The 1,153,433-nt window shown below is 43.1% G+C and overlaps 1 protein-coding gene and 2 long non-coding RNA genes across 4 annotated transcripts; all 3 read right to left on the reverse strand.

Moving 5' to 3' along the window:
* Nucleotides 1–36,000: 36,000 nt before the first annotated feature.
* On the reverse strand, nucleotides 36,001–867,331 carry ADCY2 (adenylate cyclase 2). The gene is made up of 25 exons (XM_075826916.1): nucleotides 866,879–867,331; nucleotides 762,614–762,811; nucleotides 672,078–672,239; nucleotides 521,507–521,656; nucleotides 473,554–473,702; nucleotides 446,142–446,253; nucleotides 430,262–430,389; nucleotides 404,434–404,592; nucleotides 384,527–384,659; nucleotides 379,593–379,769; nucleotides 356,694–356,737; nucleotides 322,991–323,071; nucleotides 321,250–321,319; nucleotides 292,841–292,938; nucleotides 260,849–260,933; nucleotides 250,444–250,581; nucleotides 232,670–232,789; nucleotides 212,488–212,672; nucleotides 209,343–209,427; nucleotides 148,796–148,954; nucleotides 98,908–99,054; nucleotides 70,729–70,836; nucleotides 62,640–62,754; nucleotides 41,917–42,041; nucleotides 36,001–36,840 (listed from the first exon to the last, which is right to left on the reverse strand). The coding sequence occupies exons 1-25, from the start codon at nucleotides 867,086–867,088 to the stop codon at nucleotides 36,688–36,690; spliced, it is 3,291 nt and encodes a 1,096-aa protein (XP_075683031.1). The 5' UTR covers nucleotides 867,089–867,331; the 3' UTR covers nucleotides 36,001–36,687.
* A 102,111-nt stretch (nucleotides 867,332–969,442) lies between these two features.
* On the reverse strand, nucleotides 969,443–974,344 carry LOC142651807 (uncharacterized). Of its 2 annotated transcripts, XR_012847716.1 has the most exons (3): nucleotides 974,043–974,338; nucleotides 972,786–973,164; nucleotides 969,443–970,370 (listed from the first exon to the last, which is right to left on the reverse strand). It is a non-coding gene; the product is annotated as an uncharacterized LOC142651807 (long non-coding RNA). The 2 variants fall into 2 exon arrangements; XR_012847715.1 differs by lacking the exon at nucleotides 972,786–973,164 and having other exon boundaries at nucleotides 974,043–974,344.
* A 2-nt stretch (nucleotides 974,345–974,346) lies between these two features.
* LOC142651808 (uncharacterized) lies at nucleotides 974,347–978,955 on the reverse strand. The gene is made up of 3 exons (XR_012847717.1): nucleotides 978,333–978,955; nucleotides 977,076–977,454; nucleotides 974,347–974,675 (listed from the first exon to the last, which is right to left on the reverse strand). It is a non-coding gene; the product is annotated as an uncharacterized LOC142651808 (long non-coding RNA).
* Between the last annotated feature and the right edge of the window lie 174,478 nt (nucleotides 978,956–1,153,433).

Genomic DNA, 1,153,433 nt, shown 5'->3' on the forward strand with positions numbered 1-1,153,433 from the left:
GTATGTTTGCATGAATGTATATTTGCATGTATGTATGTATGTATGTATGTTGTCATGTATGTATGTTGTCATGTATGTATGTATATATGTGCATGTATGTTTGCATGTATGTTGGCATGTATGTATATATGTGCATGTTTGTATGTATATTTGCATGTATATATTTGCATGTATGTATGTATGTATGTTTGCATGTTTTTATTTTTGCATGTATGTTTGCATGTATGTTTATATATATATGTGCATGTATGTAATTATGTTTGCATGTATATTTGTGCATGCTTGTATATATGTATGTATGTATGTATGTATCTTTGCATGTTTGTATGTATGTATGTTTTCATGTGTGTGTGTATGCATGTATGTATGATAGTTTGCATGTATGTATGTATATATGTGTGTATGTTTGCATGTATGTTTGTTTGTATATATGTCTGTATGGCCATGTATGATACTGTTTGCTGGCGCCCTGTATCTAAGTCAACTTCGCGGCAGGCTTCTATACATGGTATAACAGTCAGTATCACACATTAAACTGAATCTAAGCCTACGACATGTTTTATTTCATTTTTTTTTTTTTTTACAGGTTTGGTGTTTGGACTACGTCGGTTTCGAGGACTACTTCGATGACGGTTTTTTTTTCTACAATAAAATGGTTAATGAGGGTTGTGTTGGGGGTGCTTTATTTCAATAAAATATTTTATCTTTGTCTTTTTCTTTTCAAATTTTATTACTACCACTTTAGTAATGGCCGCTGTCTGAGTGACAACATCCATTACTAAGGCGAGGCTTAGTGTTAGCCGGTGCAGAGGCTAACACTAACCACCATTATTACCCCGGTACCCACCACCACCAGGGGTGCCGGGAAGAGCCAGGTACGATCCAGTACCCGACCATCTGTTGTGATGGTCGGGCTCTGGGGTGGCCGCAGGCTGGTATTATGAGGCTGGGAAGGGCCAAAAACAGTGGACCTTCCCACCCTTGTAATGCTAGGCTGCTGCTGCTGTGTTGTATCTGGCTGGTTATAAAAGTGGGGGGGACCCCACGTCATTTTTTTAAATTATTTATTTATTTTTAAAAAAAAATTAAAAAGACATGGGGTTCCACCCAATTTATCATAACCAGCCACATACAACACAGTGTTATTAGCCTGGGAATGGACAAAACCAGTGGCCCTTCCCACCCATGTAATGCCAGACTGCTGCGGCCTTGTATATGGCTGGTTATTAAAAATGTTGGGGACCCAACGTCTATTGTTAAATTTGTTAAATTAAAAAAAAAAAACGACGTTGGGGTCCCCCCCATTTTTATAACCAGCCCGATACAACACAGCAGCAGCAGCAGCAGCCTAGCATTACAAGGGTGGGAAGGTCCACTGTTTTTGGCCCTTCCCAGCCTCATAATACCAGCCTACGGTCGCCCCAGTACCCGACCATCACAACAGATGGTCGGGTACTGGATCGTGCCAAGCTCTTCCTGGCGCCCCTGGTGGTGGTGGGTACCGGGGTAATAATGGGTGGTTAGTGCTAGCCTCTGCACCGGCTAACACTAAGTACCACCTTAATAATGGACGCTGTCAATCAGCCAACTGCCATTATCTAGGCACTAATAAAGTTTAAAAAAAAACACAAAGACAATTCTTTTTGATTGAAATAAGAAATCCCCAACAAAACCCTCGTTAACCATTTTATTAAAATTTGAAAAAACGTAGATCTACGCAGTAGTCCAACGAAGCGAAGATGTAGTCCAATCGGTACATCAAAATCTGCAACAACATAAAAAAACAGTTATCAATGTGAACAATAACAATACTTCTACTCACCTACACACATATATACACGCACACACACACACACAACCATACACAAACACACACATATACACAAACACACATATACACACATATAAACAAACACACCCATATATACACAAACACACACATAAACACACACACATATACAAAAACACACACACACAAACATCTACACACAAACATATACACAAATACTCCCATATATACACACCCATATACACAAACACATATACACAAACACACCCATATATACACAAACACACACCCATACACAAACACACACATATACAAAAACACACACACACAAACATCTACACACAAACATATACACATGCACCCATATATACACACACATATACACAAACATATACACAAACACATATACACAAACACACCCATATATACACAAACACACATAAACACACATATACACAAACACACATATAAAAACAAAAACAGACAAAGACACATACCCAAACACACACACTGTTTCTTTTAAATGCTGCTGGGGAACCCGCTCGATCCACTATATAAGGCTGCGCTATAGTGCAGCATTTAAAAGAAACAGGATCCTGACCTGTCCATAGAGTTTAAGGCAGCACAGAGTATTTCAGGAGATGAGCGTGCAGATTCAGTGCTGCTGTGAACTCTGCTCTTACCATTACGTAGCTCTCAGTCTGTTACCTCTCCTCCACTCCTGTCCTCAATAACACCTTCACATGATTGGCAAGTCACCACGTAATGGTAAGAGCAGAGTTCACAGCAGCACAGAGTATTTCAGGAGATGAGCGTGCGGATCTTGTGCGGGGTGGTGACTTGCCAATCTTGTGAAGGTGTTATTGAGGACAGGAGTGGAGGAGAGGTAACAGACTGAGCTACGTAATGGTAAGAGCAGAGTTCACAGCAGCACAGAGTATTTCAGGAGATGAGCGTGCGGATCTTGTGCGGGGTGGTGACTTGCCAATCTTGTGAAGGTGTTATTGAGGACAGGAGTGGAGGAGAGGTAACAGACTGAGCTACGTAATGGTAAGAGCAGAGTTCACAGCAGCACAGAATCTGCACGCTCCTCTCCTGAAATATTCTGTGCTGCTGTGAACTCTGCTCTTACCATTACGTAGCTCTCAGTCTGTTACCTCTCCTCCACTCCTGTCCTCAAGAACACCTTCACATGATTGGCAAGTCACCACCGCGCACAAGATCCGCACACTCATCTCCTGAAATACTCTGTGCTGCTGTGAACTCTGCTCTTACCGTTACGTGGTGACTTGCCAATCATGAAGGTGTTATTGAGGACAGTAGTGGAGGAGAGGTAACAGACTGAGAGCTACGTAATCGTAAGAGCAGAGTTCACAGCAGCACTGAATCTGCACGCTCATCTCCTGAAATACTCTGTGCTGCCTTAAACTCTGTGGACAGGTCAGGATCCTGTTTCTTTTAAATGCTGCACTGTAGCGCAGCCTTATATAGTGGATCGAGTGGGTTACCTAGCAGCATTTAAAAGAAACAGGATCCTGACCTGTCCACAGAGTTTAACCCGTTAGTGACCGGCCCATCGTGTTTCTACGTCGGTCACTAACGGGCCTTATTCCGATGCCATAGACTTTTTACGTCGCGGCATCGGAATAAGTTTACAGAGCAGGGAGATGTCAAATCTCCCTGCTCTCAGCTGCTAGAGGCAGCTGAGGGCTGGGGGCGTCCCTGCTCTGCCGTGTGAGATCGATATTAGTATCGATCTCACACGTTTAACCCCTCAGATGCGGTGCTCAATAGCGAGCACCGCATCTGAGTGGTTTTGGAGAGAGGGAGGGAGCTCCCTCTCTCTCCCACCGACACCCGGTGATACGATCGCCAAGTGTCTGTGTCTGTAATGGCAGCCGGGGGTCTAATAAAGGCCCCCAGGTCTGCCTGGAGTGAATGCCTGCTAGATCATGCCGCAGGCATGACCTAGCAGATGCCTGTCCGTGTTAAACGGACAGGCAGTAATACACTGCAATACAAAAGTATTGCAGTGTATTATAAATGCGATCGCAGAATCGCATATTATAGTCCCCTAATGGGACTAGTAAAAAAGTGAAAAAAAAGTTGAATAAAGTTAATTAAAAAAAAAATGTGAAAAAAAATGAAAACCCCAGCTTTTCCCCTTACAAACTGCTTTACTATTAAAAAAACAAAATAAAGATAAAAAGTTACACATATTTGGTATCGCCGCGTCCGTAACAACCCCGACTATAAATCTATTACATTATTTAACCCGCACGGTGAACGCCGTAAAAAAATTAATAAAAAACTATGGAAAAATTGCTGTTTTCTGTGAACACTGACTTTAAAAAAATGTAATAAAAAGTGATCAAAAAGTCGCATCTACTCCAAAATGGTACCAATAAAAACGACAAGTCGTCCCGCAAAAAAAAAGCCCTCATACGACCGCATCGCCGAAAAAATAAAAACATTACGGCTCTTCAAATATGGAGACACAAAAACAAATAATTTTGAAAAAAAAGTGTTTTTACTGTGTAAAAGTAGTAAAACATACAAAAACTATACAAATTTGGTATCGTTGCAATCGTAACAACCCGCTGAATAAAGTTATTGTGTTATTTATACCACACGGTAAACGGCGTAGATTTAGGACGCAAAAAAGAGTGGCGAAATTTCAGATTTTTTTCTATTCCCCCCCCAAAAAAAGTTAATTAAAAGTTAATCAATAAATAATATGTACCTAAAAATGGTGCTATTAAAAAGTGCAACTTGTCCCGCAAAAAACAAGACCTTATACAGCTATGTCGACGCAAAAATAAGAAGGTTATAGCTCTTGGAATGCGACGATTGAAAAACGTAAAAAATAGCTTGGTCATTAAGGTCCAAAATAGGCCGGTCATTAAGGGGTTAAGGCAGCACAGAGTATTTCAAGAGATGAGCACGGCCGGCCACAAGCAGCCGGTCGTTTTTCCAAGCCGTGCTCCCATTATGCACATGACCGTAAAAACACCCGTTATTGCGGGTCGTAATTACGACCCGCAATAACGGGCTCATAGACTTCTGTTACCCACGGGTACCTTCCCGTTTTCTCACGGGAAGGTGCCCGTGCCGTTAAAAAAATAGAACATGTTCTATTTTTCTATTTTACGGGCCGTGCTGCTATAATTAGGGTATGTTCAAACGACAGCGTCCGTAACGGCTGAAATTACGGGGATGTTTCCGCCTGAAAACATCCCCGTAATTTCAGCCGTAACGGCATGTGCAGGCGCTTGAACGCCGCGTCCATCACGGATGTAATTGCCGCTGCTATTCATTGGAGTCAATGAATAACGGCTCCAATTACGGCCAAAGAAGCGACCGGTCACTTCTTTGAAACTGGCGTCTATTTACGCGCCGTCATTTGACAGCGGCGCGTAAATATACGCCTCGTGTGAACAGACAAACGTCTGCCCATTGCTTTCAAAGGGCAGATGTTTATCAGCGCTATCGAGGCGCTATTTTCGGGCATAATTCGGGGCAAAAACGCCCGAATTACGTCCGTAATTAGTGCGTGTGAACACAGTGTATGTTCACACGCACTAATTACGGCCGTAATTCGGGCGTTTTTGCCCCGAATTACGTCCGAAAATAGCGCCTCGATAGCGCTGACAAACATCTGCCCATTGAAAGCAATGGGCAGACGTTTGTCTGTTCACACGAGGCGTATATTTACGCGCCGCTGTCAAATGACGGCGCGTAAATAGATGCCCGCGTCAAAGAAGTGACCTGTCACTTCTTTGGCCGTAATTGGAGCCGTTATTCATTGACTCCAATGAATAGCAGCGCGAATTACGTCTGTAATGGACGCGGCGTTCAAGCGCCTGCACATGCCGTAACGGCTGAAATTACGGGGATGTTTTCAGGCGGAAACATCCCCGTAATTTCAGCTGTAACGGACGCTGTCGTGTGAACATACCCTTATAATGACAGCACGGCTCGCAAAAGCGGCCGGCTGCCCGTGGCCGGCCGTGCTCGTAATTACATTAAAATAAAAAAATAGAACATGTTCTATCTTTTTAACGGCACAGGCACCTTCCCGTGAGAAAACGGGAAGGTACCCGTGGCTAACAGAAGTCTATGGGCCCGCTATTTCGGGTCGTAATTACGGGTGTTTTTACGGTCGTGTGCATGAGGCCCCGTAATGACGGGTGGCTACATGTGTGCACCCGTCATTACGGCAGCGTTTCTAGGCGACGTCAGTAAATAGTCACTCTCCAGGGTGTTGAAAGAGTTAACTGATCGGCAGTAACTGTTTTAGCACCCTGGACAGTGACTACCGATCACAATATAGAGTACCTGTAAAAAAAAAAAAGACGTTCATACTTACCGGGAACTCCCTGCTTCCTCCAGTCCGGTCTCCTGGCCGTTGCCTTGGTGACACGTCCCTCGCGACATCCGGCCCGACATTCCTTGATGACGATGCAGCCCATGTGAGCGCTGCAGCCAATCACGGGCTGCAGAGGCCTCTGCAGCCAATCACAGGGAGCAGAGGCCTCTGCAGCCAATCACAGGCTGCCGCGTCAGGAAAGAAGGTCGGACTGGAGGAAGAAGAGGGACTCGTCCGCAAGACAACGACCAGGTACGTATGAAATGCTTTTTATTTTATTTTTAATCAGCAGCCTCTTTTCTCTATCAGTGATTGATAGAGATAAGTGGCTGCCGATTTGTATAATATTTTTGACCGGGTTCGGTCAAAACGGGTTCGGCCGAACCCGGTGAAGTTCGGATTCGCTGCGAACCGAACTTTTCCGGAAGTTCGGACCGAAATTGGGTTCGGTTGTCCCGGTTCGCTCATCTCTAATCAAGGGCATAGTCAGGTGGTATAGTAATGGGGTAAAAAAATAATAAAATGATCCATAGATGTGTGTTACGCTGTGACAAAGTCCTTTCTGCACAGGCCAGTGTCGTACTGATAAATGGTGTCCTTTCTTATCCCCTTTTTGGTCCACACTCCGCACACCTTTGCAGGTTGGGGAATTTTGCTAGCAAAATGTTGTCCTGGTATAATACGGGCACCGTCGCTTCCAGCGGATATGTTTGGACCCTACCCTTCCTGGTTCCCTAATTTTAGGGCCTTGATAATTTGCCTCTTGAAACAGAAGAAATGTTCCCCTCGGACCTGCACAACTGCATATTTTTTATTTCCTGACTTATTGGAGCCTTAACTAATTTTATTTTTTCATAGACGCAGTGGTATGAGGGCTGTTTTTTTGCGGGACGAGCTGTAGTTATTATCAGTACCATTTTGGGGTACATGTGACTTTTTTATCACTTTTTATCTTATTTTTTGGGAGGCCAGGTAACCAAAATACCGCAATTCTGGCATAGTTTTTAAAAATTGTTTTATACAGCGTTCACCATGTGTTATAAATTACATGTCAACTTTATTCTGCGGGTCAGTCTGATTCCGGCGATACCTAATTTATAGCACTTTTTTATGTTTTACCACGTTTTGCACAATAAAATTACTTTTGTAAAATGGATGTATTTTTTCTGTCGCCAAGCTGTGAGAACCATAACTTTTTAACTTTATCGTTGACAGAGCTGTATAAGGGCTTGTTTTTTGCGAGACGAGCTATAGTTTTTATAGGTACCATTTTTGGATACGTGCAACTTTTTGATCACTTTTTATTCCTATATTTGTAGGGCAAAATGACCAAAAAACAGAAATTCTGGTATAGTTTCTTACTGTTTTTTTTTTACGCTGTTCGCCGCGTGCAATAAATAATATAATATATTTATAGCTCAGGCTGTTACGGTCGTGGCGATACCAAATACATATGGTTTATTATTATTTTTCAACAATAAAGGACTTGATTAATGAACAGGGCGATTGTGTTTTATTTTATTACTTGAAACTTTTATTATGTTTTCAAACTTTTATTTTTTTCACTTTTTTTTTTCACTTTTTTTTATACTTTTTATACACTTTCTTTCAAATCCCACTAGGGGAATTGAAGGTCCAACTGTCTGTTTTTTTTTTCTTAATACATTGCACTACCTACGTAGTGCAATGTATTAGATCTGACAGTTATTCACTGACAGATTTAGGCTTCGCCTCCCGGCGGGGCCTAATCGGCTTCCGTAATGGCAGAGCAAGAGACCATTGTGTCTCCTGTTGCCATAGCAGCAGTCGGCAGCCCTGATTGCATGTCAGGGCTGGCGATCTGCTAGCAACATCTAAGATGCAGCGATCGCTGCATCTAAGGGGTTAATGGCAGGGATGAGCTAGCTCCGGTTCCTGCCAATACAGGTGGATGTCAGCTGTAACATACAGCTGACATACACCGCTGATGACGCCGGCTCAGCTCCTGAGCCGACGCCATCTTGCCGGCGGCTACAGAAGTTGTTCAGGCTCCGCCGCAGGGCGGGTCCTGAACGGCTTCCATGCTAGGCAGACCGGGAGTCCAGTATTAGGCCTCCGGTTGCCATTGCAGCCACCGGAACCCCCGGCAATTTCATTGCTAGGGTTCCGATGACCTGCAAACACCTTAAATGCAGCGATCGCGTTTGAGTGCTGCATTTAAGGGGCTAATAGCATGGATCAAAGCTAATTTCGGTCCCCGCCATTACAGCCGAATGGCTCTGTGAATCATGTCCATAACTAGATTATTTCCAGATCTCCTCCCTGGTTATACCTGTTACAATCTATGCCCTTGTGTCCTAAACACAGTGCATATAATTATTTACTCCTCCCCTCAATACACGGTATTTGCTAATTATGATGTTGCATAAGGGAAGCACCTTTTACAAGACCTGCTTCCCCCAGGCACCCATTAGGCTCCACTCACACATTTGACAAAAATGTTTAAATTAATTTCTTGCTGATATCCACGTCAACTGCGATGACAATCCAAATTAACTTTTAATGGGTTAAATTAGAGAGATCCTGCTCAAAAGGGATCCCACTCATTGCAGTAACTCAGCCTTTGAGGCCGCTCTATACTCTCCCTCGACCTCCGCCGTATATATACGGCAGATGTCGGCAAGGGGTTAAGGTCCCGCCTAACATATAGACAGTATGTAACTCTATACCTATACCCTGGTGCTGTGAGTGGTATAAACTGATTTAATAGGCGTATGCGCCCATTATATTAGGTTTCTGCTTATGTTGGATTAACTGGTTTGCGTGTGCGCTGATAGATCAGTTTAGTGATTTCCATGGTGACGCATTTATTAGCGCTTAGCACAGAGATAATCCCTTCAATCAGCGATCGTTAGATCGCTTGCACGATATACTGCAATACTAATGTATTGCAGTATATCGTGATTCTTACAGGCTTCTATTAAGCCCTGCCGGAGGCGTTGCGGGGGGCGCAATGAGCTTTTAGAGGGGGTCACCCCCCTCTTTCTAACTATTTAAATGCTGCGGTCGCTATTGACCGCGGCATTTAACGAGTTAAACGAGCGGGTTTGCGCTCGAGCACGATGCCGCTCGTTACTCTGAAGTGTCGGCCGTAACATACAGCTGACACCGGCATCATCTTGAGCAGGTTCACTCCGTGAGCCCGTTCCATACTTCCCCCTACCTGACTTTGGCGTATGGATACGTCAAATGTCGGGAAGGGGTTAAACACATACTTTTCCTCGGTGTACACTAATAAGCTCCTAATACCAGATATCCAGGTTCCCCGCCCAATATTACCTGCTTAACCCAGGAGGAAATACAGCTGCATCTGAGCAAACTAAATATTGATAAAGCCCCTGGCCAAGGCGGCATTCATCCTTAGGTGTTAAGAGAATTGAGCTCAGTAATGGACAGTCCATTGTATCACATCTTCTTAGACTGTCTTGTAACAGGATCAGTGCCACAAAATTGGAGGATGAATGATATTGTACCAATATGTAAGAAAGGTAAGAAGGTGGAACCAAATAAATACTGTCTAGTTTGTTTGACTTCTGTGGTACGTAAAATATTTGAAGGTATTATAAGAGATAAACTGCAAAAGTATATAGCGGTGAATAATCTAATAACTGATAACCTCTATGAAGAGGTAAGTGCAAATGCATTTGATACTGTACCAGACAACAATCTTGTTCAGGAAGCTATATAGGCAAAGACTGGGAACATGTCGGCAAGTGGGTAGTGTGGCACTATCTACAAGGGGTTGTATGTGGCAATATCTACAAAAGGGGTGTGTGAGACTATCTACAGGGGGTGTGTAGCACTATATATGGAAGGAGTTTGTGGCACTATCTACAGGGGGAAGTGGCACTATCTACATGGGGATGTGTTGCACTATCTACAAGTGGGTGTGTGGTACCATCTGTAGCGTCCATGGCCGCGGACCGTTACTCACACCCCGACGGCCGCAGCCATGGGTCTGTGAGCGCTGGCTCGCATCTCCTTCCAAGGAGACGCCAGCGCTCACTTCTGCTCCGGTCCGCTTTGTCGCGCACATGTGGAAATCATCACCATCAACTGCCCATGATTTCCTGGACTATAACAAGAGCCCTGCCCTTCTGATCCTTGCTTTAGCGTTGTTAGTGTATCTCATGTCAGTTTTGCAAATGGTTCCTTAGTGTTTTCCCGGTCCTGTTTTTACCCGTGCCCTGCTACCTGTATCCTGTGCTGTATTCTTTTTTTTTTATCAAATCTGTTTTTATTGATTAATAACAGGTACAAGGTACAGCAACTCCAAAATACAAAAGTACACAAATAGATAGAAGCACATGTCATTTCCGTACTGCAGTACTAAGTAGGGTAGCCTTAAACATGAGTGCCATTTTTGCATTCAATGATTGTACTAAGTTGTAATACGATTTTACTGAATTTGAATAACTCTGCGGTCTCAGACATTTGGTTTGATAACATAATACCAATTCATTCTTGGTAAATATCTGTTACCCCAACTCTTACAGTTCACTATTCCGCCCTCTTTAATGAACAGTGCCCCTTTGGAGAACCTGTACCCACCAAAACAGGGTCAAACTGATAATAATACAAAAACTTGGCTCTAGGAGCCGGGTAAATCAAGAAACAGGGGATGGTAAGATGATAGAAGAGCAGGAAGAAAAGAAAGGAGTGAGGGGGGGGGGGGGAGGGGATACCTCTTAAGTTAAGTCAATGAATTGGCGTTAACAGCTCTGCATGATACTTCAAGTTACTGTGAAGCTCTAAGTAAGTCATCCCGGTGTTGTGTCCAGGGAGCCCATATCTTTATAAACGAGTCGTATGTGCCTTCACCTCTATTGGTCAATTCTTCTAACCGATAAATTTGATTCACCTTATCAATCCACTGGTTCATTGTGGGAGGTTCAATTTGCAGCCAGTGTAAAGGTATTAATGTTTTTGCCGCAGCCAGCAAGTGAGTGAATAAGTTTTTCTTAGATAGAACTATATCTGCTGAAGGGAGTGCCAGAACAATAAGCGCTACATTCAACTTAACCTGTGTGTTGCATACTGTGTTGGCAGCTACCTCAATTTGTTTCCAGAACTTTGTTATCAGTGAGCAATGCCACCAAATGTGCGAGTAAGATCCTTGCTGAGATTTGCATCTCCAACAGATATCCGAATCTGCCAAACCCATTTTATAGAGAGCTACTGGTGTTTTATACCATCTAGTAAGCAACTTATAATGATTTTCTTGTATTTTTACGCACCTTGAAAATCCATGAGAATGAGCTAGGATGAAACTTCTCTCCCGTTCTAACAGCTGCAGTCCAAGCTCCATCTCCCACGAAGAGACAAAGGATGGCAGATCCGCCACATCGGGTGTCAACAAATGGGCATAGATACTCGAAAGTTTATGTTTCTTCATCTTATGTGTAGCTAGGCATTTTTCAAACCAGGTAAGTTCTCTCTTTGCCTTGTGTGTTACTAAAAATTTTGAGCAAGTTACTTGTATATTATGCAGTTGGAGAAAGTTAAGCTTTCGGGCCGAGGACGACATCAGAGACTGGAGCTCCCCTGCCGTTGGAATCTGATTCTCCGGCATCAGCTCCGCAATCTGCACTCCGGAAAAGTGTGTCCATATATCTGACCTATAATGCACTGGGGTGGAAAGTAGTTTTGGCAATGCTACCGCTGGTGTCATAGGTGACGGTTGAGAGACCCCTTTATCCGTTAAACCATATCTAGCCCAGACTTCTAACGTCCCCTTTAATAAAGGGTTCGACAATGACCTAAGGTCTTGATGTGTGGGCACCCATAATGTGGAATGAAAACTCTCTATGGAGTATAAGGAAGATTGATCAGCTCCTCCTGGACCACCTATCGCTGAGGCCATATCCAGCCATCTCTGTAGATGAATAGCTTTATAATAAGTTTCTATGCTAGGGAGGCCAAGGCCTCCGTACCGCTTCCCCCTGGCTAGGAGTCTATATGAGATGCGTGGCCTTCTTTGTTTCCACAAAAATGTGGAAAAAAGGGACTGAACTTTCTGAAAGAACGTTTTCGGTAGGTGAATGGGTACCATAATCATAGTGTATAGGAGCACTGGAAGTATATATGTTTGAAGCAGATTTTTTCGTCCTATCCATGAGAGATATGGGATATCATAAGATACCAGCAGACCCTTAATTTTTTGTAGCAGAGGTATATAATTAAGAGCATACAAGGAGTCAAGATCTTTAGGAAGTCTAATCCCAAGATATTTTACCGAATGAGTGGGCCATGTAAAATCGGAGGTAGTTTCCAACCCTCTCGCCTGGGCCGATGTTAATGATATATTGAGGATTTCAGATTTAGTATAGTTTATTTTAAAATTTGAAATAAGGCCATATTTACTGAAAATTTGTAGGATAAATGGAAACGCCGACACTGGGTTCGTGATGGTTAGTAGCAAGTCATCTGCGAAGGCGTGCACCAGATGTTGTCGAGAGTCTACCTCTATACCCGCAATCCGCTCCTCCTGTCGCAGTGTCTGCAAAAGGGGTTCTAAAGTTAATATGAACAAAGTGGGTGACAGGGGACATCCCTGCCTAGTTCCATTACCAATAGAGACCCTGATCCTGGCTGAGGGTTTACTATACAACGTAAAAATTGCTTTTATGAGACCTTCTGGGAATTTAAACTTGGCCAGTGTAGCCGCCATGAAGTCCCATGCAACTCGGTCAAAAGCTTTTTCAGCATCTGTACTCATTAGGACCATAGGTATCTTAGAATCTCTAGCCTTTTGAATATAATTCATCAAGCGGATGGAATTCTGTCTCCCCTCTCTCCCCGGGACGAATCCCTGTTGGTCCGGGTTTACTAGGTTTGCTAGGTATTTATTAATTCGCGTCGAGAGTAATTTAGCCCAAATTTTTAAATCTAGGTTTAAAAGCGATATAGGTCTGTAGCTTGAACACAAGGTAGGGTCTTTACCCTCTTTAGGCAGTATGGTAATGTAAGCCTCTAGAGATTGTGCTGTGAAGTCCCTGCCCTGGAGTAATTCATTAAATGTGTAAACTAAGTGAGGTAACAGTATGTCTTTAAATTTCCTATAATATTTAATCGTTAGGCCGTCCGGGCCTGGGCTCTTCCCTGAAGGAAAGGATCTTAGAATGTTAACCACTTCGTCAAGTGTAATCTGTTTCATAAGATCCCCTGCTTCTTCATCTGAAAGTGACGGCAACATTAATGGGTCTAAAAAATCCTGTATTTGTTGCTGTCGGGAATCGTCTGCAATATTTGGAGGTGTTGAAATGTTGTACAATTCCGAATAATATGCACTAAACGCTTCTGCAATATCTGCGGTATTTTTGCACTTATTGCCCGCTGAGTTTTTAATTACTTTAATGAAAGATTTTTCCTTTTTCTTTTTGATAAGTGCCGACATAAGTTTTCCCCCTTTGTCGCCATGTGCGTAAAGCTTCTGACGATAATACATTAAGTTAGTCGCATCTTTCTTATTTAATAAATCTTTTAATTTAGTTCTAAGGATTGTTAACTCTGTTTGAGTGGCTTTAGTGGAAGAACATTTATGTACTTTTTCGGATGCTGCAATTTGCGAAAGCAAAGATCTGAGTTCCTGTTCTCTTTCTTTTTTCACTTTTGTGCCCAATGATATCAGCATACCCCTTATGTATGTTTTATGTGCTTCCCACACTATAGTAGCTGATACATCCTCTGTAACATTCGTTTCAAAATACTTCTGCAACGAATCAGTTAAATACTTAATGTGCTCCGGGTGGTCCAGAAGGGTCTCATTCAACCTCCATGTCCATTCTCTAGCGGGCAAAGCGGATATAACCAGTGTGGTGAACACTGGTGCATGGTCTGATACTGTCATCGGGCCAATACTAGCCGATTGCAGAGTCTGTACTAAGTGAGTATGTACAAGAAGGTAATCCAGTCTCTGATGCGATCCATGAGGGTGAGAATAAAATGTATAATCAGATATCTGGGGATGTAATAGTCTCCAGGTATCGATCAAGTTAAGTTCCTGTAACCTGTTCAAAAATTTTCTACGGCCTGCTTTTGGTAAAGAAGATTTATGTGTTGAGGAATCAATCTCTGGGTGAAGCGTGAGATTTAGGTCTCCTCCCAAAATTATGGGGCCTTCCGCAAAAGCTCGCAACTCCTCCATAATATGTAGGAGCCATGAGATCTGCGATTTGTTAGGTACATATAAATTCGCTAGTGTGCATGTCAATGACCCCAGTTTACCTTTTATGAATAGCGCTCTGCCATCCCTTGAATCATGACTAGCTGTTCCGATGAATGGTAAGTCCTTGTGGATTGCAATTGATACTCCTCGCGAAGCAGAGCTCGAGCTGCAGCTATGATACCAGGAGGAAAAGAAATTAGTGGGTAATTTTGGCACTCTATCTACTTTAAAATGAGTTTCCTGTAAAAAGGCTATAGACACTTGTTCCTTTTTTAACAATGCAAATACCTGGCTCCGCTTCTGAGGAGAACCTAAGCCATTAGCGTTATAAGTTACTATCTTCACAGTCGCCATTTTTTGTCAGTTTTCTGATAAAGACATAGGGGTAGGGATAAAGAAGAGGAACTAAAAGGAAAAAAAGGAAAAGGGGGGTGGGAAAGGGGGGACAGAAACATGTGGAATAAAGAATCAACATATAGCTGCAGCTAATCTGTGTTCCGGTTGGCATCCAGAAGTCTCTTAGACGAGATCTAAGGCCAACACACTGCTGCATTTGGGGGAGGGGAAATAACTTCCTGAGCCGAGGCCCAGCTCAGATCCTTCATGAGTTAAGGATAAACTTAAAAAATCAAGTAAATTAAAATTGTCTAACAGAGGCAAAATATATCCTAGAGTACACTTGGTTGCAAGATGTCCCGACACTTTTGGTCGAATATAGTACTCCAATCTGAGGATGAGAGTTAAGTCATATCAGTGAAAGCAAACTGCACCGCTCCCTGTTACCTCCACAGAAGAACGCGCAATATGGCTCCATCTCTATCCTCATGCATTGTCAACCACGTGACTCTACGTCATAGACCCGGATACTTCTCCTTGGTCTATTGCAATGCTAATAATAATATTAACCATGGTACATTTGGCGGCAAGCGGTTTGTGAAGTAAGAAACAAAAGGAATAAAATGAACAATATGAACAATCTCAATACCGCTAGTAAAATCACCAGTATTCATCTAGTAGCACAATATGGAGAAAATACATAATAAAGAAACACATAGCGTTATATATATATATAAGGGATTCAAGTGGTGGCATCTTCTGATGCTGTAGCACGCGATTTCTTCCCCTTCGAGGATCGTTGCTTGGAGTACACCGACCACGCTTCCATTCTTGGTAGTGCAGGTAGAGATATGTCCGTTTGGGCCGGCAGCCATGATGGCAATTGTAATGGCGGAATTCCCAGACGCTCCCATGCCTCCTCCAGGTCAGCAGGTGTATGGATCAAGATCCTCCTTCCATCCTTCAGTATGGCCAACCCAAAAGGAAATAGCCAAGTATAGGGTAGCTTGAGATCTCGCAATTTTGCAAGTAGTGGACGCATTATACGTCGTTTCGCTAACGTGGAAGCTGCGATATCCTGGTATAATTGTAAGGGCGCTTCTTCAAACACTAGATGTTGTTGCTCTCTGTTTGCAGCCAGAATAGCCGCCGTGTCCACAAAGCTTAAGAGGCCACATATGACATCTCTAGGCGGGTCAGCAGGTTTCGGTTTGGGACGTAGCGCTCTGTGGATACGTTCTATCACCACTCTACTGGCCCTGTCTTCTCCCAAGAGTGAGGTAAAAATTTGCTTCGCTACTGCAGGTAAGACTTCATTAGCGTAGGATTCTGGGAGCCCCTTCAGCCTAACATTCTTTCTACGGCTTCTATTCTCCATATCTTCCAACAGGGTAAAAGCTCTATTGAGCTGTGTTTCTTGCACTTGTAACTTATGCTCCACTGAGTCTGAGTGATTTACAACCTCCGACACCACATTCTCTAAATGCTCAAGTCTATTCCCTATGAGTTTGAAATCTGACCTGAAGTCGGTGAGTTCCTTCAGCACCGGCGTGATAGCCTGCTGCAGGTTTTTTTTGAAGAAAGCCTTCGTTATCACACCAGAGTCTGTTGCTGAGTTGTACGCCGTTGCTCCACACATGCTGTCTGCATCAGAGTCCTCTGAAGCAGGATACGGCGCCATCTTGGCTACTCCAGCTCCGGACGGCATGTCCTTCTTTTGAAGGAATTTTCACAGGTCTGCTTGATGCTTTTGCATTCCTGGAGTGCCTGAGGAGTCTCTTATCTTGTCCTTTCCAATCTTGACCATGGTTAAGCTGTTATGCCTCGATAATATGAAGGATCCAAGCTGGTTTGTGAGGAGCTCAAGTTTTATGCGTCCATCACGTTCAGCGGTCAGGCTCCGCCCCCCCTGTGCTGTATTCTTGTTCCTGAGCCTATTAGTTTTGGAGTCGTGTCCTACTGCACCTGCTGTCGTTTGCCACGTCCAGTGTCATCTGCTATGTCCAGTGTCATCTGCCACGACCAGTGTCCTCTGCCACGTCTAATCTTATCCGCCATGTCTGGTGCAACCTGCTACACCCACGTCCATCCATGTTGAAGCCTCGACCACTGTCTGGACTATCTCAGGTATCCTTGTGTTATGAACTGCTAGAGACTCTTGTATAGACTGTGACTAGGCCAGCTGCCTCTCCGCTATGATGAAGTGGCCTAGTGGGTCCACATACCCTGTGACCGTGACACTATCCACAAGCAGGGGGGGTTGCGGCACTCTCTACAAGGGGGTGTGTGGAACTATCTACATGTAGGAGTGTGGCACTATCTACAGGGGTGTGTATGGAACTATCTACAAGCGGTGGGGTGTGGCACTATCTACAGGGGGCTCTGTGTGTCACTATCTACAGGCGGTGTGGCACTATGTACAAGGGTGAGTGTGGCACTATTTACAAGGAGTTGTGTGGTACTATCTACAAGGCGGTATGTGTGCCACTATCTACAAGTGGGTGTGTGGCATTATCTACAAGGGTGTGTGTGTGGCACTATCTACAAGGGCAGTATGTAGCACTATTTACAAGAAAGGGTGTGTAATACTATCTAAAAGGGGGGTGTGGCACTATCTACAAGGAGGGTGTATGGCACTACTTTGTACAGGGAGGGTGTGTGGCACTATATACAATGGGGTGTTTGGGACTATACAGGGGGGTGTATGGCACTACCTACAGGGGGGAGTGTGGCGTTATCTATAAGGCGAGGTGTGTGGTCCTATTTACATGGAGGGTGTGGCCCTATCTACAGGGGTTGTTCGTGGCACTATCTACAAACGGGAATGTGGCACTATCTACAAGGGCTTATGTGGCACTATCTACAAGGGTGTGTGGCACTTTCTGCAAGAGTGTGTGGCACCATCTATAAGGGATGTTTGTGGCACTATCTACAAGTGGGGGTCTCACACTATCTACAAACGGGGGGGGGGGTGTGTGTGGCACTATTTACGGGTGAGTGGCGCTGTCTGTAAGGTGAAATGTGTGGCCCTATCTAAAAGGGGATGTGGCCCTATCTACAGGAGGTGTTTGTAGCAATATCTACAAGCAGGGAAGTGTGGCACTCTCTACAAGGGATTGTGTGGCACTATCTACAAGGGTGTGTGTTTGGCACTATCTGCAAGTGTGTGTCTGGCACAATCTACAAGGGGAATGAATGGCACAATCTACAAGGGGGTTGTGCTACTATTTGCAAGGGGAATGTGTGGCACTATCTACAGGGGTGGTGTGTGGAACTATCTACAAGTGGGGGTGGGTGAGGTACTATCTTCAGGGGGCTGTGTGTGTGGCACTATCTATAAGGGGGTGTGGTGGCACTATCTACAAGCGGGTGTGTGTAGCACTATCTACAAGTGGGGGTTTGTGGCACTATCTACAGGGGGTGTGTGGCACTATCTCTATCTACAAGGGTGGGTGTAGCACTATGTACGGGGGGTGGCACTATCTTAAAGGGGGTGTGGCACCATCTACAAGGGGGTTGAGACACTATCTACAAGCGGGGGAGTGTGACACTATCTACAAAGGGGTGTGGTGTGCCAGAAATGCCAAATTTGTCTCTGAGGGTAAGCCTATCATCTGTGATAATGTCTGCAGGGGCCATGTTTCTGGCCTATCATTTATGATACTGACAACTGGGGCCCTGTGTCTAAGACTATCATATGTGATACTGTCTGCTGAGCTGATGTATCTAATCCTATCATGTTTGATACCATCTACTGAGCCAACGTATCTAATCCTATCATGTCTAAAACTGTCTGCTGAGACAATGTATCCAATTCTATTCAGTGGTATCCCTATATGGGCCGTAGTCTTATAGATATGTTGTCTCATATAATATATACACAATAACGTGTTGGTAGGTTGTCCCAGGTATATGGAGCCATGCTGACTGCAGTGCATCCCACATTTGCTGGAGGGTGTGTGGGGGAGGATTTGTATACCAAACATCACGATCGAGGTAGTCCCACAGATGCTCAATTGGGTTCAAGTCTGGTGAATTAGGGGGCTAGGGAAGTACTTGGAAGTCTTGATCGTGCTCTTCCAACCACTGTCGGATATTTCTAGCCGTGTGACATGTTGCATTGTTTTGCTGGAAGAGTCCATCTGCCCCAGGGAAGACAAACAGCATGTATGGGTGGGCATGATCTGCAACGATGGATTTATACCCAAATCAGTTCAGAGTGCCTTCCATATGGATGAGTGGGCCCAGAGAGCGCCATGAAAAATCCCCCAGACCATAACGCTACCGCCACCAACTTGTGTTCTCCCAGCAATGGTTGCAGGGTGTTTGTTCTCTGATGTTTCTCGCCTGACATGCCAATGTCCATCCGCTCGATGAAGCAGAAAACGTTACTCATCGGAGAAGGCAACCCTTTGCCAATCATCGGTGGTCCAATTCCGATACTGCCATGCAAATTTAAGCCTTTTTTCCGATGCACCTTTGTTAGCATAGGAGCAGTGACCATCCGTCTTCTTCGGAGCCCTATATGCAGTAGGATTCGCTGAACTGTTGTTTTAGACACACGTCTGGTAACTCCCTGGTTGATTTTCATGGGGAGCTGCTCCACTGTAGCGTGTCATTCGGCCCTCGCGCACCTTTGTAGCTGCCATTCACCACTCGCATCAATGGCACGTGGTACTCCACAATTTACACATCGGTTAGTCCCAATGGTGCCATCTGTCCACTCACAGTACACTTTCACCACAGCAGCACGCAAACAGTTCACAATCCCTTTTTGTAACTGTGATAAATCTCCCCTTTTACCCATGGCAACGAATGATATGTGTTCAGCCTATCGCACACCTTATATACCCACCAAGTCAGTAAATGACACATCACTTCCTTCATGGGCTACGTACTGCCAACGTCCAAAGTAGGAGGTGGTCATAATAATGTGACTTGACTACATATATATATATATATATATATATATATACACACACACACACTACCGTTCACAAGTTTAGGGTCACTTAGAAATTTCCTTATTTTTGAAAGAAAAGCACAGTTTTTTTCAATGAAGATAACATTAAATTAATCAGAAATACACTCTATACATTGTTAATGTGCTAAATGACTATTCTAGCTGCAAAAGTCAGTTTTGTAATGCAATATCTACATAGGTGTATAGAGGCCCATTTCCAGCAACCATCACTCCAGTGTTCTAATAATACATTGTGTTTGCTAACTGTGTTAGAAGGCTAATGGATGATTAGAAAACACTTGAAAACCCTTGTGCAATTATGTTAGCACCGCTGTAAAGAGTTTTGCTGTTTAGAGGAGCTATAAAACTGACCTTCCTTTGAGCTAGTTGAGAATCTGGAGCATTACATTTGTGGGTTCGATGAAACTCTCAAAATGGCTAGAAAAAGAGAGCTATCATGTGAAACTCGACAGTCTATTCTTGTTCGTAGAAATGAAGGCTATTCCATGCGAGAAATTGCCAAGAAACTGAAGATTTCCTGCAACGGTGTGTACTACTCCCTTCAGAGGACAGCACACACAGGCTCTAACCAGAGTAGAAAGAGAAGTGGGAGGCCCCAACTGAGCAACAAGGCAAGTACATTAGAGTCTCTAGTTTGAGAAATAGACGCCTCACAGGTCCTCAACTGGCAGCTTCATTAAATATTACCCGCAAAACACCAGTGTCAACGTCTACAGTGAAGAGGCGACTCCGGGATGCTGGCCTTCAGGGCAGAGTGGCAAAGAAAAAGCCATATCTGAGACTGGCTAATAAAAGGAAAAGATTAATATGGGCAAAAGCACACAGACATTGAACAGAGGAAGATTGGAAAAAAGTGTTATGGACAGACGAATCGAAGTTTGAGGTGTTTGGATCACACAGAAGAACATTTGGGAGACGCAGAACAACTGAAAAGATGCTGGAAGAGTGCCTAACGCCATATGTCAAGCATGGTGGAGGTAATGTGATGGTCTGGGATTGCTTTGGTGCTGGTAAAGTGGGAGATTTGTACAAGGTAAAAGGGATTTTGAATAAGGAAGGCTATCACTCCATTTGGCAACGCCATGCCATACCCTGTGGACAGCGCTTGATTGGAGCCAATTTCATCCTACAACAGGACAATGACCCAAAGCACACCTCCAAATTATACAAGAACTATTTAGGGAAGAAGCAGGCAGCTGGTATTCTATCTGTAATGGAGTGGCCAGCGCAGGAGCAGTTTGACCGTATGGTACACAAGAAGTGCCCATCAAGCCAATCCAACTTGTGGCAGGAGCTTCTGGAACCATGGGGTGAAATTTCTCCCGATTACCTCAGCAAATTAATAGCTAGAATGGCAAAGGTCTGCAATGCTGTAATTGCTGCAAATGGAGCATTCTTTGACGAAAGCAAAGTTTGAAGGAGAAAATTATTATTTCAAATAAAAATCATTATTTCTAACCTTGTCAATGTCTTGACTATATTTTCTAGTCATTTTGCAACTCATTTGATAAATATAAGTGTGAGTTTTCAAGGAAAACAAAAAATTGTCTGGGTGACCCCAAACTTTTGAACGGTAGTATATATATATATATATATATATATATATACTACCGTTCAAAAGTTTGGGGTCACAGGCTCTGATCTCGTTGTTAGTGAAGTAAAGTAAGAGAGATCAGTATCTGTGCCATTTTGTGTAATGGCAGGAAGGAGGTGAAGGGAATAAGTGAGCCCTAATCTACCCACCGCCCTGTCCCTGCCTACTTGCAACGACCCGCCCTAGGCGACGGGGTACAACTTGGCGGCGGTCCCTACGCTGTCTAAGTGCAAGGGAGTACAAACAGGGAACACGCAAGGGAATACAGTAGCCTACGGAACGCCGCGAGGAAAAGGAGCGGTGAATGAGCCAGTCAGGATCAGGAAGTAGTGGAGTATACAAACGGGAGCACGGAGCAGAAGCAAGCCAGGGGCAGAGCAACGCAGGATAAACGGAACTGAAGCAAGGCAGAAGCACGGCAGAAGCAGGCTGGAGCAAGGCAGCAGTGGGGCCAGGAATCCAAGAAGAATAACAAGCAAGGAGGAAGAGAAAAAGGCAGGTATAAATGGACAGGGGGCGGAGCTAACTCTGACTGACCAGGCCGCGATAGGCTCTCCCACTCCTGAGCCTGCCACCCTGATTGGTGGGAGCAGGTGTCAGTCTCAGAGGTCTGGCCTCAGGTGTCGACTGATTAATCCTGGGAGTATACACAGACGTAGTGCCTGGCAGATCCTTTACATTTTGTCTGCCCGTTATAGTAAAAAAAACACCATTTAACCCCTCTACGCCTCTCATCACATCCTCTCTGTTCCCAGTATCTGACCCCACCACCTCCCAGTGTATAAGGGAGAATGTTTATGAAAAAAAATTCATCATAATTCACAAAAAAAATAAAATTTGATTTAGTCCTTAGGTAGTTTTCTAGCTCGTCTGCATCAATCGTCGCGTCATTTGTCTGTGTCAATCCATAACGTCAGTTGTCAGTGTCAATTCGACACTGTCAATTAGTCGCGTCAGTTGTTTTGTTTGTCAGTGTTTGCGTTAGTTAGCGTTATTAGTGTTTTATGTGAAAAAATTAAATAAATGTAAAAAACAAATAATATTTTTTTTGTTATACCACTGTTTGTTACAGTTCACAGAGCTACATGTTTATATACACTACAAATAGATATATATATACACACACACACACACACACACACACACACACACACACACACACACACACACACACACACACACCACACACACCACACATTATAGGAAATGGCAGCGATACTTTACACCGCCCAAGAGGCATGTGCCATGATCGCATCTGATACAGACACATCGAGAGATGAAGAACCAGAATTCATGCTCTCGTCCTCCTCCAGTGACAGTGAGGAACCTCCTCACAGTTGCAGGAGGGTTAGTGCCCATATTCTGCCAGACCCTGGAACTGCTAGCTCTGATTAATCACCCCCAACCATTTATACGCCCCAAATCCCAGAATGTACTGCTGTGGCAGGAATTCATGTGCATACGGAAGGACTGCCTGTAAGGAGGTTTTTTTTGAAAGGCTATGTAAACCTTTGAAGGGCACTTTTAAAAAAAATAAACAGGTCAGTGTGTTTGGTGAAACATTAGAATTCATTTATTAAAAATTTGTTTTAATTTTTGAAATACAGCTGCAGCTATACAGAGCAGCTGTATGTAGCGCCAGGGGTGTCACTAGCACCGGACCTACGGGGCCCAAGCCCTGGATCTTTGGCCCGGTACCCCGGATCCCCAGGCGACTTCCGCAACAGGGGCCGCAGCAGTCGCAATTGCAACCGGGTAGCGGTCGCGACTGCGACCGGGCCGCGGCCCCCGCACTGAGTCTATAGAAATTTACTATAGTAAATGGGGCCTATGTTATAAAATACACAGGCCCCTGTTACTATAGTAATAACATCATATTTACCCTCCTTCCCGAGTGCAACGGAACTCCTTACGTCTTCTTCATGTGGTAGGCTTAGATACAGGGTCCAACAGACAATATCGTACATGGTTGTGTATCTAAGCCTACCACATAGTAGGCTTAGATACAGGGCCCCAGCAGACAGTAATCTTATATAATATAAGATTACTGTCTGCTGGGGGGTCCTGTATCTAAGCCTGCCTTGTGGTAGGTTTCAATAAAATGTCTATGTCTTTGTAATGTTTTATAAACTTCATTACTACCGCCTTAGTAATGGCCTCTGGCTGATTGACAGCGTCCATTACGAAGGTGGGGCTTAGTGTTAGCCGGTGCAGAGGCTAACACTAACCCTCCATTATTAACCCGGTACCCACCGCCACCAGGGGTCCCGGGAAGATCTGGGTACGATCCAGTACCTGATCATCTGTAGTGTAATTTGGATACTGGGGCGGCCGCAGGCTGGCATTATTAGGCTGGGAAAGCCCAAAAACAGTGGCCCTTCCCACCCTGGTAATGCTAGCCTGCTGCTGCTATGTTGTATCTGGCTGGCTCTCAAAAATGGGGGGGGACACCACGTAATTTTTTTTTTAAAATGGAATAAACGTGCGGTCCCCCCTCCATTTTTCATAACCAGCCAGATACAACATAGTAGCACCAGGCTAGTATTATGTATTATGTTTTTAGCCTTTCCCAGCCTAATAATACCAGCCTGCGGCCGCCCCTGTACACGACCTGCACTACAGATGGTCGGGTACTGGATCGTACCCGGCTCTTCCCTGTTAGCCTTTTCACCGGCTAACATTAAGCCTCGCCTTAGTAATGGACATTGTCACTCAGTCAGCAGCTATTAATTAGGCAGTAGTAATAAAGTTTAAAAAAATACAAGGACATAGAAAAAATATTTTATTGAAATAAAAAACCCCCACACAACCCTCATTAACCATTTTATTGAGAATAAAAAAAGCCGTAATCGAAGTAGTCCTCGAATCTGATGTAGTCCAACAACCGAATCTGTAAAAACAACAAAATTCTACCAAAAAATTAGTAACACGTAAAAAAGCAAAACAATTATTAGACTTACCTTTTCTGTGTCCAGTGCTGGAGCCGCAATGTTAGCGAGCTGGGCCCTATATCTAATCCTATCATGTGTGATACTGTCCGCTGAGCCAATGTATCTAATCCTATCCATAGCTATAGGGTCGTAGTGCTATAGTTATGCTGTTTATATATATATATATATATATATATATATATATTGTGCGCTGGCGTCCCACTTGGACTGCTGTATTGGGCAGTCACGCACACGGAAACGGGGTAAACACAAACAGCAGGTACTTTTTATTTGCACCAAACAAACGATACTTTTTGTACAGAGCTTGCGTCCACTGGGTAAAGCAACAAACAAAACAATATAACTTGTTGAAAAACAATCTTTAAAGTTCTCACCCTGTAGCAGCCACCACCTGAGCGTGCAAGTGCCCTTTGTTAGGTGTTTCGTTCATAGCAGTCTCCCTGGAGGAACAACAATCTCCTTCCTCCTCACTCTCTCATCCTCTTCACACTGTCAGCTTCCCTTTTAATCAGGGCCAGCTGAGACTCAGAACCTCTAGAAACCAAAACCTGGAGTGGAGGTATGGGAATGGCCATCCCACCCAGAATCTCTACAGCCATTCCTAAATACCGGACCCTGAAATCCAGCCTAAAAACTCCTGCTCACCAACTAACCTTGCTGATCAACAAACTTCCCAGAGATTTACACCACTGAGATAAGAAATCTCAGTGGCACATACCTACCCTCTACCAGTCTTCCTACTGACTTTTTACGATATATAGATATATATATATACACACACACATTTTTTGGGGGGGTCGAACAGATGTTAGTACAAGGATACTTACTGCTGGGGCCCTGTATCTAAGTCTATCATGTGAGATACTGTCTGCTGGGCCATGTATCTAAGCCTATCATGTGTGATACCGTCTGCTGGGTCCACGTATCTAAGCCGATCATGTACGGATGTAGCCATCTCTAACTTGACTCTGATGACTTGCTGCACACAACAAAAGCCATTGAAAAGTCAATGGAAAAGTCAAGATAAGGGATCTAGCCACTGTTTATTTAATGCGTCAAAAGTCAAGATAGAGACGGCTACATCTGTATGATACTGTCTGCTGAGACAAGGAGGGTATTTGGGACTACCTACAGGGGACTGCATGGCAGTGTCTACAAGGGGGATGTATGGCAAGGGGACTGTGTGTGGAACCATACAGAGGGGTTGTGACAATATATAGGGGGCATTGTGTGGGGAACTCTCCACAGGTGTCTCTGATTAGAGTCCCGAGACATAACTTTGCTTGGGGCCCCAGAAATTCCAAATTTTCCTCTGAGAGTTAGTACAAGGATACTTACTGCTGGTGCCCTGTATCTAAGGCTCCATTCACAAGAGCGTGACAGATTTACGTGCGTAAAAAACGCACGTAAATCTGTCCGTTTGCGTTGCGTTTTGCATCGGTGTGCTTTGTGTGAGGCATGTGTATTTTACGCACTTGCAAGCACTTTTTTTTCAGTGCAATTGATGCGTGAAACACGGACAGCACACTGATGTCGTCGATATGCTGTCTGTGGTTTTCACTCACCTATTGACTTCAATGGGCGGTTAGGTGCGTGACATACACCAATATAGGACCTGCAGTGAGTTTCACGCAATGGACAATCGCTGTGTGAAAACTCATGCATGTTGTTTCAACGCACAGCACACGGATGAGAATTACGCTTGTCTGAGTGAGCCCTAAGTCTATCATGTGTGATACTATCGACTGGGGCCATGTATCTAACTCGATCATGTGTGATACTGTCTGCTGGGGCCCTGTATCTAAGCCTATCATGTGGGATACTGTCTATTGGGGCCCTGTATCTAAGCCTATCATGTATGATACTGTCTGCTGAGGCAATGCAGAACCTGCTGACACTGAACCTGTCAGGTCTGCGGGAATGAAGGATTCAAGTCATAGCAAAAGATACAGCTGCTCTGTATAGAGAATACAGAGCAGCTGTATCTCAAAAAGTTAAATAAACTTTTAATAAAAACTAATTATAAAGTTACATGAAACATACTGACTGACCTGAATTTATTTAGAAACAACCCAACTACTTTCATGCCCAGCCCAATAGGTCGCATTCCACTAATTGTGCCGAAATGCAAAAATATTGGGCGTTAGTCCTTAACATGCCTTTCACAAAAAAGTGAGATCCTACTGGTCCAAGGACATTTTATTCAGTGTCCTCTGTACCACAATACAATGACCAGACCCCGCTTTGAGGCCCATCATACACTACCGTTCAAAAGTTTGGGGTCACCCAGACAATTTTGTGTTTTCCATGAAAACTCACTTATAATTATCAAATGAGTTGCAAAACGTAGTTGCAAAAATATAGTCAAGACATTGACAAGGTTAGAAATAATGATTTTTATTTCAAATAATAATTTTCTCCTTCAAACTTTGCTTTCGTCAAAGAATGCTCCATTTGCAGCAATTACAGCATTGCAGACCTTTGGCATTCTAGCTGTTAATTTGCTGAGGTAATCGGGAGAAATTTCACCCCATGCTTCCAGAAGCCCCTCCCACAAGTTGGATTGGCTTGATGAGCACTTCTTGTGCACCATACGGTCAAGCTGCTCTCACAACAGTTCTATGGGGTTGAGATCTGGTGACTGCGCTGGCCACTCCATTACAGATAGAATACCAGCTGCCTGCTTCTTCCCTAAATAGTTCTTGCATAATTTGGAGGTGTGCTTTGGGTTATTGTTCTGTTGTAGGATGAAATTGGCTCCAATCAAGCGCTGTCCACAGGGTATGGCATGGCGTTGCAAAATGGAGTGATAGTCTTCCTTATTCAAAATCCCTTTTACCTTGTACAAATCTCCCACTTTACCAGCACCAAAGCAACCCCAGACCATCACATTACCTCCACCATGTTTGACAAATGGCGTCAGGCACTCTACCAGCATCTTTTCAGTTGTTCTGCGTCTCACAAATGTTCTTCTGTGTGATCCAAACACCTCAAACTTCGATTCGTCTATCCATAACACTTTTTTCCAATCTTCCTCTGTCCAATGTCTGTGTGCTTTTGCCCATATTAATCTTTTCCTTTTATTAGCCAGTCTTAGATATGGCTTTTTCTTTGCCACTCTGCCCTGAAGGCCAGCATCCCGGAGTCGCCTCTTCACTGTAGACGTTGCCACTGGCGTTTTGCGGGTACTATTTAATGAAGCTGCCAGTTGAGGACCTGTGAGGCGTCTATTTCTCAAACTAGAGACTCTAATGTACTTGTCTTGTTGCTCAGTTGTGCAGCGGGGCCTCCCACTTCTCTGTTCTACTCTGGTTAGAGCCTGTTTGTTCTGTCCTCTGAAGGGAGTAGTACACATCGTTGTAGGAAAACTTCAGTTTCTTGGCAATTTCTCGCATGGAATAGCCTTCATTAATAGACTGTCGAGTTTCACATGAAACCCACAAATGTAATGCTCCAGATTCTCAACTAGCTCAAAGGAAGGTCAGTTTTATAGCTCCTCTAAACAGCAAAACTGTTTACAGCAGTGCTAACATAATTGTACAAGGGTTTTCAGGTGTTTTCTAATTATCTATTATCTATTAGCCTTCTAACACAGTTAGCAAACACAATGTACCATTAGAACACTGGAGTGATGGTTGCTGGAAATGGGCCTCTATACACCTATGTAGATATTGCATTAAAAACCAGACGTTTGCAGCTGGAATAGTCATTTAGCACATTAACAATGTATAGAGTGTATTTCTGATTAATTTAATGTTATCTTCATTGAAAAAAACTGTGCTTTTCTTTAAAAAATAAGGAAATTTCTAAGTGATCCTAAACTTTTGAACGGTAGTGTAAATTTCTACATTTTAGTGATAACTCCCAGTACCCCCCAGGATGACCCCAATTTTGATAGACTTTTTAAAATTACGCCCCTCTTTTAACATTTTATCTAAAAAAAAATCATCAATCTACACCCCTCAAAAAGAAATTTCAATTGATGAATCCCTTGTGCACTTCAAGGGCACGCTGAAGTTTTGCCAATATTTGCCCAATAAGCGCGCCAGGTATGGAATCATGGTCTACAAGCTGTGTGAATCTGAGACCGGATACACACATGCTGATTTATGAGGTGAAAGACAGGACAATACAGCGCCCAGACTGTCCATCCTGCATAACAACCAGTGGGAGATAGTGTGGGATCTCCTGCACCCACTGTTTGATTTGGGGTATAACCTGTTCTTGGACAACTGGTACACAAGTGTACCCCTGTTCAAATGTCTAATAGACAAAAAAACTGTGGCTTGTGGGACGATCCGAAAAAAAACAGTGGCACTTTTCCAAGAACATCATCAGTCAAATCCTTGCAAATCGGCAAACGCAGGGCATTGCAGCAGGATGGGGTCCTGTGTCTTAAATTTAGAGACAAAAAAGATGTCTGTATGTTGACATCTATACATGATGCCAGCTGCACACCTGTCCCCACATGTGGCTTCACATCATCCACGATGAAGCCCCCTAAATTCATGGGGGGGTGGGGTTGATCTTAATGATCAGGCTTTAAAACCATATAGTGCCATGAGAAAAAGCATAATCTGGAACACGAGATTGGCAGTGTACCATTTCCAGATGGCACTATACAATTCATTTTTAGTATACAGGAAAACTGGCCACCCGGGTACATATTTGAAGTACCAAGAAAAAATTATTAAAATCCTTTTGCTTGGGGACTAGGTTGGGAAATTTCTGCTCCTCCAAGTAATGTTTCCCGAATTGTTCCTGGGCAGCACTTTCCTAGTGAAGTGCCTGCAACAGGACAAAAAATGGCAGGGCACAAAAAAGGTGCCGTGTCTGCACAAAAAAGGGTATCCAAAAGGATACCATATATAAGTACGACACTTGTCTGTCTAAACCAGGACTATGCATGAAAGACTGCTTCCGCATCTACCACACCTCCCTGGATTAAAAATGTGTTACTTCTAAATCCCCCACTCCCAGCCCCCTCCCTTTATCATTCTGGTCTTTTTCCAATTTTTAAAACTGGTCACTGAAAAGCACCCTATAACAAAAGGAAAAATTCTCATTATACCTCTAGATGAATACTTAATACTTTAACAAATGTGTATGATTTGCACAATTTTTTTTACAATTATGCTGGTGCCCAAAAATCATCCAGGTAAAAATAAGTCCTCAAAATTCTTGTGGTGCTCCTTCACTTACAGGCTATGTGTCCAGACAACATATTTAGACCACTTTAGTATTTCTGAAGTCTGATGAAATAGAACGATAAATGTTGAGATGCCTTCCTTCACTGACATGCTCTGTGTCTGAAAAATCTGTCCTATAAATGACGCATTTGTGAAAAATGTAACATTTACATTTTTCAAGCCAGAATTCCACTAAATTAAGCAAAACACTGTAGGGTCATAAAAGTGATCACACCCCTAGATAAATTCAGTTTCCAAAATAGGGTTACTTTTTGGGGGTTTCCACTTTACTGGTACCTCAGGGGCTCTGCAAACGCAACATAGCACCCGAACACCATTCCAGCAAAATCTGTGCTCCACAATTTATGGTGGTAGTATCTCCGATAACACAAGCTGGGCACAACATATTGGGCACTGAAATGCCATAATTCTGAAAAATGTGCAATTTTTCATGCTTTGCATCAAATTCTGGAAACCTTCTGTGGGGTCAGAATTCTCACTTCACCCCTAGATAAATGCCTTAAGGGGTGTCGTTTCCAAAATGGGGTCACTTCTTGGGGGTTTCCACTGTAATTTTACCTCAGGGGCTTTGCAAACACAACATGGCGCCCGAAAAATATTCCAGCAAAATCCTTGCTCAAAAGCCAAATAGCGCTCCTTCCATTTTGAGCCCTGCCGTGTGCCCAAACAGCAGTTTATGACCACATATGGGGTATTTACATACTCTGGAGAGTTGCTTTACAAAGGTTGGGGTGCTTTTTCTCCTTTATTTGTTGAAAAAATAAAAAATGTTAAGCTAACGCTACATCTTATTGGATAAAACTTAATTTTTCATTTTCACTGCCCAATAAAATAAAATCTATGAAACACCTGTGCAGTTAAAATGCTCGCTACAACTTTAGATGGTCCTTGAGGGTGTAGTTTCCAAAATGGGGTATTTTTTTGCACCACTAGACCTCTTCTAACCTGACATGGTGCCTAAAATATAATCTAATGAAAAGATGGCCCTAAAATCCCAGTAGGACACTAGGGCCACATATGGGATATTTATAAAAACTGCAGAATCTGGGCAATAAATATTGAGTTGTGTTTCTCTGGTAAAGCCTTCAGTGTTACAGAAAAAGATTAATTAAAATGGAATTTCTGCAAATAAAAAGAAATTTGTAAAATTCACCTCCACCTGCATTAATTCCTGTGAAACGCCTAAAGGGTTAAGAAACTTTCTAAAAGCTTTTTTTAATACATTCCGGGGTGAAGTTTTTAAAATGGGGTGATTAATGGGGGTTTATATTATGTGCACCTCTCAAAGCCACTTTAGAACTTAAATGGCCCTAAAAAAATAGGCTTTTGAAATTCTTGAAAATGTTAGATATTGCCTTGTAACTGTCACGGCGCGGGGTGTGGACCCATTGGGCCGTACTGCGTAACGGGATAGCAGCTGGCCAACTATTTACAAAACAATGTCTATAGTCCAGAACGAGTACCTGAGGCAATGTAGACAGTAGCGGTGACACAACTTGACTTTCACTGTAGACGGCACAGTAGCTGCAGCGGAATACATGACTTGACTTTTACTGTAGATGGCACAGTAGATGCAGTGGAAGACACAACTTCATTTTCACTGTAGATGGCACAGAGGCACGGTAGCACGGGATACAGGGTACAGGCAGCAGGAATGGGTAATGCTGGGAACTGGAAAACACTGGGAGACCATTTGCAAGACAAACTTTAGGTAGACAACAACTCTCAGTCAAGGATCATGTGGGCAGAGCCCTTTTTATAGTCCAGCAGCATTCTGGGCTAATTATTGACTAATGACAGCTGTACTCGTACTGGCCCTTTAAGAATGGATTTCGAAAAGTGTTTCAAAGTTATTACCACATAAAGTGACACGTCAGATTTGAAAAATGGGGCTCTATTAGGAAGTTCAAAAGTGGCTGCGGCGGGAAGAGGTTAAAGTAATTCTAAAACAGTTCTTTGTAAGGCCCTGTTCACATGACGAGTACGAGACACGCCAAAAAACGCATCAAAGATGCAAGTTTTAAGCTTCCCATTGACATTAATGGGAAAGCGCATTGTTAGTGCATAGGACACGTTTTTTTGCGCAAGCTTATTTAAAAAAACGCATTGCGTAAAAAAAAAAAGCAGCATCAGGGCAATTCATTGCTGCATAAAACGCACCTAATTCCCTAGTCAATGGGAGTCCTAATTACACTGCAAAAAAAGCACGCACAAACCGCATAAAAAAATACAATGAAAACGCATCAAAAACTCCTGTACTTTAAAAACCACTTTACAAAAACGCTAGCATTTTTGAGACGTTTACATGTCGTTTTTTTTTTTAGCACCGTGTGAACAAGGCCTAAGGAGACATCTTCAGGCTGGGTTCACACGACCTATTTTCAGACGTAAACGAGGCGTATTATGCCTCGTTTTACGTCTGAAAATAGGGCTACAAGACGTCGGCAAACATCTGCCCATTCATTTGAATGGGTTTGCCGACGTACTGTGCAGATGACCTGTCATTTACGCGTCGTCGTTTGACAGCTGTCAAACGACGACACGTAAAAATACAGCCTCGTCAAAAGAAGTGCAGGACACTTCTTTCAGACGTAATTTGAGCCGTTCTTCATTGAACTCAATGAAGCACAGCTCAAAATTTACGGCTGTCAGAGAAGCCTCGCAAAATGCGAGGAGGAGGAATTACGGCTGAAACGAGGCAGCTGTTTTCTCCTGAAAACAGTCTGTCATTTCAGCCGTAAAAGCCTCTCATCGTGTGCACATACCCTCAGATGAATAAACAAGGGCTTAACTAGAATTCATAGGGCCACATAGCGAAGTCCGGAATTGGCCTCCAACCTTTCAAACAGTAAACTTAACAGCAGCCTATTTTTTCTTGAACAGTAACCAAAGGATTGATAGTAGTATCATATAACAGACGTTATTTCAGGTTGTTTTTTTTGCCACATAGTATTACTGATAATATTGTTAATTGTAAAAAGAAGTTATGGGGTTATAATCTTATATACCTGGTTGTTTAGGATGGGGAAGGCATTAATGGTACTATCTGCAGTGGTCTAGGACTGTAAACAGCTAAAGTGTACATATAATGGCATTTTATTTCATCTAAAAAGGTCCAACATGTTTCACACTTATATTTTTTAATGGTTAGAACTATGTTTAAATATAGTGATAAAATTCTGTATACTTTTGTTGCTGTATAAATTTGTACGTAAGAAGTTCGCCCTAGTGGTGCTTCAGGCAGAGAGAATGTTATAATGTAACTCTATGGCTAACTGTCCTCAGATTTCCCTTATTTCATACACTGGCAGGAAGGTGAATTCAGGCTATGTTCACACAGCAGATTTTGCTTGGATGGTTCTGCCGCAAAATCCGCCGCAGAATAATTCCTGCCATCAGCACGTGGTGCTTTTCTGTTTTCATTCATACTTTTGACTGCTGTTGCGCGAATCACGCGCCTCCCACGGAAGTGCTTCCGTGTGGTGCGCATGATTTTCACGCACCCATTGACTTCAATGGGTGCGTGATGCGCGAGAAACGCAGAAATATAGGACCTGCCGTGAGTTTTACGCAGCGGACACCTGCTGTGTAAAAATTACGGACTGTCTGCATGGCCCCATAGACTAATATAGGTCCGTGCGAGGCGCGTGAAAATCCCGTGCGTTGCACGGACGTATATCACGTTCGTCTGAATAAGCCCTTAGGGTATGGACACACGGTGCGGTCACGGTGCATTTATGTTGCGTTTTTAAGCTGCAACAAGTCATTTTTCTATAGAAGTCAATGGTTACATTTTTGTTATGGACAGACTGCTGCTATTATATTACAATGTGTTTTTTGTGCAGTTAACCGCATCTTCATAATGTCCGACCACATGCAGTTAATGGCCGCGCTGCCAAAGTTGCTGCTGAACTTCTTGCGTTTTTGCTAACAGTTCTGCAATGTATTGTAATGAACTATATACAGGAACCACCTAACAAACTTCAACACGGGTGAAAACTATGTCCATCAATTATTTCCTTTAAAAACGCAGCGGAACTGCAGCATTACAGAGACAAAAGACGCATGCAGTTGACCGCATGCGGTTTTCAAATGCAACAAAACCCCGTCAACGACGCACCGTGTGTCCTTACCCTTACAATGTATTGTGCAAGCGATGTAATGATCGCAAGTTCAACTCCCTTAGGGGGACAAAAAAAAAAAAACACTTTAAAGATTTGTTACATTTCGGTTTTTGAATAATATTAAAAGCAAAAAAATAAAAAATATTCCCCTTTTTCCCCCTAAAATATTATAAACGATAAAAAAACATAAATCATATCGCTGTTTCCATAATGATCATGACAATTACAGTGTAAAAAAACGAAACAAAAAAAAAACACCAGAATTGCTCTTTTTTGGCTACCTTTCCTTTAAAAAAAATTATCATAAAAATATGATCATAAAAACATACGTACCCAAAAATGGTACCAATAAAAACTACAGCCCTACAAAAATCAGCCCTCACACAGGTTCATCTACGGAAAATTTAATGTTATCGGTTTCAGAATATAGTGACAGAAAACATTTTTTTTTTAAAACAAACAGTTTTTATTTTGTAACAGTAGTAAAACATAAAAAAAACAATAGAAATTTGGTGTTGCTGTAATCGTATTGACCTGCAGAATTAATTTAACATTTTCTTTTTATCGTATAGTGAGCATCGTATAAAACAAAACCCCAAAAAATGGAGGGATTGTTGGTTTTTCCATTCCTCCCCACAAAATAAAGTTTTTCAGTACATCATATGGTGTGTTAAATGGTGCTATTAAAAGCTACATTTCGTCCTGCAAAGAAAACAAAAAAGACCTCATACAACTATGAGACACAAAAAGAAAAAATGTTTGGCTCTTGGAATGGGGGAAGGAAAAATGAAAATGAAAAAAACTAAAAAATTTTATGACTAGAAGTGGTTAAAGGGTATGTATCACTAATATTTTTTTTTAAACTAATTAAACCCAGATAGTGAAATATATTCTTTTTTTTTCTTTATCTGATTTTACTTTTTGATCGTAGATTTTTTTAATTATATTTTCTCTACAGGATTATGGGGGAAGCCATCTTGCCTAACCTGGTTTTAACAGCATTTGAAGACATGCTTTACAGCACCCACATGGACCATAGGAGCCAATAGTCTGAATCTGACCCATTGACTTCTTTGTGAGAGTTTTCAAGGCATGCTCTGTGACCTGTGCAGAGGTCATTGTGCAGGAAGGGAGAGGAGGGGAACTTTGTCCATTACCTATTATCAATGGTCTATTTAGGTGTCAGCTTTCATTGTAATACTGCCTGTAATGATAATAAGATGACTGAGAAGTGATCTCTACAGAACAGGAAGTGTCAGTCTAGACGGATCAGTGGTCTGTGTGAGCACTGCAAGATTTTAGGATTATTTTTAATATTGATAATGACATAGAAAATAAAAAAACATGTATATATTTTTTTAATAATAAGTTATTTTCTGATTACACATTCCCTTTAAGAAAGGTGTAATCTTCTCACACAGGGATACCAGAGCGGGAGACAGCGATCCCAAGAGCTAATAAAGCTCAGAAGGAGTTAATCCTACCTGCTAGCATTCCTGTTTTTTGTAGGACTATAACACCAACGAACCTAAAATGGTTGGGGCTCATATCAATTTGCATAAAAATAGAGATCAAATTGTTCCAAGTTTTAGGATTCAAATATTAGGAGGTATTGGGTTTATGCCTGCTTCACTAATGGTCTAATGTAGTGGAGGGGTTAATGCCACCATACCTGGCGGCCTAGGGTAGTAGAGGGGCTAATTCTTGATTTCCCTGGATTCCTACTGTAATTGAAGCGTTAAAGGGATTTTCCCATGAGAGACATTTATGACATATCCATAGGATATGTCATAAATGTCAGATAGATGCGGGTCCCACCTCGGGCCTCCCTAAACCCTGTTCTGCCGCTCTGTGTTGCGACAGAAGTAGGTGAATTTCGACCATGAATAAGGAAACCGCGTAGCTCGCTGAGCTATGCTGTCTCCGTAAGTCCAATAGAACTGAATGGTAGTTTCACAAACGGCGTAGCTCGCATGCTACGCTGCTTCCGTAACTGCCATTCACTACTATGGAAGTTACGAAAACAGTGTAGCTCAGCGAGCTACACTGTTTTTGTAACTCCTGACCATACAGTCATGAAGTGGCCGAGGAGGCAGAGGGAGCAGAAAAAGTTAGAAAGGGGTTTAGGGGTCCCGTTCTATAGAAATGTGCGGGTCCCAGAGGTGGGACCCGCATCTGACATTTATGACATATCCTGTGGATATCAAGAGAAAAATAATTTTTGAAGCAGCACAAATCCCGAATCTGGTGCGGTGCACGCTGTCAGGCCAGGCAAACCCACTCCGGCATGATGTAAATTACAAAAGAAATAGTAGGACAACAGCACACGTCTCCAAATCTTCAAAGTGGTTTTTATTGTCAAGACAAGCCTGTCGATTGTGGATGTCTTGACAATAAAAACCACTTTGAAGATTTGGAGACGTGTGCTGTTGTCCTACTATTTCTTTTGGAATATCCTGTGGATATGTCATAAATGTCATAAATGTCCCTGATGGGAAAACCCCTTTAATGCCACCCTGGTGGTCTAGTGTAATTAGGGGTTAATTTCAGCATCTATAGTGGTCTAAGGTAGTGGAGGGGTATAAATACTTGTTGTCCTGTGGACCTGAATTTAATTTACTGAAAAATGGTAACAAAGTACCGTTAAAAAAAGATAAAGATGTCATTTAATTTAGGGTACCATAATTACATTGATTATAACTCAAAAATCTTGAGAGATGCCTTTTAAGTTCTTTGGTTATCACAACAAGTTTTATTGGACTGATATTAGACTTTTTACCCTGTTCGTTTTTAAAATTTCATATATAGATTAGAAAATATAATTGTAATGATTTATAAAAAAAAGAAGCACTGAAATATGGATATCCCCAATCAATTAAGTAAATAAATTTATAATTAAACAACATACATTGAACAGTCTACTAAATCCATTATTCTTACAAAAGACGAATGGCAAATAAACATTCAACACATTGGTACAAAAAGGGTCCTAAGGCAGTCTGTGCTGAAATGTACGGTGGGTGGTAGATACCAACATGAAATGCCGAAAGTGAAACAAATTCACATATTGCACAAGGTATGGCTACTATAAAAAAAAAGTGTTAGAATTCTAAAAAAACACACCTCAAAATGCTACATTTCCTTGTGATAAAGACCTTGTTATTTCTGTATGTACAAAATAAGTCTTCAGTTCTCCTTTCCCTTTAACATTAATTTTCCCTCGACATGTGCAAATGTATCCTAGTGTTACCAGGACATTGCTTGTTTCTTCTGTAACCTAAAAGAAGAAAACATTTAAAATTATTAATATTTTCAAATTTGGTAAATTTTTCTAAATCATATTATAGTAATCTAATTAATGCATTTATCATTTGCCTCAAATGTATAATTGCTTTACATCTGGACATATATTGGGCTCTGTTCACACTAGCATCATGGTTTCCATTTTTTAATGCCATGATTTATACGATGGCTTTGTTATGATAAACTTTGTAAAGGGTCCTATGCATCCTGATGATACTTAATGGGGTAGTTATGCCATTCTGTTCGTCAAAATACAACAGAAACTTAAAGAAAAACTAGAACTGTGAACAGAGCCTTAGAGGAGTTGTCCAAGATTAGAAAAATATGTCTGCTTTCTTTAACCCCTTAATGACCAGCCTATTTTAGACCTTAATGACCAAGCCATTTTTTAAGTTTTTCCATCGTCTCATTCAAAGAGCTATAGCCTTTTCATTTTTGCGTCGACATAGCTGTATAAGTTCTTGTTTTTTTGCGGGACAAGTTGTAATTTTTAATAGCACCATTTTGGGGTACATAGAATTTATTGATTAACTTTTATTAACTTTTTTTTGGGGGGAATAGAAAAAAAACAGCAATTTTGCCACACTTTTTTGCGTCCTAAATTTACGCCGTTTACCGTGTGGTATAAATAACACAATAACTTTATTCAGTGGGTTGTTGCGATTGCAACGATACCAAATTTGTATAGTTTTTGTATGTTTTACTACTTTTACACAGTGAAAATGCTTTTTTTCAAAATTATTTGTTTTTGTGTCTCCATATTTGAAGAGCCGTAACGTTTTAATTTTTTCGCCGATGCGGTTGTATGAGGGCTTTGTTTTTGCGGGATGACTTGTAGTTTTTATCGGTACCATTTTGGAGTAGATCACATTTTATCAAATTTTTTTTAAGGCTGGATTCAAAGAAAACAGCAATTTTTGCATGTTTTTTTATTTTTTACGACGTTCAGGTTAAATGATGTAATAAGTTTATAGTTGGGGTCGTTACGGACGCGGTGATACCAAATATGTGTAACTTTTTTACTTTATTTTGTTTGTTAATAATAAAGCAGTTTGTAAGGGGGAAAAGTGGGTTTTTCATTTTTTTTTTCACGACAGGCAGACCTGGGGGCCTTTATTAGGCCCCCGGATGCCATCGGAGACACAGACACTCGGCGATCTTATCGCCGGGTGTCGGTGGGATGAGAGGGAGCTCCCTCCCTCTCTGCAAAACCACTCAGATGCGGTGCACGCTATTCAGCACCGCATCTGAAGCGTTAAACGGGTGAGATCGATACTAATATCGATCTCACATGTTCGAGCAGGGACGCCCCCAGCCCTCAGCTACCTCTGGCAGCTGAGAGCAGGGCGGTTTGACAGCTCCCTGCTCTGTTTACTTATTCCGATGCAGCGACGTAAAAAGTGACCGACGTAGAAACACTATGGGCCGGTCACTAACGGGTTAAATAATAATGGCACACGTACCCAAAGATTGTGTGTGATATTGCAGACACAACCCATCGACAGGTGTGGTGCTGTTTTTGGAAGAAAGCAGTTTTGTTTTTATAATCCCAAACAACCCTTTAAACTTAATTATTAATACTGGATTATGACATGTAGATTCAGGTGATCAAGGCAGGCTACAGTAATAGTTGTGTTGTTGGTAGTGGTTTATGTGGTTTCCTTTTCATTTTATTATTTTTTAAGTTTAAAAAAAAATAAAAAATTATGTCCAGAGGTATTTTACCCTTGCCTTTGCTTAATTTTGGTTAAGGACTACAATTTATCATGAAATCAATTCAATAAAATATAGCAAAATGCTAGCAAAACGCTTGACAAGCTGCAATTCACATCAAAACAATTTGGTCTCCACACATAGACTTAATATACACATTTCGTAACATCTTGCATAATCATTTTTTTATCCCAAGATATGAGGATATAAGATGAAAGGTAAGGAAATTAAAGTAAATTAAGTGAAAATGGCGGCGATTTGTGATGCAAAGACAGATTTGATTTTCTGAATGTTTTAGAGGTCAAAATTTATTAAGAGGCATGTACCTTTATTAAATTGCGCATATCACTCCAACCTCCTACTCAATTTTGACTGACATATAAGGCCATGTTCAGACGTGACGGAATTTTTCCGCTGCAAATGTTGGTGCAGATTTGGAGCAATTACGAAACGAATCTGCAGCAACATTTGCATATTTGACAGGTAATTCAGACGTTGCAGATATCACAGCGGACTTGCCACAGATTTCAGTTTTTGCATTGCAAAGGCTGAAATCCGCAGTGAAATTCCTCTTCTTCTCCGTAATAGAATGAGCATGCTGCGGAGGGGAAATTCTGCACCGCAGCCTGATTTCCGCACAGTTATTTTCTGCAACGTCTGAACTAACTTTTCTAAAAATGTATAGAAAGAAATGAAAAAAAAAAAAATGGCTTCTGCAGAATTCCACTGCGGACTGTCCACAGCGGAATTCAACAGCAATTCAGCCACGTCTGAATGTGCCATTATACACCAGTTTTAGTAAATGTAGGCTGATGCTTCCAACAAGAGGTCAAAGACCACCAAACGTTTATATAATTTTTTATTTTTTTTTAATTCTCTTGTGCATTTCTGTCGCGTTTTTAAATTGCAGCAAGTCATTTTTCAATAGAAGTCAATGGTGACATTTGTGCTATGGACAGACTGCTGCTATTATATTACAATGTGTTTTTTGTGCAGTTAACTGCATCTTCATAATGTCCGACTGCGCTGCCAATGTTGTTGCTGAACTGCTTGCATTTTTGCTAACAGTTCTGCAATGCATTGTAATGAACTACTGTATATAAAGGAAGCACCTAACAAACTTCAACACGGGTGATAACTATGTCCATCAATTATTTCCTTTAAAAACGCAGCAGAACTGCAGCATTACAGAGACTAAAAACGCATGCAGTTGACCGCATGCGGTTTTCAAATGCAACAAAACCGCATCAAAACCGCGTCAACGACGCACCGTGTGGCCTTATCCTGACAGGGTTAACCATAGAATCCCCAGCTGCAGGGGAAAATAGTCCTTTATGGTGACATTAGTTTGTGTCTACCAAGATCCAGCAGCTGTTTTATGAAGAGTACACTAGCGGATAACTTGGTTGCCAGGTTTAATATTCTATACACACTGGGAGACTTGTATCAAAATTAGTGCAAAGAAATAAGGAGTAACTGCCCAATTAGAATCCACCTTTCATTTTTTAGAAGCATGCGTTTAAAGCCCTGTACCATGCACCATAATGATTGTAAAGTCTGATTTAACTTCCAAAATATTGCCCCTATGGCAAACTCAATGCATAATGCAAGGCGTTTCAAACTTCTCTCAGATGGGTATCAACCCATGTTAAGAAGGTTGTCACTAGAACATTAGGATACCACCAGAGGTGAGCCATTTAGATAGTAAATTACATAAGTGACAAATATATATATATTTTTTTATGTGAGGTTTTATAGCTGTTGCCTGATTTTCCCATTGTTATGTATTAGAACAATCAATATACATAGTCGAGTCACATTATTATGACCACCAGCTAAAATCCAGAGTAACCACCGTGTTAACAGCTAGACAGGGCTGGGAGTGACTCAATAAGGTGCTGGTAGGTTGTCTCAGGTATCTGGAGCCATTCTGACTGCAGTGCATGCCACATTTGCTGGAGGGTGTGTTGGGGAGGATCCATAACGCGAGCAAGATGATCAAGATAGTCCCACAGATGCTCAATTGGTTCAAGTTTGGCAAATTAGGGGGCCAGGGAAGCACTTGGAAGTCTTGGTCATGCTCTTCCAACCACTGTCGGATATTTCTAGCCATGTGACATGTTGCATTGTCTTGCTGGAAGATTCCATCTGCCCCAGGGAAGAGAAACAGCATGTATGGTGGATGTTATCTGCAACGATGGATTCATACACAAATCGGTTCAGAGTACCTTCCACATGGATGAGTGGGCCCAGAGAATGGCAAAATTCCCCAGACCATAACGCGGCTGCCAACAGCTTGTGTTCTTCCAGCCATGGTTGCAGGGTGCTTGTTCTTTGATGTTTCTCACCTAAAACGCCAACATCCATCCATTTGATGAAGCAGAAAACGTGACTCATTGGAAAAGGCAACCCTTTGCCAATCATCAGTGGTCCAATTCCGATACTGCCCTGCAAATTTAAGCCTTTTTTTCCTATGCAACTTTGTTAGCATAGGAGCAGTGACTATCCGTCTGCTTCAGAGCCCCATACGCAGTAGGGTTTGCTGGCTGAACTGTTTTAGACACACTTTTGGTAGCCCCCTGGTCGATTTTCACGGTGAGCTGCTTTACTGTAGCGTGTCTTTCAGCCCTCACGCACCTTTGTAGCCGATGTTCACCTCTCACATCAATGGCACGTGGTGCTCCGCAGTTTCCACATCGGTTATGCCCAATGGTGCCATTTGTTCACTCATGCTTTAGAAAGGGGGCAGACTCCCGAAACGTCGCACAGGTGCTGCCAGACGCTGATCCTCCACACGTGTTGTCTCTGCTATCGGTACCAATCTAATAGAAAAAGGAAGCTGCAAACCTAACCAGAATATTTCCAGGACTCTAGCCTTTGATGGGTAATACAAACTATTTATATTTGCCAATTTTTGCACATGTTTTGTCAATTTTTTTACATTGAAAACACAATACAATTTTATATGATTGAAACGATTGCATTGATCAGTGCTCCTTTACTCTATATGCCATTTGTCCACTCACAATATGCTTTCATCAAAGCAGCACGGGAACAGTTCACAAACTGCACTGTTTGGGAAATACTGCCACCCTTGGCCCGTAAGCCAATAATCATCCCTTTTTGCAACTGTGATAAATCGCCCCTTTTACCCATGGCAACAATGAGTGATATGTGTTCAGACAGCCTATCGCACACCTTATATACCCGCCAAGCCAGCACACGACACATCACTTCCTTCATGGGCTACGGGCTGTCGACGTCCAAAGTAGAAGGTGGTCATAATAAAGTGACTTGACTGTGTATATTCTGATATAAAATAATTGGAAACTATTACCTGTGTTTTCCCTAAAACTCCCGTACTCTCCATTCGACTGGCAACATTTACAGTATTACCCCAAATGTCATATTGTGGTTTTTGAGCTCCGATAACTCCTGCAATTACTGGTCCATGATTGATTCCTGTAAAACATATGATTTGTTTTTAATATCAGGGTTAAAAAAAAATATTATTTACACACAAATAAAGGAAAATATGAAACATTAGTATTTCCTCATGATGGAACAGTTTTGTTTCTGTTTTTTATTTTTTAAATGCATTGGAAAATAAATGGATTCCCACATGCAAAATTTTCCACCCAGATATTTTTTTCAAAAACTTATTTTGTTTTGTCTAAAGAGTTATTTCATTATTTCATTTGTTCTTGTATGTAAGGTCTTTTTTTTTTTCAAAATCTTTTTTTGTACTCACTTTTCTTTTAGTATCAAAATATAAATGTATAGTACGGTAGGTGGTTTAAGCACACTTGGGAACCAGACATGTAGTTTAAATGTTCTGTCTGTAAAATATTAGACTTGGTCATTTATGTATTGTGGAAAATGATCCAATATCACATATCTGTGAGTGGCAAAAGTTGCTTTCAGTATCTGGTGAGACCACATTGAGCAGCAAAAACTGCATCTAAACATTTCCGGTAATTGTTGATTAGTCCTGGACGTCGACTTGCAGGAATTTTAACCTATTCCTCTGTACAAAACAGCTTCAACTCTGTTATGTTGGTGGGTTTCCTCCCATGAACTGCACGCTTTAGGTCCTTCCACAACATTTCTGTTGGATTAAGTTCAGGACCTTGACTTGGCCATTCCAAAACGTTAACTTTATTCTTCTTTAACGATTCATTGGTAGAACGACTTGTGTGCTTAGGGTCGTTGTCTTGCTGCATGACCCATGTTCTCTTGAGATTCAGCTCACGGACAGATGTCCTGACATTTTTCTTTAGAATTTGCTAGTATAATTCAGAATACACAGTTCCATTAATGATGGCAAGCAGTCCCCGCCCAAATGCAGAAAAACAGGCCCAAACCATGAAATGACCACCACCGTGTTTCATAGATGGTATGAGGTTTTTATGCTGAAATGCAGTGTTTTCCTTTCTCCAAACATAACGCTTCTCATTTAAACCAAAAGGCTCTATTTTGGTTTTATCTGTTTTATCTGTTTTATCTGTTCATAAAACATTGTTCCAATGGTCTTCTGGCTTGTCAAGGTGATCTTTAGCAAACTGCAGACAGGCAGTAATGTTCATTTTGGAGAACAGCGGTGTCATGATCTGTAGGTATATGGACCCACTAGGCCGCACCGCCGTAGTAGCAGCTGGCCAAACAACAGTCTATAATGTCTATGCAAAGTCCTTAGTACAAGAGTACCTGTAAGAGTCCAGACAGTAGCAGAGGCTTTGGCACGGATTGAACTTGATGTGGCAGATGACGCCAGACGTGGTGGATGATACCAGACGTGGTATATACAGCAGGCGTGGCAGATAACAGCAGACGTGGTGTAAATACAGCAGGAGTGGCAGATGACACAACATGACTCCAACACTGTATAAGACACAGGAACAAACACAGCACGGGATACAGGAAGCAGGATACGGGAACACTGGGAACAGGATAACGCTAAGGAACCATTTGCTAAGACTAACATGGGAATACACAACAACGCTCAGACAAGGAGTGAAAGGGCAGAGCCCATTTTATAGTCCAGGGTGATCTGGGGATAATTGCTAATAGTTTGCATGTGCGGGTGCTGCCCTTTAAGGCCAGGAACGAGTGCACGCACCCTAGAGGATACTTCAGAGCAGAGCGGCCATGTGCTGGGAAGGAGATGCCAGCAAGAAGACAGAGGTCTGCAGTCGCAGCCATCAAGGGGTAAGTGAAGGCAGCGGTCCGCGACCATGGCGTTACAAGCAGTTTTCTCCGTGCAATCCTGCCATGCACACCATTGTTGTTCAGTGTCCTCCTGATGGTTGACTCGTGAATATTAACATTAGCTAATGTGAGAAAGGCCTTTAGTTGCTTAGAGGTTACCTTGGGTTCCTTTGTGACCTCGCGGACTATTATACGCCTCGTTCTTGGCGAGATCTTTGTTGGTCGACCACTCCTAGGGAGGCTTATAGTTATCTTGAATTTCCTCCATTTATACACTGTCTGACTGTGGATTGGAGGAGTCCAAACTTTTTAGAGATGGTTTTACAACCTTTTCCAGTCTGATGAGCATTAACAACTCTTCATCTGAAGTGTTCAGAAATCTCCTTTGTTCATGTCATGATACACACATGTGTTGTGAAGATCAGACTGAAGATCCCTGTTCTTTAAATAATGCAGGTCACCCACTCAAACCCATTTATCATCCTATTGATTGAAAACACCTGACTAATTTCACCTTCAAATAATCTGCTAATCCTAAAGTTTCACATACTTTTGCCACTCATGTGACATTGGATAATTTTCCTCAAATAAATGATCACGTCTAATATTTTTGACTCATTTATCTGATTTGGTTAGCTTTTTCTACTTTAAATTTAAATTTATGCAGAAATATAAAAAATTTGGAAGGGTTCACAAATTTTCAAGCACCACTGTATTTCTTACTTCAGAATTGGAGGAAGTGAGATGCACTGCTCATTGGAAGCACCACCTGCAGGGGTGGGATCCGGCTTCACCCAAACCGGTTGTTAAAATTACAGCCAGTTCGGAACAACGGGGTGTATCAGGAACCCGAAACTGGACCCCTGCACTCAATTGTAGCCCCGTCCTTAGGATTGATTTGTCTAGCGCTGCCTGGCGAGGTACAGGAGGCCTCACCATTCGATGCTTTAGCAAAGATGCAGTCGTTGCGATGATGTCATCGCGCCACTACGTCGTTCCGCCGGAGGCCTCGTGTCGCTGGAGGACGGCACATAAACGGGGACACGTGAGCATGTAATGTTTTATTTTTTATTTTTTCAGTGCACATTGTTGGGGGCCCAACCCTGACCATCTGTAACACCTAGTTACCTTACTAATTACACCTGAGAGCCTTGTATGTTCAGTCGTGTACCAGCAACCATTTTCCCCGCAGGCTGCAATTAGTTTTGGAATGAATCCTGTGCTGGTAATCACTCCTCATTGCAGCTCCCTACAAAAGGTGTGCTCCAGTTCCAGCAGGTTCTCCCTCAATTTATGTGCCAGCAATGTGTGGTGCCTGACTTAATATACCTCAACACCTGCCATTCTTAAAGGCATAATTTGACCTGATGCCAACATACATGATATGCCACCTTATAGACCTCCCTGACTTCTATGTTAACTGCCTCTACAATCTTTCCACTCTCCTTGGTCACAAGTCATAACCTTTTGCGACCCCAGATGTGTGTGGCATCATCTACAGAGGGCACTGTGACAGCATCTACAGAGGGCACTGTGGCAGCATCTACAGAGGGCACTGTGGCACCATCTACTGAGGGCACTGTGGCAGCATCTACAGAGGGCACTGTGGCAGCATCTACAGAGGGCACTGTGGCAGCATCTACAGAGGCCACGGTGGCATTATCTACAGAGGGAACAGTGGCATTATCTACAGAGGGCACTGTGGAATTATCTACAGAGGGCACTGTGACATTATCTACAGAGGGCACTGTGGCAGTATACAGAGGGCACTATAGGAAAGGAGTTCAGAGATATCAAATATTGAAAAAATAGAAAATCTTTATTAATGATCAAACATGAGAATCTAAAACAAGTCAATTACTGGATCAAAATGGATGTACACTTAGTGAAAATTATGTACAAACAGTATATGGCATGAGAAGTCACTTATTTATTATACCCCAAATCAGGGATATATCCATATATGCAGTGATAATAAAAAGGAAAAAGGGAATGGGAGGAAACCTCCAGCTCACCAGTCAAATGCTCCTGTGTTGGTATTCGCCCGGATCAACCGCGACGGCACACGGCAGACAAATGCAGAAAAAACGGAGAGGATCCAGCGAAGTGTGGTATGAATTGGAAAAACTCAATTTCCACTTTATTAGAAAACAAGCTGACAAAGCTTTGTACAAAACACCAGGAGGAAAACAAGGTGGTGATATGTGGCAATAAAATAGCCTACGCGTTTCAAGCACTAGCTGTGCTATTAGTCATGGCTAGGTCAAGTGAGCTTCTGCAAGCCAACAGAGTGAATATATACTACGAGAGTAGGAGGCTGTACCTGAGGCGTGACGACACTCTCAGGTGTAGTAATTACACATAAGGAAGTCAATCTTCCGTAACCGATAAGTTAAAAAGTATCTATATACTAGATGCATATTAAGACAATATAATCCTATATATAATGGAGAGAGAGCCCGGGAAAAACAGAAATCTAGCTGGAATAAATTGTGTGAGAACGTATTCTCACAATAGAAAAAACAAAATCGTTGGTCGGGGATCGCGTAACTGAGGCTTGCAGAGCGTCACCTGACAAATGTCAAAACATGGAAAAAAATGTGGAGGAAGGAAACCACGGAGAAAAAAGCATACATACTAAATGAGGAAAAACAAACAACTGAATGAAAACATATGTGAACACTTGGGAAAGAAACATACAAATGTGTAATGAAATTGCATCACTGGTGAGACTCATGAACAGCAGCTCCGGAAAATGCCTTATACTTAATATGACATATATATGATACATGTAATACATTATTAATATAGATGGTATATTAAAAGAGATGGAAAATAATAATGATAATGATGATAATGTGTGGCAAAAAATTCATAATGATACAGCCATACTAATGAAAAATAAAGCAGCCGGAGACGATCTTTTTGTAATACATGAAATAATGAAAAAATAATTTATGCATGATAAATAAAAAAATGAAAAAATATATGTGTGAGCTCAGATGATTTATATGAACGAATTTCATTTATAGTAAAAAAAGGGAACTAAATCTGGGAAATCTTACATATAAAAAGTGAAGGACATAAGAACGGGAAATCTTGGTGAAGAATCTTGGTGAAGAATTCCCCCTCCATTGCCAACTTGGTCATGGCATGGTGGGAGGAAACTATTCTCTTTTCTGCCTCCAACCCTTTTTTTCATTATATACACTGGTATGGCAGATATATAGATGACCTCCTGATTATTTGGGAGGGTTCTGTATCTGCCATACCCGAGTTTTTGGAATTCCTTAACTCTAATGCATTGAATTTGAAATTCACACATACTCATCATTCTACCACCATCCATTTTTTGGATTTGACACTCACAGGGTTTGCAGGCAAGAGCATACAAACGGAGATCTTTCATAAACCCATTTCAGGCAATACAATTCTCCATGCCACCAGCAGTCACCCTAGACACACTATCTCGTCAATACCTGTAGGAGAAATAACCAGGGCAAAAAGAAATTGCACTAACAAACAGGGTTTTTTAGTGGAACAACAAAAAATATGTAACAAATGAACTAATAGAGGTTACAAGAAATGGACATTAAACCGGGCTCAAGCAATAGTAAATCAGAAGGACAGACAGGATTTACTTTCTCTTGAAAGGGCAAAAACAAACAGAGATATATCTGCAACGAATAACATATTGAAACCAACACTTGTACTACAATACAGCAACCAGTTTTCCGAGATTCGTAACATGGTACACCGATATATCCCCATATTATTTGAAGATGCCAAACTTGAATCCATCTTAACAAATGGTTTCCGTGTAGTCTCCCGTCGGGCACCCACTTTGGGTAACATCCTTTCCCCCTCATGCCTACCATCAAACACGAAGCCCCCGACATGGTTGCACTACACAGGTTACTACAAATGTGGGTCTCACCCCTGCAAGGTCTGTACGGTCAGTAAAACCACCAAAACCTTTTCTGACTCTAATGATACTACTAATTTTCCAATCAAGACCCATATTAATTGCAATAGTGACCACGTGGTCTATATAGTGGAATGCTCACAGTGTAATTTAAAATATGTGGGGTGTACTACAAGGAAGTTAAAGGTCAGAATTCTAGAACATCTAAGCTATATTAGAAATCCGGCAATTGTCAACATCTCAAACGCCAGTAAACACTTCATCACTTGTCATAATAGAAATATCAACTCTCTTAAAATATATGGCATAGAAAAAATGATTAAAACCACCAGGGGGGGCGATCTTAAACATAGATTACTGACACGGGAAGCTTTTTGGATTTATCATCTTAATACCAGATTTCCACGTGGTCTCAACCTCCGTAAGGAACTAATGTTTCATTACTGACATCTTTATATTAGTTCCCTCTCTGTCAGATCAGTACCTTCTATTTATTCATCTTCTCCCCCCTGTTATATATGGTCTATATCACACAATGAATTCCAACATACATTAGTATTGTGGCTCTCTTCTCCTTGTAGGTTTGGTTCCTGTTCGATTTGCGGGTTCCCATCCAGGTATGCCCTTTTTGTACTTTACTTGGGGTCATCTATTATTTTGTTTCTAGTGATACACTGATTTAATAGTCAGTCCCTTTGACATTTATTTATAATATTCAAGTCCGACAGGCACCTTCAGCAGCAGCATGGGGTTTGCTTTACTATAGCACACTTCACTTACCAGTTTGCATTTACTAACGCGGCATGTTTTCGGCTATACTGGCTCAGTGTTCCGTTACACTGGGCCAGTACTGATATTCCAGGTTCTCTCCGAGATAGACTCCCTTATGTCAACACTAATGCTACACTTATACGACCTTTACACTCCCGCCTGTTCTTAAGGTATTGTTATACTCATGTCAGTTTTTGAGTATTATTTCATTATACTCCTTCTGGGTTTTATGCGACTGCTATACTTCTGTTAGCTTTCATGCATCTATTCATTATATAAGTGTTTTATCAAACACACTATTATATTCATTAATGGATATTTACATGTTTATTACAATTTACACCTATTTATATTTGGTTGACCCAAGCATAGGATTGTATGATACTAATTAATCTATTTGTCATTTATATTCTCAGTCCGTCAATTCTTCACCAAGATTTCCCGTTCTTATGTCCTTCACTTTTTATATGTAAGATTTCCCATATCGGGATTTAGTTCCCTTTTTTTACTATAAATGAAATTCGTTCATATAAATCATCTGAGCTCACACATATATTTTTTCATTTTTTTATTTATCATGCATAAATTATTTTTTAATTATTTAATGTATTACAAAAAGATCGTCTCCGGCTGCTTTATTTTTCATTAGTATGGCTGTATCATTATGAATTTTTTGCCACACATTATCATCATTATCATCATTATTTTCCATCTCTTTTAATATACCATCTATATTAATAATGTATTACATGTATCATATATATGTCATATTAAGTATAAGGCATTTTCCGGAGCTGCTGTTCATGAGTCTCACCAGTGATGCAATTTCATTACACATTTGTATGTTTCTTTCCCAAGTGTTCACATATGTTTTCATTCAGTTGTTTGTTTTTCCTCATTTAGTATGTATGCTTTTTTCTCCGTGGTTTCCTTCCTCCACATTTTTTTCCATGTTTTGACATTTGTCAGGTGACGCTCTGCAAGCCTCAGTTACGCGATCCCCGACCAACGATTTTGTTTTTTCTATTGTGAGAATACGTTCTCACACAATTTATTCCAGCTAGATTTCTGTTTTTCCCGGGCTCTCTCTCCATTATATATAGGATTATATTGTCTTAATATGCATCTAGTATATAGATACTTTTTAACTTATCGGTTACGGAAGATTGACTTCCTTATGTGTAATTACTACACCTGAGAGTGTCGTCACGCCTCAGGTACAGCCTCCTACTCTCGTAGTATATATTCACTCGGTTGGCTTGCAGAAGCTCACTTGACCTAGCCATGACTAAGAGCACAGCTAGTGCTTGAAACACGTAGGCTATTTTATTGCCACATATCACCACCTTGTTTTCCTCCTGGTGTTTTGTACAAAGCTTTGTCAGCTTGTTTTCTAATAAAGTGGAAATTGAGTTTTTCCAATTCATACCACACCGCTGGATCCTCTCCGTTTTTTCTGCATATATCCATATAGGTAGGTATATGTCAGGACAGAAGGAAGAAAAAGGAGATGTAGGAATCTAAAGGACATTCTCATTAAAAGTCACTACGTCCCAAAGCAAATATGTCCCTTTTCAACTAGAGGCCCCACTCAGGGTTGTTATCCCTGTGGTGACTGCGTGGCCTGCGCAAATATAGTCCGAATTAACAGGAGGTGAACGAACCTTCAAGTTCCTGGAATACATATCATGCAGCACTACGTTTGTGGTTTATTATGCCACCTGTAGCTGTTCCAAGATCTATGTGGGCCTAACAAGTAGACAATTAAGAATCCGAGTCCGGGAACACGTTAGGGACATAGTGGCTGCAAAAGGAATCGAGGATCTAACACTTTTAAAAACCATTCCTAAACATTTTAAATTATGTCACGGGGGAGATCCCAAAAGCTTTAAGGTTAGGGGAATTGATAGGGTGCATTGTGGCGTCAGAGGTGGAGATGCGAAGACATTGTTAGCCCAAAAAGAATGTAGATGGATCACGACTCTGGGCACCATGACCCCTCTGGGTCTAAACGAGTCTTTTGAGTCTTTATCTCTGATAGATGTAGTGGGTGGTCGAGACTTCTCTGTTCCCACCCTGATATTTATATGTCCTGTGAGACTCTTTGTCTAATTATACAGAGGGCACTGTGGCAGTATCTACAGAGGGCACTGTGTCATTATCTACAGAGGGCACTGTGTCATTATCTACAGAGGGCACTGTGGCAGTATCTACAGAGGGCACTGTGGCAGTATCTACAGAGGGCACTGTGGTAGTATCTACAGAGGGCACTGTGGCAGTATCTACAGAGGTCACTGTGGCAGTATCTACAGAGGGCACTGTGGCAGTATCTATAGAGGGCTCTGTGGCAGCATCTACAGAGGGCACTGTGGCAGCAGCTACAGAGGTAAACTATGGCATTATCTATAGAGGGCTCTGTGGCATGATCTAAAAAGGGGCTGCCTAATTTTGTCATTTGTTTGTCTGCCAAACGCTGCCAACTGAGCTGCCGGACTGAATTTAGCGACACTTAAACTGTAAAATTGGATTGTTGAAATAAGCATGTGGAGAAATCTCGCAAATTTCCAGTAAGTTTAAACCTAGCGCTATTATTATAGTAATGTAGTAATGTAGTATTGTTATAGTAGTTCTAATAACGAATTAATTAACAATAATTTAGTAATGTATCAAATTTGAAAGTAATGCGGCCTGTCAACTTCACATTTTTTCTATATGTGGCCCACTTCCCCAGCCGAGTTTGAGCCCCTGATATAAACTAACCAATGACAGCTTATAGCTGTCACTGCTTAGTTAACCGTCACGGAGGACATTGCAGCTCCAGCGCTGGACCCAGGAAAGCTAAGTGTAATAATTGTTTTGCTTTTTTATGTGTAACTAATGGGTCTTTTGTGTTTTTTTTTATACAGGTACGGTTGTTGGACTACTTCGGATTCGAGGACTACTTCAAATACAGCATTTGTTTTTTTACATTTTCAATAAAATGGTTAACGAGGGTTGTGTGAGATTTTTTAACTCAATAAAATATTTTTTTACTGTCTTAGCAACGGACGCTGTTGGATTGACAGCGTTCAATACTGAGACGGGGCTTAGTGTTAGCCGGTGAAAAGGCTAACACTAAGCCCCCTATTATTACCCCGGTACCCACCACCAACAGGGGTATTGGGATGAGTCGGGTACGATCCAGTATCCAACCATCTGAATCGATGGTAGGGTGCTGGTGCGGCCACAGTCTGGCATTATTAGGCTGGGAAAGCCCAAAAACCATGGCCTTTCCCACCCTGGTAATTCTAGCCTGGTGCTGCTATGTTGTATCTGGCTGGTAATGAAAAACGAGGGGGAACCCTCGTAGTCTTTTTTATCTTTATAAATAAACAATTAGAAAAAAATTATGTGGGGGTCTCCCCATTTTTCATAATTAGCCAGATACAACACAGCAGCAGCAGGCTAGCGTTACCAGGGTGGGAAGGGCCACGGGCTTTCCCAGCCTAAAAATACCCTGCTTTTCCTGCTACCCATGGTGGCGGTGGGTACCGGGGTAATAATGGGGGGGTTAGTGTTAGCCTTTTCACCGGCTAACACTAAGTCCCGCCTTAGTAATGGACGCTGTCAGACAGCGGCCCTTACTAAGGCAGTAGTAATGAAGTTAAAAAAATCCACAGACATAGCAAAAATATTTTATTGAAATAAAAAAACAACCCTTGTTAACCATTTTATTGAGAATAAATGATACGTCGTCATCAAAGTAGTCCTCGAATTTGAAGTAGTCCAGCAACCATACCAAAAAACCAAAACACAAAAAAAATATTTATTAACACATATAAAAATCAAATCCATTATTAAACGTACCTTTCCTGGGTCCAGCTCTGGAACCGTAATGTCCGTGAGCTACTCTGTTTTCGTAACTTCGAGAGTTATAGGGGCGCCAGCACTAAAATTGCCTAGGGCAGTATCAACTCTAAAGACTTCCCTGGTGGTTGTTGTTATTATTGTAGTAATTTAATTTAACATGGAGTGCTTCTTTAACCCCTTAACCCCTTTAGGACACAGCCTGTTTTGGCCTTCAGGACACAGCCTATTTTTTCAAATCTGACATGTGTCACTTTATGTGGTAATAACTCCGGAATGCTTTTACCTATCCAAGCGATTCTGAGATTGTTTTCTCGTGACATATTGTACTTTATGTTAGTGAAAAAATTTGGTCTATAAATTCAATATTTATTTGTGAAAAACTTCAAATTTTAGCAAAAATGTGCAAAAATTAGCATTTTTCTAAATTTAAATGTATTTGCTTGTGAAACACATAGTAATACCACACAAAATAGTTACTAGTTACCATTTCCTATATGTCTACTTTATGTTTGCATCATTTTTTTTCACGTACTTTTATTTTTCTAGGACGTTACGAGGCTTAGAAATTTAGCAGCAATTTCTCATATTTTCAATAAAATTTCAAAAGGCTATTTTTTCAGGGACCAGTTCAGTTCTGAAGTGGCTTTGAGGGCCTTATATATTAGAAAGTCCCCATAAATCACCCCATTTTGAAAACTGTACCCCTCAAGGTATTCAAAACCACATTCAGAAAATATTTTAACCCTTTAGGCGTTTCACAGGAATTAAGGCAAAGTAGAGGTGAAATTTGCAAATTTCATTTTTTTTGCCGAAATTCATTTGTAATAAAAAAAAATCTGTAACACAGAAGGTTTTACCAGGGAAACGCAACTCAATATTTATTGCCCAGATTCTGCAGATTTTAGAAATATCCAACATGTGGCCCTAGTGCGCTAATGGACTGAAACACAGGCCTCAGAAGCAAAGGAGCAGCTAGTGGATTTCGGGGCCTCCTTTTTTTAGGAATATATTTTAGGCACCATGTCAGGTTTGAGGAGGTCTTGTGGTACCTAAACAGCCGAAACCCCCCCCAAAGTGACCCCATTTTGGAAACTACACCCCTCAAGGCATTTTTCTAGGGGTATAGTTAGCATTTTGACCCCACAGTTTTTTTGCAGAATTTAGTGGAATTAGTCTGTGAAGATGAAAATCACCTATTTTCTGTGGAAACATAGAATTTTTTCATTTTTACAAGGAATAAAGGAGAAAAAGCCGCCCAACATTTGTAAAGCAATTTCTCCCGATTACGGCAATACCCCATATGTGGTCGTAAACTGATGTTTGGACCCACAGCAGGGCTCAGAAGGGAGGGAGCGCCTTTTGGATTTTGGAAGCAGATTTTGCTGGATTGGTTTTCAGTGCCATGTCGGGTTTGCAACGCCCCGGAGGGACCAAAACAGTGGAAACCCCCCAAAAGTCACCCTATTTTGGAATCTACACCCCTCAAGGAATTTTTCTAGGGGTATAGTGAGCATTTTGGCCCCTCAGGATGTTTTTTAGAGCTAGGGTGACCAAAAAACAGCGATTTTGGCGCTTTAAATTCTTTATTTATTACAGCGTTCACCGTGCTCAATAAATTACGTTTTAATTTATTCTGCCGGTCGGTACGATTACGCCGATACCATATGTGTATAGTTTTTTTTAAGTTTTGCAGCGTTTGCACAATAAAATGAAGTTTCTATAAAATAATTTATTTTCTGGGACACGCTATTCTGAGCCGTAACTTTTTTATTTTTTCGTCAAAAAAGCTGTGGGAGGTCTTGTTTTTTGCGGGACGGGTTGTAGTTTTTATTGGTACCATTTTGGGGTAAATGCAACTTTTTGATCACTTTTTATTCTATATCTTGGGAGGGGTGGTGACCAAAAAATAGCGATGCTGACAGTTTTCAGTTTATTTTGTTTGTGGCGTTCACCGTGCGGAAAAATTAACATTATAGTTTCATAGATTGGGTCGTTACGAACGCGGCGATACCAAATATGTGTACTTTTTTTTAACGTTTTCATTTTTTCCCTATAATAAATGACTTATTATAGGAAAACAAAACCTTTTATTTTTACACTTTTATAAAACATTTTTATTAACTTTTTTTTACTTTTTACACTTTATATTTTTGTTTATTAACTTTTTTTTTTACTTTTTACACTTTCTTTTTTTGACCTGCAGCTCTGATCGCTGCTAGAATACATTACACTACATAGGTAGTGTAATGTATTCCAACTGTCAGTGTGACGTCACAGTCACTTTGACAGTTGGTCTACGAGGATCAGCAGAGGCTGATCCTCATAGGCTGACATACATGGCAGACCTGGGGGCCGTTGTCTGGCCCCCAGGTGCCATCACAAGCATCAGAAGCCCCCACGATTGCATGGGGGCTGCTGATGCGCTACAAACCCGCTACATGCGGAGATTGCAATCGAGCCCCGCATGTAACGGGTTAATTGCCGAAATCAGCGGCGATGAGCCGCTGATCGGCAACACTGGAGAGTGTCCGCTGTCGGGGACAGCTGATCTCCAAGTTCCCGATGCACACTGTCGCCGACAGTGTGCATCGGGAACGACACAGTGACTTCCTGTCACTCTGACAGGAAGCCTATCAGGACCAGCCGAAGGTTGGTCCTGATGGGCTTCTGTCCATGGCAGACCCGGAAGCCATTGTTTGGCTTCCGTTTGCCATACTAACTATCGGCAGACCCCGCGATTTCGGACGGGGGTCTGCCGATATGTTAGAAACCCCTAAAATTCGGCGATTGCACCCGATCGCCGAATTTAAGGGGTTAATGCGCCGAAATCAGCGGCAAAGGACCGCTGGCCGGCAAGAGGGGAGTGTCAGCTGTCGGCGACAGCTGACCTCCTGGTTCCCGGTGCACACTGTCGCCGACAGTGTGCACCGGGATTAACTCAGTAACTGTACGTCCTCGTGCGGGAAGTAACTTCCCGCAACGACGTACAGTTACGTCCTGGTGCGGATAGGGGTTAATGACCAGGCCATTTTGCACGTTAATGACCAAGGATTATTTTTTGTTTTTTCACGGTTGCATTCCAAGAGTCGGAACTTTTTTTTAATTCCGTCGACATAGCCGTATAAGTGCTTGTTTTTTGCGGGACGAGTTGTATTTTGTAATTGTACCATTTTTAGATGCTTATAATATATTGATTAACTTTTATTAACTTTATTTTAGGAGAGAATTGAAAATAAGCAGCTATTCCAGCATAAATTTTCACGTTATAAATTTACGCCGTGTACTATGCAGCGTAAATAACATGTTCACTTTATTCTATGGGTCGGCACGATTACGGGGATACCAAATATGTAAAGGTTTTATGTTTTTCCTACGTTTGCACAATAAAAACCCTTTTAGAAAAAAATTACTTGTTTTTGCATCACCGCATTCCAAGAGCCGTCATTTTTTTATTTTTCCGTCGATGTGGCCGTATGTGGGCTTGATTTTTGCGGGCCAATGTGTAGTTTTCATTAGTACTATTTTGGAGTACATAGGACTTATAGATTAACTTTTATTTTATTTTTTATGGGGGGAATGGGAGAAAAGAGAGAATTTTGCCGTTGTTTTTTGCGGTTTTTTTGGACGCCGTTCATCCGGCGGTTTAATTAATGTGTTCATTTTATTGGTCAAGTTGTTACGATCGCGGGGATACCATATATGTGTATGTGTGATTTGTTTTGACACTTTTACTGAATAAAACCACTTTTTGGGCAAAAAAAGTAGTTTTATTTGATTTTGACTGTAATTATTATTTTTTTTTTTCTACAAACTTTATTTAACTGATTGACATTTTTTTTTTAAGTCCCACCAGGGGACTTCACTATGCGATGTGCCGATCGCATATATAATGCTTTGGTATACTTAGTATACCAAAGCATTATTGCCTGTCAGTGTAAAACTGACAGGCAACCTGTTAGGTCATGCCTCCGGCATCGCCTAACAGGCAGATGCTGAAGGCAGACCTGGGGGTCTTTGTTAGACCCCCGGCTGTCATGGAAACCCGACGGCGACCCGCGATTTGTTTGCGGGGGCGCCGATCGGGTGACAGAGGGAGCTCCCTCCCTCTGTCAAACACATTAGATGCCGCTGTCACTATTGACAGCGGCATTTAATGGGTTAAACTGCCGGAATCGAAGCGCGCTTCGATTCCGGCAGTTGCCGCAGGAGCCAGGCTGTGTAGAACAGCCGTGCTCCTGCCGCTGATCGCATGGGTACAGTGACAGTACCCGCGCCATCACAGGACGGATATATCCGTCCTCCTGCGCGAACTAGCAGCTGCTGAGGATGGATATATCCGTCCTTCAGCGTTAAGAAGTTAACCCCTTCTGGCTGCAGCCACTTTTGACCTTCCTGACAGAGCCTCATTTTTCAAATCTGATGTTTCACTTTATGTGGTAATAACTTTGGAATGCTTTTACTTATCTGAGCAATTCTCAGATTGTTTTCTTGTGACATATTGTACTTTATGTCAGAGGTAAAATTTGGTAGATACATTCAGTGTTTATTTGTGAAAAACACCAAAATTTTGAGAAAATTTGCAGAAAATATGCATTTTTCTAAATGTAAATGTATCTGCTAGTAAGACAGACAGTTATACCACACAAAATAGTTACTAATTAACATTTCCCATACTTCTACTATATGTTGGCATCGTTTTTGAACATCCTTCTATTTTTCTAAAACGTTACAAGGCTTATAATTTTAGCAGAAATGTCTCACGTTTTAAAGAAAATGTCAAAATCCTATTTTTTTTAGCTATGAGTTCGGTTCTAAAGTGGCTTTGAGGGGCCTATATATTAGAAACCCCCATAAATCACACCATTTTAAAAACTGCACTCATCAAAGTACTCAAAACAGCATTTAGAAAGTTGCTTAACCCTTTAGCTGTTTCACAGGAATTAAAGCAATGTGGAGGTGAAATTCTATTTTAATCCATTTTTTCTGTAACACAGAAGGTTTTACCAGAGAAAGAGAAGTCAATATTTATTGCCCAGATTCTTCAGTCTTTAGAAATATCCCTTATGTGCTAATGGACTGAAGCACAGGCCTCAGAAGCAAGGGAGCACCTAGTGGATTTTGGGGCCTTCTTTTTATTAGATTATATTTTAGGCACGATGTCCGCTTTGAAGAGGCCTTGTCAGTGGCGTAACTACCGCTGTAGCGGCTACTACGGGCCCGTGGCATGAAGGGGCCCATGCCTGGTGAAGTCATAACGGCTGCTACTGCGGTAGCGATGCCACTACGGGGCCCGCACCGCCAGGCGACATGGGCCCCTTCATGCCCAATGTCGTCGCTAACACTGGAGGGGGGCCTGGTTCTAGCAACAGCCACACTCTCTCTGAGGGGGCATCGGCACCACTGAAACCAGCCGCCGCCACCCCCTCTTGCACGAATTGTACCTGCGTCTATAGCATGCAGATACAATTACATGCATTAGCGCTGGATGGGCGGCCTTACAATGAAGCTGATTGGCAGGGCAATATGACTTGCCCCGCCAATCAGCGCCTTTTAACAATGCCGCTTCCGTTGTTGAAATGCGCTGATTGACGGGGCAAGTCATTCTGCCCTGCTAATCAGCGCCTTTCAACGACTCTAGCGGCGCGATGATGCCATCACGCCACTTGCGTCGTTCAGCCCCAGCAGACCTGCTCAGAAGAGAGCAGGTCTGCGTTGCCACCACACGGCGCGGGAACGGGATCATGTGAGTATGTAAAGTAGTTTTTTTCTAATAAAACTGTGAGTGGCATTATCTACAGAGGGGGCTCTATCTAAAGGGTGCTCTATCTAAAGGGGGGCTCTATCTAAAGGGGGTTTAGATTTGGAGCATTATATACAGAGGGATCTATATGTAGGGCACTATCTACAGGGGTGGGCTATATATGGGGCACTATCTACAGGGGCGCTATATGTGGGACACTATATACAGGGGTGGGCTATATGTGCATCACTATCTATAGGGGGAGCTATTTGTAGGGCACTATCTACAGGGGTGGGCTATATGTGCGACACTATGTACAGGGGTGGGTTACCTGTGGGGCACTGTCTATTGGGGTGGGCTATATGTGGGACACTACATACAAGGGGAGCTATTTGTGAGGCACTAGCTACAGAGGTGGGCTATATGCGGAGCACTACCTATAGGGGAGATATATGCTATATGCTTTCACTGTGCAGTAAAAACGATAACAGTGATACCAAATTTATATCTTTTTTATATTTTACTTCTTTTACAAAGTAAAAACAATGTTTAAAAAACTTGTTTTGTTTCACCACATTCTGAGAGCCATAACTTTTTTTTTTTGGGCAATTCAGCGGTGTGAGGGCTTATTTTTGGCGGGACAAGCTGTAGTTTTTATTGGTACCATTTTATGGTACATTCAAATTTTTGATCACTCACTTTTTATTAAATTTTTTTTGAGAACTAGGGTGACCAAAAGACAGAGATTTTGGCGTTTTAAAGTCTTTATTTTTTACGCCGTTCACCGTGCACTATAAATGGCATTTTACTTTATTCTGCGGGTCGATACAATTACGGCGATACCATATGTATGTATTTTTTTTATGTTTTGCAACGTTTGTACAATAAAATCACTTTTTTTTTTAATATATATATATTTTTTGTGTCACCATATTCTGAGAGGCATCATTTTTTTATATTTCAATAAAAAAAGCTGTGCAAGGGCTTGTATTTTGCAGGAGGGGTTGTAGTTTTTATTGGTACTATTTTGGGGTACATGCGATTATTTGATGACTCTTTATTGTATATTTTGGGAGAGCCGGTGACCAAAAAAATAGTGATTCTGGCATTGTTTTTTTTGCGGTTTTCAACCTACAGGAAAAATAACATTATAGTTTTATAGTTTGGGTCGTTACGAACATGATGATACCAAATATGTGTACTTTTTTAAAGTTTTAATTTATTTACTATAATAAGACCGCCATTTTTCCCATTGAAATCAATGGGCAGATGTTTGGAGGCGTTCAGCCGCCTTATTCTCAGCCATTTTTCGGATGTTTACGGCCCGAAAAATGGCCGAAAATAAGCTGTGTAAACGAACATACCCTGACAGTCACTATGATAGGAGTTCTGTACTCTAATAGTCTTCCGTGTATAGCAGACCCGGAGGCCATTGTCTGGCCTCCGGTTGCCATGCCAACCACCGAAACCCCCCGTGATCGCATCGTGGAGGGTGCCGATGTGGTACAAATCCACAAAGGTAATTGCAATCGATCGCCGCATTTAAGGGGTTAATTGCCAAAATCAGCGGATGATGGACCGCTGTCGGGAGACGGCAGTGTGCCCTGGGAATGACTCAGTAACTGTACGTCCTCGTGCAGGAAGTAACTTTCTGCGATGACGTACAGTTACTGAGTCATGTGGGTAGGGGGTTAAGGAGTGTAGTCAGCATTTTGACTTCACAGGTTTTTCCATAAATGATTGTGCTGCGGATAGTGCAAAGTAAAAATTTAAAATTTTCCCTAGATATGCAGTTTCAGTGGCAAACATGTTGTGTCCAGTTTGTGCCACGAGAGACACACACCCCAACATTTTTTAAAAGGGTTCTCCCAGTTATGGTGATGCCATATATGTGGAAGTAAACTGCTTTTTAGGCACACTGTAGGGCTCAGAAGAGAGGGAGTGCAATTTGGCTTTTGGAGTGCGGATTTTGCTTGGTAGTAGTTTTGTTTGAGTATTACTGGTATTTCAGTTTATAATGTGGGAGGAATCTCTGCGAACCCATCGCAAAAAACGCATCAACTAGTATTTGTTGCAGGTTTTAACTTCCATTGAATTCAATGGGAAAAACCTGCAACAAATTAGCAGCGTTTACGCAAATACAATTGACATGCTGTGGAATAAATCTCTGCACTGCAAGTCAATTTCTGAGCGTTTTTCTGCTCAGTATTTACGGAGCGTGTGGATGAGATTTTTTCTATCTCATCCACTCTGCTGCTACTGTCTTTGCTGCTGATTTTCCGCAACAAATTCAGTTGCGGAAAATCCGCAGTATTTACGCAACGTGTGAACTGACCCTAATACCTTTTTTTTTTTGGAACATTAAGCTTTGTTTAGCGTTTTTTTTTACTTTTTTTTTTTTTATTACTCCCCCTAGAGAACTTTTACTAGCGATCATTGGATCGCTTGCATGATATACTGAAATACTAATGTATTGAAGTATATCACTATACTGACCGTCTCATTTGAAGCCCAGAGGCAGGGCAAGTATGGAGCGAGCGCAGCCTGTGAATCCGCTTCATACATGTATGTGGCATGTCGTTAAGGGATTAATAGCGTCAGATTAAAATGCTGCTGCTATGTTTATGAGGCTAAGTTCATACTTGCATTGTATAATTCTATTCCAATTTTAGATCACAATAAGGATAAAAACGGATCAGTTAGAAATTTCCTTGAAATCAAAATAACGGATGCAAATATATTAGAATCCGTTTGTATCCGTTTTATATTGACACTAATGATAAAAATAACCCATCTTTAGACATCCGTATCTTTGTACTCTGCACGTTTATCTCCGTCATAAAAACGGATGACTAACATAATAGATGCAAACGGATGCTAACAGATAATATTAAAAATACTATTGATTTCAATGGGATTTTTAACTGATCCGCTTTTATCCTTATTCTGATCGAAAAACGGATCTCAGAAACAGATTATACAACGTAAGTGTGAATTTAGCCTCAGCAACCAGCAAAAAACAAACAGCTGTAAATGGAGAAGGAGTAGCTTAGTGAAAGGCTGAAAGCAGCAGAAAGCCATATTGCTGGGCTGACTGCTTCCTTAAAGAGGCTCTGTCACCAGATTCTCAAATCCCTATCTCCTATTGCATGTGATCGGCGCTGAAATGTAGATAACAGTAAAGTTTTTTTTAAAAAAAACTTTCATTTTTGGCCAAGTTATCAGCTATTTTATATATATGCAAATGAGCTTTGAAATGGACAACTGGGCGTGTTTTTTTTCGTATGTCCAACTGGGCGTGTATTGTGTTTTTAACTGGGCGTGTTTACTTGTTTTACTAACTGGGCGTTGTGAATAGAAGTGTATGATGCTGACCAATCAGTGACCAGTCAGCATCATGCACTCCTCTCCATTCATTTACACAGCAGCATCACGTTCTTACTAGAACGATGTGCAGCCACATACACAAGTGTCCTGATAATGAATACACATGACCTCCAGCCTGGACGTCATGTGTATTCAGAATCCTGACACGTCTGAATCTTTTCTGTGAGATTCCAGCAAGCCACGCGTAATGTCGCGAGATTACGAGGTAAACGAGATTTTGTTTCCCTTGCTGGAAATCTCACAGGATAGATTCAGAAGTGTCAGGATTCTGAATACACATGACGTCCAGGCTGGAGGTCATGTGTATTCATTATCAGGACACTTGTGTATGTGGCTGCACATCGTTCTAGTAAGAACGTGATGCTGCTGTATAAATGAATGGAGAGGAGTGCATGATGCTGACTGGTCACTGATTCGTCAGCATCATAAACTTCTATTTACAACGCCCAGTTAGTAAAACAAGTAAACACGCCCAGTTAAAAACACAATACACGCCCAGTTAAAAATACAATACACGCCCAGTTGTCCATTTCAAAGCTCATTTGCATATATATAAAATAGCTCATAACTTGGCCAAAAATGAAAGTTTTTAAAAAAAAAAAACACGTTACTGTTATCTGCATTGCAGCGCCGATCACACGCAATAGGGATTTGAGAATCTGGTGACAGAGCCTCTTTAAGCACGAATCAGGCTGATCATTCTACATTTTTATATTTATGTTTCACTAGTTTTGTCTTCAGGGAAAGCGGAGCACAGTGCCCCTTCGCTGTGATAGGATCCCTTCGGCTCTACTCGAGGAGCCAATCTTCAACTACCCGGACCCCACCGGTCAAATTTTTTTACATGTCACTATGACATGTCAAAAGTGTTATTAAACGGCAGCTACTCTTTAAGGCTATGGCGACACAAGTTGCCCGGCCACAGATCGCAGTATCGCCCTGCATGCATCGTAGTAATAAAAGTTAACGTGGCCGCGTTTGGAGTAGCTTAGTGAAGGCAGCAGAAAGCCATATTGCTGGGCGGACTGCTTCCGTTTGGATTTTTTGCGAACTGAAGATCCCAAAGAGCAACAACAACAGCAACAAAAAAAAAAAAAGAGAAAAAAATAACCATATGCATAGTTAAAGCTTTCATAGATTTTTTTTAAATAAAGCAAATAAAACATTGCATTTTACATACCTACTCGAAGCATAAAGTCATTGAATGAGTGCTTGTTAATTACATCAAGTTTTGCCACAAGTGCAAATGCAAACTCTACCATCGTTCCTATGTGCATGTACTGTCTGTCTGTTTCCTGTGACATAAAGAAAAATTGTGAAAATAAATATAGATTTAAAACAAATGCCATTTGCATTAAGGGGTTGAATGATACTACAAAAAGAGTCTGCAGAAATAGTGCCACTCTTGTCCGTGGGTTGTATCTGGTAACATAGCTTAGCCCCAGTCACTTGAATGAAGCTACAATACCGGGACAGGAGTGGCTGTTAGGCTTTATTCAGACGAACGGGAATTACGTCCGTGCAACGTGCGTGATTTTCACGCGCGTCGCACGGACCTATATTAGTCTATGGGGCTGTGCGGACATGTGCGTGATTTTTACTCAGCGTGAGTCCGCTGAAAAAAAGTCACGACATGTCCGTTCTTTCGGCGTTTTGCGCGAATCACGCACCCATTGAAGTCAATGGGTGCGTGAAAACCACGCATGCCGCACGGAAGCACTTCTGTGGGACGCACGTGATTCGCACAACAGCTGTCAAAAGGATGAATGTAAACAGAAAAGCACCACGTGCTTTTCTGTTTACAAACATCCAAATGGAGTGTCATAATGATTGCGGCTGCGCGAAAAGCACGCAGCCGCGCATCATATGCTACTGCCACATAGAGCTGGTAAGTGGTTTTTGCGCACGCAAAACCGCCACCGCTCGTGTGAATCCAGCCTAAGGCCTTATTCAGACGAACGGGAAATACGTCCGTGCAACGTGCGTGCAAATCACGCGCGTTGCACGGACCTATATTAGTCTATGGGGCCGTGCAGACATGTTCGTGATTTTTACTCAGCGTGAGTCCGCTGAAAAAAAGTCACGACATGTCCGTTCTTTGGGCGTTTCGCGTGAATCACGCACCCATTGAAGTCAATGAGTGCGTGAAAACCACGCATGCCACACGGAAGCACTTCCGTGGGACGCACGTGATTCGCACAACAGCTGTCAAAAGGATGAATGTTAACAGAAAAGCACCACGTGCTTTTCTGTTTACAAACATCCAAATGGAGTGTCATAATGATTGCGGCTGCGCGAAAAGCACACAGCCGCGCATCATATGCTGCTGCCACACGGAGCTGTTAAGTGCCCTTTGCGCAGGCAAAGTGCAGTGTTTTTTGCCTGCGCAAAAACGGCACGCTCGTGTGAATCCAGCCTTAGTGTTCTTAAAAGAGAAGGCAAGTGGTAATAAGCATTCTATCCTAATGCATTAGGTCCAGTTCACACCATTTATTTTTTTTTGCGCGGATTTTGACACGGAAACCGCGTCGGAATCAGTGGCAATAAAACGTTAGAAACCACCTCCCAATGATTTCAATGTTTGTTTTCCGTGGCAGTTTTTAGCTGCTTGTGGTAAATAAAAGCAGAATGCTCTTTCTTGCTGCGGTTCCGCCTCTGATGTCCCATTGAAATCAATGGGAGTCAGAGAAAGCGTTTTTCGCAGCATTTTTTGCCTGTGGTGTTCAATGACCGCGGGTGAAAAACGCTGTGAAAAACGGCACGAAAATTGCGGCAACAATTTGCAGCAGATCAAAATCTGCCTGAAAAAAAACTCTGTTTGAACTGGGCCTTAAAGTGCAGTTCAAATCTTATACTTTATTTTACAATCAAGTTGACTTGTGTGAATTACTGCTGTTATTACTGCGGTTATTGTCGCTGTTACACTGTTGTTACAAGTCAGGTTAAGCGATCCTTAGGGTATGTTCACACGAGGGCGTCCGTTACGGCTGAAATTACGGAGATGTTTCAGCCTGAAAACATCCCCGTAATTTCAGCCGTACCGGCATGTGCAGGCGCTTGAACGCCGCGTCCATTGCGGCCGTAATTGGCGCTGCTATTCATTGGAGTCAATGAATAACGGCTACAATTACGGCCAAAGAAGTGACAGGTCACTTCTTTGACGCGGGCGTCTATTTACGCGCCGTCATTTGACAGCGGCGCGTAACTATATGCCTCGTGTGAACAGACAAACGTCTGCCCATTGCTTTCAATGGGCAGATGTTTGTCAGCGCTATTGAGGCGCTATTTTCGGGCGTAATTCGGGGCAAAAACGCCCGATTTACGTCCGTAAATAGGCCGTGTGAACATACCCTTAAAGAGACGGTAAACCTTTCTAATAATGACTTGGTCGAGGACATAGTTGGCCACTTGCTGGCCTGGGACCATACTCCTGTTGCGCAGAGTATTGTGCAGCATCTGAACGTGCTCGAGCAATCCGTGAAAGGTAGTACCATAGTGGCTATGATCACCCTCAGAGGCACAGGGCAACACTTATACTAAGTGACTCAGGCAACCCTGCAAATGGCATCTAGGAGGGGCAAGTTGTGCTAGGGTGTAGGCTCTCAGAAACCTTTAGCTGCACTGTTAGACGGGCTAAAGCCTAAAGTCACTAAGGGCACAACCAGACTCTGGTGTATCTCATGGTTCTCAGCCCTGGTGTCAGGACCAGTCTGAGGAGAATACAATTAAGTGCCGACACAGTGTTGTAAAAGAATAAAATAAAAGTTATCTGTTCAACTGCAACTGAATCATCTGCGCACTTAAAGTGGAGCCCCCAGTACATATCTATTGGATAAGCATGTTCATCTCTGGCAGCCACTTATCCTTGTTCAGAAAATAATATGTACATTTCAATAAGACCAATGTGTATTTTAATTGAGGCGATCAGGTGTAAACAGCCAGCTGACTGTGGTCTAATAATTTAGTACCCTGGGAGCTTAAGTTCTATGCCATCTCATCTACAATAGTAGTATGTGTCATTCTTATTGACACTTCTTAAACTGAAAAGTGATTTTGTTTTTGCTAATCTGGGATGCCTGTAAAATACAATGATTGTTCCTATTTTCACAGTTTTTTTGTTTGCTGCGGATTCTTTCTATTGTTTACCATATTATTAGGTCTTTGAGCAGTTTGCTTGTCCTTTTTGATGAATTGTTTTACTTAATTTTTTTGCATGTGGGTGTAAGGCCTCATTTACACGAGCGTATTATACGCGCGTGCGACGCGCGTGCTTTTCACGCGTGTCGTACGCACCTATAATAGTCTATGGGGCTGTTTAGACGATGCGTGAATTTTGCGCTGCGTGAGTGCGTTGCGTAAAACTCACGACATGTTCTATATTCTTGCGTTTTTCACGCAACACGCACCCATTGACTTCAATGGGTGCGTGAAAACAACGCATGCCACACGGACGGTCCTGCGTTGCATGCGCGAAAATCACGCAAGAGCTGTCAAAAGGATGAATGTAAACAGAAAAGCACCACGTGCTTTTCTGGTTACAAACATCCAAACGGAGTGTCAAATTAGAGATGAGCGCACCGACCTTCACCGTGTTCGGCCGAACTCGTTTTGACCGAACCCGGCAAAAAATGTTCGGGTACGCGACGTCAGGAGACAGTCACTGCCCACGGTGCTGAAAGACTTAAACTGTTTCAGCACCATGGACAGTGACTTTCGATCACAATATACATATACGTGTTAAAAAAAACAGAAGTTCGGACTTACCGATAAGTCCCGGCTCCTTCCTCCAGTCCGACCTCCCGGGATGACAATTCAGGCCAAGTGACAGCTGCAGCCAATCACAGGCCAATCACAGGCTGCAGCGGTCTCATGGCCTGCCACGTCATCCTGGGAGGTGGGGCCGGATGACAAGAGAGGGACGCGTCACCAAGGTAACGGCCGGGAGACCGGACTGGAGGAAGCAGGCAGTTCATGGTAAGTTTGAACGTCTTTTTTTATTCACAGGTTGGTGTATATTGTGATCGGCATTCACTGTCGAGGGTGCTGAAAGAGTTACTGCCGATCAGTTAGCTCTTTCAGCACCTTGGACAGTGAGGGGCGTCGACTACCTCATCTCTATGATGGCGGCTGCGCGAAAATCACGCAGCCGCGCATCATACACGGATGACACACGGAGCTGTCAATTGCCTTTTGCGCACGCAAAACGCAGCGTTTTTTTGCGCGCGCAAAACGCACACGCTCGTGTAAATGAGGCCTAAATAAGATGTTTCCTTGATTTAGTGGTAAAAATGAATATGTACAAAAAACAACCTACAGTGTTTATTAAAAAAAAAATCTCAGTGTTTGTCACTTTGCAGGATTCTCTCTATGTTCCTGAAATTAACAGATTTGTAGAAATCCTACAGAGAACACAGGGGTTAATTTCCTGCAGATCTACTCCATTTCCAGAAGGTGAATGATTGAGGATTGGAGCTTAGTCAAATGGGCATGGCTCAGGGGCAGATATAGGGGGGATGGGAACAATCAGCCCCTAGACCACTGCACTGATTTTTCCAATAGATGATAGTTGATTCCAATTAAACTTACCTTTCTTGCTCCCCTTGAGCTCCTGGAGCTGTCGCTCTGGTTTCTGATGCCGTTCAGCATCACGAATGTAGTGCCAGACGGTGTACACAACTTCCTGACACTGGAAAACGTGGGCAGCTGAATGTCTGGTCTCCGGCGATTAGTGACTGCCGGAGACCCTGAGAAGAACATAGAAGCAGCTTCATTCTTCTCTGATCCCTTTTAGGCTGGGTTCACACGACCACATTAACGTCCGTAATGGACGGTCGTATTTCGGCCGGAAGTCCCGGACCGAACTCAGTGCAGGGAGCCGGGCTCCTAGCATCATAGTTATGTACGACGCTAGGAGTCCCTGCCTCGCCGTGGAACTACTGTCCCGTACTGAAAACATGATTACAGTACGGGACAGTTGTCCTGCAGAGAGGCAGGGACTCCTAGCATCGTACATAACTATGATGCTAGGAGCCCGGCTCCCTGCACTGAGACCGGTCCGGGACTTCCGGCCGAAATACGTCCGTCCATTACGGACGTTAATGTGGTCGTGTGAACCCAGCCTTACACTATATGAGCGCTGTGTACACAAATAAGGGCAGCGGCAGCGCCTGATAAAAAAAAAGAAACCTGCAAAAATCATGTCGCTAGCCCAAAAAATAAAAAAAGCGATAGCTGTTTAACTAACGTGTGCTAAAAATGGCTAAACGGTGCGGCTCAAAATAGCGCGGACGTGAACCGGTTAAACAAGATTGACATAGGCGCTGATATTTTTTTTTCAAGAAATATCTAAGCCTTTTTTAAACCAATCTACAGTTCCAGCTGTGACCAGTAAGGGTATGTTCACACGCAGTGTTTTCAGACGTAATACGGCCGTTTTACGGCTCGAATTACGCCTGAAAAAATGGCTCCATTACGCCCACAAACATCTGCCAATTGCTTTCAATGGGTTTTACGGTGTTCTGTTCCCACGAGGTGTTATTTTACGTGTCGCTGTCAAAATACGGCGCGTAAAAAGACGCCCGCGAAAAAGAAGTGCATGTTACTTCTTGGGACGTTTTTGGAGCCGTTTTTCATTGACTCCATTGAAAAACAGCTCCAATAACGGCCGTAAAATACGCCGCGAAAAACGCGAGTTTCTAAAAAACGTCTGAAATTCAGGAGCTGTTTTTGCCTGAAAACAGCTCCATATTTTCAGCCATATTTTGGTAAGCCGTGTGAACATACCCTTACTGAGGTAGGCTATTCCACAGATTCACAGTTCTTATAGTAAGGCGAAATTCACATGAACGTATGCATTTTGCGCGCGCAAAAAGTACAGTGTTTTTTGCGCGCTGCAGTTCCGTGTGTCATAAGTGTTTTGTGCGTGGCTGCGTGATTTTCGCGCATATGCCATCCTTATGACACGCGGTTTTGAGGTTTAGAAAAAGAAATGAAGGAGGTGGTTTTATTTTTCCCTTCATTTCTTGATCTACTGTTGCGCGAATCACGCGCAGCACACAGAAGTGCATCTGTGTGCTGCGCGTGATTTTCACGAACCCATTGACTTCAATGGGTGCGTGATGCGCAAAAAATGCTCAAGTATAGGACATGTCGTGAGTTTTACGCAGCGGACACACGCTGCGTGAAAAACACGCAATGTCTGAATGTCCCCATTGCCTTACATAGGTTCGTGCAACGCGCGTGATTTTCACGCGCATATCACGGATGTGAAACACGTTCGTGTAAATAAGGCCTAAGGATATGAACACACTGCTTATTTTCGGCCGTTTTTCATGCCGTAAACAGCCAAAAAATCGTAAGGAGACCGACTCCAAACATCTTCCCATTGATTTCAATTGGAAAAACGGCGTTCTGTTGTGACGCCGCATTTTTTTACGCGTCTGTTTTGAATAACGGCCGCGTAAAAAAACGCCCCCGAAAAAGAAGTGCAAGTCACTTCTTGAGCCGTTTATGGAGCCCTTTTTCATTGACTCTATAGAAAAACAGCTCCAAAAACAGCCGTAATACCGCCGCGAAAAACACGAGTTGATAAAAAAACATTTTAAAATCAGGAGCTGTTTTTCCTTGAAAACAGCTCCATATTTTCAGACGTTTTTTAGTAAGCGTGTGAACATACCCTACACTGCAGATATTCTGCAACAGATACATTGCAGAAAATTCGTAGCGTTTTGCAGAAGCAGCAGTGTGGGTGAGATTCCAACAAATCTCGTCCCAACACTGCGGAAAAATGCAGCCAAAAAAACGCAGATCAATTGACCTGCGGTGTGGTTTCTTCAACCGTAACATGTCAATTAATGCTGCGGAATCGCAGCTCTTCTGTTGCGGGTTTTCCTATTGAATTCAATGGGGTGCTTAAACCTGCAACAAAGGGGTTTGTTTTGTGGTGATTCCGCCTCCACAATCGCAAGTAAGAAAATAATAATAATAATAAAGTTATACTTACCCTGAGTTCCCTGCTTCTTCTCCAGTCCGCCCTGCAGCAGTCACATAGCCTGCAACTTCATCCAGGGAGGCCAGAGCGGATGTCAGGAGGAGGGAGGGGGTTAGTATGTGCGATAATTCACGCAGCGGAATTTACGTCCGAAAAAACACATCACAGCGTGGTGCAGGATTTCTGACGGCATTCCCAGCGATGTTCAAGACAGTTACGCTGCGCAGCTTGACGCAGTGTATCCGCCCTAGTCCAGGGTGCTCATGGGCTAATTAGCATTAAAGTTCGGTGCGTGAGTGGGACCTGGCGGAGGTGAGTGGAAGTGAGCGCTGGCATCTCCTGAGGAGGAGACTGGGGCCAACGCTCGCCGACCCATGGCTGCAGCCGTCAGGAGGTGAGTGAAACTGACGGCCCGCTGCCATGGACATGACAGTACATGAGAATAGCAACGTTTTATCACTATATAGATCACTAGTCAGACAGCACATTAAATATTATATACAGTTTTGGGGATCAGTGCCCAAGAAAGACATAGTAGAGATGAGTGGGTTCAAAGTGTAGCAGCTAAAGTAATAATATAACACCAAAATTGCCTCAATAGAATAATTTGGTCAAACACCAAAGTAATAGTTTAAGGACTTTTCCTTTTCCCCTGACTAAGCCTGGTGGAAAAACGCATTGGGTGTAAGTGGGCTCCTGGCACATCGCTACTCTTTACCCCACTGTATACCTGCATGGTCTGTCAAAACTTTTCTCTTATTAATTTTTTGGCCACCTTGCCATTTCTGTCTATCGATTCTGATAGTCTATTTTCACTGTTTTTTATTTTGTTATGTGACTTACCATAGTTTATTTAGAATGTACTCCTGAATGGTATAGATGTTATGGCCAGTAGCCCACTCAGTACTTTCTTGACTGTGAGGACTTATATTTTAAATGCATTTTTGATGCTATTAGCTGCATTTTGTACTTTTATCATGTTTCAATAAAAATTATCTTATTTTTAAAATGCCTGGGTCATTTAACACTGATCTTCCGCATATGTGTTTAAACGGAAGTGGTGGGCTGCAGTTCACAGAAAAATTATCAAAATTAGGATAATTTACAGTTTGGATCAACATTGCAGGAGAATAGGATGAACTGGGTGTACTTATGTGGGTTTTTTTTGCCTTACAAACTATGCTACTACTGTATGTAACTATGTAATTGTTAAATTCTTATTGATTATCATATTGGTGTTCAAACTTTTTTTTCTTTCTTAAAGAAATTTTTACATTACCTGGCTACATTCCAAACTTGGGGTAGAATTGAGTCCAGTTGCTGCCATATATGTACTTCCAATAGTTTTGATCTTTTCGACACCGCTGAACTTTGGTTTCGATAACAACTGTAAAAAAAATAAAACAATTTATGATTCTATGTACTGTCCAGCAAAACAATAGTGAAATCTAACCTATGCATCAGTCAAATGTTCAGTAAATGTGTGCAGTTAACTCTTAAAAATCCTTACATAATAGCTTACATAAACTAGACGGTCCTGCGTTTATTCTAGCTCGCCTCTACTTTTGGAAGATCCTCAACCTGCAACACCAGATGATTCATACCTTCTATAGCTTTCCAAGCTAAGTCAGCATAAACATCCCCAGGCAAAACCTGCAGCGTCTCCTTCACAGCCTGCAATACACTGGTGTAATTAAGCCCAACACAGATCAGACTCTCTTTAGTGTTGGGTGAGCACCTCGGTTGTAGTATCCGTGACTTAGACTGTCCATCCTCCTGCTCACTGTAGACCCCAATAAACGATTCAGGTGACCATATTACATCATAGGTTTCTCTGATGTTAGAGCAGAAATGTGGATATGATTGGCAGCCACACTCCTATTCCCGACCAAGTAGCAGTCTTATTTGCAAGGCTTCTAGCATTTTTATATACACAAAATATTTTTATTTTAAATCTATCTACTGTATATTACCTTTTGTAACCCATACCACAATTTTACCCTCAGTTTCCCCATAGCTTCAATATTGTATGGCATAAAAAAATTTCAGCGATTAAGTGTATTAATTGCCTCTTAGGGCCCTATTAAACGGGCTGATACTCTTTCAGGATCTAGCGACAAACGATGATTTAGCGAGTCGTTTGCATTCGAAAGATGGTCTATTACATGTGACAATAATTTCTAAAGATTTTCACTGTTCAGTCGTTACTGCAATCACCCATACAGCAATTACACACAAAGATTATTGAGCTTGTAGGTGAAGTGCAAAGGACTTATCCGCTAACAATTTGAAGATTTCTGATTAAATGAGGGGATGGGGCAGCGATAAAGAATAATCTTTCACCTAGGTAGATGTGGCTGATCCACAGAAACCCAATGATTTATCGTTCGTCTTTTGATCGTTGCACCTTATGACATGTGGCGATTTATCACTCACATTTGAATAATTATACGAAAATTTGTTTATCGCTCCATCTCATAGGGCCTAAAGGCTAGTCATGTCTTTTTTACACATCATGCTATTGCTTACATGTCATAAGGGTTTAAACAGGGCCGTAGCTAAAGGCTTATCGGCCCCGATGCAAAGGTTCTTCGTGGCCCCCCCTCAAACTTCTCATCGCCGAGGGCCCACCGCTTTCACCTGCATCGCTGGATATCCTAAGTGACCCAACGAAGCAGCACCAGCAGCCGAGGGCGTCACTAAGCTGCTGCTGTGTTGTATCTGGCTGGTTATAACAATTAGGGAATCCCACATCGTTCTCTCCAATTTTTTTATTTTTTTTAATGACGTGGGATCCCCCTTCATTTTTGGTAACCAGCCGGATACAACACCGCAGCAGCCTGGTATTACCAGGGTTTGGAAGGGCCACTGTGTTTGGCCTTTCCCAGCCTAATAATACCAGCCTGCAGCAGCCCCACTGCCCGACCATTACTACAGAGGGTCGGGTTCTGGATCTTACCTGGTCTTGACGGCACCCGCGGTGGGTACCGGGGTAATAATGGGGGTTAGTGTTCGCCTCTGCAGCGGCTAACACTAAGCCGCGCCTTAGTAATGGAAGCTGTCAATCAGTCAGCACCTATTAATAAGGCAGTAGTAATAAAGTTTAAAAAAAAAATACAAAGACATAGAAAAAACAGGTTTATTGAAATAAAAAAAAACCCACACAACCCTCATTAACCATTTTATTGATAATAAAAAAATCCGTCATTGAAGTAGTCCTCAAATCCAACGTAGTCCAACGACCAAACTTGTAAAAAACACAAACACAAAAAAAAACACATTAGTAAGGGCCTGTTCACATCACCGCTGCCCTTCCGTCAGAGGTTTCCGTCAGGTAACCTCTCAATGGAAAGGCAAACTGAAACCTCAGCTTCCGTTTCCCTCACCATTGATTGGTTCTGTTGTTTTGACGGAGTCAATATTGCAGTCGACTGCGCTATTGGTTGCATCAAGAGCAACGGAACCCTGTCACAACGGTGACAAACCGGAACCTTTAGCAACGTTTCATTTTGCCGTTCCGTTGAGGAGTTACCCCACGGAAACCTCCAACGGAACCCTTCAACAGAAGGGCAACACAGCCTAACACATATGGTAGGCTTAGATATAGAGCCCAAGTGCATGTGTGATACTGTGTGTTGGACCCTGTATCTAAGCCTAAGGTAGGCTTAGATACGGGGTCCAACAGACAGTAATCTTATACAGTATAAGATTACTGTCTGCTGGGGCCCTGTAACTAAGCCTGCCATACTGTATGTTTAAAAGGGGTTGTCTAGTCCCTAAACATTGATGGCCTATCCTCATGATAGGCCATAAATAGCTGATGGTTTGGGGTCCGACTCCCCGGACACCCGCCAATCCGCTGTTTTGAAGGGGGTGCAGTGCTCGTACGAGCGCTGCTTCCCCTTCATTTTCCTCACTTGCTCACACTGTGAATCGCTGACACGTCTGTGTCAGCGATTCAGTGTGAGAAAGTGACTGGAATAAAGGGGAAGTAGCGCTCGTATGAGCGGCTGCACCCCCTTCAAAACAGCTGATTTGGTGGGGGTCACAGGTGTAGGACCCCGACCCATCAGCTCCAGCAGAGTGGCATTGAACTTACCCTCCCCTTCGGCCGCAGCGGAGCTCCTGACTCCACCCAGGGTCGGGATGTTGTGCGCAGCGCATAGCGTTCTTACGTCATGCGTTGTGCACAGCGCTGTGACATCAGGACCTCCGCTGCGCTCCAGAACAAGGAAGGTGAGTGCTGTCCGTTACTATAGTAACGGGGGCCCATGTAGTTTATTACATAGGCCCCAGTTACTATAGTAACTTTTCTTTGATATTGTGTAGGGGGCCGTGGGCACCCCTGGCTTCGGGGCCCAGTCGCAATTGCGACCACTGCGACCCCTATAGTTACCCCACTGGGTTTAAATACTCCGTTGCCCCTGCTAGAATTCTCTCCTCCAGGACAGAAGACTTCCTTCCATTCTTGTGAAAATCTGCAGAATACAGTTTGTACCCCAATGAAAAGTCAGCCTAGTGCTCTAGGAACCCAAAGTCTTCTCTCCTACACCAAGACTTAAGCCATGCATTTAACTCCCTGAGCTCCCGATGTCTTTTCTGTGATGCACATGGCACAGGCAGTCTGACAATCTAATTTTAATTTGATCTTCACAGTAAGTGAAGGATTTGACACCTACAGTACTCTTCTCCTGTCTTCAGCAAAATATACATTTTGGTGAGTTGATTTATTGACCACTACTGAGAATATCTGTGTTGGAATAATATGGGGTTTTGTAAGATTGACGGCAATGAGAACGAATTAGACTGAAGTTTATATGGGAAATAGGTTGCCAGACAAGTAGGTAATGTAAGGTTAAAGGGGTATTGCCATCTTAAAAAAGGGATTGCATATCTATAGGATATGATAGTTTATGATCGTTCGGGGTCCTACCTCTGGTACCCCTATGAATCCTGAGAATGATTGGGCTGCAGCACTGATTTAGCACTGCGTCCACCTCTAAGTTCTCCCTGAACTGTAGTGGTCCTGGCTAGCCGGCTGTGCAGGAAACTGCAGACTGCCCAATTTAAAAATCAGGCTGTGCTACAGTTTCCTACATTGGTGGGGTACCGCTGTGAAGGGGAAACCAATAAATGGGTCACATCGGTAAATCCATTCTGCGGCCCCTTTATTCTCTGGTCGGTGTCCCATCCTAGCGATATGCCATCACTTATAATATTGGAATACCCCTTCAAAGTGTATGGGTGCAGTGGCGTGACTACCGCCGTAGCAGCCGTAGCGGATGCTACGGGGCCCGCGGCATGAGGGGGCCCGTGTCGCCCGCCTGTATTGGCCCCCATAATGGCCGGAGGCTCCGCTAGCTGTATGGCATTATGGCGTTACCTACAGGGGGGCTGTGTGGCGTTCTCTACAGGGGGGGCTGTATGGCGTTCTCTACAGGGGGGGCTGTATGGCGTTCTCTACAGGGGGGGCTGTATGGCGTTCTCTACAGTGGGGGCTGTATGGCGTTCTCTACAGTGGGGGCTGTATGGCGTTAGCGCCATACAGCCCCCTCTGTAGATAGCGCCATACAGCCCCCCCTGTAGATAGCGCCATACAGCCCCCACTGTAGATGGTGCCATACAGCCCCCTCTGTAGATAACGCCATACAGCCCCCTCTGTAGATAACGCCATACAGCCCCCTCTGTAGATAACTCCATACAGCCCCCTCTGTAGATAGCGCCATACAGCCCCCCTGCAGATAACGCCATACAGCCCCCCCTGTAGATAACTCCATACAGCCCCCTCTGTATGTAACTCCATACAGCCCCCTCTGTAGATAGCGCCATACAGCCCCCCTGTAGATAACGCCATACAGCCCCCTTTGTACAAAGGGGGCTGTATGGCGTTATCTACAGGGAGGGCTGTATGGCGTTATCCGCAGAGGGGGCTGTATGGCGTTATCTACAGGGGGGCTGTATGGCGTTATCTACAGGGGGGCTGTAAAAAAGGCGCTATCTACAAGGGGGGGTTGTGTGACACCCGGGGAGGGGGGACCCCCAGTCAAAAGTTTGCTAAGCAGCCGTGTTTGTTCTCCTGCTGCATCGATCTCTGTTAGCAGAGAGCAGCAGCATGTGGAAGGTTAATACATGGGGACAGGCCCTTCTGTTACTACTGCTAGGTGAGGGAAGGGGAAGCTAAAATTTTGAACAGTTTGAACAACGTCCCAGAGGTGTATACCTGGGCAGATGGCAAGGAGTAGGAAGTCATTATAGAGGATAGTATAAAATCATAGAATCCCCAGTGAATGTGGTCAAAACGTCTTCACTGCATCAATCGTAAGAAGTAAAGAAGGCGTTTCCTTGAGCACCCACCTATGAGATAATATTAGGAGAGGCGGATTTTCTTAACTGACCCAGTGAAATTGATTTAATGTGTTAATTTTTGGATGTATTGATCTCCGTTACTAACAGAGTGGATATACAAACATATCTCTTCCGGAAAAAAACAGCCATAAATTCGGTACTACATGTTAGGTCAGCACACCCCCAACACCTTACCCAAAACATTCCGGTGGGCCAGTACTTACGTGCCAGAAGAATCTGCTCACAGTATTTGTTTCATAAACTAGACACTATTACTCCTAATGGACTAAATGAAACAGCTTCTTCTTCCTGTGATACGAATGTTGCCTCCCACATCTTCTTTGCGCCTCCTATGCACAGTCAGGTGGATTTTTTTTATATTTTAATCTTTCCCTTTTTCCCCACACTAATCATAATTTTTTTCCCTGAATTCTTTTAGGCCTGAATTCCTACCTTGAGATACGATCATCTTGGCACGGCTCTCCTGATTAATGTTTTTATCCTGTACATTTTGTTCTGCTATGATACCATGGTTATTTTGTATGCTATGTACTAGCCTTCACTAGCTTTGCATCTGGTTTATTGCGCTTTCTCTGGCACTTTGGAACTTTTGGAATTCTCTCCCTTCCCCCCCCCCCCCGCAATGAATTATTGGTATTTTTACCTTTTCTATGTTTTTTTTTTTACATGCATTTTTCATGAGGCCATATTCATAGTATTGTAGTGATTACTAGGGTTATGCAGGGTTGTTTATACTATACTATACTATACTTCACGTGATTAATTTTTACATTAGTTGGTCACTTATCACCAGTGAATTCTCATCTTTTGCTTCACCAGCACTGGTTTTATTTTTCGCATCTACACATTTTGTGCTTTCCATTATAAAAAAAATCATATTTTCATACAGTTAATGTGTGTTGTCATCACTTTTTTGGTGTGCTATTTGTTATCTGCATATTAATTGATTTTATCTGTATTGGCACTTTATACTGTGTTTTTGCTTCTGTATATTAACTGCATTTACCTTTTGAACTTGCACTTTATATTGTGGATTGCTATTCCGTTTTGATTTTCACTACATTGATACTGATTTTCTCACTACTGCTATATTATGCCACTCTGTGTAGCGTCTCTGGTACCATGGGTCTCTCATCTAAACCCTCCTGACATGTCATTATGGCTCCTCTCTTCCCTCCCCCCATCCTTTTCCACCCTGGATGCTGCCTGTGATAACACACTCCCCATTCAGTGTGGCACCATCGCCCTTCACTGCCGCTCACTCGGATATGATGCGGCCAGCGGTGTGATGACGCACTCAATCAACGTCTCCAGGCCTCATATATATTATGGTATATGTGTATATATATATATATATATATATATATATATATACACACACACACATATCTCCCCATCCCTTTGAGCCACCATCTTCCTTATGCCGAAGCGCGTTGTGTGTGTGTGTGTGTGTGTGTGTGTGTAAGTTGGCTCCTGCCACATTTCTACTGATTACCCCATTGTACCTCTGCACTTGATTATTTATTCGTAGATTCCCCAGTTACAGCAATTTACCATTCACTACCTAAAATGCATAAAGAGCAATTTCCCCCCACCCCACGCCCCAAGGTAGCTGGTATTGGTTCACTGGGGGAGAAATTAGGAGCTTGGGTAGACCATCATCTGCAACCACTAGTGAAGGAATTACCCACTTACATTAGGGACACAAAGCACGTTATATCTTCACTCCAACAGACACAGTGGTCCTATAACTTTATCTGGCTCACATGTGTAGTCCAGCATCCCACACAGATTGGCTGTTGAATCTTTGATATACCACTTGCAGAAATACAGTGATTACTCAAGCGCCGTGTAATGACGGGGTAGGGAGACGGACAAGTGAGCCCTAATCTACCCGCAACCCAGTCCCTGCCTACTTGCACGGCCCGTCCTAGGCGATGGCGTACAACTGGGCGACGGTCCCTACACTCAATATGTGCACGACAGACAACACAAGACAGGGTACACAGAAGAGAGGGAAGTGGGCAGTTGCCCACGGCAACACCGTGAGCAACAGGAGTAGTGAACGAGCCGAGTCAAACCAGGAGAGTACGTGGTAACAAAAGCAGAGCAGGAGAATAGTAGTCAATCAAGCCAGGGTCAATATGGAGCAGGTCAAATGTAAGTAGCAGGAACAGCAGAGCCAGGAACCAGAAAGAATCACAGGCACAGGACAAGCAGCAAATGCAGGTATACATAGATCAAGGGCGGGAGCTAGAACCGTCTGGCCAGGCTGTGATAGGTTCTCCCACTCCTCAGCCTCCCAGCCTGAGTGGTAGCAGAACGAGTCACTCTAGCAGAGCTAGGCACAGATGCGGGCTGATTAACGACAGCGTCGACACAGAAGCTGTGTCAGGCAATTCGTTTACACGCCGTTAAAGAATTTATGGTCATGGCAGTGGAGTATTTACTGTGTCACAATTTCTTTACATTTGATGACATTTTTTTCTTGCAGAAGTGCGGCGCTTCAATGGGGGCCAAGTTCTCCCCTTCTCTTGCCAATCTGTACATGGCAAAATGGGAAGAACTGTTCTTATTTAACTCCCAATGTCCATTTTTCTCCCATGTCAAGTGGTATGGTCAGTATATAGACAACCTGCTCCTGATATGGGAGGGAACTCCGGATGACGTACATGAGTTCATAATATATATTGATTCTAATGATATGAACTTAAAATTTACCTCCACTCATGACATGCACCAGATACATTTTTTGTATGTCACCTTAACAAGGAGTGGAGACAAAATTGTAGTAAGTCCCTATAAAAAACCTACAGCGACCAATTCCATCCTACAGGCCACCTCCTGCGATTCACTGTCACGAAGGGTCTGTGGACCCACTGGGCCGTACCGCCTTCGCGGTAAGGCATCTGGCCAACAGGGCGCAGATAAATGTCTATAGTTCGTATAGGTACCTGTGGCAGCTCGGACAGCAGTAAGGCAGGCTCGACTGGGACTAGGCAGCAGGTAGACGTCAGGCGAGGTAAAGCAGGTCAGACGTGGGATACAGAACGACACGACTTTGGTACAGCACAGTGCTCGACCAGGATAGCATGGAATACAGGAACAGGAACACACTAGGAGGCCATCACATAGACAAACTTGGGAAACATCAACAAAGCTCAGGCATAGAAGCAGGGGGCTGGACCCCTCTTATAGTCCAGGGTACTCACGGGTTCAAAGTTCATCAAAATTCCGGTGCGCGCGCTGCGGGATCCGGCTGACGTCTCCTGAGGAGGAGGCTGGGGCCAGCCCTTGCCGACTCGTGGCTGCGGCTGTCAGGTGGGATTGGAGCTGACGGCCCGCGGCCACAAGACATTATAGTATCCCCCCTCTTACACCCCCTCTTCTTGGGACCAGAGCGAGAGTGAAACTACTTCAGAAGAGTAGAAGCATTGAGGTTCTCCTCTGGCTCCCAAGACCTCTCTTCGGGACCACACCCCCTCCAATCCACCAAATAAAAAGTCTTTCCTCTCACTTTTTGGTGTCCAAGATCTTCTTAACCTCAAAGGTGTCTGAAGGACCGCTGGAGGCAACCACAGGGCTAGGAGTTTTGGTATAGCGGTTCAGAACCACCGGCTTCAGTAGGGAGATGTGGAAGGAGTTGGGGATCTTGCAGGTAGGAGGCAGCCGAAGATTGTAGGCGACAGGGTTGATCTGCTGTAGGATTTCGAAGGGTCCGAGGAACCTGGGAGCAAATTTGCATGATTGCACCCTTAGTCGGATATTCCTGGAGGACAGCCAGACCCTCGTGCCAGGAAGAAACTGAGGAGGTTCTCTTCTCCTTGTGTCCGCCTTCCGTTTCATGCAGTCGACTGCCATTAGGATGGAGGATCGAGTCTGCTGCCAGATCTGCAGGAAGTCTCTAAAAGCGGAGTCAGCCGCTGGTACCACGGAAGTATCGGGCACCGGGAGAGGAATTCGTGGGTGCTGGCCGTATACAATGAAAACGGTGTATTCCTTGTGGACTCGCTGGTGTGATTATTGTAGGAAAATTCAGCCAATGGGAGCAACTGCACCCAGTCATCATACTGCTTGGAGATGAAGTGGCGTAGGTATTTCTCCAAGATCTGATTGGTCCTCTCGACCTGACCATTGGAATGAGGATGGTAGGCTGAGGAAAAGTCCAACTTCACAACGAGGAGTCTGCAGAGGGCTCTACATAACTTCGAGGTAAACTGAACCCCTCGATCAGACACAATATGCTGCGGCAAGCTGTGCAGGCGGAAGCTGTGTTGGATGAACAGCTTTGCCAGCTGAGGAGCAGATCCACCACCACCCAGACAGTACTGTATCCAGCGGAGAGAGGCAGGTCCGTAATAAAGTCCATAGCTATATGCTGCCAGGGAACATTGGGCACAAGCAATGGCTGAAGCAGACCAGCAGGTCTGGAGTGAGCGGCCTTGTTGGCTGCACATACAGAACAGGAAGAAACAAAGTCCATAATGTCCTTGGGCAGCGTGGGCCACCAGAAATGACGAGCAATCAGATCTCGGGTCTTACGGACCCCCGCGTGACATGCCAGTCTAGAGGAGTGTACCCAGCAGAGGATTCTTCCACGATCAGCCAGGCGCACAAAAGTTCTCACTGGAGGAATGTCTCTGGGATTGACAGAGACAATGCAAGACGGATCAATAATCTTCTGTGGAATCTCCATGGTGTCTTCTGTCTCGAAAGACCTGGACAAGGCATCGGCCCTCACATTCTTGTCAGCCGGGCGATAATGGAGCTCAAACTGGAACCCAGTGAAGAACAGTGACCACCTGGCCTGACGAGGGTTTAGCCGTTGGGCCGTCTGGAGGTAGGTCCGATTCTTGTGGTCTGTATAAATTAGGATCGGATGAGCTGCGCCCTCTAGTAGATGTCTCTACTCTTCCAGAGCCAATTTGATGGCCAGTAACTCCCAATCCCCAATCGAGTAGTTGCGTTCGGCGGAAGAGAAGAGCTTAGAGAAATATCCACATACCCTTGACTTGCCCTTGGGACCACTATGGAACAGGAGTGCACCAGCACCGACAGAGTGTGCGTACACCTCCAACAAGAACTGCAGAGAGACATCTGGATGATGGAGGATAGAGGCTGACGTGAAGGCACTCTTCAGGATATTGAATGCAGACTCTGCCTCGGGAGTCCACATCTTGGCGTTCATACCATTCTTAGTAAGGTTAGAGATGGGAGAACTCAGTGAGGAGAAGTTTGGAATAAACTGTCTGTAAAAATTGGTGAATCCCAAAAAGCGCTGTATGGACATCAAGACTTAAAGAGGCTCTGTCACCAGATTTTGCAACCCCTATCTGCTATTGCAGCAGATAGGCGCTGCAATGTAGATTACAGTAATGTTTTTATTTTTAAAAAACGAGCATTTTTGGCCAAGTTATGACCATTTTTGTAGTTATGCAAATGATACTTGCAAAAGTCCAAGTGGGTGTGTTTAAAAGTAAAAGTCCAAGTGGGCGTGTATTATGTGCGTACATCGGGGCGTTTTTAATACTTTTACTAGCTGGGCGTTCTGATGAGAAGTATCATCTACTTCTCTTCAGAACGCCCAGCTTCTGGCAGTGCAGATCTGTGACGTCACTCACAGGTCCTGCATCGTGTCGGACACATCGGCACCAGAGGCTACAGTTGATTCTGCAGCAGCATCAGCGTTTGCAGGTAAGTAGCTACATCGACTTACCTGCTAACGCTGATGCTGCTGCAGAATCATCTGTAGCCTCTGGTGCCGATGTGTCCTCGCTCGTCTGACACGATGCAGGACCTGTGAGTGACGTCACAGCGTGATCTGGCAGAAGCTGGGCGTTCTGAAGAGAAGTAGATGATACTTCTCGTCAGAGCGCCCAGCTAGTAAAAGTATTAAAAACGCCCCGATGTACGCACATAATACACGCCCACTTGGACTTTTACTTTTAAACACACCCACTTGGACTTTTGCAAGCCTCATTTGCATAACTACAAAAATGGTCATAACTTGGCCAAAAATGCTCGTTTTTTAAAAATAAAAACGTTACTGTAATCTTCATTGCAGCGCCTATCTGCTGCAATAGCAGATAGGGGTTGCAAAATCTGGTGACAGAGCCTCTTTAAGCCATGCATTTAACTCCCTGAGCACCCGATGTCTTTTCTGTGATGCACATGGCACAGGCAGTCTGACAATCTAATTTCAATTTGATCTTCACAGTAAGTGAAGGATTTGACACCTACAGTACTCTTCTCCTGTCTTCAGCAAAATATACATTTTGGTGAGTTGATTTATTGACCACTACTGAGAATGTCTGCGTTGGAATAATATGGGGTTTTGTAAGATTGACGGCAATGAGAACGAATAAGGGTATGTGCACACACACTAATTACGTCAGTAATTGACGGACGTATTTCGGCCGCAGGTACCGGACCGAACACACTGCAGGGAGCCGGGCTCCTAGCATCATACTTATGTACGATGCTAGGAGTCCCTGCCTCGCTGCAGGACAACTGTCACGTACTGTAATCATGTTTTCAGTACGGGACAGTTGTCCTGCAGCGAGGCAGGGACTCCTAGCATCGTACATAAGTATGATGCTAGGAGCCCGGCTCCCTGCACTGTGTTCGGTCCGGTACTTGCGGCCGAAATACGTCCGTGAATTACGGACGTAATTGGTGTGTGTGCACATACCCTTAGACTGAAGTTTATATGGGAAATAGATTGCCAGACAAGTAGGTAATGTAAGGTTAAAGGCTTATTGCCATCTTAAAAAAGGGATTGCATATCTATAGGATATGATAGTTTATGATCGTTCGGGGTCCTACCTCTGGTACCCCTATGAATCCTGAGAATGATTGGGCTGCTGCACTGATTTAGCACTGCGTTCACCTCTAAGTTCTCCCTGAACTGTAGTGGTCCTGGCTACCCGGCTGTGCAGGAAACTGCAGCCTGCCCAATTTAAAAATCAGGCTGTGCTACAGTTTCCTACATTGGTGGGGTACCGCTGTGAAGGGGAAACCAGTAAATGGGTCACATCGGTAAATCCATTCTGCGGCCCCTTTATTCTCTGGTCGGTGTCCCATCCTAGTGATATGCCATCACTTATAAGATTGGAATACCCCTTCAAAGTGTATGGGTGCAGTGGCGTGACTACCGCCGTAGCAGCCGTAGCGGATGCTACGGGGCCCGCGGCATGAGGGGGCCCGTGTCGCCCGCCTGCATGGGCCCCCATAATGGCCGGAGGCTCCGCTAGCTGTATGGCATTATGGCGTTACCTACAGGGGGGCTGTGTGGCGTTCTCTACAAGGGGGGCTGTATGGCGTTCTCTACAGGGGGGGCTGTATGGCGTTCTCTACAGTGGGGGCTGTATGGCGTTCTCTACAGCCCCCTCTGTATATAGCGCCATACAGCCCCCCCTGTAGATAGCGCCATACAGCCCCCACTGTAGATGGCGCCATACAGCCCCCTCTGTAGATAACGCCATACAGCCCCCTCTGTAGATAACGCCATACAGCCCTCTCTGTAGATAACGCCATACAGCCCCCTCTGTAGATAACTCCATACAGCCCCCTCTGTAGATAACTCCATACAGCCCCCTCTGTAGATAACTCCATACAGCCCCCTCTGTAGATAGCGCCATATAGCCCCCCTGTAGATAACGCCATACAGCCCCAACTGTAGATAACTCCATACAGCCCCCTCTGTAGATAGCGCCATACAGCCCCCCTGTAGATAACGCCATACAGCCCCCTTTGTAGATATCTACAAAGGGGGCTGCATGGCGTTATCTACAGGGGGGGCTGTATGGCGTTATCCGCAGAGGGGGCTGTATGGAGTTATCTACAGGGGGGCTGTATGGCGTTATCAACAGGGGGGCTGTAAAAAAGGCACTATCTACAATGGGGGGTTGTGTGACACCCGGGGGAGGGGGGACCCCCAGTCAAAAGTTTGCTAAGCAGCCGTGTTTGTTCTCCTGCTGCATCGATCTCTGTTAGCAGAGAGCAGCAGCATGTGGAAGGTTAGTACATGGGGACAGGCCCTTCTGTTACTACTGCTAGGTGAGGGAAGGGGAAGCTAAAATTTTGAACAGTTTGAACAACGTCCCAGAGGTGTATACCTGGGCAGATGGCAAGGAGTAGGAAGTCATTATAGAGGATAGTATAAAATCATAGAATCCCCAGTGAATGTGGTCAAAACATCTTCACTGCATCAATCGTAAGAAGTAAAGAAGGCGTTCCTTGAGCACCCACCTATGAGATAATATTGGGAGAGGCGGATTTTCTTAACTGACCCAGTGAAATTGATTTAACGTGTTAATTTTTGGATGTATTGATCTCCGTTACTAACAGAGTGGATATACAAACATATCTCTTCCGGAAAAAGACAGCCATAAATTCGGTACTACATGTTAGGTCAGCACACCCCCAACACCTTACCCAAAACATTCCGGTGGGCCAGTACTTACGTGCCAGAAGAATCTGCTCACAGTATTTGTTTCATAAACTAGACACTATTACTCCTAATGGACTAAATGAAACAGCTTCTTCTTCCTGTGATACGAATGTTGCCTCCCACATCTTCCTTGCGCCTCCTATGCACAGTCAGGTGGATTTTTTTTATATTTTAATCTTTCCCTTTTTCCCCACACTAATCATAATTTTTTTTCCTGAATTCTTTTAGGCCTGAATTCCTACCTTGAGATACGATCATCTTGGCACGGCTCTCCTGATTAATGTTTTTATCCTGTACATTTTGTTCTGCTATGATACCATGGTTATTTTGTATGCTATGTACTAGCCTTCACTAGCTTTGCATCTGGTTTATTGCGCTTTCTCTGGCACTTTGGAACTTTTGGAATTTTATGTACATAAATTCTCTCCTTTTCTCCCCCCCCCCCCGCAATGAATTATTGGTATTTTTACCTTTTGTATGTTTTTATTTTTACATGCATTTTTTATGAGGTCATATTCATAGTATTGTAGTGATTACTAGGGTTATGCAGGGTTGTTTATACTATACTATACTTCACGTGATTAATTTTTACATTAGTTGGTCACTTATCACCAGTGAATTCTCATCTTTTGCTTCACCAGCACTGGTTTTATTTTTCGAATCTACACATTTTGTGCTTTCCATAAAAAAAAAAATCATATTTTCATACAGTTAATGTGTGTTGTCATCACTTTTTTGGTGTGCTATTTGTTATCTGCATATTAATTGATTTTATCTGTATTGGCACTTTATACTGTGTTTTTGCTTCTGTATATTAACTGCATTTACCTTTTGAACTTGCACTTTATATTGTGGATTGCTATTCCGTTTTGATTTTCACTACACTGATACTGATTTTCTCACTACTGCTATATTATGCCACTCCGTGTAGCGTCTCTGATACCATAGGTCTCCCATCTAAACCCTCCTGACATGTCATTATGGCTCCTCTCTTCCCTCCCCCCATCCTTTTCCACACTGGATGCTGCCTGTGATAACACACTCCCCATTCAGTGTGGCACCATCGCCCTTCACTGCCGCTCACTCGGATATGATGCGGCCAGTGGTGTGATGACGCACTCAATCAACGTCTCCAGGCCTCATATATATTATGCTATACCTAAATGGAGGACACCAAACAGTTCCCTAGAAAGTTCATGGATGATGGCCCATCACAATGATGTGCGGACACTATCGGGAACCGAGCCTCAGGCCCAAAATAAGCATGGCGGTAACGGTGGACACGCTAAATATACAACAAAACCTATAACTAGGAGTCTGACACACGAAAAATGGGTTAAAAGATATGAAAGTTTATTGAATCAATTTAAATAAACGCATATGTAAAATTTATAGAGATGCAAACCACAAGAAAAAATGGACAACCAGAACACATGTCACACAGAACAGCACTGTGTGAACAGGCTGAATACACCTGTGTTAAGTAACAGTCATAATGGTGAGACAGAAGGTATATAGAAGAAATCCTCCAGCTCACCTGACACTTGCTGTATGTGTCGCGGTCATCGCACGGGCTCTCGTGTCGGCACACGATAGGTATAGACAGGCAGAGGCAAAGGGGCTGAGTCCAGCGCTGAAGAGGGTAAAAAGGAAACTAGTTCCAAGTTTACTAGGTATTCAATTAAAAAGGTCCAATAGGTTGGAGTCCTGGTGTGCAGACGGGAGTAAGTAACGATCCAGTCCTGGAGCCTACGCGTTTCAGACGTTAAGCACGTCCTTAACAGCCATGATTAAGGACGTGCTTAACGTCTGAAACGCGTAGGCTCCAGGACTGGATCGTTACTTACTCCCGTCTGCACACCAGGACTCCAACCTATTGGACCTTTTTAATTGAATACCTAGTAAACTTGGAACTAGTTTCCTTTTTACCCTCTTCAGCGCTGGACTCAGCCCCTTTGCCTCTGCCAGTCATAATGGTGTTTTAACAGCCAACCATGGGTCACTGAGAGGTACTGGGAGACAAATGCATCAAAAAGTGTATACACATTGGTAATTGGTCTATACAATATGTCTAAAACAGTAGTACATCACAGTTCCAGAGGGAACAAGTATATCAAGTAACAGGAAATAGAGATATATCCTAATGAGCTGTGCATGATATGCACATGTCTCTTACCCATGGCAGAGTGCAAGTGACTGGCGTCCACCCCGACGCGCGTTTCGGCCCGGAAGCCTTCGTCTGGGGGTCTTCGACGAAGGAGTCTGCAGAGGGCTCTACATAACTTCGAGGTAAACTGAACCCCTCGATCAGACACAATATGCTGCGGCAAGCTGTGCAGGCGGAAGGTGTGTTGGATGAACAGCTTGGCCAGCTGAGGAGCAGATCCACCACCACCCAGACAGTACTGTATCCAGCGGAGAGAGGCAGGTCCGTAATAAAGTCCATAGCTATATGCTGCCAGGGAACATTTTGCACAAGCAATGGCTGAAGCAGACCAGCAGGTCTGGAGTGAGCGGCCTTGTTGGCTGCACATACAGAACAGGAAGAAACAAAGTCCATAATGTCCTTGGGCAGCGTGGGCCACCAGAAATGACGAGCAATCAGATCTCGGGTCTTACGGACCCCCGCGTGACATGCCAGTCTAGAGGAGTGTACCCAGCAGAGGATTCTTCCACGATCAGCCAGGCGCACAAAAGTTCTCACTGGAGGAATGTCTCTGGGATTGACAGAGACAATGCAAGACGGATCAATAATCTTCTGTGGAATCTCCATGGTGTCTTCTGTCTCGAAAGACCTGGACAAGGCATCGGCCCTCACATTCTTGTCAGCCGGGCGATAATGGAGCTCAAACTGGAACCCGGTGAAGAACAGTGACCACCTGGCCTGACGAGGGTTTAGCCGTTGGGCCGTCTGGAGGTAGGTCCGATTCTTGTGGTCTGTATAAATTAGGATCGGATGAGCTGCGCCCTCTAGTAGATGTCTCTACTCTTCCAGAGCCAATTTGATGGCCAGTAACTCCCAATCCCCAATCGAGTAGTTGCGTTCGGCGGAAGAGAAGAGCTTAGAGAAATATCCACATACCCTTGACTTGCCCTTGGGACCACTATGGAACAGGAGTGCACCAGCACCGACAGAGTGTGCGTCCACCTCCAACAAGAACTGCAGAGAGACATCCGGATGATGGAGGATAGAGGCTGACGTGAAGGCACTCTTCAGGATATTGAATGCAGACTCTGCCTCGGGAGTCCACATCTTGGCGTTCATACCATTCTTAGTAAGGTTAAAGATGGGAGAACTCAGTGAGGAGAAGTTTGGAATAAACTGTCTGTAAAAATTGGCGAATCCCAAAAAGCGCTGTATGGACCTCAAGCCTTGAGGGCGTGGCCATTCCAGGACAGACTTTACCTTCTAAGGATTCATCTCAAGACCTCGATTCGAGACGATGTAGCCCAGGAAGGGTAGAGCCTCTTTTTCAAACACGCACTTCTCCAACTTGGCGTACAGACGATTCTCCCTTAACCATAGCAGAACTTGACGGACATGTCTCTGATGCGTCATAGGATCTGGAGAAAAAAATCAAGATGTCATCAAGGTAGACTATTACACAAACAGAGGAGGTCACGGAAAATGTCATTAACAAACTCCTGGAAGATTGCAGGAGCATTACACAGGCCGAAGGGCATTACTAGATACTCATAGTGTCCATCATGGGAGTTAAATGCAGTCTTCCATTCATCACCCTGGTGAATCCGGACTAGGTTGTAAGCTCCACGCAGGACCAGCTTAGAAAAAATGTTGGCACCACGTATACGATCAAACAGTTCAGAGATCAGTGGCAACGGATATTTATTCTTCACCGTGATCTGGTTGAGACCACTTTAGTCGATACAAGGATGAGGAAAGCCATTTTTCTTTTGACAAAGAAGAACCCGACTCCTGCCGGGGAGGAAGACTTTCGTATGAAGCCCCTCTCCAAGTTCCCTCTTGCTGAAGACGTTCGAAAATGCAGCATAATGACTCGGCAGTCCTGCCAATGACCAAGGCAGAGAAGGCTGAACCGAACGAATCTGCACCAGTCAACGGCTTTGACACTCAGGGCCCCACTGGAGTACCTCTCCAGAATTCCAGTCCAGGACTGGGGCATGCAGTTGGAGCCAAGGCAGGCCCAGCAAAATAGGGTTAAAAGCTTTGGATAGGACATAGAACGACAGAAGTTCTGAGTGAAGAGCTCCCACTTGGAGCCTCAGTGGCTTGGTCACAGCTACAACTGGGTCTGGCAGAGGCAGTCCATTTACGGAAGCAATTCTTAACAGGCTATCCAGAGGGGTGGTGGGTAATTGCAGAAGGTCCACCAAGTCTCTACGGATGAAATTAGCAGGATCCAGAGTCCAGATACACAGAGACCTGATGCGTTCTCTCACCAGACACTATGGTCACAGGTATGGACAATTTAGACGGAAGTCCATTCCTACCCAAGGTTGTCACTCCTAGCAACCCTAGGCTTTGGGATCTTTGAGGACACAGGTGCACAAGATGGCCACCGAGGCCGCAATAAAGACAGAGTCCAGAAGTACGTCTGCGTTATCTCTCCTAGGTGGATAACTTACACTGGTCCATTATGACAGACTCCTTAGGAGGATCGACATCTAAGGACAGCAGGGGTTGCTGCAAAGTAGGAGCCAGACTGGGAAGGGCTCCCTCCCGTCTAACCTCTTGGAGGCGTTTTCGGATCTGTATATCAATCCGAGCGGACAGAAGGATGAGGTCAATCAGGGTAGACGGCAAATCCCGAGCGGCAAGTTCGTCCTTCATTTTAGGAGCCAGTCCACGCCAGAATGCAGCCACCAGGCCTCATTGTTCCATAATAGCTCTCCCACCAGGGTGCGGAAGTGGATGGCGTACTCACTCAAGAAGGTGTCTCCTTGGCTAATCAAAGAAGCCGCTGCAGATGAGACCCGACCAGGCTGCTCAAACACCATACGAAAAGTCCGGAGGAAGGCTTGGAAGTCACGGGTCTCTGGTCCTTGTCTCTCCCAGATAGGGTTCGCCCATGCAAGAGCCTTGCCAGTCAGTAGACAGATGATGAAAGCTACCCTTGCACCATTAGACGAAAATGTCCTATTATACAGGCTGAAGTGGATCTGGCACTGATTCAGATATCCACAACAGGTACTTGTTTCTCCATCATAGCGATCTGGAAGTGGCAAAGAAACTTGCGGGTCAACACTGCCAAGAGGTGTAGTCTGAGGATTAACACTGCCAGGAGGTGTAGGAGGAGGAACGGCAGCTTGTGCCTCCTGCCGACGTGCAAGAATGTTCAACGCCTGGAGGAGTTGGTCCTGTCGAGACCGGATGTCTAGCATATCCGCCCGCATTTCTTGAGACGTCGTCATAGTCTTGAATTGACCAGCGGGGACCATGGCCTGAGCGTACTGTCACGAAGGGTCTGTGGACCCACTGGGCCGTACCGCCTTGGCGGTAAGGCAGCTGGCCAACAGGGCACAGGTAAATGTCTATAGTTCGTATAGGTACCTGTGGCAGCTCGGACAGCAGTAAGGCAGGCTCGACTGGGACTAGGCAGCAGGTAGACGTCAAGCGAGGTGCAGCAAGTCAACGTGGGATACAGCACGACACGACTTTGGCACAGCACAGTGCTCGACCAGGATAGTATGGAATACAGGAACCGCAGCCACGGACATTACATTCACCACATGTGATAAAAACACATTCTTGTGGGGAAACTCATCAGAATAAAAAGAAACTGCTCGGATGAGCATAGATACAGGTCAGAGCCTGACCATCTCTGCACCAGACTGAAAGAGAGACGCTATCCTACCTGGTCCCGTACCTAAACGACGGCGCACAACTTGGCGGTGTTCCCTATAATAGTACCAGTGAAACTGACAAATGGATAAGACAGAGACAGTATGAAATAACAAAGGGTCACCTGGGAAGTACACAGAGGGAGAGGCAGGGCAATTGCGCCACGGACAAGTCTGGGCGCAAAAGACAGAGTCAGGCAGGCAGGGTCAAGCCGGGAGAGTGCTGAAAAAACAAAAGTCAGAAGGCAAAGAAAAGTCAGGAGTCCAGCCGGGGTCAGGTCACAAAGAAGTCAAAATGCAAGTCGCTCAGGGGAGTCTGAAACAAGGGAAAGCATCAGACTAGGTAACTCTAATTACAAAGGCCTAGAACCCCAGGCTGAGCTAAATAAGGAGGGGACGGGAGCTCAGGAACATCAGCCAGGCTTTCATTGGCCTGACGCTCCTGAGCTCCTATAGGCTGCAGACTGCCTTAGTCTGCCAGGCCGGGCGACTCCCGAGCGAGTAACTCTTGACGTCCTGGAGACCGAGTGAGCAGCAGGAAGGGAGCATGTGACACATACACTGTGAGAATTGAGCAATTTGGCAGCCTTAATTAGAGCCTATACAGACATACATTGTATTTTTATCCATTCTATACACTTTAAACTCTCACTTTTTGCCGACCATGTTCTCCTCAAATTGATGAACCTACTGATTTCCCTCCTGAACCCGCACACTACTCTGACTTGCATAAAGTTAAAACCCTACAAAACTGTGGCATTTGTAAGGGGTAACTCACATGTCTCCTCCCCTTGCATAGAATTGTGTATGTATCTCTTTAATTGTGTGTATTAATTTAAATGTTCACATGTTGTTATATACTGTACTCTGCGCTATATGCAATCCCATATTTACTGTGCACCTTGTTGAATTAGGTTTTTGGAGAGCTGGCCGTTGCTGCAGAATGTGCCATATGTCAGTGTGTGGTCACACAGAGCCTGATGCAGACATAGTGGCAAGCGTTGTAGCATTCTGCTATGCGCCAGCATTCTAGTTAAGAGGGACCAGTGACATAGTAGATATAAGGGGAGAGTTTGGCACCATTTAGTGTGAGTGCAGCTTTACAGCGTAAGGTGCCATAGGAGCCTGTTTATGCTGAGTTTGCAGTGAGGCCCCTGAGTACAGCTACCTTGAGTCTGTCGGTGGACTGTTAAGTGTAATGATGGGAAGGCAGAGGGGAGAGGTGCAGAATGGTCCAGAGGAGACTTTTGGTGAGCCATAGGAGACCAGAAATACAAAGTTCCTTAGGGGTGCTGCACCTGGAAACTTGTGTTTGACGCTTGGAGAGAAGTGTCAGCAGGAAGTGCATGAGTCAGCTGTAATGACGGGGTAGGGAGACAGACAGGTGAGCCCTAATCTACCCGCCACTCAGTCCCTGCCTAATTGCACGACCCATCCTAGGCGACGGTGTACAACTGGGCGACGGTCCCTACGCTTAATACGTGCACGACAGACAAACAGACAAGGGTACACAGAAGCTAAGGGAAATGGGGCAGTTGCCCACGGCAACACCGTGAGCAACAAGAGTAGTGAACGAGGTACCAAACGCAGAGCAGGAGCGTAGTCAGTAAAGCCAGGTTCAAAATGAAGCAGAGGTCAATAGTATAGCTGGAGCAGCCGAGCCAGGAAACAAGATAGACTCACAGGCAAAGACAAGAAGCAAATGAAGGTATACATAGACCGAGGGCGGGAGCTAGAACCGTCTGGCCAGGCTGTGATAGGTTCTCCCACTCCTCAGCCTACCAGCCTGAGTGGTAGCAGATCGAGTCACTCTATCAGACCTAGGAGCAGATGCAGACTGATTAACCACGGGCGTCGACACAGAAGGGGATACTGGTTCCTTACAGTGACCTTATTCAAGTTTCGGTAATTGATGCACGGCCTAAGACCACCATCCTTCTTCCCTATGAAGAAGAATCCAGCACCTACCGGAGAAGTAGAGGGGCGAATGTAACCCTTGGCCAGGCTTTCCTGGATATATTCTCTCATGGCCTCACGTTCGGGACAAGAAAGATTAAATATCCTACCCTTAGGGAGCTTAGCTCCTTGTACAAAATCGATTGCGCAATCGTATTCTCTATGAGGAGGTAACACTTCGGAGGCCTTTTTAGAAAAAACATCAGCGAAGTCCTGAATAAACTCAGGTAGAATGTTCACCTCCTCAGGGAGAGAAATAAAATTAACAGAAAAACAGGATGTCATGCATTCATTACCCCATTTAATAAGATCCCCAGTACTCCAGTTAAACGTGGGATTATGCATCTGCAACCAAGGAAAGGCCTAAAACCAAATCGGACGATAATCCCTGCATCACCAGTACAGAACACTGCTCCAAATGAATAGAGCCAACAATAAGTTCAAAAACAGGGGTATGCTGTGTAAAATAACCATTAGCAAGTGGGGTGGAGTCGATACCCACTACAGGGACAGGTTTAGGCAAATCAATCAATGGCATAGCTAGAGACATAGCAAATTCCACAGACATAATATTAGCAGAAGACCCTGAATCTAAGAAGGCACTGACGGTGGCAGACCTACCCTCAAAAGAGACCTGAAAGGGAAGCAAGATCTTATTAGGTTTCATATTTACGGGAAATACCTGTGCGCCCAAGCGACCTCCCCGATGAGGTGCGGAAGCTTTCCGGCTGGAGTATTCTTACGCCTAGGACAGTCGTTCACTTGATGCTTGTCATCCCCACAGTAGAAGCAGAGACCATTCTTCCTGCGGAGCTCTCTACGTTGTTGGGGAGACACGGAGGCCCCGAGTTGCATTGGTTCATCCGAGTTTTCCGTGGAAGAACGAAGTAACGGAACCTCTGGAGCCATCATGGGGGAGCCAGAGGAGAAGGAAAAAAAACGTTCAAGTCGTTGTTCACTGAGACGTCGGTCGAGATGTACCGCTAAGGCCATAACCAGATCTAGAGTGTCAGAAGAGGGATAGCTAACTAACAGGTCTTTCAGGGCGTTCGACAGACCCAATCTAAACTGGCACCTCAAGGCAGGGTCATTCCAGCGAGAAGCTACACACCACTTCCTAAAGTCAGAACAGTACTCTTCAACGGGTCTCTTACCCTGACGTAAGGTCACCAGCTGACTCTCGGCAAAGGCAGTCTTGTCAGTCTCGTCATAGATGAGCCCGAGAGCGGAAAAAAAAGATCAACAGAGGAAAGTTCAGGGGTTTCAGGAGCAAAGGAGAAAGCCCATTCTTGGGGGGCCGTCCAGGAGCCTGGAGACAATAATACCCACTCGCTGGCTCTCAGAACCTGAGGAGTGGGGCCTTAGACGGAAATAGAGTCTACAATTCTCCCGAAAGGAGAAAAAAGTCTTCCGGTCCCCTGAGAACCGGTCAGGCAACTTGAGATGGGGTTCAAGAGGTGAGGTGGAGGGCACTAGCTGGTTAGCATCACGCTGGTCGCACCTCTGAGCCAGGGCTTGGACCTGTAGGGAGAGACCCTGCATTTGCTGAGCCAGGGTCTCAAGGGGGTCCATGGTAGTAGGAACCAGGGTAGAAAAGGTATAAGGCCTGTGATTATGTAATGACGGGGTAGGGAGACAGACAGGTGATCCCTAATCTACCCACCACTCAGTCCCTGCCTACTTGCACGAACCGTCCTAGGCGACGGCGTACAACTGGGCGACGGTCCCTATGCTTAATACGTGCACGACAGACAAACAGACAAGGGTACACAGAAGCTAAGGGAAATGGGGCAGTTGCCCACGGCAACACCGTGAGCAACAAGAGTAGTGAACGAGCCGAGTCAAACCAGGAGTGTACGAGGTACCAAACGCAGAGCAGGAACGTAGTCAGTAAAGCCAGGGTCAAAATGAAGCAGAGGTCAATAGTAATAGATGGAGCCGCAGAGCCAGGAAACAAGATAGAATCACAGGCAAAGACAAGAAGCAAATGAAGGTATACATAGACCGAGGGCGGGAGCTAGAACCGTCTGGCCAGGCTGTGATAGCTTTTCCCACTCCTCAGCCTACCAGCCTGAGTGGTAGCAGATCGAGTCACTCTATCAGACCTAGGAGCAGATGCAGACTGATTAACCATGGGCGTCGACACAGAAGCTGTGTCTGGCAGATCGTTTACATCAGCCCTGGGAGGACATGAGTAACTAGCACCTACTTAGAGCAATGGTTCTCAACCTGCGGCACACCTACCCAAGGGAGTTTGCGACCACAGCCTCTTAGGTATACCCAGACCAATGAAAAAAAAAAAATCTAAGATTCAATACTTTATTGCTGGTTGTGCACTGAGGTGTGAACCGGCGGTTTTACAGAGTAAGCACATCAGCTCTTAAAACCCTCCCAGCTTAGGAAGCCCATTCTCTTCTCTTGCTGTGCTTTTCCTGCCTCTTCTTTGAGTGTCCCACAGCTTATGGGTCTGATCTAGGGACTGTAATTTTAAGTGGGTCTGATGTGGGCTCTGATATGAATGAAGTCTGTCATTTTAGTACAATTACAAGATACCATAATATAATCATGTAAATCATGTGGATGCTATTTACAATCCAATGTAAATATAATGGTACAATACTAACATGCTCTGCAAAATGGAAGTCTAGAATTAACCCCTTCCTGCTGCAGCTAGTTTTGACCTTTCTGACAGAACCTCATTTTTCAAAACCTGATGTGTCACTTTATATGGCTATAACTTCGTAGTGCTTTTACTTATCCAAGTGATTCTCAGATTATTTTCTCATTACACATTATACTTTATGTTAGTGGTAACATTTGGTAGATATATTCAGCGTTTATTTGTGAAAAACACCAACATTTAGAGAAAATTTGGAAAAAAGATGTATTTTTGTAAATGTACCTGGTTGTAAGACCGATAGAAATACCACACAAAACAGTTACTAATTAACATTTCTTATATGTCTACTTTATGTTTGCATCATTTTTTGAACGTCCTTTTATTTTTCTAGGACGTTACAAGGCTTATAACTTTAGCAGCAATTTATTAAATTTTCAAGCAAATGTCCAAGACCAGTTCAATTCTTAGGTGACTTTAAGGGGTCTATATGTCAGAAACCCCTATAAATCAACACATTTTGAAAACTGCACCCCTCAAAGTATTCAAAACAGCATTTTTAAAGTTTCTTAACCCTTTAGGCGTTCTACAAGAATGAAAGCAATGTGAAGGTGAAATTTCAAAATTTCATTTATTTTGCAGATATTCAATTTCAATCCTTTTTTTCCTGTAATAAAGGAAGTGTTTACAGAGCAACGCAACTTAATATTTATTACCCCGATTCTAACGTTTTTAGAAATATACCATATGTGGCCCTAGTATGCTACTTGACTGCACACAGGCCTCAGAAGCTAAGGAGCACCTAGTGGATTTGGGGGCCTTCTTGTTATTAGAATAATTTTTAGGCACCATGTCAGGTTTGAAGAGGTCCTATGGTACCAAAACATAGGAAACACCCCAAAAATACACCAATTTGGAAACTACACCCTCAATGATTTAATCTAGGGGTGCAGTGAGTATTATAACCCTACAGCTTTTTTACAGATTTTATTAGAATTGGGCCATGAAAATGAAAAATATATTTTTTTCCAGTAAGATGTAGTTTAGCTTCAAATGTTTCATTTTCACAAGGAAAAAAGGAGAAAAAGCACATAGACATTTGTAAAGCAATGTCTCCTGAGTACCATAATCCCCCATATGTGGTTATAAACGGCTGTTTGGACATATGAGAGGGCTCAGAAGGGAAGGCGTTCCATTTGACTTTTGAAGTGTAGATTTTGCTGGAATGGTTTCGGACTCCTTGTCACATTTGCTAAACCCCTGATGTACCAAAACAAAAGTGACCCCATTTTAGAAACTACACCCCTTAAGGCATTTCTCAAGCGGTATAGTGAGCATATAGACCCCACAGGTGTTTTTCAGAAATTAATACGCAGCGGATGATGCAAAGTGAAAATTGATTTTTTTCCACTGATATGCCATTACAGTGCACATTATGTTGTGCCCAGTTTGTGTCACAGGAGAATCTTATTACATAAATTATTAAGCGGATTATCCCGGGTATGGCAATGCCATACATGTGGACATTAACTGCTGTTTCGGCACACTGTAGGGCTTATAAGGTAGGGAGCGCCATTTGGCTTTAGGAGCCCAGATTTTGTTTGGTAGTAGTTTTATTTGGAGTTTTACTGGTTTTTCATTTTAAGCTGTGCGGAGTACACCAGCGCATAATAAGGTGGTATATAATGGGGTAAATAATAGAACTATCCATAGATGTGTTGTACGCTGTGAAGCAATACTTTAAAAACAGGCCAGTGTCGCTTTGATAATTGTGTCCTTTCTTATCCCCCTTTTAAAACACAATCTGTACTTTTTGGGACTTTTCCTCCTTTGTAGTTTGCTGGGAAAGTGTTGTCCTGGTACAATATGGGTGCCCTCATTACCAGCAGATGTGCTATGGCCCTCCTTGGTTGCCAAATACTAGGGTCTTGGCGACCACCTCTTGAAACTGAAGGAATGTTGCTCTCTGGCCTGCACATCAGGAGGAATTTTTCATCCCCGCCTCACTAGAGCCATAACTTTTAATTATTTTTCCATCCATGGGGCTGTATAGGGGCTTTCCCTGGTACTATTTTTGGGGGAATTAAACTTTTTGATCACTTTTTATTTAAGTTTTTGGGAGGCAGGGTGACCAAAAAATAGCGATTCTGGCATCGTTTTATTTTATTTTTTGGGTGTTCACCATGCATTATCAATGACATATTAACTTTATTCAGCTGGTCAGTACGATTACAGTGATACCAAATTTATATAGCTTTTTTATGTTTTACTACAAGAAGGAGTGTTTCCCTCTGGCCTGCACATCATGATTTTTTTCCTTCACACCTTACTAAAGCCATAACTTTATTTTTCCGGTTGATGGAACTGTGGGAGGGTTTGTTTTTTTGGCACACATGCAACTTTATTACTTTATTTCATTTTCTGGAAGAGGAAATCACCAAGAAACAGCAATTCTGGAATTTATTTTTTTTGGGGTTTTTTCAGCATTCAAAGTGTGACATAAGTTACATGTTAACTTTATTCTGTGGGTCGATACGGTTATGGCGATACCAAATGTATATAGTTTTTTTTTTATGTGTTGCAGCTTTTGTACGTTTAAATCACTTTTTTTTTTTTCAATTATTTGTTTTCTGTGTCGCCCATAACAGTTTTATTTTTGCATCAACAAAAGCTGTTTTTTTCAAGATGAGTTGTAATTTTTTTTGGTACTGTTTTGGGGTACATGTGAATTTTTTATCACTTTTTAATCCATTTTTGGGAGGAGATAAGACCAAGCAATTGTGGCATGTGTTTTTTCATTTTTTTTCCTTACAGTGTCCACAATGTGGGATAAATTGTGTAGTTATATAGGTCGGGTCGTTGTGAACGCGGCTTTACCAATTATGTATAGTTGTTTTTTTTCCCAAGAATAAAAAAGACTTATTATGGGATCAAACACAATTTTTGTTTTTTCAACTTGAAACTCTATTTTTTTTATTCTTATTCAACATTTTCTAGACTTTTTTTTGAACATTTTTTTTTTTGTCCCATTAGGGAACTTGAAGGCCTACATCACTGATCGCTAAAATAATACATTGCTCTACCTACGTAGTGTAATGTATTAGTGCTGTCAGTTTGAAACTGTCAGCAAGCCTATTAGGAGCCGCTGGAGGTGGGTCCTAATAGGCTTCCATACTTGGCAGACTAGAAGGTTATTGTTAGGTAACTATCTACACCCCCGTGATCACGTTGCAGATGTACTAGTCAGCTACAAACCCCATAGATGCCGTGGTTGCTAGTGACCTAGCTCCGGTCATTACCATTACAGCAAGGTGTCAGCTGTATTATACAGCTGACACACGGCTGTGATGGCGCGGGCTCAACTTCTGAGCATCAATGCGACATAATGGTACTGCGTTTTGCGGGAACCACTTTCCAACTGCGCCTAATATATACGCCGCATGCCTTAATACTGATTGTACGCCATCCCAAAAAACGTCCTCAAGACAAGGTCTACAAACCCTGCCTTAGGGAACAAGCAGTGTCTTTTATAGCGTACAGCGCACTGTATTAAATTTGCAGCTTTCGGTTTTGAACCACATGTTGGTATAATAAAGGGAATGGTAACACCCAGTTATTCATCCTAGAAGTTTATGAATAAATTGATAACAAAAGAACACCACTATGGAATGTTCTAAGGCTCAGTTCACACGTGTGCTTGCCATGCTGTTGTTCTGCTATGTCAGAGGAGCAGAGCAAAGGAATAACCAGAAGTGCCGATTCCGTTGCATGCTGTCCTATTTTTTAGGTTGGATCTGTAATGGGGGACCCTAATGGAGTCTCCAACGCAGATGTGAATAGGGCCTAAGAAAAGATGCTCTAGAATTGTGTTACTATTGTAAATACAAGTGTTTACTAAAACAGACAATGTCAGGAGAGCTGTCAAGGAAAACAGCCACTACTCCATCTACCAGCAAAATAAGGTTCAGTGTTTTTTTTTAGTTATCATCTCCGGTACATGACAGACCATTATAATTTTCACATTTTACAAAAAAAAGTAACATCGATAACTGCACTGGAGGTGAACAAAGGATTTGAAATCTAGCAAACAAAACAACGTACTAGTGGAATAATGGAACACTAGTCATATGAAGCAGTCAAATGTGTGGTAATGAAAATGGAACTGTAAATCACAATAAATGTATCCTGCATCAAGCACATAAAAATTGCTTATATATTTCTAGATGTCTAAGAACAAAACTTACATCATCAAAATCGGCAATGATTTCATTTAGAAGTCTTAGACACTCCAGGCCTTCTTTATTTACATCTGATTCTGTATAAAATTCTTTAAAGTCCGGAATGGATGCAAACATGACACATACACAATCATATGACTGATGATATAAATCCTGAAAAAAAAAAATGACAAGTAAATAATTTAGATGTTTGAGAATGAATACAAAGATCTAGCACATGAGCAACTTATTCAGACATTATTCTTTACACACTGTGTGTCAGTATTATTAGGGCATTGCATAGCACTAATTTTTGTTGTATGTATATTCTATCCAGGGCCTTTCGAGTGACATTATAAGCTGTCCAATCATGTGTATCTCCTGCAATATAATGATGTATGTACTGAAACCCTTAAGGAATTAAAGACTTATGCCTCATGCACACGACCGGAGTGGTGTGCATGGCCGTGATTTTCGGCACGGACGGCCGCAGTGTGTCACCCGCGGGCCGCCCGCAAATTGCGGGCCGTGCACATGGCCGCGTGCATTCATTTCTATAAGCCTGGACTGTAATAAGACATGTCCTATCTTTTTGCAGTCCAGGCTCCTGGGCAATGCAGGGACTGTGGAAACCACGGGCGTGTGCATGGGCCCATAGAAATGAATGGGACCGCAATTCACCTGCAGATTTGGGGCCTAAGGACTGCTTAATTTTGAAATTGAGGGCCTGCACATTTATCAAGAATAATTTACATGTAGCCTCATCCTTAAGATATTAGCAACATTAAAATACACATTCACACTTTACTGTGGAGCAAAAAAATCCACCTCATTTTCACCCTGCCCAAACCTCCAGTCGATACCGGACGTTTAACCCCTTTAGATGCTACCATTGACAGCGACATTTAAGTTGGTTTAAAGAGGGAGGGGGCTCCCTCTGTACCCCATCTGCCCCCCCACGGTGGAGGCCTACCAATGGCCTTCTAGTTTGCTATGTACGGAAGCCTATTACGTCGGCTTAATAGACTGCCTGTCAGTGTAAAACTAACAGTTATATTACACTGCAATATATAAGTAGGGCAATGTGTTATACCTGCGATCAGAAGATTAGGCCTTCAAGTCCACTAGTGGGACTTAGACTGGGTTTACACCTGCACTTGCAATTCCGTTATTCTGCTCTGTCACAGGAGCAAAACAAGGGAATAACCGGAAGTGGCGATTATGTTGCACCACGCACACCCCCTGCGGTTGATGGAACCCATTGACTTTAATGGGCTCCGTCGGGCTACCATTGGGGCGTCTTCATATAGCTCAGTTAACGGAAAAATAAAAATTTGTAACTCTCGAAAAAGCTAGGCCCCACAAGAGGACCCCGTAGATGCAGCAGAGATAGCTCAAACATTTCTGCCCCAAAACGTCATCATTTCTGCTGGCAGCAAGGCCATCCGTATTGTACCAGGAGAATAGTTTCCTGGAGAAGTTCCCCAAACGGTAAACAAGGGAAGGACCCAAAAGGTGCAGAATATGTTCTAAAAGGGGATACCATTTTGTCAGCGCGTCACCAGCCCCGAAAAACTTGGTCTGTGCATAAAGGATTGCTCAAAAGAGTACCACACATCCATGGATTAATAATTTCATTATTTATCTTCCCCATTATTATATTATCTGATTATGCCCTGATGTATGCCAACACCAAACAAAACTACAACCAAGTAAAAATCTGCGCTCCAAAAGTCAAAAGGTGGTCTTTCCGAGCCTGGCATTGTGAACAAAAACCAGTCTATGACCACATATTGGGTATTACCTTACTTGGGAGAACACTCTTAACAATTCATGAGCCACAAGCTGGGCACAAAATATTTGTCACTAAAATGGCATATGTGTAAAATTTTCACTCTGCAGCATCAATTGAGCACTGATTTCTCAAACACCTATGGGGTCAAAATACACACTACATGACTAGATGAATGCCTTGGAGGGGTGTAGTTTTAAAATGGGGTCACTTCTTTGGGGTTACCTTTTATTATTTCACCTCAGAGGCTTTGCAATTGTGGGTAATGCTGTGTAAAGCATCAAATTAGGTCTCAAATGTGCATGGTGCATTTTCACTACTGTTTTTAAAATCAGAAAACAATGCATAATAATTAGAGAGCAGTCTTTTTATGGTGGCACAATATGTATTAGACACTGAATGGCATATATATATATGCAAAAACTCTGAGATTCAGGAGGAAAAGGTGAGACAGGCTATTTGGCCTCTAATGGGAAAACACTGGGTCCATATGGATTCTCAGCGGAATATTACAAAATGTTAGGTCCCCAAATTATACCACTTCTAACGAATCTATATAACGATGCCTTCATACATAATAAGCCCATTGACCGCTTCAGAGAATCTCGCACAGTGCTTATACCGAGGCCAGATAAAGCCCATCCTTACCCCAATCTAATCGCCCGATATCGCTACTAAATCAGGGTTCTAAACTTTTGGCTTGAATATTGGTGGACAGACTCCAATGTTTTCTCCCCACCTTCTTCTCTAAGGCCCAAACTGTGTTCACAAAGAGTAGGACCAGTATAAAAAAAATATTAGAACGGCAGTGGCTGCAACAGTTTTGGCACCGGATATGACACAACCGGTCACCATGCTCATGAGCTTTGATGAAGAGAAGGTTTTTGACAGAGTGGCGTGGCCTTTTTGGATGCGGTCCTTTAAAAATTGCAATTTGACCCGGTTTTCCCTCAATTTGTACAGCTTCTGCGTTTTGATGTGACGACGTGTGTTGGTCAATGGGCTAACTTCTCCCCTTATAGATATATTTAGAGGCACTAAACAGGGCTGCCTCCTTTCCCCTTTGCTTTTTCATCTCTCCATCGATCTCCTGTTAAGTCACCTGTTACAAACTCAGATTTTTAGATAAATCAAATCACATAATTTAGACTTGAAGGTAGCCGCATTCGCGGATGATATTCTTCTAGCAGTGTCAGATCCTAAACAGGTGTTGGCCCCACTCCTTTGAGACCTGGATAGGCTGGGGTGACTGTCCTGCTATGTGTTGAACATGGACAAGACGAAATCTCTATTACTAATGGGACCTTCAATACCCCTATGGTCCTCGGCTTTCCCGCTTCGGTGGAAATCTTCAGCACTAACATATTTGGGGGTATAAGTCTCCAAACACCCAGCTAAATTATATAGGCTTAACATGCAGGGGGGCACTCGTGCAGGGGGGCACGACGGCAGAAGTCATCGCTGTCTAAGTGTCATACTGTCAAAGTGTCCTGGCAGTTATACATGGCACAGATCTAACATCCATCTCTCTTCTCTTCATACAGGTATATAATCCATTTCACTCCTGCATGAACCTCATCCCTGCTGTAGCTGCATTTCAAAAAGCTGAAACTTTTATTTTATGGTATATAATCCATTTCACTCCTGCATGAACCTCATCCCTGCTGTAGCTGCATTTCAAAAAGCTGAAACTTTTATTTTATGGTATATAATCCATTTCATTCCTGCATGAACCTCATCCCTGCTGTAGCTGCATTTCAAAAAGCTGAAACTTTTATTTTATGGTATATAATCCATTTCATTCCTGCATGAACCTCATCCCTGCTGTAGCTGCATTTCAAAAAGCTGAAACTTTTATTTTATGGTATATAATCCATTTCATTCCTGCATGAACCTCATCCCTGCTGTAGCTGCATTTCAAAAAGCTGAAACTTTTATTTTATGGTATATAATCCATTTCATTCCTGCATGAACCTCATCCCTGCTGTAGCTGCATTTCAAAAAGCTGAAACTTTTATTTTATGGTACTGCTTTATGGTATGCTTTCCTGTCTTGCTATATAGTCTAATGTTATCTCAAAGTTTTGTCAAAGTGTTTGATCGTCGTTAAGTTTCATGATCATCCAGACCTGCTAGTTTGTTTGTTTATCTCTGCATAGCTTTTCACCTCATGTGTCTAGTTGATTTGATTAATAACTGAACGAGCTTAATTAGGCCTAGATCTGAGCATCTACTCCCCTATAAATTTAGATGTAGCATATGGGGAAGGCACTCGTGCAGGGGGGCACGACGGCAGAAGTCATCTCTGTCTAAGTGTCATACTGTCAAAGTGTCCTGGCAGTTATACATGGCAGTTGCACAGGGTCAGTGACAGGTAAGCTGCATTACCAAACCAGACAAACTAGCCCATGCACTCAATATTAGATTTCTAACTATCTGTAAACAAACATGTTTGCCACCGCTCTCATCATTATAGCTGCTCTTGGTTTGCAATCCTATCGCCGATTTAAGACTTGCCCAAAAACAGTCCGCATCAGTCCTTCTCTCCTGGCCTCACCCATGTACAGCTCCCATTCACTATTCACTTTCCTCAGTCAACTTAACCCATCTCATCCCACTGCCCAACATAAAAAACACTCTCATAAATCACAGAACCATCTGCTGTCTCTCTCCATTCTCCTGCTATTAGCTGCAGGGGACATCTCTCCCAACCCTGGGCCTCCCTTTTCTTCTGCCAAGCTCAACCACTTACCTGCCACACATAGAAACCCTGCAAATCTTCTTGCCATTCCTTGTATGTCTTCTCCTGTCTCTTTTAACTGTGCTCTCTGGAACTCTCGGTCCGTGTGCAACAAACTCACCTTTATTCATGACTTATTCCTTTCTAACTCTCTCAACCTTCTGGCTCTTACAGAAACATGGCTACACCTGTCTGACACTGCTTCCCCTGCTGCTCTATCTTATGGTGGTCTCCAGTTCTCTCATGCCCCCAGACCTGAGAACAGGCAGGGTGGAGGAGTAGGTATACTTCTTTCCCCACACTGCACTTTCGAGTAGGTATACTTCTTTCCCCACACTGCACTTTCCAGGTCATTCCCCCGGTCCCCTCACTCACATTTCCCTCTTTTGAAGTCCACACCCTCAGACTCTTTCACCCTTTTCCCCTCCGAGTGGCAGTTGTCTACCGCCCACCGGGCTCACCCCGCCAATTCCTGGACCATTTTTCTGCCTGGCTTCCACAATTTCTATCCTCTGAAACACCCACTCTCATCATGGGTGACTTCAACATCCCCATTGATAACCCAATCTCCTCATCTGCCTCCCAGTTTCTATCTTTAACCTCGTCCCTCGGTCTGTCACAACTTACTAACTCTCCTACACATGAAGACGGGCATTCACTTGACCTGGTCTTCTTCCGGCTGTGCTCAGTTTCTGACTTTATTAACTCTCCTCTCCCACTTTCTGACCACAATCTTCTCTGCTTTACTATCAAATATTCTCTGCCTCCTCAGGTCATCCCTACGTATCAGACATACAAAAATCTACATGCCATTAACACTGTGAAACTCATAGACAGTCTACAGTCCTCATTGTCCCCTATCTCTTCCCTCTCCTGTCCCAATCTGGCTGCCAAACTTTATAATAACACTCTCAAAAATGCATTGGATGAAGCAGCCCCCACTACACTCCGAACCACCCGACAAAGACGACGACAACCCTGGCACACGCCTCAATCCCGCTTTCTTCAGCGGTGCTTGAGATGTGCCGAACGACTGTAGAGAAAATCGCATTTGGATGCAGATTTCCTCCATTACAAATTTATGCTCAAAACTTACAACTCTGCCCTTCACCGCGCCAAACAAGTCTACTTCACTTCTCTCATCTCCACACTATCTAATAATCCAAAACGCCTCTTTGATACTTTGCACTCCCTCCTTAGTCCTAAAGTGCAGACACCAATCACAGATCTCAGTGCTGAAGACCTGGCCAATTATTTTAAAGTTAAAATGGACAACATCCGACATGATATTATCTCCCAGTCCCCTAGTAACATCGATCCCCTTCCCCCCCGCACTCCCTCTTCTTCACTCTCAGCATTTGACCCAATAACTGAAGAAGAAGTCTCGAGGCTCCTCTCTTCTTCTTGTCCTACTACCTGCCCTAGTGATCCTGTCCCCTCACACCTCCTCCAGTCCCTCTCCCCAGCTGTCACTAGTCACCTCACTAAAATATTTAACCTCTCTCTTTCCTCTGGTATCTTTCCCTCCGCTTTTAAACATGCCATTATAAACCCATTATTGAAAAAACCAACACTTGACCCATCCAGCGCTGCCAACTACCGACCAGTCTCTAATCTGCCCTTCATCTCCAAACTCCTGGAACGCTTGGTCTACTCTCGCCTTATCCGCTATCTCTCTGCTAACTCCATTCTTGACCCCTTACAATCTGGTTTCCGCACTCTACACTCCACAGAAACTGCCCTTACTAAAGTCTCAAATAATCTCTTGGTGGCTAAATCGGACGGTAAATCCTCTCTCCTGATTCTTTTGGATCTCTCTGCAGCCTTTGACACTGTAGACCACAAACTCCTACTTAACATGCTCCACTCTATTGGCCTCAAGGACGCGGCTCTCTCTTGGTTTTCCTCCTATCTCTCTGACCGCTCATTCAGTGTGTCATTTGCTGGTTCCACTTCTTCTTCTCTTCCCCTTGATATCGGTGTTCCTCAGGGATCAGTCCTAGGTCCACTCCTCTTTTCTCTCTACACAGCTCCTATTGGACAAACCATCAGCAGATTTGGCTTCCAGTACCATCTCTACGCTGATGACACCCAATTATATACCTCTTCCCGTGACATCACCCCTGCTCTAATACAGAACACCAGTGATTGTCTGTCCGCTGTCTCTAACATCATGTCCTCTCTCTATCTGAAACTGAATCTTTCTAAAACTGAGCTCCTTGTGTTCCAACCATCTACTAACCTCCCTAAACCTGATGTCTCCATCTCTGTGTGTGGCACTATCATAACTCCTAAGCAGCACGCCCGCTGTCTCGGGGTTATTTTTGACTCAGATCTTTCCTTTACTCCTCACATACAATCACTTTCACGCTCCTGTCATTTTCACCTAAAAAACATCTCCAGAATCCGCTCTTTTCTTACGGAGGAAACTGCCAAAACTCTCATTGTTGCTCTGATTCACTCTCGTCTTGACTACTGTAACTCATTACTAGTCGGTCTTCCCCTCACTAAACTCTCCCCTCTCCAATCTATCCTCAATGCAGCAGCCAGGCTCATCTTTATGACCAACCGCTACACCAACACCTCTAATCTGTGCCAGTCACTGCACTGGTTGCCCATCCCCTTCCGAATAAAATTCAAACTTATTACTCTCACCCACAAAGCTCTCCACAGTGCTGCACCTCCTTACATCTCCTCCCTCATCTCTGTCTACCACCCTACTCGGGCTCTACGTTCTGCCAACGGCCTTAGATTAAAATCCTCCATAATCCAAACCTCCCACTACCGTCTCCAGGATTTCTCTCGTGCTGCACCCGTCCTCTGGAATGTGCTACCCCAGACAATCAGATTAATTCCCAATATCCACAGTTTTAAACGTGCCCTGAAAACACATCTATTTAGACAGGCCTATAACATTCCCTAATCTGACTCCTTTTCATGGCCCTCCATTTAGATTAGTCATCAGAATAAGATTCCCTCACACTCCTTCTCTTCATGTCCGTCATACACGGATACTGGCTGGTGACCGGCTCATGCAGCTTTATGTTACCACCGCATGTGTATAAAAATGGCCGGACCATTGTACAGAACAAACACTATTACACTTTGTGTCTCCCTTATGTCCTCATAGATTGTAAGCTCTTGCGAGCAGGGTCCTCACTCCCCAGGTTTGAATTGTAAATGAACTTTGTCACTATGTAATGTCTGATATTGTTTTCATGTTCCCTCTAAATTGTAAAGTGCTGCGTAATATGTTGGCGCTATATAAATAAAGATTATTATTATTATTATTATTAACATGTCCCAATATATCTCACAATTAGAGAAAAGATTTGGGGAGGGCAAATCTAATTAAGATGACTGAGTTTCCTAAACTCCTCTATCTCCTACACACGCTTCCAATTTACCTTACACCAGTGGATGAAAAACAGATTAACTTTCTTTATAGGACTTCTATATGGGGGGGGGGGGGCACTTTTTAGCTTACCATATTCTGCAGCAACCAAGGGCTAATAAGGGGAGATTAATTTCCCCAAGATCAAACAATATAGTTTGCCGGCATTGCTTCGCTTTGTCTCCATGGTACTTCTTGTTAAATAGCTACTCCTCTTGACTCTAGTCTCTTCCCGGGTCGTGCACTTGTAGCTCTTCTACAACTTCCTATCACTGCCTATATGAACGATTAAAAATAGAATTTTATTATAGGAAAACCATACTAAAATAGGGCTAAATAGCCAAAATTACTAATAGAGGCGTAAGCACAGTTGACCAGCACAGAAGGGGGGGCAATTGAGGGTACTGAGTGAAGGTACCGCACACTGCTGAAGCGATATTCCCCTAACTGTGTTATGGAATAAACACCTGGTCAATCCGTGCCAATAAAACGTGTCCCTACGCGTTTCCGCACCGCTAGTGATCAGGGTGCTTCATCAGGGGTCACACTGATGTAAATTCAACACATCTATATTATGGCCGGAAGACACCTATTGCGTGTCTCATAATATTCACCCGGCTCGTGTACGACACTAGTCCTCGACCAGCTGACTAGTGTCGTACACGAGCCGAGTGAATGTTATGAGACACGCAATAGGTGTCTTCCGCCCATAATAGAAATGTGTTGAATTTACATCAGTGTGACCCCTGATGAAGCACCCTGATCACTAGCGGTGCGGAAACGGGTAGGGACACGTTTTATTGGCACGGATTGACCAAGTGTTTATTCCATAACACACTTAGGGGAATATCGCTTCAGCAGTGTGCGGTACCTTCACTAAGTACCCTCAATTGCCCCCCCTTCTGTGCTGGTCAACTGTGCTTACGCCTCTATTAGTAATTTTGGCTATTTAGCCCTATTTTAGTATGGTTTTCCTATAATAAAATTCTATTTTTATATGTTCATATAGGCAGTGATACAATTTAAATTAATCAAGTGAACGGATATCTCCTTATATATTGATGCAACAATTGTTGTGTAGTGTTAAAATTAATAATCTTCTACAACTTCCTTTTAATCATTTATCGATTGACACTAGAAACAACCCTTTACTTTTTAACACCTGGCGGACATGACAAAAAATCAGAACTGATTTTCAGCTCTACCCTTTGCTGTCTCTCCACCTGCCATTGATATGCAACCCTAATTTCCAGGCACAGCAACCCCCATGGCATCTTTCGTAGGTGGCATGCAATGGGTCTGACCTCAATAAAATACTTTGTTCATATGTTGGAGAAGAGGATGCTTACGCTGTCTGAGATAAGGTTGAAGTTCCCGAATGTGCCCATTAATCCTTTTTTTATTTACAGGCCAAAAGCTATACCACAATTTTCTTGAAACAATTGTCAGATCAGGAATGGAACCACTTTCTTTTCCAAAGTTTCTCTAGACAAAACATACCTGAAGGCCAAATAACAAGGAATTACCAGTTCTTACACCTGCCACGGGACTATGCCATAACTCAAACACCACTGATAAAATGGCAGATTGATGATCAATCGCTCACTACCAATATCATTTTGAAAGTTCTGGATCAAGCTCATAAATTTCTTCCCTCGGCTAGATTTTTTTTAAAATGAGACTCAAAATAGCGCACAGATCTTATCTAACTCCTCTTGTAGGCCACGGAACAGGTTTATATCCCACCTCTCAATGTTTTAAATGCCACACCATGGAGGCCAATCTCCATCATTGTCTCTGGGCCTGCCCTAACATTCAGAATTTTTGGTCCCATAGTCGTTCCTACACAACTCAAAACCTAACTAATTACACTCCTGAAACAACATTATAGGCAATTTTTGGTTACATAAACCCAGACACACTTAGATGCTCCCATGGGCGTATAAGCTGCTACATTATGTGGCAGCAGCGGGTGTGAAGGCCATTTTACAAACCTGGCTGCATGACCAGGCTCCACCCTTTAACCTCTTCGCGCTCAATGACGTACTCTTCCATCGTGCTAAGTGCATAGTTCGTTCTCAGCGCCGGAATAGTGCGTCACGGGAGTAACGGCCATTTCAGCCATCTTCCCGACACATACAGGAGCTGTGACAGCTGCTGCCTCATACAGCAGTTGCCGCAGCTCCTTCAGCGGGGACCAATCGCTGTGTCCCCGCTGATTAACCCCTTGGAAGCCGCGTTCAATAGCGATTGCGGCTTCTTAGGGGTTAAGCTACCATCGTCGGCCTGCTACACGATAGCAGCCGGCGATGGTGGCCATGGCAACAGGACGCCTAACAATGGCGTCCGGCTATACCAGCTATGGAAACCTAGTGAGTCCTGACTAAGTCAGGTCCCACTATGCTTGCTGTCAGTGAGTAGCTGACAGCTCTAATACACTGCACTACACATGTAGTGCAGTGTATTATAATAGTGATCATGGCCTCCTGCCATCAAGTACACTAGTGGGACAAAGTAATAAAGTTAAAACCAGTTAAAAACAAGTTGTTTAAAGATAAGAAAAAAAACTTTTAAAAGTAACAAAAGTAAAAATCCCCCTTTTTCCCTTATCAGTCCTTTATTATGAATAAAAATAAATAAATAAACAAATAAACTATACATAATTGGTATCACCGCGTCCGTAACGGCCTGAACTACAAAAGTATTTTGTTATTTATCCCGCAAGGTGAATGCCGTAAAAGAAAATAATAATAAACCATACCAGAATCACAATTTTTTGGTCACTTCACTTACCAAAAAATGGAATAAAAAGAGATCAAAAAGTTGCATGTACCTAAAAATGGTACTGATCGAAAATGCAGTTTGTTACGCAAAAAACAAGTCCTCACACGGCTTTCTTGATGGGGAAAAAAAACCCCATTATGGATCCTAGAATAAGGTAACACAAAAAGTAAATGATTTTTCATAAAAAGTATTTTATTGTGCAAACGCCATAAGACATAAAAAAAGTATAAACATATGGTATCACCGTAATCGTATCGCCACGCAGAATAGAGTGAATATGTCATTTATAGCGCACGGTGAACGCTGTAAAAAAGTAGAATAAAAAAACAATAGTAGAATTGCTGTTTTTTTAGTCACTCTTAAAAATAGAACAAAAATTTATCAAAAAGTCGCATGCACCCCATGAAAACTACAATGAATTCCTCAAGGGGTCTAGTTACCAGAATAGGGTCACTTCTGGGGGGTTTCTACTGATTTGGTACCACAAGACCTCTTCAAACCGGACAGGGTACCTAATAAAAAGGAGGCCTCATTATCCTTTAGGTGGTCCTTTGCTTCGGAGCCCGGTGCTTCAGTCCATTACCACACTAGGGCCACATGTGGGATATTTCTCAAAACTGGAGAATCTGGACAATAAGTATTGAGTTGCGTTTCTCAGGTAAAACCTTCCGTTTTTGTAAAGGATCTGCCAGGCACAGCTTCGGGGTTAACTCCCATAGGTAATCAGTCTACACCTGAATCTACGTCTCTGAGACTGACTCCTTCTTCCACCACTCAGGATGGCAGGCTTAGGAGTGGGAGAGCCCATCGCAGCCTGGCCAGACGGAGCTAGCTCCCGCCCTCTGTCTATTTATACCTGCCTTTCCTGTTCCTCCTTGCTTGTGATTCTTTCCGTGTGGTTTCCTGGCCCAGCTACAGCTCCTAACTATTTGATCCTGCTCCATACTGACCCTGGCTTACTGACTACTCTTCTGCTCTGCGTTTGGTACCTCGTGCTCTCCTGGTTTGACTTGGCTCGTTCACCACTCTGTTGCTCACGGTGTTGCCGTGGGCAACTGCCCCTTTCCCTTTGCTTTGTATGCCCTTGTATGTTTGTCTCGTGCACTTACTGAGCGTAGGGACCGCCGCCCAGTTGTACCCCGTCGCCGAGGGCGGGTCGTTGCAAGTAGGCAGGGACAGAGTGGCGGGTAGATTAGGGCTCACTTGTTCGTTTCCCTATCCCTGTCATTACATAATCACAAGCCCATATACCTAGTCTACCCTGGTTCTTGACACCACTATGGACCCCCTTGAGACCATGGCTCAGCAAATGCAGGGTCTCTCCCTACAGGTCCAGGCCCTGGCTCAGAGGGTCAACCAGCCTGATGCTACCTTGGTAGTTCCCCTCACCTCACCTCCTGAACCCCACCTCAAGTTGCCCGACCGGTTCTCAGGGGACCGGAGGGCTTTTCTCTCCTTTCGGGAGAGTTGTAGGCTTTACTTTTTCGCTTAAAGCCCCACTCCTCAGGTTCTGAGAGCCAGCGAGTGGGTATAATTATGTCCCGGCTCCAGGACGGGCCCCAAGAATGGGCCTTCTCCTTGGCTCCTGACGCCCCTGAACTTTCCTCCGTTGATCTTTTCTTTTCTGCTCTCGGACACATTTATGACGAGACTGACAAGACTGCCTTTGCCGAGAGTCAGCTGGTGACCTTACGTCAGGGTAAGAGACCTGTTGAGGAGTATTGTTCTGACTTTAGGAAGTGGTGCGTAGCTTCTAGGTTGGGTCTGTCGAATGCCCTGAAAGACCTGCTAGTTAGCTATCCCTCTTCTGACTCCCTAGACCAGGTTATGGCTTTAGCGGTACGACTTGACCGACGTCTCAGGGAACGACAACGCGAACATTTATGTGTTTTCTCCTCCGACTCCCCCATGATGCCTCCCGAGGTTCCGTTGCTTCGTTCTTCCCCGGAAGACTCAGAGGTACCTATGCAACTTGGAGCCTTCGTGTCCCCTCAACAACGTAGAGATTTCCGCAGGAAGAAAGGTCTCTGCTTCTACTGTGGGGATGACAAGCATCAAGTGAACAACTGTCCTAAGCGTAAGAATGCAGCCGGAGAACTTCCGCGCCTAAGTGATCATCGGGGAGGTCACTTGGGCGCACAGGTATTTCCCGTAAATATGAAACGTAATAAGATCTTGCTTCCCTTTCAGGTCTCTTTTGGTGGTAGGTCTGCTACCGGCAGTGTCTTCGTGGATTCAGGGTCCTCTGCTAATATCATGTCTGTGGAATTTGCTATGTCTCTTGCTATGCCTTTGATTGATTTGCCTAAACCTGTACCGGTAGTGGGTATCGACTCCACTCCTCTTGCTAATGGTTATTTTACACAGCATACCCCTGTTTTTGAACTCCTTGTTGGCTCCATGCATTTGGAGCAGTGCTCTGTACTGTTGATGCAGGGATTATCGTCCGAATTGGTTTTAGGCCTTCCCTGGTTGCAGTTGCATAATCCCACGTTTGACTGGAATACTGCGGAGCTTACCAAATGGGGTAATGAATGTTTGACGTCATGTTTTTCTTTTAATTCTATTTCTCCCCCTGAGGAGGTGAACACGCTACCTGAGTTTGTTCGGGACTTCGCTGATGTTTTCTCTAAGGAGGCCTCCGAAGTGTTACCTCCTCATAGAGAATACGATTGCGCTATCGAATTGGTACCAGGAGCTAAGCTTCCTAAGGGTAGGATATTTAATCTTTCTTGTCCCGAACGTGAAGCCATGACAGAGTATATCCAGGAATGCCTGGCCAAGGGTTACATTCGCCCCTCTACTTCTCCGGTAGGTGCTGGCTTCTTCTTCGTAGGGAAGAAGGATGGTGGTCTTAGGCCATGCATTGACTACCGTAACCTGAACAAGGTCACTGTAAGGAACCAGTAGCCCCTTCCTTTGATTCCTGATCTCTTTAATCAGGTTCAGGGGGCCCAATGGTTCTCTAATTTGATCTACGGGGGGCATATAACCTTATCCGCATCAAAGAGGGGGATGAGTGGAAGACTGCGTTTAACACGCCCGAAGGTCATTTCGAATACCTCGTCATGCCCTTTGGGTTGTGTAATGCGCCGGTAGTCTTCCAGAATTTCATAAATGAGATTTTGAGAGATTACCTGGGGATATTTCTTGTAGTGTACCTTGACGACATACTGGTGTTTTCCAAGGACTGGCCCTCCCACATTGAGCATGTCAGGAAGGTGCTCCAGGTCCTTCGGGAAAACAAACTGTTTGCAAAAACCGAAAAATGTGTGTTTGGGGTACAGGAGATACCATTTTTGGGTCAAATCCTCACTCCTCATGAATTCCGCATGGACCCCGCCAAGGTTCAGGCTGTGGCGGAATGGGTCCAACCTGCCTCCCTGAAGGCGTTACAGTGTTTTTTGGGGTTCGCTAATTATTACAGGAGATTTATTGCTAACTTCTTGGTCATCGCTAAGCCTCTTACGGACCTCACTCGCAAAGGTGCTGATCTCCTCCACTGGTCTCCTGAGGCTGTCCAGGCTTTTGAGGTCCTTAAGAAGTGCTTTATCTCGGCCCCGGTGCTGGTTCAGCCCAACCAAATGGAGCCATTTATCGTGGAAGTTGACGCATCCGAGGTGGGAGTGGGGGCTGTCTTGTCCCAGGGTACCAGGTCCCTCACCTATCTCCGCCCCTGTGCCTACTTCTCCAGGAAGTTTTCGCCCACTGAGAGTAACTATGATATTGGCAACCGCGAACTCTTAGCCATTAAATGGGCATTTGAAGAGTGGCGCCACTTCCTGGAGTGGGCTAGGCACCAGGTAACGGTCCTTACCGACCACAAGAATCTGGTTTTCCTAGAATCTGCCCGGAGGCTAAACCCGAGACAAGCTCGATGGGCGCTATTTTTTACCAGATTCAACTTTTTGGTTACCTATAGGGCTGGGTCTAAAAATATTAAGGCTGATGCACTGTCGCGTAGCTTCATGGCCAGCCTTCCTTCGGAGGAAGATCCTGCTTGTATTTTGCCTCCCGGTATAATAATTTCTTCTATTGATTCTGATTTAGTCTCTGAAATTGCGGCTGATCAAGGTTCAGCTCCCGGGAACCTTCCTGAGGACAAGCTGTTTGTTCCCCTGCAATACCGGCTAAGGGTACTTAGGGAAAATCATGACTCCGCACTATCTGGTCATCCAGGCATCCTGGGTACCAAACACCTCATTGCCAGAAACTATTGGTGGCCTGAGTTGCCTAAAGACGTTAAGGCCTACGTCGCCGCTTGTGAGGTTTGTGCTAGGTCCAAGACTCCCAGGTCCCGACCAGCGGGCTTACTACGTTCATTGCCAATTCCCCAGAGACCTTGGACACATATCTCCATGGATTTTATCACCGATTTGCCTCCATCCCAAGGCAAGTCGGTGGTGTGGGTGGTAGTAGACCGCTTCAGTAAGATGTGCCACTTTGTGCCCCTCAAGAAACTACCCAACACCAAGACGTTAGCTACCTTGTTTGTCAAACACATCCTGCGTCTCCATGGGGTCCCTGTCAATATTGTTTCGGACAGAGGGGTACAATTTGTTTCTTTGTTTTGGAGAGCCTTCTGTAAGAAGTTGGAGATTGATCTGTCCTTCTCCTCTGCCTTCCATCCTGAAACCAATGGCCAAACTGAAAGGACTAATCAATCTCTAGAACAATATTTAAGGTGTTTTATCTCTGACTGTCAATATGATTGGGTCTCATTCATTCCCCTCGCTGAATTTTCCCTTAATAACCGGGTCAGTAACTCGTCAGGGGTCTCCCCCTTTTTCTGTAATTTTGGGTTTAATCCACGGTTCTCCTCCGTTTCACCTGGTAGTTCCAACAATCCCGAGGTAGAGGTCGTTCATCGGGAACTGTGTACACTCTGGGCCCAGGTTCAGAAGAACCTAGAGGTGTCCCAGAGCTTACAAAAAACTCAGGCTGATAGAAAACGTTCTGCTAACCCCTTGTTTATGGTCGGGGATCTGGTGTGGTTATCGTCTAGGAACTTGCCTCTTAAGGTCCCGTCCAAGAAGTTTGCTCCCCGGTTTATTGGGCAGTATAAGGTCATTGAAGTCCTCAATCCTGTCTCCTTCCTGCTGGAGTTACCCCCATCTTTTCGTATACACGACGTGTTTCATGCCTCCCTCCTTAAACGCTGCTCCCCGTCCTTGGCTCCCTCGAGGAAACCTCCTGTTCCCGTTCTCACCCCTGAGGGGGTGGAATTCGAGGTGGCCAAGATTGTGGACAGCAAGATGGTCCAAGGCTCCCTCCAGTACCTGGTCCATTGGAGAGGATACGGGCCTGAGGAGAGGACTTGAGTACCCGCCCGGGATGTTCACGATGGGGTATTGGTCAGGAAGTTCCACCTTCGCTTCCCCAGTAAACCAGGTCCACTTAGAAAGGGTCCGGTGGCCCCTCATAAAAGGGGGGGTACTGTAAAGGATCTGCCAGGCACAGCTTCGGGGTTAACTCCCATAGGTATTCAGTCTACACCTGAATCTACGTCTCTGAGACTGACTCCTTCTTCCACCACTCAGGATGGCAGGCTTAGGAGTGGGAGAGCCTATCGCAGCCTGGCCAGACGGAGCTAGCTTCCGCCCTCTGTCTATTTATACCTGCTTTTCCTGTTCCTCCTTGCTTGTGATTCTTTCCGTGTGGTTTCCTGGCCCAGCTACAGCTCCTAACTATTTGATCCTGCTCCATACTGACCCTGGCTTACTGACTACTCTTCTGCTCTGCGTTTGGTACCTCGTGCTCTCCTGGTTTGACTTGGCTCGTTCACCACTCTGTTGCTCACGGTGTTGCCATGGGCAACTGCCCCTTTCCCTTTGCTTTGTATTCCCTTGTATGTTTGTCTCGTGCACTTACTGAGCGTAGGGACCGCCGCCCAGTTGTACCCCGTCGCCTAGGGCGGGTCGTTGCAAGTAGGCAGGGACAGAGTGGCGGGTAGATTAGGGCTCACTTGTTCGTTTCCCTATCCCTGTCATTACAGTTTTACAGAAAAAAATGGAATAAAAAGGATTTTCTGAAAAAAAAAATTAATATGTAAATTTCACCTCTACTTTGCTTTAAATTCCTATTTTTATTTTCTAAAATGGCGTGTTTGATAGGGGTTTCTAATATATAAGCCCCTCAAAGCCACTTCAGAACTGGAACCTAAAAAAAAAAAAAAGAGGCTTTTTCTTTTACCGCACCCCAATGTACCGCATGGCTTGTCCAGGATGCGTTATGAGGCAATACTTCGCTTCTTACATTATACTGATAATGAGCAGTGCCCACCCCAAGGTGACCCCAGTTTTGACCGTTTGTATAAACGGAGACCCCTTTTAGACCATTTCAGTGCCCGGTTTTCCAAAGCATACACCCCCGAGAATTGTACTTCTATTGATGAGTCCTTGGTACATTTTAAAGGGAGGTTTCAATTCCGCCAGTACCTGCCGAGTAAGTGGGCACGGTATGGCGTGAAGATGTATAAGCTGTGTGAGAGTGCATCAGGGTATACTTACAAGTTTAGGATATATGAAGGGAAGGACAGCAGTATTCAGCCCCCAGATTGCCCCCCCTCCATTACTGGTAGTTAATGCGAAAATTCTGTGGGATTTGGTGCACCCACTGCTGGACCAGGGTTACCACCTCTACCTGGAAAATGTTTATACCAGCGTCCTACTCTTCAATTGCCTCTGTAATGGCAGGAAGGGGGTGAAGGGAAAGTGAGCCCTAATCTACCCACCGCCCTGTCCCTGCCTACTTGCAACGACCCGCCCTAGGCGACGGGGTACAACTGGGCGGCGGTCCCTACGCTGTCTAAGTGCACGGGAGAACAAACAGGGAACACGCAAGGGAAGGGGCAGTAGCCCACGGAACGCCGAGGAAACGGAGCGGTGAATGAGTTGTCAGGACCAGGATGAAGTGGAGTATACCCAAGTGAGCACGGAGGAGGAAGCAAGCCGGAGGCAAAGCAAAGCGGGTTAAGCAGAACAGCAGCAAGGCAGAAGCACGGCAGGAGCAGGCTGGAGCAAGCAGCAGTGGGGCCAGGAATCCAAAAGAATTACAAGCACTGAGGAGAACACAGCAGGTAATAAAGGACAGGGGGCGGAGCTAACTCAGACTGACCAGGCCGCGATAGGCTCTCCCACTCCTGAGCCTGCCACCCTGGTTGGTGGGAGATGATGTCAGTCGAACAGGTCTGGCCTCAGGTGTGCATTGATTAATCCCAGGAGTATACCTAGACTTAGTACCTGGCAGATCCCTAACAGTACTCCCCCTTTTATGAGGGGCCACCGGACCCTTACTAAGAGGACCCGGTTTAGTAGGGAAGAGAACGTGGAACCTCCTGATCAATACCCCAGCGTGAACATCACGGGCAGGTACCCAAGTCCTCTCCTCCGGCCCGTACCCTCTCCAATGGACCAGGTACTGGAGGGAGCCCTGGACCATCCTACTGTCCATAATCTTGGCCACCTCGAATTCCACCCCCTCAGGGGTGAGAACGGGAACAGGAGGTTTCTTCGAGGGGGACCACGACGGGGAGCAGCGTTTAAGGAGGGAGGCATGGAAGACGTCATGTATGCGAAAGGATGGGGGCAGCTCCAGATGGAAGGATACAGGGTTGAGGACTTCAATGATCTTATAAGGCCCAATAAATCGGGGAGCAAACTTCCTGGACGGGACCTTAAGGCGCAAGTTCCTGGACGACAACCAGACCAAATCCCCGACGACAAACCGGGGGTTAGCAGAACGTCTACTATCCGCCTGAATCTTTTGTGCGCTCTGGGACGCCTCTAGGTTCTTCTGCACCTGGGCCCAGACAGTGCACAGTTCCCGATGAACATCCTCTACCTCAGGATTATTGGAACAACCAGGGGAAACGGAGGAGAACCTTGGGTTAAACCCGAAATTACAGAAAAACGGGGAGACCCCTGACGAGTTACTGACCCGGTTATTCAGGGAAAATTCAGCAAGGGGAAGGAATGAGACCCAATCGAATTGACAGTCAGAGATGAAACACCTTAAATATTGTTCCAGGGACTGGTTAGTCCTCTCCGTTTGGCCATTCGTTTCGGGATGGAAGGCGGAGGAGAAGGACAGATCAATCTCCAACTTTTTACAAAAGGCTCTCCAAAATAAGGAAACAAATTGTACCCCTCTGTCAGAAACGATATTGACTGGGGCCCCATGGAGACACAGGATGTGTTTCACAAACAAAGAAGCTAACGTCTTGGCGTTAGGTAGCTTCTTAAGGGGCACAAAGTGGCACATCTTGCTGAAGCGGTCTACTACCACCCACACCACCGACTTGCCCTGAGATGGAGGCAAATCGGTGATAAAATACATGGAGATATGGGTCCAAGGTCTCTGGGGAATGGGCAAGGAACGTAGTAGGCCCGCAGGTCGGGACCTAGGGGTTTTGGACCTAGCGCAAACCTCACAAGCGGCGACGTAAGCCCTAACGTCTTTAGGCAACCCAGGCCACCAATAGTTTCTGGTAATGAGGTGTTTGGTGCCCAAGATGCCAGGATGACCAGATAGAGCGGAGTCATGGTTTTCCCTGAGTACCCTTAGCCGGTATTGCAGGGGAACAAACAGTTTGTCCCCAGGGACGTTCCCGGGACCTGCACCCTGATCAGCCGCGATATCAGAAGCTAAATCAGAATCCGTGGCAGAAACGATTATACCAGGGGGTAAAATACAAGCAGGATCCTTCTCGGAAGGAGGATTGGCCATGAAACTACGTGACAGGGCATCAGCCTTAATATTCTTGGACCCAGCCCTATAGGTAACCAAGAAATTAAATCTGGTAAAGAATAGTGCCCACCGAGCTTGTCTAGGATTAAGCCTCCGGGCCGATTCTAGGAAAACCAGATTCTTGTGATCCGTAAGGACCGTTACCTGGTGTCTGGCCCTCTCCAGGAAGTGCCGCCACTCTTCAAAAGCCCATTTAATGGCTAGAAGTTCGCGGTTGCCAATATCATAGTTACTCTCCGTGGGCGAAAACTTCCTAGAGAAGTAAGCACAGGGGCGGAGATGGGTGAGGGAGCTGGTACCCTGGGACAAGACGGCCCCCACTCCCACCTCGGATGCGTCAACCTCCACAATAAATGGCTCCTCTTGGTTGGACTGAATCAGCACGGGGGCCGAGATAAAGCACTTCTTGAGGGTCTCAAAGGCCTGGACGGCCTGAGGGGGCCAATGGAGGACATCAGCACCCTTGCGAGTAAGGTCCGTAAGAGGCTTAGCGACGACCGAGAAGTTGGCAATAAATCTCCTGTAATATTTGGCGAACCCTAAAAAACACTCTAACGCCTTAAGGGAGGCAGGTTGGACCCATTCCGCCACAGCCTGAACCTTGGCAGGGTCCATGCGGAATTCATGAGGAGTGAGGATTTGCCCTAAAAATGGTATCTCCTGTACCCCAAAGACACATTTTTCAGTCTTAGCAAACAGATTATTCTCCCGAAGGACCTGGAGCACCTTCCTGACATGCTCCACGTGGGAGGACCAGTCCTTGGAAAACACGAGTATGTCATCAAGGTACACAACAAGAAAATTACCCAGGTAATCTCTCAGGATTTCATTAATAAAATTCTGGAAGACAGCAGGGGCATTACACAACCCAAAGGGCATGACCAGGTATTCGAAATTACCCTCGGGTGTGTTGAACGCAGTTTTCCACTCATCCCCCTCTTTGATGCGGATAAGGTTATATGCCCCCCGTAGATCGAACTTAGAAAACCATTGGGCTCCCTGAACCTGATTAAAAAGATCCGGAATCAAAGGAAGTGGGTACTGGTTCCTTACGGTGACCTTATTCAGGTTACGATAATCAATGCACGGCCTAAGACCACCATCCTTCTTCCCCACAAAGAAGAAGCCAGCACCTACAGGAGAAGTCGAGGGGCGAATGAAACCCTTGGCCAGGCATTCTTGGATATACACCCTCATAGCTTCACGTTCAGGACATGAAAGATTAAATATCCTACCCTTAGGAAGCTTGGCACCAGGCACCAAATCGATGGCGCAATCGTAATCTCTATGGGGGGGCAACACCTCGGAGGCCTCCTTAGAAAACACATCGGCGAAGTCCTGAACAAACTCAGGAAGCGTGTTTACCTCCTCCCGGGGAGAAATAGAGTTAACAGAAAGACATGACATAAGACATTCACTACCCCATTTGGTGAGATCCCCAGTATTCCAATCAAACGTGGGATTATGCAACTGCAACCAGGGAAGATCTAATACCAGATCAGACGATAATCCCTGCATCACCAGTACAGAGCACTGCTCCAAATGCATGGAGCCAACCAGGAGTTCAAAAACAGGAGTATGCTGAGTAAAATAACCATTAGCAAGGGGAGTTGAGTCGATACCTACTACAGGGATAGGATAAGGTAAATCAATAAAAGGCATTTTTAGAGATATAGCAAACTCCACAGACATGATATTAGCAGATGAGCCAGAATCCACGAAGGCACTGCCAGTGGCAGACCGGCCAGCAAACGAGACCTGAAAGGAAAGCAAAATTTTATTGCGTTTCACATTAACGGGAAATACCTGTGCGCCCAAGTGACCTCCCCGATGATTACTTAGGCGCGGAAGTTCTGGCTTTTTATTCTTGCGCCTGGGACAGGTGTTCAGAAGATGCTTGTCGTCCCCTCAGTAGAAGCAGAGACCATTCATTCTGCAAAACTCCCTACGTTGTCGAGGGGACATGGAGGCCCTGAGTTGCATAGGTACCTCCGAGTCCTCCGTGGAGGGGCGAGGAGACGGGACCTCGGGGGGGATCGCAGAAAAGTCAGAGGGGAGCACATTGAAGCGTTCAAGCTGACGTTCCCTGAGACGTCGGTCAAGTCGTACTGCTAGGGCCATAACCTGGTCAAGGGAGTCAGAAGAGGGGTAGCTAACCAGCAGATCCTTCAGGGCGTCAGATAATCCTAACCTAAACTGGCACCTTAGGGCCGGATCGTTCCACCGAGAAGCTACGCACCACTTTCTAAAATCAGAACAGTACTCCTCAACCGGTCTCCTACCCTGACGTAAGGTCACCAGCTGACTCTCGGCTAAAGCAGTCCTGTCAGTCTCGTCGTAAATGAGTCCGTAAAAAGCGATCAACAGAGGAAAGTTCAGGGGCGTCAGGAGCCAAGGAGAAGGCCCACTCTTGGGGCCCTTCCTGGAGTCGGGATATGATGATACCCACCCGCTGGTTCTCGGAACCTGAGGAGTGGGGTTTAAGGCGGAAATACAGTCTGCAACTCTCCCGGAAGGAGAGAAACGTCTTACGGTCCCCTGAGAACCGGTCAGGTAACTTGAGGTCGGGTTCTAGAGGTGAGGTGAGGGGAACTACTACGGCAGCATCACCCTGGTTGACCCTCTGGGCCAGGGCCTGGACCTGTAGGGAGAGGCCCTGCATCTGCTGGGTCAGGGTCTCAAGGGGGTCCATGATAGCGTCAGCGTAGGGGAAATGGTAGACTAGGTAAGGGGCTTGTAATTATGTAATGGCAGGAAAGGGGTGAAGGGAAAGTGAGCCCTAATCTACCCACCGCCCTGTCCCTGCCTACTTGCAACGACCCGCCCTAGGCGACGGGGTACAACTGGGCGGCGGTCCCTACGCTGTCTAAGTGCACGGGAGAACAAACAGGGAACACGCAAGGGAAGGGGCAGTAGCCCACGGAACGCCGAGGAAACAGAGCGGTGAATGAGTTGTCAGGACCAGGATGAAGTGGAGTATACCCAAGTGAGCACGGAGGAGGAAGCAAGCCGGAGGCAAAGCAAAGCGGGTTAAGCAGAACAGCAGCAAGGCAGAAGCACGGCAGGAGCAGGCTGGAGCAAGCAGCAGTGGGGCCAGGAATCCAAAAGAATTACAAGCACTGAGGAGTAGAACACAGCAGGTAATAAAGGACAGGGGGCGGAGCTAACTCAGACTGACCAGGCCGCGATAGGCTCTCCCACTCCTGAGCCTGCCACCCTGGTTGGTGGGAGATGGTGTCAGTCGAACAGGTCTGGCCTTAGGTGTGGATTGATTAATCCCAGGAGTATACTTAGACGTAGTACCTGGCAGATCCCTAACAGCCTCGCTTCCAGAAGTACTGCGGAATGCGGCACTGCTAGAAGAAATCTGAGAGGCGTCCCTAAGACCATGCTTGGGCAAACAAGAACGGGTGAGAGTAGGGCACATTCTAGCAGCAACATATTGTGTGTCAAGTACAAGGACAAGAGAGATGTCCTTGTATTGACAACAATGCATGACCACACCAGTACCCATGTACCTGTACGAGGTACCAGTACAGAGACCCCCAAACCAGAAAGCATCCTGAACTACAATAGGTACATGTGAGGGGTGGAGTTGCCAGATCAAGTCCTGAAGCCCTACAGCGCCATGAGGTGTGGTATAAGAAGCTGGCCGTGCACATCATACAGATGGCATTGTACAATGCGTACGTGCTACGTCGATGTACAGGCCAGAGTGGAAGTTTCCTGGAATTTCAAAGGTAGTTATCAAGAACCTAATCTTTAGGGACCAGGAAGGCGGGGCACCCAGTGGCATATATGTATAGAAAATTGCAAATCTCACTCTGCACCATCTGCTGCGCATTATCTTTTACACAATACCTGTGGGGTAAAAATGCTCACTACACCTCTAGATGAATGCCTTAAGGGTCACTTCTCGGGGGTTTCAACTGTACTGGTACCTCAGGGGCTTCCGCATACATGACTTAGCCCCAGAAAATCCCCAGTAGGCCAAATGATGTTCCTTTCTTTCTGAGCCCTCCCATGGGCCCAAACGTCAGTTTATCACCACAAATGGGGTAATGCCGCACTCAGGACGAATTGGGCAACAAAATAGGTTATTTTATTGCTTGTGAAAATAAGAAATTTTGAGCCAAAACTACATCTCATTGAAAAATTTTTCTTTTTTTTTAATTCACAGTCCAATTCAAATAAATTCTGTGAAAAAACTGTGGGGTATAAATGGTCACAACACCCATAAATGAATTCCTTGAGGGGTGTAGTTTCCAAAATGGGGTCACTTCTGGTGGGTTTCCATTGCTTTGATACCTCTGGGGCTCTGCAAATGCGACATGGCACCCGAAAACCAATCCAGCAAAATCTGGACTCCAAAGAGCACATAGCGCTCCTTTCATTCTGAGCCCTCCCATGGGCCCAAACGGCAGTTTATCTCCACAAATGGGGTATAATCAGGATAAATTGGGCAACAAAATTGGGCATTTTGTTCCCTGTGAAAAGAAGACATTTTGATCAAAAATGACATCTTATTGGAAAAAATTTCATTTTTTAAATTTCACATCCCCAATTCAAATACGCGCTGTGAAAAAACTGTGGAGTCAAAATGGTAACAACAACCATAAATGAATTCCTTGAGGAGTGCAGTTTCCAAAATGGTGTCACTTTTGGGGGATTCCTACTTTTTTGTCACCTCAACACCTCTTCAAACCTGGCATGCTGCATAAAATATATTCTAATAAAAAAAAAGAGGCCCCAAAATTCACTAGGTGCTTCTTTGCTTCTGGGGCTTGTGTTTTAGTCCACGAGCACACTAGAGCTACATGTCGGACATTTCTAAAAACTGCAGAATCTGGACTATACATATTTAGTAGTGTTTCTCTGGTAAAACCTTCTGTGTTACAGAAAAAAATAGAATAAATTTGACATTCAGCAAGAAAGATGAAATTTGCAAATTTCACCTCCACTTTGCTTTAATTCCTGTGAAATGCCTAAAGGGTTAAAAAAAACTTTCTAAATGCTGTTTTGAATACTTTTGAGAGGTCTAGTTTTTAAAATGGGGTGTTTTATGGGGATTTCTAATATATAGGCCCCTCAAAGACACTTCAGAACTGAACAGGTACCTTTAAAAAAAAGGATTTTGAATTATTTTTTTTTAAATATGAGAAATTGCTGTTTATGTTCTAAGCCTTGTGACGTCCAAGAAAAATAAAAGAATGTTCAAAAAATGATTCAAATCTAAAGTAGACATATGGGAAATGTGAACTAGTAACTATTTTTGGTGGTATAACCATCTGTTTTACAAGCAGATACATTCAAATTCAGAAAAATGCTATTTTTTATAAATTTTCTCTAAATTTTGAAATTTTTCACAAATAAACACTGAATATATCGACCAAATTTTGCCACTAATATAAAGCCCAATGTCTCATGAGAAAATAATCTCAGAATCGCTTGGATAGGTTTAAGCATTCCAACGTTATTACCACATAAAGGGAAATATGTCAGATTTGAAAAATGGGCTCTGAGCCTTAAGGCCCAAACTACGCTGGGTCCTTAAGGGGTTAAATTATTTCTTGACAAACTTTCCAAGTGGAGCAGTTTTTTGCTACATGGGAAACCTTCACTGTCCTACTTCCACAGAGAGTTAGAACAGATATTAGAAACGGCTTTCAACACACTATCTGGTTTCAGGAACAGACCCTTTAGGAAACACACCAGTGCGAAGGGTGTACAGGATTCCTGGAGTGATTGAGGTGTTAGTGGGAGTAGTTCACTCGGATGGCGTGTTCTGTTCTCAGACACCCCTACAGCTTTTACAGTGGCGTGGACAGAGCAGGGCGGTTGGCTGGTCCCTTTCTCACCTCTTTGTCGATGGTTGCATTAAGCTTTGATTAAGAGGAGAAGCATACTTTATACTTTTGCATATCGTTAATGAAGCAGGAGACTTCGTTCTGAAGACAGGCTAACTTTTTCAGGTTTGTTCCAACCCTTTCCTTCCCCTTCCCCCTTTTCCCCTGGCTAATAACGCAAGATATCTTGATTGATTGCTGTGTATTCCATAAAATCTGTAATCTCTGGTAACCATACTTTGCTTCTGGGGATTCCCACTCCCCTTTTTCATTTATTTTTACTTTTGTTTGTTTTTATTTTCCCCCTTTTTTTACTTCTGTATTCCATATTTGAAAAAGTTTAATAAACATAATTGGAAAAACAAAATTTCACTTCTAATTTTTTTTATTGAGAGAAAAATCGAGTATCACATACATTTGGCATATACATACTTATAACATGTCTTCCCCCACTGACATAAGTATAAAATGGACAATACACAGTATAAGTTCTGAACCTGAACAAAGGTCACAAAGCCTTAGATGGTTGACAAGTGTTAAAGGTAATGCAGCAACCACTGTCCTGGGGGTAAGAGAAATTTGAAACAGATGCTTGAACACATCTTAACACACAATTTTTTTGTGTTCAATGAGCACTTCTACCTACAGCTCCAGGGAACAGCCATGGGGGCAGCGTGTGCACCATCTTACGCTAACCTCTTCCTGGGGCTGTGGGAGAGGACCCTCTTCTCAGATGACCGTGAGGAATCAATGGCGCGGGTCCTTCTCTGGGCCCGCTACATTGATGACATTTTGGTCATCTGGAAGGGCACACATGCAGATCTCGACTCCTTCATGGTTAGGCTTAACATGAATGATGTAAACCTCAAATTCACCCATAAAGCACATTCCAGCTGTGTGGACTTTTTGGATGTCAAAATCTTTACTGATGAGAGGGGCTTTATACACAGCGATGTTTTCCGTAAGGAAACTTCTGTGAATGCACTGCTCCACTCGTCTTCGTCTCACCCCCCACAAACCATTTCAGCGGTCCCAATTGGACAATTTTTACGGATCAAGAGGATATGTTCCTCTGATTCGTTATTTGAGAAACAGGCAGCAGACTTGAAACATCGTTTCCTAGAGCGGGGATATAGTGCTAGATCAATTAAAAAAGCCTATCGAAGGGCAAAATGGACATCTAGGGATGATCTGCTATTCCCTAAAAAGAAGGCAGAGAAACAGAACCAGGTCAGATTTATTACAGGATACCATTCTCGATGGCCACAAATGAAGGAAATCCTTAAAAGATACTGGCCGATCCTCCTGACCGATCCCTCTTTACATAGATTCATCACAAAATATCCCTCCGTGACTGCTAGATGATCCAAAAATTTGAAAGATTATCTTGTAAGAAGTTTCTATGATCCCAAAAAAACGAAATATCCATTTGGGACCAAGGGTCCAAGATGGGGATGCAAGCCCTGCGGAAAATGTGTAGCATGTCCCAACATAGAAGATGTTACTACCTTCACTGATGCATCTGGTAGTAAAACCTTTAACATCACTCATTCCATCACATGCACTACCAAAGCCGTTGTATACTACGCTGTATGCCCGTGCCCAAAGATTTATATTGGTCTCACTTCTAGAGAGTTGAAGGTGCGGGTACGTGAACATATGGCTGATATAAAGCGAGCATCAGGGGCAGAAATTTTGGAGATGTTGAAACCTGTGGCCCGACATTTCAGAACACACCACTCATGCGATCCCTCTAAGCTGAAGGTGAGAGGGATTGATCATATTATATGTGGTACGAGAGGTGGGGCCATAAAACAAAAACTCGCACAATGTGAGTCTCGTTGGATCTGGACCCTTGGGACAATGTCTCCACATGGACTTAACGAATCCCTGAGCTATGTTTCGTTTCTGTAACCATTGACTCCTTGTGGGTCTTGGCTTTTATCTTTTCCTCATCCCTGTTGTCATTTTAAAAAAAAACTAACTACCATTTCCTGTTGTTTTTTCCATTTATTCATGTATACAGAACTATGATACTCTTCTACCGAGTCCATCTGAGGAGGTGTCTTGCGGTCCATCCCTCGCTTCTTTTAAGAAGAAACAAGATATACTACACTGTGTCCTATATACATTCTCTGCATCGACTATATATCTTATTTATTGTATTGTGTACTAGTTATTTACTATTTGTTCCTATTCATTTAAATACAGAGAACTAAAATTGATAACATATATTATTCGCCGCATGTATAGACATTTGTTTGTACTATACTCCTTTTTACTAATACATGTGGCTTCATCATAATGGTTATCTTAGATGCAGTACTTAGGTGCTATCCCGTACTGATATTCACAGAATTATTCTGTGTCCACTATTTCTGTATGTCCACACACATATCAATTTGTTGTATGATGTTTCACCATTATTTTCTTATCACTTTGTAGTATAACTTACCTGCGCATATTTCATATTCGTCACCCCACGCATATTTTCATTGGCATTTTTATATCCATCATCTCTCACATTTTTATTTATTTATTTTTTATTTTATTTTTTCTACCTTTAAGTTTTTACACCCATATTTCTTCATCACATTGTTCATCTTATCATTTTCACTATTGTCAGCGATGCATTTACCTATTCATTCACATCACCCCTTTCTCCTTAGCTTTTTATGTCACATATTACACAACTCACACCACAGGAAGACATGTAACGCTATTCGTTTATTTTCTATCATACACAACATCTTGCAAATCACTTGCATCTTTCTTTTCTTCTCTTGTTTCCTTCTGGCACATATCGATGATGGACTGCGCGCTGGTGTTCATGACATCCTGATCAGATGTTCGTGTTTATGGGGGGAGTGGCCCTGGCCTCTTCCGACCGCTGTCTCTACTCGGAGTGGGATGTGTGGGGGGCGTGGTTAGTCCGCGCCGCCCCACATCCTCTCTGATGACGCGGACCGGAAGTGGGGCAGCGCCATCTTGGTACCCCGCACCAGACGCCGACTTCTGTCATCTGATCTTGCCTCCTCCTCCCCTCATCTCTGTATACATTGCAAACACCTGAGCTATGCTCTATATATAGGTAGATATTAGCAGTTTGACCCTAACCCCGGACGAAGGCAGTTGCCGAAACGCGCGTCGGGTCCAGACATCCTCATCATGTCCACCGGTATGTTATACAGCTATTACTGACTTTCTTGCCTGGCATTGGCCTATTACCTTTCTATGCGTTTATGTACATTGCTGCACGTTATCTGTAGCACTGATCCTGCAATACACACCATGGCGTATATCAGTCTACCATACATATACAGACAATCATTGTATCCAGATATCTGCATATAACTATTGCCACACATATACTCTCATAGAGGCGACCCAGGCAGTACATACATGTATTTTATCCCTTGTTGACCTTTTCATTGCCATTACCCATTAGGCTTTATCAGCTACAGGTCCGCATAGGCACATATACTATTCTCTTTTGCTGTACTAACAAATAAACAAGCTTGCATAGATCTATGTCACATCTACATCCGGTGCATGATTGTTTTTGATGTCTTTTTATTGTGTGACTCATTCCCTGTTCCAGTTTTAACCTTGTCATTTTTTCATGTTAATAAAAATTTTGTATTTTTTCTATTAATTTGTTGTGCTCCAGTCGATCATTTCTTCTTTTGGGTTCATCAGTTTAGAATAAGGGCAAACAAAGGAAAACAGAAAAACAAAACAAAACTAAACAAAACAAAGCTCAGCTTGCAAGATCCTAGAAACTTCATCGTATAGAAGTTTAGGTATAGAGGGAGTCCACATAGTATCTGGAGGAAGTCCACTTGTCCCATTGAAGACATTGTGAAACATGGGATCTTTGCAAGAATATCGTTCTCTCCATAATGCACGTAAGATTAACATACTGAATTACCTCAGTTAACGTAGGAGTGGAGGTTTTCTTCCAATATTTGGCTAAAAGAATTCTTGCAGAGCATAGTACATGAAAAATAATTGACTTATCATGAGGATGGAAATCTATTAACTCTACATTAAGCAGAGCTAAAGCAGGAGTAGTAACTAGTGGATATTGTTGAACATTCGACAATAGTTTATCTATCTTATCCCAAAAAGACCGTATGACCGGACAATACCAGAAGATATGTTTAAGAGTTCCCACCTCAAATCCGCATCTCCAACAAAGATTGGAAGAAGTAGGATATATTAAAGAGAGGCGATGAGGCGTCAGGTACCATCTATACAACATATTTCTAGTAGCTTCCAAATGGTGAGTAGAGTTGGATAGTTGGGAGGCCAGCGAAAAGGTAGATTCCCAGTCTACACTATCCTGAGGCAAGGATAAATCTGATTCCCACCGCTTAACACACTGGAGAGTAGTCTGTTGTAAGACATCCAAAACAGCCAAATATGCCTTGGAGACTCCCTTCGCAGTATTGGAGTACTGAAAAAAATATAGTTCATAAAGTGATTTGGAAGAAGGGGGATCGCTACTTTTGTTCAGTAAGAAATGACGAACAAGAACATATTTATAAAAGTCAGTAGCCGGTAAGTTATATTTAGTAACAAGCTCTGCAAAAGTAGAAAGAACACCTCCACTCCAAACAGCCCCCACAGTATTCAACCCCTGGGTAACCCAAAAGGACAGATTCAAATTAGGGATTAACTGCGAAAGCTTCTGAATAGTCATGTCCGACAATCTCAGAGGAAAAAGAGCCTTCCTGACCACCATTAATTTCCACGAGCATAGAGCCGCCTTAATAGTTAACAGAGATGGGACAGGAATGGGCAGTTTAAGTGTTGCAGCCCATAGGTAGGTATCAAGAGACTCAAGTGCCCACAGCTACCTTCAATTAAAACCCAATGTTTTAAATGTGCTGGGTTCAGCCACTGCCGTAGTTGGTCTAAAATACAGGAGTGATAATATGCTGAAATATGGGGAAATCCCAACCCCCCTTTAGCGACAAGGAGATATAGAATTTGAATAACCACCCTTGCTTTTTGTTTCTTCCATGCATATTTGACTAAAAGCTGCTGCAATTTATTTAAATAAGAAACAGGAACCCATATAGGCAAATTACGAAATAAGTAAAGAATTTTTGGTAAAATTAACATTTTAAGAGCTGCAATGCGTCCTACCCACGAAATTTCAAACCGTAGGTGGTCATCAAGCTCCTTTCCTAGCTGAAGCAGTAAAGGAGGATAATTAAGCGCATATAATCGTGACGCAGGATAAGCCAACTGAATCCCTAAATAAGGAAGCCCTTGAGACGTCCACTCAAAGGTATACAAGTTTTGCAAAGTATGAACATAATCTGCCGATAACCCCATATTCATAATTTTAGATTTGCTTTCATTCAGTTTATAATAGGAAACCGCACTAAATGTTTTCAGAATGGACATAATATGAGGAAGAGAGACACAGGGGTTAGACAAAACCATAAGTACGTCATCTGCAAAGAGACCAATTTTGTGCTCAGTCCGGCCAATAGTAACCCCTTTAATCTCCGGGTTAGATCTAATCACCGCAGCCAAGGGCTCCATTACTAAGGTGAAAATTAGCGGGGAGAGTGGGCACCCTTGACGAGTGCCATTGGATATATGGAACGGAGTGGATTGGTATCCTGAAGCTAGTACAGTAGCAGAGGGGTGAGTGTACAGTGCCATTATGATATCCTGAGCTTTCCCCCTAATCCCAAATTTGGCAAGCACAGCATCCAAGTACCCCCAGTGCACACGGTCGAACGCCTTTTCTGCATACAAGCATAAAAGCAAAGAAGACGTCTGACTGCGCTCCACCCAGTCTATGAGATCTACAAATCTCCTAGTTCCATCTACTGAGGATCTCTGCTGAGTAAATCCCACCTGGTCCTGGTGAATCAAGTCAGGCAGCACTGAAGCCAATCGTACGGCCAGAATTTTGGAATATAGTTTTAAATCTGTATTAAGTAGACTAATGGGTCGAAAAATTTTTGGTCTATCTGCAGGCTTGCCCGGTTTTGGCAGTGTAATGATAGTTGCCTGAAGCATTTCGGGGGGTAGTTGCCCCGTGGAATGTACATGCAAAAATAGGTGGAGGAGTTGGGGAGCAAGAATATAGCACTATATTTTTTTAAATATTCATTGGTGAGACCATCCGGACCTGGCGATTTCTGCGGTTTTAAAGTAGCTATAGCATCCAAAATTTCTAATAATTGAAAGGGCTGGGACAGTGCGGTTAATTGGGAAGGCGTAATTTCTGGGAGAGAGATGGAAGTCAGAAATGCATTAATGCCCTCGGGAGTAGGTTGAGGGACAGCAGGATCCTGATTTAAATTATACAGAGAGGAGTAGTACTGTGCTATAGAATTTGTGATATCCTGAGGATTAAATATTATATCATTTTGTTGGTTGTGAAGAAAAGGAATTCTAGCCTTAAAGGCCTTGTGTTTTAATTATTGTGCTAACAAAGCACCTGCTCGATTACTCTGTCTATAGTATTTAACTTTTAACCTTCTCAAAGCCTTATCATATTTGTATAGATCAAGCTGATGTAGTTGTGCATGAAGGTGACTAATTAGCCGAGACCTGTTTGTACATGGTACGCCTTTATTTAACTGGGTAAGACGAAGAATTTCGTCCAATAGTCTCATACGCTTAGCTTCTCTAATTTTCTTATCCTTAGCCGCTAAGCTAATGAAGTGGCCCCTAATAAAGGCCTTATGGGTGCACCATACCGTTGTGGGAGACACATCCGGCGTCACATTCAATTTAAAGAACTCTTCCAAAGTGGAAATATGTGAGTCCTGATAATTGGGGGAATTTAGTATAAAATGGTTGATTCTCCAAGGGAATGAGGGGGGTCTATTAAAGTTTTCAGATACCACCATGGAAATGGGCGCGTGATCCGACCAAGTAATTAGCCCTATATGAGATGAGGAAATTCTGTCAAACAACATTTTATCCACAAAAAACATATCAATGCGCGAATAAGTGCCATGGGGATGTGAAAAGAACGTAAAATCTTTCTCATTTAAGTGTTGCAAACGCCAAACATCCATCAAACCTTCTCTAGCCATAACCTGAAATAAGTCCGAAGGAGAGTGCGTGGCCCCAGGAGCTGTAGAATCTAGTGATGGCCACATGACTTTGTTGTAATCTCCCACCATCACAAGATGCCCCTTTTGAAACTTGTGAATTTGTATAAGTAGTTTGTTAGTAAAACGAATCTGACGCGTGTTTGGCGCATAAATATTAACAATAGTATACTGCACATTATTCAGATTACATACAAGAATAACATATCGCCTCGCTACATCTATATGAATAAAATCTTGGACAAATGCAACTGAGTGATGTATTACTATAGAAACGCCCCTTTTCTTGGAGACAGCCGGAGCTGTGTAAATATGAGGAAAGTGTTTATGCTTAAGATGAACAATATCGAACTGATTCAAATGCGTCTCTTGGAGGCAAAGCACAGAAGCCTGCAATCTCTTGGCCTCGGCCCATAGCATTGACCGTTTAAATTGACTATTTAACCCCTTAGTGTTTAGGGAGGAAAATCTAAGCACCATTATATTTTCCTAAAAGGATATATCTCAAATGATCATTCCATGAACGTAATAATATACCAAAGACTCTTAAGGTACCCTGAGGACAAATTATGACATTTCTCGCGAGCTGAGCAAGCAACATAACCCAAACAAACAGATAACCAAAAAATGGAAACCAAACCAAATGGTACCATCTAGTCTGCACTCGACGATCCGACAGTGCAATCCTAGAAGGGAGGGAAATCTGTATTAACAAGGTACAGACATGACCCCACCCTAGGCCATATGAATGAGACAGCATAACCGATCTAAATAGGATGAGAAAACGACATACACAGGTACACCAGAAAAACACATCAATTATGTTTCACCAATTTACGTGAAAAATTACATGGCATCGTTAAGAAACAGAGGAACGACGATGACGATGAATTTCCTGCCATTCTTCCTTAGGTGGAGATATAGGTGAACCTTAGGTGGAGATATAGCACGAGACTGCGAGGAAGTACCCGATTTGGGGATAGCACCAGCGTCTAAGTTCCAACTTTTGACCAACGCAGCGGCTTTGACCGGAGAGTCCACCACATGCTTCGAATCCCTGTAGGAAATAATAAGCTTAACGGGGAAGCCCCATTTGTAAGGAATTTGGCAATCACGAAGAATCCGTGTAGTAGACACAAACTCTCTCCTGCGCAGTAAGGTGGCTGCAGACAAATCAGCGAATAATTGTATATCCCGGAAGCGGTCAGGGAGGGAAGTCGCAGATCGCGCTGCAAAGAGGAGTTTATCCTTAAAATGATAATAATGGAGACGAGCAATTACATCCCTCGGCGTCGATGTAGGCAGGGATCTTGGTTTAGGGATACGATGTGCCCTGTCGATCAGCAGATCCAATTGAGGCGTATCCGGCAAGAGAGCCACAAATAAATCAGCTAAGTACTCCATCAACTGGGAATTTGTGATATCTTCAGGAATCCCCCTAAAGCGAACGTTATTGCGGCGTGAACGGTCTTCCAGATCTGCAATCTTGTGGGACAATGCTTCCACCTCCTCTTCCAACCCCGTATTCGTATCCACCAGGGCATTATGCGCAGCAGAAAATTCAGCCATTCGATTTTCAATATGAGAGGTCCTGTCCCCCAGAGCATTAAAATCTTTCTGCAGGTCATGAAAAGCACTTTGAATGGATTGTTGAATAGAAGCATGAAGATCATGCAACAGATACTTAAGAGTAGCTTCAGTCACTGGTTTATCAGACCCAGCAGTTTGCATTAACACAGGTGCCATATTTAACACGTGCTCTGCAGGAGAGTTATGGTTACTCATAGAGGGAGAGGATGGAGGTCTGGAGGAGAACAACACAGCAGGTGACGAAGCAGGGTGTCTCATCAGGGTATCGGAGGGCAGAGGAAGATTAGGTGACGAGGCTGCGAGGACCGTACCTCTAGCAGCCCCTGCAGACCTCCGATCAGCAGCAGAGTCTCCCTGAGGTTCCAGTGCAGGCGAGTCGGCGCCATTTTGGAGTCTTGCCGCCGGAAAGAACTCCGTTAATTTAGCCGCCGCGGGTTTCTTCTTGATCCTGCCCATGACAGGTAAGTATATTAGTTGTCCGGTGAGCGAGTGTGTCACTTTGGGACACTTTTATGCTGTGCAAAGAGCCGATTTGAGCCGGTAACAGCCTAGGAGCAACGGAGCTGGAACTAACACGTCCTACTCCATGCACTCGCGGCCACGCCCCTTCTAATTTGTTTTTAATCCGGTGAAATATCTGAAGGCTTTAAAAAAAAACGTCCTAAATGCTGCTTTGAATACAAAAAGTGCAGTTTTTAAAATGGGGTGTTTTATGGGGGTTATTTATTGGGCTACATTCAAACTGTCAGTTTTTCATGGCCATTGTTACGTCTATGGCCGGGGGTCGTCGTTCTGACTTACCCCTTGACGATCCCGGCCATGGACGTCTCTCTTCTCGGCGTGCGCTCCCTCCAGGGAGACGCCGGCACTCTCTTCCGGGTCCTCGGACATTGTCCCTTAGGGTGCGCGCACACGCGCGTGCACAACCTTAAAGGGCCAGTACGCGTCCAGCTGCCCAATATCAATTATCAGCCCAAATGGCAACTGGACTATAATAAGGGGTCCTGCCCACTGGTTCCTTGCCTGAGCATTGTTGTATACCCTAGTTTGTCTTGCTAAAGGTCTCCCAGTGTTTTCCAGTTCCCAGTGTTACCCGTTCCTACTGCCTATACCCTGTATCCCGTGCTATCGTTACCTGCTGTGAAAGTCAAGTCGTGTCTTCCCGCTGCATCCGCGGCGTCACCTGCTTTTAAAGTCAAGTCATGTTCATCCATCCCAGCCTTCTTCGCCTCAGTCATTGACAGGGTTGCCTCCTTGTTACTTTCAGTTCGCTGATGTCTTCGACAAAAAGGAGGCAGAGATATTGCCCACAAAACGAGAATACGACTGTCCTATCGACTTGGTTCCTGATTCGTCCCCTCCTCGCGGTAGAGTATACCCTCTCTCCTTGCCAGAGACCCAGTCTATGTCGGCCTACATTAAGGAGAATCTGGAGAGCGGCTTCAAACGAAAGTCTTCATCCCCGGCCGGCGGCAGGTTTTTCTTTGTCAAAAAGAAGGATGGATCCCTTTGACCCTGCATTGACTACCGGGGTCTCAATCAGATCATGGTGAAGAACCGGTACCCCTTGCCGTTGATTTCTGAGCTCTTTGATCATATACGGGGAGCAAAATTTTTTTTCCAAGCTTGACCTACGGGGGGTTTACAATCTAATCCGGATCCATCAGGGAGACGAGTGGAGGACTGCATTTAACACACGTGATGGACACTACGAATATTTGGTCATGCCCTTCGGCCTGTATAACGCTCCCGCAGTATTTCAAGAATTTGTGAATGACATTTTTCGTGACCTCCTCTATGTCTGTGTTGTGGTGTATTTCGATGATATCTTGATTTTTTCCCCAGATCTTGTGACTCATCAGGGCCATGTCCGCCAGGTGTTGCTTAGATTAAGAGAGAATCATTTTTACGCCAATTTGGAGAAGTGCGTGTTCCAAGAGAAGTCTCTGCCCTTCCTGGGCTACATTATCTCTGATCAAGGTCTCAAGATGGACCCTGAGAAGGTAAAGGCTGTCCTGGAGTAGCCACGTCCCCAAGGCTTAAAGGAAGGGTGTCCCGAAAAAAAATAATTTTTATATCAATTTGCTTTTAGTGTTTTATTAAATTTGTTTTTATTTATTTGTGTGTTTGTGTTTTACTTTTTTTTATTTTTTAACTTTTTCTTGTCTATGGGGGCTGCTATTTTTTTTTTTCATCTCTGTATGTGTCGATTAACGACACATACAGACATGGAATACGGCACATACAGCCCCATAGTGAATGCGAACAGGACCCGTTCCATTCACTATGTTGTACGCCGTCTGTGTGGGAACGGCGCATGCGCCGCTCCAACTCAGTCCAAATGGAAGGTCTTCGGCCGAGCGACGTCCAGCGCCATTTTCTTGTGGACAGTAAGATTACTACTTCCGGTCGCGGCTTCCGGACATGTGTTCTAATGCAAGCACTAGGAGCGGAAGGAGCAGACGGAGCGGACGGACCGGAGGGAGCGGCGGCGGCAGGAGCAGGTAAGTTATTTCTGTGTATGTACGTGTTTTAGTGTGTGATTACTACTGTATATAAGCCTACTACACTGTGTGTTCGCTCAAAAAATGGCGACACACAGTGTAGGAGGTTTGAACGTTCAATCCCCTCCTTTCTCATGGCACTAGCCAGGATAAGGGAGGGGGGATTGTTTGAGGACGCTAGAGCGAGTGTGTCTTCTCAAATTTTGCAGCATAAAGCAATGTGGTTGCTTTACCACATGTCAATGCTGCAATTTGGGGAATTGCTCCATCTAGTGACCAGCACTGGGAAATGTTATAAATTAGAATCTAATTTATAATATTTCCTGACTCGTGAAAAAATTAAAAAAATTAGAACAATGTTTAATCATTTATACACTAACTGTTAAACTAAAAAAAAATTAAAACATTTTCTAGCGACACATTCCCTTTAAGGGCCATACAACGCTTCCTGGGAAATCGCCAACTTCTACAACCTGTTCATTCCCAACTTCTCTTCTCTGACAGCCCCCATCTCCAACCTCACTAAGAAGGGTATGAATGCCAATGTATGGACTCCAGAGGCGGAAATCGCATTTGAAACCTTAAAAAAGGCCTTCACGTCTGCCTCCATTCTCCACCATCCTGATGTATCCCTACAGTTTTCATTAGAGGTGGACACCTCCTCTGTTGGTGCCGGCGCACTATTGTTCCAGAGGGTTTCGAAAGGCAAGACTGTGGTATGTGGTTACTACTCCAAGCTGTTATCTTCTGCAGAGCGCAACTACTCGATTGGAGATCGAGAGTTACTGGCCATCAAGCTGGCTCTGCAGGAGTGGAGACACCTACTGAAGGGCGCAGCTCATCCTATCCTGGTCTTCACGGACCACAAGAACTTGACCTACCTACAGAGGGCTCAACGGCTGAACCCTCGTCAAGCCAGATGGTCATTGTTTTTTGCACGGTTCCGGTTCGAACTCCACTACCGACCTGCCGACAAGAATGTGAGGGCTGATGCCTTGTCTAGGTAATTTGAGACAGAGGACACTGGAGTCCCCACTGAATATTATCGATCCTTCCTGCATCTACTCTGTTAACCCTCTGCAGGTTAGAGACATTCCTCTAGGAAAAACTTTCGTAAGGCTGGCAGACAGAGGAAGAATCCTTCGCTGGGGTCACAGTTCCAAGCTGGCAGGACATGCGGGTGTCCGTAAGACCCGAGACCTAATTGCCCGTCAGTTCTGGTGGCCCACACTGCCCAAAGACGTCATGTACTTTGTCTCCTCCTGTACGGTGTGTGCAGCCAACAAAGTTGCTGACTCTAGACCAGCCGGTCTGCTCCAACCACTGCCTGTGCCCGATGCCCCCTGGCGGCATATTGCTATGGACTTCGTCACAGATCTGCCTCTCTCTGCAGGATGCAGTGTCATCTGGGTGGTGGTGGATCATTTTTCTAAAATGGCTCATTTTGTTCCCCTGACTGGCCTACCTTCTGCCGCTCGATTGGCTGATCTCTTCATGCAACACATCTTCCGTCTGCATGGATTACCTCTGCATAGTGTCTAGGATCGAGGGGTCCAGTTCACCTCTAAGTTCTGGAGAGCACTCTGCAGCCTACTCGATGTAAAGTTGGACTTTTCCTCAGCTTACCACCCTCAGTCCAATGGACAAGTTGAGAGGATTAACCAAATTAAGGAGAACTACCTGCGGCACTTTGTCTCCAGAAGACATGATGACTGGGTGCAGCTGCTCCCGTGGGCGGAGTTCTCTTATAATAACCATACCAGTGAGTCCACCACCTCCAGCCCGTTCTTCATAGTCTACGGCCAACATCCTCGAATACCCCTGCCCAGCTCTACTATATCTCAGGTGCCTGCAGCATACTCTACCTTCAGGAACTTTCTGCAGATATGGCAGCAGACACGATCTTCTATTCTGCTGGCGGTGGACCTCATGAAGAGAAAGGCAGACACTAGAAGACGAGAACCTCCCCAGTTTCTTCCAGGTACAAATGTCTGGCTGTCTTCCAGGAATATCCGGCTGAGGGTGCCATCTTGCAAATTTGCTCCCAGGTACCTTGGACTCTTCGAGATTTTACTACAGATCAATCCTGTGTCGTACAAGCTTCGACTGCCTCCTAACCTCAAGATCCCTAACTCCTTCCAAGTCTCCTTGCTAAAACCCGTGGTTCTGAACTGCTACTCCAGGACTCCTAGTTCCGCAGTGGCTCCTGGCGGTTCATCTGGAACTTTCGAAGTGAGGGAGATCCTGGCCACCAAGAAAGTGGGAGGCAGGACGTTTTACCTGGTGGATTGGAGGGGATTTGGTCCAGGGGAGAGGTCTTGGGAGCCAGAGGAGAAAATCGATGCCCCTGTCCTCGTGAAGAAGTTTCTTTCCCGCTCTGGTCCCAAGAAGAGGGGGCGTAAGAGAGGGGGATACTGTTACGTCTATGGCCGGGGGTCGTCATTCTGACTTACCCCTTGACGATCCCGGCCATGGACGCCTATCTTCTCGGCGTGCGCTCCCTCCAGGGAGACGCCGGCACTCTCTTCCGGGTCCTCGGACAGTGTCCCGCAGGGCGCGCGCGCCCGCGGCCTTAAAAGTCCAGTACGCGTCCAGCTGCCCAACATCAATTATCAGCCAAATGGCTGCTGGACTATAATAAGGGGTCCTGCCCACTGGTTCCTTGCCTGAACGTTGTTGTATACCCTAGTTTGTCTTGCTAAAGGTCTCCCAGTGTTTTCCAGTTCCCGGTGTTACCCGTTCCTGCTGCCTGTACCCTGTATCCCGTGCTATCGTTACCTGCTGTGAAAGTCAATTCGTGTCTTTCCGCTGCATCCGCAGCATCACCTGCTGTGAAAGTCAAGTCGTATCTTTCGGCTGCATCCGCGGCGTCACCTGCTGTGAAAGTCAAGTCGTGCTCCTGCCACTGTCTACATTGCCTCAGGTACCCGTTCAGAACTATAGACATTATTTTGTACCTTGTTGGCCAGCTGCTACCCCACTACGTGGTACGGCCCAGTGGGTCCACACCCCGCGCCGTGATAGCCATTTTGCATCAGTGCGTCTCCAAATTTTCATCCATTTCCAGTCCGTCTGTCCGTTTTTTAAAGGCTGTTTGATATCCGTTTTGCATCCGTTTTTCATGGCCGTTAAACAAATGGATGAATTTCATTTGTCAGGCTTTTTTTTTGTCAGAGTCCCCTGAAAACACCCAAAGGATGGTCACATAGACACTATTTTCTCTGGACCTATTTCTATTTCTACAGACCTCCTGTATATGATGCCACACAGACCCCCTGTATATGATGCCACACAGACCCCCTGTATATGCCACACAGCCTCCCTGTAGCTGATGCCACATAGACCCCCAGTATATGCCACCCAGCCCCGATATAGATGATGCCACACTGCCCCGATGAAGATGATGCCACACACCCTCCTTCCCCTCCCTGTAGGAATTTTCTGTAAATTCTGGACAGTCCCGGAAAATTCACTACAGTTGACCACTATGTACAATGCTCCCTGTACTAGCGCCACACTACACTTGTAGTGAGCGCAACAATACACTACATTTAACTTTTGGCTGCGCTACATACTCACTGATGCAGCGCCGTCTCTAGTCTTCTTCAGGTGTGATCTTTTGTCTGCACGGGATCTGAAAAGGCGGCACGATGACGAGAGATCACACCTGAAGAAGATGGTGCTGCATCGGTGAGTATGCCGCCGATAGTCAGCAAGGTAGCTAGTAGTTTCCTTGCCAATCCCCATGTCACAGATCTGTTTTTAACGGTTGTTACATACAGTGAAGGAATTAAGTATTTGATCCCTTGCTGATTTTGTACGTTTGCCCACTGTCAAAGTCATGAACAGTCTAGAATTTTTAGGCTAGGTTAATTTTACCAGTGAGAGATAGATTATATAAAAAAAAAAAAAGAAAATCACATAATCAAAATTATATATATTTATTTGCAGTGTGCACAGAGAAATAAGTATTTGATCCCCTACCAACCATTAAGAGTTCAGCCTCCTCCAGACCAGTTAAACGCTCCAAATCAACTTGGTGCCTGCATTAAAGACAGCTGTCTTAAATGGTCACCTGTATAAAAGACTCCTGTCCACAGACTCAATTAATCAGTCTGACTCTAATCTCTACAACATGGGCAAGACCAAAGAGCTTTCTAAGGATGTCAGGGACAAGATCATAGACCTGCACAAGGCTGGAATGGGCTACAAAACCATAAGTAAGACGCTGGGTGAGAAGGAGACAACTGTTGGTGCAATAGTAAGAAAATGGAAGACATACAAAATGACTGTCAATCGACATCGATCTGGGCCTCCATGCAAAATCTCACCTCATGGGGTATCCTTGATCCTGAGGAAGGTGAGAGCTCAGCCGAAAACTACACTAGGGGAACTTGTTAATGATCTCAAGGCAGCTGGGACCACAGTCACCAAGAAAACCATTGGTAACACATTACGCCGTAATGGATTAAAATCCTGCAGTGCCCGCAAGTTCCCCCTGCTCAAGAAGGCACATGTACAGGCCCGTCTGAAGTTTGCAAATGAACCTCTGGATGATTCTGAGAGTGATTGGGAGAAGGTGCTGTGGTCAGATGAGACTAAAATTGAGCTCTTTGGCATTAACTCAACTCGCCGTGTTTGGAGGAAGAGAAATTCTGCCTATGACCCAAAGAACACCGTCCCAACTGTCAAGCATGGAGGTGGAAACATTATGTTTTGGGGGTGTTTCTCTGCTAAGGGCACAGGACTACTTCACCGCATCAATGGGAGAATGGATGGAGCCATGTACCGTCAAATCCTGAGTGATAACCTCCTTCCCTCCACCAGGACATTAAAAATGGCTCGTGGCTGGGTCTTCCAGCATGACAATGACCCGAAACATACAGCCAAGGCAACAAAGGAGTGGCTCAAAAAGAAGCACATTAAGGTAATGGAGTGGCCTAGCCAGTCTCCAGACCTTAATCCCATCGAAAACTTATGGAGGGAGCTGAAGATCCAAGTTGCCAAGTGACAGCCTCGAAATCTTAATGATTTACAGATGATCTGCAAAGAGGAGTGGGCCAAAATTCCATCTATCATGTGTGTAAACCTCATCATCAACTAGAAAAAACGTCTGACTGCTGTGCTTGCCAACAAGGGTTTTGCCACCAAGTATTAAGTCTTGTTTGCCAAAGGGATCAAATACTTATTTCTCTGTGCACAATGCAAATAAATATGTATTATTTTGACAATGTGATTTTCTTTTTTTTTTAAAATATAATCTATCTCTCACTGGTAAAATTAACCTAGCCTAAAACTTCTAGACTGTTCATGTCTTTGACAGTGGGCAAACTTACAAAATCAGCAAGGGATCAAATACTTATTTCCTTCACTGTATATTGACAGCCGTTAAAAACTGATCTATTGACTTCTACGGGGGTTGGCTGGCCATGAAAACTGACAAAAATAGGACATGTCCTATTCATGGGCCGTTAAATAAACGGTCGTGTGAATACTCCCATAGAACATCATTGTTCTGAAAATGTAGTACATATATATATATACAGCCCCAGAACCAAGCTCATACATATATACTGTACCAGTACCAAGCACAGCACAAAAATACAGTATCAGAATCAAGCTCCGTACATAAATACAGCACCAGAACCAAACTCGGTACGTGTATATAGTACCAGAACAAATACAGCTCAGTACAGAGATCATTTGCAAATTCAGTTTAACACCTGCCATATAAGTTTGTATGGTGTAAAACTATGGCTCCCAGTATGGCCTGAAAAATGGTAAGGATGTGCTGGGTGTTGCTGTTTCACAAAGAAGAATGCTACTACCCATTATCTCGCTGCAGATCATACAGTAACTACAGTATTGATATAGACAAGAGAAAGAGGTGGAACTCCAAAAATGAATGATTTCAAAGAATCTGGTTTTATTCTCCCATATGTGCAGAAAAAAATGCAACATTTCACCAGCTCAATGCATCCTGTGCCAAGCAGCTTGACAAAGGCTGCATTGAGCAGCAGAAACATTGGCGGCACTCCAAAAATAAAATCATTCATTTTTGGAGTGCTGCCTCTTTCTCTTGTCTTTGCCTGTACCATGGGGATCTTCAAGTCGGATTCCTGGAGGCTGTCACCCACTTTGCCCTGGAGGTCTAGTTCTGCTGTGCTGGCCATATCCCTACCATTTTACAATACTGATATAACGCAGTCAGAGGTACAATAAACAGTTACGTTCAGTGACTTACAGGTGACGTCTTCTCAGAGTCTAGTCGTTCTTTTTCTCTTTTCTTCCCTATCCAGACCTCCATAATGACTTCCCGATCACGACCCATTTCTGCAGAGTTTGCCACTCAGATGTCCAACATTTCCGCAACTGTAAACTAAGACAAAATTCTCATGGTGCCACACACTACGCATCTGATTATAATAGCAACATAAACTGTGTCCCTGAATACAATTGTGTCAAACACTGTAAAATAAAGCACTAAACAATAACAGTAGATAGTGCCCCCTGTAGATCGTGCCCCACATACAGCCCCCTGTATATAGTGAACCTCACACTGCCACTGAAAAACAAATAAACTTTACATACTCACCTGCCCCTGTTCCTACTCGGTCCTCCAGCTATGCAAGCCTGCCTTGACGCAGGCGTTGTCATTGTGCCGCCAGCTTCACTGGTAAAGCGCCAAATGGTGGGGCAAGTTCTGCACAATTGTATCTGCGTCCTGATTCTATTAATTCTACTGATTTGATTAACTGCCTGCCTTCACTGCAGAAATCTAACCTGCTTCACATTCAAATATTCAGCTAAAAATTTATTTATCCCATTTGTTACCATCTTACTGAAAAACCAAAGGTCATGATTAATAAAGGAGATGGGGCAGCAATGGACTACATCAAAAAGGCCTTTATTAGGTTTAGTGGTCACTACCTGGAAGAGATAGCCCTTGCTTATACTATTAAAGAATAAAAAAAAGAAGACGGGAATGTATACCTGAAAATACGGTTTATAATAAACTACTAAAACCTCCTGTCCTGTCCTACAGTCACCATTAGGGTGCGCACACGAGCACATTCCAGGCCTTAAAGGGCCAGTGTTCACACATCTTAATAATTAACTAATTACTCCCAGATCACCCTGGACTATAAAAAGGGCCCTGTCCTTTCACTACTTGCCTGAGCATTGTTTATATTCCTCTGTTAGTCTTGCAAATGGTCCTTTGGTCGTATCCTGTTCCCAGTGTTCCCATGACCTGCTAGCTGTATCCTGTATCCCATGCTGTATTTGTTACTGTGCCATCTCTAGTGTTGGAGTAGTTTTGTGCCGTCTACTACGCCTGCTGAATTACACCACGTCTGGTGTCATCTGCCATGTTTTGCATCACCTGCCACCAAGGTCCCATCTGTACCTAGCTGTTGCTACTGTCTGGACTATTACAGGTACCCTTGTTCTCTGCCTTTATATTGAATTGGTACTCTGTTTGGCCAGCTGCTACCCCGCTATGGCCTAGTGGGTCCACATACCCACAGATCGTGACAGTATGCTCAGGCCATGGACTCCACTAGTCAAACCAAGACCATGACGACATCACAGGTCATGCAGGCAGATATGCTAGATCTCCGATCACCACAGGACTAACTCCTCCAGGCAGTGAACATAATTGCACATCGGCTGGATACGCAAGCTACAGCCATGGCACCTGCTCCTATTGCTCCTGCTGTTCCTCCTATTACACTTCCTGACAGCACCAATTCCTGATTCTCTCTGCCACAACCTCCTCGCTACCACAGAGACGAGAGAACCTGCAGGGGATTTCTGAACCAATGTCAGATCCACTTCAGTCTACATGCCAGAGCATTTCCTTCCGATGGCACAAGGATCACATTCATAGTCTCTCTTCTTACTGGCAAGGCCCTGGCATGGGCGAACCCCATCTGGGAACGTCAGGAACCAGAGATCCGTGACTTACTGTGTTTTCTACAGACTTTCCGCACTGTATTTGAGGAACGTGGACGAGTCTCTTCAGCAGCTGCATCCCTGCTGACCCTTCACCAAGGAGAAACCTCTGTGGGTGAGTACGCCATTCAATTCCGTACCCTGGTGGCAGAACTGACCTGGAACGACGAAGCCTTGGTGGCTACCATCTGGCAGGCTTTATCCTCCCATATCAAAGATGAGCTTGCCGCTCGAGATCTGCCTTCTACCATAGATTACCTCATTTTTCTAGCCATCCGGATTGACATGAGGATCCAGGAATGGTGTCAAGAGGATCACCGGGCCAGAAGACTTCCTAGGCTGGCTCCTAGAATCCAGAAACCCCGGCTGCTTTTATCAGTGCTTCCACTGGAGAAGCCTATACAAGTAGACCGTCTCAAGCTGTCTGTCCAAGAGAAACAACGCAGATGCACTTCGGGACTCTGTCTGTATTGCGGCCTTGGAGGCCATTTTGTGCGTTTGTGTCCCCAAAAGCCAAAAAGATTCCAGCGCCTAGGATTGGTTGGAGAGACAACTCTAGGTGGAAATGGACTAAATAATAAATTGTCCATTCCTGTGACCATAGCGTCCGGTAAGAAGACGCACCAGGTCTCTGCCTACCTGGACTCCGGGTCCGCGGCAAACTTCATCCAACAGGACCTAGTGGATCAGCTCCAGTTGCTGACTGTTCCCTTGGGGACACCACTGGCTGTTGCCTCGGTGGATGGACTTGCTCTGCCCGACCCCTCGTGTCTGAGACCAAGCCACTGAAGCTCCAAGTGGGAGCTCTTCATACCAAGCAGATTACTTTCCTCATCTTGCCCAAAGCATTCAATCCAGTGTTGCTGGGTCTGCCTTTGCTCCGGCTTCATGCCTTGGTTCTGGACTGGAATTCCAGAGAAGTTCTCCAATGGGGCTCCAAATGTCTCCACCGCTGCCGGTCATAGATTCAGCCTGTCCTGCCTCCTATATTTCAGTCGTTGACAGGATTACCCACTTTTGCACAGTTTGCGGACGTCTTTTGCACAGTTTGCGGACGTCTTTTGCAAGAAGGAGGCCGAGGTGCTTCCCCCACACCGGGTGTATGACTGCACGATTGAACTGGTTCCTAATGCTTCACTGCCCCATGGATGGGTATACCCCCTCTCCTTGCCAGAGACTCAGTACATGTCGGCCTATATCAAGGAGAATTTGGAGAGGGGTTTCATACGAAAATCCTCCTCTCCAGCCAGTGGCGGATTCTTCTTTGTAAAGAAAAAAGATGGATCACTTCGACCCTGCATTGACTACCGCGGTCTCAACCAGATCACGGTCAAAAACAAAATACCCTTTGCCACTGATCTTGGAACTATTTGATCGCATACGAGGAGCCAAGATCTTCTCTAAACTAGACTTGCGTGGGGCCTACAACTTAATCAATGATATCTTACAAGATCTCCTCTATGTCTGTGTTGCGGTCTATCTCGATGACATTTTGATTTTCTCTCCAGATCCAATAACACATCGGAGGCATGTCCGTCAAGTCCTGCTGCGATTAAGGGAGAATCGCCTGTATGCCAAGTTGGAGAAAAGAATTCTCTGCCCTTCCTCGGCTACATCATCTCGGATCAGGGTCTCAAGATGGATCCTGAGAAAGTAAAGTCTGTTCTGGAGTGGCCACGTCCTCAGGGCCTGCGGTCCATACAGCGTTTCCTTGGATTCACCAACTTCTACCTGGAATTTATCCCAAACTTCTCTTCACTGATGACACCCATCTCTACTCTTACCAAGAAAGGTATGAATGCCAAGGTGTGGACTCCAGAGGCAGAATCAGCATTCAATAGCCTCAAGAGTGCCTTCACTGCAGCCTCAATCCTCCATCATCCTGATGCCTCTCGACAGTTCTCGTTGGAGGTGGACGCTTTTTCTGTTGGTGCGGGTGCACTTCTGTTCCAGAGAAGCCTCAAAAAGAAAGGCAGTAGTATGTGGATATTACTCGAGACTTTTTTTTCCCTGCAGAGCGCAATTACTCTATTGGGGATTGGGAGTTGTTGGCCATCAAATTGGCTCTTGAGGAGCGGAGACATCTGCTAGAGGGCGCAGCTCATCCCCTCCAGATATACACCGACCACAAGAACCTCACCTATCTCCAGTTGGCTCAATGGCTAAGCCCCCGTCAAGCCAGGTGGTCGCGGTTCTTCACCAGTTTCCAATTTGTGCTCCACTACCGTCCCACTCACAAAAATGTGAGGGCTGATGCCCTGTCCAGGTCGTTTGAAACTGAGGACACTGTGGAGCCCCCTCAATATATCATAGACCCATCCTGCATTTTCACTGCCAGTCCTTTGCAAGTTAGAGACATCCCTCTGGGGAGGACTTTTGTTCGGTTGGCAGACAGCAGAAGAATTCTTCACTGGGGACACAGTGCTCCAAACTGGCTGGGCACGCTGGTATTCATAAGACTCGAGACCTGATAACTCATCATTTCTGGTGGCTTACACTGCCCAAAGATATTGTGAACTTTGTCTCTTCCTGCACTGTGTGTGCTTCTAACAAGGTTGCTCACTCCAAGCCTGTTCGTCTGCTCCAACCCCTGCCTGTGTCCAACACTCCCTGGCAGCACATTGCAATACACTTTGTCACTGATCTTCCTCTCTCAGCAGGATGCAACACTGTCTGGGTGGTGGTGGACCGGTTCTCGAAGATGGCAGATTTTATCCCTGACCGGCCTCCCTTCTGTTCCTTGACTGGCAAATCTCTTTATTCAGCACATCTTCCGCTTGCATGGCTTGCCCCTTCACATCGTGTCTGATCGGGAGGTTTAGTTCACCAAAAAATTCTGGAGAGCCCTCTGTAAACTCCTGGATGTGAAATTGGACTTTTCCTCAGCCTACCACCTCCAGTCCAGTGGTCAAGTTGAGAGGATTAACCAGATCATGGAGAATTACCTCCGCCACTTCATCTCCATGCAGCTTCTTCCATGGGCCGAGTTCTCTTATATTAACCACACAAGTGAGTCCACCACTTCCACAGCATTCTACATTGTGTACAGTCAGTATCCTAGAATCCCTCTTCCTGTGTCAGATACATCTCAGGTTCCCGCAACTGACTCTGCATTTGGGGGCTTTCTGCAAATTTGGCAACAGACCCGGTCCTCTATTCTGCTGGCAGTCAATCACATGAAGCGAAAGGCGGATATAAGAAGAGAGCCGTCTCAGTTTCTTCCGGGTACCAAAGTCTGGCTGTCCTCTAGGAATATCCGTCTGAAGGTGCCTTCATACAAATTTGCCCCAGGTTCCTCGGACCTTTTGAGATCCTGCAACAGATTAACCCTGTCTCCTATAAACTGCCTCCTACCCTCAAAATCCCCAACTCCTTTTATGTGTCCCTCCTGAAGCCTGTGGTCCTGAACTGCTACACTAAAACTCCTAGCCCTGCAGTTGCTCCCAGCGGTTCTTCCGATGTGTTCGAGGTAAAGGAGATCCTGGACATCAAGAGGTTAGGAGGAAGGACTTTTTATTTGGTGGATTGGAAGGGGTTTGGTCCAGAGGAGAGGTCCTGGGAGCCAGAGGAGAACCTCAATGCCCCTACCCTCATTAAGATATTACTCTCTCGCGCTGGACCCAAGAAGAGGGTGCATAAGAGGACCACTTTCATCCTGCCTACGTCTTCCTCCCTGAAGATGCCAGCACATGCGGCCGTCCTGTCCTGCAGTGACCACTAGGATGCACGCACGAGATCATTCCCGGCCTTAAAAGGCCAGCGTCCACACATGTTAAGAATTAACTAATTACTCCCAGATCACCCTGGACTATAAAAAGGGTCCTGCCCCTTCACTCCTTGCCTGAGTTTTGTTTGTATTCCTCTGTTAGTCTTGCAAATGGTCTCTCAGTTGTATCCTGTTCCCTATGTTCCCGTGCCCTGCTACTTGTATCCTGTACTTTATTTGTTCCTGTGCCATCTCTAGCATGGGAGTCGTCTTGTGCTGTCTACTATGCCTGCTGACTTACACCACATCTGGTGTCATCTGCCACATTTTGCATTACCTGCCTCCAAGGTCCCATCTGTGCCGTTGCTACTGTCTGGACTATTACAGGTACCCTTGTGCTCGTACTTTATATTGACTTGGTACTCTGTTTGGCCAGTGGTCCAGATACCCACAGATCGTGACAGAAACTTTTAGCTTTTGCCTCTTTTTTGCTTGCTATTTTAACCTTATTTACACGGTGACTTTACTACTCTATATTATTTAGAAGCAATGATTCAACTGTTTCCCAGCCAAGTTTAAAAGACTTGATCAACTGGCTGCTGCTATAAAAGTAGCCACAAGATAGAGTGCTAAAAAATCCACAGAAGGATTCAAGAGGAGGTTCAGGCACGTCTGATCACTAGCTTCAACTTTCCTTTCGTTGGTGCCCCACTGAATATATAGTTTTGTTGAATATTATTTTTCTAAAAAGGCTAAGGCTGGGATACATGCAGTGACATTTCGTATTTTATGGATCAAGAGAAACGAAAGCAAACTACGAAAAAAATCACTGACTCTGTATGTAAGCATCTGCAAGCAGTCACATGACTGCACTTCAGTTGGGCTTCCCTGGGCAAGTTTTAAAATAAGAGTACATTACAAAGTATCTTACATTGGTATTATAGCTCCATTAAGATATATTTTACATCTTGGATGTAACGAAGAGGGGTTTGGATTCCTTTATAATTTGCAGTACTTATACTTCAACATTTACCTCTGTGTTATAATTGTGAAGTTTCACAACATTACAATCCCAAATTAATGTGTGCGAACTATCAAATAGATATTTGCAAATGTGCTTTAAAAAAAAAAAAAAAGTGAATATGTTTTGCAATGCATCTAGATTCTGTCATTGTTGATATTTGCTTTGCCAAATTTTCCTTGGAAAGCAAGTACTATATGAACATTTTGTTTTTTATGCTGTTCTTTATCATAATTTATGGAACATGCTACACCAAAGTCTTCAACCAATGTATTTCCTATACTGGAGAAAGTAACTCCATAATATTATGTTACTTGCCACAGTGGCTGAGAGTATTCAGCAAGCTATTGTCATTTATAGCAGTCTATAGTCTGCAAATGGGATACAAAACAATAAACTTTCAAAAATCTATAAGCTGCTGATAAATCTTGACAACCCTCTGGGTACCATGCTTCATTTTAGGATTACTGCTACATTTACAAAAGAAATTCCTTTAAAAACTTCTTTAATAATACATAAATGCTTGATATAGTCTTCAAAATAATTTGTACAAATTTGGGGGTACCATTTAAATATTTTATCGTAAAATACTAAAATTTAGATAAGATGCAATGCAAAAGAGAATACATTGAATTTACTTAAAATTGTGAAATATTTAATGGTGTTTAAAATTTCCAATAAATTTAAAATACAGAACATTGCAGTAATTATAGCTGACAAACAAAACATTCTTTCTTAGCTAACCTCATTTTTCAGATTTCGTGCTAAGAAGTGTTCAGCGACATGACCAGGGAGCACATTTTCCAGAAGAACACGATTTAAATTTTCCATTGTCTCAATTTCTTCACGTTCTTTTTTAAACTTGTTCTTCCACAAGAAGTCTAACCTACAGTAATATTCATTCTGTTACAAGAGGACACAGAAATAAAGAAACAATAGGCATTTTGTCCTGCAACAATTCAAATAGTATAAAAGGATCCTTCTTAAAATACTAGTTATATCAACGAGGCATTACATTTTTACGCAGCCCATTTGTTTATTTATATAATAGGGAACTGTACAATTTTCTAATATATATTAATTTTAAATACTGTTGATTTCCCTTTCTTTTACCAGTGCAGTATAGTCACTACACAGTAGAATGGTATAGTCTATGGATTAGTCTTGTGTAATGCATCCATGAGCTAACTGAATAGGACTGACCATATTAACATTACTGAACTGTTTAGACAGTGACTAGACATTCCTTCCAGCCAGGACGGGATGTCTATTCACAATCCCGGCACTTCGTTAACGTTTGTTTGGTACTTACAGCAGAGCAAGCGTAATCTCGCGAGATCTTGCTGTAAATTACAGTTTACAGCGAGATTACACTTGCTCTAACAAAGTGCCGGGATTGTGAATAGACATCCTGTCCTGGCTGGAAGGAATGTCTAGTCACTGTCTAAACACTTCAGTAACGTTAATATGTCAGCATAAGACAGCACATAGCAAACAACGCAGTGTCACTATGCGCTTACTAAATGAATGGAGAGAAGTGCATGGCGCTGATTGGTCAGCATCATACACTCTCTGTACAATGCCCACTTGGTCTAAAGTAAAAACACGCCCACTTGGGCATTAAGAACCTAATTAGCATAAAGCTAAAATCACTCCTAACATGGTGAAAATAGATAGTTTTTCTAAATAAAAAGCTCTGCCGTCACCTACATTATAGCGCCCATCTCCTTATGTAGGAGATAGGGCACTTATAATGTGGTGACAGATCCTCTTTAAAGAGGCTCTGTCACCACATTATAAGTGGCCTATCTTGTACATGATGTGATCGGCGCTGTAATGTAGATTACAGCAGTGTTTTTTATTTAGAAAAACGATCAATTTTGACTGAGTTATGACCTATATTAGCTTTATGCTAATGAGTTTCTCAATGGACAACTGGGCATGTTTTACTATATGACCAAGTGGGTGTTGTACAGAGGAGTGTATGACGCTGACCAATCAGCGTCATACACTCCTCTCCATTCATTTACACTGCAGATAGCGATATAGCTATATCGCTATTTGCAGTCACATAAACACACTATAACGCTACTCATGTGTCATGACAATGAATATACATTACCTCCAGCCAGGACGTGATGTGTATTCATTCTCCTGACCACTTCTGTAGCGTCTCTTTGATTTACAGCACAGCAGGCGTAGTCTCACGAGATTACGCTGTAAACTGTCATTCACAGCGAGATCTCGCTGTGCTGTGCTGTAAATCACACAGACACTACAGAAGTGGTCAAGAGAATGAATACACGTCACGTCCTGGCTGGAGGTAATGTATATTCATTGTCATGACACATGAGTAGAGTTATAGTGTGTTTATGTGACTGCAAATAGCGATATAGCTATATCGCTATCTGCAGTGTAAATGAATGGAGAGAAGTGTATGACGTTGATAGGTCAGCGTCATACACTCCTCTGTACAACGCCCACTTGGTCATATAGTAAAACACGCCCAGTTGTTCATTGAGAAACTCATTAGCATAAAGCTAATATAGGTCATAATTCAGTCAAAAATGATCGTTTTTATAAATAAAAAACACTGCTGTAATCTACATTACAGTGCTGATCATATTATGTACAAGATAGGCTACTTATAATGTGGTGACAGAGCCTCTTTAACTTTACTAACAGCATGACATCACCTGAAGACATGCAGAAAATTTACACAAGTAAACACTCACAGTGAAGTTGTAGTGCAGTAACCACAATAATAAGCATTACTTCAACATTAGTTCTCAGCCCATAAATGTTAAGCAAGAAGTCATATAATGTGTGTGGGGCAAGTAACAAATGCCATGTTTAGTCCTACTCAATTATTCCATGGATGGATGTATTACACAGGACTGATCCATGGGCTATGCCATTCTACCGTGCAGAGCCATGGACATCTGCACTGGTATAAAGCTGGCCATACAAATTATAGAAAAGTTGTCCAAACCCATACGAATTCAGCGGGACAGTCCCAGATTCCAGGCGGTGTCCCGCTGTCCCGGGCAGCTGCTGTTATATCCCAGTGTCAACCGTATCTGCATCCTCAGGACGCAAATACAGTTGAATCCAATGCTGAAGCAAGGAACCATTCGCTCTCTGCTTCAGCATTCAAGTATGGAGCCCCGTGCCAGAGCAACGCAAGCTCTCTTGCTGGGGACTCCTGTGTTGGGAAAGCCCTTGATGTCACTGTCCATATATGGACAGTGACATCAGTGGCTCCTCCAAAAGTGGAATTCCCATACAGAACATTGTCAAGTTAAAGTTTGCCACTGTATTTAATGCATAAGGAGGCAAGATAACGATGGCTACATCCATTTGGATAATGACATCAGGAGCTCCCCCCCCCCCGGAGCAGAATCCCCAACCAGAGCAGTGCCATTGTTCTTTGGGATTTATTTTTTAGACATTCACCATGCAATATAAATAAAATGTTAACTTATTCTGCTCCTGGAGTAGCCCCTGATGTCACTATCCATATATGGACAGTGACATCAGGAGCTCCTCCTGGATCGGAATAACCAGCCAGAGCGTTGCCGATGCTCTGGCTGGGGATTCCGCTCCTAGATGGAGCTCCAATGGCGCTATCTACAGGGGGGTTGTGCTATCTTTAAGGGGGTGTGGCACTATCTGGGCACTGGAGCTCTGAATGTGAGCACTGGCACTTTAGATGTGGGCACTGTGGCACTATGTGGGCACTGTGGTAGTATGTGGGCACTGCCACTATCTACATGGGCACTATCTACAATGGGCACTCTGCCACTATCTACAGGAGCATTTCAGTACTGCGGGGCATTATACTGTATTGGGGCATCTGTGTGGGCTTTATGCTATATGGGGCAGCTATGGGGCATTATACTGTATGGGAGAATTTGTGTGGGCATTATACTATACAGGGGCATCTGTGTGGGCATTATACTGTACGGGGGCATCTGTGTGGGCATTATACCGTGTGGGAGGCACTATGGGTTATTATTCTGTGTGGGGGCAGCTATCGTGGTATTACACTGTGTGGGGTTCTATGGGGGCATTATACTGTGGGGAGGTGCCATCGGAGCATGATACTTTGTGGGCTGAATCGGGTGTGTACAAGCAGGGTTAGAAGCGTGGCTTAAAAGAAAAAAAATTGACATGCCGGGGAGGTTATGCCTCCTTGCGATACTTGAAAGTTGGGAGGTATGCCAAACCAAGTAATTTCAGTGGGATTGGCCAACAATGTAATGTGTATGGGAGCCTCCTGAATGTTCTCCAAATGCAAATGTCAGGAACATGAACAAATCTCATCCACATACTGCAGAACAAATCTGCTGAGAATACCAGCATAAATTGACCTGCGGTGCATATTTTCAATCCCCTTTCACTTTTTAAATAAACATGCACGCTCAGCCAAGCTGATCATGCATGTTTATCCCCTTAATGACCGCCGATACGCCTTTTTACGGCGGTCATTAGTGGGCTTTATTCTAGAGCGCCGCCAAACTACGTCGCTGCTGTAGAATAAAGTAAACAGAGCAGGGAGCCGTGAAATCTCCCTGCTCTCAGCTGCCAGAAGCAGCTGAGGGCTGGGGGCGTCCCTGCTCTGCCGGGTGAGATCGATATTAGTATCGATCTCACCTGTTTAACCCTTCAGATGCGGTGCACAATAGCGAGCACCGCATCTGAATGGTTTTGCAGAGAGGGAGGGAGCTCCCTCTCATCTCACTGACACCCGGCGATAAAATCGCCGAGTGTCTGTGTCTTCTATGGCAGCCGGGGGTCTAATAAAGACCCCCAGGTCTGCCTGCAGCGAATGCCTGCTAGATCATGCCGCAGGCATGACCTAGCAGATGCCTGTCCGTTTTAAACGGACAGGCAGTAATACACTGCAATACAAAAGTATTGCAGTGTATTATAATAGCGATCGGAGGATAGTGAAGTCCCCTAGTGGGACTAGTAAAAAAGTAAAAAAAGTTTAATAAAGTTAATAAAAAAAAAAAGTGAAAAAAAAAAAATGAAAAACCCAGCTTTTCCCCTTACAAAATGCTTTACTATTAAAAAAAACTACAATAAAGCAAAAAAGTTAAACATATTTGGTATCGCCGCGTCCGTAACGACCCCGACTATAAATCTATTACATTATTTAACCCGCACTGTGAACGCCGTAAAAAATAAAATAAAAAACAATGGAAAAATTGCTGTTTTCTGTTAATCCTGACTTTAAAAAAATGTGATAGAAAGTGATCAAAAAGTCGCATCTACTCTCAAATGGTACCAATAAAAACTGCAAGTCGTCCCGCAAAAAACAAGACCTTATACAGCTATGCCGACGCAAAAATAAAAAGTTACAGCTCTTCGAATGTGACAATGGAAAAATCTAAAAAATGGCTTGGACATAAGGGCCCAGAATGCCAGCAGGGGGAAGGGGTTATAGTGGAGTTGGGTGGAATAGATGCAAACAGCTGTTGCATGTGCATGTATATCTTAAGAAAAATTTGTGTGCAGTGTTTTAAATATTTCAAAGTTATTTGGTTTCTTATTATATACGGTATATAAATACATTTATTAATTAAAGTACAGATTACTCTTATAATATTATATATACAAAAGCTGCACACATTTTTTATCAACTATTATTTTTAGGGTTTTTTGTTGTTTAAGAAACAAGACAAAAGTAGGTAAGTACAAAAAATGTATATAGATCTGCCAACATGAGCATTAATCCAAAAGCTGAATGCAATAACGGGTACATTTAGTTAAAACGTGATACCACAGAATAACATTGTACTTTTGCATATTCAATTTGCACACATGCGTACGTAGTTTGGCTTTAATGATGGATCACACAACTTGCACTATAATGGTGTATACACACGGTGCGGTTTTGGCACATTTTTTTGCAGTGCGGCTGAAAACTGCACTGAAAAAATGCATTTGTTTTTACCGCATTTTCTCCGGTTCTGCAGTTAGCATGGAAACTGCAGCAAATCATAGTAAAAAAGCATGTGGTTTTGCAGTGAGGTTTTTGGCCGTGCGGCAAAACTGCACCATTTGAATATACTCTAAGGGAAGGATTTACTAACACAAAGTATACACCAATAAGTACTTCTTGTATTATTGATATTGTTCCATTACTTTACACCTTAGGTATCTTTCACACAGTACAGATTTGGTCAGCATTTTGCATCTGTATTTTTAAGCCAAAACCAGAACCTATACACTGTAAGGCCTGATTTACACGAGCGTGTGCGTTTTGCGCGCGCAAAAAATGCTGCATTTTACGTGCGTTTGTATTGCGTATGCACTGCGTATACGCAGCGTTGTTGCGTTTTAAATGCGCGCACGACTAGCGTTTGCATCGCGCGTAAAAAACGCAGAGGGGATTAGTGGGACGCCAGCCTACAAATAGGCCAGCTGGCCCAACCCCTGCTTGCTGGGAGAAGGCTGTTTAGAACCTTATTTCCGCCTCTCCAGAAACAACAGTGTGTGTTTCTCCCTTCACGTTGGAATCGGCTTGACACGCCACTATTATGCCTTCGCCATCGCTGGTGAGTGTGCTTCTTGTCTGGATGATCTCACGTCGGTTTGGCGAACGGCGACACATGCTGCAGCACCATACACCTGTAAGAAGTCGCATTTGGGTTCATCCACTTGTGGCCCAACGGACAATAAAAGGCCATTTCCATACCCTGTATGAGGACTTACGCCGGCATACAGACAAATTTCGAGCCTTCTGCCGCATGTCTGTGGCCACATTTGACCTACTGCTTGAGCAAACTCGCTCTGGTCTCACCTACCAGAATACCAACATGAGGCGCTGCATTTCGGCCGAGGAACGGCTGCTTGTGACCTTGAGGTATGTGTGCAGCTGCTCTAACTTAGTCCATGACGCTGTCTGCTTCACCAGCCCCCCCTAACATGTGTTCTGCCTTTCTTTATCTTTCTCGTTGTTTTATAGATTTCTGGCCACAGGCAATAGTTATCATTCGTTGCATTTCAAATTTCTTTTGGGAGTGACCACCATTTCATTCATTGTCACATCCACCTGTGTCGTGTTGTGGCAGAGGTTAAAGAGCACGGTAATGCCTCAGCCCACGACAGAACAGTGGCTAAGTATTTCAGAGGGATTTCTTAGAGCTACAGAATTTCCAAATTGCATTGGTGCCCTAGACGGCAAACAAATTCGTGTGAGAAAGCCCCCACACAGTGGCTCCCAATACTATAACTACAAGCAGTATTTTTCTATGGAATTGTTAGCCTTGGCGGACACGAATTATTGTTTCACTATTGTTGACATTGGCTCGTATGGAAGCTCGGCCGATGCACGCATATTCCGTTCATCAAGAATGGGGAAACGACTCGTGAATAGGCGACTGGCGGTGCCGGAACCTTCCATCCTCCCGGGGTCCAGCGGCCCCCCAATCCCGTATGTTATCGTGGCGGATGAGGGGTTTGCACTCACAAGGCAAGTCATGCGTCCCTTTGCAAGAAGGGGCTTGGATGACCGTCGGCGCATGTTCAATCTCCGCCTGGGCCGAGCTCGGCGATGTGTGGAATGTGCTTTTGGCATTATGTCAAACAGGTGGCGTGTCTTTCTGTCAACAATGCAATTGTCCATGCCGAATGTCACACGTTTTATACAAGCGGGTGTAGTTCTGCATAACTTCTGCCGCATTAATGATGCTAGCTTTGATGCAGAATATATCCTAACACATGCAGGCACCAGTGACAATGGCCCGGTGATTCGTCTCGGCCGATCTGTCTCTTCCGGTCTTCGAGTGCGGGATACTTTGGCGGCATATTTTGAGTGCCCATCTGGACCCGCACCGTGGGGGGTTGATGACCTTTGAAGGGGTGTCTGTTGTTTGCCGGCTTCACTCCACACGTCACATGTGACCTGTTATTTTGTGTTTTTTTGGGGTTGGTGGTGGGTTAGGGACTCGCAAAACATGAGGACCCTTGACGCGGGTTGCGAGCTTACATCTCTCGGGGTTTGAGCAGGACTTTAGACAGTTGGCGACGTACTTTCCAGAAATATCATGTTGTGCGGCCCAAAGTTGGGAAAGTCCAATAGCAAGTGTACTTAGTTTGCTTCGGGGCCCATGGCAGCACCTAAACGTTGCCACCATTTGCAATCCATGTCAAACCCCGAGAGATTAACTAAAACCTCATATCACGTGTGTATGCATTGGACCAAAAGGCCAGAAGTGTGTGAGAGTGTAGGCCAAGGAAATGTGTGCCAAACCTTGTGTTGTGTGGTATCAATGAATAACAACACGAAATCCAACCAGTAACCATGATTTTTTTTAATGCTGTGTTTGGCCACAACACAAACTATTTGCATCACAACATAAACACCAACATGGTGTATATTAATACACATCCAAGAAAAGAAAACTAAAGAAACTTTGGCAGGCCTGCACCACACACTACTGTGGCGTCCAAAACTATTGCCACCAACACACTCATAAGTGTTGGTATTGTTGGCCCGGGGAGGCATACGCCTGCATTTCAGCACCACTATGCTGGTCCTGGAGCTGGATATTTGGATTGTGGGGCGGTCTGGAGGCGTCGATCAATGTGACTATCGACGCCTGCAGACGGCCCATACGGTCCATGGGCACCAGTCGTAGGAGGGGAACGATGCTTCGTCCAAACGCATCATTCCCGTCCTCTTCACCGGCTCGCCTAAGATACTCGAGGACACGAGTATCTACCTGGGCAGATGTGGAGGGCTGTGGAGCACGGACACGGCGACTGCGGGCACGCACGGGGCGCTCCTCTGCTGGGGAGGCGACGGCCCCTGCTGACTGGCCAGGTGCGGGCTCCTGGGGTGTCGGCTCTGGGCTGGGCGGCAGGACATTGGGAGCAGGAGGTTCTTCCCGAGACTCGCCCACCTCAGTCTCCTCTGCGGTGTCCTCCAAATTGTCGGTGGTTCTACAAGGAGAAAAAAACGTAAGAATGGAATATTGAACAATGCCCACACCAACACGTTGGCAAACAGGGCATGTGCAAACACACATTAGACACATGCAAAGGCATAAACTCTTATGTGCGCATCTCCATGATGTCCTTCAAGAACATGAGCTGCTTAGTGTAGATATACGGGCGTTTGCGAGATGCACCATCTCCGCTGCGTCCCCTGTCGCCCATCTCTCGCCGAAATTGATCACGGCAGCTCCGCCACCGTGTCTTGATATCTTGGACTGTTGGATTTAACAAACACATAACACGCCATCAGAACTATCACCTCTAACTTCTAAATGAAGGGCCCTGCAGTGCCTATGACGTGGGACACGGTGATGCGCCTGCTCCACCAAAGTTCCTCGTGAGAATGCGACGGAAAACACATACAGGGCCCCAGGTCTTCTATAGGGATGACAGGCATTGACAGAAAATGTGTGGTACTCACCCAACCGAGTGCGGTCCCGGGTTCGGCCACTCTCCCACTCCTGCTCAAATAGATTCTGGGCGACCACCTCCCAGGCGTCCTCCTTCACCGTCCTATTGTGGTACTCCTCGGATCGCGTGTCCCAGATTGCTGGATGGTCCTGGACAAAGAGGATGAGGCGCTCGACGTCCATCCCGAGCGGCATGGCAGTAGATTCGTTGACACACAGCAAGCAACCTTGACAGAGTCTCCAGGCACTGAGTAGGCTTGCCCCCTCGCACTGGAAACGCAGGCACTTCCTGGTTTGCCTTTGCTTTGTCTAGCTTTATAGACTCTTTTGCATGGACATAACAGCTCTTGCGTGATTTTCGCGCATGCAACGCTGGAGCGTCCGTGTGGCATGCGTTGTTTTCACGCACCCATTGACTTCAATGGGTGCGTGATGCGCGAAAAACGCACGATTTTAGAACATGTCGTGAGTTTACGCAACGCACTCATGCTGCGCAAAATTAACGCATCGTCTAAACTGCCCCATAGAGTAATATAGGTGCGTACGACACGCGTGAAAAGCACGCGCGTCGCACGCGCGTATATTACGCTCGTGTAAATGAGGCCTAAAAGTATAATGCAAAACATCTATCGCGGCAAAGGGTACCCAGTTAACTATTCATAGAGACAAGTACTGTAGCTGTATTTTTTTTTTTTTACTGGCTAGCTGACATTATTGGCTATTCATCTCTTGTCTAATGCACTCTTGGTTTTGGCTAAAAAACATGGTTGCAAAATTTAGACCAAATCAATGTGTAAAGCGGGTTAAATTACCATACACTGGAGGCAGACTAAGAACCGATCAACTTCTTTATTAAAAGGAGTGTATACGTTTCAGCAAATCGGTCAATAACCAATGTTTCACGTGAGTTCCCATTGTGGCCGTTGGTGTCAAAGAAATCTGTGGACGCAGGGATAGTTTACCCATATTCCTTCCCTTTCTTCCATCAGTTGGTTGAAGTTAATGGACAGCTACTACGTATCCTGCATAAATAGAAGCTTTACCTTGCCATCAAAGCCGAATCCATCAGGTCAGCAGGACTGAAGGCTCGGCTGAGAGCAGGTCACGCAGGATACAGCTGTTATCGATCACATCTAATTCCATGAATTTATATGCGATCGCTATTAGCTGGAACCTGCAAGTCAAAGACACGCAGGACCCACTCTGTCGAGCCATCAGTCCTGCTGATCTGATGGATTCGGCTTTGATGGCAAGATACACCTTCTATGTATACAGGATACATAGAAGCTGTATCTCAAAACATAAAAACATTTATTAAAAAAAACTATTTAATGCTTGCTTAAAATCCCATAATATATTGTGTATACAGTGAAGGAAATAAGTATTTGATCCCTTGCTGATTTTGTATGTATGCCCACTGTCAAAGACATGAACAGTCTAGAATTTTTAGGCTAGATTAATTTTACCAGTGAGAGATAGATTATATAAAAAAAAAAAAAAATTTAAAATCACATAGTCAAAATTATATATATTTATTTGCATTTTGCACTGTGAAATAAGTATTTGATCCCCTACCAACCATTAAGAGTTCAGCCTCCTCCAGACCAGTTACACGCTCCAAATTAACTTGGTGCCTGCATTAAAGACAGCTGTCTTAAATGGTCACCTGTATAAAAGACTCCTGTCCACAGACTCAATTAATCAGTCTGACTCTAACCTCTACAACATGGGCAAGACCAAAGAGCTTTCTAAGGATGTCAGGGACAAGATCATAGACCTGCACAAGGCTGGAATGGGCTACAAAACCATAAGTAAGACGCTGGGTGAGAAGGAGACAACTGTTGGTGCAATAGTAAGAAAATGGAAGACATACAAAATGACTGTCAATCGACATCGATCTGGGGCTCCATGAAAAATCTCACCTCGTGGGGTATCCTTGATCCTGAGGAAGGTGAGAGCTCTGCCGAAAACTACACGGGGGGAACTTGTTAATGATCTCAAGGCAGCTGGGACCGCAGTCACCAAGAAAACCATTGGTAACACATTACGCCGTAATGGATTAAAATCCTGCAGTGCCCGCAAGGTCCCCCTGCTCAAGAAGAAACATGTACAGGCCCGTCTGAAGTTTGCAAATGAACATCTGGATGATTCTGAGTGATTGGGAGAAGGTGCTGTGGTTAGATGAGACTAAAATGGAGCTCTTTGGCATTAACTCAACTCGCCGTGTTTGGAGGAAGATACATGCTGCCTATGATCCAAAGAAAACCGTCCCCACTGTCAAGCATGGAGGTGGAAACATTATGTTTTGGGGGTGTTTCTCTGCTAAGGGCACAGGAATACTTCACCGCATAAATGGGAGAATGGATGGAGCCATGTACCGTCAAATCCTGAGTGACAACCTCCTTCCCTCCACCAGGACATTAAAAATGTCTCGTGGCTGGGTCTTCCAGCACGACAATGACCCGAAACATACAGCTAAGGCAACAAAGGAGTGGCTCAAAAAGAAGCACATTAAGGTCATGGAGTGGCCTAGCCAGTCTCCAGACCTTAATCCCATCGAAAACTTATGGAGGGAGCTGAAGATCTGAGTTGCCAAGCGACAGCCTCGAAATCGTAATGATTTACAGATGATCTGCAAAGAGGAGTGGGCCAAAATTCCATCTAACATGTGTGCAAACCTCATCATCAACAACAAAAAACGTCTGACTGCTGTGCTTACCAACAAGAGTTTTGCCACCAAGTATTAAGTCTTGTTTGCCAAAGGGATCAAATACTTATTTCTCTGTGAAAAATGCAAATAAATGTATATAATTTTGACAATGTGATTTTCTGTTTTTTTTTTATATAATCAATCGCTCACTGGTAAAATTAACCTAGCCTAAAAATTCTAGACTGTTCATGTCTTTGACAGTGGGCAAACTGACAAAATCAGTAAGGGATCAAATACTTATTTCCTTCACTGTATATATATATATATATATATATATATATTTCAAAAAGAAAAATCAAAAAAATATTTTCCAAAACATACCAGGCACTCTTTGGGATAAGAATAATTTTGTACAAATTTTTATTAAATTCCATATAAAAATATATTTTTTAAAGATTTTTCATGTATAAATATATCTCTTTCCTCTATTATCCATGATACAAAGAAAATTTATATAGGAAAAGGAAAGGGTTTGAACAAACACATTTGTTTCAAACTAGATGTACATAATTTAAAAATGTCTCCTGGCCAGGATACCAACACAGACTTTTATAACGTTACTTCCATTAATTTATCCCCCTCTAAGCATAATAACATATAATGATAAGATGTCTAAGTAGTATCAATTCTATGCACAAGCCATAATCAGACCCATATAGGAAATTAGCTATAAGAACCGGTTCTGAAGATTTTTTATTCAGACACCGTTGATCTCAGTTCACACTTGCGTTTTTTTCTTTTTCCTCCTTCTTTTAGAATTATGGTCCGAAACCAACAGGAACAGTTCCACTTATGTGGTAGCAATGCAGATATAAATAAAGAGTTGAATACTCATCTTTATGTTGATCTCGCAACTCAAGGTGGACTCGAAGTTCACTCTTTTCCACTGTGTTACTCTTCCTGGGCCAATTGTAGGTTTAAGGCAAATTTTAGAGATATATCAATCGGGTGTTTCACCCCTTAGATCTCTTCAATGGCAGACCACAGTTTCCACATCGGAAAATCTCCTTATATCCGCTACATCCACGGTCAGTGCTTATGTTAAATAGCTTGGATCTTCTTATACTCGGGGGCAGCCGAGATTTCACCCAAAGGTGAACAAATTTTAGCAATGGAGCACACTCCTACAATGAAGAGTCGGTATCGTGCTATGCCGGTATCAACGTTGGATTTTCTGTTCAGACACCAGGTAAGCAAATTTTAGCAATGGAACACACTCCTCATTGGAGAGTCGGTATCCTGTTATGCTGGTATCCACGTTGATTTTTTCTGGCAACTCTGGAGACTACAAGACGAGGCAAGGTTGACGTCATTACCTGCCAAGTGTAAACTAATTGATCAGCTGAAGCGTTTCATCCCGGACCGGGATTTCCTCAGAGCCATTTCATGAGTTCAGTAAAGTCTGGCACTTTTATAGTGCCGAATTTAAAGGGAACTGGACCCATATATAAAGATATCACATTAAGTACTCATAGAATCCAATGATTCAAGTCCAAAACATCATGTTATACACATGTTTTATCTATATCTATAGATTCCCCTCAGTATTTCATCAAACATATCTATCAGGAGACATACATATATAAAGTGCCAAAATACATACACACAGAATATTGCATATAAATTCCCATTTTGTTGAAATAAGAAATATTCATTTATCCCTAACAAACCTATTAGTGATCAGCAGTGTCTAAATGAAATAAAATAAAACAAAATAAAACATAATAAAAATTATAAGAAAATGTAAATAATAAATAAATTAAATAAAAATAAATAAATCAAAAATCCAAAATATTAAATAATTTCAAATTAATTATAAGAGATCCATGATGCATTTCAAATGGTATAATACTAGTCTAACGTCAATCCTATCTAAGGACTGTCCATAGGTCTTAAGGACATAACGCCCCTATTTTCGGAGGCGAATATTAAATCCTTGGATCCCTGAAGCGTCTTTGTCTGAACCTGGGGAAGCCCTTTGGATATCCTCTCATGTTTTGGTAGCGATTTTGTCTATTGGTCACTTCGGTGGGAGCTGCGTGGATTTTTAAGGGCCGGCTGTGAGACAGCGTCCCGTGAGTTTCCCACGCACCAACCGCCGAGCTGATTTTCCTTTATAAACACTTTTTCCCACGGGATAAATTGATAAAGCCTGATGGGTGCCCTCTGACCCTGGGTGATGGGGACTCGGTCCCTCCGGAAATGATTTTCGGGTTGGACCCCCTCCCTGTCGCCCAGGGACAGAGGATATTCTGCTTGACCTCTCGATAGATATATATAACAATTAAAAAATTAATATCTTTTTTGCTGGTTTACGTTATATTCCAGTAATAAACAGGGGCGTTATGTCCTTAAGACCTATGGACAGTCCTTAGATAGGATTGACGTTAGACTAGTATTATACCATTTGAAATGCATCATGGATCTCTTATAATTAATTTGAAATTATTTAATATTTTGGATTTTTGATTTATTTATTTTTATTTAATTTATTTATTATTTACATTTTCTTATAATTTTTATTATGTTTTATTTTATTTTATTTAATTTAGACACTGCTGATCACTAATAGGTTTGTTAGGGATAAATGAATATTTCTTATTTCAACAAAATGGGAATTTATATGCAATATTCTGTGTGTATGTATTTTGGCACTTTATATATGTATGTCTCCTGATAGATATGTTTGATGAAATACTGAGGGGAATCTATAGATATAGATAAAACATGTGTGTAACATGATGTTTTGGACTTGAATCATTGGATTCTATGAGTACTTAATGTGATATCTTTATATATGGGTCCAGTTCCCTTTAAATTCGGCACTATAAAAGTGCCAGACTTTACTGAACTCATGAAATGGCTCTGAGGAAATCCCGGTCCGGGATGAAACGCGTCAGCTGATCAATTAGTTTACACTTGGCAGGTAATGACGTCAACCTTGCCTCGTCTTGTAGTCTCCAGAGTTGCCAGAAAAAATCAACGTGGATACCAGCATAACAGGATACCGACTCTCCAATGAGGAGTGTGTTCCATTGCTAAAATTTGCTTACCTGGTGTCTGAACAGAAAATCCAACGTTGATACCGGCATAGCACGATACCGACTCTTCATTGTAGGAGTGTGCTCCATTGCTAAAATTTGTTCACCTTTGGGTGAAATCTCGGCTGCCCCCGAGTATAGGAAGATCCAAGCTATTTAACATAAGCACTGACCGTGGATGTAGCGGATATAAGGAGATTTTCCGATGTGGGAACTGTGGTCTGCCATTGAAGAGATCGAAGGGGTGAAACACCCGATTGATATATCTCTAAAATTTGCCTTAAACCTACAATTGTCCCAGGAAGAGTAACACAGTGGAAAAGAGTGAACTTCGAGTCCACCTTGAGTTGCGAGATCAACATAAAGATGAGTATTCAAATCTTTATTTATATCTGCATTGCTACCACATAAGTGGAACTGTTCCTTTTGGTTTCGGACCATAATTCTAAAAGAAGGAGGAAAAAGAAAAAAACGCAAGTGTGAACTGAGATCAACGGTGTCTGAATAAAAAATCTTCAGAACCGGTTCTTATAGCTAATTTCCTATATGGGTCTGATTATGGCTTGTGCATAGAATTGATACTACTTAGACATCTTATCATAAGGGCATGACCACACGTGGCGGATTTCCTCCGCAACTGTCCGCATCAATGCCGCACAGAATCTGCGTTGCAGATTCTGCTGCGGATCTGCACAAAATGTGCAGTACATTGATGCGGACTAGCTGCTGCGGACTGCGGGAAAAGTGCTTCCCTTCTCCCTATCAGTGCAGGATAGAGAGAAGGGACAGCACTTTCCCTAGTGAAAGTAAACGATTTTCATACTTACCGGCCGTTGTCTTGGTGACGCGTCCCTCTTTCGGCATCCAGCCCGACCTCCCTGGATGACGCGCCAGTCCATGTGACCGCTGCAGCCTGTGCTTGGCCTGTGATTGGCTGCAGCCGTCACTTAGACTGAAACGTCATCCTGGGAGGCCGGACTGGAGACAGACGCAGGGAGTTCTCGGTAAGTATGAACTTATATATTTTTTAACAGATACATGTATATTGAGATCGGTAGTCACTGTCCCGGGTGCAGAAACAGTTACTGCCGATCGCTTAACTCTTTCAGCACCCTGGACAGTGACTATTTACAGACGTCTCCTAGCAACGCTCCCGTCATTACGGGAGCCCCATTGACTTCCTCAGTCTGGCTGTAGACCTAGAAATACATAGGTCCAGCCAGAATGAAGAAATGTCATGGTAGTAAAACCAATACGCTCCGCAGCACACATAAGATCTGCGGACTTCATTGCAGAATTTTTGACTCTCCATTGAAGTCAATGGAGAAATTCCGCCATGAGTCCGCCACTGCTCCGCAACAGACAGAGCATGCTGCGGACACCAAATTCCGCTCCGCAGCCTATGCTCCGCAGCGGAATTTTACGCCTCGTCTAAACGAACACTGCTAAATTAAAGTGTAAGTCAATGGACAAACGGCACCGCTGCGGATTAACGCTGCGGAGTGTCCGCAGCGGAATTTAAGTGAAATTCCGCCACGTGTGAACCCAGCCTTATATGTTATTATGCTTAGAGGGGGATAAATTAATGGAAGTAACGTTATAAAAGTCTGTATTGGTATCCTGGCCAAGATACATTTTTAAATTATGTACATCTAGTTTGAAACAAATGTGTTTGTTCAAACCCTTTCCTTTTCCTATATAAATTTTCTTTGCATCATGGATAATAGAGGAAAGAGATATATTTATACATGAAAAATCTTTAAAAAATATATTTTTATATGGAATTTAATAAAAATTTGTACAAAATTATTCTTATCCCAAAGAGTGCCTGGTATGTTTTGGAAAATATTTTTTTTATTTTTCTTTTTGTATTATTGCTCTCCGAAACGGCACCGTGCTATATATGGATTGCATATTTTGGGATTTCTATTAGGTATGGTGTATAACCATTTATCCTGTTTAGCTTATATATATATATATATATATATATATATATATATATATATATATATATATATATATATATATATATATATATATATATATACATACATACAGAAGACGTCGAGGAAATAACAACGGCAGTCACACGGACAAATGACACATTCGTCTGAATAAGGCCTAAAAAAGAAAGTGACGACCAAATTACACGTTCGTCTGAATAAGGTCTAAAAAAAAAACTAAAAAATAATTTCAGAATAGCGGTTTTCTTTTTGTTCATCCTGCCTCCCAAAAATTAGAATAAAAAATGCCTATGCATCCACAAATGGTACAAATACACATGACAAGTGGTGTTGTAAAAAACAAGCCCTCTTTGGGTCAGCTCACATGTTGCTTAAATACTGTGGTTTTTCTGCAACGGAATTTCTTGTGGAAAATCCACAGCAAATACAGTAGCAGCAAAGTAGATGAGATAAAACAAATCTCATCCACAAGCTGCATAATTACTGAGTGGAAAAACCTCTCAGAAATTGACCTGCGGTGCAGAATTTTATTTTGCAGCATGTCAATTGTATTTGCGTAAACGCTGCTTCTTTGTTGCTTTGTTGTTAAAATTCAGTGGGGAGGTAAATCCCGCAACAAATAGCAGTTGTTGTGTTTTTGCGGGGGGTTCGCAGCGATCCCGTTGCAAAAAACGCAATTCAGAGAAAAATAAATCTCATACTTACCCAGAAGTCTGTGTTCCTCCCTCCAGCGTGGCCTCCTGGGATGACGTTTCATCCTATGTGACCGCTGTAGCCAATCACAGGAGGCCGGCATGTATGATATCAGAGGGCCGGTCTCATGGGAGGGATGACGCTTCATCCCATGTGACTGCTGCTGCAGCCAATCACGGGCTGCAGTAGTTTCCTGAGATGAAACGTCACCCCAGGAGGCCAGCCTACTAGCAGGCCGGTTAATGCATCAGTTTTCTGCAGCGAGCATTCCGCCGAAAAACTGCACCACAGTTTGTTGCGCTTTTCTGCCCAGAATTCCCTGCGGCACACAGGGCGGATACGCTGCGTGCTTGCGTGCTTTTACGCAGTGTATCTGCCCCATGTGAACACGGCCTTACTTCTACATCGACAGAAAAAATAAAAAGAGTGATCTATTTCCAGCATTTTTTTTTTTAATGTTGAAGATTTTGGCTAACAGTTAATGAAAACCCAAAATTTTTTGTCTCAGAAAATTTGAATATTATATAAGCCCAACTTCAAAAATGATATTAAATACTGAAATGTTGGCCTACTGAAAAGTATGTACAGAATATGCACTCAATACTTTTTTGGGGCTCCTTTTGCATGAATTACTGCATCAATGTGGTGTGGCATGGAGGCGATCAGCCTGTGGCACTGCTGAGGTGTTATGGAACCTCAGGTTGCTTTGATAGCAGTCAGGCGAGTTTGCTGGCCAATCAAGCACAGTGATATACTGTGGTTATTAAACCAAATATTGGTACTTTTGGCAGTGTGGGCAGGTGCAAAGTCCAGCTGGAAAATGAAATCAGCATCTCCATAAAGCTTGTCAGCAGAGGGAAGCATGAAGTGCTCTAAAATTTACGGAATCCAACACCTCCAGACCCTCGTCCTCTCAAGGACTGTACACTGTGCACGGCTTGAGTGATTCAATCAGCTCACTAAATCTAAAGACCTTTGGCTGAATTGCCGTCAAACTGAGGCCAGTCAGACAGAGAGATGAGGTGGAGTAATGGATTCTAAAGAACATAGTAAGGAGAATCGAAGTTTCGAGTTTTCATCTGAATAAAGGTAATATAATTTTGTTTATATATATTTTTTATTATTTTTCAGATTTAGATGTTATAAGGTTATGTTATAAAAACCTAAGTTGGATCTTAGGTACTAAGAGAAGTCTTAGTTATATTAAGCAAAGGACTTAATATAAAAACTTGAGAATACTGTTCTCGAGGTTTAGAAGTCCATAGCCTGTGTGAGAAGGCTACAGGTAATAAATAACTCTGTGCAGCACGTTAAAGATAAAGTACTTAGAGATTTGGAGGATCTCTTAAAGATTAAGGATTATCGAGTATTACGATTATTTGTCTAATAAAGTTCAAGATTGTGATTAAAAGTATTGAATGATTGTTATAGAATGAGACTCCTTGACTGTGAAGATTGAATGTATGAGGGTTAAATAAATAAAACCCTGTGTGTATAAGGGAGTCCATTTAGGTAAAATTGTTACCAGGACAAATTAGTAAGAAAAATACTGTTCAAACGCCCAGGAACATTAAGTATACAGTGAAGGAAATAAGTATTTGATCCCGTGCTGATTTTGTCAGTTTGCCCACTGTCAAAGTCATTAACAGTCTAGAATTTTTAGGCTAGGTTAATTTTACCAGTGAGAGATAGATTATATAAAAATAAAAAAAAGAAAATCACATAGTCAAAATTATATATATTTATTAGCATTGTGCACAGAGAAATAAGTATTTGATCCCTTTGACAAACAAGACTTAATACTTGGTGGCAAAACCCTTGTTGGCAAGCACAGCAGTCAGACGTTTTTTGTAGTTGATGATGAGGTTTGCACACATGTTAGATGGAATTTTGGCCCACTCCTCTTTGCAGATCATCTGTAAATCATTACGATTTCGAGGCTGTCGCTTGGCAACTCGGATCTTCAGCTCCCTCCATAAGTTTTCGATGGGATTAAGGTCTGGAGACTGGCTAGGCCACTCCATGACCTTAATGTGCTTCTTTTTGAGCCACTCCTTTGTTGCCTTGGCTGTATGTTTCGGGTCATTGTCGTGCTGGAAGACCCAGCCACGAGCCATTTTTAATGTCCTGGTGGAGGGAAGGAGGTTGTCACTCTGGATTTGATGGTACATGGCTCTATCCATTCTCCCATTGATGCGGTGAAGTAGTCCTGTGCCCTTAGCAGAGAAACACCCCCAAAACATAATGTTTCCACCTCCATGCTTGACAGTGGGGACTGTGTTCTTTGGGTCATAGGCAGCATTTCTCTTCCTCCAAACACGGCGAGTTGAGTTATGCCAAAGAGCTCAATTTTAGTCTCATCTGACCACAGCACATTCTCCCAATCACTCTCAGAATCATCCAGATGTTCATTTGCAAACTTCAGACGGGCCTGTACATGTGCCTTCTTGAACAGGGGGACCTTGCGGGCACTGCAGGATTTTAATCCATTACGGCGTAATGTGTTACCAATGGTTTTCTTGGTGACTGTGGTCCCAGCTGCCTTGAGATCATTAACAAGTTTCCCCCGTGTAGTTTTCGGCTGAGCTCTCACCTTCCTCAGGATCAAGGATACCCCACGAGGTGAGATTTTGCACGGAGCCCCAGATCGATGTCGATTGACAGTCATTTTGTATGTCTTCCATTTTCTTACTATTGCACCAACAGTTGTCTCCTTCTCACCCAGCATCTTACTTATGGTTTTGTAGCCCATTCCAGCCTTGTGCAGGTCTATGATTTTGTCCCTGACATCCTTAGAAAGCTCTTTGGTCTTGCCCATGTTGTAGAGCTTAGAGTCAGACTGATTAATTGAGTCTGTGGACAGGAGTCTTTTATACAGGTGACCATTTAAGACAGCTGTCTTTAATGCAGGCACCAAGTTGATTTGGAGCGTGTAGCTGGTCTGGAGGAGGCTGAACTCTTAATGGTTGGTAGGGGATCAAATACTTATTTCTCTGTGCACAATGCAAATAAATATATATAATTTTGACTATGTGATTTTCTGTTTTTGTTTTTTTTTTATATAATCTATCTCTCACTGGTAAAATTAACCTAGCCTAAAAATTCTAGACTGTTCATGTCTTTGACAGTGGGCAAACTGACAAAATCAGTAAGGGATTAAATACTTATTTCCTTCACTGTATGACTGATCAACATAATACTTGTAAATGTTGTTGTGAGCGTTGTGTAGTGTGACTTTGGTGAAAATACCTTGTGGTCACATATTGTAAAGGATCTGCCAGACACAACTTCTGTGTCGACGCCCATAGGTAATCAGTCTGCACCTGCTTCTATGTCTGTGAGACTGACTCCATCTTCCACCACCCAGGATGACAGGCTTAGGAGTGGGAGAGCCTATCACAGCCTGGCCAGACGGAGCTAGCTCCCGCCCTCTGTCTATTTATACCTGCCTTTCCTGTTCCTCCTTTGCTTGTGATTCTTCTCTGCTGGTTTCCTGGCCCTGCTGCAGCTTCTTGAACTACTGATCCTCTGCTTGTGATTGACCTTGGCTTTACTGACCACTCTTCTGCTCTGCATTTTTGTACCTCGCTCATCTCCTGGTTTGACTCGGCTAATTCACTTCGCTTGTTGCTCACGGTGTCCCCGTGGGCAACCTCCCCATTTCCCTTGCTTCTTTGTACCCTTGTCTGTTTGTCTGTCGTGCACCTATTGAGTGTAGGGACCGTCGCCCAGTTGTACCCCGTCGCCTAGGGCGGGTCGTTGCAAGTAGGCAGGGACAGAGTGGCGGGTAGATTAGGGCTCACTTGTCTGTCTCCCTACCCCGACATTACATAATCACAAGCCCATATACCTAGTCTACCCTGGTCCCTGTCACTACTATGGACCCCCTTGAGACCCTGGCTCAGCAAATGCAGGGCCTCTCCCTACAGGTCCAGGCCCTGGCTCAGAGGGACAACCAGCCTGATGCTACCCTGGTAGTGCCCCTCACCTCATCTCTTGAACCCCACCTCAAGTTGCCTGACCGGTTCTCAGGGGACCGGAAGACTTTTTTCTCCTTTCGGGAGAGTTGTAGGCTCTATTTTCGCTTAAAGCCCCACTCCTCTGGTTCTGAAAGCCAGCGGGTGGGTATAATTATGTCCCGGCTCCAGGATGGGCCCCAAGAATGGGCCTTCTCCTTGGCTCCTGACGCCCCTGAACTTTCCTCCGTTGATCTTTTCTTTTCTGCTCTCGGGCTCATTTATGACGAGACTGACAAGACTGCCTTTGCCGAGAGTCAGCTGGTGACCTTACGTCAGGGTAAGAGACCTGTTGAGGAGTATTGTTCTGACTTTAGGAAGTGGTGCGTAGCTTCTCGGTGGAATGACCCTGCCTTAAGGTGCCAGTTTAGATTGGGTCTGTCAAACGCCCTGAAAGACCTGCTAGTTAGCTATCCCTCTTCTGACTCCCTAGATCAGGTTATGGCTTTAGCGGTACGACTTGACCGACGTCTCACGGAACGACGACTTGAACGTGTTTGTGTTTTCTCCTCTGACTCCCCCATGATGCCTCCCGAGGTTCCGTTGCTTCGTTCTTCCACGGAAGACTCAAAGGTACCTATGCAACTCGGGGCCTCCGTGTACCCCCAACAACGTAGAGAGTTCCGCAGGAAGAATGGTCTCTGCTTCTACTGTGGGGATGACAAGCATCAAGTGAACAACTGTCCTAGTTGTAAGAATAAGCAGCCGGAAGAACTTCCGCGCCTAAGTGATCATCGGGGAGGTCACTTGGGCGCACAGGTATTTCCCGTAAAGATGAAACCTAATAAAATCTTGCTTCCCTTTCAGGTCTCTTTTGGTGGTAGGTCTGCTACCGGCAGTGCCTTCGTGGATTCAGGGTCTTCTGCTAATATTATGTCTGTGGAATTTGCTATGTCTCTAGCTATGCCATTGATTGATTTGCCTAAACCTGTCCCGGTAGTGGGTATCGACTCCACTCCTCTTGCTAATGGTTATTTTACACCGCATACCCCTGTTTTTGAACTCCTTGTTGGCTCCATGCATTTGGAGCAGTGCTCTGTACTGGTGATGCAGGGATTATTGTCCGATTTGGTTTTAGGCCTTCCCTGGTTGCAATTGCATAATCCCACGTTTGACTGGAATACTGGGGATCTTACCAAATGGGGTAATGAATGCATGACGTCATGTTTTTCTGTTAATTCTATTTCTCTCCCTGAGGAGGTGAACACTCTACCTGAGTTTGTTCAGGACTTCGCTGATGTTTTCTCTAAAGAGGCCTCCGAATTGTTACCACCTCATAGAGAATACGATTGCGCAATTGATTTGGTACCAGGAGCTAAGCTCCCTAAGGGTAGGATATTTATTCTCTCTTGTCCCGAACGTGAAGCCATGAGAGAGTATATCCAGGAATGCCTGGCCAAGGGTTACATTCGCCCCTCTACTTCTCCGGTAGGTGCTGGCTTCTTCTTTGTAGGGAAGAAGGATGGTGGTCTTAGGCCATGCATTGACTACCGAAACTTGAATAAGGTCACTATAAGGAACCAGTATCCCCTTCCTTTGATTCCTGATCTCTTCAATCAGGTTCAGGGGGCCCAATGGTTCTCTAAATTTGATCTACGGGGGGCTTAAAACCTTATCCGCATCAAAGAGGGGGATGAGTGGAAGACTGCGTTTAACACGCTCGAAGGTTATTTCGAATACCTCGTCATGCCGCTTGGGTTGTGTAATGCTCCCGCGGTATTCCAGAATTTCATAAATGAGGTTTTAAGAGACTACCTGGGGTTATTTCTTGTAGTGTACCTTGATGACATACTTGTGTTTTCCAAGGACTGGTCCTCCCACATTGAGCATGTCAGGAAGGTGCTCTAGGCCCTTCGGGAAAACAAACTGTTTGCTAAGACCGTAAAATGTGTGTTTGGGGTGCAGGAGATACCGTTTTTGGGTCAAATCCTCACTCCTCATGAATTCCGCATGGACCCCGCCAAGGTCCAGGCTGTGGCGGAATGGGTCCAACCTGCCTCCCTGAAGGCGTTACAGTGCTTCCTTGGGTTCGCTAATTATTACAGGAGATTTATTGCTAACTTCTCGGTCATCGCTAAGCCTCTTACGGATCTCACTCGCAAAGGTGCTGATCTCCTCCACTGGCCTCCTCAGGCTGTCCAGGCTTTTGAGTTCCTTAAGAAGTGCTTTATCTCGGCCCCAGTGCTGGTTCAGCCCAACCAAATGGAGCCATTTATCGTGGAGGTTGACGCGTCCGAGGTGGGAGTGGGGGCTGTCTTGTCCCAGGGTACCAGGTCCCTCACCCATCTGCGCCCCTGTGCCTACTTCTCCAGGAAGTTTTCACCCACTGAGAGTAACTATGATATTGGCAACCGCGAACTCTTAGCCATTAAATGGGCATTTGAAGAGTGGCGCCACTTCCTGGAGGGGGCTAGGCACCAGGTAACGGTCCTTACCGACCACAAGAATCTGGTTTTCCTAGAATCTGCCCGGAGGCTAAACCCGAGACAAGCTCGATGGGCGTTATTTTTTTACCAGATTCAACTTTTTGGTCACCTATAGGGCTGGGTCTAAAAATATTAAGGCTGATGCACTGTCGCGTAGCTTCATGGCCAGCCCTCCTTCGGAGGAAGAGCCTGCTTGTGTTTTGCCTCCAGGTATAATCATTTCCTCTATTGATTCTGATTTAGTCTCTGAAATTGCGGCTGATCAAGGTTCAGCTCCCGGGAACCTTTCAAGGTTCAGCTCCCGGGAACCTTCCTGAGAACAAGCTGTTTGTTCCCCTGCAATTCCGGCTAAGGGTACTTAGGGAAAATCATGACTCTGCACTATCTGGCCATCCAGGCATCCTGGGTACCAAGCACCTCATTTCCAGAAACTATTGGTGGCCTGGGTTGCTCAAAGACGTTAAGGCCTACGTCGCCGCTTGTGAAGTTTGTGCTAGGTCCAAGACTCCCAGGTCCCGACCAGCGGGCTTACTATGTTCTTTGCCCGTTCCCCAGAGACCTTGGACCCATATCTCCATGGATTTCATCACCGATTTGCCTCCATCTCAAGGCAAGTCAGTGGTGTGGGTTGTAGTAGACCACTTCAGTAAGATGTGCCACTTTGTGCCCCTCAAGATACTACCCAATGCTAAGACGTTAGCTACCTTGTTTGTCAAACACATCCTGCGTCTCCATGGGGTCCCTGTCAATATTGTTTCTGACAGAGGGGTACAATTTGTTTCATTGTTTTGGAGAGCCTTCTGTAAAAAGTTGGAGATTGATCTGTCCTTCTCCTCGGCCTTCCATCCTGAAACTAATGGCCAAACTGAGAGGACTAATCAGTATCTAGAACAATATTTAAGGTGTTTCATCTCTGACTGTCAATATGATTGGGTCTCATTCATTCCCCTCGCCGAATTTTCCCTTAATAACCGGGTCAGTAACTCGTCAGGGGTCTCCCCCTTTTTCTGTAATTTTGGGTTTAATCCACGGTTCTCCTCCGTTTCACCTGGTAGTTCCAACAATCCCGAGGTAGATGTCGTTCATCAGGAACTGTGCACAGTCTGGGACCAGGTTCAGAAGAACCTAGAGGCGTCCCAGAGCATACAAAAGACTCAGGCAGATAGAAGACGTTCTGCTAACCCCTTGTTTGTGGTCGGGGATCTGGTCGTCAAAAAATTTGCGCCTTAAAGTCCCGTCCAAGAAGTTTGCTCCCCGGTTTATAGGCCCACACAAGGTCATTGAAGTCCTTAACCCTGTCTCCTTCCGACTGGAGTTGCCCCCGTCTTTTCGAGTACACAACGTGTTTCATGCCTCCCTCCTTAAACGCTGCTCCCTGTCTTTGGCTCCCTCGAGGAAACCTCCGGTCCCTGTTCTCACCCCTGAGGGGGTAGAATTTGAGGTGGCCAAGATTGTGGACAGCAGGATGGTCCAAGGCTCCCTCCAGTACCTGGTCCATTGGAGGGGATACGGGCCTGAGGAGAGGACTTGGGTACCCGCCCGGGATGTTCACGCTGGGGTATTGCTCAGGAGGTTCCACCTTAGTTTCCCCAATAAACCAGGTCCACCTAGAAAGGGTCCGGTGGCCCCTCATAAAAGGGGGGGTACTGTAAAGGATCTGCCAGACACAACTTCTGTGTCGACGCCCATAGGTAATCAGTCTGCACCTGCTTCTATGTCTGTGAGACTGACTCCATCTTCCACCACCCAGGATGACAGGCTTAGGAGTGGGAGAGCCTATCACAGCCTGGCCAGGCGGAGCTAGCTCCCGCCCTCTGTCTATTTATACCTGCCTTTCCTGTTCCTCCTTTGCTTGTGATTATTCTCTGCTGGTTTCCTGGCCCTCCTGCAGCTTCTTGAACTACTGATCCTCTGCTTGTGATTGACCTTGGCTTTACTGACCACTCTTCTGCTCTGCGTTTTTGTACCTCGCTCATCTCCTGGTTTGACTCGGCTCGTTCACTTCGCTTGTTGCTCACGGTGTCCCCGTGGGCAACTTCCCCATTTCCCTTGCTTCTTTGTACCCTTGTCTGCTTGTCTGTCGTGCACCTATTGAGTGTAGGGACCGTCGCCCAGTTGTACCCCGTCGCCTAGGGCGGGTCGTTGCAAGTAGGCAGGGACTGAGTGGCGAGTAGATTAGGGCTCACTTGTCTGTCTCCCTACCCCGACATTACACATATACTTAGATAGTATACACTCAACAATATATTATAGACCTCCGATATACCACGGAGCTATAACTATAATTAACCTTTGTTGTCATGAAATAATATCTCCAGAATTTATCGGTAAAAGGTGGCAAGATATATTGAAACAAAGATATTTAGGACATGGGGTAATTTCTGAAGACTATTAAGATCTGGGATATTAATGAATACTACTGAACCTTGTCTCTCCAATCTGAATTGGTTTGATTTGCACTGTCCAAAAGGATTTACATTGATTATTCTGGGTGTAGTGGTCTTTACAATATTCTTGGGTCTTCGGGTTGTCAGAAATATTAAAAAGGGTCTTCCACCAACTGCATTATTTTAAATGTCCTGTCCAGACTGTAAATCTGGATTAATGTTAGCTATTTCTTCATAAAGTTGGAAAATTGTGAAAATCATAGATAAAGGATACGATAACAATTTACTGGGTACGGACTCCTGTCTGGCCAATTGTCTGACTTTAAAGTTTTTAGGTTAAACATACATGTACTTCCAGCCGGTCAGACAATTATAGCCACTCCTTTTCATTATTTTGAAGAAGGCAGACTATAAATACCCAAAGACAGTATAGTAAGGTGTCCACAAAATCAAGGCCACCTAGAAGACTATGCAACATTAGCTAAACTGCAGGATTTCATCTTTAAAAAAAAAAAAAGGGCCATGTGGAATGTATCGGGAAAAGCTTCAGGATGTGGTTGTTTGTGTTTTTATAACAAAAAAAATATTCCTTTAGAAGGGGATGTTAAGTATTTGCACAAATTAGATATAGAAAATGATCAGGAATGTCAAAAGGAGGTGGTTTATATAGTTCAATATAAAAAACTTAAATAGAACAAAATGCTGCCTGGTTAAAAGACCATAAATTGATAGGAAAAGCAGAACTATCGAAGAGTGTGTCAATAAATGTTGATATGAATAGTATGTGCATAAAAGAATAGCTTTCGATAAGAGTGACTGTACTAGTGATGATGAAGATTAATACAGCTAGGTACATTGCAGTGAGTAATGTGGATTATGACGAGAAGTATGAAGTAGACTTGTATACAGTATGTGTGTCGCAGACTAGTCTGAGGAGCAAATGAAATTCTGTACTGTTTGATGTGAGATGTTTTTCTCAATCCAGATTAAGAACTGAATTAATTGAACTTGAAATGATTGTTATTATATGTAAAAAATATTGTGTTAAAAGTCCTAGAACAATGAACTAAAGTACAAGGTTGTGTACATCGACTGTTTTTTTTTTTTTTTTTTAAAGTACCTTATCTATAATGTTTAAATAATTAAAGTGAGCTGTGTAAAGTCAGGCTTTAGATGTATAAATATAGCAGAAATGTAGTTTACTTACAGAATTTTGGCTCGCTGAAGCTTATAGTACTACAAGAAAAGGGAAGTTGTGAAAGGTGGGGGGTGGGGCAGCAGCTGAATGCAGTGTGTGAGAATGTTAGGAGGAATGTAAAATTTTGCTCTCTCTCTCAATTGAAATATTACAACAAGCACGGTCTGCATAAATGATAGATTGCTAAGTTATTAGGAAATAAAATGAGAACTCTCATTGTGTCTCCCTATAATACCCCTTTTTTCTCTACCCCTCTGTCTTTGGATTGTTACCAATATTTTGCCTTCACACAAAGAGGCAAAGAGTATGCCTGGATGGTGCTTCCCCAGGGTGCAGCAAATTCCCCTGATATTTTCACCCGTAATGAAAGAGCTTTTGGATAAGTGGACCCCCAAACACTCCACCACTTGTCAATTGCAATATGTTGATGATTTGTTTTTGTGCTGTATCTCTGTTGACATATGTGCTCAGGAAACAGTCTCATTATTGTTGTATCCCTCCCATATAGGTTGCAAAGTATCCAGGAACAAATGGCAACTTTGTAAGCCCATTGTTGTTTTCCTTGATCATTGCCTATCTGCTAGTGTATTGCATCATACTACCTCCAGGTTTACTGCTATCCAAGACCACCCAGTCCCACACAACCATCACTATGCCTATGGTTGTAGAGAAAGGAGGGGAAGGGGGGGGGATGCTATACCCTTAATGTTGGCTGGTTCGAACTTGCAAATGACAATGTCTGGTTTGATATCGAACATGAGCATGATTGTCCCAGTTTAATGCAACTTGAAGCCCAAGGGTTACCAAGTGTCACTAATGTACCTATGACTAACCATGATAGTCAGTATTTTGTAGACAGATCCAGATACTGGAATGAGCAGATAGGACATTTCACCACTGGGTATGCAGTAGTCCAGGTAGGTAAGACAGTGCTGCAAAAGTCACTGCCTTCCAGCAGGTCTGCCCAGGAGGCAGAACTCATGGCACTCGCATAAGCATGTAAATTGGGCACAGGTGAAAGGGTGAACGTCTATACAGACTCAAGGTACACCTTTGGAGTCGCACACGATTATTGCACAATATGGTGAGCAAGAGGCTTTCTGACTTCAGCAGGCAAACCAACCAAAAAAGCTGATGCAGTACAACAACTACTTGAGGCTCTAGCATTACCTACAGGGGTATCCATAATTAAAGTGCAAGCGAACACAAGATTAGACACCCCTGAAGCAAAAGGGAATGCATGTGTGACCAAACAGCAAAAGCAGCTGCAACCCTCCCTGTATTGGTAGTCCAAGAAGTGGGCCCAGTCACGGAGGAATTGCTGTGTGCTTTCCAGACCCAAGCTCCGGCCACGGTAAATTGACAAAAACAACCAGTAAGCACATGCCTCGCCCTGATTACCCCTTCCAGTGACTGCAGGTGGACTACATACAGCTACCCAAGCTAGGTGTATATGAATATGTCGTCATATGTACTGACTTGTTTTCAAACTGGCCTGAGGCATGGCCAGTAACCAAAGCCATAGCTGAAACACTCACATTACAGGAAACCACACCAGAAGCCATAAAACCTACAAATTCTAGCTGATATGCAACAATTATTACTAGAACAAGATAGAGAACTCAGGGAATACCCTGAGTCCTTGTGGTCCCAAGGACCTTTGGACTTGGGTCTAATGAAAAGAGTAGAACCTGTAATGATTACCCCTAAATCTTCCTTTAGGCCATATCAGAGACAATATCCCCTGAAACCTGAAGCAGAAAAGGGTATTGAACCAATAATTAAGGATCTATTGGTCTCAGGAATAATTGTCCCCTGTCCAGATTCTCCATTCAATACTCCTTTGTTTCCCGTGTAAAAGGCTCCTCTTTCTGTAGGATAGAGAATGGTCCTAGACCTGCAAAGCAGTAATGCCCTGAGCTCCTACTGTACGTGACCCACATACTCTTCTAAATGAACTACTACCAGAATGTAAGTTTTTCACTGTCATTGATATAAGTAATGACCGAAGTCCTCAATGGTATTGCAAATCTTCAACCATATTTTCACAAGCCATGTCTGCAAATTTGGTCCGATTTTAACCTCCAAATGGTTGTCAGATAGTTCTGTATGTAGATGACATTTTAATGGCATCACCCACAGAAGAAGACTGCAATGTAGATACAAAAGCCTTGCTATGGTTCTTAAGTGAACAAGGCCACAAAAGTAAATAGAAGCAAACTACAACTCTGGCAAAATACAGTTCGATACTTGGGATATAATTTATCCCAAGAAGATAAGAATCTAGATGAAGAAAGAAAGTCAGCAATACTCCAAGTACTGAAACCTCGAACAAAAAGACAAATGATGTCTTTTTTGGGTATGATAAACTTCTGCAGAAGTTGGATAGCCGATTATGCTGCTATTACGGGACCATTGATGTCTTTGATTTATAAGGAACCCCTTGCAGCCCAGGAATCCATTACATGGACTCCTGAAGCTGAGGAGGCATTTTTTTTTTCCAGATAGAACAGGTTCTTGTATGATCTTCAGTGCTTGGACTACCTGATTATTCAAAACCCTTCAATCAAACTGTAGATTGTAAAAATGGATACATGACTTCGGTGCTAACACAGGTGTATGGAGGAAAGGATAGACCTCTAGCTCACTACTCATCAGAACTTGACCCAGTAGCTAGAGCCTTACCTCCCTGTGTTAAATCAGTTGTAGCCGCCGCAGAAGCTATAAGAGCTTCTGCCACGTTAGTGTTATTTCATCCATTAACTCTTAAAGTACCACACGCAGTAGCTGTAATTTGATCACAAAACAAGGTTTCTTATCTTTTACCATCTGGACACTTGTCATGCATGACATTGTTACTTCACAACCACATTTGATGATAGAAAGATGTACCACTTGAAATCCTTCGACCTTGATGCCTACTGCTGAGGATGGTGAACCACATGATTTCCTATCCTCCATAGCAGAAAGAGTGTAACCAAGATCTGATCTCAAAGATACTCCACTACCAAATAGTGATCTCATACTGTTTGTGGATGGATCTTATAAGAAAAATCCGGATGGCACCAATGCCATAGGGTTTGCAGTGGTCACACAAGAGGAAACATTAATAGCTAAAGCCTTACTTAAACACTTGTCAGCACAAGCAACTGAATTAATAGCATTAACTGAAGCATGTAAAATTGCAAAAGATAAAACGGTAAATGTCTATACTGATAGTCAATATGCATTTTCAACTATCCATGTGTTAGCCCAACAATGGAGAAATAGAGGCATGGTAACTTCTACAGGTAAATGTATTAATCATAAAGATCTTATATTGCAACTCTTGGAGGCTGTTCAGCTACCAAAAGCGGTTGCAATATGTAAATGTGCCGCACACACAAAGAAAGACGACCCCATTTCAAAAGGAAATGAAAAAGCTGATATAGTAGCAAAACATGCAGCTACAGGACAAGATCATCTACTCATACAACAGATACCGCAAATTATAAATCTCCAAATACTACAAGACATGAAACAGTCCTCACCTAAGTCAGAACAAAATAAATGGATAAATAAAGGAGCCACCATTCAAAATGGGCTATATATATATATCCACAGAGAACAAAATACATCCTACCCAGCAACTTATTCAGATATGCAGCCATATTGAGCCATGGGACAAGCCATGTCTCAACAGGGGGGTGGTAGAAATCCAAAGTGTTAACGGCATATGGCTTTACTAAGTATATAACATTTTTTGTTTAACCTGTCTAACATGCGCCAAATATAATCCACAAGGAAATGTAAGACCAAAGAGAGGACAGTTACCAAGTCCATAATATCCATTCCAACACATTTGTATGGAGTGAATTTAATTAATCAAATGTGTAGGGAAGAAATATTGCTTAGTGATAATTGATGCATTTACCAAATGGGTAGCAGTATTTCCCACAGCAAGCCCGGATGCTATCATAGTCGCTAAAGCATTGGTAAAGGAGATAATAACTAGGTTTGGGATACCTGAGAAAACATACAGTGACAATGGATCTCACTTTGTGAATAATTATCGAAGAAACCACGGCACTCAGTATAAAAGGGTGCTCAGGTAGGGTTCAACTCCGTAGTATTTTGGAAGAAAACCTGACACTCCAAATATTCTTTGTTTTTGAAAAATTATTTTATTTGCAATCCACAGACTTAGACAATATGGCGTTTCGGTCAAAATAACCAGACCTTTTTCAAACAGTCGGATTGTGTTTAGTATGAACAGGAGCTATGCTGTGTTGCGACGTCCGCCGCTAGCAAGGAAATGAGCCTCATGTTTGAAAAAGGTCTCGTTATTTTGACCGAAACGCCACATTGTCTAAGTCTGTGGATTGCACATAAAATAATTTTCCAAAAACAAAGAATTTTTGGAGTGCCAGGTTTTCTTCCAAAATACTTTGTGAATAATGTCATATCCTTACTAGCACAGAACTTACAAATAGAATTAAAGAATCACTGTGCATACCATCTGCAATTAGCGGGATTGGTAGAAAGACACAATGGGAAACGAAAAAATAAACTCAACAAAACAAGGGACTGGGAAGAATTGGGTATGTTGTTTACCATTAGTTGTCCTAAATATGCATGTGACCCCTACAGCATCAGGTTTGACACCTTTTGAAATGATGTATGATAGAATATTTGTAATACCACAGTTAGAACCATTCTCTAGGATGGATGAAGAGTCTGATTTTACACTTGCTGAATATAAGGCAAAAATGCTACCCAACAAGGAAGTTCCTATCTCCAATTGTATTTCAGGTGACCCTGTACCTGAACCTGAAATTGTGACGTCAGGATATTGGATCCTGATTAAAGTTATAAAAAGAAAACACTGGTATCATCTTCTTTGGGGAGGACCACACCGGGTCGTCTCCCAGTGTGAGTCCCGTAATCTCAAATATGACGTCTTGAACCTCTGACCAAAAGGGGCGAAGGCTTTCACAACCCCAAAATATATGTAGAAGCGTACCTTCTTCCCTGCCGCATCTCCAACAGAGAGGGGAAACATCAGGGAACATTTTGTGGAGCACATGTGGGACTCTGTACCAGCGGGATAGTATTTTATAATACGTTTCCTGATAAGCATTACTAATAGATGCTTTATGTGAAAGGAGCATGACCTTCTCTTTTCTGCTCTTGGGTTAGTACTGTCCCGTACTGAAAACATGATTACAGTACGGGACAGTTGTCCTGCAGCGAGGCAGGGACTCCTAGCATCGTACATAAGTATGATGCTAGGAGCCCGGCTCCCTGCACTGTGTTCGGTCCAGTACTTGCGGCCGAAATACGTCCGTCAATTACGGACGTAATTAGTGTGTGTGCACATACCCTAAAAGTGACTAACTCTAAAATGTCCCTGTTGGAACCAGGTCCTAAATGTCAGATCTGTCCATCCCGGCCCAAACTCCGGTGTACCCAAGACCGGTGTGAGAGGCGAAGGTATCGATGACATCCCCTCCCGTCTCTGCATAGTTCTAAACACCTGTAGGGTTGGATATATAGTAGGGTGGTCACCCAGGGATCTCCAATGAACCATAGGTATCCAGGGCAAACATTTCAATGGGAGATCTGTAAAACCCTGTTCCACAGCTATCCAGTTCCTTTTAAAGGAATCATGATGGCACAAATCCACTACCCATGTCAAATGTATGGCATGATAATACTGCTCCACATCAAGCAGCCCAATCCCTCCACAACGCTTGGCAAGAACCAGAATTCTTCTCTGGAGTTTCGGGTATTTATTGGCCCACACGAAGGAAGTGATGTACTGATATACAGTTTTATAAAAGGACGAAGGTAGTTTAATTGGCAATGCCTGCATTGGATACAGAAATCTGGGTAAAACATTCATCTTAATGATACCCACTCGCCCAAACCTTGAAAAGGTCCCCTTCGTCCATCGAGCCAAATCACTCCTCAATGTTTGTAGCAGAGGTAGGAAGTTTAGTTGAAATGCCCGCTCTATACAGGCCGGCAATTGGATACCCAGATATTTGATCGAGTCACGTGTCCACCTAAAGGGAAAACTAGCACGTAGGGAATTCTCTGGGTCATGCGGAACATTCAACGTCATCGCCTCCGACTTCTGAAAGTTGATTTTCAAATTGGACAAAGAGCCATACTCTCGGAATTCCTTCATAAGATTGGGCATGGAAATATGGGGAGAAGTCACAAAAAATAACAGATCGTCTGCATATGCAGCTACTTTAAAAACGTTGCTTTTCAAAGTTAACCCCTTAACGACCAAGGACGAAAATGAACGTCATGGTCGGCTGCTAGTTCCCGCACCATGACGTTCATTTTCGTCCGCATTTCAAACTGTCACTCTGTGTGACAGACCCGCGCTGACAGCTGTCCTAGACAGCTGAGACATCAGTCTCGCCGGACAGCGGACCATCACCGCTGATTTCGGCAGTTAACCCCTTAAGTGCGGCGACGGATTGCCGTCGCCGCATTTAAGTGGTTTGAAGCACATCAGCAGCCCCCACGAAGTGATCATGGGGGCTACCGATGCTTGTCACGGCAATCGGAGGTCAGATAATGACCTCCGTGTTGCCATGCACGGAAGCCTCGGAGGAACAGCCTCCGGCCGTTCCTCCTCTGCTTCCTGTCAGTGTGACAGTAACGTCACAATGACAGTTAGAGTACATTACACTACGTGTGTAGTGTAATGTACTCTAGCAGCGATCAGAGCTGCAAGTCTAAGTGTCCCCTAGTGGGACAAGTTAAAAAAGTAATAAAAAGTAATAAAAATGTTTTAAAAAAAGTGTAAAAATAAAAGTTATAAGTTCTATAAACACAAAATGCTTTTTTACCTATAATAAGACTTTTATTATAGAAAAAAATGAACACGTTAAAAAAGTACACATATGTGGTATCACCGCGTTCGTAACGACCCCAACTATAAAACTGTAATGTTATTTTTCCCGCACGATGAACACCCCAAAAAAAATCAATAAAAAACTACGACAGAATCACAATTTTTTGGGTCACCACCGCTCCCTAAATAAAGAATAAAAAGTGATCAAAAAGTCGCATGTACCCCAAAATAGTACCAATAAAAACTTCTATCCGTCCCGCAAAAAACAAGCCCTTACACAGCTTTTTTGACTAAAAAATTAAAAAATTACGGCTCTCAGAATGGTGGTGACACAGAATTTTTTTTTTTTATAAATAAGTCATTTTATTGTGCAAATGCTAAAAAAAAAGGACCAAACCTATATACATATGGTATCGCCGTAATCGTACCAACCCGCAGAATAAAGTAAAAATGTCACCTATAGCGTACGGTGAGCGCCGCAAAAAGAAAACCTAAAAAACGGTGTCAGAATTCCTGTTTTTTGCTCAGGATTGCAAAAAAATTGAATAAAAAGTGATCAAAAAAAAATCGCATGTACCCCAAAATGGTACCAATGAAAACTACAGATTGTCCCGCAACAAATAAGCCTTCACAGGGCTCCGGTGGTGAAAAAATAAAAAAGTTCTGGCTCTCAGAATATGGCGATGCAAAATGTGCAGAGTGTCCAAAAGCGGATAAGAACGGGCGCCATTTATCAGTGCGACACCGGCCACATATCTATGAATTATTATTTATTTACCCCATTATTATACCCTCTTATTATACCCCTTATGTACTCCGCACAGATTACACATGCCCCCCACATTATAAACTGAAATACCAGCGAAACCCAAAACAGAAACCTACCAAGCAAACTCTGTGCCCCAAAAGCAAAATGGCGTCCCTCCCTTCTGAGCCCTGCAGCGTGCCCAAGCAGCAGTTTGCGCCCACACATATGGCGTCGCCATACCCGAGAGAACCCGCTTAACGTTTTATGAGGTATTTGTCTTCTGTGGCACAAACTGGGCACAACATATTATGCACTAAAATGGCGTATCAGTGGAATATTGCAATTTTCACTTTGAACCATCCGCTGCGCATTAACCCCTTTGCGCACCATGACTTAATTGCCCGTCATGATGCGGCGGTTGATGTATGGAGCCGGCTCATGTGCTGAGCCCGCTCCATACGCTGCGGGTGTCGGCTGTGTATTACAGCAGGCCCGCTCGGTACTAACGGACAGGTACAGCGATCGCGCTGTTACAGAAGCCTGTAAGAATAACAATATACTGCAATACATTAGTATTGCAGTGTATTGTACCAGCGATCCAATGATCGCTGGATCAAGTCCCCTAAGGGGATTGGTTAATAAAATGTGTAGAAGAATTATAGTTATTAGTAGTGAGAATTTTTTTTTTTAAAGTTAAAAAAACAAAACACCTTTTCGCATTTTTCTTCTAAAGTAATGTAAAAAAAAATGAACAAAATTGGTATCGCTACGTCCGTAAAAGTCCGAACTATTACAATATACCAATATTTAATTTGTACAGTGAACACCATAAAAAAATGTAATAATTGAAACCGCCAAAATCGCTATTTTTTTTTTTTTGTCACCTTCGCTCTAAAAAAAAAATGTAATACAACTTTTGAATCACTTTTTATGTACCAAAAAATGTTACCAATAAAAACTGCAGCTCCTCCCACAAGAAATAAGCCCTCACACCACTCTATTGATGGAAAAATAAAAAAGTTATGGCTCTTGGAAGGCGGGGAGTGAAAATCTAAAATATGAAAGCAAAAAATGGATCAGTCCTGAACGGGTTAATCCATTTCTAATGAAAAAACGTATGACAACATGTTGGGTATTTCCGTACTCGGGAGAAATTGCTTTATAAAAAATGGTTGTTTTTTTCCTCCTTTATCCCTTGTGAAAATGAGAAAATGCAACATTTTAGTGGAAAAAATGTTGATATTAATTTTCGCGCCCTAATTCCAATAAACTCTGCAAAAGACCCGTGGGGTCTAAATGCTCACTATACCCCTAGAAAAATTCCTTGAAGGTTTTTCCAAAATGGGGTCACTTTTGGTGGGTTTCCACTGTTTTGGTCCCTCCAGTGCATTGCAAATGCGACATGGCACCGAAAACCATTCCAGCAAAATCATAAATCCAAATGGCGCTCCTTCCCTTCTGAGCCCTGCTGTGGGTCCAAACAGCAGTTTATTACCACATATGGGGTATTGTCGTAATCGGGAGACATTGCTTTACAAATGTTGGGGTGCATTTTCTTCGTTATTCCTTGTAAATAATAAAAATTTCTATGTTGTTTCAGAAAAAAAGTACATTTTAATTCTTACAGACTAATTTCAATATATTTAGCGAAAAACCTGTGTGGTCAAAATGCTAACTATACCCCTAGATAAATACCTTAAGGGGTCTAGTTTTCGAAATGGGGTCGTTTATGGGGAGTTTCTATTGTTCTGGCAGCTCAAAGCTTCTCCAAATGTACATTGGGGCCTAAAACATTTTCAAGCAAAATATGAGTCCTGAAAGCCTCCGGGTGTTCCCTTCCTTTGGGGCCCTGCCGTGTGTCCAAACAACGCATTAGGGCCACAATGTGGGTATTTTTGAAAACAGGAGAAAGAGGGTGATAGATTTTGGGGTGTGTTTCTTCATTTTCATGGTCGCTTTACAAAGAAATCGGTCTTCAAACAAATACTTTTATGAAAAAAGTGAAATTATTATTTTTTTCACCTGATATGCATTAAATTTAGCAAAGAACTGTGGGGTCAAAATAATTACTATACCCCTAAATAATTACGTTATGGGGTCTAGTTTTCTAAATGGGGTCGTTTATGGGGAGTTTCTATCGTTCTGGCAGCTCAAAGCCTCTCCAAATGTACAGTGGGGCCTAAAACATTTTCAAGCAAAATATGAGTCCTGAAAGCCTCCGGGTGCTCCCTTCCTTTTGGGTCCTGCCGTGTGTCCAGGCAGCGCATTAGGGCCACAATGTTGGTATTTTTGAAAACAGGAGAAACAGGGTGATAGATTTTGTGGTGTGTTTCTTCATTCTCATGGTCGCTTTACAAAGAAATTGGTCTTCAAACTGATACTTTTATGAAAAAAAGTGAAATTATTTTTTTTTTCACCTGCTATGTATTAAATTTAGCAAAAAACTGTGGGGTCAAAATACTTACTATACCCTTAGGTAAATACCTTAAGGGGTCTAGTTTTCTAAATGGGGTCATTTGTGGGGGTTTCCATCACTCTGAGACCTATGAGCCTCTGAAAACCTGGCTTGGTGCAGGAAAACAAAATGTACTTCAAAATTTATAAAATTATTATTACATTTGTAAGTCCTCTAAATTGCTGAAAATTTATTTTATTTTTTCAAAAGTGCTGCCAAAATGGAGTAAAGAGATAGAAATATATATTTAATTAAAAAAATTGTACAGTATGTGTGTACATATGTGACATATTGCAGTTAAAAATAGGGGAAAATGGTAATTTTTACAAACTTTCTTCCATTTTTCTATTTTTTAATTAATTTCCGCAAATCGTATCAGTCTACTTTTACCACTAAAATAAAGTACAACATGTGACGAAAAAACAATGTCAGAATTACTTGGATATTCAAAACTTTTATAGAGTTATTCTCTGATAAAGTCAGACATACCAGATTTGACAAATCTGGCTTGGTCATTAAGGTACAAACATGCCCGGTCATTAAGGGGTTAAGCCACTCACGTTAACGTTGCCTCTGATCTTACACAAAAAAGGTTCCAGAGCCAAAGCAAAAAGCAGGGGCGATAGGGGACAACCCTGTCTCGTGCCATTATGAATAAAAAAAGGGGAAGAGTAAGTACCATTCACCCTCACAGAAGCCGAAGGCGACGAGTAAAGAGCCCCGACCCAGGAGCGCATATTAGGTCCCAAACCCAGATGCTCCAGAGTTCCAAATAAAAATGGCCACCCGACCTGATCAAAAGCCTTTTCCGCATCTGTTGATAAGATGACGGCGGGATTTTTCTGTGTATTGGCCCAATGGACAAGATTGAGAGCCTTGTTCGTGTTATCTCTAGCTTCCCGAGATGGAATGAAGCCTGTTTGGTCCCTGTGAATCAAAGTGGTCACCAATGGGGCTAGCCGATTTGCCAATATCTTAGAGAATAATTTTAGATCTACGTTAAACAGAGATATCGGCCTATAACTAGCACAGGAGGAGGGATCCTTGCCATCCTTTGGGATAACCACTATGGTAGCCCTGAATGAATCTGAAGGGACAGAGCTGCCCGATGATATCGCATTAAGAGCCCCCAAAAATCCATCCGCCAACTGATCCAAGAACAGTTTATAGTAGCCAACCGTCAGTGCTTCAGGGCCCGGGGCCTTCCCCTTTTTTGTGTCCCACATCGCCCTTGAAAGTTCGTCAAGAGTTATTGGGTGATCCAGTGCAGCGCAAGCTTCATCAGGCAGCTGTGGGAAACCTGAGGAAGATATATATTCCTGTATAGCTACCTTAGTGGGAGGAGAATGTGGTGGACCTTCACCCCTGCATTGGAAGTAAGATGAGGAACATATGTTGAAGCTCTCTGTGTTCTCAAGGCATTTGCCAGTATTTTCCCCGGTTTATTTCCATAATCATAAAATATTCTACGGCATCTAACTAATGTGGCTTTAGCCTTAACTTCATAAAGCGATCTAAGTTCCTCCCGAAGGGACATCAAGACGCCCCTAGTTTCCGGTGTCTGACATTGTTTATGTTTGACCTCTACTTCGCTAATCCTAGTCAACAGGTCGCTCGTCTTTGCCACTCTCTCTCTCTTGAGCCGCGCACCCCATTTTATGAAAAAACCTCTTATGTAGCATTTATGAGCCTCCCATAGAGTGAACGGGTTTGACACTGAGCCAGCATTGGTAGAAAAGTAAAGCTCCAGTTCACGGCGAATTTCAGATTGAGCCTCAGGGTGATGAAGTAAAAACTCATTACGTTTCCACCGGCCTTGTGTCTGTGAAGACGGAGCGAAAGAGAGAGAGAGAGAGAGAGCGCTATGGGCGAATGGTCCGACAAGGGGGACGAATGAATGTCCGCCCTCCCCACTCTATCAAGGTAGAAGTGGCTGATAAAAAAATAATCTATTCTGGAGAACATATCGTGAGTACCTGAGTATTAAGAATAGTCGTGATTTCCCGGGTACAGAGTCCTCCACACATCCACTAGTTGGTGATCATGAATAATTTTTCTAATGGAACGAAGTTGAGAGTAAGGAAGGTGAGAAGCACCCCTTGAGACGTCTTGATGAGGCTCCATTGCCACATTAAAATCTCCTCCAACTACAGTCTGGCCTTCTCCAAAAGACTGGAGTTGTTCCGGAAAGTCAACAATAGCAGCTGACTGCCCCGTGTTCGGTAAGTATAGATTAGCCAGTGTGACTACCTGTGAAAATAGAGTGCCCTTGACAAACAGAAATCTACCCTGAGGGTCAGCTTGAGAATCAATGAAGGACCATGGTACATTTTGAGCAATGAGAATACTCACACCCCTAGATCTAGAGTCCTCTGAGCAACCATGATAGCAATATGGAAAGCGTCTATTGGAGATCTTGGGTACCTTATCTTTCCTGAAGTGCGTCTCCTGGAGGAACGCCACCTGGGTTCCAAGTCTCCACAGTTCAGTAAGAATCATGGAGCGCTTCTCAGGTGTCCTCAAGCCCCGGACATTATAGGAGAGTAATTTCACGTCCGTGCTCATGGTTAGATGTAGCCATCTTTAACTTGATTCTGATAACTTGCTGCAGCGTGATATCACACAACAAAAGCCATTGGAAAAAGTCAAGATAAGAGGTCTAGCCATTGTTTATTTAATGCGTTTAAAGTCAAGGTAAAGACGGCTACATCTGTAGAACACGTCAAGGAACCTAAAGTAGTTATTAGTGAGTATCAATGTAAGTAATTGAATGATAAATTCTACACAATTAGCAGAAAAATTGGATTCAGACAGTATGTGTTTTACCACACCTATGCCTCTCGTATGATCTATTTAGGTATAAAGGCTCACTATGTCGAATGAAGACGAAATAGCCCATGAACGAGAAAAGTCTATGAGAATTTTTCTAAATGTAGAGTGACTCTTGAGCTACACCTGGCCACTTTGGGACAGTACTATAAAAATCAACGTATACCTATAGGGATGAGGGTGCAATCGAGACTTAACATGATTTAATAGGACAGTGATTTTAGTCTTAGATACAAACAGATTTCCAATAAATATTCAATGGACATTATCTAAATCTTGAATTTTTGCAAAAGAATCTATTATCAATTAATACCAAATTACTAGAAGAAGTGGAAAACACATTGGAGGTCACATTTTTGGAGAGGAATTCGCTAAATTTGTGGAGAAACAAAAAATAGAAGAGATAAAAAGAAACAAATGGCATTGAGATTTGGGGGACTACACAATGGGGAAGGTGTATACCTGGATGAGTAACCAAGACAACTATAATTTTCCATATAAACAGAAAAGATCGAAGGAGCCACATAAACAACAAAAGGAGTCCAGTTTTTTAGAACCAACAGGGAACGAGGGTGCAGGAATAAGCTAAACAGAAGAGGTGTTCGGCGAAGAAATAGAAGCAGGAAGAACAAGATTTTCCAAACTCTGCAAGGTTCCGAGTCAGAAATCGATGTCATCCAGAAAGAAGGACATAACGAGATAGTGGTAAATATTTATTCTCTTTTTTCTAAATGTGGTTGAGTTACAAGTATTGAGTAAGGGCCTAAGTTTTTGTCCTAATCAAAAGATGAATTAGTTACACTTAGAGATGGACATTATGCAATTTGTTAGACGTCGATATGGTTTGATATGCATAACGATGTATCGGCTGTTATTCCCCCTGTAGCTCCAGAATTGAGCCTGAAACAATATAATCAATCTTGTAGTTGCAATTTTAATCCACCCGTTGTATTACACACTATTGATGCTTTCACTGAGTTAATCAAGAAGGGTATAGAATTATTATAATTGAGACAACATGATGAAAAAAATTAAATATCCCAATATGACTAAAATGGAAATTTTGGCATTGAGGGAATTGACCCATAACCATGACCTCACCATCAAGTCGGATGACAAGGATGGTGCGGTCGTGGTTATGGATACTTCCAAATACATAAAGGAGGCGCATAGGCAACTTAATGATGGGGTTACTTATGAGGCTTTAACTCATGATCCCAAATGGGATATAGAAAAAAATGTTAGCAACTCTCCTGGAGGAGAAGTTCAGTAGTGGTCTTATTGACATTAAACTTAGAGAGTTTTTGACTGTACGCTGTCCGGTTACTTCAATACTTTATCTATTACCCAAAATCCACAACTCTCTGTTGGATCCCCCTGGCCAACCCATTGTGTCGGGTAGGGATTAGATTCTCAGCAATATTCTGTTTTCTTGGATAAATTACTTAGACAGTTTGCAAAGGGTGCAAGATCTTACATACAGGACACATCAGATTTCTTGAGAAAAATATAGGAGGTAAACTTGCGTTCAGGGACTATTTTGGCTTAATTCGACACAGTGAGCCTTTATACCTTAAATCGATCATACGAGAGGCATAGGTGCAGTAAAACAAATACTGTGAATCAAATTTTTCTGCTAATTGTGTAAAATTTATCATTCAATTACCTACATTGATACTCGCTAATAACTACTTTAGGTTCCTTGACGTGTTCTATATGCAGAAAGTTGGAACTGCTATGGGTTCAAATGTCACACCGACATACACCGCATTCTAAATTATTATGCAAATGTTATAATTCGCTGATTTTCCTAAATAGTCGATGCAAATGACAGTCAGTATAATCTTCAAGCCATCAACCGTTGGAGTATAATGCAAATTTTATTGAACAAATCTCCTAATGATAACAGATTTTTTTTAGAAGTAAAAAACTCAAAATGCACTGTTTCAAATTATTATGCACAACAGAGATCAAAACATTTTAAAGGTTGTAAAGAGAACTAAAATGGTAATTTGTTGAATTTGCAGCATCAGGAGGTCATATTTACAGAAATCAAAAGCTCTTTCAGTAAAAAAAAACTTAACAGGCCAAGTTACATGCTAACATAGGACCCCTTCTTTGTTATCACCTTCACAATTCTTGCATCCATTGCATTTGTGAGTATTTGGACAGTTTCTGCTTGAATATCTTTGCAGGATGTCAGAATAGCCTCCCAGAGCTTCTGTTTTGATGTGAACTGCCTCCCACCCTCATAGATATTTTGCTTGAGGGTGCTCCAAAAGTTCTCAATAGGGTTGAGGTCAGGGGAACATGGGGGCCAGACCATTTCTCTCCCTTTATGCCCATAGCAGCCAATGACACAGAGGTATTCTTTGCAGCATGAGATGGTGCATTGTCATGCATGAAGATAATTTTGTTACGGAAGGCACGGTTGTTCTTCTTCTTGTACCACGGAAGAAAGTGGTCAGTCATAAACTCGACGTACTTTGCAGAGGTCATTTTCACACCGTCAGGGACCCTAAAGGGGCCTACCAGCTCTCTCCCCATTATTCCAGCCCAAAACATGACTCCGCCACCTCCTTGTTGACGTTGCAGCCTTGTTGGGACATGGTGGCCATTCACCAACCATCCACTACTCCTTCCACCTGGACCATCCAGGGTTGCACGGCACTCATCAGTAAACAACACGGTTTGAAAATTAGTCTTCATGTATTTCTGAGCCCACTGCAACAGTTTCTGCTTGTGAGCATTGTTTAGGGGTGGCTGAATAATAGCTTTTTGCACACTTGCAAACCTCTGGAGGATCCTACACCTTGAGGTTCGGGGGAGTCCAGAGGCACCAGTGGCTTCAAATACCTTTTTGCTGCTTTGCAATGGCATTTTAGCAGCTGCTCTCCTAATCCTATTAATTTGTCTTGCAGAAACCTTCCTCATTATGCCTTTATCTGAATGAACCCGTCTGTGCTCTGAATCAGCCACAAATCTTTTCACAGTACGATGATCACGCTTAAGTTTTCTTGAAATATCCAATGTTTTCATACCTTGTCCAAGGTATTGCACTATTTCACGCTTTTCGGCAGCTGAGAGATCCTTTTTTTTTTCCATATTGCTTGAAACCTGTGGCCTGCTTAATAATGTGGAACGTCCTTCTTAAGTAGTTTTCCTTTGATTGGGCACACCTGTCAAACTAATTATCACAGGTGTCTGAGATTGATTACAATGATCCAAAGAGCCCTAAGACACAATACCATCCATGAGTTTAATGGAAAAACTAATAATTAAATGTTTATGACACTTAAATCCAATGTGCATAATAATTTGGAACACGGTGCATGACAGACAGATTAGTCAAGACTGATATTAAAACTAGCTCTAGAACAAGACAATTATATTTGAAATGTCTAAAAATGGGTAGCTTCCCTTGTTTGGGATGTATCAATTGTTCTTTGATGAATAAAGGTAATGTTTTTGTACATCAACATACAAAATAAATTTTCAAAATCCAACATTTTTTGACTTGCAATTCAGATTGGATAGTGTATGTAATTTGATGCCCGTGTAATCTTCTATATGTGGGCGAGACTATGTCTGACATGAAGACACGCCTAAATAACCATTCTATGTGTAAGGAAAGGAAGGATTTACCTGTCTCGTAGCACTTTTTTGGAAAGGGACATTGTGAGCGTTTTATGATTATAGATCAAGTCCCGGTTCCAAAACGTGGAGGTGATAGGCTTACTGCTTTGAAAAAACGTGAACTTGAATGGATTTTCAGATTAGAAACATTGAGACCTAAGGGTCTCAATGTTGATTTTTAAATTTCTAGGCTGATGTCTATATAAACTCTAGACGACATATCCTCTTTGAGTTGGGTTTTCCCTTGAACTTCACAATATTTCTGCAGACTTTCGATAAAATATAATTGTGATATGATGAAAGTCATGTTAATTCTTGTTTTCTTTCTTCTTTTCTTTCTTTTTATCTTGTATTCAGATTTTGGATATGGAATAAGGAGGAGCCACACACCACCTAAGAACAGTGGACATTTTGCATTATCAACTACTTTAACCCCTTCCCGACATTTGACGTATCCATACGCCAAAGTCGGGTAGGGGAAGTATGGAACGGGCTCACAGAGTGGACCCGCTTCATAGGATGTGGGTGTTGGATGTATGTTACAGCCGACACTTCAGAGTAACGAGCGGGATCGCTCGTTTCAAATCGTTAAATGCCGCGGTCAATACCGACCGCGGCATTTAAGTCGTTAGTAAGAGGGGGGCGACCCTCTCTAACAGCTCATCGTGCCCCCTGCAATCGCGGGGTGGCGATGGTTGCTATTGCTGCCTGGGGGCTTAATAAAGGCCCCCAGGTCCGCCATCTTTGTGCTCTTATTAAGCGCTGCCTCTGGCAGGGCTTAATAGAAGCCTGTCAGAATCACAATATACTGCAATACATTAGTATTGCAGTATATAGTGCAAGCGATCTAACAATCGCTGGTTGAAGTCCCCTAGGGGGACTAATAAAAAAAGTAAAAATTAGTCAAAATAAAAAAAAAAATTTATGTAAAAAAAAAATACAAATATTAAAAGTTAAAAAAAAAACCCTTTTCCCATTTCCCCCCTAGAGCATAGTAAAAACATAAATAAACATAATTGGTTTCGCCGCATCCGTAAAAGTCTGAACTATTACTATATTTCATTATTTAACCCGCACAGTGTATGCCGTAAGAAAAATAAATTAAACGCCAGAATCTCTATTTTGTGGTCACCTCATTTCCCACAAAAAATGAAATAAAAAGTGATCAAAATGTCGCATGTACCCCAAAATTGTATCATTAAAAACTAGAGCTTATCCCGCAAAAAATAAGCCCTCATACCACTTAATCGACAGAAAAATAAAAACTTTATGGCTCTCAGAATTTGGCAACACAAAATAAATTTTATTTTTTACACTTTGGTTTTTACTTGTAAAAGTAGTAAAATATAGAATAAACTATATATATTTGCTATTGCCATAATCGTATTCACCCACAGAATAAAGTTAACATGCTTTTTTAATTGCACAGTGAATTCCGTAAAAACGAAGCGCAAAAAACAATGGAGGAATCGCTGTTTTTCTTCATTTTCTACCCCAAAAATAAGTTTCTTTCCCATTTCCTAGAACATTATATGGCACAATAAATGGTCATACGAAAAACTACAACTTGTCCCTCAAAAATCAAGCCTCATAGGACTATATCAACGGAAAAATAAAAAAGTTATGGCTTTTGGAAGGTGGGGAGGAAAAAACGAAAATGAAAATCTGAAATATGGCTGCGGCAGGAAGGGGTTACATTTAATTGTACTCAATTAATGTGTACACGTGATTGTAATCAATAATTTTCTTTGATGTCTATCAACGATCAACAGACTCATTAATTGCATTTAGTGATATTCTTTTTGAGGACGTCAGAGTTATGCCGCCAATAAATATGCTGAATCTTCTATAATGTGATGCTTGTAATCCTTATTGGCCCTTTAAATATATACACATTTGACCATTATGCCAATAATGGACAACTATTGCATGGAAGTGTAGATGGTATGCCATATTAGGCATGGAGCTTGCCAGACATACTACATTATAGATGTGGATGGGATGACAATGACCCGGTCTGTAATACATTTGGGCATTTTCACCTAATGACACGGTTGGCTGAATCTAGTGGATCCGGATAGCGGTGTACATCTGTCACAGGGATGAATTCTACAGTTATTGCGTGGTATCGCTTAATGAGCAAGCGCAGTTGTAGTGAGCGGCACTGTAGTCTAGACGACGTGACTCAATCCGCTTGGATTGGCTTTCCTATGTAGCGTCCATGGTAACAGGAGACGCTGCCCTTTGATTTGCCTACGGCCTTTGTTTTGCATGACGTCTAGTAACGCATGCGCTGTTGTTTGTTGAAGACGCCAGAACATTATATTCTGATAAGTAAAGTTATTCTCAACATGTGTCCGCGGTTCTGTGATTGGTGAGTGGCTCTAAACTCCTCCTCATGAATATGTATGTGTATCGATACTTGACTCATTTAGTATATACTGTTTTTCTCACTTTTTCTATGATACATTGGGTCTAATATATATGTAACACATTTATACAATTGTTCACATGCTTTATATACTTTATTAGCCATATGCTGGCATGAATTTGCATGTTTTGCAATTGATTACTGTTGATGATGTAACCATTACCCATGGGTATAAAACCCTGCTGTGCACATATCACTTTAGCTTGAGAAAGCTCCTGTGAAGGACTGAAACGTAGCTTGCTTTTGACATGGAACAATAAACCACATTTTCTATTTTGAAACCATTTTGTTCATGCTGCATTTATAGGACCGTTTGGATTATGGTCAGGTTCGCAAAGCACCCATTGCTCTATCTTTTGAAGTGCTGCTTTTTTCTACCTATATATATATATATATATATATATATATATATATATATATATATATAAAATTATATGGGGCATTATTTGTATGTATAGTACATTGACATTTGTAACAGCCGTGGTTGCAGACCCCTTTCATCCATGCCGACGTCTTCCTCTCCGGAGATGCCAGCACATGCGGCCGTCCTGTCCTGCAGTGAAAACTAGGGTGCGCGCACAAGCTCATTTTCGGCCTTAAAGTTCCATCACGTGCACATGTTAAGAATTAACTAATTACTCCCAGATCCCTGGACTATAAAAAGGGCCCCACCCATTCACTTCTTGCCTGAGCGTTGTTCCTCTGTTAGTCTTGAAAATGGTCCCTTACTGTTATCCTGTTCCCAGTGTTCCCATGCCCTGCTACCTGTATCCTGTAACCAGTGCTGTATTTGTTCCTGTGCCATCTTTAGTGTTCGAGTTGTGTTGTGCCATTTACTCTGCCTGCTGACTTACACCACATCTGGTGTCATCTGCCACGTTTTGCATCACCTGCCGCCAAGGTCCCATTTGTGCATAGCTATTGCTACTGTCTGGACTTTACAGGTACCCTTGTGCTTGGCCTTTATATTGACTTGGTACGCTGTTGATTGGCCAGCTGCTACCCTGCTACGTCAGTGCGGCCTAGTGGGACCACATACCCACAGATCGTGACAGTACGCTCAGGCCATGGTCAACCCAAGACCACGACGACGTCACAAGCCATGCGGGCGGAGATACTTGACCTCCGGTCATGACAGTACCAACTCCTACAGGCGGTGAATATTAGTGCACATCGGATGGATATGCAAGCTGCAACCTACCCGGCACCTGCTCCTATTCCCCCTGCTGCTCCTCCTACTGCACTTCCTGGCAGTACGGATTCGCTATTCTCTGTGCCACTGCCTCCCCGTTACAACAGAGACACGAGGACCTGCAGGGGATTTCTGAACCAGTGTCAGATCCACTTCAGTCTGCATGCAGGTGCATTTCCTTCTGATGGCGCATGGGTCATATTCATAGTTTCTTTCCTTACTGACAAGGCCCTGGCATGGGCGAACCCCATCTGGGAACGTCAGGGACCGGAGACCCGTGACCTATGGTATTTCCTACGTACGTTCCGCACTGTATTTGAGGGACCTGGGCAAGTCTCTTCAGCGGCTGCATCCCTGTCGACCCTACGCCAAAGAGAAACCTCCGTGGGCGAGTATGCCATTCCGTACCCTGGCGTAAGAGCTGATCTGGAACAACGAAGCCTTAGTGGCTACATTCTGGCAAGGTCTTTCCTCCGATATCAAAGATGAGTTTGCCGCTCGAGATCTACCCTCTCCCCTAGATGACCTCATCCTAATAGCCACCCGGATTGTCATGATCCAGGAACGGTTTCAAGCGATTCACTGGGTCAGGAGATTGCCCAGGCTGGCTCCTACATTCCAGCAATCCCTGCTGCCCTCATCAGCTGTTCAACCAGAGGAGCCTATGCAAATAGACCATCTCAAGTTGTCTGTCCAGGAGAAACAGCGCAGACACACTTCGGAACTCTGCCTGTATTGCGGCCTCGGAGGCCATTTTGTGCATCTGTGTCCCCAAAAGCCTAAAAAGCCCCAGAGCCTAGGATTGGTTGGAGAGACAACCCTAGTCGGAAAAGGACTAAATAATAAACTCTCTCCCAAATTGTCCATTCCGGTAAACCATAGCGTCCGGTGAGAAGACACACTGGTTCTTTGCCTACCTGGACTTCCGGGTCCGCGGCAAATTTCATCTAACAAGACTTAGTGGATCAGCTCCAGTTGCCGACGGTTCCTTTGGAGACACCCCTTGTTGTTGCCTCGGTGAATGGACTTTCTCTGCCCGACCCCATCGTGTCCGAGACCAAGCCACTGAAGCTTCAAGTGGAAGCTCTTTATACTGAGCAGATTACCTTTCTTATTTTTCCCAAAGCCATCAACCCGGTGTTGCTGGGCCTGCCCTGGCTCCAGCTTCATGCTCCGGTCCTGGACTGGAATTCCTGAGCAGTTCTCTAATAGGGCTCCAAATGTCTACACCGCTACCTGCTATAGGTTCGTCCTGTTCTGCCTCTTATGTCTCATTCATTGACAGGACTACCTACTCATTTTGCCCAGTTTGCGGACTTCTTTGGCAAGAAGGAGGCTGGGAGGCTTCCCCCACACCGGGCGTATGACTGCCCGATTGAACTGGTTCCTGATGCCTCACTTGCCTGTGGTCACGTATACCCCCTCTTCTTGCAAGAGACTCAGTCCATGTCAGCCACTATCAAGGAGAATCTGTGGAGGGGTTTCATACGAAAATCCTCCTCTCAGGCCGGTGCCGGATTCTTCTTTGTAAAGAAAAAAGACGGATGTCTTCGACCCTGCATTGACTACAATGGTCTCAACCAGATCACGGTCACAAACAAATATACTTTGCTTCTGATCTCGGAATTATTTGATCGCATACGAGGAGCTAAGATCTTCTCTAAACTAGACTTGCGTGGGGCCTACAACCTAATCCGAATCCGTCAAGTTGACGAGTGGAAGATGGCATTTAACACTCGAAACGGGCACTACGAATACCTCCTGCGGTCTTCCAAGAATTTGTCAATGATATCTTCGGAGACCTCCTCTACGTCTGCGTTGTAGTCTATCTTGATGCCATTTTGATTTTCTCCCTAGATTCGACGACACATCGGAGACATGTCTGCCAATTTCTGCTGCGATTAAGGGAGAATCGCCTATATGCCAAGTTGGAGAAGTGTACTTTTGAAAAAAAAATCTTTACCCTTCCTGGACTATATCATCTTGGATCAGGGTCTCAAGATGGATGAAAACAGGAGAAATGATCCAGCGCTTAGTCGTACTTTAGGTTTAAAAGGAAGCAGTATTCCCACCTTTATTGGGGTATTGAGATTAAAATTGAAGGGAGACGCAGTCCCAAGACAAGTGTTGATAGTAGGCGGTTTGCCCTGGCCTACGCGTTTCAAGCACGTACTGTGCTCTTAATCATGGCAAAGACATCTCTTTGCCATGATTAAGAGCACAGTACGTGCTTGAAACGTGTAGGCCAGGGCAAACCGCCTACTATCAACACTTGTCTTGGGACTGCGTCTCCCTTCAATTTTAATCTCAATACCCCAATAAAGGTGGGAATACTGCTTCCTTTTTAACCTAAAGTACGACTCAGCGCTGGATCATTTCTCCTGTTTTCCTCTATTGTGCACCGCCAGCCGTAGCGGGGATCCGAGCGGAGAGTCCGGAGACGCATCTAACTGGTGAGCTGGAGGTTTCCTCCCTTCTTTACTGCTCTCAAGATGGATCATAAGAAAGTAAAGTTCATCCTGGAGTGGCCACGTCCTCAGGGCCAGCGTGCCATACAGCATTTTTTGGGATTCGCCAACTTCTATTGGCTATTTATCCCAAACTTCTCTTCACGGACGGCCCCCATTTCTACCCTTACCAAGAAAGTTAGGAATGACAAAATGTGGACTCTAGAGGCAGAATCAGCATTCAATAGCCTCAAGAATGCCTTCACTTCAGCCTCGATCCTCCATCACCGTGACGTGTCTCGGCAGTTCTCGTTGGAGGTGGACGCTTCTTCTGTTGGTGCAGGTGCACTTCTGTTTCAAAGGAGCTCCAAAGGAAAGGCAGTAGTATGTGGCTACTACTCGATACTTTTTTCCCCTGCGAGCGCAACTACTCTATTGGGGATCGGGAGCTACTGGCCATCAAATTGGCTCTGGAGCAGTGGAGACATCTGCTCGAGGGCTCAGCCAACCCTATCCTGATAGGTGAGGTTCTTATGGTCGGTGTCTATCTCCAGTCGGCTCAACGGCTAAACCCCCATCAAGCCAGGTGGTCGCTGTTCTTCACCCGTTTCCAATTTGTGCTCCACTACCGTCCCGCTGACAAAAATGTGATGGCTGATGCCCTGTCCAGGTCGTTGAAATGTAGGATACAGTGGAGTCCTCTCAAAGTATCATAGACCCGTCCTGCATTGTTACTGCCAAGTTAGAGATATCCCTCTGGGGAGGACTTCTGTTCGGGTGGCAGACAGGAGAAGAATCCTCTGACTTTTTGAGATCCTGCAACAGATTAATCCTGTCTCCGGTAACCTTCGGCTGCCTCCTACTGTCAAATTCCCCAACTCCTTTCATGTGTCCCTCCGGAAACCCATGGTGCTGAACCGCTACAGCAAGACTCCTAGTCCTGTGGTTGCTCCCAGCGGTTCTTCCGATGTGTTTGAAGTAAAGGAGATCCTGGACTGCAAGAAGGTAGGAGGAAGGGCTTTCTATTTTGTGGATTGGAGAGGGTTTGGTCCTGAGGAGTGGTCCTGGGAGCCAGAAGAAAATCTTAATGCCCCTACCCTAATTAAGAAATTCCTCTCTCGCTCTGGACCCAAGAAGAGGAGGCGTAAGGGGGGGTACTGTAACGGCCGTGGTCGCAGACCGCAGACCCCTTTCATCCTGCCGACTACTTCCTCTTCAGAGATGCCAGCACATATGACCGTATGCCATCACGCGCACATGTTAAGAATTAACTAATTACTCCCAGATCCCTAGACTATAAAAGGCCCCGCCCATTCACTCCTTGACTGACCATTTTTTGTATTCCTCTGTTAGTCTTGCAAATTGTCCCTTAGTGTTATCTTGCTCCCAGTGTTCCCGTGCCCTGCCACCTATATCCTGTGCTGTATTTGTTCCTGTGCCATCTCTAGTGTTGGAGTCGTGTTGTGCCATTTACTACGCCTGCGGACTTACACCACGTCTGGTGTCATCTGCCACGTTTTGCATCGCCTGCCGCCAAAGTCCCATCTGTGCCTAGCCGTTGCTACTGTCTGGACTATTGCAGGTACCCTTGTGGTCGGCCTTTATATTGACTTGGTACACTGTTGATTGGCCAGCTGCTACCCCGCTAAGGCGGTGCGGCCTAGTGGGTCCACATACCCACAGATCGTGACAGCATTATTTATATGAACCGGATATGGTGGCATTATTTATGTGGAAGGTATGTAGTATGGAAGGGGTGACAAAATAATCCTGTTTAAGGCGCTGCACACCAAAATTTTTATTAGTGGGCTATTACCTGGAGAAACAGGATACCAACACATGGCAGCAAAATATCCTCATTTTGAGGTTTACCCCACTGAAACAAGAATAAAAGAGACGGCTGTTTTCATACAGCTGCAAAATTAAAAATTTTTCATTTTTTCTTTTTAACAAATGCAGGACATTTCTTACTTTTTTTTTTAAATTGCACATTCCCTATTCTCATTGCAGGAGTTCTTCTTCCAATCCAAGTCCCTAACATCAAGCCAGCCACCTACTTCTACTTCTCCCACACCATTCTATCGTATACTGTGTACTGTCAGGCACTGCCATGAAACTCATGGGCCTCGAAGACAAAAGCTATACAGCAGACAAATTGCTGTTGTGTATCCAGCAGCAAGTTGCACCTTGGACTTAACTTCTATAAGTGGGCATTATGACTAGCGGCAATGGCAATAAACATTGTCGCTGCGTTTTGGGGAAACATTTTCACGATTTTCCCTGTTTTGCTCATATGCTCAACCACGTTGGTGCAGTTATTGTAAGGCTGTATCCAGGGATGCTAAAGGTCCTGTCAGTGTTCAAAAGAGAATACTCTTATTTTAACAAATGCTACTTTGATGCGGCAAAATGGTAAGGAAGACAAGTTAGGCAACATTTCCAGGCCGACTCCACGCCAGCGTTTTGTTAGAGGAGGTCGATCTGTTTCTAAACCAGGAGGAGTGAATTGAGGAAGAGGTGGAGATCATACCTTCACAACCACTCCAGTTGGGGGAAGAGAAACATGTTTACCTCATATCAACCGCTACAAACTGACATGCCAGCTATGAACAGGACTATATAGAGAAGAATGTTTTAATATAGGGGGGGGGGGACGACGACGACGACAGGGATCCTATTGTCTTTCCAGTGATGTTTTTATCTATAATTTTCCTACAGAGTTTTCCAGGCCGTTCCCTCCAACTGTCGCTGTGTGATTCCCCCCGCTCATTTGAGACAGTCGAGTTATGGTTAATTTATAACAGTACACTTTCAGTTGCCATGTCTAATAGTCTACCCACATTTGGCTGCAATATACTGTATATGGGGTTGATGCTGGATACCAATGACACTAGTTATGAGGAATGGTGAATTAAACAACAATGTAGACACGTAGACACCGATGTGGAGTGAAACACAGTACCTGTACAGTATCTGACGTTTAAAGTGAATGTATTGTCAGAAAATTATGTTATATCTATATTTAAAAAAAAATCCTCACCATAGGCTGATATTTCATATTTTATAGAGATCACTTTTTAGCGGTCATCTCATTATCATTACAGGCAGGATTATGATGAAGGGTAACACCCTTATTAACACCTGTCAGCAGACAACACAGGGTCACAATATTGACCATAGATGGTGGAAACAGCTAATCTTCTTCGAACTCCCTGCATAGTGACCTCTACATGATACAGAGAATGCTCACAAAACTCCCATAGAATTCAATGACTCATTTTAACTGCTATAAAGCAAATCTCTGAATGGCTGTTCACAGATCAGAGCAGCAGCTGATGAAAGATGGCTGCCCTCATAATCATATATTAAAAAAAAGAAAATAAATACAATCAGAAAACAAAAACAGATTAAAACAGAAAAATGTTTCGGTATATAGTTTTAATTATTACATATAATTTTTATATATAATCCATATTACAGAGCCATATTACTTTTAGTGTTTATGCACATTAGAACACAGCCCTAAAGTGAAATTTTGGAAAATGTTCATAAGGAGTATTATGGACCTACTAGGATCCTGTAATATACCAGGACAGTTTTTTTTTTTTTTTTAAAGCCCTTAAGAACGCAGCAAATTTTGGATACTGGTAAAAAAGGATACTGATTTATGCCACTCCAAAGGAGGCTAAATGGACACTCTATGGCCCCCCGTCAATACCGAGATGTAAAGGAGCCTTAGTTTTTATAGGGCACCTGTCACCAGCATTTCACCTATTAAACTTTACTTATCCCTCACTGGCTGCTGCTGTCAAAAGTTCATTGCCGTTATCCCCTCTCCTAAACTCCTCCTCCGACTGTAAATAACGGTCTGCAAACATTTTGCGCCTTTTATCGTAATAATCCGGTGTCCCTTTGTGCGCACACACTAGAAGAGGACATCAATGCACAAGCGCAGAATTTTGTGTGCTGGGGAAGGCGAGGAGCGGTCAATCAAAGTAAGGAGGCGGGGTAAACTCGGAAAAAAGACTTGAGGAATGAAGATGTGACTATTTTCAAACGAAGATTTGACTCTTTTCAAATGAAGATTTGACTCTTTTATGCTCATTAGCATACTGTGTGGGAACGCTAAAAAATTGAATACTAAAGCTACAGAGCCGACTAAGAAGACAATTATAGGTTATACAGAAATTATTTTTCACCCACTACCACCTGGTATTGCTGGTTTAATAGGTGAAATGCTGGTGACAGGTTCCCTTTAATTTTTATAATTTTTAGGTGGTGTAATTAAAAAAAAAAGCAATTGCGGCACTTTTTTTTATTTACTTGGTTTAAGGTGCGGTATAAATATAGTGTTAAACGGGTTGTCGAGTCCCCAAAAATTGATGACCATCATACTCTTTGATCGGTCAGGCTCCGACTTCTGGGACCCCTGCCGATTAGCAGTTTTTGAAGGGGCCGCAGTGCTAGTATGAGCGCTGCGGCACCTTCAAAACCTGATTGGCTGGGTTCCCGGGAGTCGGATCCCGACCAATCATATTTTGATGGGCTATCAATTTTCAGAGACTGGATAACCCCTTTAAGTTAGTTACGGTAACGGGGGATACCAAATAGACCTAGTTTTTTTAATGTTTGACCATTTTTATTCAATAAATAAAAAATTTATGGAGTCTGCTTTATTTTATTTGTGTGTATGTTTTATTGATAATTGATTAAACGTAATCTTTTCTTGTCCCACTAGAGGACTTTTACTTGTGATTTTTACTTTTAACAAATAATGCCTTGGAATGCCTCTATATTCTAATGCATTCATTTCTGTCATTAAAAACTGACCGGTAACTATTAGGCCATTATAACCTAAAAGATATTTACATATGGCAGCCATGGGGTTTTTCTTTCGTGGTGTAGGTTTCGGCAATGGGGAGTCAAAAGAAGCTGCTTCCCTTGGTTTTCACCTCTTAGATGCCGCGATCATGATAGAAAAATGCATAAGGAGTTAAACTATCGTGATCGGAGTTATCTCAAAATTCGGCCATTGCCGACGGAAGCCAAAAGAGTATTTTTTATGTATAGATTATTTAACATGGTAGACTATGGGTTTAGGTTGCCAATGTATGGCATCTGTCACTGGCTTTGTATAACAAATATGTTAAGAAGCCAGTTATGTAACTGTCCATACATGAAAAGTTATCATTGGATTTTCCCCATTCAGCAGAGGGAATCTGGATGGCTACAGCCCAACTATCCCTCTTCAAAGGCAACACTTTCAATGCAGCCAGAGTACCCAGCTGCTTTTTCCACCCGGGAAAGCTACATCAATGTGGCAACCCCAAGGTACCTGCAGGAGGGCCCAACTATTCCCTCTTTGAAAGGCACTTCTTCTAAAGCAGCTGTAGTCCCTGGCTGCTTTCTCTGCCAGGGTAAGCTCCGTCACTAGACTTTCCGTGGTGTAGCAGGGAAGTTCCAGTGACGTAGCTTCCGTGGGCACAGAAAGCCACCATCCAGACTCCCTTGGCTGCACTTGGAAATTCCAGTGATAATTGTCCCTATATGGACAGTTATGTCACTGAAGCTTCCCTACATATCCATTGAATAAAGGGCGTGATGAATGGCATCTGTCACCCATCGGCTATAATGGCATCTGTTCATGAAAAAGCTCACTATGTATGTGTTAAATGGATCCCATATTAGTTTATGGATGACGGATGCCACCATTAGGCGTCCGTCACGGTCAGCCTTCCTGTAACATACACGTCAGGCGCTTTTTTCCCAGTGTATAAGTTAAACGGAGGACAAAAACGCAGTGTGAACCTAGCTTAAATACTGAAAGTTCCCATCTCCATTCCAGGTTATTCTACCTGCTTGTTGGTCCTAATTCGGAAGAAATCCGCTATAGGGAAGAGAGCTATTACTGTTACCAGTATCATGAGTGAATGCAGGGAGCAGGCAGAGCAGGGAGTCTGTGAGGTAAAGCTTCAGTTAATGGCTGCAGAGCACTGAGTGATGTCAGAGAAGGGAGCGCCGCTTTGGCAAATTCTCCTGTACATCCCAGTAAAATGCAGCCATTCCGTTATTTTCTGTGGTGTGTTAAAGACCTACAGTCAGGGCCGCCATCAGGGGGGTATTAGGGGTACTACTGTAGGGGGCCCGGCCAAACTTAATTGAAAGGGGGGCCCGGCAACTGCCGCGATTTGCCTTTGGTAGAAAAAAACAGGCCCCTGCAATGGGGCCTGTTCTTTTCACCATAGCAATGTCGTGAGCTGCGGGCCCCCCTCTCGTCAAACACCGCCGTGAGCTGCGGGCCCCCCTCTCATCTAACACCGCCGCGAAACACCGCGCGCGACCGCGCGTGAAGGACCGCAAGCGCGCACCGGCGTGCTCGTTACCGCAAACGCGCGCTCACACTCGAACGACCGGGCCGCCGGAAAGCAACCCGCTCGTGCCCGCCGCCGAGAGGGATGCGGTGCGCGAGCACCAAAAGTACAGCGACCAATCAACTGGGAAGAACAGCGGCGCACAGTCTAATTACCTGCTGGCCCGCCTCCGACTCCGCCTCCTCGTCCTCCTCCTCCGCCTCCTCGTCCTCCTCCTCGGCCTCCTCGTCCAGCGCCTCCTCGTCTGACTCCGCCTCCTCCTCCTTCTTCTCCTCCTCCAGAGCGTAGCTGCGTAAAGGAGAGGGGGAGGAGTTCAGTTCTTGCGCGGCGGCAGGAGTTCTTCGATCCCCGCCATTTTCTGGAGCCTGGAGGTGAAGGACGACATCTGGACCGAAGACATCGCCTGACGAGGACTGGAGTGGGACCAGCTCTTCTGACACAGTGAGTAAAGTGTCTGAAAGTGCTGTTTCTGTATGGCCCTGTTCACACAGAGTATTTTGCAGGCCGAAAAAATCTGCCTCAAAATTTCTTAAAGAATTTTGAGGCAGATTTTGACCTGCCCACACTATCTTGCTGCGTTTTTTGCTGCGTTTTTTGCCTGCGGCGATTGAGGACAGCAGACAAAAAACGCAGCGAAAAATGCATTTTCTGCCTCCCATTGATTTCGATGGGAGGTCAGAGGCAGAACCGCGGCAAGAAAGGACGTGCTGCTTTTTCTTTTTTCCGCGACTGGCTCCCATTGATTTCAGATTAAATCAATGGGAGGCGGTTTTGGAAGTTTTTTGGTGCGGATTCTGACGCAGTGTCCGAGTCAATATCAAGGCCCAAAAACTCTGTGAACTGGGCCTTATTGTTAGGGCTTATTCAGACGAACGTGTAATACGTCCGTGCAACGTGTGTGATTTTCACACGCCTCGCACGGACCTATGTTAGTCTATGGGGCCGTGCGGACTGTCAGTGATTTTAACGCAGCGTGTGTCCGCTGCGTAAAACTCACGACATGTCCAATATTTGTGCATTGTTCGCGCATCACGCACCCATTGAAGTCAATGGGTGCGTGAAAGTCACGCCCATCACATGGAAGCACTCCCGCAGCCGTATAAACTATGAATGAAAACAGAAAAGCACCACGTGCTACAAACCTCCAAACAGAGTGTCATAATGATGGCGGCTGCGCGAAAATCACGCAACCACGCATCATACGCTGCTGCCACACGGAGCTGTTATGGACCTTTTGCATGCGCAAAACGCCACGTTTTTTGCACGCGCAAAAAGCACACGCTTGTGTAAATCCGGCCTTAGGGTAGGAACACACTAGGCATGAACACTGCGGATTTTATGCGACACATTTTATTGTGGAAAATCCGCAGCGTATTACAGTCGCAGCAGAGTGGATGAGATTTGAACAAATCTCATCCACACGCTGCAAAAAAAATTGACCTGCAGTGTGGCTTTTGGCTTTTTAAGCCGCAGCATGTCAATTTATGCTGCAGAATCGCCGCTCGTCTGTTGCGGAAATGCTGCGGTTCTGCCGCAAAAATCACAAAAGAGAAAAAAAAAAGGCACTTTTTTAAAGTGATAAAAAAGTTTATACTTACCCCGGCCGTAGTCCTGGTGCTGCAGCAGTCACATGGTCTACAGCGTCATCCCAGGAGGCGGGGCTACGTTCAGAAGACAGAGATGCGTCACCTAAACTACGGCCGGGGCAAGTCTAAACTTTTTTTTCGCTGCAGGATTCCCGCAGCGGACACGCCTCACGAAACCTGCGCCACTATTTGGTGCGGTTTTGCTGGCAGAATTCCCTGCGGCTCCCGGGGCGGATAAGCTGTGTAGTTTTACTCAGCATATCCGCCTAGTGTGTTCCTTATGATGCGCTCCTGGAGCTGCTGCCGGTCTCTAAATAGGCAGTTGGTCCAGTAGAATTTGGAATTATTTTTTTTTGTGAACCAGCTTAAAAAAATACAAAACTTTTGTGTTAGGGCCTGTTCACATCACTGTTCGCTTCCCTGCCGGGGTTCCGTCTGAGGTTTCTGTCGGGTGAACCCCGCAACGGAAAGTGAAAGTGACAGCACAGCTTCCGTTTCCGTCACCATTGATCTCAATGGTGACGGAAACATCGCTAATGGTTTCCGTTCGTCACCATTCTGGCTGGTTTTTGGACGGAATCAATAGCGCAGTCGCAGTTCACTTTCCGTTGCGGGGTTCACCCGACGGAAACCTCAGACGGAACCCCGGAACGGAAGCGAACGGTGATGTGAACAGGCCCTAACACAAAAGTTTTGTATTTTTTTAAGCTGGTTCACAAAAAAAAATAATTCCAAATTTTACTGGACCAACTGCCTATTTAGAGACCGGCAGCAGCTCCAGGAGCGACATCATCACACTAGGCGGATATGAGTAAAACTACACAGCTTATCCGCCCCGGTAGCCGCAGGGAATTCTACCAGCAAAACCGCACCAAGTAGTGGCGCAGGTTTTGTGAGGCATGTCCGCTGCGGGAATCCTGCAGGGAAAAAAAAGTTTAGACTTGCCCCGGCCGTAGTCCTGGTGACGCATCTCTCTCTTCTGAACGTAGCCCCGCCTCCTGGGATGACGCTGTAGACCATGTGACCGCTGCAGCGGTCACATGGGATGAAACGTCATGACAGGAGGCCGAGCTGTGCTAAGACTAGAGGATCGTGTCACCAGGACTACGGTCGGGGCAAGTCTAAACTTTTTTATAAATTTAAAAAAGTGCCTTTTTATTTTGTTCTCATTTGTGATTTTTGCGGCAGAACCGCAGCATTTCCGCAACAGAGGAGCAGCGATTCCACAGAATACATTGACATGCTGCGGCTTAAAAAGCCAAAAGCCACACTGCAGGTCCATTTTTTTTGCAGCGTGTGGATGAGATTTGTTCAAATCTCATCCACTCTGCTGCGACTGTGATACGCTGCGGATTTTCCACAATAAAATGTGTTGCATAAAATCCACAGTGTTCATGCCTAGTGTGTTCCTACCCTAAGGCCGGATTCACACGAGCGTGTGCTATTTGCGCGCGCAAAAACGTGGCGTTTTGCGCATGCAAAAGGTCCATAACAGCTCCGTGTGGCAGCAGCGTATGATGCGCGGCTGCGTGATTTTCGCGCAGCCGCCATCATTATGACACTCTGTTTGTATGTTTGTAGCACGTGGTGCTTTTCTGTTTTCATTCATAGTTTATACGGCTGCGGAAGTGCTGGGCGTGACTTTCACGCACCCATTGACTTCAATGGGTGCGTGATGCTCGAACAATGCACAAATATAGGACATGTCGTGAGTTTTACGCAGCGGACACACGCTGCGTGAAAATCACGGACAGTCTGCACGGCCCCATAGAGTAATATAGGTCCGTGCGAGGCGTGTGAAAATCACGCGCGTTGCACGGACGTATTACACGTTCGTCTGAATAAGCCCTGACAATAAGGCCCAGTTCACAGAGTTTTTGGGCCTTGATATTGACTCGGACACTGCGTCAGAATCAGCACCAAAAAACTTCCAAAACTGCCTCCCATTGATTTAATCTGAAATCAATGGGAGCCAGTCGCGGAAAAAAGAAAAAGCAGCACGTCGTTTCTTGCCGCAGTTCTGCCTCTGACCTCCCATCGAAATCAATGGGAGGCAGAAAATGCATTTTTCCCTGCGTTTTTTGTCTGCTGTCCTCAATCGCAGCGGGCAAAAAACGCGGCAAGATAGTGTAGGCAGGTCAATATCTGCCTCAAAATTCGGTGCGCGGCTCCAGGCGGTCGCGGGTGCGCATGCGCGGGAGTTTGCGGGTGCGCGCGATCGGTCGCACGGGCGGCGGTGTTTGACGGCCCCCATGACGACCCCCATGCTACCCAGGGCCGGCATCAGGGGGGGTATTATAGGTACTGATGTGAGAGGCCCGGCCAAATCTAATTGAAAGGGGGGCCCGCAGCTCACGACATTCTTTTGGTGAAAAAAACGGGCCCCATTGCAGGGGCCTGTTTTTTTTCTACCAAAGGCAAGTCGCGGCAGTTTGCCGGGCCCCCCTTTCAATTAGGTTTGGCCGGGCCTCTCACATCAGTACCCCTAATACCCCCCTGATGGCGGCCCTGGGTACCATGATATAGTGCTGGACGGAGTATCGTTAACAGGCGGTGCCACGGTAGGGGGGCCCAGAAAATTTAGCTGTAGGGGGCCCTGAAATTCCTGATGGCGGCCCTGCCTACAGTACAGTGTACAGAGAACCCTGGAAACTTGCATTTGAGGTACCAGAATGTAAGAATTAACAATGCTGGAATGCTACATGACCCTAATAGTTCCGTTTTTATCCATTCTGAAAATATGCCTGGTTTTCATTTTAGGTTCATTTTTGTTAAATGACCTGCACTGATCATACATTTTGGTTGATCAAGATAGCCTATATGTATAGAAACACTAAATTTGTTGTTTAATAAGCAAGATGACATTGGTAGTGTTCATGTAATGCTTACCTGTCTACTGAGTACAAGCAGGGTAACAAAAAATATGAAAAGTGATACAGATCCCATTGTTTTCAGATCTTTCAGTACACCTGGTCTGCAAATAGAAATATTACACATTTAATTTAATTGTCTACACTTATAACATTCATGCTATTTCCATATAGACCTACATTCGCACACTTTTAGTTCAGTTAATGGCTTTGCATCATAATGTTAGCATTTCATGTAAAGTAAGCTTTCGCCCTTAAATGCAGTTGCAACCCTCCTTGTAACACTGCCGCTCTGCCCACCCCACAGGATAAGCAGAGAAAAGAAAACATACAGATGTATCTTGGTCCCATATAGCATGGAAAACGGACATGTGCTGTATACAGTAGATAACCTCTTTGAGAACAACCACCTAAAAATGCTGTGAAAATTGTTTTTTAGAGGTGGGACTCTCAAAGTAGACGACCAATAAACTGATGATTTAAGAGACATTAAGAGGAGAAATTATGAATTTATTGAATAAAATAATATCTTTTTTTAGGTATTATTTATTGTCTAACTTATTGCGTAAAATACATACAACCATGTATTAATATGTGTGATGCCATTCACCCTTTGAGCAAACACTTTCTATCTTATTGCATCATTGGATCGGCTACACAGGCGCCTAGGCGAAAAAAGCACACAAGCTCCTGTTTTGGATGTGCATGGCTTCTGAAATGGGAATGACTGTCGCAATGAGTTAGGAGAATCCACCTTTTAAATACAAGTATTGAACTATTGTGTTGAAAGTGAAAAAGAGACAGTAAAGAGATTTAAGATAGTACACACAAATAAAAAATGCTATTCAACTGCAAAGGTTGAGTGCTGTCCGCCTTTAGTGTGTCTGGGAAAATGCCCAACTGGTCCTACTGTGCTACCTGAGAGAGTGCTGTTTTTTTCTTTTTATTCCCTATGTACCACAGAATCTCAGGGACCATCTGATTAAGCTCCTCTTTTTACCCCGATCTAGACTATTCTTGCAAACATGTAATTTCGTTTGAATACGTTCAGACCACATCACCTTCATTCTTCTAGACTAATGTCTTGCTGTGATACATTCTGGATGCCTTGGAGCACTGCCACACGCTGATGACTGTTCATTAAAACCCTTGTGCACTAATCCCAATGGAATTGCCGTACTGTAAATTTGCATAGAACCTTACCATTTAGCATCCTAATATCATCTCCAAGTTTCAATGGTGACGCTAATTGCAATGGATCTTTGCAGATTAGGCATCATACTGTATGTGTAATATACATGCATGAGCTACCAGACCTTATTGGAGTTAGCAACCAAATGAGGTCACCAAGACATTCCGTAGAAGTGTATTAAGTCTAATGCTGATTGGCATTACATAACCACATCATTTAGCTCAGTGGGTGAGCTCTAGATTTCCCTAGTTGATCACTTGCTCACAAACTACATTTGGGCAGCAATAAATAACTTTTTCTCTGCCAGTGATTTCTGGTCAGTTTTCACATGCAAAAATAAAACCTTAATTATAAAAAAAAACACTCTAAACCTTTAAAAAAATAAATAAATGCATAACAGTGCTTGTTTGCGATTAAAAGTCTGACCTAAGTAAAAAATTAGACACTTAGCACATCCTAAAAAAAAAAGTTCAAGATGTGCAGAGTACATACATGCCACTTATGTCTATGTCTACATGCAAATATTTTCACAAAATCAGCAAAACTGAAAAGACAAAAATCTGGTTTAAGTTGGAGATAACATAAAATACATTGATTACACACCAAGAAAAAGTGTGTGTACCCCCACACTATATATTTCCTGAAAGCAGACAACCTTAAGAATGAAATAGCCCTACCTAGGAGTTAGCAGTCATGACAATCTTTATGCGATTATGCAATATACCGTGATTTTAAAATCCATCTGGCTAAAAGGCTGAAACCAAGCAAACATTTATCCACAAAAGGGTCCTTCCAATAAAGAAATTTCAATGTGTCTGAAATTTGTACATACTACACATGTCTACATCTATAAGCCCATCATCACAGATCCTCCTCCTCTCCCTGCAAGCTGTCAGCCAAGAGTTACAGTACCGTGGCTTTAAAACAAGATTGCGGTTTTAGTTTGAACTAGAAACATTTCTAGCGAGGACATATCAAATATGGCCTTGGCAAAATAACAGCTGATTTTACCGTGGCCAGCCTGAAACATTCAGACGGGCAAAAGGGGCTCAAAAAGGGCATTGTTTCTCAATTTCTTAAATCAAATACTCTATTACATGGACTAACAGTAAATTCTAACTATAAGTCATTTTTATTTCGTTTGCTACCAAGTAGCTGAGTTGCTTTGTGGCCCTAACCTGTGTTCGTATATACAGTAACATATACTATTATATGAAAATGATATTCGTCATTTTGGCTGTTATTATATGGGCAGTATGTTTGGTATCATTTATGACCACTATAACTAGCATTTTATGGAAACCACTAAGTATGGCTGATATTATTATATTACCACTAATAATTTGGTACAACTTAGGTCAAGGATTGTAGACTAAGGGAAGTACCCCACCGACTGATATCTAGGAATCTAGTACTAGACATAGAAAGAAGGAATATGGTAGTTGAAAACACCACTATAACAGATAGATGTCATAATTAAAGTGAATGTCCACCTTAGATAATATTTGACATTAAAAATTCTGAGAGTTGGAGCTCAGTACCTGACTACAAACTGACACTTTCTTAGTATGTGTGGTTGTCAATGGCAGTTTGTCATCAGATTCTGATTTCCAATGATCAGAATTTTGAATGCAGTGTACTAAAGGTGAAGGTCGAATTACGCTTTAGATACAGTAAATGTACAATTCTATTGCTAATTCAAAGCAAAGCCAGCAGTACAAAGTAATGTCATCAGCCTCTATATTTCTCTCAAGCACGGCAATGATGCAATTCTTCAATTTTCAATGGGAAATGGGAAGAATTGCATAATCACAAGGATGTTCGCTAACATTAGCATATTTCTTTTATGCACCGGAAAAAAAAAAAATACCATTGGTTTATAGTTACATTATAGTAATGACGACATAAAACATCTGTATTTATAAAGATAAAACATGCAGAATAAAGTTTGTACATGAAATAAATAACATACCTTTCTAAGGAAACTGTTGAATAGAGGTACCTGCTGTAGGCCTCAAGCATTGGTGCATGTGTGTGTAGAAGAATGATGTTGTATATCACCAGAGCGTTGAGCATGATAATCATCTTCAATTCATAATTTATCCGTAGAAATACAGAGCAAGAAATGAATCCAAGAATACAACTGTAAATAAAGTACTGCAGACAAAGATGAGAAGGATAATATATTTTTAGATATTGGAAATCTTAAGAAGGTTCATGTTAAGGCATACCTGAATCGTGAGTGATGAACTGAAGATGTGGTTTATGTACATATTGTTTGTGATTTACTTTTCTTCTACATTTCCTCTCCCTATTTCCTGAGAAGATTGGAGAAACATTTAAACACCTTCCAAAACTCAGTCTGTTATCATAATGACTGGACCCACATTCAGTTCAAATACTTTAACTGTACTTTTAAAAATTTTTTTTGATATGTCACAGGGACATATCAGAAGTTTTGATTTGTGGGGTAAGAGTGCTGAGACACCCACTGTCACTAAATCGATGGTGCAGAAGCTCTCACCACGGATCAAGTGGTGTGGGATGTTTGTGCGATGCCTCCTGTTCCTCGACGTGCCAATTATTTCCCCTTGTTGCAAACTGAGAGGAACAGTATCCTTGAACTGAGAGAGCTCTCAAAGGCTATCATGGTAAACAGAAAGACAGAAATGGAGGCTGATATGGAGGTCTATTCTTTTCAGCGATGAGTCCCCATTTTGTCTCAGACACAATGATAGCCGGAGATTGGTCTGGAGACCACGTGGGCAATGCCATGAATAGGCCTTCACAAGGGCCTACTCCCGGGATTATGGTGCGGGGTGGAATAATGTAAGGCAGCCTGACCCTTCTAGTCTTCATTTTAGGTACACTAACAGCTTGGCGTTACATTGATCTGGTCGTGGAACCAGTGGTACGGCTACTTCTCCAAACTGTCTGAGAAGCAGTTTTTCAACAGGACAACACCGGCCAGCATGTTTCTCGTGCTACTGTGTACAGCCTGCGTAGCCTAAATGTGCTATCATGGCCTGCAACATCTCCAGACCTGTATCCCATCGAGCACATCTGGAAGGTCATTGGTCAGCAATTACAAAGCGAGCTGCCAGTAGCCAATTTTTATGATTTGCATGCCCAAGTGCATTCAGCGTGGCATAACATTCCTCAGCCAACAATTAGTCACCTCAATGATAGCATGCCAAGGCGTGTAAGTGCAAGATGTTTGGAATACTTTGTTTCCATTGTGTTATCATTAGCACGTCTATCAATCCTGTAAATTCCACAATTCCAAAACTTTTCCTTCTTGGTGCTGCAATTTCAATGTTGAGGAGTGTGTGTATATATATATATATATATATATATATATATATATATATATATGTATACACATACATACACACATATATATTGTAGCAGTGCAGCTACTGGACAGTGCAGAAACTGTCTGGTTTTAAGCAACCAGGGAACATGTACAGCAGAGAGGGTTTTCTCTGCTGTTGCTTGGGTGTAAAGCCCGGAATAGGGCCTGGTTTGCTGGAGTGTGAAGGAGAAGGGCGGCTTCCACTCCATACAGACAGTCCATGTCTTGGGCTGTCTGATGAGCCTAGTTAGGCTTCACCTGAGGCGGCTCTTTAATTGAGGTGTGTGCTGTTCACACAGGGCTCTCAGTCTGGGGAAGACAGGCATGCTAGCCTGTGAGAGTCACCACCGTGTAAGGTAAAGCTGCCTATGTTTTGAGGTACTGGGCACAAAGCTTAGGGTCTCTTAGTGAGGGACACTTAATGTTTAGTTAGAGGCTGGACGGCCTAGGGTTTGTTTTGAACTGCTGTGTAAAACCATCATTCATATGTGAAGACAATAAAGCTAGCTGCGTCCGGTTTCAACTTTTATTCGATGAGTTGGAGTGAACTTTCTGTGTGTGCCAACCATCTCACCCTGGAGATGGCGATCCTGAGAGCTAAGTGGTCCTCAAGATGTCACTAACTATATATATGTATATGTATATACACTACCGTTCAAAAGTTTAGGGTCATTTAGAAATTTCCTTATTTTTGAAAGAAAAGCACAGTTTTTTTCAATGAAGATAACATTAAATTAAACAGAAATACACTCTATACATTGTTAATGTGCTAAATGACTATTCTAGCTGCAAACGTCTGGTTTTTAATGCAATATCTACATAGGTGTATAGAGGCCCATTTCCAGCAACCATCACTCCAGTGTTCTAATGGTACATTGTGTTTGCTAACTGTGTTAGAAGGCTAATGGATGATTAGAAAACACTTGAAAACCCTTGTGCAATTATGTTAGCACCGCTGTAAACAGTTTTGCTGTTTAGAGGAGCTATAAAACTGACCTTCCTTTGAGCTAGTTGAGAATCTGGAGCATTACATTTGTGGGTTTGATTAAACTCTCCAAATGGCTAGAAAAAGAGAGCTTTCATGTGAAACTCAACAGTCTATTCTTGTTCTTAGAAATGAAGGCTATTCCATGCGCGAAATTGCCAAGAAACTGAAGATTTCCTACAACGGTGTGTACTACTCCCTTCAGAGGACAGCACAAACAGGCTCTAACCAGAGTAGAAAGAGTAGTGGTAGGCCCCGCTGCACACCTGAGCAACAAGACAAGTACATTAGAGTCTCTAGTTTGAGAAATAGACGCCTCACAGGTCCTCAACTGGCAGCTTCATTAAATAGTACCTGCAAAACGCCAGTGTCAACGTCTACAGAGAAGAGGCGACTCCGGGATGCTGGCCTTCAGGGAAGAGTGGCAAAGAAAAAACCATATATGAGACTGGCTAATAAAAGGAAAAGATTAATATGGGCAAAAGCACACAGACATTGGACAGAGGAAGATTGGACAAAAGTGTTATGTACAGACGAATCGAAGTTTGAGGTGTTTGGATCACACAGAAGAATATTTGTGAGACGCAGAACAACTGAAAGGATGCTGGAAGAGTGCCTGACGCCATCTGTCAAGCATGGTGGAGGTAATGTGATGGTCTAGGGTTGCTTTGGTGCTGGGAAAGTGGGGGATTTGTACAAGGTAAAATGGATTTTTTAATAATGAAGGCTATCACTCCATTTTGCAACGCCATGCCATACCCTGTGGACAGCGCTTGATTGGAGCCAATTTCATCCTACAACAGGACAATGACCCAAAGCACACCTCCAAATTATGCAAGAACTATTTAGGGAAGAACCAGGCAGCTGGTATTCTATCTGTAATGGAGTGGCCAGCGCAGTCACCAGATCTCAACCCCATAGAGCTGTTGTGGGAGCAGCTTGACCGTATGTTACGCCAGAAGTGCCCATCAAGCCAATCCAACTTGTGGGAGGGCCTTCTGGAAGCATGGGGTGAAATTTCTCCCGATTACCTCAGCAAATTAACAGCTAGAATGCCAAAGGTCTGCTATGCTGTAATTGCTGCAAATGGAGCATTCTTTGACGAAAGCAAAGTTTAAAGGAGAAAATTATTATTTCAAATAAATATCATTATTTCTAACCTTGTCAATGTCTTGACTATATTTTCTAGTCATTTTGCAACTCATTTGATAAATATAAGTGTGTCTTCATGGAAAACACAAAATTGTCTGGGTGACCCCAAACTTTTGAGCGGTAGTGTATATATATATATATATATATATATATATATATATACTACCGTTCAAAAGTTTAGGGTTACTTAGAAATTTCCTTATTTTTGAAAGAAAAGAACAGTTATTTTCAATGAAGATAACATTAAATTAATCAGAAATACACCCTATACATTGTTAATGTGCTAAATGTCTATTCTAGCTGCAAACGTCTGGTTTTTAATGCAATATCTACATAGGTGTATAGAGGCCCATTTCCAGCAACCATCACTCCAGTGTTCTAATGGTACATTGTGTTTGCTAACTGTGTTAGAAGGCTAATGAATGTGTAAAGGATCTACCAGGCACTACTTCTGTGTATACGCCCATAGGCAATCAGTCTGCACCTGAGTCCATGTCTCTGAGACTGACTCCATCTTACACCACTCAGCATGGCAGGCTTAGGAGTGGGAGAGCCTATCGCAGCCTGGCCAGACGGAGCTAGCTCCCGCCCTCTGTCTATTTATACCTGCCTTTCCTGTTCCTCCTTTGCTTGTGATTCTTCTCGTGTGGTTTCCTGGCCCAGCTACAGCTTCTACTATTTGATCCTGCTCCATACTGACCCTGGCTTACTGACTACTCTCCTGCTCTGCGTTTGGTACCTCGTGCACTCCTGGTTTGACTCGGCTCGTTCACCACTCTTGTTGCTCACGGTGTTGCCGTGGGCAACTGCCCCATTTCCCTTAGCTTTGTGTACCCTTGTCTGTTTGTATCGTGCACTTACTGAGCGTAGGGACCGCCGCCCAGTTGTACCCCGTCGCCTAGGGCGGGTCGTTGCAAGTAGGCAGGGACAGAGTGGCGGGTAGATTAGGGCTCACTTGTCCGTTTCCCTACCCCCATCATTACATAATCACAAGCCCATATACCTAGTCTACCCTGGTCCCTGACACTACTATGGACCCCCTTGAGACCCTGGCCCAGCAAATGCAGGGTCTCTCCCTACAGGTCCAGGCCCTGGCTCAGAGGGTCAACCAGCCTGACGCCACCATGGTAGTGCCCCTCACCTCACCTCTTGAACCCCACCTCAAGTTGCCTGACCGGTTCTCAGGGGACCGGAGGACTTTTCTCTCCTTTTTGGAGAGTTGTAGGCTTTACTTTCGCTTAAAGCCTCACTCCTCAGGTTCTGAGAGCCAGCGGGTGGGTATAATTATGTCCCGGCTCCAGGAAGGGCCCCAAGAGTGGGCCTTCTCCTTGGCTCCTGACGCCCCTGAACTTTCCTCCGTTGATCGTTTCTTTTCTGCTCTCGGACTCATTTATGACGAGACTGACAAGACTGCCTTTGCCGAGAGTCAGCTGGTGACCTTACGTCAGGGTAAGAGACCTGTTGAGGAGTATTGTTCTGACTTTAGGAAGTGGTGCGTAGCTTCTCGGTGGAATGACCCTGCCTTAAGGTGCCAGTTTAGGTTGGGTCTGTCGAACGCCCTGAAAGACCTGCTAGTTAGCTATCCCTCTTCTGACTCCCTAGACCAGGTTATGGCTTTAGGGGTACGACTTGACCGACGTCTCAGGGAACGACAACTTGAACGTTTTTGTGTTTTCCCCTCTTACTCCCCCATGATGCCTCCCGAGGTCCCGTTGCTTCGCTCTTCCACGGAAGACACGGAGGTACATATGCAACTCGGGGCCTCCGTGTCCCCCCGACAACGTAGAGAGTTCCGTAGGAAGAATGGTCTCTGCTTCTATTGTGGGGATGACAAGCATCAAGTGAACACCTGTCCTAGGCGTAAGAATAAGCAGCCGGAAAACTTCCGCGCCTAAGTGATCATCGGGGAGGTCACTTGGGCGCACAGGTATTTCCCGTAAATATGAAACGTAATAAAATCTTGCTTCCCTTTCAGGTCTCTTTTGGTGGTAGGTCTGCTACCGGCAGTGCCTTCGTGGATTCAGGGTCTTCTACTAATATCATGTCTGTGGAATTTGCTATGTCTCTAGCTATGCCTTTGATTGATTTGCCTAAACCTGTCCCGGTAGTGGGTATCGACTCCACTCCTCTTGCTAATGGTTATTTTACACAGCATACCCCTGTTTTTGAACTCCTTGTTGGCTCCATGCATTTGGAGCAGTGCTCTGTACTGTTGATGCAGGGATTATCGTCCGATCTGGTTTTAGGCCTTCCCTGGTTGCAGTTGCATAATCACACGTTTGACTGGAATACTGGGGAGCTTACCAAATGGGGTAATGAATGCTTGACATCATGTTTTTCTGTTAATTCTATTTCTCCCCCTGAGGAGGTGAACACGCTACCTGAGTTTGTTCAGGACTTCGCTGATGTTTTCTCTAAGGAGGCCTCCGAAGTGTTACCTCCTCATAGAGAATACGATTGCGCTATCGAATTGGTACCAGGAGCTAAGCTCCCTAAGGGTAGGATATTTAATCTTTCTTGTCCCGAATGTGAAGCCATGAGAGAGTATATCCAGGAATGCCTGGCCAAGGGTTACATTCGCCCCTCTACTTCTCCAGTAGGTGCTGGCTTCTTCTTCGTAGGGAAGAAGGATGGTGGTCTTAGGCCATGCATTGACTACCGAAACTTGAATAAGGTCATTGTAAGGAACCAGTATCCCCTTCCTTTGATTCCTGATCTCTTTAATCAGGTTCAGGGGGCCCAATGGTTCTCTAAGTTTGATCTACGGGGGGCGTATAACCTTATCCGCATCAAAGAGGGGGATGAGTGGAAGACTGCGTTTAACACGCCCGAAGGTCATTTTGAATACCTCGTCATGCCCTTTGTGTTGTGTAATGCTCCTGCGGTCTTCCAGAATTTCATAAATGAGATTTTAAGAGATTACCTGGGGGTATTTCTTGTAGTGTACCTTGATGACATACTGGTGTTTTCCAAGGACTGGTCCTCCCACATTGAGCATGTCAGGAAGGTGCTCCAGGTCCTTCGGGAAAACAAACTGTTTGCGAAAACCGAAAAATGTGTGTTTGGGGTACAGGAGATACCATTTTTGGGTCAAATCCTCACTCCTCATGAATTCCGCATGGACCCCGCCAAGGTCCAGGCTGTGGCGGAATGGGTCCAACCTGCCTCCCTGAAGGCCTTACAGTGTTTCTTGGGGTTCGCTAACTATTACAGGAGATTTATTGCTAACTCCTCGGTCATCGCTAAGCCTCTTACGGACCTCACTCGCAAAGGTGCTGATCTCCTCCACTGGCCTCCTGAGGCTGTCCAGGCTTTTGAGGGACTTAAGAAGTGCTTTATCTCGGCCCCGGTGCTGGTTCAGCCCAACCAAATGGAGCCATTTATCGTGGAAGTTGATGCATCCGAGGTGGGAGTGGGGGCTGTCTTGTCCCAGGGTACCAGGTCCCTCACCCATCTCCGTCCCTGTGCCTACTTCTCCAGGAAGTTTTCGCCTACTGAGAGTAACTATGATATTGGCAACCGCGAACTCTTAGCCATTAAATGGGCATTTGAAGAGTGGCGCCACTTCCTGGAGGGGGCTAGGTACAAGGTAACGGTCCTTACCGACCACAAGAATCTGGTTTTCCTAGAATCTGCCCGGAGGCTAAACCCGAGACAAGCTCGATGGGCGCTATTTTTTACCAGATTCAACTTTTTGGTTACCTATAGGGCTGGGTCTAAAAATATTAAGGCCGATGCACTGTCGCGTAGCTTCATGGCCAGCCCTCCTTCTGAGGAAGATCCTGCTTGTATTTTGCCTCCTGGTATAATCATTTCTTCTATTGATTCTGATTTAGTCTCTGAAATTGCGGCTGATCAAGGTTCAGCTCCCGGGAAACTTCCTGAGGACAAGCTGTTTGTTCCCCTGCAATTCCGGCTAAGGGTACTTAGGGAAAATCATGACTCCGCACTATCTGGTCATCCAGGCGTCCTGGGTACCAAACACCTCATTGCCAGAAACTATTGGTGGCCTGGGTTGCCTAAAGACGTTAAGGCCTACGTCGCCGCTTGTGAGGTTTGTGCTAGGTCCAAGACTCCCAGGTCCCGACCAGCGGGTTTACTACGTTCTTTGCCCATTCCCCAGAGACCTTGGACCCATATCTCCATGGATTTTATCACCGATTTGAGGAAACCTCCTGTTCCCGTTCTCACCCCTGAGGGGGTGGAATTCGAGGTGGCCAAGATTGTGGACAGCAAGATGGTCCAAGGCTCCCTCCAGTACCTGGTCAATTGGAGAGGATACGGGCCTGAGGAGAGGACTTGGGTACCCGCCCGGGATGTTCACGCTGGGGTATTGGTCAGGAAGTTCCACCTTCGTTTCCCCAATAAACCAGGTCCACTTAGAAAGGGTCTGGTTGCCCCTCATAAAAGGGGGGGTACTGTAAAGGATCTGCCAGGCACTACTTCTGTGTATACGCCCATAGGTAATCAGTCTGCACCTAAGTCCATGTCTCTGAGACTGACTCCATCTTCCACCACTCAGGATGGCAGGCTTAGGAGTGGGAAAGCCTATCACAGCCTGGCCAGACGGAGCTAGCTCCCGCCCTCTGTCTATTTATACCTGCCTTTGCTGTTCCTCCTTTGCTTGTGATTCTTCTTGTGTGGTTTCCTGGCCCAGCTACAGCTTCTACTATTTGATCCTGCTCCATACTGACCCTGGCTTACTGACTATTCTCCTGCTCTGCGTTTGGTACCTCGTGCACTCCTGGTTTGACTCGGCTCGTTCACCACTCTTGTTGCTCACGGTGTTGCCGTGGGCAACTGCCCCATTTCCATTAGCTTTGTGTACCCTTGTCTGTTTGTCTCGTGCACTTACTGAACGTAGGGATCGCCGCCCAGTTGTACCCTGTCGCCTAGGGCGGGTCATTGCAAGTAGGCAGAGACAGAGTGGCAGGTAGATTAGGGCTCACTTGTCCGTTTCCCTACCCCCATCATTACAGGATGATTAGAAAACACTTGAAAACCCTTGTGCAATTATGTTAGCACCGCTGTAAACAGTTTTGCTGTTTAGAGGAGCTATAAAACTGACCTTCCTTTGAGCTAGTTGAGAATATGGAGCATTACATTTGTGGGTTTGATTAAACTCTCAAAATGGCTAGAAAAAAAGAGCTTTCATGTGAAACTCAACAGTCTATTCTTGTTCTTAGAAATGAAGGTTATTCCATGCGAGAAATTGCCAAGAAACTGAAGATTTCCTACAACGGTGTGTACTACTCCCTTCAGAGGACAGCACAAACAGGCTCTAACCAGAGTAGAAAGAGAAGTGGGAGGCCCCGCTGCACAACTGAGCAACAAGACAAGTACATTAGAGTCTATAGTTTGAGAAATAGACGCCTCACAGGTCCTCAACTGGCAGCTTCATTAAATAGTACCTGCAAAACGCCAGTGTCAACGTCTACAGAGAAGAGGCGACTCCGGGATGCTGGCCTTCAGGGAAGAGTGGCAAAGAAAAAACCATATCTGAGACTGGCTAATAAAAGGAAAAGATTAATATGGGCAAAAGCACACAGACATTGGACAGAGGAAGATTGGACAAAAGTGTTATGGACAGACGAATCGAAGTTTGAGGTGTTTGGATCACACAGAAGAACATTTGTGAGACGCAGAACAACTGAAAATATGCTGGAAGAGTGCCTGACGCCATCTGTCAAGCATGGTGGAGGTAATGTGATGGTCTGGGGTTGCTTTGGTGCTGGTAAATTGGGAGATTTGTACAAGGCAAAAGGGATTTTGAGTAAGGAAGGCTATCACTCCATTTTGCAACGCCATGCCATACCCTGTGGACAGTGCTTGATTGGAGCCAATTTCATCCTACAACAGGACAATGACCCAAAGCACACCTCCAAATTATGCAAGAACTATTTAGGGAAGAAGGAGGCAGCTGGTATTCTATCTGTAATGGAGTAGCCAGCGCAGTCACCAGATCTCAACCCCATAGAGCTGTTATGGGAGCAGCTTGACCGTATGGTATGCAAGAAGTGCCCATCAAGCCAATCCAACTTGTGGGAGGGCCTTCTGGAAGCATGGGGTGAAATTTTTCCCGATTACCTCAGCAAATTAACAGCTAGAATGCCAAAGGTCTGCAATGCTGTAATTCCTGCAAATGGAGCATTCTTTGACGAAAGCAAAGTTTGAAGGAGAAAATTATTATTTCAAATAAAAATCATTATTTCTAACCTTGTCAATGTCTTGACTATATTTTCTAGTCATTTTGCAACTCATTTGATAAATAGAAGTGTGAGTTTTCATGGAAAACACAAAATTGTCTGGGTGACACCAAACTTTTGAACGGTAGTGTATATATATATATGGGCTAACACTTTTTGATCAAAATGTGCACTAAGAACCTCCCTATTTGTAAGTAGATTTAGCTTTAGTGCATATTTATTTATATTTAGTGGTTTAGGTGGCATTAGTGTCGCAGGGTGCTGTCACCATTCTATGTTTGCTATATATATATATATATATATATATATATAAACAAATATGCACTCCGCTATTTGTTGCAGGATTTATAAATACTCCTCCACTGAATCATAAATCACACTTAAAGGGGCTCTGTCACCACATTATAAGTGGCCTATATTCTACATAATATGATTGGTGCTGTAATGTAGATTACAGCAGTGTTTTCTATTTAGAGTTATGACCTACATTAGCTTTATGCTAATGAGTTTCTCAATGGACAACTGGGCATGTTTTACGATTTGACCAAGTGGACATTATACAGAGGAGTGTATGATGCTGACCAATCAGCGTCATACACTCCTCTCCATTCATTTACACTGCAGATAGCGATATAGCTATATCGCTATGTCCAGTCACATAAACACACTATAACGCTACTCATGTGTCATGACAATGAATATACATTACCTCCAGCCAGTATGAGAATGAGTATTCATTCTCCTGACCACTTCTGTAGCGTCTCTGTGAGTTACAGCATAGAAGGCGTAGTCTCACGAGATTACGCTGTAAACTGTCATTCACAGCGAGATCTCGCTGTGCTGTGCTGTAAATCACACAGACGCTACAGAAGTGGTCAGGATTCTGAATACACATCACGTCCTGGCTGGATGTAATGTATATTCATTATCAGGACAATGCAGTAATGTTAGTTTGTGTGTATGATGCTGTAAATAGCGATATAGCTATATCGCCAACTGCAGAGTAAATGAATGGAGAGAAGTGTATGACGCTGATTGGTCACTGTCATACACTCCACTGTACAACGCCCACTTGGTCATATAGTAAAACACGCCCAGTTGTCCATTGAGAAACTCATTAGAATAAAGCTAATATAGGTCGTAAATCAGTCAAAAATTATTGTTTTTCTAAATAAAAAACACTGCTGTAATCTACATTACAGCACCGATCACATCATGTACAAGATAGGGCACTTATAATGTGGTGACAGAGCCTCTTTAAAGAGTAACTGCACTTTCTTTTTTTTTTATCAAAGAGAAATATCAAAAGTTTGGATCGGTGGGGGTCCAAGCACTGAGACGCTCACCGTTGCTGAAACAAAGGTGCAGAAGCGCTCAGTGGAGCACTTTGCACTCTTGCTGTGATCAGCGCTCATTGTCAGGCTTACGATGGCTTACATGCAACTTCTATGTGAGCCGTCTTCAGTCTGACGAGAAATGCTGCTCACAACCAAAGGTGCACAACACTCAGCTGAGCGCTTCTGCACCGACCCAGTGACGGTGGGGGTCTCCGCACTCAGACTCTCACCAATCCAAACTTTGGTATGTCTCTATGACTTATCAAAAGTTTGAAAGTGCAGTCACTCTTTAGGACAATGCACAGTTGAGATTAATGCACACTCCCAAGTTCCCACATTCGTTTTAGTTGCTTGTTTTGGCCTCTTAGTTACTTCTTCAAGTCAGTGCTGCTGAAAATCAATTCGCACACGAAAGAACAAAACTTAGTGATTGTAAAGCCTGTTTTACTCCAACATTGTCCGATGTTTCAGCTTAGACAAGCCTTTTTTAGTCATGAGAACCTGTCCTACTTGGCCCACTCATGCAGGTAAGCTACCTCTGCTGCTGTCATGCTCTCCTTCTGCAACGCATTTTCCCATCTCGCTTTCCTTCCAGTGTTCTCAAAATCAAACACTCTCCTCAGCATTTCCTGACTGAGATAAGCTGAACTACACTAGATACCTATTCAACCTTAGAAAGATCTTGTCCTGGTTAAACTAGTGGTGGTTCTATTCTCAATTCTGGCCCCATCCATTGGGAGAGTTTTCCGTTGCTTACTACTCTTCAGGATTTGCATAGGAGTAGTTATGTTTTGATGTTGTAAAATCCTCACTGTTGCCTATTATGCTAGGTGCCCCTTCACGGAGGACTCATGACCCTCACATTAACTGCTCCAGCAACATAATTTATTTTCCCTCTTCCTACTCTCGTTCAGATTTTCTGCCTCTTGACTATTTATATTTCTCTCCAAGACCATTCAGAGAAGTTTGCTTCCTTAGAGGTCTACTCTCAGTTTGATCCAGATATCAAGTTGCTAACCTCCAGCAAGCACTACACACCTGGATCAGGAAGGATTAAGGATACCATGGACCATGGTCCCTGGGCAGTATGAGAAGTGTGAGCCCCCCCTCTAGCCCAGTAATTTAAAATGGTTTGCCACACTATGAGTATAATTACATATGCATACATACCTATGTGCATGGACTACATTACACACATTTACCTACACACATTAATTTCTCATGAAGACAACACCTTCTCAACAAGAAGCCGGAGCAGCAATCAGCTGATCGCCACAGGTATAGATTCTCTCATTCCGGCGATCAGCTACATATTTCAAATGAATATATTGCATGTCGCATGCCTGGACCGCCAAGTTGATTATAATTCAGCCATAATGAGCATTTCATTTCAGAGAGAAGACAGACAGACTGAAGATCGAGCCATCAGTGTACTACACTGACAGATTTGACTTGGAACGGGACTGAGCAGCCTGCAATGTAAGTGAATAAATTCTGTTACAATATTTCTAATAAAGATTTATTGGGAGAATAATTTTTACCTCAAAATCAGTAGAATGAAATAAAAATAAAATCAAATTGTCCATAACTTTTACAGAGGTTTCCGAGATTCCGCCACATTAGGATGATTAAATGCCACAGTCAAATGATAGGGCATCACAGGACTGCATTCTAAACAAAGACCAGTTAAGTGGAAGCAGCAGGCCGAGGCAGTAAGGAGGCATTTGCAAGATATACCTGTTGCGCTGATGCAGAAACAGTAAAGGGTAATCTCCAAAAATGTAGACATATTTTGATGTTATGCATTAATAACTCCTTGCAAATAGGCATACTATCAAATCCTAATTGCAGTTTTTTACCTGCATTAGGACATAATGGCATAACCTGGTGACTGTGCCCACCCAAAAATAGGAGTCTTGCTGTGGTTGACAGAAACAAGAATCTCTGTGCCTGAAAAATTTACCTCACAGATGCCACAATCAATATTGATACTGATACTGTGGCATTTAAGAGGCATAAGCAAAAGGAGAATAGCCCCCAGGATTGTCTGATGAGACTGTTAGGGCCATTCATTTTTCATTGCATTACATTGCATTCGGAAAGTCTTCAGACCCTTTAAATTTTCTCACATTTTGTTATGTCGAGGCCTTGTGCTAAAAAAACAAAACAAAACACGTTTTCCCCCATCATTCTGCACTTAATACCCTAGAATGACAAAGTAAAACCGAATCTTAGTAATCTTTGCTAATTTATTGTATAGGAATATTTGCATTGTCATAAGTATTCAGAGCCTGCACTTAGTTAAAGCACCTTTGGCAGCAATAACAGCCTAAAGTCTACTTATGATGACACAAGGTTTGTACTCTTGGATTTTGAGATTTTCTGCCATTCTTCTCTGCAGATCTTCTCAAGCATTGTCAAGTTGGATGGGGACCGTCGATGGACAGCCATTTTTAGGTCTCCTCCAGATATGTTCTATTGAGTTCAAGTCAGGGCTCTGACTAGGCCACTCAAGGACATTCACAGAGTTGTCCCTAAGCCGCTCCTTTGTTGTCTTGGCTGTGTGCTTAGGGTTATTCTCTTGTTGGAAGGTGAACATTTGAACATTATAGCCTATGGGGGACAGATGCCACTGTTAGGGTCTGTGCACACTACATTTTGCCTTCCGATAGAGTTATAAGTAGTGAGGACTTCCGACGTATACCTCTTGAAGGCTACAAGTATTCCACCGTATAGGCATACAATGGGACGCGTTGCCCGAACCCCGCTGGGCACAGCGCTACCTGAAGCACTGTGCCCAGGAAAGCTCCTGACGTCACTGTCCATATATGGACAGTGATGTCAGGAGCAAGAATATTGGAGTACCCAGCCGGAGGATCAGAAGAGCTCTGGCCGGGGACTCCGGCTCTGGAGAAGCCCCTGACATCACTGTCCATATATGCACACAGTGCCTTAGGCATCCGTCACAGCCTTTGTTTAACATATATGTCAGGAGATGGAGACCATTAAATTGTTTTTTCCACGTGAGACATTTATGACACATCCGCAGGATATGTCATAAATCTCAGATAGATGTGGGACCCGCACCTATCTCCAGAACGGGGCACTGTTTACGTAACTCATGACCATATAACGTTTTTCATGGTCAGAAAACACCTCATTCATCCACAACACACTGCGGCTGAACAGGGTTTAGGGGGCCCCGTTCTGGAGATAGGTGCGGGTCCCAGAGATGGGACCCGCATCTATCTGGCATTTATGACATATCCTGTGGATGTGTCATAAATGTCTCTCATGGGAAAACCCCTTAAAACGCAGTGTGAATATAGCCTGTGCTGAGAACTCCAAAAAAGCTTAATAGTGAAACCGACCTGTCCAACAGATCTTCAGTTATAACAAACTTTCATGAAAGAGTAGCATGAAAACGGTGATAAGTCGAGAAAGAAATGCAATATGGAGGCCCAGTTAAATCCCTACAGAAGAGTATTTTTTGTGGAATATACTGAGCTCTAATTGTTTTACTAAGTTGATTATTGTATGTCTTTGGTTGACATTTTCTTTTGCTAAAGCTTTTCTAAGTATTTCTCAGTTTGATGGGCAGTAATAAGAAATATATAAATTGTTAATAATTCATAAATTTCAAATTTTGTGTAAAGCGCACCTAACTTTTCAGGTAACTTTTCAGAATAAGCTGTCATATGTGCGTGCATGAGGAATAACACTATTTCTGGCCATTATATGACTTGTATCCAACATTATTTAGCAGTTTTCCACAATGCAGGCACTATCTGTGTCACGAAGGGTCTGTGGACCCACTGGGCCATACTACCTTGGCGGTAAGGCAGCTGGCCAACAGGGCGCAGGTCAATGTCTATAGTTCGTATAGGTAGCTGTGGCAGCTCGGACAGTAGCAAGGCAGGCTCGGCTGGGACTAAGCAGCAGGTAGACTTCAGGCGAGGTGAAGCACGTCAGGTGTGGAATACAGCATGACACGACTTTGGCACAGCACAGTACACGACCAGGATAGTATGGAATGCAGGGAACAGGAACACACTTGGAGATCATTGCATAGACAAACTATGGAAACCACAACAATGCTCGGGCATCGAAGCAGGGGGCTGGACCCATCTTATAGTCCAGGGTACTCACGGGTTCAAAGTTCATCAAAAGTCCGGTGTGCGCACTGCCCCATTAAGAGTGGGCACGAGAGTGCGCGCGCACCCTACGGGATATGGCTGAGGTGAGTGGAAGCGAGCGCTGGCGTCTCCTGTAGAGGAGGCTGGGGCCAGCGCTTGCCGACTCGTGGCTGTGGCAGTCAGGGGGAGATTGGAGCGGACGGCCCGCAGCCGCGGACATTACAGTATCCCCCTCTTACGCCCCCTCTTCTTGGGACCAGGGCGAGAGAGAAGAGTAGGAGCATTGAGGTTGTCCTCTGGCTCCCAAGACCTCTCTTCAGGACCAAACCCCCTCCAATCCACCAAATAAAAAGTCTTTCCTCTCACTTTCTTGGTGTCCAAGATCTCCTTAACCTCAAAGGTGTCTGAAGGGCCGCTGGAGGCAACCGCAGGGCTAGGAGTCTTGGTATAGCGGTTCAGAACCACCGGCTTCAGGAGGGAGACATGGAAGGAGATGGGGATCTTGAGGGTAGGAGGCAGCCGAAGCTTGTAGGCGACAGGGTTGATCTGCTGTAGGATCTCGAAGGGTCTGAGAAACCTGGGAGAAAATTTGCATGATGGCACCCTTAGTCGGATATTCCTAGAAGACAGCCAGACCTTCGTGCCAGGAAGAAACTGAAGAGGTTCTCTTCTCCTTGTGTCAGCCTTCCGTTTCATGCGGTCGACTGCCATTAGGATGGAGGATAGAGGCTGACGTGAAGGCACTCTTCAGGCTATTGAATGCGGATTCTGCCTCAGGAGTCAACACCTTGGCGTTCATGCCCTTCTTAGTGAGGTTAGAGATGGGAGAAGTCAGCGAGGAGAAGTTAGGAATAAACTGTCTGTAAAAATTGGCGAATCCCAAAAAGCGCTGTACGACCCTCAAGCCTTGAGGGCGTGGCCATTGCAGGACAGACTTTACCTTCTCAGGATCCGTCTCGAGACCTCGACTCGAGACAATGTAGCCCAGGAAGGGTAGAGCATCTCTGTCAAACACGCACTTCTCCAACTTGGCGTACAGACGATTCTCCCTTAACCGTAGCAAAACTTGACGGACATGTCTCTGATGCGTCATAGGATCTGGAGAAAAAAATCAAGATGTCATCAAGATAGACCACAACACAAACATAGAGGAAGTCACGGAAAATTTCATTAACAAACACCTGGAAGACCGCGGGAGCATTACACAGGCCAAAGGGCATTACTAGATAGTCATAGTGTCCATCACGGGTGTTAAATGCAGTCTTCCATTCATCACCCTGGTGAATCCGGACTAGGTTGTAAGCCCCACGCAGGTCTAGTTTAGAAAAAATCTTGGCACCACGTATACGATCAAACAGTTCAGAGATCAGTGGCAACGAATATTTATTCTTCACCGTGATCTGGTTGAGACTTCGGTAGTTGATACAAGGACAAAGAGAGCCATCTTTCTTTTTGACAAAGAAGAACCCGGCTCCTGCCGGGGAGGAAGACTTTCGTATGAAGCCCCTCTCCAAGTTCTCTCTCACATAGGCGGACATGGACAGTCTCTGGCAAGGAGAGAGGATATACCCTACCATGGGGAAGGGATGCACCAGGAATCAGTTCGATAGGGCAGTCATACGCCCGATGTGGAGGCAATGACTCTGCCTCCCTCTTGCTGAAGACGTCCGAAAATGCAGCATAACGACTCGGCAATCCTGCCAATGACCGAGGCAAAGAAGGATGAACCGAACTAATCTGCACCAGGCAACGGCTTTGACACTCAGGGCCCCACTGGAGAACCTCTCCAGAATTTCAGTCCTGGACTGGGGCATGCAATCGGAGCCAAGGCAGACCCAGCAACAAAGGGTTAACAACTTTGGATAGGACATAGAACGACAGAAGTTCGGAGTGAAGAACCCCTACTTGGAGCCTCAGCGGCTAGGTCACAGCTATAACTGGGTCTGGCAGAGGTAGTCCATTTACTGAAGCAACTGTGAACAGGCTCTCCAGAAGGGTGGTGGGTAATTGAAGAAGGTCCACCAGGTCTCTACGGATGAAATTAGCAGCGGATCCAGAGTCCAGATACGCAGAGACCTGATGCGTTCTCTCACCGGACACTATGGTCACAGGTATGGACAAATTAGACGCAAGTCCATTCTTACCCAAAGTTGTCACTCCTAGCAACCCTAGGCTTTGGGAACTTTGGGGACACAGGCGCACAAGATGGCCACCGAGGCCGCAATAAAGACAGAGTCCAGAAGTGCGTCTGTGTTGTCTCTCCTGGGTGGATAGCTTACACTGGTCCATTATCACAGACTCCTTAGGAGGATCGACATCTGAGGACAGCAGGGTTTGCTGCAAAGTAGGAGCCAGACTGGGAAGGACTCCCTCCCGTTGAACCTCTTGGAGGCATTCTCGGATCCGTATATCAATCCGGGCGGACAGAAGGAAGAGGTCATCCAGGGTAGTCGGCAGATCCCGAGTGGCAAGTTCATCCTAAATTTTAGGAGCCAGTCCATGCCAGTATGCAGCCACCAGGGCCTCATTGTTCCATAACAGCTCTCCCACCAGGGTGCGGAAGTGGATGGCATACTCACTCACGGAGGTGTCTCCTTGGCGTAGGTTAATCAAAGAAGCCGCTGCAGATGAGACCCGACCAGGCTCCTCAAACACCATACCAAAAGACCGGAGGAAGGCTTGGAAGTCACGGGTCTCTGGTCCTTGTCCCTCTCAGATAGGGTTCGCCCATGCAGGAGCCTTGCCAGTGAGGAGAGAGATGATGAAAGCGACCCTTGCGCCATCAGACGAAAATGTCCTATTATACAGACTGAAGTGTATCTGGCACTGATTCAGAAATTCATGACAGGTACTTGCGTCTCCATCATAGCGGTCAGGAAGTGGCAAAGAAAGACACGGGTCAACACTGCCAGGAGGTGTAGTAGGAGGAACGGCAGCTTGTGCCTCCTGCCGACGTGCAAGAATGTTCAACGCCTGGAGGAGTTGGTCCTGTCGAGACCGGAGGTCTAGCATATCCGCCCGCATCTCTTGAGACGTCGTCATAGTCTTGAATCGATCAGCGGGGTCCATGGCCTGAGCGTACTGTCACGAAGGGTCTGTAGACCCACTGGGCCGTACCGCCTTGGCAGTAAGGCAGCTGGTCAACAGGGCGCAGGTTAATGTCTATAGTTTGTATAGGTACCTGTGACAGCTCGGACAGCAGCAAGGCAGGCTCGGCTGGGACTAGGCAGCAGGTAGACGTCAGGCGAGGTGAAGCAGGTCAGGGGTGGAATACAGCAGGACACGACTTTGGTACAGCACAGTACTCGACCAGGATAGTATGGCATGCAGGGAACAGGAACAGGAACACACTAGGAGACCATTGCATAGACAAACTAGGGAAACAACGCTCAGGCATCCAAGCAGGGGGCTGGTCCCCTCTTATAGTCCAGGGTACTCACGGGTTCAAAGTTCATCAAAAGTCCCTACGGGATCCAACTGAGGTGAGTGGAAGTGAGCGCTGGCGTCTCCTGAGGAGGCTGGGGCTAGTGCTTGCCGACTCGTGGCTGCGGCTGTCAGGGGGAGATTGGAGCTGAGGGCCCGCAGCCATGGACGTTACAATCTGTAATTCTCAGTTTTCTTCAAGCTAGTGGGTGGAGCCTAATGGCTATCATGTCTTTAAAACACTGCACACTTAGAAGAGTAAAATCCTGCTCTCCTATATGTATCTATGTATCGATCTAAAAAAAAAAAGAAGCAAAGATTGGCAGCTTAAGAAAGCCTCCATTGCGGGAGCGGAAACGTTGCAGAGGTGAATAAAGTTCATCCTTTTCTACTAAACTGCTGGAGTGCTGCCAATCTTAGATTTTTTATATTTTGTTTGGATACTGGATTTGTATTCAAGGGCTTGCATTCAGACTGTCTATATAATCACAGTGCTGCTTTCTTGCTATTTGTCTATCTATCTATCTATCTATCTATCTATCTATCTATCTATCTATCTATCTATCTATCTATCTATCTATCTATCTATCTATCTATCTATCTATCTAAGCTGCAGCAGCATTGAGGACATTATATAGAAATAATGAGCAGTGTAGTTGAGAATCCAGCACTGGGGTTAGAATGAGCTCTTACCAGCAACCTGTGTCCCCCCTGTGCTCCTGCTCCCCCTTCCCTCTCCATAAACTTCTATGGGTAACATGTCTGTGTCTCACGCTTTGCTCTCTCCTCCTTCCCCCCTCCCTTCTCTATAGTCTTCTATGGGAAGCAGCATCTGTGTCTCTTTCTCTCTGCTCCTGCTCCCCTCTCCTGCTCCCCACTCCCCTCTTCATAGACTTCTATGGGCAACAAGTCTGTGTCCTTCTATCCTTGCTCTCTCCTCCTGCTTCCCATCCCCTCTCCATAGACTTTTATGGGCAGCGTGTCAGTGTCTCTCTTTCCTAACTCCCTTCTCCTGATCTCCCTCCTCTCTCCATAGACTTCTATGGTCAGCGTGTCTGTGTCTGTCTGTCTCTCTCTTATCCCACCTCCTGTTCCCCCTCACCTCTCCATAGACTTCTCGGGGGAAGTGTGTCTGTGTCTCTTTCTCTTCTACTGCTCCATCCTCCTGCTCCCCCCTCTCTATAGACTTCTTTTACTGCAGTGTGTCTGTGTCCCTTTTCCTTCCCCCCTACCCATTCCATATACTACTATGGGCAGGCTCTGAAGACACTGCAGTTTGCTTTGGCAGAGACACCCACCCCCAGTCCCTGCACTTTGTCTCTTCTGCTCTGTAACTAGGGACAGATTTTGTTTAACAACAGGAGGTGAGCAGCAGATTACAGGAAGAGATGCACCTAGCAGCAGTAAATTCACACAGAATTTGCATGGATAAAACAACTACATTTTAAATGTAAGTCAATTAAAAAGTTTATATATATCAGGTATACTATTATATTAGCATAAGTTGTTTAAACTATATAACCATGTGTAATAGAGAAGAATAAATAAAGATGCACTCACCGGAAGGAAATAGAAATTGTTATAAACAAGCCATTGTTTTTCTTCCATGGAAACAAATGAACTAGAATTTGACGTGTTGTACAATGAATGTATAGAAATTAAATCATCGTCCAAGAAAAACTGCAATAAAACAAGATATTGGTTAATTTCCTGAATTTATTTCTTATTTCCGACATCATTAAAGAACATCAAATAATAAAGTCTGCTAATGGTCTTTTCTAATAAAAAATAAAAGTAAAAATAAAATAAATGTTATAAAAACCCCAAAATCAAATGCCAACCAACAAAAAGTTTCCCCCGCTAATCATTGTCGTAACACTAGACCTGACCAAATTATCCTAAAATAGATATGTATTCTGCCAAAATTTACAGGAGACAATGTCGTTCACAAATTAAAAGTCTATTTTAGGGTAATGCTATATAATTTCTAGACAAAATGAGCTAAAAATGTAAAAAAGTTTTTTTTTTTCTTTTATATTTTTTCAAACAATAAGCCTAAAACATCTGAAAAAGCACAAATTATGTATAAAAATTATAAGAAAAGAAACCTGCATTCTTCACAAAAGAAAACTTGCAAAAATCACGTTGCTAGCCCAACATATAAAAAAAATGTATAGCTGTTTAACTAACGCTAGCTAAAAGTGACTAAACAGTGTCTGGTCATGAAGACTCCAATAAAGTTACTAATTACCTCTAAAAGAGGAGGTAAAATAGAATCACTATATTTAAAAAAAACAAAAACTTTCCCATCCCATCTCAAACCACCCATCACAATGTCAAGTACTATAGAAGAGTTGTCATATATTAAACTAAGTTCAAAAACCATTCTTTCAATATGTTCTAAAATCGAGCAGTTAGACCAGGGGTCTCAAGCACGCGGCCCACGGGCCACATGCGGCCCCTGGGGCTGTCATCTGCGGCCCGCGGGACACAGAGCTGCTAGGTTCGACTCTGCTCCGAGACTCTGGAATTCCCTGACATCGCTGTCCACATATGAACAGCGATGTCTGGGGCTTCCCCAGAGCCGGAGTTCCGTGCAGAGTGCTAATATTGGCTCTGCTCCGGGACTCTGTGGAATTCCCTGACATCGCTGTCCATAAATGGACAGTGTGTCAGGGTCTTCCCCAGAGCGGAGTCCCGAGCAGAGCGCTAATACAAGCTCTGCTCCGGGACTCTGTCGAATTCCCTGACATAGGTGTCCATGTTTGGACACGCGATGTCTGGGGCTTCCCCAGAGCCGGAGTCCAGTGCAGAGCTCTAGTACAGACTCTGCTCCGGGACTCTGTGGAAATCCCTGACATCGCTGTCCATATATGGATAGTGTGCAGGGTCTTCCCCAGAGCGGAGTCCCGGGCAGAGCGCTAGTATAGGCTCTGCTCCGAGACTCTGTGGAATACCCTGACATCACTGTCCATACATTGACAATGATGTCAGGGGCTTCCCCAGAGCAGGAGTCCCAGTGATGTCAGGACCACAGCTGGAGTCCCAGGAAGAGCCTACTAGCGCTCTGCCCAGGACTCCAGCTCTGGGGTTGCCCCTGACATCTCCTCTGTCCATATATGGACAGTGATGTCAGGAGCAGAACTGGAATCCCAGGCAGAGTGCTAGAAGCGGCTCTGCTCCTGGACTCCAGCTCTAAGCAAGCCCCTGACATCACTGTGGCAGCATCTGCGGAGGGCACTGTGGCAGCATCTGCGGAGGGCACTGTGCAGCATCTACGGAGGGCACTGTGGCAGCATCTACGGAGGGAACTGTGGCACCATCTACAGAGGACACTGTGGCAGCATCTACAGAGGACACTGTGGCAGCATCTTCAGAGGACACTGTGGCTGCATCTACAGAGGGCACTGTGGCAGCATCTACAGAGGGCACTGTGGCAGCATCTACAGAGGACACTGTGGCAGCATCTACAGAGGGCACTGTGGCAATATCTAGGGGTGTGTTGCATTATCTACAGAGGGCACTGTGGCATTATCTAGGGGTGTGTTGCATTATCTACAGAGGGCATTGTGGCATTATCTACAGAGGACACTGTGGCAGCATCTACAGAGGACACTGGGGCGGCATCTACAGAGGACACTGCGGCGGCATCTACAGAGGACACTGCGGCGGCATCTACAGAGGACACTGCGGCGGCATCTACAGAGGACTCTGCGGCGGCATCTACAGAGGACTCTGCGGCGGCATCTACAGAGGACTCTGCGACAGCATCTACAGAGGACTATGCGGCAGCATCTACAGAGGACTACGCGGCAGCATCTACAGTGGACTCTGCGGCAGCATCTACAGAGGACTCTGCGGCAGCATCTACAGAGTGCACTGCGGCAGCATCCACAGAGGGCACTGCGGCAGCATCCACAGAGGGCACTGCGGCAGCATCCACAGAGGGCACTGCGGTCAGCATCCTTTCTTGTCATGGTATTTTGTTCGCCATACATCCACGAATCCAACCTTTGGCACAAAATTTAGCTAGCAGGGAATTTGTAGGTTTTAGGCTATGTTCACACAGAGCGGATATGCCTTATAAGTGCACACAGCGTATTCCCCCTGGTCGCCGCAGGGAATTCCGGCAAAAAAAAATGCAACAAATTGTGGTGCAGTTTTTCAGCTGGAATGTCCACTGTGGAAAACTGCATGTTTAAAAAGAAACAAAAAACAAACAAACAAACAAACAAACAAACAAACAAACAAACACATACTTACCCTCTGGCGTCCTGTGATTTGCTGCAGTGGTCACATGGGATGAAACGTCATCCCAGGAGGCCAGCCTGGACGAAGGAGTATGGAATTCTGGGTAACTATACGATTTTTTCTTTTTCAGAGTTGCTTTTTTTTCGACGAAATCGCAGCTTTTCCGCTGCAAAAAATGCAACATCTGCTATTTCTTGGGGGTTTTACCTCCCCATTAAATTCAACAGGGAAAATTCGCAACACAAAAGCAGCGATTACGCAAATAAAATTAATATATGCTGCAGATTAAAATACTGCACTGCAGGTCAATTTCTGAGGGTTTTTTTTCCACTCATTTACGCAGCGCGTGGATGAGATTTGTTGCTATTGTATTATGCTGCGGATTTTTCGCAAGGAAATCCGTTGTGGAAAATCCACTGTATTTACGCTACGTGTGGACTTACCCTTAAAGGTAATGTGTTGCTAGAAAAAATATTATTTTTTTTTTAGTTAAACAGTGCATAGGTGATTAAACATTGTTATAATTTTTTTTATTTTTTTCACGAGTCAGGAAATATTATAAATTAGATTCTAATTTATAATATTTCCCAGTGCTGGTCACTAGATGGAGCAATTCCCAAAATTGCAGCATTGCATGTGGTAAAGCAACCACATTGCTTTATGCTGCAAAATTTGGGAAAACTCACTCGCTCTAGTGAGCTCTCAGAATCCCCCCCTCCTTTATCCTGGCTAGTGCCGGGAGAAACAAGGGGATTGAACGGTCAAACCTCCTACACTGTGTGTCACCATTTTTTGAGCTAACACACAGTGTAGAAGGTTTACATACACTAGTAAACACACAGTAAAACACTTACATACACAGAAATCACTTACCTGCTCCAGTCGCCGCTGCTCCCTCCGGTCCGTCCGCTCCGTCTGCTGCCGCCGCTCCAAGTGCACAAGTCCGAAAGCCGCGACCGGAAGTAGTAATCTTACTGTCCGGCCGCGACTTCCGGTCTACAGGAAAATGGCGCCGGACGGCGCACAGTTCAACAGACTGTTCCCACACAGACGGCGTACACCATAGTGGATGGAATGGGCCCCGTTCGCATTCATTATGGGACTGGAGCTGCCGTATTCCATGTCTGTATGTGTCGTTAATCGACACATACAGAAATGGAAAAAAAAATGTCAGCCCCCATAGGGAAGAAGAAGTTAAAAAATTAAAAAAAGTAAAACACAAACACACAAATAAATATAAAAGTTTTTAATAAAGCACTAAAATGAAACTGATGTGAAATTTTTTTTTTTCGTGACACTGGTCCTTTAAAGATTTTTCTTTACTGACCTCACCCTTTATAATTGTCTGTCCATTATACAATTGAAAACCCCACAGATCAAAACTGGACAGTAGTTTTTGTGATGAGTGAATGGTAGTGGGATAAAGATAAAGGGAAGGATGCCGTTAAATCCTACTAATGTGCTGCATGAACATATATACCTTTTCTTCTTTATCGATAAGAAAATTGATTAATTTCAAATATATTTTCCTGTGAATGAGTACACCGACTCCCTGGGAGAATTAGTAGACGGAATCATATTCCTGACCCACCCGTTTCCTCCTTATACTATACATTCTATCTCCCATAAGATAAGATTTGAAAGAGCAAATTAGTGCAGGGAATTCTGTAATGCCGGCGGCGGGTCCCGATCCTGCAGATTCCTGTATAATATCACTACCAGTAATCCGCCTGTATCCAATTGTTCGTTACCAGCCTGTATTCTGCCTGTGTCCAGTGATCCTGTATCCTGTAATCCACTACCAGTCTGCATTCAGTGATTCGCTACCAGCCTGCATCCAGTAACCTGCTACGTGCCTATGTACAGTTACGTGCAACCTGCCTGTGTCCAGCTGCCAGCTACTTGTCTGCTTTCCAATGACCGCTATCCACCTGTCACCTGTGACCCCCAGTCAAGCCTCCATCTGTCAAGGTAGCATCTACCTTTGCCTGCCTCGCATCTATCTGGTCAGCAGCTACTCCGCCTCAAGGGGTAGCGACCTGGCAGCCTTCCTGGCAGCACAGACCAGGTCCCTGTATAATGGTTAAAGGATGAAGACCAGGAAGGCTGCTTGGACCACACCCTTAGGCCTCATGCACACGACCGTAAAAACACCCGTTATTGCGGGTCGTAATTACGACCCGCAATAACGGGCCCATAGACTTCTGTTAGTCACGGGTACCTTCCCGTTTTCTCACGGGAAGGTGCCCGTGCCGTTAAAAAAATAGAACATGTTCTATTTTTTCATTTTACTTTATAATGGGAGCACGGCTCGCAAAAGTGGCCGGCTGCCCGTGGCCGGCCGTGCCCGCCCGTGCTCGTAATTACGAGTCGTAATTACGAGCACGGTCGTGTGCATGAGGCCTTAGAGGTGGCCCAAAGCCAAACCGGTGGAGTAGCCCAGTGGGTCCACAAATCTGCTGGTCGTTACAAGATGCCAATTTGATCAAAGACAATACATTTATTTGTCTAGGCCCAGGCCTTTAACATTCTACAATATGTTTACAGGCATCTTTACTCATAATGAGAGAGATTAAAGTAGGAAGAAAAAAGGATTCCCCTATTCCGGCCAGGTCACCTCCCCCCACACCATGGCCCGCTGTGCATAATACATCGCACAGACTTCTTCTATATAGACCACTCCTTCTCCTCCACCAAGATTCATTTTAATCTTAGATCGTAGTTAAAGAGGCTCTGTCACCAGATTTTGCAACCCCTATCTGCTATTGCAGCAGATAGGCGCTGCAATGGAGATTACAGTAACGTTTTTATTTTTAAAAAACGAGAATTTTTGGCCAAGTTATGACCATTTTTGTATTTATGCAAATGAGGCTTGCAAAAGTCCAAGTGGGCGTGTTTAAAGTAAAAGTCCAAGTGGGCGTGTATTATGTGCGTACATCGGGGCGTTTTTACTACTTTTACTAGCTGGGTGTTCTGACGAGAAGTATCATCCACTTCTCTTCAGAACGCCCAGCTTCTGGCAGTGCAGACAGCGTGTTCTCGAGAGATCACGCTGTGACGTCACTCACAGGTCCTGCATCGTGTCGGACGAGCGAGGACACATCGGCACCAGAGGCTACAGTTGATTCTGCAGCAGCATCAGCGTTTGCAGGTAAGTCAATGTAGCTACTTACCTGCAAACGCTGATGCTGCTGCAGAATCAACTGTAGCCTCTGGTGCCGATGTGGCCGACACGATGCAGGACCTGGGGCAGGAAGTGAGTGACGTCACAGCGTGATCTCTCGAGAACACGCTGTGTGTCTGTGCACTGCCAGAAGCTGGGCGTTCTGAAGAGAAGTGGATGATACTTCTCGTCAGAACGCCCAGCTAGTAAAAGTAGTAAAAACGCCCCGATGTACGCACATAATACATGCCCACTTGGACTTTTACTTTAAACACGCCCACTTGGACTTTTGCAAGCCTCATTTGCATAAATACAAAAATGGTCATAACTTGGCCAAAAATGCTCGTTTTTTAAAAATAAAAACGTTACTGTAATCTACATTGCAGCGCCTATCTGCTGCAATAGCAGATAGGGGTTGCAAAATCTGGTGACAGAGCCTCTTTAAGCACTTAATGAAATGTTTTGAGGAAAATAGTTCAATTCCGTTTTCTTTATTCATCCCATCAAAACGACGGAAGCCTTGCACAATGGAGACAAACTGAAACCATTGGCACCGGATCCGTCACCATTGAAACCAATGGTGATGGAAACGGAAACCTTTGGTTTCAGTTTGTGTCAGTCAGGGCTCCGTTGCGACGGAAAGCTCCAACGGAACGGAGCCCTTACGCAGATGTGATCGAAGCCTTATACTTTTCCTCTGTGAATGTTCCACAGGATAGGTTCAAAAGATATGTTGCAAACATTTTTATTTCTGCAGCTGCTCCATTATTCTGAATGGAGTTTGCAGAAATCCATGCACCTGCTGAAAAAACAACCCCATTCAAAAGAATTTAACACATTTTTTTTTGCAAAAATTTCTGCAACAAATCTGCTATGTATGAACATCCCCTTGGGCCCCATTCACAAGTCCCGTATTTTACATAGACTACAATGGGAAGTCCACATCTCTGTGAAGATGTGCATATATGATAGTATAATATAATGTTTGTATAAAATAAAGAAATCACAAAAAATAACAAGACTGTGAGTAATATATTCATATTTGGGATTTCATAACCATTAGGGTATGTTCACACGGCCTATTTTCGGACGTTTTTCGGGCCGTAAACGGCCGAAAAGTCAGCAGCAGAGTGCCTCCAAGCATCTGCCCATTGATTTAAATTGGGAAAACAGGATTCTGTTCCGACGGCCCTGTTTTTTTTACGCGGCCGTTTTTCAAAACGGCCGCGTAAAAGAACGGCCGCGAAAAATAAGTTCAGGTCAATTCTTGGGACATTTTTGGAGCCGTTTTTCATAGACTTTATTGAAAACAGCTCCAAAAATGGCCGTAAAAAACACATTGAAAAACGCAAGTGGCTTATAAAACTTCTGAAAATCAGGAGCTGTTTTCCAATGAAAACAACTCAATTTTCAGTGTGAACATACCCTAACAACTATTTGAAAAATGTGAAAATAAAAACAAAAATCTATGACAAATCCTTTGTTCTGGTGTTTCCCTCATAATAAACATTAATATAGATTAAATAATAACTTATATTTACTTAAAAAAAGGTGCCAAAAACATACACTTGTCCCACAAAAAAAAATTATACTCTATATATAGCGAAATAGAAAAACTCCTTGGATCCCTAAATGCTGTGTACACCTTTGAAAGGCATTTTAAAAAAAGTCAGTCAGTGTGAATAGTACAACTTTATAATAGTTTTTATTAAAAATTATTTTTACTTTTTGAAATACAGCTGCTCTGTATTCTCTATTCAGAGCAGCTGTATTGTGCGCTAAATCCTGCTCCCATCTGGTCAGAGACACACAGGACCCGCTAAAAGTGTACCCGTTAGGTCCGTGGGACTAACGGATTCATGGTCTTAGTGAACCATACAGCTGCTCTGTATCAAGAAAAACAGAGCTGCTGTATCTCAAAAAGTAAAAATAATTTTTAATAAAACGAAACATAAAGTTGCACTAATCACACACTTTATTTAAAAAAAAAAAAATGCCTTTCAAAGGTGTACATAGCCTATAAGTTCATAACTGGCTGGATCCTCAAGGGCATAACCTGTTAAACCTCAATTACGTACATGCACATCATGGAGAGCCTTAACTGAAGCCTCTATTACGTACATGTAGGTCATAGTAATCACACTGGTACAGGAGTTGTGCACGCCTGATCAACAGCAGGAGCCCGGCGGTGATTGACAGCCAGGCTCCTGCTGTAATGGCCAGGATCAGAGAAACCTCTGATCCCAAACTTTAACCCATTAAAGTGCACTATATGTATATTTCATTCTAATTTTTACTATTTATAAACAATACAATATTTTGTTTATTAAAAATGGCATTTAGATTATTATTTTATGTTCTAGTACTTTTGCAAAATGAAAGAAAATTGTACAGGAACAAAATATATATTTTTTTATAAATCTTGCTTTTATTGTGCAAAATTACTAAAACGTAAAAAAACAATATGAATTTGGTATCGCTGTATTCATATCGACCCACAGAATAAAGTTCAAAAGATTGCAGTTTATTTTCTATTCCCCCCTTAAAAAATGTAATAAAAGTCGATCAACAAATTATATGTACGTCAAAATGATGCCACACAAAACAAGCCATCATATGGCAGGGGCGTAGCTAGGGGGGGGGGGGCAGGTCGGGGCATGTGCCTCGGGCGCAACCTGGAGGATACGGATAAGGGGGCGCTGAAGAGCAGCTGATTGCTGCTGACAGGCGCCCCGTATGTGGGACACCTGCAGCAGCTTAGGAAGAGCCAGGACATTAAGGCGTTCTGACTGGGGTCTGTGATGGCCAGGGAGTGGACCAGTCCAGTCACCTGACCTCACGTCAGTGACATGAGGTCAGATGACTCAGGTCAGGGGACAGGTCCACTCCCGTGCTGCAGCCTTCCTGCATCTGCCTGTGCTCTGCCGAGAAACAGAGAGGAAGCTCCGCCCACACACAGCCCGTCCTGACCTGTCAGCAAGGAGACATGGTGAGTGTCTGTGTGTGTAATGTGTGTGTGTAGTGTGTGTTTAGTGTGTAATGTGTGTCTCTGTGTTTGTATGTGTATATGTTACAGTGTGTGTGTGTGTGTGTGTGTGTGTGTGTGTGTGTGTGTCTCTGCATGTGATTGTCTCTTACATCTACTACATTATCTGTACTCAGAGAGATATCACTGTGTTATCTGTGGTGTTACATAGGACTACAGATAAAACTACTACATTATCTGTACTCAGAGAGATATGACTGTGTTATCTGTGGTGTTACATAGGACTGCAGGGAACATCTACTACATTATCTGTACTGTGTGCTAAATTACAATCTCAGCTCTGCTACACAGTACAGATAATGTAGTAGATATTACCTGCAGTCCTATGTAACACCACAGATAACACAGTGATATCTCTCTGAGTACAGATAACGTAGTAGTGTTACCTGCAGTCCTATGTAACACCACAGATAACACAGTGATAACTCTCTAAATACAGATAGTAGTGTTACCTGCAGTCCTATGTAACACCACAGATAACACAGTGATAACTCTGATTACAGATAATGTAGTAGCTGTTGCCTGCAGTCCTATGTAACACCACAGATAACACATTGTGCTAAATTACAATCTCAGCTCTGCTACAATGTGTTATCTGTGGTGTTACATAGGACTGCAGGCAACAGCTACTACATTATCTGTACTCAGAGAGTTATCACTGTGTTATCTGTGGTGTTACATAGGACTGCAGGTAACACTACTATGTGTATTTAGAGAGTTATCACTGGGTTATCTGTGTTGTTACATAGGACTGCAGGTAACATCTACTACATTATCTGTGCTGTGTACATATGTGCCTGTGTGCGTATATATGGGTCTTTTTGTAAATGTGTCTTTGTGCTTGTATATTTGTGCCTTTTATGTATTTGCATATGTTCCTGTCTGTGTATTTATCTGCCGGTGTGTGTGTGTGTGTGTGTGTGTGTGTGTGTCTGTACGTCTATATATTTACCTGTTTGTATATGTTCCAGAATGTGTGTATGTATATTTGCCTGTATGTCTAAATATCTGTCTTTATGTATGTACAGTATATATGTTCCAGCGTGTCCATATATGTGGTTCATTTTTGGTTTGTGTAGGGGGTGGCAATAGAGAGTCCCGCACAGGGCGCCATCCAACTTAAGGCCGGCCCTGGCTGTCACCTCCCCTAGTGAGAAGGAACTCGGCCGCTGCCTGCGCCGCATGACCACCTCGGCTCCTCCGGTAAGTCACACCAGGCAAAGCGGAGAGTGGTAGCGGTAGGCTACCGCTCACCGGTCTGTTCACAGTGTGGCGCTATTTAAAAGGGGTGGGAGTGTGGCGCTATTTAAAAGGGGTGGGAGTGTGGCGCTATTTAAAAGGGGGGGGGGAGTGTGGCGCTATTTGCAAAGGAGCAGTGGGCTGTGTGTGGCACTATCTACAAGGGGGGCTGTGTGTGGCACTATTTACAAGGGGGGCTGTGTGTGGCACTATTTACAAGGGGGGCTGTGTGTGGCACTATCTACAGGGGGCTGTGTGTGGCACTATCTACAAGAGAGGGGCTGTGTGGCGCTATCTACAGGGGGCTATGTGTGGCGCTATCTACAGGGGGCTGTGTGTGGCACTATCTACAAGAGAGGGGCTGTGTGTGGCGCTATCTACAGGGGGCTGTGTGTGGCCTCTTTAATTTATTTTTATGTTAATTACATTATAGAACTATATCGCTTGTAAAATGTAGAAATGCTTTTATACTCAAGTTACAGTAAAAAAATTGTTAACAAAAAATTACATCTCATTGATTGGTAGGGAAAGAAAACATGGCGAGGGGGAAGGAGATGTCGGGAAATAAGTTGGGGGGGGGGGGAGCCAATCTGAATCTTTGCCCCGGGTGGAGGAGAACCTAGCTACGCCTCTGCATATGGCTACGTCAATGGCAAAACAAAAAAGTTATGGCTCTTGGAGTGTGATGATGAAAAAACTTCCTATTATGACATACAAGATAAGAAAAACCTTGGTCAAATCTAATACAGGTACTAGAAAGCATGGGAGCCGGACTTACTTGAGTACCCGTGTCAGGAAGAGGGACTTAACCTGGTCAAAACCATAAGCTAACTGTAATGATGGTGTGGAGACAGACAGGTGAGCCCTAATCTACCCGCCACTCAGTCCCTGCCTACTTGCAACGACCCGTCCTAGGCGACGGGGTACAACTGGGCGACGGTCCCTACGCTCAGTAAGTGCAAGACAGACAAACGGACAAGGGTACACAGAAGCTAGGGAAACGGAGCAGCTGCCCACGGAGACCCCGTGAGCAACAAGAGTAGTGAACGAGCCGAGTCAAACCTGGAGTGAACGAGGTAAAAAAACGCTGAGCAGGAGAGTGGTCAGAAAGCCAAGGTCTATAACAAGCAGAGGATGAGTAGTACAAGCAGTAGCAGCAAGGCCAGGAAACAAGCAGAGCAGAATCACAAGCAAAGGAGGAACAGGAAAGGCAGGTATAAATAGACAGAGGGCGGGAGCTAACTCCGTCTGGCCAGGCTATGATAGGCTCTCCCACTCCTAAGCCTGCCATCCTGAGTGGTGGAAGATGGAGTCAGTCTCACAGACATAGGAGCAGGTGCAGACTGATTGCCCATGAGCGTCGACACAGAAGCTGTGTCTGGCAAATCCTTTACACTAACAGCTATCTTCCACAACAACGATGTCCGTTCAGGTCAACTAAACAGTCATGTTGCTTATAGGGTAGGAATGAGTGTAACCTAGTCACTGCTGATGTCTTGGGGGAAACAATAGGATCAAATGGATTAAAATCCAAATTACAAAGAGCACTCTACTGAAAATACAGTATTTTTTGGACTATAAAATGCACCGGACTATAAAACACACCCAGGTTTTAGACAACAGAAAATAGGAAAAAAAAATCATACTTTAATTCTTTTACAAAGAAATAACTATTGGTCAAAAAAATAATTTGTTCAGTTTCACCACATTCTGAGAGCCATAACTTATATTTTTCCATCACTTGAGCGGTGTGAGGGCATATTTTTTGCAGGACGAGCTGTAGTTTTTATTAGCACCATTTATTGGTACATACGATTTTTTTTATCACTTTTTATTTCATTCTTTTTAGCACTATAGTGACCAAAAGACAACGATTTTGGGGTTTTAAATAAATTTTTTTATACACCGTTCACTGTGTAAGTCAAATAATGCTATATTGTAATAGTTTCTGACTTTTACGGACGCAGCGATACCAATGTTTTTTATTTTTACATTGTGTTTGGGGAAACATGGGAAAAGGTTTTGTTTTTTTTTACTTTATTTTTTTACACTCCTGAAAATGTATCTAACTTTTTTTTTTTATTATACATTTTATTAGTTCCCCTAGGGGACTTGAATCAGCGATCATTAGATCACTGGTACAATACATGGATGAGTTATGGAAACAGCGTAACTAGCTGAGCTGTTTCCGTAAAACCCATAGCAGTGAATGGCAATTACAGAAGCAGTGTAGCATGCTACGCTGTTTCCGTAACTACTATTCAGTTCTATGGGAGTTACGGAAACTGCGTAGCTCAGCCACTTACGCTGTTTCCGTAAATCGACCATGTAACCAGGAAGTGGCCTGAAGACAGCGGAGCCGGGTAAGATAGAACGGGGTTTAGGGTGCCCCGTTCTAGAGATAGATGGGGGACCCACGTCTATCTGACATTTATGACATATCCTGTGGATATGTCATAAATGTCCTTCATGGGAAAACCACTATAAATGCCGCGGTCGCTATTGACCGCAGCATTTAACTAGTTCCTGGCTGTTAGAGCAGCGTGTCAGAAGCTGACACCTGCAATGTATGGAGTGGGCTCAGCGCGTGAGCCCACTCCATACATCATCCCCTCCCCGCTCCTTGATGTGCCGGCTCCCTTGACTGCCGACTATAAGATGCAGAGACTTTTTAACAAGATTTATCCTTGCTAAAAACTGAGTCTTATAGTCTGAAAAATACGGTCGTTTAAATAAAAATAGTTAGTAATGATTAGGGTATGTTCACTCGTGCACGTCTGTTACTGCTGAAATTACGGAGCTGTTTTCAGGCGAAAACAGCTCCTGAATTTCAGACGTAATGGCATGTGCAGGTGTTTTTCGCAGCGTCCATTACGGACGTAATTGGAGCTGTTTTTCTATGGAGTCAATGAAAAACGGCTCCAATTACTTCCCAAGAAGTGACATGCACTTCTTTGAAGCGGGCATCTTTTTTACGCGCCGTCTTTTGACAGCGGCACGTAAAAAAAATGACCGCTTGCACAGTACATCGTAAAACCCATTCAAATGAATGGGTAGATGTTTGCCGACGCTTTCAAGTAGTATTTTCGGCCGTAATTCCAGGTGTAAAACGCCTGAATTATGTCCGCAAATAGTGCGTGTTAACATACCCTAAGAACTTTAGAATAGACTTAAAGAGGCTCTGTCACCAGATTTTGCAACCCCTATCTCCTATTGCAGCAGATAAGGCGCTGCAATGTAGATAAGAGTAACGTTTGCAGGTAAGTCGATGTAGCTACTTACCTGCAAATGCCGATGCTGCTGCAGAATCAACTGTAGCCTCTGGTGCCGATGTGTCCTCGCTCGTCCGACACGATGCAGGACCTGGGGCAGGAAGTGAGTGACGTCACAGCGTGATCTCTCGAGAACACGGCTGTGTCTGCACTGCCAGAAGCTGGGCGTTCTGAAGAGAAGTGGATGATACTTCTCGTCAGAACACCCAGCTAGTAAAAGAAGTAAAAACGCCCAGATGTAACGAACACAATACACGCCCAGTTGTACTTTTACTTTAAACACGCCCAGTTGTACTTTAGAAAGCCTCATTTACATAAATATAAAAATGGTCATAACTTGGCCAAAAATGCTCGTTTAAAAAAAAAAAAAAACTTTACTCTTATCTACATTGCAGCGCCGATCTGCTGCAATAGGAGATAGGGGTTGCAAAATCTGGTGACAGAGCCTCTTTAACTAAATTTTTGAAAAACTTCTGACATGTCATAGTGACATGTCAAAAGTCTTTCTTGGTGGGGTCTTTTCACTGAGACCCCCACCGATCGCTAGAACAAAGCTTTCTGTCGGCTTTTCTCTGAAAACTGAGCAGTTGGTGTACGGGCTCATAAAGTTTATATTGAGCCCGTACACCAATTGCTCGGCTTTCCGAGAAAAGCCGATCAGAAACCAAGCAGCTCAGTGCTCACCTGATCAAAACTTCTGACATATGATATGTCAGAAGTTTTTCAAAAGTTTAGTTAACCTTTAAATTATAAATTCTAGAAAATCTGTTGCAAACAGCAATAGTCTACTACTCTAATGTTTGACATTAGATGTTCGATAATCTGATAACTGGTTAACAGATTAACAGATTAAATAGCAGATTATTTTCCACAAATTTTGCATATCCACAGCAAATCCATGTTAAAATGTGAAAGTGTTGCATGCAGATTTTGCTGTGGAACTGCTGTGTGTAAAAGGTGATACAGGGGGTAGATGGATTTCCTCTTTAACCTTTTTCACGTCAGCCATACGGCTATATATACATTCCAACTGCCAACGGCCCTTGCAGATGTGGCGCTATCTACAGGGGGGTGTGGCGGAATCTACAGAGGGGCTGTGGCAGTATCTACAAGGGGTGGTATCTACAGGGGGTGGTGCTATCTACAAGGAGTGTGGCGCTATCTACATATCTATATGAGATGTGGCACTGTCTACATGGGTACTGTGGCACTATATAGGCACTACCTACAGGGGACACTATCTACATCGGCACTGTGTGTGGCACTATGTGGACACTTTCACTTTATATGTGGGCACTATCTACAGCGGGCACTGTGGCATTATGTGGGCACTGTTACACTATCTACAGTGGGCACGATGTATGATATATGTGGGCATTGTTACTATCTATATGGGCCCTATCTACAGTGTGCACTGTGGCACAATCTACAGGGGCATTGCGGCACTATCTACATGTGCACTGTGGAGTTTTCATGGGGTTGGAACAAGATAAAAAATATAGATGTGTAAATATAGCTTTATAGCCTTCTTCACTCTACCCTCACAGCAATCAAGGTAACGAAGTGCGAAGAAGACTATTTGTTACAAAGCGGCAACAGTGTATATATATCTACAGGGCCGGCCTTCAGATAGTTGGCGCCCAATGCGAAATGATCCCACCCCATCATAATGCCCCATAAAAAAAGTATAATGCCCCCCACAGTATAATGCCCCATATAGTGCCACAACACAGTATAATGCCATTTTAGTGCCCCCCATACAGTATAATAATAATATTTAATAATATAATATATATATTTACTAACTGTAAAGAACCCTTTCCTATATTGATGTCTGAAACATCTTTTTTCCACATGCAATGAATATCCGCTGGTCCTTTGTAGAGTCATTGAAAAGAACAGATCATGTGCTAGTTCTCTGTATTGACCAAACATATACATATACTTATACATGTTAATAAGATCACCTCTTTTCTCCAAGCTGAACAAGCCCAATTTTTCTAGCCTTTCATTGTAAGCGACACCTCCCATCCCATTTAATAATCTAGTCATCCGCCTTTGAACGCTCTCCAGTTGTGTGGAGCCCAAAACTGAATTCCATATTCAAGATGTGGCCTTACAAGGGATTTATAAAGGGGTAATATTACATTTGAATTTGATCTCTCTTTTTATACACCCTAAAATCCTATTTCCTTTTGCAGCTGCTGCTTGACATTGGGTCCTTCTCTCATTCCGTTATCCCCAGTTTTATTTAATTTAATGTATATGCGTTAATACTATTATTGCGTCCTAGGTACATTAATTTACATTTATCAACATTAAATTTCCTCTGCCATGTTTTTGCCCATTCTGCCAGCTTATCTAGGTCTTTCTGTAAAATTTTATAGTCAAGCGGAGTTTTAAGGACCCTACAAAGTTTTATGTCTGTCAGCAGAAACTAAAACCTTGCTATCCACTTAACTGATTACTGTAGTTTAGGGTGTTTTCGAGGTGACTGACAGGAGCATAACTAGGAAAGACTGGGCCCCATAGCACATTTTTGACTGGACCCCCCTCCCCTGGGTGTCACACACATCCCCCCTTGTAGATAATGCCCCCTGTAGATAGTGCCCCCCAGTAGATTGTGCCATACAACACCCCCTGTAGATTGTGCCATACAGCCCCACCTGTAGATTGTGCCATACAGCATTGTGTCACCCCCATTGTAAATAGTGCCACCCTCTACCCTGTAGACAGTGCCCCCACCTCCCCCTTGTATATAGTGTCATACAGATGCCCCTGTAGATAGCGCCCCACCTCCCCCTTGTAGATACTGCCATACAGCCCCCTGTAGCTAGTGCCATACAACACCTCCCTATAGATATTGCCATACAGTTGTCACTGTAGATACTGCCCCCACCGCCCCCTTGTAAATAGTGCCATACAGGCCCCCTTCCAGATAGCACCCACCAACAAATAAAACCCCCAAAAATTGTACTCAGCTAGGCAACGTTCCCACGATGAATGGATCTGCTCCACAGCATCCTCAAGAACGACGGGATCCTTACGTAGGCCGGTGTGATGCAGGGACGTAATCCCACCGGCCTGCACAGGGATCCTGTCCCTGCACCTGATAGGCTGCAAGCTGAATGTGGACTGTAGCCTAGTAAATGGAAGATACCTCTCTGCTCTGTCATAGTGTTCAATAGTATCCTAAGGACACAGATACTATTGAACGTGGCATCGATACCGTTGTAGCAGCCATAGCGGCGCCACCGTGTAAGAGGGGGGGACGGGCCCCCTCATACCGCAGGCCCCATAGCAGCTGCTATGGCTGCTACTGCAGTAGTTACGCCACTGGTGACAGAGTTTCTAAGACAAGCAGTAAATTTAGAGTGAGTAAACAGTGAGTAGGAGGGGCTATGTACACCTTTGAAAGGCAAATTATAATTTTTTTATAAAAAGGTTTAGCAGTGTGTTTGGTGCAATTTTACAAATACTTTTTTATTAAAAATGTGTTTTACTTTTCTAGATACAGCTGTTCTGTATTCTCTATACAGAGCAGCTGTATCTAGCGCTATTCACAAAATCCATCAGTCCCGCGGATCTGACGGGTTCAGGGACAACTGGTCCTGCGTGTCTCTGACATGCAGGATCCACCTGTAAACTATTACATCTAAGTTCAAATGTGATCGATTTTCTAAGGGCTATCTCCACTTATTACCCCTCTTTTCGGTGGTTACGCATGTACAGTATATTTTAGTGCGTAATCTTGTTTCAACAGTTCATACATAGAAATGCTTATGCACTTCATTTGGCCGGACTATCCGGCAGTTGTTTTTCTATTATGTGGGCAAATCCTGGGTGGGGGGGGGGGGTAGCGGGACATGAGATACGTAGGGGTGCACCACAAAGTTCAGAGTGTCGCAGAATGTTGTAATGGATGTGAGTAGTGCTAATGGGAAGAACTTCTTACTTAAAAGATTTCCCATTAAATAATAACAAGCCAATAATAAATTTAGGAATCACATATGGAGGTGGAAAGTCAGGCCATACTTTTATTAGTGCGAAAGCCCCCTTTGATACTGTCGGTGTATAATGACATATCCTGTGGAATGCAAATAATGAAGCAGATATTTGAACATGTATACTAACTACTCGTGCAGTTCACAAACATATGTAACAAACTTCCCACAAAGGTTTAGCTAGCTTAGAGACATAATATATTTCCATTCCTGCGGAAAGCACATAGCTATATTTGACCATCCCGAATAAATCTATTTCAAATGGATTACATGTAGCAATATTAACATTTCATTATAGGTACAATATATGAAAATACTATATCTAAAACATATAACAGACTGCAGAAATAAAGACCTACCATGTTAAGAACAGCCATAATTAAAATGATAGTAGTTGAAGTCACAGTAAAAATAATTCGAGGCCATGGTCTGTTGAGATTTAATCCGGATGATTTTAGTATCCACAGAAATGATGTTGAAGCTTTTTTACTGCACTGCTAAAGAAAAAAATATATAATAATGAGAGAAATACTACATCTTTCAAGTTTTTTGTTTTTTAAACATATAAGAATTGGCATAAAATGTTGTGCAAACATATCAGATACATTAAGGATATATTCAGACATGGCAGATTTGTTGCAGAAATCAAATCAATGGAACGCATTTTCAGTCGCAGATATTTCTGGAACAAATCTCCTGTGTGTGAATAGACCCTCATAGTGTCCTGTCATGACGTCACTGGTTATATTTTTTTAACTTTCCTATTTAGTGTATTACGGGCATATGTCTGACTGTTAAAGTATATGGGCATGTCGGCGTAAACGTCAGGAATTGTTCCCAGGGTATACACCAAATCCACAAATGTGATGTGAACATGCGCTGGTCAGCATGACATAGGCAGAATTGATTCAGTTTTTGGTGCACTTTTTGGCTGTTTTTTTTTTATCCAAAGCCAGTACTGGATCTAAAAGGAAGAAAAGGTATAAAGAAATGACTGATACATCTCCTTTCTTTTGTGTCCACTTCTGTGTTTGGCTCAAAAATGGAGACAAAGACTGCACCAAAAGTGAATCAAAACTGTGTGTGTGCTCCTGGCCTAATTCTTCCATCTGAGAAAGAAGATGAGCACTTATTATATGCATCATCAATATCGGATAGATGTTTAACTAGCTGAGTCCCTGTTCACAATAGGTTTTGGCAGTACGTTTAGTGTGTATGTTGGTATAGCTCTCTATGTACATGCTAAATGTGTCCATAGGGCTTCATTGGCCCGATGGAGTATAACAGAGTGTCTATTCTATGTTGGTATACGTTTTTTTTGAGGATGGAATAACGTAGTATACAACACTATTCCATTCTGAGGATCCCGCAAAAAAAATGTTTACCGTGTGGTATACATTTTTTTTTACATCTGAACCTATGTGTGATAGATGCCACCGTATGGCATCCGTCACAGGTATACGTTAAAAATATACCTTGGGGAGCGCTTGGCCCGGGGATTCTGGGCCCTGGGGAAGCCTCTGACGTCACTGTCCATGTATGGACAGTCATGTCAGGAACTCTCAACTAAGCCCCTGACATCACTGTCCATATGTATCAACAGTGATGTCAGGGGCTTCTCCAATCCTGGAGTCCCCGACCAGAGCGCTTCCGATGCTCTGGCTGAGGAGTACATAGTTAAAGCCCCTGATATCACTGTCCCTATATGGACAGTGACATCAGTGGTTTCTTCTAGGAGTGTAATCCTCGGCCAGAGCATTGCCGACGCTCTGGTCAGAGATTCTCGCATTACAAAGCATCTAACGTCACTGTCCTTATATGGACAGTGATGTGAAGGGCTTTCCCACGATAGAAGTCCCTACCCAGAGCGCTTGTGATGCTCAGGCCAGGGACTCCATAGTTCAAAATCCTTAACATCACTGTCCATATGGGGACAGGGACGTCAGAGGATTCTCAGGGCTCAGCGCTTAAAGTAGCACTGTGCCCGGGGAGTTTAGGCAAAACACAATAAGGCCTGGATCACACGACCAGATTTGATGTAGTTTTTGAGGCAGGTTTTGGCTAATTTTTTTTAGCCAAAGCCAGAAGTGGATCCAAAAGGAAGGAAAGGTATAAATAGAAGACTGATGTATCTCCTTTCATTTGTGTCCAATCCTGTGTTTGGCTCAAAATACTGAGCCAAAAACTGCTCCAAAACTGTGTGTGTGATACTGGCCTAAGGAACTATTGCTCTCTCCAGTTGAAGAAGCAGTCCAGCAATTATTTATTTTTGCCTATATAGTGCAGCAGAGGCGATTATTAAAAAAATAATGTAGAGACTCTTGTGTATGCCTTATGTATATCTGTTTTAGTTGGTGCGCCATTTATGGGTTGTCTGGCATCTTGGTTGCTTCTTCTCCTCTGATATGGTTGCCCAAATGCAGCCTACATTCCCCATGATGCCTTTGGCTTTGCAGAGGCAGAGGGGGCAGAGTCTCAACACACTACCCTTGCTCTGCTCGGAGTCCTATCTAAGTGCTGCAAGTGATAGATCAGTGACATAGAACTTCTGTTTTCACACTGCAGAGTCTCAGTGAATCCCTATGCAGCTTCAGCCTGTCTCCTCTACCTCCTGCTTGTGATAGGTATCTTTATGTAAATTTTTACACAGGAGGCAGTCAGAATCAACATACAACACATTACTGAGATACACTGGACATTGACACCACTAAACCCACAGCATCCTCAGGTAGGGTATGAAATATCCCTTTTAGCTTTCCCATTGTTACGTTAAAAATCACCCGTTTATAAATTTAAAAAAAATCACCTTTAACAGTCACACACTGTCTGTTATCTGAGAAGGAGTCTGACTGTGAGGCTAGAGGTGGGGGGGGGGGGCACTTCATATGTCCCTATCTTTGTCTTCTTAAAACCAAGAACCATGGTTCTGGTGTTGTTTTAAAGATGAGACTCTCAAACTTTAAAATCGCACAAAACCACCCAACTATGTCTTTATCTGCCCGTATTCCCAGTTCTAAAGTATCTAGAACTGCGATTCTCCAGAGCTGAGATTCTGGTCTTTAGACTATCAGACTGATTCTATCTCAGATAATCGGCAAAGTATAACTGTTCTCAGCTAATTTGCTAATTATTTTGAAGGCAATTCTTTTATAGGTAAACGGGCAGTTTTTAACATAAAAGAGGGAAAACTAAGAAGGATATTTCATACCCCATGTGAGGATGCTGTGGGCTTAGCAGTAAAAATGCTATTGACAGGTTTCCTTAAAGAGACTCTGTCACCACATTATAAGTGCCCTATCTCTTACATAAGGAGATGGGCGCTATAATGTAGGCGACAGTAGTGCTTTTTATTTAGAAAAAACGATATATTTTTACCACGTTATTAGTGATTTTAGCTTTATGCTAATTAGTTTATTAATGCCCAAGTGGGGGTGTTTTTACTTTAGACCAAGTGGGCGTTGTACAGAGTGTATGACGCTGACCAATCAGCGACCAATCAGCGTCATACACTTCTCCATTCATTTAGTCAGCGAATAGTGACACTGCGTTGTTCGCTATGTGCGGTCTTATACTGACACATTAACGTATTCTCTGGAATGTCATGAGGTCTTAGCAAGATAAAGAAGGAGTCTTTGCCAATTATGTCTGCTGGCTAGCCCTCCTTAAGGAGGAATAGAAGTGGAGTTTGCTGTAGATTGACTTAATATTCTTGCAACATGAACTTGTAAGCAGCCTAAGCAGCCGCAGGTGAGATTTCTTACTAGTCTCGTCTCTCCCCTCCTCTTTGGGTCTAGCTTCAGGATCCCTGGCTGCAAGCGACATTGCTAATCTCTCTCTCTCACAGGTGATTTTTTTACTTTCCATTTTAATTATTTGTCTTTGGGTCTCACTATCTTGGTTGCAAAGTGTGGGTTTGGGACAATCCTCACACACATCGGCTATCTAGGACAGGCAGTAACATGTCCCCAGGCTGTGTTTGGCAAGCGGTCTTGGGCGTTCCTGAGATGTCAGTGTGCACTACAGCCCCATAGTGTACTGAAGTTGCCTTCATACGTTGAATAAGTAGCTTTCCTGGTGGTTAGGATTCCAGTGTGACTGTCTGCATTACTCTCTAAACAGGAAGTTAACATAGAATTCTGGGAGATCATTACTCCACAAAGACTTGGAGTTTCATGCCTAAATTGTGAGTACAGAGGAGGCATGGGGAATATGCTTGGGACAGAGGCAAAAGTCTAAAACTATTGCCACCGATGCCTACAAAATTGTGACTGCCAATGTGCCTATCCCACCTTACATTATGGGTGATGCTGGAGAGCAACATCTGTTTTTTACACACGATGAAGGAGGTGTTTATAGACTTTATCCAGTCATACAATAGGGAAATGCAGATAGTGACACTGAAGATGAAAGTATTGAACCAGATAAAAGTGTCCTTTATTATCAATACTAGAAAGCACGTGGGGGAACCAAGAAGGAGCGCACACGGTTATAGAGTCTCATTCCAGTAAATACTTTGCCAATCAGACTACAGCATTAGTGAGCCGCGCTCAGACTGCTCCTTCTTCACCAGACAGTTATAACTAGATATCAAACTAAACAGGAGGTTCAGAAGGTGGAAGAAAACCTGCCTGGGATATTTCAGCAAATTGGTAGCCCTTCCAGGGCGCCTATCATAATGGCCCCTGTAAGAGAACCACTCCTGGTTTTGACTGCAAAATACAGAACAAATCTTTACTGTGTGAAAGGGGTCTTAAATCAAATTCTCAACCATTGCAGTATAAAAGGATATAACTGTACGTCAGTCTATCCATGAAAATCACTATAATTTACATTTCAGCTGCTCAGCTCACAGCTAGAAGGCGCTGAAAGCAACAAGGGGAAAAAGCAGCTTGGCAGCAGTCAAGCTATGCCATTCCTCATTGAATTATTAGAATCTTTTTCCTAATGGTGTAGTCACACGTGGTGTAAAAATACACCACAAAATACACAGCAGCAAATTCTGCAGCAGAATTAATTTTTCATATTTTGTGACAAATTTGATGAGAGTCCCGTTTCCTCTGAAGACACCAATTTGTTGGAGGGGGGGGGGGGGGACATGCTGTCTAATTAACTAGCTGCTGCTCAGCCTTGTATGAATTGTTGATACTGGTGGTCACCGGTTCAGCTATCTATTTACAATTTAATGTAGTATTGGCTCTACTCCAGATGTATGCCACTAATACTTTTAAGCAACCCTATCCACTACTGTCACTAATACACGCTATTATATCGCACTTCATAGGGACATACACTGGTAGTTGGTTTATGAATTATTCAAGTTGCTGTGAAGGTAACAGCAAGAATATCCATCTATATGTCATTCATTAACTTGGGCAGAAGATGTTTTTAATCCAATTTTCAAGTGCACATTTAATATATTTATTAGTTTAGTAAATTATAAAAGTTATATTTCAAAGCGGTAGTAAGGGGGTCTATCTGTGCCCCCTTGGTCAATCATTTCTATTTTTGGATTAATTAAAGGGACACTCGGACCAAAACGAAACTTTACAATTTGTACTATTATGGTATTCCATGTGTAAGTCTCTCGTCTGTTACTTTTCTTGCTGCTTCTATATCTATTTATCAGACTGGGATGGTTGCTTAGCAGCAGTGTGAATAAGGCTGGGTTCACACGACCTATTTTCAGACGTAAACGAGGCGTATTATGCCTCGTTTTACATCTGAAAATAGGGCTACAATACGTCGGCAAACATCTGCCCATTCATTTGAATGGGTTTGCCAACGTACTGTGCAGACGACCTGTCATTTACGCGTCGTCGTTTGACAGCTGTCAAACGACGACGCGTAAAAATACAGCCTCGTCAAAAGAAGTGCAGGACACTTCTTTCAGATGTCATTTGAGCCATTCTTCATTGAACTCAATGAAGCACAGCTCAAAATTTACGGCTGTCAGAGAAGCCTCGCAAAATGCGAGGAGGAGCATTTACGTCTGAAACTAGGCAGCTGTTTTCTCCTGAAAACAGTCTGTCTTTTCAGACGTAAATGCCTGCTATCGTGTGCACATACCCTTAGGCTCGGTGACACGCTTTCTCTACTTGATTCTATGTAGATCTATGTGTCACCCATCACAGGCTTCAGCAGTTTCTGTACCACACAAGGTTTGTACAGTGAGGGACAGAAACTTCTATCATCAGCTACCACTCATACTTAGACAGTTTCCTGTCACACAGGTATAATATAGAAGAATATAGTGCAGCCTCCTTGTCTGTATACTTATGGTTTCTCTATTTAGGAGAATATAGAGAGAATGATAATCACAGTGTCCCACAGAATTAAGAAATGGTATGGTCATTAGCTGGTCATGTGATGACGCATCATGGGATTTATAGCAAAGCAGAGAGGAAGAGAAAGCTGGGAAATCTAAGAATCAAGATGAAAGCTTATTTAAAGCACAGACAGGGCAGCAATTCAAAAAGTAAGTATAGTATGTATAAAATAAGTGTAGAGTGTGGTAAAGAGTCAGGTGGGGAATGCAGACATGGGAAGTTGTGTTTCCACTGGATGTCTTGTTTAACCTCTCCACCTCCATTTCATAGATAGAAGATTTTCCTCTTTTTGTAGTTGATTGTTTCACATTCTATGAGCTCGTCTCCTATTCATGGGCAAGCTTATGAAGGGTTTCCTAGTACCCATAAACCACCCTTCTGATCAATGCAGGTGAAAACATGGAGTTAAATGTATTTGTGTTGATACTAGTGGAAACCTGCATGCTGAGTCATTGTTAAAGAGGCTCTGTCACCAGATTATAAGTGCCCTATCTCCTACATAATCTAATCGGCGCTGTAATGTAGATAACAACAGTGGTTTTTATTTTGAGAAACAATCATTTTTTAGCAAGTTGTGAGCAATTTTATATTTATGCTAATTCGTTTCTTAATAGACAACTGGGCGTGTTTTTACTTTTTTACCAACTTGGCGTTGTACAGAGGAGTGTATGACGCTGACCAATCAGTGTCATACACTTCTCATATTTCCAGCACATTGTTACAGTGTGATTGTGCAGTGAAAGAAGCTGGGCTGGAACAATGAGAAGTGTATGGTGCTGATTGGTCACTGATTGGTCAGCGTCATACACTTCTCTGTACAATCCCTAGTTGGTAAAAAGTAAAAACACGCCCAGTTGTCTATTAAGAAAGTCATCAGCATAAATCTAAAGTTGCTCATAACTTGCTCAAAATGATAATTTTTCTAAATAAAAACCACTGCTGTTATCTACATTACAGCGCCGATCAGATTATGTAGGAGATATAATCTGGTGACAGAGCCTCTTTAAGTTTAACGGGAGCTGTATAAATCCCTATGCAATGCGATCCCTCATTGACTTCAATAATGATAAACTGTTACTTTAAACTGTAAAAAAGCATTTAACTTTAATGTCAGCCATATTGTAGGCACACCTTTCCTGTATTGTCTGTATAGACAGTGCAGCAGGGTGTGTGTGCTTTATAGCAGCTAAATTGAATTAGGAATCAATTAATGGAGAATTGTCAACAGATTATTAGGGTAAGTGCACACAATGTAAACACTGCAGATTTTCCACAACGGATTTCATTGCGGAAAATCTGCAGCGATGTACAATAGCAGCAGAGTAGATACGATTTGAACAAATGTCATCCACACACAGCAGAAAAAATCTGACGAGAAACCGTTCAGAAATTGATGTTTGGTGCGTTTTTTTTAATCCGCAGCATGTTAATTTGTACAATTTATATTTAAACCTCTTGCAGGTTTTCCCTATTGCATTCAATAAGAGGCAAAATCGGCAAAAAATAAGCAAATGTTGTAATGTCTGCGATGGTAAAGCTGCTATCCTGCCGCAAAAATTGCAAATTAGAAAATAGAAAAATAACTTTTTGGGTTTAAAAAAATAATAAAAAGGTTCATACTTACCCCCAGCCGTTGTCATAGCAATGTGATCCTCTGCTCTGAGTGCAGCACGGCCTCCTGGGATAACGTTCGGCGTCATCCCAGGAGGCCGGGCTGTAGAGAGCAGAGGAACACATCACTATGGCAATGGGAAAGTACAGTATTTTTTGTATTTTTTTTTCTGCTGCAGAAATACTGCCCGAAAAACTGCGCCACAATTTGCTGCGGTTTTTCTGTCAGAATTCCCTGCGGGTTCCAGGATGGATACGCAGTGTGCTTTTACACAGTGTGTCCACCCTGTGTGCACTTAGGGTATGTTGACACAGCTTATTTTCGACTGCAGAACGCAGAAGCAGAACGCCTCCAAACATCTGCCCATTGATTGCAATGGGAAAATGGCGTTCTGTTCCAATGGGCCATTTTTTTACGCGGCCGTTTTGAAAAACGGCTGCGTAAAAAAACAGCCGCGAAAAAGAAGTGCATGCCACTTCTTCAGCCGTTTTTGGAGTCGTTTTTACATAGACTCTATAGAAAACCAGCTCCAAAAATGTCTGTAAAAAACGCCGCAAAAAATGCGAGTGACTTAAAAAATGTGTAAAAATCAGGAGCTGTTTTCCCTTGAAAACAGCTCCGTATTTTCAGATGTTTTTCAGTTTGTGTGCACATACCCTTAGGCTGGATTCACACGAGCATGTTCGGTCCGTAATGGACAGAGCGTATTTCGACCGCAAGTCCCGGACCAAACACAGTGCAGGGAGCCGGGCTCCTAGCATCATAGTTATGTACGATGCTAGGAGTCCCTGCCTCGCTGCGGGACAACTGTTCCGTACTGTAATCATGTTTTCAGTACGGGACAGTAGTTCCACGGAGAGGCAGGGACTCCTAGCGTCGTACATAACTATGATGCTAGGAGCTCGGCTCCCTGCACTGCGTTCGGTCCGGGACTTGTGACCGAAATACGTTCCGTCCATTACGGACCGAACATGCTCGTGTGAATCCAGCCTTACTCTTACAGTCTCCAGGATATGACAAAATACAGAGATTTAGGAGTGACAGTGGAGATTCATACAGGGCCTTATGTGTATATATAGTATATACCCTGCCATAGGCTTATTTCACACTGCAGTTTTTTGGTAATACTGATTAAAAATACTGATTAAAATACTCAAATAATCAATACTCAAATAGTCAAATAAAAGCACATAAAATGTACCTGTAAGGGTATGTGCACACGCTAAATGCATTTACGTCTGAAATAACGGAGCTGTTTTCAGGAGAAAACATCTCCGTCTTTTCAGATGTAATTGCTGGGACTCGCATTTTGCGAGGCGTCTTTGACGGCCGCAATTGTGAGCTGTTCTTCATTGGAATCAATGAAAAACGGCTCAAATTACGTCCAAAGAAGTGTCCTGCACTTCTTTGACGAGGCTGTTATTTTACGCATCATCGTTTGACAGCTGTCAAGCGAAGACGCGTAAATTACAGGTCGTCGGCACAGTACGTCGGCAAACCCATTCAAATGAAGGGGCAGATGTTTGCCAACGTATTGAAGCCGTATTTTCAGGCGTAAATCGAGGCATAATACGCCTCGTTTACGCCTGAAAATAGGTCGTGTGAACCCAGCCTTAGGCCTCATGCACACGACCGTAGTGTTTTTCTGGTCTGCAAATTCCAGGACCGTGTTCCGTGAAATGTCCTCCGCAGTTCATCCGTATGTAATCCGCAGTTCATCCGTATGTAATCCGCAAAATGCGGATAAAAAAAAAAGTCTAGGTAAAACAGGATGACGACAGAACTCATTCCCGGTCGTCGCCTAGCAACACTTCCGCAAATCCGCAAACTGCGGTTGACACACGGAGGTGTACCCGCATTTTCCACGGGCCCATTAACTTCTATGGGCATGTCCGCATCGAATTTGCGGGCCGTAATAAGACATGTCCTGAGTTTGTGCGGCACGGATTTGCGGACATGCGGGGACCCGTGAAAACACGGATATTGTGTATGGGCCCATAGAAATGAATGGGTCCGAAATTCTCCCGTGGATTTTCGGGGGAATTGCGGACGCAAAAACACGTTCGTGTGCATGGGGCCTTAGGGTAATAAAACTTTCAGCAATATATTGTAAAATAAAATGTAAACATAAAAGTACACTGTGGGGCAAATTTAAAAAATTGTACATTTTGTGCTATGTTTGATACTGTGCCAATTTTTTTTTTTTTAGAAAGTTTACCATATTCTTCAAAGTTGCACATGGATATATAAAAATGTGGTGCATATATTGGAGTATATGCAGAAAAAGATAATGATTGAGCTACCGAACACAGACCGTTACAGCAGTAACATACGACCCTTTCAAATAAAATTATAATTTAAAGGCTATGTATAGTTTGTAAACATTTTTGTAGTGTTAACTCAATGGTTTGGGTGATTCTAAACTATTTTTATTTTGACTTTTATTAGAAATTTTGTTTAATTTTTTCGATACAGCTTCTATGTATCCTCTATACATAGGAGCTGTATAGTTCGTTATGAGCCGATTACGTTGGTTCTGCTGAATTGACAGCTCTGTTGAGAGGGTGTCTAACACACTGAGCCACCATATTATTGATCACATCTAAGTTCATCAACTTAGGTGTGATCGATATTATGGTAGTATATAAAAAAAAAAATCTTTCAAAAGTGTACATAGCCTTTAACTAAATTTATAGACATTAGCAATGTAACCAGTGGATCGCTGCCACAGCTACGTGGCGTCAGACAACATCGCAAAAACTACAAAAAGCAATTGGAATTTTTTCTTTCAACAATAAGATGACTTTTGGTAAATGCAAAACCTACCGAGAGTTGTCCAGCAAAGCATACAAAGAGAATGGAAGCTAAAATGAAGAATGAAGCTCCAAATGAAATTCCAAGAACAGGGGTTCTGTAGAATAAATACAAAATCAAATATTAAGTTACATTAGTCAGAACGAGCTACATAGTAGCACTTTTGTAGATTAGAAATATTTACATATTTTTCATATATACATTTTTTTATTCAGTACAAAACCCCCACCCCACAGTAATAACTATAAGGCCAAAAACTCAAACAGTTTGGATACAATTTTTAGTGCAGTTTTCAGCATTTTTCCCAGCTTTTTTGCCAAAGCCAGTAGTGGATCAAAATGGAAGGAAAGGTATAAAGAAAAGACAGATGTTTCTACTTTCTTTTATGTTTTGCTTAAAAAAACTGAGGCAAAAACTTCATCAAATCTGTGTGTGTGATCCTGGCCTGAGGCTATGTTCACACATTACGATTGGATGGGAAATATAAAGGAAGAACGCATACTTCTCCTTCCGTCTGGATCAACTTCTGGCTTTTGGCAAAAAAAATTTGCATCAAAAGCTACAACAAATCACGATGTGTGAACATAGCCTAAACAGCTAAAAATAAAAAAGAGTTAAAAGGGAATAAAATATATTAGGTCAAAAAATGTATTTCTTCAAAATTTAGTTAACATGCTACAATGAAAGATAATAACCCCTTAATGGCTGTGCCTGAAAAGGCCTTTATAAAAAGCTATATTTTTTTTTCGTTTTTGCCTCTCTGCCTTTCAGCAGCTATAACATTGATGTGGCTTTATGAAACCTTGTTTTATGCAGGAGAAATTGTATTTCTTTTCAGTGCAGTTTGTGGATAGAAAATTTACTGTGTAAGTTATATAATTTATTTTTGCGGTGTGAATAAAGGAAAAAGCGATTTTCAGCATTGTTTTCTATTATTATTTTATCCTGACCAAGTTTCACATTAAATAACCTGTTAATCTAATTATTCAGGTTATTACGGTCGTGTGGATACCTATTATGTGCAGGTTTTTTATTTTTATGTAATGTATAAGCAATAAAATTTATTTGATGCTAAATAATAACTTTTATTTTTTGGACTTTTTCAATTTATTGTTACATTTTCTTAATCCCATGAGGGAATAACTTTATTTACAATTTTATTCTTTACTTAAAATAAGTATTAACATACTCCTGCATGCTAATACATTACACTTTATCACTATGACAAAGGCTGCTGTTAGGACTACACATAGTGTGCCCTAACAGTAGGGATAAAAAACAAACAGCCCTGTGGTCCTCTCTAGGTCCCCAGGACTAACTGCAGAGTGTTCCCCCTGTCTCCGATCATTAGATCTTTAGACCGGGTTTCCGGTTACGCAATTGGAGAAGGGAGTCATTTTTGATTATGCAGTGGTCAGGGAACAAAGGGTTAAACAGCAGGGGGGGGGAGTTATTTACGACCCCAGCTGTATTCAACAGGCTTCTCTAAGTTCAGGAGCTGTAAGTTAAAGCTGCTGTTCAGAGGATGACCGCTCACTGGAGCGTTGAGAAGCCTCTTCTACAGCAACATCAAAAGACAACACTCTAAATAAGGACCTGCACCGCCCGCCGTCAGACAGCAGGCGGTCGCCAAGGGGTTAGAAATGTAAATATATATATATATATATATATATATATATATATATATATATATATATATATATATATGTATGTATATATATATATATATGTGTGTGTACATATACACATATATATATAAATATATATATATATATATATATATATATGTGTGTACATATACACATATATATATATATAAATATATATATACATATATATATATATATATATATATATATACCACCTTATTATGTGCTGATATATTCTGCAAATCTTACATGTGCCATCACATTATAAACGGAAAAACTAGTAAAACCTCAAAACCAAACTACTACCAAGCAAAATCCGCACTCCAAGCGCAAAACGATGGTCATCTCCAAGGGCGAAACTATGGTCATTTCCGAGCCCGTCAGTTTCCTCATATAGCAGTTTATAACCACATATGGGCTATTCACGTACTCTGGAGAACCTGCTTAACTATTTATAGGGTGTTTGTCTCCAGTGGCATTTACATAACTCTGCTATATCCATTGAGCACAAATTTTTGGAAAACACCTGAGGGGTCAAAATGCTCACTACACTGCAAGATGAATACCATGAGCAGTGTAGTTTTCAAAATGGGGTCACTCCTCGGGGGTTCCTTTGACTATTTGAGTTTCGAACCCCAGCAATTGTGGGCCTCAAATGCGCGAGGTGCTCTTTTACGCCTAAGACCTGTCATTTCTCCAGCCAAAAGTTTAAAGCTATATGTAGGGTGTTTCTAAAATTTGGAAACAAAGAATAATAATTAGAGTGTCTTTTCACAGGGGCACAATTTATTGAGCCATAAAATGGTATTGGTATGGAAAAATTGCAATTTTCAAAATCTTTGGAACATTGCACACTAATTTCTGCAAAGCATCTGTGGGGTAAAAACACTCACTCATTGTAGAATTAACTCAGGGTTTGTCTTTCCAAAATGGGATATTTTCTCGGGGGTTTCCACTGTATTTGCACCTCAGGGGCTCCGCAAATGCAAAATCGCATCTGCAAACCATGCCAGCAAAATCTTCTGAGCCCTGCTGTGTGCCCAGTTTACAATCAAATATGGGGTATTGCCATGCTTGGGAGGAATTGTATAACAAATTATGGGGTGCTTTTTTTTATAGTCCTTGAGAAAATTACAAATTTGAACTAAAACTACATATTATTGGGAATATTTTTGCCATTTTTTGGCCCGATTCTAATAAATTTCCTGAAACACCTGTGGGATCAAAATGCTCACTATGCCCCTAAATGAATTCCTTGAGGGGTATTGTCATACTAAATGGAGTAACTTTTTGGGGCTTTATAATGTACTGGTACCTCAGGGGCTTTGCAAATGCGACATTGCATGAGAAAAACATTCCAGCAAAGTCTGGGCTCCAAATGTCAAATGGCTCTCCTTTGCTACAGATCCCCATTGTGTAACCAGGTAACGTTCGCGGCGCGGACCGTCGTTCCTACTCATCCCCCGACGGACACGGCCATGGACTTGTGAGTGCTGGCCGGCATCTAGGCATCTCCGCTCTGTGTCCCGTAGTGTGCGCGCGGGTGCTCGTGCCCGGCATTAAAGGGCCATTGCGCGCACATGTATAATATTACTAATTAGCCCACGATTACCCTGAACAAAGACCATGATGACGTCACAAGTCATGCAGGCAGACATGCGAGACCTTCGGTCATGACAGGACCAACTGCTCCAGGCGGTGAACGCCATTGCACATCGGCTGGATGCGCAAGCTGCAGTCGTCACAGTACCTGTTACTGTTGCTTCTGCTGTTCCTCCTGCTACACCTCCTGTTGGTACCAGTGCCAACTCCTGATTCTCCCTGCCACTACCTCCTCGCTAAGACGGAGACGCGAGGACCAGCAGGGGATTTCTGAATCAATGCCAGGTCCACTTCAGATTGCATGCAAAGGCCTTCCTTTCTGACGACCCAAAGATCGTATTCATAATCTCTCTCCTTACTGGCAAGGCCCTGGCATGGGCGAACCCCATTTGGGAATGTCAGGGACCAGAGACCCATGACTTACAGTGTTTCTTAGAGACTTTCCGTACAATATTTGAGGAACCTGGGAGAGTTTCTTCTGCTGCTGAATCTCTGCTGACCCTTCGCCAAAGAGACATTTCCGTGGGCAAGTACGCTGTAACGTCTGCGGTCGCTGACCACGAACTCTTCTCATCCTGCCGACGCCCTTCTCTCCAGAGATGCCAGCACATGCGGCCGTCCTGTCCCGCAGTGACCACTAGTGTGCGCAAGCGAGCTCAGTCCAGCCTTAAAGAGCCAGAGCGCACACATGTGTGAGATTGAGCTGATTGCTCCCAGATCACCCTGGACTATAAGAAGGGCCCTGCCCCTTTCTTCATTGCCTGAGTGTTGTTTGTACCTACCCGTGTCAGTCTCTGCAAATGGTCCCTTGAGTGTTCTCCAGTTCCCAGTGTTCCCGTTCCTGCTACCTGTATCCTATATCCCGTGCTTCCATGTTCCTGTGCTGTACAGAGTTGGAGTCGTGTTGTGTCGACTGTTACACCCGCTGTGTTTCACCGCACCTGTTGTCTGCCTGCTTCCAGAGTTCCATCCGAGCCTAAACCATCACTACTGTCTGAATTGCCACAGGTACCTTTATCCGAACTATAGACATTGACTTTGTACCCTGTTTGGCCAGCAGCTATACCGCTACAGTGATACGGCCCAGTGGGTCCACATACCCACAGATCGTGACACACGCCATTCAGTTCCGCATCCTGGCTGCAGAGCTAACCTGGAACAGCGAGGCCTTGGTGGCGTCATTCTGGCAGGGTCTGACTTCTGAAATTAAAGATGAGCTTGCCGCACCCGATCTGCCACCTACCCTGGATGACCTCATTCTTCTAGCCACCCAGATTGACATGAGGATCCGGGAGAGAAGATTCCCTAGGCTTGCTCCTACTTTTCAGAAATACCTGTTGCCCTCACCAGTTGTTCCACCAGAGGAGCCTATGCAGGTGGAGCGGCTCAAATTGTCAGCCCAGGACAAACAACGCAGACGCACTTCGGGACTTTGTCTGTATTGCGGCCTCGGAGGCAACGTTGTGCATTTGTGTCCCCAGAAGCCAAAAAACTCCAGTGCCTAGGATTGGTTGGAGACAACCCTCCAGGTGCTTCCTCTCCCCAAAAGGAAAGAGCCCGCCCACCAGCCCAACACTGGTTAGTTCACTGTTTGGCCAGCAATGGTGGGAGTCGCACAGGCAGATTTCAAAGAGAGAATAACACTGCTCAGCCAATAAGCTGCCACTGGACCTGGCATACAGCAGCTGCTCAGCCGTGCCACTCTCTGTATTACTGTCTACACTAAACCAAGAACTCCCAGTAGATACAGGGAAATTAGGCTGTGTTTACATATGCATCAGAGTTTCTTTCGCAATATCTGCTAGATTTTAGATTAAAAATAGCGCTACACGCTGCGTTATTTTTCCGATCAAAACCATGGACACCAAGCCAATGAACCCCATTGTAAGTCAACGTCGTAGATTTGAGTATCACATGTGCGGAATGTGTCTCAGGCTATTCATGTGCTCAGTATATATAGCAGCATTATTCATGTGTATAGTATATAGTGGCGTTATTCATGTGCACAGTATTTATGGTGGAATTATTTATGTGTATAGTATATAGTGGCGTTATTTATGTGTACAGTATGTATGGTGGCATTATTCATCCTTATTGCCCATAAATAAATTGTGGACAAATCTTTCATTATCCTGGGGGTGTATGATGTATTATATTTGTTGCACATATATCAATATTTCTGTCATATTTTATTACTAGACATTTCATTATTACTGGAAAGAGTTTATTTCTGGGTATTATCACCATTGACTTCTCTCCATACTGTCCCCTCTGCTGCCTTCCTTCTGTGCTGTTCAAAATTTTTATAATGGTTATTCAGACACTGTTCCCGTAAGAGAATTGTGACCGGTGTATACATTTAGCCCAGTACATGCTGCTCCAATTTAGCTTTTTTCTGTTATTTACTGATTAATAAAATACCTGAGTAGCACAACAGAAAGACAGCATTTAAGTAACAATGTTCAATGTTTTGTATAACAGAATGGGCCAACAAATGCGCGAACATATTTAACACCGTAACGCACCAGTACGCCAGTACGATCGCAGGATACCGATGCTTATCATGGCAGCCCATGGGTCTAATGAAGGCCCCAAGCCTGCCTCTCTCTGCCTCTGTTACTTAATAGGGCTTAACAGAAACATGTAAAAATGACAATGCACTGCGATACATCTGATGATCCCTGGTTTAAATAAATCTCTGCTACTGAAACTGTTGTGAAAAAAGAAAAAAGAAAGGCCAATGGTTAACCCTCTGGGTGTAGTCATAGTGTTCCTCCGTTCTCCATACAGTCCGGCCTCCTGGGATGAAGCTGCAGCCCATGTGGCGGCTGCAGCCTTTGATTGGCACCGCAGGTTTCTGAACGTTTTCGGAACAGATTTTTTTCTGCAGCATGTGCATGATATTTATTCAAATATCATCCACTTTGCTGCTACTGTAAATGCTGCAGATTTTCCACACAGAATTCTGTTGCAGAAATTCTGCAGTGTTTAGGTTATATGGGAACCCAGCCTTAGCCCTTATGTTCAAAAAACATCCGTCACACGGCTGCAGTAGGAACAATAGCCTCCTAATGGGGCTATTCACACGACTGATTTTTTTGACAGCCCGGGAAACTCGGCCGTCTAAAAATGGGACATGGCCTATTTTCGGCCGTTCTCCCGGCTGCCCGGCTTCCAGAGAAGTCTATGGGGCCGGGTAATACACGGCCATCACTTGAATGTGCTCCAAGTGATGGCCGTGTCTTCCGTCCCTCGCTCTCTCTCATTCTCCTCCTCACAGTGCGAAGTGCATGTGAGGAGGAGGAGGAGGGCATTTTTTTGCTCCCTGTAGGGGTGGAATCGCCAATCCCCGGCCACAGCTTCGGCAACGCTGTGGCCAGGGATTGGGGATTTCGCTCCAGCAGAAGTCCCTGACTTCACTGTGTCCATATATGGACACAGTGACGTCAGGGACTTTTGAAGCGGAATCCACGGCGATGTGGCCGGGGATACCGCTCCAGGAGAAGTCCCTGGCTTCTCTGTCCATATATGGACACAGTGACGTCAGGGACTTCTGAAGCGGAATCCCCACCGCTGTGGCCGGGATTCCGATCCAGGAGAAGTCCCTCACTTCACTGTTCATATATGGACAGTGAAGTGAGGGACTTTTCCTGGAGCCGTCCCCTACAGGAAAGTAGGGGGGTGCCATCTATGGGGGGTGACTATGTACAAGGGGTCTGTGTAGCACTATCTACAGGGGGGCTGTGTGGCATTATCTACAGAGGGGCTGTGTGGCATTGCTTACAGGGGGCTGTGTGGCATTACCTACAGGGGGGTTGTGTGGCATTGCTTACAGGGGGGTCTGTGTGACATTGCTTACAGGGGGGGTCTGTGTGGCATTACCTACAGGGGGGCTGTGTGGCATTATCTACAGGGGGCTGTGTGGCACTACCTACAAGGGGGTCTGTGTGGCATTACCTACAAGGAGGACAGTGTGGCACTACCTACCGGGGGGCTGTGGCAGTATCTACAGAGGGCAGTGTGTGGCATTATCTACAGAAGGAAGTGTGTGGCAACAAATGTACAAATTAAATTCATCCGATTTTAAAACGGACAGGCAAAAAAACGGATGAAAATCGGCCGTTAAAAAGTGCAACACGGCCCGGAACGGAATCGGAACGGATGCAAAACAAATGCAAAAGGCCCGGGAAAAACAGCCCAAAACGGCCGTTTTTATTGGCCGACGCTCGGACCCTGTCGTGTGAATAAGCCCTTAGACCTTATTCACACGACAGGGTTTCCTGCCCGTGCGACGGCCGTTCAGACAACGGCCGTCCAACGGCCGCAGTAGGAACAATAGACCCTTAATGGGGCTATTAACAAGACCGATTTTTTGACGGCCCGGGAAACCCGGCCATCATAAAATGGGACATGCCCTATTTTCATCCGCTCTCCCGGCCGCCCGGCTCCCATAGAAGTCTATGGGGTCAGGTAATACAGGGACTTGTGTCCCGAGTGACGGCCGTGTCTTCCGTCGCTCGCTCCCTCTCCTTCTGCTCCTCACAGTGCGAAGTGCATCTGAGGAGGAGGAGGGTATTTGTTTGCTCCCTGTAGGAGCAGAATCCCCAATCCGTTTACGAAGCTGTGGCCGGGGATTGGGGATTCTACAGTCAAAGTTGGGGAACTGATTCATCCCCTGGTAACGAGCACATGGCCTAATATATAGGTATGTTGGAGTGCTGTGTTCATTTGTCTTTGGACTGTATATATATATATATATATATATATATATATATATATATATATATATATATATATACATATATACTGGGTGCACAATTGTTAGGCAAGTTGTATTTTTTTTATAAGGAAGTTTTTCATTTGTTTTCTTCAAGTTGTTCAAAACCATACGACAAATATGGGCACGTGGACCCAAAACAATAACATATTAGATGATAATACAGAAATCCAAAAAATTACATATTGTATTTTCCTGTAATATGAAATAAGAAAAAAGGAAAGGAAACCCCCCCCCCCCCTCCTGGGAAAGAGTCATGATCAGCACCTGTAGTAAAATATATATAACGCAAGATGCAGACGACCCAGTGTATCTTTCAAAGCTTCCAATATGTACCATGCAGTTAGCGTGAAGGGGAGCACTGTGTGGCACTATATACAAAGGGGAGGAGTTCTCTGTGACACTATATACAAGGAGCGAGTGCTCTGTGACACTATATACCAGGGGGGGAGTTCTCCATTACACTATATACAAGGGGGGGAGTGCTGTGTGACCCTATATTCAAGGGGGGAGGGGAGTGCTGTGTGGCACTATATACAAATGGGGGAGCGTTGTGTGCACTATATGCAAGGGGGGAGCGCTATGTTGCCCTATATACAAGGGGGAGAACTAAGTGGCCCTATATGCAAGGGGGGAGCGCTGTGTGGCCCTATGTACAAAGGGGGTGCACTGTGTGACACTTTATACAAGGGGGAGCGCTGTGTGACACTATGTACAAAGTGGGAGGGCTGTGTAGCACTATATACAAGGGGGCTGTGTAGCGCTATCCACAGCAGTATGTGTGTGGCACTCTTTATAGGGGGGGGCTCTGTGGCATTATTTACAAGAGGGGGAGGGCTGTGTGGAGCTCTCTACAGGGGGGCTGTATGGCGCTATCTATATGGGGCTGTGTGTAACGCTCTCTACGGGGGATGTGTGTGGTGCTAGCTATAGGGGGATGTGTGATATCTACAGGGGGCTGTATGTGGCGCTATTTATGGGGGTGTGTAATATCTACAGGGGCTGTGTGTGGCACTATGTACGTGGGGCTGTGTGTATGTGGCATTTTACAGTGTATGGTATTATTATATTCAGGTGCGCAGTGTTTGGTGCTATTATATTTAGGGGCACAGTATGTGGCACCATGATAATTTTTTTTTCGTTTATAGGTGTGGAAGTGTTGGAAAAGTGAGGAGCCGAAGACATCTGAGTGGCAAATTCTACAGAAATGGGTCATGGCCGGGAGAAGTCGTCATGAGCTCTGGACTGGATGGAGAAGAAAAGAGGAAAAAAACTACTAGCATCTGAGACCTTGTCACCTGTGAGTCACTAGATTTATAGAGAATCTGTCACCTCTCCTGACATGTTTATTATAGGAAATCCTTGTATTTCACAAAAGTCTTTCTGCAGTCCAGGACTGATAGACAATTCCCCTTGACAGGAGGATGTATCCCAGCACAGGGTGATACTGTCATTATGTAGGGACACAACCCTGTGACAAAGGGAATCGTAACAGCCATTTGTTAATGCTTGCCCAAAAAGGTAGTCTTAAAAATAGTTATGGCACGGCAGGGCGGCGGTGCGTAAGGGGGGCCCAAGTTTGGGTAACAGTCCAGTGCCTATGTTCTCCTTAATCCGCCACTGGCCGCAGTGGGACAAAAGGGTAGAAAACGCAAAGTGGATGCAAAATGCGGAGATTGGCAACATATTATGGTATGTAGGACTTTGGTGGCTAATGATGAGGAGGGAGACAAGGAGAGGGTTACTTGAATGGGAAGAGAAAACTTGACTTTGACAGTATTGTAAATTAGGGATAAGTAGCAACGCTAGGAGAGGAAGAACATGCATTGTAGGTGCTGTTGAATTAAGTAAATTTGGAAAAGGGGGCAATTTAGCACAAATTGCATTAATGGATCAGATTGAAGGTGCTCATGCCAAACTATTATCATTGTCCCATGATGATTGCCTCCTACCAGTCCTTAGAAAAAGGGTCAACAATAACACCGAACATAATTTTATTACCACCTTCAATAACGGTAATAAACAGATCAGATCCATTCTTTTTAAACATTGGCACATTTTAACTAATAATCCCTTTTAAAAAGAAATAAAAAAAAAAATCACCTGACAAACCTAGAATCACCTATAGAAGATCCCAAACATTGAGAAATCTATGTGCACCGAGTAAATTACGCAATGCCAAACCCAGCGCCACCACAATGTTCCCTTCCCGATGCGGTTCCTATCGGTGTGGTCACGCCAGATGTATGTGCTGCTCCAATATAACACACAAAACCAATACGTACACGTCGTCGGTCACTTCTGAACGTTTTAATATCAAAACCTTTTTAAATTGCGCAAGTGACTATGTTATTTATCTATTACAATGCCCATGTAACCTTCAATATATTGGAGCAACCACACAGTCACTACGCTCCAGGATCAATAAACATCAATCAAATGTCATTAATGCAATTTGTGCTAAATTACCCCCTTTTCCAAATTTACTTAATTCAACAGCACCTACAATGCATGTTTTTCCTCTCCTAGCGTTGCTACTTATCCCTAATTTATAACACTGTCAAAGCCAAGTTTTCTCTTCCCATTTAAGTAACCCTCTCCTTGCCTCCCTCCTCTTATCATTAACCACCAAAGTCCTACATACCATAATACATTGCCAATCTCCTCATTTTGCATGCGTTCGTACACCTCTTGATCCACTTTGCGTTTTCTACCCTTTGGTCCCACTGCGGCCACCGTAGCTCTCTGTTTCCTTGACACCAGGGACGCTCTTGTAGCGCCGCCTGTGTTTTAGCATATGACACACATTAACCAATTGTGAGTACCAATCAACCTCCTGTCCCATCTATTGATCCCTCAGCCCCACTTGTTAATCCACCACATCGCTGCACCATTAACCCTAACCTTGCGTTCTCACCACAAACATGGTTGTCCGCTCGCCTCACACCTGATAATTACTGTTAGTTTACTCATTTAGTATTATTTTCCACCATGCTCATTAATTATTCCTGGCGTCATCCTAATCATCTTTCTTCATCTCACTCTGTTTTTAACATACACAAGTATTAATTAACACTCGTAATTTCCCTGTTACTCATTACATTAATTATGCAATCTATTTAAAGTACCTCTTCACAATGCAATGCACATGGCCTGATGAAGACGCTAGTCCAGCGTCGAAATACGTAGCCTATTTAATTATTTTATTTACAACCCAATAAATCCCTTTTATTACCTCTCTGTTTGGACTTGCAATTGATGCTAGCAGCGCTGTATTTTTGGTTCTAATTTTTCTGTTATATGTCTCATTGAGCGGTTGTCTTTGTGCCACCGGTTTGGACCTAGCGGCAGCTACATCACCTCAGAATAATATTATTACCTGCCTACAGTAGAGTCGTGCCTACCCTTGCACAACTCCAAAAGGTGAACAAAATTTTCACCACTGTTCTTTTCCTGTATTTTCTCTTGTGATCTGCACCATGTGGCGCTGTGGTATTTTCTCGTTTTTCCTCTAGGTTCCCTCACCACATGTTTCCGAACTGAACCCCAGCCTACCAAGATTTTATCCCTGAGGTCACTACCTCCAAACTGTTCTTCCCATTTTGTAAGTTGTATTTTTGAAGATTAATTTTATTATTGAACAACTCCAATGCTGTTGGTCAATCCAAAATTTTAGAAAACCCCAAACCTGAATATTTAAGAAAGTAAAAGTGAAGTTTTGGCTTTCTTAGAGAATATCTATGTGTGAATAATTATTTGGCATTCATTAGTGTTAAGAATTATTATGTAACCAAATGGAAAATGTTCCCATCTCACTTTAACATATGAAAATAAACAAACAACTCAAAATTTACTAATAAACATTTGACATTTCACAAAAAAGAATCAGTAAACAATATAGCCACACTTCTTTTCAATAACAGTCCTAATCCTTCCATCCATGGAGTCTGTCAGTTTCTTAATCTGTTGACGATCAACTTTTTGTGCAGCAACAACCAAAGCCTCCCAGACACTGTTCACAGAGGTGTACTGTTTTCCTTCACCATTAATCTGCCATTTAAGAAGGGCCGACAAGTTCTCAATAGGAAGAAGGCCATGTCATTATTCTTTCATCTTTAAGACCTTTACTGGCTAGCTATGCAGTGGAGTACTTTGATGCATGGGATGGAGCATTGTCCTGCATAAAAATTATCGTTTTCTTGAAAGATGTAGACTTTTTCCTGTACCACTGCTTGATGAAAGTGTCTTCTAAAATCTGGCAGTAGTTTGGGAGTGGATTTTAAGTCCATCTTCAACACGAAAAGGTCCAACTAGATCATCTTTAATAATATCAGCCCTTAGCAGTACCCCACATCCACCTTGCTTGTGTCTGAGTCGAAGTGAAGCTCTGTGCCAGTTACTGGTCCAGCCACGGGCCCATCTATCTGGTCAGTCAAGAGTCACTCTCATCTTATCAGTCCATAAAACCTTTGAAAACTCTGTCTTCAGATATTTCTTGGCCCAGTCTTGACGTTTCAATTTATGTGTCTTGTTCAGTGGTGGTAGGGTTTCAGGCTTCCTTACTGTCACGACCTGTGGGTATGTGGACCCACTGGGCCGTACTGCCATAGCGGGATAACAGCTGGCCAACAGGATACCAAGTCAATGTCTATAGTTCGAATAAGGTTACCTGTGGTAATTCAGACAGTAGCGATGGTAGGCTCGGATGGTACTAACATGGGTAAACACAACAATGCTCAGGCAATGAGGGAAGGGGCAGGGTCCTTCTTATAGTTGAGGGTGAGTATGGGCTAATTACATATTAAATTTATGTGCACATGCTGGCCATTTAAGGCAGGGCACGAGCGTGCACGCGCACCCTACGGGACACCGCAGAATGAAGCGGTAGTGAGCGCTGGCGTCTCCTGAGGAGATGCGGGCCAGCGCTCACAGATCCATGGCTGCAGCGTCAGGAGGCGAGTAATCCCGATGGCCCGTGGCCATGGTTGTTACAGTATCCCCCCTCTTATGCCCCCTCTTCCTTGGGACCAGAGCGGAAGAGAAACCTCTTCAAGAGGGTAGAAGCATTGAGGTTCTCCTCTGGCTCCCAGGACCTCTCTTCTGGACCAACACCCTTCCAATCCACCAAATAAAAAGTTATTCCTCCGACTTTTTTGGTGTCCAAGATCTCCTTGACCACCACTTGGTGTAGCGTTTCAGAACCACAGGCTTCATGAGGGAGAGATGAAAGTAGTTGGGGATCTTGAGGGTAGGAGGCAGCCGAAGCTTGTAGGAGACGGGGTTGATCTGCTTTGGGATCTCAAAGGTTACGAGGAACCTGAGAGCAAACTTGTATGATGGCACCCTCAGCCGGATATTCCTGGAGGACAGCCAGACCTTGGTACCTGGAAGAAACTGGAGAGGCTCTCTTCTCCTTGTGTCTGCCTTACGTTTTATGCAGTCGACCGCCAGCAGACTAGAGGATCGGGTTTGCTGCCAGATCTGCAGGAAGTCCCTGAATGCAGAGTCAGCTGTGGGCACCTGGGACATAGCGGACACCGGGAAAGGGATTCGTGGGTGTTGGCCGTAAACGATGAAAAATGGTGTGGTTCTTGTGGACTCGCTTGTATCATTGTTATAAGAGAACTCGGCCCAAGGAAGAAACTGCACACAGTCATCATGCTGCCTGGAGTTCTCTAGTTCTCCATGATCTGATTGATCCTCTCGACTTGACCATTGGACTGGGGATGGTAGGCTGAGCAAAAGTCCAACTTTATATTGAGGAGTTTACAGAGGGCTCTCCAGAACTTTGGGGGTGAAGTGAACCCCCCGATAAGACACTATATGCAGAGGTAAGCCGTGCAGGCGGAAGATGTGTTGGATGAAGAGGTTGGCCAGTCGAGAAGCAGATGGTAGACCGGTCAGTGGAACAAAATGAGCAATTTTCGAGAATTGGTCCACCACCACCAAGGCCATATTGCATCCAGCAGAGAGGGGCAGGTCCGTGACAAAGTCCATTGCTATATGTGGCCAGGGAGCATTTGGCACCAGCAGCGGCTGGAGCAGGCCAGCAGACTTGGAGTGAGCAATCTTGTTAGCCGCGGATACCGTGCAGAACGAGACAAAGTCCATAATGTCTTTGCGCAGCGTCGTTCACCAGAAATGACGGCCAATGAGGTCTTGGGTTTTACGGGCACCCGCGTGACCTGCCAGTTTGGTGCTGTGTCCCCAGCAAAGGATTCTCCCTCTGTCTGCCAGGCGCACAAGAGTCCTCCCCGGAGGGAGGACTTTTGTTCGGTTGACAGACAGGAGAAGAATTCTCTGCTGGTGACACAGTTCTAAACTGGCTGGGCACGCTGGTCCAGAAAACTCGAGACCTGATTGCTCGTCACTTCGGGTGGCCCACGCTACCTAAAGATGGTCTGAACTTTGTCTCTTCTTACACGGTGTGTGCTTCTAACAAAGTTTCTCACTCCAAGCCTGCCGGCCTGCTTCAACCTCTGCCTGTACCCAATGCCCCCTGGCAGCACATTGCGATGGACTTTGTCACAGACGTTCCCCCCTCAGCAGGATGCAACACTGTCTGGGTGGTGGTGGACCGGTTCTCTAAGATGGCAAATTTTATCCCGCTGACTGCCCTACCTTCTGCTCCTCGACTGGCGAGTCTCTTCATTCAACACATCTTTCGCTTGCATGGCTTGCCTCTTCACATTGTGTCCAACCGGGGGGTTCAGTTTACTTCAAAGTTCTGGAGAGCCCTCTGTAAACTCCTGGATGTGAGATTGGACTTTTCCTCAGCCTATCACCCCCAGTCCAATGGGCAAGTTGAGAGGATCAACCAGATCATGGAGAATTATCTCCGCCACTTAATCTCTTCACAGCACAATAACTGGGTACAGTTTCTTCCATGGGCTGAGTTCTCATACAACAACCACACAAGTGAGTCCACCACTTCCACTCCATTTCACATTGTGTACAGTCAACATTCTAGAGTCCCTCTTCCAGTGTCGACCACATCTCAAGTACCCGCTGCTGACTCTGCATATGGGGACTTTCTGCAAATCTGGCAACATACCCGGTCCTCTATTTTTCTGGCAATCGATCGCATGAAGCGAAAAGCAGATACAAGGAGAAGAGAGCCGCCTCAGTATCTTCCGGGTACCAAAGTCTGGCTATCCTCTCGGAACATTCGTTTGAAGGTGCCTTCATACAAGTTTGCTCCCAGGTTCGTCGGACCTTTTGTGATTTTACAACAGATATACCCTGTCTCCTATAAGCTGCGGCTGCCTCCTACCCTCAGAATCCTCAACTCCTTTCATGTGTCCCTCCTGAAGCCTGTGGTCCTGAACCGCTAAAGCAAGACATCTAGTTCCACAGTTGCTCCCAGCGGTTCTTCTGATGTGTTAAAGGTGAGGGAGATCCTGGACTGCAAAAGGGTAGGAGGAAGGACTTTCTATTTGGTGGACTGGAGAGGGTTTAGTCCTGAGGAGAGGTCCTGGGAGCCAGAAGAGAACCTCAGTGCCCCTGCTCTTATAAAAAAAATTCCTCTCTCGCTCTGGCCCCAAGAAGAGGGGATGTAAGAGGGGGGATACTGTAGCGTCCGTGGCCACGGGCCGTCGGGTTTACTCACCTACTGACGCCCGCAGCCATGGATTCGCTGGTCCCTATCTCCTTCCTAGGAGACGCCAACGCTCACTTCCGCTCCGGTCTGCTGTGTGCCGTAGGTTGCGCACGCTTGTGCCAGGCCTTAAAGGGCCAGCGCGCGTACAAAGGAAATCGTCATCATCCTCAACTGCCATAATTTCCTGGTCTATAAAAAGGCCCCAGGCCTTCTGATCCTTGCCTGAGCGTTGTTAATTTTCCCAGTCTGTCTTGCAATGGTCTTCTGCCACGTCCGGAGGAATTTTCCCCATCTGGCGCAACCTGCGGCACCTGTGACATCCGCCACGTTTGGCAATACCTGCTGCACCCATCTCCATCAGTGCCAGAGCTGCGGTCACTGTCTAAATTATCCAGGTACCCTTGTGCGGGACTTTGTATTCTGGGGTTCCTGTTGTTTGGCCAGCTGCCTCCCTGCTACGGCGGTGCGGCCTAGTGGGTCCACTAACCCGCTTCATGACACCCACACAGGTCTAGCTTGGCAAAAATCTTGGCTCCTCGTATACGGTTAAACAGTTCTGCAACGGATATCTATTTTTGATCGTGATTTGGTTGAGGCCCCAGTAGTCTATGCAAGGTCGAAAAGATCCGTCTTTCTTTTTGATATGAAACCCCTCTCCAAATTCTCCTTAATATAGGCGGACATAGACTGAGTCTCTGGCAAGGAGAGAGGGTATACCCTTCCACGGGGAAGGGACGCATCCGGAACGAGTTCAATAGGGCAGCGTCTCCACCTCCTTCTTGCTGAAAACATCTGCAAACTGTGAATAGTGAGAAGGCAATCCTGCCAATGACTGAGGCAGTGGAGGCTGTCCCGGATGGATCTGCCCCAGGCAGCGGTTGAGGCACTTTGGACCTACCGGAGAACCTCTCCGGAATTCCAGCCCAGAACTGGGGCATGTAGTCGAAGCCAAGGCAGGCCCAGCAGCACAGGGTTGATGGCCTTGGGCATGACAGGAAATGAGGCTAGCTCTGAATGAAGGGCTCCCACTTGGAGCATCAGCGGTTTGGTCACAGCTACAATTGGTTCAGGCAGGGGCAGTCCATTCACCGAGGCAACGATCAACGGCCTCTCCAGGGATATTGAGCAACTGGAGAAGATCCACCAGGTTTCTCTGATTGAAGTTAGCTGCGGATCCAGAGTACAGATAGGCAGAGACCCTATACGTCTTTTCACCAAACACTATAGTCACGGGGATGGACAATTTGGTAGCAAGTCCTTCTCTACCCAGAGTTGTCTCCCCAACAAACCCTAGGCTCTGGGGCTTTTGGGGGCACAGATGCACAAGATGGCCTCCGAGGCTGCAATGCAGACAGAGTCCCGAAGTGTATCTGCGTTGTTTCTCCTGTATAGATAACTTGAGCTGGTCTATCTTCATAGACTCCTCTGGTGGAACAGCTGATGAGGGCAGCAGGGGTTACTGAAATGTAGAAGCCGGCCTAGGGAGTCCTCCTTCCCCATGAACCTCTTGGAACCGTTCTCGGATCCTCATGTCAATCCGGGCGGCCAGAAGAATGAGGTCATACAGGGTAGATGGCAGATCTCGGGCGGCAAGTTCGTCCTTAATTTCAGGGGACAGTCCCTGCCAGAATGTAGCCACCAAGGCCTCGTTTATCCAGGTTAGTTCGGCAGCCAGGGTGGAGAACTGAATGGCGTACTCGCCCACGGAGGTGTCCTTCTGGCAAAGGGTCAGCAGGGATGCAGCAGCCGATGAAACTGTCCCGAGTTCTTTAAATATAGTACGGAAAGTCTGTACGAACCGCTTTAACTCACGGGCCTCAGGTCCCTGATGTTCCCAAATGGGGTTCGCCCACGCCAGGGCTTTGCCAATGACAAAAGAGATTATAAAGGTGATCTTTGTGTCATCAGAAGAGGAGGCCTCTGCATAGAATGAGAAGTGAATCTGGCATATTGGTTCAGAAACCCCCTGCAGGTCCTCGCATCTCCATCATAGCAATGAGGTAGTGGCAGAGAAAATCTGGAGTTAGTACTGCCAGGAGGTGTAGTAGCAGGAACAGCTGTGGTAACAAGAACAGGTGCCGGGAAGGCTGCAGCTTGCATATCCAGCCGATGTGCAATGATGTGCACCATCTGGAGGAGTTGGTCTTGTCGTGACCGGAGGTCTAGCATATCTGCCCACATGGCTTATGATGTCGTCATGGTCTTGAATTGACCAGCTGGGGCCATGGACTGAGTGTACTGTCACGATCTGTGGGTATGTGGAACCACTGAGCCGTACTGCCGTAGCGGGATAGCAGCTGGCCAACAGGATACCAAGTCAATGTTTATAGTTCAAAAAAGGGTACCTGTGGTAATTCAGACAGCAGCGATAGTAGGCTCGGATGGGACCTTGGCAGCAGGCAGACACCAGACGCTGTGTAACACAGAAAGCGTAGTATATGGCACAACGGGACTCCAACTCTGTATGGCACAGGACCAAGGTAGCACGGGATATATGATACAGGTAGCAGGTACGGGAACACTGGGAACTGGAAAGCACTAAGGGACCATTTGCAAAGACTAACACGGGTAAACAAAACAATGCTCAGGCAATGAGGGAAGGGGCAGGGCCCTTCTTATAGTCCAGGGTTAGTATGGGCTAATTACATATTAAATTCATGTACGCGTGCTGGCCCTTTAAGGCTGGGCACGAGAGCGTGCGCGCGCACCCTACGGGACACCGCAGAATGAAAAGGAAGTGAGTGCTGGCGTCTCCTGAGGAGGAGATGCAAGCCAGCGCTCACAGATCCATGGCTGCGGCCGTCAGGAGGTGAGAAATCCCGATGGCCGGCGGCCATGGGTGTTACACTTACCTTAGCCATGTCTCTGAGCACTTAACACCTTGTGGGCACTCCAGGGAGTTTGCGGTTCGGGAATATGACTGGAGTATAATGGGTTCCTGGTCGCTTCACGTTTAATTCTTCTCAAATCTTTGGCAGTAAGGCTGGGTTCACACGACCTATTTTCAGACGTAAACGAGGCCTATTATGCCTCGTTTTACGTCTGAAAATAGGGCTACAATACGTCGGTAAACATCTGCCCATTCATTTGAATGGGTTTGCCGACGTACTGTGCAGACGACCTGTTATTTACGCGTCATCGTTTGACAGCTGTCAAACGACGACGCGTAAAAATACAGCCTCGTCAAAAGAAGTGCAGGACACTTCTTTGGACGTTTTTGGAGCCGTTTTCTCATAGACTCCAATGAAAACAGCTCCAAAAACGGACGTAAAAAATGCAGCGAAAACGGCGCAAAAAACGCGAGTTGCTCAAAAAACGTCTGAAGATCAGGGGCTGTTTCCCCTTGAAAACAGCTCCGTATTTTCAGACGTTTTTTGTCACTACGTGTGCACATACCCTTAAAGGGAACCTGTCACCAGAATTTCACCTATTGAAATTTACTTATCCCTCACTGGCTGCTGCTGCTGCTATAAAAAGTTCTACCCTCTCCTAAACTCCTCCTCCAACTGTAAATAACGGTTTGCAGGCATTTTGCGCCTTTTATTGTAATAATCCGGTGTCCCTTTGTGCGCACACACCAGAAGAGAACATCAGTGCACAAGCATGGGATTTTGTGTGCTGGGGGAAGGCGAGGAGCTGTCAATCAAAAGTAAGGCGGCGGGAGTAACTCGGAAAGACTTGAGGAATGAAGATGTGACTCTTTTCAAATGAAGATCTGACTCTTTTATGCTCATTAGCATACGGTGTGGGAACACTAAAAAACTGAATACTAAAGCCACAGAGCCGACTAAGAAGACAATTATAGGTTATATAGAAATTATTTTTCACCCACTACCACAAGGTATTGCTGGTTTAATAGGTGAAATGCTGGTGACAGGTTCCCTTTAATTTGCGTGTTTCTTCTCAAAAAAGACCCTGTTGACTATTTGCAACAAAACGTTTGAAGGTTCTGTGATCACACCCCAATATGTTAGCAATTTCAAGAGTGCTGCATCCCTCTGAAAGACTTAACAATTTTTTACTTTTTAGAGTCCGTAAAATCTCTTTTTTGGCGCATTTTGCCAGAGGAAAACAAGCTTCCTAATAATTATGCACCTTGATATAGGGATATTTGTGCGTTGTTCGCGCATCACGCACCCATTGAAGTCAATGGGTGCGTGAAAACCACGCGCAGCGCACAGAAGCACTTCCGTGTGAAGCGCGTGATTCACGCAACAACAGTAAAAAGTATAAATGAAAACAGAAAAGCACCACATGCTTTTCTGTTTAAAAACATACAAACTGAGTGTCATATGATGGTGGCTGTGCGAAAATCACGCAGCCACGCATCATATGCGGCTGACACACGGAGCTGTTAAGTACCTTTTGCTCATGCAAAACGCCGCATTTTTTGCACGCGCAAAACGCACACGCTCGTGTAAATCCGGCCTTAGGGTAAGGGCACACGGTGTGTCGTTGACGCGGTTTTGTTGCGTCTGAAAACCGCATTCGGTTAACTGCATGCGTTTTTTTCCCTGTAAGGCCGGATTCACACGAGCGTGTGCGTTTTGCACGCGCAAAAAACGTGGCATTTTGCGCGCGCACAAGGTCCGCAAAAGCTCAGTGTGTCATCAACATATGATGCTTGGCTGCGTGATTTTTGCGCAGCCGTCATCATTATGACACTGTATGTTTGTAAACAGAAAAGCACGTGGTGCTTTTCTTTTTTCATTCATAGTTTTGACTACTGTAGCGCGCATCACGCATGGCACACGGAAGTGCGTCCGTGTGCCGTGCGCGGTTTTTACGCACCCATTGACTTCAATGGGTGCGTGCAGCGAGAAACACGGCCAAATATAGGACATGTCGTGCGTTTCACGCAGCGGACATACGCTGCGTGAAAATCACGGACTGTCTGAATGGCCCCATTGACTAACATAGGTCCGTGCGACGCACGTGAAAATCACCATGGCCGGCCTTAGATACGTTCGACCAGTGCGGTCGCACAGGGTGCCAGCCGCCACACTGCAAGAGGGGCGCCAGCTGGTGTGAGTATCCCCGCGCCGTTGCAACTACCAGGGGTCAGGTGCCACTCGCTAACTGCCCCCAGGGCTGGCCTTTAGCAGTCACCTTTCCGCCCAGGCACTTCTTCACTTAGTGGCCGTCGCTACCGCTGTAGCAGCCATAGTGGCTGCTAGCGGCGAAACTGGGCATGAGGGCGGTGGCTCCGCTAGCAGCCGATGCGGCTGCTATATCGGTAGCGACGGCATTATAGCAGAGCTGGGAGGAATCTTCCTGCTCTGCTATCTACTAGCGCCACTGTAGCTCCCTGAAGGAGCAGAATCCTCATGTGGCCAGCGATTCCGCTCCTGCAGCGCTCCTTGATGTATCTGTCCATATATGGACAGTGACATCAGGGGATACTCCTGAAGCGGAATCCCCGGCTGTGACCGGGGATTCCACTCCAGGAGCAGCCAATGACGTCATGGAGACAGACGACAGGAGCTTCTCCTGGAGTGGAATCCCCGGTCACTACAAGGGGGCTGTGGGCAGTGTGGCACTACCTACCAGGGGGCTGTGGGCTGTGTGGCATTACCAACCAGGGGGCTGTGGGCTGTGTGGCTCTACCAACCAGGGGGCTGTGTGGCACTCCCTACCAGGAGGCTGTGGGCTGTGTGGCACTCCCTACCAGGGGGCTGTGTGGCACTCCCTACCAGGGGGCTGTGTGGCACTCCCTACCAGGGGGCTGTGTGGCACTCCCTACCAGGAGGCTGTGTGGCACTCCCTACCAGGGGGCTGTGTGGCGCACTCTACAGACGGCTGTGTGGCGCACTCTACAGGCGGCTGTGTGGCGCACTCTACAGGCGGCTGTGTGGCGCACTCTACAGGCGGCTGTGTGGCGCACTCTACAGGGGGCTCTGTGGCGCTACCTACAAGGGGGCTGTGTGGCGCTACCTACAAGGGGGCTGTCTGGCGCTACCTACAAGGGGGCTGTCTGGCGCTACCTACAAGGGGGCTGTCTGGCGCTGCCTATAAGGGGGCTGTGTGGTGTTACCCACAAGGGGGCTGTGTGGCGCTACCCTCAAGGGGGCTGTGTGGCGCTACCCACAAGGGGCTGTGTGGCGCTACCCACAAGGGGCTGTGTGGCGCTACATACAAGGGGCTGTGTGGCGCTACATACAAGGGGCTGTGTGGCGCTTCCTACAGGGGGAATCTGTGAATGGTGGGCTGATGGTCATTTTACTGTGAGTGGGGTGCTGATGGACATTTTACTGTGAGTGGGGTGCTGATGGACATTTTACTGTGAGTGGGGAGCTGATGGTCTTCAAGTGATTTCCGCCTCTGACCACCAATTGAAATTAATAGGGAGGCAGAAAATACCTGCGGCGCCCATTTAGAGCTTTTTTGCCGGCGTCTTTTGCATTCGCTTCAATGGCTTAAGAAAAAACACAAAAAAAAGGTCACACAACGCTGTCAGTTCCTGAAGGACTTTTGAGGCAGATTTTTTTTTTAAAAACGTGTGTGAACATACCCTACGAGTGTAGTGCTTGTTCTTAGCCATTTTCTGTCTTTCTCGAAACAATTACCTGAGGAAATTGTATTTTTCCAGTGCTGCCTCGAGTCCGAAAAGGTTGGGAAACTCTGTACTAGGTTACAGGATCACGCCGTGGAGCAGCTCAGTTCGTCATGGGAACGGAGCCTAGGTGAGTACAATTTTTGTTTTTGTTTGGGGGCACTGTCTACAAGGGGGAGATGGGGGGGGCTGTATGGCACGATCTACAAAAAGGAGGTGGGGGATTATGGCACTGTCTACAGGGAGGCTGTATGTCAAAATCTACAGGGGGGCACTACACTGTGTGGGGGCCACTAAGTGGACATTATACTGTGTAGGGGTACTACAGGTGGCATAATACTGTGGGCACAATTAGAGGACAAAATACTGTGTGTTTGAAGGGGTTGTAATATGTTATTAAATATTATTATTATACTGTATGGGGGCACTAAAGGGACATTATAATTTTTTTATGGGCCATTTTTTTTAATGATGGGGTGGGGCGCCGAAAGATCATTTCGCACAGGGTGCCATCTATCCTAGGGCCGGCCCTGAAAATCACGCACGTATTATACGTTCGTCTGAATAAGCCCTAATGCTGCAGTACTATTGCGTTTTTAAAGGAAATAATTGATGGACATAGTTTTCACCCATGTTGAAGTTTGTTAGGTGCTTCCAGGGGTGAACCTAGCCTGTCTGCCGCCTGAGGCGAACTATAAAAAGGCGCCCCCTCCCCCCAAATCTATCGGAGTTTTCTCATTCCTAGCTTTACACATCAAACACGCAATATATACATTTTTTAAATAGGAAAACATTTGATGTTTATTTGTTAGGCCCTGTTCACACAGAGTATTTTGACGAGTTTTTGGGCGCGGAAACCTGCTCCGCAAAATTCATCAAAAACCGGCCGAAAATGCCTCCCTAGAAAGAAGGGACATGCCCTATCTTTGTGCGTTTATGCCTCTGACCTCCCATTGACATCAATGGGAGGCAGAGAAAGGGAATTTCGCTGAGTTTTTTGCCCGTAGCACTCAATGGCCGCGAGCGAAAAACGTGGTGAAAATCGCGGCAAACGACGTGCAGGAAGGACAAAATCTGCCTCAAAATCCCAAACAGATTTTTGAGGCTGAATTTTCCTCCTGCAAAAAAACTCAGTGTGAACATAGCCTTAAAGTGCTGTTTGAAGTATGGAAAATATTTAAAGAATTATTCTTACTGCCAATCAGTGCAGTGCAAATAGTACTTTCTACACTGCACTGCCCCATATCTCTCCTCGGCAGCCAGTCTCATTTGCGGCGTCACTCTCTGCAATTACATTCAGGCCAGTCCAGGACGGATCGCGCTTAGCGCTGTTTTGAAGCGGCACGTCCTGGGATGGTTTCTTTGCTCTACCTGTTGTATTGTAGTGGTCTGCCTGTGCTGGCTTGATGACAGTGGTGGATTCATATGATCTTAGGCCCTGGGCTGTACACACGTTATGGGCCCACATCCCACACGTAAGTATCACCTACATGTCAAAATACATCACATGCCACTCTGCAGACTCTTAGCCTGATCATCTGCTGCCACTCACACTTCCCCACAGCCCCCCTACAGTAATTTACATAGATTGTAATGTTGGTCTTACAAATAATACCCCCATACTGTTACTGAATAATACCCCATACTGTTACTGAATAATACCCCATACTGTTACTGAATAATACCCCATACTGTTACTGAATAATACCCCCCTACTGTTACTGAATAATACCCCCCTACTGTTACTGAATAATACCCCCATACTGTTACTGAATAATACCCCCATACTGTTACTGAATAATACCCCCATACTGTTACTGAATAATAACCCCATACTGTTACTGAATAATACCCCCATACTGTTACTGAATAATACCCCCATACTGTTACCGAATAATACCCCATACTGTTACTGAATAATAGTCCATACTGTTACTGAATAATGCCCCCATACTGTTACTGAATAATACCCCCATACTGTTACTGAATAATACCCCCATACTGTTACTGAATAATACCCCATACAGTTACTGAATAATACCTCCATACTGTTACTGAATAATACCCCCATACTATTACTGAATAATACTCCATACTGTTACTGAATAATACCCCATACTGTTACTGAATAATACCCCATACTGTTACTGAATAATACCCCCATACTGTTACTGAATAATACCCCATACTGTTACTGAATAATAACCCCATACTGTTACTGAATAATACCCCCATACTGTTACTGAATAATACCCCCATACTGTTACCGAATAATACCCCATACTGTTACTGAATAATACTCCATACTGTTACTGAATAATGCCCCCATACTGTTACTGAATAATACCCCCATACTGTTACTGAATAATACCCCATACAGTTACTGAATAATACCTCCATACTGTTACTGAATAATACCCCCATACTATTACTGAATAATACTCCATACTGTTACTGAATAATACCCCATACTGTTACTGAATAATACCCCATACTGTTACTGAATAATACCTCCATACGGTTACTGAATAAAACTACCAAACCATGATCACATATTACTACAACATAGTGTCAGAAAAAAACCACCATACTGTTAGTGAATAAATCACACTATATATAGACCAATATTACCACCATATAGTGACCTTATAGAGGTAGATGCCAGTTATACACAAGATATCTGCAGACCATATAAGTGATTACAGTATAGTTATATCGAGTGACTATTGTGGCAAATGTAAGTTTTTAAAATTTTTATACTGCTTTTTTTTGGTAGGTTCCGCTGGAGCGTTTGGACTACGTCGTAGATTCATTGGACTACTTCGATGATCTACTTTTAAAAAAATAAATAAAATGGTGAAAGAGGGTTGCATGGGGGAGTTTAGATTTCAATAAAAGTTTTTCTTATGTCTGTTTTTTTTAATACTTTATTATGGCCTTAGTAATGGCTGCTGTCTGATTGAGAGCGTCCATTACTCAGAAGGGGCTTAGTGTTAGCCAGTAAAAAGGCTATCACTAACCCCTATTATTACCCCGGTTCTCACTGCAGCGAGGGGAGTACGATCCAGTACCCGACCATCTGAAGCGACGGTAAGGCAGCAGAGTGGCCACAGGCTGGTTTTACCAGGCTGGGAAGGGATAAAAACCATGGCCCTTCCCACCCTGGGGATGCTAGGCTGCAGCTGCTTTATTGTATCTGGCTGGTTATGAAAAATAGCGGGAACCCCACATCTTTTAAAAAAAAAAAAATAATAGAAAAAAAATTACATGAGATCCCCTCCATTTTTCATAACCAGCCAGATACAATAAAGCAGCAGCAGCCTAGCATTACAAGGGTGGTAAGGGCCATGGTTTTTGGCCATTCCGAGCCTGATATTACCAGCCTGCAGCCACGCCAGTACCCGCCCTTCTCTTCAGACGGTCGGGTGCTGGATCGTACCCAGCTCTTCCCGGTACTCCTGGTGGCGGTGGGTACCGGGGTAATAATAGGGGTTAGTGCTAGCCTTATTACTGGCTAACACTAAGCCCCTTCTTAGTAATGGACGCTCTCAATCAGACAGCAGCCATTACTAAGGCGGTAATGAAGTATTAAAAAACAGAGACATAAAGAAATTTATTTTATTGAAATGACAACTATTCCGCACAATCCACTTTAACCATTTTATTAAAAAAAAAGAAATAAAGCTTAAATCAGCGAAGTAGTCCAACGATTCTACGACGTAGTCCAAATGGTTCAGCGGAACCTGCAAAACAAAAATTAGCAGTATCAAAAATAAAAATAAAGATGGCTGCCCCCACAGACGTACAAACATATGAATAAATAGCTGCCTTCGGAAACATTAAAATAATTAGAAAAATTAGGCCCATAAAATAAAACATATCAAATAAAAAAAAAATAATTATAACACCTTTCTTTAAAGAGAACCTTTCACCTCCACATACATGTACAGCTGAGTGCAGCATGTAATGGGGAGGGCTACACAAACCCTGGGGCACTTTACATTTTTTTCTTAGCCTCCTTCGTAATTTAGATATCGGTGCTGTAATATTTGGCTCCCGATATTTAAATAACCCCATGAACTGTCAATGGGGAAGTAATTGGCAAGGGGGCGTGTAACATCGGTGTGACACTGTCCAATCAGCTACGGTTAGTGCTACAGCAAGAGCTTGAGAGAGAGAGCGCATGCGCGCAGCTCCGCCACCACTAAGGAACACAAGAGGAGAAGAAGAGTGTGAATTCTTCTTCTTCTGTTCCATGGCATCGGAGCTGTGCGCGCACGCACACTCTCACTCTTTAGCTCTCGGCAGACAAGGACGACGACAAGACTGATCTCTCACCTGAGATCACAGTCTTGTACTTGCCTGCCGAGAGCTGAAGAGTGAGAGCGTGTGCACGCGCACATGCTCTCCTCTCTCCAGCTCTTGCTGTTGACATTGTCCGTAGCGGATTGGGCAGTGTCACAGCGATGTTACACGTCCCCTTGCCAATTACCGCCCCATTGGCAGTTCATGGGGTTATTTAAATATTGGGCGCCAAATATTACAGCACCGATGTCTAAGTAAGAAAAAAATATATAAAGTGCCCCAGAGTTTGTGCAGCCCTGACCATTAAACGCTGCACTCAAATGCAAATCTGTGGGCAGGTGAAAGGTTCTCTTTAAAGTGTAACAACTTTTTTAAAAACTTTTGACATGTCAGAAGTTTTGATCAGTGGGATCCGAACACTGAGACCCCCACTAGTCGCTAAAACGAAGCAGCAGAAGTGCTTGGGTGAGCGGTGTGCCGCTTCAATTCTGTTTGGCTTTCCTTGGAGCAGTGTACGGGCTCAATAGAAAGTCTAGGAGTCCGTCCACCGCTCACTCGGCTGAAAGTCGATCATAAATGAAGCCGCACAGCGCTCACCCGAGCACTTCTGCTGCTTCATTTTAGCGATCGGTGGGGCCCTCAGTGCTCGGTCCCCCACCGATGAAAACTTCTGACATGTCACTATAATATATATTGCGATTGGTGCAAGTTTAAATTACTTTTTATTGAAAATGATTTGCACTTTTTGAGATACAGCTGCTTTGTATCCTGTATACAGAGCAGCTGTATATAGCGCTGAGACCTGAATCCATTAGGTCGCCTATTACCGATCACATCTAAGTTATGAACTTAGATGTGATCGGTAACAGCTCGATCCTGCAGGACTCGCTGACACTGAATTAGTCAGTCCCGCTGACCTGACGGATACACGGTACAGCGCTATATACATTATATAATATATTTATTTTAATTAGCGGGGGCAGGTTTATGGGGAAGGATTAGGGCCTGTTCACATCAGCGTTGGCTTTCCGTTCCGGGGTTCTGTGGGAGGTTTCCGTCGGGTGAACCCCGCAACAGAAAGTCAAACTGAAACCACAGCTTCCGTTTCAGTCACCATTGAAATCAATGGTGACGGAAACATTGCTAATGGTTTCCGTTCGTCACCATTCTGGCAGGTTTCCGTTTTTGTGACGGAATCAATAGCGCAGTCGACTGCGCTAATGGTGACGGAAACGGAAGCTGTGGTTTCAGTTTGACTTTCCGTTGCGGGGTTACCTCCGACGGAACCCCAGAACGGAAAGCCAACGCTGATGTGAACAGGCCCTAAGGCTTCTTTCACACTAGCATTAATATACGTTTACCTCTCTTCCGTCAGAGGAAGAGAGGATCGATACGTTAAACGGAAAGCAACGGTTCCATTAGAATTACCATTGCTTTCAATGGTAATTCTTTTGTATCAGTTGCTTTCCGTTTGTCTCCGTTCGCTAAGTTTCCGTTTTTTTTAAAGGAAACAAAAGTGCAGTCTGCAGAACTTTTATTTCCGTTCAAAAGAATGGAAACCTAGCGAACGGAGACAAACGGAAAGCAACTGATACAAAAGAATTACCATTGAAAGCAATGGTAATTCTAATGGACCCGTTGCTTTCTGTTTAACGTATCGATCCTCTCTTCCTGATGGAAGAGAGGTAAACGTATATTAATGCTATTGTGAACAAAGCCCAATACAAGTAAGATATTAATATTTAAAAAAAAAAACCCAGCTGGGATTTGAACCAGCAACCTCCATATGTAAGGCAGACAAGCTGACCACTAAACTATAGAAGCTGTCATAGTCAATGCCTGTGAAACTGTAGTAATTGAGGGTTTATCAGTCTATCCTGTCTGTCTGTCTGCTGCGTGTGGGTGGTGACTGGTCAGAGACTCACAGTCAGACTGGCGGCCGCTGCTGCCGCATGCAGTGTGCACTGGGAGTGACTGTGAGACTCACCAGTCAGAGCCCCGCTTGTAGCTTTCCCACGCTAATTAAGCACAGGAAAGCTACAAAGCCCTTATACTGCGCTCAGCTTCCTGCCCCTGCCAGGAGTATACTGCAAGGGGGGGGGGGGTCTGGGCATTTTACTGACAGCAGAGGGCTCTATAGGGGGGAATTATCCCCCCACCATAGAGCCCTGACTAGTTACTATACTGAAAGGTTAGGGGGGTCTGAGCATCTGACTGACTGCTCTAAAGGGGGGGGGGCAGAATCCCCCCCTATAGAGCCCTCTGCAGTAAGTCAGACAGTCAGACGCTCAGACACTCCCCCACCCACATTAATCCTTCCATTATAGTGATGTGAGGGCTCTATGGGGTGGATTATTCCAGCCCCATAGAGCCCTTTGCTGTCGGTAAAATGCCCAGACCCCCCCTTTCAGTATACTCACGTCACGGGTCCCAGTCCCAACAAGGCAGGAACTTACCTCGTGCTTCTCGTCGCTTGACCGCTCCTCCTGTAGACTTGCTCCTCTCTGGCTGCATGTGCTGCGTACAGCGTCAGAGAGGAGGAGGAGTGTTTCAGACGTTCGGCACGTCTGCTATGTGCGTCTGCATGGCCCCTCCCCTGGTCCAGTCCGTCCTGGGCTGAAAATGCCGCCCCCCAAGTTTGGGTAGGTGGTGCTGCCTGAGGCTGTCGGCTCACCTGGCCTCATAGCAGGTGCGGCACTGGGTGCTTCCTGTATATAGTTCATTACAATGCATAGCAGAACTGTTAGGGTATGTGCACACACACTAATTACGTCCGTAATTGACGGACGTATTTCGGCCGCAAGTACCGGACCGAACACAGTGTAGGGAGCCGGGCTCCTAGCATCATACTTATGTACGATGCTAGGAGTCCCTGCCTCGCTGCAGGACAACTGTCCCGTACTGAAAACATGATTACAGTACGGGACAGTTGTCCTGCAGCGAGGCAGGGACTCCTTGCATCGTACATAAGTATGATGCTAGGAGCCCGGCTCCCTGCACTGTGTTCGGTCCGGTACTTGCGGCCGAAATACGTCCGTCAATTACGGACGTAATTAGTGTGTGTGCACATACCCTTAGCAAAAACGCAAGCAGTTCAGCAACAAGTTTGGCATTGCGGTCATTAACCGCATGCGGTCTGACATTATGAAGATGCGTTCAACCGCACAAGAAACACATTGTAATATAATGGCAGCAGTCTGTCCATAACAAAAACTATTGCAAAATGACTTGCTGTGGTTTGAAAACGCGACATAAATGCAACTTGGCCGCACCGTGTGGCCTTACCCTAAAACAGTGACTAGCCACACCAAAACCCATAAATGGAGCAGTAGACAATCTCATCTAAACCTGTTGATTTTATGCCTTTTAGGCCGGGTTCCCATGGGTAGAATATGCAGCGTAAAAACCACGCAGCGTATATGACCTGGAACCAGCAGAACCTTCCTTGCGAAAAATCGCACATAGTGGTGCGATTTTTCGAACGGAATATCCACTGCGGAAAAAGCGCTGGGGAGAAAAAATGATCATAATTACCCCCTCCCTTTTCTCTGTCCGTAGTCTGGCCTCCTGTAATGACGTTGCAGGCCATGTGACCCTGCAGCCTGTGATTGCAGCAGTCACATGGGATGCAACATCATCCCAGGAGGCCGGACTGCAGGAAGGAGAGACTTCTGGGTATGATATTATTTTATTTTATATTCGCTGTGACCTATGCTGCAAAAGTCGCAACACTTGCCTTTCTGTTGCAGGTTTTGCATCCCCATGGTATTCAATGGGGAAAACCCGCAACATAAAATCAAAGAAAACGCAGTATAAATTCACATGCTGCGGATCTAAATTCCGCACCGCAGGTCAATTTATTAACGTTTACGCTGTGGGTTTTTTTCCGCAGCATGGGCATGAGATTTTCAAAATCTCATCCCCTTTGCTGCTGCTGTAAATGTTGCAGAATTTCTGCACAGAATACCGTTGCGGAAATTCCACAGCGTTTACGCTACGTAGGAACCAGGGTATAAGAACGCAGCGTAGTACAATAGCAGCAGTGTGGGTGAGATTTAAACAAATCTCATCCACACACAGCGGGAAAAAAAAAGACGAAAAAACTTTCAAATACTGACCTGAGGTGCGCTTTTTTAAACCGCAGCTTGAATTCAATGGGGAGGTAAAACCTGCAACAAAGAGCTATGTATTGTGACTTTTGTAGTGGAAACTCTGCAATTCCACCACAAAAATCGCAACTAAGGAAAAAAAAAGCTATTTTTAATTTGAAATAAATAAAAAAGTTTATACCTACCCCCTGCCGTAGTCATGGCAATGCTTCCCTCTCATCTGAGCACAGCCCGGCCTCCTGGGATGACGTTTCTTCTCACGTGACTGGTCACATGGACTACAGCGTCATTCCAGGAGGCCGGACTATGCTCAGATGAGAGGGGCGCATCGCCAAGACTACGGCCGGGGGACGTACAAACGTATTTATTTATATCTTTTTTATTTCTGAGGAATTTCTGCAGAGGAAATGCCGCCAGAAAAACTGCACCAAATTTGGTGAGGCTTTTCAGATGGAATTCCTTGAGTCTTCCAGGACGGATAAGCTGTGTACTTTTATGCACCATATCCGCTCTGTACACGAATTTCACTACTATGCTTTTTGTCACTATCTGTGGGTATGTGGAACCACTGGGTCGTACCGCCGTAGCGGGATAGCAGCTGGCCAAACAGTGTACCAAGCCAATCTCTATATAGTTCAAGCACAAGGGTATCTGTATCAGTTCAGACAGTAGTAACGACTAGGCTCAAATGGGACCTTGGCAGCAGACACCAGGCGTGGTGTTACACAGCAGGCGTGACCGATGGCACAACACGACTCCAACTTTCTAAGGCACAGGAACAGGATACATGTAGCAGGTACGGGAACACTGGGAACTAGATAACACTAAGGGACCATTTGCAACACGGGTAAACTTAACAACGCTCAGACAATGAGTGAAAGGGCAGAGCCCTTTTATAGTCCAGGGTGATCTTGGGTAAATTGATGATTATTTTCATGTGCGCACGCTGGCCCTTTAAAGGCTGGGCATGAGTGTGCGTGAGCGCACCCTACGGGACACAGCAGAGAGGAGTGGAAGTGCGCGCTGGCGCCTCCTGGGGAGGAGATGCGGGCCAGCGCTCACAGATCCATGGCTGCGGCCGTCGGGGGGTGAGTAATCACGACGGTCCGTGGCCATCGACGCTACACTTTTATTCCTTTGGTCTGTGGGTACACTGTTGACTGCAGAAGACATGGACAAACCTACTGATGGGCCCTCAGAATATTTTCCTGAGATACCCAAGTTCAACACTCGTAGTATAAACGAACTACATTATATACACTTGAAATTAAGATGTGGAATGTATAAGCCACAAGTCATTGGCATGGGCCTTCTTTGGATTAAAATGATAAATAAACTCTAATGTTGTAGGAGTTTTATGAGGGTCGGTACATTTGATGAAAAAAATATATACTATAAAATATACTTACTTTGGCAACACCAGAATTTGCACTATGAAAATGCAGAAGAAAATAAGGCACGCACAGGTCACATAATATTTGAAGGCTGGAAGTGAAGTTGCCCTGTACTGAAGGAAGAAAATCTTTGTTAGCAGGTTTATTAAAAATAAATTGGAAAAACTCAAAAATGATGCTTTATTCAACACTTATGCTACAAAAGCTCCAACTTTACACAGATGAAAGATATTTGTTGCAGACATTTCTGCAATTGAAAATGCTCTACATACACCTGAATGGAGTTTTTTCTTCAGCATGTGCATGGAATTTTATTTTTCAAGTTTTTCAATGTTAGGGCTTATTCAGACGAACGTAAACTACGCGCGTGCAACGCGCGTGATTTTCACGTGCGTTGCCCGTAGCTATATTTGTCAATGGGGCCGTGCAGACATGGCAGCGTTTTTTGCGCAGCGTTGCTCCGTTGCAAAAAACTCACGACATGTCCGTTGATTCTGCGTTTTCAACGCATCACGCACCCATTGAAGTCAATGGGTGCGTGAAAACCACGCATGTCGCACGGAAGCACTTCCGTGCGAACTGCGTGTTTGCGCAACAGCTGTCAAAAGGATGAATGGAAACAGAAAAGCACCACGTGCTTTTCTGTTGCCGAACATCCAAACGGAGTGTCTTTGCGATTAGCGAACCCCGACAACCGAAGCTAAGTTCACCGAGTTCGGCCAAACTCGTTTTGGCCGAACCCGGCAAAAAAAATTCCGGTCCGCGACGCCGGGAGACATTCACTGTGCATGGTGCTGAAAGAGTTAAACTGTTTCAGCACCATGGACAGTGACTTGCGATCCCAAAATACATGAACCTGTAAAAAAAAACGAAGTTCTAACTTACCGATTACTCCTGTCTCCTTCCTGCAGTCCGACCACCCGGGATGACACTTCAGTTCAAGTGACAGCTCCAGCCAATCACAGGCCAAGCACAGGCTGCAGCCAATCACAGGCTGCAGCGGTCACTTGGACTGCCGCGTCATCCAGGGAGGTGGGGCCCGATGTCGAGAGGCGCGTCACCAAGGACGCGTCACCAAGGCAACGGCCGGGAAGTTCTCGGTAAGTACGAACTTTTTCTTTTTTTCACGGCATTCACTGTCGAGGGTGCTGAAAGAGTTAGCTCTTTCAGCACCTAGGACAGTGACGGGCGTCGACTAGACTCATCTCTATGATGGCGCCTGCGCGAAAATCACGCAGCCGCGCATCAGACACGGATGACACACGCAGCTGTCAAATGGTGTTTGCGCGCGCAAAACGCAGCGTTGTTTGCGCGCGCAAAAACGCAACGCTCGTGTGAATCCGGCCTTAGATATCCATTTCTACAGTATATTTATACAGTATATATACACACAGCCATTTCCACAATTAAGTGTATGAAAGACATCATATTGCTTTAATATAATAACAGTGGTGAGCAGGGGTTCCATCCCCCGAGCAGGGGTTACAGGAGATGGAAATATAGTTCAGGGGTTCCCCTATGGTAACAAGGATGGCAATCACTAGCATAAGATAATATAGAAAATGTAGGCAATGCAGCTGAAAAAGGGACAACAACATGGGGTCACCAGTTTAAGTCCTGTTCTCAACTATAGAGCAGTTGATACAAACACGGTGACTCTCCACTGAAATTAATGACCTCCTGTATTCAGTTATTATTTGTGGGAAAACCCATCAGTAAGTGTTTCATTTCCCTGCAGCACCATTACGGCAGAAATCAAACATGACACAGTTTCCATTGAAAAAAATTGGCTGTCTGAGTAATATATGGATATGCCAAGAGTGGGAGACACTTTGATTTACAGTCCCCTCTCTGGCTCGTAGATAAGGGTTCTGAGAGATAGATATGGGTCCTAAGAGAGTTTATGAAAATAAGATTAATCTAAACCATACAACCCATTAAAGAGGCTCTGTCACCAGATTCTGAAATCCCCATCTCCTATTGCATGTGATCGGCGCTGTAATGTAGATAACAGTAAAGTTTGTTTTTTTTTTTAAAACGTTCATTTTTGGCCAAGTTATGAGCTATTTTATATATATGCAAATGAGCTTTGAAATGGACAACAGGGCGTTTTTTTTTTCGTTATGTCCAACTGGGCGTGTATTGTGTTTTTAACTGGGAGTGTTTACGTGTATGACGCTGACCAATCAGTGACCAGTCAGCATCATACACTCCTCTACATTCATTTACACGGCAGCGATGTGCAGCCGCATAAACAGAGATTAACGTTAATCAAGTGTCCTGATAATGAATACACATGACCATCCAGCCTGGACGTCATGTGTATTCATTATCAGGACACTTCTGAATCTTTTCTGTGAGATTTGCAGCAAGGGAAACAAAATCTCGTTTATCTCCGAAATCTCGCGAGATTTTGTTTCCCGTGCTAGAAATCTCAAAGAAAAGAGTCAGAAGTGTCAGGATTCTGAATACACATGACGTCCAGGCTGGATGATCATGTGCATTCATTATCAGGACACTTGATTAACGTTAATCTCTGTTTATGTGGCTGCACATCGCTGCTGTGTAAATCAATGGAGAGGAGTGTATGATGCTGACTGGTTACTGATTGGTCAGCGTCATACACGTAAACACGCCCAGTTAAAAACACAATACACGCCCAGTTGGACATAACGAAAAAAAAAAACGCCCAGTTGTCCATTTCAAACCTCATTTGAATATATATATAAAATAGCTCAAAACTTGGCCAAAAATTAACGTTTTTTTTAAAAAAAAAACGTTACTGTTATCTACATTGCAGCGCCGACCACATGCAATAGGAGATCTGGTGACAGAGCCTCTTTAAATGTTTTAAAAAAATGACCTTATGAAAAAATATTTTTCATATTTAAGCATTTTACAGGAATTTTTTTTTTACTTTGCTTTTTGTAATGTTGATGGTATGCTCACACGGCTTATTTTCAGTCTGATTTTGGAACAGAAAAGCCTCGTATTTACACACGAAAATACACAACGTAAGTCTGCAGTTTCCCATTGATTTCAATGGGAAATACACTGTGCTGTTCACATGAAGAGTATGTTTACACTGCTGAATTAAAAAAAACACCTTGTAAAGAAGAGTCAGCGCGCCTGCACTAGTGGCTGACAGGGGAGATGGAGGAGAGGGGTGGTCACCAGCAGAATGGACTGGGAGAAATCCACGGGGCCGGCCAGGTGCCGGAAGACAGCTGGGACATATACGTACCCGGCGGCGGAAGCAGGAAGAAGTAGCCATTACAGTATTCAAGTAGCAAATAAAGTATTTTTCAAAATACACTACATTGCAGTCAGTACATTTTTAAAACTAAGGAGGCAACCACACACACACACACACACACACACACACACACACACACACACACCTTTTGTACATCTGACACCCCTACTATTCCTCATTACAAAACAAAGGAATCTTCACCCTAAGGGGGGATTCACACGAGCGTGATTTGGCAGCGTGTAGACCGCGTGGTTTTCGCGCGGCACGCAATGCCCTATAGAAGTCTATGGGGCAGTACACACAGTCCGTGTATTTTGCGCAGCGTTTGTTCGCTGCGCAAAATACGCGACAGGTTCAATAACTCTGCGTATTTCACGCATCACGCACCCATTGAAGTCAATGGGTGCGTGAAAACCAGGCAGGTCGCACGGAAGCTCTTCCGTGCGAACTGCGTGTTTGCGCAACAGCTGTCAAAAGGATGAATGGAAACAGAAAAGCACCACGTGCTTTTCTGTTTCCAAGCATCCAAACGGAGTGTCTTTGCGAGGAGCGAACCCCGACAACCGAAGCTAACTTCACCGGGTTCGGCCAAACTCGTTTTGGCCGAACCCGGCAGAAAAAATTCCGGTCCGCGACGTCGGAAGACATTCACTGTGCATGGTGCTGAAAGAGTTAAACTGTTTCAGCACCATGGACAGTGACTTGCGATCCCAAAATACATGAACCTGTAAAAAAAAAACGAAGTTCTAACTTACCGATTACTCCTGTCTCCTTCCTGCAGTCCGACCTCCCGGGATGACACTTCAGTTCAAGTGACAGCTCCAGCCAATCACAGGCCAAGCACAGGCTGCAGCCAATCACAGGCTGCAGCGGTCACTTGGACTGCCGCGTCATCCAGGGAGGTGGGGCCCGATGTCAAGAGAGGCGCGTCACCAAGGACGCGTCACCAAGGACGCGTCACCAAGGCAACGGCCGGGAAGTTCTCGGTAAGTAGGAACTTTATCTTTTTTTTTTACAGGTTTTTCGCTGTTGTGTTCGGCATTCACTGTCGAGGGTGCTGAAAGATTTAGCTCTTTCAGCACCTTGGACAGTGACGGGCGTCGACAAGCCTCATCTCTATGATGCCGGCTGCGCGAAAATCACGCAGCCGCGCATCAGACACGCATGACACACGCAGCTGTCAAATGGTTTTTGCGTTCGCAAAACGCCGCGTTGTTTGCGCGCGCAAAAACGCAACGCTCGTGTGAATCTGCCCTAAAAGGGGTTTTACACTGGGCGATTATCGTGCAGATGAGCGTTCATATAACGCTCGTTGTCGATAATTGCACTGTGTAAACTGGACAGCAATCAGCAGATGAATGAGCAAACGCCCGATCATCTGCTGATCGTATTGTTTTAACCCCTTCCCTCTTTGGCCGCTTTTGACCTTCCTGACAGAGCCTCATTTTTCAAATCTGACATGTTTCAATTTATGTGGTAATAACTCCGGAATGCTTTTACCTATCCAAGCAATTCTGAGATTGTTTTCTCGTGACACATTGGACTTTATGTTACTGGCAAAATTTGCCCGATACATTCAGTATTTAATTGTGAAAAACACCAAAATTTAGCGAAAAATTGAAAAAATTAGAATTTTTCTCAATTTAAATGTATCTGCTTGTAAGACAGGCAGTTATACCACACAAAAATGTTGCTAACTAACATCCCCCATATGTCTACTTTAGATTGGCATCGTTTTTTGAACATCATTTTATTTTTCTAGGACGTTACAAGGCTTAGAACTTTAGCAGCAATTTCTCACATTTTCAAGAAAATGTCAAAATGCTATTTTTACAGTGGCCAGTTCAGTTGTGAAGTGGCTTTGAGGTCCTTAGATATTAGAAACCCCCAATAAGTCACCCCATTTTAAAAACTGCACCCCTCAAAGTATTCAAAACAGCATTTAGAAAGTTTCTTAACCCTTTAGACATTGCGCAGGAATTAAGGCAAAGTAGAGGTGAAATTTACAAAGTTCATTATTTTTTTCCAGAAATTCATTTTGAATCCATTTTTTTTGTACCACAGAATGTTTTACCCAAGAAATGCAACTCAATATTTATTGCCCAGGTTCTGCAGTTTTAGGAAATATCCCACATATGGCCCTAGTGTGCTACTGGACTGAAGCACCGGCCTCAGAAGCAAAGGAGCACCTGGTGGATTTTGGGCCTCCTTTTTATTAGAATATATTTTAGGCACCATGTCAGCTTTGAACAGGTCTAGTGGAACTAAAACAGTGGAAACCCCCCAAAAGTGACCCCATTTGGAAAACTACACCCCTCGAGGAATTTATGTAGGGGTGTAGCAAGCATTTTGACCGGCCAGTTTTTTTGTAAAAATTTTTGGAACTAGGCCATGAAAATTAAAATCTACATTTTTTCAAATAAAATGTAGGTTTAGCTAATTTTTTTTCATTTCCAAAAGAACTAAAGTAGAAAAAGCACCACAACATTTGTAGAGCAATTTCTCCCGATTAAAACAATACCCCACATGTGGTAATAAACGGTTGTTTGGACACACGGCAGGGCTTAGAATGGAAAGTGCGCCATTTGGCTCTTGGAGCTCAAATTTAGCAGGAATGGTTTGCGGAGGCCATGTCGCATTTGCAAAGCCCCTGAGGTGACAAAACAGTGGAAACCCCCAACAAGTGACCCCATTTTGGAAACTATACGCCTTGAGGAAATTATCTATGGGTATAGTGAGCATTTTGACTCCACAGGTTTTTTGCAGAAATTTTTGCAAGTAGGCTGTGAAAATGAAAATCTACATTTTTTCAAATAAAATGTAGGTTTAGCTAATTTTTTTTCATTTCCACAAGGACTAAAGGAGAAAAAGCACCATAAAATTTGTAGAGCAATTTCTCCCGAGTACAACAATACCCCACATGTGGTAATAAATGGCTGTTTGGACACACGGCAGGGCTGAGAAGGGAAAGAGCGCCATTTGGCTTTTGGAACTCAAATTTAGCAGGAATGGTTTGCGGAGGCCATGTCGCATATGCAAAGCTCCTGAGGGGACAAAACAGTGGAAACCCCCAACAAGTAACCCCATTTTGGAAACTACACCCCATGAGGAAATTATCTAGGGGTACAGTGAGCAGTTTGACCCCACAGGTGTTTTACAGAACTTATTGTAAGTAGGCCGTAAAAATGAAAATCTACATTTTTTCAAAGAAAAGGTAGGTTTAGGTATTTTTATTTCATTTCCACAAGGACTGAAGGAGAAAAAGCACCACAACATTTGTAAAGCAACTTCTCCCGAGTAAAACAATACCCCACATGTGGTCACAAACATCTGTTTGGACACACGGAAGGGCTCAGAATGGAAGGAGCACCATTTGGATTTTGTTATGGTTTCTGGGTGTCATGTCATATTTGCTGAGCCCCTGTAGTACTAGTACAGTGGAAACACCCCAAAAGTGTCTCCATTTGGGAAACTGCACCCCCTGAGGAATCATCTAGGGGTATAGTGAAAATTTTGATCCCAAAGGTTTTTTGCTGAATTAATTCGAATTAAGCCATGAAAATGAAAAATAATTTTTTTTCCCAACAAGATGTAGTTTTAGATACACATTTTTCATTTTTACAAGGAATAGAGAAGAAAAAGCACCCCAACATTTGTAAAGTAATTTCTCCCGAGTATGGTAACACCCCATATGTGGTTATAATCAGCTGTTTACATATATGGGAGCATTCAGAAGAAAAGGAGCGGTATTTATCTTTTGGAGCGTAGATTTTGCTGGAATGGTTTGCGGACGCCATGTTGCATTTGCAAAACCCCTGATGTACCAAACAAAAGTGACCCCGTTTTAGAAACTACACCTCTAAAGGCATTTATCAAGGGGTGTAGTGACAATTTAGACTCCACAGGTGTTTTTCAGAAATGAATACGCAGTGGATTGTGCAAAGTGAAAATTGCAATTTCTCCACTGATCTGCCCATTCACCGCACAAGATGTTGTGCCCCTAGAGAATCTTACCCCATAAATTGTTAAGCGGGTTCTCCCGGGTATGGTAATGCCTTACTTGTGGCCATAAATTGCTGTTTGGGTACACTGTAGGGCTAAGAAGGGAAATACCGCCATTTTGAGCATGGATTTTGCTTGGTAATAGTTTGGGGTTTTGCTGGTATTTCCGTTTATAATGTGGTGGCATATGTAATCTGTGCGAAGTATATCAGGGGTATATGTAATCTGTGCGGAGTACATCAGGGCATAATAAGAGGGTATAATAATGGGGTAAATAATGCAATTATTCATAGGTGTGTGTTACGCTGTGAAGCGATCCGTTATGCGCAGGCCGGTGTCACACTGATAAACGGTTTTCTTTCTTATCCCCCTTTTGTAACGCTCTGCACCTTTTGGGGACTTTTTCTCCTTCGTAGTTTGGGAAATATTACTGGGAAAGTTTTGCGCTGGTATAATACGGGCACCCTCGCTTCCAGCGGATGTGCTGTGTCCATTCCCTTTCCTAGTTCCTAAATACTAGGGCCCTGAAACTGAAGGAATGTTCCCCTCCGGCCTGCGCATTGAGATGTTTTTTCATCACCGCATCAACTTTTTTGTTTTTCAGTTGATTGAGCGGTGTGCGGGCTTGTTTTTTGCGAGACGGGATGTAGATTTTATTGGTACCATTTTAGAACACATACGACTTTTTGATCACTTTTTATTTCATTTTTTGGTAAAGGAAATTACCAAAAACAAGCAATTCTGGAATAGTTTTTTATTGTTTTTTTTATCGGCATCCACAGTGTGCCCTAAATTACATGTTAGCTTTATTCTGCGGGTCGATACGATTACGGCGATACCAAATTTATATAATTTTTTTAATGTATTGCGGCTTTTGCACAATAAAATCACTTTTTTTATAAAATCATTTGTTTTCTGTGTCGACATTCTAAGACCCATAACTTTTTTATTTTTGCGTGCACAAAACTGTGTCAGGGATTATTTTTTGCGGGACGGATTGTCATTTTTATTAGTACTATTTTGGAGTAAATGTGACTTTTTGATCATTTTTTATAGCATTTTTTGGAAGGAGATGTGACCTAAAAACAAAGATTCTGGCGCTGTTTTTCATGTTTTTTTTTACCGCGTTCACCGTGCGGGATAAATTACATAATAGTTTTGTAGTTTGGGTCGTTACGGACGCGGCGATACCAATTATGTATAGTTTTTTTTATTTTTACTTTTTTCCCCATAATAAAAGACTTACTATGGGAAAAAAGTCAGTTTATCTTTATTTTTATTTGAAATGTGTGTGTTTTTATTGTTTTACCACATTTTTATTAACTTTTTTTTACTTGTCCCACTAGGGGACATGAGTGCCTGATGCCCCGATCGCTACTCTAATACACTGCACTACATACGTAGTGCAGTGTATTAGCGCTGTCAGTTATTCACTGACAGCAAGCCTATGAGGACACGCCGCAGGCGGGTCCTCATCGGCTCCCGTACAAGGCAGACTCAGACGCCATTTTCTGGCGTCCGATTGCCACAGCAAGCCAGCAATTGAGCGCAGCATCTGAGGGGTTAATCTGCTGGATCGGAGAATAGCTCCCGTCCTGGCAGTTACAAGAGGGTGCCAGCTGTCACCCCGCGGTGATGGTGCCGGCTCTGCTTCTGAGCCCGCACCATCACTGCGCCGTACATATACGGCGCTTTGCGGGAAGCACCTCCCGACAGCGCCGTATATATACGGCGGATGTCGGGAAGGGGTTAAAAACGTCAAATATTATCGTTGTCGGCAGCACATCTCCCTGTGTAAACAGGGAGACGAGCTGTTAACATGATAATAATGTACGGGGACAAGCGATCGGAGTAACGACTGCTCGTCCCCATCAATAGCTCCGCGTGACAGGAGCAAACGAGCGCCGATCAACAATGTCTCGTCGATCAGCGCTCACTGCACGGGCCGACTGTCAGCCAGTGTAAAATGCCCTTAAACCACATTATAATTTCCTAACCATTTAGAACAGAACTCTGGCTTCTGTGGACATTTAGGGTAGGAACACAAATCTAATGCAAAACATGCATGAAAAACTGACAGTTGATCCATTGTTAACCGCCCTTTTTTTCACGTTGTGTGAATATAGCCTTATAGCCCTCTTCACTCTCCCCTCACAGATATCCAGGCTGACGGAGAGAGAAGAAGACTAAGGGTATGTGCACACGATAGCAGGCATTTACGTCTGAAAAGACAGACTGTTTTCAGGAGAAAACAGCTGCCTCGTTTCAGACGTAAATGCTCCTCCTCGCATTTTGCGAGGCTTCTCTGACAGCCGTAAATTTTGAGCTGTGCTTCATTGAGTTCAATGAAGAATGGTTCAAATTACGTCTGAAAGAAGTGTCCTGCACTTCTTTTGCCGAGGCTGTATTTTTACGCGTCAAACGACGACGCGTAAATGACAGGTTGTCTGCACAGTACGTCGGCAAACCCATTCAAATGAATGGGCAGATGTTTGCCGACGTATTGTAGCCCTATTTTCAGACGTAAAACGAGGCATAATACGCCTCGTTTACGTCTGAAAATAGGTCGTGTGAACCCAGCCTAAGGGTATGTTCACAAGACCTATTTTCAGCCATTTTTCGGGCCATAAATGCCCCAAAAAATGGCTAAAAATGCAGGGGCTGAACGCATTCTTACTCATGAGTAAGAACAGTCTTGTTCGAAATCTGTAAACGGTAACACTCCTTACCTGTGTACTCTTTGGATTTTTTTTAGGATGATCAAATAAAGCTCTTATTATATTTTATGGATGTGCTGAGGAATTTCCTTTTTTCCTACATTGTATATCTATTATCCATTTATAGAGAGCATTCTTAAAAGGCTTGATACCACAGGACTTAAGAAGGGTGTATAGTTCTGTAAGTGGTGTATCGTCCTTGACTGCGGACCGCCGGGATTACTCACAACCCATGGATCCTGGGGAGGAGATGCAGGCCTGCACTCGCTTCCTCTCCGGTCCACTGTGTCCAGTAGGGTGCGCGCGCACGCTTGTGCCTGGCCTTAAAGGGCCAGCACGCGCACATGGGAATTATCATTAATTCACCCATGATCACCCTGGACTATAAGAAGGGCCCTGCCCCTTTGCTCATTGCCTGAGCATTGTTGTGTTTTCCTATGTTAGTCTTGCAAATGGTCCCTTAGTGTTATCCTGTTCCCCTTGTTCCTGTGCCCTGCTACCTGTGCCCTGTATCCCGTGCTATTTGTTCCTGTGCCTTAAACCTGCTGGAGTCGTGTTGTGCCACCAGTTCCGGCTGCTGTGTTACACCACGCCTGGTGTCTGCTGTCAAGGTCCCATCTTTGCCTAGCCGTTGCTGTCTAAACCACTACAGGTATCCTTGTGCTTGGACTATTTATATATTGACTTGGCACTCTATTGGGCAGCTGCTATCCGCTACAGCGGTATGGCCCAGTGAGTCCACATACCCACAGATTGTGACAGTACACTCAGGCCATGGACCCCGCTGGTCAACCCAATACCATGACGACGTCACAAGCCATGCAGGCAGACCTGCGAGACCTTTGGTCTAGACAAGACCAACTTCTCCTGGCTGTGAACTCCATTACACAGCAACTGGATGCGCAAGCTGCAGCCATCAAGGCACCTGTTCCTGTTCCTTCTATTACACCTTCTGGCAGTACTAGTACCAACTCTGATTCTCACTGCCACTACCTTCTCGCTTCAACAGAGACGCGAGTCATATTCTGAACCAGTGCCAGATCCACTTCAGCCTACATGACAAATAAGTTCCGTCTGATGGCGCAAGGATCGCTTTCATCATCTCGCTCCTTACTGGCAAGGCCCTAGCATGGGCGAATCCTATCTGGGAACGTCCGGTACCAGAGGCCCGTGACTTCCAGTGTTTTCTATGGACTTTCTGCTCGGTATTTGAGGAACCTGGGCGAATCCCATCTGCTGCTGCATCTCTGCTGATCCTTCAAGAGGGATACACCTCCGTAAGCAAGTATGCCATTCAGTCTCGCACCCTGGCGGCATAGCTGTCCTGGAACAACGAGGCCTTGGTGGCTACATTCTGGCAGGGACTGTCTTCTGAGATTAAAGACGAGCTTGCCGCTCGTGATCTGCTACCGACCCTGGATGACCTCATTCTTCTTGCCATCCGGATTGATATGAGGATCCGGGAGCGATCCCAAGAGGTTCGTTGGCTCCTACGTTCCAGCAATTCCTGTTGCCCTCACCAGTTGTTCCACCAGAGGAGCCTAAGCAGGTGGACCGGCTCAAATTATCCGTCCAGGAGAAACAACGCAGACGCACTTCGGGACTTTGTCTATATTGTGGCCTCGGAGGCCATGTTGTGTGTTTTGAGCCAAAAAACTCCAAATGCCTAGGATTGGTTGGAGAGACAACCCTAGGCCATACAGTGCTGAATAAAAAACTATCTTCAAAGCTATCCATCTCCGTGACCATAGTGTCCGGCGAAAAGACGCACCAGGTCTCTGCCTATCTGGACTCTGGATTCGCAGCTAGCTTCATCCAAAAAGACCTAGTGTATCTTCTCCAGTTGCTCACAATCTCCCTCTGGAGACGTCTTTGGCTGTTGCCTCAGTGAATGGACTGCCTCTGCCCCATCCAATTGTATCTGAGACCAAACTACTGAAGCTCCAAGTTGAAGCCCTTCATTCGGAGCTAATTTCATTTCTTGTGCTGCCCAAAGCCGTCAACCCTGTGCTGCTGGGCATGACTTGGCTTCGACTACATGCCCCAGTCCTGGACTGGAATTCCGGAGAGGTTCTCCAAAGGGGCTCCAAGTGTCTCAATCGCTGTCTGTTGCAGATCCATCCAGCCCAGCCTCCTCTGCCTCAGTCAATGGCAGGATTACCTCCTCATTACTCTCAGCAAAAAGGAGGCTGAGACGCTACCCCAACACCGGGCTTATGACTGCCTTATTAAACTGGTTCCTAATGCATCCCCTCCTCGTGGACGGGTATACCCTCTCTCCTTGCCAGAGACTCAGTCCCGGGCCGGGGCTGGGTTCTTCTTTGTCAAGAAGAAATACGGAACTCTTCGGCCTTGCATCCACTACCGGGGCCTCAATCAAATCACGGTCAAGAACAAATATCCGTTGCCACAAATTTCCGAACTATTTGACCGCATAAGAGGAGCCAAGATTTTCTCTAAACTAGACCTGTGTGGGGCTTACAACTTGATCGGGATCCGCCGGGGTGCCGAATGGAAGACGGCATTCAACACCCGAGACGGGCACTATGAACACCTGGTAATGCCCTTTTATCTGTGTAACGCTCCCCGCGGTCTTCCAAGAGTTCGTCAATGACATCTTCCGAGATCTACTCTGTGTCTGTGTCGTCGTCTATCTCAATGCCATTTTGATTTTTTTCTCCAGATCCTACGACTCATCGGAGACATGTCTGTCAAGTTCTGCTGAGAATAAGGGAGAATCGCCTGTATGCCAAGCTAGAGAAGTGCGTGTTTGAGAAGAATTCTCTACCCTTCCTGGGCTTCATCATCTCGGATCAAGGCCTCAAGATGGATACTGAGAAGGTAAAGTCTGTCCTGGAATGGCTACGTCCTCAAGGCTTGAGGTCCATACAGCGTTTTTTGGGATTCGCCAACTTCTACAGGCAGTTTATCCCAAACTTCTCTTCACTAACTGTCCCATGTCTACCCTCACCAAAAAAGGTATGAACACCAAGGTGTGGACTCCAGAGGCACAATCTGCAATTAATAGCCTTAAGAGTGCCTTCACGTCAGCCTCAACCCCCCCATCATTCCAATGTATCTCGAGAGTTTTTGTTGGAGGTGGACAACTCCTCTGTTGGTGCAGGTGCACTTCTATTCCAGAGAGGTTCCAAAGGGAAGGCAGTGGTATGTGGCTATTATTCTAGACTTTTTTCTCCCGCAGAGCGCAATTACTCTATTGGGGATCTGGAGTTACTGGCCATCAAATTGGTTCTGGAGGAGTGGAGACATCTACTAGGGGCGCAGCTCACTTCATCCTGATATACACCGTGTTCCAAATTATTATGCACATTGGATTTAAGTGTCATAAATATTTAATTATTCGTTTTTCAATTAAACTCATGGATGGTATTGTGTCTTAGGGCTCTTTGGATCATTGTAATCAATCTCAGACACCTGTGATAATTAGTTTGCCAAGTGTGCCCAATCAAAGGAAAACTACTTAAAAGGACATTCCACATTATTAAGCAGGCCACAGGTTTCAAGCAAAATGGGAAAGAAAAAGGATCTCTCTGATGCCGAAAAGCGTGAAATAGTGCAATACCTTGGACAAGATGAAAACATTGGATATTTCAAGAAAACTTAAGCGTGATCATCGTACTGTGAAAAGATTTGTGGCTGATTCAGAGAACAGACGGGTTCGTTCAGATAAAGGCATAATGAGGAAGGTTTCTGCAATACAAATTAATAGGATTAGGAGAGCAGCTGCTAAAATGCCATTGCAAAGCAGCAAACAGGTATTTGAAGCCACTGGTGCCTCTGGAGTCCCGCAAACCTCAAGGTGTAGGATCTTCCAGAGGTTTGCAAGTGTGCATAAAGCTATTATTCGGCCACCCCTAAACAATGCTCACAAGCAAAAGCGGTTGCAGTGGGCTCAGAAATACATGAAGACTAATTTTCAAACCGTGTTGTTTACTGATGAGTGCCGCGCAACCCAGGATGGTCCAGATGGATGGAGTAGTGGATGGTTGGTGAATGGCCACCATGTCCCAACAAGGCTGCGACGTCAGCAAGGAGGTGGCGGAGTCATGTTTTGGGCTGGACTCATGGGGAGAGAGCTGGTAGGCCCCTTTAGGGTCCCTGACGGTGTGAAAATTACCTCTGCAAAGTACGTAGAGTTTATGACTCCCCACTTTCTTCCGTGGTACAAAAAGAAGAACCTTGCCTTCCGTAGAAAAATTATCTTCATGCATGACAATGCACCATTTCATGCTGCAAAGAATATCTCTGTGTCAATGGCTGCTATGGGCATAAAAGGAGAGAAACTCATGGTGTGTCCCCCATGTTCCCCTGACCTCAACCCTATTGAGAACCTTTGGAGCATCCTAAAGCAAAATATCTATGAGTGTGGGAGGCAGTTCACATTAAAACAGAAGCACTGGGGAGGTTATTCTGACCTCCTGCAAAGATATTCAAGCAGAAACTGTCCAAATACTCACAAATTCAATGGATGCAAGAATTGTGAAGGTGATATCAAAGAAGGGGTCCTATGTTAACATGTAACTTGGGCTGTTAAGTTTTTTTGGATTGAAAGAGCTTTTGATTTCTGTAAATATGACCTCCTGATGCTGCAAATTCTACAAATGACCATTTTAGTTCTCTTTACAACCTTTAAAATGTTTTGGTCTCTGTTGTGCATAATAATTTGAAACAGTGCATTTTGAGTTTTTTACTTCTAAAAAAAAATCTGTTATCATTAGGAGATTTGTTCAATAAAATTTGCATTATACTCCAACGGTTGATGGCTTGAAGATTATACTGACTGTCATTTGCATCGACTATTTAGGAAAATCAGCGAAAAATAACATTTGTATAATAATTTGGAATGCGGTGTATAAGGACCACAAGAACCTCACCTATCTCCAGTCAGCCCAACGGCTGAACCCCCGTCAAGCCAGGTGGCCGCTGTTCTTTGCCCGGTTCCAGTTTGTGCTCCACTACATCATGCTGACAAAAATGTGAGGGCCGATGCCTTGTCCAGGTCATTCGAAACAGAGGAAAAGTGAAGTTTCCGCAAAGTATCATTGATCCGTCCTATATTATTTCTGTTAATCCTCTGCAAATTAGAGACAGGAGAAGAATTCTCCGCTGGGGACACAGCTCTAAACTGGCTGGGCACACTGGTGTTCCTAAGACCCGAGACCTGATTACTCATCATTTCTGGTGGCCCACGCTACCCAAAGATGTTGTGGACTTTGTCTCTTTCTGCACGGTGTGGGCTTCTAACAAGGTTGCTCACTCCAAGCCTGCCGGCCTGCTCCAACCTCTGTTTGTACCCAATGTCCCCTGGCAGCACATTGAGATGGACTTTGTCACAGACCTTGCCCCCTCAGCAGGATGCAACACTATCTGGGTGGTGGTGGACAAGTTTTCGAAGATGGCACATTTTATCCCGCTGACCGGCCTACCTTCTGCTGCCCGACTGGCGTGTTTCTTCATTCAACACATCTTCCGCTTGCATGGCTTGCCCCTTCACATCGGTTCAATTTACCTCAAAATTCTGGAGAACCCTCTGTAAACTCCTGGATGTGAGATTGGACTTTTTCTCAGCCTATCACCCCCAGTCCAATGGGCAAGTCGAGAGGATTAACCAGATCATGAAGAATTATCTCCGCCACTTCATCTCCTTGCAGCATGATAACCGGGTACAGCTTCTTCCATGGGCCGAGTTCTCGTATAACAACCACACAAGTGAGTCCACCACTTCCACACAATTCTACATTGTGTACAGTCAACATCCTAGAGTCCCTCTTCCTGAGTAGGCTACTTCTCAGGTAGCTGCTGAAGACTGCATTTGGGGACTTTTTCAAATCTGGCAACAGACCTGCTCCACTATTTTGCTAGCAGTCGATCACATGAATCTAAAAGCAGATGTAAAAAGAAAAGATCCACCTCAGTATCTTCCAGGTACCAAAGTCTGGCTGTCCTCACGGAACATTAGTTTAAAGGTGCCTTCATACAAGTATGCTCCCAGGTTCGTCTGACCTTTTGTGATTTTACAACAGATATACCCTGTCTCCTATAAGCTTCGGCTGCCTCCTACCCTCAGAATCCCCAACTCATTTCATGTGTCCCTCCTGAAACCAGTGGTCCTGAACCGCTACTGCAAGACTCCTGGTTCCGCAGTTGCTCCCAGCGGTTCATCTGATGTGTTTGAGGGGAGGGAGATGCTGGATAGCAAGAGGGTAGGAGGAAGGACTTTCTATTTGGTGGACTGGAGAGGGTTTGGTCCTGAGGAGAGGTCCTGAAAGCCGGAAGAGTACGTCAGTGTTCCTGCCCTAATTAAGAAGTTCCTCTCTCGCTCTGGCCCCAAGAAGATGGGGCGTAGGAGGGGGGATACAGTAGCGTCCATGGCCGCGGATCTTTGGGATTACTTACCCCCAGGAGACCCCAGCACTCACTTCCGCTCCGGTCCGCTGTGTACTGTAGGGTACACGCGCACGCTCGTGCCTGGCCTTAAAGTATCATCTGCCTCATCTAGTGTCATCCGCCACGTCCAGTGTCATTCACCATGTCCAGTGTCATCTGCCACATCCAGTGTTATCCGCCACGTCTGGTGCAACCTGCTGCGCCCACCTCCATCCGTGCTGAAGCCTCCGGACTATTTCAGGTACCCTTGTGCTACGAGCTGGTATAGACTCTTGCATAGACTGTGACTAGACCAGCTGCCTCTCCGCTATGGCGGAGTGGCCTAGTGGGTCCACATACCCTGTGATCGTGACAAGATGCCCAGTAGCTCATCCCACAATGCTCATACAGGTGTGGAAAATGCGGATTAAGCCATATGGGAATTCAGTTAAAAAATTTAATTAGGCCAGGACTTCCTTCCAGTTTAGTGCAGGAAGTTTTCCAGGCAGCCATTACAACTCTATTAGGTAGTGTAATAGCATCCTTGGGGGATTTATACCAAAACAATGCATTTGTGAGGCCCTTATAGGACCCACAAATTGCCCCATGTAGAGCAGTTACCAGAACATCTTGGTATTGGAATTGCAAAAAATAGGGAAGTGGAACCGGGAGACAGGAGGAAAGTGGGACAGCGCCTTCTAGTCGGAACAATGCAGATATAGCCCAGATTATCCTTAGCTCTAAAAAGGAGCCGAACTGTTCAACTAATTCAAGGAGAGTAGCCAAGGAATAACCATTATCATCAGCCAAGTAAACCAATGTGTCATCTGCATACAAGAAGACTTTTTCATATCTGGGGATTTCCTTAAAAAAGGGCGACTGCCTAATTGCGGCTGCCAGGGAATCAATTACAATTGCAAATAATATGAGGAATAAAGGACAGCCCTGTCATATGCCACATTGTATGGGAAATGAGGTTGGTTTAAACTGTAGCTCTGGGCCAGAATATAATATTTGTACCACAGCAAGGAAATTAGCACCAATGTTGACCCTGCGGAGGGCCTCTTATAGATAGGACCATTCAATGTAGTCGGAATCTTGACATGTGTCTAGTAAGAGTACAAAGCCAGGTTCAGATTTCCATTTAGCAGCATCAATATTAAGAAACAGTCTTATAAAATGTTATCTTTGACTTTCCCAGACATGAAGCCTGTGTGGTCCTGGTGTATCAATCGAAAAAAAAATTAATATCAGTATTGAGAAGCAAAATGGGGTTAGGAGTCTGGCAGACAGAGGTCCTTCTTTGGCTTAAATAGGACTATCGCTAAAGTCTCACACATTAAAGGAGGGGGAGAATTGATTTCCTCACAGATCTTCAGGGGTAAAGGGTTGATGATATCGGCCTGTAGTTTGTACCAGTCATTATTTAGAATATCCATATCAGGAGTTTTCCCTTTATAGAGAGACACAAGAGCCTCTGCTACTTCAGATAGCGACAACAGGGGACTGTTCATCAGTCAATCTGAGAGACATCATTGAAAAAAGCAGAGGAATCCGGACCACTTGGGCTCAATTTAGAATGGTCATAGTCAGAGTAATTGTTCTGAAATACCAAGTTTATATCCAATGGATTAGTAAGAGTAGAACCAATTACAGTTTTTAAATTGGGAATAGAAGCGCATGGTTTTTCAGAGTGAGCAAAATATGCATGGAGTTGTTCATTCTTATCACCTATAGCACATATTGCTTCATCCCTAGAGATGAGCTTTTTCGTAGTTTTTTCCTCTTTAACCAAAGCGGATGCTCTCTCTGAAAGTGTAACCTATATTTTGGTGGGAGGGGATGTCAACAAATACGTTCCTCTTGCAAGTCCTCCTCTCATTGATGCAAATCTTGCCTATAAAAAGAAATTCCAATGATAAAAACACACTTAATGGTGGCTTTGTACACTTCCCACTTAACGAGAGAGTCAGCATGTGTAGAGTTAAAGTCCCAGTACTCATCATTTAAGATTTAACCGTTTTCTCTACAGTTGGGACCTGCAATCTTTAGATTGGGGAAGTGGGTTTACTTGAATAGTGTCCAAGAAGGCAAAATGGTCTGAAATGCCACGGGGAGTATAATATATTTTCTTAATAGCTAGGAGGAGGTCTTGTGAGGCCGGATTCAAAAATATACAAGAAAGGGTTTTATGGGAGGCTGAGTAGCAGGAAAACACACAATCTGAGGGGTATTTCCAAAGTTAAAGAGGCTCTGTCACCAGATTTTGCAACCCCTATCTCCTATTGCAGCAGATCGGCGCTGCAATGTAGATAAGAGTAAAGTTTTTTGTTTTTTTTAAAAGCGAGCATTTTTGGCCAAGTTATGACCATTTTTATATTTATGTAAATGAGGCTTTCTAAAGTACAACTGGGCGTGTTTAAAGTTAAAGTACAACTGGGCGTGTTTAAAGTTAAAGTACAACTGGGCATGTATTGTGTTCGTTACATCTGGGCGTTTCTACTTCTTTTACTAGCTGGGTGTTGTGAATGGAAGTATCATCCACTTCTCTTCACAACGCCCAGCTTCTGGCAGTGCAGACACACAGCGTGTTCTCGAGAGATCACGCTGTGACGTCACTCACTTCCTGCCCCAGGTCCTGCATCGTGTCGGACGAGCGAGGACACATCGGCACCAGAGGCTACAGCTGATTCTGCAGCAGCATCGGCGTTTGCAGGTAAGTCGATGTAGCTACTGTGCTGATGCTGTGTCCTCGCTCGTCCGACACGATGCAGGACCTGGGGCAGGAAGTGAGTGACGTCACAGCGTGATCTCTCGAGAACACGCTGTGTCTGTGCACTGCCAGAAGCTGGGTGTTAACGAAGAGAAGTGGATGATGCTGATTCGTCAGCATCATACACTCCCATTCACAACGCCCAGCTAGTAAAAGAAGTAAAAACGCCCAGATGTACGCACATAATACTCGCCCAGTTGTACTTTTACTTTAAACACGCCCAGTTGTACTTTAGAAAGCCTCATTTGCATAAATATAAAAATGGTCATAACTTGGCCAAAAATGCTAGTTTTTAAAAAAAACAAACGTTACTCTTATCTACATTGCAGCGCCGATCTGCTGCAATAGGAAATAGGGGTTGCAAAATCTGGTGACAGAGCCTCTTTAAGTGTAAGTATAGTTAGAGAACTACCAGGAGGTAAACGGACCACTGACCGTGTCAGAGGAACTCAAACGGTCCAGTGACAGGTTAAGAACCACACTGAAGTCTCCAATCAGCAGAATTGGGGTAAAGGCGGCCGCACCGCGCTGCCGCCATATACTCATCAGGATCCTGGCGTCTTCTGCCTTCTGGCCGGCACTGCTCCTCTCCCCCGATCTCTACTTGTGATGGCCTTCCACACTGCCAATGCTCACCTTTTGCTCTGACTCCTAGTGCGCGCAAACTGCCTTAAAGGGCCAGCAGAGCACCAAAGTGTGCACCCAACTTTCCCAGGGTATAAAGGGTCCTCCTTTAACCTGTACACTTTGCCTGAGCTATTAAGTTCATCCTAGCTTGTCTAGAGATTCCCTGCCATTACATTGTTGGATTTCCTGTGATTTTCCTCTGCCTGTACTTTTTGACTATACTTGCCTGCAACCTGCCCTGACCTCTTGCTAGTGACCTGTGATAAACATCTGCCACCTGCCATAACCTTTTGCTCGACGAACAGTTAATGCTCAATTGCCACCTGCCCTGATCTTTGCTATACCAGTATGACATACTGTCTTTTGTACTATGCCTGCTAATGTTGGCCGTCACCAAGGGAGACTACGCTGGGCCTAGCAACCTGGGGTACCCCTAAAGCAAAGGGGTTAAAGGGTGAAGACCTGGGGTTCCCTTAGACTCTGCTCCTTGGTGTAGCCCTACGTTAAATCCCTTGGTGACAAAGTGGGTTCACACCGCTCTCTGTAGGCCCCATGAGAGTTTAATTATCCATGGGCCCCGTGACATGGGGCTGAAGTAATAGAAGCCAGGCAGGTCGGGTGTCCAGGAGTGCCAGGTTAAAGGAAGGAGGGATCTAGACTTTGACAACAGTAACAGCAAAGTGAGATAGGAGACTATGAATTATAACATATCTACCTTAGTGGTCACATTCAACCTGGACAGCCTCAAAATGGCAAGGATTTTGCAATAAGTATCAACGCTCTTCTAGAGTAATTTGAGTATGTAAAGTGGAAGCCACTGGAAGCTCTTTTCAAGGCCAGCATTTTTTTGGCCTGTTAGATGTGTTTCTTAAAAAGCAAATAATATTTTGGGAAAACATTTTAACAAAATCTAAAGCTAATGCCCTTTTAAAGGACGGGTGTCGCGAATTATTTTTTTTTATATAATATTGGTTTTAGTATGTTATTAAAATAAATTTTAGTTATTTGTGTGTTTGTGTTTTACTTTTTTCTGTTTTCTAACTTTTACTTCACTATGGGGGCTGCCATTTTGTTTTTCATCTCTGTATGTGTCGATTAACGACACATACAGAGATGGAATACGGCAGCTACAGTGCATAGGAGTCAATGAACGGGAGCCGTTCCATTGATTCTGCTCTCTGGCTCTATACTGCGCAGACGCAGGTCAGAGTCACACAGCAGAGAAGCTGTTTGCAGGGAGATAGCAGGCGCCATACTGAAGACCAGCTGCACTGCAGGTAAGATGTGTGTTTCTCTGTCTGTCCCTCTCTCTCTCACAGACCGCCGCTCTCGTGACCCCCGACGCCCCACCCCCCGACGGGCGCCCCCCACCTATGGGCGGCCCCCCCAACGGGCCCCTCCCCCAACGGGCCCCCCTGTAGTCGTGCAGGTGACTCTGTATAAAGGACACATGATGTAACTGTCCTGGGAAAGCTGGGTGATAATATGCCCAGCTTTCCCAGACCCCTGAACGATAAATCTCTCTAGTTGTGCTGAGACTGAGAGGTTCATTAGTCACATCCCCAAACAGTCTCAGCACAACTAGAGAGATTTACCTTCAGGGGTCTGGGAAAGCTGGGTGACCACCATTACCCCTCCTACTGGAGTGTGAGAGGTTCATTAGTCACATCCCCAAACACTCCAGTAGGAGGGGTAATGGTGGTCACCCAGCTTTCCCAGAAGCAGATATAACCAGGAAAGGGCTGGATGGACGGGCTGAGGGTGCACAGGGTTTTTGGTGATCCCCCTCTGTCATGTGATTGGACCTAGGTTACCGGTTCATCAGATGGGGTTCATGTGGCTATAAATCTGTCCATAACAAGAGACAGTGCACTCAGGACACGCCCTGCCCTCATGCCGTAGTTGTATGGTTCTCTCTGCAGTGATGGAGGTGGGTGGCTCTGACACCCGCCTCCCCCGTTGGGTCATCTAAGGACAGAAGGGGTGTCCGGATAGGAGACACAGCGCCGCACCTGTCCTCAGGTTGTGTCTGGTATTGCAGTTCACCTCCATTGAAGTGAATAGGACAGAGCTGTAATACCACACACGACCTGAGGACAGGTGCGGCGCCATGTTTTCCTGGACGACCCCTTTAAGACTTCTCCCGTGTGTGTGTGTGGCAGAGCGGAGTGTGCACGGGCGCCGCTGATACTTCATAGCCACTTATCAGCTGTTTTGAAGAATCAGCGGCGAGCACCCCCCCCCCACACACACACACACACAAATCCCCCCCAAACACGCAAAATCAAGTGTAATCAAGCATTTTTTACACGGTGTGTGAACCGGTCAACTGAAAAGTCATTCACTTCACTTTCATCATTCTAAGGGCTCATTTACATGAGCGTGTTATACGTTCGTGTGACGCACATGATTTTCACGTGCGTCGCAGGGACCTATATTAGTCTATGGGGCAGTGCAGACAGGTGCGTGATTTTCACGCAGCGTATGTCCGCTGCGTAAAAGTCACGACATGTCCGTTCTTTGAGCGCTTTTCGCGCATCGCCCACCCATTGAAGTCAATGGGTGCGTGAAAACCACGCGTACCACACGGAAGAACTTCCGTGGGACGCGCGTGATTCGCGCAACAGCTGTGAAAAGGATGAATGAAAACAGAAAAGCACCATGTGCTACAAACATCCAAACGGAGTGTCATAATGATGGCGGCTGCGCGAAAAGCACGCAGCCGCGCATCATACAGGGCTGACACACGGAGCTGTTAAGTGCCTTTTGCGCAGGCAAAACGCCTTTTTTTGCGTGCGCAAAATGCACACGCTCGTGTAAACCTGGCCTAAGGCTGGATTCACACGAGCGTGTGCTTTTTGCGCACGCAAAAAACGCGGCGCTCTGCCTGCGCAAAAGGCACTTAACAGCTCCGTGTGTCAGCCCTGTATGATGCGCGGCTGCGTGGTTTTCGCGCAGCCGCCATCATTATGACACTCCGTTTGGATGTTTGTAAACAGAAAAGCACGTGGTGCTTTTCTGTTTTCATTCATCCTTTTCACTGCTTTTGCGCGAATCACGCGCGTCCCACGGAAGTGCTTCTGTGTGACATGCGTGGTTTTCACGCACCGATTGACTTCAATGGGTGCGTGATGCGAGAAAAACGCTCAAAGAACGGACTTGTCGTGACTTTTACGCAGCGGACTAACGCAACTGTCTGCACAGCCCCATAGACTAATATCGGTCCGTGTAACGCGCGTGAAAATCGCGCGCGTTGCACGGACGTATATCCCGTTCGTCTGAATAAGCCCTAAGGATAAGGCCACACACAATGTTTACAGCTGAAAAATCGGAAGCAGAACGCCTACAAGCATCTGCCCATTGGTTTCAATGGGAAATACGGCGTTCTGTTCCGACAGGGCATTTTTTACGTGGTCGTTTTCCAAAACCGGCATATAAAAAGACGCCCACCAAAATGAAGTGCACATCACTTCTTGGGACGTTTTTGGAGCCGTTTTTTCATTGACTTTATAGAAAACCAGCTCCAAAAACGGCCGTTAAAAAACGCGAGTTTGATTAAAAAATGGCTGAAAATCAGGAGCTGTTTTCCCTTTGTTTAGTAAGCGTGTGAACATACACTTAGCCTTTTGGTGTGTCCTATAACTTCTGCCAGCTGTAGAATCACACCCAAAATGGCTGCCGGACACTGCTTAGCAATTTGAAGACACCTTTTCCTGGCTTGTGGGAGGGGGGGTGAGATTCCCTCCCACATTTACAGCAGCTGTGAGTCAAAATCGTCTGCACAATCTATAAATGCTAGCATCTCATATTGTTGTTCCAAGATCTGTGGAGAAAGAGGCCCTCTTCTAGGTCTGCAAGGCACCACTCTTTTTGAGTAGTACGCTCCTCAAGTTTCTGCAGATCATGTTTGACTATAGTGAAGCCTTGTTTATGGTTATCAGCTTTCCCTGTCAGAGTGTACTGAGAGGTATTAATGGCAGCAAGAATTTTCTGTCAATCTGTGAGACAAATGCAGGGTATCTTTGTGGTGAGTGAGGCGTAGAAGGGCTAGGAAAGCCAAAGATGGACAGTGAATGAGTATGGGATACGTCTCTATCTAGAGATTTCCAGCAGTCTGGGAACGCACTTGAGAGAACATAATGCAGGGGCTAGACCAAGGATGGAGTTGTCTAATTCCCTAAAGCCTCAATATTAATATTGTCTATGGATCCTAAGATTTGTTGGGCCTTTTTCTCCTTACGTTAACCAGCCATTTGTGTATATAGAACTAAATTGGTGTCGGGTTGTAAAGGTGGCTAAGGTATTATAGATGTTAATGACATCCGTTCTCGTCAGTTGTACGTACCGTGCACTGTGCTCCTTCAATTGTTGGGGATATTTTCCTTTAAGCAGTGCACAGTTCTGGTCGCGAAGACTACAGAGGCAGTTTATATATTATAAGTTGCAGGGAGACAAGTCCAAGGATGTCTAGATGTCACTGACTTCCTTCAATAAGTAAGGGTGCTAGCAATTTAAGAAGTGTACAACATGGACTGTAGAGGGAACAAAAACAGTTAATGTTTTAGAAAGTGCAGCGGCACAAGGTCTCTTATAGTACAGGGTACAAAGGATGCCGGGGTAATGACTCAAGTCCTTAAGCTATCCCCTTATTAAAATTAAGTGCCACCTGAAGCTGATATTTAGAGTAGTGGGTGGGAGGGAAAATGCATTGAACTCCCCCACCAAAAATTGCAGGAGAGCCACTGATGTCCAGTCTGGGGAGACTAGGATGGAAGATCCAAGATGACGTGTAGCAAGATGTTGGCCGCTCCATGTGGTGGGCGGTAATCCAACACCACTTCTCTTCTATTGTCTTATTTTTCCCCTTTGTGTTGCCCCTTGGCAGGAGGGGACAGCGGTCCCCAGGAAGCAAGGCACCATGGCTGAGACCTTGTCCCACCAGGAATAGGCCACACACCAGAGGCAGGGTTGGTAGGAAAGAGTAGGCCATGATGGCCACACTGGGGTAAGACAGCGGCTGCACCTTACTGTACCACAGTTGCCTTCTCCACCTCACCTCGCACCTCCAGGGTGGAACAGGAGAATCGGGAGAAGTCCTCAAAACTGGATGCACTGGAGGATGGGGCCACAGCACTGGATGCCTCAACGGGGTCGGGAGGACTCGGGCGACAAGATAACAGCAATGGAAAAGGCACCAAAGGATAGCAAGTTCTTCAAAAATATAAATTTGGCAGTAGAAGCTTTACCAAGGGTTCAAAGAGAAGCGGAAAGCAGGTCTTATAGTAAAGAATGGCAGAGATTTAAACAGGATTGCTAGACAGGATTAGAGTAGTTCAGATACACACATTCTCTTAAGCCGACATCCAAGTTATGCCCCCCTGCAGTTGTTGCTTTTTTGCAAAAATGGTGCAGTTCTCAAATAAAGTCCTTTAGGGTGCTCTCTGGCTGACACATTTATGAGGGAACTCTGTAACTTGGTTATTTCGGGAAACTAGCAGACACTGTTATATTGAGACTCTAGCTGTCTGCTTTGGGAGAAATCTAATACGTAATACTGAATTTAGATGTGGACGAACTTGATTTGATCTGCTCAATATGGTTTGATTTGTAGAAATCGTGAATTATACCCTAAAAATATTTTTTCCCATATTTAGGTATATCTACAGGCTTACAGAGTTTCCCCACTACTAATTGTTATGGCATGTCGATTTCACAAATGCATATTCCATGGATGTCAGGTGCTCAGGCATTAATACGTTCCTATAGCGCAAAATAACCCCAAACATACAATATTTACTCCCAACCACCAATTTTTGTCTGTACTACCTTATCCTTAGGCTAAGTTCACATTACCGTTAGAGGAAGAGAGGTAAACGTATACTAACGGAAGAGAGGATCGAAAGATTAAATGGAAAGCAACAGTTCCGTTAGAATTACCGTTGATTTCAGTGGTAATTCTTTTGTTTCAGTTTCTTTCCGTTTGTCTCCATTCGTTAAGTTTCCATTTTTTTGGACGGAAGCAGAAGTGCAGTCTGTAGAACTTTTGTTTCCGTGAAAAAAAAAACGGAAACCTAGCGAACGGACACAAACATAAGACAACTGAAACAATAGAATTACTATTGGAATCAATGGTAATTCTAACAGAAACGTTGCTTTCCGTTTAATCTTCCAATCCTCTCTTCCTCTGACAGAAGAGAGGTAAATGGAAAGTAATGGTAGTATGAAAGAAGCCTTATCTGATTTTGCACCTTATTAATAAAAATATACAGTAATGACAATAAATAATAAAACAATGAAAAAAGGAAAATATTCATTTTATGATTTTGCACCTTAACAAAAAAAAATCCGTACATGGATACAGAATAAGGAATGTCCACAGCTAAGGAAGGGGGACACATGCAAAACTAAAAAAAGGGTCCTTGTTCTTGATGCTATCACAACATCATATGTTATACAATTTACCCATATACAATTAGGTTCAGAATTATTTGGACAGTGACACAATCTTCATGATTTGGGCTCTGCATGCCACCACATTGGATTTGAAATGAAACAACTGAGAAGAAATTGAAGTGTAGAGTTTCAGGTTTAATTCAAGGGGTTGAACAAAAATATCCTGTGAAACGTTTAGGAATTGCAACCATTTTTCTACTCGGCCTCCTCATTTCAGGGGCTCAAAAGTAATTGGACAAATTAACATTACCATAAATAAAATGTTTTTTGTTTTTTTTAATACTTTGTAGAGAATCCTTTGCAGGCAATGACTGCCTGAAGTCTGGAACCCATGGACATCACCAAACGCTGGGTTTCCTCCTTTGTGATGCTTTGCCAGGTGTTTACTGCAGCTGTCTTCAGTTGTTTATTGTTTGTGGGTCTTTCTGCCTTAAGTTTTGTCTTAAGCAAGTGAAATGCCTGCTCGATCGGGTTGAGATCTGGTGATTGACTTGTGGAATATTCCACTTCTTGGCCTTAAAAAAAATCCTGGGTTTCTTTCACAGTATGCTTTGGGTCATTGTCCATCTGTACTGTGAAGTGAAGTTCAGTCAGCCTTGCTGACTTTGGTTGAATCTGAGCAGAAAGTTTATCCCTGAACACTTCAGAATTCATCCGGCTGCTTCTGTCTTCAGTCACATCATCAATAAACACTAGTGACCCAGTGCCTTTGGCAGCCATGTATGCCCATGTCATCACACTGCCTCCACCATGTTTTACAGAGGATGTGGTGTGCTTTGGATCATGAGCTGTTCCAAGCATTCTCCATACTTTCTTCCTCCCATCATTCTGGTACAGGTTGATCTTAATTTCATCTGTCCAAACAATGCTGTTCCAGAACTGGGCTGGCTTCTTTAGATGTTGTTTGGAAAAGTTTAAACTGGCCTTTCTATTTTTGTGGCTAATTAGTGGTTTGCACCTTGTAGTGAACCCTCTGTATTTGCTCTCATGAAGTCTTCTCTTTATGGTAGACTTAGATACTGATACACCTACATCCAGGAGAGTGTCCGTCACTTGGGTAGATGTTGTGAAGGGGGTTTTCCTCCCCATGAAAAGGATTCTGTGATCATCCACGACTGTTGTCTTCCGTGGACGTCCAGGCCTTTTGCAGTTCACGAGATCACAAGAGCACGCTTTTTTTTCAAGAATGTACCAAACTGTTGATTTGGCCACTACTAACATTTGTGCTATCTCTCTGATGGATTTCTTCCTTTTTTTCATCCTAACGATGGTCTGTTTCACTTGCATTGCGAGCTTCTTTGACCTTATGTTGTGGGTTCACAGCAACAGACCTTTTACCTGCTTAATTGATGATGGATTAACGAGGGAATAGCCCATGCAGCCCATTAAATAGCTTTTGAGATAATTGTCCAATTACCTTTGGTCCCTTGAAAAAGAGGCAGCTACATATTAAAGAGCTATAATTCCTAAAACCTTCCACAAATTAGGATTTTTTTTCCCCAGTTTATGACCTTCAATGAAACGAAGGATATCGGCTCCAATTTTAAATAATAAGAAAGCCTGCTGGACATGTCTCCCGTGGATATGTTTAGCACAGGTACAGTACCTTCATATCTTCATGGGGTACATAGCGATGAAGAAATATACATTCCCTAAGAAGATCTGAATGTACCTGTGAGAAAGCTTTCAAAATGGATTCTACCGTAGTTAATCACTTGTCTATTGCTGTATCTACGGACAATGGCTGACATTGTTACCATATGCTCAACAGCTGGTATTATTTAAGTCACACAATATCTCTGGTAATATTATTTTATCCATGCCCTGTGTGGTACTGTTATTCAATCTATGGTTAATGGCTTGTACCATTACTGTGGCTGATAGTGTTTCGTGTACTTTGGCCTAAACTAATTTCATAGCTATACATTTCTATACACTGTAGTTGGCGCCGCTGATTTATCTATTAACAACTGTATCTATGCGCCACTATGTGTACTATTATTGTATCTATATGAATTACATAATATATTAGAAATGGCTGTCATTATTATAAGTGACCTACCGGTAGCATTGGAGGTGTGGCCTATTTGCTGATTCTACATCCCCTTTTCCATATTCTGAATTCACCCTTGTCCAGTGTTAAAGGTTGAAAATACGTAAAGTTATTATGATCAATGACAAAGGTATGTGCTTTTGTCCAACTACTTACTTCTTTTTCAAGAGATCTGTTATGGAACAGTAGCGATATTCTTTGTATGTCCTCTGATTTAAGCCACTGTCTGCAAAAAGAAAGCTGCAAAGTAAGAATTAGTTGACTAAAAACTTACAACAATTGATTTGCATAATTGCTTTAAGGCCCTAAGGCCTTGTTCACACGGGGTGTATTTGATGCATTTTTGATGCGTTTTACATGCCGAAAAGTGCATGCTTTAAGCTTCCCATTGACATCAGGTCAGGTCAGGTCAATTCTGCAGGAAACACGCCTAGTTCCCATAGTCAATGGGAGTCCTAATTACGTGCCAAAAACGCCGGTATTTTGAAATACGCTTTATAAAAACTCTAGCATTTTTGAGACTTTTACACATACTCGGCAGAAATTGCCTTACAAATGTTGGGAGCTTTTTCTCCTTTATCCCTTGTTAAAAAAATAAATAAATCTACATTTTAGTGGACAAAAATGTTGATATTAATTTTCACTGCCTAATTCCACTAAATTCTGCAAATGATCTGTATGGTCAAAATGCTAACTATACCCTTAGAAAAATTCCTTGAGGGGTGTGGTTTACAAAATGGGGTGACTTTTGGGGTGTTTCCACTGTTTTGGTCCCTCCAGGGAGTTGCAGACACGACATGGCACCGAAAACCATTCCAGCAAAATCTGCCCTCCAAAATTCAAATGGCGCTCCTTCCCTTCTGAGCCCTGCTGTAGGTCCAAACAGCAGTTTATTACCACATATGGGTTATTGCCGTAATCGGGAGAAGATGCCTTACAAATTTTGGGATGCTTTTTATTCTTTATTTCTGTTAAAAATTAAAAATTGTCTAAATCAATCCAGAATAAAAGTATATTTTCATTTTCACAGACTAATTCCAATAAAGTTAGCAAAAAAATTGTGGGGTCAAAATGCTCACTATACCCCTAGATAAATTCCTTGAGGGGTGTAGTTTCCAAAATGGGGTCACTTTCGGAGGGTTTCCACTGTTTTGGCACCACAAGAGCTCTTCAAACCTAACATGGTGTCTAGAATATATTCTAATAAAAAGGAGGCCCAAAATCCTCTAGGTGCTCCTTTGCTTCTAAAATTGTATTACAGATGAATTTTGGCAAAAAAAAATGAAATTTGTAAATTTCCTTTCTACTTTGCTTTATTTCCTGTGAAATGCCTAAAGTGAAACTTTGTGAATGGTGTTTTGAAAACTTTGAGGGGTGCAGTTTTTAAAGTGGGGTGAGTTATGTGGACTTTCTAACATATAAGACCCTTGAAAGCCACTTCAGAACTGAACTCGTACCAAAAAAAAAATAATGCAAACATAAAGTATACATATGGGAAATGTTAACTAGTAAATGTTTTGTGTGGTGTTACTATCTGTTTTACAAGCAGATATATATAAATTTAGTGTTTTTCACAAATACTGAATTTATCGACCAAAGTTTCCCACTAACAAAGTACAATATGTCACAAGAAAACAATCTCAGAATCGCTTGGATAGGTAAAAACATTCCAAAGTTATTACCACATAAAGTAACACATCAGATTTGAAAAATAAGGCTGTGTCTACAAGGCCAAAACAAGCTCAGTCCTAAAGGGGGTAAATTTACAAACTGTTCAAAAGGTATTTACAAGGGAAAAATAAACAAATTAACATAGCTCTAAATCAAAGTATTAAACTTTTGTTCACAATAAGATGTGCACCAATAAAAGATTATTAAAAACCATTGATAAACTCACTTTTGTGCATTTATACCATCAATAGCTTGGATCATTCTTTCATGAAGCTCCTCCTCAAATTTTTTCTTCTGTGATTTAGTTCTATACAGAAGAAAACATTTGCATGCATTAATATAAAATGTCTTATGTTTTGCATATTTTTCTTTTTTACTTTAAGTTTTAAAGCATATTATTGTATTCACCACTAGAGCTTCACCGGAGCTTGGGAATCATTATAAATTGATCTTAAAAGTTTATTCCAACCTTTTACATGTATGGCATATCCATTAGATGTGCTATAAGTATCTGATAGATGCGAGTCCCATTTCTGGAACCCACACTTCTCGCGAGAATGGTGGTCATTTATTCCCTGCTTGGACTCGACGGCTGCCTCACCATACAGAACGGAGTTCAGTTAACCCTGTTCTCGAGATAGGTGTGGGTCTCAGAACAGGGACCCGCATCCATTAAACATTTATGACATATCCCGTGAATATGCCATAAATGTCTAAGGTGGCGAATACACCTTTAATGAAAAATAAGTATGCAACAAGCTTTTATGCTCCCTCTAGTGGCGGCTGCAGCCCGTAATCTTTTAAATCTATGCATAAGCAGGGAATTTGGAGCTCTATATCACAAAAACAAAGCTTCAACCACTATTAAGATATATTAACTCCTTCCTGCAAATAGACATAACCTAACACGCTCAATCACTACGGAAGCCCGGCTGACATCTGAGCTCCTGCTGTAATGACAGTTTAGGCCTCATGCACACGGCCGTTCCCGTAATCATTTTCATGCCTTATACTAAGTATGGGAGCAGGGCCCGTAAAAATCTAAAAGTAGGACATGCTCCATAATTCCTGGCACGGTTCTATGGCACGGACACGCTTCCGTAGCGATACGGAAAGGTGTCCGCTGCCAATAGAACTGGGCGGGTCCGTAATTGCGGACCGTATTACGGAGGTTTTTTACGGTCGTGTGTATGGGGCCTTAGCCAGTGACAATTGGGGGTAACTTAGCATCAAAGGCAGCAGCTTCCTGAACTCTACAGAGGTGTTAATGGTGTTGAGTACCAAATAAACGCCATAGAGATGTAAATCCATCTAAAATAATTAACTTTTCTTCAGCTTTCAAATAAATGTATAGTTAAAAATAATATAATGCCCAGACCACAAATAGAACACTATCTTAAACCCTATCTTATCTCTAAGGGAAAATAATATTGTAATTACTGAGGTTCCTGCTCAGCTCTCTATCTCTCACTGAACTCAACCGAATTCTCTTAGGACAGACCACCTGTCTGTCTCCAATTGGTCCACATATTACCTGTTTCCTGCAGGCAGGGCCACCATCAGGGCAGTACAGGTGGTACTCCCGTCATGGGGCTCGGGCTAAACAGAGGCCCGCCACGACCACTGAAGGCATAGCTATAGGGGTTGCAGGGGGGCCTGCGGCACTCCGCACTACGTCTGTTAAAAGTTACTACCGTAACTGGGGCCTATCTAATAAACTACATGGGCCCCTCTTACTATAGTAGCAGTATACTTAGCCTCCTCGTTCCTAGCGCAGCGGAGGTCCAAATGTCTTTGACATCATGATGCTGTGCACAGCCACTGCATCGGAGCCGACGAAGAGGAGGATAAGTATAATGTGCTCTTTTAATTTTAATTTGCTTTTTTATTTTAATTTGCTTTTTTATTTTAATTTGCTTTTTTTTGTGTAGACCTTGTATATAAGCCTATCACATACGTTACAAATTTTTTTGTGTGTTTGTGTTTTTAACAGCTTCAGTTGTTGGACTACGTCAGATTCGAGGACTACTACGATGACGGATTTTTTTATTTTCAATAAAATGGTTAACGAGGATTGTGTGTGTGTTTTTTTTTCAATAAATTTTTTTTATGTTATGTCTTTTTTTAAACTTTATTGCTACCGCCTTAGTAATGGCCACTGGCAGATTAACAGCGTTCATTACTACAGCGGATCTTAATGTTAGCCAGTGCAGAGGCTAACACTAACCACCATTATTACCTAGGTACCCACCTCCACCAGGGGAACCGAGAAGAACCAGGTGCGATCCAGTACACAACCATCTGTAGTGATGGTCGGGTACCGGGTTGGCCGCAGACTAGTATTATTAGGTAGAGAAAGCCCAAAAACAGTTGGCCTTCCCACCCTTGTAATGCTAGCCTGCTGCTGCTGCTATGTTGTATCTGGCTGGTTATGAAACATGGGGGGGGCCCCCACGTCATTTAAAAAAATAAAAAAATTGGAAGAAACGATGTTGGGGTCGCCCCCATTTTTCATAAACAGCCAGATACAACATAGCAGCAGTATACCTATATGAAGAACACCACGAATAATATCCCCCGGATACATTTATTGTAGTCACAAGTCTGACTTATTACATAATAGCTTATGGGGAATGAAGCATGGTAATAACGGTGAACCCGCTGAATAATAGCAAGACCTAAAGTTCGGAGTCTGACACACCAAAATGATTTAAAACAAAGGTTTCTTTATTAAATACATCTAAAAAGTAACATAAATTAAAACAGAGATTAATTCCACAGTGCAGAAAGACAACCAGATCACAAGTACATAATATATCCAAATATATGGGTGATGGGCGACACTGTTTAAATACAGAAATGCAAAAATACATCAGCAGTAATATTACATTTATATGATGTGCATGTTCTGTTACATAAACCAGCAGGAAAAACTATTCAGCAGGAGGACAAATCTATATATATTTTTTACACATTGAAGGTAGGATTTGAATAAATATAAGTTGAAGCGTGTACAGCAGTGTAAATGCCCCTGACAGAAGCCAGATAAAGAAATCAGTATTCATACTATACACACAAAATATATGGCTCAGTTTAAACCCCATAAGCAGAAAGCACAAAGCAAAAATCAAAGCTGTGGCTGTGTTGTCAGCCACAAGTGCAGACAACCACTACCCAATGGATATAATCTAAATGGAAGACTCGTAATGCTGAAAGTTTGCATATGCTGAAAGCGGAGCTCATACCCATTTAAACAGGTCACCGTCTCTGGCGTCACCCCGACGCGCGTTTCGGCCCGGAAGCCTTCGTCTGGGGGTGACGAAGGCTTCCGGGCCGAAACGCGCGTCGGGGTGACGCCAGAGACGGTGACCTGTTTAAATGGGTATGAGCTCCGCTTTCAGCATATTCAAACTTTCAGCATTACGAGTCTTCCATTTAGATTATACCCATTGGGTAGTGGTTGTCTGCACTTGTGGCTGACAACACAGCCACAGCTTTGATTTTTGCTTTGTGCTTTCTGCTTATGGGGTTTAAACTGAGCCATATATTTTGTGTGTATAGTACGAATACTGATTTCTTTATCTGGCTTCTGTCAGGGGCATTTACACTGCTGTACACGCTTCAACTTATATTTATATTTATTCAAATCCTACCTTCAATGTGTAAAAAATATATATAGATTTGTCCTCCTGCTGAATAGTTTTTCCTGCTGGTTTATGTAACAGAACATGCACATCATATAAATGTAATATTACTGCTGATGTATTTTTGCATTTCTGTATTTAAACAGTGTCGCCCATCACCCATATATTTGGATATATTATGTACTTGTGATCTGGTTGTCTTTCTGCACTGTGGAATTCATCTCTGTTTTAATTTATGTTACTTTTTAGATGTATTTAATAAAGAAACCTTTGTTTTAAATCATTTTGGTGTGTCAGACTCCGAACTTTAGGTCTTGCTTGAACATAGCAGCAGCAGGCTAGATTTACCAGGGTGAGAAGGGCCAAGGTCTCTGGCCTTTCCCAGTCTAATAATACCAGTTTTCGGCTGCCCCAGTGCCCGACCATCAGGTGGTTGGGTATTGGATCCTACCTGGCTCTTCCCAGCACCCTTGGTGGTGGTGGGTACCGGGGTAATAATGGGGGTTAGTGTTAGCCTTTTCACCAGCTAACATTAAGCTCCACCTTAGTAATGGATGCTGTAAATCAGACAGTAATAAAGTGTAAAGGATCTGCCAGACACAGCTTCTGTGTCGACGCCCGTGGGTAATCAGTCTGCACCTGCTCCTAAGTCTGAGAGAGTGACACGATCTTCTACCTGTCAGGCTGGGAGGCTGAGGAGTGAGAGAGCCTATCACAGCCTGGCCAGACGGAGCTAGCTCCCGCCCTCTGTCTATTTATACCTGCATTTCCTGCTCCTCCTTTGCCTGTGATTCTTTTCTGTTTCCTGGCTCTGCTGCTCCTGCTATGATTATTGACCCTGGCTTTACTGACTACGCTCCTGCTCTGCGATTTGTACCTTGTACACTCCTGGTTTGATTCGGCTCGTTCACTACTCTTGTTGCTCACTGTGTTGCCGTGGGCAACTGCCCCATTTCCCTTAGCTTCTGTGTACCCTTGTCTGTTTGTCTGTCGTGCACTTATTGAGCGTAGGGACCGTCGCCCAGTTGTATGCCGTCGCCTAGGACGGGCTGTTGCAAGTAGGCAGGGACTGAGTGGCGGGTAGATTAGGGCTCACCTGTCTGTCTCCCTACCCCGTCATTACATAAAGTTTAAAAAAATACTGAGATCTAAAAAAAACTATTTTATTGAAATAAAAACACACAAGCCTCGTTAACCATTTTATTGACGATAAAAAAAGCCATCATGGTAGTAGTCCTCAAATCTGACATAGTCCAACAACTGAACCTGTGAAAAAACGAACACACAAAAAAACACATTAGTAATACATGTGGTAGGTTTAGATACAGGGCCTTCACATAAAAAAGCCAAGCAATTATCATCTTACCTTTCATGGGTCCAGCGCTGGTGCCGCAATGTCAGCGAGCTGGGCCCTATATCTAAGCCTATCATATGTGATAAAGTCTGCTGAGCCACTGTATCTAATCCTATCCATAACTATAGGATCATAGTGCTGTAGATATGCTGTCTCCCCTGACGTTTTAAGACAGACATTAGCGACGCCCCTGGCTGCTAGTGCTGCATCGCTAGTTCACTTAGGAGACCCAGCGATGCAGCTAAAAGCTGCAGGCCGTCAGCCATGAGAAGAAGGTGGGGGTCCCAAAAAGGACTTTTGCACCAGGGACCATGAGCCACTAGATACGCCCCTACACCCATGCCCACCCAGGCTCCAGCCACTGCCTCCATCTCCATGGTGACCTAGCGATGTAATGTGATGCCAACGTTGCCTAATACAAGTTTATTAAAAAGCTGGGTGGCTTTTCAGGGCCCGTTACACTTTTAAAATATGTTTGCTGTGTGCTGCGCTTGCATGGAAGAAGAGAAAGCCAGCAAGTGGAGCCGATGCATTCTGCTCTCAATAGCAAGATATTGTGGACTGTTCGAGTGGTAAGTGATAACCAGCACTAGTGTGTGTGTCTATATATATATATATATATATATATATATACAGTGAAGGAAATAAGTATTTGATCCCTTGCTGATTTTGTAAGTTTGCCCACTGTCAAAGACATGAACAGTCTCGAATTTTTAGGCTAGGTTAATTTTACCAGTGAGAGATAGATTATCTAAAAAAAAAAAAAAAGAAAATCACATAGTCAAAATTATATATATTTATTTGCATTGTGCACAGAGAAATAAGTATTTGATCCCTTTGGCAAACAAGACTTAATACTTGGTGGCAAAACCCTTGTTGGCAAGCACAGCAGTCAGATCTTTTTTGTAGTTGATGATGAGGTTTGCCCACATGTTAGATGGAATTTTGGCCCACTCCTCTTTGCAGATCATCTGTAAATCATTAAGATTTCGAGGTTGTCGCTTGGCAACTCGGATCTTCAGCTCCCTCCATAAGTTTTCGATGGGATTAAGGTCTGGAGACTGGCTAGGCCACTCCATGACCTTAATGTGCTTCTTTTTGAGCCACTCCTTTGTTGCCTTCGCTGTATGTTTCGGGTCACTGTCATGCTGGAAGACCCAGCCACGAGCCATTTTTAATGTCCTGGTGGAGGGAAGGAGGTTGTCACTCAGGATTTGACGGTACATGGCTCCATCCATTCTCCCATTGATGCGGTGAAGTAGTCCTGTGCCCTTAGCAGAGAAACACCCCCAAAACATAATGTTTCCACCTCCATGCTTGACAGTGGGGACGGTGTTCTTTGGGTCATAGGCAGCATTTCTCTTCCTCCAAACACGGCGAGTTGAGTTAATTCCAAAGAGCTCAATTTTAGTCTCATCTGACCACAGCACCTTCTCCCAATCACTCTCATAATCATCAAGATGTTCATTTGCAAACTTCAGACGGGCCTGTACATGTGCCTTCTTGAGCAGGGGGACCTTGCGGGCACTGCAGGATTTTAATCCATTACGGCGTAATGTGTTACCAATGGTTTTCTTGGTGACTGTGGTCCCAGCTGCCTTGAGATCATTAACAAATTCCCCCCGTGTAGTTTTCGGCTGAGCTCTCACCTTCCTCAGGATCAAGGATACCCCACGAGGTGAGATTTTGCATGGAGCCCCAGATCGATGTTGATTGACAGTCATATTGTATGTCTTCCATTTTCTTACTATTGCACCAACAGTTGTCTCCTTCTCACCCAGCGTCTTACTTGTGGTTTTGTAGCCCATTCCAGCCTTGTGCAGGTCTATGATCTTGTCCCTGACATCCTTAGAAAGCTCTTTGGTCTTGCCCATGTTGTAGAGGTTAGAGTCAGACTGATTAATTGAGTCTGTGGACAGGAGTCTTTTATACAGGTGACCATTTAAGACAGCTGTCTTTAATGCAGGCACCAAGTTGATTTGGAGCGTGTAACTGGTCTGGAGGAGGCTGAATTCTTAATGGTTGGTAGGGGATCAAATACTTATTTCTCTGTGCACAATGCAAATAAATATATATAATTTTTACTATGTGATTTTCTGGTTTTTTTTTTTATATAATCTATCTCTCACTGGTAAAATTAACCTAGCCTAAAAATTCTAGACTGTTCATGACTTTGACAGTTGGCAAACTTACAAAATCAGCAAGGGATCAAATACTTATTTCCTTCACTGTATGTATATATATATATATATATATATATATATATATATATATATATATATATATATACATATATATATACATATATATATATATATATATATATATATATATATATATATATATATATATATATATATATATATATAGTCACGCACTGTATATGAGAGATGGTTGATGCTGTTCTTTATGATTAAAGGGAATCTGTCACCAGATTTATGCTTCCCTATCCCAGGGCAGCATAAAGTATTGACAGACAAACTGATTTCTGGGGTCTGTCACTTGTCAATATGGTGAAGTTTTCGTAAAATTACTGTTTACCAGTTGCAGCACAAACTGAGTGAAGCGTGCTTCCCCTGCTGCTGATTGACAGCAGAGGTGGGTGGGATTAGCCCACATATAAGGAATTTGAAGGACTGGCTGCCACAATTACTTGACATGAACGCATCACATCATTGTGTAAGCAAGGTAAACAGAGATGACTGGGGATAGGCAGGTATTGTATACCTAACTTTTCAGGTGACTTTTCAGAATAAGCTGTCATATGTGTGTAGATGAGAAATAACACTATTTCTAGCCATTATATAACTTGTATTCTACATTATTTAGCAGTTATCCCATTTTCTCACTTGTATCTGAGCTAGTGGGCAGAGCCTAACTGCTATTATGTTTTGAATACACTGCACACTTAGAGGAGGAGAATCCCGCTCTTCTATCTCTGTCTGTCATATATAGAAGCTAGAGCAGCAGCATGGAGGAGATTACATAACAGTACAGACTGGTGTAGCTGAGAATCCAGCCCTGGGGAGACATAGAAATATTACCATCAGGCTGCGTCTTTCTCATTCTACTCCTGCTTCCTACCCCTCCCCTCTCCATAGACTTGTATGTAGTGTCTGTTGCTGACTCACTATCTGCTTCCTCCTCCTCCCCCTCCCTTTTCTATAGACTTGTATTGGCAGGCAGTGAAGAGATACACACCCACCTTCTGCAGTCCGTCAATTCTGCCCTCTAACCAGGGACGGATTTTGCTTAACAGGGGGTGGACAGCAGATTACAGGAAGGGAGATATCTAGTGGCAGTAACTTCACGCAAAATTTGCATGGATAAAACAACTAAACTGTAACGGTAAGTAAATTACAAAGTTGATGTATATACTATTAAATTAGCATAAGTTGTTTGAAAAGTAAGTGTTCATTTACATAAGTTACAAATTGTTGCACCCCATTAAGAAAATAACTTCAAAACCATAAAAAAGGCCATACTTACTAAGTGGGTGGGTAAAAACCCGTTCACAGCAGGACACAGACAGGTCAAAAAATGCTGCAGAAGGAGGGTGCATTAAATAGTCATAGCCACTCCCACTAGTCTTGGGGTGAGTGGCGAACTAAGTGCTCACAAGTGTGTGATAAATGAATGTTAGTGTAGTGCTAAGGTGTGAATGTATGGTAAAAAAGAAAAGTGTATGTATGGAAGTTTCAGAACTGTGTGATAATGTAATAAAAAATAAAAAAAAGTGCTGTGAATAGTACATGGGGTGTCAGTACTATGTTTTCTTTTTTACCATACATTCACACCCTAGCACTACACTAACACTGACATTCATTTATCACACACTTGTGAGCACTTAGTTCGCCACTCCCCCCAAGACTAGTGGGAGTGGCTATCACTATTTAATGCACCTTTTTTGTGGTTTTGAAGTTATCTATGTCCCATTTTTTCTGCTGGTGTCATTAAGAAAATAAAGCCCCTGTTTTCATTTAAAAAAAATGTATTGTTTAAAACTGGTGAACCATAAAAAAATGCATATAGGGTTTCGACCCTTAGAATAAAGTTGAACGGACACTAACTTATTAAGCAACTTCTGCTAATCTAATAGTATACCTGATATAGATAAACTTTGTAATTTACTTATTATTAAAATGTTGTTGTTTTAACTGTTATTTCTGTGTGAATTTACTGCCACTATGTGTCTACCTACCTGTAATCTGCTGTCCATCCCCTGTTGACAAGCAAAATCTGTCTCTAGTTACAGAGCAGAGGAGACGGTATGCATTGAAGTGGGAGGGAATACACAGGCTGCTGGTAAGAGTTATGTCACCCCAGTGCTGGATTCTCAGCTACACTGCTACTTATTGCTGAATAATGTCCTCTATGTTGATGCAGCTTCTATCTATGTGAAAGATAGAGATAGGAGAGCAGGATTATTTTATTCTATGTTAGTAGTGTATGGCAGACATGACAGCAGTTAGAGTTCACACACTAGCTCAGAGAAAACTGAGAATTAGAGGGAGCCTGCTAAAAAAAAATGCCTTATACAAGTCATATAACGGCCATAAATAGTCAAATAGTAAATTATTCCTCATGTACACACATGGGACATATTATATGGCTTATTCTGAAAAGTCACCTGAAAAGTTAGATACACTTTAACATATTTATATACTGTATTTTTTGGACTATAAAACACAGCTTTTATCTTAGAATCTGTACTGTAATCTTCTGCTGCGTCTTATCTCCTGAAGGCAAACAGCTGCCAGTGTATGAAGAAGCTGAGCTTCAAAAGGTCCTTGCAGTGCAGTGTAATGGAAGCAGCATGTCCTGTGCTGTGTGTAAAAAAATCTCTGTGCTATCGGCTCACTGAACAGTCACATTTTACACACAGAGTTCTGTCATCTTACTGTTCAGTGAGCAGATAACCCAGACATTTGTACACACAGCACAGTAAATCTGTGCAGGTACTGATCTGCAAGGGATTCAACACCATTTACCCCTGCCACTCCACATCTCTGATGTCTGGTGAGTTATGGGGAGGGTGAGAGCACTATAGTTGCCAATATCTTGTATTTCTGTGTCTGACATTGTTATGGGGTACTATGGCTGGCATTGGAGCACTCTGGCTGGCATTGTTATGGGGTACTGTGGCTGGCATTGTATTGAGGCACTGACTGGCATTGTTATGGGGCACTGTTGCTGGCATTGTATTGAGGCACTGTGGCTGGCATTGTTATGGGGCACTGTGGTTGGCATTGTATTGGGAGTACTGTGGCTGGCATTGTGTTGGGGCACTATGGCTGGCATTGTATTGGGGCGCTGTGGCTGACATTGTATTGGGGCACTGTGGCTGACATTGTATTGGGGCACTGTGGTTCCCTATTGTCTCAATATTTAACCCATGAAATGTACAGTTAAAGGCAATACCTTTTTTTTCTCCTCTTTTATGCTACAATTTTGGAACTATGAGGCAGATTTTGATCTGCCTGCACGCCATTTGCCGTGTTTTTCGCTGCTTTTTTCACTTACGCCCATTGAGCGCCACAAGCAAAAACCCCACAAAATACGCTTTCTCTGCCTCCCGTTGATGTCAATGGCAGGTCGGAGGCGTAGACACCCGAAGATAGGGCATGTGGCTTCTTTTTCCCACGAGCGTTTTTTACAGCTCGTGGGAAAAAACGCCTCAGCCTCCCGTTAAAATCAATGGGAGGCATTTTCGGACGTTTTATGGTGCGTTTTCCGACGCAGTTTCTGTGTCTAAAAACGTGTAAAAGAACTCAATGTGAACAGGGCCTTATGGTCCAATGAGTCCTATAGTTCGAAAAATATTGTATGTTTTATATGTATTTATGTTATTTATTCAGTAACCCCCAAACATTTTCTCAAAGTTAATCAATATTTATATGTACCTTAAAGTGTCAATAACAACTACAACTTGTCCCGCAAAAATCAAACCTTACACTAATATGTCGATGAATAAATAAAAAAGTTATGGGTCTTCAAATGCAGCAATGAATAAAAAAAAAAAACTTACTTTCCCTGAAGGCCCAAAACAGGCCGCTCATAAGAGAATATATCGCCAGAAATTTACATAATATTTAAATCATGTTTTTATTATTCACATATTCTTTACATTTTTTTGGTCGTTTTTTTTTTTTTGTTCCTTTCCGCATTAAAAAAAAATCTTGAAATATTACAGATTACACACTTAAGGAGCCATGAGAATTTAATATTTTCAGCTCTGTAGCTTTGCTGTATGTACAGGCACAGGATAAGGAGAATGATCTCATTACTATGAGAGGTTGAGCAAGCTAATGACAGCTCTATTGTACTTCTGGAAGCCTAGATAAATTAGGATAGAAACACTATACACACAGTGGCGTAACTAATGCGGTAGCAGCCATAGCGGCAGCTACGGGGCCCGCGGCTTGAGAGAGCCCGTGCCGCCAGCCGACACGCCCCCCCCATATGCCCGGTGGCGCCGCTAGAAGCCGTTATGGGTGCTACAGCGGTAGCACCGCTACTACGAGGCCCACGCCACCGAGCCTCCAACAAGTATGGGCCGGGTGACACAGGCCCTCTCATGCCCGTAGGCGTCGCTAGCACCGGAGGGGGGCCCGTGGCTAGCGACAGCCAAATACATGCATTAGCCCGACCAATGACTCGCCCCGCCAATCAGCGCCTTTCATCGCGCCTCTTCCGTGCTTGAAAGACACTGATTGATGGGGCATGTCATTCTGCCCCGTTAATCAGGGTCATTGAACGACGCGTCGTCCAGCTCCAGCAGACCTGCTCAGAAGAGAGCAGATCTGCATTGCCATCGGACGGCGCGGAAACGGGATCATGTGAGTATGTAACAATTTTTGTTTTGTTCTAATAAAACTGTGAGTGGCATTATCTATAGTGGGGGTTCTATCTACAGGGGGGTTGTCTCTATGTGGGCCACTATATAGGGGGTCTATATGTGTGGCACTATCTACAGGGGGGTCTATATGTGGGGATGTGGGCCACTTTATACATTGGGGTCTATATGTGGGCCGCTATACACAGGGGTGGTGTAAAGGATCTGCCAGACACAGCTTCTGTGTCGACGCCCGTGGGTAATCACTCTGCACCTGCTCCTAAGTCTGAGAGAGTGACACGATCTTCTACCAGTCAGGCTGGGAGGCTGAGGAGTGGGAGAGCCTATCACAGCCTGGCCAGACGGAGCTAGCTCCCGCCCTCGGTCAATTTATACCTGCATTTCCTGCTCCTCCTTTGCCTGTGATTCTTTTCTGTTTCCTGGCTCTGCTGCTCCTGCTATGATTATTGACCTTGCTTCATTTTTGACCCTGGCTTTACTAACTACGCTCCTGCTCTGCGATTTGTACCTCATGCACTGGTTTTACTCGGCTTGTTCACTACTCTTGTTGCTCACTGTGTTGCCATGGGCAACTGCCCCATTTCCCTTAGCTTCTGTGTACCCTTGTCTGTTTGTCTGTCGTGCACTTATTGAGCGTAGGGACAATCGCCCAGTTGAACGCCGTCGCCTAGGACGGGCCGTTGCAAGTAGGCAGGGACTGAGTGGCGGGTAGATTAGGGCTCACCTGTCTGTCTCCCTACCCCGTCATTACAGGTGGTCTATATGTGAGACACTATCTACAGGGGGGTCTATATATGGGCCACTATCTACAGGGGGTCTATATGTGGGGCACTATATACAGGGGGAGCTATATGTGAGACACTATGAAGGGGTGGGCTATATGTAGAGCACTATCTATAGGGGAGCTATTTTTAGGGCACTTTCTATAGGGGTGGGCTATATGTGGGACACTATGTACAGGGGTGGGTTAACTGTGGGGCACTAGCTACAGGGGTGGGCTATATGTGGTACACTATATACAGGGGGGGCTATATGTGAGACACTATCTACAGAGGTGGGCTATACGTGGAGCACTATCTATAGGGGAAGCTATATGTAGGGCAGCACGGTGATTCCGTGGTTATCACTATTGCCTTGCAGCTCTGGAGTCCATTTGTGGGCACTATCTACAGAGGGTTGTATGTAGGGCACTATCTACAGAGGCTCTATGGGGGTCACTATCTATAGGGGGCTATGGGGGCACTATCTACAGGGGGCACTGTGTGTGTGTGTGTGTGTGTGTGTGTGTGTGTGTGTGTGTGTGTGTGTGTGTGTGTGTGTGTGTGTGTGTGTGTATGGTACTATTATAATCAGGGACACAGTGTATTATATTTAGAGGTGCTGAGAATTTTAACTTCGTTTTATAGGTGCAGAAATGTTTTAAAAGTGAGAAGCTGAAGACATCTGAGATGAAAACTTCAGAAATGGGTCATGGCCAGTAGAAATCCATCATAGAGGTCTGGACCGGAGGGAGAAGAAAAGAACTAGAATCTGAGACGTCACCGGAGAGTCACTTAATGTAAATATTTATTCTGCCTCTAATCAGCAATGTAGTCACTGTATGATCTGCAGCGAGATGATAGTGGTATGATTTCTTTTTGGGGTGAAACAGTAACTCCCAGCATATCCTTACCATTGTTCGGGCCATGCTGGGAGCTGTAGTTTTACGCCATACAAACCTATACGTCAGGGGTGGCACTAAATTGAGCTGTATTTGTTCTGGTGCTGTATATATGTATTGAGCTTGGTTCTGATGCTGTATGTAAGTACTGAGCTTTGTTCTGGTGCTGTATATACGTATGACATTGGTTTTGGTGGTATATATGTAATGAGTTTGGTTCTGGGGATGTATATATGTACTGAGCTTGGTTCTCGTATTGTGTGTGTGTGTATATATATATATATATATATATATATATATATATATATATATATATATATATATATGAACACTACCGTTCAAAAGTTTAGGGTCACTTAGAAATTTCCTTATTTTTGAAAGAAAAGCACAGTTTTTTTCAATGAAGATAACATTAAATTAATCAGAAATACACTCTATACATTGTTAATGTGCTAAATGACTATTCTAGCTGCAAACATCTGGTTTTTAATGCAATATCTACATAGGTGTATAGAGGCCCATTTCCAGCAACCATCACTCCAGTGTTCTAATGGTACATTGTGTTTGCTAACTGTGTTAGAAGGCTAATGGATGATTAGAAAACCCTTGAAAACCCTTGTTCAATTATGTTAGCACCGCTGTAAACAGTTTTGCTGTTTAGAGGAGCTATAAAACTGACCTTCCTTTGAGCTAGTTGAGAATCTGGAGCATTACATTTGTGGGTTCGATTAAACTCTCAAAATGGCTAGAAAAAGAGAGCTTTCATGTGAAACTCGATAGTCTATTCTTGTTCTTAGAAATGAAGGCTATTCCATGCGAGAAATTGCCAAGAAACTGAAGATTTCCTACAAAGGTGTGTACTACTCCCTTCAGAGGGCAGCACACACAGGCTCTAACCAGAGTAGAAAGAGAAGTGGGAGGCCCCGCTGCACAACTGAGCAACAAGACAAGTACATTAGAGTCTCTAGTTTGAGAAATAGATGCCTCACAGGTCCTCAACTGGCAGCTTCATTAAATAGTACCCGCAAAACGCCAGTGTCAACGTCTACAGTGAAGAGGCGACTCCGGGATGCTGGCCTTCAGGGCAGAGTGGCAAAGAAAAAGCCATATCTGCGACTGGCTATTAAAAGTAAAAGATTAATATGGGCAAAAGCACACAGACATTGGACAGAGGAAGATTGGAAAAAAGTGTTATGGACAGACGAATCGAAGTTTGAGGTGTTTGGATCACACAGAAGAACATTTGTGAGACGTAGAACAACTGAAAAGATGCTGGAAGAGTGCCTGACGCCATCTGTCAAGCATGGTGGAGGTAATGTGATGGTCTGGGGTTGCTTTGGTGCTGGTAAAGTGGGAGATTTGTACAAGGTAAAAGGGATTTTGAATAAGGAAGGCTATCACTCCATTTTGCAACGCCATGCCATACCCTGTGGACAGCGCTTGATTGGAGCCAATTTCATCCTACAACAGGACAATGACCCAAAGCACACCTACAAATTATGCAAGAATCTTTTAGGGAAGAAGCAGGCAGCTGGTATTCTATCTGTTATGGAGTGGCCAGCGTAGTCACCAGATCTCAACCCCATAGAGATGTTATGGGAGCAGCTTGACCCAATGGTACGCAAGAAGTGCCCATCAAGCCAATCCAACTTGTGGGAGGGGCTTCTGGAAGCATGGGGTGAAATTTCTCCCGATTACCTCAGCAAATTAACAGCTAGAATGACAAAGGTCTGCAATGCTGTAATTGTTGCAAATGGAGCATTCTTTGACGAAAGCAAAGTTTGAAGGAGAAAATTATTATTTCAAATAAAAATCATTATTTCTAACCTTGTCAATGTCTTGACTATATTTTATAGTAATTTTGCAACTCATTTGATAAATATAAGTGTGAGTTTTCATGGAAAACACAAAATTATCTGGGTGACCCCAAACTTTTGAGCGGTAGTTTATATATATATATATATATATATATATATATATATATATATATATATATATATGCTGAGGTTGGTTCTGGTGCTGTATTTATGTACTGAGGTTGGTTCTAGTGCTGTATTTATGTACTGAGCATGGTTCTAGTGCTGTATTTATGTACTGAGCATGGTTCTGGTACTGTATATATGTCAGAGCTTGGTTCTGGATCTGTAACTATGTAGGATATATTTATAATAACAAAATTGCAGGGCAGATGGAATTGTTCTCAATTTATTGTATATTTAATGGGAATCTGTCTGGTAGTTTTAACCCCTTGAACCGCCACCATGCATGACCTGACAATATTTCCCCTGTATGTTTTTTTCAGATGCAGCAAAATCTTTAAAATCCACTTTTAAAACTGTGCACACTATATGCTAATTACTCATTAAAGGGTCATGGGGCGGTGCCGCTATCTTGAAGAGTCACATAGTCCTGCCTCCAAACCCACCTTTCCATGTTCGATTGACATCCCCCTGGCTGATACAACTTTCTCGAATGGCCATTGCCCTGTGGCACTATTCACAAGGGGGGGGGGGCTGTTTGTCACTATACACAAGGGGGAGCTGTGTGGCACTATACACAAGGGGAAGCTGTGTGGCACCATACACATGGGGGAACTGTATGGCAGTATTTACAAGGGGGAGGGTTGTGGCTCTATCTACAGGGGGCTGAGTGTGGCACAATCTACAGGGGTGTGTGTGTGTGGCAAAGGGGGGGCTGTGCTGCACTATCTACTAAGGGGGGTTGTGTGGCACTATATACAAGGGAGGGGGGCTGTGTGGCACTATATACAGTGGGAGCTGTATAGCGCTATATACAGTGGGGGCATTATGGCAATATCTACAGGAGGGCTGTATGGCACTATCTACAAGGAGGAGGTGGGGGCGCTATCTACAAATGAGGTGTGACACTGCCTATAGGCGGGGCTATATAGCACTGTCTACAGGGGGGCTGTATGGCACATTCTACAGGGGGCACTATTTATAAGGGGGGCTGCTTGTGGCACCTGGGGGGGAGGGCCCGGTCAAGAGTTTGCTATGTGGCCCAGTCTTTCCTAGTTACACCCCTGTATACACATATAGGCTCTGTATGCATCGCCCCTGGTCTCTGGGTAGGGGTCTGTACATCACTTCCCGAAGACTGAAAACATCTATGTGATTTCTCTGTCAATTGACTCTTATTCATTTCAGCTGCCATATAGCGAACATATCCTGCTGTATTGACTAGACAGAAAGTAAGGAGGGAATAGTGTGTCTCCAATATGGCCATCCCCAGTGACGGTTTTCCAAACAAAACAAAAAAATCACTACAGTGTTAAAAATAAAACAACTTATTATTTATCATCTACACTGACTTGTGAAAGTATTCATTCCCCACCTTGGTGATTTTCCTGTTTTGTCGCATTACAATCTGGCGTTGAATTTGATTTTAAATGAGATTTCACGTAATGGACAAGGCACCGTTTAGGGATTTTTAACATGCGTTAGTTAAACGGCTATTACTTTTTATTTGTTTGGCTAGCGATGTGATTTTAGCAATGTTTGTTTGTGTTAAATGTAGGTTTCTTTTCTTCTAACTTTTACACACATAATTTTGTCTGTTTTAGTTATTTTTCAGTTGATTATTTCTTAATAAGATTTGTCTACCGTAAATTTTGATATGTTATGTCATGACCAGTGGGTTGAGCGGACCCTCTAGGCTACTCCGCCAGATTTGCATACCTGCTGGCCAAACAGAAGCTAAGCAGGCAGTGACAAATGGTACCTTGGAAGTAGGTGGATTCAGGCTGGAGCAGATTGTGCGGGATTGCTGGAAGCAGACTGTGCCGGATTACTGGAAGCAGGCTGAGCTGGGTAGCTGGAAGCAGGCTGAGCTGGGTAGCTGGAAGCATGCTGAGCTTGTTAGCTGGAAGCCGGCTGTGCCGGATTACTGGAAGCAGGCTGTGTCAGATAGCTGGAAGCAGACTGTGTCAGGTAGCTGGAAGAGGTACGCTGGATGTGGTACACTGGACACTAGACTCAGGATACTGGACCTCTGCAGGAATACTTGGAAATACAACATTGCTCAGGCACTGGAACACTTTTCAGACTTTCTATTATAGTACTGGAAATGAAGGGATAGGCTGTGAAAACTTTACTGGTGCACTGGGACTTTTAGAGGTTAGCGTGCGAGCGTGGACCCTAGGGGCAGAGCCTGCCCTGATCGTGTCCCTGTGGTGGAGGCAGGCACCAGCAAGCACAGTTGAGTGCAACATGTTACATGTCTATTGTAGGGTAATTGGGTCAGGGCTAGTGTAGGACCATGATTAGTGGGGGAGCGCTTTATTTTGCGGAAGGGGCGTATTTTATGAGTAATTTTTATTTATTTATTCTTACTTTTTATTATTATGGTCTGTCCAGCAAAAAGACTTTTTAACTGTAACTATCACTGTTAGGACTGTGCTGGGTCTAGTTAGACCCAGCAGCAGTCTTCTATTACCAGAATTCCGGCCACCATTTGACGACTCACATGACTACCAGGATCAGTAGGGGCCGCAGCCTCTATTCTATACACAGTGCTGATTGAGTATTGCGTACGTGAGTACAGAGAAAACATAGTTACATAATTAGTATGGTTGAAAACAGACATATGTCCATCAAGTTCAACCAAGGGATAGGAGAAAGGGAAGGGATGTGAGAAACTATAGAACTTTGTTTTACCCCTATTGATACAGAGAAAGGTTTAAAAAAAAAATTAAAAAAAAAAGGTGGCATTTTGTAAAGCCATCTACTGTCCCTGCTGTGACCAGCTCCTGCGGTAGGCTATTCCACAGATTCTCAGTTATAATGGTAAAGAAGGGTTGTCGCCTCTGGAGATTGAACATTTTTTACACCAGACGGAGAGAGTGCCTCCTTGTCTTTTGAGTGGATTTTACATGAAACAGGTTTTCACTATATTTCTTGTATGGCCATTCATATATTTATATAAGTTAATCATGTCCCCCCTTAGTCGTCTCTTTTCAAGGCTACATCTTTCCTAATAACTAAGATCCTCCAATCCCCTTATTAGTTTAGCAATACAGACTGCAGCGATGGCAGGCTCGTAGGGGACCTTGGAAGCTGGCAGACACCAGGCGTGGTGAAATACAGCAGGCGTAGTGTACGACAAAACACGACTCCCACTCTATATGGCACAGGAACAAGGTAGAACGAGATACAGGTAACAGGAACGGGAACACTGGGAGCTGGAAAACACTAAGGGACCATTTGCAAAGACTAACACAGGTAAACACAACAAAGCTCAGGCAATGAAGGAAGGGGCAGGGCACTTCTTATAGTCCAGGGTTATCATGGGAGAAATCAGTCAATCTAAAACATGTGTGTGCTCTGGCCCATTAAGGCCGGGAATTAGCTCGATCACGCACCCTAGTGGTCACTGCAGGACAGGACGGCTGCATGTGCTGGCATCTCTGGGGAGGAAGACGTCTGCAGGATGATAGGAGTCTGCGGTCTGCGACCGTGGATGATACACCTGAGTTCATGCTTCTTTTAATACACGACAATATTTGCTGGCCTTAGAAGCAGCTGATTGACATTGCATGCTGTTATTTAGTTTATGATCTACAAGCACACCCAGATCCTACTCAACAAGTGATTCTCCCAGTTTAACTCCCCCTAGGACATATGGTGCATGCAGATTATAAGTACCCAGCTACATGACTTTACTAAATCAACCTCATTTGCCGAGTCAATGCCCAAACACTCAGTGTGTCCAAATCGGCTTGTAATTTATGAACATCTCCCATAGATTGAACTATGCTACAAGACAAATGCGATGCAAATCACTTCTGTCATATCTCCAGGGTCCCTGGCAGTCTCTGACTGCCAGGCACCCAACATTCATCTGCCAACTCACTTGGGCAGCAAGCTTAAACACTTGCCGTATAGATAGAGTGGGTCATCCTTAACTGGCTAAAGAGGTTTTCCCACAATTAACATTTATCACCTATCCACTAAATAAGTGATAAATGTATGATAACTGGGGGCCCCACCACTGGGACCCCTATCGACCCCTAAAACAGGAATCTTGATGCCCCCATCCCTCCTCACTGCACGATCGCAGTGCTCGGAAATTTCCGCCGTCCCCATAGACAATGAATGGAGCCACTCCATTAAAAATACTTCTCAGCGACTGAAAAACTGGTCAGGATTGTAGAAAAAAACAGTCTACCATAGATTTGAGACTGGGACAGAGGTTCACCTTGCAGCAGGTCAATGACCCTAAACATATGGCTAAAACTACACTGGAGTGGTTTAAAAGGAAACATATAAATGTCTTAGAAAGGTTGACACAAAGCCCAGACCTCAATACAATTGAGAATCTGTGGCATGACTTGAAGACTGCAGTATGCCAACGCAAACCATCTAATAAAGACATAGCCCAAGACACTTGCATCTGTAATTGCAGCAAAAAGGGGCTCCAGTTTTCAACTGTGAACACATATGCACATTAAAGTTCTCTGTTTTTTATCTGCATTATTGTTTGTGTCACAGTAAAAAAATATTTTGCACCTTCAAAAACTGGCGGTTTAAGTACACCATAGGCCCTGGGTTGTTCCCCAAACTTAAACCCCCCTTCCGCGCCGTTCATATAGTTAACACTAACTTTCTGTGCGAGCATTGACAAATGGGTGTTACAATTCCCCTTGTCAAAGGGCTGTGTCCCTACATACTGAAAGGCTTTTTGTTTAATGCAAGGATTTCCTATAACAGACATGTCAGGAGAGGTGACAGATTCTCTATAAATCCGTGGCAATATTTAGAGGAAAAAGACATGGACCGCACAATCCACAATGTATACGTTGATCTGAGCCGCTAGGCATAATTTCTAAACATGAACATGAGGTTCTTAGTTAACATTTTGATCAAACTGTATAAGCCCACTTGCCACTACACAGCGACATCTTTTAAAGTGAGTCCCTACTCTAGCGGTTGCAGCACCGCATGGCGGCCACCGCCAACGCAGAATCGCATGTAGCCCAGAGCCAGGGAGGCTTGGCACGGTCTGATGGCATGGCTGCTTTTGGGCCCCTGGGTTGCTCCCTTTGCAGGAGCTGTGCTGCGGTGGTGGTGGCTGCCATGTGGTGCTGCAACCGCTAGAGTAGGGACCCACTTTAAAAGAGGTCGCCATGTAGTGGCAAGTGGACTTATAAAGTTTGATCAAAATATTAACTAAGAACCTCATGTACATGTTTAGAAATTATGCCTATCGGCTCAGATCAACGTATACATTGTGGATTGCGCGGTCCATGTCTTTTTCTTTCTTTTCCATCCAGTCCAGACCTCATGATGACTTTTTCCAACCATGACCCATTTCTGCAGAATTTGTCACTAAGATGTCTTCAGCTCCTTACTTTTCCAACATTTCTGCACCTATAAACGAAGATAAAATTCTCTTGACGCCAAACATTATGCCCCTAAATATAATAACACCATACACTGCGCCCCTGAATACAATTGTGTGAAACACTATAAAGTAAAGCATCGCACACACACACACACACACACACACACACAGACACGCACACACACAGACACACACACACACACACAAACACACACACACAGTGCCCCCTTTAGATAGTGCCACTCAAAGTGCCCCTTGTAGAATGTGACACTCTCAGTGCCCCCTGTCAAAAGTGCTACTAACAATGGCCCCTGTACATAGCACCACTCACAGTGTCCCCTGTAGTAAGTGCCCCTTATAGAGCCCCCTGTAGATAGTGCCACACACAGTGCTCCTTGTAGATAGTGCCATTCACATTGCCCGCATAGCAGATAGTGATAGTAGATAGTAGCGCCTGATATAGAGCCCTCGTAGATAGTGCCACTCATAGAACCCCCTGTAGATATTGCCATTCACAATGCCTACTGAAAAAAAACATTAACATTACATACTCACTTGCCCCGGACCCGCTCTGTCCTCAAGTGATGAAGGCCTCTTCTTTTCTAAACAGGCCAGATACAACAGACCAACGCAAGCTGCATCCATTGGTAAACCGTGAAATGGCGGGGCAGGGAACTGATACTTCCCGTGCCCTGCCAGCGCTAGACTGACCAATTGTATCCATGTTCTAAGGATGTGGATACAATTGAATGAAGGGGGGGGGGGAGCAGGATCTGGGTCCTGCTATTTTGAATTGGCTATAATTTTAACAACCAGTTAGGGAGAACCCACCTTATCCCACCTCTGCTGCAGGTCCTTTTGCAGGATATACACAATGCAGTTTAGTCCCATTTTTTTTGGCTGAGATTCGCAGCAAAAAATATGACAGAGCTGAAATGTTCTTTTACCTCAGGCCCCGGACGGCCACCCCAAATGCCCTAATGGTGATCCGACATTGCCTTTAAAGTGGTAAGCATGTTGTGTAAATCAAATGATACAAACTCTGTGTTGTGTGTATGTGTTTGCGTGTCTTTGAAATGTGTGTGTGTAGTGTGTTTATTTGCGCTGTGTGTGTGCATGTGTAATATGTCCAGATGGAGCCATCTTTATTTTGACTCTTAACTCCTTAAATACACTATGGCAAGAAAGGTTTTACCTATAGAAGGACGGCTAGGAAAAAGAACATGGCAGCACTGCTTAAGTTTGCAAAATTGCACCTGAACATAGCACAACAGTTTTTGAATAATTGGGATAATATATATTAAAAGATTTACACCAGTTTTCTATGTAAAAGAAAAAGTAGCACATTTTATATAAGCATGTCTCCTTGGTTGGGGGTTTTGGGATATGGGTAGACCAGTAATGGCTAAGTAAAGAGGTTCTGTTGTTCTGTCGGGCGCAACTTACAGGGGGGGCGCCAGCGCCACCTCTTCCTGCACTATAATTGTACCTGTGTCTATAGGACACAGGTACAATTAGAAGCAATGAATGACCGGGCACGTTCCGTGCCCGGCTATTCAGGGCTTTTGCATCAGTGAAGCGACTGGTACCTTTTGTACCAGTGAAGCTTCCGTCGATGAAAGGCGCTGAGTGACAGGGAAAGCCATCCTGCCCAGCCAATCAGCGCCTTTCATAGACGCTGCGTTTAACCCCCAGGAGACCTGCGCAGAAGAGAGCAGGTCTCCATGGCTGCCGGACGGCGTGGGAGCGGGATTAAGGTGAGTTTGAATATTTTTTTTTAATTGTAATAAAAGTGTGTGGCATTATCTACAGGGGAGCCTTTATCTACGGGGGGTACTTTATCTACGGGGGGGAGTGCTTTATCTACGGGGGTGGACTTTATCTATGGGGGGGACGTTAACTACGGGGGGGGCTTTGTCTACACAGGGGGGGTGACTTTATCTACAAGGGGGACTTTATCTACGGGGGGGGGCTTTATCTACACGTGGGGGGCTTTATCTACAGGGGGGTGTCTATCTACAGTGGGGGCTATATACTGGGGTGGGCTATCTATGGAGCACCATATACAGGGGTGGGCTATAGTTACAGGGGGGGGCTATATAGTATATAGCCCCCCTGAAGATATAGCCCACCCCTGTATTTAGTGCTCCATAGATCGCCCACCCCTGTATATAGCCCACCCCTGTAGATATAGCCCACCCCTGTAGATATAGCCCACCCCTGTAGATATAGTCCCCCTGTAGATATAGCCCACCCCTGTATATAGTATCCCACAAATAGCTCCCCCTATAGTGCGCCACAGAAAGCCCACCCCTATATATAGCCCCCCTGTACATATAGTCCACCCCTGTATATAGTGCTCCACAGATAGCCCACCCCTGTATATAGTATATACAGGGGTGGGATATCTGTGGAGCACTATATACAGGGGTGGACTATCTAGTGGAGCACTATATACAGGGGTGGACTATCTAGTGGAGCACTATATACAGGGGTGGACTATATGTACAGGGGGGCTATATACAGGGGTGGGCTATATGGGGGCACTAACTACAGGGGTCACGGTGTGTGTGGGACACGGTGTATGTTGCTATTATAATTATAGGTGCAATGTATGGCGCTATTATATTTAGGGGCGTAGTGTGTGGCATAATGAGAACTTTATCTTTATTTATAGGTGCAGAAATGTTTGAAAAGTGAGAAGCTGAAGACATGTGAGCGGCAAACTGCAGAAATGGTCTGTGACCGGGAAAAGTTATCATAGAGGTCTGGACCGGATGGAGAAAAAGAACTAGAATCTGAGACGTCACCGGTGAGTCACTTAATGTAAATGTTTATTCTGCCTCTAATCAGCACTGTAGTCACTGTATGATCTGCAGTGAGATGATGGCTGGTATGATTATGATATGATTTATTTTTTGTGAAACAGCAACTCCCAGCATATCCTTATCATTGTTCGGGCCATGCTGGGAGCTGTAGTTTTACGCCGTACAAACCTGTACAGCAGGGGTTGCACTAAATTGAGCTGTATTTGTGCTGGTGCTGTATATATGTACTGAGCTTGGTTCTGGGGCTGTATTTATGTACTGAGCTTGGTTCTGGTGTTGTGTATAGAACCATATTGCTTGTAAAATGTACAAATGTTTTTATGCTCGCGTTACATAAAAAGAAATGACACGTCGATTGGTGAAGAAAACAAACATAGTGAGGGGGAAGGAGATGTCGAGAAAGAGGTTGGGGGGGGGGGGGGGTCGCCAAACTGAATCTTTGCCCCGGGTGCTGGAGAACCTAACTGCGCCTCTGGGCGGGTGGAAGGAGTTAGTGGTTGTTTTTTTTTCATGTTTTTTCTCCCTTCCACCAGAATATGGTCAAGCGAAACGTTTAACATATGTATTTGTAGATATTGGTGTGGAATGTGAGAGGCCAAAGTGACAGAAATAAAAGGGTGACTCTTTTTAAGGTGATAAGGTACCACCTGCCCAGGGTAATTTGCCTCTTCGAAACACATCTCATACAAGAAAGAGTTAAAATGTTGCAGAGAAATTGGATAGGGGAAGAATACGACTCAGTCTACTTTGTATACTCAAGAGGGGTGAGTGCTCTGCATCAGAGGCGTAGCTAGGTTCTCCTGCACCCGGGGCAAAGATTCAGATTGGCGCCCCCCCCCCCAACTTATTTCTCGACATCTCCTTCCCCCTCGCTGTGTTTTCTTTCCCTACCAATCAATGAGATGTAATTTTTTGTTCACAATTTTTTTAATGTAACTTGAGTATAAAAACATTTCTACATTTTACAAGCAATATAGTTCTATAATGTAATTAACATAAAAATAAATTAAGAAAATAAATGAAAGAGGCCACACACAGCCCCCTGTAGATCGCGCCACACACAGCCCCCCTTGTAAATAGTGCCAAACAGCCCCCTTGTAGATAGTGCCACACACAGCCCGCTGCCCCTTTGTAAATAGCGCCACACTCCCCCCCCTTTTAAATAGCGCCACACTCCCACCCCTTGTACTTAGCGCCACACTGTGAACAGACCGGTGAGCGCTAGCCTACCGCTACCACTCTCCGCTCTGCCTGGTGTGACTTACCGGAGGAGCCGAGGAGGTCATTCGGCGCAGGCAGCGGCGGAGTTCCTTCTGACTAGGTTTGGTGACAGCCAGGGCCGGCCTTAGCTTGGATGGCGCCCTGTGCGGGACTCTCTATTGCCGCCCCCTACACAAACCAAAAATGAACCACATATATGGACACGCTGGAACATATATACTGTACATACATAAAGACAGATATTTAGACATACAGGCAAATATACATACACACATCTGGAATATAAACATACAGGTAAATATATATATATATATATATATATATATATATATATATATATATATATATATATATATATATATATATATACGTACAGATACCGGCATATAAATACACAGACAGGAACATATACAAATACATAAAAGACACAAATATACAAGCACAAAGACACATTCACAAACAGACCCATATATACGCACACAGGCACATATGTACACAGCACAGATAATGTAGATGTTACCTGCAGTCCTATGTAACACCACAGATAACACAGTGATAACTCTCTAAATACAGATAGTAGTGTTACCTGCAGTCCTATGTAACACCACTGCTAACACGGTGATAACTCTGATTACAGATAATGTAGTAGCTGTTGCCTGCAGTCCTATGTAACACCACAGATAACAGATTGTAGCAGAGCTGAGATTGTAATTCAGCACAAATACTATCTGTATTTAGAGAGTTATCACTGTGTTATCTGTGGTGTTACATAGAACTGCAGGTAACATCTACTACATTATCTGTACTCAGAGAGTTATCACTGTGTTATCTGTGGTGTTACATAGGACTGCAGGTAACATCTACTACATTATCTGTACTGTGTAGCAGAGCTGAGATTGTAATTTAGCACACAGTACAGATAATGTAGTAGTGTTACCTGCAGTCCTATGTAACACCACAGATAACACAGTGATATCTCTATGAGTACAGATAATGTAGTAATATTACCTGCAGTCCTATGTAACACCACAGATAACACAGAGATAACTCTCTGAGTAAAGATAATGTAGTAGATGTAAGAGACAAACACACACACACACACACACTCTCTCTCTATCACACACACACACACACACACACACAAACACTCTCTATTACACACACACACACACACACACACACACACACTCACACACACACACACACACTCTCTCTCTATTACACACACACACACACACACACACACACACACATATACACACACTCTCTCTATTACACACACACACACACACACACACACACACACACACACACTCTATTATATATATACACACAGACACTCACCATGTCTCCTTGCTGACAGGTCAGGACGGGCTGTGTGTGGGCGGAGCTTCCTCTCTGCTTCTCGGAAGAAGCAAAGAGCACAGAGCACAGGCAGATGCAGGGAAGCTGCAGCACGGGAGTGGACCTGCCCCTGACCTGAGTCATCTGACCTCATGTCACTGACGTGAGGTCAGGTGACTGGACTGGTCCACTCCCTGGCCGTCACAGACCCCAGTCAGAACACCGTAATGTCCTGGCTCTTCCTAAACTGCTGCAGGTGTCCGACATACGGGGCGTCTGTCAGCAGCGATCAGCTGCTCTTCGGCGCCCCCTTTCCCTATCCTCCGGGTTGCGCCCGGGGCACATGCCCCGCCTGCCCCCCCCCTAGCTACACCCCTGCTCTGCATGATAAAGCAGTGGAAGGAACAGTAAAGATGAGCAAAGTTGATAATACGGAGAGATATGTTTTCTTGCTCATGAAAATAGGGGGGGGGAAGATATTGTTTTGGCCTTTATTTTCATTCCACCTCCATATGCTCGTGCCCGCTCTTAAAGGGCCAGCGCACTCACCTGTAAAACAATCATCATTATCAACCACATGATTTCCTGGTCTATAAGAAGGCCTCAGCCCTTCTGATCCTTGCCTGATCGTTGTTACTTATTCCCAAGCCTGTCTTGCAAATGGTCCTTTAGTGTTTTCCATTCCAGTTGTTTCCCGTGCCTGTTACCTGTTCCTGTATCCCTTGCTGTGTTCTTGTTCCGGTGCCTACTAGTTGGAGTCGTGTCTACTGCACCTGCTGTTGCTTTGCCACGACCTGTGTCATCTGCCACATCCCGAGGGATTCGCCACGTCTGGCGCAACCTGCGGCACCTGCTGTCATCTGCCACGTCTGGCGTTACCTGCTGCACCCACCTCCATCCGTGCCAGAGCTGCGGCCACTGTCTGGACTATCCAGGTACCCTTGTGCGGGACTTTGTAATTCTGGGGTTCCTGTTGTTTGGCCAGCTGCCTCCCTGCTTCGGCGGTGCGGCCTAGTGGGTCCACATACCCACAAACCATGACCGTACGCTCAGGCCATGGACCCCGCTGGTCAACCTGAGACCTTGATGACACAAGCCATGCTGGCCGAGATTGAGGATCTTCAGTCACGGGAAGACCAACTCCTCCAGTCGGAGAACGCCATTGCCCATCGGTTGCTTGCTCCAACCACAGTCGTCACCGCACCCATTCCTGCTGTTCCTCCTGCTACACTTCCTGTATGTACCAGTGCCGACCCCCTATGCTTTTTGCTGCTACCTCCACGCTATGACGAAGACCCGAGGTCTTGCAGGGGATTTTTGAATCAGTGCCTGATCCACTTCAGACTTCATGCCAAGTCCTTCTCTTCGGATGACGTCAGGATCGCCTTTATCATCTCTCTCCTTACTGGCAAAGCCCTGGCATAGGCTAATCCTCTGTAGGAACATCAGGGACCAGAGACCCGTGACTTCCAGTGCTTCTTACGGACCTTCCGCTCAATTTTTGAGGAACCTGGGAGTTTCTTCGGCTGCTGCATCTCTGCTGATCCTACACCAGGGAGACCTCTCCATGGGCGAGTATGCTATTCAGTTCCGTATCCTGGCTGCTGAGATAACCTGGAACAACGAGGCTTCGGTGGCCACATTCTGGCAGGGACTGTCTTCGGGGATAAAGGACAAGCTGGCTGCTCGCGATCTGCCATCTACCCTGGACGATCTTATCTTACTCGCCACCCGGGTGTACATGAGGATCCGGGAGCGTTCCGAAGAGGTTCTCCGGGAGAGAGAACTTCCTAGGCTGGATTCTACTTTCCAGTAATCCTCCTCAGCCGTCCCACCAGAGGATACTATGCAGAGTAACCATGTCAAAGTGCCTTGGTCGTTGTCTGTTGCAGATCCATCCTGTCCAGCCTCCTCTACCTCAGTCATTGGCGGGACTGCCCCCCAGTTTGCTCAGTTTGCAGATGTTTTCAGCAAAAGGGAGGCTGAGACGCTGCCTCCACATCGGACTTATGACTGCCCCATTGAACTGGTTCCTAATGCCTCTCTTCCCCATAGCCGAGTATATCCTCTCTCCTTGCCAGAGTCTATGTCGGCCTATATCAAGGAGAATTTAGAGAGGGGTTTCATACGAAAGTCTTCCTCCCCGGCCAGGGCTGGATTCTTCTTCGTTAAAAAGAAAGACGTATCCCTTCGACCCTGCATTGACTACCATGGTCTCAACCAGATCACGGTCAACAACAAATACCTGCCACTTATATCCTAGCTGTTTGATCGCATACGAGGAGCCACATTTTTTTCTAAGCTAGACCTGCGGGGGGCTTATAACCTAATCCGGATTCGCCGGGGTGATGAATGGAAGATGGCATTTAACACCTGGGACGGGCACTATGAATACCTAGTGATGCCCTTCAGACTGTGTAACGCTCCCGCAGTGTTTCAGGAATTCATTAATGATATCTTCCGAGATCTCCTCTATGTCTGCATTGTTGTTTATCTCTGATATTTTGATTTTCTCCCCAGATGCGACGACTCATCGGAGGCATGTCCGTCAAGTGCTACTACGATTAAGAGAGAATCGTTTATACGCCAAGCTGGAGAAGTGCGTCTTTGAGAGGAGTTCTTTGCCCTTCCTGGGCTACATCATCTCGGATCAAGGTTTCAATATGGATCCTGAGAAAGTGAGAGCTGTCCTGGAGTGGCCACGTCATCAAGGCCTAAGGGCCATACAGCGGTTCCTGGGATTCGCCAATTTCTACCGGCAGTTTATTCCAAACTTCTCATCTCTGACGGCTCCCATCTCTACCCTTACCAAGAAGGGTGCGAACGCCAAGGTGTGGACTCCAGAGGCAGAGTCCGCATTTATTAGGCTCAAGGAAGCCTTCACTTCATCTTTAATCCTCCATCATCCTGACGTATCTCGGCAGTTCTCATTGGAGGTGGACGCTTCCTCTGTTGGTGCAGGTGCACTTCTGTTCCAGAGGAGCTCCAAAGGAAAGGCAGGAGTATGTGGCTACTACTCAAGACTTTTTTTTTCTGCTGAGCGAAATTACTCTATTGGAGATCAGGAGCTACTGGCCATAAAATTGGCTCTGGAGGAGTGGAGACATCCTCTAGAGGGCGCAGCTCACCCCATCCTGATCTACACCGACCACAAGAACCTTACCTACCTTTAGTCCGCTCAACGTCTCAATCCCTATCAAGCCAGGAGGTCGCTGTTCTTCACCCGTTTTCAATTTGGGCTCCACTACCGTCCCACTGACAAAAATGTGACGGCTGATGCCCTGTCCAGATCGTTTGAGATGGAAGACACGGTGGAGTCCCTTCAGACTATCATAGACACGTCCTGCATTGTTACTGCTAATCCTCTGAAGGTTAGAGACATCCCTCCGGGGAGGACGTTTGTTCGGTTGGCAGACAGGAGAAGAATTCTCCGCTGGGAATACAGTTCTAAACTGGCTGGGCACGCTGGTGTCCGTAATACCCGAGACCTGATTGCTTGTCACTTCTGGTGGCCCATGCTGCCCAAGGATGTTGTGGACTTTGTCTCTTCTTGCACGGTGTGCTTCTAACAAAGTTTCTCACTCCAAGCCTGCCGGCCTGCCTCAACCTACCTGTACCCAATGCCCACTGGCAGCACATTGCGATGGACTTTGTCACAGACCTTCCCCCCTCAGCAGGATGCAACACTGTCTGGGTGGTGGTGGACCGATTCCCTAAGATGGCACATTTTATCCCGCTGATCGGCCTACCGTCTGCTCCCCGACTAGCGAGTCTCTTCATTCAACACATCTTTCGCTTGCATGGCTTGCCTCCTTACATTATGTCCAACCGGGGGGGGGTGGGTTCAATTTACCTCAAAGTTCTGGAGAGCCCTCTGTAAACTCCGGTATATGAGATTGGACTTTTCCTCGTCCTATCACACCCAGTCCAATGGGCAAGTTGAGAGGGTCAACCAGATCATGGAGAATTATCTCCACCACTTCATCTCTTCACGGCATGATAATTGGGTACAGCTTCTTCCATGGGCCGAGTTCTCGTACAACAACCACACAAGTGAGTCCAACACTTCCACTCCATTTCACATTGTGTACAGTCAACATCCTAGAGTCCCTCTTACAGTGTCGACTACATCTCAGGTACCCGCTGCTGACTCTGCATTTCGGGACTTTCTGCAAATCTGGCAACAGACCCTGTCCTCTATTTTGCTGTCAGTCGATCGCATGAAGTGAAAAGCAGATACAAAGAGAAAAGAGCCGCTTCAGTATCTTCCGGGTACCAAAGTCTGGCTATCCTCACGGAACATTCGTTTGAAGATGCCTTCATACAAGTTTGCTCCCAGGTTCCTTGATGCTTTCGAGATTCTGCAACAAATAAACCCTGTCTCCTATAAGCTGCAGCTGCCTCCTACTCTCAGAATCCCCAACTCCATTCATGTGTCCCTCCTGAAACCTGTGGTCCTGAACCGCTACAGCAAGACTTCTAGTTCCACAGTTGCTCCCAGCGGTTCTTCTGATGTGTTCGAGGTGAGGGAGATCCTGGACTGCAAGAGGGTAGGGGGAAGGACTTTCTATTTGGTGGACTAGAGAGGGTTTGGTCCTGAGGAGAGGTCCTGGGAGCCGGAAGAGAACTTCAGTGCTCCTGCGCTCATTAAAAAATTCCTCTCTCGCTCTGGCCCCAAGAAGAGGGGGCGTAAGAGGGGGGATACTGTAGCATTCTATGCCACAGGCCGTTGGGTTTACTCACCTCCCGATGCCCGCAGCCATGGATCCGTGAGCGCTGGTCCCCATCCCCTTTCTAGGAGACGCCAGCGCTCACTTCCGCTCCGGTCTGCTGCGTCCCGTATGGTGCGTGCACACGCATGTGCCAGCTCTAAAGGGCCAGCGCGCGCACCTGTAAAACAATCATTATCAACCACATGATTTCCTGGTCTATAAGAAGGCCTCAGCCCTTCTGATCCTTGCCTGAGCGTTGTTAGTTATTCCCAAGTCTGTCTTGCAAATGGTCCCTTAGTGTTTCCCGTTCCAGTTGTTACCCGTACCCTGTTACCTGTTCCTGTATCCCGTGCTGTGTTCTTGTTCCGGTGCCTTCTTGTTGGAGTCGTGTCTACTGATCCTGCTGTTGCTTTGCCACGACCTGTGTCATCTGCCACGTCCTAAGGGATTCGCCACGTCTGGCGCAACCTGCGGCACCTACTGTCATCCGCCACGTCTGGCGTTACCTGCTGCACCCACCTCCATCCGTGCCAGAGCTGCGGCCACTGTCTGGACTATACAGGTACCCTTGTGCAGGACTTTGTAATTCTGGGGTTCCTGTTTGGCCAGCTGCCTCCCTGCTTCGGCGGTACGGCCTAGTGGGTCCACATACACACAAACCGTGACAATAACAAATTGTTTTTATTTGGTAAATGTAGATAATCACTGGAATATGGCGTGTTTCTTAAAATGTAACTTTTACTGTGCAAAAATTGTTTTCCCCCTAGAATTGTTTTCCTACCTGCACTACCGTGCATGCTTTACAGTGTCCACACTCATAGCAACCAGTGGTTTTCCTATCCAACCAGCAGCCTTCACTGCGACGGTTGGTTAAATGTCTATGCGTGACTTTATTCCCAGCACTCTTCCCTCTTCTGTACGTCACTTGGGCCAGAGGAGATAAGTCCTCACTAAGATCAGGGTCTATTTTTAAAATGTCCCAATGTTGTTCAAGAATCTTTTTGATCCCTCGGTTTGCTCTGTCGTAGGTCCCAATAAGTCTAATGGGTTGTTTTATCATTTCTTTTTTTCCGGGGGTAAGTAATGTTTCTGTCTTTTTTTTGTATTTGCCGTTTGATATCCTTATTTTTTTTTCATTTTAAGTGGATAGCCCTTTTCCGGAAATCTAATTTTTAGACCTTCAGCCTGTTCTCTAAATTCTTTGTTACTGGTACAGTTCCTTCTCAGGCGAAGATACTGCCCTTTTGGCATACCCCGTTTGAGGGGGTCCTGGTGATAACTTTCCCATCTGAGAAGGCTATTAGAGGCTGTCGGTTTTCTATAAATCGTCGTTTTTAGACCTCCTTCCCTGTTCTTAGCAATGAGTACATCTAGTAAGGGTAAGTTGTCCTCACTAGATTCAATGGTGAATTTAAAATTTATGTTATTATTATTGAGACTTTTAACATACTGTTCGAAATTCCCTTTGTCGCCTGCTCATAAGACAAACACGTCGTCTATATATCTAGACTACATTACGATGGGATAGTTCAGGGATAGTCGCTCATCGGTAAGCACCAGGGTCTTTTCCCACCAGCCCAGGAACAAGTTGGCATATGTGGGTGCACATGAATTACCCATAGCTGTGCTCCTGAGCTGATGGTAGAGACGCCCATTGAACAGGATATAATTCCTAGTTAATACAAATTGTACTAATTCTAGTATGAATGTGCTATGCTGAAGAAGGTAAGTTCATCTGGTGCTAAGGAAATGTTGGACTGCTATCAATCCCATTTTGTGGGGAATCGATGAGTACAGTGCCTCCACATCTTATCTTCCGAGTGTGATATCATTCCCCACAGTGAGATAATCGATTTTTGATAGTAGGTCCAGATTCATTAGATTCTTCACGACTAGGTTCTGAAAAATATCAATACTAAATAGGTCTCCAATTGGAGGCATTTTTAGACTTTTGGGTCTACATGTAGTAAAACGGACCCTCCCCTCGAGCTTTTTCATTCGCGGATAATAAGTCTGCTAGGTTTCTTGCATGTGGTAAGTCCAACATTGTTATGCCAAGTTCTTCACATTCCTTTCTATCTTTGTTCTTATGGAATTTATGCCATTTTAATTTTCTTGAGACTAAACTAATGTTCTTTACCAAGTTGAATACATCATAACTCGTGGTGGGTTCAAATGAAAGTCCTCTACTAAGTACTGCGATTTCCACACTCGTTAATATTTTAACCGATAGGTTTCCAACTGTCAATTTGGTGTCCCTCGACGCTGGCCATTTTTGTTCCGTAGCTGACATGGAAACCTCTGTCCATCTTTCTCTAAAAAAGGGGGAGTGGGTGCTTCGGCACTTCGGCGTTGTAATTGAATCTTTGTGGAGAGGGAGGACCTGAGTTTTTTGAGGTGGTTTCCCATTGTTGTTAAGGGTATTTGCCCCTATAGGCACCTCGCCTCCTAGTATATCTATGGTAATTTATACCCCTATATGTTTTGCTCTTGTTCGGGTAAGTTGACTCTCCTTCTGCAAACTTGGTTTCGTAGGAGGACTGTTCAGTTTCTGTTTTCTTTTTCCCTTTTTTCTCATCAGGAAAATAAACCCAGTTTTGCATGTCATAGCCGTACATTATTGTCTATACATTAATCTGTCAACCTTGGGCCCTTTGTTAGGTCAGTATTTGACCATTAGCCTGGTGATTGCGATGCATTAGGGTTAAATATCCAGGATAAGATCCCAGCCGAGAGTGTGATCAATCCCAGCCTCATTCCCGCTGGCGCCCAGGTTGTAACCGTGCATGTACGCGATCATGTAGGAATTACCTCCCACTTATGACACAATGTAGAACACAGCAGAGTATAACATTAGTGTACACAAGCCCTAAGTGTTGTAGCTTTATATATATATATATTTATATATATGTATATATCTAAATTAACAATCAAAATTTACAACATACCTTTCAGTGCGACGTTGAAAGTGGTACTGTCCCATAGGCACATCCTGTAAAAAATAGAATTAAAATACTGAAAAAAAATATACTGTTATATGATAGTTAGTTTAATACACCAACAATTAATAAATGTAAACAATGTGCAACCCAGCCAATAATTTTGGTCTTAAAGGAGTCTACTCCCCTAAAATTTTTATTGAATACTCATAAGATAAGTGTAAAAAATGTTAGACTGGTGAGGTCTAAATGCTATGGAACATGAAGTCAGGGTCCCATGTTCTTCTTATTCTCTATGATCAGGCTGGGAGGCATCATCACCAACAGACTTGTATGGACAAAGAGGGAAAGGGAAACCTAGGAAACTGTGGAAAATCAGTAAGGTGAGTATATATATTTTTTCTAACAAATGTTTTTCATTAAAATATTTTTCATTTTTACATTTTACAAATAAACATGTAATAATGAACAGGGGGAACTAAAAGTGATGTTGCAGCATAAAGTTTACAGAAATATACTATAGGGTTCGAGTCTCTTGAAATTGACTTGGAGCAGAGGGATCATGATGGAGAGGTTTAGTTTTGTTGATAGTCCCTCCAAAATTAAAAAGAATAAAAAACATTGGGTCATCTGAGAGAATTGCGGGTTAACGTCTGCGTTCACGATGTGGACAGAGTCTCTGAAAAGACAACAATGTTTCTAATGTCACCTAATCATGACTGACTAGGCTTAAAAAGTAGGTCTATTTTTAGAACAATACCATAAGAAAGAGCCAACATCTCTATGTTCAACAGCCTAATCATTTTAAAAAAATTAAGGAAGGGGAAAAAAGGGAAGGGGTAGGGAAGGAGAGGAAAAGACCATGGGTCCCTGTGTGCTCCACAAATAGGCACCGTTAAGTAGATAAATAGCAGGTTAAATAGGAGGGTTGCCCCTCAATTCTTGTTCCAAATACCAAGTAGTTAGCTCGAAAGCATGTTTTAAGTTTGTCTTGGATCCTAGGAGGGAGCGTAGCTATTAAACTTTCTCATATAATAAAAATTCCCCTACTTGCATTTCTTTAAGAATAGCAGCCAACACCCGATCCATCCTGATTAGGAAGGACAACTTTTCTAAGAACAGTTTGCGAGAAGAGCATGAGGGGAAAATCAGGTCTTCAGGATGGCTTTCCTTGCTGCCGCAGAGACCAGATAAAGACGTTTTCTGGATTCACTGGTGCATTGATATTTTTTAGAGTCTACCCAACCAAATATTCCCCACTGTGTATCAAAAGGTACAAAATGATTCAGGTGAGTTTGGCTGTACCGTCTAATAACTAAGCGAGAATTCCTGGATCACTCCACACCACCACAGGCAATGGGTTATATCTGCTCACAGAGCCCTGAATTTAAAACAGGCATCAGTAGGATATATACTCATTCTCCAACCTATAGTTGGTGTGACATGGGATCTGTGAAAGATTCTCAAGGTCATTACTGCATATTTGAGGGAAGAGTTTAAACAGACTATTCCAGGATAGTCAGTATGTTAGCTAAATCAATGACATAAAAAGTCAGTTTGAAATCTGAGGGATTAGTGGTAGTGGTACTGTAGTCAATTGAGGTATAGAAAAGCAGAGATTTGTGCCCTAGTGGTTGATTTAAGGATGGCATTGAAGACCTGGTCCCATTCAAGGCCCGGAAGGGTATGTTTGCATTTGTGAATATAGCTGGTTTTGCTGGTATGTAAGCAAATAATGGGAATGGTGTGTCTGGATAACAGGACTTGAGATTCTGTAGCATATGGGATGATTTAGAAGTGAAATAAATTAGATGACAAAGAGAGAGGATTCTTTCCTTATGCCATATTTTAAATATGGTGTCGGGGTGTCCGTTCTGAAACTCTAAGTTGCCTAACAGGGTTTTGCACAGGAAGTGAGTAGATTCAAGGTTTTTGAGCATTCTGGTTTTCCGCCAAGTATGCAATATTATTATCAAAAGGGGATCTCTCTTATGGAAGGGTGTAGAGTCGAGTTAAGTAGGGAGTGACCTCTGAGGAAAGGAGTTTAAAATATTTGCCTGGGAAGCCATCAGGACCACGTTTTTTTTAATCGGGGATAAACTTATTGCTTGTTTCCCCTCCTCCAAGATGTCTTGTTCTAGATATGTTTTTATGTCATTGACGATCAAATCCCTTGGAGGGGCTCTGTACAGGTTTTCATAATAATCGCAAAGGGTTTTTATTATTTTATCTTTGTCCCAGTGCAGGGTTCCGTGGTTGGGATCTTTTAATGAGGGATAGGTCACCTGTTACTTAGTGGATAAGTAAGGTGAGCTAATAGAGAGTCCCCTTTTATTTTCCCAGTGGTAATATTTGTTCTGGGTAGCAGAATGGTGCCTGACCCTAAACATAAGTATTAAAAATCTTGCTTCTGTGTGTAACGTCTGAATTCTGGAAGTGTGTTTTGTGGTGGTTTTGATGACAAGACCTCGTAGCAAGTCCTTGGACATGGTCCATAGGAGCAAAATATCCTCCCGATGTTGGATGTTATCATCAATAGGAATCTGAGTTGGAATATGGCAGGTATTTTCAAAATAGAATGGCTAACCCCCTGCTTTTAATGGAGTAGGAGACCTTAAGAAAGTAGTCCAACCAGGTTGCATGTTTGGATGGATGCTCATCATTTGCTGAAGGATACTACATCTGGTTTTAATACTTTTAATATGGGTCATGATTTTTTCATTTTCACAGGTGAGTTTAAACCTGCCACATTTCATTAAATCATATGTATACTTGAGGGAGTGTGATAGGTGTCGGCGTCAAGTGTGTTATTAGTACTCATCCATTTTTTCGTAAAAGCTGCAGCAAAAGTCAGATGAGTTGGGTGGTACTCTCCCATCGAGCAGGATGAACTGTCAGCAGATGTGAAAACCTCAGTAACAGGGACCCATGGGCAAGGGAAGAAAGAGCAAAACTAGGAGAGAAAATAGAAGCATTAATATTATCGACAGTAGGATTGCAAGACCATGATAGTAGTAAAACATTATCTATCATGTGTAAACAGTGTAAATTTAAACATTAAGAACAATCATTCAGGGGAGGGGTATAAGATTGTTAGAGGAAGGGTTGAAGGTCAGTCCTCTCTCTTTCTGTCGTAGTGTTCATCACAGTGCCTGTGGGCTGCTGAGGGGTCTTCTAAATAGAGGGTTTCTTTATTCACTGTGACTGTCAGTTTGGCCAGGAATATGAGCTGTAACTTGTGGTTGTTCTTATTCAGGATTTTGCAGATTGGGGAAAAAGCCTGTTTTTTTTGTGTGACAGAGACAGAGTAGACCTAAATTATTAAGAGCCTTAGCCACTATACTTCTAAGGATGGTCCCTTTTCTTTTATCTGGAAATTGAAGAGTCTGGCAATGATTTAAAGGCAATGGGACGTCCAATATTACATAACTGGCCAAGTCTGGCCCCCTACGGATTCTGGGATACCCAGGAAGCGGAGGTTCGTGCTTCTGCATCTGTTCTCTAGGTCATCCAATTTGTCTTGGAGAAGTTTAGAGTTGTTTTACTGAGAAGATCATTCTCTGACACAGGTCTCCACTCTGGTTTCCAGGTAACCTAGTTTTTGAGCGTTTCCGGTGAGTTGAAAGGGATGAGTTTGGAGGAGTGGACAAAATCTAGTCTCTTGTCTAGTAGAGGCATGATGAGCCTAGTGACTTCTTGGCCACAGATGTAGTTGCAGGGCAGTCTCTATCTGAAGAAGCAGATGGGCTGGTGAGGCTGAAATTTGGCATATTAGAATTTGTCTTTGGTTCTGTCTTGAATAAAGAGGGCGATGGTACTCTTGATTGGTATTATAGGTCTTGTCTCTTCTGGTTGTAGATCTTGGCGACATATTGGAGCTCCAGCTACGTCTTCCCGTATATTGAGATTGGGAAAGGAGAAATTTATCTATGGCAAAGGGGGAGAGAGCCATATCGGTACAGGAGGGGAGAGGAACGACCTTTAACGGTAGAATAAAGGACCTCGGAGAATGGTGTTAGAGAGTGTTTACATTGAGTGTTTTAACGCAGGGTCAGTGCTAATGATCGGCAACGTTCAGGTCAGCCAGAAGGTGCCAGTTAGTGCAAGGGTTTTGCATGAACTGATTTGTGCGGTAGCTGTTCTACAGCAATTGGTGGTAGTACATACATAGTACATAGTCTTAGTTGTTCCAGATTTAAAACTTTCCGCACTAGCAGGAAAAGGTAGAAAATAAGCATCCACAATCAAATTTTAAGACCTCACGTCTGTAAGTTTCAGCAAGAGGTACTCAATATTAGTGTGTTGCTTATTAGCCAGGCTAGATTCGGTAAGGTTCTCTGCTAGTCTCTGCTAGTAAAAGTCTGAGATTTTTTCTTCTTTATAGGCAGGGTAAATAACTTCCGTCTCACATTATTTGAAATAACTGGTAAAATTGGAGCACAGTCAGAGCGTTCTGCCCCTTTGATATATATGCAGAAGGGCCCTTTAATTGGATTTACGCCAACTTCACTAAAACACAAATAGTGAGTATGTAATCCATAATCCAAAAGGGAAGATTTTTGTACATTTTCGACTACCTTAAATTCCTCTTCTAATGTCAGGGTGCTCACAGAAGTAGGATCAGCCGATATTACAAATGTCCTTTTTTAAGGCAGTACCTTATCCTCGACCCACTGTAAATAACAATGACATAGTAGTTTCCCATCTCAAGAATCCCAGAAATGCCTCCAAATTAAGCCCTTATCCTGATGAATACCTGTGTGAAGTTATACTGACTCCGCTAGTATGGGAGAGTGGGATATTGTACTTAAATAGCACTGTTGCCTCCACTCAATTAGGCCGTATGATAAATAACACCTACAAACTCAGTGATCCCAATATGGAGTAATATGCTGTATACTAAGCACAACATAGAAATCTATGAAAAGTATACAATAAAAACAACGTAATAAACAATCTGTGATAATATCTAGAAATCTTTATTGTTACAGCAATAATAAAAATAAATAAATATTAAAATAACGTAAAAATGCAATTATTGCACAGTATCTATACGTGTTGGTCAACAATCAATGATTATAAGACATCATCTAACTATTAATATATCTGCTCCTATTGCACTACATGTCTATTCAGTTAAATAAGTCCCACAGTGAGAGGAAAATACATAAATACCACACATTAAATGTGAAATGCAGCAATTTTTTTTAATCAAATTCAGCATATAAAGAACAAACTATATATAAATGAAAAAACAAAATGAGGTCACAAAGTGTCAATACCAACCAAATTAAGTCATTGTACCAGGCATAGTGCTACTGACCACCAACACAAAAACACTAATGCGTGTGTCGCCGTCATATTTCTTAAGTGCTATTATATAGATAGATGCCAGTGGATTTACATACACATACTAGAAATATGTGATCCATTAAGAAAGTATAAAAACAAGAATGCTCCAAAATAGCATTAAAAACCAAAAAGGTTATGCTTACCAGAGGTGGTTGTGCAATGACCAGGCACAACACTGTGAAGCATATGAAGACAAAATGGAATATATTCAACCAGTAGAATAGCTGCTCCAGCCTGCGGGCCTCTGGTCTCAGGACCATTAAATGAATAATTCAGGAATACAATGGGCGCTGCCATAATCTTTAAGAAGAGTTATAAAAGTGAACATCTATTGGACATACAACGCGTTTCAAGACCGCTCCGGTCTCTTTATTAGGTACATAAGAGTTCTTATTTACACAGATTTATACTAATACATCAATACGCATAGATTGCAAAACTGTATAACAACTTACAAACAATTAAAAAACAATCTTGCCAATATTAATAGTAATAAAATGAAGTAGTTGTATACTTTAACTGATTTGACACCTGATAATATTCCAGCACTATGCACTATATCGGAAACTGATGCTCTGCCGAACTCAGATACATAGGATGTGACATATCGTTATATCTTTACACAACTTATTAAAGCAGCATAGCTAAAGTGAAAAAAAAAAATAAGTGGATTAAAAATAGAGATAAGTAAAAATAGATGACCAGACTTAGAGTACCAACCCTTTTATTGTGTATTATTGTCTAGTATTATCTAGTATTTTAATAATTCCATTTATCCCTTCAGTGTAAAACAAAACTAAAAATTTATTATTATTAATATTGGTAAGATTGTTTTTTAATTGTGTGAGTTTTTAAACATTTTTGCAATCTTTGTGTATTGATGTATTAGTATCGATTGGTGCAAATGAGAACATGTCATTTCCGGTTTGAATGCTGAACATATGTATGTCTTATGTACCTGATGAAGAAACCTGAGCAGTCTCGAAACGCGTTGTATGTCCAATAAGTGTTCACTTGTTTACTCTTCCATAAAATAGTGGCATCGCCAGTTGCATTCCTGTTTTTTTTCTCTCCTCTAAATTATCCATAGAGAGATAGATATAAATTATTAAATAAAAACGCATACCTTAATCTGTAGCTGGACCACAATATATGGAGCATGTTGTCACCACTACCATGCTGGAAGCCCCTTACCGAGCCCTGAAGAGAGGAAGTGGGCATGTCAGTGCACAGTTCACCTCATCAGGGTAGCTGGGATCGTGTTGCATATCCAAGCATGCCCTGTCATTTTGCGCTCAGCAGCAGCCATCTTACTTCATGGCAAAACTTGCCCTTAGTATATTTATCCATAATATACAGGGAAGGGAACAACGAACAGGGTCACAACAAGGGAGAAGGAATTAGCAAAATGCATAATAGTGCAGAATCATGTGAATATACGAATTGTGTATTGATGCTATATTAAAGTGATGATTTACATAGTGGTATTATTCGCTAAGTGTTTGATAATCCACAGTATATAGTAGTGGAAAGAACTATGCAACATTAATTATTGAACAATATACAATATTAAAGTGCATAGAGGAATTATTTATTGTGTGTGTTTTAATGATATATCCTATAAGATTAGTGAAAACAGGGTGACAAATAGTTATCAAACAATGTACACATTAAATACATTGATAAAACTGTTTATATTTATATCATTAAAACACACACAATGAATAATTACTCTATGCTCTTTAATATTGTATATTGTTTGATAATCAATGCCGCATAGTTCTTTCCACTACTATATATTCTGGATAATCAAAATACACTTAATAAATAATACCACTATATACATAAGCACTTTAATATAGTATCAATACACAATATGTATCTTCACTTGGTTTCTGCTTTATTATGTATTTTGCTAATTAGATGAAATAAGAATGCCGCTGCTGATCACATGCTTTCTGAGCATGCTTATACCCGCGGCACAATCTCGGCAACCATGATGAGGTGAATTCTGTAGCGGGATTGCGGCTTCCAGCATGATGGCGGTTACAATATGCACCATATGTATTTTCCTCCCACTGTGGGGCTTATTTATTTGAATGGACATGTTGTCAAATAGGAACAAATATAATAATAGTGAGACCGTGTCTTATAACCATTGATTGTATTGATTGCTGACCACTGCTTATGAATACTATGCAATTTTTTTCATTTTCAAATGATTTTAGTCTCTTGATGCTGAAACAATAACAATTTTTCAATATTGTCATGCATTTTGTATTTCATCCCAATTGAAAAAATATATATAAGACCCTGTTCACATCACGTTATAGTCTTATGTTGGAAATTTACGTTGGGAGGACTCCCAATGTATACCTCTGACGGAAGGCTGAAACGCATCCCACTGTATTGGTATACAGTGGGATATGTCGCCTGAACTCCCCGGGCAGAAGGGCTGTTCCTGGGGAAACACCTGATGTCACTGTTCAGTGACTCTGGCTGGGGACTCCAGTACTGAGGAAGCCATTGACGTCGCTGTCCATATATCGACAGTGATGTCATGATCTTTTCAAAGCTGGAGTTCCGGCCAGAGTGCCGGAACCGCTTTGCTCGAGAACTTCGGCTCTGGAAATGCCCCTGATGTCACTGTCCATATATGAACAGTGATGTCAAGAACTTCTCTATGTGGGAGGCACTGGACAGAGCACCAGAAGACAGATGTCATGCAGTGGCATCTGTCACCCATAGGCTCCCATGCTAAAGAAATGTTAAAAACAATCAATAATTTGATCAGGGCCATATCTACAATAAGACATGCAAGGACAGGTGTCTAGGGCGGCCAGACGGAGGGAGTAGCATTTTATTAATTAATTATTTTGATGAGCTCCTGCTGCTACATGGGTATCACACATTATCAACTTATTGAGCAGTTGCTGTAACAGGAGCTCATGACATATGTTTCTGCTGTCCAGCAGTCCTGCTCTAGGAGTGTTTAATTTATCCTCATTTAGGTTGGGTTATTTCATCGTGGTGAGTATTTTGCTGTGAATTGGGTATCTTTTACTTGAGCTGTCAGCATTTTCAGTTGGAACATCATGTGGTGGAGTTTTTAAGGGGCGCAGTATGTGGCACTATTTTTTGGGGGCACATTGTATGGCACTATTTTAAGGGAAAACTGTGTGGTATTTATTTCAGGGGGCACTGTAATATATTATTAATTTGCGGAGTGGTGTGTGTGGAGCTATTTTAAGGGGGCACAGTTTGTGGGACTATTTTTAGACAACACAGTGTGTGGCAAATTTCATGGTGCACAACATGTGGCATTATTATATTCAAAAGCACAGAAAGTAGCAGTATTTTCAGGGGGCACAGTATGAGAAACTATTATATTCAGGGGCCTCAATATATGGGACTATTATATTCAGGGAAGCAGTGTGTTCTACTATTATATTCAGGAGACACAGTGTGTAGTGCTCTTACTTTCAGAGGGCATAGCATGCAGCATTATTTTCAGGGGCACATTGTGTAGAACTATTATTTTCAGTGGGTACAGTGTATGGCAGTAATATATTCAACGTGCAGAGCATGTGCCACTATTATATTCAGTGGGCATAGTGTGTGGCACAAATATCTTCAGGGTTACAGTGTATGGCACTAGTATTTTCAGTGGGTATGGTGTATGGCAGTAATATATTCAAGGGGCACAGTTTGTAGCACTATGAGAAGTTTGTCTAAGTAGACAGAAGGTGATGATGTGCAAAAGTGAAAATTCAACTGGGCACTAAACCCTACAGTGGCGAAGCATACAATAGTTAAAAAAGTTGTCTTGAGGATCTGGGCCGAATGGGGGAAAAAAAGGGAAAGAGGAGGACTACATTCAGAGAAGACGTCCCTGTAAGTCACTTAATGTCATTGTTTATTTTGTGTCCAGGGCTGCCATCAGCGCTGTGTGGCTGGTATTGCTGTCATGGGCCACAATGATGGAAAAAAAAGGGTCCTGCGCGGCTCTGAGTTAATTTGGATCAGTGAACCAACGTTAGTTACTTTAGAGAAAGGAACAGGCCCTTCAATGTAATGGGGCCCTCTTCATTTTCCAAACTAACACTGGGGCCTTGTTCACAAGGTTATAATTCTGGCTAACAGGGTCATGAAGTGGTGGCACACAGTGCACATACTGTAGATTGGCGTGAAGCGACACAACCTCTGAGTGCCTCTACGAGATTTTGCCACCTGAACTTCCTACAGTACTTCACAGGTGAGATAAGAGTATTTGCCGGGAGTAGAACAGTGCCGTACGGTAGCTACTGTATAGGGGCCAGCCCCCCCCCCCCCCGAACCACATTTACATGCAATTACTAACTGTAGGAGAAGATGCTGCACAAGCAGCATGAAAGTAGAAGCTTTGTGCCGAAGAGAGAGTCGTCCCACCAGTCAGTTCCTTCTATAGAGCCGACTGGATCCTGAAGGCTGGTGAGTCCCTCCTACCCTTCTTCACATCTCCCCTCACTCTTGAAGAGTGTACAGTACGTTAAAGTTTTTTTTTTCATTTCCTCGCTTTTTTTTCCACAATTTTTGTAATAAAAATCGTGGCAAAACTGAGCCACCTTAGTAGCTACTAGTACCCCTATTTGAACCCCTGAGGACGCTACATTTGTAGCGAAACATGTCAGGGAGGCGTCTCTTTATGTTTTCATTTCAAAGCTCTATTGACAGTTAGCTACAGTCTCCATCTTGCCTATACAAATACAGCGTTCTGCAGGCGCTGGTTCTATAATCATATAGTATCGTACTGACCGAGTGCTTTTCTGGCAACATGCCATACAAATTTCTCACTGTCAGTGAGCATTGGCTAACTTTTAACATGTGTGATTTTGTGTTTTGTTCATTTAGGAAGATTTAATGAAAGTTATATTTTAGCTTATACTCCTTGTAGCTAGCCGGAAATTAGGACTTCTCTTTGCTTAATTGCAAATTAGTTAATTTTTGTGGTATTGTAATGCCTGCCGGCTAGTAGGGTCCTCTATCGCTTTAGCAAAAAGTTGCATGTACCCCAAAATGGTACCAATAAATACTACAGCTCGCACTGCAAAAAATAAAACCTTATACCGCTTAGTTGATGAAAAAATAAATACGTTAATGCTCCCAAATTTTTTTTTCTTTGTAAAAGTGGTAAAACATAAAAAAAACTATATAAATTTGGTAGCGCCGTAATCGTATCAACGAAAAGTTGGCAGGTCGTTTTTACCGTACCATGAACATTTTTTACCGCACGATGAACACCGTAAAGACAAAACCCCCAAAAAAATTGCGAAATTGCTTTCTTTTGCCCATTTCACTCCGCAAATAAGTTTTTTCAGTTTCTCAGTACATTACATGGTACATTAACCAGGCCTATTTTGGCCTTAATGACTTAATGAGGTTAGTGCCGGACTAAACAGATTGTATATCTGAGGCTAATGAGACTATATGGTGACATAATGAACAGACCATTGTAGATAGTGCCAATACAACCCCCCTTCAGAAAGTACCACACCTCTCCTTGTAGATAGTGCCATACACCCCCCTGTAGATAGTGTCACACACCCTCCTGTAGATAGCACTACACCCCCCCCCTCCCTGTACATAGCTCCATTGGGGCTTCCTAGAGGTGCCCCTGACGTCACTGTCCATATACTCTCCAGTAGTGGAATCCCCGGGAAAAGCTTCGGCAACGCTTTGGCCAGGGATTCATATATACCTCCCAGATTTCAAGTATCACAAAGAGGGAGAACCGATGAGGCGCGCATAGCCACACAGTATAATGCCCTCTAACTGCCTCCACACAGTATAATGGCCCCATAAAGTATAAAGCCCCATAGCTGTCACCATACAGCATAATGCCCCCATAGATGCACCTATACAGTATAATGCCCACACAAATTCTCCCATGCAGTATAGTTCCCACACATATGCCCCTATACACTACAATGCCCGCACAGATGCCCCCATGAAGTATAATGCCAAATCAAATTCCCCCATACATTCTGGAAAGGCCGTTGATTGTCGCCTCGGTAGATGGACTGCCATTGCCTGACCCAGTTTTGTCTGTGACCAAGCCATTGAGACTTCAAGTGGGAGCTCTTCACACTGAGCTCATCTCCCTGTTTGTCCTGCTCAAGGCCATCAACCCCGTGCTGCTGGGTTTGCCTTGACTCCGTTTGCATGCCCCAGTCCTGGATTGGAACTATGGAGAGGTTCTCCAGTGGGGTCCCAAGTGTCTCGACCGCTGTCTGGGTCATATCCATCCTCCGCAGTCTTCGCAACATCAGTCATTGGCAGGGGTGCCTTCTTGTTTCTCTATGTTCTCTGATGTCTTCAATAAAAGGGAAGAGGAGACCTTGCCGCCACATTGAGCATATGATTGTCCGATCGACTTGGTTCCTGATTCGTCTCCTCCTCGCGGTAGAGTATACCCTCTCTTCCTGCCAGAGACTCAGTCTATGTTGACCTACATCAAGGAGAATCTGGAGAGGGGCTTCATTCGTAAGTCCTCATCCCCGGCCGGAGCTGGGTTCTTCTTTGTCAAGAAGAAGGATGAATCCCTCTGACCCTGCATTGACTACCGAGGCCTCAATCGGATCACGGTGAAGAACAGGTACCCATTGCCTTTGATTTCGTAACTGTTTGATCACATACGGTGGGCAAATTTTTTTTCTAAACTGGACTTGCGGGGGGCCTACAACCTGATTCAAATTCGTCAGGGTGATGAATGGAAGACCGCATTTAATACACGTGATGGGCACTATGAATACCTAGTTATGCCCTTCGGCCTGTGTAACGCCCCCGCTGTGTTTCAAGAATTTGTCAATGACATTTTTCGTGATCTCCTCTATATCTGTACTGTGGTGTATCTCGATGACATTTAGATTTTTTTCCCCAGATCCGGTAACTCATCAGAGTCATGTCCACCAGGTATTGCTTAGTTTAAGGGAGAATCATCTTTATGCAATGCTGGAGAAGTGCATGTTTAAAAAAAGATCTCTTCCGTTCCTGGGCTATATCATCTCCAAACAGGGCCTCAAGATGGACCCTGAGAAGGTAAAGGCTGTCCTGGAGTAGCCACGCCCCCAAGGCTTAAGGGCCATACAACGCTTCTTGGGATTCACCAACTTCTACCGGCTGTTCATTCCCAACTTCTCGCCATTGACAGCCCCCATCTCTACCCTCACAAAAAAGGGTATGAATGCCAAAATGTGGACTACAGAGGCAGAAGTCACATTTGAGACCTTAAAAAAAAAGCCTTCACGTCAGCCTCTATTCTTCACCACCCTGATGTGTCCCTACAGTTTTCTTTAGAGGCGGACGCTTCCTCTGTTGGTGCAGGTGCACTGTTGTTCCAGAGAGGTTCTAAAGGCAAGACTGTGGTATGTGGCTACTATTCCAAACTGTCTTCTTCCGCAGAGCGCAACTACTCGATTGGGGATCGGGAGTTACTGGCCATCAAGCTGGCCCTGCAGGAGTGGAGACTTCTACTGGAAGGCGCAGTCCATTCTATCCTGGTCTTCACGGGTCACAAGTATCTGATCTATTTACAGACAGCTCAACGATTGAACCCTCGTCAAGCCAGGTGGTCGTTGTTCTTTGCTCGGTTCCGGTTCGAACTCCACTACCGACCTGCCGACAAGAATGTGAGGGCCGATGCCTTGTCTAGGTCGTTTGAAACTGAGGACACTGTGGAGTTCCCACAGAATATTATTGATCCTTCCTGCATCTTCCCTGTGAACCCTCTGCAGGTTAGTGACATTCCTCCAGGAAGAACTTTTGTACGTCTGGCAGACAGAGGAAGAATCCTTCACTGGGGTTACAGTTCCAAGCTGGCAGGTCACGCGAGTGCCCCTAAGACCCGAGACCTAATCGCCCGTCAGTTCTGGTGGCCCACGCTGCCCAAAGACGTCACGGACTTTGTCTCCTCCTGTATGGTGTGTGCAGCAAACAAAGTTGCCCACTCCTGACCAGCCGGTCTGCTCCAACCACTGCCTGTGCCCGATGCTTTCTGGCGGCATGTTGCTATGGACTTTGTCACAGATCTGCCTCTCTCTGCGGGATGCAGTGTGATCTGGATGGTGGTGGATCGATTCTCTAAAATGGCTCATATTGTTCCCCTGACTGGCCTGCCTTCTGCTGCTCGACTGGCTGACCTTTTCATACAACACATCTTCCGTCTGCATGGCTTGCCTCTGCATATTGTCTCGGATCGAGGGGTCCAGTTCACCTCGAAGTTTTGGAAAGCACTCTGCGGCCTCCTCGGTGTAAAGTTAGACTTCTCTTCGGCCTATCATCCCCAGTCCAATGGGCAAGTCGAGACGATTAACCAAATTATGGAGAACTATCTACGTAACTTTGTTTCCAGGCGACATGATGACTGGGTGCAGCTGCTCCCATGGGCAGAATTCTCCTATAATAACCATACTAGTGAGTTCACCACCTCCAGCCCGTTCTTCATAGTCTACGGACAAAATCCTCGAATACCTCGAATGTCCCAGGTGCCTGCAGCTGACTCGACCTTCAGGGACTTTCTGCAAATATGGCAACAGACCCAATCTTCTAGTCTGCTGGCAGTTGACCACATGAAGAAAAAAGCAGATACTAGAAGATGGGATCCTCCTCAGTTTCTTCCTGGTACGAAGTTCTGGTTGTCCTCAAAGAATATCGGCTGAGGGTGCCGTCCTGCAAATTTGCTCCCAGGATCCTCGGACCCCTCGAGATCCTGCTACAAATTAACCCGGTCTCTTACAAACTGCGGCTGCCTCCTACCCTCAATATCCTTCCATGTCTCCTTGCTGAAGCCCGTGGTCCTGAACTGCTACTCTAGGACTCCTAGTTCCGCAGTGGCTCCTGGCAGCTCGTCAGGCTCTTTCGAGGTAAGGGAGATTCTGGCCACCAAGAATGTGGGACGAAGGACGTTTTATTTGGTGGATTGGAAGTGAATCCGGTCCAGAAGAGAGGTCTTGGTAGCCAGAGGAGAACATCGATGACCCTGTCCTCATAAGAAAGTTTCTCTCCCGCTCTGGCCCCAAGAAGAGGGGGGGGGCGTAAGAGGGGGGATACTGTAACGTCTATGGCCGCGGTCTGTCATTCTAACTTACCCCTTGACGACCGTGGCCATGGATATCCTTGGCACTCACTTCCGGGTATCGAGACTGTCTCCCGGAGGGTGCACGCGCGTGCTCGTGCCCGCTCTTAAAGGGCCAGCACGCACACATGAAAATCATCATCAACTCACCTTTCCTGGACTATAAGAAGTCCACCGCCCTTCTGATCCTCGCCTGAGCGTTGTTGTTGTTTCCCAAAGTTTGTCTTGCAAATGGTCTCCTAAGTGTCCTCCAGCTTCCCAGTGTTCCCCGTACCTGTATCCTGTATCCCGTGCTATCCAGTACTATCCTGGTCTACTGCCGTGCTGAGCTGTTGTCGGGCTGTGCTGCATTTCCAAACCTGCTCTGCTACTCAACGCCTGACGTCTGCCTGCCGCCTGGTCCCAGCCGAGCCTGCCTTGCTACTGTCTACATTGCGTCAGGTAACCTTTCTGGACTATAAACTCTGCACCATACATGCTTGGCCAGCTGCCATCCCGCTACGTGGTACGGCCCAGTGGGTCCACACCCCGCATCGTGACACAAGCTCAGCACATAAACACAACACCAAAACCAAGCTCAGTACATATATACAGCACGAGAGCCAAGCTCAATACATATATGCAGCACCAGAACTAAGCTCAGTACATATATAAAGCACCAGAACAAAGATCAGTACATAAATACAGCCCCAGAACCAAGCTCAGTACATATATACAGCACCAGAACAAAGCTCAGTACATATATACAGCACCAGAACAAAGTTAAATATATATATATACAGCACCAGAACAAAGATTAGTAAATATATACAGCCTCAGAACCAAGCTCAGTACATATATACAACACCAAAAGCAAGCTCAGCACATAAATACAGCAACAGAAGCAAGCTCAGTGTAACGTCCGTTTTCGCTGACCACGAACTCCTCCCATCCTGTCGACGCCCTTCTCTCCAGAGATGTCTGCACATGCGGCCGTCCTGTTCCGCAGCCACCACTAGGGTGCGCTCGCGAGCTAGTCCAGCCTTAAATAGGCAGAGCGCACACATGTATGAGATTGAGCTGATTGCTCCCAGATCACCCTGTACTATAAGAAGGGCTCTGCCCCTCCCTGCATTGCCTGAGCCTTGTTGTCGTTTCCCTAGTCTGTATTTGCAAATGGTCTCTTAAGTGTTTTCCAGTTCCCAGTGTTTCCCCTTCTTGTTACCTGTAACCTGTATCCCATGCTATCCTGATCCAAGTGCCGTATTCAGTTGGAGTCGTGCTGCGCTGAGTAGCATGCTTGTCCTTCTACACCACGCCTGGTGCCTGCCTGCTGCCTAGTCACAGCCAAGCCTGTCTTGCTACTGTCTGAGCTACCACAGGTAGACCTATACAAACTATAGACTGCGACCTGTGTCCTGTTGGCTAAATGCCATACCGTTAGTGCGTACCCAACATGACACTCAATACATATATACAGTACCAGAACAAAGCTCAGTACATATATATAGCCCCAGAACCAAGCTCAGTACATATATACAGAACCAGAACAAAGCTCAGTACATATATACAGCCACAAAACCAAGCTCAGTACATATATTCAACACCAGAACCAAGTTCAAAACATATATACATCCCCAGAACCAAGCTCAGTACATAAATACCCCCACAAGAACAAATACAGCTCAATTTAGTGCAACCCCTGCCGTATAGGTCTGTACGGAGTAAAACTACAGCTCCCAGCATTGACCAAACAATGGTAAGTATATGCTGGGTGTTGCTGTTTCACAAAAAAATCATATCATAATCATACCACCCATCATCTCTCTGCAGATCATACAGTGACTACATTACAGATTCTAGTTTTGTTTCTCTTTTCTTCTCCATCCGGTCCAGTCCCCTATGATGACTTCTCCCAGCCACAACCCATTTCTGCAGTTTTCCGCTCAGATGTCTTCAGCTTCTTTAACTGGTTCCCGACTGCTGGCTGTGTTTTTACGGCCGGCGGGCAGGGTCCTTAAAACCCGAGCCATAGACTTTTTACGGCTCGGGTTTTAACTTGCTGCCTGAGCGATCTGGCAGCTGAATGTCGGGTCTCAGGCTGTCAGTGACTGCCGGGGACCTTGAGGAGAGGATAGAAGCAGCTTTAGCTCTTACTAGACCCAGCACAGCCATATTAGTGACAATAGTCACTATAAGTGGGCTGATTTCCCCTGTAACTGGGGCTGCTGTGCAGCTCCAGTTACAGTGGAAAAGCATGGTGTAAAAGAAAGAAAAAATATATATAAAGTTCCCCAAAGGTCTTTTTTGACCTTTGAGGAACAGGCCATAGTAATAAAAAACTAAACGTAAAGTAAAGTGCAAAAAAAATTAATAATAATTACACATAAAATACCCACCCCAAAAGAAACGTTCCCCCCGCAAATTATTGTTGTAACGCTAGCCCTGACCCAATTACCCTAATATAGACATGTAATATATTAAAATTTACGGTAGACAGTGGCGATCACAAATAAAAGAGTCTATTTTAGGGTAAAACTATGTTATTACCAAAATAATTAGCCTTTGTCTACAGAAAAAACATCGCAAAAATCACGTAGTTAGCCCAACAAATAAAAAAGTTATAGCCATTTAACTAACACGTGCTAAAAAGGGCTAAACGGTGTCTGGTCCTGAAGGCTCAAAATAGCCTCGTCCTGAACTGGTTAAAACATTTCTGCGCCTATAAATGATGATAAAATTCCCAATACCCCTAAATATAATAGCGCCTTACACTGCACCTCTAATTATTATAGCGCCATACACGGTGTCCCTAATTATAATAGTACCATACACTCTGTCCCATGCACACACACACCGTGCCCCCTGTAGATAGTGCTCCCATATCCCCCCTGTATATAGTGACCCCCATAGAGCCTCTGTAGATAGTGCCCCTGTAGATACTGCCCACATATGGACTCCAGAGCTGCAAGGCAACAGTGCTAACCCCTAAGCTGCCCTACATATAGCTCCCCCTATATATAGTGCTCAACATATAGCTCAATACATATATACAATACTAGAACCAAGCTCAGTAAATATATACAGCACCAGATCCATGATCAGTACATAAATAGAGCCCCAGAACCAAGCTCAGTACATATATACAGTACCATAACAAAGCTCAGTACATATATACAGTCCCAGAACCAAGCTCAGTACATATACACTACCGTTCAAAAGTTTAGGGTCACTTAGAAATTTTCTTATTTTTGAAAGAAAGTCACAGTTTTTTTAAATGAAGATAACATTAAATTAATCAGAAATACACTCTATACATTGTTAATGTGCTAAATGACTATTCTAGCTGCAAACGTCTGGTTTTTAATGCAATATCTACATAGGTGTATAGAGGCCCATTTCCAGCAACCATCACTCCAGTGTTCTAATGGTACATTGTGTTTGCTAACTGTGTTAGAAGGCTAATGGATGATTAGAAAACACTTGAAAACCCTTGTGCAATTATGTTAGCACCGCTGTAAACAGTTTTGCTGTATAGAGGAGCTATAAAACTGACCTTCCTTTGAGCTAGTTGAGAATCTGGAGCATTAAATTTGTGGGTTTGATTAAACTCTCAAAATGGCTAGAAAAAGAGAGCTTTCATTTGAAACTCGACAGTCTATTCTTGTTCTTAGAAATTAAGGCTATTCCAAGCGAGAAATTGCCAAGAAACTGAAGATTTCCTACAACGGTGTGTACTACTCCCTTCAGAGGACAGCACACACAGGCTCTAACCAGAGTAGAAAGAGGGAGGCCCCGCTGCACAACTGAGCAACAAGGCAAGTACATTAGAGTCTCTAGTTTTAGAAATAGATGCCTCACAGGTCCTCAACTGGCAGATTCATTAAATAGTACCCGCAAAACGCCAGTGTCAACGTCTACAGTGAAGAGGCGACTCCGGGATGCTGGCCTTCAGGGCAGAGTGGCAAAGAAAAAGCCATATCTGAGACTGGCTAATAAAAGGAATATTAATATGGGCAAAAGCACACAGACATTGGACAGAGGAAGATTGGAAAAAAGTGTTATGGACAGACGAATCGAAGTTTGAGGTGTTTGGATCACACAGAAGAACATATGTGAGATGCAGAACAACTGAAAAGATGCTGGAAGAGTGCCTGACGCCATCTGTCAAGCATGGTGGAGGTAATGTGATGGTCTGGGGTTGCTTTGGTGCTGGTAAAGTCGGAGATTTGTACAAGGTAAAAGGGATTTTGAATAAGGAAGGCTATCACTCCATTTTGCAACGCCATGCCATACCCTGTGGACAGCGCTTGATTGGAGCCAATTTCATCCTACAACAGGACAATGACCCAAAGCACACCTCCAAATTATGCAAGAACTATTTAGGGAAGAAGCAGGCAGCTGGTATTCTATCTGTAATGGAGTGGCCAGTGCAGTCACCAGATCTCAACCCCATAGAGCTGTTTTGGGAGCAGCTTGACCGTATGGTACGCAAGAAGTGCTCATCAAGCCAATCAAACTTGTAGGAGGGCCTTCTGGAAGCATGGGGTGAAATTTTTCCCGATTACCTCAGCAAATTAACAGCTAGAATGCCAAAGGTCTGCAATGCTGTAATTGCTGCAAATGGAGCATTCTTTGACGAAAGCAAAGTTTGAAGGAGAAAATTATTATTTCAAATAAAAACAATTATTTCTAACCTTGTCAATGTCTTGACTATATTTTCTAGTCATTTTGCAACTCATTTGATAAATATAAGTGCGGGTTTTCAGGGAAAACACAAAATTGTCTGGGTGACCCCAAACTTTTGAACGGTAGTGTATACCACCCCAGAACCAAGCTCAACACATATATACATCCCCAGAACCAAGCTCAGTACATATTTACAGCACCAGAACAAAGATCAGTACATATATATAGCCACAGAACCAAGCTCAGTACATATATACAACACCAGAACCAAGCTCAGTACATAAATACGCCACCAGAACAAAGCTGCCCCACATATAGCTCCCCCTATAGATAGTGTTCAACATATAGCTCCCCCTGCATATAGTGTCCCACATATAGCCCACCCCTGTAGACAGTGCAATACATATAGCCCCCCTGTAGATGGTGCCCCACAGGTAACCCACCCCTCTATATAGTGTCCTACAAATAGCTCCCCCTATAGATAGCGCTCTACATATATCCCATCCCTGTATATAGTGTCCCACATTTAGCCCAGCCCTGTAGATTGTACCCCACATATAGCTCCCCCTGTAAATAGTACTCCACATCCCCACATATGGACTCCCCTTGTTGATAGAACACCCCTGTAGATAATGCCACTCACAGTTTTATTAGAAAAAAAAATCTTTACATACTCACATGATCCCTTTACCGCGACGTCCGGTGGCAATGAAGACCTGCTCTCTTCTGAGCAGATCTGCTGGGGCTGGACAATGCAAGCGGCGCGATCACATCATCATGCCGCTAGCGTCGTTGAAAGGTGCTGATTGGCAGGGCAGAATGAGTTGTCCCCTCAACAACGGAAGCGGTGCATTGAAAGGTACTGATTGGCGGGGCAAGTAATTTTGCCCTGCCAATCAGCGTTATAGTAAGGCGCTGAATGATCGGGCACGGAGCGCTACGTGAACGTGGCTGTCGCCAGCAGCGGGGCTAGCCACGCCACTCGGCATGAGGGGGCCTAAGCCGCCCGACCCATAAATGTTTGAGGCCGGCGTGGGCCCCGTAGTGGCGTCGCTACTGCTGTAGCAACCATAATGGCCGCGTTGGCGGACGGCACGGGCCCCCAAAACAGCTGTTACAGCGGTAGTTACGCCACTGGGTATACTATATAGCAGGGGTCTCAAGCACGCTGCCCGCGGGCCGCATGCTGCCCCTGGGGCTGTCATCTGCGGCCCGCGGGACACAGAGCCGCTAGTACAGGCTTAGCTCCGAGACTCTGGAATTCCCTGACATCGCTGTCCACATATGAACAGCGCTTTCTGGGGCTTCCCAAGAAGCCGGAATCCCGGGCAGAGCGCTAGTACAGGCTCTGCTCCGGGTCTCTGTTGAATTCCCTGACATCGCTGCCCATATATGGACAGTGTGTCAGGGTCTTCCCCAGAGCGGAGTCCCGGGCAGAGCGCTAGTATCGGCTCTGCTCCGGGACGATGCGGAATTCCCTGACATAGCTGCCCATATATGGACAGTGTCAGTGTCTTCCCCAGAGCGGAGTCCCGGGCAGAGCGCTAGTATCGGCTCTGCTCCGGGACTCTGTGGAATTCCCTGACATCGCTGTCCACATATGAACAGCGATGTCTGGGGCTTCCCCAGAGCCGGAGTCCCGGGCAGAGTGCTAGTACAGGCTCTGCTCCGGGACTCTGTGGAATTCCCTGACATCGCTGCCCATATATGGACAGTGTGTCAGGGTCTTCCCCAGAGCGGAGTCCCGGGCAGAGCGCTAGTATCGGCTCTGCTCCGGGACGATGCGGAATTCCCTGACATAGCTGCCCATATATGGACAGTGTCAGTGTCTTCCCCAGAGCGGAGTCCCGGGCAGAGCGCTAGTATCGGCTCTGCTCCGGGACTCTGTGGAATTCCCTGACATCGCTGTCCACATATGAACAGCGATGTCTGGGGCTTCCCCAGAGCCGGAGTCCCGGGCAGAGTGCTAGTACAGGCTCTGCTCCGGGACTCTGTGGAATTCCCTGACATCGCTGCCCATATATGGACAGTGTGTCAGGGTCTTCCCCAGAGCGGAGTCCCGGGCAGAGCGCTATTATCGGCTCTGCTCCGGGACTCTGGGGAAGCCTCTGACATCGCTGTCCATACATCGACAATGATGTCAGGGGCTTCCCCAGAGCAGGAGTCCCAGTGGTCAGGAGCACAGCTGGAGTCCCAGGAAGAGCCTACTAGCGCTCTGCCCGGAGGGCACTGCGGCAGCATCAGCGAAGGGCACTGCGGCAGCATCAGCGGAGGGCACTGCGGCAGCATCTACTGAGGGCACTGCGGCAGCATCTACGGAGGGCTCTGCGGCAGCATCTACGGAGGGCTCTGCGGCAGCATCTATGGAGGGCTCTGCGGCAGCATCTGCATTTAGCGACACTTAAACTGGAAAGCTGGATTGTTGAAATAAGCACGTGGAGAAATATCTCAAATTTTAAACCTAGCGGTATTATTATAGTAATGTAGTATTATTATTATTATTATTATTATAGTAATATAGTGTTTTATAGTAGTTCAAATAACTAATTGATTAACAATAATTTTGTATTGTATCAAATTTGAAAGTAATGCGGCCCGTCAAGTTCCCATTTTTTCTATATTACCACTTACCCGGCCGAGTTTGAGACCCCTGCTATATAGTATAGTGTCTATTTAAGTACTTTGAGCACTGAAAAAAGGTGTACTGGCCGTTGTTACAGGGGTATTTCCTTCTTAGGCATTTAAGGGAAATACTTAGGATATGATATAAATGCCTGATAAGTGCAGGACTCACGTATAGGATCCTCACCTATCAGATTTCCAGATCGATGCATTATTCATACAATTCAATAGAAAGGTGTCTGCGCTTGCGTGTGTCAACATCTCCACTAAAGTGTATGGACATTGCAGTGTGCAAGAATTGGCGGACGGGGGTCAATCCCACATCTCCTGGTAGGTGAAGATCCCATAGGTGGCATTTATGACATATACTGTGAATGGGAGTATTCCTTTAAGAAAGTAACACGTTTCTTGTTGAATACAATCTGTGGAGAAAACGACAACTTCCAGCAGGTCCTGAACGCCTACAGCTGTCAGGGCATGCTGGAAGTTAGCGTTTCCAGTGGAGGGGAAGGGGATGGCAAAGCAGACATTAATTTCTTTGCAAATTTATTTTCTTTATTTACCTAGTTGTGGTTCAGGGTGCTACACACTTTATTCTGAGAAGCCAGCTGCAGCGCTGCATGGCCCTTGCCTCTGAGTCTATTGCTCAGCTCTGACTCTTTGTGTGCAGTGATCCCTCTGCCACGCTGTCACTGAGAATACATGTAGGTGGGTGGCTGGGAAAACATGCTCATGAAAAGCAGGGAGCCCCAAGAAGTTTCAACATGATAGGGGTCAAGAGATTGAGCAGATGGGGCCAGGACTGGAGAGCCGCCTGCTGCTGCGCCAACTGACTGAAGTGGACTGCGTGCCACTAACGGGGGGAATGTGTCAGTCTGAGCATGGTGGAGGAGCACCTACAGGATGGACAGGGGCTTCAAGGGACGAAGAGATGAGCTGGAGCAGCCCACTGCTACAATGGCCCATTGGCATTTGCCTGAATTACCAGGTGGGAAGTCCGGTCCTGAATTAGGGTACATTTCTTAAAAAGAATGTATAAGAAATAAAGGAAAATATAATATTTAAACATGATAATTGAAAACTGCCGTCAAATGTTGCTCAATTGTTTTTATGCAAGCCATGCAAATTAAAAGATGAGATAGAGCAATCCATACTGTGGTACAAATCTTGCCATTTTCTGTTGTCATACTGTCTCTATGATGCAGATGTGCAAATGGCTTTGCAGCTCCCCATGACTCTAAATAGCGTGTCATACGGACAGATGCCCTCATTTTTGCTCCATCTAATGTGTGCCTTGGTCTAAAATTATGTTGTGGGCTTCGTCTTTCTACCTGGAAAACAAATGGAAAACATTCACATTATTGATTTAATTATTGTCCTTGCTACAACAGACATATGCCATAAAATACTGTATCTAATGGAAAGAATTTTATAAATAGAAATCCTGTTTATGAATAAACAGTTTTAAGGGGAGAGGATGGCTACACACAAAAGAATAGCAAAAAAATAAAAACTGTATAGTACAGTAAGTATTTAACTTACTGTACTATACAGTACAGTAAGCGGGGATTCCGCTTCAGGAAAAGTCTCTGACGTAAAATGTATATATTTTCTAAATAATAGTAATAGTCTAGAAATATTATTGTAAAAAAACTTTCGGCTGGCCCAACTCAGGAGCAAGGTAGCCAATGTGCATAGAAATGTAACGTCGATAAAAATTTTGATTACTACAGATGTAGCCGTCTTTATCTTGACTTTTATCGCATTAAATACACAGTGGCAAGATCCCTTATCTTGACTTTTTCAATGACTTTTGAATGGCTTTTCTTGTGTGATATCAGGCTGCAGTAAGATCAGAGTCAAGCAAAATATGGCTACATCCGTAGGTCACTAAAATATTCATATTTGGCTCCTGTAATGGTCTTACTGGCTCCCCAGAGCAGGAGTCCCAGTAGTCAGGAGCACAGCTGGAGTCCCAGGAAGAGCCTACTAGCGCTCTGCCCGGAGGGCACTGCGGCAGCATCAGCGGAGGGCACTGCGGCAGCATCAGCGGAGGGCACTGCGGCAGCATCTACTGAGGGCACTGCGGCAGCATCTACTGAGGGCACTGCGGCAGTGAGGGTGAGGGTGTAAATCATTCTACCCACCCCATATAAAGACATGTTAGTTTACAAGATTCCATTGTTACAATTTTAATTTTACAAATTACCAAATATAATATCCTACTATTATGCAATTTTTTAACACTTTGGTCAGTATTTTGCATCAGTTTTTGTATTGAGCCAAAACCAGGAGTCGGTCTAAAACACATACAGTAAGGCTCCATGCACACGACCGTAAAAAACCTCAGTTTTTGCGGTCCGCAATTGCGGTCCGCAAAAACGGACCCATTCACTTTCATTGAACGCAGACACCTTTCCGTAGCGCTACGGAAGGGTGTCCGTGGCGTGGAAATGTTCCGAAAATTATGGAACATGTCCGTTCTTTTGCATTTTGCGGGCCGTGCTCCCATACTTTGTCAGTTGGCGGCCGGCCGTGCCTGCAATCGCGGGCCGTGATTGCGGGCATGGTCGTGTGCATGGGGCCTAAGAGGTACAAATATTTCCATTATACTTTTTCTTTATTTATGTTCCATTCTTGGTTTTAGCTTACACATACTGATGTAAAATATTGACCAAAAAATATGCCCATCTGAAAACATGCAGAATCAAGTTTTTTTTTAGCTAAAGCCAGAAGTGGATTTAAAGGGAATAATTCCTTCCTTAGGCTCTATTCACACGACAGGGTCCGAGTGTCGGCCGATAAAAACTGTGTTTTGGTCCGTTTTTCTCGGTTGTTTTGCATCCGTATTGCATCCGTTCCATTTCTGTTCCAGGCCGTGTTTCTGTTTTTAACGGACGATTTTGATCCATTTTGCATCAGTTTTAAAAACGGATGAATTTTCATTTGCCAATTTATTGTCACACGCTTCCATCTGTAGATAATGCCACACAGCCCCCTGTAGATACTGTCACAGCCACCCTGTAGATATTGCCACAGCCCCCTGTAGATAATGCCACACACTGCCCTCTGTAGATACTGCCACACAGCCCCCTGTAGATAATGCCACACACTGCCCCTGTAGATAATGCCACACATTGACCTCTGTAGATAATGCCACACAGCCCCCTGTAGATACTGCTGTGGCCGGTGATTCTGCTCCAGGAGAAGTCCCTGACGTCACTGTCCATATATGGACAGTGACGTCAGGGACTTCTCCTGGAGCGGTCTCCTGCTTCTGTAGCGGAATCACCGGCCACAGCTGTCTCAGGGATGGCAGTGACCGGGGATTCCGCTTCAGGAGAAGTCTCTGACGTCAATGTCCATATATTTTACTGGGCCGCCAAAAAATCGGCCGTGTGAATAGCCCCATTTGGGGTCTATAGTTCCTAATGCGGCCATGTGACGGTCGTTCAAAAAACGTCCGATAATCCATGTTGTGTGAATAGGGCCTATGGCTCGATTCACACACACCGTTTTGCTGCGTTTTTGTGGCATTTTTGTGAGTGTTTTGTGGTGCTTTTTTTTTTATACGGCCAAATGTTACATTAAACCTTTCATGACCAAGGGTCATTGATGCCCCTGTGTCCAGGTCAAATTTTCCATTTCTGATATGCACTTCTTTAAATGATATTATCTTTGCAACCGCTTTGAATATCACAACTATTTTTAATTTGTTTTTCATAAGACATGAGACTTTCATTTTCTGGCCGGGGACTCCGCTCTGGCCGTAGATTCCACTCCTAGTGGCGCTATCTATAGAGTGGGGGACTGGCGCTATCTACAGGGGTTGGCGCTATATAAAGAGGGAGAGCGCTATCTAAAGGGTGAGGGCGCTATCTGAATGGGGGTGTGGTACTATCTACAGGGGGATGTGTGTGTGTGGCGTTATCGACAGGGGGCGGGGTTCAGCATCTCAAAGCCCCTAACGTCACTGTCCATATATGGACAGTGACCTCAAGGGCTTTTCTAAGTCAGGTGTCCCTGGCCAGAGCACTTGCGATGCTCTGGCCCCGGGAATCAATTGGGGACGGAGCCGGCAGAATAAAATAGGGAAGCACTGCTTCATTGTGTGCAGCATTGTACATTTAAGCCCCCAAACATTGATCAAACACACAGTTGTTTGATGTAACTAAGGGGGAGAGGTGCCGACACTTGTGGAGAGAAGTGGCCGACAGGAAAGTGCAGTGCTTCTCACACTGAAGCAGCACTGCACACATTAAACCCTGTTCCAAGCTTCCAACGTTTATAAGGGACATCGGCAGTTGGAACGTATATAGCCGTATGGTTCGTGAAGAGGTTAAAGTCTATAGTAAATTATAAAATGCACTACACACAACTGCATTTCGGTTTGTGTCATTCTTTAGGCAATTTTGTGGTCAGTAGCGTTTTTTTTCCATATGCAGCATGCTCTGGGTATGGCGTTGTTCCCATATGTTTCTCTATAGGATCTCAAAAACGCCAGAAAAAAAGCATGTACAAAATAACACCTAATAAAAACGCCACAAAAAAACGCCATGAAATTTGCTTGTTACATTTTAATAAAGAAGCGTTTTTAGAAGTGTTTTGTTGATGCACTATTTTTTTCTGGCGTTTTTAAAGTCTATACGAAAGCCTATGGGAAAAACGCCACAAACCAAAAAGCAGTTGTGCGGAATGCATTTGATATTTTGCTATAGACTTAAATGCCATTAATTTTGCCATAAAAAATGCAGCAAAACACTATGTAGGAATCCAGCCAAAAGACGCTGGCGTTATAAAAATGAATCATGCAGGTTTTTTTTTAAGGCATTTTTAGTGGAATTTTTCAGTTGGTGTCAATTTGTAAGTTTTATAGAGAAGCCTGTGGGAAAAACGCCATATCCTGAACATACTGTGTTTGGAAAAAAAACTCCACTGACCACCAAATTGCCTCAAAAACACCACCAACCAAAACGCAGTTGTGTGTAGCACATTTGATATTTTTATTTCATTTATTTCTTTCAATTATGTTTTTTATTATCAAGGGTAAAAAAAAAGGGCCACGCATTTGATATTTTACTATAGACTTTAATGTATCATTAAAGCCGTTAAAAATGCCATAAAAGTACAGCAAATCTAAGCAAATTGCTGCGTGAATCCAGTCTTAGGCCAGATTCCCACGTTGCCTAAACGCTGCGGAATTTCCGCAATGAAATTCTGTGCGGAAATTCTGCAGCATTTACAGTAACAGCAAAGTGGATGAGATTTAGAAAATGTCATACCCACACTGCGGAAAAAACACACAGCGTAAAAATTAATAAATTGACCTGCGGTGCGGTACTTAAATCTGCAGCATCTAAATTTATGCTTCGTTTTCGTTGCTTTTCTGTTGCGTGTTTTTCTCCATTGAATTCAATGGGGATGCAAAACCCGCAACAGAAAGCAGAGTATTGCGACTTTGCTGCAAAAATCGCAATGCAGAAAAAAAAATCATACTTACCCAGAACTCTACTTACCCAAAAATAATACGTACCCAGAACTCTCTCCTTCTTCCTACAGTCCGGCCTCCTGGAATCACTTTTACCCCATGTGACTGCTGCAGCCAATCACAGGCTGCAGAGTCACATGGCCTGCAATGTCATCTTAAGAGGCCAGACTACATGCAGAAAAGAGAGAGGGCTCTTTACCCCAGAGCTGCATTCCGCAGCGGTAATTCCGTTCGAAAAAACCCCGCCACAATGTGGTCGGAAGGTGCTGCGGGTTCCAGGTTGGATATGCTGCACAGTTTTCGACCCGTGGGAACCTGGCCTTATACTACTAACGTCTTTGGAATCTACTCCTGACTCAAAAAACGCCATGTGTGATTCAAGATTGAATGGCAGGATCGCGCGTGCACACGCACACACACACACAGTTTTAATGCAGTTTTTTTATGTGGTTTTTCGCTCAGTTTTTTGAGCCAAAGCTAGCAATGGATTAAAACAAAAGCAAAGGTATAAAGAAAATACTTATTTTTTAGGAAATAACTTTTGAAATAAAAAAAAGTTGTCCTGAAAATATTAATTTTTTAGCATGCAAGAAAACTAACCTTTGGGTTTATAACAAGGAAAGTAGTTATATTATGTTCATTTAAATATGGTTCTCTTAAATAGCCATCACCATCCTCCACTTTGTATGCTCCATTCAAATGTTCCAGTGTAACTGATGTGATATGAACTCGGCTGTTGGAATAACCATAAACATTGTTAGAAATAAGAAAATCTACAAGGTACGCTACATTACTATTATTATTATTATTATTATTATTAAATGTTATTTAAAAAAAATAAAAAATACAATTATATATATATATAATGTGAGTGAGGGTATACTCACACGGCTTATTTTGGGCCGTTTTTCGAACAATCGAAAGCTTAGTGCCTCCAAACATATGCCCATTGATTTAAATTGGACAAAACTGCGTTCTGCTCTGATGGGGCGTTTTTTTACGCGGCCATTTTGAAAACCGCTCCGTATTTTCAGATGTTTTTTATTTTGTGTGTGCACATACCCGAAGATTTAAAAGAAACAAATATCTTTCCTGTCATTTTTTTAGAACAAAAGCAGAAAAATAGCGGCATAAATGGCATGTGTGAATAAAGCCTACTTTAAACAATAAAAAAAACCAAAAAAAAACCTTCTCTAAAACAGAAGTTAATTAGGCAGATAAATTCCATAATGAATCCAAAAATGTAGAGTAATATTTATTTAGACTTCATTAACAGTAGCTAATTTGATGTATCTAGCAGTTCTGTATTTTAAGGCGGTTTTCCCACGTAGCGTAAACCCTGCAGAATTTCCGCAGCGGAATTCTGTGCGGAATTTCAGTAGCATTTATAGTAGCAGTAAAATAGATGAGATTTGCCCACTCTGCAGAAAACGTTATTTATTGACCTGCGGTGCGGAATTTAAGTCCACAGAATATCAATTTATCCTGCATTTTCGTTGCTATTCTGTTGCAGGTTTTCCGAATTGAATTCAATGGGGATGGAAAACCTGCAGCGGAAAGCCAAGTGTTGCGACTTTTGCGGCAGAATCGCAGCCCAGAAAAAAAATTAATTCATGTTTACCCAGAACTCCCTGCTTTTTCCTCCAGTCCGGCCTCCTGAGATGACGTTTCATCCCGTGTGATCGCTGCATCCAATCACAAGCTGCAGCGGTCACATGGGCTTTAGCATGATCTAGGGAGGCCGGACCGAACAGCCACAGAGGGTCACGTCACCATGGCAATGACCTAGGTACGTATGGGCGTTTTTTAATTTTATTTCTATGCTGCTTACCGCAGCAGAAATTCCGGCTGAAAAACCGCACCACAATGTCCTTCCTCCTCATTGTCCCTATGACTGTCCTATCTAGCTGCTTCCTGAAGCTTCTCCCCCTCACGGACGGGTTTATCCTCTCTCCTTGTCAGAAGCCCAGGCCATGTCTGAGTATGTCAAGGAGAACCTAGAGAGGGGGTTCATCAGGAAGTCTACATCACCAGCCGGGGCTGGATTCTTCTTTGTGGCAAAGAAGGATGGAACACTTCGACCATGCATTGACTACCATGGGTTGAACTAAATCACAGTCGAAATCAAGTACCCCTTGCCGCTTATCTCAGAGCTCTTTGACCGGATTCGTGGAGCCAAGGTCTTCACTAAGCTGGATCTACACGGGGCCTATAACCTGATCCGTATCCGCAAGGGCGACGAATGGAAAACCACATTTAACACCCGAGACGGTCACTATTTGTATCTCGTAATGCCCTTTGGACTGTGTAATGCTCCAGCAGTGTTCCAAGAACTCATAAATTATATCTTCCGTGATCTTCTGTATGTCTGTGTGGGAGTGTATCTGGACAACATTCTGATTTACTCTCCTGATCTGATGACGCATCGGAAGCATGTACACCAAGTCTTGTTGCGGTTAAGGAGGAACAGCCTATACACAAAACTCGAGAAGTGCTGTTAAGGATCTGCCAGGCACAGCTTCTGTATCCACACCCATAGGTAATCAGTCTGCACCTGCTTCTATGTCTGTGAGACTGACTCCATCTTCCACCACTCAGGATGGCAGGCTTAGGAGTGGGAGAGCCTATCACAGCCTGGCCAGACGGAGCTAGCTCCCGCCCTCTGTCTATTTATACCTGCCTTTCCTGTTCCTCCTTGCTTGTGATTCTTCTCTCTTGGTTTCCTGGCCCTGCTGCAGCTTCTGAATTATTTGACCCTGCTTCGTATTGACCCTGGCTTACTGACTACTCTTCTGCTCTACGTTTGGCACCTCGTATTCTCCTGGTTTGACTCGGCTCGTTTACTACTTTTGTTGCTCACGGTGTAGCCGTGGGCAACTGCCCCGTTTCCCTTTGTTCTGTGTTTCCTTGTCTGTCGTGCACTTATTGAGTGTAGGGACCGTCGCCCAGTTGTACCCCGGCGCCTAGGGCGGGTCGTTGCAAGTAGGCAGGGACTGAGTGGCGGGTAGATTAGGGCTCACTTGTCTGTTTCCCTATCCCTGTCATTACATAATCACAAGCCCATATACCTACTCTACCCTGGTCCCTCACGCTACTATGGACCCCCTTGAGACCCTGGTTCAGCAAATGCAGGGTCTCTCCCTACAGGTCCAGGCCCTGGCTCAGAGGGTCAACCAGCCTGATGCTACCATGGTAGTCCCCCTCACCTCACCTCTTGAACCCCACCTCAAGTTGCCTGACCGGTTCTCAGGGGACCGGAAGACTTTTCTCTCCTTTCGGGAGAGTTTTAGGCTCTATTTTCGTTTAAAGCCCCACTCCTCAGGTTCTGAGAGCCAGCGGGTGGGTATAATTATGTCCCGGCTCCAGGAAGGGCCCCAAGAATGGGCCTTCTCCTTGGCTCCTGACGCCCCTGAACTTTCCTCCGTTGATCTTTTCTTTTCTGCTCTCTGACTCATTTATGACGAGACTGACAGGACTGCCTTTGCCGAGAGTCAGCTGGTGACCTTACGTCAGGGTAAGAGACCTGTTGAGGAGTATTGCTCTGACTTTAGGAAGTGGTGCGTAGCTTCTCAGTGGAATGACCCTGCCTTAAGGTGCCAGTTTAGGTTGGGTCTGTCGAACGCCCTGAAAGACCTGCTAGTTAGCTATCCCTCTTCTGACTCCCTAGACCAGGTTATGGCTTTAGCGGTACGACTTGACCGACATCTCAGGGAACGACAACGTGAACGTTTATGTGTTTTCTCCTCTGACTCCCCCATGATGCCTCCCGAGGTTCCGTTGCTTCGTTCTTCCACGGAACACTCGGAGGTACCTATGCAACTCGGGGCCTCCGTGTCCCCCCAACAACGTAGAGAGTTCCGCAGGAAGAATGGTCTCTGCTTCTATTGTGGGGATGACAAGCATCAAGTGAACACCTGTCCTAGGCGTAAGAATAAGCAGCCGGAAGACTTCCGCGCCTAAGTGATCATCGGGGAGGTCACTTGGGCGCACAGGTATTTCCCGTAAATATGAAACGTAATAAAATCTTGCTTCCCTTTCAAGTCTCTTTTGGTGGTAGGTCTGCTACCGGCAGGGCCTTCGTGGATTCAGGGGCGTCTGCTAATATCATGTCTGTGGAATTTGCTATGTCTCTAGCTATGCCTTTGATTGATTTGCCTAAACCTGTCCCGGTAGTGGGTATCGACTCCACTCCTCTTGCTAATGGTTATTTTACACAGCATACCCCTGTTTTTGAACTCCTTGTTGGCTCCATGCACTTGGAGCAGTGCTCTGTACTGTTGATGCAGGGATTATCGTCCGATTTGGTTTTAGGCCTTCCCTGGTTGCAGTTTCATAATCCCACGTTTGACTGGAATACCGGGGATCTTACCAAATGGGGTAAAGAATGCTTGACGTCATGTTTTTCTGTTAATTCTATTTCTCCCCCTGAGGAGGTGAACACGCTACCTGAGTTTGTTCAGGACTTCGCTGATGTTTTCTCTAAGGAGGCCTCCGAAGTGTTACCTCCTCATAGAGAATACGATTGCGCTATCGATTTGGTACCAGGAGCTAAGCTCCCTAAGGGTAGGATATTTAATCTCTCTTGTCCCGAACGTGAAGCCATGAGAGAGTATATCCAGGAATGCCTGGCCAAGGGTTACATTCGCCCCTCTACTTCTCCGATAGGTGCTGGCTTCTTCTTCGTAGGGAAGAAGGATGGTGGTCTTAGGCCATGCATTGACTACCGTAACTTGAATAAGGTCACTGTAAGGAACCAGTATCCCCTTCCTTTGATTCCTGATCTCTTTAATCAGGTTCAGGGGGCCCAATGGTTCTCTAAGTTTGATCTACGGGGGGCGTATAACCATATCCGCATCAAAGAGGGGGATGAGTGGAAGACTGCGTTTAACACGCCCGAAGGTCATTTCGAATACCTCGTCATGCCCTTTGGGTTGTGTAATGCTCCCGCGGTCTTCCAGAATTTCATTAATGAGATTTTAAGAGATTACCTGGGGGTATTTCTTGTAGTGTACCTTGATGACATACTTGTGTTTTCCAAGGACTGGTCCTCCCACATTGAGCATGTCAGGAAAGTGCTCCAGGTCCTTCGGGAAAACAAACTGTTTGCTAAGACCGAAAAATGTGTGTTTGGGGTGCAGGAGATACCATTTTTTGGTCAAATCCTCACTCCTCATGAATTCTGCATGGACCCCGCCAAGGTCCAGGCTGTGGCGGAATGGGTCCAACCTGCCTCCCTGAAGGCGTTACAGTGTTTCTTGGGGTTCGCTAATTATTACAGGTGATTTATTGCTAACTTCTCGGTCATCGCTAAGCCTCTTACGGACCTCACTCGCAAGGGTGCTGATCTCCTCCGCTGGCCTCCTGAGGCTGTCCAGGCTTTTGAGGTCCTTAAGAAGTGCTTTATCTCGGCCCCGGTGTTGTTTCAGCCCAACTAAATGGAGCCATTTATCGTGGAGATTGACGCGTCCGAGGTGGGAGTGGGGGCTGTCTTGTCCCAGGGTACCAGGTCCCTCACCCATCTCAGTCCCTGTGCCTACTTCTCCAGGAAGTATTCGCCCACTGAGAGTAAATATGATATTGGCAACCGCAAACTCTTAGCCATTAAATGGGCATTTGAAGAGTGGCGCCACTTCCTGGAGGGGGCTAGGCACCAGCTAACGGTCCTTACCGACCACAAGAATCTGGGTTTCCTAGAATCGGCCCGGAGGCTAAACCCGAGACAAGCTCGATGGGCGTTATTTTTTACCAGATTAAATTTTTTGGTTACCTATAGGGCTGGGTCTAAAAATATTAAGGCTGATGCACTGTCGAGTAGCTTCATGGCCAGCCCTCCTTCGGAGGAAGATCCTGCTTGTATTTTGCCTCCAGGTATAATCATTTCCTCTATTGAGTCTGATTTAGTCTCTGAAATTGCTACTGATCAAGGTTCAGCTCCCGGGAACCTTCCTGAGAACAAGCTGTTTGTTCCCCTGCAATTCCGGCTAAGGGTACTTAGGGAAAATCATGACTCCGCACTATCTGGTCATCCAGGCATCCTGGTTACCAAGCACCTCATTGCCAGAAACTATTGGTGGCCTGGGTTGCCTAAAGACATTAAGGCCTACGTAGCCGCTTGTGAGGTCTGTGCTAGGTCCAAGACTCCCAGGTCCCGACCAGCGGGCTTACTACGTTCTTTGCCCATTCCCCAGAGACCTTGGACCCATATCTCCATGGATTTTATCACCGATTTGCCTTCATCTCAAGGCAAGTCGGTGGTGTGGGTTGTAGTAGACCGCTTCAGTAAGATGTGCCACTTTGTGCCCATCAAAAAACTACCCAATGCTAAGACGTTAGCTACCTTGTTTGTCAAACACATCCTGCGTCTCCATGGGCTCCCTGTCAATATTGTTTCTGACAGAGGGGTACAATTTATTTCTTTGTTTTGGAGAACCTTCTGTAAAAAGTTGGAGATTGATCTGTCCTTCTCTTCTGCCTTCCATCCTGAAACTAATGGCCAAACCGAGAGGACTAATCAGTCTCTAGAACAATATTTAAGGTGTTTTATCTCTGACTGTCAATATGATTGGGTCTCTCTCATTCATTCCCCTCGCCGAATTTTCCCTTAATAACCGGGTCAATAACTCGTCAGGGGTCGCCCCCTTTTTCTGTAATTTTGGGTTTAATCCACGGTTCTCCTCCATTTCACCTGGTAGTTCCAACAATCCCGAGGTAGAGGTCGTTCATTGGGAACTGTGCGACAGTCTGGGCCCAGGTTCAGAAGAACCTAGAGGCGTCCCAGAGCATACAAAAAACTCCGGAAGATAGAAGACGTTCTGCTAACCCCTTGTTTATGGTCGGGGATCTGGTGTGGCTATCGTCAAAGAACTTGCGCCTTTAAGTCCCGTCCAAGAAGTTTGCTCCCCGGTTTATAGGGCCGTACAAGGTCATTGAAGTCCTCAATCCTGTCTCCTTCCGACTGGAGTTGCCCCCATCTTTTCGAGTACACGACGTGTTTCATGCCTCCCTCCTTAAACGCTGCTCCCCGTCCTTGGCTCCCTCGAGGAAACCTCCTGTCCCCGTTCTCACCCCTGAGGGGGTAGAATTCGAGGTGGCCAAGATTGTGGACAGCAAGATGGTCCAAGGCTCCCTCCAGTACCTGGTCCATTGGAGAGGATTCGGGCCTGAGGAGAGGACTTGGGTACCCGCCCGGGATGTTCACGCTGGGGTATTGGTCAAGAGGTTCCACCTTCGTTTCCCCAATAAACCAGGTCCATCTAGAAAGGGTCTGGTGGCCCCTCATAAAAGGGGGGGTACTGTTAAGGATCTGCCAGGCACAGCTTCTGTATCCACGCCCATAGGTAATCAGTCTGCACCTGCTTCTATGTCTGTGAGACTGACTCCATCTTCCACCACTCAGGATGGCAGGCTTAGGAGTGGGAGAGCCTATCACAGCCTGGCCAGACGGAGCTAGCTCCCGCCCTCTGTCTATTTATAACTGCCTTTCCTGTTCCTCCTTGCTTGTGATTCTTCTCTGTTGGTTTCCTGGCCCTGCTGCAGCTTCTGAACTATTTGACCCTGCTTCGTATTGACCCTGGCTTACTGACTACTCTTCTGCTCTACGTTTGGTACCTCGTACACTCCTGGTTTGACTCGGCTTGTTCACTACTCACCTGCTCTACGTTTGGCACCTCGTACTCTCCTGGTTTGACTCAGCTCGTTTACTACTCTTGTTGCTCAAGGTGTTGCCGTGGGCAACTGCCCCGTTTCCCTTTGTTCTGTGTTTCCTTGTCTGTTGTCTGCCGTGCACTTATTGTGTGTAGGGACCGTCGCCCAGTTGTACCCCGTCGCCTAGGGCGGGTCGTTGCAAGTAGGCAGGGACTGAGTGGCGGGTAGATTAGGGCTCACTTGTCTGTTTCCCTATCCCTGTCATTACAAGTGCATATTTGAAAAAAAGTCCTTGCCCTTCCTGGGCTATATTATTTCTGTTCCTGGTCTTCAAATGGATCTGAAAAAAAGGGAAGTCCGTCTTGGAGTGGCCATGCCCTCAAGGTCTCCAAACAGTACAGAGATTTCTTGGATTCGTAAATTTTTATCGACAGTTCATCCAAAATTTCTCGTCCCTTACTGCACCCATCTCAGCTCTTACCAAGAAGGGAGTGAACGCTGAGGACTGGACCCCTGAGGCAGAGTCTGCATTCTCCAACCTCAAGAGCACCTTCACTTCTGCCTCTGTTCTTCATCATCCTGATGTGACTCAACAGTTTTTTTTGGAGGTTGATGCCTCTTCCATCGGTGGAGCACTCTTTTTTCAGAGGAATTCCAAGGAGAGAGCAGTATTGTATGGATTCTTCTCCAAACGCTTCTCTCCTGCTGAGAGCAACTACTCCATTGGGGACAGAGAATTATTTGTGTCAAGTTGGCTTTGGAGGAGTGGAGACACCTGCTGGAGGGGGCTGCTCATCCCATCATCATTTTCACAGATCACAAAAATCTCACATATTTGCAGTCTGCACAGCGACTAAATCCTCATCAAGCAAGATTTCAATTTCTTCTTCACTTCCGTCCGGACAAAAACATTAAGGCTGATACCCTATCCCGGTCTTTCGAGACTGACGATTTTAAAGAAAGTCCTCTACACATAATTGACCCTTCCAGGCTTATTGCTGTAAACCCTCTACAAATCAAGGACATCCCTCCTGGAAAAATCTTTGTTTGTCCAGCTAACCGGAAAGAATTCTCCGCTGGGGACATATTTCCAAACTGGCTGGGCACTCTGGTGTCCGCAAGACTCGGGACTTTATTATTTGTCACTACTGGTGGCCCACGCTGCCTAGAGATGTTTTGGACTATGTTTCCTGTTGTACAAACTCTGGCAGTACCTGATGCCCCTTGGCAGCACATCGCTATGAACTTTATTACCGACCTTCCTCAATCTGCTGGATGTGATATGGTCTGTGTAGTAGTGGACTGTTTCTCCAAAATGGCACATTTCGTTCGTTTAACTGGTCTTCCCTCAGATTCTCGTCTGGCAAATCTGTTCATCCAGCACATTTTTTTTGTCTACACGGACTACCGCTCCATGTCGTGTCTGACCGGGGTGTACTGTTCACGTCCAAATTCTGGAGAGCCCTCTGTAATCTGCTAGATGTGAAGCTGGATTTTGCTTCTGCCTGTCACCCACAGTCTAATGGTCAAGTGGAGAGGACCAATCAAATATTAGAAATTATCTTCGTAAATTTGTCCAACATGAACATTGGGTGCAGCTTCTGCCTTGGGCGAAATTCTCAATTAATAACCATTTTAGTGAGTCTACCACTTCTTCATTCTTCATCGTGTACAGTCAGCATCCACAAGTTCCTCTTCCTCTGCCAGCTATGACTCAAGTACCAGCAGTCAATTCTTCCTTTGGGACATTCCTTCACATCCGGCAGAAAATCAAGTCCATGATTCTTCAGGCAGTTTATCGCATGAATAGGTATGCTGATAGAAAAAGAAAAGTTCCTCCTCAGTTTTCCCCCAGAGTCAAGGTTTCGGCAGTCTTCTAAAAACATTTGCCTCAAGATCCCTTCACACAAATTTGCTTCCAAATTCCTCGGCCCCCTTCGAGGTCTTGCAACAAATAAACCCTGTTGTCACGGCTGTGGGGTATGTGGACCCACTAGGCCGCTCCACCGTAGTGGAGTAGCAGCTGGCCACAATACAGTCAATGAAAGTCTTTAGAACTAGAGTACCAGTATAGAAGTTCTGACAGACACTTTGGTGTAGCAGACACTTTGGCGTAGCAGACACCTTGGCATAGATGACACTTAGTGTGGTAGATGACACTTGCGTGACAGATGACACTTGGTGCGGCACATGACACTTGGCACAGAGGATTAACTCGACTCCAACACTAGACTTCACTCAGGAACAAACAAAATTACTGGATACGGGAACACAGGATACAACTAAGGGACCATTTGTAATAACGAACATGGATAGACTCAACAACACTAAGGCAAGGACGGAGAGAGCAGTGTCCTTTTTATAGTCCAGGGTGATCTGGGGATTGGGTAGGGAACAATTTACTGCTGCACGTGCTGGCCCTTTTAGGCCGGGGACACGCGCGCGCACGCACCCTTGAAACAATAGCAGAACAGTGCAGCCCCGTGTACTGACATCTCCTGGGAGGGAGACGCCAGCAAGCTTTCAGTGTCCTGTGGTCATGGCTGCCAATGAGTACAGCGTGCCGGCAGTCAGTGACTGCGGGCACAACACCTGTATCCTATAAGCTTTGGCTGCCTCCTACTCTCAGGATTCCCAATTAATTTCATGTGTCCCTCCTAAAGCCTATGGTCCTTATCCGCTACAGTAAATCTCCTGGTTCTGCAGTTGCCCCCAATGGTTCTTCTAAAGTTTTTGAGGTAAAGGGGATCCTGGACTACAAGAGAGTAGGAGGAAATACTTTCTATCTGGTGGCCTGTCCCTGGCCTAAAAGGGCCAGCCCACGCACTTGTAAAATGTTCCCTACCCAATCCCAACACACCCTGAATTATAAAAGGGCACTGCCCTCTTCCTCCTTGCCTGAGTGTTGTTGTGTCTGCCCATGTTCGTTATTGCAAATGGTCCCTTAGTTGTATCCCAGATTCTGTGTTCATGTATCCTGTATCCCGTATCCAGTAATTGTGTTTGTTCCAGTGCGAAGTCTAGTGTCGGAGTCGAGAGTGTCATCTGTGCCAAGTGTTATCTGTGCCAAGTGTCACCACGCCAAACATCTGCTACACCAAACGTCTGCTATGCCAAGTGTCTGCCATGCCAAGTGTCTGCCTAATCTCCTATTCAGGTACTCTTGTCCTAAAGACTATTATTGACTGTTGTTTGGCCAGCTGCTGGTCCGCTGCGGCGGAGCGGCCTAGGGGGTCCACATACCCCACAGGCGTGACAGTACTGTTGTATGAATAAAAAAGAGAACATTGCTATCATCATTGTTATGATTACACACGGATGAAATATGCATTTTTTCATGTATTTGTTGTTAGAGTCTGCAAAATAAGATTTATCCATTCGTAATAATCATTGGTTCAGAGGGAGGAGCGATCTGAGTGTGTGACGTAGGCATGCTCTCCTGCTTCCGTCTGTACTCCTAGCCCCGCTGCATTGAGGCTGACCCGGGAGATGTATGCCTTGAGGTAGGGGATGAAAGAGAAGGTCCGCTGCTGAAACTAAGCTCTGCTGGGGGGATGGCCACAAGATAACAAGCAGACTGAGAAGGAGGACGATTCACTGAGCAGGAGTTAATAGACACAGCCCTGACACCTGGCTCCCATAATGAATTGGCACAAGCTGTCCCTACCTCCTAAGTTGAGCACGGGGAGTCGTGCTGTGCAGGCATCTGTGGGTAATACAGAGCCTCATGAGGAAGCACTAGAAGACATTACATATCCAGCAATTTAACAGGCAAGGGTGAGGAGTGCTGCTCTCAAGGCAGATTAAACACTGAAATTGTGGGTGTGAGATACAGTGACTTTGTTTCTACAATACTTCAGTGTTTTTTTTTTATAATTTGCAATAATAATAATAATTAAAGGCTTTATGGACTAAGCAAAGTGAAAATATCAGCGACATAAAGAGTAGCCAACTCTCAATATACCATATTTGGCAGGACAGTGAAAAGTAACGATCCATATATCTGCATATTGAATTGACACTAAATAGAGATGCCGCCTAAAAAGGATAAAAAATGATGAAAAAAACCCAAGTATCTCTGTGGTTAAACAGAGGTGATCAGAAGGCATTAACCGCCAAGGGGACAGGTTGAAATACAGAGTGGAAGAGAATAGGATGGAGCGCTGTTTAAACCCACCTGTTAACTCCCCAACAAATAAATTGACAAATTAAGCCAAAGGGAATAAACCAGCAGAGTCTTTGAATTCAGAGCAAGATCTAGGATGAGGTGGAAAGAATAGGCGCAGAAGAGGAATCACTCATAGAAGAGGATCCAGTGGGCAATAGACCAGGAAAGGACCAACATTAACGGACATTTTGTTAGCAATAAATGGTCTCTCAATGCAAATAGCGGAAGTAAAGCTAGATTAATCAGAAATGACATGACGTAATGAAAGATAGACTTTCTCAAACTGAAGGTAAAGTTAAAGAAATGGATGACTAGCTACAGAGATGTAGCGGAATTAAAAGAGCAAAATTTAAAGGATAAATAAACGTTCAGAAAACTTCTGACATGTCATAGTGAAACATAATACAGCAAAAAACTTAGAAAATATAATAGAAATAAGTAACTTACCCCTTCCCTCTTTGGCCACTTTTGACCTTCCTGACAGAGCCTCATTTTTCAAATTTGACATGTTTCACTCTATGTGGTAATAACGTCGGAATGCTTTTACCTATCCAAGCGATTCTGAGACAGTTTTCTCGTGACACATTGGACCTTATGTTACTGGCAAAATGTGCTCGATATGTTCAGTATTTAATTGTGAAAAACACCAAAATTTAGTAAAAAATTGCAAAAATTTGCATTTTTCTCAATTTAAATGTATCTGCTTGTAAGACAGGCAGTTATAACACACAAAATTGTTGCTAATTAACATCCCCCATATGTCTACTTTAGATTGGCATAGTTTTTTGAACATCCTTTTATTTTTCTAGGACGTTACAAGGCTTTGAACTTTAGCAGCAATTTCTCACATTTTCAAGAAAATTTCAAAAGGCTATTTTTACAGGGACTAGTTCAGTTGTGAAGTGACTTTGAGGGCCTTATATATTAGAAACCCCAAAAAAGTCCAACTATTTTAAAAACTTTACCCCTCAAAGTATTCAAAACAGCATTTAGAAAATTTCTTAACCCTTTAAACTTTTCACAGGAATTAAAGCAAAGTAGAGGTGAAATTTACAAATGTCATATTTTTTTGCAGAAATTAATATTTAATCCAATTTTCTTTATAACACAGAAAGTTTTACCAGAGAAATGCAGCTCAATATTTATTGCCCAAGTTCTGCAATTTTAGGAAATATCCCACATGTGGCCGTAGCGTGCTACTGGACTGAATCACCGACCTCAGAAGCAAAGGAGCACCTAGTGGATTTTCGGGCCTTATTTTTATTCGAATATATTTTAGGCACCATGTCAGGTTTGAAGGGTTCTTGCGGTGCCAAAACAGTGGAAATCCCCCAAAAGTGACCCCATTTGGGAAACTGCACACCTCAAGGAAATTATCTAGGGGTATAGTAAGCATTTTGACGGCACAGGTTTTTTACAAAAATTATAAGAAGTAGGCCGTGAAAATTAAAATCTACATTTTTTCAAAGAAAACGTAGGTTTAGCTAATTTTTTTCTCATTTCCACAAGGACTAAAGGAGAAAAAGCACCACAAAATTTGTAAAGCATTTTCTCCCGAATAAAACAGTACCCCACATGTGGTAATACGGCAGGTTTGGACACAAGGCAGGGCTTAGAAGGGATGGAGAACCATTTGGCTTTTGGAGTTCACATTTAGCAGGAATGGTTTGCGGAGGCCATGTCACATTTACAAAGCCCCTGAGGGGACAAAACAGTGGAAACCCCCCACAAGTGACACCATTTTGGAAACTACACCCATTGAGGAAATTATCTAGTGGTATACTGAGCGTTTTGACCCCACAGGTGTTTTGCAGAAATTATTGGAAGTAGGCCCTGAAAATAAAAATCTACATTTTTTCAAAGAAAATGTAGGTTTAGCTAATTTTTTCTCATTTCCACAAAGAATGAAGGAGAAAAAGCACTGCAAAATTTATAAAGCAATTTCTCCTGAGTAAAACAGTACCCCACATGTGGTAATAACCGGCTGTTTGGACACACGGCAGGGCTTAGAATGGAAAGAGTGCTATTTGGCTTTTGGAGATCACATTTTGCAGGAATGTTTTGTGGAGGCAATGTCGCATTTGCAAAGCCCCTGAGGGGACAAAACAATGAAAACGCCCAAAAAGTGACTCCATTTAGGAAACTACACCCCTTGAGGAATTCATCTAGGGGTGTAGTAAGCATTTTGACCCCATAGATGTTTCATAGAATTTATTAGTATTGGGCAGTGAAAATAAAAACAATCTTTTTTTCTTCAATAAGACGTAGCTTTAGCGCAAACATTTTTCAATTTCTCAACAAATAAAGGAAAAAAATAAACCAACATTTGTAAAGCAATTTCTCCCGAGTACGGCAATACCCCATATGTGGTCATAACTGCTGTTTGGGCACACGGCAGGGCTCAGAAGGGAAGGAGCGCCATTTGGAGTGCAGATTTTGCTGGATTGGTTTCTGGGCGCCTGTGGAAGCAAAACAGTGGAAACCCCCTAGAAGTGACCCCATTTTGGAAACCACACCCCTCAATGCATTTACCTAGGGGTGTAGTGAGCATGTTAACCCTGCAGGTGTTTTGTAGAAATTAGTGTGCACTCGATGTTGCAGAGTGAAAATGGGATTTTTTTCCATAGATATGGCAATATGTGGTGCCCAGCTTAACAAGACAGCTCTCTAATTATTTTGCAGTGTTTCCCGGTTTTAGAAACACCCTACATGTGGCCCTAATCTTTTGCCTGGACATTCGACCAGGCTCAGGAGTGAAAGCGTACCATGCGAAATTGAAGCCTAATTTGGCGATTTACAAAGTATTGGTTCACAATTGCAGAGACTCAGATGTGAAATAATAAAAAGAAACCCCTGAGAAGTGACCCCATTTGGAAACTGCACCCCTCAAGGCATTTATTAAGGGGTGTAGTGAGCATTTTCACCCCACAGGTCTTTTCCATAAATGAATGCGCTGCGGATGGTGCAAATTAAAAATTTATATTTTTCCCTAGATATGCCATTTTAGTGGCAAATATGTCATGCCCAGCTTATGCCACTGGCCACTGGAGAAACACACCCCAAAAATTGTTAAAAGGGTTCTCCTGGGTATGACGATGCCATATATGTGGAAGGAAACTGCTGTTTGGGCACACTGTAGGGCTCAGATGGGAGAGAGCGCCATTTGGCTTTTGGAGAGCGGATTTTGCTTGGTAGTAGATTTGTTTGAGTATTGCTGGTGTTTCTGTTTATAATGTGGGGGTACATGTAAGCTGGGCAGAGTACATCAGGGGCATAGTCAGGTGGTATAATAAAGGGGTAAAAAAACAATAAAATAATCCATAGATGTGTGTTACGCTGTGACGCAATCCTTTCTGCACAGGCCGGTGTCGCACTGATATATTGCGTCCTTTCTTATGCCCCTTTTGGTCCACACTCCGCACCTTTGCAGTTTGGGGAATTTTGCTGGGAAGTGTTGTCCTGGTATAATACGGGCACTGTCGCTTCCAGCGGATATGTTTGGGCCCTCCTCTTCCTGGTTCCCTAATTTTAGGTCCTTGATAAATCGCCTCTTGAAACAGAAGAAATGTTCCCCTCGGGCAAAACTGCATATTTTTTTATTTCCTGACTTGCTGGAGCCATAACTTATTATATTTTTTCATAGACGTAGTGGTATGAGGGCTGTTTTTTTGCGGGATACCATTATTGGTACCATTTGCGGGATACCATTATTGGTACCATTTTGGGGTACATGTGACTTTTTGATCACCTTTTATCCTATTTTTTGGGAGGCCAGGTAAACAAAAAAAACGCAATTCTGGCACAGCTTTTTTATTTTTTTTTATACAGCGTTCACCATGCGTTATTAATTACATGTTAACTTTATTCTGCGGGTCAGTACGATTCCGGCGATACCTAATTTATATAACTTTTTTATGTTTTACAACTTTTTGCACAATAAAATTACTTTTGTAAAAAGAATGTATTTTTTCTGTCGCCAAGTTGTGAGAACCATAACTTTTTAATTTTTTTGTCGCCGGAGCTATATGAGGGCTTGTGACCAAAAAGCAGAAACTCTGGTATCGTTTTTTACGTTTTTTTTATTTACGCTGTTCACCGCGTGCAATAAATAATATAATATTTTGATACCTCAGGTCGTTACGGTCGCGGCAATACCAAATACGTATGGTTTATTATTTTTTTTCAATAATAAAGGACTTGATAAGGGAAAAAGGGCGATTGTGTTTTATTTTATTACTTGAAACTTTTATTGTTTTCCAACTTTTATTTTTTTCACTTTTTTTTACACTTTTTTTCAAGTCCCACTAGGGGACTTGAAGTTCCAACTGTCTGATGTTTTTTTCGAATACATTGCACTACCTACGTAGTGCAATGTATTAGATCTGTCAGTTATTCACTGACAGCAAGCAGATTAGGCTTCGCCTCCCGGCGGAGCCTAATCGGCTTCCGTAATGGCAGAGCAGGAGGCCATTGTGTCTCCTGTTGCCATAGCAGCAGTCGCCAGTCCTGATTGCCTGTCAGGGCTGGCGATCTGATAGCAACCGCTACGATGCAGCAATCGCTTTCGATTGCTGCATCGAAGGGGTTAATGGCAGGGATCGGAGCTAGCTCCGGTTCCTGCCGTTACAGGTGGATGTCAGCTGTAACATACAGCTGACTTCCACCGCTGATGACGCTGGATCAGCTCTTGACCCGGCTCCATCTTGCCGGCGGCTACGGAAGCCGTTCAGGCTCCTCCGCCGGGCGGATCTTGACCGGTTTCCGTGCTAGGCAGACCGGGAGGCCAGTATTAGGCCTCCGGTTGCCATTGCAGCCACCGGAACCCCGGCAATTTCATTGCTGGGGTTCCGATGAGCTGCAAACACCTTAAGTGTAGCACTCGCGTTTGAGCGCTGCACTTAAGGGGTTAATGGCGGGGATCGAAGCTAATTTCGGTCCCCGCCATTACAGCCGAATGTCAGCTGTAAGATACAGCTGAGATCCGGCGATGAAAGCACTGGCTCAGCTTCTGAGCCGGTGCCAAACATTTGGCGTATGGATACGGCAATTTGCGGGAAGTCATAGCTTTCCATGGCGTACCCATACGGCAAATGTCGGGAAGGGGTTAAAAAGAGAACGTTTTAATTCGCGACACATTCCCTTTAACCGGTTAAATAATCGTAATTGTTTAGTTATAGTCATGGGAGACTTTAATGTTATGCATTTAGGGAAGGATAGGCTTAAAGAAGCACAAGATACGGGGGGGCACTATTTGCTAAGATAATGGAAGAAATGGGTCTCATAGACATATGGAGGAATAGAAACCCTGATAGAACACAATACTCCTGTTACAACAGCTCACATAAAGTGATGTCCAGGATAGATCTGATATTTCGGAACAAAGTGGCCCTTAATAGGGTAAATAAGATTAGTTACCAAATGAGGGGACTCTCCAATCACTTACCAGTGCTTCTGATAGTAGATATAGAAGAGTGGAAACGAAGACCTCAATTTAAAATTAATCCCATTGGTTTTGCCTTTTAAAAACACATGAGCAAATTCCTGATTCTATCTCTACTTTTTTTTAAAAAATACGTTTGATTACAACAGAAGTAAGTTGCGTGTGGGAGGCTTTCAAAGCCTACACTAGAGGTACTCTTTTCTCGGAAACAAACTCCCTTAAAAAATCTTTTAGGAGAGAGGAAGAACAGGCAAAAACAAAGTGGAAGAGAGTGAACAGGAATATAAGGGTCCCGAATGCTCAAAATAGAGAGGAATGGGAAATAGCACAAAAGAGATATGGTAGTATCAGAAAGAGAAAAGCCCAGAGACAAACTGGGTTTTTAAGTGTTAAATATTTACATGAAGCATGTATACCAGGGAAAACATTAATGCAAATAATACAAAATCAAAAAGTTAATAAACATATTGGAGTCATTAGAACTGATGGGTGAGCACTGGTGAGTGATCCAGATAGGGTCGTGGGTATAATTGATGATTTTTATAAAGATGTATATACCTCTAGGGTAGATGTAGGGGACCAGGAAATAAAACAGTACCTTGAAGTTATTATGCTACTCAGATTGATACAGCAAGATAGGGATAGGTTGGATGCACCAATTGAAGTTAAGGAATTAGAGGAAGCATTGAGGGGTATCCCCTGTGAAAAGGCTCCCGGATCAGATGGGATTCCCTTCGAATTTTATAAGCAATATAGGGATGTAGTAGTGCCCCAGGTCCTGGAGGTTATTAATAATGCATTTCAGAAAAAATTGTTATATTAATACCTAACCCAAATAAGGAGCTCCAGGAGTTGGATTCATACTGCCCAATATCCTTAATAAATACAGACATCAAGCTACTTGCCTGGGTGTTGGCGAATAGATTAGCTGGGGTTGTGTCTAAGGTGGTTTATAAAGATTAAACAGGGTTTGTCCTAGGAAAATCACAAGACTATACAGCAATATACAAATGGCTATATCAGAAGAAGTGGGAAGACTTTCCTCTCTTTAGATGCGATCAAAAGCATTTGATAGTATAGAATGGAGGTTTTTCTTTATGGTATTAGAGAAAATGGGCTTTGGGGAAAATTTTGGAAAATTGATTCGCCTTTTGTAAGCCCCCGGGCAAGAATCTCGGTGAATGGGCGATATACAGAATTTTATATACAGAAAAGTGGCATAAATGAAAATTTAATTCTATGCCAGCTCTGTGGGGCATAGCAAGGTAGATGCCCATGTTGGCCCTTCTGCTTTGCCCCCTGATCAAACTACCCTATCAACCCCTATCAGACAATTAATTAAATAAGTAATTAAAAAAATTATGCTTACCTCACCGCTTATCTTCTCCCCTTAGCATGATGTGGCTCATACAACAAACTGACGCCAGGTATCATCAGGACACTTATGCGCTGCAGCACTGATGAAGTTAAGTGCTGCTTCACATAAACGCCCTGGCCTAAGGTTTAAGGACAAATGCAGCAATAAATAACCACAACTTACTTGTGCAAAAGGTACCACCCGGTTGAGCGAACCACCATTGATACATACTATCTTGTCTACATACTTTGTTTGTTCGGAGGTCCGACATTCACATAAAAAAGTGCAAAGTAGAACTACAGGTCCGAGAGGACTGCGCACGGAAAGTGCACATGTGCAAGATTATAAAGAGAACTTCCATCAATATCGCTGTAGGCGTGTAGAACTCGAGACAGTTAGGCCTCATGCACACTTCAGTGAAATTCTTCAGTGTGCTATCTGTTTTTTTTTTAATGGATAGCACACTGACCCATTCATTTCTATGGGGCCATGCACACATCTGTTTTTTTGCAGATCCGTGTGTCCATTTTGCAAATTACAGAACAGGTCCTATTCCTGTCCAATTATGTTGATTAGTGTCAGCCATTCTATTCATTGGTCCGTTAAAAATACGGACCGCACACGGAATGCCATCCGTCTGCTACTCCGTTACCATAGTATGCCTATGCTATTTATGTAGTGCGGCCGTCTATTCAGTTAGTATTAGAGCAGCCGCATGAGGTAAATAGCATAGGGCGCTGTGGCGCATTTAGATCATTGCGTAGTGCACCATATGTTCATTTGGCACTTGTACATCTGTTCACACATTTTGGCCAAAAGTATGTAGACACTTGACCATCACACCTATTTGAGCTTGTTGGACATCCAATTACAATTCCCTGGATATTAATATCGAGTTGGACCCCGTTTTGCAGCTATACCACAAGTGTCTTTATGGGAATTTGTGCCTTTTCAGCTAAAAGAGCATTTGTGGGGACAGGCAGGGATGTTGGTCGAGATTTGGCTCACAATCAGCCTTCTAATTTATCCCAGAGGTATTTCATAAGGTTGAGGCCAGAGCTCTGCGCAGGCCACTGAAGTTCCTCCAGACCAAACTCATCAAACTATGTTTATGGACCTCACTTTGTGTACAGGGGCACAGTTATGCTGGAACAGGAAAGAGCATTCCCCAAAATGTAGCCACAAAGTTATAAGCTTACAATTCTCTAAAAGTGGCGGTGTGCTTTACACCACTTGGGTGACCTTAGTCTAGTGTACAGCTTCTAGACCATGAAAACCCATTTCAGAAAGCTTCCGATGCACAGTTCTTGTGCTGTTGTCACTTCCAGAGTAAGTATGGAACTCCAGAGTGATGCAACAGAGGATAAGCAATTTTTATGGCCCACGCACGTCAACACTCGGCAGCCCCATGGTAAACCATGTGAGTTTGCATTGTCTATTGCTTAATAATGGCTGAGCTGTTGAACAGTGGACCAGGGAAGTTCATCAACGGACTTGTGTAATGCCTTTTTGCAATAGGTGAGGCTGAAGCTCATAAGCTCAATAACTAGGAGGTGTGTCCACATACTTTTGGACATGAAGGATGACTGAGGTGGTGCTGGGGATACGTTTCTACATGGGGAGGGTTGGCCCATTTTTTGCCCTAGGCACAGGAGGTCCAGTGCATAGGGTGGTGCTCAGCATGATTCTGTCCCTAGAAAAGGCTGCATGGTATTTATAAATTTGGTGCATGTTCGTGATAACAGAACTATATCGGCCACAATAAAAAATAAAAAAATTGATGGTCAAATGTTTTATAAATATGGCATAAAGTGCTATTTTATATATGCAAAAGTTTTTATAGATATGCCCCAATATTTTCACGTAGAATATGGAATTGTAAAAATTACATATCTTACCCAGGAACTCCGCCTGCCTCCATGTGATTTGCTAAGGTAACATCATGCGACCATACATCATATTGCCATTTTTGCAAGCCTATAACACCACACAGAACATTTCCAGAATGAACTCCAACTCGCATATTAATGTCAACTCCAGTTGCATCTCTTACTTTCCTAAAGAAAAAAAAATTAAATACATTTTAATAAGGTCACAATGGAATTATAAAAAAAAATACATTACAAAAATTGTGTAATATAAATGTCTGCCTGTGCACTGATGAGTGCTGTATCACTTGGGCACTGCATGCCACTCCCTGGACAATGTACATTATGCACTATTTAACCCCTTCCCGACATTTGCCGTATGGGTACGCCATGGAAAGCATTGACTTCCCGCATTTTGCCGTACCCATACGCCAAATGTTTGGCACCGGCTCAGAAGCTGAGTCGGTGCCATCATCGTCGGATCTCAGCTGTATCTTACAGCTGACATCCGACTGTAACGGCGGGGACCAAAATTAGCTTCGATCCCCGCCATTAACCCATTAAGTGCAGAACTCAAATGCGATCGTTGCACTTAAAGAGGCTCTGTCACCAGATTTTCAAACCCCTATCTCCTATTGCAGCAGATCGGCGCTGCAATGTAGATAACAGTAACGTGTTTTTTTTTTTCAGAAAACGAGCATTTTTGGCCAAGTTATGACCATTTTTATATTTATGCAAATGAGCCTTTCTTATGTACAACTGGGCGTGTTTAAAGTTATGTCCAACTGGGCGTGTATTGTGTTTGTTACATCTGGGCGTTTTTACTTGTTTTACTAGCTGGGCGTTGTGAATGGAAGTGTATGATGCTGACGAATCAGCATCATCCACTTCTCTTCATTACCACCCAGCTTCTGGCAGTTCACAGACACACAGCGCGTCCTCACTCATCCGATGCAATGAAGTTCCTGTGGGAGGAAGTGAGTGACATCACAGCGTGATCTCGCGAGGACACGCTGTGTGTCTGTGCACTGCCAGAAGCTGGGTGGTAACGAAGAGAAGTGGATGATGCTGATTCGTCAGCATCATACACTTCCATTCACAACGCCCAGCTAGTAAAACAAGTAAAAACGCCCAGATGTAACGAACACAATACACGCCCAGTTGGACATAACTTTAAACACGCCCAATTGTACATAAGAAAGGCTCATTTGCATAAATATAAAAATGGTCATAACTTGGCCAAAAATGCTCGTTTTTGAAAAAAAAAAACCTTTACTGTTATCTACATTGCAGCGCCGATCTGCTGCAATAGGAGATAGGGGTTTGAAAATCTGGTGAAAGAGCCTCTTTAAGGTGTTTGCAGCTCATTGGAACCCCAGCAATGAAATTGCCGGGGTTCCGGTGGATACAATGGCAACCGGAGGCCTAATATTGGCCTCCCGGTCTGCCTAGCACGGAAACCGGTCAAGATCCGCCCGGCGGAGGAGCCTGAACGGCTTCCGTAGCCGCCGGCAAGATGGAGCCGGGTCAAGAGCTGATCCAGCGTCATCAGCGGTGGAAGTCAGCTGTATGTTACAGCTGACATCCACCTGTAACGGCAGGAACCGGAGCTAGCTCCGATCCCTGCCATTAACTCCTTCGATGCAGCAATCGAAAGCGATTGCTGCATCGTAGCGGTTACTAGCAGATCGCCAGTCCTGACAGGCAATCAGGACTGGCGACTGCTGCTATGGCAACAGGAGACACAATGGTCTCCTGCTCTGCCATTAGAGAAGCCGATTAGGGGCATAAGAAAGGACGCCATATATAAGTGCGACACCGGCCTATGCAGAAAGGATTGCTTCACAGCGTAACACACATCTATGGATAATTTATTGTTTTTTTACCCCATTATTATACCACCTGACTATGCCCCTGATGTACTCTGCCCAGCTTACATATGCCCCCACATTATAAACGGTAACACCAGCAGTACTCAAACAAATCTACTACCAAGCAAAATCCGCTCTCCAAAAGCCAAATGGCGCTCCCTCCGCTCTGAACCCTACAGTGTGCCCTAACAGCAGTTTCCTTCCACATATATGGCATCGCCATACCTGGGAGAACCCTTTTAACACTTTTTGGGGTGTGTGTCTCCAGTGTCATAAGCTGGGCATGACATATTTGCCACTGAAATGGCATATCTAGGGAAAAATATACATTTTTAATTTGCACCATCCGCAGCACATTCATTTATGGAAAAGACCTGTGGGGTGAAAATGCTCACTACACCCCTTAATAAATGCCTTGAGGGGTGCAGTTTCCAAATGGGGTCACTTCTCAGGGGTTTCTTTTTATTATTTCACATCAGAGCCTCTGCAATTGTGAACCAATACTTTGTAAATCGACAAATTAGGCCTCAATTTCGCATGGTACTCTCTCACTCCTGAGCCCTGTCGTATGTCCAGGCAAAAGATTAGGGCCACATGTAGGGTGTTTCTAAAACCGGGAAACACCGCATAATAATTAGAGGGCTGTCTTGTTATGGTGGCACAAGCCGGGCACCACATATTGGCATATCTATGGAAAATATCCCATTTTCACTCTGCAACATGGAGTGCACACTAATTTCTACAAAACAGCTGCAGGGTTAACATGCTTACTCTACATCACTAGGTAAATGCATTGAGGGGTGTAGTTTCCAAAATGGGGTCACTTCTGGGGGGTTTCCACTATTTTGATCCCACAGGCGCCCAGGAACCAATCCAGCAAAATCTGTACTCCAAATGGCGCTCCTTCCCTTCTGAGCCCTGCCGTGTGCCCAAATAGCAGTTTCTGACCACATATGGGGTATTGCTGTACTCGGGAGAAATTGCTTTACAAATGTTGGGTTCTTTTTTTTCCTTTATTTGTTGAGAAAATGAAAAATTTTGCGCTAAAGCAACGTTTTATTTTCACTGCCCAATTCTAATAAATTCTATGAAACATCTATGGGGTCTAAATGCTTACTACACCCCTAGATGAATTCCTCAAGGATTGTAGTTTCCTAAATGGAATAACATTTTGGGAATTTTCATTGTTTTGTCCCCTCAGGGGCTTTGCAAACGTGACATGGCCTCCGCAAACCATTCCTGCTAAATGTGATCTCCAAAAGCCAAATAGTGCTCTTTCACTTCTAAGCCCCGCCGTGTGTCCAAACAGCCGTTTATGACCACATGTGGGGTATTGTTTTACTCAGGAGAAATTGCTTTACAAATTTGGTGGTGCTTTTTCTCCTTTAGTCCTTGTGGAAATAAGAAAAAAAAATGCTAAACCTAAATTTTCTTTGAAAAAATATAGATATTAATTTTCACGGCCTAATTCCAATAATTTTTGTAAAAAACTTGTGCGGTCAAAATGCTCACTATGCCCCTAGATAATTTCCTCAATGGGTGTAGTTTCCAAAATGGGGTCACTTGTGGGGGGTTTCCACTGTTTTGTCCCCTCAGGGGCTTTGTAAATGTGACATGGCCTCCGCAAACCATTCCTGCTAAATGTGAACTCCAAAAACCAAATGGTGTTCCATGCCTTCTAAGCCCTGCCGTGTGTCCAAACAGCCGTTTATTACCACATGTGGGGTATTATTTTACTCAGGAGAAATTGCTTTACAAATTTGGTGGTGCTTTTTCTCCTTTAGTCCTTGTAGAAATGAGAAAAAAAAATGCTAAACCTACATTTTCTTTGAAAAAATGTAGATATTAATTTTCACGGCCTAATTCCAATAATTTCTGTAAAAAACCTGTGCTGTCAAAATGCTCACTACACCTCTAGATAATTTCCTTGAGGTGTGTAGTTTCCCAAATGGGGTCACTTTTGGGGGATTTCCACTTATTTGGCACCGCAAGAGCCCTTCAAACCTGACATGGTGCCTAAAATATATTGTAATAAAAATAAGGCCCCAAAATCCACTAGGTGCTCCTTTGCTTAGGAGGCCGCTGCTTCAGTCCACGCTAGGGCCACATGTGGGATATTTCCTAAAACTGCAGAACCTGGGCAATAAATATTGAGTTGCATTTCTCTGGTAAAACTTTCTGTGTTATAAAGAAAATTGGATTAAAAATTTATTTCTGCAAAAAAATACGAAATTTGTAAATTTCACCTCTACTTTGCTTTAATTCCTGTGAAAAGTCTAAAGGGTTAAGAAATTTTCTAAATGCTGTTTTGAATACTTTGAGGGGTGAAGTTTTTAAAATGGGGTGACTTTTTGGGGGTTTCTAATATATAAGGACCTCAAAGCCACTTCACCACTGAACTGGCCCCTGTAAAAATAGCCTTTTGAAATTTTCTTGAAAATGTCAGAAATTGCTGCTAAAGTTCAAAGCCTTGTAACATCCTAGAAAAATAAAAGGATGTTCAAAAAACGATGGCAATCTAATGTAGACATATGGGGGATGTTAATTAGCAACAATTTTGTGTGTTATAACTGCCTGTCTTACAAGCAGATACATTTAAGTTGAGAAAAATGCTAATTTTTTAAATTTTTCGCTACATTTTGGGGTTTTTCACAATAATATACTGAACATATCAAGCAAATTTTGCCAGTATCATAAAGTCCAATGTGTCACGAGAAAACAATCTCAGAATCGCTTGGATAGGTAAAAGCATTCCGGAGTTATTACCACATAAAGTGAAACATGTCAGATTTGAAAAATGAGGCTCGGTCAGGAAGGTCAAAAGTGGCTAAAGAGGGAAGGGGTTAATTGGGTAATGTACAGTACTCTTTACCCAAGTCAGTGTTTTCAAACCAGTCTGCTCAAAGATGTTTTGAAGAGCAGTCAACAAATCTCAGCCAGAATATAGTGCTTAGCAAGAATTATAGGCCCTCCACCAAGTTTTTCCAAGTTAGGAATGGAAATAAGGGTTCCCCAAGATTATAAATATTTTTAGGGGTAACGCATGGTAATATCGTTGGGAATTACTGATCTAGATACCATGGTAGTATACACCGTTCAGCCATAACATTAAAACCACCACTAATATTGTGTAGCACCACCTCATGTCTGTAAAACATCTCTGACATGTTGAGGCATAGACTCCAAAAGACCTCTGGAGGTGTCCAGTGGTATCGGGCACAAAGACGTTTTCAGCAGACCCTTTAACTCAATAAGTACCGAGGTGGGGCCTCCATGGATCGAAAATGTTTTTCCAGCACATCCCACAAATGCTCAATCGAATTGGGATCTGGGGAATTTGGAGGCCGTCAAGTTCCTCAAACCATTGCTGAACAATTTTTTGCAGTGAAGCGGGGTGCATTCTTCTTCTTAAAGAGGCCACTGCCATTAGGTAATACCGTTACCATGAAAGCGTGTGCTTGGTCTGCAACAATGTTTAGGTAGGTGGTACGTGTCAAAGCAACAACCACATGAAAGCCGGGACCAAAGTTTCAGAGGAGAAAATAGCCCAGAGCAGCAAACTGCTTTCATTGGCTTGCCTTCTTCTCATAGTGCATACTGGTGCCATCTGATCCCCAGGTAAGTGACACACAAGCACCTGGACATCCACATAATGTGAAGAAAGGATGATTAATCAGACCAGGCCACCATTTTTTTAATAACTCCATGGTCCCGCTCTGATGCTCACATGACCAATGTAGGTGCTTTTGGTGGGGGACAGGCATTAGTAATGGTGTTAGTAATATTAGAACAGCAATCAAACAGTTGGACTTTCAAGTCCCCTAGTGGGACTAAAGATAAAGTGTAAAAAATGGAAAAAAAAATTACAAAATAAAATAAAAGTTTCAAGTAATAAAATCGCCCTTTTTCACTTATCAAGTCCTTTATTATTGAAAAAAAATAGTAAACCATACATACTTGGTATCGCCACATCCGTAACGGCCTGAACTATAAAAATATTATGTTATTTATCCCACGTGGTGAACGCTGTAAAAAAAACAAAACTATAAAACCATGTCAGAATTGCTGCTTTTTTGGTAATTTTGGCTTACAAAAATTGGAATAAAAAGTGATCCAAAAGTTGCATGTATCAAAAAATGGTACCTATAAAAACTATAGCTTGACTCTCAAAAAAACAAGCCCTCATACAGTTCCATCGACAAAAAATTAAAAAGTTATGGCTCTCAGAACATGGCGACACAAGCAATTTTATTGTGAAAAAAGTTGTAAAACATCAAAAAGTGCAATAAATATGGTATCGCCGGAATCGTACTGACCCACTGTATAAAGGAAAATAAAACAACTATGCCAGAATTGCTGTTATTTGGTCATGCAGCCTACCAAAAAAAAGGATAAAAAGGTGATCAAAAAGTCGCATGTACCCCAAAATCGTACCAATAAAAACTACAGCTCGCCCCAGAAAAAACCAGCCCTCATACCACTACGTCTATGAAAAAATAAAATAAGTTAAAGCTCCCATAAGTCAGGAAAGAAAAATATGCAGTTGTGGAGGCCCAAGGGGAACATTTCTTCTGTTTCAAGATGCGATTTATGAAGGCCCTAAAATTAGGGAACCAGGAAGGGGAGGGTACAAACATATGTGCTGGAAGCGAGGGTGCAAAGGTGCAGAGTGTGTAATGAAAGGGGGATAAGAAATAACCATTTATCAGTGCGACACCAGTCTGTGCATAAAGGATTGCTTCACAGCGTAACACAGATCTATGGATTATTTTATTGTTTTTCTTACCCCATTATTATACCACCTGACTATGCCCCTGATGTATTCTGCCCGGCTTAAATATGCCCCCGCGTTATAAACTGAAATAAAAGTTAAACTCCAAACAAACCTACTATCAACCAAAATCCGTGCTTCAAAATCCAAATGGCACTCCCTCCCTCCTGGGCCCTAAAGTGTGCCCAAACAGCAGTTTACTTCCACATATATGGCATCACCAAACCAGGGAGAACCCTTTTAATAATTGTAACAATTTTTGGGGTGTGTGACTCCAGTGGCACAAGCTGGGCATGACATATTTGCCACTGAATTGGCACATCTAGGGAAAGATTTCAATTTTTTTCTTTCCACCATCCACAGCGCAATAATTTATGGAAAAGACCTCTGGGTGAAAATGCTCACTACACCCCTTAAAAAATGCCTTGAGGGGTGTAGTTTACAAAATGGGGTCTTTCTATGAAAGTAACCGAAGGGTTAAAATGTAGCTAAATGTTCGACAAACTTCTAACATGTCATAGAGACATGTCAGAAGTTTGGATAGGTGGGGGTCCGAGCACCGAGACCTCCACTAATCGCTAGAATGAAGCAGCTGAAGTGCTCCTGTGAGCGCTCAGCTGCTTCGTGTCTGTTCGGCTTTTTCCGCAAGTAAATGTATCAGTGTACGGACTCAATACAAAGTCTATGAGCCCATACTCTGATACATTTATTTCCGGAAAAAGCCGAACAGAAACGAAGCAGCTGAGTGGTCACACAAGCACTTGAGCTGCTTCTTTCTAGCAATTGGTGGGGGTTTCAGTGCTCGGACCCCCACCAATCCAAATTTCTGACATGTCACTATGACATGTCAGGAGTTTTTGGAATGTTTAGCTACACCTTAAGTTGTTTATCCTGTATAATCAAGCTATGAGAATGAGATAAAGAGTTAATGATTATTTATTAGTGATTTTTTCAAAAGGAGAGGGCACAGACCGTGTCTTTATCTAACATGTATGTATGTACCATAAGTGATCTTAAACCTAATTGGTTAAACTACCACTGAAATGAAGCTATAATTGCAATCGTGTTTGTCTGCTATTGGCTTCTGTATGTTATTACTCTTTGGCATCTTGTTCTGTATAAATAGACCAAAGGGAGCGTGGTTCTACAAAGAATGAGCTACTGAAGCACTTGTCTTTGTCTTCTCTCTGATGCATCAATATTCTTATTTGGACTCCAAGGCTGGATTCTTAGGCTATGTTCACACGGAGTATTTTGGGGGAGGAATATCTGCCTCAAAATTCCGTTTGGAACTTTGAGGCAGATTTTCCTCTCCCTGCACGCCGATTTTCGCGCTGTTTTTCGCCCGCAGCCATTGAGCGCCGCGGGCATAAAACAGCGCGAAATACGCTTTCTCTGCCTCCCATTGAAGTCAATGGGAGGTCAGAGGCGGAAGCGCCCGAAGATAGGGCATGTCGCTTCTTTTTCCCGCGAGGCAGTTTTACTGCCCGCGGGAAAAAGACGCCGACGCCTCCCATTGAAATCAATGGGAGGCGTTCTCGGGCCGTTTTTGCCGAGTTTTGCGACGCGGTTTCCGCGTCAAAAAACTCGTCAAAATACCCCGTGTGAACATAGCCTTAGAGTACATTTAACTTTCCCAAACCCAGGCTACTCTGACTCTTCTCAGGGGTTTCTTTAATTATTTCACATCAGAGACTCTGCAATTGTGAACCAATACTTTGTAAGTAGCCAAATTAGGCCTCAATTTTACATGGTACTCTTTCACTCCTGAGCCCTGTTGATCGTCCAGGCAAAAGATTAGGGCCACATGTAGGGTGTTTCTAAAACCGGGAAACCCAGCATAATAATTAGAGAGCTGTCTTTTCATGGTGGCACAAGTTGGGCACCACATATTGGCATATCTATGGAAATATTGCCATTTTCACTCTGCAACATCAAGTGTACACTAATTTCTGGAATACACATGGGGTTTCCACTGTTTTGGTTCCCACAGAGGCTTTGCAAATGTGACATGGTGCCAAGAAACCAATCCAGCAAAATCTGTGCTCCAAAAGCCAAATGCGCTCCTTCTGAGCTCTGCCGTATGTCCAAACAGCAGTTTATGACCACATATGAGATATATCCGTACTCCAGAGATGTTGCTTTACAAATGTTGGTGTTCTTTTTTTCCTTTATTTGTTGAGTAAATGAAAAATGTTGAGCTAAGCTAAAGCTACATCTTATTGAAAAAAAAATTTTTTTTATTTTCACAGCCCAATTCTAATAAAAATCTATGGAACACCTGTGGTGTCAAAATGCTCATTGCATCCCTAGATGAATTCCTCAAGGGGTGTAGTTTCCTAAATGGAGTCACTTTTGGGGTGTTTCCACTGTACTGGTTCCTCAGGGGTTTTGCAAATCCGACATAGTGCCGAGAAACCAATCCAGCAAAATCTGCGCTCAAATTCCAAATGGCGCGCCTTCCCTTCTAAGCCCTGCCATGTGACCAAACAGCAGTTTATGACCACATATAGGATATTTACATACTCTGGAGAAGTTGCTTTACAAATGTTGGGCTTTTTCTTCTTTATTCCTTGTGGAAATAGATTTTTTTTTTTGTTAACACGACATCTTATTGGAAAAAATGAAACATTTTTATTTTCACGTCCAAATTCTAATAAAATCTATGAAACACCTGTGGGGTCATAATGCTCACTACACCCCTAGATGAATTCCTTGTGGGGTGTAGTTTCCAAAATGGGGTCTTTTTTTGGGGTGTTTCCTTTGTTTTGGCATCACAAGACCTCTTCAATCCTGACATGGTGTCTAAAATATAATATAATAAAAAGAAGGCCCCAAAATCCTCTAGGTGCTTTTTTGCTTCTGAAGCCTTTGCTTCAGTCCATTAGCCCACTAGGGCAACGTGCGGGATATTTCTAAAAACTGCACAATATGGACAATAAATATTTAATTGTGCTTCTCTGGTAAAACCTTCTTTGTTACAGAATTTTTTTCATGGAAAATGAATTTATGCAAAACAAAAAAAAGAATGACATTTGTAAATTTCACCTCTACTTTGCTTTAATTCTTTAACGGGTTAAGAAATGTTCTAAATGCTATTTTGAATACTTTGGGTGGTGCAAATGGGGTGATTTATGGAGGTTTGTATTGTATGGGCCTCTCAAAGCCACTTTGGAACTGAAATGGTGCCTGAAAAAAACAGCCTCTTGAAATTTTCTTGAAAATGTGAGAAATTTCTGCTAATGTTCTAAGCCTAGAAAAAGAAAAGGATGCTTAAAAATTTATGCCAATCTAGACATATGGGAAATGTTAATTAGCAACTATTTTGTGTGGTATAACTATTTGTCTTACAAGCAAAAACATTTCAATTGATAACAATGCTAATTTTATTACTACATAAAGTGAAACATGTCAGATTTGAAAAATAAGGCTCTGTAAGCATGGTCAAAAGTGGCTGCAGTGGGAAGGGGTTAACAGCGGTGTCTAGACATAACTGCTTCATATACAGGGGTAACGTCCATGAGGCAGAGTAGAAACGGATAGTTGTTTTTTTTACCAACTCCATATTAACCCCTTAACCCATCAGTGACGTACTATTCTGTCATGGAAACCATCCCGTTCGCGCTCCATGATGGAATAGTAGGCCACAGGAGGAACTGCCATTTCAGCCATCTTCTCGACACATACAGGAGCTGTGACAGCTGCTGTCTCATACAGCAGTTGCCCCCGCTGATTAACCCCTTATAAGCCGCGATCAATAGCGATCGCGGCTTTTTAGGGGTTAAGCTACCATCTTCGGCCTGCTACACGATAGCAGCCGGCGATGGTGGCTATGGCAACCGGACACCTAACAATGGCGTCCAGCTATGCCATCTACGGAAGCCTAGTAGGTCCTGACTAGTGAGTAGATGACAGCTCCAATACACTGCACTACGCATGTAGTGCAGTGTATTAGAATTGCCTTCAGGGCCTCCTGCCCTCAAGTCCCCGAGTGGGACAAAGTAATAAAGTAAAAAAAAGTTGTGTAAAAATAAGAAAATAATAGTTTAAAAAGTAATAAAATTAAAAATCCCCCATTTTCCCTTATCAGTCTTTTATTATTAATAAAACGATATAAATAAACAAATAAACTGTACATAATTGGTATCGCCACGTCCGTAACGGCCTGAACTACAAAATTATTTTGATATTTATATTAACGTTATAAAAGAAAATAATAATAAACCGTACCAGAATCACAATTGTTTGGTCACTTCATCTCCCAAAAAATGGAATAAAAAGATATCAAAATGTCGCATGTACCTAAAAATGGTACTGATTGAAACTAAAGTTCGTTACGCAAAAAACAAGTCCTCGCATGGCTTTCTTGATGGAAAAATAAAAATGTTATGGCTCTTAGAATAAGGCAACACAAAAAGTAAATGATTTTTTACGAAAAGTATTTTATTGTGCAAACGCCATAAGACATAAAAAAAACTATAAACATATGGTATCGCTGTAATCATATCGCCCCACAGAATAAAGTGAATATGTCATTTATAGCGCACGGTGCATGCTGTAAAAAAAATAGAATAAAAAACAATAGTAGAATTGCTGTTTTTTAGTCACCACGCCACTTAAAAATAGAATACAAACTGATCAAAAAGCTGCATGCACCCCATGAAAACTACAATGAATTCCTCAAGGTCTCTAGTTTCTAAAATAGGGTCACTTTTGGTGGGTTTCCACTGTTTTTTCACCACAAGACCTCTTCAAACAGGACATGGTGCCTAATAAAAAGGAGGCCTCAAAATCCACTAGGTGCTCCTTTGCTTCGGAGACCGGTGCTTCAGTCCATTACCAGATTAGGGCCACATGTGGGATATTTCTCAAAACTGCAGAATCTGGGCAATAAATATTCAGTTACGTTTCTCTGGTAAAACCTTCTGTGTTACAGAAAAAAATTGTATAAAAAGGATTTTCTGACAAAAAAATAAATAAATGTAAATTTCACCTCTACTTTGCTCTAAATTTCTAAATTCCTGTGAAACACCTAAAGGGTTAATAAACGTTCTATATGCTGTTGTGAATACTTTGAGGGGTCTAGTTTCTAAAATGGGGTGTTTGATAAGCGTTTCTAATATATAGACCCCTCAAAGCAACCTGTACGAGGTACCTGACGAGACTCCGAAACCAGACTGCATCCTGGACTACAATAGGTACATGGGAGGGGTAGACTTGTCAGATCAAGTCCTGAAGCCCTACAGCGCCATGCGGTGTGGTATAAGAAGCTGGCCGTGCACATTATGCAGATGGCATTGTACAATGTGTACGTGCTACATCAATGTACAGGCCAGACTGGAACTTTCCTGGAATTTCAAGAGGTGGTTATCAATAAACAAATTTTTAGGGACCAAGAAGGGGGGGCACCCAGTACTTCTGTAAGCGAGGCCACACGCATCGTACCAGGGCAACACTTTCCAGGAGAAGTTCCCCAAACTAGTAAGAAGGGAAAAAGTCAAGAGAGGTGTAAAGTCTGATGTAAGAGGGGATAAGGAAGGACACAATATATCAATGTGACACGTGTCCCGAAAAACTAGGTCTCTGTATGAAAGAGTGTTTTAAAATGTATCATACATCCCTTGATTTTTAATCTAAACCAGTTTTACTTACCCTGATGCACGCCACACTGCTTATCTCCCCTCGTCTTTCCCTTCTGAGCCCTGCTGTGTGCCCAGGCAGCTGTTAACAGCCACATTGACGGTATTGCCTTTACAGGAGAACCCACATTACAGTTAATGGGGTGTATGTCTCCGGTCAAAATGCTCACTACACCTCTAGATGAATGCCTTAAGGGGTGTCGTTTTTGAAACTGGGTCACTTCTCGGGGGTTTCAACTGTACTTGTACCTCAGGGGCTTCTGCATACATGACTTCACACCAGAAAATCCCCAGTAGGCCAAATGGTGGTCCTTTCCTTCTGAGCCCTCCCAAGGGCCCAAACGGCAGTTCATCACCACAAACGGGGTATTGCCACACTCAGGATAAATTGGGCAACAAAATGGGGTATTTTATTTCTTGTGAAAATAATAAATTTTGAGCCAAAACGACATATTATTGGAAAAAATTATTATTTTTTTAATTCCCAAAAAAACTATGGGGTCTAAATGGTCACAACACCCATAAATGAATTCATTGAGGGGTGTAGTTTCCAAAATGGGGTCACTTCTGGTGGGTTTCCAATGCTTTGATACCTCCAGGGCTCTGCAAATGCGACATGGCACCCGAAAACCAATCCAGCAAAATCTGGACTCCAAAGAACAAATAGCTCCTTTCCTTCTGAGCCCTCCCATGGGTCAAAACGGAGGTTTATCACTACAAATGGGGTATTGCCGCACTCAGGACAAATTGGGCAACAAAATGGAGTATTTTGTTCCCTGTGAATACCATATGTCTACTTTATGTTGGCATTGTTTTTTTAAAGTCCTTTTATTTTTCTAGGACTTTAGCAGCAATTTCTCACATTTTCAACAAAATTTTTTCAGAGACCAGTTCAGTTCTAAAGTGGCTTTGAGGGCCTTACATATTAGAAAGTCTCCATAAATCACCCCATTTTAAAAACTGCACCCTCAAAGTATTCAAAACAGCATTCAGAAAGTTTCTTAACCGCCAAGGCGTTTCACAGGAATTAAAGCAAAATAGAGGTGAAATTTGTAATTTTCAATTTTTTTGCCAAAATTCATTTGTAATACATTTTTTTCTGTAACACAGAAGGTTTTACCAAAGAAACACAACACAATATTTATTTTCCAGATTCTGCAGTTTTTAGAAATATCCCACATGTGGCCCTAGTGTGCTAATGGACTGAAACAAAGGAGCACCGAGTGAATATCGAGGCCCACTTTTTTTTTTTTGAATATATTTTAGGCACCATGTCCGGTTTGAAGAGGTCTTGTGGTGCCAAAACAATGGAAACTCCTCAAAAATGACCCCACTTTGGAAACTACACCCCTATAATTAGTATTTTGACCCCGCAGGTTTTTTTCTAAAATTATTGGAATTAGTCTGTAAGTCTGGAATGAAGGAGAAAAAGCACCCCAACACCTGTAAAGCAATTTCTCCAAATTATGACAATACCCCTTATGTGGTAATAAACTGCTGTACTGACCCACGGCAGGACTCAGAAGAGAATAAGAACCATTTGGAATTTGGAGTGCAGATTTTGCTGCAATAGTTTTCAGTGCCATGTCGTGTTTTTGACCCCACAGGGTTTTTTTAGCAGAATTTATTGGAATTAGGCCATGAAATTGCAAATCTACATTTTTCTAATAAAATGTAGATTTAGCTCAGATTTTTTTCACTTTCACAATAGATAAAGGAGTAAATGCACCCCAACATTTGTAAAGCAAACTCTTCTGAGCACAGCAATATCCCATGTGTGGTAATAAACTGCTGTTTGGACACACGGCAGGGCTTAGTAGAGAAGGATCACCATTTGACTTTTGGAGCTCAAGTTTTGCTGAAATGGTTTGCGGTGCCATGTCACATTTGCAAAGCCCCAGAGGGGTCAAAACAGTGCTAACCCTGCAAAAGTGACCCCATTTGGGAAATTACACCCCTCAAGGAATTTAGCTAGCGGTATAGTGAGCATTTTGACCCTACTGTTTGTTGCTGAATTTATTGGGATTAGGCAGTGAAAATGAAAATCTAAATTTTTTCCACTAAAATGTTGATTTTATTTTTCATTTTCTTAACCCCTTCCCGCTCCTTGACGTACTATTACGTCATGGCAGCTGTATCGTTCGCGCTCCATGCCGTAATAGTACGTCTCGGGAGTAACGGCCGTTTCGGCCGTCCTCCCGACACATACAGGAGCTGTGACACTGCTGTCTTGTTCAGCAGCTGTCACAGCTCCTACAGCGGGGACCGATCGCTGTGTCCCCGCTGATTAACCCCTTAAAAGCCGCGTTCTATAGAGATCGCGGCTTTTTAGGGGTTAAGCTGCCATCGCCGGCCTGCTACGCGATAGCGGCCGGCGATGGTGACTATGGCAACCGGACACCAAACAATGGCGTCCGGCTATGCCATAGACGGAAGCCTAGTGGGTCCTGACAACGTCAGGACCCACTATGCTTGCTGTCAGTGAGTAGCTGACAGTTCTAATACACTGCACTACGCATGTAGTGCAGTGTATTAGAATAGCGATCAGAGCCTCCTGCCCTCATGTCCCCTAGTGGGACAAAGTAATAAAGTAAAAAAAAAGTTACAAAAAGATGTGTAAAAATAAGAAAATAAAAGTTTTAAAAGTAATAAAAGTAAAAGTCCCACTTTTTCCCTTATCAGTCCTTTATTATTAATAAAAATATATAAACAAACAAATAAACTATACATAATTGGTATCGCCGCGTCCGTAACGGCCTGAACTACAAAATTATTTTGTTATTTATCCCGCACGGTGAACGCCGTAAAAAAAAATATTAATAAACCGTACCACAATCACAATTGTTTGGTCACTTCACCTCCCAAAAAATGGAATAAAAAGAGATCAAAAAGTCGCATGTACCTAAAAATGGTACTGATGGAAAATACAGTTCGTTACGCAAAAAATAAGTCCTCGCACGGCTTTATTGATTGAAAAATAAAAACGTTCTGGCTCTTAGAATAAGGAAACTCAAAAGTGAATGATTGTTTACAAAACGTATTTTATTGTGCAAACGCCATAAGACATAAAAAAAACCTATAAACATCTGGTATCGCCGTGATCGTATCGCCCCGCAGAATAAAGTTAATATATCATTTATAGCGCACGGTGAACGCTGTAAAAAAAAAAGTATACAAAAACAATAGTAGAATTGCTGTTTATTAGTCACCACGCCACCTAAAAATGGAATAAAAACTGATCAAAAAGCCGCATGCACCCCAAGAAAACTACAATGGATTCCTCAAGGGGTCTAGTTTCCAAATTGGGGTCACTTTTGGGGGGTTTCCAATGTTTTGGCACCACAAGACCTCTTCAAACCGGACATGGTGCCTAATAAAAAAGAGGGCTCAAAATCCGCTAGGTGCTCCTTTGCTTCGGAGGCCGGTGCTTCAGTCCATTACCGCCTGAGGGCAACATGTGGGATATTTCTCTAAACTGCAGAATCTGGGCAATAAGTATTAATTTGTGTTTCTCTGATAAATCCTTTTGTGTTATAAAAAAAATGGTATAAAAAGAGTAAATTTCACCTCTACTTTGCTCTAAATTTCTGTGAAACACCTAAAGGGTTCATAAACTTTCTAAATGCTGTTGTGAATACTTTGAGGGGTCTAGTTTCTAAAATGGGGTGTTTGATAGGGGTTTCTAATATATGGGCCCCTCAAAGCAACTTCAGAAATGAACTGGAACCTAAAAAAATAAATAAATGAGGCAATACTTCGCTTCTTACATTATACTGATAATGAGCCGTGCCCACTCCGAGATGACCCCAGTTTTGACCGTTTGTATAAACGGAGACCCCTATTGGACCGTTCCAGTGCCCGGTTTTCCCAAGCATACACCCCCGAGAAGTGTTTTTCTATTGATGAGTCCCTGGTACATTTTAAAGGGAGGGTTCAATTCCGAGAGTACCTGCCGGGTAAGAGGGCAAGGTATGGCGTGAAGATGTATAAGCTGTGCGAGAGTGCATCAGGGTATACCTACAGGTTTAGGATATATGAAGGAAAGGCCACCCCCAAACCAGACTGCATCCTGGACTACAATAGGTACATGGGAGGGATGGACTTGTCAAATCAAGTCCTGAAGCCCTACAGCGCCATGCGGTGTGGCATAAGAAGCTGGCCGGGCACATCATACAGATGGCTTTGTACAATGCGTATGTGCTACGTCGATGTGCAGGCCAGAGGGGAACTTTCCTGGAATTTCAAGATCTAATCTTTAGGGACCAGGAAGGGGGGGCACCCAGTACTTCTGGAAGCGAGGCCACACGCATCGTACCAGGGCAACACTTTCCAGGAGAAGGTCCCCAAACCGGTGGAAAGGGAAAGAGTCAAAAGAGGTGCAGAGTCTGCTATAAGAGGGGGATAAGGAAGAACACAATATACCAATGTGACACGTGTCCCGAAAAACCAGGGCTCTGTATAAAAGATTGTTTTAAAATGTATCATACATCCCTTGATTTTTAATTTACCCTGATGCACTCCGCACAGCTTACCCCCCTCATCTTTCCCTTCTGAGCCCTGCCGTATGCCCAGGCAGCTGATAACAGCCACATGTAGGGTATTGTCGTACCCAGGAGAACCCACATTACAATTTAAGGGGTGTATATCTCCGGTGGCGCATGCTGGGCACACTATATTGGACACTGAAATGGCATATACATATATAAAATTGCAAATCTCACACTGCACCATCTGCTGCGCATTATCTTTTACACAATACCTGTGGGGTCAAAATGCTCACTACACCTCTAGATGAATGTCTTAAGGGGTGTAGTTTTTAAAATGGGGTCACTTCTCGGGGGTTTCAACTGTACTGGTACCTCAGGGGCTTCTGCACACATGACTTAGCACCAGAAAAGCTCCAGTAGGCCAAATGGTGGTCCTTTCCTTCTGAGCCCTCCCATGGGCCCAAAGGGCAGTTTATCACCACAAGTGGGGTATTGCCGCACTAAGGACAAATTGGGCAACAAAATGGGGTATGTTGTTCCTTGTGAAAATAAGAAATTTTGATCAAAAATGACATCTTATTGGAAAAAATATCATTTTTTTCATTTCACAGCCCAATTCAAATAGGTGCTGTGAAAAAACTGTGTGGTCAAAATGATAACAAAAACCATAAATGAATTCCTTGAGGGGTGTAGTTTCCAAAATGGGGTCACTTCTGGTGGGTTTCCATTGCTTTGATACCTCTGGGGCTCTGCAAATGCAACATGGCACCTGAAAACCAATCCAGCAAAATCTGGACTCCAACAAACACATAGCGCTCCTTTCCGTCTGAGCCCTCCCATGGGCCCAAACGGCAGTTTATCACCACAAATGGGGTATTGCCGCACTAAGGACAAATTGGGCAACAAAATGGGGTATGTTGTTCCCTGGGAAAATAAGAAATTTTGATCAAAAATGACATCTTATTGGAAAAAATATAATTTTTTTCATTTCACAGCCCAATTCAAATAGGTGCTGTGAAAAACCTGTGCGGTCAAAATGATAACAAAAACCATAAATGAATTCCTTGAGGGGTGTAGTTTCCAAAATGGGGTCACTTCTGGTGGGTTTCCATTGCTTTGATACCTCTGGGGCTCTGCAAATGCGACATGGCACCCGAAAACCAATCCAGCAAAATCTGGACTCCAACAAACACATAGCGCTCCTTTCCTTCTGAGCCCTCCCATGGGCCCAAACGGCAGTTTATCACCACAAATGGGGTATTGCCGCACTAAGGACAAATTGGGCAACAAAATGGGGTATGTTGTTCCCTGTGAAAATAAGAAAATTTGATCAAAAATGACATTTTATTGGAAAAAATATCATTTTTTTCATTTCACAGCCCAATTCAAATAGGTGCTGTGAAAAAACTGTGCGGTCAAAATGATAACAAAAACCATAAATGAATTCCTTGAGGGGTGTAATTTCCAAAATGGGGTCACTTCTGGTGGGTTTCCATTGTTTTGATACCTCAACGCCTCTTCAAACCTGGCATGCTGCCTAAAATATATTCTAATAAAAAAGAGGCCTCAAAATGCACTAGGTGCTTCTTTGCTTCTAGGGCTTGTGTTTTAGTCCACGAGCGCAGTAGGGCCACATGTGGGACATTTCTAAAAACTGCAGAATCTGGACAATACATATTTAGTAGTGTTTCTCTGGTAAAACCTTCTCTGTTACTAAAAAAAAATTGAATAAAATTGAAATTCAGCAGAAAAAATGAAATTTGCAAATTTCATTTCCACTTTGCTTTAATTCTTGTGAAATGCCTGAAGGGTTAAAAAACTTTCTATATGCTGTTTTGAATACTTTGAGGGGTCTAGTTTTTAAAATGGGGTGTTTTATGGGGGTTTCTAATACATAGGCCCCTCAAATCCACTTCAGAACTGAACTGGCACCTTCAAAAAAAGGCTTTTGAAATTTTCTTAAGAATATGAGAAATTGCTGTTTATGTTCTAAACCTTGTAACGTCCAAGAAAAATAAAAGAATGTTCAAAAAACGATGCCAATCTAAAGTAGACATATGGGAAATGTGAACTAGTAACTATTTTGGGTGATATAACCGTCTGTTTTGCAAGCAGATGCATTTAAATTCTGAAAAATGCTATTTTTTGTAAATTTTCTCTAAATTTTGCAATTTTTCACAAATAAAGACTGAATATATCGACCAAATTTTACCACGAACATGAAGCCCAAAGTGTCACGAGAAAACAATCTCAGAATCGCTTGGATAGGTTTAAGCATTCCGACGTTATTACCACATAAAGTGAAATATGTCAGATTTGAAAAATGGGCTCTGAGCCTTAAGGCCCAAACTAGGCTGCGTCCTTAAGGGGTTAAGGAAAAAGCATCCCAACACTTGTAAAGCAGTTTCTCCCGAGAACGGCAATACCCCATATGTGGTCAAAAACTGCTATTTGGACACACCACAGAGCTAAGAATGGCCGGAGCGCTACTTGCATGCAGATTTTGCTTGATTGTTTTTTGGGCGCCATGTCGCATTTGTAGAGCCCCTGAGGTACCAGTACAGTAGAAACCCCTGAGAAGTGACATCATTTTGGAAACTATACCCCTCAGGGCATTCATGTAGGGGTGTAGTGAGCATTTTTACCCCACAGGTGTTTTATAGATTTTATTAGAATTAGGCAGTGAAAATTAAAAATTAAAATTTTTTAAAAAAATATTTCGATTTTGCTTCCAATTTTTTATTTTCACGAGGGGTAAAAAACACCAAACAATTTGTTACCCAATTTCTCCTGAGTATGGCAATACCCCAGAGCTCAAAATGGAAGGAGCGCCATTTGGCTTTTAGAGTGCAGATTTTGCTGGACTGGTGTACAAGCGCCATGTCACATTTGCAGAGCTCCCTTAAGTACCAGAGTAAAGTGGAAAACCCTGAGAAATGATCCCATTTTGTAAACAACACCCCTCAAGGCATTTATCATTTGCCAGGACATATGACAGGGCTTAGGAGTGAAATAGCAAATGCGCATTTGAGGCCTATTTTGGTGATTTTCGCAGCATTGGTCCACAATGAGAGGGCTCTGGAATCAAATAGTCAAACAAACTCCCAAGTAGTAACCCCCATTTTGGAAACTGCACCCCTCAAGGCATTTTTTAATGGGTGTTGTGAGCATTTTGACCCCACAATTTATTTTTTTATTAGAAATGAACGCTCAGTGGTTGGTGCAAAGTGAAAATTGCAATTTTCCACTGATATGTCATTTTAGTGCACAATATGTTGTGCCCAGCTCGTGCCACTGAAGACAAATACCTCAAACTGTTATGCGGGTTCTCCTGGGTATGGCAATGCCATATATGTAGATGTAAACCGCTGTTTGGGCACACTGTAGGGTTCAGAAGTGGGGGAACACCATTTGGCTGTTGTAGCGCAGATTTTGCTCGGCAGTTGTTCTGTGTAGGTTTTTGGCATTTCAGTTTATAATGTGGGGGCATATGTAAGCTGTGTGGAGTACATCAGGGTATAATAGGAGGGTATAATAATGCGGTAAATAAATAATAATCTGCAGATATGTGTCCAGCGTCACACTTATCTGCTTTTGAAACACTCTGCATATATTGTATCGCCATATTCTGAGAGCCAGAACTATTTTATTTTTTCTTTACCGGAGCTGTGTTATTTACTGCGGGACAATCTGTAGTTTTCATTGGTACTGTTTTGGGGTAAATGTGATTTTTTGATCACTTTATATTTCATTTTTTGGCAAGCAAGGTGACCAAAAACCAGAAATTCTGATAATGTTTTTTATTCTTTTTATCTCTGCCTTTACCGTGTTGAAAAAGCAGTGGGAGGTCTTGTTTTTTGCAGGATGGGCTGTAGTTTTTCATAGAATATCTTTGGGGTATGTGCAGTTTTTGGATCACTTTTTTTATTCTGGTAGTGACCAAAAAACAGCAATTCTGGAATTGTTCTTTTTTTTTTTTTACGGTGTTCACCGTCCGAGTTAAGTAGAGTGATATATATATAGTTCGGGTCGTTACGGATACGTTGATACAAAATATGTGTACTTTTTTTTATGTTTTCCATTTTTTCCTATAATAAAAGTCTTATTATGGGAAAAAAAGGCTGTTATTGTTTTTTTAAAGGGAATGTGTCGCAAATAAAATCTTTTTTTTTAAGTTACTTATTTCTATTATATTTTTTACGTTTTTTGCTGTATTTTTTTTTTCTTCCACATGGTGGAAAGTATTAAAAATGAAATAATAATTTGACATGTTTTCCTATGTTGGCCACCCAGAATTACAGCAAGGTGAATAAGGCAAAGCAACCTGACTCACAGCTGCCGTAAATGTGGGAGGGAATCTCATCCCCCCTCCTACAAGCAAGGAATTCAAATTGCTAAGCAGTGTCCGGCTGGCATTTTGGGAGTGATTGTACAAATGGCAGCTGGCAGAAGTTATAGGACACACCAAAAGGCTAAAGGTATGTTAACAAAGGGAAAACAGCTCCTGATTTTCAGCCATTATTTAATCAAACTCGCATTTTTGGCCGCGATTTTACTGTCGTTTTTGGAGCTGTTTATCTATAGAGTCAATGAAAAACGCCTCCAAAAACGTCCCAAGAAGTGACATGCACTTCTTTTTGGTGGGCGTCTTTTTACATGCCGTTTTTGGAAAACGGTCGCGTAAAAAACGACCCATCGGAACAGAAAGCTGTATTTCCCATTGAAACCAATGGGCAGATGTTATTAGGCGCTCTGCTTCCGATTTTTCAGACGTTTTTCGGGATGTTTACGCCCCGAAAAACAGCTAAAAACACTGCGTGTGAACATACGCTTAGAATGATAAAAGTGAAGTAAATGACTTTTCAGTTGACAGGTTCACATGGCGTGTATTTGACATGTTTTTTTGCGCATTTTGCGTGCCAAAAACCGCATAAAAAAATGCTTGATTACGCTTTTTATTTACATAATTGGTAAAGTGCGCTGTTAGTACATACAACGTGCTATTTTACACACGTGTTTTTAAAAAAACGCGTTGTGTAAATAAAGAAATGTTGAGTCAATTCCTTTCCACACACACTCAGCTCTGCTACACCCACACACACGCACGCACACGTACACACACACACACACACACACACACACAGCACTAATACACAGACACACACACAGCACTGCCACACAGACACTTAGCTCTGCTACACAGACACATACAGCACTGCTACACACAGACACACACACAGCAATGCTACACAGACACACTCAGCTCTGCTACACAAACACACACTCAGCTCTGCTACACAGACACAATACAGACACACAGCACTGCTACCCACAGACACACTCAGTTCTGCTACACAGACACATTCAGCTCTGCTACACAGACACACACACTCAGCTCTGCTACACAGACACACGCACACAGCACTACTACACACAGACACATTCAGCTCTGCTACACAGACACAACACAGACACACAGCACTGCTACCCACAGACACACTCAGTTCTGCTACACAGACACATTCAGCTCTGCTACACACAGACACACACACTCAGCTCTGCTACACAGAAACACACACAGCACTACTACACACAGACACATTCAGCTCTGCTACACACAGACACACACACTCAGCTCTGCTAAACAGACACACACACACAGCACTGCTACACAGACACACTCAGCTCTGCACACAGCAATGTGTCAAAAAACCAAACAAACATATTTAGACATGGGGGGCGCCATGGGGGGGGGGGTCATCGTGAGGGGGGTGGCCTGAGGGGGGGTCAGAGGGAGAGAGAGACAGAGACACACACACAACACACGCACACACCGTACCTGCAGTGCAGCCGGTCTTCATAATAGCACCTGCTATCTCCCTACAAACCAGCTTCTCTGCTGTGAGGCTCTGAACAGTATAGAGCCACATAGCAGACGCAATGAACAGCTCCCATTCATTGTGTCCTATGCACTGTGCTGCCGTATTCCATCTGATAATGTGTCGTTAAGAGACACACACACAGATGAAATAAAACATGGCAGCCCCCAGTAAGAAAGTGTTAATTAAAAAAACTCTGTGTGTGAAAAATTAAATAAAGTCAATATTATATTTTATTAAATAAAAACACATAAATTAATTAAAAAAAATAATCATGACACTGTACCTTTAACTTGAATCTTTTATGTTTTTTACAACATTTTTTTTTTTGTCCCATTATGGGAATTGAAGGCAAGAAGCCCTGATTGCTATTCTAATACACTGCATAGTGCAGTGTATTAGGCTTGCTGTCAGTGAATTGCTGTCAGCTCTATTAGGCTTCACCTCCTGGCGAGGACTGACAGGATTCCGTACTAGGAGGCCATTGTTAGGCCTTCGGTTGCCATAGCAACAGGCCATAGCACAGCGGGTGCCGATAATTGCTATTAGCAACCATCAGGTGTGATCGAACCCCCTAGATGCAGCGATCGCTTTTGATCGCTGAGTCTAAGGGGTTAAGCGGCCAGATCAGAGGCTAGCTCCAGTCCTGGCTGTACAGGAGGGTGTCGGCTGTAACATACAGCCGACACCCGGGGGTGATGGCGCTGGCTCAGCTTCTGAGCCAGCACCATCACGTACAGTTATGTGAGAAGGCGCTAACACACTAGCGCCCATCACGTACACTACCGTTCAAAAGTTTAGGGTCACTTAGAAATTTCTTATTTTTTAAAGAAAAGCACAGTTTTTTTCAATGAAGATAACATTAAATTAATCAGAAATACACTCTATACATTGTTAATGTGCTAAATGACTATTCTAGCTGCAAACGTCTGTTTTTTAATGCAATATCTACATAGGTGTATAGAGGCCCATTTCCAGCAACCATCACTCCAGTGTTCTAATGGTACATTGTGTTTGCTAACTGTGTTAGAAGGCTAATGGATGATTAGAAAACACTTGAAAACCCTTGTGCAATTATGTTAGCACCGCTGTAAACAGTTTTGCTGTTTAGAGGAGCTATAAAACTGACCTTCCTTTGAGCTAGTTGAGAATCTGGAGCATTACATTTGTGGGTTCGATTAAACTCTCAAAATCGCTAGAAAAAGAGAGCTTTCATGTGAAACTCGACAGTCTATTCTTGTTCTTAGAAATGAAGGCTATTCCATGTGAGAAATTGCCAAGAAACTGAAGATTTCCAACAATGGTGTGTACTACTCCCTTCAGAGGGAGAAGTGGGAGGCCCCGCTGCACAACTGAGCAACAAGACAAGTACATTAGAGTCTCTAGTTTGAGAAATAGACGCCTCACAGGTCCTCAACTGGCAGCTTCATTAAATAGTACCCGCAAAACGCCAGTGTCAATGTCTACAGTGAAGAGGCGACTCCGGGATGCTGGCCTTCAGGGCAGAGTGGCAAAGAAAAAGCCATATTTGAGACTGGCTAATAAATGGAAAAGATTAATATGGGCAAAAGCACACAGACATTAGATAGAGGAAGATTGGAAAAAAGTGTTATGGACAGACGAATCGAAGTTTGAGGTGTTTGGATCACACAGAAGAACATTTGTGAGACACAGAACAATTGAAAAGATGCTGGAAGAGTGCCTGACGCCATCTGTCAAGCATGGTGGAGGTAATGTGATGGTCTGGGGTTGCTTTGGTGCTGGTAAAGTGGGAGATTTGTACAAGGTAAAAGAGATTTTGATTAAGGAAGGCTATCACTCCATTTTGCAACGCCATGCCATAACCTATGGACAGCACTTGATTGGAGCCAATTTCATCCTACAACAGGACAATGACCCAAAGCACACCTCCAAATTATGCAAGATCTATTTAGGGAAGAAGCAGGCAGCTGGTATTCTATCTGTAATGGAGTGGCCAGCGCAGTCACCAGATCTCAACCCCATAGAGCTGTTGTGGGAGCAGCTTGACCATATGGTACACAAGAAGTGCCCATCAAGCCAATCCAACTTGTGGGAGGGCCTTCTGGAAGCATGGGGTGAAATTTCTCCTGATTACCTCAGCAAATTAACAGCTAGAATGCCAAAGGTCTGCAATGCTGTAATTGCTGCAAATGGAGCATTCTTTGACGAAAGCAAAGTTTGAAGGAGAAAATTATTATTTCAAATAAAAATCATTATTTCTAACCTTGTCAATGTCTTGACTATATTTTCTAGTCATTTTGCAACTCATTTGATAAATATAAGTGTGAGTTTTCATGGAAAACACAAAATTGTCTGGGTGACTCCAAACTTTTGAACGGTAGTGTAACTGTACGTGATTTTGCGGGAACGGGTTGATTTGGATAAGAGGGCACATTGTTACACGTCCGATCTCCTCACTTTCATGAGGAGATCAGACACTGTAACACTGTTTACAGCTCATTTCTTGTTGTCATGAGCTGTGATTGGTCAGTCTGCTGTGACTGACCAATCACAGCGATAACCGGCAGTGGACCTCTATGATTGGTCCCCTCCCGTCTTCCTGTGCCGAACAACTGTCATTAACAGTTGATGGCACAGTTCTGTCACCTTGTCCTTTGACAGGGTGACAGTTGTTAGCCAGGACGCACCAGTATGTCTCGGTGCCTTAAAGCATTGCAAAACAGGACATACTGGTGCATCCTGGTGCATTAAGGGGTTAATACATAGATTCAACAGCATGATAACATCTATTTTCACTTTTGCAATCTTCCTAAATATGAGGTATATGCTACATCAATGTAGTTTAGAATTTAAAGTGGTTGTTCAGAATTATAAAAACTTTTTCTCTTTCTTTTTTTTAGGAACAGTGCCATTCTTGTCCATGGACTCTGTCGATTTCAACTCAGCCTCTTTTATAATTGAATGGTGATAAGTTACAATACCATACACAGCTAAGTGTAGCGCTGTGCAACCTTAATGTCTACAGGCTTCAACTAGGTTTTTATGAAATTAGCATGACAAATGCATAAGGCTTGCATGGGAGGGAAGATAAATCTTCAAAGCAGTCGTCAATGCTGTCCATCTAAGCTATGCTGAGTATAGGTAGAGCATTATATATTATTTTATTTGAGTTTCAATTAATATACTACAGACATTATGTTATACAAAAGAATACTTCTGTAGAACTTACTTTATTGCTTCACACATGTCCAGTCCCATCTTAACACAGTTTCTAGCATGATTTGGCAAGGAAATTGGTAACCCAGATACACAGTAGTAGCAGTCACCTAAGATTTTAATTCGCATACATTCATTTTCCTGTAAAAGAAGACATGACAGAGTGTAAAAGAAGGTATTATAAACTCATAATAGCATAACAGTACCTTAGTCACAAAGAGAAAATCTATATCTACTGTGAAGGATCACCACTATGTATATTTGTGTGCTTGCAAAAATCATTATTATCCTTACATAAAGCTTCTCAGTATATCATATTCTGCTATAATGCTATGTAGTATGACAAGATGGCACAAGATGGCGCTGGAGGATGAGACAACGCTCTGGAATGTGAACAAAAGCAACATTGAAGTTTGTAACCACAAAACTTCTGCCAACTTACCGAACAAATAAGAAAAGGGCATGTTTGAACAAGAACCAATTAGCACCTTGGAGGCGTCCCAAGATCATATACTGATAATTTACGTCATTTTTGCTATATGAGTTTTTGCATTGTTTTAAATAAAGGGTTGTGCGCCCCTACACGCATCGAGTGAGGACATTCTACCTGAACTCTGCTTCCGGTGTAATTCTTCCTGCACTACTCGGTGAAAACCAGGCTGACTAGCTGAGGACCTGACTCCACAATTGGCGCCCAACGTGGGGCTGTATTGGCCACTGACCGGTCCATCCCATGACCTGACGTTTACATCGTCCTGATCGATCCGGGGACACTCACCGAGACTGATCACCTCTTGGACACGGTAAGGTTGCTGATGATATAGGCATCTTATTTGTTGTCCGTGAGTGTTCCTGCGAATTGTGACGGATTGTGTTAGTCAGTCTGGGGGGGGGGAAAGTCTGAACAACAGAGACTGTGTTAGTTGGCATACAGTCCCAAGAACCTAGTGTAAAGAACTGTTGTTTCCCTTTAAGTCAGCCTGTGGGTGGAATATAGATAATAGGAGAAGAAGAGACTGGTAGAAAAAAAACAAAAAAAACACACGAGTGGTAGTATTAGAGGTAGGAGGTATAACCTATAGTGGTAGTATTAGAGGTAGGAGGTATAACCTATAGTGGTAGTATTAGAGGTAGGAGGTATAACCTATAGTGGTAGTATTAGAGGTAGGAGGTATAACCTATAGTGGTAGTATTAGAGGTAGGAGGTATAACCTATAGTGGTAGTATTAGAGGTAGGAGGTATAACCTATAGTGGTAGTATTAGAGGTAGGAGGTATAACCTATAGTGGTAGTATTAGAGGTAGGAGGTATAACCTATAGTGGTAGTATTAGAGGTAGGAGGTATAACCTATAGTTGTAGTATTAGAGGTAGGAGGTATAACCTATAGTGGTAGTATTAGGGGTAGGAGGTATAACCTATAGTGGTAGTATTAGAGGTAGGAGGTATAACCTATAGTGGTAGTATTCGAGGTAGGAGGTATAACCTATAGTGGTAGTATTAGAGGTAGGAGGTATAACCTATAGTGGTAGTACGATAGGGATGATGGAAGTCCTAAAAAGTGTGTTTAAAACAAAAGGAGGGACGCCTCCCAACTTTAAGTTCAGCGCGCGCGAGTTAGTTGAGAAAAGAGAAGGAAAAAAAAAGTATGTTGGTAAGATGAAGAAAATGATGGGAATATGCGGATTGCCCGCTGAAGGTAGATTGCAGCCTGAGAAATAGCCGGGAATTGTGAAAAAATGTAAAGGCAAGTTAGAAGATGAAGGACTAACAGACGCGGCCAACTCGTGGGCGCGAACAGCTGCAGCCATTAGTAAAGAAGATTATGTTGAAATAGAATGTAGAGACAAAGAAAGGACAAGTGAATCATTATCTGTATGGAAAGAATGAACAGCCACCGCCCTATAATGGCTGCCAATGCTAGTTATGTCCACAATGTGGACAACAGAACCCCCTAGCGGCAGAAAATTGTGCAGTATGCGGATTGGCCCGCCCATACCCAGTCCCTCCTTGTGTTCCACCAGATGATGCAACAAAAGGGGGGCTATAGTGGAAGATGCAGGGAACAAAAAAGACACTTTGAGAACCCAGAGAAGGGATCTTAGCCAGATTACATGTTGGAATTGTGATATTCAGCCCGATGTTCTTCCCGTCCAGTTGAGCCTCCCAATTCTTTGATTGCTGCATAGGAAACTGGCAACCCTGATGTCTCCCTCTGCCCAGTGCTCTCACCGAGCATCATTGATGGTGCCTGTAACTTTACCCACAGGGAAAATATTTATTTTCTAGTAGACACAGGGGCAGCCAGAACTGTATTACAAACCAAATATGTACCGGCAGAGTTGTTATCACCAGACTATATAGATTATGAAGGGGTGGAGGAAACATCATTTCAGTTACAGTTAACAAAACCATTGCGACTGAATATATATGACACACAATCAATTGTCTCCCGTGTGTTAGTGTCATCACACACTCCCTACAATTTATTGGGGACAGATATACTCAGTGCCCTGGGAGCAGCATTGGATTTTTCTTCTGGCACACCTACATTAACTTCAGCCATTCCAGAGTCCCTGCTATTCAAACTCCTTAGTATGGCAATATCAACAGAAAATGTATTCAGAGCATATATCAAACCATCAGGTATGACAATTAATTATCAAAATCCAAAAATATACCTGATGTATAAATAACATCAGGTATATTTCTGGATTCCTTAGTATGGCAAGTATGCCGGACTGAAAAAGCCCCAAGTACCCCTCCCCTTTGGTTGGCAGACATCCCAGAAAAACTATGGGCACAAGATAAGATGGATGTAGGAGTTTTAAATGTGCCGCCTGTACAAGTAAATCTAAAACCAGATATGTAGAACCATTCTGTCTGTATAAAGCAAGACGCTGCTATAGAAAAGGATATTAACTCCTTACTGGAGAACAATCTCATAGTGCGCATAATCTTGCTTTTCAACACTCCCTTTTACCTAGTAAAGAAAAATACACTGCCCGGTCAACCTGTACAGTAGCGGATGGTACATGATCTACGGGCTGTAAATGCTGTGACAATAATTAATACACCACAAGTGCCTAACCCACATACCCTCCTTAACCAGGTCCCCGGCACTGCAGTCTATTTCACAGTTATAGACTTAGCTAATGCTTTCTTCTCCATCCCGCTGGATAAAGAGTGCCAGCAGTATTTTGCATTTACACATAGGGGAAGACAATATGCTTGGGTAGTGCTGCCACAGGGTGCCGCAAACTCCCCTGATATCTTCTCACGTACTATGAAAGATATTCTGGACACCTGGCAGCCCACCAATCAGTCATCAGTTCTACTGCAATATGTAGATGATTTGTTATTTTGTAGTGAGAGTCTGGAGAACAGTGAAACAGATTCTAAATCACTATTAGGGCATGTGCACACGATGACAGGCTTTTACGGCTGAAATGACAGACTGTTTTCAGGAGAAAACAGCTGCCTCATTTCAGCCGTAATTCCTCCTCCTCAAATTTTGCGAGGCTTCTCTGACAGCCGTAAATTACGTCTGAAAGAAGTGTCCTGCACTTCTTTTGACGAGGCTGTATTTTTACGCGTCGTCGTTTGACAGCTGTCAAACGACGACGCGTAAATTACAGGTTGTCTGCACAGTACGTCGGCAAACCCATTCAAATGAATGGGCAGATGTTTGCCAACGTATTGTAGCCCTATTTTCAGGCGTAAAACGAGGCATAATACGCCTCGTTTACGCCTGAAAATAGGTCGTGTGAACCCAGCCTCAATGTTCCTAGAAGAAGTTGGCTGTAAAGCGAGCAAGCACAAGCTGCAATTATGTGTCAAAACAGTTGTTTTCCTTGGTCACTGTATTTCCCAAGGTATGAAACACTTAACTCCTGACAGGCTGGAAATGATACAGAAACACCCAGTCCCTAGAAATCCTAAACAATTGAGGACTTTCCTGGGTTTAATAGGGTGCTGCAGAGCCTGGATCAGGGATGCCTCTGCTATGATGCAACCATTATATGACTGTCTCACCTCTGACCCATTTGTACTGTCACCTGAGGCAATTGACAATTTTCACTCCCTGAAACTGTCACTGACTACAAGGCCAGCACTGGGACTTCCTGACTACAATAAGCCATTTACTCTGTTCTGCCATGAACAGGCAGGCCATGCCTCTGGAGTATTAGCCCAAGATCATGGAGGCAAGATGCGACCACTTGCTTATTACTCCCTTGCTCTGGATCCCATTGTACTAGGATCCCCAACCTGCATACACGCTGTCTCAGCAGCAGCAGCTTTAGTCGATAAAGCAACAGATATTGTACTCCAACATGACATTATTGTGCAAGTCCCACACGCAGTGCAAGAAATGATGAACACAGTCAAGACAAAACACTTATCAGTTGCAAGACTTACTAAAATTGAACTTCCTCTTCTGTCCCCTAATGTGACTATCAAACGTTGTGTTGCTCTGAATCCAGCTACACTCCTGCCCCTAGATTCTGAACAAAAGGAGGGAGGAGTGGGGGGACAGGCACATGGACACCCCCCCCCCCCTTATTTTTCAACTATCCACTGATGATGAACTATTTAATTTTGAACATGAACATGACTGTCAAAGCCTAGTGGATATGGAATCAAACGGCATAAACAGTATATTTGATGTTGCTCTGATTAACCCTGATGCTGAGTATTTTGTAGATGGATCTCGATATTGGAGCGAAGACAAAGGACATTTCCTCACCGGGTATGCAGTGGTCCACAATGGTAAGGCCGTCATACAACAGTCCCTACCCTCCAGAAGCTCAGCTCAGGAGGCAGAACTAAAAGCACCCGCTGAGGCGTGTAAATTGGGTAAGGGACATCGTGTCAACATATACACTGACTCCACATATGCCTTTGGAGTTGCACATGACTTTGGGACAATATGGAGAGCAAGAGGCTTCTTGACCTCGGCAGGTAAACCTATAAAGAATGCAAAAGCAGTAGAAGAACTTTTAGAATCACTGCACATGCCAGAACCAGTCTCTCAGCCTCCTTCAATTCCTGGCTTCCATCAACTGCAAGGTGTCCCTAAAAAGGTCCAGTGGGCTGCCACCAAAGTTATCTTCCTTGGACATTGCCTTTCTCACGGCACCAAGCACCTCACTGATGCAAGAAAGACAGCCATACTCAACATCCCCCCTCCCCGAGGACTCAAGCAGCTCCAAGCTTTCCTTGGTATGATCACATATTGCCGAGAATGGCTTCCCAACGCCTCTTCCCTCATGCAACCTCTGTATGACGAAGTCAAGACCGGCATGAAAACCGCCCAACTTTCACCACCGGCCATTACAGCTTTTCATCAACTTAAGGAACTGATTACCTCGGCTCCCGCTCCTGGCATTTCAAACTATAACCAAGACTTTCAGTTGTATGTCTCTCAAGATTCAGGGCACGCCTCAGGTGTCCTGACTCAAATACACGGCTCTCACCCTCGCCCTATAGGGTACTACTCGTGCCGTCTGGACCCTGTCGCCCAAACTGCTCCCACCTGCTTGAAAACCGTCCTTGCAGCCAAAGAACTGATTGACAAGACTTCGGATATAGTTCTTGGTCATTCCCTCACCATTTTAGCCCCCCATGATATCAAGGCCATCCTCGATCAAAGTCAACAAAATCACCTCTCCATGCAACGACAAATCCGGTTGCAATGCAGTTTATTACTGCCAGATAATATAATTATAAAAAAATGCTCAAATTTGAATCCTGCCACCTTGCTTCCCTATTTCAGGGGGGAAGATCACCATGAACATACTCTTGATTCCCCCGAAGACACTCTCCATGATTGTCAAGAAGTGATGCAACAAGAAACATCCCGCCTCCCCACAGTGGCCGAAACACAATTGTCTTAAGCCGACCTGACGTTATATACGGATGGATCACGATATGCAGACGATACCGGAAGATACCACACCGGATATGCTGTCGTAGACGATCACGGCATCATCTGTGCTGAGACTTTGCCACCACACATGTCAGCTCAAGAAGCAGAGCTGAAAGCTCTTACTGAGGCCTGTCGTTACGCCAAGGACCGTGTGCCCAACATCTATACTGACTCTCGCTATGCCTTCGGAGTGGCACATGATTATGGTATAGTATGGGCCCTGAGAGGTTTCAAGACGGCTGCAGGAACTCCGATACGACATGCTGATGCAGTTCAAGCTCTGATACAGGCCCTTCAACTGCCTACAAAGGTGGCCATCATCAAGACCAAGGCTCATGGAAGACTCAACTCAAAGGAAGCTCAAGGCAACCACCGGGCCGATCAAGCGGCTAAGGACGCTGCAAGTGGTTGTCCACTATTCAAAAGGGAATCAAGGGTGGCAGGAACACAATCAACTGGCATCTATGTCACCACCAGAGCCGGTAGTACACAAGTTGACTATCCTCCCGACGGCCCTCCCACGGTACAACTCCTTCAGGAGTTCCAGAAGAATGCTAGCCACAATGAGAAAGAGCTATGGGCAAAAGGAGGTGCAACTCAGGAGGTTTGCGACGGTTTATGGCGGTTGAACCAATGTCTATGTCTACCTACCACTTTGTATCCTTCCATTGTTCAGTGGGCGCATGGACCCACCCATCGGGGGAAGAACCAAATGATCACTGCTATCAACAAACTATATTTTGCCCCTGCTATATCAGTCCCGGTCCTCAAGTACACCCAGAGTTGTCAAATCTGCAGCACCGGTAACCCAGGCCGGACGGTCGCCACTCCAAAGAAGCATCTGGCCAAGCCTCTTTATCCATTTCAAAGGATACAGATAGACCATATCCAGCTGCCAAAGAGCGGCCGCTTTGAGTATGTGTTAGTTGTCGTTGATATGTTCTCCGGATGGCCAGAAGCCTACCCCGTGACCAACATGACGGCCCGAACCACCGTCAAGAAGTTGCTCACTGACGTTGTATGCAGATTTGGAATCCCGGAAGTCATTGAGAGCGACCAAGGTCCGGCATTTACAGCGGACGTTACCCGCCAACTGTGGCAGTTAGTGGGGGCAGATCTAGGTCTACACACTCCCTACCACCCTCAGAGTAGTGGTAAAGTGGAAAGACTAAATGGTACATTAAAAAACAAGATTCTAAAAGCTAGCAAGGAAGTGGCCCTGCCATGGCCAGAAATATTGCCAATAGCTCTGTGCTCTGTCCGTAACACCCCAAAGCAGCCCACCGGCCTTACCCCTTATGAAATAATGTTTGGGGGAATTCCAAGAATGGTTTGTTATTACCCCCAGCAACTCAGTGCGGGTAATGATACCCTTGTCAATTTTGTTATAACTCTGTGTAAAGAATTAACAGTAACACATGCTGCAGTGTTTTCTTCCATTCCAGATCCTGACAACAATACAGGTACCCATAAACTGTTGCCGGGAGACTACGTTGTGGTTAAGAAACACGTCCGAGGAACCCTTGAGGTCAGATTTGATTATCCTTATCAAGTCCTCCTGATCTCACCCACGGCTGTGAAGTTAGAGGGACGACCTACTTGGGTCCACGCGAGCCACTGCAAGAAGGTTCCAACTCCAGTTGACCTCGCACCACAGTGAAATGTTTCTGATATATATCCTTTCGTTTACTTTGGTTCTCGAGGTGTCTGCCCAGCAGGTGTCTATTACGCAAACCGGGATTTATCCTAACCGTATGACGACTTTCTGGTATAACTCTTCTAACACCCATGTAGATGTGTACCAGTTCGACTATTGTGCAGTGGTGGGGTTGTGCATGGTAGATCAGGCCTGGACTTGTAGCCAGTACAGAGATGTTGGTCCATACATATGTGTCACAGATAAATACTGGTTAAAGAAAATAGATATGACCCCTAGTAGTTGGCGGGCACATCAACAATAGCAAAAAGAAAGGCTGCCTGCAAGCAGCCAAGCCCAATTTCCCAACTACAAATTATAGTGGAATAAAAATAAAAAATACCTTTATTAGGCTACGTATAGCCAGACAGACCACATAAATTTTGATTAAAATTGTCACTACCTAGAAGCCAGACTAAATGTAGAATACCTGTGTGATAACAGGCATGAGTGGTATTAGACTTAGGAATAGTGTGAGGTTCCCTAGCCAGTTAAATTGTCAGACTAGCTAATAGTAGACAGTGAGTCCGGTCAACGGCAGGTATTTAAAATTCTAACAGCCCCCCCGACATGTTTCGCTACCAGGTAGCGTCCTCAGGGGTACACGGGGCTAATGCATTAGCTAATGGTAGCGAAACATGTCGGGGGGGCTGTTAGAATTTTAAATACCTGCCGTTGACCGGACTCACTGTCTACTATTAGCTAGTCTGACAATTTAACTGGCTAGGGAACCTCACACTATTCCTAAGTCTAATACCACTCATGCCTGTTATCACACAGGTATTCTACATTTAGTCCGGCTTCAAGGTAGTGACAATTTTAATCAAAATTTATGTGGTCTGTCTGGCTATACGTAGCCTAATAAAGGTATTTTTTATTTTTATTCCACTATAATTTGTAGTTGGGAAATTGGGCTTGGCTGCTTGCAGGCAGCCTTTCTTTTTACAGATAAATACTGGGGTACGGATTGTGGATATTGGGGGGCAGTCGGGTGGAACACTGGTCCAGATTGGGCATACAAACCTAGTAGTGCCCAGTCAAGAAGGGACTCCAATGGCAAATCAATATTGACCCGTATGACCCTTCTTAAAAGCGGAGAATGTTCACCACACGGTAGGGTCGGAAGCAATAAGCCCCTCACTCTCACAACAGAAAACCCTAGTAAAGTGGACGAGGGCATCTATGTGCTGGGCTTAGCCAAATTGGGGAGTGGCATAATGGGTAAATTCAAGTTGCAAGATATGAACAACAATGTTAATTGGCAACCCAAAAACACTTTACAACCACAGATCAAAACACTTAAGGAAAATTACAGGGACATGATAGCTATAGCAGACCCAAATTTCGAAAATACCATGGCCGTTGAAACTGGGTTCAGTGACACCAACCTCTGGTTGGAATGGGTGAAGTATACGGCTAACACTGCAAATAAATCCAACTGCTATGTGTGCGCCAGAGCCAGATCCCATTTAGGGATGGTACCCCTGACACTGCCCGAAGATACACATGAGTGTTTTCTAAGTTTATACACGAATAAAACCACCAATGATACTCAATGTAAGAAATGGAAGGAGGAATACCCAATCCACGCCCACTGCACGGGATAACTGTATACCCTGGTAATTATACTTGTTTCACTGGCTCCCAAGCCAACGGTCGGTTTTTAGGTAACTTTACCGACGGATACTGCGCTAGCTATAGTTCCCTCACTTCAGACAAACTGCAACGACAGGTACTATCTTTAGGAGATATTTACTGGATATGTGGCGACTTAAAAATAAGGACTAAATTAACTGGCAACTGGACAGGGCAGTGTGCCTTAGCTAAAGCAATCATGCCATTTCACATAATGACTGAGACTCATCATGAACAGTCAAGTAACAGTCACATATTAAACAGACAGAAGCGGTCTGAATCCCCCAAAGGAAGTTTTGACCCCCATGTATATATAGATACGATTGGAGTACCAAGGGGCGTCCCAGATTAGTTCAAAGCACGTGATCAAGTGGCAGCAGGGTTTGAATCCATACTCCCAATAATTACAGTAAACAAGAATGTAGATTGGATAAATTATCTTTATTACAACGAACAACGCTATGTCAATTACACTCGTGACGCATTACAAGGATTTTGCAGACCAGTTAGGGCCCACTTCAACCATGGCTTTCCAAAATAGGTTAGCGTTAGACATGGTTCTAGCCGAGAAAGCAGGTGTATGCGCTATGGTAAAAGGAGTTTGCTGTACATACGTTCCCGATAACACCGGCCCTAATGGTAAAACTACTATGGCAATTAAAAAACTGGAGAACTTGTCAGCTGAACTTAAGCAGAATTCTGGAATAAATAATCCTTGGGACCAGTATTTCAAATGGTTTTCCGACTGGAAGAGTGTCCTTGCACAAGTAGGAGGTCATTATTTTAATAATAATAATTATTCTTTTGGTAATTGCATGTTGTGTGGTCCCTTGTGTAAGAAAACTTATCACAAAGACTGTTGACCAGGCGGTTCCCGATGTTGCTTTAACCTGCCTAGAGGAAAAAGATTTCTACACCGACGCAGAATCCGCTAGTCCCTTTAAAACAGTTGTGTATTATCAGAACAATTAATCCAAAGGTAGGGAAAGTTAGGATCATTCAGGAACCAGGATAGTCCAGGTACAAAGGGGGGTTACTCATAAGGAGTAGCTCATCTCAAACTGGTGAAGAAATCCAAAACCCCTACCCACCTGGTTCGAGTGATCAGTAGGTTGCTAGACTAACTCAGGGGCAGCAAGGGATAATAATAATAATAATAATTTTTAGGGGGGACTGTGAAGGATCACCACTATGTATATTTGTGTGCTTGCAAAAATCATTATTATCCTTACATAAAGCTTCTCAGTATATCATATTCTGCTATAATGCTATGTAGTATGACAAGATGGCACAAGATGGCGCTGGAGCATGAGACAACGCAAAGGGCATGTTTGAACAAGAACCAATTAGCACCTTGGAGGCGTCCCAAGATCATATACTGATCATTTACGTCATTTTTGCTATATGAGTTTTTGCATTGTTTTAAATAAAGGGTGGGGCGCCCCTACATGCATCGAGTGAGGGCATTCTACCTGAACTCTGCTTCCGGTGTAATTCTTCCCGCGCTACTCGGTGAAAACCAGGCTGACTAACTGAGGACCTGACTCCACACTACTGTAATGAAAACCATAAATGTATAGTATTTATTGGATAGCTACGATTAAAAAGCTTCATGATGTAGTCAAACCAATTTCCCTTTGTTTTATTTTCTCTGAAATTGTCTGTCATTATACTTTATATCTGGGGCAGCAAGGAGTTTGGATGCAAAAACTAAAAGCTCTGTGAATTGTTTTGTTGTTATGTCATTTTATCCTGGTCTCACAAAAACTGCACCAGCACCCTAAGGCCTAGTTCATACAGAGTTTTTTTGCAGGAAGAAAAAAATCTGCCACAAAATTACTTCTGCCTGCAGGTTATTTTTCCGCATTTTTGCAGCATTTTGTTTTGCCTGCGGCCATTAAATTTAATGCAAGGACCGCATGCAAAAAATGCAGCAAAAAACTTTTTGAAAGAGCACCGCAGGTATTTTCTGCCTCTCATTGAATTTACTGGGATATCAGAGACAGAAACAGTGGCGAAGAAGAACGCGCCGCTATTTTTTCCACCTCTGCCTTTCATTGAAATTAATGGAGGCGATTTTGGCAATTTTTTATTGCTGATTCCGACGCAGTTTTCACGTTAAAAAAACTCTGTGTGAACTGACCCTTAGCCTTCACCCTAAAGCCTGGATCACACATACAGTTTTGATTCAATTTTTGCCTCAGATTCCTTAGCCAAAGACAGAAGTCGATCGAAAATCTAAGAATCAAGATGGAGGCTTTTTTAACCCCTTAAAGTCCTGTGACGTACTATCACGTAACGGGCGTTGGCCTGTTAACACAAACTTCTGTACTATTACGGCATTGCGATAAAGAGGCTCTGCCACCACATTATAAGTGCCATATTGTACATGACGCGATCGGCGCTGTAATGTAGATTACAGCAGTGTTTTTTATTTAGAAAAAGGATCATTTTTGACGGAGTTATGACCTATTTTAGCTTTATGCTAATGAGTTTCTTAATGAACACTGGGCATGTTTTACTTTTTGGTTAAGTGGGCGTTGTACAGAGGAGTGTATGACGCTGACCAATCAGCGTCATACACTTCTCTCCATTCATTTACACAGCACATAGCGATATAGCTATATCGCTATGTGCAGCCACATAAACACACTGTAATGTTACTGCAGTGTCCTGACAATGAATATACATTACCTCCAGCCGGGACGTAATGTGTATTTAGAAATCCTGACACTTCGCTAACACAATCCCGACACTACAGCACAGCAAGCGTAATCTCGCGAGATTACGCTGTAAACTGTCATTTCAAATGAGATTACGCTTGCTGTGCTGTTTTCAAAGGAGCGGTCTGTGTGGCATTATTTTTTTTTAGTAACTACTGTATAGTTATGACACCATTATTTCAGAAGTACAGTATTTGGGGACACTGTGAAATGCAGCAGGTACAGTAATAGGTGCAAATAGAACAGCAACAGGCATAGAATTGGGTGTAGCAGAAGGATGGGGAGTTTCTACAGGTTGGGAAAAGTTAGGAAGGGAGCAAGCGCTGCAGACAAATCGTGGCTTGAAAAAGTCTTCGTGGCTGTCTGGGCCAGATGCAAAAGATAGCAAAAGTGAATGACTAAAATCAGAGAAGATGTCAACTGTGAGTCACTGGACTTACTGTACTGTATTCGCTTATACGGTCTGCACAGCGCCTGTTTAGAACTGGTATCTGTAACTATATGGTCACTGTAAAGTGGTAATATTGGTCATTGTATTGTGTTTTATTAAGTAACAGTGTGGTGGTATGTTTGTGTCACTATTAAGTAGTAATAGTGGTGAAGGTGTGGCGGTATTATTTTGGTCTTGTACAGTATATTGGCATCATTGGTAATATTGGCCTTTGTATAGTGACTGTGACTATACAATATAGTATGTGACTGTGTTGTGTGTACAATATTTCAGCATTTGCGGCACTAGTTTTATTTTGTCGACGGACACACTTTGTCTAAAACTGTCCCTGCTGGCCCCTATACAACCTACATTTCTTCTCTAGGGCAGTCCAACCTAGTCCTTACTTTTACTGCGACCTATGACTTTCACGAGATAACTATGGAATTATTGTAAATCCTGCTTTAAGCTCACTTCCCCAGAATCCCCTCTTTTCTGTGCACACCTCATCTGGCAATTTGGATTTACTCAGCCATGGTTTACTTCACATCTTTATATATTAATAGACATTGTTAATATGACAACCCATATGCTACTCACTTTTGATGCCCTCAAAAACAAATTTGTGCTTCTTCAATCTGTATGATTTAGCTACATATGTATCAGCCACTTCTTAACAATCTCAGGTTTCCTCCAAAATTACATTGTTTGAACTGCTATGTTTTCATGGCCAATGGCTTAACATCCACTGTCTATGCCCTTCTAAACACTCATCACTGATGCTTCTTCCCAAAGCACTTTTATATGGTCACCTGAGTGATGTACATTGGCAATGAAATTAATATGTCTTTATGAGCAATAGTTTGGTCCAAAGTCCATACATCCTCACTGTGCTTCCAAAATAATGAAAATCTTTTGAAAATATTGATGACATGGTCTCACACCCCAATTTCCTCTATAGAATATATTCCTATGTCTCAGACAGATACTGGAGATGCTCCTGACCCTAAATATTTTATCTTAGACATCAATATTCCATTAGACCTCCAGCCCTACCTTTTACTATTGATGGTCTTATATTGTCCATTTAATGTCACCACTAAAAGTTTCCACTTGTCCACATTTGCTAATATTAGAACATTGTACACCAGTCAAAGTCAAGAGGGTAGTTGGTAAGATTTGCACCACATTTATTAAAGGCACACATCTCTTAATAAAATGACATCTGATACTTTCTTTGCACCTGTTTTTATGCCTATATAGTGTTAAAGAATGATGTAAAGGCTCTTGTGTATGCCTGTTTTAGTTTATTGTCCATTTATGAGTTGTCTGCATCTTCATTCCTTCTTCCACTCTAATATGGTTCCCCTAAGGCAGCCTACATTTCCCATTATGCCTCTGGCTTTGCAGAGGGGGCTGATTCTCAACACACTGCACTTGCTGTGCTTTGATTCCGATTGAAGTGATAGATCAGTGACATAGAACTTCTGTACTAACACTGCATGGCTCAATGTATTCCTATGTGATGCAGCTTCCCACTGTAATCCCTGCCTCCTGCTTGTGATAGATCAGTGACATAGAACTTTTGGCCCCTATCTCACACTCTAGGGTGTCAGTATAGCCTATAAGATGCAGCTTCAGCCTGTCTCCGCTGCCTCCTGCTAGAGATAGATTGTCAGCTCTTACAAGCAAGAGGAAAAGGAGAGAAGTGAGAAGTTGCATCTTATAGAAATACACTGGAGATTCTGCACACAGCACTTACAGATAGTATAGACAGTAAAGTTCCTCTTACACAGCCCGCCCTGGGCTGTGTAAACGAGCGCCGATCAATGAGACAGTTGATGGGTCCTCGTTTGCTCCTTTTACTATGTATGGGGATGAGCTTTCATTACTCCGATCGCTCGTCTACATACATTATTAGGCTGGGTTCACACGACCTATTTTCAGACGTAAACGAGGCGTATTATGCCTCGTTTTATGTCTGAAAATAGGGCTACAATACGTCGACAAACATCTGCCGATTCATTTGAATGGGTTTGCCGACGTACTGTGCAGACAACCTGTCATTTACGCGTCGTCGTTTGACAGCTGTCAAACGACGACGCGTAAAAATACAGGGCACTTCTTTCAGACGTAATTTGAGCCGTACTTCATTGAACTCAATGAAGCACAGCTCAAAATTTACGGCTGTCAGAGAAGCCTCGCGAAATGCGAGGAGGAGCAATTACGGCTGAAACGAGGCAGCTGTTTTCTCAGGGAGAAGTGCTGCTGATAACGATAATATTTTACTTTTTTCAAACTATACGATCAGCAGATGAACGGGGTGTTTACACATGGCAATTATTCTATGAACGATCGTTTGTCCGATAATTGGCATGTGTAAAAGGGCCTTTAGTGTGAGTCAGGGGAGTTTTATAACTCTGCAGTTCATCATTGTAGAGACTCATCTATTATATCACTGCACTCCTGGTACCTTAAGGCCCTTTTACACCGGCCGACACTTGGCTGGTGCAGCGTGCGCCGTTCAATGAGACATCGTTAATCGGTGCTTGCTTGCTCCTGTCAGTCGGAGCTATGGATGGGGACGAGCGGTCGTTATTATCATGTCGGCAGCGCGTCTCTCTGTTTACACCAGGAGATGTGCTGCCGACAACGATAATCCATTACTTTTTTTAAATGATAAGACCAGCAGATGATCAAGCGTTTGCTCATTTATCTGCTGATCGTTCCCCTGTTTACACAGGGTAATTATCGGCAATGAGCGTTATATGAACACTCGTTTGCCCAATAATCGTCCTGAGTAAAACTCCCTTTAGATTAATTATCTCTTCAGCAGCACTCTATCCATGGTGGGGTATACAGAGTTATAAGGAGAGGGAGGAGCTTGGTGGGGAGGGACAGTTTCTGAGAACTGCCAGGATAGATTTGATAGGTGCTTATGTAATCCAGTAGTTTACATAAAGTCAGCCACACAGGAAAAACTGACCTGTGGTCTATATTGTTGGTAAGACTGAGGTCACGTGACACCGCTGCTCTTAATGAGAGCGTTCAAAATTTATAGATGCAACTTAGCTGGGAAGAAACAAATGACACTGCTAGAATATTGTAGGTGAGTTAGCATGATATGTGCAAAAAAAAAACCATTTGCTAGGGTCCTTCTTTAAGTAACTTTTCGCAGCTCCCCTAATTTATGGAACTCAACAAATTAGAAGTTAGAAATATTAAAAAGTCAGAATTCTATCTAAACACATTAGTTTATGATTAATGTTTATTTTTTTTTATAGTAAATGTGTCTGTAATGCAAAATATTTTTTTATTGGTAATCACTATACATTGAATTGAGCCATTCTTTGTAAGATAGAAAGTATATGCAGTGATGGCTCTGTGGTCTAAGAAAATGTTACATTTTTAGATTAAAAATAGCAGTTTCCTTGATTGATTTGTCTCTGCTTGGGGAATGGAGAGAATATCAAAAGATGTACCTTTGCAATTTGATCAAACTTTCCAAACAGCTCATTGAGCATGTGCACTAGTTCTCCGGGAGAGCAGTCACTGGCCAGTCGAGTAAATCCAACTATATCAGCATACAAAATGCTGCAAAACACAAGGAGAAATATTAAGGACTCTGTAATTATATTATTATTATTATTATTATTATTATTATTATTAACCCCTTAGTGTCTAAGCCTGTTTTGGCCTTCAGGACCAGCCCCATTTTTGCAAATCTGACATGTGTCACTTTATGTGGTAATAACTCCAGAATGCTTTTACCTATCCAAGCGATTCTGGGATTGTTTTCTCGTGACATGTTGTACTTTATGATACTGAAAAAATGTCGTCGTTAAATTCAATATTTATTTGTAAGAAACGCCAAGATTTAGAGAAAATTAGCAAAAATTAGCATTTTTCTACATTTTAATGTATTTACTTGTAAAACAGATAGTAATACCACACAAAATACTTACTAGTTTATATTTCCCATATGTCTACTTTATGTTTGCGTCGTTTTTTGAACATTCTTTTATTTTTCTAGGACGTTACGAGGCTTAGAACTTTAGCAGCAATTTCTCATATTTTTAAGAAAATTTCAAAAGGCTATTTTTTCAGGGACCAGTTCAGTTCTGAAATGGCTTTGAGGGCCTTATATATTAGAAAGTCCCCAGAAGTCACCCCATTTTGAAAACTTCACCCATCAAAGTATTCAAAACAGCATTCACAAAGTGTTTTAGCCCTTTAGGCGTTTCACAGGAATTAAAGCAAAGTAGAGGTGAAATTTACAAATTTCATTTTTTTCTTCAAAAATTCATTTCTAATACATTTTTTATGTACCGCAGAAGGTTTTACCCAAGAAATGCAACTCAATATTTATTGCCCAGATTCTGCAGTTTTTAGAAATATCCCACATGTGGTCCTAGTGCGATAATGGACTGAAACACAGGCCGCAGAAGCAAAGGAGCACCTAGTGGATTTTGGGCCTCCTTTTTTTAGAATATATTTTAGGTACCATGTCAGGTTTGAGGAGGTCTTGTGCTGCCAAAACAGTGGAAACCCCCCAAAAGTGACCCCATTTTGGAAACTATACCCCTCAATGAATTTATCTATGGGTATAGTTAGCATTTTGAACCCACAGTTTTTTTGCTAAATTTATTTGAATTAGTATGTGAAGGTGAAAATCTACTTTTTTTGTGAAAAAACGTAAAAATTTAAAATTTTTACAAGGAATAAAGTAGAAAAAACACCCCAACATATGTAAAGCAATTTCTTCCGATTATAGCAATACCCCATATGTGGTAATAAACTGCTGTTTGGACCCACAGCAGGCCTCAGAAGAGAAGGAGCACCATTTGGATTTTGGATTTCTGATTTTGCTGGAATAGTTTTCAGTGCCGTGTCGCGTTTGCAATGCACTGGAGGGATGAAAACCATGGAAACCCCCCAATAGTGACCCCATTTTGGAAGCTACACCCCTCAGGGCATTTTTCTAGGGGTAAAGTTAGCATTTTGACCCCACAGTTGTTTTGCTGAATTCATTGGAATTAGTCTGTAAAGGTAAAAATCTACTTTTTTTCTGAAAAAAGGTAGCCATTTTTAATTTTTACAAGGAATAAAGGAGAAAAAGCACCGCAACATTTGTAAAACAATTTCTCCCGATTACGTAAATACGCCATATGTGGTAATAAACTGCTGTTTGGACCCACACCGGGGCTTAGAAGGGAAGGAGCGCTATTTGGCTTTTGGAGCTCAAATTTAGCTGGAATAGTTTTTGGGTGTCATGTCGAATTTGCAAAGCCCCTGAGAGACCGAAACAGTGGAAGCCCCCCAAAAGTAACCCCATTTGGGAAACTACACCACTTAAGGAATCTATCTAGGGGTATAGTGAGCATTTAGGCCCCACACGTCTTTTGCAGAATTTATTAGAATTAGGGCGTGAAAATTAATATCAACATTATTTCCACTAAAATGTTGATTTTTTTCAATTTCACAAAGGATAAAAGGAGAAAATGCACCCCAACATTTGTAAAGCAATTTCTTCCAAGTACGGCTATACCCCACATGTGGTCATAAAAGTTTTTTCATTCGAAAGTAATTAACCCTTTACGAACTGATTCATGTTTTGCTTTTTCGTTTTTCCTCCCCGCTTTCCGAGAGCCACTACTTTTTTATTTTTCTGTCAATAGAGTGGTGTGAGGGCATATTTTTTGCAGGACGAGCTGTAGTTTTTATTGGTACCATTTTGGGGTACATGAGATTTTGTTGATCACTTTTTATTCAATTTTTCGGCAAGCCAGGTGACCAAAAACCATCAATTCTGACAATGATTTTTATTTATTTTTGACGGCGTTTACCCTGGGCTATAAATGACTATTATACTTTATTCTGCGGGTCGGTACGATTACGGCGATACCATATGTATATACGTTTTTATGTTTTGCAGCGTTTGCGCAATAAAATAACTTATTTAGAAAATAATTTATTTTCTGTGTCACCATATTCTGAGAGCCATAACTTTTTTATTTTTCAGTCAAAAAAGCTGTGTAAGGGCTTGTTTTTTGCGGGACGGGTTGTAGTTTTTATCGGTACTATTTTGGCGTACATGCGACTTTTTGATCACTTTTTATTGTATATTTTGGGAGGGGTGGTGACCAAAAAATAGTGATTCTGGCATTGTTTTTCGTTTATTTTTTTTGCGGTGTTTACCGTGCGGGAAAAATAATATTATATTTTTATAGTTGGGGTCGTTACGAACGCGGTGATACCAAATATGTGTACTTTTTTTTTACGTATTCATTTTTTTTCCTATAATAAAAGACTTATAATAGGAAAAAAAGCAGTTCTTGTTTATGTCACTTCTAACTTTTATTTTGACACTTTTTTTAAAAAAAATGTATCCTTTTTTTTACTTTTTTCACTTGTCCCACTAGAGGACACTTAGACTTGCAGCTCTGATCGCTGCTGGAACACATTACACTACACTACACACGTAGTGTAATGCATTCCAACTGTCATTGTGACGTGACAGTCACACTGACAGGAAGCCTACGACGACCACCCTCGGGGTGGTCCTCATAGGCTTCTGTACATGGCAACCCGGAAGCCATTGTCTGGCGTCCGGTTGCCATGGGTACCATCGCCAGCCCCCGTGATTTCACATGGGGGCTGCCGATCGGCGCTAAAGACCTTAATTGTGGCGTTCAAAATCGAGCGCCGCAATTAAGGGGTTAACTGCCGATATCAGCGGCGACAGGCCGCTGATCGGCAACGGGGAGAGCAGGGCTGACACCCTGCACAGTTAACCGCCGCTGCAGTGTAGCGCCGCGCGGCGGTTAACTGTCAAAGCACTGACGTAACTGTACGTCAAGGTGCGCGAACTTACTGCTCACCTTGACGTACAGTTACGTCATGGTGCGTTAAGGGGTTAATAATAATAAATTTAAGAATTTATATAAACTTGTTGTCAATTAATCCATTCCCGACTGCCCACTGTCTTTTGATGGCAGGCGGTGCAAGCTTATGCGCGATCCAGTAAGCGCTCTCTTTTCTTAGAGAAGCCTGGTGAAAACAGCTGAGATCAGAGGAAACTCTGACCCTAGCTGTTTAACCCTTTCATCGATTCGGTCCGTAACAGCAGCATTATCAAAGGGGACTACCCCATTTGATCGCGTCACTGGAAACCCAGTGACACAATCAGAGACAGGAGGAACCCTCAGCAATCAGCCCATGGGACCTAGAAAGGACCCTGGGGCTGTCTTTTCTGTAAGGCTGGGTTCACACGACCTATTTTCAGACGTAAACGAGGCGTATTATGCCTCGTTTTACGTCTGAAAATAGGGCTACAATACGTCGGCAAACATCTGCCCATTCATTTGAATAGGTTTACCGACGTACTGTGCAGACGACCTGTCATTTACGCGTCGTCGTTTGACAGCTGTCAAACGACGACGCGTCAAAATACAGCCTCGTCAAAAGAAGTGCAGGACACTTCTTTCAGACGTAATTTGAGCCGTTCTTCATTGAACTCAATGAAGCACAGCTCAAAATTTACGGCTGTCAGAGAAGCCTCGCAAAATGCGAGGAGGAGGAATTACGGCTGAAACGAGGCAGCTGTTTTCTCCTGAACAGTCTGTCTTTTCAGACGTAAAAGCCTCTCATCGTGTGCACATACCCTAAGACTGCTGTTAGGGCACACTATGTATCAGCAGACTTACAGCGCACTTTTAATAAATTAGACGCAAATATTGCAAATTATACATTTCAATTTTATTTGTGCAAAATATGCTAATATTTATTAATGTGGGCCCCTGATTTTCAGTCACTAATAGGTTAATAAATAAGAGAAGTAAATAGGTTAAAAAAGTTGTATATTTAAGTTGATTCTAGTGGTTAAATAAAAAGGGTGTTATTAGGAGTGCATATTTTAGAAGACCGTTTAACATGGCACTGCACTGTCTACATCAACTTTCTCAACATCACCACTTACGTCCACTGCCAGTATCCATAAGCACCCTAAGGGTATGTTCACACGGCCTATTTACGGACGTAAATCGGGCGTTTTTGCCCCGAATTACGCCCGAAAATAGCGCCTCAATAGCGCTGACAAACATCTGCCCATTGAAAGCAATGGGCAGACGTTTGTCTGTTCACACGAGGCGTATATTTACGCGCCGCTGTCAAATGACGGCGCGTAAATAGACGCCCGCGTAGAAGAAGTGACCTGTCACTTCTTTGGCCGTAATTGGAGCCGCTATTCATTGACTCCAATGAATAGCAGCGCTAATTACGGCCGTAATTGACGCGGCGTTCAAGCGCCTGCACATGCCGGTACGGCTGAAATTACGGGGATGTTTTCAGGCTGAAACATCCCCGTAATTTCAGCCGTTACGGACCCCCGCCGTGTGAACATACCCTTAGTATCCATGCTAAATATGCAAGGAAGCTGCCTCCTGCCAGCTCTGACAAACACTGATTGCTAGATTCAGGAGATGCTTTGCCTATTAGAGTTCATAGTAAGGCCCCTTTCTAAATATATTTTTAGATCAAAAGAAAGAATGGCTCCAGAGTGGGGAAACATCCCCTAAGAATCTCCCGTACGTGATGTAAAAGGGCCTAAGACTCAGTGAACACACAAAACTTTTCATCTGAATCTCCAATCAAAACTGTTAAGCCTCAAATGCAGAAAAAATAAGATTTATACCAATAAAAAAAGTAACTAACTACACTGACTATGTTAACACCTTGGCAACATGTCACGTACATGTATGTAACAGCTGCCAGGGGGAAGTATGGAGCTCACTCATATATGGAGCGACTGCAGAATTTAAGCCGTTAAAATCAGGGGGACATCTAACGTGCCATCCGACCTGCCCCACGACGCAATTGGGGGAGGGGGGGTGATGGATGTTATGGCAGCCTGGGGGCCTAATGAAGGCCCCCAGGTCGTTTATCTTTGCACTGTCAGTATTGACAGTCAGACAGTCAGCATTACAGTATGCCAGGCAAGCGATCGATGGTTCAAGTCCCCTATGGGTACTAATAAAAAAAAGTAAAATACAGTTGAATAAAGGTTTTTTTAATGAACAAAAAAAAAGAAAGAATTGAAAGTAATCTTAAAAAAAAGTTTACATAACTAGTATCACCGCATCCATAAAAGTCTGAACTATCACAATATAATGTTATTTAACCCGGTCGGTGAACGGCGTAAAATAAAAAAACCTTAAAAACACACAAATTGCTGGTTTTGGTTACCTTAGCACCCCAAAAATATGAAATAAAAAGTGATCAAAAAGTCGCATGTACCCCAAAATGGTACCAACAAAAACGACAGCTCGTCCCCCAAAAAATAAGCCATCACGCTGCTAAATCGACTAAAAGATAAAGAAAAGTTATGGCTCTCAGGAAGTGGCAACACAAAACTATTTTGTTTTTTAACAAAAAAAAAATGTCTTTATAAAATTGGTAATACATGAAAGAAACTATGTACATTTGGTATCTCCATAATCGTATCTACCCGTAGAATAAAGTTAACATGCCGACTTCCGGGGGCGGGGCATCGTGGATGGCCGCTTTTAGAAAGAGCTCCTCTGCGCCCTGAGACCATCCAGGCTGTATCCTGGCCATCCTGCCTCGGGGGACATTGCTGGCAATTCCCCTGACACGGGGGGTTTGGAGAGACCCCAGAGAGGCTCCAATTTGAATCGCCCCGGAGTCGTGGGCGGTGGAACGCCGAAAGAAGCGCGGGCGTCCCTGGCTCAGTCACGCGGCAGAAGATAAAAGCCCGGCGGGAGAAGAACCCTGGATTGGGGATCCCCCCTGCTAGGGGAGACAGAGGATCAGGGTGACCCGCCATCAAAAGCAGCATTAGAACCGGCACAAATCATCCTACATGGGTCTCCTGCAGAAGAAAATCTTTCCGGCGGCCATCTTGGAGGAGGCGAGGCGAGGCCGGACCGTGGCTGAAAGGCACTCACATCGTGCGGCCGGTAAGAAGAGGGGAGGAAGAGATCATAAGGGGGAGGAAGGTCTTCCCTGTGGACTGCTCTGTGACCCCCCGATTTTCCATTATTGTACCCTGAGGGGCATTGCTGGTCTCGCAGGGGAAGATCCCGGCCGCCATCTTGTGCGAGGCAAACCTTGCGAGAAGCCACGCCCCGGCCGCCATCTTGAGAAAAAATTTTTTTTTTTAAAAAGAAACTCTGCTGCCATCTTGTGGCGGATAAAGGCAACTGCGGCCTGATAGGAAAACAAGTGCTGGGAAAGGGAGAAGTGGGGCAGACCCCAGGTGAGGACCCCAAAATAGCCAAGTTGTGACCCAGACCAATATCTTGTGTGGAGCAATATCCACGTGAAAACACCCGGGCACGATCTCGCGGGTGACACTGCTGGGCCTGACGGCCATTCTTACTGCCCAGGGACTTGTATACACATCGCACGGGGGGAGAAACCCCGGTGTAACCCCCAGCCAGGGACTACTCAGCGCGACTCTCCTAAACTGTGTGCACTACGTCAACATTGTAGGAAGAATCGAGGATTTATTGCGCCTCAGAAACTCCCCCTTTGACCCGCCTTAGTTCACTTCATCGTTTGCACGGGACATTGTTTGCTGAACCCACTATGTTTCGTGATAAAGATCCCTCCAAACCCCTGCACATGCTGATGGATCTGTAATGATGTAACGTGCTGTGGGCTACTTTCCTTCTATTTGCCTCTGCTGCCTGTTCATTGTCTGTAAAATCTCTCGTGCTACCCCCCTGATAGGGGAGCGTGACATGGACAAATATTTGACGAAATCTTTGAGAGATCAACCTGTCCGCTCTTGTGCCGCCCGGACGCCCGGGATACCCCCGTCCTCCAAAATGCAGAAATCCAAAACCCATATGAAGGGGGATAAACAGACTCCCAGATCTTCTTCTAACAGAGGTTCCAGCTCTCAAAATCAGTTCACCCCAGAACTTCTTCCTGATGACGACGTCACGCCACCCAGACTAACCCCACAGAACAGTCCTTCGCATGACTCGGAAACTGACTCACTTCAGGCGACCTTAGTGGCACAGGAGGTCTCCAAACTTCTGCTTCCTCTCTTCGACAAGCGGCTGGATGTCTTACACACGTCCATAAATTCTGCATTGGCGCAAATCACTTCAAATTCACAAAAAATAGCAGATATGGAAACACGGTTTAATACAGCGGAAGATTCTATCGCCACAATGGAGGTCGCCTTAAGGCAAAGTCAAGCCACATCCCAAGCCCTGAGAGATAAATTGGATGACCTAGAAAATAGGGATCGGCGCAGCAATTTGCGCTTCGTGGGCATCCCTGAAAGCGTGACAAACGACCAGCTACTGGACTACATCACCAAAGATCTACCCACAGCCCTCAACATTGACCTGGGACGCGACCCCCTCATGATTGAGAGAGTGCACAGGCTGGGACCGCCCAGAACCAGGGGGAATGCGGGAGACAATAGGCCACGTCCAGTAATCGCCAAGTACCTACACTGGGCAATAAAAGAAAGAGTCTTGAGAGCATACAGGCAGCAGGGGAACCTCCACGTGAATAACTCCAAAATCCTGATTTTCCAAGATTACTCGGCGACGGTCGCCCAGAAGAGAAAAGCCTTCGCTCCAATCTGCCGCCTGCTGCACGAACAGAACACTCGATTTCAACTCCTCTTCCCGGCCAAGCTGAAAGTGCAAATGGGGGACCATACGCTGATGTTTGAGGATCCGATCCTGGCCCGCAGAGGCCTCCATCTGGAAGTGCGGGATGAAGGATAATGAAGACTTTCTGAGAGGAAAAGTTAGTCCTCCTACCAATGGACATGTGCTTACTTCGCTTACCATGGCGAATTAAAGCGCAAACTGCGGCAGTTGTGTTCACAGCAGAACACCAGTTACTGGTTAATGCCGCTATAATTTTTGTTGTTTTTATGCCTTTTTTGTGTTACTTATGCTCGCTCATGTATTTTATCCTTTTTCAGGTGATGGAAGGCGTGACTCCCGCTTGTAATGGCATCAATGGGAAGGGGCTGTACTCGCGGCTCGCTGGGACCGTGGGGTGCAGCATCTGGCTTTCACTACCTTTGATCCGAATCTACCACCTCGACACAGGATGAGTACCCTAAACACACTACACCCTGACACTTTTAGTACCCACCCTCATATTAAATTCCTTTCCTGTAATGTAGCAGGACTGAACACGGCCCTGAAGAGGAAAAAAGTGCTTAATCATCTCAAAAGACTCTCCCCTGACATTATCTTTCTTCAGGAGACTCACTGGAGATCAGGCACGCAAAGCAACTTGAAAGCCCCGTGGCTAGCGGATTGCCTTTCTGCCTCACATTCTTCCTCTTCGCGGGGGGTCGCGACACTTTTCAGAAGGGAGATTCAATACACTGTAGAGAACTCCATAGCAGACCCTCAGGGCAGGTACCTAATACTACAGGTCTTAATAGCCGGGATAGCATATTTACTGGTGAACATTTACGCCCCTAATCACGACCAACAAAGCTTTTTCCCAGAGGTTCTCCAAATCATAACGAGCTTCCCCGACTGTCGCTTAATAATTGGAGGCGACTTCAATCTTGTACAATGCCCCACACTAGACAGGTCCCCTTCTACACCCCAATGTTATTTAACCCGGTCGGTGAACGGCGTAAAATAAAAAAACCTTAAAAACACACAAATTGCTGGTTTTGGTTACCTTAGCACCCCAAAAATATGAAATAAAAAGTGATCAAAAAGTCGCATGTACCCCAAAATGGTACCAACAAAAACGACAGCTCGTCCCCCAAAAAATATGCCATCACGCTGCTAAATCGACTAAAAGATAAAGAAAAGTTATGGCTCTCAGGAAGTGGCAACACAAAACTATTTTGTTTTTTAACAAAAAAAAAATGTCTTTATAAAATTGGTAATACATGAAAGAAACTATGTACATTTGGTATCTCCATAATCGTATCTACCCGTAGAATAAAGTTAACATGCCGACTTCCGGGGGCGGGGCATCGTGGATGGCCGCTTTTAGAAAGAGCTCCTCTGCGCCCTGAGACCATCCAGGCTGTATCCTGGCCATCCTGCCTCGGGGGACATTGCTGGCAATTCCCCTGACACGGGGGGTTTGGAGAGACCCCAGAGAGGCTCCAATTTGAATCGCCCCGGAGTCGTGGGCGGTGGAACGCCGAAAGAAGCGCGGGCGTCCCTGGCTCAGTCACGCGGCAGAAGATAAAAGCCCGGCGGGAGAAGAACCCTGGATTGGGGATCCCCCCTGCTAGGGGAGACAGAGGATCAGGGTGACCCGCCATCAAAAGCAGCATTAGAACCGGCACAAATCATCCTACATGGGTCTCCTGCAGAAGAAAATCTTTCCGGCGGCCATCTTGGAGGAGGCGAGGCTCGGCCGGACCGTGGCTGAAAGGCACTCACATCGTGCGGCCGGTAAGAAGAGGGGAGGAAGAGATCATAAGGGGGAGGAAGGTCTTCCCTGTGGACTGCTCTGTGACCCCCCGATTTTCCATTATTGTACCCTGAGGGGCATTGCTGGTCTCGCAGGGGAAGATCCCGGCCGCCATCTTGTGCGAGGCAAACCTTGCGAGAAGCCACGCCCCGGCCGCCATCTTGAGGAAAAAAAAAATTTTTTAAAAAGAAACTCTGCTGCCATCTTGTGGCGGATAAAGGCAACTGCGGCCTGATAGGAAAACAAGTGCTGGGAAAGGGAGAAGTGGGGCAGACCCCAGGTGAGGACCCCAAAATAGCCAAGTTGTGACCCAGACCAATATCTTGTGTGGAGCAATATCCACGTGAAAACACCCGGGCACGATCTCGCGGGTGACACTGCTGGGCCTGACGGCCATTCTTACTGCCCAGGGACTTGTATACACATCGCACGGGGGGAGAAACCCCGGTGTAACCCCCAGCCAGGGACTACTCAGCGCGACTCTCCTAAACTGTGTGCACTACGTCAACATTGTAGGAAGAATCGAGGATTTATTGCGCCTCAGAAACTCCCCCTTTGACCCGCCTTAGTTCACTTCATCGTTTGCACGGGACATTGTTTGCTGAACCCACTATGTTTCGTGATAAAGATCCCTCCAAACCCCTGCACATGCTGATGGATCTGTAATGATGTAACGTGCTGTGGGCTACTTTCCTTCTATTTGCCTCTGCTGCCTGTTCATTGTCTGTAAAATCTCTCGTGCTACCCCCCTGATAGGGGAGCGTGACATGGACAAATATTTGACGAAATCTTTGAGAGATCAACCTGTCCGCTCTTGTGCCGCCCGGACGCCCGGGATACCCCCGTCCTCCAAAATGCAGAAATCCAAAACCCATATGAAGGGGGATAAACAGACTCCCAGATCTTCTTCCAACAGAGGTTCCAGCTCTCAAAATCAGTTCACCCCAGAACTTCTTCCTGATGACGACGTCACGCCACCCAGACTAACCCCACAGAACAGTCCTTCGCATGACTCGGAAACTGACTCACTTCAGGCGACCTTAGTGGCACAGGAGGTCTCCAAACTTCTGCTTCCTCTCTTCGACAAGCGGCTGGATGTCTTACACACGTCCATAAATTCTGCATTGGCGCAAATCACTTCAAATTCACAAAAAATAGCAGATATGGAAACACGGTTTAATACAGCGGAAGATTCTATCGCCACAATGGAGGTCGCCTTAAGGCAAAGTCAAGCCACATCCCAAGCCCTGAGAGATAAATTGGATGACCTAGAAAATAGGGATCGGCGCAGCAATTTGCGCTTCGTGGGCATCCCTGAAAGCGTGACAAACGACCAGCTACTGGACTACACCACCAAAGATCTACCCACAGCCCTCAACATTGACCTGGGACGCGACCCCCTCATGATTGAGAGAGTGCACAGGCTGGGACCGCCCAGAACCAGGGGGAATGCGGGAGACAATAGGCCACGTCCAGTAATCGCCAAGTACCTACACTGGGCAATAAAAGAAAGAGTCTTGAGAGCATACAGGCAGCAGGGGAACCTCCACGTGAATAACTCCAAAATCCTGATTTTCCAAGATTACTCGGCGACGGTCGCCCAGAAGAGAAAAGCCTTCGCTCCAATCTGCCGCCTGCTGCACGAACAGAACACTCGATTTCAACTCCTCTTCCCGGCCAAGCTGAAAGTGCAAATGGGGGACCATACGCTGATGTTTGAGGATCCGATCCTGGCCCGCAGAGGCCTCCATCTGGAAGTGCGGGATGAAGGATAATGAAGACTTTCTGAGAGGAAAAGTTAGTCCTCCTACCAATGGACATGTGCTTACTTCGCTTACCATGGCGAATTAAAGCGCAAACTGCGGCAGTTGTGTTCACAGCAGAACACCAGTTACTGGTTAATGCCGCTATAATTTTTGTTGTTTTTATGCCTTTTTTGTGTTACTTATGCTCGCTCATGTATTTTATCCTTTTTCAGGTGATGGAAGGCGTGACTCCCGCTTGTAATGGCATCAATGGGAAGGGGCTGTACTCGCGGCTCGCTGGGACCGTGGGGTGCAGCATCTGGCTTTCACTACCTTTGATCCGAATCTACCACCTCGACACAGGATGAGTACCCTAAACACACTACACCCTGACACTTTTAGTACCCACCCTCATATTAAATTCCTTTCCTGTAATGTAGCAGGACTGAACACGGCCCTGAAGAGGAAAAAAGTGCTTAATCATCTCAAAAGACTCTCCCCTGACATTATCTTTCTTCAGGAGACTCACTGGAGATCAGGCACGCAAAGCAACTTGAAAGCCCCGTGGCTAGCGGATTGCCTTTCTGCCTCACATTCTTCCTCTTCGCGGGGGGTCGCGACACTTTTCAGAAGGGAGATTCAATACACTGTAGAGAACTCCATAGCAGACCCTCAGGGCAGGTACCTAATACTACAGGTCTTAATAGCCGGGATAGCATATTTACTGGTGAACATTTACGCCCCTAATCACGACCAACAAAGCTTTTTCCCAGAGGTTCTCCAAATCATAACGAGCTTCCCCGACTGTCGCTTAATAATTGGAGGCGACTTCAATCTTGTACAATGCCCCACACTAGACAGGTCCCCTTCTACACCCCAGTCCCAGGTAGAGACCGCCTCCCTCACTCTTCTCATTGACTCCCTCAATGTGTGCGATCCCTGGAGGTTGATGGATTCTGGGGCGAGAGAATACACGTGTCATTCTGTAGCCCATAAAACATTCTCCCGTATTGACTACTTTTTGATATCCTCCCCCCTGTTTGAGGCGCATTACTCATCACGTATACATCCAATCACCATATCAGACCATGCTCCAATTACAATGTCATTATCCTTATCCCCATCCAATGTGAGAACTAGAATATGGAGGTTTCCTGCGTACATGGCAGATTCTGATGACTTTAAACAGTATCTCCAAACATATTGGAGTCAATTCTTGGACGACAACGTCTCTCATACGGATGACTCCCCCTTGTTGTGGGCGACTTCTAAGGCTGTAATGAGAGGTCATGTCATCAGCTATCTGTCCCGTAGGCGGAAAACGAGAAGGGAGTGCTTTGACGCCTTACACAAGGCTTTACTGACCGCTCAGCGCACATATGCAACAGATTCCTCTGCGTATAACCAAACTGTTTATCAGACGGCTAGGCATCTACTAGATACATTTGTCCACGAGGAATCCCATTGGCAGGTAAAAAACACAGACAATAAATTTTATAGATGGGGAAATAGAACTGGAAAATTACTCGCCACACTCACTAAGCAAAAACGTCCATTCAAACCCATATTGTCCCTGCGGCATCCTACCACCGGCTCCCTTGTCACCGACGCTTCTGATATAGCGCAGATTTTCTCTGACTATTATGAAGACCTTTATAGAGCGGCCCCAGCATCCCTCCCAGATATCAATACCTTTCTGGACACCATAAATCTGCCCTCCATATCTGAAGATCAGCAATCTTTGCTGAATTCGGACATACAGGAGGAGGAAGTGCGACGGGCCATCTCTCTGACCTCCAATGGCAAAACACCGGGTCCGGACGGATTCCCGGCGGAATATTATAAAATACTGGCCCCCCAAATAATCCCCACTCTCACTAATTTATTTAACGACGCCTTTATACGCCAAATGCCCATTGACCGATTCACAGAGTCTCGCACAGTTCTCTTACCAAAGCCAAATAAGGACCCGTCTCTGGCCCAATCTTATCGGCCAATTTAACTACTCAATCAAGATTATAAATTACTGGCAAGGATATTGTCTAACAGACTCCAGGTTGTGCTCCCCGACCTTTTATGCGAAGCTCAAATGGGTTTCACACAAGGCAGGACTAGTATCAAGAATATAAGATCAGCTGTTGCAGCCACAGTCATGGCGCAGGAGCAGGATCAACCAGTTAACATGCTGATGAGCCTTGACGCTGAGAAGGCCTTCGACACTGTCGCGTGGCCTTTTCTCGATGAGGTAATGGAGCGAACGAGCCTTGGTTCGACTGTTACTCAATTCCTGCAATCTCTTCGTGTAGGGTGTGCAACTAGTGTGACGGTCAATGGGCATAACACAGCTCCGATAGACATTTTTAGGGGCACCAAGCAGGGTTGTCCCCTATCCCCCCTCCTTTTTAATCTCGCCTTAGACCCCCTCTTGCGCCATCTCTCCCAGACATCTACTTTTCAGGGCATTAAACTACGTAATATAGAACTAAAAGTGGACGCTTTTGCTGACATATTTTGTTGGCCGTATCTAACCCCAAACAGGTTCTAGACCCTCTTTTGAGTGAATTGGAGGGGGTGGGGCGACTTTCCGGTTACACTCTGAACCTGGATAAGACAGGAGCGATGTTACTGAAAGGCCCCTCCGCACCCCTGTGGTCACGCAAATTCCCATTTAAATGGAACTCTCAGGCCCTCACATATCTAGGAGTCCGAATCACGAAACGCCCGTCCGCACTCTATAGCACCAACATATCGCACTATATAACGGAACTGGAGAAGACGCTCCTCTCCTGGAAACACTTTACACTCTCTTATCTGGGCAGGGCTAATCTACTCAAAATGACAGAATTCCCACGCCTCCTGTACCTCTTCCACACTCTCCCAATTTACCTCACACCCAAAGACGAGCGCAGAATCAACTATCTCTATAGAACCTTTATCTGGGGCGGGAAAAGATCCAGAATAGCCTATATCATCCTGCAGCAGCCCAGGGGTAACGGGGGTATCAACTTCTCCAATATTAAGCACTACAATCTGGCAGCTCTATATCGGTATATCTCTGACTGGATCCACAACACCTCCGTATACACCTCCTCACCTCTAGACTCGGCATTGTTCATGGGGAACGCTTTATCAGGACTCTTGCATCTTCCTTATGGGAGCTTGACAAGGGAAACAAGGGCCAACCCCTTACTATTTACCACATGGAAGGCATGGCAGAAGATAAGATCTCTCTTTCATCTTTCTCCTCTGCTATCTCTTCATATGCCCTTGGTATGTAACCCTGACTTTCAGAGTGGTAACCCTGCTGCCGTCTTCCACAGATGGTACAGGCTAGGGCTCACTTCTGTGGGGCAATTTGTGAACATAGAAGAGCGTAGGATGTTCTCCTTTACAGAGCTATGTTCTAAGTTTCCGGATCACCAAATTGATCTCTTTAGCTATATGCAAGTCAAAAGCTACTTAACAAAGATACTACCACCGATACCTGACCAAGAATGGAACCCATGCCTGCGACATCATTTTTCAAAACAAAACTACCTCAGGGGTCAAATCACTCGTAATTATCAATTTATCCACGTTCCCTTAGATTATTCTCAAACTCAAACCCCCCTAACCAAATGGCAAACAGATGACCACACGCTCACCTACACAACCATTTTAGCGGCTCTGACACAGGCACATAAATTTCTCCCTTCGGCGCGTTTCCTGGAGATGAGATTGAAAGTCTCCCATAGGTCATACCTAACACCGCATATAGGGCACAAAATAGGCGTCTATCCCACATCGCAGTGCTTCAAATGCCACACACCGGAGGCTAACCTCTATCATTGTCTATGGTCCTGCCCAAATATCCAAACTTTCTGGTCCAGAATACAAGTATTCACCTCTGAATACCTCACAAACTTTGTTCCTAACACAGCGTTATGGGCAATCTTTGGGTACCTGGACCCTGATACACACCACTGTTCCCCTGGGGCGCATAGACTATTGCACTACGTGGCGGCAGCGGGGGTAAAGGCTATCCTACAAACCTGGCTTCATGATCAGGCCCCACCGCTCAAAATGTTTCTTGACAAACTCTCCTATCTGATGAAGATGGATTGGATGGAGGCATCTCTCCACAAAGAGCAAAAGGTCAAGCAATTTTTCAATACTTGGGAATCCTTTATCTCACTCCTCCCGCGGAATGTGCAAATGAAAATAAAACACTGCTTTGACTCCACTATATGGTTTAACGAACAGCTACTTATGGGGGACGCCCCTATAATGTAACGTGTGTTCACTGCGAGTTGATTAATTGTCGGGGATTCGGATTCTTATGATGCCACGCCTCTGATCTGCTTATTGGCGATCTCGCTTCTCGGAGAAAGCTTTTGGATAACATATCGGTGAGACTGGCACAGGGTATTTGGCTGGTTCCATGCCCATGCTATCGTCACACTGGGGTTGAAAACCCGACGAGAAGGGGAGACCCTGCATTTGCTTGATATGTAGATCCCCTCACCTGACTTATTGGAATTATGGATATAATGAGCTTAATAGTAACGGTTATGACTGTTATGTTTTTGTTCCCCTCCCCCCCCCCCCTATTTTTGTTTACTTCTCTTTAATTTTATTTAATATATTTTTTTTTGTATTATATTTTATTTATTTTTTTTCTCCTTTTTTATTTATTGTTTTATCCCATTATTTGATCTTTCTCAATGTCTTGTATATTTCTCAGCCCCAATCCTCCCCTTTCTACTTTTTGTACCCCTTATTGGAAAATGTTAATAAAAACAATTTTGAAAAAAAAGTTAACATGCCATTTTTACTGCACGATGTATGTCGTAAATACGAAACACAAAAAACAAAGGTGGATTCACAGTTTTCTTCTCATTCCACCCCACAAATATATTTTTTTCTGTTTCCCAGTACATTATATGGCACATTAAATAATTCTGTGAAAAAACACAACTTGTCCCGCAAAAAACAAGCCCTCATACAGCTATGTCAACGGAAATTTATAAAAGTTATGGCTTTTGGAAGGCGGGAAGAAAAAAGCAAAAATGAAAATCCGAAAAATGACTGCGTCTCCAAGGGGTTTAGTGCCCAACCACTGAAGAGAGTGTATAATTAAAAAATTACATATTATTTTAATACGTTTTTATTATTAACACAATTATTTAAAACATTTTTGTGTTTTTTTATTTTATATGTGAATATTTATATTAAAAAAAACAACATCTTGAAATATTCCAGTTTTCACACTGCCCAGTAGAGCAGGCACAATAGGCTGACACTTCCTTTTCTTTGAATCTTACTGTTTAGCTTTGATGTATAGACTTGGACATGTTCAGCTAAGGGTGGGGGATTGAATGAAATTTGTTGTACTGCCGGAGACCTAGGTAGGGCAGAAAATTAATCATATGTACTTTACACACATACAAGGCTCTGTATGCATCCCCCCTGTTAATCCCGAGTCTTTGGGGGAGGGGGTTGTACTCCATACCTACTTGGGAGACAGTAATATTCTATGACTTTTTGTTCACTATAAACATCCAATTATTACAACAGCAATAAAGCACACATACAGTGATGCACTGTCTATACAGCAGCAGTACTCAATGTCAAGCAGCAGCTGCAAAAGCAAATAGGATTTTAGGGTGTATAAAAAGAAAAAAAAAAAAAACTTTGATTCAAATGTAATATTACTCCTCCATAAATCCTTTGTAAGGATACATCTTAAATATATGGGATTGAGTTTTGGGACGCACAGTGTAAAAAGGATATTTGAGAGCTGGAGAGGGTTCAAAGATGAGCAACCAGTTTCTTAAATGAGGTCTCTGTCATGTCTGTTCTGTGGGCCGTCAGGTTCACTCGCCCCCTGACGGCTGACAGCGCACGCACCAGACTTTAATGTTTAATCAGCCCATGAGTGCCCTGGACTATAAGAGGGGTCCAGCCCCTTGCTTTGAAGCCTGAGCGTTGTTTGTCTTATTCTAGTTTGTCTATGCAAATGGTCTTCCAGTGTTTTCCAGTTCCCAGTGTTTCCTGTATCCTGTATCCCGTGCTATCTTGGTCAAGTGCCATGCTGTGCTGTAGCCGTGCTGTGCTGTAGTCATTCGGTGCTGTATTCCATGACTGTCCTGCTACTCCACGCCTGACGTCTACCCGCTGCCTAGTCCCAGCCAAGCCTGCCTTGCTACTGTCCGAGCTGCCACAGGTACCCTATACGAACTATAGACTTTTACCTGTGCCCTGTTAGCCAGCTGCCATACCGCCAAGGCAGTATGGCCTAGTGAGTCCTCGAACCCTACGTGACAGTACGCTCAGGCAATGGACCCCACAGGTCGGTCCAAGACCAAGATGGCGTCACAAGAGATGCGGACGGATATGCTGGACCTCCGGTCTCGACAGGACCAACTCCTCCAGGCCTTGAACATTCTCGCACATCGGCAGGAGCACGAGCTGCCGTTCCTCCTACTACACCTCCTGGCAGTGTTGATCCTCATTTTTTTTGCCACTTCCAGACCGCTATGATGGAGACGCAGGTACCTGTCGTGGATTTTTGAACCAGTGCCAGATCCACTTCAGCCTGTATTCAAGGGTCGCTTTCATCATCTCTCTTCTCACTGGCAAGGCCCTTGCATGGGCGAATCCTATCTGGGAGAGACAGGGACCAGAGACCCGTTACTTCCAGGGGTTCCTCCGGACATTTCGCACTGTGATTGAGGAGCCTGGATGAGTCTCCTCTGCAGCGGTTTCCTTGCTGAACCTACGCCAAGGAGACATCTCTGTAGGTGAGTACGCCATCCACTTCCGCACCCTGGCGGGAGAACTGTTGTGGAATAATGAGGCCCTGGTGGCTACATTCTGGCATGGACTGTCTCCTAAACTTAAGGACGAACTTGCCGCTCGAGACCTGCCGTCTACCCTGGATGACCTCATTCTCCTGGCTGCCCGGATTGATAGAAGGCTCAGAGAACGGCTCCAAGAGGTTCGTCGGGAGGGAGGTCTTCCTAATCTGGTCCCTACCCTGCAGCAACCCCTGCTGTCCTCTGATACCGATCCTCCTAAGGAGTCTGTGAGGATGGACCAATGTAAGCTATCTAGCCAGGAGAGACAATGCAGACGCACTTCGAGACTCTGTCTTTATTGCGGCATCGGAGGCCATCTTGTGCGTCTGTGTCCCCAAAAGCCCCAAAGCCTAGAGTTGGTAGGACAGACAAACTTGGGCAAAGAGGGACTCCCATCTAAGTTGTCCATACCCGTGATCATAGTGTCCGATGAGAAAATGCATCAGGTCTCTGCATATCTGTACTCTGGATCCGCTGCTAATTTGTAGAGACCTGGTGGACCTTCTTCAATTACCCACTACCCCTCTGGAGGTAGTCATTGATGGTTGCATCGATAAATGTACTACCTTTGCCAGACCCAGTTATAGCTGTGACCAAGCCGCTGAGGCTCCAAGTAGGGGCTCTCCACTCCGAACGTCTATCTTTCTATGTCCTATCTAAGGCTGTTAACCCCATGCTGCTGGGCCTGCCTTGGCTCCGACTACATGCCCCAGTCCTGGACTGGAACTGTGGAGAGGTTCTCCAGTGGGGCCCCGAGTGTCACAGCCGATGCCTGGTGCAGATTAGTTCGGTCCAGCCTCCTCCGCCTCGGTCATTGGCAGGATTGCCTGGTCATTATGCTGCATTTTCGGACGTCTTCAGCAAAAGGGAGGCGGAGACACTGCTCCCACACCAGGCGTATGACTGTCCTATCAAGTTGATACATGGTGCATCTATTCCCCGTGGTAGGAGATATCCTCTCTCCTTGCCAGAGACTCTGTCCATGTCCACCTATGTTAAAGAGAACTTGCAGAGGGGCTTCATACAGAGGGGCTTCGTCATAAAAAAAGAATGGCTCTCTGTGTCCTTGTATTGACTACCAGGGTCTCAACCAAATCAAGGTGAAAAATAAGTATCCGTTGCCATTGATCTCTGAATTGTTTGATCGTATACGTGGTGCCAAACTAGACCTGCGTGGGGCTTACAACCTAATCCGGATTCGCCGGGGTGACGAATGGAAGACTGCATTTAACACCCGTGACGGACACTATGAGTACCTAGTAATGCCTTTCGGCCTGTGTAATGCTCCCGCGGTCTTCCAGGAGTAAGTTAACTACATTTTCTGTGACCTCCTCTATGTTTATGTTGTGGTCTATTATCTTGATGACATCTTGACTTTTTCTCCAGATCCTATGACTCATCAGATACATGTCCGTCAAGATTTGCTGCGGTTAAGAGAGAATCGTCTGTACGCCAAGTTGGAGAAGTGCGTGTTTAAAAAGGATGCTCTACCCTTCCTCGGCTACATTGTTTCGAATAGAGGTCCCAAGATGGATCCTGAAAAGGTAAAGTCTGTCTTGGAATGGCCACACCCTCAAGGCTTGAGGGCCATACAGCGCTTTCTGGGATTCGCTAATTTTTACAGACAGTTCATCCCAAACTTCTCCTCACTGACATCTCCTATCTCTAACCTCACCAAGAAGGGCATGAACGCCAAGGTGTGGACTCCTGAGGCAGAGCCTGAAGAGTGCCTTCACGTCAACCTCTATCTTCCATCATCCAGACGTTTCTCTACAGTTCTCGTTGGAGGTGGACACATCCTCTGTCGGTGCTGGTGCACTCCTGTTCCAGAGAGGTTCCAAGGGCAAGTCTATGGTATGTGGATATTTCTCTAAGCTCTTCTCTTCCGCAGAACGCAACTACTTTGATTGGGGATCGGGAGTTACTGGTCATCAAATTGGCCCTGGAGGAGTGGAGAGATCTACTAGAGAGCGCAGCTCATCCCATCCTGATTTTTACGGAAAACAAGAACCTCACCTATCTCCAGACGGCCCAACGGCTGAATCCTCGTCAGGCCAGGTAGTCGTAGTTCTTTACCAGGTTCCAGTTTGAGCTCCATTATCGCCCGGCCGACAAGAATGTGAGGGTCGATGCCTTGTCCAGGTCTTTCGAGACAGAAGACACCATGGAGAGTCCACAGAACATTATTGATCCATCTTGCATTGTCTCTGTCAATCCCCTTCAAGTTGGGTACATTCCTCCAGGGAGGACTTTTGTGTGCCTGGCTGACCGAGGGAGAATCCTCCGATGGGGACACTCTTCTACACTGGCAGGTCATTCGGGGACCCGTAAGACCCGAGATCTGATTGCCCGTCATTTTTGGTGGCCCACGCTGACCAAGGACATTTTGGATTTTGTTTCTTCCTGCTCAGTGTGTGCAGCTAACAAGGTCACTCACTCCAGACCTGCTGGCCTGCTCCAGCCATTGCCTTTGTCCGATGCTCCCTGGCAGCATATAGCTATGGACTTTATCACTGACCTGCCTCTCTCTGCTGGATGCAGTACTGTCTGGGTGGTGGTGGATCGATTTTCGAAGATGGCCCACTTTGTTCCTCTGACCGGTCTTCCTTCTGCTCTTCTTCTAGCCAAGCTGTTCATCCAACACATATTCCGCCTGCACGGCTTGCCGCAGCATATTGTGTCTGATCGGGGGGATTCAGTTCACTTCGAAGTTCTGGAGAGGTCTCTGCGGACTCCTAGGTGTAAAGTTGGACTTTTCCTCGGCCTACCATCCTCAGTCCAATGGTCAGGTCGAGAGGATCAATCAGATCTTGGAGAACTACTTACGCCACTTCATCTCCAAGCAGCATGATGACTGGGTGCAGTTCTCTTACAATAATCACACTAGCAAGTCCACACAGAAGAAACCGTTCTTCATTGTCTACGTTTAAACACCCACAAATATCTCTCCCGATGCCTGTTACATCCGAGGTACCAGCTGCTGACACAGTTTTTAGGGACTTTTTTGCAGATCTGGCAGCAGTCTCGATCCTCCATCCTGCTGGCGGTCGACTGCATGAAACGGAACGCGGACACAAGGAGAAGAGAACCTCCTCAGTTTCTTCCTGGCACGAAGGTCTGGTTCTTCTCCAGGAATATTCGACTGAGGGTGACCCTTCGAGATCCTGCAGCAGATCAACCCTGTCGCCTACAAGCTTCGGCTGCCTCCTACCCTCAGGATCCCCAACTCCTTCCATGTCTCTCTCCTGAAACCAGTGGTTCTGAACTGCTTTACCAAGACTCCTAGCCCTGCGGTTCCCTCCAGCGGCCCTTCAGACACCTTCGAAGTTAAGGAGCTCTTGGACACCTAGAGAGTGAGAGGAAAGACTTTTTATTTGGTGGATTGGAGGGGGTTTGGTCCTGGAGAGAGGTCCTGGGAGCCAGAGGAAAACCTCAATGCTCCTACCCTTCTGGAGAAGTTTCTCTCTCGCTCTGGCCCCAAGAAGAGGGGGCGTAAGAGGGGGGGATAATGTCATGTCCGTGGCTGCGCGCCGTCAGGTTCACTCTCCCTCTCATGGCTGCAGCCATGGGTCTGCGAGCGCTGACCCCAGACTCCTCCTTAGGAGACGCCAGCGCTCACTGCCACCCCCCCGGTCGGGTGCTCTTAAAGGGCCAGCGTGCGCACCGGACTTTAATGTTTAATCAGCCCATGAGTGCCTGGGCGTTGTTTGTTGTATCCTAGTTTGTCTATGCAAATGGTCTCACAGTGTTTTCCAGTTCCCAGTGTTTCCTGTATCCCGTGCTATCCTGTGCCGTGCTGTGCTGTGCTGTAGTTGTGCTGTGCTGTATTCCACGCCTGTCCTGCTACTCCACGCCTGACGTCTACCCGCTGCCTAGTCCCAGCCAAGCCTGCCTTGCTACTGTCCGAGCTGCCACAGGTACCTTATACGAACTATAGACTGTAACCTGCGCTCTGTTTGCCAGCTGCCATACCGCCAAGGCGGTACGGCCTAGTGGGTCCACGAACCCTACGTGACAGTCTCTCTTACCATGAAAGTTTAAAACAAATTGGCTTCTTCAGCAAGGAAAAAAGACGCATTAAAAGTGATCTTATCAACATATATAAGTACTGTATATTTGTGGTCAATACAAAGAACTAGCACATGATTTGTTCTTTCCAAGCACTTTACAAAGGACCCGGGACATTCATTGTATGTGGGACAAAGGCATATCAGACATCAATATAGGAACGTGTGTTTTACAGTTAGAGTAGTCAAAATATTGAATGCCCTACCCCAAGAGGTAGTAATGCAGATACTAGGTCAGCATTTAACCCCTTAAGGACACGGACAATTTTGGCCTTGAGGACCAAACTATTTTTTTTATATTTCCCTCTTTGCATCCCGGCGCTAATAACTTTTTAATTTTTTGTCCGACATAGCTGTATGAGACTTTGTTTTTGCGGGACAAGTTGTACTTTATGTACGTACCATTTTTTTTGTACATTTACACCGACGTGGCGATACAAAATATGCGTGTATTATTTCATGTTTTGGGACTTAAATTTTGAAAAGCTTATTTATTGTAAAAAATGTGTATTTCTGTGTATTTTTTTTACAATATTTTCTTTTTTTATTTAACAAAACTTTTGTTTTTTATTAACTTAACTTTTTTTTTTAATCACATAGACGAATGTTTGTTTTTTTTTAACATTTATGTACTGCCATATATCTATATGCCAGTACATTAGCCTGTGTACTGATTGTACACAGGCTGTTGTTAGGACATACCTAAGTATGCCCTAACAACAGGGAATATGGTCAGACAGCACTGTGGTCCTTCAATGGACCCTGGGCTGTCTGCCCATACCAGGTATAGCCATTGATCGCGTCACAGGGATTTTCTGTGACGCAATCAAAGGGCAGTCCCCCCTCCTCTTATTTACTTTGAACGCTGTGATCAGCTTTGATCGCAGCATTCAAGGGGTTAACAGCGGAGAGAAGAGGTTTCTCTTCTCTCCACTGATATAGCGGGGCTGCGGCTGTGTATTACAGCTGTTACAGCTGTTGCCCTGCTCATCCTAGCGCGCGGACAGTGGCAGTCACACCGGACGAGAATACTCATCCTGATGTGCCAAGTACCCATCGCTCAGGACGAGTATTCACGTCCTGTGTCGGCAACCACTTAAAAAAAGGCTAGATATTTACTTAATGATGTTTAATGGGTTTCTCAGCAAACGTTAGTTTGCTGAGGCTTTTGTTAAGTCTGTTTTCTAGGCCTGGATTTCTATGGAATGGCAGGTAGAATTGGTAGGGGGACTTGCCATTCCCTCCTCACTTCGCATCAGGGTTTTTTATAGCCCAAATCAGTACATATGTTCACACGGGGCTGATCCAATGAACACTGTACTCATGGGTTTTGTTTTGTTTATATGCTGCAAGTCTTGTATGCTGGATCAGCACTTGTTTATTTTTGGACATTAATAAAGCCAACCATGGACTTTAAACTTGAACGGTTTCTACATTTTCATTGCCAACCGCAACCCCCATATGAACATAACATGACACCATTTAAATCAATAAGTTGTCTGTGTAATGCTAGACAGGCAAGTTGGGGGAAAGTTAACTGCTGTTTGAGAAAATTAGTCGGGAGTGTCGGATGCTGGGCTGTGCGTAGGTCTAGCTATGTGGGGCTGAGAAGGAGCACCTGAGGGAATCCTGGTGTTGGACATTGGATGGCTGGAAATAAGACACTGTGGAGCCCCTCAAGAGATGCCACTGTCAGTTACTGGTGCAACATAATGGTACATGACAGACGACAAAGGGTAGTATGGAGCAGGCTGACGAGCTGAGCCCGCACCATACTCAGATGGTGTCCTTGCAACGGCTGGGATGGAAGATAACTCTGATCCCGGCCGTTTAACCACTTAGATGGTGCAAACAATAGAGACAACGGCATCTAAGTCATTAGAAAGAGGGGGCAGTCCCCTTCGACAGCAATTCACCCCCCCCCCTCCGTGAATCTTGATTGCTGGGTGCCGATGGTTGTCATGGCAGCTTGGGAGCCTAATGAAGCCCCCTAGATCTGCAATTTTTGTGTTCCTATTAAGCCTTGCCAGAGTCAGGGCTTAATCGAAGCTGGTAAATAGCATATGACACTGCAATACAAACATTTTGAAGTATATTGTGCAAGTTTTTCAATGATCACTTGTTCAAGTTCTCTAGGGAGACTAAAAAAAAAAAGTAAAAAACTGTTTCATAATTATAATTTTTTTAATGTACAAAAAAACAAATATTAAAAGGTCAACCTCCCCTTTCTCATTTTCCCCTATAGTAATGTAAAAAAATAAAAAACTAAAAACATAATTGGTAAATTTAAAGATATTCTAATATAATGTTATTTAAATGGTAAATGCCGTAAAAAAAAAATTAAAATAAGAAAGCCGGATTTGCTGTTTTTTGGTCACATCGCTTCCCCAAAAATGGAGAAAAAGTGATAGAGATGTCACATGTATCACTACAGAAAAAAACAAGCCATCACACTGCTCAATCAACGTAAAAATAAAAAAACTAGAGCGCTCAGAAAAAAGATTTATCTTTGTAAAAGTGGTAAAACACAAAAGTGTATATCAATTTGGAATCGCCGTAATCGTATCTACCCAAATAAAAAGTTAACATGTTTTTTTTCCCCACTCCACCCCACAAGGTTACCTGGTATATTATATGGTACATTAAACTGTGACTTTAAAAGTACATACAACTTGTTCTGCAACAAACAAGCCCTCATACAGCTATGACAACGAAAAAATAAAAAGTTATGGCTTTTGGAAGGCTTTGTACGGCTCTGCATCGGAATAAAAAAACACCGCCTAGAGCAGGGCTGAGAGCAGACCTGCTAGAGCGGGGGCGGGATCAATATCAGTATTGATCCCACTGATTTAACCACTCAGATGCGGCGCTCAATAGCGAGCACTGCATCTGAGTTATTTTAGAGGAAGGGGGCTCCCTCTCTCACCCCCCCCCCCCCCGGCACCCTGCGATCGCAGGATGTTTCTAACAAAGGCCCCCAGGTCTGCCTCTAGTTGGCCCCCAGGTCTGATGCCAGAGGCATGGCCTAACAGGTGCATGTCCATTTTCTAATGACAGGCAGTAATACACTGCAATACAGAAGTATTGCACTGTATTATAAAAGGGATCAGATGATTGCACAGTAAAGTCCTATAGTGGGACTACAAAAAAAGTAAAAAAAAAAGTTGAATAGAGTTTATAATAAATAAATAAATATTATGGAAAAAAACAAAAGAAGTAAAAAAAATTACACATATTTGGTATTGCCACATCCGTAACGACCCCATCTATAAAGCTATTACATTATTTAACTATAATTACAGATCAGGTTATTACAAATGAAAATGCAAACCCATTAATTTCTACAGGCCACGGACACTTTTCCATATATTTATGGATGTGTGTACGGACTGTAGAAATTATCCGCAAAATATAGAACATTTTCTTGTCCACAATTGTGGGACGGACTATGGGCGCTTCCGCAATTATGGACAGCTACGGAAGTGCATCCGTATTTGCGGATCTGTATTTGCGGACAGTACAAACCCCTATGGTCGTGTGCATGAGGCCTAAATGTTTTCTTCTTGAAAAAGAACACAATAAACATGCTGGACAAATTTAATAGGCTAGTTAATACTAAGGAATTGGATACTAAAATGGGTGTGGTGAATGGCGTGCTGGTAACAGGGGGGAAGGATGCCCAACATTTAGCTTATCTTGCAGTAATTTGGGTGATGAAGCACTCAGTGACTTTGCCATGTACCCAGATAATTTTTTAAATAGTCAAACTGATACAGCTAAAGAAAATCCTGCACCATCTTTACAAGACGACTTAGATGTAGTTCACATTGCGCTTTTGCCTTCCATCGGAGGGATATGTCAGGAGGACTCCTGATGTAGACCTCTGACGGAAGGCTGCAACGTATACCACTGAATGGTATTAAGTGGGATACTTCACTCGAACCCCCATGCTCTGTGCAGGCCAGTCAAGTTCTTCCATACCAAACTCACCCAACCATGCCTTTATGGACCTTGCTTTGTGCACTGGGGCACAGTCATGCTGCCTCCATCTTCTTTAACCAGGAAATATCAGAGAGATTTAGAATAAATGGAGGAACCAGACAGGGGTCGTTTTCCCTTATTGTCGAACCGCTAGCAGTAGCGATTGTAAACAATAATAATATTCATTGCTGCAACTATGGGGATAGAACTGAGAAAATAATTCTATATGTGGAAGATGCTCTAATTTTTCTTGGAGATACGAATAACTCATTAACAATTACTATTGAAGCATTAACCCGTTACAGCTACGTTTTAGGAATTCAAGTGAACTATGAGACATGTTGTTTATTACCTTTGGACCCTTCTTCCACATTTCATTATCCTTTCACTATTTGTCAAAATTGAAAAAATATTTAGAAATTAATGTATCAAAAGATGTGTCTGATCTCTTTTTGCTTAAATACATTTAAAAACATTTTTTTCTGAAAAACTGGTCCAATCTAAATAGTCTTTTTTTTTTTTAAAAACCTACAAAGTAGAATTCCCATTTCCAAAAATTATTTTATCGCTACTCAATTTAATTTTTTGTGGGTTGTGACTGTTGTAAGGATCCAGAATCCAGTCCATTTTTTATGCCAGATGATGAGTGGTGAATCTAACATCCTACAAGGTTTATGGGCAAGGAGATTAAGAGGCAACTTATGTCAAACTATATCTTTCATCCAATAAGTTTTTTTCTTTAAGCAAATCAATGAGAAATTCGTTTATGCCAGATTTACCACTTTCGCTATTGCTTATGTTTCTGAAGCTCACCTCACATTAGTATGTCTCTTTATATACAGGTTATGAAAATTATTTGTATTTTCCAGTTGTCCGGCTCGAGGTCCTTGCAGTCTCTGAATAATTTCAGATTTCATTTCCATGGCGATATGAGCAGGCAGTAAGGAAAGAAGAAGACGCTCCTGGAAAAATAAAATCATTAAAAATTAGGTGCAATAAACTAACAAAATCTCCTAAATAAATGGGTAAATGTTTTTTGAGCTTATTATCTATATTATAATGTACAGGTTCAACCTTTGAGAAAACTTCTTCCACCTTTGACATTATATGTAAGTTATTACGCAATTAAAATTTTCTACTTTCAAAATGAAGATCACATGTGAATGACTGTGTTGATATTATCCATAGACATTGGGCTTTAGTCATCAAAATGACCTAAAAGAAGAACTGGCCTGAGAGTGTAGTCTCATTGTTCCAAAGCAATTTAAGAAATTAAAGGCTTTATACACCTTTGAATGTATTTTTTTTAATTTTTTTTGTGTTTTTAAGAACGTTTCTAACTGATATGCATCCTGTATACATAGAAGCTGTATCACTCTATCTCAGTCGAATCCGTCAGTTCAGATGAACTGATGGCTCGACTGAGAGCAGGTCCTGTATGTCTCTGACACAAAGGATCCATCCTAGTATCGATCACATCTAAGTTCATGAAAAAAACCTTGTATTTATACCTATTGTAACGTCCGTGGCCGCGGCCCGTCGTTCCCACTCACGCCTCGACTTTTTTTTTTAGTCTCTCTAGGGGACTTCAACCAGCGATCGTTAGATTGCTTGCATGATACACTGCAATACTCATGTATGACAGTATATCGGAGGCAGGGCCTAATAGGAGCACAAAGATGGCGGACCTGGGGGCCTTCATTAGGCCCGCAGGCAGCCATAGCAACCATGGCCCCCCCCACGATTGCTTTGCCAGGGGCACGATGAGCTGTTAGAGGGTGTCACCCCTCTTTCTAACGATTTAAATGCTGCGGTTGGTATTGACCGCAGCATTTAACGAGTTAAACTAGCGGGATCGCGCTCGAGCACGATGCCGCTCATTACTCTGAAGTGTCGGCTGTAACATACACCCCACACCGGCATCATATGGAGCGGGTTCACTCCGTGAGCCCGTTCCATACTTCCCCTACCCGACTATGGCGTATGGATAGATCAAATGTCGGGAAGGGGTGAAAATATGGAGTTGAAAATTAAATCTGGCAAAGAAAAGTAACCATTTGGCTTGACGTGGATTCAGACGTTGTGCCGACTGTACGAAGGTAAGGTTCTTGTGGTCAGTGTGCAGAACCTTCCAAGAGATGTCTCCACTGTTCTATGGCCAATTTGATGTCCAGGAGCTCACGATCCCCCATGGAATATTTCCTTTCTGCTGCAGAGAAGAGTTTCAAGAAAAAGCCACAGAAGAAAGCTTTACCCTTTGAGTTTTTTTAGAAGAGGAGTACTCCAGCACCAATGTTAGAGGCGTGAAGCTCCAATGGGAACTGATGGGAGACATCTGGATGGTTTAGAACGGAGGCAGAAGTGAAGGACCTTTTAAAGATAACCTTTCACTTGCCCATACATGTGCAGCTGAGTGCAGCATGCAATAGGTAGGGCTTCACAAACACTGTCTCACTTTAAAAATGTTTCCTTTCTTCCTCTGTTATTTGCATATCGGTGCCATTATATTTGGCACCCGACATGTAAATAAGCCCCTGAACTGTCAATGGGGCATTTATATCTAACTAAAGGTAAGGGGGGGCGTGATGTCTTTGCTCCGTCCAAACAGCTACGGACAGTGTCAGGGCAGCTTGCGCTGTGTTCTCTCCCGCGAGAACACACACAGACTGAAAGAGCGCTCTCTGCAGATCCACCAGTCTGTGTGTGTTCTTGCGGGAGGGAACACAGCGCAAGCCGCTCTGACAATGTCCGTAGCTGATTGGGCAGTATCAGAGCGTAGACATCACACCCCCTTGCCATTTAGTTAGATAGAAACGCCCTATTGACAGTGTTGAGTGCGGTTTTCCACTCGTCCCCTTTATGACTACGTATTAAGTTATAAGCCCCACAAAATTCAAGTTTAGTGAAAATCTTGACGCCACGAATACAGTCGAAGAGCTCAAAGATCAGTGGCAAGGGGTACTTGTTTTTGACAGTGATCTTGTTCAGACCTCGATAGTCTATGTAAGGCCGGAGGGTCCATCCTTTTTCTTTGTGCCGGATTACTGGAAGCAGTCTGGTGCCGGATAACTGGAAGCAGATTGGTGTGGATTACTGGAAGCAGACTGGTGCGGATTACTGGAAGCAAGAAGGTGTCAGATTACTAGAAGCAGGCTGGTACTGGATTACTGGATGTACGCTCTTGCCGGATTATTAGAGGCATGCTGGAGGCCGATTACTGGAAGCAGGAAACAAGGCACGGGTAACAACTGGAACGGGAAACACTAAGGGACCATTTGCAAGACAGACTGGGAAAACTAACAACGCTCAGGCAAGGATCAAAAGGCCTGGGACCTTCTTATAGACCAGGAAATCGTGGCAGTTGATGATGATGACGATTTCCTTTGTGCGCGCTGGCCCTTTAAGGCCGGGCACGAGCGTGCGCGCGCACCCTACGGGACACAGCAGACCGGAGCGGAAGTGAGCGCTGGCGTCTCCTAGGAAGGAGATGGGGACCAGCGCTCACGGATCCATGGCTGTGGGCGTCGGGAGGTGAGTAAACCCGACGGCCCGCGGCCATGGACGCTACACTGAGCTTTGTTTTGGTGCTGTATATATGTACTGAACTTGGTTCTAGTGCTCTATATATGTACTGAGCTTTGTTCTAGTACTGAATTTACGTATTGAGCTTGGTTCTGGTGCAGTATGTTTTCTACTGTTTATGGGGGTTGTGGCAAATAGCCTACTCACAGTGTACAGCCTAACTGCATGGGCTGGGAGCAACTAGGTACTAAATAGGTCTCTATATAATGGGTGAGTTTAATATAACAAGTGTGGGTACATCAGCGAATCTGGCGACTCTGTCCTGCTATGTTCACGAGGGGGCACTCGCGCGCTGGTTCCTAGCACTACTATGTAAAAAAAAAGAGCAAGATGGTGGCCTGTGGCTTCTTCTCGAAATTATTCTCTCCGGCAGAACGCAACTATTCCATCGGGGATCGGGAGTTTATGGCCGTCAATTTGGCATTCGAGGCATGGAGACACTTGCTGGAGGGCGCGGTCCACCCTATTATCATTTATATCGACCACAAGAACCTTACGTACTAAATCCTCGCAAGCCAGGTGGTCGTTGTTCTTCGCTAGATTTTAATTCTTGCTCCACTGCCGTCCTGCTGATAAGAATGTGAAGGCTGACGCACTGTCTCGATCATATGAGACTAATGACTCAATATATTATAGATCCGTCTAGGATTATTGTCACTAGCCCATTGCAAATTAGAGACATTCCTCCTGGAAAGACTTTTGTCCGCCTTGCAGACAGAAAGAGAATTATCCGTAGGGGACACAGCTATAAACTGGCGGGGCACTGAGGTGTTCGAAAGACTCAGGACTTCATAGCCCGTCAGTACTGGTGGCCCACGCGGCCTAAAGATGTTGCGGACTATGTCTCTTCATGTACGAACTGTGCCTCAAACAAATCTACCCGATCCAAACCTACTGCTCTGCTCTTACCCCTGCCTGTACCTGATGCTCCTTGGCAGCATATCGTATGTTCTTTATTACAGACCTTTCCTATTCAGCTGGATGTACTGCGGTCTGGGTAGTAGTGAGTAGTTTCTCTAAAATTGCACACTTTATTCCATTAACTGGTCTTCCGTATGCTTCTCGCCTGGCAAATCTGTTAATTCTACACATCTTCCGTCTGCACGGACTTCATCTGCATATTATCTTGGATCGGGGTGTACAGTTTACGTCCAAGTTCTGGAGAGCCCTGGGCAACCTGCTAGATGTTAAGCTGGACTTCTCTTCCGCCTATCTGTAGTCCAAAGGTCAAGTGGAGAGGACCAATCAAATTTTGGAGAATTATCTCTGTCATTTTGTTTCCGCCCAACATGACAATTGGATACAACTTCTACCTTGGGCAGAATTCTCGTACAACAAATACACAAGTGAATCTACTGCCTCGTCTCCTTTCTACATTGTGTACAGCCAGCATCCTCGAGTCCCTTTTCCTATTCCCATTCATGACTCAAGTACCAACAGCAAATTCCTAATTTGGGACTTTTATTCGTATCTGGCAGCAAACTAAGTCTGCGATCCTCCAGGCAGTGGACTGCATGAAAAGGCATGCCAATAAAAGAAGAAAAGTTCCCCCTCAGTTCTCTCCTGGAGTCAAGGTCTTGCTATCCTCAAGGAACATTCGTTTGAAGCTGCCCTCATACAAATTTGCTACAAGGTTCCTCGGACCCTTTGAGATTCTACAACAGATAAACCCTGTCTCCTATAAGCTTCGGCTGCCCCCTACCCTCCGAATCCCCAACTCCTTTCATGTGTCCCTACTGAAAACTGTTGTCCTGATCCGCTACAGTAAAACTCCTAGTCCTGCAGTTACTCACAGTTACTCACAGTAGTTCACCTGATGTTAGAAGATCCTGGACTGCATTAGGGTAGGTGGAAGGACTTTCTATTTGGTGGACTGGAGACGGTTTGGTCCTGAGGAGGGGTCCTGGGAACCAGAGGAGAACCTTAATGCCCCTACCCTCATTAAAAAATTCCTCTCTTTCTCTGGATCCAAGAAGAGGGGGTATAAGGGGGGGGGGTACAGTAATGGCCACGGCTGCCTCCCCTTACCTATTGCCTGCCGCGTACGCAGACCTTCCTCCTCTGGACAACATCTCCTTCCTGGGAGAAGTCAGCGCATTGGGCCGCTCTGTCCTGCTATGTCCGCTAGGGGGCGTGCGCTGGTTCACGGCCTTAAAGGGCATATGTAATTAATTAATTATTTCCCAGATCACCCTGGACTATAAAAAGAGCCATGCCCTTTCACTTCGTGCCTGAGCGTAGTTGTAGTTTCCCCTTGTTTGTATTGCAAATGGTTCCTTAGTGTTATCCTGCTTACAGTGTGCCCATGCCCTGCTACCTGTATCCTGTATGCCGTGCTGTATTTTATTCCTGAGCCTGTCTAGTGTTGGAGTCGTGGTGTGCCGCCTGCTGTTATACACCACATCTGGTGTCATTTGCCACTCCTGGTATCATTCGCCACGTCTGGCGCAACATGCCACGCCTGCAAGTATACACCACGTCTGGTGTCATCTGCCATTCCTGGTATCATCCGCCAAGTCTGGCGTAACCTGCCACGCTTGCTGGTAAACGCCACGTTTGGTGTTATCTGCCACTCCTGGTACCATCCGCTACGTCTGGCGCAACCTGCCACATCTAGTCCTATCCGTGCCAGAGCCTCTGCCACCGTCTGACTATCTCAGGTACCCTTGTGATACGAACTACTTGTATAGACTTTGCATAGACTGTGACTTGGCCAGCTGCCTCTCCGATACGGAGGAGCCGCCTAGTGGGTCCACATACCTCTAGATCGTGACAATTTGTTATATTGTAATTGCTTTATTTGACGAATAGAGTCAGAATAATTTTCTGTGGCGCGACAAACCAGTCCCCCCCATCCCGGCAAGTATATCTTCGTCAGCAAATTAGAGAAACTGCTGTTAAAAATTTGACTCCCACCCCTGTTATTGCCACTTTTTTTGTTAAAGGAGTTATCAAAACAAACCACCAGGGTGCGCGCAAGCTCAGTCCAACCTTAAAGAGCTAGAGCGCACACATGTGTGAGATTGGGCTGATTGCTAGCAGATCACCCTGGTCTAAAAGAAGGTCCCTGCCCTTCCTTCATTGCCTGAGCGTTGTTTGTACCTACACGTGTTAGTCTTTGCAATTGTCCCTTGAGTGTTTTCCAGTTCCCAGTGTTCCCGTTCCTGCTACCTGTATCCTGTATCCCATGCTACCATGTTCCTGTGCTGTACAGAGTTGGAGTCGTGTTGTGTCGCCTACTACACCCGCTGTGTTTCACCGCACCTGTTGTTTGCCTGCTGCCTGAGTTCCATTCGAGCCTAAACCATCACTACTGTCTGAATTGCCATAGGTACATTTATCCGAACTATAGACATTGACTTGGTACTGTCACGAAGAGTCTGTGGACCCATTGGACCGTACCGCCTTGGCGGTAAGGCAGCTGGCCAACAGGGAGCAGGTGAAAGTCTATAGTTCGTATAGGTACCTGTGGCAGCTCAGACAGCAGCAGGGCAGGCTCGGCTTGGACTAGGCAGCAGGTAGATGTCAGGCGAGGTGAAGCAGGTCAGACGTGGATACAGCACGACACGACTTTGGCACAGAACAGTCCTCAACCAGGATGGTATGGAAATGCAAGGAACAGGAACTGGAACAGGTACAGGAACTGGAACAGGTACAGGAACAGGTAACACACTAGGAGGCCATCCCATAGACAAACTAGGGAAAACAACAACGCTCAGGCATAGAACAAGGGGGCTGGACCTCTCTTATAGTCCAGGGTACTCACGGGTCAAAGTTCATCAACTAGGTCCAGCGCACGCGCTGCCCCTTCAAGAGCGGGCACGAGCATGCGCGTGAACACTACGGGATCCGGCTGAGGTTAGTGGACGCGAGCGCTGGCGTCTCCTGAGGAGGAGGCTGGGGCCAGCGCTTGCCGACTCGTGGCTGCGGCTGTCAGGGGAGGAACGGAGCTGACGGCCCGCAGCCATGAACATTACAGGTACCCTGTTTGGCCAGCTGCTATCCCGCTACGGCGGTATGGCCCAGCGGGTCCACATACCCAGAGATTGTGATAGTCTAAGTGCAGAGACACCAGGTACTTAGAAGTTTTTAAAGCTCAAGATGTTGCGCATGCGCTTGGAGTCACTGAGATGGAAATATATCCAAAATAGAACGCCATGTCTATGTATAGATGTCATCCAGCATCTATCTGTGAAATGGCTGGGATACTAAGCCGCAACTGAGTATATTGCGCATGCCCAGGGTCTCAGAGATTAAGTCATATCCCTGATGGAAAGTATTTTATATCGGAATAACAGATTTTAATTAGTGCATGTGGACTGGCACTTAATTATTGGATAGAAAGTCATCGATACATATCCGAGGGATATGACCGAGAGAGGCTATTTGTGTCATTTAGACAGCACATGAATAGAATAAAATAAAATAGAAATTAAATTAAATAACAGAGAGGAGTTGGCCATCAAGGCTCATGTTTCGAGCATCAGTCTCACTGGACTCATAGTAGAAAATATAAAGTTTGGACATAAATACAGCAGTAGGATCATAGTTGATTATAAATGTAATCCAGGGGTGAAAGGCAGGTCTGTAAGTCAAAATATCCTATAACATGTTAACGCTATATGATAGGTGTGTTAGAGAAAGGCCACGTAAGTAAATCCTTCATTATGTCCAATTGGACTAAGAGTGCTTCCTGTAGAAGCTTTCGGTCTAAATTCCCAGTCCTGGGGCCCAATTTTAATTGGGTAATACCCCAGAATTGGAGCAACCAAGCATGGATCGGATATGTCTCGATAAAGGCGTGTCTTCCTTTTTATTTATCGTACTGAGGTGCTTAGAGATTTTTCTCCTCAGTTCCTGGATAGTTTTGCCCACATAAAGTTTGGGACAAGGGCATTTGGCTATGTATATGACTCCACTACATTGACAATTAATAAATTGCCTGATCTCATAGGTTTTACCATCAGGGGGATTACAAAAGTTTTTCAAAGTAGGTATAAGGGGACAAGAGGAGAACCTTCCACAGTGATGAGATCAAGTGACTGAAGATTTGAGCCAAGTATTCCGTGGCAAAGATTGCCTAGAATAGTGACTATGTACTAAAAACTCTCGCAGATTTTTACATCTGCGGTAAGTGGTACTAGGAGTAGTTGAAATTGCATCCCTAAGGTCAGGATCAGCGTGAAGAATAGGCCAATGTTTTTGTAATATCTTGGAGACCTGGGAGGAACCTGCATCAAAGGTTTATATGCACCTTATGGTGGAAGAGGGCTTAATGGTTTACGACTCTTGCCAAACAGAAGATCTTTCCTGTCAATCGCCTCTTGCCCTGGCATATGCTCTGTGTAGGATTATTTTAGGATATTAGAAATTTTTGATTAAGACTATCACATTCAAGTTGAAAGGATTGCTCATCGGAGCAATTTCTCTTCACCCTTAGGTATTGTCCTATCGGGATTCCTTTCTTTAACTCCTAGGCGCACCATGACGCAACTGTACGTCCATGTGGCCAGTGTCTTAGTGCAAAGGGACGTACAGTTACTGTGCAGCTCCCGATGCACACTGTCGGCAACAGCGTGCACTGGGAACCGGGAGGCCAGCTGACACTCCACTGTATGCCGATCAGCAGTTTATTTCCGCTGATTTTGGCAATTAACCCCTTAATTGCGGTGATCGATTACAATCACCGCATTTTATGGGTTTCTAGCACATCGGCAGACCTCACAATGAAATCGTGAGGTTTGCAGATGGCTAGCATGGTGACCGGAGGCCAAGTAATGGCCTCCGTGTCTGACATGTACGGAAGCCTATCAGGACCAGCCTCCTGATAGACTTCCTGTCAGAGTGACAGGACGTCACTGCCGTTCACAATTCACACTGTCGGTGACAGTGTCTGTGACAGTCTGCATCAGGAACCGGGACGTCAGCTGTCCCTGACAGCTGACAATCCACTGTTGCCGATCAGCGGCTCATTGCCACTGATTTTGGCAATTAACCAGTTAAATGCGGGGCTCGATTGCGATCTCAGCATGTAGGGGGTTTGTAGCACATCAGCAGCCCCCATGCAATTGTGGGGGCTGCTGATGCTTGTGATGGCCTCCTGGTCTGCCATGTACAGAAGCCTATGAGGACCTCGTAGACTACTGTCAGAGTGTAAAGGATCTGCCTGACACAGCTTCTGCTCCTAAGTCTGGTCGAGTGACCCCTTCTTCCACTAATCAGTCGGGGAGGCTGAGGAGTGGGAGAGCCTATCACAGCCTGGCCAGACGGAGCTAGCTCCCGCCCTCTGTCTATTTATACCTTCACTTCCTGCTCCTCCTTTGCCTGTGATTCTTTCAGTCTGTTTCCTGGCTCTGCTGCTGCTGCTTACTACTTGTCTTCTGCTTCATATTGACCCTGGCTTGACTGACTATTCTCCTGCTCTTCGTTTTGTGCCTCGTCCACTCCTGGTTTGACTCGGCTCGTTCACTATTCTTGTTGCTCACGGGGTTGCCGTGGGCAACAGCCCCATTTCCCTTAGCTTCTGTGTACCCTTGTCTGTTTGTCTGTCGTGCACTTAGTGAGCGTAGGGACCGTCGCCCAGTTGTACGCCGTCGCTTAGGACGGGCCGTTGCAAGTAGGCAGGGACTGAGTGGCGGGTAGATTAGGGCTCACCTGTCTGTCTCCCTAACCCGCCATTACACAGAGTGACTGTGACGTCACACAGACAGTTGGAATACATTACACTACATCTAGGTAGTGTAATGTATTCTAGAAGCGATCAGAGCTGCAGGTAAAAAAAGAAAGTGTAAAAACTAAAGAAAAAAGTAAAAAAAAGTTAATAAAAATGTTTTACAAATGTGTAAAAATAAAAGATTTTTTTTTCCCTATAATAAGTCTCTTATTATAGGGAAAAAATGAAAACGTTAAAAAACAGTACACATGTTTGGTATCACCACGTTCGTAATGGCCCAATCTATAAAACTATAATGTTATTTTTACCGCACGGTGAACGCTGCAAAAAAAACAAACTAAAAACAGTGCCAGAATCACTATTTTTTGGTCCCTACCCCTCACAAAATATAGAATAAAAAGTGATCAAAAAGTCGCATGTACCGGAAAATAGTAGCAACAAAAACTACAACCCGTCCCGCAGAAACAAGCCCTTACACCGCTTTTTTGACTGAAAAATAAAAAAGTTACGGCTCTCAGAATATGGTGACACAGAAAATAAATTATTTTATAAAGAAGTGATTTTCGCTGCAAAACATAAAAAAAGATATACATATGGTATCGCCGTAATCGTACCGACCCGCAGAATAAAGTAAAATTCTCATTTATTGCGCATTATGAACGCAGTAAGAAATAAAGAATTTAAAATGCCAAAATCACAGTTTTTTGGTCACCAAAGCTCTAAATAAAATGTAATAAAAAGTGATCAAAAAGTTATATGTACCAAAAAAATGGTATCAATAAAAACTACAGCTCGTCCCGCCAAAAATAAGCCCTCACACTGCTCAATTCATGGAAAAATAAAAAAGTTATGGCGTTTGGAAGGCGTGGAGTGAAAAACTAAAATGGAAAAGCAAAAAAGGATCAGTTCTGCAAAAGTTAATTAATTTCTATTAAAAAAAAATAATTATTACCACATGTCGGGTATTGTCATACTCGGGAGAGATTGCGTTACAAATTTAGGGTGACTTTTTCTCCTTTATCCTTTGTGAAAAAATTCAACATTTTAGTGGACAAAAATGTTTATATTCATTTTCACGGCTATACTATACCCCTAGAAAAATTCCTTGAGGGGTGTAGTTTCCCAAATGGGGTCACTTTTGGGGAGTTTCCACTGTTTTGTTCCCTCCAGGGCGTTGCAATCGCGACATGGCACTAAAAACCAATCCAGCAAAATCTGAGCTCCAAAATCCAAATGGCACTCCCTCCCTTCTGTGCCCTGCTGTGTGTCAAAACATCAGTTTATTACCACTTATGGGGTATTTCCGTAATCGGGAGAAGATGCTTTACAAATGCTGGCGTGCATTTTCTTCTTTATTCCTTGTAAATATTACAAATTTCTATGTTTTTTCAGAAAAAAAAGTAGATTTTCATTTTCACAGGCCTGATTTACACGAGCGTGTGTGTTTTGCGCACGCAAAAAACGCGGCGTTTTGCGTGCGCAAAAGGCACTTAACAGCTCCGTGTGTCATCAGCGTATGATCCGCCATCATTATGACACTCCGTTTGGATGTTTGTAAACAGAAAAGTACGTGGTGCTTTTCTGTTTACATTCAGAGTTTGACAGCTGTTGCGCGAATCACGCAGTTCGCACGGAAGTGCTTCCGTGCGGCATGCGTGATGCGCGAACAGCGCACAAAGATAGGACATGTCGTGAGTTTTTTTCAGCGGACTCACGCTGAGCAAAACTCACGGACTCTCTGTATGCCCCCATAGACTAATATAGGTGCGTACGACATGCGTGAAAAGCACGTGCGTCGCACGCACGTATATCACGCTCGTGTAAACGAGGCATAACTCCAATAAATATAGCAAAATACCTGTGGGGTCAAAGTGCTAACTATACCCCTAGATAAATTCCTTGAGGGGTCTAGTTTCCAAAATTGGGTCACTTTTGGGGAGTTTCCACTGTTTTGGTACCACAAGACCTCTTCAAACCCGACAGGGTGCCTAAAATATAATCTAAAAATAAGCAAGCCCCAAAATCCTGTAGGTGCTCTTTTGCTTCTGAGGCCTGTGTTTCGGTCCATTAGGGTACTAGGGCCACATGTGGGATATTCCTAAAAACTGCAGGACCTGGGCAATAAATATTGAGTTGCGTTTCTCTGGAAAAACCTTCTGTGTTAGAGATTTTTTTTTATTACAAATGAATTTCGGCAAAAAAAAAAGAAATTTGTACATTTCCCCTCTACTTTGCTTTATTTCCTGTGAAACGCCTAAAGGGTTAAGAAACTTTCTGAATGCTGTTTTGAATACTTCGAGGGGTGCAGTTTTTAAAATGGGGTGTTTTATGGGGGTTTCTAATACATGGGCCCCTCAAAGCCACTTTGGAACTGAACAGGTACCTTAAAAAAAAGACTTTTGAAAGATTTATTCGGGGATTCTAATATATAAGGCCCTCAAAACTACTTCAGTACTTAGCTGGCCCCTGTAAAAAAAGCCTTTTGAAATTTTCTTGAACATTTGAGAAATTGCTGCTAAAGTTCTAAGCCATGTAACGTCCTAGAAAAATAAAAGGATGTTCAAAAAACGATGCAAATATAAAGTACACATACGGGAAATGGTAACTAATGACTATTTTGTGTGGTATTACTATCTGTTTTACAAGCAGATACATTTAAATTTCGAAAAATGCAAATTTTTGCACATTTTCTCAAAATGTTGGTGTTTGAATTTATTGACCAAATTTTTCCACTATCATAAAGTACAATATGTCACGAGAAAACAATCTCAGAATCACTTGGATAGGTAAAAGCATTCCCAAGTTATTACCACATAAAGGGACACGTCAGATTTGAAAAAATCAGCTGTGCCACAAGGCCAAAACAGGCTGCGTCCTAAAGGGGTTAATGTGGGTGGATGGAAATTTTTCCAATGTAAGAAACTGTTTGTGGCAGTGGCCTTACGAAAAATGTCTGTATGGACACTGCCAACAGGGTCCAAGGAGATTTTGAGATCAACAAAATTGATTTCTCGTGTATCTCATGCGTAAATTTCATTCCAATAGAGTTGTTATTGAGTATGGTCATGAAGTCTGAAAATAGTGTCAAATCCCCATCCCGAAGAATAACAATATTGTCAATATATCTACCTCACAAAATAAAATGTGACAAGTAAAACAAAGTAAATTCTTAGTGAAAACAAGTGTATTGCCACCACCCTAAAAACAAATTTGCATAAGTGGGTGCACAAACAGTGCCCATGGCAGTCCCTTTTAATTGGTGATAGAATTTACAGTCAAAAATGAAATAATTGTGTGTTAGCAGAAACTCAAGTAGTGATAACACAAATGTATTGTGTGCTTGAAATTGAGTGCCTTTAGTGCTCAAAAAATATTTAACGACATGAAGGCCAAAATTGTGCTTAATATTTGTATATAGTGATTCAACGTCGATACTCGCTATCATTGTGGTGGGGTTGACATTAATCTCCTGGTCCCTGGTGAAACTGTCCTTTGTATCCCGCAGAAACGAAGGCAAGGATGTGACAAAGGATGAGAACATCTCCTCTACATATAGACTAATCCCTTGTGTAAGGTTGTCATTGCCAGACACAATGGGCCTGCCAGGGACAGGGCGAGAGGCCTTATGAATTTTTGATAAGGCATAGAAGGTCGATATGGTAGGGCTAGGGTTATAAATTTGTTTGAACTCATCTTGTGTAATCAGGATTTGTGTTTAAGCCTCAATTAGTTGAAGGCATAGTTCAGACAGAAAGGAATCAGTCTGATTTTTTCCTAAAGTAATGTATGTAGCAGTATCATCCAATAGTCTATGGACCATGTGGACGTAGACGACACAATTCATGACTACAACGTTACCCCCTTTATCAGAAGGCTTTAAGATTATTTCTTCATTTTTGCATAACTTAGTGCCAATCTCTCAGATTTACTGAGTTTGCCAAAAACTTTAGATTTACTAGATTTTAATTTTTCGTAGGTCTGCACTGACCATTTTGACAAAAATGTCAATATGGCCGTACTGTGAAAATGGAGGAGTCAATTTAGAGTTAGGTCGTAATGTAGAGAAAGGGCCAGTGCCACTAACAGCTCCAAATTCATTTTCCTTTATTATGTCCTCAAGGTTTCTAAGGTTGCCAAATTCAACACGGTTAAGGTATGTTACATCCTGTGTGTTACTCTTAAAATATGTGCCTGCTTCCTGGCGAACAAATTTATGTGCGTCGTCCAGGTGAATTAGTCAAAAGCTGTGGGGCTGTATGATAGACCCTTCCGTAATAACATTTTTTGATGAGGATTCAGCTGGATAGAGGACATATTATAAATCTGCATTTCGTCTCCCCTAATGTCCCCACGCGGAATTGTGGGTGTCATTATGGGTTTGGACCACATCATAAATTGGGTGGTCCTAAAAAAGGAAATTTGAGGGGACCTGTAGATGTATTGCCAGTGCTCATCGGACACATAGTGTTCCCTCCATTCTGGTTTGTATTCGTCCCTATAGTGTAGGGAGTTGTTGGTATATTCTGAATTAAAACAAGACTTAATAACCAGCTGACGTGGTCCATGTGGGTACCAACGACAGAATAAATGGTAGGTGGAGGAGCCTTAAGAATAATTTTCAAGAACTAGGCTACAAGCTGAAGGGAAGGACCTCTAAGGTAGATGCCATGCGCATCACAGGAAAGACAACGGGAGCTCAGGGAGTTAAATGCATGGCTGAAGTCTTGGTGTAGTGGAGAGGGCTTTGGGTTCCTAGAGCACTGGGCTGACTTTTCATTGGGGTACAAACTGTATTCTGCAGATGATTTGCACCTAAATGGAAAGGGGTCCGCTGTGCTGGGGGAGGGAATTCTAGCTGGGGTAGCAGAGTTTAAACTAGGGCTAAGGAGGGAGGCCAATGTAGAAAATAAATGTATGGTTAGGTTAGAGAGGGGTCAGACTATATTGGTGGGGGGAGAAACAGTCTGTGGGGAGAGAACTAGGCAACAAGATAAGGAGATCCTTTTGTTACAAAACAACAGTGAAAATAAAAGTGCCCAAATAATGTCAAATAATCACATTTCTGATACTGAAAGTGAAAATTTAAAGGCAAGTTAAAGTGTATGTTCACAAATGCCAGAAGTCTAGCTAGCAAAATGGAGGAGCTGGAGGCCTTGGTACTGGAAGAAAATATAGATATAGTTGGTGTTGCTGAAACATGGCTGGACTCTTCACATGATTCGGCTGTTAATCTACACGGTTTTACACTGTTTCGGAAAGACAGGGCGAATAGGAAAGGTGGTGGTGTATGTCTGTATGTGAGAAGTGATATGAAGGTGAATGTGAATGAGACATTAGAGGGTGAAGATTGTGAGGAGGTTGAAGCCTTGTGAGTGGAATTACAAAGGGAGGTAAACACTGAAAAAATTACTTTTGGTGTAATCTATAGACCCCCCCCCCCCCAATATAACTGAGGAGATGGAATGTCAGCTATATAAACAGACTGCACAGGCTGGTACTGTAGTGATAATGGGAGATTTTAATTACCGGGATATTAATTGGTGTCATGGTTCGGCTTTAACTGCAAAGGGGAGACATTTTCTCAACCTGTTGCAGGAAAATTTTATGGGCCAGTTTGTGGAAGACCCGACTAGAAGTGAAGATCTGGTAATTTCTAATAATGCAGAGCTTGTTGGGAACGTCAATGTTCGTGAAAACCTCGGTAACAGTGATCATAATATAGTTGAATTTTACAAATACTGTAAAAAACAAACACAGGCTGGGAGGGCAAAAACACTTAATTTTAAGAAGGCCAATTTCCCCAGGATGAGGGCTGCAATTCAGGATATAGACTGGGAAGAACTAATGTCAAATAATGGTACAAATGACGGGGCGTGGCTTGGACGCTGCAGTGAACGGTCGCAACTCTGGTGAGCTCCGCCGACAGAGGATCTATTCTGCTCTTTTTGATGAACTATATTGCTCGAATCGAGCTGTAACTACCTCACCTCCCCTCTCTACTGCCGCGGAGACGACCGGGCATTTGCGGAATCATTTTCGGTGAGTTCGCCGCGATACCGGAGGGACAAGCAAGTGAGGCCTTGCCTCGTGATAGACCGGGGCCTAGATTTCCGGCGAGACGGCCGGCGGGAAAGACTGGAGAGAAAAGAAGAGGAGTAGTAGCAGAAACATTTTGCTCTGATCGAGCTGACAATAGCACATATTCCCTTTCTACCGCCGCGGAGACGTCCAGGCATTTGTAGAATCTTCTTCGGGCGATTTCGCCGCGACACCAGAGGGAGGAACAAGGGAGGCCTTGCCTCGTGTCAGTCCGGGGCCTAGATTTCCTGCGAGACGGCCGGCGGAACGGACCGGAGAGACCAGAGGAGCAGTAGCAGGTACCGGGGAATATACACTAAGCAGCTACAGCTGCCTTGAGGACGCAGTTGCCGTCCTACTACTGAGACTCGCACTACGTATACCTGCCTGATTCCCACTGGCAGTTTGATCCTCACTGTGAAGTCTGGGGAGACTAGGCCCAGGCTGGAAACCTGCAGACCAGCATCCAAAGACTTCAGAGAAAGTGCCACTCATACCCCCAAGCTTCTCTTCATAATATCACACTACTTATGAGAGCAACGCTCTAATTTTTTCACCGCTGGGAACATACCTAGTGAACAAGCTCTATTATTGATCTGACATACAGTGAGGTCACTTGGACTTCCATCACATATTTTTTGCTAGGCGACCCCCTCCTCCTCCCTTCTCCATTGCTAGGGAGGTAGTTGGGAAGCTGTAAGCGCTGTTCTTAATGAGCTACATGTAACTACCATTGAAGAGATACGCACTCTTTTTTTTTTCTTCAGTACCACAAAACTAATACAAGATGGTGAAAACGGGCAAAGATAAGCTCAAAGATGTTCATCACACGCCTAAAAAGCACAATAGTCAACATGAAGTTGATCGTTTCTTTAACAAAAAGCACTCTGCTTCCTCTTTGGCTGGGAGTCACCTATCCGCTCATGAAGAAGATACGGAAGTGTCACAGGATGGTGAATCGGATAGGGAGAGCACTACAGCTCAGCCTACTACATACGATGAATCGGATGCATGCCATATTTCTAGAGCTTTTCTCAAAAAATGTTTAGCTCAAGCCTTATCTCCAGTGCTGAAAGAACTCTCTGATATCAAAATAGATGTAAAACACATCGGCCACAGAGTAGAGGAGTTGGAAAATGCTCATACTGCTTTATTGTCCCACAGTGCAGTGACACAACAGACGGTTATCTCCCAACAGGAACATCTAAACTCTGCATTTCTTCAGCTTGAAGATCAGGAGAACCGCAACAGGAGGAAGAATATTAGGCTTAGGGGGATGCCGGAAAGTGTGGCACCGGAGGCTTTGAGAGCAGCAGCTGCATCAATTTTCGCGGATCTACTGGGGGTGGACTGAGCCTCCGAAGTGGTTATCGAGCGTATTCACAGAGCACTTAGGCCTAAACCTGCGCCAGGAGAGCAACCGAGAGATGTGGTATGCGGGCTCTTGAGTTTTGTCGACACAGCTGCCCTTTTACAGAGGGCCAGGGATTCTCAAGAAATCTACTATGACAACTGCAAAATTTTGTTCTTTCAAGATGTAGCAGCAAGCACTCTAAACAAAAGGCGGATATTGAAACCGCTCACAGATATTTTGAGAGAACGTCACATCCCCTACAGATGGTTGTATCCCTTTGGACTTTCTGTGATGGATAATGGTAAACCCATAGTGGTAAGGCAACCGGAAGACCTACACAAAATCTGGACTGAGCTATACCCAACAAAGCACTTAGGACAATGAAGAGGGCGCTAGCGGACCTCTCGCTTGTCGATGCTTGGAGAGTAACACATCCTGACACAAAAGATTTCACATACTATTCCACAGTATACAGGACCTACCACAGATTAGATCGCATGTATATCTCCAATAGGCACCTTGGAGAAGTTACTGCCTCAGACATAGGTTCCATATTAATATCTGACCACGCACTAGTCTCCATGTCCTTATCCATTTCGTCCCTTCCTAGGAAAACTTTGAATTGGTCATTAAATGAAACGTTGCTGGGCTCGCCAGAGGATATCCTAAGGATAGAAAGCAAACTTCAGGAGTATTTTCACTTTAATTACATTCCGGGGACCCCTGTACCGATCATATGGGAGGCTCACAAAGCCTGTATTAGAGGCGAGTTTATTGCTCTAGGTTCTAGAATCAGGAAAGCCAGAGAGGCCACAGTGAACTCCCTATTGAACAGAATTTCAGCCTTAGAAACACTTAGAAAGCAATCGGCCATACAGAAATCTCAATCTGAACTTGTGAAACTGAGAAATGACCTCAGGGATCTCCTGAATGTTAAAGCAGCCAATGCTCTCCAGCGTTGTTGTAATGGCAGGAAGGAGGAGAAGGGAAAGTGAGCCCTAATCTACCCACCGCCCTGTCCCTGCCTACTTGCAACGACCCGCCCTAGGCGACGGGGTACAACTGGGCGGCGGTCCCTACGCTGTCTAAGTGCACGGGAGAACAAACAGGGAACACGCAAGGGAAGGGGCAGTAGCCCACGGAACGCCGCGAGGAAACGGAGCGGTGAACAAATAGTCAGGACCAGGATGAAGTGGAGTATACCAACGTGAGCACGGAGAAGGAAGCAAGCCAGGGGCAAAGCGAAGCAGGTAAGCGGAACTGCAGCAAGGCAGAAGCACGGCAGAAGCAGGCTGGAGCAAGCAGCAGTGGGGCCAGGAATCCAGAAGAATTACAAGCACTGAGGAAGAGAACACGGCAGGTAATAAAGGACAGGGGGCGGAGCTAACTCCGACTGACCAGGCCGCGATAGGCTCTCCCACTCCTGAGCCTGCCACCCTGGTTGGTGGGAGACGGTGTCAGTCTAACAGGTCTGGCCTCAGGTGTGGATTGATTAATCCCAGGAGTATACCTAGACGTAGTACCTGGCAGATCCCTAACAGTACTCCCCCTTTTATGAGGGGCCACCGGTCCCTTACTAAGAGGACCCGGTTTAGTAGGGAAGAGAAGGTGGAACCTCCTGATCAATACCCCAGCGTGAACATCACGGGCAGGTACCCAAGTCCTCTCCTCCGGCCCGTATCCTCTCCAATGGACCAGGTACTGGAGGGAGCCCTGGACCATCCTACTGTCCATAATCTTGGCCACCTCGAATTCCACCCCCTCAGGGGTGAGAACGGGAACAGGAGGTTTCCTCGAGGCGGACCAGGACGGGGAGCAGCGTTTAAGGAGGGAGGCATGGAAGACGTCATGTATGCGAAAGGATGGGGGCAGCTCCAGACGGAAGGATACAGGGTTGAGGACTTCAATGATCTTATAAGGTCCAATAAATCGGGGAGCAAACTTCCTGGACGGGACCTTAAGGCGCAAGTTCCTGGACGACAACCAGACCAAATCCCCGACGACAAACCGGGGGTTAGCAGAACGTCTACTATCCGCCTGAATCTTTTGTGCGCTCTGGGACGCCTCTAGGTTCTTCTGAACCTGGGCCCAGACAGTGCACAGTTCCCGATGAACATCCTCTACCTCAGGATTATTGGAACAACCAGGGGAAACGGAGGAGAACCTTGGGTTAAACCCGAAATTACAGAAAAACGGGGAGACCCCTGACGAGTTACTGACCCGGTTATTCAGGGAAAATTCAGCAAGGGGAAGGAATGAGACCCAATCGAATTGACAGTCAGAGATGAAACACCTTAAATATTGTTCCAGGGATTGGTTAGTCCTTTCCGTTTGGCCATTAGTTTCGGGATGGAAGGCGGAGGAGAAGGACAGATCAATCTCCAACTTTTTACAAAAAGCTCTCCAAAATAAGGAAACAAATTGTACCCCTCTATCAGAAACGATATTGACTGGGGCCCCATGGAGACGCAGGATGTGTTTCACAAACAAAGAAGCTAACGTCTTGGCGTTAGGTAGCTTCTTAAGGGGCACAAAGTGGCACATCTTGCTGAAGCGGTCTACTACCACCCACACCACCGACTTGCCCTGAGATGGGGGCAAATCGGTGATAAAATCCATGGAGATATGGGTCCAAGGTCTCTGGGGAATGGGCAAGGAACGTAGTAGGCCCGCAGGTCGGGACCTAGGGGTTTTGGACCTAGCGCAAACCTCACAAGCGGCGACGTAAGCCCTAACGTCTTTAGGCAACCCAGGCCACCAATAGTTTCTGGTAATGAGGTGTTTGGTGCCCAAGATGCCAGGATGACCAGATAGAGCGGAGTCATGGTTTTCCCTGAGTACCCTTAGCCGGTATTGCAGGGGAACAAACAGTTTGTCCCCAGGGACGTTCCCGGGAGCTGAACCCTGATCAGCCGCAATATCAGAAGCTAAGTCAGAATCCGTGGCAGAAACGATTATACCAGGGGGTAAAATACAAGCAGGATCCTTCTCGGAAGGAGGATTGGCCATGAAACTACGTGACAGAGCATCAGCCTTAATATTCTTGGACCCAGCCCTATAGGTAACCAAGAAATTAAATCTGGTAAAGAATAGTGCCCACCGAGCTTGTCTAGGATTAAGCCTCCGGGCCGATTCTAGGAAAACCAGATTCTTGTGATCCGTAAGGACCGTTACCTGGTGTCTGGCCCCCTCCAGGAAGTGCCGCCACTCTTCAAAAGCCCATTTAATGGCTAGAAGTTCGCGGTTGCCAATATCATAGTTACTCTCCGTGGGCGAAAACTTCCTAGAGAAGTAAGCACAGGGGCGGAGATGGGCGAGGGAGCTGGTACCCTGGGACAAGACGGCCCCCACTCCCACCTCGGATGCGTCAACCTCCACAATAAATGGCTCCTCTTGGTTGGGCTGAATCAGCACGGGGGCCGAGATAAAGCACTTCTTGAGGGTCTCAAAGGCCTGGACGGCCTCAGGGGGCCAATGGAGGACATCAGCACCCTTGCGAGTAAGGTCCGTAAGAGGCTTAGCGACGACCGAGAAGTTGGCAATAAATCTCCTGTAATAGTTGGCGAACCCTAAAAAACACTGTAATGCCTTAAGGGAGGCAGGTTGGACCCATTCCGCCACAGCCTGAATCTTGGCAGGGTCCATGCGGAATTCATGAGGAGTCAGGATTTGCCCTAAAAATGGTATCTCCTGTACCCCAAAGACAAATTTTTCAGTCTTAGCAAACAGATTATTCTCCCGAAGGACCTGGAGCACCTTCCTGACATGCTCCACGTGGGAGGACCAGTCCTTGGAAAACACCAGTATGTCATCAAGGTACACAACAAGAAAATTACCCAGGTAATCTCTCAGGATTTCATTAATAAAATTCTGGAAGACAGCAGGGGCATTACACAACCCAAAGGGCATGACCAGGTATTCGAAATGACCCTCGGGTGTGTTGAACGCCGTTTTCCACTCATCCCCCTCTTTGATGCGGATAAGGTTATATGCCCCCCGTAGATCGAACTTAGAAAACCATTGGGCTCCCTGAACCTGATTAAAAAGATCAGGAATCAAAGGAAGTGGGTACTGGTTCCTTACGGTTACCTTATTCAGGTTACGATAATCAATGCACGGCCTAAGACCACCATCCTTCTTCCCCACGAAGAAGAAGCCAGCACCTACAGGAGAAGTCGAGGGGCGAATGAAACCCTTGGCCAGGCATTCTTGGATATACACCCTCATAGCTTCACGTTCAGGACATGAAAGGTTAAATATCCTACCCTTAGGAAGCTTGGCACCAGGCACCAAATCGATGGCGCAATCGTAATCTCTATGGGGGGGCAACACCTCGGAGGCCTCCTTAGAAAACATATCGGCGAAGTCCTGAACAAACTCAGGAAGCGTGTTTACCTCCTCCCGGGGAGAAATAGAGTTAACAGAAAGACATGACATACGACATTCATTACCCCATTTGGTAAGCTCCCCAGTATTCCAATCAAACGTGGGATTATGCAACTGCAACCAGGGAAGACCTAATACCAGATCAGACGATAATCCCTGCATCACCAGTACAGAGCACTGCTCCAAATGCATGGAGCCAACCAGGAGTTCAAAAACAGGAGTATGCTGAGTAAAATAACCATTAGCAAGGGGAGTTGAGTCGATACCTACTACAGGGATAGGATAAGGTAAATCAATAAAAGGCATCTTTAGAGACATAGCAAATTCCACAGACATGATATTAGCAGATGAGCCAGAATCCACGAAAGCACTGCCCGTGGCAGGCCGGCCAGCAAACGAGACCTGAAAGGGAAGCAAAATTTTATTGCGTTTCACATTAACGGGAAATACCTGTGCGCCCAAGTGACCTCCCCGATGATCACTTAGGCGCGGAAGTTTTCCGGCTTTTTATTCTTGCGCCTGGGACAGGTGTTCAGTAGATGCTTGTCGTCCCCACAGTAGAAGCAGAGACCATTCATTCTGAGGAAACTCCCTACGTTGTCGAGGGGACATGGAGGCCCCGAGTTGCATAGGTACCTCCGAGTCCTCCGTGGAGGGGCGAGGGGACGGGACCTCGGGGGGGATCGCAGAAAAGTCAGAGGGGAGCACATTGAAACGTTCAAGCTGACGTTCCCTGAGACGTCGGTCAAGTCGTACTGCTAGGGCCATAACCTGGTCAAGGGAGTCAGAAGAGGGGTAGCTAACCAGCAGATCCTTCAGGGCGTCAGATAATCCTAACCTAAACTGGCACCTTAGGGCCGGATCGTTCCACCGAGAAGCTACGCACCACTTTCTAAAATCAGAACAGTATTCCTCAACCGGTCTCCTACCCTGACGTAAGGTCACCAGCTGACTCTCGGCTAAAGCAGTCCTGTCAGTCTCGTCGTAAATGAGTCCGAGGGCAGAGAAAAAACGATCAACAGAGGAAAGTTCAGGGGCGTCAGGAGCCAAGGAGAAGGCCCACTCTTGGGGCCCTTCCTGGAGTCGGGATATGATGATACCCACCCGCTGGTTCTCGGAACCTGAGGAGTGGGGTTTTAGGCGGAAATACAGTCTGCAACTCTCCCGGAAGGAGAGAAACGTCTTACGGTCCCCTGAGAACCGGTCAGGTAACTTGAGGTCGGGTTCTAGAGGTGAGGTGAGGGGTACTACTAAGGCAGCGTCACCCTGGTTGACCCTCTGGGCCAGGGCCTGGACCTGTAGGGAGAGGCCCTGCATCTGCTGGGTCAGGGTCTCAAGGGGGTCCATGATAGCGTCAGCGTAGGAGAATGGTAGACTAGGTATGGGCTTGTAATTATGTAATGGCAGGAAGGAGGAGAAGGGAAAGTGAGCCCTAATCTACCCACCGCCCTGTCCCTGCCTACTTGCAACGACCCGCCCTAGGCGACGGGGTACAACTGGGCGGCGGTCCCTACGCTGTCTAAGTGCATGGGAGAACAAACAGGGAACACGCAAGGGAAGGGGCAGTAGCCCACGGAACGCCGCGAGGAAACGGAGCGGTGAACGAATAGTCAGGACCAGGATGAAGTGGAGTATACCAACGTGAGCACGGAGAAGGAAGCAAGACAGGGGCAAAGCGAAGCAGGTAAGCGGAACTGCAGCAAGGCAGAAGCACGGCAGAAGCAGGCTGGAGCAAGCAGCAGTGGGGCCAGGAATCCAGAAGAATTACAAGCACTGAGGAAGAGAACACGGCAGGTAATAAAGGACAGGGGGCGGAGCTAACTCCGACTGACCAGGCCGCGATAGGCTCTCCCACTCCTGAGCCTGCCACCCTGGTTGGTGGGAGACGGTGTCAGTCTAACAGGTCTGGCCTCAGGTGTGGATTGATTAATCCCAGGAGTATACCTAGACGTAGTACCTGGCAGATCCCTAACAGTTGTAAATTTAAATATTATGTTTACGGAGATAAGGGGTCTAAAATTATGTCAAGACTTCTTAAAAAACAAAATGAGAAATCCTATATTACCAAACTGAAAACAGAAAAAGGTGAGGCAGTCCTCTCCACAGAGGACATTGCGGCAGAGTTCCACAAATTCTATTCCTCTCTCTATAACTTGGAGACCGGTGGTTCAACATCACATATGGGAGATCGCTCTGCCACTATTGATTCTTTCCTTAACTCAATCTCCTTACCTAAAATAGGGGAGGGTGATTTGGATGCGTTGATGGCCCCTTTTACAGAACAAGAAGTCAGGGAAGTGCTTGCCTCTATACCTAGTGGTAAGAGTCCTGGACCTGATGGATTCCCAATATTTTATTATAAAACATTTGCTGCAACCTTGTTGCCACACTTTGTGAAACTTAGCAATTCTTTACTGGAGGGAGAGAGTCTCTCCAAGCGAATGCTTGATGCGCATATCACAGTTATCCCAAAAGAAGGTAAGGACCCTATGGTTTGTAGTAGCTACAGGCCAATCTCCCTTCTGAACACAGATGTAAAATGGTGGGCAAAGTTACTGGCACATCGCATTAATTTATTACTCCCCAAATTGATTAACCCGGAACAGACAGGGTTTGTACCGCAAAGAGAAGGGAGATTTAACACTACCAGGGTAATTAACGCGATCTTCTGGGTACAAAAACACAAGATCCCACTAGTTCTTCTCAGTACCGATGCAGAAAAGGCGTTCGATCGCGTGGCATGGGACTTTATGACAGCGACTCTCATTAGATATGGTTTTCCTCCTGCCTTTGTCAGAGCCATTCTCACGCTTTACCATCAGCCATCCGCTAGGATCAAAATAAATGGGGCCCTCTCACCATCTTTTGATATTTACAATGGAACACGACAGGGCTGCCCGTTGTCCCCATCTCTATTTATATTAACTATAGAACCCCTAATCCAGAAATTCATTCAGTCCCGAGAAGTCCAGGGCCTTAAGATTGGGGACATTACGCACTCAACGGCAGCATTTGCAGACGACCTCCTTCTATTTATATCAAACCCATTCCAGGCTTTTCCAGCCATCCTTGCGATTCTGGAGGACTTTGGAAAAGTTTCAAATTTTAAGATTAATCTAGGGAAATCCGTGGCCCTAAACATCACGGCGTCAAAGTCAAAAATCCAGCGTCTTAAACTGTCCACACCCTTCACATGGAACTCAACGGACATAACATACCTGGGGGTTCGCATCCCTTCAGACCCTTTTAAGCTGTTTGAGTATAACTATAAAACGCTATATAAGAAAATTAGTTCGCGGCTAGCAGGCTTAAAAATCCCGTATGTCTCTTGGATGGGAAGAAAGAATATTCTCAAATGTTACATAATGCCGCAAATCTTGTATGTGATGCAGACAGTTCCTATATGGCTCCCGAGATCCTTCTTTATTCAAATACATCGCTTATTCTCAAAGTTTATATGGAACGCTGCTCATCCTAGGCTGGCATACGCTCAAATGCGACTTGGCAGAAAACAGGGGGGATGCGGATTACCAGATGTTCAAACATATTATAGAGCTATTCACCTGGCTAGGTGGCTGTCGCTAGTGCACCCACAGCAGCCTGTGTGGCCGCATACCCACGTCGAACGACACATTCTTGGGGAGGAGGGGATCATACACCTGTGGTCCACGGTTCCGGTAAGGGCAGGTCAGCTGAGTGACACTCTGAGGGGCACGGTGGAAGTGGGGCAGCACTTCTTCACAAAATTGATACCAGATACAGGTCCCTCTCCTCTCATGCCTCTGGGGGTCCTCCCGGCCTTCCTGAGAGCAGCGGTCACCCCGATTCATTTCCCTTGGTCCCATCTACAGCGAATCTCAATATACCCTACGTTACAAAATGTATCAGCCCTACTGAATCTAGCGGACCTACTAACCCCACTAGACTCTACCCCCACCTCGTTTATACATGAATTTGCTTTCAATAGGATATGTAGAGAATTCTGCGATAGGTTTTCACAACCACTAAGGGATATTAATTGGCTAGAACATTATTTGATATTTCCTAATTTACCTAAAGGTCTCCTTTCTAAAATATATACTAAACTCCTGCAGTTAGCGGCTCCAACTAAACCTGGGTACATGTTAGCATGGGAAAAGGAGCTCTCTGTCACCTTTACCCCTTCTGAAGTCTCCGTGGTCCTGTCCAACTCGCAGGGTTTTTCCCGTTGTGTTAAGATTCAAGAGAATTCCTTTAAGACATTGACAAGATGGTATAGAACCCCTCAGGTCCTCCATAAATGGAGGCTTACCACTGATGAGATGTGTTGGAGGTGTGGATTGGAGGTGGGGACTATCTCACATTTATGGTATCACTGTTCAGTCCTAAAGAAATTCTGGGCCGAGGTTGGGAGACTTATTAATGTAATATGTGGGGCGAGTATATGCCTTACCCCTGAATTGGTGCTGATGTGGCTACCTAACATTTCGTTTAGACCATCTAAGCATTCTCTGGCAACCCACTTGCTGACAGCAGCTAAACTTCTCATTCCCAAGCATTGGAAATCTAAGTCCCCGCCTACAATCCCTCAATGGTTAGAAAAAAACAGACAAATCTTCAGAATGGAGGAACTTGCGGGGTGGGAGAGTGGCACACATGTAAAATTTCTAAATACGTGGAAGAATTGGGTGGATTTTACTAAGAGCCCCGTATATAGCCATAACATGACACCCTCCCCTTTTGACCTGACCTAACCTTTACTTTTGTCATTATCACATACACAGAAGAGGAGCTTACTGGTGCATACACTGACTTTACTAGGCTCTCATGGTAGTCACCTGATTTGTAATGTTGGTTTATTTGTGTTAATGTTCATCAGTTATCAAAAAGAAATGCCCCTGATAGACAATGCTGGTATGCTTGAATAGGTATAAAATGGATACGACAGGAAGACCTTTAATAAAGCCATAAATGGCCAGGTTCACGATGCATCCAGATATGATTAAAATTGTACTTGCCATATGTTTTTATGTTTCCTATTAGGCCTGCGTGCCGCAAAATATTATGTTATATATTTTATGCCAGGATGCATGTCAAGCCCACATGTTATAAAGTATTTCTCAATAAAAATATATTGAAATAAAAAAAAATAATGGTACAAATAATAAATGGGAGATTTTCAAATCTACTTTGGGTAATTATAGTGCAAAATTTATTCCTACAGGTAACAAGTATAAACTACTAAAATTAAACCCCACATGGCTTACACCTTCTGTAAAAAGGGCAATACATGACAAAAAAAGAGCATTTGAAAAATACAAATCTGAGGGTAGCCTTTGTAAAATATAAAGAGCTTAATAAAATCTGTAAAAAGGTAATAAAATCAGCAAAAATACAAAATGAAAGGCAGGTGGCCAAGGATAGTAAAACAAATCCCCAAAAATTCTTCAATTATATAAATGCAAAAAACCAAGGTCTGAACATGTGGGACCCCTAGATAGTGGTAATGGGGAGTTGGTCACAGGGGATCAAGAGAAGGCAGAGTTACTAAATGGGTTCTTCAGCTCTGTATATACAACAGAAGAAAGAGCAGCTTATGTAGCTGGTGCCTGTGCTGTTAATATATTAGTTGATATACTGAATTGGATGAATGTAGATATTGTGCAAGCTAAATTAAATAAAATAAACGTACACAAGGCCCCGGGACCAGATGGGTTACACCCTAGAGTTCTTAAAGAGCTTAGTTCAGTTATTTCTGTCCCCCTCTTCATAATATGTAGAGATTCTCTAGTGACTGGTATAGTGCCAAGGGACTGGCGCAGGGCAAATGTGGTGCCTATTTTCAAAAAGGGCTCTAGGTCTTCCCCGGGTAATTATAGACCAGTAAGCTTAACATCCATTGTGGGGAAAATGTTTGAGGGGCTATTGAGGGACTAGATACAGGATTATGTGACAAAAAATAGTATTATAAGTGACAGCCAGCATGGTTTTACTAAGGACAGAAGCTGTCAAACCAACCTGATTTGTTTTTATGAAGAGGTGAGCAGTAGCCTAGACAGAGGGGCCGCTGTGGTTGTAGTGTTTTTGAACTTTGCAAAGGCATTTGACACTGTCCATCATAGACGTCTAATGGGTAAATTAAGGACTATAGGTATAGAAAGTATAGTTTCTAATTGGATTGAGAATTGGCTCAAGGAGCGTATCCAGAGAGTTGTGGTAAATGATTCCTACTCTGAATGGTCCCTGGTTATAAGTGGTGTACCACAAGGTTCAATGCTATGACCACTATTATTCAACTTATTTATTAATGATATAGAGGATGGGATTAATAGCACTACTTCTATTTTTGCAGATGACACCAAGCTATGTAATATAGTTCAGACTATGGAAGTTGTTCGTGAATTGCAAACTGATTTGAACACACTAAGTGTTTGGGCGTCCACTTGGCAAATTAAGTTTAATGTAGATAAATGTAAAGTTATGCACCTGGGTACGAACAACCTGCATGCATCATATGTCCTAGGGGGAGCTACACTGGGGGAGTCACTTGTTGAGAAGGATCTGGGTGTACTTGTAAATCATAAACTAAATAACAGCATGCAATGTCAATCAGCTGCTTCAAGGGCCAGCAAGATATTGTTGTGTATTAACCGAGGCATGGACTCACGGGACCGGGATGTAATATTACCACTTTACAAAGCATTAGTGAGGCCTCATCTAGAATATGCAGTTCAGTTATAGGCTACAGTTCATAGAAAGGATGCGCTCTGGAGTTGGAAAAAATACAAAGAAGAGCAACGAAGCTAATATGGGGCATGGAGAATCTAAGTTATGAGGAAAGATTAACCCCTTTGCGCTCAGCGACGTAAAATTCCGTTGCGCTAACCAATACGTTCGCGCTCAGCGACGGAATATTACGTCGCGGGGAAAATGCATCGCCATTTTCCCCGGGCGCGTGCACGAGCTGTGACGGCTGCTGTTTCCGACAGCAGGCTATCACAGCTTAATACGCCGGGACCTGCCGCGATGGTCCCGCCTCCACGATCGCTCCTATTGGTCAGTTAGTGAGTAACTGTCCAATAGTGGCGAACGGTTGCTTCACTTCCTCTTCCTGACCTCACATCTGCCTGAACGCCCTGTTAGAGATAGCGAGGCATTCAGAGCGGTTGTGAGAAAGAAAGAGAGAAGAGAAAGAGTGAAAAAAAGTGAAAAAAGAAGTTAAAAAACAATTTTTTTCTGCTTCCCACCTCCCCAATCCACTACCCAGTCCTGTACCCTTCCTCTTTGTGTTCCCCCCACGTTTTTGGTCAGTGATCTCCTATCACTGACCACTTATTAATCTTCAGGACCAATTTCTTAGTCCCTGGGGATTATTTTTTTCTTTTTTTTTCTTTATAAAACATATATAAAAAAATAAAAATAAAAAATAAAAAAAATACTTAATTTAGCCAATTTAACTGGTTAGTTTAGTATTAGGGTTAGTTAGTGTCAGGGAACCGTCAAAAAGCGTAGTTAGGTATAGCGTCAGGGAATTTAGCGTCAGTAATCCGTCACCGTAGTTAGATCTAGCGTTAGGGGTCCATCACCGTAGTTAGGTTTAGTGTTAGGGAAGCTCGGAATAATCTAGTTAGGTTTAGTGTCAGGGAATAGTCGCCGTAGTTAGATTTAGTCTCAGGGAAGTTCAAATAAAATCTAGTTAGGTTAGGAACCCTCGCCCTAGTTAGGTTTAGTGTCAGGGAAGCCCACTCGTTCTATAAAAACATCAATATTTTTGGCTGGTTTAGGTAGCAGCCTATTGCTCCTAGTTAGGGAAGCAATCAAACATGTCCAAACGGACATTTAGTGCCGAAGAGGCATATTCATTTCTTGCCTCCGACACAGAGTCGTCGGGTGGTGAGACTCTGTTTTACTTATCCACCTCCTCATCCAGTGATGAAGAAGAGGAACCCCCTAGGAGACGCCCCAGTGAGTAACTGTCCAATAGTGGCGAACGGTTGCTTCACTTCCTCTTCCTGACCTCACATCTGCCTGAACGCCCTGTTAGAGATAGCGAGGCATTCAGAGCGGTTGTGAGAAAGAAAGAGAGAAGAGAAAGAGTGAAAAAAAGTGAAAAAAGAAGTTAAAAAACAATTTTTTTCTGCTTCCCACCTCCCCAATCCACTACCCAGTCCTGTACCCTTCCTCTTTGTGTTCCCCCCACGTTTTTGGTCAGTGATCTCCTATCACTGACCACTTATTAATCTTCAGGACCAATTTCTTAGTCCCTGGGGATTATTTTTTTCTTTTTTTTTCTTTATAAAACATATAAAAAATAAAAAAATTGTAAAAAAAAATAAAAAAATTAAAATACTTAATTTAGCCAATTTAACTGGTTAGTTTAGTATTAGGGTTAGTTAGTGTCAGGGAACCGTCAAAAAGCGTAGTTAGGTATAGCGTCAGGGAATTTAGCGTCAGTAATCCGTCACCGTAGTTAGATCTAGCGTTAGGGGTCCATCACCGTAGTTAGGTTTAGTGTTAGGGAAGCTCGGAATAATCTAGTGAGGTTTAGTGTCAGGGAATAGTCGCCGTAGTTAGATTTAGTCTCAGGGAAGTTCAAATAAAATCTAGTTAGGTTAGGAACCCTCGCCCTAGTTAGGTTTAGTGTCAGGGAAGCCCACTCGTTCTATAAAAACATCAATATTTTTGGCTGGTTTAGGTAGCAGCCTATTGCTCCTAGTTAGGGAAGCAATCAAACATGTCCAAACGGACATTTAGTGCCGAAGAGGCATATTCATTTCTTGCCTCCGACACAGAGTCGTCGGGTGGTGAGACTCTGTTTTACTTATCCACCTCCTCATCCAGTGATGAAGAAGAGGAACCCCCTAGGAGACGCCCCAGGACCACCACTGCAGTTGAAGCCCCCGAGCGAAATGACCCCGCCGCAGTTCAAGCCCCCGAGCGAAGTGACCCCATTTGGACCCCCACACCAGACATTTATGAGCCCCAAATCCCAGAGTACACGGGCAGCTCAGGGATAAAATTTAATACGGCAGGGCTCAGTGAAATGGACTTTTTCAAGTTCTTCTTCACTGATGACTTTATAGATCTTATGGTCTCCTAGACGAATTTATATGCCCAACAGTATATTACTAAGAACCCCACATCATTTTATGCCCAATCCCACAGGTGGATGTAGATGCAGCAGAGTTGGGCAAGTTCTGGGGACTTCACTTGAACATGGGGCTTTTGAAAAAGCCATCCATTAGGACCTACTGGAGCACGGACATCTTATACCACACCCTGATAAACTGTATGGCCATGTCCAGGATGCGTTATGAGGCAATACTTCGCTTCTTACATTATACGGATAATGAGCAGTGCCCACCTTGAGATTACCCCAGTTTTGACCGTTTGTACAAACTGAGACCCCTATTAGACCATTTCAGTGCCCGGTTTGCCCAAGCATACACCCCTGAGAAGTGTATTTCTATTGATGAGTCCCTGGTACATTTTAAAGGGAGGCTTCAATTCCGCCAGTACCTGCCGAGTAAGAGGGCAAGGCATGGCGTGAAGTTGTATAAGATGTGCGAGAGTGCATCAGGGTATACATATAAATGTAGGATATATGAAGGGAAGGACAGCAGTATTCAGCCCCCAGAATGCCCCCCCTTACTGGGAATTAATGCAAAAATTGTGTGGGATTTGGTGCACCCACTGCTGGACCAGGGTTACCACCTCTACTTGGATAATTTTTATACCAGTGTCCCACTCTTCAAGTGCCTCGCTTCCAGAAATACTGTGGCATGCGGCACTGCTAGAAAAAATCTGAGAGGCCACCCTAAGACTCTGCTTGGGCAAACACTCAGAAGGGGTGAGAGCAGGGCACAATCTAGAAGCAATATATTGTGTGTCAAGTACAAGGACAAGAGAGATGTCCTTGTATTGACAACAATACATGGCCACACCAGTACCCATGTACTTGTACGAGGTACCAGTACAGAGACCCCCAAACCAGACTGCATCCTGGACTACAATAGGCACATGGGAGGGGTTGACTTGTCAGATCAAGTCCTGAAGCCCTACAGCGCCATGCGGAAATCGAGGGTGTGGTATAAGAAGCTGGCCGTGCACATCATACAGATGGCATTGTACAATGCGTACGTGCTACATCGATGTGCAGGCCAGAGGGGAACTTTCAAGAGGTGGTTATCAAGAACCTAATCTTTAGGGACCAAGAAAATGGGACACCCAGTACTTCTGGAAGGGAGGCCACACGCATCGTACCAGGGCAACACTTTCCAGGAGAAGTTCCCCAAACTGCCAAGAAGGGAAAAAGTCAAAAGAGGTGCAGAGTCTGCTCAAAGAGGAGGATAAGGAGGGAAACAATATACCAATGCGACACGTGTCCCGAAAAACCAGGGCTCTGTATGAAAGATTGTTTTGAATTTATCATACATCCATAAATTTTTAATTTACCCTGATGCACTCCGCATAGCTTATCCCCCTCATCTTTCCCTTCTAATCCCTGCCGTGTGCCCAGGCAGCTGATAACAGCCACATGTAGGGTATTGCCGTACCCTGGAGAACCCACATTACAGCTTATGGGGTGTAGATCTCCGGTGGCGTATGCTGGGCACACTATATCGGACACTGACATGCCATATATATATATAGAAAATTGCAAATCTCACTCTGCACCATCTGCTGCGCATTATCTTTTACACAGTACCTGTGGGGTCAAAATGCTCACTACACCTCTAGATGAATGTCTTCAGGGGTTTAGTTTTTAAAATGGGGTCACTTCTCGGGGGTTTCAACTGTACTGGTACCTCAGGGGCTTCTGCATACATGACTTAGAACCAGAAAAGCTCCAGTAGGCCAAATGGTGGTCCTTTCCTTCTGAGCCCTGCCGTGTGCCCAGGCAGCTGATAACAGCCACATGTAGGGTATTGCCGTACCCGGGAGAACCCACATTACAGCTTATGGGGTGTAGATCTCTGGTGGCGCATGCTGGGCACACTATATCGGACACTGACATGCCATATATATATATATATATATATATATATATATATAAAATTGCAAATCTAAATCTGCACCTTCTGCTGCGCATTATCTTTTACACAGTACCTCAGAAGCTGAGCCCGCACCATCATCATCGCGTACTATTACGTTGCTTTGCCTTAACACCTTGGCGACAGCAGCGTAATAGTACATGACATGTCGCCAAGGGGTTGGTAAAGCATTCTTATTAATATGTGATTCATCAAATGGTTTCTTGTTAAAGGGGTTGTGCCATCACTAGAAATGTCAATATATAAACTCATCAAAGAAGGGGGGGAAAGGGGGAGAAAAGATTCTGGTATAAATATGGCACTCGACTCAAATATAACTATAAAAGTAACAAACTTTATTAAATATAATAAAAAGTAGCAGATCGATCCTGTATTTACCGACAAACAAACATATACATCACAAGCCCAGCTGGGAGATAAATAGCATGGTTCACAATGTTGAAGAGCAATTGCTCCTAAAGATCATATGGTAAGTCAAAACTGCATAATGCACATAAACATCACATTAGTGAAATATAATGGAGGTTATACATATGTAAGAGCCATACAAAGTTAGGACCATATAGATCCAATAAAGCTGCTAGATAAGGGCTAAATACCTAACAATATAATGTCATAGATTGGTTAGTAAAGTAGCGGCCATTTATTATATTTAATAAAATGTGTTACTTTTATAGTTATATTTGAGCCGAGTGCCGTATTTATACCAGAAACTTTTCTCCCCCTTTCCCCCCTTCTTTGATAGTGTTATTACCATTTCTGAATGGCACCGTACCATTGTACTGAGCTCTGAGAGACTGATTCATAACTTAGATTCACTCCGTTTTTTTTTTAATGTTAATATATAAACTCAATATACATTTTAGGCCCATGCACATGACCAAATAATTTGTCCGTAATTGCGTATTGTAATTACGGTTCGCAATTACGCACCAATTCACTTCAATTGAATACGGACACCTTCCCGTATATTTGCGGGAATGTGTCTGGGCCGTAGAAAGCCTCCGCAAAAGATAGGACATGTCCTATCTTTTGCTTTTTACGGACTTTATATGGGAGCATGGGCCGGAAATGTGGGTGGCTATCCGCGGCGGGCCGTGCCCGTAATTGCGGACCATGATTATGGGGACGGCCAATTGCAGGGGGCCTTAGAGTAACTTTGTAAATCATTTTTATTAAAACAAATAATTCCTTGCAGAAATATGCCAATTATCTCCTTTTAATAGCACCCCCTGGTGTTCAAATGTATAAGTCTCTGCACATCATTCTAGAGAAGCTAAGGTTTCCGTTTGCCTTTCCATTGAGGGGTTAACCTGACGGAAACCTCAGACGGAATTACTCAGCGGAAAGGAACGGTGATGTGAACAGGCCCAAAGGTATCCTAACTGACACAGTGCAGGCATTTTACCCGGCACCATAAACAAACATACACAATGCAGTCCATACAAATTCTTATGTAGGTAAATGTAATGCTCTCACAGACTCCTAGCATCTGCTCCTTTCCCCAGGCTGAGAGAGACCAGGCTAAGTTGGTGAGGAACACAAATTTAGCATATATTTAGCATTTTGACCCCACAGTTTTTTTGCTGAATTTAGTGGAATTAGGCAGTGACAATGAAAATCCACTTTTTTGTGAAAAAACATAGAAATGTTTAATTTTTACAATGAATAAAGGAGAAAAATCACCCCAAAATTTGTAAAGCAATTTTTCCTGATTACAGTAATATGCCATATGTGGCAATAAACTGCTGTTTGGACCCACGGCAGGACTCAGAAGGGAAGGAACAATATTTGGCTTTTGGAGCTCAAATTTCGCTGGAATGGTTTTCGGGTGTCATGTCGCATTTGCAAAGCCCCTGAGGTACCAAAATAGTGGAAACCTCCCAAAAGTCCTTTTAGGGGACTGGAACGAGCGATCATTAGGTCGCTGGTACAATACACTGCAATACTAATGTATAGCAGTATAATATTATTTTTACAGGCTCCTGTAACAGCGTGATCGCTGTTCCTGTCCATTAGTCCCGGGTGTCAGCTGTAATACACAGCGGACACCTGCAGAATATGGAGCGGGCGCAGCGCATGAGCCCGCTCTATATATAACACCCCGCACCACGACATGTTATTAAGTCGTGGTGCGCGAAGGCGTTAATGCGCAGCGGATGGTGCAAAGTGAAAATTTTAATTTTCCACTGATATGCCATTTTAATGCACAATATGTTGTGCCCAGTTTGTGCCACTGAAGACAAATACCTCATACAATGTTGAGCGGGTTTCTCCCGGATATAAAATATCATATATGTGGACGTCAAGTTGTGTGGGCACGCTGTGGGACTCAGAAGGGAGGGAACGCCATTTGGCTTTTGGAGCGCAGCTTTTGCTTGGTAACTGTTCTGTTTGGGGTTTTGCTGGCATTTGCGTTTATAATGTGGGGCATATGTAAGCTGTGCGGAGTACATCAGGACATAATAAGAGAGTATAATAATTCGGTAAATAAATAATCCGCAGATATGTGGCCGATGTCGCACTGATAAATGGTGCCCGATCTTATCCACTTTTGGACACTGCACAATTTCTGTCGCTATATTCAGAGAGCTAGAACTTTTTTTATTTTTTCTCCACTGAAGCCGTGCGAGGGCTTATTTGTTGCGGAACAATCTGTAGTTTTCATTGGTACCATTTTAGGGTACATATGATTTTTTTTAGCACTTTTTATTTGATTTTTTTGGCAAGCAAAGTGACAAAAAAACATAAATTCTGACACGGTTTTTTGTCTTTTTTTTTTACAGTGTTCACCGTGCGCTATAAATGACATTTTACTTTATTCTGCGGGTCGATAGGATTACGGCGATACCATATGTATATAGTTTTTTTTATGTTTTGTGGCGTTTGCGCAATAAAATCACTTTTCAATAAAATTATTTATTTTTTGTCACCATATTCTGAGAGCCATGACTTTTTTATTTTTCATTCAAAAAAGCTGTGTAAGGGCTTGTTTTTTGCGGTACGGGTTGTAATTTTATTGGTACTATTTTTGGATACATGCAACATTTTGATCACTTTTTATTCTATATTTTCGGAGGGTTGATGACCAAAAAATAGTGATTCGGACATTGTTTTTTAATTATTTGTTTTGCAGTGTTCACTGTGCGGGAAAAATAATATTATAGTTTTATAGTTTGTGTCATTACGAACGTGCTGATACCCAATATGTGTACTTTTTTTAACATTTTCATTTTTTTCATATAATAAAAGACTTATTATAGGGAAAAAAAGCATTTTTTGTTTTTGTAACTTATAACTTGTTTTTACACTTTTATAAAACATTTTTATTACTTTTTTTTTACTTTTTACTTGTTTTACTTGAAGACCTGCAGCACTGATGGCTGCTATAATACATTACACTACCTAGGTAGTGTAACTTATTCTAAACTGTCAGTGTGACGCTGAGAGTCACACTGACAGGAAGCTTATGAGGACCGACCTCCGGCTGGTTCTCATAGGCTGCCGTGCATGGCAGACCCGGGGGCTGTTGTATGACCTCGGGTTTTGCCTTATAACCGATTGCAGCACCCGCAATCGGTCCTCTGGAAAGTTTGTTGTAGCAACAAACTTTCCAGTTTGTTATAGTGACAAACTTTCCAGTTCGTTGCTGCAACAAACTTTCCCTGCGATCACATGACCGGGACCTGAACCAATTAGGTCCCAATCATGTCTCTGGGACCAGAGGCAGGGGATAAGAGCGCATTCCGGGTGTCAGCGCTACTCTGAGACACCCGGATCGCGCTTTTAAGACCCACCGTGAATTCACGTTGGCGCTGCACAGAGCCCAGCAAGCGCTGACGTGAATTTACTGTGGGCGATCGGGAAGAGGTTAAGGACACAGCTTTGTTTTGGCCTTTAGGCTCAGAGCCCATTTTCGAAATCTGACATATTTCACTTTATGTGGTAATAAGGTTGGAATGCTTAAACATATCCAAGTGATTCTGAAACTGTTTTCTCGTGACACATTGGGCTTTATGTTAGTGGTAAAATTTGTTCAATATATTCAGTGTATATTTGGTTAAAATTGCAAAATTTAGAGAAAATTTTGAAAAAATAGCATTTTTCTGAATTTAAATTCATCTGCTAGTAAAACAGATGGTTATACCACCCAAAATAGTTACTAGTTCACATTTCCCATATGTCTACTTTAGACTGGCATCGTTTTTTTAAAAAATAAATAATTTTTCTTGGACGTTACAAGACTTAGAACATAAATAGCAATTTTTCATATTTTTAAGAAAATTTCAAAAGCCTTTTTTTTAAGGTACCTGTTCAGTTCTGAAGTGGCTTTGAGGGGTCTTTGTATCAGAAACACCCAAAAAACACCCCATTTTAAAAACTAGATCCCTCAAAGTATTCAAAACAGCATTTAGAAAGGTTTTTTTTTTACCCTTTAGGCATTTCACAGGAATTAAAGCAAAGTGGAGGTGAAATTTGCAAATTTCATTTTTCTTGCTGAATTTCAATTTTATTAAAAAAAAATTCTGTAACACAGAAGGTTTTACCAGAGAAACTCTACTAAATATGTATTGCCCAGATTCTGCCGTTTTTAGAAATGTCCCACCTGTGGACTAAAACACAAGCCCCAGAAGCAAAGAAGCACCTAGTGCATTTTGTGGCCTCTTTTTTTATTAGAATATATTTTAGGCAGCATGCCAGTTTTGAAGAGGTGTTGAGGTGCCAAAACAGTAGGAATACCCAAAAGTGACCCCATTTTGGAAACTACACCCCTCAAGGAATTCATGTATGGTTGTTGTTACCATTTTGACCGCACAGTTTTTTCACAGCACGTATTTGAATTGGGCTGTGAAATTTAAAAAATGAAATTTTTTCCAATAAGATGTCATTTTTGATAAAATTTCTTATTTTCACAAGAAATACAATACCTAATTTTGTTGCCCAATTTGTCCTGAGTGCGGAAAAACCCCATTTGTGATGATAAACTGCCGCTTGACCCCATGGGAGGGCTCAGAAGGAAAGGATCGCTATGTGTTTGTTGGAGTCCAGATTTTGCTGGATTGGTTTTTGGGTGCCATGTCGCATTTGCAAAACCCCAGAGATATCAAAGCAATGGAAACCCCCCAGAAGTGACCCCATTTTGGAAACTACACCCCTCAAGGAATTAATTTATGGTTGTTGTTACCATTTTGACTGCACAGTTTTTTCACAGCACGTATTTGGATTGGGCTGTGAAATTAAAAAAATTACTTTTTTTCCAATAAGATGTCATTTTTGATCAACATTTCTTATTTTCACAGGGAACAAAATACCCCATTTTGTTGCCCAATTTGTCCTGAGTGGGGCAATACCCCGTTTGTGGTGATAAACTGCCGTTTGAGCCCATGGGAGGGCTCAGAAGGAAAGGAGCGCTATGTGTTTGTTGGAGTCCAGATTTTGCTGGATTGGTTTTCCGGTGCCATGTTGCATTTGCAGAGCCCCAGAGGTATCAAAGCAATAGAAACCCACCAGAAGTGACCCCATTTTGAAAACTACACCCCTCAAGGAATTCATGTATGGTTGTTGTTACCATTTTGACCGCACAGTTTTTTCACAGCACGTATTTGAATTGGGCTGTGAAATTTAAAAAATGAAATTTTTTCCAATAAGATGTCATTTTTGATAAAATTTCTTATTTTAACAAGAAATAAAATACCTAATTTTGTTGCCCAATTTGTCCTGAGTGCAGAAATACCCCATTTGTGATGATAAACTGCCGCTTGACCCCATGGGAGGGCTCAGAAGAAAAGGAGCGCTATGTGTTTGTTGGAGTCCAGATTTTGCTGGATTGGTTTTCCGGTGCCATGTTGCATTTGCAGAGCCCCAGAGGTATCAAAGCAATAGAAACCCACCAAAAGTGACCCCATTTTGAAAACTACACCCCTCAAGGAATTCATTTATGGTTGTTGTTATCATTTTGACTGCACAGTTTTTTCACAGCACATATTTGAATTGGGCTGTGAAATTTAAAAAAATTCATTTTTTCCAATAAGATGTAATTTTTGATCAGAATTTCTTATTTTCACTGGGAACAAAATACACCATTTTGTTGCCCAATTTGTCCTGAGTGCGGCAATACCCCTTTGGTGGTGATAAACTGCCGTTTGGGCCCATGGGAGGGCTCAGAATTAAAGGACCACCATTTGGCCTACTGGAGCTTTTCTGGTGCTGTAATGTATGCAGAAGCCCCTGAAGTACCAGTACAGTTAAAACCCCCGAGAAGTCACCCCATTTTAAAAACGACACCCCTTAAGACATTCATCTAGAGGTGTAGTTAGCATTTTGACCCCACAGGTACTGTGTAAAAGATAATGTGCAGCAGATGGTGCAGAGTGAGATTTGCCATTTTTTCTATATACAGTGAAGGAAATAAGTATTTGATCCCTTGCTGATTTTGTAAGTTTGCCCACTGTCAAAGACATGAACAGTATAGAATTTTTAGGCTAGGTTAATTTTACCAGTGAGAGAGAGATTATATATTAAAAAAAACAGAAAATCACATAGTCAAAATTATATATATTTATTTGCATTGTGCACAGACAAATAAGTATTTGATCCCCTACCAACCATTAAGAGTTCAGCCTCCTCCAGACCAGTTACACGCTCCAAATCAACTTGGTGCCTGCATTATAGACAGCTCTTACATGGTCACCTGTATAAAAGACTCCTGTCCACAGACTCAATGCATCAGTCTGACTCTAACCTCTACAACATGGGCAAGACCAAAGAGCTTTCTAAGGATGTCAGGGACAAGATCATAGACCTGCACAAGGCTGGAATGGGCTACAAAACCATAAGTAAGACGCTGGGTGAGAAGGAGACAACTGTTGGTGCAATAGTAAGAAAATAGAAGACATACAAAATGACTGTCAATCGACATCGATCTGGGGCTCCATGCAAAATCTCACCTCGTGGGGTATCCTTGATCCTGAGGAAGGTGAGAGCTCAGCCGAAAACTACACGGGGGGAACTAGTTAATGATCACAAGACAGCTGGGACCACAGTCACAAAGAAAACCATTGGTAACACATTACGCCGTAATGGGTTAAAATCCTGCAGTGCCCGCAAGGTCCCCCTGCTCAAGAAGGCACATGTACAGGCCCATCTGAAGTTTGCAAATGAACATCTGGATGATTCTGAGAGTGATTGGGAGAAGGTGCTGTGGTCAGATGAGACTAAAATTTAGCTCTTTGGCATTAACTCAACTCGCCATGTTTGGAGGAAGAGAAATGCTGCCTATGACCCAAAGAACACCGTCCCCACTGTTAAGTATGGAGGTGGAAACATTATGTTTTGGGGGTGTTTCTCTGCTAAGGGCACATGACTACTTCACCGCATCAATGGGAGAATGGATGGAGCCATGTACCGTCAAATCATGAGTGACAACCTCCTTCCCTCCACCAGGACATAAAAAATGGCTCGTGACTGGGTCTTCCAGCACGACAATGACCCGAAACATACAGCCAAGGCAACAAAGGAGTGGCTCAAAAAGAAGCACATTAAGGTCATGGAGTGGCCTAGCCAATCTCCAGACCTTAATCCCATCGAAAACGTATGGAGGGAGCTGAAGATCCGAGTTGCCAAGCGACAGCCTCGAAATCTTAATGATTTACAGATGATCTGCAAAGAGGAGTGGGCCAAAATTCCATCTAACATGTGTGCATACCTCATCATCAACTAAAAAAAACGTCTGACTGCTGTGCTTGCCAACAAGGGTTTTGCCACCAAGTATTAAGTCTTGTTTGCCAAAGGGATCAAATACTTATTTCTCTATGCACAATGCAAATAAATATATATAATTTTGACTATGTGTTTTTCTGTTTTTTTTTAAATATAATCTATCTCTCACTGGTAAAATTAACCTAGCCTAAAAATTCTAGACTGTTCATGTCTTTGACAGTGGGCAAACTTACAAAATCAGCAAGGGATCAAATACTTATTTCCTTCACTGTATATGCCATGTCAGTGTCCGATATATTGTGCCCAGCATGTGCCACTGGAGATATACACCCCATAAACTTTTAATGTGGGTTCTCCCGGGTATGGCAATACCCTACATGTGGCTGTTATCAGCTGCCTGGGCAGACAGCAGGGCTCAGAACAGAAAGATGAGGGGGATAAGCTGTACGGAGTTCGTCAGGGTAGATTAAAAATCAAAGGGATGTATGATAAATTTTAAAACGCTTTCATACAGAGCCCTGGTTTTTCGGGACACGTGTCACATTGATATATTGTGTCCTCCCTTTTCCCCCTCTTATAACAGACTTTGCACCTCTTTTTACTTTTTCCCTTCTTGCCAGTTTGGGGAACTTTTTATGGAAAGTGTTGCCCTGGTACGATGTGTGTGGCCTCGCTTCCAGAAGTACTTGGTGCACGGCCAGCTTCTTATGCCACACCGCATGGCGCTGTAGGGCTTCAGAACTTGATCTGACAAGTCCACCCCTCCCATGTATCTATTGTAGTCCAGGATGCAATCTGGTTTGGGGGTCTCTGTACCGGTACCTCGTACAGGTACATGGGTACTGGTGTGGCCATGTAATGTTGTCAATACAAGGACTTCTCTCTTGTACTTGACACACAATATATTGCTGCTAGATTGTGCCCTGTTCTCACCCCTTCTGAGTGTTTGCCCGAGCAGAGTCTTAGGGAGGCCTCTCAGATTTCTTCTAGCAGTGCCACAGTGCTTCTGGACGCGAGGCACTTGAAGAGTGGGACGCTGGTATAAAAATTATCCAGGTAGAGGTGGTAACCCTGGTCCAGCAGTGGGTGCACCAAATCCCACACAATTTTTGCATTAACTCTCAGTAAGGAGGGGCATTCTGGGGGCTGAATACTGGTGTCCTTCCCTTCATATATCCTAAATTTGTAGGTATACCATGATGCACTCTCGCACAGCTTATATAGCTTACTCAACAGGTACTGGCGGAATTGAAGCCTCCCTTTAAAATGTACCAGGGACTCACCAACAGAAATACACTTCTCGGGGGTGTATGCTTGGGAAAACCGGGCACTGAAACGGTCTAATAGGGGTCTCCGTTTATACAAACGGTCAAAACTGGGGCCATCTCATGGTGGGCACTGCTCATTATCAGTATAATGCAAGAAGCGAAGTATTGCCTAATTTATTTTCAGTTCTGAAGTTGCTTTGAGGGGGCCTATATATTAGAAACATCAAACACCCCATTTTAGAAACTAGACCCCTCAAAGTATTCACAACAGAATTTAGAAAGTTTATTAACCCTTTAGGTGTTTCACAGGAATTTAGAGCAAAGTAGAGGTGAAATTGACATATTTCTTTTTTTTGTCAGAAAATCCTTTTTATTTCATTTTTTCCTGTAAAACAGAAGCTTTTACCAGAGAAACGAAACTGAATATTTATTGCCCAGGTTCTTCAGTTTTGAAAAATGTCCCACATGTGGCCCTAGTGCGGTAATGGACTGAAGCAGCGGCATCAGAAGCAAAGGAGCACCTAGAGGATTTTGAGGCCTCCTTTTTATTAGGCACCATGTCCGGTTTGAAGAGGTCTTGTGGTGCCAAAACAGTGGAAACCCCCAAAAGTGACCCTATTTTGGAAACTAGACCCCTTGAGGAATTCATTGTAGTTTTCATGGGGTGCATGCGACTTTTTGATCAGTTTTTATTCTATTTTTAAGTGGCGTGGTGACTAAAAAACAGCAATTCTACTATTGTTTTTTATAGTAATATTTTTTACATCGTTCACCGTGCGCTATATATGACATATTCACTTTATTCTGCGGGGCGATATGATTACGGCGATACCATATGTTTATAGTTTTTTTTATGTCTTTTGCACAATAAAATACTTATTGTAAAAAATCATTTTCTTTTTGTGTTGCCATATTCTAAGAGCCAGAACGTTTTTATTTTTCCATCAAGAAAGCCGTGCGAGGACTTTTTTGCATAACGAACTGTAGTTACGATCAGCACCATTTTTAGGTACATGCAAATTTTTGATCTCTTTTTATTTCATTTTTTAGGAGGTTAAGGGACAAAAAAAATTGTGATTCTGGTATGGTTTATTGTTATTTTCTTATATGGCGTTCACCGCGCGGGATAAATAATGAAATAATATTGTAGTTAAGGCCGTTACGGACGCAGCGATACCATATATGTATAGTTTATTTGTTTATTTATCTATTTTTATTAATAATAAAAGACTGATAAGGGAAAAAGGGGGATTTTTACTTTTATTACTTTTAAAACTTTTATTTTGTTATTTTTACACAACTTTTTGTTAACTTTTTTTTTACTTTTTTACTTTGTCCCACTAGGAGACTTGAGGACAGGAGGCCCTGATCGCTATTCTAATACACTGCACTACATGGGTAGTGCAGTGTATTAGAGCTGTCAGCTAATCACTGACAGCAAGCATAGTGGGTCCTGACTTTGTCAGGACCCACTAGGCTTCCGTAGATAGCATAGATGGACGCCATTGTTATGCATCCGGTTGCCATAGCCACCATCGCCGGCCATCGTGGGCCGTCGATGGTGGTTTAACCCCTAAAAAGCTGCGATCGCTATTGAACGCGGCTTTTAAGGGGTTAATCAGCGGGGACACAGCGATCGGTCCCTGCTGTAGGAGCTGCGGCAACTTCTGTACGAGACAGCAGCTGCACAGCTCCTGTATGTGTTGGGAAGATGGCCGAAATGGCCGTTACTCCCATGACGTACTATTAAGTCATGGAGCGCGAACGATACAAGGAGGGGTTAAAGACTATGTACACCATACCTCCCAACTTTTGAATTTGGAAAAAAGGGACATTTTAAGCCACGCCCATAACCACGCCCAATATCCTGCATAAACACATCAAATCACGGCCAGATCCTTCTGCAAATAAAACGCGCACATTCTCACTGTGGATCTCTAGACTTTCTGGATATTACAGATATTATGGATCCGGTTATATAGTCTTTATGTTACTTTTCCTATCTTGGGTATAACAGTTGCTCATCACGGCAGCAGCTGCAGGACAAACCAAAAGGCTGAGAACAATGAAAGTCAAGAGGGAGACCCTGTGGTGGATGACTTTTCAATTGACAGGTAGCAGAGTTACATAATGGGGATTTTTTTTTTCTCCAGTTGTGTAACTTTGCTATTGGTCAATGGAAAAATCATCCACCAGAGCCCCTCTGTAGATAGCTCCACACACAAGCCCTTTGTAGTTAGCTCCAGATACAACCCCCCTGTACATAGCGCCAGACACAGCCCCCCTGTAGATAGCTCCACACACAGCCCCCCTGTAGATAGCTCCAGACACAGCCCCCCTGTAGATAGCGCCACACACAGCCCCCCTGTAGATAGCTCCCCACACAGCCCCCCTGTAGATAGCTCCAGATACAGCCCCCTGTAGATAGCGCAACACACAGCCCCCCTGTAGATAGCGGCACACACAGTCCCCCTGTAGATAGCACCACACACAGCCCCCCTGTAGATAGCGCCAGACACAGCCCCCCTGTAGTTAGTGCCACACACAGCCCCCTGTAGATAGCTCCACACACAGCCCCCCTGTAGATAGCGCCACACACAGCCCCCCCTGTAGACAGCTCCAGACATAGCCCACCTGTAGATAGCGCCACACAAAGCCCCCCTTGTAGATAGCTCCAGATTCAGCCCCCTGTAGATAGCTCCACACACAGCACCCCTGTAGATAGCTCCAGATACAGCCCCCTGTAGATAGCGCCACACACAGCCCCCCCCCCTGTAGATAGCTCCAGATACAGCCCCTCTGTAGATAGCTCCAGACACAGCCCCCTGTAGATAGCACCAGATACAGCCCCCCTGTAGATAGCTCCAGACACAGCCCCCTGTAAATAGTTCCACACCCAGTCCCCTGTAGATAGCTCCACACACATTCCCCCTGTAGGTGTTACATTGCCGCCAGAGCGGAGAGGGATAGACGTAGCCAGCCCTGCTGCTGCCACTCTCCGCTCTGCTTTGACGTCACTCACCGTCAGAAGAAGGCAGGAGTCTTGCAGCGGCGTTCTCACTGGTGTCGATGCCGGCCCGGGAGTGGGCCACTCCAGTTACCTGACCGGTGAGGTCAGGTGACAGGTCAGGTGACTTGACTGGTCCACTCCCGGGCCGGCATCGATCCCAGTGAGAACACCGCCGCAAGACTCCTGCCTTCTTATGATCGCTGCTGCAATCAGCAGCAATCAGCTGTTTTAATGCAGTGCCCAGCGGGACATTTTGCAGACCGTCCAGGACGGCGGGACAGCGGTGAGAAACTGGGACTGTCCCACCGGTTCCGGGACGGTTGGGAGGTATGTGTACATCTTTAACCCCTTCAGGACCCAGCCTGTTTTGGAGTTCAGGGCACAGCCAATTTTTTCAAATCTGACATTTAATTTATGTGGTAATAACTCTGGAATGCTTTTACATATCCAAGCAATTCTGAGATTGTTTTCTCGTGACATATTGCACTTTATGTTAGTTAAAAAAATTGGTCGATAAATTCAGTATTTATTTCTGAAAAATGTGCAAACATTTGCATTTTTCGAAATTTAAATGTATCTGCTTGTAAAACAGATTGTAATACCACACAAAATAGTTACTAGTTAACGTTTCCCATATGTCTACTTTATGTTTGCATCGTTTTTTGAACGTCCTTTTATTTTTCTAGGACGTTACAAGGCTTAGAACTTTAGCAGCAATTCCTCATATTATAAAGAAAATTTCAAAAGGCTATTTTTCAGGGGCCAGTTCAGTTCTGAAGTGGCTTTGAGGGCCTTATATATTAGAAAGTCCCCATAAATCACTCCATTTTGAAAACTACACCCCTCAAAGTATTCGAATCAGCATACATAAAGTGTTTTCACCATTTAGGCGTTTCACAGGAATTAATGCAAAGTAGAGGTGAAGTGTACAAATTTTATTTTTTGGGCCGAAATTAATTTGAATTACATTTTTTTTGTACCACAGAAGGTTTTACCCGAGAAATGCAACTCAATATTCCAGATTGCAGTTTTTAGAAATATCCCACATGTGGCTCTAGTGTGATTATGGACTGAAGCAAAGGAGAACCTAGTGGATTTTTTTTTAGAATATATTTTAGGCACCTTGTCAGGTTTGAAGAGGTCTTGTGGTGCCAAAACAGTGGAAACACCCCAAAAGTTACCCCATTTTGGAAACTACACCTCTCAAGGACTTTATCTAGGGGTATAGCTAGCATTTTGACCACACAAGTTTTTGGCTAAATATATTGGAATTAGTCTGTAAAAATGAAAATCTAATTTTTTTCTGAAAAAACAGACATTTTTAATATTTACAAGGAATAAAGAAGAAAATGAACCCCAACATTTGTAAAGCAATGTCTCCCGATCACGTTAATACCCCATATGTGGTAATAAACTTCTGATTGGACCCATAGCAGGGCTCAGAAGGGAAGGAGTGCCATTTGGATTTTGGAGCACAGATTTTGCTGGAATGGTGCCATGTCGCGATTACAACGCCCTGGAGGGTCCAACACCATGGAAACACCCCAAAAGTTACCCCATTTTAGAAACTACACCCCTGAAGGAATTTTTCTAGGGCTAAAGTTAGCATTTTAACCCCAAAGTGTTTTTTGCAGAATTTAGTGGAATTAGGCCGTGAAAATGAAAATCTACTTTTCTTCTGAAAAAACTTAGAAATTTAAAATTTTTACAAGGAATAGAGGAAAAAAAGAACCACAACATTTGTAAAGCAATTTCTCCTGATTACGGCAATACACCATATGTGGTAATAAACTGTTGTTTGGAACCACGGCAGCGCTCATAAGGGAAAGAGCGCCATTTGGATTTAGGAGCACGGATTTTGCTGGAATGGTTTTCGGTGCCATGTTGTGTTTGCAACATCCTATATGCATACTTTTTGTAACTTTTCATTTTTTTCCTATAATAAAAGACTTATTATCGGAAAAAAAGGAGTTCTTGTTTTTTTAACATTACTTTTATTTTTACACTTTTATTAACTTTTTTTAATGTATTTTTTGTTCCACTAGGGAACTTGAGGATTTGCAGCTCTGATTGGGACCAAGACAGTGAAACCCCCCCAAGAGTGACCCCATTTTGGAAACAAGACCCCTCAAGGAATTTTTCTAGGGGTAAAGTTAGCATTTTGACACCATAGGTTTTTTACAGAATCTAGTGGAATTAGGCCACGAAAATTAATATCAACGTTTTTTCTCAAAAATGTTTACATTTTCTCATTGTCACAAGGGATAAAGGAGAAAAAGCACCACAACATTTGTAAAGCAATTTCTCCCGAGTATGGAAATACCCCACATGTGGTCATACATTTTTTTCATTAGTAATGAATTAACCCTTTCAGGACTGATTCATTTTTTGCTTCCTTATTTTAGTTTTTCACTCTCCGCATTCCAAGAACCATAACTTATTTATTTTTCTGTTGTGAGGGCTTATTTCGTGCGGGAGGAGTTGTAGTTTCTATTCACACCATGTAAAGTACCATAAAATGTACTGTGAAACTGAAAACAAATTCTTTACGGGCTGAAATTGGAAAAAAAAGTGACTCCCTTTTTTTGGGGGTTTCATTTTTACGTCTTTTGGCATGTGGTTAAAAGCAAAAACTTTACTTTATTCTGCGGCTCAATACAATTACGGCGATACCAAATTTATATAGCTTTTTTTATATTTTACTACTTTTACAAAGAAAAATGTATTTGTTAAAATTAAAAATTGTTTAGTTTCACCACATTCTGAGAGCTGTAACTTTTTTATTTTTCGGTGAATTCAGCGGTATAAGGGCTTATTTGTTGCGGGACGAGCTGTAGTTTCTATTGGTACCATTTTTTGGACCATAAAAAGTGATCAAAAAGTCGTATTACATTTTTTTTTTAGAGCGAAGGTGACAAAAAAACAGTAATTTTGGCGGGTTTAAATTATTTATTAAATGTCTATGGTGTTCACCGTGTGAGTTAAATAATGGTATATTGTAATAGTTCGGACTTTTACGGATGTAGCGATACCAATTTTGTTTATTTTTTTACATTACTGTAGAAGAAAAATGGGAAAAGTTTTTTTTTTTTACTTTTACATTTTTTTTCTCACTACTAATAACTGTAATTCTTTTACACATTTTATTAGTCCCCTTAGGGGACTTGAACCAGTGACCATTGGATCGCTTGTACAATATACTGCAATACTAATGTATTGCAGTATATTGTTAATTTTACAGTCTTCTGTAACAGCACGATCGCTGTTCCTGTCCGTTAGTCCCGGGAGTCAGCTGTAATACACAGCTGACACCCGCAGCGTATGGAGCGGGCTCAGCACGTGAGCTGGCTCAATATATCAACCCCAGCACCATGAAGTGCTATTAAGTCATAGTGCGCAAAGGGGTTAATGCACAGCGGATGGTGTGAATATTGCAATTTTCCACTGGTATACCATTTTAGTGCATAATATGTTGTGCCCAGTTTGTGCCACTGAAGACAAAGGTGTTCATAGCCTTTCATTTGTATTCACCATTAAATAAAAAAATTGTAAAAACCTAAATTTATTTTTGAAAGATGTGCAATTACTTATTTCATCAATTGTTCTACCTTTTTAGCAACTATCTCAAGAAAAAAAAAAAAAGAAAAGGAAGACAGTCATTACCTGTTGACGTTTTTCAAACTCCAGCTTTATGCGTGACTTAATGCAATTGCATGTATCTTGATATGTCTGTTGTAGAGCAAGCTCCATAAGATGCTTGTGGTAGGCTCCTGCCAAGTTACCACAGATAAAAATAATCACATTTGCAAGTATCTGAAACAGAGAAAATGTTATAATTTAAACTGGCTTGAAATATCAAACAATAAAGTATATGGCTCCAATAGCAAATCTATTTAACTGATTATTTTTTAAATTACATTATATACAAAATACAGATACAATAATTACATAAGAAATGTATCTATATATTTACCTTGCATTACTAACCACTTAACGACCGCAAGCTGTCTTTTGACGTCGGGCGGTACAGGTCCCCGGTATACAGTGACGTCTTTTGGTGTCGCTGTAGAAAAGGCATATTAACCCCTTAATGACCGGGCATGTTTGTACCTTAATGACCAAGCTAGATTTGTCAAATCTAGTATGTCTGACTTTATCAGAGAATAACTCTGTGAAAGTTTTGAATATCCAAGTAATTCTGACATTGTTTTTTCGTCACATGTTGTACTTTATTTTAGTGGTAAAAGTAGACTGATACGATTTGCGGAAATTAATTAAAAAATAGAAAAATGGAAGAAATTTTGTAAAAATTACAATTTTCCCCTATTTTAACTGCAATATGTCACATATGTACACACATACTGTACAATTTTTTTAATTAAATATATATTTCTATCTCTTTACTCTATTTTGGCAGCACTTTTGAAAAAATAAAATAAATTTTCAGCAATTTAGAGGACTTACAAATTGAATAATAATTTTATAAATTTTGAAGTACATTTTGTTTTCCTGCACCAAGCCAGGTTTTCAGAGGCTCATAGGTCTCAGAGTGATGGAAACCCCCACAAATGACCCAATTTAGAAAACTAGACCCCTTAAGGTATTTTTCTAGGGGTGTAGTGCGTACTTTGACACCACAGTTTTTTGCTAAATTTAATACATAGCAGGTAAAAAAAAAAAATGTCACTTTTTTTCATAAAAGTATCAGTTTGAAGACCAATTTCTTTGTAAAGCGACCATGAGAATGAAGAAACACACCCCAAAATCTATCACCCTGTTTCTCCTGTTTTCAAAAATACCCACATTGTGGCCCTAATGCACTGCCTGGACACACGGCAGGACCCAAAAGGAAGGGAGCACCCGGAGGCTTTCAGGACTCCTATTTTGCTTGAAAATGTTTTAGGCCACACTGTACATTTGGAGAGGCTTTGAGCTGCCAGAACGATAGAAACTCCCCATAAACGACCCCATTTCGAAAACTAGACCCCATAACGTAATTATTTAGGTGTATAGTAAGTATTTTGACCCCACAGTTCTTTGCTAAATTTAATGCATATCAGGTGAAAAAAATAATAATTTCACTTTTTTCATAAAAATATTTGTTTGAAGACCGATTTCTTTGTAAAGCGAACATGAAAATGAAGAAACACACCCCAAAATCTATCACCCTCTTTCTCCTGTTTTCAAAAATACCCACATTGTGGCCCTAAAGCGTTGTTTGGACACACGGCAGGGCCCCAAAGGAAGGGAGCACCCGGAGGCTTTCAGGACTCATATTTTGCTTGAAAATGTTTTAGGCCCCACTGTACATTTGGAGAAGCTTTGAGCTGCCAGAACGATAGAAACTCCCCATAAACGACCCCATTTCGAAAACTAGACCCCTTAAGGTATTTATCTAGGGGTATAGTTAGCATTTTGACCACACAGGTTTTTCGCTAAATATATTGGAATTAGTCTGTAAAAATTAAAATGTACTTTTTTTCTGAAACATAGAAGTTTTTATTATTTACAAGGAGTAACGAAGAAAATGCACCCCAACATTTGTAAAGCAATGTCTCCCGATTACGACAATACCCCATATGTGGTAATAAACTGCTGTTTGGACCCACAGCAGGGCTCAGAAGGGAAGGGGCGCCATTTGGATTTATGATTTTGCTGGAATGGTTTTCGGTGCCTTGTCGCATTTGCAATGCACTGAAGGGACCAAAACAGCGGAAACCCACCAAAAGTGACCCCATTTTGGAAAAACCTTCAAGGAATTTTTCTAGGGGTATAGTGAGCATTTACACCCCACGGGTCTTTTGCAGAGTTTATTGGAAATAGGGCGCGAAAATTAATATCAACATTTTTTCCACTAAAATGTTGCATTTTCTCATTTTCACAAGGGATAAAGGAGGAAAAAAACAACCATTTTTTATAAAGCAATTTCTCCCGAGTACGGAAATACCCCACATGTGGTCAAAAGTTTTTTCATTAGAAATGAATTAACCCTTTCAGGACTGATCCATTTTTTGCTTTCATATTTTAGATTTTCACTCCCCGCTTTCCAAGAGCCATAACTTCTTTATTTTTCCATCAATAGAGCGGTGTGAGGGCTTATTTCTTGCGGGAGGAGCTGCAGTTTTTATTAGTACCATTTTTTGGTACATAAAAAGTGATTCAAAAGTTGTATTAAATTTTTTTTTTAGAGCGAAGGTGACAAAAAAAAAAAAAACAGCGATTTTGGCGGTTTCAATTATTACATTTTTTTAAGGTGTGCACTGTGCAAATTAAATATTGGTATATTGTAATAATTCGGACTTTTACGGACGTAGCAATACCAATTTTGTTCATTTTTTTACATTACTTTAGAAGAAAAATGCGAAAAGGTGTTTTGTTTTTTTAACTTTAAAAAAAAAAATTCTCACTACTAATAACTATAATTCTTCTACACATTTTATTAATCAATCCCCTTAGGGGACTTGATCAAGCGATCATTGGATCACTGGTACAATATACTGCAATACTAATGTATTGCAGTATATTGTTATTCTTACAGGCTTCTGTAACAGAGCGATCGCTGTTCCTGTCCGTTAGTACCGAGGGGGCCAGCTGTAATACACAGCCGACACTCGCAGCTTATGGAGCGGACTCAGCACGTGAGCCGGCTCCATACATCAACCGCCGCACCATGACGGGCAATTAAGTCATAGTGCGCAAAGGGGTTAATGCTCAGCGGATGGTTCAAAGTGAAAATTGCAATTTTCCACTGATACGCCATTTTAGTGCATAATATGTTGTGCCCAGTTTGTGCCACAGAAGACAAATACCTCATAAAACGTTAAGCGGGTTCTCTCGGGTATGGCGACGCCATATGTGTGGGCGCAAACTGCTGCTTGGGCACGCTGCAGACCTCAGAAGGGAGGGAGCGCCATTTTGCTTTTGGAGCGCAGATTTTGCTTGGTAGGTTTCTGTTTTGGGTTTCGCTGGTATTTCAGTTTTTTAGGTTTTCTTTTTGCGGCGCTCACCGTACGCTATAAATGAAATTTTTACTTTATTCTGCGGGTTGGTACGATTACGGCGATACCAGATGTATATAGGTTTGGTCCTTTTTTTTAGCGTTTGCACAATAAAATGACTTATTTATAAAAATAAAAAAAATTCTGTGTCACCATATTCAGAGAGCCATAATTTTTTTATTTTTTAGTCAAAAAAGCTGTCTAAGGGCTTGTTTTTTGCGGGACGGATAGAAGTTTTTATTGGTACTATTTTCGGGTACATGCGACTTTTTGATCACTTTTTATTCTTTATTTAGGGAGCGATGGTGACAAAAAAAATTGTGATTCTCTCGTAGTTTTTTATTGATTTTTTTTGGGGTGTTCATCGTGCGGGAAAAACAACATTATAGTTTTATAGTTGGGGTCGTTACGAACGCGGTGATACCAAATATGTGTACTTTTTTAACGTGTTCATTTTTTTTCTATAATAAAAGTCTTATTATAGGGAAAAAAAGCATTTAGTGTTTATAGAACTTATAACTTTTATTTTTACACTTTTTTTAAAACATTTTTATTACTTTTTTTTACTTTTTTTACTTGTCCCACTAGGGGACACTTAGATTTGCAGCTTTGATCGCTGCTAGAGTACATTACACTACACACGTAGTGTAATGTACTCCAACTGTCATTGTGATGTGACTGTCACACTGACAGGAAGCAGAGGAGGAACGGCCGGACGCTGTTCCTCCGAGGCTTCCGTGCATGGCAACCCGGAGGTCATTATCTGACCTCCGATTGCCGTGACAAGCATCGGTAGCCCCCACGATCACTTCGTGGGGGCTGCCGATGTGCTTCAAACCACTTAAATGCGGCGACGGCAATCCGTCGCCGCACTTAAGGGGTTAACTGCCGAAAGCAGCGGCGATGGTCCGCTGTCCGGCGAGACTGATGTCTCAGCTGTCTAGGACAGCTGTCAGCGCGCGTCTGTCACTCTGTGTTTACACAGAGTGACAGTTTGAAATGCGGACGAAAATGAACGTCATGGTGCGGGAACTAGCAGCCGACCATGACGTTCACTTTCGTCCTTGGTCGTGAAAGGGTTAATGTTCCTCGGAGTGCTCATTCTCTAAGTAGGAGCTGTACATAATAGCTCCTGAACTTAAATAAAACCTTCTGGGTACAGCTGGCATCGGAAAAAATTCTGACCCCAGCTGTTTGACCCCTTGATCGTCGTGGTCCGCGACCGCAGCATGATCAAAGGGGATTCCCCTCTTCCATTGCGACACCAGTGGGAAACGTCTGCAGTAAGCCCTGGGGACCACAGGGCTGGCTGCTCAGTGTTGGGGCACACTATGTGACACAGTGTAATGTACAGGTCCTTCTCAATGAATTAGAATATCATCAAAAAGTTAATTTATTTCAGTAATTCAATTCAAAAAGTGAAACTCATATATTCTATAGATTCATTACACACAGAGTGATCTATTTCCAGCATTTTTTTCTTTTAATGTTGATGATTATGGCTAACAGTTAATGAAAACACAAAATTTAGTGTCTCAGAAAATTAGAATATTATATAAGCCCAATTTCAAAAATTATTTTGAATACCGAAATGTAGGCCTTCTGAAAAGTATGCACAGTATTTGCACTTAATACTTGGTCGGGGCTCCGACTCTGCATGAATTACTGCATCAATGCAGCGTGGCATGAATTAATGCATCAATGCGGCGTGGCATGGAGGCGATCAGCCTGTGGCACCGCTGAGGTGTTATGGAAGCCCAGGTTGCTTTGATAGCGTCCTTCAGCTTGTCTGCATTGTTGGGTCTGGTGTCTTTCATCTTCCTCTTCTTGACAATACCCCATATATTCTCTATGGGGTTTAGGTCAGGTGAGTTTGCTAGCCAATCAAGCGCAGTGATACTGTGGTTAGTAAACCAGGTATTGGTACTTTTGGCAGTGTGGGCAGGTGCCAAGTTCTGCTGCAAAATGAAATCAGCATCTCCATAAAGCTTGTCAGCAGAGGGAAGCATGAATTGCTCTAAAATTTCCTGCCAGACGGCTGTGTTGACTCTGGACTAGATATAACACAGTGGTCCAACACCAGCAGAGGCATGGCCTAATAGATTGCCTGTCAGTTTAAGGGTATGTGCACACACACTAATTACGTCCGTAATTGACGGACGTATTTCGGCCGCAAGTCCCGGACCGAACACAGTGCAAGGAGCCGGGCTCCTAGCATCATACTTACGTACGACGCTAGGAGTCCCTGCCTCGCTGCAGGACAACTGTCCCGTACTGTAAACATGATTATACTACGGGACAGTTGTCCTGCAGCAAGGCAGGGACTCCTAGCGTCGTACATAAGTATGATGCTAGGAGCCCGGCTCCTTGCACTGTGTTCGGTCCGGGACTTGTGGCCGAAATACGTCCGTCAATTACAGACGTAATTAGTGTGTGTGCACATACCCTAAGGGTGAGGGTATGTGCACACGATGAGAGGCTTTTACGTCTGAAAAGACAGACTGTTTTCAGGAGAAAACAGCTGCGTCGTTTCAGACGTAAATGCTGCTCCTCGTATTATGCGAGGCGTCTTTGACGCCTGTAATCTTGAGCTGCTCTTCATTGACTTCAATGAAGAACGGCTCAAATTACATTGCAAAGAAGTGCCCTGCACTTCTTTGCCGAGGCAGTCAATTTACGCGTCGTCGTTTGACAGCTGTCAAACGACGACGCGTAAATTACAGGTCGTCGGCACAGTACGTCGGCAAACCCATTCAAATGAATGGGCAGATGTTTGCCGACGTATTGTAGCCCTATTTTCAGACGTAAAACGAGGCATAATACGCCTCGTTTACGTCTGAAAATAGGTCGTGTGAACCCAGCCTATGTGCACACGACAACGCCAAATACGTCTGAAATTACGGAGCTGTTTTCAGGAGAAAACAGCTACTGAATTTCAGACGTTTTTACAAGTGCACGCGTTTTTCGCGGCGTCCATTACGGACGCAATTTGAGCTGTTTTTCAATTGAGTCAATGAAAAACGGCTCCAATTACGTCCCAAGAAGTGTGTTGCACTTCTTTGACGCGGGCGTAATTTTACACACCGTCTTTTTACAGCGACGCGTAAAATGACAGCTTGTCTGCACAGAACATCGTAAGACCCATTGCAAGCAATAGGCAGATGTTTGCCGACGTATTGGAGCCGTCTTTTCAGGCGTAATTCGAGGCGTAAAACGCCTCCATTACGTCTGAAAAGAGGTTGTGTGCACATACCCTAATAAGGGTATGTTCACACGACAGCGTCCGTAACGGCTGAAATTACGGGGATGTTTCCGCCTGAAAACATCCCCGTAATTTCAGCCGTAACGGCATGTGCAGGCGCTTGAACGCCGCGTCCATTACGGACGTAATTGGCACTGCTATTCATTGGAGTCAATTAATAACGGCTCCAATTATGGCCAAAGAAGTGACAGGTCACTTCTTTGACGCGGGCGTCTATTTACACGCCGTCATTTGACAGCGGAGCGTAAATATACGCCTCGTGTGAACAGACAAACGTCTGCCCATTGCTTTCAATGGGCAGATGTTTGTCAACGCTATTGAGGCGCTATTTTCGGACGTAATTCGGGGCAAAAACGACCCGAATTACGTCCGTAATTAGTGCGTGTGAACATATCCTAACACTGACAGGCTATAATGCTTTGGTATACTAAGTATACCAAAGCATTATATCTGCGATCAGAAGATCGCATGGTGAAGTCCCCTAGTGGGACTTAAAAAAATAATTAAAAACAGTCAAATAAAGTTTTTGAAAATATAAAAAAACATGAACAGTAAAAATAAAATAAAACCATTTTTTTCCATACAAAGTGTTTTTATTTAATAATAGTGTAAAAACAAACATAAAAAGTGCACATATATGGTATCGCTGCGATCGTAACAACACAAATAATAAAGTTAACACATTAATTCAACTGTATAGTGAACGCCGTACAAAAAACGCTAAAAACAACGGCATTCCCCCACCAAAAAAATATAATAAAAGTTAATTAATAAGTCCCATGCACCCCAAAATAGTAACGATGAAAACGACACCATGTCCCGCAAAAAACAAGCCCTCATATGGCGATATCAACAGAAAAATAATACAGTTACGGCTCTTGGAATGCGGTTATGCAAAAATTTATTATTTTTGTGTAAAAGGTTTCTTATTGTGCAAACGTAGCAAAACATGAAAAACCTACACATATGTGGTATCGTCGTAATCGTACCGACCCATAGAATAAAGGTAACATGGAATTTATGCCGCATAGGGAACGGCGTAAATTTAAAACGTGAAAAACAATGCAGGAATAGCTTTTTTTTTTCAATTCCCTTCCCCCCAAAAAGTTAAAAAAAGGTAATCAATATAATATATGCACCAAAAACTGGCGCCATTGAAAAACACAACGTGTCCCGCAAAAAACAAGCCCTCTTACTCCTATGTTGACGGAAAAATAAGAGTTATAACTCTTGGAATGTGAAGATGAGAAAATAAAAAATAATGCTTGGTCATTAAGGCTAAAATAGGCCTGGTCGTTAAGGGGTTAAGGCCTTTTCAAGCCTGGTCATTAAGTGGCTAAATTTCTTTCCACTTACCCATTACCAGCATAACGTTTATTGTATATAGACATTTTTATGGTGTTTTTACTTTGAACAGGAATGTGTTTGTACCTATTTCTGAGGTTTCTAGACAGTCTTAGGCAAAACCATGTAAAAACTTAGAGTGACCATCTAGGTAAAATTATCAAGTTTGCTGAGGAATGCAGTTTACTTAACTGCTGCCCTGAGTTTAGATCGTTGTGCTGCCGATTCTGAAGCCATCTTGGATGACAGACGAGAGGGCCCGAGAATCGGCAGCACAACATGCTAAATGGAGGGCACCAGGTAAGTAAACTTCCGCATTCGGCAGCAAAATTTAAATTTTTAGCTAAAACCGGAGGGTCGCTTTAACAAAGAGTCTGAGAGATGTTATGTACCCTATATTCAATGCAAGTCAGGCAGTGGCACTGTTGTTATCAATAAATTGAACGACACCGCAAATAGTGTGAGACTTTGTATAATTATAAGAAGTGCCACAGTTACAAAAGAAATGGAGGGAACTCTAAAAACAAAGCTGGTGGAAGAACCTCTAGTGCCAGGGTGTCTTTTGGACTTAGTTTTATAAACAATAGTAAAGGTCATAAATGTGGCAGATATGACTAGCTAAAATAGATTAGGGGCAGGTTTTAGATTACTGTTTTAAAATTCCCTTTCATCGCTTGATGGATTGGTCGTGTCAAGCAAACTCTAGCCTTGAGGATGGGATTAGCTATGTCAATAAGGTAAACAGATGCTGTGTGGGGGGCATTCACAATTTAGTGGCCTGTATACTCATGAGGTCCCATTGGTCAGGCAAGAGCAGCCAGGATAGGATACTTTTCTGGAGCTGAAGGGACTTGTGTCCACAATCCTAGGGTGAGTTGCCACAATTGCAGGGGTGCGCTTAGGGGGAGATTCCTAGTATCCGAGAAGTTCTGAGCAGTTCAGGAGAAAACAATAAGTTAAAGCAATATTCTGATAATAAAATATGATCCTATCCACAGGATAGGTGATAATTGATAGATGGGTTGGGTCCAATCAATAGGCGGGGGTCCGCACGTTCCCCCCAGCTACAAGACTGATGCCAGGAGGAGTGAAATGAAGCAGCGGTCAAACATGCACCCTGCCGCTCCATTCAAAGTCTATGGAATTGATGGAAACTGCCGAGCGTTGTGGTGTAAGACTTTAGACCAGGGGTCAGCAACCTTTGGTGCTCTAGCTGTTGTGGAACTACAATTCCCAGCATGACTTTAAAGGATTTATTATTTCAGCCAAAGGCTGTCAGGGCACGATGGGAACAGTAGTTTTACAACAGCTGGAGTGCCGAAAGATGATGACGCCTGCTCTAGACCCCTTAAATCACCCTATCTTAACCCGTTAGTGACCGGCCCATAGTCTTTTTACGTCGGTCACTATCGGGCCTTATTCCGATGCCATAGACTTTTTACGTTGCGGCATCGGTATAAGTAAACAGAGCAGGGAGCTGTCAAATCTCCCTGCTCTCAGCTGCCAGAGGCAGCTGAGGGCTGGGAGCGTCCCTGCTCTGCCGGGTGAGATCGATATTAGTATCGATCTCACCCACTTAACCCCTCAGATGCGGTGCTCAATAGCGAGCACCGCATCTGAGTGGTTTTGGAGAGAGGGAGGGAGCTCCCTCTCATCCCACTGACACCCGGCGATAAGATCGCCGAGTGTCTGTGTCTCTCATGGCAGCCGGGGGCCTAATAAAGGCCCCCAGGTCTGCCTGTAATGAATGCCTGCTAGATCATGCCGCAGGCATGACCTAGCAAATGCCTGTCCGTTTTAAACGGACAGGCAGTAATACACTGCAATACAAAAGTATTGCAGTGTATTATAATAGCGATCGGAGGATCGCATAGTGAAGTCCCCTAGTGGGACCAGTAAAAAAGTTTAAAAAAAAGTTTAATAACGTTATTTAAAAAAAATGAGAAAAAAAAATGAAAACCCCACTTTTTCCCCTTACAAACTGCTTTACTATTAAAAAACCAAAATAAAGTTAAAAAGTTACACATATTTGGTATCGCCGCGTCCGTAACGACCCCGACTATAAAGCTATTACATTAACCCGCACGGTGAAAGGCGTAAAAAACGTAATTAAAAACGACAGAAAAATTGCTGTTTTCTGTGAATCCTGACTTTAAAAAAATGTGATTAAAAAGTGATCAAAAAGTCGCATCTACTCCAAAATGGTACCAATAAAAACGACAAGTCTTCCCGCAAAAAAAAGCCCTCATACAACTGCATCGGCGAAAAAATAAAAACGTTACGGCTCTTCAAATATGGAGACACAAAAACAAATAATTTTGAAAAAAAAACTTTTTACTGTGTAAAAGTAGTAAAACATACAAAAACTATACAAATTTGGTATCGTTGCAATCGTAACAATCCGCTAAATAAACTTATTGTGTTATTTATACCACACGGTAAACGGCGTAGATTTAGGACGCAAAAAAGAGTGGCGAAATTTCAGATTTTTTTCTATCCCCCCCCCAAAAAAAAGTTCATAAAAGTTAATCAATAAATAATATGTACCTCAAAATGGTGCTATTAAAAAATACAACTTGTCCCGCGAAAAACAAGACCTTATACAGCTATGTCGACGCAAAAATAAAAAAGTTATAGCTCTTGGAATGCGACGATGGAAAAACGTAAAAAATAGCCTGGTCATTAAGGTCTAAAATAGGCTGGTCATTAAGGGGTTAAGTAGATAAAGATATAAACATTAGGGTTTTTGCTGTCTTCATTGTGGCCACCGACACACATTCGAAAACCTCCCCTTTTTTTCTTGATATTATCAGAAGAAAACAAGAATGCATATGAACCAAGAGAATTGTGTAACATAGTACAGATATGTCATGTACAAATAGGTAGTACAAAAACCTGTAATTGCAGTTTAACTATTAAGCAATCTTATTTTTGTTTTTGACAGATAGTTTGAATCCGAAAACCACCCTTTAAAACGCTTTCCTCTGAATTCGTTAAAGGGAAACTACAACCAAAACTAAAGTTTGCCATGAGTTCCATTGGCCCTAATTATCCAAGCAATTTTTTTATTTTTTTCGTCGTACCATTCCAAGAGCCAGACCTGTTTTATTTTTCCATCAACATAGCAGTGTGAGAGTTTGTTATTTTGCAGGACGGGCTGTATTTCTCAATGGCAGTATTTTGGGGTATAAATAATTGCATAACTTTTAAAAAAAAATACCGCAAATCCACCATTGTTTTTATGGCATTCACCGTGTCATATAAATAGCATGATAAATTTATGGTCTGAGTCGATGCGATTAACCCCTTCAGGACGCAGCCACTTTTGGACCAAGTGACACAGCCTCATTTTTTAAATCTGACGTGTGTTACTATATGTGGTAATAACTTGGGAATGCTTTTACCTATCCAAGCGATTCTGAGATGTTTTCTCGTGACATATTGTACTTTAACCCCTTCCCGACATTTGACGTACATGTACGTCATGGAAAGCATTGACTTCCCGCAAAATGCCGTACATGTACGTCAAACGTTTGGCACCGGCTCAGAAGCTGAGTCGGTGCCATCATCGTCGGATCTCAGCTGTATCTTACAGCTGACATCCGACTGTAACGGCGGGGACCGAAATTAGCTTCGATCCCCGCCATTAACCCCTTAAGTGCAGCGCTCAAACGCGATCGCTGCACTTAAGGTGTTTGCAGCTCATCGGAGCCCCAGCAATGAAATTGCCGGGGTTCCGGTGGCTGCAATGGCAACCGGAGGCCTAATACTGGCCTCCCGGTCTGCCTAGCACCGAAGCCGGTCAAGATCCGCCCGGCGGCGGAGCCTGATCGGCTTCCGTAGCTGCCGGCAAGATGGCGCCGGGTCAGGAGCTGATCCGGCGTCATCAGCGGTGGAGGTCAGCTGTACTGTACAGCTGACATCCACCTGTAACGGCAGGAACCGGAGCTAGCTCCGATCCCTGCCATTAACCCCTTCGATGCAGCAATCGAAAGCGATTGCTGCATCGTAGCGGTTACTAGCAGATCGCCAGCCCTGATAGGCAATCGGGACTGGCGACTGCTGTTATGGCAACAGGAGACACAATGGTCTCCTGCTCTGCCATTACGGAAGCCGATTTAGGCCCCGCCGGGAGGCGAAGCCTAAACGGCTTGCTGTCAGTGAATGACTGACAGATCTAATACATTGCACTACATAGGTAGTGCAATGTATTAGAAAAAAAAAAATCTGACCGTTGGACCTTCAAGTCCCCTAGTGGGACTTGAGAAAAAGTGTAAAAAGTGCAAAAACTAAAAGTTTGAAAACAATAAAAGTTTCAAGTAATCAAATAACACACAATCCCCCTTTTACTCTTATCAAGTCCTTTATTATTGAAAAATAATAATAAACCATATGTATTTGGTATCGCCACGACCGTAACGACCGGAGGTATCAAAATATTATATTATTTATTGCACGCGGTGAACAGCGTAAAAAAAACCCGTAAAAAACTTTACCAGAGTTTCTGTTTTTTGGTCACTTTGCCCTACAAATATTACAATAAAAAGTGATCAAAAAGTCGCACGTATCCAAAAATGGTACCTATAAAAACTATAGCTCGTCCCGCAAAAAACAAGCCCTCATACAGCTCCGTCGACAAAAAAATTAAAAAGTTATGGTTCTCACAACTTGGCGACAGAAAAAATACATTCTTTTTACAAAAGTAATTTTATTGTGCAAAAAGTTGTAAAACATAAAAAAGTGCTATAAATTAGGTATCGCCGGAATCGTACTGACCCGCAGATTAAAGTTAACATGTAGTTTATAATGCGTGGTGAACGCTGTATAAAAAAAACAAAAAAAGCTGTGGCAGAATTGCGTTTTTTTGTTTACCTAGCATCCCAAAAAATAGGATAAAAGGTGATCAAAAAGTTGCATGTACCCCAAAATGGTACCAATAATAACTACAGCTCGTCCCGCAACAAACCAGCCCTCATACCGCTACGTCTATGAAAAATAAAATCAGTTATGGCTTCAATAAGTCAGGAAATAAAATAATATGCAGTTGTGCCCGAGGGGAACATTTCTTCTGTTTCAAGAGGCGATTTATCAAGGACCTAAAATTAGGGAACCAGGAAGGGGAGGGCCCAAACATAACCGCTGGAAGCGACGGTGCCCGTATTATACCAGGACAACACTTCCCAGCAAAATTCCCCAAACTACAAAGGCGCGGAGTGTGGACCAAAAGGGGGATAAGAAATGACACAATTTATCAGTGCGACACCGGCCTGTGCGGAAAGGATTGCTTCACAGCGTAACACACATCTATGGATTTTTTTTATTTTTTTATACCACCTGACTATGCCCCTTATATACTCCGCCCCGCTTACATGTACCCCCACATTATAAAACACCAGCAATACTCAAACAAATATAGTACCAAGCAAAATCCGCTCTCCAAAAGCCAAATGGTGCTCCCTCGGCTCTGAACCCTACAGCGTCCCCAAACAGCAGTTTCCTTCAACATATATGGCATCGTCATACCCGGGAGAACCCTTTTAACAATTTTTGGGGTGTGTGTCTCCAGCGTCATAAGCTGGGCATGACATATTTGCCACTGAATGGCATATCTAGGGAAAAATATAAATTTTTAATTTGCACCATCCGCAGCGCATTCATTTATGGAAAAGACCTGTGGGGTGAAAATTCTCACTACACCCCTTAATTAATGCCTTGAGGGGTGCAGTTCCATAGTGGGGTCACTTATCAGGGGTTTCTTTTTATTATTTCACATCTGAGCCTCTGCAGTTGTGAACCAATACTTTGTAAATCGCCAAATTAGGCCTCCACTCCGCATGGTACTCTTCACTTCTGAGCCCTGTCATATGTCCAGACAAAAGATTAGGGCCACATGTAGGGTGTTTCTAAAACCGGGAAACACCGCATAATAATTAGAGAGCTGTCTTGTTATGGTGGCACAAGCCGGGCACCACATATTGGCATATCTATGGAAAAAAATCCCATTTTCACTCTGCAACATTGAGCGCACACTAATTTCTACAAAACACCTGCAGGGCTAAAATGCTTACTACACCCCTTGGTAAATGCATTGAGGGGTGTAGTTTCCAAAATGGGGTCACTTCTGGGGGGTTTCCACTGTTTTGGGCCCACAGGTGCCCAGAAACCAATCCAGCAACATCTGCACTCCAAATGGCGGTCCTTCCCATCTGAGCCCTGCGGTTTGCCCAAACAGCAGTTTATGACCACATATGGGGTATTGCCGTACTCGGGAGAAATAGCTTTACAAATGTTGGGTTCTTTTTTTCCTTTATTTGTTGAGAAAATGAAAAAAATTTGCGCTAAAGCTACGTCTTATTGAAGAAAAAGGACTGTTTTTATTTTCACTGCCTAATTCTAATAAATTCTATGAAACATCTGTGGGGTCAAAATGCTCACTACACCTCTAGATGCATTCCTCAAGAGGTGTAGTTTCCTAAATGGAGTCCCTTTTTGGGCGTTTTCATTGTTTTGTCCCCTCAGGAGCTTTGCAAATGTGACCTGGCCTCCGCAAATCATTCCTGCTTAATGTGATCTCAAAAAGCCAAATAGCGCTCTGTCCCTTCTAAGCCCTGCCGTGTGTCCAAACAGCCGTTTATTACCACATGTGGGGTATTGTTTTACTCGGGAGAAATTGCTTTACAAATTTTGTGGTGCTTTTTCTCCTTCAGTCCTTCTGGAAATGAGAAAAAATTAGCTAAACCTACATTTTCTTTGAAAAAATGTAGATTATTATTTTCAGGGCCTACTTCCAATAATTTCTGCAAAAAAACTGTGGTGTCAAATCGTTCACTATACCCCTAGATAATTTCCTCAATGGGTGTAGTTTCCAAAATGGGGTCACTTGTGGGGGGTTTCCACTGTTTTATCCCCTCAGGGGCTTTGTAAATGTGACATGGCCTCCGCAAACCATTCCTGCTAAATTTGAGTTCCAAAAGCCAAATGGCGCTCTTTCCCTTCTCAGCCTCGCCGTGTGTCCAAACAGCCGTTTATTACCACATGTGGGGTATTGTTTTACTCGGGAGAAATTTCTTTACAAATTTTATGGTGCTTTTTCTCCTTTAGTCCATGTGGAAATGAAAAAAAATTAGCTAAACCTACATTTTATTTGAAAAAATGTAGATTTTCATTTTCACAGCCTACTTGCAAAAATTTCTGCAAAAAACCTGTGGGGTCAAAATGCTCACTATACCCCTAGATAATTTCCTCAAGGGGTATAGTTTCCAAAATGGGGTCACTTGTTTGGGGTTTCCACTGTTTTGTCACCTCAGGGGCTTTGTAAATGTGACATGGCCTCCGCAAACCATTCCTGCTAAATGTGAACTCCAAAAGCCAAATAGCGCTCTTTCCCTTCTCAGCCACGCCGTGTCTCCAAACAACCGTTTATTACCACATGTGAGGTATTGTTTTACTCGGGAGAAATAGCTTTACAAATTTTGCGGTGCTTTTACTCCTTTAGTCCTTGTGGAAATGAGAAAAAACATCGCTAAACCTACATTTTCTTTGAAGAAATGTTGATTTTAATTTTCACGGCCTACTTCCAATAATTTCTGTAAAAAACCTGTGCGGTCAAAATGCTCACTACACCCCTAGATAATTTCCTTGAGGTGTCTAGTTTCCCAGATGGGGTCACTTTTGGGGGATTTTGACTGTTTTGGCACCGCAAGAGCCCTTCAAACCTGACATGGTGCCTAAAATATATTCTAACAAAAATAAGGCCCCAAAATCCACTAGGGGCTCCTTTGCTTCTGAGGCCGGTGCTTCAGTCCAGTAGCACGCTACGGCCACATGTGGGATATTTCCTAAAACTGCAGAAACTGGGCAACAAATATTGAGTTGCATTTCTCTGGTAAAACCTTCTGTGTTATAAAAAAAATTGTATTAAAAATGTATTTCTGCAGAAAAATATGAAATTTGTAAATTTCACCTCTACTTTGCTTTAATTCCTGTGAAATGTGTAAAGGGTTAAGACATTTTCTAAATGCTGTTTTGAATACTTTGAGGGGTGAAGTTTTTAAAATGGGGTGACTTTTTTGGGGTTTCTAATATATAAGGCCCTCAAAACCACTTCACAACTGAACTGGCCCCTGTAAAAATAGCCTTTTGAAATTTTCTTGAAAATGTGAGAAATTGCTGCTAAAGTTCTAAGCCTTGTGAGGTCATAGAAAAATAAAACGATGTTCAAAAAACGATGCCAATCTAAAGTAGACATATGGGTGATGTTAATTAGCAACAATTTTGTGTGGTATAACTGCCTGTCTTACAAGCAGATACATTTAAATTGAGAAAAATGCTAATTTTTGCAATTTTTCGCTAATTTTTGGTGTTTTTCACAATTAAATACTGAACATATCGAGCAAATTTTGCCAGTAACTTAAAGTCCAATGTGTCACGAGAAAACAATCTCAGAATCGCTTGGATAGGTGAAAGCATTCCGGAGTTATTACCACATAAAGTGACACATGTCAGATTTGAAAAATGAGGCTCTGTCAGGAAGGTCAAAAGTGGCTAAAGAGGGAAGGGGTTAAGTTAGTGAAAAAATTTGGTCGATATATTCAGTATTTTTGTGTGAAAAACACCAAAATTTAGAGAAAATGTGCAAAAAATTAGCATTTTCTAAATTCAAATGTATCTGCTTGTAAGACAGATAGTTATACCACACAAAATAGTTACTAGCTAACATTTCCCATATGTCTACTTTAGATCGGCATCATTTTTTGAACATCCTTTTATTTTTCTAGGACGTTACAAGGCTTATAAGTTTAGCAGCAATTTCTCAAATTTTCAAGAAAATTTAAAAAGGCTTTTTTTACAGGGGCCAGCTAAGTACTGAAGTAGTTTTGAGGGCCTTATATATTAGAATCCCCGAATAAATCTTTCAAAAGTCTTTTTTTTAGGGACCAGTTCAGTTCTGAAGTGGCTTTGAGGGCCTTATATATTAGGAACCCCCACATATCACCCCATTTTAGAAACTGCACCCCTTAAAGTATTCAAAACAGCATTTAGAAAGTTTCTTAACCCTTTATGCATTTCACAGGAATTAAAGCAATGTGGAAGGGAAATTTGCAAATTTAATTTTTTTTTTGCAGAAATTCCATTTTAATCAATTTTTCCTGTAATACTGAAGGTTTTTACCAGAGAAACACAACTGAATATTTATTGCCCTGATTCTGAAGTTTTTAGAAATATCCCACATGTGGCCCTAGTGCGCTACTGGACTGAAACAAAAGCCCCAGAAGCAAACAAGCACCTAGAGGATTTTTGGGCCTTCCTTTTCTTAAATTATATTTCAGGCACCATGTCAGGTTAGAAGAGGTCTTGTGGTGCAAAAATAAAGAAAACACCCCAAGAAAGACCCAATTTTGGAAACTACACCGCTTGAGGAATTCATCTTGGGGTGTAGTGAGCATTTTGAACCCATAGGTGTTTCATAGATTTCATTAGAATTGGGCAGTGAAAATGAAAAATTACATTATTTTCCAATAAGATGTAGCTTTACCTCAAAATTTTTCATTTTCTCAACAAATAAATGAGGAAAAGCACCCCAACATTTGTAAAGCAACTTCTCCAGAGTACGGAAATACCAAACATGTGGTCATAAACTGCTGTTTGGGCAAGCAGCAGGACTCAGAAGGGAAGGCACGCCATTTAGCTTTTGGAGCGCTGATTTTGCTGGATTCATTTCTCTGAACCATGTCGCATTTGTAAAGCTCCTAAGGTACCAGTACAGTGGAAACCCTGCAAAATTGACTCCATTTAGGAAACTACACCCCTTGAGGAATTCATCTAGGGGTGTAGTGAGCATTTTTACCCCACAGGTGTTTCATAGATTTCATTAGAATTGGGCAGTGAAAATGAAAAATTACATTATTTTCCAATAAGATGTAGCTTTTCCTCAAAATTTTTATTTTTTTCAACAAATAAATGATGAAAAGCACCCCAACATTTGTAAAGCAACTTCTCCAGAGTACGGAAATACCCAACATGTGGTCATAAACGGCTGTTTGGGGAAGCGGCAGGACTCAGAAGGGAAGGCACGCCATTTAGCTTTTGAAGTACAGATTTTGCTGGTTTGATTTCTCGGCACCATGTCGCATTTGTAAAGCTCCTAAGGTACCAGTACAGTGGAAACCCCCCAAAAGTGATTCCATTTGGGAAACTACACCCCTAGAGGAATTCAACTAGGGGTGTAGTGAGCATTTTGACCCCCCAGGTGTTTTATAGATTTAATTAGAATTGGGCAGTAAACATGAAAAATTTCATTTTTTTCCACTAAGACGTAGCTTTAGGTAAAAATGTTTCATTTTCTCATCAAATAAAGGAGAAAAATCACCATAACATTTGTAAAACAACTTCTCCAGAGTACGGAAATACCCCATATGTGGTAATAAAGTACTGTATGTATACACATCAGTGCTCAGAAGGGAAGGAGCGCCATTTGGCTTTTGGAGAGCAGATTTTGCTGGATTGGTTTTTCTGCGCCATGTCGCTTTTGCAAAGCCCCTTGGGTACCAGTACAGTGGAAACTACCCAAAAGTGACTCCATTTGGCAAACTGCACCCATTGAGGAATTCATCTAGGGGTGTAGTGAGCATTTTGACCCCACAGGTGTCTCATAGATTTTATTACAAATGGGCAGTGAAAATGAAAAATTACATTATTTTCCAATAACACGTAGCATTAGTTCAAAATTTTTCATTTTCTCAACAAATAAAAGAGAAAAAGCACCCCAACATTTGTAAAGCAACTTCTCTGGAGTACGGAAATACCCAACATGTGGTCATAAACTGCTATTTGGACACACAGCAAGGCTCTAAAGGGAAGGAGCGCCATTTAGTATTTGGAGTGGAGATTTTACAAGATTCGTTTTTTGACACCATGTTGCATTGAGCTATAGTACCAGTACAGTGATACCCCCCGAAAAATTACACCCATTTTGGAAAGTAGATCCCTCAAAGAATTGATCTAGGGGTGTAGTGAGCATTTTGACCGCACAAGTGTTTTGCAAAAATGAGTAAACAATAGATGTTGCAGATTGAAAATTGCTGTTTTCCACAGATATGCCATTTGAGTACCCAATGTGTTGTGCCCAGCTTGTACCACCGTAGACACACATCCCATAAATTGTTAAGCGGGTTCTCCGGAATACAGTAATACCCCATATGTGGTCTTAAATTCTGGGTTCAATTCCCACTTCCCTGTAATGGCTTGATGACGACTGAGTCTGTCTGCCCATACATTGTTGACTCCTCTGATGTGGATTTCCACTAGATCCTGTACATGGACCTCTGCCCATCTCATGAACCGTGCTGTCTCTTTCTGTAAAAGGACGGATCTGGTGCCACCCTGTCTGTTCAGATAACTGACAGTCACAATATTGTCTGATTGAATCTTCACGGCCTTGCCTTCTAATAAGGACTGGAAATGCCTTAACGCGTTTGAGACTGCTAACAGCTCCTTTAGATTTGAAGATACGCTTTGTTGTTGGGGGTCCAATGCCCCTGCGTCCTCTGACCCATTATGTGGGCTCTGCATCCAGTCCCTGAAGCATCGGTTGTCAAAATCGTCCACCTTGGTGACTTTATTGACTTGCCGTTCACCGAGCTCAGCCACCATTCTAAAGCCTCTCTGGTGGTAGAAGAAATCACCATGCACTCCTCTAGAGACTCTGTGGATCTGTTCCATTGAGAGAGCAGATTCTGCTGGAGATCCCACATGTGCACTCCCGCCCATGGGATCACTTCTATTGCTGAAGCCATAAGTCCTAGAGTCCTCATCACCTTGAGAAATGAAACCACCTTGATCAGCGTCAATTCTTCAATATGGGTAGTTAAATTGTGACATCTCTCCTCAGAGAAGGCAACTGTCATACTTTTGGAATCGGGGATGAATCCTAGAAACCGGCACCTTTGTGCAGGAATTAAATTGGATTTTGTCCTGTTTACGAGCCAACCTAGGTTGATAAAAAAATTCTATCACCTCCTGATGGTGACTGTCCATCAGACTTGCTGACTTGGCTATCAAGAGCCAGTCGTCTAAATATGGAACTATCGTTATACCTTTTGTTCTTAGCTTCACCATCATGGAAGCTACCACCTTTGTAAAGATCCACAGGGCTGAAAATAGGCCGAACGGAAGTCATATAAACTGGAAGTGTCTCATGACACCCTTTTCCGGGAAGACCACCCTTAAAATTTTCCTGCAAGGTCTTCTTATGGGTATATTAAGATACGCTTCCATTAAATCCAGTGTCGCCTCTAATAAGGCTGTTGCAGATCTTATGGTTTCCATACGAAACCTTTGTTTCCTTACAAAGGTATTTATCTGTCTCAGGTCTAAAATTACTCGAAACTTCTCATCTGGTTTTGGAACCAGGAATAAGGGGAAATAAACTCCCTTGCCTCTTGAAGCTAGTGGAATTTCTTCCAGTACTCCTTAGTGGATACATTCTATGATAGATGTTCTGAGAGCTTCTCTTGCCTGGAGGTCTGAGGGGAAAGCTGTGACTTGAAACTTTGGCTGTGGATGAAATTTAAAATCTATTGTATAACCCTCTAAGATAACTCACACTATCCGGGGATCTAAGCCTTGTTCCCGCCAGACTGAAGCGAAAGCTAGAAGTCTTCCCCCCACCGGCATAAGGCTGGCGTCAGAAGTTATAGGAGGAGGAGAAGGATTGAAAAAATCTTCCTCTTCCCCGTAATTTACAAGAAGTTCCCCTTTGGGAAGTCGAGCCTCTTTCCTCAAAATGATTTTTTTTTTCTAAGGTTCCTAGAACCCATCGCTGACGAGGACCCTCTACGGGCAAATCTTCTTCTAGGTCTCTGAAAAAACAGGAGAGACTTCCCCTTCCTATCTGAGAGTTTTTCAATGAGTTCGTCTAACTCCTCTCCAAATAGCCTCCCAGGCTTACATTCAATCGCACATAATGCGTTTTTGGACTTCCAGTCCGCAACCCAAGGCTTGAGCCATATGGCCCTTCGGCCTGCCACAGATAAAGCCATATTCCTGGCTGCTAACCTTAACGACTGACTGGAGGCATCAATAAGCAAGTCTGTAGCTAAAGACATATACCTAAAAACCCTCAAGAGCTAATCCCTCTGGACTCCTTCCTGAATGTCACCCTGCAACTGAGCTAGCCAACTCTTAAGACTCTTATTTACCGCTGAACTAGGAAATGCTACCTTAGACTGTGCCACTGCAGAATCATATGACTTCCTGAAGGCTGAGTCGGCTTTACGATCAAGGGGCTCTCTAAGGTTTGCTCCGTCCTCCACCGGCACTAGGGTATGGGTGGACAATTTTGCCACAGCTACATCAACTTTAGTAGAGCTTTCCCACTCTCTACTCTGATCCTCCTCAATAGGGAACATTAAATTGAATATTTTATTTATTACTGGAGCTCTATCCGGGGTGCTTCACTCTCTCTTCATAAATTGTTTAGCTGAGTCATCTATAGCAAAAGCTTTAGGTTTTCTCTGTACTTCTTGCTCCTCTGAGGGTATCTCCGGCTCGACTGCCCAAATCAGCCTGTTTATCTTTTCTAGAGGGAACATAGCCTCCATCGAATCTTCCTCTCCCTCTGAGGCCGATGTATATACCTCATCCAGTACATGTAGGTCTCCATAGAATAACATACACGCATCCTCCCTGAAGGTCCTTATCTTAGGACTAAGCCTACGATTAGATGACGTCTGAGATTGAGCAGATGCTAGTTCCTTTATGGATTCGGTTACACATTCTCTAATGAAAGCTTTCATGTCTCTCGATATGGCGGTCTCACTGCCTTGCCTCAGTAGACAATCTCTGCATAATTTCTCTTGACAACCGTCAGGTAAGGGAGTATCACAGGTATTACAAACTCCTTCTCTTAGAAGACGCTTTTCCATTTCTTCACTCATATCTACTTGAGTCCTCAGAACCCTGGCTGGACATCTGATAACAAAACTCATAAATGTAATAATGATCCCAAGTGTAACTGAAGAGAGAAAACTTCTCCTTTGCAACTTACTTTGAAAGGGCCAGCAGACAACTCAGCAGCCTATGAGGAAATTCTTCACAGGCAACTAACTGATCAGACTGGGGCTTTAAATACTTCAGGAAACAAAAGACCCCTCCCAGTGGGAACTTCTTCTAGAAGAAAAAACGTCCTACCCAAGAAACAGGGGAGGGACACCTAAAGACTGTCCTTTCTATAGGAGAAAAACCTCTAAAATTGAAGCTCTACTAATCCCTGCATATAAATTTATTGCAGAGCGCAGTCTCTAGCTCAGGAAGAAAAGATGGCGGCACCCATGAACGAGACTAGCTCCAGCTAGAGGAGGGCTGCTGATGTCACTCAGCTCCGTCCCCTGAAATCTTACTGGCTAATCATGTCACAGCAAGCAGGCCCTACAGCTTGTGCTGTGAACACTAAAAACAACGGCCGAAGTAAAGAAAATTAAGAAAATAAACCCCTGGACGCCACTACTGGCAAGACGTTTTGCAAAGCTTCCGCCTACAAGGAAAGGGACCTGGGAAAAGTGGAACAACCACCTTTAGGAAACAGAACCAGCATTTCACCTGTCATCACCAACGGTAGGAAAAAAAGACACAGGGGCGTGGGGCTTAGGTCCCTACATATAGTCTAGGTAATTGATTATTTTATTGTTTCTTGTCACCTATCCTACCAGCAGTGGGGTACTAACCCATTGGTTTCTGTGCTGCTGCGTAGGACGACCAGGAAAGTCAAATTGTAATTTATAGCCCACGGTGAACACTGTAAAAAAAACAAAAAAAAAACAGAATTGCTTGTTTTAGGTCACTTTAATTGCAAAAAACAAATGGAATAACAAGTGATCAAAAAATCACATGTACCCCAATATTGAACCAATGAAAACTACAGATTGTCCCTCAACAAATAAGCCTTCACACAGCTCCGGTGGAGAAAATATAGAAAAGTTCTGGCTCTTAGAATATGGCAACACAAAATGTGCAGAGTATGTTCCAAAAGCGTATAAGATCGGGCACCATTTATCAGTGCGACACTGGCCACACATCTGCAGATTATTATTTATTTACCGTGTTATTATACCCTCTTATTATGCCCTATGTACTCTGCCCAGCTTACATATGCCCCCACATTATAAACTGAAATACCAGCAAAACCCCAAACTGAACTACTACCAAGCAAAATCTGCGCTCCAAAAGCCAAATGGCGCTCCCTCCATTCTGAAACCTACAGTGTGCTTAAACAGCAGTTTACGTCCACATATATGACATTCCCATACCCGGGAGTACCCGCTTAACAGTTTATGAGGTATTTGTCTTCAGTGGCACTAGCTGGATATTGTCACTAAAATGTCATATCAGTGTAAAATTTAAATTTTCACGTTGCACCATCCGCTGCACATTAATTTCTAAAATGCCCTAAGGGGTGTAGTTTCCAAAATAGAGGTCAATACTTGGGGGTTTGTTTTACTATTTGATCTCAGAGCCCTGCAATTGTGGGCCATTGCTGTAAAAACCAAAACAAAATAGGCCTCAAATGCTCATGTTGCTCTTCACTTCTGAGCCCTGTCATTTGTCCAGACAAATAATAAATGCCTTGAGGGGTGTAGTTACCAAAATGGGGTCACTTCTTGGGGTCTTCCACTGTACTCTGGTACCTCAGGGGTTTTGCAAATGCGACATGGCAGCCAAAAACTAAATCAGCAAAATCTGCATGGCAAATATCGCTCTTGCCTTTTTGAGCCCTGCCGTGTGTCCAAACAGCAGTTTATGACCACATGTGTGGTATTGCCGTAATCAGGAGAAATTGTTTTTAAAATGTTGGGGTGCTTCTCTCCTTTATTCCTTGTAAAAATGTCTAGGTTTTTTCAGAAAAAAAGTAGATTTTAATTTTCACAGACTAATTCCAATAAATTCGGCCAAAACCTATGGGGTCAAAATGCACCTCGATAAATTTCTTCAGGCGTGTATTTTCCCAAATGGACTCAATTTTGGGGGGTTTCCACTGATTTGGTCCCACAGGGGTTTTGCCAATGCGACATGACTCCCAGAAACCAAACCAGTAAAATCTGCATGCCAAGTGAAGCTCTGGCGGCCGCCATTCGCCGCTATCTGGCTCCCCTAGTGGCCGCCAGCATCTATTACTTTCCTGCTGGCATCCTGCTACTCCTTCCCGGGGATGCCGGCATGTACTGCTTCTGTCTGTGCCTTGCTCCCGTAGTCTAATGTCGGGGTAGGGAAACAGACAAGTGAGCCCTAATCTACCCGCCACTCAGTCCCTGCCTACTTGCAACGACCCGCCCTAGGCGACGGGGTACAACTGGGCGACGGTCCCTACACTCAATAGGTGCACGACAGACAAACAGACAAGGGTACAAAGAAGCCAGGGAAATGGGGAAGTTGCCCACGGGAACACCGTGAGCAACAAGCGAGGTGAACGAGCCGAGTCAAACCAGGAGATGAGCGAGGTACAAAAACGCAGAGCAGAAGAGTGGTCAGAAAAGCCAAAGTCAATCACAAGCAGAGGATCAGTAGTTCAAGAAGCTGCAGCAGGGCCAGGAAACCAACAGAGAAGAATCACAAGCAAAGGAGGAACAGGAAAGGCAGGTATAAATAGACAGAGGGCGGGAGCTAGCTCCGTCTGGCCAGGCTGTGATAGGCTCTCCCACTCCTAAGCCTGCCATCCTGGGTGGTGACAGATGGAGTCAGTCTCACAGACATAGAAGCAGGTGCAGACTTATTATCTATGGGCGTCGACACAGAAGTTGTGTCTGGCAGATCCTTTACAGTACCCCCCTTTTATGAGGGGCCACCGGACCCTTTCTAGGTGGACCTGGTTTATTGGGGAAATGAAGGTGGAACCTCCTGAGCAATACCCCAGCGTGAACATCCCGGGCGGGTACCCAAGTCCTCTCCTCAGGCCCGTATCCCCTCCAATGGACCAGGTACTGGAGGGAGCCTTGGACCATCCTGCTGTCCACAATCTTGGCCACCTCGAATTCTACCCCCTCAGGGGTGAGAACAGGGACCGGAGGTTTCCTCGAAGGAGCCAAGGACGGAAAGCAGCGTTTAAGGAGGGAGGCATGAAACACGTCATGTACTCGAAAAGATGGGGGCAACTCCAGTCGGAAGGAGACAGGGTTAAGGACTTCAATGACCTTGTATGGCCCTATAAACCGGGGAGCAAACTTCTTGGACGGGACTTTAAGGCGCAAATTTTTTGACGATAGCCACACCAGATCCCCGACCACAAACAAGGGGTTAGCAGAACGTCTTCTATCTGCCTGAGTCTTTTGTATTCTCTGGGACTCCTCTAGGTTCTTCTGAACCTGGGCCCAGACTGTGCACAGTTCCCGATGAACGACATCTACCTCGGGATTGTTGGAACTACCAGGTGAAACGGAGGAGAACTGTGGATTAAACCCAAAATTACAGAAAAAGGGGGAGACCCCTGACGAGTTACTGACCCGGTTATTAAGGGAAAATTCGGTGAGGGGAATGAATGAGACCCAATCATATTCACAGTCAGAGATAAAACACCTTAAATATTGTTCTAGAGACTGATTAGTCCTCTCAGTTTGGCCATTAGTTTCAGGATGGAAGGCAGAGGAGAAGGACAGATCAATCTCCAACTTTTTACAGAAGGCTCTCCAAAACAATGAAACAAATTGTACCCCTCTGTCAGAAACAATATTGACAGGGACCGCATGGAGACGCAGGATGTGTTTGACAAACAAGGTAGCTAACGTCTTAGCATTGGGTAGTTTCTTGAGGGGCACAAAGTGGCACATCTTACTGAAGCGGTCTACTACAACCCACACCACCGACTTGCCTTGAGATGGAGGCAAATCGGTGATGAAATCCATGGAGATATGGGTCCAAGGTCTCTGGGGAACGGGCAAAGAACATAGTAAGCCCGCTGGTCGGGACCTGGGAGTCTTGGACCTAGCACAAACTTCACAAGCGGCGACGTAGGCCTTAAAGGGGTATTCCGGAACTAAAAAATTACATTTATTTAAATAAAACAATGAAAAAGATATAACTTTCCAATGTACTTACGTTTCATCAGATGGCTGTAGCGTCGTATATCCTCCTCCGTCGCCGTCCCCTTAGCAATGCAAAATCTGCACTTCCTGTGCAGACCCGTCCATTTGGTCTTCTGCCTTGCTTCCGGTTTCCGGCTTACACACTGTACGGTTACGTCAAAAATGACGTAACCGTACCACGTGCTTCTTTATTGAATTAGAGCATGCGTGGTGAACACACTCCACCGCGCATGCTCTGTGAAATTATGTGGCTGCGTCTTCAGCGGCCGTGTATATTACACTGCGCATGCGCAAGGTTGAAGGTGTGTAGCGGTGTGTATACGAAGTTGCAGGAATAACGGCCGTTTCGGCCGTCTTCCCGACAGGTGCAGGAGCTGTGACAGCTGCTGTCTCGTACAGCAGCTGCCGCAGCTCCTACAGCGGGGACCGATCGCTGTGTCCCCGCTGTCTAACCCCTTAAAAGCCGCGTTCTATAGAGATCGCGGGTTTTTAGGGGTTAAGTTACCATCGCCGGCCTGCTACACGATAGCGGCCGGCGATGGTTACTATGGCAACCGGACACCAAACAAAGGCGTCCGGCTATGCCATCGACGGAAGCCTAGTGGGTCCTGACAAAGTCAGGACCCACTATGCTTGCTGTCAGTGAATAGCTGACAGTTCTAATACACTGCACTACGGATGTAGTGCAGTGTATTAGAATAGCGATCAGGGCCTCCTGCCCTCAAGTCCCCTAGTGGGACAAAGTAATAAAGTAAAAAAAAAAGTTAAAAAAGATGTGTAAAAATAAGAAATTAAAAGTTAAAAAAATCCCCCTTTTTTTCCCTTATCAGTCCTTTTTTATTAATAAAAATATATAAATAAACGATACATAATTGGTATCGCCGCGTCCGTAACGGCCTGAACTACAAAATTATTTCGTTATTTATCCCGCGCGGTGAACGCCGTAAAAGAAAATAATAATAAACCGTACCACAATCACAATTGTTTGGTCACTTCACCTCCCAAAAAATGTATTAAAAATAGATCAAAAAGTTGCATTTACCGAAAAATGGTCCTGATGGAAACTACAGTTCGTTACGCAAAAAATAAGTCCTCGCACGGCTTTATTGATGGAAAAATTATAAAGTTCTGGCTCTTAGAATAAGGTAACAAAAAGTGAATGATTTTTTACAAAACGTATTTTATTGTGCAAACGCCATAAGACATAAAAAAACTATAAACATCTGGTGTCACCGTAAGGCCGAGTTTACACGAGCGTGTGCGTTTTGTGCAAGCAAAAAGCGCGGCGTTTTGCGTGCGCAAAAAGCACTTAACAGCTCCGTGTGTCAGCCCTTTATGATGCGCGGCTGCGTGCTTTTCGCGCAGCCGCCATCATTATGACACTCCGTTTGGATGTTTGTAAACAGAAAAGAACGTGGTGCTTTTCTGTTTTCATTCATCCTTTACAGTGCTGTTGCGTGAATCACGCGCGTCCCACGGAATTGCTTCCGTGCGACATGCGTGGTTTTCACACACCCATTGACTTCAATGGGTGCGTGATGCGCGAACAGCGCACAAATATAGGACGTCGTGCGTTTCACGCAGCGGACATACGCTGCGTGAAAATCACGTACCTGTCTGCACGGCCCCATAGAGTAACATAGGTCCCTGCGACGCGCGTTGCAAAAACGTATAATACGCTCGTGTAAATGAGCCCTAATCGTATCGCCCCATAGAATAAAGTGAATATGTCATTTATAGCGCACGGTGAACGCTGTAACAAAAATAGAATTAAAAAACAATAGAATTGCTGTTTATTAGTCACCGCGCCACTTAAAAATAGAATAAAAACTGATCAAAAAGCTGCATGCACCCCAAGAAAACTACAATGTATTCCTCAAGTGGTCTAGTTTCCAAAATGGGATCACCTTTTGGGGGTTTCCACTATTTTGGTACCACAAGACCTATTCAAACCGGACATGGTGCCTAATAAAAAGGCGGCCTCAAAATCCTCTGGGTGCTCCTTTGCTTCTGAGGCCGGTGCTTCAGTCCATTACCGCCCGAGGGCCACATGTGGGATATTTCTACTGCAGAATCTGGACAATAAGTATTGAGTTGCGTTTCTCTGGTAAAACATTTTGTGCATAAACTTTCTAAATGCTGTTGTGAATACTTTGAGGGGTCTAGTTTCTAAAATGTCGTGTTTCATAGGGGTGTCTAATATATAGGCCCCTCAAAGCCACTTCAGAACTGAACTGGAAGCCCAAAAAAAATAATTAGGCAATACTTCGCTTCTATACGAACTAGTTAGCGATTCACAGTGTGATGAAGTAAGGGGAAGCAGCGCTTATACGAGCGGTGCACCCCCTTCAAACAGCCGATGACTTTTCAGTTCACAGGTAGCAGAGTTACATGATGGGGAATTTGTTTTCCTGTTGTGTAACTCTGCTACCTGTCAATGGAAAAATCAGCTGCCAGAGTGAAAAATGTTTCCACACAGAGGAGTACCGCAAAGAAACACCTGGGAATCAGACATGATGGACTAACATTTTTCCCTGTGGTGGATGACTTTTCAGTTGACAGGTAGCAGAGTTACATGAAGGGGAATTATTTTTCATCGATGGCTAGTTAGGAGCGCTGCTTCCCTTTAGTTTTTTCTTGCTCACTGTGAATCTCCGACACAGGATGCAGCGGCGATCCACAGGTATTGCTCCTTTTATCCCAATTCACATGTTAGAATTCAATTTTTTTTATTTTATATATATATATAAAATACAGTATTTAAAACTAAGACTGTATAAACAGTTAATATACATTTAGAAAACTTATAATTATAAAGACCAAACTTTACGTATCATCATATAGGGTCAGTGTTGTTTAAAAACGCAGATATCCAGTGATTTCAGCTTGTGCTAGCAGTAATAGAATGAGAGCACCAAAATGAAGACTGGGATTGCAGAAGTTAGTAGAGCTGGGTGTAGTAGGCGGAGCAAGTGCACTGCTGCATGCACATTGCATGCTGGGACTAGAGCAGTGCATGCAGGGAGGAGAAACACAGGAAGAGAAGAGGAATGAACTTACTGAGCAAAACAAACCTCTCCAGGTAAACAATAGGGAGTAATGTTACTAAAACCATTTATTATCAAGAAAAAGCTAGACAGAGTGCACTAATATCTTAATAGAGGAACATTGCATTGATTTAAGAAATAAAAAAAAGTATTGGAAAACCCCTTTAACGTCTTTGAGCAACCCAGGCCACCGATAGTTTCTGGCAATGAGGTGCTTGGCACCCAGGATGCCTGGATGGCCAGATAGTGCAGAGTCATGATTTTCCCTAAGTACCCTTAGCCGGAATTGCAGGGGAACAAACAGCTTGTTCTCAGGAAGGTTCCCGGGAGCTGAACCTTGATCAGCCGCAATTTCAGAGACTAAATCAGAATCAATAGAGGAAATGATTATACCTGGAGGCAAAACACAAGCAGGATCTTCCTCCGAAGGAGGGCTGGCCATGAAGCTACGCGACAGTGCATCAGCCTTAATATTTTTAGACCCAGCCCTATAGGTGACCAAAAAGTTGAATCTGGTAAAAAATAACGCCCATCGAGCTTGTCTCGGGTTTAGACTCTGGCCAGATTCTAGGAAAATCAGATTCTTGTGGTCGGTAAGGACCGTTACCTGGTGCCTAGCCCCCTCCAGGAAGTGGCGCCACTCTTCAAATGCCCATTTAATGGCTAAGAGTTCGCGGTTGCCTATATCATAGTTACTCTCAGTGGGCGAAAACTTCCTGGAGAAGTAGGCACAGGGGTGGAGATGGGTGAGGGACCTGCTACCCTGGGACAAGACAGCCCCCACTCCCACCTCGGACGCGTCAACCTCCACGACAAATGGCTCCATTTGGTTGGGCTGAACCAGCACTGGGGCCGAGATAAAGCACTTCTTAAGGACCTCAAAAGCCTGGACAGCCTCAGGAGGCCAGTGGAGGAGATCAGCACCTTTGCGAGTGAGATCCGTAAGAGGCTTAGCGATGACCGAGAAGTTAGCAATAAATCTCCTGTAATAATTAGCGAACCCCAGGAAGCACTGTAACGCCTTCAGGGAGGCAGGTTGGACCCATTCCGCCACAGCCTGGACCTTGGCGGGGTCCATGCGGAATTCATGAGGAGTGAGGATTTGACCCAAAAACGGTATCTCCTGCACCCCAAACACACATTTTTCGGTCTTAGCAAACAGTTTGTTTTCCCGAAGGGCCTGGAGCACCTTCCTGACATGCTCAATGTGGGAGGACCAGTCCTTGGAAAACACAAGTATGTCATCAAGGTACACTACAAGAAATACCCCCAGGTAGTCTCTTAAAACCTCATTTATGAAATTCTGGAAGACCGCGGGAGCATTACACAACCCAAAGGGCATGACGAGGTATTCGAAATGACCTTCGGGCGTGTTAAACGCAGTCTTCCACTCATCCCCCTCTTCGATGCGGATAAGGTTATAAGCCCCCCCTAGATCAAACTTAGAGAATCATTGGGCCCCCTGAACCTGATTGAAGAGATCAGGAATCAAAGGAAGGGGATACTGGTTCCTTACAGTGACCTTATTCAAGTTTCGGTAGTCAATGCATGGCCTAAGACCACCATCCTTCTTCCCTACGAAGAAGAAGCCAGCACCTACCGGAGAAGTAGAGGTGCGAATGTAACCCTTGGCCAGGCATTCCTGGATATACTCTCTCATGGCTTCACGTTCGGGACAAGAGAGATTAAATATCATACCCTTAGGGAGCTTAGCTCCTGGTACCAAATCAATTGCGCAATCATATTCTCTATGAGGTGGTAACACTTCAGAGGCCTCTTTAGAGAAAACATCAGCAAAGTCCTGAACAAACTCAGGTAGAGTGTTCACCTCCTCAGGGAGAGAAATAGAATTAACAGGAAAACATGACGTCATGCATTCATTACCCCATTTGGTAAGATCCCCAGTATTCCAGTCAAAAGTGGGATTATGCAACTGCAACGAGGGAAGGCCTAAAAACAAATCGGACGATAATCCCTGCATCACCAGTACAGAACACTGCTCCAAATGCATGGAGCCCACAAGGAGTTAAAAAACAGGGGTATGCTGTGTAAAATAACCATTAGCAAGAGGAGTGGAGTCGATACCCACTACCGGGACAGGTTTAGGCAAATCAATCAATGGCATAGTTAGAGACATAGCAAATTCCACAGACATAATATTAGCAGAAGACCCTGAATCCACGAAGGCACTGCCGGTAGCAGACCTACCACCAAAAGAGACCTGAAAGGGAAGCAAGATTTTATTACGTTTCATATTTACGGGAAATACCTGTGCGCCCAAGTGACCTCCCCGATGATCACTTAGGCGCGGAATTTCTTCCGGCTGCTTATTCTTACGCCTAGGACAGTTGTTCACTTGATGCTTGTCATCCCCACAGTAGAAGCAGAGACCATTCTTCCTGCGGAACTCTCTACCGTGTTGGGGGGACACGAAGGCCCCGAGTTGCATAGGTACCTCCGAGTCTTCCGTGGAAGAACGAAGCAACGGAACCTCGGGAGGCATCATGGGGGAGTCAGAGGAGAAAACACAAACATGTTCAAGTCATCGTTCCCTGAGACGTCGGTCAAGTCGTACCGCTAAAGCCATAACCTGATCTAGGGAGTCAGAAGAGAGATAGCTAACTAGCAGGTCTTTCAGGGAGTTCGACAGACCCAATCTAAACTGGCACATTAAGGCAGGGTCATTCCACCGAGAAGCTACGCACCACTTCCTAAAGTCAGAACAATACTCCTCAACAGGTCTCTTACCCTGACGTAAGGTCACCAGCTGACTCTCGGCAAAGGCAGTCTTGTCAGTCTCGTCATAAATGAGCCCGAGAGCAGAAAAGAAAAGAAAAACGGAGGAAAGTTCAGGGGCGTCAGGAGCCAAAGAGAAGGCCCATTCTTGGGGCCCGTCCTGGAGCCGGGACATAATTATGACTCTCAGAACCAGAGGAGTGGGGCTTTAAGCGAAAATAGAGCCTACAACTCTCCCGAAAGGAGAAAAAAGTCTTCCGGTCCCCTGAGAACCGGTCAGGCAACTTGAGGTGGGGTTCAAGAGGTGAGGTGAGGGGCACTACCAGGGTAGCATCAGGCTGTTTGTCCCTCTGAGCCAGGGCCTGGACCTGTAGGGAGAGGCCCTGCATTTGCTGATCCAGGGTCTCAAGGGGGTCCATAGTAGTGTCAGGGACCAGGGTAGACTAGGTATATAGGCTTGTGATTATGTAATGTCGGGGTAGGGAAACAGACAAGTGAGCCCTAATCTACCCGCCACTCAGTCCCTGCCTACTTGCAACGACCCGCCCTAGGCGACGGGGTACAACTGGGCGACGGTCCCTACACTCAATAGGTGCACGACAGCCAAACAGACAAGGGTACAAAGAAGCCAGGGAAATGGGGAAGTTGCCCACGGGAACACCGTGAGCAACAAGCGAGGTGAACGAGCCGAGTCAAACCAGGAGATGTGCGAGGTACAAAAACGCAGAGCAGAAGAGTGGTCAGAAAAGCCAAGGTCAATCACAAGCAGAGGATCAGTAGTTCAAGAAGATGCAGCAGGGCCAGGAAACCAACAGAGAAGAATTACAAGCAAAGGAGGAACAGGAAAGGCAGGTATAAATAGACAGAGGGCGGGAGCTAGCTCCGTCTGGCCAGGCTGTGATAGGCTCTCCCACTCCTAAGCCTGCCATCCTGGGTGGTGGCAGATGGAGTCAGTCTCACAGACATAGAAGCAGGTGCAGACTGATTACCTATGGGCGTCGACACAGAAGTTGTGTCTGGCAGATCCTTTACACGTAGGGTGCTTGCACACGCTCTGGTGACCTATTAAAGGGCCAGCACGCGCACCACTGTATTCTTCCCTAACCTATTCCTATTCTCCCTGTTCTACTTAAGTCCATCCTGCCCTCCTTCCTGTGCCATGATTTCAGCAAAACTTGAGCTCTAAAAGCCAAATGGATCTCCTTGCCTTCTTAAGCCCTGCTGTGTGTCCAAATAGCAGCTTATCACCACATATGGGGTATTGCTGTAATCAAGAGAAATTGCTTTTAAAATGTTGTGGTGCTTTTTCTCCTTTATGCCTTGTAAAAATGTAACATTTCTACGTTTTATTGGAAAAAAATTTGATTTTCATTTTCACGGCTTCATTCCACTAAATTCAGCAAAAAAAAAATGTGGGGTCAAAATGCCCACTATACCCCTTGATAAAAAATGTCCACTATACCCCTTGATAAATTCCTTGAGGGGTGTAGTTTGTCAAATGGTGTCTTTTGGGGGGTGTTTCCACTGTTTTGACATCACAAGACCTCTTCAAACCTGACATAGTGCCTAAAGTATATTCTAATAAAAACTGATGTCAGTTGCTTCACCAGAGTTCCGGAGCAGAGCCTATACTAGTGCTCCGCTCTGGGACACCGGTTCTGGGGTTTCCCTTGACATCACATTCCAGGCCAGGAGTCCAATGGAGCTATCTACTGGGGGTGTCTGTGGCACTATCTACAAGGGGTGTGTGTGTGTGTGGCATTATCTGCAGAGGGCACTGTGGCAGCATCTACAGAGGGCACTGTGGCAGCATTTACAGGGGGCACTGTGGCATCATCTACAGAGGGTACTGTGGCCGCATCTAGAGAGGGCAGAATCTACAGAGGCCACTGTGGAATTATCCAGGGGCGTAGCTAAAGGCTCATGGGCCCCGATGCAAAAATTCTTATTGGGCCCCCCCCCCCGCAAACTTCTCATGGCGGACGGTCCGCAGCCTTCAGCTGCATCGCTGGGTCACCTAAGTGACCCAACAATCCAGCACTAGCAGCCAGGGCGTCACTAAGGACTTAAAATGTCAAGGGAAATAGCCCCAATACATATGTGTCCCCCCCCCAAAAAAATGTGTGTATAGGAGACAGCATAGCATATCTATAGCACTACGACCCTATCAACTATGGATAGGATTAGATACACAGGTCAGCAGACAGTATTACACATGATAGGATTAGATACACAGCTCAGCAGACAGTATCACACATGATAGGATTAGATACAGGGCCCAGAAGACAGTATCACACATGATAGGATTAGATACAGTGGCTGAGCAGACAGTATCACACATGATAGGATTAGATACATTGGCTCAGCAGACAGTATCACACATGATAGGATTAGATAGAGTGGCTCTGCAGACAGTATCACAGATGATAGGATTAGATACACAGCTCAGCAGACAGTATCACACATGATAGGATTAGATACAGGGCCCAGCAGACAGTATCACACATGATAGGATTAGATACAATGGCTGAGCAGACAGTATCACACATGATAGGATTAGATACAGTGGCTGAGCAGACAGTATCACACATGATAGGATTAGATACATTGGCTCAGCAGACAGTATCACACATGATAGGATTAGATACAGTGGCTGAGCAGACAGTATCACACATGATAGGATTAGATACAGTGGCTGAGCAGACAGTATCACACATGATAGGATTAGATACATTGGCTCAGCAGACAGTATCACACATGATAGGATTAGATACAGTGGCTGAGCAGACAGTATCACACATGATAGGATTAGATACAGTGGCTGAGCAGACAGTATCACACATGATAGGATTAGATACAGTGGCCCAGCAGACAGTATCACACATGATCGGATTAGAGTTATAGTTCCCCATGCAGGGGAAGGGCATAACAGACAGTAGTTTCTTTGCAAAGTACTGGGGACACACTTTTTTCTTATAAGCTGCTGCAGTGCTGCCTGGCTCTTACCTTTGAGTCTGACTATGTCTCAGCTCAGCTCTGTGAGCCATGATGTAGCCGGCACTCTGTCCCCCGAGGATGAATGTGGGCGGGTGGCTGGACATACCTCCTTATGCAGAGCAGGTACAAGATGTAATATGATAGGGCCGGGAGAGGGGGAGTGGAAGTGGTAAAGGTCAGTCGACGACTCATGAGGCACCTCCTGCTGCTAGGACCACGACAATTCCCCCCTATGCAGTGCACAGTCTACATGCTGGCCGCTGTAGTACAGTCTAGTGCAGCCCAGCCAATCAGTATGACCCATACTAATTGGCTGGACTGCAGCAGGCTGCGTAGTATAGCGTCCAGCAAGTTGGCTTTCTGCTGCTCAGGAAGGGGAAATGTGTCACACTACAGAGCAGGGCCCGCCGCTGGGGATAAAGAGGTGGGCGGGCAGCAGCAGCCCACTACATACACCGGCATCTGGCATTTGCCAGATAGGCTGCTCGGCCCTGCAGTCAGCGTTAGTGTGGCGAGGGGGGCCTACGGGCCCGGTCGCAACTGCGACCGCTGCGACCCCTATAGCTACGCCACTGGAATTATCTACAGAGGCCACTGTGGAATTATCTACAGAGGGCACTGTGGCATTATCTACAGAGGGCAATGTGGCAGCATCTATAGAGGGCACTGTGGCAGCATCTACAGAGGGCACTGTGGCATTATCTTCAGAGGGCACTGCGGCATTATCTACAGAGGGCACTGTGGCAATATCTACAGAGGGCACTGTGGCAGTATCTATAGAGGGCACTGTGGCAGTATCTATAGAGGGCACTGTGACAGTATCTATAGAGGGCACTGTAGCAGTATCTATAGAGGGCTCTGTGGCACGATCAGGAGCTGCCTAATCTTGACATTTGTCTGTCTGCCAAACACTGCCAACTGAGCCGCTGGACTGCATTTAGCGACACTTAAACTGGAAAACTGGATTGTTGAAATAAGCACGTGGAGAAATCTCGCAAATTTCCGTTAAGTTTAAACCTAGCGCTATTATTATAGTAATGTAGTATTCTTATAGTAATGTAATATTATTAGAGTAATGTAGTATTATAGTAAAGTAGTATTATTATAGCAATGTAGTAGTGTTATTATAGTAATGTAGTATTGTTATAGTAATGTGCTATTGTTATAGTAATGTAGTATTACAGTAATGTAGTATTTCAGTAATGTAGTATTACACTAATGTAGTATTGTTATGGTAATGTAGTATTGTTATAGTAATGTAGTGTTATAGTAATGTAGTAGTATTATAGTATTGTAGTATTATAATAATGTAGTATTGTTATAGTAATATAGTATTATAGCAATGTAGTATTATTATTATAGTAATGTCGTATTATAGTAATGTAGTATTGTTATAGTAATGTAGTACTATTATAATAATGTAGTATTGTTATAGTAATGTAGCATTATTACAGTAATGTAGTATTGTTATAGTAATGTAGTAATGTTATGGTAATGTAGTATTGTTATAGTAGTGTAGTATTATTATAGTAATGTAGTATTATAATAATGTAGTATTGTTATATTAATGTCGTATTATAGTGATGTAGTATTGTTATAGTAATGTAGTATTATAGTAATGTATTATTATTATTATTACTATAATAGTAATGTCGTATTATAATAATGTAACATTGTTATGGTAATGTAGCATTGTTATAGTAATGTATTGTTATAGTAATGTAGCATTATTATAGTAATGTAGTATTATAGTAATGTAGTATTGTTATAGTAATATAGTAATGTTATAGTAATGTAATAATGTCATGGTAATGTAGTATTATAGTAATGTAGTAGCATTATAGTAATGTAGTATTATAATAATGTAGTATTGTTATAGTAATGTAATATTATAGTAATGTAGTATTATTATAGTAATGTAGTATTATAGTAATGTTGTATTGTTATAGTAATGTAGTATTATAGTAATGTAGTATTATAGTAATGTATTATTATTATTATTACTATAATAGTAATGTCGTATTATAATAATGTAACATTGTTATGGTAATGTAGCATTGTTATAGTAATGTATTGTTATAGTAATGTAGCATTATTATAGTAATGTAGTATTATAGTAATGTAGTATTGTTATAGTAATATAGTAATGTTATAGTAATGTAATAATGTCATGGTAATGTAGTATTATAGTAATGTAGTAGCATTATAGTAATGTAGTATTATAATAATGTAGTATTGTTATACCGTGTTTCCCCGAAAGTAAGACAGTGTCTTACTTTCTTTTTATCCCCAAAAGCCCCACTATGTCTTACTTTCGGGGTATGTCTTATATTGGAAAAAAATTGTCGAATTATTATTTTTATTTTTTTCACAAACTTTATTTAACTGTTTTACATTTTTTTTTTTAGTCCCACCAGGGGACTTCACTATGCGATGTGCCGATCGCATATATAATGCTTTGGTATACTTAGTATACCGAAGCATTATTGCCTGTCAGTGTAAAACTGACAGGCAACCTATTAGGTCATGCCTCCGGCATCGCCTAACAGGCAGATGCTGAAGACAGACCTGGGGGTCTTTGTTAGACCCCCGGCTGTCATGGAAACCCGACGGCGACCCGCGATTTGTTTGCGGGGGCGCCGATCGGGTGACAGAGGGAGCTCCCCCCTCTGTCAAACACATTAAATGCCGCTGTCACTATTGACAGCGGCATTTAATGGGTTAAACTGCCGGAATCGGCGCGCGCTTCGATTCCGGCAGTTGCAGCAGGAGCCAGGCTGTGTATAACAGCCGTGCTCCTGCCGCTGATCGCGTGGGTACAGTCTCAGTACCCGCGCCATCACAGGACGGCGCGGTGACGTATGGAGAGGGGGGCGGCGCGGAAGTGGGCAGGAGGCGGCAATACCCCCGTGTTTCCCCGAAAGTAAGACATATGTCTTACTTTCGGGGTACGGCTTATATTAGCCGACCCCCCTGAAACCCCCGATACGTCTTACAATCGGGGGTGTCTTACTATCGGGGAAACACGGTAGTAATGTAATATTCTAGTAATGTTGTATTGTTATAGTAATGTAGTATTATAGTAATGTTGTATTGTTATAGTAATGTAGTATTATAGTAATGTAGTATTATTATTATTATTATAATAGTAATGTAGTATTGTTATAGTAATGTAGTAATGTTATAGTAATGTCGTATTATTATAGTAATGTATATTCCAAAATACTCAGTGTGTAAGGTACACGTTTGAATTAGATTATGGATACACTGCCTGTATAAACGTTTAAAAATAACATTTTATTAGAGAATTAATGTAAAAAATAGGGCACTAATTGCCAAGGATCTGAATACAGGCGTTGGCAACACAGATCATAGATGCTTTATGGAGTGTAGACGATAGCCAAAGACCGAAAACACTAAGTTGCAAGTGTCTAAGACAGATTAATGATGATTAGCCCATCGCTGCAACACTCCATAAACGTAATGAATAAATATTGGTTTGTCTAGTTGCCAGAAACAAGCAAGATTCCCAACGCGTTTCTGCGCCACTCTTCTGGCGTAAATTATAACTTGCTGCTGCTAAGCACATATTATGCTGAAGTGTTTTGGTTAGACGGCGTGCACTAGACACTGATAACTGGTCTAGCGCGCGCCGGAGAAACCATAGAGCCTTATACAGTTATAGCCCCACCTACCTTGATCGCGTCGGCTGGACCTGAACCAATCAGTGACTGAGACGTCAGTTACTGACGCCCACTGACAGGGCCGGCCCCATGGTAACGGCGCGACCAATAGAAATGATGCATACAGCATCAATGGTATTAAGGGGAGCTTCAGGTGGCCTTAATATAGGCATCGCTGGACAACACTGAAGGAGCCAAGGTGAGGTGGGTTATACTGATACTAGAGGACCGTATCAGTTCCCCAATGGAAACGGGATGGAGGGAGAGAACCCCCCCCCCCCCCCCCCCGCCGGTTAGAAATTGACAAAGGATAAACCATAACAGGTCTATCTAAATTCATGCCTAATGCATCTAGACCACTGAAAGTGAAAACACATCAGTGGAGTGAGGATATCACATACAAAACGATGTATCAGTATGCCTTAGATCAACTGGAGATATAAAGTGGCGATACCTAAGAGAAAAAAGGACCAGAGAGCTGTAAAAAGTTATAAAAAGGGAAGGTAGGATATTTGTTCGTTAAAGCCCAATGGTTTGATGGTTTGCATCATGAAAATCTATTGGGCCTACTTCTGCAAAATCCGCCTATCCCAATCGCCACCTCTGGCTGGTGATAGAACGAGTTCCATCCCCTGAAACTTAAGGACCATCGGGTCCCCTGAATGGCAATCCCACACATGCCTAGAAACAGAGGTATCACGTTTCCTGGTGATATCACCTACATGGTCCCTAATTCTCCGCCTAAACTCTCGTTTGGTTTTGACAACATATTGTATCTCACATGCACAGCTAATGAGATACACTACCCGTTCGGTGAGGCAGTTTATGAAAGATCTCATGCTGTAAACTTCTCCAGTTGTTTTGCTATTAAAAGTTTTACTGTTCCAAATGGAACTGCATGCTTTACATCCTCCACACCGATGCGTTCCCTTCAGATTGGATGACAACCAGGCATGAGTGCCCCCAGCCACAAGATGACTATGTACAAGTCTGTCTTTAATATTTCTGCCTCTTTTAAACGTGATCTGAGGCCTATCACCGACAAGATTTGCTACATCAGGATCTGCTTTAAGGATATCCCAGTAGGAGGTAAGTATCTTCCTAACCTCCTGGTTATAGTAATGTAGTAATTACTACAGGTAGTAATGTTATATTAATGTAGTATTCAGGGGCGTAGCTAAAGGCTCATGGGCCCAGGTGCAAAATTTCAGTTTGGGCCCCTCTACGCATCTTCTCTCTAACTTTCAGCTGCATTACTGGGTCTCATAAGTAACCCCTCAAAACAAAAATATATACATCAGAGACGAATAAAACAACTTTTATAACACGGCAGGCTTAAAGCGGCGCAGTTCTATGTATGATAGTATACCTAAATAATGAAGTCAACAAATAAAGGTCATATACCAGCTCTACACAGTGAAAAATTAATACACTACAGTTGTATCCCAATTTCCCTTTTCTACTCTATCCAGGCCAGACCGGCATGACTTCTTCCAGCCACAACTTGTCTCTTCACACAAACTACAAATTATGCTGCTAGCCCCAATAGCCCTCTTAGTGCCCCCTCCACCTTAATAGTGGCCCCATTTGTGCCCCAAACTGTACTAGTGCCCCCTTTTGTTCCCTACAAAGTAATAGTGTCCCACCACAAAATCATAATGCCTTTTTTGTGCCCCACAGTAATACCCTCCTTTGTGCCTTATACAGTCATAATACCAACTTTTTTGCCCCCACAAAGGGATTGCTGCCCCCTATGTCCTCCTACACAGGATAAATTCCACCTGGGCAGTTGATAATTTTATTAATTGCAACATATTTAAAATGGTTTTCCCAGAATCATAAATTATTACCTATTCACAGTATATTTGATCATTCTCTTATTGCTGGAGGCGATCGAGAGACCAGGGGTCCCAAACCCTCAGATCCTCCTCACTGCACCCCTGCAGTAAAGAGGAGCTTGAATGGAGCGGCTGTTGAGCATACGCCCGCCGCACCATTCACGGTCTATGACAATGACGTAAACAGCCGAGCGCTGTACTCGGCTGTTTCTGTCATTCCCATAGAATTTGAATGGAGCAAGTAGAGTGCATGCACGATCACTGCTCCATTCAATGTCCTGCTTACAGTGAGGAGGAATGGGGGGTTTGGAAGCACAGTTCTCATTATTGGTGGGGGTCCCAGCGAAAACAAAATGATCACTTATCCTAAGGATAGGTGGTAATTTATGATTCTGGCAAAAAAAACAACTTTATAAACCTTTAGGAGCAGCCTCTTTATTATCTATACTTTCCAATGGACACTGGCATAGCAGAGCTGTGTGCTTCACATTACAGCACAGCTCCAGACCTACATTAATGTGCAATCATGACCCACAGTAACCTCTAGCCCCCTTATCAGTGTCTTCCCGATAACTGGAGGCTGAGCTGTCCTGTAATGAATTATGACCCTCAGTAACCAGTTATCAGTGTCCTGTCTGCGCCGCTCTCACTGCTGAATCCTCCCGTTCTGTCCTCTATTTGCAGGATAGAAAGAACAGAGAGAGACAGCAAAGCACAAACACAGTATAGGGGAAAAACACTAAAGAAAGACAATGTAACTGATGCCTGTCCAGAACTCACATGGATGTGGGGGAAATGACCTGCGATGAGACATGAGCTTCTCCTTACACAGCGTGCGGCAGTGTGTGTATCTAGGCTCCTCCTCCCCTGTCTCCTCCAATCCAGTGCCTCAGAGCACAAGAAGGGAGGGGGAGTACACATGCTGATGCACCTGCGCTGTGTAAAAATCAATTTAATCTAAGAAGTAATGGCAAGGGGGGCCCGTGGGCCCCTCAGGCTTAGGGGCCAGGTCGCAACTGCGACCGCTGCGAGCCCTATAGCTACGCCACTGGTAGTATTCTAGTAATGTAATAATGTTGTAGTAATGTCGTATTATTATAGTAATGCAGTAGTGTTATTATAGTAATGTAGTATTGTTATAGTAGTTCAAATAACTAATTGCTTAACAATAATTTTGTAATGTATCAAATTTGAAAGTAATGCGGCCCGTCAACTTCACATTATTTCTATATGTGGCCCACTTACCCGGCTGAGTTTGAGACCCCTGCGCTACGTACTCCTTTGCTTCGGAGGTGTCTGTGTTTCAGTGAATTAACACACTAGGGCCACATGCGGGATATTTCTAAAAACTGCAGAATCCGGGCAATAAATATTGAGTTGCGTTTTTCTGGTAAAACCTTCTGTGTTATAAAAAAAAAAGATTAAAAATGAATTTCTGCAAAAAAAAATGAAATTTGTAAATTTCATCCCTACTTTGCTGTAATTCTTGTGAAACGCCTAAAGGGTTAATAAACTTTCTAAATGCTATTTTGAATACTTTGAGGGGTTCCATTTTTATAATGGGGTGATTTATGGGGGTTTGCATAATATGGGCCCCTCAAAAACACTTCACAACTGAACTCGTCCCTGTAAAAATAGCCTTTTGGAATTTTCTTGAAAATGTGAGAAATTTCTGCTAAAGTTCTAAGCCTTGTAACATCCTAGAAAAATAAAACAATGTACAAAAAATGATGCCAATCTAAAGTATACACGTTGGAAATGTTAATTTGCATTTATTTTGTGTGGTATTGCTATCTGTCTTACAGGCAGATACATTAAAATTTAGAAAAACACAAATTTTTGCCGTTTTTTGCTAAATTTTGGTGTTTTTCACAATAAAATACTCAATGTATCGACAACATTTTACCACTAACAAAGTATAATGTGTCATGAGAAAACAATCTCAGAATCGCTTGCATAGGTAAAAGCATTCCAAAGTTATTACCACATAAAGTGACACATGTCAGATTTGAAAAATGGGGCTGCGTCCTGAACGTGCAAACTAGTCCATGTCCTTAAGGGTTATAGGGTTAAAAGAAATTACAAAAAGAATTAAACTTGTAAATTACACCTCCACTTTGCTTTAAATCCTGTGAAACTCCTAAAGGGTTAAAAAACTTTCTAAATGCTGTTTTGAATACTTTGTAGGGGTGCATTTTTTTTAAATGGGGCGATTTATGGGGGTTTTCTAATATATAAGGCCCACAAAGCCACTTCCGAACTGAACTCAAATGCGGCTAAAGTTCTAAGCCTTGTAACATCCTGGAAAAATAAAAGAATGTTCAAAAAACAACGCCAACATAAAGTAGACATATGGGATATATTAACTAGTAACTATTTTGTGTGGTATAACTATATGTCTTACAAGCAGATACATTTAAATATACAAAAGTAAAAAATGTTTCAAATTTTCTCTCAATTTTGGGTTTTTTCACAAATAATCACTGAATGTATCGACCAAATTTTACCACTAACTTAAACTACAATGTGTCACAAGAAAACTATTTTAGAATCGCTAGAAAAAATAAAAGCATTCCAAAGTTATTACCACATAAAGTGACACATGTCAGATTTGAAAAAAATGGCCTGGTCCGTTAGGTGAAAACAGGATGTGTTCTTGCACATGGCCTCCATTAGCCAAAGCAGAGAGCGCTTTCTTCAGCAATAACACCCGAGTTTTCCGATGCTGAGCTGGCATCAATCTGGAAAGGTTATAAAGGATGAACCTCCTATTTTATTTCTTTATTTTATTTTAAGTTTAAAATTATAGTGACCCTTCCTGCTCTGGTGTACACCACAGTCATATAAATTGTAGGTATGGTGAAAGAGGAAAATAGAGCAAGATTGGTCAATGTCGCCTTCAATTCTTTTAATTGATACCGACTGGTATAGGAAAAGGAATTTATTGTGCAATGTCCCCTTTTCCTTTTATTGCACAACAATTTTTAATTATGTTTAATTTTTTATTTTGTAATTTTTATATTTGTATTACTTCATTTGTTGTAAATATTTTATTTGTATTTCAAATCCCATTGATTAGGAGGCCATTATATGGCTATTCCTCATCAATGGGAAAAAGGAGGGAGTACTCCAAAAACTTGTGTTGTAATTGTAAAGGATCTGCCAGACACCGCTTCTGTGTCGACGCCCGTGGGTAATCAGTCTGCACCTGCTCCTAAGTCTGAGAGAGTGACACGATCTTCTACCAGTCAGACTGGGAGGCTGAGGAGTGGGAGAGCCTATCACAGCCTGGCCAGACGGAGCTAGCTCCCGCCCTCAGTCTATTTATACCTGCATTTCCTGCTCCTCCTTTGCCTGTGATTCTTTTCTGTTTCCTGGCTCTGCTGCTCCTGCTATGATTATTGACCTTGCTTCATTTTTGACCCTGGCTTTACTGACTACGCTCCTGCTCAGCGATTTGTACCTCGTGCACTCCTGGTTTGACTCGGCTCGTTCACTACTCTTGTTGCTCACTGTGTTGCCGTGGGCAACTGCCCATTTCCCTTAGCTTCTGTGTACCCTTGTCTGTTTGTCTGTCGTGCACTTATTGAGCGTAGGGACCGTCGCCCAGTTGTACGCCGTCGCCTAGGACGGGCCGTTGCAAGTAGGCAGGGACTGAGTGGTGGGTAAATTAGGGTTCACCTGTCTGTCTCCCTACCCCGTCATTACATAATCACAGGCCCATATACCTTTTCTACCCTGGTCCCTGACACAACTATGGACCCCCTTGAGACCCTGGCTCAGCAAATGCAGGGCCTCTCCCTACAGGTCCAAGCCCTGGCTCAGAAGGGCAACCTGCATGATGCTACCCTGGTAGTGCCCCCCACCTCACCTCTTGAACCCCACCTCAAGTTGCCTGACCGGTTCTCAGGGGACCGGAAGACTTTTTTCTCCTTTCGGGAGAGTTGTAGGCTCTATTTCCGTTTAAAGCCCCATTCCTCAGGTTCTGAGAGCCAGCGAGTGGGTATAATTATGTCCCAGCTCCAGGACGGGCCCCAAGAGTGGGCCTTCTCCTTGGCTCCTGACGCCCCTGAACTTTCCTCTGTTGATCTTTTTTTTTCCGCTCTCGGACTCATATATGACGAGACTGACAAGACTGCCTTTGCCGAGAGTCAGCTGGTGACCTTACGTCAGGGTAAGAGACCCGTTGAGGAGTACTGTTCTGACTTTAGGAAGTGTGTAGCTTCTCGGTGGAATGACCCTGCCTTGAGGTGCCAGTTTAGATTGGGTTTGTCGAACGCCCTGAAAGACCTGTTAGTTAGCTATCCCTCTTCTGACTCCCTAGATCAGGTTATGGCTTTAGCGGCATGTCTTGAGCGACGTCTCAGGGAACGACGACTGGAAAGTTTTTGTGCCTTCCCCTCTGACCCCCCCATGATGGCTCCCGAGGTTCCGTTGCTTCATTCTTCCACGGAAAACTCGGATGAACCTATGCAACTCGGGGCCTCCGTCTCTCCCCAACAACGTAGAGAGTTCCGCAGGAAGAATGGTCTCTGCTTCTACTGTGGGGATGACAAGCAAGTGAACAACTGTCCTAGGCGTAAGAATAAGCAGCCGGAAGAACTTCCGCGCCTAAGTGACCATCGGGGAGGTCATTTGGGCCCACAGGTATTTCCCATATATATGAAACCTAATAAGATCTTGCTTCCCTTTCAGGTCTCTTTTGAGGGTAGGTCTGCCACCGGAAGTGCCTTTGTGGATTCAGGGTCTTCTGCTAATATTATGTCTGTGGAATTTGCTATGTCTCTAGCTATGCCATTGATTGACTTGCCTAAACCTGTCCCGGTAGTGGGTATCGATTCCACTCCTCTTGCTAATGGTTATTTTACACAGCATACCCCTGTTTTTGAACTCCTTGTTGGCTCCATGCATTTGGAGCAGTGCTCTGTACTGGTGATGCAGGGATTATCGTCCGATTTGGTTTTAGGCCTTCCCTGGTTGCAGATGCATAATCCCACGTTTAACTGGAACACTGGGGATCTTACCAAATGGGGTAATGAATGCATGACGTCATGTTTTTCTGTTAATTCTATCTCTCTCCCTGAGGAGGTGAACACTCTACCTGAGTTTATTCAGGACTTCGCTGATGTTTTTTCTAAAAAGGCCTCCGAAGTGTTACCTCCTCATAGAGAATTCGATTGCGCAATCGATTTGGTACCAGGAGTGTGGTCCCGAACGTGATGCCATGAGAGAGTATATCCAGGAATGCCTGGCCAAGGGTTACATTCGCCCCTCTACTTTTCCGGTAGGTGCTGGCTTCTTCTTCGTAGGGAAGAAGGATCGTGGTCTTAGGCCGTGCATTGACTACCGAAACTTGAATAAGATCACTGTAAGGAACCAGTATCCCCTTCCTTTGATTCCTAATCTCTTCAATCAGGTTCAGGGGGCACAATGGTTCTCTAAGTTTGATCTAGGGGGGGCTTATAACCTTATCCGCATCAAAGAGGGGGATGAGTGGAAGACTACATTTAACACGCCCGAAGGTCATTTCGAATACCTCGTCATGCCCTTTGGGTTGTGTAATGCTCCCGCGGTCTTCCAGAATTTCATAAATGAGATTTTAAGAGACTACCTGGGGGTATTTCTTGTAGTGTACCTTGATGATATACTTGTGTTTTCCAAGGACTGGCCCTCCCACATTGAGCATGTCAGGAAGGTGCTCCAGGCCCTTCGGGAAAACAAACTGTTTACTAAGACCGAAAAATGTGTGTTTGGGGTGCAGGAAATACCATTTTTTGGTCAAATCCTCACTCCTCATGAATTCCGCATGGACCCTGCCAAGGTTCAGGCTGTGGCTGAATGGGTCCAACCTGCCTCCCTGAAGGCGTTACAGTGCTTCCTGGGGTTTGCTAATTATTACAGGAGATTTATTGCTAACTTCTCGGTCATCGCCAAGCCTCTTACGGATTTTACTTGCAAAGGTGCTGACCTCCTCCACTGGCCTCCAGAGGCGGTCCAGGCTTTTGAGGTCCTTAAGAAGTGCTTTATCTCGGCCCCTGTGCTAATTCAGCCTAACCAAATGGAGCCTTTCATTGTGGAGGTTGACGCCTCCGAGGTGGGAGTGGGTGTTGTCTTGTCCCAGGGTACCAGGTCCCTCACCCATCTCCGTCCCTGTGCCTACTTCTCCAGGAAGTTCTCGCCCACTGAGAGTAACTATGATATTGGCAACCGCAAACTCTTAGCTATTAAATGGGCATTTGAAGAGTGGCGCCACTTCCTGGAGGGGGCTAGGCACCAGGTAACGGTCCACAAGAATCTGGTTTTCTTAGAATCTGCCCAGAGGCTAAACCCGAGACAAGCTCGATGGGCGTTATTTTTTGCAAGATTCAACTTTTTGGTCACCTATAGGGCTGGGTCTAAAAATATTAAGGCTGATGCACTGTCGCGTAGCTTCATGGCCAGCCCTCCTTCGCAGGAAGATCCTGCATGTGTTTTGCCTCCAGGTATAATCATTTCCTCTGTTGATTCTGACTTAGTCTCCGAAATTGCGGCTGATCAAGGTTCAGCTCCCGGGAACCTTCCTGAGAACAATCTGTTTGTTCCCCTGCAATTGTGGCTAAGGGTACTCAGGGAAAATCATGACTCTGTACTATCTGGCCATCCAGGCATCCTGGGTACCTAGCATCTCATTGCCAGAAACTATTGGTGGCCTGGGTTGCTTAAAGACGTTATGGCCTACGTCGCCGCTTGTGAAATGTGTGCTAGGTCGAAGACTCCCAGGTCCCGACTAGCGGGCTTACTATGTTCTTTGCCCATTCCCCAGAGACCTTGGACCCATATCTCCATGGATTTTATCACCGATTTGCCTCCATCTCAAGGCAAGTCGGTGGTGTGGGTTGTAGTAGACCGTTTCAGTAAGATGTGCCACTTTGTACCCCTCAAGAAACTACCCAATGCTAAGACGTTAGCTACCTTGTTTGTCAAACACATCCTGCGTCTCCATGGGGTTCCTGTCAATATTGTTTCTGACAGAGGGGTACAATTTGTTTCATTGTTTTGGAGAGCCTTCTGTAAAAAGTTGGAGATTGATCTGTCCTTCTCCTCGGCCTTCCATCCTGAAACTAATGGCCAGACTGAGAGGACTAATCAGTCTCTAGAACAATATTTAAGGTGTTTTATCTCTGACTGTCAATATGATTGGGTCTCCTTCATTCCCCTCGCCAAATTTTCCCTCAATAACCGGGTCAGTAACTCGTCAGGGGTCTCCCCCTTTTTCTGTAATTTTGAGTTTAATCCACGGTTCTCCTCCGTTTCACCTGGTAGTTCCAACAATCCCGAGGTAGATGTCGTTCATCAGGAACTGTGCACAGTCTGGGCCCAGGTTCAGAAGAACCTAGAGGCGTCCCAGAGCATACAAAAGATATAAAACGTTCTGCTAACCCCTTGTTTGTGGTCGGGGATCTAGTGTGGCTATCTTCTAAAAATTTGCGCCTTAAAGTCCCGTCCAAAAACTTTGCTCCCCGATATATAGGGCCGTACAAGGTCATTGAAGTCCTTAACCCTGTCTCCTTCCAACTGGAGTTACCCCCGTCTTTTCGAGTACACAACGTGTTTCATGCCTCCCTCCTTAAACGCTGCTCCCCGTCCTTGGCTCCCTCGAGGAAACCTCCGGTCCCTGTTCTCACCCTGAAGGGGTAGAATTCGAGGTGGCCAAGATTGTGGACAGCAGGATGGTCCAAGGCTCCCCCCAGTACCTGGTCCATTGGAGAGGATACGGGCCCGAGGAGAGGACTTGGGTACCCGCCCAGGATGTTCACGCTGGGGTATTGCTCAGGAGGTTCCATCTTCGCTTCCCCAATAAGCCAGGTCTACCTAGAAAGGGTTTAGTGGCCCCTCTTAAAAGGGGGGGTACTGTAAAGGATCTGCCAGAACCCGCTTCTGTGTCGACGCCCGTGGGTAATCAGTCTGCACCTGCTCCTAAGTCTGAGAGAGTGACACGATCTTCTACCAGTCAGGCTGGGAGGCTGAGGAGTGGGAGAGCCTATCACAGCCTGGCCAGACGGAGCTAGCTCCTGCCCTCTGTCTATTTATACCTGCATTTCCTGCTCCTCCTTTGCCTGTGATTCTTTTCTGTTTCCTGGCTCTGCTGCTCCTGCTATGATTATTGACCTTGCTTAATTTTTGACCCTGGCTTTACTGACTACGCTCCTGCTCTGCGATTTGTACCTCGTGCACTCCTGGTTTGACTCGGCTCGTTCACTAATCTTGTTGCTCACTGTGTTGCCGTGGGCAACTGCCCCATTTCCCTTAGCTTCTGTGTACCCTTGTCTGTTTGTCTGTCGTGCACTTATTGAGCATAGGGACCGTAACCCAGTTGTACGCCATCGCCTAGGACGGGCCGTTGCAAGTAGGCAGGGACTGAGTGGCGGGTAGATTAGGGTTCACCTGTCTGTCTCCCTACCCCGTCATTACAGTAATTATGACTTGGTCCATAAATTCACACAACGTAGAGTTAAAATCCTGCAGCCTGTGTCAGCCTGTGTATTAGGACTTGTACACCACTTTGACTGCACTGGGAGAAAATAAATCTCCCAGTCCATCGTCGTGTGTGTCCGGGCTTTATGTACTGTCCCGTGTATCGCTGCTCCAGGACCTGTCAGTCGAGCAGCGAGACAGGGATCGCAGCTTTCACTGCACTGGGGTAGACACACTCCCAGTCTGCAAACACACACTTCCGAACAAGGAGATCAAGATTACAGGCCGTATCATGCCTGCATACATTCAGAGTGTCAGCAGTGGGTGCCGTGACGTCATCAGCACTCGACGGCCGGGCGGCATGAATGATTGACATCGCCACTTCACTCACTCGATCCCGTTGTGATTAAGAGCCTGTCTTTGGGTACGGTAGGGTTAGTTTTTTTGTATTATTCTAATCTCTCCCTCATTATTCCTTTCGCTATAATCTGGTCGGTATTGTCCCGACGTACGTTTCACTGAGCAGAGTCAGCTTCTTCCGGGGGCGGGAGCATTTTGTTTCTGGTGCTTTTTATAGGCCAGAACTTGACTGGCATTTAGTTTAGCCAATCAAAATAAAGGTAACTTGTTATAATGAATCTCTAGTTGGGAGTACACAGCAGTGTGTGTATTTGTTACATTTGTAACAGGACATTTCCACCAGGTTATATCCCGTACTTTAATGTGTTTAGCAAAAACAACAACTATCAATTGGTTAGTTAAGTCTTGTCATTACATATAGTAACTTCAATATTACTTAATATATAATTTACTTCTTATTAAATATACAAAAAGAGGCTAAGATTATTTTATTACTGTAACATGTATTTTGACTCTCTTTTAATAAAGGCTTTCTCATATTGTGCCAATTGCTATTAATATTTTTATTCTTTCGTTCTTATTTATTATTTTTTATTATTTGTTTTTTATTTACTTTTATTTTTTATTTATTTTCAATTTAATCAATCTTTATTTCGATTTCTTTAATAGTTTTTGAAGAGAAAGTCATACATATATAGTGTAGTAGGAAGAGTCAGAAGTGTCAGGATTCTGAATACACATGACGTCCAGGCTGGATGGTCATGTGTATTCATTATCAGGACACTTGATTAACGTTAATCAAGTGTCTTGATAATGAATACACATGAAATCCAGCCTGGACGTCATGTGTATTCAGAATCCTGACACTTCTGACTCTTTTCTTTGAGATTTCCAGCAAGGGAAACGAAATCTCGTTTACCTCCGTAATCTCGCGAGATTACGAGTGGCTTGCGGGAATCTCACAGAAAAGATTCAGAAGTGTCAGGATTCTGAATACACATGACGTCCAGGCTGGATTTCATGTGTATTGATTATCAGGACACTCGATTAACGTTAATCTCTGTGTATGCGGCTGCACATCGCTGCTGTGTAAATCAATGGAGATGAGTGTATGACGCTGACTGGTCATTGATTGGTCAGCGTCATACACGTAAACACGCCCAGTTGAAAACACAATACACGCCCAGTTGGACATAACGAAAAAAAAAATGCCCAATTGTCCATTTCAAAGCTCATTTGCATATATATAAAATAGCTCATAACTTGGCCAAAAATGAACGTTTTAAAAAAAACAAAAACGTTACTGTTATCTATATTGCAGCGCCGATCACATGCAATAGGAGATAGGGATTTGAGAATCTGGTGACAGAGCCTCTTTAAGGTGTTTCTATTTTATTAAATATTCCACGTTTTGTGAGAAAATAACTAGATTTATATCAATTGGCATCGCTGGCATAGTCTACTCTATACAGGCAGAATGGTTCTATCTTTTGTGGGGTGACCACTAGGATTTCTCATTATAGCATGGGGTATATCTATTGAGTATTCCATGTGTTTAACCCCTTAAGGACTGAGCCTGTTTTGGCTTTAAGGACACAGCCTATTTTTTCAAATCTGACATGTGTCACTTTATGTGGTAATAACTCCGGAATGCTTTTACCTATCCAAGCGATTTTGAGACTGATTTCTCTTGACACATTGGACTTTATGTTACTGGCAAAATTTGCTCGATACATTAAGTATTTAATTGTGAAAAACACCAAAATTTAGCGAAAAATTGCAAAAATTAGCATTTTTCTAAATTTATATGTATCTGCTTGTAAGACAGATAGTAATACCACACAAAATTGTTGCTAATTAACATCACCCATATGTCTACTTTAGATTGGCATTGTTTTTTGAACATCCTTTTATTTTTCTATGACATCACAAGGCTTAGAACTTTAGCAGCAATTTCTCACATTTTCAAGAAAATTTCAAAAGGCAATTTTTACAGGGGCCAGTTCAGTTGTGAGGTGGATTTTAGGGCCTTATATATTAGAAACCCCCAATAAGTCACCGCATTTTAAAAACTTCACCCCTCAAAGTATTCAAAACAGCATTTAGAAAGTTTCTTAACCCTTTAGATGTTTCACAGGAATTAAGGCAAAGTAGATGTGAAATGTTCAAATTTCTTTTTTTTTTTGCAGAAATTCATTTTTCATCTATTTTTTTTGTAACACAGAAAGTTTTACCAGAGAAACGCCACTCAATATCTATTGCCCAGATTCTGCAGTTTTTAGAAATACCACACATGTGGCCCTAGTGTACTTATTGACTGAAACACAGGCCTCAGAAGCAAAGGAGCACCTAGAGGATTTTTGGGCCTCCTTTTTATTAGAAAATATTTTAGGCTCCATGTCGGGTCTAAAAGCTCTTGCGGCGCCAAAACAGTGGAAATACCCCAAAAGTGACCCATTTTGGAAACTACACCCCTTGAGGAAATTATCTAGGGGTATAGTGAGCATTTTGACCCCGGAGGTTTTTTGCAGAAATTATTGGAAGTAGGCCGTGAAAATGAAAATCTACATTCTTTCAAAGAAAATGTAGGTTTAGCTAATTTTTTCTAATTTCCACAAGGACTAAAAGGAGAAAATGCACCACTACTTTTGTAAAGCAATTTCTCCCGAGTAAAACAATACCCTGCATGTGGTCATAAACGGCTGTTTGGACACACGGCGGAGCTTAGAAGGGAAAGAGCGCCATTTGGCTTTTGGAGCTCAAATTTAGCAGGAATGGTTTGCGGAGACCACGTCGCATTTGCAAAGCCCCTAATGGACCAAAACAGTGAAAACACCAAAAAAGTGACTCCATTTAGGAAACTACACCCCTTGAAGAATCCATCTAGGGGAGTATTGAGCATTTTGAACCCACAGGGGTTTCATAGATTTTATTAGAATTGGGCAGTGAAGATAAAAAAAATCCTTTTTTTCCAATAAGACGTAGCTTTAGCTCAACATTTTTCATTTTCTCAACAAATAAAGGAATAAAAGAACCCCAACATTTGTAAAGCAACTTCTCTGGAGTACAGCAATACCCCATTTGTGGTCATAAACTGCTGTTTGGGCATACGGCAAGGATCAGAAGAGAAGGAGTGCCATTTGGCTTTTGGAGCACAGATTTTGCTGGATTGGTTTCTTGACACCATGTCACTTTTGCAAAGCTCCTAAGGTACCAGTACAGTGGAAACTCCCCAAAAGTGACTCGATTCACGAAACTACACCCCTTCAGAAATTAATCTAGGGGTGTAGTGAGCATTTTGACCCCACAGGTGTTTCATAGATTTTATTAGAATTGGGTAGTGAAAATAAAAAAAATCCTTTTTCTTCAATAAGACGTAGTTTTAACTGAAAATGTTTCATATTCTCAACAAATAAATGAAAAAAAGCACCCCAACACTTGTAAAGCAACTTCTCCTGTGTACGGCAATACCACATATGTGGTCATAAACTGCTGTTTGGGCACAGAGTAGGGCTCAGAAGGGAAGGAGCGCCATTTGGCTTTTGGAGTACAGATTTTGCTGGATTGGTTTCTGGTCGCTATGTCGCATTTGCAAAGTCCCTGTGGGACCAAAACAGTTGAAACCCCCTAGAAGTGACCCCATTTTGGAAACTACACCCCTCAAGGTATTCATCTAGGGGTGTAGTGAGCATATTAACCCCACAGGTGATTGGCAGAAATTGGTGTGCACTCGGTGTTGTAGAGTGAAAATGTTTTTTCAATAGATATGTCAATATGTGGCGCCCAGCTTGTTCCACTGGAGACACACACCCCAAAAATTGTTAAAAGGGTTCTCCCGGGTATGGCGATGCCATATATGTGGAAGTAAACTGCTGTTTGGGCACACTGTAGGGTTCAGAAGGGAGGTAGCGCCATTTGGCTTTTGGAGCGTGGATTTTGCTTGTAGTAGTTTTGTTTTAAGTCTTACTGGTGTTTCCGTTTATAATGTGGGGGTACATGTAAGGCGGGTGGAGTATATAAGGGGCATAGTCAGGTGGTATAGTGGGGTAAAAAAAAAATAAAAAATAATCCATAGATGTGTGTTATGTTGTGACACAATCCTTTCTGCACAGGCCAGCGTCGCACTAATATATGGTCTCTACGTATTCCCCTTTTGGTCCACACTCGGCATCTTTGAAGTTTGGGGAATTTTGCTGGGAAAGTGTTGTCCTGGTATAATACGGGCGCCCTCACTTCCAGCAGATATGTTTGGGCCCTCCCCTTCCTGGTTCCCTAATTTTAGGGGCCTTGATAATTCGCCACTTGAAACAGAAGAAACGTTCCCCTCGGGCTGGCACAACTGCATATTTTTATTTCCTGGCTTATTGGTGCCTTGAATAATTTTATTTTTTCATAGACGTAGTGGTATGAGGGTTGGTTTGTTGTGGGACGAGCTGTAGTTTTTATTGGTACCATTTTAGGGTACATGTGACTTTTTGATCACTTGTTATCCTTTTTTTTTTGGGGAGGCAAGGTGACCAAAAAACAGCAATTCTGGCATATTTTTTTAGTTTTTTTTATACAGCGTTCACCACGCATTATAAATTACATGCTAGCTTTATTCTGCGGGTCAGTCCGATTCCTGTGATACCTAATTTATAGCACTTTTTATGTTTTACAACTTTTTGCACAATAAAATAACTTTCGTAAAGAGAATGGATTTTTCCTGTCGCCAAGTTGTGAGAGCCATAACGGTTTTAAATTTTTCGTCGACAGAGCTTTACGAGGGCTTGTTTTTAGCGAGACGAGTTATAGTTTTTATAGGTACCATTTTTAGGTACATGCGACTTTTTGATCACTTTTTATTTCAATTTTTGGAAGACAAAGTGACCAAAAAATAGCAATTATGTCAGTATTTATTTTTTTTTTTTTTACGGCGTTCACTGTGCGGACTAAATAACATAATATTTTTATAGTTAAGGTCGTTACGGTCGCAGCGATACCAAATATGTATGGCTTTATTATTTTTTTCAATAATAAATGACTTGATAAGGGAAAAAGGACGATTGTGTTTTGTGTTATTATTTGAAACTTTTATTGTATTTTTTACAACTTTTATTTTTACTTTTTTTACACTTTATTTTACACTTTTCTTTAGTCCCACTGGGGGACTTGAAGGTCCAACTGTTTGTTTGATGTTCTAATACATTGCACTACCTATGTAGTGCAATGTATTAGAACTGTCAGTTGTTCACTGACGGCAAGCCGATCAGGCTCCGCCTCTGGGCGGGGCCTAATCGGCTAACGTAATGGCAGATAGGAAGCCATTGTTAGGCATCCTGTTGCCATAGTAGCAGTCGCCAGCCTTGCAATCGCATGGCAAGGCTGCCGATTGCATACAAACCACTTTGATGCAGCGATTGCATTGAATCGCTGCATTGAAGGGGTTAATGGCAGGAATCGGAGCTAGCTCTGGTTCCTGCCGATAGATCGGGGTGTCCACTGTAACATACAGCGGACACCCATTGCTGATGACGCCGGCTCAGCTTCTGAGCTGGAAGCTGAGCCGGCGCCATCTTGCCGATGGTACTGGAAGCCTCCTGGGCCCCGCCGACGACGGGGCATAGGAGGATTCCGTTACTGGCGGACCGGGAGGTAAGTATTAGCCCTCCGATCGCCTTTGCAGCCATCGCCAACCCAGCGATCATGTTGCTGTGGCGCCGGTGGCTATAAACTCCTCACATGCTGCGATCTCTATTGAACGCAGCATGTGAGGGGTTAATCGGTCGGATCGGAGGCTAGCTCCGGTCCTGGCCGATACCCCAGGGTGCCAGCTGTAACATACAGCTGTCACCCGGCGGTGATGTCGCTGGCTCAGCTCCTGAGCCAGCTCCATCTCCTTCACGTACAGTTACGTGGAGATGCGCAAAAAGACCATCTCCCATCACGTAACTGTACGTGAAATGGCGGGAAGGGGTTAAAGAAAGCAACCAAAATTAAAGGACTCGTTTAGTCCACTAGGGCTCACTGAGTTCATTTTAAAAAATCCACTTACTCTCCTCTTTTAATAACAGGGAGTCTATATCACCACCTCTAATTCCTGTGGTAAGGTGGCATATGGCCCAACCTGATAGTTCTTTTAAATTGAGATTATGGTAGTATTTAAAACGTCTGGCAACCGATGTTGGTTGGAATGGTTTGTTCGTCTTTTAGTCTCCACTTCCAATTTATCATAATTTTTAATGCTGCCAATGTGTTCCCTTATTCTGGTTTTGAGTTCTCTTTTGGTCTTTCCCACATAATGTAGATCGCATGTGCATCTGAGTATATATATTACCCCTTTGGTGGCACAGGTAATATGTTCTTTGATTTTGCAACATACTCCAGTTCCATTTTTAAAACCCTTTTTCTTTTCAAGAATTTTGCAGATCCCTTTTAAGAGAAATCTTATCTTAAAGAGAACCTTTCACCTGCCCATACATGTGCAGCTGAGTGCAGCATGTACTAGGCAGGGCTTCACAAACCATGTCTTACTTTAAAAAATGTTCCTATGACAACATTTAACCCCTTCCCGCTCCTTGAAGTACTATTACGTCATGGCAGCTGTATCGTTCGCGCTCCATGCCGTAATAGTACGTCACGGGAGTAACGGCCGTTTCGGCCATCCTCCCGACACATACAGGAGCTGTGACGCTGCTGTCTTGTTCAGCAGCTGTCACAGCTCCTACAGCGGGGACTGTTCGCTGTGTCCCCGCTGATTAACCCCTTAAAAGCCGCGTTCTATAGAGATCGCGGCTTTTTAGGGGTTAAGCTGCCATCGCCGGCCTGCTACGCGATAGCGGCCGGCGATGGTGACTATGGCAACCGGACACCAAACAATGGCGTCCGGCTATGCCATAGACGGAAGCCTAGTGGGTCCTGACAACGTCAGGACCCACTATGCTTGCTGTCAGTGAGTAGCTGACAGTTCTAATACACTGCACTACGCATGTAGTGCAGTGTATTAGAATAGCGATCAGGGCCTCCTGCCCTCAAGTCCCCTAGTGGGACAAAGTAATAAAGTAAAAAAAAAGTAAAAAAAAGATGTGTAAAAATAAGAAAATAAAAGATTTAAAAGTAATAAAAGTAAAAATCCCCCCTTTTCCCTTATCAGTCCTTTATTATTAATAAAAATATATAAACAAACAAATAAACTATACATAATTGGAATCGCCGCGTCCGTAACGGCCTGAACTACAAAATTATTTCATTATTTATCCCGCACGATGAACGCCGTAAAATAAAATAATAATAAACCGTACCACAATCACAATTCTTTGGTCACTTCACCTCCCAAAAAATGGAATAAAAAGAGATCAAAAAGTCGCATGTACCGAAAAATGGTCCTGATCAAAACTATAGTTCGTTACGCAAAAAATAAGTCCTTGCACGGCTTTATTGATTGAAAAATAAAAAACTTATGGCTCTTAGAATAAGGTAACACAAAAAGTGAATGATTGTTTACAAAACGTATTTTATTGTGCAAACGCCATAAGACATAAAAAAAAACTATAAACATCTGGTATCGCCGTAATCGTATCACCACGCAGAATAAAGTGAATATGTCATTTATAGCGCACGGTGAACGCTGTAAAAAAAAAAGAATAAAAAAAGAATAGTAGAATTGCTGTTTTTTAGTCACCACGCCACCTAAAAATAGAATAAAAACTGATCAAAAAGCCGCATGCACCCCAAGAAAACTACAATGGATTCCTCAAGGGGTCTAGTTTCCAAATTGGGGTCACTTTTGGGGGGTTCCCAATGTTTTGGCACCACAAGACCTCTTCAAACCGGACATGGTGCCTAATAAAAAAGAGGCCTCAAAATCCACTAGGTGCTCCTTTGCTTCGGAGGCCGGTGCTTCAGTCCACTAGTCCACTAGGGCCACATGTGGGATATTTCTAAAAACTGCAGAATCTGGGCAATACGTATTAATTTGCGTTTCTCTGATAAATCCTTTTGTGTTATAAAAAAAATGGTATAAAGAGGATTTTCTGACAAAAAAAAAAAGTAAATTTCACCTCTACTTTGCTCTAAATTTTTGTGAAACACCTAAAGGGTTCATAAACTTTCTAAATGCTGTTGTGAATACTTTGAAGGGTCTAGTTTCTAAAATGGGGTATTTCATAGGGGTTTCTAATATATGGGCCCCTCAAAGCAACTTCAGAACTGAACTGGAACCTAAAAAAATAAATAAATGAGGCAATACTTCGCTTCTTACATTATACTGATAATGAGCCGTGCCCACCCCGAGATGACCCCAGTTTTGACCGTTTGTATAAACGGAGACCCCTATTAGACCGTTCCAGTGCCCGGTTTTCCCCAGCATACACCCCGAGAAGTGTATTTCTATTGATGAGTCCCTGGTACATTTTAAAGGGAGGGTTCAATTCCGCGAGTACCTGCCGGGTAAGAGGGCAAGGTATGGCGTGAAGATGTATAAGCTGCGAGAGTGCATCAGGGTATACCTACAGGTTTAGGATATATGAAGGAAAGGACACCCCCAAACCAGACTGCATCCTGGACTACAATAGGTACATGGGAGGGATGGACTTGTAAGATCAAGTCCTGAAGCCCTACAGCGCCATGCGGTGTGGTATAAGAAGCTGGCCGGGCACATCATACAGACGGCATTGTACAATGCGTACGTGCTACGTCGATGTGCAGGCCAGACGGGAACTTTCCGGGAATTTCAAGAGGTGATTATCAAGAACCTAATCTTTAGGGACCAAGAAGGGGGGGCACCCAGTACTTCTGGAAGCGGGGCCACACGCATCGTACCAGGGCGGCAACACTTTCCAGGGGAAGTTCCCCAAACTGGCAAGAAGGGAAAAAGTCAAAAGAGGTGCAAAGTCTGCTATAAGAGGGCGATAAGGGATGACACAATATATCAATGTGACACGTGTCCCGAATAACCAGAGCTCTGTATGAAAGAGTGTTTTAAAATTTATCATACATCCCCTGGTATATAATTTACCCCAATTTTACTTACCCTGATGCACTCCGCACAGCTTATCCCCCCTCGTCTTTCCCCTCTGAGCCCTACTGTGTGCCCAGGCAGCTGATAACAGCCACATGTAGGGTATTGCCATACCCGGGAGAACCCACATTACAGTTTATGGGGTGTAGGTCTCCGGTCAAAATGCTCACTACACCTCTAGATGAATGCCTTAAGGGTGTAGTTTTTAAAACGGGGTCACTTCATGCGGGTTTCAACTGTACTGGTACCTCAGGTGCTTCTGCATACATGACTTCACACTAGAAAATCCCCAGTAGGCCAAATGGTGGTCCTTTCCTTCTGAGCCCTCCCATGGGCCCAAACGGCAGTTTATCACAACAAATGGGGTATTGCGGCACTCAGAACAAATTGCGCAACAGAATGGGGTATTTTGTTTCTTGTGAAAATATGAATTTTTGAGCTAAAATGACATATTATTGGAAAAAATGTATATTTATTTAATTCCCAGCCCAATTCAAATAAGTTCTGTGAAGAAACTATGGGGTCTAAATGGTCACATTACCCATAAATGAATTCCTTGAGGGGTGTAGTTTCCAAAATGGGGTCACTTCTGGTGGGTTTCCATTGCTTTGATACCTCTGGGGCTCTGCAAATGCGACATGGCAGCCGGAAACCAATCCAGCAAAATCTGGACTCCAAAGAACACATAGCGCTCCTTCCCTTCTGAGGCCTCCCATGGGCCCAAACGGCAGTTTATTGCCACAAATGGGGTATTGCTGCACTCAGGAGAAATTGGGCAACAAAATTGAGCATTTTGTTCCCTGTGAAAATAAGAAATTTTGATAAAAAATTACATCTTATTGGAAAAAATGTCATTTTTTTAATGTCACAGCCCAATTGAAATAGGTGCTGTGAAAAAACTGTGTGCTCAAAATGCTAACAACAACCATAAATGAATTCCTTGAGGGGTGTAGTTTCCAAAATGGGGTCACTTTTGGTGGGTTTCCATTGCTTTGATACCCCTGAGGCTCTGCAAATGCGACATGGCACCCGAAAACCAATCCAGCAAAATCTGGACTCCAACAAACATATAGCGCTCCTTTCCTTCTGAGCCCTCCCATGGGCCCAAACGGCAGTTTATCACCACAAATGGGGTATTGCCACACTAAGGACAAATTGGGCAACCAAATGGGGTATTTTGTTCCCTGTGAAAATAAGAAATTTTGATCACAAATGACATTTTATTGGAAAAAATGAAATTTTTTTCATTTCACAGCCCAATTCAAATACGTGCTGTGAAAAAACTGTGCGGTCAAAATGGTAACAACAACCATAAATGAATTCCTTGAGGGGTGTAGTTTCCAAAATGGGGTCACTATTGGGGGATTCCTACTGTTTTGGCACCTCAACACCTCTTCAAACCCGGCATGCTGCCTAAAATATATTCTAATAAAAAAGAGGACTCAAAATGCACTAGGTGCTTCTTTGCTTCTAGGGCTTGTGTTTTAGTCCACGAGCGCAGTAGGGCCACATGTGGGACATTTCTAAAAACTGCATAATCTGGACAATACATATTTAGTAGTGTTTGGGCATGACCACACATGGCGGAATTCCTCCGCAACTGTCCGCATCAATGCCGCACAGAATCTGCGTTGCAGATTCTGCAGCGGATCTGCACAAAATGTGCAGAAAATTGATGCGGACTGGCCGCTGCGGACTGCAGGAAAAGTGCTTCTCTTCTCCCTATTCAGTGCAGGATAGAGAGAAGGGACAGCACTTTCCCTAGTGAAAGTAAAAGAAATTCATACTTACCGCCCGTTGTCTTGGTGACGCGTCCCTCTTTCGGCATCCGGCCCGACCTCCCTGGATGACGCTCCAGTCCATGTGACCGCTGCAGCCTGTGCTTGGCCTGTGATTGGCTGCAGCCGTCACTTACACTGAAACGTCATCCTGGGAGGCCGGACTGGAGACAGACGCAGGGAGTTCTCGGTAAGTATGAACTTATATTTTTTTTTACAGATACATGTATATTGAGATCGGTAGTCACTGTCCCGGGTGCAGAAACAGTTACTGCCGATCGCGTAACTCTTTCAGCACCCTGGACAGTGACTATTTACAGACGTCTCCTAGCAACGCTCCCGTCATTACGGGAGCCCCATTGACTTCCTCAGTCTGGCTGTAGACCTAGAAATACATAGGTCCAGCCAGAATGAAGAAATGTCATGGTAGTAAAAACAATACGCTCCGCAGCACACATAAGATCTGCGGACTTCATTGCGGAATTTTGACTCTCCATTGAAGTCAATGGAGAAATTCCGCCATGAGTCCGCAACCAGTCCGCCACTGCTCCGCAACAGACAGAGCATGCTGCGGACACCAAATTCCGCTCCGCAGCCTATGCTCCGCAGCGGAATTGTACGCATCGTGTAAACGAACACTGCTAAATTAAAGTGAAAGTCAATGGAGAAACGGCTCCGCTGCGGATTAACGCTGCGGAGTGTCCGCAGCGGAATTTAAGTGAAATTCCGCTATGTGTGAACCCGCCCTTTCTCTGGTAAAACCTTCTTTGTTACAGAAAAAAAATGAATAAAATTGAAATTCCGCAAGAAAAATGAAATTTGCAAAGTTCACCTCCACTTTGCTTTAATTCCTGTGAAATGCCTGAAGGGTTAAAAAAACTTTCTAAATGCTGTTTTGAATACTTTGAGGGTCTAGTTTTTAAAATGTGGTGTTTTATCAGGGTTTCTAATACATAGGCCCCTCAAAGCCACTTCAGAACTGAACAGGTACCTTAAATAAAAGGCATTTGACATTTTCTTAAAAATATGAGAAATTGCTGTTTATGTTCTAAGCCTTGTAACGTCCAAGAAAAATAAAAGAATGTTCAAAAAACGATGCCAATCTAAAGTAGACATATGGGAAATGTGAACTAGTGACTATTGTGGGTGGTATAACCGTCTGTTTTACAAGCAGATGCATTTAAATTCTGAAAATTCAATTTTTTCAAAATTTTCTCTAAATTTTGCAATTTTTCACCAATAAACACTGAATATATCGACGAAATTTTACCACGAACATGAAGCCCAATGTGTCACGAGAAAAAAATCTCAGAATCGCTTAGGTAGGTTTAAGCATTCCCACGTTATTACCACATAAAGTGAAATATGTCAGATTTGAAAAATGGGCTCTGAGCCTTAAGGCCAAAACTAGGCTGCGTCTAAAGATATTTTCAATGCAAAATTTGGACCATGCAATTTAAAATTGCCCAAATGAATAATCATAAATATTCTACCAAGGACAGCTTCTTACAGAACAACGTCTGACTTTCGTTTCAATATTTAATGTGGTATTCACTTTTCTAAAAGTTCAAATGAACATATTTCTTGTCTTCAAACATACATTTTTCATGTAAAGTAGTTCCGCATTAAATAAACATTACAATGAATCACGCTAAAGTACAGTAATGACAGACATGATGATTTCAGTGGTCTGTCAGTTATATGCTAATGTTAAGTAGTAAAAACTTAGACTTCACGGGGAGCGCAGTTAGAGAAGCGTTTTATTGATAGATTTCTTCCCGTGTACAGTAATAAACTGGCAGAGGTAGGAGCAGGCTAGCAGGTTTATAATGAGTAGCATTGTTTTGGGCACAGTTCGTACAGGAAGAAACATAGTCCAGAACATCTTTGGTAATGCAGACCACCAGTAGTGACGAGCAATAAAGTCCTGAGTTTTACGAACACCAGAGTGACCAGTAATTATGTCCCCAGCGGAGAATTCTTCTCCTGTCAGCAAGATGGACAAAAATCTTTCCAGGAGGAATGTCTCTGATTTGCAGAGGATTAACAGCAATAATCCTGGAAGGGTCAATAACATGTTGAGTACTCTCATCAGAGTCGTTAGTCTCAAATGACTGGGACAGAGCATCGGCCTTAATGTTTTTGTCCGCAGGGCGGAAATGAAGCAGGAATTGAAATCTGGCAAAGAACAATGACCATCTGGCTTGACGAGGATTCAGTAGTTGTGCAGACTGTAGATATGTAAGATTTTTGTGATCTGTGAAGTTGATGATGGGATGAGCAGCCCCCTCCAGCAGGTGTCTCCACTCTTCTAAGGACAACTTGACGGCGAGTAATTCTCGATACCCAATAGAACAGTTTTGCTCTGCAGCAGAGAAGAGTTTGGAAAAAAATCCACATAATGCTGCCTTACCCTTGTAATTCTTTTAGAACAGGAATGCTCCCACACCAATGGAAGAGGTGTCAACCTCCAATAAAAACTGATGAAGCACAGAAGCAGAGGTGAAGGTGCTCTTGAGGTTGGAGAATGCCGACTCTGCCTCAGGGGTCCAGTCCTTAGCATTCACACCCTTCTTGGTAAGAGCTGAGATGGGAGCAGTTAGTGATGAGAAATTTGGGATGAAGTGTCGATAAAAATTTGCGAATCCTAGAAATCTCTGTATGGCTCGTAGACCTTGAGGACGTGGCCACTCCAAGACGGACTTCACTTTCTCCACATCCATTTGAAGACTATGATCAGAGATAATATAGCACAGGAAGGGCAAAGATTGTCTTTCAAATACGCTCTTCTCAAGTTTAGCGTATAAGCTGTTAGGCCTTAACCGCGACAGGACTTGGCGAAGTCAGATCAGGTGAACAAAATCAATATGTCGGCCAGATAAACCACCACACAGTCAAACAGAAGATCATGGAAGATGTAGTTTACAAACTCCTGAAACACCGCTGGAGCATTAAACAGTCCAAAGGGCATTATAAGATAGACAGGATAGTTTGGTGATAGACAGGATAGGGTCCAACAGAGGTCGTCCATCAACAGATGCGACCGACCAGAGGTTTTTCTAGGGGAACAGTAGCCAAGTGGAGATGGCCTACTAAGTCCTGCTGGATGAAGTTTGCAGCTGCTCTAGAATCCAAGTAAGCAGGTACAGATTGCGATCCTTCACCGGTGACGATAGACACCGGAATAGAAAGGCTGGGAGAGAAATTAGTAGTCGCTGGATATTCACCATGGATTGTCTTTTCAATCAAGCCTAGGTGCTGGAGTTTCCCAGCTTTTTCGGGGATTGTCGCACAAAATGTCCCTTGTGGCCACAATACAGACATAGCCCAGCCAAATGTCTGCATTGCCATTCCTGGTTGGACAGTCAGAGTCTGTCTACCTGCATAGGCTCCTCCGGATGTGCAGCAAGACAGGGCAGTAGAGGCCTTTGAAATTTGGGTGCCAGTCGACAAGACCTCTTCTCCCGACGAACTTCCAAAGTGTGCTCTAGGATCCTCACATCTATTCGGGTTGCCAGAAGTATTAGGGCATCCAAGGTAGCTCTCTAGCTACCAGTTCATCCTTTATATGAGGGGCCAGGCCCTGCCAGAAAGTTGCCACTAAGGCCTCATTATTCCAAGCCAGCTCCGCTGCCAGCGTACGGAAGGAGATGGCATAGTCCCCTACAGTTGATTCCCATTGATTGAGGGTCAGCAGTGAGGCAGCGGCAGATGTTCGACCTGGTTCCTCGAACACTGTATGGACAGGCTCTAGAAAAAGTGGCAGATGAGAGAATTCTAGGCCCTCTCGTTCCAAGATGGGGTTTGCTCATGCCAGGGCTTTGCCAGAGAGGAGAGAAATAATAAAAGCAACTTTGCAATCAACTGAGGGGAAGAGATGAGCACGTAACCTGAAGTGGATCGTACACTGATTGATAAAACCTCTACAGGTCTTAGGATCCCCGTCATAGCGAGGAGGTAGAGGCAACGAAATTTCTGACCCAAGACAGGCAAGAGGGATAGCAGGTGGTGGAGCAGTGGGAGCAGCCAGAGGAGGTACAGGAGGAAGATCCAAACGAGCAATTATGGAGTTTACTGCCTGTAGTAGTTGTTCCTGGCTTGCTCCGGACGTCACGCATGTCTGCCTGCATCATTTGAACTGCGGTTTTGGGTTGACCAGCAGTATCCATGGCCTGAGCGTACTCTTACGGCTGTGGGTATGTGGACCCATTAGGGCGCTCCGCCGTAGCGGAGTAGCTTCTGGCCAAACAACAGTCAATAATAGACTTTAGGACAAGAGTACCTGGATAGCAGATTAGGCAGACACTTAGCGTAGCAGACGTTTGATGTAGCAGTCAGTTGATGTAGCAGACGTTTGATACAGATGATACTTGGCACAGATGACACTTGGCACAGATTATTCTTGGCACAGATAACACTCTCGAACATGGGCAGACACAACAATGCTCAGGCAAGGAGGAAGAGAGCGGAGTACTTTTTATACTGCAGGGTGAGTAGGGATTGGATAGGGAGCTTTTTGTTGGTTCGTGCGCTGGCACTTTAAGGCCGTTGTTGAGCACGCGCACCCTAATTAGAACAGAGGAACAGAGCAGCCGAATGTGCTGGCGTCTCCGAGGAGGGAGGCGGCGGCTGGAGCACATCGGTCGGGGGCCGCTGGTGGGTAAGTGATGCTGGCAGTCCGCGACCGCAGCCATAATAAAAGTCAACTACACTATATAGCAAAAAGTGCATGGACATTCCTCCTAATTATTGAGTTCAGGTGTTTCAATCACTTTCACCATATGCTATGCCAAGCGTCGCCCATCTGGACAATGGGCCTTCTTGTTAACATCAAACATCAGTGTCTGACATCACAAATGCTCTTTTGGCTGAATTAGCACAAATTGCCACAGACACTTCCAAATCTTGTGAAAAGTCTTCCCAGAAGATTGGAGGCATTATAGCCTCAAAAGGGGGCCCAACTCCATACTACAAGGTTTTGGACTGGGATGTATAATAAAAATTAAATGTTTTAACGTGTAACTAAATTTACAACAAACTTCTGTCATGTCATAGTGACATGTCAGAAGTTTTGATCGGTGTGGGTCAGAGCACTGAGACCCCCACCGATCACTAGTACAAAGCGGCAGAAGCGCTCGACTGAGTGCTGAGCCGCTTAGTTTCTAATCAGCTTTTCTCGGAAAGCTGATGTAACGGTGTACGGGCACATACACTTTCTATTGAGTTCGTACACCGTTACATCAGCTTTCCGGAAAAATATGATCAGAAACCAAGCGACTGAGAGCTTCTGCTGCTTCGTTCTAGCGATCGGTGGGGGTCTCAGTGTTCGGACCCCCACCGATCAAAACTTCTGACAAGTCACTATGACAAGTCGGAATTTTGTTGAAAGTTTAGTTACCATTTAAGTCTTGTGAAGAGGAGAGGTGAGGGACATAATACATCTTTAAATTATATTAACCCCTTGTTACTGCATCCAGTTTTAATTTTCTCATGTTTGTTTTTTTCCTTCCCACATTTCAAGAGCTATAACATTTTTATTTTATTGTCAATATAGCCATATGAGGGCTTATTTTTTGCAGGACAAGCTGTAGTTTTCAATGTCACATTTAATGTACCATATAACATACTGAGAACTTCTAAAAGGAGCCTGTCACTAGAAATTGGCCTATCAAAGCAGCAGCACAGTAATATAGTATAGCCTCATCTGAATATAACGCTGTTTTCATTTTTCAGATGAGTGGCTCCTTTGCAGCAATAACTTTATTCTTCATATCCAAATGAGCTTTTTGAAGCAATGAGGGCATCACCATTGCTCAAACTGCTCTACCTTCTATCCCCAGTCCATCCCTCCCTTCCTTCCTTCTTTGATTGACAGGGCCGGGCAATGTATAAAGCGTGATCACATAAAAGTTATGCAACGGAACCACTCAGCTGAAAAATGAAAACAGTGTTATATTCAGATGAGGCTACACTTTATTACTGTGCTGCTGTTTTGATAGGCCAACTTCTGGTGATAGACTCCCTTTAAAACATTTTTTGTTTAGTGGAATGGGAAAAAAAACGGGCATTAACCATGCAGTATAAATGACATTAACTTTATTCTGCGGGTCATTATGATTACAGCAATAACAAATTTATATATTGTTTTCTATTGTTTTCTAAGTTTTACTACTATAAAATGAAAACTATTTTATAATAAAATGTTTTGGTGTCGCCATATTCTGAAACAAATTACTTTTTTATTTTTCCATCGATGGAGCTGTGTGAGCAGTCGTTTTTATTGGTACCATTTTGGGGTACATACAGCTTTTTGATCACTTTTTATTAAAAAATTTTGGGAGGCCGAGAATACTAAAATACAGCAATTCTGGCATTTGTTATCTTTGTTTTAGTTTGGATCGTTACGGACGTGGCAATACCAAACAAATTTTTATATATATATATTTTATATATATTTTTATATATATATATATATATATATATATATATATATATATATGTATATTCTTGATAATGTTATTAAACTTATTTTTATGTTTTTTTTTTCTTGTTCCACTAGGGTACTAAAGATTAAACATGCTCCTGGCTGTCATGACCATCCATCGGCAACCTCCTATCTTGTCACAGGAAGGCAGATGGGGTGACAGAGGGGTCAGCTCCCTCTGCCCAACATCTAAGTTCCCTGGGTCACATTTGACTGCAGCATCTAGGTGGTTAAATGGCAAGGAACGGGGTTATCTATTTACTAAATTATTGTGTTTTGTGTCATTGTTTGTATAATTCTAATTTGTCCCATATAGTGACCTCCGCTTTCCACTTATTGTGCATGTGCATAAAAGCATTCAGTATTGACAGCTGCCCATGACATGCATTTTTTACATCGACTGGAAAGTATAAACCCCTTCCCGCATTTGGGTGTAACTGAATGGCCATTTTATTGATGCCTTAACGCAAAAGGGTGTATTGTTAAGCTTTGAAGATATAGTGGGCACAGCAGCTGTGCCTGCGCCATCTGCAGCAGGTGCCGGTTGTAATATACAGCCGACTTCCCGCTGCAACGGCAGAGATAAAAGTTATCTTTGATCGCCACCTTTTAACCCCTTAGATGTCTCAGTCAATAGCGACCGCTGCATCTGTGGTTGACAGGGAGGGAGGTTGTTTACCATGAGCGATCGCGGTTGCAGGACCTAATCGACTGTCAGTTGAAAAATGACAGTTACCATACACTGCAGTACATAAGAGTGCAGTGTACTGAACAGGCAATCAGAAGATCAGGCCTTCAAGTCCTCACGTAAGTGTAAAAGAAAAATTCTACATAATAAGTATGGATGTAGCCATCGTTATCTATGATGACTTGCTGCAGCATGATATCACACAACAAAAGCTATTGAAAAGTCATTGAAAAAGTCAAGATAAAGGAATTTGCCACTGTGTATTAAATGAGTTACAAGTCAAGGTAAAGACGGCTACATCTATATTGCCGCATTCGTACGGCCTGAACTATAAAAATATAATGTTATTTTTCATCCACGGTGAAACCATAAAAAAAACAAAAAAAAAAACAACAGAATTTATTTACACTACTGTTCAAAAGTTTGAGGTCACCCAGACAATTTTGTGTTTTCCATGAAAACTCACACTTATATTTATCAAATGAGATGCAAAATGACTAGAAAATATAGTCAAGACATTGACAAGGTTAGAAATAATGATTTTTATTTGAAATAATAATTTTCTCCTTCAAACTTTGCTTTTGTCAAAGAATTCTCCATTTGCAGCAATTACAGCATTGCAGACCTTTGGCATTCCAGCTGTTAATTTGCTGAGGTAATCGGGAGAAATTTCACCCCATGCTTTCAGAAGCCCCTCCCACAAGTTGGATTGGCTTGATGGGCACTTCTTGCGTACCATACGGTCAAGCTGCTCCCACAACAGCTCTATGGGGTTGAGATCTGGTGACTGCGCTGGCCACTCCATTACAGATAGAATACCAGCTGCCTGCTTCTTCCCTAAATAGTTCTTGCATAATTTGGAGGTGTGCTTTGGGTCATTGTCCTGTTGTAGGATGAAATTGGCTCCAATCAAGCGCTGTCCACAGGGTATGGCATGGTGTTGCAAAATGGAGTGATAGCCTTCCTTATTCAAAATCCCTTTTACCTTGTACAAATCTCCCACTTTACCAGCACCAAAGCAACCCCAGACCATCACATTACCTCCACCATCCTTGACAGATGGCGTCAGGCGCTCTTCCAGCATCTTTTCAGTTGTTCTGCATCTCACAAATGTTCTTCTGTGTGATCCAAACACCTTAAACTTCGATTCGTCTGTCCATAACACTTTTTTCCAATCTTCCTCTATCCAATGTCTGTGTGCTTTTGCCCATATTAATCTTTTCCTTTTATTAGCCAGTCTCAGATATGGCTTTTTCTTTGACACTCTGCCCTGAAGGCCATAAGCCTTCATTTCTAAGAACAAAAATAGACTGTCGAGTTTCACATGAAAGCTCTCTTTTTCTAGCCATTTGGAGAGTTTAATCAAACCCACAAATGTAATGCTCCAGATTCTCAACTAGCTCAAAGGAAGGTCAGTTTTATAGCTCCTCTAAACAGCAAAACTATTTACAGCGGTGCTAACATAATTGCACAAGGGTTTTCAAGTGTTTTCTAATCATCCATTAGCCTTCTAACACAGTTAGCAAACACAATGTACCATTAGAACACTGGAGTGATGGTTGCTGGAAATGGGCCTCTATACACCTATGTAGATATTGCATTAAAAACCAGACGTTTGCAGCTAGAATAGTCATTTAGCACATTAACAATGTATAGAGTGTATTTCTGATTAAATTAATGTTATCTTCATTGAAAATAACTGCTTTTCTTTAAAAAATAAGTAAATTTCTAAGTGACCCTAAACTTTTGAACGGTAGTGTATATGGTCACCTTGTCTCCAAAAAAAATGGAATAAAAAGTGATAAAGTCTCAAGTACCCCAAAATTATACCAATAAGAAACCACAGTTTGTCACGCAATAAACAAGTGCTCACATCGCTCTGTCGACGGAAAAATAAAAAAGTAATGGCTATCAAAATATGGCGGCACCAAAACATTCCTGCACAGAATTCCATTGTGGAAATTATGCTTCGTTTACGCTACGTGGGAACCCGGCCATAGGGTCTTGTGCCGCATACGGGGCTAGTGAAAAAGTCAAAGATTAAGCAGTACTGGAGTGCGGATACTTTGTACAATAACACAGATTTGTCATATAGCCATGTCCCGGGGTACAAAAAGCTGGCCGTGTACATCGTACAGATAGCATTGCATAATTTTACGTGCTATTCCAATGTGCAGGCTTGGTGGGAATTTTTTTTTCGTTTCAAGGCTCTAACATTTGCCCCAAAACATCATCTCTTACGCAGGAAACGAGGCTACCTTATTGTATCTAGACCAAAAAAGGTGTAGAGTATGTTTCAAAAGGGGGACACCCTTTATAAGTTATATAGTACAGTTGAAAAAAGACACACGTCCATCAAGTGCAACAACTGCCCCAATAAACTGGCCTGTGCATAAAGGATTGGTTCAAATCGCTCAATACCAATATATATGGATAATTAGTTGTAATATTTATATACCCCATTTTTATACCACCTTATTATGTGCTGATACACTCCACTAAACTTACCTAAGCCCCCACATTATAAACTGAAATACCAGTAAAACCCAAAGCAAAACTACTACCAAGCAAAATCCGCTCTCCAAAAGTCAAATGGTGGTCCTTCCAAGCCTGGCAGTGTGCACAAACAGCAGTTTATGACCACAGATGGGGTATTACTGAACTCCGGAAGAAGCGCTTAACAATTTATGGGGTGTGTGTCTCCAGTGGCACAAGTTGAGCACAACATATAAAATAACATATCTTTGGAAAATTGGAACTTTTCAATCTGCAATATCTATTGTGTACTAATTTCTGCAAAACACGTGTGGGGTCAAAGGGCTCACTACACCTCAATATAAAGTCCTTAAAGGGGTTTACTTTCCCAAACGGTGTCACTTCTTGAGGGTTTTCAATGTACTGGTACCTCAGCGCAATGCTACATGGCGTCAAAAAACTATTTTGGAATAAATCTTAATTCCAAAAACTAAATTGCGCACATTCCCTTTAGATCTTTGCTGTGTGTCCAAACAGCAGTTTACAACCACATATGGGGTATTCCCTTACTAGGAGAAGTTGCGTAAAACAAATTTTGTCTTACCTTTACTTCTGTATTTTTTGTGAAAATCAAAAATTATGAGTTAAAACAACATATTATTGGGAAAAATAACATTTTTAATTTTCACGGTCCAATTCTAATAAAATCTATAAAACACCTGAGGAGACAAAATGCTCACTATACCCCTAATTTAATTATTTGAGGGTTATCGTCCCCAAAATGGGATCACATCTGGGGAATTTCTACTGCACTGGTACTTCAGGGGCTCTGCAAATGTGACATGGCCCCCAGAAACCATTTCAGCAAAATCTGCGCTGCAAAAGCTAAATGGCGCTCCTTCCCTTCTGATCCATGCCGTGTGCCCAAACAGCAGTTTAGGACCACATATACAATTGCTGTACTCAGGAGAAAATGCTCTACAAACTTTGGGATTCTTTTTCTCCTATAGTCCTTGTGAAAATGAAAACTTTGATCTAAAACTACATATTATTGGCAAAAAAAATAATTAAACATTTTTACATTCCAAGCCTAATAAATTCACTAAAACACGTGTGGGGTCAAAATGTTCACTACATCCCCAGATGAATTCCTTAAGCAGTGTAGTTTCCTAAATGGAGTAACTTTTTGGGGGTTTCCACTGTAATAGTACCTTAGGGTCTTTGCAAATGCGACATTACATCAGAAAACCATTCCAGCAATATCTGTACTCCAAAAGTTAAAAAGCACTCCTTCTCTTTTGAGATATCTGCCGTGTGCCGAAGCTGTAATTTATGATCACATATGGGGTATTGCAATGCTCACGAGAAATAGCCTAACAATTTTTGGAGTGCTTTTTCTCCTGAATTCCTTGTGGAAATGAAAAACTACATACACCGCGTTCCAAATTATTATGCAAATGTTATTTTTCGCTGATTTTCCTAAATAGTCGATGCAAATGACAGTCAGTATAATCTTCAAGCCATCAACCGTTGGAGTATAATGCAAATTTTATTGAACAAATCTCCTAATGATAACAGATTTCTTTTTAGAAGTAAAAAACTCAAAATGCACTGTTTCAAATTAGTATGAACAACAGAGATCAAAACATTTTAAAGGTTGTAAAGAGAACTAAAATGGTAATTTGTTGAATTTGCAGCATCAGGAGGTCATATTTACAGAAATCAAAAGCTCTTTCAATCAAAAAAAACTTAGCAGGCCAAGTTACATGTTAACATAGGACCTCTTCTTTGATATCACCTTGACAATTCTTGCATCCATTGAATTTGTGAGTATTTGGACAGTTTCTGCTTGAATATCTTTGCAGGATGTCAGAATAGCCTCCCAGAGCTTCTGTTTTGATGTGAACTGCCTCCCACCCTCATAGATATTTTGCTTAAAGATGCTCCAAAGGTTCTCAGTAGGGTTGAGGTCAGGGGAACATGGGGGCCACACCATGAGTTTCTCTCCTTTTATGCCCATAGCAGCCAATGACAGAGGTATTCTTTGCAGCATGAGATGGTGCATTATCATGCATGAAGATAATTTTGCTACGGAAGGCACGGTTCTTCTTTTAGTACCACGGAAGAAAGTGGTCAGTAATAAACTCTACGTACTTTGCAGAGGTAATTTTCACACCGTCAGGGACCCTAAAGGGACCTACCAGCTCTCTCCCCATGATTCCAGCCCAAAACATGACTCCGCCATCTTCTTGCTGACGTCGCAGCCTTGTTGGGACATGGTGGCCATTCACCAACCATCCACTACTCCATCCATCTGGACCATCCATGGTTGCACGACACTCATTAGTAAACAACACGGTTTGAAAATTAGTCTTCATGTATTTCTGAGCCCCCTGCAACCGTTTCTGCTTGTGAGCATTGTTTAGGGGTGGCCGAATAATAGCTTTATGCACACTTGCAAACCTCTGGAGGATCCTACACCTTGAGGTTTGCGGGACTCCAGAGGCACCAGCGGCTTCAAATACCTGTTTGCTGCTTTGCAATGGCATTTTAGCAACTGCTCTCCTAATCCTATTAATTTGTCTGGCAGAAACCTTCCTCATCATGCCTTTATCTGAACGAACCGTCTGTGCTCTGAATCAGCCACAAATCTTTTCACAGTACGATGATCACGCTTAAGTTTTCTTGAAATATCCGGTATTGCACTATTTCACACAGAGAGATCCTTTTTCTTTCCCATATTGCTTGAAACCTGTGGCCTGCTTAATAATGTGGAATGTCCTTCTTAAGTAGTTTTCCTTTGATTGGGCACACCTGGATAACTAATTATCACAGGTGTCTGAGATTGATTACAATGATCCAAAGAGCCCTAAAACACAATATCATCCATGAGTTTAATTGAAAAACTAATAATTAAATCTTTATGACACTTAAATCCAATGTGCATAATAATTTGGAACACGGTGCATTATTGGAAAAAATATATATTTTCTATTTTCACAGCCCAATTCTAATAAATTCTATGAAACACCTGTGGGGTCAAAATGCTCACTACACCCCTAGATATATTCCTTGAGGGGTGTCGTTTTCAAAATGGGATTTTTTTTAGGTGTATCTAATGTTTTGGCACCTCAAGGCCTCTTCAAACATGAAATGGTGCCTGGAAAACATCCTAATAAAAAGGAGACCCCAAAAATCCACAATGCGCTCCTTCATTACTGAGGCCTGTGTTTGATTCCAGTAGCACAGTAGGGCCACATGTGGGATATTTTTGAAAACTGCAGAATCAGTGAAATAAATATTGAGTTATGTTTTGTAACACCTGCTGTGTTACTTAAATAAATGGATTAAATTGAAAATCTTCCAGAAAAAAATTAAACACCTCAAAGATTAACAAACTTTTCCAAACTTCTCGTCACGGGAGGATCAGACATTTCGACTGTCCTCCCGGCACATACAGGAGCTGTGACATCTGCTGTCTCGTACAACAGTTGCCACAGCTCCTTCAGCGGGGACCAATCGCGGTGTCCCCACTGATTAACCCCTTAGAAGCCGCGTTCAATAGCGATCGCGGCTTCTTACGGGGTTAAATCACCATCGATGTCCCGCTACATAATAGCTGGCTGCGATGCTTGCTATGGCAACCGGAGGCCTAACAATGGCCTCCGGCAATGCCACTTACGGAAGCCTAGTGGGTTCTGATGAGTATGCTTGCTGTCAGTGAGTAGCTGGCAGCTCTAATACACTGCACTATGCACGGCCTCCTGCCTTCAAGTCCCCTAGTGGAACAAAATAAAAAAGTAATAAGAAAGTTGCGTCAAAATAAAAAAAGTTTTAGAGTAATAAAAGTTAAAATCCCCCTTTTTCCCTTATCAGTCCTTTATTATTAATAAAAATAAATAAATAAACAAAAATTTTTTTTACATAATTGGTATCGCCGTGTCTGTAACTGCCTGAACTACAAAAGTATGTTGTTATTTATCGCTCGCGGTGAATGCCATAAAAGAAAATAATAATAAACCATACCAGAAAGTGATTAAAAAGTCGCATGTACCCAAAAATGCTACTGATCGAAACTACACGTGTGGTTTTGTTCAGACATCACCAGTATCTTCGGGTGCTCGAAATAGGGTCCCAACCCCGTTAAGGTCAAAAGAATTGTATTCGGCACACCTTTGTAGTATTCAACATAGATTTTATTTCTTTAAGTATATGCCAGTGGCTACAAGTGCAACGTTTCGGTCGTGAGACCTTCGTCGGGCACTGAGCCGTACTGGGGACTGATTCAGTGATTCAGTATACAATTCTTTTGATCGAAACTACTGTTCGTTACACAAACAACAAGCCCTCACACAACTTTCTTAGAAAAATAAAAAAGTTATGGATTTTAGAAAATGGCAACACAAAAAGTAAATGATTTTTTATAAAAAGTATTATATTGTGCAAACACCATAAGACATAAAAAAAAGGATAAACATATGGTATCGCCGTAATCGTATCGCCACGCAGAATAATGTGAATATTACATTTATAGCGCACGCTGAACGCTGTAAAAAAAAAGTAATAAAAGCAATAGTAGAATTGTTTTTTTAGTCACCATGCCTCTTAAAAAACAGAATAAAAACCTGATCAAAAAGTCGCAGCACCCCATGAAAACTACAATGAATTCCTTAAAGGGTCTAGTTCCCAAAATGTGGTCACTTTTAAGGGGTTTCCCCTGTACTGGTACCTCAGAAGCTCTGCAAATGGCCAGAAACCAATCCAGCAAAATCTACATGCCAAATAGCGCTCCTGCCTTTCTGAGCCCTGCCGTTTGTCCAACCAGCAGTTTATGACCACGTATCGCCGTAATAGGGAGAAATTGCTTTACAAATGTTTGGGTGTTTTTTCTCCATTATACCTTGTAAAAAATAAAAATGTGTACCTTTTATCTGAAAAATTAGATTTTCAATTGCACAGCCTAATTCCACAAAATGCAGCAAAACACCTGTGGTGTCTAAATGCCCACCATACCCCTCGATAAATTCCTTGAGGAGTGTAGTTTGCCAAATAGGGTCACTTTTGGGGGTTTCCACTGTTTTGGCACCACAAGACCTCTTCAAACCGGGCATGGTGCCTAATAAAAAGGAGGCCTCAAAATCCACTAGGTGCACCTTTGCTTCTCAGGCTGGTCCATTAGCACACTAGGGCCAACTTTTCTGTAAATTTTGCTATTTTTCACAAGTAAACACTGAATATATTGACTAAATTTTACTACTATCATAAAGCCCAATGTGTCACGAGAAAACAATCTCAGAATCGCTTTTATAGGTATTAGCATTCCAGAGTGATTACCACATATACTGTATCGACACATGTCAGATTTGAAAAATAGGCTCTGATCCTGAAGGCCAAAACTAGACTGCATCCTTAAGGGGTTAATAATCAGTGCCCATATTTTTAAATATTTCAAAAGACATCTAGTTTTAAGGTTTAAATTTACTTTAATGGGAAATCAAAATATTTTTATATATTTGTGAGATTCTGGTTACTGAACGAACCATATGCCTAATCTTATGAGTAAATAGCTAATTTATAAAAAAATTTCTTTATGTGCATTAATTTTGCATTATTTATTTATTAGGCGTCTTTTTGCTATCAATATCCTTTAACCCCTTAATGACATGACCAATTTTCATTTTCGTTTTCTCCTTCCCACCTTCCAAAAGCCGTAACCATGTAGACGTATAATGTACTGGGAAACTGAAAAAAATACTTGTGGTTTGAAATTGGCAAAAAAACAGAGATTGCACCTTTTTTGGGGGGTTTTGTTGGGTTACATGCAACTTTTTGATCACTTTCTATTTTTGGGAGCTAACGTGACTAAAAAACAGCAATTTGGGTGTTTATTTTATTTTTTTAACATTACGGAAAAATGGGAAATGTTTTTTTTAACTTTTAATATTTTTTTTGTGCATTAAAAAATCTTTATTAAGCTGGTATTTTTTTAGAAGTTTCTGTAGAAATCAGCTGTGAAATTCCGCTTCTTCTCCGCAACGTCATGAGCATGCTGCAGAGTGAAAATTCTGCACCGCAGCCTCATTTCCGCACAGTTATTTTATGCAACGTCTGAACTAACTTTCCTAAAAATGTATAGAAACAAATGTAAAAAATGGCTGCTGCAGAATTCCACTGCGGACTGTCTGTAGCGGAATTCAACAGCAATTCCGCTACGTGTGAATGTGCCCTAAGGGGTTAAACGGGTGGAATCAAAGTGAACTTTGATTCCACCAGTTGCAGTAAGGTGTCGGCTGTATCATACAGCTGTCACCCGCTAAGTCTGAAGCTGAAAAACTGAAAAAAAATCTTTGTTCTGTAATGCAAAAAAAAATAAATTCACCCCCCCCTTAGTTGCGGCGACGCATCCCTCCGTTGTCGTGCACTCCGGCCTCCCGAGATGACGCCTGTGATTGGCTGCAGCAGTCACATGAGATGACTGGAAGAAGAACAGGAGAAAGCGTCGTTATGACAATGCCCAGGTTGTAAGTATAGGCTTTTTTTTGTGGATTTCTGTGGCGGAATCGCTGCAATTCTGTCGCAAAAGTCACAGCACTTGGATATTTGTTGCAAGCTTTACATCCCCCTTGAATTCAATAGGGAAACCTGCAACAGAACAGCAATGAAAACGCAGAATATATTGACATGTTGAGGATTTGAGATCCGCACCAAAGGTAAATTTATGAACGTTTTTGCTGCGTTTTTTTCCCTCAGTGTGGGCATGAGATATTTTCTAAATCTCACACACTTTGCTGCTACTGTAAATGCTGCGGAATTTCCGCACAGAATTCCGTTGTCGAAATTCCAAAGCATTTATGCTACGTGAGAACCCGGCCTTACTTTTTTTGTTTTACTTTTAACCCCTTAATGACATAGCACATACATGTACGTGGTAGCCATTAAGGGAAAGTATGGAGCAAGCTCATGAGCTGAGCATGCTCCCTACTCAGCAGGTGTAAGCTGTGTAATACAGCCAACACCTCACTGCAACGGGTGGAATCAAATATTACTTTAAGTTTAATTGCGACTGCAGCATTTAAATTGTTAGAATCAGGAGGGCAGCCACCTCCGACGTGCCATCGGCCCCCCACAACATAATTGGGGTGCAATGGTCGTCATGGCAGCCTGGGGTCCTGATAAAGGCGCCCAGGTCAGGCATCTTTGCACTCCTTTGAAACCCTGCCTCTGGAAGGGTTTCAAAAGAGACTGTCAATATAGTGATATACTGAAAAACGTTAGTATTGCAGTATATCATGCAAGCGATCCAACGATTACTGGTTCAAGTCCCCTAGGGGGACTAATAAAAAAAAAGGAAAAAACAGTTAAATCAAATTTTAATGTTCCAAAAAATATATATTAAAAGTTAAAGGTTTCCAATTTTTTCCAGAAAGCAATGAAAAGTTAACATAACTGGTATTGCCGCGTCCATAAAAGTCCGAACTATCACAATATAGTGTTGTTTAACCTGTTCGGTGAACGCCGTACAAAAAATAAATATAAAACACTTTTTATGTCACCTTGGCTCTCAAAAAAACTGGAATAAAAAGTGATCAAAATGTTGTATGTATCCCAAAATCGTATTGGTAAAAACTATAGGTTGCCCGGCAGAAAATAAGCGCTCACATTGCTAAATTGACACAAAAATAAAAAATGTATGGTTCTCAGAATGTGGCAATTATTTTAGCAAATAGTTTTTTTTTTCTAAATCTGGTAAAACATAAAAAAAAACATATAAATTTGGTATCACCGTAATCGTATCAACCTGTAGAATAAGGTGAACATTTAGTTTTTACTGTCTGATAGACGTCAAAACAATACCCTCCAAAGAATGGCGTAATCCCAGTCTTTTGCCCATTTCACCCCACAAATATTTTTTTTTAGCTTATGCTGTAAAATAAATGGCCATGAAAAACTACAACTTGTCCCGCAAAAAAAAACCTCCCATACGGCTATGTCAATGAAAAAAATAAAAAAGTTATGGCTTATGGAAGACGGGGAGGAAAAAACGTAAATAAAAAAAACAAAGATTGCCGTGTCCTTATATTTGTTTTTTCTGTGCATATAAAAAAAACATTTTTTAACTGTTTTTTACTTTTTCTATTGTCGTCCAACGGGACTTGAACAATACAATTCTTATGTATTGAAGTATATTATGTTTTTTCCGGGCTCCTTTTACCACAAAGATGGCAGACCTGGGAGCCTTAAGTAAGGCCCACAGGCTGCTATGAAAACCATCAGCACCCCGCAATTGCATCGCAGGGTGGCATGAGCTGACCAAGGGGGCCACTCCCCTCTTACTAACGGCTTAGATGGCGCAGTCGCTATGGTTAAGTGGCCGTTGCAGTGAGGTGTCAGTTGTAGCATAAAGCCGCCAACCGCTGAGTATAAAGCACGCTCAGCCCGTAAGCCCACTTCTACTTCCCCTTTCTGGCTATGACGTAACTGTACGTTAAATGTCGGGAAGGAATGAATAGATTTTTATGTGAATGTTGTCTTGTATCTTGTACTATTTGTAAAGTAATAGTCATGTCTGATTATATTTGAACCATCTTCGCAGAAGGAAAACTGGCAGTAAGATAAAAAAAAATTAGAAATGTGTCACCAAATAAAAGCCAAACTTGGGGGGAGGGGGGGGTTTCACAAAAGGGTAAAATGTAAAATAACACGTTAAAGGAAAACTCATGAGACACAAGCTGACACTAAGGCCAGGATCACAAACAAAGTTTTGATTCAGTATTTAACTCAGTTTTTTGTTTTTTTGCCAAATCCAGAAGAGGATCCAAAAGAAAGGAAAGGTATAAAGAAAATGCTGATTCTTTTCCAGATCCAAAAACTGCATCAAAAGTGCAGTATGATCCTGTCTCAAAACATTACATAAAAATGGCGCACTGTCTGTCAATTTGAGTCAAAATTCTAACACATTTGGATTAATAACTCTGCCCCAATGTATTTTAGTTGAATAGTGTAGGAATACTTTTTAAAAACATAAAATATAGGTAAAATATGTAGCCTCAGTACGGAAATACTTCTAGCGGAGAATATGACATCAGAAGGAGAATGCAACAATTTTGTTCTTCTGATTCAAATTGGCACTTTGAATAGGATTCAGTAGAAAACATGTATTATGTCTGTATAAGGTTTGAAAAAAACGATATACCACCAAGGAACAAGTTCAGTATATTCGCATTAGCACAGCAAATAAAATTTTGCGTAATAGTATTATTTTATACCATAACTGCTCATTGTTTTGCACAATTGTATACAGAGAGAGTGAGAAGGGGGCTACTTGATGTACAGCAACTTGTCTGCTGTGTGGTTTCTACCTCAGGGTCATAAAGTACAGATTGGAATAGCATAACCTTACAATGTATTTATAAATGTGGTGAAAAGGTTAGCATGAGATGTCAGCCATGCAACTGTATAGAGAGTAGGAGGACCTGTGAAAGGAATATGGGGTGGTTAATGCAATGCAATGGTCCAACCTCGTTGTTGGTTATGAAGTATCAGTGCCACTAAGTGGCATTGAAAGACGAATATTGTTCAAGGCCATAGCCACTGCTTAATGTGTTGGTGGTTTCCTGGATCCAGTATGTAAAATCCTAAAGCTGTGCCATATTAATTCTGAGGCACTTTTTATAACTTTTTTAACCATTCACCATCTGGTAATAACTTGATGATTTAATTGGCCCAAATGTGGATGTGTATTAAAGGGGTAATCCGGGTACAACAAATTACCCCCTAGCCGTAGGGTAAGGGGTAACTTGCTGATCGGTGGGTGTCCGACAGCTCGGACCCCCACCGTTTACAAGGTCGCTCATGCGCACTGCCACTCCATTCATTCTCTATGGCAGTGCCGGAAAAAGCCTAACATTGCACTCGGCTATCTCCGGGTTCAAACGGTTGTTTTGGGGTCCCCGTTCTCGTAAACAGTGGGGGTCCAAGCTGTCGGACACCCATAGATAAGCAAGTTTCCCCTTACCCTACGGATAGGGGGTAACATGTTCAGAGAGTTACTTTAAAACATTAAAAATGCAGCAGAAAAAATCCCCAGAGTTAAATGACAAAATAAATTCTAAAAGTGTTAAAAGTTACTGTAATGCTTAATGTCCAATACCAATTTAAAGTTTGCTTTATTTAGTTTTTAGTTCGAAAAAAATATGTTTGAGTGGTGATTTAATAACTCTGCACATACAGTGCATTCGGAAAGTCTTCAGACCCTTTGATTTTTTTCACATTTTACGTTGAGGCCTTGTGCTAAAATAAAAAAAATCAAATTTTTTTTCCCATCATTCTGCTCTCAATACCCCATAATGGCAAAGTGAAAGCAGAATTTTTTGCAAATTTATTAAAGATAAAAAACTCTAATTTTGCATGGACATAAGTATTCAGACCCTTTCCTATGACAATTGAAACTTAGCTCTGGGGGGCTCCCATTTCTCTAGATCATCTTTGAAATATTTCTACACCTTTATTGGAGTCCACCTGTGGTAAATTAATTTGACTGGACATGATTTAGAAAGACACACCCCTGTCTATATAAGTTCTCACAGCTGACAATGCATATCAGAGAAAAAAAATAAGCCATGAGGAGAAAAGAACTGGTTAGAGCTCAGAAACAGGATTTTGTTGAGGCACAGATCTGGAAAATGGTTAGAAAAAAATTCTGCTGCACTGAAAGTTCCAAAGAGCACTGTGGTCTCCATAATTCTTAAATGGAAGAAGTTTGGAACAACCAGGACTCTTCCTAGAGTAGGTCACCCACCAAACTAAGTAATCGGGGAAGAAGGGCTTTGGTAAGACAGGTGACCAAGAACACAATGGTCACTCTGGCTGAGCTCCAAAGATCCTGTGTGCAGATGGGGGAAACTTCCAGAAGGTCATCCATCACTGCAGCACTCCACCAATCTGGGCTTTATGGCAGAGTGGCCAGAAAGAAGCCTCTCCTCAGTAAAAGACACATGAAAGCCCGCCTGGAGTTTGCTAAAAAGCACCTAAAGAACTTTCAGACTGTGAGAAACAAGATTCTTGTGGTCTGATGAAACCAAGATTGAGCTTTTTGGCCTCAATTCTAAGCGTCATGTCTGGAGGAAACCAGGCACTGCTCATCACCTGCCCATTACCATCCTTACAGTGAAGCATTGTGGTGGCAGCATCATGCTGTGGGGTGTTATTCAGCAGCTGGTACAGGGAGACTGGTCATGGTTGAGGGAAAGATAAATGGAACAAAGTACAGAGATATTCTTAATGAAAACCTGATCCAGAGTGCTCTGGACCTCAGACTGGGCCGAAGGTTCACCTTCCAGCAAGACAACGACCCTAAGCACACAGCCATGACAACACAAGAGGGGGTTAGGGACAACTCTGTGAATGTCCTTGCGTAGCCTAGCTAGAGCCCTGACTTGAACTCAATCGAACATCTCTGGAGAGATCTGAAAATGGCTGTCCACCGACGGTCCCCATCCAACTGACTAAGCTTGAGAGGATCTGCAGAGATGAATGGCAAAAAATCCCCAAATCCAGGTGTGCAAACCTCATGGCAACATACCCAAGAAGACTGGAGGCTGTTATCGCTGCCAAAGGTGCTTCTACTAAGTACTTGGTAAAGGGTCTGAATACTTATGTCAATGCAATATTTTAGTTTTTCCTTTTTAATAAATTAGCAAAGATTACTAACATTTTGTTTTCACTTTGTAATTGGGGTAATGAGTGCAGAATGATGGGAAAAAACTTTAATTTTGTTTTATTTTAGCACGAGGTCTCAACAAAACAAAATGAAAAAAAATTAAAAGGGTCTGAAGACTTCCCGAATACACTGTATATAATAAAGATAAATACAGAAATCTTTCTAATAATTGTTTCGTAGCTAGACATGTGAATAAATCATGGGAAAAAAACATAAAATTAAATGAAAGATTTCAGCACAGATTGTTTTTTTTTCTGTAAAAGCAGTTAGACCATGAAACAATCCAGGACGCGATGGTTGATTAATTGCGTTAATTTAAAAGGGGTCTTAAAGTCTTTCTGGAAAGAGGTAATATTTGAAGTAATGTGGATTAGTTTGCTTGAGATGAGTAATTGGTCCATAGATTTATTCTGATTGCCATAAGAAATAAAAGGGGTCACTTAAAATATATAGATTATAGCTATTTTATGTAGATGTTAGTTCTACTGTAGTTTTTTTTTATACTGTAGATCTTAATAGCTGATGTTTGCATTTGAGACTACAAAATTAAAATCAGTATAATTTCTTCTTTGTATGTTTTATTGTTTTAGTAATCCAATTGTTATGTTCCAAATGACAGTGTAAAACTAAAAAACTGTTAGAGTCTAGAGCAACAAAAATGCTTAAATCTCACTCTGAATCTTTTGAAATCTATTTTACCTTTAGGCAACTAAAAGATACATAAAAGCAATGAACTGAAAGCAGCGCATGTACTGACCTAACCATGACCAAATTATATAACTACACTATGTAACACACTATAGTTGAAGGCATTCTTTTAAGTGCAAATCTTTAATGCCATAGTCACAAAAAGATTAAATTATTAACATCATGTTCATCCATTTGATTTCCCATAAAATTGAATTTTGCCTGCAAGAAATATATCAAATGGCGGAACTGTAGATTATTTAATACTAACTCACTTTTCCAAACATGATGTAGCGAGCTATAGAGCAATATTTAAAATCAGAGCTAAATAAATTTAAAAAAACAAAACAGAACTGAAATTTTGATTGTTTTAGGTTGTGAAGAAGATATGCAAAAGCTGCAAAGCATAAATGAGTGGTGTACAACCGATGGCCCACGATGTTACAGAAAGATGTGATTGTCAAATAACGGCTGCATCTTTCTGAAACAAAGAATCATATGGTGTTTCATATGGCGGCAGCTCTGATATGGCGGCAGCTCTGTTCCTTCGTACTTACACTGATCAGAGCAGGACCTGAAAGATGCATGTGAGCCGCCCAAGGGCACTTACATGCATCTTCCAGTTTCTGCACTTAGCAGTACGAAAGCAAAGAAAATTAAGTATTAAAGAGTTTTTCTTATCACAGAAGAAAGGATATGCTAGGATATGCCACTAGTTTCTGATTCGTGGGCGTCCCGGCAGATCCTGAGAATGAAAGGGCTGCACTGATGGCTTAGTGTTGTGTCTCCTTCACAGTTTATCCCTGCACAGATGAGTTTCTCTTCCTTTTGGAGAAGACCCTGGGTTGGCTAAAGTCATGTTTCAAGGTTCTTCTACAGATTGGACATTGACTTGCAGGGAAGCTATCTCCAAAAGGTGTCACAAGAGATATTATTTTCTTTTTCCTGGAGGAAAACTAAGTTGCATACTTTTTTCCATGGAGCATTGCCTGTAAGACTCCATACCAGCTGTGTCTCTTTACTAAGAACCAGCATTTCTCTGAGCACTCCCTGCACAGCGGCGTGCCCAAATTAATTGGACTTTACTGCAGTTTCCTGCAGAGGTAGTGGCTAGGAAGGCTGCTGTCCAGGGTAAAACCAGTGCAGTGGCCCCTTCATTCGCCAGAATGGTGGGGCTCCTACCAGTCAGAGCCTCACCAACATGGAATAGCATCTCCTACTCCTACATTAAGGGTGTCTGTCATACAGAGCAGTTAACTTATCGGGCCCCTATTAACTCCAGATGAAGATAAAGACATCACAGAAGGGGCACAAGTAGAACGTATCTATGGATACATAATAGAAGCCACTTTATGTCTCTATATAAAGGTTTGTGTGGTCCCCATGCAACAGTCAGCCTGCAGTACCTGTCTTATACATACCTCACAACTTTTAAAGAATAGAAGAGGGACAAACTATGTGGAGTGCTTTTTAAACTACATCTCCTAGCATGCCCTGACAGCTGCAGACCTTCAGGTAATGCTGTGAGTTGCAGTTTTCCCAAAATCTTGGGTAACCTTTGAGGTGTGGTTAGAAGGCTTAATAAAAAAATGAATAAAGAGTTGGAATATTTTTTAAGAGAGGACCATGGTACAGCACCAGAACATATAATATGGGACACATTTAAGGCATTTATTAGAGGGGTAAATTATCAAAATATACCACAGGTTAAAAAAGCCCAATGATGATTTTTCAACTGCTGTGGGAATATGGATCGTTCTCAGGCCTTAAAGTTAATACAATCAAATCTATAATCTTGCCTCTTTACAATGATATTAGTGAAGATATCGGAGTGACCAAGGTGGTATCAGGAGGAAGTTTCAAATATTTGGCCATTAACATTTCTAAAAACTTACATGATTATGTTCCTCTTAATGTTTTGTCTCTGTAGGCAAAACTAAGGGGAAAAGTTAAGATATGGAATAAAATGGCTTTGGGAATGGCGGATAGGTTTGCATTGGTTAAAATGATTATTTTGCTACATATTTAAATGTATTGATAATTAAATTAGCACCTTCATTTGGAGAGGAAAACCATCTAGGAATAGTCTAAAAACCTTATAGCTAAGGCACAGAGGGGTTATGGAGTGCCCAATATTAAATTATATTTCCTGTTTTCCCAACTACAACATTTGCATTATTGGGAAGAGGCAAAGTTGGGTGATATAGTGTATGGGAATGTGGATTGACTGACACCATACTCTATATTGCAGGTTCTCGATTCTAGACACTTTGTTGGACAGCTATTTAATCGCCTTCCGACTTGCAAACAGATGCACAAGTTATTAATAAGCATTAGACAGCTAGGGTGCTTATCCAACTCAGTTAATTTTTCACTCCTATGGGAGAATATCTATCTAACCTTCATTCATCACCAGCTGGGAGTTATTGAAAAAAGAGGGGGGGGAGGGTTCTTCCTGGTCTCACATATATATATGAGGACGGAAAATACCTCTTATGAAAAAACTTTTAGAGCATATGAAGCATGGCATTCTCACATGTTTTATGATTCTCAACTACAATGTTCATATTTGTCCTCGAGAAATAACCATAGGTTGCTATTAGATCCATCTAATTGGCTGGAACAATTCACTATGTTCCCGATTAAAAGGGGGTTCATTTCCAGGTGCTATGATGCCATTCAAAGTGTATCAACTAGTGGGGTAAACCCACGATTGAGGGACCTATGGATCCAGGACGCAAACGAACTAACATAAGTAATCTGAGCCCAAATTTTTGTCAATGTTTCTACTTGTTTGATTAGTGAAAGGAAATGGTTAATTCAGTAAAAAGTAATTTATTAAACATATTTCTCCCCCAAACTTCTACATTTTATTAAAAGACATAATACAAATAGCTGTACAAAATGTCTGGGGGGTGAAATGAACTGGATCCATATGTTCTGGTGTTGCACCAAATTGTATAAATATTTGGAAAAAATGTTGAAGTCATATCTGTCTTACTTAGGCCCCATGCACAGGAACGTATTTTTTTCCTCCCGTAAATACTGGCGTAAATACGTGTCCTTTGTCACACGTATTCGACCCGTATTCCACCAGTACTTACGGACCCATGCCCGTAAATACGGGTCCGTTGTCACCAGTATTCCACCCGTATTTACGGACCCGTTTTCTCTGCATTAATCGGCAGCCCCTTCTCTCTATCAGTGCTGATAGAGAGAAGGGGCAGCCCTTTCGGGTAGAGTTTCCGCAACGATTGAAAGTAAAAGAAGTTCATACGTACCCCAGCCATTGTCTTGGTGACGCGTCCCTCTTTTACAAGTAACAACTAATTGCCAATAGGCAAGAAACCCTATTTCCCAACTACCATGAAGTAAAATAAAATAAATTCTTTAGCCATTAGCCCCGCTTCCCCTGAGGACGCTACAGCAGTAGCGAAACATGGGGGGGGGGCTCTTCATATTTTAATTCCTGCTGGTTGCCAGACATACTGTGGAACAAACCCAATCAATTGACTGCTAGGATAGCGGTCCTTACATCGGTCTATAGGTGTTTCACACCGCTGCATGTGCAGTAATCCCTTACACTTTTGCCTGGCACCAAAGCAGTGACAATTTTAATCTTTATGTGTGGTTTGTCTTTTTGCTACATATAGCACATTAAAGAATTTATTTTATTTTACTTCATGGTAGTTGGGAAATAGGGTTTCTTGCCTATTGGCAATTAGTTGTTAGTTGTATATTGTGCCCGCCAACTACCCAGGATCTCTAAAATATTTTTGCGCGTCCCTCTTTTGACATCCAGTCCGACCTCCCTGGATGACGCGGAAGTCCATGTGACCGCTGCAGCCTGTGATTGGCTGCAGCGGACACATGGGATGAAATGTCATCCCGGGAGGCCGGACTGGAGGAAGAAGCAGGGAGTTCTGGGTAAGTTAACTTTTAATACTATTAACTCCAGCGATAGTAACTGTCCCGGGTGCTGAAAGAGTTACTGCCGATCAGTTTACTCTTTCAGCACCCTGGACAGTGACTATCCCCTGATGTCGCCTAGCAAGGCTCCCGTAATTATGGGTGCACACACGTAGCCACCCATAATTACGGGAGCCCCATAGAAATCTAGAATGTAAATCACCAATAGTACAAATATAGCACTAGCCAATATATAAAAAAATATCTTTATTAGAATATATAATAAAAACACATGTAGACCATCACACAAAATATAAACAACACATAATAAAAATGTGGTAGTGGTATGAGGGGTCGCAATGCATCACATTAAATATACGTGTGATAGGGCGGTATAATATATAGACAGACACTATACAAAAGGAACCTCTTAAATTACCATTATATAGATACATAAACACCGAATTGGGAGTATAGGTAAAGAGGTGAAACCATGATCAAAGATCCAAAATCATGTCAAATACCAAGCCATATTTTGTATGTTTGCCCCTCAATAAGACAAACCACAGACCACGACCAAACACCCCGTCGCACGTTTCGCCATCAGCTTTTTCAAGGGGTAATGGTCAGTGAGGAGTCTTTGGCTTAAATAGGAGGAACAGAATCATGTGTTCCAATCAGGAAGTACCCTATGTATCACAACCAGGTGTAGTATAAACGAGTCATATTGGTTTGAAATACCTTGTGAGTAGCCCACATGAAAAAACATGCAGCGCCGCCATGATCACATCCCCCCGGAACAGCAGGGAGGCGGAGGACACATATTCATGTGCGCCCGTATCCCCACACGGCGCCGGGGGAAGGGGAAAACAGGGCGACGCCTACACAACATACAAGTGCCTGCGGCCATTTTAAGAGAGGGCAAAATTGACATCATAATACATACCAGTTAACCCCTTAATGACCAGCCTATTTTAGACCTTAACCCCTTAACGCTCCATGACCTACTATTAGGTCATGCTAACTATAGCGTTCGCGCTCAGTGACCTAATAGTAGGTCATGGAGTAAACACGGCGCCGTTCGCGCGGCGCGCGTTCACGAGCTGTGACAGCTGCTGTTTCCGACAGCAGACTATCACAGCTCAATGTGCCGGGACCCGTTACGATGGTCCCGCCTCGCCGATCGCCGCTATTGGTCAGTCAGTGACTAACTGACCAATAACGGCGATCTCTCCCTTCACTTCCTCTTCTGACCTCACATCCTGCCGCAACCGCCCTGAACGCCTCTGTTGGAGTTAGCGAGGCGTTCGGAGCGGTTGTGAAAGAGAGGAGAGAAGATAAAGAGTGCTAAAAAGTGAAAAAAAGTTAAAAAACAAACTTTTTTCTGCTTCCCACCTCCCCAATCCACTACCCAAACTACCCGAACCTGTACCCTTCGTCCTAGTGTTCCCCCCACGTTTTTGGTCAGTGATCTCCTATCACTGACCACTTGTTAGTCTTCAGGACCACATTTCTGGTCCCTGGGGATTTTTTTTTTCTTTTTTTTCTTTATAAAACAATATAAAACAAAAAAATATATAAAAATTAAAAAAAAAAAAAAAAAAGGGCAGTTTAGAAAATTTTGACAATTTAACTTTTAGTTAGTTTAGTATTAGGGTTAGTTAGTGTCAGGGAACCATCCCAAAGCGTAGTTAGGTATAGCGTCAGGGAATTTAGCGTCAGGAATCCGTCACCGTAGGTAGATCTAGCGTTAGGGATCCATCACCGTAGTTAGGTTTAGCATCAGGGAAGCTTGGAATAATTTAGATAGGTTTAGTGTCAGGTACCCGTCACCGTAGTTAGGTTTAGTGTTAGGGAAGCTCGGTATAATCTAGTTAGATTTAGTGTCAGGGAAAAGTCGCCGTAGTTAGGTTTAGTCTCAGGGAAGTTCAAATAAAATCTAGTTAGGTTTAGTGTTAGGTACCCTCGCCCCAGTTAGGTTTAGTGTCAGGGAAGCCCACTTGTTCTATAAAAACAAATTTTTTGGCTAGTTTAGGTAGCAGCCTATTGCTCCAAACAACCATGTCCCAACGGACATTTAGTGCCGAAGAGGCATATTCATTTCTTGCCTCCGACACAGAGTCGTCGGGTGGTGAGACTCTGTTCTATTTATCCACCTCCTCATCCAGTGATGAAGAGGAGGAGGAACCCCCTAGGAGACGCTCCAGGACCACCACTGCAGTTGTAGCCCCCGAGCGAAGTGACCCCTCCGAAGTTGTAACCCCCGAGCGAAGTGACCCAATTTGGATACCCACACCAGATATTTATGAGCCCCAAATCCCCGAGTACACGGGAAACCCGGGGATCAAATTTAATACGGCAGGGCTTAGTGAGATGGACATTTTCAAGAAGTTCTTCACTGATGAATTTATAGAGCTAATGGTCTCCCAGACTAATTTATATGCCCAACAGTATATAACAAAGAACCCCACATCGTTTTATGCCCAGTCCCACAGGTGGACCCCTGTAGATGCAGCAGAGTTGGGCAAGTTCTGGGGACTTCATTTGAACATGGGGCTTCTGAAAAAGCCGTCCATTAGGACCTACTGGAGCACGGACATCCTATACCACACCCCGATGTACCGTATGGCCATGTCCAGGATGCGTTATGAGGCAATACTTCGCTTCTTGCATTATACGGATAATGAGCAGTGCCCACCCCGAGATGACCCCAGTTTTGACCGTTTGTACAAACTGAGACCCCTGTTAGACCATTTCAGTGCCCGGTTTGCCCAAGCATACACCCCCGAGAAGTGTATTTCTATAGATGAGTCCCTGGTACATTTTAAAGGGAGGCTTCAATTCCGCCAGTACCTGCCGAATAAGAGGGCAAGGTATGGCGTGAAGATGTATAAGCTGTGTGAGAGTGCATCAGGGTATACATATAAATTCAGGATATATGAAGGGAAGGACAGCAGTATTCAGCCCCCAGAATGCCCCCCCTTACTGGGAATTAATGGAAAAATTGTGTGGGATTTGGTGCACCCACTGCTGGACCAGGGTTACCACCTCTACCTGGATAATTTTTATACCAGCGTCCCACTCTTCAAGTGCCTCGCTTCCAGAAATACTGTGGCATGCGGCACTGCTAGAAAAAATATGAGAGGCCTCCCTAAAACACTGCTTGGGCAAACACTCAGAAGGGGTGAGAGCAGGGCACATTCTAGCAGCAACTTATTGTGTGTCAAGTACAAGGACAAGAGAGATGTCCTTGTATTGACAACAATACATGGCCACACCAGCACCCATGTACCAGTACGAGGTACCAGTACAGAGACCCCCAAACCAGACTGCATCCTGGACTACAATAGGTACATGGGAGGGGTGGACTTGTCAGATCAAGTCCTGAAGCCCTACAGCGCCATGCGCAAATCGCGGGTGTGGTATAAGAAGCTGGCCGTGCACATCATACAGATGGCATTGTACAATGCGTACGTGCTACATCGATGTGCAGGCCAGAGGGGAACTTTCCTGGAATTTCAAGAGGTGGTTATAAAAAATCTAATCTTTAGGGACCAGGAAGGGGGGGCACCCAGTACTTCTGGAAGCGAGGCCACACGCATCGTACCAGGGCAACACTTTCCAGGAGAAGTTCCCCAAACCGGTGGAAAGGGAAAGAGTCAAAAGAGGTGCAGAGTCTGCTATAAGAGGGGGATAAGGAAGAACACAATATACCAATGTGACACGTGTCCCGAAAAACCAGGGCTCTGTATAAAAGATTGTTTTAAAATGTATCATACATCCCTTGATTTTTAATTTACCCTGATGCACTCTGCACAGCTTATCCCCCTCATCTTTCCCTTCTGAGCCCTGCCGTATGCCCAGGCAGCTGATAACAGCCACATGTAGGGTATTGCCGTACCCAGGAGAACCCACATTACAATTTAAGGGGTGTATATCTCCGGTGGCGCATGCTGGGCACACTATATCGGAGACTGACATGCCATATATATATATAAAATTGCAAATCTCACACTGCACCATCTGCTGCGCATTATCTTTTACACAGTACCTGTGGGGTCAAAATGCTCACTACACCTCTAGATGAATGTCTTAAGGGGTGCAGTTTTTAAAATGGGGTCACTTCTCGGGGGTTTCAACTGTACTGGTACCTCAGGGGCTTCTGCATACATGACTTAGCACCAGAAAAGCTCCAGTAGGCCAAATGGTGGTCCTTCCCTTCTAAGCCCTGCCATGTGCCCAGGCAGCTGATAACAGCCACATGTAGGGTATTGCCGTACTCAGGAGAACCCACATTACAATTTAAGGGGTGTATATCTCCGGTGGCGCATGCTGGGCACACTATATCGGACACTGACATGCCATATATATATATATATAAAATTGAAATCTCACACTGCACCATCTGCTGCGCATTATCTTTTACACAGTACCTGTCGGGTCAAAATGCTCACTACACCTCTAGATGAATGTCTTAAGGGGTGCAGTTTTTAAAATGGGGTCACTTCTCGGGGGTTTCAACTGTACTGGTACCTCAGGGGCTTCTGCATACATGACTTAGCACCAGAAAAGCTCCAGTAGGCCAAATGGTGGTCCTTCCCTTCTAAGCCCTGCCATGTGCCCAGGCAGCTGATAACAGCCACATGTAGGGTATTGCCGTACCCAGGAGAACCCACATTACAATTTAAGGGGTGTATATCTCCGGTGGCGCATGCTGGGCACACTATATCGGAGACTGACATGCCATATATATATATAAAATTGCAAATCTCACACTGCACCATCTGCTGCGCATTATCTTTTACACAGTACCTGTGGGGTCAAAATGCTCACTACACCTCTAGATGAATGTCTTAAGGGGTGCAGTTTTTAAAATGGGGTCACTTCTCGGGGGTTTCAACTGTACTGGTACCTCAGGGGCTTCTGCATATATGACTTAGCACCAGAAAAGCTTCAGTAGGCCAAATGGTGGTCCTTTCCTTCTGAGCCCTCCCATGGGCCCAAACGGCAGTTTATCACCACAAATGCGGTATTGCCGTAATCAGGACAAATTGGGCAACAAAATGGGGTATGTTGTTCCCTGTGAAAATAAGGAATTTTGATCAAAAATGACATATTTTTGGAAAAAATATCATTTTTTTCATTTCACAGCCCAATTCAAATAGGTGCTGTGAAAAAACTGTGCAGTAAAAATGATAACAAAAACCATAAATGAATTCCTTGAGGGGTGTAGTTTCCAAAATGGGGTCACTTCTGGTGGGTTTCCATTGCTTTGATACCTCTGGGGCTCTGCAAATGCGACAAGGCAACCGAAAACCAATCCAGCAAAATCTGGACTCCAACAAACACATAGCGCTCCTTTCCTTCTGAGCCCTCCCATGAGCCCAAACGGCAGTTTATCACCACAAATGCGGTATTGCCGCACTCAGGACAAATTGGGCAACAAAATGGGGTATGTTGTTCCCTGTGAAAATAAGGAATTTTGATCAAAAATGACATATTTTTGGAAAAAATATCATTTTTTTCATTTCACAGCCCAATTCAAATAGGTGCTGTGAAAAAACTGTGCAGTAAAAATGATAACAAAAACCATAAATGAATTCCTTGAGGGGTGTAGTTTCCAAAATGGGGTCACTTCTGGTGGGTTTCCATTGCTTTGATACCTCTGGGGCTCTGCAAATGCGACATGGCAACCGAAAACCAATCCAGCAAAATCTGGACTCCAACAAACACATAGCGCTCCTTTCCTTCTGAGCCCTCCCATGAGCCCAAACGGCAGTTTATCACCACAAATGCGGTATTGCCGCACTCAGGACAAATTGGGCAACAAAATGGGGTATGTTGTTCCCTGTGAAAATAAGGAATTTTGATCAAAAATGACATATTTTTGGAAAAAATATCATTTTTTTCATTTCACAGCCCAATTCAAATAGGTGCTGTGAAAAAACTGTGCAGTAAAAATGATAACAAAAACCATAAATGAATTCCTTGAGGGGTGTAGTTTCCAAAATGGGGTCACTTCTGGTGGGTTTCCATTGCTTTGATACCTCTGGGGCTCTGCAAATGCGACATGGCAACCGAAAACCAATCCAGCAAAATCTGGACTCCAACAAACACATAGCGCTCCTTTCCTTCTGAGCCCTCCCATGAGCCCAAACGGCAGTTTATCACCACAAATGGGGTATTGCCGCACTCAGGACAAATTGGGCAACAAAATGGGGTATGTTGTTCCCTGTGAAAATAAGAAATTTTGATCAAAAATGACATAATTTTGGAAAAAATATCATTTTTTTCATTTCACAGCCCAATTCAAATAGGTGCTGTGAAAAAACTGTGCGGTAAAAATGATAACAAAAACCATAAATGAATTCCTTGAGGGGTGTAGTTTCCAAAATGGGGTCACTTCTGGTGGGTTTCCATTGCTTTGATACCTCTGGGGCTCTGCAAATGCGACATGGCAACCGAAAACCAATCCAGCAAAATCTGGACTCCAACAAACACATAGCGCTCCTTTCCTTCTGAGCCCTCCCATGGGCCCAAACGGCAGTTTATCACCACAAATGGGGTATTGCCGCACTCAGGACAAATTGGGCAACAAAATGGGGTATGTTGTTCCCTGTAAAAATAAGAAATTTTGATAAAAAATGACATCTTTTTGGAAAAAATATCATTTTTTTCATTTCACAGCCCAATTCAAATAGATGCTGTGAAAAAACTGTGCGGTCAAAATGATAACAAAAACCATAAATGAATTCCTTGAAGGGTGTAGTTTCCAAAATGGGTTCACTTCTGGTGGGTTTCCATTGCTTTGATACCTCAACACCGCTTCAAACCTGGCATGCTGCCTAAAATATATTCTAATAAAAAAGAGGCCTCAAAATGCACTAGGTGCTTCTTTGCTTCTAGGGCTTGTGTTTTAGTCTACGAGAACACTAGAGCCACATGTGGGACATTTCTAAAAACTGCAGAATCTGGACAATACATATTTAGTAGTATTTCTCTGGTAAAACCTTCTCTGTTACTGAAAAAAATTGAATAAATTTAAAAATTCAGCAGAAAAAATGAAATTTGAAAATTTCACCTCCAATTTGCTTTAATTCCTGTGAAATGCCTGAAGGGTTAAAAAACTTTCTATATGCTGTTTTGAATACTTTGAGGGATCTAGTTTTTAAAATGGGGTGTTTTATGGGGGTTTCTAATACATAGGCCCCTCAAATCCACTTCAGAACTGAACTGGTACCTTCAAAAAAAGGCTTTTGAAATTTTCTTAAAAATATGAGAAATTGCTGTTTACGTTCTAAGCCTTGTAACGCTCAAGAAAAATAAAATAATGTTCAAAAAACGATGCCAATCTAAAGTAGACATATGGGAAATGTGAACTAGTAACTATTTTGGGTGGTATAACCGTCTGTTTTTCAAGCAGATGCATTTAAATTCTGAAAAATGCTATTTTTTCCAAATTTTCTCTAAATTTTGCAATTTTTCACAAATAAAGACTGAATATATCGACCAAATTTTACCACAAACATGAAGCCCAAAGTGTCACGAGAAAACAATCTCAGAATCGCTTGGATAGGTTTAAGCATTCCGACGTTATTACCACATAAAGTGAAATATGTCAGATTTGAAAAATGGGCTCTGAGCCTTAAGGCCCAAACTAGGCTGCGTCCTTAAGGGGTTAATGACCAAGCCATTTTTTTAGTTTTTCCATTGTCTCATTCTAAAAGCTATAACCTTTTTATTTTTGCATCGACATAGCTGTATAAGGTCTTGTTTTTTGCAGGACAAGTTGTAATTTTTAATGGCACCACTTTGAGGTACATAAAATTTATTGATTAACTTTTATTAACTTTTTTTTGGGGGGGAATAGAAAAAAACCCAGCAATTTCGCCACACTTTTTTGCATCCTAAATTTACGCCGTTTACCGTGTGGTATAAATAATACAATAACTTTATTCAGTGGGTTGTTGCGATTGCAACGATACCAAACTTGTATAGTTTTTGTATGTTTGACTTCTTTTACACAGTGAAAACACTTTTTTTTCAAAATTATCTATTTTTTGTCTCCATATTTGAAGAGCCGTAACGTTTTTATTTTTTCGCCAATGCAATTGTAGGAGGGTTTTTTTTTTTTGCGGGACGACTTGTAGTTTTTATCGGTACCATTTTGGTGTAGATGCAACTTTTTGATCACTTTTTATTACATTTTTTTTAAGGCTGGATTCAAAGAAAACAGCAATTTTTGCATGGTTTTTTAATTACATTTTTTACGACGTGCGGGTTAAATTATGTAATAAGTTTATAGTCGGGGTTGTTACGGATGCGGCGATACCAAATATCTGTAACTTTGTTTTACTTTTTTTTTTAATAATAAAGCAGTTTGTAAGGGGGAAAAGTGGGTTTTTAATTTTTTATTTAACTTTTTTTTATTCACTTTTTATTAAACTTTTTTTAAACTTTTTTACTAGTCCCACTAGGGGACTTCACTATGCGATTCTCCGATCACTATTATAATACACTGCAATACTTCTGTATTGCAGTGTATTATGCCTGTCCATGTAAAACGGACAGGCATCTGCTAGGTCATGCCAGATGCATGATCTAGCTGGCATTCACTAGAGGCAGACCTGGGGGCCTTTATTAGGCCCCCGGCTGCCATCGGAGACACAGACACTCGGCGATCTTATCGTCGGGTGTCGGTGGGATGAGAGGGAGCTCCCTCCCTCTCTCCAAAACCACTCAGATGCGGTGCACGCTATTGAGCACCGCATCTGAAGGGTTAAACGGGTGAATCGATACTAATATCGATCTCACCCGGTCAAGCAGGGACGCCTCTAGCCCTCAGCTACCTCTGGCAGCTGAGAGCAGGGAGATTTGACAGCTCCCTGTTCTGTTTATTTATAAAAAGTCTATTGCATCGGAATAAAGCCCATTAGTGACCGACGTAAAAACACTTTGGGGCGGACACTAACGGGTTAAACTTGTTAGCACAGCACCGCCATGATCTCGTCACCCCGGACCAGCAGGGAGGCGGGCACCACATATACATGCGTACCCACGTCTCCATGCTGCGCCGGGGGGGAGGAGAGCAGGGCGGCGCATACACGACACAAGCGCTTGCGCCCATTTTAAGAAAGGGCAAAGTTGCCAGGACAATGCTTACTAGTTGATACCATTAGCACAGCGCCGCCATTATCCCGGTATCCCGGAACAGCAAGGAGGCGGGCACCGCATATACATGCGTACGCACGTCTCCATGCTGCGCCGGGGGGAGGAGAGCAGGGCGGCGCACACACGACACAAGCGCTTGCGCCCATTTTAAGAAAGGGCAAAGTTACCAGGACAATGCTTACTAGTTGATACCATTAGCACAGCGCCGCCATTATCCCGTCATCCCGGAACAGCAAGGAGGCGGGCACCGCATATACATGCGTACCCACGTCTCCATGCTGCGCCGGGGGGAGGAGAGCAGGGCGGCGCACACACGACACAAGCGCTTGCGCCCATTTTAAGAAAGGGCAAAGTTGCCAGGACAATGCTTACTAGTTGATACCATTAGCACAGCGCCGCCATGATCCCGTCATCCCAGAACAGCAAGGAGGGGGGCAACGCGAATCCATGCATACCCATGTCTCCACGCTGCGCAGGGAGGAGCGGAGCAGGACGGCGTCAATATGTCACAAGGATATATATGGCCATATTGCATTAGGGCAAAATTTGCCCATAGTATACATATTGAGCTCTCCATACGAATGTAAATGTCCACCATTATAGATCAAGATAAAGGAGAAACACATTATATCACAGACAAATATGAATAGAGGTTTTACAAAATTTTTAAGGGACATATAAATATATCAAGATAGTCTATTGAAAAAACATCACCTATATCAATATATTTGTGTATGAAAATATATCATAACTGTATATGAATACAATATTTTAAAATATGCACTAATTTTGCACTTTATATATATATATATATATATATATGTGTATTTAGTAACATTGAGGCATGAGTGGTGGCCTCGTATATTATATTCGTTACCTAATACACATACAATCTTTAGGAAGTGGTTCTAACATATATTTATCCATATATCTAATGGACTTTTTATAATGTCCATATTTTGGATATTATGTGGATTCTAATTAAATCTTTTTTTCACAGAGGTGGAGGTTTGTATATTAAGTTTTCATAGGCACTTATCCACGTATGGTCACGTTTTGGGTGTTTTTATTTTAGATATATTTTCTTTTGATACACTTTATTAATTTTTACTTTATATATTCTAAAGTTTTCCCCTCCCCCGGCGATACGGGCACGCATGAATATGTGTCCTCCGCCTCCCTGCTGTTTCGGGGTGATGTGATTATGGTGACGCTGCATGTTTTCTAATGTGAGCTACTCACAGGGTGTTTTGTCGTGGTCTGTGGTTTGTCTTATTGAGGGGCAAACATACAAAATATGGGTTTTATATTTGACATGATTTTGGATCTTTGATCGTGGTTTCACCTCTTTACCTATACTCCCTATTTAGTGTTTATGTATCTATATAATGGTAATTTAAGAGGTGTCTTTTGTATAGTGTCTGTCTATATATTATACCGCCCTATCAGATGTATATTTAATGTGATGCATTGTGACCCCCTCATACCACTACCACATTTTTATTATGTGTTGTTTTTTCTATTTTGTGTGATGTCTACTTGTGTTTTTATTATATATTCTAATAAAGATATTTTTTATATATTGGCTAGTGCTATATTTGTACTATTGGTGATTTACATTCTAGATTTATTGTCTATATATGTCTATATATGTCTTGATAGATATTCTATTTCCAGTGTTGATATATATGGACGTTATTGCTGAAACAGGTTTTCTGTCTGGCTTGGAGCTTATAGGTATTGATATATATAAACTAAATGCTGGCATTGTTTGTATGTACAGTATATGGAGGCATTAATAGTGTATGCACGTTTACACAACAGCCTGTCAGTCATATATACAGCGGACTAAGGGTATGTGCACACACACTAATTACGTCCGTAATTGACAGACGTAATTCGGCCGCAAGTACCGGACCGAACACAGTGCAGGGAGCCGGGCTCCTAGCATCATACTTATGTACGATGCTAGGAGTCCCTGCCTCGCTGCAGGACAACTGTCCCGTACTGTAATCATGTTTTCAGTACGGGACAGTTGTCCTGCAGCGAGGCAGGGACTCCTAGCATCGTACATAAGTATGATGCTAGGAGCTTGGCTCCGTGCACTGTGTTCGGTCCGGTACTTGCGGCCGAAATACGTCCGTCAATTACGGACGTAATTAGTGTGTGTGCACATACCCTTATTAGCCAAAACTATTTTATCCCATTTTGGCTGAAGGATGGACCTCTAGAGGTAGTATGATGTTCTTATATAGGGCAGTATATTCAGCTGACCGATCCACTTTAAATATGCACAGTTTATGATGGCATGATAAGTGTACTGCTTCCCAGCTGTAGAGCTCCTTGGGAGAAAATCATGCAAAATAGCACTCCAAAAGAAAAAACCCTAATTCCACCTAGAGGTGTCTAACACATAAGTCAATATTTACCCCTTCAAAGAATCTTGAAACATCAGTTCTTTTTATTTTCTTAAATACTCCCTACTACTGTAGCTCAATCTCTGCAAGAAAAATAAGTACCTGTCATACACTGGTACCATTCTGGGTAGAACAGGGTGTCAGGATTCTGGACGAGGTATTTAATGTTCTTTGAACTTTTTAAAATATTTACCTCAGTTCATTTGTGTCACGGTGCGGGGTGTGGACCCACTGGGCCGTACCGCGTAGCGGGATAGCAGCTGGCCAACTAGGTACAATACAATGTCTATAGTCCAGAAAGGGTACCTTAGCCAATGTAGACAGTAGCGGTGACACAACTTGACATTCATTGTAGATGGCACAGTAGATGCAGCGGTAGACGCAACTTGACTTTCACTGTAGATGGCACAGTAGATGCAGTGAAAGACACGACTTGACTGTCACTGTTAATGGCACAGAGGCACGGTAGCACGGGATACAGGGTACAGGCAGCAGGAACAGGGTAACACTGGGAACTGGAAAACACTAGGAGACCATTTGCAAGACAAACTTTAGGTATACAACAACACTCAGGCAAAGATTAAGTGGGCAGAGCCCTTTTTATAGTCCAGCAGCATTCTGGGCTAATAACTGATTTTTAAAGCCGTGCACGCGCGTGAAAAAGTCTCAGAACCTGGAAGTGAGTGCCGGCGTCTCCCTGGAGGGAGATGCCGCCGAGAACACAGACGTCCATGGCCGCGGCCATCAGAGGGTAAGTCTGAACGACGGTCCGCAGCCATAGACGTTACAGTATCCCCCCTCTTACGCCCCCTCTTCTTGGGGCTGGAGCGGGAGACAAATCTCTTCACGAGGACAGGGGCATTGATGTTCTCCTCTTGCTCCCAAGACCTTTCTTCTGGACAAAATCTCCACCAATCCACCAAATAAAAGGTCCTTCTTCCCACTTTCTTGGTGGCCAGAATCTCCCTCACTTCGAAAGTCCCCGACGAGCCGCCAGGAGCCACTGCGGAACTAGGAGTCCTGGAGTAGCGGTTCAGGACCACGGGCTTCAGCAAGAAGACATGGAAGGAGTTAGGGATCTTGAGGGTAGGAGGCAGCCGAAGCTTGTAATACACAGGATTGATTTGAAGCAGAATCTCGAAGGGTCCGAGAAACCTGGGAGCAAACTTGCAAGACAGCACCCTCAGCCGGATATTCCTGGAAGACAGCCAGACCATCGTACCTGGAAGAAACTGTGGAGGTTCTCGTCTTATAGTGTCTGCCTTTCTCTTTTGGCGGTCCATCCACCAGCAGAATAGAAGATCGTGTATGTTGCCATATCTGCAGAAAGTCTCTGAAGGCAGAGTCACTGCAGGCACCTGAGACATAGTAGAGAAAGGAAGAGGTATACAAGGATGTTGGCCGTAGACGATGAAGAACGGACTGGAGGTGGTGGATTCACTAGTATGGTTATTATAGGAGAACTCAGCCCACGGGAGCAGCTGCATCCAGTCATCATGCCGTATGGGGGACAAAGTGCTGCAGATAGTTCTCCATAATCTGGTTAACCCTTTCAACTTGTCCATTAGACTGAGGATGATAAGCCGAGGAGAAGTCCAACTTTACACCGAGGAGGTCGCAGAGTGCTCTCCAGAACTTCGAGGTGAACTGGATCCCTCGATCCGAGACAATATGCAGAGGCAAGCCGTGCAGCCGGAAGATGTGTTGAATGAAGAGATCAGCCAGTCGAGCAGCAGAAGGCAGGCCAGTCAGTGGAACGAAATGAGCCATTTTAGAAAATCGATCCACCACCACCCAGACCACACTGCATCCAGCAGAGAGAGGCGAATCAGTAACAAAGTCCATTGCAATATGTCGCAATGGGGCATCAGGCACAGGCAGTGGTTAGAGCAGACCAGCTGGTCTAAAGTGAGCAACTTTATTTGCTGTGCATACCATACAGGAGGAGACAAAGTCTGTGACGTCTTTGGGCAGCGTAGGCCACAAGAACTGATGGGCAATTAGGTCCCATGTCTTACAGGCACCCGCGTGGCCTGCCAGCTTAGAACTATGACCCCAGCGAAGGATTCTTCCTCTGTCCGCCAGACGTACAAAAGTCCTTCCCGGAGGATTGTCACTAACTTGCAGAGGGTTAACAGAATAGATGCAGGAAGGGTCGATAATATTCTGTGGAGACTCTACGGTGTCCTTTGTTTCAAACAACCTAGACAAGGCTCGACCCTCACATTCTTGTCGGCAGGTCGGTAGTGGAGCTCGAACCTGAACCGAGCAAAGAACAGCGACCACCTGGCTTGACGAGGATTCAGGTTCTTGTGGTCCGTGAAGACCAGGATAGGTTGCGCTGCGCCTTCTAGTAGGTGTCTCCACCCCTGTGGTGCCAGCTTGAGGGACAGTAACTCCCGATCCCCAATCGAGTAGTTGCACTCTGTGAGAGAAAACAGCTTGGAGTAGTAGCCACATACCACAGTCTTGCCTTTCGAACCTCTCTAGAACAAGAGTGCGCCAGCACCAACAGAGGAGGTGTCCACCTCCAACGAAAACTGTAGGGATACATCGGGATGATGAAGAATAGAGGCTGACGTGAATGTCTAGTTTAGAAAAAAAAATTGCCCCCCGAATATGATCAAAGAGTTCAGAGATTATCGGCAATGGGTATCTGTTCTTTACCGTGATCTGGTTGAGACCCCGGTAGTCAATACAGGGTCGGAGGGATCCATCTTTTTTCGTGACAAAGAAAAATCTGGCTCCGGCCAGGGATGAGGATTTCCATATGAAGCCCCTCTCAAGATTCTCCTTAATATAGGTCGAAATAGACTGAGTCTCTGGTAAGGAGAGAGGGTATACTCTACCGCGGGGAGGAGACGAGTCAGGAACTAAGTCGATAGGACAATCATAAGCTTGATGTGGTGGCAGAGTCTCTGCTTCCTTCTTGTCGAAGACAACTGAGAACAGAGAGTAACAAGGAGGCAACTCTGCCAATGACGTAAAGAGACTGAGGCAGATCGATATGCCCCAGACAGCGGTTGAGAAACTTGGGACCCCACTGGGGAACCTCTCCAGAGTTCCAATCCAGGATTGGGGCGTGTAGACGGAGCCAAGGCAAACCCAGCAGCACTGGGTTGATGGCCTTCGGCAGGACAAACAGTGAGATGAGCTCAGAGTGAAGAGTTCCCACTTGAAGCCTCAATGGCTTGGTCACCGACAAAATTGGTTCAGGTAGTGCCAGTCCACCTACCAAGGCAACGATCAATGGCCTTTCCAGGAGAACAGTGGGCAAATAAAGAAGGTCCACAAGGTCTTGGCAGATGAAATTGGCTGCAGAGCCAGAATCCAGATAGGCAGAGACCGGATGGGGCCTCTTGCCAGCGACGATGGTCACAGGAATGAACAGTTTGGAGGAGAGTTCTCTATTAAATGCTGTATCGCCCAGGGTTGTCTCTCCAACCAATTCTAGGCGTTGGGGTTTTTTGGCTTCTGGGGACACAGACGCACGACATGGTCAGCGAGGCCGCAATATAGACAGTGGAGGTGCACCTGCGTTGTTTCTCCTGTACTGTCAGCTTGAGCCGATCTACCTGCATCGGGGACCTCAGGTGAAGCAGAAGAAGAAGGCAAGAGGGGTTGCTGGAAGTTAGGCACCAGTCTAGGAAGTCATCTCTCTTGTCGCACTGCTTGAGACCTCTCTCTGAGCCTTATGGCCACTTGAGTGGCAAGTAGAATCAAGTCGTCCAAGGAAGAAGGTAGATCCCAAGCAGCAAGTTCGTCCTTGATCACGGATGATAGACCATGCCAGAAGGAAGCTACCAGTGCTTCATTGTTCCTGGACAGTTTTCCTGCCAGGGTCCGTAACTGGATGGTGTATTCGCCCACGGAGGCATTCTCCTGGCAAAGGTTCAACATAGCAGTGGCTGCCGACGAGACTCGTCTAGGCTCCTCGAATACGGTACAGAATATCCACATGAACTCCTGGAAGTCTCGGGTCCCTGTCGTTCCCACCTTGGGTTCGCCCATGCCAGAGCCTTGCCGGCAAGTAGGGAGATAATGAAGGCGATCCTGGCTGCATCTGATGGGAATGCTCTGGCGTGCAGGGTAAAGTGGATATGACACTGGTTAAGAAATCCCCTGCACGTACTTGCGTCTCCATGAAAATGAGGTGGCAATGGCAACGAGAACCGCGGATCAGGACCGGAGCTGCCAGGATGTGTAGCAGTAAGATCAATCGGAGGAACTTGAACTGCAGCAGGGAAGGAAGCAGCTAACGCCCCTAGCTGTTGTGCCATGGAGTCTACTGCCACAAGAAGTTGATCCTGTCATGCTGGCAGATCCTGCAGGTCCGCCTGCATGACTTGGGAGGGTGACAGGCCTTTAAATTGACCAGTGGGGTTCATGGCCTGAGCGTACTGTCACGGCGCAGGGTGTGGACCCACTGGGCTGTACCGCATAGCTAGGTACAATACAATGTCTATTTTCCAGAAAGGATACCTCAGGAAATGTAGACAGTAGCGGTGACACAACTTGACTTTCACTGTAGATCAATAGTAGTGGAAAAAGGGGGACCACCGGCGCTGCTATAGACGATGTCGAGGCAAGAGATGATATTTAATGTTTTAATGAAAGAGGCTACGCGTTTCGACGCCGAACCGGCGTCTTCATCAGGCCAATACACATTGTGCGATGTGCACACGTTTAAATACACAGTGAAATGAGAAATAATTACTATTCAAAACCCAAAAGAACCGCCAATACGGGCGGGTCAAAGGTCAAATATATAGATTACACAATGCTAATGTACAAAACACCGCATTACAAAGCTTGTTCAGAGTAAACAGTGTTTACATAAATACAAAGTGGTTAATACAATTAAAAATACAAAAATTAATAGTAGCATATTATGGATGAACATATTCGATCAAAAACATCACACAATCTTTGAGGTCTTTATATTAATTGGATTCAGATTACGTATTAGCCTTAGTATTAGTATAAGAATGCAAACAACATTCTATAAAATGTGTTAAAAAGAAAGATTACCGTAATATAAAAGGGAATTTTCAAAGCGTCCCTAAAATCCTAGGTAACGCTAAAATACGGTGGCCGAAAGGGGACATATGTACTAAATGGACCGCATTTGGAACGCAACAAAGTCCTCACACGATCACATGGGCAATGAGCCGCAAAGTGAAACGCAGGAACTATAAGGATATCGGCGAATCAATACAAAGGGAGAAGAATACAAAATGTAAGTAAAAGGACTAATTTAAAATGTGATAATATATAAAATATAAGAATGCAATAAAACTTGATGCATTGATAATCGGTTGATTATGTTAAGTGAAATATACTCTATAAAAAATAATGTAACTGCATTAAAAAAAGGCAATAAGAGTGAACGTATATTCAAACGGCATATATAATATAATATAAACATTATTATAAGAAATAGGACAAATCTAACATTACTCAAAACGTAGTAAGCAAGGTACAATTACACCCAGTGTGCCCAAAATACGTTTATGTATATATCAGATTCAAATTATTCTAGGGACGTTTCAGTGAGGTCATTTAGACCACTAGGGTGTAAAGTCTCAAGTTTGAAAATCCAAAAGTTTTCTCTCTGCTTTAACCTATTATTCAAAATTACACTTGTGTTTAAATGCACAGTGGCGGGACACACTGTGCTTAAGGAAACCTTGCCTGACATTAAAACGATGTTTATTAACCCGATTCCTCAGCGTTTGGGTAGTCCGACCTACGTATTGTAAACCACAGGTACAGTGTAACAAATAGACTACGTACGAGCTCCCACAGTCTAAATGATTTTTAATGGGAAAAAAGGCCCTAGTTTTAAATGAGGAGAATTCGACTACTTTGTCAGAAATATTAGCGCAACAAAGGCATCTCTTATGCCCACAGGAAAAGGACCCCTTATTAATTGACAAAGGATCTACAATTTCCTTTTTAATATCAGGTAGTTTACTAGGTGCTAATATGTTTCTCAGGGTTTTAGATCTTCGGAAAGTAATTAGCGGTTTGGCTGGGAGCAAGGGTTTAAGGAAAGGATCACTAGTCAAAATGTGCCAATGTTTCAAAAAGATAGATCTAATGTGTTTGCTACCTTTATTAAAGGACGTGATAAAATTTAAATTGTATTCAGTTGGTTTGACTTTTTTACTGTCAGTAACGTTTGGTACTGTTGTTTGGATACATTCTAGTTGTGTCATGCCTCTAGCTCTTGATTCTGCCCCCTTAATCAAAGTCCTAGGAAAACCTTTATCTATGAACCTTTTATTTAAGATACCACACTCTTTATTAAAACTACGATCGTCAGAGCAATTCTTTCTTATTCTGCGGTATTGGCCGAAAGGGACATTTTTAAGCCAGGGAGTGTAATGTGCACTCCTGAAATCCAAACACATTAGATCTATCTTTTTGAAACATTGGCACATTTTGACTAGTGATCCTTTCCTTAAACCCTTGCTCCCAGCCAAACCGCTAATTACTTTCCGAAGATCTAAAACCCTGAGAAACATATTAGCACCTAGTAAACTACCTGATATTAAAAAGGAAATTGTAGATCCTTTGTCAATTAATAAGGGGTCCTTTTCCTGTGGGCATAAGAGATGCATAAGAGATGCCTTTGTTGCGCTAATATTTCTGACAAAGTAGTCGAATTCTCCTCATTTAAAACTAGGGCCTTTTTTCCCATTAAAAATCATTTAGACTGTGGGAGCTCGTACGTAGTCTATTTGTTACACTGTACCTGTGGTTTACAATACGTAGGTCGGACTACCCAAACGCTGAGGAATCGGGTTAATAAACATCGTTTTAATGTCAGGCAAGGTTTCCTTAAGCACAGTGTGTCCCGCCACTGTGCATTTAAACACAAGTGTAATTTTGAAAATATAGTCATAACACCAATAGAACAAATCCCATTAGATGTGCCAAATAGGTTTAATAGGTTAAAGCAGAGAGAAAACTTTTGGATTTTCAAACTTGAGACTTTACACCCTAGTGGTCTAAATGACCTCACTGAAACGTCCCTAGAATAATTTGAATCTGATATATACATAAACGTATTTTGGGCACACTGGGTGTAATTGTACCTTGCTTACTACGTTTTGAGTAATGTTAGATTTGTCCTATTTCTTATAATAATGTTTATATTATATTATATATGCCGTTTGAATATACGTTCACTCTTATTGCCTTTTTTTAATGCAGTTACATTATTTTTTATAGAGTATATTTCACTTAACATAATCAACCGATTATCAATGCATCAAGTTTTATTGCATTCTTATATTTTATATATTATCACATTTTAAATTAGTCCTTTTACTTACATTTTGTATTCTTCTCCCTTTGTATTGATTCGCCGATATCCTTATAGTTCCTGCGTTTCACTTTGCGGCTCATTGCCCATGTGATCGTGTGAGGACTTTGTTGCGTTCCAAATGCGGTCCATTTAGTACATATGTCCCCTTTCGGCCACCGTATTTTAGCGTTACCTAGGATTTTAGGGACGCTTTGAAAATTCCCTTTTATATTACGGTAATCTTTCTTTTTAACACATTTTATAGAATGTTGTTTGCATTCTTATACTAATACTAAGGCTAATACGTAATCTGAATCCAATTAATATAAAGACCTCAAAGATTGTGTGATGTTTTTGATCGAATATGTTCATCCATAATATGCTACTATTAATTTTTGTATTTTTAATTGTATTAACCACTTTGTATTTATGTAAACACTGTTTACTCTGAACAAGCTTTGTAATGCGGTGTTTTGTACATTAGCATTGTGTAATCTATATATTTGACCTTTGACCCGCCCGTATTGGCGGTTCTTTTGGGTTTTGAATAGTAATTATTTCTCATTTCACTGTGTATTTAAACGTGTGCACATCGCACAATGTGTATTGGCCTGATGAAGACGCCGGTTCGGCGTCGAAACGCGTAGCCTCTTTCATTAAAACATTAAATATCATCTCTTGCCTCGACATCGTCTATAGCAGCGCCGGTGGTCCCCCTTTTTCCACAACTATTGATCCACTTTGACAGCAAAACTCGTTTTGCATGTGTAGGGACCTGGCAGCAGCTTTCTGGCTTTTGAGATACTTAACGGTATCCACTACCAAAGGTGAGCAATTTTCTTACATTAGATTGCTCCTTGCACTCCCTTGCTTTTATTGCACTATGTGGCGCCGTGTATCTCTTTTTCTTCTCCCTTAGTTAATTTCACTGTAGATGGCACAGTAGATGCAGCGGAAGTCGCGACTTGACTTTCACTGTAGATGGCACAGTAGATACAGCGGAAGACACGGCTGGACTTTCACTGTAGATGGCACAGAGGCACGGTAGCACAGGGTACAGGCAACAGGAACGGGTAACACCGGGAATTGGAAAACACTAGGAGACCATTTGCAAGACAAACTTTAGCTATACAACAACGCTCAGGCAAAGATCAAGTGGGCAGAGCCCTTTCTATAGTCCAGCAGCATTCTGTGCTAATTACTGATTTTTAACAACTATACGTGTACTGGCCACTTAAGGCCGTGCACGTGCGGGCGTGCGCACCCTGCGGGAAACAGTCTAAAGAACCCGGAAGTGAGTGCCGGCGTCTCCCTGGAGAGAGATGCCGCCGAGAACAGACGGTCCGCGGCCATAGACGTTACAATTTGCCTCAGGTCCTCTTGAAATTAAGGACGAAAGGCAATCTTTACCTCATAAGATCTGCAGGATATCTTTAAAAGATTTTCTTATTTAAAATTCTAGCAAGTTTTGGGACTTGGTTGGGATTGAGTGTTGAATGGAAAAAAGTTATTGCTATATAATGTTATATGTGAAAAAATTAGCATTCTGAGATTTTGAGACCTAGGGGCAGGCTGGGCCGGGGTCCTCCAGCGGTGGCATGTCCCGATTCAACTGTATCTGCATCCTCGGGATGCAGACACAGCTGAATCCAATGGTTGAGTAGAGAGCTGTCAGCTCCCTGCACCACTATTCACTATGAAACGCAGGCCGTGAGCGGCTCTACCCGGTGCAATGCAGTGCTGTCATCACGCCAGTCTACACCAAGCCACATAGAGCACAGACCAGAGGAGCAGAGTGTCACATAGGGTATGTGGATCCACTGGGCCGTACCGCCTTGACGGTATGGCAGCTAGCCAACAGGACACACAAGGAAGTCTATAGTTCAAACATAGGATAACAACAACAAGGCTCAGACGAGGCAGAAAGGGGCTGGGCCCCTCTTATAGTCTAGGGTGCTCATGGGCTAATTTTAACTTGAACTCAGGTGCGCGCGCTAGGCCTTTAGAGCAGGCACAGGCGTGCGCGCGCATCCTACGGGACCCGGCCGATGTAAGCAGAAGTGGAGGAGGAGATGTGGGCCAGCGCTCGCAGATCCATGGCCATGGCCGTCAGGAGGTGAGTGAGCCTGACGGCCCGTGGCCATGGGCATGACACAGAGGTATCTCGTCCACTCATCATAGGAACAGAGTTATGTGAGTATTTATTTTATTATTTTTATTATGCACAAAAAGGAAATATACTGGGTGTGGAGGGTAGCCATGGGAGCATTATACTGTGTGGGCATCTATGTGGGCATTATACTGTGTGGGGGTAGATATAGAAGCATTATACAGTGTGGAGGCAGCTAAAGACACATTATACTGTGTGGGAGGCAGCTATGGGACATTATGATGTGTGGGGGGGCGTATATGGGGGCATTATTCTGTGTGGTGGCCACTAATAGGTAATTATTCCGTGTGGGGGGGCCACTATCGGGGTATTATACTGTGTGGGGCAGATATGGGAGCATTGTACTGTGCGGAAGGCACTACAGGGTTATTGTACTGTGGGTGGGACAGCTATGGGGGCATTATACTGTGTGGGGAGGCACTATAGGGACATTATACTGTGTGGAGAGGTACTATTCTGTGAATGGAGGTTACGTAAACAGCATAGCAGTAACAGAAACAGAGTAGCTTGCTATGCTATGCTGTTTCCGTAACACCCAGTGACTTCTATGCAAGTTTACAGAAACAGAGTAGCACAGCAAACTACGCTTTTTACAAAGCCTGAACCTGCCGGATAAGCCTCTGCAGTTGTAAAAATGTGTTGGGGGGCCCACTGGGTTGGGGCCCACTCATGTGTGTTTCACCCCCCCCCCATGCTAAATCCCCAGTTACGCCTCTGCCTCTACTGTATGCCTCTATGGCTTACATAAGGAAGTTGACCAGTGAAATCAGGGCCAAAGGACCTGTAAAATATTAAGGAGATTTATTAGGACTGGCGTTTCATACGCCAGTCTTAATATAAAGGTCGCTGGAGTAAGATGCTAATTTATTTTGGAGGCGCATGCTTCTTAATAAATCAGGCAAGTCTTCTGTATCAGAAAATGAAATCTACTTCAGCTACGAGCTGGAGTAGACTTGGGCTCCATTATATAATTCATATTTATAAGTTTCTGGTGCAGTTTATAGTAAATTTGTCAGGCCTCCATTGGCTCGGCCCCTTTCCGCTAGGCCCTGACCACTTTTTAGTAGAGTGTCGGGAGCAGTGGAAACAGCACAAAAAGTTGGAATTTCTAACACAAATTGCGACTTTTGTGCAGTTTGCGACATTTCTATGCCAGGAAACCGGTGTAGAAAAGTTAATAAAGTCACCCCATTAAAGGGATGTGCAGAGCTAACCTGCAAAGGAGAGAAAGGAAGGAAAAAAACTTACCAAAAGTCCTCAAGTGATAAGTCCTGAGGAAGCTACCGTCTTCCGCACCTCTGTGATGGGCATAGGATGTCTGGGTTTACTCAGGGGAGAGGCATAGTTACAGGAGAAATATTCCATCTGCTAAGAAGAGCCATATCGTCTTCAACGGATGAGGCGATAGATGTAGATCCATGACGAGAGATGAGGAGTTTGGTGGGGAAACCCCATTTGAATTTAATGTTATGCTCCCGTAGTGACCTTGTCATTGGAAGGAAGTCTCTGCATGCCTGAAGAGTTGCTGCTGATAAATCTGGGAAGAGGGAAATCAGATCGAATGGACTGTACCCTTTTTACGTGCCTCAAACATGATGAGATCTTTCACGTGGTAAAAATGGACTCTAGTCAGAGTGTCTCTTGGAGCCTTTTCTGGAGCCGCTCTAGATTTAGGAAGTCTGTGGGCCCGGTCAATTGTTAGATCAAGTTCGAGAGAGATGGGACTATAGTCAGGAATAGTTGCTTCAGGAAGTTGGGTAAATCAGACGGGGACACATCCTCAGTGTTTCCTGTTTGATATTGTTACGTCTTGACCTATCTTCAGAGTCTACTGCTTTGGTCTTTAGCCACTCATCAAGAGCATTATGTGCATCTACCAGATCATTGTGTGCCGCAGAGAACTCCTCCATCTTATGTTTTAGATGATCAGTGTGTTCCCCATTAGCGTTGATGTTGGACTGGAGCTTACGTACAAGAGAAGAGATGCTATTATTAATTCCATTCTGGAGTAGGACCAGCATCCCCTTTAAGGTATCAACCGTGATAGGTGCATCCGAGGAGGGAAATTGAGAAATGTCACAGGTATCGTCTATTAGTCTAAGCAGTACGTCCTCATCTTCAAACAAACCCTTTTCGTGTAGAGTGCCTTTACTAGCTGGAGAGGCTGTAAGTGTTAACTCTGGAGGTCGTTTGGAGGGGTCTTTACAGGAGATGTCAGTGTGAGGCATGTCAGGTTGTGCCAGGGAACCTACCACAGAGTTATGCGGGGAGCAGTGTGGAGGAGAAGCTGGCAGTGAGATTAACGGAGGACTGTTTGAACTAGATCCAGTCATGTGTGGAGAGGTCCCTGGTGTACTGAAAACTTCCGTTAATATCCTAGGAGCCGATTTGAGGCGACGTTTGGTCATAGTGAGAGTTATACAATGCAGACACAGAACTATGCGGATGAATTTCAAGAAGTATAGGTAATCGTGGAGACAGTAGTCCACTTAGTTAATGACAGCGGACCTAGGTCCCACAGGCACAGCTTGTAATTGTAGTTTCAGTGTACCTTCACTCAATTGTATACAGCAATCAGATAGTTAAAGTTTATGTCAATTGTGTATCAGAGGAGAACAGAGATCACCTCAGTGTGACGTTGCCACTGATGTTCAGTGGTAATGAGAATGGCACCTCTGGGGTATGAACTGAGAGTCCTCAGATATTGTAGAGCTAGCAGCCCTTCCCTATGTTCATCAGGAAAAATGCGTAACGCTCCCAGGGCTGATGTGCGGCTCGACAGAGAATCCTCATATCTATTAGTCGGTGGAAACGTCTGTAGCAGAGCAGGGGCGAGTGGCAGAGCAACGGACCCTTCCGTTGCCGGAGTGCAGGTTGATCAGACGTCAGGCAAGTAAACAAGCGTCTCCACTAACTTCCTGTAGCTGCTAGAATATGGCCAATGGCGCAAACTGCTCCAGCGCTGCAATGCGGCCTAGCCGGGGAACTTCCAATTTCCTTCCGGGAGGCAGGGAACTAGTTAAATGAGGAAGTGAACAGATGTAGAGGATTCACAGGTTCAAAAGAGAAGAGGCATTTTCGGCCATTTTTTGTGTGTTTTCCGACACGGTTTCCGCGTCAAAAAACGTGTAAAAAAACTCAGTGTGAACTTACCCTTAAAGTAGATGTTCTCTATAGAAGAAATAAATAAATATAACTTTCATATGTTGAGTATCAACAACAACTATGTAGATATTAAATACATACGGTATTACACGTAGAAAATACATATAAAATGGGGAGGGGATTGCAGATGTTTTGCAATGTCATTATACACTACCTCCTTCCTTATGATCTATTTGTATGATCTATTTTATATGTATTTATATAATGTTCAAAATTTAATACAATTTATATTAAAAAAAACAAATAAAACATACTCTTATCTTATATGGTGGTGGACACTAAGCTGCTCTATTTACAAGTCTGAATTTGGTAGGAGCCTACAGTCTGCATCTACACTATTGGCAGGGAGAGAAAGAGAAGTTGTTTATCATCCTTCATGTGTGGCTGTATACTGTAGGTTTCTTCTACGCAGGGCCCCAGCAGAAGACATTATGAATCAATCAACTCTTGTGTGAAACATCCGAACCCTATTTTGTAACATGATGTTGCTGGCCCCATACAGCAGTGCCAGCTGTACTGCTCTGATGGCGACCCTGCTTACAACTTTACCAGCCTTTATAACTTTTTCCATTTGTTTGTGTAACTGCCCTTCCATCCCCTTAGTGGTGTTGTGGGGAATATATATTGCACCAAAATTTATTTTTCAGTGTTTATCTCCCTTTGTAGTTCTACCCACAAGGTTTCAATAGCCTTACAACCATCATCCAATATTTCCTCTTTTGCACATATTACTTCCAGTGTATGACCATGAAGATTGACTGCCCATTCTTGTAAAGTTTCTGAACATGCTTCAAAAAGACTTACTTTAACAATGTGTTCCTACAGCACCAAGACCTCAAAAGCTCCCCCATTTTGCTTGGCAGCAGCTTGTAGACTTTTGACATTCGTTAAAGGGGTTATCCAGAAATAAAAAACAGAAAAACAAAAAACAAGCAACACCATATGTAATAAAATGCCAAAAAAAACAACAATATTCACCTAGGAATATCCTTACCTCTCCTTGATGTCTTTGATGGCAGCAGCAATGGAGTGCCTTATGGGCAAGTGAGAGCTGCAGTCAATCACTGGAAACAACAGTGATGCCATGAAGTAAGACGCGTGACCACTGCAGCCTTTCATTGGCTGCATTGTTCAAGTCCTGCCATTGAATGCAATCGCTGCTGTCCTGGAAACAAAAACTGGAGAGGGACCACCCTGGAGCATCGGTGCTGGGGCAGCAGGGGATTTAATAGTTTTTTTTGTATTTTATCACATACAGTATGCAGCTGCTAGATTTTTTGGATTTTACCTCCTGGACAACCTCTTTAACATAAACTTTGTCACATTGAATCTTAATAATGAGATTCAGCACAGGATTTTTAATGCTAAACACAAAATGATGCATACTAGGTAAAAGTAAACTTTAATTATTTACAGATTACGTAGTAGCACTGAGTTTGTCAATGTAGTATAGTAGATTTTGTCATTTGGCATGCATCATTACTATATCACACTTTAATAATAAATATGCACAAGATAATCATAACTATAAACACCTGAGATAAATTTGAAAACATATATAAAGAGTATCATTAGAGAGTGGAGAAAAAGAACCATATCAGCTAAAATGTGTTATAATTTCAATACACATATTTTTTATACATACCGTATTATGCTTTAGTATTGAGAGAACTGTGCACATGTAATTATTCCTGTGGGGAGGAAGCTTTACTTAAATGTGTAGGTGGTAAAACAGGTGAGCCTAATGTTGCTAGTCAGAATACAGTAAAAGTAGGACAGAACGTCTCTTGAGGTTAGTTTACTTGGGTTTCCTCTAAAATAAATATGATTTAGTTTCAGTATATCAGAAAACTCATGGATAATTAAAGTCTGTCATATATACCCAAGTATGATGTTTTTCCTACTGAGCAACTCCAATTACATAAATAAATGATGCTATATGTGTCAACATTATTTTATTTATGTCGTATTACTCCGGGTTTATCATTATAATTGTATATTTATATGATAACACAATTTTGCATGGTGGTGTACAATGTGATATAAAGTTAATGATACATAAATGCACTAGCAATATACAAACACAGAAGTTCTTGAGAATCATTGCCACAGGAACAAATGCAGTTATTTGGCTTACTCTTTCAGCATGTTGCCGGAAGTGGTAGCATTCAAGCTACCAGCGACACACGGACTAGTTCATAAGGTAAAGCTTGAACAGGCACGATGGATTGGAGGTCTGTGCCAGCTTGGTAACTCTCCCGTGTATTGTCCTAAAAGTTCTACCTCACCTGTGACTGGAGTCTTGCAGAGATCAATCTCAGATAACTCCAACTCTTTTAGTGGCAACTAACTGAATTGTTGGCCAGGAAGCACTTGGCCCAAGGAAGTCTAGAACTTGATTTTGGGCCCTTATTTGTGCAGTGTCTATATATGCATTGATGAACTCTGTGCTCTAATGCAACATTCAATGACTTCTCCTGGCTTTTTCTAAGGTCCTACTTTGCCCCCAGCAGTTTTGCTACCCTTTATAGGAGACGGAGAAGTTTAGCAGCAATTTCTCAAATTTCAAGAAAATTTCAAAAGCCTAATTTCTTTTAGGGACCAGTTCAGTTCTGAAGTGGCTTTGAGGGCTTTATATATTAGGAACCCCCACAAATCACCCCATTTTAAAAACTGCACCCCTTAAAGTATTCAAAACAGCATTTAGAAAGTTTCTTAACCCTTTATGCGTTTCACAGGAATTAAAGCAAACTGGAAGGGAAAAAAGTTCCATTTTAATCCATTTTTCCTGTAATACTGAAGGTTTTTTACCAGAGAAACACAACTGAATATTTATTGCCCTGATTCTGAAGTTTTTTGAAATATTCCACATGTGGCCCTAGTGCGCTACTGGACTGAAACAAAAGCCCCAGAAGCAAAGGAGTACCTAGAGTATTTTTGGGCCTTCCTTTTCTTAAATTATATTTCAGGCACCATGCCAGGTTAGAAGAGGTCTTGTGGTGCAAAAATAAAGGAAACACCCCAAAAAAGACCCCATTTCGGAAACTACACCGCTTGAGGAATTCATCTAGGGGTGTAGTGAGCATTTTGACCCCACAGGTGTTTCATAGATTTCATTAGAATTGGGCAGTGAAAATTAAAAATTACATTATTATCCAATAAGATGTAGCTTTACCTCAAGATTTTTAATTTTTTCAACAAATAAATGAGGAAAAGCATCCCAACATTTGTAAAGCAACTTCTTCAGAGTATGGAAATACCAAACCTGTGGGCATAAACTGGTGTTTGGGCAAGCGGCAGGACTCGGAAGGGAAGGCATGCCATTGAGCTTTTGGAGCGCTGATTTTGCTGGATTCATTTCTCTGCACCATGTCGCATTTGTAAAGCTCCTAAGGTACCAGTACAGTGGAAACCCCCCAAAAGTGACTCAATTTAGGAAACTACACTCCTTGAGGAATTTATCTAGGAGTGTAGTGAGCATTTTGACCCACAGGTGTTTCATAGATTTCATTAGAATTGGGCAGTGAAAGTGTAAAGGATCTGCCAGGCACAACTTCGGGGTTAACTCCCTTAATTAATCAGTCAGCACCTGAATCTACATCCATGAGACTGACTCCAGCTTCCTCCACTCAGGCTGGCAGGCTTAGGAGTGGGAGAGCCTATCGCAGCCTGGCCAGACTCAGCTAGCTCCCGCCCTCTGTCTATTTATACCTGCATTTCCTGTTCCTCCTTGCTTGTTATTCTTTTTCGTGTGGTTTCCTGGCCCAGCTACAGCTCCTTCTATTTTGTTCCTGCTCCATACAGACCCTGGCTTACTGACTACTCTTCTGCTCTTCGTTTGGTACCTCGCACACTCCTGGCTTGACTCGGCTCGTTCACCACTCTGGTTGCTCACGGTGTTGCCGTGGGCAACTGCCCCTTTCCCTTGCTTGTATTCCCTTGTATGTTTGTCGTGTTTGTTGTGCACTTACTGAGTGCAGGGACCGCCGCCCAGTTGTACCCCGTCGCCTAGGGCGGGTCGTTGCAAGTAGGCAGGGACAGAGTGATGGGTAGATTAGGGCTCACTTGTCCGTTTCCCTACCCCCCGGTCATTACATAATAACAAGCCATACCTAGTCTACCCTGGTCCCTGACACCACTATGGACCCCCGTGAGACCCTGGCTCAGCAAATGCAGGGTCTCTCCCTACAGGTCCAGGCCCTGGCTCAGAGGGTCAACCAGCCTGATGCTACCTTGGTAGTTCCCCTCACCGCACCTCTTGAACCCCACCTCAAGTTGCCCGACCGGTTCTCAGGGGATCGGGAGAGTTGTAGGCTTTACTTTCGTTTAAAGCCTCACTCCTCAGGTTCTGAGAGCCAGCGGGTGGGTATAATTATGTCCCGGCTCCAGGAAGGGCCCCAAGAGTGGGCCTTCTCCTTGGCTCCTGACGCCCCTGAACTTTCCTCCGTTGATTGTTTCTTTTCTGCTCTCGGACTTATTTATGACGAGACTGACAGGACTGCCTTTGCCGAGAGTCAGCTGGTGACCTTACGTCAGGGTAAGAGACCTGTTGAGGAGTATTGCTCTGACTTTAGGAAGTGGTGCGTAGCTTCTCGGTGGAATGACCCTGCCTTAAGGTGCCAGTTTAGGTTGGGTCTGTCGAATGCCCTGAAAGACCTGCTAGTTAGCTATCCCTCTTCTGACTCCTTAGACCAGGCTATGGCTTTAGCGGTACGACTTGACCGACGTCTCAGGGAAAGACAACATGAACGTTTATGTGTTTTCTCCTCCGACTCCCCCATGATGCCTCCCGAAGTTCCGTTGCTTCGTTCTTCCACGAAAGACTCAGAGATACCTATGCAACTCGGGGCCTCCGTGTCCCCCCAACAACGTAGAGAATTCCGCAGGAAGAATGGTCTCTGCTTCTACTGTGGGGATGACAAGCATCAAGTGAACAACTGTCCTAAGCGTAAGAATGCAGCCAGAGAACTTCCGCGCCTAAGTGATCATCGGGGAGGTCACTTGGGCGCACAGGTATTTCCAGTAAATAGGAAACGTACTAAGATCTTGCTTCCCTTTCAGGTCTCTTTTGGTGGTAGGTCTGCTACCGGCAGTGCCTTCGTGGATTCAGGGTCCTCTACTAATATTATGTCTGTGGAATTTGCTATGTCTCTTGCTATGCCTCTGATTGATTTGCCTAAACTTGTCCCGGTAGTGGGTATCGACTCCACTCCTCTTGCTAATGGTTATTTTACACAGCATACCCCTGTTTTTGAACTCCTTGTTGGCTCCATGCATTTGGAGCAATGCTCTGTACTGTTGATGCAGGGATTATCGTACGATTTGGTTCTAGGCCTTCCCTGGTTGCAGTTGCATAATCCCACGTTTGACTGGAATACTGGGGAGCTAACCAAATGGGGTAATGAATGTTGTACGTCATGTTTTTCTGTTAATTCTATTTCTCCCCATGAGGAGGCGAATATGCTACCCGAGTTTGTTCAGGACTTCGCTGATGTTTTCTCTAGGGAGGCCTCCGAAGTGTTACCTCCTCATAGAGAATACGATTGCGCTATCGAATTGGTACCAGGAGCTAAGCTTCCTAAGGGTAGGATATTTAATCTTTCTTGTCCCGAACGTGAAGCCATGAGAGAGTATATCCAGGAATCCCTGGCCAAGGGTTACATTCGTCCCTCTTCTTCTCCGGTAGGTGCTGGCTTCTTCTTCGTGGGGAAGAAGGATGGTGGTCTTAGGCCATGCATTGACTACCGTAGCCTGAATAAGGTCACGGTAAGGAACCAGTATCCCCTTCCTTTGATTCCTGATCTCTTTAATCAGGTTCAGGGGGCCCAATGGTTCTCTAAATTGGATCTACGGGGGGCGTATAACCTTATTCGCATCAAAGAGGGGGATGAGTGGAAGACTGCGTTTAACACGCCCAAAGGCCATTTCGAATACCTCGTCATGCCCTTTGGGTTGTGTAATGCCCCTGCGGTCTTCCAGAATTTCATAAATGAGATTTTGAGAAATTACCTGGCGATATGTCTTGTAGTGTACCTTGATGACATACTGGTGTTTTCCAAGGACTGGTCCTCCCACATTGAGCATGTCAGGAAGGTGCTCCAGGTCCTTCGGGAAAACAAACTGTTTGCCAAAACCGAAAAATGTGTGTTTGGGGTACAGGAGATACCATTTTTGGGTCAAATCCTCACTCCTCATGAATTCCGCATGGACCCCGCCAAGGTTCAGGCTGTGGCGGAATGGGTCCAACCTGCCTCCCTGAAGGCGTTACAGTGTTTTTTGGGGTTCGCTAATTATTACAGGAGATTTATTGCTAACTTCTCGGTCATCGCTAAGCCTCTTACGGACCTCACTCGCAAAGGTGCTGATCTCCTCCACTGGCCTCCTGAGGCTGTCCAGGCTTTTGAGGTCCTTAAGAAGTGCTTTGTCTCGGCCCCGGTGCTGGTTCAGCCCAACCAAATGGAGCCATTTATCGTGGAAGTTGACGCATCTGAGGTGGGAGTGGGGGCTGTCTTATCCCAGGGTACCAGGTCCCTCACCCATCTCCGCCCCTGTGCCTACTTCTCCAGGAAGTTTTCGCCAACTGAGAGTAACTATGATATTGGCAACCGCGAACTCTTAGCCATTAAATGGGCATTTGAAGAGTGGCGCCACTTCCTGGAGGGGGCTAGACACCAGGTAACGGTCCTTACCGACCACAAGAATCTGGTTTTCCTAGAATCTGCCCGGAGGCTAAACCCGAGACAAGCTCGATGGGCGTTATTTTTTACCAGATTCAATTTTTGGGTTACCTATAGGGCTGGGTCTAAAAATATTAAGGCTGATGCACTGTCGCGTAGCTTCATGGCCAGCCCTCCTTCGGAGGAAGATCCTGCTTGTATTTTGCCTCCAGGTATAATCATTTCCTCGATCGATTCTGATTTAGTCTCTGAAATTGCTCGCTGATCAAGGTTCAGCTCCCGGGAACCTTCCTGAGAACAAGCTGTTTGTTCCCCTGCAATTCCGGCTAAGGGTACTTAGGGAAAATCATGACTCCGCACTATCTGGTCATCCAGGCATCCTGGGTACCAAACACCTCATTACCAGAAATTATTGGTGGCCTGGGTTGCCTAAAGACGTTAAGGCCTACGTCGCCGCTTGTGAGGTTTGTGCTAGGTCCAAGAATCCCAGGTCCCGACCAGTGGGCTTACTGCGTTCGTTGCCCATTCCCCAGAGACCTTGGACACATATCTCCATGGATTTTATCACCGATTTGCCTCCATCCCAAGGCAAGTCGGTGGTGTGGGTGGTGGTAGACCGCTTCAGTAAGATGTGCCACTTTGTGCCCCTCAAGAAACTACCCAACGCCAAGACGTTGGCTACCTTGTTTGTCAAACACATCCTGCGTCTCCATGGGGTCCCTGTCGATATTGTTTCGGACAGAGGGGTACAATTTGTTTCATTGTTTTGGAGAGCCTTCTGTATGAAGTTGGGGGTGTTAGGGATCTGCCAGGTACTTCATCTAGCTATACTCCTGGGATTAATCAATCCACACCTGAGGCCAGACCTGTTCGACTGACACCATCTCCCACCAACCAGGGTGGCAGGCTCAGGAGTGTGAGAGCCTATCGCGGCCTGGTCTCTCGGAGTTAGCTCCGCCCCCTGCCCTTTATTACCTGCCCTGTGCTCTCCCTCAGTGCTTGTAATTCTTTTGGATTCCTGGCCCCACTGCTGCTTGCTCCAGCCTGCTTCTGCCGTGCTTCTGCCTTGCTGCAGTTCTGCTTGACCTGCTTTGCTTGCCCTGGCTTGCTTCTGTCTCCGTGCCCGCTCGGGTGTACTCACTTCGTCCTGGTCCTGACTGTTCGTTCGCCGCCCCGTTTCCTCGTGGCGTTCCGTGGCTACTGCCCCTTCCCTTGCGTGTTCCCTGTTTGTCTTCCTGTGCACTTAGCCAGCGTAGGGACCGCCGCCCAGTTGTACCTCGTCGCCTAGGGCGGGTCGTTGCAAGTAGGCAGGGACAGGGCGGTGGGTAGATTAGGGCTCACTTTCCCTTCACCTCCTTCCTGCCATTACATAATTACAAGCCCTTACCTAGTCTACCATTTCTCCTACGCTGACGCTATCATGGACCCCCTTGAGACCCTGACCCAGCAGATGCAGGGCCTCTCCCTACAGGTCCAGGCCCTGGCCCAAAGGGTCAATCAGGGTGACGCTGCTTTAGTAGTACCCCTCACCTCACCTCTAGAACCCGACCTCAAGTTACCTGACCGGTTTTCAGGGGACCGTAAGACGTTTCTCTCCTTCCGGGAGAGTTGCAGACTGTATTTCCGCTTAAAGCCCCACTCCTCAGGTTCCGAGAACCAGCGGGTGGGTATCATCATATCCCGACTCCAGGAAGGGCCCCAAGAGTGGGCCTTCTCCTTGGCTCCTGACGCCCCTGAACTTTCCTCTGTTGATCGTTTTTTCTCTGCCCTCGGACTCATTTACGACGAGACTGACAGGACTGCTTTAGCCGAGAGTCAGCTGGTGACCTTACGTCAGGGTAGGAGACCGGTTGAGGAATACTGTTCTGATTTTAGGAAGTGGTGCGTAGCTTCTCAGTGGAACGATCCGGCCCTAAGGTGCCAGTTTAGGTTAGGATTATCTGACGCCCTGAAGGATCTGCTGGTTAGCTACCCCTCGCCTGACTCCCTTGACCAGGTTATGGCCCTAGCAGTACGACTTGACCGACGTCTCAGGGAACGTCAGCTAGAACGCTTCAGTGTGCTCCCCTCTGACTTTTCTGCGATTCCCCCCGAGGTCCCGTCTCCTCGCCCCTCCACGGAGGACTCGGAGGCACCTATGCAACTCGGGGCCTCCATGTCCCCTCGACAACGTAGGGAGTTTCGCAGAATGAATGGTCTCTGCTTCTACTGTGGGGACGACAAGCATCTACTGAACACCTGTCCCAGGCGCAAGAATAAGAAGCCGGAAAACTTCCGCGCCTAAGTGATCATCGGGGAGGTCACTTGGGCGCACAGGTATTTCCCGTTAATGTGAAACGCAATAAAATTTTGCTTCCCTTTCAGGTCTCGTTTGCTGGCCGGTCTGCCACGGGCAGTGCTTTCGTGGATTCTGGCTCATCTGCTAATATCATGTCTGTGGAATTTGCTATGTCTCTAAAGATGCCTTGTATTGATTTACCTTATCCTATCCCTGTAGTAGGAATCGACTCAACCCCCCTTGCTAATGGTTATTTTACTCAGCATACTCCTGTTTTTGAACTCCTGGTTGGCTCCATGCATTTGGAGCAGTGCTCTGTACTGGTGATGCAGGGATTATCGTCTGATCTGGTTTTAGGCCTTCCCTGGTTGCAGTTGCATAATCCCACATTTGATTGGAATACTGGGGATCTCACCAAATGGGGTAATGAATGTCTTATGTCATGTCTTTCTGTTAACTCTATTTCTCCCCGGGAGGAGGTAAACACGCTTCCTGAGTTTGTTCAGGACTTCGCCGATGTGTTTTCTAAGGAGGCCTCCGAGGTGTTGCCCCCCCATAGAGATTACGATTGCGCTATCGATTTGGTGCCTGGTGCCAAGCTTCCTAAGGGTAGGATATTTAATCTTTCATGTCCTGAACGTGAAGCGATGAGGGTGTATATCCAAGAATGCCTGGCCAAGGGTTTCATTCGCCCCTCGACTTCTCCTGTAGGTGCTGGCTTCTTCTTCGTGGGGAAGAAGGATGGTGGTCTTAGGCCGTGCATTGATTATCGTAACCTGAATAAGGTCACCGTAAGGAACCAGTACCCACTTCCTTTGATTCCGGATCTTTTTAATCAGGTTCAGGGAGCCCAATGGTTTTCTAAGTTCGATCTACGGGGGGCATATAACCTTATCCGCATCAAAGAGGGGGATGAGTGGAAAACTGCGTTCAACACACCCGAGGGTCATTTCGAATACCTGGTCATGCCCTTTGGGTTGTGTAATGCCCCTGCTGTCTTCCAGAATTTTATTAATGAAATCCTGAGAGAGTACCTGGGTAATTTTCTTGTTGTGTACCTTGATGACATACTGGTGTTTTCCAAGGACTGGTCCTCCCACGTGGAGCATGTCAGGAAGGTGCTCCAGGTCCTTCGGGAGAATAATCTGTTTGCTAAGACTGAAAAATGTGTCTTTGGGGTACAGGAGATACCATTTTTAGGGCAAATCCTCACTCCTCATGAATTCCGCATGGACCCTGCCAAGGTTCAAGCTGTGGCGGAATGGGTCCAACCTGCCTCCCTTAAGGCGTTACAGTGTTTTTTAGGGTTCGCCAACTATTACAGGAGATTTATTGCCAACTTCTCGGTCGTCGCTAAGCCTCTTACGGATCTTACCCGCAAGGGTGCCGATGTCCTCCATTGGCCCCCTGAGGCCGTCCAGGCCTTTGAGACTCTCAAGAAGTGCTTTATCTCGGCCCCCGTGCTGATTCAGCCCAACCAAGAGGAGCCATTTATTGTGGAGGTTGACGCTTCCGAGGTGGGAGTGGGGGCCGTCTTGTCCCAGGGTACCAGCTCCCTCACCCATCTCCGCCCCTGTGCTTACTTCTCTAGGAAGTTTTCGCCCACGGAGAGTAACTATGATATTGGCAACCGTGAACTTCTAGCCATTAAATGGGCTTTTGAGGAGTGGCGGCACTTCCTGGAGGGGGCCAGACACCAGGTAACGGTCCTTACGGATCACAAGAATCTGGTTTTCCTAGAATCGGCCCGGAGGCTTAATCCTAGACAAGCTCGGTGGGCACTATTCTTTACCAGATTTAATTTCTTGGTTACCTATAGGGCTGGGTCCAAGAATATTAAGGCTGACGCTCTGTCACGTAGTTTCATGGCCAATCCTCCTTCCGAGAAGGAACCCGCTTGTATTTTACCCCCTGGTATAATCGTCTCTGCCACGGATTCTGATTTAGCTTCTGATATCGCGGCTGATCAGGGTGCAGCTCCCGGGAACGTCCCTGGGGACAAACTGTTTGTTCCCCTGCAATACCGGCTGAGGGTACTCAGGGAAAACCATGACTCCGCTCTATCTGGTCATCCTGGCATCTTGGGCACCAAACACCTCATTACCAGAAACTATTGGTGGCCTGGGTTGCCTAAAGATGTTAGGGCTTACGTCGCCGCTTGTGAGGTTTGCGCTAGGTCCAAAACCCCTAGGTCCCGACCTGCGGGCCTACTACGTTCCTTGCCCATTCCCCAGAGACCTTGGACCCATATCTCCATGGATTTTATCACCGATTTGCCTCCATCTCAGGGCAAGTCGGTGGTGTGGGTGGTAGTCGACCGCTTCAGCAAGATGTGCCACTTTGTGCCCCTTAAGAAGCTACCTAACGCCAAGACGTTAGCTTCTTTGTTTGTGAAACACATCCTGCGTCTCCATGGGGCCCCAGTCAATATCGTTTCTGACAGAGGGGTACAATTTGTTTCCTTATTTTGGAGAGCTTTTTGTAAAAAGTTGGAGATTGATCTGTCCTTCTCCTCCGCCTTCCATCCCGAAACTAATGGCCAAACGGAAAGGACCAACCAATCCCTGGAACAATATTTAAGGTGTTTCATCTCTGACTGTCAATTCGATTGGGTCTCATTCCTTCCCCTTGCTGAATTTTCCCTGAATAACCGGGTCAGTAACTCGTCAGGGGTCTCCCCGTTTTTCTGTAATTTCGGGTTTAACCCAAGGTTCTCCTCCGTCTCCCCTGGTTGTTCCAATAATCCTGAGGTAGAGGGGGTTCATCGGGAACTGTGCACTGTCTGGGCCCAGGTTCAGAAGAACCTAGAGGCGTCCCAGAGCGCACAAAAGATTCAGGCGGATAGTAGACGTTCTGCTAACCCCCGGTTTGTCGTCGGGGATTTGGTCTGGTTGTCGTCCAGGAACTTGCGCCTTAAGGTCCCGTCCAGGAAGTTTGCTCCCCGATTTATTGGACCTTATAAGATCATTGAAGTCCTCAACCCTGTATCCTTCCGTCTGGAGCTCCCCCCATCCTTTCGCATACATGACGTCTTCCATGCCTCCCTCCTTAAACGCTGCTCCCCGTCCTGGTCCCCCTCGAGGATACCTCCTGTTCCCGTTCTCACCCCTGAGGGGGTGGAATTCGAGGTGGCCAAGATTATGGACAGTAGGATGGTCCAGGGCTCCCTCCAGTACCTGGTCCATTGGAGAGGATACGGGCCGGAGGAGAGGACTTGGGTACCTGCCCGTGATGTTCACGCTGGGGTATTGATCAGGAGGTTCCACCTCCTCTTCCCCACTAAACCGGGTCCCCTTAGTAAGGGTCCGGTGGCCCCTCATAAAAGGGGGAGTACTGTTAGGGATCTGCCAGGTACTTCATCTAGCTATACTCCTGGGATTAATCAATCCACACCTGAGGCCAGACCTGTTCGACTGACACCATCTCCCACCAACCAGGGTGGCAGGCTCAGGAGTGTGAGAGCCTATCGCGGCCTGGTCTCTCGGAGTTAGCTCCGCCCCCTGCCCTTTATTACCTGCCCTGTGCTTTCCCTCAGTGCTTGTAATTCTTTTGGATTCCTGGCCCCACTGCTGCTTGCTCCAGCCTGCTTCTGCCGTGCTTCTGCCTTGCTGCAGTTCTGCTTGACCTGCTTTGCTTGCCCTGGCTTGCTTCTGTCTCCGTGCCCGCTCGGGTGTACTCACTTCGTCCTGGTCCTGACTGTTCGTTCGCCGCCCCGTTTCCTCGTGGCGTTCCGTGGCTACTGCCCCTTCCCTTGCGTGTTCCCTGTTTGTCTTCCTGTGCACTTAGCCAGCGTAGGGACCGCCGCCCAGTTGTACCTCGTCGCCTAGGGCGGGTCGTTGCAAGTAGGCAGGGACAGGGCGGTGGGTAGATTAGGGCTCACTTTCCCTTCACCTCCTTCCTGCCATTACAGGGGGATTGATCTGTCCTTCTCCTCTGCCTTCCATCCTGAAACCAATGGTCAAACGGAGAGGACTAATCAATCTCTAGAACAATACTTAAGGTGTTTTGTCTCTGACTGTCAATATGATTGGGTCTCATTCATTCCCCTCGCCGAATTTTCCCTTAATAACCGGGTCAGTAACTCGTCAGGGGTCTCTCCCTTTTTCTGTAATTTTCGGTTTAATCCACGGTTCTCCTCCGTTTCACCTGGTAGTTCCAACAATCCCGAGGTAGAGGTCGTTCATCGGGAACTGTTCACAGTCTGGGCCCAGGTTCAGAAGAACCTAGAGGCGTCCCAGAGCGTACAAAAAACTCAGGCTGATAGAAAACGTTCTGCTAACGCCCTGTTTATGGTCGGGGATCTGGTGTGGTTGTCGTCTAGGAACTTGCGTCTCAAGGTTCCGTCCAAGAAGTTTGCTCCCCGGTTTATTGGGCCGTATAAGGTCATTGAGGTCCTCAATCCTGTCTCCTTCCGGCTGGAGCTACCACCGTCTTTTCGTATACACGACGTGTTTCATGCCTCCCTCCTTAAACGCTGCTCCCCGTCCTTGGCTCCCTCGAGACCTCCTGTTCCCGTCCTCACCCCTGAGGGGGTGGAATTCGAGGTGGCCAGGATTGTGGACAGCAAGATGTTCCAAGGCTCCCTCCAGTACCTGGTCCATTGGAGAGGTTACGGGCCCGAGGAGAGGACTTGGGTACCCGCCCGGGATTTTCACGCTGGGGTATTGGTCAGGAGGTTCCACCTGCGTTTCCCCAGTAAGCCAGGTCCACTTAGAAAGGGTCCGGTGGCCCCTCATAAAAGGGGGGGTACTGTAAAGGATCTGCCAGGCACAGCTTCGGGGTTAACTCCCTTAATTAATCAGTCAGCACCTGAATCTACATCCATGAGACTGACTCCAGCTTCCTCCACTCAGGCTGGCAGGCTTAGGAGTGGGAGAGCCTATCGCAGCCTGGCCAGACTCAGCTAGCTCCCGCCCTCTGTCTATTTATACCTGCATTTCCTGTTCCTCCTTGCTTGTTATTCTTTTTCGTGTGGTTTCCTGGCCCAGCTACAGCTCCTTCTATTTTGTTCCTGCTCCATACAGACCCTGGCTTACTGACTACTCTTCTGCTCTTCGTTTGGTACCTCGCACACTCCTGGCTTGACTCGGCTCGTTCACCACTCTGGTTGCTCACGGTGTTGCCGTGGGCAACTGCCCCTTTCCCTTGCTTGTATTCCCTTGTATGTTTGTCGTGTTTGTTGTGCACTTACTGAGGGCAGGGACCGCCGCCCAGTTGTACCCCGTCGCCTAGGGCGGGTCGTTGCAAGTAGGCAGGGACAGAGTGGCGGGTAGATTAGGGCTCACTTGTCCGTTTCCCTACCCCCCGGTCATTACAGAAAGGGTATGTGCACACACACTAATTACGTCCGTAATTGACGGAAGTATTTCGGCCGCAAGTCCCGGACCGAACTCAGTGCAGGGAGCCGGGCTCCTAGCATCATAGTTATGTACGATGCTAGGAGTCCCTGCCTCGCTGCAGGACAACTGTCCCGTACTGAAAACATGATTACAGTACGGGACAGTAGTTCCACGGAGAGACAGGGACTCCTAGCATCGTACATAAGTATGATGCTAGGAGCCTGGCTCCCTGCACTGTGTTCGGTCCGGGACTTGCGGCCGAAATACGTCCGTCAATTACGGACGGAATTAGTGTGTGTGCACATACCCAAAATGAAAAATTACATTATTTTCCAATAAGATGTAGCTTTACCTCAAAATTTTTCTTTTTTTCAACAAATAAATGAGGAAAAGCACCCCAAAATTTGTAAAGCAACTTCTCCAGAGTACGGAAATACCAAACATGTGGTCATAAACTGCTGTTTTGGCAAGCGCCCCAGGACTCGGAAGGGAAGGCACGCCATTTAGCTTTCCGAGTGCTGGATTGATTTCTCTGCACCATCTCGCATTTGTAAAGGTACCAGTGCAGTGGAAACCCCCCAAAAGTGACTCCATTTGGGAAACTACACCCCTCAAGGAATTTTTCAAGTGGTATAGTGAGCAGTTTGACCCCACAGGTGTTTCATACACTGGGCAGTAAAATAATAAAATTTAGATTTTTTCAAAGAAAATGTTGCTATAGCCCCAAATTCATAATTTTCACTAGGGGTTAAAGGAGAAAAAGCACCCACAGTTTGTTACGCAATTTCTCCTGAATACGGCAATACCCCATTTGTGGAGATAAACTGCTGTTTGCGCACGTGGCGGGGCTCAGAAGGTAAAGAGCACCATGCAACATCTTAGGCCTACCACGATGGCATTTACTGCCCTGTGTCATGAAAACAGGGTATCTGGGGTGTCAAAACATTAGAAACCCAGAAAAGTGACCCCATTTAGGAACTAAACCCCTCAAATTATTCATCTAGCGGTATAGTGAGAAGATTTAGATTGTAATGTAAAACCTTTCAAGGTATTCATCTAGGGGTACAGTGAGAATTTTTAATTTGTGAAGTGACAACCCTCTAGGTATTCATCTAGGGGTATAGTGAGAATTTTTAAATTGTGAAGTGACAACCCTCTAGGTATTCATCTAGGGGTATAATAAGAAATACTTTAAAAAAACATGGGGAAAATAGGGGGAAGAGGGATCCTCCAGCTCACCAGCTCAGCGTCCTGCCCTCAGAACTCGTCCGGATCTCCTCGACGGCACACGGCAAACAACAAGGTGAAAGTAGAGAGATGATCCAGGGACGTGTGGTGAGTAAAAGGAAATCCTAGTTTCCACTTTATTGAACAGTCAATATGACAGTAGACACACAGGAGGGTGAACGCAATGTAGGTGGTCTTCCAAGGCAAATAATAGAAGCCTACGCGTTTCGAATACACACAGTATTCTTAATCATGGCTGATAACAGACAAAGAAATACTTTAATTTTAGTAAATAAGGAGGACAACCTGGAAAACCCGAAATGGAGGGAGAGGGAATGGCAGGTCCCACTACCAACATACCCACCATTCCATAAAATGCAGCCCAAAAAATAAATCAAAGGCCTCAGCAAAAAAAGATTTGCTGAGACAACCAATCTCATCTGGATTTAGTCCTCTCACCCAGATTTGCAACCTGGATGAGACAGACACTCCCTTGGTATAGTGAGAATTTTTAGTTTTGTTTTAGGTGGTTTTTTACAAATTTTAAATTATCAAATTTTAAATGGGGCTGGTCAGTAAAAAAATGAATAATTGGTCATGGCCAATATGGGAGACAGAAAAGGTGAATGTAGAATAAATAAATAAAAAATCCAAGGAGGTGTGATATATTTTGAAACATTGTTTCATGCACAGGCCGGGATTTGTGGGACACGTCTCACATTGGTATGTGGTGTCCTTGCGCACACACAGCATTTTTTTGGGGGCTTGTTTTTTTTCAGTGGGGGGGGGGGATTTCTGTGGGGAAATGATGACCGGGAATTATCCTGCTGACGGAAGAACCGGATGAACTGCCCTCCCCTTCCTGGTCACCAAACATCAGGGACTTTATGACCTTTTCCTGAAATTGCAGGAACGTATCCCCACTGCCAGCGTATCAGTAGAGGACAAAGGCGTTGTATAAAGCCATCTGTGTAAGATGCACAGACAGCTTTTTATACCATACCCTGGTCTTGCGCATGGCGCTGTATACTTCAGGTGGAGCAGATCATCGCTGCAGACAGCTCTGCTCTCTCCTAATTTTAGGATCTGACCCAGCAAAGTTTTGGGGAGGCCCTTCTGATTTTTGCGGATTGTTCCGCACGCCAAGGTGGATCTGGACGAGAGAACTTTTAACAATGGGACACTATTGTAAAAGTTGTCCAGATAAAGATGATATCCTTTGCCAAGTAAAGGATGGATAAGATCCCATACGATCTTTCCACTAATTCCTAGGAAGGGGGGGGCATTCTTGGGATCTATATGGGAGTCTTTTCCCTCATAGACCCTAAAAGAGTAGGTGTAACCGGTGGCACTTTCACACAGTTTGTAGAGTTTTATGCCGTACCGGGCTCTTTTATTGGGTAGATACTGCCTGAAGTGCAGTCTACCCTTGAAGCTGACTAGTGATTCATCCACCAAAATATTTTGTTGGGGGTATAAACTTGGGAAAAAATTTGGGAGTAGTGGGCAATTAATGGTCTTATTTTATATAGCCTAACAAAATTTGGGTCCTGTGGGGGTGGGCACTGACTATTGTCATTACTGTGCAGTAAAGGGGGGTATTATATAAAATATCAGGGAACCAATAGTCTCTAATACTGGGCTTTTTTATGAGACCAAAACTTAAAAATAAGCCCCAAAACTTCTGCAATTCCACTGGGTTTGTGGGGGTCCAATTTTGGCCTCTCCCAAAAAATGAGTCAGGATTCTGGGCGATAAATTGTTCTGCATAAATGTTGGTCTGCTGGACAATTAATTCTAGAAGGGCATCTGAAAAAAAAAAGTTTAAAATAATCAATGGGGCTGAAACCCGTCATTTCAATTTGAATGCCTGAGGGGACTGTAAATTCAGGCACTTGGGGGGTATAATTGTCCGCAGCTTCCCAGGTCAGCTCAGGCAGAGCAGGACCTACGGCTCTTCTGCGCCGACTGGGGGGTGCAGACTCAAAGTCACTGGATGCAGAGGAAGATGGAAACACGAACTGTGCTTCACCTTCACTCACGCTGTCCATATCGGAATACAGTATTTCATATGCTTCCTCGGCTGAGAAGACTCTTTTTGGCCATACTAACAAACTTTTGCTACCTAACTAACGAACAAATTTGTTTTGTAACTTTTTTTTTTAATTTTTTTTTTTAATTTTTAAAAACTTTTTTTATCAAAAAATAAACTGCTACTCTCAACTGTGGAATGAGAAAAGACCAGCGACCCTGCTGTATTCAATTAGTAACGGTACGCTACCTACCAGGGGAAAAACCAAATGAGACGTGGCATTGCTACCTAACAGGGAACTCGGGCAGTGGGCGATCTAGGGACACAGCAGGGTGATAGCGACCGGGTACTGCGACAGGTTACAGATCACAGCACGGTAGAAGGACACTGTGGGGGACTGAAATGATATAATATATACATATAATGAGCTTGCCAGAGATGGAGATGCTGGCAAACCACTGCTCCTGCGCTGTAATTGGCCTGTCAGTACTGACTGGCCAATCACAGCTCGTGCCGGCACGGGACCAATCTGATTGGTCCTGTGCCTCGAGTCCTGCTCGGCAACTGTCTATGACAGTTGCGATCGGAACACTGTCACCATGTCTGTTGACATTGTGACAGTTTGAAGCTTGGGAGTAACTGTACGCCCGAATGCGTGAAATCACTTTCATTCCGGACGTACAGTCACACCCAATCGCGGGAAGTGGTTAAAGAAACACTAGCAGCCTGGAAGGCAATATGTCATTGTTTTCAGCTTATTTACTGGAAGACGGCTTTTCTGAGATTATCCTGGCCCTTCTAGACTATTATTCTATAGAGCTGGACTACCAAGGGACAGACTATGAAAGTGAACATCTATGATAGTGGAGATGGGAAAGCCTGAGCATTCTTATTCTGCACACTTCCTAATTTACCCTCTTCCCACTCTTATTTCCAAAAACTCTTTTGCAAAGCTTGACAAAAACATATATTTGATCTCAACCTACCATTAAATGAAGTATTTGACAGGCTGCAGGCGGGTCTGGAAAGGGTGCGTCATGTAATTATCTCCCAAACATGGGAAGAAGTGATATTTTGCTTTCTCCACAGGGAATACTTTTGACTTGCCGTTAGAGAGATATATTATAGTGCATAAACAAGAATGTCCTTAATGTCATGTGTGAATATACTGGTGTAGATGGAAAAGCTTCAAGATGAACAGGCCCAAAATAAAGAGAGCCTATCACTGCTAAAGGAAACCTCAGGAAGTGATGGGAGACCATAATATAAGTCACTTTTCAAATGCATCTAAATAAGAAAACGAAAGATTTACACCATTAATACAGAGCTAAATGCGCTGTCTCTTTAAGAACTGAGTCAACCATGGTGTTTGAGTCAGCGCCAGAATGCCTCAATGCACAGTAAGGCTGTTTGGAATTTTGAGGCAGATTTTGCTCTGCCTGCACGCCGTTTTTCGCTGCGTTTTTTGCCCGCGGCCATTGAGCGTCGATCAGCAAAAAACGCAGCGAAATATGCTTTCTCTGCCTCCCATTGTCAATGGGAGGTCAGAGACGTAAACACCCGAAGATAGGGCATGTCGCTTCTTTTTCCCGCGAGATGGTTGTGGACAGTGTTGTCAGGGGCTTCCCCAGAGTTGGAGTCCCGGGCAGAGTGCTAGTATAGGCTCTGCCCTGGGACTCTGTGGAATCCCCTGACATCACTGTCCATATATGGACAGTGTTGTCAGGGTCTTCCCCAGAGCCGGAGTCCCGGGCAGAGCGCTAGTATAGGGAACGCCTTATGGAGAGAGGCTATTCCAAGGAATCCCTAGACAGCGCCCTTGACAGAAGGAAATTTTAAATGTGGTCACTGCAACCACTGTCGCTTTTTGCGTGAAACAAAAGTGCTGAAGATAGAAGGTGTAGACGTTAGGATGCGACAATTTATTAATTGTGCTACCACATTTGTAGCGTATGTCATTTTCTCCCCTTGTGTTTTTTTACATTGGTAAGACAATTCGGTGTTTACACACCAGATTTCGTGAACATTGTCACTCCATTACTACAGGGGAGGGTGCTCCCAGGTTGATAGAACATGTGAGAAACGCCAATGGAAGCAGGTCAGATGTTCTCACCTTTGAAGGAATAGAAAGAGTAAATTTACCATATGAAGGAGGTGATTGCAGTAGATTGTTGCTGCAGAGAGAGGCTAGGTGGATTATTAAAACGAACGCCTTAGGTAATCTTGGATTTAAAAACCGCAATGATTTGAGTGTATTTTTATGATTCTGTATATGTCTCTTTAAATTTATATTGTGTTCATGGGTTCCTATGGCAACTAGAGGCAGAGTGAAGGCAGCCCTTGTGGCCTTCATTAAGCCCCTGGGCTGCCATAACAACCGTCGTCACCCCCCCCCCCCCCCCGGTCTCACTCCGGGGGGGGGGGGGGGTGATGAGCTGTGGGAGGTGACCGCTGTCATTAGAGGGCTTGAGAAAGCATTGTATGCAAAACGGCTTTTGCCTGACACTGTCTTTGTCTTCTCCCCACATCTTTTTACATTAACGAATTTTCTACGTCAGACTGGGTGAGTGCGGCTTTTTTCTCTCTACTTGGATTGTGTTACATATGGTCTTACCTACGAAGCCAATCACCTCCCTAGACTTATACCGCAGCCCCTATTGTGCCTCCATGGGCAGTGAACTGCCAAATGTCCAGAAGGACTACTGGTCCCAGCAGTGCCGACTGATTCTCTTGTACTTAAAGAGGCTCTGTCACCAGATTTTGCAACCCCTATCTGCTATTGCAGCAGATCGGCGCTGCAATGTAGATTACAGTAACGGTTTTATTTTTAAAAAACGAGCATTTTTGGCCAAGTTATGGCCATTTTCATATTTATGCAAATGAGGCTTGCAAAAGTACAACTGGGCGTGTTGAAAAGTAAAAGTACAACTGGGCGTGTATTATGTGTGTACATCGGGGCGTGTTTACTACTTTTACTAGCTGGGCGTTCTGATGAGAAGTATCATCCACTTCTCTTCAGAACGCCCAGCTTCTGGCAGTGCAGATCTGTGACGTCACTCACAGGTCCTGCATCGTGTCAGACGAGCGAGGACACCGGCACCAGAGGCTACAGTTGATTCTGCAGCAGCATCAGCATTTGCAGGTAAGTAGCTACATCGACTTACCTGCAAACGCCGATGCTGCTGCAGAATCATCTGTAGCCTCTGGTGTCGATGTGTCCTCGCTCGTCTGACACGATGCAGGACCTGTGAGTGACGACACAGCGTGATCTCTGGAGAACACGGCTGTGTGTGCACTGCCAGAAGCTGGGCGTTGTGAAGAGAAGTGGATGATACTTCTATACACAACGCCCAGCTAGTAAAAGAAGTAAAAACGCCCGATGTACACACATAATACACGCCCAGTTGTACTTTTACTTTTCAACACGCCCAGTTGTACTTTTGCAAGCCTCATTTGCATAAATACGAAAATGGTCATAACTTGGCCAAAAATGCTCGTTTTTTAAAAATAAAAACGTTACTGTAATCTACATTGCAGCGCCTATCTGCTGCAATAGCAGATAAGGGTTGCAAAATCTGGTGACAGAGCCTCTTTAAGCCCATATATGGACAGTGTTGGCAGGGGCTTCCCCAGAGCCGGAAGTCCAAGGCAGAGCACTAGTATAGGCTCTGCTCTGGGAATCTGTGGAATCCCCTGACATCACTATCCATTTATGGACAGTATATAGCACTCTGCCTGGGACTCCGGCTCCAACCCCAGCGCCGGAGTCCTTGTCAGAGTGCTACTAGCAACTGGCTCCTGACATCACATAATTTCTTCTGATAGTTTTCAGTCCGCTGCTAGGGGGGAGAAAAGAAGCAGCAGACCGGAAACTATCAGAAGAAAGAGAGTTTCCGGTCCACCACTTCCCTCAGTGTACAGTAACGTCAGGAATGACTTACCCGTACATTGAGCTAGCCTGGTAACAGAACTCAGATCATGGACGGGCTAGCGCCGGACGTAAGGATTTTGCTACTGGAGACGCATCACGTGACCACCTCTGGAATCGGATGTTAGAAGATTAAATCAAAATGTAAGTATATCACAAATTACATTATTTTTATATGTGCAGTGAAATAGAAATTAGTTAATTGGTTCTTGAAAACCCCTTTAATTAAACATATTTGGAGAAAGTCTACAGTTTTAATTCCCTGTCACTTCCTGAGTTTATCTCAGAAGTTTTAGGTCCTTTTTAACTATACTCAATCTTATCAGAGTTAGCTGGGGGAGGGGTCAGAGGAGAGGAAGGAGTTAATGTTATCCTTTAAATACTCCATCTAGTTTTGCGCTGAACAATTATGAGGCACTCTGGAGAATTTGGAAATTGGTTCTTAATAGGAATATTATTAGCAGAACAGTGGATTTCCTTCAATATTACAGGACATGGTTTCTATTTCATTTCAGCAGAGCAAAGTCCAAATCACAGGAGATGCTCTTCCTCTCTGGGAGGTACCAACTGTGCGGGGGAGGAGCTGATTCTATACATCATCTGAATGGCAAAGTGGAGCTTTGTGCTTAGATCTGGCCAGGATTAGGGTGAGTGAATCAATTCTGCTGGTCTATAGAATACAATGGGGGAATAGATTCCCTTATTTTTCTCATAAAATCACCAAATGCGAATCTCACACTAGGCAAATTAATTCCACAATGCTTCCTAATAAGTGATAAATCAGCAAGACGCAAATCATGCAAAAAATTGGCTCACCTCCAACCAGTTGCCTGAACTGTACTGTATTCAGAATACTGCTATTTTATCAACCCTGTAATAAGATTTCCATGTGTATTATGCAGCCCAGCTAGAGAAGTAGAGCACCTCTGCTTGTAAAGGGTTAATCTGCTTCTTCCTCACAAGACCTTTCTAAAGCAGGGGCCTGTCTGTCCCTGCTTTAGAAAGCTGCCTTTGTTAAATATGCCAGGTTGGGAAGGTGAACAATGTTTCGGCTTTTATTTGCTGAGGAGGACGTGTCTTATGAGAACTCACAAGAATTCTGACAGCAGTCCCCTAGCAACCGGCACCTGCCGTCCCCAAATAGTTATATTTGTAGTTAAATGTCAGTATTTTTTCAACTTTTTCTTAATGTGTAACAAAAGTACAATTCTTAGAACAAGCTGTGAATAATATATATATTCTATATGCCAAATGTTCAGTTGAAATATTATTGGGTAAAAAATGATTCGATATAACTAAAAAAATGTTCCAGAAAAAAAATCTCCAGCTCAGTTGGACATTGGTGTTTAATGTGGGGAACATTTCACTTCTCTTAGTAAGAAATGCTTCTTCCTTTACATGTAGCAGCAGAAAAACACACTAAAAATGCATCGTTGAAAGCATTGCAAAACCACATGCCTTTCTGAAAAAAATGTTGCGTTTTCATTCTGTGGTTTCTATGCATTTTCAATTACTTTACATAAATGTATGCAATTTTTTTCTGCGTTTTTGATATGATTTAAAATTTTTGTTTTTCATTACATCACCTCATTTGCAGAATCTCGAAGAAAAAGAGTAAAAAAAATATGCACATTTAAATACAAGCATTTTTTGAATCTGCTGCTATTCAATGGTATACCTATAAAAATAACAATACTAGTACTGTTCTCTTTATAATTTTTTTCTTTCTTTTGTCTTTAGTTCCCTAGCCGTACACATTTACCAGTGCATTTGGGTATACACAATATTAATTTCCTTATATACTATATGTTGTCTTTTGTCCTGTTACTGCATCCATACATAGCTGAGATTCGTCATGTCAGGTCTTGTTACATGGTGCAGTCTATACAGTAGATCATGGTTAATCTATTTGAGGTAAAAAGCATTGACATACTGTATATTAACTAATCTATTTCAAAAGAGTAGCACCAGACAGATTTGTGCTCATATGGACAAATAAAGGCTGCTACTTTAAATCGTGGAGCAGTGCATTGGAATCTTTCTTGTCTATAGATTTCACAGGTCATCTGTCACAGCACGGGGTGTGGACCCACTGGGCCGTACCGTGTAGCGGGATAGCAGCTGGCCAAACAGGTACAATGCAATGTCTATAGTTCAGAAAGGGTACCTGAGGCAATGTAGATAGTAGCGGTAGATTCAGGCTAAGATGAGGCTCCAACAGTAGAGATACACCCAGCGGGGTGCGACACAATAGATGCAGCGGAGGACACAACACGACTCCAAATCTTAACAGCACAGAGGCATGGTAGCACAGGATACAGGGTACAGGCAGCAGGAACGGGTAACATTGGGAACTGGAAAACACTAGGAAACCATTTACAAGGATCGAGAGGGCAGAGCCCCTTTTATAGTCCCGAAGCAGTCTGGGCTAATTGCAGTATTCTGCAACTGTGAACGTACTGGCCCTTTAAGGCTGTGCACGCGCGGGCGCGCGCGCCCTGCGGGAGACAGTGTCCGGACCAGGAAGTGAGTGCTAGCGTCTCTCAGGAGGGAGATGCCGCCGGGAACTCACTCGTCCATGGCCGCGGCCATCAGAGGGTAAGTCAGGATGACAGTCCGCGGCCATAGACGTTACAGTATCCCCCCTTTTACGCCCCCTCTTCTTGGGGCCAGAGTGGGAGAGAATCTTCTTCACGAGGGCAGGAGCATTGATGTTCTCCTCTGGCTCCCAAGACCTCTCCTCTGGACCAAATCCCCTCCAATCTACCAAATAATACGTCCTTTCTCCTACTTTCCTGGTGGCCAGGATTTCCCTCACCTCGAATGTCCCTGACGAGCCGCCAGGAGCCACTGCGAAACTAGGAGTCGTGGAGTAGCAGTTCAGGACCACAGGCTTCAGCAGGGAGACATGGAAGGAGTTTGGGATCTTGAGGGTGGGAGGCAGCCGAAGCTTGTAAGAGACAGGATTTATTTGCAGCAGAATCTCGAAGGGTCCGAGGAACCTGGGGGCAAACTCGCAAGATGGCACCTTCAGCTAGATATTCTTGGAAGACAGCCAGAGCTTGGTACCTGGAAGAAACTGGGGAGGTTCTTGTCTTCTAGTGTCTGCCTTTTTCTTCATGCGGTCAACCGCAAGCAGAATAGACGATCGGGTCTGCTGCCATATCTGCAGAAAGTCCCTGAAGGTAGAGTCAGATGCAGGCACCTGGGACATAGTGGAAACAAGAAGAGGTATTCGTGGATGTTGGCCGTAGACGATGAAGAACGCTCTGGAGGTGGTGGACTCACTAGTATGGTTGTTATAAGAGAACTCAGCCCAAGGAAGCAGCTGCACCAGTCATCATGCTGCCTAGAGATAAAGTGCCGCAGATAGTTCTCCATAATCTGAATAACCCCCTCAACTTGACCATTGGACTGGGGATGGTAGGCCGAGGAGAAGTCCAACTTTACACCGAGGAGACTGCAGAGTACTCTCCAGAACTTTGTGGTGAACTGAACCCCTCGATCAGAGACAATATGCAGAGGCAAGCCGTGGAGACGGAAGATGTGTTGGACGAAGAGGCCGGCCAGTCAGGAAGCAGAAGGCAGACCAGTCAGTGGAACAAAATGAGCCATCTTGGAAAATCGATCCACCACCACCCAGACCACACTGCATCCAGCAGAGAGAGGCAGGTCTGTGACAAAGTCCATTGCAATACGTCGCCAGGGGGCATCGGGCACAGGCAGTGGCTGGAGCAGACCAGCTGGTCTGGAGAGGGCAACTTTATTTGCTGCGCATACTGTACAGGAGGAGACAAAATCCATGATGTCTTTGGGCAGCATGGGCCCCCAGAACTGATGGGCAATTAGGTCTTGGTTCTTACGGGCACCCGTGTGACCTGCCAGCTTGGAACTGTGTCCCCAGCAGAGGATTCTTCTTCTGTCTGCCAGACGTAAAAGGTCCTTCCCAGAGGAATGTCTCTAACTTGCAGAGGGTTGACACAGATGATGCAGGAAGGGTCAATGATATTCTTTGGGGACTCCACAGTGTCCACTGTCTCGAAAGACCTAGACAAGGCATAGGCCCTCACATTCTTGTCGGCAGGGCGGTAGTGGAGCTCAAACTGGAACCGAGTGAAGAACAGCGAAGACCACCTGGCCTGACGAGGGTTCAGCCGTTGGGCCGTCTGGAGATAGGTGAGGTTCTTGTGGTCTGTGAAGACCAAGATTGGATGAGCTGCGCCTTCTAGTAGGTGTCTCCACTCCTGAAGAGCCAGCTTGATGGCCAGTAACTCCCGATCCCCAATCGTGTAGTTGCACTCAGCGGGAGAAAAAAGCATAGAGTAGTAGCCACATACCACAGTCTTGCCTTTGGAACCTCTCTGGAACAGAAATGCGTCCACCTCCAACAAAAACTGTAGGGACACATCAGGATGATGTAGGATTAAGGCTGACGTCAAGGCCTTATTTAAGCTCTTGAACGCTGCCTCTGATTCTGGAGTCCACACCTTGGCATTCATGCCCTTTTTTGTAAGGGTAGAGATGGGGGCTGTCAGTGAGGAGAAGTTGGGAATGAACAGCCGGTAGAAGTTGGTGAATTCCAGGAAGCGCTGTATGGCCCTTAAGCCTTGAGGGCGTGGCCATTCCAAGACAGCCTTTACCTTCTCAGGATTAATTTTAAGGCCCTGATCAGAGATGATATAGCCCAGGAAGGGTAGAGACTTTCTCTGGAACACGCACTTCTCCAGCTTGGCATATAGGTGATTCTCCCTTAATCGAAGCAAAACTTGGCGAACATGTCTCTGATGAGTTACTGGATCTGGGGAAAAAATCAAAATGTCATCGAGATACACCACAACACAGACATAGAGGAGATCACGGAAAATGTTATTGACAAATTCTTGAAAAACCGCGGGGGCGTTACACAGGCCAAAGGGCATAACTAGGTATTTGTAGTGCCCATCACGTGTATTAAATGCCGTCTTCCACTCGTCACCCTGACAAATCCGAATTAGATTGTAATGAGTGAAGAAGATCCACAAGGTCTTTGCACAAAAAATTAGCTCCAGAGCCAGAGTCCAGATAGGCAAAGAGCAGATGGGACCTATCGCCAGCGACAATAGTCACAGGGATGAACAGCTTGGAGGAGAGTTCTCTGTCAAATGCTGTGTCGCCCAGGGATGTCTCTCCAACCAATCCTAGGCGTTGGAGTTTTTTGGCTTCTGGGGATACAGACGCACGACATGGCCAGTGAGGCCACAGTATAGACAGAGAACAGAAGTGTGCCTTCGCTGTGTTTCCTGGACAGATAGTTTAAACCGATCTACTTGCATCGGAACCTCGGGTGGAGCAGCAGATGACAAGAGGGGTTGCTGGAAGTTGGGAGCTAACCTAGGAAGGCTTCTCTCTTGATGAACCTCTTGGGATCTTTCTCTGAGCCTCATGTCCACCGAGGTGGCAAGTAAAATTAGGTCGTCCAAGGTAGGATCACGAGCAGCTAGTTCGTCTTTGATCTCGGATGACAGACCATGCCAGAAGGAAGCTACTAACGCCTCGTTGCTCTAGGACAGCTGTCCTGCAAGGGTCCGGAACTGGATGGTGTACTCGCCCACGGAGATGTCCTCCTGGTGAAGGATCAGCATAGAAGTAGCTGCCGACGAGACTCGTCCAAGCTCCTCGAACAGAGAGCGAAATAACCGCACGAACCCCTGGAAGTCTCGGTTCTCTGTCGTTCCCAGATTGGGTTCGCCCATGCCAGGGATTTGCAGGCAAGTAGAGAAATGATGAAGGCGATCCTGGCGCTGTCTGAGGGAAGTGCTCTGGCGTGCAGGGTGTAGTGGATATGACACTGGTTGAGAAATCCCCTGCACGCGCTTGCGTATCCATAGAAACGAGGTGGGAGTGGCAGTGAGAACCGAGGATCAGAACCGGCGCTGCCAGGAGGTGTAGCAAGAGGATCAGTCGGAGAAGCTAGAACAGGAGCAGAGAAGGAAGCAGCTAGCGCCCCTAGCTGTAGTGCCATGGAGTCTACTGTCACAAGAAGTTGATCCTGTCATGTTTGCAGGTCCTGCAGGTCCACCTACATGGCTTGGGAGGGTGACAGGCCCTTGAATTGACCAGTGGGGTCCATGGCCTGAGCGTACTGTCACGGCGCAGGGTGTGGACCCACTGGGCCATACCGCATGGCGGGATAGCAGCTGGCCAAACAGGTACAATGCAATACCTATAGTTCAGAAAGGGTACCTGAGGCAATGTAGACAGTAGTGGTAGATTCAGGCTAAGATGAGGCTCTGACAGTAGACAGACACACGGTGGGGTGTGACACAATAGATGCAGCGGAGGACACAACACGACTCCAACTCTTGACTGCACAGAGGCATGGTAGCGCGGGATACAGGGTACAGGCAGCAGGAACGGGTAACACTGGGAACTGGAAAACACTAGGAGACCATTTGCAATGAAAAACTTTAGGTAACACATCAACGCTCAGGCAAGGATTGAGAGGGCAGAGCCCCTTTTATAGTCCCGAAGCATTCTGGGCTAATTGCAGTATTCTGCAACTGTACGCGTACTGGCCCTTTAAGGCCGTGCACACGCGGGCGCACCATGCAGGAGACAGTGTCCGGATCAGGAAGTGAGTGCCGGCGTCTCTCAGGAGGGAGATGTCGCCGGGAACTCACTCGTCCATGGCCGTGGCCGTAAGAGGGTAAGTCAGGACGTTTTTTTTATCAAAGCTATGGCCTTATGAACTATATGTTTTCGTTTTCTCTAATCCTTTAAAGAGGTTATCCCATGGCCCTTTTACTAATCAAAGTCCTGGCATTGTCTTATTATAGCTGCATAAAATAGTAATGAAAATCTCTATTTCTCTTTAATTTTTTATACCTTAGTTTGCGTAATCGGTAGCTGGCCTATAAACAGACAGCAACACTACGTGATCCCCTGCAAGCTGCCTCTACCAGTAATTCATTGCGGTCCCGAACTTGTAACTTCACAACCAAGAAGCAAGAGCTCTGCTCAAAAGTCTCCCTGCCCCCTACACCCAAGCTACCAGCAGTTTATCACAGCTACACGAGGAATTGCATTTACCTCAACCCTCAGCCATACAGATGTTTGATTTCTCCTGCACATTTCAGAGGTTTTTGACTGCTTCTAATACACAAAAAAGAGAACCAACGTGGTTGGAAAACTATACATTGCATAATACCACGCAAAATAAATCTTTCTAAAATATATTTGGGTTTATTATCGAACTCGCCATTTGTGATACCGAATTACTTGACGGCTTGGGAGGGGGAACTAAAGAGAGTGTTTACATCGGAGGAGGTTTCTTGTGTTCTTAGACATTCACATGGCTTTTCTAGGTGTGTGCGTGTACAGTACAGGAATACTCATATAAGATCCTCACACGTTGGCTTAAGACTCAGGACTTTTTATTTAAAGTTTACCTTTCTATTACTTCTCTTTTTTGGAGTTGTGTACAGGGGACGTAGGTAATATCTCTCATATTTGGTGGTCTTGTTCACGAATCCAACCCTTTTGTCAACAAGTTGAACGCTTTATAAAGGAAGTGTGCCCAGTGTCCTTCACTATTACAAGGGAAGTGGTCTTATTATCGTTGCCCACCATCGAATTTCGACCCTCACATAGGAGTCTTCTCACATATATTATTGCGGTAGCCAAATTGTTAATTCCCACTAAATGGAGGGATCTCTCACCACCCACATTGGCACATTTGATTTCCAAAATGCATCAATTATGTAGGTTGGAAGAATTAGCAGCATGGGAAAATAAAAATAGACAGCTATTTTTGCAGGTTTGCCAGCCTTGGTTGGACTATAAGACCAAGAATCAAATTTTAGTTCATGATGTCTAGAGACGTTATATTCAGAGGAGTAGGATATATTTGAGACCTGTTATTTGTGAATACTGATGTTACATACATGTGCATGCAACTCAGGACATGTAAGGTTATAAATAATTTGAATGCTTTTCATTCATTTCACGACCATGATAAATGACAATGTTATTTTCTTTATTGGTTATTTTTTGTTATAGTTCACATGACAAGCTTTATGACGGTACAGACATATGAAGGTTAAAGAATGCATTTTGAGTGGCACAATGACTTAAAAACAAAAAATAATAAGTGGGTGTAGGGTATATTTCTTGGCTAATATGTGTTGGGAGGTTATTGCTCTCTAGCTAAAAAACATGCCTGCAGTTGTATACAGCTTCAATTGTGCCATTTGTTATATACCATCATTGAAATTGATTTATTGATTTTTTGTAATTCTGTACAAATAATTGTATGTACCTAGCTTTTGTTTGAATAAATAAAAAGAGTTTATACAAAAAAAAGTCTCCCTACCCCGAACTGCTCAAAAAGTTTTGCGACATCCTGACCCCCTTCTAAGCATTTGTATATCAATTCCACTGGCCCAAGAAATAAATTAGCGACATGTTATGAATGATAGCAGTAAATCCCTTCGGCTGTGACCATTACACATTGATTTGCAGCTTAGGCTCTGTTCACATCTCGTTTTATGCACACGTTTGTGGTATACGACGACGTATATGTTTTTAAAGTTACAAAAACCTATATGCATATGTAACATATGCTTAAGATTTTTGTAGTATACGTTGTATACGTATTTATGCGTTTGTGTCTGTTCTTATTTCTAAAAAAGTATACTTTTTTTGTGCTATATCAAACTTTGTAAAGTCAAGATTTCCCATATATGGTGACAAAAGCGTATATGTTTTACGTATGCAAACGTAGGGTTTAAGATTACATACGTCGTCCGTTGACTTCAATACAAATTAAAACGTATACAGTTAGGTCCAGAATTATTTGGACAGTGACACAAGTTTTGGCATTTTAGCGGTTTACCAAAACATATTGAATATACAGTTATATAATCAATATGGGCTTACAGTGCTGACTCTCAGCTTTAATTTGAAGGTATTCACATACTAATTTGAGGAAGGGTTTAGGAATTACAGCTCTTTAATATGTAGCTGCCTCTTTTTCAAGGGACCAAAGGTAATTGCACAATTATCTCAATTATATAATGGGCTGCATGGGTTATTCCCTCGTTAATCCATCATCAATTAAGCAGGTAAAAGGTCTGGAGTTGATTCCAGGTGTGGCATTTGCATTTGGAAGCTGTTGCTGTGAACCCACAACATGAGGTCAAAGGAGCTCTAAATGCAAGTGAAACAGACCATGGTTAGGCTGAAACAAATGAAGAAACCAATCAGAGAGTGGCCAAATGAGCAGTTTGGTACATTCTTGAAAAAAAAGAGCGCACTGGTGATCTCGTGAACTCCAAAAGGCCTGGACGTTCACAGAAGACAACAGTGGTGGATGATCGCAGAATCCTTTCCATGGTGAAGAAAAACCCCTTCACAACATCTACCCGAGTGAAGAACACTCTCCTGGAAGTAGGTGTATCTGTATCTAAGTCTACCATAAAGAGAAGACTTCATTAGAGCAAATATAGAGGGTTCACCACAAGGTGCAAACTGTTAATCAGCCTCAAAAAAAGAAAGGCCAGATTAGGCTTTGCCAAACAACATGTAAAGAAGCCAGCCCAGTTCTGGAACAGCATTATTTGGACAGATGAAACTAAGATCAACCTGTACCAGAATGATGGGAGGAAGAAAGTATGGAGAAGGCTTGGAACGGCTCATGATCCAAAGCACACCACATCCTCTGTAAAACATGGTGGAGGCAGTGTGATGGCATGGGCATGCATGGCTGCCAAAGGCACTGGGTCACTAGTGTTTATTGATGATGTTGTCAGGGATCATTACCATGTATATTGTTTGCAAAAATATTATCCTTACATATATATGTATGTATATATCAGTATATTACACAAAGAGCTGGAATGTAACAAAATGGACCATGTATCAGGGGCACGCCTATGGAGACACTGCCCCTGGAATGCAAGAGGAGTGTACAGAAGAACTTACAGCTGAGGAGTCAATGGGGCTTAAGCACATCCCACATCTCTAGGGAGGGAACGTGTGTTTCTTTCTTTGTTCAAATAAAGTTAGTTCACTTCCTACTTGACTGAGGGAAAGATGTCTACCAACATTTGTCTGTCTTGTGTACTTTTTTCCATGCATGCTTTCAGCTTTCAATTTACAGAGGTGGTTATTCGGTGTGAGATAACAGGGGAAAAGGAAGTTTACCCTGACATTTGGCGCCCGAACGTGGGGACACACTTGAGGGGATTTCGGAATCCGGACAAACGACAATCACAGGGTGAAACAGACGACCAAGGACTGCCCACTGAAGGAGCCTGATCACCTCCACAATAACACGGTAAGCCAGTTGATTTTATTAATCTTTGACTTATCTGTGTTACTGGACGGTCTTGTCGGAATCTGTAGAACCCTGGTCGACTGGCTCGATTATCTCAGGCGACAGACGCGACATCCCCGCTGTGTGGTCACGAACCCGTAAGAAATTAGTCGCGCCCGACTAACCATCCTCTGGGTAATTAGGGACTAGATAGAAAATATAACCTGTCTTTTACAGGGGCACGCGGGCATATTACGATGTGTGATAAGTCGTGGATAGTATTATAACCTGTCTTATACGCGGGCATGCGGGCACGATAAAATGTGTAAAATGTGCGATAAGTCGTGTGATAAGTCGTGGGACAGGTGCATGCGGGGTGCAACGCATTGATAAGTCGTGTAATAAGTCATAGGTAATATGTTGGCCAGACCTCGGTGAAACTAGAAGGTTGCAGACCAAAGGTGTTATATAAATTATGTGTATAATATAGACGGTTAAAATGGATGGTTTACAGTCCATATTCAAATCATCAGGATCACCCGTACCCGGACGATCCTATTCGTATGATTTAGTGAAGCGAATGGAAGATAGGAATAAGAAAGGCATTGTATGTTATATGTATTAGAAAACACAGGACCAGCCGCTGCCCTGTAATGGCGTCCGTATCTCAAGTTGAGTGTGTCCTCATTGTGGGCAGCAAAACCCCCCTCACAGCTGAGCACTGTGCTTCCTGTGGGAGAGACTGCCCCCCATCCCTGATGAAGTCACGCCCGGCCCAACCAAATCTGTATGAAATGATAGCCTTGTTAATTTTGTAATTTCCCTCAGTAACACATGCTGCAGTGTTTTTTTTCTATTCTAGATTCCGTCCTGCAGGATGCTGTACACTGGTGTGAAGACACGTCATCATAATATAGAGATGTGGCCGACAGATTGGACACAGTTACAGATTATGTGTTTGATGTTTTTAACGTAGATAATTCCTATACAATAGTGTGATGAATGATTGCAAATACGTACGTTGTTTTGCCGGCATTGAAATTGTTAAAGGAACAGTGTCACGAAAAAAATTTTTTTTACATCAGTTTGCTTTTAGTGTTTTATTAAAAACTTTTATATTTATTTGTGTGTTTGTGTTTTACATTTTTTTATTTTTGAACTTTTTCTTCCCTATAGGGGCTGCCATTTTTTTTTCCATTTCTGTATGTGTCGATTAACGACACATACAGACATGGAATATGGCACATACAGTCCCATAGTGAATGCGAACGGGGCCCGTTCCATCCACTATGCTGTACGCCGTCTGTGTGGGAACGGCGCATGCGCCGCTCCCACACAGTCCAAGTTGAACTGTGTGACGTCCGGCGCCATTTTCCTGTGGACCGGAAGTTGCGGCCGGACAGTAAGATTACTACTTCCGGTCGCAGCTTCCGGACTTGTGCACTTGGAGCGGGAGGTAGCAGACGGAGCGGACGGACCGGAGGGAGCGGCGGCGGCTGGAGCAGGTAAGTTATTTCTGTGTATGTAAGTGTTTTACTGTGTGTTTACAAGTGTATGTAAACCTACTACACTGTGTGTTAGCTCAAAAAATGGCGAAACACAGTGTAGGAGGTTTGACCGTTCAATCCCCTCGTTTCTCCCGGCACTAGCCAGGATAAAGGAGGGGGGAATTCTGAGAGCTCACTAGAGCGAGTGAGTTTTCTCAAATTTTGCAGCATAAAGCAATGTGCTTGCTTTACCACATGCAATGCTGCAATTTTGGGAATTGCTCCATCTAGTGACCAGCACTGGGAAATATTATAAATTAGAATCTAATTTATAATATTTCCTGACTCGTGAAAAAAATTAAAAAAAATTAGAACAATGTTTAATCACCTATACACTAATTGTTTAACTAAAAAAAATATAATTTTTTTTCTAGCGTCACATTCCCTTTAAGATTGTGAGAACAGAGGCTGTGAGGAGTGAGTGTGTGACCCCCTCCTGTAGAATTCGGTTGGGAGGGGGGCTGTGTGCTGTCTGCAGTGTGAAAAGCAGACTGACTGGTATACAGGGCAAGGAGTGATGAGACAAGGGGGTTACAATATTGCACAGATTTTAGATCTATATTATATGCTCTTATTTTTAATAGCAGTAATGTCTAAAAAAAAATAAAAAAATTCTTAGTGTTTTGTGTATGGGGTTAAAATCAGTTTCTTTTTTTCTGTGTACAGGAAAGTTTCTTATCTTTGCGCATGCACTGTTGTTGATAAAAGTTACGCTGCATATTTATGTGTTATGATGTGATAAGATTTAATGTATTTTGATGTTAATTCAAATGTATTAAACTACAGATATTGTGAGACACAGGGTCTTGAAAATGTATGTGCCCCCACTGTTCCCTATTTTTATATACAGTTTATTGGTTTGCAGTAATTAATATTAGCAGATATAATATTTTCCGTTTTATTGAATAACTAATTACAATTGTTTTGTTTTTGTTTTTACACATGAGGCACGTGCTATAGTGGTGCCTAAATGTTATTTTGGAAAATGTGAAATGTTTTACAGGTAAATGGTTGCAAGTCATTTTAAAGATAAAATGTATTTTTGTCAGGAGAAAGTCATTTTTGTTCCAGGCTGTTGTGTATTACAGGGGGTTAAACTAGTGCCCCCCCCAGATAGAGTGCCAGACCTTGTTATGTTGAGATGTAGTTTTGAACCCTGCTACATTACTTTCGCAGAGTCCACAACGGGGGGAATGGTGAAGGGACTCATCAGGTACAATTTTGGTTTGTTTTGAATTAATTAATTTGGTTCCAGGAGATCTACAAAATGTGTAAGAGATCCCAATGAGTAATCAACATTAAATGTGTATAAGAGTAACCTAAATGTTGAGGCTTTTTCTGTGTAGATCCTTCCAGAACAGTAAATATGGCACTGGGTATGCTGTGCTGTTGTCTCCACCCAATATGAGGTATTGCGTAAGAGACCATCCCCCTCCAGCAAATTTACACAAGAGGTCAAGGTCACTCACAGATGAGTCTTTACAGATTTAGGAGGGAAGGAGGTGAAAATTATCTGAACATTGTTAATTTTATGTAAAGATTTTAGTAATTTGTATTTGTATTAATCAAGTATTTACAGAACCTGATAAAGTGAGATTCTCAAAGTGTTCTGGATTATCAGATGAGTGTGGAGAAGTGTATAACATTTCTTTTTATTTTAGAGAATGAAGACGCCCCCCTTTGAGATGTTCTATCTATATGTGACATGGGTTTTAATGTAAATTTGTCATGTAGAAATACTTGATCATATACAGTATGTACAAGACAGGATACGAGGCACCAAGTAACTCATCCAGAAACCACTCTCACCTTCTTGTTCATCTCAAGGAGCGGAGCTGGAGGTGCTCGCTGAGGCCTGTAACCTGGCAGAAGGTAAGACGGCCGAAATTTACACTGACTCTAGGTACGCTTTTGGCATCGCCCACAATTATGGGCCCATTGGTAGTAGGAACTTTATTGGGTCATCAGGTAAGCCAATTTAGAGAGCAAGAGAAGACAGAACTGAAAACAAGGGTATGTGCGGCCAGGTATCAGTAAATTGGCTTGTCCCTGGATAGAATATTGCCACCGCTAGGTTTGTAGCAGCCGGCATGATGTGCGCACGGCATGACATAGGTAAAACAGCAAAGGTACCTGTGAAAAGTGCGGCCCGGCCAGATTACCCATCCCAGCGACTGCAGAACATACAACTACCCGAGGTAGAAGTGTATGACAATGTGCTCGTGTGTGTAGATCTGTTCTCAGGGGGGTCTGAAGCCCGGCCGGTATCTTCCCCACTGCAGACGTTGTGTGCAGTGACAGGGGAACAGTGTTATCCCAAGTATTGAGCAGGTATTTGTATAATGATAAGATGTCAACAGATCTCCAGATGTTATTCCAGAGTTAGTTTGTTTAATAACGATATTCAAGAAGTGTTGTGGGAATATTAAATACTGAGGTTAAGTTTTATGTAAAGTTCTGAACCAGCCTTAGCATTGGACTATTGGAGGCATGCGTCAGTATTATGTTTGTGTAAATGATAACTTCACACTGCAAGTAGATTCCCATTTCAAAATATTTTTGTTGTGAAAGGAAAATTTTAGAGCAGAGAATTCTGTGCAGTGTATATGTGTATGTATAGATATAAAGAAGTAAAATGAGTTTGGATGTATCACTCTAGTTACTGCTCAATGTGAACGTTTAATGTAAAGATGTTATTTGTTAATGTTTTTCTTCAAATTAATTATCTGATTAAGATCAATTACTGATTATGCGTTGAAAAGATTGTTTTCCACAGGAAGTGTCCAACTGGGAGCGGAAGGCGTGAGAACCAGATTCTGACAGAATGTGGACGGATAAAGGAAGGTAAACCGGTACCACCCAAGGCACTCTTGATGGCACTTGCATTGATGGTGTATGACCTCACATATGCCCCAAGACTGCAAGGATCGATGTGGTAAGATCTAATTGGTATGCCCCAGGTTTTACAGCTGATGCCGCTAAATTCTGTTAGAGCTGTTTGATTTGCCTACAGAACAGTCCTGGCAGACCGGTGCCAACCTTATCATACCCGCCTCCCACAAAGTGAACAGACCTTGAGAGGCCTTCCCAGGTAAAACGAACCAGAGTGGGGGGGGGGGGGATTGGTTTGAGACACTTGTCAGATAAACATGTGGAATCTGTGTATATTTCTGTGAATAGAAGATGTTCCAGGTAATCAGCTGAAAATAAGGTATAAATCCTGCTGGAAAGTGTAAACACCAAGTTCAAATATAATGTACCCAGTAACTACACATTTTCTAGGTGGCCTGTCCAGTGGAACAAAGAAGTTTTTCTTACATAAAGGTGTTTGTTTGATGTCGTTTAAGGGCCTGTCATTATTACTGTATGTACTTAGAACAACGTTTATAGTGTTTGCGGATGATGTTATCACCAGATTAGTATTTATTTTAACAATTGACAAGGGTTGGGGGTCCCCGGCAAGTGCCAGTAAACATGAACTAAAAGACTTTTAAAATGATGAACTCCATCACTGAGATGCGGCAGGCGCAGCCGGAGCCAGTACAACGCGTTTGTCATGAACTTACGGCAGTGTCACAATTCTAAGCAGCCGCCCAGACAAGTAACTTGCCAGAGGAAGAGGATAGATACGGAGGGTTTGTGGTAGTCACAATAAAACTCCACTAATCCGTCTACGTGGGATCTCACCCCAGGCTCACAGCATGAGGTGCTATGTACAGCCCGGTGACGTATACTAAAAGAGACGGTGTCTGACAGACGAGAAGGTCAAACCAAGTCCTGATGACATCAGCAAAGATCAAAGTAAAGACCAAAGACCTGAGTGAATCCGTCAGCAGTATCAAGTATTTTAGTAAGTAAGTGACCAGGTGGAGGATAGTAATAAATCCCCCACTGGACACCACTGTGCAGTCTGACTCCACAGAAGACAGAAGAAGAAGAGGACGATGATGTACAGGACTGGCAATGAACTGATGGGACCCAAAACCAGAGGGTGATAGCATGAGATTGGTGATAGCATTATATTATTAGTTGAGGCTCTATTGTTTATATTGTCTGAGGTTTATAATTATAATATGTGTAAATATGCCGCGGTGGTGCAAATTACAATCTGAGGAGTTTTATGTGGAGGTGTGAGGTGAAGGTCACTGGTTGTTGTCATTCATATGTAAGAAGTACATGGCAGCAATGACAGCCCGGAGGTTATGTTATCTGGGTGTCTTTAGGTTTGGGGAAGACGCCGCTCATGACCTGTTATATCTGCAGGGGTAAAAGTCCCATTAGGACAGTAAGTGACAGTGCGACAATTATTACCATTAATAAAAATGTAGACTGGATTCATTATATATATTCCAACCAGCAGCGGTTTGTAAATTATACCCGAGATGCTTTACAAGGGTTAGCCGACCAACTAGGGCCCACCTCAACTATGACATTCCAGAATAGAATGGCTCTTGATATGATATTGGCTGAGAAAGGTGGGGTATGCAGAATGATAGGGACAACCTGCTGTACGTATATCCCCGACAACACCGGGCCCAAAGGGAAAGTCACAATGGCCATACATAAGTTGGAGAGCTTATCTCAGGAGTTGAAAAGAAACTCAGGTATTACCGACCCATGAGACCAGTATTTCTCATGGATGACTGGATGGCAGAAAATATTAGCACAAATAGGAGTAGTGATAGTGATGACGAAAGCTGTAAAACAGACTGTGCCCACTATGTTTACACAAATAGACGAGGTGACACCGACAGTCCCTTTAAAAATAACCATCCTGTATACTGAGGAGAATAGGGAAAGTTAGGACCACTCCGAAACCTTGGAAGTCCAGGTACAAAGGGGGTTTACTCATAAGGAGTAGCTCGTCTCAAGCTGGTGAAGAAATCCAAAATCCCTACCCGCCTGGCTCAAATGGTCAGTGGTAGGTTGCTAGGCAAGAGTCAGGGATAGAGTAATAGAGTAATAATATTTTTAGGGGGTACTGTCAGGGATCATTACCATGTATATTGTTTGCAAAAATATTATCCTTACATATATATGTATGTATATATCAGTATATTACACAAAGAGCTGGAATGTAACAAAATGGACCATGTATCAGGGGCACGCCTATGTAGACACCGCCCCTGGAATGCAAGAGGAGTGTACAGAAGAACTTACAGCTGAGGAGCCAATGGGGCTTAAGCACATCCCACATCTCTAGGGAGGGAACGTGTGTTTCTTTCTTTGTTCAAATAAAGTTAGTTCACTTCCTACTTGACTGAGGGAAAGATGTCTACCAACATTTGTCTGTCTGGTGTACTTTTTTCCATGCATGCTTTCAGTTTTCAATTTACAGAGGTGGTTATTCGGTGTGAGATAACAGGGGAAAAGGAAGTTTACCCTGACAATGTGACTGAAGACCGAAGCAGCAGAATAAATTCTGAAGTGTTCAGGGATATACTTTCTGCTCAGATTCAACCAAATGCAGCAAGGTTGACTGTACATTGCTTCACAGTACAGATGGACACTGACCTAAAACATAATGCAAAAGCAACCCAGGAATTTTTAAGGCAATGGATTGGAATATTCTGCAATTGCCAATTCAATCACCAGATCTCAACCCGATCGAGCATGCATTTCACTTGCTTAAGACAAAACTTAAGGCAGAAAGACCCCCAAACAAGCAACAACTGAAGGCAGCCACAGGAAAGGCCTGGTAAAGCATCACAAAGGAGGAAACCCAGCGTTTGTTGATGTCCAGGGGTTCCAGACTTCAGGCAGTCATTGCCTGCACAGGATTCTGTACAAAATATTACAAAAAAAACCCGTTTTATTTATGGTAACGTTAATTTGTCCAATTAGATTTGAGCACCTGAAATGAGGAGGCTGTGTAGAAAAATGGTTGCAATTCCTAAACAAGAGCCCAAATCATGAAGATTGTGTCGCTGTCCAAATAAATCTGGACTTAAGGCCCCATGCACACGACCGTGTTCGGTCCGTGATATGCGGTCCGCAAGTCCCGGACCGAGCACAGTGCAGGGAGCCGGGCTCCTAGCATCATACTTATCTATGACGCTAGGTGTCACTGGCTGTCCACGGAACTACTGTCCCGTAGTGAAAACATGATTACAGTAAGAGACAGTTGTCCCACAGCGAGGCAGTGACACCTAAGTATGATGCTAGATGTAAAGGGTTTGCCAGACACAGGTTCTGTGTCGACGCCCGGGGTTAATCAGCCCTCATCAGCTCCAAGGTCTGCTAGAGTGACGCGATCTGTTACCACTCAGGCTTGCAGGCTTAGGAGAGGGAGAACCTATCACAGCTTGGCCTGACGGTTCTAGCTCCCGCCCTTGGTCTATTTATACCCTCACTTGCAGCATGCTCCTTGCCTGTGATTGTCTGGTTTCCTGAGTCTGCGATTCCTGCTATTCACCCGATTGACCGCTGTTACTTATTGACCCTGACTTGCCTGACTATTCTCCTGCTCTGATTTTGCTACTACGTACTCCCCTGGTTTGATTTGGCTCGGTGTCTCCGTGGGCAACTGAACCCCCTTGGTTCTGTGTGCCCTTGTCTTGTGTTGTCTGTCTTGCACTTACTGAGCGTAGGGACCTTCGCCCAGTTGTACGCCGTCACTTAGGACGGGCCGTGCAAGTAGGCAGGGATTGAGTTGTGAGTAGATTAGCGCTCACCTGTCCGTCTCCCTACCACGATTCATTACACTAGGAGCCCGGCTCCTCGCACTGTGTTCGGTCCGGGACATGCGGCCGACATGCTGACCGTACATCACGGACCGAACACGGTCGTGTGCATGGGGCCTAACTGTATGTGTGGTGTACGTTTTGGAAAAGTACTGAAAAGCGTAGTAGACTATGCTTTTCAGGACGTAGGGAAAAAATAGGATAGAATGTAAGCACAAAAAACTTATGAACAAACTACACAAACAACGCTTTACAGCATTCCCGTGTACAGTATTTGGCTAGTCTTCTCCATGTAATAAACATAGTTGGCACTTCAAGCCGTATAAGTTAACAGATACAAAAGTAGTTGATCTACATTTCAGTCAAATTTGATATCATAATTTTCAATCAAAAATGTGCAATAAATTGTATGATTCAATAACATATTTTCAAAATGTTTGTTAAAGTATATAATATTACATACCTGCCAGACCAAGTGTTCTGTTCTGCCCTCAGAAGTAGATAGGTATACACTTAAAAATATTGTATGCGATGAAGAAGTCAAAATACTGGTGATAATTGCATCCCTCATGTTGAATGGGAGCATGGTGTATACCACAAATATAATGAATAAGAAAAATGATACCTGTGCATAAAAAGAAAGTACGGTAGTTACAATAAAATATTAATAATATAAATAAAATTGTTAATAAAAGGACTAATTTAAAATGTAGAAATATAGAACTTTTTCGAAGAGAAAATCTTTGATACACACTGCGAAAATAAATGACAACATACATATGTATGTATGAGGCTGGCACTAGTAATGGACACTACTAAGATGCTAAATCTACTAATGCAAAGTACTGAGCCAGGCAGTATTACTATTGTAGAACTAATAATGGGAAATACAAGCTTAGATTACTCATTGGCCTTGTGATTAATATTGATAATAAGGATGACTATGATTGGGAAATACCATGAGGGTAGTATGCAAAAAAAAACTTTTATTGCGCCTAATCACAAGGAACTTAATTTTTGGCTATGATCATTTCCTGTATCTCTGCGGGTTACATAGGATATTTTTGGATAAATGGGCAGCTCACCCGTAAAGGCAACAAATAAATAAACCCAATAATCTAATATAAGGCACTCAGTGCACTGGAAATGGGTTTATATTATCCACACAATCTAATGGTACATATATATACAGTGAAGGAAATAAGTATTTGATCCCTTGCTGATTTTGTAAGTTTGCCCACTGTCAAAGTCATGAACAGTCTAGAATTTTTAGGCTAGGTTAATTTTACCAGTAAGAGATAGATTATATATATTAAAAAAAAAAACAGAAAATCACATAGTCAAAATTATATATATTTATTTGCATTGTGCACAGAGAAATAAGTATTTGATCCCCTACCAACCATTAAGAGTTCAGCCTCCTCCAGACCAGTTACACGCTCCAAATGAACTTGGTGCCTGAATTAAAGACAGCTGTCTTAAATGGTCACCTGTATAAAAGACTCCTGTCCACAGACTCAATTAATCAGTCTAACTAACCTCTACAACATGGCCAAGACCAAAGAGCTTTCTAAGGATGTCAGGGACAAGATCATAGACCTGCACAAGGCTGGAATGGGCTACAAAACCATAAGACGCTGGGTGAGAAGGAGACAACTGTTGGTGCAATAGTAAGAAAATGAGTACTTGTAATGTGTAGATACACTACTATCTCCATCTCTAAGCTGCAGCAGCATGGAGGACATTATACAGCAGTACTGAGTAGTGTAGCTGAGAGTACTGAGCAGTGTAGCTGAGAGAACTGAGTAGTGTTGCTGAGAGTACTGAGTAGTGTAGCTTAGAATCCAGCACTGGGGTGACAGACCTTACCAGCAGCCTGGGTCTCCTCTATCTCTGCTCCTGCTTCCTTCTTCTGCCCCCTCTTGCCCTATCAATAGACTTGTATTGGCAGGCAGTGAAGAGACACCCCTGCCTTTTGCAGCCCGTCAATTCTGCTCTGTAACCAGATATGGACTTTTCTTGACAACAGGGGGTGGATAGCAGATTACAGGAAGAAATACAGGAAGAAATTACAGAATTTGCATGGATAAAACAACAAAATTTTAACATTAAGTAAATTAGATAGTTGATCTATATCAGGTAAACTATAAGATGATCATAAATTGTTTACATTTAAGTCTAGTCTAGTTTATAAGATATCACCATTTTTTATGTTGGTTTTATGGTATATACTGCACTTTAATTTGAAATTAGAAACTGTGATCTGTAGATACATATTTTAAACTTTTTCTGGACTAATACGATGTGTGAACTGAAGGCTTAAATCATTCACATTTAAGGTTTGTATAAAAACCTCCGGTTCAGGCATCATAACATCCCATACAGAAATGATGTAGTTTTGCCATAGCACCACGTTTGCGCCCAGGCTGCGAAGAATGTTAATTTGTTCCTAAAAATCCATGAATAGATTGGCATTGTTGAACACGAACCTGGAACCCATGGCGATACCAGACAACTGACAAAAAAATTATGTACCAAAGCAAAACTAATAGTGTTTATATGGATTCAATGCCTTCAAGGATACATTTTTATCTGCTCTTGTTTGAGTTCTTTATCTTGTTCTAGAAAGAATTTAACAGCTGAAATGTCTTTCTCATGGTTTATGCATGTATAGAGGGAACTAACGTCTAAGGTCCTTAGAACCAAATATGGTTGCCATTTAATTTTTTTTACAATGTTTATTGCCTGTATTATCTTTCACTTAAGTTGGAGTTTGTTTAACATGAGGTTGTAAAAATTTGTCTATAAATTGTGACAAATTGGATGTGATTGATTCGACGACCAAAATTATAGGCCTTTTATTGGGCTTGGTAACCTCTTTATGTATTTTAATGATGCAATAGAACACGGGTAACCGCTGTTGAGTACCTAATATGAATTCATGTTCCGATTTGTGAATATAGTGCTTTATAGGGTCCTATGGAAGTTTAGTATACATTTTATTGCTTGATAATTGCCTGTAATATTCCTTATTTCTTAGATTTCAGTTTTAAATTGGTGTGTTTATATTGGCTAACTGCTTGTGTGTTGTTAATAATAGGATTTTTAATCGATTTTTTTAAACATAGTTGGCGTGAATATTTCTAATTTCCAATTTATAGGTGCCAAACTTATATAATGATTGAATTGGAGCAAGTTTTAGACCTTTATTCATGGTGATTGGAACTCTATCTGATTATTTGGTTGGGCATGAGGTGTAGTAATTACTGTTTTATATAATTACTGTGGAACATTATCTTCACTTGGAATAGTACTCACGTGGAACACTTCCTAGAATATACCACCTACATAGTGGAAATGCCTTGTAATATACATATATAGCAAACCATTGCCATCATTTTCATAGGTGTGTAGCCATGTTAACCCGACCAAAAGGGCACCATGGTGGGTAAATTTAGCAATGCATATTATCACCTGAACGTTGACATATTTAATGTGGATACATAACTTATCTATTTGTATTATTTTGTTACATTTGCATTTATCTGTTTTATGTTATCTAATTTTGTGATATGATAGCCAGTTGTGATCAACTAAATCGGTAAAACCAAAGAGCTGTCAACTTGAATAAGATAAAAGTGTAGTGGACATGCAGAGATTAGGAAATAGTTCTAAAAATAAAATTATTAGTCAGTTGAAATTACAATAAAACACAACCAGGGCAATAATAATAATTATAGTTAAAAAAACAAAAGCTTGATACGCATGAAACATTTGAAGAGGACGCATGAGCATACTGCTTCCATCTGCAGCAAAATGGATAGTAAGATAGCCAAACATGAACCTACTGTAAAAATCAGTTTTAGATCTGAACTGATAAGTCAAATCCCGGAGTTTTCAAGTTCACCTTCAGACACTACCTCCATGACCAGTAAGAAGTTTTTACTAACAGAAAGACATTAAATATGGTGCCTGGACTTAGAGAAACGTAATTGGAACTGCAAACGGTATTGTGTTTAGACTTTAAAAAACATAATTGGACACTACCATAAAATCAATATTGTATAGTCCTGAGACAAAAATAAAACCTTTTGGTCATATACACCACTGAAAAAAGGGAAGCATAGAGAGAAAAGTATGTGTAAAGCCTGCGGTCGCTGACCGCCGGCATTCCCCACTTAGGCCCCATGGACACGACCGTATTTTTCATCCGCAATTACGGACAGTATCTACGAGCCCATTAATTTCTATGGGCTACGGACAAGTTTCTGTATTTTTACGGATGGGTGTCCGTCATTTTTTTGTCCATAATTACGGCACGCACTCCCCATAGAAGTGTATGGGCACTTCAATAACTACGGATGGCGACGGATGTGCATTACAGTAAGTTGCTCAGTACTGTTATTCTCACTAGTGGATACTTCACTGAATATTAATAATGAGGGTGCCAATATTTTTGGAACCACTCTTATTATATATATATATATATATATATATATATATATATATATACACACACATACACACAGAGAAACAGTGATAATAAAAACTATGCAGTTCACCTCTTGATTACTCTGAAAAAAATATCATTCATCGGATGTATAGTTTATCTAATATACTGATTTTCGCTCATTGAAATGAATTTAATAATTGTGGGGTTGGCTATATATTGTGCTTGGCAATATAGCTCAGGCATCGCTAGGTGTTTCTTATAACTGAGTTGGCATTACCATTCACCCCTAATATTGTGCACCTTGATTGGTATGCAGTGTTGTCTTATGGTTATGACCAGTTGGTTATGGAGTATGGCCAAGGTATTCATTAGAAGGACCCTAATCAATCAAAAATGCCATGGCACACAGATATTCTACCCTTTTTTCCAGTTGGGGGGGGGGGGGGATTTCCCTTTTCACCTTACACAAGTCTACAATTGACCCTGTAGACCGCATATATATATATATATATATATATATATATATATATATATATATATATATATATATATAAAATATATATATATTGGTAAAGGATAAGGCCCTGTTTTTTTGCAGGCAGAAAAAATCTGCTTCAGAATTCCTTCAGCAATTTTGAGGCAGATTTTGACCTGCCTGAGTTTTTTAGCACTGATTTTGATGCAGAAACTGCGTCGGAATCAGTGCCAAAAAATGGCCATAATCACACCCATTGATTTTAATGGTAGGCAGAGGCATTTTTTCCCTGGGCAGCTTTGGGCCGCTCACGGGAAAAAAAAGGATATGATTGGGAGTCAGTAAAAAAACAGTGGCGCTCATTTCTGAGTGTTTTTCGCTGAGTTTTTTGTCCGTGGTCCTTGAATGGCCGTGGGTTAAAAGGCTGCAGAAAAATACGTGCAGGCAGTTCAAAATCTGCCTCAAAATTGTTGAAGAAATTCTGAGGCAGATTTTTTCTGCCTGCAAAAAACTCTGTGTGAACAGGGCCTAAGGCTATGTTCACACGGAGTATTTTGGGGGAGGAATATCTGCCTCAAAATTCCGTTTGGAACTTTGAGGCAGATATTCCTCTCCCTGCACGCCGATTTTCGCGGCAATTATCGCGCCGTTTTTCGCCCGTGGCCATTGAGCGAAGCGGGCATAAAACAGCGAGAAATACGCTTTCTCCTGCCTCCCATTGAAGTCAATGGGAGGTCGGAGGCGGAAGCGCCCGAAGATAGGGCATGTCGCTTCTTTTTCCCGCGAGGCAGTTTTACTGCTCGCGGGAAAAAGACGCCGACGCCTCCCATTGAAATCAATGGGAGGCGTTCTCGGGCCGTTTCTGCCGAGTTGCAAAAAACTCGGCAAAATACCCCGTGTGAACATAGCCTAAGTGTTCATTTAATTTCCACCTGTCAGGGGAGCAAAATCACATTTGTGCTGAGGAGGGACCGTCAGGAAAGAATGGTGTGAGACTGACACACCATTTCGGCAGTCTCGTTCGTCCCTCTTCTTATGCCTGCCCACCGCCGAAAACGGGCCCGACCTGAATGCCCAAATCTTGTCTAAGATAGCGTAATGCGCCTGTCATGTATGGTCCGATACCCTTCCCTTTTTAGTTTGGGCCCCAAATCGAGTTACATCGCATGCACTGCCATGGTGTCCCGTTGTGTGCACGCACCAAAATAGGACATCGTTGCGCAAGTAAGGAGGCAGGGTAAACTCAGAAATGCTTGAGGAATGAAAATATGAGTCTTTTCCTACGAAGATGTGACTCTTTTATGCTCATTAGAATAAGGCACGGGCACAAAAAAACGGAATACTAATTTACAGAACCTACTTAGTAAATAATTACAGGTTACATAAAAATGATTAATAGGTGAAATGCTGGTTACAGGTTCCCTTTAATCTACTATAAATGGATTCTCCTACCTTCTCTAACTTTTTTTTTAGCTCGCTGGCTCTGGTAGGTGACAGTTAGTTGAGATGTCCCCTACTGGGGGACACTTGCGTACATTGTTACATAATTAGCACGGATAAAAAATAATATTTGTCAATCAAGTTCATCCTAGGCATGGGAGAAAGTAAAGGGATTATGGGTAAACTTTAGAATTTTGTTTTTCCCTTATTTACCAAGAGAAAGGTAATTAAAAAATAAATAAAAAAAAGTGAGACACTGCCATAAATGGAAACAAAACTGTGCTAGGCTATTCCACAGATTCATAGTTCTTAGGCCGGATTTACACGAGCGTGTGCCTTTTGCGCACGCAAAAAACGTGCGGTTTTGCGTGCGCAAAAGGCACTTAACAGCTCCGTGTGTCAGCCCCGTATGATGCGCGGCTGCTTGATTTTCGCACACCCACCATCATTATGACACTCCGTTTGGATGTTTCTAAACAGAAAAGCATGTGGTGCTTTTCTGTTTACATTCATAGTTTGACAGCTGTTGAACGAATCACGCTCGTCCCATGGAAGTGCTTCCGTGTGGTGTGTGTGATTTTCACACACCCATTGACTTCAATGGGTGCGTGATGCGCGAACAACGCAGAAATATAGGACATGTCGTGAGCTTTACGCAACGGACTCACGCTGCGCAAAAATCACGGACTGTCTATACGGCCCCATAGACTAACATACAGTGAAGTAAATAAGTATTTGATCCCTTGCTGATTTGTACGTTTGCCCACTGTCAAAGACATGAGCAGTCTCGAATTTTTAGGCTAGGTTAATTTTACCAGTGAGAGATAGATTATATATATAAAAAAAAAAAAGAAAATCACATTGTCAAAATTATATAGATTTATTTGCATTGTGCACAGAGAAATAAGTATTTGATCCCTTTGGCAAACAAGACTTAATACTTGGTGGCAAAACCCTTGTTGGCAAGCACAGCAGTCAGACGTTTTTTGTAGTTGATGATGAGGTTTGCACACATGTTAGATGGAATTTTGGCTCACTCCTCTTTGCAGATCATCTGTAAATCATTAAGATTTCGAGGCTGTCGCTTGGCAACTCGGATCTTTAGCTCCCTCCATAAGTTTTCGATGGGATTAAGGTCTAGAGACTGGCTAGGCCACTCCATGACCTTAATGTGCTTCTTTTTGAGCCACTCCTTTGTTGCCTTGGCTGTATGTTTCAGGTCATTGTCGTGCCGGAAGACCCAGCCACGAGCCATTTTTAATGTCCTGGTGGAGGGAAGGAGGTTGTCACTCAGGATTTGACGGTACATGGCTCCATTCATTCTCCCATTGATGCGGTGAAGTAGTCCTGTGCCCTTAGCAGAGAAACGCCCCCAAAACATAATGTTTCCACCTCCATGCTTGACAGTGGGGATGGTGTTCTTTGGGTCATAGGCAGCATTTCTCTTCCTCCAAACACGGCGAGTTGAGTTAAAGCCAAAGAGCTCAATTTTAGTCTCATCTGACCACAGCACCTTCTCCCAATCACTCTCAGAATCATCCAGATGTTCATTTGCAAACTTCAGACGGGCCTGTACATGTGCCTTTTTGAGCAGAGCGACCTTGCGGGCACTGCAGGATTTCAATCCATTACGGCGTAATGTGTTACCAATGGTTTTCTTGGTGACTGTGGTCCCAGCTGCCTTGAGTTCATTAACAAGTTCCCCCCGTGTAGTTTTCGGCTGAGCTCTCACCTTCCTCAGGATTAAGGATACCCCACGAGGTGAGATTTTGCATGGAGCCCCAGATCGATGTCGATTGACAGTCATTTTGTATGTCTTCCACTTTCTTACTATTGCACCAACAGTTGTCTCCTTCTCACCGAGCGTCTTTCTTATGGTTTTGTAGCCCATTCCAGCCTTATGCAGGTCTATGATCTTGTCCCTGACATCCTTAGAAAGCTCTTTGGTCTTGCCCATGTTGTAGAGGTTAGAGTCAGACTGATTAATTGAGTCTGTGGACAGTAGTCTTTTATACAGGTGACCATTTAAGACAGCTGTCTTTAATGCAGGCACCAAGTTGATTTGGAGCGTGTAACTGGTCTGGAGGAGGCTGAACTCTTAATGGTTGGTAGGGGATCAAATACTTATTTCTCTGTGCACAATGCAAATAAATATATATAATTTTGACTATGTGATTTTTTTTTTTTTATATATATATATATATAATCTATCTCTCACTGGTAAAATTAACCTAGCCTAAAAATTCTAGACTGTTCATGTCTTTGACGGTAGGCAAACTTACAAAATCAGCAAGGGATCAAATACTTATTTCCTTCACTGTATATATATATATATATATATATATATATATATATATATATATATATATATGTATATATATATACATATATATATATATATATATATATATATATATATATAATATACACACACACACACACACACACACATATACATACATACATACATACATACATACATACATACATGCACACATACATACATGCATACATACATATTACTGTTTCGTGGGAAAGGCGGTGGCTGCAAAGTGGCACTTCCATGCACACCCCTCTTTAAAATTACATCCCTCCAACAAAAGTACTATTAAGTACAGTGAAGTTTACCGCTCAGACGGCACTGGTAACAGTCCAATATCATTCAGTATGGGCTCTCTCCCAGAAAAATGCAGTGGACAGTCCGCAATCCAATGAGGGTGTGGATGGTAATTCAGACACATAGTGCAACTTCCTTTTTCCATCTATTAGAGACATAAGATCCTTTTCCTACCAGGAGTTCTTTGAATGTGGAGAGAGACGATAAGGAGCTTGGTGGAACTACAAGGATAAGAATTACCATCCACACCCTCATTGGATTGCGGACTGTCCACTGCATTTTTCTGGGAGAGAGCCCATACTGAATGATATTGGACTGTTACCAGTGCCGTCTGAGCGGTAAACTTCACTGTACTTTATATATGTTATTTAGGGTATTTGTTGGATCATACCCAATTTAGTTTTGCCTGTTCCGGTCTGAGAGAGATTTTGTGGGTATTTGAGCCAAGAGAAACCACCATTATAAAAGTACTATTAAATTCTTTTATATAGCAGGTTTGGGGGGTGCTAGTACCTCAGGCACTTTATTGTGGGTAGCAGCAATTTAGCACTGTAAAGAGTTATTCCTATCACAGAGATTAATAGCATATCCACAGGACCGCTGCCATGTGTGCAGCTTTCTCCATTCACTTCCATGGATAAGCTATAGATGTTTGTGATGGGAATGAAACTTTAAAGAGGGAAGCAGGATGGCTGGGGTTTTTTTGTAAAGAGGGAGGATGTGCTTCAAAAGCAAGGAGCCAAAGAAGTCTCGGACGGAAAAAGTTATTATGCGGTGTTGGATCAGTATTGGATTATTACATGTAGACTGCAGAATAATGATACTCTGCAGAGCGCCTATGTGAAACTGGTATCTGACCACTATTTAGTGACATTATGGTGATATTATTTAGTCTCAGTATGGTGGTTATATTGGTCTTTGTATAGTGATTTTTATTTAGTTATAGTATGGTGGTATTATTCAGTCACTATGTGGTGGAAATATTTGTTTATGGGGTGGTGGTATTCACTCCAGGGCCGAACTAAAGTAAAATGGATGGTGCCATGTGCGGTATCATCTGTTAATGGTGTACTGATGTACAAATAATACCTAATTATAAGAACCATATAGTATGGTGCTCAAATAACATTGCAACATAGTTGCCTTAAGAAAAATATTATACAAAACCCTCACTGCCAAAAACTGCAAAACGAATACACTGTACAGTGCTTAAATAGCCTTGCAACACAATGCCTAAATAAATAGCACCATACAGTGACCAAAAAAAAGCTCTGTACATAAAGTAATGCGGCCTACTGCATATTCTTTTTTTAAAAAAAAAAGGTTGCTCTTATGTTAACTTTCACATGGAGCTGGTAAATATGTATGCTCGAGGGGGTCCCCTTTTAAAAGTTTGCTATGGGGCCCATCCCTTTTTTTTTTGCGCCTGCTATATACACCGTTTAGCTACAAAATGAAAGCCACCTGCTTAATATTGTTCAGGTCCCCCTCATGCCACCAAAACAGCTCTGACCCATCGAGGCAAGGACTCCACAAGAACTCTGAAGGTTTTTCTGCGTTATCTGGCAGCATGACGTTAGCATCACATCTTTCAAAGGCAATGTGTTGCCAGAAAAACATGTTTTGTTTTTTTTAATTAAACATTTAGTGTGTGGGTGATTAAACATTGTTCAAATTTTTTTTATTTTTTTCACGAGTCAGGAAATATTATAAATTAATTCTAATTTATAATATTTCCCATTTCTGGTCACTAGATGGAGCTATTCCCAAAATTGCAGCATTGCAAAATTGGGTAAAAAGCCCTCGCTCTAGTGAGCTCTCAGCATCCCCCCCCTCCTTTATCCTGGCTAGTGCCGGGATAAACGAGGGGTTTGAACGGTGTAACCTCCTACACTGTGTGTCGCCATTTTTGGAGCTAACACACAGTGTAGTAGGTTTACATACAGTAGTAAACACACACAAACACGAACATACATTGAAATCTCTTACCTGCTCCTGCCGCTGCGGCTCCCTCCGGCCCGTCCGCTCCGTCTGCTGCCGCTGGTCCAAGTGCACAAGTCCAGAAGCCGCGACCGGAAGTAGTAATATTACTGTCCGGCCGCGACTTCCGGTCCACAGCAAAATGGCGCCGGACGGCGCCAATTTCAAATTGGACTGTGTGGGAGCGGCGCATGCGCAGTTCCCACACAGACGCCGTACACACAAGTGAATGGGACGGGAGCCGTTCGCAGTCCCTATGGGACTGTGGCTGCCGTATTCCATGTCTGTATGTGTCGTTAATCGACACATACAGAAATGGAACAAAAAATGGCAGCCCCCATAGGGAAGAAAAAGTGTAAAAATAAGAAAAAGTAAAACACAAACACACAAATAAATATAAACGTTTTTAATAAGCACTAACATCTTTAACATATAAAAAAATAATTTGTGATGACACTGTTCCTTTAAGTTATGTAAGTTTTGATTGAGATCTGAAGTCAAGTCAACACCTTTAACTATTTGTTCTGTTCCTCAAACCATTCCTGAACAATTTTTGCAGTGTGGCAATGCACTTTATCCTGCTTATAGAGGCTACTGCCATTACGGAATACTGTTGTCATTAAGGAGTGTACTTGGTCTGCCACAATGTTTAGGTAGCTGGTACATGTTTAGGTTTCCCAGCAGAACATTGCCCAGAGCATCATATCGCCTCTACCGGCTTGCCTTTTACCTGTAATGACTATAATTACCTATAATCTATTTCCCGGTTAACTTCAAGAACAAACTGATCACTTGCTGCCTAATATCTCCCAACCCTTGACAGGGGCAATTGTAACGAGATAATCCATGTTATTCACTTCACCTGGAGCATGGAAGTGGGAGATCCTGCCTTGTCCTGTCTATGGCATCATGGGCTAGTGAACTACAAATGCTTTGTTTCAGCCACACTGCACTTGTCCTGTATTTCCAGATATAAATGAATGTTATACTTTCACTATGATTGAATTTGGAGTTCTTCCAGTTTTACTAGCTCTAAGCAACTTTTTGTAAAATGCTAATTTTATTACTGTTCTTGAATTGGCAGAAATTTACAATTTTGCACTCCAACAATAAAAGGTTGTGCATTGCTGCCTTATAGTCTTCTAACAGTTCTTATTCAAAAGATTGGGAAAGTCTATATTAAATATACCAAAGCTTTCCAATAATATGCAGATTTTTTCACATGACATCCATTTCAGTCATACAAAAATCATATTGCCATCAACTCATGTGTGATTATCGCCAGGTCAAGGAACCAGCTACCCATTTTTATCATGTCTTCGTTAAACGGCTATAGCTTTTTTATTTGTTGGGCTAACGGTGTGATGTTTGAAATTTATTTTTTGTGATCAATGCAGGATTCTTTTCTTATCACTTTCATATGCATCATTTTTGCTTTTATAGCATTTTTACGCTAATAGTTTGAAAGAAATCGTAAAGAAATATCCTTTTTTTTTACTTTTTAGCTACTTTTTCTGGTAATAATATAGTGTTATCCTAAGTTCTACTTTTTATTTCTGATAGTGATTGTCTACTGTAAATTATGATATATTACATATCTATTTTAGGGTAATTGACTGAGGGCTAGCATTCCAACAATAATTGGCAGGGGAAGCATTTATTTTTTTTTGGTGGTGTTATTTTCATTTAATTCATTTTTGTTTTGTTTTTTACTTTTATATTTTTTATTATGGCTTGTTCCTCAAGGGTTAGAAAAGACCTTAGGGGGACATTATTATTTTATTTTTTGTTCCAAAAGAACGTTATTAAATTTAGTCATAAAAGGAGTAGCTCAATTGGCTGCAAAGAAACCCCACGCAGGAGGAATGCAGTGGTCAAACAAAGCATCTTGAAACAAAGAAAAGCAGTAAGGTAAATTAAAAACACCGTTAGATGGATGAGCAAGCTGGGACATCAACATTTTAGAGTACTTGAAAAGCAAAGAGTATCAAAATATATAAACATGAGAGGCTTTTCAAGAGCGAGTTATTTGTTGTAAGCCTGGAGAGTTGCTCTGATCTATTTAGGGCTACCAAGTGACCAGGAATTGTTTCACATTGTCAGTTTGGAGAGCAGAAGTCTTAGGGTATGTTCACACGGCAGCCTCCGTTACGGCTGAAATTACAGAGGCATTTTCAGGAGAAAACAGCTCCGGAATTTCAGACGTAATGGCAAGTGCAGGCGCTTTTCGCTGCGTCCATTACGGACGTAATTGGAGCTGTTTTTCCATGGAGTAAATGGAAAACGGCTCCAATTACATCTCAAGAAGTGACATGCACTTCTTTGACGCGGGCGTCTTTTTTACGCGCCGTCTTTTGACAGCGGCGCGTAAAAAAAATGACCGTCGGCACAGTACATCGTAAAACCCATTCAAATGAAGTGCCGACGCTTTGGAGCTGTATTTTCGGACGTAATTCAGCGTATAAACGCCCGAATTACGTCCGTAAATAGGGTGTGTGAACCCAGCCTTATCAAATACCATCATTTTATTAATTCTCTCCTTAATTAAATTGAAAGACAGACGCTGTGATTTCTAGCTTGACGCTATTTGTATCCTAGCTGCCATGCACATAAACTTGGAAAGCTTGTGTTAAACCTCAGGGTCTATCTCCCAGGAGAAAAGCAACCGGGGATTTAGGCCAGGTTCACACACGTAATTTTTATGCGGTTTTTGACTCCGCTTTTTTTAGTCAAACACAGGAGTAAACTCAAAAGAAAGAAGATTCATCAGTCTTTTGGCAACCCTGGAAACAGAGTGCTGAAGCAGGTATGTTTGATGAATACAGGAAATAACTAAATATGTATGGTGAAGAACTTTTATAGAAGTTTCAGCCAAGCTAACTTGATGACTACCCTTAGGAGCAGTTGAGCAACAATGTTGCCATCGAGGGAGGGATAGAGTCACCCCCCAAATCTTGTTGCCAGCGAAGTATAAATCGTAATTTATATTAGGGGAGGGGCATAAAAAAATAGAATATCACATGGATATAGTCCCAAGTGGAAATGGATAACTACGGCATATAAATTCAAACTGGGAACAATTAGATATTTCTAGCGCCTTAGGAAGTAGGCGCTAGAGATAGAGGTAAAAAAGTTGAAAACTTGAACTGTACGGAAAAGTAGGGGATGGAGTAAAATTGTTCTGATACTGCTCGCTACTCATCATTTTATAAAAAGAGGCAAATTTCACCAAGGACAGTCAAGTCCTGTCTAATCCACCATTGAGAAGGAACAGGATACATACTAGGCTGAAAAGCAGTGTTTTTAAATACTGGGGTAAGGGGTTACCCTGTAATATAAATCTAAAACTCTGCCATAGGATGAGCGAGTGAAGGGGATTAATAGGGGAAAGGAATTTTTTAAAGTCGGTGGGAGGGGAAAGACATTCCACATAAGAGTCACTAGGGAGTTAAACAATAATAGTTCATTTTAATCTGAACCCAAAGGGAAGCCAGAGCCGGATTCCAACTACCGTTAGCTGAGCAATTTGAGCTGCTTTGTAGTAACAAAGTAGATGCGGAACTGAGAGGCCTCCTAATCGTTTATAATAGTACATTCGTTTATTTTGGATCTGGGGCGACTATGGTCCAAAATATGCCGATTAATTTGGGATTAAAAATAAACTATATCGGGGCATCGCCTGGACGTGTATTGCTGAAGACGCGGGACTGACTAGCTCCTGGAAACGCTGAAAGCTTAAAACGGCACAACTAAACCTAAAAACATGAAAGACTCGGTGGAGTTCGGTCCCCTGGTACTCCAGAACATCCAGCGCTGAGTCGGTCCACCTTTGGAGGAGATTTTGCCGTGTTCCGAGCAGTCCTGGGAGTTGCGGCCTCTGGGTGCCCTTTGCCTCCTGTGTCGCAGTTGAGGCTTTGCGGTGGAGCAATCCTTCTCAGACGGCACTGAGCGGCGGCGGATGTGGAGGTGAGAGGAGTTCAAGCAGGTCACTGTTACGTCCATGGCCGGGGATTGCCGTTCTGACTCACCCCCTGACGATCCCGGCCATGCTCGCCTCTCTGCTCGGCGTCCTCCTCCCTCTGGCAGTCGTGGGCGCTGTCTTCCGGGTCCTCGCGCCGTTCCCCGCAGGGCGCGCGCGCCCGCGCGTGCACGGTCTTAAAGGGCCAGTACGCGTCCAGCTGCCTGTAATCAGGTATTAGCCCAAATGGCTGCTGGACTATAAAAGGAGCTCTGCCCACTGGTTCCTTGCCTGAGTGTTGTTGTATTCGCTAGTCTGTCTTGTTAAAGGTCTCCCAGTGTTTTCCAGTTCCCAGTAATGCCCGTTCCTGCTGCCTGTACCCTGTATCCCGTACTACCGTTACCAGCTGTAAAAGCCATAGTCGTGTCTTCCGCCGCATCCGCGGCATCACCTGCTGTTGTAAAAGCCAAGTCGTGTCTTCCGCCGCATCCGCGGCGTCACCTGCTGTGAAAGCCAAGTCGTGTCTTCCGCCGCATCCGCGGCATCACCTGCTGTGAAAGCCAAGTCGTGTCTTCCGCCGCATCCGCGGCGTCACCTGCTGTGAAAGCCAAGTCATGATCCTGCCACTGTTTACTATTGCCTCAGGTACCCGTTTTGAACTATAGACATTGTTTTGTACCTAGTTGGCCAGCTGCTACCCCGCTACGCGGTACGGCCCAGTGGGTCCACACCCCGCCTCGTGACAGTACACTCAGGCCTGGCCCGCTGGCCAGGATCTGCAAGCGCGACAGGATCAACTCATTGTGGCAGTAGACTCCATGGCGCAGCATCTTGGTGCACTAGTTTCTTCCGTCATCGCTCCTAGTGAAACTCCTCCGACCAACCCTCCAGCTACACCTCCTGGCAGCTCCAGTTCGGACTCTCGGTTCTCGCTGCCATTGCCACCACGGTTTCATGGAGATGCAAGTTCGTGCAGGGGGTTCCTAAACCAATGCCAAATCCATTTCACTCTGCACGCCCAAGTATTTTCTTCGGACAGAGCCAGGATCGCCTTTATTGTATCCCTACTCGCCAGCAAGGCCCTGGCGTGGGCGAATCCAATCTGGGAACGACAGGGACCCGTGACCAGAGACTTCCTGGGGTTTATGCGGTTGTTCCGTTCCGTATTTGAGGAGCCTGAACGAGCCTCATCGGCTGCTACCGCTATTTTTAACCTGCGTCAGGAGGACGTCTCCGTGGGCGAATACTCCATCCAGTTCCGGACCCTGGCAGGAGAATTGTCTTGGAATAATGAGGCCTTGGTAGCATCCTTCTGGCATGGCCTATCGCCTGAGATCAAAGACGAACTGGCTGCTCGAGATCTCCCAGCTGCCCTGGATGATCTGATGCAGCTGGCTAGCCGCGTGGACATAAGGCTCAGAGAGAGATCCCAAGAGATTCTTCAGGAGAGACGGCTTTCTAGACTGGCGCCCAACTTCCAGCAACCCCTCTTGCCCTGTTCTTCTGCTGCGCCCGAGGTCCTGATGCAGGTGGATCGGCTTAAACTGTCTGATCAGGAGAAACAGCGCAGGCGCACCTCTGGACTCTGTCTGTATTGCGGCCTCGCTGGCCATGTCGTGCGTCTGTGTCCCCAGAGGCCTAAGAAACCCCAATGTCTGGGATTGGTTGGAGAGACAACCCTGGGCGCTACTGCACTTGATAGAGAATTTTCGTCCAAGCTGTTCATTCCTGTGACCATTGTCGCTGGCGGGAGACCTCATCCAGTCTCTGCCTACCTGGACTCTGGCTCCGCAGCCAATTTCATCTGTCAAGACCTTGTGGATCTCCTTCAGTTGCCCACTGTTTTGCTGGAGAGACCAGTAGATGGACTGCCTTTGCCTGACCCAGTATTGTCTGTGACCAAGCCGTTGAGACTCCAGGTGGGAGCTCTTCATTCCGAGCTGATCTCTCTGTATGTCCTGTCCAAGGCCGTCAACCCCGTGCTGCTGGGCTTGCCTTGGCTCCGTCTTCACGCCCCAGTCCTGAATTGGAACTCTGGAGAGGTTCTTCAGTGGGGTCCCAAGTGTCTAGACCGCTGTCTGGGTCATGTCCTTCCATCCCAGCCTTCTTCGCCTCAATCTTTGTCTGGGCTACCTCCTTGTTACTCTCAGTTCGCTGATGTCTTCGACAAAAAGGAGGCAGAGATATTGCCACCACATCGAGAATACGACTGTCCTATCGACTTGGTTCCTGACTCTTCTCCTCCTCGCGGTAGAGTATACCCTCTTTCCTTGCCAGAGACACAGTCTATGTCGGCCTACATTAAAGAGAATCTAGAGAGGGGCTTCATACGAAAGTCTTCATCCCCGGCCGGAGCCGGGTTTTTCTTTGTCAAAAAGAAGGATGGATCCCTTCGACCCTGCATTGACTACCGGGGTCTCAATCAGATCACGGTGAAGAACAGGTACCCCTTGCCGTTGATTTCTGAGCTCTTTGACCGTATACGGGGGGCGAAAAATTTTTCCAAGCTTGACCTGCGGGGGGCCTACAATCTAATCCGGATCCGTCAGGGAGACGAATGGAAGACCGCCTTTAACACACGTGATGGACACTACGAATATTTGGTCATGCCTTTCGGCCTGTGTAATGCTCCCGCAGTATTTCAAGAATTTGTGAATGACATATTTCGTGACCTTCTCTATGTCTGTGTTGTGGTGTACCTCGATGATATGTTGATTTTTTCCCCAGATCTTGTGACTCATCAGGGCCATGTCCGCCAGGTGTTGCTTAGATTAAGAGAGAATCATCTCTACGCCAAGTTGGAGAAGTGTGTGTTCCAAGAAAAGTCTCTTCCCTTCCTGGGCTACATTATCTCTGATCAGGGTCTCAAGATGGATCCTGAGAAGGTCAAGGCTGTCCTGGAGTGGCCACGTCCCCAAGGCTTAAGGGCCATACAACGCTTCCTGGGATTCGCCAACTTCTACAGACTATTCATCCCCAACTTCTCTTCTCTGACAGCTCCCATCTCCACCCTTACTAAAAAGGGATGAATGCCAAAGTATGGACTCCAGAGGCGGAGATCGCATTCGAAACCTTAAAGAAAGCCTTCACGTCTGCCTCCATTCTGCACCATCCTGATGTGTCTCTGCAGTTTTCGTTAGAGGTGGACGCCTCCTCTATTGGTGCCGGGGCTCTATTGTACCAGAGGGGTTCGAAAGGCAAGTCGATGGTATGTGGTTACTACTCCAAGCTGTTTTCTTCTGCAGAGCGCAACTACTCGATTGGGGACCGGCAGTTACTGGCCATCAAGATGGCTCTGCAGGAATGGAGACACCTACTGGAAGGCGCAGCTCATCCTATCCTGGTCTTCACGGACCACAAGAACTTGACCTATCTACAGACGGCTCAACGACTGAATCCTCGTCAAGCCAGATGGTCATTGTTTTTTGCACGGTTCCAGTTCGAACTCCACTACCGACCTGCCGATAAGAATGTGAGGGCCGATGCCTTGTCTAGGTCTTTTGAAACAGAGGACACTGTGGAGCCCCCACAGAATATTATCGATCCCTCCTGCATCTACCCTGTCAACCCTCTGCAGGTTAGAGGCATTCCCCCAGGAAAAACTTTTGTACGGCTGGCAGACAGAGGAAGAATCCTTCGCTGGGGTCACTGTTCCAAGCTGGCAGGACATGCGGGTGTCCGTAAGACCCGAGACCTGATTGCCCGTCAGTTCTGGTGGCCCACGCTGCCCAAAGACGTCATAGACTTCGTCTCCTCCTGTACGGTGTGTGCAGCCAACAAGGGTTCTCACTCCAGACCAGCCGGTTTGCTCCAACCACTGCCGGTGCCCGAGATCCCCTGGCGGCATATTGCTATGGATTTTGTTACGGATCTGCCTCCCTCTGCAGGATGCAGTGTGATCTGGGTAGTGGTGGATCGTTTTTCAAAGATGGCTCATTTTGTTCCCCTGACTGGCCTGCCTTCTGCCGCTCAACTGGCTGACCTCTTCATGCAACACATCTTCCGTCTGCATGGATTACCTCTGCATATTGTCTCAGATCGAGGGGTCCAGTTCACCGCTAAGTTCTGGAGAGCACTCTGTGGCCTACTCGGGGTAAAGTTGGACTTCTCCTCAGCTTATCACCCTCAGTCCAATGGGCAAGTTGAGAGGATTAATCAAATTATGGAGAACTACCTACGGCACTTTGTTTCCAGAAGACATGATGACTGGGTGCAGCTGCTTCCGTGGGCGGAGTTCTCTTATAATAACCATACCAGTGAGTCCACCACTTCCAGTCCGTTCTTTATAGTCTATGGCCAACATCCTCGAATACCCCTGCCCGGCTCTACTATGTCTCAGGTGCCCGCAGCCGATTCTACCTTCAAGAACTTTCTGCAAATATGGCAGCAGAAGAGAAAGGCAGACACTAGAAGACGAGAACCTCCCCAGTTTCTTCCAGGTACAAAGGTCTGGCTGTCTTCCAGGAATATCCGGCTGAGGGTACCATCTTGCAAGTTTGCCCCCAGGTTCCTTGGACCCTTCGAGATTCTGCTGAAGATCAATCCTGTGTCGTACAAGCTTCGACTGCCTCCTACCCTCAAGATCCCTAATTCCTTCCACGTCTCCTTGCTAAAACCCGTGGTTCTAAACCGCTACTCCAGGACTTCTAGTTCCGCAGTGGCTCCTGGCAGTTCATCCGGAACTTTTGAAGTGAGGGAGATCCTGGCCAAAAGAAAGTAGGAGGCAGGACATTTTACTTGGTGGATTGGAGGGGATTTGGTCCAGAGGAGAGGTCTTGGGAGCCAGAGGAGAATATCGATGCCCCGGTCCTCGTGAAGAAATGTATTTCCCGCTCTGGTCCCAAGAAGAGGGGGCGTAAGAGGGGGGATACTGTTACGTCCATGGCCGGGGATCGCCGTTCTGACTCACCCCCTGACGATCCCGGTCATAGACGCCTCTCTGCTCGGCGTCCTCCTCCCTCTGGCAGTCGCCGGCGCTGTCTTCTGGGTCCTCGCGACGTTCCCCGCAGGGCGCGCGCGCCCGCGCGTGCATGGTCTTAAAGGGCCAGTACGCGTCCAGCTGCCTGTAATCAGGTATTAGCCCAAATGGCTGCTGGACTATAAAAGGAGCTCTGCCCACTGGTTCCTTGCCTGAGTGTTGTTGTATTCCCTAGTCTGTCTTGCTAAAGGTCCCCCAGTGTTTTCCAGTTCCCAGTGTTGCCCGTTCCTGCTGCCTGTACCCTGTATCCCGTACTACCGTTACCAGCTGTAAAAGCCAAGTCGTGCCTTCCGCCGCATCCGCGGCATCACCTGCTGTTGTAAAAGCCAAGTCGTGTCTTCCGCCGCATACGCGGCGTCACCTGCTGTGAAAGCCAAGTCGTGTCTTCCGCCGCATCCGCGGCATCACCTGCTGTGAAAGCCAAGTCGTGTCTTCCGCCGCATCCGCGGCATCACCTGCTGTGAAAGCCAAGTCGTGTCTTCCGCCGCATACGCGGCGTCACCTGCTGTGAAAGCCAAGTCGTGATCCTGCCACTGTCTACTATTGCCTCAGGTACCCGTTTTGAACTATAGACATTGTTTTGTACCTAGTTGGCCAGCTGCTACCCCGCTACGCGGTACGGCCCAGTGGGTCCACACCCCGCCTCGTGACAGTCACACTGCAGCATATCCTTGCCGGAGCAGGGGTAATCTCACATACAGAAGCCCGTGTCCCCTTCCAGCTCCTTTATCACTGCCATAACTGCTGAGGCGGGAAGATAAGGCGGGACCCTCCGCCATCTTAGATCATATACGGACTCCAGTACACAGCACTATAAGAATCAAAGGTGCATACTGGGTGGCTGCCCACAAACTTTTTATTCTTTGGCACTCTTTTGCAAGACATTTGCAGATTATACACATAAAGGGGGCCGAAGAACAAGGGGAGAGGATGGAAAAAAATAAATAAAAAAACACTTTTGCTGCAGTACGCACTGCACATTCTTATAGGGATACACATACTCCCTCTGCACATCTTCCTGTTGCAACAGGATGGGTGGTACGTCAAAAAGAGATACTAAAGCTAGGCCGGCAAAGCTTACTGAATTTTTTGCTAACTCTCCTTCACAGCAAATGGAGGTTTGCAGACGCATATCGCTCCCTCCCTCCTCTCCTTCTCACTCGTCAAGAGCTGAATCGGTAGATAACGACATGAGTGATAGACTGGAATCCTTGCCTGTTACAGAGGATGTGATAAAAAAAAATTACTGAATTCCTTACGAGACTCTCTCCAATCTGATATGAGACAAGTAATTGGAGACTTAAAAGCTGATATTCTATCTATTGCATCATGCACGGAGCATACTGAACATAAACTGGAGGTCTTTGCAAAATCACATAATTCACTTATAGATGCCAACTCAAACATAGAGGAAGAAGTAGGACGAATAAAAGTAAATAAAACAAATAAAGTTCTGGATCTGGAAGACAGGTCGAGGAGGAATAACGTGAGGATTAGAGGTATCCCTGAATCAATTGCGCCGGATCAGTTGTTTCAATATCTCACGGATTTAATGGCTATAATGCTGCCTCAAAAATCTACTTTAGATCTGACGATTGACAGAATTCACAGGATTCCTAAGACAAGATTTATAGTGTCTCATCTACCTAGAGACACGATCGCTCGTATAATTTTTTTTTCATGCTAAGGATGAATTCCTGAAATCTCCGAAATCTTCTCAGGATCTTCCAGAAAGATTTAAAGACATTGCAATTTATCCAGATCTCTCTGCTGCAACTATGCTGTGACGCAAAGAATACGTAACTCTGACCAAGATATTGAGGGAAAAATGCATCCTCTATAAATTGGGCTTCCCTGTTAAGCGCATAATTAACAAAAATGGTGCTCAGCATGTTTGCTTGTCCCCGGATGCTGCAAAGGAATTATTACGCTCTCGGGGTTTGCTTCCTTCTCCAACTAGCCCTCCTCGTTATCACGAGAAACGTCTGGAGATTGTTACCCCACTCTGGTCTGAAAAAAACGGAAAGTCCAAACAGAAAGTCGGGGACTGATTTCGCTGGACTTTAACCCCTTGCGTACCTTCGCCGTAATAGTACGTCGCTGGCCGCTTATTCCAGCGTACCTTCGCCGTACTATTGCGGAGAAGGAATAAACTGTCACTATGTGAAATCACATAGTGACATAACAGCGGCGGCAGCTGTCATTGACAGTTAACCGTCTCTGCTACCGGCCTGGGGACCAATTAGCAGTCCCCAATGCTGGCGATTGCTGTGATTGGTCAGTCTCTGAAGACTGACCAATCACAGCCGTCTGTGACGTCGTCTGCAGGAGAAAGCTCCTGTCACTTTCTCTGATCTCCTCATTTCTGTGAGATCCATGAGGAGATCAGAGAAAGCGGTGTAAAAAAAACAAAACACTATTTTTATTAACCCCTTCCCGAAAATGGGCGTTTTGTAACGCCCTGAGTATGAAGCGGGCACAGGAGCTGTGCTCGCTCCATCTTCATCGGATGTCGGCTGTAATATACAGCCGACATCCCACTGCAACTACAGCGATCACTGAATAAAGTAAACATGTTGTTTATACTGCACAGAGAACGCCGGTAAAAAATTATAAAAAAAAATAGTGAAAGAATTTCTGGTATTTGGTCTCCTAACCTCAGAAAAAATTGAATAAAAACTGATCAAATTATCGCATGTACCCCAAAATGATACTAATAAAAACTACAGCACGTCCCATGAAAATCAAGCACTCGCACAGCTCGTCAACGGAAAAATAAAAAGTTATGACTCTTGGAACGCAATAATGCAAAACGACGGCCCAGACTAATTTATATGTGCAGTTCTTCACCTAAAACCCCACGTCATCATTTGCAGCCCCCACTGGTAGACCCTGTAAATGCAGCGGAAACTATGACATTTTGGGGTCTGTGCTACATATGGGGCTAGTGAAGAAGTCAAAGATTAGGCAATACTGGAGTGCGGATGTTTTATACAACACCACAGACACCCTTTAAAAGTGCGACTCCTGCACCCAATAATCCAGCCTGTGCATGAAGGATTGGTTCAAAGCGTACGTCACTATCCAGGGATAATTAATTTTATTATTCATTCTCCCCATTATTACATCATCCTATTATGACCTGTTGCACTCCGCCCAGCTTACATATACCCTGATGTACTCCGCGCAGCTTACATATACCCTGATGTACTCCACACAGCTTACATATACCCTGATACACTCCGCCCAACTTACATATGCCCCCACATTATAAACTGAAACACCAGTAAAACACTAAACAAAACTACTACCAAGCAAAATCTGCGCTCCAAAAGCCAAATGGCGCTCCTTCTGGGCCTGGCAGTGTGCCAGTGTGCCCAAACAGCAGTTTATGACCACATATGGGGTATTACCGTACTCTGGAGAACCGCTTAACAATTTATGGGGCGTATGTCTCCAGTGGTACAAGCTGGGCCCAACGCATTGGGCACTGAAATATCTGTGGAAAATGTCAATTTTCAATCTGCAACATCCACTGTGCACTAATTTCTGCCAAACCTTTGGGGGTCAAAATGCTCACTACACTTCTAGATGAATTCCTTGAGGGGTGTAGTTTCCTAAATGGGGTCACTTCTCGGGAGTTTTCACTGTACTGGTACCTCAGCGCAATGCAACATGGCGTCAAAAACTAATTTTGTAAAATCTCCACTCCAAAAACGAAATTGCACTTTTTCCGTTTAAACCCTTGCCGTATGTCCAAATAGCCGTTTACAACCACATATGGGGTATTTCCGTAATCAGGAGAAATTGTGTAACACATTTTGGGGTGTCTTTTCTCCTGTATTCCTTGTGGAAATGAAAAATTCTGAGCTAAATCCAGGTTATTGGAAAAAAAAAATTTTTATTTTCACGGACCAATTCTAATAAAATCTATAAAACACCTGAGGGCTCAAAATGCTCACTACACCTCTAATTTAATTCTTTCAGGGGTATAGTCTCCAAATTGGGATCACATCTGGGGAATTTCTACTGTACTGGTACTTCAGGGACTCTGTAAATGCGACATGGCCCCCAGAAACCAATTCAGCAAAATCTGAGTTGCAAAATCCAAATGGTGCTCCGTCCCTTCTGAGCCCTGCCGTGGGTCCAAACAGCAGTTTATTACCACATATGGGGTATTGCCGTAATCAGGAGAAATTGCTTTACAAATGTTGAGGTGCTTTTTCTCCTTTATTATTTATAAAAATTTGAAAATTCTGTGTTTTTTCCAAAAAAAAAGTCTCTTTTCATCTTCACAGACTTATTCCAATAAATTCAGCAAAAAACCTGTGGGGTCAAAATGCTAACTATACAACTAGAAAAATTCCTTGAGGGGTATAGTTTCCAAAATGGGGTCACTTTTGGGGGGATTCCACTGTTTAGGTCCCTCCAGGGTGTTGCAAACGTGACACGGCACTGAAAACCATTCCAGTAAAATCAGAGCTCCAAAATCCAAATGGGGGTCCTTCCCTTCTGAGCCCTGATGTGGGTCCAAACAGCAGTTTATTACCACATATGGGGTATTTCCGTAATTGCGTGAAATTGCTTTACAAATGTTGGGGTGCTTTCTCTCCTTATTTCTTGCAAAAATTAGAAATTTTTAAGTTTTTCCAGAAAAAAAGTAGATTTTCATTTTCACAGACTAACTCCAGAAAATATAGCAAAATACCTGTGGGGTAAAAATGCTAACTATACCCCTAGATAAATTCCCTGAGGGGTGTAGTTTAAAAAATGGGGGTCACTTTTGGGGGTTTCCACTGTTTTGGCACCACAAGACCTCTTCAAACCTGACATGGTGCCTAAAATATATTCTGAAAAAAGGAGGCCCCAAAATCCAAGAGGTGCTCCTTTGATTCTGAGGCCTGTGTTTCAGTTTATTAGCGCACTAGGGCCACATGTGGGATATTTCTAAAAACTGCAGAATCTGGGCAATAAATATTGAGTTGCGTTTCTCAGGTAAAACCTTCTGTGGTACAGAAGAAAATGTATTACATATGAATTTTGTAAAAAAAAATGAAATTTGAAAATTTCACCTCTACTTTCCTTCAATTCCTGTAAAACGCCTAAAGGGTTGAAACACTTTCTGAATGCTGTTTTGGATACTTTGAGGGGTGCAGTTTTCAAAATGGGGTGTTTTATGGGGGTTTCTAATATATAGGGCACTCAAAACCACTTCAGAACTGAACTCGTCCCTGAAAAAATAGCTTTTTGAAATTTTCTTAAAAATATGAGAAATTGCTGCTAAAGTTCTAAGCCTTGTAACGTCCTAGAAAAATAAAAGGATGTTCAAAAAACGATGCAAACATAAAGTAGATATATGGGAAATGTTAATTAGTAACTATTCTGTGTGGTATTACTATCTGTTTTACAAGCAGATACATTTAAAATTGAAAAAATCATAATTTCTTCATATTTTCTCTAAATGTTGGTGTTTTTCACAAATAAGCAATGAATTTATCGACCAAATTTTTGCACTAACCTAAAGTACAATATGTCACGAGAAAACAATCTCAGAATCAATTGGATAGGTAAAAGCATTCCAGAGTTATTACCACATAAAGTGATACATGTCAGATTTGAAAAAATGGGTCTGGTGCTCAAGGCCAAAATGAGCTGGGTACTCAAGGGGTTAAACTCAGGTTTTGTTTTTGTTTTGGGAGCTTCTCTCTGGAGCTTGATGTGTCATGTGCTTTTGTTTCCAGCGTCAATAGGATTTCGTGATGAGCGAGTGGCTGGACTGTTGCCTCCTTTACCGTTTCCCTGAAAGAGGGAATCTGTTATCGTTAATATAGTTACTGCATTATTATTTTCCTTTTTATTTTATTTTTATGTTACTCTGCTTGTTCTCCTTACTGTGGCTCTTACAGTATCAATCCATAGATGTTGTTTGAATATTTTACCTAACATACCTATGTGCCGTATAGTGCAGACTTCTGAAAATGGGGGTTAAATTCCTGTCTATTAATACTCATGGGCTAAATTCCCCTTTCAAGAGAACCATTTTATGGAAGGAGGCGTTTAAATCTAAATGTGACATGTTATGTGTACAGAAATCTCACTTATCCTGCAAGGATACTCATTTATTTAAAAATAAAAAATTCCCCCATTTTATTCATTCATCAATGATTGCAAAAAAAGCAGGTGTTGTAATAGCGATCAAAAACTCAGTTGCATATAAGCATTTATAGTCATATATACAGTAGATCCTTTGGGAAGATATATAACTCTGGTATGTAAAATTGATAATGTGATTTATATGATTGTTTCCTTATACACCCCAAAGAGTCGACAAATTCAGTTTATCAAAAAACTAATTACTAAAGCTAAAAAAATGCAAAGAGGGGGTTTGCTTTTGGTTGGAGACTTTAATGTGGTAGCTGACTCAGACATGGATCGTACTTTAGGACCAAACAGACTAAATATTGATCTTCAGAACCTGATATCTGAGGTAATTACGCTTGCATGATATTTGGAGATACCAACATGCCTCAGAGAGGGACTTTACATTCTTCTCTTCCCCTCATAATACCTATTCCAGAATACATTTCTTTCTAGTGGATAGGGAGATCTTATTGAACTCGGTACAGTCAAATATTGGTGTGATATCGTGGTCGGATCATGCGCCAATTGATCTTATTCTTGCTAACAATGTATTGCAGTATATCGTAATTCTGACAGTCTCCTTTGAAGCCCTGCCAGAGGCAGAGCTTCAAAGGAGTACAAAGATGGCGGACCTGGGGGCTTTTGTTCAGCCGCCAGGCTGCCATAGCAACCATTGTAATTGGCCGATCGTGCCACGGTGGGGGGGTTATGGTGCGATCGTGCATTTGAGGGGGTGCCCCCCTGATTCTAACACTTTAAATGCCGCGGTCACGATTGATCGCGGCATTTAAGGTGTTAAACGGGCGGAATCCAGTGGGGCCCGAAGTGTCTTGACCGCTGTCTGGGTCCTATCCAGTCGCCACAGCCTGCTCCTCTTAAGTCTTTCACAGGTTTGCCTCCCTGTTTCTCCATGTTCGGCGATGTCTTCAATAAAAAGGAGGCCGAGACCTTGCCGCCACACCGGGCATATGATTGTCCGATCGACCTGGTTCCGGAATCGTCTCCTCCTCGTGGTAGAGTGTACCCTCTCTCCCTGCCAGAGACCCAGTCCATGTCGGCCTACATTAAGGAGAACCTGGAGAGGGGTTTCATTCGTAAATCCTCATCCCCGGCCGGAGCGGGGTTCTTCTTTGTTAAAAAGAAAGATGGATCGTTACGACCTTGCATTGACTACCGAGGCCTAAACCAGATCACGGTGAAGAACAGGTACCCTCTGCCTTTGATTTCTGAACTGTTTGATCGCATACAGGGGGCGAAATTCTAAACTGGACCTGCGGGGGGCCTATAATCTGATTCGGATTCGTCGAGGTGACGAATGGAAGACTGCCTTTAATACTTGTGATGGGCACTACGAATACTTAGTTATGCCCTTTGGCCTGTGTAACGCCCCCGCAGTATTTCAAGAATTTGTCAATTACATTTTTCGTGATCTCCTTTATGTTTGTGTTGTGGTGTATCTCGATGACATTTTGATTTTTTCCCCAGACCCAGTAACTCATCAAAGTCATGTCCGCCAGGTGTTGCTCCGTCTAAGAGAGAATCACCTTTACGCCAAGTTGGAGAAGTGTGTTTTTGAGAAGAAGTCTCTATCCTTCCTGGGCTATATTATCTCAGATCAGGGCCTCAAGATGGACCCCCAGAAGGTAAAGGCTGTCCTGGAGTGGCCACGCCCCCAAGGCTTAAGGGCCATACAACGCTTCCTAGGATTCGCCAACTTCTACCGACTCTTCATCCCCAACTTCTCATCTTTGACAGCTCCTATCTCCACCCTCACTAAGAAGGGTATGAATGCCAAGATGTATACTCCGGAGGCTGAAGCCGCATTTGAATCCTTAAAGAAAGCCTTCACGTCTGCCTCCAATCTGCACCATCCGGATGTATCCCTACAGTTTTCGTTAGAGGTGGTTGCTTCCTCGGTGGGTGCTGGTGCACTGTTGTTCCAGAAAAAATCGAAAGGCAAGGCTGTGGTATGTGGCTACTATTCCAAGCTGTATTCTTCCGCAGAGCGCAACTACTCGATTGGGGACCGGGAGTTACTGGCCATCAAGCTGGCTCTGCAGGAGTGGAGACATCTACTGGAAGGCGCGGTTCATCCAATCCTGATCTTCACGGATCACAAGAATTTGACCTACCTACAGACGGCCCAGCGGTTGAATCCTCGTCAAGCCAGGTGGTCATTGTTCTTTGTTCGGTTCCGGTTCGAACTCCACTACCGCCCCGCCGACAAGAATGTGAGGGCCGATGCCTTGTCTAGATCTTTTAAAACCGAAGATGCCATGGAATCTCCACAGAATATTATTGACCCATCCTGCATCTCCTCTGTGAATCCCCTGCGAGACATTCCTCCGGGTAGGACTTTTGTACGTCTGGCTGACCGAGGAAGAATTCTTCGCTGGGGTCACAGTTCTAAGCTGGCAGGTCACGCCGGTGCTCGTAAGACCCAAGATCTAATCACCCGTCAGTTCTGGTGGCCCACGCTACCCAAAGATGTTATGGACTTTGTCTCCTCTTGCACAGTATGTGCAGCAAATAAAGTTGCTCACTCCAGACCTGCTGGCCTGCTCCAACCACTGCCTGTGCCCGTTGCCCCGTGGCAACAAGTCGCTATGGACTTTGTCACGGATCTTCCTTCTTCTGCGAGTTACAGTGTGATCTGGGTGGTGGTGGATCGATTTTCCAAAATGGCTAACTTCATTCCATTGACCGCTCTGCCGTCTGCTACGCGATTGAATTACCTCTTCATACTGCACATCTTCGGTCTACACGGCTTGCCCCTGCATATTGTCTCGGACCGAGGTGTCCAGTTCACCTCGAAGTTTTGGAGAGCACTCTGCGGCCTCCTCGGTGTAAAATTGGACTTCTCTTCGGCCTATCATCCCCAGTCCAATTGGCAAGTCGAGAGAGTTAACCAGATTATGGAGAACTATCTACGTCACTTTGTTTCCAGGCGCCATGATGATTGGGTGCAGTTGCTCCCGTGGGCAGAGTTCCCCTATAACAACCACATCAGTGAGTCGACCACTTCCAGTCCATTCTTCATCGTCTACGGCCAACATCCTCGTATACCTCTTCCTGCCTGCAGCCGATTCAACCTTCAGGGACTTTCTACAGATATGGCAACAGAGCCGATCGTCTATCCTGTTGGCAGTGGACCGCATGAAGAGAAAGGCAGATACAAGAAGACGGGCCCCTCTGCACTTCCTTCCAAGGACTAAAGTCTGGCTGTCTTCTAGGAATATCCGACTGAAGGTGCCGTTGTGCAAATTTGCTCCTAGGTTCCTTGGCCCCTTCGAAATCCTGCTACAGATCAACCCGGTATCCAACAAGCTGCGGCTCCCTCCTACCCTCAGGATTCCTAACTCCTTCCACGTCTTCCTGCTGAAACCCGTGGTCCTGAACCGCTACTCCAGTACTCCTAGCTCCACAGTGGCCCCTGGCGGCTCATTGGGGACTTTCGAAGTAAAGGACATTCTGGCTACCAGGAAGGTGGGAGGAAGGACATTTTATTTAGTGGATTGGAGGGGGTTCGATCCAGAAGAGAGGTCTTGGGAGCCAGAGGAGAACATCGATGCTCCTGTCCTCGTGAGGAAGTTTCTGTCCCGCTCTGGTCCAAAGAAGAGGGGGCGTAAGAGGGGGGATACTGTAATGTCTATGGCCACGGTCCGTCGTTCGGTCGTCAACCTCGACGGCCATGGACAGCTTACCTCATTGCAACGTCGTCCTCCTGTCAGGCGCCGGCACTCACTTCCGGACTCAGAGTGTCTCCGCGCGTGCACGGCTTTAAAGGGCCAGTGCGCGCATTTTTGCAGGAACTCTGCAATTTAGCCCAGGATGCCCTAGGCTATAAAAAGGGGCTCTGTCTCCTTGCTCTTTGCCAGAGCGTTGTTCGTTACCCATTGTTTTCTTATGGTCTCTCAGTGTCTTCCAGTTTCCCAGTGTACCTTGCTCCTGTATCCCGTATCCTGTTTCCGTGCTACCTAGTGCTATTGCTATGGTCTACGCTTGATCTGCTACGCCTCACCTGACGACTTCCCGCCACCTGGTCCTGGTCGTGCCTGCCTCACTACTGCCTACAATTGCATCAGCTACCCTCGCTGAACTAATTGAACTCTATACTTACCTCTTTGGCCAGCTGCCATCCCGGTACGCGGTACGGCCCAGTGGGTCCACACCCCGCATCGTGACACTAGCTCACAGAGTTAAACAGCAAACGGCAAAAAACAAAATTCCTTTTTTAAACCCTACAGGAGGGAAAAGAATTTATGATCCGCAAAAGATAACTGAAGCTTTTGCAGAATATAGAGGGCTTTATAATCTTAGGGATGATACTTCCCTTCCACAAATTTCTAAGGAGTCCATACAATCTTTTCTAAGTAAGGTAAAGTTACCTCAATTGTCTGATTCACAACTAGTCCATTTCAACGCTCCTATACAAAATGAGGAATTAAAGAAATTAGTTTTAGGATCCAAATAAAATAAATCCCCGGTACCAGACGGTCTTCCTAATGAATATTTTAAAACATTTCCAGATATTTTGATTCCACACATGGTAGATACCTTCAATGTTATAGTATCGCCTCATGGTCCTCCTTCAGAAATGTTGCAAGCAATTATTGTTACGCTTTCCAAGCCAGGAAAACTTCCGGATTCCCCAGCCAATTTTAGACAAATATCTCTACTAAATAGTGATATTAAGCTCTTTTCTAAATTGCTAGCTTCAAGAATAAATTACTGTTTACCTTCCTTAATAGCTCTAGACCAAGTAGGGTTCGTTAAAGGAAGGCAGGCTAGAGATGGTACACGTCGCTTTTTGGACTTGATTCAAATAGCCACTCAATCTTCAGATGCAACGATTTTTCTTTCCCTGGATGCTGAAAAGCATTTGATATGGTACACTGGGGTTTTATGGAAGCAGTCTTAGATAAATTTAGGTTTGAGTCTTTTATAAAAACAGCAATACTCTCTTTATACACCTCCCCTTCAGCCAGGGTCTTATCCTCAGGTTTTATGTCTACACTTATTGAGATAACTAATGGGACTCGTCAGGGATGCCCTTTATCCCCTTTAATTTTTACTCTCTGCATGGAAGCTTTCGCAGAAATGATTCGTAGTACCCAAGGGATCTCTGGTATTAAAGTAGGCGCCACGGAGCATAAGATTGGACTCTATGCAGACGATGTGATTATGAACTGTACTTCCCCCTTGACTTCTCTGACGGAAGTATTAAATGTTATTTCACAATATTCTCAAGTTTCTTTAAAGGATCTGCCAGACACAGCTTCTGTGTCAATGCCATAGGTAATAAGTCTGCACCTGCTTCTATGTCTGTGAGACTGACTCCATCTTCCACCACCCAGGATGGCAGGCTTAGGAGTGGGAGAGCCTATCACAGCCTGGCCAGACGGAGCTAGCTCCCGCCCTCTGTCTATTTATACCTTCCTTTCCTGTTCCTCCTTTGCTTGTGATTCTTCTCTGCTGGTTTCATGGCCCTGCTGCAGCTTCTTGAACTACTGACCCTCTGCTTGTTATTGACCTTGGCTTTACTGACCACTCTTCTGCTCTGCGTTTTTGTACCTCGCTCATCTCCTGTTTTGACTCGGCTCATTCACCTCGCTTGTTGCTCACGGTGTTCCCGTGGGCAACTTCCCCATTTCCCTGGCTTCTTTGTACCCTTGTCTGTTTGTCTGTTGTGCACCTATTGAATGTAGGGACCGTCGCCCAGTTGTACCCCGTCGTCTAGGGCGGGTCGTTGCAAGTAGGCAGGGACTGAGTGGCGGGTAGATTAGGGCTCACCTGTCTGTCTCCCTACCCCGTCATTACATAATCACAAGCCCATATACCAAGCCTACCCTGGTCCCTGACACTTCTAAGGACCCCCTTGAGACCCTGGCTCAGCAAAATCAGGGCCTCTCCCTACAGGTCCAGGCCCTGGCTCAGAGGGACAACCAGCCTGATGCTACCCTGGTAGTGCCCCTCACCTCACCTCTTGAACCCCACCTCAAGTTGCCTGACCGGTTCTCAGGGGACCGGAAGACTTTTTTCTCCTTTCGGGAGAGTTGTAGGCTCTATTTTCGCTTAAAGCCCCACTCCTCTGGCTCTGAGAGCCAGCGGGTGGGTATAATTAAGTCCCGGCTCCAGGACGGGCCCCAAGAATGGGCCTTCTCCTTGGCTCCTGACGCCCCTGAACTTTCCTCCGTTGATCTTTTCTACTCTCTGGCTCATTTATGACGAGACTGACAAGACTGCCTTTGCCGAGAGTCAGCTGGTGACCTTACGTCAGGGTAAGAGACCTGTTGAGGAGTATTGTTCTGACTTTAGGAAGTGGTGTGTAGCTTCTCGGTGGAATGACCCTGCCTTAAGGTGCCAGTTTAGATTGGGTCTGTCGAACGCCCTGAAAAACCTGCTAGTTAGCTATCCCTCTTCTGACTCCCTAGATCAGGTTATGGCTTTAGCGGTACGTCTTGACCGACGTCTCAGGGAACGACGACTTGAACGTTTTTGTGTTTTCTACTCTGACTCCCCCATGATGCCTCCCTAGGTTCCGTTGCTTCGTTCTTCCACGGAAGACTCGGAGGTACCTATGCAACTCTGGGCCTCCGTGTCCCCCCAACAACGTAGAGAGTTCCGCAGGAAGAATGGTCTCTGCTTCTACTGTGGCGATGACAAGCATCAAGTGAACAAATGTCCTAGGCATAAGAATAAGCAGCCAGAGGAACTTCCGCGCCTAAGTGACCATCGGGGAGGTCACTTGGGCGCACAGGTATTTCCCGTAAATATGAAACGTAATAAAATCTTGCTTCCCTTTCAGGTCTCTTTTGGTGGTAGGTCTGCTACCGGCAGTGCCTTCGTGGATTCAGGGTCTTCTGCTAATATTATGTCTGTGGAATTTGCTATGTCTCTAGCTATGCCATTGATTGATTTGCCTAAACCTGTCCCGGTAGTGGGTATCGACTCCACTCCTCTTGCTAATGGTTATTTTACACAGCCTACCCCTGTTTTTGAACTCCATGTTGGCTCCATGCATTTGGAGCAGTGCTCTGTACTGGTGATGCAGGGATTATCATCCGATTTGGTTTTAGGCCTTCCCTGGTTGCAGTTGCATAATCCCACGTTTGACTGGAATACTGGGGATCTTACCAAATGGGGTAATGAATGCATGACGTCATGTTTTTCTGTTAATTCTATTTCTCTCCCTGAGGAGGTGAACACTCTACCTGAGTTTGTTCAGGACTTCGCTGATGTTTTCTCTAAAGAGGCCTCCGAAGTGTTACCTCCTCATAGAGAATACGATTGCGATTTGATTTGGTACCAGGAGCTAAGCTCCCTAAGGGTAGGATATTTAATCTCTCTTGTCCCGAACATGAAGCCATGAGAGAGTATATCCAGGAATGCCTGGCCAAGAGTTACATTCGCCCCTCTACTTCTCCGATAGGTGCTGGCTTCTTCTTCGTGGGGAAGAAGGATGGTGGTCTTAGGCCATGCATTGACTACCGAAACTTGAATAAGGTCACTGTAAGAAACCAGTATCCCCTTCCTTTGATTCCTGATCTCTTCAATCAGGTTCAGGGGGCCCAATGGTTCTCTAAGTTTGATCTACGGGGGGCTTATAACCTTATCCGCATCAAAGAGGGGGATGAGTGGAAGACCGCGTTTAACACGCCCGAAGGTCATTTCGAATACCTCGTCGTGCCCTTTGGGTTGTGTAATGCTCCCGCGGTCTTCCAGAATTTCATAAATTAGATTTTAAGAGACTACCAGGGGGTATTTCTTGTAGTGTACCTTGATGACATACTTGTGTTTTCCAAGGACTGGTCCTCCCACATTGAGCATGTCAGGAAGGTGCTCCAGGCCCTTCGGGAAAACAAACTGTTTGCTAAGACTGAAAAATGTGTGTTTGGGGTGCAGGAGATACCATTTTTTGGTCAAATCCTCACTCCTTATGAATTCCGCATGGACCACGCCAAGGTCCAGGCTGTGGCGGAATGGTTCCAACCTGCCTCCCTGAAGGCGTTACAGTGCTTCCTGGGGTTCGCTAATTATTACAGGAGATTTATTGCTAACTTCTCGGTCATCGCTAAGCCTCTTACGGATCTCACTCGCAAAGGTGCTGATCTCCTCCACTGGCCTCCTGAGGCTGTCCAGGCTTTTGAGGTACTTAAGAAGTGCTTTATCTCGGCCCCAGTGCTGGTTCAGCCCAACCAAATGGACCCATTTATCGTGGAGGTTGACGCGTCCGAGGTGGGAGTGGGGGCTGTCTTGTCCCAGGGTACCAGGTCCCTCACCCATCTCCGCCCCTGTGCCTACTTCTCCAGGAAGTTTTCGCCCACTGAAAGTAACTATGATATTGGCAACCGCGAACTCTTAGCCATTAAATGGGCATTTGAAGAGTGGCGCCACTTCCTGGAGGGGGCTAGGCACCAGGTAACGGTCCTTACCGACCACAAGAATCTGGTTTTCCTAGACTCTGCCCGGAGGCTAAACCTGAGACAAGCTCGATGGGCGTTATTTTTTACCAGATTCAACTTTTTGGTCACCCATAGGGCTGGGTCTAAAAATATTAAGGCTGATGACTGTCGCGTAGCTTCATGGCCAGCCCTCCTTCGGAGGAAGGTCCTGCTTGTGTTTTGCCTCCAGGTATAATCATTTCCTCTATTGATTCTGATTTAGTCTCTGAAATTGCGGCTGATCAAGGTTCAGCTCCCGGGAACCTTCCTGAGAACAAGCTGTTTGTTCCCCTGCAATTCCGGCTAAGGGTACTTAGGGAAAATCATGACTCTGCACTATCTGGCCATCCAGGCATCCTGGGTACCAAGCACCTCATTGCCAGAAACTATTGGTGGCCTGTGTTGCTCAAATACGTTAAGGCCTACGTCGCCGCTTGTGAAGTTTGTGCTAGGTCCAAGACTCCCAGGTCCCGACCAGCGGGCTTACTATGTTCTTTGCCCGTTCCCCAGAGACCTTGGACCCATATCTCCATGGATTTCATCACCGATTTGCCTCCATCTCAAGGCAAGTCGGTGGTGTGGGTTGTAGTAGACCGCTTCAGTAAGATGTGCCACTTTGTGCCACTCAAGAAACTACCCAATGCTAAGACGTTAGCTACCTTGTTTGTCAAACACATCCTGCGTCTCCATGGGGTTCGTGTCAATATTGTTTCTGACAGAGGGGTACAATTTGTTTAATTGTTTTGGAGAGCCGTCTGTAAAAAGTTGGAGATTGATCTGTCCTTCTCCTCGGCTTTCCATCCTGAAACTAATGGCCAAACGGAGAGGACTAATCAGTCTCTAGAACAATATTTAAGGTGTTTTATCTCTGACTGTCAACATGATTGGGTCTCATTCATTCCTCTCGCCGAATTTTCCCTTAATAACCGGGTCAGTAACTCGTCAGGGGTCTCCCCCTTTTTCTGTAATTTTGGGTTTAATCCACGGTTCTCCTCCGTTTCACCTGGTAGTTCCAACAATCCCGAGGTAGATGTCGTTCATCGGGAACTGTGCACAGTCTGGGCCCAGGTTCAGAAGAACCTGGAGGCGCCCCAGAGCATACAAAAGACTCAGGCAGATAGAAGACGTTCTGCTAACACCTTGTTTGTGCTCGGGGATCTGGTGTGGCTATCGTCAAAAAATTTGCGCCTTAAAGTCCCGTCCAAGAAGTTTGCTCCCCCGGTTTATAGGGCCGTACCAGGTCATTGAAGTCCTTAACCCTGTCTCCTTCCGACTGGAGTTGCCCCCGTCTTTTCGAGTACACGACGTGTTTCATGCCTCCCTCCTTAAACGCTGCTCCCCGTCCTTGGCCCCCTCGAGGAAACCTATGGTCCCCGTTCTCACCCCTGAGGGGGTAGAATTCGAGGTGGCCAAGATTGTGGACAGCAGGATGGTCCAAGGCTCCCTCCAGTACCTGGTCCATTGGAGGGGATACGGGCCTGAGGAGAGGACTTGGGTACCCGCCCGGGATGTTCACGCTGGGGTATCGCTCAGGAGGTTCCACCTTCGTTTCCCCAATAAACCAGGTCCACCTAGAAAGGGTCCGGTGGCCCCTCATAAAAGGGGGGTACTGTAAAGGATCTGCCAGACACAGCTTCTGTGTCAACGCCCATAGGTAATCAGTCTGCACCTGCTTCTATGTCTGTGAGACTGACTCCATCTTCCACCACCCAGGATGGCAGGCTTAGGAGTGGGAGAGCCTATCACAGCCTGGCCAGACGGAGCTAGCTCCCGCCCTCTGTCTATTTATACCTGCCTTTCCTGTTCCTCCTTTGCTTGTGATTCTTCTCTGCTGGTTTCCTGGCCCTGCTGAAGCTTCTTGAACTACTGACCCTCTGCTTGTTATTGACCTTGGCTTTACTGACCACTCTTTTGCTCTGCGTTTTTGTACCTCGCTCATCTCCTGGTTTGACTCGGCTCGTTCACCCCGCTTGTTGCTCACGGTGTTCCCGTGGGCAACTTCCCCATTTCCCTGGCTTCTTTGTACCCTTGTCTGTTTGTCTGTCGTGCACCTATTGAGTGTAGGGACCGTCGCCCAGTTGTACCCCGTCGCCTATGGCGGGTCGTTGCAAGTAGGCAGGGACTGAGTGGCGGGTAGATGAGGGCTCACCTGTCTGTCTCCCTACCCCGTCATTACAGTTTCATACTATAAATTAAATATATCTAAATCTGTACTGTTACCAATTAATATAACTAACTCCTTGAAGGTGGAATTATCAAAGCTTCAGTTTACCTGGCCTGAGGCAGGAATTCCTTATTTAGGTATAAAGTTATTTCCAAGTCCTTCTCAAATACTTTCTGAAAATTATTCTGCTCTTTTGTTGTCAATTATCTTGGATTGCTAGGATAAACTTGGTTAAGATGTTCTTATTACCTAAGATCTTGTACTTTTGTAGAACCATTCCATTTCTTATGCCTGTTTCTCTCACTACACAATTTCCAAAATGTTTTTCTTAAGTTTATCTGGAATAATAAAAGAGCGCGAGTATCTAAAACACTATTGTACTGTAGGATTTTTGGACGGGGCTTTGGGGGTTCCTGACATTGCTTTCTATAATGTTGAAGCTATAATGGACCAATTACAGGAGTTATGGCATTCTTCTCCTATGCACTTGTGATCAAAAATTGAGGATATGCTTGTCCCCCACCAATCTCTCAAAACGCTTATGATCTCTTCCTATATGGGGGGTCCAGTTCCTACTCTTCCCCTACAATCTATGACGGACTCCATCCAAGTATGTGCGCAATTTGTATGTAAACAACAGTGGGTGTATGTCTCCTTAAATCATATGCCGGTGACCTCTATTCAAAATTGTATTCCTGTCACTCCAATGGTAGAATGGGAAACCACAGGTTTGGAAGTTCTTTCTGACTTTTATGATAACGGGATCTTTAGAACATTTGCAGATCTGGCCGACTCATTTAATGTTTCTCATAAAAAGTTCTTTCAATATCTTAAAATTCTGCATTTTTTACAAGGTTTAAAGCTTCCTACCCAACCGATCCAGCTATCCACATTTCATAAATATTTGTTTGAATGGCAGGGTTTTCAGAAAGGCCTCAGCTTTAGTTATGACTTATTACTGCATAGAGGGCGTTCTACAAAAGACTCCTATATGTCAAAATGGGAGGGAGAATTGGGTAACTCCTTTTCGTCTGAGCAGTGGAAAACAGCTACTAACTGGATTTTTAAGCATTCTAGATGCATAAATTATATTGAGCTAGTAAAGAAAATACATTTAAGGTGGTACTTGACGCCTTCCAGATTTTCGCATTTTGGTGGGGACAGTTCCAATACATGTTGGAGAGGATGTGGGAATAAAGGATCCACATTACATAAGTGGTGGGCTTGTCCAACTATTAGTTTATTATGGAGAGAAGTTTTTCAACTGATCTCTGAATTTCCGGGTATACAGCTTACGGGGTCCCCAGAGATGGCTATATTGTATCTCGGCTTGGAAGAAGTCAGACTAATATCTCATCATATTCTTATAGCTGTGAGGATGTCAATAGCTAAAATGTGGAGGTCTCCGATATCGCCTTCCTTGTCAGAGGTCATTAGACGAGTAAAAACTTCTTTCTCCTATTACTTTAATGTTCCTCAAAATAAAGTGTAAGCATGGAATTTATGGAAAGAATCAAAGTATTTTAGGTAATTTGCGACTGTATTTGAGCGGAGACACAGTATGTATCTGATTTGTTTTCTTTTATGTTATTGAAGACACTCTTTAGGTTTTCCCATGTTGGGAGATCTCTGGGTGCTGACCTTTTGATGTATTTTGTTTTCTATATGTGTTTGGAAAATCTTAATAAAAATCTTATTGATTTAAAAAAATAAACTGTATCGTTTTTGGTCAAGGGGATAGGAAGACAGTGGAGAAGATGCGTGGAAACTTGATCATTTTTATTGCATTTATGTCACCTATCCATGACAATAGTGGAGAGTTCCACTCCAAGAAATCCATGGAGTCCAAATCAGTAGTCAATTTCACTACCGTGTAAGGAATATCTTGAGCATGAAATTGAAAGTTAAAATTAAGTTTTATTAAACCTTCCTCATGCAGAGGGGTTTGGCAAGATAAATTCAGATTTATTGTAATTAATGTTCGGTCCAGATAACATAGCAAATATCTCTAACAATGCTATCAAAATAGGGAGAGACAGCAATGGTTTTGTCAGGGTGAGAAATAAATAATCTACAAAGTGACTGAGCTTATACTCCTTACAACCGATGGTAAAGCCTGAAATATTAGGATGAGATCTAATATAATTGGCCAAAGGTTTCATAGCAATTGCAAAAATCTCAGGAGAGAGGGGGCACACTTGCCTCGCGCCTTGTTTATCGTTGATAGGATTCTTAGATGTAGGAGGTAACTTCAAAGTAGCACAGGGAGTAGAATATAATATTCTCAACGCAGATATAAAGGGACCCACAAATCTAATGACAGTCAACAGCTAAAATAGTTAATCCCAAGATAGGCTATCAAAGACCTTCTCAATATCTAAGGCCTGAACTGCTAGTAGAGTCTCCTGATTAGAAGTGTGAATAATATTTTAAAGTTTTCTAATATTATTAGGGGCCTGGTGGGAAATCCACCTGATCTTTATGAATCAGAGATGGGAGCAACCTGTTGAGATGCGAGGCAAGGATGGAGGTGAATGGTTTAAAATCTAAATTTAATAAGGATTTATGTCTGTAGTTAAAAGGTAGCAGGTGATCCTTTTGGGGTTAAGGGATGACCGTAATTTGCACAGCCAGAAATCCCTGCGGAATCAGAGAACCCTGAAGAATAGAATTATAAATGTCTATCAGAGAGTTAGACAAAATATCAAGAAATAGATGGCTGTAAAGCCATTTGGCTCTGGGGCCTTACCATGTTTCAATTATTTAACCGCCAACTCTATGTCTTCCGCTACTACAGGATGATTCATATCCTCTAATTGGCTGGAGGCAGTTTCGGTAGATCCACGGCATTTAAAAAGGAATTCAAGTCTGGGAGGGGAAGGGGAGGTATACAGTCTTTGGTAATAGTTATAGAACGTTGAATAAATTTTATCCGGATTAGCAGAAATATTACCCGAGTATAAACTAATTTTACATACGTTATTAATAGAGCCCCTAGCTCTCAGCCTAGCTGCCACCAATTTGCCAGGTTTTTTGGCGAACTTAAAGTAAGTAGCCGGGGTCCACATGAGGATGTTTTCTATAAGATGGGTAAACAGCAAGTTAAGATGCATTTTAACCTCTGCAGTCTTCAAACATATATTGAAGGATTACGTTGATTAGTAATTTCCAACAATAGAAAGCTGCGTTCTAGGGCTAGTTGAGAATCTGTTTTGGCATTATTTTTTTTACTGGAAGCTAGGCTAATTAGGGATCCACGAATACAGGACTTATGGGCCAACAAAATCCAATCAGGGGAGGACTCAGGAGGGCGATTAGTAGAAAAGTAACTTTTCAGCTTCTCTAAGATGTGGGCTTGAAGGACTGGATATTTTAGAAAAAATTTGTTCAATCTCTGAGGTGGTGGAAAGTTTGGGGAAGGTAAAAGAAGAAAGGAGCCCAAAACTATGTCACAGTCCGACCATGAACAAGGGATATAGGGGATATTGCGAAGTAAAGTGGCAGAGACCATATCACCCATCATGGAATATGTGGTATAACCCAAAAACAAAGGAGATTTAAAAACCCAAAAGCAAAAACATGTAAAAACAAAAGGTATTAAGAATTTCCTAGATACGGAATCAAGTCCCACAAATATTAATCAAGGCCAGAAAAACCGTCATGGTACGCACAAACTCCCATCCCAACCACGCACAAGAAATAGAAAAATAAGTACTGACAGAATTATCTAGAACAGTACTGTAATGCCACTATAAACTAGAAGGGGCATTGTGGGTCCCAAAATAAACTGGGGAGTCCAAATGGGGCAAAAAATAGGTACAAACGGTACAGGACTAATGAACAAAGGCCTAGAGTTAAAAAAAAACTATCCCATGGACCATGCAGTCAACTGGGTCAATGGACAAAAGGCCTATGCAACAATGTCTCACATAGTCCTGTAAAGAAAAGACAGATTAAGGGAATGGGAGATTCTATATTTTTTACACTATACTATTCTACCGTATCTGGCCCATTACAGGGGAAATTAGCCCTGTTCTAGTTAATATTGTCACTGTAAGGACTGGGCTGGGTCTAGTTCACATATACAGTTAGGTCCAGAATTGTTTGGACAGTGGCACAAGTTTTGGCATTTTAGATGTTTACCAAAACATATTGAATATACAGTTATATAATCAATATGGACCCTCTCAGCTTTAATTTGAGGGTATTCACATCCTAATTTGAGAAATGGTTTAGGAATTACATCTCTTTAATATGTAGCTGCCTCTTTTTCAAGGGACCAAATGTAATTGGACAATTATCTAAAAAGCTATTTAATGGGCTGCATGGGCTATTCCCTCATTAATCCATCATCAATTAAGCAGGTAAAAAGTCTAGAGTTGATTCCAGGTATGGCATTTGCATTTGGAAGCTGTTGCTGTGAATCCACAACATAAGGTCAATGTGAAAGTGAAAAACTGACAGGCAAGTTAAAGTGTATGTTCACAAATGCCAGAAGTCTAGCAAGCAAAATAGGGGAGCTGGAGGCCTTGATACTGGAAGAAAATATAGATATAGTTGGTGTTGCTGAAACATGGCTGGACTCTTCACATGACTGGGCTGTAAATCTACAGGGTTTTACACTTTTTCGGAAAGACAGGACAAATAGGAAAGGTGGTGGTGTATGTCTGTATGTGAGAAATGATATGAAGGCGAGTCTGAAAAAGACAATAGTGGGTGAATACTGTGAGGAGGTTGAAACCTTGTGGGTGGAACTAGAAAGGGAGGTAAACACTGAAAAAATTACTTTTGGTGTAATCTATAGACCCCCCAATATAACTGAGGAGATGGAAGTTCAGCTATATAAACAGATGGAGCGGGCTGCACAGGCGGGTACTGTAGTGATAATGGGAGATTTTAATTTCTGGGATATTAATTGGTGTCATGGTTCAGCTTCAACTGCAAAGGGGAGACATTTCCTCAACCTGTTGCAGGAAAATTTTATGGGCCAGTTTGTGGAAGACCCGACTAGAGGTGAAGCTCTGTTGGATCTGGTCATTTCTAATAATGCAGATCTTGTTGGGAATGTCAATGTTCGTGAAAACCTCGGTAACAGTGATCATAATATAGTTATATTTTACCTATACTGTAAAAAACAAACGCAGGCTGGGAGGGCAAAAACATTTAATTTTAAGAAAGCCAATTTCCCCAGGATGAGGGCTGCAATTCAGGATATAGACTGGGAAGAACTAATGTCAAATAATGGAACAAATGATAAATGGGAGATTTTCAAATCTACTTTGAGTTATTATAGTGCAAAATTTATTCCTATAGGTAACAAGTATAAACGACTCAAATTAAACCCCACATGGCTTACACCTTCTGTGAAAGGGGCAATACACGACAAAAAAAGGGCATTTAAAAAATACAAATCTGAGGGTACAGCTGTAGCCTTTGTAAAATATAAAGAGCTTAATAAAATCTGTAAAAATGTAATAAAATGAGCAAAAATACAAAATGAAAGGCAGGTGGCCAAGGATAGTAAAACAAATCCCAAAAAATTCTTCAAGTATATAAATGCTAAAAAGCCAAGGTCTGAACATGTAGGACCCCTAGATAATGGTAATGGGGAGTTGATCACAGGGGATCAAGAGAAGGCTGAGTTACTAAATGGGTTCTTTAGCTCTGTATATACAACAGAAGAAAGAGCAGCTGATGCAGCCGGTGCCAGTGCTGTTAATATATCAGTTGATATACTGAATTGGATGAATGTAGATATGGTCCAAGCTAAATTAAATAAAATAAATGTGCACAAGGCCCCGGGACCAGATGGGTTACACCCTAGAATTCTTAAAGAGCTTAGTTCAGTTATTTCTGTCCCCCTTTTCATAATATTGAGAGAATCTATAGTGACTGGTATAGTGCCAAGGGACTGGCGCAGCGCAAATGTGGTGCCTATTTTCAAAAAGGGCTCTAGGTCTTCCCCGGGTAATTATAGACCAGTAAGCTTAACATCCATCGTGGGGAAAATGTTTGAGGGGCTATTGAGGGACTATATACAGGATTATGTGACAATAAATAGCATTATAAGTGACAGCCAGCATGGTTTTACTAAGGACAGAAGTTGTCAAACTAACCTAATCTGTTTTTATAAAGAGGTGAGCAGAAGCCTAGACAGAGGGGCCGCTGTGGATTTAGTGTTTTTGGACTTTGCAAAGGCATTGACACTGTCCCTCATAGACGTCTAATGGGTAAATTAAGGACTATAGGTTTAGAAAATATAGTTTGTAATTGGATTGAGAATTGGCTCAAGGACCGTATCCAGAGAGTTGTGGTCAATGATTCCTACTCTGAATGGTCCCCGGTAATAAGTGGTGTACCCCAGGGTTCAGTGCTGGGACCACTATTATTCAACTTATTTATTAATGATATAGAGGATGGGATTAATAGCACTATTTCTATTTTTGCAGATGACACCAAGCTATGTAATATAGTTCAGTCTATGGAAGATGTTCATGAATTGCAGGCAGATTTAAACAAACTAAGTGTTTGGGCGTCCACTTGCATGCATCATATGTCCTAGGGGGAGCTACACTGGCGGATTCACTTGTTGAGAAGGATCTGGGTGTTCTTGTAAATCATAAACTCAATAACAGCATGCAGTGTCAATCAGCTGCTTCAAAGGCCAGCAGGATATTGTCGTGTATTAAAAGAGGCATGGACTCACGGGACAGGGATGTAATATTGCCACTTTACAAAGCATTAGTGAGGCCTCATCTAGAATATGCAGTTCAGTTCTGGGCTCCAGTTCATAGAAAGGATGCCCTGGAGTTGGAAAAAATACAAAGAAGAGCAACGAAACTAATTAGGGGCTTGGAGAATTTAAGTTATGAGGAAAGATTGAAAGAATTAAACCTATTTAGCCTTGAAAAAAGACGACTAAGGGGGGGCATGATTAACTTATATAAATATATTAATGGCACATACAAAAAATATGGTGAAATCCTGTTCCTTGTAAAACCCCCTCAAAAAACAAGGGGGCACTCCCTCCGTCTGGAGAAAAAAAGGTTCAAGCTGCAGAGGCGACAAGGCTTCTTTACCGTGAGAACTGTGAATCTATGGAATAGCCTACCGCAGGAGCTGGTCACAGCAGGGACAGTAGATGGCTTTAAAAAGGGTTAGATAATTTCCTAGAGCAAAAAAATATTAGCTCCTATGTGTAGAAATTTTTCCTTCCCTTTTCCCGTCCCTTCATTGAACTTGATGGACATGTGTCTTTTTTCAGCCGTACTAACTATGTAACTATGTAACTAAGTAATGTAAGTGATATAGACCATCGTTAGGCTGAAAAAAAAGAAGAAATCCATCAGAGAGATAGCACAAATGTTAAGAGTGGCCAAATCAACAGTGTGCACTGGTGATCTTGTGAACTCCAAAAGGCCTGGACGTACACGGAAGACAACAGTGGTGGATGATCGCAGAATCTTTTCCATGGTGAAGAAAAAACCCTTCACAACATCTACCCAAGTGAAGAACACTCTCCTGGAAGTAGGTGTATCAGTATCTAAGCCTACCATAAAGTGAAGACTTCATGAGAGCAAATACTGAGGGGTCACCCCAAGGTGCAAACCATTAATCAGCCTCAAAAATAGAAAGGCCAGATTAGACTTTGATAGACAACAACTAAAGAAACCAGCCCAGTTCTGGAACACCATTCTTTGAACAGATGAAACTAAGATCAACCTGTACAAGGCTTGGAATGGCTCATGATCCAAAGCACACCACATCCTCTGTAAAACATTCTGGAGGAAGTGTGATGGCATGGGCATGCATGGCTGCCAAAGGCACTGGGTCACTATGATTATTAATGATGTGACTGAAGACAGAAGCAGCCGGATGAATTCTGAAGTGTTCAGGGATATACTTTCTGCTCAGATTCAACCAAACGCAGCAAGGTTGTTTAGACGTCGCTTCACAGTACAGATGGAGAATAATCCAAAACATACTGCGAAAGCAACCCAGGAGTATTTTAACCCCTTCCTGACATCCGCCGTATATATACGGCGCTGTCGGGAAGGTGTTCCCGCAAACCACAGTACAGTTACGTCGCGGTGATGCCAGAATCTTTGTTTTTAGGTCACATCTCCTCCCAAAAAATGCTATAAAAAGTGATCAAAAAGTCACATTTACTCCAAAATAGTACCAACCGACAACCTGTCCCGCAAAAAATAATCCCTGACACAGCATTGTCCATGCAAAAATAAAAAAGTTATGGGTCTTAGAATATGGCGACACAGAAAACAAATAATTTTATAAAAAAAGTGATTTTATTGTGCAAAAGCTACAATACATAAAAAAAACAATATAAATTTGGTATCACCGTAATTGTATCGACCCGCAGAATAAAGTTAACATGTAATTTATGGCACACTGTGGATGATGAAAAAAAAAACCCAATAAAACGCTATTCCAGAGTTGCTTGTTTTTGGTAATTTCCTATACCAAGAAATGAAATAAAAAGTGATCAAAAAGTCGCACGTGTTCCAAAATGATACCAATATAATCTACAGCCCATCTCGCAAAAAAACAAGCCCGCACACAGCTCCATCAACCAAAGAATAAAAAAGTTATGGCACTAGTAATGTGGTGATGAAAAAACATACCGATGTGCAGGCCAGAGGGGACCATTCCTTCAGTTTCAGGGCCCTAGTATTTAGGAACTAGGAAGGGAAGGTACATAGCACATCCGCTGGAAGCTTTCCCAGCAAAATTTCCCAAACTACAAAGGAGAAAATGTCCCCAAAAGGTGCAGTGTTACAAAAGGGGGATAAGAAAGAAAACTTTCTCAGTGTGACACCGGCCTGCGCATAACGGATTGCTTCACAGCGTAACACACTTCTATGGATAATTGTATTATTTACCCGATTATTATACGCTGTTATTATGCCCTGATGTACTCCGCACAGATTACATATGCCCCCACATTATAAACTGAAATACCAGTAATACTAAAACAAAACTACCAAGCAAAATCCATGCTCAAAATGGCGGTCTTTCACTTCTTAGCCCTACAGTGTGCCCAAACAGAAATTTATGTACACAAGTAAGGCATTACCATACCCGGCAGAACCCGCTTAACAATTTATGGGGTAAGATTCTCCAGTGGCACAACCTGGGCACAACATATTGTTTGGTGAATAGGCATATCAGTGGAAAAATTGCAATTTTCACTTTGAATCATCCACTGCGTATTCATTTCTGAAAAATACCCGTGGAGTCTAAATTCTCACTACACCCCTTGATAAATGCCTTTAGGGGTGTAGTTTCTAAAACGGGGTCACTTTTGTTTGGTACATCAGGGGTTTTGCAAATGCAACATGGCGTCCGCAAACCATTCCAGCAAAATCTACGCTCCAAAAGATAAATACCGCTCCTTTTCTTCTGAATGCTCCCATATATGTAAACAGCTGATTATAACCACATATGGGGTGTTACCGTACTCGAGAGAAATTGCTTTACAAATCTTGGGGTGTTTTTTCTTCTTTATTCCTTGTGAAAATGAAAAATGCTGATCTAAAACTACATGTTATTAAAAATATATAAAATTTTTCATTTTCACTGCTTAATTCTAATTAATTCAGCAAAAAAACCTTTGGGATCAAAATTCTCACTATACCCCTAGATGATTCCTCAGGGGATGCACTTTCCCAAATGGAGTCACTTTTGGGGTGTTTCCAATGTACTAATACTACAGGGGCTCAGCAAATGTGACATGGCGTCGAGAAACCATTCCTAAATCCAAATGGTGCTCCTTCCCTTCTAAGCCCTACCGTTAGTCCAAACAGCAATTTTATGACTACATATCGGGTATGGTTTTACTCGGGAGAAATTGCTTTACAAAAGTTGTCGTGCTTTTTCTCCTTCAGTCCTTGTGGAAATGAAAAAAAATTAGCTAAACCTACATTTTCTTTGAAAAAAATGTAGATTTTCATTTTCATGGCCTACTTACAATAATTTCTGTAAAACACCTGTGGGGTCAAAATGCTCACTATACCCCTAGATAATTTCCTCAAGGGGTGTAGTTTCCAAAAGGGGGTCACTTGTTGGGGGTTTCCACTGTTTTGTCCCCTCAGTGGCAATGCAATTGCGACATTGACTCCACAAGCCATTCCTGCTAAATTTGAGTTCCAAAAGCCAAATGGCGCTCTTTCCCTTCTAAACCCTGCCGTGTGTCCAAACAGCCATTTAGGATTTATATCACTGTTAATAACATAGGTATTCCTGTTAGTTTTCCCTAGAATATATATGCTTAATTTCTCACTGATTCTTTAAACCTTTAGGGATATTGTTGCTCCCGGTTACCATGTAACCGTCTATATTTGGTTCATAAACTGTATCTGCATGAACTAAGTGATGATACTAATGTAACAATATTCACTTTTAGTGCTTTCGCACTTTACATTGACACTATTAGTTAAAGTCATTTTGTAGGCTAATATGATATGTGCTCCACAAAGAAAAATTGACTCTAGTTTTTATTCTGTTTTTTTGATATTTTTTATTATTTTGTATGTTTTAATATTTTTATATATTTCTCTTAACTAGAGATTTTTATATTGTACAGGCAATATTGCGAGTAGAGATCTATTGCCCCACTCATATACACTGGTAGATATTGGTAGTGCAGGTAGAGATTTTTATCCCTACTCATTAACATCCACTGAACTGCTTGTGTAGCTCTGCAGTCCTTATCAGCTGCACCAAATTCAGAGTAAACAGTGCAAAGCACAGTTACAAAAGTAGCTACCAAGTGGTAGCCCTATTGGAGCACATATATCTATTCAGCCACCAAGTATCAGCCCTACGCGTTTCATTACTTTATATATCTGCCGTAATTCTTCAGGGGCCTGCTGATTTAGTCTATTTGATCATTTAGCGCACAATGTATTGAGAGCATCGATTCATGCCTGGCGTGGACCTAGATTGCTAGTCATTTAGGACCACATATGGGGTATTGTTTTACTCGTGAGAAATTGCTTTAAAAATGTTGCAGTCCTTTTTCTCCTTTAGTCATTGTGGAAATTAGAAAAAATTAGCTAAACCTACATTTTCTTTGAAAGAATGTAGATTTTAATTTTCACGGCCTAAGGCCTTATTCACACGAACGTGTATTACGTCCATGATACGCACGCAAAAATCGCGCGCGTCGCACATAACTATGTTAGTGAATGGGGCTGTTTAGACAGTCCGCTATTTTCACGTAGCGTATGTCCGCTGCATAAAACTCACGACATGTCCTATACTTGGCCGTTTTGTGCGCATCACGCACCCATTGAAGTCAATGGGTGCGTGAAAATCGCGCATGGCACACGGAAGCACTTCTGTGTGACGCGCGTGATTCGCGCAACAGTAGATAAAGAAATGAAGGAAAAAATAAAAGCACTTGCTTAATTTCTTTTTCTAAACGTCAAAATTGCGTGTCATAAGCATGGCATATGCGTGAAAATCACACAGCCACGCAGCACATACTGATGACACACGCAACTGCTACGCGCAAAAAACGCAGCGTTTTTTGCACAAGCAAAATGCACACGTTCTCCTTTAGTCATTGTGGAAAGTAAAAAAATTAGCTAAACCTACATTTTATTTGAAAAAATGTAGATTTTCATTTTCACGGCCTACTTCCAAAAATTTCTGCAAAAAACCTGTGGGGTCAAAATGCTCACTATACCCCTAGATAATTTCCTCAAGGGGTATAGTTTCCAAAATGGGGTCACTTGTTGGGTGTTTCCACTGTCTTGTCCCCTCAGGGGCTTTGCAAATGTGACATGGCCTCCGCAAACCATTCCTGCTAAGTATGAGCTCCAAGAGCCAAATGGCGCTCTTTCCCTTCTAAGCCCTGCCGTGTGTCCAAACAGCCGTTTATGACCACATGTGGGGTATTGTTTTACTCTAGAGAAATTTATTTAAAAGGTTGTGGTGCTTTTTCTCCTTTAGTCCTTTCAGAAATGTAAACAAATTAGCTAAACCTACATTTGATTTGAAAAAAATGTAGATTTTAATTTTCATGGCCTACTTAAAAAATGTCTGCAAAAAAACTGTCGGGTCAAAATGCTTACTATACTCCTAAATAAATTCCTCGAGGGGTGTAGTTTCCCAAAACGGGTCACTTTTGGGGGTTTCCACTGTTTTGGTACCACAAGACCTCTTCAAATCTGACATGGTGTCTAAGATATATTCTAATAGAAAGGAGGCTCCAAAATCCACTAGGTGCTCCTTTGCTTCGGAGGCCGGTGCTTCAGTCCAGTAGCACACTAGAGCCACATGTGAGATATTTCCTAAAACTGCAGAACCTGCGCAATAAATATTGAGTTGCGTTTTTCTGGTAAAACCTTCTTTGTTACAAAAAAATTGATTCAAAATGAATTTCTACAAAAAAAAACATGAACTTTGTAAATTTCACTTCTAGTTTGCTTAATTCCTGTGAAATGTCTAAAGGGTTAAGCAACTTTCTAAATTCTGTTTTAAATACTTTGAGGGGAGCAGTTTTTAGAATCAGGTGACTTATTGGGGGTTTCTAATATATAAGGCCCTAAAAGCCACTTCACAACTGAACTAGCCCCTGTAAAAATAGCCTTGAAATTTTCTTAAAAATTTGAGAAATTGCTGCTAAAGTTCTAAGCCTTGTAACGTCCTGGGAAAATAAAAGAATGTTCAAAAAACTATGGCAATCTAAAGTAGACATATGGGGATGTTAATTAGTGACTATTTTGTGTGGTATAACTATCTGTCTTACAAGCAGATACATTTCAATTTAGAAAAACGCTAATTTTTGCAATTTTCCGCAAAATTTTGGTGTTTTTCACAATTAAATACTGAATGTATCGACCACATTTTTACCACTTTCTTAAAGTCCAATGTGCCACGAGAAAACAGTCTCAGAATCGCTTGGATAGGTAAAAGCATTCCGAAGTTATTACCACATAAAGTGAAACATGTTAGATTTGAAAAATGAGGCGCTGTCAGGAAGGTCAAAAGTGGCCAAAGCGGGAATGGGTTAAGGCAAAGCAGTGGAATATTCTGCAATGGCCAAGTCAATCACCAGATCTAAACCCGACCGAGCATGCATTTCACTTGCAGAAAGGCCCACAAACATGCAAAAACTGAAGACAGATGCAGCAAGGCCTGGCAAAGCATCACAAAGGAGGAAACCCAGTGTTTGGTGATGTCCATGGGTTCCAGACTTCAGGCAGTCATTGCCTGCAAAGGATTCTCTACAAAGTATTAAAAACATATTTGTCCAATTGATATTTTGACCAGGCATATTTATATATGCTTTATTTTTATGGTACATATTTCTTAGTCATATATGTGTATATATATAGTTTCTTTTTTTTATATATTGTATATTATATATTTATTTGTTTATTGATCATGTGTAGTTTATATCTATTTTGTTGTGGCCATTTGTAGATCGTATGATGAATTTCATGACATGCATCATAGTTATTGTGCATATATCGTATTCATCATGGATTTATATTTTCTGACTGTTTTGTAGTAGACATATTCTCCACCATTCTTACTCTCGCCTGTGTGCTGCATGCACAGACGCTCATCTGTGCATGCGCTGAGGGCTTTGCATTCCGGAGTGTTTGGTTTGTGTCTGTCTCTATGGTGATGAGCATCTGATGTCATCTTAGTGCGCTCAGTCATCACGCAGACGCATAGCGCTTCCGGTAATGCGATGCCCTCATCATGTGAGCTGAGCACCGATTTGTGTGTTAATCACAGGTGTAAGTATTTTTGTGCTTCCAGCCTCTCTATATAAACCCCCGATATTTTTAGTATAGTTAGCCTCCTGACGAAGCCGGTCTTAGGCGAAACGCGCGTCGAGGTGTTTCTTGTGTCACATCTCCCTACGTGCCCTCCTCCTACTACCATATTTTTAGGTAAAGTTTACTTATAATTATATTCTGGTGAAGACTCTTTTCAGCCTATATTTAACCTACTATTTTCATTGCTGTTTTGGGGTCATAATTCATGTACATCCATCAACTTTTTAACGTACCTATAAGGTTTATATTTGACTTTCTGGCCATTGCTGCTAAGTCAGTCATGTTTTGTATTTTATGGTGAAATGTAGTATGGGACATTGTTGGTTTGAGATGGGTTGTTCTGTTTACCTCTGGGTATTATTACATCTATACCACTGCCGCTTTTCGTATATTACCTTTTCTACTATGTTCATTTATATATTTATGTGATACCATGTATTGCTATTTATCATTAATAAAGATTTCTATTTTTTGATACATGGTAGATGCATATTTTTTCTATTTATTCTGGGTGTTATGTTCCCTGTGCTTTTTGTTTAATTACTTTTGAGGGGGCTGTGTAGAAAAATGGTTGCAATTCCTAAACGTTTCACAGGATATTTTTGTTCAACCCCTTAAATTAAACCTGAAAGTCTACACTTCAATTGTATCTCAGTTGTTTCATTTCAAATCTAATGTGGTGGCCTGCAGAGCCCAAATCATGAAGATTGTGTCACTGTCCAAAAAAATTCTGGACCTAACTGTATCAGTTGCATCAGCATCAGTTTTTTTTATCTCTCATTCATTAGAACCGATGCAAAAATGGATGCAAAAATGTATCAATTGCCATCAGGCTTTTTTGCAATTTTTTACTGCAAAACCATTAGTTGTCATCGGTTGTCGTTAGTTGTCATCAGTTTTTACCATCCGTTTTTAACATCAGTTATTACCACAATGGTCCACCAAAAAGTTAGTCTAGAGTCTGAATATGTGCCAATTTTATATAGTGCAAATAGTTTGTGATAGATTGGATATATGATAGATTAGAAACATGTTGTGTACTTGTCATTTCACAAACCTTCTGATGTGATCCTGGCGTGTCAGGGCTCTCCTTCTCTGCTCCGGCCTCGGCGCTACACTATAATCTGACACACACATTCTAATGTCACGTGTGTCATATTCAGTGCACTGCCGAGGCCAGCGTCGAGTGGCAAAGCCCAGAAGGCAGTAGCTGTCCACTTATCTCACCTTAGATCAGATCTTCAAAACAGCCTTGTGAACCTGCAAAGGTGCCAGACACTAGCCATAACTTCAGGGAGTAGATAGTTTTTGGCACCTTTACAGCTACCCAATACCACCGCGCATCGTCTATCCACCCCAAGCCACGCCAGGATTGCTCACGTTTCTCTTCATACGACAGGGTCCGGGTGTCTGCCTTTAAAATAGCCATCTTGGTTCCTCTTTGACGGCCGTTTTGCATCCATTCTGTGTCCGTGTTTCCGTTTCTGACTGCGAAATGTGACCTGTTTTACATCAGTTTTTCACTGTCCGTTTTAAAAATGGATGAATTTCATTTGTAGATAATGCCACAGTGCCCTCTGTAGATAGTACCACACAGCCCCCTGTAGATAGCGCCACACACGCCCCCTGTAGATAGCGCCACACACGCCCCCTGTAGAAAGCACCACACACCCCCTATAGATAGCGCCACACAGCCCCCTGTAGGAAGTGTCACCCACACCCCGGAGATAGTGCCACACACACTCCCTGTAAATAGCGCCACACACATCCCTTGTAGATAGTGCCACCCAGCCTCCCTGTAGGTAGTGCCACCATAGTCCCTCTGTAGATAGTGCCACCCACTGCTCCCCCTGTAGAGAGTGCCACTCACTGCCCACCCCCCCCCCCCCCCCCCCCGTAGATAGCGTCAGTGGGGTTCCCTCTAGGAGCGGAATTTCCAGCAACACTCTGGCCGGGGATTACGCCCTGCTCCCCGGCCAGAGCGACAGCAATGCTCTGGCTAGGGATTCCCACGCCAGGTGCTGCCGGAAGGTGGATGCAGGAGCACCCGGCGTTGATCTGGCAAACAGTACATTAAATAGGATACAGCACCGGACCTCCCATGGAGCCAGACACAAAAACGCTGCAGGTAACGTTTTTGGATCCGGTTTCTGCACAGGTCCAGCGACGTACAGAGCCACAACTTATGTCCCATGTGTCAGAACATATCCCATAGAAAGCTATGGGATCCGCTCTAGCATCAGTTTCCCTCCGGCTTTTCTGCAACACGCCGGAGGGAAACTGACAGAGATAACATGTATATGTGAATGGCCCCTTAGACCCAGCACACAGCCTTCTACCAACTTCCTGGCGATCATGTGACCAGTCGCATGATCACCGGGAACAATTGCTGCTGCTGCCTCTATTTTAAACACAGTGCTTATTAAGCGCTGTTTACATAAGTACAGACAATTGAAAACCGCTTCCATCTTCAGGTTCCCTCACAGTCTCTGACTGCCGGGCACCCAACATTCAGTTGCCTAATCGCTCGGGCGGCAAGCTAAAACCTGTGCCAGTTAAATACAGTGGGTGGTCCTCAACTGGTTAACTTGTGTCAATGTGTTAAGCGTAGTTCACACAGAGTATTTTGCAGGCAGAAAAAATCTGCCACAAAATTCCTTCAGGAATTTTGAGACAGATTTTGCCCTGCCTGTGCTTTTTTGTAATTAAGGACCACGGCAAAAAACACAGCGAAAAACACTTTTTTCCCTCCCATTGATTTCAATGGGAGGTCAGAGGCAGAACAGCGGCAAGAAAGGACATGCTGCTTCTTTCTTCAGCTGCTTTCTTCAGCCTCCGCCTCCCATTGATATCAATGGGAGGCGATTTAGGCCATTTATTGGTGCTGATTCTGACACGGTTTCCGCGTCAAAATCGGTGCCAAAAAACTCTGTGTGAACTGGGCCTTCTTGTAATCATGTCAAATCTGGGTCTAAATTAGATCTGTTCACAAATCAAAGTCTTTACATTAGAATCCTTACGTGAATACCACAAAATGAGGTGCACCAATCAAAAAAGATATGAATCGTAAAAATAAAATGGAAATTCTTTTCTAATTAAATGCATATTTAAAAACTCAACCTATTATTATGTTTCATGAGTAGATGCTTTGTTAATAGTACTTTGTGTTCTTGCAAACTAATTGCAAGGAAGAACAGTTGATTAAGTCATTTAATCATTTTACATTTGCATTCTATAATAAACTTTTGTAAACAATTTCACAGGTAACGTTGATTAAATGAAGCAGGTGAACTGTATAAATAGGATGAGAATTTGGAAATGGTTTTTTTTAGCCTTACGTAAAGGTTAAAACATCAGTCTTAACCAAAAATAGAAAGTGAATGCAATTTACCTCAACATCTCAATCCCTCCCAATGTGCTCCACACATCAATGGAAAGATGAGAGCAAGTAGTCACTAGTGATGTGCTTTTCCTGACTTGAAAAATAGTAACTACTTTAGCTGGGTTCTCATGCATAAAGACTACACATTTCACAATTTTTAACTATATTAATAAAATCTGTAGCAAAATCCACATGCAAATCGACATGTAAAAGCATGCACATTTATGTTTCAGATTTATATTGCTTTACTAGATGCACTCATGACTAACAGTAATCGCTAACTTTTCAGTGTGAAGAACCTGTCAAACAACTTCTTAAGTGTCCACTGATATTAACCCATTAAGGATGTGGACTAGTTGGCCTTTTTAAGCACGCAGCCCAATTTTCAAATCTGTCGTGTGACTTTATGTGGTAATAACTTGGGAATGCTTTAACCTATCCAAACGATTCTGAGATTGTTTTCTTGTGAGACATTGTACTTTAAGTTAGTGGTAAAATTTGGTCGATACATTCAGTGTTTATTTGTGAAAAACACCAAAATTTTGCGAAAATTTGCAAAGATTAGCATTTTTATAATTTTAAATGTATCTGCTTGGAAGACAGATAGTAATACCACACAAAATAGTTGCTAGTTTACATATCCCATGTCTACTTTATGTGTGCATAATTTTTTGAACATCCTTTTATTTTTCTAGGACGTTACACAGCTTAGAACTTTAACAGCAATTTCTCATATTTTCAAGAACATTTTAAAGCCTTTTTTTTAGGGACCAGTTCAGTTCTGAAGTAGTTTTGAGGGCCCTATATATTAGATCTGAAGTGGGGCACATACAACATAGACCCCAATAAATCACCCCATTTTAAAAACTGCACCCTTCAAAGCATTCAAAACAGCATTTAGAAAGTTTCTTAACTCTTTAGGCATTTAACAGGAGTTAAAGCAAAGTGGACGTGAAATTTACAAATGTGTTTTAATCCTTTTCTTTTTCTGTAACACAGAGGGTTCTACCAGAAAAGTGCAACTCAATATTTATTGCCCAGATTCTGCAGTTTTAGAAATGTCCCACATGTTGCCCTAGTATGCTAACGGGCTGAAGCACAGGCCTCAGAATCAAAAGAGCACCTAGTGGATTTTAGAGCCTTCTTTTTGTTAGAATATATTTTAGGTACCATGTCAGGTTTGAAGAGGTCTTGTTGGGCCAAAATGGTGGAAACACCCCCTACAAGACACCATTTGTCAAGCTACACCCCTCAAGGAATTTATCAAGGGGTATAGTGGGCATTTTGACCCACAGGGTTTTGTTTGCTGAATTTAGTGGAATGAGACTGTGAAAATGAAAATCTAAATTTTTTCCAATAAAACATAGAAATTTTTAATTTTTACAAGGGATGAAAGGGAAAAAACACCCAAACATTTGAAAAGCAATTTCTCCCGATTACGGCAATACCCCATATGTGGTAATAAACCTCTGTTTGGACACACGGCAGGGCTCAGAAGGGAAGGAGCACCATTTGGATTTTGGAGCTCAAGTTTTGCTGGAATGGTTTTCGGGTGCCATGTTGCATTTGCAAAGTCCCTGAGGTATCAAAACAGTGGAAAACCCCCCAAAAGTGACCCCATTTGGGAAACTACACCCCTCAAGGAATTTATCGAGGGGTATAGTGAGCATTTGATCAATCTAGTGCAATGCATTAGAGCTGTCAGTCATTCACTGACAGCAAGCCTATTACGCTCCGCCTCTGAGCGGGGCCTAATGGGCTTCCGTAGGTGGCAGACCAGGAGGCCTCCGGTTGCCATAGTAACCATCGGCATCACGGCGATGCTGATTGTTTACAATCACTAAGATGCCGCAATCTCTTTTGAGATTGGCAGGTACTAGGCATGGTACATTTGCACAGATAGATACCTAAATATAATAAATACAAAGTGCAGTCCTAGGTAAATATAGCATACAAAGCAATATACCTACACCTACGCAGTGGAGAGTAAGTAGGAGATCAGGACCAAGAGGGGAGACCGCTGCTGGACCCGACGCGCGTTTCGCTGGTGCTTCGTCAGGGGTTGATGCTTTGTATGCTATATTTACCTAGGACTGCACTTTGTATTTATTATATTTAGGTATCTATCTGTGCAAATGTACCATGCCTAGTACCTGCCTAAAAATATTGATCTATGCACTTTAGCCTTTTGTGGGATCATTTGGCCAGCTTAACATCTGGGGGGCCAGTCTGCTTTTATGTTCGGATTCCATCCTTTTTCGAGGGTCCATGTTATTTTATCGTGTATAGTTGTTATGTGTTTTTTCTATGTCTAATTGATTGTAATAAAGATTGTTTGTAATTTTTCAAGTACTTGGTCGTGACTTGTTTCTTTTTCTGGTTCGGTTAATGCTATTGCCACATGCTTGGATCTTGCTTCTGTTGCTGCCCCACCTACTCCACTGCCCGCCAGCACTCCACTCAGTTCTGGGCCCGTAATTCCGTTGCCACTTCAACCTCGTTACAATGGAGATGCAACAACCTGTAGCGGCTTTCTCAACCAGTGCAAGATCCACTTCCAGTTGCATGCACACCTCTTACCCTCTGATCTTACTAAGGTATCTGGGAACGTGAGTGGCCGGAATCTTTCAACCTATAGCTATTCCTGGAAAATTTTCGCACTTTGTTTAAAGAACCGGGCCGAACGTCTTCTGCAGCTACTTCACTTCTCTGCCAAGGGGAGTCAACGATAGGAGAGTATGTTATCCAGTTCCGTACTTTGGCAGCAGAGTTTGCCTGGAATAATGAGGCCTTGGTGGCAACCTTCTGGCAAGGATTAGCTCCTTTAATCAAAGATGAGCTTGCGCCCGGATCTTCCATTTTTCTTGGATGCCCTAATTCTTCTGGCTATTCAGATCAACATAAGGTTCCAAGAATGCTCCGAGGAAGTTGGTAGGGAAAACTGTCCTACAGACTGGCACGTAGGTTCCAGAGCCCTCTGCTACATCCTTCGGTTGTTGTCCCTGAAGAGCCGATGCAGGTGGACAAATGCAGGCTGTCTGACCGGGAGCGACAGCACAAACGTTCAGCAGGATTATGTCTGTACAGTGGCCATAAGGGTAATTTTGTGCGTCAATGCCCCCAGAAGCTGGGAAACTACAGCACCTAGGGTTGGTAGAAAAGACTACCCTAGGTGGATCAACGCCAACTGCAAAATTCTCTCTAAAGCTATCAACTACTGTAAAAATCTCCACTGGTGAAGAATCGCACTCTATTCCTGCTTATCTAGATTTTGGAGCAGCTGCGAATTTCATCCAACAGGCCTTAGCAGACCGTCTCCACTTGCCCACAATTCCTCTGGAGAAACCTCTGGCGGTCGCTTCTGTGAACTGTCAACCTCTGCCTGATCCAATTCATTCCGTCACCAAACCTCTGAAGTTAGAAGTGTGAGTTCTTCACTCGAAACAAATAGCTTTTTATGTCCTGTCAAAAGCTATTAACCCTATCCTGCTGGGACTGCCATGGCTTTGCTAACATGCCCCTGTCCTCGACTGGAATTCCAGTGGGATTCTCCAATTGGGATCCCAATGTCTTCACCGCTGCCTGGCTCAAGTTCATCCTATCCTGTCCCCAATGCCTCTGTCAGTCTCTGGACTGCCTCCACAGTATGCTTGTTTTGCGGATGTCTTCAGCAAGAAGTAGGCTGAGGTCCTTTCTCTCCATCATCCCTATCATTGTCCAATTGAATTGCTCCCTGAAGCTTCACCTCCTCGTGGACGGGTTTATCGTCTCTCCTTGCCTGAAACCCAGGCCATGTCGGCATATGTCAAGGAGAATCTGGAGAGGGGGTTTATCAGGAAGTCTACTTCTCTAGCCGGAGCCGGATTCTTCTTCGTAGAAAAGAAGAATGGATCTCTCCGACCATGTATTGACTACCGTGGTTTAAATCAAATTACAGTTAAGAACAAATACCCCTTGCCACTAATCTCTGAGCTCTTCGACAGAATTTGTGGGGACAAGATTTTCACAAAGCTGGATCTACGCGGGTCTTATACCTTGATCCTTATCCACAAGGGTGAGGAATGGAAAACTGCATTCAACACCTGAGACGGTCACTACGAATATCTCGTGATACCCTTTGGACTGTGTAACGATCCAGCTGTGTTCCAGGAATTCGTAAACGACATCTTCCGGGATCGACTGTATGTCTGTGTGGTTTTATATCTGGACGGCATCTTGATTCACTCACCAGATCGTACGTATTCGAAAATAAATCCTTGACCTTTCTGGGTTATATAATCTCAGATTGTGGACTCCAGATGGATCCGGAAAAAGTGAAGTCCGTCTTAGAGTGACCATGTCCTCAAGGTCTCCGTGCCATACAGAGTATTCTTGGGTTTGCAAATTTCTACCGTCAATTCATCTCAAACTTCTCATCTTGTACTGCTCCGATCTCAGCTCTCACCAAGAAGGGATTGAATGCTAAGGTGTGGACTCCTGAGGCATTCACCAACCTCAAGAGAGCCTTCACTTCAGCTTCTGTTCTTCACCATCCTGATGTGTCTCAGCTATTTTCATTGGAGGTTGATGCTTCTTCCATTGGTGCTGGAGCAGTTCTCTTTCAAAAAAACACCAAGGGTAAGGCAGTACCCTGTGGCTTATTCTCAAAACTCTTCCCTCCTACAGAACTCTATTTGTGAGATACAGGCCGTCAAATTAGCCTTAGAAGAGTGGAGGCATCTGCTATAGGGGGCTGCTTATCCTATTATCATCTACACCGATCACAAGAATCTCACTTATTTACAGTCTGCACAACGACTGAACCCTCGTCAAGACAGATGGTCACTGTTCTTTGCCAGGTTCCAGTTCTTACTTCACTTCCTTCCTGCTGATAAAAATACTAAGGCCGTTGCCCTGTCTCGGTCGTTTGAAACAGATGACTCAGAGGAGGACCCTTAACATATCATTGATCTTTCTAGGATTATTTCTGTTAACCCTCTGCAGATAAGAGACATTTCCCTGACCCCTCATCTGGGGTCATAATTCCAAGTTGGCTGGGGACTGTAGTGTCCGTAAGACTCAGGACTTTGTTTCTCGTCACTACTGGTGGCCCACGCTGCCTAAAGATGTTGTGAACTATGCCTCTTCTTGTACCAACTGTGCCCAAAACAAGGCTACCCATTCCAGGCCTGCTGGTCTGTTCCAACCTCTGTGTATTCCTGATGGTCCCTGGCAACACATTGCCATGGATTTTATTACCAACATTCCCCCTTCTGCTGGATGTACCACTGTCTGGGTCGTGGTGGATCGTTTTTCTAAGATGACACATTTCGTCCCCCTGTCTGGCCTCCCCTCAGCTCCTCGTTTGGAAAATTTATTTATTCAACATATCTTTCGTCTGCACGGACTACCCCTCCATATTGTGTCTGATCGGGGTGTATAATTTACATGTAAATTCTGGAGAGCCCTGTGTAAACTTTTGCATGTGAAATTGGACTTTTCTTCTGCTTATCACCCGCAATCTAACGGCCAAGTTGAAAGGACTAATCAAGTACTGCAAAATTATCTTCGTCATTTTATATCTGTTCAACAGGATTATTAGGTGCATCTTCTTCCATGGGTCGAATTCTCTTACTTTAATCACACGAGTGAGTATACTGCTTCTTCTCCATTCTTTATTGTTTAAAGCCAATATCCACGTGTTCCTCTGCCTGTACCAGCTACATCTCAAGTGCCTGTAGCCAATTCTTCTTTCGGAAGCTTTCTTCACATATGGCAGCAAACCAAGTCCGCAATCCTGCAGGCAGTGGATCGCAGGAAGAAATATGCCGATAGGAAGAGAAGAATTCCTCCCCAATTTCTTCCCAGAGTCAAAGTCTGGTTATCTTCAAAAAATATTAGTCTGAAAATCCCCTTCTACAAATGCGCTCCAAGATTTATTGTCCATGAAGCCTGTAGTCCTAATCCGATACAGTAAATGTGTCTGCAATTGCTCTGCAATTTCTCCCAGTGCTGCTTCCGAAGTCTTCACGGTAAAGGAAAATCCTGGACTACAAGAAGGTAGGAGATAAACCTATCACTGAGATCACAGACAGTTATTTTACACGTATGTATAATAACAAATAGATTATGGTCAGTGCTAGATTATCCCCTTCCTGCTTTGGCCACTTTTGACCTTCCTGACAGAGCCTCATTTTTCAAATCTGACATGTTTCCCTTTATGTGGTAATAACTTTGGAATACTTTTACCTATCCAAGCGATTCTGAGATTGTTTTCTCGTCTCACATTGGACAAAATTTGCTCAATACATTCAGTATTTAATTGTGAAAAACACCAAAATTTGGCGCAAAATTGCAAAAATTAGCATTTTTCTAAATTTAAATGTATATGCTTGTAAAACAAGCAGTTATACCACACAAAGTTGTTGCTAATTAACATCTCCCATATGTCTACTTTAGATTGGCATAGTTTTTTGAACATCGTTTATTTTTCAGGGATGTTACAAGGCTATTTTTTAGCATTTTGACCCCACAGGTTTATTGCAGAAATGATTAGAATTAGGCCTTATTCATACGAACGTGTGCATTTTGCTTGCGCAAAAAACGCTGCGTTTTTTGCGCGTTGCAGTTGCGTGTGTCATCAGTATGTGCTGCGTGGCTGCGTGATTTTCACGCATATGCCATGCTTATGACACGCGATTTTGAAGTTTAGAAAAATAAATTAAGCAAGTGCTTTTATTTTTTCCTTCATTACTTTATCTACTGTTGCGCGAATCACGCGCGTCACACAGATGTGCTTCCGTGTGCCATGCACGATTTTCACGCACCCATTGACTTCAATGGGTGCGTGATGCGCGCAAAACGGCCACGTATAGGACATGTCGTAAGTTTTACACCGCGGACATACGCTACGTGAAAATAGCGGACTGTCTGAACAGCCCCATTCACTAACATAGTTATGTGCGACGCGCGATTTTCGCGTGCGTATCATGGACGTAATACACGTTCGTGTGAATAAGGCCTTAGGCCGTGAAAATTTAAATCTACATTCTTTCAAAGAAAATGTAGGTTTAGCTAATTTTTTCTCATTTCCACAATGACTAAAGTAGAAAAAGGACTGCAACATTTGTAAAGCAATTTCTCCCGAGTAAAACAATACCACACATCTGGTCCTAAATGGTTGTTTGGACACACAGCAGGGCTTAGAAGGGAAAGAGCACCATTTGGCTTTTGGAGCTCAAATTTGGCAGGAATGGTTTGCAGAGGCCATGTCGCATTTGCAAAGCCTCCCAAGGGTCAAAACACTGGAAATCCCCCCCCCCCCCAAGTGACCCCATTTTAGAAACTACACCGTTTGAGGAAATTATCTAGGGGTATAGTGAGCATTTTGACCCCACATGTTTTTTGCAGAAATTATTGGAAATGGACCGAAAAAATTGAAATCTACATTCTTCAAAGAAAATGCAGGTTTAGCTAATTTTTTCTCATTTCCACAAGGACTAAAGGAGAGTAACACAACATTTGTAAAGCAATTTCTCCCGAATAAAACAATACACCATATGTGGTCTTAAACGGCTGTTTGGACACACAGCAAGGCTTAAAAGGGAAAGAGCGCCATTTGGCTTTTGGAGCTCAAATTTAGCAGGAATGGTTTGCGGAGGTCATGTCGCATTTGCAAATCCCCTGAGGGGACAAAACAAAGAAGATGCCCAAAAAGTGACTTCATTTAGGAAACTACACCCCTTGAGGAATTCATCTAGATAAATAAAATAAAATAAAAACAATCCTTTTTCTTCAATAAGATGTAGCTTTATCTGAAAATTTTTCATTTTCTCAACAAATAAAGGAAAAACAGAACCCCAACATTGGCTTCTGGAGCGTGGATTTTGCTTGGTAGTTTTGTTTGGAGTTTTACTGATATTTCAGTTTATAATGTCGTGGTACATGTAAGCTGGGCAGAGTACATCAGGGGCATTGTCAGGTGGTATAATAATGGGGTAAAAAAAAGAATAAAATAATACATAGATGTGTGTTACGCTGTGAAGCAATGCATTTTGTACAGGCCAGTGTCGCACTAATAAATGGTCCTTATTTATCCCCCTTTTGGTCCACACTCTGCACCTTGGCAGTTTGGGGAATTTTACTGGGAAAGTAAACATTTTTTTCACTTTTGTTACACTTTTGTTTAGTCTTTTCTTTAGGGGACTTGAAGGTCCAACTGTCAGTTTGTTTTTTTTAGTACTTTGCACTACCTATGTAGTGCAATGTATTAGGTCTGTCAGTCATTCACTGACAGCAAACCGATTAGGCTGTAAGAAACAGCTGACATTCGGGGATAATGGCACCGACTCAGTTTCTAAGCCGCCGATGCAATCCATTTGTTGTAAGTATACGACAATTTGCGAGAAGCACTGGCTTTCCATGACGTATACTTACGACAATTATCGTGATGGGGTTAAGGTTAGGGTTTAGGGCTGTAATAGCTGTAAGGTTCGATTAGGACTTCATCCGGTTTAAGGCTTTATTAAATGTAATTTTATTTTTACATCTTTGTTCTGAAAAAAATACACATTTTCTTTAGTGTTATTCTTATGTTTACCTTAGGTTCTATTAGAACTTATAGGGCTTGTGTGTGTATAATATATATATATATATATATATATATATATATGTGTGTATATATATACACAGTACATAGACACACACACACACATATATATATATATATATATATATATATATATATATACAGTGAAGGAAATAAGTATTTGATCCCTTGCTGATTTTGTAAGTTTGCCCACTGTCAAAGACATGAACAGTCTAGAATTTGTAGATTATATTAAAAAAAACAACTGAAAATCACATTGTCAAAATTATATATATTTATTTGCATTGTGCACAGAGAAATAAGTATTTGATCCCTTTGGCAAACAAGACTTAATACTTGGTGGCAAAACCCTTGTTGGCAAGCACAGCAGTCAGACGTTTTTTGTAGTTGATGATGAGGTTTGCACACATGTTAGATGGAATTTTGGCCCACTCCTCTTTGCAGATCATCTGTAAATCATTAAGATTTCGAGGCTGTCGCTTGGCAACTCGGATCTTTAGCTCCTTTCATAAGTTTTCGATGGGATTAAGGTCTGGAGACTGGCTAGGCCACTCCATGACCTTAATGTGCTTCTTTTTGAGCCACTCCTTTGTTGCCTTGGCTGTATGTTTCGGGTCATTGTCGTGCTGGAAGACCCAGCCACGAGCCATTTTTAATGTCCTGGTGGAGGGAAGGAGGTTGTCACTCAGGATTTTACGGTACATGGCTCCATCCATTCTCCCATTGATGCGGTGAAGTAGTCCTGTGCCCTTAGCAGAGAAACACCCCCAAAACATAATGTTTCCATCTCCATGCTTGACAGTGGGGAGGGTGTTCTTTGGGTCATAGGCAGCATTTCTCTTCCTCCAAACACGGCGAGTAGAGTTAATGCCAAATAGCTCAATTTTAGTCTCATCTGACCACAGCACCTTCTCCCAATCACTCTCAGAATCATCCAGATGTTCATTTGCAAACTTCAGACGGGCCATTTTGTATGTCTTCCATTTTCTTACTATTGCACCAACAGTTGTCTCCTTCTCACCCAGCATCTTATTTATGGTTTTGTAGCCCATTCCAGCCTTGTGCAGGTCTATGATCTTGTCCCTGACATCCTTAGAAAGCTCTTTGGTCTTGCCCATGTTGTAGAGGTTAGAGTCAGACTGATTAATTGAGTCTGTGTACAGGAGTCTTTTATACAGGTGACCATTTAAGACAGCTGTCTTTAATGCAGGCACCAAGTTGATTTGGAGCGTGTAACTGGTCTGGAGGAGGCTGAACTCTTAATGGTTGGTAGGGGATCAAATACTTATTTCTCTGTGCACAATGCAAATAAATAAATATATATAATTTTGACAATGTGATTTTCTTTTTTTTTTTTTATATATAATCTATCTCTCACTGGTAAAATTAACCTAGCCTAAAAATTCTAGACTGTTCATGTCTTTGACAGTGGGCAAACTTACAAAATCAGCAAGGGATCAAATACTTATTTCCTTCACTGTATATATATAATATGTCTCAGAGAATGTTCAGCGCGGAGCAAAGCCTTCACCGCTTCAGAAGCAGAACTTTTTTCCGATAGTAAGTATTCCAATTCTACTGCTGGACCCCATAGCCCTATGGTGGTAGAAGCAGACGTCGAGGTGTCAAGTTCACCGCTGAGTGTTGCAGTCCCTCCCGCAATGTGGGATCCCGCACTATTATTTCCCCCCTCCCAATTCCCCAAATTTGAAGCGACTCCGGAAATTAATGTAATGTCGATGTCGCAAATTTTATCCCCTATGATTTTTTTCATTCATTTGTCTTTGTCTGTGACATGGTCCTACAATTAATTGTCCAGCAGACAAATCTTTATGTTAGACAATTTGTTCTGCAAAAGCCTGAATCTATTTACTCAAGAATGTGGACCCCCACAAGTGTCCCAGAAATTAAACATTTTTTAGCCATTACTCTTATATCTGTCCAATCCTACCGGACTTCTAGTGCTGTCCACTTTACTCCTGTACTTGCAGCAGTGATGTCTAGAAACCGCTTTGAAGCCCTAATGCGGTTCATGCATTTTACCGATAAGTCTCCCCAACAAGTGACCCGGCTATGATCGGCTTAATAAATTAAGGCCATTAATCAGCCTTCTAAGGGATTTATTTCTAAATTTACATACTCCTGACCAAAATGTATCCGTAAATGAATCCCTTATGAGTTTTAAAGGCACGCTCACTTTCCTTCAGTTCCAGGAGCAGGTCTTTGAGCATCTTCTTTTTGTCTCCACTGTACCTACACAATCCTGCGAGTCTGAGGATGTGCGCAGGCTTTTAGAGCGCCACTTTTTACACCCCGTCTCCTCCACTGAGACCCAGAAATGTTTCCTAAAAAATGTGCCGGGTATGTAGTAAGCATGGAAGGAGGAGGGATACCCGCTTTTACTGCCCCATGTGTCCATCAAAACCAGGCCTTTGCAACTAGCCCTGTTTCAAAACAAATCACAGTTCCCAATTACTAATATTAACACAAAAAAAGGCGGTGGGAGGTATTTTTAGGGAGTCAATTTCTTTATATTTTATATTTAGTTTGTGGGCTTTCCAAGTAGGGAGGATTTCTTTTGGGAGAGGTTGTAGAGTATATTTTTTTTCAGACCGTGAAACATATTTGACCACTTATGAATTTTTAATTTATTTGTGGGTAATCAAGGCCTGGAATTAATTGTCCAGTACAAAAGCCCACATCTATCAATTGCAGATAATGGGACCACCGATATCCCTGAAATAATATTTTATGTGGAATTACATTATTCATGAGGTTTGTTAAAAAAACAAAAACATCTGTCTGCTTCTACTGGGCTACTAGTTCTGTCCACGCTACCCTTGTATTTGCAAAAGTCATGTTCAAGTCCCCCCAAGAAATGCCAGTTGATTGCCAGAATAAATTGAGGCTAATTTCCTACACCCCGAATAATAATTTATTAGCACACAAAAACTTGATTTGGAAAAAAAATTATTGAATGAAGCTGCACATTTTTTCGTTTTGTAACTAGACAACATGATTTAAAATATATGTATTGGATAGACCACAATTTTTTCTTTTGACTGTTCTTATGACTATGTCCTGCCACACAAAACTGCTATTTCCATTCATATTGCTGCATGGTGATATGGGCATTATCTTATTTAATTTGAGGATCTCTAATAATCGAGCTGTTCCTTATCAATACTCTGTGGGCTTTATTACAGTTTTGTACAGGTTTTTGCTGGATCTCTTACACATTACAATACTTTTAGAAATATTGACATTATTTTAAGGGGCCTAGTAATTCTTTACTGTTCCTATAGATGCTTTTGGACACTGTTCCTTTATATATTCTTTGAGTGAATGATTTTTTTGTGCACATAGCAGTTCCTACCTTGACGCCAGGGATCTGTTATAGTGTACATATCAGACCCGAATGCTGTTCACAAAGGCATCAGAATGATACAAATGTGGGACAACTGATTTGTTTGATAGTCATGTGGACAGTCAAATTCCTTTTTAGGCACATGCCTCCCTTATGAGAAAATAGTGTCGCTATTGCGCTATATGCAATATTTTTCTAACTCAGCAGTCAATTTACACAGATATTTTTTTCTCCCATTTAATTCGAAAATGTATTAACAATTTGAAGAAAACAATATATACCCAAATTATCTGAGTTTATTTCCATTAATTCTTCCTTTTTGCGTTCAGCATGCCCTCTACTGCAGATAAATACCTTATGGGTGTAGTTTAAAAAAAGGGGTAATTTCTTTGGGGTTTCTATCGTTCTGGCAGCTCAATGCCTCTACAAACATGGGATGAGGCCTGGAATCCATTCAATTGTGCCCTAAAAGCCAATAAGTGCTCCCGCCATTTTAGGCCCAGCTATGGGCCCAGTGAGCAGATTTGAGCCACAACCGGGATATTTTTGAACACAGGAGAAACAGGGTGACACATTTTGGGGTGTGTTTCTTCATTTTCATGTCCGCATTACAAAATAATCTATCTTTAAAACGACTCATTTGTGAAAAAAATTTAACTTCTTATTTTTCTTCACCTGTGTTGCATTAATTCCTGCCAAAAATATGTCAGGTCAAAATACTTATAACATTCCTTAATGAAAATCTTAAGGGTTGTAGTTTTCAAAATGGGGTAATTTCTGGGGAGTTTCTATTATTTTAACATTATTTAGCCTCTGCAAACTTGGCTTGGTGCTGGAAAACAAAGTGTACTTCAAAATGTTAAAAAGAATTGTTACAGTTGTAAGTCTCCTAAATGACGCAAAAATGTAAAAAGGTTTTCAAAAGTGCTGCAAAAATAAATTAAAGAGATGGAGATATATATTTGAGAAAATATTTGTACAGTATGTATGTACAGATGTGACATATTACAGTTCAAAATTTTCATACATTTTTGTCTTTTATAATAAATAAACGCAAATTGTATCGGTCTAATTTTTACAACCCACATAAAGTACAATATGTGACGAAAAAACAATGTCAGAATTACTAATATGTGCAAAACTATTACAGAAATATTCTCTCATAAAGTCACACATACCAGATTCTCAAAATCTGGCTTGGTCATTAAGGCCTTTTCAGGACTGGTATTTAAACCATTTAATGACCAGGCCTTTTTGCGTGTTAATGACCAAGCATTATTTTTTGTTTTTCCACTGTCGCATTCCAAAAGTAGTAACTTTTTTTTTATTCCGTCGACATAGCCGTATTAGGGCTTGTTTTTTGCGCGACGAGTTGTATTTTTCAATTGCACCTTTTTTGGATGCATATAATATATTCATTAACTTTTTATCATTTTAATTTACGAGAGAATTGAAAATAAACAGCTATTCCAGCATTGATTTTTCCGTTATAAATTTACGCCCTTCACTATACGGCGTAAATAAGATGTTACCTTTATTCTATGGGTCGGCATGATTACGGGGATACCAAATATATAAAGGTTTTATATGTTTTCCTACATTTGCACAACAAAAACCTTTTATTAAAAAAAATTACCTGTTTTTGTATTGCCGCATTACAAGAGCCTTTACTTCTATATTTTTCTGTTAATATCTATATGTGGGTTTGTTTTTTTGCGGGACAAGGCTTAGTTTTCATTGGTACTATTTTGGGGTACATGGGTCTTATTAATTAACTTTTATTTTATTTTTTTATGGGCGGAATGGGAGAAAAAGAGGAATTTTGCTGTTGTACTTTTTTGTTTTTTTGGATGCAATTAATGTGTTAACTTTATTGTTCGAGTCGTTACAATCGCGGCGACACCATATATGTGTATGTGTTAATTTTTTTTGGACACTTTTACTAAATAAAATCATTTTATTTTAACTGTAATCTTCATAAACTTTATTTAACTATTTAACTTTTTTTTTTGTCCCACTAGGGGACTTCACTTTGTGATCTTTTGATCGCAGATATAATGTTTTAGTATACTTTGTTTACCAAAGAATTTTTGCCTGTCAGTGTTTACGAAACTGATCAGCTATATCTCTAGGATCCAGAGTTTTGTTTTGAGTTAAAGGATCACGTAAGTACGGAATTCTAGTCTTTTGATGGTGAGCCTTAAGTCGAGAAGCTAATAATTTTCCCGATTTGTTATTTTGAGAATAATATCTAGCATTCGTTTTCCTAAGATTTTTTTCATATACCGTTAGCAAGCAAAGTCGGAGACGTCGTCTCAGAAGGTATATTTGCTGTGCCAAGGCCTCTGATGGTGAGGATTTATTCCTCTCATCTAGAAGAATAATTTCATCTATCAAAGAGGAAACCTCAGCTGTTTGTTGCTTTTTAACTATATGACCTATACGAATAAAGGTACCCCTAATGTGGGCCTTATGGGCATTCCACAAAGTAGTCACATTAATGTCAGGTGTATTATTAGTTGTGAAGTATTCAGTAAGGTCTCTTTCTAATTGCTGTCTATATGTAGGATGGGATAAAAGAAAGGAATTACATCTCCATAAATATGTTGGGGGAGAGTTATACTGGAGCATGGTCAGACCACTTAATGTCACCAATGGATGCGGATTGGACAGGAATAGGGTATCTCTATCCGCAAGGAACATATAAATTCTGGAGTAACTATTGTAATCTTGGGAGTGGTAGGAGAAGTCTTTTTCAGAGGAATGTTGGTTGCGCCAAACATCATGTAATTCAGCCTTCCAAAATAAATTCCCAATCGTAATATGTGAGTGTCGTGAATGTGAGGTGAAGTCCACATCCGCATCCATTATGGCGTTGTACTCACAGCAAACAATCAATTTTCCCTGTTTATGTTTTGAAATCAGGCGGATGATTTTATATAGGAAGTGTACCTGATGTTTTTTAGGGGCATACAATGTTAAAATAGTATATACAACATTATTCACTGAGCAAACAAGCAAAACATATCGGCCATTGGGATCAATGAGTGGTACGAGCAATTGAAAGGCGACCGTATTTTTGACAGCCAGCAGCACGCCTCTCGCCTTAGAAGAATGATGAGATTGAAAGATATGTGGAAAAAGGGGATGTTTAATGCGAGCCGCATCCTTTTGTAGTAAATGTGTTTCTTGTACACAGAAAATATTGCAGGCTAACTGCTGAGCTTCTTTCCACATAAATGCTCGTTTATGTGGGCTATTCAGACCATTTACATTCATGGAAGAAAATTTAAGAGCCATAAAAGGGGGGGAATTGCTGATGACTGCTGGTCACATTAGACAGAGAAATCACAGGTGCAAGAATTATATTCATATCCTGAGACACAATGAAATCAGAGACATTTGAAGCACAGAAAGTGCGATGAAGTATTGTCACATAAAAGAAAATCTGCACAAAACGACATAACACAGGGAAAATTAGAACTGTCCATGATAACAAAATAAAAACAGATGAACAAAACAAATGTTCAGTAAGGCGGAGGGAGAAAGTCAGCTTGTAGACTACATGTCGTGTAAGAACTGCAAAAATGCACATATGTATATATAGATACACAGTACCTCAACGCTTTGGACGATTGCAAAATTTGGCCAGTTGCCATTCTTCTCTTGTGTGCTGAAGAGGAGCTCTAGAAACAGGCGCTGAAGATGACGAAGAAGCTTTAACCGAAATGTTCCACGTCTGCAGCAGGGAAGCCCCGTCTTGCAAGGATTTGATCACATGCAGAGAATTATTCCTGTTAATCAGAAGACGAACTGGGAAACCCCATCTGTATAGGATCTTATTATCCCGGAGCGCTGAGGTGATGGTGGAAAGTTGTCTCCGAAGTTGAAGGGTAACTGCTGAAAGATCTGTATAGATGGAAACCGACTTGTATTGAGCGGGAAATGTTTCCTTTTGCCTAGATGCCGACATAAAGAGGTCTTTGATGTGGTAGAAGTGTAGGCGTGCAAGAACATCCCTCTGTACTTCTTCCGATAGCTGTTTCAGTTTCGAAACTCTATGAGCTCTGTTGATTATCAAATCTCTGGGGGTACATTTGGGAAGCAATGCTTTCATAAGCCCCTGAATATACTGTGTCAAATCCTTAGCGGCTACATATTCCGGGATACCCCGAAACTTGACGTTATTGCGACGAGACCGGTCTTCCATGTCGGCTATCTTCGCTCTCAGTTGCGACACATCAGATTCTAGTGCGCATCAATCAAGGCATTATGTGATGACTCATATTCACTCATTTTTGATTCTGCATGCTGTACTCTGTCTTCAATCTCATGTATGGCATCAGACATAAGTTTGAGCAATTGGGCAAAACCAGCATGGATTGATTGTTGCAAATCCTGCAACATCATTTTAAGCGAAGAGGTGAGTCACTAGCATGTGTAGCCACCAACGGGGGAAGAGTTGGCACTGAGCTGCTTCTTTGGGGAGGAGCAGAACGAAAAGCAGGAGGAGAGCCTAGGTCAGACACCAGGGATCCCGCCGGAGAGCTGTCGTCGGTGCCATCTTGTCCAGACATGCGGCGATGCGGGAGTAAAAGTCGGTTTATTTAGCCGGTCTGACTACGGATTTCCGTCTCCTGGGCATCCTGAGGGGCAATTGCTGCCAAATGGAATATTTTATATCCAGGTAAGAAGGTACAATGCTGTGGTAGTCGCTGTTGCAGTGCGGAGCTAAACTCTCACATGACCATCCAGTCCGGCAGCCAAGCCACGCCCCTTCACAGGATATTTTTGTTCAACCCCTTGAATTAAATCTGAAAGTCTACACTTTAATTGCATCTCAGATGTTTCATTTCAAGTCCAATATGATGGCATGCAGAGCCCAAATCATGAAGATTGTGTCACTGTCCAAATAATTCTGGACCTAACTGTATGGGTAGTGACGTTAAAGGCTTCCCCAGGCTTAGCACTTAAAGTAGTGCTGTGCCCGGGGAGTCCTGTTGTGAGGGCCAGGATCAGTTTAATGGCCTTCACAAGGATTGATTTCTGAAAAATAGCTGTTAAAAACGGATCCATTGAGCTCTATGGGGGCCGTCAGGCTGTGAAAACTGCCCAAAAAAAAGGATATGTCCTATTTTTTGACGGACAGTATTCACAGGCCATAAAAAAAACGGCCGTGTAGATACAGCCATAGAACTATATTGTTCTGCAAATGGCTGTCGCATGGCCATTTTTCCCTGTCATGTGAATGTAGCCCTAGGAGCTTTATCAACCATTGTATTTAGATCTTTTAAAATCCCTTTGATCATTCCATGATGCATTTGAAAAGATTCTGCTGTAAAAATGAATTAACCAAACTATGTGTACAGGAGTGAGTATATGCTTAAATTTAAAAAATCTATATATAATCAATATTTAAATTAAAAACCTAACAAAGATAAAACACCAACAATAATTGTGATATAAAAAAAAAGCGTTAACCGTTAGTAAAGTTTCCCTTACACTCCTACATTTTATGTAAACATTGCTAGAAAGGAAATAAGTATGATGCCATTCATACCAGACATAACATTTAAAATTACCTGTCTGCACAAAAACACAAGAATGCAGGTCTCCTTAAACCCACTAAATTGTCTACTGTAAATGACTGAATATTTTGATTCCAACTCACCAATGGCTCAGATAACACAATATGATATAAAAAGTAGAACAATCAAATTTTTTTGCTTATGCCTACTAATAATCTGGAAAATATAGAGTGTATATTTGCATTACACATGTATGTAAATATGTGTGTGTGTGTGTGTATATATATATATATATATATATATATATAAATACACACACACACACATGTGCAGTGGCGTCGCTAGCACCAGGCTTAGCTATAGGGGTCGCAGTGGTCGAAATTGCCAGGGGACGACGGCGCTCGCACCAGGTCTATTAATAGTAACTATAGTAACTAGGGCCTATGTAATAAAATACACGGGCACCTGTTACTATAGTAACAGTTTACTTACCCTCCTCATTCCCGAGAGCAGTGGAGGTCCTGACGTTGTGTGCCGCGCATTACATCACGACACTATGCGCCACGCACAACATGTGGGCTTAGATACATGGCCCATGTGTAATCCTGTCTGCTGGGCCCTGTATCTAAGCCTACCACATGGTAGGCGTAGATAAATGGCCCATGTGTGATCCTGTCTGATGGGCCCTGCATCTAAGCCCAACATGTGGTAGGCTTAGATACAGGGTCCAACAGAGAGTAACATACATGGGCTCTGTATCTAAGCCTACCACATGTGTTACTAATCTTTTTGTGTGTTTGTGTTTTTAGAGGTTCGGTTGTTGGATTACGTCAGATTCGAGGACTACTTAGATTACGTTATTCTATTTTAAATAAAATGGTTAACAAGGGTGGTGTGGTGGTTTTTTATTTCAATAAAATACTTTGTCTATGTCTGTAATTTTTTTAAACGTTATTACTACCGCCTTAGTCATGGCCGCTGGCTGATTGACAGCGTCAATTACTAGGGAGGGGCTTAATGTTAGCCAGTGCAGAGGCTAACACTAACCCCCATTATTACCCTGGTACCCACCCCACTGGGAGTACCAGGAAGAGCCGGGTATGATCCAGTACCCGACCATCTGTAGTGCTGCTGGGGCATTGGGGCGGCCGCAGGCTGGTACTATCAGGCAGGGAAAGCCCAAAAACAGTGGGCTTTCCCACCCTGGTAATGCTAGCCTGCTGCTGTGTTGTATATGGCTGGTTATGAAAAATGGGGGGGACTCCATGTAATTAAAACAATCTATATATATAAATAGAAAAAACGATGTGGGGTCACCCCCAGTTTTCATAACTAGCCAGAAACAACATAGCAACAGCAGGCTAGCATTACCAGGGTGGGAAGGCCCACTGTTCTTGGGCTTTCCCAGCCTACTAATACCTGCCTGTGGCTGCCCATGTGGTACTGGATCACACCAAGCTCTTCCAGGTACCACTGTTAGCTGTGGGTACCGGGGTAATAATGGGGGTTAGTGTTAGCCTTAGTAATGGACGCTGCCAATCTGCCAGCGGCTATTAGTAAGGCGGTAGTAATAAAGTTTAAAAATATACAAGGACATAGAAAAAATATTTAATTTAAATAAAAAAAACACCACACAATCCTTGTTAACCATTTTATTGAGAATAAAAAAAAAACGTCATCGAAGTAGTCCTCGAATCCGACATAGTCCAACATCCGAACCTGTAAAAAAATACAAACAAACAAAAAAAATTTGGTAACACACAAAATAGCAAAACAATTATTATACTTACCTTTCCTGGATCCAGCACTAGAGCCACAATGTCAGAGAGCTGGGCCCTATATCCATAGCTACACATGTAGCCTTCTTTATCTTGACTTTTAACGCATTAAATACACAGTGACAAGATCCTTTATGTTGACTTTTTCAATGACATTTCAATGGCTTCTGTTGCGTGATATCACGCTGCAGTAAGTTATCAGAGTCAAGAAAAAGATAGCTACATCAGTATAGGGTCGTAGTGCTACAGATATGCTGTCTTTTGTATATGTATATACACACACACGTACACAACTTTTTTTTGGGGGAGGTCAAACATATGTCTCGGGGCTTGTGCCCCTGATCTTTTAAGACCCTCGCAACGCCCCTCTATGGGTATGTGCACACACACTAATTACGTCCGTAATTGACGGACGTATTTCGGCCGCAAGTACCGGACCAAACACAGTGCGGGGAGCCGGGCTCCTAGCATCATACTTATGTACGATGCTAGGAGTCCCTGCCTCGCTGCAGGACAACTGTCCCATACTGAAAACATGATTACAGTACGGGACAGTTGTCCTGCAGCAAGGCAGGGACTCCTAGCATCGTACATAAGTATGATGCTAGGAGCCCGGCTCCCTGCAGTGTGTTCGGTCCGGTACTTGCGGCCAAAATACGTCCGTCAATTACGGACGTAATTAGTGTGTGTGCACATACCCTCAATGTGTGCATACCCCTCCTCATTATTCAGTGCAGGTGTTTCAGTCACACCCATTATACACAGGTGCAATAAATTCAAGCATGCAATCTCTATAGGCAAACATAGCGTAGGTCGTAATGAAAAGCTGTGACTTTAAATGTGGCACTGTCATAGAATCTACCTTTGCCACTTCGTGTTCATGAAATTTCTGATCTGACAAAACTGCCCTGGTAATCTGTAAGTGCTAATATTGAGAAGTGTCTCGGAGTAACATCAGCACAGCCACAAAGCGGTAGACCATGAACGAGGCGGGGCCATTGCTGTATATCCATTATTGCATCACTCAGTACATGTTCCAAACTGCTTCTGGAAGTGATATCAGCACAAGAACACTGCGTCGGAAGCTTAGGGAAATGGGTTTCTATGGTCGAGCAGCTGGGAAGATCACCATGGACAATGCCAAACATCAGCTTGAGTGGTGCAAAGCATGCCGTCACTGGACTATGGAGCACATTTCACTATCTGGCAATCTGATTCACCAATCTGGGTTTGGCAGATGCTAGGAGAACACTACCAGAATGCATAGTGTCTACTGTTAGATATGATGGAGAAGGGATAATGGTCGGCACAGTTTTTAAGGGTTTGGGCTATTTCTTATTTCTTGTGAAGAATAATGTTAATGCTTTAGCATACTAGACATATTGAACAATTGTATGCTTCCAACTTTGCGGAAACAGTTTGGGGAAGGCCCTTTTCTGTTCCAGCATAACTGTGCCACAGTGCAAAAAGACATGGTTTAGTTTTCAAAATAAGCTTTTATTGTTAACCCCTGATGGTTAACCAATGATAGCTTACATCTTGACGTACTGTAAGTGTACGTCATGATGCTGAGCCTGCTTCGTATGCTGCGGGTGCCAGCTGTAAATTACAGCTGACACTCTTGTCTAATGGAAATTCCAGCCATTTAACATCTCCGATCCCGGCTATTTAACCACTTAAATGCCATGTTCAATAGCGATTACGGCATCTAAACTGTTAGGCTGGGTTCACACGAGCACATTAACGTCCGTAATGGACGGACGTATTTCGGCCGGAAGTCCCGGACCTAACTCAGTGCAGGGAGCCGGACTCCTAGCATCATAGTTACGTACGATGCTAGGAGTCCCTGCCTCTCCGTGGAACTACTGTCCCGTACTGAAAACATGATTACAGTACGGGACAGTTGTCCTGCAGAGAGGCAGGGACTCCTAGCATCGTACAAAAGCATGACGTTAAACGGACGTTAATGTGCTTGTTAGGGATCTGCCAGGTACTACGTCTAGGTATACTCCTGGGATTAATCAATCCACACCTGAGGCCAGACCTGTTCGACTGACACCATCTCCCACCAACCAGGGTGGCAGGCTCAGGAGTGGGAGAGCCTATCGCGGCCTGGTCAGTCTGAGTTAGCTCCGCCCCCTGTCCTTTATTACCTGCTGTGTTCTCCTCCTCAGTGCTTGTAATTCTTTTGGATTCCTGGCCCCACTGCTGCTTGCTCCAGCCTGCTCCTGCCGTGCTTCTGCCTTGCTGCTGTTCTGCTTAACCCGCTTTGCTTTGCCTCCGGCCTGCTTCCTCCTCCGTGCTCACTTGGGTATACTCCACTTCATCCTGGTCCTGACATCTCATTCACCACTCCGTTTCCTCGGCGTTCCGTGGGCTACTGCCCCTTCCCTTGCGTGTTCCCTGTTTGTTCTCCCGTGCACTAAGTCAGCGTAGGGACCGCCGCCCAGTTGTACCCCGTCGCCTAGGGCGGGTCGTTGAAAGTAGGCAGGGACAGGGCGGTGGGTAGATTAGGGCTCACCTTCCCTTCACCCCCTTCCTGCCATTACAATGCTCATGTGAACCCAGCCTAAGAAAGAGGCAGGCCCTCTGTCATCCCATCACCCACCCCCTCCCAGCGTGCAGCGTGATATCACGCTGCAGCAAGTGATCAGAGTCAAGATAAACTTAACTGCATCTGTACCCCAAAATGGTACCAATAAAAACCACAGCATTCCCTGCAAAAAAATAAGCCATCAAACCGCTTTATCGGTGGAAAAATAAAAAAGTTATGGGTCTCAGAATGACAACACAGAACAATTTTTTTAACAAATTAGTTTCATTTTGTAAAAGTAGTAAAACATAAAAGAAAACTATACAAATTTGGTAACGAAAAAATATCAGCTCCTATGTCAATGTGTAGAATTCTTGTTTCATCCCTTCCCTTTCTCCCATCTCTTGGTTGAACTTGATGGACATTTTTTTTGACCGTACTAACTATATAATATGTAACGATGAAATCACATTGTTCTGACGAGATCACGCTGTGCCCGGCCACTCTGAAGCTGCCTCGTGCTGATTGGACAGTGTCAGAGAGTGTGAAGCTGGCTTCACTTTGGGGGAATCAGTGTAGTTCATGCCCTCTTGGCGAACTACAGGGAATTAGTATATAAGGCGCCAAAACAACAAAATATATCTCAGGAAAGGGGGCACTGGAATCAGGGGGACAGAGAAATTCAGGTCAGATAAACAGTTTGCATTATATGACCTAGTGACAGGTTCTCTTTAACCCCTTTATGACGCAGCCTAGTTTGAGCTATAACCCCTTCCCGCCGCAGCCCTTTTTCAGATTTTCATTTTAGTTTTTTCCTCCCCACCTTCCAAAAGCCATAATGTCTTTATTTTCCCGTCTATTTAATACTATGAGGGCTTGATTTTTGAGAGACGACTTGTAGTTTTTCGTAGCACCATTTATTTTGCCATATAATGTACTAGAAAACAGGAAAAAATTATTTGTGGGGTAGAAAATGAAAAAAACAGCGATTCCTACATGGTTTTTTGCGTGCCGTTTTTATGGAATTCACTGTGCAATTAAAACAACATGTTAATTTTATTCTGTGGGTCAATACAATTACGCCAAAACCAAATATATATAGTTTTTTCTATATTTTACTTTTACAAGTAAAAACCTAAGTGTAAAAAAGAAAATTTATTTTGTGTCACCAAATTCCGAGAGCCATAACTTTTTATTTTTCCGTTGATTAAGTGGTATGAGGGCTTATTTTTTGCGGGATAAGCTGTAGTTTTTAATAATACCATTTTGATGTACATGCGACTGTTTGATGACTTTTTATTTCATTTTTTGTGGGAGATTAGGTGACCAAAAAAATTGAGATTCTGTCGTTTACAATTTGCTTTTTTTTTACGGCGTTCACCGTGCGGGTTAAATAATGATATATTGTAATAGTTCAGACTTTTACGGTCGCGGAAATACCAATTATGTTTATTTCATTATTTTTTTACTATGCTCTAGGGGGAAAATGGGAAAAGGTTTTTTTTTTTAACTTTTAATATTTTTATTTTTTTTACACAAAAATTTTTTTTATTTAACTAATTTTTACTTTTTTTTATTAGTCCCCCTAGGGGACTTCAACCAGCGATCATTAGATTGCTTGCACGATATACTGCAATACTAATGTATTGCAGTATATCGTGATTCTGATAGGCAGCCGGAGGCAGGGCTTAATAGTTGTACAAAGATGGCGGACCTGGGGGCTTTCATTAGGCCCCCAGGCAGCCATAGCAACCATCGCCCCCCCTCGATAGTGTTGCAGGGGCAGCGCGATGAGCTGTTAGAGGGGGTCGCGCCCTCTTTCTAACGATTTAAATGCTGCGGTTGCTATTGACCGCAGCATTTAACGAGTTAAACGAGCGGGATCGCGCTCAAGCGCGATGCCGCTCGTTACTCTGAAGTGTCGGCTGTAACAAACAACCGACACCTGCATCGTATGAAGCAGGTTCACTCCGTGAGCCCGCTCCATATTTCCCCTACCCGACTTTGGCGTATGGATACGTCAAATGTCGGGAAGGGGTTAAAGGGAACCTGTCACCAGCATTTTACCTATTGAACTTTACTTATCCCTCACTGGCCACTGCTATCAAAAGTTCTTTGCCGTTATCTCCTCTCCTAAACTTCTCTTCCGACTGTAAATAACGGTCTTCAAACATTTTGCGCATTTTATCGTAATAATCCGGTGTCCCGTTGTACGCACCCACCAGAAGAGGACATCAATGCACAAGCGCGGGATTTTGTGTGCTGGGGGAAGGCGTGGTGCTGTCAATCAAAAGTAAGGAGGCGGGGCAAACTCGTAAACATTTGAGGAATGAAGATACAACTTTTTTCAAACGAAGATTTGACTCTTTTCAAACTAAGATATGACTCTTTTATGCTCATTAGCATACGGAGTGGGAACACTAAAAAACAGAATACTAAAGCTACAGAGCCGACTAAGAAGACAATTATAGGTTATACAGAAATGATTTTTCACGCACTACCGCCTGGTATTGCTTGTATAATAGGTGAAATGCTGGAGACAGGTTCCCTTTAAGTCTCAGACTCCATTTTTGAAATCTGACATGTGTCACTTTATCTGGTAATAATTTTGGAATGCTTCTATTTATCCAAGCAATACTGATAATGTTTTCTCGTGACACGTTGACTTTATGTTAATGATAAAATTTGGTCGATACATTCAGTGTGTATTTGCGGAAAGCGTCCAAATTTAGAGAAAATTTTGAAAAATTTGCAATTTTCTAAATTTGAATGTATCTGCTTGTAAGGCAGATAATAATACAACACAAAATAGTTACTAGTTCACATATCACATATGTCTACTTTATATTAGCATTCTTTTTTGAACATTCTTTTATTTTTCTGAGACGTTACAAGGCTTAGAACTTTAATAGCAATTTCTCAAATTTTTAAGAAAATTTCAAGTCTTTTTTAGGGACCAGCTCAGATTTGAAGTGGCTTTGAGGGGCCTATATATTAGAAACTACCAAAAAAATCAAATATTAAAAACTGCACCCCCCCCCCCCCCCAAAGTATTTAAAACAGCATTTAGAAAGTTTCTTAATCCTTTAGATATTTAGCAGGAGTTAAAGCAATAACACCGACAAAGGCCATACTTACAAATGGACACAGCCAGGCCAGAAATGCTGATGAAAGGGCGAGCAGGTGCTTTAAATAATAATAGCCACTCCCACTAGTCTTGAGGGGAGTGGTGTGTGGTGCATGGGATGTGTAGTAAGAAATAATAAATGAATAGTGTGTGTGCAAGTGTAATACTATAAGTGAAATATAGGGGGCAGTAATAAATGAAGTGCCTCAATAGAAATAAATGGATAATGGGGTGCAAGTGAGTGAAACATGGAGGGATAGTGTGTACGTCATGAGGCACAACGTGTATAGCCAGGTAGAAGCCTATTTGTGACGCCTTGATAATTCATAGAGCGGGCTACCCTGCTTGCTATGCCAAACAACAACACACCATGCTCTCCCAGCATCAAAGACCCGGCTGTGTCCAAGAGAAGCGAATATACATAATAATGAAAAATACCTGGGGTATTGGTAATCATTTTGGCCAAAAGGACGCAAGCTCGCAATCCACGACAAGGATCCCCAGACTTGCGAGTCCCTAACTCCTAAACTGGAACAGAACGTTCCTGATGCACAAACAGAACCGATAAAAACACAGGGACAATACAAAAACACTGACAAAGGCCATACTTACAAATGGACACAGCCAGGCCAGAAATGCTGATGAAAGGGCGAGCAGGTGCTTTAAATAATAATAGCCACTCCCACTAGTCTTGAGGGGAGTGCTTTATTATTTATTATTTATTATTTAGGGTAGCCCGCTCTATGAATTATCAAGGCGTCACAAATAGGCTTCTACCTGGCTATACACGTTGTGCCTCATGACGTACACACTATCCCTCCATGTTTCACTCACTTGCACCCCATTATCCATTTATTTCTATTGAGGCACTTCATTTATTACTGCCCCCTATATTTCACTTATAGTATTACACTTGCACACACACTATTCATTTATTATTTCTTACTACACATCCCATGCACCACACACCACTCCCCTCAAGACTAGTGGGAGTGGCTATTATTATTTAAAGCACCTGCTCGCCCTTTCATCAGCATTTCTGGCCTGGCTGTGTCCATTTGTAAGTATGGCCTTTGTCGGTGTTTTTGTATTGTCCCTGTGTTTTTATCGGTTCTGTTTGTGCATCAGGAACGTTCTGTTCCAGTTTAGGAGTTAGGGACTCGCAAGTCTGGGGATCCTTGTCGTGGATTGCGAGCTTGCGTCCTTTTGGCCAAAATGATTACCAATACCCCAGGTATTTTTCATTATTATGTATATTCGCTTCTCTTGGACACAGCCGGGTCTTTGATGCTGGGAGAGCATGGTGTGTTGTTGTTTGGCATAGCAAGCAGGGTAGCCCGCTCTATGAATTATCAAGGCGTCACAAATAGGCTTCTACCTGGCTATACACGTTGTGCCTCATGACGTACACACTATCCCTCCATGTTTCACTCACTTGCACCCCATTATCCATTTATTTCTATTGAGGCACTTCATTTATTACTGCCCCCTATATTTCACTTATAGTATTACACTTGCACACACACTATTCATTTATTATTTCTTACTACACATCCCATGCACCACACACCACTCCCCTCAAGACTAGTGGGAGTGGCTATTATTATTTAAAGCACCTGCTCGCCCTTTCATCAGCATTTCTGGCCTGGCTGTGTCCATTTGTAAGTATGGCCTTTGTCGGTGTTTTTGTATTGTCCCTGTGTTTTTATCGGTTCTGTTTGTGCATCAGGAACGTTCTGTTCCAGTTTAGGAGTTAGGGACTCGCAAGTCTGGGGATCCTTGTCGTGGATTGCGAGCTTGCGTCCTTTTGGCCAAAATGATTACCAATACCCCAGGTATTTTTCATTATTATGTATATTCGCTTCTCTTGGACACAGCCGGGTCTTTGATGCTGGGAGAGCATGGTGTGTTGTTGTTTGGCATAGCAAGCAGGGTAGCCCGCTCTATGAATTATCAAGGCGTCACAAATAGGCTTCTACCTGGCTATACACGTTGTGCCTCATGACGTACACACTATCCCTCCATGTTTCACTCACTTGCACCCCATTATCCATTTATTTCTATTGAGGCACTTCATTTATTACTGCCCCCTATATTTCACTTATAGTATTACACTTGCACACACACTATTCATTTATTATTTCTTACTACACATCCCATGCACCACACACCACTCCCCTCAAGACTAGTGGGAGTGGCTATTATTATTTAAAGCACCTGCTCGCCCTTTCATCAGCATTTCTGGCCTGGCTGTGTCCATTTGTAAGTATGGCCTTTGTCGGTGTTTTTGTATTGTCCCTGTGTTTTTATCGGTTCTGTTTGTGCATCAGGAACGTTCTGTTCCAGTTTAGGAGTTAGGGACTCGCAAGTCTGGGGATCCTTGTCGTGGATTGCGAGCTTGCGTCCTTTTGGCCAAAATGATTACCAATACCCCAGGTATTTTTCATTATTATGTATATTCGCTTCTCTTGGACACAGCCGGGTCTTTGATGCTGGGAGAGCATGGTGTGTTGTTGTTTGGCATAGCAAGCAGGGTAGCCCGCTCTATGAATTATCAAGGCGTCACAAATAGGCTTCTACCTGGCTATACACGTTGTGCCTCATGACGTACACACTATCCCTCCATGTTTCACTCACTTGCACCCCATTATCCATTTATTTATATTGAGGCACTTCATTTATTACTGCCCCCTATATTTCACTTATAGTATTACACTTGCACACACACTATTCATTTATTATTTCTTACTACACATCCCATGCACCACACACCACTCCCCTCAAGACTAGTGGGAGTGGCTATTATTATTTAAAGCACCTGCTCGCCCTTTCATCAGCATTTCTGGCCTGGCTGTGTCCATTTGTAAGTATGGCCTTTGTCGGTGTTTTTGTATTGTCCCTGTGTTTTTATCGGTTCTGTTTGTGCATCAGGAACGTTCTGTTCCAGTTTAGGAGTTAGGGACTCGCAAGTCTGGGGATCCTTGTCGTGGATTGCGAGCTTGCGTCCTTTTGGCCAAAATGATTACCAATACCCCAGGTATTTTTCATTATTATGTATATTCGCTTCTCTTGGACACAGCCGGGTCTTTGATGCTGGGAGAGCATGGTGTGTTGTTGTTTGGCATAGCAAGCAGGGTAGCCCGCTCTATGAATTATCAAGGCGTCACAAATAGGCTTCTACCTGGCTATACACGTTGTGCCTCATGACGTACACACTATCCCTCCATGTTTCACTCACTTGCACCCCATTATCCATTTATTTCTATTGAGGCACTTCATTTATTACTGCCCCCTATATTTCACTTATAGTATTACACTTGCACACACACTATTCATTTATTATTTCTTACTACACATCCCATGCACCACACACCACTCCCCTCAAGACTAGTGGGAGTGGCTATTATTATTTAAAGCACCTGCTCGCCCTTTCATCAGCATTTCTGGCCTGGCTGTGTCCATTTGTAAGTATGGCCTTTGTCGGTGTTTTTGTATTGTCCCTGTGTTTTTATCGGTTCTGTTTGTGCATCAGGAACGTTCTGTTCCAGTTTAGGAGTTAGGGACTCGCAAGTCTGGGGATCCTTGTCGTGGATTGCGAGCTTGCGTCCTTTTGGCCAAAATGATTACCAATACCCCAGGTATTTTTCATTATTATGTATATTCGCTTCTCTTGGACACAGCCGGGTCTTTGATGCTGGGAGAGCATGGTGTGTTGTTGTTTGGCATAGCAAGCAGGGTAGCCCGCTCTATGAATTATCAAGGCGTCACAAATAGGCTTCTACCTGGCTATACACGTTGTGCCTCATGACGTACACACTATCCCTCCATGTTTCACTCACTTGCACCCCATTATCCATTTATTTCTATTGAGGCACTTCATTTATTACTGCCCCCTATATTTCACTTATAGTATTACACTTGCACACACACTATTCATTTATTATTTCTTACTACACATCCCATGCACCACACACCACTCCCCTCAAGACTAGTGGGAGTGGCTATTATTATTTAAAGCACCTGCTCGCCCTTTCATCAGCATTTCTGGCCTGGCTGTGTCCATTTGTAAGTATGGCCTTTGTCGGTGTTTTTGTATTGTCCCTGTGTTTTTATCGGTTCTGTCTCTCTAGGAGTTAAAGCAATGTGGAGGTGAAATGTACTCATTTAAATTTTTTTGAAGAAATTCCATTTTAATCCATTTTTTCTGTAACACAGTAGGTTTTACCAGAGAAACGCAACTCGATATTTATTGCCCCGATTCTGCAGTTTTTAGAAATATACCACATGTGGCCTTAGTTTGATAATGGACTGGAGCACAGGCCTCAGAAGCAAAGGTGCACCTAGTGGATTTTGGGGCCTCCTTTTTTAGAATATATTTTAGGCACCATGTCAGGTTTAAAGAGCACTTGTGGTGCTAAAAAATAGGAAACACCCCCAAAAATACATCATTTTAGAAACTACACTCCCCAAGGAATTCATGTAAGGGTATAGTGAGCATTTTAACCACACAGGTGTTTTGCTGGTTTTCTTAGAATTAGGCCATACAAATGAAAATCAAATTTGTTTCACACAAAAATCCAGTTTTAGTTCAGATTTTTTTTTTAAATTTCATAATAATTTTTATTTGATTACTCCATTCTGCAATATTTTTCTTAAACATGGTTCAATTATAAACAGAAAAAAACCCAAGAAGGAATATAATACCCAACCCCCACCCGTCCCCTTCCTGACGACAAGGAAGATAAGAAACAACAAAAAATAAAATCAGAAAACGGAGATAAATAACTATCAAATATGTGGCCTTAGGGCAATAACTTTGTCCCTAATATCCATTTGGTCAATCCAACTTCTCCATCTATTGCAAAAATATTCATACCTCCATTTTGAGAGATAGTATGATCTTTCATAATGCAGATCTCTAAAAACTGCCTTTTGCCATTCGATCAAATTTTTACAAACCATTTTCTCAAAATCTTTAATCCTGAATAACAACTTAATCACAAAATCACAGTCATTCCTATGCTTCAGCCCCGATACTTTTGAGGGATCTCCTAAAAACATAAAACCTTCAGAATTGCCCAAAGCCATACCTAAAATAGATGGTTTCAATTACCAAGAACCAATATCGATGCAGCTTTGGGCATCGCCACATCAAATGAATGAGATCAGCCTGATCTATATTATACCTAGGACAGGTATCATTCTCTCTTTATCCCACACTATATAGAGTAAAGTCCAGTCGGTGTGCCAACATAAACTTGGAGAATCTATGTGAATAATTTAGTGACACAATGTTAACCCCACACTTTCCTCCTTGTGACTATATAATCATTCCCTAAATCTTTGCCCAATTTTTCATTTAAGTTTGCCCTTACTGGGCTATCTCTAATCGTGAACGTACTTAACTCCTGATATACCAAATTTTTATACAATTTTGTAAATAATTCCTCTGAACCAAACTTAAAGAATTATTTATCACGTGTTGCTTCCCATGCGTGAACTATTTGAAAATAGTGCAAATACAGGGATCCGGGTAAGATACCGAATTCCCTCTGTAAATTGTCAGAGGTTTTAATTGCCCCTTGAATAAATAAGTGTGATAATTGCGTAATACCCCACTTCACCCAAAATCTACTATCCTCTACTTTTACAAACTGTTTAAGTAATTCATTACCCCATATAGGGGTAAAAGAATTATACCTAACTCCCAATTTATGTTTCACCGCACTACACACTTTATACATCATACTAAAAACTTTATACCTAGAAGGCATCTTACTAATGCATCCTGCCTCCAAAGCCTGAAATATATTCTGACACTGTACATAGATTTTTTTCATTTTCACGAAGAATTAAGGAGAAAAAGCACCCCAACATTTGTAAAGCAATTTCTCCCGAGTATGAAAATACCCTATATGTGGTCATAAACTGCTGTTTGGACACACGGCAGGGCTCAGAAGGGAAAGAGTGTAATTTGGCTTTTGGAGCTCAAATTTTGCTAGAATGGATTTTGGGTGCTGTGTCGCATTTCAAAGGCCCTGAGAGACCAAAACAGTGGAGACCCCACAAAAGTGACTCCATTAGGGAAACTACACCCCTCAAGGAATCTAATTATGAGTATAGTGAGCATTTAAACCCCACAGGTTTTTTGCAAAATGTATTGGAATTAGGCAGTGAAAATAAAAATACACATTTTTTTCCACTAAAATTTAGAATTTTTTCATTTTCACAAGAGTTAAAGAGAAAAAGAACCCCGACATTTGTAAAGCAATTTCTCCTGAGTACGGCCATAGCCCATATGTGGTCGTAAACTGCTGTTTGGACATACAGCAGGGCTCAGAATAGCAGTTGCGCTGTTTGGCATGCAGATTTTTCTGGATTGGTTTTTGGGTGCCATGTCGCATTTGCAAAGCCCCTGAGGTACCAGTACAGTAGAAACCCCTGAGAAGTGACTCCATTTTGGAAACTACGCCTTTCAGGGCATTCAATTAGGGGGTAGTAAAAATTTTGACCCCACAGGTGTTTCATATATTTTATTAGAATTAGGCAGTATAAATAAAAAATTATGAGGGTGAGTCAAAAATATCCGCACTCCAGTTATATTAAAACTTCTGTTGGCCGCACTATCTTATCAGCTCTTTCCGTATGAGGTAGCTGTCTCCCCAGCCACTGCTGTGCAGGTTTGAATGTGTTACGTCTGATTATTTGTGACTGCATTGCGAGAAACAATGGCTGCCCAACTTGTGATTTGCACGAAAGAAGAGCAGCGTGCAGTGATTTGTTTTTTTGTGATCTGAGGGTGTTTCTGATGCCGATATTTATTGCAGACTTTGTGCAAAGTATGGAGAAAGCGTTTTTACCTGAAGAAGTGTGTATGAATGGATAGAAAAGTTCAAGGAAGGTCACACAGGTGTCAGCCATAAAGAAAGAGCCGGACGCCGTCCACGACTATCGAAAACATTGAGCATTTGTAACTCACAGCTAAGTCCAAAACATTTTTTAATGTGGGAATACGAAAGCTTGTTTACAGATGGACAAAGTGTATTGAAAAGCAGGGAGATTATGTCGAAAAATTAGGTATTTGTCTTTTCTGAAAGTTGATTAAAATAAATTCTACAGCCAGAGTGTGGATAATTCGCCCTCTTACATTTGTTCCAAAACTATGTTGTTTTAGCTCCCAATGTCGAATATGCGGAAGTCGCTTAGGTACCAGAAGTCGCTTAGGTACCAGAGTACAGTAGAAAGCCCCAAGAAGTGACCCCATTTTGGAAACTACACCCCTCAAGGCATTTATCATTTGCTTGGACATATGGCAGAGCTTAGGAGTGAAAGAGCTCCATGCACATTTAAGATCTATTTTGGTAATTTTTCACAGCATTGGCCCACAATTGTAGGGCTCTATGGTCAAATAGTAAGATAAACCCCCAAGAATTGATCCCCATTTTGGAAACTATACCCCTCAAGGCATTTATTAAGGGCTGCAGTTAGTATTTTGACCCAATGCAACTCTTTTGCTAGAAAATAATGTGCAGTGAATTTTCCACAGATATGTCTTTTTAGTGCACAATATGTTTTGCCCTGCTTGTGCCACTGAAGACAAATACCTCATAAACTGTTAAGCGCGTTCTCCAGGTTATAGGAAGCACATATATGTGGATGTAAACTGCAGTTGGGGCCATTTGGCCATTTGGCTTTTAGAGTGAAGTTTTTGCTTGGTAGGAATTTTGTTTGGGGTTTTAATGGTTTTTCAGTTTATAATGTGAGGATATCAGGGTATAATAATGGGGTAATAGGGTAAATAAATAATTCATATCCCCCCTTTTGGACACTGCACATTTGTGTGGTCTTATCCCCCCTTTTGTGTCACCAAATTCAGAGAGCCATAACTTTTTTTTGCGACTGAGCGGTGTCAGGGTTAATTTTTAGGCAGTTGCTGAAGGCAGACCTGGGGGCCATTGTTAGGCCCCTGTCTGCCATGAAAACCCAACAAGGCCCCACGATTTGTTTGCAGGGGCGCCGATGGGGTGACAGAGGGAGCTCCCTCCCTCTGTCAAACACATTAGATGCCACTGTCGCTATTGACATCGGCATCTAATGTGTTAAACTCACGGAATCAGAGCGTACTTCGATTCGGCAGTTGTGGCAGGAGCCAGGCTGTGTATAACAGCCGTGCTCCTGCCGCTGATCGAGTGGGTACACTGGCAGTACCTGCGCGATCAGAGGACGGATATATCCGTCCTTATGCGGGAACTAGTTCCTGCTTGTGACAGATATATCCGTCACTCGTTGTTAAGGTGTTAATGGGGAAAAACCACAACAAAAGTGCAACGATTACACAGCATTATTTGACATGCTGTGAATGAAAATATGCATCGCATGTTAATTTATGCAGGTTTTCCCAGCTGATTTTATCTGCAGCGCGTGTATGAGATTTTATCAAATCTTATTCACTTTGCTGCTACTGTAATATTCTGAAGATTTTCTGCAATAAAATCCACCCCGTGTGCACCTACCCTCAGGCCCCATGCACACGACTGCAGATTTCGTCCATAATTACGGACCCATTAATTTCTATGGATGACGGACACCTTCCCGTATATTTACGGGAAGGTGTCCGTACCGTAGAAAGGCTCCGCAAAAGATGGGACTATTTATTGCTTTTTACGGAGCATGCTCCCATATTTTTTATCGGAGCACGACACGCAAATGCGGGTGGCTGTCCGCGGCAGTCAGTACCCGTAATCACGGACCGTGATTACGGGCACGGTTGTGTGCATGGGGCCTAAATAATTTTGTCAGTCGCTATTAGCCCCACACCCAAATTCCCCCTATGTGTGTGTCTGTATGTGTATTGTATGCATGTATGTTTTTTTCTTTGTGCACATATGTTTGCACATGTATATAAAAAGTGTGCATATATGTGGGTGCCTGTATATAGTGAGTGTTTATGTGTGCATGCCAAAATTCTCTGTTTTACCCCTGCTTCCTCTTTCTAGCTAGGCCCCCTGGGTTTTTTTATATCTGTAGGGTTTTTCTTTGGTATTTTTTAATTTTATTTTTTATTCGAAATGAAACAAAATACAAATGTACAGAACACAGAGAACTGTGTCAGACCGACCCAACAATGGTCGGAGACAACAATCCGACAGAAGGTACAAAACAAAGGGAACAATCAAATAGCCATATTCATGGTAGAAGCACAATTATTGAGGAATAAATACATTATCAGAAACATGTCATGGTGAATATTTTGATATCTGTAGTTTTAGTGGGACTTCATTCTACATTTTGTGGTAGTCCTGACTGTGTCTTTGATTGGCACATGCAAGGTACAGGCAGTAAGGGCTGCACAAAGATATGCGGAAGGGGGCTCTGACCAATCTCACAATATGTGGCCCAAAAATTTTGGATGGCGGCCCTGCACAGCAATACTGACCAGTGTAGCTGTGAATCCAGCACTGGGGTGAGATAAAAGCCTGGAAGCTCCAGCAGCGTCTCTGTGTGTCTCTTTCTCTGTTTCGCTCTCTCTGCTTCTGTTCAATGCTCCCCTCACTTCTCCATATAATTCTATGGGCAGCTATAAACTGTTCCTTCATTGAGCTGACAGTCCGTCTCGTCTTGAGGATACAGATTTAGCAGTAAATTCAGAGTGTGTGAACAGTTATCAGGAAGGGAAGGGGAGGAAAGGAGCCTAAGGGCATGACCACACGTAGCGGAATTGCTCTGGAATTCCGCTGCGAACAGTCCGCAGCGGAAATCCGCAGCGTACATGTTTTTACACTGCCTTCCACAGCTTTGTAGTTGGGTTCGTTTGCACGTTGCGGACAATTCCGCTGCGTAGCATAGGCTGCGGAGCCGAATTTGGTGTCCGCAGCATACAATGGTTGTTACGGACGTGTGGCGGACTGGTTGCGGACTCATTGCGGAATTTCTCCATTGACTTCAATGGAGATTCAAAATTCCGCAATGAAGTCCGCAGATGTTATGTGGATGTTATGTGTGCTGGGGAGCGTATTGGTTTTACTAACATGACATTTCTTCATTCTGGCTGGACCTATCTATTTCTAGGTCTACAGCCAGACTGAGGAAGTCAATGGGGCTCCCGTAATTACTGGTGACTACGTGTGTGCACCCATAATTATGGGTGACTACGTGTGTGCACCCGTAATTACGGGAGCGTTGCTAGGCGACGTCAGTAAATAGTCACTGTCCAGGGTGCTGAAAGAGTTAAGCGATCGGCAGTAACTGTTTCAGCACACTGGACAGTGACTACCGATCACAATATACATCAACCTGTAAAAAAAATAGAAGTTCATACTTACCGATAACTCCCTGCTTCTTCCTCCAGTCCGGCTTCCCAGGATGACGTTTCAGTCTAAGTGACGGCTGCAGCCAATCACAGGCTGCAGCGGTCACATGGACTGCCGCGTTATCCAGGGAGGTCGGGCTGGATGCCGAAAGAGGGACGTGTCACCAAGACAACGGCCGGTAGGTATGAAATTCTTTTACTTTCACTAGGGAAAGTGTTGTCCCTTCTCTCTATCCTGCACTGATAGAGAGAAGGGAAGTACTTTCACCTCAATACGCAACGGCTAGTCCGCATCAATTTAATGCCCATTTTGGGCAGAGCCGCAACAGAATCTGCAACGCAGATTCTGTGCGGCATTGATGCGGACAGTTGCGGAAGAAATATGCCACGTCTAGGCATGCCCTAAAAGTGGAGAAAGAGGCTTATATTCGCTTGTACTATTACCAATATTATGCAAAGTTTGTTGAAAATTCAAGGACCATTTAAACACACTGGTACAGATAATACTACTGTGTCTGCATTTAGAATGTGCCTAAAATGCATCAAATTTTGGCACATTTGGTGCATTTAGTTTTAGACTAAGTTGAGAACAGATGTTTATGCCTCATTAAACACTTTTAACTAGTGTCTAGAAAAGAAGGCGGAGTTAAGTAGGGGAAGGGGAGAAAAGTGTCTAACATGTCTTGCAAGATATGTCACATTTATCATACAGCGCTACTGTGATAAATTTGCCGCATCTTCAGACTGACTGGTGTAAGTTTATGTTGTCTACATCTTAGTAAATCTGCCCTATTCTGACTAAAATTTGTATGCATTTAGAGGCCATCAGGTTGTATAATGTAGTCATTTCAGGAGAAAAGAACATAAAATATCTTATACCATGTGTAGGCAATATAATATTATTAATAATTCATAAGATCAGGAGATCCTCCCCATCATTAGCAGCCAGGGAAAGAGCCATATTACTCAGTGTAATCTTTAATATACTTTTTTCCCTACTAACATACAGTTAGGCCCAACACCATCTGCCATATTTTAAAGTGGCATGCAAACTATATGGGTAGATATATTGCCAAAATTTCTGCAATTGGATATCCATTCCATTCATCTGAATAGAGTCGTTTTTGCAGCACGTGCGTGAATTTCTGCGAACTCTATTCACATGTAGGGACAGTCACAAAAATACCCTAAAAAGTTGTGGACCTAGGATTTACAATATATGTGTAAAGGATCTGCCGGGCACAACTTCTGTGTATACTCCCATAGGTAATCAGTCTGCACCTAAGTCTATGTCTCTGAGACTGACTCCATCTTCCACCACTCAGGATGGCAGGCTTAGGAGTGGGAGAGCCTATCACAGCCTGGCCAGACGGAGCTAGCTCCCGCCCTCTGTCTATTTATACCTGCCTTTCCTGTTCCTCCTTTGCTTGTGATTCTTCTCGTGTGGTTTCCTGGCCCAGCTACAGCTTCCAACTATTTGATCCTGCTCCATACTGACCCTGGCTTACTGACTACTCTCCTGCTCTGCGTTTAGTACCTCGTGCACTCCTGGTTTGACTCGGCTCGTTCACCACTCTTGTTGCTCACGGTGTTGCCGTGGGCAACTGCCCCTTTCCCTTGCTTTGTGTTCCCTTGTCTGTTTGTCTCGTGCACTTACTGAGCGTAGGGACCGCCGCCCAGTTGTACCCCGTCGCCGAGGGCAGGTCGTTGCAAGTAGGCAGGGACAGAGTGGCGGGTAGATTAGGGCTCACTTGTCCATTTCCCTACCCCCGTCATTACAATATTCAACAACGCAGCCTACTATGAGATAAGGAGTCTACATCTTTTAAAGCATATTATTTATGTTAACAATGGCGATTAAAAAAATATGCAGAAATAAAACTGATTTAAATATATGATTTAGTTAAATCTGAAAACCTACCTGATCCCAGGGAGATATTATACCTCCAAAACACATGAAGAGATATCCCATTGAGACAAGACATATCCAGATGACCAATGAAAAAATTCTTAGGAGCTTCTTGAATACAGATTCTATACATACAAGGACAAAGACTGCAAAGAAAATTGCTATGGCTGTTGGAACTGTTATTAAAAATGCCACATGGTCTTCAATTCCCTGCAAAAAATATAGATAAAAAAATTAATATATGCAAAATGTTTACAATATCGTTTTAAAGTAATTTTATTTATTTATTTAACCCCTAGAGGACCACAATATGGTGCATCGGCAGCTGGAAGGTAAATATATATGGTTGTCTTTAATGGCAGTTTTGTTTTTGTTCTTACTGGTGGGGGTTCCAGGGGCTTAACTCCCACCGATTAAACATTGATGGCCTATACTTTTTTTTCCCTAGAATAAACAAAATGGCTTACAAAAATATAAAAGGATGTTAACTCCCTTAAAGTTCAAGCCATTTTTCATTTTTTACTGCCCGACTTCCAAAAGCTGTAATTTTTTTATATTTTTCATCAATGGAGCAATGTGAAGGCTTTTTTTTTTTTTGCAGGAGGAGTTGTAGTTTTTATTGGCACCATTTTAAGTACCATATAATGTACTGGGAAACGAAAAAATTATTTGTGGGGTAGAATTGGAAAAAACTGCAATTCCTCCTTTTTTGTTTTGTTTTTACGGCTTTTACCATGTGGTAAAAACAACCACTTAACTTTATTCTGCTGGTCAATACGATTATGGCGATACCAAGTTTCTTTTTAATTTTTTTTATCTTTTGCTACTTTTACAAAAACAAAAATGTTTGTTAAAAACCAATTAGCTTCGTGCCACCACATTCTGAAAGAAGCCATAGCTTTTTGATTTTTTTCATCAATTGAGCGGTGTGAGGGCTTATTTTTTTGTGGGACGAGCTGCAGTTTTTATTGATACAATTTTTTGGTACATACCACTTTTTGGTCACTTTTTATTAATTTCTTTTTCGTTTTTAGGTAACCAAAAAACTGCGATTCAGCAGTTTTACAGGTTTTATTTTTTTACGGCATTCACCGTGCAGGTTATATAATGTTATATTTTCTGACTTTCACGAATGCAGTGATAGAAAATTTGTTTATTTTAAAAATTGTACATTACATTAGAGAATAAATGGGAAAAGGTTTTTATTTTGAACTTTTAATTTTTTTTTATCACTACTGAAATTTTCATTTAACTTTTTTTTAAATAAATTTAATTCCCCCTAGGAGACTTGAATCAGCGATCATCATTTTACTGGTACAATACACTGTAATACTAATGCCAGAGGCAAAGCTTAACAGGAGAAGAAGAAAGGCAAACCAGGGGGCCTTCATTAGGCCCGCGGGCTGCCATGACAACCATCGGCACTCTACGATCGTGTCGGAGGGGGTAGCGATGGGATGTTGGAGGGAGCCGCCCCGCTCTAACGGCTTAGATGCTGCGGTCGCTATTGACTGCTAGTGACTGCTACATCTAATTGGTTGAACGGCCAGGAACAGCGCGATCAATGTTCTTGGCCGTTGGAGCGAGGAGTCAGCTGTAATACATAGCTAATACCCGCAGCAAACCTGTAGTGTCTGATTTTTGAGCCTTAACTTAATACCGTGGGAGCATACCCAAACTGTTGCAACCAAAGTCTGACAGCTGCTGGTAAGGCATTTAAAATTATGGGATGCATGAAAAGGGCCACAGATGCACATGAGAAATTATTTATACCACTTTAAAAATCACTAGGAGAACCACGTAAGTGGAATCGCAAGTAAAAAGCCTTTCACACTAAACGTCTTGCCAGTTCTAGGATGATATACTTTGTCTCCCCTAATAAAATTTGAATATTGCGCATAGTGGAGGCAAGAAAAGGTGCAATTTTCCCTGCATCCACTGTTCGCAGTGATCAAATGTTATGACATGAGACACGGTATAGCATCCTAGAAAAGGGCACACCTTTAGGCCCCCTGCACACGTAGCGAATTTATTGCATAATCAGCCTCTGATTGGCTTATTTAGCTGATGACGTCTATTGCTGCAGCCCAGCGTTCCCGGTACCCGCGCGGGCTGTTAGAATCTCCGCTATGAAGAGAAATACGCATGAGACTGATTTAAAAGCAAAGCATACCAGAGCCTTTACTTGCATCAATGATGCTTGTAGAGGCATTATTGCGACATCTGGTATAATGATCTATTCATACCCAGGACTGTTAGGGTATGTTCACACGGCCTATTTTTGGCCGTTTTTCAGGCCGTAAACGCCCGAAAAACGGACGAAAAATCGGAAGCAGAACGCCACCAAACATCTGCCCATTGATTTCAATGGGGAAAACTGAGTTCTGTTCCGACGGACCGTTTTTTTTTACGCGGCTGTTATGAAAAATGGCCGCGTAAACAAACGGCCGCGAAAAAGAAGTGCATGTCACTTCTTGGGATGTTTTTGGAGCTGTTTTTCATAGACAATATTGAAAACAGCTCCAAAAACTTCCGTAAAAAACGCAGCGAAAAACGCAGCCATAATCGTGAGTGGTTTAAAAAACATCTGAAAATCAGGAGCTGTTTTCCCCTGAAAACAGTTCCGTATTTTCAGACTTTTTTGAGTTTGTGTGTGAACATACCCTAACTATAACAAGTGATTATAGAATTATGGCACTCTGGTAACGTTTTAGGCTGGGTTCACACACCCTATTTACGGACATAATTCGGGCGTTTTAACCTCGAATTACGTCCGAAAATACGGCTCCAATGCGCCGGCAAACATCTGCCCATTCATTTGAATGGGCTTTATGATGTTCTGTGCCGACGGTCAATTTTTTTACGCGCCGCTGTCAAAAGACGGCGCGTAAAAAAGACGCCCGCGTCAAAGAAGTGCCTGTCACCTCTTGGGACGTAATTGGAGCCATTTTCCATTTGCACCATAGAAAAACAGCTCCAATTACGTCCATAATGGATGTAGCGAAAAATGCCGGCAACATACCATTACGTCTGAAATTCAGGAGCTGTTTTCTCCTGAAAACAGCTCCGTGATTTCAGCCGTAATGGACGCTGCCGTGTGAACATACCCTTAGTGGTGAAGGAGTAGGTTCCCAAACCAAATAATATTACATCAAAAACTCAGCACAGTCTATTTGGCTGTGTTCATGTGGCATATGTTCCGGCTTAAAAATATGAGGCTGATTTCAAGAGAAAACAGCCTCTGAAATCTAGGCATTTTTATTTTTACAATTGTTTTTGAAACGTATTTTGAGACAAATTTTTTATGCGTTTTTTTGTAGTGTCAATGGGTAATGGAAAAAATTAGCTGCCAAAATGCTTTAAGAAGCGTTTTTGAATTTAGCAACATAAAAATATGCCTTGTATAAACTACACAATGTATTTCCCATTGAAATCTATTGGAGGCTGTTTGCAGGCGTAATTGAAGTATATTTCTGAGCGTAATAAGAGCGATTTACGCTGCAAAATATGCCTGAAAATATGTCCTATGAAACTGGTCTAAGGCCTTGTTCACACAGTGCACATTTGATGCAGATTTTGTATGTATTTTTACCTTTTGGTTGCCATATCAGGCCCCAGCAAAGGTCTGCGCGCCATGGCGCATACAAGGTACAAGGTCCTGAGCCGTAGCAGCGTCAGAACGTTGTATGCAATGCAGCACACAACAAGGACGAATGCTGCATTGTGAGACAGCAACAGATTAGTGTTTGATGGTAGGATAGAAGCATTTATATAGGATGGTCTTCACACTCAAACAAAGATCCAAAACAGTAGTAGAGGAAACAGCATCCATTTTCAATATGTGTTTTTTTATTGTCCTCAAATACATTGTATCAGAGTAAAATACAGTTTCCTCTACTACTCTTTTGTATTTAACGTCCTGGCCACTGGCATAACTACTGCTGTAGCAGCCATAGCGGCTGCTACGGGGCCCGCGGCATGGCACTATATACAGGAAGGGGGCTGAATGGCGCTATCTACAGGGGGGCTGTATGGCGCTATCTACAGGTGGGCAGTATGGCGCTATCTACAGGGGGCTGTATGGCGCTATCTACAGGGTGGCTGTATGGTGCTATCTATGGGGGGCTGTATGGCGCTATCTACAGGGGGCCTGTATGGCACTATGTACAGGGAGCTGTGTGTGGCACTATCTACAGGGGGCTGTATGGCGCTATCTACAGGGGGCGCTGTGTGGTAGAATATACAGGGAGGCATTATCTACAAGGGGGGTGTTGTGTGGCACCCAGGGGAGGGGGGCCCTGTTAGAAGTTTGCTATGGGGCCCAGTCTGAACTAGTTACGCCCCTGGTCCTGGCACTAACTGGCGTCAGGACGTGGTATGCGCCGTAACTGGATGTGGCAACCTGAGGTGATCTGGTATAAGACTGGAGTAGCGGTGAGTAAATTCCTCCTTTTTGGACCCTTGTCCGATTTGGAGGGGTTTCGATCTGTGGCGGGCCCTATCTTGTTGATACCCTTATTCAAAAGAATAGAACTGATTTTAAGGCTCAGAGATATAATCACAAAATCTGTTGCATGTGGATGCACCCTTAGTCTGCTATTTAACCCCTTCCTGCACATTCGCGTAACTACACGTCCAGGCGAGCAGTTAGTGCACTTTGATGTGCAGTTACGTCTGGACTTTAACAGTTAACCGTCGTGCGGAAAAACACAGCAGCGGTGGTTAACTGTTCAGTGTGTCTGCCTTGCTCTCCCTGTTGCCAATCAGCGGCTCATCGCCGCTGATTTCGACAATTAACCCCTTAGATGCGACGATCGATTGCGATCGCGGCATTTAGGGGGCTTGTAGCACATCGGCAGCCCACGCAATGCGATTTAGGGGGCTGACGATGGTTGGCATGGCAACCGGAGGCCAGACAATGTCCTCAGGGTCTGCCATGTACGGAAGCCTTCAGCTGGTCCACATGGGCTTCCTATTACCTCACTGTCAGTGTCAAACTGACAGTTAGGGTATGTGCACACGACCTCTTTTCAGATGTAATGGAGGCGTTTTATGCCTCAAATTACGCCTGAAAAGACGGCTCCAATACGTCGGCAAACATCTGCCCATTGCTTGCAATGGGTCTTACGATGTTCTGTGCAGACGAGCTGTCATTTTACGCGTCGCTGTCAAAAGACGGCGCGTAAAATTACGGCCGCGTCAAAGAAGTGCAGGACACTTCTTGGGACATAATTGGAGCCGTTTTTCATTGACTCCAATGAAAACCAGCTCCAATTACGTCCGTAAAAGACGCCGTGAAAAATGCGTGCACTTGTAAAAACGTCTGAAATTCAGGAGCTGTTTTCTCCTCAAAACAGCTCCGTAATTTCAGACGTATTTGGCGTTGTCGTGTGAACATCCCCTTAGAATACATTACACTACCTAGTGTAATGTATTCTAGCAGCAATTAGTGCTGCAAGTCTTCAAGTCCCCTAGTGGGACAAAAAAAAAGTTTAAAAAAAGTTAATAAAAATGTTTTATAAGAGTGTAAAAATAAAAGTTATAAGTTACAAAAACAAAAAATGCTTTTTTTCCTATAATAAGACCTTTATTATAGGAAAAAAATGGAACTGTTAAAAAAAAGTACATGTATTTCGTAACGACCCAAGCTATAAAACTATAATATTATTTTTCCGGCATGGAGAACGCCGCAAAAAAAACTAAGTAAAAAAACTATGCCATAATCTTTTTATTTTGGTCACCACCACTCACAAAATATAGAATAAAAAGTGATCAAAATGTTGCATGTACAAATAAAAACTTCAACCCATCCCGCAAAAAACAAGCCCTTATACAGCTTTTTTCACTAAAAAATAATAAAGTTATGGCTCTCAGAATATGGTGACACAAAAATTGTTATTATTTTATAAAAAAGTGATTTTATTGTGCAAACGCTGCAAAACACAAAAATCTATGTACATATGGTATTATCGTAATCGTATCCACCCACAGAATAAAGTAAAATTGTCATTAATAGCCCAGGGTGAACGCCGTCAAAAAAGAATAACAACATTGTCAGAATTTATGGTTTTTGGTCACCTGGCTTGTCAAAAAATGTAATAAAATTTAATAAAAAGTGATCAAACAGTCGCATGTACCCCACAATGGTACCAATGAAAACGACAGATTGTCCCACAACAATTAAGCCCTCAAACATCTGCAGTGGCGAAAATATAAACACGTTCTGGCTCTCAGAATATGGCGACGCAAAATGTGCAGAGTGTTCCAAAAGCAGATCATTTTGGGCACCATTTATCAGTGCGACATTGGCCACATATCTATGAATTATTATTTATTTACTGCATTATTATACCCTTTTATTATACCCTGATGCACTCCGGACAGATTACATACGCCCCCACATTAAAAACTGAAATACCAGCAAAACCCAAAACAGAACTACTACCAAGCAAAATCTGCGCTCCAAAAGCCAAATGGCGCTCCCTCTCTTCTGAGCCCTACAGCGTGCCCAAACAGCAGTTTACGTCCGCAGATATGGCATTGTCATAATCGGGAGAACCCATTAACATTTTATGAGGTACTTGTCTTCAGTGGCACAACATATTGTGCACTAAAATGGCATACCAGTGGAATTTTAATTTTCACTTTGCACCATCCTCTGCACATTAACCCCTTTGTGCACCATGACTTAATAGCATGTCGTGGTGCTGGGGGTGATGTATGGAGCGGGCTTATGTGCTGAGCCCGTGCCATACGCTGAGGGTGTCAGCTGTGTATTACAGCTGACATCCACGACTAACAGATAGAAACAGCGATTGCGCTGTTACAGGAGCCTATAAAAATTACAATATACTGCAATACATTAGTATTGCAGTGTATTGTACCAACGATCTAATGATCGCTGGTTCAAGTCCCCTAAGGGGACTAATAAAATATGTAAAAAAAAAAAAAGTCAAAAGTTATTATTAGTGACAAAAATTTAAAGTCTAAAAAAAACTCCCCTTTCCCCATTTTTCATCTAAAGTAATGTAAAAAAAAAAAGTCTGTAAAAGTCCGACTTATTACAATATACCATTATTTAACTCGCATGGTGAACGCTGAAAAAAACTAACGAATTTAAAACGCCAAAATCACAGTTTCTTGGTTACCTTAGCTCTCAAACAAAATGTAATACAAAGTGATCAAAAATTTGTATGTACCAAAAAATACTAATAAAATCTATAGCTTGTCCCACAAAAAATAAGCCCTCACACTGAACAATCGGTCAAAAAATCAAAACATTATGGCTTTGAGAATGTGGTGGGGCAAAAAAATTTCTTTTTAACAAATAGTTTTTACTTTGTAAATGAAGTCAAATATATAAAAAAACGATATAAATTTGGTATCACCGTAATCGAGAGGCAGAAAAAGTTGACGTTTTTACCGCACGGTGAAAGCCATAAAAACAAAACCCAAAACACAATGGAGGGAATCACATTTTTTTCCGATTTCAGTCCACAAAGAATTTTATTTTCACTTTCCCAGTACATCAAATGATGTCAATAGAAACTACAACTCCTCCCACAAAAAAAATAAGCCCTCTCACCACTCTATTGACGGAAAAATAAAAAAGTTATGGCTCTTAGAAGGCGGGGAGGGAACAACTAAATGAAAAACCAAAAAAATGGATCAGTCCTGAAAGAGTTAAATAATTTCTAATGAAAAAAACATTCATGACCACATGTGGGGTATAGTCGTAGTCGGGAGAAATTGCTTTACAAATGTTGGGGTGCTTTTTCCTCCTTTATCCTTTGTGAAAATTAAAAAATTAAACATTTTAGTGGAAAGAAATGTTGATATTCATTTTCACGGCCTAATTCTAATAAATTTTGAAAAAGACCTCTGGGGTCTAAATGCTCACTATACCCCTAGATAGGGTCCTTAAGGGTTGTAGTTTCCAAAATGGGGTCACTTTTGGCTTGTTTCCACTGTTTTGGTCTCTCAGGGGCTTTGCAAATGCGACATGACACCCGAAAACCATTCCAGCTAAATTTGAACTCCAAAACCAAATAGCGCTCCTTCCCTTCTAAGCTCTGCTGTGGGTCCAAACAGCCGTTTATTAAAACATATGGCATATTTCCGTTTTCAGGAGAAAATGCTTTACAAATGTTGTGGTTCTTTTTTTTTTATATATACCTTGTAAAAATTAAATCTTTGTATGTTTTTTCTGAAAAAAAGTAGATTTTCATTTTCACGGCCTAATTCCACTAAATTCAGCAAAAAAAAAACCTGTGGGGTCAAAATGCTAACTATACACCTAGAAACATTTCTTGAGGGGTGTAGTTTCCAAAACAGGGTCACTTTTGGGGGGTTTCTACTATTTTGGCACCAAAAGACTTCTTCAAACCTGACATGGTACCTATATATATTCAATATATATAATATATTTTCAAGAAAGGAGGCCCCAATATCCACTAGGTCCTTCTTCGCTTCTGAGGCCTGTGTTTCAGTCCATTTGCAAACTAGGGCAGACAATGTGGGGTATTTCTAAAAACTGCAGAATCTGGGCAACAAATATTGATTTGTCTTTCTCTGGTAAAACTTTGTATTACAGAAATTTTTTTATTACAAATTAATTTCGGCAAAAAAAATTACATTTGTAAATTTCCCCTCTACTATACTTTAATTCCGGTGAAACTTTCTGAATGCTGTTTTGAATACTTTGAGGGGTGCAGGTTTTAAAATGGGGTGGTCTATCTATGCGATAATTTCCATATTTAAAAAATACTTAAAACCGCACAGAAAAAAACCTGATTGTACATGCTTAACCCCTTAAGGATGCAGCCTTGTTTTGGCCTTAAGGCTCAGAGCCCATTTTTTAAATCTATATTTTGGGAGTGGTGGTGACCAAAATATAGAGATTATGGCATAATTTTTTTACTTAGTTTTTTTTGCGGCGTTCTCCATCCTTTAGGCATTTCACAGGAATTAAAGCAAAGTGGAGGTGAAATTTGCAAATTTCATTTTTCTTGCTGAATTTCAATTTTATTCACTTTTTTCAGTAACAGAAGGTTTTACCAGAGAAACACTACTAAATATGTATTGTCCAGATTCTGCCGTTTTTAGAAATGTCCCACATGTGTCTCTAGTGTGCTCGTGGACTAAAACACAAGCCCCAGACCAAAGAAGCACCTAGTGCATTTTGGGGCCTCTTTTTTATTAGAATATATTTTAGACAGCATGCCAGGTTTGAAGAGGTGTTGAGGTGCTAAAAAAGTAGGAATCCCCAAAAAGTGACCCCATTTTGGAAACTACACCCCTCAAGGAATTCATTTATGGTTGTTGTTACCATTTTGACCCCACAGTTTTTTAACAGCCAGTATTTGAATTGGGCTGTGAAATAAAAAAAATTACATTTTTTCCAATAAGATATCATTTTTGATCCAAATTTCTTATTTTCACAGGGAACAAAATACCCCATTTTGTTGCCCAATTTGTCCTGAGTGTGGCAATACCCAATTTGTGGTGATAAACTGCCGTTTGGGCCCATGGAGGAAAGGAGCGCTATGTGTTCTTTGGAGTCCAGATTTTGCTGGATTGGTTTTCGGGTGCCATGCGGCATTTGTAGAGCCCCAGAGGTATGAAAGCAATGAAAACCCACCAAAAGTGACCCAATTTTGGAAACTACACCCCTCAAGGAATTCATTTATGGGTGTTGTGACCATTTAGACACCACAGTTTTTTTCACAGAATTTTTTGAATTTTACTGTGAATTAAAAAATAATAATTTTTTTCCAATAGGATGTAGTTTTGGCTCAAAATTTCTTATTTTCACAAGAAATGCAATACCCAATTTTGTTGCCCAATTTGTCCTGACTGCAGCAATACCCCATCTGTGGTGATAAACTGCCGTTTGGGCCCATGGGAGAGCTCAGAAGGAAAAGGACCACCATTTGGCCTACTGGGGATTTTCTGGTGCTAAGTCATGTATGCAGAAGCCCCTGAGGTACCAGTACAGTTGAAACCCCCAAGAAGTGACCCCATTTTAAAAACTACACCCCTTAAGGCATTCATCTAGAGGTGTAGTGAGCATTTTGACCCACAGGTATTGTGTAAAAGATAATGCGCAGCCATATGTTTATAGTTTCATTTATGTCTTATGGCGTTTGCACAATAAAATACTTTTTGTAAAAAATCATTTACTTTTTGTGTTGCCTTATTCTAAGAGCCAGAACTTTTTTATTTTTCCATCAAGAAAGCCGTGCGAGGACTTGTTTTTTGCGTAATGAACTGTAGTTTCGATCAGTACCATTTTTATGTACATGCAACTGTTTTATCTCTTTTTATTCAATTTTTTGAGAGGTGAAGTGACCAAACAATTGTGATTGTGGTATGGTTTATTATTATTTTCTTTTATGGCGTTCACCGCGCGGGATAAATAATAAAATTATTTTGTAGTTCAGGCCGTGGTGATACCAATTATGTATAGTTTATTTGTTTATTTATTTATTTTTATTAACCCCTTAGTGACCAACAATACGCCTTTTCACGTTCGTCACTAAGGGGCCTTAGGCTAGGCTGATGCCTTTTCACGTGAGCCTAGTCTAAGTCCTGCACGGGTCTCCCATGCAGGCTGGAGCCGGGGCTCAGCTGTCTGATGACAGCTGAGCTCCTGCTCCAACGCCCGCGATCGAAGTTTACTTTGATCGCGGCCGTTTAACCTGTTAAATGCCGCCGTCAATAGCGACCGCGGCATTTAACTTGTTTACAGAGGGAGTGAGCTCCCTCTGTCACCCATCGGCGGCCCGATGGGTTGTCATGGCAGCCAGGGGCAGCCGGGGGCTTGATAAAAGCCCCCAGGTCTGCCCTGGACATATGATTGTTAGGACGCGCCGGAGGCACGTCCTAAGAGATTGCCTGTCAGATTTACACTGACAGGCAATAATGCTCTGGTATACAAAGTATACCAAAGCATTATAGCAGCAATCTGAAGATCGCACAGTAAAGTCCCCTAGTGGGACTAATGAAATAAATAATAAATGTGAAATAAAGATTATTAATAAAAATTACAGTAAAAAAATAAATAAAACCATTTTTTTTCCATAAAAAGTGGTTTTATTTAGTAAAAGTGCAAAAAATAAATAAAAGTACACATATATAGTATTGCCGCGACCGTAATGACTCCATTAATAAAGTTAATACGTAATTTAAACTGCAAGGTGAACACCGTAAAATAAACCGCAAAAAACAATGGCGAAATTGCAATTTTTTTCCATTGCCCCCCAAAAAAGTCATAATAAAAATGAATCAATAAGTGCCATGCAACCCAAAACAGTGCCAATCAAAACTACGTCTCATCCTGCAGAAAACAAGCCCAAAAAATCACTACATTGATGGAAAAGTAAAAAAGTTACGGCTCTTGGAAAGCGACGATGCAAAAACAAATAATTTTAGTTCAAAAGTGATTTTATTGTGCAAAAGTCGTAAAACAGAAAAAACCTCTACATATGTGGTATCGCCATAATCATACCGACCCATAGAATAAAGGTAACATGTTATTTACGCCGCACAGTGAACGGCGTCAATTTAAAAAACGCATAGAACATTGGTGGAATTTCAGTTTTTTTTTATAATCCCCCCAAAAAAAGTTAATAAAAGTTAATAAAAAAATTATATGTACCCTAAAATGGTGCTATTAAAAAGTACAACTAATCCCGCAAAAAACAAGTCCTCATACAGCTATGTAGATGAAAAAATAAAAAAGTTATAGCTCTTTGAATGCGACTATAGAAAACGAAAAAAATAGCTTGGTCATTAGGGCCTAAAATGGGCTGGTCACTAAGGGGTTAATAATAAAGGACTGATAAGGGAAAAAGAGGGATTTTTACTTTTAAAACTTTTATTTTCTTATTTTTACACAACTTTTTTTTACTTTTTTACTTTGTCCCACTAGGGGACTTGAGGGCAGGAGGCCCTGATCGCAATTCTAATACACTGTACCACATGTGTAGTGCAGTGTATTAGAGCTGTCAGCTACTCGTAGGCAGCAAGCATAGTGGGTCCTGACTTTGTCAGGACCCCCTAGGCTTCCGTAGATGGCATAGCCGGACGCCATTGTTAGGCCATAGCAACGATCGCTGCCCGCTATCATGTAGCGGGCCGTCGATGGTGGTTTAACCCCTAATAAGCCGCAATCGCTATTGAACGCGGCTTCTAAAGGGTTAATCAGCAGGGACACAGCGATCGTTCACCGCTATAGGAGCTGCGGCAACTGCTGTACGAGACAGCAGCTGTCACAGCTCCTGTATGTGTCGGGAAGACGGACAAAATGGCCGTTCCTCCCTGTGACGTACTATTCCGTCATGGAGCGCGAACTATGTGGTTACCATGACGGAATAGTACGTCACTGAGCGCGAAAGGGTTAAGTACTTTAAATGTCACCTAAGAAAATTAGGTAAATAGGTAGCGGCACAGTGGGGTAAATACAATTAAATCCAGAATAAATAGGCCACTTGCTCGGCTGTTTCTCTAACTTACATATGAATCAATAGAGAGAAATGTGTGGCCATCTGTACTGTACATTAACCCTTTCATGACCAAGGGTCATTGATACCCCTGTGTCCAGGTTAAAATTTTTTATTTCTGATGTGCACTTCTTTAAACGATAATATCTTTAGAACCGCTTTGAATATCACTATAACTATTTTTAGGGTATGTTCACACGGCGGGGGTCCGTAACGGCTGAAATTACGGGGATGTTTCAGCCTGAAAACATCCCCGTAATTTCAGCCGTACCGGCATGTGCAGGCGCTTGAACGCCGCGTCAATTACGGCCGTAATTAGCGCTGCTATTCATTGGAGTCAATGAATAGCGGCTCCAATTACGGCCAAAGAAGTGACAGGTCACTTCTTCTACGCGGGCGTCTATTTACGCGCCGTCATTTGACAGCGGCGCGTAAATATACGCCTCGTGTGAACAGACAAACGTCTGCCCATTGCTTTCAATGGGCAGATGTTTGTCAGCGCTATTGAGGCGCTATTTTCGGGCGTAATTCGGGGCAATAACGCCCGATTTACGTCCGTAAATAGGCCGTGTGAACATACCCTTACTCTTTAAAAAAATAATTTGTCATGGCCAATATGGGAGACAGAAAAGGTGAATAAAGAATAAATAAATTAAAAATCCAAGGAGGTATGATATATTTTGTAACATTGTTTCATGCACAGGCCAGCCATTGTGGGACACGTCTCACATTGGTATGTGGTGTCCTTACGAATGCCTCTCTTGGCGCCACACAGCATTTTTTTGGGGGCTTCTGTATTTTTTAGTGGGGGGCATTTCTGTGGGGAAATGCTGACCGGGAATTATTCTGCTGACGGAAGAACCAGATAAACTGCCCTCCCCTTCCTGGTCAACAAATATCAGGGCCTTGATGACTTTTTCCTGATATTGCAGAAACGTATCTCTACTGCCAGCATAACTGCATAGGACAAAGGCGTTGCATAAAGTCATCTGTGTAAGATGCACAGACAGCTTTTTATACCATACCCTTGTCTTGCGCATGGCGTTGTAGGGTTTTATGACCTGTTCAGACAGGTCAACGCCACCCATATATCTGTTGTACTCCTGTAAACAAAATGGTTTGGGAACTTCGGTGGTGGATCCGCGTACAGGGACAAGGCTGCAGCTGCTGTCATGAATGCTGGTCAGTATAAGGACGTCCCTTTTATCCTTATATTTCAGGAGCAGCAGATCGTCGCTGCAGACAGCTCTGCTCTCTCCTAATTTTAGTATCTGACCCAGCAATGTTTTGGGGAGGCCCTTCTTTTCAGATTGTTTCACACGCCAAGGTGGATCTGAGAGAACTTTTAGCAATGGGACACTGTTGTAAAAGTTGTTAAGATATAAATGATATCCTTTGCCGAGCAAAAGATGAAAAAGATCCCATACGATCTTTCCACTAATTCCTAGCAAGGGGGGCATTCTGGGGGATCAATATGGGAGTCTTTCCCCTCATAAATCCTAAAAGAGTAGGTGTAAGTGGTGGCACTTTCACATAATTTGTACAGTTCTATTTCGTACCGGTCTCTTTTATTGGGTAGATACTGCCTGAAGTGCCCTTGAAGCTTACCAATGACTCATCCACCAAAATGTTTTGTTGGGGGGTGTACACTTGGGAAAAACTTTGGGAGTAGCCCCTTCCCGCGATTGGGCGTGACTGTACGTCCAGAATCAAAGGGATTTCCCGCAATAGGGCGTACAGTTACGCCCAGGCATTAAACTGTCACTATCATAGACAGTTGCCGAGCAGGACTCACGTCACCGGACCAATCAGAATGGTCCCGTGCCTGCAAGCGCTGTGATTGGCCAGTATTGACTGGCCAATCACAGCGCAGGAGGCTTGTTTTGCCGGCATCTACGGCTCTGACAAGCTCATTTCTGTCAGAGAGCTTGTCAGAGTCGGAAGCCAGTGAGAAGACAGTGGAAAACCCCAAAACCCAGCGATCTGTCCCTTTTCTGCCCATTGACCAGTGATCACCCCCTTTGGTGCCCACTGGTTATCAAACATATAATTTCATTCACGCAGTGTTCTTCTGCCATGCTGTGATCTTCGCCCAGAAATCACCTGTCGCAGTACCCAGTCGCCATCACCGTGCTGTTTCTCTAGATTGCCCACTGCCCGAGTTCCCGGTTACGTAGCAATGCCTCATCTCATTTAGTTTTTCCCCTGGTAGGTAGGGTACCCTTACTCATCTAATACAGCAGTGTCGCCGGTCTGTTCTCATTCCCCAGTTGGGAGTAGCGCTGTTTATTTCATGTTAAAAAAAAGGTAAAAAAGAAAAAGCAAAAAAAAAGTTACAAAAAAAATTATTGGTTAGTTAGTAGTTGAACTAAGTTATTCAATATGGTCAAAATAGTCTTCTCAGCCGAGGAAGCATATCAAATGATGTGTTCCTATAAAGACAATGCAAGCGAAGGTGAAGCGCAGTTCATGCTTTCATCTTCATCCGTATCCAGTGACTCTGAGTCTGCACCCCCCACCCCGTCAGCGCAGAAGAGCCGTAGGTCCTGCTCTGCCTGAACTGACATGGGTAGCTGCGGACAATTATACCCCCCAGGTGCCTGAATTTACAGCCCCCTCAGGCATTCAAATTGACACTACGGGTTTCAGCCCCATTGATTATTTTAAAGTTTTTTTTTCGGATGCCCTTAATGGTCCAGCAGACCAACATCCATGCGGAACAGTTTATCACCCAGAACCCCGACTCTTTTTATGGGAGAGCCCAAAATTGGACCCCTACGAACGCAGTGGAATTGAGGATGTTTTGGGGCTTATTTTTAAGCTTTGGTCTCGTAAAAAAGCCCAGTATTAGAGACTATTGGTCCCTGATATTTTATATAACACCCCCCTTTACCGCACAGTATTGACAAGGATGCGATTCGAAGCCATCCTAATGTTCCTGCATTACAATGACAATAGTCACTGCCCACCCCCACAGGACCCAAATTTTGATAGGCTCTATAAAATAAGACACTTCAGTAACGTTAATGTGTGAGTATGTGACTGCACATCATGATCTAGCAAGATCACTATGTGCTGAATAAATGAATGGAGAGAAGTGTATGACGCTGATTGGTCAGCATCATACACTTCTCTCCACAACGCCCACTTGGTCAAAAAGTAAAAACACGCCCAGTTGTCCATTAAGAAAGTCATTAGCATAAATAGGTCTTAACTCCGTCAAAATTGATCGTTTTTCTAAAACTGCTGTAATCTACATTACAGCGCCGATCACATTATGTAGAAGATAGGGCACTTATAAGGTGATGTCAGTGCCTCTTTAACATTGTTGCAGTGTATACTGACATCATGTGACATGTCAAATGTCCACAGGGGGACCTTATTCAACTAATTTTGTTATTTCTGAAGTTAATTTGTTTGACCAGACCTTATTTATGGGTTTCATAGCAAAGAGGGGAAATACACATACACTCACAGCTTTTTAGTAAGGGTTTTCTTTTTTTAATCAACTAACAATTTGGACTATTTTGTCAGGTCTGTTACATAAAATCAAATTTAAAATCCATTTTATTTCCAGTTTCTAATGTAGCAAGAAAAACCAAGGGGGTAAATTATTTCGCAAGGCACTGTATGTAGGAAAGTTACACTCATGGTTAAGCGAGTAGCAGTATTCCATGCTTGTAAAATTAGTAGTACGTGGGTAGTAGATTCACTAGGTTATCCCTCGGCTGATGCAACTTGATCCACAAATTTTATGGTAAAAGAGGTGGTAGGTAAGGGAAGACACATGAGGGAAGGAGAAGATACAAAACTAGTAAAAGCAAAAAAATAATTGAAGCATAAAAAAAAGTAGTGTACATATCATAATTCTATTCATTGCCAGGTTAAAGTGACCTGCAGTGGGATTAAATCCAGTATCTAGTAATTAAAATACAGAGCAAACTAATGCAACTCTCAACAATGGAGAGAACTGCTGTTCAAATCCCAGTAATGAAGGGTAAACTGCAATACCAGAAGAGCAATATGAAGAATGCAGATAATAAAGGTGGACCTTCTCAAATGGCACCATAATCTATCTAAGAAAAAAATCCAATTTAGGCCAAAAAAAAGTCAATTCAATCAACATTGATTGTTGGGAAGGGGCAGATTTAATTATGTTAAGATATATGCTTCAGGTCTTGCCAGGAGCAGAAGGTGAAGTGCCAGAAGTGGGACACTCATGGAGTGGGGGGTCATTGTCGTTTAGCCTGGAGTGTCTGCCATATTTGTAGGGGAGAGGGCGGCAGTAGTCCCATTACCCAGTCCTGCAATTTTGGAGGGGAAAGTCTCAGGGTCTCACAGAAAAGGGGCAGGTCAGAGTGGGAACACAATGTTGCTGAGATGCCATCTTTGCCTGCTGATAAAGTGAAAGGAAAGCCTGAAATGTAGACAATGTGATTCTCCTGAAGCCTAGCGAGAAGTGTCTTCTCTTCTGTAGAGTAACTCAAGAAAGGTTCAGGAAGAGCTGTAACATTTTTATGGTGTTATGCCATCGCCATTATTTCTTGCTTGGTTCGGTAGTCATGAACGCGTATATAACGTGGGATGGTTAGTAGATCCTTTGGGTCTTAGGGCCCTATAGATCTGTCCAATGTAATCCTAGTTGAGGCTGGGGACCCTAGGATAATGTTAAATCTAGTCTCTAATTTAGAGTTGAGATCCTCTTCTTTTGCGGCTTCCGGGAGTCCCCTCACCCCGATATTGTTTCTGAGCCCCCTATCATTAATTTCCTCACGGTGTCTTGGTATGTCGCAGGGGTTTGCAGATTGTGTGGAAACAGCAGTTTGAAGGCAGGGTACAAGGCTTCTTGTGGTATCGTGGTCCTTTTATAGAATGTCCACATGGGTGGCAATAAGTTGTAGTTCTTGCCTTAATTCAGATATTTCAGAGCGATATGCCTCCTTTTCTTCTGAAACAAGTACTTTAAAGTCGCTTTGAGTGAGGAGCTGCAGCATATAAGCTCTCCAGAATCTGGACAAATGAGGAGCAACTGAATCAGAGTCCTCAAAATCAAAGTCTGGGTAAGTTGCCTAAGAATCTATGGCAAAGTGGGTTATGTAGGCTGGAGCCCCTGAGGGCATATCGCCAATATCATGCTCTTTGTAACGGCTTCTAATTGGTCTAAAGGGTTGTGGGCCCTTTAAGGCTATAGGGTGCTGTTTGATCCTTAGAGGAGTATAGGGTAAGGCAAGTTGGGAGTGAGAGTTACTAACGTGGTGCCAGACTGGTGCCAGCAGAGTAGCTCAAAGTAGGCCAAAGCTCGTTGTGGTGGGAGGTAGAGCAGCGTTCATGGATGCTACTATCCATGACGTCTGAGTGTGGAGGAAGCGATGCGGCAGGAGAGGATCGATCTGGAGGCTGTGATGGCAGCTGATGCAGATCCAACGCCTCAGATTCTAGCCACCTGTGTGCAGGAGCTGCAGGGCCAGCCAACACCTCCGTGGCAACACATCACGGTAGTGACAAAGGGGGCCATCCCTGCACCTCCAAGCGCTGGGGGAAGTATGGGTCCAATGTATACCACCCAAAAGTAGAAATGAGAGGAATATTCCCCCCGTCTTGCAGAAACATTTTCCCCAAACTGTGTCAATTTTAAATAAAAAATAATAATTGTAAAAGTTTGTTTTTCCAATAAAAAATATTTACCCCAAAATAGTGCTATTAAAAAATAAAACTCACCAGCAAAAAAATCACTCATGCAGCTATACCGACAGAAAAATACAAAAGTTATAGCTCATTGAATGAGACCCTACAGAGGGGATATCTGGCAGCAAGCCCTCTGCAGCTCTGTGTCTTTCAACAAGGTTGATCAGCTGTTTTGAAAACGGAGTGTCCCCCTAGTCGAGCACTAAACAGCTGTGACAGATTCTGGACGTCAACTACTTGCAAAAGGAACAACTGAGCCAAGTAAGCAGCACGGAAAGCAACAGTCAGGAGATCAGCCAGACCATCCAGGGTTTGGCAGCGGATACACAGAAAGAGCCAAATTGCAGTAGGAATAGCAGTGTTGAAATTGTATTGGTAAAATCCTGGCAGTGACATAGTAGAGGTTAATGGCAGGAACAGCAGAGCTAAATTTGTAAGATGACAGCTAGGTATTCCAGGCCTAGCAGTGATATAGCAGATTTCAACGGTAGACAGCAGAACTGCATTTATAAAATGGACAAAGTTCAGACATTCAGACACAGATTCAGATACAAGGCACAGTACAGCATAGCATTCATGAGAACTATTTATACAAAAAAAACTATAGCTCTCACGCTTAACAAATATTCTCAATTTATTGAGAACTGGACTTTTTGGCTCAACTCCTCACAAAACAGGGTTTTATTACATAACTAGAACATACTTGTTCTCCCACCAGGAGTATTACCAATAACTATGAATATGGAAACATTTTAAGCACTACTTTGATGTAACAATCACCTGCCATTTATTTTACTGTTTGTTTTCTTGTTTTTGTATTTTTCCTCTTTTTCCAGCTGTTTGAGTGTGTTTGCTTTTCTAACCTGTGTATACTAAGGAGAATGCAATTATTAGATAGGGATGTCAATCCAATTTATTCTTGCACACTGCATTGTATTTTTGTATTATCAGTGTTCTGATAAATGTATCACCATTGCATAAATACATGCCTTTTCTATGTACTGCTCCCTAAAACTAATATAAGTTATGTTTTAAAGGTACAGTACATACTCCGATTGGTCATATTCAGGATACCAAACAAAGGTTCCAAGCAGGGTGCATACTCAGATTTAGGTTACAGACCCAGGTCCAGGTCCAGGACTCTGGCTACAAGTGCATGTTAAGGAAATGTAGTCAGAAGCTTATGCAAGGAGACGCTATAACTGGCTCTGAGGCCAGTACAAGCAATCTAAATAGAACACCCGCAACCCTGATTATTGGGGCAGTGCTCGTTCATTACATATAGTCTGTCACCATGGAGATGCATAGGTCTGTATAGGAGATATGTGAATCACATAAACACAACAAAAATTTAAACAGCACATTGCAACAAAATGAAACAAAACGTGTATACAGGTGCAAGAACGCCTGTGACTGCAAATTTATATAGCACAGAAGAAAATGGCGACAGCACACTGCGAATACTAATGCCACATAAGCTGCTAAATATAAATAAATATGCAGTACTGCTAAATCTACCTACAATAGCCCGTTAGTGACCGCCCCATAGTGTTTTTACGGCGGCCACTAACGGGCTTTATTCCAATGCATTGGCCTTTTTACGGCACTGCATCGGAATAAATAAACAGAGCAGGGAGCCGTTAAATGTCCCTGCTCTCAAATACCAGAGGTAGAAATTTTTTATATTTACAAGGAAGTTTTCGGTGCCATGTCGCGATTGCAACGCCCTGGAGGGACCAAAACAGGGGAAAAATCCAAAAAGTGACCCCTATTTTGGAAACTACACCTCTCAAGGAATTTATCTAGGGGTATAGTTCGCATTTTGACCACACAGGTTTTTCGCTAAATATATTGCAATTAGTCTGTAAAAATTAAAATCTACTGTTTTTCTGAAAAAACATAGAAATTTTTAATATTTACAAGGAATAATGAAGAAAATGCACCCCAACATTTGTAAAGCAATGTCTCCCGATTACGGCAATACCCCATATGTGGTAATAAACTGCTGATTGGACCCACAGCAGGGCTCAGTAGGGAAGGAGCGCCATTTGGATTTTGGAGCACAGATTTTGCTGGAATGGTTTTCCTGGCCATGTCGCGTTTGCAACGCCCTGGAGGGACCAAAACAGTGGAAACCCCCACAGTTACCCCATTTTGAAAACACCTGTAAAGGATCTGCCAGGCACAGCTTCGGGCTTAACGCCCATAGATAATCAGTCTCCACCTGAGTCTATGTCTCTGAGACTGACTCCAGCTTCCACCACTCAGGCTGGCAGGCTTAGGAGTGGGAGAGCCTATCGCAGCCGGGCCAGACTCAGCTAGCTCCCGCCCTCTGTCTATTTATACCTGCCTTTCCTGTTCCTCCTTGCTTGTGATTCTTTCCGTGTGGTTTCCTGGCCCAGCTACAGCTCCTACTATTTGATCCTGCTCCATACTGACCCTGGCTTACTACTACTCTCCTGCTCTACGTTTGGTACCTCGTGCTCTCCTGGTTTGACTTGGCTCGTTCACCACTCTGGTTGCTCACGGTGTTGCCGTGGCAACTGCCCCTTTCCCTTTGCTTTGTATTCCCTTGTATGTTTGTCTCGTGCACTTACTGAGCGTAGGGACCGCCGCCCAGTTGTACCCCGTCGCCTAGGGCGGGTCGTTGCAAGTAGGCAGGGACAGAGTGGCGGGTAGATTAGGGCTCACTTGTTAGTTTCCCTACCCCCGTCGTTACAACACCCCTAAAGGAATTTTTCTAGGGGTATAATGAGCATTTAAACCCCACGGGTCTTTTGCAGAATTTATTAGAATTAGGCCGTGAAAATTTATATCACAATTTTTTTCCACTAAAATGTTGAATTTTCTAATTTTTACAAGGGATAAAGGAGAAAAAAACAAACAATTTTTGTAAAGCAATTTCTCCCGAGTATGGAAATACCCCACATGGGGTCATAATTTTTTTTTCATTAGAAATGAATTAACCCTTTCAGGACTGATCCATTTTGTGCTTTCTTATTTTCGTTTTTCACTCCCCACGTTCTTAGAGTTATAACTTTTTTATTTTTCCGGCAGTAGAGTGGTGTGAGGGCTTATTTCTTGCGGGAGGATCTGTAGTTTCTATTGACACTATTTAAAGTGCCATAAAATGTACTGGGAAACTGAAAAAAATTATTTGCGGGCTGATATAGGAAAAAAATCTGATTCCACTTTTTGGGGTTTCCGTTTTTACAGCTTTCGCCGTGCGGTAAAAACGAAAACTTTACTTTATTCTGCAGCTCAATACAATTACGGTGATACCAAATTTATATCGTTTTTTTTGTATTATACTACTTTTACAAAGAATCTAATTGTTAAAATAAAAATTGTTTTGTTTCACCACATTCTGAGAGCCGTAACTTTTTTATTTTTCGGTTGATTGAGCGGTGGGAGGTCTTATTTTTTGCGGGACGAGCTGTAGTTTTTATTGGTATAAAATTTTTGTACCTAAAAAGTGATCCAAAAGTTGTATTTAATTTTGTTTTAGAGCTAAATTGACAAAAAAAGACAGCGATTTTTGCGGTTTAAATTATTTAAGTTTTTTACGGTGTTCACCGTGCGAGTTAAATAATGGTATATTGTAATAGTTCGGCGTTTTAAGGACGTAGCGATACCAATTTTGTTTATTTTTTAACATTACTTTAGAAGAAAAATGGAAAAAGGGGGGTTTCTTAACTTTAAACTTTTTCCTTTCTCACTACTAATAAATTTATTTCTTCTACACATTTTATTAGTCCCCTTAGGGGACTTGAACCAGCGATCATTGGATCGCTGGTACAATATACTGCAATATTAATGTATTGCAGTATATATGGTTATTTTTACAGGCTTCTGTAACCGCACGATCGCTGTTCCTCTCCGTTAGTCCTGGGTGTCAGCTGTAATACACAGCTGACACCAGCAGCGTATGGAGCGGGCTCAGAGCGTGAGCCCGCTCCATACATCAACCCCCGCACCAACACGTGCTATTAAGTTATAGTGCGCAAAGGGGTTAATGCACAGCGGATGGTGTGAATATTGCAATATTTCACTGATATGCCATTTTAGTGCATAATATGTCGTGCCCAGTTTGTGCCACTGAAGACAAATACCTCATAAAACGTTAATCGGGTTCTCCCGGGTAATGCGATGCCATATATGTGGGCGCAAACTGCTGTTTGGGCACGCTGTAGGGCTCAGAAGGGAGGGACGCCATTTTGCTTTTGGAGCGCAGATTTTGCTTGGTAGTAGTTCTGTTTGGGGTTTTGCTGGTATTTCAGTTTATAATGTGGGGTCATATGTAATCTGGGCGGAGTACATCAGGGTATAAGAGGGTATAATAATGCGGTAAATAAATAATAATTCATAGATGTGTGGCCGGTGTCGCACTGATATATGGCGCCCGATCTTATCCGATTTTGGAACACTGAACATTTTGCATCGCCATATTCTGAGAGCGAGAACTTTTTTATTTTTTCACTACCGGAGCCGTGTGAGTGTTTATTTGTTGCGGGACAATCTGTAGTTTTCATTGGTACCATTTTGGGGTACATGCGATTTTTTTGGATCACTTTTTACTCCATTATTTTGCAAGACGGGTTACCAAAAACAAGCCATTCTGAAAATGTTTTTTAGTTTATTTTTTTCAGCGTTCACCATGTGCTATAAATGACAGTTTTACTTTATTCTGCGGGTCGGTACGATTACGGCGATACCATATGTATATAGGTTTTTTTATGTTTTGCAGCATTTGCGCAATAAAATCACTTTTTTATCAAATAATTTATTTTCTGTGTCACCATATTCTGAGAGCCATAACTTTTTATTTTTTATTTAAAAATGCTGTGTAAGGGCTTGGTTTTTGCGGGACGGGTTGTAGTTTTTATCGGTACTATTTTCGGGTACATGCGACTTTCTGATCATTTTTTATTCTCTATTTTGGGAGGGGTGGTGACCAAACAAATAGCGATTCTGGTGTAGTATTTTTTTTATTTTTTTTTGGGGTGTTCATCGTGCAGGAAAAATAACATTACAGTTTTATAGTTTGGGTCGTTACGAATGCGGCGATACCAAATATGTGTACTGTTTTTAATGTGTTCATTTTTTTCCTATAATGAATGTCTTATTATAGGAAAAAAAGCGTTTTTGTTTATATAATGTATAACTTTTATTTTTACACTTTTTTTAAAACATTTTTATTACTTTTTTTAAATTTTTTAACTTGTCCCACTAGGGGACATTTAGACTTGCAGCTTTGATCGCTGCTAGAGTACATTACACTACCTACGTAGTGTAATGCATTCCAACTGTCATTGTGACGTGGCAGTCACACTGACAGGAAGCCTTGGAGGACCGGCCGGAGGCTGCTCCTCCGAGGCTTCCGTACATGGCAACCCGGAGGCCATTGTCTGGCCTCCGATTGCCACGACAAGCATTGCCAGCCCCCACAATCACTTCGTGGGGGCTGCCGATGTGCTTCAAACCACTTAAATGCGGTGAAAGCAATCTGTCGCCGCATTTTTGGGGTTAATTGCAGAAATCAGCGGCGATGGTCCGCTGACCGGCAAGACTGGAGTGTCAGCTGTCGGGAACAGCTAACCACCCGGTTCACGGACACTGTCCGTTAAGACAGTGTGCGCTGGGAACTACTCACAACTGTACGTCCTGATGCGGGAAGCAAGTCCTCTGCAGGACGTACAGTTGTGGCGCAGCACGTGTAGAGGTTAATGGGATACAGAGGTTCTTAGCGCACATTTTGATCAAATTGTGTGAGCCCATTGCAATGACAAGGTGACCTCTAGGAGGTGGAAAATTACGCAGCGCATACACCCAGAACTGGGGATGGTAGGAACCAGCATTAAAGTAATTATAATCAGTGGCGTAACTACCGCTATAGCAGCCATAGCGGCTGCTACGGGGCCCGTGGCATGAGGGGGCCCGTGTCGCCCCCACCATGGCCTGAGGCTCCGCTAGCTGCCGCTATGGCTGCTACAGCACGACGCCACTGAACATTACGACAGAGCAGGGAGGTATCTGCCATTAAACAAAAGACATGTATCCCCTATCCACAGGACAGGGGATACATGTGTGATTGCTGGCATTGATAGGGAGAACGGGGGACTGAAAGTCCCCTGAAGTTCTCCATCACAAACCTCGGACTTCCGGGGTCTGTGTCGGCAGCTCCGTAGAAATGAATGGAGCGCCGGTCGTGTTTGTGCGCATGCGTGACCAGCGCTCCTTTCATTTTTAGTGAGCTGCGCAGACTCCGGAAGTCAGAGGTTAGTCATGGAGAACTTGGGGGACTTTCAGTCCTCCGTTCTCCCTATCGCTGCCAGCGATCACACATGTATCCCCTATCCTGTGGAGAGGGGATACATGTCTTTTGTAGGACACGCTGTAGGTCGCATTTTTTTGGGAGGGGGGGACGCTGTATGGTGTTCCCTACAGGGTGGGGGCTGTATGGTGTTCCCTACAGGGTGGGGGGCAGTATGGCGTTCCCTACAGGGGGGGGGGGCTGTATGGCGTTCCCTACAGGGGGGGGGCTGTATGGCGTTCCCTACGGGGGGGCTGTATGGCGTTCCCTACAGGGGGGGCTGTATGCCGTTCCCTACAGGGGGGGGCTGTATGGCGTTCCCTACAGGGGGGGGCTGTATGGCATTCTCTACAGGGGGGGCTGTATGGCATTAGCGCCATACAGCCCCCTCTGTAGATAACGCCATACAGCTCCCCTGTAGAGAACGCCATACAGCCCCCCCTTGTAGGGAACGCCATACAGCCACCCTGTAGATAACGCCATACAGCCACCCTGTAGAGGGCGCCATACAGCCCCCCCCCTGTAGATAACGCCATACAGCCCCCCCAGTAGATAACGCCATACAGCCCCACCTGTAGATAACGCCATACAGCCCCCCTGTAGATAACGCCATACAGCCCCCCTGTAGATAACGCCATACAGCCCCCCCTGTAGAGAACGCCATACAGCCCCCACTGTAGAGAATGCCATACAGCCCCCACTGTAGAGAATGCCATACAGCCCCCCCTGTAGAGAACGCCAAACAGCCCCCACTGTAGAGAACTCTATACAGCCCCCACTGTAGAGAATGCCATACAGACCCCCTGTAGGGAACGCCATACAGCCCCCCTGTAGGGAACGCCATACAGCCCCCCCATGTAGGGAACGCCATACAGACCCCCCTGTAGATAACGCCATACAGTCCCCCCTGTAGATAGCGCCACACATCCCCCGGTAGATAGCGCCATACATCCCCCTGTAGATAACGCCATACAGCCCCCTTTGTAGATAACGCCATACAGCCCCCTTTGTAGATAACGCCATACATCCCCCTGTAGATAACGCCATACAGCCCCCTCTGTAGATATCTACAAAGGGGGCTGTATGGCATTATCTACAGGGGGATGTATGGCATTATCTACAGGGGGATGTATGGCGTTATCTACAGAGGGGGATGTATGGCGTTATCTACAGAGGGGGCTGTATGGCGTTATCTACAGGGGGGCTGTATAGCGTTACCTACAGGGGGGGCTGTATGGCGTTATCTACAGGGGAGGCTGTAAAAAAGGCACTATCTACAAGGGGGGGTTGTGTGACACCCAGGGGAGGGGGGGGGCCCAGTCAAAAGTTTGATATAGGGCCCAGTCTTTCCTAGTTACGCCCCTGCACCCAGGGTAGAATGGGAGGAGTGCAAGATCAAAAATAGATGCAGTCACTAACCCCACATATATGAATCACATAAACAACACAGAATGTCCTGTTCAAATTTCTAACAAAATGAAACAAAACGTGTATACAGGTGCAAGAACACCTGTGACTGCAAATTTATACAGCACACAAGAAAATGGTGACATTACACTGCGAACACCAATGCCACCTAAGCCACTAATTATAAATAAATATGCAGGTTAACACTAGATCCTTTAAGTTTTGTAAGTTGCAAGGTGAGGCATCGATGGATCAGACTACTTTTTCCAGCACATCCCACAGATGCTTGATCTGATTACGTCAAGACCTTGAACTCTTTGTCATGTTCCTGAAACCCTTCCTGAACAATTTTTACAATGTGGCAGGGAACATTATGCTACTGAAAGGGGTTACAGCTATTATGGAATACTCTTGCTGTGAAGGTGTGTACTTATTCTGCAACAATATTTAGGTAGGTGGTTTTGTACGTGTCAAAGTTACATCCACATAAATCCCAAGACCCAATGTTACCCAGCATAATATTGCCCAAAGCATCACACTGCCTTCACCGGCTTTCCTTCTTTCCGTAGTGCATCATGGTGCTATTTCTTCTTCAGCTAAGCGACGTACATTCACCCGGTGGTCCAAAAAATGTAATAGAAAACATTATTTATCAGGCCTGGCCACCTTTTTCCACTGCTCCATGGTCCAGTTCTGATGCTAATGGGACCATTGTAGGCACCTTCACCAGTGGGCAGCATGGGCACTGTGACCGATCTGCGGTTATGTAGCCTCAAACGCAAAAATATGTGATGCACTGTGTGTTCTATCATAGCCCTTGTCAAAGTCGTTCTGATGCTTACGCTTGCTCATTTTTTCTGCTTCAAACAAATCAACTTCATGTACCTATGGTTCACTTGCTGCCGAAGGGTTTGTTTACATGAGTACCTTTGTCATGGCGTTTTCTGTCGCAATCGCGGTAACTGTGGCAAAACCACGACCGTTTTGCAAAAAATAAAATTAGAGCGCTCTGCCACAATTCCAGAGATTGCGTCAAAAACTGCCACAAAACACCACTCATGTAAACATACTTTTATATATCCTACCCATTGACAGAGATAATCAATGTTATTCACTTCATCTTTCACTGGTTTTAATGCTATGACTGATCAGTGTATTCTAGTCCCAGCTATTGTTTAAAGGCATGACATATTACATACGTCCTTGGCAGTAAAAGGGTTAAAGCTCTATCACAAGACTGTTCAATGTCAGAGAATACTTATGGGGATGACATTTTTATTGAACTATATTCATATTCTATGTTGTTCAAAAAGTTATGACATATGAGATTGTCATACGACATCGGAGATTGGACTCCTCTACTCCTGAGAACATTCATGATTTCATACAGTTCATTATTCATAATTCCAGTGGGTCTGTAATTCACTATGAACTAACAGCGTGAATCTGTCACTTGATGATTAATACTTATCAGATTTTGGAGCATAATTTAATTAAGGAGCAGCAGGCAACAAGTGGCTGAAAGATTGAGAGCAACTACAGATGAGATAGTGAACTAATTACCATGATTAATTATTAGAACTATAGAAAAAGCTGAAAAACATATTTCACGCTGGAAAAAAAAAGTTGGGAACTCTGAAAAACAAAGATTTACCAACAGCCTCCATAGAGATACAGTATAAAATGTATCAGGACAGAATTTTGGACATATTTAGATAAAAATAGGTATACTTAAAGATGTACTCTATGCAAATATTATACAGCAGACTTCTTGGGAAGTCGAGATTTCTATATATTTTCTTAAAGGGATCGTTCGGGAATAAAGGGTAATAAAGTTTACAAGTTCAGATGCGTCCTGTGGATAAGAGTGGCGCTGTTTCTGGAAAAATGTAGATTTTTTTCTAAGCCTGGAAAACCTATTTAGTCAAGAACAAAATTCTGTTACAACCATCAAGGTGCCTTGGAATCCCATCCCACTTGAAGTAACAGGTACTGATAATATCTGTATGGTTCACTATATGCACACACAATCACTGTAGTTAGGGACTCACACTCTCATTATACCCCTATTTTGTTCAGGGTTCCTGTAATACATATTTCATTATGTGATTACCCAACAGTTTCCTTCTTTTGTCCTTGACACTCAGCCGTTGTGTCACATTTATGTTTAGACGTGGCGGAATTTTTCTGCTGAAAATGTTACAGCAACATTCTAATTTTGACAGATAATTCAGACATTGTGGATATCACAACAGACTTGCTGCATATTTCAGCCTTTGCAATGCAAAGGCTGAAATCCGCAGTGAAATTCCGCTGCTTCTCCGCAACATAATGTGCATGCTGCGGAGGCAAAATTCTGCACCGCAGCCTAAATTCCGCACAGTTTACCACAATGTCTGAACTAAGTTTCCTAAAAGTGTATAGAAACAAATGTAAAAAAAGGCTGCTGCAGAATTCCACAGCAATTCCGCCACGTCTGAATGTGCCCTTATACTGACCTTTCTACGTTTGGTTATATGTCTATTGTTCATGGTGGAATAAAATCTATTGAAGAGGTATCTCTCATTTGCCCGTAATATCAATTGAATTTCTTATTTGTGCAACATGGGCTTTTTTGTTCTCCTGACATGTCTGTGTTAGTAAATACTTGTATGCCCTCAAAAATAAATATTCTGGAGCATTTTTTCTCAGAACTCTATGTTGTCTTGCACACTTGAGGCTAGGCTCATTGCATTATAAGTGCTGATTTCGAGGTATGTTTTAAACTGCTTTTATTTTATTTTTTTTAGTACTGAATGTTGATCAAGATTTTTTATGAAAATGTTTACAATATATAAGTATTAGTCATGTATGTGTTGCACTTTCAATATTTTTGTACTGTAGCTGTTAGGCTATATTCACTCAGGATTTCCCGAAGTATACCTCCGATGTATGCTACTATATAAGGATACAGCAGGATACGTTGCCCATAGGCTCCCACGTTAAAAAAAATGTATACCATGTGGTTGACTTTTTGTGCAGGATGCCTCTGTATGGAATAGAATAGTCAAGTATGCTATTCCATATATTTGAAAAAAAGGTTTGCTGACGTATACCGTCACGAAGGATGCTAAAAGGGCATCTGTCATAGAGACCTATGGATAAGTTGGTCGCATATGCTTAACGTAGAGCAAAAAAAAAAAGAAGCTATTATGGCATGCTAGGATTTTAGTTTCACAACTTTTAGAGACAATAAGGGCATGGCCACACGTAGCGGAATTGCTCTGGAATTCCGCTGCGGACACTCCGCAGCGGAAATCCGCAGCGGACCCGTTTCTCCATTGCCTTCCACAGCTTTGTGGTTGGGTTCGTTTGCACGTTGCGGACAATTCCGTTGCGAAGCATAGGTGCGGAATTTGGTGTCCACAGCATACAATGGTTGTTGCGGAGGTGTGGCGGACTGTTTGCGGACTCATTGCGGAATTTCTCCATTGACTTCAATGGAGATTCTAAGTTCCGCAATGAAGTCCGCAGATGTAATGTAGATGTTATGTGTGCTGCGGAGCGTATTGGTTTTTTAACTTGACATTTCTTCATTCTGGCTGGACCTATGTATTTCTAGGTCTACAGCCAGACTGAGGAAGTCAATGGGGCTCCCGTAATTACGGGTGACTACGTGTGTGCACCCATAATTACGGGTGACTACGTGTGTGCACCCATAATTACGGGTGACTACGTGTGTGCACCCGTAATTACGGGAGTGTTGCTAGGCGACGTCAGTAAATAGTCACTGTCCAGGGTGCTGAAAGAGTTAAGCGATCGGCAGTAACTGTTTCAGCACCCTGGACAGTGACTACCGATCACAATATAGAGCAACCTGTAAAAAAAATAGAAGTTCATACTTACCGAGAACTCCCTGCTTCTTCCTCCAGTCTGGTTTCCCAGGATGACGTTTCAGTCTAAGTGACGGCTGCAGCCAATCACAGGCTGCAGCGGTCACATGGACTGCCGCGTCATCCAGGGAGGTCGGGCTGGATGCCGAAAGAGAGACGCGTCACCAAGACAACGGCCGGTAAGTATGAAATTTGTTTACTTTCACTAGGGAAAGTGCTGTCCCTTCTCTCTATCCTGCACTGATAGAGAGAAGGGAAGTACTTTCACCTCAATACGCAGCGGCTAGTCCGCATCAATTTATTGCCCATTTTGGGCAGAGCCGCAACAGAATCTGCAACGCAGATTCTGTGCGGCATTGATGCGGACAGTTGCGGAAGAATTCCGCCACGTCTGGCCATGCCCTTACTCTATCAAATTTAAACAGATAGGACATGTTCACATCAGTGCTGGCTTCCGTTCATCTGTTCCGATGAACAAAAAGCCAAATACAAACGAACGCTTCCGTTTGCATTACCATTAATTTCAATGGTATCTTTTTCTTTCAGTTGGTATCCGTTTGCCTCCGTACTGCTAGGTTTGTTTTTTTTTCACAGAAAAAACTATAGCGTATTTAAAAATAAAAAAACAAAATGCTTTGTTTGATAATATCGATGTGAAATTAGAAACAACATGGTTGAAAAATGGTTAAGTAAAGCCAGTCTGCAATCAGTTATCTGCATTTAAGTTTATTATATCTTATACACACTTTCAGTTATATTAATTTTGTGCTTTCATGCTCTGTATACTTATCAAAACCCATGTCAATCCAAGTTCGAAAGACTGAGTGCCAAGCTTTCTGAAGTGTGAAATTGAAAACTATTAACCCCATAGAGGTTTTCAGTTTAAATCTTAAAAAATAAATAGAAAACAAATGCATATTCTGAAAGAAATCATAAATGGTTATTGTGAATTTACATTAACCCCTGCCCGCATTTTCACATACATGCACTTCATGGGAAGGGTCCCCATCCTGATTTGTGACATGCATATACGTGACAGTGATCGCACGGGACAGAAGCTGTGCCCGTGCGATCATCGCAGGAGTCTGGCTGTGACTGACAGCCGGGGTTCCCCTGTAACGACCAGAATTAGAGAGGCTTTCGATTTCGACCGTTTAACCCCTTAAATGCCGCAGTCAATAGCAACAGTGGCATTTAAGGGGTTTGACAGAGGGAGGGTGTTCCCTCTGTCACCCATCAGCGGCCTGCGAAACGCTATCGCCACCGCCGATGGATTGCGATGGCAGCCGAGGTTCTGATATATGCCTTTATAATATAAGCCTTTTAAGCTTTGCCATGGCCTAATTGCCTGTCAATTTTACACTGACAGACAGTAATGCTTTAGTACACTGAATATATCAAAGTATTCTATCAGCGATCAAAAGGACAAATTGTGAAGTCCCCTAGTGATAAAAATAAAAAAAATAAAAAAATGTCCACAAAAAGTTTTTATTTTGTACAAGTGTAAGAAAAAACTGATATATATGGTATCACAACGATAGTAAAGACCTGAACAATAAAGTTAACATGTTACTGAAAAAAACCTCAAAATACCACAGCAAAATTGCTTTATTATTTTCATTCCCCCCCCAAAAAAAATATAATAAAAGTTAATCAATAAGTCCCATATAGCAATGAAAACTACAACTCGTTTCACAAAAAACAAGCCCACATATGGCTACATTGATGGAAAAATACAAAAGTTCTGGCTCTTGGAATGCGGCACTGCGAAAACAAATTATTTTTGTTTAAAATCGAATGCCTGAATATTTTGTTTTATTCAATTCCTTACCAAAAATGTTAATAAGTTAACCAATATATTATATGTACCCAAAAAGTGTGCCATTAAATAATACAACTCCTCCTGGAAAGAACAAGCCCTCATAAAACTACGTTGACTAAAAAATTAAAAAGTTCTGACAATGAAAAACGAAAAAGACTGCCTGGTCATTAAAGTTTACTCTTATTATACTAACATTATTTAGAAAAACTATTTTAGTGATTCCTGCTCTGTTCCCTTGTCTCCCAGCCGTTCTGGATACTGGAGCCATGGAGATGAGCAGGACGCTGTCTCTCCTACTGCAGAGTTATGATCCGCAGGCAGCATGGAATATACATAGTCCGCACTGTAGTTAGAAGCAATATCGCTAATACAAGTTATTGAGAAAAACCATTACTGTGCACTCTCCTGCACTATAATCGATTTTGTAAGTAATGTCAGTATAATTGGAGGTACGCTTTAAGGCCAAAGTAGGCTTGATTAAAAATGTAATCATTCAATAAGAAAAACAAAAATGTAGGACCTCCACGTTACATAGTTCGTAAAAAAAGACACATGTCCATCAAGTGCAACCAAGGAATGGAAAAGGGAAGGGAAACATTTCTACACATAGGAGCTTATATTTTCTTGTTCATGGAAATTATCTAAGCCTTTTTAAAGCCATCTACTGTCCCTGCTGTGACCAGCTCCTGCGGTAGGCTATTCCATAAAATCACAGTTCTCACAGTAAAGAAGGCCTGTCGCCTCTGCAGGTTGAACCTTTTTTTTTTCCAGATGGAGGGAGTGCCCCCTTATTTTTTGAGGGGGTTTTACATGGAACAGGATTTCACCATATTTTTTATATGTGCCATTCATATATTTATATAAGTTAATCATGTCCCCCTCTTAGTCGTCTTTTTTCAAGGCAATATAGGTTTAATTCTTTTAATCTTTCCTCATAACTTAGATTCTCCATGCCCCTTATTCGTTTTGTTGCTCTTCTTTGTATTTTTTCCAACTCCAGGGCATCCTTTCTATGAACTGGAGCCCAGAACTGAACTGCATATTCTAGATGAGGCCTCACTAATGCTTTGTAAAGTGGTAATATTACATCCCTGTCCCGCAAGTCCATGCCTCTTTTAATACACGACAATATTTTGCTGACCTTTGAAGCAGCTGATTGACATTGCATGCTGTTATTTACTTTATGATTTACAAGTACACCCAGATCCTTCTCAACAAGTGACTCCCCCAGTATAGCTCCCCCTAGGACATATGATGCATGCAGGTTGTTCGTACCGAGATGCATAAGTTTACATTTATCTACATTAAACTTAATTTGCCAACTGGACACCCAAACACTCAGTTTGTTTAAATCCGCTTGCAATTCCCGAACATCTTCCATAGACTGAACAACACTACATAGCTTGGTGTCATCTGCAAAAATAGAAATAGTGCTATTAATCCCATGCTCTATATCATTAATAAATAAGTTGAATAATAGTGGTCCCAGCACTGAACCCTGGGGTACACCACTTTTAACCGGGGACCATTCAGAGTAGGAATCATTGACTACAACTCTCTGGATACGGTCCTTGAACCAATTCTCAATCCAACTACAAACTATACTTTCTAAAGCTATAGTCCTTAATTTACCCATTAGATGTCTATGAGGGACAGTGTCAAATGCCTTTGCAAAGTCCAAAAACACTATATCCACAGCGGCCCCTCTGTCTAGGCTTCTGCTCACCTCTTCATAAAAGGTTGGTTTGACAGCTTCTGTCCTTAGTAAAACAGTGCTGGTTGTCACTTATAATACTATTTTTTGTCACATAATCTTGTATATAGTCCATCAATAGCGCCTCAAACATTTTCCCCATGATGGATGTTAAAGGAACAGTGTCATCACAAATTATTTTTTTATATGTTAAAGATGTTAGTGCTTTATTAAAAACGTTTATATTCATTTGTGTGTTTGTGTTTTACTTTTTCTTATTTTTACACTTTTTCTTCCCTATGGGGGCTGCCATTTTTTGTTCCATTTCTGTCTGTGTCGATTAACGACACATACAGACATGGAATACGGCAGCCACAGTCCCATAGGGACTGCGAACGGCTCCCGTCCCATTGACTTCAGTGTACGGCGTCTGTGTGGGAACTGCGCATGCGCCGCTCCCACACAGTCCAATTCGAAATTGGCGCCGTCCGGCGCCATTTTCCTGTGGACCGGAAGTCGCGGCCGGACAGTAATATTACTACTTCCGGTCGCGGCTTCCGGATTTGTGCACTTGGACCAGCGGCAGCAAACGGAGCGGACGGGCCGGAGGGAGCCGCGGCGGCAGGAGCAGGTAAGAGATTTCAATGTATGTTCGTGTTTGTGTGTGTTTACTACTGTATGTAAACCTACTACGCTGTGTGTTAGCTCAAAAAATGGCGACACACAGCGTAGGAGGTTACACCATTCAAACCCCTCGTTTATCCCGGCACTAGCCAGGATAAAGGAGGGGGGGATGCTGAGAGCTCACTAGAGCGAGGGCTTTTAACCCATTGTTGCAATGCTGCAATTTTGGGAATAGCTCCATCTAGTGACCAAAAATGGGTAGTATTATAAATTAGAATTAATTTATAATATTTCCTGACTATTTCCTGACTCGTGAAAAAAAAAAAAAAAATTTGAACCATGTTTAATCACCCACACACTAAATGTTTAATTTAAAAAAAACAAACATGTTTTACTGGCAACACATTCCCTTTAAGCTTACTAGTCTATAATTACCCGGGGAAGACCTAGAGTCCTTTTTGAAAATAGGCACCACATTTGCCCTGCGCCAGTCCCTTGGAATTATACCAGTCACTAGATAATCTCTAAATATTATGAAGAGGGGGACAGAAATAACTGAACTAAGCTCTTTAAGAACTCTAGGATGTAACCCATCTTGTCCCGGGGTCTTGTGTACATTTATTTTATTTTATTTAGCTTGGACCATATCTACATTCATCCAATTCAGTATATCAACTGATATATTAACAGCACTGGAACCGGCTACTTCAGCTGCTCTTTCTTCTGTTGTATATACCGAGTTGAAGAACCCATTTAGCAACTCTGCCTTCTCTTGATCCCCTGTGACCAACTCCCCATTACCACTATCTAGGGGTCCTACATGTTCAGACCTTGGCTTTTTTGAATTTATATACTTGAAGAATTTTTTGAGATTTGTTTTACTATCCTTGGCCACCCACCTTTCATTTTGTATTTTTGCTAATTTTATTACCTTTTTACAAATTTTATTAAACTCTTTATAATTGACAAAAGCTACAGATTTGTATTTTTGAAATGCCTTTTTTTTTTTTGTCATGTATTGCCCTTTTTACAGAAGGTGTAAGCCATGTGGGGTTTAATTGTAGTCTTTTTTATACTTGTTACCTATAGGAATAAAATCTCCCATTTATTATTTGTACCATTATTTGACAGTTCTTCTCAGTCTATATCCTGAATTGCAGCCCTCATCCTGGGGAAATTGGCCTTCTTAAAATTAAGTGTTTTTGCCCTCCCAGCCTGTGTTTGTTTTTTACAGTATAGGTAAAATATAACTATATTGTGATCACTGTTACCGAGGTTTTCACGAACATTGACATTCCCAACAAGCTCTGCATTATTAGAAATGACCAGATCCAACAGAGCTTCACCTCTAGTCGGGTCTTCCACAAACTGGCCCATAAAATTGTCCTGCAACATGTTGAGGAAATGTCTCCCCTTTGCAGTTGAAGCCGAACCATGACACCAATTAATATCCCGCTAATTAAAATCTCCCATTATCACTACTGTACCTGCCTGTGCAGGCCGCTCCATCTGTTTATATAGCTGACCTTCCATCGCCTCAGTTACTACGTTACTTTCTATTAAATCTGATTAATTGTTTTTTCAACCCTCTTCTAGGGGCTAGTACACTGAAAGAAAAAAAAAAAAAATTTCCCTTTACTGGTGAGGCAGTATGGGTGTTGGGTGCTCCTTTTTGTGGAGATAGGTGCAGATCCCAGAGCTTAAAAATGCATGCAAAATCTTTAGATTTATTATAGAGAAGTGTATGGAAAAACTACTGGAAAAAATGACATAGCTAGAGGCTGTTGCATTTTAAAAATAACGCCATGGACCCAAGGAACACACCTAAGGTGAAGCAAAATTCCACAACAAAAAACGCAGTTTGTAGTGCATTTCATATTTGCATATGGACTTAAAGCATACATCTGGCCGCTGCTTTTTCTAAAAGTGCTGTGTGTTGAGGCAGGGCCGGTGTCAGCACACGGCGAACACAGGCAAGTGCCGGGGCCTACTACCCTTCGGAAGGGCCCACTCGGCCACCGGGTGCTGACGCTGCTGTCATGGCTCCTCCAGAAGTGGAATCCCCGGCCAGAGTGTTGCCGACGGGATTCTGCTTCTAGAGGGAGCCCCTGTCTAGGAGGTGGCATAACTATCGCTGTAGCACCCATAGTGGCTGCTACGGGGCCCTCAGCATGAGGGGGACCGGTCCGTCCATCATCACAGCCCCCCATGCCCAGCGGCCCCGATAGCAGCCACCATAGCTGCTACAGCAGCAGCGACGCCACATTCAATAGTATCTGCGTCCTTAGGAAAGGGGCTGTGTGGCACTGTGTGGACATTGCCTCTGTTATTGCCCCTGACATCACTATCCATATATGGACAGTGATGCCAGAGGCTGCCCCAGAGAATGAGTACCGGAGCAGAGCCTTTGCTAGCGCTCTGCCCGTGACTTCAGCTCTGCTCTGGACATCACTATACATATATGGACAGTGATGTCAGGGGCAGAGCAGGAGTCCCAGACAGAGTGCTAGTAGTGCTCTGCCCGGGACTATGGCTCTAGGGTTGCCCCTGACATCATTGCCCATAAATGGTCAGTGACATCAGGGGATTCCTGGTCAAAGCGTCGGCAATGCTCTGGTTGTGGATTCCACTCCTAGAGGGAGCCCCAAAGGCGCTACCTACAGGGAGGGAGGCTGTGTGGAACTACCTGGGAGTGAGGGGCTGTGTGGCACTACCTGGGAGGAGGGGCTGTGTGGCACTACCTGGGAGGAGGGGCTGTGTGGCACTACCTGGGAGGAGGAGCTGTGTGGCACTACCTGGGAGGAGGAGCTGTATGGCACTACCAGGGAGGTGGGCTGTGTGGTACTCCCAGGAAGGGGTTATGTGGCACTAACTAGCAGGGTAGATGTTTGGCACTACCTGGGAGGGGGGCTGTGTGTCTACAGTGGGCAGTAAATTTATGGGGATACAAACTCGGGGCCTAACCTCTATATGGTGGCACGAAGTGACGTTTGCTGCCATTTTACTGCCGCAGTGAGTTCCCCTGCAAAGGGGCCCACTAAGTCTGTGTCACCCAAGGGCCCACATAAACCTGGAGCTAGCCTGTGTTAAGGTACCCTATAACTCCTCTTACATGGGCATATAAATTGCCTGTAACGAGTGCCGACCGACGTAAGAAGTAACTGGCGCTCATATACCCCATTTCTAAGTTGAAATCATTGTAATTTTTTTTTTTGGACAATCAAAACATAAAAAAAAAAACAGCAATTGCGATGTTGTTTTTTAATTTGGTTTTTACAACATGCGCTGTGTGATATAAATATTATTTAACGTTTTTTTATGGGTTGTTATGACTGCAGCAATACCATATATGGATGTGATGAATGCCTAATAGTGGCATCCATCACCCATAGACTTTAATGGTTTAACAGATATGTCATGAACTCTTATGACCCCAGTTAAACAACGCTATATTGTGATAGTTTGGACTTTTAGGCTATGTTCAGTATTTTGCAGGAGGAATATCTGCCTCAAAATTCCGTTTGGAAGTTTGAGGCAGATTTTCCTCTTCCTGCACGCCGATTTTCGTGGAGTTTTTCGCGGTCTTTTTCGCCCGCGGCCATTGAGCGCCGCGGGCATAAAACACCACGAAATACGCTTTCTCTGCCTCCCATTGAAGTCAATGGGAGGTCAGAGGCCGAAGCGCCCCAAGGTAGGGCATGTCGCTTCTTTTTCCCGCGAGGCAGTTTTACTGCTCGCGGGAAAAAGATGCCGACGCCTCCCATTGAAATCAATGGGAGGCATTTTCGGGCCGTTTTTGCCGAGTTTTGCGACGCTGTTTCCGCGTCCAAAAACTCGGAAAAATACTCCGTGTGAACATAGCCTTAGGGACGCGGCGATACTATGTATTTTAGGTTTTCTTTTTTTAACATTACTTTAGGGGAAAAATGGGGGGGTTTTATGAACTTTTAATAAGTTTTTTTTTTAAACTAAAAAAAATCTTTAACTGTTTTTTGTTTTTTTTATTAGTCCCCCTACGAGACTTGAACCAGCGATCATTGGATCGCTTGCATGATATACTGAAATACTAATGTATTGCAGTATATCGTGATGCGGACAACCTCCTTTGAAGCTAGAGGCAGAGCTTCATTTATTAGGCCCCCAGGCTTCCATAACAACCAATGTAAAAGGCTGATCGCGCAGCGGGGGGGGGGGCACGATTGCGTGTTTGAGGGGGCGCCCCCCGGATTCTAACAATTTAAATGCTGCAGTCACGAATGACCACGGCATTTAAAGTGTTAAACGGGCAGAATCAAGGTGAACTTTGATTCCGCCCCCTGGAGTGAGGTGACGGCTGTGTAACACAGCCGTCACCCGCCAAGTATGGAAGGCGCTCAGCCCATGAGCGCGCTCCATACTTCGCCTTTTAGTAATAGTACGTGGTATGTTGCCAAAGGGTTAATGAGGAATCAGAAATTTCAGGGTCAGATCTTACAGGCATTGTCATTAAATAGGTCCTGTGAAAGATATATACCTAATAGTAATGAGTTAGAAACAGGAGGAAACCAACGTAGTTAAATTTTATCTTTACAGGTACACTTAAAATAATCAAAAAAAGGAAAACTAAATTGTGTAATAGACAAATAAAAGCAGGAAAGATTGAAACAGAATCATTGCCAAAGAAAGAAAACACAACCCCAAAATATTTTTCAATTACATAAATAATACGAAACTAATTAGGATAAATAATCTGGGAGTACTGGTGGAGGAGGATGAGGAAAAGGTCAATGACTTCTTCAGGTCTGAGCCTGTTTTGGCCTTGAGGACGAAGCCAATTTTTTCAAATCTGACATGTGTTGACTTATGTAGTAATATCTTGGGAATGCTTTTACCTATCCAAGTGATTCTGAGATTGTTTTCTCGTGACATATTGTACTTTATGTTAGTAAAAAAAATTTGGACGATAAATTCAATATTTATGTGGGAAAGACACCAAAATGTTGAAAAAATGTGCAAAAATTTTCATTTTTCTCAAATTAAATGTATCTGCTTGTAAGACAGACAGTAATACCACACAAAATAGTTACTATTTCATATATCCCATATGTGTACTTCATGTTTGCATAATTTTTTGAATATTCTTTTATTTTTCCAGGACGTTACGAGGCTTAGAACTTTAGCAGCAATTTCTCATATTTTCAAGAAAATGTAAAAAGCCCATTTTTTCAGGGACCAGTTCAGTTCTGAAGTGACTTTAAGGGCCTTATATATTAGAAAGTCCCCATAAATCACCCCATTTTGAAAACTGCACCCCTCAAAGTATCCAAAACAGCATTCCGAATGTGTTTTAACCCCATAGGCGTTTCTCAGGAATCAAAGCAAAGTAGAGGTGAAATTTACAAGATTCATTTTTTTTGCCAAAAGTCATTTGTAATACAGTTTTTTTGGAATACAGAAGGTTTTATACGAGAAATGCAACTCAATATACATTGCCAAGATTGGGCGGTTTTTATAAATATCCCACATGTGGCCCTAGTATACTAATAGGCTGAAACACAGGCCTCAGAAGCAAAGGAGCACCTAGTGGATTTTGGGGCCTCCTTTTTTTTTAAATATATTTTAGCCACCATGTAAGGTTTGAATAGGTCTCGTTGTGCCAAAACAGTAAAAAAAAACAACAAAAGTCACCCCATTTTGGAAACTACACCCCCTCACAAAATTTATCTATGGGTAAATTTAGCGTTTTGACCCCACAGTTTTTTTGCCAAATGTATTTGGATTAGTCTGTGAAGATGAAAATCTACTTTTTTTCTGAAAAAAACTTACAAATTTTAAATTTTTACAAGGAATAAAGGAAAAAAAACACCCCAGCATTTGTAAAGCAATTTCTCCTGATTACGGAAATGCCCCATATGTGGTAATAACCTGCTGTTTGGACCCACAGCAGGGATTAGAAGGGAAGGAGCGCTATTTGGCTTTTAGAGCTCAAAGTTAGCTGAAATGGTTTTCGAGTGCAATGTCGTATTTGCAAAGTCCCTTGTAATGATGGGGGTAGAGAAACGGACAAGTGAGCCCTAATCTACCCGCCACTCTGTCCCTGCCTACTTGCAACGACCCGCCCTAGGCGACGGGGTACAACTGGGCGGCGGTCCCTACGCTCAGTAAGTGCACGAGACAAACAGACAAGGGAACACAAAGCTAAGGGAAATGGGGCAGTTGCCCACGGCAACACCGTGAGCAACAAGAGTGGTGAACGAGCCGAGTCAAACCAGGAGTGCACGAGGTACCAAACGCAGAGCAGGAGAGTAGTCAGTAAGCCAAGGTCGGTATGGAGCAGGATCAAATAGTCAGAAGCTGTAGCTGGGCCAGGAAACCGCACAAGAAGAATCACAAGCAAAGGAGGAACAGGAAAGGCAGGTATAAATAGACAGAGGGGGGGAGCTAGCTCCGTCTGGCCAGGCTGCGATAGGCTCTCCCACTCCTAAGCCTGCCATCCTGAGTGGTGGAAGATGGAGTCAGTCTCAGAGACATAGACTCAGGTGCAGACTGATTACCTATGGGCGTATACACAGAAGTTGTGCCTGGCAGATCCTTTACAGTACCCCCCCTTTTATGAGGGGCCACAGGACCCTTTCTAAGTGGACCTGGTTTATTGGGGAAACGAAGGTGGAACATCCTGACCAATACCCCAGCGTGAACATCCCGGGCGGGTACCCAAGTCCTCTCCTCAGGCCCGTATCCTCTCCAATGGACCAGGTACTGGAGGGAGCCTTGGACCATCTTGCTGTCCACAATCTTGGCCACCTCGAATTCCACCCCCTCAGGGGTGAGAACGGGAACAGGAGGTTTCCTCAAGGGAGCCAAGGACGGGGAGCAGCGTTTAAGGAGGGAGGCATGAAACACGTCGTGTATTCGAAAAGATGGGGGCAACTCCAGTCGGAAGGAGACAGGATTGAGGACTTCAATGACCTTATACGGCCCAATAAACCGGGGAGCAAACTTCTTGGACGGGACCTTAAGGCGCAAGTTCCTAGACGATAACCACACCAGATCCCCGACCATAAACAAGGGGTTAGCAGAACGTCTTCTATCAGCCTGAGTTTTTTGTACGCTCTAGTACGCCTCTAGGTTCTTCTGAACCTGGGCCCAGACTGTGCACAGTTCCCGATGAACGACATCTACCTTGGGATTGTTGGAACTACCAGGTGAAACGGAGGAGAACCGTGGATTAAACCCAAAATTACAGAAAAAGGGGGAGACCCCTGACGAGTTACTGACCCGGTTATTAAGGGAAAATTCGGCGAGGGGAATGAATGAGACCCAATCATATTGACAGTCAGAGATAAAACACCTTAAATATTGTTCTAGAGATTGATTAGTCCTCTCAGTTTGGCCATTAGTTTCAGGATGGAAGGCAGAGGAGAAGGACAGATCAATCTCCAACTTTTTACAGAAGGCTCTCCAAAACAATGAAACAAATTGTACCCCTCTGTCCGAAACAATATTGACAGGGACCCCATGGAGACGCAGGATGTGTTTGACAAACAAGGTAGCTAACGTCTTGGCATTGGGTAGTTTCTTGAGGGGCACAATGTGGCACATCTTACTGAAGCGGTCTACTACAAACCACACCACCGACTTGCCTTGAGATGGAGGCAAATCGGTGATAAAATACATGGAGATATGGGTCCAAGGTCTCTGGGGAATGGGCAAAGAATGTAGTAAGCCCGCTGGTCGGGACCTGGGAGTCTTGGACCTAGCACAAACCTCACAAGCGGCGACGTAGGCCTTAATGTCTTTAGGCAACCCAGGCCACCAATAGTTTCTGGCAATGAGGTGTTTGGTACCCAAGACGCCTGGATGACCAGATAGTGCGGAGTCATGATTTTCCCTAAGTACCCTTAGCCGGAATTGCAGGGGAACAAACAGCTTGTCCTCAGGAAGGTTCCCGGGAGCTGAACCTTGATCAGCCGCAATTTCAGAGACTAAATCAGAATCAATAGAAGAAATGATTATACCAGGAGGCAAAATACAAGCAGGATCTTCCTCCGAAGGAGGGCTGGCCATGAAGCTACGCGACAGTGCATCGGCCTTAATATTTTTAGACCCAGCCCTATGGGTGACCAAAAAGTTGAATCTGGTAAAAAATAACGCCCATTGAGCTTGTCTCAGGTTTAGCCTCCGGGCAGATTCTAGGAAAACCAGATTCTTGTGGTCGGTAAGGACCGTTACCTGGTGCCTAGCCCCCTCCAGGAAGAGGCGCCACTCTTCAAATCCCCATTTAATGGCTAAGAGTTTGCGGTTGCCAATATCATAGTTACTCTCAGTGGGCGAAAACTTCCTGGAGAAGTAGGCACAGGGACGGAGATGGGTGAGGGACCTGGTACCCTGGGACAAGACAGCCCCCACTCCCACCTCGGATGCGTCAACGTCCACGATAAATGGCTCCATTTGATTGGGCTGAACAAGCATCGGGCCGAGATAAAGCACTTCTTAAGGACCTCAAAGGCCTGGACAGCCTCAGGAGGCCAGTGGAGGAGATCAGCACCTTTGCGAGTGAGGTCCGTAAGAGGCTTAGCGATGACCGAGAAGTTCGCAATAAATCTCCTGTAATAATTAGCGAACCCCAAGAAACACTGCAACGCCTTTAGGGAGGCAGGTTGGACCCATTCCGCCACAGCCTGGACCTTGGCGGGGTCCATGCGGAATTCATGAGGATTGAGGATTTGACCCAAAAATGGTATCTCCTGTACCGCAAACACACACTTTTCGGTTTTAGCAAACAGTTTATTTTCCCGAAGGACCTGGAGCACCTTCCTGACATGCTCAATGTGGGAGGACAAGTCCTTGGAAAACACCAGTATGTCATCAAGGTACACTACAAGAAATACCCCCAGGTAATCTCTTAAAATCTCATTTATGAAATTCTGGAAGACAGCAGGAGCATTACACAACCCAAAGGGCATGACGAGGTATTCGAAATGACCTTCGGGCGTGTTAAACGCAGTCTTCCACTCATCCCCCTCTTTGATGCGGATAAGGTTATACGCCCCCTGTAGATCAAACTTAGGCGCGGAAGTTTTCCGGCTGCTAGGACAGGTGTTCACTTGATGCTTGTCATCCCCACAATAGAAGCAGAGACCATTCTTCCTGCGGAACTCTCTAAGTTGTCGGGGGGACACGGAGGCCCCGAGTTGCATAGGTACCTCCGAGTCTTCCGTGGAAGAGCGAAGCAACGGGACCTCGGGAGGCATCATGGGGGAGTCAGAGGGGAAAACACAAAAACGTTCAAGTTGTCGTTCCCTGAGACGTCGGTCAAGTCGTACCGCTAAAGCCATAACCTCGTCTAGGGAGTCAGAAGAGGGATAGCTAACTAGCAGGTCTTTCAGAGCGTTCGACAGACCCAACCTAAACTGGCACCTTAAGGCAGGGTCATTCCACCGAGAAGCTACGCACCACTTCCTAAAGTCAGAACAATACTCCTCAACAGGTCTCTTACCCTGATGTAAAGTCACCAGCTGACTCTCGGCAAAGGCTGTCCTGTCAGTCTCGTCATAAATGAGTCAGAGAGCAGAAAAGAAACGATCAACGGAGGAAAGTTCAGGGGCGTCAGGAGCCAAGGAGAAGGCCCACTCTTGGGGCCCTTCCTGGAGCCGGGACATAATTATACCCCCCTCTGGCTCTCAGAACCTGAGGAGTGAGGCTTTAAGCGAAAGTAGAGCCTACAACTCTCCCGAAAGGAGAGAAAAGTCCTCCGGTCCCCTGAGAACCGGTCAGGCAACTTGAGGTGAGGTTCAAGAGGTGAGGTGAAGGGCACTACCATGGTAGCGTCAGGCTGGTTGACCCTCTGAGCCAGGGCCTGGAACTGTAGGGAGAGACCCTGCATTTGCTGGGCCAGGGTCTCAAGGGGGTCCATAGTAGTGTCAGGGACCAGGGTAGACTAGGTATATGGGCTTGTGATTATGTAATGATGGGGGTAGGGAAACGGACAAGTGAGCCCTAATCTACCCGCCACTCTGTCCCTGCCTACTTGCAACGACCCGCCCTAGGCGACGGGTTACAACTGGGCGGCGGTCCCTACGCTCAGTAAGTGCACGAGACAAACAGACAAGGGAACACAAAGCTAAGGGAAATGGGGCAGTTGCCCACGGCAACACCGTGAGCAACAAGAGTGGTGAATGAGCCGAGTCAAAGCAGGAGTGCACGAGGTACCAAACGCAGAGCAGGAGAGTAGTCAGTAAGCCAGGGTCGGTATGGAGCAGGATCAAATAGTCAGAAGCTGTAGCTGGGCCAGGAAACCACACAAGAAGAATCACAAGCAAAGGAGGAACAGGAAAGGCAGGTATAAATAGACAGAGGGCGGGAGCTAGCTCCGTTTGGCCAGGCTGCGATAGGCTCTCCCACTCCTAAGCCTGCCATCCTGAGTGGTGGAAGATGGAGTCAGTCTCAGAGACATAGACTCAGGTGCAGACTGATTACCTATGGGCGTATACACAGAAGTTGTGCCTGGCAGATCCTTTACATCCCTGAAGTAACAAAACAGTGGAAACGCCCCAAAAGTGACCCCATTTCTGAAACTACACCACTTAAGGAATCTATCTAGGGGTTTAGTGAGCATTTAGACACCATGGGTCTTTTGCAGAATTTATTAGAATTAGGCTGTGAAAATGAATTTCAACATTATTTCCACTAAAATGTTGAATTTTTTAATTTTCACAAAGAATAAAAGAGAAAAAAGCACCCCAACATTTGTAAAGCAATTTCTCCCGAGTATGGCTATACCCAACTTATGGTCATAAATGTTTTTTTATTAGAAATGAATTAACCCTTTCTGGACTGATCTATTTTTAACAAATTTATAGAGGTTTTTTTTATATTTTACTACATTTACAAAGTAAAAACTATTTGTTAAAAAAACTAATTGTTTTGTTTCACCACATTCCGAGAGCCATAACTTTATTTATTTTGGTCGTTTGAGAGGTGTGAGGGCTTATTTTTTACGGGGCGAGCTGTAGTTTTTATTGGTACCATTTTTTGGTACATACAACTTTTTTTGAGCACATTTTATAAAATTTTTTTTTAGAGCTAAGGTGACCAAAAAACAGCGATTTTGGCATTTTAAATTCTTTATTATTTACGGCGTTCACCGTGTGAGTTAAATAATGGTATATTGTATTAGTTCGGACTTTTAAAGACGCAGAGATACCAATTTTGTGTATTTTTTTACATTGCTTTAGCGAAAAAATGGGAAAAGGGTTTTGCTTTTTACTTTAAATATTAATTAATTTTTTTTCACTAATAACTTTTGTTTAATTATTATTATTTTTTTACACATTTTATTAGTTTCCCTAGGGGACTTCAACCGGCGATCATTAGATCGCTGGTACAATACACCGCAATACTAATGTATTGTAGTATATTGTCATTTTTACAGGCTCCTGTAACAGCGCGATTGCTGTTTCTGTCCGTTAGTCTCGGGTGTCAGCTGTAATACACAGCTGACACCCGCAATGTATGGCACGGGCTCAGCGCATGAGCCCGCTCCATACATCCCCCTGCACACCACGACATGCTATTAAGTCGTGGTGCACAAAGGGTTTAATGCGCAATGGGTGGTGCGGAGTGAAAATTAAAATTTTCCACTCATGTGCCATTTTAGTGAACAATATGTTGTGCCCAGTTTGAGCCACTAAAGATAAATACTTCATAAAATATTAATCGGGTTCTCCCGGGTATGGCGATGCCAGATCTGTGGACGTAAAGTGCTGTTTGGGCACGCTGTAGGGCTCATAATAGAAGGAGCGCCATTTGGCTTTTGGAGCGCAGATTTAGCTTGGTAGTAGTTCTGTTTGGGGTTTTACTTGTATTTCAGTTTATAATATAATGTAATTTAATATTAATTTGTAGGTTGTGCGGAGTACATCAGGGTATAATAAGAGGATATAATAATGGGGTAAATAAATAATAATTCATATATATGTGGCCAGTGTCGCATTGATATATGGTGCCAGTTGTTATCCACTTTTAGAACACTCTGCACATTTTGCATCACCATATTCTGAGTATCCTATGTAACACCACAGATAACAGTGATAACTCTCTGAGTACAGACAATGTAGTAGATGATACTTGCAGTCCTATGTATCACCACAGATAAAACAGTGATACCTCTGAGTACAGAGAATGTAGTAGATGTCCCCTGCAGTCCTATGTAATACCACAGATAACACAGTGATAACTCTCTGAGTACAGATAATGTCGTAGATGATAACTATACCCACACACACACACACACACACACACACACACACACACACACACACACAGGCATATATATAAGGGCAGCAGAATATATAAGGGGTAGCAGGGTTTAAAAAGGCTAGCAGGTTATATAAGGGGCAGCAGAGTATATAAGGAGCAGAAGGGTATATATGGGGCAGCAGGGTATATAGGGGTAGTAGGGTTTATAAGCGGCAGCAGGGTTTACAAGGGGCAGCAGGGTATATAAGGGGCAGCAGTGTATATAAGGAGCAGCAGGGTATATAAGAGGCAGCAGAGTATATAAGGAGCAGCAGAGTATATAAGGGGCAGCAGGGTATATAAGGGGCAGCAGGGTATAAAAGGGGAAGCAGGGTATATAAAGAGCAGCATAATATATAGGGGTCAGCAGGGTATATATTGGCAGCAGGGTATATAGGGGCAGCAGGGTATATAGGGGCAGCAGGGTATATAAGGGGCAGCAGGTTATTTAAGGGGCAGCAGGATATATAGGGGGCAGCAGGATATGTAGGGGGCAGCAGGGTATGTAGGGGCAGCAGGGTATATAGGGGCAGCAGGGTATAAAGGAGGCAGCAGGATATATAGGATATATATCTGTCTTACTTTATTATTGAACACACACTTTTACAAAGAGACACACACAAGCAGAGACACACAAACACACACACACACACACACACACACACACACACTGTAACGTATACACATACAAACACAGACACATACTGTATACACACAGAGACATACTGTATACATACAGAGACACATACTGTATACACACACACATATACACACAGACACACATAGATACTCACCATCTCTCCTTGCTGACAGGCTCACAGGCTTCGTACAGGCTTTGTGCGGAGCTTCCTCCTCTTCTCTTGTTCCTCGGCTCTTATTTACTCTGTGTGTGTAACTAAGAACAGAGCACAGAGTAGAGACGAAGCCGGTCCTAGGCGAAACGCGCGTCGAGGTGCTCTGTCCCTGTGCCACATCTCATTACGTCCTGGTCCTCCACCATGTCTTTAGGTATGCTCTGCCATCTTTATGAATAGGTATTTTTGCTACTGCTGCTACTGTGTTTATTTCACTTACATAGGCTTTCCTACACATACCTTGATCACTGCTTAATATACATTATGCAGTTTCTGTAGCTATATCTGGCATTTTTTACCTCTGGAATATTATATTAGACTACTCATTTATTTTATATCTGGTGGTATTAGATACAGGACGCTAGACTTTGAGATGGGTTAGGTCTGTTAACCTCTTGGTATATTTAATGATATACCTTATTGCTGCTGCTCTCCATGTGACCATTTGTATTTTCATTACATTCTATGTGATACCTTGTATTGTTATTTATTAATAAAGATTTATATAAGCTTTTTACAATACTACGCTGTTATTTGTGCTATACTATATATAGGGGTGTTCTGTCCCCTTGCTTTAGTGCTTTTAGGTTGTTTATGTCATAGTGACATGTCAGAAGTTTTGATTTTTGGGGGTTTGAGCACTGAGACCCCCACCAATCGCTAAAACTAATCGGCAGAAGTGCTCATGTGAGCGATGAGCCACTCCATTTCTGCTCGGCTTTATCCGGAAATGAATGTAGTGGAGTACAGGCTCAATAGAAAGTCTATGAGCCCGTTCTCCAATACATCGGCTTTCCGGAAAAAGCCGAGCAGAAACAAAGCTGCTCAGCGCTCACACGAGCACTTCTGACGCTTCGTTTTAGTGATTGGTGGGGGTCTTAGTGCTCGGACCCCCACCAATCCAAACTTCTGACTTAAAGAGGCTCTGTCACCAGATTTTGCAACCCCTATCTGCTATTGCAGCAGATAGGCGCTGCAATGTAGATTACAGTAACGTTTTTATTTTTAAAAAACGAGCATTTTTGGCCAAGTTATGACCATTTTCGTATTTATGCAAATGAGGTTTGCAAAAGTACAACTGGGTGTGTTGAAAAGTAAAAGTACAACTGGGCGTGTATTATGTGCGTACATCGGGGCGTGTTTACTTATTTTACTAGCTGGGCGTTCTGATGAGAAGTATCATCCACTTCCCTTCAGAACGCCCAGCTTCTGGCAGTGCAGATCTGTGACGTCACTCACAGGTCCTGCATCGTGTCGGCACCAGAGGCTACAGTTGATTCTGCAGCAGCATCAGCGTTTGCAGGTAAGCAGCTACATCGACTTACCTGCAAACGCCGATGCTGCTGCAGAATCATCTGTAGCCTCTGGTGCCGATGTGTCCTCGCTCGTCTGACACGATGCAGGACCTGTGAGTGACGACACAGCGTGATCTCTTGAGAACACGGCTGTGTCTGCACTGCCAGAAGCTGGGCGTTCTGAAGAGAAGTGGATGATACTTCTATACACAACGCCCAGCTAGTAAAAGTAGTAAACACGCCCCGATGTACGCACATAATACACGCCCAGTTGTACTTTTGCAATCCTCATTTGCATAAATACGAAAATGGTCATAACTTGGCCAAAAATGCTCGTTTTTTAAAAATAAAAACGTTACTGTAATCTACATTGCAGCGCCTATCTGCTGCAATAGCAGATAGGGGTTGCAAAATCTGGTGACAGAGCCTCTTTAAAAAAATTGTCTCAAAATTAGTTATAACATACGCTTTAACTGGTTGCCGACACAGGACGAGAATGCTCGTCCTGAGCGGCGAGTACTTTGCGCATTAGGACGAGCATTCTCGTCCTGTGTGACAGCCGTCTCTGTGCGCAATCGAGAGTGGGGCAACGGCTGTAATACACAGTCACGGCCCCGCTCTGACAGCGGAGAGGAGAGAAACATTTTCTCTCCGCCATTAACCCTTTGAACGCCGCGATGAAAGCTGATTGCGGCGTTCAAGGAGAGGGGACTGCATATTGATCGCGTCACAGAAGATAACTGTGACGCGATCAAAGCCCACAACTCATATGGCCAGACAGCCCATGGTCCATTGAAGGACCCCAGGGCTGTCTGAACATATTTCCTGTTGTTAGGGCATACTGAGGTATGCCCTAACAACTGCCTGTGTAAAATCAGTACACAGGCTAATGTACTGGCATACAGATATATGCCAGTACATTGCAGTTACAAAATAAAAATCAAAATGATGAATAAATAAATAAATAAAAAATAAAAAAATACACAGAAACACACATTTTTTTATAATAAATAAACTTTTTAAAATATAAGTCCCAAAACATTAAATAATATAGACATATTTGGTATCGCCACGACCGTAACAACCTGTACAACAAATGTATAACATTATTTATGATGATCGGTGTATGGTGTAAAAAAAAAATATTAAAACTGCTGCGGAACTGCTTTTTTTCTGCAATTTCGCCAAAATAAAATTTATAGAAATTAAACGATAATGTATTTGTACCAAAAAATGGTACCTACATAAAGTACAGCTCGTCCCACAAAAAAATAAAAGAGTTATGAGCGTCGGGATGCAAAGAGTGAAATCTAAAAAAATTGCTCTGTCCTCAAGGCTAAAATTGGCCGTGTCCTTAAGGCGTTAAAAATGCTTGCAAAAATATATATATTTTTTAAATAAGCTATAAAAAGTCTCGTATTTATCAGTCTGAACATATGCCTTAAATGCTATGTACACCTTTGTACAATTGGTGCAACTTTTTTTTTTATAAAAAATTATTTCAATTTTTTGTGATACAGCTGCTTTGTATTCTGTATACAGAGCAGCTGTATCGTGCGCTAAGGACAGAATACGTCATGTCCAAGGGACTGATGGGTTCAGTGACAGTGGGTTCTTCGTGTCTCTGACACGCAGGATCCACTTGTAATCAATCACATTTTAGTTATGAACTTAGATGTGATCGGTAACAGCTCGATCCTGCGTGTCAGAGACCCACTGTCATTGAACCTGTCAGTCCTGACAGATACAGGTTTCAGCGCTAGATACAGCTGCTCTGTATACAGAATACAAAGCAGCTGTATCTCAAAAAGTAAAATTAATTTTTAGTCAAAAGTATTTTGAAAGTTGAACCAATCACACTGTTTGTTTTTTTAAAAATATCTAACAATTTCAAAGGCGTACATAGCCTTTAAGCCTCAGGCTGGGTTCCAATGTAGGGTAAATAAGCGGAATTTCCGAAACAGAAATATAATGCAGAAAACTAGTGCGGAAACTGTTCTGCGGTGCAACTTTCATGCAATTTTCATGTTGCGGGTTCTGTGCGGAGATGCTGTGTATTTAGCCTAGAGACTTGAATGGGGAGCATAAATTCTGCAAAAGATGAGTTTTGTTGCAGTTTGTTCAGCGTTTACGCAGCAGAAATGCCGTACAAACCGCTGGAAATCCGCAGGTGCACATAAATGCAATAATCAATGCTTTACACTAAGGACGGATTCACACGAGCATTGCGCATCTCGGACGTGGAAAACGGTAGTTTTTCATGTCTGAGGTGCATCCGTGCTCTGTGCTGCGGGATGTGATATCATGCATCCCCCATAGACTAGAGTCTATAGAGGGATGCGAGAAGCATGAAAATATAGGACATGTCCTATTTACTCACGGAAGCTTCACCCTTAACCCCTTCCCGCACCTTGACGTTAATGCACGTCAATGTGAGCAGTCACTTCGCGCACCTTGACGTGCACTATCATCAGTGCTTTGACAGTTGACCGCCGCGCGGCGCTGCACCGCAGCGGCGGTTAACTGTGCAGGGTGTCAGCCCTGCTCTCCCCGTTGCCGATCAGTGGCCTGTCGCCGCTGAAATCGGCAATTAACCCCTTTGATGCGGTGGTCGATTGCGATCACCACATTGAAGAGGTTTACAGCGGATCGGCAGCCCCCACATGTATTTGCGGGGGCTGGCAATCCTTCTCACGGCAACCAGAGGCCAGACAATGACCTCCGGGTTGCCATGTACGGAAGCTTCGGAGGATCAGCCTCCGGCCGGTCCTCCGATGCTTCCTGTCAGTGTGACTGTCACGTCACAATGACAGTTAGAACACATTACACTATGTGTGTAGTGTAATGTGTTTCAGCAGCGATCAGAGCTGCAAGTCTAAGTGTCCCCTAGTGGGACAAGTAAAAAAAGTAAAAAAAAGATAATAAAAATGTTTTTAAAAAGTGTAAAAATAAAAGTTATAAGTGACATAAACAAAGAATGCTTTTTTTCCTATAATAAGTCTTTTATAATAGGAAAAAAATTAACACGTTAAAAAAAGTACACATATTTGGTATCACCGTGTTCGTAACGACCCCAACCATAAAACTGTAATATTATTTTTCCCGCACGGTGAACACCGCGAAAAAAATAAACGAAAAACAGTGCCCGAATCACAATTTTTTGGTTACCAACCCTCTCAAAATATACAATAAAAAGTGATCAGAAAGTCGCATATACGCCAAAATGGTACCAATACAAACTACTACCCGTCCCGCAAAAAACAAGCCCTTACACCGCGTTTTTGACTGAAAAATAAAAAAGTTATCGCTCTCAGAATATGGTGACACAAAAAATTATTTCTTTTATAAATAAGTGATTTTATTGCACAAACACTGCAAAACATAAAAAAATTATATACATATGGTATCGCCGTAATCGTGTCGACTCGCAGAATAAAATATAATGGTAATTTATAGCCCAGGGTGAACGCCATAAAAAAAAAAGAATAAAAAACATTGTCAGAATTGATGGTTTTTGGTCACCTTGCTTGCGAAAAAATGGAATAAAACGTGATCAAAAAAAATTCTGGTACCCCAAAATAGTACCAATGCAAACTACAGATTGTCCCGCAAAGAATAAACCCTCACACAGCTCCGGTGGAGAAAAAATAAAACCGTTCTGGCTCTCAGAATATGGCGATGCAAAATGTGCAGTGTTCCAAAAGCAGATAAGATTGGGCGCCATTTATCAGTGCGACACCGGACACACATCTATGAATTATTATTTATTTACTGCATTATTATACCCTCTTATTATGCCTGATGTACCCCGCACAGCTTACATATGCCCCCACATTATAAACTGAAACCCCAAACAGAACTACTACCAAGCTACATCTGCACCCCAAAAGCCAAATGCTGCTCCCTCCCTTCTGAGCCCTGCAGCGTGCCTAAACACCAGTTTACGTCCATAGATATGGCATCGCCATACCCAGGAGAACCCGGTTAATATTTTATGAGGTATTTGTCTTCAGTGGCACAAACTGGGCATAACATGTAGTGCACTAAAATGGCATATGAGTGGAAAATTGTAATTTTCAATCTGCACCATCCGCTGCACATTAACCCCTGCGCGCACCACAACATAGCATGTCGTAGTGTGGGGGTGATGTATGGAGCGTCTCACGTGAAAAATAAAGCATTTAAAATGGCAAAATCACCGTTTTTTTGTCAGCTTGGCTCTACCTAAAAATGTAATAAAAAGTGCTCAAAAAGTTGAATGTACCAAAAAATGGTACCAATAAAAACAACCGCTCGTCCTTCAATAAATAAGCCCTCACACCGCTCTATTGACTGAAAAATAAAAAAGTTATGGCTCTTGGAACGCGGGGAGGAAAAAACTAAAAAGGAAAAGAAAAAAATGGATCAGTCCAGAAAGGGTTAATTACTTTCTAATGAAAAACCATTTATGACCACACGTGGGGTATTGCCGTACTCGGGAGAAATTGCTTTACAAATGTTGGGCAGCTTTTACCCCATTTATCCTTTGTGAAATTGAAAAAATGCAACATTTTAGTGGAAGAAATGTCGATATTTATTTTCACGGCCTAATTCTAATAAATCCTGCAAAAGACTTGTGGGGTCTAAATGCCCACTATATCCCTAGATAGATTCTTTAAGTGGTGTAATTTCCACTTTTGGGGGGTTTCCACTGTTTTGGCCTCTCAGGGGCTTTGCAAATGCGACATGGCACCCAATAACCATTTCAGCTAAATTTGAGCTCCAAAAGACAAATAGCGCTCCTTCCCTTCTAAGCCCTGCTGTGGGTCCAAACAGCAGTTTATTACCACATATGGCATATTTCCGTAATCGGGAGAAATTGTTTTACAAATGTTGGGGTGCTTTTTCTCCTTTATTCCTTGTAAAAATTAAAAATGGCTACCTTTTTTCAGAAAAAAAGTAGATTTTTACCTTTACAGAATAATTCCAATGAATTCAGCAAAACAACTGTGGGGTCAAAATGCTAACTTTACCCCTAGAAAAATTCCTTGATGAGTGTAGTTTCCAAAATGGGGTCACTTTCCGAGGGTTTCCACTATTTTGTTCCCTCCAGTGCATTTCAAACGCGACACGACACTGAAAACTATTCCAGCAAAATCAGAATTTCAAAATCCAAATGGTGCTCCTTCCCTTCTGAGTCCTGCTGTGGGTCCAAACAGCAGTTTATTACCACATATGGGGTATTGCTATAATCGGGAGAAATTGCTTTACATATGTTGGGGTGTTTTTTCTCTTTTATTCATTGAAAAAATAAAAAATGTATAAGTTTTTTCAGAAAAAAAAGTAGATTTTAATCTTCACATACTAATTCAAATAAATTTAGCAAAAAAACTGTGGGTTCAAAATGCTAACTATACCCCTAGATAAATTCCCTGAGGGGTGTAGTTTCCAAAATGAGTTCACTTTTGGGGGGTCTTTATTGTTTTGGCCCCACAAGACCTCTTCAAACCTGACATGGTACCTAAAATATATGCTAAAAAAAAGGAGGCCCCAAAATCCACTAGGTGCTCCTTTGCTTCTGAGGCCTGTATTTCAGTAAATTAGCGCACTAGGGCCACATGTGGGATATTTCTAAAAACTGCAGAGTCTGGGCAATAAATAATAAGTTACATTTTTCGTGTAAAACCTTCTGTGGTATAGATTTTTTTTTATTACAAATGAATTTTGTAAAAAAAAAATGAAATTTGTAACTTTCACCTCTACTTTGCTTTAATTCCTGTGAAACGCCTAAAGAGTTAAAACACTTTCTGAATGCTGTTTTGGATACTTTGAGGGGTGCAGTTTTCACAATGGGGTGATTTATGGGGATTTTCTAATATATAAGGCCCTCAAAGCCACTTCAGAACTAAAATGGTCCTTGTAAAAATCGCCTTTTGAAATTTTCTTGAAAATATGAGAAATCGCTGCTAAAGTTCTAAGTCTTGTAACGTCCTAGAAAAATAAAAGAATGTTCAAAAAACTATGCCAAACTAAAGTAGACATATGGGAAATGTTAACTAGTGACTATTTTGTGTTGTATCACTATCTGTTTTACAAGCAGATACATTAAAATTTAGAAAAATGCTAATTTTTGCACATTTTCTTCAAATCTTGGTGTTTTTTACACATAAATATTGAATTTATCGACCAAATTTTTTCCCTAAGATAAAGTACAATATGTCACGAGAAAATAATCTCAGAATCACTTGGATAGGCAAAAGCATTCCGGAGTTATTACCACATAAAGGGACACATGTCAGATTTGTAAAATCGGCTTCGTCCTGAAGGCCAAAACAGGCTCAGTCCTGAAGGAGTTAAAACAACGGCGGTGTAAACAGCCACATTGAATTATATAGGTCCGTGTGACGGCCGTTGAAACAATGGCCGTCACATGGCTGTTTAACATGTTCGTGTGAATAAGGCCTTAATTCTCAGGTAAAACAAGGAGCAATATGCGCAACAAAAAAAACACTATTTGCTGTGGATTTTTGTGACTGAATCACTTCAGTTTTTTTTGAGATTCCGTGCAGATTTTCTGTTGCAGAAATTCTGCAGCGTCTCGTGTGTGTATCCTTAGGGTATGTTCCCACAGGTCGGATGTGCTGAATTAAAGTGCGCAGCGTATCTGACCTAGAACCCGTAGGGAATTCCGGCCAAAAAACAGCACAAAATTGTGGTACAGATTGGTACATGATGTGTTTTTTCAGGTTTGCGATTTTTGCGGTGGAATCGCAGCATTTCCGCTGCAAAACTCGCAACAATTGCTACTTGTTGCGGCTTTTACCTTCCCATTGAATTCAATGGGGAAAACCTGCAACAAAAAAGCAACGATTCCGCAGGATAAATTGACATTCTGCAGATTAAAAAAACGCCGGTCTATTTATGAACGTTTTCTCAGCTGTTTTTTTCTGCAGCGTGTGGATGAGATTATTTTATAACCAGAGCTGCTACGGTAAATGCTGCCAATCTTCCGTACAGAATTCTGCTGCAGCATCTAAGTTATGTGGGAACCCAGCTTAATATGACCTAATATGCTTGTGTACATGGCAGACCTGGGGGCCATTGTTAAGCGATCTAGTGTGGGGGTCACCGATGGGGTGACAGAGGGAGCAATCTATAATACAGCTGGCACCCGCAAGTGATGAAGCTGTGACCGTGCCATCATTGTAAAATACTACTACGTCATGTCGCGGGAGCTGCATAGTTCACAGGGCGGGAAGGAGTAAACCTGAACTTAATGGAATTTATCTACTATTTTCAACTACCTATTACTTGCAAATTTATTCTTTTTGTCACAGAGAAGTTTCAAATTGATGTAATTTCTATTGGCCGATTACTTAACATCGAGTTAATGTGCACTTCCAAATAGCAATTATACTCACCCCTTCTAGCGCAATATCCTCTTTGAAGCCTTATACGAATCTGGTGACTTGGTATTTTATCAAGATTGGTTAAATGCAGAGTTAGTAAGAAGTTATATTTACCATTATGATTCAATAATCCACTGACAAATAGGGCTTGCCCACAAGTAGCGGAATTGCTGCGTATCTTCCACCTGGAATTGCGATGAAAAATACGCAGAAGAATACAGAAGCAGTAAAGTTGGTAATATTTAACAAATCTCATCCACACGCTGCGTAAAAATTCCAACCACTAATTGACCTGCGGTGCCTATTTTTCGTACTGCAGCATGTCAATTCCTGCTGCGGAAGTTGGACTGAATTGCTGCGTTTTTCAGAGGAGATGTCACCATATCCCAGCATTGAGAAAAACGCAGCAAAATCCTCACCATTTTCTGCAGTAAAATATGCAGGAACAAGTTGTCGTTTTTCACAGCGCCATTTAAAGGGAATGTGTCACGACTTACATTTTTTTTTTTAAGTAAGTTACTTATTTTTATTATTTTTTTAAGTTTTTTTTGCTGTATTTTTCTTTCTTAAAATTAAATATTAAATAATAATTTGACATGTTTTCCTATGTTGGCCACCAGAGGGTGCACTTCCCGGAATTACGGCAAGGTGAATCAGGCAAAGCAGCCTGATTTACAGCTGATGTACATGTGGGAGGAAGACTCATCCCCCCTCCCTATTTTTTGATACAAGCAAGGTAAAGGTGTCTTTAAATTGCTAAGCATTGTCCTGCTCCCATTTTGGGAGTGCTTTTACAATGGCAGCTGGTAAAAGGCTAAGAATGATGAAAGTCAAGAGGGAGACCCTGTGGACTTTTCAGTTGACAGGTTTACACGGCGTGTATTTGACACGTTATTTTACGTGCCGAAAACCAAATCAGAAAACCATTGATTTACATAAATGGAAAAACTTTTTTTACACACGTATTTTTAAAAACGCATTTTTTGCACGTAAAATACTCCAAATGTTCCCATACTTAATGGGAGCCCTAATTATGTACAAAAAACGTGCAAAAAGCGCACAAAAAAGACGTAAAAAAAACACACAAAAATAGCGTCAAATGCTTGATTAAGCTTCCCATTTACATCAATGGGAAAGTGAGCCGTTAGTTTTTTACGCAAGCGCTTTTAAAAAACATGTTGCGTAAAAAAGAAGTGTTGGATCAATTCTTTGGTTCATAAAATGCGCCAAATGTTCCCAGAGTCAGTGGGAGTCTTAACTACGCGCCCAAGAACTTGCAAAAAGCGCACACAAAAACAGCAAAAAAAAACAACAACAAAAAAACGGAAGTGTGATTGGCCCCATAGAAATGAATGGGTCAGTGTACTATCCATTAAAAAACGGATAGCACACTGAAGCATTTCACTGAAGTGTGCTTGAGGCTTAACTTTATTTTTTTTGCAGGTTCCGCAGGACCTATTGGACTACTTTGCAGATTCGGTGGACTACTGCGATGATCTACGTTTTTTTTAAAATAAAATGGTTAGCGAGGATTGTGTGGGGGAGTTTTTATGTCAATAAAAATATTTTCTTATGTCTGTGTTCTTTTAATATTATATTAGCGCCTTAGTAATGGCAGTTGCCTGTTTGACGACATCCATTACTAAGGAGGGGCTTAGTGTTAGTCAGTAAAAAGGCTAGCACTAACCCATTATTACCCCGGTACCCAACGCCACCAGGGGTATCGGGAAGAGCCGGGTACGATCCACAAGCACCCTGCATACAACACCCCCACAGACACCCCACCCCCACCAGAACCCTGCACGCACCCCCCCACAAGCACCCTACACAGAATCCCCCAGCAGCACACTGCACGCACCTCCCCACAAACACCCTGCACACAACCCCCCCACCAGCACCCTGCATGCACCCCCCAAAGACCCTGCACACAACCCCCCCAGACACCCCCCACCAGCACCCTGGACGTACCCCCCACAAACACCCTGCACAGAACCCCCCACAAGCACCCTGCACACAAACCCCACCCACAGACACCCGCCACCAGCACAATGCACGCACCCCCCACCCACAACCCCCCTCACGAGCACCCTGCACACAACCCACCCCCCTTGCTCGACAAAGCAGCGGTGCTGGATGCTGATTCTTCAAAACAGCTGATAAGCGGCTATGAAGGATCAGCAGCGCACGTCCCTTCATGGCCGCCAATCAGCTGTTTTGAAGGACCAGCGGTGGTCACCGCTGCTTCTTCGAGCGCCCCCACACACAACACCCCCCCACACACATGCAACCGCACCACACACAACCCCCACACACACAACACCCCCCACATACACACGCACGCACGCACGCACACACCCGCACACATACACACACCTTACGTGCGTTCGACCGGTCTTCACCAAAATGGCGCCTACTTTCCTCCTTCAAACCAGCTTCTATGTTGGGTCGATCTGATCTGCCCTTGCGCAGTACAGAGCTAGACAGCAGAGGAAGAGGATTTAATGAATGGCTCCCATTCGTTATGTCCTATGCCCTGTAGCTGCAATATTCCATCTGTGTATGTATTGTTAAGAGAAAAATACACAGATGAAATCCATAATCCAGTGCACATATATGTGAGCTCCTATGAAACTGAATGTCGTCTTCCTGCCTCCCTGCACTTTTCTCCAGGAATATCCAGGCAGATCTTTTTTTATTTATCAATGCGCTTGGTCGGGTATCTTTTGATCTCACATGATGTCTTGTTCTTATATCCATTACTATAGATGTTACCAACTTCTACTCACGTCTGCTATGCTGCCTGCCAGTCTCTAGTGTGCATCTCTCTCAATGGGCTTAATGTAAAACATACATTTTTTATTTCTCTCTCCCTTGGGGAAGGATCTTTGTCATATGACTATGATGTCACCAAAGGTGCAGCATTAATACTGCTAGTTGCAGTTTTGCCACAATTTTTGCAAAATCGTGGCAAAAGCATTGCTGTTTTGCAGCAATTCATGTAGCTCTTTGTTAAAAGCAACACAGTTCTGCACAAATTTCGGTCAATTTTCAGTGATTTTGCCACGATTTTGCGCAAAAATGCAGTCAATAACTGGGGGCCCCCTGAGACAGCAGGAGAGCAGGGCCTGTAGAATGTGCTCCAGGACCACCAATGATAATCCTGCCCTGAGCATATATAATGGAAGAGTTTACATTCAGAGGTTGTAAAAGCTCCTGACCTAGTTTTGCTCACATAACAAATGCGCTAATTGTGAAACAGTATATCAGTACAGAACTTCCTCTGTGAGCTAAACCCATCAGCTGCAAAAGGCTAGGGCTCCATGGCAACATCCGAGAGCATTATTGCAACATGGTCGGATTTGTTTTTCCATTGGGAAACATTGAAGAACCGTTGTAAGTTGCAGTAAAGACACTATTTTACAGCGACTTGCAGATGAGGCAGTGTTGCTGTGGAGCCCTAGCCTATATCTAACTTCTATTTTGGAATCCAGGCTGAATACATCAGTTTAGGAAAGAACCACCCTAGGGTTGGTAATTTAGGCCACATTCACACGATTTACAAGATAATCATGCAGATTTTGACACAGATTTCCCACATTTTAATACAAAAGATCAAATCTATGGCCTTTTCTACAATGGATCAAATCAAAAGGGAATCGGTCAGGAGTTTTGAGCCCTCTAAACTGCTGATAGTGTTATATACAGGGTGGGGAGTGTAGGGTAACTATACAGGTGAGGTCGGTTATTCAAGTTGCAAGACGAGAAATCTACATTTTAATACCCACAGCATATGCCCTGCTGACAGATTCCCTTTGAAGAGGACATGTCACCTGCCCAAAAAAATGGAGCTGACACCTTATTTAGATTGCCAGCACCTCACCAATTCTGGAGGTTTTTTTTCTTCTAGCCCCCGCCGTTCCTCAGATATCGGTGCCATATGCAAATTAGGCCTTTGACTGTCAAGTGGGCGGTTAGCACCGCTCACTTGCCAAGGGGTAACTGCCCACTTGAATATCAAATACCGCCCGCCTCATTTGTATATCGGGCAACAAAACTAACAACACTAATATTTCAGGAAACCTCATGATTTGGGGCTGCTTTGCTGCCTCAGGGCCTGGATGCCTTGTGATCAATGAATTCAAAGGTGTATCAAAACATTTTACTGGAGAATGTAAGGGCAGCAGTTCATGATCTCAAGCTGAAGAGATCTTGAGTGATGCAAGAGTCAACAACCCAAAGCACACAAGTAAATCAACTAAAGAATGGTTGAAAAAGTAGAACATTTGTGTTTTGGAATGGCCAAATCAGTCATAAGCTTAGAGCGGTGGACACAGAATCGACAATTATCACCTATCCACAGGATATGTGATAACTTTCTGATCACTGGGAGCCCCACCAATTGCTAGAATAGGGGTCCCCCAGATATCCCACACCGCACCCACGCCATGAGGAAGAGCCTGAATGAAGCGGCAGTTGAGCATGTGCCTGCCGCTCCATTCACTGTCTATAAGACTGACGAAAACAGCCAAGCGCTGTACTCCATCATTCCAATAGACTTTGAATAGAGAGGAAGCGTGCATGCTCAACTGCTGCTCTATTTAATGTCCTCCTCACTGCGTTCGAGAAGTGAGGAGGAACAGGGGTTTTGGGTTCCCTGTTTTCACAATCCCAGCGATCAGACAATTATCTTATCAGTACAAATCTTATTTGCAGCTACAGGAAACGTTTGGTGAAGGTGATTGCTAATAAAGGGAAATCTACAGGTTATTAAATTTAAGGGTTCACTTACTTTTTCTCCCTGCTATGTGAATGTTTACTCAATGTCCTTAATAAAAGGCATGAACAGAACAACTGTTTGTGTGTTATTTAGTTTGAAGCAGAAATCTAAATAATTCACTTACTTTTTCTTGCAACTGATTGTACCTAGTTTTACGGTAGAATACAAGTCAAATTTATCTAAATATAAACAGTAAATGCTTCCAATAGATCGTCGTGGAGAAATACAGAGTGAGACTGTCATTTTGTTTCGCCCGAAGCTCAAACTTTGCCATCCTCACACAGGGAGAGCCTGTTGTTCCCTGAGGAGTGGTAGGATTCGATATGCTGGATGGCACATTCTCTCTACATGCTCAGCTTCATGGAGGACTGATGCTCCTATTTTTGAACATTGAGTTGCAATTTCTTCTGTGTTCTACAAAGGTCTTTTCGGATCTTTTGAGAGACCGACCATAGTAATAAAAAAATAAAGGAAAAATAAAGTGCAAAAAAATGTAATAATATATACACATAAAATACCCACCCCAAAAAAACCTTCCCCCACCAATCATTGCCATAACGCTAGCCCTGAGCCAATTACCCTAAAATAGGCATGTAGTATATTAAAATTTACGGTAGACAAGGACGATCAAAAATAAAAGGTCTATTTTAGGGTAAAACTATGTTATTACCAGAAAAAAAGTGCTGAAATGTAAAAAATCTTATTTTTTTTACTATTATTTTCAAACTTTAAGCCTAAAAATTCTAAAATAGTAAAAAGGATGTGTATAAAAATTATTAAAAAAATAAACATGCATTGTCTATGGAAAAAACATCTCAAAAATCAAGTCGCTAGCCCAACAAATAAAAAAGTTATAACGATTTAACCCCTTGAGGACCAAGCTCATTTTGGCCTTCAGGACCAGACCCATTTTTTCAAATCTGACAAGTGTCACTTTATGTGGTAATGACTTGGGAATGCTTTTACCTATCAAAGCGATTCTGAGATTGTTTTCTCGTGACTTATTGTACTTTATGATAGTGGAAAAATTTTGTCGATAAATTCAATATTTATTAGTGAAAAACAAAATTTTGTTAAAAATTGCAAAAATGTGCATTTTTCTAAATTTAAATGTATCCGCTTGTAAGACAGGCAGTTATACCACACAAAATTGTTGCTAACTAACATCCCCCATATGTCTACTTTAGATTGGCATCGTTTTTTGAACGTCCTTTTACTTTTCTAGGACGTTACAAGGCTTAGAACTTTAGCAGCAATTTCTCACATTTTCAAGAAAATTTCAAAAGGCCATTTTTACAGGGGCCAGTTGAGGTGTGAAGCGGCTTTTAGGGCCTTATATATTAGAAACCGCAAAAAAAGTCACCCCATTTTAAAATCTTTACCCCTCAAAGTATTCAAAACAGCATTTAGAAAGTTTCTTAACCCTTTAAACGTTTTACAGGAATTAAAGAAACATAGAAATGAAATTTTCAAATTTCATTTTTTTGGGCAGAAATTCATTTTTAATCTCTTTTTTTTTTGTAACACAGAAGGTTTTACCAGAGAAATGAAACTCAATATTTATTGCCCAGATTCTGCAGTTTTTAGAAATATCCCACATGTGGCACTAGTGTGGTAATGTACTGAAGCACCAGCCTCAGAATCAAAGGAGCACATAGTGTATTGAGGAAATTATCTAGGGGTATAGTGAGCATTTTGACCCCGCAGATTTCTTGCAGAAATTATTGGAAGTAGGCCGTGAAAATGAAAATTTACATTCTTTCAAAGAAAACGTAGGTTTAGCTAATTTTTTATAATTTCCACAATGACTAATGGAGAAAAAGCACCCTAACATTTGTAAAGCAATTTCTCCCGAGTAAAACAATACCCCACATGTGGTAATAAACGGCTGTTTGGACACACGGCGGAGCTTAGAAGGGAAATGCCATTTGGCTTTTGGAGCTCAAATTTAGCAGGAATGGTTTGCGGAGGCCAGGTCAGATTGGCAAAGCCCCTAAGGGACCAAAACAAAACAGTGAAAACGCCAAAAAAGTGACTCCATTGAGAAAACTACACCCCTTGAGGAATCCATCTAGGGGTGTAGTGAGCATTTTGACCCCACAGGAGTTTCATAGATTTTATTAGAATTGGGCAGTGAAAATAAAAAAAAATCCTTTTTCTTCAATAAGATGTAACTTTAGCCCCAATTTTTTCATTTTCTCAACAAATAAAGGAAAAAAAGAACCCCAACATTTGTAAAGCAACTTCTCTGGAGTACGGCAATACCCCACACGTGGTCATAAACTGCTGTTTGGGCACACGGCAGGGCTCAGAATGGAAAGAGTGCAATTTGCTTTTGGAGTACAGATTTTGCTGCATTTGGTTTCTTGGCGCTATGTCGCATTTGCAAAGTCCCTGTGGGACCAAAACAGTGGATCCCCCCCAGAAGTGACCCCATTTTGGAAACAACACCCTCAAGGTATTCACCTAGGGGTGTAGTGAGCATGTTAACCCCACAGGTGTTTTGCATAAATTCGTGTAAACACGATTTGGGAGAGTGAAAATGGGAATTTTTCCTTAGATACGCCAATATGTGGTGCCCAGCTTGTGACACTAAAACAAGACAGCTCTCAATTATTATGCGGTGTTTCTCTGTTTTAGAATCACCCTACATGTGGCCCTAATCTTTTGCCTGGACATTCGACAGGGCTCAGGAGTGAAAGTCTACCATGTAAAATTGAGGCCTAATTTGGCGACATATAAAGTAGTGGTTCAAAATTACAGAGGCTTTGATGTGAAATAATAAAAGAAACCCCTGACAAGTGACCCCATTTTGGAAACTGCACCCCTCAATGCATTTATTAAGGGGTGTAGTGAGCATTTTCACCCCACGTGTCTTTTCCATAAATGATTGCGCTGCGGAAGGTGCACATTAAAATTTTTCCCTAGATATGTCAATTCAGTGGCAAATATGTCGTGCCCAGCTTGACACACACCCAAAATTGTTAAAAGGGTTGTCCTGGGTATGGCGATGCCATATATGTGGAAGTAAACAGCTGTTTGGGCCCACTGTAGGGCTCAGATGGGTGGGAGCGCCATTTGGCTTTTGGAGCGTGGATTTTGCTTGGTAATAGTTTTGTTTGGAGTCTTACTGGTGTTTCCATTTATAATGTGGGGCATATGTGAGCTGGGCAGAGTACATCAGGGGCATAGTCAGGTGGTATAATAATAAGGTAAAAAAAACAATAAAATAATCCATAGATATGTGTTATGCTGTGATCGATCCTTTCTGCACAGGCCGGTGACGCACTGATATATGGCGTTCTTTCTTATCCTCCTTTTGGTTCACACTCCGCACCTTTGCAGTTTGGGGAATTTTGCTGGGAAGTGTTGTCCTGGTATAATACGGGCGCCCTTGCTTCTAGCAGATATGTTTGGGCCCTTCCCTTCCTGGTTCCCTAATTTTAGTGCCTAGATAAATCGCCTTTTGAAACAGAAGAAATGTTCCCCTCGGGTCGGCACAACTGGATATTTTTCTTTCCTGACTTATTGGAGCCTTAACTCATTTTATTTTTTCAACGACGTAGTGGTATGAGGGCTGTGTTTTTGCGGGACGAGCTGTAGTTTTTATTGGTACCATATTGGGGTACATATGACTTTTTGATCACTTGTTATCCTTTTTTGGGAGGCAAGGTGACAAAAAAACAGCAATTCTGGCATAGTTTTTTTAGGGTATTTTTATACAGCGTTCACCATGCCTTATAAACTACATGTTACCTTTATTCTGCGGGTCAGTATGATTCCGGCAATACCTAATTTATAGAACTTTTTTATAACTTTTTGCACAATAAAATTACTTTTGGAAAGAGAATGTATTTTTTCTGTTGTTGGAGCTGTATGAGGGCTTGTTTTTTGCGAGACGAGGTATAGATTTTATAGGCACCATTTTTGGATACATGCGACTTTTTGACCAAAAAAACAGCAATTATGGCAGTGTTTTTTAGTTTGTTTTTTTACGGCATTCACTGCACTGGATAAATAACATAATATTTTTATAGTTTAGGTCATTACGGTCGCAGCGATACCAAATATGTATGGTTTATTATTTTTTTCAATAATAAATGACTTGATAAGGGAAAAAGGGGGAGATTGTGTTTTATTTTATTACTTGAAACTTTTATTGTATGTTTTACAACTTTTATTTTTACTTTTTTTACACTTTTTTTTTTACACTTTTCTTTAGTCCCACTAGGGGACATGAAGGTCCAACTGTTTGTTTGATGTTCTAATACATTGCACTACCTATGTAGCGCAATGTATTGGAACTGTCAGTTGTTCACTGACAGCAAGCCGATCAGGCTCCGCCTCTGGGCGGGGCCTAATCAGCCACAGTAGCAGTCGCCAGCCTTGCCATCGCATGGCAAGCTGCCGATTTGCTACAAACCTCTAGGATGCAGCGATCACAATGGATTGCTGCATCGAAGGGGTTAATGCCAGAAATCGGAGCTAGCTACGGTTCCTGGCGATAGATCGGGGTGTCCGCTGTAACATACAGTGGACACCCACTGCTGAGGACGCCGGCTCAGCTTCTGAGCCGGAAGCTGAGCCGGCGCCATCTTGCCGATGGTACCGGAAGCCTTTTAGGCCCCGCCGCCGAGTGGGGCATAGGAGGCTTCCGATGCTGGCAGACCGGGAAGTAAGTATTAGGCCTCCGATCGACTTTGCATCCACCGGCAAGCCAGCGATCACGTTGCTGGGGTGCTGGTGGCTAAAAACTCCTCACATGCTGCGATCTCTATTGAACGCAGCATCTGAGGGGTTAATTGGCCGGATCGGATGCTAGCTCCGGTCCTGGCCGATACCTCAGGGTGCCAGCTGTAACATACAGCTGTCACCCGGCGGTGATGTCGCTGGCTCAGCTCCTGAGGCAGCTTCATCTCCAACACGTACAGTAACGTGAAAAGGCATTAAGACACCAGTTTTCATCACGTTACTGTACGTGATTGGGCGGGAAGGGGTTAAGGAACCATATAATGCACTGGGAAACTGCAAAAAAAAATCTTTGTGGGGTGAAAATAGAAAAAAACTGCGATTCCTCCATTGTTTTTTGGGTTTCGTTTTTACAGATTTCACCGACCAGCAAAACGTCATATTAACTTTGTTCTGAGGGTCAAAACGATTATGGCGATACCAAATATATATAGTTTTTTTTTAATATTTTACTACTTTTACAAAGAAAAAACAATTTGTTTAAAAAAAAATGATTTGTGTAACAAAATTTTTTACATTTTCATCGATTGAGCGGTGTGATGGCTTATTTATTGTTGGACGATATGTAGTTTTTTTTTTTGGTACATACAACTTTTTGATCACTTTTTATTACATTTTGGTTTTTTTAAGAGCTAAGGTGACCAAAAAACAGCAATTTCCAGTGTTTTAAATTTTGTTTTTACGCGGCAACAACAACCGTGGCAGAGAGAGGTCAGACCTAGGCGGCTTCATTAGGCCCCCAGGCTGCCATGACTACCATTGGCACCTTGCGAACGCTTCGCGGGGGAGAACAGGCTATTGGAGGGGGTCGCCCCCTCTTTCTAACGGCTTAGATGCTGCAGCCGCTATTGACCGTAGCATTTGAGTGGTTAAACGGCCAGGAACAGAGCGATTGCTGTTACTGGCTGTTAGTGCAGTGTGTGAGTTGTAATACACGACCGACACTAGCAGCATATGGAGTGGGCTTAGCGCGTGAGCCCGCTACATACTTCAACCCACGCACTCGGACGTGCAGTTACATCCAGGTGCATGAAGGGGTTAAACGCCATTTTCTAAACTATAGTTACACAGGAAAATTCAATGTGAGATGACATGATTAGGGATAAAGTAAAGTCTCCATTAAATGTCACCTGCCTAAATCAGCAAGTGCAGCGTCGACCATAAAAACACTAAGGTAGACAAATCACCGGTGCCGGATGGCAGACACCCCTGCGTTCTGCAGGAATTAAGTACTGTGATAGACTGACCCTTATTTCTGATATTGCCCTTCTATGAGAGAGGCTCTTAGGGCATGGCCAGACGTGGCGTGTTTCTGCCGACACTGTCCGCATCAATGCCGCACTTTATCTGCGTTGCAGATTCTGTTGCGGCTTTGCCTAAAATGTGCAGGAAATTGATGCGGATTAGCCGTTGCGTATTCAGGTGAAGAGTACTTCCCTTCTCTCTATCAGTGCAGGATAGAGAGAAGGGACAGCCCTTTCCCTAGTAAAAGTAAAATAAATTCATAATTTCCCGGCCGTTGCCTTGGTGACGCGTACTTCTTTCGACATCCAGCCCGACCTCCCTGGATGATGCGGCAGTCCATGTGACCGCTGCAGCCTGTGATTGGCCTGTGATTGCCTGCAGCCGTCACTTGGACTGAAACGTCATCCCGGGAGGCCGGACTGGAGGAAGAAGCAGGGAGTTCTCGGTAAGTATGAACTTCTATTTTTTTTACACGTTGATCTATATTGTGATCGGTAGTCACTGTCCAGGGTGCTGAAACACTGCCGATCGTTTAACTCTTTCAGCACCCTGGACGGTGACTATCTCCTGGCGTCGCCTAGCAACGCTCCCGTAATTACAGGTGCACACACGTAGTCACCCGTAATTACGGGAGCCCCATAGACTTCTATGGGCCTGCCCGTGCCGTAATTACGGCCCGTGATTACGGGCGTTTTTACGTTCGTGTGCATGGGGCCTCAATCTGGCTATAGACCTAGAAATACATAGGTCCACCCAGAATGAAGTAATATCCTGTTCGAAAAAAACAATACGCAACACACATAGCATCTGCGTATTTCATTGCAGAATTTTGAATCTCCATTGAAGTCAATGGAGAAATTCCGCAACAAGTCCGCTACATGTCCGCAACAGCCAGTGTATGCTGTGGACACCAAATTCCGCACCGCAGCCTATGGTCCGCAGCGGAGTTTTCCGCCACATCAGCACGAACCTAACTGAAAAGGTGTGGAAACCAATGGAGAATATGTCCGCTGCGGATTACCGCAGCGGACTGTCAGAGCAATTCCGCCACATCTGGCCATGCCCTTATAGTGCTGATACCCAAGTCCCGTAAAGATCCTAGAGACTGTGCTCATATCGACCTATCTCATTTCTTCATTGTGACATTAAAATATTAGCCAAAATTCTGGCGATGCATATGCAAAAGATTATATCTCATATTATTCATCCGGATCAATCTGGTTTTATGCCAGGGAAGGTCACTGATGTTCATCATCAGAGACTTTACCAACATATCATCTACTATAGAGTCAGGTAGCACCCGAGTTGTTGCTTCCTTGGATCTTGAGAAAGCATTTGACTCAGTAGAATGGTCCTATATGAGGTCTGTTCTAGACAAATTTGGATTTGGCCCCAAATTTATACAATGGGTACAGTTACTATACTCCGAGTCCCAACCTACAGCAAGTATTAAAACAAATTGTCATACTTTCCCCTCATTTACACTAGCCTGAGGGACTAGGCAAGAATTGACAACTATCACCTTCCCTTTTTGCACTGGCCATTGAGCAATAGCTATGAGAGTCCCTCCTGATATAAAGGGCTTCAAGATGGAGGAGAGGGAGGAGCGTGTCTGTCACGGCTATGGGTATGTGGACCCACTAGGACGCTCTGCCGTAGCGGAGTAGCAGCTGGCCAAACAACAGTCAATAATAGTCTTTAGTACAAGAGTACCTGGATAGAAGATTAGAATACAAGAGAAAAACACAATGCGCACAATAGTGCATGAACCAGTGGAGTACTGTTTGAATACAGGTGTTTAAAGGTATTGCTCACCTTGCGGAGTTATGCTGGGAGCATAACATCCACAGACGTATGTAGAGAGAATCTTGCTGTGATATTGACAGCTAGGGATAAGGTGCAGCCTAGGTTGTTGAATTCACTCGTAGGAGATTCAGATAGGTAAAAAACTGACTTTATTTGAGGTACAAAATGCAACAAAAAGTTTCGAGATCGAACAGATCTCTTCCTCAGGCAATATACAAGTGTTTGTCTTTTATTATATAAAAAAAGAATTCTTCATCTACTAGGAAGCTGTTCAAATATAATAATAATAATAATAATAATAATAATAATAATAATAATAATAATAATAATAAAAATGTATTTACAGAACAATTCATACCTTTGTTAAATGCAAAAAATTCTGCATATCCAGTTCTAGATAATTTTATGCAATGTTACTGGATTTAATTCTTTTAGAAGGGGAACTGTATTTTATATTTTTAAATCCGGCATTCTGTGTCTGATTTATCATTTTATATTGAATTTTTAATATATTCATTCATTTTGTAATTGTTTTTAACTTTTTTTTTTGAAAAGTTTTTAATCAGTACTTACAAATCAATCAATATATATATATATATATATATATATATATATATATATATATATATATATCCATTGTTTTACGTATGTGTGACCTTTCAAAATTTGACCCGGCAGCTATTCCAAAAGTTAACTCCCTGTCTGTGTTATAAAACAGAGACTACCTCTTCATGTCAAACACTTGTATATTGCCTGAGGAAGAGATCTGTTCGATCTCAAAACTTTTTGTTGCATTTTGTACCTCAAATAAAGTCTGTTTTTTACCTATCTGAATCTCCTACGAGTGAATTCAACAACCTAGGTTGCGCCACAGGAAAAATCCATCTTTTTATTCCTTCTTCTTTCCATTGACATGTCGAGCCTGATTTCAGTCCTCGAATTGGATCTCCGGCTGCACCTTATCCCTAGCTGTCAATATCACAGCAAGATTCTCTCTACATACGTCTGTGGATGTTATGCTCCCAGCATAACTCCGCAAGGTGAGCAATACCTTTAAACACCTGTATTCAAACAGTACTCCACTGGTTCATGCACTATTGTGTGCATTGTGTTTTTCTCTTGTATTCTATACAGCAACTGTGTGGGTGGTATTTTACCAATCCCACATTGTGAACCTGAAGGTTCAGCACAAAGCAGCAAATAGAGAACCACCCAACATCCCTTCGGAATCAAAGACTTGATAAGGATCCAATTACACTATGGAACATTTTAAACACCGCTATGAAACAAGGGAGGGGCTGATCCAACAACTAACAGCAAGTATTGACACCGCACCGCTCCATTCTGAACTTTCCATTGAATCATTTTCCAGCGATGATACCAAATTAATGACTGACCTATTTAATGATTTGGAAAATCTCTGTAAATCTGAGATGCAACATAGTCTTGACGTCATGTTTTTAGCAATATATTTAAAAGAAAAAATCTCACCGAGGGGTTTGAGAATGCCATTTTCGTCCACTTTTAAAGATGATCTCCCCGTCACCCTTGAATGGGAAACCTATATGGAGGATTGCACTAGAGGGATGATCACTAGACTACTCAATAAAAGAAAATCAATATGCACCATACTTACTAATAAAATTGAACCAATCATCACACAATTACAGTTTTATTCCAAACATCAGGACTTTCACCATATTAATCACAATATCAACAATAGGATTTATAAACTGGAACACGAACTAATAGAAAAGAAAGCAAATAAACTAACTAGAGATCGAAGAGATTATCTTACCAATCAGATAAGATCCTGGAATAAACAATTGCCACCGTTCAGACAATTTGAAGGACTTAATACACAAAGAATTCCCCAAAATAACCCCCAAAAAAGTTTACCCCTATTACAAAATACCCCACAACAGGGAATCAGTACATTAAGACAAGACCAGAGATTAGAGATAGTGAGGTCCCCGCAGACTTTTTCTCAACAGCAAATATAGCAAAGGAACTCTTCCACAAACTACCCCACAACAGGGAACCAGCACATTGACACAAGATCAGAGATTTGAGTTAAAGAGGCTATGTCACCAGATTTTTGCAACCCCTATCTGCTATTGCAGCAGATAGGCGCTGCAATGTAGATTACAGTAACGTTTTTATTTTTAAAAAACGAGCATTTTTGGCCAAGTTATGGCCATTTTTGTATTTATGCAAATGAGGCTTGCAAAAGTACAACTGGGCGTGTTGAAAAGTAAAAGTACAACTGGGCGTGTATTATGTGCGTACATCGGGGCGTGTTTACTACTTTTACTAGCTGGGCGTTCTGATAAGAAGTATCATCCACTTCTCTTCACAACGCCCAGCTTCTGGCAGTGCAGATCTGTGACGTCACTCACAGGTCCTGCATCGTGTCGGCCACATCGGCACCAGAGGCTACAGTTGATTCTGCAGCAGCATCAGCGTTTGCAGGTAAGTAGCTACATCGATTTACCTGCAAACGCCGATGCTGCTGCAGAATCATCTGTAGCCTCTGGTGCCGGCTCGTCTGACACGATGCAGGACCTGGGGAAGTGACGTCACAGCGTGATCTCTGGAGAACACGGCTGTGTCTGCACTGCCAGAAGCTGGGCGTTCTGAAGAGAAGTGGATGATACTTCTCGTCAGAAAGCCCAGCTAGTAAAAGTAGTAAACACGCCCCGATATACGCACATAATACACGCCCACTTGGACTTTTACTTTAAACACGCCCAGTTGTACTTTTGCAAGCCTCATTTGCATAAATACAAAAATGGCCATAACTTGGCCAAAAATGCTTGTTTTTTAAAAATAAAAACGTTACTGTAATCTACATTGCAGCGCCGATCTGCTGCAATAGCAGATAGGGGTTGCAAAATCTGGTGACAGAGCCTCTTTAATGAAATCACGCAGAATCCTCCTCAATAGCAAATCTAATAAAGTAAAACAGGCTCCTAAACCCAATTACATCCCTGTGGGTACTCAAAATTCAGAGAGCCATCCAAATTCCTATTCCCCCCAACACACCGGATCCCCCTGTGAACAACCTTATTTCTCCTACAGGGAATCTACTAGATTTTTTGCTTTTTACCATTCACAACTCACCATCCATTTCCCCTATTTCAAACCCAGTAAGTAACATATTAGCTACTCCATTTAATACCAACTCAGCAGACTTGTCTGAGTTTGAACATAGAAACATTTTTCGATCTGATTTGACCAATTTCCCAGACAATGTAATTAGCACCATAATAGATAATACTCAAGCAGGCACAAATATGTCTGTCCCTTTTTTAACCTCAGCATTCCCTTCTGATACTAATATAGAAGGACCTCCAACATCTATTTCAGAACAAAACCTTTTTTTGAAGGTCAAAGATCCACAACCTCTGACCATCACTCATTTTTTCCATCCGAAAAAAAGAAAAAATGTTTCAGAGGAACTAGGGGAGGCAAAAATAAAAATATAAAAACTGTAACATCAACCCCCTCTATAGAGTATACCTCTATATTTAACCTCTCTGATCATATCTTAAACAGTGCAGAAACGACCCTCTTAATCAAAGGATTGTCGTTTTACCCCACTGCTAACAGCAATGGATTTGAGCTCTTTTTAGACCTACACAAATTCACCAGAAAATTGACCCTACACAGACATTTTGACATTTTAGCCACGAAAACTACACTGCATTGTGAAATTACTACTCTAGATAAAGAGACCAATCTAGAAACCATATTAATTGATCATTTTACACACACTGATTTGAAACCCCCATCAAAATTTTATCCTATAGGTAACCAAGGGAATTTTGTCAATACTTTTTACCACCTGGTCTCTTCGGACCTTGAAAGCCTAGATTGCGACAAATCTTTTGGAAAAAATAATTTAACTGCAAACGAAATATCTGCCCTCAAAAATCTAAAGAAAAATAATAATATTGTAATTAGATCAGCAGAAAAAGGAGGAGGCACTGTCATACAAAACACCACAGACTATCATTCTGAGGCCATCAGAATATTATCAGATGTAAATTACTATGTAAAATTAACTTACAATCCCCTTTCAACAATTATAGAAAAACTCAAGCTTTTAATTAATCAAGCCTTTTCCAATAAAATTTTAAATCAGAAAGAAAAAAACTATCTGATTCCCACTAATGTCAATATGCAATTTTTTTATCATTTGCCAAAAATACATAAGGACATCAAAAAACCACCTGGTAGACCTATCATTTCAGGGATTCAATCACCCACCTGCAATCTGTCCCATTATTTGGATATATTTCTCCAGAAATATGTTATGGAATTCCCGAGCTACTTGAAAGACTCCACACAGCTAATAAGGGAACTCAGTTCTATTACTAGTACAGATAACTTGCTTTTTATTACCCTAGATGTTAATTCTCTATATAGCAACATTGAGCACGAGATAGGTCTAAAAAACCTTAAAATCAGACTTAATAGAGACCCCTATTTACCAACATTACAAAATGAGTTTTTAATCGACAGTATGGATTTCATCCTTAAAAATAATATTTTCACTTTTGATGGTGGCGTATACCATCAAACAAGAGGCACGGTTATGGGCACTCGTGTAGCACCTAGCTATGCCAATATTTTTATGGGCATGTTTGAGGAGATATATGTTTGGCAACATATATGGGCAACCAGACATATTACTTTTTTTAGAAGATTTATAGACGATCTCTTTATCATATGGAAAGGAGACATTACCTCCGCTTTGACCTTCTGTAATTCATTGAACAATAACACATGGGGCATCAGTTTTACATTTAATATTCAAGAGAAAGATATTCAATTCTTAGATTTAGTCATCACAAAAACAAAAGAAAAAATTATAACACGTACCCATTTAAAAAAAGTGGATAGTAATAGTTACCTGGATTTTAAAAGTGGCCACTATCTGAAATGGCTACAAAACATACCTTATAGGCAATACATGCGTATCAGAAAAAAATTGTACATCAGATACAGATTATAACCAACAAAGTCGCATTATTTACAAACGCTTCAGAGAGAAAAATTATCCTCGTACCCTGCTATCAGATGCCTACAAAAAATCTAGAACAGCTAGATTGTGTCAAAATCACTGCACCACAAAAAACACTACCAAACAATAAAGAAACAAACAAATTTTCTTTCAATTTCATAACGAAAAATAATTGTGAACACAAGAAAATCAGGAACATTATTGGTAAACATTGGCACATCTTACAAAAAGACCCTTATTTGAAACAGAACTTACCAACAAAGCCACAAATCACCTTTAGGAGGGCAAAAACCATTAAAAATATACTGGCACCCAGTCGGGTAATTTTTCAAGATAAGAAAAACGAAATCAAACTATCAGCCACTATAAAACAAAACAAAAAAGGCAGTTTGAAATGTGGCAATTCAAGATGCCTTTGTTGCGAGACGATTACTGAGACCGATGTTTTTACATCAAACCAGACTAATATTACCTACAGGATCGAAAACCATCTAAACTGCCAGTCACAATATGTCATCTACTTAATAAACTGCCAGTGTGGCTTACAATACGTAGGCAGGACCACACAGCAATTACATTGCCGTGTGAACAAACATCGGTTTAATTGTAAGAATAATTTTATATTACACAGTATATCCAGACACTGTACGATGGCACACAGTAGCAATTTTAATTGCTTCAAAATTATCCCCATCGAACATGTAACTATATCAAATACTAACAGATTTGCATCTCTGTGTAACAGAGAAAACTATTGGATTTACAAATTAAAACCACTAGTACCAGAAGGGCTTAATCAAAAAATGGAAACTGTTATATAATCATAATAAATTTATCATCTATTTTCTAATAATAAATCTATGAATTTTTATCCTGACTTTTTATATTTCCTCTTTAATTATATATGCGCAAAAACACGGCAGACCAAAGTAATGTACAAATAACGAATAATCGTAAGAAAAACCAAGTAATTCACTAGTAATAACGAATTATTATCCTAAAAAATACTTTTATTGTTTTTATTGTCTTTTATTATCTAAAAAAAGAATTCTTCATCTACTAGGAAGCTGTTCAAATATAATAATAATAATAATAAAAATTTATTTACACAACAATTCATACCTTTGTTAAATGCTAAAAATTCTGCCTATCCAGTTTTAGATAATTTTATGCAATGTTATTGGATTTAATTCTTTTAGAAGGGGAACTGTATTTTATATTTTAAAATCCGGCATTCTGTGTCTGATTCATCATTTTATATTGAATTTTTAATATATTCATTCTGTAATTGTTTTTAACTTTTTTTTTGAAAAGTTTTTAATCAGTACTTACAAATCAATATGTTTATATATATATATATCCATTGTTTTACGTATGTGTGACCTTTCAAAATTTGACCCGGCAGCTATTCCAAAAGTTAACTCCCTGTCTGTGTTATAAAACAGAGACTACCTCTTCATGTCAAACACTTGTATATTGCCTGAGGAAGAGATCTGTTCGATCTCGAAACTTTTTGTTGCATTTTGTACCTCAAATAAAGTCAGTTTTTTACCTATCTGAATCTCCTACGAGTGAATTTAACAACCTAGGTTGCGCCACAGGAAAAATCCATCTTTTTATTCCTTCTTCTTTCCATGGATAGAAGATTGGGCAGACACTTGGCGTAGTAGACGTTTGATGTAGCAGACACTTGGCACAGATGACACTTGGCACAGGTGACACTTTCGACTCCGACACTAGACTTCGGACTGGAACAAACACAATTACTGGATACGGGAACATGGCATACAGGATATAACAAAGGGACCATTTGCAATAAGCGAACATGGGCAGACACAACAACGCTCAGGCAAGGAGGAAGAGGGCAGATTCCTTTTCATACAGAAGGGTGAGTTGGGATTGGATAGATAATGAGAGCAGGGGAACAGAGAGGCCACGTGTGCTGGCGTCTCCGAGGAGAGAGACGCTGGCTGGAGGACATCGGTCTGTCGTTGTGGTCGCTGGCGGGTAAGTGATGTCAGCAGTCCGTGGCCGCAGTGATAACAATGTCCCTCTCTACGCAAATGATACACTTCTATTCCTCAATGATCAGGGTCCATCTCTGTGGGCACTATTATCTTTGTTTGATTTATTTTCATCCTTCTCTGGATTCCGTGTGTACTGGTCAAAATCTTTGGTAATGGCGCTAGACGATGCGGCTAGAGATTTTTATCCTTGGAGGATGTGGTAGTGGAAGATAAGGTAGCTACTTTTGCACAACTTAGGTCCAAACACTAGATACCGACCTATCTCAGGTTCCGTTATTTCCAGCTTAGACACGCTCTTTGGTCGCAATTTTCAGGATATAATGTACATCCCCTGTGGTGGATTGGGAGAGACAAGAGACGTTGGCTAAACCATTATCCATACTTTATAGACGGCTATTAATTGTATCTTCTAATAAACTTGGTAGGGCCCTGGACCGATGGTCTCAGACTCTTCCCTCAGTATGTACAGACGATCATCAGGAAATGCTATCCGCTCTTAGGCCCCATGCACACGAATGTGTTTTGCAGCCGCAATTCACCCGCAAATCTGCGGGTGAATTTGCTGTCCCATTCATTTCTATGGGCCCATGCACACGACCGTGGTTTCCACGGTCCGTGCATTGCCCAGTAGCCTGGACCAGTCATGTCTTATTACGGCCGTGTTTTGCGGTCCAGGCTCATAGAAATGAATGCACGTGGCAATGTGCACGGCCTGAGATTTGCGGGCAGCCCGCAGGTGACACTCCGCGGCCGTCCGAGCCAAAATCACGGCTGTACACACCACTACGGTCATGTGCATGAGGCCTTACAGGTCCCTTGGTATCTACAATAGAACACCTTATTCAATTAACATTTTTCCACCAAATCTATTACACACCTTTCAAATTATTTAGGGTGGGACGTATACCTACTCCTATGTGTCCACGTTTCCAAGGAGCTGAGGGCTCCTTCCTACATACAGTGAAGGAAATAAGTATTTGATCCCTTGCTGATTTTGTAAGTTTGCCCACTGTCAAAGACATGAACAGTCTAGAATTTTTAGGCTAGGTTAATTTTACCAGTGAGAGATAGATTATATTTTAAAAAAAAAACTGAAAATCACATAGTCAAAATTATATATATTTATTTGCATTGTGCACAGAGAAATAAGTATTTGATCCCCTACCAACCATTGAGTTCAGCCTCCTCCAGACCAGTTACACGCTCCAAATCAACTTGGTGCCTGCATTAAAGACAGCTGTCTTAAATGGTCACCTGTATAAAAGACTCCTGTCCACAGATTCAATTAATCAGTCTGACTCTAACCTCTACAACATGGGCAAGACCAAAGAGCTTTCTAAGGATGTCAGGGACAAGATCATAGACCTGCACAAGGATGGACTGGGCTACAAAACCATAAGTAAGATGCTGGGTGAGAAGGAGACAACTGTTGGTGCAATAGTAAGAAAATGGAAGACATACAAAATGACTGTCAATCGAAATCGATCTCGGGCTCCATGCAAAATCTCACCTTGTGGGGTATCCTTGATCCTGAGGAAGGTGAGAGCTCTGCCGAAAACTACACGGGGGGAAATTGTTAATGATCTCAAGGCAGCTGGGACCACAGTCACCAAGAAAACCATTGGTAACACATTACGCCGTAATGGATTAAAATCCTGCAGTGCCCGCAAGGTCCCCCTGCTCAAGAAGGCACATGTACAGGCACGTCTGAAGTTTGCAAATGAACATCTGGATGATTCTGAGAGTGATTGGCAGAAGGTGCTGTGGTCAGATGAGACTAAAATTGAGCTCTTTGGCATTAACTCAACTCGCCGTGTTTGGAGGAAGAGAAATGCTGCCTATGACCCAAAGAACACCGTCCCCACTGTCAAGCATGGAGGTGGAAACATTATGTTTTGGGGGTGTTTCTCTGCTAAGGACACAGGACTACTTCACCGCATCAATGAGAGAATGGATGGAGCCATGTACCGTCAAATCCTGAGTGACAACCTCCTTCCCTCCACCAGGACATTAAAAATGGCTCGTGGCTGGGTCTTCCAGCACGACAATGACCCGAAACATACAGCCAAAGCAACAAAGGAGTGGCTCAAAAAGAAGCACACTAAGGTCATGGAGTGGCCTAGCCAGTCTCCAGACCTTAATCTCATCGAAAACTTATGGAGGGAGCTGAAGATCCGAGTTGCCAAGCGACAGCCTCGAAATCTTAATGATTTACAGATGATCTGCAAAGAGGAGTGGGCCAAAATTCCATCTAACATGTGTGCAAACTTCATCATCAACTACAAAAAACGTCTGACTGCTGTGCTTGCCAACAAGGGTTTTGCCACCAAGTATTAAGTCTTGTTTGCCAAAGGGATCAAATACTTATTTCTCTGTGCACAATGCAAATAAATATATATAATTTTGACAATGTGATTTTCTGTTTTTTTAATATAATCTATCTCTAACTGGTAAAATTAACCTAGCCTAAAAATTCTAGATTGTTCATGTCTTTGACAGTGGGCAAACTTACAAAATCAGCAAGGGATCAAATACTTATTTCCTTCACTGTATGTTCTGGGAGTGTCCAATTATTAATACTTTCTGGACTGAAGTACTAGAATTTCTTGAGCTTAAAGTAGGACTCCATCATATACTTGAATCCAGAACTTGTCTTTTATTACTGGTGGAATACATTATAATGTGTCAGTTACACCTCTCATGATGCTACTATCATTTTATGCTAAAAAAAAAAACTGTACTCCTGCACTGGAAACATCCTAAGGTACCTACATTGTCAGCATGGATTACGTTCGTAAACTCTGCCCTGCCACTTTTTAAACTCACTTATGAAGCACGTGGATGTCCTGATAAATTTATGAAGGGGTGGAGCTCTTGGATAGCCAACCTTCAAACCAGCTCATAGGCTTGACATAGCCCAGGTTGACTGGAGTTGCTGACGTCTCTCTTTGATCCCCCATTGCTCCACCAAACTTCTCCCTTTGACTGGTCCTCATCAGATTTTATTTTATATATACTGCTGATAAGGAAAGGATTTTTGTTATTGTGTTTTAACTTATATGCATATCAATATATGGAAAAATGTATCCGTGTGTTTTTTGTTAATAACCGACCTTGCACAATTACTTTATGCAATGCTCAGGATTCTACACTTTTATATTTGTATCATTGCTTTGCTATGAGGTCTTAATAAAATTACCTTAAAAAAATAAAAAAGATAATTGGATTATTCGATCAGAGGCTTTAGGTCCTCCGGGTCTGAATGACAGAAACGATTTATTTACATTCCTTCTTTCTTTTTATATCGTGCTGTGTTTATTTAATAATGAATCTTTGTAACTGTAAATATTTTTTAAATAAGTTTATGTATCTAATTTTGGATTAGGTATAATGCACATGGCTAGGGATTTAAGCATAATCCCGCTGTAACCCATTGGGCCTTGAGAAAGCCTCATTGTGACGTGAAACAACCATTGTACGCCTGTGCTTGTTTGTCTCCCTTTTATATGTGGAAATAAATTAAAGAAAAATATTGTATTATTGGTGAGTAAGTCTTTTTTTGACCGTACTAACTATGTGAGTGCTGTGTCTCTTTTCACCTTTCTATCCCTCAGTGAGCTGAGCAGTTCAGGGAAAGGAGTCTGATAAGTAAATTTTTCTCTAATTAGATATATTGCAAAGTTTCTCACTTGTACTATTGATTTATGCAAGGCTTGCTGAAAACTTAGAGACCACTTAAGAACCATGCATTCTTTTTTTGTTTTTTATTGGATGCATTCCAAGAGCAATAACTTTTACATTTTTCCATCGATTTAGCTGTTTGAGGTTTTTTTATTTGTGGGATGAGTTGTGTGTTTCAATGACACAATTTTTGGGTACATATAATATGTTAATTAACTTTTATTAACTTTTTGTGGGGAGGAAGAAACAATGCCGACATAGTTTTTTGCGTTTAAAATTTACATCATTCACCGTGCAGGTTAAAGAGGCTCTGTCACCACATTATAAGTGGCCTATCTTCTATATAATGTGATTGGCGCTGTAATGTAGATTACAGCAGTGTGTTTTATTTAGAAAAACAATCAATTTTGACAGAGTTATGACCTATTTTACATTTATGCTAATGACTTTCTTAATAAAAAGCAATTTCACCTGGCGTGATATCGTGGAAATACCATCTATATGTATTTTTCAAATTAATTTTGTTTTACATTTTTATAAAATCAAATGGTTTTATTTCACATTATTTGTTTAGTTCCACTAGGGGACTCCACAATGCAATCATACCAGGGCTGATATAATGCTTTGGCATACTCCGTATACCAAACCATTATTGCCTGTCTGTAAAACTGATGGGGAATATATTAGGCCGTGCCTCTTGCACAGCCTAATAGGTATACAGCCATGGCTGGCCTGGTGGCTTTAAAAGCAACCAATGGCAGCCCACCGTTGGGTGATAGAGGAAGCCCCCTCTCTCTGTCCATCCACTTAAATGCCACAGTTGCTATTGACCGCAGCATTTAAAGGGTTAATCTCAGATACTGGCATTAAGTCACAGCCAATATTCCCCTGCGCGATCAGAATGATGTACATATATGATATTCTGCGTCAACTTTAAAGTGTTATGACCTATTTTACATTTATGCTAATGACTTTCTTAATAAAAAGCAATTTCACCTGGCGTGATATCGTGGAAATACCATCTATATGTATTTTTCAAATTAATTTTGTTTTACATTTTTATAAAATCAAATGGTTTTATTTCACATTATTTGTTTAGTTCCACTAGGGGACTCCACAATGCAATCATACCAGGGCTGATATAATGCTTTGGCATACTCCGTATACCAAACCATTATTGCCTGTCTGTAAAACTGATGGGGAATATATTAGGCCGTGCCTCTTGCACAGCCTAATAGGTATACAGCCATGGCTGGCCTGGTGGCTTTAAAAGCAACCAATGGCAGCCCACCGTTGGGTGATAGAGGAAGCCCCCTCTCTCTATCCATTCACTTAAATGCCACAGTTGCTATTGACCGCAGCATTTAAAGGGTTAATCTCAGATACTGGCATTAAGTCACAGCCAATATTCCCCTGCGCGATCAGAATGATGTACATATATGATATTCTGCGTCAACTTTAAAGTGTAGCTAAACGTTTGACAAACTTCTGACATGTCATACTGGCATGTCAGAAGGTTGGATTGGTGGGGGTCCGAGCACTGAGACTCCCACCAATTGCTAGAACGAAGCAGCTGAAGCCCTCGTGTGAGCGTTCAGCCGCTTCGTGTCTGTTTGGCGATAACGCAGTAATAGTACGTCGTATGTCACCAAGGGGTTAAATGGTACCAATAGAAACACAGCTCACCCCTCAAAATATAAGCCCTCATACCGATAAATTGACAGGCAAAAAAATCGCTCTCAGAATATGGCGACAAAACTCAAATTTTATTTTTAACAATAGGTTTTTCATTGTAAAAGTAGTAAAATATAAAATAAATCTATAAATTTGGTATCGCCGTAATCGTATTGACCTGCAGAATAAAGTTAACATGCTATTTTTACCGCACTGTGAACACCGTAAAAATGAAACCTCCCAAAATATTGAGGAATCTGTTTATTTTCCTATTGCACCCCACAAATAATTTTTTTTCCAGTTTCCCACTAAATTATATGGTACAATAAATGGTGCCGTGAAAATCTACAACTTGACATGCAAAAAACAAGCCCTCATACGGCTATACTGACAGAAAAATAAAAAAGTTATGGCTGTTGGAAGGTGGGGAGGAAAAAAACAAAAGTGAAAATCTGAAAAATGGCTGCGGTGGGAAGGGGTTAAAAGTTGTCAGCTGTCTCTTGATAAATTATGTATGTAAACTAAAAAGTGTTACATTGCTATACATTGTACTTTAACTAGTCACTTTTTATTTATTTCGGGCTTATGGTTTTTTATGATTGCCAGAAAGCCACTCTAAGTTCTGATTTACTAATGAACTGTTCGTTCATAACATTAAAACTATTAACATGCGAAGTGAATAACATTGATTATCTGTGGCAAAATTGCTGAAAAAGTTAATGCTGACTATGAAAGGATTTTAGAACCCAGTGCATCGGAGCTTGCTGTGTTTGAGGTTGGGTAGTTGCAGACAATCATAGTGCCCATGCCTACCGCTGTCCAGTGCTGAGAGAGATTGCAATGTGCTCTTTTTTCCTTTACATCATGTGGACGGCCGCCTGTGTGCGTCGCTTACCTGGGGAAGAGACTGCGCCATGATACACTATGGGAAGATGGGAGCCGGTGGAGGCAGTTTGATGCTCTGGACAATGTTCTGATTGGAAACCTTGGTTCCTGGCATTTATGTGAATGTTACCTTGATACGTAACACCTACCTAAACATTGTTGCAGACCAAGTACACCCCTTCATGGCAACGGTATTCCCAAATGGCAGGCTTCTTTTAGCAGGCTATTGCGCCCTGCCACAATGCCACAAAATTGTTCAGGAATGGTTTGAGGAACATGACAAAGAGTTTAAAGTGTTGACTTGCCTTCCAAATTTCCCAGCTCTCAAACCAATCGAGCATCTGTGAGATGTACGGAAAAAAAACAAGTCTGATCCATGGAGGCTGCACCTTGCAACTTACAGGACTTAAAAGATCTGCTGCTAACGTCTTGTATCAGATACCGCAGGACACCATCAGAGGTCTTGTGGAGTCCACGCCTCGATGGGTCAGGGCTGTTTTGGCAGCGGAGGTGGTTGTAACGGTGTATATACCCATTTTAATATCTTGAGTGGAAATACTTTTTAAAACCGTGGCTTTTTCTTTTGCCTCCCTCCTATAAAGCTGTAACTGATGTAATAGGGCAACAATTATTACAGTATATAAACAGTCCTACCCTTCTCTGACACCGAGGCTTGTAATTCCTTCAGAGTTGTCTTAGGTCTCTTGATGTTCTGATGGCTTCTTGATGACCTAATGGCATTGGATGTTGTGTGCACCATGGCAAAGACTGACGTGACAGCCTGAGGGGATCCAGGGCGGGCCCCCTGCAGACAACATTGAATTATAATGGCTTTTTGGAGATTTCGCCGGGTGCCGGTGGGAGAGAGGGAGCTCCCTCCCTCTCTCCAAAACCACTCAGATGCGGTGCACGCTATTGAGCACCGCATCTGAAGGGTTAAACGGGTGAGATCGATACTAATATCAATCTCACCCGGTCGAGCAGGGATGCTCCCAGCCCTCAGCTACCTCTGGCAGCTGAGAGAAGGGAGATTTGACAGCTTCCTGTTTGGTTTACTTATTCCGATGCAGTGACGTAAAAAGTCTATTGCATCAGAATAAAGCCCGTTTGTGACCGACGTAAAAACACTATGGGCCGGTCACTAACTGGTTAAAGGGGTTATGTAGGGACCAAAAGTTATTAGCAGTGTACTCACTGCAGTATGTGGGTACATTCGCCAATATACATTCTGGTCCCCCATTGCGCTGATTCTGAGATTTTCATAGATTTTTATAGCTCAGCCAGGGGACCATAAGTCTAGTTGCACAGACTTCTTTGATAACAATTCAACTCTTCGTCATGTGACCAGCCCCGCTGTACTCTATGTAATTTATGTGCTACTGCTACGAGTACGAGACAGTTGTCCTGCAGCGAGGCAGGGACTCCTAGCATCGTACATAAGTATGATGCTAGGAGCCCGGCTCCCTGCACTGTGTTCGGTCCGGTACTTGCGGCCGAAATACGTCCGTCAATTACGGACGTAATTAGTGTGTGTGCACATACCCTAACACTTTTTGACCCACCCTCTTTTTTAAAGCACAACCTCCTTTTTTTTATCAATATGTAGTAAAAGTTGCATTTTATTGTGTAATTGTTTTGATCATCCGTTTTTTTCTGTGACTTCAGTTTTGTAGTTGTGCCATATTTTTCCATTTTGTTCTAATGGATTTAATAGTGGTCCCTGTGATGTGCAACGTTTCGGATTATTTTTATAACCCAACCCAGATCTATACTTCTTCTATTTAACCCCTTAAGGACGCAGCCTAGTTTGGGCCTTAAGGCTCAGAGCCCATTTTTCAAATCTGACATATTTCACTTTATGTGGTAATAACGTCGGAATGCTTAAACCTATCCAAGCGATTCTGAGATTGTTTTCTCGTGACACTTTGGGCTTCATGTTCGTGGTAAAATTTGGTCGATATATTCAGTCTTTATTTGTGAAAAATTGCAAAATTTAGAGAAAATTTACAAAAAATAGCATTTTTCAGAATTTAAATGCATCTGCTTGTAAAACAGATGGATATACCACCCAAAATAGTTACTAGTTCACATTTCCCATATGTCTACTTTAGATTGGCATCGTTTTTTGAACATTATTTTATTTTTCTTGGACGTTACAAGGCTTAGAACATAAACAGCAATTTCTCATATTCTTAAGAAAATTGCAAAAGCCTTTTTTTGAAGGTGCCAGTTCAGTTCTGAAGTGGATTTGAGGGGCCTATGTATTAGAAACCCCCATAAAACACCCCATTTTAAAAACTAGACTCCTCAAAGTATTCAAAACAGCATATAGAAAGTTTTTTAACCCTTCAGGCATTTCACAGGAATTAAAGCAAAGTGGAAATGAAATTTGCAAATTTCATTTTTTCTGCTGAATTTCAATTTTATTCAATTTTTTTTTAGTAACAGAGAAGGTTTTACCAGAGAAACACTACTAAATATGTATTGTCCAGATTCTGCAGTTTTTAGAAATGTCCCACATGTGGCCCTACTGCGCTCGTGGACTAAAACACAAGCCCTAGAATCAAAGAAGCACCTAGTGCATTTTGAGGCCTCTTTTTTATTAGAATATATTTTAGGCAGCATGCCAGGTTTGAAGAGGCGTTGAGGTATCAAAACAATGGAAACCCACCAGAAGTGACCCCATTTTGGAAATTACACCCCTCAAGGAATTCATTTATGGTTTTTGTTATCATTTTGACCGCACAGTTTTTTCACAGCACCTATTTGAATTGGGCTGTGAAATGAAAAAAATGATATTTTTTCCAATAAAATGTCATTTTTGATCAAATTTTCTTATTTTCACAGGGAACAACATACCCCATTTTGTTGCCCAATTTGTCCTTAGTGCGGCAATACCCCATTTGTGGTGATAAACTGCCGTTTGGGCCCATGGGAGGGCTCAGAAGGAAAGGAGCGCTATGTGTTTGTTGGAGTCCAGATTTTGCTAGATTGGTTTTCGGGTGCCATGTCGCATTTGCAGAGCCCCAGAGGTATCAAAGCAATGGAAACCCACCAGAAGTGACCCCATTTTGGAAACTACACCCCTCAAGGAATTCATTTATGGTTTTTGTTATCATTTTGACCGCACAGGTTTTTCACAGCACCTATTTGAATTGGGCTGTGAAATGAAAAAAATTATATTTTTTCCAATAAGATGTCATTTTTGATCAAAATTTCTTATTTTCACAGGGAACAACATACCCCATTTTGTTGCCCAATTTGTCCTTAGTGCGGCAATACCCCATTTGTGGTGATAAACTGCCGTTTGGGCCCATGGGAGGGCTCAGACGGAAAGGAGCGCTATGTGTTTGTTGGAGTCCAGATTTTGCTGGATTGGTTTTCGGGTGCCATGTTGCATTTGCAGAGCCCCAGAGGTATCAAAGCAATGGAAACCCACCAGAAGTGACCCCATTTTGGAAACTACACCCCTCAAGGAATTCATTTATGGTTTTTGTTATCATTTTGACCGCACAGTTTTTTCACAGCACCTATTTGAATTGGGCTGTGAAATGAAAAAAATGATATTTTTTCCAATAAGATGTCATTTTTGATCAAAATTTCTTATTTTCACAAGGAACAACATACCCCATTTTGTTGCCCAATTTGTCCTTAGTGCGGCAATACCCCATTTGTGGTGATAAACTGCCCTTTGGGCCCATGGGAGGGCTCAGAAGGAAAGGACCACCATTTGGCCTACTGGAGCTTTTCTGGTGCTAAGTCATGTGTGCAGAAGCCCCTGAGGTACCAGTACAGTTTAAACCCCCGAGAAGTGACCCCATTTTAAAAACTACACCCCTTAAGACATTCATCTAGAGGTGTAGTGAGCATTTTGACCCCACAGGTACTGTGTAAAAGATAATGCGCAGCAGATGGTGCAGTGTGAGATTTGCAATTTTATATATGTATATGCCATTTCAGTGTCCAATATAGTGTGCCCAGCATGCGCCACCGGAGATATACACCCCTTAAATTGTAATGTGGGTTCTCCTGGGTACGACAATACCCTACATGTGGCTGTTATCAGCTGCCTGGGCATACGGCAGGGCTCAGAAGGGAAAGATGAGGGGGGTAAGCTGTGCGGAGTGCATCAGGGTAAATTAAAAATCAAGGGATGTATGATACATTTTAAAACAATCTTTTATACAGAGCCCTGGTTTTTCGGGACACGTGTCACATTGGTATATTGTGTTCTTCCTTATCCCCCTCTTATAGCAGACTCTGCACCTCTTTTGACTCTTTCCCTTTCCACCGGTTTGGGGACCTTCTCCTGGAAAGTGTTGCCCTGGTACGATGCGTGTGGCCTCGCTTCCAGAAGTACTGGGTGCCCCCCCTTCCTGGTCCCTAAAGATTAGATCTTGAAATTCCAGGAAAGTTCCCCTCTGGCCTGCACATCGACGTAGCACATACGCATTGTACAAAGCCATCTGTATGATGTGCCCGGCCAGCTTCTTATACCACACCGCATGGCGCTGTAGGGCTTCAGGACTTGATTTGACAAGTCCATCCCTCCCATGTACCTATTGTAGTCCAGGATGCAGTCTGGTTTGGGGGTGGCCTTTCCTTCATATATCCTAAACCTGTAGGTATACCCTGATGCACTCTCGCACAGCTTATACATCTTCACGCCATACCTTGCCCTCTTACCTGGCAGGTACTGGCGGAATTGAACCCTCCCTTTAAAATGTACCAGGGACTCATCAATAGAAAAACACTTCTCGGGGGTGTATGCTTGGGAAAACCGGGCACTGGAACGGTCTAATAGGGGTCTCCGTTTATACAAACGGTCAAAACTGGGGTCATCTCGGAGTGGGCACGGCTCATTATCAGTATAATGTAAGAAGCGAAGTATTGCCTCATTTATTTATTTTTTTAGGTTCCAGTTCATTTCTGAAGTTGCTTTGAGGGGCCCATATATTAGAAACCCCTATCAAACACCCCATTTTAGAAACTAGACCCCTCAAAGTATTCACAACAGCATTTAGAAAGTTTATGAACCCTTTAGGTGTTTCACAGAAATTTAGAGCAAAGTAGAGGTGAAATTTACTCTTTTTATACCATTTTTTTTATAACACAAAAGGATTTATCAGAGAAACGCAACTCAATACTTATTACCCAGATTCTGCAGTTTTGAGAAATATCCCACATGTGGCCCTAGTGCGGTAATGGACTGAAGCACCGGCCTCCGAAGCAAAGGAGCACCTAGCGGATTTTGAGCCCTCTTTTTTATTAGGCACCATGTCCGGTTTGAAGAGGTCTTGTGGTGCCAAAACATTGGAAACCCCCCAAAAGTGACCCCAATTTGGAAACTAGACCCCTTGAGGAATCCATTGTAGTTTTCATGGGGTGCATGCGGCTTTTTGATCAGTTTTTATTCCATTTTTAGGTGGCGTGGTGACTAATAAACAGCAATTCTACTATTGTTTTTGTATACTTTTTTTTTTACAGCGTTCACCGTGCGCTATAAATGACATATTCACTTCATTCTGCGGGGCGATACGATTACGGCGATACCAGATGTTTATAGTTTTTTTTTATGTCTTATGGCGTTTGCACAATAAAATACGTTTTGTAAACAATCATTCACTTTTTGTGTTACCATATTCTAAGAGCCAGAACGTTTTTATTTTTCAATCAATAAAGCCGTGCGAGGACTTATTTTTTGCGTAACGAACTGTATTTTCCATCAGGACCATTTTTAGGTACATGCGACTTTTTGATCTCTTTTTATTCCATTTTTTGGGAGGTGAAGTGACCAAACAATTGTGATTGTGGTACGGTTTATTAATATTTTTTTTTACGGCGTTCACCGTGCGGGATAAATAACAAAATAATTTTGTAGTTCAGGCCGTTACAGACGCGGCGATACCAATTATGTATAGTTTATTTGTTTGTTTATATATTTTTATTAATAATAAAGGACTGATAAGGGAAAAAGTGGGACTTTTACTTTTATTACTTTTAAAACTTTTATTTTCTTATTTTTACACATCTTTTTTTAACTTTTTTTTTACTTTATTACTTTGTCCCACTAGGGGACTTGAGGGCAGGAGGCCCTGATCGCTATTCTAATACACTGCACTACATGCGTAGTGCAGTGTATTAGAACTGTCAGCTACTCACTGACAGCAAGCATAGTGGGTCCTGACGTTGTCAGGACCCACTAGGCTTCCGTCTATGGCATAGCCGGACGCCATTGTTTGGTGTCCGGTTGCCATAGTCACCATCGCCGGCCGCTATCGCGTAGCAGGCTGGCGATGGCAGCTTAACCCCTAAAAAGCCGCGATCTCTATAGAACGCGGCTTTTAAGGGGTTAATCAGCGGGGACACAGCGATCGGTCCCCGCTGTAGGAGCTGTGACAGCTGCTGAACAAGACAGCAGCGTCACAGCTCCTGTATGTGTCGGGAGGACGGCCGAAACGGCCGTTACTCCCGTGACGTACTATTACGTCATGGAGCGCGAACGATACAGCTGCCATGACGTAATAGTACGTCAAGGAGCGGGAAGGGGTTAAAGAGGTGATTATCAAGGTCCTAATATTACGGAACCAGAAAAGGGAGGGCTCAAACATATCTGCTGGAAGCGAGGGTGCCTGTATTATACCAGGACAACACTTCCGAGCAAAATTCCCCAAAATACAAAGGTGCAGAATGTGTATCAAAAGGGATAAGAATGGACACCATTTATCAGTGCGATACTGGCCTGTGCATAAAGGATTGCTTCAAAACATAACATATATCCATGGATAATTTTCTTATTTTTTTACACCATTATTATACCACCTTATTATGCCTTGATGTAATCTGCCCATCTTACATATGCCCCCACATTATAAACTGAAATACCAGTAAAACTCCAAACAAAACTACTACCAAGAAAATCTGCGCTACAAAAGCCAAATAGCAGTACCTCTTTTCTGAGCCCTACAGTGCACCCAAACAGCAGTTTACTTCCACATATATGGCATTGCTATATCCGGGAGAACCCTTTTAACAATTTTTGGGATGTGTCTCCTGTGGCACAAGCTCGGTACAATATATTTGTGTGGGGTCAAAATGCTCACTACACCCCTTAACCCCTTCAGGACTGAGCCACTTTTTGGACCAAATGACAGAGCCTCATTTTTTAAATCTGACATGTGTGACTTTATGTAGTAATAACTCGGGAATACTTTTACCTATCCAAGCGATTCTGAGAGTGTTTTCTCGTGACATATTGTACTTTATGTTAGTGAAAAAATTTGGTCGATATATTCAATATTTTTGTGTGAAAAACACCAAAATTTTGAGAAAATGTGCAAAAAATTTGCATTTTCTAAATTCAAATGTATCTGCTTGTAAGACAGATAGTTATACCACACAAAATAGTTACTAGCTAACTTTTCCAATATGTCTACTTTAGATTGGCATCATTTTTTGAACATGCTTTTATTTTTCTAGGACGTTACAAGGCTTAGAAGTTTAGCAGCAATTTCTCACATTTTCAAGAAAATTTCAAAAACCCATTTTTTTAGGTAACAATTCAGTTGTCAAGTGGCTTTGAGGGCCTTATATATTAGAAACCCCCACAAATCACCCCACTTTACACTGCACCCCTCAAAGTATTCAAAACAGCATTCAGAAAGTTTTTTTTAACCCTTTAGGCTGGGTTCACACGAGCACATTAACGTCCGTAATCGACGGACGTATTTCGGACGGAAGTCCCGGACCGAACTCAGTGCAGGGAGCCGGGCTCCTAGCATCGTAGTTATGTACGATGCTAGGAGTCCCTGCCTCTCCGTGGAACTACTGTCCCATACTGAAAACATGATTACAGTACGGGACAGTTGCCTTGCAGAGAGGCAGGGACTCCTAGCATCGTACATAACTATGATACTAGGAGCCCGGCTCCCTGCACTGAGTTCGGTCCGGGACTTCCGGCCGAAATACGTCCGTCCATTACGGACATTAATGTGCTCGTGTGAACCCAGCCTTAGGCGTTTCACAGGAATTAAAGCAAAGTAGCGGGGAAATGTATCAATTTCATTTTTTTTGCGCAAATTCCATTTTAATCCATTTTTACTGTAATACTGAAGGCTTTTACCGGAGAAGCACAACTGAATATTTATTCCCCTGATTCTGCAGTTTTTAGAAATATTCCGCATATGGCCCTGGTGCACTACTGGACTGAAATACCAGCCTCAGAAGCAAAGGAGCACATAGAGGATTTTAGAGCCTTCCTTTTCTTAGATTATATTTCAGGCACCATGTCAGGTTAGAAGAGGTCTTGTGGTGCCGAAACAAAGGAAACACCCCAAAAAATACCCCATTTTGGAAACTACACGCCTTGAGGAATTAATCTAGGGGTGTAGTGAGCATTTTGACCCCACAGGTGTTTCATAGATTTCATTAGAATTGGGCAGTGAAAATGAAAAATTACATTATTTTCTAATACCATGTAGCTTTACCTCAAAAATTTTTATTTTTTCAACAAATACATGATGAAAAGCACGCCAACATTTGTAAAGCTACTTCTCCAGAGTACGGAAATACCCAACATGTGGTCATAAACGGCTGTTTGGGGAAGCGGCAGGACTCAGAAGGGAAGGCACGCCATTTAGCTTTTGAAGTACAGATTTTGCTGGTTTGATTTCTCGGCACCATGTCGCATTTGTAAAGCTCCTAAGGTACCAGAACAGTGGAAACCCCCCAAAAGTGACTCCATTTAGGAAACTACACCCCTTGAGGAATTCAACTAGTGGTGTAGTGAGCATTTTGACCCCCCAGGTGTTTGATAGATTTCATTAGAATTGGGCAGTAAACATGAAAAATTTCATTTTTTCCACTAAGACGTAGCTTTAGGTAAAAATGTTTCGTTTTCTCATCAAATAAAGGAGAAAAATCACCATAACATTTGTAAAGCAACTTCTCCAGAGTACGGAAATACCCCATATGTGGAAATAAAGTACTGTATGAATACACATCAGGGCTCAGAAGGGAAGGAGCGCCATTTGGCTTTTGGAGAGCAGATTTTGCTGGATTGTTTTTTCTGCACCATGTCGCTTTTGCAAAGCCCCTTAGGTACCAGTACAGTGGAAGCTACCCAAAAGTGACTCAATTTGACAAACTACACCCATTGAGGAATTCATCTAGGGGTGTAGTGAGCATTTTGACCCCACAGGTGTCTCATAGATTTTATTAGAAATGGGCAGTGAAAATGAAAAATTGCATTATTTTCCAATAAGACGTAGCATTAGTTAAAAAATTTTCATTTTCTCAACAAATAAAGGAGAAAAAGCACCGTAACATTTGTAAAGCAACATCTTCAGAGTAAGGAAATACCCCACACGTGGTCATAGACTGCTATTTGGACACACAGCAAGGCTCTAAAGGGAAGGAGCGCAATTTAGTATTTGGAGTGGAGATTTTATAAGATTTGTTTTTTGACACCATGTTGCATTGAGCTATAGTACCAGTACAGTGGTACCCCCCGAAAAATTACCCCATTTTGGAAACTAGATCCCTCAAAGAATTGATCTAGGGGTGTAGTGAGCATTTTGACCGCACAAGTGTTTTGCAAAAATGAGTAAACAATAGATGTTGCAGATTGAAAATGGCTGTTTTCAACAAATATGCCATTTCAGTGCCCAATGTGTTGTGCCCAGCTTGTACCACCGTAGACACACATCCCATAAATTGTTAAGCGGGTTCTCCAGAATACCCCATATGTGGTCATAAATTGCCGTTTTGGCACACTGCCAGGCTCAGTTGGACCATCATTTGGCTTTTGAAGCGCAGATTTTGCTTGGTGTATTAGTGGTATTTCAGCTTATAATGTGGGGGCATATGTGAGCTGGGCAGAGTACATCAGGGTATATGTAAGCTGGGCGGAGTACATCAGGATATATGTAAACTGTGGAGTACATCAGGGTATATGAAATATGTGCGGGTACATCAGGGTATATGTAATATGTGCGGGTACATCAGGCCATATGTAAGCTGTGCGGAGTACATCAGGGTATATGTAATATGTGCGGGTACATCAGGCTATATGTAAGCTGGGCGGAGTGCAACAGGGTATATGTAAGCTGTGCGGAGTACATCAGGGTATATGTAAGCTGGGCGGAGTACATCAGGGTATATGTAAGCTGTGCGGAGTACATCAGGGTATATGTAATCTGTGCGGAGTGCAACAGGTCATAATAGGATGATGTAATAATGGGGAGAATGAATAATCCATGGATTGGTGTGGTCGCTTTGAACCAATCCTTTATGCACAGGCCGGGTTTTGGGGTATTATATAAAATATCTGCTCTCCAGTGTTGCCTAATCTTTGACTTCTTCACTAGCCCTATAAGCCGCACAAGGCCCTAAAGTTTCCTCATCACCGCTGCATCTACAGGGTCCACCTTTGGGGTCCAGCAAATGACGATGTGGGGTATTTAGAAAAATTCTACTGGACCTAAAAATGAGTCTGGGTCGTCATTTAGAATCATTTTGCATCATTGCGTTTTGAGGGTCTGTTAACGCAATCATGGGCCAAAATATATTAGACTGAAATTTGTAATGGGTATGTCAACCGATACTCGCCCTCCAGTAATTTATCCAGCTTCCAAATCATAGGTGATAGATATATATATCTGAGAGAAAAGACGACACAAGAGACCATGCTTGTATGCTCAAAATCCTTCTCTGCGGTTTATTGATCCAAACAAGTATATAAATATAATGACAGGAAAGGTGTAGGCTTTGGTTTCAGCCAATCATCTACAATATGATAATGACTCTGATTCAGCCAATGAGAATATTTCAATGCATTATAATAATTCTTCACCCTCCAAGCCCCAGGTGGCCTGAACCTTGTCCCATGGGAAGACACACATTTCAGAGACACAAGTTAATTTGTCTCCTTCTTATCTCACTAGAGAATGGAGACTGCAGATAAGATTAAATCATCTAAACAGAGGGCTGAATCCCCTTCCCTCATGGTAAACAATGTCATTGTTCATTCGGCCAAGGCTATTTGATCTGCTCCTCACAAGAGTAATAAAACATTCAATTCAAGAACACATAACATAGAATTGCTTCAAGATATCTGTTGACATATTACTTTTTACTTATTAATCTCAAGATGGCTCCTTCAGGCCACAAGATGGATTACAACAATCCAAAATGGACGCCTACCATACAAGATGGAGTCCATGCAAAATGTTATCTTTTAAACATATTCTAATCACTTTCACATTTCCCACCTTTTGTTTATATGAGGACATTTTGCATCCACGCCAGGTACTTAAAGGAGGGCTCATCCCCCCTTGAGGACTTACCTAACCATTTCACCTCATCCCCTGGTCATTTCAACAAAATTCCTTCCCATAATTGTTTGACTCATGGGGTACACTTGATCAAAAGATCCAGGATGCTGGGTAATAATTTTAACCTTTGCTGCGAAGCATTGCAAGTGTTTTGTCAGGCCTCAAAATATGAGCCTCAGAAGCAAATATAATGTAATACATAATAACACAACCTGCAGGACACTCTGGAGCAGACCCATTACTCATCCCCCAACACCCTTACACCAGTTAGAGGGATTGAGACATGACAACCAATCCGGCCACTCCAGGTTCAATCATCTTTAGAATTGTCTTTCCTGAACTCTTCCTTTATTTTCTCAGCTTTATCTACAGTCATACTTGTCCTGCATAATGTCAGTAGGGTCTATATAATGGCAACAGGCTGGGACAACTACTTGGCACATACACATCCCCCCTTGGGCAGCATTAAAAACATCAAACACATAATCTGTGAAGTGTCCCATCTGTCGGCCACTTTCTCTATATTATGAGCATTTTTTACTGTTAAACCTACTAATATTGGCAATAATCCAAACTTCTCCTCTACGGTACTGGTATTGGTAATAATTGGTGCACTGTCACTTACTGTCCTAATGGGACTTTTACCCCTACAGATATAACAGGTAATGGGCAGCATCTTTCTCAAACCTAAAGACACCCAGGTCACATGACCTCCGGGCTCTCATTGCTGCCATGTACTTCTTACTTATGAGTGACAACAACCAGTGACCTTCACCTCATAACTCCACATAAAACACCTCAAGTTGTTATTCACAGTACCGTGGCATATTTACATACATTATAATTATAAACCTCAGACAATATAAACAATATGGCCTCAACTTATAAAATAATGCTATCACCAAGCCCCTCTCCGTCACAATCTATATTTGTCATCATCATCATCATCATCATCATCATCAATTCCTTATATGCAGCACTCCGGATTCATTTTCTCTCTCTGTCTATTCACAAACAGCCATTTATTAACATCCACCTACATTTTTGAACAATCAGCTCATTTGATCACATATCTCATCCTCCCCACTCAGCCATTTACTCTGTGGGATGTAGTCCAGGGATTTGCTACGTATGTTGGTGATTATTTCTTTAAGGGCCTCGGGTGTGCGCCAATACCAATGTCCTTCACTGTAATTGTGTAGGTAGTTATACTACTACGACACATGTGGGTCATTCTTTGCTTTGAACACAGATTGTTATGTTACAACGGTATTCATTTCCAGCGGTCTCATATTAATACAGACTGACTGACTTGGATGTTATACTACATCAAAAGTCCATACCAGATGATCAAATGCGTGCTAGAAATCAGTCTGTACTGATCCCCACCTTATGCCAGTCTGACAATGCATACAACTGGTTGTTAAGGACCCTTACACATAATATTACAAGCTGGCAGTGTGCTAAAAGTGTATCAATGATTATTCAAATCAACATTCAAAGTTTTCCCTATTGCACTTGGTAATGGTACATACACCCTTATCACACATCTCACATGCACTTTCATATATATTCATTTGATTACTACAATCCTGACAAAGAACCTATTATTACAGAACCCCTTTTAGTTGTTATAGCGTCTTCCTTCCCCTGTTTGTCACAATAATCTTTGGCTGTACATCACACTATGGAGCTTCCCCTGTTGCGCTGCTCTCCAAGTTCTCCATTATCAGGACTTAACCACAGAAGTCCTAATGATACTACTGGAAATCACCTCTGAATATCCAACTTTTCTGTCCCAGACTCTCTGCTATAAACGCGCAGTCTGTCTATCCGCGACTCTCTGCTATACTCGTGCAGTCTGTCGATGTTCGCAACTCTCTGCTATAAACGCGCAGTCTGTCTATTCGGACAGTTGCCAAGTCAGGCGTCCCTGATGCTCGGCTCCCTCAGAACAACTAGGCAACAGAAAAACATTCCCCTTTGATCCTTAACAGTTTCTACACAACAGCCAAATAATAAATACAATTTTCAACAGACCTATAACAATACACAGTTCATTGCAGGTTCACTACAGCATTCAGCTTCCTCATCTTACACAGACAGATGTACACCATGAATTCACACTACTTCTACACAAGTTTCTCTCTTTTTTTTTTTTTTTCTTCTTCCCACATCATCACATTTCACAGGAGGGGGTCACGCACTCACTCCTCACAGCTTCTGTTCTCAATCTTAACAATTTCAATGTTCAATGCCGGCAAAAATTTTCTCATAGTCACACATCTGTACAACAACTCAAGATAACGTACGTATCTGCAATCATTCATCACACTAAAAGCGTTCAACATACCTGCTGGATAAACACTGCGTATCAGGAGATGTGACGTCATGACCGCTAATTCCGGCCTCGGCAATGAATGAGTGAACCATGTTTGTAAGAATAAGCTTCTTACGTACCGGCCGGTTTTTGATATTCACTGATGCAAATGCCGTCAGGCCTCCAGCGACAGCGTATCAGACGAGCAATCTCCTGCGTTTTCGGCACCAAAAACTGTTAACGCAATCATGGGCCAAAATATATTAGACTGAAATTTGTAATGGGTATGTCAACCGATACCCGCCCTCCAGTGATTTATCCAGCTTCCAAATCATAGGTGATAGATATATATATATCTGAGAGAAAAGACGACACAAGAGACCATGCTTGTATGCTCAAAATCCTTCTCTGCGGTTTATTGATCCAAACAAGTATATAAATATAATGACAGGAAAGGTGTAGGCTTTGGTTTCAGCCAATCATCTACAATATCATAATGACTCTGATTCAGCCAATGAGAATATTTCAATGCATTATAATAATTCTTCACCCTCCAAGCCCCAGGTGGCCTGAACCTTGTCCCATGGGAAGACACACATTTCAGAGACACAAGTTAATTTGTCTCCTTCTTATCTCACTAGAGAATGGAGACTGCAGATAAGATTAAATCATTTAAACAGAGGGCTGAATCCCCTTCCCTCATGGTAAACAATGTCATTGTTCATTCGGCCAAGGCTATTTGATCTGCTCCTCACAAGAGTAATAAAACATTCAATTCAAGAACACATAACATAGAATTGCTTCAAGACATCTGCTGACATATTACTTTTTACTTATTAATCTCAAGATGGCTCCTTCAGGCCACAAGATGGATTCCAACAATCCAAAATGGACGCCTACCATACAAGATGGAGTCCATGCAAAATGTTATCTTTTAAACATATTCTAATCAATTTCACAGGGTCATAACGTGTTATTTTTCCGGTGACGGAGCTGTGTGAGGGCGTGTTTTTTGTGGAACGAGCTGTAATTTTTATTGGTTCCATTTTGGGGTAAATGCGATTTTTTTTTTTTCACTATTTATTCCATTTTTTGGGATATGTGGAAAACAAAAAACAGCCATTCCAGCACGTTTCTTTTTTGTTTGTTTTTTACAGTGTTCACAGTGCAGTATAAACAACATGTTAACTTTATTCTGCGGGGCGATATGATTACAGAAACACCAAATTTATATTGTTTTTTTACGTTTCACTACGCTCCCACAATAAAAATACTCTTTTCTAAAAAATCATGTTTTAGTGTGACCATTTTCTGTCAGCCATAACTTTTTTATTTTTTCGTTGATATCGCTGAGGGGCGGCTTGTTTTATGCGTGACCAACTGTAGTTTCTATTGGTACCATTTTGCGTTACTTGCAACTTTTTGATCACTTTTTATTACATTTTTTTTGAGAGAAGATGACCAAAATATAAAATGCTGTCATTGTTTTTTATAAAAAAATGTTACGGTGTTCACCGTGCGGTAAAAATAATGTGATATTTTTATAGATCAGGCCGTTCCGAACACGGCGATACCTATTATGTATAGTTTTTTTTCATATTTTCATTTTTTTTCTAATAATAAAGGAGTTGATCAGGGAAACAGGGCAAGTGTTATTTTTATTATTTATTTATTATTTATTAACTTTTATTTATTTATTTTTCTTTCAATTTTTTTTTTACATTTTTTACTTTTTCTTTTACACTGATCTGGGGACATGAAGATCTGGTCTTCTGATCCCCGGTACGATGCACTGTACTACTTATGTAGTGCAGTGCATCGCAACTGTCATTCTTCATTTGACAGTTAGCCTATTACGTCCTGCCTCGGGCAGGACCTAATAGGCTACCGTACCTTGGCAACCAGGAAGCCTAGTAACGGCTTCCTGGTTGCCATAGCAACCATCGCCACCTGCGATCCATCGCGGGGAGGCCCGGGGGTTACAGAGGGAGCTCCCTCCCTCTGTCAACCACTTCAATGCGGCGGACATCATTGACAGCCGCATTGAACGGGTTAAATGGCTGCGATCGGCGGTAACAGCCATTGCAGCCATTGCAGCGGCATGTCAGCTGTGTATAACAGCTGACAGCCGCTGAAGATAAAGCGTGCACAGCTCCTGTGCTCGCTTTATCTGCAGGGCGTAACTGTACGCCCGTCTGCGGGAAGTCACTTGGTTTTCGGACATACAGTTACGCCCAATAGCGGGAAGGGGTTAATAAATGCCTTGAGAGATGTAGTTTCCAAAATAGGGGTCACTTCTCAGGGGTTTCTTTGATTATTTTACATCAGAGCCTCTGCAATTGTGAACCAATACTTTGTGAATTGCCAAATTAGGCCTCAATTTCGCATAGTGCTCTTTCACTTCTGAGCCATGTCCTATGTCTAGGTAAAAGATTAGGGCCACACATAGGGTGTTCCTAAAATCAGGAAACACAGCAGCATAATTAAAGAAAATTGTAACAATATGAAAACTCAGCTCTCCACTCACTGCAATTTTCCAAAAAATTGGAAAAAACAACCGGACCAGGTAAAAAAGAGGTGAAACACCACAAAGTCAGAATAAAGTAATAATTATTATTTTTTTATTTTACCGCTCAAAAAAAACAGATAGTGCACTACCTTTGGGAAAGTACAAAATCCACGTCCTGGGATTGGGCTGCAGAACTTGGCGTGCCGCATGAGATTGACATATGCCTCTTTAGAGCACGTTCAGACGTGGCGGAATTGCTGTGGAATTCCACTGCGGACAGTCCGCACTGGAAATCCGCAGCAGACAGTTTGTCCATTGGTTTCCACACCTTTTTAGTTATCCTCGTGCGGACCATAGGCTGCGGTGCGGAATTTTCTGTCCGCAGCATACACTGTGTGTTGCGGACTTGATGCGTACTTGTTGCGGAATTTCTCCATTGACTGCAATGGAGTTTCAAAATTACGCAATGAAATCCGCAGATGTAATGTGTGTTGCGTTGCGAATTATAGTTACATAGTTTGTACGGTTGAAAAAAGACACATGTCCATCAAGTTCAACCAAGGGATGGGAAAGGGGAAGTAAAAAATTTCTACACATAGGAGCTTATATTTTTTTGTTCTAGGAAATGATCTAAGCCTTTTTAAAGCCATCTACTGTCCCTGCTGTGACCAGCTCCTGCGGTAGGCTATTCCATAGATTCACAGCTCTCACAGTAAAGAAGGCTTATCGCCTCTGCAGGTTGAACCTTTCTTTTATCAGACGGAGGGAGTGCTTCCTTGTTTTTTGAGGGGGTTTTACATGGAACAGGATTTCACTATATTTTTTGAATGTGCCATTTATATATTTATATAAGTTAATCATGTCCCCCCTTAGTCGTCTTTTTTAAAGGCTAAATAGGTTTAATTCTTTTAATCTTTCCTCATAACTTAGATTCTCCATGCCCCTTATTAGCTTCGTTGCTCTTCTTTGTATTTTTCCCAATTCCAGGGCATCTTTTCTATGAACTGGAGCCCAGAACTGAACTGCATATTCTAGATGAGGTCTCACTAATGCTTTGTAAAGTTGTAATATTACATCCCTGTCCCGCGAGTCCATGCCTCTTTTAATACACGACAATATCTTGCTGGCCTTTGAAGCAGCTGATTGACATTGCATGCTGTTATTTAGTTTATGATTTACAAGTACACCCAGATCCTTCTCAACAAGTGACTCCCCCAGTGTAGCTCCCCTAGGACATATGATGCATGCAGGTTGTTCGTACCCAGATGCATAACTTTACATTTATCTACATTAAACTTCATTTACCAAGTGGACGCCCAAACACTCAGTTTGTTTAAATCCACTTGCAATTCACCAACATCTTCCATAGTCTGAACTATATTACATTGCTTGGTGTCATCTGCAAAAATAGAATTAGTGCTATTAATCCCATCCTCTATATCATTAATAAATAAGTTGAATAATAGTGGTCCCAGCACTGAACCCTGGGGTACACCACTTATAACCGGGGACCATTCAGGGTAGGAATCATTGACCACAACTCTCTGGATACGGTCCTTGAGCCAATGCTCAATCCAATTACAAACTATATTTTCTAAACCTATAGTCCTTAATTTACCCATTAGACGTCTATGAGGGACAGCGTCAAATGCCTTTGCAAAGTCCAAAAACACTATATCCACAGCGGCCCCTCTGTCTAGGCTTCTGCTCACCTCTTCATAAAAACAAATCAGGTTGGTTTGACAGCTTCTGTCCTTAGTAAAACCGTGCTGGCTGTCACTTATAATACTATTTATTGTCACATAATCCTGTATATAGTCCCTCAATAGCCCCTCAAACATTTTCCCCACAATGTTAATCTTACTGGTCTATGACATCAATTAATATCCTGGTAATTAAAATCTCCCATTATCACTACAGTACCCGCCTGTGCAGCCCGCTCCATCTGTTTATATAGCTGACCTTCCATCTCCTCAGTTATATTGGGGGGGGGGGTCTATAGATTACCCCAAAAGTAATTTTTTCAGTGTTTACCTCCCTTTGTAATTCCACCCACAAGGTTTCAACCTCCTCACAGTCTTCACCCACTATTGTCTCATTCACACTCACCTTCATATCGCTTCTCACATACATACAGACATACACCACCTCCTTTTCTATTCGCCCTGTCTTTCCGATTTACAGCCCAGTCATGAGAAGAGTCTAGCCATGTTTCAGCAACACCAACTATATCTATATTTTCTTCCAGTACCAAGATTGCTTTCAGGAACAGGATATTTCATCATTCTGGCTGGACCTATGTGTGTCGAGGTCTATACCCAGACTGAGATGGAATGTTTGAAAGAGAGCAGGGTGTGATCTGCACCTGAATCCGCAACAACAAATCCGCAGCATTTTACTTAACATTTTAGCCAAATCCGCAACGGAATCTGCAAAGCGGATTATGTGCAGCATTGATGCGGACAGGGTCTGCAGAATTCTGCCACGTCTGAACATGCCCTTATTCTGTTTGTCTTGTAAGTATGGATTAAACACATGGATTTTGTACATTCCCATAGGTGGTGCACTATCTGTTTTTTTCTCCCTTGTTAGAGATATAGATCAGAGACTGTAAGAACTTGTATAGCACGCTGCTATATTGTTTAGTGGACCTATAAGAAACACACAGGTGGAAGTTGGCATTTTCTTTTCTGCATGCAGGCTGGGGGAGAAGGGAACTCTCCGTGAATATTTGTGCTTGCAACCGTCTGAGCGGGAAAATGTATTACTTTAGCATAATTAAAGAGCTGTCTTTTCATGGTGGCACAAGCTGGGCACAACAAATTGGACAATAAAATAGCATATCTATCGAAAAATTTCCATTTTCACTCCGCGACATCCACTGAACACTAATTTCTGGAAACACCTGTGGGGTTAGCATGTTCACTACACCCAAGGTGAATACCTTGAGGGCGTAGTTTCCAAAATGAAGTCACTTCTGGGGGATTTTGGGTCCCACAGGATCAGTGCAAACGAAACAGGTTGCCCAGAAACCAGTCCAGCAAAATCTGCAATCCAAAAACCAAATGGCGCTCCCTCCTTCCCTTGAGCCCTACCATGTGCCCAAACAGCAGTTTATGACCACATATGGGGTATTGTCGTGCTCAGAAGAAATTGCTTTACAAATGTTGGGGTGCTTTTTCTCCTTTATTCCTTGTGAAAATTAAAAATTGTTATTTTAAACTACATCTTATTGAAAAAAAAAATATTTCTCTTTTCTCACGGCCCCATTCTAATAAATTCAGCGAAAACCTGTAGGGTCAAAATGCTTGCAATTCCCCTAGATTCCTTGTGGGGTGTAGTTCCCCAAATTGAGTCACTTCTCTGGGGTTTCTACTGTACTGGTACCACAGGGGCTTTGCAATTGCGACATGGCGCCCAGAAACCAATCCAGCAGAATCTGCGCTCCAAAACCTAAATGTCGCTCCTTCCCTTCTGAACCTTGCCGTGTGCCCAAATAGCAGTTTATGACCACATATGGAGTATTTCTGTATTCTGGAGAAGTTGCTTTACAAATGTTAGGGGGCTTTTTGTCCTCTATTTGATGAGAAATTAAAAATTTTGCGCAAAATCTACGTCTTATTGAAAAAAACATTTTTTTTATTTTCACTGCCCAATTCTAATAAAATCTATGAAACACCTGTAGGGTCAAAATGCTCACTACACCCCTACATGAATTCCTGAAGGGGTGTAGTTTCCCCAAATGGAGTCACTTTTAGGGAATTTCTACCGTACTGGTACTGAACGAGCGGTCAGAGAGATAGAAAGAAAACCAATAGAGAGCAGTGTATTTAAGGCCAATAGAGTGGAGCATACCGATTAGGACCTAGTGGTCAACAGTGTCAAAGGCTGCAGAGATCCAGAAGAATTAATAGAGAGTAATTGTCGTTAAATTTAGCTGTCAGGAGATAATGTGAGACTTTAGTAAGGGCAGTGCGGACACCAGATTGTAAGGGTCAATAAGAGAGTTAGCGGACACCAGATTGTAAGGGCTCATTCAGACGAATGTGAATAACCTCCGTGTGCTGCGCAGGGAAATCAAGCACAGCACACGGACCCATTGATTTCAATGGGGCCGTTCACACATGCCAGAGTTTTCACGCAGCGTGTGTCCGTTGAGTAAAACTCACTGAATGTCCTATATTGGTGCGTTTTTCACGCACCTATTGCCCATTGAAGTCAATGTGTGCGTGAGAATCACGCACTGCACACGGATGCATATCCGTGTGCTGTGCGTGATTTACGCATCAATTCAATTGAAAATAATTTAAAAAAAATAAAAAAAGATGTGCTTTGCGAGTGCGTGAATAACGCATGCCACTCGCAAAGCACAGATGCAATAACGCAACACACACGGACCAGATTCACGCACATTTTTTACGTGCGTGAATCTGATATACGTCCGTGTGAATGTAGCCTTAGGGTATGTTCACACGCACTAATTACGGACGTAATTCGGGCGTTTTTGCCCCGAATTACGTCCGAAAATAGCGCCTCAATAGCGCTGACAAACATCTGCCCATTGAAAGCAATGGGCAGACGTTTGTCTGTTCACACGAGGCGTAATTTACTCGCCGCTGTCAAATGACGGCGCGTAAATAGACGCCCGCGTCAAAGAAGTGACCTGTCACTTCTTTGGGCGTAATTGGAGCCGTTATTCATTGACTCCAATGAAAAGCAGCACAAATTACGTCCGTAATGGACGCGGCGTTCAAGCGCCTGCACATGCCGGTACGGCTGAAATTACGGGGATGTTTTCAGGCTGAAACATCTTCAGCCGTTACGGACGCCCTCGTGTGAACATACCCTAAGGGTCAAGAAGAGAGTTAGCAGAGAGATTGTGGATTAGGTGAGAGTAGACCAAGCGTTCCAAGAGTTTAGAGATGAAGGGGAGATTAGAGACAGGTCGGTAATTAGCAGCACTGGATGGGTCAAGAGATGCTTTTTTCTTTAGAATTACAACCGCAAGTTTAAAAGAGGAGGAAAAGATCCCAGAAGATAGCGAGAGGTTAAATTTTAATTTGATGACTAGTAAAAGCCGGGGAGAAACTGGATGAGGTGTGAATTTATGTAATGTATGTGTTTTATGATTTTTAACAATTTCCTAATATAAATGTATTAAAAAATGTATTTTGTTTATTTATTTAGGATCCACCTGTTATCGATCACATATAAGTTATGAACTTAGATGTGATCGGTACCAGCTCGACCCGCTGACACCGAGCCTGTCAGTCCCGCTTACTTGACAGATACAGGTTTTAGCACTAGATACAGCTGCTCTGCATACAGGATACAAAGCAGCTGTATCTCAAAAAGTAACAATTATTTTTAATAAAAAAGTAATTAGAACCGCATCAAACAGTTTCTCCTGAACTGCTGCAATGTAACGAATAAGTGACGGACTGCTGAAATCAGCGCCTCTGTACTTTATGCCACCCTCAGACAAGTTAGCATGAAAAGGTGACAGATCCACTTTAAAGACACTGGCGCTGACACGTCATATTGGTGAAGAGACTGATGATATCGTTGTGTGTGGTGGAATAAGGCACTTTTAAGAGCGTATACAATGTAGGTATGATAATTCATCATCTGTGCGTAAGCGGCAAGTGTGAAAGCGAGTAACATTTATTATGTGAGAATGATAGTGTGTGCAAATGGCGCAGTCACAGGTAGTGCAGTGCGCAAAATGAGAGGCGATTCAGCGCGATAGTGAAGCAAGGGGGCTGAGGTCTTTTTGGGGTAAACTTTGGGGTATCTTCTAATATTGGGTATGCAGAACGCACCATGTTATACTTTCAATATAACTATACACATGGATCACCGAAATTTTGTCATCGCCAGTATTTTTTATTTTTTTTTTACAAATTAATTTGTCTTCAATCTTACTAACAGTCATTTTCCATCTAAGTTCTTCCCATGCATTAGGGGACACAATCATTTATGTTTTCGCTGATTTTCTTGTGCACATTAACAAGATGAATCAAGTCCATGACCCATAAACCATGATTAACCAGTCGTGTGTACAATAAATAGGATTTCTACGAAATAGATGTCCAATAAAGACAGTCACATAATGCACGGGCATATTATCACATCAACGCATATTGATATGAATTCATTACAGTTATTATAAAACAACTTTAGATATTTTGTTTAATATATACTTTATGTATATTAATTTCCTTGATATATTTTACTATCAATAATTACAACCAAAGGCATAGCATCCATCAACTTCAAGACATGTTCTCAGCCAACACAAGAACTTCTCCCTTGTCATCGTTCACAATGGTGCTGGTCTGACCTAAATAGGAAACCTGGAAGGAGAAATTCAACGATGCCGCCCTATATAATCTCATCACTGGTATTACGGTGTCTCCCCCATCACAGAATGAATAGGGCTTCATCATATGATTTGTGCTTATAATAAAGTCCCGCTGAAAGGTGGCTTATCTGAAATGCTCTTACCAGACCAGAAGCAAAGAAGACAGCCAGTAGTGCCAGGCATGCCCCCATCACAATCAGGAGCAGGAAGACGATCAGTGGGTGCTGCTGGCTCATGCAGTAATAAGACTGGTATAGCCAGTCCCTGGACTTCTGCTGCTCTTCCTTCCTAGCCATATTATCTGTCCTGTCAAGAAAATAGCGGCGCCTCCTCCTCATCGCCTTCTGCCACATCTCGAAGTTGCAGGGCTCTCAGCTCCTTTTTCTTGTTGTGTGCCAATTAGGAAGAAGACGGGTAAGTTGGTATCAATGGCCACCTCACAGCAAACAGAAAACGCAGGGTCCTCGATGGTGCTGCCCTGTGAATCTATGTGTGGTGTGTGAGCAGAGCGGAGCAGGTAGAGAGCGGAACGTTAGAGTCCCGCCTGGTGACGCTGCCAGGGGAAGGAGAGTGATGCCAGTCAAGATGAAGGCTGGACGCTCGCTCGAAGTTTACAGAGTGCTGCACGGCGCGTGTCACATAAGAGCGATACAGCTGAGTGTCTCCCTCCCGCCCTCATCCCAGCGTCCTCCTCAGCTCATTCATAATGAGTTCTCTATCTCCTGTAATAGGAAAATAACGCACACAGGACGGAGCATGCTGAGTGTGAGGTGGATTCAAGTGCCACCAGTTTCCTGTCAGATGTGTCTTCTGTCTCTTTTTCTGCTCTTGTCATTTTGTTTTGCGTTTGCTGAAGGCTTTTTCCATCTACAGCAATTCTCCCATGAACCCCTGGCAGGCAGCCTAGGGGGACTAGTCCTTCATGAGCCTACATGGCGAAATGATAATACCTCTAACAATTGTAATACAGTAATGGGGGAAAGAGGTTCTACATCAATGTCATTACTAACAACATAGGGACATGAAGCATCATTAACCCTCTTGTTGCCAGGGGTGTGTGCTATAACGCTCAATTCACACCACACCAGTCCCAGACAGAAGTGGGATTCATATTTTTAACAAGTACATTCCAAATACACATGTATTAATACTCAAGGGACATTGCTAGGATCTAAAAACATCTAGGGCACAAGCCCCAAGACATTTACCCCCCATCTATGTATTAGAAACCACCATAAATAACCCCATTTAAAAACTGCACCCTCAAAGTTTTTAAAACAGCATTTAGAACGTTTGCTCAACCCTTTAGGCGTTACACAGGATAGTTGAGGTGAAATTGACAAATTCATTTTTCAGAAATTCAATTTTAATCATTTCATGTAACAGAGGTTTTACCAGAGAAACACAACTTATTCTATATTGCCCAGATTCTGCAGTTCTTAGAAATATCCCACATGTGGCCCTAGCGTGCTACTGAACTCAAACACGGGCCCCAGAAGCAAAAAAGCACCTAGTGGATTTTGGGGCCTCCTTTTTATTGGAATATATTTTAGGCACCATGTCAGGTTTGAAGACGTCTTGTTAGTGCCATAGGAAACACCCCCAAAAAGACACCATTTTGGACACTAAACCCCCAAGGAATTCATGTAAGGGTAAAGTGAGCATTTTAACCCCACAGGTTTTTTTTCTTAATATATTGGAATTAGGCAGTGAAAATGATAATCTAAATTTTTCACATAAAATGTAGATTTAGTTCAGATGTTTACATTTTCACAAGGGATAAAAGAGAATAAGCACCTCAACATTTGTAAAGCAATTTCTCCAGAGTACGCCAATACCCCACATGTGGTCATAAACTGCTGTTTAGACTCACGGCAGTGCTCAGAAGGAAAGAAGCGCCATATTATATACCTATTTGGAGTATAGTGAGAATTCAGGCCCCACAGTTTTTCTGCAGAATTTAGTGGAATTAGGCTGTGAAAATCAAAATCGATTTTTTTTTTCCACTAAAATGTAGAATTTTTTCATTTTCGAAAGGGATGAGCGAGAAAAAACACCCCAATTTCTCATATGTAAATACCCCGTTTGTGGTCATAAACTGCTGTTTGGACACATGGCAGAGCTCAGAAATGCAGGAGTGCTCTTTGGCATAAAGATTTTGCTAAATTGGTTTTTGGGTGCCATGTCGAATTTGCAGAGCCCCTGAGGTACCAGTACAGTGTAAACCCCACAGATATGCCATTTTAGTGCACAATATGTTGTGCCCAGTTTGTGCCATTGAAGACAAATACCTGATAAACTGTTAACCGGGTTATCCCAGGTATGGGAATGCCATATATGTGAACGTAAACTGCTATTTGGGCACACTATATAGCCTACAAATAAGGTCAATTAACACAAAATGATTTAGAAATTTACAAAATGTTCTTTATTGTTTAACATATATGAGACACAAACAGGTTAAAAAAAATGAAAAATACAGTGCAAAAAGGTGTCCTACACAGCAGGAATTATATGGGCATGCTATAATAGATGAAAGTATATGTAAGCCACAGAGGAATTCTGACACAATATACGCTTGTTTAATAGTGGGAAAACAATCCCTATGCGTGTAATTAAAGCTGATTGTAAGTTAATGAAGTAATCATGCAGAGCGTGACATAATGGTTGTAAGTAACGTCATAAATTTATGTAATAAGGAAAAAACACACTCATGAGCATATAATTACAGCAAGACCTATATAAGTAGCACAGTAAAACATCTTACTCACCCATATCGTTGCTCCTGCACTGTAGAGACACCAGCCCGACGCGCGTTTCGTGCCTTCGTCCGGGGGTGGTGTCTCTCAAGCGGAAGCCACTATTTACATAAACATTGTCCGATCACGCTAGAGAGACCTGTGAGGGCAGACTATGAAGGGATAGCCATTATACGGCGACAGACGCCAGGTACGAAGATGTCCGACTATGTACTTCCGGTATCACGTCATCCGGAGGGGCCAGAGAGAGCGCGACGGCAACGTCTCTCTGACTCAGCACATCCGGATAGAGATACGAGACCGCAGGACGTCATGGACACTCCCCCCTGATTCGCAAGCGCTCGGCTTATCCCGGGTAAGATAAAAAGATCTATCTCTGGAACGTGATTGGACAAATGTGCATAGGATCGGCAGAGGAAATAAATCAGGGGAGACGGAAAAGGTACAATGATCACTAACATACTGAGATACAAAATCTGTCATACAAAATAACATGTAAAGTGCGAGTGAAGGTGACAAAAGTATTGAAATAAATATAAGATAAATGGAAAATGTGTTCAATTATGTATGTGCGAAAAAGACAAAGTATGGGAATAAAAAATGTGTGGCTGAGCAAAAATGTGATAATGTGAACAAAAGATAATGAATATAATAGTGGTGAATGGGTGGAAGAATGGAACGTGAAATAAGATTGTGTGAATAGGATCAAATAAAAAAGTGTATTGGAGCAGGGGCTTAGCTAGGGGGGGGGCAGGCGGGGCATGTGCCCCGGGCGCAGTTTAGAGGGGGGCGCCAGCGCCACCTCCTCCTGCACTATAATTGTACCTGTGTCGCAAGGACACAGGTACAATTAGGAGCAATGAATTGAAGCAAGTGAAGCTACTGGTACCTTTTGTACCAGTGAAGCTTCCGTCGATGAAAGGCGCTGAGTGACAGGGAAAGTCATCCTGCCCAGCCAATCAGCGCCTTTCATAGACGCTGCGTTCAAGCCCCAGGAGACCTGCGCAGAAGAGAGCAGGTCTCCATGGCTGCCGGACGGCGTGGGAGCGGGATTAAGGTGAGTTTGAATATTTTTTTTTTATAATTGTAATAAAAGTGCGTGGCTGCATCTACAGGGGGACTTTATCTACAAGGGGGACTTTATCTACGGGGGACTTTATCTACACGGGGGGCATTTATCTACAGGGGGTCTTTATCTACAAGGGGGGCTTTATCTATGGGGGCGGGACTTTATCTACAAGGGGGACTTTATCTATGGGGGGGGTGTCTATCTACAGGGGGGGCTATATAGTGGGGTGGGCTATCTATGGAGCACCATATACAGGGGTGGGCTATAGCTACAGGGGGGGCTATATAGTATATAGCCCACCCCTGTAGATATAGCCCCCCCTGTAGATATAGCCCACCCCTGTATATAGTCCCCCTGTAGATATAGCCCACCCCTGTATATAGTATCCCACAAATAGCTCCCCCTATAGTGCTCCACAGAAAGCCCACCCCTGTATATAGCCCCTCCTGTACATATCGTCCACCCCTGTATATAGTGCTCCACAGATATCCCACCCCTGTATATAGTATATACAGGGGTGGGCTATCTGTGGAGCACTATATACAGGGGTGGACGATATGTACAGGAGGGGCTATATACAGGGGTGGGCTTTCTGTGGAGCACTACAGGGGTGGACTATCTAGTGGAGCACTATATACAGGGGTGGGCTATATGTACAGGGTGGCTATATACAGGGGTGGGCTATCTGTGAAACACTATATACAGGGGTGGACTATATGTGGAGCACTATATACAGAGTTGGCCTATCTGTGGAGCACTATATACAGGGGTAGGCTATATCTACTGGGGGGGCTATATACAGGGGTAGGCTATATCTACAGGGGGGCTATATACAGGGATGGGCTATATCTACATGGGGGCTATATACAGGGGTGGGCTATCTGTGGAGCACTATATATAGGGGTGTGCTATATCTACAGGGGGCTATATACAGGGTTGGGCTATACGTTTAGCACTATATACAGGGGTGGGCTATATCTACAGGGGGCTATATACAGGGGTGGGCTATCTGTAGAGCGCTATAGGGGGAGTTATTTGTGGGACACTATATACAGGGGTGGGCTATATAGGGGCACTATCTACAGGGGGCTCTATGACAGGCACTATCTACAGGGGGCTCTATGGCAGGCACTATCTACAGGGGGCTCTATGGCAGGCACTATCTACAGGGGGCACAGTGTGTGTGTGTCGGACATGGTTTATGGTGCTATTATAATTAGAGGTGCAGTGTATGGCGCTATTATATTTAGGGGCGTAGTGTGTGGTATAATGATAACTTTATCTTTATTTATAGGTGCAGAAATGTTGGAAAAGTGAGAAGCTGAAGACATCTGAGCGGCAAAATGCAGAAATGGGCTGTGACCGGGAGAAGTCATCATAGAGGTCTGGACCGGATGGAGAGAAAGAACTAGAATCTGAGATGTCACCGGTGAGTCACTTAATGTAAATGTTCATTCTGCCTCTAATCAGTACTGTAGTCACTGTATGATCTGCAGCGAGATGATGGTATGATTGATAGGATTTATTTTTTGTGAAACAGCAACTCCCAGCATATCCTCACCATTGTTCGGGCCATGCTGGGAGCTGTAGTTTTACACCGTACATACCTATACAGCAGGGGTTGCACTAAATTGAGCTGTATTTGTGCTGGTGCTGTATATATGTACTGAGCTTGGTTCTGGGGCCTGTATTTATGTACTGAGCTTGGTTCTGGGGCTGTATTTATGTACTGAGCACTATTCTGGTGTTGTGTATAGAACTATATTGCTTGTAAAATGTACAAATGTTTTTATGCTCGCGTTACATAAAAAGAAATGTGGAAAAGAAATGACACGTCCATTGTTAGAGAAAACAAACATGGCGAGGGGGAAGGAGATGTCTGGAAAGAGGTTGGGGGGGGGGGGAGGCGCCAAACTGAATCTTTGCCCCGGGTGCTGGAGAACCTAGCTACGCCTCTGATTGGAGTATGCATGTGTGTTAATGTAACCATATACATATATATATAGTACATATATCTACAGTGAAGGAAGTAAGTATTTGATCCCTTGCTGATTTTGTAAGTTTGCCCACTGTCAAAGACATGAACAGTCTAGAATTTTTAGGCTAGGTTAATTTTACCAGTGAGAGATAGATTATATAAAAAAACAAACAGAAAATCACATTGTCAAAATTATATATATTTATTTGCATTGTGCACAGAGAAATAAGTATTTGATCCCTTTGGCAAACAAGACTTAATACTTGGTGGCAAAACCCTTGTTGGCAAGCACAGTAGTCAGACGTTTTTTTGTAGTTGATGATGAGGTTTGCACACATGTTAGATGGAATTTTGGCCCACTCCTCTTTGCAGATCATCTGTAAATCATTAAGATTTCGAGGCTGTCGGTTGGCAACTCGGATCTTTAGCTCCCTCCATAAGTTTTCGATGGGATTAAGGTCTGGAGACTGGCTAGGCCACTCCATGACCTTAATGTGCTTCTTTTTGAGCCACTCCTTTGTTGCCTTGCCTGTATGTTTGGGGTCATTGTCGTGCTGGAAGACCCAGCCACAAGCCATTTTTAATGTCCTGGTGGAGGGAAGGAGGTTGTCACTCAGGATTTGACGCTACATGGCTCCATCCATTCTCCCATTGATGCAGTGAAGTAGTCCTGTGCCCTTAGCAGAGAAACACCCCCAAAACATAATGTTTCCACCTCCATGCTTGACAGTGGGGACGGTGTTCTTTGGGTCATAGGCAGCATTTCTCTTCCTCCAAACATGGCGAGTTGAGTTAATGCCAAAGAGCTCAATTTTAGTCTTATCTGACCACAGCACCTTCTCCCAATCACTCTCAGAATCATCCAGATGTTCATTTGCAAACTTCAGACGGGCCTGTACATGTGCCTTCTTGAGCAGGGGGACCTTGCGGGCACTGCAGGATTTTAATCCATTACGGCGTAATGTGTTACCAATGGTTTTCTTGGTGACTGTGGTCCCAGCTGCCTTGAGATCATTAACAAGTTCCCCCCGTGTAGTTTTTGGCTGAGCTCTCACCTTCCTCAGGATCAAGGATACCCCACGAGGTGAGATTTTGCATGGAGCCCCAGATCGATGTCGATTGACAGTCATTTTGTATGTCTTCCATTTTCTTACTATTGCACCAACAGTTGTCTCCTTCTCACCCAGCGTCTTACTTATGGTTTTGTAGCCCATTCCAGCCTTGTGCAGGTCTATGATCTTGTCCCTGACATCCTTAGAAAGCTCTTTGGTCTTGCCCATGTTGTAGAGGTTAGAGTCAGACTGATTAATTGAGTTTGTGAACAGGATTCTTTTATACAGGTGAACATTTAAGACAGCTGTCTTTAATGCAGGCACCAAGTTGATTTGGAGCGTGTAACTGGTCTGGAGGAGGCTGAACTCTTAATCGTTGGTAGGGGATCAAATACTTATTTCTCTGTGCACAATGCAAATAAATATATATAATTTTGACTATGTGATTTTCTTTTTTTTTATATATATATATAATCTCTCTCACTGGTAAAATTAACCTAGCCTAAAAATTCTAGACTGTTCATGACTTTGACAGTGGGCAAATTTACAAAATCAGCAAGGGATCAAATACTTATTTCCTTCACTGTATATATGCATAAAATATATCCAAAACCCTTAAGAATATCAACGTGCAACATATTGATGAAATCAACGTGCTATTTATAATGTTATATGAAGCATAGAAGAATACAACATGGGATCAAGTCCTTATCCATCATGTTTTTGAAAAAGAATTTATTAACATAAAAAATACATATTATGAAAAATGACACATAGGACATTTTTGTGAATCTTGTCCTAAGAATGAAGATCTCTTTTCGGATATCTATCTCATGATATCTAAATCCGTCAGTCCACCAAGAAGAAATACAGTCTCAACTCCATCTGTATGCATAAATATTCAAGAAAATATTTGGGGAAAATACTAGAAAAAATAATGATAATAATGAATAAAGTAAGTAAGTATGTGTCCACAATCTCTATGGAGAGAAGAACATGAATAAAAATGGACCCGCTAGAGATCCATGGTCAGAGGAAAGAAGCGAAACTTAAAACTTCATTCAACCCCTGTGGATACATGGTATTGAGAGTCCAAATCCATTTGGATTCACATTGTGCCAGTTTTTGGCATACGTCACCCCTTCGAATGCCAACCTTAATACAATCAATACCCCTTACCTTAAAAAGTGTGGGGTTACATGCATGATTGGTTTCAATGTTTCCAAAATTTTGATTTCAACCGCTCCCATAATATCACGTATATGCTCCCTCACTCGTACTTTAAGTTCCCTAGTAAAACCAATGTATATTTTAGGGCAAGGGCATGTTGCATAATATACAACCGCTCGTGTGGCACAATTTATGTGATGTGTGATGTTAAAGGTTTTCTCACCTCTTGCATCCACAAAGGTAGTTACCCTTTCAAAGTTTGGGTAGGCGACACAATGTCCACATGGATTACACCCCCATTTAGGGCCCTTCGTTCCAAAGGGAAATTTGGAGTTCTTGGATTGATAATGACTCCTTACAATGTAATCTTTCTGATTACGTGAGCGTCTAGCAAAGATAAATGGAAATTTGGTAATGTATTTCTGAATGGTAGGGTCTGATAAGAGAACTGGCCAGAACTGTCTCATGATTTCTTTCATCTGAGACCAATGTGAATGGTAATTGGTAGTAAATCTTACCCGTAAATCATTTTGTTTCCTATTCTTGGGAAAAAGGAGATTTTCTCTAGGTGTGTTTTTTGCACGATGATAAGCCTTTTTTATGGATCACTTGCTGTATCCACGATTCAGGAAGCGATTAGTTAAATCATAAGCTTGTTTCTCAAATATTTAGTCTGAGGAACATATCCTTCTAATCCTGAGAAATTGTCCTGTTGGTACGGCTTGTATAGTTTGTGCAGGATGAGAAGAGGATGCATGAAGTAGTGCGTTTACTGCAGTTGATTTTCTAAAAACATCAGTTTGAAGAAACCCTTGTGCATCCTTGGATAGTTTAACATCCAAAAAGTCAATCTGACACTTATCATGCTGGTACGCCAATCTGACATTCAAGTTGTTAATGAATTTCTCCAAAGACGCTGAAGTCCCCTTCCTGATGATCAGGATGTCATCAATGTACCTGGCCCAAAAAATGACCTGGTCCATCGAGACATCCCGACCATCCCCCAATAGGTCACTCTCCCACAACCCCATGAACAGGTTGGCGTATGAGGGTGCACATGCAGCCCCCATTGCTGTTCCCTGGAGTTGTAGTCATATTCATTGAATATGAAAAAGTTATGTGTCAATATATATTCCAGAAGGGTAAGAATTAAATTAGCGAGTGATGTTTCCACATTCCCCATAGCCAGAAATGAGGCTACTGCTTTTAAGCCATCTGTGTGTCGAATACTTGTATATAAGGATTCTACATCACAGGTGACTAATAACATGTCGTCTTCAATATTAATACCGTCAATCTAAAAGATCTGCTGTGTTCCGTGTGTATGATGGCAAATTTTCCACGATCCCTTTAAGATGATAATCAATAAAAGTACAGATTTTTTTCCATCATACTTCCCCTACCTGAAATAATTGGTCTGCCCGGTGGAGTTGTGGCATTCTTGTGGATTTTGGGAAGTAGATATAGCGTTGGAATCGTGGGTTCAGAGACGGTTAACGCTTCATTTAATTCCTTTGAGGTTATATTATTACGCATAGCGTCATTTAGTATCTTCTGCAGATCAAGTCTGTAAGCAGACAAAGGGTTAAAGGTAAAAAAAATTATAACAGTTTTTATCATGCAATTGTCGATAGGCTTCCGCCTCGTACATATTGCAAAGCCACACAACTATATTTCCACCTTTGTCGGGCCGCCTTAAAGATGACATCATCCATTTTTGACATTTTTTTGAGGCTCTGTCGTTCTAAATTTGTGAGATTATCACATTTGACATTGTTGGATATCTTTTCAAATTCTCTGCTTACAGACTTGACAAACATGTCCACAGCTGGATATAATGCCAATGGTGGAAAGCGTTTTGACTTCACTCGCAATTGATTACTTTACTTAATGGGTCAGTATCCTGTTCTCTCAGAAGTTCTTCCAAAGCATGTAAAGTTTGTTGTTCTTCGGAAGTAGTAAAGATGTTATCATATTCTGAGCTATGATAGAATTTTTTCAAAATAAGTAGCCTGCCAAAGATATGCAAATCTTTGATCGCAGTAAAGGTGTCGAATTTAGCACAGGGAGAAAACGTTAACCCCTTTCTTAATACTACCAAATCTGAAGTTGTAAATGTATGTGAAGATAAATTAATTACCTTAAGACTATTAGGGGGTTCATCCCTCTCGGGTTTTCTCTTATTCATTCCTTGTTTATGTGTCATTTTCCATTTTGACCTTGTACCATAGGACTGATATGGTTGGTATGGTCGCTGGCGAGGTAGACCCTCTGTTTCACTTTGAGAAGATAATGAGGTAATAGAGGAAGAACGTTGAAAAGATGTGGAGTATTGATTTTTTCCTACACCTATTTACCTTCTTCTGTATAAAATCATTTGTGTCCCTACTAAACTTTTATGATTTTGTGTCTTGGATTTCTTTTTCCCTGTCTAGGAACTGGCCATCAAGAGTGTGATTGAAACTTGTCCAACCTTCCGTTGTCATTTTTATAGATAGTTGAGACTGTATATTTTCAGTTTCAGTTTCCAGCTGTTCTAATCATTTTGTATCAAAACCCACCAGAAGTTCCATACATTTTTGAGAATTATTATTGCATACTTCTTCCCAATTCGTGATGAAATTTTCATCATCAATCTGAAAAGATGGGAATATTTGGACTCTCAGACCTCTGGGGATAAGCCTTCTTTGTATATAATTCTCTAAGAAGACTTTATTCCACCAAATCTTCATTCTACGGTGGAGTAGATTTTTATATTTATTTTGAAGTTCGCTTACATTCCCCTGACCATTAAAACCAAGCAAAGATGATTCATTATTAAAAACCAGACCCATTTGGGAGTGTCAGGTGCGTTCCCTAGCTTTGTAATCCATGGATCCTGAAGCACTTGTATCTGTGAGAAACACAGCATAAATTGTAAGATATCACCTATATGTACCTCCAGGAGAAAAATCTTTAGACTGACAGGCACACTGTAGGGCTCAGAAGAGAGTGAGCGCCATTTGGATTTTGGAGAGCAGACTTTGCTTGGTAGTAGTTGTGTTTGGGGTTTACTGATATTTCAGAGTACTGGCAGAGTACATCAGGGCATAATAAGGTGGTATAAAAATGGGGTAAATAAATAATAATATGTCTCCAGTGTCGCACTGATAAATAGTGCCCAATCTTATTCCCCTTTTCGAACAAACTCTGCACCTTTTGAGTTGCCATATTCCGAGATAGAGAACTTTTTTATTTTTCTGTCGACAGAGCTGTGTGAGGGCTTATTTTTGGCGGCACAAGCTGTAGATCTTATTGGTATCACTTTTGTGTACATGGAACTTTTTGATCACTTTTTATGTTTTAGGAGGCGTGGTGACCATAAAACAGCAATTCTGGTATTGTTTTTTTAGTCTTTTTTTTCTCGAAGATCACTGTGCGCTATAAATGACATATTTTTTTTATTTTGCAGGTGGATATGACTACGGCAATACCAAATGTATATCGTGTTTTTATGTTTTACAGCGTTTGCATAATTAAAATCACTTTTTAAAAAGAACTCTTTTATTTTTTCTGTCGCCATATTCTAAGAGCCATAACGTTTTTATTTTTCCGTCAAGAAAGCTGTGATAGGGCTTGTTTTTTGTGGGACGGACTGTAGTTTTTAGGGGCTGTTCACATCTGCGGTGTGGCATTCCGTTCTGCTCCATCAGAAAGAATACCAGAAGCAACAGTTCAGTTGCACAAGGGATACCTCTGGCGGCCGACGGAACCTATTGAGTTTCCATCGTAGTTTCCATGACTTTACCGGAAACAATAGCGCAGCATGCAGCATGCTGCCCTATTGTTTCCAGTAATCCCTGCTAGATCTGCAACGAAGGCCCCTAGCAGATGTGAACAGCCCCTTATTGGTACCATTTTGCGTTACATGCGACTTTTTAAACTGTTTTTATTTCATTTTATAGAAGGCAAGGTGACCAAAAAACTGCAATTCTGGCATTGTCTTTTATAATTTTTTAATAAAAAATGTTTTACGGCGTTCACCGAGCGAGATAAATAATTTAATAGCTTTATAGTTCAGGTAGTTACGGACACAGCGATACCAAATACATATAGTTTTTTTAATGTTTTCATTTTTTTCCTATAATAAAACACTTATTATGGGGGAAAAAAGTGATATATTGTTTTTTAACACTACATTTTTTTATTTTGTAATATTTTCTTTTACTTTTTTTCTTAGTCCCACTAGGGGACTTGAAGGTCCAGCTGTCTGATTGTATAATACAGTTTCATACTGACAGGCAGCCTATTAGGTCCTGCCTCTGGCTGAGCGCTCATGTGATCGCTCAGCCACTTCGTGTCTGTTCGTCTTTTTCCGGAAAGCCGATGTAGCGGAGTACGGGCTGATAGACTTTCTATTGAGCCCGTACACCGCTACATTGATTTCTGGAAAAAGCCAAACAGTAATTAAGTGACTAAGCGCTCACACGAGCACTTCTGCCGCTTCATTTTACCGATTGGTGGGGGTCTCAGTGCTCGGACCCCCACCAATCCAAACTTCTGACATGTCGCTATGACATGTCAGAAGTTTGTTGAACGTTTAGTTACCCTTTAAATACGGCGATAACATATATGTGTATTTTTTTTTACACTTTTACTATATAAAACCACTTTTTATTAAAAAAAAAATCTTTTTTTATTTTTATTATGCAACCCATCGGCGAACGACGGCCAGCATTCACTTTTGCGGGCCCCCGATTGGTGACAGACATAGCCCCCTCCCACTGTCAATCCAATTAAATGCCGCGGTCACTTTTGATTCAGGGCTTAAACAGTCAGGATTGGAGGTTTCTCTAACCCCAGCCGTTGTAGCGTGACTGTCAGACACATCCGGGGTCCGGCGGTGGTCGTGCGGGCACAGCTAATATGCCTGTGCGATTACGATCACATACATGAATGCGTTAACGGTTTAAATATTTCGCTTATTTGTTATATTTTACATATTTTCTCTTTATCCAGGAGTTATCCCTCACCTCGTCTGTGCTAGTCTATTGCATTTTTTTTTTTTATTCCACCACTCCAGTCATGTTCTCTTGTCTGTCTTGTCTGTATAATGTACTGAAATGTTCTCTGCAATTCAGTCATGCACGTGACTAAATAAAGGCATTTAGATATTATTCTTGATTTCTCAGAGACAGCCAACCGTCCTTTTATCACTACCATATTTTATTTGTAATTATTTATATATAAAAAAAAATTAACTACAATATATAAAGAAAAATTAGGAACAGATTAGGGCTTGAGAAAAAGTGTATACGAAATTATGGTAGTGACATGAAATGGTGACATAAGAGGCAGGACCTAATAGGATGCCTGTCAGTTTTACACTGACAGGAAAAATACACTTCACTAAATCAGTAGTGCAGTGTATTGTGCAAGCTATCAAATGACTGCATGCATAGTCTCCTTGGACTAATAAATAGCATAAAAAAAATTCAATAAAAAGTGTTCCTAAAAAATAACAATTAGTAAAGAAAAAAATATCAATGTTTACCCTTACATAATGCTTTACTATAGAAAATAAATTTTGGGAAAAAAATCTACACATTTTTGATATTGCTGCATTCATAACAAAACGAACTTTAAAAATTACCACGTTATTTATCTTGCATGGTAAACGCTGAAAAAATAAAAACTATGCCAAAATCACAGTTTTTTCTTAATCTGCCTTCCAAAAAACACAAAAAAGTAGTTAAAAATTTGCATGTGTCCCTAAGGGTATGTGCACACACACTAATTACGTCCGTAATCGACGGACGTATTTCGGCCGCAAGTACCGGACCGAACACTCTGCAGGGAGCCGGGCTCCTAGCATCATAGTTATGTACGATGCTAGGAGTCCCTGCCTCGCTGCAGGACAACTGTCCCGTACTGAAAACATGATTACAGTACGGGACAGTTGTCCTGCAGCGAGGCAGGGACTCCTAGCATCGTGCATAACTATGATGCTAGGAGCCCGGCTCCCTGCAGAGTGTTCGGTCCGGGACTTGCGGCCGAAATACGTCCGTCAATTACGGACGTATTTAGTGTGTGTGCACATACCCTAAATGAAACCAATAAAAACTACAGCACTTCCCGCAAAAACAAGCTCTCATACAATCCGTTGCCGAAAACATAAAAATGTTATAGGTCTTGTAATGTAGAGACTGGAGTCTGGCGACACCAAAACATGATTTCTTTTTTTTTTTTTTTTTTTATATTTCTTATTGGATTTCAAAAAAATATAACAGTGTAAAGGAACAACATGTACATTAACGCAAAATATGAATACAGAGCATTATATAAGCATGGTAATATGTACTAGACACACACAAATGAAATAAGTAACGTACTACATTGGGTCATTGCCAAGCAATCAGTAGGACAAAAAATAGCAGAGGATACATATGAAGTATTGTAGACCTATGGGAATTGCCAGGCCGAATACACCAGGAAACAAGTAGATGCCGTGAGAAACAAAGTGCAATTGGGAGAAGAAAGAGGAGTATGAATGACAATATCCCCTACAGATTATTATCTATTATATAACCGAGAAGGACGTGGTGTCCGAAGCTGACATAGAGCTCTGCCCACATAGAGCTCCACCCATCACCCAACCGCCAGTTAGCTCCACCCACAGCCAGAAGACTGAAGAAGGAGATGTGAGTGATTAGTGGCGTAGCTATAACACCCCCCTCCCTCCCATACACAGTATAATGCCCCCCTCCCTCCCATACACAGTATAATGCCCCCCTCCCTCCCATACACAGTATAATGCCCCCATATGTATGGACCTAATAGAAAAATAATAACATACATACTTACTTATCCCCGTTCCCCTGCCGGGTGGAGGATCCTTCTCCTCCGGTCTGTGCGATGTGAGTGACTCGGTGCAGACAGGTGCGATGACATCACTACATTGCGCCTGCCTTCGCTGAGCCGCTCACAGCACACTGAGCACAGTGAAAAGGAGGCAAAGGATCCTTCACCCGTCGTAGGAACGGGGATAGGTAAGTATGTATGTTATTTTTCTATTTGGTCCGTACATATGGGTGCATTATACTGTGTATGGGAGGGAGGGGGGCATTATACTGTGTATGGGAGGGAGGGGGGCATTATACTGTGTATGGGAGGGAGGTGGGCATTATACTGTTTGGGAGGGAGGGGGGCATTATACTGTGTATGGGAGGGGGGGCATTATACTGTGGTGGCAGCTATGGCGAGCATTATGCTGTGTGGGGGCAGCTATGCGGGGCATTATACTGTGTGGGGGAAGCTATGGGGGCATTATACTGTGTGAGGAAGCTATGGGGGGGCATTATACTTTGTGGGGGCAGCTATGGGGGACATTATACTGTGGGGGGCAGCAATGGGGGCATTATACTGTGGGGGGAAATTTATGGGGAGCATTATACTGTGTGGGGCAGCTATAGGGGGCGTTATACTGTGTGGGGGCAGCTATGTGAGACATTATACTGTGGAAGGAGCTGATATGGGGGCATTATACTGTGTGGGGGCAACTATAGGGGCATTATAATGTGTGGGGGCATCTATGGGGGGGCATTATACAGTGTGGGGGCAGCTCTAGGGAGCATTATACTGTGTGGGGCAGTTATGGGGGGCATTATATGGTGTGGGGGCAGCTATGGGGAGCATTTATGTATATTAACAGACCACTGCATTCCTTTTGCTAGCAAACCCATGTAACGGGTTTTCTATACTAGTTCTGAATGCAATCCTGCAGACCAAGCTGTGTTAGAATACATCATAGATCCAGATGTATTATGAAGTCAAACATGCCGATACTCTAGTGCAGTGGTTCCCAAACTTTCTAAGGCCGAGACCCACTTTTGGCCGAGTCTTTTGTTTGGGACCCCCCACTTCTGTACTTAGCCCCATTTCGTCTGACGTATGTCAACATCATTCATAGTTAGGTGCAGGTACTTAGCTCTGTTCGAAAACGAAGTCCCTGCAACATTGAAAACAACAACAATTGTGTGGGCGGGGGATGGGGCGGGCTCAATGTATCCTGCTGCTTTGTGTCGCTGAGACCGGACTAGCTGTCCCTATGCAGTAAAATGCCTCCATAGCTGCTCCACACTGTATAATGACCTCTTAGTGCCCCCCAAACAGTATAATGCGCCCACAGCTGCCATCACCCAGGATAATGCCCCTATAACTGCCCTCACACAGTATAATGCCCCTATAGCTGCCCCACACAGTTTAATGCCCTATAGCTGACCCCACACAGAATAATTCTGCCATAGCTGCCCCCACACAGTATAATGCCCCTATAGCTGCCCCCACACAGTTTAATGCCCCATAGCTGCCCCTACACAGTATAATGGCCTTATAGCTGCTCCCACTCAGGATAAGGCCCCTATAGCTGCACCCACACAGGATAAGGCACCTATAGCTGCCCTCCCCACAGTACGCCCTCCATAGCTGCCCCCACACAGTAATATGCCCCCATAGCTGTCCCCACACACTATAATATCTCCAGAACTGCCACCATAGCTGTCCTCCACACAGTATAAAGCCCCAATATAGCTGCCCCCACACAGGACAAGGCCCCTATAGCTTCCCTCTCCACAGTATAATGCCCCCCATAGCTGCCCCCACGCAGTAAAATGCCCCTTTAGCTGCCCCCACACATAAGGCCCCTATAGCTGCCCGCCCCACAGTATAATGCCCCCCATAGCTGCCTCCACTCAGTAAAATGCCACCACTGCTGTCCCCCCACAGTATAATATCCACATAACCGCCACCATAGCTGCCCTCCACACGGTATAAAACCCCTCATAGCTGCCATCTCACAGTATAATGCCCCATAGCTGCCCTCACACAGTATAATGTGCCCATAGCTGCCTCCACACAGTCTCAATAGTTCCTATAAAATTATAATAAAATACATACCTATGCCAGTTCCCCCGACGGGCGGAGGAGATCCTTTTGCTCCTCCGGTCTATGTGCAGCGTGTCTGTGCAGCGTGTGGCTCAGCGCAGACAGGCATGATGACGTCACTGCATCGTGCCTGTCTGCGCCAAGCCACTCACGGCATAGTGAATGCTGGGGCAAGGAGCAGTCAGCTCCTTGCTCCAGCATTGAATTCAACTGTATCTGCATCCTGAGGACACAGATACAGTTGAAACCGAGTCATCAAACAACCCCCAGGGGGCGCAACACACAGTTTGGGAAACACTATGTAAATAATTAAAACAACAGAGAGTACATATCTCATAGAAAGGAGAACAATACTGTATAATGTCACAGGTTAAGTGTTATGAAATGTTAGGATATGTGGACGCTAAGGATTTTTCCAACTTCCCAATAGATAGTGTATAACAAGCGTATTTTAACTCCATATTTTATGCCATATTTACAGAGGCCCATTGTAAAGGATCTGCCAGACACAGCTTCTGTGTCGACGCCCGTGGGTAATCAGTCTGCACCTGCTCCTAAGTCTGAGAGAGTGACACGATCTTCTACCAGTCAGGCTGGGAGGCTGAGGAGTGGGAGAGCCTATCACAGCCTGGCCAGACGGAGCTAGCTCCCGCCCTCTGTCTATTTATACCTGCATTTCCTGCTCCTCCTTTGCCTGTGATTATGTAATGACGGGGTAGGGAGACAGACAGGTGAGCCCTAATCTACCCGCCACTCAGTCCCTGCCTACTTGCAACGGCCCGTCCTAGGCGACGGCGTACAACTGGGCGACGGTTCCTACGCTCAATAAGTGCACGACAGACAAACAGACAAGGGTACACAGAATCTAAGGGAAATGGGGCAGTTGCCCACAGCAACACAGTGAGCAACAAGAGTAGTGAACGAGCCGAGTCAAACCAGGAGTGCACGAGGTACAAATCGCAGAGCAGGAGCATAGTCAGTAAAGCCAGGGTCAAAAATGAAGCAAGGTCAATAATCATAGCAGCAGCAACAGAGCCAGGAAACAGAAAAGAATCACAGGCAAAGGAGGAGCAGGAAATGCAGGTATAAATAGACAGAGGGCGGGAGCTAGCTCCGTCTGGCCAGGCTGTGATAGGCTCTCCCACTCCTCAGCCTCCCAGCCTGACTGGTAGAAGATTGTGTCACTCTCTCAGACTTAGGAGCAGGTGCAGACTGATTACCCACGGGCGTCGACACAGAAGCTGTGTCTGGCAGATCCTTTACACCCATACTTCCGAAAATGACAGTGCTTTTGGATCTTTTCAAGATTTAGCAATTGCACTTCTTGCAGCTAAGATTATATGCGATCTCTTTACCCGTTCGCAATGTATGAGCATTTAGAAAACATAATGCCAAATCTGGAGACATAGGTATGTTTGTCGAAAACAGGTGATTGAGGGCCCTAAAAACACAGTACCAAAATAGTATTAAGACAGGACAGGTCCACCAAGCATGTAGGTATGTGCCACAGAGAGCAGATAGCACGCGTCAGGTTAACTAGCGTTGACTCTAGAGATCCAAGTAGCAATTGCCATCTAAGTAGCAATTTATGGGACAGTTCCTAGTGGTGAACGCCCCTAGATATGCGTTTAGTCTAGTTAATTGCTAATAACGAGTCCTCTGTATTATACGTACTTCCCAAGTCTGACTACCAATGTCCAATATATTTAGACATAATGTTAATAGCAGTCAGTGAGAGCACTGTAGAAAATAGATATACCTTTCATCCTAGGATTATGTGCTGAAAAATAAAGATAAGATAGTCTTGGAAAGAGCGGTTCATTAGTGTTAATAGTGGCTAACGCATGTCCAACCTGAAGATATTTCAAATAATCAATCTTGGGAAGACGGTATATAGAAGTGAGGGTTTCAAATGTGCATTATTGACCCTTATCATACAGTTCTCCTATCATTGTGATACCTAAAGTTACCCAGTTCGAAAGGTCAATGGAAGGGACCAAAGAGTAGAGGTAGGTTAGTGAAAGATGCCGGAAAGCTAATTCAGCTAAGTCAGAATTGGGATTAACAGAAATATATTTGTTCCAGGCCGCTCGAGTTGCCTTAATGCTCATAGGAAGTGTGTGTGTGTTTGTGTGTGTGTGTGTGTGGGGGGGTTAATATTAGATTAGTAGATTCAGTAGCGATATTGCTTGGTTGCTACGAAATGTTCCTCAATTTGAACCCAGGCTTTCCATGGTGAGGTGGGCCACCAAAACTTTGCCTGATCTAAAAGGGAGGCTAGATAATATTTCTTAAGGTCGGGATCTCCCATACCACCCAAATTCCATCTTATTGACATAATAGAAAATTGTGTTCTATGGCGGTGTCCTAACCATATAAAGGAAGATATTTCACATTGAAGTGTCTTAAAGAATATTGCGGGAATTAATATACCAATTGTAAAATATCAAATTGACGGTAGAACCATCATTCTAAATACCGCAATTATGCCAGCCCAAGAAAGTGGCACTTTAGAATAAGAACTTGGCTGTTTGGGTATAGATTGCAACAGTAGTTTAACGTTTTCTCGGTTAAGGACCATACTAAGGGATGTTAATAAAACACCCAGGTATTTAATCAACTTCATATTCCATTGATATGTCAATTTTGTTGCGCACACTACTCAGTAGCAGGATAAGATACCTAAATTTTAAATTTGAGATTTTCTATCGTTCACTTTATAATAAGACAATGTGCCAAGTCTATGTAAAAGAGTTTGTGCCGAGGGCAAGGAAATATGGGGATCTTATAATGTTAGTATGACTTCATCGGTATAAAGGCCAATTTTATGTTCCACATTTCCAACTTTCAGGCCATGGATATCTTTATTTGCTCTTATGAATTCCGCCAACGGTTCCATAATAAGGGTGAATATAAGTGGCAATAAAGGGCAACCCTGACGGGTTCCATGAGAAATGGAAAATGGTTGTGACAAATAACCAGAGGAGAACACTCTTGCTGAGGGGTTAGACTATAAGGCCATAATTGCTGATTTAATAGGGCCAATGAATACAAATTTCTAAAGAACTGCCCCAAGATATCCTCAGTGTACTCTATTAAACGCCTTCTCCACAGCCAAGGCTAGAAGCAGAGACGGCGTCCCAGAGAGCTTAGCATGTTGGATTGCATTCAGAATTCTACGCGTACCCTCAGAGGACTGTTTACTTGTTACAAACCCCACCTGATCAAAATGGATAATGAGTGGAAAGATGAAATTACCTAGTTACCACCACCTTAGCATACAGTTTCACATCAGTTTTCAACAAAGATATAGGGTGAAAATTTGCTGGGGTAGTAGGTCCTTTACCTGGTTTCAGCAAGGTAATAATAGTAGCTAAGAGCATTTCGGAAGGAAATTCCATAGTATCAGCTGCTTTCTTGAAAAGTGTGGAGCCAAGGTGGAAACATATTTTTTAATAGCCATTAAAAAGTCCGTCAGGGCCTGGCGACTTACCCAATTTAAGGTTCTTAATTGCTAATTCTACTTCGTCTGCAGTGAAAGGGGTAGATAGACCTTCCAGTAGAGCAGGAGAATTTTTGGGGGACGTAAACTGTCTAGCAAAGCTGCGATATCAGTACTAGTAGGTTAAAAGGTAAATTCACTGAAATGATTTATGAGTAAAACGTATAACTTTTATTTCATAACTCTCTAAAAACAGGGGTACAATCACCACTGTGAAAAGCCCCACCGTGTGTATTTAAAAACGTATTAAACAAACACTCCCAGTCCTGATTCATTTGTGAACCCACTATGACTGGGTGTACTTTAAAGATACCGATATGGAATCAGCGTTTAAACATTGGTGTAACAGTGGATAAGACCCTAAAGCACACTGGAGCCTGCAGTTACCGCACCTAAATCTCCTAATGCTAAGGTACACATAAATACCACTGTCCCCTACGCAAAAATTCCTCACTTAACCTGACCCTATGCGTTTCTATACTTATCATCAGGGGTCTGTAGCTTGGTCACTCTGGCCAAGATGCCAGCGATATTTCTTCAACAGCAGATATTCTGCTGTACACCACGGAAGCATGCACGCATAGATGTCAGCGGCATGCTTCACTATGGGACTCTGAGTTACTATAACACATTACTCCTCCCCTGACCTCGGCGGCGCACTCCGAACCAGCCAATCACACTAACCCACCAGATTCGTGACGCCTGACCATGTGACTCCCGGCCGTCACCTGACATACCCGGAAGCAACATCGACAACATTAAACCGAACGCGCAGGCGCAGTGGGAGGCTGTAGGCGCATCTCCTTGCTGCACAAGAGCTCTTTCTCATTAAGGATAGAGTATAACAATAATAAGTTTGGATAATTATTGCGTATCAGCTCAAAACCGCAACTAGACTGCCATAAATAAAGCACCTTCCCTGTAGATACATATTGTATAAATAAATGAGCGATATAATTTCAGCCACACTTAAGAATTTTGAAACACTACTGAAATAGAAGAACCATGCCTGTTGACATTGAATGGCATACTGCAAGTAGCTGTACAAGGACCGGGTTGAACGGCCATACACCCACCCAGAAAACCAACATGATATATATTCAGTCAGAATGTATATTTAGATAAAACAGGTATAATTTGTTTGCTCGTTTAGACCTTCAGGCTGTACACAAGTCAGTCTATAAATCCATTGGGCCTCTTTGCGCAGAATGAGGTTGTCCCAGTCCCCTCCCCGCTTAGGAGGACGCACCAGTTCAATCGCCTGAAATTTTAAACATTCTGTTCTGCCTTGATGTTTAGCATGTACATGTTTGGATATGGAAGTATCTCTCAAATTAATAACATCTCCAACATGTTCTCTAATCCGGCGCCGAAACTGCCGCACCGTTTTGCCCACATAATTCAGGGGGCATGGACATGTTATTAGATAGACCACTCCTGCTGTTTTACAGTTCACGAAGTCTCGAATATCATACTCCACCTTCGTGGTAACACTTTTGAATTTTTTCCCACTCTGGATGAATTCACAAGCTTTACAACTGCCACATCTATGTGTGCCCGGTATCTGCCTGTCCAGCCAAGTTCCTTTTTGTGTTATAGGGTCAAAACAACTCTGCATCACCCTATCCCTGATGTTTTTACCTCTACGGAACGTTACTGAAGGCCATTGTGTAATCTGATCCGCCAAGTCCGCATCAGCACCTAGGATACGCCAGTACCTTTTTTAAAATTTGCATGATCTCAGATTGTTTGGAGTCATAAGTACCTATGAGTCTCGTGACTCTTTCCTCTTTGCGTTGTCCTTGGGGAAGCCTCTCTCCTTTAATCTATTTGTGAGGTCTTGTGCCTGTATCTCAAAAGGAAGGCACAATATGTACCAAAGTACACCGAAAGGAGACAGCGACTAATAGCTTCCTTCAATGGAACAGTTGCCACCCTTATCCCCTCAAACGAGGGATCCCCAGGGGCCAATTTATGAGAGTACGCCGGAACTGTAGCTCGATAGATGAATTTGAGATACAGGCGCAAGACCTCACAAATAGATTAAAGGAGAGAGGCTTCCCCAAGGGGGTAATTAGAAAGGCCTATGAGGGAGCGAGGGATGCAGACAGGCAGAGTCTTCTAGTCCCTAGACAACGCAAAGAGGAAAGAGTCTCGAGACTCATAGGTACTTATGACTCCAAACAATCTGAGATCATGCAAATTTTAAAAAGGTACTGGCGTATCCTAGGTGCTGATGCGGACTTGGCGGATCAGATTACACAATGGCCTTCAGTAATGTTCCGTAGAGGTAAAAACATCAGGGATAGGGTGATGCAGAGTTGTTTTGACGCTATAACACAAAAAGGAACTTGGCTGGACAGGCAGATACCGGGCACACATAGATGTGGCAGTTGTAAAGCTTGTGAATTCATCCAGAGTGGGAAAAAATTCAAAAGTGTTACCAAGAAGGTGGAGTATGATATTCGAGACTTCGTGAACTGTAAAACAGCAGGAGTGGTCTATCTAATAACATGTCCATGCCCCCTGAATTATGTGGGCAAAACGGTGCGGCAGTTTCGGCGCCGGATTAGAGAACATGTTGGAGATGTTATTAATTTGAGAGATACTTCCATATCCAAACATGTACATGCTAAACATCAAGCAGAACCGATAAAAACAAGGGGACATATACGAAAACACAGAAAAAGGCCATACTTACAAATGGACACAGCCAGGTCAGAAACGCTGATGACGGAATGAGCAGGTGCTTTAAATAATAATAGCCACTCCCACTGGTCTTGAGGGGAGTGGTGTGTGTGGTGCATGGGATGTGTAGTAAGAAATTAATAATGTGTGTGCAAGTGTAATACTATGAGTGAAATATAGGGGGCAGTAATGAGTGAAGTGCCTCAATAGAAATAAATGGATAATGAGGTGCAAGTGTGTGAAACATGGAGGGATAGTGTGTACGTCATGAGGCACAACGTGTATAGCCAGGTAGAAGCCTATTTGTGACGCCTTGATAGTTCATAGAGCGGGCTACCCTGCTTGCTATGCCAAACAACAACACACCATGCTCTCCCAGCATCAAAGACCCGGCTGTGTCCAAGAAAAGCGAATATATGTAGTAATGAAAAATACCTGGGGTATTAGTAATCATTTTGGCCAAAAGGACGCAAGTTCGCAATCCACGACAAGGATCCCCAGACTTGCGAGTCCCTAACTCCTTAAATGGAACAGAACGTTCCTGATGTACAAACAGAACCGATGGTGTGTTGTTGTTTGGCATAGCAAGCAGGGTAGCCCGCTCTATGAACTATCAAGGCGTCACAAATAGGCTTCTACCTGGCTATACACGTTGTGCCTCATGACGTACACACTATCCCTCCATGTTTCACACACTTGCACCTCATTATCCATTTATTTCTATTGAGGCACTTCACTCATTACTGCCCCCTATATTTCACTCATAGTATTACACTTGCACACACATTATTCATTTCTTACTACACATCCCATGCACCACACACACCACTCCCCTCAAGACCAGTGGGAGTGGCTATTATTATTTAAAGCACCTGCTCATTCCTTCATCAGCGTTTCTGACCTGGCTGTGTCCATTTGTAAGTATGGCCTTTTTCTGTGTTTTCATGCTAAACATCAAGGCAGAGCAGAATGTTTAAAATTTCAGGCGATTGAACTGGTGCGTCCTCCTAAGCGGGGAGGGGACTGGGACAACCTCATTCTGCGCAAAGAGGCCCAATGGATTTATAGACTGGCTTGTGTACAGCCTGAAGGTCTAAACGAGCAAACAAATTATACCTGTTTTATCTAAATATACATTCTGACTGAATATATATCATGTTGGTTTTCTGGGTGGGTGTATGGCCGTTCAACCCGGTCCTTGTACAGCTACTTGCAGTATGCCATTCAATGTCAACAGGCATGGTTCTTCTATTTCAGTAGTGTTTCAAAATTCTTAAGTGTGGCTGAAATTATATCGCTCATTTATTTATACAATATGTATCTACAGGGAAGGTGCTTTATTTATGGCAGTCTAGTTGCGGTTTTGAGCTGATCCGCAATAATTATCCAAACTTATTATTGTTATACTCTATCCTTAATGAGAAAGAGCTCTTGTGCAGAAAGGAGATGCGCCTACAGCCTCCCACTGCGCCTGCGCGGTCGGTTTGATGTTGTCGATGTTGCTTCCGGGTATGTCAGGTGACGGCCGGGAGTCACATGGTCAGGCGTCACGAATCTGGTGGGTTAGTGTGATTGGCTGGTTCGGAGTGCGCCGCCGAGGTCAGGGGGAGGAGTAATGTGTTATAGTAACCCAGAGTCCCGTAGTGAAGCATGCCGCTGACATCTATGCGTGCATGCTTCCGTGGTGTACAGCAGAATATCTGCTGTTGAAGAAATATCGCTGGCATCCTGGCCAGAGTGACCAAGCTACAGACCCCTGATGATAAGTATAGAAACGCATAGGGTCAGGTTAAGTGAGGAATTTTTGCGTAGGGGACAGTGGTATTTATGTGTACCTTAGCATTAGGAGATTTAGGTGCGGTAACTGCAGGCTCCAGTGTGCTTTAGGGTCTTATCCACTGTTACACCAATGTTTAAACGCTGATTCCATATCGGTATCTTTAAAGTACACCCAGTCATAGTGGGTTCACAAATGAATCAGGACTGGGAGTGTTTGTTTAATACGTTTTTAAATACACACGGTGGGGCTTTTCACAGTGGTGATTGTACCCCTGTTTTTAGAGAGTTATGAAATAAAAGTTATACGTTTTACTCATAAATCATTTCAGTGAATTTACCAAGTTTCATATTTTGTGGGAGCACAAATCAATATGTATCGTTTAATACAGTGAATTATAGGTTAAAAGGTAGAAGCATAATTTTTAAGGTTGTATAAATTGCTATAATAATCTCTAAATTACGCCACTATGTCTACTGAGTGGATTATTGTTTAACCACTAGCGGACTGAAGATAAGCAATACGTTGTCTAGCTTGTCTATTTTTTAATTGTTGTGCAAGAAATTTCCCAGGTTTATGGTTGTGAGCATAACAATTTAATTATTCTCTGTAGTAACATCTCATGTGTGTTTAACAGGAGTAGCCTAAGATCAGAGCGTAATTTCTGAAGATCACTGGAGTTAGAGTGGGACAGAGTACATTTATTCATCCATTCTAATTCCGCAATTTTAGAGATAAGTCGTGAAGATTCTGAGTTCCGTAAAACAGGCTGCTGCAAGCAGAAACAAGTCCTGCATGTACGCTTTATAAGCATTCCAGATTAAAAAGGGGTTTGGTGTCAAATGGAAATTTAAGTCAAAATATTCCTGCAAATTATAGGGTTAGGGTGACTAAGGATAGATTTATCTAAACATCATACAGGGAACCCTGAGAAGCATATGAAATATCTATAGAGATGGGCACATGGTCTGACCATGTAATTAGGCCTACCGTATCTTAGCATTATGTGCTCTAAAGAGGTCATGCCTACCTATCAGAAACATATATATTCTAGAATAAGCTAAATGCCGAGCTGAAAAAAAGGTGAAATCTCTTTCTGAACTATGCAAACATCTACATACGGTATATCTAAATAGCCCTCTTTAACAATCAAACCATGAATAAAGGAAAAATGCATAGTCCTGACCGAGGAATCCATCTCAGGGAACATGACCTCATTAAAGTTACCACCAATAAGAACAAGGCCCTCTGACGCCTTCCTGAGTTTCACAAATACCTTATACAAGAATTAGTTCTATTTAGAGTTAGGAGCATATTACATTTCCTAAAGTATATTTGACATGGTTGATTTCACAAATTAGTATAATGAATCTCCCTTGTTTGTTAGAAAGTGTGCGTATAGGAGTAAATGTTACAGAGTTTGTAATAGATATCATGACCCCTCGTTTTTTGCTGGGCATAGATGCTAAAAAGATATTGCGAAATTTCGAGTGTGTGTAATGGGTAGTCTTGTGTTTATGTGTGTCTTTGCTGCCACCACTGGCAGCTACACTGGTACTGCAGCGTAGGAACTGTGCTTAGGGAAAAGATATTCTGAAGCTCGGGACAGGCTCCACCCACTCAAGAGGCTTGGCTCAGGACACAGATCGAGCTGGGAGATAACACCTGTGGTACCGGTAGAGCTACGTTACACTTGGCGTAGTCGGCAGGATACGCGTTATCAACAGTAATGGAAGGAGTCACCCAAGCGAGCACCCAGGGGAGCCAAGACCTGGCTGCACTCCTCCAAGCTTTTCTGAACTTAAACGTCCCAGCCCAGGGGCCAGATGGTGGGAGGACCCTGTCCTTGGGAGACATAACAAACCACCTACCCCGATTTGACTGAAAGAACATAAGCTTGACTAACTGGAAAGAGAGGCTAATGTCAGCATAGCTTTGTATCGGGTTGCCCCTGACGTGCAGGCCAAATTGGCACTAGAGACCTTACAAGGATACGCCCGACAGACAGTGCTTTTACGGCCCCGCAGGAACGGTCATTGGAGCAGGTTATAGGCTTGTTAGAGAACACATATGCCAAAGTGATAACCGTGACCGCGTTACACACACAGCTGTATAGTTTACAGCGTTACTACAGCTTGTGGGAAAACTTGAGATGAAGGACCCAGGAGGATTAGGAGAGGCAGACCGGTGTGATAGAACATTGAGGGACCATTTCATAAGTGGGCTTCGGAGATCCACAACCCGAAAGGACCTCAAGAATAGAGTACGAGCTAACCCTATGATGACCCATTCCCAAGATCTGAGGGAAGCATTAGAATAAAGTGAAGATGAAGATGTAAACGAAGTAGAAATCAGGTACCAGATTGTTGCCCCCGATCCTCTCAGCACCCCATCAATAGAAAAGGGGTTGCAGACATTGTTAAAAAAAGATGCAAGAAATACAGGTGAAAATACTAGAGCAAAAGCTGACTCCGCCGGTCACGGGGGGGGGGGGAGGGTCAGCAGAAAAAAGGTTCTACCAAAGGGGACCAGAAGAAGGAAGGTCCCACCAAAAGGGACCGGAAGACGGCGGGTCCGACCAAAGGGGACCAAGAAGGCAAGACCCACCTCAAAACGGACGGTGTTGGAATTGCAAAGGATGGGGCCACTTTGAGGCAGTCTGCCCCACAAGGAGAAGACAAACGCCGTTAAACTGAAGACCCCTGCGGTGATGGGGCATACCGTGTGGCGAGTTTAATGAAGGAGTAGGGAAGACTTCCCCGAGGATATAATCGTGGCATGCCCCATGATTTGGGTGGAAAGGAGGTTAATTGTCTGGTAAACACAGGATTCCATGTGACCACTATGCCTGAAAACTTATTTTCAGCGGCACTACAGCTGACAGGTCACAATGGTGTGGGAGCATCTAATCCAAATTTTTGCAGCTGACGGACAGCCCCTCGACGTTGTAGGAATTGTATGGATGCCCATATGGCTGTGCGGACAAAATGTTGGAAGAAAAGGAATAATCATAACTAGGGAACTCATCCGGGATAACCTGCAAGTATCGCTGGGAATAAGTGTACTGTGAGATTTGGATGAGATTCTCTTCAACAAACAGGGGCCAAGCTATTGGAAACAAACAACAGAGCACCAACCAACCCAGAAATTATTTCAGCGCTTGATCCGGAGTTGTGGGCTTCAGAAGAGTATTGGGAAGATATGAATTCCAGCCAAGACTCAAGTAACCTTACCGGCCGGGTGTGAGACACTGGTGACCATGCCGGTGGGGTCGTCCCGACGTTTGGAAAGAGTGGAAGTATTAGTGGAGCCCATACAAGCCTTCATTGGGAGAACTGATCCTTTAGTGGCCCGAGGCTTGATGGTAGTCCAAAATGGAAGAGTACCCGTGCGGTGCGTAAATACCAGCGACCATGGAGTGACCCTCAAGGCTGGAAGGGAGTTGGCTCAGGTGTGTGTAAAGCGTGAAGTGGGAAACCCGCAAAGAATTTCATTAATGCCAGTGCAGGGACCACAGTGGGCCCTGGCCGTATCAGTTGTTGATCCGGAAGAACCCACAGCTCAGTGGAACGGGAACGGGAAAGTGATTTTTGAACAAATGGAAGCTGAAAAGAATGCCTTCTTGTCAGGGCAAATTGCACAGATTGGGACTCCTCTCTGGCAAAACCAGGAGACCTTTGCCCGCCACGCAGATGATTTTGGTTGCAGCGACAGTATCTAGCATGAAATCCCTACTGGGGACAAATTGCCTATTTGAAAACGATATAGACAGATTCCCCCATGGATATATCAAGAAGTGAAGGAGATATTGTCCCAGATGTTAAAGAACGGGGTAGTGAGGGAATGTCAGAGCCCGTGGGCTGCCCCAGTGGTACTGGTTAAGAAAAAGGATGGTTCTATACAATTCTGTGTGGACTGTAGTATGTTCGAGTTCAATAGAATACCATTTGGCATGACTAACTCCCCGAGATCCACAGCACAGTGAGATTGTGCAGTGAAAGAAGCTGGGCTGGAACAATGAGAAGTGTAGGACACTGATTGGTCACTGATTGGTCAGCCTCATACACTTCTTTACAACACCCACTTGGTCAAAAGTAAAAACACGCCCAGTTGGGCATTAAGAAACTAAATCTAAAATTGCTCATAACTTGCTCAAAAATGATCGTTTTTCAAAATAAAAACCACTGCTGTTACCTACATTCCAGCGCCAATCAGATTATGTAGGAGATAGGGCACTTATAATCTGGTGACAGAGCGCAGGGGGGGTGTAAGTGGTAGTCTTTTGTTTATGTGTGTCTTTGCTGCCACCTCTGGCAGCTACACTGGTACTGCAGCCTAGGAATTGTGCTTAGGGAAAAGATATTCTGAAGCTCGAGACAGGCTCCGCCCACTCAAGAGGCGTGGCTCAGGACACAGATCGATCTGGGAGATCACAGTTCATGATTCAGGAGTTTAAATGGAAGATGAGGCGGTGATCTGTGAGGCAGAGAAGAGAAGCAGTGATTGTGCCGAGACATTACAAGATAGCTGTGGCAAATCAGACAGGAGAAGCCTAAGATGAGTTGTGGGGTCCTGTGTGTGAGAGGGACGGTGACAGAGGAGTGTGTAGAGGCAGAAGTGTGAAGCCAAAGTCTGACAGGGTCGACGCAGTGTGTGAGCTATTAGGAGTGGTGCTGCTGCAGAGGCCTGCATACCTTATACAAATAGACCGTGTATATTCACTATGTGTTTCAGTATACCTGAATACTGAAAGACAAGTTAAAAGAGAACATAGTAGAAAGACAAGTTATAGGAGAACTTCGTCGTTTGACAAGTTAAGGGAGTCCTCGTCAATACACCGGTGCAACGGACATTTGCCAGGGGAGACGTCCTTCCAACATTAAGTAAGTCTGCTTAAGCAGGGGATGTGGATTGCATGATACTGTACCCAGGTATAGTAGATAGGAACACTTGTTTAGTTTGTATTTGGGGAATCGCTTCTCCTGGGACTTGAGACCCGGTAGTACATACCACCCTCTATTGAGTGTTATTATTTTACAGAAATTACTATTCACAGCTTTTATTATTTTGGACCCCGTTTCCCTACCCTCCGTTAATCATTTCTATTTTTGCACTCCTTGTGTGAGCCTGGTTTTTGACACTTATCCGCCACCTATGGTACCGCTAGAGCCATGTTACATGTGTACATTTGTGAGTCTTCTCGCTATAAAAGTGCATCTCCTGTACAAACAGTACATCACATTTCAACGCTACTGCCTCTTTCCACAGAAGGTGTCTTTTATTGAGGCCCTTAGCGTTAATAGAAGATAGAGTGATAGGCATATAAAGAACATGAAACGTTGCTATAGTGTAGAGTTTTAAATATCCACAAGGTGGCAAAGTTATCAGTACTCACAACCCATGTGATAATAAACATTTCGGAATGTAGAATATTGGCATGTGGCGAGGAACTAAAAAAGAGGACAAACAAAAACATACAAAAAAAACAAAAAAGGGAGAACAGAACTAAAAGTCTGAACTCACCCAGCGCATCCAGTGTGCTGGGCATTTATCTTTAGGAGGGAGAGTATTGAGCTCGAAAGGCAGTCAGCCAAATAGCATGTGAAGGCCATCATATTTAATATCCACGTCTCGTAGTGCTTTGGTCACAGGGGAAAAAGAGTGGCGAGCTTGCAAGGTGGCAGCCGGCAAATCAGGATACATCAAAATTTATGTGCATCTTGCAGCAGGCAGTCTTTAATATGGTAAAAGTGCACCCTCGCTAGCACATCTCTGGGCGCGTTTTCTGGCGAAAATCAGCAAGAATATATGTAGGAAGAAGTGCTTGAAACAAAGGATGTGAAAATGCAATTAGATCCGTAGGTTTAATATCTTCAGGAATACCCGAAAATGTAATATTGTTTCTATGGGATCTGTCCTCTAAGTCAGTCACTTTGTCTTTAAGCCATTTAATATCTTCTTCCACATAGTTATGTGTGTCAACTAGTTCATTATGAACAATGGAGAATTCTACCAACTTATTTTCAAGATGTGAGGTGCGGTTTCCTAGATCATCTAGTTGCAGTTGCAGTCCATGCACAAATTTCCCCATATCTGGGCACATGTGTTTTGCAAGGAGAGCAGCATACCCCTTAATGCTCTTTCTGTAACTGGGTCATCAGTAGTAGATAGGGTGTACATATCCCATTTAGATGGCGGTGCGGCCTCATGAGCCTGAGCGCCATTTTCCGTATTAGAAGTAAGAGAGCTCAGTTTATGAACAGGGCCTTTAGGGGAGGGGAGGCCTGTGGTGACAAAGAAGGACCTCTCTTACTTTGGTCCTTACCTCCAGATGTCTGCTGAGTCCCGACGCTAAATGTTGGGGACGAGCGAGAGGAAGAACGGGAGTCTTCCCTATCAGGCCCACCAGACGCTGAGGGAGAGCTGGAGCCAGCGCCATCTTGTGTAGCTGGGGCCGCCCAAAAGAAATCAGTTAGGCGGCATGGTCCGGTCTTGACCCCCTTCTTCCGTGCCATTTGTCCGTTCCTGAGACCACAGGGATTGCAGGGAGCGTAAGTATGAGTTATTCCTTGCAGTATGACAAAGCTGTGAGCTGCATTTATGGGCTGCCGGCAGAGCTCTCTCACACTGCGGCCATGCACAAGTGCGGCCAAGCTCTGCCCCCCCCCCCCCATGATTTTGTTTTTTTTTAAATCGTCTGTCCATAACACTTTTTTCCAATCTTCCTCTGTCCAATGTCTGTGTGATTTTGCCCATATTAATCTTTTCCTTTTATTAGCCAGTCTCAGATATGGCTTTTTCTTTGCCACTCTGCCCTGAAGGCCAGCATCCCGGAGTCGCCTCTTCACTGTAGACGTTGACACTGGCGTTTTGCGGGTACTATTTAATGAAGCTGCCAGTTGAGGACCTGTGAGGCATCTAGTTCTCAAACTACAGACTCTAATGTACTTTTCTTGTTGCTCAGTTGTGCAGCGGGGCCCCCCACTTCTTTTTCTATTGTAGTTACTGTTTGTGCTGTCCTCTGAAGGGAGTAGTACACAACGTTGTAGGAAATCTTCAGTTTCTTGGCAATTTCTCGCATGGAATAGCCTTCATTTCTAAGAACAAGAATAGACTGTCGAGTTTCACATGAAAGCTCTCTTTTTCTAGCCATTTTGAGAGTTTAACCGAACCCACAAATGTAATGCTCCAGATTCTCAACTAGCTCAAAGGAAGGTCAGTTTTATAGCTCCTCTAAACAGCAAAACTGTTTACAGCGGTGCTAACATAATTGCACAAGGCTTTTCAAGTGTTTTCTAATCATCCATTAGCCTTCTAACACAGTTCGCAAACACAGTGTACCATTAGAACACTGGAGTGATGGTTGCTGGAAATGGGCCTCTCTACACCTATGTAGATATTGCATTAAAAACCAGACGTTTGCAGCTAGAATAGTCATTTACCACATTAACAATGTATAGAGTGTATTTCTGATTAATTTAATGTTATCTTCATTGAAAAAAACTGTGCTTTTCTTTAAAAAATAAGGACATTTCTAAGTGACCCTAAACTTTTGAACGGTAGTGTAAAAATTATCCATAAGGCATTAACCAATCTTTCCTAAAAAGAAAAAATTCCCTCCTGATTCTTAGTGGCAATCCGACTTGATCAACATTCAAACAATAATTCTATACATTGACATAGGACCTGATATTTTTTTGTTATAAGAAATTATTTAAACCTTTTTTAAAGCCATCTACTATAGCTACTGTTACGAGCTCCTGCAATAGACTATTCCACAGATTCACAGTTCTTATGGTAAAGAAGGCTTGTCGTCTCGGGAGATTGTACCTTTCTTCTCCAGATGGAGGGAGTGCCCCCTTGTCTTTTGAGGGGATTTTACATGGAAACAGGATTTCACTATATTTCTTGTATGTGCCATTCATATATTTATGTAAGTTAATCATGTCCCCCCTTAGTCGTCTCTTTTCAAGGCTAAATAGGTTTAATTATTTTAATCTTTCCTTATAACCTGGAATCTCCTTATTAGTTTAATTGCTCTTCTTGGTATTTTTTCCTACTCCAGGGCATCCTTTCTAAGAACTGGAGCCCAGAACTGAACTGCATATTCTAGATGAGGTCGTACTAATACTTTGTAAAGTGTTAATATTATATCCCTGTCCCGCAGGTCCATGCCTCTTTTAATACACGACAATATCTTGCTGGCCTTATATTGCTTGCATACTGTTATTTAGTCTATGATCTACAAGTACACCCAGATCCTTCTCAACAAGTGACTCTCATAGACTGAACAATACTACATAGTTTGGTATCATCTGCAAAAATAGAAACAGTGCTATTAATCTTATCCTCTATATCAGGGGTCTCAAGCACGCGGCCCGCGGGCCGCATGCGGCCCCTGGGGCTGTCATCTGCGGCCCGCAGGACACAGAGCTGCTAATATAGGCTCTGTCCACATATGAACAGCGATGTCTGGGGCTTCTCCAGAGCCGGAGTCCCGTGCAGAGCGCTAGTACGGGCTCTACTCCGGGACTCTGTGGAATTCCCTGACATTGCTGTCCATATATGGACAGTGTGTCAGGGTCTTCCCCAGAGCGGAGTCCCAGGCAGAGCACTAGTATAGGCTCTCCTCCGGGACTCTGTGGAATTTCCTGACATTGCTGTCCATATATGGACAGTGTGTCAGGGTCTTCCCCAGAGTGGAGTCCTGGGCAGAGCGCTAGTATAGGCTCTGCTCCGGGACTCTGGAATTCCCTGACATCGCTGTCTACATATGAACAGCAATGTCTGGGGCTTCCCCAGAGCCAGTGTCCCGTGCAGAGTGCTAGTATAGGCTCTGCTCCGGGACTCTGTGGAATTCCCTGACATCGCTGTCCATATATGGACAGTGTGTCAGGGTCGTCCCCAGAGTGGAGTCCTGGGCAGAGCGCTAGTATAGGCTCTGTTCCGGGACTCTGTGGAATTCCCTGACATCGCTGTCCATATATGGACAGTGTGTCAGGGTCTTCCCCAGAGCGGAGACCCGGGCAAAGCGCTAGTATTGGCTCTGCTCCGGGACTCTGTGGAATTCCCTGACATCGGTGTCCATGTTTCAACACATGATGTCTGGGGCTTCCCCAGAGCCGAAGTCCCGGGCAGAGCGCTAGTATAGGCTCTGCTCTGGGACTCTGGGGAAGCCTCTGACATCGCTGTCCATACATCGACAATGATGTCAGGGGCTTCCCCAGAGCAGGAGTCCCAGTGATGTCAGGAGCACAGCTGGAGTCCCTGGAAGAGCCTACTAGCGCTCTGCCTGGGACTCCAGCTCTGGGTTTGCCCTGACATCTCTGTCCATATATGGACAGTGATGTCACAAGCAGAGCTGGAATCCCAGGCAGAGTGCTAGAAGTGGCTCTGCTCTTGGACTCCAGCTCTGGGCAAGCCCCTGACATCTCTGTGGCAGCATCTGCAGAGGGTACTGTGGCAGCATCTGTGGAGGGCACTGTGGCAGCATCTACGGAGGGCACTGTGACAGCATCTACGGAGGGCACTGTGGCAGCATCTACAGAGGGCACTGTGGCAGCATCAACAGAGGGCACTGTGGCAGCATCTACAGAGGGCACTGGCAGCATCTACAGAGGGAACTGTGGCAGCATCTACAGAGGGCACTGTGGCAGCATCTACAGAGGGCACTGTGGCATTATCTATGGGTGTGTTGCATTATCTACAGAGGGCACTGTGGCATTATCTACAGAGGGCACTGTGGCAGCATCTACAGAGGACTCTGTGGCAGCATCTACAGAGGGCACTGTGGCAGCATCTACAGTGGGCACTGCGGCAGCATCCACAGAGGGCACTGCGGCAGCATCCACAGAGGGCACAGCGGCAGCATTCACAGAGCGCACTGCAGCATCCACAGAGGGCACTGCAGCAGCATCCACCGAGGGCACTGTGGCACTATTTAAAAAGGGTCTGCCCAATCTTGACATGTGTGTCTGCCAAACACTGCTAACTGAGCCACCGGACTGCATTTAGCGACACTTAAACTGGAAAACTGGATTGTTGAAATAAGCATGTGGAGAAATATCTCAAATTTTAAACCTAGCGGTATTATTATAGTAATGTAGTATTATTATTATAGTAATATGGTGTTACTATAACTAATTCATTAACAATAATTTTGTATTGTATCAAATTTGAAAGTAATGCGGCCCGTCAACTTCCCATTTTTTCTACATGTGGCCCACTTACCCGGCCGAGTTTGAGATCCTTGCTCTATATCATTAATAAATAAGTTGAATAATAGTGGTCCCAGCACTGAACCCTGGGGTATACCACTTATAACCAGGAACCAGTCAGAGTAGGAATAATTGACCACAACTCTCTGGATACAATACTTGAACCAATTTTCAATCAAATTACAAACTATACTTTCTAAACCTATAGTCCTTAATTTACCCATTAGGCATCTATGAGGGACAGTGTCAAATGTCTTTGCAAAGTCCAAAAACACTATATCAACAGCAGCACCTCTATCTAGGCTTCCACTTACCTCTTCATAAAAACAAATCAGGCTGGTTTGACAACTTCTGTACTTAGTAAATCCATGCTGGCTGTCACTTATAATACTATTTTTTGTCACATACTCCTGTATATAGTCCCTTAAGAGTCCATCAAAAATTTTCACACGATGAATGTTACGCTTACTGATCTGTAATTACCTAGGGAAAACCTAGAGCCCTTTTTAAAATAGGCACCACATTCGCCCAGTGCCAGTCTATTGGCACTATACCAGTCACTAGAGAATGCCTGAATATTATGAACAGGGGGCTACAAATAACTGAACTGAGTTAAGTCCTGGGTGTAACCCGTCTGGCCCTGGTCTTATTCACATTTATTTTATTTAACTTAGCTTGGCATTGCCTTTACCAGCTGCTCTTTCTTCTGTTGTATATACAGAGCTAAAGAACACATTTAGTAGCTCTGTCTTCTCTTGATCCCCCTTGACCAGCTCCCCATTACCACTATTTAGGGGTTCGACATGGTCTGACCTTGACTTTTTTGCATTTATATACGTGAAGAATTTTTTGAGATTCGTTTTGTTTTCTTTGGCCACCTGCCTTTCATTTTGTATTTGTACTGAATTTATTACTTTTTTACATATTTTATTAAGCTCTTTCTAATTTTAAAATGCTAGAGCTGTACCCTCACATTTATGTTTTACAATTGCCCTTTTTTGTCATCTATTGCCCTTTTTACAGAAGGTGTAAGTAAGCCAGATGGGGTTTAATTTGAGTAATTTATACTTCTTACCCATACAAATATATTTTGCACTATAATTACCCAAAGTAGATTTTAAGATCTCCCATTTATCATTTGTACCATTATTTGACATTAGTTGTTTCCAGTTTACATTCTGAAGTGCAGCCCTCATCCTGGGGAAATTGGCCTCCTTAAAATTAATTGCTTTTGTTTAAATTAATTGTGATCACTGTTACAGAGGTTTTCCCAAACAATGACATTCCCAACAAGCTCTTCATTGTTAGAAACGATCAGATCCAACAAAATGTCACCTCTAGTCGGGTCTTCTACACACTGGGCCATAAAATTATCCAGCAACAAGTTGAGGAAATTTCTCCCCTTCACGGTTGAAGCCGAACCATGACCCCATTTAATATCTGGGTAATTAAAATCTCCCATTATCACTATGTGCAGCCCGCTACATTTGTTTATATAGCTGACCTTTCATCTCCTAGGTTATATTTGTGGGTCAATAGATTACACCAAAAAAGCGTTACCTCCCTTGTAATTCTACCCACAAGGTTTTAAGCTCCTCACAATCTTTACTCACTATTGCCTCTTTCACAGTCACCTTCGTATTATTTCTCACATACAGACACACTCCACCGCCTTTTCTATTTGCCCTGTCTTTCTAAAACAATGTAATAACTTGAAGATTTACAGCTGAATCATGTGAGGAGTCTAGCCATGTTTCAGCAACACCGACTGTATTGATATGTTCCTCCAGTACCGAAGTCTCAAACTCCCTCATTTTGCTTTCTAGACTTCTGGCATTTATGAACATAAACTTTAAGTTGCCTTCCAATTTTTCACATTATGTGTTAAACTAACAAAACAGGCAATACTCAAACTAAACAGATTTGAGATTCCCTGAAAAATGTATGAGAAAAAAAGGGTAATCTATTCTAGCATTATATTCTGTGGACCAACATATAGTAAAACAGTGAAACAGGCGCATTGATTTGCTGACCCCTAATCCTGATCTGAGCACAAGGCTCCACTTTACTATTTAGATGCTGTATAGAATTAGCTCTTCCCCCTAACAGTTGGTACATTCCTAATTACTCCTCTGCCACAGCCTGATATCCAACCACATCCCACCGGTGCAGAGCTCCTCCTCCTTTCACTGCTTTGGCGAATACCTTCCACTTTTACGCCATGATGACGGCTCCCCTCTTTCCCTGACAGAAGACTCAGTTTCATTAACTTATTTAGGGGCATAGTGTGGTACATTTTTTTTATTATGGGGCAGGCACAGTGTGGAACATTTTTTATTTAGTGGGCAGGCACAGTAAGAGACATATTTTTTTCAGTGGGCACTGTATGTGGCATTATTATATTCAAAAGCTCAAGTGTGTAGCCCTATTATATTTAGGGGGACAGTGTGTAGCACTATTATATTTATGAGGCAAAGTGTGTGGCATTATATTCAGTGTGTACAGTGTAGGGGTATGTGATTCAAAAGAAAGGAGCAGAAGACATCTGGGCGGAAAACTCTGCAGAGATGAGTTGTGGCTGGAAGAAGTCGTAATGATGGTCAGGACCCAATGGACAAGAAAAGGAAGGAGAATTGCTCTAATCGGAGAAGTTGTCACCTGTGAGTTACTGGATCTAAATGTTTATTCTGCCTCTGACTAATGAGTACTGAATTAACTGTATAATATCAAGCGAGATGATTGATGGTAGCATTATTGTTTGTGAAACAACAACTCCCAGCATACCTTTACCCTTGTTAAGGTCATAGTGTGAACTATAGTTTTACTGTGGTACAAACTTATACAGGAGGATTTAACCTGACTTTGCAATTGATCTCTGTACTGCTTGACTCTGGTGCTGTATTTATGTATGAGCTTAGTTCTGGTGCATTAACCCCTTAATGACCGGGCCTGAAAAGACCTTAATGACCAAGCCAGATTTGTTAAATCTGGTATGTCTGACTTTATCAGAGAATAACTCTGCGAAAGTTTTGAAAATCCAAGTAATTCTGATTTTTCGTCACATGTTGTACTTTATTTTAGTGGTAAAAGTAGACTGATACGATTTGCGGAAATTAATAAAAAAATAGAAAAATGGAAGAAATTTTGTAAAAATTATAATTTTTCCCTATTTTAAACTGCAATATGTGACATATGTACACACATACTGTACAATTGTTTTATTAAATATATATTTCCATCGCTTTACTCTATTTTGGAAGCACTTTTGAAAAAAAAAAATTTTTTTTGGAGCAATTTAGAAGACTTACAAGTTTAGTAATAATTTTATACATTTTGAAGTACATTTTGTTTTCCTGCACCAAGCCAGGTTTTCAGAGGCTCATAGGTGTCAGAATGGTGGAAACCCCCACAAGTGACACCATTTTGAAAACTACACCCCTTAAGGTATTTATTAAGGGGTGTTGTAAGTATTTTGACCCCACAGTTTTTTTGTAAGAATTCATGCAAAGCAGGTGTAAAAAAATGTAATTTAACTTTTTTCATAAAAGTATCACTTTGAAGACCGATTTCTTTGTAAAGCGACCATGAGAATGAAGAAACACACCCCAAAATCTATCACCCTGTTTCTCCTGTTTTCAAAAATGCCCCCATTGTGGCCCTAATGCGTTGCCTGGACACACGGCAGGGACTGAAAGGAAGGGAGCAACCGGAGGCATTCAGGTCTCATATTTTGCTTGAAAATGTTTTAGGGCCCACTGTACATTTGGAGAGGTTTTGAACTACCAGAATGAAAGACACTCCCCATAAACGACCCCATTTAGAAAACTACACTCCTTAAGGTATTTATCTAGGGGTGTAGTGAGTATTTTGACCCCACAGTTTTTTGCTAAATTTAATGCATAACAGGTGAAATTAAAAAAAAAACACTTTTTATATAAAAGTATCACTTTGAAGACCGATTTCTTTGTAAAGTGACCATGAGAATGAAGAAACACACCCCAAAATCTATCACCCTGTTTCTCCTGTTTTCAAAAATGCCCCCATTGTGACCCTAATGCGTTGCCTGGACACATGGCAGGGCCCGAAAGGAAGGGAGCAACCGGAGGCATTCAGGTCTCATATTTTGCTTGAAAATGTTTTAGGCCCCACTGTACATTTGGAGAGGTTTTGAACTACCAGAACGAAAGAAACGCCCCATAAACGACCCCATTTAGAAAACTAGACCCCTTAAGGTATTTATCTAGGGGTGTAGTGAGTATTTTGACCCCACAGTTTTTTGCTAAATTTAATGCATAGCAGGTGAAATAAAAAAACAAAACACTTTTTATATAAAAGTATCACTTTGAAGACCGATTTCTTTGTAAAATGACCATGAGAATGAAGAAACACACCCCAAAATCTATCACCCTGTTTCTCCTGTTTTCAAAAATGCCCCCATTGTGACCCTGATGCGTTGCCTGGACACATGGCAGGGCCCGAAAGGAAGGGAGCAACCGGAGGCATTCAGGTCTCATATTTTGCTTGAAAATGTTTTAGGCCCCACTGTACATTTGGAGAGGTTTTGAACTACCAGAACGAAAGAAACTCCCCATAAACGACCCCATTTAGAAAACTACACCCCTTAAGGTATTTATCTAGGGGTGTAGTGAGTATTTTGACCCCACAGTTTTTTGATAAATTTAATGCATAGCAGGTGAAATAAAAAAACAAAACACTTTTTATATAAAAGTATCACTTTGAAGACCGATTTCTTTGTAAAGCGACCATGAGAATGAAGAAACACACCCCAAAATCTATCACCCTGTTTCTCCTGTTTTCAAAAATGCCCCCATTGTGGCCCTAATGCGTTGCCTGGACACAGGGCAGGGCCCGAAAGGGAGGGAGCACCCGAAGACTTTCAGGACACACGTTTTGGTTGAAAATGTTTCAGGTCCCATTACACATTTATAGAGGCACTGAGCTGCCAAAAAGATAGATACTCCCAATAAATGACCCCATTTTGAAAACTAGACCCCTTAAGGTATTCATCTAGGTGTGTACTAAGTATTTTGACCCCACAGTTTTCGCAGGAAGTAATGCAAAGAAGGTGGAAAGAAAATTTTATTTCACTTTTTTTCACAAATGTGTCATTTTAAGGTCAGATTTCTTGTACAGAGGACATGAGAATAAGGAAATGCACCAGAAAATGTATAACCCTGTTTCTCCTGTGTTCAAAAATATCCCCATTGTGGCCCTAATGCGTTTCCTGGACACACGGCAGGACCCAAAAGGAAGGGAGCACCCGGAGGCTTTCAGGACATATATTTTGCTTGAAAATGGGAGGATTCTACTTTTCTAGATTGAGAAATATATGTCCCTAACAGTTTCTACACCCTATGACTATGTCGTGCTAAGAAAGCAGCTGTCCTGAAATCATGTCAGTCCATAGACATTATGTATATCAACCCGCTCTGATATATAGTAAGTTAGAGTGGGAAAATTTATTAAACTGTTGGCAGAAAAAGGCAATATATCCCCAAAAAAAGGAGGAAGAATGTATCCAGCTATGTGGAAAACTAGAGCATGTTCACAGGATGAAAGAAAATTTGTAGGGCTGTAATGACTTTATTATTCAAAGTGACTGGTCATACAATGTCTCTTTAGCTCTATCAATCCCTATATAAGGGACGAATGTGCTAAGTGACGCGGTACACCATAACAAGCCCCTGCCCGGCAAGGTAGGAACCGCCATGTGCACAAAACAACCAATCACCTGTAGAATATATAAAGGGGCAGTGTCCCACACCGTATGTATAGATACAGTAAAGGACCACTACTCCCCAAATTAATGTCGCTATTTCTAGAAGTATTGTCGGGTGTAAGAGGTCCACCAAAAACCCGAACAAAACTGTAATAAAGCCCATAGTGTATTGATAAGGAACAGCTTGCTTATTAGAAATCCTCAGAATAAAAAGAAAAAATTATGCCGTATCCCCAGTGAGTAACAGCTATTTATGGCAGGACATAGTCATAACGGAAAAGGAAATAAAAAGCTTTCAGGGCACAATTTTATCTTGAATGAATTTCAGGGCCTTATTCCACTTTCTATAACTGGGTTATATCCCAAAATGACTCCATCTAGAAAAGTATATTTCCCTCCCTCCCAAAAAAAGTGATTAAAAAAAAGAAATCTCTAAAAGAACCCTAAATTTTGTCATCTCCTAAATATAAAGCGAAGCTGCTTCCCTAAAAAAAAAAAAGAGGTGTACAGAAAAACAAAATCCTAAATAAATCCTGCATTTTAACTTTTATAACTCACAAAAGAAAATTAGTAATGTGCGACGGTATGATAGATTTCAAAACAGGGACTTATGCATAGACCAGGGTTGGAAGGACAAGCGGAACAATAATATCTTGACTCACTTCGCTGTCCTCGTTTGCTGCAGACCCGACACCATTTTTTGGGGTATTTTTGGTTAGGTGTTGAAGGGATGGGGTGTAAAAAATGTTTTTTCAGCAAGTCGGCATACATCCTCTGACTCATGGACTACTCTCTGGTCTGCAGATTGAAATAGGAGATCTTCAATCACTTTCTCCTGAAATTCAAAGAATGTCGCCCTGCCCGCTGATTTTTTGTACAGGACAAATGCATTGTGCATTGCAACCTGGATGAGGTATATTGCCACTTTCTTATACCACGTTCTGGTTTTCCTTTTAACCAGATAAGGTTGTAACATCTGGTCGCACAAATCTACCCCACCCATGAATTTGTTATAGTTGATGACACACACAGGCTTTTGCCTATCTGCAGCGGCCCCACGTTCTCTAACAGTTGCTGTTGCACTTGTATGGATAGTGCTGATCATGTAGACGTCCTTGCGGTCACTAAATTTTAAAGCCAGCATCTTCTCAATTTGAAAAGTGCATGACTCCCCCTTTGGTAGTTTTTTATCCACAAGTTGACGTGGGAAACCTTTGCGATTCCTGCGTATTGTGCCACAGGCTCCGGTGTTGGCACAATGAAGGGCGCTAAACAAAGGCACACTGGTATAAAAACTGTCCGTGTATACATGATACCCCTTGTGTAGGAAAGGGCCAATTAAATCCCACACAATCTTACCAGTAGTACCAATATTTGGAGGGCACCCTGGTGGATTGAATTCACTGTCTTTACCCTCGTAGATCTTAAATGCACATGTGTAGCCAGTAGTGCTTTCACATAACTTGTAGATCTTTACCCCGTATTTTGCACTTTTTGAGGGTATGAATTGGCGGAATGAGAGACGCCCTTTGAAATTCATTAGCGATTCATCCACTGCTACATTTTGTTCAGGGGTATATGCTCCTAAAAAGGAGGAATTAAGAAAATTTAGCAAAGGCCTTAATTTATACAGCCGGTCACGGCTTCTGTCGCTGGAAGGGGGTGCCTGTAGATTGTCACTAAAGTGGAGAAATCGCATAAGTATTTCGTACCTGCTGCGTGACATAATGCCAGAAAAAATGTTAAGGGTGAGGCCCAGAATTTTTTTTATTTCCGTTGCATTTGTGGGATTCCACAACCTGGCATAAGGTGACGAAGGCTTATTGGCAATGTACTGCCTGGCATACAAATTTGTTTCCTGCACAAAATGTTCCAAAACTTGGTCCGTAATAAAAATATTAAAATAATTTAGTGGTGAAAAATTACTGACATTGGGACTTATGCCAGGAGTAGCAATAAAGTCATTTATGGTGGGAGAAAATAGACTTGTGGGTTCCCACACTAAATCCGTTTGGTGGGGTTGCGCAATTTCAGGGGCTGCACTTTGAATGGACGTTGTGGCAACTGCGCCGTCTCCCATATCACTGGTGCTGGGTCTCATATCCGTAGAATCCCTTGAAGCGACACTTTCGCTGTCGCTTTCAAGAAAAAGCTCAACTTAAGATGCAGAATCCGTATCGGAGCATAGCATCTGATAGGCTTCCTCAACGCTGTATCTTTTGGCAGCCATAATGATTATACAGTCTAAACCGCAAATAATAAACGTAACTAGCGGTTTCAATTTTTTTATCAACTAATCACACTAAAGGAATTAAACTTTTTTTTTTTTTCAAACCCAAGCCCAGAACAGCACCTTACGCCGTCTAACAGCGTACACGCCGTCTAACAGCGTACCCTAAAAAGAAAGTCATTTATAGTACGATTCTTGGTATATACAGTAAATATATTTATATTTATATATATATATGTATATACTATATACTATAAAATACTGAAAAAATGATTTTTTTTTTTGAAACTGTGTGAGGAACAAGTGATTTTGTGTGGGGACACTGACACACTTGTATCTGTTTCTCTCAACAGCTAGAACAGAGTGAGGAGAAACAGATACATGTTTTTACTTTTATTTTACAGTAGTGATCACTATGATTGGATCTCATAGTGAACACAAAAAAGATCAGGAACCAATACTATTGGCTCCTGATCACTGCTCTAAGAACAGAGCTGCTAGCAACAGCTCGTTCTTAGAGCAGGAGCTGTCATTTAGACACTCCCGGCGGCTCTGTACACAGTAACAACATGTGACCGCTGTGATTGGCTGTCACAGCGGTCACATGCTGTTACGACGAAATCGGCAGGTCCTGATGGCTGCACTAAGAACCGGACCTGTTACTTACAGACGGTTTTTAGTGCAGACTTGACCAGGCTGCCGTTAAACCCACTCTACTACAGCGACGCCAAAAGGCGTCGTTGTAGACTGAGTACATGCACCGCCCGACGTCAAAAGACGGTGGGCGGTCGTTAAGGGGTTAAAGAGCATCTCTCACCACCTTTTTGTTGCTCTTACTGAAGGTTACAAAATATAGGGAAAGAGATGCTGATTTCAGCATTATATGTGTTATGTGTAGATGAGGTGTACTTTTTGTAAAACTTACATTTTAATCAATGTAGCATCGCATTATGAGCACGTGTCCGGCATATTCATAAGGTGTCGTTAATTCCGTCTCGCTGCCGCTGATTGACAGTTTTCTCTTTATTACTGTGCATAGGGAGAAAACTGTCAGTCAGCGGCGGGATGATGGGCTTATCGGCACCTCATGAATACGCCAGACTCACAACGTGATACGAGCATTGCACCAATTAAATTGTACATTTTACAAAAAGTACACCTAACAAAACACTTAGGCTGAGTTCACACAGGGCGGATACGCTGCGTAAAGTTACACTTTGTATCCTTCCCGGTGGCCGCAGGAAATTCTGGAGGAAAAACCGCACCGAACTGTGGTGCATTTTTTCGACCGGGATGTCCTCTGCGAAAAACTGCAGCATTTAGCCGGCCTGTGATTGGCTGCAGCTGTCACATGGGATAAAACGTCAAGTCGGGCCCGGAGGAAGAAACACAGACTTCTGGGTTAGTATGAGAAAAAAAAAATTCTGAGCTGCGTTTTTTGCGGCGGAATCGCTGATATTTGTTGCGGGTTTTAACTCCACATTGAATTCAATGAGGAAATCCTGCAACAAATAAACAGGGTTTACGCAAATACAATTGTCTTGCAGCAGAATAAAATTCTGCATCGCATGTCAATTTCTGAGTGTTTTTTCCGCTCAGTGTTTATGCAGCGTGTGGATAAGATTTGTTCTATCTCATCCACTTTGCTGCTACTGTATTATGCTGCAGATTTTCCCAATTAAATCCATTTTGGAAAATACGCTATATTTGCGCAACGTGTGAACTGACCCTTAGGATGCTAATCAGCTTCTCTTCTACTATCTTATACTGCTCTCAGTGATGGCACCAAAAATGTGGGTACAGAATCTCTTTAAGCTTAATTCTAAGGGTATGTTCACACGCACTGTTTTCAGACGTAATTCGGGCGTTTTACATCTAAAAAAATGCCCCTAATACGCCTACAAACATCTGCCCATTCCTTGCAATGGGTTTTACAGTGTTCTGTTCCCACGAGGTGTTATTTTACGCGTGGCTGTCAAAATACGGCACGTAAAAAGACACCCGCGAAAAAGAAGTGCATGTCACTTCTTGGGACGTTTTTGGAGCCGTTTTTCATTGACTCCATTGAAAAACAGCTCCAATAATGTCCGTAAAATACGCCGCGAAAAACGCAAGTTGCTACAAAAACGTCTGAAAATCAGGAGCTGTTTTTGCCTGAAAACAGCTCTGTATTTTCAGACGTATTTTGCTAAGCCGTGTGAACATACCCTAGTACTGTATCTGTACTTTAAACTCCTGTATTTGGGGAGTGTCAGAAAGCTCAGAAATGAGATTACATGATGTCTCTGGTATTGAATGTGCACATATACGTCCATAAGTAAAGTATGAGTGTAATGTGAGTGAGTGTGGGGAGGTAAGTGAGTTTTATAATTGGGCAAACCAGTTTAAATTCTAGCCTAGTAGTGGGAGTGGGACACACAAATTTGGATAATAGGAAATTACTGTTACATACAATAATATTTATTTACCTTCCACTTTAATATATAGTGTTTTTTGAATATTGTAATTTTTTTATTTGGTTATAGATGTAGAAATAATATTCCGCGGCGCACTGCCCCTGCTCCCCGACTAGGCTAAATAGTATTTTTGCCTCAGTCTGATATTTGTTTCAGGTGCCTGTCAGATATAGGAACATTTCTACATGTTGTTTGGTTATGTGATAAACTGGTTTCCTTTTGGTCAGAGGTTATTGGCCTCATATCTATTTCATTGGTCTCCCTAGAATTTTCTTATAAGTTTATCTCCTGTAAATAACTGACACAGTAGTCCAAGTGTATTTTTTAGGATTCTACTATTTTGTTCAAGACAGGTTGTGATCCTGTCCTTGAAATCTGGTGGGAATACAGTATATATACCTTTATAGAAAATACTGAACATGAATAGGAAGTACCAATTTCCAACAATATTGCTTGTCTCTACCATTGCTTTTTAAAAAAAAAAAAAAAAAGAAATGTTAATTAAGCCTGTGAAAATTGTGTGAGATTTATTTTTCTTTTAATATAGAAAAATAGGTCAGTGCGATTTGTCTGCACAGAAACAACATAACCTATAAGAATCAATAGAACAATAAGGAATGTTTTTAGCTCTCAACCCACAGGCTATTTCCTGCTTGAAACACAGATTTACAAGGTAATCCAATTCACAGCTTTAGGAAGCCTACGATGTCAAGCCTTGATTGAACAGATCACTGAAAACTTTCACGTATGTTTCTGCTGCCTTAATAAGCTCATGCTTTATATTTATTATCATTATAATATAAGTCTTTTATCAAAACTCACACCCTTGCTGTGGAAGATTGCCATTTTCACAGAATGTAAGAAGAGTCTTAGCCATTTTGTAGACTGAAATTTGGCATAGCAGGTAAATTTACACCTCTAGTCTGGATTGAAGAGAAAAATTGCTTATGATGTTGCAATCTGCGAGAATTTTACAGCCTTGCAACATTTTTTTATACTAGCACATACAAGGCCAGACCAGTTATAGATGCAACTTTTTACTTTGTTACAGTTTGTATTTGTGTGACATTTTATATTTCATTGAACATCCTCCAACATTGAAGTGTATCTGTCGGATATTTATGCTGCCCTGTCTGCTTTCAGAGTGCCGTCACTTATTAGTTGATGTTAAGTAGTTTAGGAGTATTCAGAACTTACACTTGCGGCACGCGGCCAGCGCCACAAGTATGAGTCCAAGTATTTTCATATATTTACACTATATCAGATTGATCTACTTAAAGAACATCACCAATTATTTATATATTACTGCATCAATTTTGTGCATTTGGGGGTGTGATAATTTTTACGGAATTATTGACAACAGCAAAGTGTAAACAAAATTGCACTTTTTATGCATGTGGCCCAGATTATTTTACAGAGATTGAATGATAAAGAAATTGCTCATTATGTACACAATTTGACATTGTGCATTGTGATAACTCAGTAGGCTTGGCTGTAATCCATGGTAAAATCTCAAATAAGAAATTGTGATATAACTATGAGATGTGCCAAGAGACAAATTCAGTTCTGTTACCTCTTTCATATTTTATACAAATAATAGAAGTCTTTATCTTAGGCTAATTTCTCATGATGTGTATTTATTGCTGATTTTGTCAGCGTAGTCCGCAGCAATGTACAGTAAAATTTGCTGGATTGAATCTCGACACAGGATAGAGGGGAAATATTCCTTTTCGATCAAAAAAGACGTAGGAGAGAGCAGATTTGCTCAACGTGATGTGTATTGGGCCTAATAAAATCACCACAGTAAAAGGGTCATTGAGCATGTCTTAACATCACCAGTCCTTGGTTTCAAGGTCAAAGTCACATCAAAGCCTATTTTTAGGGCAATATTACATGCATTTTTTTTTTTTTTTCTAGCGCTGTTCGTGACTGAACTCAAATAAGTACATCTATTTATAGTACATGTTACATTTGGGGACACCAAATATATTTGGATTATTGTATATTATGTGGTGTATAGTAAATAAAATATATTTCATTATAAAAAATCGTTTTTCTCACTGTTTTTTTTTAATATACTTCACCAAATGCAATAAACGGGGTTGGTCTAACTATATGTAAAGTCTGTGCAGCCTGGAAATGATAATCACTACTAAAAAAAGAACTACTGCACAGAAATGTAATAAAAAAATATATGTTTTTTTATGTCCATAGATGTACATGGTAAAACAATATATAAGTAAAATAATATATCATCGTTCATACATTACCCATGAGTCCCAACCCAGGATCCTATATAGTGCCATTCCACCATAGCTGTATAATGATAAAGTGCTTAGTAGGTCAAAGGATGGGTAGCCCACTGTTAGTTATATATGTGCAGACATATCATCAACAATATACACACATGAGGACATCGAAACCATGTAAAAGAAGCTAGACCAAACAATCCAAGGTTGGAAGAGAAACCTTGTTTCACACGTCGCTTAGCCTCCGGAAGAAGTGACATGCAAAACGTGTTGGGGTTTCTCTACCAACCTTGGATTGCTTGATCTGCATACCCTGGCTTGCTTTACATGGTTTCGACTTCCTCATGTGTGTATATTGTTGATGATATGTTTGCATGTATATACCTAAAAGTGGGCTACCCATCCTTTGCACTATTAGGGTATGTTCACACGCTAGCTGGCTTTTACGTCTGAAAAGACAGACTGTTTTCAGGAGAAAACAGCTGCGTCGTTTCAGACGTAAAAGCTCCTCCTTGCATTATGCGAGGTGTCTTTGACACTCGTAATCTTGAGCTGCTCATTGACTTCAATGAAAAACGGCTCAAATTACGTTGCAAAGAAGTGTCCTGCACTTCTTTGCCGAGGCAGTCAATTTACGCGTCGTCGTTTGACAGCTGTCAAACGACGACGCGTAAATGACAGGTTGTCGGCACAGTACGTCGGCAAACCCATTCAAATGAATGGGCAGATGTTTGCCGACGTATTGTAGCCCTATTTTCAGACGTAAAACGAGGCATAATACGCCTCGTTTACGTCTGAAAATAGGTTGTGTGAACCCAGCCTTAGCACTTTATCATTATACAGCTAAGGCCCCATGGACACAACCGTAATTTTGATCCGCAATTACGAGCCAAGAATACCCTCATTGAGGGGGTTAAACGTCGCATGCTTACTGGGTGAATAAAAACCATCTGTTTTTTACCACATATTGGTGTGCTACCTCTGCTCCTGGGTTGTTTCCTTAGGATTTTTGTGGATTATACTGTATTTATTGATTTTATTTTTATGCATTAGTTATTTTTTTTGTTGGTAGTTAATTTTAGCTTTTGTTAAAATAGTTTAACCCCTTAACGACCGCTAACAGGCGGTGCACGACAGGCAGTGCAAGTGCTTTGTCTACAGCGACGTATTTTGGCGTAGTTGTAGAAGAGGCTGATGAGCGCTTCTGTGAGCGCTCATCCTCTAAGCAGGAGCTGTAACTAACAGCTCCTGAACATAGAGCAGCCTGCTGAACGCAGCTGGGATCGAAAAACATTCCATCCCCTGTTGCTTAACCCTTCGATCCCCGCAGTCTGTGTTCTCGGCATGATCAATGAGGACTCTCCTCTTCAATTGCGTCATCGGCAACCTGGTGACCCTATCAAAGATCAGGGAATCCATCTGCATTCAGCCCTTGGGACCTACAAAGGACCCTAGGGATGTCTGCTCAGTATGCATCCTGTTAGGGCACACTACAGTGAAGGAAATAAGTATTTGATCCCTTGCTGATTTTGTAAGTTTGCTCATTGTCAAAGACATGACCAGTCTAGAATTTTTTAGTCTAGGTTAATTTTACCAGTGAGAGATAGATTATATATAAAAAAAACAAAAACTGAAAATAACATTGTCAAAATTATATATATTTATTTGCATTGTGCACAGAGAAATAAGTATTTGATCCCTTTGGCAAACAAGACTTAATACTTGGTGGCAAAACCCTTGTTGGCAAGCACAGCAGTCAGACTTTTTTTGTAGTTGATGATGAGGTTTGCACACATGTTAGATGGAATTTTGGCCCACTCCTCTTTGCAGATCATCTTTAAATCATTAAGATTTCGAGGCTGTCGCTTGGCAACTCGGATCTTCAGCTCCCTCCATAAGTTTTCAATGGGATTAAGGTCTGGAGACTGGCTAGGCCACTCCATGACCTTAATGTGCTTCTTTTTGAGCCACTCCTTTGTTGCCTTGGCTGTATGTTTCGGGTCATTGTCGTGCTGGAAGACCCAGCCACGAGCCATTTTTAATGTCTTGGTGGAGGGAAGGAGGTTGTCACTCAGGATTTGACGGTACATGGCTCCATCCATTCTCCCATTGATGCAATGAAGTAGTCCTGTGCCCTTAGCAGAGAAACACCCCCAAAACATAATGTTTCCACCTCCATGCTTGACAGTGGGGACGGTGTTCTTTGGGTCATAGGCAGCATTTCTCTTCCTCCAAACACGGCGAGTTGAGTTAATGCCAAAGAGCTCAATTTTAGTCTCATCTGAACACAGCACCTTCTCCCAATCACTCTCAGAATCATCCAGATGTTCATTTGCAAACTTCAGACGGGTGTAAAGGATCTGCCAGGCACTACGTCTGTGGATACTCCCAGGATTAATCAATCGACACCTGAGGCCGGACCTCTTAGACTGACTCCGGCTCCCACCAATCAGGGTGACAGGCTCAGGAGTGGGAGAGCCTATCGCGGCCTGGTCAGTCGGAGTTAGCTCCGCCCCCTGTCCATTTATACCTGCCGTTTTCTCTTCCTCATTGCTTGTGATTCTTCCTGGTTTCCTGGCTCTGCTACAGCCTTGCTCCAGCCTGCTACTGCCTTGCTTCAGCCTTGCTACAGCTGCCGCTTATCCTGCTTCGCTCTGACCCCGGCTTGCTTCCTGCTCCTTGCTCTGCGTTCGTATACTTCGTGACATCCTGATTCTGACTGCTCGTTGACCGCTCTGGTTTCCTCACGGTGTTCCGTGGGCTACTGCCCCTTCCCTTGCTTGTTCCCTGTTTGTATTCCCTTGCACTTAGTCAGCATAGGGACCGCCGCCAAGTTGTACCCCGTCGCCTAGGGCGGGTCGTTGCAAGTAGGCAGGGACAGGGCGGTGGGTAGATTAGGGCTCACTTATCCCCTTCCCCTTCTTCCTGCCATAACAGAAATCACAAGCCCTTACCTAGTCTACCCTTTCTCCTACTCTATCATGGACCCCCTTGAGACCCTGACCCAGCAGATGCAGGGCCTCTCCCTACAGGTCCAGGCCCTGGCTCAGAGGGTCAACCAGCCTGACGCTGCCATAGTAGTACCCCTCGCCTCACCTCTAGAACCTGACCTCAAGTTACCTGACCGGTTCTCAGGGGACCGTAAGACTTTTCTCTCCTTTCGGGAGAGTTGCAGACTTTACTTCCGTCTAAAACCTCACTCCTCAGGTTCCGAGAACCAGCGGGTGGGAATCATTATATCCCGACTCCAGGAAGGGCCCCAAGAGTGGGCCTTCTCCTTGGCTCCTGACGCCCCTGAACTTTCCTCCGTTGATCGTTTTTTCTCTGCCCTCGGACTCATTTACGACGAGACTGACAGGACTACCTTGGCCGAGAGCCAGCTGGTGACCTTACGTCAGGGTAGGAGACCTGTTGAGGAATACTGTTCGGACTTTAGAAAGTGGTGCGTAGCTTCTCGGTGGAATGACCCTGCCCTAAGGTGCCAGTTTAGGTTAGGCTTATCTAACGCCCTGAAGGATCTGCTTGTTAGCTACCCCTCTTCTGACTCCCTAGACCAGGTTATGGCCTTAGCAGTACGACTTGACCGACGTCTCAGGGAACGACAGCTTGAACGTTTCAGTGTTTTCCCCTCTGACTTCCCTGCGATCCCCCCCGAGGTCCCGTCTCCTCGCTCTTCCACGGAAGACTCGGAGGTACCTATGCAACTCGGGGCCTCTGTGTCCACCCGACAACGTAGAGAGTTCCGCAGGAAGAATGGTCTCTGCTTCTATTGTGGGGATGACAAGCACCAACTGAACACCTGTCCCAGGCGCAAGAATAAGCAGCCGGAAAACTTCCGCGCCTAAGTGATCATCGGGGAGGTCACTTGGGTGCACAGGTATTTCCCGTTAATATGAAACGCAATAAAATTTTGCTTCCCTTTCAGGTCTCGTTTGGTGGTCGGTCTGCCACCGGCAGTGCCTTCGTGGATTCAGGCTCATCTGCTAATATCATGTCTGTGGAATTTGCTATGTCTCTAAAGATGCCTTTTATTGATTTGCCTAATCCTGTCCCGGTAGTGGGTATCGACTCCACTCCTCTTGCTAATGGTTATTTTACTCAGCATACTCCTGTCTTTGAACTCCTTGTTGGCTCCATGCATTTGGAGCAGTGCTCTGTACTGTTGATGCAGGGATTATCGTCCGATCTGGTATTAGGTCTTCCCTGGTTACAGTTGCATAATCCCACGTTTGATTGGAATACTGGGGATCTCACCAAATGGGGTAGTGAATGCCTGACGTCATGTCTTTCGGTTAACTCTATTTCTCCCCGTGAGGAGGTAAACACGCTACCTGAGTTTGTTCAGGACTTCGCTGATGTTTTCTCTAAGAAGGCCTCCGAGGTGTTGCCCCCTCATAGAGATTACGATTGCGCTATCGATTTGGTACCAGGTGCTAAGCTTCCTAAGGGTAGGATATTTAATCTTTCATGTCCTGAACGTGAAGCCATGAGGGAATATATCCAAGAATGCCTGGCCAAGGGTTTCATTCGCCCCTCTACTTCTCCTGTAGGTGCTGGCTTCTTCTTCGTGGGGAAGAAGGATGGTGGTCTTAGGCCGTGCATTGACTATCGTAACTTGAATAAGGTCACCGTAAGGAACCAGTATCCCCTTCCTTTGATTCCGGATCTTTTTAATCAGGTTCAGGGGGCCCAATGGTTCTCTAAGTTTGATCTACGGGGGGCGTATAACCTTATCCGCATCAAAGAGGGGGATGAGTGGAAGACTGCGTTCAACACGCCCGAAGGTCATTTCGAATACCTGGTCATGCCCTTTGGGTTGTGTAATGCCCCTGCTGTCTTCCAGAATTTTATTAATGAAATTCTGAGAGATTACCTGGGAATTTTTCTTGTAGTCTACCTTGATGACATACTGGTGTTTTCCAAGGATTGGTCCTCCCACATGGAGCATGTCAGGAAGGTGCTCCAGGTCCTCCGGGAAAATAATCTGTTTGCGAAAACCGAAAAATGTGTGTTTGGGGTACAGGAGATACCATTTTTGGGTCAAATCCTCACTCCTCATGAAGGTTCAGGCTGTGGCGGAATGGGTCCAACCTGCCTCCCTGAAGGCGCTACAGTGTTTTTTGGAGTTCGCTAACTATTACAGGAGATTTATTGCCAACTTCTCGGTCGTCGCTAAGCCTCTTACGGACCTCACTCGCAAGGGTGCTGATGTCCTCCACTGGCCTCCTGAGGCCGTCCAGGCTTTTGAGACCCTCAAGAAGTGCGTTATTTCGGCCCCAGTGCTGGTTCAGCCCAACCAAAGGGAGCCATTTATCGTGGAGGTTGACGCGTCCGAGGTGGGAGTGGGGGCTGTCTTGTCCCAGGGTACCAGGTCCCTCACCCATCTCCGCCCCTGTGCTTACTTCTCCAGGAAGTTTTCGCCCACGGAGAGTAACTATGATATTGGCAACCGCAAACTTTTAGCCATTAAATGGGCTTTTGAAGAGTGGCGTCACTTCCTGGAGGGGGCCAGACACCAGGTAACGGTCCTTACTGACCACAAGAATCTGGTTTTCCTAGAATCTGCCCGGAGGCTTAATCCGAGACAAGCTCGATGGGCGCTATTTTTTACCAGATTTAACTTTTTGGTTACCTATATGGCTGGGTCCAAAAATATTAAGGCTGATGCCCTGTCACGTAGTTTCATGGCCAATCCTCCTTCCGAGAAGGATCCTGCTTGTATTTTACCCCCTGGTATAATCGTTTCTGCCACTGATTCTGATTTAGTCTCTGATATTGCGGCTGATCAAGGTTCAGCTCCCGGGAACCTCCCTGTGGACAAGTTGTTTGTCCCCCTGCAATACCGGCTAAGGGTACTTAGGGAAAACCATGACTCCGCACTTTCTGGTCATCCTGGCATCTTGGGTACCAAACACCTCATTACCAGAAACTATTGGTGGCCTGGGTTGCCCAAAGACGTTAGGGCTTACGTCGCCGCTTGTGAGGTTTGTGCTAGGTCTAAGACCCCCAGGTCCCGACCTGCGGGCTTACTACGTTCTTTGCCCATTCCCCAGAGACCTTGGACCCATATCTCCATGGATTTTATCACCGGTTTGCCTCCATCTCAAGGCAAGTCGGTGGTGTGGGTGGTAGTAGACCGCTTCAGCAAGATGTGCCACTTTGTGCCCCTTAAGAAACTACCTAACGCCAAGACGTTAGCTTCTTTGTTTGTTAAACACATTCTGCGTCTCCATGGGGTCCCAGTCAATATCGTTTCTGACCGAGGGGTACAATTTGTTTCATTATTTTGGAGAGCCTTTTGTAAAAAGTTGGAGATTGATCTGTCCTTCTCCTCCGCCTTCCATCCCGAAACTAATGGCCAAACGGAGAGGACTAATCAATCCCTGGTACAATATTTAAGGTGTTTCATCTCTGACTGTCAATTTGATTGGGTCTCATTCATTCCCCTCGCCGAATTTTCCCTGAATAACCGGGTCAGTAACTCGTCAGGGGTCTCCCCGTTTTTCTGTAATTTCGGGTTTAATCCACGGTTCTCCTCCGTTTCTCCTGGTAGTTCCAATAATCCCGAGGTAGAGGTCGTTCATCGGGAACTGTGCACAGTCTGGGCCCAGGTTCAGAAGAACCTAGAGGCGTCCCAGAGCGTACAAAAAATTCAGGCTGATAGAAGACGTTCTGCTAACCCCCGGTTTGTCGTCGGGGATTTGGTGTGGTTGTCGTCTAGGAACTTGCGCCTTAAGGTCCCGTCCAGGAAGTTTGCTCCCCGATTTATTGGGCCTTATAAGGTCATTGAAGTCCTCAACCCTGTATCCTTCCGTCTGGAGCTGCCCCCATCCTTTCGCATACACGACGTCTTTCATGCCTCCCTCCTTAAACGCTGCTCCCCGTCCTGGTCCCCCTCGAGGAAACCTCCTGTTCCCATTCTCACCCCTGAGGGGGTGGAATTCGAGGTGGCCAAGATTGTGGACAGTAGGATGATCCAGGGCTCCCTCCAGTACCTGGTCCATTGGAGAGGATACGGGCCGGAGGAGAGGACTTGGGTACCTGCTCGAGATGTTCACGCTAGGGTATTGGTCAGGAGGTTCCACCTTCTCTTCCCCACTAAACCAGGTCCTCTTAGTAAGGGTCCGGTGGCCCCTCATAAAAGGGGGGGGACTGTAAAGGATCTGCCAGGCACTACGTCTGTGGATACTCCCAGGATTAATCAATCGACACCTGAGGCCGGACCTCTTAGACTGACTCCGGCTCCCACCAATCAGTGTGGCAGGCTCAGGAGTGGGAGAGCCTATCGCGGCCTGGTCAGTCGGAGTTAGCTCCGCCCCCTGTCCATTTATACCTGCCGTTTTCTCTTCCTCATTGCTTGTGATTCTTCCTGGTTTCCTGGCTCTGCTACAGCCTTGCTCCAGCCTGCTACTGCCTTGCTTCAGCCTTGCTACAGCTGCCGCTTATCCTGCTTCGCTCTGACCCCGGCTTGCTTCCTGCTCCTTGCTCTGCGTTCGTATACTTCGTGACATCCTGATTCTGACTGCTCGTTGACCGCTCTGGTTTCCTCACGGTGTTCCGTGGGCTACTGCCCCTTCCCTTGCTTGTTCCCTGTTTGTATTCCCTTGCACTTAGTCAGCGTAGGGACCGCCGCCAAGTTGTACCCCGTCGCCTAGGGCGGGTCGTTGCAAGTAGGCAGGGACAGGGCGGTGGGTAGATTAGGGCTCACTTATCCCCTTCCCCTTCTTCCTGCCATAACAACGGGCCTGTACATGTGCCTTCTTGAGCAGGGGGACCTTGCGGGCACTGCAGGATTTTAATCCATTACGGCGTAATGTGTTACCAATGGTTTTCTTGGTGACTGTGGTCCCAGCTGCCTTGAGATCATTAACAAGTTCCCCCCGTGTAGTTTTCGGCTGAGGTCTCACCTTTCTCAGGATCAAGGATACCCCACGAGGTGAGATTTTGCATGGAGCCCCAGATCGATGTCGATTGACAGTCATTTTGTATGTCTTCCATTTTCTTACTATTGCACCAACAGTTGTCTCCTTCTCACCCAGCGTCTTACTGAGGGTATGTGCACACACACTAATTACGTCCGGAATTGACGGACGTATTTCGGCCGCAAGTACCGGACCGAACACAGTGCAGGGAGCCGGGCTCCTAGCATCATACTTATGTACGATGCTAGGAGTCCCTGCCTCGCTGCAGGACAACTGTCCCGTACTGAAAACATGATTATGGTACGGGACAGTTGTCCTGCAGCGAGGCAGGGACTCCTAGCATCGTACATAAGTATGATGCTAGGAGCCCGGCTCCCTGCACTGTGTTCGGTCCGGTACTTGCGGCCGAAATACGTCCGTCAATTCCGGACGCAATTAGTGTGTGTGCACATACCCTTATGGTTTTGTAGCCCATTCCAGCCTTGTGCAGGTCTATGATCTTGTCCCTGACATCCTTAGAAAGCTCTTTGGTCTTGCCCATGTTGTAGAGGTTAGAGTCAGACTGATTAATTGAGTCTGTGGACAGGAGTCTTTTATACAGGTGACCATTTAAGACAGCTGTCTTTAATGCAGGCACCAAGTTGATTTGGAGCGTGTAACTGGTCTGGAGGAGGCTGAACTCTTAATGGTTGGTAGGGGATCAAATACTTATTTCTCTGTACACAATGCAAATAAATATATATAATTTTGACTATGAGTTTTCTGCTTGTTTTTTTTATATAATCTATCTCTCACTGGTAAAATTAACCTAGCCTAAAAATTCTAGACTGTTCATGTCTTTGACAGTGGGCAAACTTACAAAATCAGCAAGGGATCAAATACTTATTTCCTTCACTGTATGTCCTGCCCTAACAGCAGCCTGTGTCAAAGTGACACAGAAGATCATGTATTAGCATACAAGACTATATGCTAATACATTATAAGTAAAAACTAAAGTTAGAAATAAAGTTATCCCGTAATAGGCTTAAAAGAAATATGGAACAAAAAAATAAATAAATAAAAGAATGTCCAAAAAAAGTCATTATTTTGCATAAAATAAGTTTTATTGCCCATACATTACATAAAAACAAAAAACCTTCACATACTATGTATCTACACGACCATAATAACCTGAAGAATTAATTTAACAGGTTATTTAGCATGAAACATGATCAGGATAAAAAAATAAATAATAAAAACAATGCTGAAAATCGCTTTTTCCTATATTCACGCCGTAAAAATAAATGATATAACTTGCACAGTGATTTTTTTTTTTGTATCCCCAAACTGCGCAGAAACAATTTCTCCAGCATAAAATAAGGTCTCATATAGCCACGTCAATGAAAAAAATAAAGTTATGGTTGCTGAAAGGCAGAGAGACAAAAACTGAAAAATGTAGTTGGTCATTAAAGGGGTTTTCCGGAACCAATTCATACAAGCTAGTTAAAATAAATATATAAAACAAAAGGTTTTTCTAATGTGCTTGCGTTTCATTAGATGTTTCTAACGGCATATCTCATATACGATCACGCGATGCGTCCCTAAGCCGAAATCATAACTTCTGCCACAGCCCAGTACATGAGCTGTAATTACCTTTTTCCGGTGGTCTGAATGTACGGTCACTTCATTAATGACGTAACTGTACAGTGTGGGAAAGGTTTGGACTGGCTACTATTAATCCTCCTCCTATGAGCATGCGTGGTTGATACTGTGTACACCACGCATGCTATATTCTCTGTTAGCCCAGGGTCTGTGTGTCTTTTCCTACTGTGAGTTCCGATTGCGCATGCACCAGTGCTAAGCGCTTTCACAAGAGAGACGGGTTGCTTTTATGCAGGAGTAATAAGATGGAGATGGGAGGGGAAGTGGCCGCCAAATATATATATGAAGAAGGGGTTTGGCGAGGATCTGGAGCAGGGAGATTCTTCTCTGGGAGGTCTCACCGGCGCTATGCTTATTGGGATTTGGAGTCTTTGATCAGAACAGGAAACGTCCGGGCACAGTGAAAATAGAGATGCAAACAAAGTGCAGAACAACCGCAGCGCAAGTAGAAATAAGAATTTTTGTGATCAAAACAGGTGGGCAATATTGGTTCAACATAACTAAAAGGTATAAAACTTTTTTACATTTTAAAAACTATATTGGAAAACCCCTTTAAGGCCTTTTCAGGCCCGGTCATTAAGGGTAATAAAGACTTAACCTTAGGGCTTGTTCACAGGAGCAGAACAAAAAGTGCCTGCTGCACTATTATGTATAGCAAAAACAACGGAATCTGTGAAGTAGCCTCCGATGCAGATGTGAACAGCCCTTTATTCAGACAAGCATTGTTAAACTTGTCTAAGTTCCGTCAGTGAAAAACTGACGAGTTTGCATGAGTTTTTTCTGCGATTGCCTTCAGTTTATAATTTTGTTCCGTCCTGATGGCATCAGTGTGTCATCCGTTTTTCACATACGCAAATGAATGAATAATGTCCTTAAGTGTCCCAACCCACTGAAACACCCCCAGGATGGTTATTTGACCGCAGAAACTCTATTTTCAATAGCTTATAGCATAGAGATCATTGTGAGATATTTTTTGTGCCTATTTTTGGCTTCTGGCCATGTTTTAATTTAGGACCCCGCTGCTCTGGCCCTACTTTCTGGTGTCACTTCTCAAATGAAAAACGGAACAGATGGCATACACATGGTCTCCGCTTTACATGCAGAACGATTGACTTATATGGACCATTCTCCAAAAACAAACAAAGATACAGCATGTTGCAATTTTTTTTTTATAATGGATGGATAGTCCATTGGTCTTTTGACCTATAAGGGCAAGGCCCCACGTGGCGGAATTGCTCTGGAATTCCGCTGCGGACACTCCGCAGCGTTAATCCGCAGCGGACCCGTTTCTCCATTGCCTTCCACTTCTTTTTATTAAGGTTCGTTTAGACGATGCGGAAAATTCCGCTGCGGAGCATAGGCTGCGGTGCGGAATTTGGTGTCCGCAGCATACAATGGATGTTGCGGACCTGTGGCGGACTGGTTGCGGACTCATTGCGGAAGTTATCCATTGACTTCAATGGAGATTCAAAATTCCGCAATGAAGTCCGCAGATGTAATGTACATGGTTATGTGTGCTGCGGAGCGTATTGGTTTTTTAACATGACATTTCTTCATTCTGGCTGGACCTATGTGTATTTCTAGGTCTACAGCCAGACTGAGGAAGTCAATGGGGCTCCCATAATTACGGGTGACTACGTGTGTGCACCCATAATTACGGGTGACTACGTGTGTGCACCCGTAATTATGGGAGCGTTGTTTGGCGACGTCAGTAAATAGTCACTGTCCAGGGTGCTGAAAGAGTTAAGCGATCGGCATTAACTGTTTCAGCACCCTGGACAGTGACTACCGATCACAATATACATCAACCTGTAAAAAAAATAGAAGTTCATACTTACCGAGAACTCCCTGCTTCTTTCTCCAGTCCGGCTTCCCAGGATGACGTTTCAGTCTAAGTGACGGCTGCAGCCAATCACAGGCTGCAGTGGTCACATGGACTGCCGCGTCATCCAGGGAGGTTGGGCTGGATGCCGAAAGAGGGACGCGTCACCAAGACAACGGCCGGTAAGTATGAAATTCTTTTACTTTCACTAGGCGGATATGCGGAGTAAAACTACACAGCTTATCCGCCCCGGTAGCCGCAGGGAATTCTGCCAGCAAAACCGCACCAAATAGTGGCGCAGGTTTCGTGAGGCATGTCCGCTGCGGGAATCCTGCAGGGAAAAAAAAGTTTAGACTTGCCCCACCCGTAGTTTAGGTGACGCATTTCTCTCTTCTGAATGTAGCCCCGCCTCCTGGGATGACGCTGTAGACCATGTGACCGCTGTAGCAGTCACATGGGATGAAACGTCATGACAGGAGGCCGGGCTGCGCTAGGAATAGAGGATCGCGTCACCTATACTACAGCCGGGGTATGTCTAAACTTTTTTATCAATTTAAAAAAGTACCTTTTTTTTTCTCATTTTGTGATTTTTGCGGCAGAACCGCAGCATTTCCGCAACAGAGGAGCAGCGATTCCACAGAATAAATTGACATGCTGCGACTTAAAAAGCCACACTACAGGTAAATTTTTTTTGCAGCGTGTGGATGAGATTTGTTCAAATCTCATCCACTCTGCTGCGACTGTAATACGCTGCGGATTTTCCGCAATGAAATGTGTTGCATAAAATCTGCAGTGTTCATGCCTAGTGTGCTCCTACCCTAAGGCCGGATTCACACAAGCGTGTGCTTTTTGCGCGCGAAAAAAACGTGGCATTTTGCGCATGCAAAAGGTCCATAACAGCTCCGTGTGTCAGCAGCGTATGATGCGCGGCTGGGTGATTTTCTCGCAGCCGCCATCATTATGACACTCTGTTTGTATGTTTGTAGCACGTGGTGCTTTTCTGTTTTCATTCATAGTTTATACTGCTGCGGAAGTGCTGGGCGTGATTTTCACGCACCCATTGACTTCAATGGGTGCGTGATGCGCGAACAATGCACAAGTATAGGACATGTCGTGAGTTTTACGCAGCGGACACACGCTGCGTGAAAATCACTGATAGTCTGAACGGCCCCATAGAGTAACATAGGTCCGTGCGAGGCGCGTGAAAATCACGCGCGTTGCACGGACGTATTACATGTTCGTCTGAATAAGCCCTAACAATAAGGCCCAGTTCACAGAGGTTTTGGGCCTTGATATTGACTCGGACACTGCGTCAGAATCAGCACCAAACAACTTCCAAAACCGCCTCCCATTGATTTAATCTGAAATCAATGGGAGCCAGTCGCGGAAAAAAGAAAAAGCAGCACGTCCTTTCTTGCCGCTGTTCCGCCTCTGACCTCCCATCGAAATCAATGGGAGGCAGAAAATGCATTTTTCGCTGCATTTTTTGTCTGCTGTCCTCAATCGCCGCGGGCAAAAAACGCAGCAAAAAAACGCGGCAAGATTCTTTAAGGAATTTTGAGGCAGATTTTTTTTTTGCCTGCAAAATACTCTGTGTGAACAGGGCCATACATAAACAGCACTTTGAGACACTTTACTCACTGTGTCAGAAGAGCTGCTGGCTCCCACTCCAGTCCTCTTCAGGCGATGTCTTCCAGGCGATGTCTTCGGTCCAGACGTCCAGTCCTTCACCTCCAGCCAGGCTCCAGGTAAGTTGTGTCCATGTGTGTCCGCGGCTGCGCGCGCTTCGTTCGCGGGTGCGCGCGCGGGCGATCGCGGGTGCGCACGTGCTGTCGCGGCTGCGAGCGCCCGAGACATCGCTGGTGCGCGCTTCCGGGCTTTCTCGGGTCCGCGCGCGGGCGGTCTCGAGTGCGGATGTTCGTGAGTGCGCGCTCGCAGATGCTCGCGAGTGCGCCTGCGCGGGAGTTTCCTTGTGCGCGCGATCGGTCGCGCGGGCGGGCGGTTTGACGGCCCCCATGACGAGAGAGGGGGAGCCCGCAGCTCACGACATTCTATTGGTGAAAAAAACGGGCCCCATTGCAGGGGCCTGTTTTTTCCTACCAAAGGCAAGTCGGGGCAGTTGCCGGGCCCCCCTTTCAATTAGGTTTGGCCGGGCCCCTCACACCAGTACCCCTAATACCCTCCTGATGGCGGCCCTGACCAGAGGTAAAGGTAAACGTAGCTGTAATGCTAATTTATCTTTATATAGTGTATTAGGTGGTCTTAGCGCTTGCAGAGTGCTGTTGCAATGTTTTTTTTTCACATGTATTGTTTGTATTCACAGCGTACTTGCATCTGTACATTTTTCATTTTGCTAGAATGTGCTGTCCAACCTTTTTTGTGTTTCATGTTGTAAGTGTGGGCGTGGTGACTGCCTCCATTTTTGGTCATGCACTCCTCCCATTCTGTCTAAGGCTCAATCCATATGATGCGTATTATGTGCGGTTTTGTCACGCGTATTTGCCTGCAGCAAATCCGCAGTTTAATACAGTACCAGCATAGTCAATGAAATTCAAGGAAATCTCATGTACATGCTGTGGTATTTTTCGGCACGTAAATTGACCTGCAGTGCGTATTTTAAAATCCGCAGCATGTCAATTTATCTTGCGTTTCCGCTTGCGAATTGTATCTGCCTAATACTAAGGAAAGATTCACCAAAACCTGCAGTATGAAAGTGCACTGATTTACGCATCAAAACGTAAAAACCGCACCGAAAAACGTGCGATTTGGTGTGGTTTTTACCTGCGAATTTCCTGCGTTTTGGTGCGTATTTACCGCAGCAAAATGCACAACGTGTGCATTTAGCCTAAAGGTGCTTTTAATTAGAGTTAGGCCTCATTTACACGAGCGTGTGCGTTTTGCGCGTGCAAAAAACGCAGCGTTTTGCATGCGCAAAAGGCACTTGACAGCTCCGTGTGTCATCCGTGTATGATGCGCGGCTGCGTGATTTTCGCGCAGCCGCCATCATAGAGATGAGGCTAGTCGGCGTCAGTCACTGTCCATGGTGCTGAAAGAGTTAACTGATCGGCAGTAACTCTTTCAGCACCCTCGACAGTGCATTCCGATCACCATATCGAGTAACCTGTTTAAAAAAAAAGAGGTTCGTACTTACCGAGAACTTCCCGGCCGTTGCCTTGGTGACGCGTCCTTGGTGACGCGCCTCTCTTGACATCTGGCCCTACCTCCCTGGATGACGCGGCAGTCCATGTGACCGCTGCAGCCTGCGCTTGGCTTGTGATTGGCTGCAGCTGTCACTTGGACTGAATTGTCATCCCGGGAGGTCAGACTGGAGGAAGAAGCCGGGAGTTATCGGTAAGTCAGAACTTTTTTTTTTTTTACACGTTCACGTATATTGGAATCGGAAGTCACTGTCCAGGGTGCTGAACCAGTTTAACTCTTTCAGCACAGCACCCTGCACAGTGACTGTCTCCTGCCGGGTTCGGTCAAAACGAGTTCGGCCGAACCCGGTAAAGTTCGGTTCGCTCATGTCTAAGACACTCCGTTCGGATGTTTGTAAACAGAAAAGCACGTGGTGCTTTTCTGTTTACATTCAGTTTGACAGCTCTTGCGCGAATCACACAGTTCGCACGGAAGTGCTTCCGTGCGACCTTCGTGGTTTTCACGCACCCATTGACTTCAATGGGTGCGTGATGCGTGAAAAACGCACGATATAATACATGTCGTGAGTTTTACGCAACGCACTCGCGCAAAATTCACGCATCGTCTGCACTGCCCCATAGAGTAATATAGGTGGGTACGACACGCGTGAAAAGCACGCGCGTCGCACGCGCGTATATTACGCTCGTGTAAATGAGGCCTAAAGCTGGTTCCTACCTACCCCGAGTACATTTTGCAGGCTTAGACCCAGAACAGAGGTGTATTATCAGGATAGGGACCTACTTAAAAGAGATTACCTTGTCATGGCAGGTGGGCTCACATAATTTGATCAAAATGTGCGCTAAGAACCTCACTTTTGAAGGTAAACGTAGCAGTAATGCAAATTTATCTACAGTATATATAATGTATTTGGTAGTCTTAGGGCACATTCAGACGTGGCGGAATTGCTGTGGAATTCCGCTGCGGATAGTCCGCAGTGGAAATCCTTTGCAGACAGTTTGTCCCTGGAAGCCCTCAGGCGTATTAGCCGCTGGGCTCATGACTGTGCGGCACAGCGGGGGTTAAAAGGGGGCTAACAGGCAGGACAGGGCGGGTAGAGCAGGGAGCAGCGTAGCGTGTGTAAGGAATCGTAATGGCATAAGGACCCGCCCCTATGGGCGTTCCGGAGGCGGGCTGTGGTCGGGGGACCCTCCCTGCATGGCAAAGGTTTCTTAAGGCAGCGGAGGGCGGCCATCTTCCTCTTCTGGCCGTTTGCGTGTCCACGGTGGTGAGTAACCTTACCTCGGGAACATGAACCGGCAAGAGTTAGAGGAACTTATCCGCTTTCGCCTGCATAATGAGGGTTCGGTATGGCTGCGGTCTCTGTTAGACGAGACTGGGGCACCCGAACTTCCTGGAAGCAGTCAGCTCCCCGCGAGGCGTTCTGGGCGTCGCTCTAGGCCGCCGGTGCGGTTGTCTCCCTCCGGTACCCAGCGAGTTCGGGCAGAGGCCCCTAATCGGGTGGCGCAGGCACAGTTAGGTCCCGCGCAGCAGCTATCGCAAGACCGGCAGGAGGACGTGATCCCCCCGTCTCCAGGCCCGGCTACTTCCACTGGACTAGGAAGGGCTCGGCCTAGGGCAGCAGTACGGCCACCGCTGGGGTGTACACAGGCTAATCCGGCAGCGACTCTCCTTCCAACAGGTCGTGGGATGGGAACTAGAAGCAGCACCAGAGGGTCAGTCCCGCAGCACATCCCACCGAGCGCTGCTACGGGAGGGTGGCATGAAACGTCACCCCCCCCATTGGATGTGGCGGACAGCGATTCAGTAGGTGACAGTGCGGAGGATTTCTTTCACTGCGGGCAGGATCCGCCAGGAGTGACGCAACCGGCACCACTACCGCCGCCTCTTCCCACGACTGCTGTGGATGCACTGGTCGTTCCTACTGCCGGGGGTCCTAGTCTTGCGGCATTATTGAGCGGGCGTCGTCAGTCAGCTCAAGGGGCACCAACAGGACTCGGCGATCCCGCTCCCGGCGGTCTTCCAGACGCCGCTCCTCCAGGCGTAGCAGGCGGCGATCGCGACGTAGACGCACTCCTTCATCCTCAAGTTCTGGATCATCGAGCTCTTGCACTGGGTCGTCCCATCACGGCAGGCGCTGCAGCCATGACGGGCGTCGCCATAGCACACGGGCGTCCGGTCGACGAAGGTCCGCGAGCGCAAGGATGGGAGAGGTGCCAGTAGCATCCTCTGCACCTGCTCCTCCCCCACCGCCGCCTTCAACGGCTCTGGTCCCAGCGCCAGCTTCTGGACGCAGTGAGTATGATTGCCTTCGGGCTTGGGGTTCGGGGGCCACATCTGATGTTGAAGTTTTGAATGTATTACGATCCCTGTTGGTGGGTGGGGTGACTGCCCTCCCCACCCCGGCACCGCTGGAGGTACCAAAAACGCTAGTGGAAGCGTCTACGTCTATGACCGGCCCTTCCTTACCCGCCTTCAGGGATACGTATTTTTGCGGGATTCCCCCCCTGGGAGCTCATTTATCGGATGATACCCGGGAAAAAATAGCGCGTAATGAGTACGTGGATATTTGGTTCTTGGTGTCTGTGGATTCGGCTACCGTCGACAGGGAACGTCGTTTTGAAAGAGGGGTCCCGACCAAGCCCAAAGTAGCGAGAACTTTTAATAATTGGGTACAGGCGTTTGCGGTGTTAGGATGTGTAGTTTCCCAGAGTAACCCGGAAAAATCATTCCAACTTTTTGTGTATTTAGATACGGTTTTTAGTGCTTATAAGTCTCATGGGGGTACGGCCTGGTGGCGTTATGATGAGGAGTTTCGCAGGCGCATGTCACAAAAACCGGAGGTGGGTTGGGACACTAAGGCAACGGATGTGTGGCTCAGACTTATGATGTCGCAACGCCCCTTTCAGCCCGGGGCCCCTTCCCCAACAGCATTTCCAGCCGCGGGGGCTGGGGCCCTCAACAGTAAGCGCAACGGGTCCTGCTGCCTTTTCAATGAGGGACACTGTAAATTTTACGCTTCCTGCAAATTCAAGCACGAATGCTCATCCTGTGGCGCCGCCCACCCAGCCGTGCGGTGCAGTCGGCGCAGCGCCCAAGGCCCCCGTCCCAATAGTACGGGTAGGATCGAGGACCCCAGTTCGCGTGTTAGAGATGTTGCCATGGCTAGACCGGTACCCCAAGATGGGGGAAGCCGCCTTGCTTAGGACGGGTTTTTCATTCGGTTTCTTTATCCCTTTCGTTTTCAACCCGGCGCCCCTTTTTTCGGGAAATTTAAAATCGGCGTCTGAGTTCCCGGAGGTCGTCAGGGCCAAGGTGGACAAAGAGGTGGAGTTGGGCCGGATGGCTGGCCCCTTCTCGGTCTTACCGTTCCCTAACTTACGGGTGTCCCCTTTAGGCGTAGTTCCCAAGAAGGAGCCGGGAAAATTTCGTTTAATACACCACTTGTCATACCCCAAGGGGCGTTCGGTGAACGACGGTATAGATAAGGACCTGGCGGCGGTCTCCTATGTATCTTTTGATAGGGCAGTTGAATTAGTATGCCAGGCGGGCCAGGGTGCTCTCATGGCTAAATCCGATGTGGAATCCGCGTTCAGATTGCTGCCGGTCCACCCTGATTGTTATCGCTTACTCGGCTGCCAGTTGCAAGGGCAAGTGTTTTATGATATGTGCCTACCTATGGGATGCTCCATTTCCTGTTATTATTTCGAGGTTTTTAGTTCTTTCCTAGAGTGGGTTCTGAGAGACGTTACGGGTTGTAAGTACACTACACACTACTTAGACGATTTTCTTTTCGTAGGCCCCGCCAGTTCGACACGTTGCCAATCGTTGCTTGATTCGTTTCGCAGTATAGCGGGGCGATTCGGCGTTCCCCTTTCGGAAGGAAAAACTGAGGGACCTACTACGGTTTTGTCTTTTCTGGGAATCGAGATTGATTCGGTGCAGATGGTGTTCCGTTTGCCAGCGGACAAGGTCTCGAAATTGAGGTCTCACCTGTCCGCGGCCATAACGGCCAAAAAGTTGCAGCTAAGGCAGGTTCAGTCATTATTGGGTTTGTTGGTGTTTGCAAGCAGGGTCATGCCCATGGGCCGTATTTTCTCGCGTCGATTGTCGTTAGCCACGGTTGGGGCTCGGTCCCCTACACACCATGTGCGCATTACTGCAGGGCTGAGGAGTGACTTACAGGTGTGGGTTAATTTCATAGCTGATTATAATGGGCGTACGTGCTGGCGTACCCCCCCGGTATCCAGCCACGAGATTCAGTTGTTTACTGACGCCGCTGGGGGTGCTGGTTTTGGCGCTATTCTCGGTTCATCTTGGTGTGCTTCTCCCTGGCCTCCAGTGTGGCGTGATCGGGGCTGGTGCAGGAATTTGACGCTCCTCGAATTATTTCCTATCATAGTTGCGGTTGAGCTGTGGGGAGGGAGAATGTCTAATTCGTCAGTGGTATTCTGGTCAGATAATGCTAGTGTTGTTCATGCTGTAAATCACTTAACCTCTTCTTCTCCCCCGGTGGTTGTGTTGCTCAGGCGTCTTGTTTTAAGATGCCTCCAACACAACATCAATTTCAGGTCCAGGCATATTCCCGGTGTTTGTAATAAGGTTGCTGATGCTTTGTCGCGTTTTAATTGGCAGGCGTTCCGTTCACTTTGCCCGCAGGCGGACTCGGCAGGGGCCACCTGCCCGGACTCGTTGTGGAAGATGATGGACTTCAGTTGACCCCCCTTGTGAGAGCATCGCTCGCACCATCCACTTGGGCGGCATATGGTAAGGCGTGGAACGAGTGGCTGGAGGTGGTGGGGGAGCGCCCCTTGGGGCCGGACGCGGCTAATCTTAAGTCTTATGTGTTGTCGTACTTGGATAAATTATTTCAGCAAGGGGTTTCGGGTGCGATAGCGCAGCGGCGTCTCTCGGGTTTGGCCTTCTTTTTTAAATTACGCGCGTGGCCGGATGTTACCAAGTTCTTTTTCATAACACAGGCGTTAAAGGGATGGAAGAAGTCCTCGGTCAGGCGCGAGTCGAGGCGCCCGGTCTCTTACCCAATTCTAATAAAACTGTTACAGGAGTTGCCTGTCGTTTGTTCTTCTCCCTTTGAAGTTAAGTTGCTCACTGCGGCGTTTGTACTGGCCTTTTTCGGTGCCCTACGCATTTCCGAATTGGTAGCTATGGCGGCCACCCGCCCGGGGGGCCTGCTGGCTGACGACGTGGTGGTGGCTAGTGCCGGCGTCCGTTTTCGCATACGTAGGTCCAAGACAGATACGTTTGGGAAGGGTTGTTGGATTTCTCTGCGGCCGGCTTGCCCGGTTCAAGCCATTTCACAATACGCGCGGGCCAGGGTGCCCGGGGCCCAGTTCCTAGGCCATGCAGATGGCAAACCTCTTACCAGGTTCCAGTTCACGGCGGTGTTCATGTCCGCCTTATCCAGGGCTGGGTTTCCCCCTAAGGAGTTTGGTACTCACTCATTCCAGATAGGTGCTGCTACGACGGCCAGTGAGTTGGGTTTGCCCGATGGGGAGGTGCGGCGCATAGGGCGCTGGTTATATTCGCCCGGATTTGATTTTACATTAATACTATGTTTATTGCAGGTCCTCGTCCGGTTATTTGGATTATCGGCCATTCCTATGTTTTTTGGGCTGAACGGCGGGCTTCTATACGGCCAGGAGGTCTTTCGTTGGGAATCCTGGGAGCTGATGTGCACTGGAGAGGAGTTCGGGGACTAAGATGGCTGGAGGTCTTACCGGAAGTGGTGGCGATTAGTAGGCAGCGGGCGGCTCCTACTGTGTTGGTGATACATGTTGGAGGGAATGACCTGTGTTCGGTGAGGTTGGGCGAGCTGATAGCGTTGATTCAGTCTGATTTAGAAAGGTTTACATCATTCTTCTCCCAGTTGGTTTTAGTTTGGTCTGAGGTGATTCCGCGGGCGGAATGGGCGGGAGCACGTGACCTTAACGCTATCGAAAGGGGGAGGCGCCTGTTGAACACCAGGGTCTCGAGGTATGTCAGAGCTGGTGGGGGGGTGGTTATTCGGCATAGGCAGTTGGAAGGGGATAATAGATGTTTGCTGTTGCCGGATGGGGTGCACCTCACGGATATTGGGCTGGACATCTTTTTGTCCGGTATCCAGGATGGCATGGAGGAGGCTTTGTTCAGGTTGACCGGGGGTCGTGGGGGAGGAGGGGTGCGCAGTTGAGAATGCGCATCCTCCTCGTGGCGTTATTTTGTTATAAGAAAAGTGACCTACATGCCCTGCCCTAGGCAGGCTGGCATACGGGTATGAAACGGTTAATAAGTTATGTGGAAATTGGATAATAAAGAAATAATAAATAAAGCTGTGGCCGACCCTCGAGTCAACCCACGTTAAAAGGAAATTGGTGTCGGTCTAATTATTTAAGGGTTATAGGTAAACCCCCTCCCCCCTGGCCTTTGCGGGATGGTGGCATGCGCACAGTCATTGGTTTCCACACCTTTTTAGTTATCTTCGTGCAGACTTTGTGGAAAACTCCGCTGCGGACCATATGCTGCGGTGCAGAATTTTCCCTCCGCAGCATGCACTGTCTGTTGCGGAGAAGAAGCGGAATTTCACTGCGTATTTCAGCCTTTGCAATTCAAAAACGGAAATCTGTGGCAAGTCCGCTGTGTTTTCTGCAACATCTGAATTACCTGTCAAATATGCAAATGTTGGTGCAGATTCTGTGCGTAATTGCCCCAAATCTGAACCAAAATTTGCCGCGAAAAATTCCGCCACGTCTGAACGTGCCCTTAGTGTTTGCAGAGTGCTGTTGCAATGTGTTTTTTCCTTACATATTTTGAAACCATATAATACTCTTCCTCTCCAATAGGTCCCTAAATGGCCGCCAACTTGTTGCAATCAATTATTGTATTTATCTAAATATGTTCTTATTACTTACAAACGATATACATTTATCAATCTATCTGAGGTAATATCATGAAATTATTAAACCTAGACCTTCCATATGTTTTGTTTTCTATCATTTTTGTATTATACATACTCATCCAAATTTGTTGGTAAGGTATTAATTTTGTAAGCACTGCATTACAATTTATGAACTGCGTTGGGTCAATACTCATTCTGTGAATAACACTACCATTGAATTGTAAACATTTTACAAAAGTGTAAAGAATAGTAGGGTACGGATATAGTGTCCATCAGTACAAAAAAAAAAGTCAATAAATCTATTATTCTAACCATCTAGCAGGAACAGTAAGCACATTTTTTTGATTATAGCTTTATTATGCAGCATTGACTAGCACCAGGTGTTAAACTGAACTAGCATGTTTTATATGAACATGATAACACAGGGAAGACACATATTCATTATTCATATACAAAACAAAATGCATCCATTGTTTTTTCCAAATAATATGAAGACTATTGCATTTATATTTAATTGTAACTATCCATAAAAGTCAATGTTTTTCTTTTCTAAAGAAAAAATCATAATCATAATTAAAATTGCTAATTGAAATATTAAATTTAAGCTCTATAATATATGAAGTACTGCAAAATAAATGAAATTACCAACAGATAACATCTTTATTAATCATGATTATAAAATGAATATATTAAGTGACAAAGAGACTAAGCAAAAGTGTTAATGTGTTAACACTTTCAAGTGTGAATACATCTGGAAGAATTTTGTTTAAATTAAAGTTCCATTAATAATGTACATTAAGCATCACTTTGACCTTGATGTAATAGCAGGTACACGAAAGGCTACTGTATTTGATTTACATACACTTCATAAAAACACAGTCAAGAAGAACATAGTTTGCCTAGTTGTGTAATGGCAGGAAGGAGGTGAAGGGAAAGTGAGCCCTAATCTACCCACCGCCCTGTCCCTGCCTACTTGCAACGACCCGCCCTAGGCGACGGGGTACAACTGGGCGGCGGTCCCTACGCTGTCTAAGTGCACGGGAGAACAAACAGGGAACACGCAAGGGAAGGGGCAGTAGCCCACGGAACGCCGCGAGGAAACGGAGCGGTGAATGAGTAGTCCGGACTAGGATGAAGTGGAGTATACCCAAGTGAGCACGGAGAAGGAAGCAAGCCAGAGGCAAAGCAAAGCAGGTTAAGCGGAACTGCAGCAAGGCAGAAGCACGGCAGAAGCAGGCTGGAGCAAGCAGCAGTGGGGCCAGGAATCCAGAAGAATTACAAGCACTGAGGAGGAGAACACGGCAGGTAATAAAGGACAGGGGGCGGAGCTAACTCTGACTGACCAGGCCGCGATAGGCTCTCCCACTCCTGAGCCTGCCACCCTGGTTGGTGGGAGATGGTGTCAGTCGAACAGGTCTGGCCTCAGGTGTGGATTGATTAATCCCAGGAGTATACCTAGACGTAGTACCTGGCAGATCCCTAACAAGTTGATGGCAAAAAGTGACTATGTGGGCTCTTGATTTTGTTTTTGACTACATGTCCATCATCTCCAACCATAAGCAAAAGGGCCATACAGATAAAAGTAAAAGTTTAGGGAAATGCCCAGGCACCACACCGGCCATTGACAAATACTTGATATGGTTATCCCTGAGACTGCTTGTAAACACTTTAGGACAAGATATGTTGTTTGAAGGAACACACTTGGTGTTATAAAACAGAATTTGTACATTACATGATATACAAGAATTTATAGGCTCACAAGTATCCCAGTGCCCAACTTGTAGCAAGAATACTTAATTGACAACATTTTCCAGACAATATGCATAATAAAGCGTGGTTGTGGAATATCAAAATCTGAGGCTTTCCCTAAACTGTTTTGCCACATGGTCTACTGTCTGTGCTCACTACATTCTTCTTCAAACTTCTGCAACATCCGCCTAAAATTCCTCATCTCCACCTAAATTTCTAGGCATATACTCTGTTTTGTACACCATTGGATCATAAACTCTCCTAAAAAGCGCTTGGACTCCAATGCCCTTCAGACCTCTCAGGTTTCCTGAAGAAACTTAATTTCCCCCAGGTGGAGGACCTCAATACAGTACATTCCTTTTTAAGGACTTGAATCACCTCACTCTGGCTGTCAAAAAAACAACTTTCTTGGGCTCAATTCACTCCTAACCTAAATGTCAGAGCTGTAGAGAAACCTACTACTTATCATCTTTCATTTTAATACCCAGACACCAGAAATGTAACGGATGCTATGGTCACAGGTCACGGCCGCGTATTTACAATTACCCAGTGTCTTCTGCCTCCTGGCTGCGCCGATCCTCTCCTCAGGTGTCTAGGGCATTCTTCGGCTCCTGCCTTGTCCACTGCTGCTATGGCTTTGGCAAGCTACAAAAAGGATCCACACACTCTGCTCCAATTCCTGAGCAATTAGGTTCTACACTAGCTTGCTTGTGTAATGCTGGCTGTGGGTGCCGCTCCTGCCCGTGATTCCCGTCGCTGGATTACCTACCTTCCCTGCTGTCGGCCTTGTCCCTCTGCTGCTCATGGCCACCAGCACCTCCTCCTCCTGCTCGCGGCCACATATTCCATAGGGCGTGCGCACGCTCCCTGGCTGTCTCGAAAAGGACCTGGGCGTGCATTCACAATGCTCTCCAACCAATCCCTGTTGCTCTGGACTTATTTAAGGCAGCTTCTCTGATCGCGGCCACATGTTCCATAGGGTGTGAGCACGCTCCCTGGCTGAATCGTAAAGGACATGGGTGCACATTCACAATGCTCTCCAACCAATCGCTCTTGATCTGGACTTATTTAAGGCATCTTCTCTGATCACCTGGTGCCTGAGCAACTTTGGTACAACTAATTTGTTTCTTGCGAATGCTCCCGTTTGCATCCTGCTATCTGATACCAGTTCACATTGCGCTACCTGCTATCAGTCTGTAACCAGCTACCCACTGCCATTCTGTATCCAGCTTCCCGCTACCTGTCTGTATCCAGCTACACAATACCAATCTGCATCCTGCTACCTACTGCTAGTCCATATACTGCTAGCCCATACCAGTTGGTTTCACGCTACCTGCAACCAGTCTGCATTCTGCTACCTGAAACAAGTCTGAGTTCTACTATCAGTTGGCAACCCATGTCCTGCTGCGAGCCTGTAAACCCAATACCTGTTATGAACTGTGACTTCAGATCTACACCCATCTGCCAAGGTATCATCTGCCAGTTCCTGCACCATTGTCTCCTGGTCCGCTGGGCCACCTTCTACTCACACCAGGACCACCTCAAGAGATAGCGACCTGGTAGCCTCCCCGCAGCGAAGTACAGATCCCCATATGGGGGTTAAAGGGTGAATACCGGGGAGGCTACTTAGACATCGCTCTTAGGGCTTACCTGTAGTCAAAATGGTTGAGTAGAACAGTGTGTCCACAACCTGATGGTCATTACAGATTGCTCAGGCCGTGGACCCTGCTGGCAATCCCAAACCTATGGTGCAGGCCCTCTATGATGTCATCAAAAATACCTTAGCGAACGTCAAGATCAGATGCTGCAGTTTATGAACAGTGGCTGCACAACAGAGGATTAATACATCTCCAGCATCTCATGTCCCACAGGCTGCGGTTCCAGCAACACCTCTGCCTACCCCAACTGGGGTTCATCTGCTGCTGCCACCATGCTATGATGAGGATATCAAGGCTTGTCACGGTTTCATAAACCAGTGCCAGATCCATTTCCACCTGCATGCCCACCACTTCCCCTCCCACCAGACCAATATTGTATTTATGGTCTCTTTGCTCTAGGGCCAAGCATTGGCATGGGCCAATCCCCTATGGGAAGGTGAGGGACCTGAGATCTCTAATTTACAAGCTTTCCTGGAGACATTCTGGACTGTCATTGAGGAACCAGTCATCTGCGCTCTTGAAGGTTGGTCATTACGCTGTTCAGTTCCGGAGCCTTGCTGCAGAATTGATCTGGAACAATGAAGCTCTGGTCGCAACCTTCTGGCAGGGGTTGGCTGGCCAAAAAAAGACGAGCTGGCAGGTCGGGAACTACCTTCTTCTATGAATGCCCTCATTTCTCTTGACACGAGAATTGACCAATGCTTCAGAGAACACACCCAGGAGTGCTCCCAGGAAGCTGTGCGTGAGAGGTTTCCTAGACTCGTTTCATCCTTCCAGAGACCCCTGCTCACTCAGGCTTCTGAAGAACCTATGCAGGTTGCACGAGTCAAGCTCAAGTATCAGGAACGCCAGCGTAGGCGTACAGACAACCTCTGCATGTACTCCGGTGGAAAAGCCACTTTGTCCGTAACTGCCCCTTGACGCTGGGAAACTCCAGCACCTAGGCTTGGTAGGAGGGACAAACCTGGGTGGAGAGAGCCGTTCTCCGAAGTTAACTGTGCCAGTAAATTTGTCCTGCGGTAATACTACTACCACAGTTCAGGCCTATCTTGACTCAAGCTCTGGTGACTCATCTGATACTGACAACTTTTCATCTATCGAAACCCTTAGTGGTGGCTTTTATTAATAGCAAATTTCTTCTGTCCGCCACAATGCCTCTGATTCAGAAATGAGAAGAAATCAAAGATAAAATTGTGGTTCCTTGTGGGGATGCGCTCCAAGTGTGGATATCGGTTCAATAATCCAAAAGGAATTCGATGTAGAAGATAAATTACAGGATTTATTAACACTTTTAAAGGGATCTAAGACCTCAAATAGTAACACATTTCTGGATAACAGCACCCCTTCCTCAGACATAAGGGGACAATGCTCAGGATGCAAATAGAAAGGGGAAAAAAGGGCAGAAATACAGCCCATCATGGGCAGAGTTACAGGCTCTTGAATACATTATTGTAAGTGTATCTGTAAAGATAAAAAAACTTTTTTATATGTGTTCCTTTTAACATACTAAAAAACTTTTCAATGTATTATATTTACCGCTCTGCAAGCGTTAGCCTGCTATGCTGCAGTCTTCTTCCCTGTCTTGCGTCTCCTCCATCTGTTCTACTTCTGTAGTCCTCGCTCATTGTCAGTTGGAATCCGTAGCCAGCAACATCGGATTCTGTGCTATGCTGAGGGGGAGGCACCACGTTGACGTGCGCGCTCCCGAGCCTTACTCTAGGCCCTATTCACAGCACTGCTCCCAACATCACTGTTCATATATGGATGGTGATGTCTGGAGCAGAGCTGAAGTCCTGGGCAGAGTGCTAGTAGAGGCTCTGCTCCGGTACACTGGCTCTGTGGAAGCCCCTAACATAGCTGTCCGTATATAGACAGTGATATCCGGAGCAGAGCTGAAGTCCCAGGCAGAGCGCTAGTAGATTCTCTGCTCAGGTACACTGGCGCTGTGGAAGCCTCTAACATCACTGTCCTTATATAGACAGTGATGTAAGGGGCAACCCCAGAGCCGGGGTCTGCCTGGGACTCCTGCTCTGTTACTAACATCACTGTACATATATGGACAGTGATGTCACAGACTTCCCCATTGACGTAGTTCCGAAACAGAGCCGCTTCAAACGCTCTGCCTGGGACTCCTTCTCTCCTCCTGACATCACTATCCATATATGGACAGTGATGTCAGGGGCAACCCCAGAGCCTGAGTCCTGTACAGTCCGCTATTAGCACTCTGCCTGGGACTCCTGCTCTGCTCCTAACATCACTGTCTATATAGGGACAGTGATGTCAGGAGGAGAACAGGAGTCCCAGGCAGAGCGCTTGAAGTGATTCGGTTTTGGGACTCTGGCAATGGGGAAGCCTCTAACATGACTATACATATATAGACAGTAATGAAAGTAATTTTTAAAAACGACGTGAGGTCTCCTCCATTTTCCTTAACTAGTCAGATACAACATACCAGCAGCAGGCTAGCATTACCAGGGTGGGAAGGCCCATGGTTTTTGGACTTTCCCAGCCTAATAATACCAGCCCACGGCAGCCGCAGTGTACGTCCATCACTACAGATGGTCGGGTACTGGATCGTATCTGGCTTTTCCCGGTACCCCTGGTGGCGATGGGTACCGGAGGAATAATGGAGGGGTTAGTGTTAGCCTTTGCACCGGCTAACACTAAGCCCCCCTTAGTAATGGACACTGTCAATCAGACAGCGGCCATTACTAAGGCAGTAATAATAAAGTTTTAAAAAGAACACAGACACACAAAAAAAATATTTTATTGAAATAAGACACCCCACACAACCCTCGTTAACTATTTTATCAAAAATAAAAAACAATCGCTTTCATCAAAGTAGTCCTCAAATCTGAAGTAGTGCAACAACCAAACCTATAAAAAAACAAACACAAAAGAAACGTTAGTAACACATAAAAAACTTTCAACACCCTAGCAACGCCCCTAGTGTGTTTGTGTGTATATATATATATATATATATATATATATATACATACATGTACATACACATACACACATATATATATATATATATATATATATATATATCTATATATACACACATATATATATCTATATCAGACAAAGAAATGGCGACAGCACACTGCGTACACTAACGCCACCTAAGCCACTAAATATAAATAAATATGCATTACTGCTAAATCTACTTACAAATAGGGAGGTTATTAGTGCACATTTTGATCAAAAAGTGTTTGCCCACCTGCCACGACAAGGCGACCTCTGTAAGGTGGGGACCTACTCTGCACATACACCCAGAACTGGGACTAAGCCTACATATATATCTGGGGATGGTAGGAACCAGCTACTCACATATTAACATTACTGAAGTGTCCTGACAGTGAATAGAGATCACTACCAGCCAGGACGTGATGTCTATTCAGAATCCTGACACTTCGGTAAGGTTTGTGTGAAATTCACAGCACAGCAAGCGTAATCTCGCGAGATTACGCTGTAAACTGTCATTTAAAACGAGATTACGCTTGCTGTGCTGTAAATTTCACACAAACGTTACAAACTAAGTGTCAGGATTCTGAATAGACATCACGTCCTGGCTGGAGGTGATGTGTATTAACTCTCAGGATACTTCAGTAACATTAATATGTGAGTAAGTGACTGCGCATAGTAATCTAGTAAGATCACTATGCGCTGTGTAAATGAATAGACAGAAGTATATGACGCTGATCGGTCAGCGTCATACACTTCTCTCCACAACGCCCACTTGATGAAAAAGTAAAACACGCCCAGTTGTCCATTAAGAAACTCATTAGCATAAAGCTAAAATAGGTCATAACTCCGTCAAAAATGATCGTTTTAATAAATAAAAAACACTGCTGTAATTTACATTACAGCGCCGATCACATTATGTACAAGATAGGCCACTTATAATGTGGTGACAGAGCCTCTTTAAATAGTTAATTTAGCCATACCTAAAGCTTTCACTTTTTCTCTGATTGGTTTGTTTAGAGTTTTTTAGACTAATCATGACTTGCTGAATTATCAGGGACAACTTTTGTGACTTCATAAATAGATTCCAAATGCAAATGACACCTTTAAAATCAACTCTAGAATGTGTATCTGCTTGATTGTAAGTGAAATAATTAGAGAGTATTAAACACCTAACCATAAACCAGCTGAACAGACAATGTCAAACTACTTTTGAGCCCCTTAAATTGTGAGGCTATGTGTGAAAACGATTGTGATTGCTACACTGATCCCCCACTTTGGATGTTAGTACCCTCGTTTTAGAGCTGAAAGTCTGCCCTTTAAGCTCAGTCATTATTTAACTTCAACTCCAATATGCTGTGACAGACAGCTAAAATAGCAATAACTTGGTCAATGTTCAAAAATTTATGGACCTAACTGTATATTTGTGATGATTATTCACAACTTTTTTATAGTTTATTTTTAATTACCAATTTAATTAAAACAATCTATATTTCAAAGTTTTTTTTATTTTCTTTAAGATTAGATGATTTTTTTTTCGACTTTCATCTTATGCAGTGTATTTTGCACGTGAATTCTTTTTGATCTTATAACTAACAATGTAATATGAGAAAATTCAAGACAACTCTTATTCTTCTTTGAAATGCAGTTTTCTTTCATCTCATGAGGCTTATTTTACCCTAATTACTCTTCAGCTTTTGATTCCATTTCCTTTATAAAGCATATTAAATATAAAATATGCCATATTTTGATTTGTAAATAGATTTTCCTTAATGAAGATCAAAGATTTTCATCAACAACCTGTAAGATGATATTTTGCTGAAAATACTAGGAACAGGTGAAACTGTTATTAGATTCACCACTGATCATGTCCTACATTGCAAAGAAACTGTATTCTCAATAAGCCAAAGGCATACTCATGATAAGGACCATGTTTGCAGTATACTTTCATGAGAGCTAGTGCCTAGAGTACGGGGCAGGAAAATGCTTTTAGTTATTTTTATTTATTTAATATAGTCTTTATACAGTACACAGAGTTCCATTGCTCTGTATCAATAGTCAAAGGAAAAGCTTCTATCCAGCCACTGACCCACAGGCGTGTTAACTTTCTCAGCCGATATGCTGCTCTTTCTCTTAAAATGGATCTGTCAAGTGAATATGGTGTGCTAGGTTTGGCCAGCATATTTTAAGGACAAGTCCGTTCTCCTACTTACCAAAACGGCACCAAAAATATTGGCTAATAGGAGTGATCAAAGGTTATACTGAACTCATAGTCATGAGTCTGGTGTATTCATTAGGAGATTTGCTCCCCCCACCTTCTCCCGTCCCTCTTAGCGGTCATGGACGGCTGGCTGCTGTGAATTTACATATTCAGCATATATTCGTATATTCAGCTGACAGGTCTGCTTTGTATCTACACATCGAATGTATGTCCTCCGCTTCCCCTTCAGTGGTGTGTTTCCTGCTGAGATTCCACTGTCCAATACCTGCATAGAAGATTGTATTATTAATTTCCCTATGTATAGTGTGTGTACTGGATCCACGTGCTTTGCAGGTTGTATGTGTACTGTTTGGGTGCTGTAAATGTTCTGCATGAATGCTTTAAGAGTACTGTATGTGTGCGGTGAAGTTGCCGTTAGTGTATTATAGGGGTGCAAAATGCTTCTGTATACACAATGTTTAGTGCTTATAAAAAAGAATTATCCTATTTTCTTACTGTTGAATCACATTAGTTTTTTTTAACATAGATCAAGAGAAAAAGCCTTTAATAAACAAACGTCTATAAAACTGATGTACTGTAAAGTACATTCATTTAGTATCAAACAAATGCTTATAAATGCATAATAATTGAATATATAACTATTCCATCCTACTTCTCAGTTTTTAGTAGTATGATAGCTCTAATTTCATCTAGTACTTGATGTAAGAAGACATTGACTTGCATTTATCTGCAACTTTCATGAGAATTTCATGCAAATGTCACATGACAAATGAAAGACAGGCAAATAAAGAATGTTGTTTTAAAAAGCTCAACTTTAGTCTTGTATCCTGTATGCAGACCATATAATCAGTGCCGCACCTGCCATGAGGCGAGGTGAGGTGAGCCGACAGCCTCAGGTGGCGCCACCTAGCCGAAAATGGGGGGGCGGCATTTTCAGCCAGGGACGGACTGGACCGCGGGGAGGGGGCATGCCTTATTTTACTTAGCAGATGTGCCGCATGATGGGAACGTGTGTGTAACACTCCTCCTACTCTCTGACGCTGTAGGAGGAAGAGAAGTGACAAGACGCACGAGGTGAGCGGTGGCCTGTATTAAAAAGTGAGCGCCACTTACAGCGCTCACGCTCCTGCCTTAAAGGGAATGTGTTGCCAGAAAAACATGTTTTTTAAAAAAAAATTAAACATTTAGTGTGTGGGTGATTAAACATTGTTCACATTTTTTTTATTTTTTTCACGAGTCAGGAAATAGTCAGGAAATATTATAAATTAATTCTAATTTATAATACTACCCATTTTTGGTCACTAGATGGAGCTATTCCCAAAATTGCAGCATTGCAACAATGGGTTAAAAGCCCTCGCTCTAGTGAGCTCTCAGCATCCCCCCCTCCTTTATCCTGGCTAGTGCCGGGATAAACGAGGGGTTTGAACGGTGTAACCTCCTACGCTGTGTGTCGCCATTTTTTGAGCTAACACACAGTGTAGTAGGTTTACATACAGTAGTAAACACACACAAACACGAACATACATTGAAATCTCTTACCTGCTCCAGCCGCCGCGGCTCCCTCCGGCCCGTCCGCTCCGTTTGCTGCCGCTGGTCCAAGTGCACAAATCCGGAAGCCGCGACCGGAAGTAGTAATATTACTGTCCGGCCGCGACTTCCGGTCCACAGGAAAATGGCGCCGGACGGCGCCAATTTCGAATTGGACTGTGTGGGAGCGGCGCATACGCAGTTCCCACACAGACGCCGTACACTGAAGTCAATGGGACGGGAGCCGTTCGCAGTCCCTATGGGACTGTGGCTGCCGTATTCCATGTCTGTATGTGTCGTTAATCGACACAGACAGAAATGGAACAAAAAATGGCAGCCCCCATAGGGAAGAAAAAGTGTAAAAATAAGAAAAAGTAAAACACAAACACACAAATGAATATAAACGTTTTTAATAAAGCACTAACATCTTTAACATATAAAAAAATAATTTGTGATGACACTGTTCCTTTAACTAATTTAAAAGGGGTCAGTCGGCCAAAGCTGGGGGACCAGGCCCCGGGAGTATACTGCAAGGGGGGGGGGGTCTGGGCATTTTACTGACAGCCAAAGGCTCTATAGGGGTGGAATAATCCCCCTCATAGAGCCCTCACATCACTATAATGGAAGGATGGGGGGGGGGCGGTCTGAGCGTCTGACTTACTGCACAAGGCTCTATAGGGGGGTATTCTCCACCCGCTTTAGAGCAGTCAGTCAGATGCTCAAACCCCCCCCCCCCCCTAACCTTGCAGTATAGTAACTAGTGAGGGCTCTATGTGGGGGATTATTCCACCCTATAGAGCCCTCTGCTGTCATTAAAATGCCCAGACCCCCCCCTTGCAGTATACTCCCGGGCCCCCCAGCATTACCCGACCCCTTTTAAATTAGATGGGGCAGGAAGCCGAGTGCAGTATAATCCTTCCCCATAAGTCTGCCCCCACTAGTTTAAAAGAGATCAGCCGACACTGAAGGGCGGGGGATTCTACAAGGGGCGGCCTGAGCATCTCACTCTCAGCCGAGGGCTCTGTAGGGGGGAATAATCTTCCCCATAGAGTCCTCACTAGCCACCATACTACAAGGTTAGCGCGGTCTGAGTGTCTGACTGTCTGCTGAGGGCTTTAAGTGGAATCCGCCCCCTTAGAGCCCTTAGCAGTCAGTTAGACGCCCAGACCCCGACCTTGCAGTATAGTAATTAGTGAGGGCTCTATGGGGGATTATTGAGCACCATAGAGCCCTCGGCTGTCAATAAGATGCTCAAAAACCCCCACTCCGATCACTTAAATAAGTGGGGGCAGGAAGCTGAGCACAGTATAGCTCCCCCCACAGCAGTCAGAGTAAGTACCCTCCTTGCAGTATAGTCCCTCCCCATAGCACCCTATTATTCAGTCACTTTGTGGTTATGGTGTGATGGTATTATTCAGTAACTGTATGGGGGTATTATTCATTCAGAATGTGATTATAGTGTGGCGGTATTATTCAGTAACATTATGGGGGTATTATTCAGTCACTATGTGTTTATGGTGCGGTGGTATTATTCAGTTACAGTATGGGGATATTATTCAGTCACTATGTGGTTATGGTGTGGCGGTATTATTCAGTAACAGTATGGGGGTATTCACTCACTATGCGGTTATGGTGTGGCAGTATTATTCAGTAACGGTATGGGGGTATTATTCAGTCACTATGGGGGTGTGTATTGCACTATTTACAGAGGGCCATTTTGCATTATCTACAGAGGGCACTGTATATATGGGGACACAAACTGGGTCTAACTTCTATATGGTGGCGTAAACAGGGCCTAACTTCTATATGGGGGCACACACTGCCGTTTTCTGCCGTTTTACTGCCGCTGTGAGTTCTCACTAGGTCTGTGTCGCCCAAGGGCCCATATAAACCTGGAGGCAGCCCTTCCACCATCACTGATCAGCCATTTGTGGCATGGGACTTTTCTTTTGTCTGTTTTGCACCATCTCCCTGTGTGCGCCTGCGGCCACTGAGTGCTATTCAGTGACCACCATCACTGATTAGCATCTGTGGTAAAAAAAAAAATTACGCAGGTTTTTTTTTTTCCATTTTTTTTTCAGTTTTCTGCCAGCACCGTCTTTGTGTGTGTGTCCTGCAGCCACTGAGCACAGATCAGTGACCACCATCACTGATTGGCATTTGTGTTTATTTTTGGCTCAGGTTTTTTATTTTGGGCCTGTTATTACTGCACCATCTTCTTGTGTGCGGCCACTGAGTGCTGAGTCATTAATCAGCCTCAGTGGTAATTTATTGACGTAGGTTTTTTCTGGGCCTTTTTGTTTTTTCATTTTTCTGCCAGCACCATCACCGTGTGCACGTTCTGCGGCCTCTGAGTGCTGATCAGTGACCACCATCACTGATTGGCCTCTGTGCTAATGTTTTGGTGCAGGTTTATTTTTTGGCCTATTTTTACTGCACCATCTTTCTGTGTGCGCCCTGCAGTGCTGAGTCTATAATCAGCATCAGTGGTAATTTGTTGGTTTGTTTGGGCCTTTTTTTTTTTTATATAACTGTAAAAAAGTTTAAAAAATATATATAGCTAGGTGTAGCTAGTACCTGCATAGGCAGGACGTTAGGGTAGCGTTTTAGCGATACAATTTTTCTACAGGTACTGCAAATTTTACATAGTGTAGCTTTATAGACTTTAGTCTAAATTTACTGTAGTATCATTTTTATACTACAGTTTTTATATAATATATAGCGCTATAGATTTAGCGTCAGTTAGTGACAGACATTCAGTTCTCTTTTTACTGAAGTTCGTTCACTAAATTTTACATAGCGTAGCTTTATAGTGTTAGCCAAAATTTACTGTAGTATAATTGTTATACTACAGTATTTTAGCACTAGTATGTAGCGTTACAGATTTAGCGTCAGTTAGTGATGGACGTTCAGTTTTTTATTACTGAAGTTCGTTCACTAAATTTTACATAGCGTAGCTTTATAGTTTTAGTCTAAATTTACTGTAGTATCATTTTTATACTACAGTTTTAATGCCAATGTATATATATATATATATATATATATACACACGCTAATGTAATATATAGCGTTACTGATTCAGTGTCACTAAATTTTACTTAGTGTTAGGCCCCATGCACACGACCGTATTTTTGTCCACCCGTAAACACTGGCGTAAATACGGGTCCTTGGTCACACGTATTCGACCCACATTGCACCAGTATTTACGGACCCGTGCCCATAAATACGGGTCCGGTGTCACCCGTATTCCACCTGTACTTACGGGCACGTTTTCACGCTAAAATTACACTGCAGTAATCGGCAGCCCTTCTCTCTATCAGTGCAGGATAGAGAGAAGGGACAGCCCTTTCCGTAATAAAAATAAAATTAAAATTCATACTTAATCGGCCGTTGTCTTGGTGATGCGTCCCTCTCTTGACATCCAGTCCAACCTCCCTGGATGACGCGCAGTCCATGTGACCGCTGCAGCCAGTGATTGGCCTGTGATTGGCTGCAGCGGTCACATGGGCTGTAACGTCATTCCAGGAGGCCGGACTGGAGGGAGAAGCAGGGAGTTCTGGGTAAGTATGAACGTCCTTTTTTTTTTTTACAGCTTTATCTATATTGTGATCGGTAGCCACTGTTCCTGGTGCTGAAATAGTTACTGCCGATCGTTTAACTCTTTCAGCACCCTGGACAGTGACTATACACTGACGTCGCCTAGCAACGCTCCCGTAATTACGGGTGCACACACGTAGTCACCCGTAATTACGGGAGCCCCATAGACTTCTATGGGCCTGCCCGTGCCATAATTACGGCCTGAAATAGGACATGTTCTATATTTTTCAACGGCACAGGCAACTTCCCGTAAGCATACGGGGAGGTACCCGTGGCCAATAGAAGTCTATGGGCCCGTAATTACGGGCCGTAATCACGGCACGTATTTACGGGAGTTTTTACGGCATGGGGCCTTAGGTAGTCTGGAAATTCTTTACAGTTTTATATAGCCGTAATTTTTTTTACTGAAGTTTATTCAGTTAAATTTTTATACTAATTTTTTTTTCTAAACTTTTATTTTCCTTTCTAATTCTCTTTTCCTTTTATTTTTATTCTTCAGCAATTTTGATATACAAGCACAACACACACAACCCCATGTGTAAAAATAAAGGCAGTATTATACGTGTTCAAGCACAACACCCCCCCCCTAATAAAAAAAATGTCCCAATCATCCAAAAGGGTCTATTCAGCAGGGGAGGCATACGCCCTCCTGGCCTCTGACAGTGTTTCAGCCAGCGAGGGAGAAGAGGAATTTGCCCCATACATATTGTCCTCATAATCATTATCCAGTGATGAGGAACCCCCGCAAAGGCGACCCAGTACATCGGCTAAGGAAACCCCCAGACAAATGATCCTGTGTGGAACCCTACCCCCCAAAATGAGCCTCAGATCCCTTATTTCATAGGCAACTCAGGAACTAATTTTGAAACTGAAGGCCTCACAGAAATAGATTTTTTAAAGTTTTTTTTTAGTGAACATTTTGTGAATTTAATGGTGGCACAGACCCATTTATATGCCTAGCCATTTTTGCCCAGAACCCCATGTCATCATATGTTAGACCCTTCAAGTGGACCCCTGTAGATGTAGCAGAGATGCACAAATTTTGTGGCACTGTGCTGCATATGGGGCTAGTAAAGAAGCCAATGATCGGGCAATAATGGTGTACAGATATTTTGTGCAACACCCCAATTTATCGCATGGCCATGACCCAGACCCGCTTTGAAGATATTCTTAAATTTTTGCATTAAAATGATAATGGATAGTGCCCACCCTGTGATGTCCCCACATTTGACGGCCTATTCAAAATTAGACCAGTCATTAATTATTTCTGCACCAAATTTCAACAAGCTCACACCCCGAAAAGAATATTGCAATAGACGAGTCCCTTGTACATTTTAAGGGGAGGCTAAAATTCTGCCAATACCTTCCCACTAAGTGGACGAGGTATGGAATTAAAATGTACAAGCTGTGCGAGAGTAGCTCAGGGTACACCTACAGGTTTCGAGTGTATGAAAGGAAGGACTCCAGGATTGAACCACCAGAATGCCCTCCTCTTCCTGGGAGTTAGTGGGAAAATAGTGTGGGATTTAATATACCCACTGCTGGACCAGGGTTACCACCTTTTACGTGGATAACTTCTATACCAGTATTCCACTATTTAAGTGCTTCTCCACCAGAAATACTGCAGCATACGGCACCATCCGCAAAAACCTAAGAGGCCTCCCTAAAAAACTGCTTGACTAATGTGTCAGAAGGGGTGAGAGCAGGACATTATGCAGCAAGAACATGTTGTTTGTCAAGTATAAGGACAAAAGCAATGTCCTTCTCTTGACCACAACACACGGTAGCGGCAGCACCCGTCTCTGTACGAGGTACCACCACAGTGACCCCCAAACCAGATTGCATTGTGGGCTATAATAAGTGCATGGGAAGGGTTGATCTCTCAGATTAAGTGCTAAAGCAGTATAGTGCCATGCGAAAAACAAGGGTGTAGTACAAAAATGTGGCCGTGCACATGTTCTAGACGGCAATGTATAACGTTTAAGTGCTATTCCAAAGTGCAGGTCGGAGAGGGTCATTCCTTAATATTCAAGGAGGTGATGATCAAGGCACTTGTGTTTGAAAACCAGGAAGGGGAATGCCCAAGCACATCTGTGAAAAGTGAGGGCGCCCGTATTGTACCAGGGCAACACTTTCCCGGCATCGTTCCCCAAGTTGCAAAGAAGGGAAGATCCCAAAACAGGTGCAGAGTGTGTTCCAAAAGGGGGATAAGAAAGGACACCACTTATCTCTAGTGACTGGTATAGTGCCAAGGGACTGGCGCAGGGCAAATGTGGTGCCTATTTTCAAAAAGGGCTCTAGGTCTTCCCCGGGTAATTATAGACCAGTAAGCTTAAAAAGGCTCTGTCACCCCATTATAAGTGCCCTATCTCCTATATAAGGAGATCGGCGCTGTAATGTAGGTGACTAATGCTTTTTATTTTGAAAAACAATCTATTTTAAACCACTTTATGAGCGATTTTTTACTTTATGCTAATGAGTTTCTTAATGCACAAGTGGGCGTGTTTTACTTTAGACCAAGTGGGCGTTGTACAGAGGAGTGTATGACACTGACCAATCAGTGTCATGCACTTCTCTCCATTCATTTACACTGCACTAGTGATATAGCTATATCGCTATGTGCAGGTACATACTCAAACACGAACATTACCGCAGTGTCCTGATAATGAATAAACATCACTACCAGCCTGGACGTGATGTTTATTCAGAATCCTGAAACTTCTGAATCTTTTCTGTGAGATTCCAGCAAGGCAAGAGTAATCTCGTTTGAAATGACAGGTTACATCGTAATCTCGCGAGATTACGCTTGCCTTGCTGGAATCTCACAGAAAAGATTCAGAAATGTCAGGATTCTGAATAAACATCGTTTTTCTAAATAAAAAGCATTACTGTCACTTACATTATATCGTCGATTTCCTTATATAGGAGATTGGGCACTTATAATGTGGTGACAGAGCCTCTTTAACATCCATCGTGGGGAAAATGTTTGAGGGGCTATTGAGGGACTATATACAGGATTATATGACAGAAAATAGTATTATAAGTGACAGCCAGCACGGTTTTACTAAGGACAGAAGATGTCAAACTAACCTGATCTGTTTTTATGAAGAGGTGAGCAGAAGCCTAGACAGAGGGGCTGCTGTGGCTATAATGTTTTTGGACTTTGCAAAGGCATTTGACACTGTCCCTCATAGATGTCTAATGGGTAAATTAAGGACTATAGGTTTAGATAGTATAGTTTGTAATTGGATTGAGAATTGGCTCAAGGAGCGTATCCAGAGAGTTGTGGTCAATGATTCCTACTCTGAATGGTCCCCGGTTATAAGTGGTGTACCCCAGGGTTCAGTGCTGGGACCACTATTATTCAACTCATTTATTAATGATATAGAGGATGGGATTAATAGCGCTATTTCTATTTTTGCAGATGACACCAAGCTATGTAATATAGTTCAGTCTATGGAAGATGTTCGTGAATTGCAAGTGGATTTAAACAAACAAAGTATTTGGGCATCCAGTTGGCAAATTAAGTTTAATTTAGCTAAATGTAAAGTTATGCATCTGGCTACCAACAACCTGCATGCCTATGTCCTCGGGGGAGCTACACTGGGGGATTCACTTGTTGAGAAGGATCTGTGTGTACTTGTAAATCATAAACTAAATAACAGCATGCAGTATCAATCAGCTGCTTCAAAGGCCAGCAGGATATTGTCGTGTATTAAAAGAGGCATGGACTCGCGGGACAGTGATGTAATATTACCACTTTACAAAGCATTAGTGAGGCCGCATCTAGAATATGCAGTTCAGTTCTGGGCTCCAGTTCATAGAAAGGATGCTCTTGAGTTGGAAAAAATACAAAGAAGAGCAATGAAGCTAATAAGGGGCATGGAGAATCTAAGTTATGAGGAAAGATTAAAAGAATTAAACCTATTTAGCCTTGATGAAAGACGACTAAGGGGGGACATGATTAATTTATATAAATATATTAATGGCACATACAAAAAAATATGGTGAAATCCTGTTCCATGTAAAACCCCCTCAAAAATCAAGGGGGCACTCCCTCCGTCTGGAGAAAAAAAGGTTCAACCTGCAGAGGCGACAAGCCTTCTTTACTGTGAGAACTGTGAATCTATGGAATAGTCTACCGCAGGAGCTGGTAACAGCAGGGTCAGTAGATGGCTTTAAAAAAGGGTTAGATAATTTCCTAGAACAAAAAAGTATTAGATCCTATGTGTAGAAATTTTTACCTTCCCTTTTCCCATCCCTTGGTTGAACTTGATGGACATGTGTCTTTTTTCAGCCATACTATGTAACTATGTAACCTGCCCCCAAACACTTGGCCTGTGCATAAAGGATTGCTTCAAGGCGTACCACATATCTAGCACCACACATCTATGGATTATTACATTTATTTTTATGTACCCTTTTATTATAGTAGAATAGAAAGAGTTGACCCAGCGCTGTAGGAATGTGTTTAAAAAGGAACGTATTCCCAATTTTATTCGTATCAAAGCTTTTAAAATTCGATGACAGGCAGACTTGGTATCAAGGCAGTAGTCGGTAGGTGTAGTGAGCCTACGCGTTTCAAGCACGTCGAGTGCTCTTAGTCATGGCAATCATTCACTAACTTGGACTCAAGGGTATGGGCTTATATGCTTTGTTTTAATAGGTAGAGCCAGGAGGCTTTCTTGGTTGATTGATTAAAAACAGCTTGTGTGTTATTTCGAAAGCAAATGAAGCAGTTAAAGGGGTTGTCCCAAGTTGACTCAAATTTTTTTTTTTTTAGACATTCTAAGCAGGAAATTAATTTTAAAACATTTGCTGTTAAAAAATTGTACAAATTTATTTCCTAAGTGCCTTTTTTTTACACTTGATAACTCAGCAAGTGCTGGTTATCTTATCTAAAAAGGGGCGTGAGCGGCTTGATGTCAATCAATCCGCTCTGCTCTGCAGTGTGCGCGCTCCCGACGTTGCTATATACTGTAGTTCTAGCAACATCGGGAGAATGTTAGTCTCAAGCGGGCATGGTAAGCCCGATTGAGACGAACTTACCGTGAATGTCATCAACCCTACACTACACTACATTCAGCCCATTTCGGCAAACAACTTCTCTCTCTCTCCCCGGCCCCCCCCCCCCCCCCCCGTCACTACATGTAATTTGTGTATCCGCCGCATCGGTGCTGCATCAGCACCCGGCGAACAACTAAAAATATATAAAAAAAATAAACTCACCTAAGACGTTCTAACGGCGCTCTGAACGGTCCCGTCACTTGCCATCTTCCTTCTTCTTGGCGCCGCTCGCATTCATAGTAACAATGCGTTGTGGCACAGATGACGTAATCATATCAGGCCCACATGATTACGTCATCTGCACCCACCGCTATGTTATTGTGAATGGGAGCAGTAAGAAGAAAAGTGACGGGACCGTTCAGCTCTTCGTGGGAACGTCTTAGGGGAGTTTATTTTTGTATGTATGTTGTCATGTATGTATGTATGTATGTGTATATGTGCATGTATGTATGTATGTATGTATGTATGTATGTATGTTTTCTTGTATGTATGTCGTCATGTATGTATGTATGTTGTCATGTTTGTATGTGTATATGTGCATGTATGTTTGCATGTATGTATGTTTGCATGTATGTTGTCATGTATGTATGTTGTCATGTTTGTATGTGCATATGTGCATGTATGTGTATATATGCATGTATGTTTGTATGTATGTTTGCATGTATGTATATATGTGCATGTTTGTATGTATGGTTGCATGCAAGTATGTATGTTTGCATGTATGTATGTATGTATGTTTGCATGTATGTATGTTTGCATGTATGTATGCTTTCATGTATGTATGTGTATATGTGCATGTATGTTTGCATGTATGTTTTCAAGTATGTATGTTTGCATGTATGTTGTCATGTATGTATGTTGTCATGTTTGTATGTGTATATGTGCATGTATGTGTATATGTGCATGTATGTTTTCATGTATGTATGTTTTCATGTATGTTGTCATGTATGTATATATGTGCATGTTTGTATGTATGGTTGCAAGCAAGTATGTATGTTTGCATGTATGTTTGCATGTATGTATGTTTGCATGTATATATGTGCTTGCTTGTATGTATATATGTATGTATGTTTGCATGTATGTATGTTTGATGGTATAAATGTCTGTATGGCCATGTATGATACTGTCTGCTGGCGCCCTGTATCTAAGCCAACTTTGCGGCAGGCTTCTATACATGGTATAACAGTCAGTATCACACATGAAACTGAAACTAAGGCTACGACATGTTTTATTTCATTTTTTTTTTATATATATATATATTTTTACAGGTTTGGTGTTTGGACTACGTCGGTTTCGAGGACTACTTAGATGACGCTTTTTTTTTCATCAATAAAATGGTTAATGAGGGTTGTGTTGGGGGTGCTTTATTTCGATAAAATATTTTATCTATATCTTTTCTTTTCAAATTTTATTACTACCACTTTAGTAATGGCCGCTGTCTGAGTGACAAGGTCCATTACTAAGGGGAGGCTTAGGGTATGTGCACACACACTAATTACGTCCGTAATTGACGGACGTATTTCGGCCGCTAGTACCGGACCGAACACAGTGCATGGAGCCGGGCTCCTAGCATCATACTTATGTACGATGCTAGGAGTCCCTGCCTCTCCGTGGAACTACTGTCCCGTACTGAAAACATGATTACACCACCAGGGGTGCCGGGAAGAGCTGGGTACGATCCAGTGCCCGACCATCTGTTGTGATGGTCGGGCTCTGGTGCGGCCACAGGCTGGTATTATGAGGCTGGGAAGGGCCAAAAATAGTGGACCTTCCCACCCTTGTAATGCTAGGCTGCTGCTGCTGTGTTGTATCTGGCTGGTTATAAAAATGGGGGGGACCCCACGTCATTTTTTTTAAATTATTTATTTATTATTTTTATTAAAAAGACATGGGGTTCCACCCAATTTATCATAACCAGCCACAAACAACACAGTGTTATTAGCCTGGGAATGTACTAAACCAGTGGCCCTTCCCACCCGTGTAATGCCAGGCTGCTGCGGCCTTGTATATGGCTGGTTATTAAAAATGTGGGGGACCGAAGGTCTATTGTTAAATTTAAAAAAAAAACGACGTGGGGTCCACCCCATTTTTATCACCAGCCCGATACAACACAGCAGCAGCAGCCTAGCATTACAAGGGTGGGAAGGTCCACTGTTTTTGGCCCTTCCCAGCCTCATAATACCAGCCTGCGGCCGCCCCAGTACCCGACCATCACAACAGATGGTCGGGTACTGGATCATACCAAGCTCTTCCCGGCACCCCTGGTGGTGGTGGGTACCGGGGTAATAATGGGTGGTTAGTGCTAGCCTCTGCACCGGCTAACACTAAGTACCGCCTTAATAATGGACGCTGTCAATCAGCCAACTGCCATTATCTAGGCACTAATAAAGTTAGAAAAAAAAACACAAAGACAATTTTTTTTTATTGAAATAAGAAATCCCCAACAAAACCCTCGTTAACCATTTTATTAAAATTTGCAAAAAACGTAGATCTACGCAGTAGTCCAACGAATCGAAGATGTAGTCCAATCGGTACATCAAAATCTGCAACAACATTAAAAAAAAGTTATCAATGTGAACAATACCAATACTTATACTCACCTACACACACACACAAACAACCACACACAAACATATACACAAACACATATAAACACACACCCATATATTACACAAACACACATAAACATATACACACAAACATATACACACAAACACACACATATACACAAACACATACACAAACACAAAAACATATACACAAACATATACACAAACACACCCATATATACACAAACACACACACACACATATACACAAACACACACATATACACATGCACAAACACACCCATATATACACAAACACACACACACAAACACACATACACACAAACATGTACACAAACACACCCATATATACACAAACACACACACACATATACACAAACACACACATATACACATGCACAAACACACCCATATATACACAAACACACACACAAACACAAATACACATATATACAAAAACACACACACAAACATATACAAAAACACACACACAAACATATACGCAAACACACACACATATACACAAACACACACATACCCATATATACACACAAACACATACACAAAACACATATATACAAAAACACACACACACACAAACATATACACACAAACATATACACAAACACAGACATACACAAACACACATATACATATACAAAAATACACACAAACATATACACACAAACATATACACAAACACACCCATATATACACAAACACAGACATACACAAACACACATATACATATACAAAAATACACACAAACATATACACAAACACACCCATATATACACACACAAACACATACACAAACACACAGATATACACAAACAAACACACAAAAATATACACACAAACATATACACATACACACAAATACACCCATATATACACACACACACACACACACACACAAACACATATACACAAACACACCCATATATACACAAACACACACACATAAACACACACACAAACACACACACACTTACCTTTAGCGGAGCGTAGACTTCTCCTCGCGACGGGTGCCTTCCACTGCATCTCCTGCCTGCGCATGCGGCGAGATGCACGTTCACGAGTAAATGACATCCTCTGCTCAGGACGCAGAGGATGTCATTACTCATGCGCGGCCACCGCTAAAGGTAAATAGCGGTGGCCGGGAACCTAGGCAACGAGCAAGATACAAAGAGGGACCGACCGCAACTTCAATCAAGGATATCAAGAAAATGACATCGCTGGACGACGGACAGGTAATTAGAAAACTTCTTATTTTTACATGGGGGAGCTTTCTAGCTACATTTATCAACTTGGGAATAACCCTTTAATCCTTCAAAGTATATGAATTTGGCTGCTCCAGCTCGCACTTCCGAGTATTAGAACCAATGCACGAGCGATATAGATGTTATTCCTATGGCCCGTGTATGTGTTTGTTGTTTGTTTTTTATTTATTTTTATTATGTGTAATATATCTATATATAATCAATATATTGTATATCATTTGCTAATGCAAGACTTATTCCTGCATTATATATGAAGGTCCGCGATTGAAAGATGGACCAGCTTCGCAAAAAGCCGCATCTGACATGGAGCTCCAGCAATCTACGTTTGATGTAAGTGGATTTAAACCCTTATTAAGCTTGTGTACCAGTGTGTGAATGACAGTTACCTACCAATCTTGCAATTGTTTCGAAACAAGGAAGACAGAAAAAGGCATTAGAAAAATAATTAAAATCGGAATAGAAGAAACAAAACAATGTTAATTGAAATTTAAACACATATGAGAGAGTGTATATAAAATAAAAAATCACAAATAACACAGATATAAATATAAAATTATTAACTTTGTATTGTGTTAAACAACGATATTCTTCCGAAAAGTAGTGGAAACCTTTATATATATATTTGTTGAGAATATTATTATGCCATATCTGCATACATATAGGAAAAATAGAAATATATATATGTATATTTGTATATATATGTGTTACCTTGTTGTAACTGGTATATTTAGTAAAAAATTTGATGTTTTAACTATTTTTACCTAGATGTTCATAAATATATACATAACTTGAAAGATTATTTTATATATTTATTATTAACTGTCATTTATTTGGTGTGAGAGAATTGGTAGATAACGGTAATCCCTTTCTGGATTATATGTTAGAGTATAGATTTAGTGGCTTCGTGCCTGAATTATGGTTGAACAAAATACGGAACCAATGTTCATAATAAATTTATGATAGAAATTAAGTTTAATATAAAGAGAAAAAGATTTTTGTCCCCCATGATTGACTTTGTATTATATTGAATGCAAAGATATTATTTGGAATAACACTAAATGCTCTCTCTATATATATATATATATATATATATATATATACATATATATATTATAAAATATTATATATACCTATTCTTCTAGATATACAAAATATATTTCATTAAAAAATATTGAAAATGTCTACGTTTTATTGGAAAAAAAAATTATTTTCACTGCCTAATTTCACTAAATTTTGCATGAAAACTGTTGGGTCAAAATGCTCACTATAGGGGCGTTGCCTGGTAATGGCGCCGAGCAGACGTGTGGACTGAGAGCTCCGCTACAGACTTCATCCCAGCAAGCTCTTTAGCATGAGAAGGCAGAGGCAAACGGCACCCCGATGAGCAGGAGAACACCCAGGCATACAGGCACACCGTCCAGACCACAATCGAGGGTACTAACCGGAGGTATTCACAGGTATTTTGGCAACACAGTGAGGGGAGAGAAATCCAAGATGGCGCCGCCGGGCCCTGAACGCCGGACCAGGGGAAATGGAAGCACAGTACAGGACGCTTCTCCTATAGCTCCCCCATCTCCAGCCCAAAACTCCTCTCCTAGCTCCTCGTCACCTCAGAAGAATGACACAGGCCTGACCACGCAAATGGTTGCGACAGATATGATCTCTGTTCCAGGGAATATGCTTATGGAGCTAAAACAACAACTTGCTGCAGTTCCAACAAAGGGAGACATGGAAGCTTATGTGAGCAGATTGGAGACAACGTACAAATCTGAGATTCAGGCGCTGACATGCAATCTTTCTAAGCTTACAGACCAGGTACAGCGCATGGATGGAGATATTACAGCGACTTCTCAGGCACAAGCAGCACATCAGTCGACACTGGAGCAACATACTCAGCAAATCCATATGCTGTTTAATATCGCTGAAGATCATGAAAACCGCAACCGGCGGAATAATTTGCGTGTCCGTGGCCTGCCGGAGACATATAGCATTGCCTCTATAGTTCCTACCCTGAAGGGCCTATTCAACTCTCTCCTGGGACGTGAGCCTGAATCTGCTCTGGAAATTGATAGAGCACACCGCACTCTGGGTCCTAGAAACGCAGACCCTGATAGACCGAGAGATATCCTGTGCCGCATTCACTACTTCACGCTGAAGGAAGAAATATTACGAAAAGCCAGAGATAAAGGCGATATTGTATGGGAGGGGACGAAACTTCAACTCTTATCTGTTCTCTCCAAAATGACTTTGGATAAACGTAGGAACTTGCGCCCTTTACTGGATGTTCTGCGTGAGAATGGGATTCCATATTCTTGGGGATATCCGTTCCAGCTTCAAGTCAGGAAAGATGGCGTTCTCTTCTTCGTCCGGGAGCTAGCCGACATTCCAGAGTTTTGTGAGGCGTTAGACATCCCAAGAGTCTCCATATTGGACTGGCCCTCAACTCCGTTTCTTCCCCAAAGAGCGCACCAAGGTCGGCGCGGCAGATCTCCAGCCCTTCGTGGATGGCGTCAGGAGCGACGACAGATGGAACCGGTTCCAGAAAATTAAGTGGTGGTCGTGAGTATAAATACTCACCCACAGGTAGCATAATTATAAGCCCTTGCCGGCTTTGATGCGGAACTCTCATGATTACCTATTTGTATTCTATTCATTCTACAGGGACACAGGTTGAGGGTTCATGATGTTTTTTGAGAGAATCTAGAACGAATACCTTGATGTGATATGCTTTTATACAACTGTGCTCCGGTTAGAGATAGACGAGGTTCATTAGCACTTTTCATAAATGTGTCACTTTAATGGTACACTGTTCCAATATTTGCCTCTGAATGTATATTTAAGGTTCCGCACCATCTCATGGGGCATACCATACTGCCTTAGATAATACCGCTTAACGGGTGTTCTCCATAGCTCCTTTTGGTGCTATACTATACTGTTCTCTTGATACTTATTCATATTGTATTATTTCATGTTGTTCTTCCTGCTATATTTTTTCAGTAATATTGCTGGGGTGATAGTCTAAGCGTTCGCTAGGTTCCTGACTAGACACTCTTCCAATTAGGGATTCACTGGTTCGCCAGTGTTACTTGGTTTGTAATATCTCTCTGATTTAGTCATCAGAGAGTGGGTTTTCACCCTTATTCTATACTTCATTTTCGAAGTTCGTTTTCTTTGTATTTTTGTTTTAATTTCTCCTATACCTAAACTTATCCCCCTTCCTCCCCCCTTCCCGCCTTTTTAGTGTGAGGGGATGGCCTCCCTAAAGATGTGCACTCTGAATGTCAGGGGATTTAATACTCCTGAAAAACACGCACAGATCCTTTATGACATGCATAAAGAGAGGGTCCAACTCTTGTTTTTACAGGAGACCCATTTTAAAACAGCACACATGCCTCGTCTTAGCACTCAATATTACTCCAAGTGGTATCATAGCACGAATACGGAGTCCAAAAGCAAAGGGGTTAGTATTGCAATTCATAAGTCCCTATTGCACGAGGTATTGGCGACGGCGTCAGACACGGAGGGTCGCTACTTATTTGTCAAAATTTCTCTACATGGCAAGGTGATTACGTTGGCTAACTTTTATTTGCCTAATCAGGATTAGGCTAGGGTGTGCAGGTCATTGTTGCGTAGGCTGGAGGATTTCTCAGAAGGGCTGCTGGTAATTGGAGGGGATTTTAACCTAGTGTTGGACAGATATCTTGACTCTTCGTCTGGTAAAAGCTCGGTACCTAGGTCAGATTTGTCAGCTTTATCATCTACATTACATACAATGCAGTTAGTCGACGTGCGGCGCACGCTCCACCCACAAACCAAAGATTACACCTACTTTTCAGCGTTGCACAATTCATATAGTAGAATTTACATGTTCCTTCTCAGCCACCTTCTCCTCACATGGAAACCCACCACAATGATTGGGAATGTACTCTGGTCGGATCATGCTCCGGTGTATCTGATTTTAGATATCCCAGATAAGCCGAAACATTTTAAGAACTGGAAGCTGTATGACAACCTCCTAAACGACACAGTCTGTATGACCGCAATGAAGAACTCTATTCAGTCCTTCATTCTTAATCATACAGCTGACACAACAGCCCTACCACTGCAATGGGAGGCGTTGAAATGTGTGTTAAGAGGAGTTCTCATTCAACATGGGTCACGCCTGAAGAGGGAGAAAGGAGCCTAAATGACCAAATTATTAGATAAGATCAATGTCCTTGAGACCCAACATAAAACGCACGCAACTCCTCACTACATTCTCAGAACTCGGCCTTGCTAGGAACCAACTTAGGGAGCTGCTCGACCAAACATACACGAGGTATAGAGACAGGAATCGGAAGTACTTTTATGAAAGCTGACAAGTGTGGACGACCTCTCGCAAGGGCGCTGCATCCCAGATCACAGGCTGCATATATCCCTAAATTACATACAGCATCGGGGCAGGTGGTTTCTGATCCCAAGGACATCACCATGGGTTTCCAACAATACTATTCTTCCCTATACAATATTAAGGGTAGCTTACATGACATTCCAGTGGAAACATTACAGTCCAAAATAGATGAGTATTTGAACGAGACTCCAGTCCCTACTCTTTCCCATGCAGACTCTGACATGTTAGAGTCCGATTTCACAGAGGACGAAGTGCTGCAATCTTTTAAGGACTCTCCATTGGGAAAGAGTCCGGGACCTGACGGTTTCAATAACAAATTCTACAAAACATTCCAGGAGTTTCTAATTCCTTTTTTAACAAGGGTTTTCAACTCCATCACTCCAACATGCGGCTTTGCCCAACAGTCGCTTGAGGCACACATCACATTACTACCAAAACCGGGGAAGAACCCTACGTCTTGCCCTAATTTCCGCCCGATTTCACTGATCAACGTGGATGTCAAATTATTTGCGAAGATCATTGCATCACGCATGTCTCCTATTTTACCGTCTCTCATCCACGATGATCAGGTGGGATTAGTCAAGGGACGAGAGGCTAGAGACAATACAAACAAGACCATCCTTCTAATGTCTTATGCACAACGACAACGGATCCCTACCTGCCTGCTCTCAGTAGACGCCGAAAAGGCGTTCGATAGGGTAAGTTGGCAATTCCTTGGGAGGGCATTGTCACAAATTGGTTTGGGCAACAACATGCTTGGAAAAATAATGTCTTTATACACAAAACCTACAGCCAGGGTTCGCGTGAATGGGCTATTATCAGATCCACTGCATATTTCAAATGGTACTAGACAGGGATGCCCGTTATCCCCTATCTTATACGTGCTCACCATGGAACATTTGGCTAGTGCATTGCGGAAAAACTCTTCCATAAAAGGAATAAACGTGAGATCAATGCATACTAAACTTGCTTTATATGCAGATGACCTCCTCTTATATGTAACTGAACCTATTGTGACTCTGCCATCCATCCTTAAGGAATTCGAACGTTTCAGTCAGCTCAGCAACTTCAAAGTCAACTACTCTAAAACTGAAGCTTTAAATGTCTCCCTCAGCAGTGAGTTGGTGGAACAATTAAAACAAAACTTCCCATTCAAATGGCAGCAAAAATCTCTAAAGTACCTGGGAATCAATATCCCAACAGATTTGACAGAGTTGTTCCGTCTGAATTACACCTCTTTATTGCATCGCACAATGAAAGACGTGGAGCAATACTCTTCGGCTCGCCTTTCTTGGTTTGGCCGAATTAATGCGGTAAAAATTGACATTTTACCTAGATTTTTATATCTATTTCAGACGGTCCCGATTCTGGCAACTCAACCCTACTTCCGTCAGTTACATAGAAGCATAAATAAATTTATTTGGGGATCTAAAAAACCCTGAATAAGCCTGAAAGTGCTCTGTAAACCAAAATCGGAGGGAGGGGCGGGGCTACCAGATTTTAAAAAATATCACTCTGCAGCATTGTTGATGAGAATCGCTGACTGGTTTAGATCATATACACACAAACAATGGGTTCGTTTGGAATTTGAAATTTCCCCTTTACGACCAACATCTCTCCCATGGATGGCCAAACAGCTCAGAAATACCTCTATGCTACCATCGTTAACTCAAAACTTTTTAGTGGCTTGGGACAGGGAGGCAGCGGCTCTTAATCTAACCCATTGTCCTGGTCCTTTCACTCCTTTATTTGACAATCCAGACTTTACACCGGCAGTGGGAGTCGAGGAATTTCTTTCTTGGAAGAAGCAGGACAATGTCAGACTAGCTTCCACACTTACTGACACTCATGAGCTCCCCACTTTACTGTCCTTGAGGGAATTGTGTCCTCACAAAAGACTATCTTGGATGGAGTATCTAAACCTTAGGGCATACATTTCCTCTTTCCCAAACAATGAGGCTATCACCTTAGACAAAACAGCACTGGAAGTCTTCCTACTGATACCCTCCATGCCGACCAAACTGTTATCAACAATGCACCTCTTTCTTCGTGACTGCTCTGAGCTGTCTCAACTTAGATATGTACAGGCGTGGGAGCGTGAATTGGGGTTGCACATACAGGAGGAGGATTGGCAAAAAAAATTTTTGCTTACCCATAAACTGCCATCAGCCTGTTACGCACAGGAAAATAATTTTAAAATTCTCACCCGTTGGTATCGATACCCGGTCTTGTTACATAAAGCTTTTCCCTCCGTGTCTGACCAATGTTGGCGCTGCCTTACCGCTTTGGGAACCATGTTGCACATATGGTGGGAATGTCCCATATTATCTCCATTCTGGATTAACATATTCGAACTATATAATGTGCTGTTTGATTCCCAGACTCCTATTGAACCTGCCATTGGACTACTGTCCCTTTTGCCAGGCAACGTCACAGCCTTGAAAAAAGGTATTTTCAGGCACTTTCTCACTGCAGCTAGGTGCGTGATTCCTAGACACTGGAAATCCACGAGATGCCCCTCTCTTCGTGAATGGGTTACCGAATTAACTCATATCATGAGAATGGAAGGCCTTCTGGCAGTGGACAATGGCAAACGAGACAGATTCATGGCTACATGGAGGAGCTGGATTCTGTTTGCAGAAAGCGAAGCCCTGCCACGTTGGCTGGAAGAACACACCTAAATCTTCTTTGGCGTCCGTACGTCTTGATCAGAGGCCCCCCCTCTCCACTATATATCTTACCTGTCCCACGGTCCTTCCCTCTTCCGTTTTCTTTGTTTTTCTTTTCTCCCCCCGTCTCTTAATTTTATTTTTATTATATGTTTCCTTTTTTTGCACTATATTATATAACACATCAGATTGATTATATTGTGCTTATTCTTCAGTACTTATTTGTGCCTTATTGAATGGTTCTTACGCAAGGTACACTGCTTGATGCCAATAATGCATATGCTCTTTATGTATAACATGTATAACATTCGCATTGTATGCAAAAATCTTATGTACAGTGGTTCAGTTGAACTGCCACTCGTTCAAATGCATTGAAGTTGTTATTTGTTTGTATTGAAAATTTAATAAACTTTGATAAAGGAAAAAAAAAAATGCTCACTATACCCCTCTATGAATTCCTTGTGAGATGTAGTTTGCCAATGGTGTCTTTTTGGGGTGTTTCCACTGTTTCAGCACCACAAGACCTCTTCAAATCTGACATGGTGCCTAAAATATATTCTAATAAAAAGGAGGCCCCAAAATCTATTAGGTGCTCCTTTACTTCTGAGGCCTGTGCTTCAGTTTATTAGCACACTAGGGCCACATGTGGGATATTTCTAAAAACTGCAAAATCTGGGCAATAAATATTGAGTTGCATTTCTCTGGTAAAACCTTTTGTGTTACAGAAGATAATGGATTAAAATGGATTTTCTGCAAAAAAATGTAAACATGTAAATTTCACCTCCATAATTCTTTTATTCCTGTGAAGTGCCTAAGGGTATGTGCACACGTAGTGACCAAAAACGTCTGAAAATACAGAGCTGTTTTCAAGGGAAAACAGCCCCTGATTTTCAGACGTTTTTAGCGGCGTTTTTCGCGCCGTTTTCGTGGCGTTTTTTACGTCCGTTTTTGGAGCTGTTTTCATTGGAGTCTATGAGAAAACAGCTCCAAAAACGTCCCAAAGAAGTGTCCTGCACTTCTTTTGACGAGGCTGTAATTTTACGCGTCGTCTTTTGACAGCTGTCAAACGACGACGCGTAAATTACAGGTCGTCTGCACAGTACGTCGGTAAACCCATTCAAATGAATGGGCAGATGTTTGCCGACGTATTGTAGCCCTATTTTCAGACGTAAAACGAGGCATAATACGCCTCGTTTACGTCTGAAAATAGGTCGTGTGAACCCAGCCTAAAGGGTTCAAAAAAACTTTCTAAATGCTGTTTTTAATACATTAAGGGGTGTGTTTTTTTAAAATGGGGTGATTTATGGGGGATTTCTAATATATGTGGCCCTCAAAGCAACTTCAAAACTGAACTGGTCCCTAAAAAAATAGAATTTGGAAAATTTCATGAAAATGTGAGAACTTGCTGCTATAGTTATTAGCCTTATAACGTCCTAGAAAATAAAAAGATGTTCAAAACACGATGCCAACAAAGTAGACATATGGTAAATTTTAACTAGTAACAATTTTGTGTGGTATTACTATCTGTCTTTTAAGCAGATACATTTACATTTAGAAAAATGCTAATTTTTGCAACTTTTTTCAAATTATTGGTGTTTTCACAAATAAACACTGAATGTATCGACCACTAACTTAAAGTACAACAGGTTAAATACAAAACTTCAAAGTACAATAATATTAACTATGCATATCTTCCCAACAATTTATCACTGGCAGAACCCAAAAATGAAGGCTGGATTCACACCTGCATAGGTGTTTCCATTGTTTTGCTCTGTCAGAGAAGCAGAACAACGGAAATACCGGAAGCGTAGTTTCCGTTGTACGATGGACACCACCGGCTGATGTAACCCATTGACTTTAATGGGTTCTGTCGGGTTTCTGTCGGGGTGTCCATGGTTTTATCGAAAACAACGGTGCAGCAAGCTGCGCTATTGTTTGCAGTACTTTAGGCCAGATCTGCGACGGAGGCGCCTAACGGAAGATTTCTGCAAGATTTCTGTTTTTTTTGGAGGACTCAATAGCGTAGTCGACTGTGCTATTGATTCCGTCAAAAAATCTGAAAACCTTGCGGAATGGAGACAAACGGAAACCATTAGCAACGGAAGTGTTAACATTGAAATTAATGTTAATGCTGGCGGAAAGCTATGGTTTCCGTTTGGTTTCTGTTTGCGGTTTCCATTTGGTTTGGTTTCTGTTTGCGGGTTCCATTTGGTTTCTGTTCGTGGGTTCCCCTGATGGAAAGGTCTGAAGTAACCCAGAAAAGGAACACCGACGCAGATGTGAACGAAGCCTTATGCAGAAATAAACGAGGCCTAAACTGTCAAAATGCAATAAATTTGGAAATAATAAAAGCAAAATACTAAAACAGAAACCACTGGCCCAAAACATCTGCCCTCCCCCAAACCTATATTCTGAAACTAGACACCCTTTAAAATTAGCTTCTAAGGGTATGTTCACACGATGAGTCAAAAACGTCTGAAAATACGGAGCTGTTTTCACGGCCTTTTTCACTGCGTATTTTGTTCCAATAAGTGACCCAAGAAGTGACCTGCACTACTTTTTCGCGGCCGTTTTTTTACACGGCCGTTTTTAAAAACGGTCACGAAAAAAACGGCGCGTTGGAACAGAACGCCATTCTCTCATTGGAATCAATGGGCAGATGTTTGGTCTGCTTCCGATTTTCTGGCTGTTTTTCGGGCGTTTACAGCCCGAAAAACGGCCGAAAATAGGCCGTGTGAACATACCCTTACAATGCACAGTGTGCTGCTGCAATTTGGGTCCACACTACAATTTGTGTCGGGAAAAAACAACAACTAAAGAGCCTGGAAAAACAGTATGATGAACAAATTGATATTCCACATGTCTAGACTTACTTGACCATAAATTACAATATTAAAATTTAAATTTATGAAAAAAATTGTTAGGATTCGAATAAGCCAATCTATCTGTCTAACAAGCTATGCCACTGTCAAAAAATATTTTTTGTTCTATCTGTTTTGTACAGAATTCAACAGAAAAAAACGGAGGTAGAGTAAGGGCCCATACACTTTCATAATCACAGTATTACAGCTCCATATAACGCTGAGATTATACAAAGCCATAATATGGCCATGTTCATGAGCCTTAGGGCTTATTTAGACAAACGTTAATACGTCCGTGCAACGCGCGTGATTTTCACACGCCTTGCACGAACATATGTTAGTCTATGGGGCCGTGCAGACAGTCAGTGATTTTTACGCTGCGTAAAACTCACATGTCCTATATTTGTGAGTTTCTCGCGCATCACGCACTCATTGAAGTCAATGGCTGCGCGAAAATCACGCAACCACGCATCATATGGTGATGACACACGGAGATGTTAAGTGCCTTTTGCGCACGCAAAATGCTGCGTTTTTTGCGCGCGCTCATGTAAATCCTGCCTTAGGCTGTGGCTTCATAAAGACTTTGTAGCGCAACTTTCTAATTTTAACTATCGAATGACATATCTGACAGAAACATTGCTTTGATGTTGATAATCTTCTTACAGATTACACCAAATAGGGACATTATGGCAGCACACAGAGACCGTGTGCCTTACGCATCATTTACACGAGCGTAATATACGCGCGTGCTTTTCACGCGTGTCGTACGCACCTATGTTAGTCTATGGGGCAGTGCAAAGCAGAAAATTACCACAGCACTGGACCACAAGTGGGTGCACGCCTCAATAGGACCGGATCCGTGGTCCCCAATATCAGATAGACAAAATAGACGAGGAGACAGCACTTCCAAAATATGTCAGCTTTTTAATCACCCGTGCGACGTTTCAGTCCAGCAGGACTTTTCTCAAGCATAGTGAACACAGCAGTACAGGAGTATTTAAGGACTCACAGAGTCAACAGTAATAAAAAATGTGATTAATACAAAAACAGTTTAAAAGGATCTGTGTATAATAAAGCAGTGTAATTTTAAATCACAATCAGACCACCTAGGTGCTTATGCATAGAACTATATAAGTTTTAAGGGACTGGTACATCAATAAGCAGTCCGAATAAACAAAAAATAATAATGAATAACAAACTCACCAAGTGTGTGTATAATCAAAAACGATTACAGGATATTGTATCAAGATGCCAGATGGAACTACTTCTAATGGATAACGGCGTCCTGGAAGTCCAGATATCCACGTGTATAGGTTGAATAACATTCTATACTTCCTGTATTCAAAATGTGCATACTCTCGCGAGACTATGCTAATTAGTTCCTGCACATGTGCAGTGCATCTAGTGACTGCACGGCGGCCATTTTGGAAAGTGGCAATGACGAACATTAGAGGAAAATAGGGAAAAATTGTCAGTATCATTTAAAAAGGGGGGGGGGGGAGAGAATACTCTGTAGGACAACTAGGAGTTAGGGACAATGATATACTAATCAGTATTAAATTGTAAAAAACAGCACACACATGCTAATGTATAAACATTCTGACAGGGTGTGTGTGTAAACCAATATCATTGAGTATATGTCCCACATAATCTCACAAAAAGTGTCTAATCCCACCAAAATGACAATATATATTTATATCCCTTGGCCTCATACGTATGGAAAAAATTATTATATCTAGCCACACATGTTTCACAAATATGGTCGCCACAGGAAGAAATGTATTCGCAGGATTCCGAAAACCAGAGAAAGCAGTCCATTCAACAAATCGAATCTGTAATAATAATAAAAAAAATATGTATATGTATATATAGTAATAAGACATCATTAAGAATGTGTTCAATTCACATAAAAAGAGATGATGCATAAAAAAAAAAAAAAAAAAAAAATCAAGCAAGGTACATAAGGGAAAAATACGTTACAATATATGACATACTTAAGTGACTACACCGACTTTAAAATCAATGTTCAAACCATGTGGGGCAAGGCAATTTAACTTGAAAATCCATTCAAGTTCTCTCCGTTTGAGTCTGGAGACCCTGTCCCCACCCCTACGATGTAGGGGAATATGGTCAATGATCCAAAATTTAAGGTCGCTGACCACATGCCCCGCTGATACAAAATGTGCGGACACTGGGAGATCCAATTTTTTAGTTCTAATAGTCGATCTATGTTTATTAAGACGAGCCCGACATTCCTGGGTAGTCTCCCCCACATATAGCAACTTGCATGGACACTGTAAAACATAAATGACATGAGATGATGCACATGTCAGAAAATGTTTAATGGGGTAAGTCTTGCCATTAGTCGGATGAACCAACGTGTTCCCTTTAATCATATTATTGCAATTGACGCAATTAAGACACGGGAAACATCCCAATTTTTTGGGAGCCAGAGTCAACTGGCGGTTCATTTGAAAGGATCCGACATCAGCATGAACAAGACGATCCCTTAGATTTTTTTGTCGTCTAAATGCCATCCTAGGAGGACAACCAAATTCAGGACCAGATTTAGTAAGATTTGTAAAAATATGCCACTCCTGGCGAATAATACTAGAAACTCTATTACTAATATCTGAATATGTAGAGACAAAAGTTAATCTATCAGATGATTCTCGTCTATGTGGTATAAGCAATTCTTCCCTAGTGATGGTTTGAACTCTGTCCCTCTGTTTTTGTAAGAGGGACAAAGGATATTTACGTCTGGCAAATTTGTCACTCATTTCATCTAAACGTAGTGTAAGTTGTTGGGGTTCAGTCACTATACGTTTAACCCTTAACATCTGACTAAAAGGTAAGGACTGTACCATTCGGCGGGGATGTTGACTATCGTATCGCAATAAACTGTTGCGATCAGTCACTTTGTTGTAAAGATCAGTAATTAACTTGTCACCCTCCCTATAAACTAGGGTATCCAAAAAATGTAGGTGTGTAGTTGATGATTCCATCGTAAATTTTATGTCATCATCGATGGAATTAAGGAACCCAAAAAAGTCTTCCAATTGTGACGTATTACCGGTCCAAATCACGAACACATCGTCTATGTACCTCCACCACCTCAGAACATGGCTGAAGTGGTGGGATACATAGACGTGGCGCTCCTCGAGGGCCGCCATGAACATGTTGGCATATGTGGGAGCCACATTCGAGCCCATGGCGGTCCCCCTCCTCTGAACATAGAAGGAGTCAGCAAATAGAAAATAATTTTCTGTGAGAATCACCTCCAAGAGGTCCATCAAAAATTGTATGCCTTCAGCCGAGTGTTCTGACCTCCCCAGGGCGTCCTTCACTACACTAAGACCCCGGCTATGGTTAATGGATGTATATAAATTACAGACGTCAAAAGACACCAAAATGATCTCACTACTCAGGGAAATGTGTGTTAATTTCACTATAAAATCAGATGTATCCTGTATATATGATGACGCTGAAATGGCATACACTCTAAGTATCTTATCCAAGAATATTGCTATAGGGTTAAAGATAGAATCTCTCCCCGAAACTATAGGACGTCCTGGGGGTTTATTTAGACACTTATGGATCTTGGGAAGACAGTAGATGACAGGAGTAACTGGATGTGTAACGACAAGGAATTCTGACAACTCTTTATCAATAATCCCTACTGACAAAGCCTGTGAGAGAATATGTGTGATCCTATTTTGGATCCTGAACTTGGGGTCACCCGAGACCTTTGTGTATACATTAATGTCATGAACTTGGCCTCTGATTTCATCCAAGTATAGCGACGTATCCATGACGACCAAGGCCCCGCCTTTGTCGGCCGGTTTGATCGTCAGGGACACGTCACCAGACAGGTCCTTCAAAGCACTCAATTCGGCACTGGTTAAATTAGGGTGAAACAATGACGATTCACCCAACTCATCACGAAGTTTGTTTACTTTTTGTTTGACTATAGTTGTAAATGCATCTATAATTGGTTCACAGACATATGGTTGCCAAACTGATTTTTTAAAAAGCCCTGCTTTATTCAACGCAAATTCACATTGTGCCCCACTACCCTGAGGCATACTATGGGTGCCAAAAAAATGTTTCAATTTTATCCTGCGGAAAAAGGCATATAAATCTAGTTCTAACTGGAACCAGTCTATTTTAGACGCGGGGCAAAAAGACAGTCCCTTGTTCAACAACTTTAACTCAGTGTCGGATAGAGGACGTGAGGAGATATTTACCGCAAGTGATTCTAATTGGCTTTCTTCTCCTTGCCACGTGCCGACTGCCATTGACGTCTGGTTCTCTCCGGTCTTGGTTTTGTACCTCCTCCTATGTTTGCGCCCTCCTCTTCTTGTGCGTCCATGGTTCCCCCTAAAAAAGAATCTGGAACTTCCATGGGGTCACCAAATGTAGACTGTAGGCGTCTCCTGTTCTGAGGGGCTCCCTTGCCATATATTGCCCCTGTCGTATTTCTGGGCTCCTTCTGCCAGTTATAAATCCTCCCATCAGCATAATCTTCAACATCACGTATCCATTTCAATCTTTTAGTGTTCTCCAGATGCGATCTAAATTTGCCAAAGGATTCCCTAGCACCATCCTTGTATTTCTGCAACTCATCTGTTGATAACAAGGATGCCAATGATGTATCGAGGTCAAGAATCCGGGCATTGACACTCCGTAATTCTATTTGCAAAAATTCTATGTTAAGTAGGATGATATCACGGGAATATCTATTAGATATCTGACGGAAGCGCTGGCAGAAGTCCGCATTATTAGGAAAAAGGTTGGGTGTCAAGCTTGATCTCATTCCCCGGGGTATACGATCCGCTTTAAAGTATTCCCCCAAAGTCACCAAATGCAGATAGGTGGTAATCGCTCGCTTAGACTCCATCTCCCATTTTCTTTTAACATGGTCAACAGATGGGGCACAAAGGAAAGACACATCACCTGAAATACCCTGCATGATCCTGTCAACATCATCATCCGTATATGCAAATACTGTGGGTGACGATTCCATATTCAAAAGCTTGAAAGATAGCTCAAATGGCCAAATAAGTCCGTGCAAAGTGGATGGGATCAGATATATCCAAAGCAGAAAATTACCACAGCACTGGACCACAAGTGGGTGCACGCCTCAATAGGACCGGATCCGTGGTCCCCAATATCAGATAGACAAAATAGACGAGGAGACAGCACTTCCAAAATATGTCAGCTTTTTAATCACCCGTGCGACGTTTCAGTCCAGCAGGACTTTTCTCAAGCATAGTGAACACAGCAGTACAGGAGTATTTAAGGACTCACAGAGTCAACAGTAATAAAAAATGTGATTAATACAAAAACAGTTTAAAAGGATCTGTGTATAATAAAGCAGTGTAATTTTAAATCACAATCAGACCACCTAGGTGCTTATGCATAGAACTATATAAGTTTTAAGGGACTGGTACATCAATAAGCAGTCCGAATAAACAAAAAATAATAATGAATAACAAACTCACCAAGTGTGTGTATAATCAAAAACGATTACAGGATATTGTATCAAGATGCCAGATGGAACTACTTCTAATGGATAACGGCGTCCTGGAAGTCCAGATATCCACGTGTATAGGTTGAATAACATTCTATACTTCCTGTATTCAAAATGTGCATACTCTCGCGAGACTATGCTAATTAGTTCCTGCACATGTGCAGTGCATCTAGTGACTGCACGGCGGCCATTTTGGAAAGTGGCAATGACGAACATTAGAGGAAAATAGGGAAAAATTGTCAGTATCATTTAAAAAGGGGGGGGGGGGGGGGAGAGAATACTCTGTAGGACAACTAGGAGTTAGGGACAATGATATACTAATCAGTATTAAATTGTAAAAAACAGCACACACATGCTAATGTATAAACATTCTGACAGGGTGTGTGTGTAAACCAATATCATTGAGTATATGTCCCACATAATCTCACAAAAAGTGTCTAATCCCACCAAAATGACAATATATATTTATATCCCTTGGCCTCATACGTATGGAAAAAATTATTATATCTAGCCACACATGTTTCACAAATATGGTCGCCACAGGAAGAAATGTATTCGCAGGATTCCGAAAACCAGAGAAAGCAGTCCATTCAACAAATCGAATCTGTAATAATAATAAAAAAAATATGTATATGTATATATAGTAATAAGACATCATTAAGAATGTGTTCAATTCACATAAAAAGAGATGATGCATAAAAAAATCAAGCAAGGTACATAAGGGAAAAATACGTTACAATATATGACATACTTAAGTGACTACACCGACTTTAAAATCAATGTTCAAACCATGTGGGGCAAGGCAATTTAACTTGAAAATCCATTCAAGTTCTCTCCGTTTGAGTCTGGAGACCCTGTCCCCACCCCTACGATGTAGGGGAATATGGTCAATGATCCAAAATTTAAGGTCGCTGACCACATGCCCCGCTGATACAAAATGTGCGGACACTGGGAGATCCAATTTTTTAGTTCTAATAGTCGATCTATGTTTATTAAGACGAGCCCGACATTCCTGGGTAGTCTCCCCCACATATAGCAACTTGCATGGACACTGTAAAACATAAATGACATGAGATGATGCACATGTCAGAAAATGTTTAATGGGGTAAGTCTTGCCATTAGTCGGATGAACCAACGTGTTCCCTTTAATCATATTATTGCAATTGACGCAATTAAGACACGGGAAACATCCCAATTTTTTGGGAGCCAGAGTCAACTGGCGGTTCATTTGAAAGGATCCGACATCAGCATGAACAAGACGATCCCTTAGATTTTTTTGTCGTCTAAATGCCATCCTAGGAGGACAACCAAATTCAGGACCAGATTTAGTAAGATTTGTAAAAATATGCCACTCCTGGCGAATAATACTAGAAACTCTATTACTAATATCTGAATATGTAGAGACAAAAGTTAATCTATCAGATGATTCTCGTCTATGTGGTATAAGCAATTCTTCCCTAGTGATGGTTTGAACTCTGTCCCTCTGTTTTTGTAAGAGGGACAAAGGATATTTACGTCTGGCAAATTTGTCACTCATTTCATCTAAACGTAGTGTAAGTTGTTGGGGTTCAGTCACTATACGTTTAACCCTTAACATCTGACTAAAAGGTAAGGACTGTACCATTCGGCGGGGATGTTGACTATCGTATCGCAATAAACTGTTGCGATCAGTCACTTTGTTGTAAAGATCAGTAATTAACTTGTCACCCTCCCTATAAACTAGGGTATCCAAAAAATGTAGGTGTGTAGTTGATGATTCCATCGTAAATTTTATGTCATCATCGATGGAATTAAGGAACCCAAAAAAGTCTTCCAATTGTGACGTATTACCGGTCCAAATCACGAACACATCGTCTATGTACCTCCACCACCTCAGAACATGGCTGAAGTGGTGGGATACATAGACGTGGCGCTCCTCGAGGGCCGCCATGAACATGTTGGCATATGTGGGAGCCACATTCGAGCCCATGGCGGTCCCCCTCCTCTGAACATAGAAGGAGTCAGCAAATAGAAAATAATTTTCTGTGAGAATCACCTCCAAGAGGTCCATCAAAAATTGTATGCCTTCAGCCGAGTGTTCTGACCTCCCCAGGGCGTCCTTCACTACACTAAGACCCCGGCTATGGTTAATGGATGTATATAAATTACAGACGTCAAAAGACACCAAAATGATCTCACTACTCAGGGAAATGTGTGTTAATTTCACTATAAAATCAGATGTATCCTGTATATATGATGACGCTGAAATGGCATACACTCTAAGTATCTTATCCAAGAATATTGCTATAGGGTTAAAGATAGAATCTCTCCCCGAAACTATAGGACGTCCTGGGGGTTTATTTAGACACTTATGGATCTTGGGAAGACAGTAGATGACAGGAGTAACTGGATGTGTAACGACAAGGAATTCTGACAACTCTTTATCAATAATCCCTACTGACAAAGCCTGTGAGAGAATATGTGTGATCCTATTTTGGATCCTGAACTTGGGGTCACCCGAGACCTTTGTGTATACATTAATGTCATGAACTTGGCCTCTGATTTCATCCAAGTATAGCGACGTATCCATGACGACCAAGGCCCCGCCTTTGTCGGCCGGTTTGATCGTCAGGGACACGTCACCAGACAGGTCCTTCAAAGCACTCAATTCGGCACTGGTTAAATTAGGGTGAAACAATGACGATTCACCCAACTCATCACGAAGTTTGTTTACTTTTTGTTTGACTATAGTTGTAAATGCATCTATAATTGGTTCACAGACATATGGTTGCCAAACTGATTTTTTAAAAAGCCCTGCTTTATTCAACGCAAATTCACATTGTGCCCCACTACCCTGAGGCATACTATGGGTGCCAAAAAAATGTTTCAATTTTATCCTGCGGAAAAAGGCATATAAATCTAGTTCTAACTGGAACCAGTCTATTTTAGACGCGGGGCAAAAAGACAGTCCCTTGTTCAACAACTTTAACTCAGTGTCGGATAGAGGACGTGAGGAGATATTTACCGCAAGTGATTCTAATTGGCTTTCTTCTCCTTGCCACGTGCCGACTGCCATTGACGTCTGGTTCTCTCCGGTCTTGGTTTTGTACCTCCTCCTATGTTTGCGCCCTCCTCTTCTTGTGCGTCCATGGTTCCCCCTAAAAAAGAATCTGGAACTTCCATGGGGTCACCAAATGTAGACTGTAGGCGTCTCCTGTTCTGAGGGGCTCCCTTGCCATATATTGCCCCTGTCGTATTTCTGGGCTCCTTCTGCCAGTTATAAATCCTCCCATCAGCATAATCTTCAACATCACGTATCCATTTCAATCTTTTAGTGTTCTCCAGATGCGATCTAAATTTGCCAAAGGATTCCCTAGCACCATCCTTGTATTTCTGCAACTCATCTGTTGATAACAAGGATGCCAATGATGTATCGAGGTCAAGAATCCGGGCATTGACACTCCGTAATTCTATTTGCAAAAATTCTATGTTAAGTAGGATGATATCACGGGAATATCTATTAGATATCTGACGGAAGCGCTGGCAGAAGTCCGCATTATTAGGAAAAAGGTTGGGTGTCAAGCTTGATCTCATTCCCCGGGGTATACGATCCGCTTTAAAGTATTCCCCCAAAGTCACCAAATGCAGATAGGTGGTAATCGCTCGCTTAGACTCCATCTCCCATTTTCTTTTAACATGGTCAACAGATGGGGCACAAAGGAAAGACACATCACCTGAAATACCCTGCATGATCCTGTCAACATCATCATCCGTATATGCAAATACTGTGGGTGACGATTCCATATTCAAAAGCTTGAAAGATAGCTCAAATGGCCAAATAAGTCCGTGCAAAGTGGATGGGATCAGATATATCCAAAGCAGAAAATTACCACAGCACTGGACCACAAGTGGGTGCACGCCTCAATAGGACCGGATCCGTGGTCCCCAATATCAGATAGACAAAATAGACGAGGAGACAGCACTTCCAAAATATGTCAGCTTTTTAATCACCCGTGCGACGTTTCAGTCCAGCAGGACTTTTCTCAAGCATAGTGAACACAGCAGTACAGGAGTATTTAAGGACTCACAGAGTCAACAGTAATAAAAAATGTGATTAATACAAAAACAGTTTAAAAGGATCTGTGTATAATAAAGCAGTGTAATTTTAAATCACAATCAGACCACCTAGGTGCTTATGCATAGAACTATATAAGTTTTAAGGGACTGGTACATCAATAAGCAGTCCGAATAAACAAAAAATAATAATGAATAACAAACTCACCAAGTGTGTGTATAATCAAAAACGATTACAGGATATTGTATCAAGATGCCAGATGGAACTACTTCTAATGGATAACGGCGTCCTGGAAGTCCAGATATCCACGTGTATAGGTTGAATAACATTCTATACTTCCTGTATTCAAAATGTGCATACTCTCGCGAGACTATGCTAATTAGTTCCTGCACATGTGCAGTGCATCTAGTGACTGCACGGCGGCCATTTTGGAAAGTGGCAATGACGAACATTAGAGGAAAATAGGGAAAAATTGTCAGTATCATTTAAAAAGGGGGGGGGGGGGGAGAGAATACTCTGTAGGACAACTAGGAGTTAGGGACAATGATATACTAATCAGTATTAAATTGTAAAAAACAGCACACACATGCTAATGTATAAACATTCTGACAGGGTGTGTGTGTAAACCAATATCATTGAGTATATGTCCCACATAATCTCACAAAAAGTGTCTAATCCCACCAAAATGACAATATATATTTATATCCCTTGGCCTCATACGTATGGAAAAAATTATTATATCTAGCCACACATGTTTCACAAATATGGTCGCCACAGGAAGAAATGTATTCGCAGGATTCCGAAAACCAGAGAAAGCAGTCCATTCAACAAATCGAATCTGTAATAATAATAAAAAAAAAAAAAAAAAAAAAAAAAAAAAAAAAAAAAAATGTATATGTATATATAGTAATAAGACATCATTACTGTCTCCTCGTCTATTTTGTCTATCTGATATGGGGCAGTGCAGACAGTGCGTGAATTTTGCGCAGCACGAGTGCGTTGCGTAAAACTCACAACATGTCCTATATTTGTGCGTTTTTCGAGCATGACACGCATGACACACGGAAGCTCCTGCGTTGGATGCACGTTTTTCACGCATCACTTGTTATGTCCATGAAAATTAGTTTATAAAGCTGGGCCAAACAAGCACAAACCAGGAAGTGTTTGAGTTTCCTCTGCGAGTGGGCCAGACTGAAAACTCCACCCAGACAACTGCAGGCATGCCGCGTGGGCTGGATGTGAAGAGGCTTATCAGCCTGGTGTAGGAGAAGGGCAAAATATGGGACACCCGCGCGGAGTCCTACCACGACCGCACGGCCAAGGACGACGCCTGGGAGCAAATAGCCCAGGCGCTGTTTAGCTCCGAATGGGAGAGCAGCAGGACCCACGACCTCACTAGGATGGGTGAGTATATGTCTTTATAAACGATGCAATGTCACCCCTATTGAAGTAGTGTGTCCCTGTCTGTGTCTTTAGCTAAATGCCCAACTTACGTTTTGTGTTGCTGCCGCATCACCGTGTAGCATGTCATTTGCTGTGTACAGCCCCTCATGTATTTTAGGGCCGATTTCTTTGTGCGTTACCGCAATGTGTGACCATGTATTTGTTTTTCATCCTACAGTCCTGGATATAAAAACACGCTGGCGGAGCTGCAGGGACCAGTTCCGCCGTGAGATGGGCGACAGAGGCCGAAGTGGGGATGGGGCTTCCTAAAAGCAGCCCTATATATACACGAAGAACCTGATGTTCCTCAAGGAGATGCGTTCGTAAGTAAATGTGCTATTGCATGCGTAAAATGTTTGTTTGCACAGGTCATGGTCGCCATCCAGTTTTTTTGGCCAATGATCACTATTGGTTTCTCATTATGTTTTCTAATTACAGAACCACAGACAATTTGAACGACACCGAGGAGGAGAGTGACCTGCCAGAGTCTGGGCCGCAACCTCCCGACAGTCGACTGGTGCCCCTTACCCAACTAGTGCACCTTAGCCAACACCCCAGGACCCGGCCCCAGTAGAGTCGGCCCCTGCCGTACTCTCTCCGCCTGAGAACCCCCCCGCGACAACCACCAAGACGCCGACGCAGTCAGCAGCCAGCCGTCGGGGCACAGGTGGATTCTCGGCTACTGGACTACTTTGTCGAGCAGCCGACGAGGACGGGCAGGATTTCTTTGCCCGGGGAATTGTTCCCCTGCTGCGGAGGATACCTGAGGATAGGGTGGCACGCCTCCACTCGGCCATCATTACCCTAATCTATTGCGCCATACCCCCCCACAATCCGCACCACTGCTACACAGCTATCGAGCAGTGGCGCGGATTCGCCGTGGCTAGCACCACTTCCAATTTCCCAGCCCCATACCACCCACCCACCGCCAGCGCACGACCTCACCCTTATTACCGACCCATGGCTCCCCCTTTCCCTGGAGAGAGTTACCAGGGCCATCATCAGCACCACTATGCTGGAGAGGAACATCCTCAGCAGCTCCATGGCCAGCATAGTGGTGCTGAAATGCCCGCATACTCCTCCCCGGGCCACCAGTACCATCACTTGTAAAAGTGCCTGTGGGCTGTGCGGAGCAGCGCACATGTGTGAAGGGCTCTATAGTCTGCCCACATCCGTTTTCCACCATGTTGGTGTGTTGTTTATTTTATTTTGTTGTGTTCTTTTACACCCCTTGTTTGCTGTGCATTCTAAACAGTAAAACGAGGGTGTTGACAGTTGCAATTGCGTGGTGTTTTTTTTTTCAAACCCCTCCACACAATGATTTCCGCAAATGTATTTTACTGTACACTCGTACACTGCTGGGCTTGGCCCAAAATTCTTGCACACGTTCAATGAGGTATTAGTTCATCTTTAGGGGTTTGCCATTGTTTGTAAGAGATGTGAAAGTTGCCGTGCTCTCATGTGACAATAGCCACACAAAGGACAGTCGCAATTGGGGTAGCCTAAAATTTGGGCAACCATAATTCATTCGCAAACAGTTTTAGGAATGGAAAATGGCACGATCAAACCCCAACAGATGTAAGCTCGCAACCCACGTCAAGGGTCCTCATGTATTGCGAGTCCCTAACACTACACGCCCCTAACCTAAAACAACAAACACTGGCCACTTGGGACGTGTGGACAGAAAAAGCCAAAAAATATGCGACCCTTTAATTGACATCAAGCCCCCATGGTGCGGCTCCTGATGGGCTCTCAAAATATGCCGCCAAACTCTCCCGCACTCGAAGTCCGGACGTGAGAGATCTCCCCAGTGGAATAGCCGGGACAGTGTCGCTGTTGGCTGCATGTGTTTGTATATATTGTGCATCAAACGTAGCATCATGAATGCGGCAGAAGTTATGCAGAACTACACACGCTTGTATGACACGTGTCACATTCTCAGGGACAATTGCATTGTAGACAGAAACACCCGCCACCTGTTCGACATAATGCCAAAGGCACATTCCACACATCTTCGAGCTCGGCATACGGCTGAGATTGAACATGCGGCGACGCTCATCCAAGCCCCTTCTTGCAAAAGGCCGCATTACTTGCCTTGTCAGGGCAAACCCCTCATCCGCAACTATGACATAGGGGATTGGTGGGCCGCTGGAGCCAGGGAGGATGGAAGGTTCCGGCACCGCCAGTTGATTATTCAAAAGTCGTTTACCCATTCTTGATGAACGGAATATGCGGGCATCTGCAGCGCTTCCATACGAGCCTATGTCAACAATTGTGAAACAATAATGTGTCCGCCCAGGCCAACAATACCATAGAAAAAAACTGTTTGTAGTTATAGTATCGCGAGCCACTGTGTGGGGGCTTCTTCACACGAATGTGTTTGCCGTCTAGGGCACCAATACAATTAGGAAATTGAGTATCTCGAAGAAATCCCTCCGAAATTCGTAGCCACTGTTCTGTCGTGGGCTGAGGCATGACCGTGGGCTTTATCTCTGCCACAGCAAGACACAGGTGGATGTGTCAATGAAGGAAATGGTGGTAACTCCCAAAAGAAATTCAAAATGTAACGAATGGTAACTATTGCCTGTGGCCAGAAATCTAAAGGCAAGAGAAAACCAAAACAATAAACAACACGTTAGGGCGGACTTGTAAAACATACAGCGTCCTTGAAGAAGTAATTGCAAGTGCACACATACCTCAAGGTCACAAGCAGGCGTTCCTCTGGGGAAATGCAGCGTCTCATGTTGGTATTCTGGTAAGTGATTCCAGGGCGAATCTGCGCAAGCAGAAGATCAAATGTGGACACAGACATGCGGGAGAACGCTCAAAATTTTTCGTGGTGATGACGTAAGTCCTCATAGAGAGTATGAAAATGCCCTTTGGAGGTTCGTTGGGCCACAAGTGGATGAACCCAAATGCGACTTCTTCCACGCGTCTGGTGCTGCAGCATGGGTCGCCGTTCGCCAAAACTACGCAAAATCATCCACGCAAGAAGCACACGTGCCAGCGACTGAGAAGGCATAATTGTGGCTTGCAAGTCAAAACACGTGTCAACTGTTGAAACCCACACTGGGGTTTCTGCAGAGGCTGCAATAAGGCGCAAAACCTGTTTTCCCAGCAAGCAGGGGTTGGGCCAGCCGGCCTATTTGTAGGCTGGCCTCGCATTAACTACCCCTGCGTTTTTTACGCGCGTTTTAAACGCAGGTCACGCGCGCGTTAAAAACGCAACAACGCTGCGTATACGTATGCCAAACGCAATGGCAACGCGCGCAATACACAGAATGTTTTACGCGCGCTAAATGCACACGCTCGCCGAAAATAAGGCATTAGTACTAGAGAGAAGTACGGCTGCCATGCACTGCCGTACAGGCTCTGTTGGGTGCCGTGTGTAAGGAGATAGTCTTCTTTAAGCATCTGCCCTCAGACTGGAGCTACACACAGACATTTTATAGCGAGATTTTCTCATTTTAATTTGAGTTACAGCAGTCCAGAGGAATACATAAAGTTTAATGCTCCTCAGTGCACTACTATGGACATCAGCTGTCACTACAGATTGGAAAATCTTACTACCAAACATCTCTGTATAGCCCCAGGCTTACAAGACTGGTATCTTCTGTCAAAAGATGTTTTACTGGCTGGTTAATTATACAAATTTTCATTGAAACTGACATTTTCTATTTTTATTTTGTCATTGTTTGAGAGGAGCCATAATTTAACCCATTGTATGCTGCATTCAGACTCAAGGAAAGGAAAACAATTGTTTCGTTGGTAGAGATAGTAGAAAGGTAGATGATAGATAGATTATAGATAAACATTACATACCAATAGGTAGACACTACATATCGATCTCCCTCCCTGACAGGCTGCGAGGAGAGGGAGACGGTACAAACACTAAAAGTTTGTAACTTACTGACAAACTTTTTTGTGATCGCTGTAACTGCATGCCACAGTGATCACATTCCTCTACACCAATCTGATTGGTCTCCAGGTAAAACTCCCTGATCTCAGCCGTCTAGGGACAGTGGGGTCAAGGAGCTCTGATGGAGCGTGGAGGGGTGAACTCTGCAGGACATTTTAAAATGTCCTTGCAGAGCTAGGTGTGGACAACAGAACGTTTAGGGCACCTTCAGACGTAGCTGAATTCCACTGTGGACAGGTTGCAGTGGAAAGTTGTAGCAGCGACTTTTTCCCATTGGTTTCTATAGCTTTCTAGTTAAGTTATAATTATAAGTATTTATATACCGCAGTATGAACAGTCTGATGCGGAGTAGCAGCGTATTTTCAATGCGGATTTCAGCCTTTGCAACGCAAAGTCCGGCAAGTCCGCTGCGAAATGCTCTACATCTGGACAAACCCATGTAAAAATGCTGCAGATTCCTTGGGTATTTTGTGCAAATTTACGGCAAAATCTGCTGCAGAAACGTCAGAACGTGCCCTTATAGCCTATGGGCAGTTAGCAACTAGTTAAACAAATTGAGGATTTATTCCGACACATGTGTGAACAGATATGAGAATTTGACAACGTTTCACTCAAAACCAGATCTTTATCTGCAAAAATAGATATTCATAAAATGAGTGTTTAATATTTACATGGTGAAAAACCACAAGTCAGTACAAATTAGCATATGTCAGAATCCATATAAATATATGCTTATATACATCCTAGTTTAAGATCTTATAGTAAAATCTAGTAGTATAGTGTGGGGTTGCCACACTGGCTCAAAGGTGTTTGTTAGTAACCATATGTAGTATAATATCTGAAGAGAAAAACCTAGTAGTTCATATTCTCATTAGGGAACATGGGTTTAAAATGAGTATAGCCTGCTTGTGGTAAAGGAGATAATTCAATGCATGGGAGCTAAAGTTGGTGGTACTATTGAAGTGGTGGGTCAACTGAGTACCTGTATAGGATGACAAGGGGATCAGCAGCGTCCTGACTATTAGACAGTAGTGCGGGCATTACGGCAGACATTTATAATTAATTTACAGTCACCACTATATGTGATATCTCATAATTTATATAGTCTGAATAAACGTTGGGATTCTGGCTACTCATGCTTTAAAAGCTTAATAACACATGCGTCAATGCTGAGATGAAAGACAGAATATCCTGAAACAGATGGAACTGGAAATAAAGTATTCCAAACATCTTGATTTATTCAGTATCGATTATGAGCGCCATAAGCAGAAATACATGCACTTACACACCTTGGCATGCTACCAATGAGGTTACTAATGAGACACACAGGACCCGCTGTCACTGAACCCGTCAGTCCTGCAGGCCTGATGGGAGCAGGATTTAGATGCTCTGCCTACAGAATACAGAGCAGCAGTATCTCAAAAAGTAAAAATAATTTTTAATAAAAACTAATTTGAAGTTAAACTAATCACACTGACTGACATTTTTATGTGTATATATATTATATATATATATATATATATATATATATATATATATATACAGTGGAGGAAATAAGTATTTGATCCCTTGCTGATTTTGTAAGTTTGCCCACTGTCAAAGTCATGAACAGTCTAGAATTTTTAGGCTAGGTTAATTTTACCAGTGAGAGATAGATTATATAAAAAAAAAAAAAGAAAATCACATTGTCAAAATTATATATATTTATTTGCATTGTGCACAGAGAAATAAGTATTTGATCCCCTACCAACCATTAAGAGTTCAGCCTCCTCCAGACCAGTTACACGCTCCAAATCAACTTGGTGCCTGCATTAAAGACAGCTGTCTTACATGGTCACCTGTATAAAAGACTCCTGTCCACAGACTCAATTAATCAGTCTGACTCTAACCTCTACAACATGGGCAAGACCAAAGAGCTTTCTAAGGATGTCAGGGACAAAATCATAGACCTGCACAAGGCTGGAATGGGCTACAAAACCATAAGTAAGACGCTGAGTGAGAAGGAGACAACTGTTGGTGCAATAGTAAGAAAATGGAAGACATACAAAATGACTGTCAAATCGACATCGATCTGGGGCTCCATGCAAAATCTCACCTCATGGGGTATCCTTGATCCTGAGGAAGGTGAGAGCTCAGCCGAAAACTACACAGGGGGAACTTGTTAATGATCTCAAGGCAGCTGGGACCACAGTCACCAAGAAAACCATTGGTAACACATTACGCCGTAATGGATTCAAATCCTGCAGTGCCCGCAAGGTCCCCCTGCTCAAGAGGGCACATGTACAGGCCCGTCTGAAGTTTGCAAATGAACATCTGGATGATTCTGAGAGTGATTGGGAGAAGGTGCTGTGGTCAGATGTGACTAAAATTGAGCTCTTTGGCATTAACTCAACTCGTCGTTTTTGGAGGAAGAGAAATGCTGCCTATGACCCAAAGAACACCGTACCCACTGTCAAGCATGGAGGTGGAAACATTATGTTTTGGGGGTGTTTCTCTGCTAAGGGCACAGGACTACTTCACCGCATCAATGGGAGAATGGATGGAGCCATGTACTGTCAAATCCTGAGTGACAACCTCCTTCCCTCCACCAGGACATTAAAAATGGCTCGTGGCTGGGTCTTCCAGCACGACAATTACCCGAAACATACAGCCAAGGCAACAAAGGAGTGGCTCAAAAAGAAGCACATTAAGGTCATGGAGTGGCCTAGCCAGTCTCCAGACCTTAATCCCATCGAAAACTTATGGAGGGAGCTGAAGATCCGAGTTGCCAAGCGACAGCCTCAAAATCTTAATGATTTACAGATGATCTGCAAAGAGGAGTGGGCCAAAATTCCATCTAACATGTGTGCAAACCTCATCATCAACTACTAAAAATGTCTGACTGCTGTGCGTGCCAACAAGGGTTTTGCCCCCAACTATTAAGTCTTGTTTGCCAAAGGGATCCAATACTTATTTCTCTGTGCACAATGCAAATAAATATATATAATTTTGACAATGTGATTTTTTTTTATTTTTTTTATTTAATCTATCTCACACTGGTAAAATTAACCTAGCCTAAAAAGTCTAGACTGTTCAGGTCTTTGACAGTGGGCAAACTTACAAAATCAGCAAGGGATCAAATACTTATTTCCTCCACTGTATGTATATATATATATATATATATATATATATATATATATAAATCACTTTCAAAGGTTTACATAGCCTTTAAGCTTAAAGGCTTCCTAGTTATTAGGTAGGGTATTAGGGTATATTAGGTTAGTTAGGTTATTTAGACTGTTGAAAACACATGCATGCTCGGCCGAGCAGAGCTTGCAAGGGCATGATGGAGTCGGGAGGAATAGCTCATGGCCGAACGATCGTCTGGCCGATATCTATCTAAAGTGTATGGCCAGTTTAAGAATCCAGTATATTCTTTGACTGCTCCTATTAGCCAAACTGCACAATATTGTTTTCTTCTGTTTTGTCCAATAAGAGAGTGGACCGGTCCCCATACTATGCTTCCCTTATATAGAGCAGCAAAGTTTGTTGACAGACCTGCTTTAACCCCTTGGAGACACAGCCAATTTTCAGACCTTCATTTTTTTTTTCTTTGCGCCTGCCATAACTTTTGTGTTTTTTCCGCTGACATAGCTGTATGAGGGCTCGTTTTTTTGCGGGAAGAGTTGTTTTTTTTTAGGGCATTATGCAATGTGCCATATAATGTACTGGGAAACTGAAAAAAAAATCTTTGTGGGGTGAAATGGGCTTCATAGGAGTACAAAGATGGCAGACCTGGGGGCCTTCATTAGGTCCCTAGGCTGCCATAACAAAAATAATCTCACTGGGATTGTGTTGAGGTGGGCTGGGGGCTGGCCATCGAAGGGGACCACCCCCTTATTTTAACAGCTTAGATGCCGCAGTCGCAATTGACTGTGGCACCTAAGTGGTTAAACGGGTGATCTTTTAGTCTGCCCATTGGACTGGGGTGTCCATACTTCCCCTTGGTGGCTGTTACGTAACATGTCGAAAAGGTGTTAAGTAAAGGCAAAAAATATATATACAATTTTAAAAATGGTTTAATATACACAATAGTATGCCAGAGAAAACACTAGGGGATCTCTAGCAGTTCTTACTCCACAACTAGGACAAGTATTAATATCTCAGCTCCAATTATATTTTTATATCAGACACCTTATTGGTTAGCATTTAGTGAGTACCACTTCAAGTTTAAGACAACATTACCAAAAATGACACACGTTCCGGTATTGATATAGAGGTAGATGGTGGGGTGCTGGGTGCAATTGTGATGTCTTTCGTTGTTTTTATATTTTTGTTTATAATATTTCTCTTACTTTATTTTTTATACTGTTGCCTTTATTTTATATTCTGTGTTTTGATACTATTGTACGGTCAACCTTCGTGGTTTGCAACTCTTTGAAAAAGGAAAAAATAAATGCTGTAAGCTGTTTATCTTTATACTGTAGAGGAGGCATATGCCCTGTTATGAACAAGAAAGTGTTTTATCAGATGGATATGATGATTTTGAATTCAGAAAGTAGCAGTAATTCAGATCCATCCTCATTTGAGCCATCCTCAAAAATGCCAAGTACCAGTATGGGAGGGCAGAGAAGGCAAAGGAAAAACCCCGCTCACTGCACCAGTCCTCCGGAACCCACCGCTGGTGGGCTCCAGGCAGTAACAAGACAGTGGCAGGAGACGTCCATGCTTCCCAGAGGGGCAGGAAACAACTGGATAAGGTATGGAGGAAGGGCCTTTTATTTCTGTATCCATGTTGTTTCCTGTCCCTCAAGAGGCGGGGAATCCTCCTGTGAGTGCAGTTGTGGAGGTGCCAGGAAAAAAAATTGCGCATGTCTCTATGTTTTTTAGTACTTTATTAGCGGCTTAATAATGCCAGTAATCTGTTTGAGAGTGTCCACAACTAAGGCAAGGCTTAGGGTATGTTCAAACGCTAAAGTAAAAATGGTTATAAAATACGGAGCTGTTTTCAAGGGAAGACAGCCTCTGATTTTCACCCGTTTTAAGCATCAAATGTCTTTTGATGCGTTTTTTTGGAGCCATTTTTGGAGCTCTTTAAAAAAACGCCCCATCTGGACGAAACGCTGTTTTTTCCATTGAAATCAATGGGCAGATGTTTGGAGGCGTTCAGCTTTCATTATTTCAGGCATTTTTCGAGGCGTTTAAGCCCTGAAAAATGGCTGAAAACACTGAGTGTGAACATACCCTCAGCGTTAGCCATTTAAAAGGCTAGCCCTAACCCTCCATTATTACCCCATTACCCACCGCCACCAGGGGTACCAGGAACAGCTGGGTACGATCTGAAGCGATGGTCGGGCACTGGGGCAGCCGCAGGCTGGTACTATGTGGCTGGGAAGGGCAAAAAAAACGTGGCCCTTCCCACTTTGGCATTGCTAGGCTGCAGCTGCTTCATTGTATCTGGCTAGTTATGAAAAGTCAGGGGGATCCCACGTAATTTCTTTTCAATTAATTATTTTAAAAAAATTACGTGGGAACCAATCCCATTTTTTATAACCAGCCAGATACAATAAAGCAGCCACAGCCTAGCATTACCAGGGTGGGAAGTGCAAGGGTTCTTTTACCTTTCCAGCTTCATAATACCAGCCTGCGGCCGTCCCAGTAGCCAGCCATCGCTTCAGATGGTCGGTTACTGGATTCTACTTCCCGTTACCCCTGGTGGTAGTGGGTACTTGGGTAATAATGGGAGTTAGTGCTAGCCTTTTTACTGGCTAACACTAAGCCCCAACCTTAGTAATGGAACGCTGTCAACTGAAAAGTCATCTGCATGAAGGAAAAATGTTTCCCCATGGCGGATTACAAGAAAGTCTAATTCCCAGGTGAGGCTTTCTTATGCTCCGCCATCAAGAAACATTTTTCCTTCTGGCGGATGATTTTTCCAATGATAGGTGTTAGGGGGGCAAACTCTGCAATTGCCCAGTGCCCTCAGAAATGGCCGCTACTCCTGGGCCAGTCCTTGCCCCAGGCTAAAAAAAATGTTAGTGGCACAAAGGGGGCACTATTAATGGGGGGATCAAAGGACTGATTGGGGGCACTATTAATGAAGGGGGAGATCAAAGGACTGAGTTAGGGCTAAAAATTGGGTCATTTCTACTATGGGGCCTAAAAAAAAGGCATCCTTACTGTGGGGGCATAAAGAAAGGGGTCAGTCTTACTGTGGGGGCATAAAAAAAGGGGTCATTCTTATTGTGGGGGCATAAAAAAGTGGTATACAGAAGGGGTATTACTGTGGGGGCATAAAAAAGGAATACAATTGTGGGGGCATAAAGCGGGAATTTTTACTGAGTGGGCATATAAAGAGGCAATATTACTGTGGGGGCATTATTACTGAGTGTGGAAGGAAAAAGGGCAGTAGTAATGAGCGCTGGCATAAAAGGGCGCATTACTACTGAGTGGAGACATTATTACTGTGGGAACATAAAAGGAGTATTAGTAATGAGTGTGAACACTACTCCTGTGTGGGATTAAAAGTGGCTCTATCACTGGGTAAGGTATAAAGGGGACACTTACTGTGGAGGGGAACAATAGCGCTTACTGTATGGGGCCTTTAGGAGGCACAAAAGGGGGTGGGTACTATTACTGTGTGGGGCACCTAGAGGGGGTATTATTGCCATCTGGGGCACGATGTATAGGGAGTTTGTGTAGAGGTGGGGAATAGGTAGGGAGGGTGCTAGAAAAGCAAGAAGGCAAAGATATCGGAGTCATATTCTACAGGGCCTAGGAAATCGTGGCCGGGAGAAGTTGTCACGGCAGTCTTGGCCGGATGAAGAAGAAAAGGTGAAAGTGAACGACTCCAATCTGAGAAGACGTCACTGGATATACAACTATTCTGTAATCACTTATATCAGGGGTCTCAAGCACGCGGCCCCTGAGGCTGTCATCTCCAGCCCGTGGGACACAGAGCCACTAGTACAGGTTCTGCTCTGGGACTCTGTAATTCCCTGACATCGCTGTCCACATATGGACAGCGATGTCTGGGGCTTCCCCAGAGCCGGAGTCCAGTGAGAGCACTAGTATCGGCTCTGCTCCAGGAGTCTGTGGAATTCCATGACATCACTGTCCATATATGGACAGTGTGTCAGGGTCTTCCCCAGAGCGGAGTCCCGTGCAGAGCGTTAGTATCGGCTCTGCTCCGGGACTCTGTGGAATTAGCTGACATCGCTGTCCATATATGGACAGTGTGTCAGGGTCTTCCCCAGAGTGGAGTCCCGGGCAGAGCGCTAGTATAGGCTCTGCTCCGGGACTCTGGGTTTCCCGGACATCGCTGTCCACTTATGGACAGCGATGTCTGGGGCTTCCCCAGAGTCGGAGTCCAGTGAGAGCACTAGTATCGGCTCTGATCCGGGAGTCTGTGGAATTCCATGACATCGGTGTCCAAGTATGGACACACGATGTCTGGGGCCTCCCCAGAGCCGGAGTCCCGTGCAGAGTGCTAGTATAGGCTCTGCTCTGGGACTCTGTGGAATCTTCTGACATCGCTGTCCACATATAGACAGCGATGTCTGGGGCTTCCCCAGAGCTGGAGTCTCGGGTAGAGCGCTAGTATAGGCTCTGCTCTGGGACTCTCGGGAAGCCTCTGACATCGCTGTCCATACATCGACAGTGATGTCAGGGGCTTCCCCAGAGCAGGAGTCCCAGTGATGTCAGGAGCACAACTGGAGTCCCAGGAAGAGCCTACTAACGCTCTGCCTGAGACTCCAGCTCTGTGGTTGCCCCTGACATGTCCATATATGGACAGTGATGTCAGGAGCAGAGCTGGAATCCCAGGCAGAGTGCTAGAAACAGATGTGCTCCAGGACTCCAGCTCTGGGCCCTGACATCACTGTCCATATATGGACACTGATGTTAATGGCTTCCCCAGAGTTCTAGCGCAGAGCCTATACTAGTGCTCTGCTCTGGGACTCCGGCTCTGGGGTTGCCCCTGATATCACATTCCGGTCCAGGAGGATCCCCTGACGTCACTGTGTATAGACAGTGACGTCAGGGGCTCCAACAGTAGAGGAATCCTCAGCCAAAGCGTCGGCAACGCTTTGCCTGGGGATTCCACTCCTAGAGTAAGCCCCAATGGAGCTATCTACTTGGGGTGTGTGTGGCATTATCTGCAGAGGGCACTGCGGCAGCATCTGCGAAGGGCACTGCGGCAGCATATGCGGAGGGCACTGTGGCAGCATCTGCGGAGGGCACTATGGCAGCATCTACGGAGGGTACTGTGGCAGCATCTACAGAGGGCACTGTGTCAGCATCTACAGAGGGCACTGTGGCAGCATCTACAGAGGGCACTGTGGCAGCATCTACAGAGGGCACTGTGGCAGTATGTACAGGGGACACTGTGGCAGTATGTACAGGGGACACTGTGGCAGTATGTACAGGGGACACTGTGGCAGTATGTACATGGGACACTGGTACAAAAAGAAAGGATTTGATCCAGCGCTGCAGTGATGTACTTTAAAAAGGAACGTATTCCCACTTTTATTGGTATCAAAAGACTTGTTTAAAATTTCAATAACAGGCTTGGCGTCAAGGCAGTATTAAGTAGGTGTAATGGGCCTACGCGTTTCAAGCACGGCTGGTGCTCTTAGTCATGGCATTCATTCACTCACTGGGACACAAGAGTATGGGTTTATATAGTTGATTTTAGATAGGTGGAGCTGAAAATCCTTGCCAGGTGGTTAATCAAAGACACCCTATGTATGTGTTCTAGTGGTTAGATACAGCAGTTAACCCTTCCAGGTATATAAATGAACACTATGCAAAAAACTCTAGGGTCACTACAATACTCATGTTTTTATTGTCTATTTTACCATTTTTAATTCTTTTTGGAATTTTGTATGATGTTTATACACGTGAATCCCTGTTTTGAGTAATTTATTAACTCACGGCTTGTTGCAGTATAGAACGTAGAAAGTCGCAGCCGGAAGACGGATCGCAAACAACCGCATCAAGAACGGGACCCTGGCGACTCAAACACAAATGTGAGTAAATTCGAACTTTTGTTAAACTCGTGTCCCTGTGTGTGAATGATTCCCAATTACATACCAAAGTTGCAACCAGTTTCAACATAAGAAAAACATAAAGACGGACATTTGGAAAGAGGAAAGAAAATTTTAAAATTGAAATATATCATAAACAAAGACACAGTTGATTGGGTTTGTACATATGTAATAGAAATAAATTTCTCCTAACAGTCCTGTAACCCTAGAGATATAATCAACTGGGTTTTGCATTAGATTTTTTGGAAATTCTTCCGTAGAGAAATGAATAAAATATATACAGTGGAAACTTTCAGTTATATAGATTAATTTGAGATGTAGTCATGTCATGATAATGTATATAGGGGTTTAATATTTTATTATATCTACCCGGATACTCATATATACTTATAACTTGGAAAATTGTTATATAAACTTTGTGTCGGCTGTCACTCTATTAACGCACAAAACATTGGCTAATGCTTTTGTTATTTTACTAAATTATAAGTTTGGACATGAATTTAGTAATTTCGAAACAATTGGTGGTTCTGGTTGGGATACCTGAACTAATGGTCGTAATGTATTACCTTCTAGTTAAAGATTCGATGAATGTGAGCAAATATAAAAAAAAAAAAAAAAAAAAAAAACTGTTGTTTATCCCCTGTATGAGAATTATTATTAGAATGACACTCCTGTTGATATTGATAAAGATGTCACCCTGACCACTATAGAATATATGGTTAAAGATGTGGTCATTGCATGACCTGAATAGGGTCGTGCAGGTGTAAATTGGCTTATAGTAACTTCTATTTGAGAAGATGAAATATAACTTATAAACCCGTGTTTTGACATAAAAAATTAATTATGTAGTTGATATAGAGATAATTGTTTATATACTATATTCTATATGTCAGAATTAGTATATATATAGAATATCAATTTTTTCCCAATGAAACCCACTACGTATAAGTGTTATGAAGTCCAAGGCGAATTAATAGAAACAATGAAGGGATTTGGTTATCCTGGCTGATTTAATATAGAAACATCAAGTCCTTCCTCAAATTCAGACCATGCGGAAATCTTGTTTTTAGATTAAATATCCAGAACGCTTCACGTGTCAGGAGTGTTTTTTTCAAATCACCACCGCGAATGTTGTTCCTTATTTTTTCTATAGCATAGGTTTTCAAATGGGTTATATTACGATTGTGACAGGTGATAAAATGTCGCGCAGCATTGGATATGTTAATAATTGCCGGATTCCTAATATAACTAAGATGCTCCAAAATTCTTATTTTAAACCTTCTGGTAGTGCTCCCCACATACTTCAAATTGCAACTAGTGCATTCTATTATGTATATTACGTGATCACTATTGGTAAAATAGACAATAAAAACATGAGTATTGTAGTGACCCTAGAGTTTTTTGCATAGTGTTCATTTATATACCTGGAAGGGTTAACTGCTGTATCTAACCACTAGAACACATACATAGGGTGTCTTTGATTAACCACCTGGCAAGGATTTTCAGCTCCACCTATCTAAAATCAACTATATAAACCCATACTCTTGTGTCCCAGTGAGTGAATGAATGCCATGACTAAGAGCACCAGCCGTGCTTGAAACGCGTAGGCCCATTACACCTACTTAATACTGCCTTGACGCCAAGCCTGTTATTGAAATTTTAAACAAGTCTTTTGATACCAATAAAAGTGGGAATACGTTCCTTTTTAAAGTACATCACTGCAGCGCTGGATCAAATCCTTTCTTTTTGTACCATTGCCTACCGTGGACCGTTGCGGAGATCCGGGCGAAGCAGGACTGTCAGGAGGCGAGCTGGTGAGCTGGAGGTTTCCTCCCCTTTGTATTACCTTCTATCAAACGGTCGTATCTTCCGTGCCTACCAGCATATATATAGCATACATATAATAGTGCAAGTATACTGTTCAGTTGAACAGTCTGCATTTTCAGCTATTTCAAACAAGGCAGTATTTCCTTTGCTTCATTGTTTCAACAAGAAACAAGGAAAATAAGCTATTTGGCTATGATTCAGGACATTTAAGTGGAAATACTTTATCGGCTATTATGTCACACAATCAACAAAGTATAAGAACAGAACTGGCGGCCTCGGTCTTCTCGGACCATGGCGCTGATAACAGTTTGGATACTTCATTGCAAAATCAATTCCGAGAATTAGAAAAAATATCCACACATGAAACGAAAATCTGGTGGGACCTCACCACTCTACGGAATTATGTTAATAAGGAAATGATCCCACGGGGACTTCGGCTAAAGAAAATACCGACCTTTGCATATTCTCCAAATTTTATGATGGAATGGAATAAAATATTATCGGAATGTTCATTGGGCTTGATGAACCTCATAGTGGAACAGGAGGAACTAAAATTAGCTGAATTGCAGGTGGATATCAAAAAACTCAAAGAGGAAATACAAAAATCCTCCAGCTCACCGGACTTCAAGAATTTAGAAACAAGAACATCCAAATATCTCGAACAGCTGGATAAATCTATTGCTGAAAATAAAAGAAATAAATTCAAAAGAGATATGAATGATTATGCTAAAAATGAAGTTTATAACTGGAGCCAACGAGACAATACAAGACAAGGAACCAAATCCATCCTCAAAAAGCGAAAGAATTTTAAGAAACGCAACTTCAGTCCACATAGAGTGAACTTCAGCTCAACGGAGTTGGAAACTTCGGATGAGGCCACAGGAGGATCTGACATAGATTTCCCAGGAGATATTCACACACGTAGATACAACTACAAGGAAGTACGAAACACGCCAAAAAACGGGGAAAAAGGGGGGGCAGGAAACACACATCCAATAGAAAATATTCTACCTCGGAAACTGAGGAATCAAAGATATTAAACCACACACATATGGATGTTATCAACCTGTCCTCCACTATACTGACACAAGCCGAAATAGATGTACTAACACTAGGCTTAAACTTTGTACCAACTAAAGATTTCGATCTCTTTACAACCTTATTGGACATAAACAAATTTGTCAGGAATCTTACAGTAAAGAGACACTTTTCAACTCAAATAGAACAAGATATACTTCCAGTAGCAAAAGAAGTCTCTCAAACCCGGAAACATCCAAATGAATACCGAGAATTTATGTTCCAAGAACAGATAACGCTCATTAATCTGGAGGCTCTGACAGAAAAGAAAGAATTGGAGTCAATTTCCAAATTAAAAGAGTTTACAACATCCAATCCAACTTACTACCCAATCGAATCAAGAACTGAGTCAATGGACAAATTCCAGGCCATCATGGAAAGAGAATTACAACATCTGCAGGAGTCCAACAGGAGGAGCCAACACAAATATAATTTGTCTATTGTACAGAAAAATGCCATAAAATCATTAAATGACAATAGGGACATAGTTATACGTATGTCTGACAAAGGGGGTAGTGTCACAGTTTTAGATACAAACATCTATATCAAACAAATTATGGAGTTACTTACGGATGCAGAAACATACTTAAAACTAGACCACAATCCTACTCAAATTTACCAGTCAATATTAAAAGACCTATTGAATACCGGTCTAGGAAGTGGGGTCCTCTCTAAAAAAGAATTTGATTACATGTTAAAGGAACACCCCATTATTCCGATTTTCCACGCACTGCCCAAAACCCACAAGGGCTTAGTACCTCCTCCGATGCGCCCTATCGTCTCTGGCATTGGGTCCCTCTCAGAGAGACTCCCTGAATGGCTAGATCTCCTATTACAACCCCTGGTGCAGAGGGTCCCTGGCCATCTCAGGGACACCAAAGATGTCCTCCGAATATTCCATAACAAACCATGGGAACATAATTTCACCTGGCTCAGTTGCGATGTGATAGCATTGTATACGAGCATACCACATACAATTGCTGTCAAAGCCTTGAAATTCCATCTCTCAAAATATAGCTCGTACGATCAAAATTTACAAATGTTTGCAACTAATGCCCTTATTTTCCTTATGACCCACAATTATTTTAAATTCAATGGTCAATACTACCTTCAAAAACAGGGAGTTTCCATGGGGGCCAAATTTTCACCATCATTGGCCAACTTGGTTATGGCCTGGTGGGAGGAGATGACCCTCTTCTCCAATTCCAATCCATTTACTAGGTACATCCACTGGTATGGCAGATACATCGACGACCTCCTACTCATATGGGAGGGTGATGTATCTGCCATACCGGACTTTCTGGCCTATCTTAATAACAATGATTTCAACTTAAGGTTTACACACAATATTGAAAGAACCAGTATAAACTTTTTGGACTTAAAACTAATAGCTACAGCAGACAAAGTAATACACTCAGAAATATATCAAAAGCCGATATCAGGTAACACTATTTTACATGCTAGCTCAAACCATCCAAAGCATACTGTTACGTCAATACCTATCGGAGAATTCATAAGAGCAAAAAGGAACTGTAGTACAAACCAAAGTTTTGAAAGGGAACAACACAATATGAGTAAAAAATTGGCCAAGAGGGGTTATAAAAATTGGATGCTCAAAAGGGCCAAGGAGATAGTGAGAACCAAAGATAGACAAAATCTATTGATAGATAAATCTGATGTCACTCCTATCAATAAAACAGACAAGGAGATTCCCACACTAAGCTTACAATATAGCAATCAGTTTCCCATTATCAAAAGTATGATCAATCGATATATTCCAATACTGTACGACGATGCAAGGTTGGAATATATACTAAAACAGGGGTGCAGGATAGTGGCACGTAGAGGATCGACAATAGGGAACATTTTATCACCCTGATTACTAAAAACCAACACAAGTAATCCAACATGGCTCGAACAAGAGGGTTTCTACAAATGTGGATCCCACCCATGCAAGGTATGCAATTATACCAAAGTCGTCAGAAAGTTCGAAGACTCTAGCGGCCAGAACAGCCATCCCATAAAGTCATACATCAATTGCAATAGTGATCACGTAATATACATAATAGAATGCACTAGTTGCAATTTGAAGTATGTGGGGAGCACTACCAGAAGGTTTAAAATAAGAATTTTGGAGCATCTTAGTTATATTAGGAATCCGGCAATTATTAACATATCCAATGCTGCGCGACATTTTATCACCTGTCACAATCGTAATATAACCCATTTGAAAACCTATGCTATAGAAAAAATAAGGAACAACATTCGCGGTGGTGATTTGAAAAAAACACTCCTGACACGTGAAGCGTTCTGGATATTTAATCTAAAAACAAGATTTCCGCATGGTCTGAATTTGAGGAAGGAATTGATGTTTCTATATTAAATCAGCCAGGATAACCAAATCCCTTCATTGTTTCTATTAATTCGCCTTGGACTTCATAACACTTATACGTAGTGGGTTTCATTGGGAAAAAATTGATATTCTATATATATACTAATTCTGACATATAGAATATAGTATATAAACAATTATCTCTATATCAACTACATAATTAATTTTTTATGTCAAAACACGGGTTTATAAGTTATATTTCATCTTCTCAAATAGAAGTTACTATAAGCCAATTTACACCTGCACGACCCTATTCAGGTCATGCAATGACCACATCTTTAACCATATATTCTATAGTGGTCAGGGTGACATCTTTATCAATATCAACAGGAGTGTCATTCTAATAATAATTCTCATACAGGGGATAAACAACAGTTTTTTTTTATTTTTTGTTTTTTTTTATATTTGCTCACATTCATCGAATCTTTAACTAGAAGGTAATACATTACGACCATTAGTTCAGGTATCCCAACCAGAACCACCAATTGTTTCGAAATTACTAAATTCATGTCCAAACTTATAATTTAGTAAAATAACAAAAGCATTAGCCAATGTTTTGTGCGTTAATAGAGTGACAGCCGACACAAAGTTTATATAACAATTTTCCAAGTTATAAGTATATATGAGTATCCGGGTAGATATAATAAAATATTAAACCCCTATATACATTATCATGACATGATTACATCTCAAATTAATCTATATAACTGAAAGTTTCCACTGTATATATTTTATTCATTTCTCTACGGAAGAATTTCCAAAAAATCTAATGCAAAACCCAGTTGATTATATCTCTAGGGTTACAGGACTGTTAGGAGAAATTTATTTCTATTACATATGTACAAACCCAATCAACTGTGTCTTTGTTTATGATATATTTCAATTTTAAAATTTTCTTTCCTCTTTCCAAATGTCCGTCTTTATGTTTTTCTTATGTTGAAACTGGTTGCAACTTTGGTATGTAATTGGGAATCATTCACACACAGGGACACGAGTTTAACAAAAGTTCGAATTTACTCACATTTGTGTTTGAGTCGCCAGGGTCCCGTTCTTGATGCGGTTGTTTGCGATCCGTCTTCCGGCTGCGACTTTCTACGTTCTATACTGCAACAAGCCGTGAGTTAATAAATTACTCAAAACAGGGATTCACGTGTATAAACATCATACAAAATTCCAAAAAGAATTAAAAATGGTAAAATAGACAATAAAAACATGAGTATTGTAGTGACCCTAGAGTTTTTTGCATAGTGTTCATTTATATACCTGGAAGGGTTAACTGCTGTATCTAACCACTAGAACACATACATAGGGTGTCTTTGATTAACCACCTGGCAAGGATTTTCAGCTCCACCTATCTAAAATCAACTATATAAACCCATACTCTTGTGTCCCAGTGAGTGAATGAATGCCATGACTAAGAGCACCAGCCGTGCTTGAAACGCGTAGGCCCATTACACCTACTTAATACTGCCTTGACGCCAAGCCTGTTATTGAAATTTTAAACAAGTCTTTTGATACCAATAAAAGTGGGAATACGTTCCTTTTTAAAGTACATCACTGCAGCGCTGGATCAAATCCTTTCTTTTTGTACCATTGCCTACCGTGGACCGTTGCGGAGATCCGGGCGAAGCAGGACTGTCAGGAGGCGAGCTGGTGGTTTCCTCCCCTTTGTATTACATGGGACACTGTGACAGTATGTACAGAGGACACTGTGGCATTATCTAGGGGTGTGTTGCATTATCTACAGAGGGCACTGTGGCATTATCTACAGAGGCCACTGTGGCATTGTCTACAGAGGGCACTGTGGCATTATCTACAGAGGGCACTGTGGCAGCATCTACAGAGGGCACTGTGGCAGCATCTACAGAGGGCACTGTGGCAGCATCTACAGAGGGCACTGTGGCACTATCTAATTGGGGCTGCCCAATCTTGACATGTGTGTCTGCCAAACACTGCTAATTGAGCCACCGGACTGTATTTAGCGACACTTAAACTGGAAAACTGGATTGTTGAAATAAGCACGTGGAGAAATCTCGCAAATTTTAAACCTAGCATTATTATTATAGTAATATAGTAATGTAGTATTGTTCTAGTAGATCAAATAACTAATTGATCAACAATAATTTTGTATTGTATCAGATTTGAAAGTAATGCGGCCCGTCAAGTTCCCATTTTTTTTATATGTGGCCCACTTACCCGGCCGAGTTTGAGACCCCTGACTTATATGGTCTGCAGAGCTCCTGTGTATAACTCCTGTGTATAACTGGTATCTACCACTATATGGTCACTGTATAGTGATAATATTGGTCTATGTATAGTGTGTTTTATTCACTGTATGTTAGTAATATGTGGTCATGGTGTGGAGGTATTATTTAGTAACTGCATGGCGTTATTATTCAGTCACTATGGCTCATTTTATAGATTCATTCAAAATGTATAAAATCAACTTTTAAAAAGGCGCACACTATATGCTAATTACTCTATAAAGGGTCATGTGATGGTGCCGCTATCCTGAAGAGTCACACAGTCCTAATGCCAAACCCACCTGTCCATGCTTGATTGACATTCCCCTGGCTGTTTTACATCACTACCAGTCTCCTACAACTTTCTAGGATGTGCCATTGCCTTGTACCCTATGGACACGCACCGTGCAGCGAGGTGTTTTCTGCCCGGCTTCATCGATGCACCGCGCATGCCAGGGGTATACAAGGCAATGGAGCATCCTCAAGAGTTGGAGGAGTCTGGTAGTGATGTAGAACAGCCTGGGGGATGTCAATTAAGATCTGGGGAGGTGCCATTTACATTTTTGACTCAGGCAGCAGAAAAGCTAGAATCGGCCCTGTCCTCCGGTGTTGTCCACACAGCAGTTTACGACCACATATGGGGTTTTTCCTGACACTGGAAAAATTGCTTTACAAATGGTGGGGTGCCTATTTTCCTTTATTCTTTGTGAAAATGAAAAAATCTGAGCTAAAATAACTTTTTGAGTAAAAAAATGTTTTTTCGATTTTTCATTTTTACAGCCGAATTCCAAGAAATTCAGAAAAAAAACTGCGTGGTTCAAATGCTCACTACACACCTAGATTAATTCTTTGGGCAGTGTCGTTTCTAAAATGGTACCTTTTTGGGGTGTTTTCTATGTTTTGGCACCACAAGACCTCTTCAAACCTGACATGATAGTGTATATATACAAATATAAAAGTTATCAACAATTATAAATGTGTACAATTGTGTTACGCACACTTGTTTTCAAAAAGGAGTCGGGACAGGCTAAGTTAAAAGTTTGTCCTAGAAGAATACATACAAAAATAAAAGAATATTTAGATGCTCAAATGACCCAAATGAGTGCACACATTCAGTCCAATAATCCTGGTTGTATCCTCCTCTAATCCACCTTAAGGGAAGGTAACAGCACAATAAAACTGGTGCAGCAGATGTCAGTTCTGGCTGGGCTCATAGTTCCACGGTCGTCCTGGGCTCTTTCTGATATTAACCCCTTACCGCACCAAACAAGTTAATAAAATTTTTGTAAAAAAGTAAAAAAAAATAAGTTTCATGAAAAAAACACTATAACAGCCTTTTTTCCTATAATAAGTCTTTTATTATAGGAAAAACAAAAAAACATTAAAAAAGTACACATATGTGGTATCTCCGCGTCCGTAACGACCCAAACTATAAAATTATCACGCTATTTTACCCGTATGGTGAGCACCGTAAAAATTTTTAGTAACAAAACTATTCCAGAATTTCTGTTTGTTAGTCACTACCCCTCGCAAAACAGAATAAAAAAAGGGATCTAAAAGTTGCATGTTGACGGAAAAATAAAAAAAGTTATGGCTCTCAGAATATGGTGACACAAAAAATAAATTATTTGAAACAAAAGTGATTTTATTGTGCAGACGCTGCAAGGCATAAGAGAAACTATATACATATGGTATCGCCGTAATCGTACCGACCCGCAGAATAAAGTAAAATTGTCATTCATAGGGCAAGGCGAACACCGTAAAAAAAATCAGAATTGCAGGTTTTTGGTCACCTTGCTTGCCAAAAAAAATGAAATACAAAGTGACCAAAAAATCGCATGTACCCCAAAATGGTACCAATGAAAATTACAGATTGTCCCGCAACATATAAGCCCTCACCCAGCTCCGGTGGCGAAAAAAAAAAGTTCTGGCTCTCAGAATATGGCGATGCAAAATGTGCAGAGTGTTCCAAAAGCGGATAAGATCTGGCACCATTTATCAGTGCGACACCGGCCACCAGGGCCGCCATCAGGAATTTCAGGGCCCCCTACAGCTAAATTTTCTGGGCCCCCCTACCGTGGCACCGCCTGTTAACGGTACTCCGTCCAGCACTATATTATGGTACCCAGGGCCGCCATCAGGGGGGGTATTATGGGTACTGTGAGAGGCCCGGCCAAACCTAATTGAAAGGGGGGCCCGGCAACTGCCGCGACTTGCCTTTGTTAGAAAAAAAACAGGCCCCTGCAATGGGGCTTGTTTTTTTCACCAAAAGAATGTCGTGAGCTGCGGGCCCCCCTTTCAATTAGGTTTGGCCGGGCCTCTCACATCAGTACCCATAATACCCCCCCTGATGGCGGCCCTGGGTAGCATGGGGGTCGTCAAACACTGCCGCCCGTGCGACCGATCGCGCACACCCGCAAACTCCCGCGCATGCGCACCCGCCTGGAACTGCGCACCGAATTTTGAGGCAGATTTTGACCTGCCCACACTATCTTGCCGCGTTTTTTGCCTGCGGCGATTGATGATAGACAAAAAACGCAGCGAAAAATGCATTTTCTGCCTCCCATTGATTTAGATGGGAGGTCAGAGGCAGAACCGCGGCAAGAAAGGACGTGCTGATTTTTCTTTTTTCCGCGACTGGCTCCCATTGATTTCAGATTAAATCAATGGGAGGCGGTTTTGGAAGTTTTTTTGGTGCTGATTCTGACGCAGTGTCCGAGTCAATATCAAGGCCCAAAAACTCTGTGAACTGGGCCTTATTGTTAGGGCTTATTCAGACTAACGTGTAATACATCCGTGCAACGTGCGTGATTTTCACGCGCCTCGCACGGACCTATATTACTCTATGGGGCCGTTCAGACTGTCAGTGATTTTCACGCAGCGTGTGTCCATGTGTCCGCTGCGTAAAACTCACGACATGTCCTATATTTGTGCATTGTTCGCGCATCACGCACCCATTGACGTCAATGGGTGCATGAAAATCACGCCCAGCACTTCCGCAGCAGTATAAACTATGAATGAAAACAGAAAAGCACCACGTGCTACAAACATACAAACAGAGTGTCATAATGATGGCGGCTGCGCGAAAATCACCTAGCCACGCATCATACGCTGCTGACACACGGAGCGGTTATGGACCTTTTGCATGCGCACGCAAAAAGCACACGCTTGTGTAAATCCGGCCTTAGGGTAGGAACACACTAGGCATGAACGCTGTTTATTGTGGATAATCCGCAGCGTATGCGTATTACAGTCGCAGCCGAGTGGATGAGATTAGAACAAATCTCATTCACACGCTGCAAAAATAATGGACCTGCAGTGTGGCTTTTGGCTTTTTAAGCCGCAACATGTCAATGTATTCTGTGGAATTGCCGCACCTCTGTTGCGGAAATGCTGCGGTTCTGCCGCAAAAATCACACATGAGAAAAAAAAAAAGGCACTTTTTTAAATTTATAAAAAAGTTTCGACTTGCCCCGGCCGTAGTCCTGGTGACGCGATCCTCTATTCCGGGCTGCGCTAATAATAGAGGATCGCGTCACTTGGACTACGGCCGGGGCAAGTCTAAACTTTTTTATAAATGTAAAAAAGTACCTTTTTTTTCTCATTTGTGATTTTTGCGGCAGAACCGCAGCATTTCCGCAACAGAGGAGCAGCGATCCCACAGAATACATTGACATGCTGCGGCTTAAAAAGCCAAAAGCCACACTGCAGGTCCATTATTTTTGCAGCGTGTGAATGAGATTTGTTCAAATCTCATCCACTCTGCTGCGACTGTAATACGCATACGCTGCGGATTATCCACAATAAAATGTGTTGCATAAAATCCGCAGCGTTCATGCCTAGTGTGTTCCTACCCTAAGGCCGGATTTACACGAGCGTGTGCTTTTTGCGTGCGCAAAAACGTGGCGTTCTGCGCATGCAAAAGGTCCATAACAGCTCCGTGTGTCAGCAGCGTATGATGCGTGGCTGCGTGATTTTCGCGCAGCCGCCATCATTATGACACTCTGTCTGTATGTTTGTAGCACGTGGTGCTTTTCTGTTTTCATTCATAGTTTATACCGCTGCGGAAGTGCTGGGCGGGATTTTCACGCACCCATTGACTTCAATGGGTGCGTGATGCGCGAACAATGCACAAATATAGGACATGTCGTGAGTTTTACGCAGCGGACACACGCTGCGTGAAAATCACTGACAGTCTGCACGGCCCCATAGAGTAACATAGGTCCGTGCGAGGCGCGTGAAAATCACACACGTTGCACGGACGTATTACACGTTCGTCTGAATAAGCCCCAACAATAAGGCCCAGTTCACACAGTTTTTGGGCCTTGATATTGACTCGGACGCTGCGTCAGAATCAGCACAAAAAAACTTCCAAAACCGCCTTCAATTGATTTAATCTGAAATCAATGAGAGTAAGTCGCAGAAAAAAGAAAAAGCAGCACGTCCTTTCTTGCCGCGGTTCCGCCTCTGACCTCCCATCGAAATAAATGGGAGGCAGAAAATGCATTTTTCCCTTTGTTTTTTGTCTGCTGTCCTCAATCGCAGCGGGCTAAAAACGCAGCAAAAAACGCAGCAAGATAGTGTGGGCAGGTCAAAATCTGCCTCAAAATCTGCCTCAAAATTCTTTAAGGAATATTGAGGCAGATTTTTTCGGCCTGCAAAATACTCTGTGTGAACAGGGCCATACTTAAACAGCACTTTGACACACTTTACTCACCATGTCAGAAGAGCTGCTCCCACTCCAGTCCTCTTCAGGCGATGTCTTCGGTCCAGACGTCTTCCTTCACCTCCAGGCTCCAGAAAATGGCGGGGATCGTTGAACTGCCGCCGCGCAAGAACTAGACTCCTCCCCCTCTCCTTACGCAGCTACGCTCTGGAGAAGGAGGAGGAGGCGGAGTCGGACGAGGAGGCGGACGAGGAGGAGGACGAGGAGGCGGAGGCGGAGTCGGACGAGGAGGCGGAGGAGGACAAGGAGGACGAGGAGGCGGAGGAGGACAAGGCGGAGTCGGAGGCGGGCCAGCAGGTAAGTAACCGTGCGCCGCTGTCCCTGTGTGGCTGTCCTTCCCCATCGATGTACTTGTGTTGCTCCCTCTCGGCGGCGCGCCTGGTCGTTCGCACGTGGGCGCGCGCTTGCGATCGTGCGCGCTTGCGGTCGTGCGCGCTCGTACGCGCGCAAGCGGTGGTGTTTCGCGGCGCGGCGTCGGTGATGAGAGGGGGGCCCGCAGCTCGGGGGCCCGCAGCAGCTCACGACATTGTTTTGGTGAAAAGAACAGGCCCCATTGCAGGGGCTTGTTTTTTTCTACCAAAAGCAAGTCGCGGCAGTTGCCGGGCCCCCCTTTCAATTAAGTTTGGCCGGGCCCCCTACAGTACTACCCCTAATACCCCCCTGATGGCGGCCCTGCCGGCCACATATCTATGAATTATTATTTATTTACCCCATAATAAAAACCCTCTTATTATGCCCCGATGTACTCCGCACAGATTACATATGCCCCCACATCATAAACTGAAATACCAGCAAAACCCCAAACAAAACTACCACTAAGCAAAATCTGCGCTCCAAAAGCCAAATGGCGCTCCCTCCCTTCTGAGCCCTGCAGCGTGCCCAACGGGCAGTTTACGTCCACATATATGGCATCGCCATACCCGGGAGAACCCGCTTAACAGTTTGAGGTATTTGTCTTCAGTGGCATGAACTGGGCACAAAATAATGTGCACTAAAATGGCATTTACCTGTGGAAATTTGCAATTTTCACTTTGCACCATCCACTGAGCATTCATTTCTAATAGAAAAAAAAAACCTGTGTGGTCAAAATGCTCACTACACCCGTTAATAAAATGCCTTCAGGGGTGCAGTTTCCAAAATGGGGATCACTACTTGGGGGTTTGTTTTACTTTTGACCCCAGAGCCCTGCCCTTGTGGGTTAATGCTAGGAAAATCACCAAAATATGTCTCACATGCGCCTTTCACTCCTAAGCCATGTCATATATACAGGCAAATGATAAATGCCTTGAGGGGTGTAGTATACCTACATGAAGAACACCACAAAGATTATCCCCCGGATACATTTATTAAAGTCACAACTATGACCTGATACATAATAGTTTATGGGGAATGAAGCATGGTAATAAACGGTGAACCCGCTGAATAAATGACAAACCTAAAATTCGGAGTCTGACACACCAAAAATATTTTAAAACAAAAATATCTTTATTAAATACATTTTAAAAAATAACATGAATTAAAAAACAGAGATGAATTCCACAGTGCAGAAAAGACAACCAGATCACACATATATAATATATAATATTATGTCCAAATATGTGGGTAATAAGCGACACTGTTAAGCTACAGAAATGCAAAGATACATCAGTGGTATATTACATTTATATGATATGCATATTCTGTTACATAACCAGCATGAAAGAACAATAAATAGCAGCAGAAAAAAGGGGGGGGGGGCTAATCAGCAGCAGGACAGCTCTGTATATCTACACAGACAAGTAGAATCAAAATACATGTAGATTACAGCGTGTATTGCAATGTGAGTACCCCTGATAAGAGCCAGACAAAGAAACCAGTATCCATACTATGCACACAAATTATATGGCTCAGCTGGACCCCGTAAGTAAAGAGCACAATACAAAATCAGAGCTGTGGCTGTGTTGTCAGCCACAAGTGCCAACAGCCACTCCCCCTAGTAATGATCAAAATACAAGACTCATAGTGCTGAAGGTGGACATATGCTGGAAACGCAGCTCATACCCATTGGAACAGGTCACCGTCACTGGCGTCACCCCGACGCGCGTTTCGGCCCGGAAGCCTTCGTCTGGTGTAGTTTACGTCCTTAAGGGGTTAAAGCCTTGTAATGTCTTAGAAAAAGGACGTACAAACAACAATGACAACATAAAGTAGACATATGGTAAATGTGAACTATTTTATGTGGTATAACTATTTGTCTCACAGCAGATAAATTCAAATTTAGAAAATGCTAATTTTTCTAAATTCTCTCAAAATGTTGGTGTTTTTCACAAACTAAGGGTATGTTCACACGCAGCGGTTTCAGACGTAATTCGGGCATTTTACGCCTCGAATTACGCCTGAAAAAACGCCCCTAATATGCCTACAAACATCTGCCCATTGCTTTCAATGGGTTTTACGATGTTCTGTTCCCACGAGGTGTTATTTTACACGTCGCTGTCAAAATACGGCACGTAAAAAAAAGATGCCCGCGAAAAAGAAGTGCATGTCACTTCTTGGGACGTTTTTGGAGCCGTTTTTCATTGACTATGGAAAACAGCTCCAAAAACGCCCGTTAAAAACACTGCGAAAATCGCGAGTGGCTACAAAAACGTCTGAAAATCAGGAGCTGTTTTTGCCTCAAAACAGCTCCGTAATTTCAGACGTTTTTGCTCACTGCATGTGAACATACCCTAATACTGATTTTATCGACCACATTTTACCACTAACATAAAGCACAGTGTGTCACGAGAAAACAATCTCAGAATCGCTTGGATAAATAAATGCATTCCAGCGTTATTAACACAAAGTGACACATGACAGATTTGAAAAATGGGGTCTGAGCCTTAACCACTTCCCGCAAATGAGCGTTACTATACGTCCTTTTTAGCGGTGCATTCCCACAAATGGGCATACAGTAACGCCTTGAGGATGAAGCGGGCACAGGAGCTGTTCGCGCTTCATCTTCAGCGGGTGTCGGCTGTATTATACAGCTGACATCCCGCTGCAACAACGGCAATCACAATTATCTCTGATCGCCACCGTTTAATTCCTTAAATGCTGCTGTCAATCACGACAGCGGCATTTAAGCGATTGACACAGAGGGAGTGGGCTCCCTATGTACCCTGTTGGCCCCCCCGTGAAAAATTGTGGGGTGCTGATGGTTGCTATGGCAACCAGGAACCCTAGCAATGGCTTCCTGGTTGCTAGGTACGGGAGCCTATTAGGTCCTGCCCAGGGGTGAACCTAGCCCCTCTGCTGCCTGAGGCGAACTATAAAAAGACCCCCCCCCCTCAAATCTATCCGAGTTTTTGTCATTACTAGCTTTACAGAACAAACACGCAGTATATAAATTTTTTAAAATAGGAATACATTTGTTGTTTATTTGGTAAAATGCTGTTTAATGTATAGAAAAGATTTAAAGAATTCTACTTACTGTATTACTTTAGTATGATAGATCAGCAACGCAGCATTATCACTGAAAATGGTTTAACACATCTTCTATGCCCCCTTTTTATTACCTAATTGACTTATGATTTTTGCCGAAGAGTAGCGGCCCATTCTGGGGGCACTGGGCAATTGGCAAGTTTGCCCCCCTAACACCGCTACGAAAGAACTCTTACCTGTCAACGGAAAAATCATCCGCCAGGAGGAAAAACATTTCTTTTTTTTTTTTTTAAATCAGATAATTTTTTTATTGAAGTTTCAAAATTATATAGTACAAAACATATTAAACAAACCCTATCCCAAACCCTCCCCCCAGGCACCGTCACAAAATTCCAAATTAGATAGTATATGAAATAGAAATTGTACCAAATATCGAATACATTATTCACAAAATACAAGGTACATGGGACAGATCATTTTCCAAATGTCAAGTAGCTTAATCATCTACAAGCATGTATAATACAAAACAGATATAATATATGGCATATATTTAATCCTCTCTATTTCCCCCCTTCTCCTTATCCCACATCTATATACATAACCCCAATATCGTGTAAAGGCTGGCGGTCATACAGAATCCCTGAATAAATTTTATAATACAGATTCCATTACCCCTGCCCATGGTCCCCATATGGATTCAAATTTTTTAAGCGTTTTGCGCTTTACATAGACAACCTTTTCCAATACAATCATTTTATTCACTTTTGCAATGAATTTGCTCCTAGTCGGCGGGGCGCCTTGTATCCAATGTAGGGCAATTCGTTTTCTAGGAGGAAAAACATTTCTTGATGGCGGAGTACAAGAATTCCTCACCTGGGAATTAGACTTTCTTGTACTCCGCCATGGGGAAACATTTTTCCTTCTGGCGGATGACTTTTCAGTTGATAGGTAGCAGTTACATGAATGGGATTTCTTTTTCCTTGACCTGTAGTTTCTATTGTGGCAAATTTAATTTTTTTACATTTTTATACCGCTAAGTTTTTTTTGGTAGGTTCCGCTGGACCGTTTGGACTACGTCGTAGATTCATTGGACCACTTCGATGATCTACTTTTTTTTAAAAATTAAATAAAATGGTGAAAGAGGGTTGCATGGGGGAGTTTTGATTTCAATAATTTTTTTTTCTTATGTCTGTTTTTTTTAATACTTTATTATGGCCTAAATAATGGCTGCTGTCTGATTGACTGCGTTCAATTACTAAGGCTGGGGCGTAGCATTAGCCAGTAAAAAGGCTATCACTAACCCCTATTATTGCCCCGGCTTCCACTGCCGCCAGGGATACCGGAAAGAGCCAAGTACGATCCAGTAACTGACCATCTGAAATGACAGTTAGGCAGCGGAGCGGCTGCAGGCTGATATTATCAGGCTGGGAAGGGCCAAAAACTTGGCCCTTCCCACCCTGGTAATGCTAGGCTGCAGCTGCTTTATTGTGTCTGGCTAGTTATGAAAAATAGGGGGAACCCCACGTCATTTATTAAAAATATATAATTGAAAAAAATTGCGTGAGATCCCCTCCATTTTTCATAACCAGCCAGATACAATAAAGCAGCAGCAGCCTAGCATTACCAGGGTGGGAAGGGCCACGGTTTTTGGCCCTTCCTAGCCTGATAGTACCAGCCTGCGGCCACCCCAGTACCCTTCACTTCAGATGGTCGGGTACTGGATCGTACCCAGCTGTTCCCGATACTCCTGGTGGCGGTGGGTAGCGGGGTAATAATAGGGGGTTAGTGCTGGCCTTTTTACTGGCTAACACAAAGCCCCTTCTTAGTAATAGACGCTCTCAGTCAGACAGCAGCCATTACTAAGGCGGTAATGAAGTATTTAAAAACAGAGACATAAAAAAAAATATTTTATTGATAATTGAATAACAACTGTTACACACAATCCACTTTAACCATTTTATTAAAAAAAAAAAAGAAAAAAAGCTTAAAATCAGCGAAGTAGTCCAACGAATCTACGACGTAGTCCAAATGGTCCAGCGGTACCTGCAACACAGAAATTCAGTATGAAAAATAAAAATAAAGATGGCTGCCCCCACAGAAGTACAAATATACGAATAAATAGTTACTTTATGGAACATATTAAAATAATTAGAAAAAATAGGCCCATAAAGTAAAACATATAAAATTTAAAAAAATCGCCCGTAATTACGGGCCGTAATTACGACCTGAAATTAAGGGCCCATACACTTCTATTGGCCACAGGTACCTTCCCGTTTGCTTACGGGAAGGTGCCTGGGCCGTTGAAAAATATAGAACATGTCCCATTTCAGGCTGTAATTACGGCACCGGCAGGCCCATAGAAGTTTACTGGACTCCCGTAATTACGGGTGGCAACGTGTGCGTACCCGTAATTATGGGAGCGTTGCTAGGTGACGTCGGGGGATAGTCACTGTACAGGGTTCTGAAAGAGTTAAACGATCAGTGCAGGATAGAGAGAAGGAGCTACACTGATCGGCAGTAACTCTTTCAGCAGCCTGGACAGTGACTACCGCTGGACAGTGAGTAAAAACCCGCAACATAAAAAAAGTTCATACTTACCCCTGCTTCTTCCTCCAGTCTGGCCTCCTGGGATAACGTTTGATCTCATGTGACCGCTGCAGCCAATCACAATGGACGGGGTACGTATGAACTTCTTTTTCTTTCTATCGCTGCGTTCTGCTGCGGAAACTCTGCCCAAAAGGGCTGCCCCTTCACTCTATCCAGCACTGATCGAGAGAAGAGGCTGCCGATCATAGCTGGATAGAGAGAAGGGGCTGCTCTTCTCTCTGTCACTTCTCTCTATCCAGCACTGATCAGCAGCCTCTTCTCTCCATCTGTGCTGGATAGAGAGAAGGGGCTGGCCCTTCTCTCTATCCAGCACTGATCAGCAGCCTCTTCTCTCTATCAGTGCGATTGGTGCAAGTCCCACTGACCTGATGTATACAGGATTCAGCGCTATATACAGCTGCTCTGTATACAGGATACAAAGCAGCTGTATCTCAAAAAGTAAAAATAATTTTTAATAAAAAGTAATTAGAAAGTTGCACCAATCACACTGAAACCCCCCTTGCAGTATAATAACTACTGAGGGTGCTATGGGTGGATTATACTGCAAGTAGGGTACTGACTGACTGCTGTGGGAGGAGCTATACTGCGCTCAGCTTCCTGCCTCCACTAATTTAAGTGATGGGGGATGTCTGAGCATCTTACTGACAGCCGAGGGCTCTATGGAGCTGAATAATCCCCCCATAGAGCACTCACTAATTACTATACAACAAGCTGGGGGTCTGGGCGTTTAACTGACTGCTAAGGGCTCTAAGGGGGCGGATTCCCCTTAGAGTCCTCAGCAGTCAGTCAGACGCTCAGACCCCGCTAACCTTGCAGTATGGTAGCTAGTGAGGGCTCTATGGGGAAGATTATTCCCCCCTACAGAGCCGTCGGCCGTCAGTAAGATGCTCAGACCGACCCTTGTAGAATCCCCCTTCAGCGTCGGCCGATCACTTTTGAATTAGCGGGGGCAGGTTTATGGGGAAGGATTATACTGCGCTCAGCTTCCTGCCCCTACTAATTTAAAAGGGGTTGGCCAACGCTTGGGGGCCAGGAGTATACTGCAAGGGGGTTTGGGCGTTTTATGGACAGCAGACGGCTCTATAGGGAGAATTATCCCCCCCCCCATAAAGCCCTCACTAGTTACTGTACTGCAAGGTTAGGGGGGTCTGAGCATCTGACTGACTGCTCTATAGAGTCAGATGCTCAGACCCCCCCATCCTTCCATTATAGTGATGTGAGGGCTCTATGGGGTGGATTATTCCACCCCCATAGAGCCCTTTTCTGTCAGTAAAATGCCCAGACCCCCCTTTCAGTATACTCCTGGGTTCCGGTCCCAGCAGCTTCGGCCGACCGAGTTAGGCAGGAGCGTACGTCTCATCACTTCTCTTCGCTCGACCGCTCCTCCTGCAGACCTGCTCCTCTCTGGTGGCGCATGCTGCGAACAGCGTCAGAGAAGAGGAGGAGTGTCTGCTAAGGTACGTCTGCTAAGTCTGCATGCCCCCTCCCCCCGGTCCAGTCCATCCTTGGCTGAAAATGCAGCCCCCCATTTTTGGGTAGGTGGCGCCAGCTGAGGCTATCCGCTCACCTCGCCTCATGGCAGGTGCGGCACTGGTCCTGCCCAAGGCAGGACGTAATAGGCTTAACTGTTAGTTGTAAAATGACAGTTACAATACACTGCAATACATAAGTACATACATAAGTAGTGCAGTATATTGTACAGGGGATCAGAAGATCAGATCTTCAAGTCCAAAAAGTAAGTGTAAAAAAAAAAAAGTGAAAAAAAAGTTTTAGATAAATAAATAAAAGTTTTATGCAATAAAAACAATAAATCGCACTGTCTGCCTGATCAAGCCCTTTATAATTATAAAAATATACATAATAGGTATCGCCACGTTTGTATCGGCCTGACCTATAAAAATATTATATTATTTATCCCGCATGGTGAATACCGTAAAAAATAAAAAATAAAAAACCATGGGCAAATTTCCTTTTTTGGTCACGTTGTTTCCAAAAAATTTGAACAAAAAGACTAATTTATGTGTGCAGCAATTCTTCACCTAAAACCCCATGTCACCACTTGCTAGCCCCCACTAGTACACCCTGTAAATGCAGCGGAAACTATGACTTTGGGGTTTGTGCTACATATTGGGCTAGTGAAGAAGTCAAAGATTAGGCAATGCTGGAGGGCGGATATTTTGTACATTACCACGGACACCCTTTATAAGTGTGACTCCTGCACCCAAAAAACTGGCCTGTGCATAAAGTATTGGTTCAAAGCGGACGTTACTATCCATGGATAATTAATTTTATAATTAATTTACCCCATTATTACATCAACCTATTATGACCTGATGCACTCTGCCCAGCTTACATAAACGCTGATGTACTCCGCCCAGCTAACATATACCCTGATGTACTCCGCCCAGCTAACATATGCCCCCACATTATAAACTGAACCACCAGTAAAACACTAAAGAAAACTACTACCAAGCAAAATCTGCACTCCAAAAGCAAAATGGCGGTCCTTCTGGGCCAAAACAGCAGTTTATGACCACATATGGGGTATTACTGTACTTTGGAGAACAGCTTAACATTTTATGGTGTGTGTGTGTGTGTCTCCAGTGGTACAAGCTGGGCGCAACACATTGGGAACTGAAATAGCATATCTGTGGAAAATGGCAATTTTCAATCTTCAACATCTACTGTGCACTAATTTCTGCAAAACCCGTGGGGTCAAAATGCTCACTACACTTCTAGATTAATTCCTTGAGGGGTGTAGTTTCCTAAATGGTGCCACTTCTCATGGGTTTTCACTGTACTGGTACCCCAGCGCAATGCAACATGGCGCCAAGAATCAATTTTGTAAAATCTCCACTCTGAAAACTAAATTGCGATTTTTCCCTTTAGACCCTTTCTGTGTGTCCAAATAGCAGTTTACAACCACATATAGAGTATTTCCCTACTCAGGAGAAATTGTGTAACACATTTTGGGCTGTCTTTTCTCCTGTGTTCCTTGTGAAAATGTAAAATTATTAGCTAAATCTACATGTTATTGGGAAAAAAAAAAATTCATTTTCACAGCCCAATTCTAATAAAATCTATAAAACACCTGAGGAATCAAAATACTCACTACACCTCTAATTTAATGCTTTGAGGGGTATAATTTCCAAAATTGCATCACACCTGGGGAATTTCTACTGTACTGGTACTTCAGGGGCTCTGCGACATGGCCCCAAGAAACCAATTCAGCAAAATCTTAGCTGCAAAATCCAAATGGCACTCCTTCCCTTCTGAGCCCTGCCGTGGGTCCAAACAGCAGTTTATTACCACATATGGGGTATTGCCGTAATCAGGAAAAATTGCTTTACAAATGTGTTGCTTTTCCTCTTTATTCCTTATAAAAATTAGAAAATTGTATGTTTTTTTCAGAAAAAAGTAGATTTTCATCTTCGCAGATTAATTCTAATAAATGCAGCAAAAAAAACTGTGGGGTCAAAATGCTAACTATACCCCTATACCCCTTCACTGAGGGGGTAGTTTTAAAAATGGGGTCACTAGGGGCTCCTTTGATTCTGTGTCCTGAGTCCAGTAGCACACTAGGGCCACATATGGGATATTTCTAAAAACCGCAGAATCTGGGAAATATTGAGATGCATTTCTCGGGTAAAACCTTCTGTGTTCCATAATTTTTTTTATTACAAATGAAATTTGTCAATTTCACCTCTACTTTGCTTCAATTCCTGTAAAACGCCTAAAGGGTTAAAACACTTTCTGAATGCTGTGAATACTTTTAGGGGTGCAGTTTTCAAAATGGGGTGTTTTATGGGGGTTTCTAATATATAGGGCCCTGAAAACAACTTCGGAACTAAACTCGTCCCTGAAAATAAAGCCTTTTGAAATTTACTTAAAAATGTGAGAAATTGCTACCTAAAGTTCTAAGCTTTGTCACGTCCTAGAAAAAAAAAGGATGTTCAAAAATGATGCAAACATAAAGTAAACATATGGGATATGTTAATTAGTAACTATTTTGTGTGGTATTACCATCTGTTTTACAAGAAGATACATTAAAAATTAAAATCCTAATATCTTCAAATTTTCGCAAAATGTTGATATTTTTCACAAATAAGCAATGAATTCATCGACCAAATTTTTCCACTAACAAAGTACAATATGTCACAAGAAAACAATCTCATAATTGCTTGGATAGGTAAAAGCATTCCAAAATAAAGTGACACATTTCAGATGGGGCTAGTCCTGAAGGCCCAAATGAGCTTGGTCCTGCAAAAAACAAGCCCCCATATGGCTATATGGATGGAAAAATAAAAAAAATGTAGCTTTTGGAAGGTGGGGAGGAAAAAACAAAAGTGAAAATCTGAAAAATGGCTGAGGAGGAAAGGGGTTTAAGATGTATTTAACGTCTTTGCATAGTTTTTGATACAGATGTATAGTATTTTGGAGGGTTTTTGGTTAAAGAGCTAGAATTCAAAAGCTGAAAAACATCCTCAAATATTACTACAGGGGCTTGCAGTAAAGATCTATTAACATCAGAAAATTCCCAGTTTTCAAATTACTGGACTTGACATGCGAAGTAATAAGCATAAAATTTATCTAAATGAAATCCTGATATGCTAAGAAATAAGCACATTTATCTAAATAAATTCCTCCCTTTTCCCTTTTCAAATGAGGTCACTTATTATTGTTTCTATTAAAGCAAATATCTTTTTTTGTACTCATGTTGGTGAATTTCTCAAAAAATAAAAAAACAAAGGAAGAAAGATCAGTTTGATCAAAGAAATGTAAGAGGCCCTGGAGAGGGGAAGTCTCTACCATGCTGTAACCTTGTTTCTTAGATCTGTAATAAAAGGCAAAATTTAAGGCAAATGAAGAATCTTTGGATCTTTTGAGAAAAAAATTCCCAAGATATTTAAAAGTTTCCACTCTCATTACATCTCAATATATTTGAGACTCTGCTAATGGGAGTAAAGTTGACTTAGCCCAATTAATATGAATACCTGAGAAGTGCCCAAACTCAGTATACACGCTGATGACACGTCTCATGTCTCAAGCATCTTTGAGATAGAGAAGCATGTCGTCAGCTTATAAGGAGATCACTCTCACATGAAATTAAAATCCATTTGTCTCAGGGTTGCTCTGATTTTAAGAGCAATAGAAATAGTAAATACAAAGGGGAACATCCCCGTCATGTTCACCTTTTTAATTAAAAATAGGGGAGCTACAGCGATTTACTCCAATCCGATTTAGGGCAGTGATATAGTAATTTTACCCATGAGATCATGTCTTCCCAAATCCAAATTTTAGGTACCAGCATAATAAGGGCTTTAGTAGTCAGAGTTTGGTATAACTCCCTTATCTAAAGAATAGTCAAATACAGTTAATAGGCAATCCATCAGCTATGTCTGTAAGGTCTTAAAAACTTGAAATGGCATTCCATCCAAGAGTCTTATTAAATGGTGATTCTGATATAACTTTAATCATTTCTTCCTTAGACAGGGGAAAGTCTAGGAATTCAGTCTGTTCCTGTGTAAGCTTAGGGAAATCATTGGAGGCCAAAATAGCCTGCAGCTCCATATCTGTATAAGTGGCTTTTGAAGAATACAAATCCTTCAAAAATTCAAAGAATTCTAAGGCAATATCTTCGGGATTGTTCAGGATTACCCCTGTTTTCCCACAAATTGCATCTATCGGGACTGTTTTGTTTTTTATTATTATTAATAATATCTTCAAAGATTCAAAGATCTTTACTTTATAGAAATTAGATTAGTCAGTTTGCTGATATATAGTATTCTTATACTGCTCCTGTAAAAAAAATAAAAAAATAAAAAAAATCTGTCTATTCTGGTCAGAGGTATGATTTCTGTATTTTTTTTTCTCAGCTAGATATGTACATTTTAACTTACCTCTGAGCACTAAGGGTGTTTTTTCTGAGCTATCTTCCTTTGGAAGAAGCAGCCGGTAATGTCCACTGAGTTGTGGAACCTCTGGACTACTCCACAAATGAAAGTAGCAGCTGGCAGCAAATAACAGGCCAAAGGCAGGTAATTGGTAGCTGGATATGGGCAGGTAACAGGTAGCTGGATACAGGCAGGTGACAGATTACTGGACACATGCTGGTGCTGGATTACTGGACACAGGCTGGTCATGGACACAGGATAAGGGAAACAGAATACAGGAACCTTCGCAGGTTAACACAAGATTTGTCCAGTGTTGCTCAGGCACTGGGGCAGAGGGCAGACTTACTTATAAAGCCCCGGGTGTGCAGGGACAAGTTGGAGACCCTTTTATTGGCACACATAACAGCGGAAGAAGCAGGAAGCAGAGCGTGCCGGTATCCGTGATAAGGGTGAGGGAGACGCCAGCGAGCATGAACAGATCGGCGGCCGCCAGGGCAGAAAGATGCTGGCGGTCAGTGGCCGCCAGCGCTACACAGCCCCTAATATAGGCCTCGAAAGAATCACAAAATTACATCTGGATTAGTTGAGCTATCATTGAATTAACAAAAAAAAGACTGAATTAATTCCTTCATTGATTCCCCCTCAGTGCCTATAGTCGAAAACCTTCTAGCTGGCAAACTCTGATCTGTAAAAAATTCCACAAGGCCATGGAAATGATCAGACAGACCACTAGTCTCATAGCGATCTCTTTTAATCCGACTCATCATCTAGTTGTTTACCAGAGCAATGTCTATGCGAGAAAGGAAGTTGAATGTCTTTGAAAAGCATGAAAACTGACGAGCCTTAGGATTAAGAATCCTCCAGGGATCTTTCAAGCCCCATTGAGAGACAAACTGAGAAAATTAAGAACTTCCCAGCGTCTGTGAACGTCAACCCTTTCAAGGTCTTTCCATCTCCTCTTGCAAAACCATATTGAATTTGCCAATAATTAGAATCGGGCAATCACCCTTTTCTAAAGTAAAATTGGTGATCTTCGTCAAAGTATCTTAAGAAATGGAAGGGGGCATATAAACTGACATCAATACTCTAAGCAAACCCTCAAATTTACCATAGGGAGCAACAAATCTCCAAGACATCCACAATAGTGTCATAAATAGTAACGGAGACTTTATTGTGGAGAAGAATACTCATGCCTCTGGAAAATGAGTATTGCAAATGGTAAATAATTCTTGCCCCCTTCTTCTGTAGTAAATATAGGGAAAAGGGGATATGGATAAGAGAAAGAAGAGGGCAAAAAGTATACAATCAAAAGATCTCGAGTATGAAAAACCGGCTATAATAGATATAAACTACTTAGCAGGGATAGGGTGAGCGGTTCCTTATTGTAGAACACCCTAATAGTAAATATCAAATCCCATTTGACTTTTATATTTTAGGATTATCAACTTTATTAATAACCAACTAAATGAGACTAGAGAGGTAAAGTTGGATAGACAGGTCTGGATTTTAACCATTGGCGACATACGATGTACTATTACTGAAATGTCACCAAGGGGAAGTATGCAGCGCACTCACGGGCTGAGCGAGCTCCATACCCGGTGGGTTACGGCTGTGTGACACAGCCGACATCTCACTCCAGTTGGCGGAATCAAGGTTCAATCATGACCGCGGCATTTAAATTGTTAGAATCAGGGGGTGCCCCCTCAAACAAACCTTTTCCTATTTTTCCGCTAAAGTAATGTTAAAAAAAATAAAAGTTAACATAACTCATATCGCCGCGTCCGTAAAAGTACAAACTATCACCATATAGCGTTGTTTAACACGCTCTGTGATCGCCGTAAAAAGAAAAAATTATAAAACACACAAATATTTTGGTCACCTTAGCTCTCAAAAACAATGAAATAAAAAGTGATCAAAAAGTCGCATATACCCCAAAATGGTATCGGTGAAAACTACAGCTCGCCTCACAAAAATTAAGCCCTTACAACGCTAAATTGATGGAAGAATAAAAAAGTTATGGCTCTCAAGACATGGCGACACAAAACATTTTTTTTTTTAGCAAATAGTTTTTCTAAAAAAAAGTGGTAAGACATAAAACAAAACATATAAATTTGGTATCGCCGTAATCGTATGAACCTGTAGAATAAGGTGCACATGTAGTTTTTACCGCCTAATGGACGCCGTAAAAAACAAAATCCCCTGTTTTTATCCCATTTCAACCCACAAATATATTTTTTTCAGCTTCCCAGTACATTATGCGGTACAATAAAAGGCGCTGTATCGACAAAAAAACAAAGAAGTTATTGCTTTTGGAAGGCGGGGAGGAAAAAACGAATATGAAAAAAATGAAATTGGCCGTGTCTCCAAGGGGTTAACTTAAAGTGCTTACAGCATTGTGAGAAACTAGACATGGACCGCACAATCCACAATATATACATTGAGCCGCTAGGCATAATTTAAAAACATGAACATGAGGTTCTTGGTTAATATTTTGATCAAACTGTATAAGCCCACTTCCCACTTCATGGCAACCTTTTTAAAGGGAGTCCCTACTCTATCGGTTGCAGCACCGCATGGCGGACACCGCCACCGCAGCACCACTCCTGCAGAGGGAGCAACCCAGGGGTCCAAAAGCACCCATTCTATCAGACTGTGCCAAGCCTCCTTGGGTCTGGGCCACGTCCCCCCACAAGTGCAGCACTACAGCAACAGACACCACCCCATAGCACCACAACATGTGAACCGATGGAATGAGCTCACCTTACCATGCGCCCCTAGTGGCCAACTGAGAGCATAAGCAAGAGCAGAAACACTTATGAGGTCATTCCTGAATTAAAATCAGCTGGGTTTTTTTCAAATATGTGGAGTGTTGGTGCCAACTAAAACAAAAGATTTGAGGATGACAGACTATACAATATCAGCATTGTGAGAAATTAGACATGGACTGCACAATCCACAATATATACGTTGATCTGAGCCGCTAGGCATAATTTAACAACATGAACAAGAGGTTCTTTGTTCTGGGTTGCTCCCTCTGCAGGAGCGGTGCTGCAGTGGTGAGGAATAGGATGGATGCTCGATTTTCAGACTCTTTAAGCTTCTCCACGATATCCTCTTCCTCACTGAACTCAGGATCATCTGGAGTCTTACAGGAGCATCTGGGCAGATATCGAGCCTCTACTCAGGGGTGACTGGAGTTCTTACATTTTGCTACATCAATACCTGTGATAATACAAAAACGTACAATGTTCCCTGGAGGAGTATTCCTCTTCTGGTGCAATTAGTCGCACAAATGGTGTAGTAAACATATTGCACTCGGTACCAACTCCCATACTCTTGACCCATGTATCTTAAGCTTGAAGAGGGTATTGGGTTGACCTTCATCTCACAGGTCCCCTCAGTATCTCAACACTGGTGTCTAAGCACCCGGTCCTAACTACCTTGGCAGAGGAACGCATCCTCCTCCTTCCAACATCCATCTGTACAGACAGATATGGATGGCTGCCCTTATAGGTTAGAATATCTGAGAGGAGCTGTAGATGAAGTACCATTTTGTGGACCTTCACAATTCTCATGTTTGTGGAACTATATCACCATCTTACCAAACCAATTATCTTAAAATCAAGATATGGGTGTAATACCAGGGTTTCCTCCCCCAGTCATCCTTTCCTAAAGGACAACTCCAATTAAAAACAAAAGAATCAGCCATACTTTTAGCCGCTGTATTTAATTGCACTCGCATTAGGCCTCAGATGAAATTGGGTTTAATAATAATTCCAACGTTATTATCCCAAATAGAGCGCAATTAAAACATTTTGTGATTATAGATGTAAATGCATTACCATCCTGAACTTCAAGGTCTAGGTGTTCAGTATAACACTACAAGTGAACTTATGTTACCTGTCCGCACCTCTATACCTAATATTAGTTCACAGAACAAGCAAACACATCACTATTCATTGGCTAATTCTCCAGTTGTTTTCCTGGAGTGGCTTTCTTATGTATTATAAATACAGTCAACACCCATATAGTATAACTACATAATTACTGATAACCAGGGATACCCCACAATACAATCTGTGAAGGAACCACAAAAGAAAAAACACAAATGACAAAAAAAGAACTAGGAACAAACACAACAGACCATAAACACACAGTACAGATATCAAAGACATAACACCTAACTGAGAACATGTAAATTATGGCCTACTTAAAATTCACAGCTGAACTCCACCCCAGTTGTGGCTCGTTATTCAGATCTTTGAACACATGGCCAGAGGAGATTCTCATGCAGCCATTTTGTTCTTGTCTAAATCTACCATTTGATGTAATGTGGCAATTTTCTATTGTTTCATTACTAGGCTTTCCATGGCGGCTTATACCATGGCAGTTCCTAGCAATGTGTACCATCTGACCACATTTAAAACATTTAACAGGACCACATTTCTTTGTACCCAAAGACTTGCCGTACTTAGCAATATGGCCTGAGGCGGCACATGCAAAACATTTAATAGTACATGCTCTGATGGACTTAGCGCAGTCACCAGTGCATGATCTCTTAAAGTTCTGCATGGCTAGCGATGCACTTCTGATTATCGTACGCTAACATTTGCATAACACTTTCGTAACATTGTTACCTTCAGGTTTCTCTATGTGATCACGATTTGGGACATCTGATTCATCACTCTTTCTACTCCCCCTTTTTTGCCCTGTATAGGGCAAACTTACAGCAGAATCAGGCCTTGAAAAAGACCAGGCCGGTAACATTTTTGAGAAATCTTTTATGATGTTTTGCATACTGGCAACCAATTGTGACCTATTAGCACGTTTATCATTCAACTTGGCAACGATCCCATCTGTAGATGCCGCCTTATCCTTTAACCCCTTAATGACAGGGCCCGAAAAGACCTTAATAACCAGCTCAATTTTTCTGTTTTTGCCTCTCTGTCTTTCAGCCAAAACGTTTTAATTTTTTCATTGACATGGCTGTATGAGGCCTTTTTTCTATGCGAGAGAAATAGTATTTTTTTTCCTCCACAGTTTGTGGGTAAAAAATATTTTTTTTACGCCGTGAATATAGGAAAAAGCGATTCTCGGCATCTTTTTTTCTTGTTTTTTTTTATCCTGTTCACTTTTCACACTAAATAACCCATTAGATTAATTCTTCAGGTTATTACGGTCATGTAGATACATAATATGTGTAGGTTTTTTGTTTAGTGTAAGGGCAATAAAATTTATTTTATGCAAAATAAAGACTCTTTTTGGGACTTTTTTTTTATTTATTTATTTTTGTTACTTTTTTTTTTAATCCCATCAAGGGATAACTTTATTTGTAACTTTTTTTTTTACTTGTAATGTATTAGCATACACCTGTATGCTAATACATTACACTGTGTCACTATGACACAGGCTGCTGATCGGGCAGCACATAGTGTGCCCCAACAGCAGGCAAACGGAACAGACAGTCCTGGGGTCCTTTGTAGGTCCCCAGGGCTGACTGCAGAGGGCTTCCCCGGTGTTTGATCGCATCACCGGAATCCCGGTGATGCAATCAAAGAGGGGAATTCCCTTTGATCATGCCGCGGTCACGGACCACGGCAATCAAAGGGTCAAACAACTGGGGTCTGAATGTTTGCCGACCCCAACTGCTCCTGCTTAGAGTCTGAGCGCTCACACGAGCGCCCATCAGTCTCTCCTACAACGATACCAAAAGACGTCGTTGTAGGCTCGGGACCTGCACCGCCTGATGTCAAAAGACAGTGGGCGGTCAGGAAGGAGTTAATGCATTGATCACAGCATAAGACTCAGTCAGCTGTGCATCAATATCATCATCATGATTTTTCAAAACTATCACCTGCGATTCCAGCATGCAAATTTGCTTATCCCTATCAATTTTACATTGGCCATTCTCTGCCAGTTGTGTCTGCAAAGCACAAACCTGCTTCACATTGTTGACACAACATTGGCAGTGAAGATTTCGGGAATCACTCTTGATTTCTGAGTTCTCAGGCTTCCACGTCTGCTCATACACATAGATCAGTTTAGCCTTTTGTAGGATTTGTTAAAAACACTCCTCTTGCTGATGCACATCTTATCATGCGCATAAGCCTCGTCCAGCAGAGTGGATCACAACATTCCTGCTGACTCATATGTAGTGGGTGTTACTGGGTTGAATGAACTATGTTTAGCAATGTGTTTGAGTGTGGAGAAGTCCATACTTACTCTATCAGAGGTCATCTCGGTTAGTATTGTCCTCCTTGTTCCTTTCTGCATGAAAAAGGTCATTTTACACCCGAACCCTTTTTCCCAACCAGTTGGATTTCACACGAAGGACACCAACATCGATACTGCTGAAGACTCTAATGTGTTGCTCGGTCACCCGACGATTTGTCGCCGTGGAGCAGCATGCCGCAAAGCAAAATAAAAACGTTAATACCTTAAAAAAATAAATCATAATAATAATAACTAGGTTCGCTGTTCTCAATTGTATCCTGTATTAAGCCTTAAATAAAACTGTGCTACTTGTCCAAACTTGAAGGTCTAGGCGCACAGTATAACACAACACTTCACCGTGTACGTATGATATCTGTCCACGCCTCTCCGCCTATCTTAGTTCACATTTTAACACAATTTTATTGTATAAAACACAGAAATAAATTGAAAACAGTTTGGGCCTTGGCTCGCCATATGTTAAAGGGCTGGTATAATGGTGGGATTTACCTACTTGTGTCTCCCACTATTACTACCTCCTTTATTATCAGGGTCACTAGGGTTATGCCTAGTTCCCCTACCTTTCTCTTGTACTAACGTTAGTCTACTCGCTTTGCTACTAAGTAATACAATTGCATAGTAAATAAAGGGTAATATTTATTACTAACTATGATCACAATTACATATAAAATACACCAAACACAGGACACAGTAACGGATCACAGTATAGTATCAGTATACCCCAATACATATAACAAGTTAAAATATACTGAGTATACTCACACTATACGTAGTACAGTATAAACACAGTATCACAATCCTACGTTATACCACAACCCACTTACCTAAACATACATATGAATACAGTTACAATACAATACACACGCTCACTGTTTCTGTCCCGCTTCCTCCTAGCAATAACTGTCCTTGTGCACTAATGGGTTAACACGGGATAAGGAGGATAAAGGGTTACCAGGGGGTAGCAGGTAAATGGTGGGAAATGGTGGGAAAGGGTTAAACAGGTACCAGGGGATGTACAGGTATCAGGGGATATGCAGGTAAAGGGTTGAAGTAAGGAGGGGGGAGAAGGTTACGTGCAGCTTCTGCTACACGTGGATACTTAGCGGTTCATGTGGTCCAAAGTTGGTGAGTTGGTTTGTCTTGAGGGAGGCAGGAAACAAGAGGGCGAGTGGGGGACCCTCTTATACCTTGTCCTTGCACATCTGTATTACATCACATGCTCATGCACGTGCAAGGGGGGGCATGGGTATATGGCTCCCCCCGTGGAATCTCATTACCTGGCGAGGGGGGGCAAGCAGTTGGAACTTCCTGCTTCCTGGAAATACAAGATTTGTTCACTGCTTATGGCTTTCACCCCCCAGGGTGTCTCATTACCTGGTGAGGGGGGAAGAAGTGCAGGCAGTGGGAATGCATTTGATGTGTCCAATGTCTTCTCCCCCCCCTCCCTACACCTTTCTGGAGGGACAAATATATATATATCTACACTCACATGTAGATAGATATAAATATATAAAACACTTCCCTTTACACAGTGCCCCATATAGAGCCCCCTATAGACTGTGCCCCACATAGAGCCCTCTGTAATTAGTGCCTCACATAGTGCCCCCTGCAGACAGTGCCCCAAATACATAATGCCCCTTAAACAGCCTCCTGTAGATACTGCCCCCATAGAGCCCCTGTAGATAGTGCTCCCCATAGAGCCCCCTGTAGATAGTGCCCCCATAGAGCCCCTGTAGATAGTGCCCCCTGTAGATAGGGCCCTACATATATCCCCTGTAGGTAGTGGCCCCCATAGATACCCCTATAGATAGTAGCCCATGTAGATAGTGCCCCACATACAGCCCCCTGTAGATAGTGCCCCACATATAGCCCCCCTGTAGATAGTGCCCCACATATAGCTCCCCTGCAGTCTGCCCTGCTGATCAGCGCTTTTCAACGACGCAAGCAGCGTGATGATGTCATTGCACCGCTTGCGTCGTTGAAAGGCGCTGATTGGCAGGGTGCCTTGCTCTCTATTCAATGATGCAAGTGGCACAATTACGGGGCACGGAACGCTTATGCAGCGCTTATGCATATAATTGTATCTTCGACCTATACACGCAGGTACAATTATAGTGCAGGAGGGGGTGGCTCATCTCGCGTCATGAACGGTGCAGCCCTGCCTATTAGATCCTACCTCTGGCAAGACCTATTTACAGAGACATTGTTATTTCTCTGTCATTCAATTGTGGCAACCATTTTTGCAAACGTCATGACAGGAACTACAGCTAATTCTTCTCACTGTTGAAATTGCAAATGATTACAGTATAAACATTAAAAAAAAATTATTGATAGAGGATGACTAAATTACAGTCCATCATCAGTATCTAAGAAGCTTATTCAAACATGACGCTCAATATGTCTTCATTTTTTCTTTACACTTTTGGAAAAATGACCATATCATGTACCTGTAACGTCTATGGCCGAGGACCGTCGTCCTGACTTACCCTCTGACGGCCGCGGCCATGGACGAGTGAGTTCCCGACGGCATCTCCCTCCTGAGAGACGCCGGCACTCACTTCCTGGTCCAGACACTGACTCCCGCAGGGCGCGCGCGCCCGCGTGTACACAGCCTTAAAGGGCCAGTGCGCGCACAGTTGCAGAATATCTGCAATTAGCCCAGAATGCTGCTAGACTATAAAAGGGGCTCTGCCCTCTTGATTCTTGCCTGAGCGTTGTTGTGTTACCTAAAGTTTGTCATTGCAAATCGTCTCCTAGTGTTTTCCAGTTCCCAGTGTTACCCGTTCCTGCTACCTGTACCCTGTATCCCGTGCTACCTTGCCTCTGTGCCGTCAAGATTTGGAGTCGTGTTGTGTCTTCCACTGCATCTATTGTGTCACACCCCGCCGGGTGTCTGTCTACTGTCGGAGCCTCATCTTAGCCTGAATCCATCGCTACTGTCTACATTGCCTCAGGTACCCTTTCTGGACTATAGACATTGCATTGTACCTGTTTGGCCAGCTGCTATCCCGCTACGCGGTACGGCCCAGTGGGTCCACACCCCGCGCCGTGGCAGTACCCACCTTCACAGCATGTGACATAGGTGACTGTAAGGGGTCAGTCTATTTCTGGGTCAGTCTATTTCTACTGTAGCAACGCACTTTGCTCTCTAGCAATCAAAGAGTTAAGATGCTAGGGAAGGCATATAGATTTTTTTTTTCAAGCCTACAATGACTAAACTTACTAAAGCTTTTTAAGCTTTAATGTACAAAGTGCAATGCTTACAAAAACGTATGAAAAGATGAGAAAATAAAATTACGTACAAAAAACATGCAAAACACTTACAAAATAAATGGGAGAACAACAAAAAGTGAAGAATCTCTTCTATAAACCCCTTTTCGCTTTGGCCACTTTTGACCTTCCTGACAGAGCCTCATTTTTAAAATCTGACATGTTTCACTTTATGTGGTAATAACTTCAGAATGCTTTTATCTATCCAAGCGATTCTGAGATTGTTTTCTCGTGACACATTGGACTTTATGTTACTGGCAAAATTTGCTCAATACATTCAGTATTTAATTGTGGAAAAACACCAACATTTTGCTAAAAGATTGCAAACATTTGCATTTTTCTAAATTTAAATGTAACTGCTTGGAAGACAGGCAGTTATACCACACAAAATTGTTGCTAATTAACATCCCCCATATGTCTACTTTAGATTGGCATCATTTTTTGAACATCCTTATTTTTCTAGGATGTTACAAGGCTTAGAACTTTAGCAGCAATTTCTCACATTTTCAAGAAAATTTCAAAAGGCTATGTTTTTCAGGGACCAGTTCAGATGTGAAGTGGCTTTTAGGGCCTTATATATTAGATTCCCCCAATAAGTCACCCCATTTAAAAAATGTCACTACTCAAAGTATTCAAAACAGCATTTAGAAAGTTTTCTTAACCCTTTAGACCAGCCGGTCCCCAAAGTTTTTTGCACCGAGGACCAGTTTGATGCAAGAAAATTTTTCCGGGGACCTGCGGGGCTGGGGCTCTTGTTAGAGTCAGATCACACATTTCGTAAATACGGCGTATACCTGTATTATAATACCTGTATTTTGCTGCGGAAAATCTGCAGCATAATACAGTAGCAGCAAAGTAGATTAGATAAAACAAGTCTCATCCACACTCTGCTAATTACTGAGCGAAAAAATGCTCAGAAATGGGCCTGTGGTGCAGAATTTTATTCTGCAGCATGTCAATTGTATTTGCGTAAACGCTGCTTATTTATTGAGGGTTTACCACATTGAATACAATGGGAGGTAAAATTCACAACAAATAGCAGCAGGGGCGTAGCTAAAGGCTCATGGGCCCTGGTGCAAAAATTCAGCTTGGGTCCCCTACCCCTCCCCAACACCACCAGACCCCTGCCTGCACCTATGCCCAGCCGCCTTGCCCAACAGTCCCCATGGATGCCCCCACAGTACAATGCCCCCATAGCTGCCTCTACGGTATATAGTATATACGGTATATAGTGCCCCCCATAGCTTCCCCTACACAGTATAATGCCCCCATAGTATAATCCTCCCTATAGCTGCCCCCCACCCAGTATAATAGTATAATGCCCCCATAGTATAATGCTCCCCATAGCTGTCTCCGCACAGTATTATGCTCCCCATAGCTTCCCCTACACAGTATAATGCCCCCATAGTATAATGCTTCCCATAGCTGCCCCCACACAGTATAATCCTCCCCATTGCTGCCCCATACAATATAATGCTCCCCCATAGCTGCCCCCTCACGGTATAATGCCCCCTTAGCTGCCCCCTCACAGTATAATGCCCCCATACAGTATAATGCCCCCCATACAGTATAAGTTCCCCGTTAGCTGCCCCATACAGTAAAATGCTCCCATAGCTGCCACCGTTTCAACCCCCCTCCCATAATAAAAAATAACATAATTACTTACCTTTTCCCGTTCCCACGATGGGGGGAGGATCCTTTTTCCCTGGTCTGTGCTATGAGTGACTCGGCGCAGACAGGTGCGATGATGTCACAACATCGTGCCTGCCTGCGCCGAGCCACTCACGGCAGAGTGAATTCTGGAGCAAGGAACCTTCACTCGTGCTCCAGCATTCAATTCACTTGTATCTGCATCCTAAGGATGCAGTTCCAGTTCGAACTGGGACTAGCGGCGGGCACATGGGATGAAATATCATCCCAGGAGGCCGGCCTGGATGACGTTAGAGGGCTGGCCTCCTGGGATGACGTTTCATCCCATATGACCACCGCTGCAGCCAATCACAGGTAAATGAAACGTCATCCCAGGACGCCTGCTCTGCAGTTTTCCGCAGCGAACGTTCCGGGCGAAAAACTGCACTACACTTTGGTGCGGTTTTTCGCCCGAAATTCCCTGAGGCCACCGGGGGGATACCAGATACGCCGGCCCGGTACCAAATGATCCACGGCCCGGTGGTTGGGGAGCACTGCTTTAGAAGTTTTACAGGATTGAAAGCACAGTAGAGGTGAGATTTACAAATTGAATTATTTTTTTTTGCAGAAATTCATTTTTAATCAAATTTTTTCTAACACAGAAGGTTTTACCAGAGAGACGCAAATCAATATTTATTGCCCAGATTATGCAGTTTTTAGAAATATCCCACATGTGGTCCTAGTGTGCTTATAGACTGAATCACAGGCCTCAGAAGCAAAGTAGTACCTTGTGGATTTTGGGCCTCCTTTTTATTAGAATATATTTTAGGCACCATGTCAGGTTTGAGGGGCTCTTGCGGTGCCAAAACAGGGGAAATCCCACAAAAGTGATTTGGGAAACTGGACCCCTCAAGGAAATTATCTAGGGGTATAGTGAGAATTTTGACCACACAGGTTTATTGCAGTAATTATTGGAAGCAGGCCATGAAAATTAAAATCTACATTCTTTCAAAGAAAATGTAGGTTTCGCTAATTTTTTCTCATTTCCACAAGGACTAAAGGAGAAAAAGCACAACAACATTTGTAAAGCAATTTCTCCTGAGTAAAACAATACCTAACATTTGATCATAAACGGCTGTTTGGACACACGGCAGGGCTTAGAAGGGACAGAGCGCCATTTGGCTTTTGGAGCTCAAATTTAGCAGGAATGGTTTGCGGAGGTCATGTTGCATTTTCAAAGCCCCTGAAGGACCAAAACAGAGAAAACGCTGGCTTTAGCTCAAAATGTTTCATTTTCTCAACAAATAAGGGAAAAAAAGATCCCCAACATTTGTAAAGCAGTGCGGAAATACCGCATATGTGGTCATAAACTGCTGTTTGGGCACACGGCAGGGATCAGAAGAGAAGGAATGCCATTTGACTATTGGAGCACAGATTTTCTGGATTGTTTTCTTGACACCATGTCACATTTGCGAAGCCCCTAAGGTACCAGTAAAAAGTGGAAACTACCCAAAAGCGGCTCCATTCATGACAGTACACCACTTGAAGAATTCATTTAGGGGTGTAGTGAGCATTTTGATCCCATAGGTGTTTCATAGATTTTATTAGAATTGGGCAGTGAAAATAAATAAAATCATTTTTCTTCAATAAGACGTAGTTTTATCTCAAAATTTGTCATTTTCTCAACAAATAAAGCAACAAAAGAACCACAACATTTGTAAAGCATTTTCTCCCGAGTACGACAATACCCCATATGTAGTCATAAATAGCGGTTTGGGCACACAGTAGGTCTCAGAAGTGAAGGAGTGGCATTTGGCTTTTGGAGTGAAGATTTTGCTGGATTGGTTTCTGGTCGCTATGCCGAATTTGCAAAGCCCCTGTGGGACCAACAGTGGAAACACACCAGAACTGACCCCATTTTAGAAACTACACCCCTCAAGGTATTCACCTAGGGGTATAGTGAGCATGTTAACCCTGCAGGTGTTCTCCGGAAAGAAGTGCACACTCGATGTTGCAGAGTGAAAATGGGATTTTTTCCATAGATATGCCAATATGTGGTGCCCAGCTTGTGCCACCATAAAAAGACAGCTCTCTAATTATTATGCGGTGTTTCACATGTAGAAACACCCTACATGTGGCAATCTTTTGCCTGGATATTTAACCAGCCTCTGAGTCAGGAGTGAAATAGTACCATGCAAAGTTGAAGCCTAATTTGGCGACTTACACAGTATTGGTTCACAATTGCAGAGGTTTTGACATTAAATAATAAAATAAACCCCTGAGAAGTGACCCCATTTTAGAAACTACACCCCTCAAGGCATTTATTAAGGGGTGTAGTGAGCATTTTCACCGCACAGGTCTTTTCCATAAATTATTATGCTACGGTTGGTGCAAAGTAAAAATTTACATTTTTCCCTAGATATGCCATTTCAGTGGCAAATATGTCGTGCCCAGCTTGTGCCACTAAAGACACACACCCCAAAAATTGTTAAAAGGGTTCTCCCGTACGGCGATGCCATATATGTGGAAGTAAACTGCTGTTTGGGCACACTGTAGGGCTCAGGAGGGTGGGAGCACCATTTGATTTTGGAGCGTGGATTTTGCTTGGTAGTGGCTTTGTTTAAAGTTTTACTGGTATTTCAGTATATAATGTGGGGGCATATGTAAGCTGGGCATAGTCGGGTGGTATAATAATGGGGTAAAAAAAAACAATAAAATAATCCATAGATTTTTGTTACACTGTGAAGCAATTCTTTATGCACAAGCCAGTGTTGCACTGATACAGTGAAGGAAATAAGTATTTGATCCCTTGCTGATTTTGTAAGTCTGCCCACTGTCAAAGTCATGAACAGTCTAGAATTTTTAGGCTAGGTTAATTTTACCAGTGAGAGATAGATTATATAAAAAAAAACAAACAGAAAATCACATAGTCAAAATTATATATATTTATTTGCATTGTGCACAGAGAAATAAGTATTTGATCCCCTACCAACCATTAAGAGTTCAGCCTCCTCCAGAACAGTTACACGCTCCAAATCAACTTGGTGCCTGCATTAAAGACAGCTGTCTTAAATGGTCACCTGTATAAAAGACTCCTGTCCACAGACTCAATTAATCAGTCTGACTCTAACCTCTACAACATGGGCAAGACCAAAGAGCTTTCTAAGGATGTCAGGGACAAGATCATAGACCTGCACAAGACTGGAATGGGCTACAAAACCATAAGAAAGACGCTGGGTGAGAAGGAGACAACTGTTGGTGCAATAGTAAGAAAATGGAAGACATACAAAATGACTGTCAATCGACATCGACCTGGGGCTCCATGCAAAATCTCACCTCGTGGGGTATCCTTGATCCTGAGGAAGGTGAGAGCTCAGCCGAAAACTACACGGGGGGAACTTGTTAATGATCTCAAGGCAGCTGGGACCACAGTCACCAAGAAAACCATTGGTAACACATTACGCCGTAATGGATTAAAATCCTGCAGTGCCCGCAAGGTCCCCCTGCTCAAGAAGGCACATGTACAGGCCCATCTGAAGTTTGCAAATGAACATCTGGATGATTCTGAGAGTGATTGGGAGAAGGTGCTGTGGTCAGATGAGACTAAAATTGAGCTCTTTGGCATTAACTCAACTCGCCGTGTTTGGAGGAAGAGACATGCTGCCTATGACCCAAAGAACACCGTCCCCACTGTCAAGCATGGAGGTGGAAACATTATGTTTTGGGGGTGTTTCTCTGCTAAGGGCACAGGACTACTTCACCGCATCAATGGGAGAATGGATGGAGCCATGTACCGTCAAATCCTGTGTGACAACCTCCTTCCCACCACCAGGATATTAAAAATGGCTCGTGGCTGGGTCTTCCAGCACGACAATCACCCGAAACATACAGCCAAGGCAACAAAGGAGTGGCTCAAAAAGAAGCACATTAAGGTCATGGAGTGGCCTAGCCAGTCTCCAGACCTTAATCCCATCGAAAACTTATGGAGGGAGCTGAAGATCCGAGTTGCCAAGCGACAGCCTCGAAATCTTAATGATTTACATATGATCTGCAAAGAGGAGTGGGCCAAAATTCCATCTAACATGTGTGCAAACCTCATCATCAACTACAAAAAACGTCTGACTACTGTGATGCCAACAAGGGTTTTGCCACCAAGTATTAAGTCTTGTTTGCCAAAGGGATCAAATACTTAATTTCTCTGTGCACAATGCAAATAAATATATATAATTTTGACAATGTGATTTTCTTTTTTTTTTTTTATATAATCTATCTCTCACTGGTAAAATTAACCTAACCTAAAAATTCTAGACTGCTCATGTCTTTGACAGTGGGCAAACTTACAAAATCAGCAAGGGATCAAATACTTACTTCCTTCACTGTATATGGCCTCCTTTCTTATCGCCCTTTTGCTCGACACCTTTGCAGTTTGGGGAATTTTGCTTCGAAAGTGTTGTCCTGGTATAATACGGGCACCCTCGCTTCCAGCAGATATGTTTGGGCCCTATCCTTCCAGGTTCCATAATTTTAGGGCCTTGATAAACTGCCTCTTGAAATAGAAGAAATGTTATTGGAGCCTTAACTAATTTTATTTTTTCATAGACGTAGTGGCATGAGGGCTGTTTTTTTGCGGGACGAGCTGTAGTTATTATTGGTACCATTTTGGGGAACATGCGACTTTTTGATCACTTTTTATCCAAAATGCAAGGTGATCACAAAACAGCAATTCTGGCATAGCATTTTTAGTTTTGTTTTTTTTGCAGCGTTCACCATGCGTCATAAATTACATGTTAACTTTATTCTGCGGGCCAGTATGATTCCGGCAATACCTAATTTATAGCACTTTTTTATGTTTTACAACTTTTTGCACAATAAAATTACTGTTTGTAAAAAGAACGTATTTTTTCTGTCGCCATGTTGTGAGAACCATTACTTTTACATTTTTTCATCTACGGAGCTGTGTGAGGGCTTGTTTTTTTGCGAGGCGAGCTATCATTTTTATAGGTACCGTTTATGGATAGAATAAACTTTTTGATCTCTTTTTATTCCAATTTTTATAGGGCAAATTGACCAAAAAAGATAAATTCTGGCATTGTTTTTTACGCCGTTCACTGCGTGGAATAAATAACATAATATTTTTTTAGTTCAGGCCGTTATGGACGTGGTGATACCAAATATTTATGGTTTCATTATTTTTTTCAATAATAAATTACTTGATGAGGGAAAAAGGGCGATTGTGTTTTCATTTATTACTTGAAACTTTTATTATATTCTTTTCAACTTTTTTTTCCACATTTTTTCCCACTTTTATTTAGTCCCACTGGGGGACTTGAAGGTCCAACTGGCAGATTTTTTTTTCTAATACATTGCACTACCTATATAGTGTTATTCAATAACAGCAAGCCGATTAGGTTTCGCCTCTAGGCGGGGTCTAATCGGCTTCCGTAATGGCAGAGCAAGAGGCCATTATTAGGCCTCCTGTTGTCATAGCAGCAGTCAGCAGCCCTGCGATTGCATTGCAGGGCTGCCGATCTGCTACCAACCTCTAAGATGCAGCGATCGCTTTCGAACGCTGCATCTAAGGGGTTAATGGCAGGAATCGGAACTTGCTCCAGTTCCTGCCATTACAGGTGGTTGTCAGCTGTACCATAAAGCTGACATCCACTGCTGATGATGCTGCCTCAGCTCCTGAGCTGGCGCCATCTTGCTAGCGGCTATAGAAGCCTTTTATGCCCCTAGTGTTAGGCCTCCGGTTGCCTTTGCAGCCACCAGCAGCCCAGCAATTTCATTGCTGGGGTGCTGATGAGCTGCAAACCCCTTAAATACAGCGATCACTTTGACCGCTGAATTTAAGGGATTAATGGCGGGGATCTGAGAAAATGTAGGTTCCCGCCATTACCCCAGGGTGTTAGCTGTAACATACAGCTGACACCTGGGGATGGTGGTACCGACTCAGCTTCTGATGATACTACTGATGAGAAGACTGTGTGTAGCACGAAAGGGGGTGCCGGGTCCCCGGCACTTGCCTGGGTTCGCCGGGTGCTGACACAAGCCCTGATCCCTACAATGAAGCATGGTGGTGGCAACATCATGCTGTGGGGGTGTTTTTCACTGGCTGGGACAGGGAGACTGGTCAGAGTTGAGAGACTGTTGAGCCAAAGGTTCACTTTCCAACAAGACAATGACCCTAAGCACACAGCCAAGACAACACAGGAGTGGTTTAGGAACAACTCTGTGAATGTCCTTGAGTGGCCCAGTCAGAGCCCTGACTTGAACCAAATTGAACATATCTGGAGAGACCTGAAAATGGCTGTCCACCGACGGCCCCCATGCAACCTGACAGAGCTTGAGAGGATCTGCAAAGAAGAATTGCAGAAAATCCCCAAATTCAAGTGTGTAAACTTTGTGGCATCATACCCAAGAAGACTGGAGGCTGTTATCGCTGCAAAAGGTGCTTCAACCAAGTATTAAGTAAAGGGTCTGAATACTTATGTCAATGCAATATTTTAGTTTTTCCTTTTTAATAAATTAGTAAAGATTAACTAACATTCTGTTTTCAGTTTGTCACTCTGGGGTATTAAGTGCAAAATGATGGGGAAAAACGTGATATATTTTTTTACTCTACCTCAAGGTCTCAACGTAACAAAATGTGAAAAAATCTCCCTTGTCGTATGTAAATGGAAAAATGCGGGAAGCACTAGCTTTCCATGACGTAACCATACGACAATGGTCGGGAAGGGATTAATAGTTCTCCACAGATGAGAACTCCTCACATCAAGTAGACCATTTGTCGCTGTCTCCTTCCTATTCAGGTCAGTCTCAATTTCGCGTTTATGGTTGATACCAATTTTGATATCCGGGAAAAAAAAGACAGTTTTAATGTAGTTCAGTATTAATTTGATGTACAGTTAATTTTCATTCAAAAGGTTAACAAAATGAAGTAATTCTTGTTCTGGTCCTCGCCAGATGAATGCCAGATACAATTGGCCTACCTGGGGGTTGCTCAAGGTTTTTGTGTACCTTGGGTAGCATATAAAATGTTGCTACTTTGGGATGCCTGACTGAGAGAAATTTAGCTTCAGTGTAAAGGATCTGCCAGGCACAGCTTCGGGGTTAACGCCCATAGGTAATCAGTCGTCACCTGAGTCTATGTCTCTGAGACGGACTCCAGCTTCCACCACTCAGGCTGGCAGGCTTAGGAGTGGGAGAGCCTATCGCAGGCTGGCCAGACTCAGCTAGCTCCCGCCCTCTGTCTATTTATACCTGCCTTTCCTGTTCCTCCTTGCTTGTGATTCTTCTCGTGTGGTTTCCTGGCCCAGCTACAGCTCTGACTATTTGATCCTGCTCCATATTGACCCCGGCTTTCTGACTTCTCTCCTGCTCTGCGTTTGGTACCTCGTACACTCCTGGTTTGACTTGGCTCGTTCACCTCTCTTGTTGCTCCTGGTGTTGCCATGGGCAACTGCCCCATTTGCCCCATTTCCCTTATCTTTGTGTGCCCTTGTCTGTTGGTCTCGTGCACTTACTGAGCGTAGGGACCGCCACACAGTTGTACCCCGTCGCCTAGGGCGGGTCGTTGCAAGTAGGCAGGGACAGAGTTGCGGGTAGATTAGGGCTCACTTGTCCGTTTCCCTACCCCTATCAATACATTCAGTCAGTGTGATTGCCCTTTCGTTGAGACCAGACCCAATAATGTCTTCATAGTCTTTTAAGAATTTTGCTGTGGGGTCACCCCACAGGATTTGCTAAAAGTCCTTATTGTATAGTTTTCTCCTGGCTTCTTTAACCCCTTCAGGACTGAGCCTGTTTTGGCCTTCAGGACGAAGCCGATTTTTCAAATCTGACATGTGTCACTTTATATGGTAATAACTCCGGAATGCTTTTACCTATCCAAGCGATTCTGAGATTGTTTTCTCGTGACATATTGTACTTTATGTTAGTGAAAAAATTTGGTTGATAAATTCAATATTTATTTGTAAAAAACACCAAGATTTGGAGAAAATTTGCAAAAATTAGCATTTTTCTAAATTTAAATGTATCTGCTTGTAAAACAGATAGTAATACTACACAAAATAGTTACTAGTTAACATTTCCCATATGTCTACTTTAGTTTGGCATCGTTTTTTGAACACTTTTATTTTTCTAGGACGTTACAAGACTTAGAACTTTAGCAGCGATTTCTCATATTTTCAAGAAAATTTAAAAAGGCGATTTTTACAAGGACCAGTTCAGTTCTGAAGTGGCTTTGAGAGCCTTATATATTAGAAAGTCCCCATAAATCACCCCATTTTGAAAACTGCACCCCTCAAAGTATTCAAAACAGCATTCAGAAAGTGTAGTAACCCTTTAGGCGTTTCACAGGAATTAAAGCAAAGTAGAGGTGAAAGTTACAAATTTCATTTTTTTACAAAATTCATTTGTAATACATTTTTTTCTATACCACAGAAGGTTTTACCCGAGAAATGTAACTAATTATTTATTGTCCAGATTCTGCAGTTTTTATAAATATCCCACATGTGGCCCTAGTGCGCTAATTTACTGAAACACAGGCCTCAGAAGCAAAGGAGCACCTAGTGGATTTTGGGGCCTCCTTTTTTTAGCATATATTTTAGGTACCATGTCAGGTTTGAAGAGGTCTTGTGGGGCCAAAACAATAAAGACCCCCAAAAGTGACCTCATTTTGGAAACTACACCCCTCAGGCAATTTATCTAGGGGTATAGTTAGCATTTTGAACCCACAGTTTTTTTGCTAAATTTATTTGAATTAGTTTGTGAAGATGAAAATCTACTTTTTTTCTGAAAAAACTTAGACATTTTTAATTTTTTCAAGGAATAAAAGAGAAAAACACCCCAACATATGTAAAGCAATTTCTCCTGATTATAGCAATACCCCATATGTGGTAATAAACTGCTGTTTGGACCCACAGCAGGACTCAGAAGGGAAGGAGCACCATTTGGCTTTTGAAATTCAGATTTTGCTGGAATAGTTTTCAGTGCCATGTCGCGTTTGAAATGCACTGGAGGGAACAAAATAGTGGAAACCCCCGGAAAGTGACCCCATTTTGGAAACTACACATCAAGGAATTTTTCTAGGGGTAAAGTTAGCATTTTGACCCCACGGTTGTTTTGCTGAATTCATTGGAGTTATTCTGTAAAGGTAAAAATCTACTTTTTTTCTGAAAAAAGGTAGCCATTTTTAATTTTTACAAGGAATAAAGGAGAAAAAGCACCCCAACATTTGTAAAACAATTTCTCCCGATTACGGAAATATGCCATATGTGGTAATAAACTGCTGTTTGGACCCACAGCAAGGCTTAGAAGGGAAGGAGCGCTATTTGGCTTTTGGAGCTCAAATTTAGCTGAAATGGTTTTTGGGTGCCATGTCGCATTTGCAAAGCCCCTGAGAGGCCAAAACAGTGGAAACCCCCCAAAAGTGGAAATTTCACCACTTAAAGAATCTATCTAGGGATATAGTGGGCATTTAGACCCCACAAGTCTTTTGCAGGATTTATTAGAATTAGGCCGTGAAAATGAATATCAACATTTCTTCCACTAAAATGTTGAATTTTTTTCAATTTCACAAAGGATAAAGGGGGAAAAAGCTGCCCAACATTTGTAAAGCAATTTCTCCCGAGTACGGCAATACCCCACGTGTGGTCATAAATGGTTTTTCATTAGAAAGTAATTAACCCTTTCTGGATTGATCCATTTTTTTCTTTTCATTTTTAGTTTTTTCCTCCCCGCGTTCCAAGAGCCACAACTTTTTTATTTTTCAGTCAATAGAGCGGTGTGAGGGCTTATTTATTGAGGGATGAGCGTTCGTTTTTATTGGTACCATTTTTTGGTACATACAACTTTGAGCACTTTTTATTAAATTTTTAGGTAGAGCCAAGGTGACCAAAAAAACATACATCACCCCCCACACTAAGACATGCTATGTCGTGGTGCGCGAAGGGGTTAATGCGCAGCGCATGGTGCGGAGTGAAAATTACAATTTTCCACTCATATGCCAATTTAGTACACAATATGTTATGCCCAGTTTGTGCCACTGAAGACAAATACCTCATAAAATATTAACCGGGTTCTCCCGGGTATGGCGATGCCATATCTGTGGACGTAAATTGGTGTTTAGGCACGCTGCAGGGCTCAGAAGGGAGGGACGCCATTTGGCTTTTGGAGCGCAGAGTTTGCTTGGTAGTTGTTCTGTTTGGGGTTTTACTGGTGTTTCAGTTTATAATGTGGGGGCATATGTTATCTGTGCGGGGTACATCAGGGTATAATAAGAGGGTATAATAATGCAGTAAATAAATAATAATCCGCAGATATGTGGCCGGTGTCGCAATGATAAATGGTGCCCGATCTTATCCGCTTTTGGAACACTGCACATTTTGCGTCGCCATATTCTGAGAGCCAGAACGGTTTTATTTTTTCACCACCGGAGCCGTGTGAGGCTTTATTCTTTGCGGGACAATCTGTAGTTTTCATTGGTACCATTTTGGGGTACCAGAAATTTTTTGGATCACGTTTTATTCCATTTTTTGGCAAGCAAGGTGACCAAAACCATAAATTCTGACAATGTTTTTATTCGTTTTTTTATGGCCTTCACCCTGGGCTATAAATTATCATCATATTTTATTCTGCGGGTCGGTACGATTACGGCGATACCATATGTATATAATTTTTTTATGTTTTGAAGCGTTTGTGCAATAAAATCACTTATTTATAAAATAAATAATTTTGTGTGTCACCATATTCTGAGAGCCATAATGTTTTTATTTTTCAGTCAAAAGCGGTGTAAGGGCGGGACGGGATGTAGTTTGTATTGGTACCATTTTGGCGTACATGCGACTTTTGATCACTTTTTATTGTATATTTTGGGAGGGTTGGTAACCCAAAAATTTCCGCGGTGTTCACCGTGCGGGAAAAATAATATAACAGTTTTATAGTTGGGGTCGTTACGAACGCGGCAATACCAAATATGTGTACTTTTTTTTAACGTGTTCATTCTTTTCCTATAATAAAAGACTTATTATAGGAAAAAAAGCATTCTTTGTTTATGTCACTTATAACTTTTAATTTTACACTTTTTAAAAACATTTTTATGATTTTTTTTTTTACTTGTCCCACTAGGGGACACTTAGACTTGCAGCTCTGATCGCTGCTGGAACACATTACACTACACACGTAGTGTAATGTGTTCTGTCATTGTGACGTAACTGTCACACTGACAGAAAGCATCGGAGGACCGGCCGGAGGCTGATCCTCCAAGGCTTCCGTACATGGCAACCCGGAGGTCATTGTCTGGCCTCTGGTTGCCATGATAAGGATCGCCAGCCCCTGCAAATACATGTGGGGGGCTGCCGATCCGCTGTAAACCTCTTCGATGTGGTGATCGCAATCGACCACCGCATCGAAGGGGTTAATTGCCAATTTCAGCGGCGACAGGCCGCTGATCGGCAACGGGGAGAGCAGGGCTGACACCCTGCACAGTTAACCGCCGCTGCGGTGTAGCGCCGCGTGGCGGTTAACTGTTAAAGCGCGGACGTAACTGCACGCCCAGGTGCGCGAAGTTACTGCTCACCTGGACGTGCATTTACGCCAAGGTGCGGGAAGGGGTTAATGTACATGTCTTTAGGCCAGATGACCACATTGTGTCAGGAAAACGCTTGTTCCCTTAAGCTTACCATGACTATGGTTCTCGCTTCTGTCGATCAGAGTTGTGTCGGATTCGAGGTTGCGGGTTTATGTGCACGCTCTCTCTATGCACTCTCCAGCAGCCTTTGGCTCAAATTGCAATTGCCCCCTTTGTCCGACTGTTTTAACACTACGTCAATCCATGTCTTAAATTCTTCCAGGGAATGTCCTCATCTGTTGAGATGTTTTGAATAGAGGGTACATGACTTCATTTTTAATGTCATTAGAAAACATGTCAATTTTTTTTTTTATCTGTGGGCAAATATTAAGGCGGTCATGTTGTTAGATTTAGCTTTTAATTTATTGTGTATGTTGCTAATGTCGGGACAGTTTACAATTGCTCTGCTAGTCGGTATTGAACCTTCCCTACACTGGCACGCTTTCACTTAGCGAATGCCAAGCAGGGGAAAAATACTAGAGTAGTGGTAACACACGCTGCTCTCTCTGACTCACTGACGTGTACATCGGCTCTATGCACTGACAGTTGAAGTCCGGGATGTCTGTTTAGTGATCGTATGGGGAGAGAGCAGTAGCCCTGACCGCCGCTCCCCAAGCTGAGTAGCTGACTTCCCGTGGCCGCTGCTTGGTTCACATGTAAGCACTGACAAGTCCGTTCTCAGCGTCAACAGTAGGGGAGAGCGGCAGTCATAATAGCTACAGTTCTAATCGAGCAGTTTATCCTGTAAACATTACTGCTAAAAACATTGAAGCTCATACATAAGACCAATTTATTTCCACTGGCAGATACAACTGTGTATCCAAAACATCACTCAAATACACATACCAGTGTATCTTCCAAGGGAGATCTGAACTAATCTATCTGGCATCATGGTTATGAACTGCAATACAGTCTAACTTAAATTGCCAGCAGAAAATAAAAAAAATTATCAAGCTCCAGTTGGCAATGCCTAAAGCATAAAGGTATTGTTTACTGTAAGCACTTTAACAGCATTGTGAGAAACTAGACATGGACCGCACAATCCACAATATATACGTTGATCTGAGCCGCTAGGCACAATTTCTAAACATGGACATGAGGTTCTTTGTTAACATTTTGATCAAACTGTATAAGCCCACTTGCCACTTCACGGCGACCTCTTTAACCCCTTCCTGCCGCAGCCCTTTTTCAGATTTAAATTTTCGTTTTTTCCACTCTACCTTCCAAAAGCCATAACGTCTTTATTTTTCAGTCGATATAGTACTATGAGGGCTTGATTTTTGCGGGACGAGTTTTTTGTAGCACCATTTATTTTGCCATATAATGTACTAGGAAATGGGAAAAAAAATATTTGTGGGTGTAAAGGGAAGTGTTTTATATATTTATATCTATGTACATGTAGTGTAGATATATATATGTATATACAGTGAAGGAAATAAGTATTTGATCCCTTGCTGATTTTGTAAGTTTGCCCACTGTCAAAGTCATGAACAGTCTAGAATTTTTAGGCTAGGTTAATTTTACCAGTGAGAGATTATATAAAAAAAAAAAAGAAAATCACATAGTCAAAATTATATATATTTATTTGCATTGTGCACAGAGAAATAAGTATTTGATCCCCTACCAACCATTAAGAGTTCAGCCTCCTTCAGACCAGTTACACGCTCCAAATCAACTTGGTGCCTGCATTAAAGACAGCTGTCTTAAATGGTCACCTGTATAAAAGACTCCTGTCCACAGACTCAATTAATCAGTCTGACTCTAACCTCTACAACATGGGCAAGACCAAAGAGCTTTCTAAGGATGTCAGGGACAAGATCATAGACCTGCACAAGGCTGGAATGGGCTACAAAACTATAAGTAAGACGCTGGGTGAGAAGGAGACAACTGTTGGTGCAATAGTAAGAAAATGGAAGACATACAAAATGACTGTCAATCAACATCGATCTGGGGCTCCATGCAAAATCTCACCTCGTGGGGTATCCTTGATCCTGAGGAAGGTGAGAGCTCAGCTGAAAACTACACGGGGGGAACTTGTTAATGATCTCAAGGCAGCTGGGACCACAGTCACCAAGAAAACCATTGGTAACACATTACGCCGTAATGGATTAAAATCCTGCAGTGCCCGCAAGGTCCCCCTGCTCAAGAAGGCACATGTACAGGCCCGTCTGAAGTTTGCAAATGAACATCTGGATGTTCTGAGAGTGATTGGGAGAAGATGCTGTGGTCAGATGAGACTAAAATTGAGCTCTTTGGCATTAACTCTACTCGCCGTGTTTGGAGGAAGAGAAATGCTGCCTATGACCCAAAGAACACCGTCCCCACTGTCAAGCATGGAGGTGGAAACATTATGTTTTGGGGGTGTTTCTCTGCTAAGGGCACAGGACTACTTCACCGCATCAATGGGAGAATGGATGGAGCCATGTACCGTCAAATCCTGAGTGACAACCTCCTTCCCTCCACCAGGACATTAAAAATGGCTCGTGGCTGGGTCTTCCAGCACGACAATGACCCGAAACATACAGCCAAGGCAACAAAGGAGTGGCTCAAAAAGAAGCACATTAAGGTCATGGAGTGGCCTAGCCAGTCTCCAGACCTTAATCCCATCGAAAACTTATGGAGGGAGCTGAAGATCCGAGTTGCCAAGCGACAGCCTCGAAATCTTAATGATTTACAGATGATCTGCAAAGAGGAGTGGGCCAAAGTTCCATCTAACATGTGTGCAAACCTCATCATCAACTACAAAAAATGTCTGACTACTGTGCTTGCCAGCAAAGGTTTTGCCACCAAGTATTAAGTCTTGTTTGCCAAAGGGATCAAATACTTATTTCTCTGTGCACAATGCAAATAAATATATATAATTTTGACTATGTGATTCTTTTTTTTTTTTTATATAATCTATCTCCCACTGGTAAAATTAACCTAGCCTAAAAATTCTAGACTGTTCATGTCTTTGACAGTGGGCAAACTTACAAAATCAGCAAGGGATCAAATACTTATTTCCTTCACTTTGTATATATATATATATATATATATATATATATATATGTATGTATTTGTCCCTTCAGAAAGGTGTCATCTAATCAGACACCCTGGGAGATGTAAAACAAGCAATGAACTAATCCAGGAAGCAGGAAGTTCCAACTGCCCTTCCAGCCCCCTACTAGATAATGGAATTCCACGAGGCCCAGGCCCCCTCCCTTTCATGTGCATGAGCCTGTGAGGTCACACAGATGTGCACGGGGGGAGGGGTTTAAAAGGACAAACAGTCCCAAAGTTCCTTTTCTTGTTCCTACTCCCTGGCTCCACTAAGGGTCTCCTCTTCCCTCCTGGCCTGCTCTTGCCTCATGGCTCTGATGGCCCCACACCAACCTTGGACCAGATGAACTGCTAAGTACCTTCTTCTCTATACTCCCCAGTAACCCTTTCCTGCAGCCCCCACATTACCTGTACCCCTACCTGCACATTCCCATACCCCTGGTCCCCCCACCCTTCTTGTTCCCTGTTTAACCTTGCTGCACTACCCTGCAGTTACCCTTGACCTGCACATCCCCAGGTACACAGAAACTCATTCCCCTTGTTTATCCTTATCCTGATTATTAAACCTTAGTGTATAGGGAAAGTGGGACAGAAATAGCGAGCGTGTATTGTATTGTAATGTAACTGTATTCATATGTATGTTTAGGTATGTGGGTGGAGGCATAACATACGTATAGTGTGCGTATACTCAGTATATATTAACGTGTTATATGTATTGGGGTATACTGATACTATACTGTGATCAGTTACTGTGTTCTGTGTTTAGTTTCGTGTATTTTATATGTAAGTGCGATTATTGTTAGTAATAAATATTACCCTTTATTTACTATACAATTGTATTTATTGTACGGCCTTATTCCGTTGAGTAGAAGCAAAGCAAGTAGACGTTAGTATAAGGAAAAGGTAGGGGAACTAGGCATAACCCTAGTGACCCTGGTTATAAAGGGGGTAGTAATAGTGGGCGACCAAGTAGGTGAAACCCAGCTATTATACCAGCCCTTTTACACACGTGGGTGAGTGTGTATTCATTATAAAGAGTCCTTTCTCAGTGGGGTAGAAAATGAAAAAAACAGAAATTGCTCCATGTTTTTTTGCGTGCCATTTTTACGGAATTCACTGTGCAATTAAAACATGTTAACTTTATTCTGTGGGTCAATACGATTACGGCAATACCAAATATATATAGTTTTTTCTATATTTTACTACTTTTACAAGTAAAAGCCTAAGTGTAAAAAAATAAATTTATTTTGTGTCGCCAAATTCCGAGAGCTATAGCTTTTTTATTTTCCCCTCGATTAAGTGGTATTTAGGCTTATTTTTTTGCGGGATAAGCTGCAGTTTTTAATAATAAAATTTTGGTGTACATGCAACGGTTTGATCACTTTTTATTTAATTTTTTATGGGAGATTAGGTGACCAAAAAATAGAGATTCTGGCATTTACAATTTATTTTTTTACGGCGTTCACCGTGCGGGTTAAATAATGATATATTGTAATAGTTCCGACTTTTACGGACGCGGCGATACCAATAATGTTTATTTATGTATTTTTTTACTATGCTCTAGGGGGAAAATGGGAAAAGTTTTTTTTTAACTTTTAATATTTTTTTTTTTTTTTTACATTTACTTTATTCTACAAATTTTTACTTCTTTAATTTCTATAAATTTTTATTTTGGCGAAAATGCAGAAAAAAAAAGCAGTTGCGCAGCACTTTTAATATTTTTTTTTTTTTATACCATACACCGATCATCATAAATAATGTTATACATTTGTTGTACAGGTTGTTACGGTCGGGGCCATACCAAATATGTCTCTATTATTTCATGTTTTGGGACTTATATTTTAAAAAGTTTATTTATTATAAAAAATGTGTGTTTGTGTATTTTTTTTAACTTTTTATTAATTTATTTATCATAAAAATTTGTTTACATCCATTTAACTTTTTTTTTTAATCCCATAAAGGGATTTATCATTTTTATTTTTATTTTGTAACTAATGTACTGGCATAGATCTATATGCCAGTACATTAGCCTGTTACTGATTGTACACAGGCAGTTGTTAGGGCATACCTCAGTATGCCCTAACAACAGGAAATATGTTCAGACAGCCCTGGGGTCCTTCAATGGACCCTGGGCTGTCTGGCCATACGAGTTGTGGGCTTTGATCGCGTCAGTTATTTTCTGTGACGCGATCAATGTGCAGTCCCCGCTCTTTGACCGCCGCGCTCAGCTTTCATCGCGGCGTTCAAAGGGTTAATGGCGGAGAGAAGATGTTTCTCTCCTCTCCGCTGTCAGAGCGGGGCCGTGGCTGTGTATTACAGCCGTTGCCCCGCTCTCGATCGCGCGCACAGACGGCTGTCACACAGGACGAGCATGCTTGTCCTAATGCGCAAAGTGCTCGACGCTCAGGACGAGCATACTCATCCTGTGTCGGCAACCAGTTAAACAACACAGTTATGCGTTATGTTGGGAGTGTTTCTTTTCCCGTTAATTGCATATGATATATCGTTAGGTAATAGTATTAGTTTAAATAGTGGAAACTTGATAATATAATTCTGAGTGGGTTGTTTGTTGTCGAACTATAGGTTTTGTGGATTAGTCAGTAATGGAACATTAATTCTTTCCTCAAATTAAGACCTTTTGGCACCCTGGTCTGTAATCTGAAGATCCAATATGCCTCTCTTGTATGTGTTTTATGTATAATGTCTCCCCCTCTCTTGGGAGTGTGGATTTTTTCAATAGCATAACATTTGAAATAGTTGGTCGATCTGTTGTGTTGATGGATGAAATCTTTGGCAGCATTGGAGATGTTTATGATATTCGGGTTACGTATATATCCTAGGTGCTCTAATATTCTTATTTTAAATTTATGGTTGGTGCATCCTATGTATTTGAGGTTGCATTGAGTACATTCGATGATATAAATTACCGATTCTGTGTTACAATTGATGTAATTATTGATGGTGAAGTGTTGATATTATTTGTATCGAAAAACACCTTTTTTGGTAGTGCATATAGGCAGACTTTGCATGGGTTGTTCCCGCATTTGTAGAAACCTTTCTGTTCCAACCAGGTAGTTTTAACTTCCTTAGAATTGAAAAAGGACGGTGAGAGGGAGCTACCTAGGGATGGGACCTATCATGCCACAATTCTGCTTCCATCCTTGAGAACATCTCCCAGAGTATCGTCCTCCATTAGCATGGGTAAGCGTTTGGTAATGATCCTTTTTATGTCGTTGAACTGGTTGTTTTGCTGGAGGACCAAAGTCGGTTTGAGTCTGATGTTATATATGGCTTCTCTTGGAATAGTAAGACATCTCTGGATTTTTTGTGAGTGATGTTTTGTGCTCTTCTTAACCCCTTCCCGCTCCTTGACGTACTATTACGTCATGGCAGCTGTATCGTTCGCGCTCCATGCCGTAATAGTACGTCTCGGGAGTAACGGCCGTTTCGGCCGTCCTCCCGACACATACAGGAGCTGTGACGCTGCTGTCTTGTTCAGCAGCTGTCACAGCTCCTACAGCGGGGACCGATCGCTGTGTCCCCGCTGATTAACCCCTTAAAAGCCGCGTTCTATAGAGATCGCGGCTTTTTAGGGGTTAAGCTGCCATCGCCGGCCTGCTACGCGATAGCGGCCGGCGATGGTGACTATGGCAACCGGACACCAAACAATGGCGTCCGGCTATGCCATAGACGGAAGCCTAGTGGGTCCTGACAACGTCAGGACCCACTATGCTTGCTGTCAGTGAGTAGCTGACAGTTCTAATACACTGCACTACGCATGTAGTGCAGTGTATTAGAATAGCGATCAGGGCCTCCTGCCCTCATGTCCCCTAGTGGGACAAAGTAATAAAGTAAAAAAAAAGTTAAAAAAAGATGTGTAAAAATAAGAAAATAAAAGTTTTAAAAGTAATAAAAGTAAAAGTCCCACTTTTTCCCTTATCAGGCCTTTATTATTAATAAAAATATATAAACAAACAAATAAACTATACATAATTGGTATCGCCGCGTCCGTAACGGCCTGAACTACAAAATTATTTTGTTATTTATCCCGCACGGTGAACGCCGTAAAAAAAAAAATTAATAAACCGTACCACAATCACAATTGTTTGGTCACTTCACCTCCCAAAAAATGGAATAAAAAGAGATCAAAAAGTCGCATGTACCTAAAAATGGTACTGATGGAAAATACAGTTCGTTACGCAAAAAATAAGTCCTCGCACGGCTTTATTGATTGAAAAATAAAAACGTTATGGCTCTTAGAATAAGGTAACACAAAAAGTGAATGATTGTTTACAAAACGTATTTTATTGTGCAAACGCCATAAGACATAAAAAAAAACTATAAACATCTGGTATCGCCGTGATCGTATCGCCCCGCCGAATAAAGTTAATATATCATTTATAGCGCACGGTGAACGCTGTAAAAAAAAAAGTATACAAAAACAATAGTAGAATTGCTGTTTATTAGTCACCACGCCACCTAAAAATGAAATAAAAACTGATCAAAAAGCCGCATGCACCCCATGAAAACTACAATGGATTCCTCAAGGGGTCTAGTTTCCAAATTGGGGTCACTTTTGGGGGGTTTCCAATGTTTTGGCACCACAAGACCTCTTCAAACCGGACATGGTGCCTAATAAAAAAGAGGGCTCAAAATCCGCTAGGTGCTCCTTTGCTTCGGAGGCCGGTGCTTCAGTCCATTACCGCCCGAGGGCCACATGTGGGATATTTCTCTAAACTGCAGAATCTGGGCAAGAAGTAAAGAGTTGCGTTTCTCTGATAAATCCTTTTGTGTTATAAAAAAAATGGTATAAAAAGAGTAAATGTCACCTCTACTTTGCTCTAAATTTCTGTGAAACACCTAAAGGGTTCATAAACTTTCTAAATGCTGTTGTGAATACTTTGAGGGGTCTAGTTTCTAAAATGGGGTGTTTGATAGGGGTTTCTAATATATGGGCCCCTCAAAGCAACTTCAGAAATGAACTGGAACCTAAAAAAATAAATAAATGAGGCAATACTTCGCTTCTTACATTATACTGATAATGAGCCGTGCCCACTCCGAGATGACCCCAGTTTTGACCGTTTGTATAAACGGAGACCCCTATTAGACCGTTCCAGTGCCCGGTTTTCCCAAGCATACACCCCCGAGAAGTGTTTTTCTATTGATGAGTCCCTGGTACATTTTAAAGGGAGGGTTCAATTCCGCCAGTACCTGCCAGGTAAGAGGGCAAGGTATGGCGTGAAGATGTATAAGCTGCGAGAGTGCATCAGGGTATACCTACAGATTTAGGATATATGAAGGAAAGGCCACCCCCAAACCAGACTGCATCCTGGACTACAATAGGTACATGGGAGGGATGGACTTGTCAAATCAAGTCCTGAAGCCCTACAGCGCCATGCGGTGAGGTATAAGAAGCTGGCCGGGCACATCATACAGATGGCTTTGTACAATGCGTATGTGCTACGTCGATGTGCAGGCCAGAGGGGAACTTTCCTGGAATTTCAAGATCTAATCTTTAGGGTCCAGGAAGGGGGGGCGCATCGTACCAGGGCAACACTTTCCAGGAGAAGGTCCCCAAACCGGTGGAAAGGGAAAGAGTCAAAAGAGGTGCAGAGTCTGCTATAAGAGGGGGATAAGGAAGAACACAATATACCAATGTGACACGTGTCCCGAAAAACCAGGGCTCTGTATAAAAGATTGTTTTAAAATGTATCATACATCCCTTGATTTTCAATTTACCCTGATGCACTCCGCACAGCTTACCCCCCTCATCTTTCCCTTCTGAGCCCTGCCGTATGCCCAGGCAGCTGATAACAGCCACATGTAGGGTATTGTCGTACCCAGGAGAACCCACATTACAATTTAAGGGGTGTATATCTCCGGTGGCGCATGCTGGGCACACTATATTGGACACTGAAATGGCATATACATATATAAAATTGCAAATCTCACACTGCACCATCTGCTGCGCATTATCTTTTACACAGTACCTGTGGGGTCAAAATGCTCACTACACCTCTAGATGAATGTCTTAAGGGGTGTAGTTTTTAAAATGGGGTCACTTCTCGGGGGTTTCAACTGTACTGGTACCTCAGGGGCTTCTGCACACATGACTTAGCACCAGAAAAGCTCCAGTAGGCCAAATGGTGGTCCTTTCCTTCTGAGCCCTCCCATGGGCCCAAAGGGCAGTTTATCACCACAAATGGGGTATTGCCGCACTAAGGACAAATTGGGCAACAAAATGGGGTATGTTGTTCCCTGTGAAAATAAGAAATTTTGATCAAAAATGACATCTTTTTGGAAAAAATATAATTTTTTTCATTTCACAGCCCAATTCAAATAGGTGCTGTGAAAAACCTGTGCGGTCAAAATGATAACAAAAACCATAAATGAATTCCTTGAGGGGTGTAGTTTCCAAAATGGGGTCACTTCTGGTGGGTTTCCATTGCTTTGATACCTCTGGGGCTCTGCAAATGCAACATGGCACCCGAAAACCAATCCAGCAAAATCTGGACTCCAACAAACACATAGCGCTCCTTTCCGTCTGAGCCCTCCCATGGGCCCAAACGGCAGTTTATCACCACAAATGGGGTATTGCCGCACTAAGGACAAATTGGGCAACAAAATGGGGTATGTTGTTCCCTGTGAAAATAAGAAATTTTGATCAAAAATGACATCTTATTGGAAAAAATATAATTTTTTTCATTTCACAGCCCAATTCAAATAGGTGCTGTGAAAAACCTGTGCGGTCAAAATGATAACAAAAACCATAAATGAATTCCTTGAGGGGTGTAGTTTCCAAAATGGGGTCACTTCTGGTGGGTTTCCATTGCTTTGATACCTCTGGGGCTCTGCAAATGCAACATGGCACCCGAAAACCAATCCAGCAAAATCTGGACTCCAACAAACACATAGCGCTCCTTTCCTTCTGAGCCCTCCCATGGGCCCAAACGGCAGTTTATCACCACAAATGGGGTATTGCCGCACTAAGGACAAATTGGGCAACAAAATGGGGTATGTTGTTCCCTGTGAAAATAAGAAAATTTGATCAAAAATGACATTTTATTGGAAAAAGTATCATTTTTTTCATTTCACAGCCCAATTCAAATAGGTGCTGTGAAAAAACTGTGCGGTCAAAATGATAACAAAAACCATAAATGAATTCCTTGAGGGGTGTAATTTCCAAAATGGGGTCACTTCTGGTGGGTTTCCATTGTTTTGATACCTCAACGCCTCTTCAAACCTGGCATGCTGCCTAAAATATATTCTAATAAAAAAGAGGCCTCAAAATGCACTAGGTGCTTCTTTGCTTCTAGGGCTTGTGTTTTAGTCCACGAGCGCAGTAGGGCCACATGTGGGACATTTCTAAAAACTGCAGAATCTGGACAATACATATTTAGTAGTGTTTCTCTGGTAAAACCTTCTCTGTTACTAAAAAAAAATTGAATAAAATTGAAATTCAGCAGAAAAAATGAAATTTGCAAATTTAATTTCCACTTTGCTTTAATTCCTGTGAAATGCCTGAAGGGTTAAAAAACTTTCTATATGCTGTTTTGAATACTTTGAGGGGTCTAGTTTTTAAAATGGGGTGTTTTATGGGGGTTTCTAACACATAGTCCCCTCAAATCCACTTCAGAACTGAACTGGCACCTTCAAAAAAAGGCTTTTGAAATTTTCTTAAGAATATGAGAAATTGCTGTTTATGTTCTAAGCCTTGTAACGTCCAAGAAAAATAAAAGAATGTTCAAAAAACGATGCCAATCAAAAGTAGACATATGGGAAATGTGAACTAGTAACTATTTTGGGTGGTATAACCGTCTGTTTTTCAAGCAGATGCATTTAAATTCTGAAAAATGCTATTTTTTGTAAATTTTCTCTAAATTTTGCAATTTTTCACAAATAAAGACTGAATATATCGACCAAATTTTACCACGAACATGAAGCCCAAAGTGTCACGAGAAAACAATCTCAGAATCGCTTGGATAGGTTTAAGCATTCCGACGTTATTACCACATAAAGTGAAATATGTCAGATTTGAAAAATGGGCTCTGAGCCTTAAGGCCCAAACTAGGCTGCGTCCTTAAGGGGTTAAAGACCAGTTAGGATATCCTCTATTTTGTAGTCTGTTTCAAATTTGTTTTTGTTCTGATTCATAATATATGTCAGAGCTACAATTACGTTTGGCTCGGCTCATTTCCCCAATTGGAATTGATTTGATTGTCTGCTTGGAGTGATTACTTGTTGCGTGTTATATGGTATTGCCACTCAGTGGTTTTCGAAAAGTTTTTGTTCGTATCAGAGTTCCTGCCGTTCCTGTTAACTGTAGATCCAAAAATACAATGCTATCCTTGTTCCATATGTGGGTAAATCTAAGGTTAGATGTATTTAAGTTAAGGAAAGTTATGAAATCTGGGATGGCAGAAGTGTCCCCGTCCCAGATGTATAGGAGGTCGTCGATATATCTTCCGTACCAGTGTATATTGGCTCCAAAAGTATTGCTGGTTGAAAAAATTGACACTTCCTCCCACCATGCCATCACCAAATTAGCTAGGGATACACGGGATGTACTTCGCGCCTTTCACAATAAAATATGGTCGGATAATTATACATGGCTTACATGTGATGTCACCTCTTTATACACAAGAATTCCCCAGCATGTAGCACGTTTAGCTCTCAGACACCATCTGGCCATATATAGTACCTATACCGAGGAACTACAGGTATTCATCTTGGAAGTACTAATGTTTTTAAAGAGGCTCTGTCACCAGATTTTGCAACCCCTATCTGCTATTGCAGCAGATAGGCGCTGCAATGTAGATTACAGTAACGTTTTTATTTTTAAAAAACGAGCATTTTTGGCCAAGTTATGACCATTTTCGTATTTATGCAAATGAGGCTTGCAAAAGTACAACTGGGCGTGTTGAAAAGTAAAAGTACAACTGGGCGTGTATTATGTGCGTACATCGGGGCGTGTTTACTACTTTTACTAGCTGGGCTTTCTGATGAGAAGTATCATCCACTTCTCTTCAGAACGCCCAGCTTCTGGCAGTGCAGATCTGTGACGTCACTTACAGGTCCTGCATCGTGTCGGCACCAGAGGCTACAGTTGATTCTGCAGCAACATCAGCATTTGCAGGTAAGTAGCTACATCGACTTACCTGCAAACGTCGATGCTGCTGCAGAATCATCTGTAGCCTCTGGTGTCGGTGTCCTCGCTCGTCTGACACGATGCAGGACCTGTGAGTGACGACACAGCGTGATCTCTGGAGAACACGGCTGTGTCTGCACTGCCAGAAGCTGGGCGTTCTGAAGAGAAGTGGATGATACTTCTATACACAACGCCCAGCTAGTAAAAGTAGTAAACACGCCCCGATGTACGCACGTAATACACGCCCAGTTGTACTTTTACTTTTCAACACGCCCAGTTGTACTTTTGCAAGCCTCATTTGCATAAATACGAAAATGGTCATAACTTGGCCAAAAATGCTCGTTTTTTAAAAATAAAAACGTTACTGTAATCTACATTGCAGCGCCGATCTGCTGCAATAGCAGATAGGGGTTGCAAAATCTGGTGACAGAGCCTCTTTAATGTCACATAATTATTTTCTATTTGATGGTAATTTTTATTTACAACTGAAGGGTGTCTCCATGGGAGCCAAATTTTCTCCCTCCCAAGCTAATTTGGTGATGGCATGGTGGGAGGAAGTGTCAATTTCTTCAACCAGCAATCCTTTTGGAGCCAATATACACTGGTTATAGTACGTTACACTACCTAGGTAGTGTAATGTATTATAGCAGCTATCAGAGCTGCAGGTCTTCAAGTAAAACAAGTAAAAAGTAAAAAACAATAAGTAATAAAAATGTATTATAAAAGTGTAAAAACAAGTTATAAGTTACAAAAACAAAAAGTGCTTTTTTTCCTATAATAAGTCTTTTATTTTAGGCAAAAAATTAAAATGTTAAAAAAAGTACACATATTTGGTATCACCGCGTTCATAACGACCCAAACTATAAAATTATTTTTCCCGCACGGTGAACACCGCAAAAAAAATTATTAAAAAACTATGTCAGAATCACTATTTTTTGGTCATCAACCCTCCCAAAATATAGAATAAAAAGTGATCAAAAAGTCGCATGTACCCCAAAATAGTACCAATAAAAACTACAAGCCGTCCCGCAAAAAACAAGCCCATACACAGCTTTTTGACTGAAAAATAACAAAGTTATGGCTCTCATAATATGGTGACACAAATTTTTTTTTATTGAAAAGTGATTTTATTGCGCAAACGCCACAAAACATAAAAAAAGATATACATATGGTATCGCCGTAATCGTATCGACCCGCAGACTAAATTAAAACGTCATTTATAGCGCACGGTGAACACTGTAAAAAAGACAAAAAACATTGTCAGAATTTATGTTTTTTTGTCACTTTGCTTGCCCAAAAAATCTAGTAAAAAGTGATAAATAAATCACATGTACCCTAAAATTGTACCAATGAAAATTACAGATTGTTCCGCAACAAGTAAGCCCTCAAACAGCTCCGGTGAAGAAAAAATAAAAAAAGTTCTGTCTCTCAGAATATAGCGACAGAAATTGTGCAGTGTCCAAAAGCGGATAAGATCGGGCGCCATTTATCAGTGCGACATCGGCCAATATTATTTATTTACCTCATTATTATAACCTCTTATTATGTCCTGATGTACTCTGCCCAGTTTACACATACCCCCCACATTATAAACCGAAATACCAGCAAAACCCCAAACAGAACAGTTACCAAGCAAAATCTGCGATCCAAAAGCCAAATGGCTCTCCCTCTCTTCTGAGCCCCACAGCGTGCCCAAACACCAGCTTATGTCCACATATATGATATTTTATACACGGGAGAACCCGCTCAACATTGTATGAGGGATTTGTCTTCAGTGGCACAAACTGGGCACAACATATTGTGCATTAAAATGGCATATCAGTCCATTATCACACTAGAGCCACATGTGGGATATTTCTAAAAACTGCAGAATGTGCGCAATAAATATTGAGTTGCATTTCTCTGGTAAAACCTTCTGCGTTACAGAAATGTTTTTATTACAAATGAATTTCAGCAAAAAAAATTAAATTTGTTAATTTCCCCTCTACACTGCTTTAATTCCTGTGAAGCGCCTAAAGGGTTAAGAAACTTTCTGACTGCTGTTTTGAATACTTTGAGGGGTGCAGTTTTTAATATGGGGTGATTTATGGGGTCTATCTAGTACATAAGGCCATCAAAGCCACTTCAGATCTGAACTGGTCCCTGTAAAAATAGCCTTTTGAAATTTTCTTGAAAATGTGAGAAATTGCTGCTAGAGTTCTAAGCCTTGTAACGTCCTAGAAAAATAAAATAATGTTCAAAAAATGATGCAAATATAAAGTAGACATATGGAATATGTGAAATAGTAACTATTTTGTGTGGTATTACTATCTGTTTTACAAGCAGATACATTTAAAATGAGAAAAATCATAATTTTTGCAAATTTTCTCTACATTTTGGTGTTTTTCACAAATAAGCAATGAATTTATTGACCAAATTTTTTCACTAACATAAAGTACAATATGTCACGAGAAAACAGTCTCAGAATCGCTTGGATAGGCAAAAGCATTACAGAGTTATTACCACATAAATTGACACGTCAGATTTGAAAAAAATAGGGCTAGTCCTGAAGGCCAAAATGAGCTCGGTCCTGAAAGGGTTAAAATATGGCGACACAAAAGCAAATAATTTTGAAAAAAATGTGTTTTTACTGTGTAAAAGTAGGAAAACATAAACAAATCCATATAAATTTGGTATCGGCGCAATCGTAACGACCCGCTGAATAAAGTTATGTTATTTATACCACATGATAAACGCCGTAAAATTAAGATGCAAAACAAATGGCGAAATTTGTTTTTTTTCCAGTACCCCACTAAAAAAAGTTATTAAAAAGTTAATCAATAAATTATATGTACCCCAAAAGGGTGCAATTATAAAATACAACTTGTCCCGGAAAAAAAAGTCTTTATACAGCTATGTCGACGCAAAAATAAAAAAGTTATAGCTCTTTGAATGAGACGATGGAAAAACGAAAAAAATTGCTCGGTCATTAAAGGGAATGTGTCGCTAGAATTTTTTTTTTTAGTTAAGCTATTATTATTTGAGTGATTACACATTGCTTTAATTTTTTTAATTTTTTAACAGATATTATAAATTAGATTCTAATTTATAACATTTCCATGTGCTGGGCACTAGAGGGAGCAAATTTATGGTGCAAATTTGGGGTAGACACACACTCTCTAGTGTCCTCACACAATCCCCCCTCTCTTATTCTGGCTAGTGCCAGGAGAAGGAGGGGTTGAATCTTCAAAACTCCTACACTGTGTGCCGCCTTTTTCTGAGCGACTGCACAGTGTAGGAAGATTAGATACAGTGCTAAGCAGACAGTATAACACGAACACACACGAACATAATACACACAGCACATACACATACATAAATTACCTGCTCCTGCCGCCGCTGCCGCCTCCGCTCCTATTCTTTTGCGCCTTCGCTTCCTTGAACATATGGCCGGAAGTCGTCATCTTACTGTCCGGCAGTGGCTTCCAATCCACATGAAAATGGCGCCGCATTTTGCTCTGCTAACGAGCTTCGTTTTGATCTGTGTGGGAGCGGCGGATGCGCCGTTTCCAAACAGACGGCGTACGCTGCAGAGAATGGGGATGTATGTGCCGTATACCATCTTTGTATGTGTTGTTAATTGACACATACAGAGATGAGAAAAAAAATGGCAGCCCCCATAGAGAAGTAAAAGTAAGAAAAAAGTTAAAAGTAGAACACAAGAACACAAATGGATAAATGTTATTTTATTATCATACTAAAAGCAATCTGATAAAAAAAAAATTAATGACACCTTCCCTTTAAGGTTTAAAATACCTTCGGTATTAAGGGGTTAAGGCTCAGAGCCCTTTTTTCAAATCTGACATATATCACTTTATGTGGTAATAACTTCGGAATGCTTAAACCTATTCAAGCGAGTCTGACATTGGGCTTTATGTTAGTGGTAAAATTTGGTCGATATATTCAGTGTTTATTTGTGAAAAATGTCAAAATTTTGAGAAAATTTAGAAAAAATAGAATTTTTCTGAATTTAAATGCATCTGCTTGTAAGACAGATGTTATACCACCAAAAATAGTTACTAGTTCCCATTTCCAATAAGTCTACTTTAGATTGGCATCATTTTCTCAACATTCTTTAATTTTTCTTGGACTTTACAAGGCTTAGAACATAAACAGCAATTTCTCATATTTTTAAGAAAATTTCAAAAGCCTTTTTTTTTAAGGTACCTGTTCAGTTCTGAAGTGGCTTTGAGGGGCCTATGTATTAGAAACCCACATAAAACATTTTAAAAAACTAGACCCCTCAAAGTATTCAAAACAGAATTTAGAACGTTTTTTTTAACCCTTCAGGTATTTCACAGGAATTAAAGCAAAGTGGAGGTGAAATTTGCAAATTTCATTTTTCTTGCTGAATTTCAATTGTATTCTATTTTTTTCTGTAACACAGGTTTTACCAGAGAAACACTACTAAATATGTATTGTCCAGATTCTGCAGTTTTTAGAAATGTCCCACATGTGGCTCTAGTGTGCTCGTGGATTAAAACACAGGCCCCAGAAGCAAAGAAGCGCCTAGTGCATTTTGGGGCCTCTTTTTTTATTAGAATATATTTTAGGCAGCATGCCAGGTTTTAAGAGGTGCTGAGGTGCCAAAACAGTAGGAATCCCCCAAAAGTGACCCCATTTTGAAAACGACACCCCTTAAGGAATTAATTTACGGTTGTTACCATTTTGACCCCACAGTTTTTTCACAGCCCGTATATTAACTGTGAAATAAAAAAAAATTATTTTTTTCCAATAAGATGTCATTTTTGATCAAAATTTCTTATTTTCACGGGGAATAAAATGCTCCATTTTGTTGCCCAATTTGTCCTGAGTGCGGCAATACCCCATTTGTGGTGATAAACTTCAGTTTGGGCCCATGGTAGGGCTCAGAAGGAAAGGAGTGCTATGTGTTCTTTGGAGCCCAGATTTTGCTGAATTGGTTTTCTGGTGCCATGTCACATTTGCAGAGCCCCAGAGTTATCAAAGCAGGGGCGTAGCTAGGGGGGGGCAGGCAGGGCATGTGCCCCAGGCGAAACTTAGAGGGGGGCGCCAGCGCCACCCCCTCCTGTACTATAATTGTACCTGCGTCTATAGAACACAGGTACAATTAGAACCAATGAATGGCCGGGTACGTTCTGTTCCCGGCCATCAAAGGCGGATTATCATGGTACATTGTAGTTTTGTCACGATTTTGCCGCGAATCGTGGCAAAAACCCCGATGAAACTGCATAGTGTATGTCCTGCTAAAAGTGCTTTAGACATAAGGTCACATGACCTTATCTCTGAAGTTCTTACTATTGCTTAGAGAGCTGCTGGTCACATGACCGCAGGAGTTCGAGCAACAGCAGCAGAAGCAGCAGCAAGACTCCACGGGGAAGACTGACTATATAAGTATAAGGAGATTGATTTGTTTAATGGGTCTGTATTTAGGGGTATTGTATTTAGGGGGTCTGGTTTGGGTACTGTATTTAGGAGGTTTGGTGTCTATTAGTTTAAGGGGTCTGTATTTAGGTGGTCTGGTCTGGGGTCTGTATCAGTTTAGGGTCTGTATATTTAGGGGTCTGTGTTAGTTTAAGTGGTCTGGGGTTGGTATTTAGGGGGTCTGTTTTAGTTTGAGGTCTGGGGTCAATATTTAAGAGGTCTGTTTTAGTTTGAGGTCTGGGGTCGGTATTTAGGGGGTCTGTTTTAGTTTGAGGTCTGGGGTCTGTATTAGTTTATAGGGTCTATTTAGGGGGCCTGTTCTAGGGTCTGTATTAGGTTAGGGGTGTGTATTTAGGGGTCTAGTCTGGGGTCTCTATTAGAATAGGGGGTCTGGTCTGGGGGTCTGTATTTAGGGGGTCTGTATTAGTTTGAGGTCTGGTGTCTGTATTTAGGGGCTCTGTATTTGGGGGTGTGGTCTGGGGTCTGTATTAGTTTAGGGGATCTGGTCTGAGGTCTATTAAGGGAGTCAGGTCTGGGGTCATTATTAGTGTAGGGGGTCAGGTCTGGTGCCTGTATTTAGGGGTCCGGTCTGAGGTCTGTATTTATTCAGGGTGCTTGTGATGGGGTCTGTATTTGTTTAGGGTGCCTGGGGTCTGTATGTATTCTACAATCTAGTCTGTGGTCCAAATTTATTAGTCTGAGTAAAAGGGGTTGTCCGGGCACATCGATAGGTCACAGTATGAAAACGGTCTGTGCCCGCACCACCCCTTTAATTTATGGTCCTGGGCCTTGGTGTCTAAATTTGTGTGTTTCTATATGGGCTGGAAATGGCTGCAGAAGTGATGGGCAAAGATGTCTCATCAGGAGAAGTCGCCATAACAGTCTGTGTCAGATGGAGAAGAAAAGAAAACGGTTCCCATCAGAGAAGACGTCACTGGATCTATAGGGGATCTCCTCTCCTGACATGTCTGTTGCAGGTAATCCTTGTATTCTACATATCTCTGTGTACCCAGGACTAATAGACAAATGCGTGTTACCATTCCCATTGTCAGGAGGATGTGTCCCTACACAGTGTGATACTGTCAGCGATGGTTGGAGCCTGTCAGTATGTAGGAACACAGCCCTTTGACAAGGGGAATCGTAACAACCATTTGTCAATGCTCTCACAAAAAGGTGGTGTTCACTATAGACACTGCAGAGCGGCGGTGGGGAAGGGGGGCCCAAGTTTGTGGAACAGCCCAGGGCCTATAGTCTACTTAATCCGCCACTGCCGGCCATTCAGCGCCTTTCTACGAGTGAAGCGGCGCGATACTTTGCGCCGCTTGCATCGTTGAAAGGCGCTGATTGACAGGGAAGCATGCAACCCCAGGAGACCTCGCAGAAGAGAGCAGGTCTCCATTGCTGCCGGACGGCGTGGGAACGGATTAAGGTGAGTTTGAATAGTTTGTTATTTTATCGTAATAAAAAAGTGTGTGGCATTATCTACGGGGGTGGCTTTATCTACAGGGGGGCTATATACTGGGGTGGGCTATATGTGGAGCACTATATACAGGGGTGGGCTATATCTACAGGGGAGCTATATACAGGGGTGGGCTATCTGTGGAGCACTATAAACAGGGGTGGGTTATATCTACAGGGAGCTATATACAGGGGTGGGCTATCTGTGGAGCACTATATACAGGGGTGGGCTATATCTACAGAGGGCTATATACAGGGGTGGGCTATATCTACAGCGGGCTATATGCAGGGGTGGGCTATCTGTAGAGCACTATAGGGGGAGCTATATGTGGGACACTATACAGGGATGGGCTATACGGGGGCACTATCTACAGGGGGCACAGTGTGTGTGTGTGGGACATGGTGTATGGTGCTATTATAATTGGAGGTGCAGTGTATGGCGCAGTGAGGCGTAGTGTGTGGTATAATGAGAACTTTATCTTTATTTATAGGTGTAGAAATGTTAGTAAAGTGAGAAGCTGAAGACATCTGAGCGGCAAACTGCAGAAATGGGCTGTGACCGGGAGAAGTCATCATAGAGGTCTGGACCGGATGGAGAAAAAGAACTAGAATCTGAGACGTCACCGGTGAGTTACTTAATGTAAATCTTTATTCTGCCTCTAATTAGCTCATTAGTCACTGTATGATCTGCAGCGAGATGATGGGTGGTATGATTATGATATGATTTATTTTTTGTGAAACAGCATCTCCCAGCATTTCCTTACCATTGTTCGGGCCATGCTGGGAGCTGAAACAATTTAGTGTGAACCTATACGTCAGGGGTTGCACTAAATTGAGCTGTATTTGTGCTGGTGCTGTATATATGTATTGAGCTTAGTTCTGGGGCTGTATATATGTACTGAGCTTGGTTCTGGTGCTGTATATATGTACTGAGCACTATTCTGGTTTTGTGTATAGGACTATATTGCTTGTAAAATGTACAAATATTTTTATGCTCGAGTTACATAAAAAGAAATGTGGAAAAGAAATGGCACGTCGATTGGTAGAGAAAACAAACATGGCGAGGGGGAAAGAGATGTCGGGAAAGAGGTTGGGGGGCACCAAAATGAATCTTTCCTCCGTGCGCTGGAGAACCTAGCTACGCCTCTGATCCAAGCAATGGAAACCCACCAGAAGTGACCCCATTTTGGAATCTACACCCTCAAGGAATTCATTTATGGGTGTTGTGACCATTTAAACCCCACAGTTTTTTCACAGAATTTATTTGAATTGGGCTGTGAATTAAAAAAGTCATTTTTTCCAATAAGATGTAGTTTTGGCTCAAAATTTTTTCTTTTCACAAGGAATAAAATACCCCATTTTGTTGCCCAATTTGTCCTGAGTGCGGCAATACTCCATTTTTGGTGATAAACTGCCATTTGGGCCCATGGGACGGCTCAGAAGGAAAGGACCACAATTTGGCCTACTGGAGATTTTCTGGTGCTAAGTCATGTATGCAGAAGCCCCTGAGGTACCAGTACAGTTGAAACCCCTGAGAATTGACCCAGTTTTAAAAACGACACCCCTTAAGGCATTCATCTAGAGGTGTAGTGAGCATTTTGACCCCACAGATATTGTGTAAAAGATAATTCGCAGCAGATGGTGCAGAGTGAGATTTGCAATTTTCTATACATATATGCCATTTCAGTGTCCGATATATTGTGTCCAGCATGCGCCACCGAAGACATACATCCCATAAACTGTAATGTGGGTTCTCCCGGGTACGGCAATATCCTACATGTGGCTGTTAACAGCTGCCTGGGCACACAGCAGGGCCCAGAGGGGAAAGATGAGGGGGATAAGCTATGCGGAGTGCATCAGGGTAAGTAAAACCGTGGTAGATGGAAAATCAAGGGATGTTTGATAAATTTTAAAATACTTTCATACTGAGCCCTGGTTTTTTGGGACACGTGTCACATTGATATATTGTGTCCTACCTTATCCCCCTCTTATAGCAGACTTTGCACCTCTTTTGACTTTTTCCCTTCTTGCCAGTTAGGGGAACTTCTCCTGGAAAGTGTTGCCTGGTACGAAGCGTGTGGCCTCACTTTCAGAAGTACTGGGTGCCCCCCCTTCTTGGTCCCTAAAGATTAGGTTCTTGATAACCACCTCTTGAAATTCCAGGAAAGTTCCCCTTCTGGCCTGTATATCGATGTAGCACGTACACATTGTACAATGCTGTTATGTAGGGTTCGTGGACCCACTGGGCCATACCGCCTTGGCGGTATGGCAGCTGGCCAACAGGGCGCAGGTCAGAATCTATAGTTCATATAGGGTACCTGTGGCAGCTCGGACAGTAGCAAGACAGGCTTGGCAGGGACTGGGCAGCAGGTAGACATCAGGCATGGGGTTGCAGGACAGGCGTGGTATACAGCACAGCACGGCTACAGCTCAGGATATAACTCGGCGACAGAAAAAATACATTCTTTTTACAAAAGTAATTTTATTGTGCAAAAAGTTGTAAAACATAAAAAAGTGCTATAAATTTGGTATCGCCGGAATCGTACTGATCCGCAGAATAAAAACAACATGTAATTTATAACGCATGGTGAATGCTGTATAAAACAAAACTAAAAAACCATGCCAGAATTGCTGTTTTTGGTCACCTTGCCTCCCAAAAAATAGGATAATAAGTGATCAAAAAGTCGCATGTACCTCAAAATGGTACCAATAATAACTACAGCTCATCCCGCAAAAAAACAGCCCTCATACCACTACGTCTATGAAAAAATAAAATTAGTTAAGGCTCCAATAAGTCAGGAAATAAAAAATATGCAGTTGTGCAGGCCCGAGGGGAACATTTCTTCTGTTTCAAGAAGCGAATTATCAAGGCCCTAAAATTAGGGAACCAGGAAGGAGAGCACCTAAACATATCTTCTGGAAGCGAGGGTGCCCGTATTATAACAAGACAACACTTCCCAGCAAAATTCCCCAAACTGCAAAGGTGCAGAGCGTGTACCAAAAGGGGATAATAAAGGACACCATTTATCAGTGCGACACTGGCCTGTGCAGATAGGATTGCTTCACGGCATACAACACATCTATAGATAATTATTTTAATTTTTTTACCCCAATATTATATCACCTGACTATGCCCCTGATGTAATTTGCCCAGCTTACATGTACCCCCACATTATAAACTGAAATACCAGTAATACTCCAAACAAAACTACTACCAAGCAAAATCCACGCTCCAAACGCCAAATGACGATCCCTCCCCTCTGAACCCTACAGCATGCCCAAACAGCAGTTTACTTCCACATATATGGCATTGCCATACCCGGGAGAACCCTTTTAACAATTTTTGGGGTGTGTGTCTCCAGTGGCACAAGCTGGGCATGAAATATTTGCCACTGAAATTGCATATCAAGGAAAAAATGATAATTTTTACTTTGCACCATCCACAGCAAGTGAAAATGCTCACTACAGCCCTTAATAAATGCCTTGAGGGGTGCGGTTTGCATAATGGGGTCACTTCTCAGGGGTTTCTTTTATGCTTTCATATCCGAGCCTCTGCAATTGTGAACCAATGCTTTGTTAATTGCCAAATTACGCCTCAATTTTACATGGTACTCTTTCACTCCTGAGCCCTTTCAAATGTCCAGGCAAAAGATTAAGGCAACATGTAGGGTATTTATAAACCTGGAAATACAGCATAGTAATTAGAGAGCTGCCTTGTTATGGTGGCACAAGCTGGGCACCACATATTGGCATATCTATGGGAAAAAAAATCCCATTTTCACTGTGCAACATCGAGTTGCAACATAGAGTTGACTAATTTCTGCAAAACACCTGCGGAGTTAACATGCTCACTACACCTCTAGGTGAATACCTTGAGTGGTGTAGTTTCCAAAATGGGGTCACTTCTTTCCACTGTTTTGGTCCCACGGGGGCTCTGCAAATGCTACATAGCGACCAGAAACCAATCCAGCAAAATCTGCACTCCAAAAGTCAAATGCCGCTCCTTCCCTTCTGAGCCCTACTCTGTGCCCAAACAGCAGTTTATGACGACAAATGGGGTATTGCCATACTCGGGATAAATTGCTTTACAAAGGTTGGGGTTCTTTTTTTCCTTTGTTGAGAAAAATGTAGAGCAAAAGCTACGTCTTATTGAAGAAAAGGGATTGGTTTTATTTTCACTGCCCAATTCCAATAAGTTCTATGAAACATCTGTGGGGTCAAAATGCTTATTGTCACGATGCGGGGTGTGGACCCACTGGGCCGTACCGCGTAGCGGGGTAGCAGCTGGCCAACAAGGTACAAAACAATGTCTATAGTTCAGAACGGGTACCTGAGGCAATGTAGACAGTAGCGGAAGCACAACTTGACTTTCACATCAGGTGACACCGTGGATGCAGCGGAAGACACGACTTGACTTTCTCAGTAGATACGATAGCATGGGATACATGGTACTTAGGTATACAAAAACGCTCAGACGAGGAACAAGTGGGCAAAGCCTGTTTTTATAGTCCAGCAGCCATTTGGGCTAATTATTGGTTGGTGACAGTTGGACGCGTACAATCCCTTTGCGGGCGCGTGCCCTGCGGGAAATAGTCCGAGGGCCCGGAAGTGAGTGCCAACGTCTCCCTTGAGAGAGCTGACACCGATAAGACAGATGTTCATGGCCGGGGCCGTCAGAGGGTAAGTCTGAACTACAGCCCACGGCCATAGATGTTACAGTATCCCCCCTCTTACGCCCCCTCCTCTTGGGACCAGAGCGGGAGACAAATTTCTTCTCCGCTGGCTCCCTAGACCTCTCCTCTGGACCAAATCCCCCCCAATCCACCAAATAAAACGTCCTTCCTCCCACTTTTTTGGTGGCCAGGGTTTCCCTCACTTCAAAAGTTCCAGATGAACAGCCAGGAGCCACTGCGGAACTAGGAGTCCTGGAGTAGCAGTTCAGGACCACAGGTTTCAGCAAGGAGACATGGAAGGAGTTAGGGATCTTGAGGGTAGGAGGCAGTCGAAGCTTGTATGACACAGGATTGATCTGTAGCAGAATCTCGAAGGGTCCAAGGAACATGGGAGCAAACTTGCAAGACGGCACACTCAGCCAGATATTCCGGGAAGACAGCCAGACCTTTGTACCTGGAAGAAACTGAGGAGGCTCTCGTCTTCTAGTGTCTTACTTTCCCTTCATGCGGTCCACCGCCAGCAGAATTGAAGATTGTGTCTGCTGCCATATCTGCAGAATGTCCCTGAAGGTAGGAATCGGCTGCAGGCACCTGGGACATAGTAGAGCCAAGGAGGCGTATTCGAGGTTGTTGGCCGTAGGCTATCAAGAACGGACTGGAGGTGGTGGACTCACTAGTATGGTTATTATAGGAGAACTCCGCCCACGGGAGCAGCTGTACCCAGTCATAATGTCGTCTGGAGACAAAGTGCCGCAGATAGTTCTCCATAATTTGGTAAACCCTTTCGACTTGTCCATTGGACTGAGGTTAAGCTAAGGAAAAGTCCAACTTTACACCGAGTAGGCCGCAGAGTGCTCTCCAGAACTTTGAGGTGAACTGGACCCCTCGATTCGAGACAATATGCAGAGGCAAGCCGTGCAGATGGAAGATGTGTTGTATGAAGAGGTCAGCCAGTCGAGCAGCAGAAGACAGACCAGTCAGGGGAACAAAATGAGCCATTTTAGAAAAACGATCCACCACCACCCAGATCACAATGCATCCCGCAGAGAGAGGCAGATCTGTGACAAAGTCCATACCAATATGCCGCCAGGGGGCATCGGGCACAGGCAGTGGTTGGAGCAGACCGGCTGTTCTGGAATGGGCAACTTTGTTTGCTGCACACACCGTACAGGAGGAGACAAAGTCCATGACGTCTTTGGGCAGCGTCAGCCACAAGAACTGACGGGCAATTAGGTCTCGGGTCTTACGGGCACCTGTGTGACCTGCCAGCTAGGAACTGTGACCCCAGCGAAGGATTCTTCCTCGGTCAGCCAGACGTACAATAGTTCTTCTCGGAGGAATGTCTCTAACCTGCAGAGGGCTAACAGAGTAGATGCAGGAAGGATGAATAATATTCTGTGGGGAGTCCACAGTTTCCTCTGTCTCAAATGACCTAGACAAGGCATCGGCCCTCACATTCTTGTCGGCAGGTCGGTAGTGGAGTTCGAACCGGAACTGTGCAAAAAAACAATGACCACCTGGCTTGACAAGGATTCAGCCGTTGAGCCGTCTGTAGGTAGGTAAGGATCTTGTGGTCTGTGAAGACCAGAATAGGATGAGCTGCGCCTTCTAGTAGGTGTCTCCACTCCTGCAGGGTCAGCTTGATGGCCAGTAACTCCCGATCCCCAATCGAGTAGTTGCGCTCTGCAGGAGAAAACAGCTTGGAGTAGTAACCACATACCACGACTTGCCTTTTGAACCTCTCTGGAACAAAAGTGCACCAGCACCAACAGAGGAGGCGTCCACCTCTAACGAAAACTGTAGGGATACATCAAGATGATGAAGAATAGAGGCTGACTTGAAGGCCTTTTTTAAGGTTTTAAATGTGACTTCCGCCTCTGGAGTCCATACCTTGGCATTCATACCCTTTTTAGTGAGGGTAGAGATGGGGGCTGTCAAAGAAGAGAAGTTGGGAATGAACAGTCTGTAGAAGTTGGCGAATCCCAGGAAGCGTTGTATGGCCCTTAAGCCTTGGGGGCGTGGCCACTCCAGGACAGCCTTGACCTTCTCAGGGTCCATTTTGAGACCCTGATCAGAGATGATATAGCCCAGGAAAGGTAGAGACTTCTCTTGGAACACGTACTTCACCAACTTGGCGTAAAGATGATTCTCCCTTAATCAAAGCAACACCTGGCGGACATGACCCTGATGAGTCACAAGATCTGGGGAAAAAAATCAAGATATCATCGAGATACAGCACAACAGAGACAGAGGAGATCACGAAAAATGTCATTGACAAATTCTTGAAACACTGCATGGGCGTTACACAGGTCGAATGGCATGACCAAATATTCGTAGCGTCCATCACGTGTGTTAAGTGCAGTCTTCCACTCGTCACCCTGACGGATCCGGATTAGATTGAAGAGCTCCCACTTGAAATCTTAATGGCTTGGTCACAGACAACACTGGGTCAGGCAAAGGCAGTCCATCTACCGAGGCAACGATCAACGGTCTCTCCAGCAAAACAGTGGGCAATTGAAGAAGATCCACAAGGTCTTGGCAAATGAAATTGGCTGCGGAACCAGAGTCCAGGTAGGCAGAGACTGGATGAGGTCTTTCACCAGCAACGATGGTCACAGGAATGAACAGTTTGGAAGAGAGTTCTCTATAAAATGCTGAAGCGCCCAGAGTTGTCTCTCCAACCAATCCCATGCGTTGGGGTTTCTTTGGCCTCCGGGGATACAGACGCACGACATGGCCAGCGAGGCCGCAATATAGACAGAGTCCAGAGGTGCGCCTGCTCTGTTTTTCTTGAACGGACAGTTTAAGCCAATCCACCTGCATCGGAACCTCGGGCGCAGCAGAAGAACAAGGCAAGAGGGGTATCTGAAGTTGGGCGCCAGTCTAGGAAGCCATCTCTCCTGTAGAATCTCTTGAGATCTCTCCCTGAGCCTTATGTCCACTCAGGTATCCAGTAGAATCAGGTCGTCCAAGGCAGCTGGGAGATCTCGAGCAGCCAGTTCGTCCTTGATCTCGGGCGAAAGGATGCCAGAACTTCTGCCATGAATAAGAACACTGTTTGTGTTCGAAACGCGTAGGCTCAGGCGTTTGCCCGCATGAAAACCACCTTGTCACTGCGTCTCCTTCCAATTTTGACTATAGTATCCGTTTTATCTTCAAACAGCGCTGGATCAATTTTTCTTTCCCATTTCTTATATAAAAATACAATACACAATGGAAAAGCAGCAGCACTCAAAATAGAATTCCAAGATGGTCTCAGGTGCAAGCAGGTAATCCCGATCTAGGGGATATAGATCGATATTGAAGAAAATCCCACAGCACTCCATGTTAGTGAAAAAAATGGTGGTTTATTAAGCCAGCACTAGCAGCTTGTGCTGGCTTAATAAACCACCATTTTTTTCACTAACACGGAGTGCTGTGGGATTTTCTTCAATATATATATATATATATATATATATATATATATATATATATATATAATTGTGTGTGTGTGTGTGTGTGTGTGTGTATATATATATATATATATATATATATATATATATATATATATATATATGATTGTGTATGTGCTTTTATATATTTATATACAGTGAAGGAAATAAGTATTTGATCCCTTGCTGATTTTGTAAAATTTGCCCACTGTCAAAGACATGAACAGTCTAGAATTTTTAGGCTAGGTTAATTTTACCAGTGAGAGACAGATTATATAAAAAAAAAAAAAAAAACAGAAGATCACATAGTCAAAATTATATATATTTAATTGCATTGTGCACAGAGAAATAAGTATTTGATCCCCTACCAACTCCTTCCCGACCGCCCACTGTCTTGACGTCAGGCGGTGCGGGTGCTTAGTCTACAGAGACGTCTTTTGGCGTCGCTGTAGACCAAGCTGATGAGCGCTCGTGAGAGCGCTCGTCCTCTAAGCAGGAGCTGTAACTTACAGCTCCTGATCTTAGAGCAGCCTCCTGAACACAGCTGGGGTCGGCAAACATTCGGACCCCAGCTGTTTAACCCTTTGATTACCGCGGTCCGTGACCGCGGCATGATCAAAGGGAACTTCCCTCTTTGATTGCATCACCGGGATTCCAGTGATGCGATCAAACAATGGGGAATACCTCTGCAGTCAGCCCTGGGGACCTACAAAGGACCCCAGGGCTGTCTGTTCCGTGTGCCTGCTGTTCGGGCCCACTATGTGCTGCCCGATCAGCAGCCTGTGTCATAGTGACACAGTGTAATGTATTAGCGTACAGAAGTATGCTAATACATTACAAGTAAAAAATAAAGTTACAAATAAAGTTATCCCTTGATGGGATTAAAAAAAAAAAAAGTAACAAAACAAATAAATAAATAAAAAAAAAGTCCCAAACAAAAAGTATTTATTTTGCATTAAATACACTTTATTGCCCCTACACTAAATAAAAACAAAAAACCTACGCATATTAGGTATCTACACGACCGTAATAACCTGAAGAATTAATCTAATGGGTTATTTAGCGTGAAACGTGAACAGGATAAAAAATAAACAAAAAAACAATTCCGAGAATCGCTTTTTCCTATACTCATGCCGTAAAAAAAAAAATATTTTTACCCCCAAACAATGGAGAAAAAACAATAAAATTTCTCTTGCATAAAACAAGGCCTCATACAGCCACGTCAGTGAAGAAATAAAAAAGTTATGGCTGCTGAAACGCAGAGAGGCAAAAACAGAAAAATTGAGCTGGTCATTAAGGTCTTTTCAGGCCCAGTCATTAAGGGGTTAAGAGTTCAGCCTCATCCAGACCAGTTACACGCTCCAAATCAACTTGGTGCCTGCATTAAAGACAGCTGTCTTAAATGGTCACCTGTATAAAAGACTCCTGTCCACAGACTCAATTAATCAGTCTGACTCTAACCTCTACAACATGGGCAAGACCAAAGAGCTTTCTAAGGATGTCAGGGACAAGATCATAGACCTGCACAAGACTGGAATGGGCTACAAAACCATAAGAAAGACGCTGGGTGAGAAGGAGACAACTGTTGGTGCAATAGTAAGAAAATGGAAGACATACAAAATGACTGTCAATCGACATCGACCTGGGGCTCCATGCAAAATCTCACCTCGTGGGGTATCCTTGATCCTGAGGAAGGTGAGATCTCAGCCGAAAACTACATGGGGGGAACTTGTTAATGATCTCAAGGCAGCTGGGACCACAGTCACCAAGAAAACCATTGGTAACACATTACGCCGTAATGGATTAAAATCCTGCAGTGCCCGCAAGGTCCCCCTGCTCAAGAAGGCACATGTACAGGCCAGTCTGAAGTTTGCAAATGAACATCTGGATGATTCTGAGAGTGATTGGGAGAAGGTGCTGTGGTCAGATGAGAATAAAATTGAGCTCTCTGGCATTAACTCAACTCGCCGTGTTTGGAGGAAGAGAAATGCTGCCTATGACCCAAAGAACACCGTCCCCACTGTCAAGCATGGAGTTGGAAAGATTATGTTTTGGGGGTGTTTCTCTGCTAAGGGCACAGGACTACTTCACCGCATCAATGGGAGAATGGATGGAGCCATGTACCATTAAATCCTGAGTGACAACCTCCTTCCCTCCATCAGGACATTAAAAATGGCTCGTGGCTGGGTGGCTCGTGGCTTCCAGCACGACAATGACCCGAAACATACAGCCAAGGCAACAAAGGAGTGGCTCAAAAAGAAGCACATTAAGGTCATGGAGTGGCCTAGCCAGTCTCCAGACCTTAATCCCATTGAAAACTTATGGAGGGAGCTGAAGATCCGAGTTGCCAAGCGACAGCCTCGAAATCTTAATGATTTACAGATCATCTGCAAAGAGGAGTGGGCCAAAATTCCATCTAACATGTGTGCAAACCTCATCATCAACTACAAAAAACGTCTGACTGCTGTGCTTGCCAACAAGGGTTTTGCCACCAAGTATTAAGTCTTGTTTGCCAAAGGGATCAAACACTTATTTCTCTGTGCACAATGCAAATAAATATATAGAATTTTGACAATATGATTTTCTGTTTTTTTTTAAATATAATCCATCTCTCACTGGTAAAATTAACCTAGCCTAAAAATTCCAGACTGTTCATGTCTTTGACAGTGGGCAAACTTACAAAATCAGTAAGGGATGAAATACTTATTTCCTTCACTGTATATATACACTACCGTTCAAAAGTTTGGGGTCACCCAGACAATTTTGTGTTTTCCATGAAAACTAACACTTATATTTATCAAATGAGTTGCAAAATGACTAGAAAATATAGTCAAGACATTGACAAGGTTAGAAATAATGATTTTTATTTCAAATAATAATTTTCTCCTTCATACTTTGCTTTCTTCAAAGAATGCTCCATTTGCAGCAATTACAGCATTGCAGACCTTTGGCATTCTAGCTGTTAATTTGCTGAGGTAATCAGGAGAAATTTCACCCCATGCTTCCAGAAGCCCCTCCCACAAGTTGGATTGGCTTTATGGGCACTTCTTGCATACCATACGGTCAAGCTGCTCCCACAACAGCTCTATGGGGTTGAGATCTGGTGACTGCGCTGGCCACTCCATTACAGATAGAATACCAGCTGCCTGCTTCTTCCCTAAATAGTTCTTGCATAATTTGGAGGTGTGCTTTGAGTCATTGTCCTGTTGTAGGATGAAATTGGCTCCAGTCAAGCGCTGTCCACAGGGTATGGCATGGCGTTGCAAAATGGAGTGATAGCCTTCCTTATTCAAAATCCCTTTACCTTGTACAAATCTCCCACTTTACCAGCAGCAAAGCAACCCCAGACCATCACATTACCTCCACCATGCTTGACAGATGGCGTCAGGCACTCTTCCAGCATCTTTTCAGTTGTTCTGCGTCTCACAAATGTTCTTCTGTGTGATCCAAACACCTCAAACTTCGATTCTTCTGTCCATAACACTTTTTTCCAATCTTCCTCTGTCCAATTTCTGTGTGCTTTTGCCCATATGAATCTTTTCCTTTTATTAGCCAGTCTCAGATATGGCTTTTTCTTTGCCACTCTGCCCTGAAGGCCAGCATCCCGGAGTCGCCTCTTCTCTGTAGACGTTGACACTGGCGTTTTGCGGGTACTATTTAATGAAGCTTCCAGTTGAGGACCTGTGAGGCGTCTATTTCTCAAACTAGAGACTCTAATGTCTTGTTGCTCAGTTGTGCAGCGAGGCCTCCCAATTCTCTTTCTACTCTGGTTAGAGCCTGTGTGTGCTGTCCTCTGAAGGGAGTAGTACACACCGTTGTAGGAAATCTTCAGTTTCTTGGCAATTTCTCGCATGGAACAGCCTTCATTTCTAAGAACAAGAATAGACTGTTGAGTTTCACATGAAAGCTCTCTTTTTCTAGCCATTTTGAGAGTTTAATCGAACCCACAAATGTAATGCTCCAGATTCTCAACTAGCTCAAAGGAAGGTCAGTTTTATAGCTCCTCTAAACAGCAAAACTGTTTACAGCGGTGCTAACATAATTGCACAAGGGTTTTCAAGTGTTTTCTAATCATCCATTAGCCTTCTAACACAGTTAGCAAACACAATGTACCATTAGAACACTGGGGTGATGGTTGCTGGAAATGGGCCTCTATACACGTATGTAGATATTGCATTAAAAATCAGACGTTTGCAGCTAGAATAGTCATTTAGCACATTAACAATGTATAGAGTGTATTACTGATTAATTTAATGTTATCTTCATTGAAAAAAACTGTGCTTTTCTTTCAAAAATAAGGAAATTTCTAAGTGACCCTAAACTTTTGAACGGTAGTGTATATATATATATATATGATTGGGTGTGTGTGTGTATATTATTGTGCGTGTGTATCTATATTGTGTGTGTGTGAGTATATATATGATTGTGTGTATTAGGGATGTCACGATACCAGAATTTGGAGTTCGATACCGAAATTATAGTATTGCGATTTTCGATACCAAAACGATACTTTGCTAACAATACTAATAAAAATAAGTTCTTCAGTTTTCTGATGTGAGGCGCGAGGTTTGATGAATTTTGAACCGCCATGTGCTGCACATTAATAGTAATTAACCACATCATGTTCCTCAGTCATAATACCTTGTGCCTTACATTAATAAGTTAAAGAAAGCAGTTTTTATTTTACAACAGTGCAAACATGAATGACGCTATAAATTTGTTATTACGGTTGCGACGAGACCGAATGTGTATATTTTATGTATCGAGACTTATTTTAATATTTATTGTAAAAAATGTGTGGATTTTTTTTTATTTAACATTACTTTATTTTTGCTTTTATATTTTTAACGCCTTAATGGCCGGGCCTGAAAAGCTCTTAATGACCAGCTACATTTTTCAGTTTTTACCTCTCTGCATTTTAGCAGCCAGAACTTTTTTATTTTTTTATTGACGTGGCCCTATAAGACCTTGTTTTATGCGGGAGAAATTGTATTATTTTTTTCATAGTTCGTAGATAGAGAAAAATATTTACAGCGTGAATATAAGAAAAAGCTATTCTCTGCATTGTTTTTCTTGTTTATTTTTAAGTTTCACGCTAAATAACCCATTAGATTAATTCTTCAGGTCATTACGGTCGTTTAGATACCTAATATGTGTAGGTTTTTTTGTTTTTATTTAATGTAGGGGCAATAAAATGAATTTTATGCAAAATATTATTTTTTTTTATTGTTAATTTATTTTTTTGTTACTTTTTTTTAGTCCCATTAAGGGATAACTTTATTTATAACTTTATTTTTAACTTGTAATATATTAGCATATTCCTGTATGCTAATACATTACACTGTGTCACTATGACACAGTATAACACAGGCTGTTTGCCCAAACAGCAGGCAAACTGAATAGACAGCCCTGGGGTCCTTTGTAGGTACATTTTATTTGTACCACAGAAGGTTTTAGCCAAGAATTGCAACTCAATATTTATTACCCTGATTCTACAGTTTTTTAGAAATAGCTAACATGTGGACCTAGTGTCCCCTTGGACTGAAACACGGACCTCAGAAGCAAAGGAGCACCTAGAGGATTTTGGGGCCTCCTTTTTTTAGAAAATATTGTAGGCACCATGTCAGGTTTGAAGAGGTCTTGTGGTGCCAAAGAATGGGGAGCCCCCAAAAGTGACCCCATTTTGAAAACTACATCCCCTCAGGGAATTTATCGAGGGGTATAGTTAGCATTTTAACCACATAGGTTTTTTGCAAAATTTATTGGAAATTGTCTGTAAAATTTAAAATCCACCTTTTTTTCTGAAAAAACTTAGAATTTTTTAATTTTTACAAGGAATAAAGGAGAAAAAGAACCCCAACGTTTGTAAAGCAATTTCTCCCAATTTCGGCAATACTCCATATGTGGTAATAAACTGCTGTATGGACTTACGGCAGGGCTCAGAAAGGAAACAGCAACATTTGGATTTTGGAGCACAGATTTTGCTCGAATGATTTTCGGTGCCATGTCGTGTTTGCAACATCCTGGAGGAACCAAAACAGTGGAAACCCCCAAAAAGTGACCCCATTTTGGAAACTACACCCCTCAAGGAATTTTCCTAGGGGTATAGTTAGCATTTTGACCCCACAGGTTTTTTGCAGAATTTGGTGGAATTCGGCCATGAATATGAAAATCGACTTTTTTTTCTTAAAAATGTAGAAATTTGAAGTTTTTACTAGGAATAAAGGCGAAAAAGAACCCCAAAATTTGTAGAGCAACTTCTCCCAATTACAGGTACACCTCATAAGTGGTAATAAACTACTGTTTGGACCCACGACAGGGCTCAGAAGGGAAACAGCGCCATTTGGATTTTGAAACACGGATTTTGCTGGAATAGTTTTCAGGTGCCATGTGCATTCATTGAGACCCTAAAGTACAAGTACAACGGAAACCCCAAAAAATTTACTCCATTTTGGAAACTATACCCCTCAAGCAATTTATCGAAGGGTATAGTGATCGTTTTGACCCTACAGGTGTTACGTAGAAATGATTAACACTGGGCTCTGAAAATTAAAAATTGCATTTTTTCTACTTTAACGCAGCATTTACCCCAAAAAAAATTTTTTCACAAGGTGTAATAGGAGAAAAAGCACTGCAAAATTTGTTAATTTCTCCTGAACACAGAAATACCCTCTATGTGGTCGTAAACTACTGTGTGGGCACACGACGTGGCTCAGAAGGGAAGTAGTGCCATTTGGCTTTTTGAGAACAGATTTTTCTGGAATGGTTTTCGGGTGTCATACATTTACAGAGCCACTGCCAGTACAGTGGACACTCCAAAAAAGTTACACTATTTTGGAAACTACACCCCTCAGGGAATTTATTTTGGGGTGTGGTAAGTAGTTTGATCCCACATTTTGTGGAATTAATGCATAACCAGTGCACAAATGTGTCAATTATAGGACATTTTCTTTCGTATTCAGCACATGAAATGTACTCCAATTTTTATTGTGCTGTTTCTCTTGTGTTCAAAAATACCCCCACTTAGGCCGTAATCTGCTGTTTAGCAGCACAGGGGGACTCTGTAATAGTAATACCCTCTGGCTTTCAGGACATAGCTTGAATGACTAATAGGCCCCACTCCACACTTACAGAGGATTTGAGTTATCAGAACAATGTAACAACCCTAGAAGTCACTCCATTTTGAAAACTACACACTGGAAGTATTCATTTAGGGGTATAGTGATTATGTTGACCATGTCGGAAGGAGCGCCTTGTGGCTTTTTGGGCCTAGTTAGATTAATTCCAGGCACAATTTATTTGCAGACTTTCTGAAGTGACTAAGCAGAAAACACTGTCCTTCAGTATTCATCTAGAGGTATAATTGAGTATTTTGTTTTGTTTTTTAGGTTTAATTCCAATTCATAAATGGGCAATAATGTACTGGAAATAGGGGTGAAAGGCCAAAAAGGGGTAAAAAAAAAAAAAAGAAGTAGAGAATAAGTCATAAAATTAATAATTTAGGGAGGAATGGTAGGCGCGAAAACAGTCCTTGATACACAATCCTGGCTTATCAGGACAAGTGTCACACTGATAGCCTGTGCCTTTTCGCATTCCGTTTTTATAACAGACACAACATTTTTTTTACGGTCTTCTCTTTTTCTCAGCGGGGGGCACTTCACTTGGGAGGTGTTGCCCTGATAAAATTCTGCTGGCCTCACTGCTATGGGATGTGCTTGCAGTCTCTTCTGCTCGGTCTTTGAAAAGTAGTTGCTTTATTACTTTTTCCTGGTATTCAAGATACCGTGCTTGATTCCCTGACTTCCGATAAATAATAAAGGAATTGTACAGCGCTGTTTGTATGAGGTGCACTGCAGTCTTATTGTACCATACGCGGGACTTCCTCATTGCGCTGTATGGCTGTAGCATTTGATCCACCAGGTCTACGCCACCCATGTGTTGGTTATACTCCTGTATGCACACAGGCTTGAGGCCTGTGGCATTACGCCCTCTTACTTGAACAGGGGTGCTGCTGTCCCATGAATGGACGTGATGATAAAAACATCCTTTTTATCCCTAAATTTGATCACCATCACAGTCCCATTACACAATGACCTGCTATCACAAGGTCTCAGTTTTTGGTCGACCAAATTTTTTGGGAGGACTTTTTGATTTCTCCGTATTGTGCCACAGGCAACTGTATTTTTCTCAAATAGACAGTGGAACAGTGGGACGCTATTATAGAAATTGTCTATATAAAGGTTCTAACCTTTATCTAGCAGGGGGTACAAAAGATCCCACACAATTTTGCTACTTGTATTGAGGACAGGGGAACACTCTGTTGGGCAGATTTGGGAGTCTTTTCCCTCATAAATTCTAAATCTGTGAGTGTACCCACTTTCACAGAGCTTATACATTTTTATTCCGTACTTTGCCCTTTTACTTGGCAAGTATTGCCTAAATCGTAGCCTTCCTTTGAAGAGCGCGAGTGACTCATCTATGGCAATATTTTTATTAGGGGTGTATGCCTCTGAAAATGTATCACTCAGAAGTGAAATAAGCAGCCTAATTTTAAATAACCTGTCCTGGTTGGGGTCCCCAGGTGGAGGGCACTGGCTGTTGTCAGTGTAATGGAGGAATCTTAATATTGCCTCAAACCGAGTTCTCACCATTACAGCCCTGTACATTGGGGTAGCATACAAAACGTCGGTCGACCAGTAGGACTGTATGGTGGGTTTCTTAATAAGCCCCATATTATGAAGGAGCCCCCAGAACGTTTTAATTTCTGCAGCACATGTTGGATGCCACATCTGGCCTCTAGCGTAATATGACGCGGGGCGACTGGCCAGATACTGTTCGGCATAAAGATTTGTTTGGGTGACCATTAGGTTCTGTGAAGAAAATTGGAAAATAAATTTAATTCAGTGTACACAGTGGTATCTATTTTTATTCCTGGGGCAGAAGTGAATTCAGGAATTTGGGGTGGATGAAAAAATATTTGGGGGCACCCAATTAGAGTCACTTGACTGACTGTCACTCTGCCTACTCCGCCTTTGTGGGGGTTCCTCACTATCGCTAGAGGATGACATAATAAAAAGAAGGGTTCATCATCCTCACTGGCGGTTTCTGTCTGAACACAGCAAGGCGTAGGCCTCCGCTACAGTGTACTTCTGTTCAGCCATAATTTTTTATTTTTATGACTGCAAAAAACAGCGCCTTAAATGTCAGCGCAAAAAGGAGTTCACACGCTTTTAAAACTATACTAAATGTATATAGCTTAAAATAATACTACTTATATTTTTTATACTTTTTAAAAAATGTTAATTTTGTTAAATTTTTTTAAAATTTTAAGACCAAATAAAAAAACTGAGTCTGAAATGTCGTCAGAAACCTGGTGTATGCGTGTGTGTATATTAGGATATATGTAACCTACCTAAACTACTACTAATAATTTTTAGATTATTTAAACTTTAACTTTTTATTTTATTTTATGCTAAAACAGAAAACCGCGCCTAAAACGTCAGCGCAGGAAGGGTTAACACTCCTTTTCGGATGTCTGCGTGCGATATATATTGCGTATATTTATAATATATATACTATATAATGTATATATGTATGTATATACTATACACGTGTGTGTATATATATATATATATATATATATATATATATATATATATATAATCACCTATATATATATCCTACACTACTACCTATAATTTTTATTTTTTTTAACAAACTAAATAACTTTTGACAGGTCAATTCACTTTTCTGCTGTGATTGGTCCGTCTGGAGTGACTGACCAATCACAGAGATCCCCGGGGGGGGGAGCCGTGATTGGTCCCGCCTCCGATAGTGGTGACGCTCAGCTGTCTGTGACAGCTGGAGTCACTGTCCTGTCACCGTTTGTTTACAAGCGGTGACCGTTTAACTGCTCGTCCTAATGCGGCAACAACCCGCCGCTCAGGACGAGCATTCTCATCCTGCGTCTGCAACCAGTTAAATAGGAAAAAAACCTATTGAGATCTATGGGAGAAAAACAAACACCAACCCAACCCTTGCTGCTAATTTTGAAAAAGAACGCTGAATATGCAAGACAAAAGAAAAAAAAGACACCTATGGCTGGATTCCCACATAGCGTAAATGCTGCGGAATTTCCGCAACGGAATTCCGTGCAGAAATTCCGCAGCTTTTACAGTAGCAGCAAAGTAAATGAGATTTGAAGAAATCTCATCCACACGCTGCAGAAAAAATCCACAGCGCAAACGTTCAGAAATAGATCTGCGATGCGGATTTTAAATCCGCAACATGTCAATTTATGCTGTGGATTCGTTGCTTTTCTGTTGCGGGTTTACTTTATTGAATTCAAAGGGGATGTAAAACCTACACCAAATAGCCAAGTGTTGCAACTTTTGTGGTAGAAACGCTGAAAGTCCGCTGCAAAAATTGGACATGAGAAAAAAAATTGTGAGAAATTGCACATGAGAAAAAAAAGTTTATACTTACAGCTTGGCTGTTGTCATAGCGACTCTTTCTTCTGTTTTCCATCCATTCCGGCCTCTTGGGATGACGTTTAATCCCATGTGACTGCTGCAGCCAACCACAGACTGCAGCAGTCACATGGGCTGCGGCATCATCCCAGGAGGCCAAACTGCACGGACAACAGAGGGACACATCAACAAGACAATGGCCCAGGGTGAGTATAGACTTTTTTTTCAAGCACTGGTTTCCGCTGAACAGATTCCGCCCAAAGAACTGCACCACAAATTGTGGCATTTTTTTGGGTTAGAATTTTCTGCAGGTTCTAGGTCATATGCACTGCGTACTTTTATGCACAATATCCGACCCGTGGGAACCCAGACTAAGAAAAAACAAAGTTTGTGGTGCATTCTATATATCAGCATTGCCTTTCAGCTATGATATGGTCACAGTGTTTTTTGCCACAAAAAAATGTGAGGAAGTGGCAGAAAAAAAAGTGATGTTTTTCTTAAAAACGCTGAACGTGAAGCTACCCTAAGTGTTAATAACTTAGATATAAGCTCATAATGTCACCAGATTGCAACAGAGTTACATTACCTCAGATAAGTTAAAAGTTGGTAATGACTGCTTAATTGATGAACCTAATTATCAGTATTTCATTAAAAATAATGAAACCTATCAAAATTAGTGTGATGAGTGCAATGAGGTTTGCAAATCATTTATCAGCCAAATTAGAAAACTGACAAAGAAGCAGCAATTGCAGGTAATGGTTGACCTTTCTTATGGGAATTCAATATCTAATAAATTTGTGTAGTCATACAAATTAAAACACTGTATTTAATATTATGTAGTAAGAGTAACTTATACAAGATTTTCAGTCCCTTTTTAAAATTATATTACCATCGTACTAGGTGAAAAATAATATAGTTTAACCTTTAGTTTGAATGGACTACTGAAATGTAATAGAGATGGCACAATTAAATTGGTTGGGGACCTAGGGGTCTGTGCGCATTAAAGGGGTTTTCCGGTTTCAGCAAACTAATGTTATTATTTGTATAATGAAAAGTTATAAATTATTCCAAAATACTGAAAATAATGATTTTCAAGATCCTTGCTTGTTGTTATTCAGCAGGAACGCTCATTGTTTTCCTCCAGTGGATAAAATTCTGTCCATGGTCATGTGATGATCAGACAGGTGCACAGATTGTGACAGTTACTGTGTGTGTGTATCAGAACTGTGTCTTCTAACGATCCCAGCATCTGTGTGTCCATCACATGACCATGGACAGAATTTTATCCACTGGAAGTAAACAATAAATGTCCCTACTAAATAACAACAAGAGATCCTGAAAATCGTGAAAAATTAATACAGAGTATATTGGAAAATTGTATAACTTTTAATTAGACAAAAAATAACATTAATTTGCTGAAACCGGACAACCCCCTTTACCTCCTTCCCCCATTTGGGCCTACATGTATGCTCTAAGCAGGAGTTATTTTCCACAACACATTGTAAACCCAGTGCGATCTGGAAAAAGAGAGAAGCTGTCACCGACTATGGCCTTTTAACCATTAAAACACCATAAGGCCCTGGAGCTGTCATGTGATACTGCCTGTTAGGGAATACTCTTGGTATGCCCGAAGACATCTGTGCATATTATTATGTACAGCAGGGTAGGCTCCATGTTTACGTGGGCCCTTTTGTGATAAATCATAGTTGGTTCCCTTATAGAGTAACTTCTTTCATACACTCAGGATACTATACACCATTAATGGTACCAGTGAAATTTTCTGCAGTTTTTTATTTTTTAGTTTGCAAATGTTTTTGGGTAAAAATGCCCCACATATATTTTTCTGTAATTTCTAATGCAATGTAAACAGTAGCGGAGACACAACTTGACTCTCACTGTAGATGGCACAGTAGATGCAGCGGAAGTCACGACTTGACTCTTACTGTAGATACGATACAGGGTACAGGCATCAGGAACAGGTAACACTGGGAACTGGAAAACACTGGGAGACCATTTGCAAGACAAACTTTAGGTATACAACAACGCTCAGGCAAGGATCAAGTTGGCAGAGCCCTTTTAATAGTCCAGCAGCATTCTGGGCTAATTATTGAGTAATGACAGCTGGACGCGTACTGGCCCTTCAAGGCCGTGCCCGCGCCCGCCAGGAAACAGTCCCATAGCCCGGAAGTGAGTGCGGGCATCTCCCTGGAGGAAGATGTTGCCGAGAACACAGATGTCCATGGCCGGGGCCATCACAGGGTAAGTCTGAATGACGGCCCTCGGCCATAAACGTTACAGTATCCCACCTTTTACACCCCCTCTTCTTGGGGCCAGAGCGGGAGAGAAATCTCTTCACGAGGACAGGGGCATTGATGTTCTCCTCTGGCTCCCAAGACCTCTCCTCTGGACCAAATCCCCTCCAATCCAACAAATAAAACGTCCTTCCTCCCACTTTCTTGGTGGCCAGGATCTCCCTCACTTCGAAAGTCCCAGACGAACCGCCAGGAGCCACTGCGAAACTAGGAGTCCTGGAGTAGCGGCTCAGGACCACGGGCTTCATCAAGGAGACATGGAAGGAGTTGGGGATCTTGAGGGTAGGAGGCAGCATAAGCTTGTACGACACAGGATTGATCTGTAGCAGAATCTCGAAGGGTCCGAGGAACCTTCAAGACGGCACCGTCAGCCGGATATTCCTGGAAGACAGCCAGACCTTCGTACCTGGAAGAAACTGGGGAGGTTCTCGTCTTTTAGGGTCTGCCTTTCTCTTCATGCGGTCCACCGCCAGCAGAATAGAAGATCGTGTCTGCTGCCATATCTGCAGAAAGTCCCTGAAGGTAGAGTCTGCTGAAGGCACCTGGGACATAGTAGAGACAGGAAGAGGTATACGAGGATGTTGGCCGTATACGATCAAGAACGGACTGGAGGTGGTGGACTCACTAGTATGGTTATTATAGGAGAACTCAGCCCACAGTCATCATGCCATCTGGAGACAAAGTGCCGCAGATAGTTCTCCATAATTTGGTTAACCCTTTAGGCTTGTCCATTGGACGGAGGATGATAAGCCGAGGAGAAGTTCAACTTTACACCGAGGAGGCCGCAGAGTGCTCTCCAGAACTTCAAGGTGAACTGGACCCCTCAATCCGAGACAATATGCAGAGGCAAGCCGTGCAGCTAGAAGATGTGTTGAATGAAGAGGTCGGCCAGTCGAGCAACAGAAGGCAGACGAGTCAGGGGAACAAAGTGAGCCATTTTAGAAAATCGATTCACCACCACCCAGATCACACTATCCCGCAGATAGAGGCAGATCTGTGACAAAGTCCATAACAACATTCTGCCAGGGGGCATCGGGCACAGGCAGTGGTTGGAGCAGACCAGCTGGTCTGGAGTGGGCAACTTAGTTTGCTGCCCACACCGTACAGGAGGAGACAAAGTCCATGACATCTTTGGGCAGCGTAGGCCACCAGAACTGACGGGCAATTAGGTCTTGGGTCTTACAGGCACCCACATGACCTGCCAGCTTGGAACTGTGACCCCAGCGAAGGATTCTTCCTCTGTCTGCCAGACGTATAAAAGTCCTTCCCGGAGGAATGCCTCTAACTTGCAGAGAGTCAACAGAATAGATGCAGGAAGGGTCGATAATATTTTGTGGGGACTCCACAGTATCCTCTGTTTCAAACGACCTAGACAAGGCATCGGCCCTCACATTCTTGTCGGCAGGTCGGTGCTGGAGTTCGAACCGGAACCGGAACCGAGCAAAGAACAATGACCAGCTGGCTTGACGAGGATTCAGCCGTTGTGCAGTCTATAGATAGGTCAGGTTCTTGTGGTCCGTGAAGACCAGGATAGGATGAGCTGCGCCTTCTAGTAGGTGTCTCAACTCCTGCAGGGCCAGCTTGATGGCCAGTAACTCCCGATCCCCAATCGAGTAGTTGCGCTCTGCGGGAGAAAACAGCTTAGAATAGTAGCCGCATAACAAAGTCATGCCTTTCGAACCTCTCTGGAACAAAAGTGCACCAGCACCAACAGAGGAGACGTCCACCTCTAACGAAAACTGTAGGGATACATCAGGATCATGAAGAATAGAGGCTGACGTGAAGGCTTTTTTTAAGGTTTTAAATGCGACTTCAGCCTCTGGAGTCCATACCTTGGCATTGATACCCTTTTTAGTGAGGGTGGAGATGGGGGCTGTCAAAGAAGAAGAATTGGGAATGAACAGCCTGTAGAAGTTGGTGAATCCCAGGAAGCGTTGTATGGCCCTTAAGCCTTGGGGGCGTGGCCACTCCAGAACAACCTTGACCTTCTCAGGGTCCATTTTGAGACCCTGATCAGAGATGATATAGCCCAGGAAGGGTAGAGACTTCTCTTCGAACAAGCACTTCTCCAGCTTGGCATAAAGATGATTCTCCCTTATTCAAAGCAATACCTGGTGGACATGACCCTGATGAGTCACAAGATCTGGGGAAAAAATCAAAATGTCATCGAGATACAACACAACACAGACATAGAGATCACGAAAAATGTCATTGACAAATTCTTGAAACACTGCGGGGGCGTTACACAGGCCGAAGGGTATGACCAGATATTCGTAGTGTCCATCACGTGTATTAAATGCAGTCTTCCACTCGTTACCCTGATGAATCTGGATTAGATTGTAAGCCCCCCGCAGGTCTAGCTTGGAATTTTTTTTAGTCCCCCCGTATGTGATCAAAGAGTTCTGAAATCAAAGGCAATGGGTACCTGTTCTTCACCATGATCTTGGTTGAGGCCTCGGTAGTCAATGCGGGGTCGGAGGGATCCATCTTTCTTCTTGACAAAGGAAAACACGGCTCCGGCCGGGGATCAGTATTTTCGGATGAAGCCCCTCTCCAGATTTTCCTTAATGTAGGCTGACATAGACTGGGTCTCAGATAAGGAGAGAGGGTATACTCTACCGCGAGGAGGGGACGAATCAGGAACCAAGTCGATAGGGCAATCATATGCTCGATGTGGTGGCAATATCTCTGCTTCCTTCTTGTTGAAGACATCTGCGAACTGAGAGTAACAAGGAGGCAACCCTTCCAGTGACTCATGCGGAGGAGACTGAGGCGGATGGACCTGCACCAGACAGCGGTCGGGACATTTGGGACCCCACTCGAGAACCTCTCCAGAGTTCCAATCCAGGACTAAGGCGTGTAGACGGAGCCAAGGCAAACCCAGCAGCACGGGGTTGACGGCCTTGGGCAGGACAAACAGGGAGATGAGTTCAGAGTGAAGAACTCCCACTTGGAGCCTTATTGGCTTGGTCACAGACAACACTGGGTCAGGCAAAGGCAGTCCATCTACCGATGCAACGATCAACGGCCTTTCCAGTAGAACGGTGGGCAACTGAAGAAGATCCACAAGGTCTTGGCAGATGAATTTGGCTGCAGAGCCAGCGTCCAGGTAGGCAGAGACTGGATGAGGTCTCTCGCCAGCGACGATGGTCACAGGAATGAACAATTTGGAGGAGAGTTTTCTATTAAATGCAGTATCGCCCAGGGTTGTCTCTCCAACCAATCCTAGGCGTTGGGGTTTTTTGGCTTCTGAGGACACAGACGCACTACATGGCTAGCGAGGCCATAATATAAACAGAGTCCAGAGGTGTACCTGCATTGTTTCTCTTGAACCGACAGTTTAAGCCGATCCACCTGCATCGGAACCTCGGGCGGAGCAGAAGAACAACGCAAGAGGGGTTGCTGGAAGTTGGGCGCCAATCTAGGAAGCTGTCTCTCCTGTCGAACCTCTTGGGATCTCTCTCTGAGCCTTATGTCCACTCGAATAGCAAGTAGAATCAGGTCGTCCAAAGCAGCTGGTAGATCTCGAGCAGCAAGTTCGTCCTTGATCTCTGGCGATAAGCCATGCCAGAAGGATGCTACCAAGCCCTCATTGTTCCAGGACAATTCTCTTGCCAGGGTCCGAAACTGGATGGCATATTCGCCTACGGAGGCGTCCTCCTGGCGAAGGTTAAAGATAGCAGTGGCTGCCGACGAGACTCGTCCAGGCTCCTCGAATACGGTACAGAACAACCGCACGAACCCCTGGAAGTCTCGGGTCCCTGTCGTTCCCAGATTGGATTCGCCCACACCAGGGCCTTGCCGGCAAGTAGATATATAATGAAGGCGATCCTGGCTTCGTCCGAAGGGAATGCTCGGGTGTGCAGAGTGACGTGGATATGGCATTGGTTAAAAAAAAACCTGCACGAACTTGCGTCTCCATGGAACCGAGGTGGCAATGGCAGCGAGAACCGAGGAGCTGCCAGGAGGTATAGCAGGAGGGTCGATCAGAGGAGCTTGAATAGGAGCAGTGAAGGAAGTAGCTAGCGCCCCTACCTGCTGTGCCATGGAGTCTACTGCCACAAGGAGTTGATCCTGTCGTGCTCGCAGATCCTGCAGTTCCGCCTGCATGGCTTAGGAGGGTGACATGCCCTTGAATTGACCAGTGGGGTCCATGGCCTGAGCGTACTTTCACAACACGGGGTGTGGACCCACTGGCCCGTACCGCGTAGCGGGATAGAAGCTGGCCAACTAGGTACAAAACGATGTCTATAGTCCAGAAAGTGTACCTGAGGCAATGTAGACAGTAGTGGTGACACAACTTGACTTTCACTGTAGATGGCACAGTAGATGCAGCGGAAGACGATTTGACTTTCACTGTAGATGACACAGAGCGTGCACGGCACGCTTAGCACGGGATACAGGGTACAGGCAGCAGGAACGGGTAACACTGGGAACTGGAAAACACTGGGAGACCATTTGCAAGACAAACTTTAGGTATATAACAATAATGAGGCAAGGAACAAGAGGGCAGAGCCCTTTTTATAGTCCAGCAGCATTCTGGGCTAATTACTGATTATTAACAACTGGACACGTACTGGCCCTTTAAGGCCGTGCACGCGCGTGCGCCCTGCGGGAAACAGTCCCGGAACCCGGAAGTGAATGCCGGTGTCTCCCTAGAGGAAGATGTCGCCGAGAATACAGATGTCCATGGCCGGGGCCGTCAGAGGGTAAGTCTGAACGACGGCCCTCGTCCAAAGACTTTACACTCAGTACATATATACATCCCCAGAACAAATCTCATACTTATATACAGCACCAGAACAAAGCTCAGTACTTAAATACAGCATCAGAACAAAGATCAGTACATATATACAGCCCCAGAACCAAGCTGAGTACATATATACAACACCAGAACAAATACAGCGCAATTTAGTGCAACCCCTGCCGTATGGGTTTATACGGCATAAAACTAGATGCGGTTTCACAAAAAAAATAATCATACTACCCATCATCTCGCTGAAGATCATACAGTGAGACTACAGTACTGAATATCACATTTGCAGAATAAACATTTATATTAAGTGACTCGCCGGTGACGTCTCAGATTCTAGTTCTTTGCTTCTCCCTCCGGTCCAGACCTCTATGATGGATTTCTCCTGGCCACGACCCATTTCTGCAGTTTTCTGCTCAGATGCCTTCAGCTTCTCACTTTTGAAACATTTCTGCCCCTATAAACGAAGTTGAAATTCTCAACACCTCTATATATTAGAAAGCACCATACACTGCACCTCTAACTATAATAGCACCATACACTGTGTCCCTGATTATAACAGTACCATACACTGTGCCCCACAAACACACCGTTCCCCTTGTAGATAGTGCCCCCATAGGCCCCTGTAGATAGTGACCCCATAGAGCCCTTGTAGATAGTGCCCCATATACAGCCCTCTGTAGATAGTGGCCACATATGGACTCCAGAGCTGCAAGGCAATAGTGCTAACCACTGAGCCACCGTGCTGCCCTACATATAGCTTCCCTTATAGATAGTGCTCCATGTATAGCCCACCTCTGTAGATAGTACCTAACTTATAGCTCCCCCTGTATATAGTGTCCCACATATAGCCCAACTCCTATAAATAGTGCCCTACAAATAGCTCTCCTATAGATAGTGCTCTACATATAGCCCATCCCTGTATATAGTACCCCACATATAGACCCCCCTGTATATAGTGTCCCACATCCCCACATATAGACCCCCCTGTATATAGTGGCCCACATCCCCACATATAAACCCCCCTGAATATAGTTGCCCACATCCCAAAATATAGAGCCCCCACTGTAGATAACGCCACTCAGTTTTAGTAAAAAATAAATAAAAAAATTACATACTCACCCTTATCCCGTTCCCGCGCTGTCCGGTGGCAATACAGATCTGCACTCTTCTGAGCAGGTCTGCTGGAGCTGAATGACGCAAGCGGTGCGTCGTTCAAAGGCACTGATTGGCAGGGCAGAATGACTTGCCCCGTCAACGCGCTGCTAGCGTCGTTAAAAGGCGCTGATTGGTTGGGCAAGTTATCTTGACCCGCCAATCAGCGTCATTGTATGTTGCTGAATGGTCGGGCACAGAATGTGCACGGATATCCACCACTGATGCATGTATTTGTACCTGCGTGCTATAGACGCAGTTACAATTTCTGCAAGAGGGGGTGACTGTCACTAACACCGGGGCCCCCTCTGGTGATAGCAACGCCCCCGGGCATGAGAAGACCTGTGTCGCCCGGCCAATACATGTTAGAGCTACCGGGCATATTGGGGGGCATGTCTGCTGGTGGCACGTGCCCCCTCAAGCCGCAGGTCCCGTAGCAGTCGCTATGGCTGCTACCGCGGTAGTTAAGCCACTGCGTTTATAGCAACAAAGTTGGGTATAGGTTTTTCCAGTTTTATATTTAATACATTTTATGAGATGAACAGATTTTGCAGGAAATCAAGGGTTAAAACTCATGGGGAACTAACCGCTCCCAGTTTGAACTTAGATCCACACCTTTGACCCAGAAGTGATAGATTTTAAGCAAGTATTTAAATAATGCCATTAGATGTTTTTTAGATGCCTGATGAAGACCCAAGTACCGGGTCGAAACACGTGGCATAGAAAATACATGATGTTCAATGCATGCATGTTGTTTTAAGAAATAAAAGAATAGGTTTTTATCGCTATCAACCGGGAGGTTGTACCTTCAGTCTAAACCAAATCAAGAATCTAATTCTGTGCAGGAGCGGCACAAAGAGGCGTGATACCTTTTTCTAGTGTCCTTGGAATTGTCTTTTCTCATCAGACTATCCCGATTTCTATGAGCTACCGATGCCCGCTCCGAAGGCTAGCAGACTGCCAATCTATTGAGTCCTTGTACTCTACATGCTAAAAGTTTGTGTTGTGCCGACTGTCATGCACAACCAAAGAAGTTGAGTGCAGCTATACCCCTTCATCCACCAAGATTTTCTTTTGTTTTTGTCCGTTCTTTTCCTGACATTATTACCTTAGAGGAGCGCCTTGTTTCTCTATTTTTACTTTTTATCTACAACAGAGGGGGCTCTCTATACAGGGGGCTATATGTGGGGCACTATCTACAGGGTCCACTATCTACAGGGGATCTATGGGGGCCACTATTAACAGGGGGATCTATCTAGGGCAGTATCTTCAGGGGTATGGTGCTATTATAATCAGGAACAGTGTATGGCACTATTATAATTAGAGGTGCAGTGTATGGCGCTATTATATTTAGGGCTGTAGTGTGTGGCACCATGAGAATTTTATCTTCATTTATAGGTGCGGAAATGTTTGAAAAAAAGGGAAGCTGAAGACATCTGAGCGGTAAACTAGGCCATGGCAGGTAGAAGTCATCATAGAGGTCTGGACCAGATGGAGAAGAAAAGAGAAGATAAACAACTAGAATCTGAGAAAATGTCACCTGTGAGTCTCTCAATGTAAATGTTTATTCTGCCTCTAATCAGTACTGTAGTCACTATATGATCTGCAGCGAGATAATGGGTGGTATGATTTTCTTTTTTTGTGAAACAGCAACTCCCAGCATATTCCTGCCATTGCTCAGGCTATACTGGGACCTGTAGTTTTATTCCATACAAACCTATTTGGCAGGGGTTGCACTAAATTTGCAAATGATCTCTTTACTGAGCTGTATTTGTGCAAGTTCTGTATTTATGTACTGAGCTTGGTTCTAGTTTTGTATTTATGTACTGAGCTTGGTTCTAGTACTGTATTTATGTACTGAGCTTCGTTCTGGTGCTGTATATATGTACTAAGCTTAGTTCTGCTACTGTATATATGTACTAAGCTTGGTTCTGGTGCTGTATATATGTACTGAGCTTTTTTCTGGTGCTGTATATATGTAGTTGTCTTGGTTCTAGTACTGTATTTATGTACTGAGCTTTGTTCTGGTGTTGTATGTATGTACCTCGTTTGGTTCTGGTGTTGTATTTATGTACTGAGCTTCATTCTGGTGCTGTATATGTGTAATGAGCTTGGTTCTGATGTTGTATATATATGCACTAAGCTTTGCTTAGGTGCTGTATATATGTACTGCGCTTTGTTCTGGTGCTGTATTTATGTACTGAACTTTGTTCTTGTGCTGTATATATGTAATGAGCTTGGTTCTAGTACTGTATTTATGGACTGAGCTTAGTTCTGTTGTTGTATTTATGTACTGAGATTGGTTCTGGTGCTGTATATATGTACTGAGCTTGGTTCTGGTGTTGCATTTATGCACTGATCTTGGTTCTAGTACTGTATTTATGTACAGAGCTTAGTTCTGTTGTTGTATTCATGTACTGAGGCTGGTTCCGGTGTTGCATTTATGTACTGAGCTTTGTTCCGGTGTTGTATTTATGCACTGAGCTTTGTTCTGGTGCTGTATATATATATATATATATATATATATATATATATATATATATGAGCTTGCTTCTGAAGCTGTAATTATATAGAATATATTTATAAATCAAAATTGCAGGGCATTTGGAATTATTTTCAATTATTTGTATATTTAATGGGAACCTGTCAGGTAGTTTTAACCTCTTGAACCACCACCATGCGGTAATACATGACCTGACAATATTCCCAAACATACCCTTGTATGTTTTTCTCAGATGCAGCAAAATCTATCAATTCAACTTGTAAACGGAGCACACTATATGCTAATTACCCATTAAAGGGTGATGGGGCAGTGCTGCTATCCTGAAGAGTCACATAGTCCTGCCTCTAAACCTACCTTTCCATTCTTGATTGACATCCCCCTAGCTGGTATACATCACTACTAGTCTGGGCTGGCCTTAGGTTGGATGGCACCCTGTGCGTGAGTCTCTATTGCTGCCCTCCACTAACCAAAAATGAACCACATATATAGACATGCACATGCTGGAACATATATAGTGTACATACATAAAGACAGATATTTAGACAAACAGGCAAATATATATATATATATATATATATATATATATATATATATATACACACACACACACACGCACGTTCTGGAATATATACATACATAAAGGCACATATATAGACATACAAGCACAAAGACACATTCACATATAGACCCATATATACCCACTTAGGCACATATATACACAGTGCAGATAATGCAGTATATGTTAAATGCAGTCCTATGTAACACCACAGATAACATAGTGATAACTCTCTGGGTACAGATAATGTAGTGGATGTTATATGCAGTCCTATGTAACACCACAGATAACACACTCTAATAACTATACCCACACAGGCGCGCGCACACACACACACACACACACACACACACATCTAGCTATATACATATATATATCTTATATATATACCTGCATACTGTATATATATTTCATGCAGTGCTCCTCCAAACTGGAGATACACTTTATAAAGATTATTTCCATGAGTAAATTGGCATGAATTTGTTAACGTTTTATAGATTACCATATATGAAATGTGGTGTTTCCCTTAAGGGGCAGCAAAGTATGTAGGGGGCAGCAAAGATATCTTCATTTTATTTGTTCTACTTTAATACTGAACACATATTTACAAAGAGACATATATACACAAGCAGACACATATATAGACACACAGGCACATATATACACACACACATATACACACACATACTGGAACATATACACATACAAACACAGAGACTTATCATCCCTCCTTGCTGACAGGCTCACATGCTTCCTGCAGGGCGGGCTGTGGGCAGAGCTTCCTCCTCTGCTATGCCTGGGCTCTTGTTTACTCTGTGTGTGTAACTCAGATCGAAGGACAGAGCAGAGGCAGAGCCAAGTGGCGCCCCCTTACATGCTGGGAGGGTGCAGCGCCCTGTGCACTCGCACAGGTCACACAGCCCCAAGGCTGGCCCTGCTATCAGCCTCCTCCAACCTTCTAGGATGCACCATTCCCTGGTACTCCTTGGGCATGTACCGTGCAGCAAGGTGTACTCTGCCCGGTTTCATCACTGCACCCCGCATGCCAGGGGGGTACAAGGCAATGGCGCATCCTCAAGAGCTGGAGGAGGCTGTTAGTGATCTAGAACAGCCAAGGGTATGTCAATCAAGATCTGTTTGATAAACTTCTTCAGATTTGACGATCCTAGTTAGACTACTCCCATCCGCACCTATTACATCTAATATTGCCCTGACTTAATGTAATAATCAGTCATGTTCTCTTACTCGCATACTCTACTTATTTGCTCGCCTCGAGTCACTCCCACCCATCTCTTCCCAACACTTGTTCCTTGTCTTGGTCCGGTCAGGTTGTCTTGACTTAATTATTGACCTAGGATCTCTTTGGAGATTTCTTCTTCGCTTAATTCCCATGGCATTAATGACCTCTACCTTAAAGGGAACCCGTCACCAGCATTTTACCTATTGAACGCTACTTACCCCAAGCTGGCCGCTGCTGTCAAAAGCTCATTGCCATTTTCCCACTTCTAAATTCCTCCTCCGACCGTAAATAAAGGTCTGCAAACATTTTGCGACTTTTATGGTAATTACTGGCAGTCTCATTTGTTCCTCTTCTTATGACTGCCCACCGCTGAAAACTGGCCTGCCCTGAATGTCGAAATCTCGGTCATAGATAACGTGAATGCGCCCATCATGTATGGTCCCACACACTACCCTGCCTCGTCCTGGCCTCAAATCTATTTACTGCGCATGCGCACTATGGTGTCCCATTGGGGTTAACTAGGAAAGGCTTGAGAAATGAAGATATGACTCCTTTCGAACAAAGATATGACTCTTGCTCATTAGCATATGGCGCGGGAGCACTAAAAAACTGAATACTAAAGGTACAGGGCCTACTTAGAAGATAATTATAGGTTACATTAAAAGGATTTTCACCCACTTTCACCAGGTATTACTGGTTTATTAGGTGAAATGCTGGGGACAGGTTCACTTTAAGCATCTGGAACTTTGATGTAATTTGAACTTGAATCAGTATATTGATTGTTCTAGCACATGTTCATGTATGACGTCTGCTTTATTTACCTGCATTACTTCGAATTTGTTATGGTGTAATAATCTGATGTGTTTTACTGTACATTTTAATTATGGTTATTTTGTCATGCACTTGTTTCTAACTGTATGCTTTTAAAATAATAAAAAACTTTGAAATAGAAAAATATATTTTGTTTTGTTTAAAGGGTTAGGCACACAAACACTTTTCTATCACAACAAAGAGGCATGTTACATCATTCTGTTAAATATTCATATTCGGCCTCGGATTAGAAACATTCAAGCATGACTAATGAGGCCCCCAAGGTCTCCCCTTGCACTACCAAGATCTTCTCCTGTGCACCCAACTGCATCAAGTGTACCCAACTTAATCAGGGAGACAAGAACTGATACTGAGGACTAGAGATGAGTGAACCGAGACAACCGAACCCGGTTTCGGTCCGAACATCGCGAAAAGTTCGGTTCGCAGCGAATCCGAACTTCACCGGGTTCGGCCGAACATGTTTTGACCGAACCCGGGGGGGGGCAGAAAAAACATTACAAAAATATTATACTAATCGGCAGCCACTTGTCTCTATCAATCACTGATAGAGAAAAGAGGCTGCTGATTAAAAATAAAATAAAATGCATTTCATACGTACCCGGTCGTTGTCTTAGTGACGAGTCCCTCTTCTTCCTCCAGTCCGACCTTCTTTCCTGACGCGGCAGCCTGTGAATGGCTGCAGAGGCCGCGGCAGCCTGTGATTGGCTGCAGAGGCCGCGGCAGCCTGTGATTGGCTGCAGAGGCCGCGGCAGCCTGTGATTGGCTGCAGAGGCCGCGGCAGCCTGTGATTGGCTGCAGAGGCCGCGGCAGCCTGTGATTGGCTGCAGCCGCCGCGGCAGCCTGTGATTGGCTGCAGCCGCCGCGGCAGCCTGTGATTGGCTGCAGCGGCCGCGGCAGCCTGTGATTGGCTGCAGAGGCCTCGGCAGCCTGTGATTGGCTGCAGAGGCGGTCACGTGACGTGCGTGACCGCCACTACAGCCTGTGATTGGCTGCAGCGGCGACATGGATGAAACGTCATCGCTGGAGGCCGGACAGGAGGAATGTAAGTATGAACGTTTTTTTATTACATTAAAATTGTATTTTCCGCGCGCCGAGCATGGTACTGTCAAGGTTGCTGAAAGAGTTAGTGCAGCCCATTAACTCTTTCAGCACCCTGGACAGTACCATGCTCGGCGCACGGAAATTACAGGTTCGGTGAGAACTAGTTCGGTCCGAATCAAACTTTTTCGTGAAATTCGGCGAACTAGCCGAACCGAACTTTTCATAAGTTCGCTCATCTCTACTGAGGACTACAAATATTATGCACCTGCTTTAGGATTGGCTGGGAAAGGAGTTCAAGATACAGAATTGTTTGTTGCAGGTGTTCAGTTTAGTTCTCTATAAAAAAAAACATTGTTATACACTTTATATATGCTACATGCAAGTGATGCACAATTTCTATCACTTTATTATAACCTTTTGCTTAAGCAATAAATTATCAAATATTATTAATTTAGAAAACTGTTTCACAGTGATTTTTATCTACAACAATTTTAAGTATGTTTCCCAAGAACCTGAAACAGTTATCTGTTACTAATATATTTTGATATATATGTGAGTAAATGAGGATGTTGGTATAATAACCACATCAGGGTGAAAAAATGTCCTTTATGGCTGAGTGGTTGTGCTGACTCAAGACGCACCTCCAATGGAGATTGCATGGTGGGGATTAGGGAAGAGGACCCTATCGTCCTATTTTTTACTAACCACTGCCTGAGCAGTGAAGGGACAATAGTGAAAATAGGTTCAGTGCAATGCATGTACACTAAAGGGCATGTCCCGCAGCTGCAGTAGGTTTGTCTTTAACCATGAATAACCATTCTGTTAGCTAGAAGGTCTTGTGTGGGTTAGACTTAGATGATATAAATTGGCAGATCCTTATTGGGATTATTTGCCGTTTATCATTTGGCTCTTTTGGAAGATTGGGACAGAATTTTAAAGAGGCTCTGTCACCAGATTTTGCAACCCCTATCTGCTATTGCAGCAGATAGGCGCTGCAATGTAGATTACAGTAACGTTTTTATTTTTAAAAAACGAGCATTTTTGGCCAAGTTATGACCATTTTTGTATTTATGCAAATGAGACTTGCAAAAGTACAACTGGGCGTGTTGAAAAGTAAAAGTACAACTGGGCGTGTATTATGTGCGTACATCGGGGCGTGTTTACTACTTTTACTAGCTGGGCTTTCTGACGAGAAGTATCATCCACTTCTCTTCAGAACGCCCAGCTTCTGGCAGTGCACAGACACACAGCGTGTTCTCGAGAGATCACGCTGACACGTCACTTCCCCAGGTTCTGCATCGTGTCAGACGAGCGAGGACACAGAGGCTACAGATGATTCTGCAGCAGCATCGGCGTTTGCAGGTAAATCGATGTAGCTACTTACTTGCAAACGCTGATGCTGCTGCAGAATCAACTGTAGCCTCTGGTGCCGATGTGGCCGACACGATGCAGGACCTGTGAGTGACGTCAGAGATCTGCACTGCCAGAAGCTGGGCGTTCTGAAGAGAAGTGGATGATACTTCTCATCAGAACGCCCAGCTAGTAAAAGTAGTAAACACGCCCCGATGTACGCACATAATACACGCCCAGTTGTACTTTTACTTTTCAACACGCCCAGTTGTACTTTTGCAAGCCTCATTTGCATAAATACAAAAATGGCCATAACTTGGCCAAAAATGCTCGTTTTTTAAAAATAAAACGTTACTGTAATCTACATTGCAGCGCCTATCTGCTGCAATAGCAGATAGGGGTTGCAAAATCTGGTGACAGAGCCTCTTTAAGTATGCAAAACTGGCCAGCAAGCATTTATCAAAATGATGCAAGTTCACTACGGTAATGGATATGAGTATTTCCAAAGAAGGAACATTTGAACTGACCTGCTGGGTTGGTTTCTATAAATACTGTATATCAAAAATAACAGAGCGGAATGAGACAGCAGCTTGGAACAGATAAATGGTAAAATCTTCCAAAAGGCAACAAAGAGCCCTAGGAATCTGCACAGTAGGGTCAAGTCAGTCAGGTGGAGATAGGCAGTCTGAAACTAAACAAAGTAATATAGAGCAAATGAGATTAAATTGCAATGTCTCTAGTGGAGCCCACTGCAATGAACTCAGAGGTCTCTAATTCGAGTACTCAGGGTACGCCAGGTAACAGAGGAGCTAGACCTAAAAGTTCACTTAAAATGCCCACTGGTCCAGCTGTGAAGTACCCTACTAGAGACTTGGCACTCATACATAGTTCCCCACCCCCACTGTATTTTGAGCCTAAGGTCAGGGCTACTGCCCCTGAATATTTACTTCCTCACTCTACCTTCACCCCATGGATATCTGCCCCTGTGGGAGGGAATGTTTTGTGCAGGGTACATGGGGAACACCTGATCACCTCTAAAATAAAGCAAGAGGAATTGAAAAGGATAACCCTGTCAAAGAACCATTTATACCTGGCACAAATGATCAGGCAGACAGGAGAGTGACCCAAAATGTTCTGTGGACACCTGGAGAAATTACAGAATTCCTCTCATTAATTCTTAAGCCATGAAGCCATTTTGTTTTACTGAAGATCGTTAAGTCAATTTTAACAGATACCATACTAGATAATTTAGATACTCTTCAACGTTTTAGTCTAAATTTACTGTAGTACTGTATATTTTTTATTCTACAGTCTATTTTACTAATATATGGAGTTACAGTTAGCGGCAGTGACAGACTTTTAGCTAGTGTAGCTTTACAGTTTTAGTCTAAATTTACTGTTGTAAAGTTTTTATACTACAGGTTTTTGGAACAATATATATAGCGTTGGGAATAATTTGTAGTAAATTATCAGGTAGTCAGGATTATTTTTTTATAGTTCCATAATGGCGTAACTTTTTTACAGAAGTTCGTTCCGTAAATTTTTCGCTTTCCTTTTTTTCTTCTTTTACTCTTTTCCTTTTCTTCTATTTTAGATTTTACATTTTTTGCATTTTTCCGATTTTTAATGTTACTTCCACTTTTAAACTCAATTTTACAGTTCATATATGCATACACAATGTACACTACCGTTCAAAAGTTTGGGGTCACCCAGACAATTTTGTGTTTTCCATGAAAACTCACACTTATATTTATCAAATTAGTTGCAAAATGACTAGAAAATATAGTCAAGACATTGACAAGGTTAGAAATAATGATTTTTATTTCAAATAATAATTTTCTCCTTCAAACTTTGCTTTCCTCAAAGAATGCTCCATTTGCAGCAATTACAGCATTGCAGACCTTTGGCAGTCTAGCTGTTAATTTGCTGAGGTAATCGGGAGAAATTTCACCCCATGCTTCCAGAAGCCCCTCCCACAAGTTGGATTGGCTTGATGGGCACTTCTTGCGTACCATACGGTCAAGCTGCTCCCACAACAGCTCTATGGGGTTGAGATCTGGTGACTGCGCTGGCCACTCCATTACAGATAGAATACCAGCTGCCTGCTTCTTCCCTAAATAGTTCTTGCATAATTTGGAGGTGTGCTTTGGGTCATTGTCCTGTTGTAGGATGAAATTGGCTCCAATCAAGCGCTGTCCACAGGGTATGGCATGGCGTTGCAAAATGGAGGGATAGCCTTCCTTATTCAAAATCCATTTACCTTGTACAAATCTCCCACTTTACCAGCACCAAAGCAACTATAGACCATCACATTACCTCCACCATGCTTGACAGATGGTGCCAGGCACTCTTCCAGCATCTTTTCAGTTGTTCTGCGTCTCACAAATGTTCTTCTGTGTGATCCAAACACCTCAAACTTCGATTCGTCTGTCCATAACTTTTTTTTCCAATATTCCTCTGTCCAACGTCTGTGTGTTTTTGCCCATATTAATCTTTTCATTTTATTAGCCAGTCTCAGATATGGCTTTTTCTTTGCCACTCTGCCCTGAAGGCCAGCATCCCGGAGTCGCCTTTTCACTGTAGACGTTGACACTGGCATTTTGCGGGTACTATTTAATGAAGCTGCCAGTTGAGGACCTGTGAGGCATCTATTTCTCAAACTAGAGACTAATGTACTTGTCTTGTTGCTCAGTTGTGCAGCGGGGCCTCCCACTTCTCTTTCTACTCTGGTTAGAGCCTGTGTGTGCTGTCCTCTGAAGGGAGTAGTACACACCATTGTAGAAAATCTTCAGTTTCTTGGCAATTTCTCGCATGGAATAGCCTTCCTTTCGAAGAACAAGAATAGACTGTCGAGTTTCACATGAAAGCGCTCTTTTTCTACCCATTTTGAGAGTTTAATCGAACCCACAAATATAATGCTCCAGATTCTCAACTAGCTCAAAGGAAGGTCAGGTTTACAGCTCCTCTAAACAGCAAAACTGTTTAGAGCGGTGCTAACATAATTGCACAAGGGTTTTCAAGTGTTTTCTAATCATCCATTAGCCTTCTAATACAGTTAGCAAACACAATGTACCATTAGAACACTGGAGTGATGGTTGCTGGAAATGGGCCTCTATACACCTATGTAGATATTGCATTAAAAAACAGACGTTTGCAGCTAGAATAGTCATTTAGCACATTAACAATGTATAGAGTGTATTTCTGATTAATTTAATGTTATCTTCATTGAAAAAAACTGTGCTTTTTCTTTCAAAAATAAGGAAATTTCTATGTGACCCTAAACTTTTGAACGGTAGTGTACATACAGAATAGAGCAACTTTTTAAATACATTTCATTACTTATCTTGTCCTGAGTTACAGTCTGTATTATGATCTAAAACTGCATAATTCAGGTGGTTGTCATTGGAAAGTCTAGACAAGCTTTTAGATAAACACATCCCTCACATCTTAGCTAAACTCCTATACTGCAGCGGTAGAGTTAGTTATTTATACTCCAGAATACTATACATTGCCTGGTGTAAAGATCTCACTTTTCAGAGTGCAAATCATCAGAGCAAACTCTGTGATGACATTAAACCAGCAAGGAATGCTGGGAGACATTAGCTCTGAAGCCTCCATAATTGTAAATGCAGCTCTGGACTATAATACAGGTTTTAACTTCAAGTAAAGCAGTAGATTTACAAAATTACTTATTTGTTTACACACATTAATTATATACATTATATGACCAAAGGTACGTGAACAACACTCCTAATTATTGAGTTGAGTTTCAGCCACATTCAGACACACATTTGCTAGTAGTATGGGTCATACTGGGTAATACTGAAGAGCTCAGTGAGTCTTAATGTGCCACTGTCATAGGATGCCACCTTTGCTAGAAATCACATTTACCATTTTTGATCTGCTCGATCTGGTCTAGTCAACTGTAAGTGCTGTTAATGTGAAGTGAAAGTGTCTAAGAGTAACAACAGATCAGACATGAAGCATATGAACGAGCAAATTCACAGAGCGAGGCAACCAAGTGCTGAAGCGAGTGTTGCATGACTCACTACAGAGTTCCAAACTGCCTTTGGAAGTGACATCAGCACAAGAATTATGCGTCAGTAGATTCATAAAAAAAGGTCTCCATGGTTGATTAGCTGCACACAAGTCTAAGATCACTACGTGCTATTCCAATGCGTTGACTGGAGTCTACTGGACTCTGGAGAAGTGGAAACGGGTTCTCTGGAGGGATGACTCCCGTATAACTATCTGGCAGTTTGATAGACGAATCTGGTTTTGGTCGGATGCCAGGAGTGTGCTACTGTTGGAATACATACTACTGTGTCTACTATAAAATTTGGTGGAGAAGGATTAATGGTCTGGGGCTGTTTTTCAAGTTTTGGGCTAGGACCCTTATTTTCAGGGAAGGCTATTGTTAATGCTACAGCATACAAAGACAATAGTCAATTGTATGCTTCCAGCTTTGTGGCAACAGTTTTGCGAAAGCCCTTTCCTGTTCCAGCATGACTGTGCCCCTGTGCACAAGATGAGGTCAATGATTTTGGTGTGGAGTGGCCTCCACAGAGCCCTCACCTCAATCTCACTGAATAACTTTGGGATGAATTGGAATGCTAATTGCGAGCCAGACCCTCTCGTCTAACATCAGTGCCTGACCTCATAAATCCTATTTTGGCTGTATAGGCAAAAATTTCCACAGACACACTACAAAATCTTGTGGAAAGCCTACCCAGAAAAGTGGAGTCTGTTTTAGCCACAAAAGGGGGCCCAGCTCTAAATAACACCCATGGTTTTGGAATGAAATGTTCAAGATGCTCATATAGGTGTGATCGAAGGGAGAAATACACTATAATGTTTTCATTCTCCTTAGTGCAACTGCTATTGCATCAAATTAGATTGAATCTATCAATATTATATAGAACAATTACATTATTATAAATTATTTGAAAGCTATAGTGTTCAGACAATGACATTTTTCAATTAAACTTGTTTAACCCCTTCCCGCAAATAGACGTAACTGTACATTTATCTTACGGGTACATTAACGCAAATGGGCGTACAGTTCTGTCCATGGAATGGTGTGAGCACAGGAGCTGTGCCTGCAACATGGGCAGTGTGTGCCGGCTGTAATATACAGCCGACATCCTGCTGCAAATACCGAGATTGAAGCTACCTCTGATCAAGGCCGTTTAACCCCCTAAGCTGCGGCTTATTCAATAGCGACCACAGCATCACCCCATCGGCCCCCGCGACATGACCGTGGGTCAACAATGGCTTGCCATGGCAACCGGGGACCTAACAAAAAAACACAGTCCAGCCATGGCTGTATTCCAGGAATTATAACAGGCAATAATGCTTTTGTACACGGAGTATACCAAAGCATAATATCATCGATCAAACAATCACTTTGTGAAGTCTCCTAGTGGGACTAAAAAAAAATTGAAGTAAAGATTATTAAAAAAAAGTGTTTTATTTGTAAAAGGGTTTAAATTAAAAAATGCAGATATGTGGTATCCATGCTATCGTAACGACCCGTTCAATAGATGTAACTCTTTATTTAAAACGCATGGAAAATGACACTTAAAAAAAAAGGCAACAGTAGAATTACTTTTTTTTTCCACTCCCCACCCATAAAAATAATAATAAAAGTCAATCAATAAATTATATGTACCCCAAAATGGTTCAATTAAAAAATATGACTCACCTCGCAGAATCTACAGGGGGGCACTATAGCGTGTGGGGGCCACTAAGCTGACATTATACTGTGTAGGGGCACTACAGGTGGCATAATACTGTGGGCACAATTAGAGGACAAAATACTCTGTCCTTGAAGGGGTTGTAATATATTATTAAATATTATTATTATTATACTGTATGGGGACACTAAAGGGGCATTATAATTTTTTTTATGGGGCATTTTTTTTTTAATGATGGGGCGGGGCGCCGAAAGATCATTTCGCACGGGGCGCCATCTATCCTAGGGCCGGCCCTGCCTGGGAGTAAACTGTTCCTTTTGCTAGGAAGGGACAAATGAGGTTAAAAAAAGGGGCAACCTGTCACTGGGATAATGCAGCTGTTGCCTATTGCAATTATCAGACTCTAGCTTTTGTAGAACAACAGTCACTGATTCCCGCCAGAGAATATTAAGGAGTTTGGTTGTGCAAGTGCTAAGCAAGAGAAGAGGAGTTTAGAGTCTAGCTTCTGCTCCTCCCAAACTACCGGTAATTACTATTGTTGAAATAAATAAATCACCGGCCTCCTGGTAGTAATAGTTCACCAGCCAGGTGGCAACACTAGTCGCACAGCACTTCCCAGGCTTCCACATCTTGCTCTCTCATAGTTTCCAAGCCCACTGGCTTGTCTTTTGCAACTTCTAGTTCTTGCTCACTGCCCACTTCTTTTGGCGACTGTACACGGGCCTGCTGCTAAGCACACATATAGCAGGTCATCCAGGCATCACTTAGGGTATGTTCACACGGCCAAATTTCAGACGTATACGAGGCGTATTTTGCCTCGTTTTACGTCTGGAAATACGTCGGCAAACATCTGCCCATTCATCTGAATGGGTTTGCCGACGTACTGTGCAGACGACCTGTTATTTACGAGTTGTCGTTTGACAGCTGTCAAACGACGATGCGTAAAAATACAGCCCCGTCAAAAGAAGTGCAGGACACTTCTTTGGACGTTTTTGGAGCTGTTTTCTCATAGACTCCAATGAAAACAGCTCCAAAAACGGACGTAAAAAACGCCACGAAAACGGCGTGAAAACGCCGCGAAAAATGCGAGTTGGTAAAAAAACGTCTGAAAAGCAGGGTCTGTTTTCCCTTGAAAACAGCTCTGGATTTTCAGACGTTTTTGTTGACTACGTGTGAACATACCCTTACAGCTCTCATCGATCGCTCACTCACTCCTGGCCCTTTTTTGTATGGCAGCACCATCTAGTGGTGCTAGCTAATATTACATATAAACTCTAAGCATATGTGTGGCTGAAAATTACGAGGCTGTTTACAAAGGAAAACAGCCTCTGATTTCAGGGCGTTTTAAAACTGAAAATGAAGGTTTTTTTTCCATTTAACCCCTTAAGGACAGCGACATTTTTTTATTTTTTATTTTTCGTTTTTCACTCCCCGCCTTCCAAGAGTCATAACTTTTTTATTTTTTCGTGGAGAGTGGGGTGAGGGCTTACTTTTTGCGGGAGGCGTTGCAGTTTCTAACGGCACAATTTAAAGTACCATATAATGTGCTGGGAAACGGAAAAAAAAATATTTACAGGCTGAAAAAAAAAAAGTTTAAAGAAAGTTAATAAAAAAACGTTTAAAAAAAAATAGAAAAACCCACTTTTTCCCCTTACAAACTGCTTTACTATTAAAAAACAAAATAAAGTAAAAAAGTTACACATATTTAGTATCGCCGCATCTGTAACGACCCCGACTATAAAGCTATTACATTATTTAACCCGCACGGTGAACGCCTTAAAAAATAAAATAAAGAACAATTGAAAAATTGCTGTCTTCTGTGAATCCTGCCTTAAAGAGGCTCTGTCACCAGATTCTCAAATCCCTATCTCCTATTGCATGTGATCGGCGCTGCAATGTAAATAACAGTAAAGTTTTTTAGTTTTTTTTAAAACGTTCATTTTTGGCCACGTTATGAGCTATTTTATATATATATGCAAATGAGCTTTGAAATGGACAACTGGGCGTTTTTTTTTCGTTATGTCCAACTGGGCGTGTATTGTGTTTTTAACTGGGCGTGTTTACGTGTATGACGCTGACCAATCAGTGACCAGTCAGCATCATACACTCCTCTACATTGATTTTACACAGCAGCGATGTGCAGCCACATAAACTGAGATTAACGTTAATCAAGTGTCCTGATAATGAATACACATGAAATCCAGCCTGGACGTCATGTGTATTCAGAATCCTGACACTTCTGACTCTTTTCTTTGGGATTTCTAGCAAGGGGAACGAAATCTCGCGAGATTACGGAGGTAAACGAGATTTCGTTTCCCTTGCTAGAAATCTCAGTTGGACATAACGAAAAAAATAACGCCCAGTTGTCCATTTCAAAGCTCATTTGCATATATATAAAATAGCTCATAACTTGGCCAAAAATGAACGTTTTTTAAAAAACAAAACGTTACTGTTATCTACATTGCCGTGCCGATCACATGCAATAGGAGATAGGGATTTGAGAATCTGGTGACAGAGCCTCTTTAAGCAAAATGTGATAAAAAGTGATCAAAACGTAAAATCTACTCCAAAATGGTACCAATAAAAACTATAAGTTGTCCCGCAAAAAAAAAAGCCCTCCTACAATTGCATCAGCAGAAGAATACAAAAAGTTATGGCTCTTCAAATATGGAGACACAAAAACAAATAATTTTAAAAAAAAAGTGTTTTTACGGTGTCAAAGTAGTAAAACATACAAAACCTATACAAATTTGGCATCGTTGCAATTGTAACAACCCGCTGAATAAAGTTAGTGTGGCAACATTTGAGGATTTTATTCCCCCAAAAAAAAAAGTTTATAAAAGTTAATCAATAAATTAGATGTACCCCAAAATGGGGATAATAAAAAATACAACTTGTCCCGCAAAAAAAAAGACCTTATACAGGTATGTCGACGCAATATGTTTTTTTTTACGGCATTTATTGTGCAAGTTAAATAATGGTATATTATAATAGTTCTGACTTCTACGAACGCGGCTAAATCAATTTTGTTTATGTTTTTTCACAGAGTAAAATGGGAAAAGTTTTTTTTTTTTTAACTTTTCATTCGTTTTTTGACTAATAACTTTATTAAGCTCTTTTTTACCTATTTTATTAGACCCCCCCCCCCCCAGGGGACTTGAACCAGCGATCGATAGATCGCTGGTACAGTACACTGCAATACTAATATATTGCAGTGTATTGTCATTTTTACAGGCTTCTGTTCAGAGGCAGAAAGAAGGCAGTCCTGGGGGCCTTCATTAGGCCCCTGGTCTGCCATGACAACCAATGGCACCCCCAATCGCATTGTGGGGGCCCAGATGAGATGTTGGAGGGGGCCACCCCCTCTTTTCAATGCCTCAGATGCTGTGGTTGCGATTGACCGCAGCATTGGAGGGGTTAAACAGCCAGGAACAGCGGGATCGTTGTTCCTGGCTGTATGTCCCAGGTGTCAGCTGTAAAACACAGCTGACACCCGCTGAGTATGGAGCGCGCTCAGTCTGTATGTATCGGATAACGCGTCAAGGAGTTGAAGCTTATTTTGGAAAATAAAAAAGCAGCACCATTTCAAACGTACAGGGTGCAAAGTCCTCGTCTGGACATGTGACCATTGTCCCAAAAATCATAGCAAACTCCAAAATACAAGGCAGCACTCCAAATTTTGTGAAAAAATAGGATCACTTTAATCACCACTTGCGACGTTTCAGCCCTACTCCATCTGGTATCAGATCTGGTATCTGTAAAGGATCTGCAAGACACAGCTTCTGTGTCGACGCCCGTGGGTAATCAGTCTGCACCTGCTCCCAAGTCTGAGAGAGTGACACGATCTTCTATCAGTCAGGCTGGGAGGCTGAGGAGTGGGAGAGCCTATCACGGTCTGGCCAGACGGAGCTAGCTCCCGCCCTCTGTCTATTTATACCTGCATTTCCTGCTCCTCCTTTGCCTGTGATTCTGTCTGTGTCCTGGCTCTGCTGCTTGAACATTTTGTCCTCGGTTTCATTTTGACCCTGGCTTTACTGACAATTCTCCTGCTCTGCCTTTGGTACCTCGTACACTCCTGGTTTGACTCGGCTCGTTCACTACTCTCGTTGCTCACGGTGCTGCCGTGGGCAACTGCCCCATTTCCCTAACTTCTGTGTACCCTTGTCTGTTTGTCTGTCGTGCACTTATTGAGCGTAGGGACCGTCGCCCAGTTGTACGCCGTCACCTAGGACGGCCCGTTGCAAGTGGCGGGTAGATTAGGGCTCACCTGTCTGTCTCCCTACCCCGTCATTACAGTATCAGTGACAAAATTCTTGAAATCTCTGTCTATAAAAATATCATTCAAAAATAAGCCTCTGCCCGCTACGATTGGGCGACCCAGAGGGTTAATAAGACATTTATGAATTTTGGGTAATAAATATAAACAAGGTGTTTTAGGGTGTTCAATAATGAGAAATCTTCTTAGGGCAAGGTCAATAACCCCGTCCTTAAGAGCCTGTAACTGTCTATAGGCCTCCTTCATATATGTATATACTATATTCTAACATAATAATATATGATTATTAGTGATATAACTTATCTAGTGCATGTCCTTCTGTTCTATTTAATTGGATCACTAGTTATTGTCATATTTGGACTATTGTCCTACCCTCTATAGTTTGTGGTCATACAGATCTAATACAAGAGATGCACAAATGAAAATACCTCGGTGACTTTATATCTCACTATGTAGTGTCTTGTTTAGCGAGGTTCTTTGGGACCTCTTGCGCCTGTTTTGTGCGGTTGCTACGCAACGAGACACTTCCGCTGTGATTACACGAGCATGCGCAGTATTACCTGGAGGACGCCAGATAGTTAGACAACACATGGATATTCACGGCGTAATTGGAATCCTGAATTTACATACATGGTCCAGGATTGGTGAGTGGCCTTGTAACTCCAACCCCTATACATATGGTTGCATTTTTTATTAAATATGCTTATTTTTAAATTTGTTTATTTTTATCACTGGATATTTATCACTTCACGTAATTACATTACTGTACTGGATGTCTTTTTATAATTGTCCATATTTTGTACAATATTTGAATGCACACTTTGTCAATGACTTTTCATTATGGTAATGAGGCACACACCTTATATACGGCATGTATTGCTGTGTCACTATGCTTGAAAAAGGTCCTATAGCAGTACGGAAACGTTGCAGCTTTGTTGACTGAATAAACTACACGTTTTTGATTCATCGGAGTGCTGTGGGATTCCGTCTATTTATGTCTCATAATCCACGGATCGGGATTACCTGCTTGCACCCACTACCGTTTTGGAATTTGACGTTGAGTGCTGCTTATTTCTGTTTGTGTATATATATATATATATATATATATATATATATACATACACACACACACACACACACATACATACATATATATATATATATATATACACACATATACACACAAGGTGATTAAAAAAAGGATGGTGCAAAAGTAAGGGCCTGTAGCTAAAGTAACGTCAGCGGTAAAGGGCCAGTGACTGAAAATGGGTGAGGCAATCGAAACCACTGGGTGTTTATGTCATGGGAAAAGTCAGAGTGGCCCAATGACTTCTGAAGAGACAGTGAACATGATTAGAGTCGTGTACGAGTGTAGTCCTAGAAAGTCGACCAGGCTGACTAGTATGGAACTACAGGTGCCACAAACCATGGTATGGTGTATCTTACGAAAAAGTCTACGTTGTAAGTCATACAGAGTACATTTTTTTTTAAGAGCTGAAACCAGGCGACAATCTGAAACGCCATGACTTTTGCTTTGACTTGCAGGGTAACAGACTGGTGTGCAGCGATAAGGCTACCTTTCACCTTAGTGGGACGGTCAATCACCACAACGTTAGAATTTTAAAAATACCAAAAATTGTCAGAGGCAAATAAATTAGCCCTTGTTTCCCAGATACCTAATCCATGTTTAGGATAAAATGAAAATGTAACTTTAATTTTTATCGAAGTATTAGGGTATGTTCACACGGCTATTTTCGGCCGTTTTTCGGTCCTTAAACGGTTGAAAACGGGCGAAAAGTCAGAAGCAGAACACCTCTAAACATTGATTTCAATGGGAAAAACGGGGTTCTCTTCTGACGGACCGTGTTTTTGAAAAACGGCCGCGAAAAAGAAGTGCATGTCACTTCTTGAGACTTTTTTGGAGCCGTTTTTCATTGACTCCATAGAAAAACAGCTCCAAAAGCGTCCGTTAAAAATGCAGTGAAAAACACGGGTGGCTTAAAAAAACGTCTGAAAATCAGGAGCTGTTTTCTCTTGAAAACAGCTCTGTATTTTCAGACGTTTTTGATTCGGTGTGTGCCCATACCCTTAGACAAACACACAGAATTAAAAAAAAAACAATTTGAACTGAGCGTCCCTATGCGAATAGCGTAGTATAATTTGGCAGCGTATGAAGCGTATGAAGTCTCGTAGCAGAGTAAAGGCAAAGGACTGGGGGGGGGGGGGGGGGCTTTTCTAGTTCTTTTAACATCAATGTGACCTGTAACTTTGTCCTCTTTAAGGGTATGTGCACACACAGTTTCACTGTATAGTTAGATAGAATCTAATTGTGCTCCCACAATATAAAGAATTTTAATTATAAGGTTCACTGAATTGACAACTAAGTAAAAAGATATCTTTAATAGTAACTAGTTTAAAAACAGGGGTAACACACCACTGTGACATAAGCCCCACCGTGAAAATTTAAAAAACGTATTAAACAAGGAAACACTGAGTTATTATGATACCTATATCTCTGTGTATAAGCGATATTAGTATTTCAACAGCGGATATTCCGCTGTGCGTCACGGGAAGATGCACGTATCGATGTCAACGGCATGACATCGATACGTGCATCTTCCCGTGACGCACAGCGGAATATCCGCTGTTGAAATACTAATATCGCTGGTGATAAGGCCAGAGTTACCAAGATACGGACCCCTGAGGATGAGTATCTGAAACGCGTAGGGTCGTTTAATGTTTTAGGAATGTGTGCATTGGGGACAATATATTGTGTGAAACCCAGCTTTAGGAGATCCGTAATTGTCGGACACCTATGCTATTATTAGGGCTTGTACTACTGTTGTGCCCTGGGTATATGCTGATTCCTACAAATATCGTTTATACACAGAGATATAGGTATCATAATAACTCAGTGTTTCCTTGTTTAATACGTTTTTTAAATTTTCACGGTGGGGCTTATGTCACAGTGGTGTGTTACCCCTGTTTTTAAACTAGTTACTATTAAAGATATCTTTTTACTTAGTTGTCAATTCAGTGAACCTTATGTGCACACACACTAATTACGTCCGTAATTGACGGACGTATTTCGGCCGCAAGTACCGGACCGAACACAGTGCAGGGAGCCGGGCTCCTAGCATCATACTTATGTACGACGCTAGGAGTCCCTGCCGGACAACTGTCCCGTACTGAAAACATGATTACAGTACGGGACAGTTGTCCTGCAGCGAGGCAGGGACTCCTAGCATCGTACATAAGTATGATGCTAGGAGCCCGGCTCCCTGCACTGTGTTCGGTCTGGTACTTGCGGCCGAAATACGTCCGTCAATTACGGACGTAATTAGAGTGTGTGCACATACCCTAAGGCTTTATTCAGACGAACGGGAAAAACGTCCGTGCAACGCGCGTTGCACGGATCTATATGTGTCTATGGGGCCGTGCTGACATGTCCGTGATTTTTCCTCAGCGTGAGTCCGCTGAAAAAAAGTCACGACATGTCCGTTCTTTGTGTTTTTCGCGCATCACGCACCCATTGAAGTCAATGGGTGCGTGAAAACCACGCATGCCGCACGGAAGCACTTCCGTGCGAACTGCGTGATTCGCGCAAGAGCTGTCAAAAGGATGAATGTAAACAGAAAAGCACCACGTGCTTTTCTGTTTACAAACATCCAAACAAAGTGTCTTTGAGATGAGCGAACCCGGACAACCGAACTGATCTTCAGCGGGTTCGGCCGAACTCGGCAAAAAAAATTCCGGTACGCGACGTCAGGAGATAGTCACTGTCCAGGGTGCTGAAAGAGTTAAACTGTTTCAGCACCCTGGACAGTGACTTCCGATCACAATATACATAAACATGTAAAAAAAAAAAAGAAGTTCTGACTTACCGATAACTCCCTGCTTCTTCCTCCAGTCTGACCTCCCGGGATGACAAGTAAGTCCAAGTGACAGCTCCAGCCAATCACAGGCCAAGCACAGGCTGCAGCGGTCACATGGACTGCCGCGTCATCCAGGGAGGTGGGACCAGATGTCAAGAGAGGCGCGTCACCAAGGCAACGGTCGGGAGGGAAGTTCTCGGTAAGTACGAACGTCTTTTTTTTTTTTTTTTTTTTAACAGGTTGCTCGATATGGTGATCGGAATTCACTGTCGAGGGTGCTGAAAGAGTTACTGCCGATCAGTTAACTCTTTCAGCACCCTGGACAGTGACTGACGTCGACTAGCCTCATCTCTATGATGGCGGCTGCACGAAAATCACGCAGCCGCGCATCATACACGGATGACACACGGAGCTGTCAAGTGGTTTTTGCGCGCGCAAAACGCCACGTTTGTGTGAATCCAGCCTAAGCGCTATTTGTTCTCACTTATACAGGCAGTGTAATCCTAGTTAGCTTTGCCTTGACTCTGCTACAATCAATTACACTTCATAAACTCCGCATACATTTTTTTTATATATACAGAGATGTAACCAAGTTTATCTTGACTGATAACTTGCTGCAGCGTGATATCACACAAAAGCCATTGAAAAGGTCAAGTTAAAGTTTCTTGCCACTGTATTTAATGCGTTAAGAACCAAGATAAAAATGGCTACATCTGTAACACCATTTTTTTCTGCATATAGTGTCAAGTTTTCCCAGATTGAAATGTAGTACTACTGTATTTGGGATCTGACTAATACAAATCACAAATACAGTGTTGCATGTCTACAAGCCACAAAAGAGTATTTGAGGGATTCTGTACTATTAATGATTGATGGCATATCCCAAAGATATATGTGATTGGTACAGGTCCGACTGCAGAGTTCCACTGAGAATCATGGCCGTTCAGAATTTACCCAGACACAGCGCCTCTGTTATCTATGTGTCTGGTATTGCATATCAGCCAGGGGCGTCGCTAGCACCGGGACCCCAGATATTTGGCCCGATGCCCCGGATCCTCGGTGACTGCCACATTCGGGTCACAATTGCGAACGGGCCGTGGCCGCCCGCATCTAGAAAAGTTACTATAGTAACTGGGGCCTATGTAATAAAATAAACAGGCTCCTGTTACTATAGTAACGATACATACTTACCTATCTTCTTTCCCAAGCGCAGTGGAAGTCCTGACGCCTTCTCGCGTCATGACATGACAACGCTATGCGCCGCAGATGACGTCACGACACTAGATGGTGTCGATACATCCGCTGCACCCGGAGCTGAAGAGGAGGCTAAATGTAACGTTACGGTCTGCTGGGGTCCTGTAAATAAGCCTACCCTAGGCTTAGATACAGGGTCTAACAGACAGTATCACACATGGACCCTATATCTAAACCTACCAATGTTAGGATTAGATACAGGGCCCCAGCAGACAGTAATCCAATACAGTATAAGACTACTGTCTGCTGGGGTCCTTTATCTAAGCCTACCACATGGTATTCTAAGCTACATGGCCCATGTCTGATCCTGTCTGATGGGCCCTGTATCTAAGCTTACCACATATCAGGCTTAGATACGGGACCCTAGCATACCGTAATCTTATACATTATATAGAAGATTACTGTCTGCTGGGACCCTGTATCAAAGCCTACATTATGGTAGGCTTAGATACATGTTCTAACAGACAGTATCACACATGGGCCATGTATCTAAGCCTACCACATGCGTTACGAATATTTTTTTTTGTGTTTGTGTTTTTTTACAGGCTCCGTCGTTGGATGACATCAGATTCGAGGACTACTTCGATGACGGCTTTTTCATTTTCAAAAAAATGGTTAATGAGGGTTGTGGGGGGGGGGTTATTTCAAAAGATAAAATATTTTATTGAAACAAACACCCCCCCACACATTGACCATTTTATTGAGAATAAAAAAAGCAGTCATCGAAGTGGTCCTCGAATCGGATGTAGTCCAACAACCGAACCTTTAAAAAAACAAAACACACAAAAAAAATGAGTAACACAAAGAAACAAAACAATTATTCTTCTTATCTTTCCTGGGTCCAGCGCTGGAGCTGCAATGTCAATGAGCTTGGCCCTATATCTAATGCTATCATGTGTGATACTGGCTGCTGAGCCACTGTATCTAATTCTATCCATAGCTATAGGGTCAAAGTGCTATAGATATGCTGTCTCTCTCTCTATATAAAAAATATATATACATACACATTTTTTCTGGGGGGTGGACATATGTTTGTACAAGGATACTTACTGCTGGGGCCCTGTATCTATATCTAAGTCTATCATGTGTGATACTGTCTGCTGGGCCATGTATCTAAGCATATCATGTATGATACTGTCTGCTGAGACAAGGAGGGTATCTGGGACTACCTACAGGGGACTGCATGGCACGGTCTACAAGGGGAATGTATGGCAGGGGGACTGTGTGTGGAACCATACAGGGGGGTTGTGTCACTGTATATAGGGGGCATTGTGTGGGGAACTCTCTCTACAGGAGTCTTTGATTAAAACCCCCGAGACATAACTTTGCTTGGGGCCCCAGAAATGCAAAATTTGCCCGAGGGTTAGTACAAGGATACTTACTGCTGGGGCCCTGTATCTAAGGCTACATTCACATGAGCGTGATAGATTTATGCGCGTAAATCTAGTCGTGTGTGTTGTGTTTTGCATCAGTGTGCTTTGTGAGTGGCATGTGTTTTTCACGCACTTGCAAACTTTTTTTTCCGATGTAATTGATGCGTGAAACACGGACAGCACCCAGATGTCGTCCGTGTGCGGTCTGTGGTTTGACTTCAATGGGCGACTAGGTGCGTGAAAATGCACTAATATATTACATGCAGTGAGTTTCACGCAACGGACACTCGCTGCATGAAAACTCACGCATGTGTGAATAGCCCCATTGAAATCAACGGGTCTGTGTGCTGTGCGTTATTTCAGCTTACAGCACACGGACAAGATTCACGCTCGTCTGAATGAGCCCTAAGTCTATCATGTGTGATACGGTCTGCTGGGGCCATGTATCTAAGCTTATCATGTATGATGCTGTCTGCTGAGACAATGCATCCAATTCTATCTAGCGGTGTAGCTTTAGGAGCCTTTGTCTTCTAGATAAGCTATCTTCGATATATATGTAAAAAAAATTATATTTTTCGGGAGTGTAAATATATGTCTCGGGGGTTGTGCCCCTTATCTTTTAACACCCTAGCAATGCCCCTGAGGTCAGCCCCATTGTAGTGAATAGGGCTGAGCTGCAACTTCGCTTCCATATTAAACAGAGAGCATGGACATCTATATATGCGAGTGTCCAGCAGTATGGTGTCTGGTAAATCTATGTACTTGGTGAAGCGCCATTGTCCTTTCATTCTTGTGATTGGGGTTACTTAAACATGTAAGCAACTCTATGGCTGAAGAAACAATTTTACATATCCTTTTAAATCATTACAGTTTAATAGAAATCCATTAAAAATACATATGAATTTCAGATGGCGTTTTACTACAGTCAGGAGCACAACAAATACAGCCAATTTTCATGCTCTATTTAGAAAGAAATCCTCAGGCTACACACTTTCCACAATATTTTCATCACTTTTCCTTTCTAATTGAAGATGTATACAGTATTCTTTGAGGTCATATAATTCGTTCTGGTAAATATGAATGATTTATGCAAAATGTAAAGATAGTAAATCTTATTATAAAAAAGGAAAAGCACCAGAAATAAAAGGAATAAACCGAACACCCTACAAAAACTTTCTATTTATTTTGCTCTGCACTAGTCTGTATTGAGTTACTTCTTCGATTTTTCCAGAGGTCTAAACTCCTTTAATTATGTTGTTTATGCTTATGTGCAAAACCAACAAAGAAATGGGTATGTATAAGACAACTAAATAATGAAAACATGAAAAGTAGCACAAAAATCTTTTATTTCAACAGAAGTACCACATGTACAGAATGAAAATAATTTAAAATAGCAAACATATGCTAAAAATGACTTCTAAAGGGGGAGTTGGCCACCCTGATAAGTAACCAAACAAAAGCCCCCCCAGTCTATCAGAACCCCTCAACATATATAGCTAACCATAAACAAATGAAAAAAAGATGAGTAATAAATACCAGAATATGTGAAAATATGCAGCGTAGAATCCTAGAAGGGGAAAGGAGGACAAAAGGTCTTCACGCGTTTCTCCACAATTTAGCTTCCCTAGGGGTACTTTTTATTATGAGTTATCTATCCTTGTTATATATGCTTTATGAGTCATGCAATCATTGTGTGCAGCTATGTGCATAATTTTAGGCATCAGGGGTGTTGCTAGGGTCTTAAAAAATTAGGGGAACAAGTCCCGCAACATATTTACTCCCCCCCCCCCCCCAAAAAAATAGCATATATCAAATAGCATATCTATAAGACTAAGACTCCTATAGCTACACCGCTGGATAGACTTGGATGCATTGTCTCAGCAGACAATATCACACATTGTAGGCTTAGATATATGGCCCCATCAGACCGTATCACACATGATAGACTTAGGGCTCATTCAGACGAGCGTGAATCTCATCCGTGTGTTTGTGGGTTGAAATCACGCACAGCACACAGACCCGTTGATTTCAATGGGCCTATTCACACATGCGTGAGTTTTCACACAGTGAGTATCCTTTGCGTAAAACTCACTGCATGTCCTATATTGGTGTGTTTTCACGCATCTAGCCGCCCATTGAAGTCAAAGTGTGCGTGAAAACCACGGATAGCACATGAGATCTGTGTGCGTGTTTCACACATCAATTACATTGGGAAAAAAAAAGAAAAAGTACTTGCAATTGCGTGAAAAACATATGCCACACGCAAAGCACACTGATGCAAAATGCAACGCACACGACCAGATTTACGCGTGTTTTTAGGCGTGTAAATCTATCACGCTCGTGTGAATGCAGCCTTAGGCTGGATTCACACAAGCGTGTGCATTTTGCACGCGCAAAAAACGCAGTATTTCGCGCGCGCAAAAGGTACATAACAGCTCTGTGTGTCAGCAGCGTATGATGCGTGGCTGCGTGATTTTCGCGCAGCCGCCATCATTATGACACTCTGTTTGTATGTTTGTAAACAGAAAAGCATGTGGTGCTTTTCTTTTTTCAATCATAGTTTTTACAGCTGATGCGCGAATCACGCGAGTCACACAGAAGTGCTTCCGTGTGCTGCACATGATTTTCACGCACCCATTGACTTCAATGGGTGCGTGATGCACGAGAAACTCACAAATATAGGACATGTCGTGAGTTTTACGCAGCGGACACACTCTGCGTGAAAATCACGGAATGTCTGAACGGCCCCATTGACTAACATAGGTCCGTGCGAGGCGCGTGAAAATCACACGTGTTGCACGGACGTATATCATGTTCGTCTGAATAAGCCCTTAGATACAGGGCCCCAGCAGTAAGTATCCTTGTACGTAGCCCCGCCTCCTGGTATGACGCTGTAGAACATGTGACCGCTGCAGCAGTCACATGGGATGAAACGTCATGATAGGAGGCCGGGCTGCGCTAAGAATAGAGGATCGCGTCACCAGGACTACGGCCGGGGTATGTCGAAACTTTTTTATAAATTTTACAAAGTACCTTTTTTTTTTCTCATTTTGTGATTTTTGCGGCAGAACCGCAGCATTTCCGCAACAGAGGAGCAGCGATTCCACAGAATACATTGACATGCTGCGGCTTAAAAAGGCAAAAGCCACACTGCAGGTCAATTTTTTTTGCAGCGTGTGGATGAGATTTGTTCAAATCTCATCCACTCTGCTGCGACTAATACGCTGCGGATTTTCCACAATAAAATGTGTTGCATAAAATCTGCAGTGTTCATGCCTAGTGTGTTCCTACCCTAAGGCCGGATTTACACAAGCGTGTGCTTTTTGCACGCGCAAAAAACGTGGCATTTTGCGCGTGCAAAAGGTCCATAACAGCTCCGTGTGTCAGCAGCGTATGATGCGTGGCTGCGTGATTTTCGCGCAGCCGCCATCATTATGACACTCTGTATGTTTGTAGCACGTGGTGCTTTTCTGTTTTCATTCATAGTTTATACTGCTGCGGAAGTGCTGGGCGGGATTTTCACGCACCCATTGACTTCAATGGGTGCGTGATGCGCCAACCACGCACAAATATAGGACATGTCGTGAGTTTTACGCAGCGGACACACGCTGCGTGAAAATCACTGACAGTCTGCACAGCCCCATAGACTAACACAGGTTCGTGCGAGGCGCGTAAAAATCACGCACGTTGCACGGACGTATTACACGTTCGTCTGAATAAGCCCTAACAATAAGGCCCAGTTCACAGAGTTTTTGGGCCTTGATATTGACTCGGACACTGCGTCAGAATCAGCACCAAAAAACTTCCAAAACCGCCTCCCATTGATTTAATCTGAAATCAATGGGAGTAAGTCGCGGAAAAAAGAAAAAGTAGCACGTTCTTTCTTGCTGCGGTTCCGCCTCTGACCTCCCATCGAAATCAATGGGAGGCAGAAAATGCATTTTTCGCTGCGTTTTTTGTCTGCTGTCCTCAATCGCCGCGGGCAAAAAACGCGGCAAAAAAACGCGGCAAGATAGTGTGGGCAGGTCAAAATCTGCCTCAAAATTCTTTAAGGAATTTTGAGGCAGATTTTTTTTTTGCCTGCAAAATACTGTGTGAACAGGGCCATACATAAACAGCACTTTGAGATAATTTACTCACTGTCAGAAGAGCTGCTCCCACTCCAGTCCTCTTCAGGCGAGGTCTTCCAGGTGAGGTCTTCGGTCCAGACGTCCAGTCCTTCACCTCCAGCCAGGCTCCAGGTAAGTTTTGTCCATGTGTGTCCGCGGCTGCGCGCGCTTCGTTCGCGGGTGCGCGCTTCCGGGCTTTCGCGGGTGCGCGGTCTCGAGTGCTGGCGTTCGTGGGTGCGCGCTCGCGAGTGCGCACGCGCGGGAGTTTCCTTGTGCGCGCGATCGGTCGCGCGCGGGCGGACGGTTTGACGGCCCCCCCATGACGAGGGGAGGGGGCACGCAGCAGCAGCAGCTCACGACATTTTGGTGAAAAAAACGGGCCCCATTGCAGGGGCCCGTTTTTTCCTACCAAAAGAATGTCGCGGCAGTTGCCGGGCCCCCCTTTCAATTAGGTTTGGCCGGGCCCCTCACACCAGTACCCCTAATACCCCCTGATGGCGGCCCTGTGTACACTATCGTCCCCTTCTTCTCCTGTCTTCTGCTCTTCACTGACTGTCACCCTCAGGGTAACCCACACAATTGTGGAGTCAGACTACGTTGGTGTCCAGTGGGGGAGTTATTATTACCCCCTCCTAGCCACTTACTTATCAAAACACTTGATCCTGCTGATGGATTCACTCAGGTCTTTGGTCTTTACTTTGATCTTTGCTGATGTCATCAGGACTTGGTTTGGTCCTTCTCATCTGTCCGACACCATCTCCTTTAGTTTACGTCACCGGGCTGTACATAGCACCTCATGCTGTGAGCCTGGGGTGAGATGCCACGTAGGCGGATTAGTGGAGTTGTATTGTGACTATCACAAACCCTCCGCATCTGTCCTCTTCCTCTGGCAAGTTACTTGTCTGGGCGGCCGCTTAGAATTGTGACACTGCCGTCAGTTCATGATAAACGCGTTGTACTGGCTCAGGCTGCTGGGGACCCCCAACTCTTGTCAATTGTTAAAATAAATACTAATCTGGTGATAACATCATCCGCATACATTATAAACGTTGCCCTGAAATGACATCACATATATATATATATATATATATATATATATATATATATATATATATATATATATATAATAATAATAATAATAATAATAATAATAATAATCTTTATTTATATAGCGCCAACATATTACGCAGCACTTTACAATTTAGAGGGAACATGAAACAAACAATATCAGACATTACATAGTGACAAAGTTCATTTACAATTCAAACCTGGGGAGTGAGGACCCTGCTCGCAAGAGCTTACAATCTATGAGGACATAAGGGAGACACAAAGTGTAATAGTGTTTGTTCTGTACAATGGTCCGGCCATTTTTATACACATGCGGTGGTAACATAAAGCTGCATGAGCCGGTCACCAGCCAGTATCCGTGTATGACGGACATGAAGAGAAGGAGTGTGAGGGAATCTTATTCTGATGACTAATCTAAATGGAGGGCCATGGAAAGGAGACAGATTAGGGAATGTTATAGGCCTGTCTAAATAGATGTGTTTTCAGGGCACGTTTAAAACTGTGGATATTGGGAATTAATCTGATTGTCTGGGGTAGCACATTCCAGAGGACGGGTGCAGCACGAGAGAAATCCTGGAGACGGTAGTGGGAGGTTCGGATTATGGAGGATTTTAATCTAAGGTCGTTGGCAGAACGTAGAGCCCGAGTAGGGTGGTAGACAGAGATGAGGGAGGAGATGTAAGGAGGTGCAGCACTGTGGAGAACTTTGTGGGTGAGAGTAATAAGTTTGAATTTTATTCGGAAGGGGATGGGCAACCAGTGAAGTGACTGGCACAGATTAGAGGCGTTGGTGTAGCGGTTGGTCATAAAGATGAGCCTGGCTGCTGCATTGAGGATAGATTGGAGAGGGGAGAGTTTAGTGAGGGGAAGACCGACTAGTAATGAGTTACAGTAGTCAAGACGAGAGTGAATCAGAGCAACAATGAGAGTTTTGGCAGTTTCCTCCGTAAGAAAAGAGCGGATTCTGGAGATGTTTTTGAGGTGAAAATGACAGGAGCGTGAAAGTGATTGTATGTGAGGAGTAAAGGAAAGATCTGAGTCAAAAATAACCCCAAGACAGCGGGCGTGCTGCTTAGGAGTTATGATAGTGCCACACACAGAGATGGAGACATCAGGTTTAGGGAGGTTAGTAGATGGTGGGAACACAAGGAGCTCAGTTTTAGAAAGATTCAGTTTCAGATAGAGAGAGGACATGATGTTAGAGACAGCGGACAGACAATAACTGGTGTTCTGTATTAGAGCAGGGGTGATGTCACGGGAAGAGGTATATAATTGGGTGTCATCAGCGTAGAGATGGTACTGGAAGCCAAATCTGCTGATGGTTTGTCCAATAGGAGCTGTGTAGAGAGAAAAGAGGAGCGGACCTAGGACTGATCCCTGAGGAACCCCGATATCAAGGGGAAGAGGTGGAACCAGCAAATGACACACTGAATGAGCGGTCAGAGAGATAGGAGGAAAACCAAGAGAGAGCCGCGTCCTTGAGGCCAATAGAGTGGAGCATGTTAAGTAGGAGTTTGTGGTCTACAGTGTCAAAGGCTGCAGAGAGATCCAAAAGAATCAGGAGGGAGGATTTACCGTCCGATTTAGCCGCCAAGAGATCATTTGAGACTTTAGTAAGGGCAGTTTCTGTGGAGTGTAGAGTGCGGAAACCAGATTGTAAGGGGTCAAGAATGGAGATAGCCGATAAGGCGAGAGTAGACCAAGCGTTCCAGGAGTTTGGAGATGAAGGGCAGATTAGAGACTGGTCGGTAGTTGGCAGCGCTGGATGGGTCAAGTGTTGGTTTTTTCAATAATGGGTTTATAATGGCATGTTTAAAAGCGGAGGGAAAGATACCAGAGGAAAGAGAGAGGTTAAATATTTTAGTGAGGTGACTAGTGACAGCTGGGGAGAGGGACTGGAGGAGGTGTGAGGGGACAGGATCACTAGGGCAGGTAGGGTAGTAGGACGAGAAGAAGAGAGGAGCCTCGAGACTTCTTCTTCAGTTATTGGGTCAAATGCTGAGAGTGAAGAAGAGGGAGTGCGGGGGGGGAAGGGGATCGATGTTACTAGGGGACTGGGAGATAATATCATGCCGGATGTTGTCAATTTTAACTTTAAAATAATTGGCCAGGTCTTCAGCACTGAGATCTGTGATTGGCGTCTGCACTTTAGGACTAAGGAGGGAGTGAAAAGTATCAAAGAGGCGTTTTGGATTATTAGATAGTGTGGAGATGAGAGAAGTGAAGTAGACTTGTTTGGCGCGGTGAAGGGCAGAGTTGTAAGTTTTGAGCATAAAATTGTAATGGAGGAAATCTGCATCCAAATGCGATTTTCTCCACAGTCGTTCGGCACATCTCAAGCACCGCTGAAGAAAGCGGGATTGAGGCGTGTGCCAGGGTTGTCGTCGTCTTTGTCGGGTGGTTCGGAGTGTAGTGGGGGCTGCTTCATCCAATGCATTTTTGAGATTGTTATTATAAAGTTTGGCAGCCAGATTGGGACAGGAGAGGGAAGAGATAGGGGACAATGAGGACTGTAGACTGTCTATGAGTTTCACAGTGTTAATGGCATGTAGATTTCTGTATGTCTGATACGTTGGGATTACCGGAGGAGGCAGAGAATATTTGATAGTAAAGCAGAGAAGATTGTGGTCAGAAAGCGGGAGAGGAGAGTTAATAAAGTCAGAAACTGAGCAGAGCCGGAAGAAGACCAGGTCAAGTGAATGCCCGTCTTCATGTGTAGGAGAGTTAGTAAGTTGTAACAGACCGAGGGACGAGGTTAAAGATAGAAACTGGGAGGCAGATGAGGAGATTGGGTTATCAATGGGGATGTTGAAGTCACCCATGATGAGAGTGGGTGTTTCAGAGGATAGAAATTGTGGAAGCCAGGCAGCAAAATGATCCAGGAATTGGCGGGGTGAGCCCGGTGGGCGGTAGACAACTGCCACTCGGAGGGGAAAAGGGTGAAAGAGTCTGAGGGTGTGGACTTCAAAAGAGGGAAATGTGAGTGAGGGGACCGGGGGAATGACCTGGAAGGTGCAGTGTGGGGAAAGAAGTATACCTACTCCTCCACCCTGCCTGTTCTCAGTTCTGGGGGCATGAGAGAACTGGAGACCACCATAAGATAGAGCAGCAGGGGAAGCAGTGTCAGACAGGTGTAGCCATGTTTCTGTAAGAGCCAGAAGGTTGAGAGAGTTAGAAAGGAATAAGTCATGAATAAAGGTGAGTTTGTTGCACACGGACCGAGAGTTCCAGAGAGCACAGTTAAAAGAGACAGGAGAAGACATACAATGAATGGCAAGAAGATTTGCAGGGTTTCTATGTGTGGCAGGTAAGTGGTTGAGCTTGGCAGAAGAAAAGGGAGGCCCAGGGTTGGGAGAGATGTCCCCTGCAGCTAGTAGCAGGAGAATGGAGAGAGACAGCAGATGGTTCAGTGATTTATGAGAGCGTTTTTTATGTTGGGCAGTGGGATGAGATGGGTTAAGTTGACTGAGGAAAGTGAATAGTGAATGGGAGCTGTACATGGGCGAGGCAAGGAGAGAGGGACTGATGTAGACTGTTTTTGGGCAAGTCTTAACTGGGCGATAGGATTGAAAACCAAGAGCAGCTATAATGATGAGAGCGGTGGCAAACATGTTTGTTTACAGACAGTTAGAAATCTAATATTGAGAGCGTGGGCTAGTGTGTCTGGTTTGTTAATGCAGCTTACCTGTCACTGACCCTGTGCAACTGCCATGTATTACTTCCAGGACACTTTGACAGTATGACACTTAGACAGAGATGACTTCTGCCGTCGTGCCCCCCTGCCCCAATGGACAGGGCACCTAGAATATGTGTGATTACTGGGTACATTTCATTTGCACTCTTTCAGCAGGATTTGTACCTTGATCTCAGCTGATTGCCTAGAACATCTCCACCTCACAGAAATATACACAGATTCCACATGTTTATCTGACAAGTGTCTCAAACCAATTTTTCTTACTCTAATCTGGTTCGTTCTACCTGGGAAGGCCTCTCAAGGTCTGTTCTCTTCGTGCGAGGCGGGTATGATAAGGTTGGCACCGGTCTGCCAGGACTGTTCTGTAGGCAAATCAAACAGCTCTAACAGAATTTAGCAGCAACAGCTGTAAAACCTGGGGCATACCAATTAGATCTTACCACGTCGATCCTTGCAGTCTTGGGGCATATGTGAGGTCATACACCATCAATACAAGTGCTATCAAGAATGCATTGGGCGCTACCAGTTTTCCTTCCTTTATCCGTCCACATTCTGTTAGAATCTGGTTCTCAAGCTTTCCGCTCCCAGTTGGACTCTTCCTGTGAAGAACAAGCTTTTCATAGCCTAATCAGTAATTGATCTTAATCAGATAATTAACTTGAAGAAGAACATTAACAATGACAGATTTATTTTAAACGTTCACACTGGTCAGTTACTAAAACTTACAAACTGATTCTTCTTCTTTATATACATATCTATACATACACATATACACTGAACAGAATTCTCTGCTCTAAAATTTCCCTTTCACAACAAAAATAAAAATAAACAAATAAAAATGTTTTCGAATGGGATTATTCCGCTTCTGTACCTTTTATCTGACGCATGACTCTAATAGTCCAATGCGAAGGCTGGTCTAGAACTTTACATAAAACTTAACCTCAGTATTTAATATTCCCACAACACTTCTTAAATACAGTTATTAAACAAACTAACTTTGGGACAACGTCTAGAGAACTGCTAACATCTTATCATTGTACAAACATCAGGTCAATACTTGGGATAACACTGTTCCCCCGTCACTTACACACAACATCTGCAGTGGGGAAAATACCAGCCGGGCTTCAGGCCCCCCTGAGAACAGGTCTACACACACGAGCACATTGTCATACACTTCTACCTCGGGTAGTTGTATGTTCTGCAGTCGCTGGGACGGATAATCTGGCCGGGCTGCACTTTTCACAGGTACCTTTGCTGTTTTACCTATGTCATGCCGTGCGCACATCATGCCGGCTGCTACAAACCTAGTGGTGGCATTATTGTATCCAGGGACAAGCCAATTTACTGACACCTGGCTGCACATATCCTTGTTGTCAGGTCTGTCTTCTCTCGCTCTCTCAATTGGCTTACCCGATGATCCAATAAAGTTCCTACTACCAATGGGCCCATAATTGTGGGCGATGCCAAAACCGTACCTAGAGTCAGTGTAAATGTCGGCCGTCTTACCTTCTGCCAGGTTACAAGCCTCAGCGAACGCCTCCAGCTCCACTCCTTGAGATGAACAAGAAGGTGAGAGTGGTTTCTGGGTCATTTACCTTGTGCCTCGTATCCTGTCTTGTACATACTGTATGAAGTATTTCTACATTACAAATTTACATTAAAAACCCACATCACATATAGATAGAACATTTCAAAGGGGTGGCGTCTTCATCCTCTAAAATAAAACCAAATGTTATACACTTCTTCACACTCATCTGATAATCCAGAATACTTTGAGAATCTCACTTTTATCAGGTTCTGCAAATACTTGATTAATACAAAAACAAATAAAAATAAAACATTCCTAAAAACTTTACATCAAATTAACAATGTCCAGACAATTTTTTTTTTTTTTTGTTTTGCCTTCTCCCCCATCTAAATCTGTAAAGACCCATCTGTGAGTGACGTCACCTCCTGTGTAACTTTGCTGGAGGGGGATGGTCTCTTACACAATACCTCATATTGGGTGGAGACTACAGCACAGCATACCCAGTGCCATATTTACTGTTCTGGAAAGATCTGGAACCATCTACACAGAAAAAAAACCTCAAAATTTAGGTTCCTCTCATACACATTTAATCTGGATTACTCATTGGGTCTCATACACATTTTTAGATCTCCTGAAACCAAATTAATTAATTCAAAACAAACCAAAATTGTACCCGATCAGTCCCTTCACCATTCCCCCCTTTGTGGACTCTGCGAAAGTAATGTAGCAGCGTTCAAAACTACATCTTAACATAAAGTCGGGCACTAGTTTAACCCCCTGTAATACACAACAGCCTGAAACAAAAATGACTTTTTCCTGACGAAAATACATTTTATCTTTACAATGACATAACTCATGTGTGAAATCAAAAACAAAACAATTGTAGTTAGTTATTCAATAAAACAGAAAATATTATATCTGATAACATTAATTACTGCAAACCAATAAACTGTATATAAAAATAGGGAACGGTGGGGGCACATACATTTTCAAAACCCTGTGTCTCACAGTATCTATAGTTTAATACATCTGAATTAACATCAAAACACATTAAATCTGATCACATCATAACACATAAATATCGTAACTTTTATAAACAACAGCGCATGCGCAAAGAGAAGAAATGTATTTAGGTTTGTAGACATTACTGATATATATATATATATATCTCAAAGCAGTGCATATTAAAATCCCTTTGTCTCATCAGCCCTGCAGACTGCACCCAGTCAGCCCCCACTCCTCCTCCCAAACAGCATACTACAGGGGGGGGGGGTCACACACACACTTCTCACAGCGTCTAGTCTCACAATCTTAACACTTTCAATGCCGGCAAAACAACATACGTATCTGTAATAATTCATCACAGCATTGTATAGGAATGATCTACGTTCAAATCATCAAACACATAATCTGTAACAGTCCAATCTGTCGGCCACCATCTCTATATTATGATGACGTGTTGTTTCATCAGTGAACAGCGTCCTGCACACTAGAATGGAACTTCTGTAAATAGAAAAGACACTGCAGAATGTGTTTACAAATGACAAAATTAACAAGGCGATTATTTCATACTGATTTGGTTGGGCTGGGCGTGGCCACATCAGGGGTGGGTTGTGGGGGGCAGCCTCTCCCATTGGAAACACATTGCGAAGCTGTGAAGGGGGGGGTTCCCACCCACAATGAGGACACACTCAACATGAGGTACGGACACCATTACTGGGCGTCGGCTGGTCCTGTGTTTAATATATATATATATATATATATATATATATATATATATATATATATATATATATATATATATAGATAAACAAATATATCTAGCAGCACCGGTGTATGGTGGGTGCAAATCCTCAGGAACAGACCACGCTCCAAACTTGATAATATTCAAAAAATAGGCAGCACTCCGCAGTAAATGTGAAAATAGGGTACTTTTATTGCCCCCTGTGCAACGTTTCAGCTCTGTCCTCTAGAGCCTTCTCAAGCAAATAACATGTGATACATTCCAAGTATATAACATAGTGACAATCAAGTGTGTGAATCAAACATAATCAAAGAAAAAGTATATAACAGCAACAAAAAAATAGCGTAATAAATATATAATAAAAAGTGACACATCAGAATTAAACAGAGTCAAAGTAAGATGGATAAGCAACAGTTAATGTGCATATAACTCACAATACAGTTAAAGTATCCAATTAAGAGTAGTGTTCACGTGTGTGAATCATGTGTGAAACAAAAACAAATTAAAATTGAAAATCACCTCATAGGACGTGCTATCACGGCGCCGCCATAGCGGTAAGCAAAAAACCGCTTTTGCGCATGCGTTGGAATATTGCCATGTTCTAAATATTGCGGATATCCGGTATGCATTCGCGCATGCGCAATGAAGCGCAGACGCGATGCGGACATCTTTAAATAGGGAAAAGTCCCATTTGTTTAGGGTTATATCAAAAGGTATGTGTATATATATCTTAAATAACCGAATCATACCATAATGGGGACTATATAGCTCCCAATCTAAGATAAAGCTTTATCAATGGAGAGTGTGAATACATTCAAATGAATGTCCCAACAGGGCATCCAAAGAGGAGAGAGGCATAAGCGCAGCGGTACAGCCCTGTTCACACCAGAGTTTTAAGTATTGTTGTTAGAAATGGAGTTCAAGGTGTGGCCGGTGGCCATTCTATAAATGCCCATCCCCACCTCACTAGTGGGTAAAACAAATGCAATGCAGACATGTCATATGTCCCCTTGCCGTATTGCTTCCCGTAACTCCTATATTTGTTCTTTGAGAAGTCAAAAATAAATACCGCATCTACGTCCAAACCTCTCAATCCTATAGGTTCTATCGATATGTATATAATACACCCTCTAGAGATATAATGGCATACTACATATACTGATATATATTTTTTTATAGATTATTATAATATGATATCCGCAAAAAATAAAAATAAAAATTGCAAAAATTCCATGAAAAATATAATAATTTTTAATAATATTGGATAATAATTATACACAGAAAAATCCGTGATATTCTTCGTCTGTCGAGGTAATCTTCAAACAGGTTCAAAAGAACGCTCTAAAGAAAAGTAGAGAAAAATAAATATCAATATTTCAAACAGGTAATAAATCCAATAAGTATACATGTTAATAATTACTGATAATAACATCAAGTGTATCAACATAATGGGGCATGATGGAAAGAGGAAGGAAAATCTCTCACATTACTCCACTAAACGCATAATCGACATTGAGCCCATTTGGTTTCAGGGTGTTGAGCCTATTGATCCATTGCAACTCCCTAGTTTTTAATAGTCTAGTCCTGTTGCCACCTCGTCTCAGGGGGGGTATGTGATCCAAGATCCAAAATTTTAGTTGCTGTTCTGTATGGCCCATCTCCGAAAAATGTTTTGAAACAGGTAAATCCAAACGCTTTTTTCTAATCGTATACCTATGTTGGTTTAATCTGATTTTTAACTCAAGTGTGGTTTCACCCACATATAGTAGATGACAGGGGCATTGTAGAACATAAACAACAAAATCTGTGTTGCACGTTAGAAAATGTCTAATCTGGAAGATTCTTTGCGTGATGGGGTGTGTAAAAGTGGGGCCTTTTTGTATAAGCTTACAATTTATACAATTTAAGCAGGGGAAACAGCCAACCCTGGGTTTAGCCAGATATGTCTGTCCAGTGGATTTAAGGGACCCAACATCGGTTTTCACCAATCTGTCCCTAAGGCTTTTGGATCTGCGATAAGAGAGCAGCGGATATTTCGAGAATTCAGGAATATGGGATTTGTCAGTGACACAGACACCGCCACCGTGACTCTCGGAAACATGATCAATCGATTCCGTACTCGGGGTTATCCAGCAAGAATATTGAATAAGCATAGGTCAAAAGTAGCTCTAATGGATAGGGACACACTTCTTAGACCTAAGGAAACTAAATCAAAAATGGATCGTATTCCATTTATTTCAACATTTACAGATCAGAGTAAGGCTATTACAGATATTATCAGACGGCACTGGCCTATGTTAAACAATTGTTTGACACATATTAGAAATAGTGCTATTATTCCCATCTTCTATATCATTAATAAATAAGTTGAATAATAGTGGTCCCAGCACTGAACCCTGGGGTACACCACTTATTACCGGGGACCATTCAGAGTAGGAATCATTGACCACAACTCTCTGGATACGGTCCTTGAGCCAATTCTCAATCCAATTACAAACTATATTTTCTAAACCTATAGTCCTTAATTTACCCATTAGACGTCTATGAGGGACAGTGTCAAATGCCTTTGCAAAGTCCAAAAACACTAAATCCACAGCGGCCCCTCTGTCTAGGCTTCTGCTCACCTCTTCATAAAAACAGATTAGGTTAGTTTGACAACTTCTGTCCTTAGTAAAACCGTGCTGGCTGTCACTTATAATGCTATTTATTGTCACATATTGTATATAGTCCCTCAATAGCCCCTCAAACATTTTCCCCACGATGGATGTTAAGCTTACTGGTCTATAATTACCCGGGGAAGACCTAGAGCCCTTTTTGAAAATAGGCACCACATTTGCGCTGCGCCAGTCCCTTGGCACTATACCAGTCACTAGAGATTCTCTGAATATTATGAAAAGGGGGACAGAAATAACTGAACTAAGCTCTTTAAGAATTCTAGGGTGTAACCCATCTGGTCCCGGGGCCTTGTGCACATTTATTTTATTTAATTTAGCTTGGACCATATCTACAGTCATCCAATTCAGTATATCAACTGATATATTAACAGCACTGGCACCGGCTACATCAGCTGCTCTTTCTTCTGTTGTATATACAGAGCTAAAGAACCCATTTAGTAACTCTGCCTTCTCTTGATCCCCTGTGATCAACTCCCCATTACCATTATCTAGGGGTCCTACATGTTCAGACCTTGGCTTTTTAGCATTTATATAGCATTTATATACTTGAAGAATTTTTTGGGATTTGTTTTACTATCCTTGGCCACCTGCCTTTCATTTTGTATTTTTGCTAATTTTATTACATTTTTACAGATTTTATTAAGCTCTTTATATTTTACAAAGGCTACAGCTGTACCCTCAGATTTGTATTTTTAGATGCCCTTTTTTTGTCGTGTATTGCCCCTTTCACAGAAGGTGTAAGCCATGTGGGGTTTAATTTGAGTCGTTTATACTTGTTACCTATAGGAATAAATTTTGCACTATAATAACTCAAAGTAGATTTGAAAATCTCCCATTTATCATTTGTTCCATTATTTGACATTCGTTCTTCCCAGTCCATATCCTGAATTGCAGCCCTCATCCTGGGGAAATTGGCTTTCTTAAAATTAAATGTTTTTGCCCTCCCAGCCTGCATTTGTTTTTTACAGTATAGGTAAAATTTAACTATATTATGATCACTGTTACCGAGGTTTTCACGAACATTGACATTCCCAACAATATCTGCATTATTAGAAATTACCAGATCCAACAGAGCTTCACCTCTAGTCGGGTCTTGCACAAACTGGCCCATAAAATTTTCCTGCAACAGGTTGTGGAAATGTCTCCCCTTTGCAGTTGAAGCTGAACCATGACACCAATTAATATCCCGGAAATTAAAATCTCCCATTATCACTACGTCTTATCACACGTCTTATCAATGCATTGCACCCCGCATGCCCGCGTATAGGACAAGTTATAATAGTGTCCACGACTTATCACACATGTATATTTTATCCGCGTATTTTCTATCTAGTCCCTAATTACCCAGAGGATGGTTAGTCGGGCGCGACTAAGGTCTCACAGGTTTTTGACCTCACAGCGGAAAATATCACCTCTGTCGCCTGAGATAATCCAGGAAATCAACAAAAGGGTTCTACAGATCGCCACAAGACTGTCCACTAACACAGATAAGTTGAAGATTCATAAAATCAACTCGCTTACCGTGTTGCGGAGGTGATCAAATTCCTTCAGTGGGCAACTTTGAGTTATCTGTTTCACCCTGTGATTGTCGATTGTCCGGATTTTGGATATTTCCTCGAGTGAGGCCTCACATTCGGGCGCCAAATGTCAGGTCCGTATTTCACACCGAATAACCACCTCTGTAAATTTGTAAGCTGAAGGCATGCCTGGAAAGAAGTAAACCAGCTAAAGATGTTTGGTACACAGCTTCCCTCTGTCAGCCAGGAGGAAGACTGAAAACTTTTTTATTCAGAACAAAGAAACACAGAAAGAGACACATGCCTCCTCCCCAGAGATGTGGGAGTGCCCAAGCCCCCCACCGGTTTCTCAGCTGTAACTTCTCAGACTCACTCTTCTTGCATTCCAGGGGGCGGTGTCTTCCATAGGTGTGTCTGACATGAACAAAGAACTTGTTATATATATCAGTATATTACACAAAGAACTGAAATGTATATACATATGTGTGAGGATAATATTTTTCAAACAATATACATAGTAATGATCCCTGACAGTAGTAACCTCCCGCGATGACTTATAGTTACAGAGTCGTGTGGGTAGGGGTTAAATGCTGTACGTTTGAATCATATTTATAAATCTTTGGTGTATCAATGTTTTGGACAAGCATGGATAATACCCTTTCACAGCCCTGGTTGGCCCATCCCCAATTATTATTATGGAGGCAGAGGGGCCTCAAACGGAGACATACAGTACATTTGCAGCAGAATTCACAGTGTCATGGGCTTGTACCTGGTCATCTAGTAGTTCACCTAACCCAGGCTCCACTAAAAGTAGATCCTAAACTATAAACATTTGGCCACTGCTGCAAGAATTAAAATATCAAATTATAGATACTCTATATTAGCAATTAGTATATTTTACTTTTAAAATGTAAAAATGAGACTGCAAAATTGATTAGATTGCATGCACTAAGGGTATGTGCACACGATGAGAGGCTTTTACGGCTGAAATGACACTGTTTTCAGGAGAAAACAGCTGCCTCGTTTCAGCCGTAATTCCTCCTCCTCGCATTTTGCGAGGCTTCTCTGACAGCCGTTGTAAAGGGAAGTGTTTTATATATTTCTATCTATATACATGTGAGTGTAGAAATATATAGATTGGTCCCTCCAGAAAGGTGTATACCCATCCCCCTATTAGATAATGGTATTCCATGTGGCCCAGGCCCCTCCCTTTCACGTGCATGAGCCTGTGAGGTCACACAGGAGTGCACGGGGAGGTTTAAAAGGACAATCTTTCCCAAAGCTCACTCTCTTGTTCCTGCTCCCCAACTCCACTAAGGGTCTCCTCTTCCCTCCTGGCCTGCTCATGGCCCTTGCTGAGAGACCACACCAACTTGTACCACATGGACTGCTAAGTATCCACGTGTAGCAGCAGCTACACGTTATGTTCTCCCCCTCCTTACTTTAACCCTTTCCTAAGTTAACCCTTTATCCTCCTGCTGTCCCTGGTAACCCTTGCTATTAACCCTTAGAGTATAGGGAAAGCTATATTAGGAGGGAGTGATACAGAAATAGTGAGCGTGTATTGGATCGTAACGTAACTGTATTCATATGTATGTTTAGGTATGTGGGTGGAGGCATAACATAGGATACCGTGTTTATACTGTACTACGTATAGTGTGAGTATACTCAGTATATATTAACGTGTTATGTGTATTGGGGTATACTGATACTATACTGTGATCGGTTACTGTGTTCTGTGTTTAGTTTGGTGTATTTTATATGCAAGTGTGATTATTGTTAGTAATAAATATTACCCTTTATTTACTATACAATTGTATTTATTGTACGGTCTTATTCCGTAGAAGCAAAGCAAAGCAAGTAGACGTTAGTATAAGGAAAAGGTAGGGGAACTAGGCATAACCCTAGTGACCCTGATTATAAAGGGGGTAGTAATAGTGGGCGACCAAGTAGGTGAAACCCAGCTATTATACCAGCCCTTGTACACACGTGGATGAGTGTGTAGTAAGGAAGTGTGCATATATATATATATATATATTATATTTATAGTTATATGTATATAGAGCCCTTTTACAGCCGTAAATTTTGAGCTGTGCTTCATTGAGTTCAATGAAGAACGGCTCAAATTACGTCTGAAAGAAGTGTCCTGCACTTCTTTTGACGAGGCTGTATTTTTACGCGTCGTCGTTTGACAGCGGTCAAACGACTACGCGTAAATTACAGGTTGTGTGCACAGTACGTCGGCAAACCCATTCAAATGAATGGGCAGATGTTTGCCGACGTATTGTAGCCCTATTTTCAGACGTAAAATGAGGCATAATACGCCTCGTTTACGTCTGAAAATAGGTCGTGTGAACCCAGCCTAACAGTCAGGACTGTATAGTTCTTGCCAAAAAAAAGGGAACAGATCCCATTAGAGGACAACAGCAGAACCTTTTCCAAATGAACTGGTCCCATTTTTGTAAAAAAAATACGTGGTTTACACAGACCATTAATATGGACTTATTCACATATGCAAGTCTGATTTGCATCTGAAGAAAACAGACCATTTTCAATCCATATAATCATCCAGTTGATGTCAGTTTTTCTAATCTGTTTTCCCCTCTAAGCACTTACTGTTTTCACTTTATTTTTCTGCATTCCTTTAGCAACGAATCCGTGAAAAAATGGACAGCGCACGGATTTCGCCCATGTGCGGTCAGGTTTTTACGCACCCATAGACTTCAATGGGCGAGTCTGGTCTGCAAAAATGGACCAGAATAGCGTATTTTAAGAGAGAGTACATCTGTTGACCAAAGCAGATATTTAAACCCTTACTGATATTTGACGTAACTGCCCATCATAGCCGGGTAGGGGGAAGTATGAAGCAGGCTCAAGGACTGAGACCGCTTCATACTCAGAAGGTCGGCTGTAACATATAGCTGACACTTAACTCCGATCCCACACGTTTAAGCACTTGGATGCCAAGGTCAATAGCGACCACATCATCTAGGCCATTAAAAAAAAAAAAAAAAAGGGACCCCCTCCGTCACTCCATTTCTCCCCCAGAAATGCGATTGAGGGGTGCCGATGGTCGCCTGGAGGCATAATGAAGGCCCCCAGGTCGGCCATCTATCTGCTCCTAATAAAAACTGGTAAATGGCACAATATATATTTTTTATTTTTCTCCCCAAAAAATAATATACACAATTACACAATTTATCCTCATCCACCCACTCCCTCCCATACAAAATCTATCCAAATTATACAAAACAAACATCACAAAAATCAATATCTAAATTGCACCTAACCAATAATATATTCTCCTATTAAACACATCAAAATAGGAAAGGTCATTGGCTAGTTCAACCCCGCCACACCTGCAATCCGAATAGACTGTCTTCAAAAGTATCTCTGACCCTAGACTTGTCTTCTTTCTGGTTAACTTTTACTATAAAAAATCCAACAATTCATCCTCTGTACGCTTTATCACAATTTAAATAGTGACAGGATTCGTAGCCAATGGCACGCTCCTGCAAAATCCTGCGAAACACTACAATAGAGATAGTGAGAAGGGGGAAACCTCCCCAAACAAAATAGTACTTAAATCCTTTCTCTCTTCTCCCCCTCTACTCCTCCATTACTCCTAATTCACAATGAACCAAGGTCCATGGATACCAAATTTATTAAAATGTGTTTATTTATTTTACACCAATAAATATACTCAAATTGTAAGGCCGAATTAACATATTTTTCCCACTGTAACCTATTGGGGGCCACATTTCCTATCCATTTGGACATTATTATTCTCCTGGAGAAATACAGCAGCTTTGTAATAGCCTTTTTCTCATATCCCTTTAAATGTATCCCTTCTAGGTCCCCTAGTATGCATACTACAGCAATTTCTTCATAAATAGTTTGAAATCCGGTCTAACACCATTCTCCAGTATTGTTTGATCTTCTCACACTCCCATAACATATGGAAATGGCTCCCTATAGCTACTTTACATTTCGGACATTCAGGGTTCCCATTTTTTAAAAATGTTGCCACCCTATAAGGGGAATAATAAGCTCTATATATTATATATAGTTGTCACTCTATAATCTGGGTTCTTAGACAAGTGGGGGATGGCATTTGTTGTTATTCTATCCCATTGATTCAGTGAAAGCTTACCCACATCTCTTTCCCATCTAACTCTTACATCTATCTGTAATTCCTGACTACCTCCTTTAATCAGCATACCATATATTCTAGATATTAACCCTTTCATCTTAGCTTGCCCAGCTATATAGTCGACTTCGAGTAATGTCTGCATTTGAGTTGAACATTTACTTCGCCCATGAGCTGTTCTAATTTGTAAATATCGAAAAAAAACTTTGGAGAGAGTCCATACTCAGATTTTGATATGTACAAATATTGTTCCCTCTATATAATTGTGATAGTTTAGAAATACCTTTATTTACCCAAAAAGTATAATGTAGTTGAAAGTACTCATTATCCAAACTTTTATTCCCCTATATTGGGGCAATGTTCCATAGGCCATAATTACCCAATTCGTCCTTTAGAGCTTTCCACACTTTTTGAGCCATGACTGCTGTTAGGAACTCAACCTGAACTAAGTCTGCCACTATCCCTGTTTCCAGTAACTCGATAGCACCATATCTCTTCAAAAAGGGAAACTTCCTCCCTATAATTTCTGTATAGACTATTTTCCTTTCTCTCACACGTCATTTTAACCTGGGCTGCAATATAAAATAATTTAACTACAGGAATAGCCTCCCCCCTCTCAACCGGCCTTTGCAGATGGCTCAATTTTATTCTCGGCTGCCTTCCTCTCCAAACCAAGTCCCTAAACAAACTTTCTGTGGTTCGGAATACTTTATTAGGAAGCCATATTGAGCAATTAATCATGATATACAAAATAGAGGGAATCAGTACCATTTTAATAAGGGATATTGTTCCCGCTATATTCAATTCGATTTTAAACCAAATCTTTATCTTAGTTCTCATTTTATGTATGAGTGGATCAAGGTTATATCGATTATAACCAAACAAATCCTTCGTAATATTTATACCGAGATATTAAAATGGGTAGTTTCCCTGAACTATCTGTATTCTATTATCAGGGGGAATAAACCCGGAATCCAAAGCCAACATCATCGATTTTCCCCAGTTAATTTGCAGCCCTGATACTCCCCCAAATTCCTTTAAGATATCGAGTACCCTCCTGACCGATATGTAGGACCCCAAGGAAAGTAGAATATCATTGGCATAGAGAGTCACCTTTTCCTCCCTGCCTAGATATTTAAATCCCACGATCTCCTCATCTCCTCTAATTCAAACTGCCAATGGTTCAATTCCTAAAGCAAATAATAGTGGAGAGAGTAGACACTCCAGCCTAGTTCCCCTACAATATGGAATCTCCAATACTAGCCCATTAATTTCCAATCTGGCACTTGGTTCGGAATACAATAATTTAATCCAATTGATAAAGTTAGTGCCAAAACCCATACCTTCCAGTACTTCTCATAGATAAGACCATTCAAGCGTATCAAAGGCCTTGGGTGAATCTAGGGGAAAAAAATCAGCCATTGACCATCATTATCTGGTTTTGACTGTATACTCATAAACAACCTTCTAATATTGGTGGATGTAGATTCACCCTTAATAAAGCCAGTCTGATCTTCATGAAGCAGATCAGCCATCACCCCTGAAAAGACAATGGGCTAAAATTTTGGCAAGTAATTTAATATCTGTATTTATCAGCGAAATAGGACGATATGAATCAACATTTAGGGGGTCTCTTTTTTTTTTTTTAAGGATTAATATTATTAATGCCTCTGACCAGTGGCGTAACTACCGCTGTAGCAGCCGTAGCAGCTGCTACGGGGCCTGTGGCTTGAGGGGGCCTGTGCCGCCCACCGACGCCCCCCCCCCATATGCCCAGTGGCGCCGCTAGCAGCCGTTATGGCTGCTAGAGCGGTAGCGACGCTACTATGGAGGGGGCCCCGGTGCTAACGTCAGCCACCCCCTTTTCCAGTAATTGTACCTGCATCTATAGCACGCAGGTACAAATACTTGCATTAGCGCTGGATAGCTGGGCACGTTCTGTGTCCGACTATTCAGCGCCTTACAATGACGCTCATTGGCGGGGCAAAAGGACTTGCCCCGCCAATCAGCGCCTTTTAACGACGCTAGCGGTGCGTCACTTCCGTGCTTGAAAGATGCCCTGCCAATCAGCGCCTTTGAACGACGCGTTCTTCCGCTTCAGCAGACCTGCTCAGAAGAGAGCAGATCTGCATTGCCAGCGGATAGCGTGGGAACGGGATCAGGACGAGTATGTAATTTTTTATTTTTTCGTACTAAACCGAGTGGCGTTATCTACAGTAGGGGCTCTATATACAGGGGGGATAGTCTATATGTGGGGATGTGGGATATTATATACCGGGGGGGGGGGGTCTATATGTGGGGATGTGGGCCACTATCTACAGGGGGCGGGTTCTATAGGTGGGCCACTATACACAGGGGGTCTATATGTGGGGCACTATATACAGGGGGAGCTATATGTGGGACACTATATACAGAGGTGGGCTATATGTAGAGCACTCTATAGGGGGAGCTATTTGTAGGACACCATTTACAGGTGTGGGCCATGTGGGACACTATATACAGGGGTTGGCTACCTGCAGGGCACTATCTACAGGGGGCTATATGTAGGGCACATCTACAGTGGTGGGCTATATGTGAGGCACTACCTACAGGGGTGGGCTATATGTGAGGCACACTACCTACAGGGGAAGCTATATGTAGGACAGCACGGTGGCTCAGCGGTTAGCACTATTGCCTTGCAGCTCTGGAGTCCATAATGAGGTTCTAGGGATGTATATATGTACAGATCTTGGTTCTGATGCTGTATTTATGTAATGAGCTCGGTTCTGGGGCTGTACTTGCTTCTGGTGCCTTATATGTGTACTGAGCTTTGTTGTGGTACTGTATTTATGTACGGAGCTTGGTTGTGATACGGTGTATGAAAAAAAATAAAAAAAAAATAAAAATAAAAATAAATTATATATATATATATATATATATATATATATATATATATATTTATATATATATATATACACACACACACACACACACACACACACACACACGTGTATATATAGGAGCTTGGTTCTGGAGCTGTAATTATATAGGATATATTTATAACAAAATTGCAGGGAAGCAGATGGAATTGTTCGCAATTTATTGTATATTTAATGGGAACCTGTCTGGTAGCTTTTACCCCTTGAACCGCCACCATGCAGTAATACATGACCTGTCAATATTTCCAAATGTATGTTTTTTTTCAGATGCAGCAAAGTCTTTAAAATCCACTTTTTAGGCGGTGCACACTATATGCTAATTACTCATTAAAGGGTCATGGGGCGGTGCCTATAGTTACATAGTCCTGCCTCCAAACCCACCTTTCCATGTTTAATTGATATCACCCTGGCTGATACAAATGGATGTGCCATATCCTTGTGGCACTATACACAAGGGGTGGCTGTGTGGCACTATATACAAGGGGCTGTGGCTTTATCTACAGGGGGCTGTGTGTGGCACTATCTACTAAGGGGCGGCTGTGCGGCACTATCTACCAAGGGGCGGCTGTGCAGCACTATATACAGTGGGAGCTGAATAGCGCTATATACAGGGGGGCTTTATGGCGATATCTACAAGGGGGCTGTATGGCACTATCTACAAGGGGGAGGTGGGGGGTGTGCTATCTACAAGTGGGGTGTGACAGTCTATAGGCGGGGCTGTATGGCACATTCTACAGGGGGCACTATCTATAAGGGGGGCTGCTTGTGGCACCGGGGGGGGGAGCCCAGTCAAGAGTTTGCTATGGGGCCCAGTCTTTCCTAGTTACACCCCTGCCTCTGACATGGAGATAGAAAGTTTCCTTTACAGCGACAACGGAGCGTCCAAACGAACGCGCTGTTCTTCAGAGAGTCTAGGCAGTGTAGTTTTTCCTAGAAAGGTCCTTGTCTTGTGTAATGTGTCTGTCAACTTGGTCTGATACAAGTCTTTACAAAAGGACACAAAAATAGAGATTCTCTCATTTAAGTTTGTTACTATTCTCGCATCGTCAGATCTAATAGCAGAAATTGTATTTTTTTTGTGCTTGATTCTTGACAATCCCCGCTAACGCTTTACCTGGAACACTACCCTCAACTGCAACTCTAAAATTTAAAAAGCATTGAGACTTCAGTGCCTTTTTCAGTTAAAGGTTTTCATAATTTATAACTGCACTTTGCCAATTCTCCAGACCAATCTCCGTAGGCCCTTCTAGATAGTTATTTTTTTCACATAATCTTAATTTTATCCTCCAATAATTTAATAGGTATATGAATTTTCTTTATAAATTTTCTTTATAAATCTTAATTTCCTTGGATATAATCCCAGAGATAGGCCTTAAATGTATCCCAAATAACAAAAGTATGTGTGGTTTTATCATTAATATGAAAAAATGCTACTATTTCCTCCTTTACCTTATCCTCACATTTTAATATAGATAACCAACATGGATGTACCTTAAACCTGGCACGTAGGCGGTTAGCTTCTAATCCATATATCACAGCCATGGGTGTATGGTCTGACAATCCTCTTATCTCATAATTAATCTTAAGTATTTTCCTAACCAAGTGTGTACTACCCAGACATCTATTCTTGAAGATATATTATGGGTCTTAGAAAAACAGGAATATTTCCGTCCGTCAGGGTTTCGCTCCCTCCACACATCGTGCCACCCAAATTCTTGAATCAATTTATATAATACTGAATGCTTACCCTCATTATTTTTAATCCCTAGCCTATCTAATTCAGTATGACACACATTTTAAAATCCCCTATTACCAATGTTCGTGAAGTGCCCACTTCTATTACAAATTTATTTAACTTATACAATATATATGATGAATAGGGGGGTGTAATATAGATTGATGTAATCACCCATTGTGTCCCTTCATAACAGATGTTCAAAAATACAAAACGTCCTCAAAACCTCCATATTAATAAGCTTTGTGTATGAAAATACTAAAGTCAATGGGTGCGTGAAAACCACGCATGCCGCACGGAAGCACTTCCGTGCGAACTGTGTGGTTCGCGCAACAGCTGTCAAACTCTGAATGTAAACAGAAAAGCACCACGTGCTTTTCGGTTTACAAACATCCAAACGGAGTGTCATAATGATGGCGGCTGCGCGAAAATCACGCAGCCGCGCATCATACACTGATGACACACGCAGCTGTTAAGTGCCTTTTGCGCACGCAAAACGCCGCGTTTTTTGCGTGCGCAAAACGCACACGCTCGTGTAAATCAGGCCTTAGTCTCGATAAAGGCAGCCCTTTTCTTTTGAATCGGTCGCATAATATGCAAAGAACATTATATTACAATTATTATACATTATTTCAGTTTTTCCTCTAGCTTTCTGCAATATCAATTCTTTGTCTCTTGATAACAATTTAATCAGTAATGCTCTTGGCGGAGCTCCAGATGGCCTGGGTTTACCCAGAACCCTGTGAGCTCTAGCCACAAACATTAAGGAAGTAAAATCTTCTTTTCCAAACGTATCCAGAAGCCAGTTTGATACAAATTTTACAGGATCGTTCCCCTTAACCCCTTCAGGAAGACCGACTATCCTAACATTTTTCCGCCTAGCACAATTCTCCAAATAGATTACCTTTTCCTACAAAATTTTATTTTATTTTTGCAAATCCTTAACCCCTTTTATCAAGCCATTGTTGCGGTCTTGCACCAAACTTATTCTATTCTCAACCTCTTCCAGCCGATTCCGAATTTCTCCCAAATCATTTCTTAACAGGGATATTTCTGTCTTTACCCCTCCCATTTGATTGGACAATTCTTTTATAGCCGTACAGCACTGGGAGATCTGACCTGAGATATCATTAACCCTTTCAGGACCAAGGGTCCTCGATGCCTCAATGACCAGCCCCATTTTTTCAAATCTGACATGTGTCATTTTATGTTGTAATAACTCTGGAATGCTTTTGCCTATCCAAGCGATTCAGAGATTGTTTTCTCGTGACATATTGTACTTTATGTTAGTGGAAAAATTTGGTCAATAAATTCATAGCTTATTTGTGAAAAACGCCAAAATTGTAAAAAAAAAATTGCAAAAATTATAATTTTTCTAATTTTAAATGTAATCTACTTGTAAAACAGATAGTAATACCACACAGAATTGTTGCTAATTAACATCCCCCATATGTTTACTTTATATTTCATTGTTTCTTGAACATTATTTTATTTTTCTAGGACGTTACAAGGCTTAGAACTTTAGCAGCAATTTCTCAAATTTTCAAGAAAATTTCAAAAGGTTATTTTGTCAAAGACCAGTTCAGTTCTGAAGTGGCTTTGAGGGCCTTATGTACTAGATAGACCCCATAAATCACCCCATTTTAAAAACTGCACCCCTCAAAATATTCAAAACAGCATTCAGAAAGTTTATTAGCCCTTTAGGCGTTTCACAGGAATTAAAGCAAAGTAGAGGTGAAATGTACAAATTTGTAATACATTTTTTTCTGTAACACCAAAGAAATGCAACTCATTTATTGCCCAGATTCTGCAGTTTTTAGAAATATCCCACATGTGGATCTAGTATGATAAAGGACTGAAGCACCGGCCTAGAAAAGCAAAGGAGCACCTAGAGGATTTTGGGGTCTCCTGTTTTTAGAATATATTTTTGGCACCATTTCAGGTTTGAAGAGGTGGTGCCAAAACAGTGGAATCTCCCCAAAAGTGGTTTGGGAAACTACACACCTCAAGGAATTTATCTAGGGGTATAGTTAGCATCTTGACCCGACAGGTCTTTTGCTATATTTACTGGAATGTCTGTGAAAATGAAAATCTACTTTTTTTCTGAAAAAATATAATGTAATTTTTACAAGGAATAAAGAATAATAAGCACCCCAAAACTTGTAAAGCTATTACTCCCGATTACGGCAATACCCCATATGTGGTAATAAACTGCTGTTTGGACCCACGGCAGAGTTCAGAACTGAGGGACACCATTTGGCTTTTGGAGCACAGATTTTGCTTGGTAATAGTTCTGTTTGGGGTTCTGCTGGTATTTCAGTTTATAGCGGGGGTACATGTAAGCTGGGCAGAGTACATAAGGGCATAATAAGAGGGTATAATAATGGGGTAAATAAATAATTCATAAATGGTGCCCAATCTTATCCGCTTCTGGACACTCTGCACAATTTCTGTTGCTATATTCTGAGCGCCAGAACTTTTTTTTTTTCTCTCCACTGGAGCAGTGTGCGGGCTTATTTGTTACGTTACAATCTGTAGTTTTCATTGGTACCATTTTAGGGTACATGTGATTTTTTGATCACTTTTTATTTGATTTTTTGGCAAGCAAAGTGACAAAAAAAAAACCACATTTTACTTTATTCTGCAGGTCGGTACGATTACGGCGATACCATATGTATATTGTTTTTTATGTTTTGTGGCGTTTGCGCAATAAAATCACTTTTCTATAAAATTAGTTATTTTTTGTGTCACCATATTCTGAGTTCGGTCTGGGACTTGCGGCCGAAATACGTCTGCCAATTACGGACGTAATGACCTTGTGTGAATCCAGCCTCAGTGTGACGCTGACAGTCACACTGACAGGAAGCCTATGAGGAACAGCTGGTCCTCATAGGCTTCCGTGAATGGCAGACCGGAAGCTGTTGTATGGCCTCCGGTTGTGCCATGCAACAGATGGCAGCACCTGCAATCGGTCCTCGGGAAAGTTTGTTGTAGCAACAAACTTTCCAGTTTGTTGCTACAACAAACTTTCCCTGAGATCACAATCAGGTTCCGGTCATGTCTCCGGGACCAGAGGCAGGGGATAACAGCGCGATCTGGGTGTTAATGACTGTGATCATATTCTCTGTAGCCAAACCAATCGGTTCGGCTGTCAGAGAACTGATTGCTGGGGAGCCGCAGACACTGACACAGCCAGCGTCCAAGCGCTTTTCACATCGCTATGCCGGCTGGAACAGTGATCTGTATATTCACGCCTTGGCTGCACGGGGTATGTGCGAAAAGGACGTGAATATACAGATTGTCAGCATGCAAGGGTTAAGAGTAAGTTCTCTTATATTTTGGCCTGTTACCCCCTCCTGATCTATAGATTGGGCTGATTGCACAGATAATATACTTCCTTCTTCCATTATTGAGCTGGATTCTAATAAAGATTTTTTCCTTACTACTTCTACCTTCCCTATTTTTTTGGAAAACATTGGAGGAGAGTTCAAAAATGTATCAATGTTCAAATTTTCTGCCTTGCCTATACTGCCCATTTTCTCTCCCTGGATACACGCCCCCACTGATAAACGGGATTTAAGTTCTTCCCTACCTCTTCTGGTCATCATAAAATTTATATACAGACAACACCCTTAATAGCGCCAAATACAGCAAGTATTAGTTAGATTAAATAAATGAACAATTGAATAAACAGCCAAGTACGTTCATACAATATTGTTAAGCAATAGGTTTAAGTTTCCCACAGTACTGTAAATTATGTAAATAACCCACAATATATATGACGGATTCAAGCAGCAGATGGAACAGGGGTTCAATAACACCATATAACTACTCCACATTTTTCCTCAGTCAGAAAAGTTTTTGAATTATTTCCAGAGAAAAAAATGCAGCAGGAGGCAAGACCACACCAACCCCCCTTTTTCCTACACAACTTGTTCCAACAATGCCTGTTCCAGCAGTATCTATTCCAGCAGTAATTACACAAACATTATCTCTGCCAGTGATGCAGACTCCCGAAATGTTTTTTCCAGTAAGGCCTATCTATTCCAGCACTCATTTCAGAAATACTTTTTCAACTGCAAGTACTTCGGCGGCTTCCACTCCAGCAATACTAGCACCAGAAATAACACAAGCCGTTCCAGCTATATCTATATCGGCAATGACTATTCCAACAGTGCCGACTTTCAGGGTATGTTAACACGGCCTATTTACGGACGTAATTCGGGCGTTTTTGCCCCGAATTACGTCTGAAAATAGCGCCTCAATAGCGCTGACAAACATCTGCCCATTGAAAGCAATGGGCAGACGTTTGTCTGTTCACACGAGGCGTAATTTACGCGCCTCTGTCAAATGACGGCGCGTAAATAGACGCCCGCGTCAAAGAAGTGACCTGTCACTTCTTTGGCCGTAATTGGAGCCGTTATTCATTGACTCCAATGAATAGCAGCGCCAATTACGTACGTAATGGACGCGGCGTTCAAGCGCCTGCACATGCCGTAACGGCTGAAATTACGGGGATGTTTTCAGGCTGAAACATCCCCGTAATTTCAGCCGTTACGGACGCCCTCGTGTGAACATACCCTGAGTATCAATTCAGTGCGGTTTACAAAAATGTAAATTCTTTAATGCCTGTTCCAGTAATGCCATTTCCAACCATGTCTAAATAATTCCTGATCCAGCAAGATCGTGAAACGCCGAATCCAGCAGTTCCAATTTCAGTAGTGCCTACTCCAGAAACTCCTATTCCAGCAAGGATTATTCCAGCAATGCCTATTCCAGCAATGATTATTTCAGCAGTGCCTATTCCAGCAATAATTATTTCAGCAATGCCTATTCCAGCAATGCCTATTCCAGCAGTGCCTATTCCAGCAGTGCCTATTCCAGCAATAATTATTTCAGCAATAATTATTTCAGCAATGCCTATTCCAGCAATGCCTATTCCAGCAATAATTTTTCAATCAATTCTTATACAAGCACTCTGTTTCAGCAAGGTCTAAGGTCAAAGAATGAACACACTCAAAAAAACAACAACCAGTCACTAAGGTACTAATTGACATCTCAGGACAGCATAACATAATAACTTCATCCTGAAGGCAACAAAAAACTCACGGACAAGCTTCAGAAAACGGGGCTTTAAATCCAGCGTGAGACCGTAGTTTGAAGCAGGGTAGAACTCCTCCCATTTCCCAATCCTCAACTACAAACCGAGACGGAGGCATGAGGAGCGACAACTGAAAGCATACAGCCCAAGATTCCAGAGTCCAAGGCTACAGATCGGAATAGCAGGCAGGGCAACAGGCACAAGAAGTGCAGCTGACACGGGGATCAGATTTTCAGCCTCAGGCTCAGGTGAGCGGTCCAGACCGTCCCGCTCCACTGCACAACCACATGCAGCGTGCAGAGCGAAACAGCGGCGGTGCCTCCGGTGGTGGGCCTGGCAGAATCAATACGTCACGTCCCATGGCTCCCCACTCCACCTATATATTATATTTTTAGACGTCCCCTTTTCCCATTTTTTACCTAAACTAATGTAAAAAAAAATGCACTAAAATAATTGGTTTCACAGGGTCCATAAAAGTCAGATATATTACAATATAATATTACTTATCCCGAATGGTGAATGCAAAATAAAAAAATAAAAAAAAAACACCCTAGAAATGCTGTTTTTTGGTCACCTAACCTCCAAAAATATAATGGAGTAACAAGTGATCAAAAAGTCATATATATGTCCAAAAATGGTACCAATAAAATCTACAGCTTGCCCTTCAAAAAACAAGCCCTCACAGAGAAAAATAAGAAAAGTTATGGCTCAGAATATGGCAACGCAGAGCAATTTTATTTCTAACAAATATTTTTTTTCTTTGTAAAAGTAGTACATTATAAAGAAAACTATATAAATTTGGAATCGCTGTAACCGTATTGACCAACAGAATAAAAAGTAAAACATGCAATTTTTTCTCCACTGGGAAGGACGTAAAATTTTGATATAAATTTGCATATATTTCTAAATTTAAATGTATCTGCTTGTAGGACAGATAGTTATACCACACAAAATAGTTACTAGTTGTAACATCCAATGGGGTTGTGGATCCATGGACTACTCTGCCAGAATTGAGTAGCTGCTGGCCAGATAGGTGTTAAACAGTCACAGGTAGATGGTACCTTGGTGGCAGCTATCCAGATAGGACACTGGCAGATAGTAGATACAAGCAGGTGTCTGATTACTGGAAGCAGGCTGATGACTGATTACTGTAAGAGGCCACAGGATACAGGACCCAAGATACAGACTTTTCACGGACATAAAACACAGGGTACAGGATACAGACTGGTAACTGACACAGGATACGGAACCTTGGCAGGATGTCTACTTAGTACATTGTTTCTCAGGCACTGGCGTATACGGCAGACTTCCTTAACCCTTTCATGACCGAGCTCATTTTGGCCTTCAGGACCAGCCCCATTTTTTCAAATCTGACATGTGTCAATTTATGTGGTAATAACTCTGGAATGCTTTTGCCTATCCAAGCGATTCTGAGAATGCTTTCTCATGACATATTGTACTTTATCTCAGTGGAAAAATTTGATCAAAAAATTCATTGCTTATTTGTAAAAAGCACCAAAATGTAAGGAAAATTTGCAAAAATTATGATTTTTCGAATTTTAAATGTATCTGCTTGTAAAACAGATAGTAATTCCACACAAAATACTTACTATTTCACATATTCCATACGTCTACTTTATATTTGCATGTTTTTTTGAATATTTTATTTTTCTAGGACGTTACAAGGCTTAGAACTTTAACAGCAATTTCTCACATTTTTCATGAAAATTTCAAAAGGCTATTTATCAAGGACCAGTTCAGTTCTGAAGTGGCTTTGAGGGCCTTATGTACTAGATAGACCCCATAAATCACCCCATTTTAAAAATTGCACCCCTCAAGGTATTCAAAACAGCATTCACAAAGTTTAGGCCTTTAGGCGTTTCACAGGAATTGAAGTAAAGTAAAAGGGAAATTTACAAATAATTTTTTTTCCCGAAATTAATTTGCAATACATTTTTTTCTGTAACACAGAAGGCTTTACAAGAGAAACGCAACATTATTGCCCAGATTATGCAGTTTTTAGAAATATCCCACATGTGACGAGTGCGGTCATGGACTGAAAACACAGGCCTCAGAAGCAAAGGAGCACCTAGAGGATTTTGGGGCCCCCTTTTTTTAGAATATATTTTAGGCACTATGTCAGGTTTGAAGAGGTCTTGTGGTGCCAAAACAGTGGAAACTCCCCAAAAGTGACACGGTTTTGGAATTTACACACCTCAAGTAATTTTTTCAATGGGTAGAGTTAGCATTTTGACCCCACAGGTTTTTTTTTGCTGAATTCAGTGGAATTAGACCATGAAAATCTACTTTTTTTCTGAAAAAACATAGAAGGATTTGATTTTTACAATGGATAAAGGCGAAAAAGAACCCCAAAACTTGTAAAGCAATTTCTCCTCATTACGTCAATATACCACGTGTGGTAATAAACTGCTGTTTGGACCCACGGCAGGACTCAGGAGAGCAATATTTTGCTATTGGAGCTCAAATTTAGCTGCAATTGTTTTTGGGTGTCATGTTGCATTTGCAAAGCCCCTGAGGTACCAAAATAGTGGAAACACCCCAAAACTGACCCTATTTGGGAAACTACACCCCTTAAGGAATCTATCTAGGGGTATAGTGAGCATTTAGACCCCACAGGTCTTTTGCAGAATTTATTAGAATTAGGCCGAAAATTAATATCAATATTTTTTCCACAAGAATTTATCCTTTGTGAAAATGAAAAAAATTAAAAAGAAGGAGAAGCACCCCATTATTTGTAAAGCAATTTCTCCCAAGTACAGCTATACCCCACATGGTCATAAATGTTTTTTCATTAGAAATTAATTAACCCTTTCAGGACTGATCCATTTTTTGCTTTTTAATTTTAGTTTTTCCCTTCCCGCTTTCCAAGAGCCATAACTTTTTTTTATTTTTCCGTCAGTAGGGTCGTGTGAAGGCTTGTTTTTTGCGGGAGGAGTTGTAGTTTCTAGTGACACCATTTAATGTACTGGGAAAATGAAAATAAAATTCTTTGCAGGCTGAAATTGGAAAAATCTGCGATTCCTCCATTGTTTTTGGGTTTCGTTTTTATGGCTTTCACCGTGCAGTAAAAACTACAACTTAAATTTTTCCCGAGACTTAATACAATTAAGGTGATACCAAATTTATACAGGTTTTTTTTTTTTTCGATTTTACTACCTTTACAAAGTAAAAACTATTTGTTAAAAAAACAAAAACGTTTTGCTTCACCAGATATTGAGCGCCATACATTTTTTATTTTTTGGTCGATTGAGTGGTGTGAGGGCTTATTTTTTGCGGGATGAGCTCTTTTTATTGGTACCATTTTTTAGTACATACAATTTTTTGATCTTTTTTGTTAATTAAAATTTTTTTTTTAAAAGCTAAGGTGACCAAAAAACAGCGATTTTGGCGGTTTAAATTCTTAAATTATTTACGGCATTCACCGTGAGTTAAATAACTGTATATTGTAATAGTTCAGACATTTTTACGGATGCAGTTATAGCAATTATATTTATTTTTTACATTACTTTGAGGAAAAATGGGACAGGGTTTTTTTTTTTTTTACTTTAAATATATATTTTTTTCACTAATAACGTAGTTTTTTTTTTACACATTGTATTATTCCCTCTAGGGGACTTGAACCAGCAATGATTAGATCGCTGGTACAATACACTGCAATACGAATGTAATTTTTACAGGCTCCTCCACGATCGCTGTTCCTATCCCTTAGTCCCGGGTGTCAGCGGACACCTGCAGCATATGGAGCAGGCTCAGCGCCAGAGCCCGCTCCATATATAACCCCCCGCACCACGACATGCTGTTAAGTCATGGTGAAAAAAAAAGAGGTTAATGCGCAGCGGATGGTGCAAAGTGAAAATTAAAATATGAACGGATATGCCATTTTAATGGACAATATGTTGTACCCAGCTTGTGCCACTGAAGACAAATACCTCATACAATGTTGAGTGGGTTCTCCCGGGTACAAAATGTCACATGTGGACGTAAGCCGGTGTTTGGGCACGCTGTAGGGCTCAGGAGCGCCATTTGGCTTTTGGAGTGCAGATTTTGCTTGGTAATGGTTCTGTTTGGGGTTTTGCTGGTATTTCAGTTTATAATGTGGGGGCATATGTAAGCTGGGCAGAGTACATCACGGCATATTAAGAGGGTATAATAATGCAGTAAATAAATAATAATTCATAGATATATGTGGCCAGTGTCACACTGATAAACGGTGCCCAATCTAATCTGCTTTTGGAACGCTCTGCACAATTTGTCGCTATATTCGGAGAGCCAGAACTTTTTTATTTTTTTCTCCACCGGAGCTATGTGAGGTCTTATTTGTTGTGTTACAATCTGTAGTTTTCATTGATACAACTTTAGGGTACATGTGATTTTTTTTGATCACTTATTAGGATTTTTTGGCAAGCAAGGTGACAAAAAACACAACAAAATTCTGACAATGTTTTTTTGTCTTTTATTTTTACAGTGTTTACCGTGTGCTATAAATTACATTTTACTTTATTCTGCGGGTCTATACGATTACGGCGACACCATATGTATATAGCTTTTTATTATGTTTTGTGGCGTTTGCGCAATAAAATCCCTTTACTATAAATGAATTTATTTTTTGTGTCTGAGAGCCATAACTTTTTTATTTTTCAGTGACAATAGCTGTGCAAGGACTTGTTTTTTGCGGAACAGATTGTAGTTTTTATTGGTACTATTTTGGGGTGCATGCAACTTTTTGATCACTTTCTATTCTGTATTTTGGGAGGGATGGTGACCAAAAAAAATAGTGATTCTGGCATTGTTCTTATATTTGAGGTGTTCACCGTGCAGGAAAAATATTATATTTTTATAGTTTGGGTTGTTACGAATGCGGTGATCCCAAATAGGTGTACTTTAACGTTTTCATTTTTTTCCTATAAGACATTATAGGGAAAAAAAGCATTTTTTGTTTTTGTAACAGAACTTATTTTTACACTTTTATAAAACATGATTAACTTCCGTTTTACTTTTTACACTTGAAGACCAGCAGCACGGATAGCTGCTATAATACATTACACTACCTAGTGTAAACAGTGTGACGCCGAGTGTCACACTGACAGGAAGCCTATGTGGACCAGCCTCCGGCTGGTCCTAATAGGATTCTGTGCATGGCAGACCCAGAGGCCATTGTATGGCCTCCACTTTTGCCATAACAGACGGCAGCACCCGCAATCGGTCCCGGGGAAAGCTTGTTATAGCAACAAACTTCGGAACCTGAACCAATCAGGACCCGATCATGTCTCCGAGACCAGTGTCCGGGGTTAACAGTGCAATCCGGGTGTTAGCGCTACTCTGAGACACCCGATCGAGCTTTTAAAACCCACCGTTAATTCACGTCGGCGCTGCACAGAGCACATCAAGCGACGGCGTGAATTTACTGTGGGTGGTCGGGAAGTGGTTAAATAGTTAAGGGTATGCAGGGATAGGCTAGGAACACTTTAATGGTGCACACGCTGGCCCTTTAAGAAACTGCCAGAGCTTGTGCGCACCCTAAGGGTATGTTCACATGGCTTATTTTCGGCCAATTGTTCGGGTCGTAAACGCCCGAAAAATCTGAAGCAGAACGCCTCCAAACACCTGCCCATTAAATGGGAAAACGGCATTCTGTTCTGACGGGCCGTTTTTTTTACATGGCCGTTTTGAAAAACGGCCACGTAAAAAAACGGCAGCGAAAAATCAGAAGTGCAGGTCACTTTTTGGGACGTTTTTGGAGCAGTTTTTCATGGACTATAGAAAAGCGCTCCAAAAACTGCCGTAAAAAACACAGCGAAAAATGCGAGTGGCTTAAAGGGAATGTGCAGCTAGAAAAAAAATTATTTTTTAGTTAAACAATTTTTGGAGTGATTACACATTGTTTTCATTTTTTCACAAGTCAGGAAATATTATAAATTAGATTCCCATTTATAACATGTCCGTGTGCTGGCCACTAGAGGGAGCAGTTCCCAAAATTGCAGCATGGTCACTGTGGTAAAGCAACCTCATTGCTTTATGCTGCAAATTAGGGGGCAGATACACTCTCTCTAGTGTCCTCACACAATCCCCCCTCCCTTATTCTGGCTAGTGCCAGGAGAAGGAGGGGTTTGAATCTTCAAACCTCCTACACTGTGTGCCGCCATTTTCTGATTGACTGCACAGTGTAGGAGGATTAGATACAGTGCTTAACAGACAGTATAACGCGAACATAAATTACCTGCTCCTGCCGCCTCCGCTCCTATGCCTTGCGCCTTCGCTTCCTTGAACATATGGCCGGAAGTAGTCATCTTACCGTCCGGCAGCGGCTTCCGGTCCACATGAAAATGGCGCCGGATTTCGCTCTGCGAACGAACTTCGTTTTGGTCTGTGTGGGAGCGGCACATGCGGCGTTCCCACACGAACGGCGTACGCTGCAGAGAATGGAACGGCTCCAATTAGCATTCCCTATGGAGCTGTACGTGCCGTATTTCATCTCTGTATGTGTCGTTAATCGACACATACAGAGATGAAAAAAAAAAATGGCAGCCCCATAGAGAAGTAAAACTAAAAAAAAAAGTTAAAAGTTGAACACAAATAAAATCTATTTTAATATCATACTAAAAGCAATATGATAAAAAAAAAATTAAAAAAATTCATGACACCTTCCCTTTAAAAAAAGGCTGAAAATCAGGAGCGGTTTTCCCTTGAAAACAGCTCTGTATTTTCAGACATTTTTGAGTTTGCTTGTGAACATACCCTAAGGCTGGGTTCACACGACCACATTAATGTCCGTAATGGACGGACGTATTTCGGCCGGAAGTCCCGGACCGAACTCAGTGCAGGGAGCCGGGCTCCTAGCATCATAGTTATGTACGATGCTAGGAGTCCCTGCCTCTCTGCAGGACAACTGTCCCATACTGTAATCATGTTTTCAGTACGGGACAGTAGTTGCACGGAGAGGCAGGGACTCCTAGCATCGTACACTGACTCCCTGCACTGAGTTCGGTCCGGGACTTCCGGCCGAAATACGTCCGTCCATTACGGACGTTAATGTGGTCGTGTGAACCCAGCCTAACAGTTCAGAGCTCGCTGGTGTCCCGGAAGGATGAGGGCACCGGTGAGCACAGTCCAGCTGGCGGCCGCAAACAGGAGGGGGAACGTCGGCGGTCAGCAGTCGCCGGTGCTACAGTACCGCCCCCTTAGGTTCAGAACGTAGAAGGACGTTTTTGATGAGAACGAGAATGTCAATGTTCTCTTTAGGTTCCCAGGATCTCTCCTCAGGACCAAAACATTTCCAGTCCACAAGAAAAAAAGGTCCTCCCTCCAACCTCCTTGGAATCCAGAATCTCTTTGACTTCAAAGACATTAGCCGAATCTCTAGGAGCAGTAGTAGAATTAGAGAGCTTGCTGTAACGGTTGAGAACCACAGGTTTCAGGAGACACGTATGAAAGGAATTGGGAATTTTGAGAGTAGGAGGCAAATGTAGCTTGAATGACACCGGATTGATCTGTTGCGAGACTTTAAATGGACCGAGAAAGCTAGGAGATAATTTGTAGGTGGGAATTTTTAGGCAAATATTCTTAGAAGATAGCCAAACCTTAACACCGGGAGGGAACTGGGGGTGAGGCCTTATTTTCTTATGAGCGTACTTCATGCGATTAACCCCCTGCAGGATCGCAGACTTGAGTTGCTGCCAGATCTGGAGCAAACTTCTGTAAGCAACATTAGCCGCAGGAACTGGAGATGAAGCAGGTACCGGAAGAGGGACACGAGGGTGTTGGCCGTAGACAATAAAAAAAAAACGGAGAAGTAGTAGTAGATTCACTAACGCAATTATATGAGAATTCAGCCCATTGAAGGAGATGTAGTGTCACGATGGGTGTGTGGACCCACTGGGCCGTACCGGGATAGCAGCTGGCCAAACAGGATACCAAGGCAAAGTCAATAGTTCGAATAAGGGTACCTGTGGCAATGCAGACAGTAGCGATGGCACACTCGGATGGGAGCTTGGCAGCAGGCAGACATTAGGCACGGTGAAATACAGCAGGCGTAGTATACGACACAACACGACTCCAACTCTCTTCGGCACAGGAATAAGGTAGCACGTGATACAGGTAGCAGGAACAGAAACACTGGGAACTGGAAAACACTAAGGGACCATTTGCAAAGACTAACACGGGTAAACACAACAACGCTCAGGCAATGAAGGAAGGGCAGGGCCCTTCTTATAGGCCATCATGGGAGCAATCAGTGAATCTAAAACATGTGTGTACTCTGGCCCATTAAGGCCGGGAATGAGATTGTGCACGCACCCTAGTGGTCAATACAGGACAGGACGGCAGCATGTGCTGGCATCTCTGGGAGGAAGAGGTCTGTAGGATGACAGGAGCCTGCGGTCTGCGACCGCGGACGTTACAGTATCCCCCCTCCTATGCCCCCTCTTTTTGGGGCCAGAAAGAGTGTAACTTCTTAATGAGGGAAGGAGCCTTGACGTTCTCCTCTGGCTCCCAGGACCTCTCTTCTGGACCGAACCCCTTCCAATCCACCAAGTAAAAGGCTTTTCCTCTTAACCTCTTGAAGTCCAAGATCTCCGTGACCTTGAATAAATTGGCAGAACCGCTTGGGGCAACTGCAGGACTAAGAGTCTTAGATTAGCGGTTCAGGACCACAGGCTTCAGAAGAGACACGTGAAAGGAGTTGGGGATTCTAAGCGTAGCTGGCAGCCGAAGCTTATAAGAGACCATATAAACAAGAGAAACAAGAAGTCCATAGATATCAAAAGAAGTTGAAAGTAGAAAATCTTTATTACAAGTCAAAAAACATGAGAATCTAAAACAGGTCTTTATAACTGGCTCACAATATGACACCATATATCACAGATAGGTAAACAATGTATAGTATACCAAGGAACACATCAACATTGTATCCCAAAATAGCAAGGTATGCAAGGTATTCAAAAGTAGAAGGTATATGTCAGGTAAAACAAACAGTAGAATTGAAGTCTACACCAAATAAGCATAAACAACGTAAATAGTATCTAAATGACCTGACATAGTCTCCATAATGTGCTTACCCATATTTCAGTAGTGTAGTGGTATGACCCAAAGGATAAGGTAGCGCCCCGACGCGCGTAGCTTTTTTAAGGGGTGCCATACTTGTGTCCATGTCTAGTTTAAATAAGAAACTCTGGTGATCATGTGGTCTGTTATTGGCCAATCCATGCCGGTCATCACGGCGCTTGTGCGTGATTTTAGAGGAGAGCGCGAGATCCCTATCGTCGGGCGTCATCGCCAGACAGCGCATGCGCAAATCCCAGGACGCGTCACCAGGGAGACGGCGCATGCGCGTAGAGCGATAACTGACGGCCGACGGGGGAGGTCCGCAACCCTCATCACTGCACGAGCGCAACCCCAGTCACAGTACAAAGCGTGAGTATAGCTCAATTATATGTATCCCTAATTAGTTAGATGTTACATTCAAAGAAGGACGTTGAAGTGTAAACCTGCGGTGTAATATGTAACTGAAAAATGGACTATATATGGGCGCCCTCTTGTGGATATTTTTAGGAATAACCCACAGGAAATAAATTATAATAAATGTAATGATAAATTAAATACAATGATAAGTGTACAATTGTAAATATAAAAATATATATATTTTCCTTATACGTATCTATAGCAATACAATACAGTACTTCCTCATAAATATGCAAACATTTCATCAATATAATTAGAAGTATATATGAAAATAAATATAAATTGAAAAGAAATCAATATAAACTTATAATAAAATGGGTGGATATAAGATAAATTGTGTGTGAGTGCCCTCTTGTGGTTATTTTTAGAAATTAACCACAGGGGGTAAAGAGTAATAACTATAATAATTATTTAAATACATATAATGATAAAGTGTAGAAGATATAAAAATATATAGCATTTTCTTTATACATATCTATAATAGTATAATACAGCGCTTCCATATAGATATACAAATATTTTATTCAATATAATTAGAAGTATACATAAATATAAAAAATGTGTATATAATAAATATAAAAATAAAGAAAATAAAGATAAATATAAAAATAATGATAATAAAAAGTGATTAAGGCATACATAAGTACACAATATACAGTAATGTGTGATAAGGTGCCAAAAAGAAGGAGGCACAAAAAATAAAATGAATAAAAAATAATTTATAAAATATGTATCATAAAAATTGAACGAGTGAAATGAATAATATCCAACATAATAAATTACAACCACTGTTATAGGCAACATTCGACAACATCAGAATATTAATAGTATGGTAGAAAGTACTCAATAGGGAAACAAAAATACAGTATAATCATCGTCCTATTCTTTTGTAACTCATTCATGAATCAATATTTGCTGTTGACATGTGTTCATGAAGACCAAACAGAGATATCAAGTCAGGAAAGAAATCTAGGCATGGACAAAGATAAAAACAAAAGCACTTTATTATCACAATAAAAAGACAATATAAAAGAATAAAAGGGTAGAGATATTAAAGGAATGCCGCAAAACTTAATTTCTCATTTAAACCCCTTAGGGCCATAGAACCCAGAGTCGTGATCCATCTGCATTCCCTTTGGGCTAGTAATGTCTTTGCATCTCCACCTCTGACACCACAATGCACCCTGTCAATTCCTCTAACTCTGAAACTTTTAGGGTCTCCCCCATGACACAATTTAAAATGTTTGGGAATCGTTTTTAGAAGAGTTAGGTCCTCAATTCCTTTAGCAGCCTTTATGTCGCTCACGTGTTCCCGAACTCGGATTCTTAGTTGCTTGCTTGTTAGGCCAACATAGATCTTGGAGCAACTGCAGGTAGCGTAGTACACCACAAACGTGGTACTACATGATATGTATTCCAAGATCTTAAAAGTTCGTTCACCTCCTGCCGATTTGAAAGCCGTTGCTCGAACAATATTGGCACAGGCCACACAGTCACCACAAGGGTAACAACCCTGGGTGGGGCCTCTAGATGAAAAGGGACAAATTTGCTTTGGAACGTAATGACTTTTAATTAAGATATCCTTCAGATTCTTGCATCTCCTTGCTGTCATTTGGGCATTTGCTGATAGGGTTTTTCGCAAACACCTGTTCTGTTTGTAATATAGGCCAATGCTTTTTCAGGATTGACCTCATCGCCTGCCATTGAGTATTAAAGGTTGATATAAATCTAACCACGTAATTGTCATTCTCAGTTTTTTGAACTTGGCTGAGGAGAAGGGCATGATTACTAAAAAGATCTGTGAAGGTTTAACCGTGACTTTCCCTAAGATCCCAACCGTCTACTTATTACCAAAAGGTACATAAAAGCCTTATAAATCCCCCCGGAAGACCTATTGTGTCAGGGATTGGCGGATTGTGCGAGCCTTTATGTAAATTCATTGATTATTATTTAAAACCGTTGGTCGAATGCTTGCCCTCTTACCAGTGGCGGATTATCAGTAGGGCGTTTCGGGCGGTCGCCCGGGACCCAAGGCTGCCAGGGGGCCCAAGGCTCCCAGGAGGCCTATGACCGCCCGAACCCCCTCATGCCCAGTGGCGTCGCTAGCACCGGAGGGAGCCCCGGTGCCAGGACCGCACCTGTCAGGCGAGGGGAGCTTTGCTTCTACTTAGCAGCCGTGGTCTGTGCTGCTTTAGAAGCTCCCCCTCCAGCCCCCCTTCCCTGCTCTAAACATCTCTCCTCTGCTGCTAGCTGTCGAGACATGGGGGAGGGGAGACTGTCGGCGGGCTCTGTGCTGTGAGCAGGAGAAGAGCTGCAGTGAAGACATAAAAGGTAAGTGCATGTGTGTTTAATGTCCATATTCATGTATGTTTAATATCCATATTCATGTGTGTTTAATGTCCATATTAATGTATGTTTAATGTCCATATTAATGTATGTTTAATGTCCATATTCATGTGTTTACAAGGTGTACTTTGTGTATAATGTGCATACTCGTGTATAATGTGCCTACTTTGTGTATAATGTGCATACTCGTGTGTACTTTGTGTACTATGCATACTTTGTGTACTATGCATACTTTGTGTATAATGTGCCTACTTTGTGCATAATGTGCGTACTTTGTGTACTGTGCGTACTTTGTGCATAATGTGCATACTGTGTACTGTGCGTACTTTGTGCATAATGTGCGTACTTTGTGCATAATGTGCGTACTTTGTGCATAATGTGCGTACTTTGTGCATAATGTGCGTACTTTGTGCATAATGTGCGTACTTTGTGCATAATGTGCGTACTTTGTGCATAATGTGCGTACTTTGTGCATAATGTGCGTACTTTGTGCATAATGTGCGTACTTTGTGCATAATGTGCGTACTTTGTGCATAATGTGCGTACTTTGTGCATAATGTGCGTACTTTGTGCATAATGTGCCTACTTTGTGCATAATGTGCCTACTTTGTGTACTAGTGTTTAGGTAGTGTTAGCAATAGTTATGGCGCGGCAGGGTGGTGGTGGTGAAGGGGGGCCCAAGTTTGGGTAACAGCCCAGGGCCCATGGTCTTCTTAATCCGCCACTGCCTCTTACGTAAAGGCTACCACAGATGTACTCACGCGCATTGATGAGATTACATTGGAACCTGATATGGTTTTAGTGACAGCTGACAGAGTCCCTCTATACCTGTATCAGACATAGGGACAGAATTGAGGCGGTACGCCTTTTCCTGGGAATGAGCAACTGGGACAGCCAAATATGTGATTTACTTGTGGAACTGCTGGAGTACATTCTGACTCACAATTTGTTTGTGTTCAGAGATGTATTCTATTTGCAGAAACAAGGCACTGCCATGGGGGCGGCGTGTGCGCCGTCATATGCGAACCTGTTTCTTGGAGCTTGGGAGAGGCAGGTTCTGCATGGTGATGGCGCCCACGCCGTGGACCATGTGCAGTGTTGGTTACGTTATATTGACGATCTATTGATTATCTGGCAGGGGACTGAGATACAACTTTCGCAGTTCATGCAGGAACTAAATATCAATGATCGCAATATTAAACTCACGTATGTTGCCGATAAATACAAGGTCAACTTTCTGGACATATCCATTGAAGTAGATACCGATGGGGTGCTACAGACGGATGTGTTCAGAAAGGAGACTTCCACGAACTCGTTACTACATGCTACGTCGGCACACATACATTCCACTTTTAAGGCTGTCCCAGTTGGGCAGTTCCTTAGGATGAGGCGGATCTGTTCATCAAACACAAAATTCGAGACTCAAGCTAGAGACCTAAAATCTAGATTTCAGGAAAGAGGATATAGTCAAAGAAGCATTAAAAATGGCTATAGACGAGCCAAAAACACCGATAGGAAAGCCCTGTTACATCCAGCAAGGGCTGAGAAAAAAACTGAATGACAATAACGTGGTTAGATTTATATCAACCTTTAATACTCAATGGCAGGCGATGAGGTCAATCCTGAAAAAGCATTGGCCTATATTACAAACAGAACAGGTGTTTGCGAAAACCCTATCAGCAAATGCCCAAATGACAGCAAGGAGATGCAAGAATCTGAAGGATATCTTAATTAAAAGTCATTACGTTCCAAAGCAAATTTGTCCCTTTTCATCTAGAGGCCCCACCCAGGGTTGTTACCCTTGTGGTGACTGTGTGGCCTGTGCCAATATTGTTCGAGCAACGACTTTCGAATCGGCAGGAGGTGAACAAACTTTTAAGATCTTGGAATACATATCATGTAGTACCACGTTTGTGGTGTACTACGCTACCTGCAGTTGCTCCAAGATCTATGTTGGCCTAACAAGCAGGCAACTAAGAATCCGAGTTCGGGAACACGTGAGGGACATAAAGGCTGCTAAAGGAATTGAGGACCTAACTCTTCTAAAAACGATTCC

The sequence above is a fragment of the Rhinoderma darwinii genome, chromosome 5 (genome assembly GCF_050947455.1).
Source record: "Rhinoderma darwinii isolate aRhiDar2 chromosome 5, aRhiDar2.hap1, whole genome shotgun sequence".
In the NCBI taxonomy this organism is placed as follows: domain Eukaryota; kingdom Metazoa; phylum Chordata; class Amphibia; order Anura; family Rhinodermatidae; genus Rhinoderma; species Rhinoderma darwinii.

Excerpts from the sequence above, each read along its gene's own strand:
- ADCY2 (XM_075826916.1), bottom strand. The coding sequence starts at position 867,088 with ATGTGGCAGAAGGCGATGAGGAGGAGGCGCCGCTATTTTCTTGACAGG. Across the intron at positions 323,072-356,693 it reads TTTCAACGTCGCACTGAAAG|AACTAAATCACAGAAGAAAA; the intron begins GTATGTTGTAAA and ends TCTTCTGTATAG. Across the intron at positions 70,837-98,907 it reads TCATTGCCGATTTTGATGAT|TTGTTATCGAAACCAAAGTT; the intron begins GTAAGTTTTGTT and ends TTTTTTTTACAG.